The 1,143,147-nt window shown below is 41.6% G+C and overlaps 4 protein-coding genes, 1 long non-coding RNA gene, 1 other non-coding gene and 3 pseudogenes across 23 annotated transcripts; 6 read left to right on the plus strand and 3 right to left on the minus strand.

The window, feature by feature from the left end:
- The first annotated feature begins 47,778 nt into the window (after positions 1 to 47,778).
- SCHIP1 (schwannomin interacting protein 1) lies at positions 47,779 to 839,419 on the plus strand. Of its 8 annotated transcripts, XM_053599493.1 has the most exons (11): positions 47,779 to 47,970; positions 220,681 to 220,748; positions 225,728 to 225,808; positions 234,648 to 234,783; positions 712,159 to 712,851; positions 812,541 to 812,659; positions 829,251 to 829,368; positions 830,481 to 830,678; positions 831,580 to 831,703; positions 834,355 to 834,448; positions 838,789 to 839,419. In XM_053599493.1, exons 1-11 carry the CDS (start codon positions 47,809 to 47,811, stop codon positions 838,838 to 838,840), a joined length of 1,845 nt encoding a protein of 614 aa, XP_053455468.1. In that variant the 5' UTR covers positions 47,779 to 47,808; the 3' UTR covers positions 838,841 to 839,419. The 8 variants fall into 8 exon arrangements, with proteins under 8 accessions (XP_053455468.1, XP_053455469.1, XP_053455471.1 ...); XM_053599494.1 differs by lacking the exons at positions 47,779 to 47,970; positions 220,681 to 220,748; positions 225,728 to 225,808; positions 234,648 to 234,783 and adding an exon at positions 686,289 to 686,325; XM_053599496.1 differs by lacking the exons at positions 47,779 to 47,970; positions 220,681 to 220,748; positions 225,728 to 225,808; positions 234,648 to 234,783 and adding an exon at positions 711,147 to 711,166.
- LOC128592988 (small nucleolar RNA SNORD29) lies at positions 342,778 to 342,842 on the plus strand. The gene has a single exon (XR_008382181.1). It is a non-coding gene; the product is annotated as a small nucleolar RNA SNORD29 (small nucleolar RNA).
- On the plus strand, positions 579,538 to 579,874 carry LOC128592371 (60S ribosomal protein L38-like; annotated as a pseudogene).
- Positions 819,503 to 945,697, minus strand: LOC128591761 (uncharacterized). Of its 8 annotated transcripts, XM_053599506.1 has the most exons (6): positions 945,301 to 945,657; positions 885,943 to 886,024; positions 878,385 to 878,444; positions 856,930 to 857,028; positions 856,063 to 856,250; positions 819,503 to 822,246 (listed from the first exon to the last, which is right to left on the minus strand). In XM_053599506.1, the coding sequence occupies exons 1-5, from the start codon at positions 945,609 to 945,611 to the stop codon at positions 856,239 to 856,241; spliced, it is 564 nt and encodes a 187-aa protein (XP_053455481.1). In that variant the 5' UTR covers positions 945,612 to 945,657; the 3' UTR covers positions 819,503 to 822,246; positions 856,063 to 856,238. The 8 variants fall into 8 exon arrangements, with proteins under 8 accessions (XP_053455481.1, XP_053455477.1, XP_053455480.1 ...); XM_053599502.1 differs by having other exon boundaries at positions 856,063 to 857,028; XM_053599504.1 differs by lacking the exon at positions 819,503 to 822,246 and adding an exon at positions 825,159 to 826,527 and having other exon boundaries at positions 856,063 to 857,028.
- IL12A (interleukin 12A) lies at positions 935,011 to 943,729 on the plus strand. Its single transcript, XM_053599509.1, has 7 exons — positions 935,011 to 936,586; positions 937,198 to 937,337; positions 939,953 to 940,066; positions 940,648 to 940,689; positions 940,766 to 940,807; positions 941,564 to 941,707; positions 943,197 to 943,729. The coding sequence occupies exons 1-7, from the start codon at positions 936,571 to 936,573 to the stop codon at positions 943,350 to 943,352; spliced, it is 654 nt and encodes a 217-aa protein (XP_053455484.1). The 5' UTR covers positions 935,011 to 936,570; the 3' UTR covers positions 943,353 to 943,729.
- Positions 945,698 to 952,333: 6,636 nt separating the features above from the next.
- Positions 952,334 to 959,179, minus strand: LOC128592677 (uncharacterized). 4 transcript variants are annotated; one of them, XR_008381970.1, is made up of 6 exons: positions 958,731 to 959,179; positions 956,428 to 958,481; positions 956,217 to 956,301; positions 955,138 to 955,934; positions 954,842 to 954,900; positions 952,334 to 953,099 (listed from the first exon to the last, which is right to left on the minus strand). It is a non-coding gene; the product is annotated as an uncharacterized LOC128592677 (long non-coding RNA). The 4 variants fall into 4 exon arrangements; XR_008381969.1 differs by lacking the exons at positions 956,428 to 958,481; positions 958,731 to 959,179 and having other exon boundaries at positions 952,334 to 952,589; positions 952,937 to 953,099; positions 956,217 to 956,393; XR_008381968.1 differs by lacking the exons at positions 956,428 to 958,481; positions 958,731 to 959,179 and having other exon boundaries at positions 955,138 to 955,931; positions 956,217 to 956,393.
- A 64,026-nt stretch (positions 959,180 to 1,023,205) lies between these two features.
- On the minus strand, positions 1,023,206 to 1,025,404 carry LOC128591436 (40S ribosomal protein S8-like; annotated as a pseudogene).
- A 1,926-nt stretch (positions 1,025,405 to 1,027,330) lies between these two features.
- Positions 1,027,331 to 1,028,102, plus strand: LOC128591437 (transmembrane protein 126A-like; annotated as a pseudogene).
- A 102,184-nt stretch (positions 1,028,103 to 1,130,286) lies between these two features.
- On the plus strand, positions 1,130,287 to 1,131,155 carry C8H3orf80 (chromosome 8 C3orf80 homolog). The gene has a single exon (XM_053600116.1). The coding sequence runs from the start codon at positions 1,130,412 to 1,130,414 to the stop codon at positions 1,131,153 to 1,131,155; it is 744 nt and encodes a 247-aa protein (XP_053456091.1). The 5' UTR covers positions 1,130,287 to 1,130,411.
- The last annotated feature ends 11,992 nt before the right edge of the window (positions 1,131,156 to 1,143,147 follow it).

Genomic DNA, 1,143,147 nt, shown 5'->3' on the forward strand with positions numbered 1-1,143,147 from the left:
ATATGTCCTGAGGCACCACATACCTCCAATTCTTTGATTTTACAATGGCTCTGCAGGCCTGCATGAGCTTCCTATATGGGAGGCCCCTCCGCTCCATCACTGGGGCTTTTAATGGTTCACCATTCCTAACCATGACGACTGTGGCTAGTGATTTCTGACCTTTTTTATTCACAACATCTTCCAGAATCATGGGTAGGAAGATGGTTGGGATGTTTCCGCTGGTAGCATGGTGTGATTTGAGGTAACTTTCTTGCTCATCAGCTGAAGGGATCTATCCTATTTCTCGCCCAAGTCCTGCCTTTGGAGCCTGGAGAAAATATAACTCCTTTCTGGCTTGAATCACTGGCCATTTTGAGGACAGTCCATCTGTTGTTATGGCTGCCCTTGTCCAGGTGCAGCCCTCAGGAAAGTTGAGACTACATCTCTGCTTATTAATACCCTCCTTCTTATCTCCCTTCTACCCATTTGCTTTCATATTTTTATTTTGGTGAAATCTTTAAAAATTAAAACTAAAGGTAATCTGGAGGGAAAAATGAATATACCTCAAAAAGGTGTCAGGCAGCCTAGAACTCTGAATGTGTGAGGAAAGGGAAGGGGATACCTGGACACCCGGGTACCCCCTTGCCTTTGAGGAACATGAGAACCTTGTGTCTTAGTCTTTGTGGTCAAGTCCTTACAATTATTTTTGCCTTGTTCCTGGAAACTCATGACAGTTTCACAGGACAATTTGGGCAGTAGTCATAATAGTCTTATTTTAGATTGAAGTAGAATAAGAGTGGAAGCAGGGGGATCATTTAAAAGCCCACCCTGATGGTTTAAGACAAGAGAGAGAGGATGGTGTCTTGTACCAGAGTGGTTGTGTTGGGGATAGAGTTAAGATACATTTGGATATGTTTTGACTGTAAGGGTCTACAGGGTTGCTCATGGATCAAATGTAGGTGAAGACCAAAGGAGAAAAATCAGTGATAACTCCGACATTTTGGCTTGAGCAACAACTGAGTAGGTGTTAGTCATTAAGAAAGAGAAAACAGACTGTTTTGTAGTGGAGGGTTCTGTGGATATAGTGTATAGAAATTAAGAGTTCTATTTTAGCTATAGGTGTGAGATGTCTACCAGACATTAAACATCTGTGGGAAAACATCACATAGGCAGTCGGATATAGGATTTGGAGCTGAGTGAAGATATTGGGGCTGCTGGTAGACATTTGGGAGTCATTGGTAATAGACGGTATATAAAGCCTCAGGAATGGATGTTACGTAGGAAGCAGGTATAGGGAGGAGAGGGCTGATGTCTGAGCTCCAGCACTAAAAGGTTAAGCAGAAGAGTAGAAATCTAAGAGGACTCAGCCAGGAAAATAAATAAAAGATTTACCCTAGAATCTAGCGTAGATTAGGGATAGGTACTGTTAACAACCACTACTGCTGCCACTATTTTATATAACAGCTATAATATATAAAATCTCTAATTCATCACACTTTGTAGACATTATCTTTCATTATTCAGTGCCAGAATTTCATGTATGTTCTTTAGTTTTCTTATTTGCCTTCACATTCGAAGATACTGGCAAGTGGCTTTGGTCCAATGAGCTTCCCACTAAGCCAAAAATGACTGTTTCCAGCACACCTAGTTATTTCCTAGTTATATTTGTACCAATCATATTAGGGTTATAAGAATTGTGCTTCCCATCTAGTTTTACATCTAAACTACTATTTGCACTTGGTTTTTACATTTTTATACTTAACCTTATAAATCAATACGGACAAAATGTAACAAAGTATTCATGCAATTGCACAGTTGCTGTACAAAGATGGTGACTGCCAAAATGGAACTAGCAGGCAGTGCCATGATGTGATAGGTTTAAATATTTATTGCTCAAGGGAGGTATGAAATTGTGCATATGAAGGAAGTTTTGAGGGGCCCTGTGTATAACCTACAAATGGATTTTTTCCAAATGTATGAATGATAAGACCCTGTTGTATTTGTTCACCAACAGGACAACCATCTCCTCTTTGATGTACCTCTGTAGCTCCTTTCTTCACAGAAGCCAAGGATCAAGAAGTAAATTCTCCATTTGTAACACTGGTACTCGATTCAGTAATCAATACCTCGAAATATCACTTAGTTGAATAGTCATCTTTCTTAATAAGGAATTAGGGATTGACTAACAAAAGGCATCACAGATGGTAAGCAACAGACTTGAATGGAGTCATGCCAACCACTAATTACTAAGACGTATTTGGAGAGCACTGGTACTTGTCTTAACCCACAAGTGAGAACTTCCATTGCTTCAGGCTTCCTTCCATTTCTACAGTGTTTGAGGCATGGTTTAAAATCAAATGCTTTAGCAATTGGCATGGCTTTCCAAATATCAGGCCAATTTTAGTTCTAAAAAATAATCCTTCTTATTCCACAAGCAATTAAAGAATTTATTTAATTTCTCCAAGAACTCAAATCCCTCAACCTTGATTTACCAGCCAAATTCACACACACACACACACACACACACACACACACACACACACACACACACAGTATATGCACATATATTTATGTATATATGTATGGACCAAAGCAAAGGATGCTTATTGATGACTGATGTATTAGTATTATCTGTAAAAAGTGCAGACCTCCTTTCAGATTCCTTTAGTGTTTACATTGGTCAAAGAAACCCTCAAGTTTACATTTGTGACCTGTTTGTGAAGGCTTATCATTTACAAAGGTTATTCTATGTTATAAATTTTGCTCAACTTGGTAGTGTATATTTGCAGGTAGCTGGTATGGGGAGATGGCGCTCTAAAAACTCTTGAAAAGGTGTTCAAATATGCACCAAAATGTACACTGTAAAGCCTAATGATAAAGTGAACATTTGTAAGTTCACTCCCTGCTTAAGATAGAGAAAAGTTTACCAATCCTACTGAGGTTTCTTATGTGCACTTTTCCACCCCATTCTCTGCCACTTTGCAGATGGTAGCCACTTCTTTGAATGTTTTATTTTTCATCTCTTTCCTTTTTCTTTTTAAATGTGAAAACCATGTATTCTTAGGCAATACGTTGCTCAGTATTGGGTAGGGTTTTTGTTTTTGTTTTTTGCACATTCTACAAAATGACATCATATTGAATGTAATCTTTACAAAGTGTTTTCTACTCAATATTATCTTTCTTTGTTTTGTTGTTCATGTTGTTGTATGGGTGTAAGAATTTTTGTGGTTCTTCTTTCTAGTAAACACGAAAGCTGCCAGAATTTTTTTGTGTTAAAAAGTATAAACTGATAACTCTGTGGTTCTCATTTTCATTCTATCATTTGCTTATATTAGGGCATGTTAAAAATCTATTTGTAGGCTATTTATGTTTACTTATAGGAATGCCTGTTTATTTCCTTTTGTAATTTAAAAAAACGATTTGAATTATAGCCTTTAATTTGCAGCTTAAAAAAATACTAGTTATTTGCCTTTATGGGTGTTGTAAATGTTTTCTCCCATTTGTGGCTTTTCTTTGAACTTACTTATGATGTCCTCTGGTGAGCAGAAATTCTTAATTTTTATATGGTTGAATTTATGTATCTTTTCTTTTATGGTGTGAGCTATTTTGTATCTTTTTATAAAGGATTTTGTAAGAAATTCTTCTGCATACTGAAATCCTAAACATATTCTATATTTATTCTAAAATGTTACTGTATTGCCTTTCACATTAAGTTCTTAAAACCTTACAGATTTGATTTTTTTCTTCTATTGTGTAAAGTATATAAAATATGGCTCAAAATGTTTTTCTTTCTGTATGGAAAAGACCTGTCACACCACCTGTCACAGATCAAAATTCTGTATATGTACATTGGGTGTTCTCTGTGGTCTCTGTTCTGTTCCATTGATTAATTTATCTAGCCCTGTGGTAGTATTCTACTGCACTTGTGTGCAGTGTTCTTTTTTTATAGTAAATTATTTTGATATCTGGTAAGACAAGTCTTCCTACCTCATAATTTTTCAGGAATGACTTTTTAAAAAATTTAAAATTCAGAATTCTTCAAGTTCCTTAAACAATCCTCTTAATGATTTTGTTAGTACCTAATTTGCACTATAGATCAATTTGTCAATAAGTTGACATCATTATGATTTTGAACCTCTCGATCCATCAGTACAGTGTATCTCAGTTTTTGGAGATCTTTCCATAAAGTTTTAAACTTTTCCCTATAAAGGTCTTGCACATCTTTAGTTAAATTTATTCTTTCATACCTTGCATTTTGGTTAATATTACATAAAATGTTTTTTTTTTCTCTATGTTGGTGCTGTGTATAAGTGCAACTTAATTTTGTATATTAATCTTGTATTCAGACTCCTTGCTAAACTCTTATTCTTATGTCCAGAGATTATTTCAGGTTTTCTATGTAGCGATTTAAGTAGCCTGCAAATAATGACAGCTTTCATCTTCCTCTACTACAGATCTTATGCCATTTCTCCTTTGCCTCACTACATTGACTAAATTGTGTGATAGGATGTTGAATAAAAGCACTGATAGTCAATATATTTATCTTGTTGCTGATCTTAATAAAAATGCTTCTAACAGTTTATTATTTTCAGAATGATGTTCACTCCTGACTTAGTGTCAAGAAAATATCTGTCATAAAATGAGTTGGAGTGTAGATCCTCTTTACCAAAGGCAAATAATAAATTAAGAGCATCCCTGAAATGTATGATCAGTTGGTTAGTATTAATCAGGGTCTAAACAAGGCCTGCGTATTTCTTACACTGGTTAAGTATCTTAAGTTTTTAAATAGAGAACAGTTTGATAGCCTTTCCCACATTTTCCACATACCATTGATTTGTTGCTGAACAACTGTACTCACATTCAGGATTCATCTGTTTATTGCTTACGTTATCATTTAACTTGTTCTTTTATTCCCCATGTTTCTTATAAGGTGGAAAGAATGTGTAGAAAGGTCTTAATAAATTCAAGCTCATTTTTTAAAATGCAAGTGTAAGTCCTAGGTGGTGTTGTATCTCTTCCCTTGCATCATATTAGGAAGCATATAACGAGCAGCTGTCTCTCTCTAAGTGATGCTGAGACTGATCTAAGATTGGTTTGTGGTTGTAGCTCACAATACCCTGATTCCTCTCCTTCCTCTTTTACTGAAAGCTTTTATCAGTGATAATTTTTGCTTGAGTTAATTATTTTATTTGGAACTTCGAAAGGGTTATTTTTCTAGTTCCATTAATTTTTCTTCCTCCCTCCCTCCCTTCCTTCCTTTCTTTCTTAACAGAGTCTCACTCTGTTGCCCCAAGCTAGAGTGCCATTGCATCAGCCCAGCTCACAGCAACCTCAAATTCCTGGGCTCAAATGATCTTCCTGCCTTAGTTTCCCAAGTAGCTGGGACTACAGGTGTGAACTATAATGCCCAGCTATTAATTTTATAGTAGATTATAATTAATTTTTAGTAGAAACAGTGTCTCATGCTTGTTCAGGCTGGTCTTGAACTCCTGAGGTCAAGCAATCCTCCTGCCTCAGCCTCCCAAGAGTACTGCAATTATAGGCATGAGCCATGCTGCCCAGCTGATTTTCTGTATTTACTAGCTGGAATACCTCTGTGGAGCTAAAATACAGTCTGTGTATGAAATGGATAATAAATCTTGGTTGTTTCTCTTTAATAATTTTTTGAGTAAAGATTTGGTGCCCTAGATCTCTCCCCAAAATGACCAATATGTTTCTGTTTTCTTTTTTAACTTTCTTTTAAATGAACTCATGAATTTTGATATTTAATACCTTTTAGTGAATTGCAATCATGAAAATTTCTAATGCTTAAATTGTCTGGACTATCTTCAGCCAATGGGGTCTTCTCAAACTGACTGCTGTGTCTTTTGGACAGGACGTTATTAGACTTGGGTATCTTGTGCAGTTTCTACCCCAGACCTTTAAGTCATTCCTCTAAAAAGTTCTTATTCCTATTAGTGGGCATAACATTTAAGTGATGATAATCTGGACATTGGGAGTTATCATTGCTTCTAGTTCATTCTGGGGACAGAGTAGAAACAGGGATTTTTTTTTTTTTTTTTTTGAGACAGAGTGTCACTCCATTGCCCAGCTTAGAGTGTATTGCATCAGCCTAGCTCACAGCTACCTCTAACACCTGGGTTCAAGCAATTCTCCTGCCTTAGCTTCCTGACTATCTGGACTACAGGCACCTACCATGAGATGCCTGGCTAGTTTTTCTATTTTTAGTAGAGACAGGGTTTCCCTCTTGCTCAGTCTGGTTTCAAACTCCTGAGTTCTTGTGATCCTCCTGTTTTAGCCTCCCTGAGTGCCTAGGATTATAGGCTGGAGCAACTGTATCTAGCCAGAAAAGGTATTTTTAAAAAGAAAAAAAAATATGAATTTATAAAGCTGCTTTTGATTCAATTTTAACTTTATAATGTTTTATTTATTTCATTGACTATTTGTACTCTTCTCCTGGACATTAAGTCTTAGTTCCTAAAACCGTAACAAAATTTATTTATTTTATTCTACAACATAGATAAAATTATTCCTAAATATTAATGTCAATATTACCACTAACAAGATGCCTACTGAACAAAGTTTAATACATATTTCACTATGGAGGTTCCTTTGAATGACTATGTATTAAAATCGCTAGAAGGAATTGTGTTTGCACTTGAATTATGTCACCATTTTCATATATAGCTAGATTAGTTTATTTCATTGTACTTTCAATTTGGGAAGACATTAAAATTTTTATTTTCCTTTTATATATAATTTATATTATTCTAAAGTTGTAACTGTGTATTCAAGTATTCACACGTATACCAGTTTTGCTTCCCTCTCTGTTCCCTCAACTGTGTTTTTTCTCTATTTTTGTAAGAAACCATCAAAAAATTGATGTATTCTTTTAATATTTTAGAAAAGTACAGGCTTGGTGCCCATAGCTCAGTGGTTAGGGCGTGGGCTACATTCACTGGGGCTGGTGGGTTCGAACCTGGCCTGGGCCTGCTAAACAATAACAACAACAACAACAACAAAATAGCCGGGCGTTGTGGTGGGCGCCTGTAGTCCCAGCTACTTGGAGGCGGAGGCAAGAGAATCGCATAAGCCAAAGAGTTTGAGGTTGTTGTGAGCTGTGAGGCTACAGCACCCTACTGAGGATGACATAGTGAGACTCTGTCCCCCCCCAAAAAAAAATAAAAATAAAATAAAGTACAAACGTGTGAAGAGATTCATATTTATATGCCTAAAAACCCCAAATTACTCACAAATCTTTTGTTATGTAGCATTTTTTTTGCATGGTTTCTCTCCCTTCCCCTTCCCTTGTCCTCCTCCCTGTATCTCCTCTCTCCTCCCATCTTCTTTGTTTGGGTATTTGGTTGGGAAGGTTTGTATTTCTGTGATAGTGGTTACTTTTATACAAACATGTTTATATAATACCTTAGTACCATCTTCTTTTGCATATTAAGTATTGTTACCATATTAAGTATTGTCATTAGCAATAATACTGAATTTATCTGCTTACAGCTTCTTCTCCCCCCACCCTTTCCCCACTACTAAGTTTACTCACTAGTGAATTGTCTTGGTGTTAATATTTGTACTCTTAATAATGCATACATTTTTACTATATTTTGCTAGCTGCAGTACTTATGAAGTGATTAGCAACATTATTCTACTTTCTGTTTACTCTTTCTCTGGCTAGCAGAATCATTTTTACATTGTTGGAGCATCTAACATTTTCATACTAATTGTTTGCCCTGTCCTTATCTTTGATTTCAGTTCCATAGTCTCTTTATGCCAAAGCTTTTCTACTAATTTCATATTGGTCTGAAGCCCATTTTCTACTGGAATACTCTGGAAGAGTTCATGTATCAATAGCCTTGAATTTGTGCACACTCATAATTATTTGGTTGAGGCATTTATCATGGAAAGGCAGATATAAAATTCTTGCCTTATGTATTCTTCATAGAATATCTTTTGAAATACTCCATTGTTTCCCAACATTAAATGTTGCTGTTGAGAAGTCTGATTTCAATTTGATTTTATGCCCCTCAGGTGTAATCTGGTCTTTTTGTTTCACGCCCAAATAACATTTTTCATTTTTTAGAAAGTTTAGGAAGTTTTACTTGGGTAAATTTTGGTGTTAATTATTGTGGGATAAATTTTCTATGTATACTGTATGACTTTTTATATGAAGATTTAGGTCTTCTTTTATTTCAGACATGTTTTCTTGAATTATTATTTGAATAATTTTTTTTTCTGTTTCTTTTTCTTTCAGTTTTATTTTAGTTCTGTTTCGTTTTCTTTTGGTACTCAAAAAATGCCTTTTGGAATTTGGGGCATATATTTTCTTTCTCTAATGTTCCTTTTTGTTGCATTCTATGTTTCTGCTTGTTTCCCTTATATTTTCCTTTTTATTGTATATTTTACTCCGTGTTTCTGTGGCATCTATGTCTCCTTCTGTTCCACTTATTATTTTGTATCCTTCTGAGTTCTGACATATTTTCCTTCTTATTTTCCTCTTGTTTTGACACTAGTTTTATAAGCTCATACATTTTTTTTTACTTCTGCCATTTTCCCCAAAACTATGGTTTTTTTTTTAATTTCTTTTACCTCACTTTGAAATATAGCTTTGATATATTTTGAATCTGCATTTTTATGGTTTGTTCCCATTGTCTGTTGCATATTTTGCAATTCATTTTTTTCATCTGTTTTTCTGGCAATAATTTTGTATGAAATTAGAGAGTGTATATACATTCCCCTTGTGTTTAAGTGAGACAAGTTTTCCAGGGCCATGAGGAGAAGGTTTCTGAGGAGGGGGCTGAAAATTGTCGGAAGAAACTTTCACCCCTTTACAACTTAAAAGCTCCCACTTCTGTTATCACCTGAGGTACTTAACATACGGCTTTTTTGTGTAGCTATTTCGCTCTAACAGAGAAAAACCCAAGCCAGTAAGTTTTCTGCCTCCAGCTCTGTTTTTCCTAGAGCTTTAGAGACCTTGTTTTCAAAAGAAGTGCTCTTACCTGTAGGTGCATTATTTTTGCAGTTGCAATACTTCTTGGGTTCTGCTTCCTCTGGACCCTCCAGCCCTGTAGTGTTTGAAACTTCTCTCTGCGTTATTACCCCGTGTCCCACCTATGGGGTTCGTTTCACCTTTAACTGTCAGCAGTTAGTCCTTGGGTGAGGCTCTCTCTTTCTAAAAGAGAATTTGCTGCAAATACTTTGTCTTAAAGTCTCCCTCTTTTCTTTATTTCTCTTTCTCTCTCTATCTCTGATTAATGGAGCTACCTCAGCTTTCTCTCGGTTAGTACTTGCATGACACATCTTATTTCACTCTTCTATTTCAGTAGACTCCTCTTTTAGGTATATGTTGGGTGACCCGAGACACCAACAAACAGCAGCTTTGCTGTGGGTGTAAACTCGCTCCTGTAATTATTAAGTCAAGAAACAGACTACATGGGATGGGATGGCGTCTAGCGAAATTCTTTATTCAGGGTTTTTATTTTATACCTTTCTAGTCACGTACACACTGAATCTATTATCTGTTAGTTTCACCATTACCTCATTTTACCTATCTGAAATCAACTTGAAAGGAAATATCCTGTTACCATATCAACACAATCACTTTTGTAGTAAACCTCTTCTTCTAGACACTGACTAATCTCTGGGCAGGTATCTAAATAGAGATCACAAAGAAGAAAGTAGCCACAGGGGAACAGAGTTAATGGAAGAGTACCTTCAAGCGTTCACTCACTTTACTCAGTATGAAGTAACGACTGTGTCTTTTCCTCAGGGCAGAGCACCTATAGACCTCTGACAGTATGTTGTTGACATACGTCAACCCTCTGGCCCGTATCTCTGAGGAAGGGCGGCATGCCCTTTGATCTCAGGCTTCATGGGTGCACAGCTTCAGAGAATGGGCTTGTGGAATTTTTAACTCCAGGCAAGCTAACTCTGCGTGTGTCCCAGGGTGGCCCAGGTCCCTTAAGTCTCTGGAAAAATACCAAGCCATTTTAAACTCACACTGAGTTCACTTTGTGTGCTTGATGTAGGATATGTTTATTTCTAAATATTATCCTACAGGTATATATCTTTGAAACAGGATATGGTTTAGTTTTTCTTTTGCAATTAGACAACTTCTGTTTTGTAACTGCTAAGTTAATTTTATTTACATTATTTTATTGATAATATCTGGAACCATTTCAACCATATTAGTCAGCATTTATAGGTGAATAGCTTCCACTTTGTCTATGCTGTTTTCCCCTCTTACCTCTTTTAAAATGTTTAGTTTGTTACCCTTTTATATTGTTTCTACCTACATGGATTTGAGCTTATTTACTATATTTTACACTTTCAGTGTTTTTCTTTTGATATCTTATCATGCATCTTTAACAATATTATTAATTATTTAATAATAATGTCTAAGGTTCATTAGCATGTCAGCCCCAAACAAAAATCAAACCTCCCCCCCCCCACACATGCATGCATGGAAGCACCTGAGAACACTCACGATCTGGTTACTTTCCTTCTGACTCAAGTATTAACATTCTCTATTGTATCATTCTTTTATTCTTGCTGTTAAAACTGGACTTTATCATCGTATGTTTTTGTTACTACCATAGAGGTTTCGATTTACATTTCTGTTCCCACTTTCTTTGCTCTCTGTTCCTTCCTGCATCTTAGACCTTCCTCCTCAGGACATCTTAGTTATACAATAATGTCCAGTTACAGAAAACTCTTGACCATTATTTCATTTAAAATTGCTTCTATATTCTCTCTATTCTCTTTCTTAGGGGCTCCAACTAAAGATATTTTGTGTCATTTTAAACTGTCCATTATGTCCATTTTATATTTATGATCATTGTATCTCCCAGCTGTATTCTGTAATATCTACTGATCATTTATAAACCATGCCTTCAGCTGTATCTAATCTAATCTATAGTTCACTCATTGAGTTTTTAATTTCAAAGTATATTATTTATTACTTAAGGTTCTAGTTTTTAAAAAGTTTTTCTTGATCATTTTTGATAGTCTCTTATTCCTTGCTTATTTTAATATTAATTTTAAAGCATTTTACATTTAACTATTTTATATTTGGTATCTGATATTTTCAACATTGAAATTTCTTGGCTTTTTTTTTTTATCTGTTGATTCTTATGCATGAAGGCCTATTTCCTTGTGTGTTTGGCAGGTTTTGATTGTGAAGTCATATACGACTGTACTTATTCTGTGGAAAATCTGAGGACCTAAAGTTTGTTATTTTTCTTCAGAGATTTGAAAACCAGTAAGTATTGCCAAACTTGGAATGGTTTAGCCCCTTTTTAAGGGTCCTTGCTTAACACAGGAATATCAGATTCAGCTCCTTCACCTTGTAGTGGGCAAAATTCCAGATATCTCTGAGCATTTGTTCCAGGACACTCCTCTGACTTCACTTCTCCATCTGTGTTTGCTTACTGGTACCACGCAAAAGTCAATTCATCATTTTTTCTCTCTCTTGATTCTTGCAGCTATTTTCTAAGCTCTAAAATGCTTTATAAAATGTTTATCTACGATTTAGTTATATATATTTTTTATTAACTCATATACATACACATAGATCATGAATATATTTATGCATATGTGGGGTACAATGTGTTGTTTTTTTATACAATTTGACATGCTTACATCAAACTAATATCCTTTGGAATATCTTATAGGCCATTATACTGTTGGAGGGGGATGTCACCATTATTCACTTTTCACTGAAGAAATTCATTCCTACTGTGTGGTGTTCTTGAAATATGTTTAACTCTGATGGCAAATACTTAATCTTTTCCATTAATAAACAAAGACTTAATATTACATCTTCATGGAAAAAAAGGAAAACTCATAGTATACTTTTATTTGTTCCTCTAGCATTCCTCTAGGGAGTTGAAATGATAGTGTCAGTACAATTTATTTATTATGTAAACTTTTTTCCCAATTTGACCTAGGTGTGGTTCTAGAAAAGTATCTGTTTCCAAAATTAGGTGCTTATTTATTTAATTTATTTTTAAATTTCAGGTTATTGTGAGTATGCAAACAGCCAGATCACAAGTTTTGAGTTCTTCTTGTAGTTCTTTCCCACACCCCACAGTTGTGCCATACACTCCCACCGTGTACCCATCAGGTAGGAGGACACCAACTCCCCTCCCTCATTCACCTCCCCCAACTTGAATAGAATTAAGTTTTTCTCCCATGTGAGTATGTGTTGGATTGTCTACTGGCTTCCTTATGAAATGGAGTACATTGGATACTTGCTTTTCCATTCCTGTGATATTTTACTAAAAAGAATGTGCTTCAACTCCATCTGGGTTAATACAAAAGATGTAAAGTCACCATCTTTTCTTGTGCCTGCATAAGTTCTCCATGCTATACATATACCACAGCTTGTTAATCCATTCCTGAGTTGAAGGTCATTTAGGTTGTTTCCACATCTTGGCAATTATAAATTGAGCTGCCATAAAGATTCTAGTGCATATGTCTTAATAATATAATGATTTTTTTCCTTCTGAATAGGTGCCTAGTAGTGGGATTGCAGGGTCAAATGGGAGGTCTAATTTGGGTTTTTGAGGATTTTCCATACTTCTTTCCAAAGAGGCTATGTTAGTTTGCAGTCCCACCAACAGTGTAAAAGTACTCCCCTCTCTCCACAACCACACCAGCATCTGTGACTCTGGGATTTTGTGTTGTGGTCTATTTTTACTGATATCTCAGGATCATTTGATTTGCATTTCTCTGATGATTAGGGATGATGAGCAGTTTTTCATAATTTTGTTAGCCATTTGTCTGTCTTCTTCAGAGAAGGTTCTTCTGTTCCTGTCTCTTGCCCTATGACAGGTGGGATTGTTTGCTCTTTTTTGTTGAGTTATTTGATTCTCTATAGATCCTAGGTATCAAGCCTTTGTCAGATTCGTAACATGCAAATATCTTTTGCCATTCCAAAGGTTCTATATTTGCTTTAATTGTTGTGTTCTTAACTGTGCAAAAGCTTTTTAGTTTGCTTAAGTTCCATTTGTTTATTTTTGTTGTTGTGATTGCCACTGAAGTCTTCTTCCTAAAATCTATCCCCAGGCTGACATTCTCAAGAGTTTTTGCTATACTTTCTTTTAGAATTTTTATAGTATCATGTCTTAGATTTAAATCTTTTATCCATCTTGAGTCAATTTTTGTAAATGGTGAAAAGTGATGGTCCAATTTCAATCTTTTACATGTGGTTATCCAGTTCTCCCAGCACCATTTATTGCATAGGCATTATTTTACCCAGTGTATGCTTTTTTTTCTTTTGGTTTCTCAAAGATTAGATGGCAATAAGACACTGGTTTTATCTTTTGGTTTTCTATTTAGTTCTGTATGTCTATGTCTCTATTTTTGTGCCAATACCATGCTGTTTTGATCAGTGTGGACTTGTACTATAACCTAAAGTATGGTAGACTGATGCCTCTTCTGTTGTTTTTATTACTAAAAATTTCCTTGGCTATCCATATTTTTTTCTGGTTCCATACAAAATGAAGAATTATTTCTTCCACTTCTTCAAAGTATAATGTTAGTATTTTAATGGAGATTGCATTGAATTTGTAGATTGCTTTGGGAAGTATAGACATTTTAACAATGTTGATTATTCCCAGCCAAGAGCATGGTATGTTCTTCTATTTGTTGATGTATTCTGCAATTTCTTTTCTTAATATTTCATAATTCTCTTTGTAGAGGTCCTTCACCTCTTTAAATACCTAGGTCTTTTCCTCCTCTGCCCCCATTTGGATGCCCTTTATCTCCTTCTCTTGCCTGATGCATTAGCTAGAAATTTCAGCACTATGTTGAATAGTATTGACAAGTAGGACATCCTTGTCTGATTCCAGCTCTGAGTGAAAAAGCTTTCAGTTTTACTCCATTCCATATAATATTAGGTGTGGATGGCGTCAATCATCTTAAGAAATGTGCAACCTATGCTTATTTTCTTAAGTGTTCTTGTTAGAAAAGGATGCTGAATTTTATCCGAAAAATCTTTTTTGCATCTATTGAGAGGATCGTATGGTCTTTGTTTTTGCTTCTATTGATATGGTGAATTACATTTATGGATTTGCTTGTGTTATATGAGCTTTGCATGCTTGGGATGAAGCCAACTTGATCGTGATGTGTAATGTTTTTAATGTGTAGCTGTAGTCTATTGGCTAAGATTTTATTTCATTTTTGCATCAATATTCATTAGTGAAACTGATCTGTAGTTCTCTCTTTCTCTTTATTATTATTATTATTTTCTTTTGAGACAGAATCTCATTATGTTGCCCTTGGTAGAGTGCCATGGTGTCAAAGTTCACAGCAACCTCAAACTCTTGGGCTTAAGCAATTCTCTTGCCTCCCAAGTAACTGGGACTACAGGCACCTGCCACAATGCCCAGCTATTTTTTGGTTGTAGTTGTCATTGTTGTTTGGCAGGCCCAGGCTGGGTTTGAACCTGCCAGCTCCAGTGCATGTGGCTGGCACTCTAGCTGCTGAGCTATAGACACCAAGCTGGTAGTTCTCCTTTTTAGTTGGGTCTTTTCCTTTCCTTTTTAAATTTATTTTATTTTATTTTTTATTAGGGTGATGTTTGCTTCATGGAATGTGTTAGAGATGGTTCCTTTCTTCTTAATATTTTGGAATAGGTTCTGCAGCATAGGTATAAATTCATCTTTGAAGGTTTGATAGAATTCTGGTGTGAAGGCATTTGGGCCAGGGCTTTTTTGTGTTGGAAGATATTTTATTGTTTCTTCAATTTTAGTGCTTGTTATTGGCCTGTTCTTTCTTTCTGGTTAAGTCCAGGGAGATGGTATGATTCCAGTTATTGGTCCATTTCCTCTACATTGTCAAATTTCTGGGTGTAGAGTTTCTTGTAGTAGTCAGACGTAATCTCTTGTATCTCTATAAAATCTGTTGTTATGTCTCTTTTTTTATTTCTGATTGAGGTTATTAGAGATCGTGCTTTTCTGTTTCTAGTTAATTTGGTCAAATGTTTATCAATTTTATTTACCTTTTTGAAGAACCAACTTTTTGTTTTATTCATTTTCTAAATGATTCTTTTGTTTTCAATTACTTTTATTTCTGATTAAATTTTGGTTATTTCTTTTCTTCTTATGAGTTTAGGATTGGATTGCTCTTCCTTTTCAATTTTTAAAGATGATTCATTAGGTTGTTGATATGCTCTCTTTCTGTTTTTCAGATGTAGGCATCTAATACAAAAAATTTCCTTTTTACTACTGTTTTTGGAGTATCCCATAGGTTTTCATAACTTGTAGCTTCATTGTTGCTATGTTTGAGGAATTTAATACTTTCATCTTTTATCACTTCCTTAACCCAGCTGTCATTCAGCATAAGCTTGTTTAATTTCCATGCCTTTGTGTGGGAATGAAAATTTTTGTTGGAGTTGTGTTCTGCCTTTATTGTCTTGGTCTGAGAAGATACAAGATATAATTTCAATTCTTTTAATTCTGTAGATTTATGACCTAGGATATGATCTATTTTAGAGTATGCTTCATGGGCTGATGAGAAGAATGTATATTCATTAGTTTGGGGATGGTGTGTGCTGTATGTGTCTATTAAGCCCATTTATTCTAGGGTTGCATTTAAATCTCTTGTATCTTTGTTTAGTTTCTGGTTAGATGATCTGTCCAGCTTTGCCAGAGGGGTGTTAAAATTCCCAGCTATTATGGTGTTATAGGATATCATATTGCTCAGGCCAATCTATGTCTGTTTCATAAATCTGGGAGCATTTAAGTTGAGGGAATAAACATTTAGAATTGAAATTTCCTCTTTTTTTATATTAAATCATAGCTGTGTACATTAATGCAATCATGGGGTACAATGTGTGGTTTTATATACAATTTGAAATATTTTCATCAAACTAGTTAACATTGCCTTCACAGCATTTTCTTAGTTATTGTGTTAAGATATTTATATTCTACATTTAGTAAATTGATGTTTTGTTCCCCTAACCATTTTGAAGTAACCATCTTTGTCTTTCTTTAGTTGCTTTAATCTGCTTGCATCTGAGAATAAGACTGCAACCCCTCCTTTCTTCTAATTTCTATCTGCTTTAAATATTGTTTTTCAACCCTGTACCCTGGTCTTCTTTTGTCCTTCAAGGTTAGTTGTGTTTCCTGGAGACAGAATGTGGAGGCTTTTACTTTTTTCTCCAATTGGCCAGCCTGTGCTTCTTCAGTGGGGAATTCAAGCCATTAACATTCATTGAGAGAACTTATACCTATGGTGGAGTTCTATTCATCTTATTCTGTGAAAGTCCATTGCTTAGTTTTATCTTTTGCTAAAGGATATCTTAGCTGGTATATGAGAATTTTGTGGAAGCTAGGTATTGTTCTTTAGTTTCTGGCAGCCCATTGTGATGTTCAGTTTGGAGAACAGGACTAAGTATTTCCTGTGGAGCTGGTCTTGTTATGGTGTATTTCTTCAATGTTTGCTTATCAATAAAAGGTGTGATTTCTCCATTGATTTTGAAACTTAGTTTGGCAGGATATAGAATTCTGGGCTGAACATTGTTTTATTTAAGAAGGTTAAAGGTAGCTGACCTTTCTTTTCTGGCTCGGAAAGTTTCAGCTGAGAAGTCCACTGTCAACCTAATGGATCTGCCTCTGTAGGCCCATTGGTGCTTAATCCCAGTTGCTTGTAGAATTTTCTCTTTTGTCTCGACTTTGAACATGTTCATTAAAATGTGTCTTGGAGATACTCTATTTGTGTTGAGATGAGGCAGAGTTTGATATCCCTCTACAAGAAATGTTTCAGAATCTTCAGTGATACTTGGGAAGTTTCCATTTATGATATCCTCCATTTTGGATTCCATTTCTTTGGGACATTCTTTGTCCCTTTCAGGAATACCTATAATTCATATGTTTGAATCCTTCATGAAGTCCCATAATTTTCTGAGCAAATATTCTGCTTTCTGTCTCTTCTTTTCTGCCTCTTTAACTACCTGGGTTAGCTCAAGAGCTTTACTTATTTTCCAGCTCTGAGATTCTTTCTTCTGCCTGGTCTAATCTGTTATTGAAATGTTATACTGCATTTTTAAGTTCCTGGTTTGACTTCTTTAAGTCCTTAAGCTCCGCCCTATCCTTTTTATAGTCTTAATACTTTTGTCCATTTTTGGTTCTGTTTTTCTACTTTCCCATCAATTCCCTTTATTGTTTTTGCCATTCATATTTTATATTCAATTTTGACATTTCCATTAATTCTTTATAGGTGGAATCTTCTGCAGCACCTACCTAATGGTCTCTGGGGGTTGCTCTGTTGTCATTTTTCATGTTGCCAGAATTTTTCTGTTGATACCTCCTCATGTGTTTTCTTCTTGTTCATTTCCTTCTCCTGTGTTTTCCTTCTCACTACTTCCTTTACTTTAAATTACCTGGTTTTAGATCTTAGGTGTTAGATTGGCCTTTGGGTAAAAGGACAGAAGGAAGATAAGGATAAAGAGTAAACAGGAATAATGAAAAGATAAAGAGGAAAAGAAAAAAAGAAAGAAAGGGGAATGTACAAATTGAAGAAAAGTAAAAAGGACAGAAAAGAGAGAAAGAGAGTTACAGGAAAAATGGTGGTTTTCAGCAGAGTTCTTTAACCACACCCACAGCTCTCAGACTTTGGGAGGCCAGGCTGAGCAGGTCCCTCAAAGTCAGAAACTCCTCACCAGCCTGGGCAAAGGCAAGACCCCATGTCTTCAAATATAAAAAGAAATAAGCAGTATGTTGCAGTGGGTACCTACCAAACCTTCTTTCTAAAGCCCAAAGCTGGAAGGACACACCAGTTCATAAGCATATGGCTCCTCGAGCCAGACTGAAGCTGTGACCGCTCTACTTAAACCAATGCCATAACTCCCTAGCCCTCAGAGAAGAGAAAAAAAAAAAAACTAACATAGATTTAAAATATTAAAAATATAATTGTATAAGATAAAGAAGAAAATAAAGGATATCTTAGCTGGTATATGAGAATTTTATGTGGGAAAGATGTGAAAAGTACAAAAATCTCTACCAAAGAGAGAAAAAGAAATAAATAATAAAAGGGGCTGAAAAACTATAACCAAAAATGGAGGAATTCTTAGTATTGAAAAAAACAAAAGTGAAAAAATAAAATACAACACCCCCCCAAAAAAAAACTAAACAAAAACAAGAACCAAAGAGAGAGAGAGAGAGAGAGAGAGAGAGAGAAATTACTAAGGAAAGAAATTGAAAAAAGAAGCAAAAAGTGTAAAACTGTGTGTGTGTGTATTACAATATATTACCTGGACTCCAGGTGGTGCTGTGGTGTTAGATGGAGTGCACACACTGGATTTACTGTATATGATGGCAGTTGGAAGCTACTCTCTAGTTGCAAAGGAGACAGGATCTTGTCTTCCTGACTTCTTTTCCCTCAACCTGGGCCTGTTTGCTTATTCAGCATTCTGTCTCCACGAAACTTAGGTCCCAAAGCTCTCACTAGACTTCCCAGAAAGCTCATGTGACAGTGTTTCCTGTAAACAAAGTGACTCTCCCTGAGGGTACAGGAACCACTTAGCTCACCCCAAGAATGTCTAGTTGAGTTCAGCAGGTGCACCAGAGTCAGCTGTGCACTAGGACCCCATGGACTGTTACTCCTGTACACATGGATTTCCCACAATGATGACAGTCCATCAGCATCAAAGCTAATAGGAGATTCACCCACCTGGTGTTAAATCCTGGCTGCTGAACACTGTTTGAGTCTACTTGCTGCTCTAGAGAGCAGCCTAGTCCAAAATCAAAATACTGCAGGACAGCCTTTTTCCATCCCCAGACCTCCATGGGAGAGCCATCCAACCAGCTGGCCTCTGCCTGTACCAAGCACCTGCTTCTATGCTGGTTTACCTCAGCTCCAGACCTCCTTCATGGCTCCTGATGGCTCCTGCTATTTCACTGTGCCCCTGGAATGATGTTTCTGTTAAGATTTGGTGGCTGAAGTACTTTCCCCTGTCTCACCATGAGTAGCTGGCGCAGAGAGTCTCTAGTCTGCCATCTTGCTCCACCCTCTTCAAAATTATTTTTAAAAATGTATTTTAAAATTCATTAAAACTTTGAAACTAGAGGAAAACTACCTGTAACTCTGCCTCTTTAATTGAGCTGAGACATTCATGAAGCAAAGGTGCAGAGGAGCTTCAAGTCCTAATGCCAGGGTTTTCTCACCACATCAGTGTTATGGGGCAAGAACATGAGAGAACCACGAAGCTGGACAAAGAAAAATCTAAAAGAAAGAAGAAAATGAACTAACTTTTTCTTTGACTCTTAGGGTCCAGGAATGTCTGTTTAAGGAAAACGACACCTGTACTTGAATGTTTTTATCACCACAATTCACAATTTCAAGGAAATGGAAACAACCCATTGCCCACCAATATCTGAATGGATTATAAAATGTGGTATATGTATACTATAGACTGCTAATCAGCCATTAAAAATGGCAATCTAGCATTTTTTGTGACAGCCTGGTAGAACTGGAAACCATTCTTCTAAGTGAAACACCATAATAATAGAAGAAAAAAACACATATAGCCAATTCCAAGTTGGAACTAATCAATCAACACTTAAGTGCACATATGGAAGTAAATCTCAATGATGATCAAGCTGGGGGAAAGAGACGAAAGGGAGGGGTAAATTCATACCTATTATGTACAGTGTACACTATCTGGGTGAAGGGCACACTTATAATTTTGACTCAATTTGGACAAAAAACAAAGTATGTAAACAGAACATGCGTATCCCCTAAAATGTATTCTGAAATTAAAAAAAAAATTCATTTCCAAACCCTGTCCCACACTTACCAATCAAGATCTGAAGTTTTCACAAACTCTCTGAGTGATGAATTTCTCATAGTGAAGTTTTACAACTTATAGATTCCCACCAATTTCTCAGTGAGGAGAAACTCAATGTTAACATCAGATTCCCATGAGATGTATTTTTGGTTGTTCTAATCATTTATGCTAAAGTTAATATGGGGGTAGATTTTGTGCAATTCTCATTCTATGTTGTGAGTTCAGTCATTTGTAAAAATATTGATGCAGTAGTAAGTTTTGTAAGTTCAACAGAATCTTCAAATACATTTTTTAAATTACAAGAAGATGTTCTATAAGGGAAATGAATTATTCTTTAGCCATTTCTTCATTGTTGTAGCCATTTCCAACTTTTGGCTATAATATACATATAATACGTCTAATACAAGCAATAAACTTCTATGTGCATAGAGGCTTTTTTTCAGTTTGGGTATTATTTCTCTGCACTTAGGTTTGGAATTACTGGAAAGAAAGACACGAATACACTTGCCTTGATAAGAATTGCTAAATTGCTTTCCAAAAAGTTATATCAATTCAAATTGCTCTTAGCAATGTAAGAATGTATTTCAGCGTGCACCAGCCAGCACTGAACATTATCATTCATCTATTCAATTAATGTTTTTATCGATTTTTAATTTTCTGTTATTGGATTCCATGAGTCTCATTAACTAGTCATCACATCCATGAGGAGTGAAGAGAGATAGGGCTGAGGGCATCTCAATTGTTCAGGCATCCCTCATCTAACCTAAATGCATCTGTTGCCTCTTAGTCTTCCAAAGTGCAGGCAGGCATTTAGCTGCTTTCAACCTTTATTTTCTCATTTATAAAATGAAGGGGAAAGTCCAGCTTCCCCAAAAGGTCCTATTGGCTTCAAGCTTATAACACATCCTTTAGTGTGAACCTCACCTTTGAAATCTTTACAAATTTCTCTGACTGTCTTGTCAAGAGCTGCTGAAATTTGCTTATCATGCATATTGCTTTCCTTTATTTAGTATTCTCAGTAGAATATATTTTAGATCTTGTTCCTCTTATGCTCTCCCTTTCCCTTTTGAAAATTCTGATTTAAAAAATGCAAATATGGTATATGAATATTTAAAATAGGATTTCCATTTAACAAATTACACATGATCACATAATTCCCAGTGTAACGATGCATCAGGGAAGAAGTGAGAATTTGTATTTTATATTAAATGCATGACACTTAAATGCTTCAATACAAACAAACCACATTTGAATAATAATTTCCCCTAAAAGGACCTTGGAAGGCACATTAAATATTTAAAACTTTTCTTCACTACAACATTCTTGAACATTTCCACTTTTCTCTGTTCTTTGTAAGTTTGGAGAATCTTGATATTTTTCCATGCATCATTGTTAACTTTGAATCTCTACTCGTGAAGTTTTTCCTTCACAAGGATCACATGAATTGACAGGCCAAGAATCCCTCAGGGTAGAGAGTGTTAAATCTATGGTTCTAAATGCAGCAGGGAAGAGAGCTGAGTATATGGTAACTAGAAGGAAATTATCCAATATATGATGTCCTAAGAATGATGGAAACACAGATTCTGTGTGCTGGGCAAGACCTTAAAAGTCATTAATTTGACTGTAGTGTAATGCAGAATCCAGGTACCACCTCTCCAGGTGTTTGGTTAGTGCTATGGTTTGAATATGGTTTGCTTGGCACTGACAAATCTCATGTTGAAGTTTGATTTCTCAGTATTGGAGGTTGGGCCTTGTATAAGGTGTTTGGGTTATGTGGACGTGTCCCTCGTGAATTGCTTGATGCCATTCTTGTAGGAGTGAGTTCTCCCTCTCTTCATTCCTGAGAGAACTCCTTGTTAAAAAGGCCTGGCATCTCTGGCACCCTTTCTCGTTTCCTTCCACTTGCCATGTGATGCTTGCCCCACTTTGCCCTCCTTCATGAGTGAAAGCTACATGAGACCCCTCACCAGAAGCAGATGCAGGCACCACACCTGCAGCCTGCAGAACCATGAGCCACATAAACCTCTTTTTTCTATAAATCACCCAGTCTCTGGTAGTCCTTTATGGTAACGCAAATAGACTAAGGTAGTCATCCAGTCACTTTGTGAATACTATCAAGGTTTGAGAGTTTAGCACCATACAATCCACCCCTACTTGGACTATAGTTGGAGAGTATTCATTTGGGGAAAGTTCTTTTTTTTTTGTTTGTTTGTTTGTTTTTCTAGAAGCTTATTTAATTTATTTTTTTATTAAATCATAGCTGTGTACATTAATGCAGTCATGGACTATAATGTGCTGGTTTTATATAGAATTTGAAATATTTTCATCAAACTGGTTAACATAGCCTTCATGGCATTTTCTTAGTAGAAGCTTATTTTAGTTTGGGGACAAGATGATTATATAGGAAATAGGTTGAGGACACTATAAAAGCACCATATAATAAGATGCTAATTTGTCTGATAAGACTATAAGGGTTTTTAATTTTAGAGAAGGCAAAATTAGTGAAGCTGTGGCTTTTTTTTTTTTTTGAGAAACAGTCTATCTCGCCCTTGGTAAAGTGCTGTGGCATCATAGCTCACAGCAACCTCAGACTCTTGGGTTTAAGCGATTTTCTTGCCTCAGCCTCCCAAGTAGCTGGAACTACAGGTGCCCGCCACAACACCCAGCTATTTTTTTTTTTAAAGAATCATAACTGTATACATTGATATGATCATGGGGCATCATACACTCGCTTCATAGACCATTTGACACATTTTTATCACAATGGTTAACATAGCCTTTCCGGCGTTATCTCAGTTACTGTGCCAAAACATTTACATTCTACATTTACCAAGTTTCGCAAATACCCCTGTAAGATACACCACAGGTGTGATCCCACTGATCCCCCTCCCTCTACCTACCCCCCTCCCTTGATAATGTTGATTCTTCCCAGCCATGAGCATGGTATGTTTTTCCATTTGTTAACATTTTCAGCTATTTCTTTTCTTAGAGTTTCATAGTTCTCTTTATAGAGATCTTTCACGTCTTTTTTTAGGTAAATTCCCAAATCTTTCATCTTCTTTGGCACTACTGTGAATGGGATAGAGTCCTTAACTGCTTTTTCAACTTGACTGTTGTTGGTGTATATAAAGGCTACCGATTTATGGATGTTGATTTTGTAACCTGAGACGCTGCTGTATTCCTTGATCACTTCTAGGAGTTTTGTAGTAGAGTCCCTAGTGTTTTCCAGATACACAATCATATCATCTGCGAAGAGCGAAAGTTTGATCTCTTCTGACCCTATATGGATACCCTTGATTGCCTTTTCTTCCCTAATTGCAGTGGCTAAAACTTCCATTACAATGTTGAAAAGCATTGGGGAAAGTTCTTATTTATCGCTAGTTCAATTCTATCTCTTTCTAAGCCACCACACTCAGTTTATTCTCTTGAGGCAATTACGTGAGATTAGGTAATTCCCAAAGTGATTTTGTATAACACAATCTTTTATAGATATGTTTGCAGTTCTTAATAATTAAAAATAAGTTTCACAAAAAGGAATGATTTTCCAAGTATACACGGAGGGAATTGAATTTGAAAACAAGTTAGGAATTATCAATACTAGCGAGGATAAGAACTACAAAATATCTAACATATAGTATTTCTTCTGTTGCAGCCACTTCTATAAGTGTTTTGCCTATTAATCTTCTTTTAATCCTGTCATTATGTATGGGGTATGTATAATTAGCTCCATTCTACAGTTGAGAAGACTGACACACAAAGAAGTTTTAGTCATGGTTTTTCAGAGAAACAGAGCCAATAGCATACACACACATACACACACACACATCTATATAACATATTATATATTGTGATTTGAAGGCCTAAGAGCCTGAGAGCCAATGGTGTAGGTTCTAGTCTGGGTATGAAGCCCTGAGAATCAGGAATGCTGAGGGCAGAAGATTGATGTCCTAGTTCAAGTGGTCAGACAGAGCTAACTCAATATTCCTCTACTTTTTTGTTCTATTCAAAGGATTGAATGATGCCCATTCACCTTCATTTGCTTTATGTGGGCTACTAATTCCAATGCTAATTAATCTCTGGTATAAATGTCCTTCCAGAAACCCCCAGAAATCATGTTAGTATCTGGACATCCAGTGGCTAACCAAGCAGACACATAAAATTAACCATCATAGAAATTAAATAACTTTCCCAGTTATTCCCACATAGCTAGTGAATGACAGTGATAGGTTTTAAACATTGCTTCAGAGTTTGTGCTGTTATATATTATGCTATACATAGGTTGATCACGTAATTTATCATTCAAACCAACACTTTATACTTGTAGGTGTGTCCAAAACTTTTTTCTTCTCTGCCACAAATTGGATGAATAAGAGTTGCCTTGGGCTACACATTAAATACACAAACACTAATGAAAGCTGATGAATAACAAGAACAAAAACGTCCAGGGATACTTTTTATAATAGCTGACACAACAGATAAGCACTAATCAGTATGTGGCCCATGGGTCACGGGTTGGACACCCCTGCTTTTAGCATATGAAGCAGAACATTTTAGCTACATATTCTTCTCAAATGACAGGCTGATAAGAACATATTGCATGGGTTCAATATCACTCTGAGAGGCAGCTCCAAATTTTCTGGGAATATTATGTAATTTTGTAGATTCCCTTTCAGAATAAAAACATGAAGTTATGAATATGTTAAATATCAAGGTAATTTTTTTAATGAGAAAGAAATCATGAAAAATAAGTAGAAACTTCAAGTCTCCTTTTAAAAGATCTATTAGGGAAATTTACTAGAAACCCCTAGATGCAGCTTGACTTTCCTCTTCACATGGATAACTCCCAGATTTCACAGGGGTGGTACAAATCAGGAGCCTTGTAGCTTAAGCTTTATTAGCTTCATGATACATCTACTTCTGCTCTCCGTATCTGGGTCACTTAGACATTAAATTGAGCACATGGAGTGTTTGTGGTTTTTGATAAATTAAAATAGTTATTTTAAAATAACAAAGGATCATCACAAATGTGTCAAAATGGCACTTTAATGGTTCCCTGATTCAAATAAGGCACTGTTTAGATCCTTGGGCCCCTACACAAACAATTCGTGTCTAGGCAGGTGGTCTGGTGACTTGCTGTGAGTGGGCCGAGTACCAGCTGTAAGTTTCTGTTATGAAGTCAGTACACGTGTGATGTTTTGATACAGCTTCCCGCTCTGCCCTATTGATCTATGACTCTCTCTTCCAGGTCAGGTATGACTTCCTAATTTTGGAGTCCTAGGCTTAGAATATCTGTAAAGAAAACATTTGTGGGCTATGTGTGATGGCTCATATCTGTAATCCTAGCACTCTGGGAGACCAAGGTGGGAGGATCCCTTGAGCTCAGGAATTTGAGACCAGACTGAACAAGAGTAAGACCTTGTCTCTATTAAAAATAAAAAAACTGGCTTGGTGCCCATAGCTTATTGGTTAGGGTGCCAGCCACATACACTGGGGCTGGCGGGTTCGAACCTGGCCCAGCCCTGCCAAACAATGACAACTACAACAAAAAAATAACTGGGCATTGTGGCAGGTGCCTATAGTCCCAGTTACTTGGGAAGCTGAGGCAAGAGAATCTCTTAAGCCCAAGACTTTGAGGTTGCTATGATCTGTGACACCACAGCACTCTACTGAGGGCAATGTAGTGAGACTCTGCCTAAATAAATAAATAAATAAATAAATAAATAAAATAGAAAAACTAGCCGGTTGTGATGGGTGGGTGCCTGTAGTCCTAGCTACTTGGGAGGCTGAGGGAAGAAGATCATTTGAGCCCAGGAGTTTGAGGTTGCTGTGAGCTATGATGACGCCACAACACTCTATCTACCGAGAGTGACAAAGGAAGACTTTGTCTCAAAAAAAAAAAAAAAAAAAATCTGACTCTATTTTGCAAGGCCTGGCACCCCTCATATCTAGGAATTGCATGGTGCCATGTGCCTTGGCAATGCTAGGTCATCTCTAATAAAGAGAAGAAAGGCAAGTGCTTCTTGCACAATGGTCACTTATATGTGATTATATAAGCGTTTACATGCTCTCAGAGATATAAGTTAAATTCTTGTTACTGACCGTGCAATGCTGGCTCCATGCTCCTTTTTCTCTCCTCTGGGCTGTCCTCCTTTACCTGCCTTCCCCGCTGCCTCTCCCCACCCCATCTTCTAAGGCAGAAAATACGGGAGTTTGGGTTAAGAGAGGATTAAAATGCACTTCAGGATTTTGGGGGGGTTGTTTGTTTATTTTTATTTTTGTATTTTGGTGGTGAAGGGAGGGATAAGGGCACTAAAGTCCTTGCAAAAAAGAGTATTAGAAATAGGAAAAGAAGTCCTTCCTTACTGTCCTAATAAAAATTTCCCAGGGAGCCTGAAATCTGAAGCTAGACTACTGCCCGTCAGCCCACGTTGTTCATTATATTCTTGTTTGTCTTGTTTAGATTATACATTCCCTGGGCAAGAGGCTGGGTGGTTTTATTACAGTACCCATGGGTCTGTCATCACCATCTAAATTAAAGCAAACACTCTTCTTAAATGACATCTTTTGATCATGTCTCCCTGTGCCCAGCCTGCTCAGGACTGAGAGGCTTGTGTTAGCTCTGACACCATTAAAATGGAGTGAACCCAAAATGACTGGGATGTTCTTGAGAAAATTCATTTTCTCATCCTGATGCGACTGCAAGAAGACACATTGAAGCTGTAAAACACAGCTTGGAAATGACTGGACTAATTTTAGAATCCGTTTACACAGCTGCTCCACTGAGAAGCCGACTTTCATTGTGATTCTTGCTCTGGGAGGGCTTGCCTTTTATTTAATTAAAAATGATGGGCAAGGCGGGTTTTTGATACAGCAATGTCTGCAGCAAAACTACAAGGCGAGTGTAGATGCAGTAGCTCGCTGACATTCTGCTTTATTAGATGTCAGTTTATAATTAAAAGTTTGAGTGGCAGAAATATGAGTACCCAGAAAAATGGTTTTGAGGATCTTATTTTCAGCCATCTTCCCAGCAAATATGTGAGGCTGTGAGATCCAACATGGGGGAGACATTTGGTGTTGCCCAAACATTTCCTTTGAAGAATGCAGAAATAGGAAATGCTCTAGGGATTAAAGCCTGAGAGAGGGAAATTCATATTTTGAAATGCCATTGAAATCATCCTCTGCTAGGTGAAGGCGTTGCACGTTTGAAGCAATAGATACAGAAACCAAACAAGGGGAGTCAAACATTCAAGGGAAAGACTTCAGTCTTGTTTATGAAGTTAATTAGAAAAATAAAAGTACTTTCCCCTTCTGGTTGTATTTATTAATACACCATGATATTCATTTTATGGGATTACTTTTAGAAATACCTAGAATTTACTGAAAAACGTTTTGAGATGATTTTCCATTTGCACAGACTAGTACACCAATTCATTAAACTTTGGGGGATCATCAAATGCTCTTTAATTTTTTGACACTGGGTGCCCAGAATTGAATTAATCACAGTCATCAAGTGTTTTTCTCATAAAGGCTATTTATATGTCTGAAACTCACACCTTGAAAATGAGCCTTTTAGGAATTTCTGAGGAGCCAGTCAAATGAATTCTTAATCTTATTAGCAAGTTACATGAACTTTATATTAATAAACTCAAGTCTACTTGCAATTTACTTGGAGATTGTTACCTTTGGTACCACTAAATTTTAAAGAGCAAGCCATCATTTATAGGAGTATGAACAAAGTACCCTTGAAGTTTTGTAGAGGCTATTTTAATGGACCAAAGTTGAGGTTGAGGGACTCCATCACTTCTTTGTTATTTAGTACAATCTGGTATTGTTTCACACAGAGACTGATTGATCCACAAAACAGAAGCAATGTAAAGAGAGATTGCATGTTCTAAATGACAGTAGAATGGTTCCATGGTCTAGTATTTTGCATCTTGTTTTCTAGAAGGAAATAGAAATAAGCAAAGAGAAAGCAGCTATTTTCTATCACCATCACACTAATAAATGGCTGAAATATTTGCAAATGAATTTGAAAACAAACCAGAAAATATTAAACCATACTAATTTCCAACAACCACAAATTGGCACATTTTTAGAACTGCCTGGTAAATTCAAACACAAGAAGCAAATTATGGTTTTAAATGAAGTACAAGTGGTGCTTGGAGATGACTCTTTCAGCATGCAAGTTCTCCTCTCCTCTAATTAGCTCCCAGGAGGTAAATGGAGTTGTTGTTCTTCTAGGTTCAGTTTAAACAAAAGGAACCAGCAAAGTTAGCTACCCATTGGCATTCAGATAAAGTATTCTTTAAAATTATCCCTCCTATCCCCACCATACATACACATGCACACACGCACACGCACACACACGCATGCACACATATACACAAGGAGACCATGTGACACGAGAGAAAAATGGGAGCTTTGGCTTATAAAATATACTTTATTTTACATATTTTTTTTTTATTGTTGGGAATTCATTGATGGTACCAAGAACCAGGTTACATTGATAGCATTTATTAGGTAAAGTCCCTCTTATAATTGTGTCCCATCCCCCAAAGTAAAATATACTTTAAAATACCACGTTTATTAGGCTGTCTCTTAAGTTTTTTAGAATAATAAAGTTAAATAATGTATTTTCTTTAAAAGTTCTGGTGCAAACGTTTAAAATTCTTTAAATTGAGAGTAAGTCCAAGTGGTGCTGTAAGTAGGAGGAGGTGACATTATAAAGGCTGTACAGACGGTTTAATACACAGAGAAACTCTGAGGGACTGCTCAAGAACAATGTCCTTCATCATGTTCTTACCTAAATTCTGTATAATTCTAGCTAGTTCGGCCAACTTTCCCTCATTGCGTTAATCAGTAACGCTGGGAAATATAGAGAGCATTGAAGAAATTATCTGCCTTCTACAACATGTATATGTAAGTCCAGATTTGCCTTTAAAATTCTTGGCACAAAGTGATAATGCTCTGTGCATTTCCTCACGCTTTCTTCTCTGTCATTTTTTTTTCTTGGTGCACAGTATGTGTTTTTAATTTACGTTTTCTACATTCTATAGAAGTAACTCTCAAGCTCTGTTTTGATGAATAAAGCCTGTTTTGATTCTTCTTATTTTAATGAATATGTGCTTTAGTGCACCCACTGAAAGGAGTGGGGTGTGTATTGGTAAGAATCATTGTAGTAGCCTTAGTTTCTTTATTCATTCGGTACAGATTTATTAAACTCTTATTACGTGCTGTGGGATCGCTCAAGGCTCTGGAAGTGAGAATGCATAAAGTCTAGATGCTGCCTGTTAAGGGTACCATGAGGCAGAGTGACACTTGCAAATAAAGACCAATGCAGTAGGGATGTGATGATGGACAATATAAGACACTGTCCTGAAGGAACGACCATGGGCACTTACATGGACTGATGTCAATATCGTCTTCAGAGAAGCCCAGTTAGGTGGCTACTATTATTAACCCCATTGTACAGCTGAAGAAACACAAACTTGATTAGGCAACTTGTCCAATGTCACACAAAGAGCAGGTAGTTGACCTAGACAGTCTGGCTCATAAATTACCTACTTTCTGCTCAGAAGGATAAGGCTTCCACTTTGAACCCCATGATTTGCTGGGCCTCAGATCTTTCCCTATTCCTCACACCTACAAGTCATTGTTCTAGCAAGGCTGATAGACTTGTAGCTTTTTCTTTTCTTACTGAGCTTGGCTTTTGGCCAGCTCCAAGCCTTTTTTCTTTCTCCTGCTATTTTACTACAAGAACTAATCTGATAGATTACAATCTTACTAAAAACAGTAAGCAAAATAAGTATGAGAAATCCGTTTTATTCTTACACCTTCCCTATTGGGGAAAGAAAGAAAATTTATACCAGTAATAAAATATCACTCGGAGTTTGAGCTTTCAGATTGTTTTGAAGTGTATACTTTTGGAGAAACTTGACATCTGAGACAATGACTGAAGAAATTTATCTTTCAAGGGTATTCAAGGGTATTTTTCATGTAAATTAGGAAATATCTAGGCCTGAACAGTGTGCTAGACTTGACATTATCCTTCATTATGGAAAAAGTATTTCCCATTGTTTATGTTTTTTTCTATTGACTACTGCTGCATATTTTCTGAGACCAATATCTGTATCTTACATCTATACTTGTAGCTATATTTTTTGAGGATTGATCAACTTTCCTACACATACGATTCATACCAGATTTTGGTGCTTCAGAGAAATGGATTTTAAAAAGGAATCTTAGTTTATAAAAACAACTTAGCATCATAGATTTTGGGTGATACTGGGGAAATTTCTTGTCATACTTTGTAGAAGTAATCGAAGATACCACTAGAAAAATATGCTAATCTCCAGGACAAGTACCGAGGGTTAGATTTTAATCCTTTCGCTTTAACCCTTTCAAACAGTGGTTCAATAGAAAAATTATGCATATACATCAGATTCTAAAACACATATGGTCTGATTTTAACGGTGCATTGAGAAATAATGAAATTATTCACCTAACTATTCTCAGATGGTTTCATAAAACAAAACACTGTATACATTGACAAACCTCTCACTGTATCCCCACCCTACCCATCCACATTTTTGTTTCCTTTATTTTTCAGGGATGTATGGCTAAGTATTTGATCATTATTTCCTCCTTTACTACTAGACCTTAACTTTTATCATATTTTAATATTAATGATATAAATCAAAATAATATTCTAATTTTAGAATATTACATGATTAAAATGAAAATATTGAGTTCAAATGACTTACAGCAACTGCACTGTGTATGGGTCTGAGGTATAAGAAATTATCATGATACATATAAAGATTAATTATAATGATATTATTATTTGAGACCATCTTGAATGTACTATTATTATCATTATCACTGTAAGGCACAGTGAGATAATGGAAAAAGCATGGTCTTTTGCATCAAGAAAACTAAAATTCAAGTCTTAAATCTACTATGCTCTACCTGCATGTGCTTAGGCAATTTATTAACTTTTCTGAGCTTCATTTCATCATTCTTACAATAAGGATGACATCTACCTACCTTGGGAAACTTTATTTATTGAGACTTGCATATATGTAAAATTCCCAACCAAGATCTAGGATGCAGTAAACAATTGCTATTATTGTTCTTTGAATCTGATTTAAATTTTTCAAAAATCCCAATTTGCAATCTTGTGATTTGTGTGCTACCTACATGTATTTATACTATTTTTGAATGGTGTTTAAAATCTACTTTGATTATTGAACATATATACCTCCTTATAGACAGAATCTTGGGAAGATAGAAATCATGTTCCCAACCAATCCCTTTCGGAATTGCTTCTTCAAAAACACAAATATGGTTGGCCTGGGACTCACCCTCTCCAAGTCCCTGCTTATCAGATGTATTTTTTGTTCCCTTTCTTATGTTTGTGGTCTAAAAAATAGAACAGGAGATTCAGGTGTTTTCCACGAACATAAACAAATCTCAGTCGTTGACTCTAGGTAGGCTGTTTGGGGTGAGCTAACCTTATCATTTAATTGAAACTGTAGGTGCCTAGATGAAGCACAGACAAGTTGGGCACAGTGGTGCACACCTGTAGTTCCAGCTGCTGGAGAGGCTGAGGTGGGAGGATCACTTGAGCACACGCGTTCCAGGCTGTAGTGCACTCTTATTGCACCTGTGACCCCCCACTGACTCCAGCCTAGGCAACATAGCAACGGCAACAGCAACAACAAAAAATAAAAAAATAAAAAAAAAACCAAGAACAGGAGACAATGTGGTTGTTCTGACTTAGCTTTGGCTTTAAATTCAGGATTAGTTTCAGAAACATCCATATATAAGAGAAGCAAGGATCCATTTATTCATTCAATATACATTGATGAGACATGCATGTTGCTTTTCCTGTCTTTGGGCAATTCACTATTTATCTTGGAAAAATAAGACACATATACATTAATTCAATAACAGAACAAATTCCAGGAGTTACCTTAGCAACTAAATGGAACAGACTGTCAAAAAATTGCCTTGATAATGGAGAAAATGGTAATATGCCTTAGACCCCCTCTCTCTAGTGTATTGCTAGAAATTGTCCCAAATTTCTGGTCATTGGTTTATAGAATGTTAGAAAAGAAATGGACCCTAGAAATAACTTAATTTCACTGTTTCTCATCCTTGAAGTCAGTTGGATATTGCCTTTTCAAGGTGTTCCTTATATTTGTGTAATTAACATCCTACATATTATTTCATTAATATTTTTATTTAAATCAAACTTACTCTTTTTATTGAAATAAGCCACATTATACCATAAATGAAAAATAAAACAGTCTTGTATGCTGTAAATATAAAATCAAATACAACGAAGATAAAATAATATTTAAAGTCTAGCTGGAGACTTTGCCTTTGAAAGACCTGAGCTTGGAGCTTTCCCTCTCTTTGTTAAAAAAAGGAGATTTGGTGATATAAGGGAGGTGCCAAAGCTGTACTAGCACCAAAGGGAGACTGTCTCCTTGACCTTCACAGAAAAAAAGAACATGGAAAAGGAAATACTTTGGGATTCAACGTATTTAATACTTTTTTCCAACTTATCCACCGCTTCTGCTAATGTAGATCTCAAACTTTGGGACACTTTAACTTAGTTTAATTGCCTTAGTCTTCAAGCTAGGAAACCTAGATTCACCAATATCAATTACTGGGCCTGCCAACACTGGAACCTGTCTCTTGAACTCCTCCTCCCAACCTCGCCCTGTAACTAAAAACACACGGACATGGGAAGCTTTTCAGAGGTAGCCTGTCAGTTTAGGACTTGGCTTATCTGAACTCTTTTGCGGCCATTTATGGGTGATGCCCTTGGTAATGGAGTGATCACTGCCTTCCTACATTTTGGTAGTGGATTTGTAATTTCCTTTACATATCTTCCTGCTTGTTTGTGTGTTTTATTTGTAGTTAACCATAATATATGTGGAATTTGAATTTTGGGGGTTCTTCAAATTAAGAGAGTGAATTAAACTCAACTTCAGCAAATCAATGATAACGATAAGTGCCATCCCCTCCTCCCTCTGGGCTGCATGTGATGAAGTGATGAACAGCTGGAGTTTTGCTATTACCCTGGGAACAGTTCATTTCGACCTTGTCACAGTCTACCTGCTTGCTATTCCTAGTACACAGTACCTCTTCTCATCAGAGAACTTGAAGCAAATATTATATTATGCTCTTTAAAATTAAAGCTGCTGTAGGGCCTGGGACTGCACTAAAGCAATACACCAGAGAGGAGGGGCTAAGGCATATTCCCATTTCCTCTGAGACAATTTTTCATCACATTTTTTAGAGGTGTTTTACAATTTACTTCACTGTGAAAGAAAAAGAGCCCCACAGCAGCCCAAAGAGGGCAGATTTTAAATCCCATAACTGTTTTTGAATTTTAGGTCTTTTAGTTTTTCCTGGAAATAAATGCAGTATTATTCTCTTAGAGTCTTCTTGCTACTGTTGCTTTTATTATTCTTATATTCAGCTCACTTGTTTTATTGATGCTGCAAACTCATTTTTTTAATTGTGCTGTTTTATTACCTTCTTTTGTAAGTGAATTTCTGATTAATGTCAAATGAATAGTGGTCTGAAGGCTTTAAAATGTTTGGCCTTTGCGTGAGTTTTCTACTGCTCCTAAGTCACCACAGACTTAATAGTACAAATTCATTATCTTATATATCTGGAGGTCACAGGTCTCCCTGGCTAAAATCAAAGCGTGGGCAGCGGTACGTTCCTTTGTAGAGCTGGAGGGGGCAATGTGTTTCCAGCTTCTAGGGGCCACCCACATTCCTTAGCTCAGGGCCCTGCACTCTTAGATTGCATCACTCTGACACTAACCCTTCTTCCTCCCTCTTCCACTGTTAAGAACCCTATTTTAAAGTCAGTTGATCAGCAAACTGAAATCCATCTGCAACCTTGACTCTCTACTGCTGTTTAAGGTGACATATTCACAGTTTTGGAGAGTAGGATGTGGACAACTTTGGGGACTCTTTATCCTGCAACTCCTGTCTTTTTTAAAAAATCCTGCTCTTCATTAGGTGGAGTTTATGAAGTTTGGTTGTGATGTGCTTTTTAATCCACTGGCCTTTCCTTCTCTTCTCCAGTCCATTCTCTTGATGCCATCCCTGCACTTCTTTTACTCAAAGCTTTTGGCATGTAATTCCCGACATAAATCTTCCTCTACACTTCCAGCCAAGGCCTCAGGTCCCTAGTCGCACAGATAAGACTGTATTCTACCTTGGTCTGAGCTAATCTTACTTGGGTCTGGACTCTTCTAAAAAGATTCACAGATTCTGAATTCATTCATTTCACCAACAGACATATTACAATTTGTCATCTAGTGTGTGCAAAAGTGCTTTTGGAAGAGTTAAAACACGTGACGTATGGTTTCTGTTCCCAGCGTTGGGGGTAGGATGAAAAAATTAAGGCAGCAGAAGACTGATGTGTTAATACAGATTGATAAGACAGGAAATGTCACAGGCAGCGCACGATCAATGATTAATTTGACAAATATGTGGAACAGGAAGTACACATAATGAGTTTTGAGAAAGAATTCTCTTTGTATTGTGGGTACCCCATGGCCATATATTCCCATTACCGCTTAACTAACTCCATCAGGCGTGCCCTCAAAGCCATGGCCATTCTCCGCATCATCATTAACCTGACCTTGTAAAAGGAAAAATCTGACGTCCCAGATGTAAATAAGGTTATAAAGCTCATGCCTAGGTTTGGAGGAATTATGACTATTTTCAGATGTCAGGCTTAACAGGGTCATTTGCAGGAGGTGGTCTGCAAAAAGCACTCACAGGGAGTGCTCAGCAAATATTTATTGAAATGAAATGTTACTGACTCAGTTTGTATTGTTTTTTTCTTCTGAATTAGTAGACAGTTGTGTAGAGGAATGGACACCATGCTTACAAGAACAGTTACTGATTCTTGTCACATTAAAAGGAAACACTGAGAACAGGACAGTCTCCTGACAAGCCTAGAGACGTTTTGTGACTTAGGGGCAATCCCCCAAGTAACGCGGTGTTCTGGAATGAAATAAGATCGGTCACACACCAGTAAGCATGTGTTAAACATTGATGCCTGGTACTTCTTCATGGGTGTTGTGGGGAAAGAACACCTGAGGAAAGAGCAGGTGGCAATCCTTAACACATGCAGCCCTCATATGTCATTACCTTAGCTCTCCACACCTGTTGTGTATGTCAGTTACCCTGACTCCCCACACCTGTCAGTTACCCTGACTCCCCACACCTGTTGTATAACCTTAATAAATAGCCGCTATGGAGGGGGCTCTGGCCTACCCTGCACTTAAGGTTAGCCCGCCTCCTGCAAGCTTGTACTTCTAATCCGTGTCACGCCTGGTTCCTTCGTGCAGTGACCCAGACCAGGGCCATAGGGGTCGTGACACAGTTGTCTAGTATTTTACTGTAGATTATTAAAATATTTTCATGACTTCTTTATTTATTTAAATAAATTTAAAATTATTGAGTTATCTGTATTACTCAATTTAGAATCACTGGTCAGTAAATTTATAGCATGTTTTCTGAATACTAACGAATATCAAATAAAACAGTCTGTTAGCATTTTAAGTAATATTTTCTCTCTCTCTCTTTTCTTTTTGAGACAGAGTCTCACTATGCTGCCCTCAGTAGAGTGCTATGGCATCACAGCTCACAGCAAACTCCACCTCTTGGGCTTAAGTGATTCTCTTGCCTCAGCCTCCCAAGTAGCTGGGACTACAGGCGCCTGCCACAACACCAGGCTACTTTTTTGTTGTGGTTGCAATTGTTGTTTAGCAGGCCCAGGCGGGGTTCGAACATGCCAGCCCCAGTGTATGTGGCTGGCGCTTTAGCGGCTGAGCTATAGGTGCCGAGCCTTACTAGTATTTTCTATCAAAGAAGTACTTGAATCACTTTCATTCATCCCCATGTTTGATTTATATTTATCTAATGTAGGAAGCACCTGTGAGAAGTACCTTGGCGATAAGGGATTGGGGAAGGGATTTAACATCATTGGTCTGTCGTTAAAGAGCACGTGAGCACCTGGGAGGACGAGAGGAGAACAGGTACACTATTGTTTAGATTGCATAGCAGTCTCCACACCTGTGGCATCTCACATGTGTAAATAGCCACGGGAGAAGCTAGTACAGCCCCTTGCAGGGCTCCGCCTTTGGCTGCGCTTCTTCCCCAGAGGACGCCTGATCAGCGCTCCCCTACCAAGACTCCTGCTGGGACTGCTGCTCCTGCTAATATTGACTGTGACCTCTGAGGTGCTTCGGCACCCGAGACCTGAATGAGGCCTACCTGAGTAAGCTCACGCTGCGGCTGCATCCAGACAGTTGAGTGGGCCGGCCGGAGACCTAGCATCCTGGCTCCCACGAGGCCCTGGGTCGGGGCCAGAGACATGGCTTCATGGCCCCCACAGTCTAATATTGATATTATGGTAGATGTCTATATGGGATGGGTTTATTTGACTTTAATTTTATAATTTAGCCACATCCTAAGAAATTTAAAATTATGGAACACCGTTTTTCAAAAAGGTTTTTTTATCTTGTTCAAGATGAAAGGGTAGAAATTTCAAACAGTACACTTTCTGTTTTGGAGACAGAGTCTTCCTCTGTTGTTAGAGTGTAGCGTCATCAGTCTGGCTCACAGCAACCTCAAACTCCTGGACTCGGGCCATCCTCCTGTCCCAGCCTCCCAAGTAGCTGGGACTATAGGCACCTGCCACCGCGCCTGGCTATTGTTTTTATTTTTAGTAGAGATGAGGTCTCGCTCTTCCTCGAGCTGGTCTCAAGCTCCTCTGAACTCAAGTGATTCTCCTGCCTCAGTTCCCTACAAGAGCTAGGATTGCATTTGTAAGCCACTGCGCCCAGCCAAACCACTTTGTTCATTAGTGATTATTTGATTATTAACATCCTGACCTGTTCTCTGGTAATCATATTTTTCTTAGATGTATATTGTTTTTGCAAGTCTTAGTATATTTTCACTATCTAGAAAGACTTTCTATTGAGTTATCAAATTCCATTATCTGCCTCTCATTTCTTGCCTCCCTAACATTGCTATTTTCTTTCCATTATTTATAATTGAATTTTATAAGAACGATGATACCTCAATGTTGTATATGTAATCTCCATACAATCCTCACAACAATCTTGCTAATTATTTCACATCAGCATAATTCAGAGAGTAACTGTTTATCAACATACAGCTAGATCTTGTGAACCAGTGGAGATGGGTGAAGTAGGGGTTATGATATGGTTTTCTGTCTATGTGCTCTTCCCTTCCCATCACACCCTCTCCCTGTTTGAGTCTGCAGAAATACCTTCACTCCATCTCTCTCCTTCACTGTCTTCCATTCAACTACTTGGCCAATAGAATGCGCTTTGGCTTAGAGCAAATAACTTGGAATTCTTCCATGTTCAGACTCATTTTATCCCTGCCATTAGTGCCAGATATCATTAAGGAAGAGATCACCGTTTAGAGATCATTATTTTGATGTGGATGTGTATTGCAAAGGAAGAAAGCACAGTTAGGATAATGACTTGGGCTGGTATAGACCAGCTTGTTGTGCATCAAATCCCTTGTCCTCATCTTTCTGCCAGACTACATTCCCCAGTCTCCTCTGTCCTAGGTAGGGGCCAAGTGACTAAACTATAGCCAATGAGTGTGAGCAGAAGTGATGTGGTTCCAGGCTTTGCCAACTATAAATCTCCTATACATGATCTTCCACAATTTTTCCCTGTCAGACACAGGCAATTGACACCCAAAGTGAGCCTGGGAGATGGTAAACACAATACAAAAGGAGCCTGGATCCCTGACTCACTGCTTGGAGGAGAGTCCCCTGGGACACTGGTATTGTAATTGGTCTAAACAAGACATATTCTTATAAGTTTGAGTCATTGTTAATTTTGTTACAACAGCTAAAATTAGTTGATATACTTGGGTCTGCAAAGATTTGTGCAGGCCTCACTTTCTTCTTTATAAAGTGAACGAATGTGCCACATTGGCCTTGTTGGCTGTTCCCAAACACAATGAACACATTCAGGACTCAGGACTTGTTCACTTGCTGTTTCCTCTGCTTGAAAACCTGTTCCTCAGAAATTCACATAGCTTGCCTCCCCTGTCCTTAGTCCTCAGCCAAAACTCCCTCTGGTTACCCCAAGGATAATAACATTTGCCCCTTCCTCATTACTCTTTTTCCCCTCTTACTTGCTCTAGTTTTCTTTCTTTTTCTTTTCTTTCTTTCTTTTTTTTTGAGCCAGAGTCTCACTTCGTCACCCTTGGTAGAGTGATATGGCATCATAGCTCATAGCAACGTCCAACTCTGGGGCTCAAATGATTCTCTGGCCTCAGCCTCCCAAGTAGCTGGGACTACAGGTGCCCACCACAGTGCCTGGTTATTTTTAGAGATGGGCTCTCGCTCTTGCTCAGGCTGATTGTGAACTCGTGAGTTCAGGCAATCCACTTGTCTTGGCCTCCCAGAGTGCTAGGATTACAGGTGTGAGCCTCTGGGCCTGGCCTAGATTTTTTTTTTTTTTGGATAACATAGTCACTAAACAATTGGTCTACCTATTCATTTATTTGGCACTCAGTAAAATATTTGTTAAAGAATTGTATGAATCAAGTACTCTCTGAGGTGATAAATTGCTATAAAAGATTATGTTCCCTAAATTCAGGAAGTTATAAACTAAGGGGGGGAAATAGAGTATCAAAAAATCAATGTTAAGTGTACAAAATGCATATCAATTTTGTCAATATTACATTGCCAAATACGTAAGAAGAAGGAGGATTCTAATAATTCCTAGGTGTTGTACACTAAAATTTTCTAGATGTTATTTCATTTGATGACTCTGCAGAGTCAGCATTATTTTACTCACTTTATAGATGAGGAAATGGTGTACAAGACTGGAAGGGAAACTTCATGAGAGCAGAACCACATCTAACTTATTTATTATCGTATCTCTGTCATCAAGCAAAGCTTCTGAGAGAGTATCAAGGAATAAATTAGAAAAAAATAAAGAATGGGTTAAATGACGTTGTGCATGGTGGGAAAGTTCGGATTAGAACACACATTTGCCTAAGGTCTGTGCTTTTTTTCACTGTCTGAGAATGCCAAATACGTGGCGCTACACCCCCCTTCCTGTAGGCTGCGGCATTTTCCACTTTCTCTGGTGAAAGGCCTGAGTAGTCACATGCCTGGGATGTTTCCACTTGTCAGACCTCAGTGGAGAGCCTTCCTCTGACCTTTGGTTGGAAGATGGGGGTAGCCCTTTTGAGAGACTGTGCATCACCTGCTTTTGGCCATCACCTATTGCTATATAAAATTATCTTGTTTATTTGTACTTTATGTCTCTCTCTTGGCCTACTAGAATGTAAGCTCCCTGAGGGTAGCAACTTCCTCTACTTTTACTCTGTTCATAGTACCTGACACATTGTAGATGTTAAGTAAATATTTGTTGCCTAAATCAATGCATTGTTGAATAATTTGATCAATATTGCATTCCCGCTTCCTGTGTTCATGACAGACATCACTAATCAGTTGTGTCTCTCTCTCTCCTGCTACATCCAAACTCATAAGAAGATTTGCAATACAGCCCTCTAGGCACTTGGTCCTCCAAGTGTGACCCACTGATCGCTAATATCAGCATCACCTAAAAGCTTATTAGAAATGCACATTTTCAGGGCCACCCAGCCCTTCCGTATCAGAATATGCATTTTAACGTGGCCCCAGATGATTCCTGTGCACGTGAGAACTCTATGCTCTATTTAGAACTCTGTTATGACTCTTGCAAGTCATGTACCAGGTAGTTGGGCGTGGCAACTACCATGTTCTCCATTTCACTCACACCTAGATAGAGCTCCAGCTTTGACATTATTGTATTATGTATCATCTAGAATGATTAGGACTTGGTGGAGTCAATGTGGAACTACTTCATAGAGAAGATTAACATCAAACATGTAAAAAAAATTCTTTTTAATTTTTGTTTGTTAAAAGGTGGAGAGAAACATTCCGGATCCAAGAAAATTGAACAAATCTATTTGAGAGCTGGTGACTTTGGAAATAGAAGAACATTTATGTGCAAAGTTGGAAGGATACCTGGTCCAGCCAGGACTCACTTCCAAAGAATGGAGGTAGGAGGAAGGGGGTGGGGAGTACTGGTAGAAGATACGGGGTTAGGATTAAAGGCTCATATGGGCCTACGTAGAGAATGATAATAGCAATTAAAAGCAAAAAACAAAATAAAATAAAACTTGCTTCCAAAATTGAACAGGGGCAATTGAATAAAAAGAAAGTTAGAAATGCTATTAATGAAAATAATTTTGCTAGGTGGTAAGAGCATAGATTATTAATGCAAGAAATCACAAAGAAATAAAGGCTTTAAAAGAGAAGTTGATGGATAAATGAAACCATGGATATAGATAATTTGTTCAAAAGGTTTACCATTAAGAGAATAATCAGGGGAAGAGAGTTTAACTGGAAGGTGGATAGGTTCAAGAAGTTCCTCATTAGACCCATGTAACTAGAGTCCTTGCCCTGGCCTGACCCTGTGCCTTAGAAGACCTGGTCTTGCTTATGGGATGAAGGTCCGAGGAGCCAAATCTTTTTTAGAGTATGTTCCCATAACCCAGTCTCCAAAAGTCTCTGGGTATTCACAATGACCCCAAGATTGTTTCCAAGGCTTATGAAGACCTTTCCCCCAGTCCCAAATCTTGAGGGCAGGACCACATAACTAGTGTGCGCATAGGTGGCCTGCGTGGGCATCGGGTGGTGGTCTGAACAGAGCTGGGGATTGCCTTCTAGATTATCCATACATGTGCGGTGAGGCTCCAGAGCTTGCCGGATGGAGGTGGGGAAGAGCAAGAGGGGGCAAGGCAAAGGTGCGGGAGCAGGAGGCTCCACTTGTGCGACTGCCCCAGGGCTGGTACTGGGCTCAGTGATGCTGTTCTCTTTCAGTTCTCTTCTTTGAGTCTTTTTCTTTCCGTAGGGGAAGAGATGTCTTCAAAACTTATGAATTTAATTAATTTTGCTTGAATCTTCAATTAAGGAAGTTGAATGATATGCAGCTGAATGCAATATATTTACTGATTTTTCACACTGATTCAGAAGGCACCAGTATGATATCTTCAATAAATATTTGCACTCCCACTGCAGGTCGGGGACAAATCAGAGTGCTATAGGGAAAAATATAGATTAGACTCTCTCCCTCTTTTTAGTGCACTTCCATTTTTAGTAAAGTCCTTTTATCATGAGAGCCATTCCTGGTGTACTAAAATTTACCGCCATGTGACTGTGGCACTTACAGGAACATTATGTTTGTGTCTAGCATCTGTGTTTGTCTCCTTGTTAATTCCTCAACCTTTCCATTTATTTTTCATGTTCACAAAGGTTAATTGACACCAACTACTGTTTATGTGAGGAATTCCTTGGTGAGTCTTCATGGTGGCCACTTTGCAAGGTTGCAGTTCAGTTGAGCATGAACTTTGATAGTCCATCTACAAGGCTCTCCGCAAGCTTAGCACTTAATTGAAGTACGCTACCTCCGACTGGGATGCGTTGTCAGGCATGGGGAGAAGTTTGATTTTTTTGCCTTTGTTTTTCATATGGCTTAATCCTCCATGTACTGCTCTCTCTTAGGGTTTTTACAGGCACATTCTCCTTTTGCTAAGATATGCTGATAAAGTAGTGATTTATTAGTGAAACCCTGATGCCTTGGGATAAGATTGGTCATAGGGCTACAACACATTTGTATACTGTTTTTCATTTGGTGTGCAAATTGGCGTACACAGTGTGGTTTTTAACACAGCAACACTCTGAAGTAGGCAGAGCACTACTTCTCCCTACCTTGGTCCCCTCAGCATTGATGGAAGTGATGGAGCAGTGACCAAGACTTTTCTGCTGGGGTTTGTCTGCTACAGCAAATGGCACCGGGACCCCTTTCCTTTGGTGTGAGGATCAATTGTGTCTTCTGTGGAAGTCCCTCCCCTTCCCCACCTGCTCTGTAGAATTTAGGAATCAGTGACCCTCACAGATGTCACTTTTTGCTTCTGAGTTGGCAACCGACTCCTAGTCACTCACTCTCCATGTCTTAGACTTCTGTGGGTGGTGCTTGCATAGAGTTCTGAGTTATTTCCATTGCTGGCTTTGAACTCAGAGCTTGAAAGTATTGTCATCTGAAGTTGTGACTTAAAGACAAAAGTACGTTTGTCATATAGCAAAATATATAGAAACATATGTATATATATACTTACATATATATGTGTATACATGTTTTATATTATCTCATGATTTTATATTATCACCAGCTGGAATTGATGTAAAAAGCTGGGCTAGGAATAACTCAGCCTGACTGTTGATTATTTGGCATGGAAGTGGAATCAGATCAAGTTTCCCTTCAGGGGTCCTCAAACTATGGCCCGCGGGCCACATGCGGCGGTGTGATTGTATTTGTTCCTGTTTTGTTTTTTTACTTCAAAATAAGATACGCGCAGTGTGCATAGGAATTTGTTCATAGTGTTTTTTTTTTTTAAACTATAGTCCGGCCCTCCCACCGTCTGAGGGACAGTGAACTGGCCCACTGTGTAAAAAGTTTGAGGACCTCTGCCTTAGATGAATAAATGTTTAGGGTTGAGATGTCTGTGTAGCATGGCACTATCACCCTCTCATAAAATCAACTCCTTACCTTTTGCTGTTTGGATCCAAAGAAATGGCGTCCATAATATAAGGGCAATGGGATTTAATACCATCACCCCAGCTTCCTGTTTCAAGTCCACAGACCCAGTAATGGCGCCCAGCCAGCAGCTTGGCTGAGGATTCTCAGCAGATCCGTGGTGCTCTTCCCCTCTGTTGTCTGTGCCTGGGAAACATCTGTGAGTGCTAGCCCCACAGCAGTGCCATGGCCTCTGGGGATGGGAAAACAGCAGAAGCCTCCAAGCCTCAATCCCTTCTGCCTGAGGTGGTCTGCCAGCTTATAAATGGTTTTCCATCAATGCCTCCACTTATAGGATCAAGGGGTTCCCAGAGGATCCTGCAATGGGCACGTGTGTACCTCTGCCCACACTGACACAGGGGTAGGCTTTTCTGGTGTATGAAATAAACTGAGTGACTTTGGAGCTCACTTTCCATAGTCCCTGACTGGCTTAATGAGTGGAAATTGTCAGGGATTTTTCAAGGAGCATGTGTGAATTTACAAAATCAAAATTCACAGGTTGAATAATCTTGCCAAACTGCCAGCTATAATATCAAAGTTTTGTTTGATTTTAATTCCACTTAGCACTGTGTGTGAGTGGCATGGAATTTCATTGTGTTACCTAGTCCCTCCCTGGATTTAGGTATTTCATAGACATCTGCTGACCAGCATTTGCAGAAGTTGAATTCTTACCTTATGCTGTTTGCTGGAAGACTTGTAGCCAAAGCCTTTTAAATCAAGTGGAATCATCAGAAAGAACAAAAGGTAATCTCCTATCCTTAAGAGAAAGGCCCTCATGTTGCTCCATTAGCTGTCTGCCTTAAATATCTGAATGGTTTAAGTAACTGGAGTGCATTCGTCTCCTTGTTTCTGTCCTCACCAGGCAGGATGAACATTAGCCACACACACAACTGTGCGTACACACACACACACACACACACACACACACACTCTCTCACACTCACAGTCCATTCACTATTTGTCATTCATTGCAATAGATGAGGTCTTTGTTATGAAATGTTCTGTTTCCAAAAACAGATACTGCTTCTCTTTTAGAAAAATATCCTTGGCTGGATCCCTGGAACTTTAATTAAAATCCTGGTTGCTCTTTAAAAAAAACGTTATTGCATTTCAGACAGCTTGGATGTAAAACAGTGAGGCTGGGAACCAGAATGTTTTGCCGGTGGGATGGAAGGGACTGTGAGGACAGATCAAAGGGCTGTCTGGGCTAGCCTGACAGGTCTCAGGGGACAGCGCATAGGGAGAGACCTGCCATTTAATGAGGACAGACCATCAGCCTCAGGTTTGAAGGTAATTATCTGAAGCAGTCACACATTTTCTTTCGTGTTTGTGCTCTTGATGTTGTCTGGATTGTTATGGGAAAAAACCTAAGAAGATCATTATTAATGAATCGATTCATTTATTTATGTTTGTTGTTGCTGTTGTTATTTATAGCACTAGTTAACTTTCATCTCCCCATTGGACGGTGAAGCATGTGAGGGGAGGAGCTACACCTGTCTTGCTCATTACTGTTTTCTCTGGCACCTAACTCAGCATGTAGCCACAGTCATAGGTATGCACTAGGAATTTGTGGAATGGATGGGGAGCCCTGTGACATACCGGAACTTTTGATTGATTATTATGAGTTCCTATTTCTTGAGTGACTTATGATGTGCCAAGCACTTTTCAGATCTTAACTCTCAAAGTAACTTGATAATATAAGCATTTTTTCTTTTTCCAGAGGAGGAAATAGCATGAGGGAATTTAAATGGTTTATGCAAAGACACCACATGGCTACTAAGCTCAGAATCTTGACTTTCAACTCAGCTCTGTCCCTCATATCTCTGTGGTGCTACCACCTTTGAAAACATCTGCTCTTCCTCATTTCTTTGTGCTTCAAGGTCATAATTTTTTTATTGTTCTTAACAGAACCAGAGGCAGTGAAAAACGTTTTTTAGTAGAGTTATTACAGGAGTAGTTTATATTTGGTGGGTTACATAAGCTTTGTCTTCAAGGAATGGGAATGCGAGTGTCTACCCTATCCCTGTCCAGCCATTGTACTCCCAAAGCAGATGGCTGTCCCTTCACAGGCTCATGGCTGGAGATAACTTGGCTCAGGATGTCTTGTGCCTTGAGTCTCACCCATATCTGATTTAGATGAGACTCTGGACTTTAGGCTTTTAAGTTGGTAGTGAATTTAAGAATTTGGGGCTTTGGGGATGGAATAAATGCATCTGACATAGAGAGAACAACATGAATTTGGGGAGGTACAGGCTGAATCTTTGAATATATCCCCCTAAGATCATGTGTTCGAAACTTAATCCCAATGCAGCAGTGTTGGGAGCTGAGGCCTACTGAGAAGTGGCTAGATGGTGATGGTGAGGGCTCTGCCCTTATGAATGTTTTAATGTTGTGATCACCAGAGCGGGTTCATTATGAAAGAGTGAGTTCTATTTTCTCTCTGTCTCTCTCTCTTTCTCACTCTCATCCTCCCTTGCTCTTTATCCTTCCACCATGTTATTGACTCAGCAAGAAGGCCCTCCCTTGACCTTGGACTTCCCAGGCTCAGACCACGAGCTAATGAACTTCTCTTCATTGTAAATTACCCAGTCTCAGGGACTTTGTTAGAGCAGCATGAAGCAGTCTATGATGATGCCTGTGAAAGTTGGGTTCTTTCTGAGGGAATGAAGGTGGTGTTGGTGCAGAGCTGGTAGGCGGAGCTGAAGGGAGGCTGAGCCAGCCCTCTGCTCTGTGCTCTCCAGAGCTCTTCTGGGTTTGCAAGTGCCTGTCTTGATAGCTGGGTGGAGAGGAGGAAGACTGGCCTCCTGAGGGTGGTGTGGCCCACAGTCTCCTCATATCTCTGAGGAGAAACATGGCAAGTCCCTCCAACCCCTGAGATTGAGAAGTAGAACCTGGAGGAGCTGGCCTTGGGGGCTCTGACCCTCAGCTCCTCAGCAAGTCCAGGGGGTCCTCTTGCTGGAAGGTTCTAGGATGCATCTCTCACTAGGAGGCCTTCTGTGTCTGGAGCTGGGCAGTTGCTGAAGCAAAGGATGAAGGGAATTGGGAGATAATGAGCTTTCTTTCCTGCTATGCTTCTTCAGTGGGCCTCCCATGGAGAAGTGTAGAAGAAAGCTGGAACCCTTGTTCCTCAGGCTGAAGGATCCTCCTGCCAGATTTGATTTGCTAACTGGGTGTCTTTAAGCTGTAAAATAATAGAAGTCAGGAATTCTGAGTTTGTTGCAGGTTTGCCCTTGTACAGCTGCCAACGTGGCATAGAACTGGCTTCCTCAGAGAGGATGTTCTCATATGTTTTGGCAGAGGACCCATAGACTCAAAGCCTGCCCTGCCCTGCCCTTCATTCTACAGATTAAAAAAACAAAACAAAACAAAAAACCCTCAGAGGTCCAGAGAGGTTGTAGTAATTAACCAAAGATTCAAGCTTTCTTTTGGAAACTGTCTCCCAAATCCACTTAGAACTTTGTAGACTCAGGCTCTGGGTCAAACTGATGAAGCTCACTTCCCCGTGCTGGAGTGACCCACAGGCGCCCAGAGTGTGGGTCAGCCGGAGTGGCTGTGTTGCTTCCTCCTCTTTCATCAACTCCGGGGCTTTGTAACAATGGGCTTGAGTTGCTCCTATGGGGTTTGGGAGGGGGCTTAATCAGAATCACCTGGCGAGGAGATTTGTAGAAACACACATGCAAAGTCCACTTGCTTTCTACCACCAAGAATAAATCCCAGATGGAAGAGACAGCAGTGAGCATGGGTATTTGTAAGTAATTCCAAGGCACCCACCCTCCACTGAGTCCCTTGCGGTACTGTTTGGCAATGCTAAGCCCCTTAAGGGTCTTAAGGTCCTTGTGTTCTTCACAGCACGTGGTGTCTGATTCAGTAGATATACAGTAAGTACTTGTTCAAAGAGCAAATGAAGCAGTGGAGAGATGACGAAAAAAATCTAGACAAAAAGGACTGAGCCCCAGAGTCTGAGAAGGAGCGGCAGTTCCTCGGACAATACTTGTTAGCCGAGCATGCTTAAAGGTGAGCCCGGCCTTCTTTAGCAGTCTGACCGTGGACTATCTATCAATAAACATAAACACTGCTCTGCCCTTGACCTCAAGAGTTAAAATAATAAATAGCTTAGTTGGCCATCATTAATTCCACTTCAGATTTATTATGTATAATTGTGGCCTTGAAAAGAATGACTCCCACACTCAGCTCGGGCATTTTATCCTCAAGCCTCCCAAAGGTGCGTCTGTTGTAAAACAAATAAAATCAGCTTCCCACCTCCTCCCTCCCATCAATAGCACATTTGCTATTGAATCCAGGCAAATGGCCATTTGCAAGGGTGGATGAGCAGTTAAGCCACACAGGACAATGTGACACAGCGACATCCCTCATGGTAATATCGTCCCTCTCCTCATTACATTTGAATATAGATTGCCAGTGTGCAATGCCTTCCCCCTCGCTATTTCTAAGGTTTAAGAGTTCTTCAGACAAGGTGATGTCTACATGTGCTGCCTGGAAATTATTAGCCTATTTGTAAGCCTAAATGGAATCACAGCTATTGTCTCTAAGAACTTAATTTGCCAAAGCTCTTTTCTTCCTATCCTTAATTATGTATATATTTATAGTCTTGAGCCACCTGCCTGCGCAGTGCTTGTATATAATCATATTTTAGTTGCCACTTAATGGCTCAGGGCTCTTCCTTTATACTCTTGCTTCAAACTGTACATTTGAATATCAGTACTCAGCTCAGCTTCTGACTATTAAATATGCCCCCCCCCACTTCTTGAAAAGCTGTGAACAAGCCTTTTAGCTTTTTATCTGGACCAAACAGTAGTGGTTTTACACGAGAAACGAGAATTCTGTAAGTAAATCTATGTATTTATATGTCTAAAGTGCATTATAAAAAGAGGCAATAAATCCAGTTTTCTACATAAAAGGAATTAGATTTTCCAGTTTACCTCTGCGCTGGGATTAATAAAATGTGCAAGAAACAGCTGATGGAATGATCCATTTGAAGTTTGTAAAGGGATCTAGGGAAGCTGGCTGGAGTAGCCTTTTTATTTTTTCAAGAAAGGATGCCTGTTAATTTTTTGATTCAGTCTCGTTCCTGAATGACTGTTTTAAAACGAGCTGAGAGACTGTTACCTGGCCATTTCTGTTGGCTGAGCAAATTCACCCGTAAATCCAAGTTTCTCTTCATTTCCATCTCGACACGTCTCCAAATTACAGAGAATTCATTCCTGCGCTGGAGAGGTGCCAGAAGTTTCCCATCTAGCTGTCTGTGGGCTGCCTTTTTCTTTCCCCTCTTTGAGGCTTTCTGATGCCTGGAGTGAGCTCAACTCAAAGGTTTGCAGCCTCACACTCGCCTCTCATTGCCCACAGCTCCACCGAGCTCTGCGATTCTGAGGAATACTGGGTGCCAGCATCCAATTCACAGCCGCCTTTCCCCTGCAGGTGTTGCAGAAACTTCAAAATGCGTCTGGTAATGTATTTGCTCCTCTAAACATGCCACTTTGATGTGCATTAGATAGAGCTGCTTATTATTTCACAACAATCTCTTTTCTGAATAGCATTGCATACAAAAAGAATCTGTCCAAGGGGGCTAAGGGAACAGGGTGGGCTTAATTATTGATCCAGGTATGTGTGTGTGTGTGCCCTTGTTAATGTAGACATGTGTGTGTAAATATGTATTATTCACGCCCACATATGTCTGTACAGGCAGATTTCACTAAAGGAAGCTCATTGAAAACAATACTTTTTATGTACGTCTAGATTGTCTGATCTATAAACATTTTATACAGCAGCAGCAAGTAGAGGAAAAATACATTTTTCAAACCCATGCAAACAGCATGTCTTGGATATGTATTTATAAAGCTCTTTTCTTGTGTGTGTTTGTGTGTCTATGTGTGTGTGTGCATGGGGGGGATGATGGTTTTTGTAAATTTGGAGAGAAGAGTTACCTTGCTGCTGCCCGAGAATTTCTACCCCATGTTACCTGCTCTCTTAAAACTCAGTAAGCGCTGAGAAAAAGAGCTGTGGTTCTGCTCTGGAGTAACCCCAGGGGGACGTTGAACTGCAGCGTTCTGCAGGCATTTTAGGTATTTTAAATACTAGTACTTGAATAATCAGTAGATGGGGCAGATTTGCTACAGCCAGATTCTGCTGCGTTTTCGGGCTGGCAGGAATCCCGTTGTTACTGTATGGTCAGGATGTGCGTGTGTTCATTGAACTCTGGTAAAGCTGCATGGGAGGGTAGGCTCATAAATCACACTGTTTGCCCACATTGGATGCTAGAGTCTCAAATTAGGAAATGACTTAGTAATTAATAATATAGTCAGCATCCCTTGTCGCGTTGGGTTAAGAGTTACATCCTCAGAACCTGCTTTTCTAGTTACAGAGATGGGTGATTCGTGGTTCAGACTTAATTGCTAGTTTGAATCCTGAAGCTGGAAAGATGCATCCAGTACTTCATTTAAAAGACTTATTGAGAAAAGTGTCTATTTATGACAGTGGCGGTGATCTCATTATGGCTATCCTGGGCTATAGGCTTCAGAAAGATCACTTGTCTGGAGTACCGCTCACTTGTGTAACAGAAACTTCCTTTCTTGTCTTCGTATTATCATCTTTTCACTCTGTGTTATGCTCTGGCTTTTTGAAATCAATAATTACTGATCATGATAAAGATGAGAGTACAAGGTAGCAAGCCAGGCAGAATTTATAAAGAAAAGTAACTTGAACGAGTACTTTTCTAAGAATTTAAATAGATTTTCACAAGTGTTTTTTTCTACATGTACAGTGGGTATTGATATTTGAAAAGGGAAGCATCTTAAATATCAACTTGTTAAGTAGAACAGATTAGGATAGTATTAATGCCATCTTATATTTGCTATATTTGAAATGAGATAGTAAATAGTTGTTTTATACTACCTATTTTGCTTCACTACATGGATTATAAAACCAACAATTTCGATTTACTTGGTGAGATAGTTTACCTAGTTGTAATAATAAAAATGAAAATTTTAAAAGTCTGTACTGCTTTCACTACTTAGTAAAATATCTTCTTAGCATTCAAGATTTAATATTTTATCTCCTAGAGCTGTGTACTTACAGAGGTTTGTATGTATTTCAAAAAAATTACATAACTTTTAATGCTGATTTTATCAACCATGTTCAATTTATAATTACTCAAAGTAGTGCAATAAACATGCATTTCAATACGGAGGGGTGGCTCCTTGAAAGGGTATGTTATATTAGGAGCCATTAGAAACCGGTGTCGCCTATAAATGTTATATCCATATATTGCTGATATAGCTGATTTCTGTTATACTCATATATTGCTGTGTATAGCTGATTTCTATTTTAGATACTATTCATTTCCAATATTATAAATGAGCCTAAGATTGTATTGTATTCATTGTAGGAATCTTGCCTTTGAATGTAAATATAACATCTTGATGAAGGTTTCAAATCGAATGTATAGGGGGCTTGAAAATTTAGCAACAGTTTTTCGGGTATGTATTGCAATATGCATTAATGCATATATAAAGATGAAACTATGCAGAAACATTCTTTGCATTCAACCATGTCACAAAACACTTTCAGCTTACTTTTGGTTATTTTGTTTGAAGTTTCATAGGCATAAAAGGAGGTTTTATTTTTCAGAGCTTTTGTAACACTGCGTGGTAACGGAAAGCATTCAGGGCCATTTTGTAGGGAATATCATATGTACTAAATAGTGGGAGGGAAGAATCCTGCATTTACCATCTGTCTCCAATTCTGATTTCCTACTGGCTTGTAGCTGTGTTATAGACCAGGCTTTGTTTTATAAAACAAATTTACATTACCCCAGGAACCTAAAATAGCTATAAAATTCTTCTCCACTGCAATAGTTTCCCTGCTATATGATTGAGATTTTCTTACCACATATTTTATTCTTAAGGTTCACATGTGGAAAGAGAATGCACAGAAAAAACACTTTATAGACTGTGCACGGATGGCTGAAAACATTCATCCTTTAAGTGAGCACTTATTAAGCGTCACATTGCCAAGCCATCTAGCTTTGGGACAAAAGATTGAGTGGAGTAGGGAAGTCCTATCTAAGGAAATAGGAGATGCTATTCCTGCTATTTGATCATTAAAATTGTTTATGGAGCTATAGACACCTTCAGTATGGTGTGAGAATTACATTTTGTTGTTGTACTTAGCTTCAAAATTATGCAGTCCGGAGGGAGGATTTGCCAACAGGGAGGAGTGATCACTGTTGGGGTGGGAGGGCGAGGTGACCAAGAAAGACTCTCTGCAGAAGGTAAGTTCTCAACCTGGTTGTGGAGGAGATTATTAGCAAGACTGATGGAAAGGAAAGGAACAGGCTAGGGGGCCGATGGAAAAGAGAGATGGGAAGAAGCATAAATGGCAGAGACAAAGAAGGTGATGACATTGTGGAGAGAAGAGGAAGTGACAGCAGGTGAAATCCACACGAATAATGACAGCGATGGGGGTTAAATGTTTCTAATTAACCTTCGTTAGCCTTATAGACCCTGTGGAAAATTCCTTCATAAAACGAACATTTCTTCTATTTTATTATGTTGAACAACCCCTGTAAACAGCACTTGAAAGTCTATATAATGATTTTCATTCATATTCTTGAGTATTTACTATGGACCAGCTATGGACTGCACTAAATAAATACTGTAAATGTGTGTGCATTCTCTCATATAGTCCTCATTTCATATTAACGTCCCCATTCTACAGATGAAGAAATTGAGAAGGTTGTGTAATGTATCTGAGATTGTACAAGGTCAGAAGTGGAGGAGCTGGGGTTTAAACCAAGAGTCTGAGCTCAGCCTTCTAACCCCTCACCCCCACCCCCCCAACAAGTCACTCCAGCTTATCAGTTCATGTCTAGCTTCAGGTCCAGACTGATATGGCTTGTCATTTGCTGGTGTGTTGTGTTGTTTCTCTAGGAACAGGTATTGAGACGGAATTAGTAGAGTAAGTACTCTGAGGATAAATGGAGAGGAAGCAAAATAGGGCAAGGAAAGCCGTCAGCCCACGTATCACAGGTCTGACAAAGTCTCATCCAACCCAGTGGCCACCTCCGATGGAAGGTCATTTGCCCGTTAAATAAGTCCCACTTTGGGTAGAAATGACCAGGCCTAGTACCCCTACCATGCTTAGCCACTGGCTGGGAGTCCCTAGGAAGAACATTGTGGCTCAAAAGTTGAGGCAAATCTTGAAGATTCTATGGCTAGAGGTTGTCAGCTAACTGCACTTCTTGCAGCTGAATAGCAAGCTCTTTCCTGGGGGTGGGTGGGGGGGAGATCTGAATAGTGAACCTCCTTGGCTGTCAAGGTGATCTCTCTCCAAAATGTCCCATAAAAATGTAAGGAACGGCAAGCTAGGTGCCGAGGGTAAAGGATGTAAGGAAGTACTTATTCTGTGGGTCATTCAGTGCCAAGTTGGGCGCCTGAAAGCGAGCGTTTCCTTAAGTTTTGCTCTGTAAGTACCTTCCCCATCTCCCGTCCTAGACCTCAGAACCTCAGGGTCAACATACTTAGAATTTATCTCATCATCTTCCCTCCAAATGGACTGTTTTTTCAGTCTTCTCTCTCAGGCTCATCTCTTTCTCTCTGCTCCCATCGAAGTCAGTCTCCACTGGCACAGCATCCTCTGTGCTAAATGCAAGTCTGGTGTGTAATCCACTGTGTAATACTCCTCAAGTTCCTAGCATCCCAGAATTCCAATATTCTTTCCATGGCATATAAAAAGACCACATATGATCATATTGTGTTGGTTGTCCGTGTCCAGGGATGGGGCAATTTCAATGCCATGGCTAAGGAATACCAGAAGTGTTAATTTTTTATACATATAATAGGTAACATTTAATTCTGGGGTTGAAAGATGGGTGGGAATTTGCAAAGTTAAGAAGCTGTTCCACGTGGAGGAAGTGGAACCAAGTGATTTGGGTGTGATTAGAAGGAATGGGTAAGTGGACTGGAATTTGGAGAATACATAGGGGATTAATGGCATATATGCTCAGAAAAGCAAATTGGAACTGGTCAAAGAATGATAGCCATGGAGGTTTACTTTTCCTTGGAAGGATTTTTTTTTCTTTTATAGACTAACAAATTCTTCTTTATCACCATTACCAAATGGAATGCATAGTAGTATAGCCATTTCTGAAACAGCTTGGCCTGTTGTTATAAAGCCAAACATAGTATCACAACATGATGCTGAAAACATGCCCAAGGTGTCTATTAGAGACCTGGTATGATCAAAACAGGCTCATGTGAAGGCAAGCGGGGCTGTGGTGTGCAGACGGCCCTGAATGTAGAGCGCCAGGAGCCACAGAGACTAGTCAGAAGGCTGTTTTGCTTACAGGTGGAAGGAAAGGAGTTCTTGCATTAGGAATGTAAAGAACGGAAAAGACATTAAAAATATGAAATAAGGATGAATAGGATTTTAAGAACAGTTAGGAGAGGGCATGAGAGCAAGATGGTACCCAAAGAGGACTCACAAGTTTGAATTGTTTGATGGGAGGCTGGTGTATGGGAATCAGAAATGGATGGGAGGAGGCTTTGTCGAAGGAAGATGACAAAAGTCTAAGAGGTGTCCACAGGTGAACCATTGCATTTGTTTCCCCAAATGAATGTCATACACATCTTTCATCTCAGGCACTGCTTGTTCGACTCCTCAAATTTTGCCTGATTTTTAATTTTCTGTCACTTAGAGATTTAACTATAATCCTTTAAACAAAAAGATTAAGGCATGGAAACAAAAATTGTTTACAGACATAATCATTCTGACAAAATTCAGGTTCCTTTTTCTAAAGTGAAGTGTAAAAAATGCCATTTTGGGTTCCACACAATTTCTAACAGCCATTTTGAATAAATTATTATACTTTCTTTTTAAATTTTCTTGGCTTCGTATAGACCCGATCCTGGCTAGCAGAGGCTGGTGAGACCGGGCCATCTAATTGAAGGCCTTTGTTCATGCGGTAGATGGAATAGCCAAAACTGTTATCATGAACAGCAGACAACCTCTCATGGAGGAAATCTGAAACCGCTGCCTCCCACTACCCAACGAACAAAGGGACAAACTAACAACATGAACAGAAAAAAGACTTTGCAAAGAAAGATTCAAATAAAGTATGATTTTGACATATAATTAAAAGCTCAGTTTTCAATAAGAAGGAAATAGCGACAAAGACTTGAGCTAAATAAGCTTTAGGTACAAAAAATGAATGGTAAGTTTTATAGGAATTTGCAATGCAATGTGAGGAGCTCAAAGCAAATATTTAATTGCCCTGAAAACTGAACAACATAATGGTCAAATTTACATATTCTTCCAGGCTGACTTGTTTTACTATAGAGTGCAGGAAAACACTTGCAGTAATATTGCATTAGCATCCATGTACAAAAAAAGAGGCTTTTAAAAGATAATCAAACTAACCTCTAAAGCCTACTACTAAATAGCTGCATATACTAACTGGTGTCTGACAAGCTGTGATGATCAAAAGATGTGCTGGTGACATGTTGCTGTCTGTTTTGTGACAGTGATAACCTAGATCTGATGCCTCATTCCTGACTGAGACTGCCAGACACAGAAATACAGGATTTGTACATTCTGACCTCTAGAGTATGGAGATCTTAAGTTAATGAGTATATAAAGTTTATTTTTAGTTTCAGACTTAAATATAGGACAATATGTTTTCCTGGTTGTATCAAAGCAAAAAAAGAATAAGACACTGAATCATAAAAGGGAGGGCATCTGTCTGTGTGAGGTTTTGTGAGTCTGTGCTTTCCCTCCCCCACCCCCGTGGGGCAGCTGTCTATAGTAGACAATGTTTGATATTTAAGATAAACTGATGAGATAGGGGCCATTGTTATTGCCCATTAGACAGACGAAGAAACTGTGGGTAGAGAGGTTTAGTAATTTGTCCCAGGTCAGGCAGGGAATAAGTAGCAGAGTAGACTTGAACCCTGGCCTGAGCTCCCAGACCCTGAGCCAGGCACGGTGGGAATGAGCAGAAGCAGGGATTGGATTGGGGCTCGTCTACCACAAGGCTCTTCTCGGAAGCTCTCCTTTTTCATGCTGCTCTTCTGATCTCCCCTGGGTCCTTGACATTCTCCATATACTGTAAGAAATACGATTGTTAACTCAGGAACCAGCACTAAACGTGTTTTGATGGACTGATAATGAGTTGCACACTGAGACTATAAATATGTTGCTACTCTAGGGATGGATGTCTCTGAAGTGCAGGTGTCCACCTGCGCATCCTCACCTCACTATATCATTCTTTTAAAATAGGGAATTTGAATTCTGCCTTCAATTTTGCTCTCTATCGGGCAGTTTGAGGTCATCATTCTTTATAGAAGACAGTAAATTACTGCTATTTGTTATTATATGACAACACGTGTGTGATGTACATGGACATTCTAACCGTATAGAAGCTTGCAGAATTATATTTGATGCAAGCCCCTGGCGAGTTCTCCCTGACAGAGATAACACCCATTTAGCCTCCTTTCATTCTGAAATCTAGATTTCCTTGTCTGTAAAATGGGTATCATGACTACTACCAGTTCCTATGAGAAAGCATGGTGTAGCAGAATAATTATAAGCTTGGGGATCAGAATGTCTGGGTACATGTCTCTCTGCCACTTTGGAAAACCACTTTCGTATCTCTGTGGAATGGGAATAATACTTCTTTGTATTGCTGTGAAGATGGCGCATGTTATCATTCCTGGCATTATAGTAGGTGTTTAATAAATGTGTTTTTCCCATCATTAGGAACACAGAAGCAGAATATGTAAGTGGTTAAAAGCCCCTGACTGTGTACCCAAATTTCTAGCTTCCAATCTGAGCTCTATTACTCATCAGCTAAGAGACATTAGGAAATTTTTTGTGACTTAGTTTTCCCATCTGTAAAATGGAAATGATAAAAACACATTCTTTGGTTCAGCACCTGTAGCATAGCGGTTAAGGGGCCAGCCACGTACCCCAAGTCTGGCAGGTTTGAACCCGACCCAAGTCAGCTAAACAACAATGACAACTGCAACAACAACAACAAAAATAGCCAGGCATTGTGGCAGGCACCTGTAGTCCCAGCTACTTGGGAGGCTGAAGCAAGAGAATGGCTTAAGCCCAAGAGTTTGAGGTTGCTGTGAGCTGTGATGCCATAGCACTCTACTGAGGGTGACACAGTGAGACTCTGTCTCAAAAAAAAAAAAAAAAACAAACAAAAAAAACACCCAAAGAAACACATTCCTTGTTGGGCTTTTGGGAAGTGTAGTTGACTTAATATACATAAAGTACTTAGAACAGTGCCTGGTACACAGTAAATACACCGTGAGTGGTAAGCCCCTCTTTCTGAGATAGAGGTCCCTTCGATGTGATTTTTGTCTCAGAGTGAGGGGCCTGGCGATTCACAGTGCACCTAAGGGCAGGATTTCCAGTTTCTTTTTATCTAAGCCCTACATATATTTATTTAATATAGTGTCCACTGAGTCACCATATTATGTATCTCAGCTTAACAAGTTCATGTATGATCTATACAGATTGTTTGCGAAGACAGGGCTCTCACGTAGCAAGGGTGGGGTGGGGGCAAATCAGTCCAACCATGTCTAGGTGGCAGTTTGCAACACCCATCAACATTGTAAACGCACATCTTTTTTGACCCATCAGTTTTACTTTAAATATCCCATCAGAAATACTCACATAACTGAGCAGATGTGTGGTGAAGTTGGCTGCAGCATTATTTGTGAGACTGAAGATCTGTAAACAACTAAATATACATCCAGAGAAAAATACTTAAAAAAAATATGGCATATCTAGGCAATGGAATACTGCAGAGAAGAGTTTAAAACTGGTAGAGCCATATGTGTGGGTAGGAAAAAATTGTGCACACATACTTTTAGGAAAAAAGAAGCATTTTTCAGAGCAACTTGCAGTAGAAATGATACTGAATATATTAAATACATATATTTATATCCATTTGTATAATAGAAAAATTCTCAAAATATATATGAGAATTTGTTAGTAATGTTTAGCAATGGGAAGGGTAAATGTATGTAAAGTTCACATTATGTGTACTTTCTGAATTTTAAAACATGGGCATGTGTTGCGTTTACAATTTAAAAGAGAAAATTAAAAAAAATGGTTAAGAACAATCCTTTTATTCTCTCTATCCCACTACATTAGTTTTATAAAAAATTAAACCAAACAAGAATGTACACTGGGGGAAAGACTCCCTATTCAATAAGTGGTGCTGGGAGAACTGGATGTCCACATGTAAAAGACTGAAACTGGACCCACACCTTTCTCCACTCACAAAAATTGATTTAAGATGGATAAAGGACTTAAATTGAAGGCATGAAACAATAAAAATCATCAAAGAAAGCACAGGAAAAACACTGGAAGATATTGGCCTGGGAAAGACTTCATGAAGAAGACTGCCATGGCAATTGCAGTAACAACAAAAATAAACAAATGGAATTTAATTAAACTGAAAAGCTTCTGTACAGCTAAGGAGACAACGACTAAAGCAAATAGACAACCTACCCAATGTGAAAGGATATTTGCATATTTTGAATCAGGCAAAAGCTTAATAACTAGGATCTATAGAGAACCTAATTTAATCCATATGAAAAAAGCCAACAATCCCATATATCAATGGAGAAGATAGATGAACAGAACCTTCTCTAAAGAAGACAGACGGATGGCTAGCAAACATATGAAAAAATGCTCATTATCCCTAATTATTAGAGAAATGCAAATTAAAACCACCCTGAGATACCATCTAACCCCAGCGAAAATGGCCCACATCGCAAAATTTCAAAACTGCAGATGCTGGTGCAGATGTGGAGAGAAAGGAACACTTTTACACTGCTGGTGGGTACAAACTAATACAACCTTTTTGGAAGGAAGTATGGAGAACCCTCAAAGAACTCAAACTAGACCTCCTGTTTGATCCTGCAATCCCATTACTGGGCATCTATCCAGAAGGAAAAAAAACCCTTTTATTATAAAGACATTTGTACTTGAAGCATCACAGGAATGGAGAAGCATGAATCCTATGTATTCAACTTTCATATGAGGACAATTAATGACAATTAATGATGTGATGGGAGGTGGGGGAAGGGAAGAGCAGGTAGAGAAGGAAGGAGGGGGTGGGAGAAAGGAAAAGAAAAAAAAAGAAAATAATGACTAATTCTCACATAAGTTGGATTTAATTTTGACCAAAGTACATTATTTGAACAATAATTTTTAATTCAACTTGTTACTATGTTATTTAGGGTATTGCACCCTCATTTATAAATGAAATATGTTTGTAATTTCCCTTTATAATAACATATTTTTTCCTATTTAAAAAAAATCAGTCTTTTTTGGTACCTATAATACTAAACCTTGGAACGATATTTTTGAATAATTGAGCCAACTATCATCTTAAGTTAAAACAGACCGTGTATCAACTCACTGCCAAAGCTCCAATTTGCTCCCGAGGAGCAGAGACCAAAATGACTAAGGAGATTTCCTAACATGAAGTCACAGGAGAGTCTTAAGTCCTGTGTCAAAAACTCCTGTTCAAAAATTCATACACTTAGAGAGGGAACATTAAATCAAAAGCATTATGTGGGAATGGGGAGCATTGAGTCTCTGGCTTTTCCTTAGGTCTTATTAACTCTAAACATGGGAAACATTACACAGGGGAGTTTTTTACATTAAAGTTTCTCTGTATTTCTAAATCCCTTCACTCTGTCTTTTGCAAAATGCTATATGAAAGTTACATTGCTTTTGGGTTTTGAGGGCAGAAAGAATTTGCATGCAAGAGTAATCAAGATTCCTTGCCCTTTGTACTTTTAAAAGTGCTTACACACACATTGTCTCATTTGATACTCACAAACGAGGTATTCAGGACAAGTATTATAAAGCTCATGTTCTGCATATGGATTTGAGGTTTGGAAAGGTTAAGTGACACGCAGGTCAGTGTGGGGCTGAACACACAGGGACCCTTGGTTATGTATTGGCCTTCTTTGCAAGGGCAGGGTGTGTGGTAGAATTGCCTCTATGGTTTACGAGGTGGTTTAGTATTTTCTGGGATCACTTTTACTCTGGTCTAGGAAGACCCAGGAATTGAAAATTGACCTTTCTTCCCCAAGTAAACGATAAATGTCCTCATTTAAATGGTTAAACAATCTAACAAAATCCAGGTAGGTACAGGTTTCCATGTTGACTCCAGCCCTTACTAGCTATATAATCTTGGGCAAATTGTTCCCTTATCTATAAAATGGTGATTTTGATGTCTTTAGTATTCTGTGGTTGCTGTTAAGAGTTGAATAAAAGATAACTCTTGAATATAATACAACTCTGAATATAATACAACTCTGTTAAGAGTTGTATATAAAAATCTTTATATACAAAGTGCTTGATGGAGTGCATGGTTCATGGCGGACAGTCAATAAATGCCAGCGACAATAGTAATTATTAACAGTGTTATGAATAAGTCGGAGGATGGCAGGCAGGATTCATGTAGGGGTCAGAATTTTTTTTTTTTATTTCAGATTAGCATGAGGATACAAATGATTAGGTTACAATGTTTGCATTTGTTAGGTAAGGTCCCTGTTGTAGTTGTGTCCCCCACCCAGGAGGTGTGCCATGTACCCTTACCTTATACCTATTCAGTGGGAGCATGCTGATCCCCCTCCCTCTTTTTCTCCACTCCCTTCCTCTTCTCCCCTCCCCCAAACTGGAATTGAGTTTTTCTACTGGCTTCAATTTAGTATTAAGTACATTGGATACTTGCTTCTAGTGATACTTTACTAAGAAGAATGTGTTTCAACTCAATCCAGTTAATACAAATGATGTGAAGTCTCCATCTTTTTATGGCTGAACAGTATTTCATGGTATACATATTCCACAGCTTGTTAATCCATTCCTGGGTTGATGGGCACTTGGGTTGTTTCCATATCTTAGCAATTGTAAATTGATCTGCGATAAACAATCTAGTGCAAATGTCCTCATGATAAAATGATTTTTTTTCGTCTGTGTAGATGCCTAGTAATGGAATTTCAAGATCAAATGAAAGTTCTATTTTGAATTCTTTGAGGATTCTCCATACTTCTTTCTAAAGAGGCTGTATTAGTTTGCAATCCAGGGGGTCAGAACTTGTATTTGCTTAGAGATGACAACTCCGGGCTGCATCCTGGAACAGAAACCAACGAGTTCTTTCCTTCTGAAAGAAATGCCACTGGAAACACAAAGAACCAACTAAACATAGTCAGAAAGGCTCCATGAAGCTTCTCTGAGCCTCCATGCAAGGGCTGGGGCATCCCTGAATAAAGAGGCCACTCTCAGCTTGACACAGAGTTCACCAGTTTTCCAGTTTATGCTTCGGAGTAAGATGAACTGAGTAGGAAGGGACAAGTCACCCTGGACTTTTAATCAGGGAGCAGTCATTTGTCCTAAAAGAGCTAGAGTTGGTCTCTAGTCTCCTCAATTTCAAATTATTAAATTAGATATTTTCAGAAATCTGAGAAGCCAGAGCTCAGAACCCACATAATGAATAATAAAAAGGTATATTTGCCATTAAGCTTAAACTTAACTTTACTATGACTTCTGTGAAGTTTTTAAAAATGATTTTCCTTTATCCTATAACTCTTACTGCAGAAAACACAGAGCATCAAAATGAAAGGAAATAAAAATCCTTAGAATGCTGTTCATATTCCTTTTGGTATAAAGTTATTGAAATGTTAATAAATACATGTATTTTCATGAAAACTGTAAAGCGCTGTGCATATATTTTATGACCTAGGTTCTAACAATATGTCATGTACGTATTTCCACATCAGTGACTGTAGGTGGATGCTGCATAATTTAACTAACTTTCTAATCTTGAATGCTTAGACTGTTTTCTTCCTGCAAGAAAATTTCTTGAAAAGTCACTTTGCAAACTCTTAACTCTTTTCTTAAAATAAGTTTCTAGAAGTGAAAATTTTAGGGCCAAGTATAAATGCATTTTTCAGGCTTTTGACATTAAATTCTCTTCCAGTTAAATTTTTACCAACTTTATCCTTATTATTAGTGCAAGCATGCAATTAGATTAATGACTAAGTAAACCCGACCTCTATTTATTTATTGTAGAAATTTACGGTGTCCTGTGTGCTGTGCCAAGAATAAAGAATGCTTCTTTTTAATGCCAACTCCTATTTTTGTTTTTATTCACTGAACACAATATATCCTTAGGACAGTGTGTTAGTGAATTGCATTTGGGAGGTTGGTTAGTGATTATCGGTAGACTATGATTAGCTTTTTGTGGAACGCAACAGAAAATGTGAAAATAATTTGGAGAAAAATACTATAAGCACACTTCCCTGGAGCCCATTAATTCCACCCACATGCGCCTTTTAAGGTGTGAGAATAAAACAATCAAAGGCACATAAACCCTTCCAGTGTGGTTATCGTCACATCAATTTTCTCAGGGTTGGAAGTATCCCTGCCTGATCCCTACTGCACCATGGTAGGCTTCACAAGAGAAACGTTAAGATTGGAACTTTTCAGCAGAAATTACTCTTGATGACACCAGCCCTGCTGTCAGAGTAATTCCTGCTGGAAAGAAAATGTCTGAATTAATGGTCTAATAAACCAAGTTAGTGTTTCATCTTGGTAAAGGATTAATTAGGGGAAGAGAAACTAACATTTATTTGGGTTCCAATTTGACAGGTCTTTTATTATTACATTACAGCATTTAATACTCCCTATCAACCTGTGAGGTCGGTATTACCACAGTCATTTTATAAGGAAGGAACTGAAATTTATTCAAAAAAAGTCTTGCCTAAGGCTACATAGCTGGTGAGGTGCAAAGGTGGGATTTGAACCTGGGTTTTCTTTTTTTTTTAATTATTTTTTTAATTAAGTCTTTTGTACATAGATCATAAATACATTTATGCCCATTTCAGTGTGTTGATTATTTGTACAAATTGGAGTGCTTACATCATACTAATCAGCATAGCTTTCATTTCATTTACCCAATTATAGCATTAGGACATTTGTGTTCTACACATGATAGAACCAACTTGTACTTGTAATGTGCTCCACAGTTGTGGTCCCCCTACTATCCCTCCCACCCCCTCCTTATTCCTCACCCTCCCCTTCCCTCCATCATACCCTAAAGTTATGTTTCATTTTTCATATGCAAGTGTGAGTTATTATAAATTGGTTTCACAGTAGTACTGAGTACATTGGATACTTTTTTTTCCATTCCTGAGATACTTTACTAAGAAGAATATTTTCCAGCTCCATCCACGTAAACATAAAGGAGGTAAAGTCTCCATTTTTTTTTACTGCTGCATAGTATTCCATGGTGTACATATACCACAATTTATTAATCCATTCATGGGTAGATGGGCACTTGGGCTTCTTCCATGACTTGGCAATTATGAATTGAGCTGCAATGAACAATATGGTGCAAACATCTTTATAGCCAAATGATTTTTGGTCCTTTGGATATACACCTAGAAGAGGAATTGCAGGATCAAATGGCAGGTCTACATTTAGATCTCTGAGTGTTCTCCAAACTTCCTTCCAAAAGGAACGTACTAGCTTACATTCCCACCAGCAGTGCAGAACTGTTCCCTTTTCTCCACATCCATGCCAGCATCTGTTGTTTTGGGATTTTGTGATGTGGGCTACTCTTACTGGAGTTAGATGGTATCTCAGAGTAGTTTTGGTTTGCATTTCTCTGATGATTAAAAATGATGAGCATTTTTTCATGTGTTTGTAGGCCATGCACCTGTCTTCTTCAGAGAAGCTTCTGTTCATGTCTCTTGCCCACAATGAAATGGGATCACTTGTTTTTTGCTTAGTAATAAGTTTGAGTTCTCTGTGGATTCTGGTTATTAGACCTTTGTTGGTAGTATCTTGCAAAAATCCTCTCCCATTCTGAGGGCTATTTGCTTTACTTAGTGCGTTCTTGGCAGTGCAGAAGCTTTTTAATTTGATCAGACCCCAGTAATGTATTTTCGATGTTGCTTCAATTACCCCAGGTGTCTTCCTCATGAAGTATTCTCCCAGGCCAATTGTCTCAAATGTTTCCCCTGCACTCTCTCTAAGAATATTTATAGTTTCATGTCTTAAGTTTAAGTCCTTTAACCAGTGAGAGTCAATTTTTGTTAGAGGGGAAAGGTGTGGGTCCAGTTTCAGTCTTCTACAAGTTACCAGCCAATTCACCCAGCATCATTTATTGAACAGGGACTCTTTCTCCCAATTTATATTTTTAATAGGCTTATTAAAAATCAAATAACGATAAGTGTCTGGGTTCACCTCTTGGTCTTCAATTCTGTTCCATACATCTACCTCTCTATTTTTGTGCCAGTACCATGCTGTTTTGATCACTATCGATTTATAATATATTCTGAAGTTTGGAAGTGTGATTCCTCCTGATTTGTTTTTATTTGAACCTGGGTTTTCTACTTCTGTAGTCTCCTTTTTCTCACTGGTTAGACAGCAAGCCTGAGGGTTTGTCTTCCATAATATTCACTGTAAATGTGATTACACTTTCAGTCAACCAGACTGCAGGTTTCCTCTTAAAAATCAGTATGTCAGGCATAGTTGGAGACTCTATCCAAATGCTCTGTCAGTTAAGATACATTTGTAGGCCAGAAACAGAAACTCCACTAAACTAACCAGGCAATAAGGGGGTTATTTTCTTATAGAAAGAGATATCTGGAGACAGATAAAGATTCCGAGCTTTATTCAGAGACTTGGTGACACCAGTAGGGATGCGAGCACCTCCTTGCTCTACTGTTCTTAGCTCTAAGCACATCTTAATAAAATGACATCCCCAAATAGGAAAATGCAACAGGTCTTTCTCCCTCATCTTTTCTAAGAGCAAAAGAAACTCTCTTAAGCCTTATTGCCCAGATCTGTGCCATTAGACCTCACCCTAAAACAAATGGTGACATTGGAGGTGGCTGAGCTCACCAAGCTTCATTCCCTGGGGCTGAAGAGGGTGAAATTTTGACATCGGAGCCAGGCTTAGTGGAAGAAATCAGCCACCAAAAATACTCCCGACACAGTTTTTTAGAGATTCTGAGATTTATTTTTGTAGTTAATTGTGTATACACTCTGAGATTCTTCAATGATACTTTTTTTTTCTTTTTGGTGTGTTCCACCAACTTCTCATTTTCATCACCCTTCCTGACAGAATTCTATATCTTTAGTCTTTATGTAAATATGTAACTGTTCTAACTCACCTTTACAAGTCCTTCTTGATACAGCGTCTTCCAAGCATGTGGGGGAAAGTAAGATTTCAATGGAAGGTGAAGATAGACCCAATATTACTAATTAGAGTTGATACAATTTATTGCCCTTAAAAAAAAGGGCAGATAAAGCACAATCTAGACTACCATCAGGAGATATTAAGTAGAAGAAATTTACCTTTTATCATGAATAAACAATCCTATTGTCATTTATTTCAGCAAGCTGCTTTACTGTCCTGCTTATATTAATACAATTAAAGTAAATATTGTAGTGGAGGGATATCCATCAATTGCCAAAATAATTATTTCAATAAAACAATTTGGTTATTCAAGAGTAAAAAATTAGTTAATTTTTTCACTAAATTGGCTTATCAATTCAATTCAATTAATCAATTCAGTTCAATAAATGTTTATCATAACCCATGATAGTAGGATAGGAAAGGTGTGTAACAACAATGACAAGTACATTAGGCTCTATGGCGGTATAGATTATGCTTTTATTTTACTTTACATGTATTAACTCATTTAGTTTTCAAACAACCCTATGAGATACTTCATCATTAATTTTTCTTTTTTTTTTTTTTTTTTTTTTTTGAGGCAAAGTCTCACTCTGTTGCCTTGGCTAGTGTCAGTGGCATTATCATAGCTCACTGCAACCTCAAGCTCCTGGGCCCAAGCAATCTTCCTGCCTTAGCCTCCTTGAGTACTAGGATTATTACAGGTGTGTGACACTATGCCTGGCTAATTTTTCCATTTTTAGCAGACATGGGGTCTCCCTTTCACTCAGTCTGGTCTCGAACTAACGTCTGGCCTGAAGCAATCTGCTCACCTGGACCTCCCAGGGTGCTAAGATTTTAGGCCTGAGCCACCACACCCAGCTGTGACAAATTTTTTATTAGCCCCATCTTACAGATGAAAAAATAGATGCAAGAGAGAAGTATGAAGAGAGGTCCATGGATATGAGATGACGATGTAATTAAGTATGCTTAGGAAGGTAGGGAGCAAGTGTTTAGGGGAAAGATATGGAGAAATGTTCACCTTCCAGCTGGGGTTGAGGGGAGAGGCCCAGGGGGAAAATGGCTTTGTGATGAGAAAAAATGGTGTCTGCAAAGCATTTCTGAAGGACCTTTGCATGTCTTGTGTGGCTGAAGCATTCCGAGTGGAGAATACATGGGGGTGAAGAAGAGGGAAGCTGCAGCAGGGTTGTGTGGGCTGTATGTACCCAGCTAAGAAGCCAGGGTCTGCCTGTCACCAGCTGGCATCCATCAAAGGTGTTTAGGCAAGAGAGTAACATGATGAAATGTGGCTTTGAGAAAATGATTCTGGGACAGAATAGAGAAAAATAGATGGGGTGGAGGAGGAGATGAAAAGAAAGAGGGAGACACGGGGGTCTTGGTAACCGCCCTGGGAATAAGAATACTATCATTCAAAATGCGAGAGAGATTGTACAGCTAAAGCATGAACCAGGACCTAAATCACATGCCTTCCCTGAAAGTTCCTTCATGATGGATCAGAGACCTGAATGTAAAATTTAGAACTGTAAAACTTTTAAGAAAAAACACAGGAGACCATCTTAGAGATCTAAGGCCAGGTGAAGAGTTTTTAGCCTGGACGTTAAAAGCATAATCCATGAAAGAAGAATTCATGAAATTGAGCTTCACCAGCATTTAAAACCTTTGCTCTGAGAAAAATCTTGCCAAGAGAAAGAAAAGCCAAGATAGGGTAGAATATTTGCAAAACACAGATCTAACAAAGAATTTGTATCTAGAAATTGTGTAGTACGTGTAAAGAGCTCTTAAAATTCAACAATAAATAACCCAAACAAGCCAACTGGAAAATAGACAAAATATACAGACATTTCACTATAGAGGGTGTATACAGATGGCGAATAAACACATTGAAAGATGCTCAACATCATTATCCATTGGTAAAAATAGGTTAAAATGACGATGTAATATCACTGTCTATCGATCAGAATAGCTACAATAAAAAGTAATAGCACCAAATGCTGGTGATGATGCAGAGAAACTGTGTCACTCAGATATTTCCGGTGAGAATGTAACGCAGTAAAATATGGCAACTTCTCACAAAACTAAACATGTGCTCACTGAATAACTCAGTCATTGCCCTGTTGGACATTTTCCCCATAAACATGAAAACTACTTGCACGAACTGTACACAAATGTCTATAACTGGTTTGTTCATAATAGCCCCAAACTGGAAACAACCCAGGCATACGTCAAGGGGTGACTGGTTAGCCGAGCTGTGGTACATTACAGCCTGGTATCATATGGCAGTAAAAAGAAAGGAACACACACTGTGGTCATCACTAGGGAATTATGCCCCGTGAAGAACAAAGCCAATATCAAAAGACTACATACTGAATAATTCCATTCAGATAACATTCTTGGAATGACAAAATTATAGAGAACAGGTGAGTGATTACCAGGAGTTAGGGATGGGAGAGGGGGAGAGTGGGCCTGGCTGTAAAGGGTAGAGTGAAACATCCTTGTGGTGCACCTGTACTGGGCTTTCACTGTGGTAATGATTATGGGAACCTAAGCACGTGAGAAAATCACAAAAGACTAAATATACATCCACAGCACATGTGAACTTGGTGAGTCTGATTAAGGTCAGTGGATTGTATCAATGTCAGTGTCCCGTCTTATTAGGGAACTGTAGTTATGTAAGATGTCTTCATTGGGGGAGGCTAGGTAAAGAGTATTCAAGGTATTTCTGTATTATTTCTTACAATAACACATGAATCGACACTTTTTCTAAAAATAAAAAGTGAAAGGAAAATTGTGAGGGAAAAAAACAGGGTTATTAAAGAAGATAAATTCAGTTTGGAAATATTGAGCTTCAGAAACTGCAGAGATCTAGTAGAATATTCATAGGAGAATTTTGGAGTGTAAGAAGAAGCATCAGGAGGAGGGGTATTGGTAAATGTGAGTTGATAGAGAAGGCTTTGGTGAGATTTCCCAGGAAGGGAGAATAAAGCTGTAATGATGGGAGTTCTTAAAATTGACCTATCACTGAGTGTCAGACATTGTGTGATCACTTTAGAGACCCTTCACAGTGACCCTATGATGTAACTACTGTTATTATATCCACTTTACAGATGAGGAAACCAAAGCCTGGAAGAGTTAGATAACTTTACCCGGATCACACAGCTGGTAATCAGAGGAGCGATTACCTGTGTGACTCCAGAGATTGCCTTACTTCTAGTATGAAAGAAAATCAGAGGAATGCGATCATTTCAAGTTTTGGCAGAAAGAGAGGAGCTCATGAAAGTGAAGAGGAGGTAACCCCATTTTGACCAAGATTCTATATCCTGAACTTAATGGGGTTTTCTTCCAGTTATTTGGTTTCCAGGTGCCTTCTGGTAACTGGCTTTGGAAGGGATGCACAGATTCTGTGTGCGCCAGGTCATTGGACCATGGGTTGGTTCGTACAGGCATGTGGTCCCTGGAGTTGGTAGGTAGGGCAGGCCTGGGTCCGTTCATGGAGTCAGTGGACCATGAGAGGGAAATCAGACTTATCTAGAGCTAAAAATGGGAAGCACGTAATGGGGTGTTATATTAGAGGAACCGGAAGAAGAGGGTGGAATGAAGTAGCCAAGGTGCAAGCAGGTGAAATGAGAAGGTTCTGGAGCTGAGCCCAGTGCTGTACAGACAGAGCCTGCAGCCACCTCCGTTTCCACGAGACCTGGGACAGCCAGATCCCTCCCTCAAATGGCAAAGCTGGCGCTGGCAGAAACCATTTGTCTGACTTCTCACCTTTTCTTTTCACTAAATTAGTCAGTTGGAAGGAATGGACAATTGATCCGTTGTCTGGGTGCACATGGACACAACATAAAAGCCCCACCAGCTTTCAGGAACAAGGAGTAAAATGTGCTTTTTTATTTCTTAAGTGCTCTGATTTCCCCAGTTGATTCGTATCATGGTTCTTGCAGATATAGCTAAAAACTAAATTCCTGAAGTATAGTGGAAAGCATCAATTGAGGAACTTTCAAAATTACATTAATAATTGATGTTGACATACAGAAACCCTAATTTGAATTTTTCTTAGTGCCTTTTTGAGTACCTCAGCATTGTTATCTTTACGATTCATCAAGTCATCAGTTTTTGCTATGATGACATTGACTGGAAAGAATACTCCTGGGACAAATGGGTGATTACAGGAAGAGAAAATACAAGGGGGTGTCTTAGCTCATTTAGGCTGCTACAGCAAAATACCACAGACTGGGTAGCTTCTAAACATGCAAAAATTATTTGGCATGGTTCTGGAGGCTGGAAGTCCAAGTTCAGGAGCCAGCATGGTCAGACTCTGGCAAGGACCATCTTGGGAGTGGCAGATTGGGACTGCTCACTGTGTCCTTACGTGGCAGAAGCTATGAGCTAGCTCTCTGGGGTCTTTTATGAAAGGCCACTAATTCCATTCGTGAAGGCTCCACCCTCATGACCTGGTCACCCTTCGCCCCACCCCCCCACCCCAGAGGCTCTACCCACTAATACCATTACTTTGAGAAATTAGAACATCAACATATAAATTTTGGGTAAGGAGGAGATACAAACATTTAGATCATAGCAGTGAGTCTGTAGCGCCAGTAATAAAGGCAATTCACACACATAACACAGCTCGAAAGGACTCTCATTGGCTAAAATTTGGGACAATTTGGACACACACATACATACACACCTACACACACGCAAAAGATTATAACTCATCAAATAAGGTTTTGTAAACTCACCGTGGGTTCATAGTGATACTAAAAGGAGAGAAAAAGGAAGAAAGAGGGGTGCAGAAAGCTATTTTTTGTAGAATGTCAGCTAATAAACACAGATGGAATGGTAGAATTAGATAATAACTCTTTTGGAATTTCTAATAAACTGGGCAGAGATTCTCACTTTGGTGATTCAGAACATTCTCATACTCTTAAAGCATCACCCTTCAGGTGACTTAAGTTATGCAAAAAGTGAAAATGCATGTCCAAAGTAGAAAGATCTGGAGGACATTACCTTACCCAAACGAGCTTCTCCAAGAGAGGGACCACCTGGCGTTATTGGCTTCCTGATGTGTTGCGGTGAGAAGGAAACAATGTCGCTTTCACAGTGCTCTTGATAAAAATGTGAAATCAGAACACAATTGTAAGGAAACCATCAGACATATCCAGAATGGGGGACATTTTATAAGACAAGGGGCTGGTAGCTTTATAAAATCAATTTCATAAAAATCAAATAGGCAAACAAAAGGCAGTTCGACAGAAAGAGCCATGAAAACAGCATGGAAATGTGCCATGTGGACCTTGGTTGGGTACTGGGTTCTTCCCCTCACAACCACTGTGTGCAAAGACCACGAACGATGTTAGCGACAAGCAGAATTAAATTTAGACTGTGTGTGTGTGTATAATAATATTACTGAATTAACTGATTTTTGTTAGCTGGGATATTGTAGTTATGCAAGAGAACAACCTTGTCCATATGAGATCTATGCTAAAATATTTGGGGGTAAAATGCAATGACTGTCCAATGCATTTTCAAGGTAAATTTTCAATGGACTGTGATCAGGTACAACTGGTTGAGATCTTTAATTTACTGGTTATGTATTTAGGCTTTTCTTTTCTTTTTGAGACAGAGTCTCGCTATGTCACCCTTGGTAGAGTGCTGTGGCGTCACAGCTCACAGCAACCTCCAACTCTTGGGCTTAAGTGATTCTCTTGCCTCAGCCTCCCAAGTAGCTGGGGCTACAGGCGCCCACCACAATGCCAGGCCATTTTGTTTTGGTAGTTGTCATTGTTGTTTAGCTGGCCCAGGCTGGGTTTGAACCCACCAGCCCTGATGTATGTGGCCAGTGCCCTAGCCACTGAGCTACAGGCACCGAGCCTAGGCTTTTCTTTTTTCTCAAAGTTATGATAGTTTAAAATCCCTCTGTGGTAGTTTAGACCTTGTCTTCCATTCTTAATCTGCTTTTGGCTCCTTTTCACCTTGATCCTTCTCTACAGTGATGAGGCAAATGCCTGGGTTCGTGTGAATCTTCTGTGCCATGCAGAATCTTCGGCTTACATCCCAGCCAGAGGTAGGTGTAGGTTAGCATGTACACCTGTGTGATTCTTAGTTTTATTAGCCCCTCGTGACAATTTGCCAAAAGGCATTTCGTTTTTTCCTTGTTTCCAGCTAGCCTTTGTGTGAAAATGAATCTAGCCAAGTTTCCTGGAGATTCATCATTTAGAAAAGAGAAAAGGAAGAGGATTTCATGTCACAACTTCCAACCCCTTTTGCTAACGAATTCTTTGATCATAACAGATATTCTGTGTATGAAGATTTTACATTTTTTAATGGAGATTCGGCTCCCCCATTTCCCATGAAATGCCTCACCTTTGGGTGGTAGCCAGTCACCTGGGTTGTGTCCAGTCTCCAAACTGCCCTTCACCATAACCTGGGAAGGCTGGCAGGACAGAGGCCAGCTACCTTCTCATGAAGGGGAGCTGAGGGGGAGGCTTTGGACGCTGGGGCAGAGGGAGCCTGTTCCAGCCACACAGGCAGTTGTTGGGTTAGTGATAGGATCAGGGTCTCTGCCTCCTGGTTCTTTGATTTGAGCTCTTTTCCTATACATGTTTTTCCTTGGCAATGGCCAAAACCTATGCCCCCCAGCGTTTTCTTCGTTTGCAGTCATTGATTGAGAAACTGCTGTGTGTCAAGCCCAGGGCAGACACGGGGGACAGACATGCATATTGGCCTCAGTGCTTACTGTATGGTACAAGCTCGACATTAGATGTCACAGATACTATAGAAATTACATGCTACATTAGATATCAGAGATTAGATAGTGTAGAAAAGCAGGGTTGAGAAGTTGCTCTGAGATACCTCTGTGATCTTCAGGATCTTATTGTTTTTATATTCTTTGGGGTTTTCTAGACAGACTCCATTGTATTTTTGGTTAAGCATGTGTTCCTGTTTACTATTGGGAATTTTAGGCAAACACACCTCCCTGATGGTTCCTTTGGTCTAGACCTAGAGAAGTGTGAGAAGTCATCAGACCACACCTTACACAGCTTCCTCCTTCACTGTTTATTTGTACATCTACAAAATGGAGAAAGAGCCCATGTGTCACCCCGGGTGGGCTCGCTGAAGAGCAGAGAGTACAGGGAATCTTTGTGAATCTCTTAGTCTTAGACTCCTTGAACAAAGAGGTTAAAGCTGCTAAAAGACTGAACTCTGTCAGCTCTTGACGCCATTGGGTTATATTTTGGAAAATAGGATTTGACCTTGCACGGGTCAAATAATGAAGGGTACTTTAAAGGCATCTTCTTTATTATCCACTGTTGGTGGTTGTAAACCCATTTTCATCATGACTGAATTGACATTTGTCTACTATGTACCTGTATCAGTAGTTACAATATTGAAGTCACCCCCCTATCGTGGGTATTAACCACTGCCCCATGAGAACTCTTATCTCCCCATCCCAGCTTCTCCTTCCCTGGGACTGGCTCCCCCGTACCCACTCCCCAAATTCAGCAACCAAAGAATTAATGCTCAGCACAGCAAGGGTACTGGTTATCACATATTTTGAAAATCTCCCTTCCCCTAGTTATTGTACTATAGTCCCTGATTTCTTGCTAGTCAATAGCACAATTAGTTCTCTAAAATACCCTCTTACTTTAGCAACTGGAAAAGCAACTATTAAGGCCACATTCCAAAACTATGACATCAAATGAAAACTCACAATTTGAATGCTTTTCTGTTAGAAATAGTAAAAGTAAGTGTGTATAGATAGTGCAGTTATTCCTGAATCCTTGAAGGAGAAGCTACTTCTTTCTGGAGTAAGGAGACTATCCGTCAAGAGGAAAGTTTAAATGGGTTCAGGTGCAGTGAGGCCAGGTGTACTGGAAGTGTTGTGTGCATTTGCTAGCAGGTCACTTCGCGGGAGGAGACAGCTGCTCAGTGGGCATCATTGCATTTTAATGGCAGCCTTCCCTGGTCACTGACTTCTCTTCAATCCCTCTTTGCCAACAGAGCTCCAGTAGGGACTTCCTGGGAGCTGGCCTTAGCTATTCCCATGATGTTCCCTCTTGGATCACCAGCTCAAGCCCATTTACTGTCTTCTAGACTTTGACCTCATGTTTCAGCAAATGCAGCCTCAAGACTTTCTGGGATCAACATTTTCTTAGTGCCCAGACCCCTTGTCCTTCATTCATGCTCAGTTCAACGTGGTTTTTCTTAAATGTTAGAAAGGCTCAAGGCATTACATTGTTTTACAGTTGATGTGAAAATATTTCTATCCAATCTGCATGAGAGTAAGCCTCTGTATAGAATTTCATTTACCTATTACTTACAAATAGAAGCTGTGCATTTCTTTATCAGCAGAGGTATTTGACTGCCTTTCAGATTCACAGAAAAGTAATCACATCTGGTGTGAGAGGTGAAGAATGAAAGTCAGTCTATTTTCTCTTGCTCTTTTGCTGTAATGAACATCAAACTAGTAGCCAGCCAAAAGCATGTTCACCTGAAATGATTCCTTTTTACAAACAAGAAACATGACTTTGAGTGCTGTACATCAGTTGCCAAGCTAATAAGATAATCCGCTTTTCATTTCAAAGTATACACTAATCTTAAAACAGAAATCTCCTCTCTTCTCTTTGCCACAGTCACTGGAAAAAGATTCCGTTATCATAATCCTATTAAAATGTATTCACGTTGGTGGTTCACCTTGATAATAGTATTTATCCTTCTAAGCACCTAGGGAGAAGAGTGATAAAAGACAAATCTATTCAAAATTTAAGGGAAAAAAATAGTTGCAGAGATTGAGCAGGTATGGTAAAAGCTTAGAAATGAATAGCAGCTGATATGCATAGCAGGGAAGAATGACAGTTAATTCATGACTTAGGCTTCCATTCAGGCTCTGAGGGGGGAAAATACTCATTTTCTTAGTGAAATGTTTTGTACTGATCACAGGTGTCTGCCTGGGCAAATGTTGGCTAGATTAAATTTCCTGAGCACTGAAATAGCGACTCATAGTCACCGGGGGCATTTCTAATACTCCACCTTTTTTTATTATTATTATTTTTGGGGATTCATGGAGGGTACACAGAACCGGGTTACACTGATTGCTTTTGTTAGATAAGGACTCTTTTATATTTGCCTCCTGCCCCCAAAAGGTGTTGGCACGAATAGCTTCACTTGCAACACCATTTAAAAAATTAATAATTAATTTTGCCAGGAGATGTGCAAACAGAGCCGTAATTAATGAATTGATTCTGCTAAGGATGTGAGCTGGTAGTCAGACTTATAATTTGAATAGATATTGTTCTTTCTTCTCTTCATTTTTATATACGGATAATTAAAATTTCTGGAGACTTAAGACATTTTTTCATTGAATGAGGCCTGAGTTGGTGTCTCTCTCTCTCTCAAAAACCAGTAGTAGTAAAGTCTAGTTCTGTATTATTGATATAATAATCCTGTAGAGATCATACATAATGTAAAACCTGCATAAAATATTTTGCCATTTCCATAGCCTTTCCTCTACTTTTTTTAAACTTCAAATAAAAGTGCATTCTCGAGCATCTCTGCATCTTACACTAGCCTCTGGTACAGGCTTTTCATTTAGTTTTATACCAGAGGTTACGGTATTTTGAATGAATGGTACATTTCAGTGTGTCTGTTTATATCATTGAGAAAAGATCCAATTTTTTCGCAAAGACTCCACCTGAAATTTATCTACAATTTAGTACCAATAATGTTTAATATTATTAAATGTCTTCACAGTTGCAAAATGTGTACACAACAATCGCATATTTAAGGTAATCTAGACACTGTCCATTTTACATTTTGAAAACCTGGAGAATTACTTTTATGGTAGGTAAATTGACTTATCCATTCCCCCTTTAGGCGCTGTCATATGATTTGATAGACGTTGAGAAAGCTCCCTGCAATGTGTCATATCCCACTCCTAAGGAGCTCAGTGACCAAATTAAACACAAAATGGGGTTGTAATAGCTTATAGCCTGCTTTAAGTGTGTTTTAGGATCTGGATTCTCCTTAACTGAAGAGCAACCATGTTTTTACAGGAAAATTTAGGACAAAAAGTCCAAACTAAACGCTCACCATTTTGAAACAAAAGAATTATGACACAAATTTTGTATTTTCCTTTTCTGGGTGAAGTCTGAAATTCCCACAAGGCAAGTGTTTCTCATAGAAACTTGCCAGGTGCTTTCCCAGGGCTGGCGTTTAAGCCCCCACGGTCTGGGCGTTGCACGTCTGAGCTGCTGGTTTGCTGAGACAGAGCAGCACTGACTTCTCCCTACATCACAAAGGGCGCTTGAAATTCTTGGTAGCTGCTGAGGCTTACAGCTGGAGTAGATACGTGTTCTGTTCTCCTCCTTTCTTACCTTTTCCCCTCTGTGCATTTAAATATACATCTGTGTGTGGCTCATTGCTCGGCTGCTACACTCTGGCATCAGTGCATCACCCATGATTTACCTATCCTCCTGGAGCTCCTCCCTGCCTCGGGGCCTTCTTGCCCACTGTTTCTCTGTACCCTGCAGTCTGGCCATGTCTTCTTCATATTCCTATAAAGTGGCAGGAGATCTTTGCATCTCCTGTTTGGCCCCCATGACCACCACTTAAGTAACAACTGTTATTATACTTCCTTTAAATTTCTCCTGAAATGTAATTTAATTCAGGAACCCTTTTCTGATTTCCTCTCTATGACATGTTTCACCCCCTGTCCTGTGCTCATTGTGCCCTGGACTTCCCTTGTTGAAACCAACGTCATGCATTATTATAATGTTCTACCACCCAAGCTCCCAGGGGCCTGCGGGGCCTGGGTAGTGTCTGCTTTGCACTATGGAATAGTTGGTTGAATTCCTACCAGTAATTAGCTCAATGTTTTTCAACCTTTTTTATTTTTTATTTTATTTATTTTTATTAAACCATAGCTGTGTACATTAGTATGATCGTGGGGCACCATACACTTGGTTCATAGATCGTTTGACACATTTTCATCACATTAGTGAACATAGCTTTTGTAGCATTTTCTTAGTTATTTTGCTAAGACCTTTACATTCCACATTTACTAGGATTCACATATACCCTTGTAAGATGCACTGCAGGTGTAATCCCATTAATCCCCCTCTTTCTCCCTCCCTCCCCCCTCCCTCCCCTCCCTTTCCCCTTTTTTAATCTCATGGCATACTTGAACCTATAGTTAAACTTCCGTGGCATACTTAAATTATGCTGATCAAAAAAGGACTAAGAAAAAGAATATATTTACTGTGCTTTGTCGCTCAAAAATAATTAATGATCTTTAATAAAAATCTTTGAAGCATACCTAAGATCCTCTTGTGGCACACAAGGGTTCTGCAGTACACCGGTTGTAATCACTGGTCTAGAACATAGTAGACACTCAAGAAAAATGTGTCTTTAATTGATTACAAAATGTGTGAATGAGATCAAAACCTGATCACTGAGTCCAAGGAGATATTCATGTTCCCAATGACATAACCACTACCCAAGAGCATCTGCATCTTGTTGAGGTGGAAACTGAAATGAAGACAGATGTAATAAATTGTTAAAGCTACACATAGCTCAGTTATGGAGATGGGATTTAAACTCATGTTCATCTGACTCTGTGTGGGGGTATTTTAGACTCAGAAGCCTTTCCTCATCCTAACATATGACTTCTTCTCATAGATTATTTATTACAGTTGCCACTTCTGCCAGCTCCTGACACCTACTGTGGCTGAGCTGCCTCTCCTGGAACCGTAGGCTGAAGGGGAGGGGAGCTGATTAATTCATCAAGACATCTCTGTTGAATGCCTGCCACATTCTGGGTTCTGTCATTGGTGTTGAGAATGCAGCGGTAGAGGTGACAATGGAGCTCCCATTCTCATGGGAACACAGTGAACAGTGTATGTAGTTAGCTATGGGTGGCATGAGGGGCTCGAGAGTGATCCTGTGATGGTGGTGGATGATTTAGATGGATTAGTCGGGACATTTAAATAAAGATGTGAATGAGGAGGAGCCAGTCATGGAAAAATTCAAGGCAACAATGATCCAGGCGACAGGCTGGGGGTGGAGTGGGGGTGAGATCACAAGTTTGGTGGCTTGAGGAAAATCCAAGAGGCTGTAGCTTGGTGAACAAGCTGGGGAGTGGTGGGTGTGAGGTGACAGTCACATAGGGCCTTCTTGGACACGATGATGACTTTAGATACCATTGTAAGCATGACAGAATGCAGCAGGAGGTTTGGAGCCAAGGATTTATGTAACCTGATTTGTGTTTTAAAAAGAACAGTTTGGATGATTACAGGGGCAAATGAGTAGAGGAGGAGTCACCAGTTAGGGGACTATTGTGATAGCCCAGGGTTGTTGCCATGGGAATGGTCAGATATAGACATATTTCAAAAGTAGAGAAAACGTAATTTGCTAATTCCACTAAATGTGGGTATGGAGAACGAGGGGAGAAGGAGGTGTGGGAATTAAGAGGAAGGAGCTAAGACAGACTGATTTTGGAAGAAAGATAGAGCCATTTACTGAGGTGGGGAAGACTGAGGATGGAGCAGGTTTCAGGTGGAAAGCTGGGAGCTTTGCTGTGGCCATGGCTGCCTTGAGATGTCTGCCAGAGGGGTGGGGAATCTGTGGCCTCAGGCCACATGTGGCCCTCCAGGTTCCCAAGTGCAGCCCCTTAACTGAATCTGAACTTCAAAAAACAAATCCCTTTGTTAAAAGGATTTGTTCTATAAAGACTGGATTCAGTCAAAAGGCTGCACTCAAGGATCCAGAAGGCTACATGTGGCCTCATGGTGTAAAGCCAGGCCCCTGGGAACCATCCAAGGAGTGAGGGCCACTGGAGAAGGGAGGAAGGCAGCAAAGGGCTTAGCCTCAGAGCCCTATTGCACTTATTAGTCAAGGGCACAAGCACAACCAGAAAAAGAGACAGAAGGAGGAGTGTACAAACACACACATACACACACACACACACACACACACACACGAGTGAGAGAGACAGATGTTCTTTCTTTCTCAAGTAAAACTCTAATTCCTCTATCTAAGCTATCTATTATGGCCTGAATGTTTGTGTCCCCCAAAATTCATCTGTTGAAATTCTACCTCTAAGGTATTAAGGGGTAGGGCCTTTTGGGAGGTGATGAAGTCCTGACGCCCAAGTGAATGGGACCCCGAGAGCTGCCAGCCCTTTCTGCCATCTGTGGACACAGCTGCAGCTTGTCAGCCAGTGGGGAGCAGAACAGGTGAGGCAACACATCTATGAGCCACGAAGTTGACTTTACCAGACACCGAGTATGCTAGAACCCTGATTTCGGACTTCCCAGCCTCCAGAATTGTAAGAAATAAATTTGTTACTTGTAAGCTACCCAGCTCCCAGTATTTTTTTAATGAAGCCCAAGCAGACTAAGGCACTATCTGGTGGCTTAATGTGCTTAAAGCTTTTACATTTATTTTTTGGCCATGTACTAGCTGGAGAAACTTCGGTCCGACTTGTTGAAGCGTGCTGTGACTGGTCTGATAGTGATTTAATGATAACTTATCCAGCTTTTTCCATGTGCCAAACACTGTTCTCAGTGCTTTCCATTTATTAACTCACTTAATCCTCATAACAACCCATGAGCTAAGTACTATCATTATTCCATTTTATGGATGAGGAGAGGGAGGTTCAGGGAGGGTAAGCAAATTACCAAAGCTCAGGGGAGGGCCCGGGCACCCAGAGCCTGAGCTTTCTAACCACCAAGATTACCTTCATTCGTTCACTTCTTCGCTGGATGCTCTGGAATTCTTGAGTATTGGTGGCAGACAGACAGGTGTAGCAATCAGCTCGTCACCCTAAGGACACATCACCATACCCGGCTTCTATTTATGGGGCTTCCCCAGCATAGTCATGTGAATTTAGACTGTGCATGTTACATCTGTGGTTTTCCAAAAAAAAAAAAAAAATATTCTAGAAAACAAACAATGGGCATGAAAAGAACTTTAATATCTGGTTGGCAGAGAAGACATTACTCTCTAGTTTGAGTTGGTGAAAAAAGAATTTGCATAATGTAAGTGGCCTGCCAGGAGCCCTGAGAAGCTGCCCTTGTGATTGCTGTTTTATTTAGAGATTATAAATATTTACAAATTGAGATGAAATTTCCCAGCTCCCTTTTTCTGTCAGCAGTAAGGACACCGAAGATCTGGTTAAAATTAATTACTTGATTTGCATGTATCCTTTTAATCACACATTCCATATAAACCTGAATATTTTCTCATCATAGAATAAATAAGATATTTGAAAAATGACATCAACACCAGAGGAGATACAAGCTTAAATCAATGATGATTTCTTCTTATTCAAAAGTAAAGGCAACGTTTTGGCCTCTAAGTTGTTTAACTCCTTGGATCCTCTTCCCTACGATAAATAGGTAATGAAGAAAAAAAAAGGAAAATAAGTATCTTTTGGTTTGTTTGTAAAAGTACCTTATACCCTTGGTTATTTATGTTGTCTTTCTTAAAAAAAGATGCTCAATGGTTTGCATAGCTGTATTAGCTATGGAATTCTGCGGCAGTAATTTATTGGTGAATTTTGTTCTCCAAGACGGCTCTGTAGTAAATCCCATCACCTGGGTAGTTTTACGCGACTATCATTTGGTCACCAAGCAACTGTTTGAAGTCACCAAACATCAAAAGATTGTGCTATAAACTCCTTGTGCTTTATTATTTGATTTTTTGTTTCAGATGTCTAAGAAACTATCATCATGGAGAATGGCCCCCCTTGTACCAATGGCAGAAGAGTAGGGTTGGTGTGGAAAAGTGGGTGGGTACAACCCATATCGAATGCTTCCTGGGTCCTAGGACTGTGCTAGACACTTTAAGCAAATCATATAATTATAATTTTATCCTCCCAACAACCCTTCGAGGAAGGTATAGTTTATCTTCATTTACCAATAACAAACACTAATCTCAAACCAGTTAAGTAATTTTCTCCACCAGAAAGCTTTAGACCTGAGATCTCCAGGCTGACGACAGTCTCGAGCTGAGTGGAACCCAGGTGGAATGAATCTTTCACCAGCACTTACTGAGTTGGTTGTGGAAAGTAGTTTTCCATGCCTGCTGTTTTCGTTACCATCTTTCCCTTTTGTTGGGGTGAAGAGATTAGCACCCCTACAAGGCCTTTCTCCAACCGTAGTAATTTGAATAGATAAACCTGCCCTTGTGGTCAGGTTCATTAGAGGAGTGCAGGGAATTTATAAGGAAATGATCCCAGAGTCCACGAGAGTTACTCTTTGCTTACTAAGGTGGCTTAACTTAATAATATTGAGATTCTCTCAACTTGGAAGACAACTGTACCTTAACTTTCAAATAGTCACGTTAAAAAAAATCAAACAAAATTTCTCAAAAGCTAAGAAAACACTATTTTTTAATTGTATGCATCAAAAAGCATGCCAGTTGTCATCGTTGTGTTTTGCTTTGCCAATTAAATGCTTCACTCGCCCAGTAAGAAATAATCACATTCTCTGTTATTGTACTGGTTTCTAGAGACAGTCTGGGGAATCTGTTTGGTGCAGCAGGTGTGTGGGGGGTGTGTGTGGTGTGTGTGGAATGTCTGAGTGGCTAAGTGAGTGTCACGATTTCTAAATGTGGGATTGGGACAGACGGAATGCAAAGGAATTTTGTCCGATTTGTGAATATATTTACAAATGAGCATCGAACAAAGATCACTATATTCACTTTAGTATCTAAAACAGTAACAAACAACTCACCTTCTCTGACAAGAATGAAATCAGGGCCTGGTCCACCCGGGGTCTCTAACACGTGGAAACATCAAGACACGGTTTGTGCAGGAGCACCTCTCCTGACCCTTTGAAAGGGTTTCATTAACACTGTGTAATAGTCACACATCCAGGTGCTGATGGAAAGGTGGTGTTCTAGCAACCAGACCTGTTTCTTCTTTCTGCCTTTGACTTTGTGCCGTAACAGTATCAGACTATTTATAGCTTTCTGAACAGTAGAGTGGAGAAGTGGAAAATGTTGTTCCTGATTTGACTTGAACTCTACTGCTTTTTGGCTATGGGATCTTAGACAGATTAATTTCTCTGAAGTTCACATTTCTCATTAGTGAAATAGGAATAAGTCTGTTGTAAAAGTTAAATGAAGCAGCATACCCAAAGGACTGAGCACAGGCCCTGGCACACAGAATCACTAGTGAAGGTTGGCTATTCTGCTCATTTATGTTCTATACGTATGCAACTTTGTATCTGTTTTCTCTGCATCTATTCCCACTTGACCATCTTCTTCTTCTTCTCCTTCTTCTTTTTTGAGACAGGTTCCTGCTCTTCACCCAGGCTGGAGCACAGTAATTCACTTCAACCTCAAACTCCTGGGTTCAGGCAATCCTCCTGCCTCAGCCTCCTGAGTAGCTGGGACTATAGGCTCACACTGTACACTTGGCTAATTTTTTAAAAGTTATTTTTTGTAGAAATGAGGATCTCACTATGTTACCCAGGCTGGTCTCAAGGGATCCTCCTGCCTGGGCCTCCTAAAGTGCTGGGATTACTGGGCCTGGCCTCTACTTGTTCTTCTTTCTAGCAAACGCTTTTTCTTTTTTTCTTTTTTTTATTTTATTTTTATTTTTATTTATTTATTTTTTTTTTGTAGAGACAGAGTCTCACTTTATAGCCCTCGGTAGAGTGCCGTGGCATCACATAGCTCACAGCAACCTCCAACTCCTGGGCTTCAGCAATTCTCTTGCCTCAGCCTCCCGAGTAGCTGGGACCACAGGCGCCCGCCACAACGCCCGGCTATTTTTTGGTTGCAGTTCAGCCAGGGCCGGGTTTGAACCCGCCACCCTCGGTATATGGGGTCGGCGCCTTACCGACTGAGCCACAGGCGCCGCCCACTAGCAAACTCTTTTTCATTGAAAGAATGTTACTTCCTCCAGGAAGCCTTTCCTCCTGTCCAATCCAAACACAGTTAGCTGTGCTCCTCTCTCACCTTTTCTTTCTTCTGTGGCTTACATGCCCTGACATGGTGGCCGTTCAGTCCAGTCTCCTCACGCCGACGGTAACTGTTACGGGGAGTTGTCCTTTCTCATTCCTCCCATATGCCCAGCATCTAGGTCAGTACCTGGCAGACATGGATAATGCCTCAGTTGAATCCTAAGAGACAAAGGCTGTGCTGCACCTGCCGTAACAGGGCCCAAGGATTGTGAATCTGAAAACTGAGGATATTTACCAAGAAACATGTTCTTCTCTCCACCTGCTATATTAAGTTGAAACCTGTTGTGTTGTTCTATTTAAAAACAAAACAAAATGCAATCTGAAATTGTAGTTAAGGGAATTTTAGTGTGCCCTTATAGACAAGAGAGCTTAGAAGGAAATTACCTGAATAAGAAAAATGACTAGGTCCTTTATGATAACAGAAAAGCTTTACAGCAAACTATTGATGTGGGTTTGCAAGCCATAGTTTCAAATGTTTTCCCTGGGCCTCACTGCTCTGGTTGCTGGCCTCCCTCCTGCTGATAGTCCCACTTTTTAAGTTAACTGTCACACAGTTTTGATTTATATTTATGATATTAATATTCCCAGAAAGCTCAGAACAAAGCCTTTCTGAATACAGAGGAGGTCCTGTAATCTCTGACTGGCAAATAGATGGAATACATTTCTGACAGGGATGGAGTTCAAGGATTAAAATGATGCTTTTAATTTGAAATTACAGAACACTGTCTAAAAAAATCTCTCTCACCTCAGTCATAATGTATTGAACATACTGATATTTGAGCTAAATTTCTGCTCTTTGATTATATGATCTTTAATGGAAAACAATGAAAAAAAGAACTTTATGTACTAAATTGACCACTGTGTCTCAAACTGCTCTGGAGCTATATTCTTAGGACTACACATGTTTTCTATGAGATTCTTAAAAGTTAGGGCTTTGGTTTTGATGATCATATGCAAATTCATCTAAGCATCTTCTGGACCTTCCTGTATCCAAACATGGAGCTTACATTGGTGTGGAGTGATCCCAACTTCCCAGTCTGCAGAGGAAGACCAATAGCTGGGCCAGTGGCATCACCTTCGCCCAGGGGAAAGAGGCTTGCTTAGCCCCAGGAACCCACTCCTTAACAGTCAGCACCACACGACCATTCCCAGAGGTGGTTCCATTTCAGCAAAAGCACACAGATTTGTCACAATAAAGTAATGCTATTAATTGGATTTTATTGGTTTTGTAGTTTTATTTGCATTTAACTTGAAAATTTGTTTTAGTTTGATAGTTGCTTAAAAGAACAATAAGCATAAGGGATTTCGTTTTATGTTTATACATATTTTAATAACATTATAATTCTTGAATGTAATGCAACATCGTGTGTTGGTTTTTTCCCCCTCCTCTAATTCTTTGAAAGCAAACCAGACAATCAGTTCATGTTGAGAAAGGCTGTAATGAGTGCCACATAGGATGCTGGATTTGGGGAAGAGTTTCTCAGTGACCTAAGAGCCTCTTATATGACACATTGCATGCCGTAGGCACTCAATGAATGCTTGAGGATCTGAGCAGAGCCCATTCTGCCATGAGTTTGCAGTGAGCTTTTTACTAGCTTATCTGACCAAGGTGGTGTTTGGTTTTAAGGATCTCTTTCTCTCTTTCCATCTCTAAAATTTGAGTCTACAAAACCCCCTCACCCACAGCTTTCTGGCATTTGTTTACTTTTCTGCCTCACTGTGTCACCTAGCTTGACCCATAAAATTGGATTTTTTCAACTTCTTAGACGTCAGCAACAACAATACCGTGTTCTAGTTCATTCAGTCAATCAGTTTTCTTGAAACATGAACTCACCTTTCTTGTTGGATGTTGTGAAAGTCTTTTTTTTTTCCTTGAAAGAAAAGAAATAAAAGGAAAGCACTTAACCCAGACCTTTGGACATATAGAGCTAATATATCCCTGTGGAAAGGGCTTTAATATCTTTGACAAAGGCTGCTGGGTAGAAGGCTGGAGAATGGAAGCTGATGTTCCCCTCCCTGTCTCTGCTTCACATCTCTGATCCTGAGGCCTTTAGTCTTTTTAATTGGCATGAAATCTCCCCCTACTGTGACAGAGCTGGGGGCTGACCTGCAGCCTTGCTGCCCTCCCACTGTAGCTCTGGGAGTGGCAGCCACACACTAAGCAACCCAAGCTGTAGGACCCCAGGATGGCCCTTGTGCTTAATGAATGGCTGAACTCATTTGAGCAACCTTAATGTAGTCCCGATGATTAGCTTCCTTAGTTTCTCTGGGTGGGACGTGCATACCTGGAGAAAAAGCAAATTCAAGGGGAAGCATTTTTCAATGGAGTAGAGATTGCCAGACTCTGAAACAGTCAACTAGCCCCAGCTTGAGGCCTAAATCAGCCTCAGACATTCCCAAAGAAATGGCCCATTTAAGAAAATTCTTCTCTAATGTGTGATTAATTCAGGCTACTGTGTGCCTGGTGGCAGATTGGAAAGGGGGGAATGTAATCCTATAACAACTTCTTGGTTGATGGGCTGTAGGTGAACTCAGGTTTGATTTGAAGTGAAAAAAAAATGCCATAAAGAAAAATCTTTATTGTTGTCATTTCGCTTAAAGAGCCCTGGGGCTCCCATCCGTATTATAAAATATAGTCTTAGAACAAAATATTAAGCTGTGCTTCTGTAAATTAAAATCTGGTTTCTCCTTAGGCTTATGATTTGAAGTCAAGTTTTTGACTGAAGTGAGATAATTAAAAGGAAAACAGGAGCAGGAGGATGACAGATGTGACCTGCAGCCTTGGCATACAGAAAAGCTCTGGCCATTTTTCTTCTGTTGGCATTGACTGTAGATTTATCATCAGGACAGCAAATGTATTCAAGGGGAGGGGAAGAAAGAGAGGTTACCTATAAGCCTGTGACATCGTCTGTCACAGAGAAGCAAATGAATATTCTTACAGGGACATTCCATTTAAAGAATTGCTTTTTATTGTCCTTGAGTTGCTTATGTTCATTTAATAAGCAACACTGAGTTCAAAGATAGCTCTGCTCTTATGGCAGTGCCAATGGGAAGTGATATTCTTGGCGCCTTGGGCACCAGGGGCTGAGATAGTAATTACATCATGGGCTCCTGTGAGAAGGGGGGCGGCTGAGCAGGGTGGGATGGGTGGGGAAGGCCCTTAGTGATGGAAGACTCACAACTCTAATTAACTACTGCTTACTCAATGATCTCTAAGGATATAAAGTGTACTGATGCTACGGAGCCTGAAGTCGTGAAGAAGAGGAATGATACCCTAATAAGGGGAAAGACTCCAAAACGTTTCTTTTTATACATTGAAAAAATGAAGAGGCAGTGATAGTTTAAGAACAGATGCAAATATTTGACAGCATTAGCTTGCAGGAAACCATGGGAAGTGAAACAGCAGTTCTCCTTGATTCTTCCTTTCAGCTCTCTACTTGCCTACCATGGATTAATTTTGTTACATTTTTTTCTCTTCCCCACCCTGAAGAAAAAGAAAAAATTAGCCAGAGGCTTGTGTAAAATTGACACTTGCTAATTTGCTAACCTTGTTCTTCTGACCTGAGGCATGATGGAAGGAGGGCCCCTTGTCTGTCCGTGGTGGGTGTCTGGACCGTCTTCCAACAGCAGAAGTGCACGGCATTTTCTGGGGTCTTCGGTGTGTGAATCAATCTTTTGTATTTCACATTTATCAGTAACACAGGTTTAATTTCATGCAAGACTTCATGTTTCTAAATGGGTTTAAATAGTTTCTTTGGGCTAAATTCTGAGCTCCTTTGCACCCTCAACCCAACGAAAGCGAAACTGATGTGGGGGAGCCTCTGCTCTGGAGCTCTGGAGCTCTCTGTGTAAGTGAGAGCAGAGGCCTGAGTCTTCAATACTGTTCCTGGTTTCCGAACTGCCAGACACAATATCTGCTTTCTGCACCCTTGACCTTTCCCCTCTCCTTCCTCCTCCTCCTGATGTGCTCCTGGGTCAGATAAAACTAAACTCAGATAAAAATCAAGCAAAACTTTCAGCCCCCTGCACCCTGGAGGAAGGACTGGTGTATAATTCATCCTTTAAAAGTGGCAAACCCAATCTGGAATAGTCAGCTCCATACAATGCGTCAAGATTTTCCCGGAGCCTAGCTCTTCACTAGGAAGCGCACTGCAGGGCTTGCCTCTGGCTGCAAAGTGCTTTCCACCCTCCTTCCCTGGTAGTCAGAGCAAGAAAGTGGCTTGTTGATGAGCAACCCTCGGATCCCGGTGGTTTCACACAATAATAGTTTACTTCTTGCCCACTCTTCATTTAGGGTTTGTGAAAGGCAGGTCTCTGCGCCCCGTGTTCAGGGCTGCAGGTTTCCTCTCTTGTGTGGCTGTGACTCTGTCATTTCCCTAGGTCTCATCTTCCCCAGTGAGCACATGGCTGGTGAAAAAAATGAGAGCAAAGAGGGTTGCATGGGCAAGTTGACAGGCACGTCTTGGAAGTAGTGTATACAATTTCGGCCAAATTTCCATGGGTTGGACTTGGTTTGGGGAACTCAACTAACTTCAGGGGAGACTGGCAGCCCAGCTGTGCACCCAGGAGGGACACAAGTTACAGTAAACACATAACATTCTTTCTGCCATAGATAATAAAGGTTGGCGTCTGTTTTATTCATCCTAATAAGGTGGATTAGCAGCAACTAGAAGCCATAGTGAGAACATTCCCATTGCTGCTGCTGCTGCTTTTTTTTTTCCTGAGACTGTCTTACTACATCACCCTGGTAGAGTGCTGTGGCGTCACAGCTCACAGCAACCTCAAACTCTCGGGCTAAAGTGATTCTCTTGCCTCAGCCTTCCACCACAATGCCCAGCTATTTTTGTTGTTGTTGTTGTTGTTGTTGTAGTTTTCATTGTTGTTTGGCAGGTCTGGGCTGGGTTCGAACCTGCCAGCTCCAGTGTGTGTGGCTGGTGCCCCAGCTGCTGAGCTACAGGCACTGAGACCCCATTACCTCCTGTCTGATCAACATAGCAAAGGTTTTGTCCTGTGATTTTGTTCTTCCAGAATCAGTTTTTTTGTAGTTCACATTTGTCTCGTATAATCATCTTGAATTTAGGGGCTTTACAAGAAATAATCTTTCAAAATTCACGTAGGTACCTGGTATAGAGAAATACAGAAGGCTTTGTTCACTTTCTCCAAATCCATCTCCTCTTTAAAGATTTGTGAGAGAAATGGAAGGAACGTAAGCTTCTCAGGAGAGGCTGTATTTTCAGCTCATGGTGATGACGGATCTCACCAGTCAGTTTCCCCCCCCTCTGCGCTGCTGCCATTTTGATGTTCAGACTCAACATTCCACCTCAGCCCACCTGTGGCATCTGTGAATGTGCTTTTCTATGAAAGGGCTACCCTTCTTGCTCTATCTTAGCACCCTGCTCTTATACATACCCTTCACCCGGGGTTTCTCATCTGTTCATTTTTATCTTGAACATCTTGAACATTTTGAATGTACAAACACTTCTGCAAACCTTCACAGATCTTTTATGGGATTGCAAGTGGATAAAAATACATAAAACCAAAGCACAAAAACTTGCCATTTGGAAATAATCTGAGACTTAAAAGTCTCTTCTTGACCTCTCTGTTTAAGCTGAGATATCCCTGGAGAGGATCACAGTTTGCAACCAGCCGCTGAGAAGAATAAGCAGAAACAGAAATCCCAGGTTGACTCGAGGTATGGTGGAAAAAAGAGTCGAAATTAGAGTGCCTCCCAAACACTTTTGTTAACATTAAATCAATTCATTAAAGTTTTGTTCTGTTTCTCAGCTGTAAAACATTTTGAAATAGTAGCATCTATATGCTGACTTGGCAACTTTGCCTTCAGCTAATTCCTTAATCCTCAACACTATTCCCCAATTAAAGTTCTTGTGAGTGTCACTAAGGCCCCCTTAGTCCCTGCAGTCATGATATTTTCCCTCTAAATGCACAGAGTTTTGAAGGTCTCTTCTTCTTTGTTCTACTCATGTTTTCCTCCACTATCTTTGTTGTTAAATGCATTTTAAGAGGAAGCTGCCTGTGATCAGATGGAGAGATTTCATGTGTCGAGGCAGAGTTGTGCTTACCTGACCCACACCCTCTCAGCTCCCTTCCAATTTCAGGCTCTGGATTCTGGGATTCTCTGCTTAATCCATTTTGGTCTTACTTTCTGTATAGCCCACTCACTCATTTATTCATCTAGTAAACAAAATTCTGTGTCCTTTTTGGAAAGTATATACTAGAAACTCTGGGGCATTGCAGAGTGTTTAAAACCTTGTAAAATCTGAATTAGTGAAGTGTCATTGGAGCATGGCGATGGCATGAAAAAGGGCTCTGGACTTGGATTCTGGTCCTGTATCCTCCAGTAATGGGTTCGTGTGATGTAGGGAAATCATGTAGTTTATTCACTCAACAAATAGTTATTAAATGTCTGCTATGTGACAGGTATTCTGCTAGGCCTAGAAGGAAAGAGACACAGTTCTTGCCATCAAAGGACTAACATTCTATCAGAGAAGACATTGAACATGAACAGAAATGGCAGCTAACTGAAAAAAAAAAAACAAAAAAGAGTTTTTACAGTGTCCATAGATTGCCCTGCAACAGATTTAGAAGCCATTGTTTCAGGAACTTCCATGTATGTTATTTTACTTAATTTTCACTATTACTCCATAATGCACCATTATGCCCCAGCTCTGCCTTGAGATGACCCCAATTTAGGTACAGAGCAGTTTAAAATAATATTAATAATTTTAATTAAAAAGGTAAACAGTGATTTTATTCATTTACTCAAAATGTATTGAAAAGCATGAATAACACTTTCATTTTTGAAGCAAAATATCAAACTTTACATGTTCTTTAATTATTTTATTAGTTTTATAATAGCAACAATCATGAAATGGAATTCTAAGTTACCAATATCAAATGACATAAGTGCTGGGCTTGAAAGAAGACAACAGGGAAGTAATAAAGCTTGTTAGAGAGGAGATGCTTTCAAAGTTTTCTGCAGAAGAGTAGGAGGTATCCTGGGTGCAAAGGAGAGAAGAGTCAGCCGGTAGAGGCCTCTAAAGATCTTTCCCTTGGTTCAGAAGAAGCCAGGAATCTAGTGAAGGCATTCTAACCTCTTCCCTAGTACAACCACTCAAATAAAGTCTGCAGTGACAATGACCTCAAACAACACTTATGAATGCTTGCTACTTTGCAGATATTGTTCTAAACATCTTACACATTTTAACTCATATAATGTCCCCAAACCAAAGAGGTCAAAGTTATTATCATCTCTCCTATTTCATAGTTGGGAAACAAGTGTCAGAGATGTGAAGTGTGAAGTGACTTGCTCAAGATAGCTAGTGCATGGGCAGATCCAGGATTTAAATCCATCCAGTTGCTTCCCAAGCTTGGATTTTCAATAACTAACTATAACGCTTTTGCTCCAACACTGGCCTCTGTGTTGGTCTATGATTACAAACCATACACACACTGATTACCATCTCGACTGTCCTGAACGTAGGTAATCCCGGCATCTTTGTGGCAGTAACGTCTCTGGCATCTTTTCCTTCTATTGTAGGCTTCTTGAAAACAGAATCTGTGCCTTAATCTATAGCACCGGCGGAGTATTTGTAACTCTTGATAATTATCACAATCAGGAAAAAGTGCCACTAACCACTCTTGCACATGTTCTTAGAACAGAATTTAAACTTTTTTTTTTTTTTTTTTGAGACAGAGTCTCAGTCACCCTCAGTAGAGTGCTAAGGCATCTTAGATCACCACAACCTCAAACTCTTGGGTTCAAGCGATGTTCTTGCCTCAGCCTCTCTAGTAGCTGGGACTACAGGTGCCCACCACAAAGCCTGGCTATTTTTTAGAGACAGGGTCTCACTCTGGCTCAGGCTGGTCTTGAACTGGTGAGCTCAGGCAATCCTCCTGCCTTGGCCTCCAAGTGCTGGGATAACAGGTGTGAGCCACTGAGCCCAGCCCCAGAATTTAAACTTGAGGAAGAGAGATGATTTGCAGAAAGTTCCCAGGATATCAGAGACTAGGTGACTGCATTTATTTATACCTTCCATAAAATCCGATCACAACTCCAAAAACTGAGCCTGGAGTTCTCAGTTTCGGATATATACAAGGACTTTACATGGGAGCCCAATCCTGTTTAGACCTGGGTATGCTCTTGCTGACTGCTGTGGCAGAAGATGGGCCATCCTACTAGAATGTTCTCTGGTTCCAAAAGTCTGACATTTCAAAACCAAGGACTTAGAATAATCAATGGAATAGGAGGCTTCTCAAAGTGGACATGATTCCTTGTAGATGGTAGAGGCTATTTTATCTAGGTGCTGGGGATCCTTTCTGTGGTGTATATATTGCCCTCTCTAGTCCTCTGAAACCAATCCTAGTCCTTGAACATTGTGTAAACTGCCAAAGCTTAAAACCAGAGATACAGAGTAGGTCTTGTTTTAAATAGTCCACAGCTCATGAATGCTATATCATGTCTATGTTTTTTCTACACAAAATTTGAAGGAATTCACTACTGAAGGTACATCTCATTATTAGAGGGATAGGGTGGCTGAAGGTAGTCACTGAAATAAACAAGTAGAGTGTTAGTTAGAAAAAGAAAATATTTATTAACAACCTGTACAGCAAGCTGGGCCTTTTCCTAGTGACTGTAGGCACAGTGGAAAGTGCAGCCTCTTGGTTTTAAACACAACTTTGAGGAGTATTGGCTGTTTTTTGGAAGTCTCCTAGGATCTTAATGAACTCTGTTCTCAAAACAGCCCACCTGCAAGATTTTGAAAACAACCCCTTGCAGGGTTTTAATAACAACCTATCTGTAGGGTCTTAATTACTCATTCCTATAATAGCCCAGGACAGCCTGACCCAGAACAGTCTAACATAGCCTAACTGCATCTGTCATCTTCCCTTCTCATAGCTAGCTATCTACCTAACACCATGAAATGGTAAAATTTTAGGTAGAGAGAGATTTGGAAAACTAAAACTAACAGAAAAGAGACTAGAGATATGTCAAAAGTAAGGGTCTTTAGAATGTCATCAACATTGCTTTGCTCCACAGATTCTATAGAGCATGATTTTAAGAAATAAGTAATATGATCCCCTTAAAAATCAAAATTGTATGCAAGACCTCAATATTGAGACTCCTTTTCTTTCCCCATGTAGCTCCAGTCTTTCCAGCAGTGTTTTTCAACCTTTTTCTTTTTTCCTTTTTTTTAAATTGTTTGAGATTCATTGAGGGTACAAAGAATTAGGTTACACTGATTGCATTTGTTAGGTAAAGTCCTTATAATTGTGTCCCACCCCCAAGACCTTTTTTATCTCACGGCACACTTGAACCTATACTTAAACTTCTGTGGCATATTTAAATTATGTTGATCAAAGAAAAAAGTAAAAAAGAATATACTTACTGTGCTTTGCATGTCTTTCAAAAATAATTTAATGATATTTAAAAATTCTAAGACCCTCTCATGCCACACCAATGTGCTACAGAACACTAGTGGAAAATCATTGATTTAGAGGGTGGGAAAGAGAGGAATGGGATTCTGGGATTCCCCACCCCCATTAGCCAGAAAAGCATTGCCATCACCTGGTTTCTGTATGGAAGTTCTTACATGAAGAATGAGTTCTGTGGCTGAAAAATGTTTAAAAACCACTGCTGCCATATACTGGCATCCATCACTTTTTACAAGTGTGCATACCGTTAGTACAAAAATGTTTCTCTGCATATCTTTACATAGTATATTTACTTGATATATACATGTATAACTTCATTAATATATGCATTATTACATGATCAAAATATTTAAATTAAATAAATAATTAAAATCACCCAGACCCAGTGGATCATCCTGCATACCCCCCAACAGTGCTTGCCCTGCCATTTGGAGGCCATTCCTAGGGTTATATTTATAGTAGGCTGTCTACTATAATAGGAAACTCAAAAATGTTGGTCTTTTAACCTGCGTGTGTTCCTATACAGTTCCACCTGGTGCAGGGATCTGCTTCACGGTTCAGGGACTTAGCGTTCTTCTTTGGTATGGTGCCATTGTTTTCCACAAGCTTATCCTCCTCCACATTCACCCGGAGGATGGGGAAAAAACTGGTATGGTGAATCTGGGGATAGAATTTTATGAACCAGACCTGGAAATAGCATATATCACTTTCTTCTCTCTTTCATTAGCTAGAACTCAGCCACATGGCCATATCTGGGAAAAGCTGAAAGCCCAGAAGTTGAGAAAAATAGGGCTTGGTGAATATATAGCATTGTTTCTGCCACGGGAAGGAAAGCTATGTTGAGGGAGTGATTCTCTTCCACCCCGTATCCCTGGACCTGAAGTTTCACCTTTAGGTTGTTAAACGAGGCATTTAAAGAGGCAAATATGTGAGCATTTTCAGTTAGGGGTCATGTATGCAGGTAGAATGACTGACTACATGGTTCCATTTTTCTCGTGTCATAAGGAGGTGGGAGGTGGGCAGTCTGGAGCTGTCAGCGCTGCTCCAGGCATCAAGCACTCAAGCTCCTGGTAGCTCCCTTTTCATTGTTATTATCTCTAGCTTTTACCTTCATTGTCCTCAATAGCTGTTCTTTGCCCAGATTATCTTCTTTTCTTTCAAACAAGAGGAAGCATGAAGAGGAAAAGCCTAAATGCAAATGTCAGTTGAATCCCTCCAGCATAACAAGTGGCTCTTAAGCTCCTTCTGGTAGACCTTCAATCTTCTCAGCCATAGCTGTGTCCCAAGACTAATATCGCAAGCAATTACTGCAAGGGAGTCTGATTGTTTTAAGCTGAGCATATTGCCAGTCTGGCAAAAATTAGGGGTTCTATTACTTAGAACAAAGGGGAAAATGACTCTCTGCAGCCATTTGATAATTCAAAAATCTCAGCCTCTGCATAATTCCAGCCTGACGAAAGGAGGTTGGAATGCATGCTTTTAAAGTTTTTTTGTCTGGCACAAGTTGATTGTTGGGATCTCTTATAACTGGTATGATAAATTCTTTTTTTCTTTTTTGAGGTTGACATTCTTTAAATGTGTGTTTCCTCTTAGTTAACTATTGTAGAAGCTTTTTGAAACACATTTTCTCAGTAAACATTGGTGCTAGCATTTAAAGCTGAGTCTTGTATTGGTTACCAAATGCTCCTAGAGCAACTGATGTTTGATAGAGAGCAGAAGGGACACACTGGCTCTCCATAGGCTAGATTCTCTAATATTAAACCTGGCAATGATCTGGTTTTTCAGGAAGAATGTACTTGGCATGAGCTTATTCTCCACAAATATGTAGTCTTGTTATGCATTTAGATTATATCTCACTTCAGGCTGCTATGACTAAGTACCACAGAGTGGGAGGCTTACAAACAACTGAAATTTATGTCTCCCAGATTTGGAGGCTGGAAGTCTGAGATCATGGTGTCAACATGGTTAGGTTCTGGTGAGGGCTCTTTTCTGGGTGGCAGATTGCTGACATTTTGACTTCTTCTTGTGTTCTTGTGTTGTGGATGGAGGGATTGAGAATGCTTCGGATTCCATTTAAAAGGGCACTAATCCCTTTCATGGGGGCTCAACCCTTATGACCTAATTACCTTCCAAAATCCCCACCTCATACTACCATCACATTGGAGGCTAGTCTGACAGCATATGAATTTGAGGGGAATAGACACAAATATTAAGTTTATAGCAAAATACATGCAGGGCTAATAATAAAATGAAGAAATTTCTATAACCCTCAACATTGCTACTTGGAGGCACTATTTGATATATGACTGTGATGACAAATGAGTCTCTGTCCAAGAACTGGGAGTATGATTTGTACATATCTATAAGAGATATATGAACCTTCTTCCATTTTTTTCCTTTGCCTTGGATGCTAGGAAACTCAGAGTCAATTTATTGCTCATGTGTTTAAAATTTCATTTCAGAATCCTGATATAATTATTTCCTTCTTTTCTCTAAAAAGTTTTTTTCTTTACTTTTAACTGTCTTCTGTTGTACATGATTTTCATCATAAGCTGCCTTTTGAAATATAGATGGAGCAGAAATGGTAAGTGAATCAAGTAAAAATAAAGGAGAAAATCCAGATTGTTTATTAATGTCTTATTCTACCAAAGCCATTTCCTTTGGGAGGGAGTAATTTAGGCTGTCAGATTTGTCTTAAAGACTTTGGGTGGCAGGATGGCACTTCCACTTTGGAAGCAAATAAATAAGCTACATTCTTCAATCAGTTCATCTTTCTGCATTTCAACTAGAGTTTAAATCTTTACAGGGGTTGGCATGAATGGGTAATTACTACCAAGACGAATGGTGATGATGTTTATTATGATGATGTTTTTTCTTTTATTTGAACATTCAGAGGGAAGCAGCAGTTTTTTATTTTTTTCATTGAATTTGAAAAGGTAGGGGCACTAGATTCCCCCTTCTTTCAAAATAGCATATTTTAAATGTGACAGGCAGTACATAAGTTATGCTCAAAGTAACACAATGATGGTGTTAATGGGGAATGTAATTGAAATAAAATAAGCACCAGGTTGAATAGCTTTGTATTTCTGTAAAAGTTTTCCTCTGCTCAATGGGTGCACATTTCACTTGATATCCAAAATATCAATGACCCACATCTCTGTTCAAAAGGGCCACCTAACATCAGTCCTGCCCTTAGCCCTGGATGGTGGGGTCTATTCTCCATCCCTTGTTCTAGTGACCCCTGCTGTAGTTATGCCCCCCACCCCCTTAAGAGAAGAGCTCACACTGCCCACATGACTATCTTATAGACAACACTATAGATGTTCAGGCCCTGGACACACCCTGCCCAGCTGGCTTCTAGGATCTGTGTAGGGTAACCAAGGCATAGTTGCTTTTTCTAAGGGTGGTGATGGTGGATGGTTTGCAACTTGATTGGATGGCCTGAGGTGTCCATAGTCTTGCAGCTGAGGTCCATTGTGGCAGAAGATGGGTCTGGAGTGGGAGTGGAAGGGACAGAAAAACCAAGGACAGAGACCAGGAGCTAGAAGCAGGCTCATTCTTCCCCTTAACTCCACATTCAAGCACCAAGCTCCAGTGAATCTTAGAATTCTACAACTCAACCTTCTAGCCTCGAGTTCTTGTAGGACCTACAAGAACAACCTGACAGAAGTGAGAAGCTGGGGCCTCCCTGAAGATAGGGGTTGCCTGTTTTTGACTTGATTGGGTAAGGAAAAGCTTCAAAACAAACAGATTTAGGAACTACCCCTAGGTTCTTGCCCTGGGCCTTAGAAATGTTAGGGACAGGCCTGCTTAGATGTTTTTCTTCCTAGATTCTACAATATAAAGTCCAGACTCCCTCACCAACTCTCAGGATTCTTCACCACCCAACCCCAAACCTCTTCTTACACTCTCACACCATCCTTTCATGTATCCTGTGCCTCATACCAGTCTTATTTCAGTGTCCCACTTTCCCTAAATATCACCCCCTGCTATCTAATTCCCCAAGAGAGAAAAGCACCATCGTTGATAGCTCCAGCTCCCTCTCTCCTTGGTTCCACTCTGCTGCTGGGAGCCGTGCAGTCCCTCCATTTCTCATGCCTACCCACCACCTGTCTGGCATGGGTTACCAGCATCTTCACATGGGTTGCTGTAGTGGCTTCTGATCTTCCACATCTACTCTGACCTCATGCAGGGCCCATTCACTTGGTGGCCAGAGTAATCTCTTTTAAATTGACATTTAATCAGGCCCCTCCTGGTTTGGCTGTAATGGCTACTTTGATATAAATATGAAACCTGCGGCCTACAGGCTCCCCATGGTCTAGTCTTTTCCCCCTCTGTAGCCTCCCCCACAGCACTCTCCTCCCTCCTCTGCGCCCTGTCACACTGCCAGTCTCAAAGTTGTCTCCATGGTCATGTGTCCCTCAGGGCTGCATCCTTCTGCCATCAGCCTGACTGTCACGTCTTCAGAGAAGAAATCAGCAGGTTTCCCTGAAACATGTCCCTATAGCACCCTGTGACATTGCTGAATTCTCACTGTTTGGATGAATATGCTCATTTCTGTGATTACTCTTAACCATTTCTCTACTGTTAGACTGGACTATGCTCTACAAGGTCAGGGCTGTGTTTATTTTTGCTCACCATTGCAACATCATTTAGCTCTGTGCCTGGCACAGGGCAGGTGCTCGAAATATATTTGTGGAAGGGATGAGTTGATAAATGTACAAATGTCTATCTCCATGTGCTTTTCCACAAAGAAGATAGTATAAAAGGAACATAGCAGTGAGCTGTTAATACTCACTTTATATTCTGTGCCAGGCACCATGCTAAGTGCTTAACCCTGATTAACTGAGTAAGCCTAACACACCTGTGAATTCATCCTCATCATCCTCAACTTTACAAATGAGGAAACAAAGACACAAAAGGCAAGGCCCCCCCTCCTTTAGTGTAGGCTGCACTGTGACGTCTTTCCAAATATTACAGTCTGGAAAGAGGGGGAAAGAGAAACTGTATGGTGGAGGAGGCTGTCAAGCACTGCCTTAGCCAGGTGATCCAAGTCCACATCGGCAGCCATCAGGCAGACTGACGGCGGGTACCCTGGATCTGATGTGATGAAAACGGTGTTTTACACCTCTGTGGTCTTCCTCCCCAAACCTCTACTCTAATCATGAGAAAAGCATCAGGAAATCCCACCCAAGAGACATTTGACAAATACCTGCCCCACACTCCTCAAAGCTGTAAAGGTCATCCGAAAAAAACAGAGAAAATCTGAGGAATTATCATAAACAGGAGGAGCCTGAGCAGAAACAAGGACACACTACCATGTGGTGTGCCAGACAGGACCCCAGAGCAGCAAAGAGGCAGAGGTAAAAACTAAGGCAATCTGAAGAAAGTATGGACTTTGGTTAATAATAACATATTAATATTAGTTTATTAATTGCACGTGAACTGACTAATGTAGGTTGTTATTAAGAGGGGAAGCTGGATGTGGGGTGCACTATCTTTGCATTTTTTCTGTAGCACTAAAATAGTTTTAAAAACTAAAGTTTATTTTTTTTTTTAAAGAAGGCAAGGTCACAGACCTGGATAATGGATATAACCAAGATTCATTACCCTGTTATCTGACCACCTTTCTTGCTATTAACCTCTGAGGTTTTCCTTATGGCTGTTCTTAGGGGATATAACCTTCCAAATTCCAAGATTCAAATTTGGCCCAGTCAATCCACATCTGGACCCCATTCATAGAAGTCTTGACCTCTGCAGGGGACAGACCTGGGGGTGCCTCCAGTAGGTGCAAAGCCACAGGTAGGGGCAGTCTTCTAACTAGGCTGGAGCCGGCTGTCAGCAGTGACTAGTGGGGTGTGAGACTTTCTACACTCAGACCTGGGCTTCTCTGAGGCTACAAATAGGCAACTTCCCATATAACTTGTGCTGAGAACAGGGATGGGCTCATTGCTGACATCTGTATGGATGACATTTTTCTTAAACTTTTTCTGTGGAAACCCCACGTATGAGTTCTGATACCCCTATTATACATGAAGCTTTCTCAGATCCTCCCAGGGTACAGCCAGCAGTGGGGGAGCCTGGGCTTTAGATTGGATGGTGGTCTTCCTGCCTCTGCCACTCTGTGGTCAGTTTCTTAGAGCCTCAGTGCACTCACTACCTCTTAGGATTGTTCTGAGGAATGATGGGAAAAGGAAAATATTCAAGCACCTGGGACAGAATACAATAGATGCTAAGTGAGAGTGAGTTCTGCTTGTCTCCTTCCCAGTTTCCTGTCTACGGAGTCAGCACATTTCTCATGCCACAGTGAACACCAGCTTCAGTGTCTCCTTTGAGTTATAAACATGACTGTATCCCCACAAGACCACCAACCTCTTGAAGGAACAAACCATGTTTAATTCATCTTTGTATTTCCAGGGCCTGAAATAGAGCAGGATAGGTTCTGAATAAATCATCAATTTAACTGAACCGAATTAAACTGAATTGAAAAAGCTGGGTGTTTTTCAAATGAGTCTTCTTCCTAGGGAATTTGACAGAAGTGGATAAGAGCACACCCGATGATTTCTGAGAGCACTCCAGGGTTTTTGTCAACCTAGGAATAGGTGATCATGCTAGAAACACACTGACATTTGTTTTCATTTGTTGATAAAGGACTTTGATCATCATCTCTTGATAATGATTCCATATTAACTGAAGTCAGCTCACCACTACTGCAATGCACCTGTCTTCAGCCTGGGCTGGTTCTACTTGAAGGGCAGAAAACTAAGCCAAGTCAAACACTGCTGATTAACACAAGTGGGTCAGCCAGTGGTTGTCCCCTAGCTGGACTCCTTGGGCAGATTTGCTTGCCACTAGCCACACTGGACATGAGTGCTATCTTTGGCTTTGGTATGGTGCAGATTGAAGGCACAGAGGTGAGCCACATGGACTCGTGTGATACTGACATGCTTCTATTAATTTAGTAACAGGGGATTCTGTGCAGCTAACAGGCATATGCTGAATGTCTGTTGTTGGCAGAGCATCATCATAGCCAAGTAGATCTGATATTATCCCAGCCAGGGTTCATCTTGAGCCCATTATTTCCTTTATCCAGTGAGCAGACAAAATTTCCACGAGGCAGAAAGAGCTGGAGGGTTATAGCAAGAGCACAGGCTTTGGAATTCTAGTTTCACTGACAAGCTGTGGGATTTTGGGCCAGGTGCCTAATTTCTCTGCCTCCCAATTTATGCCTCTGTATATTGTCCTGCTTCTTACTTGCAGTGGGTGTTCATGAAATGCTTTCAAAGGCTCCGAATCCAGTGCTTGGTACAAAACAAGAGCTCAGGAAACTGTAGTTTGTTTTGATCTTGATAGTAATTCTTTTTCTTTTTCTTTTTATTGGTATAAAGCAATCGGTTTGTGTTTCAAGACTGAACATCCTAGTTGTATGTGAAGGTGAAGATCAATTTCACACGACTTATGTTTTTATTAAAGCCCCAGAAACGGAAAGACTGATTGTTCTTGGGCACAGAAGGCGCACATAGTACATTTAGTCTTTAGTCCTGTTAGAAGGGAAGAGGGTGGCAATTAGGGAATTTTATCAAATCTAGTATCAGTAATTACAAAATATGGCTTGAACTATTATTATCAAAACTTTAAAGGAAAGTCATGTTACTGATAGTGTGCTTATTAACGCAGTGGGAAAGACACTTAATTAAAACCAGTGGGGGGCTGCCTTTGGGTGTTTTGTACCCTGTATAACAAAGATTTGGCTGCAATGCAGAAGTGTAATAAATGCTTCTCATTTAATCTAGGAATTCTATAACTCCACAGTGCTTATTTATGTGATAAATGATTATCATTGATCTCTCCTATGTTATTACTGCTGTCTATTTAAAAAGAGGCCTTGGTCACTTTTATTATGGTGTGTTTCAAAGGCTATAGAGACAAACATCTGAAATCATCCCTTCCCCTGGTTACACTGTCTTCATAAAATTGTAAAGCAACTCAGAATTTTTTTTCATCTTAGGCTAAATAAACCACAGTCTAGTGAAATGGTTTTGTTTTATTATCAGGCAAAGTTAATGTTAAAATTCATGGATGATGAGCTGGGGTTACCGGAGAGTACGTTCGTAAGAGAAATTTGAGAGGCTGTGAATTTGAAGTAACTTCTAGGACTAAAAATTAGTAATAACTAAGGTTAGACTTGGATGTGTATTAGCCAGTGGAATGTATAAAAATCCAGACATTAAGAATTAATTTCAGACTGGCTATGTCAGTTCACCTAGTGTGGGAAAGAATATTCTCCATCTGATAATGGAATAGAAGTGAGAAGTACATTTTTTTCCTCTCATTATCTGAGAACATACAAGCAAAGTTCGCAAATATTTTTCCAGTAATGTCTGTTGGAATTTCTTCTCAAGTCTCCTAGGCTCCGCTGTGAGTCCCACACTTTTGTGGTGTTGTCAGCCATGTCCTGTTTCCAGACTGAACTTGCCTCCACGTCCTGATTTCCTGGACTTCAGCAGGCGTGGCCTGCCGCTGCAGCCCTCTCTGTCCTCCCATTCACAAATGTTCCAGTCCGTATTGCTAGTGTGGCTCGATTGGTCTCCCCAAAGGTCTGCTCTGAACACATCACTCCCCTTCTCTCACCTAAACCATAAATCACCTTTTATTGGCAGTTCGTAGTCACAAACCAATGGGGGAGAGGGCTCAGGTACATGTGAGAACAGAGGGTCCCTGGCCCACCCCTCCATTGTTAAGAGCAAACTTCTTCCCCTACATGATGCAGCGGGACTCAGCCTTTCCTCTCTCTCCACCATTTTTACATACTCCCCCATGCTCTATCCAAACAGGTGGTTCCTTGTTTTCTGAACACACATGCCCTCTGCTTTCCTGCCTCCGGGCCATTACTCGTCCTGTTTCTTCAGCCTAGAACACCATCTCTTTCTTCTCCCCGTCTCTATCTGCTAACATCCTATGATCACTAACAACCACACCAACTCATCACACGGTCAATCATAACAACACATTTTTTAACTTGAATGAAAAAGTATTACAACATTACCAATGATTTGCAAAATAGAGGAGAAAAAATCACAACAAATCTCTATTTTACAAATGAGGAAACAGAGGCCTTTAGAGATCAAGTAACTTCCCTGGGGTCACATATTTTATAACTAGTAGAAAGTTGAGATTATAACCAGTCTACGCCAAAACTGCTGTTTCTGAGATAAGACACAGTGCCTGATTCTGTGTAAAAGTTTGAGAAGCCCAGGGGTAGTCCTGTAGAGCCAACCATTTCCCCATGATTATTGTCCACAAATCCACTTGCACCTAAAAAGATATTTTGTTATTTGTAATCCACTATCTTGTGGGTAGTTGACTGGAGGGAGGGTTCTTTTTCTGCTCAGCACTATAATAGGCTGAGGGAGCATCTTTGGTGGCAGGAGCCCAAAGGCCCAGTTTCTCTGAACAATAGCAGGAAAATCTCAGGGGAGGAGAGAAAGAGCTGAAACATGACGCAGTGTATGGAGTGGTGGAGTCTAAAAGAAAAGCCTCTTAACAGACAGCAATGTTAGTATATCAATTTTTTAATTGTTTCATTTTGAGATAATTATAGATCATATCCAGTTGTGAGAAATTACACAGGGAGGTCCCATATACACTTCACCCAGTTCCCCCAGTGGTTATGTCTTCGGTAACTTTAGTTCAATAGGACAGCCAGGAAATTGACATCAATACCATCCATTGACTCACGTGTGGCCCGTTTTACATGTACCCATGTGTGTGCAGGTGTGTGCTCATACCCGTGTGTTTTTAGCTATATGCAATTTTGTCACCAGTGTAAATTGACGTGACCACCGCAGTGTTGCACTTCTATAGCCAACCCCCCTTCTCACCCCTTCCTGACCTCTGGGAATCTCTAATCGGTTCTCCTGCTCTGTAATTTTATCATTTCAAGAGTGTTCTATACATGAAATCATACAATAAACAGAAGCTTTTTATAGGACTTTTTCCATTATTTGCTGGCACGTTTTGTGATGTAAGCACCCCATCTGTTTTCCTAATGTCATCATCAAGATACTATCTGCTGCTCGCTGTTGCTTTTACAACTACAGTATGTGATGGAGTGTAAGTTCCTGGGAATTGACAGAAGTTTTAGGAACAGCTTTAACTTTCAAAGACCACAGATTTGATGAAACTGTGAACGTATAATACTTAGATCTCCAAGAGTCGAAAGAGGCGCAGGTGACATTGCATTAGACCACATTTGACCCAGAGAGACTGGAGATGCCAGTGCCTCCTGGCCACACCACTTGCTGTGTGAGCTCAGCTTCCTCATCTGCAAAGTGGGGATAACGTTGTCAACCCCATGGGTCGAAGATGAAATAATACACAGTGCGCCTCATCTGGCATGTAGATTAGGAAACATTGTAGCTTCTTGGGTATGGATTTATTTCACTCTTAGTTATAGAACATCCATTATACGCCAGAAAGTGCCAGAGTCAGATAAAAAGGTGAGCAAGGGTGGATCAATCTATAAGAAATGTCTTTCATGGGTGGCGCCTGTGGCTCAGTGAGTAGGGCTCTGGCCCCATATGCCGAGGGTGGCGGGTTCAAACCCGGCCCCGGCCAAACTGCAACAAAAAAAAATAGCCGAGCGTTGTGGCGGGCGCCTGTAGTCCCAGCTGCTCGGGAGGCTGAGGCAAGAGAATTGTGTGAGCCCAAGAGTTAGAGGTTGCTGTGAGCCATGTGACGCCATGGCACTCTACCCAAGGGCGGTACGGTGAGACTCTGTCTCTACAAAAAAAAAAAAAAAAAAAAGAAATGTCTTTCACTTATGTGAGATATGTTTGAAGATAACAGCAGGAATAGAGCATAATCTAATCGGATTTACTTTTCTGCAGAAATGGAGGTTTTCCATTAGAATCATGCTCCTGGTTAAGTTCCTTTTTGTAAGTTAAAATTATTTTCTACCAGCTAGCAATCCCTTCCATTTTGTTAAATAATAAACATTGTAAGCTCACGCCCTTACGGAGCTAGAAAAAGGAAATGGTTTTGCACCCTACCTTTAAGATCAAGTCAATAGCTTTACCAGGTGGATCTTTTTTTAGATGGCACCATTCAAACAGCAACGTTTAATTAGCTAGTTAATCCTTGCTTTTGTTTATAAATTCTTAGGGAAAAAGAAAATGTAGTCTAATGATGAAAGACATATGCTAACTTAATACAGATTATCATAATAAATACCTGTGAGTGCCTTTCTCGTTTTTAAATTTTGAATATCATCAAATCATGCCTGTGCTTAATCTTTTCTATCTCACTAACTTATATGCCAGCAGGTTCTACCCTATGTTCCCTGTTTCCTTCTGCTATTTAATCAAGGCCATTAATTATCACCTGCCTTTTAGAAGAAAAGTGTTCTCTGTTTCTTTGATCTGTAGCTCCCTCATCTATAAAATAGAAGTAAAATCAAACTTTCTTACCATCAGGGTTCTTCTAGGGAGAAGATAAGGTAGAATTTGCAGAAAAATTGGGAAACAGGCGAGGGCTTGTGAATGTGAAGTGTCATGACAGCAGGATGGAGGAATGAGCACCACGTACGTGGAGGTAGAGGTTCTGGGTTCAAATCCCAGCTCAGCCACCTTGTGCTGGCTGTGTGATCTGGAACAAGTGGTTTCGCTAGTGGGAGACTCGGCTTCCTGACGTGTCCAACAGGAATGACATCACACATAACTACTCCTCGCTCCTGAGGTGTGCTCTGGTTTCTCTCCATCTCCCCTCTCCCTCACCAATCCCTTGTCTGTGTCCTCTAGGCTCTGAGTGCCTGGTCCCTGCAATGCACAATGCCTCGTGCATGTCCCCTGGCCAGGTGGCTCTCCGTGAGGTTGGCAGGTGGGAGGCACTGGCAGATCAGGTGACAGGAAAGGGAAGTCGGGGACTTATTTGCTCTCTTCCCACTTCAGGGCCTACCCTTGAACTCAGCTTCCAGGACGGCTTCTCCTCAGCCACTGCAATTCTCACTGGGCTCCGGGGCCACTGTACTTCTCTGGGGGCTGGTAACAGCTATGCACGGTTGCTCACCTTTGGGTACCTCGCCATCCCTTACTATTTCCCTTAACCCTCTCTGCGCTTCTGCACTCCTTCATTAAGAGCGGCTTCATAGAACCAGCTGTACTAATTATATTTCCCCGTTGAGTTCCCAACTGTATGGTGTGAGGGGATTGAATTTAAATATAAATGAACATTATTTAGCCTTGGATCTGGTGCACAGCAATGAACAGGGATTCTCAGGCTCTCATTTGTCGACACGATTTTACTTAATTTTTTTGCAAAGCGTAACTTCTTTCTGTTTCTTAAGGTTTACATGAAATCCATGTGTTTACACTAAGCACAAAAAATAGAGTGCAGTTGATCCCCCACGCTGAGGGGGCTCCCCCACAGAGATTACTCTGCTGTGGATTCCCTTCTGCTAGCCCCTCCAGTTCAGCCAAGGACCTTTACCCGTTTGTAAACTACATATATAACGAAACACCAAAGTTCATGTGCTAGTTAGCAGAGCTTCTTCCAGAAGTTTTGCAGCCTGTTTTTCATTTCAGATAGTCTTGTCTGCTTTTAAAATTTAGGCCTAGAATTGGAAGTTACCTTGGGGCCACCTCCTTCAGCTTCTCTTCTATATGTAATTCAGCCCTTTCAAGCTGTAGGTTAACAAAGAAATGTGATTGGGAGAAACATTTTTTCAAAACTCTCACCTTTCTCCCATGATATTGAAGCATGGATTAAGATGTTGCCCTTTGAAGAGCTTTTCTAGTTGGATTTTCCTTCTTCCCCTAGATGACTGAGGAAGCACAATTAACTTTACAGCATCTCCTTTGGTAATCACAAATGATTATTTTTATTGCATCATATCCAGGAGGAGAAGGATTGGAGAATAATGAAGTTGTGTGACTAGAGACAGATAAAGTGATTGCCGATGTTCAGGGTCTAATTCAGATCCATTGCCTGTTTGTGGACACTTAGACTCCAGGGATTTTAGAGACGAAGGAAACCTTACTGATCACCAGTCAATTCATCCTGCTTACAGACAAGGCAACTGAGTGAGACTCAAAGTTAGGAAGTGACTTGGAAAGATGGCCCATCTAATTTTTAGAGATTACGAATTCCAAAGCATAATCTAAGTGTTGCTCCTGACCTCTGGACCTTGAGTGGGGTAGCTCACCACTTTCACAGACTCTTTAGAAAAGAAAAGAACTGAAGAACACTGATCCACACAATCCTAAGTGTAAAACCAAAAATAAAACCCGTATGTATGTGTGCACCTGTGTATTTGTGTGTATGTGTTTGCTTTCTTTGTGTTTGTTTTAAACTAACAAGCTCCGAGAACTATCTTGGTTTCGATTTTCCCTACATTAATATGTATTCATTTTTTCTTTTTTCTCTCTAATAGCACTACCTTTGACCTATGTGTGACATTTGCTTATGTGAAAAATTATAAATTTAATCAGCAAAGAGAGGAAGCATATGAAAAACCAGGGCCCTTTTATTCATCGGGTGTTGCTGGCATGGAGCCCAGGGCACATGGGGTTCTCACGGGAAAACAGAACAGACTGAGACCTGAATAGGAAATCATTGGCTTTCAAATTCTTAGAAAATCCTTCAAAAATGGAATTAATAAATATTCAATTGAATGAACATCTCCTAAGATAACACCCTGTCAGCTTCATTAATTGTTGAATTTAGTATTTATGAAGATTTTATTGTCTTAGAAAACATTTGGAGGTGAGATGTTCTTTCACCAATTCCCAAGTATGCGTGATAATTGTCAAGAAATCATTGACATTCTAAATTAAATGAGCTTTTGAGTCAACTGATTTTCAAGGCAAAATTGTAAATAAAAAAATTTCATTTTAATTTCCCGGCAGAGAAAAATTATATTTAATGCGTGATGTGGGTACATATGATATTTATGTGATGTGGTCTGAGGTCTCCAAGAGAAGAACACCTAGGGCCCTTTAGGGGCTTAAACCTATCTGGTGGATGACAGGAGAATAGGGAAACCTTTTGTAGCTTGCTAGAATAAGGTGCTATATCAGTGCCCCACTAATGTTACATGAGTGGCATTGCAAGAGTGACATTAGTAGAGTGGGAGGCACAGGTGGTCACCATTTGTGTTAATAGAGTGTATTAGTTATCTATTGCTGTGTAACAAATTACCACACACTTAACAGCTTAAAACAACACATTTATTATCTCACAATTTTTATGAGTCAATAGTTAAGACACTGCTTAAATGGATGCTCTGCTTAGGGTATCCTTGGCTACAATCCAGGTGTCTACCAGTCCACCAGTCTGTGTTCTCTTCTAAAAGCTGGACTGGAGAAAAATGTGTTTCTGATCTTAATAGAGTTGTGGGCAAAGTTATTTTTTCTTATGGAGAGGACTGAGGACCTTGCCTCTGCTAGCTCACAGCTAGAAGCTGTTCTTGGTTCTCAGAAGCTGCTTTCTGTTACTGGAGGCTGCCTGGAGCTCCAAGTGGCTGCCTGTGGTTTCCAGAGTGTGCCTTCCCATTTCCAAAGGCTGCTATTCAGCCATTAAAAAAGATGGAGACTTTACATCTTTTACATTTACCTGGATTGTGTTGAAATACATTCTTGGTAAAGTATTCACAAGAATGGAAAAAATAATCCAATGTACTCCCTACTTACATGAAACCCATATTAGACAATTACATGATAATATGAACAAAATAGAAATATAGTCTAGTACAGGGGTGGAGAGATCTAGGACGGGAGGGGGAGGACGATTGGCATAAGGAGGGAAGGCATGAGGCAGGATCTCACCTAATGTGCACATTGTGAGGATGTATAATACACACCCTCTGGGTGAGAGGCTCTTTTACAACTAGAGCCTTACCCTGGAAGTGAGAATAATGTAACCTAAAAATTTGTACCCTCATATTAATTTGAAATAAAACAAACAAACAAACAAACAAAAATCTGCCCTTGGTTCCTAGGGGCTGTGTGTGGTTTCTTGATGCCAGCTGCCACCCTTGGTTTTCAGAGCTTGCCCTTGGTTCCTGGAGGTTGCCTGTAGCTGCATGTAAGGCCAGCTTTCCCCACATGGTTGCTTACTTCATCAAGTAAGAAACAAGAGTCTCTAGAGTAAGTCCAAGAGTGAGTTCAAGTCTTATATCCCAAAACATAATTAGAGGGATGAGATCCCATCACCTTCATGTACTCTGTAAGTTAGAAGCAAGTCATAAGTTTCTTCTATCCTCTAGGAGAGATGATTACACAAAGTTATGAATACCAGGAGGTGGGGATCACAAGAGTTCTCCCAAAGTCTGTGCAACATTCGGAGAACCTAAAGGTCTATTCATTTGCCCTAATTGATTTAACTTTTTTGATTAAGCATTTAGAACAGTTATGCCTATGGAAAGAGTCATGGAACAAACAAACCCAAGAGTGGTCAGAACCACATCTGCCTTTCAGAGGCTGTCTCTGTCCTTCTGAGACTCTCAGCAGATGGCTTGCTAGCACCCAGATGACTAGCACTCTCCAAAAAGTGATGTACCCAAGCTTGCCTTTCCATACAGAAGACCAGCCTCCCTTCCACAAGCAAAAATCACCCATACTGTGATATATTCCTTTGGATCCCTGTAAGCAATACAAGCTAGCATTGATAATGACTTTATTTGTTATCCAACATGAATTGCATTCCCATGTTAATAGGGTACAATACTGTATACTGTGTCAGCTGAGAGTTGAAAGAATTACAAGGATTGTAGTCACTGAGGCAAGTCCACTTGGGAAGATGTTTGGGCACATTATACTAAAAATAGTATAAAAATAGTATAATGTGCCCAAACAGACCTAGGCCTGGTGCAGTGCCTCAGGCCTGTAATCCTAACTCTCTGGGAGGCCAAGTTGGGAGAATTGCCTGAGCTCAGGAGTTCAGGACCAGCCTAATAAAAAGCAAGATCTTGTCTCTACTAAAAATATAGAAAAAATTAGCCAGGCATGGTGGTAGGCACCTGTAGTCCCAGCTACTTGAGAGGCTGAGGCAGGAGGATCACTTGAGCCCAAGAGTTTGAGATTACTGTGAGCTATGAGGCCATTACACTCTACCCAGCATGACAGAGAGTAAGACTCTGTCTCACAAACAGAAATGCCAGACCTATGAAATTACATATAGGATAGTTTGTGCTGATGGAACAGGAACTCATACTTTCTACCAGATTTTTGTGCTCACCCTTTGGATTTGATGTTTCTTGCAAGGCTTACTGAGTATCGACCTCTGCCTATGCTATAACTCTGCTTTTCATTCTGGATTAGGCTTTTCTGTGTCTTTCATGCTTCTGGAATCTAACCTCAGTCTAATCCAAATTTTGACCCAGCCAGCCCCTCTAGGCATTGAATGTTACAGTAACTCCATCTCAGACCAAGTGTGAAACCCATGTGAGAAATACTGGAGTATGTGGTTCAAACAGTATTGCTGGCTGCTATAACAAAAATCTCAGGAGCTTAATGTTTATTTCTTTTTTTTTTATTAAATCATAACTGTATACATTGATATGATCATGGGGCATCATACACTCGCTTCATAGACCATTTGACACATTTTTATCACAGTGGTTAACATAGCCTTTCCGGTTTATTTCTTACTGACATGACAAGATAATGCAGATGTCCTCAGGAAGCTCTCCCATGGGTGCCCTGGTGCTGGGACTCTGGCCCCTTCCTTCCATCATGAGGCTCTTCCATCTTTGATACGTGGGTTCTTCCAGCCTTGTGTTTATCTGGATTAAGCCAGGGAGAATGAAAGAGTCTGTATATTGTGCATCAAAAGTTTTATGGGTTAAGGTTGGAGTAATACCATCACTTCTCACTTTCACTGGTCATACCAAATGTCAGGGAGTCTTGTAAATATAGTCTGGCCATGTGGTTAGGAGGAAGGGGAACTTTAGCTAGCAGTATCTGCCATGTGGAACCCTTTGGCAGCCACAAAGCTATACTCATATGCATGTTGGGCAAACACAGTGGGCAGCAGTTTTGAGGAAGAAGACAATTATTTATTGACTAAACATTGATGCCAAACTTAGTATGTTCCACATCCTACTCTAAGTGCTTTGTAAATAACTCACTTAATCCTTTAATAAATAGGATTTATTTATTAAATAAACCTAATAAAGTAGGTACTGTCATAATCCTCCTTACAGATTGAAGACCTGAGCACAGAGGGGTTAAGTAGATTGCTTAAGACAGCAGCTCCAGGAAGTGGCAGGGTGAGGATTTGAGCACAGGCATCCTGACTTTGGAGTCTGTATGTTTGTCACTGTGCTGCAGTGACTCTTTATTAGTGCTATGAGTCATTTATCAGGATAAAATCTTTTTATTGTTGAAAAACTTGGGTATCTTACTACAGCCCCTTGAGGAAAGACAATATTATTTCCATTTAAGAGATTATGCAGTGCAGTCTACAGAAGCCGATGGACATCACACACCGAAGTCACACACCCAGAAGCAGTAATCACCGTGCTCCCACAGGGGGGTACCACTTGGAATCAAATTCAACAATCCTTGGGCCATGTCTGGTTTTTGCTGATGGAGCTTTGACTGTGCTCTTGTCAGAGACTACTTTGCCACCACTTTTATAAGTATAAATGTAAATATTTTACCTGAGGCAAAAGACTCAATTCTTAGTGTGATTGGACCAGTAGCTTACAAATAGCAGAAATTTGTTTCTCAGTGGACTAGAGCCTGGGAAGTCTAAGATCAAGGCCCTTGCAGATTGTCTGATGAGCTTCCAAGACAGCTGCCTCCTTCCTGGGCCCTTACTTGGTAGAAGGGGCAAGAGATCTCCTTGGGGCTTTGTTCCTCATATTATAATCAAATACCAAAGGTTCGACCTTCTAATACCATCACCTTGGAAGTTAGAATTTCATACTGGCACAAACTTTCAAACTATAGCAACTCATTTAATCCAAGAAAGATAGGGGAGGACTACGAATTAATTTCAGATATTACCGTAGCTTCAAGCTGTCAAAAGATCTTAAACATGGTATAAATTGACAGCACAAATACAAAGAATGTTTCAGCGTCAGGTGATGCCAGCAACCGTGGGTATTAAGAAATATAGTAAGCTTTAGAAAATTCTTCACCTGATTCAACTTTACTTATTGTTGAAAAATAATACATCGAGCTATTGTTGTGACCTTCCTACTGCTTTAGGAGTGAAGGTTGCAAACAGTATTACAAAATATTTCACAGCCAGTGATTTGACCTTTGTACTTCATGTATCAACCTATGAAAAATACCTCGAGATCTGTCTTCTAAACTTTTCCTTGAATTTTCAAATTTTTATCAGGTTCATCAGATAAAAATGATGATTTTGAAAACAGAAAACAAACAAAAAAAATGGAATGGCATCTCTGTTTTAGCATTTTAATTACATTTGTCAAATAATTCTATAATTTTAGCTGGTCCTTATTTTTGATTTATTGGCTTTCTTATTTAAGTCTCATGACCTTATCTCTTTAGATTAAGTCACAAGCTTATTAGTGCCTGTTTCATGAAAGGGATGATTCTAGCATCAATAACAATGACTGCTTCAAGTAATCTATTTTTCATCTATAATGGTCTCAATGTAAAAAAGTATAATGAATCTCTTAAAAAAAAACCCAAAGTTTTTGTTAAAGACTCTTTTTAAAATTTAAAAGCAAAACAAATTGGCAAAGGATTTTTATCATCCCAACTTAACCCTTTACATTTCTATATCTCTCCCTTTCGTCTTTATATATAATAAAATTATGCTTACAGAGTTCTTTGCAATTTAGAGATTAATTTCATAAACATCTTTTCATTTAATAGTTCTATCACAGTCCTAAGAAGTAAATGTAATTATCATCCTCAATTTACCAGTAAAGGGGACAGATGCCGGAGGACTTGCCTGGGTCTCACATCCCATACAGGGCAGCTGGAAGCCCTGTCTTTTACAGAGACTCAGGTCTTGAATTTCTTCTGCTGACCAAAAGCTAATGTGAATATTTCCACTGCGACACCGTCCAAGTCAGCAAATGAGGGAAAGCTTCATGCAGGTTTCCAGAAATCTGTAGGACACTTGACCTTCTACACAAAAAGGTCACCCCCCTTAAGAAACTTTTGTTATTCATGTTACTATTCTTCTTTTGATAGGTGAAAAAATACAAAATTTTGAAAGAACATAGGACTTAATCAGAAAAACCTCTATTCCTTTGAATCCATATTGTGTGCTTTTTCTATATTTCTTTCAAGATAAGACTTTTTTTTCCTAAATATTCTGTATGTGCTTAGGTATACCAATATTAAGTTGAACTGGGAATATTAGATAAGTAGACACTGGTGCTGGCTTGATGGTACTTGAGCGAGGAGAACTGGCCATCACCCTGGGCTGGTGCTGTGACACATGTGTGTTCTTGGTTCTGTGCACATGTTACGTTCATGTCATTGCCCTTCACTCCTGGTACCTGGGAGGTATGTGCCTTCCAATGAGACTCTTCTCTTTTGTGTTTAGAATTGTTATTCTTTATCTGGTATTTCATACTTAATTTTGTATACATATTTATTTGTGGTGCTCTTTGATGAGAGGCAATTGGAGGATTTTGTCAGAAGGTTGTGATTGATTTTTATGTGAAAAACATTTATTTGCCTCCAAAAATGAGATCCTAAATATCTATTTCTTTAGTATCTAGGATCTATTTTCATTTGATCTGAAATGGAACGATTATCTTTGCTCTGATGCTTTACAACAAACGCTTTTCTTTCCTTAAGAAGCCATGCTAACATTTAAGTAAATATATACATTATTCATATTCATATTCATATCTTTATAAAATGGATTTTCCTGAGTGTAAAAGGGATATTAAATCAAAGAACACTTTTCTTTTTTAGTTTCTGCATAGTAAGGATGCTACATTGTTATTTACATTTGTTCATCAATATCTTGATGTAAAAATGAATCCAAAGTTAGTTCTGTCCGTGCTTTGGTTGTGAAGTAACAAATAGAAGAAATGACTTAGTTGTTTTTGTGTTTATTTCCTTTTTAATAGAATTATATTTGAAAATAGCTTTACTTGCAGAAATATATTCTATGTGATGGCCCATATTATTGTAAGACTGTCTAACTTGGATGCATCCCAGCTTCCTGTGCCTGGTCACAGACAGTTTCTTTTTCCCTGGCAACATTAATACATGTCATTACTGTCAAGTTACCAAATGTCCTTTTCAGGAGGCCTGGCTCACTGCACTTTCCGCTAGGCTGCAGTCTGCCAGATTCCTGCATAGCTGGGTTTCCCCTGCTAAGCAGCCAGGGATGGTTACAGGTGTCCAACTGTTGGGCTATTGCTGTGAAGGACACCAGGAGAAATGCCCCCATGGGCTTGCCAGAAAGCCTGGGAACCAACCCAGGAGCAATGGGCTGGGACACCTGCCAGGGGTGCTGCTAAACAGAATGATTCTCCTCTCCTACTTGTCCCCAGTTGAAGCAGCCAGCAAGGAGGTGGGCCTTGGACACACATTTTATGAGAACTTAAAGTCACTAACAGCCTCTGCACTCAGTGATCTCCTGTATCTTTGTCACAGGTAGAGTGAGGATTAGCTGTAACAGACAGTATTCTGCCCGATTCACTAATGAAGACATGTGGCCTAAAGTTCTATATCCAACATCCAAACCCAGGTTCTCTGATGTAGACCTCTAAAGTCCTTTTTCAAAATGATAGAATATAAATTGAAAAAACGAATGCATTATTTTTAAGAGCAGCTTCAGGTTCACAGCAAAACTAAGCAGGGAGTGTGGAGTTTCCATATACCCCTATCCACCCTCAATTTGTCTCAGTATCAACATCCTCCATCAGAGTGGTATGTTTGCTGCAGCCAGTGAACCTACACTGGCAGGTCAAGAGTCCATCAAGTCCACAGTTTACATTAGGGCTCACATTTCATATCATAAAGTCTATGACATGTACCCACCATGGTAATATCACACAGAATAGTTACCCTAAGTTCTTAAGATTGCATTGAAAAATGTCTTCTCAGTCCAGGTCTGGTGACTTTTAATGCCACTCCAGCATCCCTAGGATAAGGAACAGGAAGCCCACAAACAACCAGAAGTGGACAGCATGCAACAGAGAAGCCACATGCAGAGGTCTGGGGATCATACCACACTTGTGTCAAGCTCTAGAATCTCCTAATTTTTGAAAAGTAAGATATGTAAGATATCACACTTTAAAAATTGTATGCTAGTTCGTAGTACTAATAGGTGGTTTTCACAGGGACACTGAAGAGCAAACAAGGAATACAAATAAAGAAAGTGTCTGACACAGGGGTAGCATTATACGGGGTTCTGAGTGCAGCCTATGGAATGAAGTACTTCTGTTTGTCTCCTGATTCCTCTGCACACTCATGTGAATCTTTAGGCATGTTGTTCTCCTGCCCTTTCCCTCATTTTCATCTATAAATGACAGTCATGTTCCCTACTGATGTCAGTTTGTTAGGGCTGCTGTGACAAATAACCATGAGCAAAGCTGCTTAAAACTACAGAAATGTGTTGTCTCAGGGCTGGAGGCTGCAAGTCTGAAACCAAACTATCATCAGGCTGTGCTCTGTCTAAAATCTGGAGGGTAGAATCTCTCCTTGCCACTTCCTAACTTCTGCAGTTTGCTGGTAATCCTTGGCAGGCATTGGCTTGCCACTGTAGAACTTCAATCTTTGTCTATTAACTCCCAACATTCTAGTTTCTGTGTCTAAGCAGAATGCTGGAGAGAAGATCATATGCACAGGTAACAGCATGTCTCTCTTCCTCTCCTCATTAAAAAAAAAAAAATTGTACTGGATTAGAGCCTGTCATGATTCAGTATGACTTCATCTTAACTTGATTCATCTGCAAGGACTCTATTTCCAAATAATCTTGGGGGGACACAATTCACCCCATAACACTATCAAATACATTTGAAGAGACAAAATAGTATATGTGAAACTCATGCCCATAGTAAGCACTCAATAAGTTTTTCCATTACCATCTTCAAATCCATTAATTCAATCAATCAAACAAATACTATATTGAATGCCCACAGATGCTGAAACAGTGGTTAAAGATAAAATCATGAAATAGAGTCTCTGACCTCATGTCAGATTCTACTTAAGACTGTATATATCAATCAAATAACCATCAACTACATGTGAAGATGTGAGCCTGGTGCCACAGAAAGAATAATGGGAGACTGCCAAGGAATAACTACAACCTCACAGAGGACAGCAAGGACTAAATCTGCTATTACCTCATGGGTGCCAAAGGTAGACCAGAAGACTTGGTGGATCAGAGCAAGATAGGTTATTACTCATGACGCTTTATATTTAATTATTTTTTTTTGTTTTTATTTATTTATTTATTTATTTTTTCATTAAATCATAGCTGTGTACATTGATATGATCATGGGGCAACATTCACTAGCTTTACAGACCATTTACCAAGTTTCACATATACCCTTGTAAGATGCACCCCTGGTGTAATCCCACCAATCCCCTTCCCTCTACCCACCTCCCCTCTTCCTCCCCTCCCTTTCCCCCTTCCCCCTATTCTTAGGTTGTAACTGGGTTATAGCTTTCATGTGAAAACCCTAAATTAGTTTCATAGTAGGTCTGAGTACATTGGGTACTTTTTCTTCCATTCTTGAGATACTTTACTAAGAAGAATATGTTCCAGCTCCATCCATGTAAACATGAAAGAGGTAAAGTCTCTATATTTCTTTAAGGCTGCATAATATTCCATGGTGTACATATACCACAGTTTATTGATCCATTCGTGAATTGAAGGGCACTTGGGCTTCTTCCATGACTTAGCAATTATGAATTGAGCTGCAATAAACATTCTGGTACAAATATCTTTGTTATGATCCACAGAGAACTCAAACGCATTAGCAAGAATAGAACAAGGGATCCCATCGCAGGCTGGGCAAGGGATTTGAAGAGAAACTTCTCTGAAGAAGACAGGCGCACGGCCTTCAGACATATGAAAAAATGCTCATCATCTTTAATCATCAGAGAAATGCAAATCAAAACTACTTTGAGATACCATCTAACTCCAGTGAGACTAGCCTATATCACAAAATCCCAAGACCAGAGATGTTGGCACGGATGTGGAGAAAAGGGAACACTTTTGCACTGCTGGTGGGAATGCAAATTAATACATTCCTTTTGGAAAGAGATATGGAGAACACTTAGAGATCTAAAAATAGATCTGCCATTCAATCCTGTAATCCCTCTACTGGGCATATACCCGGAAGACCAAAAAGCACATCATGACACTTTAAACAACATGAGTTTCTGTGGAGTTGTGCTGTCCTCAAATCCCAGAGAGATAGGTGGTATGCCCACCCAGATGGATGCTGTGCACCCAGTGAGTTTGTGCCACAGCTGAGAAATTCAAGGGAAAGAATCCAGAACAGTGAGCAAGCTTGATTTCTCTTTTTTCCTTCCCTTCGCTTCCCTTCCTTCCCTTCCCTTTCCTTTCCTGATAGACTCTCACTCTGTTGCCCTAGATAGAGTGGTTACCATCATCCCAGCTCATTGCAACCTCAAACTCCTGGGCTCAAGTGATCCTCCTGCCTCAGCCTCCCAAAATACTAAGATTACAGAGATTAATACTAATATTAATTAACTACGATGCCTGATTAATTTTTCTATTTTAGTAGAGATGGGATCTCACACTTATGCAGGCTGGTCTCAAATTCCTAGGCTCAAGCAATCCTCCCTCCTGGACATCCCAGAGAGCCAAGATTATGGGCATGAGACACCATGGCTGTCACCAAGCTTGTTTTGTTGTCCAGAAGGAAAGATGACCTCACCTTTTAAGATGAATAGCTGTATAAATAATCCCAAGAACTGCCCTAAGTGAAAGAGGGAAAAGGTGGCCAGGACTCTACTTTCTTGACCCAGTTAGAAGGACAAACAGGAGAAAAAGACTCCTGGGAAACAAACTCATCTGGAGGTTCTAAGAAGCCTTCCTTGAGGAAATTATATTAAAGACTGAATAGAAAAAATGATCAACCATTACTGGGCATCTACCCAGAAGGAAAAAAATCCTTTTGTCATAAGGACACTTGTACTGGACTGTTTATTGCAGCTCAATTTACAATCGCCAAAATGTGGTAACAGCCTAAATGCCCACCAACCCAGGAATGGATTAACAAGCTGTGGTATATGTATACCATGGAATACTATTCAGCTATTAAAAAAAATGGAGACTTTACATCCTTTGTATTAACCTGGATGGAAGTGGAAGACATTATTCTTAGTAAAGCATCACAAGAATGGAGCAGCATGAATCCTATGTACTCAATTTTGATATGAGGACAATTAATGACAATTAAGGTTATGGAGAGGGGAGGAAAAGCAGAAAGAGGGACGGAGGGAGGGGGGGTGGGGCCTTGGTGTGTGTCACACTTTATGGGGGCAAGACATGATTGCAAGAGGAACTTTGCCTAACAATTGCAATCAATGTAACCTGGCTTACTGTACCCTCAATGAATCCTCAACAATAAAAATAATTATAATAATAAAAAAAAGAAAAAAATGATCAGATGTTCATCAGGCAAAGGGGGATACAGGAATGTAGAACATGTGCAGAGGTAAGAGCATGACTAATGTCAACCTGGAATACCTGGATGTCCAGGGAGGCTTGGGTATTGAGTAAGGATCTAGAGGTAGATGATGATATTAGAGAGGTGAACAGGACTCAGTAAGCCATATTAAGGTTTTGATATTTATACTAAGACTAGTTGGAAGCCCCTGGAGAGCTTTAAGCAGTAAAGCAGAGACTGTTTATTCAAATAATAAAAATTTTCTTTAGAATTTTGACAATCAGGAAAATTTTTCAGCTGAAATTGTGACTACAAATAAGATAATAAAATGGCCTATATCATTGGCAAGAGATCCTGTGCTTGTATCTCATTAGCCAAGAGAGTAGTAGAAATTCTCTTTGAATATTGTTAAAACAATAAAAATCATTTGTCAATTAAAATTGAAGGAGAGGGAAGGAAGATGGCTGACTAGAGGCAGCTTTCACCTGTCCAGAAGGAAAGAAACTGGACAGAACTGGACTCAGTGAAGCCGAAGATGTGGAGCTGAGCTTAGAAAGAAGATAGACAAGTGCACATCATCTCTGCTGAGGCAAGCTGCAACTCCAAGAAAGAGGATCCAAAAAAACAAATTCCAGGTACAAAGCCTATCCCTAAGAGGGCAAAAGACCACTCCCCAAAGTGAGAGGCTCTCTGTGGGCTGTCTGCAAGTGAGCAAAGAAAAAAAGACTTATCATTTTACCCCATGGGACAGAGCCAATAAACACCAGGCCTCCTTCTCCAGGGTGGTCCCACTTGTGACCTGGGCATCATCCTGCCCAGCATAAAATTGAACAAATATTTTCCCTGCAATTCTGAACACCCAGCCCACCATTTCCCCCTTGCCTGGCTGTCTGAAGGTCTGCCCCTTGCAGAGCCCAGAGTTTTTGGCAATTCTGGGAGAGGCCCAGGCATTGTGTGGGCCACTGGACAGCAGCACAGAAACAGTGACTTGTGTAGAAGTGGGGCATAGGGGAGAGAAGGACATGTGGGAGAGAAGGATGTGCAGTGATGGTGCTCAGCAGGTGGAGGCACTGCTGCCCCTGTTCTGACTTTGGTGTGCAAACTTTCCTGACTACCTTACTTACTGGAGGGGACCAGACTTCAGCTCCTCAGGCTTGCCAATGATGGTGCGGGCTGGGAGAGGAGGAACTAATGCCCCTGTTCTGACTTTGTCAGGAGCATTTTCCTGACTCCATTACTCTATGGAGGTAACAAGGCTCCAGCACCTTGGGTTTGTGGGAGGGAACTGTCTGTGAAGTCCTACTGTGGGGCCTCTGGAGAACCTTTGAACTGTCCCTCATTCTGGGAGTGATTATACTACCCAGGACAATCTGATTAGAACTCTTCACCTGGGCTGTCAACCAGGGGACTATCTGAGGTTAAGCAGTGGTTGTTTTGTATTAAGGAAGGATAGATTCACCTCCTCCAGCTGTTGCTGGTGGGGATTAGGGCACCACGGTTGCTTATATCTCTTCCCAGCTGAGATTAAAGCCTAATACTGTGAGTTATTGGGATTGGATAGAGCATGGCTGACTTCAAGACAGTGTCACCTTGCGTTATCTCACCAAGCAAGTCCTCAGAGTCAATGGCTATAGCTCTGAAAGGAACATTTGTCAGGCTGTAGAGGAAAAACCACAATCACAAGCTCCAGCTTATTGGTAAAGGGATGGTTAACTCTACATCCTGGGGCCCCTAATCCAGTCTCACCCTACCAGTTTTAATTGCCAAATTGCAAAAAATACCCATGGGGTGAAACCAATGGAAGAACTCTGGCAACATGAATAATCAGAGTAGATTGATTCCCCCAAGGAATGACAAAGAGATACAATAGGGAGAGGCCATTTGTAGACAAATGGCTGAATTTTCAGGAATACAATTTAGAATATGGATGACAAATAAGATGAATAGAATGGAGAAAAAGATGGAAATAGAAATCCAAAGAGTAGTTCAAAAGTTTTCTCAAGAAATCAATGAATTCAAAGACAAAGTTACCAAGGATATAGACATAATGAGAAAAGATATAGCAGAGCTCAGAGAAGTGAAAAAGTTGTTCAAGGATCTTTGAAATACAGTAGAGTCCCTTAGTAATAGAGTTGAGCAGGTAGAAGAAAGGATCCCAGAAATTGAAGACAAGGCTTTTTAAAGATCCCAAGCATTCAAAGGGGCACAGAAATGGAAAATAAGAACAGAACATTCCCTGAGAGTGTTGTGGGATCTTTCCAAAAGATCAAATATCTGAATTATAGGGATTCCTTAAGAAGAGGATGGTCCTAAAGGCATAGATGCTCTACTCCAAGATGTTATGGAGGAGAATTTCCCAAGCATTGCAAGAGATACAGAAATTGAGATAGTAAATAGTTTCAGAACCCCAGCATGACTCAATCCAAATAAAGCATCTCCTAGACATATTATAATTAATGTTGCCAAAGTTAATATGAAAGAAAATCCTGCAATCAGTCAAACCTCAGAAAATCACTGCTTACAAAGGGAGAAATATTAGGATGCCAATAGAAATATTTGGCAGATTTTTTAGCTGAAACTTTTTAAGCCATAAGAGGATGGTCATCAACCTTCAACCTTCTAAAACAAAACAACTGTCAGCCCAGGATCCTGTATCAAGCTAAACTGTGTTTCATTTTTGATGGAGAAATCAAATACTTTACCAACATCCACATGTTGAGGAAATTTGCCACAACTAACCCAGCTCTCCAGGAAATATTCAGACCCATTTCCATAATGACCAGCACAATGGTCTACCACAAAATTATAGGGATTTATTGAAAAAAAAAAAAAAAAAACCTACCTTCCACAGTGGAGAAAGGTATAAAAATATGCACTAGAGCTTTGAAAAACGAGATGGCAAAAACACTAATTTTCTGAATTAATGTGCATGGTTTAAATTCTCCTCTAAAGAGGCACAGGTTGGCTGACTGGATACAAAAACTCAGGCCAGGTATCTGTTGCCTACAAGAGACTCATCTTACCTCAAAGGACAAAAAAAGACTCAGAGTGAAGGGATGGACATCTATAATACAGGCAAAAGGAAATCAGAAAAAAAGCAGGGGTTGCAATCTTATTTGATACAATAGGACTTAAACCAACAAAGATAAGGAAATATAAGGATGGACACTACATAGTTGTCAAGGGAAACACTCAACATGAAAAGATTTCAATAATTAACATTTATGTGCCCTACCTGAATGCTTCTTAATTTATAAAACAAACACTAATGGACATGATCAATTTGATATCTTCCTGCACTATAGTAGTTGGAGATTTTAACACCTCTTTGGCAGCTCTGGATAGATCCTCCAGGAAGAAACTAAACAAAGAAATAATGGACTTAAATTTGACCCTAGAACAAATGTACTTAAGAGACATTTATAGAACATTTCATTCTAATAAAACTGAATACACATTCTTCTCCTCAGCCCACAGATCATCCTCCAAAATTGATCATGTCTCAGGACACAAGTCTAACCTCAACAAATTTAAAAGAGTAGAAATTATTCCTTGTATCTTCTCTTACCACCATGGAATAAAAATAACTGAACAGCAACAGAAATCTTCATACTCAGATAAAGTCATGGAAACTAAATAACCTTAGGCTGAATGATAGCTGGGTCAAAGATGAGATTATGAAGGAAATCTTCAGGTTTTTGGATCAAAATTATAGTGAAGACACAAACTATCAAAAACTGTGGAATATTGTGAAAGCAGTCCTAAGAGGGAAATTTATAGCTATAGAAGCCTTCATCAAGAAAACAGAAAGTGAACAAGTCAACAACCTAATGGACCATCTCAGCAACTGGAAATGGAAGAACAATCCAACCCCAAACCCAGCAGAAGAAAATAAATAGCTAAAATTAGAGCAGAATTAAATGAAATTGAAAACAAACAAATAAACAACAAAATTATTCAGATCAACAAAATGAAAACTTTGTTCTTTGAAAAGATTAATAAAATTGATAAACCTTTGGCTAGCCTAACCAGAAACAGAAAAATAAATTCTCTAATAACATCAGTCAGAAACAATAAAGGGGAAATAATAACAGATATCACAGAAATTAAAAAAAATCCTTAATGATTACTATAAATAACTCTATTCTCAGAAATATGGAAATCTGGAGGAAATGGACCAATACCTGGTAGCACATCACTTTTCTAGGCTCAGTCAGAAAGAATTAGAAATTTTGAATAGACCTATATAGAGAACTTAAATAGCATTAACAATACAGATCTCATTGAAAAGAAAGTCTCAGACCAGATGGTTTCACATCAGAATTCTACCAAACCTTCAAAGAGGCAAAGAGGAACTAGTACGTATATTACACATCCTTTTCCAAAACATAGAAAAGAAAGGGATCCCCCTAACACATTCTATGAAGCAAATATCACCTTGATCCCCAAACCAGGAAAGGATCCAACAAAGAAATTAAATTATAGACCAATATCATTGATGAATATCAATGCAAAAATATGCAATAAGATCCTAGCAAACAGAATTCACTAACACATCAAAAAAATTATACACCACGATCAAGTTGCTTTTATCCCAGCATTAAAAGGTTAGTTCAACATATATAAATCTATAAATATCACATAAAATAAAAAACAAAGACCATATGATTCTATCAATTGATGCAGAAAGGGCTTTTGATAATATCCAGTATCCTTTCATGATTAGAACAATAAAGAAAATAGGCTTAGAGGGGACAGTTCCTAAACTGATAGAGGCCATCTATAGCAAACACATAGCCAACATCGTATTGAATGGAATAAAATTTAAAACATTTCCATTCAGATCTGAAACTAGAAAAAGATGTCCATTGTCACCACTGGTATTCAAAATAGTATTGGAAGCCTTAGCCATCACAATCAGGCATGAGAAGGGAAGGGGGGTATTCAAATGGAGTCAGAGGAGGTAAAATTCTTATTCTTTGCAGATCATATAATCTTATACCTGGAAACCCCAGGGACTCAACTACAAAGCTATTAGAAATGATCAGGGAATATAGCTTTTATATATACAACAATAGTCAAGCCAAAAATATAGTCAAGGACTCTATTCCGTTTACAGTAGTGCCAAAGAGGATGAAATACCTGGGAATTTATCTAATTAAGTACGTGAAAGATTCTTTAAAGAGAATTGTGAAACCCCAAGAAAAGCAAAAGCAAAAGATGTTAACAAATGGAAAAACATACTCCATGCTCATGGCTGAGAAGAATCAACATTGTTAAAATGTCCATACTATCCAAGCAATCTGCAGATTTAATGCAATACCTATTAAAGCACCAATATCATTATTCAAAGAACTTGAAAAAATAGTACTTCATTTTATATGGAATCAGAAAAACCTTGAATAGCCAAAGCATTCCTTAGAAATAAAAAAAAATATGGAGGCATCATGTTACCAGACTTTGGGTTATAGTACAAATCTATAATGATCAAAACAGCATGGTACTGGCACAAAAATAGAGATGTAGATATACAGAATAGAATAGAGAATCTAGAGATGAACCCAACCACATATTGTCATCTGATCTTATATAAACCTAAAAAAACATGCATTGGGAAAAAGATTCTCTATTTAATAAATGGTGTTGGGAGAACTGGTTAGCAACCTGTAGAAGACTGAAACTGGACCCATACCTTTTACCACTAACAAAAATTGATCTCACTGGATAAAATATTTGAGTTTAAGACATGAAACTATAAGAGAGTACAGGGAAAATTACTAGAAGAGAGTACAGGGAAAATGATTGAAGATATTTGCCTGGGAAAATATTTTATGAGGAGGACCCTCCTGGCAATTGGGACAACACCAAAAATATATTTCTGGGATTTGATCAAGCTAAAAAGCTTCTGCACAGCTAAGGGCATTACAAGTAAAACAAACAGACAGCCTTCAGGATGGGAGAAGATTTTTGCAGGTTATGGTTCCAATACTAGAATCTACAGAGAACTCAAATTAATAAGAAAAGAACAGCCCCGTTTCTTTGTGGACAAGAGACTTGAACAGAAACATCTCTGAAGATCACAGGCAAATGGCCAAAAAAAAAAAAACATGAAAAAATACTCATCATCTTTAATCATCAGAGAAACGCAAATCAAAACCACTTTGAGATATCACCTAACTTCAGTAAGATTAGCCCACATTACAAAAATCCCCAAACTGCAGATGGTGGTGTGGATGTGGAGAGAAGGAAACACTTCTACACTGTTGGTGGGATTGCAAACTAACAAATCCTTTCTGGAAAGAAGTATGGAGAATTCTCAAGGAACTAAAAGTTGACCTACCATTTGATCCCCAAATTCCATTACTGAGTTACCAGTTACCCAGATTAAAAAAAAATCATTTTACAACAAAGACATTTGCACCAGAATGTTTATTGTAGCCCAGTTTGTAATTGCTAAGTCATGGAAGCAGCCCAAATGCCCATCAACCCATGAATGGATTAACAAATTGCAGTATATGTATACCATGGAATACTATTCAGCCATGAAAAGATAGAGACTTTACATCTTTTATGTTTACTTGGACTGAGTTGGAAAATATTCTTCTTAGTAAAGTACCTCAAGAATGGGGAAAAAAGTATCCAATGTACTCAATACTATTATGAAAACAATATATAATCACTTACACATTCATATGAATGATAAAACACAAATATAGTCCAGCAAGAAGGAAGGGAGAGGAGGGAGAGGAGAGGGAAGAAGGGAGGCTGTGTGAATGGAGGAGGGAGGGCATTTGGTGGGACCTCGCTGAATGTGCACAAAGCAAGGGTACATTTCAAAACAACTGAGAGTAAATTATAAATGTCTTGCCACAAAAAATAAGTAAGTGAAGTGATGGTTATGTTAATTAGTTTGATTTAGGCATTCCACATTGTATATCAAATCATCACATTGTACCTCATAAATGTATAGTTATGATTTAATACAAAATTAAATAAAAAAGAAATATTTATGTAAACATTTCATAATTTTCAAGTTTTTTTCATAAAATGAACTCTATTACACACTTTCATATGAGCTATGTGTTTTTTTTTTTTTTTTGTAGAGACAGAGTCTCACTTTTATGGCCCTCGATAGAGTGCCGTGGCCTCACACAGCTCACAGCAACCTCCAACTCCTGGGCTTAAGCGATTCTCTTACCTCAGCCTCCCGAGTAGCTGGGACTACAGGCGCCCGCCACAACGCCCAGCTATTTTTTGGTTGCAGTTTGGCCAGGGCTGGGTTTGAACCCACCACCCTCGGTATATGGGGCCGGCGCCTTACCGTCTGAGCCACAGGCGCCACCCAAGAGCTATGTGTTTTTCATTTCCATATGAAAGGATACCTCTTCAAGTAAATATTGTTTAAATGTAACTCATTATTAATAGAAAATTAGCCATATAAGTCTTTAAAAAAATAAAATTGCAAATCTAATTCTTCTTACAAGTTAGATACATTGTCTTGATAAATAAATTATTAACCAAAGACATATTTTTCTTCCAAATCAGCTGAGCACCTAATACATGCACTTGGGAAGAACATGTAGAATTATTTCAAGACATCCCATGCACTTGGACACTAATTACATTCAGTTATGAATTTATCTGCTTTTATGGAACAATTGTTTTTTAATTGTTGGGAATTGATTGAGGGTACAGAGAACTAGGTTACACTGACTGCATTTGTTAGGTAAAGTCCCTCTCATAATTGTGTCCCGTCCCCAAGAGGTATGTCACACCCCATAACCCCCCATCTTCCTCTACCCTTCCTTCTTCCTATACCCCTTTTCCCCCATCCTCCACCATGTACTGTGTCATCAATTGTTCTTATATCAGAATTGAGAACATAGGATTCTTGCTTCTCCATTCTTGTGATGCTTTACTTAGAATAATGTGTTCCATTTCCATCCAGTTTAAAACAAAAGATGTAAAATCTCCATCTTTTTTAATTGCTGAATAGTATTCCATGGTACATATATACCACAGGTTGTTAATCCATTCTTGGGTTGGTGGGCATTTAGGCTATTTCCACATTTTGGCGATTGTAAATTGAACTGCAATAAACAGTCTGGTGCAAATGTCTTTATGATAAAAGGATTTCTTTTTCTTCTAAGTAGATGCCCCATAATGGGATTGCAGGATCAAATGGGAGGTCTAATTTGAGTTCTTTGAGGATTCTCCATACTTCCTTCCAAAAAGGTTGTATTAGTTTGCAGCATGGAACAAATTTTTTATAACATATTAGAATATGCTCCCCTGCTCTTCAATTACTATGCATGCCATGTAATCAGGTCTAGTTCACCCTTTCTGCTGTTGCTAAAGGAAGTAAACATAAAAGATTAGTGTTCGCCTTTAGTCAACTGTTCTTTAGTTGGTATGAATACCTTGAGGCATGGAGGAATCACTTACCTTGCATTTTGCAGAGTTCTTACCAGTCCCACCTCTACAGACTGATTCTGTTATCTGTTTACTCCTTTAAACAGTTGGTTGAACAGCTTGTGTTCTTCATAGGTGGTGTCCAAGGCCCCACAGGCTGTCAGTTGGAAGCTGTAGTATTTAGATATTGATGGTGGTAAGTGCCAGGGTATCAGGCCATGCACTGAGGGGTAAGCTTTGTTTTGTTTTGTTTTGTTTTATTTTATTTTATTTTACTTTTGGAATGTATTATGAAATCATAACCCTAAATTATGTAATCTTGGCTTTCTCAATCACATTTAGGCAAACTACTTCAGCCATGTTATATTTATTTATTATTTATTTTTTTATTAAATCATAACTGTATACATTGATATGATCATGGGGCATCATACACTCGCTTCATAGACCATTTGACACATTTTCATCACAATGGTTAACATAGCCTTCCTGGCATTATCTCAGTTACTGTGCCAAAACATTTACATTCTACATTTACCAAGTTTCGCAAATACCCCTGTAAGATGCACCACAGGTAATTTTAATTTTTACATATACATGTGTTAATTAGGTTGCCATTTTTTTGCCTTCACAAAATTAAAAAGACTTAAAATTTAATAATAATAACAATGTTTAACGTAAGAATTAGAAACAAAAACCTCGTAAAGAAAGAACGAACATAAATACATTCAGAAAAGGAATCAGACAATTGCTACATTGAAATATTAAGCAATAATGATAATAATAATGATAATGCAAAGAAAGTAACATGGGGGAAGGGGAGACCAGACACAGAAGGAGGGAAGGGCTGAGGGAAAGGAAAAGAAAGAAAAAAAAACCAAAAAAACAAGAAAATAAAATAAAATGGTGATTAATTTGCACATAAATTAGTTTTAATTTTGGCCAAAGTATATTACTTAAACATTAATTTTTAACTCAACATGTTAATATGTTGTTTAGGATATTGTATCCTCATTTATAAGTGGCATATGTTTGTAATTTCTCCTTTATCGTAATATATTTTCTCCAACTTTAATATCAGGTGTACCCAGATCAAGTAGAATGATTTTGATGTATTTCTTCTTTTTCTACTGTCTATAAGATTTAGCATGATCTGTTTTTTGAAATTATCTTTTATATTTATTTATAAATATTAGTTGTCTATTTTTTGATACTTAAAAAAAAAGTTAACTGATGACTCCACACTGAATCTCAGAGTCAAACCATTCTATAATAGACATACTCTTATTTGACAATGTGAATGTTGTTATATTTATTAACAATCTGACTTATAAAGTCATATCCACACTGCAGCTTGTAAGAAAGAAAACTTATGTTTTTGGAACAAAATCCTGAAGTCGTTTTCTCAGCGTCACATGGCCGGTGGGAGACATGCAGAGGTTGCTCACAGCAGCCTTGTGTGCGGAGCCTGTAATGCTGCGACTCACGTGGTCCAGAGAAGGGCCACTTTTACAGATTCAGGGCTAAACAATATCTTCATTTGTATATCTCTCATCTAAGGAGTCCAACAACTGGTCCATACAAATTGTTGCCGTTCTTCCTATTTTTGAACAGAATGAATCTCTCTAGAGCTTCTTACCCTACTGTCATAGAAAAATCTTCAGTTTTCATCGTTGCTGACCTTTGTCTTCATCAGTCAGTTCCCCTTCTCTTCATCCCCTTTTCTGCATGACACCACGTATCATGTGGTGTTCTCTCTTCACCACTACTGTTCCATGGCTGCTTTAAACCTAGAGCATTTGTCCTTGTTTGTCTCAGAGAAGCAGAGAAAGATTGGGGACAGGAAGCTAAACAATAGTTCCTTGAGTGGTCTGTAGAGGTGACAGGAAGAGAGAAGGCTGTGAAACTCCATGTGCAAGTAACATCTCCAAAATAAGTAGAGAAATGTGTTTACTTCAAAATTCTAACCCATCAATTCTTGCTGCACCCAACAGGAACACTGGAGCCAGGAAGTACGACTTAGTTTATTTGTGCTGCTATAACAAACACCTGAGGCTGGGTAAACTATAAAGAACATAAATTTCTTTCTCCAAGTCCAAGGTGAAGGTGCTGCTAGCTTTGGTGTCTGGGGAGGGCTTCCAAGATGGTGCTCTGAATGCTGCATTCTTCAGAGGGGACCAGCACTGTGTCCTCACATGGCAGAAGGGACAGAAAGGCCAAAGGTACACACTGTTTGTCTTGAAGCTCTTTCAGAATGTACTGATCCATTAATCAGGGCAGAGCGCTCAGGACTTAATCAGTTTCCAAAAGTCCCCACTTGTGAATCCTGTTGCATTGGGGATTGAGTTTCAACATAAATTTTAAGGAGGACACAAACATTCAAACCACACAGCTCAGGATAATAGAAATCAGGGAGGAAATGGATGGTCTGATAAGTAAAGTGATGTGTGTAAGCTTGCACATTTGCTCACTTGCAGATTCAGGACTGAATCCAAGCCTCATGATCATTTGCCCTAACCTTATGTAATATATTTGTCTAAGGAATCTTCAGTTATGTGCAAGCACACAAGGCTTGAAGGTCTGCATGTGCAGGATAGCTAGCAAACCTTTAGCATGATTTAGGAATCATCAAGATCTCTGAGACTGACTGTAGATACAACAAAAATATAATTGACAAATCCTTTCTCATGAGTCTTCATAACAAGCCTGTAAGGTAAACAGATATGTTTAGCTTATTTTACTGATGAAAAAATTGAGGATCACAGCTATTAAGCGACCTGTTTCTGGTCACATTGCAGGATTAAAAATTAAGCTACAAGTAATTTTAAGATCTCCTGATTTCTGGTCTGTTTTTAAACTTATCTCCATATTCTATCTAGACACACACACACGCACAATTCCTGTTGCATTTAAAATCATCGTGTACAATGGGTAGGAAGTTGGTACCTTTGGGGGGTAGAAAAGATAACCTTAGTCTCTACAGGAGAAGATAAATCAATAATTCATCATTAAAAGAAATTTCTTTATCCTTAAAGAATCAGATATGAAGAAATGGCCTAAAATATCAAATACAGAAAATAGTCATCCTCTTTAATTTTGATTAAATTATTTCCACATTTTCATTATTTTTGCCTTTTCTTCCAGTACTGCTCACAGAAGGTTAAAAATCTTCTCACTCAGAAGGAAAGCATCTGAGTGATCATGTTCTTCTTTCTTTTTTTTTTTTTGCCGCTGTCTCACTGAGCTGGAAGTGATGAGATCACCTTCTGCTTCCTTTCATTGGTGTTATTCAGGTTGGCAGAAAATTCTGCCCCCTTCATCTGTCAGGAGCTTCAGTGTTTTACTTTCTTTGAAATCTGACCCCTGAACAAGGCTGTAACATCCAGAAAATAGTAGCTGAATTGATTTATTTCAGATCGTTGCTATGGTGATTCCCTACCAATATAGACAAAATGGAGAAGAGAAGGGAGTGTGTTGAAGAGAATGGTGGAGAATAGGTCAGGCCAGGAAAAAGGCATGGGCTGTGGGAAGCATTTATGGCCCATTTGTCTATGGATAGAGTCAAATGTCTTCTTTGCAGCCTACTGTTATTAATCCACTCATGGTGATCACAAACAATCAATTCACATTTTCAGAAGAAGTGAAATTTTTTATCACATAGGTATTAAAAGATGTCATAAGCTGCCTCAAATCCGAAGATTTTTTTCCCACTAGGAATAATGAATGTGAATTGTCAAAGACATTTTTGTGACCTGGACATTTGATTCTTGAAATAGTTTCTCTTGTGTGTACTTTCTTTACTAATTTTTTTTTTTACATATCATAGGAGGCAGACTTACCTGAAGAAAAAGTAAAAGGAGCCATCAAGTTTTACCCAATTTAATTATTTATTCATTCATTTCTCCAACTTTCTATCCATTCTTCTATTCAAAAAATATTTATTAATATTTCATACCAGGTTTCAGATACATATTGATAAATTCAATAACGATTAATAAATTTAACAAATATTTATTGGGCATTAGCTATGTGAAAGACAATACATAGGGCAATGTGGGATGCAGAGCTGGGTAGATGGAGTCTCTGTTCTCAAAGTGATAATCTGGACTAGAACAGGGGGTTTAGACCCTTGTCCACCACAATGGGGAGTCGTTACCATTGTGCCATAATCTGCAGAGTCGTTGAGTATTATTTCTGCTACTTGAAGGAAATTTGGGGGCAAAACTGAAGGACAAATAGGATTTTGATCGGTATGTTGAGGTAGGGAGGAGAAGGAAAGGGCCTGTGAGAAATGTATACAGTTGTGATGGGAATGGGACAATTACACTGGCCTCCTTTTCACCTTGACATTCGTAGAAACCTCATCTCTGTTCACTCACAGCTTTGGGCTTTGGGAGGCTGGAGCTCAACTTGGGACACAGCATTAGCTCCAGCTAGAAGGTGTGGCCAACTGATGCCACTGATTTAGGTGGAGATGAGGTTGAGAAAGCTGTGTAAATAAACATTTGAAGTTGTTTTAATTCAAAGTGTGGAAAAAAGGAGGAGGCGGTATGAATGCCACAGAATAGATGACCAAGTAGGATGTAGTCACGGATACCATGCTCTGGGCCATCCTCATCACCTGCGGCCATGGAAGATTACTTTAGATTTCAGCCACGTGAAGAATCAAGAGAAGAGAATCATTGAAGAATCACTTGATAATTTAGTCTTTCCCTAAACCTGCTCTGGCACAGGACTGGTACCTCACAGGACAGTGAAGGGCGAAAATCATGGTGTGCTCATGGATCAAGCCTGCCCTTGACACTCATTCTGTGTTCAACTTTACCCAAGTCATGTAACTCCTGGGGCCTTAGATTTCTCATCTATCAGGACAAAACCACCTCTAAGCCAAAAACTTCCACAAGAGAATGCTATTAGAATTGAAAATCACTATGGTGTTCTAACATATATCATCAAGTATATAAATAAAATCCTCAGACATAAAGGAAATATGCTAATTCTCACTTTATTATTAATAATTTATTAGCTATATCATCTCACTGATGAGAACTTCGAGATTCCATCACATTTTTCAGCCAAGATTAAATAGTCCAAGACTGTCAGGTGGGCTCAGCTTCCTAAGACTTCATTACTATTAAAACTACACTTTGAAGAATTATCATAAATAATTAAAATCAATGTTAGCTATTAATATAAATGAACAAAGGCTGTGTTTCTGTCTTTCACACAGTTTTTAAGCATCTATAAATTAAGTCACATTCATTCTATACCAGGATTTAGCCTTGAGAACATCCTATTCATTTTTCACATTTGTGTAATTTCCCTTTAATATGGCAATGTAGAATTTATGCTAATTTTACTAGAGTCAAACATTTATATCAAAATGAGGTTCCATTTGAGCTCCTTTAATTTATGGATGGGAGAATTGACAGAAGAACTTGTTTAGTGCAAAGGGAAATGATTTATTTATTTGCTCCTGGAATACTGACTAAGTTTAAAATATTCATTCAAGCATAAAAGACTACCATTTTCAGCAGATTGTAGGGAATGTGACCAGTTGACACTGAGCCCTTTACTTTTCTTTTTTTTTTTTTGTAGAGACAGAGTTTCACTTTATTGCCCTCGGTAGAGTGCCGCTTTACTTTTCAATCACAGCCTTTGCTTCTCTTCCTCATGATATCTATCTTGAGACAGAATAATAGGTTATGCTTTTACATTAAGGTAGAAATAGAAGACCTCTGAAGAACAAGTACCAATTTCTCTAAGGGTATCTGTTCTCTTTCTCAGAACTCATACTCCTAATAGGGAACTGAGTTTAACCTAAATCCTGAAACACCCTGAAAAACGAGCGTGACCTTTGACACATCTCGGTAAACCTGACTTTTCTTTCTTTTTAGTGAAGGTTAGGTTGGGGGAAGGTAATTAAGGAGAAGAAAGTATCAAAGTAATTACTGTTACTAAACATTTCATCAGTTGTTTTGGTTTATTTCAAGACAACCAGTGTATGGATTCTGCATAAATAATTTTTGCATCTAAATCTTTTTCTGAAACTTACCAATACTTAAAAAAAGCGTATCATAACTTTTTCAGGATGTTACCTATAGTGAGAAGACTGTACAATTGTGAATTTGTTTACAAGTTTTTATGCTAAGAATCCATTTATACTAGTAGTTTTCAAAAGTGCAGTCTTTGAACCAGCGATATCAGTATCAACTGGGAAATGGGGCAAAATGGAAATTCTTGTAACCCGCTCCTGCCCAGAATCTCGGGAGTGGATCCCAATATGCTATACTTCTCTAAATAGTCAGTAGATTCAGATAAAAGAAATGCAAGTCACAGCTTGAGAATCAGTAAATTATAGTGTTGAATACATTCTAGTCTGTTTATTTATTGCATTAAAATTGTATAGCATGTGACTTTAGCAAGGTAGATTACCGGCTATATCGTAATATTTACATTACCTTCACTTACTGTTTCTGTTTCCTACAGATTCTGTGAATCTTCTAACTAATCATGTTTTCCTCTTTATTTTTGACTGTTAGGAATCTCATAGCCAAATTTGAAACCTTGTTCAAGATCTTATGACGTCTTTCTCACGTCCCCTTTTTATTTTCTGCCCTTATTTTCCCTTTGCCCCAATTTCCTCGCACAATTATCTGTGTGTAATATTTTGAGGGATGATGTATCAAGCAAGCAAACTTGTTCATTGGCATGAGTAATAAATGGAGATCCCTGATACTATTTCCTGGTGTCAGTTCTTAATTTGTTTATTTCATACACAAAGTGAAAGCTTCATTTGGTATACTCTCGATAGAATCTGTAAGACATATGCTCAACTATCCAGACTCATTTTATCTGATAGCCCCCATACTGACATCTTACTAGTTCAAAGTGATCCATTAACTTAAATTCTCTGAAACAGAGAAGTCCTATCTACCTCTTATAGGTACCATCTTTTGCTAATGGCAGTGACATTTTTCATCAAGGATTCCCTTGACATCAAAGTCATCCTTTTGACATTGCAAAAATCACCTCTACCTAATGGTTTTATTAACACATTGAGAGCCAAATGGGATTTTAAAAGAGGGATTTTTCTTACAAGTGCTTTCATATAAGATGCATAATGTCGAAGGTTATATAAAATTTCAGCTTTCAGAGAAATTCAAACACCCAGCCTTCTCTTCCGCAGCCTTCTCTTTGACACATTCCGGCCACAGTGCCATAATTAGCAAGGTCAGGATGGAGCACGATGTCACCCACATGATCTGGGCCACCAAAGTGCTGTTTTACTGATGGATGACACCTCTAGCATTTCCTAATTTGTGTCAGATCTGTGCTGTAAGCAGAAATATTTAGGGGAAGAGTCATCTTCTTGTATGTTTTGTAATGAAGCTGGGGGAGCCTACTAAATAATTCAATTAAACAAATGAAGGCTAATTTGCTTACTTTTAATTTTTATCCAATCCACATTAGTTAATAATTTACAAGGTAAAAATGAATAGAAGATAAAAGTGACTTTTCTCCCAGCTCTCACATGGGCGCTATCTTGGGCAGATTCTGCCTTATCGACTGCTCATTGTGGTAGAAATAACCCCAGAGAAAACAGCGTTCAATGTGAACCAGCCTTTAATAAAAGAAGCGGCAGCTTCTGGAGGTTTTTTCTATTTCCATATAATCCCAGGATCATTTGTCTGGAGCTGTTTTTGAATTATTCATACCAACAGTAACTCTTTCAGATATTGGATGTGAACAGCTTCTATCATACAGTTTCACAGGCAGCTTTATTTATTTATTTATTTTGGCCAGCGCTTTAAAAATAGAAGTTTGTTTTTTTTTCTGTTTCAGATTACTCTTGGGTAGTTTGGGGTGGGGTTGTATTAACAAAATAGTAAACACTAAGAGTGTTTGCAGGCTAATGCTAAGAATTTCCACATAAAAGGGAAGAGAATGGAATATAATTTTCCTGGGAAAGCGTTCATTTTGACTCAGTTTTTGAAAATCGCAGCACAATCCCGTGGTAAACATTGTTTAGGAGACCAGAGTTAACATTTATTCTCATTCATTGCAGTCTTTCACGAGAAAATGGGATTTAGAGGATTTACCCTGCCCATCCTTTGTTCTCATGCTGCATTTGACATCAAACATTGAGGTTGTTTCAGCCTCCAGGAGAAAAGCAAGGCTCTTTGGGGAGGCCTCCAAGGGCAGGGAGCCGTGGCCTGTGTCCCTCCCCGACTCACTTCTCCCATCCCCTTCACTCACTTTACACCCAGTACCCTGGAGTCCTCTAAGTTCTCCATCCACCACGAAGATTCTTTGTTTTTTGTGTACTGTCCCATTTATGTAAAATGCCCAGCATGTGCCACCTGCCAATACCCGATGTCCCTGCAGTTACCCACTTTATTCTTTAACTTATATTAGTCTCCTCTCCCCCTGCCCCCCAAAAGGTTGTTGATTGCCTAGGTTGGAGGCTGTCCCCAGAGATCAACCCCGAGCAGGGATTTGAACACAAAAAGATTTTTGGGAAGGGATTCCAGGAAGTGCTGGTAGGGTAGCAGGTGAGAGGGGGAGGGAAGGGAAGGAAACCTGTGGAAGGTGTATCATATTATAAACAGTTTACCATGGTAGGCAACTGAGGCTAAACCTGCTGGGGAGCTCTGGGAGGCAGCGTAGAGGTAGTTCATCTAGGAGAACAAGCTGAGCATGAATACACCCTCCCGCTCCCTCTGTCACTGGGGCTGACAGCTGCTCCGGGAGGCCCCGAATGAGTCGCTGCCAGTATGGCCTGTGTGGTGCTGTGAGGAGTCTGGTGGAGAATTGCAGGAGGGTCCCTAGGAGTATGTGGGCTGTGAGTGCCACAGGGGTGTGTATCGGCACCCTCAGCATCTGTTGCAGTGTCCTGACTACACCCGCACACCTCCCCCCGTGCACACACACCAGGTGCTGTGCTTCTGTGGGCTGAGGGTCCATCTCTGTGCCTTCTGTTTCCTAAGGTCCAGCTGGCACACAGTAGCCCCTCGGGGCACACTGGCTGCGGTGGTGAGTGCAGGACGATGGAGTGCCTCCCTTGCAGACCCACCTGAGCTTTGACTTCCTGCCTCCTTGCCACCCTCCCCCTCTCCTGATGGTTAAGGCACCTCCCTTCTTCCTCCTTTCCATCAACTGGCTCAGAGGGAGTCACATCCGTGTTTCCAAACAACCACCCTGGTAGAGGATTATTGCTGCCTGTGCACGCCCTGCCCCTGAGTCTCAGGCCTTTACATGTTGAGGCAGTCAACAGTGAGAGCTGTGTGGGACTGCAGGTTGGGGTGGGGAGGTGAAATCAGAGTCAGGGTTTTAGCCCTGTGTCATCTTTCACCTCCCCCCTTCCTCCTCTCACACTCTGGCATTGGCTGGCAGGTGCCCAGAGTCCTTCTCTTTGGAAGGAACAGGGCAGCTCTTCCACCAGGAAGTCTGCTCAAGCCCAAGGCAACAGGCAGAGGGCCTTTTCCTGGAAACAATAATCTTAGGCTGGTGGTGTGTGGAGCCACTGTGCTCACTCAGCCCACACTCCATGCTCTGTGTGTGCTGCCTGAATTCCAGCCAGCCCTGTGCTGTGGGGCCAGGGCCTCCTGGACTTGCCCACTGGGCCTGTGGCTTCCAGTTTGGCCTGACTGGCTTTTCTCTGTCCTTAGAAGTGTGTTCTCTCCCACTGAGTCCTCTGACCACAGCGACCAACCCATTCTTGGCACTGGCCTTCCACCTGCTGCCCTGGCCCCGCACCCAGGACCCCTTCTCTCCTCAGGCGGCTCCCCGGAGCTATGGGGACTCCCTGTGGCCACTCCCTGTGGCTATGGGCACTTACCTGCTCTCAGTTCCTTACCAAGACAAATCAAACAAAAATCTAGGGAGATGATTTTCAAAACTCTTTCCAAATCTCAGTTTCAGATTCTGTGACATGACGTTGTCCCTACAATGCCTCCCTGCCACAGATACCTAGGTGTGTGGTGCAAGCTCAGTGTGGTGAACCCTGAATCCATCCTCTGGGTAGAGAGGTGGGCCAGGTGGGCAGAGCAATAATGCCTGCCTTCAGGATCCTCCATCTAGTTGGTGTCAAGCTGGTCTGATGCTAGACTTGGGTGAACAGCTATCCCTGAAGGCTGTTTGGTAATATTGTCTGTGAAATCAAGTCACTGTAGCCTTGGTGCAGTTTCTTTATGCTCGGAGTAAATGCTGAGCTGGAAAAGGCTGTTACCTTTGGCTGTTTGATGCTGGCCATTCTTTGAGATCCCAGCCCCCAGGACCACGTTTTCTGTGGATCCTGCTATGACAGAGGGAGGTTGTATGTGGCTCCTCAGGACCCTCTGATATAAGATATCAAGTGTTTGACTGGGAGACCCCAGGAGTTGTTAACGTCAGAGTTGTTAAAGATGTTAGGGTAAATATTATCTCCGCCATCCACTATCTGTGTGATTTTCACCTTTGCAGCATTGTTTAAGAATTAACCCTACAAACAGTTACTGGGTTCTTGCTGTGTTCCTGATTAATGGGCTCTACCAGGCTCTACCTGGGAGGCAGAGGCACAAACTTAGATATCATCTTTTTTTCTTTTTTGAGACAGTCTTATTTCGTCACCCTCAGTAGAGTGCCATGGGGTCATAGCTCACAACAACCTCAAATTCTTATGCTCAAGTGACCCTGTCTTCGCCTCCCAAGTAGCTGAGACTATAGGTGCCCGCCACAATGCTGGGCTATTTTCTAGAGACAAGGTGTTGCTATTGCTCAGGATGATCTTGAACTCCTGAGCTCAAGCAATCCACCCATTTCAGAGTGCTGGGATTACAGGTATAATCTTTGCTCTTATCCCAACTCACATTCCAACAAGGGACATAGGAACAAATTATTGCAATTTAGTCTAATCAATGTAACAATAGATTGAGTGATTTAATAATTTTCTTGGAAACAGCATATGCAAGTTTCAAAATTTATTTTTCTCCTATCTAGTTAGAAAGAATCTGCAAACACATGTAGCACATGTATGAGGTAAGGTGGTGCGTGACACAGGATGACGAGACCTTGTCGGTGGGCCCACACACCAGGGAGGCATTGACGCGTCACCAGGAGATGAGGGCATGAGGGCACATCTGTGTGTTTTTATTTAGAATACAATATTTAAATTGTTAATGAATCACTTTGTTATGATTCTCAACTTTAATCACTTTGATTGACCAGTCTCGTATGAGCCTTGCCTTTTGTTGGGCGAAGGGACTTCTCCTCTGGTCTTTGAGGCATCTGAGCCTGGCAGGCACCTCTGGGCACCGCCTCCTTTTCTCGCCCTCCCCTGGCTTCTCTGAGCCTCTACCCTCAGACAGTTGCAGAGGTTTGCCCACCCATTTCTTCAAGCAAGGCCTTTAAAACTTAAGATGCCCTTTCAGGTCTGCTATCTCTGGAAGCTCTAAGCAAAGCCTCTTTGGATAAAAGTCTCTTTCTGAAGTCCCTGTGATTGGGGTCAATCTCTAGTTAGTCATTTAGCATCCTGGTCCCAGGGTCTGGTGTCATGCCTGTAGCCCACGGCTGTTTGCAGGGCTTCCTGACTTCTGGTAGGGGCATCGGCCTCTTTTCCCATTTCCTTACAGTTCTTCCTTCTGTAGTTCTCCCTCTTCTCCCCTCCCCCTTCCTTCTCCTTTGTGCCCTCCCATCCCTTTCACTCTTCCTTTCCCCTGTTCATATTTCCCACCCACCTTTCAGCCTCTCCCTCCTTCCACCTCCCTATTTCCATCCTTTTGGCTTCTAGGCCTAGCAGCCTGCCCTTGGAAAGGAATGAAAGAGGAATTGCCCACCCTGGGCACAAGGGTCCCGTGTCTTCAGCAATCTTTGCTAACTGATGTTTCTGGCTGATCTTCAATGAAGGGCAGCAATCTGTCATTGGTTCTTGCCAAAGAATTAATATGGTTCCTACTTGTACAACCTCAAGGCCTTTACAGAAGACAGTATGTACTGATTCTAGCATGTTAATAGCATCATCGTCTAATCTTTTATGGTATAAGACAAGAAGAGATTTGGTTACAGGAAAATTTTAAATGAGGTGATTTTGCCCCAACTTTTGACTGATGGCGAACTTCCAGTCACTCAGAATAATTTCAATATACCAATTTAAATTTGTTTTCTTTGGGGATTATCATAGAAATGGAATGTCATAAGGCTTTAAAAAATGCACAAATCACTTGAAATTCTAGAAAAGCACTACTATTTTAGGTAAATTAAAACAATCCTGAACTTATCAGATTTTTAAAATAATGTTCATTGTGCACTCATGTAACTAAAGGCAGCACAGACACTAGGTGGGCACGCAGTGAGCACTTAGTGATTATAGATCATTTCTATGGTAGTAAAATTTAGCTTTTCTGGCTGGTGTTAAAATTAACCAACCAATTTGAAATTGGAGTTGTAGTTATAACACACATACCTGAAAAGAAAGTTGGAGACACTACATGCATGCCATCTCATTTCTAAATATATACAGAGCTTCCTGATTTTATCTAATTCCCTGCATGTTTGCATCAAATATTTCTTAAGCTCTGCTATGTGCTAGATCTTAGAGATGAGAAAAATGTAAGATAAAACTGGATTTTGTTCTGAAGGAGTTCCTAGTTTTATTGGGAAGATTGAATGCATTATAAGGAGATGAAAAAACTTCAGTGTGAAGAAGCTGGAGACGATTAGGAAGATTTTCTGGAAGGATGAAGCTTGGTCGGTGCCCTGGATTTTAGAAAGACATGTGGGACTCAGGCACGGAAGGTTGGCATGTGGGCCTCCAGGCAGGGAACGAGCGGAACACACAGATGAGTCTCCATGGTATGTTTTGGAAATAATGATGGGCCAGTTTTGGAGGGTTGATGTAAAAGAGAACAGGGGTCAAAAGATTGCTGAAATGAACGGACAAAGCCTGATTCTGTAATGCCAGACTAAGATTGAACCTGATCTGCTTTTTTTTTTTTTTCCAAAAAGCTGCTTACAAACCTAGGGCTTTTCTGGAGGTGACTTTGGTCACTTGGTGGGGAGGAGGCGCAGGTGGAGGGGTGAAGGTCTCGGTGTTCCACTGTTGCTTCACATACCCTTAAGTTCCTGCATAACATGTCCTGGAGAAGAAAGGGTCTAGTGCCCAAATAAGAGCACCAGAGTCAGTCAAATGACATTTAAGATTGTCTAGCCCATCTAGGGATTAGTAGCATATCAAGATTGGCCTCTCAACTTGAATACCAGGAGGTCAGCCAGGGGACTTACTGACTAGACAGTTTTCCATTTTCTTAAGTCTTTACAACCTACAGCTGGGTTTTTGCCAGTAGGCTCCAAGTTTGAAACAGCAAATAATCCAAAAGTCAGTTACATTTGGCTCTGTGCTTCTTTCTACCGGTAGATTTACCTTCCTAATGGTGTTTTGCTTAGTCTAATGTTGACATTAATTTGCATTCCCTGAGCATACAATGCTTGGAAAGAGGGGGGAGGAGGTTGAGGAAAAGAAATGAAGGGAGAAGAATTGTTGTCCAGGGAAGCCAGCTCAGGCTGTGGAATTTATCACACGTAATTGGCTCTGTGGACAATGCTCTCACAGGTAATTACAACCAACTGTGGTGTGGTCAACTGACTGGAGTCGTTTTCCAAGGTGTGGAAACTCTGCTCAAAATGAATGTATTTGTGAGTGGCTCTCTTTCCTATTCCTGGGTGTAAGGTTTGTATTTCTTGCCTCTGTCCTTCAGATACCTGATTTTGATAATTGTCTTTATCTTGTTGCTGAAAACAAACATTTAACAATGTTTCTGGTCACTGGAAGCCTTAGTCAATATTGTTGGGTAAGCCAACATTTATACAACATGAGTAATGAACTCATTTTAGCCTGTTGGTAGATCTGAGGTAAAACCGCTCAAATGGCCTCAGTTTAAATATGTCTGCAGAAAGGTATGAGTGAACAAATTCGCCTCTACCCTTTTCTAAAATCTATGTGACTCCCATATCCCACATACAAATAACCAGTTATTAATTTCTTGTCTGCATGTCCTCTCTCTATGTACATATGAACATATTAATATATTTTCATTTCCTGTTGTTCGCACATGAGGAAGCATGCTATACCTACATTATTGTGTGTGTTGTTTCTCCACATAACATATCTTAATATGCATAGGGAGCCTCCTTTTTCTTTAAAATCTGAATAATCTTCCTATATCAGTAGACCACAGTCTATTTAACCCATCTCCTACTCATGGACATTTGAGCTGTTTTCGATCTTTTTCTATCACAAACAATGTAACAATGGATTTTTGTGTGTGTGACTGTTCAAGTAGGCATGCCTATGTATTTCCAGAAGTAAAATTGCTGAGTCAGTGTATTTAATATACTCTGTATATAAATATTATATATTTACCTCACCTTATGTTTGCACACACAATTTTCTTTTTTGTTGTTGTTGTTGAGCTATGATGATTTTCTTTGTTTTTCAAATTTAATTTTTATTTTTTTATTGTTAAATCATAGCTGTGTACATTTGTGCAATCAACGGGTACAACATGCTGGTTTCATATACAATCTGAAATATTCTTGTCAAACTGTTCAACGTAGCCTTCATGGCATTTTCTTAGTTATTGTATATAGACATTTGTATTCTGCAATTAGTAGGTTTCACTTGTACCCATTCTAAAATGCACCGTAGGTGTGGCCCCACCCATTACCTTCCCTCCACCCTGATTTCCCTCCTCCCTTCCCCTCCCTTGGCCCTTTCCCCATATTCTTGTGCTATAGTTGTGTTATAGCCTTCATATGAAAGCTATAAATTAGCTTCATAGTATGGCTGAGTACTTTGGATACTTTTTCTTCCATTCTTGAGATACTTTGCTAAGAAGAATATGTTCCAGCTCCATCCATGTAAGCATTAAAGAGGTAAAGTCTCCATCTTTCTTTAAGGCTACATAATATTCCGTGGTATACATGTACCACAATTTGCTAGTCCATTCATGGGTCGATGGGCACTTGGGCTTCTTCCATGACTTAGCAATTATGAACTGGGCTACAATAAACATTCTGGTACAGATGTCTTTGTTATATTGTGATTTTTGGTCTTCTGGGTATATACCTGTAAAGGAATTATAGGATCGAATGGCAGGTCTATTTCTAGATCTCTAAGTATTCTCCAAACATCCTTCCAAAAGGAACGTGTTAGTGTGCATTCCCACCAGCAATATAGAAGTGTGCCCTTTTCTCCACATCCACGCCAACATCTCTGGTTTTGGGATTTTGTTATGTGGTCTACTCTTGCTGGGGTTAGGTGATATCTCAAAGTAGTTTTGATTTGCATTTCTGTGATGATTAAGGATGATGAGCTTTTATCATGTGTTTGTATATCATGCATCTGTCTTCTTTAGAGAAGTTTCTCTTCAAGTCCTTTGCTCACCCTGAGATGGGATCACTTGTTCTTTCGTTTGAGTTCTCTGTAGATTCTGGTTATTAAACCTTTATCAGAAGTATAACCTGCAAATATTTTCTCCCATTCTGAGGGCTGTCTGCTTGCTTTACTTATATGTTCTTGGCTGTGCAGAAGCTTTTTAGTTTGATCAGGTCCCAGTAGTGTATTTTTGATACTGCTTCAATTGCCTGGGGGAGTCCTCCTCATAAAATATTCACCCAGGCTGATTCCTTCAAGAGTTTTCCCTGCATTTTCTTCAAGTATTTTTATAGTTTCATGTCTTAAGTTTAAATCTTTTATCCAGTGAGAGTCTATCTTAGTTAATGGTGAAAGGTGTGGGTCCAGTTTCAGTCTTTTACAGATCACCAGCCAGTTCACCCAGGACCATTTGTTAAATAGGGAATCTTTTCCCCACTGAATGTTTTTAATTGGCTTGTCAAAGATCAAATAACGGTAAGTACCTGGATTCATCTCTTGGTTCTCTATTCTGTTCCAGACATCTACCTCTCTGTTTTTGTGTCAGTACCATGCTGTTTTGATCACTATCGATTTATAGTACAGTCTCAGGTCTGGTAGAGTGATTCCTCCTGCTTTGTTTTTATTTCTGAGTAATGTCTTGGCTATTCGAGGTTTTTTCTGATTCCCTATAAAATGAAGTATTATTTTTTCAACATCTTTAAAATATGACAATGGAGCTTTTATAGGAATTGCATTAAAATTATAGATTTCTTTGGGTAGTATAGACATTTCAATGATGTTGATTCTTCCCAGCCATGAGCATGGTATGTTTTTCCATTTGTTAACATCTTCAGCTATTTCTTTTCCTAAAGTTTCATAGTTCTCTTTATAGAGATCTTTCACATCCTTTGTTAGATAAACTCCCAAATATTTCATCTTCTTTGGCACTACTGTGAAAGGAATAGAGTCCTTGACTGTTTTTTTGGCTTGGCTATTTTTGGTATATATAAAGGCTACAGATTTATGGGTATTGATTTTGTAGCCTGAGACATTGCTGTATTCCTTGATCACTTCTAAAAGTTTTGTAGTAGAATCCCTAGTGTTTTCCAGATATATGATCATGTCATCTGTGAAGAGTGAAAGTTTGATCTCTTCTGACCCTATGTGGATACCCTTTTCGTGGGGATCCCCAGTGTGTGGGGTAGCGGTCCGGGCGCAGCTCTTACGGAGGGGAGGGTGCTGATCATGGGTCCTGGCACAACTCTTCTGGAGGTGGGAGGGTGCCAAACATGGGTCCCGGAGCAGCTCTTCCGGAGGTGGGAGGGATGCAATTTTCTTTTTAATCAGTTTTCTGTTACAAAATGTTTAAAAGGTACTGTTTTGAGATTAACTTTGAGATCCTCACTTGCAAGCGGCAGTTCTAGAAGCCACAGGCTGACTCACGGGGGGCACAGAGCCAGTGAACTAGATACAGAGACAGCTGTAGTGTTAAGCCTGGAAGCCCCGTAGGAGGTGGAACAATGCTTTCTTTAAGAAAGTGTGAGGTGTCTCTCTTCTGATTTGGAACAATTACTCAGAAGTTGTCTGGGTGTCCCAGTGGTGAAGCTGCTTAGGCTCCCTTCCTGTGATTGACTAGAAGGAAGTTTTAGGAATTCTCAGAACCCAAATCTGACCTGAGACTCAGAGAGCTACCAGCTTCGTGATTAGCACAAAGTCAGTTTACATCTGTTTACAAGAGCTCTCCACCCAAGACTCACAGACTACTGAATTCAGGGATCAGTGAAACTGGATAGGCAAAAATACAGTTTTATTTTTGCTAACCTTTGTCTGAAACAGAAAATTTCCTTCCATAATGAATTTACATAAAACCATAGTGGGATTGGCAGCACCTATAACTTTAGCACTAACAGAAAGGAAGGCTATAGCCTCCACATTGCCGCCATTGCAGACACTCCAAAACATCATTTACACTTGTCATTTTGTCAAAATGATAGTGTCAAAATGATTTTGTTCCAAAATTTGTACTGAGGATTTGTTTTAATTGGGTGTGGTAAGACAGGCAGACACAGAAATGACCGTACTGAAGAAAAAGGTTTTACACTCACAGGTCTCTAAAACCCAAAAGCATAACAGGCCATGTGGGGCCACATGTTAGGAGAGTCATTTGCTCTCTGGGAATTAGCCAGCTCAGGGAGGTGTAGTTTCTCCATGATCAAGACCCCAAATCCAAGAGCTTCAGTAACTGAGAAAATAAAAAAATAGACATAATCAATATGGTTAGGTATTTGTCATTTAATGTGTTGATAAGTAAGTATGGGCACATGTACTACATAATCACAGTTGTACTTCTAAAAATATTTTAATAACTGGGGTGCCCATAGCTCAGTGGTTATGGTGCTGGCCACATGCTCTGGGGCTGATGGGTTTGAACCTGGCCCAGGCCTGCTAAACAAACAAACAACAACAACAAAAAAAACTAGCCACATGTTGTGGTGTGTGCCTATAGTCCCAGCTAGTAGGGAGGCTGAGGCAAGAGAATCACTTGCACCCAAGAGTTGGAGGTTGCCATGAGCTATGATGCCAGGGCACTCTACCAAGGATGACAAAGTGAGACTGTCTCAATAAAAACAAAAAAAATAATAACTGTATTTCAATCTAATCTAACCATATTTCAGTCTACAAAGCTTCCTTTGTAACCCCATGAAATTTGTTTTCTGTATTTAAAATTGTTGTCCTGAAAAAGATACCATGGTATTCACCAAATGGTCCGTCAAGCTCAGATGATGTTAAGCTATGAACAGTGACTCAGTTTCTTGTTTGACTAACTCTTCTGTATTTTGTACTTCTCTTTCTTGTGGATTGAAGTTCAGCAAAATTTAGGGCAGAAATAAGACACTGCAAGCAATCCTGCCTTTGTCCCGTAATCAGTGCTCAGATAGTCACCTGCTCTCCACACTTTGCACCTGAGCTGTGCTGGGTGGGGGAGAAACTCATTACGACTGAGATTCATTGAGCACTTACCACTTGCTTGACACAATTCTACACATTTTCACTTACAATCTCAGTTGATCCTTGAGTAATCCCAGGAAGTGATGTGATTATCACCTCCATTTTACATATGAAGAAACTGAGGCACAGAATGTTTATCATCTATCCAAGGTTGTACACTGGTGGCAGAGCCATATTGGAGTTTAGGCCTTTTGCATCAGCCACCTGGGCATGGCATACACTCCACTTGCGATTTAGGCTGATCAGGCCCCATTCTCTACATACATCAACCAGACAAAGGGCATTTTCTTTACCCATGATTACAAACAATTAAGCTTAGAAGCCAATATGGGTGCAAATCTCAGAATCTTCAATCCTTACATCCAGGAGGTTGCAGATTAAATATTTAACATGATGTAGGGGGAAAAAGCCTGGAAATTAATTGAAGATGTAATTAAGTTATGTTTGTTAATAAATTGTTTGGCAAGTTAAATCTATCCCACAGGGAAACCTCTTCAAACTTACTTTATGTAACTTTGAAGGGATCATAAAATCCAAAAGCAGCTGATTCATGTCAAAAGTTTGTCTCGGGGTGTTCTACCAGGACTATGAGCACTACTGTTTTGTTTTTTTGTTTTCTACAATGAGAAGTTCTCAGGTTATATGTCAAACTTCCCCCTGGCCTTTTACAGTATTGTGTATAAATCAGAATTAATAAAGTAGGGAGTGGCCATATCGTCTCTGCTACTGAGTTTTAGGTATATTGCTTTATAATATTGCTTTTAAAAGTATAAGGAAGAATATACTTACTAACTTTCAGTCAAGCTTTGTCTTACTGCATTAGCCTACTATAATTAGAATTAGGTTTGCTGGGTATGACAAAAAAACTCAAAACATTGCCTTAAATACCATAGAGGATTACTGTTCTCTAGAGCTGTGTTAGAAGGTACACCATGACTAATCACTTGCCAGATTTTAGTTCTACTAGCTTCACATTTGGCCCTGACCTTACAGTCTCATGTAGCTGCTAGAGCTCCAGCAATCACAACTTCATTTCAGGTAGCTGGATGGAGAAAGATCAAGAAGAGAACCAGTATATAGGAGAACAGTGTTTTTAAAAATGTCTTATTGCTACACAACATTTATACTTAAATTTTATTAGCCAAGCACATGGCTACATCTAGGGAAGGCAGACTGAGGAATCTAAAAATTCAAGGGTTTATTGCTTCGCAAGAAGGATAGAATGGATGTCGGCATGCAGTTAGCAGCCTTTGCCACACAAACTAGTTGGACACCTTAATTATGACTGAAGCATCACTAGGGCAGCATGCCCTAAGCTCATTTGCCTTGTGAAGCAAATAATGTCATGAACGTTCTACGCATATCTGCAATCCCCAACATACAGTGTGATGATAGCACATCCCACAAGTGTTAAGGTGTTAGCCCTCCCAGATGACGTATCCTGTTAACAGGGTCTTCTGAATACAAATGCTGATCTTAAGAGACTGCCTCTAAGGGTGCTGACTTCCGGGTGCCAGTGAGCAGTCTGGGGAAGGCAGAACTCTGATTCACTCCCTGGATTATATGACACATTGTGAACAGGCTGTGTCTGTATTTTCAGTTACAACAGAAACTATTGAAATAAACCTCACTTTGTGAAGCCTAGGCTATTGTTAAATTTGTTAAAGTACATTTTGTAAATTATTAACCTCTCTTTTTGGTTTGTTTTAAAGTAAATGCGTATGTGTCGTGGAAATCTTACAAGTTGCGTTCTTACACATTCATTTGAGTCACTGGCTCACTTTCTTACTTTTGTGATCAGCAAAGAGATAATTTTATTGATGTTTTTCTCCAGCAGGTGGAAATCATACCAGAATCATGCAATGCGGGAAGGCGTTGCTAAGCAACAATTATCACTGTGAAAAAAATCCAAACAAAACTTCCTTTTAAATATATGAAAAATTAGACAACTCTCCACCCAACTTTACATGAATTTATACAATTTACAGAAATTAATCATCCTTTTCTGTTTCCTGCTTTTTGGTACCTTTCGTCAATAAATGGCACAATCTTCAAAGATGCAGTTTTAGACTTGGGTCAAGCTCACTGTGGAATGTGGTGAATCCAGTTAGAATTTCAGCTCTTCTCTTAATTACAGCTTTGCCAGTCTGACATCCAGTGACTTAGAATTCCTGTCATTTGTTTTTGATGTACCTAGAGTTAAAATTATGTGGGCACAAGTCTTGACTACTTCAAAAAGTACATTCTTTGTGACCCCTGGATTGTAATGAAACTTTATCACTACCTGCCTCACTCCTTAAAACAAGTCAAGTGATTTCATATTAGAATCACTAATACGGAATTCGGAAATACTGCCCTTCCCAACATCAAATGCAACAATGTGTAATTGGGAGCATTTAATTATCTTTATCAGGTCTGCTGCTGTGTGAAGGCTGGAGAATGGTTTCCTAGGGTTATGAGGGTATTTTATGCAAAGGAAAAGTTGAATGATTCTCTTTAATTAGCATATAGCGTATTTTGAGATCCACAGAGGATCAGAACTTTCCCTAGAGGAAAGATGGAAAAACATTTTTGCATACAAGGAATGCTCCCTGGGCCAGGCTCTCCAGAGGTCACTGGTAGTGACCCCGGGCAAGCTGGGGCAGATCCTGTTCCTATGAGGCTTGTGTCTAATGCATCTGCAGGTACTAACAATGCTGGGAATTTAACTGTGCCTACACCATAAGACTCAAGTCTATAGGTAGCAACTCTGGTATTTCTTAGTCCGACTAGGGAGGCCATGGGCATACAAGGCTACCTTTGATCAAACTGCGAATTGGCAGAGCTTGCCTTTGATCCCAATTTATTTCTTCTTCTGAGTCTTCTTCTCAGATGGCCTCAAAGGACATTCTGGTTGTCCATAAATCCAAACACAGATATCGTTTGCCGTCTGAACACATAAATCTACTGAATTCAGTTAGTGTGAAAGCTCTTTAAAACATGAGTTTCCACATTCCTTATCTCATTTACTTCTCACAGCAACCCTATCAGCAAGATGAAGAGGACTCATTTGTTTACATTTTTGGGTGATGAAAACAGGTCATCTATTTGGTGGAACTGAACGTAGAACCCAGGATTTCCTACTTTTAGTCTGGGGCTTTTGTCAAAAGTTGCAATTCAGGCTTGGCGCCTGTAGCGCAAGCGGCTAAGGCACCAGCCATATACGCCAGACCTGGCGGGTTCGAATCTAGCCCGGGCCTGCCAAACAACAATGACAACTTAGGTTGTAACTGGGTTATAGCTTTCATATAAATGTACACAGCCATGATTTAATAAAAATAAAAAAAAGGGAAAAAAATGACAACTGCAACCAAAAAATAGCTGGGGGGTTGTGGTGGGTGCCTGTAGTCCCAGCAACTTGGGAGGCTGAGGCAAGAGAATTGCTTAAACCCAGGAGTTGGAGGTTGCTGTGAGTAGAGCCATGATACTCTACCAAGGATGACAGCTTGAGACTGTCTCAAAAAAAAAAAAAGTTGCAATTCGTAATTTCTCTGGTTTATTTATCTTTTTCAGTGGATCTGGTGAAGTGATTACTTAATTAATAAACTAAAATAAAGCGAGTTACATTCCCATTGGGCCATCTTAGCTTAAAGTGTTGTACTTTATAATAACATTTGAATCTCCATCCTGGAATATAATGCCATACTTAAAAGAAACCAGCAGGTAGGAATTCCAGGCATCATGAATTGTTTTATAGATGGAGGAAGGTATTTTAGAGAAATAATTCTTGAATTAATTAATAACTCAATTTAGCTGTTTCTGTCATTTGACCAACCCTGGTTTTATAGTAGGAAACAAAACAGACACGATCCCTAACTTCCTTGGTCTTAACACCCCAGGCAGCTCATTTGTATCCACAAAATAGATTTTATCTATATCTAAGGCTACCTCTACTGTGAAGAAAAGATTACAGAATCTTGGCCAAAATAGAGGAAGAAGAGAAGACAAGACAAGAAATAAAACTAAATTCCATAGGATTCTGAACTATTCTTGAGTTACTGGGAAGTTTTGCATCACCTGGATGGGCGGGTGGAGGCAGGAAAACTAAGGAAGACCAGCAGGTGCCAGCAGTAGAATTGCTGAGCAGGAGAGAACTGGCCTTTCCATGACCTCAGAAAGGAGGTGGCAGTGTATAGCTAGAGGGCATTGATAACATTGAGGGACTGGCTGTAATACCAACCAGTCCTGCGTTGAGGTCCATCTGTAGAAGTGGCCTACTATTTAAGGTCTTACTTTTACCAGTCTCCTTTCACTGAAACTTGTGAGCTTGAAGGCGAAATGGGGAGACCCCAGAGACAGGGACTAGCTGTGGATGACCTTGAGACTCTTAGTGACCAAAGAAGCTTCTTGAAAAAATTCTTTAAAACAAGAATCCTTGAAGAGCAGAGGCTATCCTCCTATAGCCTAAATGTTATGTAAGTCTTGTGACTTGCAAAATTACTAGTAATTCAATGTTTTTTAAAACCCTTTGTTAGTTATATTCATGATGTAAATTTTTTAGATTGAAAATTTAGTGAGGCCACTCTGGCAGTGGAGGTTCATTTCCTGTTTATGGCAAATGTATCCTGCTTTGAAAGCTTTCTTACTCTGTAAGCCTACCTTCCTCTTCCTCAAACTTTCCTACTTTCCTTTAAAAAATGCAGTGAAGTGTAATTGTGGTTACTCCTCTGCCACAACCATCACAACAAAATGATCTCAGAAATGGTATCACCATTCAAAGCTGGTAAGACACTGGTTTTATAAAATCATCTACTGTATTTGAGCTTGCATGTAAGTGAATGACTTTTTCACTGACTTCAAAGTATATTTGTTATTTCATCTATGAGATTAGAAGTAGAAGACTCTGCATGTCCTCCAGTATGACATGAAACAGTTTATTTCTAACATGCAGATGAGTACTTGTGTACCTAATTGCTTGATTTGTTTTTATGGAATAGTCCATAACATTTATTCCCATTGGTTACTACTCTTTAAACAAAATATTTCCATATGTTGCTATTTAAAAAAAAAACAAAACACCAAAAACTTAGTTTAACATAGAGTCAACAGAACAAATAGCTGAAGTTACTCTTCCAAGGTAGTTATTCTCTCTGACAGGCCAGCGAAGTTCTCATTGTGATTATGATGGTGATAGTAGTGATGATGGTGGTAATGATGGTGGTGATGGTGGTGATAGTGGTGATGATGGTAGTGGTGATGGTGGTGATGATGGTGGTGATGGTGGTGATGGTGGTGATAGTGGTGATGATGGTGGTAATGATGGTGGTGATGGTGGTGATAGTGGTGGTGATGGTGGTGATGGTGGTGGTGATGGTGGTGGTGATGGTGGTGATGATGGTGGTGATGGTGGTGATAGTGGTGATGATGGTGGTGGTGGTGATGGTGGTGATGATGGTGGTGATGGTGGTAATAGTGGTGATGATGGTGGTAATGATGGTGGTGATGGTGGTGATAGTGGTGATGATGGTAGTGGTGATGGTGATGATGGTGGTGATGGTGGTGATAGTGGTGATGATGGTGGTAATAGTGGTGATGATGGTGGTGATGGTGATGATGTTAGTAATGATGGTAGTAATGGTGGTGGTGATGATGGCGGTGAAGGTGATGGTGGAGGTAATGATGATGGTCACGGTGGTGGTAATGGTGGTAATGGTGGTGGTGGTGGTGGTCATGATGGTGATGATTTTTATCTGCCACTTATTCCAGCACATGCATATCTGAAGATACTATAGCACTGTACTGATGTTCTTTCATACATTATATCATTTAATCCTCATTTTGACTCTATAAGGAAGATACTGTTGGCATTTCTTTCTTATAGTTGAGGAAACTCTAAGAAACTCTAAGGCTAACTTGGTTAAATAACTTTCCAAAACTTCCCAAGGAACACATAATTTGGAAATAAATATTGAATATGAGCCTAAATGACCCCAAAGCCCATGTTCTTAATCACACCCTAGCAAGTTTCCAGAAGAAAAATGAAGAACAAAGAGAGACATTTCAGAGTTTGGGGCTTGTCACCCCAATTGCCTTCAAGATTCCTGACTCCAACTTATATCAGCTGGACCCACCTGTACTACTTGAACTCGAGGATTATTTGGGGGCCAGATTCGGGGGGCATGTGGAGGCAGCACTTTCAGAGGGAGGGAAGAGCCCTGAGGAGTCTAACCATCTTTGAATGTACTTCCTGGGTGGTCTAGGATGGGGGAAGTTTCAAAACCAGATCTGGTTTGTGCTCGTCCAACCTCAGACATCCATGCCTCAGCATCTCATCACCACAGTTTAGGACTTGCAAGCAGATTGTCCTCTGCCCATTTCTAGAACTGATCTGTGTGTACTCTGGCAACTTGGCCCTAGAAAGAAGGTTACTTTCCCCAGAATGTGTACTGGAAAAGAGAGAGAGAGAGAGAGAGAGAGAGAGAGAGAGAGCGAGAGCACATACAGTTGCTCAAAACTGTAATCGTAGCACTTTAAGAGGATTAAGTAGGAGGATTGCTTGAGGCCAGGAGTTTCAGACCAGCCTGGGCAAAATAGAGAAGATCCATCTTTATGAAAAAAAAAAAAAATAATAATAATGATACTAAGCCAGGCATGGTGGTACATGGCTTTAGTCCTAGCTGCTCCAAAGGCTGAGCCTGGGAGTTCAAGGCTGAGGATTGCAACCAGCCAGTGATCTATGAATGTTATGATTATGCCACTGCGCACTAGCCCTAGGTAACAGATAAGACCCTGGCTCTAAAGAAAAAAAAAAAAGAGAGAGAGAGAAAGAAGCAGGAGAAGACATGAGGAATGACATATGAGCTTTTCCCTTCTTCCCAGTGAAAATGGTCACTTACTGGGCAGCACCTGTGGCTCAAAGGGGTGGGGCGCCAGTCCCATATGCTGGAGGTGGCAGGTTCAAACCCAGCCCAGGCCAGAAACTGCAAAAAAAAAAAAAAAAGAAAAAGAAAATGGTCACTTACATAAATAATTTTGAGGATTTGTCTATCTGGGGCAGTTCTAAAACTAGGAAGGACCCTAACATTCAATTCTGGCCAGTTTGCTGTTTTGGATTGGGACTGCAGCCAGTAAGCCCTTAGTGAGCATTTCTTTTATGCATTTTAAAGGAGTAAACTAAAACTTAAGTAACAAGATCTTCAGAAGATGAAAAGCCACACATCCCTCTTGACTATCAACCTAATGTTCTCTCCACCATCCCACATCCTCATGTTTGCTTGGCTTTGTGACAGAGTCACAGATCACCTTAGCTGGGGTAATGGGCTGTGGCCAGTGCTCACAACTGTGGGTAAGGGAGTGGGAGGCTCAGCTCTTCAGACACCCTGTGCGTGGTGGCAGCTGGCCCTACAGCCTCAGCTGTGGATTTCTTTCTCATAGCCCTCATTAAAGAAAAAGAAAAAAATAACGATGAAGTCATCTCCCATTTCAGTTTCAGCTAATATTAGCTCTCCATTCCCAACTAATTAAGGTGCAATGTTTTCTTTAGCCATTCTCCTAGCCCTGGTTGTCTTTAAATAACTTTTCCGGTCTCTTCATATGCTTGTGGAAAGTTCTGTCTTTTTCCCCCCCTTTATAAGCTAGTTATCCAGTGATTAACCAATTCCTTAAAAATAATGCTGTAGACCAAAGCATTCGAACTTTAACATCATTATTCTTAGAAACCAGCAAGTGAACAGTATGGACAATATTTAGATGTACTAGTTATTTAAGAAATATTATAAAACCAAGTTGGATGTGGTAGTGCACACCTGTAATCCTAGCTACTCAGGAAGCTCAGGTGGGAGGATCGCATGAGGCCAAGAGATTGAGGCTATCCCAGGCAACATAGCTAAAAGCTCTTCTCTTAAAAAAAAGAAGAAGAAGAAATAAAATAAAACCTGTAATTGAGGGACCATTAAATACCACTCCCTATGAAATTATCCAACATCTCTCCCTCTATCTAGATCTGTATTTATCTGTCTGTCTCAGTGTCTCGATGTACTTTTCATCTGTTTACATGAATGTATTCATTTATCAGAGTAACTGTCATTATACTAACCACTCACTGGAAGTGTGTTTCTCAAATTTAGGATCTACTAGGTTGTTAAACACAGATTCCTGGATCCCACCCCAGAGGTCCTCTGCAGGGCCTGAGGGCTGGTACTTCTCACAAGCTTGCTGATGCTGCAGCTTCAAGATTCACATGTCAGCCTGCCCTCCTTGAGACTAATGGTTCTCAGCTCTGCTGCCCATTACAGCCACCTGAGGAGAACTTGGTAGGAAATACTGCTGCTTTTGTCCCACTGTGGACAGTGAAGTCAGGCCTTCTGGGACTGTGTCTCAGGCCTCAGTAGGTTTCAGAAGCTCCACAGGGGATTCTTATGCCCTGCTAAAGAGGAAAGCCCTTCCTGTTAGACCTGTGGTTCTCAGACTCCAGTGTGTGTGCATCAGAGTCCCCTGCAGGGCTTGCTCAACACGGATTTCTGAGCCCCAACTGCATAGGACCTGATGCAGGAGAGCTGGGGCAGACCAGAGCCCTGACACTTCAAACCAGTTCCCTGGTGATGCTGATGCTGTAGCCCATGGATGACACTTTGAGAGATGCTTCTTTAAAGTTTAGACTCTCACGATGTATGATGGCAGACTGACTCATAACACTTCCATAATGTTACTGCAAATTGTCACATTTTGGCAAAATATTGTAGCAATATATATTAAGAATCATAAACACCTTCATGCCTGTTGATTTAGTAATTCTACCTTGGGGAATCTATCTGAAGAAAATGAACTAGATATGGAGAACAGCTATAAGCTTGATGTTCATGGAACTGATTTTTATAATGGCCACAATATTACATAGCTGAGAATGTCCATGAATAGATGATTGGTTTAATAAATCAAGGCACACCCTCCTAATGGAATAATCATTAAAAATGATAGCTGTGAAAGTTAGCAACATGGAAAACTGTTTGTGATTTAAATCAAATAAAATATGTATAAATGCTATGTACTTACAACCAGAAAAAAACACGCGTAGAAAAGAAATACCAGAAGCAAATAAGCCCAAACAATAAATGTCACATTAAGATGATAAGATGACGTTTTTTTTTCCTTTCCAAATTTTCTATAACTATGTTTATCAGTTTGGTAACTATAATTATATATGCCTACATCATATTTAAAACATACGATGTATATTTGGCATCAATTTATTCATTACTATTTCTCTTCATGATAATGTGTCTTTGTCTTGGTGTGAAGTAAAATTTCTAAGAATTCTGCATTTGCCTACAAATCTACAAATTCTATAAATCCTAACTGCAACTTTTCCTGAGTGAGCGTGTACGCCATTCCTGCTACTACTTTTGCTCAGGTATTTTCTGAGTGATGCTAATTACCCCAGACATGACACAAAAAGAGCTCAAAGATTCCTATTAGGCAGGGAGCAGCCAAAGGAAGCGTGGAGCATGCTGATATTTCCTTTTTATGCTGAATGATAGGGCACACAAATGAAACTCATCTTTATTTGCTATGCCTGGGATATCTAAAGGATTTATAAGAAACTCCAATTATACTCTGATTCTGTGCTGGTTCACCAGAGGTGTTGAGAGTTATTTTTCTAAGTCACTGCATAAGACAATATATAAGAGATGAACTCCCTTGACTGAAAATATGATTTCAGGAGATTTCTCTCTTTAATTAAAGTAGATCTAAATCTTTGATGGCCTGCAGCAATCTTGCTGTGGAGACCTTGTTAAAACTGGGTTACCTGCCATGAACACTCTCCCCAGCTTTGACTGTGCCGTCCTTAGGAGCAGACTGTGGGAAGAGCCTGAGTGTCACAGAGAGCTTAAATTGGCAAAAATCTGTAGATTGCCACATTTAATCTTTAAGCATTCCTTAAAGCTAGCTTCTTTTTAAAACATTGCACCAGTCATTTTTATAGTTTGTTTTTTAAGCTAGTGAAAATGCAATGTTCACAAATGAGTTGTCCTTCAAACACAGAAACGTTTTACATCTTTAGCCAAAGTGTTATGTTTTTAGAGGGTATATTTTCTATTGTTATTTATAACAGAAATGTATTTATATTGACAAGCAAGTTTTACCAATTTCCCTGCTGATTATTGCTTCTTTTATTCTATTCTCACCATCCTGAATAATTTCTTGCTGAAATCCCTTCATGGTAGTTCTTCAGAAATCTGTGGGTAATAATTCACACTTACGCGCACGTAAATGTTACTATTTCCACCATTCTCATCATTAAGGTTGAGAATTCTAGATGTTTCCTTTATACTTTGGAGATATCTCCCACTGTCTTTTGTATCTGTTATTGATAATGAGAATTTTGCTGCAAACTGATTGTCATTTCTTACCAGTAATCTTTCTTTCCCTTTTGCACCTCTTTTCCTTGATAATCTGTAATTTTACAATAATATGTATGGAACATATTAAGTTTTATCTATTCTGCTTGTATCATGTGTTTCTTTTTTCCATCTGGAGACCTAGGTTTTCCTCCAATTCTGAAAAATCCGTAACCATTATTCCTTTTTAAGATCCTGTTAGATAAATCTTGAAACTTCTCAATAAATTCTAAGTATATCTTAATTCTTTCATAATTTTACCCCTCTATATTTCTCTCCTGCAATATCTGAGATTTCCTCAATTCTAGCTTTTAATCATTAGTTCCTTCACTACATTTTTTTCAATCAACTCACCTCAGAATTTTTTTCAAAAACTTCAATAACCATGTTTTTCATTTTTAAAACTTATAATTATTTTTACATTTGCCAGCTCTAGTTTTATATTATTTTATTTTTTGTGTGATAAGATCCTATTCTTGTTTTATGGGTGCTATCTTCTTGAATGTTATAAATATTTTAAACAATAAAACAATAAAATATTTTCTCTGAATGTAAAGTCTCCCTTTGGTTATAGTTTTTACCTATATTTTGTGTCTAAAAATAGCTTTAAAATTACTCTTTAGTTAAAAAATATATATAATGTACACACAAGCCCAGAGATAAATACAAACACTCTTCTTTCTTCTTCTTCTTCTTTTTTTTTTTTTTCTTGAAACAGAGTCTCACTATGTTGCCCTGGGTAGAGTATGGTGGCGTCACGGCTCACAGTAACCTCACACTCTTTGGTTTAAGAGATTCTCTTGCATCAGCCTTCCACATAGCTGAGACTATAGGCGCCTGCTACAAAACCTGGCTTTTGTTGTTGTGGTGGTTGTCCTTGTTGTTCAGCAGGCCTGGACCGGGTTCAAACTCACCAGCCCCAGTGCATGTGGCCAGCACCCTAACCACTTAGCTACGGGTGTCGAGCCCAAGCACTTGTCTTTCTATCACTAAAAATAACACATGTTAAAATTATGTCAGAAATATTCAAATCATTTTAGAATAATAAATCATTGTAGATATGCTTAAAGTGTGTTTTTATTTATCCGCCACTTCATTCTCTTTCCTCATAAGTTCTGACCTCTATCATGAAGTTGTAAGTTATATTCCTTATCTATACTTAACCATATTTGTGCACATATATTATACAAGAATGCATCCATTATCATATTTAATATTGTTTAATATTTATCAATATTTGCAAAATGGTATGTAGTATGAACTGTTTTGTAACATCCCTTTTTTACCCTCAGCTATGGCATTGGGATCTATTTTCATGCACAGAGGTCATATATTCTTGTACATATCTCACCCTTCACATGTCTGAGGTGTTCTCAAGACAAATTCAAAGGAGAATTGCTGGGTCAAAAGCTGTGAACATTGTCAGTTTTACTAGATATTACCAAATTGGTACCCAAGCAATTGTTCCACTTTATACCCACCTCCACCAGCAAGGTAGAATTTCAATTATTTATTAGTACTTACATTGCTCATTTTCATTTTTAAAAATTAGCTTTATTGAGGAATAATTTACATGCAATAAAAATTCACCACTTTTAATGTGTGGTGCTCTGAGTTTTTTTTTTTTTTTTGTAGAGACAGAGTCTCACTTTATGGCCCTCGGTAGAGTGCCGTGGCCTCACCCAGCTCACAGCAACCTCCAACTCCTGGGCCCAAGCAATTCTCTTGCCTCAGCCTCCGGAGCAGCTGGGACTACAGGCGCCTGCCACAACGCCCAGCTATTTTTTGGTTGCAGTTTGGCCGGGGCCGGGTTTGAACCCGCCACCCTCGGTATATGGGGCCGGCGCCCTACCAACTGAGCCACAGGCGCCACCGGTGCTCTGAGTTTTAACAAATGTCCACCCTCACATAACTACAATTACAATTAAGACAGAGAACATTTCCATCACTCCCAAACATTCTCTTCTCCCCTTTTTTTGTCAATCCTCTTTCTTATTCTTGGGCCCTGGCAATAACTGGTCTGCTCAGTCATTAAAAAAGTTTTCCCTTTTCTAGAATTTTGCTTAACACAGTGCCTTTGAGATCCATTCAGGTTGTTACACATACTAGTAGTTGGTTCTTTTTATTGGTAAGCAGTGTTTCATATAGGTATTTACAATATGCTTATACATCAGTATGCTTGGCAATTTAGTTTCATTCTAGTTTTGATCTATTATGAGTAGAGGTTCTTGCACAGACTAAATACCTGGAATTAGAATTGCTGAGGTACATGGTAAATGTTTGTTTCATGTACAAGAAACTGCCAAGCTGTTTTCTAAAGCAGCTCTACCATTTGACATTCCAGCGTGTGAGAATTCCAGATGTTCCACGCTCTTTGTCAGGACTTGAAATTGTCGGTCGTCTTAATTTTAGCCATTGCATTTGGTGTGTGCATTTCCCTGATGACTAATGATGCTTAACATCTTTTCATGTGCTTATTTGCCGTTCATATAAGTTCTTTGATGACTTTTCTGTTCAGCTCTTTTGCCCATTTTTAACCAAATTACTTCTTAATATTCAGTTACATAAATTCTTCATGTATTCTGAATAAAAATCTTTAATAAGACACATATTTTGCAAATATTTTCTCCCAGTCTCTGTTGCCTTTTCATTTCTTCATAGTACCTTTTTTTTTTTTTTATTAAATCATACCTGTATACATTAATGCAATCATGGTGTACAATGTGCTGGTTTTATATACAATTTGAAATATTTTTATCATACTGGTTAACACAGCCTTCACAGCATTTTCTTAGTTATTATGTTAAGACATTTATATTCTACCCCTAGTAAATTTCACATGTACCCTTGTAAGATGCACTGTAGGTGTGGTCCCACCAATCACCCTCCCTCCACCCATCCTCTACCCTTCCTTACCCTCCCTCTCCTCTTTCCTCTTCTTCTTGAGCTGTAATTGTATAGCTTTCTTATGAAAGCTATAAATAGATTTCATAGTAGGCCTGAGTATATTGGATACTTTTTCTTCTATTCTTGAGATACTTTGCTAAGAAGAATATGTTCCAGCTCCATCCATGTAAATATGTAAGAGATAAAGTCTCCATCTTTCTATAAGCCTGCATAATATTCCATGGTGTACATACAGCACAATTTATTAATCCATTTGTGGGTCAATGGGCACTTCGGCTTCTTCCATGACTTTGCAATTATGTATTGGGCTGCAATAAACATTCTGGTACAAATATCTTTGTTATAATGTGATTTTTGGTCTTCTGGGTATATACCTAGTAGAAGAATTATAGGATCGAATGGCAGGTCTATTTGCAGATCTCTAAGTGTTCTTCCAAACAGCTTTCCAAAAGGAAAGTATTAGTTTGCATTCCTGGCAGTGTAGAAGTGTTCCCTTCTCCTTACATCCATGCCAACATCTCTGGTTTGGACATTTTGTGATGTGGGCTAATCTTACCTGATTTAGGTGATATCTCAAAGTAGTTTTGATTTGCATTTCTCTGATGATTAAGGATGATGAGCATTTTTTCTTATGTCTGTAGGCCATGAGCCTGTCTTATTCAGAGAAGTTTCTCTTCAAGTCCCTTGCCCACCCTGAGATGGGATCACTTGTTCTTTCTTCACAGTACCTCTTAAAGAACTAAAGTTGTTTTAATTTTTTAATTTTCCTAGTTTTAATTTATTATTTGTTTATTTAAAAAATATCTTTTCCGGGCGGCGCCTGTGGCTCAGTCGGTAAGGCGCCGGCCCCATATACCGAGGGTGGTGGGTTCAAACCTGGCCCCGGCCAAACTGCAACCAAAAAATAGCCAGGCGTTGTGGTAGGCGCCTGTAGTCCCAGCTACTCGGGAGGCTGAGGCAAGAGAATCGCTTAAGCCCAGGAGTTGGAGGTTGCTGTGAGCCGTGTGACGCCACGGCACTCTACCCGAGGGCCATAAAGTGAGACTCTGTCTCTACAAAAAAATAAAAATTAAAAAATATCTTTTCCTTTAAAAATTGATACATCCATTTTAGGATACTTATATAGAATGAATAGGTTTTTACACTGAATATTTAATTATTAAATACCTAACTTACTCTACTTAACAATGGTACATATTTATTTTAAAGCAATGCTAGGGCGATGCCTGTGGCTCAAAGCAGTAGGGTGCTGGCCCCATATACTGGAGGTGGCAGTTTCAAACCCAGCCCTGGCCAAAAAAAATTGCAAAAAAAATGCAATGCTAAATTTTGAAATGCCCCTTGTATCTAAAACTTAACTCTTCCGTACAAGTCTTATTTTCCAGGGCAGTGTTTTCTAATACAGATATAATGTAAACCACATATCTAATTCCATATGGAATTTGAAATGTCCTAGTAGTAGCTATATTACAAAAGCAAAAGGAACAGGTAAAACTGACTTAGTAATATATTTTATTTACCCCAACATTGCAAAATGGTATCATTTCAACATGTACTCAATGTAAAAATTAATGAGATATTTTACATTCTCTCTTCTATACACACTTCAGTTTAAAAATTTTTAAATGTGGCACTAGCCACATTTAAAGTGCCCAATAGCAATGTGTAGCTAGGGGAGGGGGTAGCACCATGTTGACCAGGACAGTTCTAGCGGAAAGGCAAGCTTCATTTCAATTGAATAACCTCCTAAATATCCAGAATGCTGTACAGAGTGGTAATAAAATATGAGAGTCGGCTGGGTGTGGCTCAGGCCTGTAAGGCTAGCACTTTCGGAGGCTGAGGCAGGTGGACTGCCTGAGCTGAGGAGTTCAAGACCAGCCTGAGCAAGAGTGAGACCTTGTCTCTACAGCCAGACACTGTAGTGGGCACCTGTAGTTCCAGCTACTTGGGAGGCTGAGGCAAGAGGATCACTTGAGCCCAGGATTTTGAGGGTGCCGTGAGCTCTGATGCCACAGCACTCTGCCCAGGGGAACAAAGTGAGACTGTCTCAAAAAACAAAACAAACAAACAAAAAAACGAGATTCAACTGTACAGCTCGGGGAATATCAAAGACCAATTTCAGCTTTGAAGGTTTCCTAGAAACCCTCCTGCAGAGTTCATTAAAGCTCTGTTTGTTACTTGCTGGAAAGTGGATGATGGCCCTAAAAGATGCCGCTAGTGACAGTAAAACCTTTACTATTAATAGAAAGTATCCAGGAAGCTTTGGGTTAGAAACTCCACACCCAACTTTCTTCCTCCCGTATCCGTGGGATTCATTCTGAATTGTCTTCATCAGCCTGATTATGACAAAATTCTCACACAATGTAAGAAACTGGGTGTGTCTACTCCCCTCCCCAAGGCTGCATGACTATTAGAATGGCTGATAAAAAGCAACTGATAATGCTATGTGCTGACAAGATGGGGAAGGAGCTGGAACTCTTTGCTGGTAGAAATAGAAAATGGTACAGCCACTCTGGAAAACCAGTAGTTCCTTATTTAAAAAAACAAAATCTAAAATAGTTAATAAAGTTGGCAAGTTAAACATATATTTTCCACCTGGCCCAGCAATCCCACTCCTAGGTGTTTACTGTGGGGAAATGAAAACTTCAATTCACACTGATCAGGTATTGTCAGACTTTGAAAAATTGCAAGGGAATGTTTTATGGTGAGAGGACTTTTCTTCACCTTGCAGGATTGTAGGCATTTGCCAAAAACAATTTTAAGAAGATTAAAAAATGTATTGAGGAACTATTAAATCTTAAGACCAGAAGAGGGAGAGGAAGGTAAGAGTATAAAATGAACACAATACCCACTTATACCCAAGTAATGGGATTTGACCTGAAAATCAGCGTTGCCTCAATTTTAGCTCAGCTCAATAAAAGCATATTGGATGCCCATCTTCAGTCAGGGATAAATATTGAGTGAGATGCAGCTATTGACTTCAAGAAACGATGTTCTTCTTTGTGAGACATGTACAGGCATATGATGACTATTTTTATGACTTTCTCTTCTCCAAAGTGAAGCAAATACAGCCCTAAGCAGGCTTTGGAGCTTTAAAGCAAACTCGAGAAAGTGGTTCAGAAGGTATTCCATGTAATGACAGCTTTTGAAAATTTCCTTATTTCTATTCTCTCTTATCTCTGGGATATCAATATCCAGTGAATTCATGGAAAGGTGGGTGATATGAAGTAAAGAAGTGGCTTGCTATTAGCAGCAATAGCCAGGGACTTACATAGAACAGGAGTGCAGTAAGGTCCCTTACACATCTCTGGTGCTGAGGGTTCTGTGCAAGCTTTGACTTGACTGGCAGCCACTTAATCGTGGGTGAATGACTTGTTACCTAGTAATGAAACCACTCCCTTTGACAGCTGAAGCCATTGCAGTCCTGCAATCAACCTAGAAAAGTTATTCCTGGTGGGAGGCGAATATTTGAATATTCTGGATGAATATTCAAAACTGCAAAAGGGCCTTATTTTCTCAGATGGCCACATCCTCCGTGGAGCTTGAAGGGCACCTGTACGAGCTTTGTACCAGTGACCCTTATGTTACATCCCCATGTGGGATGTTGTCTCAGCTCTCTCTGATGAAAGAAGGGGGCTTGTTAGACGCCCAGGTAGACAATAACAGATGTGTTTGCATCACATTTAAAAGCTCTTGAGCACTTGAATCCTCAAGCAGCTCTGTACAGTCAACAGGAGAAGTTTACCATCTCCATTGTAGGAGGGAAGCGGAGGTCCAGAGGGGTTGTAAGCTGCCCAAATTGCTCAACAAGCAAAAGATGAGATGAGTTCTTGCATTTGAGCTTTCCGATCCCTAGCTCAGGAACTTACTCCTCTACCATGAGAGCCTGTCATTGATTTTGGTTTAAAAGACTGTGGGTGGGGACATACTTTGGTTGTGTTTTTTTTTAGTACTACTCTGGTGGACAGAGAAAAGACCGACAGTCTTGCTGGCATTTACCAGGAGGCCCCAGTTCCTCAGCATTGGTCTTGAATGTCCTCACAACACAGTACTGGCCTCTTCCTGAGGAAGAGTTCTGAGAGAACCAGGAGGAGGGCGCCGGCATTATAAAGTGTGCTCGCCTTCTCAGCTCAGCAAATTCAGAAGAGAGGAGAGGTAACTGTTAACTGTTCCATCTTACTTTCTTTTTTCAATATCCTGAAATGCTTGCTATTTTTGAAAAGTTGCTTCCTGTCTAGCAAGATGCAGTTAATGACAGAGCAGCACATTTCTCAGAACTCATCCATCTGAACTAGCAGGGCTAACCAAACACAGCACTTTTGAATGTGCTACTGGTGAGAGAAAACAGACTGTCAGACTGGTCAGCTTTGAAAAGCTTTCTTGAATCACATGGCTAGTGTCCTGAAGAGTGGAAGCTTTGGAGTGAGAGCAGTCTACTGTTCAGGTGGGGTCCTGAGAATCCATGGAGCTCCCAGTTAAAACACTGGTATTGAGCAACCAGTCTTGTGATTTGCCTCAAATTCTTTGTTTTGAGGACAGTGGGTCAGAGGTGCTGTTACAACAGAATTTTCAAAAATCTAGACTAGATAATTTATTTTGCAGTTAAAGGCATTTTGCAGCATTTCTTTTGTTTAGCACGTATTTATTGAGCTCTGATTAGACACGTGCTGGTGAGCTAAATCTCGGTGAAACAGGGAGAAATGGTTCTTGCTTCCAAGTCCCTTAAAGGCCAGCTTTCTATCCATGACTGAAAACTCAATGTGGAACCCAAATGAGGCCTTAAATTTTTGATCTCTACTTGGTCTGGCTCAGAACTGGAAGATAACTTGCTTTTGGTGAGGACTCTTTGGAATGAAAGCAGAGGGGTCTATTGCCTGACACTGCCTTGTTCTGCTTGCTGCTCTGTTTTCAAATTCATAATCTAGCACAGTGAAAACTGACTCTGCTGCAGGACCCTGGGACTTCGGCACGGCAGGGCTTTGCTCTTGCGTGCCCTGCTGTGCTCAGTCAGGTGGCCACAAGCCACACAGTGAACTGTGCAGTCCATATGGTTGATTAGAATTGTTTATGCAGACAGAGGTCCCGCGGTTCTCAGGAGCAGTCATTGTCAGGGAAGCTCAACCAAGAGCATCAGGATCTGTTTCTTGGCTTTGCCCTTTGGATGTGAGCTCTGTCTCAGTGTTCCTGAGTCACATTCTCTTCCTGGTATGGTAACCAGATAGCTGCAGCATCTGAAGCCTCATGTTCTCCCATTCTTGTCCAGCACTAGAGTCAAGCGTTTCTTCCCCAAGGCAGCACCTGGAATTCCACTGTTCTGATTGGTTATATTCCCACCAATCACTGTGGCCAAGATAGGATATGTTGTTAGACTTAAACCAATGAGAGTTCCTCCCTGGTGCTAAGGGAGGGATCAATCTCACCCAAGCTGCTATAGGAAAGCCAATGGAGGGGTGATTTCTTATAAAGTATTCAGGCACTATTAGGAAAGGAGTAGGATGCCTCTGCTACCATCTTTGTTGTTTTTAGCCTTCTTTTCTTTAAAAAATAGACTTTATTTTGTAGAACAGTTTTAGATTTACAAAAAATTGGTAAGATTGTACAGAAAGTTCTCATATTTCCCCCATTCCCAGTCCTAATTTTCCCTATTATTAACATTAGACAATATATGGTACTTTAGCTACAGTCAATGAATCAATAGTGAGAGATTATCATTAAGTAAGGTCTATACTTAATGCTGTTTTCTTATTTTTACCTATTGTCCTTTTTCTCCTCCCGGATCCCTGTCAGGATGCTACATTAAGGTTGGTCGTCAGGCCTTCTTAGCCACTCTGCCTTAATACCCGCCTTCATCTCCCTGTGACTTAAAATCAAGGGTTACCTATACAGTAGTGTGCCCAGTGCTTAGTAGGAATTGAGAGAATTGTTTGTTGGATAGTTGAATTAATATAATCTGGCTTTTATATTCTCAGTTCATTTAATAGTTTTAAGGATTTTTCCCTCCAGGAGGATTTACATCTTACCCTAGAGTCTGATTGAAGCCAAAGAGGATGATGCTCTGAGCATGAAATTACAGTTTATTCAGGGAAGGTGGTAATAATAGGGTTGAGAAGAAGAAATGTTTTAGTTAGCTCTTGGGGACTTCATGGCACATCTGAATTCATAGTATAGAGGCAGGCCTATGTAAGTTCCCATGTCAGGGTAGCAGCCTCTCTGTCTTATCCAGAGCCTAGTAGAACTTCGGCATAGTAGAGAATACATTTCGAAGGTAGCAAGTGTGGTAGTATATTTTGGAGGGAAAATGTAGCTAAAGAAATAACTCATTCAGGTAACTCACTTCATCCTGTCAAAGAACATTTGGAAAGGAGAGTCTGGGGATCAAATACATAAGAAAAAGTTATGGGCGGCACCCGTGGCTCAAGGAGTAGGGCGCTGGTCCCATATGCCAGAGGTGGCGGGTTCAAACCCAGCCCCGGCCAAAAAAAGAAAAAGAAAAAGTTATACACACACATACATATATGCAGTAGAACCTCTGTAAGTTGACCAGCCAAGGAACTGTAACAAACTGGTCAACATACGGAGGTGGTCACCATAAGGAACTCGGCCTGCTGTACTGATACATACATGTGGTGCATGTCCAGTCTATGAAAATTAGGTCAACCTAAGGAGGTGGTCAATGTAGTGAGGTGGTCACTTATGGAGGTTCTAATGTTTATTATACAGGGTGTCCATAAAGTTCATATGCCATTTAAATTTGTTGTCTATTTTAGGTTGTCTATTTTTCCCTCCAGGAGGATTTACATCTTACCTAGAGTCTGACTGAAGCCAAAGAGGATGATGCTCTGAGCATGAAATTACAGTTTATTAGTTGTCTATTTTAAATTCCACATGAACTTTATGGACACCCAGTATTTATGATATATAAGTGATACACACACACTCTACACAGCCGCTAATGCTGGGGATAATAATTGATAACATTTTTTAGTTCTATTTAGTTATCTATAATTCACAAATGTTTAGTCATCCTTCACAGTTTGCTAACAGCCAGCTATCACAGGCTGTAGTCCTGGAACATTCAAGATCAGTGTGGATCTAGCAAATTCTGGCTTTCTTTTTCTCATTTTAGTCTGCACAAACTTTATCCTTCAGCACAAAAGGAAGATAGTGACAGGCAATTCCTGAAATTGATTGAAGTAGTAAGTGAGTTCTAGAAACAAACTGTGTGGATTTTGCTGGCCCAGGGCAGCTTTACTGACTGATATATTCCTGCCTACCACAGCATCTCTGCCAAAGTCAAGTGTAGAATTTTTTGAATCTTCCTTCAAGAAAATTCTGGTTTGGATAAGACAGAGAGGCTTCCACTGGCTGTTTCCCTTCCATAAATAGGCATCTAAACCTCTGGGGATCCAATCGCAGGCTCACACCTCCCCTGAGCACATCTGCAAAGCAGGTAAACTTGGTGTTTTCAATTGTTCTTTTCCCTCAATGCTAAACTCTGACCCCTACGTCCTCAAGCACAGGTCCCTTATGTGAGGGTTCAATAGTCCCTTGTCTGCCTTTCAAAACTCACTCTTAGGAAAGGGCCTAGCAAATCTATTTGTATCAGGATACCTGAGACTCTCAACCTTTGTCTGGGAGTGAAGCCTTAATTGTAAAATTCCAGGCATCAGAGAATGGTGTCTGGAGCATGGAGGGTAGACGCAGTTTTAGGTGGGGTTCTGAAATGCGGCCAGCCCTGAGTATCCAGTTCTCACCCTGTATATGACTACAGATAGCAGCTGGAGGCAGGACTGACACCTTGCTCAGTGGCAGTGAATGAAGAAACCTGTCCTTTTTCAGATAAGACTCTTCTGGGTTTAATTTTGTTCTGGGGTTTGATGTCGTCAGCATATTATTAAGGAAAACAGTCCCTTGTCTCACAGCTCTGTGTTTCATATGCAAGTATTTAATTCAATAAACATTTCCTGAGTACCTCCTTCTGCTAGGGGGCGGATGTTGGGAGCTCTGGGTAGCACTGACTCCCCAGGCTTTCAGTCTCAGCTGGGAAGCCTGCATGGACAAGTCATTCTGCCCAGAGGCCACCAGGAGTGCTTTATTCTCAGGTCATGGGAGAAAAGTGAGAGACAGAATGAGACTGGGAAGAGGAGGGTGCCTCCCGACTGGGAAGGACTGCTTCAACAGTGCCCTGTTGGATTTGACAGGAAATGATGGAGGAAAGGAAATTCACTCCCAACAGGAAGACAGGCCCTGGGGTGCACGCTCTGGTGAGGCTGGAGTTCGAGGAGCAGAGTGGAACAAGAGGAAGGGAAGGGACTGGAGGCAGTGATGTCCAGCACTGCACTCAGAAAGACCTGGGTCCTGGTTCTAGCTTCCCTGCTTACCAGCACTGTGACCTTGGGTGTTTTACTGAACTTCTCTGTGCCTCATGAGGAAATGAGGGTAGTAATAGCAGCTGCCTTGTCGGGTTGATGTCAAGATTAAAGGAGATATCTAGGATAAATGTTGGAAAAGTTCCTGGTACATAGCAGTGTCTCAAAAAGCGTTTTTGTGTAATTAGGGTAACACTAGACATTGTATTAAATAAACCTCCAGATTTCAGTAATTCTCACAATGTTCTGTTTTTCATTCATAAGCATAATTCTTCAAGTTGATGACTTTGCCAGCCTCACTAATCCCAGAGCCACAGGCATTTAGCCAGCAAATCTGCTAGGAAAAATTGAGCTCCTCTTGACCTTTACCCAGGCCAGAAAGCAACACATACTTGGCGAGAACAGGTTCCACAGCCCTGCCCGGATGCTGTGCAGAGTGAGGAGCTCAGTTCCTGGCTGCACAGCTGCTTCCCTACTAGTCCAGGCTGAGAAAGAAGGAGTGTGGGTTTTGGTGCAAAATTAGCCGTTCCTGCCTCTGTCAGTCAAGAAGACGATGAAGGGGAGGAGGAGGACACTGCGGTTGGATCACGGAGCATCATGGAGCATCGTGGTTTACAGGTGAAGATCTAAGATGCTTTTCCCAAAGATGTCAGGGCTTGGAAGGATGCATCTCATCAGGCACCATCTGAAATCCATTGCTCAGTTTCTCTTTTTCCCCAGGGTGGGGGTATCGTTCTTCCAGAGGCCCACAGAGCGAGTAGTCATCTTGTTTTCCCTGTCATTGCTGAAATGAAGCAGGCGATGGGATTTATAGGCTGTATAAGGCTTTATTAGAGTGAGTTCATGCAGAAGGTTAGCCAAATGGCCCTCCAAGTTGAGAAATAATAAGACTGCAAGCTCTATCTCTGCTTTTATCTGAGGGGCTACAAAGTACTTTACAAAGCCTGACAGCATCCCCTTGAGGTGACTAATATTATAGCTATTTTAACAGGGAGATTTTATCTGTTACAAGTTGCTATAAAGCCATTCTGAAAACACCCTGGCCAAGGTTAAAAATGCTGCTCAGGAAAAGAGGCAGCTGGACACAGGCTCTGCTTCCCATTCTCCCCATTCAGGGCTATGTAGAGTGGACACACTTTATCGTTAGAATTTTCTTTTTATTATTATTATTATTATTATTATTATTTTTATTGTTGGGGATTCATTGAGGGTACAATAAGCCAGGTTACACTGATTGCAATTGTTAGGTAAAGTCCCTCTTGCAATAATGTCTTGCCCCCATAAAGTGTGACACACACTATGGCCCCACCCCCCCTCCCTCCATCCCTCGTTAGGATTTTCTTACTGGTATCTCTGGTACATTTCTTCAAAGAAGACCATTGAGTCCACTGAAACATTTTCATTCATTACTGCAGAAAGTTATTTCCCTTATGAAGCTGATCCCTCTTCCCACAGGAATGAAACTTTGTTGTGTGAGTCTAGAGAGGTAAAAAATCTTGCTCCAAAGTTCACACCTGAATTTATGTGGGAAGCTTTAGTGGGAGTTTGCTGTCCAAAAGATCTGTAGATGATCTTCCTTGGGAAAATCATAATTTGGACTTCTTTAGCCACACTTTCCCTGGCATCTCTCCCTTTTTAAATTTTTACTGATAATAATTATATATTTTGGAGACAGACAAACATCCATAAAAATCTAGGCATTTCTAGTCTCATCAAGGGCAAAGTTGGTGGCAGGGGGCAGTTTCTCTTTCATTCATTAAGTACAAAACTTCTGTCCTGGAGCTGTCGGTCCACTTCTTGAGACCCTGAGATGGACGTTTGCATGCAGGGAATTCATGTGGGAGTGGTTTCATGAACCACATACACAAAGAGGTGAAGGAAGCAGGGTTAAGCAGAGATACAAGTGGACCCGGGAAACAGTTATTTCTCTGGATTATGCAATATCCCAGTTGACTGTTCATCTATCTTCCCTTGGAGATGTTGCATTTTATTTATTTATTTATTTTTCAGATTAATATGAGGGTACAAATGATTAGGTCACAATGTTTGCATTTTTTAAGTAAAATCTCTGTTATAGTCGTGTCCCACACCTATTAGGTGTGCCATATACCCTTACATTGTGCCCACTAATCCTCCTCCCTACTCCATTTTCCCTCCTTATCTCCCCTCCAACTTGAATTGAAGTTAGTTTTTGTCTTGTGTGGGTGTGTATTAGTTCATCTACTAGTTTCATATTAGTATTTAGTACATTGGATACTTGCTTTTCTGTTCATGTGATACTTTACTGAGAAGAATGTGTCTCAACTCCATTATTCATGTGTTGATGGGCACGTAGGTTATTTCCACATCTTGGTGATGGTAAATTGAATTGTGATTAACAATCTAGTGCAAATGTCCTTATGATAAGATGATTTGATATGTTGCATTTTATTAACCATGTCTATAGTTCTCTGTATGTTAATGCTCATGGTAACCACTCAGATTTTGCCATTTACTATAATAATTGTGATGATTAAGTGCCATCACTTGGTTTCTGATACATTGGCATCCCATCAGATGCATTGCCACAAGGGAGCACAGTTCTGTAACAACATCACCTACCAGCCCTAGACTAGACAGGATGGTTACTGTTGAGCTTGTACCTATGTCATCAGCACATTCCTTATCATTTTGGACACTCAGAGCATCCCCTGGGCCCTCTGAGTTCACTGAACATAGTTGGCTGATGGATTTCTATCCCTGCCTACCACACCCATTTAGCATCCTACTTCTCTCAGCCCTTTGATCTTCTTTTCCATCTTCTGCTACTGCAATTATGGCATGATTTCATCTGAACCGTGCAAGCTTCCAACAGCTGTACTACCAGCATGTTAGTACTGTCTCCTATTGTGTTTGCTAGGGTTTCAAATCCTGTATTACTGGAGCATATTTCTATGTCTATAAACTCTTCCTGATTCAGCTTTACTGTCTGTTCCTTGATCCATACTCTCCTGACTGCTGGTACATACAGGATGTACATGAAGTTCACGTGCGATTTAAAATAGTTTACTGCAGTAAATTGCCTATGAACTTTATGTCCAACCTGTATTGCTGGATTCTAGCAATACTTAGGGGCATAGTTAGTACTTTTTTTTCCCCTTGGGAGGTCAGGCACTTCCTCTGCTGATTATGGTATGACCTGGCCTTGGTCTTCAGTCTGGTGGCCAAGAGGAGAGATGGGGCTAGACTCTGAGAAAGGAAGCACATGTTGTTGGGTTTTTTTAAAAGTCAATCTTCTCTGTAGTTGTTATCATAAAGTGAAGGGGCAGTGGGCCTCTTCTGTAAGCTCAAATGGTTCTGTGGGTTAACTTTCAAGGAAGTTAACCTTCATGTCTTTATCCCAAGTCTTGGGATCCCATTTCTTTATAAACAGAGCCTTAATCCTTCACATGGACCTGCGAGGGGAGGGAATCCAGCCTTCTCTGAACACCACTGTCCTCATGATTAATTCTCCAGCATCACAGGACCCTGAATAATCTGCTTCATCCTGTATAGACCATCTTGATCTTCCTAGTTGAGCTCAAAACACAAAAGCTGTCAACTGCAGTGCAGATGAGCGCAAGACTCATACCCCCAAGGTCTGTACAATCATTTCTCTTGAGAGAAAAAAGGAGAATTATTCTTTATTTTTGCTGGTGAGTCCTCAGCAGCTCAAAGATGAAACATCAATTAATATCTCACTAATTCACCCTATTGTTTCATAAGTACACAGTATAGTGCCTGGCAGAGGATAGATACACCATAATGACAAGAAGGGTAATAGTACAATTTTTCTACTAAGTGTCTACTTTTTGTCAAGCACCAATCTAAGTTCCTTTCACTTTCATGTACCTGACAAATAGCCACATGTGATAGGTAGTGATATTTCCCACTTTATAGAAGAGGAAAGTGTAACAGAAACTAAACTTCTCAATTCACACAGCTAAGTAAGTGGTGAAGCTGTGATATGAGCCTATGCCTAATTTTATAGCCCATGCTCATAATCAATGTAGTATTTCACTTTAATTGCTAGTAAATGGTAGCTATTACTTTCATTGTATCTTCTAACAAGTCTTTGATGTGTGATAATGTTATATGAAAGGACTTTGTTGGAATTTTCATTTGAATTTACCCTTGAATGAATGAGAAAATGAGAAATTCTAGGTCTTTTCTTTCTTCCTTTAGGAATGTGGTTCTCAGTTGCTGTATAAATTAAAATCTCCTGGGTACCTTTTTAAAACTCCCAACACTCAGGCCACATGCCAGAACTTAGAATCTCTAGGGGTGATACCCAAACAGCAGTATTTTTTGGAAGCTCTCCAGGTGATTACGATGTGCAGCCACAGTTGAGAAGTGCTGTTCTGGCCACTGCCTCACAGCAGGGCTCTGCAGTTGGCTTTCTTCCCTCTCCACAGGGTCTTCCTAGGAGATCACAATCATTTTCTAAAACTGAGATGGCTCCTGTCTCTTTCTCAGGTCCCAGTTCCATTCCTGCACTATTCTTATGAAGTTGACATAATTACTAATCCCCATTTTCCAGAGGAAATCAAGGCACTGGGACATTAAGTAATTTACCCAATGTTGCAGCTAGAAAGCAGTAGAACTAAGGTGCAAATTGAGGCATTCTGACTCTAGAGCCCATGACCCTGATAATTAAACTATAGCACTATTTACTACGCATCACCATCCACTGTGTAAACCTTATGTGCCAAACTAAACTGATTTCCCCCACCTCCAGCCTTTTCTGATGTTCCACAGCTCCCCCCCCCAAAGAAAACAAATGTTCCCCATTCTCTAGCACTCTTTGTCTTCATTAATGGCTTCTGGTTGGTTTTCCCACCTAAAATTTAAGATTCATGCTTGATTCCTCTACTTTTGCCACTTGTATATAAGCAAATGATTAGAATATTAGGCAGAGGGAAAAATATGAGCAGTAGAGTCTGACTGTAGAGGGAATATGAGTTAGAAAGTCTAGGAAGACCTTCATGGGAGGAGAGACAGTGAGTAAATACTAAATCTAATCAATTGGTACCTCTTACTAATTCTGCCTCCTCGAAATCTTCTACGTCTGTTATATCTCCATGATTCCTAACATTTCCCTAGATCCAACCACCATTCCCTCTGTTCTCAACTATTTCCCTTGTCTTTCAAATATTCTCTCTCTACCGCAGCCTATCTTTGATCCAGGTAAGCAGGCTGAAGCACAGTTCTGGTCATGGTATCTAAGCTTACCCTGGATCAGCTGGTGAGAGGTACCAAATGTGAGTATGATTGGCATAGAATATTAGAAAATGTGAAAAACAATGTAAATTAATCCAGTGGATTTTCTCCTGAAGGAATAGAAACTATGCAAATAAAACCTGGTTATACCTTGTAGGAGCCAGAGCAAGAGTCACAAACTCCTACAAAAGCCAGGTAGATCTAATAATTTAAGTTAAGTAAGGGGCCAGAGGGAGGTGGGGAAGCAGAGACCAACGGGGAGTATTTGCCCTGAGCAAAAGGAATAGCTACCCCCATGTGAACAAACTGTTGCCTTGTGATACTGTGGACCCGATGTGGCCAGCTTATCCCATTTTTTACCAAAAGCCAGAAATTTAAATTTAATGTGACATCTGTTGGTTTTTAAATATTGAAAGCCAAATCAAACTTTTTACAGTTATAGCACAGACAAACAATCCATGATTGCCTGTTGGCTGGTGTGTTCTGTGCCCTCTGGTTTGTAGCCAGTGGTCTAGGAAAGGTTGCTTTCTAGTTCTGGTTCTCTGGTTGAATTGTAAATCCCCTAAGGCCATGAATTGTCAAAGTAAGTCCTAATGAAAAGTGCTCTCCAGCAATTTCTGAAATGAGCTTTATCCTACTAAACAAAGAATATGGGCCAGAAATGGAGACATTTCCTCAGTGGTTATAGGGTCACTGGACGGACTGTGAAATTTTAATCATGTAGGAAAGCACATATACCATGCTTTTCTCAGCAGTAGCACGTCCTCACCATGGCAAGTTTCTCTGATTTGAAACAACTGGAAAAGGAAAAGAAAATAATGAGGTCTAATAATGCTTAGCCCCTAGTATACGCAAAACATGTTTCTAGGTAGAGTTGATAGGGTTTTTAATTCTCTCAGGGCCATTTCTTCCTCTGAGTGTATTTTCCATGTAAGTAATAGGTTGACATGATGGTGTAAAGACCGTGATGTAAAACCATTAGCTTTGCCATTGAGAAGGCAGTGACTAGAATGTTAGATTCATGGAGAAGATAATCATTTTCTTCTTTTAAAAATGGGAATTCAAAGAAATAAAGTAATTCACTAGAGGGTGTATAGCTAGTAATGGGCTGAGTCAGAGCGTGAACCTGTTACGACTGTCATTTTAAAGTTTGCGGCTAGAAAGAGCCTATTAGTGTGTCTTAGCTTTTCCTTGCTGCTTTAAATAAGATATATTCAAGAAAAAATGGGCTGCTGTGGGATTTCAAATGAAAGGGAACACAGAAATTTAGAATCCAGAAATCTGAGGTTTCAGTGGGCTTGTCTGGATTTAAATAATAAAGAAGAGACAGACGAACAGACTGAACAATAAAGGCCCCTAAAATCTTTGCAGTTTGATCACACTAACTTCCAGCTTGTGATTTTTCCTTCTTCTGAGTGTCTGCCTCATTCATCTGGCACAGTTAGAAGAAAGATTAGACCCTTTAAAAATATTCACTTAGAATATTACAAGAAATATGAATTCCTCTCATTATTTCTGGTCTTAGATGTCTAAGGTATCTCTACTGTTATAGCAGGTTTACCAGCTGTGTATTCAGATAGCTGGTAGATAGATTAATGACACCTCCAAAGGTTTCCACATCTTCATCTCTGGAACTGGTGAATATGTTTGTTACCTTACATGGCAGAGCAGACTTTGCAACTATGATTAACTTAAGGACCTGGAGGTAGGGAGATTACTATAGATTGTCCAGGTCAGCCCTAAACATAATTAAAAGGTTCCTTGAAAGAGTCAGAGATGTAATGACTAAAGCCAAGTGTCAGAATCAGAGAAGGATTTGATGCTGAACTGTTGATTTTGAAGCTGGAGGAAGAAGCCACAAGCCAAGGAATGCAGGCAGCCTCCAGAAACAGGAAAAGGCAGGAGACAGATCTTCCCTGAGAGCCTCCAGAGGAAACACAGACCTCCAACACCTTGATTTTAGCCCATTGAGGCCCATTTCAGAATTCTAAGCTCTCAAACTATGAAAGAATAAACATGGGTTGTTTTTAAGCCACTAAGTTTGTGGCAACTTAGTACAGCAGGAAGGTAGATTGACAGTTAAGGTGAAAATCCCTGAAGAAGCACAAAGGAAGCTTTGGTCTATCTTGATTAGATGGGCTCTGAGGGCATTTCTCAGAAGAAACAGTCAGCTGGAGCTGACAGGAGGGAGCAACGACTTTAGGAAAGTGCTAAATCTTCAACTATTGTGTGTAGAGCAGCCCTGGACCAGTGATACTGGGTCACGGTGGTGCTATGCTAGAGGATAAATCTCTTCTAGGCAAAGACTTAGCATCCCTAAAGTAGTCCAATTACAACTTAGAGAGAAGGATACCAAGACCCAGAGGAGCGCCACAGCCTACTGGCCGAGAGCACGAATCCTTGAGCCAGGGTTTCCATGTTCAAACGACTTCCTACTTATGTAAGTTGGAGCAAGATACTCAGTTTTCCTTCTGAGAAAGGGGGATAATGATAGTTTCTTCAGAAGACTGTTGTAGGCAGTAAGTGACTATGTAAAGCACTTCTGACAATTCCTGGCACAGACATGCCCAGTAAGTGTGAGTTGGCACTGTTATGTGCTACATAGTGAGTGAGCAGCATTGAGACTTAGAGCTGGTGATTGGCACAGTCAGAGCCAGAATCCAGACATCTTATGTCCTGGTTTAGAGACATTTTCCCTGTCGACAGAGGGACTCCTGAAATAAATAGTAGAGGAAAAGGAGTTATCCACTTCTGTGGCATGATCAGGGCTGTGGCATAAGAGAGGAAGTGGAATGGCTTGCTATAGCCTGCTCCCTGGATTTCTTCATGAATCAGTCAGGATTTTTTGGTTGCAACCTCAGAAACTTATTGAGCTGACTTAAGTCAAAGAGAACTTATTGATAGGGTTGGTAGCAGGAAGACTGAGGGTGGGCATCTCAGGATTAATGGGAAGGCTGGAGACCCAGGAATCAGGAGCCCCACCCAATCATTGCCCTTCAGCGGGAAGGGTCAGGTCAGGATGCAATCACTAAATGAATATGATTCCTTAGTCCTTGTGACCCGTATTCAAGATTCAAACTAATTCACAGACCTCCAGCCATGCACCCTTCCCCTGGCTATACTGGGGCAGAGAGGAAAAAGATCTACACGTGATGTCCCCATCACAGAAAGACGACACTCAAGACTATATCACAGCTTTACTGATTTCTACAAAGCCTTATGCACAGATGTGGGGAGGAAGCTAGAGATGAGGGGTCCTGCCTATGGCTGAGCTGAGGGAGATAGAAGCGTCTTCTTGGGAGAGGTGGTCAAAGGAAGTCTAGAGAGTTCTATGGTCTGATTAGAAGCTGTCATGTTTAATCACATTTGTAGAATCTAAGAGTGAAAAGAGACAAATGTAAGAACAAGGAGAAGGAAATTAAGTAAAGACTAAAAGAAATTAATCAATAATCACAGGAAGGCTTGAAACTGACCTGGCTGGAGTGTGAAGTGAGAGAGGTAGAGAGCATATGTTTCTACAAGAAGAGAAAGGAATTAATATAGAAACTGAGGAGTAATAGGCTGATTACATTTAATAATTGCATGAAAACCTGTACTTATTCTATAAATGTACACGCACAAGTTAAAATTAATTGTAATCTGACTTAGTAATTCTACATATGAAGAATTCTGAAATTCTTGTGAAAAAATGAAGATTTGAATTTTATATAGTAGTGTGATTTAGAAAACACTTAATATATATATTTTATAAACAAGCAAGCATTTTAGTGGGAAAAAAGTGGTATTTAGAGAAAAAAATAACATTATCGTTAAAATATTATCTTTTTATGAATTTTTAAAGTCAATGCATCTATACAGGCATCTCTGAATGATTCTTTGTAGATTTGTATGTGTGTGTGTGTGTCTGTAAAAATCATTTGGGTTGGAACAAATTAAGTAGAAGTTCAACTTTGCCAAGAGTTGAAAATATAAAATGCCATTGACTAAAACTTTGAGAATAATTCTTAATCTGTCTTTTGTTATTTAGTTTTTCTTTTTACTCTTTTCCATCAGTAAGTGAATGAGTTGCTTATGGGCACTTAGGTGCTAGGTTGATGGACAGGACTTGCTCTAATGAACTTATAGTTAGAAAGTCTGTTTTTCCAATCCATAGAATGTGGGAGTGTGAAATAGACTACATTAGAGGAAAGAAGATGTGGGTGGGTTCTAGTCTGGTTCCCTCTAACTGGGGTATGACCTCCAGTAAGTTATTTTATTTCCTGTTGGTCAAGATCTTATTAACTCAGGTTGTCTGAATCGTATGCAAATTCGCGTGTCTATTATGTAGCTTCATCAGCCTCTCAAAGATCCGTTTGTAAGCTTAAAAAGTCGCTTTCAGATTCTAGTGGCTAAAACTTACCTTAAACTCTAGTCTTCACTTTGTAATGTTCCAAAACAAGAGTAGTTGCCAGCCTGAGAGCTGGAAGGAAGGTGGAAATCATTTGCTGGATAGCATCAGTTTCTAAACATGAAACAAAGGGCCAGATGGTTTATCAAAACAGAAGCAAATAAAAACATAAAGATGCGATTTAACAGCAGGTTCCCCAGTGTCTGTTCTCTGATGGCACTTCCTTCCACTTATCTTGGTTTCCCAGATACTTCTCCGTGGTCCCTTTGCATTCTGTCAGGGGGCCAGGTCAGTTCTCCCTTGAGACAGATGAGGATCCAATGCAGCCACTTTTTCACAGTTTCTCTTGGTCCTGTTGACTTTCCTCCGTCTACACCTCAACTGCAGAGCCCAGGGATCTCCGGGGTGGCAAGCTAAGCAAATTTTAAATGCCAATCACTGCACTTGTTTGGAGCCATCTAAGTCTAAGTGGCAGTAGAGCATAATTGTGCAGATTGCTGGGTGTGCCTGTTGAGGAAAGGAGGCAGCCACCCCCGTCAGCTTTCTTTTCAGCCGGATGATCACAGCTGAGCCCGCAGACAAGTAACACAGATTGTTTTTGATAAGGTACAAAAGGTTTTTAATTGAGTCACGTTCCTAACTGCTTTTTGACCTGTACCTGACACTATTAATGGAGCTAACATTCTCACAAATGTGTCACTAACCACGTCCCCTTCTGCTGGCTATTTATTCTTACCCAGGAGTTAAATAAGTTCTGATAGCCCGCAAGAACTTTCCCCTGCTTTATTCAAGATATAAACTGTCCGCAGCACTGGCTGAGTGGAAGAGGGAGTTGTGCTCCCTTTCCTCGGGTGGCACAGGATGGAGTATTTACTGAAGGGGCTTAGGGTATGGGTTTGAACATGTCAACAACAGTTATTGGGGGGGGGGTGCTCTGCGAGGCGATAGTGCCACATGGTAAGATGAGGAACTTGCAGCTCAGTAAGTAGAATAGTGATGAAAAGTTGTGTTCACAGTGATGATGAGGGTTAAATATTCTGCATCTTAGGTTTCTTTCTGTTACAACATGGTCCCAGGCGTCATGCTCAACTCCACTTCTTTGTCCAGAGGTCCACCCTTTCTCCACCTTCCCCTCCTAAGGGGCCAGAAATGTCTGTCATTAGAATTCACTCATGCATCAGATTCTAAAGGGAGCCTGTGTGCTCTCTACAAAACCACTGTTAAGTATAGGTTGTAGCTGAGAGGAGAAAGATCGTGTGTGGTGAGAGAGAGAGGGAGACTGAGCCCCTGTTTGTGTGAGAGACATGTGTCTCTGAGGGCAGGTCATATAAACAAGCACCACTCTCGGAGGGGGTGCAATAGGGTGTTCCAAGTGTGTGAGAAGTCTGAATACTCAGATGGGAAAAGATTCTACCCCTGTGTGTATGTCAAGGGTAGTTTTCTGTGAGTGTAAGAAGGTTGTGTTCCTGTGGGGGGTGGGGTCCCCACGTGAGAGGACTGAATTCTTGTGTGTGTAACAGGGTCAGTCCTCTGTGGCTGTCAGAGGTCAGAGAGCTTTGACCCTGCATGTGAGAGAGAACCAGACCCCAAGAGGTATAGAGAGGAGAGACCCGTGGGTGTCAGAGAGTTGGGCCTCATTTATGAAACCACATTACAGTTATTATGCTGCCATATAACAAGGTTCCTAAAACCCAGTGGCATAAAACGATGCACATTTTATTCTATCTTGCAATTTGGTAGGTTAGAAATCTGGATCAGGCACAGTGGAGATGATTCGTCTCTGCTCCCCCTTGTATGTGGCCTCAGCTGGAAAGGCTCAAATAATGGTAGTGGAAATGGCTCAGCTGGGGCCACACGTCTGCTGCCTTGTCAGTTCTGGCTGCTTGTTCCTTGGTTCTTCTCTAGATTGCATTGGATGAGGCTGGAATGTCTAGAGAGCCCCTTTCTCTCATGTCTGTCACTGGGGCTCAGATGGCTGCAGCAGCTGAGATTGGCCAGTCACTTTTCTTCAGGTAGCTCCCTTGAGTTTCTTACATGTTGGGTGGTTTCCCCAAAGCTGTGCTTCAACAGACAAGACGTGCAACTGTTAGTTTTTCAGGCCTGAGCCCAGAGAATGACTGGGCATGGCTTCGCCTATATTTTATTGGTTACAGCTGTCACAGAATATGCTCAGGTCAAGTGGGAGGGAAGGTAAATCCCATCTTTCAACGGGAGGAGTTTGAAAGAATTTGTGGCCATCTTCGATCTGCCATAACGATAGGTGAGTCTTTTGTAAACGCCAGGGCTGGGTCTCAAGTATGTAAGAGGGCAGGACCTGTGAGTGGGAGAGAAATCCCCTCCTGCTCCTACAGCTCTTGTTGGAGAGTGGAGCTCAGACATAGTGACCTGTGTGGGCCTGTGACTGGAGGTGGGGGAATGGGCAGAGCGGGGCCGTTTCTGACTGGAGCTGAATGAGAGCTGCGGCTCTGCATGCTGCACTTTGCTCTCTGCACCTGTCGTCTCCTGTGTCCTGGAGTGGCCACTGATGCTCTGAATGGGTGGCAGGCCAGAGATTTCCTTCTGTGGATCTCAGATGGAGCATCTTTGGTGGCAGGTCTTCCTTACCTTCTACTGGGGCCACTCCTCCTGGTCTCACACATTTGTTTCCAGGTTGACAAGCAGCAAACAGTTCCACGCCAATTTCCTCGCAAGAAGTTGGGCCAACTGTAAAGACAGAAGGAACAGACTCCATTCCTGCCTCAATCCTGACACCAACAACAAGTTTGGGGGTTTCCCAAAACTACCATCACATTTGATAATTTTCTAGAAGGATTCATAGAACCAACTGAAAATGATTATACTCATGGTTATTATTTATTATAAGAAAAGAATACAGATTAAAAGGGTGGAGTCAGGTAAGCATCAAATATGGAGCTTCTGTGTCCTCTCACTGTAAAGTCAAAACTGTTACTTCCCAGTATTGGTGCATGAAGCACACACAGCGTCTTCCACCCAGGACAGCTCATTAATTGTTCATGTGATTGATCTCAGTCTAGGTCAACTACTACCATGGGAACCAAAGCCCTAACCGTAAACTACACTGATGATCTTTCTGGCATGACCATCCCATACCCTTAGTAATCTTGTTACTAATTTAACTAGTCCAAGGACCCTAGTCAAACACAGATTACCTCCCAGCAGCTTAAATAAGATTAAATTCTTTACTCACAATCTTTTAAAGAGGAGGCAGGCAGCTGGGTGGATGGGTTTCCCTCATGTGAATACTCCTTGTGACACCTGAGAATAAGGAGGGCATGTTTGCTCTGCAAACTCTGGCAGAGAAATTGACTGTTTCTGCTTCCAAATTCTAAAACGTTGCAGATTTTCTTCTTGTCTTCGTTTTGCTTCTGCATCTTGGGTTTCTTCTCTGCCTTTCTGTGTTCTCGATAGCCCCTTCCCCAAACCTGGGCACCACCTTTCATTTGCTAAAACACTAAAAGAATAGACTGTGTAGGGATGCCTTGACTTCTCTCTGCTACAAGATTTTTCCTTTCCTACTTATTTTCTCTATTCTCTGCTTCCTACTCAGAGAAGGGAATGTTGACTGGTCCTCCACCCTTGAAATTCCTTCCTCTACACTCTCTGGGTCCCTCATCTTCAGTTATTCCATATTTAGACTTTCCGTTTCTCCTTATTCATAGGTATGTGCTGAAACCCACCAACTCTCCTAACCACAATTTTCTGTAGTCTACTACTTTCAATTTTTGAACTAAGCCATTTTCTTTTTCTATTTTTCAAACTCTGGCCACCCACAGAGTGATCATGATCACAACTGGTATTTCCATGGCACTATGTAGTTTGCCAAACACTGCTGCATACCATGGCAAGATCACTTGTTTCTGTACACCTAGTATCTGTTTCTGTTTCTCTTTCTCTTGTAACAACATCCCAATTTAGTAAAACAATTCCTTCCCATTTGGGGCTGGCAATCTTGCTGGGATTGCCAATCAAGGTGCCAGCCCTGCTCATGCCATGGGGTTCTCATGTGACCCTGCCCAGTCATGCAGGTGTCATCTCCCCAGAACAGGAGTCATGGCTGAGGAACACAGATTGAGAGTGACTAACTTATGTCCATCCTTTGTTATATTCTACTACCACATCTAACCTCACCTTGGTTCACATCCTTTCCCAAGAACGAGTTCTTGAACTTTTCTTTTAATTCTGTGAGCTAGCTCAGGTCCATTTGATAGAGTCTTCTATTTTCTCTCTAAGCTTTCCTGTCATCTTCTGTTGCTAGCCACCAAAAAAATCCTGCTTGCATAATTCTTCACTAATGTTATAAAACATGGGGGAAGAGACAGACTGATATTTACCTAACAAATTTCTAGTTTGGCAAGTTTAAGTAAACTTAAATTCTGAAAGTTTACCTTTCCTAAAGTTCTATATGGTTTTATCACTTCCAAATTTCTTGAGACATCTATAGTTGCTTATCCCATTAATCTACTCCCCTCTCAATTCTTGAACCTTAGTAATTTTGTTTATGTATCTTGTTCTCCTTTAAGATTACAGGACATTATTATTCAATAATGGATACCACAATAGACTTACACTAAGATCTAGAATTACTGTGGAAAACCTCTGATATCAGCAGTCTGTGTTTCACATGCACTCCTAAAAGAAGGCCTGTTTACACACAGAATGTCTGTTTATAGTTCCTATTTTGTAACTCCTTTTTGCTTTGATGCTATAGACATAAATGGTTAATTTCATAGTTAACAGTCAGTGAATTTCTTCTTGTTTCAAAACCTTGCTTCAAAAGCTTATTTTAAAACCCTAGTGGTTATAGCATTCAACTGTAGGCATGAAAAATGTAGACAAAGGGTTTATTGTTTTATTTTCCATCAATTTTTTTCTTATTAATAATATATGAAAGTTAAAAGCTATGGCACTTCAAAATGAAGAGCTATAGGGAAATTCAAGATACCATAAAATGATCAAAGAGAAAACAAATGCCCAATATACTATTTTGGGAAACGAAATAAAGACATGACTTTGAAAATCACTTCACTGTTGACTTGATGGGTTTCAAACTATTGCTTCTCTGGTATCATGGGGGTAAACAGACTGGAGGAGTCGTATTCACACTCACAGAACTTGTAAATAAGATTTCTGATCATACCTCAAAAGCTGATAAGGGAAGTTGAGTGTCTGGGGAATGTAGCAAAACAAGTTTAGAAAAGTTATTTTTGAAAAGATCTATCTTTTTCAGAAAATTTGTGGTAGTTATTAGAAATGTAACTCCTTCTGGTTGGTGTTAGGAGGGATTATAACTAACTTTGTCCTGAACCTTAGAGGCACTTGGAAATTGCCAGGGATTTTTTCCGGTATGTATTCCTGACCAAACCCACTGAAAAACAAATGCAACCAGATCTTCTGACTTCATTCATATACAGGCTAAGAAAGCAAATATACAATAGTTTGGAGGCAATTAGGGCTGTGGTGCAGAGCACCATTATTTTAAAATTTATCCTTTAGCACAGTTGTGACAAGATAATGAATGTGTATTTGCTAGTGTGGGAGTGGAACAACTTAGAAGGGAGAGAAAATGAACTCATTGAGTCTTCATGGGCCATTGAGTCCAGAGACCTTTCAGTGTGATAGAGCCCTTTGTTTGTGCTTCTGGGGAACTCCTAATAGATGATAGAAAAGGGCCCAGAGGATTCCTCAAGGAAAAGCCATCCCAGAATGACTGTGCTATGCTCAGCCTTTGCTCCTAAGCTCTGTCAAGCCCAGCTGTCCTACTGAATACCTATGGTTTCCGTCCTGCTGCCCATCGTCCCTCTCTCGTGAAAGGGACCAGGTCAGCAGTTACCTGCCCCATCTTATGTGCCTGCAGGGTCTAAGGATTGTTGGAGCCACACTCCACCTGTTGGCAGTATTTTTGTTTGTAGTACCCTTGGCTCCCATTGCTTGCCTCTGAGGAAACTTCTTTGTGAGAGGGAATCAGCTCAACACTACGACCGCTGGTAGTGGGTTGAATAATGGCTACTGAAGGATATGCCTTTGTCCTAACCCCAAGAGCCTGTGAATGTGATCATATTTGGAAAAGGAATCTCTGCATATGCAGTTCAGAATCTCAAGATCTCTAGCAATGAGGCCATCCCGGATAGGGGAATATCCTAAATCCAATGGCAGAGATCCTTATCAGAAAAGAGACAGGCACGAGGAACAGAAGCACGGAGAAGGCCGTGTGAGACAGAGGAAGGGCGTGGAAGGGGTTATTCAGAGGAACATCTGGCAGCAGCAGAGGAGGCAGGGAAGGTTCTCCTGCGCGTTCAGGGGGATGTGAACGTTCTGCTGACGCCACTTTGAGCTTGAGTGGGATGAATCTGCCTCCACCTTGAGGAGTTTATACCATATTCTAGTGGACAGCACAAGGCCTAAATACCTTTCTTAAATGTCAGGCAATTACATAATTTAACTGTAGGGACAGACACAAGGCACAGTTAAATAAACTGACAGAGTTAAGAAGAAGTAAGGCTGTGAACCCAGACAGGGCCAGTTGCGTACCCTGGAGGGGCTGCTACGGCCTGAAGCAGACGGAGCCAGACCAAGAGTGGGCCAGTGGGAGCGATCTGCCCAGTGCAGACAATGAGGGGTCAACATCTGTAGGAACTGTAAGAAAATGATAAACCCCCCAACTGAAAGTCAGTCTGCTTTTTACTTTTTATCGCCAAGGATCAAGAATGCAAAACAATATCAGTGATAAAATGACCCTCCCTACACATCCTCCATCTGTGTAAGTATTAAACCATTGCTCCAGTACTGATGAGTTTTAACACTCCCATCTATGTAAACCTCAAATTACCAAATTTTTATCACTCTACTCTTCATAAACATTATATTCTACACAGAAGTTAATTTGAGCTATACAGATGGCTCTGACCTGTACAGAATCAACCACATGTCCTTATCTAGGGTGTAAGTATCTAATGCAGGGATGGGAATCTGTGGCCAATGGGAAACATTGGCCCTCTAGATCCTTGACTGCGAGCTTTGTCTGAATCCAAATTTTATTTTATTTTTTATTTATTTATTTTTGGAGACAGAGTCTCAGTCACCCTGGCTGGAGTGCCGTGACATTATAGCTCCCAGCAACCTTAAACTCTTGGGCTCGAGAGATCCCCTTGCCTCAGCCTCCCAGGTAGGGGGTACTACAGGCACTGCCACAACGCCTGGCTAGTGTTTTTAGAGATAGGGTCTTGCTCTTGCTCAGGCTGGTCTTGAACTCCTGAGCTCAAGCAGTTCACCCACTTTGGCCTCCCAGAGTGCTAGGAGTATAGGTGTGAACCACTGCACCCTGCCTGCAACCAAATTTGAATAAAGGGATTTGTTCTGTGAAGTTTTCATTAGGTCAAGGGGCTTCACTTAGAGATCTGGTTCAGAATTAGGAGGGGTGGGAAGCAGAGTGTAAGGGTCCATTCATTCCTCCATATTTAAATCTGCTGCTTAAAATTATCCTTGTGAAGGTGGCAAATATTTTCACAGCAAACAAGCAAGTTAGGCAGACACTTATACCCCAAGCGTCCTGTCTTGTCTGGGAGAGCTCCAGTTTATGTAGTGGTCCAGCATCACGCTTAGTAAAACTTCTTTCCATTCTCAAAAGTTGTCCCCTTCTTGTTGACTCCTTTAGATAAGGGATAAGTGGTGTCCATATAGAGCAACGTTTTGAACCTGAATCTGAAACAGATCCTCAGCTGGTTATCTGTACCTCAGTCTCGTCATCTGTGAAATCTGAAACACTGTTTTTTAGTTCTGAATAAATGAAAATTAAGTATCCTTCTTAGCAAAAATGGCAGTTGTGAGTTGTAAATATTGAATAAGTAGTTAGTAGAGAAAGGAGATTATGAGTCTTCTCAAATGACAATAAGTTGCAAGTCTTTGAGGGGGGGTGGATTTGCAGATGAGTAGTTTAGAAGGCAAGTTCTGGGATAGATCAAGTTTCTAATCCTCTGCCTGACAGTTTTGAAAGGAACGCCATGGAGATGATACACCATCTAGACAGAGGAAAGGTTTGAAAATTATCAGAGCTGGAGTCAAATCACGGGGAGAGGAAGAGGAGACTGTTCTGAAGTATGGAAAGAGGCAAAGACGTTTGTGTGGTGGGCAGAGCAGGTGCGAGCTGCTGGAGTGCAGTGGAGTAACGTGTGTGATGTTAAAAGAATAAAGTCTTCACCTGATGCAAAATGAAAGCATGACTCCCTCGCACTGCATTTCCCAATTTGTACCCATGTTACTGTTTCAGCGCAGGTTTTTAGTGGCCCAGACCTCGCGAGGAATTGCCATCATAGGGATGATAAAGCATAACTACAGTCCAGAAAGAAGGGGGGAAGAGGAGGGAGAGGGGAGGGGAGGGGCGAGGCCAGGGAGAGGGAGGGTATTTGTGCATAATGCAGTGATACATTTCAAAAGTATTAAGAATAGAGTATAAATGTCTTGCCACAAGAAATAAGTGAGGAGACAGTTATGTTAATCAGTTTGATGTCAGCTTTCCACATTGTACATCAAATTAGCACATTGTACCCCATAAATGCACTAAGGTATACAGTCATGATTTAATAAAGAATAAAAAACAAATTTCATTGCTTAAACAAAAAAAGTAAAAATAAATCAAATGAAAGCTTAATGTGAGTTAGTGAGTAGGTGAGGCTGGAGTGATGTAAGGCACGGAGGTGCCTTTCCCCTGGGGAAGCTGTGAATAAAACCCTCCCAAGCCACATTCCTCCGCGTCTCTTCGCCTTAGTGGGTGCACAGTTCTGGGTTAGGAACACCCAGCCCTCCTCGTTCACTGAATGAGTTCTGAGCTGCCTTTGGAGGGACAGTGTGGTATGACAGTTTTAAGTATGACTTTTGAAAGCAAGGTCCTCGTGCAAAAATCCCAGCACTGTCACTTTCTTTTTTTTTTTTTTTTGGCCAGGGCTGGGTTTGAACCCACCACCTCCGGCATATGGGACCGGCGCCCTACTCACTGAGCCACAGGTGCCGCCCACCAGCACTGTCACTTTCTAGCTGTGGGATCCTCAGCCGGTCATCTGTACCTCAGTCTTGTCGTCTGTGAAATGTGAATCATGCCACTACTTACCCTGTGAGGTGGTTGTGACAATGAGACAAATTAAATCATTAGTCCTTAGGATGAAACCTGCCTCCTGATATGTTAGCAGTTACGTAAGACAAGGCCCAGAAATCGCTTCCTCTTGGGAGCTCTGCCTGACTCCTGTCACGGGGCACAAGGCCCCGTGCACAGCATGGCTGTGCTGTAATTATTTATTTTACTCTGTTTTCCCCACTCAGCTTAAGCTCCTTCCACCGCAGATTGGGTCTCATGGGTTCCTACATGTCACTATCTAGCTGAGTTCTTTATAATAGGAGGTGCTCAATAAATATTTATTAAATGGGGGAGTGGACGTAGGCTGGAGATTCATCTCTGCATATCTCTGTCTTTGAAAAAGATAACGCTCTTAGAGAAAATATTAAGCTGGCTTTTGTGGTAGAGGGCTCTGAAAAGAAGAATTGACCACTAACATCTGGCTTTTGCCCCAGACCAGATGCATGAAGCCTGCTGTCAACCACAGACACCTCCTACTTGTAAAGGCCGGTACACAGTTTTCAATTCTTCTTATCACTGTGGTCTATCATTGGAAATTCTGAAATTGGCTTCCATGATCCCGTTTTCTCCTCCTACTTAACTGGCTACTGATCTTTGATCTACTTTGTGGGTTTTCCTTCTTGAAACCATCCCTCAAATGTTCATGTTCCTTGAAATTCTGTCTTTGTTCGTTTTTAATTCTTACTTGGCACACTTCCCCTGGAAATGCCATCCCTTGCTGTTGCTACCTGCTGATCCCCAAATTTCTGTCCCAACCTGGATCATCCTCACAGTTGTGGACCTACTTTCTTGGAGATTTTTGATGGAAGGTTCGGTTCTAGTAGACAGAATAATGGCCCCAAAGATCTACCCAGAACTGTAAATGTGTCACCTTACATGGCAAAAAGATGTTTGTGGATGTGAATAAATCAAGGGTCTTGAGATGGAGAGATTATTTTGGAGAATCCAGATGGGCCTTATGTAATCACACAGGTCTTTGTTAGAGAGCAGCAAAACAGTCAGAATAAGAGAGAAATTCAAAGACCCTACCCTACTGCTTTCAAGATGGAAGAAGGGGTCACGAACCAAGAAATTCTGGGAGAAGAAAGGAAACAGATTCTTTCCTAGAGCCTCCAAAGGAACGCAGCCCTGCAGATACCTTGATATTAGTCGTGCAAAACCCAGGTCAGACTTCTGACTTTCAGAACTGTGAGATGAGGTTGTGCTGGTTTAAGCCACTGTGTTTGTGGTAATTTCTTACAGAAGTACCAGGACTAATCCTAAGGTTCTTTCCATACAGCTGCCAAATAGTATTTGAGATAGAAAATCCCTTCTGCTTTATATTTACCCTACTAACAACGTAAAGAACTCTGAGATGTAATAACTCTCAAATCTTCCTCCTGGGCGGGTCACCTAGAGAGTTGCAAATGGTTCGAGTACACCAGAGGTAGATTTGATATTACTTCTTATCCTCTGTTCTTACATAGAAGACAAACTGGTTCAAAAAGTTATGACAGAGTATTAAAGTTTTACCCTTCTGATATGACCTCTTAGCTCATTATTCCAAACATGTCCTTGACTGACTTGTCAGGATTTGTGTCTATCTGTGTGTTTTATGGTGACAATCTCTCTCTCTTTCTTTCTCTCTCTCTCTCTCTCTATTTCAGCATAATCCCTGGGCACTCCTAAGTGGGACACCATACCCCATACCCACAGGGCCCTAGGACTCTGTACTTCCTCACATATGTTGTTTATTCAACCATATTCACTAAGAACTAGTGGACCCCAGAGATAGTCTGCCTAGGTTCAAATCCCACCAACTGCTCTTGCTGTGTGACCTTGAATATTCAATTTATGAACCTTTGCTTCATCTTACTTTATCACACTCAAAATGGGAATAAATAGCAATAACTACCACATAGTATAGTTTAAGAGACTTGCATTAATAGATAACATAAAACACTGAGAAAAGTGGTGCTAGTAAGCACTACAGCAGGGTTAGCTATTATTATTTTGAAATTTTTATTATCATTTATTATGACTATGTGCAGGCTACCAGAGCTGCTATCCTGAGAAGAACACAGCCCCTGTCCTGGAGAGGCTTTCCTAGTGCAAGATGCAGGCCAGGAAAGAGGCTAGCACGACTCTGGGTAAATGTCCCCATGTATGGACAGGGTCTGGGGCACAAGGAGGATGCAGAGCCCACTGGGGTGGAGAGGAGAACAGTCAGGCAAGGCTTCTCAAGACGTTAACCTCACAGAGAAGACCAAGAGATGGAAGGAGCTGCCGGGCTGGGGGTAGAGGAGGAGGTGTCATGATGTGGACTAGGCATCAGGAGGAAAGGATGAGCATGTCGTGGCAGTGGGAGGAGCCACATTCCCTGAAGGAGGAGCGGGATATGTACAGGAACCCTCTGGATTTATTTACTGGAACCTGCCAATAGAATCTGTTTTCAGTACAATATGCAAATTTAAGATCATTATTCCTAAATAATGTAGATTGAGTGGAAATCAATGTTCCTGATTCTTACAGGACAGAAATTGCACATTTCGCAAACTTCCAGGTCATCGTGATTAAGTCCGGCCAATAATGTGATAATGTCCAACAAACACAGAAGATATAATTTTTTTTAAAAGAAAAATGTATTAAAGGACCTTGAATGACAACTCAGTTCTACAATAATTAGAAAATAATAGTTTGATGCTATCTATAGGCACAACAGAGAAAATTTTCTACAGAGGTTTTCAACACTGGTTGGACATTAGAATTACCTAAGGAGCTTTTAAAAATCATCTGTTCCCAGGACTCACCCCAAACTGATTAAATAAGAATAGTTACAGGTAGGACCAATGCTAAAGTGGTGAAAATTTACTGACTTAGCATTATCTGTAAGATTTCAAGAGTTTTGAAGTATTCACACCTATTTCAATTCAGACTACTATTTCAACACAAATTTGGGGGCAAAAAGGCAGATAACTCAATTATTAAACTGGTAAAATGAGAGCCACTATTTTGACAATGAAGTTGATTTTGCTTTGCAATTTGGACTGTTTTTACACATGTACCCTTTCACGTATACTCTAAAGTCAAGTTGTTGACATCGATTTTTTAAGTCACTTTATTTTGTTTTTAAAGATAACTTTAAGATCTTGAAAATATCCCTCTGAATTCTGGTTGTATCGCCAACTGAATACACTACTAACAGGGAATGGACTGAGCTCATCTTCATTCTCATTTATTTTGAGAAAAGTCATGTATGTCAGTCAGTCAAGAAACAAGTCACAGGCTACAAAAAAATGTCACACTGAAGGGAAAAGTAGACAATGGACAGAAACAAAGGGCACCATAATGGAAATCGTCCAAGCTTGAATTAAGTTGCCGGCTAATGGGGATCCTGCCGGGAACAGTGATAAGGGGGCTGGGTGTTTATTAAAGAACTATTCATGCAAATTACCTGATGATGATGTTGTTGGCAGCGCCCCTGGGGTCCCTCTCATGAGGCAGGATCTACGGGGTGGCAGCCATTAAACAATTTAGACGCAGAAGCATCTGAGAGGAAAGTCATTAAGGATTTTCCAGGAGGAGAAATCATGTTATTTATCAAAAAAGAAAAGATGCTTCAGCAAATATGCCTTAACAAATTAGGCCTAGTTGACAGACAATTTATAAAGAAGGCTCTTATACTGCTATGCACTGCTATTCACCCAAGCAGAGTGACATGTGGGTGACACAGTGATGCTGGGTAGAGTAGCAACCCATCCATGCCTGGAGTTGGGCAGGGGGAAGGTACTTCTCAGTTCTTTTTCGGAGTCACACACTCAGTTATTTTTCTGAGTCACACACACAAACATCCTTTTTTTTTTTTTGCTCAAAAAAAGAGGGGAGGGGGAAGAGGAGAGTGGAGAGAGGGAAGGGGGTGGGGTGGGGGTCACTGTGTGTGACGCAGCTTTTGGGGGCAAGACACAATTATAAGAGAAACTTTACCTAACAAATGCAATGAATGCAGTCTGGTTCTTTGTACCCTCAATGAATCCCCAATAATAAAAAAAATACATTTGAACAGTATAGGGCCCACTCTGACCCAGGGGGACAGCCTCTGACACCAGGAAACGCAAGACCATTTGATGATTTGAGCAGGAGGAGAAGATCAATTTTGTGGTCATAAATTAGCAAGCTTCAAGAAGTTTACTTGAAAAGAGAGCCCATTCCAGGTCTTCAAAGGGATCACAATGTTTTTATAGAGATCCCTCATTGTAGCCCTGTCTCAGCAACAATATCGGGGGGCTGGTCTCAGGAGAAGATGCACAGTGGGCTCGTATTTCTACAGGTGAGAAATGATTTCTGGTCCAGGCTGAAAAGACCCTTCGTACCTTTCACTTCACATGCAAGCCTGCAGTATTCTTTCCATGTCAGTCCCCCCTGGGGAGTGAGGCAGAAAGCCCACGCAGATGGGCTGCTTTCCCCTGCACTCAGTGGTGCCTCAGATAAGGTTGGCAGGTTTCCCTTTGTATTTTTGAAATTTTTCTGTGTTGAGGCATGAAAAAACATAATGCACAAAGGGTGAATCTATAAGCAGTGTGTTTCCATTCTTCCTATAGCTCAGATTTCTGAGCTCTCTTGAGTCTTTGATAATCCTTTTTTACTCTTACTTTTTCTGGTTTTAAAAGGCAGCTTCTGATGCAGGTTAAGAATGGGAGGAGCGTTATGGGAATTGTGGGAATAGAGCTGATCACATGTTCTTTGTCAGGGACTGAATCAGGGGACTGAATCGGGCCCCTTCTCTTCATACGTTGAAGCTCTAACCTCCATGACCTTAAAATGTGACTGTATTTGGAGACAGGGACTTTAAAAAGGTAATTAAGGTAAATGAAGTCATACAGATGGGGCCTTTGTCCTCTAAGAGTTGGGTCCTGATAAGGAGAGGAGAAGACGTGGGGATGTGAGGGCACAGAAGAAGGGCCATGTGAAAACACAGCTAAGGGCAGTCCCTTGTAAGTCAGCAAGAAAAAAAACCAAAGCTGGCTTGCACCTTGAACTTGGAATTCCAGCCTCCAAGTGCATGAAGATACTTTTCTGTTGTTTAATCCCCGCAAGCATTTTGTTATGGTAGTCCAGAAAACCAATAGGACCTTTTCTTTCTTCTATGGGGGGGCTGGAGACACTCCAGATGGTGGCTGCTCCATTGGCCCGGGCCCCAGAATTAGCACAACAAAGACACAGCACCCCAGTGGAGGATCCCTGATGAACAGAGGTTTTAGAACATGAGGTTCTGCATAGCCTTGCTGCTGTGGTCTTAATTTTATCTTACAAATGAGAAAACAAAGTTGCAATTCAAGGGACTTGCTCGAATTCCTCTTTGGACTTTGGACTAAATCTTCCATGACAAACCCACACTGCTTCCAGACCAGGTGCCATTTACACGCTTGTTATTTCAGAATTTGAGCTCAGAGAAGAAACCTAATGATACTTTCCTTAATACATTGCTGACCAGTCACAAGTTGCTGGGTAAGAGGGATAGTTTCTGTGTACATGATGGTTAACAATGTGTTAACAATAGCAGCTGTTCCTGATTCTCTTCTCCCAGTCTCAACTCCCACTTGTCCCAAATTCAGCCTATTTTATTCTTTCCCCTGGCCTCATCTCTCAGCTGCTTATAATGTATAATAATCACTTAGTGCCTCTAACACACCGTTGATCACCAATTTCATGCAGAAACTACCCGTGTTACGGGGAAACTCACAATGTATTATGAGAGACCTTTAAGGGTTAAGCAAGGCTTCTCTGAAAACTTATTCTTAAATAGGTCTCAGCTGCAGTCCTAGCATTCTGAAGGGAAGGGTCTGAAGGTGATTGCCCCTGAGTGCTTTCCTACAGAGAATAAAGTCATTATAAATTACAACAATTTTCTTTAAGTAGAGGCAAACACTAGTGATTTAAAAAGCACATAATGTTCTGCCCAACATCTCAAAGATATAGTGGAGGTTTGAATGTGGATCACCTGTCAGCCTTGTGCTTCTTTCCCCCTTAGTCCACATTCTTCAGTCAAAAGACAAGCTGTTATTGTCTCAATCCTGTAAACTAGACCAATGGAGTTTTTAAAAGCAGTTTCAATGCATCCATTCTCTTCCCACCTGGGGGGCTTACCCCAGAGTTAGCCTCTGAGCCAGGGAAGTGGCAGAACGGAGAAAATGAAAAATGAACAAAAGAAATCATGTAAAAATTTAACACACTAAGCTAGAAGATAACACAAGAGCAAATAAGCACACAAATAGTGCCTTAAGAGAAATAAAAGATAGAAAAGGGGGAAAATGCTCAAAATAAAAAAGAAATGAAAAAATAGATTGAGAGACTATGACCGATATTGAAAATGTGCAAGGGAGATCTAACATAGTCAAAGCCTAAAGAAGGAAATCAGGGAAAGGGAATCAAGTACTAAAAGTATAATTCCAAAAAAACTCTCCCAAAATAAAAAATGATTTAAATAGAATTACTGTATGATCCAGCAATCCCTGTCTGGGTTGTATACCAAAGGAAATGAAATCAGTGCCTGACAGACATATCACCACACCCACATCCATTCCAGTATTCTCCATAATAGGCAAGGCACAGAAAAAGCCTACGTGTCCTTTGTCAGATGAATGGATAAAAAAAGGTGGGTCTTACACACACACACACACACACACAGAGAAATATTACTCACCATCTAAAAGAAGGACATATTCCCATTTGTGACAGCCTGGCTAAGCCTGGAGGACGTTATGCCAAGTGAAATAATCTAGTCACTTACTTGGATTTTTCTTTAATATTGGGCTTAGCAATCTTGTTCTTGGTTCTTGGTGTACTCCTGGCGGAAGAATGACCAGATACACCAAAGCGAGGCAAGAAAGAGGTGTGATTTGTTAAGGTGAGAGGAAGGCAGCGTTATAGAGCAAGAGCGTGATCCAGGTACACACAAGAGCAAGATACAGACGTGACAGATGAGGCTGGCAAAGGAAAAACCAGGACTTGGCTGTGCTCTGGGCCTTGTTTGATAGACTCTGGAATGGTTCTCCTCTTGTTCAGACATCACAGTCCACAAGCAACCATTTGGATGTATAGTTAAAGCCATGATAATGAGTCCTGGGTTACTGGAAGTCACTTTCCAATCCTGTTGTGCCCAGGCTGCCTGGCCCACTCGCAGGCTTTCCTGCCCCATGTGTGGCCATGAGTTGCTGGGGAAGGATTAAGGTGGGGCACCCCCAAGACAGCCCCACCCTTGTCCTTCTTCCCAGGTAGGGCACTAACTCCTGACAGCACCGGGGCAGGGGACTCCCTGTGTCCCTTAGGAGAGGCCCCTTGCTATCTACCTGACATTTCATACATGATCTCACTGTGCATGGCGTCCCACTTCAGAAAAAAGTCAAATTCACAGAAACAGAGAGTAGAATGGTGGTCACCAAGAGCGGGGAAGGGAAGGAACAGGGAGATGTGGATCAAAGGGTGCACACTTGCAGTTATGTCGGATAAGACCAGAGATCTATTGAACAGCAGAAGAACTGTGGTTAATAATACTGTATTGCGTGTTGAAAATTTACTAAGAGAGTAAGTTTTAGGGGCTCTTACCATAAAAAGGAAACAAAGCCCAGTAACTATGGAAGGTGATGGATATGTTAAATTGTTTACCTGTAGTAATCATTTCACTATGTATACATATATCAAAAGATCACGCTGTATACCTTCAATGTATACAGTCAAAACTGATTTGAAATTACATATTGCAAGAGGCCCCTGTGTGCCTGAGAGTATCAGCCCAGAATAACAAATGCCAAGACATATTCTAGTAAAATTATTCAACTGTAAGGAAAAAGAAAAATAGCCATGGATATGCCAAAAGAGCAGGTGACTTCAAGGGAAAGGTTAGATTATCATCAAATTTTTGTTAGGCCAGAAGAAAATGGAGTAATATATTTATAATCCTCAAGTACAAAAGTACAATGTATTTTGTAAGGAATTTTGTTCCTAAGAGTCCTTGAGGAATTGTCTAGAGACTAAACTTCAGACACCACAATGACTAGAGATATATCAGTCTCAGAATAATGGCAGACATTGAATATATACTCACTGAAAAATTAAGACTCAATAAGCAATACTGTAGAGGTAATAAACATTTTAAAGACATGTGAATAAAAAAGAATATAGGCTCGGTGCCTGTGGCTCAAGTGGCTAAGGTGCCAGCCACATACACCTGAGCTGGCGGGTTTGAATCCAGCCTGGGCCCACCAAACAACAATGATGGCTGCAACCAAAAAATAGTCGGGCATTATGGCAGGTACCTGTAGTCTCAGCTACTTGGGAGGCCAAAGCAGGAGAATCGCTTGAGCCCAGGAGTTGGATGGAGGTTGCTGTGAGCTGTAATGCCATGGCACTCTACCCAGGGCGACCGCTTGAGGCTCTGTCTCAAAAAAAAAAAAAAAGAAAAGAATATAACTTATATTAAAAATGTAACTGTTATTAGTAGCCACCGTCAGTGGTAGTAATGTTTGTAATGGTGCTCATGTAAGTTTGAATGTGTATAATAAAATACGGAATGAGTATGCAATAGTCTATCACTTAGCGATGAATTAAAATTCCACTTGAGAACTGGGATTTGGATTTGGAACATGGAGATAAAGCCATACTATAAAAAAATAGTTTAGTTAAAACTCTGTAGTTCTGAAATTGAATTGGAAATATCAGAATAAGCCCACAAGATATTTTATTATATATTCTAGCCCTGTTTACTGAAAAGTTCTAGACATAATGACCAATGGAATAATATGGATAGAGCATCCCTAATCTTAAATCTGAAATTTTATTTTATTTTATCATAAAACTAACTGTATTATATTTTTTCCCCTTAAATTTCCTGGCTAAATATCTTCACTGTCCTGATGACTTCTGGCTTCTGGTTCTTATTTTCTTGATGGACATTTTAAATGCTCCGAAGTTTGAAATACTTTCAATGCTGACATAACACCACAAGTGGAAAATTCCTCTTGACCTCTTGTGATGACTGTACAAAGTTATTTAAAATATTGTACAAAGGGCGGCGCCTGTGGTTCAAGGAGTAGGGCGCCGGTCCCATATGCCGGAGGTGGTGGGTTCAAACCCAGCCTCGGCCAAAAAAAAAATAAAAATAAAAATAAAAAAAATATTGTACAAAACCACCTCAAGCTGTATGTATACTTTATACATGAAACATAAATAAATATTGTGTTTAGAACTTGGGTCCCATTCCCATGATACCTCATTATATATATGCAAATATTCCAAAATAAAAAAAAATTAAAATCCAAAACACTTCTGGTCTCAAGGATTTCAGATAAAAGATACTCAACCTATAATGAGTACCCAAATGATGATATTAAAATCTAATTTCTCACTAAAAGAAACCAGGGCTTCTTGAAGAAATGGCTGATTCTCAGATTGCAGCAGGAAGTTTGTTAGCCTGGACTATTTTGTCTGAGCAAATAGCCAGAAAGTTATCAGAGACAACAGGGGTCTGTCGAAAGGACTCAGAACCCAACTCGAAGAGGCTCCTACTATGCTCAAATGGAATAATTTGAGTTATAATAATAGGAAAAAATAATGATAATTAGACACACACACTATTTAATAATAAGGAGTAACTCATCACTTTTATTTATATTCATTAATTCTTAGTGATGTTAAAAAAATTTTGCCTACGTTTGCAAGTTGACAAAGAACCAATTTATCTTATTAAAATTGATAAAGGAAAATAATCAGGATTTATCCTGCTTTTATGCAGATACACTACTGGGAGTGCAAATATAAAGGAAGATAAGGAAAGGTTCTTTATAAAATTATTTTATATGATAGTTACAATAAAATTGTGTAATTAGCATAAAACCAGTATGTCAACTATAAATTAGTGGATTTCGATACTGTGCTTCAAAGGCTGTTATGAGCACAGGCATACAGACTACCAGACCACTGTGAGCCTCCTGACAGAGCACATGACCAACATTAAAGCCTTGAAAAAAAGACCAGCTAAAATCCAACCAAGCCTTTGGACTCAGCTTCCTATTGAACTTCATCATCAGCACATACTCAGTGAAATCCAGAGTGGAAAACTTTGCAGCTCAACATGCGTGAGATCTTCAATGAACAAATTATAAGGAAAAGATATGAATGGGGAATCTGTAAACTAAAAACAATTTAAATACATGTTTTACAAAACAGAAACGCAAAATCCTGGCAGGTGTACAGAATAATAAGATCATGTATGTACATATTGCTGGTGGGAATTAATATAAAATGGAACAGTCACTAGGGAAAATCATTTAACAATTTCTTTTAAAATGAAAAATACACTAACTATACAACCATACATTTTGGCATTTACCTCAGAGATATAAAAAGTTACGTTCATTAAAAAATAAGTACCTGAATGTTCACAGCAGCTTTATTATAATACCCGAAGATCGGAAACAACCTAAATGTTCATCAGTGGATAAATTGCTAAACTGTGACACAGCCCTAATGTGGAATTCTACACAACAATGAACAGGAATAATACCATTGACACACACAGTGAATAAACCTCTGGGAAATCATGTTATGTGAAAAAAAGATGTACTTGAAAGATTGCATGACATATAGATTCACTCTGGAGTATGGTTGAAATCATGAAATCGTAGAGATGGACAAAAGACCAACAGTTGGCAGCAGTTAGGATTTGGGAGTGGAGAGGAGATTGTGGCTATAACGGGGCAGCAGCTCGGGGGAGTTTGTGCAAATGGGACAGTTGTGTGTCTTGATCATAGTAGAAGTTACCAAAGCTACATAACGTGATGAGAATCACATAGGACTATAAACATGCATACACACACACGAGTGACACTATATATATATAATTGGTAAAATCTGAGCATTATGAAGAATATCAATGTCAATGTCATGGTTTCCATAGTGTGCCTTGAAGGACAGACCAAACCTGTTTCTCCATAGTCGTGATATTTTTGACATCAAATGTGTGTGATTTTTCACATCAAGCAATTATCCAATTCTCTGCTGATACCAGCTGAGTGAACACCCTGTGATTCAGTTCAATTCTGTTACTATCTACCTGGAGTTAGTATCAGATTCCACAAGTTGAAGAGCTCAGTCCCCCAACACTGCCCCTACTTTCCGTGCCATTTGTAAAATCCTGGTTGTCACATGCACTTCTGACTGGCTACAAACAGAGAATTCCTGTGACCCCCTTTCATGTTTGATATTTGCTCACAGAACTTAGAGAAATGCTTTACCTACTATTGCTGGTTTTGTCAACTGACGAATCATGAAATTCCCACTTTTTTTTTTTTTTTGGTAGAGACAGAGTCTCACTGTACGGCCCTCGGGTAGAGTGCCGTGGCATCACACGGCTCACAGCAACCTCTAACTCTTGGGCTTCCGTGATTCTCTTGCCTCAGCTTCCTGAGCAGCTGGGACTACAGGCGCCCGCCACAACGCCCGGCTATTTTTTCGTTGCAGTTTGGCTGGGGCTGGGTTTGAACCCGCCACCCTCGGCATATGGGGCCGGCGCCCTACTCACTGAGCCACAGGCGCTGCCTGAAATTCCCACATTTGAAAGGAGAGCATTACTATGATTTCTTATAATGAACTGCAGCCTGCAGGTGGCCATTCTGACAGGCTAGGAAGTGTAGCCTCCTGCCAGAAGCCAGAGACAGGCATTCAGAGAAGGGGTAAAGGGAGCAGATATTTATGCTGAGTGGGTTAGCCAAATGTGCATATTTAACAAGCTATAGGAGGAGTCATGAATATTTATGAAAGGAGAAATGTGCAGAGGAACAGTTGAGTTTCATGCCTCTTTATGGTTCCATGTTCAAAAGTGGTGGCATTAGCATAATCCCAGGGGACCGCTGTGGCCCTCTGACATCAAAAGTGAAGTAGGGAACATGAAAGCCCCTGTGTGCAGCCTCCGTGGACTGGCCCAAACCACTCTGTGACCAGTGGTCTCTCATTAGGATGGAGCGCTGGTTGGTTGCTGTGTTGAAAACACAAATGGATGGGGCAGTCATGAGGTCAGTGGAAATTAGCAGCAGAGCCAGCCTTTCCAAAGGCTGGTTTGTTTCTTTCCCTTAGGAAAGTCTAACAGTGGCTAACAAGGGCAGGGGCAGGCAGCAGAGGCATGTCCAACCTCCCATCCTGTCATGGCCAGGAATCAGTTTCTAAGGTTTCTTGGGGGTTTCTTGGCCAAGAGGGGTCTGTTCGGTTGGTGAGGGGCTTACAATTTTATTTTTATTTCTCGGTTTGTTATAAAGGCTGCAACTCAGGAACAACCGAATAGAAGAGATGCCTAGGAGGAGGTACATGGGAAAGAGGATGGCCGATCCATGCCCTCTCCAGGCGTGCCGCCCTCCAAACACCTCCACATGTCACCAGCTCTTCAAACCCCATTTTCTAGGGGTTTAATGGAGGTTCCATTACATAGGCATAATGTATTAGATCATTGTCATTGGTTGATTGAACGTAACCTCCGATCCCCGTCCATTCTCCAGGGTAAGGGGGCAGGGCTGAAAATTTTAACCCTCTGATCACATGGTTGTTCCTCAGGCAGCCAGCCCTCATGGTGAAGCTGTGGAGGGGCCCATGGGCCAGTCATCTTTCAGCCTGCAGAAAGACTGTCTTGTCACTTGGGAGCTCCCAAGGATCTTAGAAGCTCTTATTTAAGAAGCCAGGGTCTAAGACCAAGTACTATAACAAAAGATGTTCCTATCACCCCTCGCATTCAGGAAGCTGTGAGGGTTTTAGGAGCTCTACGTCAGGAATCAGGACCAGAGACCAAATATGCATTTTTAATTATGTCGTAACTCTAGTTATGTTACACAAGACGCTAATATTCGGGGAAGAGGAGTGATGCATGTGTGCAGTCATCCTGTACATTTTTTGAAACTTACTCTGTAATTATTTCAAAATAAAACAATTTAGACATGGGCAAGGCTAAACAAGAGTATTTCAGGATTCACAACTGGGTAAGAAAAGTCTGCAGCAGTTCTCAACCTGTGGGTCGCGACCCCTTTGGGGGTCGAACGACCCTTTCACAGGGGTCGCTTAAGACCATCCTGCATATCAGATATTTACATTACGATTCATAACAATAGCAAAATGACAGTTATGAAGTAGCAACGAAAATGATTTTATGATTGGGGGTCACCACAACATGAGGAACTGTATTAAAGGGTCGTGGCATTAGGAAGGTTGAGAACCACGGTCTAGAGAAATGTAAGGGAGTGGCTGCTATGTAAGCTGTGATAGTGACTAGTTCTGGAGGGAGGGAGGGAGTTGTGACCAGCGCAGGGCATGCGAAGGGGCTTGGGGCATACTTGGTGAAGGTTTAGTTTTAGACTTGGGTGGTGTTTACAGGAGTGAGTGATTACATTCTCTGAATTGGCTTTTGTTTGTGAGCAGAGGTGAGCAGGGTGCCCTGTAAGCGCACACAGTAGATTGCTTTCAGCTAATACCAGACAGCTGCCGAAAGCGGCAGGCTTAATAAGATGGTGCAGTGCTCTTAGGGTTATGTCTTTGCATTAACAGAGAAAACCTCAAAATGATCCAGGTTTAAGTAATAGGATTCATTCTGGATTGCTAAAATCAGACAATTTGGGTAATAATGAACATAGAAAATGCTGTGCTGCATCTTGAGAAAGCAAGTTTTTAAAGATATCAGGAATCCACAGGTTTGGTTGTGGCAAATTGTAATCTAATGAATTTACAATTAACATAAATAATTTAGCCCCCACGAAATTGTAGCTAATTGGATTCCAAGGTCTATGAAAGCTTGTAATGACTTCCATTGATATTTTTTGTGACCTGCTCACCTAGAGTTAAGCATCTTGAATATCTCTTGTGTGTGGAATGATGAGGGGAAATTTCAGGATTCTTTCGTTAAGGGGATATCCCAGAATGCTTTTGGCTTTACTCAATTTGCATCTGGGTAAATGCTGGACATTATTATAAAGGCCGCTGAATGTGGCATTATGGATTTGATGGTGTCTCCCCACTCGGCATGTCTGAGTTCCTGATGGCAGAAAGTGACCGAGTCTGGAATGGACTCTCAGCAAACACTAGCGGGACGGAGCCTATTGTGTGTATCGGGTTTCTCTTGCTGATTCTGCCTGGAACATCCCTTAGAGAGGGCACTAGATTTCCACCAGACACAGAAGCAACCTTTACCCAAAGACTATGGTGTAAATGTTTTGTTAAAGAAGCAATGTGTTGCAGGAGAGCTTTTCCACCATAGGTGAGAGCATTCGTGTAAGAAGTCTGGGAACAGAGTCATCAGAGAACACAGGACACAAGCCTCAATTTGAAGACTTCGGACATTAAGTCTGAATATCTGAGAATTTCATGTTGAACAGAAATGGGTAAGGGATAGTCAGTGAGGCAATTTGATGTCAATAGAGAGAAGAGAAAATAGTCACAGCCTGGGAACGGGAGCTTCAGTGAGTCACACACTCAAGAGTTAGTATCATTCATGGATTTACAATGCTGAATAGGATAGAAGCCATTCCAAGTTTTATTTCAATAATTTTTAAAATTCCATATCCTCTCTCCTTGCTCAGCCTCCACCTGTATAAAACCATGCATTTTCCCCCTATGTATTTCCAGTTGGCTTATCCATAACATTTTTGTCAACATCTTGGCAGCACTTGAGTTGGAATGGATGAATCTAGAGGAGAAAGGCTTAATCTTCTGCATAATCTCCCTTTGGTGTTATCAGACATGATACTGTACTCAATTGTTACCAGTAGAATGCAGTGGCAAATGGATAAGCCAGTTTGTGATGACGTTATCACACATTACATGACAAGGATTTGCACACATTGTCTTTTTTGGGGGAGGGGGTGATTTTGCTATTTCATTTTTTAATTTAATTTTTATTAAATCATAATTATATACATTTATGGGGTACAATGTGATGATTTGATATACAATGTGGAGTGATTAAATCAAACTGATTAACATAACTGTGACCTCACTTATTTTTTTGTGGTAAGACATTTATAATTTACTCTTAGTTATTTTGAAGTATATCCTTGCATTGTGTACATTAGGTGAGAGTCCACCAAATGCCCTTTCTCCTCCACCAATCACCCTCAGCCCCCTCCCTCCCTCCCCTCCCTCTCGCTAGACTATATTTGTGTTTTATCATTCATATGAATGTGTAAGCATTTATATATTGGTTTAATAATAGTATTGAGTACATTGGATACTTTTTTCCATTCTTTTTTTTTATTAAATGTACTAAGCCCTACTATGAAACATTCTTATAGCCCATTCTTGAGATAATTTACTAAGAAGGATATGTTCCAACTCCATCCATGTAAACATAAAAGATGTAAAGTCTCCATCTTTTTTTTTTTTTTTTTTTGCAGTTTTTGGCCGGGGCTGGGTTTGAACCCACCACCTCTGGTATATGGGGCTGGCACCTACTCCTTTGAGTCACAGGCACTGCCCTAAAGTCTCCATCTTTTTAATGACTGAATAATATTCCATGGTGTACATATACCACAATATGTTAATCCATTCATAAATTGACGGGCATTTGGGCTGCTTCCACGACTTGGCAATTATGAATTGGGCTGCAATAAACATTCTGGTGCAAATGTCTTTGTGGTAAAATGATTTTTCTTCTTCTGGGTAAATACCTAATAATGGAATTCAGGGATCAAATGAAAGTTCAACTTTTTATGGACTAGAATAGAGAATCTAGAGATGAATCCAGCCACATACCATCATTTGATCTTTGATAAGTCTAACAAAACAAAAACATTCTTTGGGGAAAAGAATCACCATTTAACAAATGGTGCTGGGAGAACTGGCTAGCCACCTGTAGAGACTGAAACTGGACCCACACCTCTCACCCCACATTGGCTTTTGTTCTCGTCTCTTTCTGCCTATCTCTGTCAAAAATGTTATTCTTATGACTGAGCCCCTGCTCCACACTTTGGAATTTTACATTTCAACTTTCGTGGTGTTTCCATCCCCCTTTCCACATTCTGCAGGCAGACACACCATTGTGGTTGCCCAGAGCAGTAGCCGCCCCTCCAGGAGCCAGTGGGCCACTTATACCCTTTGTTGCCCCCCACCCCATATCCTCTTTCAAGCTCTGTTGTAATGCACAGGACAATCAGGCTCTGACCTGCACTGTCTTCTGACTGTCAAAATGTTCAAACCAGTTTTGAATAGAAATGATCTTCAATGGCTCCTTCCTTCTTCTGGTTATACTGGACCTTTCAAGCAGCAGGAGACAGGAGCTGTGCCCTGTGTCCCCTTGTCAGCTCCCCCTGCCCCCACTGTGTCCTCATGCCTAGCCTGGTGCCTACCACTTGGTCAAATTTTGTTCAGTAATGAATGGAATGATGATTGCATGGCTGGCGTTTGCTTGCTAGTGGCTCCCTTGTTCATGTTCTTTCTCAGATTTTGTTCTTAATTTCATACTTTCTGTGTTGTGGCCTCCATTCAACCCTGGAGAGACTCTTTCTTCTGCTAATGAATTTTTCCTGAATATCCTTTTTACACCCAAGTTATTGCTGTGTGCCCAGGATTATGCTGAATGTTAAAATTTATGATACTTGATGTACACATGAGATCGTAATCCAAGTTCAGAAAGCCCAACATCTACTGAGTCTGGTGAGCGATCAGGTGCAGAGGTGAGATTTTCCCTTCCTTGAGCACAGCGATGCCTGCTTCACACACGCCATGAGGGAAGAAGGACGTGCATGGATTCCACCTTCCTCCCTCCCAAACAATGAGTGCCTTAGAGAAGGATAAAAAAGGCCTATGGCATTTAAAACTAGAATATTGTCTTTATAAGTAAATTTTGTATTTTACTTTATCCATTGCTGATAGAAATCATATGTACACGTGTTCCACTCATCTTAGATATAAAATACATGATACTCACTCTTTATCTTAACTAGGGTAGTGCTTGCCAAATTCTCCAGGCAGAAAATAGTACACGTGTTTATTGTTGAGGGGTGCAGGAAAAAAAACAGCCATATACAGACTATTGAGGGCTCCTATTTTAGCTCTAAAACTAATAATAATAATAATAATCATAATGATAATAAAAACTTTGCATACCATTTTAAAGTCATGCTTGTACTGTCCATGAGTTAACTTGACATGCTGGGGAAGAGGTATCCTGGCTCAGGGTCCATGTACACTTGGCCTGTTGCTGGCACATCCCAGTGGGTCAAAATAAGGTTTGTAAGTTTAGGAGACACTTAGGATTCATGTCGGGAGGAGGAGACCTGCTCTTAAAGCTTAGGCTATAGGAAAGGGGATCAGATACAACCTGTAAAGGCAATGTGAGGGCTATAGCCACCATAGACATATCTAACTGTAGGATTCAGGGATAGAAATCTTACATCAAAGGGGAAAGCTTCAAGGAGGGTTTCAAGAGGAGGCAAATTCCAGGCAGTAGATACCTTTCTTTAAGCATTTGGTGAAAATATAGTTTATTTTCTGCTTTTTAATTTTTCTATTTCTTCCTCCCATATATAGCCTGTGATCACCTCATGTCTTTTGATAACCTCATTCTCATAGATTTGTTTATTTGCTGAAAGCTAGGGAACAATAAAATTAAGGTTGTTTAAGAACTGTTTTCTAAAGAAGGTCCTAAATGAAGACTTTAAAGCAAAATGGGAGGGTGAGGCTCAGCACCGTGCCATGGGTCTTTAGGGACACAGAGGACGTTCCCATGCGTGATGCTGTCCCAGAGACTGCTCTCCAGGTTACTGAGGGATGCTGGCTATTTGATGATGACATGCACACTGCAATGTGTTACTATTCCCTTATTTCTTCTTTAAAAATTACCTTTATCGTAAACTCATGCCTGGACGGACTTATTCCAAGTTTTTGAGTTCATGACATGTTTATGTTCTGGGAAGACTAAGTGGATGAGAGGGGAACAGCCAAAGGGAGGGGCTGGGGGGCCAGATGGAGCAGGTCATGGTCAAACCTCCTACGAGGTCCTGCGTGGCCTTGGGGCGGAGTGTTGACCTGCTCGGTAACGGGGATTGAGAAGGGCTCCAGATAGTCAACTGTGGTAATGAGGGAGGTGTTTTAGGATGCTCATTCCGGCAGGCAATAAATCCTCAACTAAGGACAGTAGAAATATAGGTGTCCCAAAAGTCACCCTATATACAGGAAAGGGGAAAATGTAGCTAAATGTACCTTTATGTACAAAATATCCATTACAAAATGTTACAAAATATTTACTAAATGTTCTCTATATGCTGGCTACCTCTTTGTCCATACACACGAAGTCTTCTCTCCCACTCACGACAAACATATTCCAAGATATCTGTCATTATAATTTTATTATGTATCATGATTTTTGGGACACCCTACACAGAGAGAAGGTTCCAGAGACAAATAGGGAATGGAATTGACAGAACTGAGTGACTAATGGGAAATAGTTTTGGAGTGAGACAGGAGGAGGTTTCTAGGTACACCCACATGTTTTAAAAGGGTTGGAAATAATGTATAATACAAGTAAATAAGGAGGTAAATCACATTGTCCACCCCCTGCTACATGCCTGGAGCAAGACTGGATGACTTAATGGGGATTTTTAATGATCAGGTCTCATAGCAACTCTTGAAATTTGGTACAACTAGTTTCTCCATTTTACAGAAGATGAAACTGATACTCAAAGGGTTCACACTGCCCAAAATCATACAGCAGGATGGAGCAGAGCTGGGCACGGCAGGGATGCAGCGCTAATGAAATAGAACTGCTGTCCTCAGGGCGACACCTAAGGAGTCTCTACATGGACAGCCAGCACTCTACAGTCCACAAAGCACTTTTAAGTGTGTTACTTTAGTTAATCCTCACATGGAAGGCACCGTGCGGGGTGGGCGTCACCATCACACGGCAGGCACCGTGCGGGGTGGGCGTCACCATCACACGGCAGGCACCGGGTGGTGGGCGTCACCGTCACACGGCAGGCACCAGGTGGTGGGCGTCACCGTCACACGGCAGGCACCAGGCGGGGTGGGCATCACCGTCACACGGCAGGCACGGGGTGGTGGGCGTCACGGTCACACGGCAGACACCGGGTGGTGGGCGTCACCGTCACACCGCAGGCACCAGGCGGGGTGGGCATCACCGTCACACGGCAGGCACCGGGTGGTGGGCGTCACCGTCACACGGCAGACACCGGGTGGTGGGCGTCACTGTCACACGACAGGCACCGGGTGGTGGGTGTCACTGTCACACGGCAGGCACCAGGCGGGGTGGGCATCACCGTCACACGGCAGGCACCAGGCGGGGTGGGCATCACAGTCACACGGCAGGCACCAGGCGGGGTGGGCATCACAGTCACACGGCAGGCACCGTGCGGGGTGGGCGTCACCATCACACGGCAGGCACCGGGTGTGGGCGTCACCGTCACACGGCAGGCACGGGGTGGTGGGCGTCACGGTCACACGGCGGGCACCAGGCGGGGTGGGCGTCACCCTCACACGGCGGGCACCGGGCGGTGGGCGTCACCGTCACACGGCAGTCACCGGGTTGTGGGCATCACTGTCACACGCAGGCACCGGGCGGGGTGGGCATCACAGTCACACGGCAGGCACCAGGCGGGGTGGGCACCACCGTCACACGGCGGGCACCAGGCGGGGTGGGCACCACCGTCACACAGCGGGCACCAGGCGGGGTGGGCATCACAGTCACACGGCAGGCACCAGGCGGGGTGGGCACCACCGTCACACGGCAGGCACCAGGCGGGGTGGGCGTCACTGTCACACGGCAGGCACCGGGCGGTGGGTATTACCGTCACATGGCAGGCACCAGGCGGGGTGGGCGTCACCGTCACACGGCAGGCACCGGGCGGTGGGTGTCATCATCACACGGCAGGCACCAGCGGTGAACTTTGCCACTATCTTACAGGTGATGTGGCCAAGACCTACACAGGTGAGTCAGCTCTCCAAAATCAGACAACAGGCAAGTGACATACCTTGTTCAAACAATAAATCTGAGTACTTTGCAGAACATTATAACTTCTCCTTAGTGATCACTGTGGGAGTTCTACTGCTGCGCCCAAGTCAGCCCCGGGGACAGAGCGGAGATGGTGAATTTTAGAACCTGGAGTCAGACTGCTCACGCGGCCTTCCTATTTCAGCTGTCAGACCTCGGCCAACTTCCTTAATCTCTCTGTCTGTTTTCTTATCCAAGAAATGAAAATAATAACAGCATCTTTTGCCATTTTTATGGGGCTACAGTCATAATTTTTAAGAGATAATTCATGCAATATGCCGGGAGCCTAGTAAAATTCAATAAATGTTAGTAGTAATAAAAGCAGTTCAAAGAAATGACATGCAATTCTCTGCAGAAGCAAATAGTAAAATATATAAAATCCTACTTCAGATGAATTTTAAAAGAGTTTGGAAGGAGTCAGAGGAACAATCCTGTGGGGTAGGGAGTTAGGAGTACGTTTAACCTTGAAGATTATTTTGTTTAGGCTAGAAAAAGGGCTTATGAGTAGGAAAGTTAAAGTACTGGGAATGAATTTAAAGGAAAGCAATTGGACAGCATAATGTAATGGTGCTGGTGAGAGCTAACGAGGTGGGTGAGGGTAGTAGTGGAGGGCAATGAAAGAAGACAGCCAGGTCCCAGGCGCTGGGGGGCACGTGAGCAGAGCTCTTTCCCGCATGCATTCAGATTGCTCCTCCCAATACCACTTGATGAATGCATAAGAAATGCCAACTCATTTTCCAAAAAAAATTAATCTGGATAGCGTTTGCTGTATTACAAAGACATGCATTACAGAATCAGGTGTAAACAATTTGGGAGTTACATGCTGTTCTGATCGTCTGTACTTGGTCTTCCGTCCTTTGGCACAGGGAGCCTAGAGCTGGTGTGTAGTTTCACTTATCCTCATTTGCTATTCTGTCTGTATTCTGAAAAAGTATCTGTATTCTGAATTCTGTATCTGTAGGCTTTGTGCTTATTTGTTTTTTGAGTTCCCAGTATGAAGCATGGTCTCTAGGATTTTCTTTGCCTCAGAATAAAAAAATACATAAGATGCAAAAACATCTATACACTATCTATAGTGCCCCTCATATTTCAATATTGGTTGAATTTTCATGGCTGTCTTGCTGAATTGACTTTAAATGACCACTTTAAAAAATTACTAACAGTGTTTCAATTTCTTATTTCCTAGATTTAGTGGAAGTGATTGGACTTTTGTAATGAGTTGTGTCGTCCTGTATGATGATAGCTTTAGAATGTGACTTAAACTAGCAAAAGTTTGGGGACCCTGCACTCTCTCAGGGAAAGGAGTGAGGGATGTTTAAGCCTGAGGTATATTTTTCAAGATAGCACTGGGCTGGCTTATCCTGTCCCACAATCCTGGGTCTGTTGCATCTGGATCATAGTTTGCAAGACGCTTATTCAGATGAGGGAGCAGGGCTGTCCCATGTAATCTGGTTCTAGCTGTTTCTTTCCAGAGTACCTGTTTGCTCTAGGAGATTCTCAGGGACTGAAATAATCCAAAATTCAAGGTGACCAATGACGGTGGCATAAACAGATATAATTGGGTTTTTACTTAGTCTATTTCCACTGGACACTTACTCAGATGAGTTGAAAGTGCTTGGCACTCTCACCCAGGCTGTGAGAGGCTTTGATGTCCTGATGCCTGTGAACACAGCCTGGCTGATCAAACAAGAATAAAGAATGAGCTATGACAACACTTCTCATAGCCATGTCTTGTATTTGTAAGTTTCCAAGTTTGCTCTGTAGGAGGCAGCCTGTAATAATGATGCGTGAGTGAGCACGGTGAGACCCAGGACTGGCTGCTCAGCGAGGACTGCTACAAAAATCACAGTCCCTCTGCATCTCAATGGATATGGAAAATGTCTGTAAAATTGCAGAAATAGGCAAATCTCTTTTTGCCTCACATATGCCTCATGTGCCCATAACTTACCTGAATGAATCCTTTACATGAGCTGTTGATGTCCTATTAGCCATTTTTTTTTCCCCAAAGAAATTCATGTTCAGCTGCAAGGTAACTTCCCTATGTGAAATTTATAGGTCTGCCAGCCATAAAAAACATTAATGCATAATACATAAACAAAACGCATGCTCTTTTTTGCAAAAACTGACAAAAGAAAAAAAAGGGAATTTAGTTTTTGCTTTTGGAAGGGAGAAAATATGAACCTTGAGTTTTTGTTTTTGATGCCTTTTTGCCTTTAAATATATGAGATGACTATTAATGCCCATATTCACAACAGGGATGGAAGGGAAATGGCAGTAAATTGTAAAGCACATTTACATTACAACAGGGCCTGTGGAAGCATTGTAATTCACACGGTTATTTCAACAGAGGTTTGGACTCCCTCCAATTTAATTTTCTGAAGTTGGGCTGTGCAGCTGGGTCATTCCTGGCCTAATCTGGGAAATGTATCTCTTAAGGCTGTGGATCAGAATGCCAGCCTCCCAGCTGTCACCAAGGAGCATCATTTATAGCCACTGAGGTCTGAGGGCAAAACATCAGAATCACTTTACGTGAACACAGCAGCCCAGCCAGCTTCATAAATTCCATCACAAAGAACAATAATCAATATTTCATGTTTAATGACTCAGAGCTAAAATTAGTATAGATTTTATGTCTTCTACTTCTCCAAATTATGGAAACATTAGTAACCTATTTTTAACTACCCGTATTACATTTCCATCAAAAAAAAAAAAAAAAAAAGGAAAAGAAGGTGTGAAGGATGTGAGGAAACCTGGTAATATTTAATTGAATGGTTGAACAGTCAAAAACATCAAAAGTCATTTTGGTTTCACATTTTTGCTAAATAGTTACCCTTAGGTTAACATGAAATGATTCCCAGCACAAAAGAACGATTTATGTAAGAGGCACAGGTGAAGCAAATTGTAGGTTGTTTTCAAGTTGTAAGTTACCTTAAATCCTCTAGGAAATCTGGGAATTAAATGATGAGGGTGGGAGTCAGAAATGTTAAAAGGGTGGCATTAAACACATGTGTAATTCAGAGAAAAAGCAATTGTAAGTGGATTTCTGATTTTTAGCCTGTCCAAACAGCATACCTGTTTGTCTGGACAATAAGCATGATTGGGAAAGAAAGAAAGAAAGAAAGAAAGAGGGAGGGAGGGAGGGAGAGAGAGAGAGAAAGGAAGGAAGGAAGGAAAGGAAGGAAAAGAGCTTTATTATTATTGGGCAAGTCAAAGGGCTATGTAGCCCGAGAATGGTTTTGCCAAATCTCTTTGCTGTGTCCACTGTGATAGGAGAAAAACCTCAGGATTAAAGGGGGTTCACGAAAGAAGGAAATCCAGTGCCTCCCCATTTATTTTAATAGTTCACATCCATGTTATTTCGAAGCAACTCTTAGGAACAACTCTTAGCAATGTTAGCCTGGCAACTAGTCAATTTATCATTCGCCATAACAGTATAGCCACATCAATACAGATTTCATTTGGAGAAATGGGATTAATGAATCTCGAATGCTGTATGTCTGGGTTATATTTGAAAAACTATCTTTGTACCTAGCAGAGGGGTTTAGCCTAACTAAATGTTAGTAAAGAAAGAAGCTAAATAGAGCACAGTAGAAATGGTCCCATTATTCGTTGAGTCAAATTGAGCCAGAAAGTTGGGTTTAGGCCCTTGACTTGGGACATCTTTTTTCATAGGAATCAGTCATCAAACACACGTGTTTTTCTGTTAATGAACATGTTTAATACAATTAGCTGAATTTGTTGTAATATCGAACAGAAAAGAACAGGAGGCAACAAAAAAGTAATTTAGGATTCTTGGACCACATCAGCTAGGATCAGGAAGAAGGTAGATGACTTATTTGAAAGGGCAATTGAAAATATTTAATGAAGTGATTACTGTGATCATGGTGTAAGGAAAAACACAAAAAGGGGGCCAAGAAAGCAGAGGGAGTAAGGGAAAGGAAGGGAAGAGAGGAGGGCAGGGAAAGGTCTCTGGGGGGCGAGAAAAGGGAGCAGTTGTAGGAATATGGTCCCATCACGTGGGAGAGGCCACGCTGTGGTCGCCGTGGCTGTTAGTTATTGCCAAGCGCACATCTCCAGCAAGAGAGAGGAGAGCAAAGGAAGTAAATACTCCAGCTTCTCTGTTCTGCCCTTCTCCGATCTCCTGCCAGGGCCTCCCTGCGCTGAGATGCACCCCAAGGCCACATCATAAAGGGGCCTGCATGATAAAGTCCAAAATTATGAGCCTCCTGGGGCACAGAGGAAAGTGGAGAAGAATAGACTATCTCTGGAGGGGCAGCAAATAAGCAGCAGAGGACATAAAACTTCTGGGCCATTAAGCTGCTAACGTTTCTTTTCATCTGAGTCAGAGCTGTGTTCAATTCATTTACACGTAAATATCAGCAGATAATTTATTAAGCACCCCTTAAATGCCCCATTTGGGGAATGGGCACATCCTGGTGGGTAAGTCATCATCCCTGACCTCAAGGGACTGAGTAGGGGAGGCAGGTAAAAAGAAGATGCTGAAGTAGGGTCATTGCAGGTTTCTGAGGAAGCTGGGCAGCATGCCCACCCCTCCTGTCAGGGTGGGAAAACCTATGTGGATGAGAGGAAAGTCGATATCTTGTTGAGAGAAGCCTGGAGTGAGCCAGTGGAAGAGTTAGGGACAAACTTGTCATTGACTATCCAAGAAGAGAGCTGTGATGTTCTGGGGTTTTGTGAGTTTTGTTTGACCAGCCTCAGAGAAGTGTGTGCAGGGGCAGAGGAGGGGGAGTGGGAGCACACTGGGGGACCCTGTGTGGAATCCATCTGGGTGGCAACGGGGGGCCACTGATGATTTCTAGGAGAAAAATGGCATTGCCAGATGTGAAATCAGAGACAAATAGAACCAGCAGGAGAAAGCAGTGATGGGAGAGGCCAATTTGTGTGTGTTTCTAATGGTAAATTGCAACAAAACTGTCTCAGAGTGAAGACACGTGAGGATGCAAATCGACTTGCTTATCCATCTTTCAGAAAATGAGGACGTAGTTCGGAACTTCCAGGCCAATTGAATTGAAGTGTTTCTGTGTACTTAGCTTAAATAACCAGATGATGGAATCAATCCTCCAAATTGTCAGCGGAGCAGCTGTTCAGAAAGCTCTTGTTAGCCATTGACCTTATGTTTAATATGATTTTCTAGAATGTAGATAGTCAGATATTGAATAAAGTACTACATCACAGCCCTCCCCACATGGCACACTCCCTGCAGCGAGAGAACCAAGGAAAAGGAGATGCTGGCACAGAGTGCACACCTCTTTTCTGCCAGTCCCCCAAGTCCCCAAAGAAAATGAATAAAGAAAGCACGCCACCGGCTCATCTTACGGGAGCCCACAGCTCAATCTCTTTTCTAATCATAATGCAAGTGGTAAGAAAGAGAAAGTTTATAACCTAAAAATTCATGCCCACTTTTCAAGAATAATTAAGATTTCTCATTCAAACTACTTCTATTCTGTATAAAAGCCACTTCAAGCCTGAGCCTTTCCAGGCATGTGCTGTAAAATGATGTTTCCATCAACAATGGACCAAATGGTCAACCCAGGACGACCATAACATCACAACCCCCAAGATTTCAATGGCGTATTTGTGCTGCACTTCGTGTTTGTGCAAACGTGTTTAGATTCGCAAACACCATCCAGTTATAACTGCCTCCGGTAGTCAGTACAGTACTGTGCTGTACCAGGGACAGTGGGCCGAGCCGCAGTGTGTAGCCGGCTGTACACCCAGCTGTGTGTAAGTACAGCTGCAATGCTCCCAATGATGAGGTCACCTAATGACGTGTTTCTCAGAGTGATCCTTGCTGTTGAGGGATGCATGCCTATAAATATGTACAACTTGTATTTGTGGCTTAAGTCATTGGAGGTGGGGCAGGAAGCGACAGAGAATTAGATGGGAAGGATAGGAGAAAATAGAGGATAAATGTGATGACGTATTTTAAGAATAAGGAACCAGGGTGACAAGTAAGTTTTATTCTGAAAATAAAGTGCATGTAAATAATTAAAAAGAATAATTTATCTGTCACCTCTAGCTTTCTGCTTATTGATTATCTGCACTCTGCCTGTATGGCATTAGCTTACAGTGAAAAGCATTCATGTGATAAGGTATTTTAAATAAAAATGAAGATGCTCACACATCATGTAGTAAAGAGGGGGAAAGTAACTACACTAAGAAGCTGGAAAGAACACTTATGGAAAGTAAATATTTAATTTAGCTTAAGCTTCTAGCAACCAAGGCAAAAACAAATGACTTCTGTAAGACTTATGAGTTACTATTGTTGATCTGTACTATTATATCAAATGGGAGCAAATACACCCTACCATTAAATTCTAAGATTTACTTCTCTTACATTCTGTTATTCCATTGTAAGAGTGATTAAGTAGCAAAATGGACAATGTCTTCTGTGCACACTGTATAATGAATCTCAATCCCTATGGCACAACACATACAAACCTTAATTCAAGACTGGTCATAGACCTCAATGCAAATAAATTTTAAAGCTTCTAGAAAAAATACAGGAGACTATCTTTGCAGCATTGGAGCAGGTGAATATTTCTTGGGACACAAAAAATACTAAATAACAAAATAAAACAATAAATTGCATTGCGTTAAAATAAAAAACTTCTTTATGTAAATATTCAAAACAAGATTTTGCAGAAGATACAGAAATGTTCTTCATGTGAGATTGGTTATACCAATATTTTATGTAAAAGCTTCAGCCTTTAGGCAGCACCTGTAGCTCAGTGGGTAGGGCACGGCCACATACACCAAGGCTGGTGGGTTCGAACCCAGCCCGGGTTAGCTAAAACAACAATGACAACCACCACCACCACCACAACAAAAATAGCCGGGCGTTGTGGTGGGCACCTGTAGTCCCAGCTACTTGGAAGGCTGAGGCTAGAGAATCACTTAACCCCAAAAGTCTGAGGTTACTGGGATCTGTGATGCCACAGTACTCTACCCAGGTGACAGCTTGAGACTCTGTCTCAGAAAAAAATAAATAAATAAATAAAAAGCATCAGCCTTTAATAAAAAGGCACTGGAGACCATGACTCATTAGGCTTCTGAATAAGACTTTTTAAAAAATTGTTTGGGATTCATTGAGGGTACAAAGAATTAGGTTACACTGATTGCATTTGGTAGGTAAAGTCCCTCTTACAACTGTGTCCCGCCCCCAAGAAGTGTGTCCTACATCATGAACCCCCATCCCCTCCCTCCTGTTCCCCCCTCACTCATTCCCCTGCTCTCCACCTTGTATTAGGTCATCTACTGCCTTCATATTGAGTACATTTGATTCTTGATTCTCCATTCTTGTAATACTATACTAAGAAGAATGTGTTTCACCTCCATCCAGGTTGATATGAAAGATGTAAAGTCTCCATCTTTTTAATGGCTGGATAGTATTCTATGGTATATATATACATCACAGTTGTTAATTCATTCCTGAGTTGGTGGGCATTTAGGTTGTTTACACAATTTGGTGGTTGTAAATTTAGCTGTGACAAATAGTCTAGTGCAAATATCCATTTGATAAAATGACTTTTTTTCTTCTGGGTAGGTGACTAGTAATGGGATTGCAGGATCAAACGGGAGGTCTAGTTTGAGTTCTTTGAGGATTCTCAATACTTCCTTCCAAACAGGTTGTACTAGTTTGCAGTCCTACCAGCAGTGTAAAAGTGTTCCCTTCTCTCCACATCCCTGCCAGCATCTGCAGCTTTGAGACTTTGTGATTTGAGGTTGTCCTCCATCGCCGCTACTACTCAACATAGTGCTGGAAGTTCTAATCAATATAATCAGGCAAGAGAAGGAAATAAAGGGCATCCAAATGGAGCCAGAGGAGGTCAAACTCTCACTCTTTACCAATGATATAATCTTATACTTAGAGAACCCCAAAGATTCAGCCACAAGACTCCTAGAAGTGATTAAAAAATACAGTAATTTCTCTGAATAAGACATTTTAAAAAGACATTGCTAAAATAAAACAAGCAAACAACAAGTATCCAGCACTTTTATAATTCTGTGACTCATCTTAGAATTCTGCATTCAGCAGCCCTAAGTTATAGCTCCTACTGTCACTTCTCAGTTAGGGTTCTTTCAATTGTGAAAAAAAGAAAGAGGGAAAAGAAGAAAGAAAGAGAGAGAGGGAGGGAGGGAGGGAAGGGAGGAAGAAAGAAGGAAGGAAAGAAGTAAAGTAGGCAGGAGGGAAGGGAGGGTAGGGAAGGAAAGACAGGAGGGAAGAAGGAAGGAGGAAGGAAGGGAGGGAGGAAGGAAGGAAGAGAGGAAGGAAGGGAGGAAGGAAGGAAGGGAGGAAGGAAGGGAGGAAGGGAGGAAGGAAGGGAGGAAGGAAGGGAGGGAGGGAGGAGGAAGGAAGGAAGAAAGGAAGGGAGGGAGGGAGGAGGAAGGAAGGGAGGAAGGAAGGAGGAAGGAAGGGAGGAAGGAAGGAAGGGAGGAAGGAAGGAAGGAAGGGAGGAAGGAAGGGAGGAAGGAAGGGAGGGAGGGAGGAGGAAGGAAGGGAGGAAGGAAGGGAGGAAGGGAGGAAGGAAGGAAGGGAGGAAGGAAGGAGGAAGGAAGGAAGAAAGGAAGGGAGGGAGTGAGGAGGAAGGAAGGAAGAAAGGAAGGGAGGGAGGGAGGAGGAAGGAAGAAAGGAAGGGAGGGAGGGAGGAGGAAGGAAGGAAGAAAGGAAGGGAGGGAGGGAAGAGGAAGGAAGGGAGGAAGGAAGGGAGGAAGGAAGGAAGGGAGGAAGGAAGGGAGGAAGGAAGGAAGGAAGGGAGGAAGGAAGGAAGGGAGGAAGGAAGGGAGGAAGGAAGGAAGGGAGGAAGGAAGGGAGGAAGGAAGGGAGGAAGGGAGGAAGGAAGGGAGGAAGGAAGGGAGGAAGGAAGGGAGGGAGGGAGGAGGAAGGAAGGAAGAAAGGAAGGGAGGGAGGGAGGAGGAAGGAAGGGAGGAAGGAAGGGAGGAAGGAAGGGAGGAAGGAAGGGAGGAAGGAAGGAAGGGAGGAAGGAAGGGAGGAAGGAAGGGAGGGAGGAAGGGAGGGAGGAAGGAAGGGAGGAAGGAAGGAGGAAGGAAGGGAGGAAGGAAGAGAGGAAGGAAGGGAGGAAGGAAGGAAGGGAGGAAGGGAGGAAGGAAGGAAGGGAGGAAGGAAGGGAGGAAGGAAGGGAGGAAGGAAGGAAGAGAGGAAGGAAGGGAGGAAGGAAGGAGGAAGGAAGGAGGAAGGAAGGAAACTTCAACTGAAAAAAAAAATTTTTTTTTTTTTTTTGGATACAGTCTCACTGTGTTGCCCTCAGTAGAGTGCTGTTGCGTCACAGCTCACAGCAACCTCAAACTCTTGGGCTTAAGTGATTCTCTCACCTCAGTCTCCTGAGTAGCTAGGACTACAGGCGCCTGCCACAACGCCCCGCTATTTTTTGGTTGTAGTTGTCATTATTGTTTGGCAGGCCCAGGCTGGATTTGAACCTGCCAGCTCCAATGTATGTGGCTGGTGCCCTAGCCGCTGAGCTACGGGTGCCAAGCCCAGCTGAAAGTTTTTAAAGCAAATGAGAGAGTCTCCTGGCTTACAAAACTGAAACGTCCATCAACATACTGGTTTCAAGTTCCAGTGTGATTCAGAAATTCACAGCATCTCCTGGGCTCTGGCCCCTTTGCTCTTTCTTTGCTCTGTTCTATCTTCTTTGTTGTGTTACCTTTTCCTTCATTTAGTACCTGTCACAGCAGCAAATACTTTCATAACCGTGCCAGGGTTCCTCACACTTCCAAAGCCAGAGAAATAAATCAAAGTTGTTCTCTAAATTCTGAAATAAAGTTTAAATAATTAGCATTGGTCGAACAACTACAATGTGCTGGGCACGGAAAGTGCAGTGGTGGATGGGACAAAAACCTGCTTCTGTGGACCTTACCATCTAGCGGAGGGAGACAAGCAATAACCCAACACAGATATTCTCTATTAGGGAGTGCTAAGGACCTGAGAGAAGTGAATGAAAACACAAAGCATGGTGATACATAACAAGTGACCAGCGGCATTTTAGAGAGTTCATTCAGGAATGCCGCCTCTGAGAAGGCAGTGTTTGAGCAGACCCCTGGATGAGGTGAGATGAGCCATGTGAGGTTATGGGCATGAGTGTTCTATGCAGAGGGAACAGCAAAGATAAACGATGAGAAGAGGAAACAATGAACACTGTGGTTTTGAACTTGCGATGCTTGTCAGACATGCATACGGAACTGTCAGATGGCAGGTGGATGCAAATGAGTGGAGTTTTGAGAAGAGCACATACAAATTCAAAGTTGTGAGATTCCCCTGAGAAGTGAGGATAGGCAAAGAGGGCAGAGGCTTGGGACGGCCGCAGGCGTGTTTCAGAGACACTGAGGTTTCGTAGGAGTGGGGAAGATCTGGAAGCAGCAATGAGGAACAAGGAAGGCCCTGTCTTTTCTCCGTGCTGTGTGGTGTACAGCGTGTGGGGAAGAAACGGCCACCTCTTCCGAGGACTGCCTGGGAGAACGTGTGCTTAGGGACTTGGCCAAGATGGTCATCAGCAAAATCTTCTAGATACTTTTCTGAGCAGCTCTTGGATCCTCTTGCTCTAAGAAAAACAACTGTCCCAGAACACTGAGGCCTGGTTCAGTTAGAGCAAGATAATTAACGGCGTGTTCAAAGAAGTTGAGGGATACAGGATTCTGCTGATGACAGGCTATAAGTTGCAAGGGGTCCAGTAAAAATGCTGGAGGGATGGGGGAGAGGGTGCTTGAGTCAAGTTCTGGAATGTACAATATAGAATGAGGTTAAAAAGATTGTGTAATGGGGATGATCTAGGAGACTTGGGTGTCGGATGGGCTCTAAGTATGTTGAGGTTAGTTCTATAGTCTTTTAGCAGCAAATGAGGAATTCGATCTAAATGTTGCTTCCCACTGGGGCTAGTCACTTCTTCAGCAGTTTCTGGAGGTGGGCAAGGGGTGTGGCCTCAGAGATGGTGGTTTTCCGAGGAACATAGTTCTGTGAGCCTTCCTTAAATCCTGCTGTGATTACTAAGACAGAACCAGCAGTCTCACCAGGACCCTGGGCCAACTTCTATCACATCCCTGTGGCCAGAGACATGAGATTAAAGAGATTTAGGGATACTGTAAATTCAGGGAGGGTTATAGGTGTGGGCAGGTGTGTGTGTGTGTGTGTCTGAGCACTTGGGCTACGGAGTGGAAGTTACCTAGAGACAAGACAGGATGGTTGGTGAATGGCTAAACCCAGCCCACATTCATTAAAGTCTCTCTCTCTCTTTTAAATTTGTATTAATATAAGAGTAGCCCTCAGCAACCAGCAAAGATCATACTGTTGGCAGAGTAAATCTGGAAACAGTGCAGGTACATCTATATAAACATATGTTGGCTCTGGAAAAATAACAGAAGACACTATCTTTACTAATAAAAAAAATCACACAATTTGAGTCAAAGTATTGTCTTCTAATTGATCCACAATTAAATTGTTTTGTTGTATGTTTAATAATTTAACCATCATAAAGTCTAGAACTCTTTTTTTTTAATTATTAAATCATAGCTGTGTACATTAATGCGATCATGGGGCACCACACACTGTTTTTGTAGACCGTTTGACACATTTTCATCACACTGGTTAACATAGCCTTCCTGACATTTTCTTAGTTATTGTGTTAAAACATTTACATTCTACATTTACTAAGTTTCACATGTACCCTTGTAAGATGCACCGCAGGTGTAATCCCACCAATCATTCTCCTCCGCCCACCTCCCTCCTCCCTCCCCTCCCTTTCCACCTTCCCCCTATTCTTAGGTTATAACTGGGTTATAGCTTTCATGTGAAAGCCATAAATTACTTTCATAGTAGGGCTGAGTACATTGGATACTTTCCAGCTCCATCCATGTAAACATGAAAGAGGCAAAGTCTCCATCTTTTTTTAAGGCTGCATAATATTCCATGGTGTACATATACCACAATTTAATAATCCATTCATGGACTGATGGGCACTTGGACTTTTTCCATGACTTAGCAATTATGAATTGGGCTGCAATAAACATTCTGGTACAAATGTCTTTGTAATGATGTGATTTTTGGTCTTCTGGGTATATGCCAACTAGAAGAATTATAGGATTGAATCGCAGATCTATTTTTAGATCTCTAAGTGTTCTCCAAACATCTTTCCAAAAGGAATGTATTAATTTGCATTCCCACCAGCAGTGTAGAAGTGTTCCCTTTTCTCCACATCCACGCCAACATCTCTGGTCTTGGGATTTTGTGATATGGGTAAATCTTCCTGGACTTAGATGATTTCTCAAAGTAGTTTTGATTTGCATTTCTCTGATGATTAAAGATGATGAGCATTTTTTCATATGTCTATAGGCCGTGCGCCTGTCTTCTTCAGAGAAGTTTTTCTTCAAATCCCTTGTGCAGCCTGCGATGGGATCACTTATTCTTTTCTTGCTTATACATTTGAGGTCTCTATGGATTCTGGTTATTAAATAAAATATTCTGGTATGTCTCTTTGTCGGAGACATACCCTGCAAGTATCTTCTCCCATTCTGATGGCTATCTGCTTGCTTTACTTACTGTGTTCTAGGCTGTGCAGAAGCTTTTTAGTTTGATCAGGTCCCAGTAGTGTATTTTTGAAGCTTCATCAATTACCCGTGGGGTCCTCCTTATAAAATACTCACCCAGACCGATTTCTTCAAGGGTTTTCCTTGCACTCTCTTATAGTATTTTTATAGTTTTATGTCTTAAGTTTCAATCTTTAATCCAGTGAGAGTCTATCTTAGTTAATGGTGAAAGGTGTGGGTCCAGTTTCAGTCTTCTAAGGGTTGCCAGCCAGTTCACCCAGCACCATTTGTTAAATAGGGAATCTTTTCCCCACTGAATGTTTTTAATTGGCTTCTCAAAGATCAAATAATGGTAAGTAGCTGGATTCATCTCTTGGTTCTCTATTCTGTTCCACACATCTACTTCTCTGTTTTTGTGCCAGTACCATGCTGCTTTGATCACTATCGATTTGTATTATAGTCTGAGGTCTGGTAGCGTGATTCCTCCTGCTTTGTTTTTATTTCTGAATAATGTCTTGGTTATTCGAGTTTTTTTCTGATTCCATGTAAAACAAAGTATTATTTTTTCAAGATCTTTAAAGTATGACAGTGGAGCTTTAATAGGGATTGCATTAAAATTGTGTATTGCTTTGGGTAGTATGGACATTTTAACAATGTTGATTCTTCCCAGCCCTGAGCATGGTATGTTTTTCCACTTGCTAAAATTTTCAGCTATTTCTTTTCTTAGAGTTTCATAGTTCTCTTTGTAGAGATCTTTCACGTCCTTTGTTAGATAAACTCCCAAATATTTCATCTTCTTTGGCACTACTGTGAATGGAATAGAGTCCTTAACTGTTTTTTCAGCTTGACTATTGGTATATATAAAGGCTACCGATTTATGAATGTTGATTTTGTAACCTGAGATGCTGCTGTATTCCTTGATCACTTCTAAGAGTTTTGTAGTAGAGTCCCTAGTGTTTTCCAGATATACAATCATATCATCTGTGAAGAGCGAAAGTTTGATCTCTTCTGACCCTATATGGATACCCTTGATCACCTTTTCTTCCCTAATTTCGGTGGCTAAAACTTCCATTACAATGTTAAAGAGTAGTGGAGACAATGGGCAGCCTTGTCTATTTCCTGATCTGAGTGGAAATGATTTCAATTTAACTCCATTCAATACGATATTGGCTGTGGGTTTGCTCTACATGGCCTCTATCAGTTTAAGAAATGTCCCTTCTATACCAATTTTCTTAAGTGTTCTGATCATGAAGCGTTGCTGGATATTATCAAAAGCTTTTTCTGCATCAATTGAGAGAATCATATGGTCTTTGTTTTTTAATTTGTTTATGTGCTGAATTATACTTATAGATTTATGGATATTGAACCAGCCTTGAGACCCTGGGATAAAAACGACTTGGTCATAATGTATAATTTGTTTGATGTGTTGCTGGATTCTGTTTGTTAGGATCTTGTTGAATATTTTTGCATCTATATTCATTAGTGATATCGGTCTATAATTTTCTTTTCTTGTTGGGTCTTTTCCTGGTTTGGGGATCAGGGTGATGTTTGCTTCACAGAACGTGTTGGGTAGTCTTCCTTCTTTTTCTACATTTTGGAACAGGTTGAGTAATATAGGTACTAATTCCTCGTTAAAGGTTTGGTAGAATTCTCACATGAAGCCATCTGGTCCTGGGCTTTTCTTTTTAGGGAGGTTTTTTATGATTGATGGTATTCCAGAACTTGATATGGGTCTGTTCAACATTTCCACTTGATTCTGGCTAAGTCTTGGAAGGTGACGTGCTTCCAAGTATTGATCAATTTCCTTCAGATTTTTATATTTCTAAGAATAAATTTTCTTGTAATATTTATTAAGGATTTTTTGAATTTCTGAGGAGTCTGTTGTTATTTCATCTTTGTCGTTTCTGAATGATAAGATTACAGATTTTACTCTTTTTTTCCTGATTAGGTTAGCCAAAGGTTTATCTATTTTATTGACTGTCTCAAAAAATCAACTTTTTGATTTGTTGATATGTTGTATAATTCTTTTGTTTTCAATTTCATTTAATTCTGCTCTAATTTTGGTTATTTCTTTTCTTCTACTGGGTTTGGGGTTGCAATGTTCTTCATTTTCCAGTTGCTTGAGATGTCCCATTAAGTTGTTAACTTCCTCTCTTTCCGTTCTCTTGAGGAAGGCTTGCAGTGCTATAAATTTCCCTCTTAGGACCGCCTTTGCAGTATTCCAGAGGTTCTGATAATTCATGTCTTCATTGTCATTTTGTTCCAAAACTTTGGCAATTTCCTTCTTAATCTCATCTCTGACCCAGCTATCATTCAGCATAAGGTTATTTAACTTCCGTTTTTGTATGAGTATGCAGATTCCTGTTGTTACTGAGTTCAACTTTTATTCTATGGTGGTCCAAGAAGATGCAAGGAATAATTTCTATTCCTTTAAATTTACTGAGTTTAGACTTGTGACCTAAGATGTGATCGATTTTGGAGTAAGTTCCATGGGCTGCTGAGAAGTATGTGTATTCAGTTTTGTTGGGATGAAATGTTCTGTAGATCTCTGCTAAATCCAAATGTTGGATGGTTAAGTTTAAATCTAAAATTTCTTTGCTCACCTTCTTACTGGAGGATCGATCCAACACTGCCAAAGGAGTGTTGAACTCTCCAACTATTATGGAGCTGGAAGAAATCAAGTTGCTGATGTCCGTTAGAGTTTCTCTTATAAATTGAGGTGCCTTCTGGTTGGGTGCATAGATATTAATAATTGAGATCTCATCATATTGAGTATTACCCTTAGAAATATGAAGTGACCATTTTTATCTTTCCTTACTTTTGTTGGTTTAAAGCATATTGTATCTGCAAATAGAATTGCAACACCTGCTTTTTTCTGATTACCATTTGCCTGAAACATGGATGACCAAGTCTTTCACCCCGAGTCTATATTTGTCTTTTAAGGTAAGATGTGACTCTTGTATGCAGCAAATATCTGGCCTGAGTTTTTGTATCCAGTCAGCTAACCTGTGCCTCTTTTGAGGACAGTTTAAGCCGTTCACATTAATGGAGAATATTGATAAGTCTGGTAAAATTTTGGATATCTAGTTTTTTGAAAGTCCAGTGGACATTTTTAATCCTTTCGCCACTGTGGAAGTTAGAGTTTGATCTAAAGTTTCTGAGTGAGTTTACTTTTGTGGTAGAGGATTGGGCTGGTCATTGTGGAGGACAAGCCTGAGAATATCCTGAAGAGCTGGTTTGGTTATGGCAAATTTCTTCAACATATGAATGTCATTAAAGTATTTAATTTCTCCATCATAAATGAAACTCAGTTTAGCTGGATACAGGATCTGGGGTTGAAAGTTATTTTGTTTTAGGAGATTAAAAGTTGATGACAACCCTCTTCTGGCTTGAAAAGTTTCAGCAGAGAGATCTGCAATCATTCTAATGTTCTTCCTTTTGTAGGTAATAAATTTCTTACGTGTGGCTGCTTTCAGAATTTTCTCCTTCATATTAACTTTAGTGAAGTCAATTATGATATGCCTGGGGGATGTCTTATTTGAATTGTGTTGTACTGGGGTTCTGAAACTGTCTGCTATCTGAATTTCAGAATCTCTTGGCATGTCTGGACAATTCTCTTTCATAATTTCATGGAAAAGGGCCTCTGTGCCTTGCCAGGCCACTTCATCACTTTCAGGGATTCCAATGAGACAGATATTAGCCTTCTTTGAATTATCCCAGAGCTCTCTGAGAGAATCATCCATTTTTGCTCTCCATTTCTCTTCCACTTTGCGAGTTTGGGAGTGTTCAAAGGCTTTGTCTTCAGTGTCAGAAATCCTTTCTTCTGCTTGCTCCACTCTATTACTGAGGGATTCTATTGTATTTTTCAGATCTTTGAGGCCTGCAAATTCTTTCTTCAGTGCGTCAAATCTTTGGTGGTTTTGTCTTTAAATTCGTTAAATTCTTGAGACAACTTTTGAATTTCTCCTCGAATTTCTAATTCTGACTTTTGAATTGCTGCTCGAATTTCTAATCCCAAATTTTCCTCCATTTTATTAATCTTGTTTGTGATCCAAATTCTTAATTCAATTTCTGACACCTGGGCCAGCTGTTTATGAATGGGATCTTCAGTTACATCTGCCATATCTTTCCTTGAGGGGATTAATCTATTCTGGTTATTCGTGTTACCAAAGTTTTTCCTCTGATTCCGTCCCTTGATTGTTTTATACCCTTTGATTTTTCTCCTGGAGCTTTGTTGAGGACCCTTATAGTGCTATGGCCTGAGAACCTGGGGATGTGTTTGGTGTGGTGGAGCTAAGTGGTTCTGTCTTATTTTCAGCTAGTCTCTGTTCAACCGTAGTGAAACAGTTACTCTGGGTTGAAGTATCAGCTGTGAGAATAACAGTAATTTAGTCACCCCGCCCCCCACAGGCAACTATTGGAAAAGGAAAATCAAACCTTCCTACAACCACACACCCAAGGCACCACCTGAATAGTCCTCAGATGATTGGCTCAGTTCAAAAGGTCCAAATCAATTGTCTCAGTCAGCACCTGTCTCAGGTGGGAGAGTTTAAGAGGTCTCTGGGAACTGGATCACAGGGGTCTGGTGACTACTCTGATATGGCTTGCTCCAGTGCTCCGTGGAGTCAGGAGGACCCACCCAGCAAATAGATCAGTCTGGGAAGGTTGATGCCTCCTTCCCCTCCTTGCACCTCTGTCACACCTAGTCACTGATTGTCCCACAGGGCTTTGACCCAGTTGTCTGTAGTGAACAGATACTTTAGGGGTTTGCACCTGCCTGGAATCACAAGGAGATCTATTTCTGCTCAGCCAGGCTGCTGCACTCTGCCTCTATCTAGCAGGGGGAGGTGAGGCCTGACAACCTTGGGCATTTGATGGAGGCTGAGGGGTGTTCACTCAGTTCCAGCCCTGCCCCTGATTGATGTTACTGACAGAACAGAACAGAACAACTTTGTGGGAATTTTTTCTGTCCCTGCTAAGTTCCCCTGCAGAAGAGAAGCTGTTTTGAGTTCCCAGAGCCTGCTCCTCAGGCCCTGTCTTTGCTCCTGCAGGTTTGTATTTGGTTAGCTGTCAGTTCTAGCCTCCTGTTTTCCTTTGTCTATAGGCTAATGATCCCCTGAGGGCCAGGTGTGTCTTAGGCTCAGTAAAGCAGTCCTCTGGGTCAGCCCCACCCTGGGAACTTCCTGTCTCTGCGCCTGCTTTTCTAGTCCCCGCGGTCCACCCAGGCCGGTACCGCCTCAGGCAAACCCTTTACTCATGGAACCTGCATTTCTGTCCCAGATCTGTTCTGTGGTGGTTGCTACCTGAGTAGATGCCCAGCCTCCTCTGGTTGCCCAGGGAGATAGGGGGTGTGGCTTCAGAATATCCGGGAGTGAGCCCTAGTGTTGCTAAAAGACAGCTGCTGCTCTGCACCTGGGGGCACCGCCACTCCGGTGTGGTTCCCTCTCAGCCAACCATCCTCTCTTCACTCCCATGCCCCAGAGTCAGCACTGACCAGCTTCAGTCCAGGCCCTGTCCACACCCCTTGAGAAATCACCCAAGAATCTGGACTCCTGGGGTATAGGTCTCCTGACCTCAGAGTAAGAGTGGAGGGGCATGCTGGGAGCTCAGAGTTGCAGGTAGAGAATATATAGTTTTATACAGTTTTATGCCTGGCAGCAGAATGCCGTGGCACCCTAGTAGGGGAGGTAGGTCCAGTTTTTAGAGGGTCTGTCCTGTGGAGTGAAGTGGAAGGACCTTTGAACTCTGCTCGTTTGTTTGTGGGGCACTCCGAGCCACTCTCATGGGGGAGGGGACTCCTGTCTGCTTGGTGATGGATTTTGTACCTTTTGTTTGTATCCTTGGGGTCACAGCTCACCTCAGCGGGGTTGATGTGCGTTCTTCAACCTTCTCTCTTGGTGCAGCTCTAATCCACCAGGTTACTAGCTAAATTTCTGTCCTTTAACTCTCCTTCTGGACAGGAGCCTCTCATCCTCCTGCTCACTCCGGAAGCACAGGCATCCTGCCCCTAGAACTCTTAATGGGGTGTTATTTCAATTGACCTCTAATAATATTTCTGAGAAATATCTTGCGTCAATGTTTAAGATACATCTTTCCTTTTTCACAGGAAGAACTGAAAAGATTGAAGAATCCTTTAGAACAAGTTAATGATGATGGAAAATATTTATTTGAAAAGTAAGTAAAAATTAAGTGAGTTAAAATAAGTTAATTAAATCATCTGTGAATTTGAAAAGCTTACATGAAAAAGAATGTCAAAAATGAATAAATAAATTTGACAGTTTCTTAGGATATTTTTGTGGGCAGAGCCTAGATATGTGGCTTAAGATACAAATAGATAAATTTATGGCTAGTAGAGTGATAATTCACAAGCTCTATTGTGTAAGATGATGCCTAGAAGATGTTTCTGCTGGTGTGTCTGGGGGCTTGAAACTTGACCCTGACTGTCTTAGACTTTTAATGAAGGATGTTTATAGAAGGCAGGCATAAAAACTCCCAGAAAAGGCTACCACTAAGACTAAGAGAATGAACAGTCAAAATAACACTGCAGAATGGAATCAAACAGATCTTAAAAAGAAAAGCATAAAAGAAGAGATGGAATTGACCAGAGATGAAAGTAAAATCTCTCACTTAGATTTAAAAAAAAATTATAGAATTAGAGCATGTGAGAGACATATTCTTATTTCAATTTGTGGGTAAATGCTTAGAAGTTTTATTTGACATTAATATAGCCCACTATTTTAAAATATTGCTTCTAAAGTATTAGCATAATATTAAACTGATTAAGAGGCATTCATTGCCAAGTTAAGGAAATAAAAAATAACAATCATTCATTGAACATTTACTATGGATCTTGTACGATTGATGGGTCTCCCCTAAAATGAGGGTCTTAGGACCTGCCATCAGACAAGGTAGGTCAGAAAATTTCTGATGGTCAGCACTTACAAAAAAAAAAAACAAAAAAAAAACACAGGAGAGAATTAGAATAATATTTCCAGATTTATGGCTGCTTTGGGGAAGAAGAATTCTAGTTCCTATAACCCACCTTATTGAAGAAGAATTGTGGTTTTTATGACTCACTTCAGCCAAAAATGAGGGGCACGGAAAGAAGAGTAGGAGGTCAGAGAGGACTCTGCTTCTGAGGCTGCTTCTATCTCCTCTAGTGCAAAGCACTCAGCAAGCCAAGGTACCACCTTTTGGGATACCATGTTCTGAGCTCCAACAGCTGACAGATACTAGAAGTACCCAAGAAGGGTAAAAGTGACCATCTATGTGAGATGTTGTTTAAAAAAATCTTGATACTGGAAATTTTTGGGTTTTATTCCTTTTTCTGATTTTTCTTAGCTTTGTTAGTCTAGACAGATCATTTACCCTAAACCCGGTTTGCTCATCTCTAAAAATAAAGATGTTAGTATTGAGCCCTGAGAGTCTTAAATAAGATAGCCCACTCAGGCAACGCCAGCTTCCTTCCCTCCCATATGGGCAGGGGTTTAGACTGATAATCTCAAATGTTCATTCTATCTCCACAACCCTGAGACTCTACCATGTCACCACACTGAAAGGAAGGTCCAGCTTTTTGGTCAAATAAAGTTTCTGCATGCATGACCTATGGACTTCATTTATCCTTGCTATGCCTGTTCTCGTTAATAGAAATACATAAGAATAAAATAGTTCATTTACCCTCCATCCATCACCACCATCACCACTAGCTGTATATAAACAGTAACAAAAAGTTTCTAGCGGACCTGAGAAAGATTTTTCTGCTATGGAGATTAGTATTGTGATGCTATTTGGTCCGGATCAGTGGTTCTTCACCCTGGCTGCACTTAGAATCACCCAGGGAGCTTAATAAAAATGTCCTGACATAAGTCCTACTCCAGACAAATTGAATATGACTCTTGGCAGACGAGGCCCTGGAATCAGTATTTCTTAACAGTGTCCTTCATGCAGTTCTAATGAGAAGCTGGGGTTGAACACCAGCGTAGATACATTTTAGATTATTTTTGGTTAACTAATAATCTCCACGTGCAGCTTAATTCTCTGAGGACACACTTTCTCTGTGAAGTGCAGCCCATTGGGTATTAAACCTGGCTATACTGGCTTTTTGTCATTGATTTTAACATAGGAAATAAACTCCAAAAGGCTTTTTTTTTCCTGTTAATTGACTACAACTCTATATTAAACCTTTCGCTAACAGCAGTGTGCATCTTTCTCAGCTCTGCTCTCAGGAGGGTATGTGAAAATTAATGGGACACACATGGGTTTACATCGACTTCACCCTACTCTTTCCCCTCCATTACCCAGAGGCCTGAGGAAGCTAAAAGCTTCTGTAAATGACCAGTCTGTTTTGCATGCTTGGTTTTTTCCAGAGCAAGAAATTCCAGGGATGGGAATTAAAATCTCTCCACAAAGCATGTGGGTCCATGGGGGTAAACTTCCCCTTAATGCTCTGTCCAGGACAGAAAAACACAAGCAGTGGCTACCCACCTAACAGCTATACCTATTTGCCTGGAATTCTGGAGGTTTTCCTGGAGATCTTTCTATTGTGCTTCGTGTCAGGGCTATGTCCCTGAAAGCTGTCAAATTTGATTGAAAAAATGGTGTACTGTGAACAGATTAGGCATTTCATTATAGCTGTAGATGACTTAGGTGCTGATATAAATCATCTCAGCTACTCGAAGTGACCGTAAGTTAAGTGATAGTGGTGTCAGAGCTGTTGATCAGTTATTCCCTCTTGGAACATTACATTTATTCTGAATGCTCAACAGCGTTTTGTGGTAGTCAGTCAGTGTGAAGGGAGGAGAGGGGACAATTCCATACTCTCTGAGACCACACACAGGGCTGGTTGAAGACATTTGTGTACACACACCCAAACAAACCTTGTAAAGCTTTCCATGTGTACATAAACAAAGAAGGGCAATTGGTAAGGCCATTCGTAAGGAGGCTACTTATGACTCTGTTGTTTATGATAATGATTTATTTATTTAAGTAAAACCTTTGGCTAACTAATTTTTTGGTAAATATTAAATCAAGCTGAGTCTCTGGGAGAAGATGTGAGAGTGCAAGTCACTGATATATGATCATTTCATTACTCACAGACAATTATTGACAGAATGACCTAAAGATAGCAAATTTAGATGAGCTGCTATTTGTAGTTTCTGGTTTGATGAGGATTATACGCTCAAATGACCGAATTTGTTAACATTATAATAGTTTTATTCTCTTTGTGAAAACATTAGCTTTGTCTTTGCTTGTTGCATATCTACCGGCCTCACAGCACACTGATATATATCTCTATTGCTTACTTTGCTAATTTGCAATTAATAAGTTAATTAACAGAATCTTAAAATATCCTTATTATAAGGCTGCTGTCTCTACATGCCTCCCTACCTGGGTTAGGTCCCTCTGTGTTTCCTCTTTAATAGCATCCATTTTATTTGTAATTAGTTTTTTAATGTTCATATTCTTTTAGATTATAAGACTAAAATAACAGGAACCGTGTCTACTATTTTCCACCATTTTATCTTCCATGCTTTGCATCATTCCTGGCACACAGAAAGCATTAAATATCTTTGTGGTATCATAGAATAACAATTAGTGATGGGTCCTGAGTAAATTAGAGTGTTTCCTTGCCCTCCAGCAACCAGGCCGAGCAACCACAAAATTATCTTGGGCTAATGACACCACCTAGTGGCCATGTAGGAACTTATCTCATCTGCTATGTTTTTTTCCTATCACCTGTTATCCATTCCTTTCTAAAGAAAAGGAGAAAATACACTTGTAATCCTCAGGGATTACACCATTTCCCCCCTATCTTTTTCTTTTCCTTACCATCACCACAATCCTGGTCCTTCCTCCAGGCCTTCTTTGAATCACTTTCTCTAACTAGTTCCCTTCACTCTCTTGCTTACTCCCACCACAAACCATCCTCAAACATACCATTTGTCATAGTTCCCTGCTGCATGTGTATTGTTTCCCTGTAGTAATGTTTTTCACACTATAGATCATAATTCATTGTTTTTAATCACATTGGTAATAAAAAACCAAAGTATATTGCATGAAGTTGGGGAAATAGTGTTTCTTGAAAATTGCTTAAAATAGTCATACAAAAACATTGTGCCACATACTGTACCTATGAAAACTCTAATCAGCAGGGTTAAGTCTAATAATCCTGATGTTAAAATCCTACAACCAGTAGCTTGTGGTGAAGAGAACAGTAAGACATAAGCTCCATTGTGGTTCCTTCTGCTCATAAACTTGAACATAATCTTGCTTAGCCTCATATTTTTCAACTATACAATGGAGAAAATCATAATTAATACAAGTTACTGTGAAAATTAAATAATATAGTAATGCAAAATGTCTGTTACAGCATTTCAAATACATTATGTGACTAATAAGTATCAGTTTTCTGTTTGTCCATACTCATTTCCCTTTATCCTCCTAATTTTTTCATCTACTTCCACCAGATTGTTAGATTGTTCTCTTTATTCTCTGAAAATAGCTCCTGGGTTTTTTCACCTTTACTCCTTTGCTTTACTGTCCTTCTCACATATATTACCCTTCACTCTCAATTTACCTATTTTTTCTCCTTTCTTTCAAAACCCAGTGCAAGTGCCACCTTTTCTATGAAGCCCTCCTTGACTATGTAGCACTGGGTAAGAGTCCCGTAAGCTCATTGGAAGAAGTGCCTATATGTTTATAGTCCCCTGCCTTTCTTCAGATAGTGAGAGCTCCAAAACAGCTTACTGAATGAAAGCAGAAAAATTTCAACAGCAGTAGCATCACTAGGGATAAATGAAGTCTGTTCTGCAACTTACCAGTTGACCAGTATCATGGGCTTTATAATCATCTCTTTATTCCCAGTATTCTGCTTTCTTTTTCTCTTAGAGGAAATGATTTTCATGCCTCAGCTGTGAAAGCTGAGGACAGCAAAAGGACAGTGAAGAAAAATGGATAAAGAATTTTTCTCTTTCTATGGTACAGTTATTTATCCATCATCCATCAATAGCCATTTTAAGGAATCTATTAATAAATTAAAATGAACATAATTGAATGTATAATGTCTTTTCAGATGAAAATAAATTAGAAGTCTTATTGTTATGAATGTTAACTTTTTAGATTAATTTATATTGAAACATTATTTCTGTTTCTAGTCATCAACTGGCCATGGATGTGGAGAATAATATTGAAAAATACTCCTTCAATCTACAGCCCTTGGAATCAAAGGTGAAAATGTAAGTTATTTCAAAGTTCAAATTAAGCAATTGGTTTTATGGTTCTCATTTTATGGACTTCTGGATAAATCTAGAATGGAGGGAACAAGGGTTTTATATTTTAATTTATCTTCCGCACCTTATTTAATCCCTTTTGTAAGAAGCAACAAAGCTGCTTTGGACACTCAGCACCATCTACTGGACAATGCAGGGAATTATTTGCCTTCCATTCTTTCACCACTTAGTTTTATCTCTTACAGGTTGAACATAATTCTTGCATTTTCACTAGCATTTCCACCATCTTTCATCTCAGTAACTTTGTTAATTCTACCTAAGAAACACTTCAGTGTCAGACTGTCTCTTTATTAAACACGTGAATGTATCTATTTTTCCAACTTCTTTCTTCTTATTTCTGTTCAAACTTATGTTCAGTTATTTTGTAAGACGTGTTTCCTCTCTTTTTTCTTTCTCGCTTTCTATCATTATTTTTCTTATGCTCTCTTTATAAAGCCAAATGTGAGTCCTTTCCCCCACTATAAATGACTATTACATTAAAGTAGTGTGAACAGCTTAATAAAAAATGTAACTAACAAGATCCAAAGTGAAAAAGGCTCTCTTATAGAACAAAATATCAAACTTTTAAAATCACTTCAGTAGAGAAGGAGTGTATTAGAATCACTTTGGAAGCAATTCAAAAACTTTCAAGACTATTTTCTGTAACCCTTCCACATTCTGATGTTTCTTCAGGGATGTATACAAGAAATGCAAGATGTATATAAAACATCTCTCACACACACACACACACACACACACTCACACTCAGCTTAACATTTGGAGAAGAATGAACTTGAGGATTGAAGTATATCTGAGCTTGGCCAGAATCACTGATCATTTGCAAAAAAAAAAAAAAAAGCATAAGGAAGTTCCTTTTAGAAAACATATTACCCTTAAGAAGAATCCCTGGAAGCATACAACTTTGAAGAATAATGATTTACCACTAGATTTAGGGATTGAAACAGAAATTATACAGATATATAAAATCTTGGTGAATAAAAACAAATATTAATACATATCCCCACAAATCTATATTAACCTTAGTCATTAAAAAGCTTGCTTCTACAGGAACACATAAGGCTACTTCTCAAGATACAGTCCAAATAAGGCTTCTGAACAAGTGGAGTCCCCTGCTAGGAAGCTCTGTGTCACACTTACTAAATGAATAATAAATCAAGCAATCAAATAATTGTAAGTAGTGTGTCAGCCTTACTACACAAGTCATTAGTTTGCAAACATAGGTTGCTTAATCATTAGGAATTTTCTCATTAAGATAAGGTCCTATTAAATAAAAAAAGTGCTGTAAAGGAAAGCTTGTGTATGAAAAATAAGAGTGTTTAATTTGGCTGTGGAAATTAGAAAACCTCTTTGGTCTTTTTTAGTTTCTATCATCTCCATTATGCAGAAGCAGAGGGGCAAATCCTAGGAGGAGGAGAGGCAAAGAAAAAATCTCTGTGCCTGGGATTCCAGCCAGCTCAGAGAGCCTGAGTTTTAAATTTTATGTTTGCTGATCTGACAGAGGAGTATCAGGTCAATGCGGTACAAACAGAATGGTTTTTATCTCCTTTAATAATGTTGAACCCTATTTCCATCCCCTGGAGAGGGATGAGACAGAGAAATATTAATCTTGCCTAATAATAGAATTTGAGTCCCATCGGAGAATTTAGTCTAGTTCGGTGACTTGTGTCTAATCTGGTTATTAAATTCTTAACTCTCCTGGCAAGTTGTACATCCCTCCCCCACCTCCACCCCCGACCATGTGACCTTTCCTGCAGCTTTCTCCTGTATTTTGTCATATTCACTATTGTGTTTACTTTCCCTAAATTTTTGGACTTGAAATACCTTTGTTTAATCCTCTAAAGAGAGTTGAGTGCTCCCTTCTTTCCTCTCTCCTCTTTCTGCCCTTCTCTCCTTCTTTTTTCCCTCTGTTGGTGTCACTTCTCCTGCCCCTCAGGTGCTGAACCTCAGAGCTGCCTCAAGTTTCCCAACAGTGGCAAATGGTTTTACTTTCAGGCAGTTGTTTCCTTTCAAATACTTTCAGGCAGTTGTTTCCTTTCAAATAGCTCTAAGTCTTGGGACCATGAAGGAAAGATCATTGACCCTCTTCTAGGCTCCCTCCCGGTGGTGTAGGCTGTACCCCACATTGGGGTCTGCCCCTGGTTTCCCTGAGCTGTGTCCCCAGACCAGCCCAGCAGTGCCCCCCCATAGTCAGCCTTGTCATCTTCAACAGGGGGAATCAGGGATTCTCCTTCCTGCTGCCCAAGGCAGCTTCCTTAGCCCTACAGTATGAAAGATGGGCCTTCATCCCAGGTTCCAGGGGAATCCTCCACCATCACAAGCTTTCTCTTAGGGCCTTTTGACTTATTTTAGTGGGGCCAAGTAAATATCTACCTCCTCCCAGAGATAGAATGAAGATATACCTATACCATAAAACCTGCCCTTCTGAAGACTCTACTCACTGCTGAGAAGAGAGCTTCGGCTACACAAGGTGTGGGTGGAGGAATACAGGGAGGAGCACAGGGAAGAGCTCAGCGAGGGGCAGAGGGAGGGACAGAGGGAGGAGGGCAGGGACAAGGTCAGGGAGGGGCACAGGGGTGAAGGGAGGGCCTCAGGGAGGGGCTTGTAGAGGAGGTCAGGGAGGAGCACAGGGAGGAGAGGAGGGAGGAAAAGAGGGAGGACAGCAGGAAGGAGCTCAGGGAGGAGCTCAGGGAGGAGCTCAAGGAAGGGCATAGGGAGGAAAAGAGAGAGGGGCAGAGGGAAGAGCACAGGGAGGGGTACAGGGAGGAATGCAGGTTTGTCCGGAAGGCCTCGCTGCAAAGGAAGGAGCTGAGCCCGGGTCCCAGCAAGCCACGGCCCTCCATGTTGCCTTTGCACTTTGCATGTTGTAGAAAGTTCTAATACGGAACTGCACAGGACAAATCCTCATTTAACAGTTGTTCATTAATTGTGTACACTCCTTTTCCTTATATTTTAACAATGTATTATCTGGGGATGGAACAATGTAGATATGTATTGAATACAAGTCATCTTTTACAAGTTTGCTCATTAAATTTGCTCCTTTCCTAGTTTTTTTATTGATGTATTTGATTTTGGATGAAATAACATCTAGACACTATGAAAGGGGGAGAGAGGGAGAAAGAAGAATTGTTAAGATATTTCTCAATAAATTTTCATTAAATTGAATTTATTTGAGAGTAATGTTTTAGTCAAAAGTTAAATAGAAAAAGAAATGAGAGGAGAGTGGTTGAGATCACAGACAGGAATTTGAGCAACCTGGGTTTGAATCTAGCAAATCTCAGCTCTGCTTGCCACCAACTGTATGACCTTGGGAATGCTGAGGAGCTCTCTGGGCCTCTGCATGTCTCTGTAAAATGAAAACACTAACATCACTTGTAGGATTGTAGTGAGTTTTCAATGAGAAAATCCAAGAAAGTCATTTCTCCTTGTGTATATTTACCAAATGTATTTTTAACATTACTTGGGCTAATAAAATATTGACACCAAGGATCCATAGGGATACAGTCTATCATATCAGTGTATATAACATGCACATTAGTTTAAAATATATGAAAGTGTTTGCTATGTCCTTTTCTTAGGTAATTATAATAATTTATCTAGGACCTCTGTTTGTCAAGTTTGGGGCTGGGTGAATTGCACACTTTATCCCTGACTTCTTGCAAGAGTTACAAAGAAGTTCTTGCCATTCCCATTTTGTGGATAAGCAAAGGTAAGCCAACAGCTAAGGAGATGTAAACCAAGCAAAGTCCTCTATTACTCTCAATGCACGTTCTCATGATGTAAAGCTCTCCTTTCTTTGAGCTATTTTTTGGGATACAATGTTAGAAGAATGAATTTTTTTTTTGGTTTTTGGCCGGGGCTGGGTTTGAACCCACCACCTCTGGGACCAGCGCCCTACTCCTTGAGCAACAGGCGCCGCCCAAGAATGAATTTTTTAATCACCTGCTTACGATATTCCCAAAGCTGTGGAGAGCTCACTGCCACCACAGAAGAGCACTTGTTGAAAAAGAGATTTTGATGAGCCTAATCTGATATGCTTCTTTTTGAGAGTTTAATGTTAACGATCTCAGAGCTATTGTCTTTCACAGATGTAATAACCCCTCTTGTGCATTATTTCTGAGGCACCTTCTCAGTCCTCAGAAAGAAAAGGGTGTTATGGATCCAGAACTCAAGTTGCTCACATTCTCACCCATGAGGGAGGTGGGGGTCCTTCATGGTTGAGGTGGTCATAGGTGTGGGAAGAGATCTGCAGGGGGATCTTGGAGAACTCAAGTTCAGGATGCATAGGGTATCATCAATCAAAGCAGGGCGTGAAGTCAAGTGGAAGGGAAACAGTTGGAGAACTGTGGCAGTTCCTGGGAAAACTTGCTTTACCACGTTTAGTCAAATTTATGTCAGGATACAGGGTTGGGATAGACACCAAATAATGAAAACACGACATAATCTGTTAGGCTGATTCTTAGCTGCACATAGAAAACTCAATAATGACTGAAACTAATAGGAGTTCTACCTAACCCATCCAAGCCCATATCTGATACCTTGCTTGTCTGTTTTTGTCTTTTGATGAACCATGAGGGGAGGGGGGGCATATAATGGGCAGACAGGGATCTGGTCCAAGGTTGAGGATGATGATTAGTTTCCATCTCATTCCCTGAGACTTGGTCAGGACTCTTGCTTATAAGTAACAGAAACTCGCCTCAAACTAATTAGTATATTTAAAAATATTCCATTGTATCGTGTGACAGAAACACCCTTGGAGTAACGTGCTTGGGCACAAGAAGACCTGGTGGTTGAGTGAGATCACCAGGCATCTGGCCTTCCTTCTGTGAGAAGTTCTGCTGTCCACAATCTCTTCATTTTCACATGTGCTCTCCCAACATCTCGACAAAGAGGCCCCTGCCAGGTCTGGGTACATCGCACCCATTGAAATACTCCAGATGGAAGAGGGGGGTTTTACTCAGTAGCTTCAAGGGTAGTCTTTTTTTTTTTTTTTTGTAGAGACAGAGTCTCACTTTATGGCCCTTGATAGAGTGCCATGGCCTCACACAGCTCACAGCAACCTCCAACTCCTGGGCTTAAGCGATTCTCTTGCCTTAGCCTCCCAAGTAGCTGGGACTACAGGCGCCCACCACAACGCCCGGCTAACAAGGGTAGTCTTGAGCTCCTCCATGGTCAGTCCAGATACAAAGCTCATGTATTGAGAGTTGGCGAGTCCCCAAAGGAAAGTGGGTTTTGGAATAAACCAAAATAGAAATTAATATTGGGCAGTCAAAATCTACCTTCCCCACAGCCCACTTGAGGTAAGGATTGAGTGGGAAAACAAACACAAAAAGGCTGGGTTGGATGTATATTAGCTATTGTTTCTAAAATTCTCTTGGTGCCCTCTTTTGGCCATCCCCCAATTCAGCCTACTTAGAGTATAATGCATTTTGAAAATCTTAAAATTATTTAGTAAACATAAGAAATAGTGACCTTACTGTGAAAATCTGGATTTCTGACTATTCTTGAAAAGTTGGAGCATATGACAACATGCACCAGTGCTGGGACGGGGTTCCTCCTCATGGCCCAGCCTGGCCCCCAGCCTGGCTCTTGGCAGCTTTTGAGATCTTCTGCCCTTCTCTGGGACACGCCCACCCACCTCCTTCCTGACGCCCTCACCTCCATGTCTTTGCCCGAAGACTTTTATTCTTCTTCCCTATTAATCTAAACACGATGCATCTTTTTTAATCTCTGAGAACTCTCTGTTCTATTCTTCCATGTAAGGACACCCAATAGCAGTCAGGACTACACAGGCTGTGGGTCCTAAAGTGGCTGTGAATGTACACGGGAACCCCCTGCACGGTCAAGCACAAGGGACACAGAAGGGCAGGAGCAGACAGACCGTGCCAGCCCTGACGTGAGAGAAGACAGAGAGGAATGGGCCTCGGCGAAAAACTACTGAAAAATGTATTCATTACCTGCTTAGAGTAAACTCCTACACTTTATTTATAATTCAAAACATAGGAACACACAAAATGTGCTTTCTTACTCCAACAAACCTTTAAAGAATTATATTGGTAGGATTGTTTAGTTTCAGAAATAAAACTGTCAAGGCAGTCTGTGATTTACTGTGCAGCCACCAAGGAGACTTGGGGGTAGGAATTACTCTAAAGATTGGAGGAGGCAGCTGAAAAGTGATTCCTTGTAAACTGAGAGCCGAGGTGCTTCTATATTTTAATTTCCTCTTGCTGTAAAATAGCATTTGGAGATGGTAGTAAGAGAGCTTAATATTAGAAGAATTTAATCTTTGAAGGTTATGTTGTAGTTACGGCCAAAGGCAGTAAATAGTGGGTCATGTAAATACTTTTCTATGATACACAGAGTAAAACAGCATGACCCACTCAAAAAAAAGTAGCACTTAGGATGGTGCTTGTGGCTCAAAGGAGTAGGGCGCCAGCCCCATATGCTGGAGGTGGTGGGTCCAAATCCGGCCCCGGCCAAAACCTGCAAAAAAAAAGTAGTGTTTAGAACAATAGCTTACTATCACATGACCAGCCTGTCCTTTCTAACCACTGATGCTATTTTAAAGACATGTCCAGCCTGCCAGCCCCAGTCGCAAAAGGGTTATTATAAAGTACAAGTAGTCCCTAGGGAATATCATCTTAAGTTTTAAAAAGACTAGTGTATTATGCTTTCAATTAAGTAAAATTGTCTTCAGAGATGTGCACGGTGACTATAAAGTAAATATTCAAAAACAAAACACCTCTTATATTAAGAAAATCAGTGGTTGTAGAGGTGTTTTAATATAAATTTTAAGACATTTAATATGGTCATCTATTATCAATTAAAAGAAAGAATAGCTATCTACTAGGTAGAAGAAATACCGTCTTCTTGATATGGGTCATAAGGAAAAATGATATACCGCTTTTCATAGTCCAGGAAACCAGCCAGGGGAAGGGGATGCTTCCAGTCCAGTGTGCACACCCTCTCACCTCAGTTTTGCCAACGTTGCTTGATTCTGTAAAGTATCACACTGCCCCCTGGTCTTTGGCAAGCTAAATTCTAATACTTCAAATGGCCAATACATTTTCCAATTTCTAAATAATCAAGATTAACAGAGGGTGGGTGGGATGGTGCAGTCTTATAAACTTGCTGATGTTCTATGGGTTGTCAATATTTTCTCATTTGGTAACTGCCTTTAAAATGTCATGCATTCGAGCTGTTGGGCAGGTGTATAGACTTTGGGGTCCTTCAGGTGTCAGAACTTGTCAGCTGGGCTCTGGAAATCTGCCTCAGGCGATGTGGAAATCACTCACAGCTTTTAAACGTTTACTGCTCCTAAAGAAATGGTTTCTGAAGTAGCAACCAGACTACTGAGCTCGGGCAGGTAATCTTATAAAATTTTCAGATTCTGCTTAAAATATTTAAATCAAAGAAAAACAGATAAATAAGAATACATTTTGAGTGAGCAAATCTGGCTAAAGGGAGGTAGTAACCTGCTTTAGTGGAACTTGAATATATGGTTTATGTAATTTGGAAGGCTCTTTAAGGAAATACCTTGGAAGAGGCTCCCGGCCTTCACATCCCTTAAAGCTCACATTTCTTAGCTTCAGGGAACTGACCTCTGAAGGCACATTTTTCACTGTAGCTTCTGGAATTTTCCTTAGCCATTATAATTCACAGGGCCTTAGTAAATTAGGGAAAATATACCAATTCACTAATGTAGTAGCATTTTGTATTCTTTATATCCTGTGACTACTGAGAATTGATGGTCTTTAAATCAGGCCAGCCAGATGAAGAACTTTAACAACTTAGGTTGTGTGTGGAAGTGTTACAGAAGATCAGATGCTTCCAAGAGTCTAGAGCAGTGGTTCTCAACCTTCCTAAAAATGCTGTGGCCCTTCAATACAGTCAAACTGTTGGTCTAGAAGATACAGTGATGGAACTAATGAAACTATTTGAAACTATTTTAAAAGGCTGAATCCTGACAGTTGGTGTGTACGTCCAGCTGGGGTTAGGTGTGTTCACTGACCACTGGTGAAAACCTAGATGTTAATCTCAAAGACTGGAACCCAGTCTGAGGGAGGAAATGACTTAGCTTCTGCTAATTAAGAGGGTTCTGTTATCCAAAGTATAAGATGATTTTTTTTCTGATACTAATCACAGGAAATAAAGAACTTCCTTGGGTGAAATCTAAAGTAGCCACATAATAATTATCTGTCCATTTATTTATTTATTGCATATTCCCTGTTTCCTTCCATGCTACATAAAACCCATGACCACAGTCTGTTTCCAGAGCAGGGACACTGCACTGGACATGCAGACAGCTCTGCACAGTGTCACTGACACCCTTCACCTTGAGGTCTGGGCCACTGGCACCCCTGGAGCTCTGCACAAATGACCGAGTCCCTATCCGGGGCCTAGGGTTGATGCTGGCACAGAGTGGCCCCTCATCAATGATGTGCTCAGGGGATGAGTAAGTCAGTCAGGCCGTTTAGTATTCTCATTAGAAATATGTGTATACGGTGAAAAATTGAAAGATATGTATGTTTCGTAAATCAAACATTTACATGTGCAAACTAGTTTGACTTTGATGACTTTTTCTGACTGAGTTGACTTTTTTAGGCCGATGTGGTCCAGTCGTGTCTGTGAAAGTCAAACTACAATAGTCTTCGTTTTTCTGATTTCCTGCATCACCTTCTATGTGTTACGTGTCCGCTGCAGGCTCCCTGTGCTTTTCTGAGTCTGTGGGCTGTGACCCCAGAGTGACAGCGTGTGTGCTGGGTTTTGTTTGTCTTTTTGTCTCTAGCATTCAGAGAGCATGGCGCAAATACCTGCAGCAGCAGGACCCTCTGGAGAAAAGAAGCCCGTCCCCGCCGTCCGTCTCCTCAGACAAGCTGAGCAGCTCCGTGAGCATGAACACGTTCTCTGACAGCAGCACACCCGTGAGTGTCACATTTCCGTTTTCATGGCCCGACTTGCGTCTCCTGCTGATGACCTGGGTTTGGGTTCTGAGAGGGAAATCCTGGGATGTGGGCAGACGGTTTGTGGCAGTGAGAATCTACTTTGCTTAGTTGCTACATGGGAACCCCTGGTGAGAGTTTTGTCACCTCTAAACAGACACAATGCATAAACTCAAAGTGAGTTTTATTAAGTCTGGAGAAAATGGATTGCGTTTCAAGTCAACCCAAACTCATTTGTGTATTCTTTCCTCTAGTAAAGGAGGAAATTATTTTTTCTTTTAGCAGGATGGGTTTTTGTTGTTGTTGTTGTTGTTGTTTGCATGCTTGCTTGCTTTGTTTTGTTTTTAGTTTGTAACCTCTGGATGATAGAAGAAAGATTGGCTTGGTTGTAAGAACTAGAAAGACAACTTTTACAGTCAGAATTGAAAGCAGTCCAAACTCGGGGTTTGTTTGCCTACAGGGCTGGTCTGGGTAGGAAACCCTCATGACAGATGTGCTGAGTTATACCTGTGGGGTACATGAGCCTCACCTGGAGGGCAGCACGCTGGGCTCCTGGAAGCATGTCACTATGTGGGGTACAGGGAGTTCATTGCAAAATATGCAATATTTTTCTTCTGGAAAGACCAGAAATCCATATTCTTAAGGAAACAATAAGAAAATGTAAAAGGTAAGCAGACCATGCCTATGGCCCACAGTTGACCCATTGAATTAAGAGCTCTGGGGTATGTAGTTCAGGAATAAAGAAAATCTGCTGAAAGTCTTTATTAAAAAAAAAAAAAAAAACCTGAGTGGGAAGAAATCAAAGATCAGGAATTTATAAGCCAGAGTTTTACGGATTTAACCATTGCAATCATTTATAACCAGTCACTGAAATTCTGAAGTTTGGGAAGAGAAATGAAATTCATTTCTAAGCATATTATTTTCAAAATACCTTCCTTTACCACTTGGTTATCATGTTTGTTCAGTTGTAACAATGTTTCCCAACACTCAAAACAATGTATTCACATGGGGATGGAGCAGAAGTCACTTTGAAATGTTTTCAGAGGATTGCATTGCATATTGTTTAATGAATGATTGTATCTAAATATTGGATTGTAAAGAGAGGGAATAAGTTAACAGTGGTGCAAATAAAAGCAGTAGAAGATCTATTTTTAACTGACAGCAGATGTGACTCTAGATGGGGGAAAATGTCTTGTCCTAACTGACGTCACTGTCACTAGAGGGCGCTCGTGAACCACACTGGAAAATGCCAGGGCTCTGAGTTTGCGCACATACCATGAATGGTGAGTAAAAAGTAAAGCGAAAATTGAGTGTTTAGGAAGCCTTTGCTGCAAATGCCAATAGAAAGCGAAAATTAAATGACTGAAGATTTGATTTCGGTGCTGGAAGCTCAATGTTAGACATCCCTTTGTGAGCTTACGGTTTGGATTTCCTGCCTTTGTACTTTTCTCACAGCCCCAATTTACAATAACTGTCAACCACTATTGAGGCCAGTGATGTCTAATGATTTTAACATTGTTTGAGGTGCTTAAATTTTGCTTTGATTTAAACATAGAAGGACATATGTTTGCTTTACATTTATGCTGCTCCACCTTCATCCTGGCACCTCAAGCGTTTTGCACGAGAGTGAGAGTGCTTCCCAGCTCCTGGGTCATCAGGGTCATTTAAATCTTTGCCCAGCTTCACTAACAGTTCTGCCTTATTTGATGTAGCCTAGCCTCCAGTCCCCTGATGTTTTTTAGTCAGGATTTCCTTTCTTAATGTCCCTAGCAATTTAACCAAACCCCACAGGGTTTGTCAGACTGAGCTGGGAATGGCATCCTGCAGCACCACCCTTCAGCCCTGTTCAGGGTGTGGCCGTCGGCCTCACCCCTGCTTGCCCACAAAAAGTGAGATCAAAGCAGATTTTCAAAAGCATTATTGGAATTTACTGTCAGAAAGCAAGCAACCCCTGCCCAGAATTCTAATAGATGTTATTGATTACGATAATGATTGAAATATTGATGATGATAAGGATGTGGTGCTAAATGTACAAAATAAAATGTGAAAATGAGATACTGGGATAGTCTCAAGTCTCCAGTGTATCAGGTAGGTAAAATATGCAAGTCATAATTTTAAAAAATGATGCTTGTTGTTTGGAGTTGGCATAGATGGCAGGCTAGGCTTGTTTTGTCACCCAGGATCATCAGTTTGCTAGGGCTCCTTTGGAGAAGATTCATTCTTGTTTCTCTCAGGAGTTGCAGCAACGTGGAGGTAAGCTGCCCAGGGAAAGGGAGGTGATTCTGCTCCACCTTGGCCAGCCTTCCAGACCCACCGGACTCATCATACTGTCAGAGAGCTCTGCATAGAAAGACTTGGTTTTCTCACTCTCCAATGAGAGGACCTCAAGTTTATGGAGGGAATAACATGACCTCCGGCCCACTTTGACTAACCCTGTCTTAAAGAAATGTGCTTTCTCTAATAAGCAGTGGGGCTATTTGGAAGTTCAGTATTAAATGCCTTCAGTGCAAGTCAAATTCTCTCAGTAAGATGAATCTGGGGAGTTTTCTAGGCCTTGATTCCTGCTTGATCTTTCTAGGTTGTTGAACCTCAGCCCTCTTTCTCTAGGTTTGATCTAGCTGTTGCTGCCTAGACCGTTTTCTACCTTCTCATATCTGATCAACTGCCTGTCTTATCCCAAGTCTCTGCCTTCCTTCTACAACCCAAATACAGCCTTGACTGGAGACTAACAAGCCCTTCCTTAGCTTACTCCTGAGCCCAGCCAGCTTCTCCCCATCCCTCATGCCTGTGATAACTGCAGTTAATACCTATCTTAGCTGTCTGCCCCAGGCATACAGCACGCAGAAAATCAGCTACCTGATCTGGTTGAGTCTCTGTGCTAAGCTGAGAATGATGCTTCATTAGGCTTCTGTTCTGATTGTTTTAGCTAAGCATAATGGTTAATAGAGTTCTTAGAATATTTCTGCCTTACAGTATGTAACAACAGTAATGTTTAAATATGAAGTCTCAAATGTATCACTTTAATAAGAGCTAAATGTGCCAGGTACTTTGCTAATACTTTCTATGGCTTATCTTGTTTAATCTTCTCTCTGACCACATGAGGGAGACACTATTATCTCTATTTTTTGGATGACAAAAATGAGACTTAAAGAGATAACTAATTTGCCTTAGGCTACACATTGGGCTGAAGCTGTTGCTTCATCCTTCCACAATACTGTACCACTTGAAAATAAGTCGTCATTTAGACATGGTCAAGCAATCAGTTCTGTATGTCTAAGACTATTTTGTGATTTGATAGCTATAAATAGTGAATGAAGCACTCATCTGATTTTTACAAATGGTTCATTCAATTCTCTTTGATTAAAATCTCCAACCTCAGCTGTTCAATGCCAAATTGAAGAGCTATAGGAGGGAAGATAATATTAAGTTATGTTAACAATTTGCATATTAAGTGCCCTTGTACCACAGTGTACCATGTGGTAATAGAAAATTTGTCTTAAGAATAGGAATTTTGAATTGCAACTATTATGGGAAAATGGCACTTGTGGGTAGCAAAGTGAGAAAGAAAGAGTATCGTTTTTACCTTAAAAATACTAATTATTGCACAGAAGATGGTGGAAAATGCTTTGTATGTTTTTATTAATCAATTTCATATGATAAAATAGTTAATGCTTTTAGTTTCTCTGAGAGCTCTGTTACACTGTCTAATAGGATATTGTAGAAAGGAACTGTACCAGGGTATATTCTAAACTCTGAGACTGAAAATCTTCTCAGAAATCATTAGCATACCTTTATAGATCTTTGGGATTGTTCGGAGACCATCTCAGTCATTTGGCTTGAATTGGTTCTGTCTACCTGGTAATTCCTTCCACAGTCACATCCAGTTTCTCTTGTTGGTTCCTGTATTATCATGATGTGACCTGTAGGGGTCAGTCTGGCTCACGGAATGAGACTGTGGCTTGGTAAAAAGTCAGGTTTTAAAATAGCTCCTCTGGCCTGGACCTGGTGGTTCATGCTTATAACTGTAGTATTTTGGGAGGTGGAGGCAGGAGGATTGCTTAAAGCCAAGAATTCAAGACCAGACCAGAGACAAGACCAACTCTGTCCCTAAAAATAAATAAAGGAACGAATGAATGAAAAATAAATAAACAAGAGTAGCTCTGTCACTATTTCTATGAGTCTGAGACATATGGCTCGAGAGGTCGTTTTTCATCTGAAACCAGAAATAACACACAACAGAGATGGACTGTGCAGATTAAATGGCACTACATATGTAAAACGAAAGCTCTCAATAGCTGTTAGTTGATTTTTGAATCTGTTCTTGAAAACTCTTAATGAGCTTTATTCAAAATGCTGTGGAGAGCAGAGATGGGCTTTTTAACTTGATGCTGATTGAAGGGCCACAGTGCCTGTTTGTGCTTATGAGGATCAACGTGTATCCCAGAAAAAATATAAAAAATATATATAAATGTAAATGGTCCTGAGATTGGAGATTTGCACTGCAAAAATAATAAGTTAAGCATTTATTTTAACAATGCTCTTTTTAAAGACTAATTTTCAAGTTCCAGAGATGAAACCAGATGTAATTTCTTTTGCCTCTAAATGAGGAGGCCTTTTGTGAGAGAACAGACCCACACGCATAGTAAAAGCAAGCCTAGATCATTTCTCCCTTCCAGCCCTGGGGAAGAGGCGATGGGAGGACTCCAGCACACCAGGGCAAGCCAGGGGTAGGTGGCATTGGGCAGCTGCATGGCCCCAGCAACCAGGCCTTGCTTCACTCTTGGTCAGGAGGAATTATAGTTCTGAGCAGGCCAAGGGTAATGGTCTTGGCCGGTGAAAAGACCCAATTATCTAAACTGTCCTGGAGGAAAGCCTGTGAACTCCTTAAATTAATGACACTGCTTGAGTGTCCTGGCTTTTAGCGAAAGTAGCTGGATATTCAGTGATGGTTGACAAGGTGACCCTCTAGACCAACAGTTCTTAACCTGTGGGTAGCAACCCCTTTGGGGGTTAAATGACCCTTTCACAGGGGTTGCCTAAGACCATCCTGCATATCAGATATTTATATTACGATTCATAACAGTAGCAAAATTACAGTTATGAAGTAGCAATGAAAATAATTTTATGGTTGGGGGTCACCACAACATGAAGAACTGTATTGAAGTGTTGCGGCATTAGGAAGGTTGAGAACCACTGCTCTAGACCCTTCCCATAATTCTTACAAAATTCAGTACTGCCCATGCTATTGAACATGGCATATGTAACCATATCAAGTGGCTTCATTATCTTCCAGCCTTATTGCTCTTTTTAGATTTATAACCTCCATGCTTTAAATGCATTAGCCAAAATCTGGGGACTGAAGGAAAAAAGTCTTATTTAAAAGTCATACTTGTTTTGTGGGGGAACTCAACTCTAAAAGAGGATTTCCTGGGACTACTTCTAAGAAGTCCTGAGAGATGTAGAACAACAGAGGATGTAAGCTTTGTGCTACTCAATAATTTAATAACCTAGGTTTTCTAGGTCAGAAAAAAGTTACAGTAGTATGCACAGCTCTAATAAATTTAAGTCATGAGTTCTAATGTTTCAGCACCCAAACTCTATCTTCCATCCTGCCCTGTGGACCCCCAAATAGTATAAATTATTTGCCCTACTATTTGTCCCAAATTTTGGTTCACAGAACGTAGTGACCATATATATGAGGAGAAATCTTTTTGATATTTACTTAGAAGCAGATTTCTCTTTTCTTCAACCTGGAGTCATAGAGAAAACAATGTTTTGTTTTTCAAAGTTTTAGAAATGTTAGATGATGCACAATGACCTATCACATAAATAGGTAAATATGCATAAATATATTTTTGCATAAAAAGTAGTATCTGTGTACCATAAATACTCTCTCCTGTTCACGTCTTTGTATATTGGCTGAAGGTTCTTTTCCCCAAATTATCCTTCTAACTTCATGGTTTGAGGACATTTTATCTGGATAGATGTAAAACTTGATATGTTTTGTTTTGGTTTGGTTTGATTTAAAAAACTTTTTAAAGAACATCTAACATTAAACATTGCCTGGGTTCAGAAGGGTATGCGAAATCAACACCTCCTTGATCAGTGATTCATTCATCCATAGTAATATAATAAATCTTCCCTAGGCATCTCCAAGTTTAGACCTGAGAGTATAGATGCAAAAAATCTAGGCATCAAGTGCCTCACCTTTGATAAAAGTAGTTCAGAAAGAGTGTGGGGTTTTTTGCAGGCTACCTCAAGTTCAGTCTCGGCCTCTGTCCTTGGAAAGATTCTGTCCTTATTTTACAGCTTAGGTGAGATACAATGTTGAATCTTTAATCTGGACCCACAGGGTCACAAAGTCCACTTTAATTATTGCATACTTAGCATCCACATTTGGCTCATTGGTAGGAGGATGCTTTAAGATCTGAAGAGAAACTGGATATGGTGACATTGGAGTGTGATCTACTGTTATCTCTCTCTCTCTCCTCGCTCTTTTTTCTTTCTGGAAAGCCCATCAGCTTAAGGCTGTCTTGGACTTTACTTTTGTAAATAAGATCTCTGGGGGTTGGGGGGATGGAAATTATTCACATCCTTGGATTTGGTCTATATCATTCACTCATTCAGTAAATAACTGAGTGCCTACTATGTGCCTTTAGCCAAACCCTGGGGATACGATGATCACCCAAATAAACACAACCTCTGCCCTTGTAGAATGTACGTAATTCCTCAGTCATAGTTGGCAATGCTTGTTAACGTAGGCACTGATAACTTACAGAAGATACTCGACAACTTTTAACTGATTGTGTGGAAGGTTTGGGTACTATTGTTAACAAAAACTCAGTAGCTACAATATCTCCTAAAGCAGAGTTTCCCAGAGTTAGTTTTGTAGGATATTGGTAGAAATGGAAGAGAGATGAAGTAAATTAATTTCTTTACCCTGGGACTTCTCAGAGCCTTATTAACTTAATACTCATTTTGAATCTGCAGGAAAAGGGTGCTGTTTTCACTTTTTAAAAACTTCTTTGACCAGGAAATCCAATATGAATCATATCTTCATGGACTATTGATCCATGGAACACACTTTGGGAAACACTGTTCTAGAGTTACTGGTCGTTAAAGAAAAGTTCGAAGAACTAGAATCTCAAGCACAATAAAATTAATATGATTTGAACAATGCATTTTGTAAAAGTTCCAATTAAAGATTTACACATGACATCTCCTTTTTAAAACCCTTTCTTGGAGAGCTGTGTTATGCGAATGAAAATTTTATTAAGTTAGTTCACATACAAACTTGTTACACTCACTAGTTAAGGTTTATGTCAAAAAAACAAATCTAGGGCGGTGCCTGTGGCTCAGTTGGTAAGGCGCCGGCCCCATATACTGAGGGTGGCGGATTCAAACCTGGCCCCGGCCAAACTGCAACCAAAAAATAGCCGGGTGTTGTGGCGGGCGCCTGTAGTCCCAGCTGCTCGGGAGGCTGAGGCAAGAGAATCGCTTAAGCCCAGGAGTTGGAGGTTGCTGTGAGCTGTGTGAGGCCACGGCACTCTACTGAGGGCCATAAAGTGAGACTCTGTCTCTACAAAAAAAAAAAAAACAAAACAAAAACTACTATCCTATAAAACAAACAAACAAAAAAAAACCAAATCTAATCAACAAAACAACAGTATTGAAAGATAAAATTTTAGGAAGTCAATAACTCTTTTTCTCATGTTGATTTGGGAAGTTATTTTGGGAGGCAGAGGGAGATAAAAATCTCATCTTTATTCTTTTCAAAGCTGGATTTGAAGGTGTAACTTGACTGTGGCTACATTGGACCTCCTACTACTGAACTGTGGAATCAGAGACAATCTTACCCATCACGGGAAGCACTAAGTCACCCCCAGAGCAGGATTGTGCAGGGAGGTGGATATGGCAAAGGAGGATCATGGGGGTGGGGGTGATCTTGGGTTGCAGACACCTGCCTGTTTTGCTGGTCCTCCAATGGGGTAACTCTTTCCACCTTCATAGGGAGGAACAAAGGTTAAAGGATGAAAATCTGAGCAGGAGTCCTTAGGAAAGGGCTTTCTCGTGGAAACCAGAGGAGCTGGGAAGAGGAGAACCCCCAACATTGGATACTTAACCTAGCAACAATTCGGCTTTTTATCATTTTAAATATTGTAAATATTTTTTACTTACTTTGATTTTTATATGATTTTATACATGGTAATTTATTACTGTTGTATTTTCAAGTAAGAATTACTTTGGAAATTTTTTTGAAAAATAAAGATTTCACAGCCAATCTGTTGTATCAGAATATTGGAGAAAGAGACTGAGTTTTTTTATTTAAAAATATACCTTAGCCGGGCGTTGTGGCGGGCGCCTGTAGTCCCAGCTACTCGGGAGGCTGAGGCAAGAGAATTGCTTAAGCCCAGGAGTTGGAGGTTGCTGTGAGCTGGGTGAGGCCACGGCACTCTACCGAGGGCCATAACGTGAGACTCTGTCTCTACAAAAAAAAAAAAAAAAAAAAAAAAAAAAAAAAAAAAAAAAAAAATATACCTCAAGTGGTCTTCACTATGATTGAAGTATAGTAAATACTGAGTTATAGAAATTGTAAAAATTTAGAAAATCATTTTTATTTAGGAAACTTACAAGACAAGAAGATCCAGGTGGTCAATTTTTGGTTCCCAGTTTCACTTGGATTTTTTTAGCATTGCATAGAAATGCCTTAAGGAACCACTGAAGAAAGTGTTTCCGGATCTAATGCCAAAATAGTCAGTACTGCTTTAATGGCATTTGCCCAGTAGCACCGGTGGTGTAGAAAATTCTGTTTTCTCTTCTCCAGATCTATTCTCAAAAATATGCCAGAGTCCTGTATTCTTCAGGGAAAGTTTCTGTTGTTTGGGATATTCTAGTTGTTATTAAAAGAGGGAATGCTGTCAAAAAGCACAGATTAGATTAGTTTTGTGTTATTCTTCACTTTGGCTGTGAACATTATTTAGTTAGCAGGAGAGGGAATTAGAGGATTTAACTATTAGCTAACAGGAATGTCAATTATGATTAAAAACCCTAAACTATGGCATGTGACTAAATAGAAAGAGAAAAGAAATACGTTTCACAGACTGGAAATGGGCATTGCTCATGACACATCCTTTAAAATAATGTCTGTGATTACTAGCTGTTACTATGATAGTTAGATGTACAGATTAGTCAAAATATAGCTAACATTTTAACTGTTACCTTCTCAGTGCTGACAAACATCTAAAAATAATGAGTTAAAGAATGTTTCCTACCCACAATTGAAAACTTACTCTAATCCTTTCAAAGACAGCATTAGTAAGATGGTTTCTGTTTTGGAAACATTTTTTTTTATTCTACTAAATAAACTATTGTTAGAAGTTAGAGAAAATCGTCTTAATTCTATTTTTAAGACAATTGTCTTAAAAAAAAAAAGACTTGGGTTGATTTAACAAGTAATAATTTTTTAATGTGCTAGAAATTCTGAGAGGTGTTTTAGAAGTAGATTCTATAGCTTGAGAGATCCTCTAGTCCCCACAACAGCATCCCCAGGGGAAAGCCCTTCTTCACATATTCACCCTGAGATAGTTACAAACATTCATTTCCTAAAGCAGCACCGGGAGCCTGATGCTAGCTTAAACAGAGACTCTGTTTCACATATGAGCAGCAAATGGATTTTTCTCTTCATGCCAAGGTATCACTAGGGTTAAATATATGGGTAGGAGGCCATGCTATTTAATACAAGCAAATTTTCAAGAAAATCGCGAGGCTACATACTTTACTAGAAGGACTTTATCTACTTAGAGCAGCCACTGTGACCTGCTTTAGAGATGACATCATTGGGTGTCATGTGGCTCTTCATATGTTTCAGCCTCAGAAAGAGATAATCTGTGAAAGCCTCAAGAGCCTGATTTTTGCTGTGATAATCTTCAGCAGTCAGAGGCTGGGGCTAGAATGAGGCAGATCTGTCCACATCGTGTGTGTGGTGCCTCCTGGAGTTCTCAGCTTTGTTTCATTGTATTATTTTTGATCGAAAAGTAGATACAGTGATGGGATGGCAGGGCCTGGCTGCCTTGGACTAAAGGGAGCTTGTTTCCTGCGGCAAGATAAAGAACTTTTCTGGAATCCTCTGTTCTCTGAGTAGAACAGAGTATGGTCTTCTGTGTTTTTATCAATTTGAAGAAAACTGGCAAAATCAGCAAACTTCATCTCCCAAAGAGCTCTCCCTCTTTTTTGTCAATACTTGAAGATTTCTCCTCTCAAATCTCCTTTGAGCTGCCCGAGCATGGTACTTGATAACTGAAGTACAAAGCTCTCTTTTGTATTATGTGTCCTAGAAATTCTTCAGATAACTTCACTCGCTAACACAGGCAGCCCTATATGGATTTCTTTCAAAGCCGGTTTGAATAAACAACTCTTTCCTCTCAAATGGGCAAGAGTAACTCTTCAGCACCATGGAGAGGTCTGGACAGCCTGTGACGACGTGGGACTGTGACCAGGGCAAGCAATCTGACAGTGTAAGTTTCCAAATGTCTGCGATTTATTTTCGGGGCATCATATTTTCACATATGGAGAGAGAAAGCTCTAAAATCTAACTGACTCAGGTTAGATATAAGCTATAAAAAATGATGACTTCCATTGTATTTTAAATTCAGGATTAAACATTTAAGATGCTGTATGAGAGAATGTTAACACATTAATTTGAAAAATACCTACTTTCCTGATGCATTAATTGATATGGGAATGTTTTGTGCTTTGAATTTTGAAAATCCAAGTTCTAAGTAGTTCTTTTAAAAAAAAAAAGTTCACCAAGATTAATTGCATTGCAGTGGATAAAACAACTACTTTAGAAATAGCATTTTTACATACACACATAAATGTTTCCAAACATACAGTCTGTTGCCCTTTGTAAAGGCTCTCATTAGAATGTAGTTTCTGAATTGTACTGATTTGGAAGATCAGTTTTAAACTTTCTGATAGCAGATTATACTTGTTACCAAAAGAGCTAAGATCGAGGTATTCTAATGTCAAGATACATGGGGGATATTTGCTGACTTAAAAATCAAATTTATTAGTGGCAAATATATACAGTGAGAGCCTATGGTAAATGGAAATAATAGATCCTTTTTATAAAATGATTAGACATGGGCCACTGAAGAGATACTTTTTGAATCCTTAGAAATATTTAATTAGTTTTAAAATAGTTCAATCTAAATGTTCAGCAGAAATAAAAAATATGGTTTCTTCAAAAACATCTTCTAACTCCTTCCTGCAAACCATCAAAGGTGTAATTCTGTAACATGATATCACATAGCAAATGAAGAAATAATACTTTGAATGCCTCAAGAATAAACCCAAAGGATATTTTGATTAAATATTCAAGTTTTTTTCTAAGAGAACATAGTGTCATGAAATGTAATTTAACATAATTTCTTTTCTTAGTCCAGATAAATATAGTTTGGAACATTTATTAATGCTGAACCATTTCTTTTAAAGCCTAATAAAGCTATCTTTTTTACATTGTTTTACAAAATTTATTTCCTTCTATAGTTTTCATCGTATTTAGAAACTGGTAGTAAATGAAATTTACTTAGCTAAACCTCTCATTCAAATACAACCAATTCCTTCTGTTATAATTTCCAAATGAATTACTGTTCCTTCTTAACTCTTTAGGAATTTGGCATTTGATTTGCTTGTTAAATAATACTTACATATTAATAATATATGGAGCACATAATTGTAGACAATGTGACTTAATTTTATATTAAAGAGATGCTAGCAATTTTTGTCAGCTTTGCTTATTAGATCTGCTAATGATTTCCTTAACTGATGTCAATATTTAAAAGAACTCAGTTTTTGAAAAGTGTGAAAGGTAGATTTATGATTCCAGTTCTTTTAGTTTCATTTCCTCAAATTTTATAATTCTGTTTTGTTTATAGAATAGTGTGCCTTTCATGTACTATTGAGTGCATGTCTGTGATTTTAAACTTCCATTGTCCCCTTATGATAAACTGTATCCATTTTCTGCTGCTGGTGGATTTTGGACAAATCATTCTGATTGATTAAATTCCAATCTGGAGAATTCAAGGTTCATGTCACAACTTGTGTCTGCTTTATGCTTTAAAATGAAGGTGGGGGACGTGCAACTAGTTCAGAAATGTACCCTCCATCAATCTTTGTCTCTCTCTGAAGGTGGTGATTCTTTTATGGTATTGTCAGAAATGTAACATTTTATACTTGTGACTTTTTTTGCAAACATTTTAGTGGTATATTTATAACCACAGCTATCTAGCATACACATTTTATAGTCGAGATGTAGTTGTCTATATATTTTATTTAACCGGAAATTTTTGCTATATGGTAAATCACATTGGCTTCTGTTTTGATTGTCTTTCAATCATTCTTGAAGTAGTGTTCTGAACAGTAGAGAAATGTCCAGAGTTATTTAGACTGTGAGCTATTCACACTTATTTTTCCTTCCTTCCTTCCTTCCTTTTTTTTTTTTTATAACATTCTGGTGGTAGCAGATGTGTGTGAACAATCTTAAATTCAGTTGACTGACATTTTGCTTTTCTTGCCAATGTAAAAATATGCTCACAGATCTCTCTTTTTGTGGTCCACCCTTTCTTGCAAGGGCTTTGTAACCTTTGGCTACAAAGAATGTAATGGCATATTTACTTAATGAAAACCAGCCTAGTTATTAGGCTTTGCAGGGTGGCTGACCATTGAAGAAGCTGATTGATGGGTGTGGTTCCTATTGCTGATTCTAACCCTTTTTGAAACTAAGATAAGTGGATTCTGGAAGTAGTTCTTACATACACAGCACTCCCAGACTCTGTTATATTGGGCCCCATCACAGCTTCCTCCACAAGCAGCTTCTCCAGCAGGACCAGTTCCAGTGGGGAACAGCCTGAGAGTAGAATGTGTTGCCCCGAAGTCCCAACAGGTAGCTTTTTAGAGGGACATGGGGCTCCTTGGGATTACTTCAGTGAGCAGGAGTCTGATTCCAAGTGGCTCCTAGGCTTGTTTCAGCATTTTTTCAACATTATGGGTAGGACTTAGTGGACATCAAGGGCTCAAGAGTGGTACTCTCTGCCCCGCCGGAGAATCACCATACATGGATACTTCTGAATAGAACTTTCTATCAGGTTACTTTTGTCCTAAGTCACTACATTTTACTTTTACAGTTATACTCACAAGATGCATTTCTAATCTATATTGTATGATGGGCCTAATTATGACCTGACTAATTTGAGATCTACATTAAATAGTAGTAGAAATAGTTGAGTAATCTGTTTTGGAGACCTGCAAAGAGCTTAGAGACTATCTACCAAAGATATCCACAAATCAAAGATATCCACAAAGAGTCCAGAAATATCCTCAAAATATTAGCAAGTCCAGATACCATGTTTTCTCATTTTGAATAGTCATTCAAATTCCAGTCCCTTAAATAAATCTGGCTTTCTCTTATGATGAAACTCAGCCTGGAACAAGCAAAGAACAAATACATCCCCAGGCAGCCAGTAATTCAGATGAATTCAGGACATGGCCAACTTTCCTAATTTTTCTCGTGCTGCTAACTCTCACCTTACTTGAATTTTTCACACCATTTCATCTGCACTTCTGGAGTTGACACAGTATATCACACTGTGACTGACTTCAATAAGACCCATCTTGATGCAATACCCATTTTGATTCCAACACTCTGTGGCAAATTCAATAGCATTCGTCTCCTAAATGCTGTTTTGGTTCTTGGCCTCTGACTCCTGTGTACCACAATGGCAGGAAAAGAAATGTCTCTACTTGGAGTTTAACACTGTGTGTCCTAAAACTGGTAGAAGTACACTGGACGGAACCAGACGTCATTATAGAAAGCGTGTCTATTGCCTATCCATGCTAAATACCCCTATTTTTTTAAGTTGGCAAAGACAGAACCAACCTAATGATTTGAGAGTAGACCGATAACGCACATAAGGCTTTTATGTCTTAAAGCCAGCCGTGTGAATTTCCCCATGTTTAATTTTTGTTGGAATTACTAGGAATACAAATGCAGGCATTGTGTCCAGACTTTTAACATGACTCTGAAGTTTTTCTGATGTCTTTGTGGAGAAGATAAAGACCTGTGAATGGAATAATAGTAAAAACTGATACATATTTGATAATAATACAAATAGCCTTACCAAGTCATATTAGCTAATGAATCAGAATTAGCTTGAAGTCTCCGTGGTGTAACAAGTTTTTGTTATAAACATTATTTTTATTAATTGTCTTAATTATAATCTTTTTCCTACTTCTTATTTCACAGTTGGGGAAACTTCCTTCAGGATAAAAGAAGCAAATTTCCGAAGGTTAGATAACTGGTCAGAGTTAAAGGGGGGAGAAGAAGCCAGTTCAGTGACTCCTGGGCCAGGGGATTTCTACTGGTGTGTGTGATCACTGAGAGAACCCAACACTATGTGATCTGTGGAAGTTTTATGGAGAAAATGTTAAATGAGTACAGCTTTTTAACTTTCAGAGCTACCCTTTAATGGTATAGATATGAAGCAGTGAGATTCTCATTATTATACGTAGACTGGATCGCCCACATCAGATATGGGGACTCCCTAGTGTGTGGGGAGGTGTGTGTGTGGGGTGTGTGTGTGTGTGTGTGTATGTATGTGTGTGGGGTGTGTGGTGACTGTGGGGTGTGTGTGGGGGGTGTGTGGGTGTGTGGTGTGTGTGTGGTGTCTGTGTGGTGTGTGTGGTGACTGGGGTGTGTGTGTGTGGGGTGTGTGTGGTGTGTGTGTGGTGTGTGGTGTGTGGGGTGTGTGCGTGTGATGAGTGTGTGGTGTGTGTGTGTGGTGGTATGTGTGTGGTGTGTGTGGTGACTGTGGGGTATGTCTGTGGGGTGTGTGTGGTGTGTGGGGGGTGTGTGTGGGGTGTGTGCGTGTGGTGAGTGTGTGGTGTGTGTGGGATATGTGTGGGGTGTGTGTGTGTGGTGAGTGTGTGGTGTGTGTGTGGTGTGTGTGTGGTGACCGTGGAGTGTGTGGTGGTGGTGTGTGTGTGGTGAGTGTGTGGTGTGTGTGGTGAGTGTGTGGGGTATGTGTGTGTGGTGTGTGGGGGTGTGTGTGTGTGTGGTGTGTGTGTGTGTGGTGGTGTGTGTGTGGTGAGTGTGTGGTGTGTGTGGGGTGTGTGTGTGGTGTGTGGGGTGTGTGTGTGTGGTGAGTGTGTGCTGTGTGTGGGGTATGTGTGGTGTGTGTGTGGTGGTGTGTGTGTGGTGAATGTGTGGGGTGTGTGTGGGGTGTGTGGGGTATGTGTGGGGTATGTGTGGTGTGTGTGTGTGGTGGTGAGTGTGTGGGGTGTGTGGTGAGTGTGTGGTGTGTGTGTGGGGTGTGTATTAGGCTACATGATCTCTAAGATCTCATCCAACTTGGATACAGAGAGGAGACATCAGTGCAATGTTGTCTCATTCAAAAGAGAAAACCAGAATAATTCTTTATTCTACAAATATTCATTGGGTACATATTCATGTGATTCTGAAAACTGATATGATTATGTGGGCCTCCCTGAGCCCCCTGAAATACTATCCATTTGAGGAATAAGACAGGAGGAGTTTGGGAAGTGAGACCCCAGGTGGGTTTTATTTTAAAACTTTGGAGTTGTAAAAAAAACAAAACAAACAAAAAAAAACTAGGAGTACGAATAAGATGCATCACCTGGGTCTATTGTATGTGAGAAGGGAAAACTAGGTTAAAGGAGGGAAAAGCAGAGCTAGAGTTGTAATTTACCTCTTAATTATCTCCAGCACGGAGATGCTACAATGCACAAAAAAAGAAATTAAAAATTTAGAATTTATTGATCCCTAGACTATTCTATAATTCTGTTCAGAATTCTCAAATTTCTAATGAGCTCATCTGCTCTTCAACCTGTACCCTTTCAACCTGTGTAGCTATAGCTTCATAACACCCGTGGAGAGTCTGTCCCAATTGCCAATCTGTTCTTTTTTGAATCAGGAGAAATCCTGAAACTGCAGACCATCAATTCAAGGGCTCAACTTCTGATGAGCCTTGCTGCTGGCTCTGCTCTGAATTTGAATCTTTGCTTAATGAACTGAGTTTCCATTATACATGCTGTATTTAGGGTATTCTGTAACAAATCCCCCAAAGTAAAAAAATAGCTCAAATACAACAGAAGTTTATTTCCTGAGTAGGTATCAGTCCTGGACAGGTGAGCAGTACAGCAAAATGACCCTTCTTCACGTAGTCATTCAGAGGACCCAGAGTGGTGAGGGCTCTGCTACCTTCAACACCTGGCTTTCAAGGTCATTCTAGAGTTATCTCCCTCCCAGCAGACCAGAAAGGGGGAAGGAGGGTGGAGCAGCACACGTGGAGGTTTCTAATGGGCCAATTCTCAACTCACATTCTTTTGACTGAACCAGTCCCATGCCACACCTAACTGCCAGAGGGACTGTGAAATGTCATCCTACAGGGTACATAGAAATTAGAAAATGGATTTTAGAGTACTTGGAACTTTCTGTCATAGCTGGACTTCTCTTCTACTGTGGTAGGAATCCTCCAAACCTATAGTTCCTGCTGCTACAAACCAGGCATAAGAGGTTGGATTAACTTTTCTGCAGCCTTGACCACTGCCTGTTTAAATCTTCTAGGTTGCAAAGGATAGAACCTCACCCCACTTAATTGCATTTGAAAAACAACTTAACTAGAAATATGCCAGATGCTTCACTGAATTGACAGGAAGACTAGAGAATCAAGCTCAAAAAAACAAGGAGAAACTAAGGGAAATTGGTTGTCCAGAAACACAAGCCAAGGTACACCCCAGGGGCTGCTTGCCACCCTGAAAACTGAATTCAATGGCTACATGGTTTCAAAATGCCTGTCCCTTCTTTGAGGCACCTCCTTCAGATTCAAAGCCCTGAAACTGGGCCATCTCACTGACTGATTTAGATAATGTGTTCAAGCCAGATTGCTAGAATTCAGGGAAGGGAATTGCTTCTGTAGTGGGGGATGGAGTTCTGTTCTTTGCTATAGTGTTCATAGCAAAGAATCCGTAATTATGTAAAAGCATTCAAATGCACTTAAAAAAAAAAAAAAAGACAAATCCAATGTGTCTGACGTTGTAAGATGCCCCTGATGTCACATTAGATGTCCTGATGACCCATGGTGGTTCTCCTTCATTCCAAATGGTCACGTGCCGAGCCTGTGCTTTATTACCATGCCTAGCCCATGCCTTGTTGCCTTTCCCGGAATGTGTTCTGCGCATTTTCACAAGTTCATTACCCTCGCCTGCCTAGCATCCTGTATGAGTCTTGCTCTGCCCCTTTTTGACCCTGGCTGAGCTTTTCAGGTCCTTTCCCACAACACTTGGCTTTGCAATGAGAATCTAATTCAGACCTGGGACCTAGGTGATAAGTCTGCAGGGCCATCACCCACGCATTTGACTCATCTTCTGTGAGGTTTTCTCATTTGTGAAATGAGTAAGTCAGCTCAATTCCCGTTAGTCTCAGAGGAACACCAAAGCTTAACAAGATGGTGCTTAGAGATCCTTGGAACACAGGGTGGCGTTACCACATTATAATTTCCACAAGCTGTTAACCTGAAGGGAGAAAATAAAGAGTAGAAATTTAATGCCAGAGAGATTTTTGGCACTTTGTCAATTCCACATTAGCTTTGAGGGCTTTTGGAATTTTGCCTGAAATTTTCAACACCAAGCCGCTAAAAGCTGTGTCTTTTTCTGGGCTGGTGATATTTCTGTCCCCAGGGATGGCATTAAGCATTTGTGAGGGATGAACTCTGCCAGGCCCATCTTACAGTGTCCCACCAACAGACACAAAACCCAGTGCACACTCTGTAAATCACTGCTCATATCCACATTTCACACTTGGAGCAACACCTCTGACTTATGCCAATAGAAAAGGGATGAATAGGAAAGGAATATTCCATGCATGTGCTTCCCTGTGAACCACGTGGGCCATTCATGGCTGGGAAGCTTCGGTTTGAGTGGATGGACCCACGGAAGGTCACAGGCTCTGCTTTAGACCTTTCTAAATCTCCCACATCACAATTTCCTTTGCAAGAATTAATGGTTATGCAAATGTCACCATTGCCAACTAAACCAAAGAGTGGGTAATTATAAGAGAAGGAAGGGAAGTCAATCCTTTTGGAACTTCATTTTAATGATTTTAGAAGGAAGAGAAAGGAAGGGAAACTTGTTGGAATCAAGGGACTTCTTTATTCATTCCCTTTGATTGATGTTTAAGCTACGTGATTATAATTACAAGAAAAACTTCCAAATGGTTTCCTGTATTTGGACAAGAATCATTTTCAAATACATAGGCTTCTACATATGTGCCTAAAATACATATTTACATATTTAAAATAATATGCCATTCATATGTTATGGTAAAAGATGTTAGTAAGAATTCTTTCATGTTATAAGCTAAAAGTGCAGTTTTGGTTTTTTCTTTCTAAAGACCAACAATTCTGAGCTTTTGTCACTGAAAAGTGGCAAAGTGTCGTACTTTCACCATAAAATACAGTGATCACTAATTTATCTAAAACTGGTAAGAAATGAAGCTTCTATAGAAGTGAAATCTGTACTTCTTTTCAGTAAGTACATTATGAATGACAGTATTTCTAAATTATAATCAATGTATAAAATTCTCTGCCTCACTTTGTAGCAATGCCTATTCATTTCTTTTTGTGTATTTCAGGTTAATTTGAGGGTACAAAGAAATGGGTTACAATGTTTGCATTTGTTAGAGTTGCTATTATAATTGTGTCACGCTCCCAAGATGTGTACCATCCGCCATAACATTGTGCCCATTAAGTGCGAAAACGCCCATCGCCCTCCCGCCTCTATTTTCCCCTTTTCCTAGCTCGCCTCCCCCCCCACCTGGAATTGATTTGAGTTTTTCTCTTACATGGGCATGTGTTAGATTGTCTACTGGCTTCATATTAGTATTGAGTACATTGGATAATACTTCCTTCTCATTCTTGTGACACTTTACTAAGAAGAATGTGTTTCAGCTCCATCCAAGTTAATACAAAATAAGTAAAGTCTCCACCTCTTTAATGGCTGAATAGTATTCCATGGTATACATATACCACAGCTTGTTAATTCACTCCTGGATCGGTGGGCATTTAGATTGTTTTTACATTTTGACGATTGTAAATTTAGCTGCAATAAACAGTCTAGTGCAAATATCCTTATAAACTGATTTTTCTTCTACTGGGTAGATGACTAGTAATGAGATTACAGGATCCAGTGGTAGATCTAATTTGAGTTCTTTGAGGATTCTCCATACTTTTCAAGGAGGTGGTATTAGTTTGCAGTCCCACCGACAGTGTAAAAGTGTTCCCTTCTTTCCACTTCCATGCCTGCATCAGCAGCTTTGAGACTTTGTGATGTGGGTTATTCTCACTGGGGTTAGGTAATATCTCAGGGTGATTTTAATTTGAATTTTTCTGATGATCAGGGATGATGAGAATTTTTTCAAATGTTTGTTAGCCATTTGTCTGTCTTCCTCTGAGTAGGCTCTGTGCATGTCTCTTGTCCAGTAGTAGATGGGATTGTTTGCTCCTTTTTTTGTTGATTAATTTCAGCTCTCTGTAGATTCTAGTTATCAACCCTTTGTCAGATTCATACCATGCAAATATCTTTTCCCATTCTGAAAGTTGTCTATTTGCTTTAATTGCTGTGTCTTTAGCTGTGCAGAAGTTTTTCAGCTTAAGTAAGTCCCACTCGGTTATTTTTATTGTTGCAATTGCCACAGAATTCTTCTTCATAAAATCTTTCCCCAATCTAATATCACCAAGAGTTTTCCCCACACTTTCTTCTAAGATTTTTATTGTTTCATGTCTTAGATTTATGTGTTTTATCCATCTTGAATCTATTTTTCAAGGTATGAGTCCAATCTATTTTGAAAGGTATGAGTCCAGTTTCAGTCTTTTACATGTGGTTATCCAATTCTCCCAGCACCATATGTTGAATAGGGATTTTTTTCCCCACTGTATGCTTTTGTTTGGTTTATCAAAGATCAGACAGCAATAAGAGAGTGGTTTTGTCTCTTGGTTTTTTATATTCTGTTCCACATGTCTATATCTCTATTTTTGTACCAATACCATGCTATTTTGTTCACTGTGGACTTGAATTATAACCTGAAGTCTGGTAGAGAGTAATGCCTCTGGCTTTGTTTTTATTACTAAGAATTGCCTTGGCCATGTGGGTTTTTTCTGGCTCCATACAAAAGGATTTAGTATTTTTTCCACTTGTTCAAAGTGTGTTATTGGTATTTTAATGAGAATTGCCTTGAATCTGTAGATTGCTTTGGGTAGAATAGACATTTTAATGATGTTGAGTCTTCCCAGCCAAGAATATGGTATGTGCTTCCATTGTTAGTGTTTTCTGCAATTTCTTTTAGGACTTCATAACTCTCTTTGTAGAGATCCTTTGCCTCTTTTCTTAGGTATATTACTAGGTATTTCATTTTCTTTGAAGCTACTGTGAAGGGAATTGTGTCCTTGATTTGCTTCTAAACTTGGCGGATATAAGAATTACTGATTTATGGACATTGATTTTATACCCTGCGATGTTACTGTATTTCTTGATCACTTCCAGGAGTTTCGTACTTCAGTCTCGGGGTTTTCTAAGTGTAAGATCAGATCATCAGCAAAGAGAGAGTTTGACCTACTTGCCCCCATTTGGATGCCCTTTATTTCCTTCTCTTGCCTGATGGCATTGGCTAGAACATCCAAAACTATGTTGAATAGTAGTGGTGATAGTGGGCGTCATTGTATGATTTCAGTTCTAAGTGGAAAACTTTCAGTTTTATTCCATTCAGTATGATATAGCTATGGGTTTGTCATAGATGGCTTCAGTCAGCTTAAGAAATGTGCCACCTATGCCTATTTTCTTGAGTATTCCTGTTAGAGAAAAGATGCTGAATTTTTTCAAAATTTTTGAAAAACAAATTTTGAAAAGAAAAGATGCTGAATTTTTTCAAAATTTTTTCTGCATCTATTAAGAGGATCATATAGTATTTTTTGCTTCGATTAACATGGTGATTTACATTTATGGATTTGCATATATTAAAGCAGCCTTGAATCCCTGGGATAAAGCCTACTTGATTGTGGCATATAATTTTTTTAATGTGTAGGTGCAGTTTACTAGCCATGACTTTATTGAATATTTTTGCACCAATATTCATTAGTAAAATTGGTCTGTAGATCTCCTTTTCAGTTGGGTTCTTTCCTGGTTTTAGAATCAGGATGACGTATACTTTATAGAATGTGTTGGGGGAAGGTTCCTTCCTTGTCCATGTTTTGGAATAGATTTTGCAGTGTAGGCAAGCTCACCTTTGAAGGTTTCGTAGAATTCTGGTGTGAAGCCATCTTGTCCAGGGCTTTTCTGTGTCAGAAGGTTTTCTTATTATTTCTTCAATCTCAATGCTTGATATTGGTCTGTTCAAGAGATCTATTTCTTCCTGGTTAAGTCTAGGGAGATAGTATGATTCCAGGTATTGGTTGATTTCCTCCACATTGTCAAATTTCTGGGCACAGATATTTTGGTAGCAGTCAGAAATAATCTCTTATATCTCTGTGGTATCTGTTGTTATTTCCCCATTTTTGTTTCTGACCGAGGTTAGTCGAGATCATGCTTTCTGTTTCTAGTGAATGTGGCCAAAGGTTTATTGATTTTGTCTTTTCAAAGAATCAACTTTTCATTTCATTAATTTTCTGAATGATTCTTTTGTTTTCAATTTCATTTACTTCTGATTTAATTTTGGTTATTTCTTTCCTTCTGCTAGGTTTGGGATTGGCTTGCTCTACATTTTCCATTTCTTGAAGATGATTCATTGGGTTGTTGATGTGCTTTCTATTTTTTTTGGATATAGGCATCTAGTGTGATAAATTTCCCTCATAGGAATGCTTTTGCAGTATCCACTAGTTTGGGTGGATATGTTCAAAGAAATTATGAGGTTATATTCAAAGAAGTTATTTCCTCCTCAATCTCTTCCTTGACTCAACTGTCATTCATCATAAGGTTGTTTAGTTTCCATACCTTTGTGTGGGCTGAAAATTTTTGTTGGAGTTGAGTTCTACCTTTATTGCCTTGTGGTCTGAGAATAACAAGGAGTAAGTTCAGTTCTTTTGATTTTGTTGAGGTTTTGTCTGTGTCCTAGGGTATTATCTATTTTAGAGACTGTTCTGTGGGCTGATGAGAAGAACATATATTCCTTAGTTTGGGGATGATGTGCTCTGTAGACGTTTATTAAGCCCAATTGTTCTAAGGTGGTATTTAAGTTCTTTGTATCTTTATTTAGTTTCTGTTTAGAGTATTTGTCCAACTGTGTGACAGTGGCATTGAAGTCCCTAGCTATGATGGTGGGACCAATTGAGGATCATATTGATCAGACCAATTAAGGTCTGTTTCATAGATCTTGGAGCATTTTTGTTGCGTACATAAATATTTACACTTTAAGTGCCCTCTTATTGTATTGTTCCTTTGACCAGTATGGAGTGATGTCTGTCTTTCTTGACTTTAGTTGCTTTAAATCCACTTGTATCTGAAAATAAGATTGCAACTCTTTTCTTCTGATTTCCATTTGCCTAAAATATTGTTTTCCAATCCTTCACCCTGAGTCCTGTTTTGTTTCTCAAGGCTAGGTGTGTTTCCTGGAGACAGTATATACATGAATTGTCCTTTTTCACCCAATCAGCCAGCCTATGCCTCTTCAGTGGGGAATTCAAGCCATTTACATCTATTGTTAGAATTGATAAGTGTGATGGAGTTTTATTCATCTTATTTAGTGAAAATTCATTGTTTAGTTTTGCATTTTTCATCATTGTGGAAGCTAGGTTTTGTCCTTTAGTTTCTGGGTGTTTACTTTGCTGTTGGTTCATTGTGGTGGTCAGTGTGAAGAATTGGTATATTTCTTGTAGACCTGGTCTTATTGTGGCAAATTTCCTCATTGCATATCTATAAAAGATTTGATTTCTCCATCAATTTTAGAGCTTAGCTGAGCAGGATATAGAATTCTGGGCTGAACATTATTTTTTTAAAAAATCAAGTAGGTGACCATTCTCTTCTGGCTTAGAAAGTTTCAGCAAAGAAGTCTGCAATACCCTAATGGATCTGCCCCTGTAGGTCAATTGGTGCTTATTCCTGGCTGCTTACAGAATTTTCTCTTTCATCTTGACTTTGGATGGGTTCATAACAATGTGTTTTAGAGATACTGTTGGAGATGACTTGGGGTTCGATATCCCTCTGAAAGGAGTACGCCATCATCTTTGGTCATACTTGGGATATTTTCATTTATGATATCCTATGGTAAAACTTCCATTCCTTTGGGATGATCTTCCTCCTCTTCAGGGATATCTATAATTCATATGTTTGAAAACTTTGTGAAGTCCCATAATTTTCTAAGTGAGCATTCTGCTTTTTCTCTCTCCTGCCTCTTTAACTGCCTGTGTTAGCCCAAAAGCTTTATCTTCTAACTCTAAGATTCTTTCTTCTCCACAATCTAATCTGTTTTTGATACTTTCTACTGCATCTTTAAGTTCCCTGATTGATTTCTTCAATTCCTTAAACTCTGCTATATCCTTTCTACATTCTTCATATCATTCATCTCTTACTTGGTTCTATTTTGGATTTCATTTAGGTTATTTTTCACTTTCTCAGCAATTTCCTTCATTGTTTTTACTATCCACTTTTTAAATTCCCTGTCATTCCCATCATTTCTTTATAGCTATAATTCTCTGCAGTAGCTACCTCATGATCCTTTGGCAGGGGGAGGTTGCTTTGTTCTGGTTTGTCATGTTACCAGGATAATTTCTGTTGGTTCCTCCTCATGAGAATTTTCTTCTTTTTCACTTCCTTCCCCTACCTTTGCTTTTCACTTCCTCCTTCTCTTTATATTACCTTGTCTCCATGCTTAGGTGTTGAAGTATCCTTTTAGTATAGGGCCAGAAGAAAGTGAAGAGTGAGAAAAGAGAAAAGAAAGAAGAAGAGAAAAAGAAAAAGAAAAAGGGATGGGGGTAAAAGGAAAGATTGATGAGAAGAATGTATATTCCTTAGCTTTGGGATAATGTGCTCTGTATATGTCTATTCTATGGGTCTGTGTGGATCTAAGCACCCTGCTGAGCACCACTATTCTGAAAGAAGAGAACACGACCAGAAAGAGAGAGACTGGAGTAATAGTGGTGCTCAGCAGGGTACTTTTTTTTTTAATTATTAAATCAAAGCTGTGTACATTAATGTGATCATGGGGCACCATACACTGGTTTTATAGACCATTTGACACATTTTCATCACACTGGTTAACATAGCCTTCCTGGCATTTTCTTAGTTATTGTGTTAAGACATTTATATTCTATATTTACTAAGTTTCAGGTGTACCCTTGTGAGATGCACCGTAGGTGTGATCCCACCAATCACCCTCCCTCTGCCCATCCTCCCCCCTCCCATGCCCCCCCTTCCTCCCCTTCATCTCCCCCTTCCCCATATTCTTAGGTTATAACTGGGTTATACCTTTCATATGAAAGCCATAAATTAGTTTCATAATAGGGCTGAGTACATTGGATACTTTTTCTTCCATTCCTTTTTCCCCCCAACTTTTTATTTATTTATTATTATTTTTATTTTTAAATCATAGCTGTGTACATTAATGCGATCATGGGGCACCAGACACTGGTTTTATAGACCGTTTGACACATTTTCATCACACTGGTTAACATAGCCTTTCTGGCATTTTCTTAGTTATTGTGTTAAGACATTAATATTCTACATTTACTAAGTTTCACATGTACCCTTGTAACATGTACTGCAGGTGTAATCCCACCAATCACCCTCCCTCTGCCCATCCTCTGCCCTCCCTCTCCTCCCTTTCCCCCTTCCCCCTATTCTTAGGTTATAACTGGGTTATAGCTTTCATATGAAAGCCATAAATTAGTTTCATATGGATACTTTTTCTTCCATTCTTGAGATACTTTACTAAGAAGAATATGTTCCAGCTCCATCCTTGTAAACATGAAAGAGGTAAAGTCTCCATCTTTCTTTAAGGCTGCATAATATTCCATGGTGTACATATACCACAATTTATTAATCCATTCATGGATCGATGGGCACTTGGGCTTTTTCCATGACTTAGCAATTATGAATAGGGCTGGAGTAAACATTCTGGTACAAATATCTTTGTTATAATGTGATTTTTGGTCTTCTGGGCATATACCTAGTAGAGGAATTATAGGATTGAATGGCAGATCTATTTTTAGATCTCTAAGTGTTCTCCAAACATCTTTCCAAAAGGAATGTATTAATTTGCATTCCCACCAGCAGTGTAGAAGTGTTCCCTTTTCTCCACATCCACACCAACATCTCTTGTCTTGGGATTTTGTGATATGGGCTAATCTTACTGGAGTTAGATACTATCTCAAAGTAGTTTTGATTTGCATTTCTCTGATGATTAAAGATGATGATCATTTTTTCATATGTCTGTAGGCTGTGTGCCTGTCTTCTTCAGAGAAGTTTCTCTTCAAGTCCCTTCCCCAGCCTGCAATGGGATCACTTGTTCTTTTCTTGCTTATACGTTTGAGTTCTCTGTGGATTCTGGTTATTAAACCTTTATTGGAGACATAACCTGCAACTATCTTCTCCCATTCTGAGGGCTATCTGCTTGCTTTACTTACTGTGTTCTTGGCTGTGCAGAAGCTTTTTGGTTTGATCAGGTCCCAGTAGTGTATTTTTGAAGCTGCATCAATTGCCTGGGGGGGTCCTCCTCATAAAATACTCACCCAGACCGATTTCGTCAAGGGTTTTCCCTGCACTCTCTTCTAGTATTTTTATAGTTTCATGTCTTAAGTTTAAATCTTTAATCCAGTGAGAGTCTGTCTTAGTTAATGGTGAAAGGTGTGGGTCCAGTTTCAGTCTTCTACAGGTTGCCAGCCAGTTCACCCAGCACCATTTGTTAAATAGGGAATCTTTTCCCCACTGAATGTTTTTAATTGGCTTGTCAAAGATCAAATAACGGTAAGTTGCTGAGTTAATCTCTTGGTTCTCTATTCTGTTCGATACATCTACCTCTCTGTTTTTGTGCCAGTACCATGCTGTTTTGATCACTATTGATTTGTAGTATAGTCTGAGGTCTGGTAGCGTGATTCCTCCTGCTTTGTTTTTATTTCTGAGTAATGTCTTGGCTATTCAAGCTTTTTCTGATTCCATATAAAATGAAGTATTATTTTTTTCAAGATCTTTAAAGTATGACAGTGGAGCTTTAATAGGGATTGCATTAAAATTGTGTATTCCTTTGTGTAATATGGACATTTTAACAATGTGGATTCTTCCCAGCCATGCGCATGTTATGTTTTTCCACTTGTTAATGTTTTCAGCTATTTCTTTTCTTAGAGTTTCATAGTTCTCTTTATAGAGATCTTTCACATCCTTTGTTAAATAAACTCCCAAATATTTCATCTTCTTTGGCACTACTGTGAGTGGAATAGAGTCCTTAACTGTTTTTTCAGCTTGACTATTGTTGGTATATGTAAAGCTACTGATTTATGAATGTTGATTTTGTAACCTGAGACGCTGCTGTATTCCTTGATCACTTCTAAGAGTTTTGTAGTAGAATCCCGGGTGTTTTCTAGATATACAAACGTATCATCCTGAGCAGGGTGCTTTGACCCACATGTCTTCATTCACTCCTGGAAGCTCTGCCTCCTCCCTGCTCCCCCCAAAGAATGCCTCCGGGCAGGGCACTCTAGCCAGAGGTGACTAGAGTCCTTTCTACCCAACTGCCCACTATTCGTTTGTAATTAAGTATCTATGTTCATTTTAGAAAATATGAGAAGTTTTTTTTTTTTTTGAAAATATGAGAAGTTTAGAAAAAAAAACCTATCTCCCACTAATCCAATGTACAGAGACCACCATTTTCAATATTTTAGTGATATTACTTGGAATTATATGCATATACTAGTAATGAATATGACTATATGTAAACATTTCCCTTAACACATTTTTAAGTTAAACTTCCTTTTTAAAATGCAATGTTGTAATTTCTGTGTCATTAAAATATATCTAAAGTCCTATGGTGTAATATGAATGTCTGCATGTTAAATTATATTGCTTTGTGAAATATAATTTGTTAAACTATACCACGATCATTACGAATGTCCATATTGGGCATGTTCATATAATGTCAATATTGGGCATGTTCATAAAATTTGTTTCATTTCAAGAGATTACTGTAAGTAAACATTTTTATAAAGTTTTGTAAGGATATTGATATTTACTGTTACGTTTCTAGACCTGTTCTGCCAAAACTATTTCTAGAATATCAGTCTGATAGTTGAAAAGTAGCCTGTGTCTTAAATTTGATTTTTTTTTTAATCGAGGTTTAACATTTTCACATTTTGTGGGCCATTTTGATTTATTCTGTAAATTGACCACATTTTTGTTTATTGTTTTATTGTTTTTCTCAATTGTTTGTATAAGCTCTTTAAATGTGATATATACATGATTAAGCTTTTGCCTTCATATTTGTGGGAAATATTTCCTTAGATAATGCTTATTTAGGTTTATGCTATTTCACACTATAGAATTTTAAAGAACTATTTCTATGAGATAAAATCTGTCTAATATCCTTTTTCACACTTTTCTATTTTTTAGAATTGCTTCATCTTTAATATTTTCCTTAAGTTCATTTGAAAGTTTGATATATGACATAAAGAGAAGCAATAGTATTGTTTTATTCCATGTGGTTAACCCATTACCTGAGCACCCGTTACTGACCAATCCTTCATTCTTCACTGGTTAAAAGTCTAGTTATCATATGTGAAAAATCTATTTATGAGAATGTTTTCTTGGTTTCATGTTATTTATAGCACCTGCATTTTACTATCATAAATATTACATTATTAATGATTTTAAAATCTAGAAGGAAAATTTTCCATTTCCTTTCATGTTCTTGGTTAGTCACACTCATTACAGATAAACTTTAACATTGTGTAGTTAAGTTCCAAAATAAATCACTTGCAGACTTTATTTATTTATTTATTTATTTATTTATTTATTTATTTATTTATTTTGAGACAGAGTCTCAAGCTGTCACCCTGGGTAGAGTGCCATGGCGTCCCCGCTCACAGCAACCTCAAACTATTAGGCTTCAGCCTCCCAAGTAGCTGGGACTTGCCCAGCTATTTTTTTTTGGTTGTAGTTGTCATTGTTGTTTGGCAGGCCCAGGCTTGATTCGAACTCGCCAGCTCCGGTGTATGGTGCCCTAGCCTCTGAGCTACAGGCACCGAGCCTACAGACTTTCATATTAATAGGAATTGCACTAAATGTAGATAAATGTTGATATCCTTACGATATTTGTTCTTCCTATCCAGGAACATAGATAGGTATAGACATACAATGGATATGGGATAGATAGAAAAACTTTAAAATTTCATTTTAGACATTTTTTTCTTTTCTTACAGTGATTATTCCTGCACAGTTTCCTCTGTTTATCAATTCTAACCAGTTATCACTAGAATATAAAAAGAAATGACTTCTTACGTCTATTTACATCTTTTCACCTTATTAAAATCTCTTCTTAGTACTGAAGAGTTTTCTAGTTGATTCATTTGTGGTTTGTAAACATGCAATTTTCTCACCTGCAATATAATATGCTTCTTTCTTTCTAATAGTCTTACTGTATCAACTAGAAAATTCAATCTAAACAACATAGGTTGCCCTATTATCCCTACTTGATGTGATGACTTACAGTCTAGAAACAAAATATTCTTGCATTATGGCATAATTTCTGTTGCTTTTAATGGATAGTTTCTTTATAAGTTACTTTTCATTTCTACTTTATGTTATTTAAATGTTTATATCTCTGCTTATAAAATGGAAGCCATTAGTAGTTTATGGTTCAAACTGGATTCAAAACTTTGAATCAGAACTATGCCAGCTTCATAAAATGACAAGCCTCTTGAATTTTCCTTCAGTCTCTAGTTTTATATAGCATGGTAATTACATGTTCCTTTAAAGTTTGAAAAATTTCTTAATGAAATTGTTCATCCATAAAATCTTTTCTTATATTTTTGAAATACCATTTCCACTTATTCCATGGTTATTAAATATTCAGGTTTTCTACATCATCTTAAGTTAATTCTGGTGTTTATTTTCCAGAATATATCAGCAAATACCTTCACATTAATCAGCATATTATTTTACTTAAAAATTTCTCTGCATATCTTCTATTATTACATTAAACATTTCTACTTTGGTTAATTTAATTTTTTATAACAATCAGCTACTGCCTTAATCAGTTCTGTATTTTATAATCGATACACTTTAATATTGTTATTTAGTATTTATTTTGCCTGTTAACTTTAGATGTATTTTGTTGTTCCATGTATTATTTCTTCAATTTATTTTAACAAATTAGTATTTTAAAAACAAAATTAATGTTTTGAATCTGTTTCTAATTCAGTTGTGTCTTAAATCTCTTAAATCTAATTACCAGTATCCTTACTTTCTTTATCTTGTAAAGATTTTGTAAGGTTTTTGCTGTAGGGGGAGTCAGGACAGGAGGAGTTTAAGGGATGTTTTGGAGGCTGGTTCATGGGAGATGACTGGACGTTGGGTGACTGGGGAGAAGCTTAGCTTCAGCAACATTCTTTCTGAAAGTAGTGGTCTGCCAGGGTGTCTGTGCACATTACTCGTGATGGAGGTGGCAGTGCTGTCCTTGGTGTTCCGTCTTCCCAAGGGAGCTGGCCGCTGGGCACATTCACCCACAGTGGCAGACCTGAGCTGCATTTGATGTCCATGTGTCAAGAGTGTAGGAATGGTGATCTATTATTGAGATCTGCAAGTCAAACCAAAGACAAGAATAGCACTTATGTTATTTCTGCCTGTAAAACAACAGAAGATACATCCCTTACCCTTAACCCTGTAGGTAAATTGGCATTTCAGAGAAGAACTACAAGGAACAAAGAATCATCTTTGCTTGGTAGTGGGTTGGAAGACAAAACTGAAAAACAGCAGAAAAATGTCTTACAACATCGTAGTAAAACGGACTGCAGTTATGGAACCCGCAGTAACGCATCATGGTGATCGGGTGATTTTTGGTACAGATCATAATTTTAATCATACAAGGGAAGTCTAGAAAGGGAAAAGACCATCAAGTAGAGATAATCTCATAAGTGAGGATCCAAAAGACTTTGAATTTGCAAAAAACAAGTTGCTCATGGCACAGAGATCACATCTTGAAGCAGAAATAAAAGAGGCACTGTTGAAAGCAAAGGAAGAAATGATTCGAGAAACCCAAACTGCAAAAGAAATGGCTCAGCAAGACCGTTCTTCTCAAAGAGCTGGATATGAGAGCACAGTAAAAGCGCTGGAAGCAGACCCGAAAGAAGAGTCTCAAAGGAAGAAAATGCAGGACATAAAGAACTAAAAGCCTAATCACAAAACTGACGCATTAGAAAAGGCAAAGAAGCATCTTAAACAGGAAATATCTGTCAACAAAAAGCGATGAGAGATGGAGACTTTGGCAACAAAGCAGACTCTAGAGGACCTTCACATCCACCCTGCAAGAATTCTAGAAGCTTTAGTAACTGATAAACAAAAATTGCCAAAGAAATAGAAATTCTACAACAGAACCTGATAATGGAGATAAAACTTTCAGAATTCAGACAGATTGGAGGATCATGAAACTCTCACCAATGATTCAGGAAGCCAATGCTATCAGCAGCAGATTAAAAACAGACTATGTTTTTGGCAGACATTATGTATCAGATAAAGGTAATTCTGACACTTTTATTTTGTTTCATAAAGTTTGAATCTAAACTTGCAGCAACGAAAGAACTTGACGAGATCTCAATGGCGGATCACCGTTCCTGGATTCTGACACGTCTGACTCCAGATGCAGCTTGGGTCTGCTGCTCTGGGTGGGGGCGCCCGGTGGTGAACTCATTTGGGAGGAGGGAGTTTCAGGGACATGAATGTTGCTTCTATTGGGCAGTGTGTGCTGCCATTTTGGCATTTTGCTTGGGAGTCTGGGCTCTTCTTTGGATAGTCATTTAATTTCCAGGTATTCCTCATGTGTTGATTTCTAGAAATATCCAGTTTTTAAAAAAAGAAAAGGTTTTAGGATTTAGATTGTATAGACTACAAAAAAGCTTTAATAATCAAAAAAAGTCCTGTTGTGTAATTCCAAGAGGCATACATTGGAATAAATCACAATCTCTAGCTCAGATGTTGCTTCCTAACAACTTCAGACAAATCTCTTCCCTCAAAGAGCTTACAATCATTATTGAACAAATATTTAAGTCTCTATACGTGCCAGGCCCTCTGACAGATCTTACAGGCTTGAAAGACAAAACCTCTTTTCTCATTTCCTTACTCTAGTCTACAAAAAAAATACAAGATGACCTATAAATTAGGTCAAATGTGCCAAGTGACTTAAGAGATGTGAAAAGTGCGTGTCAGCCAAGATTTTTTTTTAAGTACCCTCTGCTTGGGAAGTGGGGGGATTAAAGGAAATCTTAGTACCTAAATCAGAGTACAGAGCAAGTATTTGTATAGATTGCTCTTAAATAAATGTTGACTACAGGAATGTCTATAGAGGAGATTAAATTGGTGTCACAAGGCAGATTAAGTACCACAGAAAATAAGTATGAGAAACCTTGTGATTTAATTGCTTTTGTTGAAAAAAACTATGGAAGATTAGAGAAGCAGACAGCGTACACTTTAGCAGTTCGACAAAAAATTATACGGGGGTGCATGTAAATGTGTGTCAACAATACTTAACAGGCATTAACGTTTAAAAGAACAAGAAAGGCAGATCCAGGTAAGAGATCTGGCTTCTGGTCAAGTCTGCATGGAACTCCTCACATAGACATAAACAAGTCTTCAAAGGTGCATGATTGGTTCTGATTTGTAAAATGACACTGGCTCAAACTATTGCAGAGATTATTGCTATCAAAGAACAAATGAACAGAAGTCAATCATTAAGTGAGTCTTCTATATTTCTACATAAATAAGTCATCATTACCAAGAAAACCCCTTTCAGGTTAAGGATCTGCCGTCAACCTTTCAACTAAAAATATAGAATCTTCCTGTTATAAAATGAATGTAAAGGCAAGAAAAGATTCTGGAAATTCTACTGCAACTAAAAGCTATTTGCTAACTTACACAAAGCAATACAGGATTTGTCTGTTTGGGTAATTTTGCCATCTGATTTTAAAGAGGACCGGAGAGAATCAAGGAAAGAGAATCACAACCTACACCCTACACTTTTAGAGTTTTTCCTGCCTTACACTAATTTTTAAAAATTTAATCTGAAAAATCTTGTGAGATAAGTATTAATGAAACCGCTCTTACAAATTGAAGAAGGGGTGCAATGCATAACTAGAACAAGGGCCCTCAAAGCTCTGGGAAGGAACAGGCCTAACTAAAAGAATAATCAAAATTTTGGGAAGGAACAGGCTTAATTAAAATACTGATAATAATCAGCCATTGTCCCCTCATTGTTTGCTTGACAATAGTCACTGTCCCCTTGTTTGCTTCTGTATAATTTCTACTCTAGAGCGCACAGCTGGCAGTTATAAAGATTTTTAACTTTTCTCCTTAAATATCACCTCTTCTGAACCTAGGTGAAGTTTACTGCCCACCAACCCATCTTTAAAACCTTGTCCCCCCAAATCTCCAAGAGGCAGATTTGAGAGAATTCTCCCTGCTTCCTGCCATACATAATAAACTCTCTCTCTCTGCTGTGGAAAGAAAAAAAAAAAAAAAAAAACTTTATGATTCCATATTTTTTCTTTTGACTCAACTATTATTTAGAAAGGCATTTTAAAATCTGTATAGTGAGAATTCTATACTTGATCTTAGCTGAAAGGCCGAGAAGCAATATAGTGAGAATTCTACAAGCAATAAATACTAAAACAATAATTTTTTATGTTGTTAAATTGAGCCCATGAAGTATAGCTTTTACAGTTGTTAATTTTGGGTATTTGTTTGGGGATTACTTTTTGGTTTCATAGATGAATATAATTTATTTGTGCCAACATTCTATGGATGCTTGAAAAGATGTTGTAATCTTTTTTTGATACAAATACATTTTATATAAATCAATTGATCAAATATTCATATTCTTTGTCCTTTAGTCTTTGTTTCTCTGATAAATACCTGTCGCAAAATTTTATTTTCCACATTTCTAAGTCATTTTAAGTGATCATTTTATAAACAGTGTGTAGTTGAATTTCCTTTTAAATAGAAATACAAGTCTTTTACTTTAATCAAAGGTTCCTAATAATCATAATAACAAAGTATTATTAAGTTTGATTTTCTCTTGCTTTGTCTTTTGCCTGTGTTTCTCATACTTTCCTATTTCCTTTGCTTTCTCTCTCATTGTATAAATTGCTCTCCCTCTCATTAAACATAAGTTGTTTTATCTTCTTAAGTAAATTAAAATAAAAAATTCAATTGTTATCCTGTTGGTGGTTAAAATATATGTGTAGTTTTAAAAATAAAAACTGTAATTGCATCTTTGATTTATTCCCCTGCAATATTTTGAATAAATTTTCACTCATTCAACAAATATTTATTGAGGACCTATTCCTTACTAGATAATGGCTTCGTGTTGGGACTACAATGTGAGCTAGGGTAGATAACAGTTTTTATTCTCTTGAATTTCTCCTCTGCCTCATTCCCCACTCCTTAGTCTCTATTAATATAATCTGGGCCAAGGAACCCCGATTGCTGTTTCTATTTTTTCTTTTGCATTTTAAAACTTGTCTTTCAAGAACTAATTTTTGACATCTGCATTCAATTTTGTGAACTTTTAACAATTAATTTGATTTAATACAATTGTATTATTTTTATTTATTTTTACCACTTTTTATAATATGGTTTTCCCATTTTTATTTTTATATTTATTCTATTTCAATTTTTTTAAAACAGGCAAAAAGATTATTTACTTTAATATCTGAAAATGTACTTTTATAGCTTTTGCACATGAATTCTAGCTGGGCTGGGTATAAAATTCTGAGTCCTAATGACTTATCACAGTATTCCATGGTTGCTTCATTATCTGTGGTACTTTGTATTGTGGAGGAAAAAATTTAAGAGGAATATATATATTTTTTAATTTTTATATTATTTTTATTAGAAAGTGGATTTCATTCCATTTTAAATTACATTCTATTTCAAATTACTGTCTAGGACATAGTATTAATTATAACAGCTAAAACTTATAGTGAATTGCTATGTTCTATGTGTTCTTCTAAGCATTTTATATACATTAACTCATTGGATCATTGTAGTAATCCTACAGAGTGGGAACCGTAATTATTCTCGTTTTACAGATGAAAAATCTGACCTATGCAGAGGTTAAGTAACTTTCTCTGGTAACGTGGATAGTAGGAGATAGAGCTAAAAGGCTGTCTGGCTCAGCATTCTGGTTCTTAAGTTCAATGCTGTTATGCCTGTTCTTTTAATAAACAAATAGTCTCCAGTTTAAAATAGGAAAGAATGAAAATGTTAAATTACTTCCTATAGGGTTAAAAACAGAGCTGCATGAATGAAATCAATTTCTGAGGAGCTGCCAGAGCATCATATACTTGATAAAAGTCAAAAAAAGATGAGAAAGAGAAGAAGAAAAGTATTGATGTGCCAGATGTGATATATGGTGTCTGATTTAATCTTTTCGATACCACTTTGAGATATATTACATGAAATAAAACTTTGTAAAATCATGTCATAGAGGTTCAAGTCTATGTGTTATTCCCTCTGAGCTATGAGTCTGATATTCTCTGTGCAGGATATAAAGAAAAATATCAAAAACACAATCACACTCTCAGCTATACTCATACATGTGAACAAAATCTCCCTTAGCTATATCATTTTAAAAAACCAAATAGCAGACTTCTAGTTTAAAAGGCTGCTTAGCTAGTATTCTTACATGCAATTGCATCTAATTTTCCATTAAAATATCTATGAAGTTACAGTAAAAAATGAAAGTGCACATTAACATTGAAAATACAGACTGGTTAGTACCATTTTCCCAAGGTCTTAGAGGCGTGTGTACTAATAATAGAATCAACTAAAGTGGACATTGAGAATAAATGCTCCAGCTCATGAACAAAGCAGCCTCCAAATTCAAACTGGCAAGGCAAGAGGGAATGATCTCATCTGGTGAGTCAGATTATTGTTGCACCCTACAACGTCACACCCCACCACCTTTCTACAATTATATTGATAACCTTTCTATAATCATATTGATAACCTTCCTCCTCTCTCTCTTCTTTATGTCAGCAAGTCACCACTGAGCTCTCCAGAGAGAATCCCGGAAGTCATTCCTTCCTTTCTTCACCACCAGTCCATCCTCCTTGTCCACATATAATCTGCCACCAAATTTTATTTAGCCTGTCTTCAAGAATGTTTCTTAAATATGTAACTTTTATTCATCATCATTGCCAACACCTTACCCTAAACCACCACTATCTCTCACCAGGGTTACACCATATCCTCCTACATTGAGTTCCCTGCCTGCTCTCGTATAATCTCCACAAAGCAGCCAATGTAAACTTACTAAAGCCTAAATTTCATCACACTATTCCCTTTATTCAGTAGCATCCAATTGCACCTTAAGTAATATTACTCCTTATCACAATGTGATACTCCTTATCACATTTTTACATCTTTACTCCAAAGTCCTATGTCATTTGACCCTTGTCTCTTCACAATTGTGTCAGCCACCAACCTTCTGTCAATTCCCTGAACATACAAATCTCTTTTTTGTTTATTTTTGCCTACGGGCCTTCACATTTGCTATTTCTTATATCTAGAATGTTTTACTTTTATTTATTTATTTATTTATTTTTTATTGTTAAATCATAGCTGTGTACATTAGTGCAATCGCCTATACCCATCCTAAGATGCACCATAGATGTGGCCCCACCCATTACCCTCCCTCCACCAAAACCTCCCCCCTCCCTTCCCCTTCCTTGGCCCTTTCCCCATAGTCTTGTGCTATAGTTGGGTTATAGCCTTCATGTGAAAGCTATAATTTAGCTTCATAGTAGGGCTGAGTACATTGGATACTTTTTCTTCCATTCCTGAGATACTTTGCTAAGAAGAATATGTTCCAGCTCCATCCATGTAAACATGAAAGAGGTAAAGTCTCCATCTTTCTTTAAGGCTGCATAATATTCCATGGTATACATGTACCACAATTTGCTAGTCCATTCGTGCGTCGATGGGCACTTGGGCTTCTTCCATGACTTAGCAATTGTGAATTGGGCTGCAATAAACATTCTGGTACAGATGTCTTTGTTATATTGTGACTTTTGGTCTTTTACTATATAAACCTAGTAAAGGAATTATAGGATTGAATGGCAGGTCTATTTTTAGGTCTCTAAGTATTCTCCAAACATCCTTCCAGAAGGAACGTATTAGTGTGCATTCCCACCAGCAGTGTAGAAGTGTGCCCTTTCCTCCACATCCACACCAGCATTTCTGGTTTTGGGACATCTTCTTCTTCACCTGACAGGCTCTCTCTCATCATTTGAATATTAGCTTAATACGGCAGCACCTTACAGAAGTCCTTCCCAACTACCATTCTCTCAAACTACAGCCCATTCTTTTTCTTTCATCTGGTTTATTCCAATTTATAATATTTAATTAAACCATTGTACCAATTTATTATTTGCCTCCCCCATTAAAACCCTATGTGGATGGCCAGGCTAGGCATCCTAGAACTCTGGGTATACAGATATTATGTTTCTCCAGTATGAATTATATTTGGGGGCAACCAAATAAACCTAGCCAATGAGGGAAATTTCTTTTTTATAAGATTCCAAACAATAAATATGGAAAGAAAGGTATAACTAGAATAATCACAATTTTGCAACCCCAATGAAATTTTGCAACCCCATGCATAACCCTCATGGATAATGATCTAATCTAATTTTCAATAAATGAAACCATCAGATGAAATGTTGATGGGAAATTATACCAAGCTTTCATCACCTAGATAGATCAATCAATTGGTCAATCCTGCATCAGTAAGATTGTGTCCTCTTGATGTAATTCAGCTCAAAGCACCCAGCAACACCTATGCCACCTAGTAAAATACAAATCTAATCAACTGTTTGTACCTAACTTCCATTTACAGAAAATAGAAGAATCTAATGAAATGACCTCATAAAGAACTGAGCAGAAAAACTGTGATATTCTGTGAGACAAGTGACTCCAATTCTTCAATAAGTCATTTAAATGAAAAAATATTCTAACAGGAAAGAAGAGGAATCTGCTCTCTATTAAACAACACTTTGAGGACATAACAACCAAACATAGTGTGTGAACCTCATTTGACTCCTGACTCAAACCAACTGAGACCATGAGGAAGACTTGAGTATAGATAGGTATTGGATGATACCAAAACATTATTGTTACTTTTCTCAGTTGCAATAACGACATTATGGTTAGGCCATAATTACTAAAGAAAACTTTCGTGGTACTTTAGAGATTGATATTGAAATTCTTGGGGTGAAATGACCTGATGTCTGGGATTATTTTATAATAAATTGAGAAGAGGGGAGAAAGAGAGTCAGGAGGAAGAGAGGTAAAGGGAGGGCCGGGAGCAGGGTCTTGAAAGGGAGAGTGAGACAAAGAGAGAGACAGAAAGTATAGGAAAATTTCGAGAATATTTAAACCTGGCTAATAGATACCTGGGAGCTTATTGCAGTATTCTATTTTGTATGTTTAACATTTTTCAGGAAAATAAGATCACTGACTTTATAACTTGATGAACTAAGCAGAAGCTTGGCTTAGTTGGCTAGTCAACTGATACCAAAATTTATTCCTTATTATAAATGGTATACCTTCTTTGTGTTTACCTGTCATCTAATAAAAAGATTAGGACTATAATGCTTTAAAGGGGGATATCAAATAATTATCAAGAAAGGAAAGAAGTACACCGCTGAGATGTAGGAGTAGAGGGAAACTCAGAAAGTAGGACTCGCCGTTCGAGTACATTCTCATAGGAGTGTCACGAGGACTGACAGGTATTTGTCAAGTCCTTGCAGCAATACCTGGAACAGGTTTCTACTGGATTACATGTATTTTCAGTTTTTCTTTTTTTTAACCAATTTTCTTTTTCATTGGTAGAGTTCATTGGCATACTGTCAATGTACAGAGATTTCTGGGTATTGGTATCATATTTCAGTTTGGCTTTTTTTAGGGAATCCTGCAACGTATATGGGGTTTCCCTTCTAACAGCCTCAGTCTTCCTTGGGGTGTGCAGATTTTCTCCTCCTGTCTATCTTACCCCTTGTTTTCTTCCTACAGTCAATTATCAATAAGGGGACAATTCTCAGGAGCCCATCTTATCTGATAATCATCTCAGCACCATACAATGATGTCTCAATATTCCTTTGTATCAATTGCAAAAAATAGCTTTCACCAATATATTATTAATCCCAATAATTAAAACTATTTTTCCTATTTGGTTGTTTATATTTTATAGCTGTCACCTACATTCAATGTATGGACATTCTTGATATGCTAGAACAGATTCTAGGATCACCTTTGAAGTTTCTTGTTTGAACGTTTGCTATGTCCCCTTTCACAGAAAAAATTATCTCAGATCCACTGTCCAGCCGTGTTCCCATGTGGATATGGGTGGCAAATCAGAAGGGAAAACATCTATTCTCAAAAAGGCTGGTCAGGCCATGGAAGAGTGTCTTTGAGGCCTGTGAACAAATATGGGACACTGTATTTATTTAATCCATTCATTGTGATGAGCATCGATGTTTGTATAGAAGCAGGAAGGTGAAATATAGGTGACAAGGTGCTACGGAAGTCACAATTTTTTTTCTTGTTCTGGTCTTCACTTGCTCCAATCTGTAGTCTGAAACTATACTGCAATTCTGATAAGTCCTTGTTGATGATGCCAAGTTGCATTCTGTCGGGAAGAATTATAAATGAGGCAGAGAGTAGGCAGTTAATGGAAAAGGAATCTCAGACAAATAGGAGGCATAAGCCTCTCCTACATACTTCCTTTCCTCTGTTTGTCATCTTATCAAATTAGCTGCTGGAGCTTGAAAGCCTGTTATTCTCAGAATGTCTTTCAATTTAACTCAGTAGTTCTAGGATAAAAAATAATTCTCTCAATGAGGGAGGAAGATGGGAGGGAAGTAGAGGGTGCAACTTCTTTCAGATAATTATTTTCTTTAGAAAAAAATTAAACGGGGACTTCCAAATACCAAGGGGCCAAAAAATTAACATAGGTTTATGCATGCAAATTCATGTCAGAAACTATAGGGGAAGATGACTGAGTCCATTCTAATTCCAAAGATGGTACTTTGCAAGTGCCATGCTTAGGAGCTGTGTGACCATCCATCTTGGATGGATCCCCTGTGCTGGACTGGCAGGACAAATTATTTAAGCACTCAAGGACTCAGTTTCCATGTGTTCATGATGAACATTAGTTACTCGTTAGGATCTTTGGGAAGGGCCAGTTCTATAATTTCACTTACCAGGGCAAGTGGCATGTTTCCAAAACCCACGAATGTTTGTTTTAGCTGCATAAGAAAAAATGTGAAATTCTTTTGCCTACAAGTAGCAGAATGTCTGGGTAGCTTCATCTCTGAATCAATAGTAAATGACAAATACTAATATGATCAAGCTGATTTGGGGTTTTCAATGAGCTCTTATAGCTGGAATGCTAACAGCATGCTCTAACAAGATCCCCCTTTGTGTGGTGAAACAACTTCAGAAACTGTTAACTTGAGAATATATAGGTATTTATTTATAGCTCACCTTTGTCTGAGATTTGAGATGACATTTTTCTTTCAACAAAACTCTCAAGTGGCATGCCATGATTTATAATTTTACTTGGGTATTGTCTGCGTTTGCTGCAGAAAGTTGAAAATCATTCAAATTCTACCAAGTGTATTTATAGTTATTTTTCTGCTACTCAGATTCCCTCCTTCAAAACATTTTTAAATCTCCACATAGAATCAAGACTGAATTTTTTAGAGAAGGGAAAAGGTGGATAAGAGAGACCAAGTTTTTGTCTTTACCCAGAAAATCATGAAGTGGGCATTAAGGCCTTAAACGATATTGAAGGGCTGGGATGACAACAGATCTTTATTTCTAATTTGAACTGCCCAATCTCCATGAATATTTTATACCTGTGTCTAAATAGTCCATAAGAATGAAAAAAGCTTGATCTAAGCATCTTAGAGTAGATTAGAATAAGACCATGACCAGAGAGAAAAGTCGTTTTCTTCTGAGCCCTTACCTTATCTGAGTGTCCTTTTATCAACTGAGCCAAATTCAAGCTTTGCAGATAGAAATGGGATGAGGGTGATTGGTGGGATTAGACCTGCGGTGCATCTTAGAAGGGTACATGTGAAACTTAGTAAATGTAGAATATAAATGTCTTAACACAATAACTAAGAAAGTGCCAGGAAGGCTATGTTAACCAGTGTGATGAAAATGTGTCAAATGGTCTATAAAACCAGCGTATGGTGCCCCATAATCACATTAATATACACAGGTGTGATTTAATAAAAAAAAAAAAAAAGAAAGAAGGAAATGGGATGTGTCCCATAGCCTATTACCCTAAAGGATTCAAGGCAGAGATCAATCCCCATATAAAGAGGAATCTAATAATGAAGTTTCCGACTGTTCCTAGAATTGTTCTCCTCATTCAGTTTGGTTCCTGATATCAAAATAACTACTAAGATTTTGCCATTCTGACGTAGCGTCCTCGGCACCCTTTACCTTCCTCCCTCCCTCGCATTCTTCCTCCAGGGCCTCCTATTTTTGTTTCTCCCTCCAGCAGGATCCTCTCTCATTCCTGCTGACATGACCACCTTTTGGGTCCTCCCTCCCTTTAGGCCTGCCCCACTCCAGTCCACCTCTCAGCCTCTGCAAGGGCTCATGCCATTTGCTCGGCAGATCTCTGTTCATGTCGCTGCCGCCTGTGTTAGACTGTGGGTGCTTATATCTAGACAATAAACTTGACAGCGGATGTGGTCCCACTTACCCTTTTATTTATCTCCTGTTATTTATACATGATAGATATTACATAATTTTTGAATTGAATTCATATTTAGTCTTTCTTAATATGTGACTAATGATGTACTGTACATGTCAATTGATAGGGAAAAATAAGTAAGATAAAGGTTAAATGTGAAGAGAAACAATGAGGGAGGAAATGTCAGAGATAGCAATGCTTGTTTTTTTGCACCATGATGAACAATTCATTTCAACGCTCCAAGCCTCAATTTCCAATAATACATTTAAAATGTCTTTCCTGAGAGAGGAGAGAAGGGGCCAGCAATCCAGATGTGGGGAGACAGGAATTCTACTTTGTGCTTTTTTCAATTTTTGTAGGTAAAAAATCTTATGAAAGTATTTGAACCAACATTTTTACATCTCAATACAGAAAGAAAATAGAATTAAGAATATCCTCATTTAGCAAGATTTGCTTTGAACTAGAACCTAGTGAAAGAGTACTGTCTTTTATTTTAAAATATTTAATTGACAAATAAAAATTGCATATATTCAAGGTATAACATATGATGACTTAATATATGTATATATTGTGAACAGTTTAATTGACACATCACCATCCACCATTTGTGTGTGTGTGTGTGTACGTGTGGTGATGACACTTAACAAATTTCATGTAAACGATACATAATTATTAACTATCGTCACCATGCTATATGTTAGATCCCCAGGACTCATTCATCATTCATCTTGTAACAAAAATTTTGTCCCCTTTGCCTGACATCTTCCTATCTCCCAGTCCCTGACAACCACCATTCTACTCGCTGTTTCTGTGAGTTTAACTTTTTTAGATTTTATGTATAAAATGAAATCATGCAGTATTTATCTGTCTGTGTCTCAGCCTAATTGCCCTCTAGGCTCATCCATGTTGTTGCAAATGGTAGGACTTCCTTCTTTTGTAAGGATGAGTGATACTCCTTTGTACGCCACCTGTTTTTCCCCCGCTCACCCGCTGGGGGGCTCTGGGGTGCCTCCGTCGTGTGTGCACTGTAAATAACACTGCAGTGAGCATGTGAGAGTGCAGGCATCTCTTGGCTTTTTCATTTGCTTTGGATATAAACCCAGAAGGGAGACTGATGGATCATAGGGTAGAGCTGGTTTGAATTTTTTGAGGAATCTCTGTTTCCTACAGTGGCTGGACTGGTTTACATTCTCACCAGCAGTTGTGCTCGGTGCTTTAAGACTGACATTACCATTTTCATTTTTAAAGGAGGTTAAGTCACTTGCTCAGCCTGTCACAGTCACCAGGCTGGAACTATAATCTAGACTCCAAACTGTGAGATGCCAAAGGCTGGCTCTTCTGACATGCTGCGCTGCCTTCCTAAGAAGGGTGACTTTAAAGTGTTAGAAAATGTGCAGCCATACCATGTTAAAGAAAGCCCAGCTTTCCCTTTTCAGCTGTGCTTCCATATTCCAGAGGCCACCAATACACAGTAAATTTATAAAAGGTCCGGGCTTGTAATTCCCAATCAACTTACAGTCACCCTGAGGTGTTTTAACTTCCCTGCACCTACACTTACCCTGCCACAAGCAGGTGCACCCTCACCCTCTCAGTCCTCCCAGGGCTTTGCTCCAGGGTCAGTGACCATCCCTTGTAAATCAGCAACACCAGCCCACCCACCAAGCTTCATTGTTGGTGTATTTTTCCTTAGAGCCTTCATCTCCCTCTCTGGACTCGGGCACATCATGACACCTTTGTTTACTTGGGTGTGCTTGTCTTCTGCTCACTAGAATACGAGTAGGTTCCACAAGGACAGGGGCTTTTCCTTAGTTTGTTCACTAACTATTCTCAGCATACAGAAGACTGCCTGGCACATGGCGACTTCAAGTATAAATTTATCGAATAAATAAGCAAACACAGAAAAGACCTTTTTCTAGAACTCACTTAGCTAATTGAAAATTAGTGCTGCTCCTGACAGTTCCATAAAGACTGAAAAATATGGAGTCTTTTTCTTCTTCCAGTTTATATTCCTGCAATCCAGAAATTTCCTCCTTCTACTCACGCTGCCCTCTCCCAAACTACTTCCTACAACTCTCCTGTTTCTGCCATAGGCGATTTATATCACAAGCCACCCCCATAGACCCAGAGCTACTACTATTTGTTGCAAAATTTCTTGGAGAAAATCATACCTGTCATCCATGGGCTTCCCAGTGTCTTAAAACCACTACATACAATTTTGTATACAACTCAGTGATCTTTTTTAAAGCATTTTATTGCCAGTTCCTTCCCATTTTGTAATTTTAACTACTCTGATAGCATATACTCAGAGCATATTTTAAGGGCCTTTTAAATTAGATGGGGATAGAATAATAGAACTGGATCTCTCTCGGTGCTTGCAGAGCCTCCGTCTGGTTTTGTGGGCTACGTCTGCACCTTAAGCCATTCACGGGCTTCTCACCCCAAAGCCAAGTGCTGCGGAAGTCTCATGAGGACAACGTAACGTGTGCGTAAAGCACCAGTAACACTCAGAGGCAAGCACTGGAAATAGTGGTGGAGCCTGAAAGCAGAGAAAATAAAACCTAAAAAAGAAATGCAACTCTTTCAAAATAAAGTGGTTGACCCCTGCCACATCTTTCCTGGAATGATAAGCTAAGTGGGCATTTTGTTAAAGTTCATTTTGGAGAGTTTTTTATATTTCCTCTTGGTTCACCTACTCCAGCCCTCCTAATGTCTCAGCACGCCCCTCTCTTCTCTGCACCCCGCTCTTCACACTCCTTGTATGCGTACCTTTGAAGTTTTTGTTAAAAGTTCTAGGCTCTACCTTCACATAAAACACATTCCAGAAGATTTATAATGAGTCAGAAACTTTCCAAGCCTTTCTAACAAAGAAAGCATTGAATCTTTATTTAATTTTAAAATACATGCTTTCCCGAATTCTTTATTGATTTTACAAACAAGATTATTTGGTTGACTGTGTATATGTGTGACCCCCGTGTGCACGTGAGGGGACTTGGCCCTCTCAAAATTGTCAAATTAGTCTGCACGGGAGGGGACACACCCCCTTATGTTTCAGCAGTACAAGTGTCTTTTATCTCCAGGAGTCTGAGCTTCAGCAGAGACTGTTTCATCCTCTTGGCCACGTGAAGGTGAACAGGAAGCCAATGACAGGTGCTACTTTGAGGGATGGATTTTACAACAGGCTCAGACTCTGTTCTATCACATTAAGAAAAGTACAGATGACTCACTGAATGCAAAACACAAATTAATGCAAAGGAGTAGAATTTGAAGAGACACCCTCTAAACCACAATGAAAGCTCCATGTAGGCATCTGCTATACCAGTAAGAGAGGTTCTCTGGATTTATCATCCAGAGTTAAGAAGAAAGAAATGTAGGTTTCTCATTTCCTTAGCTCTGTAGCTTATACTCTTGACATTTTTGTTAGTTTTTGTAGGCACTGCATTATTTTTTATACCACATAGTGTGGCCAATAAAGTGGGCCCCTCGCTGACTGTCCAGATAGGTTCCCATGTGAGGCGAGGGCCCTGGCAGGGATTCCACGTTGTCTGGAGGCCCTTCCTGGTCCTCCACGAGGTGTCATGCCCACAACTGGCCGCAGCTGCTACCTTCCCTGTTGTGAGGCAGCAAGGGAAGGTTGGACTAAAAAGAAGGTTCAAATATACATTCAAGGGTTCCAGGGGTGATTGCCAACCCGTAGGGGCCGGAGGAGGGCTGTGAATTGCGCCCTCTAGCTGTGTTGCTCTTTGCAGGGAAAGATCCCAGGCAGGCAGAGGTCAGGCCGGGGGTGTTTTCTCTTCCCCTAAGGCAGCTTCCTTCGCCTCTTTTTCCTGTAGCCCTCTCCCTTTAGTCTCCATATCCTGCCTCTTTCCTAAGAAATCTGCAATTTTAACCGATGGCGTCATAGAATCTAAGGCAGAAACCCAGAGGAGACCACGCAACACCCTTGGAGAAACCCTGCCTCTGTAACGATCCCGGCTCCTTAGTGTGGTGTCTGTGACCTTCTCAGCCTTCACAGACCTCCCCTCCCGGGCGACTTTTCAGCTTCCTCCACTGCTCTTCTGCGCTCCTCTGCTCAGCCCTCAACTCCATGCAATTCTGAAACCAAATTCCGAAGCTGCGTGCTCGTGTCATAGAGCTTGTGCACGATCTGTAATGAGCTGTTCTCACCTCAGGCCTTGCAAAGGCCTACTTATTCTAACCAGCCAGGGACGAGATGACGGTGCCCCCGGTGGTGGCCCGATGCTCCCTGCTCCAGCCGCAACTCCTCCTTCCTCTCTCTCTGCTGGGCTGCCCCTGTGCTTCGCGTGCTTCCCAAAGTCCTCATCACACTCGGCAAAACGCGGCTCAGTCCCTCCTTGTTCCATTTCTGATTTTGCGAGATGTATTTTCTTCTTGTGAAATGTCCATTGCATGTTTTTTCAACCTACCTGGGTCACCTGTCGCATTCTATCTGAAAATTATTAACAGCGTATGTAATGCGCGTGTCGGGCCCCATTCTAAGCACTTATGTTACGTTAACTCTTGTTAAGCCTCACATCGCCTTTGGAAGTAGGTGTCCTCGTCATCTCCCATTTCAAAAATGAGAAAGAGAAAAATAGGAAGACCGATTGGCTCATCAAGTCAGGTCACTAGTCAGGGACTAAGCCATAGCTCAAACCTAGAGAGTCCAGCTCCAGCCCCTGTTACTGCACGTAGCTCCTCTAATCCCTTCTATGTCTGCGGTTAATTTGTACTTGTCTTATGACTTTTTTCTTCCCTCTTGTCATCCCCGTGACTCCTGACAGTCCCTTGTGGACTGACATCCTATGGGATCACCTTTTTTTAGGAGGCGATAGAATTCTAACTTTGGGGAACTCTCAGGAAAAATCTTCTAATCTGAGCAGAATTTCCAGAGGTGGTAAAGGGTGAAACATAACTCTTTTTTTTTTGGAGGTCAGTATTTTTTTCCTATTATCCTTATTCTCCTCCATACCATTTTTCTAAGATATGTTCACACTTATATTTTAAATGATGGGAAGAAAAAGATCACTTGCAAATGCCAACTGGAAAGAGTGTTTATTTTAAACAGTGCTGTTCTGGTGCACCAGCTGCTTTGCTCTGCTTGAGCACCGGGTGCTGGGGGAAGTGGGGAGAACTGAGCTTGTGATGTCATAACAAATTGCTTTAACCCCATATTCTACTGGCTGGGATTTTTCTGGGATAAGGAATCCTCAACCACAAGCAATTAGAACGGTAATGGGTTTCAATTTGCAGAAATTACACACAGTACAATTTATTATAATCTAGTAGTTGTTTTAGGATGGAAGGAAATCTGGCAGTTAATATGATATATGTGATTTTAGGATTTAAAATCTGAACAAGAGTTGTTAAAAGTTTATATTTCCCCAAAGGATGAGTAAATGATTATAGAAGATTAAAATTGGTGTTGTAAAATGAAAAAAGAAAAACCTACCTTTAATATCAGGACATGTTATCTGTCAAAAAAAGAATTTGTTTAAATACAGCAGTTGCCATATCAACACTGGAAAGGGGACTTCACTGTTTTAGAAATTATCCCACTGTGAAAGCACATATGGAGATTCACATTCATACAGAAAATATTTGTTTACACATGATTTTCCCTGTAATTTATATCTAAACTCATTCATTAATAATTCCTTAGAAACCTGCTACATGCAAAAAACATTGGCTTTGGTATGGAGGCAGAGTGACCACCACTGCCATTAGCCTGGGACTGTCCCAGTTTTAGTACAGAAAATTCCACATCCCAGAAACCTCTCTCTCCCAGGCAAACTAAGACTGCTGGTCACCACACAAAGGTAAAATGAGATAAAACTAAAATAATCTCCAAAATCTTTTATTGTAGCTGGGAAAGCAAACTGAACACCCTAATAATTAAGGAACACAAATAATAAAAGCTTACATTTATTGAGCACTTATGAGGAAAGTACTATTATTGTCCCCATTTTAAAGATGAGCAAGCTTAGACACAGCAAGGTAGATCATCTAGTTAGTTGGGGAGGGAGAATTTAAACCTGGGACTTTGGCTTTCGAGCACATCCTATTGTGAACACCAGGACCATATGGGAAAGTTCTCCAAGGGGGTGGGGGTAGGGAGAGGTGAGAGCATTGAGAAGGCGAAAGTGGCGTGGAGGAGCTGAATGACTACATTTTGTCTCTAAAAAGTAAGCAGGTTAACAGGAGGGAGATGACAGCATCATTTAAAAGGGAGGAAGTCAGGGAAACAGGGTCTGGAGAGAACACTGGACTGAGTCCCTCTCTTCAGAGACAGAGAAAGCTTTGGCCTTGGGGAAGAGGATGAAGCCTTTTTTTCTTATATTGGAGACAAAGGCAGAGAGAGAGGCCAGCAGAAAGCAAGTAGCTTTCTCTTCTTGGGAGAGATTTAGCCTCTTGGGGAAACAACCCAGATCACCTACTGAGAATGGAGCTGGGTTGGGAGCTGGAGGAAGGGCATGAAGGGGTTACAAGCTCATTTCTTGAGCTGTTTTTAAAAATTCATTGGTGTCCAGTAAAAGGATTGCTAAAAATTAGACAGGAGTTGACACTGGACAGTAACAATTTTTAATTGAAATATAACATGGCCACATTATAGGAAATTCTGGAACATAGAAGGGAGAGATCCCCATAAAATCCACCATAATTTTAGATTTTTCTATAAATGTGTTACTTACACACTTACAAACATACCGTACGCAAATATCTAAATCCTACCTTGGATTTTTTTCTTAATTTATTACCACAAGTACTTTCAATGTTACTGTGCAGCCTTTATAACCATCATTTCAGCAACCAGTTAATGTAGTATCTGTGGTTTTAGGATTTGGAATTTGGAAAATAGTTTATAAAAGTTTGTATCTCCCCAAAGGATAATTTAACCATTTCAGAAGGTGAATATCAGTGTAGGGCATCTGCTATGGGTATAGTCCATGATCTCTTCGATCATTCTACAGTATTTTTGTTGACAGTTTTGGTGTTTTCCTTCCACAAATGAAGCTGGAATGGTTGCTTATATTTCATGCTTACATTTTCCCCACATCTAAGTGGTTCTCATATGGGTTTTATATCTTGTCTTTTCTTAACTGCCATGTGGCTATGAAGCAACAGGATTCATTTTTTCACGTAAACATACGCACACTAACATATCCCAATGTGAGCAAAATGTGATTTCTTGGAGGGAATATCTGCTTATTCCACTGGCATTTTAAACTTTTGGATCTGTTTCCTTCTTTGAATTTCCTTCAGATACATCTTCAGCCTCCCAGGAAAACCAGCCTTATATCTTGTCTATATCCCCAAATCTTGTCCTTCAACCACATCGCCTCCTGCTATAGAGAACTTGGTACTGAATACCACTGGTTTGGCCCAAACCTTTGTTACCACCCAGAAAACTTTTGCCTGAGAAATTCCACCTCTGTTCCCAGCTTCTGACAACTGTCCACCCTCTCTGGCCCTCCCAAACCTTTACCCTCCTTGGCTGCTACTCTTTGAGCTCACCATGAGCTCTGGTTTCAGCACACATCCTGTTTCTTCGTGCCTCTAAACGAGCTCTTGGCTTCCAGATTTTCTCTCTCTTACCCACTGCTTCATTCCCTTTGGAACAGTCCTCTTTCCTGCCTCACCTTTCTTCTGCTCCTGTCCTACCAGTTTGATTCCTGGATCCTCCAATTGGGTGCTGTCTCCACTCCCACGCCTGGTGCAGAGACCTGCTGGGTCAAATAGCAGGGAGACTCCTTACAAATGTGCTCTCCATCCAAGCCGGGTCCTCAGGGATGCTCAGTAATACTTCCCACCCAGGAATTCTCCCCAATTTCCCATGTCCCCTGCCTAGCTGCCCCTGGACTCTTGAACAACAAACTTTTGGTCAATTCATGGAGGAGACAGAAGCTTTCAAGTGTGAACTTCTTGACCTGGCCACTCCACACCTGTAAATTTGTCTTTATTTAAATCCAGGCTTACTTCCTTCTCTTCTCCCTCAAAAATATTGCTCCTCTTTCTGTCCAAAGCTAATCCTTTCACTTTGCACTGATACCATCCCTAACGATTCTTGAAACCATGTCCCGTGATAGTAAGGTCTCTCTTTCATTTACACTGAGAGGAAGAAGAAAGGAACAGCACCGGGGACGCATGTGAGACTTTCCCATCTTAAGGGAGAAAGACAGAGTCATATTTAATACCTACTTTGTGTTGGTTACTTGAGAACACAGTATCTTATTTAATCCTCGCAACAATTTAATGAGTTAAGTGTTATTATCCCTATTTTTTTAGATAAGAAAATCAAGATTCAGAGGAGTTCAGTGGACCAAAGTGTAAGTTAGTAAGTGGCAGAGTGAGAATTGAAACCGACTTGGTCTAAAATCACGAATGCTACTTTCATAGCCTAGTCTGAATGCCCTTCTCTTTCCCTTCCATAATTATTAGCCAAGTAATAAATTACTCAAATTCTACTTCAACATGGTTTGCTAGTGAGCTGTCTACGTGGGAATGTTTAAAATGTATCTATACATTGCATCTGCAGTCAGTAGCTTCTTACCCAATCTAGAGAACACTTCACTGTCAGCAATGCAGAAAGAAGCCCTGGTGGCCAGTTTCTTTAGCTACCCATTTGACTTGTGGGTACTGACCACCATCTGTAACAGCCTTTCCCACAGGAAGGGTAATAATACATATAAGAATAGTAATTGCCAGTGGTATGCTGGTGGTGTTTAACGACTGCTCTCTGAATAAAGATCTTCTATTAGCGGTGTTTGCCAATTTCTGTAGTCAGAGTTCCCACCATGAAGAATACTTAATAATGACTCTGTTTAACAACCTTCTTGCAAAATTACTAAAAATTTAGCAATCACAAGTCTTTCTGAGCTGGCTCCAGCATAACACTCAATTAAGTAAAAGTTACTACTAACTACTAAATTAGTGGGAAGAGGTATTATTGTGCTTAATACTATAACACATTTATATCTATTTCATAGATGAAAAGACTGAGAGATTAATTGCCCAAGGACGTACTGCCAAGTTTGGGATCTGGGATTGCTCTGGGCTCCTGAAAGTGATATCTTACTTTATGAAAATACACGAATACCTCTCTACTTTAGCCTTCTTTATTGCTAATGATTTATAAAGATCTGGTTTGAATTTTTATATCAATGACCTATGATACAAATGTATATTTAAAATAAATAATTTTCTACCCTAATAGAATAGAGTGCCAGGAAGACAGGAATCTGATCTTCTAATGTTTTTATATATCTAACATGTAGCTCAGTGCCCAGCATGTAACAAAAATGCATAAGAAATGTTTGAAGAATGTAATATAATAATCCTTATGCCTTCATTAAAAGTCTTCTAAAAATTCTATAAGGTATATAAATGTTTTTAAAATAACTCAATATTTTATGTTTATATCCCTTGACAAAATAATACCAATTGTGAGAATTTATCCTTAGGAATGAATTCAATAGGAGGAATAAAATAAAATATTATGCAAAAAGTGTTTATTGCCTTGCTAGCTGCAGAAGCAGAGAGATGAAATGTACATAAATATTTAAAAACTGTAAAAAGGTCAAAGGACAATCCATTTCTTTGGGTGACTTTTTTGGGGAACAAATAGAAGAGATAAGATTGTGTAGCAGGATAAAAAAATGAAAGCAGCATAAGGAAGTCCATTCATGACTTGATCTTGTAACACACAGGGCATGCTACAGAGTGGCCAGTAGGGGCAGGTTTTGGATTTGGGACAACCAGAACTCAACTTTGTTTTTTTCATGCAACCTGAGGCAAGTTGCTTAACTTTCCTTTAAGTTACATTCTCCCCTTAAAAAGGAGGACAATACTCTCAGAGTCATTGTGGGGCTTAAATTAGCAAATGTGGACAGTGCCTAGGACATAGCTGGAATACTGATTTATGAGGTCTGACAATTCAGTTTGCAAACTTGCCATTGTGCGCTTATGCTGGCAGCACTGTACAAACAACTTAGTAAGGTTTCCCAACCTTGGCATATCAGCGTCTCACAGCTGTGTTCATGTTGACACGTGGCAGCGTCTGGCTGAGTTGGTGCTCATGGTTGTTGCCGTATGATGACAGCTCTGATGGTCATTCCAGAAAACGAGTTTCAAAATGTCTTTGAAGGGTGGACAGGGCACTGGTGTCACTGCCTAGCTTCCCAAGGGGAGCACTCTAAGGTGACAGGGGTGATATTTAGCAATGAGGTAGGTAGCACTTTTTCTAGTATGAGTTATGAACTTATTTGGTAGTCCTCATATTACATATATATAGGGGCAAGGTCTGAAGGGAATGTGGACAAGGGAAAAATAAGTTTTTGGGTGGGGGATTGTGGATTGACTTTTTTTAAAAAAGATTTTATGAATAACAAATGGGAGAAGAAAATCATATTTAAGATATTCTACAAATTAAGTTTACCTCTACTCTAGACTCCCATCAGTCCGAACAAGTGAGATAACCCAAACAGAGCATCATGATTCCTCACAGGGCTGTCTTGGACAGGACTGATGCTTCTGTGTTTCCCACTGCTCATGAACTGTGGACAGTCTGCCACCATTCACTGGTTCACCCAATTTCCACCAAACGTATGTAGAATTAGACTCACTTTTATGCTAGAAGGGTTTGCGTAGAATCATGCTCATCTGAAAATGGTGATGTTGTTGCCTGGTCCTGTGGATTCCTGCTCGTATGTGGAAGGTATCTTGTAACCTTCCAGGTTATCAGATCACACACTGCAGTTCCCTTCTTCCTCCTTGTTCATCTTCCTCTTATCAGACTAAAATTGCTCAAGATGAATTAAAGGTGCATGTATTATCATCTCTTGACCTGCAAACAACCAATAACTTCTTGCAACCTTTCAACACCTAAACTTTAGTTCTAATAAATTATTTAGCCAGACATTCTGCAGGGTTCATAGAACAATATTTGGATCACCGTTTTACTGAATGCAAAAACACTGGGTGCTTCATATAACTGAAGTCATTATGATAGAGTTCCATGTAGAAGGAATCAATAATCCTTACCTTGTTGTACATTATTTCCATCCTTTTAGGGGGAATCTCAGACTTGAAGAAATTTTTAGAGAGACCAGTTTTCTGAGTCTTCAATTTAAGCAGACATAAAATCCAGAGTTCAGTGTAAGCTCAAGGCTTGTCACCACCTGCTCACATGTGAGAACTGGCACTTTAGGCATGCCCAAGTCTGTTTAGCTTCATCTTATTAGAGGGGCCGTTTAATTAAACCAAGACAGTCTTTCTGCCTGACCAGGGCAACTACTGATGAGAATAAAATTGATGGGAGATGAACAGTTAACAGCAGGAGATACATGGGAACAAGAAATAAAAGAGCCATAGTCAAACTGCAGAATACTGCCGTCGTATATTATATCCGACATTTACTGCTGTGTCTAATAATGCATCCCTCACTCCTCTCCAGTGGCCATGGTACTTCATTATTTTAAATTTTGGAAGCTTTTGTTTTTGAAAAATGATAAAAATCTCAGTTCTCCATTCCTCATTAGGGTGCGTATTTAACTGTGTTCCCCGTTCATTATATTTGAATGTTGCCATTCAACCGAAGGGGCCCTGGCAAAAATCATGTCGATAACTATGCCTGGCTTTTCCGAGGTATTTAAAATTCTGTCGTTGTTTCCATAAGCCACAGATGGGGGGTTATTTTTCATGGACAGACAGTGCATTCTTCTCTTGGGGTTTGTATGGACAGACTGTATAAAATGATAACACAGTGAATGGGGTACCAGCTCTACTATATCAAAAGCTTAAATCAGCTACTTCAGACAGAAACTCAATGCAGTAGAGCACATTTTAAATAGGAGTTCAGGCACAGGCTATAACACAAAATTTCAGCATCTTTTGTGATTAATTCCCATGAAAGGTTAATGACATTTTTTACAATAAATTAGAGGTAAGGTAAGAGAGATTTTGGTAATATAGGTTCAGGTGGTGACCTGAATAGAATTGATAAGATTTGCATGTCAGAATTAAAATAGAGATGTAATCCATCTTTAAAATGGCAAGGGTTTGGAAGATTGTGGACAGTATAGTAAAGGTGAATCTCCTACTTACCTATTCATAGTCCTTCCCTGTCACACGATAAGTTTTTGTGATTTTATACCACCATATTCGTTAAAGCCCACTCCCCGATTTCTACTCTCTCCTTTCCTAAAGGAAAAGTTTCTTCACTGAAACTATTTGAAAACAAGTTATTTTAAAGTTAATTTCTAATTAGCCCTAACTTACAGTCATTAGAGGTTTTTTTTATTGTTGTTGTTTTTAAAAAGTTGTAGGAAAATGCTCTAAAGTGATTTCTCTTTTCTTTTCTTTGAGACAGAATCTCACTTTGTCACCCTGGGTAGAGTGCCATGGCATCATAGCTCACAACAACCTCAAATTCTTGGGCTGAAGCTATCCTCTTGCCTCAGCCTCCTGAGTAGCTGGGACTACAGGCGCCTACCATAACACATGGCTATTTTTTAGAGACGGGGTCTCGCTCTTGCTTAGGCTGCTCTCCTGAGCTCAGGTAATCTACCTGCCTCAGCCTTCCAAAGTGCTAGGCTTGTAGGCGTGAGCCATCATGCCTGGCCAATGAAGTGATTTCTTAAAACTATCTCTAAGGGGTCTAAGGAAATGTTGATGTGGAAAATGAAAAAACAGCTCCCATTTGCCAGTGAACTATGTTTCTTATCAGTTCAAAATTATTTTTAACGGAAAAAATTCACATGGAATTGATGTTTTGCATCACCTTGAATGCAAACTTAAATTCCTAGCTCCAGGTATGGTATGTGACCTAAATCTCTCTTCTGGCTATATTCACTATGAGAATCCTAAATTTGTACATAAATTTTCCTTATCCAAAATTATTATGGCCACACTTTTATAATTATTATTAGTATTTAATAAACAAATTCGTTACTCAATATGTTGTAATAATATCTCATATAATGTACATGAAAACAATTTGTTGTAAATCACTGAAAGAATTACACCAGCTTCCCATTTAATATTTTTCTATTTGTTGTGATTGATATACTTATAAATAAATGGTATTGTATATTACGCTGTACAGAAAGGACCATATTTTGAATATCTAAAAAATAATAGTGGAAACTAAGACTTCAAATACTTATAATACTTTTTATGATATGTCTATTTTATTCATTCTCTTATTTATGTCTCCTCCATTCCTAAGAGGGGAGGTAAGATGGCTTATCATTAGAGTGACCATATAATTTATCATGAAAACTTTTGAGAGTGAAAAGATTAATGATTAATATTAATCACCATACCAGGGCAAGAGACCTAAACTAGCACTGTTTCAGGAAAGCTGGAAGATTTAGTCACCCCATTTATCCTAAAGCTCAAATACAGTAAAACTCTAGCCTAGACAAAATGAAAGGGAACAGATGACATAAGACGGAAGACCCAGCAGAAAAGCAATCAAGCCTGCCTGGCTGACTTTGGTCTATCCAGACACAATGGAGAGAGGATGTCACTTAGCAGTTTGGGAGCTGGGAATCTCCTGTATTGCTGTTTCCTATACCAGAAGGTATACTGTATTAGTGGAGCATACCAGCTGCTATAACAAAGAACTCCAAACTCTGTAGCATAGACAATAAATATTTATTTCCAGCTCACGTCACACTTCGTCACAGACTGCCAAGGATGTAGTGATTGCTGGGCCATGGCTCAGAACCCTGGGCACAGCAGGGCTCCCTTTCTTAATCTTGGGATGAGCGATGTAGCCTTGGGCGTAAATAACCAGCCATGGAACAGGAGAAGAGAGAGGATGTGGAGGATCACAGAAACCTTTGTCTTGTGCCGGTTCTGTGAGTGATTTGTATCACTTCCTCCTACGTCTTATGGTCAAAGCTCAGTTTTATAAGCCCGCCGGACTGCAAGGGGGACTGGGCACTGTGTTCTAGCTGCCCACCCAGGAGGAAGCAGACACGGGGTTAGGTGAGCACGTAGCAGTCTCCATCACTCTCCACTGTTTTGCTCACCACTTACTCATTTCTTGCTTCCTTCCTGTGGGGACTCCCTGGGAGGTGCCCAGGCCTCTTTAACAGCTTCATCTGTGGCTCCATAGGACCTGCTGACCTATGAATTAGAAAGGCAAATTATCCACTTCCTGCCTTTCCTCCATACTTGTAGTAAACCAAGATAGAACAAGCAATAAACACCGTGGTCAATGTTTTCTGTAGGAAAAAACACATAATCAATAGTCAGCCACAAAGCACTTTTTTTACCTTTGCTTTGGTAGACCTTTGCATTATTCCTTAATTTCAATCACAAACGGCATCTCCTTTAGTGTTTTTTATTATTTCTCTTGAAAAAGCCCCTAAGTATTTGTGTCATATTAAGAACTTATTACATTTGTTTGATGTCTTATACCTCAGATTAGCAACTATGAAGCTACTTAGTAAAATCCTCTACAGTCTTTATTATTTAAAGCATGTAATGGAGTTAACAAAAAAAGAGCTTCTTTCTCAATGATTTATAAGGATTATAGAAGAAGATTTATGAGCTGTAGATGAGTTGAGAAAATTACTTCTGAAGCAAGATACACAGGAAAAAGGAAAATAGTATAAGAGCAAAGTTATTTGGTTTCATGACATTAAATCATTAACTGGCTGTATCTTTCTATGCCGCCCTAAACTTTCTATTTGTTTGTTTGCTGCCTAGGGACCATAATAATAGTCACTTCATTTTGTTGACAAATGCTACTGCTATAGAGAACTGGGAAAATAAGTGAAAGTTTGATAATTTTAATTGAAGATTTTTTTTTTCTTGAGACAGTTTCATTCTGTTTCCCCAGGCTAGGGTGTTATGGCATCAGCCTGGCTCACAGCAATCTCAAACTCCTAAATTCAAGGGATCCCCCTGCCTCAGCCTCCCAAGTAGCTGGGACTACAAGAGCCCACCACAATGCCTGGCTAATTTTTCTAATTTTTAGTAGAGAAGGGATCTTGCTCTTGCTGAGTCTGGTCTCAAACTAGTGAGCTCAAGTGATCCTCCAACCTTGGCCTGCCAGAGTGCTAGGATTACAGGCATGAGTCACTGCGTCCAGCCTTCATTGAAGATTTTAAGTCCTGAAATAAGAATAGAAGAATGTCAAGAAGTTGTATTTAAAAATTTTAATTTCAAAATACAGTAGAACTTCTACACTTGACTACCTCCCTATATTGATCGCCCCCTTAAGTTGACCTAATTTTCATAGAAAAGATATACACCACATGTACATATCAGTACAGAAAGCCTAATTCTTTATGTTGGCCACGTCTGTATGTTGACCGGTTCGTTACCGTCCTTTGGGTGGTCAACTTACAGAGGTTCTACTATGATTTTAGACTTACAGAAGAGTTGCAGTCACAGTACAAAGATTTCCTGTGCACCCGTCATTCACTCTCCCTCATGTTAGCATCTAACATACCCAGGATGTAGTTATCAAAGTAAGAAATTAAATTGGGATAATATTACTAACAAACCACAGATGTCATTTGCATCTCGTCATTTCCCCCACTAATGTTCTCATTCTGTTTCAGCGTCTGATCCCGGGTTGCACATTGCATGTCCCTCTCATATCTCCTTAGGTTCCTCAAGTCTGCGACTATTCCTCATTATTTCCTGGCCTTCTATCACCTTAACTCCTTTGAGTTAACACGCCAGGTGTTTTGAGAGGATGCCACAATTTTGGTGTGTCTGATGTTTTCTCAGGCTTACACCGAGGTTATAAATTTGGGGGGATGAATACCACAGAGGTAAAGGACCTGCCTGGTTGTGTCATATAAGGAGCCACACGATGTCATCCTGACTCATTACTGGTGGTGCATCTTTGGTCACTAGTGGGAAGTGGCACCTGTCACTTTTCTCCATTGTAAAGGTACTAATTTTCATTTTGTAATTAATAGATATTTTCAGGGAGGTACTTGGGGAAGTACTCGACTCTTGTCTGTCACTACAGACAACTGCTGTTTCCTAGATTCTGAATAGTTGGCTTCCTTGAAAACTCAGCATGTTAATAGGTAAGAGCAAGTTTATGAACTTAATCTTTATGTCGTAATTTTGTTGCAAGTGTGAGAATAGCACTGTTTCCATCTCTCAACAGAAACTGGAAATCTGTTATTTGAAGTTAACAATCAATGCTGTTCATATTATTATTGTTAATTGTGATGGTGATAAATGCTTAATTCCATTTCAGAAGATCAGTCTTAGTCCACTGGGTACAGTGACTCACACCTATAATCCCAGCACTTGGGGAGGCCCAGGTGGGAGGATTGCTTGAGGCTGAGCATTTGAGACTAGACTGTGCAAGACTTTGTCTCTATGATAAGTTGTAAAAAAAAAAATTGTCATCTCATTTCTCTTGCCAGTGATTTTCTTTGGAATATGTATGCAACTGCATTTTCAAACATGAGAGAAATTATGCTACTTTCTTTCTGAAGAAAAGTTGTTTTTTTCCTAATGAAAGGAAATAAGTAAAAGATAGTCCACCTTCTCCTACTTCTGGACATAGCTATGTCTGCATAGGTTGCCTGAAATTAAGGTCACTATCTTGTTTCCCATATGAAAACGAAACCAACACTGAAGACAGCAGTACAAAAACTAAAAAGCCATAGCATTCCTAAGCTGTTGTTCCAATAAATCACTGAACTGAGCCTATCTATGGGTTTCTAGTTATGTGAGGTAGTAGATTTCTTCATTGTGTAAGCCATTTTAAGACTCAGTATTTCAGTTATTTGGATCCAATGGCTTGTAGTGGATAGCACCACTTTAAGGAAAGTATGATTTTTATTGGGGGGGTGCAAATATATCACAAAGAAAAAAAGATCTGTTCTACTGTGGTGGATGTTTGAATGTTTCCAGTTTTAGCTTAGGAATAGTGCTGCTATGACTATTTGAGTATGTGTCTTTTGCTGAATATGCTCATGTTTCTTGTGTGTGCATATATATTGCAGAATGTAATTGCTCAGCTATAAACTGTGTTCATGTTTGCCTTTAAGAGATACTACTACCAAATGCTTTTCTAAAGAGTTTATATCAGTTACACTCTCACCAGGAACGTATGATGGTTACCGTTGTTCCATATCTTTGCCAACATTTGGTGTTATCCATCTTTTCATTTAGGCATTCTGATGCATGTGTCTGTGTACTAGGTCACAGTATGGTTAATGAGATTTATGTACGTATTCAGCTTTGTATTCGTATTCATTCTATATCAATTTCTATATTTTATCATTTTAGAATCATAGCCTAAGTATAAACTATTGGGAAACCATTAAGGGACGGTTAATATTCATGCCAACTGAAGTTGAAAGTAAAGTAGTCAAAAGTGAGGTATATTAAGCTTAGGGCATGTTGTTCTATAAATAAGCTCTAGCCCATTTCTGTGGGAGTTGTTTTGTAAAGTAGAAGGGCAAGATAAAACAAAAGGCAGAAACTGTTCCAACGTGTGCCGTGTAAGAAACGAAACATACTCACCTGTAGGACAGACATAAAAAGGCTCAGTGGAAAGAAGGGTCCTCAGAAAGTCACTTACTCTTTCTGAACTCATCTGTAAACGGAAGGATGGGGTTATATAATTTCCATATTTTCTATGCAGTCTTTTAATCCAAATATTGGTTGTCATGCACACCAGAGCCTGAGACTACACCTGAGGTCAGGAGGCCCCCTGATGGTGAAAGCATTGCCCACTGGAGATATGGGTGCTTCTCCTGAGAAAGTAGTTCATTTTCTCATTATGCTGAAACTCATACTCATGAGCAGTAATAAAGGTTATTGTTACAAAGGTTGGAGCATGAAAAAAGCCTTACTTGATGGTTTGAAAAGAGAGAGCTAGCCATAAGACAGGTAACTACGTGGACCTAAAAACTCCTGACAAAAACCTACCTGCAAGTAGTAACTTAAACACTTGTTATAAATATTATATCTGACAAGTTTGCATGTTTAGTGATTTTAAAATCATAGATTGTGGCTGAGAACTGGGCTAGACTATTCACCCAGTGGATATGTTAAAGTTCTATTTAAATGTCAACAGGAATAACATTTCGGGGGGGGGCAGTGACGTTAATACTTAAAGTCTAGTTGAATAAGCAGATATTTTTTTCTGACATTAAGGCTTCATTTTCTATTTGCTTTGAAATTTGTTTTGTTGCACTTTATTTTTTAAAACATTTATCCACATGTTGGCTTCCAGTTTTCAACTGTAATTAATGATAAAAGCTTTTCCTCCTCTTTTATAATCATGATTTACTCTTCACTTGAATCTGTCAAGCAGTATTTAATGCTGGCCAATTAAATGTTTTTGTGGTTCCTAGATTTTCTCTGTTGATGCTCCAATAGTATCACATTGAGGCACAGAAAGTGAGATGCCTGTTTTCTTGGTGCTGAATGTTTGTGTCCCTCCAGATTCATATGCTGAAACCTAGTCACCAATGTGATACTATTAGTAGACGGGGCCTTTGGGAGGTGATTTGGGAGGTGAAAGCTGCCTTGTCTTTTTTACTAATTGAGGGCAGAATAAGAATTCAGCAGTCTGCAGCCCTGAAGAGGGCCCTCAGTTGAGTCTGACCATGCTGCTGCCCTGATCTCAGACTTCCAACACCCAGAACTGTGAAAAATAAATTTTCATTGTTTATAAGACACTTGGGGTGTGGTATTTGGTGATGGCAAATCAAACTGAATAAGAGACACTTGGCCACCCGTTTCTGGTGGCTTGCCTCTGACATCAGTCAAATGCAGGCTCATGTACTCTTGGTGTTTTGTCCTTAAGGGACATGTCTATCTTTTTTTCTTTTCTTTCGTTTTCTTTTTTTTTTTTAATTTTCTTTCTTTTTTTTATTGTTGGGGATTCGTTAAGGGTACAAAGAACCAGATTACATTTACTGTATTTGTTAAAAAGACCCTCTTATAATTGTGTCCCACTTCCAAAAGGTGTGCCACACACCATGACCCCCCTTTCCTTCCCTCTCTCTGCTCTCGCCTTTCCCCACCCCCCCACTGTGTACTAGGTCATTAATTGTCATATCAGAATTGAGTACATAGGATTCTTGCTTCTCCATTCTTGTGATGCTTTACTAAGAAGAATGTGTTCCATTTCCATCTAGGTTAATACAAAAGATGTAACGTCTCCATCTTTTTTAATGCCTGAATAGTATTCCGTGGTGTACATATATCACAGTTTGTTAATCCATTGCTGGGTTGGTGGGCATTTAGGCTGTTTCCACATTTTGGCAATTGTAAATTGAGCTGTGATAAACACTCTAGTGCATGTGTCTGTATGGTAAAAGGATTTTTTTTTTCTTTCTGGGTAGATGCCCAGTAATGGGATTGCAGGATCAAATGGGAGGTCTAGTTTGAGTGCTTTGAAGGTTCTCCATACTTTCTCCCAAAAAGGTTGTATTAGTTTGCAGTCCCACCAGCAGTGTAAAAGTGTTCCCTTTTCTCCACATCCACATCAACATCTGCAGTTTTGAAATTTTGTGATGTGAGCTATTCTCATGGGGGTTAGATGATATCTCAGGGTGGTTTTGATTTGCATTTCTCTAATAATTAGGGATGATGAGCATTTTTTTTTTTTTTTTTTTTTTTTGCAGCTTTTGGCCGGGGCTGGGTTTGAACCTGCCACCTTCAGCATATGGGGCTGGTGCCCTACTCCTTTGTGCCACAGGCACCGGCTCAGGATGATGAGCAGTTTTTCATGTATTTGTTAGCCATTCATCTGTCTTCTCTATAGAAGTTCTATTCGTCTCTCTTGCCCAGAGATAGAAGGGATTATTGGCTCTTTTTATGTTAATTTGAGTTCTCTGTAAATCCTAGTTATCCAGCTTTTGTCTGATTTAAAATATGCAAATATCCTTTCCCATTGTGTAGGTTGTCTGTTCGCTATGTTCATCCCCACACAAAGTCTTGGAAACTAAACAACCTTATGCTGAATGATGGGGGTTCAGGAAGAGATAAAAGAGGAATTTGTTAATTTCCTCAAACTTAACAACAATGAAGACACAAGTTACCAAAAACCTCTGGGATACAGCCAGAGCAGTCCTGAGAGGAAAATTTATTGCAGTAGATGTCTACCTTCAAAAACCAGAAAGTGAGCACATCAGCACCCTCACAAACCATCACTGGAAAAGGAACAATCTAACCCCAAACCCAGCAAATGAAAAGCAATAGCCAAAATTAAATCAGGGATTAATGAAATTGAAAACAAAAAATCATTCAGAAAATTAACGAATCAGAAAGTTGGTTTTTTGAAAAAGTAGATAAAATACATAAACCTTTGGCCAGACTAACTAGAAACACAAAAGTAAAATCTCTAGTAACCTCAATCAGGAATGATAGGGGGAAAATAACAATAGATGCCACAGAGATACTAGAGACTGTCTTTTTTGTTTTTCTAATAAAGAAATCATAGCCTTTATTTTTATTTAGAAGAGTTTTAATTCATAGGAAATTGAGGAGATAGTACAACAAAAAGAATGAACCATAGTGTAAACATGGTCTCGGTTAATAATGCATCTGTACTAGTTTATCAATTATGTCTAATGTACCACAATTGTGTGTAGTGCAAGATGAAAATAATAGGAGAACTATGTGGGGAAGGGCCATTTATTTCTGACACATGGGGATGAGTTCTGGTTTCTCTGATAGGAATAATATAATCCTAGCTGGTTAAGTCATGGTCATTCCCATTTGTGAAGTGCATTTCCACAAACATGCAAAGAGCATCATGGAACAAATGTGCATGGTGGTGGATCATAGATTTGCTTCCAGTGCCAGCTCACGTACCTAACACCAGCCTGTGGCCTTTGGAAATTCCTTTAATCTCCCTCTGCTTTCTGAAAAATAAAGATGGTGGCATGAACCTGAGAGGGTTTTGCGGATTTTGATGTAGTATATCTAACGTTCCTGGCACAAAGTGAGTACTGCACACTTGGTGGGGTTTTTAATTACAAGACGCACCCTCTTTCTCATGCATACATGGTGTCTTCAGTGACAAGGTTCTCCTTCCTTTTGCAATGACATGCTGCTTTTCAACTGGATAGATCGCTGGGAATCTGAGGAATAAAGACTTCTGAAATTGCAGAGATGGCTGAACATAGATGTGTTTTGCTTCTTTTATGACACAGATTCTGTTTAAGATAAATATTAAAATGAGGAAATTATGCCAATGATTTATTCTTTCAGAGATAGTTGAAGTACAATGCAGTGGACTTTTAAAAACTCTTTTTCTGGCTTTTCATTTTCTTTCTAAGGAGATCTGTACTATTTGGAAAAGGTAAAGTCGCCATCTACTTAGGTACAATAAAGAGGAAATCTTTAAGGTTTTCTAGGCAATGACATGTATCCTATACATTATTATCAAATAAAGAGTTTGGAATTTCTTTTAATAATCATCTTGACTTACAGTGGTACAGTGGTATAATTTCAATATTACATTTAAAATATCTTTTTGTTTGCCAGATGCAGTGACTCACACCTGTAATTCTAGCACTCTGGGAGGCTGAAGTGGGAGAATCACTTGAGCTCAGGACTTTGAAACCAACCTGAGCAAGAACCCCTTGTCTCTACTAAAAGAAAAATTAGCCGCATTGTGGTGCACACCTTTAGCACCAGCTCCTGGGGAGGCTGAGGCAGGAGGATTGTTGAACCCAGGAGTTGAGGGTGCTGTGAAACTCTGTCTCAAAATAAAAACTCTTTTTGACAGCAGGAATATGCATTTCATGAGTTACTTTTTCTAAACAATATTTTAATCAGAGAATACATCAGTATCTTTTGCTTTAATTTCATTTTATCTGTACAGAAAGCATTACTCTGGACTAAATCTTCGCCAGTAGTTCATATCACTTTTCCCAGGTAGAAGCCACTTGGGGCAGAACTAGATTTGAGTGATTAGTTAATAGAACCTATCCCAGCTTCCTAACCTTAAGTATGAGACACTAGGGCTTCTGAATTGTCCAATGTGTATTGAGCACCTACTATGCGGCAGATGCTATTTAGTTGTTTCACCAATATCAGTCAATAAAACAGAACCAAATATGTCTTATAACCCAGTTCCATTGTCAGAATCCAGGGAACCAATCTTGTTCATGCTGAAGGCCACTGAGGACTACAGGGTCACCAGTCACAGGGGGGTGAGGGGGAGGTGATTGCGCTTATGTCCGAAAGAAAAACATTCAGCTTAAGGTCTGGCCAGTCCCCAGCTGAGCTCATTCCTTCATAAGGGCCCCATTGGATGAGTCAGTCTGGAGTGTGTACGTGGGTGGGGGGTGGTAGGATTGCCCTCTTCACTAGGCATGAAAACTGTTGGGAGTCCTTGTTAAACAGTCTCACCCCAGCCAGGAATCTACACTTTTACTGAATCTCTCCCCACTCCTCCCTTGCCCCAGTAATTGTGATGCAGGGTGTCTAACTGACCTTTCCTGCGGTGAACAAGGACAGGCTGGTGGAGCAACAAAGTTCTCTTGCAACAGTGAGGTGCTTGAACAGATGCGAGGCTGTGGAACTTTGTTCTGACAATAAAAATCAGGAATAGCAGGGATTTCCGTCTTTGACTCCTCAGTGATCACCAGAGTTAATCATGGGCACACGCCCTCTTCACCCACTGCTCAGCAGCTATTGCTGCTCTGTTGAAAGAGACGCTTTCCTGGCTGTGAAGACCAGGGAGTATGTGCAGCACTTGATTAGCTTTGTTTCCCCCTCAAAATATCAGCATTAAAATTATTTTTGTTAGATGTTACCATATTTTTAAGGCTAAAAAGTATATACTGATTCAAGTCTATAATGGGAAAATGGCCACTCTCTTTTTACTCCAGATGTTGCAAAAGATAGGTTTATATTTTTAATTTTTTATTTTTTGGTCTTCACTAGTATTTTCTTTTTCTTTCTTTTTTCTTTTAATTCTAAAATATTAAAGGAGTACAAATGTTTGTGTTACATAAATAGCTTTATAATGCTTGAGCCATGGCTATAAGTTTGGCCATCACCTGAATGGTGTTCCCTGTACCCATTTGGTAGGTTTTCGCACCTCCCCACCTCACCTGCTTCATTGTCAATGTCTTTTATGTCCCTCTGTGCACATGTGCGCCTCTCAGTTCCAATTTAATAGCAAGTGGACGTGGTGTTTATTTTTCCATTCTTGAGCTATTTCACTTAGAATAATGGTCTCCAGTTCCATCCAAATTGCTGCAAGTAAAGGTTGCTTTTAAATTTATTTTTAGATTTCTTTCAAATCAATTTTATTTATTTTTAAATGGATAATCATGAGGATAATATAAGATTCAAAAGAAGCAAAAGGATATAAATGCATAGTAATTTTCCATTCCATCTTTATTTCTTAGCCCTCCAATTCTTTTCCCCTAAACAACCATGCTTACCCATTCAGGAATATTTCAGCATACACAGTTGTACACTATATACACTGCTTTGCACCCTTCTTTAGAAATTGTTTTTTTAATGATGTACCCTGGTGATTGGTTTATGTACATAAGAATTTACCTACCTTTTTCTTGTTAGTAGTTGCATAGTTTTCCATCTATAGAATATATTTATTATTATGATTTAATATTATATAACACTACAGTTATTATTTAAATAAAAGTATATTTATTATTATGAATAAAATACTGTATTCATAGTATTATAAATACTATAATGTAATACTATATTTACTTTAGAAAGAAGTTCCTGAAAGTGGAATTGCTGGGTCAAAGATATATTTGATTTATATATATTTTACCAGATTACAAAGTTTGATTGATTTATAGTCCCCATATTCTTATGGAGATGTATGTAACAGGGTAGATTAAACTTTTTCATCTTTGCCCATGTGATAGGTAAAAAATAGTGTCTCAGTGTGGTTTAATTTCTACCTAAGGTTCAGTTATTTTTATTTGTTTTTTTTTTTTTTTTTTTTTTTTGAGGCAAAGTCTCACTTTGTTGCCCTCAGTAGAGTGTCATGGTGTCACAGCTCACAACAACCTCCAGCTCTTGGGCTTACGCGATTGTCTTGTCTCAGCCTCCCTAGTAGCTGAGACTACAGGTGCCTGCCACAACGCCTGGCTATTATTTTTGCTGTTATTGTTGCAGTTTGGCCTGGGGCCAGGTTTGAACCCGCCACTCTTGGTATATGGGGCCGGGCGCCCTATTCACTGAGCCCCAGGCACTGCCCAGTTTGAGTTATTTTATGTGTTAAATGTTTTCCCTTCTTTGTGAGTCATCTATTCATATCCCTGGCATTAGCATATTTTGAGTCCTCCCAGGCCATGCAAGGTTTTGATAAGACAGTGGGTCTCCAGATGTTGGAATTATTACCTTGAAAATTCAACTTGGAATTAAGACAGGGCTTATCTAAAATACCAGGAAGTTTAATAAAATATGAGGCTGAACATGGTGGCTTATTCCTCAATAAAGAATCCCAGTGCTTAGGAGAGAAATGAGATCTATACCCACCTTTCCATGTTACCTTAATTATTAGGATACACATTACCAATAGTTTTTAAATGGATTTTATACCTTATTCTCAACTCTGTTTTGATAATTTTGAAGATTTTCTTTCCAAAGAAATATTTGTTTTATTGTCCCCAGTTTGATAGTTAAAACAACATACTTATAGGCCACAAATAAATCATTCATTTGTAAATTTTTACTACTGTCTTTGATATTTGAAAAGAGGTTATACACACACACACATACACAAGCATATACAAGATGTCTTTCTCACAAAAAAATTTTTTAAATGTGTTTATCCCAGCCTGGAAAGTAGATTTACATGGGCTAATGGAAAGCTGAAATTGCTTTAATGTGGTTTTTTATTCTAATGGTCCTTTAATTTAAATCTCTGTATCATCTCCTTGTATGTTATTATCATAAATACATTAATTGACTATTTGATTTGAGAGGAACATTGATAATTGTGTAGATAGGTTTTTTTTTTTTTTTTACTCATCACTCTTCCTTTCCTCTTCGCCATTACCCCTCACAAGGGGGACCCTTTCTGTCCTTCCCATATTGTTAATTCACTCTAAAAGCATTGGGAACTGGTTATTGAAAGGTTGAATTTCTCTCCTAGTTAGAAAACAGAAAAAATAAATAAACAAACAAAAATATCTACTCTGATTCAAATGTATTTACCATTTACATTTTTTCTCTTAGTGTTTCTGGCTTTGAAAGAAAGAACCATCATCCTCCTAAAATGTTAATAATGGTAACAGGTTGATATGTTGGGAAGTTTGGATGACTATAGTAATTTTATAGATCACTATAGTATAGATTTTTTATGGATTACTTTTACGGATAAAATGCCCATATCACTCTTACAATGTATCACATATTGTTTTAATAGGTTACCCATATTAATTCATTTACTCATCACAGTAGCCCTATTTTTTAGGTAATACTGTTGTTCCCATTTTATGGATGACACTGAGACACAGGGACTCGTTAAGGCCATAAGTAAAGAGTGGAACTAGAATCAAATCCACAGACTGGTTCTTGAGTACCCCTCTGCCTTGCTTGAACTCACCATTCCTGTTGTGAAAATGTGGTTTAATTTGACAAATACATCTGATCTAGACCTCAGAGATGTAGTAAATGAAATATTCTGTATTGAACACTGACCTGGGCTCCATATTATTCTAAGTACTCTAACTTTATCCTATTGGCTGGAACAAGTATTCTAAAAACATATCAGCTAGGCAGCTGTGAAACTCATTGTTCTTTTTCATAATTAATCTCTTCACATATTTAGCCATTATAATTACGTCTGAATGTTAGATGATGTAGTAAATTCTTTCTTCCCGTATCCTTACTTCACCCTTGCCACAGGAAGCCCATTTTTTAAATCTAATTTTTTATTAATTTAATAAGAAGACATTTTAATGAGATGATTTATATCTATCAATAATAAAAATTATAAAGATGATATTAAGATTAGATTTGTCTAAAATTGTGCTAATTTCCTAGGTATAGTCTATTCCTTTGATCTTCCTACAACTCTCCCATCTAGTCCCAGCGATTATTTTGATTATTTTATAATGAGGAGCCTGAGAAACAAAGAAGAAAGGGATGTATCCCAGACTAATAGGACTAACATTTGGCTACGTCAAGGTTTGCAGCAGGTACTTTTACAGCAAGTTCTGGATCACGTCCACAAGAGCATTACTTGACTGTAGTAAAACTATAAACCCGATTATAATCAGCACCAAGCAGATCCAGGTAACATACTCCTATTCCAGAATCCCATCCTTATGATGGTTATGGAAATCTTGAGTATGCTTGCAAAATAAGAAACTTATACAAAGTGGAAGGATTAGGATCATTTAACATGAAGATGAAGAATCTAAAGGGTGGCTAAAACAAACATGATTTATGATGATGAAGGTTTTATATGGAGGAAAAAAGTGATTGCATATGAAATTTGCCTAGCAAAGAAAACTCCTTGCTCCAGAGGCAGTTAAGTGCTAGACTGTTGCCTTAAAATCGTCAAGGGACAGAGAGGTGAAGTCTGGACTTTGGAGCAGAGCAACCACGTCTGTATTACCTGCTCAGCCCCTTCAGACCACTCAGGTAACTTAATCGTCAGCTTTCTCCTCCTCCTCCTTCTCGTTAGTCGAATGGAAATATTAACACCTACTCCAAGTTCTTGGATGGTGATGGCAGTGTGGGGACCTTTAGCACTGTGCCTGGAATACCATGTATTATGAAGCAAAGAGTTCCTTTTGGATATCTTGAAGACTTTATAGCCACCAGGAATTCTAGCCAATACTTGAAATTATTAGCAAAGCTTAGCCCTTGTGAACACGCTTCAGAGACCCCAAATCTTTCTGAGTTGGCAGGATTTTTTTAATTAAAGAGTCCCAGTAATATGGTGGTTGGGGGGATGAAAGCTGCGGCAGATGTGTATGGCATAATTTTGTTGCAAATGCAAATTAGTTTTCCTGTCATTTGCTAGCAAGCCCACTGTTTATAATAACTGTTCATAATGAATCAGGCTGATATTTTGTTCATACATTTTCCCTTGAGGCTTTAATAACTCTGCTTCCATGTTTTATGGCTACATGTTGTGAAATGAGACTCTGGTGGAAATATAATCCTATTTTATAGCCTCTGAAGAAATAAGACACATGAAAAAAATAAGAGGCAAATTAGTGGTCAGAAAAGATTCCCAGAGAGGCATGCTCTTCTAGCCAGACTGCAGGCTATATGAGGGGGATGAAGGATGGTCCAGAAAGTCTCCATCACTGCAGCGATGGAGCAGAATCAACAACAGAGCAAGGACTCTGGGACCTGGTTAGGAGAAAACCTTGGGTGACCTGAACCCAATGAATTCGGTCCAGTTCAGCACAGAGTCACTGAAACATTGATGTCCCAGATTCTTTAAAAGCCTTAGAGCTGCAACCATCAAATGTGGTAGTCCTTGACCACATGTACCTATTAGAATTTGCATTACTTAAAATTAAATAAAATTAAAAATTCAATCCCTGTAGTCCTAGCTACTCAGGAGGCTGAGGCAGGAAGATCACTTGGCCCAAGAGTCTGAGGTTGCTGTGAGCTACAATGACGCTATGGCACTGTATCCAGAGCAACAGAGTGAGACTCTGTCTCAGAAAACATTCAGTTCCTCAGCTGCACTAACCACATTGAAGTTTTCTAGTTACAAAACATGTGTCTGGTGACTACTGTGTTCACCTAGAAGAACCCTTTTTTATTACAGAAAGTCTATTGGACAGTGATGCCCGAGTGGATACGTGGATAGAAAGATGTGGCCCCTGCCCAGGAGGACTTTATAGTCTTGGAAGGCAGAGGAATGTGTAAAGATAAAGGCTGGCTACTAAGCTGGGATAGAAGAATGTCACACATGTTTGTGGGGATTGGGAATAGGGTTAGGGGCCTAGAAGAGAGACAGCTTTTCAGAAGAGGCTGTATGGAGGGTAGAAACATGACTCTAGTGTTAAAAGGAAGGTAGTTTCCACCAGATGAAAAAGGATGGAGAAGGCATTGTGGGCAGAGGTGGAAAAGCGAATGAAGGAGGCAGAAGAGAGTGTGGAGAAAAATGTGTCTGTCACAGCCTGGCTGGGGAGCAGAGCCAGCCCTAAACACAGGGAGGTGAGTGGGGCAAGATCAAGAGAATTTGGGCCCCATGCCAAGGGGTCAGGGGATGGTCTTCTGGGCAGTGAGGAACCAGTTAAGGATTTTAAACAGGAGACCAAATTATATGCTCAGATTTATATAAATTGGAATGGAAAAAGCTTGGACATCTGTGTCAACGGAATGATGTTTTAAATGTTGCACATTCTTCTGTGTCTGCGGTGCACTTATTTCCCCCTCTGCACCTTGGTTTCCTCCTCGTAAAATGAGGCTTAACTCCACCTCAAAGAGAGAATACGATGGCGAAATAATGTAACATGTTCATTCAAAGCATCCAATACAGTCCCTGGCACCCAGTCGGCATTCAACAAATACTAGGCCCTCCCCTTTTGACCTTACTTTACAAGGGAGATAAAATGAATGAGGTCCATCTGTGCCCTCAGACAACTTAAAGTTGAGAATGGGCCTGTGTGGATGGGTAACTGCACGATGCACACACAGATCACACACTCAGACGTGCATGCACACACACACACACAAAGAGATGGCTCAGCCATGAGAGAGGGGCCTGGCATGAGGGAACTTTTGGGAGGGTTTGTTGAGGCTAATCTTCACTAATCTTCAGAGAGGGAATGAGTGCTTCAAAGCAGAGAATCGATGGAACTATGGGAAGGTGATGTTGCCATCGAGCGGGAAAGAAAAGGTGATTGCCAGTGTTGTCATGAGGCGACTTACAGAGCAACACCTCTCAGCTGGCTTCTTGGCTGGGAGGGAACAGTGAGGAAGGACGCATGGGTGGGGCTCTGTGCGAGGGCTAAGTCTGAGAGATATGGAGCATGGGCTGTCGAGTTAGTTGGATTTCCTGTTTATTCATATAAAAGCTCTTGTAACCAGATTTTATACCAAACTCGGCTTCTTTTCCATGGCAGGCCTCTCACTTCCGTTTTAGTTTGCATTTTCCATTTTCTCTTAACACTTGAGAATTGTACTTAGGTAGTGTATTGGAACTCCAGTTCTGGTTGTCAACCTATAACGGTGCTTCCCCGTTGAAAACTCTCAGCTTTCACATGCAGATGGGTGTAAAAGTGCGGGGTCATGGCATCTTCGGTGTTCTTTTTTTGAAAAACAATTTTGGCTAGAGTTCTATCAAGTCAGGACGATGACAAAGGTTATAGACTACTGATCTAAAGCTCCAAGAAGCATTTGTTTATCCTAATTATTAAAACATTGGAAGACTAATTGTCAAAACGTGCAGTTTGATGCATAAAATCTTTCAAAATACCTAGTCCATGGAGGATGAATTAAGAGGGATGTTAGGAGGTGGATGGAGTGGGAATCACTGGCCTGCGGCAGGATTATTGGGTTACGTAACACACGGAAGGGTAAAACCAGCCATGTCCCCCTTTCTTTAGCATTGTGAAAGACTATCACAATTATAAACATTTTCTCCAGAGTTTTAGAATAATCTGTAATCAAAATATGCATAGATTAGAGGAATTCCTTTTTTTATTTCTATGTGCTGCTTAGAAGCGTAATCGAATGTTTATGGGAACACAAGTCACAAAGTTGTAGACATAACCCAAGTGTCCTTCAACACATGCATGGATTTATAAACTCTGGTGTATGCATACCACGGAATACCATTCAGCCACAGAAAAGGTGGAGATTTTGTATCTTTTGTAACAACCTGGAGTGATTTGGAGAACACTCTCCTAAGTGAAGTATGGCAGGAATGGGAAAAAACGTTGGGAATGGGCCTGTCTGGATGGGAAATCATCACGTGTGCTCAGTACTAGACTGAAACAAGTAGATTAACAGCTACATGCTCACATGTAAGAAAAACTCAATTAAACTCTAGTTGGGGACGAGAGGAGTTGAGTAAGTTCCTACCCGACAGCACACTGCACGGGTATGTGACATACTTCCTGGGTGAAAGAACTTTAACCTTACAAAGGTAAACTATGTAACCTAATCATCTGTACCCTCCTATCAATCTGAGATAAATACAAAAGAGAAAGAAGACGTGTAATTGAAGAGATGACACCCTGTTAAAAATCGCACACTTGTCTGGAAATTATTCATCATGAGGAATGTAGTGAGACTGCAGATAACTTTAGGCCCATAAAAAATAGGAGGCCTGTTGTAGTGTTGGAATTCCAGAGCTAAATTCTCTTCAAGTCAAATTAGTATTTTGTTCCTGTTTCTTCTTTTGGTGCAGTTGAGGTATTCTAATAAATATTCAACTTGGAACATTCCACTTAAAATTTTTAATCTTTGTAGATTTATTGCATTGCAATTCCACTGTCAAAATGACAGATACTGATACGTATTTTAAGGTAATCTTATATGATTATTTTTCAGCGCACTGTATCAGTCACTGCTCTGACAGGCCATAAAATGTTACAGCTCATAAAGAACCAGTAAATACTCAATTTTCAAGGTACAGCAGAAGAACTATAAATTAAATTGATTACGTAACTATAAAATAATTAGTCCAGTATTTCTGGACAAGTTTTTCTGAGAACTTCCCTGCCACAGATGATTTAGTTTTGTTCACTATACTTGAGATTTTCTCTTTTACTTTATCTCCTGATAGCCCCTGTCTCCTTCTTTTTTCAAGGCGAATCCATTCCCCCTCTACCTTCAACTACCTCCTGTCTGTGGGAGTTTCCAAATTTATATCTGCTCCACAGAGATCTCTTCCAATATACAGATCCACATGCCTCACTGCCTGTTGGGTGTGTCTTGGGTGGGATTTCCCCATAAGTAGACCTTAAAACAAGGGTTTGAGTGCAAGTAGTTAATTTAAAAGAGTATCCCAGAAAGTTCCAGTAGGGAAGTAAGGAGATGATTCAGGAATCAAAGGCGATTTCTACTGTGGGTGACTGGGCTTCAGTCCTGATGGGACTCTGGAAGATACCCTGTTTCCCCGAAAATAAGACATCCTCCGAAAATAAGACCTACTCACAGGAAAGATAAGACGTCCCCTGAAAATGAGACCTGGCGCATCTTTGGGAGCACACCTTAATATAAGACACTGTCTTATTTTCAGGGAAACAGGGTAGTACAGAAGACGCCTTAGATTTATCCACCCCCAGACTGATCCTCTAGAGCAGCAGTTCTCAGCCTGTGGGTTGTGACCCCTTTGTAACAATGAAAATATATTCTGCATATCAGATATTTATGATTCATAGCAGTAGCAAAATTACAGTTATGAAGTAGCAATGAAAATAATTTTATGGCTGGGCGTCACAACATGAGGAACTGTTTTAAAGAGTTGCGGCATTAGGAAGCATTAGGAAGGTTGAGAACCACTGTTCTAGATGGAAGGGGGAGCTAGAATGTTTATCCTTCAACTCCACCTGTCATCACATGAAGGCTGCTTCTGAGGGGTTTAATTTGTCCTCTCTTTCCTGTGAATGTCCCTCCCACAAGAGAGGACAAAAGTCCTGGGGTGGAGGGTCACAGGTGTGCACAGTGGTAAGGAGGGATGTGGACGGTGCACCACAGTGTCTGGGACTCACATTTCTAGTTAAGTATTGCACAGGTTCATTGAGCTCTGCATAGTCAAGCCTGGCTCCCCAAACTTGTTTTTCCTCCCTGTGCTGGGGTGTACACTACAATGTACTCCTTGATCCAGGCAGGAGCCCCGCTCTACCCCATATCATCCGCTTCCTCTCAGAGACCAAATATTATCAATTTTATCTCCTCAACAGATCCTGACACTGTCCACTCTCCCTGTCACCACAGGCTCTCTCTCACTTTAGACCCTGGTTATTTTATAGACACTTTTCTATATTAGCTCCCTGACCAGTCGCTATCCCTTAGTAATGGCACCTAAATCCTCCCTTCTTCCAGAGTGAGGGCTCCAAATGCAGATCTGAGCAAGACCCTTCTCTGGTTAAAATCACCAATGACATTGCAGAGTGCTGTATTTGAGACCCTTCACGCTCTTGCTCTTCCCGTCCCATGTCACTATCCTGGCCTCATTCTACACCCCATGTTTAGTCCCAGGGTCTTTGCACAGGCTCTGTGTCATCTCCTGGCGGGAGATTATTCTAATTCTTCACCTTTCCTCTCCCAAGATGGGCAGTTGCCTGGCTGTGGCTTTGTTTACCCACATCACTTAGCACACTCTAGAGCAGTGGTTCTCAACCTTCCTAATCACTGCATTGTTACAGATGGAACAAAGGGGTCACGACCCACAGGTTGAGAACTGCTGCTCTAGTGTTACTATTTATTTGTCTACCCCCTCAACTCAGCTGCAAGTTCCCTAAAGGCAGAGACGCTGTACTAATCTAAAAATTTGTATCTCCTGGAGCAGTATCCATTCATAACAGGTGCTCAATGAATAATTGTTGAATTAATTTTTCTATGTTATTGTCTTTGATCCTTAAAGCAATCTTATAGAAGAGGTGTTGTTATCTTTACAGGCAAAAATTTTGAGGTCAGCTAGGTTCAATACCTTGCTTAAGATCTCATTAATGTATGATCAAAACAGGATTCAAACTCAAGTCTCTCTCCAGAGTTCATATTCTTTCCATTAAATCATGTTAACTTTTACATTTTAAAGCACTAAACATTTTCTCTATTTCATCCTTTATGATGCTATAAAAATAGCCTAAATCTTTTCATTTTTTTCTAGAAAGGGATGTATTCACTTCTAGAAATGAAATAAACATTCTGCCACCAAGAATAGGAGCCCTGCAAGATTCAGCGTAGAGCTTGCTAAAAGGAACCTGTGACTTTGTAGTGGAACTTTAATGCATTGGGGTTAGATCAGGGGAATGAATATCTATGGTCAGATTGCAATGCAGCTGAGCTATGGAATTTCAATAAGCACCAGTCAGTTGGACAGTCAAGAAGATGTATATGAGGGCCTTGGGGGTGGGCAGGGTGAAAAGATTTGGAAATATAAGCAGTAAATTTTCATACATCAGTTTGTGGCAGTGAAATGATTATTCATCAATTAGTGAACAGTTAAGTGGCTGTTTCTGGGTTTTTACTGCACTATTTATGTATCTAAGCCTCTTGGAGGAGCTATGCCTGTGCCACAGTCCAGTCTGAGCAGTCAGCCTCAGTTTCATTGCTTGTTATAAAGAGACACAGAATAGTCATTGGATTTATTTAATTTTTTTGGCTTCTTTTTGTAATTATTTATTTCTATTAGATCGTAACTGTGTACATTACTGCAATTATGAGGCATAATGTGCTGACTCTGTATATAATCTAGAATATTCACATCAAACTGGTAGAAATGAGTAAATCACACCCAAAGAAGGGATGGTACTGGAAGAATGTGACTTTCAGTGTGCCTTAGAAATCATAAAGGAATAATTTTCCAGGATAAAATTATGTCAGCTTAAAAGATTTTTCTGTTTTGATTTTCCTAATGTTATAGAACTTAAAAGAAAAATTCCAATTTACTTATTTAGAAAAGTTATTAAATTATCTGTAAATTCAAAGTTGCAAAGTATGTTTTCTCTACATTCATGTAAGTTTTGAATCAGTTGGACCCAACTTATGGATGTGATGGATCCAACTGGATGCAAAATATAAGACTTGGAAATTTCAAGCATTGTATAAGAATTTAGGGGAGGAATAAATGAGAAAATGAAATGTAAGACAGTCAATGTAGTATCTGGAATATTGTAAATTTTCATACGTCAGTTTGTGGCAGTGAAATGATTATTCATCAATTACTAAACAGTTAAGTGGCTGTTTCTGGATTTTTACTGCACTACCCTGTTTCCCCGAAAATAAGACATCCTTCGAAAATAAGACCTACTTACAGGAAAGATAAGACATCCCCTGAAAATAAGACCTAGCGAATCTTTGGGAGCACACCTTAAAATAAGATACTGTCTTATTTTTGGGGAAACAGGGTATTTATGTATCCAATAAATGTTTGCTATGATTATCGTTCATATTATTATAACAAAATATAATTACTGAATATGACCTTGTTCTATCACACAGATATTAATCAGTATTTAGCTATTAGCAATTTTACACACACACATATATACTCCACTGACTCTTCCCCTGGTAATGAAACTAAATTTTTGATTTCTCAGGTATTTACAATTCTATCCTCAAAGAACACAGCAGAAATAAACAACAAATAGAAGATGCAAAGACTTTCCCCCCACGTACAGGCCTTCTTACAATATCTGCTTCAAAAGTGTTTGCTTGACATTAACTTTTACCTTGAATTTTTACATTGATCTGATATCACCAAAATATAATGGAATCCTTTTCTGTCAACTATGTCTGTGAAGAAATGTTTCTTTTTAAATTGGAGACAGGAAATAATAATATTCATGCAGTTTCTCAAGTAAACACTGGGATTTGGGGGGTAATTAATTGATCTTTAGTGCTAATGAGCTGGATATAGTCCAAATACTTAATTCTGAAGACAAAATAAGTAATAACACAAACCTATCAGTTTTGAAACATGCAGCTCAATCTCTTAGTCAATTGCATTGCCAAAGATTATGTTCTATGGAGAAAAAAATAAAACAGTATTTCGTACCCCTAAACTGGTAAAGCCATAGAGAATATATATTAAAGAATCACCTTGATCATGTGAAAATATTGCTTGGTAATACCTTCTAGACAATCTCAAAGTATGTTTGAGGCTGTGGATGAGACTGTCTCGTGAGTAGATCTTACATACGACTCAGGGGAGAGGCATCTGAAAACCATCAGCAGCGATACGACTCAGGGGAGAGGCATCTGAAAATCATCAGCAGCGATCGCCCATGAGAGACACTTCCATAGTTTGTTTGATTTGCCCTCCCTAAGCTCTCAGGCACATCCCCAGACCAGTGCTGAAGAATCTTGAGCTGTATGTTTTTTAATAGCTAAGATTTTTCTTAAATTAGCCTTGTTTTCATTCTAAAAAGTGCCATGAGACTCTTGTAAACATTATAACATTATTATTGTCTCATCCTCTGACATTGGAAAGCTTCTCATTGTTAGTAATTAAACATGCCCTGATCCCGTTTCGATGAGCATTCAGTTTTGTTTATTCTGGGCCTGGCTTAAGTGCTTCAGTTAAAAAATGTCAAAGAACTCTTAATAAAACTTTACATGCCCTTTGATCTTATCTTCATTATCACTGCAATGAGGCAGAAACGTGGCTGCTTCCTCTCTAACAACCTTGCTTTCAACTAAATTTTTCTGAGTTCCCTCTTTATGCCAGGAACTCCTCTAGTGCTGGATTTACAGCAGGTAAAAAGCAGACACAAATGTTTGCCCTCATGAGGCTAAACTTTTAGGGTGGGTCAGGTAATAGAAAATAAATGATCACCATAGGCAATATTTTCAATGTAAAGTGCTATTAAAATAAGGCAGGCAAGGGGGCTGCAATCTTAAATAATGCAGCTAAGGAAAGCTTCAGAAGAAGGTAATGCTTGAGTAAAATCTTAAGTAAGGTGAGGGGGAAGCTGATGGATTCCTCCCGAGTACTGCAGAGGAAACAAGTGCCTAGGCTTTGAGGCAAGAAGATACATGTCATGAGAAAAGGCACTAAAGAGCCAGGTGGCTGGTGGAGAGTAAATTAGAGATGGTATAAGGCGAGGTCAGGAAGGTAATGGTTGACAATACTGTGTAAGCCCGCACAGGTGAGCTCACGTAAGCCTCTGTTTTGATTTTGGGAAGTGACGTGATAGGACTTACTCTGTCTTATATGCAGCATATAGACTTGGGGCCAAGAGTAAAAGCAGACAGCCCATCTTAGAAGCTATTGTAGTAATCCAGGCAAAATATAATGGTGGCCTGAATCAGATTGGTACAAAATGGAAACATGAATTCAGCCAAGCTGAAGGAATACCTAGTATCTGGACATTCTGATCATATATTGAATGCTGTGGCTGTTTTTTAAGACTCGTTTTCAACATGCTCTGATATTAGCAATATTTGGATTCCACAGCCCAAAACAAAAGGCTGTGCTTAAAGAATCTATGTCATGAATACTGTAATTCTAGGCAAAAGAAGCTACTTTCCTAAGAGAATCGTGAATCTTCATACTCTGAAAATGCTGCAGGTATAGCTTACAGCTAATAAAGAAAGTTGGAATGTGGTGCCTCAATCAGACGGCACAATCCAGGCTAATTATCTCTCCTAACATTTTGCAGTGGAAAATGTAAATAGTCACAGGTTCCGTAGCCATTCACAGGCAGACTGGAGAAACTATCAAAGCCAACTTCACGTTTTCATCTGTTCTGCGCATGCCAGTTACCCCAAAGAGTTATTATGAGTTCTTTTCAGAAACTACAAAGGTTTCTCACATGTTCAAAATGATGAAAACTGTCTTTGCCAAGCGTAACATGATTAGCAGAAAAAAATCTTGGTGTTTCTTTACTCAGAGAGCAGCCCTGTGGTGCTTCCTCACACATACAGTATGCTTTTGCTATGTTGGTAAAGAAAGAAACTCCTTGTCTTTACATCAGAAAGCACTCGTGTTAGTCTCTGCCAATGAACTTGAAAGAAATCTTGCCCAAGGTGACAGCATGACATCTTCTTCGGAGTCACTTTTATAAGAAGTTTCATCAAGAAACAGGAACAGAACGTAAAGTTTTCTTCATACACAGAAGTTTTCCGACTTCCTACCAAACATCCTGACACATGAAACTGCGTTTCACGCAGCAGTCTTGGTCTCTGAGGACTTTGGTCAGTTTGACGGAGAGGCATGCATCCGTATGCTGACTTACTTAATGCACGCTTAAAGCCCACGGTATGCAAACTGGTACTACACAAAGATTTTCCATGAGGTAGGAGGGCATGGTTGGAATTTAATACACACACATACTTGAAACTTTTTTCTAGAACTAATCTGCCTAAGAACACATTTCAGATGATGTCTCCTTTTTGTTCAGTCGTAACAGAAAACTTCAGTCATAACTGCCCTTCTACTTAAAAATAAAAGAAGGTATGTATCTTTCATCCACACAAAATTTAATACGCTGCATTTACCAAGGTGTAAACATCTCTAAGACATAAAACTTGGATGCTGACTTTGAGAAATGGACTGATTTCAAAGACTGGGCAACAAATGGTTTTTCAAGTCAGATAGTTGCCAGTTTTTCATTTCAATGAATTTTAAGAGGATCTAATCCAATTGTCAGCTGGATGAATAATGTTTGAGGGTGGACACTGATTTCTAAGACTATAACTTGGAAGCAGTTTAGAAACTTGTTAATATTACTACAACTAAATTCCTATTCATTCTCATATATGTTATATAATATATTAACAAATAAGATTTCTCAGGCTTACTAAAAATGGTAAATAGGAGTCACATTGACGGAAAACCTGCTCTCATTCTGCTAAGATGAAATTTCATTCAGAGATAGACAAATGGACAGAAAAACCACTTGATTTATCAAAAACCACTTGATTAAATGATGCAGTTCCAATAAAATACCATTAATAATTATCTATCAAAATTTATAGTATATTTCATTTGTAATCAATTATATACTACAGATAACTGTAATGATCATTACAACTAGAAGAAATTTTAAATATTGAAAACCTTATAGCCATAGTAAATAAATCCTAAAATTGCATTCATATTTTATGTAGAGAAATAAGATCGAGTAATACGACTTTCAAACAAAATTAATACTGAATTCAGGTAAAAGTAAATGCCCACCAATCCAGGAATGGATTAACAAGCTGTAGTATATGTATACCATGGAATACTATTCAGCCATTAAAAAAAATGGAGACTTTACATCCTTCGTATTCACCTGGATGGACGTGGAAGACATTATTCTTAGTAAAGCATCACAAGAATGGAGAAGCATGAATCCTATGTACTCAATTTTGATATGAGGACAATTAATGACAATTAAGGTTATGGGGGGGAGCAGAAAGAGGGACGGAGGGAGGAGGGTGGGGCCTTGGTGTGTGTCACACTTTATGGGGGCAAGACATGATTGCAAGAGGGACTTTACCTAACAATTGCAATCAGTGTAACCTGGCTTATTGTACCCTCAACGAATCCCCAACAATAAAAAAAAAAAAGTGCACAAGTGAAGTATAATGTGAGACTCCTCATCTGTTCATTCATGTGTCTGCCTTTAGTATAGATCTTTCAGCATTTTCCACAGATATTTTCACCTCTCTCTTGAAAAAAATCCAACCTCTAGGCCATCTTGAAATTAATTTCTGGGGACTGTTTCCTCTGTTGATTGTGAGTCACATTTTCTTGCTTTTTTTCCTCCAATCTTTTTTATTTCCTTTCTTCTGGTAATTTTTAACTTAGTTTGTTCTTCTGTTTCTAGTTCCTTGAGCTGTCAAGTTAGACTATGTATTACAATATTTATTTTATTTTTTTATTATTAAATCATAGTTGTGTACATTAGTGCAGTCAAGGAGTACAATGTGCTGGTTTCATATACAATCTGAAATATTTTCATCACACTGGTTAACATAGCCTTCATGGCATTTTCTTAGTTATTGTATGAAGACATTTGTATTCTGCATTTAGTAAGTTTCTTGCTTTTCTGTGTGCATTTTAATTTTTATAGGAGGAACCTTTTGTATAAGAGATTAGTAAAGACTGATGAAAGTAATGTTTACCTCCAAAGGAGAGTACCAGGCTTTTACAATGGGAACTCAGTCAATCTGAACTGTTTTATATGAACACTTGGAGCTATTTTTGCACTGGCTGTTTTCTCTGGCTCACCACTGGCTTTAAATATGTGCATTTCAAGGCCATAATCTGGACTTTCCTTTTGACTAGGCCTGGTATCAGAGCCTGGAAAAAGTTCCGGAAACCTTCCCATGCTTTAGAGGTCAGCAGCCAAATTTTGTAACTGAGGGTGATATCTGCCTGCTCACAGCCCAGCTGGTGTGATCTGAGTCACTGGGGAGTTTCCTTCCACTACCCAGCCCTGCCCCTTGCTGTCTGCACTTAAAGAGATACCTTTCCGCCTACTTGTCCCTTCCCTGGCCTTTGAAATGCTGTTGCCCTGGGCTTTGTGAAGACCTGGAATGTCCTGGAAGGATTTCTTTCAAATCTCCTGCCTGGCTATTCATAATTGGTAGTGGAAAGCTCAGAGTGCCTCTCTCAGCTCTCCTGCTGTGTCCCCCAACACTCCTTTTAAAGGGGCTTTGCCCCTGAGAGTGTGAGTCTCTATGTGCCTTAAAGGGAACTCTTTCTCAGCTTTTCTTCTCTGGTCTCCTTGCTTAGGGCAAATTACTTTCTGTACTCAGTAAAGATCTGTGAGGAAAAGTTGGTTGGTAGATGCCTGTGCACAGGGCTAATGAGATTTCTAGGGGTGTAATCCTTGATGCCAGCCCTTATTTGCTGCATGTTTGACTAGCTTCTTCCCACCCCGCCTGCTGGAGCAGCCAGGGATCTCTTTTCTTCCATGAAGAGCTTGCAACTTTCTGGAGCTTAGTTTATTTGAGCATCTTGATAAACGATCTGGGGACTTTGGTAGCTTATTTTATTTTTATTTAAAATTTTTGTTGGGGTGTGTGTGTAATCTCTTGTGACATTCTATATCCAAACCAGAAGTCCTATTCTAATGTGTATTAAAACCGATGATTGTGAATACCAAGTCATTTAGTATTTAGATTCCATTAATTTCACTTGAAATGATGTCTCCATTTGATTTTTAAGTATTAAAATATACACCACGTCTGAATAGTATTCCGTGGTATGCATACACCACAGCTTATTAATCCAGCATCACAAGAATGGAGAATCCAATGCACTCAATTCTAATATGAAGACAGTAGATGAGCTAATAGAAGGTGGGGGGTAGGGGGTTACGGTCTATGGCCCACCTCTTGGGGCGTGGGACACAATTACAAGAGGGACTTTACCTAACAAACTCAATTGGTGTAACCTAATTCTTTGTACCCTCAATGAATCTCAAAGAATAAAAAATACACACACACACACCATGTCAAGAATTATCCTGTAATTCTAGCACTTTGAGATACCAAGGCAAGAATATTACCATGAGTTCAAGATCAGCATAAGCAAGAGAGAGACCCTGTCTCTACCCACCCCACCCCACCCCCAAAAGAAGAAGGAGCTAGGTATGGTGACATCTATTCAGGATGCTGAGGCAGGAGGACCCTAGAAGTTTGAAGTTGCAGTGAATTATGATGACTCTACTGTACTGTAGCCCAGGGAAAGAGCAAGACCTTGCCACCCCCCCCCCCCAAAAAGAATTATATCCTTCAGAACTATTTAAGCTTATAATAAAAATGTTTAGATATCAACTTAAAAATATATAAAGGGCATTTGGGTTGAGCTGCCCTTTAACAAATTATGGTATATGTATATCATAGAATACTATTCAGCCATAAAATGATGCAGACTTTACATCTTTTGTGTTTACCTAGCTGGAGTTGAAACACATTCTTCTTAGTAAAGTATATCAAGAATGGAAAAATAAATATCCAATGTACTCAATACTAATATGAAACTAACATATAAACATTTGCATGCTCTTATGAACAATAAAACACAAATACAGTCTAGTATGGGAGCAAGAGGAGGAGGGAGAGGGTAGGGGAAGGATTTACCCTGGGACTCCCCAACACAGAGCTAGGAAGGGTCAAATGCTGATCTTAATGGAAAAGAAGCTCGGGTTGTTTGCCAGCGTGTGTCTCTCTCTCTCTTTTTCTCTCTCTCTCTCCTCTCTCTCTCTCTCTCCTCTTTCTCTCTCTCCCACCTCTCTACACACACACACACACACACACACACACACACACACGATTGTGTGTAAGGTACCATCCATTCTCCTTGTGGTTTCTGTTCTTTCCTGCTGCTTCTGGGTCTGCATCTCTCACCCTCCCCTGCTCTGACCACCCTGTTGGCACCTGTGGCTACACAAAAGAAATCTACTGTTATTATTTTGTGCTTCTCAGCCATGAGTGGACAGGAAAGGGCTCATAGGAGGGCATGGGCAGTGAGGACAGTTCTCTGAACATCCCAGGGTCTCTAAGAGGAGCTGGCTGACAGCACTTGAGAACTTTTTCAAAACCATTGATTGTATGGAATGAATGAAAACCTCCATTAAAGTTGCATCCAAAACAGGAGTAAACACCCTTCCTATTTTTTTTTAAAGCAATGAAACACTCAAGGAAAGATGAGTTGGATTTTGCTACAGCTGAAACAGCTCCCAGTAGCATTCCTCACTTTCTCTGTCCTATATTTTACTATTTCTCTTGAGAGAAACTATGACATCCCATTTCTGGTTCATATGTTTTAGGGAAAAAATGAAAGCATATTGTCAGTCATATAATTGATATAGTGCTTCTTGACATGTCTATTTTTAATTAAAACACATTTTAATTAAAAAAAAAAGAGAGAGAGAGAGAGGGCAATTTTAAAAAGAGACGCTCCCTGCCAGATGGCGATTCCTAATTTACCTCAAATGTGTTGAGAGCCACATGATTCATTTTGGATTAGCTGGGGCTTATGCATTGTAGAGAATAGTAATTTTGTTGTGCCAAATAGTTCTCCGAGGCACCCCTTTTAAGTGAGGTAAGTAGGTGTGTGGAGGTGGGTGGTGTGTCTCACAGGTGCTCACCGGGGAATTCTAATGGCATGAACAAGACTGGAGTGTAAATGTTTAATACATGTACTCTCAAAAAAGAAATAGACCAGTGCCTCTCCTCCTTAATAAAGAAAACCTATGGGATATCAGTTTCAGGTTTGCAAATGCAAGATGACATTTGAGTGCTCGGCCTCAGGGCCAAGAATTACAGCTGGACGGGGGTCCACTCACAGTGGTGGTCAGGGGCCCAACAAAGCAGGGTGGGAGATTCATTCTCCCTGTCTAACATTCTTCCACAGCTTCTCATTTCTCTGGCTTCGTGACTAAATCTGAATTGCTCACCAACTCCTTCCTTCACAAATACATAGGCCTCATGCTCCACATGGATAGGCTCTAGTGGGCGCGCTATAGTGCTACTCTAATACTGTATGTAGGACACAAAATACTCTAGGAAGGATAGTTCTACATCTGCAGAGCACAGGAAGAGGAAGCAAGGGGCATCGGAGGGTGGTAGTGGTTGTGAAGCAGTGGTTTTCAACTGGTGTGCCGCAGCAAACTGGGGTGCCCTGAGAGGATCTTAGACGTACCATGAAAAGTTTTAAAGACCACTAATTAAATTATTTTCAAAAGAAGTTCAAAGCCCAGTAAGTATATTCAGTTTTATACTTTTTTTTGATCAACATAATTTAAGTGTGCCGCTAAAGTTTAACTGTGAGTCCAAGTGTACCGTGAGATAAAAAAGGCTGAAAAACCCTGTTGTAAAGATTTTCTCATGCTTAGAGGGAGAAGAGAGAAACTGACACTGAAGCATTCTAGATCACAATTCCCACATATAGTTAAGCCAAATCTTAATTATCCAAGTTTCAGTTTCATAAAAGAAACAAGCACTACTAGTGCCTGATAGGTGATCTGAGTAAACTACTTTGAAATGAGCTAATTTTCCGACTGTGAAAAGAATTAATAATACCTGTCTGCTACAGCAGTTGTAAGGGATGACTAAATTAATGACTATTAATGCATTTTCAAATGGTCAAAATGTAGTATGCATTATTAATAGTGTAACATACTTTATTAATGGTGATTTCAGCAACATTGTTTTATAATTTTCCTGGATTTGAATATTCCACTATATGCGGGGGAAAAAAAACAGTGGTATTGATGTTTCTCATTTCTGTTTGTAGAAACATAATATCTTTTCTGAGACTAAGGAGGAGTGAAGTAACAGAGAAAATGCTCTGTTTTATTAATCTACTCATGAATTGATGGACGCTTGGGTTGATTCCAAATCTTTGCAATTGTGAGTTATGCTGCAACAAACATTCAAATGCACGTGTCTCTTTGATAAAAAGACTTCTTTTCCTTTGGACAGACACCCTGTGGTGGGACTGCTGGATAGAATGATAGGTGTAGTTTTAATTCCTTGAGAAATCTCCCTAACTGTTTTCCAGAGAAGTTACACTGATTTGCACATAAACATTCCATTCTCTTTACCCTTCAGAACTCCTGTTCATGTCTTTTCCCTACTTTTTAATGGGGTTGTTTTTGTTTTTTTCTTGCTGATTTGCTTGAGTTCTTTGTAAATTCTGGATATCAGCCCTTGATTGGATGTATACTCTGAATATTTTCTCCTAATGTGTATGTGTATTCTGGGGAATACTACTCAGCCATAAAACAGGATGAGTTAATGCCTTGCATAACAATTTGGATGAATTTGAAACCATTTCTAGGACGATATCATCTAGAGTTTTTCTCACACTTTCTTCTAGACCATAATTCTAAGTGAAGTATATAGAGAAGGGAGAAAAAAACACCACATGTATTGACCATGAAATTGGAACTAACTGATGAGCTCATGCACAGACGGAAGTAAAACTTGGTAGAAATAAAGCTGGTGGGGAGGGAGGTGGGAGGGAGGGGCAAACCCCTGCTTAATGGGTGCCGTGAACAGTATTTGTGTGACAGGCACACTGACAGCATGACTTAAGCATTACAAAATTATATGCTGGTTTCTCTTCAGTTCATGTACAAAACCAATCCACATTACTGAAAACATTACTAACCCCATAATATTCTGAAATTAAAAAAAAAAAAACCAGCATATTCTGGAGAGCTGGTTTAGTTATGGCAAATTTCTTCAACATGTGAATGTCATTAAAGTATGAAGGCTATAACCCAACTATAGCACAAGACTATGAGGATAGGGCGAAGGAAGGGGGGGAGGGAGGGGGGAGGTTAAGGTGGAGGGAGGGTAATGGGTGGGGCCACACCTACGGTGCATCTTAGAATGGGTACAGGCAAAACTTACTAAATGCAGAATACAAGTGTCTACATACGATAACTAAGAAAATGCCACGAAGGCTACGTTGAACAGTTTGACGAGAATATTTCAGATTGCATATGAAACCAGCACATAGTACACCTTGATTGCACTAATGTACACAGCTATGATTTAACAATAAAAAAAAAGAAAGAAAAAAAATGCTCCGGTTCTTTTAAAGGCCTTTAATGAACCAAAATAGTTATTTTAAATAAAGCATTAGGGTTTATCATTTTAATCATTCATAGGAAGCTCACAGTTTCTTTTACTTGCCCAGATTCAATACCTGAGTCATGACTGGTGTGAAAATTGTTCTAAAAAGAAGAATATAAATTGAAGGCATTGTCAAGGATAATCATACCTTTCAAAAGGATGCCATTTTAGTCAGAATCCCCGTATAAAATATATCCCAATTTGAAAAGAGAAAATTGTTCGCTGGATTCGATGAGAAGATTATTCTTTCTAGTGTCTTTTGAAGAATGTTTTGCTACTTTAATACTGAGTTTCTGACCAGAAGCTTAATAAATGACAGGGTTAGGATTTAGTATCGATTCTTACAATTTATGGTAATGTAGAGATATAAAACCGATTTGACAAATTATAAAAACTTAACCAATTTTGGTCTTGATGATCTTTAATGATGACAGAACTTTAATTCTCTCATAACTCAAACTCACTAGTGACACACACCTCAAATCTTTCATTCAGTTTTGGATGAAGCAAAGATATCACGTATCCTATATCAGAGAATTTATTAATAATAAAAATTAGGGTGGAGATACGAAGAAAGTTCAGTATCCTTAGAAGTCAGACATTTGACAGATGCCAGATAAACCTGAGGTTGCTTAATGTTAATCTTACTGAAACCCAGTGTTACTTCTGAATATTAAAGTGTATTTACACAAATATCCATAGGCATGGCTCGTCACTTTTACCAAAATGCAATTGATATGACACTGGTGTAATTTATCTACCTAACTCCTACTTTTTAGATTAGTTTACTTTGGATTGGCATGGTTTCTAAAGTGTTTAGATCTTTTAAATTTGCATTTCAAAGTAGCTGTAAAATATGTATTCCATTGCAAAACATTAGCATAAAGTGACTCGATATTATATATTCTGTCGGAAATGCCAGGAAGAATTCCACCACTATTGCATTTCCATCTAGCAGCATCTTCCTACACTGAATATTTGCATAAATATTTCAGCAATAAAGTAAAATTATGAAACATAAACTCTTTAGGTTATATTCCAAATTGATAACCTCTTCAAAATTTAATAAGCAAAGTTACTGTGCAATTGCAAGGAAATTACTATAGTGCTTTCCACCTATTTTGAACTGTCCTGGGGAAGTAGCTCCTTTTTCAATACATATTTTACTCATTTCTTACCTTTTCTGTCTATAAGGAATGAGTGTTTAGTGGTTGAAAAAATGAATTCCTACTCAATATAGGTATGAATGTTTAAGCAGTCTGGCTGCCTTTCCCAGGACATTATTCAGCCTGAATGAAAGACTTATGTGCTGAGTTAATGACAGGTGACTCTCGTGGAATTGGGATAGTACAGAGCAAGAACTCTCTATTTTATTTAAATGAATGCCATCTTTTTTTAGTGCAAAGATAACATTCATCCTCAAAGCTGCAATTTCCAAGATTGGTGATGATTGGTGTGTTAACCAAATTTCCAGAAGCTCATTGATTATTTTTTTTACCAGTGGTAAGATACAGTAGCACCTATATTTTTACTCATATCATGCAGAGGATGTTCATAGTTTCAGGTGTGTGTGAGGACAGAGAATGGTACTTACTATGCTACTTTATTTAATAATACAATGCTGGAAGTATTATTATGCATTAGGAAGTGGCTTAGAGTCACACCCTGGAGTCAGAAATGAATTCAAATTTGGCTCTGCCTCATATTAATTCTGTGACCTTGAGCAAGTTCCTTAAAACTCTCTTAATCCTTCTGTTCATCTCAAAAGAGTGGTAGCAACAATGCTGTAAGGGTGGTCTGTCTGTGAATAAAGGGAAATAATATATTTGGAGTGCTCACCCAATGCCTGGCACGTGTCTAAAAATATATAAGGTTTTACTACCAGAACCTGTTCCTATTTTTATTACTATTGTGATTACCCGTCTGCTCAAAATTTATCAAATACCTTGTTTCATATACAGCTCTTGTATGTGGTTTAGTGGGGAAAGTTACAGCCTAGATGCCAGGGCACCTAGGTTCTGTCCTGGATTTATCACCTGCTGGGGTCTTCAGGTCAGGATTTAGATCTCAGAACCTCATTTTTCTTATTTAAAATCTTGAAGATAATAGGCAAAATTCTTTCCAGTCTTGACTTTCTAGAAGGTGAATTCCTCCTCAACTAAGGAGTGGTGTTGAATATTTAAACTTTTAAGCTCTAGCAAAACAGTCAGATACTTTACCTCTTTGATTCTCTGTATGGGGGGCCAGAGCTCAGTGTGTAAATGCCCTGCAGAATAGCCCTGAGTCCACTGGGTGTAAGTGGGAATTCAGATGGTCAAAAATCTGTGGGAACACTCAGGAGGGTTGTCTCTACACACAGCACTGGTTTTTCTAAACCATTTTTTTTTTTTTTTTTTTTTTTGCAGTTTTTGGCTGGGGCTGGGTTTGAACCCACTACCTCCAGCATATGGGGCCGGCGCCCTACTCCTGAGCCACAGGTGCCGCCCCAAACTGTTTTTTTTTTTTTCTGTAGAGACAGAGTCTCACTTTACCGCCTTCAGTAGAGTGCCATGATGTCACAGGACTCACAGCAACCTCTAGCTCTTGGGCTTCAGCGATTCTCCTGCCTCAGCCTCCCGAGCAGCTGGGACTACAGGTGCCCGCCACAATGCCCGGCTATTTTTTGGTTGCAGTTCAGCCGGGGCTGGGTTTGAACCCACCACCCTTGGTATATGGGGCTGGCGCCCTACTCACTGAGCCACAGGCACCACCCAACTGTTTTTTAATGTGAAAGAAATCCGCCAAACAGATTTGGCAGATTTGTGAGTAGAGTGTTGACCAGCCAGTTTGCCTAAGTATTTTTGATTTTGTGTGTGTGGTTTTGACATCACATAGACATCAAGAGGAAACTAATTTGTGAAGGATGCTACACAGCAGTGATTTTCAACTGGTATGTTGCGACAGGATCTTAGCAGTGCAGCAAAAATTTTTAAAAGTCCTTAATTAAATTATTTTTGAAAGAAGTCCAGAGCACAGTAAATATATTCTTCCTTGTACTTTTTTTTTGATCAACATAATTTAAGTGTGCCACAGAAGTTTAGCTATAGGTTCAAGTGTGTTGTGAGATTTAAAAAAAAAAGGTTGAAAGATCCCTGCTTTAGAGATAGAAGAGTGAAAAATGTAAACATGCTTTGCCAACATTTAATTCTTCAAGATACTCACAAAGTGAACGGGTTCTAGGAGTTCCTTATCAGACTCACTTTGACATATTACTGTAAGTCACTGTTTGTGAAGGGTCCACTGTGGTCTAATACCCTCCCTCCCCCCATGTCCTTCAACATAAAGGACACTTCTGTGTGTCAGAAGGAGAAAGTTGGGTCTGGGGAACTGGGGCCCCATGATTTGTATTTATTATCATTATTATTATTTTAGATCGCCTAATGTTAGACCAAACTTTCGTATTGTCATATGCAACATAAATAAGACATTAATGCCCCCGTCCTCCACTAATTATTCACAGTTTTATTTGTCTAATATTTTCCCATTTTGTCAATAAGATTGGAACACCACTATCAAATTGTGTTACTAAGTTTCATTAAATGATCACCTATTTGTTGCTCGTGATTATGTGCAAGATTTACAGGAGATGTGCTATCCTAAGTGAATGATCTTGAAAACTCTGCAAATACCATCCTTCTGTTTTACAACAAAGCAAGCGGAAGTTTTGAAGGCTAAACTAACTTTTCTGAAAGTGGTTTCTTGGTAAATATTGCATCCAAATAAGCTTTCCCAAATTTTGAAGTCCAGACTCTTGATTATAACTCATGGCTGACATTATTACACACCTTGTGCTTGACTCCTGGGTGTTTACGTATATCATTGCATTTAACATCACTAATTTTGGTCTACAGATGGGAAATTGAAATTCAAAGAACAAGAAAGTGGGAAAGTTGAGGTTAAGGCCCAACTATTTTTGACCTCAAAACCCATGTTTATTCCATCACTCCACAATGTCTCATATTACAGAAACTTCATTCTGTGTCATTTAAGTAAATTTTCAAAGCTTTTGGTGGAAAAAAAATTTTTTTTGAAACAGAGTCTCACTTTGTTGCCCTCAATAGAATGTCATGGCATCACAGCTCAGCAGCAACCTCAAACTCTTAGGCTTAAGCGATTCTCTTGCCTCAGCCTTCTGAGTAGCTGGGACTACAGGAACTCACCACAATGCCCAGCTATCTTTTGGTTGCAGTTGTCATTGTTGTTTAGCAGACCCGGGCTGGGCTTGAACCCACCAGCCTCAGTGTATGTGGCTTGTGCCCTACCCACTGAGCTATGAGCGAAAAAAACCTGGTGGAAATTTTTTATGTGAAAAATCAGACATTGTGTAGGAAAAGAATTTGTGTTGTAAATATTTATCCTAAACTGTAAAACTGAGGCTATTAAACTTGATAGTCTGAAAACATCAGAAAATATTTTCTTCTCACTTTTAATTAGAAACATTGATAGTGAAATGGGAATTGGAGAAAATTGGTGTTTTCTTTTTTTATATATAAAGTCATATACACATAGATCATGAGTACATTTATGCATATGTGGGGTACAATTTTTTTTTTATACAATCTGACATGGTTACATCAAACCAATCCACATAGCTTTCACCTCATTCACTTGATTATCGTGTTAAGACATTTATGTTCTACACGTGACAGATTGGACTTCTACCCTTGCAATATGCTCCATAGGTGTGGTTCCGTCTTTTACCTTCCATCAAACCTCCTCTCCCTTCCCACTCCATTTCTCTCCATCCTGGGCTATAGTTGTGTTCTATGTTTCATAACAAAGTGTGAGTCAACATAATTTGGTTTCATAGAAGTACTGAGCACACTGGATACTTTTTCCTTATTTCCAACAAAGGTCTGATAACCAGAATCCACAGAGAACTTAAACTTATTAATAAGAAAAGAACAAGTGATCCCATTTCACTATGGACAAGAGACCTGAACAGAAGCTTCCCTGAAGAAGACAGGCACATGGCCTAAAGACACATGAAAAAATGCTCATCATCTTTAATCATCAGAGAAATGCAAATCAGAACCACTTTGAGATACGATCTAACTCCAGTAAGAGTAGCCCACATCACAAAATTGGTGTTTTCACATCAATGAACTTGATTTTTTAGTATTTGTTTTGGAAGAGTAAAAGTAATACTACCTGATACTTTAAAAATAAATTTTATTGAATATATTAAAGGCATGCCACAAAATAGTTCCTATGTTACCATTATAAAATAGTAACATTGTAACCATTTTACTATATAAGATAAATATATGTAGTAAAATGGCGACAATGATGAAACAGATTAACATACCCATCATCTCACTGTAGTCACCATTTGCCTATACAAGATCTGACAATGAAGTTTGTCACTCATCCTAGAAAAAATGTTACCTGGCTCATTGCTTGAACATCCCTGCGATCACCTTCCAAGTACTCGCCTTAGGAAGAAGCTCTGCACGGACACAGGTGCTCAGTCCACCCTTCAAAGCTATTCTGGAGCTTTTTTTCTGGAATGGCCATCAGAGCTGTTATTGTATTACCTTTGATGTCCTGAAGGTCTTCTTTTCAATATTTTATCTTCAAGTAAAGGAGAAAGTCATTAGGGGCCAGATGAGGTGAGCAGGGAGGGTGTTCCAAGGCAGGTATTTGTTTACTGGCTAAAAACTCCCACAGACCGTGCTCTGGGAGCTCTTTGCTTTTGCTCATTGATGTGCTTCTTCAGGACCATTTTTGCGCGCACCTTTCTCGTGCCAAGATTTTCAGTTGAGATACTCCTGTTTCTCAATAGTTTACTTACTCTGCTCTGCTTCTCACAGTCAGCCGATGATTTGACAATCTGACGGGTTTTGCAGTGCTCTGTCAGTGCTGCTGCTTACTGGCTGCCCTGACCTTTTGTTTTGTTTTGTTTTTTGCAGTTTTCAGCTGGGGCTGGGTTTGAACCCACCACCTCCAGCATACAGGGCCGGTGCCCTACTCCTTTGAGCCACAGGCGCCACCCTGCCCTGACCTCTCTTCATCAGTGACGCTTTTCCCTCCCATCAGAAGACCGTTTAATTCGCGTGTACGCTGCCACGCTCTTCATGACATTATCCCCATGAACTTGGACTAACATGCCCCCGATTTCACTTCCACTCTTGCCTTGTCAAGTTTAGGAAGAAATTTCATGTTTGTTTTTTGCTCTAATTCAAGTTCCAACATTCTCACAATGGCACAAAAACCACACAATAACACTAATGAACGCCACTCATCAAGACACTGCCACACGTTGACAGAACACGGCTGTGAGACGCTGAAATACCGAGCTTATCAAACCTTACCAAGCTATTTGTACAGTGCCGCCAAAGTAAGCACAGAGTGGCAAGTTCACACACTTAATTGTCACCCTCATATACGTGCGTCTTATAATTATGGGTTAGTTTTCACCTTGGGGCAAGAACAGCTATAATTTTCTCACTTAGCAAAAATAACACACTCTTCCTCTTCTACATAGTATACACAATAATATTAATACATTTTATTAACTATAACCCTCTTGTATGTTGGGTCTTTTGTTTATTCTGATGTTTTTCTCTGGAATTCTTTGGGGAAAATCTGCTGAATAATTTTAAGGTTCTTTTCATTTTTATAAAAACAAAATCTGTAAATTGCATTACCATTATTCTAAATAGATATCGAGAAAAATTACCTATTATAAAATTACAAATGCATAGCATATTTATATAATATCTCAAAATTAGTTGTCTATGTTATAAAAGCATTATATCATATCTTATGGGGATTCTCAGATGACTAGTGAAGGAATTGATGTATCAATTTTTTCTCTGAATGATTCCTGAGACCTTCCTGCTGTGTGGCTCTGCAGAGTGAGGGGTATGCTGAAGTCTGATGAGTATACCCGCTGCTGGTGTTTGGTTTCCCAGGCAACAATGCAGCTTCACTGCGAGTCAGCTGTACAAGTATGACTATGCCCATTTTACAGATAAGAAACTCAGTATTTGGAATATTACTAATCCCAAGTAATAAAGTGCATTATCCAGATTTATCCAGATTCTCAGGGCTAGTGACTGACAGCACCAGGAATCCGACACAGATCTCTTCAACCCAATTCTGTTTTTTTTCCTGATAATATAGTGCTTATTCTTGCAATAATCCAACATATAACTTACTTTTGTGTTTTCAAAGAGTTGAGGGAAAATGGCCTATATTCTGTGTCCTTGATGGCACAATAACCACAGAGGCATTTCAGGGCTACTTAAATTTTTGTTTTTAATTTTTTTTTTTACAAAAAAAAAAAATACTTTCAGTGCTACTGCTATAGGAATTGATGCATTCCACAGCATCCATTAGTAAGTATAAGAAAAAATTGCAAGATAATTTCTTACATCAATTATGTTCTAATACCTCCTGTTGGTTCAGCTCTAGTCTATGGTACGTTGAGTGCACAGCAAGACAGGTAGAGAAACCGCAGAGCACAGGATCTGGCAGGAAACTTAAGGTTTGTCACCCCCCTAGGTATGACAAAAGGGAGAAACTGAGACCTTAGACCCCAAGGGAGAGGCACAGGTTATACATGATGAATACTGTATACTACTGAGATGAGAACTTTTTTTTAACTACTGATTTTTTTTTTTTTTTTTTTTTTTTTTTGCAGTTTTTGGCTGGGGCTGGGTTTGAACCCACCACTTCTGGCATATGAGGCCAGCGCTCTACTCCTTTGAGCCACAGGTGCCACCCTTAACTACTGATTTTTTTGTTGTTGTTTTTCATTTTCTTTCTTCTTTTTTTAGTCTCATTGTTGGAAAGAACATGGAAGAATAAAAAGTGTTTTCTTAGCAGTGGGCTATGCCCTGTCTTAGCAAGGTCCAGGCAGCCTTCCTGCTTGTGGAGGGTGGGTGCTTTGAGGGACTCTGAGCTTCAGCACTGGGCTCCTAAGCTGCAGTGGATGTGATGAGGACACGCTTCTAACTCGTTTGGGGAGTCGTGTACACCCGAGTCTTGGATCCTTACACCCCCTCACCTGCTCTGTTAATTTCCCACTGTGCTCAAAAAGGTTCCCTTAATTCCTTAAATACGCCAACTGATCTCTTGGCCCAGTTTTTACACATGTGATTTCCTCTGTCTGTAATGTCCTTACATAGACAGATTTTTCTCTCTTCAACTTCTTATTTATGTATAATCATAGATTCACATGCAGATGAAATGAATGAATGAATGAATGAATGAATGAATAGCAGTGACATCCTGTATGCCCTTTACCCAGTTGCCCTGGTGGTAACATCTTGCACATCAATATCACAACTAGGAAACTGACGACATTGTGCTCAGATTCCGCTGTTGTTACAGACTGTGTGTGTGATTGTGTGTGTGTGCATTTAGTTGGTATATTTAGTCAGCGTATGATGTGTAGACTTAAGAACAGGTCTCCTACTACCCTTTACAGACACAGTCACCCACTCTCTTTTTTCCCTTCCAAAACCTTGGAACCACAAATCTTTCCGCCCCCTCTATAATTTTGTTAAGAGAAGAGCATATGCTGTGTTATTGCTTTCACTTGTATTAGAAAAACATAACACTCAAGAACTATGATTTCAGAGATATTGCTTGGGATAGAGTAACTTGGATACTTAAGTTTTAAAAAGAGAGTCAATTTAAAGCAGTAGTAGTTCTCAACTTGTGGGTCACGACCTCTTTGTAACAATGAAAATACCTGGTGGCATTAGGAAGGTTGAGAACCCCTGATTTAAAGGCACGTACTCAGTAATGAGCAATTCACCTGCTACAGAGCTTTGATGAAAATCGTGAAGATGGTGGATAATGTTTGGGAGATAGCCAGTGTGAGCGGGATAGAAGCAGCCGCTAAATGAAGGAAGACCATCTGTTCATCCCTTTCATTTCTAAAAGTAACCCTTGAATGTGGCTGGACATTCCAAGCCAATATTCCAGTCCAGTTTTCAGGGCACAATTATCAATTCAGTAATTTATCCCCACGTTTGAACAAGCAAAGGGGATTAAGTACAAGAGATCTTATGTTCACCCTAGCTGATGCTCGAACAGCATAAAAACTTAGCAGGTGGCAGACAGAATCTTTACTTTCAACATTTTTATTGAAAATACTTTGGTTTTCCACTTGTAATTCATACTTAGCTCTTACTGAATAAAAGGGGGGGAAATAAGGTGTAAATAGAATACCTGAGCAGATTTTCACTTATCCCATAAGGGATGAGAGGGAACAGTCTGCTTGTTCCTGAAGAATCAGCACAAGTCTACAAAGTGTATTTCTTCCTTCATATGCCATGAAAAGGAGGAAGAATCAGGCCTAAAAATTTATGACTTTTTTTGTCTAAGATATTATTGTTTGTTTCATTCTTCCTGTAAGTGTGATAATAAAGAAAATATAGTTTCTTTTCTTAATAAAAAAAAAAAAAGAGCTTCCTGGAAGTTCTAGCCAATATAATTAGACAAGAAAATAAAGGACATCCAAATGGGACCAGAGGAGGTCAAGCTCTCCCTCTTTGCTGACAACATGATCTTAGACTTAGAGAACCCTAAAGACTCAACCACAAGACTCTTGGAAGTCATCAAAAAATACAGTAATGTCTCAGGATATAAAATCAATGTCCACAAGTCAATTGCCTTTGTATATACCAACAACAGCCAAGATGAGAAGTTAATTAAGGACACAATTCCCTTCACCATAGCCCCAAAGAAAATGAAATACTTAGGAATATACCTAACAAAAGAGGTAAAGGACCTCAATAATGAAAATTATGAAAGCCTAAGAAAGGAAATAGCAGAGGACTTTAACAAATGGAAGAGCATACCATGCTCATGGCTGGGAAGAATCAACATTGTTAAAATGTCTATACTTTCCAGAGCAATTTACCAATTCAATGCCATTCCTATCAAAATACCAACATCATACTTTCAAGACTTGGAAAAAATGATTCTGCATTTTGTATGGAACCATAAAAAAAGCCTGTATAGGTAAGGCAGTTCTTAGTAATGAAAACAAAGCTGGGGCATCACCATACCAGATTTTAGGCTGTATTCCAAGGCCATTGTGGTCAAGACAGCATGGTACTGGCACAAAAATAGAGACATAGACATTTGGAATCGAATAGAAAACCAGGAAATGAAACCAACAACTTATAGCCACCTCATCTTCGATAAACCAAACAATAGCATCCACTGGGGGAAAGACTCCGTATTCAATAAATGGTGCTGGGAGAATTGGATATCCACATGTAAAAGACTGAAACTGGACCTATACCTTTCTCCACTCACAAAAATTGATTCAAGATGGATAAAGGACTTAAATTTAAGGTATGAAACAATAAAAATCCTCAAAGAAAGAATAGGAAAATTCTGGAAGATATCGGCCTGGGGAAAGACTTTATGAAGACTGTCATGGCAATAGCAATAGCAACAATAATAAACAAATGGTATTTAATTACACTGAAAAGCTTCTGTACGGCCAAGGAGACAACAACCAAAGCAAATAGACAACCTACCCAATGGGAAAGGATATTTGCATATTTTGAATCAGACAAAAGCTTAATAATCAGTATCTGTACAGAACTTTAATTAATCCACAAGAAAAAAAACAATAATCCCCTACATCAATGGGGAAGAGAGATGAATAGAATCTTCTCTAAAAATGACAGACAAATGGCTAGCAAACATATGAAAAAATGCTCATCATCCCTAATTATTTTAGAAATTCAAATTAAAACCACCCTGAGATATTACCTAACCCCAGCGATAATGGTCTATATCACGAAATCTCAAAACTGCAGATGCTGGCACGGATGTGGAGAGAAAGGAACACTTTTACACTGCTGGTGGGACTGCAAACTAATACAACCTTTTTGGAAGGAAGTATGGAGAAACCTCAAAGAACTCAACCTAGACCTGCCATTTGATCCTGCAATACCATTACTGGGCATCTATCCAGAAAGAAAAAAAACGTTTTATTATAAAGACACTTGTACTAGGCTGTTTGTTGCAGCCCAATTTACAATTGCCAAAATGTGGAAACAACCTAAATGTCCTTGAATCCAGGAATGGATTGGTAAACTGTGGTACATGTATACCATGGAATATTATTCAGCCATAAAAAATGGAGATTTTGCAGCATTTGTACTAACCTGGATGGAGGTGGAACACCTTATGCTTAGTGAAGCATCACAGGAATGGAGAAGTACGCGTCCTATGTCTTCAATTTTGATATGAAGACAATTAATGACAATTAATGACACAGTGGGGCATAGGGGTAGGGGAGACCAGACAGACAAGGAGGGTAGGGGTGAAGGAAAGGAAAAGAAGAAAAAAAAAAAAGAAAGAAAAGAAAAGAAAATAGTGACTAATTCTCACATAAATTGAATTTAATTTTGACCAAAGTACATTACTTAAACATTAATTTTTAATTCAACTTAATATGTTGTTTAGGATATTATATCCTCATTTATAAGTGACATATGTTTGTGATTTCCCTTTATAATAATATATTTTTTCCAAATTTAATATCAGGTGTACCCAGATCAAGTAGAATAATTTTGAAGTATTTCTTCTTTTTCTATTGTCTATAAGATTTGGCATGATCTGTTTTTCAAAATTATCTTTTACTTTTATTTATAAATATTGTCTATTTTTTGATACTTAAAAAAAATAAGAAGTTGACTGATGACTCCATACTGAATCTCAGAATCAAAGCATTCTATAATAGACATACTCTTATTTGACAATGTGAATGTTACTTTCTTTGCATTATTATTATTATTGCTTAATATTTCGATGTAGCAATTGTCTGATTCCTTTTCTGAATGTATTTATGTTCGTTCTTTATGAGGTTTTTGTTTCTAGTCCTTATTTTAAACATTGTTATTGTTATTAAAATTTAAGCCTTTTTAATTCTGTGAAGGCAAAAAAATGGAAACCTAATACACACATGTATACGTAAAAATTTTTAAAAAGAGCTTAAGTATAGATACTTTAAAACTTTTCTTCATCAAGGTAGCCCTTGCACTAATAAGAACAGGCTTTTTAACCCCGGTTGTATTTATTTATCTTCAGTCTGCCAAACTAGAACAAGAATGGGGAATCTGAAGTAAGTTTGGGTCCAGATGAAAAGCATATCAGTTCTGTTAACACCACCTTTTCTATCCTGTGTATACAAAGTAGGGGAAGGGGAGGGGAGGGAGGGGGGAGGGAGGTGGAGGGAGGGGGACTAATGGGATTACAGCTGCAGTGCATCTTACAAGGGTATATGTGAATCCTAGTAAATGTGGAATGTAAAGGTCTTAGCAAAATAACTAAGAAAATGCTACAAAAGCTATGTTAACTAATGTGATGAAAATGTGTCAAATGATATATGAACCAAGTGTATGGTGCCCCACGATCATACTAATGTACACAGCTATGGTTTAATAAAAAAAAAAAAAAAAAAAAAGTAGGCATTCGGTAATTCTTTGCTGGCTAGTTCATTGATTGAATTTAGGATAGCTTTTACTCATTTAACAGTGAATCTACAAGTTGCAAATTGGTTCATTTCCTAGTGGAATACAATTGCATTTCATGCAAACTGTTAACACCAGTTATTTTAAATTCTCATCTTTTCATTCCCCGTGGAGTTCTAAACAATAACAACAAAATTGAATGAAAAATTCTGTTACTCACTGACTTCTAACACTGAAAACAAATCTGTTTTTCAACTAGACTCACTCCATAATTTCATTACATTCTGAAAAATAAATTTAGTCGGCTTTTACCGAAAAGGCACAATGGAAATGGGTTGGTGCTAGACGTGGTGTAATCTTTAACACAAGTTATTCTAATTCTGGCTCTTAATATAAAAGAACAATTTTATGTTTGAGGATCTTGCTGCATCTTAATTAGAAACATCATGTTACTATATATCTAGAAGCTATGTCTGTAATATTCATCACTGCATTAATTCATAGGAATTTCCCCCTGAATATTATGAAGAGAGGCAACGCATAATCTCTTTTGGAAAAATTCATCAGGAGTTTCTCAATGGTTATTTTGGGAAAGAAGAGAGCTTCATTTCATGCTTTAAATTTTATAAACCGGACTGCTGTAACATTTTGCTTATTGGAACTTTGAAGAATGTAAGGTGATTATTCCCCTGAAGCAAAGGTGTGGGTGAAAATGGCTTAATGATATTTTAAAATTCTATCAATAAGAAATTGGCAGTGTCTGGGTAACTCTAACCTCCAAATCTGACTGGTGAGAGAAGGGGGAAAACTATACTAACAGTTAGTAGAGTTAGCATTTTTTAAAACTTATGCATGGTAAGTACAATAGTTACTTATAAAAACAACTTGTAGCCTTTATTCCACATGAGGGCTAGACCTGTGTTAGATTAAAAAAGGCAAATGAGACTCCATTTTGATTCTTTGTGGTAGTATTAATAGAATTTACCCACAGGAAGAAATGGATTCTATTGGGAGGATTTCTTGCCTTTTCTATCCTATTAAGATGCTAAATGTAAACAGATTGACAAATCTGATTCTATCACCTCCCATGGGTAGACTGAACTCTTGTCTGTGTTTATAGGCGAAGCATTTGCCAGAGTTGTTAAAAGATTTGCCACAATTGTGCCCAGCTTGTAGGTAAAGGGCAACTTTGAGTCACATCAACACCTCTCCGAAGTTGCTCCACCTTGAAGATATTATACCAGTCCAGCCCGGACAGTACGGCTACCTGCTTGTTCATGTACACAGACACATATTCACGCACGTCCACGCCTCCTCCCCTGCACACCACAAATACACTGGGCAAGAGTTTAAAGAACTGAACAAATCCTCAAAAGGCTGAAAGGGACCTAATGATTTACTGCCTGGACATCTGTCAGAGGGCATAAATCACCGACTCTCATCCCAATGCAGCGGCGCTCTCACACTGCTCTCCCCACCCCTGTGTTATAACGTGTCAGAGCAAAAGCAAGGAAATGACTCGATCCAAACAACCAGGGTTCAGGACATTTATCTTAGTCACTAGTGCACAGGAAGGTGACATTATATAAAATCAGATAGCCGTGTACTCAGAAATCTGAAAATCAATTGCCTCAGATGCATAAAATGGAAACTTGGTAAGCATCTATTGCATTTCAGATACTCAGTGTTTTCCCTAGATTCATAATTATATTCGATTTCTTGGAGAAAGAGTTTCTTCACTTAATAATCCTAATTCCCTCCTCCCTCCTTACACCCCTCCGCCCCACTCCACCACTCCCAATCCCTCACCCCAGGGTTACCAAATCTCTACCATGTTCCACCTGTGTGGGGGGTTTCGTTGTTGTTGTTCCCTTTCCTGATCAGGGTAAATTTGACCTGGACAGTTTACACTAGATTTTTCTTTAGGGGAATTACAAATTCTAGAGAGTTACGGTAAATTCTTTAATGAAGTCCTAGTCTGTTCATTTTAAGACAGTGATTCCTCCTAGGGCTGAGTTGTGTTCTGCTTGAATCCTGCGTCTTCCCTGTGTTCACTCTGCAGGCGCTGAAGGTGCTCAGCATTTCTGCTCCTGCAGGGTCCTGGCTGGCCGGGCCCGTCTGCCTCACTCCATAATGGAGCCATAGTTTATGTCACTAGAAGGGTGGGTCATGTTCAGGCTTTGGTGGGGATTTTTTGTTTTATTTCAGAGGCTGGTGATCTGCTATTTAATAAGTCCCTTTTGCTACATGTTTTTTGTCAGTATTTTTATCTTTTTGATTTGTTTTTATTTTCATAGATGTGGGGGTACAAATCTTGTTACACTGAAGGGTTGCTTAGTGGAGAAGTCTAGGCTTTTAACACACCCATCACCTGAAAAGTATATGTTGTGCCCGGTGGGTAATTTTTCATCCCACACATTCTGTCTGCCCTCCCCTTTCTGAGTCTCTAGTGTCCATTAAGTCGTTCTGTGTGACCTCTGTACCCACTGCTTAGTTCCCGCTTGTGAGTGACAACAGGTGGTCTTTGGGGGTTTGCTCCTGGGTTACTTTACTGAAGATAATGACCTTCAGTTCCATCCAAAGTGACTTCGAAAGCCATTGTTTCCTTTTTTAATTGTCTGAATAGTACTCCGTGGTGTGCGTGTGTGTCTACACAGGGATGTATACGTACACGCATATATCATATTTTCTTTATCCACTCACCTGGTAGTAGACACTCAGATGAGTTGCATATCTTTGTAATTGCGAATTTTGCTGCAATGAACATCCAAGTGCAAATGTCTTTTTAATAAATTGACTTCTCAGTAGTGGGATTACTGAGTCAAATGGTAGATCTACTTTTAGCCAACTTGAGAGTAAACCACTAAGTTTTGGGGGGAAAATTGATTTTGTTGCTAGAGCCTGAGTCTGCTAGGCATTTCAATATAGAAAAAAGTCCAAAAAGATCTTGATATTAACTACTCCCCATTAGCTAATTAGACAATTTTGACAGTGGACTTAAGTTTCTTAAGCCATTTTTGAACTTTAAAATATGTATCCCAGGGTCTGAAAGAGGTAAACATCCGTAGATGCTAATTTACTCCCTACATGTGGTTTATCCCTGAAAGTATTTTGACTCATTCTGGTTTGTAGCTTTCTGGTTGAAGAAGCAATTCACACAGAGGCAGACAGATAGAACAGAGCCTTTGTCACAGCAGAAATACGCATTGTGAGCCCCTTGGTGTCTTGCAAGAGGCCAGGCAAAAGAGAGAGTGGTTCTAAATTATGCTTCTCACAATACTTCCCAAGGAGAACACGGCAAATGAATTCAATTCTCTTAAACTAAATTGAACATCTGAAGGAAAATAAATCTGAACAAGCTACCTAGCTTTATGTGTTCCTTTTCCATGATTTCACTGTATACCATTATTTGAATTGGGTCTGATCAAATTGAAGATAAAACACCTTAGCAAAATTTTGGAGAATGAGTTTTTAAAAGACAGAGAAAGAAACCTGATTCAGGATAGAGTGATAGCTTTCCCTTAATTGAATATCACTTGTATTCACAATATTTCACTGTCTAGCAATGGCAGATTTTGTCATTAAAATAAGTCTAAGAAAACCTAAGTTCAGGAGAGAGACCCCACAGAATGCATTAGAATATTACAGGCATCCAAATGTAAACACATAGAAGAGACTAAGAGATCTGATATTCAGATCGATCTGAAAATCAAATCAGTCAATCTGATCAATCAGATCTACCTCTTTTTTAATATATCTCAAGATTGCTGATAATAATTGAAGTTCTAGGGCAACATGTAATTTTCAAGTAATGGACTTTGTACAAAATAAGCCTACATGCACACACACACACATGCACAGCACACATGCACACTCACCCACATGAGCACACATGAGCATACACACACGCACACATGTATGCACACACGTGTACACACATGCACACACACATGCACACATGCATACACGAGCACATACGCACACATGTATGCACACACGTATGCAAACATGCACACACATGCACACATGCATACGCGAGCACACACATGCACACACATGCACGCACACATGCATACGCGAGCACACACATGCACACACATGTACGCACACATGCATACGCGAGCACACACATGCACACACATGCACGCACACATGCATACGCAAGCACACACATGCACACACATGTATGCACACATGCACACATGTACGCACACATGCACACATGCATACACGAGCACACACATGCACACACATGTACACACACATGCACACATGCATACACGAGCACACACATGCACACATGTACACACACACGTACACACATGCACACACACAGGGCAACCAGTCAAGATAAACTCAGGTATGTTTTGACAATGAGAGGGCAGAAATGATCACCCTTTTGAATAGGTTGTTTTGGAGGAAGAGTACTGTGTAGACTCAGATGCCACAAATACTGAACCAGAGGTTGTGAATGAATTCTGATAGTATTTCATTCATCCTGCTTTTACAGTCAGCATATTTACTTCCTTGGAGTTTTTTTTGTTCTCCATTATATCAATGTGTATAAAATCCTCCAACGTGTATAAAAAGGAGTAAAAATAGTACTTTTTAAATTTACTGAAGCAAGAAACTAGCACCAGGTACTACTCTGATGAGAACGTGAGTAAATATAATACAGCCACTACCCTTGGAGTCTTACCATGCATCAGAGCTGTAGGATGTGACCAAATGCAGGGTGCCTGTGAGAGGTGCTGCAGGGTGGGGGTGGGGGTGATAGGCAGAAGGTCTGGGGCTCAGGTTACAGGATAATCCAGTCTGCCCTGAGGGTTAGGCAGAAGGGAAAGCTATGGAGATGAGAAGGAGGGGGTTGGCAGTATTTGCTACAAATTTGGAGAATGTGACTTGGCACCTGGGGAATGTTGGCACATGTATAGCAGCTGAAAGAGCTTGATTTAGTGCAAAACCGGAAGCCAGTTATGGAGGAAGCGAACTCCAGGCCTACGGAGAAGGATAGAGAGGAGGGGCAGTCTTGGGGTCAGATTAGAAAGCTCTGTTGGATGTGCCTGCCTGCTCCGGTATTTTCTGTTATCCCCAGCACCTAGCATGGTCATTCTCAGCCCTAGAGTCCCTCATAAAGGTCAATGGGAGTGCCTGGCAAGTCCCTAGGACCAGGACAGGGAAAGGTGATCAAGGAAGAAGGAACAGCCTCAGTAAAGGCTCACTGCGGCTTGAGTATGAAGCTGGGATTTGAAGTGCAAGTTCATGGTCGGCCCACCTGGGAGCATGCCTCTGACAGGACTGTCTTCTCTGAGCAGCAGGGGCTATAGGGGCCGGGGGAAACCCAAGGCCTTCACACAATCCCTGCAAAAAGCCATACTGTTTTTGATAAACCTGCTTCAGTGAGAACATGGTTGGCTCTTAAGCTTCTCAAGCAAAGACTTCACAGAGTGTCAAAGACATGTGCCAAAAGCAGGTGCCCCATAAATTAAACTACACTACAGTTGGTATATCACATAAGCTTAAAATTATTCAATCTATGAAAAATCCACAGGACAACTTAGAAAATAGGTGAAATATAGGTGACAAGACACGCTAAGAGACACACTTAGGAGAGAGTTCCTGAGCAGTGGAAATAAAAATGCAAGCATGATATTGTGAGCCAGAGTGCACATGGAATTTCGTATGGTATTTGAGTCAAATGTCTATAGAACTTAGTATTCATCAATTTTTAAAGGGCAAGGCAAAAAAGAACATGATTGTGTGCTGATAGGTTTCAGAGTCACATAAAATTGTATGAGAATTAATTTTTCATAAGAGAAAAGTGGGAATTACTGATTCCTTACATTTTAACTGGAATCTAGTCCTTGCCTTACTTCTTTGATGGGTTATGTGACCTTCTGAAAGTGACTTAACTACTTTGGATCTCTGAGTCTTTAGTTTTAAAATAGAAATGATACTATCTGCATGTCAACTTCATTGATTATTTGGAGAATTAAAAGATGCCCCACAGATAAAAGCAAGATGCATATTCAAGATAAGGTATCATCAAGGCAGTTAATTATAACTTTAAAATTATCAAGATCGAGTTTATTTAGAAATGAATAATACATTGTATGGACTGGGAATTAGAGTTGCGCAAAAATGTAAGATGTGGTGGGGTAGGGAGGGGAAAAACCCATCATGAAAGGACTGAACACTGCTCTAGGAAAACACCCTCCTGTCAAAGCACTAATCACATGAACAGGAGCAGGAAGTCTCGTAAAGGGAAAGCAGGTCTGGTCTCGTGCAGTTGTTGTGGACAGCAGGCCTATTGAGAAAACAAAGACCCATAGGTAGGACTTTGTGTACCTCCTGTGTTTGTTAGCTGACAGCACAAACACAGAGGTGACAAGCCAGGGTGAGATTAATAAATGACACCTAAGAGCAAACACGTACCCTGACTTTTCACTGCCAAATAGAGCATGACTGGACCAATGTAAATATCCGAACCCACAGGAGCCCCCCCCGAAGATGCTCACTGCAAACATCGGGAGCCCAGGGACCACTAAGCTTCCACTTTCTTTCAGATTTACGAATATGTGGCCTTACAGCTTGGATTTTAGCAGAGCATCAGCAGGATCTTGTAAATGGGAAATGTCATTTTACTAATTTACATACAGCACTATTTACCTTTTTGGTGAGTTTTATCTTGGGCATAGATTCTTGTAACTACCACTGCAAAGGAAACAGACCAATTCCAATACTCCAGAGAGTTCCCTTCTGGTGACTTTTTGCCCCCGTATAATCACTGGTCTGTTCTCTGTTCCTATATAGTGTTTCCTTTTCTAGAATGTCATATTAATGAAATTATTCATTCTTCAGTCAATTGCTGGGGTAGCCTTTGAGCTGCGATAAGTTATCATAAAAGTGCATCTAGACCAGGCTGTCAAAAGACAGCCAAGCTCATGTTTACTTTTTTTAGAATTTTTTTTGTTTTTGTTTTTATTAAATCATAACTGTGTGCACTGATGCATTTATGAGGTTCAGTGTACCGATTTGATATACAATGTGAAATGCTTACATTGAACTGATTAACATATCCATCAAGCTTATTTAGTTGGAGGTAGAATTATTTTGCTGATGTTCTGTTCATTGTTACATGAGGTTCACAAGATTATGTTTTCCCACCAGCTTTTTTTTATTAGGCCTTTCTTCTCCGGGATGTCAGTATCTTTCTTTCATTAGTGGGACCCAAGTTTCTTCTATAAACATTCACTGATCACTTGTCTTTAAATGAGGATGTGGTATACAATACTGGTGATTTTTTCTCTCTCTCTTTTTTTTTTTAACTAAATCATAGCTGTGTACATTAATGCAATCGTGGGGTACAATGTGCTGGTTTTATATACAATTTGAAATATTTTCATCAAACAGGTTAACATAGCCTTCACGGCAATTCCTTAGTTATTGTGTTAACACATTCGTATTCTACATTTAGTAAATTTCACAGGTACCCTTGTAAGATGCACCATAGGTGTGGTCCCTCCAATCACCTTCTGACAGCCACACGGCCTACAGACATATGAAAAAATGTTCATCATCAGAGAAATGCAAGTCAAAACTACTTTGAGATATCATCTAACTCCAATAAGATTAGTCCACATCACAAAATCCCAAAACCAGAGATGTTGGCATGGATGTGGAGAAAAGAGAACACTTCTACACTGCTGGTGGGAATGCAAACTAATACGTTCCTTTTGGAAAGATGTTTGGAGAACACTTAGGGATCTAAAAATAGACCTGCCATTCGATCCTACAATACCTCTATTAGGTATATATCCAGAAGACAAAAAATCACATTATAACAAAGATATTTGTACCAGAATGTTTATTGCAGCCCAATACATAATTGCCAAGTCGTGGAAAAAGCCCAAGTGCCCATTGACCCACAAATGGATTAATACTGGTGATTTTTAAGTAAAAGACCCTGGTCTCTGCTCCAAGAAGGCAGGAAGTTCTCTATCAGCCACTCTCTGGTACCGAGTGCCTGCTATGGAATTCTCAGTTGTAGACAACATCTGGATTGTTTTCACCCTTATATGTTCAGCATAGAGAATGTATGATGTGCTAGACACCATTCTTAATGCTTGGGGTAAAATAGTGAACAAACGAAACAGACCAAAATCTCTGTCCTCTTGGAATTTACAAACTGACTAGTGAAAACAAATAATAAAGTGTAAACATCATAAATATGTAAATTACATGGTATGTTAGAAAATGAAGAAAGATATGGAAACATGATAAAGTAGAATAAAATAAGAGAGTGCTAGAGCAGGGTAAGAGTGCTACATTAAATAATTGGCAGCCTACTTGTATAGAGAAAGTGGCCCTTTGGCAAAGATTTGATAGAAGTGAAGGGTTAGTCATGAAGTGACTTAAGGAAGAGCATTCCAGGTAGAAGACACAGTCGGTGCAAAGATCCTGAGGTGGAAGCATGCCTGCAGTGTCTAAGGAAGAGCAGTAAGGTCAGCTTGGCTGGGCAGGGAGGGTGACGGGCTCGAGATGAGTAACTAGGGATCTTATGGGGCCCCATAGCCCATTTTAATGAATCTAGATGTTACTCAGGGAGATGGGAGCCGTTGTAGGATTTTGAGAAGGAAAATTGCTCGATAGACTCACATTCTGGAAGGATCTATTTGGCAAGTGTATGGAGAATGGACTGTAGGGGACAACGGAAATGCAGAAAATCTATTGTAATAATCCAGGAGCGAGACAACCGTGGTACAGACCATGTATTAACAGTGGGGGCGAGAAAAGTTGGGTTCTGCATGTGTTTCTAAGTTAGGTTCAATGTGACTCTCTGTTTAGACGTGTATTCAAAAAAAGGCTTCATTTACTTTTGGCTCAAGGAACTGAAAGTTTGGAATTCCCATCAAAGGAGATAGAAAGGGAAGATCAGGGTGTTTTGATTGTCAGAGAGATACTGGGTACATGAAGATCTGGGTTATATCTGGAGTTTGGAATAGATGTGAGAAATGTGAAAGTTCTTGGTGTACTAATAGTATTTGGAGTCATATGACTGGGTCAGATCACCTAGGATGGGACTATAAACACAAAAAAGGAGGGGACCAAGGTTTAGCCCTTCCGCTCTCCAACATGAAGAGTACCAGCTAAAGACACCTAGAAAAATGATACTTGACTTAGGAATAAGATCCAAGAGAATGTGTTTTTCTGGAAACCAATGAAAGGTGTGTATGGCAAAAGGAGTGACCAATTCTGTCACCTGCTGAACATAAGTGAGGTGAGGGCTGAGAACAAACCAGTAGGGTTAATGATTGGAGGTCTTTACTGTCTTAGAGCAGAGTAGTTTTAGTGGAGGGGTGAAGGCAAAAGCCTGGCTGGAGTGTGTTTCAGAGAGAATGGAAGGAGAGGAATTGCAGACAGGGAGTATAGACAACTCTTTCAAGAAATGTCATTGCTAAGGGAAGTGAAGAATGGAGCAGTAGCTGGGCATTGGCCGTGCTGTGTCTGCAAGCTCACTGCAAGTATTTACAATGAATAGCCACAATAGAATGAGGCTAATTAAACAGTGGATGGAGTAAACAGATTCAAAAACCAAAATAGGCCTAATAAGTAAATAAATCACTTTAATGAACAATAGTTATTTTTATGTGGTGTGTCAGAAGATAAAAATAATCAAGGGCCATGTGTTTAGATAGTAAGCAAAATTTCCCCTTTCATAAAGAGCAGAGTGAAATATGTATAGACGGTAAATGAGCTCAGCACCTGCTACATTGGTTTGAAAGCTGGTGATGTCAGAGGAATGAACCAAAGGACGATGGGCCCTCACAGGTTGTCCAATAATAAAATATCAAATAAATTCAACAGCAGTTGCCCCTCCCCACCAGGCAGACACACATCTGTGCGGGTAGCTCTCTGGCAGGCTTTGGTAGATGAAATTGTCATGCTTTATTTTCTGGATTTCTGTGAAACCCCTAACAAAACACCCACCAGTCCATTCACCTCCCTCCGCCAAATGACAATTCCTACGTGGAAAGGGGGTGATCACCTGGCGTGTCTACTCTGTAAATGGGCAATATTAATTCATTCTAAGAATGATATTTGGGATTATAATCAGCGTTGTTTGGTCAAAGTGTTTTTTTTGTTTGTTTGTTTGTTTTTTGGTGTTATTTAGCCCTATGCTGCTGGGGAAAAAAATATATAGTTTGTGACATTGATAATGAGTTCTATTCTTATTCTTAACTAAGTGCCTGGGAAGAATAAATAGGGAAATCATTTCTGTGATGAATCAAACTAGCTCACTATGATTGGCAGTGAAAATACACGAACACCTGAGAAACTAGAACAGGAGTGAGGGGAGATGGCACATTAAAGGAACCTTTCACCCACAGCTTTGCTTTTCCCCAGGTACTGTTACCAGAAACCTGCTTGTTGGCACAAAGGTCTAGCATTTTGTCTGGAACCCAAGAATAGATCTGAGAGGGAAGCTTAGCCCTCTTCAACCCTACTCTGAAATTAGAGGTCTGAGGAAAGAACAAGGTGCATATAAATGCTAAACAAGCACTGGCTTTTGACATAAGCAGCAGTGAGACAATTGCAAGTCTCAACACCAGACTCCCTCACTACAGCTTTAACTGGGCAACAGACTGACCTAGCAATATTCCTCCTGAGAGACCAACTATGGACTGCTATGCATTTGAGTGTCTTCGTGCCCCTGATTTACCTTCTGGAACCTAGTTGTAATACATTTCAACATTCATTTCCACCCCTGAGTATGGATTACATGTGATACGCAGGAATAAAGCTCTCCATTCCTAAAAATAAATAAATAGGAAAATCAGAATATATCTAAATCTGAATAGAAAAAAAAATACATAGAAACTCCGGCATTTTTTAATGAAAATTATCAATTTATTTGGGCAATCCAATTTAAAAAATGGCCAACGTTGTCTCTTTGTTTTTCTCTCTGTGTTCCCTGCCTACTTTGCATGTTGCTGGTTAACATAGTGCAATACTAGTATAATAGGGAATTTGGGAAGAATTCCAAAGCAAGAACACTCTTTTCTGTTTTCTGTTGGTAGCAGATATTGCTGTTACCATTTTTACTACTTTCAATTGATCTCAAGATAAGAACTGCTTGTTAATGAAGCTGGGAAATTGGGACTTGGAGTTTTATGCAGTCTTTTAAACAGCTAAGTAAAACATAATATATAAGAATGTTAATTTTAGAAGTGGGCCTCTAGTAGATACTCAATAAAAGCACTTCCTGGTTTATGGGCAAGACTCTCTGAGCTTAGCTTAGGAGATATGGATTGCCTAGGACTACTAGTATAGGAGCTAAAACAGCATAGAAATGATCAATGACAGTAAAGTCAAGACTTACAGAGAAAGGAAACTTTGTTTCTGTGTCTTACACAGGAAAAGAGAAATTTGTGGTTTTAAAACTTCAGGTATCACACATAGTAGGTGTTCCATAAATACGTGTTGAATGAATCCATGGCAGGAAATGTTTATAACAGTCCCCTTGTACCTTTCACAGAGGCACTATTACCTGGACTCTCTTACCAGAGATTTAGATGTGCTTTGTGGTTTAGAATTGAAAAAAATTGTCACCTCTGTCAATTCAGGCAGCAGAAATGAGGGAGACGGCCCCCATGGCAAAAGTTGGGAAAAGTAACTGGGAAATGACTCATGGGTGCAAAGCTCACCATAGGTCAACCCTTTCCCTTCAGGGTGGAATATAATTGAGGTGGTGTTTATCCAATTTATGGTTGTCAGATAGTTTCATAGCTAACGTGTGTGTGTGTCCATTCATCCCTTGGATGTTCCTGGTATGTTGACAGTGTTTCAAAATAGCTTCAGTGCAGAACAAAACACCTAAAAGGCTTAGGGCATCTTCCACACGTTGGCTCTTAAATCTGGTATTTACTCTCCCGGCAAGAATTGAGCCTGACAGGGGTGCTGTAGAGCGATGACTGTATTGCGCTGAATTCATTATCATCTCTGTACCCTGAAAAGAGAAGGGCTGGGGTGAGTAAGAGCTGACAGTCTTGACAAAACTGTCTACTGCTGTGAAGTATAATCATATTGGCTTGTCTCTATTGATATTGCTCTGGAGACAGATATTCCACTTTTAGAACATTCTCTAATGGAAACTGTAAGTCACAGGTTGTTCCATGATATCGCTCGGTTATGGGGTTGTATTTGAGATGTGCTAAATCTCTCCTTGGAAGTGGGAGTGGAGTGTCATGGGCATAGGACGTGTCTCCCCACTAAGTGTCTGAAATAGCACCCCCTTTCTTACTCTCTTTCCCTTTTGTCTTGTTCACTTTCTCGCATTATGAAAACCTGTGTCTCCCACGTGAGAATGTGAGCACAGAGAGATTGCCAGCACGTTCACTGTCGTACCCTGGTATCTAGAAGAGTGCCTGGCATGTAATTACTTAAATATTTGTTGAATTAATAAAAATATACTCTGTGATCATCCTAAGTCTGCAACTGGGTATTCTATTTGCTTTCATTTCTTATTCTATGCACAGCCTTAAGTTGCCCAGTTGGTTGCTCTGATCTGGAGTCTTCCCCAGTGGCGTCCTTTGGTTGACACAGTAGCCCTCTACTCTTTGCAGAATGGCTTCTGGCCAATGACTTCATAAAGAGCTTATTCTCCTGGGCTCCTGGGCTCCTGGGTGACCTCAGCATGGCCAACAGCACTGGCTCCTGGGCTTCAGCTGTCCCTCACACTGAACCACGCCCTGTTATCTCTCCCAGGACTTCCTCTCTGGTTTTTAATTTATCCTTCTACACTGGTCCTCTTGGTAGGCTTTTCTGTACTCAGGGTTTTCAACAACCACTTAAACATTAATAAAAGGCTGTATTACACGGTGACTTAGAACTTGAGCACCAGATTCAAGCAAACTTGGTCTCAAATCTTTATGTCTGTCACCTTGGCAAAGTACTCAATCTCCCCACCATTCTGTAAACATGAGGTGATGGTGGTGTCCACCTCACAGAGTGCCACAGAGTCAGCCCTCAGTAAACATTGCCTGTTGGTATTTCCTCCTACCCTGAGTCTGGACACGCCTCTCCAGGCTCAGCCACTGGCGGGTAGGCCCATCTCTCACAGGCCCCACCAGATTTAAAGTTGAGTCATCTGATAAAACTGAGCCCCATCATCTCCTCACTCACATCCCCCGCCCTGTGCCTGCTAAACTAGATTGCGTGCAACTGCAACATTTCAGGAGACTTTTTGATAGGGGAAATGTTTACTTCTTAGGAATGCTTGTTTTTATTTAACAAAATAATGACATTGTAAAAAATACCAACTTCTACCTACTATCACCATCATATCAGTCAAAAATATCACAGCACCCTCCAAACCTAGAAATAATTCCTAGTTACGATACAGAACGAAAGGCCGTGTTTATAAAAGATGATCTAGCAATGTATCTGAGCTGTACCATCTATGAGTCTGTCCTAATCTCTTACACTTCCTTTATTTTTCTTACTGCACTGGAGACCTGTGAAAACTTTGTACAGACAAGCACTGGCCCACAGCTGGCGTGTGAAAACTCTTCTCTGCAGACCCTAACCTAGCTCATGCTATCTCTTATGACTAGTTTGATGAAAGTATTTCAAATTGTATATAAAACCAGCACTTTGTGCCCCATAAATGCATTAATGACACAGCTATAATTTAATAAAAAAAAAAGAAAAAGAAAATAAAATTTAAAAAAAGTCTCCAGGGAAGATTCTGTAGCCACTTTTGATCTTTCCTCCCTTCCCTCCCCCTCCCCCTCCCTCCCCCTCCCTTCCCTTTCCCTTCCCTTCCCTTCCCTTCCCTCCCTCCCTCCCTCCCTCCCTCCCTTCCTTCCTTCCTTCCTTCCTTCCTTCCTTCCTTCCTTCCTTCCTCTCTCTCTCTCTCTTTCTCCATCCTTCCTTCATTCCTAGACAAGCATGAAACCAAGTTTATTGAGGAAGAGAAAGGTAGGTTTACAGAGTAAGAGCAAGACACAGGCTTACAGAGCAAGGTCTTCGCCTTTGACAGCGAATGGGCCTCCATTGCCAGGGCAAGGAGGCCAAGAGGCCAGGGTTATGGCTGGCACTTCTCTTTTATATCACCTGGGTCAGGCCTACCTCGTGGTTCAGAGGTCACTTTGGAACCAGAGTCTTACTATGCCTGTGGACCTCCCATGAACATTCTTTCTAATGGCCAATCCTACACTCTGTCAGAGATTTCAATCTTATATGCCCCATTTGTTTTATTTCAGATTAATATGAAGGTACACACATTAGGTTACATTGTTTGTGTTGGTATGGTACGATGTGGTGTGGTATGATATGGTATTCATACACCATAGCTTATTAATCTATTCATGTGTAGATAGGCACTTGGGTTGATTTCATATCTTGGCAATTGTGAATTGAGCTCCAATAAATATTTGAGTGCATATGTCATTATGGTAAAATGACTTTTTTCCCTCCGAGTAGATACCCAGTAATGGGATTGTAAGATCACATGGAAGGGTGTGACCCATCTGCTGTAAATTGTGCCTTGTTTTAATTCATCTTAATATCTTCTCTGTGCTGTCACACAGTAGACACGTGCCTACGTGTCAGAGGGTTTGTCTATGGCCTGCATAGGATTGGGACACACAGGCTGTTCTGGATATTACAAATAAAATTCATCCACATATTAGCTTTCTTTCTCTCTCACACAGAATTGTGAAACTGCTCCCACAAGCCAGCTTCATCCATAATGCCCTAACCCTGAAGAGATAAACCATTGTTAGATAAAAAGTTAACCACACAAGAAGTAATAACGTTCAAACAAAAACAAAGAATGTCACAGGACAGCTTATGATTAATTTCTAAATTAATGGCATTGAAAATCTATGTAACTTAGGCGGCGCCTGTGGCTCAGTTGGTAGGGCACCGGCCCCATATGCCGAGGGTGGCGGGTTCAAACCCAGCCCCGGCCACAAACTGCAACAAAAAAAAAAAGAAAATCTATGTAACTCACAATTACTGAGTGCTCATTGGTGCTTTAATGGCTGTGGTAACTTGCTCATAACACAGTACATTATCGACTTCATTACAATTCTCAGAGCTCCCTCTTTATTTCTACTCTAATTCCTCTGTAATTCCTGATCTTAGCAAGTCTAATTACCACCTCCAGCATCTTTCTTCTTGTCTTGAGTCCTCCAACCTCTCTACTTCTTAAGTGCATCCAGTACAATGATTTACATCAAATACCACCTTACATGTGCCAGATCTTCTATGATTTTTCAGAGACCCCCAATTATTGGCTTGCCTAATGGCCCTTTAGCTGGCTCGGTGCTACTGTAAGAATGGTCCCTTTCTGTTCTTCCTTGGCTTAACCTTCTCAATCAGTCAAGCCCCCTCTCCTTGCTCCTCCCATGTTTCCCCCAAACCTCCACAACATTTATTCCCTCGGTTCACATACCTAATTGTAATAAGTTGTCTTTACTAATTTTGTAATTTTTTTTTATTTTTTAAACTAAATTGAAATTTTTGGCCTGGCTTAGGAGTCAGAAGACCCAGGCTTAAGTCCTGGAGAGTCTTATGTTCAAAGGCTAACTTTGAACAAGTCACTGAACCACTGATGACCACAGAGTAAAATGGTATTGTCAGAAGTTGGTACTTAAAAAAATTACTGAATCTTTTGATTTTTCTTGAGGGTAAAAAACTGGCAACCCTATAAAGTAGACATTGACCTTAATGACAACAACAAAAACTGTCTTTTGAAGTGTTGCTAGGCTGTTAAAACTATTGGCAAGCCCTAAGAGGGTGGGTATGGGGGACATGTGAGCCCAAGTCTTAGCTTGTATCAGATGATTCTTGATTTTAAATCCCACGTGGCTTGTGAGAGATGGGTCTGGAGAGTCAGTGAGGGGGTAAGACTGGAGATGCATGTCTGGACGCAGACTAGTAACTAAAATAACAGGTAAGTTATTGAGTGAAAGCAAATCAATAAATCAACAAATGAGATAATGTATGTGACTTCACTTTGTAAATAGTTCAGTACAGCTGTTATTCTACAGCTACTGAAATTCTGCTGATGTGACACTCTGGTACCTGGGGCCTTTAGACAGCGATGGAAGAGGAGTCATCCCTGACCCTCGGGATGGCTCCTCCTCACTGGAATTTTGCTTCCCTACCTGAAAAAATAGGAGCCCTTTTTTCTGGTTTCAAAAATTGCATTATATAGATGATGACCTTCAGTTTTTTTAGTTTATTGTCTTCAATGACAACCTATTAAATATTCACATCTCTTCCTTGTCTCAAATTCCTACTCTGGAATCACTTTTATTTCATTTAATAATAAATTTAATTATCATCCATAATATACGTTTCCAATGAAAATAGAAATAATATAAATGTGCTGTTCAGGAATTTTATGTCAATAATGACAATTTAGCAATATTGTAATACTGGTAATAAGTCAGCTATACAGGTGGGCAGTTTTCCCACTAGAAGAGAGAGTTTTTTAGAGAGAGAGGTGATCCACAGTATGCCAATAAAACGTCAGGTTAATCTTCTGTGGCTAAGGATCCCAATTGGGATGGAGTGGGAAATGAAACAAATTTGTTTGCTATTACTTACATGCAAAGATGTTGGTTATTTTTTCTGAAAGAAAGAAATGCCATATAGCTTTCAAATGCATAGATACTTGCCCCTAAGGGATACTTGTCTTGAATATAAATAAAATTGAAGAGGCCAATTTGGTACATAAATAACCCAAAGGCAGCCAAATGGAAAAGGAACAATTCAGCCTCACTTTTCAAATGTTTGTCTGAACAATGGCAAACATGTAGACATATTAAATATTCAACATATGTAGAATATTGAGGTCATCCAGTTAAAATATCAGGATTGATTGAATTTCTTTTGATTTTTCTTGAGGGTAATCAACTGGCCCTAAACATAATCGATGAACAGTTTGCAAGGAAATTAAATCATTATCCTCAACCATATTCAAATTTCTGCAAACTATTTCTGGGTAAGCAATGTTAGAAAAAGAATTCAACTTAGTCCAGGAAGCATGAATTCTAGTCCCAGATTTTTTCAGTACCACCTATGTCACACGAGGCATTATTTTGGTATGTTCCTGCTTCCTACATCCTTCTAATGATTGTAATCTTGCTAAAACCTAAATTGAATATGCAACTACCTTGCTGGAAACCCTCCTATGACTTCCAACTGGAGACAAAACCCATCTTTGCAATAGCCTTTGAGGATGTGGATCTGGTTCCCAATTTCTCTCCCCACCCCCATTACTGGCTCTCCCGCCTGCTCACTCTACCCAGGCCCTGCTGGCCTCCAACAGACCATGCAAATTCCCCCCCTCTTAATTATTTACTTAAATGTCACATTGTCAATGAGCCAATTGATCTCAGCACTGCCACTTCCTACTCAATTTTTTCTCCATTGCACATATAATCACCAAACATACTATACACTTTACTGGCTGTGATAGTTAATTTTATGAGTCAGCTTGACTGGGTTAAGGAGTATTCAGCTGGTTAAATATTATTTCTGGGTGTATCTGTGAGTGTTTCCAGAAGAAAGAATTTCAATCAGTGGATTGAGTAATAAAAGATCTGATCCCACCAATGTGGGTGTGCCTATCCAGTGCATCAAGGGCACAGATAGAACAAAAAGATGGGGGAGTGATGAATTCTCTCTTGCTTCTTGAGCTGAGGCATCCATCTCCTTCTTTCTGGCACCAGAGCTCTTGGTTTTTGGTCCTTTGGAGTCCAGAACTTATGCTGGTACCCCTCCTCCTCCTCACACCTCCCCAGAACTCAGACTTTCAGTGTCAGACTGCGAGTTACACCATTGGCTCCCTTAGTTCTCAGGGTTCAGAACTGAATCACACAGTCAGTTTTCTTGGTTCCCCAGCTTGCTGATGGAATATGGTGAAGCATTTGGACCTCCGTAATCATATGAGCCAATGAACATAGTAAATCTTTTCTTACACATCTATGTATCTCACAGGTTCTCTTTCTGTGGCTAACCCTGACTTGTTTAGTGTTTGTCTTCCTTCCCTAGAATGACAGTTCCACCAGGGCGGGGATTTTTATCTTATTTTTTCACTATTGTATCCCCAGCCTCAGAACCAAAATTGAAACATATTCGTCCTCAACGAATATTTATCAAATAAATAAATGAATTGATTATATATTTCCTGAGCACATGTAGCTTTGCAGACATCATGATGGCTGCTAAGGATCCAGAGTGAATAAAATTGTAGTCCTAACCCTTGAGGAGGTCACAGTTTGCAGGTATCAGCCAACCATTACCTAATCAGCTAGGTAAGTTTAATAAGACAGGCAATTACAGATGTATTAATCACATAGAGGTTGGAACAATTAACTCTTCTACAGAAGAGACTGGGGCAAGTTTCATGGTTAAAGGAACATGCAAGCTGAGTTATGTAGTATCTTCTTATATCAATTGGAGAGGCTAGAGGTACCAAAGACATAAAGAGTTCTTATATAAGGGCATTCCCTACATCACAGAGTGGTAAAAGTTAAAAGAAATTGTGTATATGGAATTGCTTTGCAAAATAATGCCATAATATATATAGTACAGTAATTGTCCCTAACTATCCATGGGGAATTTATTCCAAAACCTTTCCTAGGAATAAGGGCTGCTCAAGTCCTGATATGCACATATTATAAAAAGGCATAGTATTTGCCAATGTGTGTCCTCCTCCCGGACTTCAAACCATCCCTGGATTACTTATAATTCCTAGCACAAGGTAAATGCTATGTACATAGTTGTTTAATATGTTGTTTAGGAAATGGCAAGAAAACAGTCTGTACATTTTCAGTAGGATGAAATTATTTTTAAAAATATTTTTGATCCACTGTTTCTTGAATCCACAGATGTGGAAGCCATGGATATGATGGGTCCAACTGTCTATGTATTATCCTTATTTACCTACATTAATGTTTTTCCTGTTGACATCATCTCACAAGGTATTCTCTGATACAATTTTATGGTAACCGACAATCATATGCTTTTGAATTTTTTTGAAAGATGATTAAACTGAGATATTTATGTTGGTCAAAGAATGTATGATGTAGTTGGCATGACTCAGCATTTTTAAAACCTTTTTTTTTTTAGTAATTAAAGGCTGTTGTCTGTAATTTCTCAGCCTGAGTCCAAATTAAGTAGGCCACACTGAAAAAAATTAGTCTTAAAATAAACCGTACTATATTTCTCAAGTGTACAAATTGTTAATTAGAATTGGGAAGTGAACAGAAGGGGCTTAAAATAAAGACCTTCGATTTTAAATTAAAACTGAAAGTGGAACGTGTTTGGCGCTGGTATGAGTAAAGGGCTAGGAATTATGGGGGCTGAAATGGAAGCTGAGAATTTATAAAAATTTAAATAGTTTTGGTTTGACTTTTTAATATTTATTGATTGACATGTATATTGGATATTGGCTTATTCATAGAAAATATGAAATCACAGATGTACAAGTTTTTTAAAAAGCTTTATATTTTCAGTGCATGTTCGTCCACGGGAGGGGAATGAACATGTTTTGTTCAATGGTTTGTAGACTTGATTTACAGTGTTAAGTATTGAGATATAGGGTAGATGGGGCTCCGCTTGTCCTTGGGTCCCAGGCTCTGCATTCTAGGAAGAGAATACAGCGTGTGCAACAGCACAGTTGTTTGAAGTAGTTTGTCATGAGAAAAAGAGAAGAGAGAAACAGGAAGGTGGAGGAGATGACCAGAGTGACAAGAAAGCAGCTGAATTGACAGAAGACATTTTTAAAAAGGAAGAAATTTAGCAAAATTAAGGTAAAAGAAGCATGCAGATCTCTTGTGCCCCACAGGTATCTGTGGGCCCGAAAAAGTAGATTCATTATAGGAACAACTTTTTCTTCCTAAGTACCCACATACACAAAGAAGCAGGCCGAAGCACAGTAAGATTATTAAAGATACTGTTACTTAATGACAAAAGGTGACTGAATCAATTTATGCATCAAAAAATTAGCAAGAATTCAGAGGTTACAGAAAGATTTTAATTTTAGTCTACAGTGATGACCTTACGTGAAAATTTTGACCTTTAGCACTAAAGATACTCAGTATTCCTTGTGCCTGAAACTCTTCTGTACAATGACTTGAGTACCTGTTTGTTTCCAGGCACTGGACTAGAAATGTGCACTAATGGAATGGTCTTCACGGTCCAGTCCAGCAGCCACTCGCCTCACGAAGCTACTGGGCACTGGGCATTTCACATGTGGCTGGTAAAACTGATGTGTATTCTAAGTACAAAATTCACACTGGATTTGAAGGCTTACAAAGAATAGAAAGAATGGAGAATTTTTGTTATAAGTTCTTTATACCGGTTAATATTGAAAAAAGTAATATTTTTGATGTATTGGGTTGTACAGAATGTTATTAAAATTATGTTTGCCTTTTTTTCTTACCTTTTATAATGAGGCTAGTAAGAAACTTTAAATCACACCTGTGACGACTACTACATTTCCACTCAATCGCAGCTGGAATAGAAGGAAGTGAGCATGAGTATTCTCAAGGAGGTCACATTTCAGGCAGACCAGTAAGTGAACAAACCATGGCAGCTGAACAGTCAGGCAATGCTGGGCTACTGTGACAGTGTCCAGGCAAAATGTCCAGATAAACCCAGAGAATCGGGGGAGCCTGGAGTGGGAGGTAACATCTGGACAGAACCTTGGAGGAGGAAACAACCATCGGTCCAGTGAAGAAGCTTCTAGTAGAAAGACAGCGTGTGCCATAGCGCAGCAGTTTGAAATACTTTATTAAGTTTGGAAAACTATTAATAGTTTAAGGTATTAATCCTAGAGGGGGTCTGTGGTAATGGAGACATAAAGCTAGAACAGTTGGGCAGTAACATCGCTGAAGGATTTTACGTCAGCCATTCAAGAAAGCATTGAAGAAATTTAGACCTGTTAACATGTCTAAAAAAATGTGCCACCTTCCAATAACGTGAAAGAAGTCGTTGAGTAAACCTTCTCCCAAGCAGCCTAATGTGAATCCCAGGAGCAATATCGGCTGCTCTTTTGCCTTTGTTTTATGAATCAACTAACTTATGGCTAGTCAACCAGAGGAGGAGTGCCCAACTGTGCTATTGTGTCATGTGTAAACATGAATAATGCTCAGAAAGGAGCCCCAAAGCCAAAAAGCCCTGTTAGGTAACAGAAAAAAATAATAAAAATGTTTTCTGGAGCAGTGAGCCAATTAGTTAGACAAAGCCTATTTCTTTTGGCTTCTAGCTCAATAATTATGCAAACAGGAAGTAATATTCCACCATCCAGCATACAGTTTTCATTCTTTACACAATCCTCCAAAGAGACAAATGACCATAACATCAAAGTCTTTGTTAAAAATTCATGTTTCCAAGCCATTTCTGAACTGGAGACCCGCAAACCCGTGTGCCTCCTGGCGGCAGAGTTCTCTTCTGCAGCAGCTGTGGGCACCTGCCTCCCCAGCAACACTTTCAACTTTACCCCTCACCCTGGAGTCAGTTGATTCCTAAGTAAGGAACATTTTAAGGACGCCAATTTAGTACACTACTTGACTCAGTATCACTTCATATTTGTTCTTGCCTCAACTCCCAGGACTGGCAACTCAGTGTTGGAAAGCACGTACTCTGGACCTCAGTATCTGCTGATTGGTCACCTGCCGTTCCCTCGCATCTCACCCGTGTGGTGTGCTTCTTATTCTTGGCTGGATCTTCTCCCATTCTATGCCTCTCCATGCCTGTCCTCCTCCAGGGGGCCTGTCACGGAGCAGCCACACATGCTGGGAGTCACCAGGACCATCTGGACCATCTCTTGGCCAGTACACCACAGTTTACAGACCCGGATACCCACTACTTCTGAATCAATAGCCTCAATCTTTAACTTCAAGTTGAATATTCTCACTGAGTGAAGAAGCACACATTTTAAGAGGTCAGGAAAGTACACAGTTTTCATTGAAAAGGCTCTTTTTGACTCTCAGTGTTACCATTCATTTTTAGATCTGATACGTCATTAGGCTCTAATTTTATGAGCTTGGGCTTTACTATTCCATGTAACCACCAAAGTTAAACCTTCTGAGGTTGTTGACTCTTCGATTTTCACTTTATTCTTTTTCAATTCTTTTTTTTTTTTTTTTTTTTTTAGACAGAGTCTCACTATGTTCCCCTTGTTAGAGTGCCATGGCATTACAGCTCACAGCAACCTCTAACTCCTGGGCTTAAGCAATTCTCTTTTCTCAGCCTCCCAAGTAGCTGGCACTACAGGCACCCGCCACAACTCCTGGCTATTTTTTTTGTTGCAGTTGTCATTGTTTCAGCAGGCCCGGGCTGGGTTTTCTGTGTATGTGGCCAGTGCCCTAACCACTGAGATACAGGTGCCCAAGCCTCTTTAATTCTTTTGAACCAAAAAGTGGTCTTGATTGATGGGTATTGGAGGTAAATTAACTAATTATTTTGCTATATTATGGAAAGTGGAATGAATAGTTCTAAAAGCCAAGCATTCCTGCTCACACAAATGGCCCAAGTTAACTTGCCTGGTTTCTGACCAGTACCAGCTAGACAACTTTAGCCCCAAAGAGCCGGGTGTCTGCTCTTTCACCAAAGACACCAGAGAGAAACGTGGCTGAATCACTTTCTTCCAAGTGTTTTCCTCAGGGACACATTCCACATTTCAGAGGTCTATCCCAGTCAGGGACTAGATCTGTTTCCCTTTTTCTTTTCGAATGATTTGGTGTAGCTCATAGACCTGTATGTCCAGAGCCCAGGGAGGGGGAATGGGAGGGCAAAAACTAGAGGAAGAATTAACAAACAATCTATTGCATTGTTCAGACTGGGGCTGTGGGCTACAGTTTCTGTCATCTACCTTTTGGGGTAATGAGCATTTGAGATAGTGAGCAACTCCAAAAAGTGACTGGTTTTTCTATAAAAAAAAGATACTTCTCCCAGGGACGATGAGTCATACATTGGAGTGATTTTAATTTTTCATCTGGAAGTAAATAATGCAAAATTAATTTTGTAATTTTAGCCTTTTGCCATCCTGTGGTATTTAAACACTTTTTAAAAAGTATACAATAGTGCTGCCCCCTAGGAGAAAGCTTACTAATTTAGAATGGATGAATCAAAGAAAGGGCTGCATGAACCCCAGGAAGAGTATTAAGAGAGGAACGCGAGGAGTAACCCGGACCGTCCAGACTCAGGGAGAGGACAGGCCTGCACCTGCTGCTCCTCTCACTGGGCACGGCCTTGGGGAGCCTGCTGCAAGGGCCTGTCCAGCTGCTGTGGAGTCAGAAAAGAGGATCGGCTTTAGGAATGATAGAAAGCATGTGAAGGCAGAATCTATGACCTGCTTTTGGAAGCAGGATCCATTTCTAACAATGTAAAGTCTTCAAATGCAAAAGCATTTTCTTAGGTGACTGCAGGCTGAACAAAACTGTCTTCAGCAGGCCCACAGGTCTCATTCTTGCTACCTGATTTGTAATACTGAAGGGAGCAGCCAGGGCAGTACCGAAGGTTAATCTCAGTACTTGCGTGGCATCGGTCATTCGCTCCACGGAACTGGGCCTTTGCTCAGGTTAACTGCATCAGACAATCAGTTCCAGCCCCGATAAGGTGGCACGTAGAGCTGTCTGTACAGAAAATGAGTAATTTCTTCGTGAGGCTGTATTGTCAATGGTCAAGGATCTTTCCCTGGAGGTCTGATATTGGACTGATCATAGATCATGGGGTGTCTGTTTTTGTTGCTTGCTTGTTTTAAATTTTCAGAATATTTGGGAGCTGTTACATCCAGTCTCTGACCAATGGCATAGATGCAGCTTCTCCTAGGAGGAAGAAGTAATAAATGTGCATCATTCCGTGGTGCGACTGTCGTCACTGGTGTCAGGCCACTGGCCCCAGCTTCCTTGTTTTCCTGCATAGGCTATGCTCTTTGCGCTCCTGGCACTGCACTCCCAGGACACCTCTGAGCTCTCTCAGGCAGGAAAGCAAGTAATTGAAAACAAGTGCGGAAGCTGGATCTGTTTGCCATCATCTGTTATTATCACCTAGACGCAGCCTCTTATAAAGGCTTTGTGTCTGAAAAGTCTGCCTCTGATGTCGCGGCGGCAATTAATAACGTCCACACCTAAATCAGAATTCCTACCGCTGCTCTTGCTGGTAATATGAGATTCTTCCTGTTTCTTTCATAAATTAGTTGATAACTGTTTCGGCTTCTCTTTTGAGTGAAAGGATTTTAATTACACAATGCGCGGGGGAGCACAAAGCTTCATCTCCTGGCCAGCAGACAATGGAGGCTCGTGATAAAAGCACATTAAACCTTCATTGAGGTTGTTTACACATTTGTAACGGTGGCTGTGGTCGTCTCTGATAGCAGCGACAATAAATCAAAACCTTAAGATGTTCTTTTCATTAGCCAATGATTTTATAGCCTGTGGTGGCTTTCTAACCATCCATGCGTAAAATGGAGTGATATGATTTGTAATTACTGGAAATAACTAGTTTTAATTCTCCCAACAGATACTTAGGACTTTCATATGATTCCACAGATTCAAGGAGTGCGTTGGTAGTCCCCTGTTAGTGAGAACCACCCACTGTGCGCACAGGGAGCTCCTGTGGCCTTTTTTCTCCTGAGACTTTTAGTGTGGGCTCATATTCTTCTTATAACTCAGAGCTATGGCCACCATCAAGTTTTGATCCCAACCAGATGACAAAAAGGAAAGCTACCTGGTTTGGGGAAATGGAGTGGGAAGAAGGGACAGGTCAGTCCCTTTGTCTCTGAGAAGAATGTTAAGAGAGAACACTCTGGGAAAGGGAGAGACGTCTTGCATTCTCCTCCTAGCTCTACTGTGAACTGAGTGTGCGGGCTCAGGCTGTTCCCTAAAATCACCCAGCCTTGGCTTCCTCCTCTGTAAAATGGGAGTTGTGACAACTGCCTTGTGGAGAGGACCAAATGAGATGATGTCTAGGAAGTGCTGTGCACAGTTCCTCATCCAGGAACAGGTGCTCCGTGAGTCTAAGCTCCATCTGTTACTCACCTGCAGTCTGTGCCAGGCAGTGGTCTGACTTTTCCTTATCTCTTCTACAAGAACTGCATAAAATCAAGAATGCCGTAGCCCATTTGAAGTCATCAAATATAGTTTCTTTTTATTTCCTAGCAGAGAGTCACAAATAACATTTTTCCATTTCCGAGACCTAGTTTGAAGCCTAGGAGGTGGATTTAATTTGAACACAGATTCCAATCTAATAGTCACTGTGAGGGAAAACATGGCAGCAAGAAGGAAATTAAAAATCACACTAGTTTGTAATGCTGAGTCAAGTTTCCTTGAGTGCTGGAGGTTTCTGGAAATATTTGTAAACTTCTTTCATTGAAAAAAACCCTGATGTGGCTAGACATGTTGGCTCCTGTGATCCCAGTGCTTTGGAAGAGCAAGGTGGGAGAATCACTTAAGGTCAGGAGTTGGAGACAAGTCTGGGTAACAGTGAGATTCTATCTCTACAAAACATTTAAAAATTCACCAAGCATAATGGCACATGCCTCTGGTCCCACATACTTGGGAACCTGAGGCGGGAGGATGGCCTAAGCCCAGGAGTTCAAGGATGCAGTGACCTATATGGTGCCATTGCACTCTCAGTCTGGGAGACAAAGCAAGAACCTGTCTCAATATGAAACAAAAGAAAACACCGTGACTTGTAAAGATCATAGGCAGTCCTAGAAATCCTGAGGGGGTGTTTGACAGCACAAATCCCATTTGGAGGTGACCTTGGGCAGTACGATCTTTCTCCCTCTCCCAGCTCTGGCAGTATCACACCACATCGGGAAACAACTGTCAGTTTCCTTGTCTGTCATCAACTGGGTTTTATTAACTATATATTTTTTAATTTCAAGATAGTAAGAGGGTAAAAAAGGTTTTGTTTTCTGAATCCCTTGTATAATGCTCAGGTCCAGCTTTGAGTATGCCCATCAGAACAGAGCTCGTTGTACCCAATGTGAAGTTTTTATCCCTCACTCCCTTTCCACCCTTCCCTTCTTGGTTTCAAATGTCCCCCATATCTCTTTGCGGCAGTGTGTACCCATCATTTAATGAGAATATGTGTTTGGTTTTCCTTTCCTAAGAAACTTCATGTAGGATAATAGTCTCCAGTTACATAAAAGTTGCTCCAAATTCCATCAATTGTTGAGATGTTTAAGGCTGACATATTTTCAATTTATGTGTTTCCATCACAGCCACTAGTGATTACAGGACACCCAAAGTCAAGACATGACATGGTCAAATAGAACTTTCTTATTCCATCTGATAGGAGAAGTAAGTTTAATTTTGCTTTGAATCTGCCTCCCACCATTGTTATATTGTTACATTTATACCTAGAACTTACTATTATATTAATATTATTAGAGATATTAAAATGTAACTAATGATCTGTAATGATTATTATTACTATTTTATTATGTTATAATAATATCTCTATTTGTTTAGTACCTACCAAGTGCCATACTTTATATACATCATTTAAAATCTTCGTAACATCCAAGCAAGATGGAAATTGAAGTCTCAATGTTACAGATGAAGAAAGCGAGTGAGGCCCAGAGAGGCTTAGGAACTTTTTTAGTTACATAGCTGGTAACTACCAAAGCTAAAATTTAAATACAGTGTTGTCTGACTGTAAAACTCAAGTAGTTCCCACCAACTCTTACAGCATCTCTTTCCCCAGCAGTGGACCGTGCTCTGGTAAAGGATGTGCTGGAGACAGCGTGGCAGTCTGCAGTGGTTCATAAAAGAGCTTAAGCAGTGCTTGCTATTTTTGTCTCTGCTAATGTTGTAAATGTGCCAAATAAGTGTCACCTTCATGCGAAAACATTTTAACTACTTCATGAGCTACATTTACAAGGAGATGCTTAATTTATTACAGTTTGTTTATGAGTGCTCTTGTGAGGTGAATCATTTAGGGCAGTTTATTTTTAGAGTTACACAGGAGTGGATTAATAAAACACCTGTACAAACAAGAATGTCAAGTAAGCTCAGATTGAGACATCAGGTGTACACAGCCTGTCCTGAGTACTATGATGGCAGATTTTAGGCTTAAAGAACCCTGATTTCTGTCTGTTACAAGGCTGAACAGATCACTGGCTTGCATTTCACAAGACTGACATTTTTTATGAATGTGAAACTTTCTCTTTTAGAAAGTTGTTATTAAACTTTATTTACTATAGATTTATTTTTTTCCATTTTTTTCTTGCTATATTTAAGTTTGGGCCAAAAAACTTCGAGTCACGTTGACACCTTTGTCTTACAGCCCATATCTAATCCAACCCCAAACCTCATGGTGCCCTCTGAAGACTTATCAAAAATGTGAACATATTTTCCCACCTGCTCAGTTGTACCATGGTTTCGGCTGTTGTCATTTCTTGCCTTGCCTGGATTTCTGTAATAGACTCCAAAGTGGTCTCCTTGCTTCACCCCGTCCTCCTGGTCTGTTCTCAGCACTACAACCAGAACAATGCTCCAGCCTTAGAGCAAGTCACTGCTCTACTTAGCACCTGCCATCGGATCCCCGTCTCACTCAGGGCAAAACCCCACACTTCCTGCAGGATATGCCTCCTCTCCACTACTTCCCTGGCCTCTTTTCCTCCTATACTTTTTCCTCCCCAGTTCAGCCACCCAGCACCCTTGCTGTTCTTGGAGTACCCCAGGTGCACTCCACCTGGGGGCCTTTGCATTGGTTGCTCCATCTGCCTGGAAGACTCTTCCCTAAATATCTGCTCACCAATTACCTCACCCTTTACACGTTGTGGCTCAGATATCACCTCAACTCCCATCTTATTTAATATTGCAACCCACTCCCTCACCCTGTTTTAATATTTCTACTTTGCATAGCATTTATCAATGTACTTAGTATGCTCATTATCTCACTTGCTCTGCTGGAATGTAGGCTACCTGAGCACATTCATGGATCTATCTTACAGGCCTACAGGGGTGAAATGTAGTAGGTGATTAATACATGTTTCTGGAGTATTGAATAAATAAGGTGGAGTGCTAGCATAGGGAAAGGGAAAATAATGGTTCCACCTTATGTTTCAACATTTGGCAGGTATTGTATAAATATAGCGTGTAAACACGCAAGTAGATAATTTTGTATTAGACAAAGGTGGCATTTGACTGACATTTTGAACTAAAGGAACACTAGAATCATTGTCTGATTTCTGACAAGGTTTATAATAGAATTCAGCTCTGCCTATGTTGTAGAGGACGGGTATTTTTTTCTGGCCACGTACTTGGAGGGCTACTACCCCCTGAAAGTTAATTGATGCTCAAGATAAACCATGGTTTTTCTGTTTTTCCCAGTTCTGCTCTTCTCTATGCTAACAGTAGCTCTTTAAAGCAGCAGTAGTGTGAAACGGCCACAACAATATTTTACAGAATTCTTAACAAGAAATAGGAAGCCATATAAAAGAGGCTAAGAAGTATCAACAAGGTCTGCTGAACCAAGCACCCCCCCAGCAAGAGACTCCCGGGGCCACACCAACCTCCTGGGATCTCCACCGGCAGCCACGCTTCACACCCTGTGCCTGACCGGACTTCCAAATGAGCGGCACCACGACCCGCGACCTGCTGGGCCTCCACAAGCCCTGACCAGGAACTCCGGGAGCCGTGCAACCCTACATCCTCCCTCCTGAACTTTCCCTGCCTCCTCACAGGCCTGCTCGTCTGGCCAGGGACTCTGGTAGCCGCACCCTCTGGAGCCCTCCCGGCCTCTACATGGAGCCCTTCTTCTGGACAGAGACTGCTGGAGCCTTGGTCTCTCTCTGCGCCAAAGTCACCGGGCACCAGGCACTCCCAGAACTGTGTGCACCACCCCCTGCCCTGTTGCTCCCGGTGTATCACACTATGGAGCTGCTCGCACAACCAGAACTCCCTGGCTGGGGCAGCCCCAGAGGAGCTACACAGGGTCACTTCCTACAAAGATCCAGCAACAATAGAGTGATCCTGCTGGGGTCTAATCTTGGAGAGACACCTCCCCAACTCTGAGGATGGCCAGGGCAACAGTGAAAAACAGTCATGAGGTAAAATCAATGGAAAAACTCTGGCAATATGGATAATCAGAGAAGATCAACTCCCCCAAGGAACAATGGGGCAGACACAGCACAAGATTCCATGCATGAACAAATAACTGAGTTGTCAGAAATCGAATTCAGAATCTGGATCACAAATAAGATCGAATTAGAATTTCAAGCATAACCCAAAAGATGTGTCAAGAATTCAGCGAATTCAAAGACCAAATGACCAAAGATTTAGACACATTGAGACAAGAAGTTGCAGCCCTAAAAGATCTGAGAAACACAGTAGAATCTCTTAGTAACAGAATGGAGAAAGCAGAAGAAAGGATTTCTGACATTGAAGACAAAGCTTTCAAACATCCCAAACTCTCAAAGAGGAAGAAAAATGGAGGGCAAAAACAGATAACTCTCCCAGAGAGCTCTGGGATAATTTGAATAAAACTAATATATGTCTTAGAGGGATCCCCAAAAGCGACAAAGTGGCTTCACAAGGCAGAGAGTCTCTTCTCCATGAGATTATGAAAGAGAATTTTCCAAACATGCCAAGAGATTCTGAAATTCAGATAGCAGACAGTTTCAGAACTCCAGCACGACTCAACCTAATAAGACATCCCTAAAGTTAATATGAAGGAGAAAATTCTGAAAGCAGCCAAATGAAAGAAAACCATAACCTACAAGGGGAAGAATATTAGAATAACTGTAGATCTCTCTGCTGAAACCATTCACACTAGAAGAGGATGGTCATCGACTTTTAATCTCCTAAAACAAAATAATTTTCAACCCCGGATCCTGTATTCAGCTAAACTTAGTTTCACTTACAATGGAGAATTTAACTACTTTAATGACATTCACATGTTGAAGAAATTTGCCATAATTAAACCAGATCTCAAGGATATTCTCAAACCTATCCTCCATAAAGACTAGTGTAATCCTCCACCATGAAAATAAACCCAACTAGAAACTTTTGATCAAATGCCAACTTCCACACTCACAAAAGGATTAAAAATGTCCACTGGACTCTCAAAAGGCTTATCAATATTCTCAATTAATATGAATGGTTTAAATTGTCCTCTAAAGAGGCACAGGTTGGCTGACTGGATACAAAAACTCAAGCCAGATATTTGCTGCATACAAGAATCTCATCTTACATTAAAAGACAAATATAAACTCAAGGTGAAGGGATGGTTATCTATATTCCAGGCAAATGAAAAGCAGAAAAAAGCAGGCGTTGCCTATTTGCAGATACAATAGGCTTCAAACCAACCAAAATAAGGAAGGATAAGGATGGACACTTCATATTTGTTACAGGTAATACTCAATATTATGAATTTCAATTCTTAATATTTATGCATCCAACCACAACACACCTCAATTTATAAAAGAAACTCGAACAGACATGAGCAACTTGATTTCCTCCAGTTCCATAGTAGATGGAGATTTTAATACCACTTTAGCAGTGCTGGATGGATCCTCAAAAAGAAGCTAAGCAAAGAAATTTTAAATTTAAACTTAACTATTCAACATCTGGATTTAACAGACATCTACAGAACATTTTATCCCAACAAAACTGAATACACATTCTTCTCATCAGCCCACAGAACATACTACAAACTTGACCGCATCCTAGGCCACAAATCTAACCTCAGCAAATTTTTTAAAAATAGAAATTATTCCTTACATCTTCTCAGACCATCATGGAATAAAAGTTGAACTCAATAACAACAGGAATCTGCATACCCATACAAAAACATGGAAGCTAAACAACCTTATGCTGAAGGATAGATGGGTTATAGATGAGATTAAGAAGGAAATAACCATATTTATGGAACAAAACAACAATGAACACACAAATTATCAGAACCTCTGGGATACTGCAAAGGCAGTCCTAAGAGGGAAATTTATAGCACTGCAAGCCTTCCACAAGAAAACAGAAAGAGAGGAAGTTAATAACTTATTGGGACATCTCAAGCAACTGGAGAAGGAAGAGCATTCCAACTCCAAACACAGCAGAAGAAAAGAAATAACCAAAATCAGAGCAGAATTAAATGAAATTGAAAACAAAAGAATTATACAACAGATCAATAAATCCAAAAGTTGGTTTTTTGAAAAGATCAATAAAATAGATAAACCTTTGGCCAACCTAACCAGGAAAAAAAGAGTAAAATCTCTAATTTCATCAATCAGAAATAGTAAAGATGAAATAACAACAGAACCCTCAGAAATTCAAAAATTCCTTAACGAATATTTCAAGAAACTCTAAGAAATATGAAAATCTGAAAGAAATCGACCAATACTTGGAAGTACGCCACCTACCAAGACTTAGCCAGAACGAAGTGGAAATGTTGAACAGGCCTATATCAAGTTCTGAAATAGTATCAACTATACAAAATCTCCCTAAAAAAAAAAAAGCACAGGACTAGATGGCTTTACGTCAGAATTCTACCAAACCGTTAAAGAACTAGTACCTATATTACTAAACCTCTTCCAAAATATAGAAAAAGAAGGAATACCACCCAACACATTCTATGAAGCAAACATCACTTTGATCCCTAAACCAAGGAAAGACCCAACAAGAAAAGAAAATTATAGACCAATATCACTAATGAATATTCATGCAAAAATATTCAATAAGATCCTAATAAACAGAATCCAACAACACATCAAAAAAAGTATACACCATGACCCAGTGGGATTTATCCCAGGGTCTCAAGGCTGGTTCAATATACGTAAATCTATAAATGTAATTGAGCACATAAACTAAAAAATAAAGACCATATGATTCTCTCAATTGATGCAGAAAAAGTTTTTCATAATATCCAGTATCCCTTCATGATCAGAACACTTAAGAAAATTGGTATAGAAGGGACATTTCTTAAACTAATAGAGGCCATCTACAGCAAACCCATAGCCAATATTGTATTAAATGGAGTTAAATTGAAATCATTTCCACTTAGATCAGGAACCAGGCAAGGTTGCCCAATGTCTCCATTGCTCTTTAACATTGTAATGGAAGTTTTAGCCATTGCAATTAGGGAAGAAAAGGCGATCAAGGGTATCCACGTACGGTCAGAAGAGATCAAACTTTCACTCTTAGCAGATGATATGATCATATATCTGGAAAACACCAGGGATTCTACTAAAAAATGTTTAGAAGTGATCAAGGAATATAGCAATGTCTCAGTCTACAAAATCAACACCCATAAATCTGTAGCCTTTATATATACCAACAGTAGCCAAGCTGAAAAAACAGTCAAGGACTCTATTCCTTTCACAGTAGTGCCAAAGAAGATGAAATATTTGGGAGTATACCTAACAAAGGATGTGAAAGATCTCTATAAAGAGCACTATGAAACTTTAAGATAAGAAATAGCTGAAGATGTTAACAAATGGAAAAACATACCATGCTCATGGATGGGAAGAATTAACATTGTTAAAATGTCTGTACTACCCAAAGCAATATATAATTTTAATGCAATTCCTATTAAAGCTCCATTGTCATATTTTAAAGATCTTGAAAAAATAATACTTCATTTTATATGGAATCAGAAAAAACCTCGAGTAGCCAAAACATTACTCAGAAATAAAAACGAAGCAGGAGGAATCATGCTACCAGACCTGAGACTGTACTATAAATCGATAGTGATCAAAACAACATGGTACTGGCACAAAAACAGAGAAGTTGATGTCTGGAACAGAATAGAGAACCATAGATGAATCCAGCTACTTACCATTATTTGATCCTTGACAAGCCAATTAAAAGCATTCAGTGGGGAAAAGATTCCCTATTTAACAAATGGTGCTGGGTGAACTGGCTGGGGACCTGTAAAAGACTGAAACTGGACCCACACCTTTCACCATTAACTAAGATAGACTCTCACTGGATAAAATATTTAAACTTAAGACATGAAACTATAAAAATACTTGAAGAAAGTGCAGGGAAAACTCTTGAAGGAATCGGCCTGGGTGAATATTTTATAAGGACTCCCCAGGCAATTGAAGCAGTATCAAAAATACATTACTGGGACCTAATCAAATGTAAAAGCTTATGCATAGCCAAGAACATAGTAAGTAAAGCAAGCAGACAGCCCTCAGAATGGGAGAAAATATTTGCAGGTTATACCTCTGATAAATGTTTAATAACCAGAATCCACAGAGAACTCAAATGTGTAAGCAAGAAAAGAACAAGTGATCCCATCTCAGGGTGGGCAAAGGACTTGAAGAGAAACTTCTCTAAAGAAGACAGACACACGATGTACAAACACATGAAAAAAAGTTCATCATCCTAGTCATCAGAGAAATGCAAATCAAAACTACTTTGAGATATCACCTAACCCCAGTAAGAGTAGCACACATAACAAAATCCTAAAACCAGAGATGTTGGCGTGGATGCAGAGAAAAGGGCACACTTCTACACTGCTGGTGGGAATGCACACTAATACGTTCCTTTTGGAAGGATGTTTGGAGAATACTTAGAGATCTAAAAATAGACCTGCCATTTGATCCTAGAATTCCTTTCCTAGGTATATACCCAGAAGACCCAAAATCACAATATAACAAAGACATGTGTACCAGAATGTTTATTGCAGCCCAATTCATAATTGCTAAGTCATAGAAGAAGCCCAAGTGCTCATTGACCCACGAATAGACTATCAAATTGTGGTACATATATACCATGGAATATTATGCAGCCTTAACGATGAAGACTTGACTTCTTTCATGTTTACATGGATGGAGCTGGAACATATTCTTCTTAGCAAAGTATCTCAAGAATAGAAGAAAAAGTATCCAATGTACTCAGCCCTACTATGAAGCTAATTTATAGCTTTCATATGAAGGCTATAACCCAACTATAGCACAAGAATATGTGGAAAGGGCCAAGGGAGGGGAAGGGAGGGGGGAGGTGGGAGTGGCGGGAGGGTAATGGGTGGGCCACATCTATGGTACATCTTAGAATGGGTATGGGTGAACTTACTAAATGCAGAATACAAATGTCTACATACGATAACTAAGAAAATGCCATGAAAGCTACGTTGAACAGTTTGATGAGAATATTTCAGATTGTATATGAAACCAGCACATTGTACACTTTGATTGCACTAATGTACACAGCTATGATTTAACAATAATTAAAAAAATTATTGTTAAAATAATAAAATTAACAAAGGCAATAAACAATTATAACTATGATGCATATGTTCAGAGAGTTATAGATGTGGCAGATTTTTTTTTTTAAAGAACTACACTGAACTGCTAGAGAAGAAAACTATGATGTATGAGATGAACAATACATTGGATGGGACTAATGGCAGAGTAGATATCACAGAAGAAAAGAATAGTGAATTTGAAAGCATAGCAATAAAAATTATCCAAAATGAAATATACAAAGAGAAAGAGAAAAGAGAATTTTAAAAAATGAACAAAGCATCAATAAACTATGAGAACTTCAAAAAAAAAAGTATCAACAAAAAATTTAGTCGCAGATCTAAGAAGTCACAGTCACTAGAAGGCCTTTGGTAAAAATAATGATAGCAGGGTCACCATCTGTATCTGTCACCATCTAATCAGTTCTGTAGACAAAAACAAATAACAAAAACAACAAAGCCTGGTATGAACTTCTTATATAATGCCTATAGTCAGTTTGGGTTTTTCTTTTTTTTTTTTTTTTTTCATTTGGTCAAATTGAGCCAATCAGTTCAACCAAATTGACTCAATAATTCATAATTTTGTGGCCATATTGTTTATACTCCACCAGCTTCCACATAGATTAAAAACAAGCAAAAAGAAAAGAAACAGATTACTGTCAAAGGTCCCCATTCAGTAAATCAAAGCATAATAAAAACCAAATGAAAAAGGTAAAAAACAAATAATAAAGGCTTGAGAACTGTAATATTTTTTTATATTAAGGCAAGTATAAGTAATTAAACTTTTAGAAAATAATGGGAGAGATGTAGTAATATACTTTTTAAAATGTATTTTAGACAATTTGGTATTACAAAAAGAATCAATTAGAATATATCATACTGCAGTAAGAAATACTTTCAAAATCTCAATGGCATCATATAAAGTAATTATTTCATCATATAAAGTAAGTAAGTAAGTATGGCTTGTCTGTGAGCTGCTTCAGACTCTAACTGATCAGGTTCAAGAACAGGGTAATTTCCACCATCTCTCAAACATTACCTACAGCTTTCTTGGTCAACACAGCACAGGAATACAAGACCTGTAGCAATTAAAAGTGGCTCATATTCCTTCTACTCCTTTTTTCCTTTGGCCAGAATAAGCCACACCTACCTTCCAAGGAACATGGAACTATAACCTGTGTATCACAAATAGAGAACTGGATAAGCCTGAACATAAGTAATGACATCACAACTCTAAGCTACTTGGCAATGAAAGCAAAAAACATATGAAAGTCTAAACAGCTCTCTCTGTCCAAGGAAAGATCACTACAGCTCATGAGACAGAAATCTTTCACTCACATCACTCCATACTGTATAATACAACGGACAGTGCTGGAATTTGGGTTTTTACAAAAAAATACGCTCTAGGCCCAAAGGGATGGCTGACACCTATAATCCTAGCATTCTGGGAGGCTGAGGCAGGTGGATTGCCTGAGCTCACAAACTGAAGACCAGCCTGAGCCAAGGGAGACCTCATATCTAAAAATAGCTGGGCATTGTGGTGGGTGCCTGTAGTCCTAGCTACTTGGGAGGCTGAGGCAAGAGAATCGCTTAAGCCCAAGAGTTAGAGATTGCTGTGAGCTGTGACATCATGGCACTATACCAGGGCTACAAAATGAGACTCTGTCCAAAAAAAGAAAAAAAATACCAAAAAAATATTCTCTATATTTTATTCACGGGCATCTCTTATAACAGTTTTTCACAACAGTGCCAAAGGAACATGTTTATTTACAGTGTTATAAAGTCCATTTTATTGAGGAGACAGATAATCCCACACACAAAGATTTCTCATAATTTTCTCCAAATAGAAATAAAATAGACCAAGAATAATTAATCTTTGGCATTACTTTGAGACTCTCTCTAGAATGTTAACTGTTTACGAGGGGATTTTAATATGAAATTATTTCAGACCATTCAAATTAAAGTGTCTAAGGAGTATTGAATGATGAAGAAGGAATCATCTGGAGTGGTACAAATTCTCTGTAATTCCAGATTTACATAGCTTTGTTTTTTTGTTTTTTGGTTGTTTTTTTTTTATTGTTGGGGATTCATTGAGGGTACAATAGCCAGGTTACACTGATTGCAATTGTTAGGTAAAGTCCCTCTTGCAATCATGTCTTGCCCCCATAAAATGTGGCACACACCAAGGCCTCACCCCCCTCCCGCCATCCCTCTTTCTGCTTTTCCTCCCACCCCATAACCTTAATTGTCATTAATTGTCCTCATATCAAAATTGAGTACATAGGATTCATGCTTCTCTATTCCTGTGATGCTTTACTAAGAATAATGTCTTCCACTTCTATCCAGGTTAATACGAAGGATGTGAAGTCTCCATTTTTTTAATGGCTGTATACTATTCCATGGTATACATATACCACAGCTTGTTAATCCATTCTTGGGTTGGTGGGCATTTAGGCTGTTTCCACATTTTGGCGATTGTAAATGGAGCTGCAATAAACAGTCTAGTACAAGTGTCCTTATGATAAAAGGATTTTTTTCCTTCTGGGTAGATGCCCAGTAATGGGATTGCAGGATCAAATGGGAGGTCTAGCTTGAGTGCTTTGAGGTTTCTCCATACTTCCTTCCAGAAAGGTTGTACTAGTTTGCAGTCCCACCAGCAGTGTAAAAGTGTTCCCTTCTCTCCACATCCACGCCAGCATCTGCAGTTTTGAGATTTTGTGATGTGGGCCATTCTCACTGGGGTTAGATGGTATCTCAGGGTGGTTTTGATTTGCATTTCTCTAATATATAGGGATGATGAGCATTTTTTCATATGTTTGTTAGCCATTCGTGTGTCTTCTTTAGAAAAGGTTCTATTCGTGTCTCTTGCCCATTGATATATGGGATTGTTGGCTTTTTTCATGTGGATTAATTTGAGTTCTCTATAGATCCTAGTTATCAAGCTTTTGTCTGATTGAAAATATGCAAATATCCTTTCCCATTGAGTAGGTTGTCTCTTTGCTTTGGTTATTGTCTCCTTAGCTGTACAGAAGCTTTTCAGTTTAATGAAGTCCCATTTGTTTATTTTTGTTGTTGTTGCAATTGCCATGGCAGTCTTCTTCATGAAGTCTTTCCCCAGGCCAATATCTTCCAGTGTTTTTCCTATGCTTTCTTGGAGGATTTTTATTGTTTCATGCCTTAAATTTAAGTCCTTTATCCATCTTGAATCAATTTTTGTGAGTGGGGAAAGGTGTGGGTCCAGTTTCAGTCTTTTACATGTAGACATCCAGTTCTCCCAACACCATTTATTGAATAGGGAGTCTTCCCCCAAGGTATGTTCTTGTTTGGTTTATCGAAGATTAGGTGGTTGTAAGATGTTAGTTTCATTTCTTGGTTTTCAATTTGATTCCAAGTATTTATGTCTCTATTTTTGTGCCAGTACCATGCTGTCTTGACCACTATGGCTTTGTAGTACAGACTAAAGGCTGGTATGCTGATGCCCCTAGCTTTATTTTTATTACTAAGAACTACCTTAGCTATACGGGTTTTTTTCTGGTTCCATACAAAACGCAGAATCATTTTTCCCAAATCTTGAATGTACGATGTTGGTATTTTGATAGGAATGGCATTGAATAGGTAGATGGCTTTGGGAAGTATAGACATTCTAACAATGTTGATTCTTCCCATCCATGAGCATGGTGTGTTCTTCCATTTCTTAAAATCCTCTGCTATTTTCTTTCTGAGGATTTCATAATTTTCTTTATAGAGGTCCTTTACCTCCTTTGTTAATAATATTCCTAGGTATTTCATTTTCTTTGAAACTATGGTGAAGGGAGTTGTGTCCTTAATTAGCTTCTCATCTTCACTGTTATTGGCGTATACAAAGGCTACTGACTTGTGGACATTGATTTTATATCCTGAAACATTACTGTATTTTTGATGACTTCTAGGAGTCTTGTGGTTGAGTCTTTGGGATTCTCTAAGTATAAGATCATGTCGTCAGCAAAGAGGGACAGTTTGACCTCCTCTGCTCCCATTTGTATTTCCTTTATTTCCTTGTCTTGCCTAATTGTATTGGCTAGAACTTCCAGCACTATGTTGAATAGTAAAGGTGACAGAGGACCACCTTGTATGGTTCCAGTTCTAAGAGGAAAAGCTTTCAGTTTTACTCCATCCAGTAAAATATTAGCTGTGGGTTTGTCATAGATAGCTTCAATCAGTTTTAGAAATGTGCCACCTATGCCTATACTCTTCAGTATTCTAATTAGAAAAGGATGCTGGATTTTATCAAATGCTTTTTCTGCATCTATTGAGAGGATCACATGATCTTTATTTTTGCCTCTGTTAATATAGTGAATAACGTTTACGGACTTGCATATGTTAAACCAGCCTTGCATCCCTGGGATGAAACCTACTTGATCATGATCAATGACTTTTTTGATGATAAGCTGTAATCTATTGGCTAGGATTTTGTTGAGAATTTTTGCATGTATATTCATGAGTGAGATTGGTCTGAAATTCTCCTTTTTGTTTGGGTCTTTTCCTGGTTTTAGTATCAGGGTGATGTTTGCTTCTTAGAATGTGTGGGGGAAGATTCCTTCTTCCTCAATTTTTTGGAATAATTTCTGCAGTACAGGAATAAGCTCTTCCTTGAAGGTTTGATAGAATTCTGGTGTGAAGCCATCTGGACCAGAGCATTTTTTGGTTGGAAGATTTTTTATTGCTTCTTTGATCTCAGTGCTTGAAATTGGTCTGTTCAGGAGCTCTATTTCTTCCTGGCTAAGTCTAGGGAGAGGGTGTGATTCCAAATATTGATCCATTTCCTTCACATTGTCAAATTTCTGGGCATAGAGTTTCTGGTAGTATTCAGAGATGATCTCTTGTATCTCTGTGGGATCAGTTGTTATTTCCCCTTTATCATTTCTGATTGAGGTTACTAGAGATTTTACTTTTCTATTCCTTGTTAGTCTGGCCAATGGTTTATCTATTTTATTTATTTTTTCAAAAAACCAACTCCTTGTTTCATTAATTTTCTGAATGATTCTTTTGTTTTCAATTTCATTGATCTCTGATTTGATTTTGGATATTTCTTTTCTTCTACTGAGTTTAGGCTTAGATTGTTCTTCTTTTTCCAATTGCATAAGATGGCTTGTGAGTTTGTTGATGCGCTCTCTTTCTGTTTTTCGAATGTAGGCATAAAGTGATGAATTTTCCTCTCAAAACTGCTTTTGCAGTATCCCACACGTTTTGGTAGCTTGTGTCTTCATTGTTGTTATGCTCAAGGAAGTTAATGATTTCCTGTTTTATTTCTTCCTGCACCCATCTGTTATTCTACAGAAGATTGTTTAATTTCCATGCCTTTGGGTGGGGTCGAGCGTTTTTGTTAGAGTTGAGTTCCACCTTTAGTGCCTTATGGTCTGAGAAGATACAAGGTAAAATTTCAATTCTTTTGATTGTGTTGATATTTGTTTTGTGTCCGAGGATATGATCAATTTTTGAGAATGTTCCATGGGGTGATGAGAAGAATGTATATTATTTATCTTTGGGGTGGAGTGTTCTATATCTATCAAGCACAGTCGTTCTAGGGTCTCATTTAAATCTCTTATATCTTTGTTTAATTTCTGTTTAGAGGATCTGTCCAGCTCTGTAAGAGGAGTGTTAAAGTCCCCTGTTATGATGGTATTATCAGATATCATATTGCTCAGGCTGAGTAGGTCTGTTCCAAGAATCTGGGAGCATTTAAATTGGGTGCATAAATATTTAGAATTGAAATGTCTTCTTGTTGTATTTTTCCCTTGACCAATATAAAGTGACCATTTTTGTCTTTTTTTACTTTAGTTTCTTTAAATCCACATGAATCTGAAAATAAGATTGCAACTCCTCTTTTCTTCTGAATTCCATTTGCCTGAAAAATTGTCTTCCAACCCTTGACTTGGAGCTTTAATTTGTCTTTTGAGGCCAGGTGTGTTTCTTGCAGACAGCAAATGGATGGCTTGTGTTTTTTAATCCAGTCAGCCAATCTATGTCTCTTTAGTGGGGATTTCAAGCCATTCACATTTATTGAGATAATTGATAAGTGTGGTAGTATTCTATTCATCTTATTTTATGAGAGTCCATTGCTTAGTTTTATCTTTCGCTTCAGTGTGGAGGTTAGGTTCTGTCCTTTAATTTCTGAGTTCTTACCTTGCTGCTGATCCATTGTGGTGGTCAGTGTGCAAAACAGGCTGAAGTATTTCCTGTAGAGCTGGTCTTGTTGTGGCGAATTTCCTCAATGTTTATATATCCGTAAATGATTTGATTTCTCCATCAATTTTGAAGCTTAGCTTAGCAGGGTACAGAATTCTGGGCTAGAAATTGTTCTGTTTAAGTAGATTAAAGGTAGATGACCATTGTCTTCTTGCTTGGAAAGTTTCATTAGAGAAGTCTGCGGTCACTCTGATGGATTTGCCCCTGTAGGTCAACTGGCGCTTACTCCTGGCAGCTTGCAGAATCTTTTCTTTTGTCTTGACTTTGGACAGGTTCATCACAATGTGTCTTGGAGAAGCTCGGTTAGAGTTGAGGCGACCTGGGGTCCGATATCCCTCTGAAAGCAGTGTATCAGAATCTTTGGTGATATTTGGGAAATTTTCTTTTAAATATTCTCTAGTATGGCTTCCATTCCTCTGGCTCTTTCTTCTTCCCCTTCTGGAATTCCTATAACTCATATGTTGGAACTCTTCATAAAGTCCCATAATTCTGCCAGTGAACATTCTGCTTTCTGTGTCTTCTTTTCTGCCTCTTTTCCTATCTGAGTTATCTCAAGAACTTTGTCATCTACCTCTGAAATTCTTTCTTCTGCATGGTCTAACCTGTTGCTGATACTTTACATTGCATCTTTAAGTACCTTAATTGACTGTTTCAGTTCCTTCAGCTCTGCTATATCCTTTTTATATTCTTCATATCGTTCATCTCTTATTTGATTCTGTTTTTGGATTTCCCTTTGGTTATTTTCCACTTTATTAGCAGTTTCCTTCATTGTTTCCATCATTTCTTTCATTGTTTTCATCATGTGTATTCTAAATTCCCTTTCTGTCATTCATAACATTTCTTTATAGGTGAAATCCTCTACAGTAGCTACCTCGTGGTCCCTTGGCGGGTTTGTTCTGGACTGGTTCTTCATGTTGCCTGGAGTTTTCTGCTGATTCTTCCTCATGAGTGATTTCTTTTATCTGTTTTCTTGCCCTAATTTTCCTTTCACTTCCTCTTGCTCTTTAAGTTCCCATGCAGTTGCCGACGGGTTTAGATCAATTGAACACATGTGACCACTTGCCGGTTTTCCACTGTTTTTGTCCTCCTCTTGGGGTCCAGAAGTCTCTTGCTGACTCCCTGTATTGTCACAGGGATGATTATATGCAGATCTCACCAGCCAGAGATGCCTGGAGTCCTATCTCCCCAGACTCACGTGCCCAGATGCAAAGAAACTGTTACTCGGCCGCCATCTTGCTCCACATAGCTTTGTTTTAAAAGGTTAAGAATCTGTTTTATTTATTTGTGCCCATGTATATTCATTCCCTGAGCAGAAAAGGACTAGAAGCAAAGTATCAAAATAGAAAAGTAGTTTGAATATGCCAGGTTCCCACAGAATCACTCTATGATTCCAGAGTCCAGCATTATGGAACATGATCTAAATGAACCTGTCCAAAGTGAAGACAAAAGAGAAAATTCTGCAAGTACCAATTGACCTACAGGGGTGAATCCATCAGGGTGACATGAGACTTCTCAAATGAAACTTCTCAAGCCAGAAGGGATGCTCATCTGCCTTTAATTTAGACAAAAGATTTTTGAGAGTAAGAGTCAGTTATCATCTACCCTACCATAAAAATACCTAAAAGGATTATCTTTGAGCAAGACTGATTCTATCAGGATAAATTAGCTGAAAAATGCAATCCTGAATAATAATGATAGAAATAAAGTTGAATAGAAAGGATCAGTATTATCCATCATGCTAATATTATAAGTAGTTGCCCCCAAATGAAAAGGATGATTTAGCTTTCTTAGCATAGGGTATTTTTAGAATATTTTTTTTAATGAATAGGCTTAATTAATTAAATGTTTATTTGTATTAAATACTGTTGTGCCCACAGGCAGAGCCCGGGTCCTCTGCATGGAGACTCTGGTGTGAGTCTTCACATGAATCAGTGAATCCTGATAAGGAGACTTGGTGAATGACACATTATCTTTCTATAAGTCAAGGGTTAGATGGCTGAATGTCTTAGAAATGGCATCAAAAATGGTCTTGGAGAAATTTCTAGCATGGTAGTGCAGCCAGCCCATGGTTGAGGTGTGGCAATCACCCTTACCAAACAGACATCAGCAGCAGCAAATTCGTGGGTACAGATGATACTAGCAACTCTGGGGCCAGGAATTAGGCACACTAACCCTGAGCTGGAGTGGCCAGTCACCCTGCAAGGGGCCAGTAGCCTCTCCACGTGGGAATGATAATATTTGCTCCTTTTTTCTTAGTCTGTTTTAAATTTGTCAATTTTGTTTATCTTTGCCAAAGACTAGCTTTTCTTTTCATTGCTCTTTGTTTTTTTTTTTTATTTCAATTTTATTTATGTGCTGATTTTTATTATTTTTCTACTAATTTAGGGTTTGTCTTGCTTCTGTTTTTCTAGTTCTTTGAGATGCATCATTAAGTTGTTTATTTGAAGAGTTTCAACTTCTTTTATGTAGGCACTTATTGCTACAAATTTTCCTCTCATTACAGATTGTTCTGTATCTCATAGGTTTTGATATTTGTGTTTTCATTTTCATTTGTTTCAAGAAATTTTTAAATTTTCTTTTTAATCTCTTAATTGGCCTACTGGACATTTAGAAGCATTTTTTTTTTTATTTTTCTGTTTTTGTATATAGTAGAACCTCTGTATACAAAACAAAGCTCTGGAATGAACTGGTCAACATAAGGAACTAGATCTACTGTATTGATATGTACATGTAGTTCATGTTCAGTTGATGAAAATCAGGTCTACTGAAGGTGGGGGTCAGTGTCAGGAGATGCTCACCTGTGATGGCTCTACTTTATTTTCCAATGTTCTTGTGATTGACCTCCAGTTTTATTCCATGTGGTCAGAGAAAAGACTTAGTATGATTTCAAATTTTTTGAACTTTTTAAGACTTGTTTTTTGGAAGGAAGTATGGAGAACCCTCAAAGAATTCAAAGTAGACCTCCCATTTGATCCTGCAATCCCATTACTGGGCATCTACCTAGAAGAAAAAAAATCCGTTTTCCATAAGGGCACTTGCAGTAGACTGTTTATAGCAGCTCAATTTACAATTGCCAAAATTTGGAAACAGACTAAATGCCCACCAACCCAGAAATGGATTAACAAGCTGTGCTATTTGTACACCATGGAATACTATTCAGCCATTAAAAAATATGGAGACTTTACAGCCTTTGTATTAACCTGGGTGGAAGTGGAGCACATTCTTCTTAGTACAGCATCACAAGAATGGAGAAGCAAGTACTGAATTCTTATATGAGGACAATTAATGACCTAGTACATGGTGGGGGGGTGGAGGAAGGCCAATTAATTTTTTCAGCTCTGCTTTTTTTTTTTCTCTATTTCAGTCTGTTTATCAAATTTCTCTGACAGGCATCTGAAATCCTTCTCTGTATTGTCTTCAAGTTCACTGAGCTTCTTCAGGACAGCTATTTTGAATTCTTTGTCTGAAAGCTCACTTATCTCCATCACTCTGGGATTGGTCACAGGTACCACATTTAGTTAGTAAAGTCATGTTTTCCTGGATGTTCTTTATGCTTATTGATGTTTGTCAATGTCTGGACATTGAAAAATTGGGTATTCATTTTAATATTTGAAGTCAGGGCTTATCTGAACCATCCTTCTTGAGAAAGCTTTCCAGATATTGAGTGTTCTGATCTAAGTCTTTGGTAACTGCAGCTATATCGGCACTGGTGGTACCTCAAGCTCAGTAATGCTGTGACTCTTACAGATTTCTGGTGGTACCACTTTGGTGGAATTGAGTAAGATAAGGGAAAGTTCCTTGTATTACTAGGCAAAGTCTCTCACTCTCTTCCCTTACTCTCTGTGCTGGGCTACTAGACTTGGGGGAAGACTGATATGGCCACTCCCTGTGGCCACCCCAACTTGGACTGGGCCAGGTCACATCTGAAGCCAGAAGCCAGCCCAGTTTCACTGAAAGTCAGTGTTGACTATTTCCTGGCTACCTCCAATGTTTATTTAATTCCAAGGACTCTTTAGTTAGCAAATGGTGAACCCTACCAGAATTAAGTCCTCCCCTTTATGGCAGTATGTTTCCCCTTCTGACACAGGGTGAGTCTAGAAATGCCACCCAGAAAATAAGGTGGGTTCTGAGTCCTCAGGAGTCTGGTGCTCTATTTAAAATTTAGTGTGGCTGAGCTGGTGCCAACATACAAAACAAATTTCTCTGAAAAGTATCCAATGTACTCAGCCCTACTATGAAACTGATTTATGGCTTTAACTAATATATGGCTATAACAGTTCCTTTTTCTTGTCCCAAATGGAATAAGACCTTCCTTGAGCTGCACTGACTGTGGTTGGGGAAGGCTTGACATAGGAGCTAGCTTGGTCACTTTCACTGGCATCTCACTGGGTCAGGTGTACCCCAGGTCCACTGGCTCTGAGCCAGCACAGCCATGGGTATTGCCAAGGACTGTAGCATTTATGGCCCAACTGCCTCATGAATTTATTCCAGGTCCCAGAATGCTTTTTATCAACTGGTGGTGTGACTAGCCAGAGTAATAGTCTGAGGACAGAGGATTCCCTCTGGTAGCACTAGTTAAAATGCTCCGTCTGTGAGCCCTGGTTGTATTCTACCCTGTGCTAAGTTCCCCAGTAAAAGGACAGCCCTGAGTTCCAATGCAAGTTCCCATAATCACTTCAATCTCCCTCTCCCAGGCACACAGATTTTCTCTTCTGCTTAGGCACAGGAGTGGCACTGCTATGAGGGTGTGAGAGGGTGGCATAGACAAGGCCAGCCTGTATTTTCTGTCCTCTTCAGTGCCTCTACATTTGATAGGAAAGAATCACTTACCTGATTTTTGGTTCTTGTGAAGGGGCTCCCTAGTGTGTATAGGTGTTGAATTTGGTGTTCAAGTGGTGAGTTGATCTCTGGAGTTTTCTGCTTGGCCATCTTGTTCTGCCCTTCTTCTCAAATACTACATTTAATTGCCCTGTGGACTATTAATCAGTTTTGTATCTGTTGACAAATTATATGTCACATTCTTGATTGCTTGCATATGTAATGTTTGTTCTTCAAATTCTCCTTTGAACTGCTCTTATTATGTTACTGATTGATTCCCTTATTAATTTATGAATTGAAAAATAATCTTTGGTATGGTCATTTTATATTTCCATGAGAATCAGAATTATACTTCTTGACCTCCATACATAAACATGTGAAAGCATCTTCTTTGCTCTGGCTTTAACCATCTGTTCTTATTCAAAATCAAAATAAATTCAACTAATCCCTGGACAAGAGTAAGAGTATTTAGTGATATTATTAAACTCTCTGTTGGAACAATGATGAGGCTTATCTGTTGTACACAAAAACAAAGTAAGCCAGAAAACATTTTCTGGATGTTCTATGTTGTCCTATTCCAAGGTTCTTCAATATAGAGTTAAGATAAAATTCATGCTAAAATATTATGAACATCAAAAAATTGAAGCACTGGAGTGAACTCATTTAAATAACAGAGTAAAACAAATCTTTAGTTCCCATGAAAATCAACATAGTAGTTATGACCTTTAAAGAATTTCTTAAAAATATTTTTATCCTTACCCTTTACTCTTTGCTGAGGTAAAATGCATTATGGGTATTAAATTTCAACAAAATAGAGTTGTGCCCTGTTCTGGTTTATTTTGCTACAAGTGGGCTGCCAACACTGGTATTCACAGAGGCAGAAGTGAAGGGACGATAGAATAGACTTTGTCATGCAGCCAACTCATTCTTCTTGTCACCAGTAAGCAATGCCTCAGGCAGGGGGAAAAATCAAGATGCTTAAGGAAATGGGGGAAAAAAACAGAAGAAGAAACTCAGTCTGTACAGCTTGGTGAAGTACCACTTGCTTTTTCCTTTCCTACAATCAGTTAATCACCCCCATAAAATGCTGAAATCATCAGAGCCTGAGCTGAAACAGTGAATTCAATTTTTTCCCTCTCCTTTAAATGTCTCCTTTTCAGTTATACAGTATTTTATGAAAAATTGATGTCTTGGTCGTCAACATGATGAATGTTGGAACATGCAGGGAATAGTTTAAAGAGTTTGTTTTAACAGTTATGCATTTAAATTGTCCCATTATAGTGGACATGTTTCCACTGCCAACAAAAAATCAGTTCTTAAAGGTCCAGTTCTCCTAGAATATTTTTTTACTGCTTTCAATCATTTTGATAGCAATACTGATGAATTCATGAATTAAAATTATTTCATCCAAATGTTAGATTTCGAGGTGGCAGTTCAGGATCCCTTTTTTTCTTTTATTGCAGGGATTTCATACATAATGCTGAAGACATTTACAGTTTTAAAATATGATACATTCTCTAAGGAAAACCTTTAGCTATCTAGGTTTAGTGGGGCATTTACCTGAAAGCAATCAAATTCTGCAATGTACATCTGTATAAAAACTATTTCTGTACCTAAGTGTAGTTTCATTTAAAGCCCAGTTCTTAAGGTCAATGTCCTGGCCTCAGATCTTACTCGTAATAGACACATTGTAAATATTTATGGAATAAATGGGCACCTAGAAAACATAATCCATTACTTTATTCCATTACAGGGAAGATAAAGTAAAATTATCTTCTTTCCCTTTGCCCATCTTTTTCCTACTTACTCCCATATCTTGGATTTGTACAATAATATAGCTGGACCTTAACAGCTATTAAAGCCAGTGTCTACACTTTACAGATGGAGCAGCTGAGGCCTAGAATTTTGAAGGAGCTTGCCTGGGGCCACACAGCAAGTTAATGGCATAACAGCCTGGTGTAAATCCGAGCCTTCCAGCTGTAAGTTCAAGATTGTCTTTGGGTGTGTTCCCATAGTATCAGTAAAGGGTAGAGTGAGACTCTACCACCTGGCCAGGTTGGGTTTTTTTTTTTGGCTTTTTTTGCTTCTGGAGGAAGAAGAGAAAGGTTTCAAACACTTTGGCTTTTTTGCTTTTTTTCTTTAAGTACCCAGGCCTTTGGAAGCACCTCAGAGCTAGCAAACCTCCCCTTAGCTAGCTATCATGAGCTTCTACCTATTTTATTTCCTACAAGCTGAGTCATATCTGAGCACTCAAAAAGCAGTATTAGTGTCAACCTGTCAGGCCAGAGCCCAAGGTCCTGTTCTAATGAAGACGTACAAACCTGACTGAGATTTAAGAAAAACATCCTTGCAATGCTCTTCTAACTTTCTCAATTTGAGCCAGTCAATGAAGACCTTGAAAGCCTTGCTGAAGTCTCTGGTGGGTCAGGGGTAGCCATGGAGGAGTGTCAATTTAGGAAATGAATTGGCTCTTTTGAAAAAGTGACTTTGGAAAAGTAACTAGGACCTCAGCCACACCCTAAGCAAGGAGAATACTAGGAGGTATCCATGGTTCTGGGGGTCTCTACAGGAGTCTGCACTTACAGGTAGTGGAAGTGCAGAAAAATGAAAGGATTGAATGGTATTAATATTTGGGGAGAATAGTCAGGACTTGATAACTGATTGAATCTGGTGGAAGGAGGAGTGAGTGACTAGGAGATTCAAAGATGATTCTGGGCTTCTGGCTTGGTTAACTAGAGGTTCCATTCATAGCAATGAGGAAGTGTAGAGAAGGGAAAGGTTTGGAGGGGAGTGTGTTGAGATTTCATTCATGCTGAGTTTGAGTACCTTAGGGCACCCAAGTAGAAACGTCCTATAGATGCAGTTCAGATATATAGCTGTAACTTAGGTTTGTAGAGGATTATTCAAACACGTGTGGGCAATACAGCACAGCCCAGAGCTCAGGCCACGTGGACCCTCATGGCCTGCCACTGAGCCTCGGATCAGACACTGAAGAATATTCTCATGTAATTTCATAACACCAATTAGAATTGAGGTTTGTATTTATCCAACCCAAAAGTCACTTTGTAAAGCCTAAGTTCTTGATCCAGATACCATTCAGGAGGCATGAAGACCAAGACTATGATATGTGTTATCATAGGGAAAGGGGAGAGCAGTCATGAGAAAGTCCTAGAGTGGAAATGAAAGGGAAGAACAGAATCAGTGCAAGAAGTGAGGCCACTCATCACCTAATACAGACTATCCCCACATTGTCACTGTTTAGGGTAATAATTATCAAGTGCTTATTATGTACTAGGTATCATGCTAACTGCTTTGCATATATTACCTTGTTTAAACCTCAAAACAAACCAATAGGTAGTTATTGTTTTCTATCCCAGGTATGCTGGCTGAGGAGCTAAGGCTTAGAAAGTATAAGCAACTTCATTTAATATCACTTAGCTAGTAAATGGTAAAACTGGAATTTGAACCCAAAGCCCATATTCATCCCTACTAATCAATGCCATCACTATATTTCAAGTTCGATGTGCTATATCAACTAAGTCCTAGTAGAGAATAGACTGTATCTCTTAATATAAGGATTATTAACCAAACTGAGATCCCTTGTACAATAAAAGGGGACATTACTAATAATTTTGGTAGGCATTCACCAAGAACATTCCAGGCAAACAGGAATAGTAAGCCTGTTGAAGATCTTTCTAATCTACATCCTGATGTGATATATATGTAGCTACTATTCCAACACCAGTTTGTAATTGCAGTTGGATTGAGCACGTTAGATGGTATTCCACAAACACTGGCAGGGCAACCATTGTGATATATAGCAGTGTATTAACAGACCTCTAGTGCACTGGAAGAAATCTATTTTCCTGGCTTGAAAGGGACCAATCAATCGTATAGGTCCAAAGTGGTGCTTTGGGGCTATGTGGACCAAGATTGCACTATGAAATTCACACAGGCAAGAAAGTTTATTTCAATGAAAGGCTGGTACCTCCTTAAAAGCCAGTTCCCACTGGCCCCAGCCCAGGAAAGCAGCTACTAAACAGGTGCCAGGCACAGCTTCAGCACTAGCTCTATAGGCTGGTCCAGGCCAGACTGAGACAATGGAGCCATAGATGAGTGGCATGGAGGTCAGGTTGTGAAGGACAGAGTCAAATCAGGCTGCAGAGCTGCAGAGACACCCTCAATGGTAGTTATGTTAGGGTAGATTGTGTTCAGATATTGATCTTTTTATGGGATTTCATTACTTTCATAGGCTAAGAAAAGAACTTTTCAAATCTTTGTACTTGGATATTATTTTAAGCCTTCATAAGGCATGCAGCATTTAATCTCTGAGAATTGAGAATGCTTAGATTCACGTAAGAAACATTTCTTGAGAATCCATTAAGTTTTCCAGGAAGTCTTCTAGGAGCTGGGGCTGGAGCAGTGAACATTAAAAACTCTCTGACCTCCTGTCTCAATGTTTTTATGGAAAATGGTACTTTATATAAACAAACATGTTCAAAGTCATGAAACTTAAATCCTCTCTCTAGCCCATAGTTCTCTCAAATTCACAATGAGAGCACTGACATGGATCCCGCCCAGGTCTCTTCTAATTCTAAAATCCTGTGACCCCATTGGCACTTTCATCAATCAGGTTGGTGTGAAGAACAATGCCTTCTTCATTCACCTTTCCCATTTTTTTTTATTAGATTATGCTGTGTACATTAATGCAATTATGGAGTACAATGTGCTGGTATACAGTTTGAAATAGTTTCATGAAACTGGTTAACATAGACATTACAGCATTTTCTTAGTTATTATGTTAAGACATTTATATTCTACACTTAGTACCGTTTCCCCAACAGGACATCCTCCGAACATAAGACCTACTTACAGGAAAGATAAGACATCCCCTGAAAATAAGACCTAGCGCATCTTTGGGAGCACACCTTAAAATAAGACACTGTCTTATTTTCGGGGAAATAGGGTAGATTTAACATGTACCTTTATAAAATGCACCACAGGTATGGTCCCAGCAATTACCCTCCCTCCACCCATACTTCCCCTCCCCTCACCTACCCCTCCTCTTCCCATTCATCTTGGGCTGTAGTTGGGTTATAGCATCCATATGGAAGTGCGAGTGTTTATAAATTGGTTTCATAGTAGGGCTGTGTACATTGGATAATTTTTCTTTCATTTTTTTTAGTAAATCATAACTGTGTACATTAATGCAAACATGGGGCACCATGCACTGCTTTTATATACAATTTGAAATATTTTCATCAAACTGGTTAACATAGCCTTCCTGGAATTTTCTTAGTTATTGTGTTCAGACATTTATATTCTGCATTTAGTAAGTTTCACCTGTACCCTTCTAAGATGCAATGTAGGTATGGTCCCACCAATTACCCTCCCTCCAACCATCCTCCCCCCCCTTTCTCCGTTCCCCATATTCTTAGGTTATAATTGGATTGTAGCTTTCAAATGAAAGCTATAAATTAGTTTCATAGTAGGGCTGAGTACATTGGATACTTTTTCTTCCATTCTTGAGATACTTCACTAAGAAGAATATGTTCCAGCTCTATCCATGTAAACATGAAAGAGGTAAAGTCTCCATCTTTCTTTAAGGCTGCATAATATTCCATGGTGTACATATACTACAATTTATTAATCCATTCGTGGATCCATGGGCACTTGGGCTTCTTCCATGACTTAGCAATTATGAATTGGACTGCAATAAACATTCTGGTACAAATATCTTTGTTATAAAGTGATTTTTGGTCTTCTGGATATATACCTAGTAGAGGAATTGAAGGATTGAATGGCAGGTCTATTTTTAGATCCCTAAGTGATCTCAAATATCTTTTCAAAAGGACCGTATTAGTTTGCATTCCCACCAGCAGTGCAGGAGTGTTCCCTTTTCTCCACATCCACGCCAACATCTATGGTTTGGGGATTTTGTGATGTGAGCTAATCTTACTGGAGTTAGATGATATATTAAAGTGGTTTTGATTTGCATTTCTGTCATGATTAAGGATAATGAGCATTTTTTCATGTGTCTGTAGGCCATGTGCCTGTCTTCTTCAGAGAAGTTTCTCTTAAAGTCCCTTGCCCACACTGAGATGGGATGACTTGTTCTTTTCTTGCTAATAGGTTTGAGTTCTCTGTGGATTCTGGTTATTAAACCTTTGTCAGAGACATAACCTGAAAATATCTTCTCCCATTTTGAGGGCTGTCTACTTGCTTTACTTACTGTGTTCTTGGCTGTGCAGAAGATTTTTAGTTTCATCAGGTCCCAGCAATTTATTTTTGGTGTTGCTTCAATTGCCCAGGGCGTCCTCCTCATAAAATATTCTCCCAGGCTGATTCCTTCACGTGTTTTCCTGTATATTTTTCTAGTATTTTTATAGTTTCATGTCTTAAGTTTAAATCTTTAATCCAGTGAGAGTCTATCTTAATTAATGGTGAAAAGTGGGGGTCCAGTTTCAGTCTTGTACAGGTCACCAGCCAGTTCACCCAGCACCATTTGCAAAATAGAAAATCTTTTCCCCACGGAATGTGTTTAATGGGCTTGTGAAAGATCAAATAATGGTAAGTAGCTGGGTTCATCTCTTGGTTCTCTATTATGTTCCATACATCTACCTCTCTGTTTTTGTGCCAGCACCATGCTGTTTTGATCACTATCGATTTATAGTATAGTCTCAGGTCTGGTTGCATGGTTCCTCCTGCTTTGTTTTTATTTCTGAGTAATGTCTTAGCTATTCGAGGTTTTTTCTGATTCCATATACAACAAAGTATTATTTTTTTAAGGTCTTTAAAGTATGATAGTGGAGCTTTAATAGGGATCACATTAAAATTGTATGTTGCTTTGGGTAGTATGGACATTTTAACAATGTTGATTCTTCCCAGCCATGAGAATGGTATGTTTTTCCATTTGTTAACATCTTCAGTTATTTCCTTTCTTATTTCATAGTTCTCTTTATAGAGATCTTTCATGTATTTTGTTAGGTAAACTCCCAAATACTTCATCTTCCTTGGCACTAATGTGAACAGAATAGAGTCCTTGACTGTTTTTTCAGCTTGAATTTGTTGGTATATATAAGGGCTACAGATTTAGGAGTATTGATTTTGTAACCTGAGATGCTGCTGTATTCCTTGATCACTTCTAAGAGTTTTGTGGTGGAATCCCTGGTGTTTTCCAGATATACAATCATATCATCTGCAAAGAGTGAAAGTTTGACCTCTTCTGACTCCATATGGATACCCTTGATTGCCTTTTCTTCTCTAATTGCAATGGCTAAGACTTCCATCACAATGTTAAAAAGCAGTGGAGACAATGGGCACCCTTGCCTGGCTCCTGGTCTGAGTGGAAATGATTTCAATTTAATTCCATTCAATACGATATTGGTGTGGGTTTGCAGTAGATGGCCTCTATCAGTTTAAGAAATGTCCCTTCTATACCAATTTTCTTAAGTGTTCTGATCATGAAAGGATGCTGAATATTATCAAAAGCTTTTTCTGCATCAATTGAGAGAATCTTATGGTCTTTGTTTTTTATTTTATTTATGTGCTGAATTATATTTATAGATTTATGTATATTGAACCAGCCTTGAGACCCTGGAATAAATCCCACTTGGTCATGGTGTATAATTTGTTTGATGTGTTGCTGGATTCTGTTTGCTAAGATCTCGTTGAATATTTTTGCATCAGTATTCGTTAGTGATATTGGTCTATAATTTTCTTTTCTTGTTGGGTCTTTTCCTGGTTTAGGGATCAAGGTGATGTTTGCTCCATAGAATGTGTTGGATAGTCTTCCTTCTTTTTCTATATTTTGGAAAAGGTTGAGTAATATAGGTACTAGTTCCTCTTTAATGGTTTGTTAGAATTCTGGTGTGAAGCCATCGCCCAGACTGTTCTTTTTGAGGAGATTCTGTATAGTTGATGCTATTTCAGAACTTCATATAGGCTTGTTCAACATTTTCACTTCATACTGGCTAAGTCTAGAAAGGTGACATGCTTCCAAGTATTTGTCTGTTTCTTCCAGATTTTCATATTTCTGAGAATAGAGTTCCTTGTAATATTCATTAAGGATTTTTTGAATGTCTGGGGAGTCTGTTGTTATTTCACCTCTGTCATTTCTGATTGATGAAATTAGAGATTTTACTCTTTTATTCCTGGTTAGGTTACCTAAAGGTTTATCTATTTTGGTGACCTTTTCAAAAAACAACTTTTTGATTTATTGATCTGTTGTAAAAATCCTTTTGTTTTCAATTTCATTTAATTCTGCTCTAATTTTGGTTATTTCTTTTCTTCTGCTAGGTTTGGGATTGGAATGTTCTTCCTTTTACAGTTGGTTGAGATGTCCCATTAAGATGTCCCTTCTTTTTCCATTCTCTTGAGGAAGGTTTTCAGGGCTATAAACTTCCCTTTTAGGACTGCCAGAGGTTATGGTAATTCATGTCTTCATTATCATTTTATTCCAAAAATTTTGTAATTTCCTACTTAATCTCATCTATGACCCAGGTATCATTCAGCATAAGGTTATTTAGGTTCCATGTTTTTCTATGAGTATGCAGATTCCTATTATTACTGAGTTCAACTTTAATTCCATGATGGTCCAAGAAGATGCAAGGAATAATTTCTATTCTTTACATTTACTGAGGTTAAACTTGTGACCTAAGATATGATCAATTTTGGAGTATGTTCCATGGGCTGATGAGAAGAATGTGTATTCAGTTTTGTTAGGATAAAATGTTCTGTAGATGTCTGTTAAATCCAATTGTTGAATGGGTAAGTTTAAATCTGAAATTTCTTTGCTTTGTTTTTTATTGGAGGATCTATCCAACATTGTCAAAGGAGTGTTAAAAACTCCAACTATTATGGTAGTGGAGAAAAACATGTTGCTCATGTCTGTTAGAGTCTCTCTTATAAATTGAGGTGCATTCTGGTTGTGTGCATAAATGTTAATAATTGAAATCTCATTATGTTGAGTGTTAACCCTTAACAAATATGAAGTGATCATTCTTACCTGTCCTTACTTTTGTTGGTTTAAAGCCTATTGTAACTGTGAATAAAATTGCAACACCTGCTTTTTTCTGATTTCCACTTACCTGAAATATAGATGACCATCCCATCACCCTAAGTCTATATTTCTCTTCTAAGGTAAGGTGAGATTTTAGGATGCAGCAGATATCTGGCCTGAGTTTTTGTATCAGTCAGCCAACCTATGCCTCTTTAGAGGACAAGTTAAGCCATTCACATTAATTGAGAGTATTGATAAGCCTGGTAGTATTTTGGGTATTGACTTTTTCAAAAGTCCAGTGGACATTTTTAATCCTTTTGCCACTGTGGAAGTTGGAATTTGATCAAAAATTTCTCAGCAAGTTTACTTTGGTGTTGGAGCATTATGCTTATCAATGTGGAGGATGGGTCTAAGAATATCCTGGAGAGCTGGTTTAGTTATAGCAAATTTCTTGAACATGTGAATGTCATTAAAGTATTTAATTTCTCCATCATAAATTAAACTCAGTTTCACTGGATATAGGATCCTGGGTTGAAAGTTATTTTGTTTTAGGAAGTTAAAGTTCGATGACCATCCTCTTCTAACTTGAACATTTTCACTAGAGAAATCTGAAGTCATTCTAATATTCTTCCCCTTTTATGTTATGCTTTTCTTACATCTGGCTGCTTTCAGAATTTTCTCCTTCATATTAATTTTGGTGAAGTTAATTATAATGTGTCTGGGAGATGCTTTATTTGGATTGAGTTGTGCTGGGGTTCTGAAACTGTCTGCCATCTCCTTGATTATCTCTTGGACTAGAGCATCTGAGCCTTTCAAAGCAATCTTGTCACCTTCAGTAATTCCTATAAGGCAAATATTAGGTTTTTTGGAATTATCCCATAGCTCTCTGAGAGAATGATCCATTTTTGCTCTTCGCTTCTCTTCCTCTTTGAGCATTTGGGAGTGTTCAAAAGCTTTGTCTTCAATGTCAGAAATCCTTTCTTCTGCCTCCTCCATTCTGTTACTGAGGGATTCTACTGCATTTCTCATATCTTGGAGGACTGAAAATTCTTTGCTCAATGTGTCAAAATCTTTGGTGATTGTGTCTTTGGATTGATTGAATTCTTGAACAACTTTTGAATTATTCCTAGAATTTCTAATTCCAACTTTACTTCCATTCTGTTAATTTCATTTGCCATCCAAATTCTAAACTTAATTTCTGACATCTCAGCCATTTGTTTATGAATGAGATCTTCTGGTGTGTTGGCCTTGTCATTCCTTGAGAGAGTTGATATACTCTGATTATTCATGTTGCCAGAGTATTTTCACTGATTCCACCCCATGATTATTTTTCACCATTTGGCTAGATGAGCAAGTAAGGTGAAATTGGATTGGGGGCTCCTGGAGTATGATTAACCAGCCCTTTGCCCAAGAGCTGGGACTGGTGATAGCAGCTCTTCCCCTACAACTTTGCAAAGGATCTATACAGTACTACAGCCTGAGATACTGGAGACCTGCTTGGTGTGGTGGGGTTCCATGGCTCTGTCTTATATTCAGCTGGTCTCTGTCCAGTCCTAGTGAATCAGTAACTCTGGACTAAGTCTCAGCTGTGGAGAAATAGCAGCATCTAAGACACCCCACTCCCCACGGCAACAACTGGAAAAGGGAAATCAAACCTTCCCACAATAACACAACCAGGGTACCACCTTGGATGGTCCTTGGGTGATTGGCCCAGGTCAAGAGTTCCAAATCAGTTGTCACAGTCAGCACCAAGTCTCAAGTGGGACAGTTCAAAAGGTCTCTAGCAACTAGACAGCAGGGGTCTGTTGGTAGCTCGAGTGTGGCTTGCTCTGGTGCTCCGTGGAGTCAGAAGGGCCCACCCAGCAAATGAGTTAGTACAGGGAGATCGATGCCTCCTTCTCCACCTTGAACCTCTGTCATACCCAGTCACTGGTAACCCCGCAGGGCTGTGGCCCAGTTCCCCCCAATGAACAGATGTGCCAGGGGTTTGCACTTGCCTGAGTCACAGGGAGATCTATGTCTCCTCAGCCAGGCTGCCACACTCTGCCACCAGCCGGCAGGGGGAGCTGAAGCCTGACTACCTCAGGTGTTTAATGGAAGCTGGGGAGTGTCACTCAGTTCCAGCCCCAGATTGATGTTGCTGCTAATTATATTCTTGTAGAATGTGTTTCTATCCCAGCTGTATTCCACTGTGGGCCAGGTGCTGTTTGAGTTCACAGAAACTGTGACTCAGCCCTGCCCTGTGCTGCTGCCACTGTGCCAATTCTCACAGAGCTGGTGTCTCTGACTCTGCTGCACTCTGTGTTGGGCCAGGCATGGTTAGAGTTCACGAAGCTGCCCATCCCTGAGCTGATGCTGCTGCCATGCCTTATTTTGTCCCTGCTATGCTTCACTAGGGTCTGGGTGCATCTTAGGCTCACAAAAGCAGCAATTCTGACTCAGCCCTGCCCTGGGAGTATGCCACCTCTGCACACACATATTCTAGTTTCTGTCCCCATGGCACCCTGCCCAGGCAGGTACTGCCTCAGGCATACCCTTTGCTCACAGGGCCTGCATTTCCGTGGCTGCCACCAGTGTAGAGGTCAGGGTCCCTCTGTTTGCTAAGAAAGACAGGAAGTGTCTCTCCAAAATATCCCCAGGGATGTGAGCCCTATTGTTCCTACCATTGCAGCTGCTGCTGCTGTGCTATGCTGCCAGGCACCATTTCTCCCTCTCCCACTTGGCTATCTCACTCCACTGTCTCCGCTTTACACCCGTGCCACTGATTCAGCACAGACTTGTCCATACTTCTTGAGAAAATGGCCAAGAGTCTGGACTCTGCCGGGGACAGGCTTTCAGACCTTGGTGTGGGAATTGAGGGGAGTGCCGGGAGTTCAGAATTGTGGGTAGAGTATATGTGCAGTTTTATGCCTGGTGGGCACATGGCACACTAGTGGGTCCTCTCTGGGGAAGGAGATCCAGTTTTTAGTGGCTCTCTCCCATAGAATAGAAAAAGAAGAGATCTGAACTCTACTTGCTTGTTTGTAGAAAGTACACTGCAAGCTTTCTCATGGGGGAAGGGACCCTATTGTTTGTACCTATTGTTTGTTTCCTTGGGGTCACAGCTCGCCTCAGCAGGGGTGATGTGTGCTCGTCAATCTTCTCTCTTGGCTCAGCTCCAAACCATCAGCTTACTTGATAAACTTCTGTCCTTTAACTCTCCTTCTGGATGGGAGCCTCTATGGAAAGCTGGCTCCAGTTGGCCATCTCGCCTCCTCTCTTTTCCTGTTGTTAATATTTAAAATCTATACCCAAAACAGCACATTCAACATCATTCCTCACACAGAATACAAATCAAAAGTTAAACACTTGAGTCAAATAAGGAGCCAGTCAAGAACTGTGGTTGTGCAACCAATATGGAGTAAAACCCTTCAGTATTCTCCTCTGGAAGCTCCCGGGAAAGACATGCTCTGCTCACTATGGGCCCCACATGAATGAACACTTCAGAGAAACCATGCTTTGGAAGAAGAAAGAAGAAATCTTATTTTTCTTATTATTGTTCTTGGTTCAGAAATAAAGAAATATTCTCTAAAGATAACTGCCTCTTTTCAGAATAACAAAAAAGTTTCACCATTTCAAAGTCAGGACGGGAGCACTTGACAAGCTAATGTAGGGAAGAAAGGGTGCAAATGAACAGTGGAGTTCTCACCCTACGTGTCATTACAGTGGTCGCTTACACATATAACCTCTGCACCTCACAAGAAAGTCTGCCTGTTGAGTATTACTACTTCTGTTTTAAGATGAGAAAAAGTAAGGATGAGAAAGATGAAGTAAATTGTATGTAATTAAGTAGCTAGGAAGTGGAGGAGTCCAGAGCCATGTTCTTTCAAGATGTTCCCCCTTTGGGGGATACTCCAAATGTTTAATCCAGGTTAAACTCTAATTTTAATTATATATTCAGAATTTTAACTGTTTACTCTTCACATGTAGCTTCTTATGTTGTTGTAGTAAAAATGACATGTAGAAGTCTTCCTGATTAAAGAGAATTTCTTCAAAGCCTTGGTCAGATAATTCTAACCCCTGTGTTATACTGTCATTGACATGTATTTGTTGTTTATTTCCATGTGAATTATGATGTTTTTCTGATTTTTTTGAGTACTTATGGATTATGTCCTAGATATTTTGAGCATCATGTTCAGAGGCTCTGGGACTCGATGAAATCCTATGGAGAATGTTGATATTTTTGCTTTAGTAGATAACTGACACAGTTGAGTTCAGGCCACCAGTTCCCACCAGCCACCTGTGGGTTATGGTTTCAATGCCAGTTCTGTTTTCCATGGTGCTCCTGCATGTGTCCCACCCAGATGTGAATACATGTAAACACAGCACAGTGCCTAGCACACATCAGTCCTCAAAGACACTGGCAGTTCTCCTTAAATGGCCATAGCCTGTGTCTACCTACCTTGGCTAAATCATATGATTGAACATTGACTTCAGTTCAGACCAGCAGCTGGGCCAAATGAATGAGGAAACAATTGATCTGGCACCAGCATGTCCAGGAACAATGGACAATCTGTGGATTCAGAGACTAAATTATGTATGTGCTGAATACCAGTTTGGGCACTCAATACCAACATGGTGAATTACTCCAATGGAGTTTCTGTTTCATCCACTATAGACCAAGGTAATTAATACGTTGCTGAATATTTTGAGGATTAAATGAAAATATACAAAGTAAATATTAAATGAAAATATACCAAACCCCTACAATAGTGCCTGGCATGCACTAAGTACTCAATAAATATTTTTATTATTAATTCGAGAGAACATATACTTCAGTCATAAAAATGCTGTTAAAAAGAAAGAATGGTAGTATTTTTAGTACACATACAAAAATTCTACTTCTGTTCTGCTTTTCTCTACAGCTATATTCTCATTAGTGAAAGGTGCTGATGGGCTTATAATGGGCTGGAAGCCGTTCATTGGCAAACACAGTCACACTATTGACTTGCAGGACTCCACGAAATCCAGCCTTCTGATCTTTTTTTCTCACACTGCTCCTCCATTTACTATTCGTAATAACTCCTGCCTTTTTTTTTTTTTTGCAGTTTTTAGCCAGGACTGGGTTTGAACCCACCACCTCCGGCATATGGGGCCAGCACCCTACTCCTTTGAGCCACAGGCACCGCCCAACTCCTGTCTTTTTTTACATTTTTTTTCCCTTAAGAGGTGTGCCATATATCCTTACCTTATGGCCATTAGGTGGATATCTCCCTTATTTTTCAATATCTCAGCTGTATTCTTTTCCCCCACAATCTTCATGTGGCTGGTTATTTCTTATTATCTGGGTCTCATAGCAAATGGAATCACTTTGGAGAGGCCTCCCTGACCACCCATCTCGGGTTGTAGCCCCACCTCTACCCATGACCATCGACCCAATTTCCCTAACTGATTTTATTCACAGTATTTATCACCATCTGAAATTATTTGTCTTATTATTTGATTTCTTGTTTATTATTTATTTTCACCCAGTAAAATGTTAGGTTCGTGTGGCAGACATCTTTTTATTTCTAGTATAATCTCCCAGTGCCTAGAACAGTCTCTGGCACATAACAGGCTTTTAACTATTTGTTGAATGAATGAATGAATAAGCCAATTTTCATTTTGTTGCCTATACTTTCTTGAATTGCTTTATCCTGCTAGAAGGAAATCCATAAATATTCTTCGTTCATGCAATTGGATTTTTTTCACTTTCTAGTCCCCCCTAAACATTCAATAATTCATCAACATACCTAAATAAATTTTAAATTTGGATTGATTTCCACATTTAAGAGCTTGATTTAGTATTTTTAGTGCAGAAGAATCCAGTGAAAATGGGCAGCTATTAATTGTGCAGCTCCTCACCATCTGACACGTGCATATGGTATGGCTATGTGGTGCTCCTAGACAGGGCACTAATTTATGGAACAATAACAGAATACCAATAACACACCTGATCTCCCTCAGACAGGGTGGTCTGTTTGCGTGTGGTTAGTGCTGTTGCTCCCTCAAAGGAGAGCAGCCTTTAGCTTTGTGAAGGCCAACGTGGATCCCTGACAGAAAACTGTAGTCACAGTCAATCACATTTAAGAAATGTAAACTCTATGATAATTTAGGCCAACTTTAATTGGTAATGTGGCCAAAAATGAATGGAGGTTGGGTGTTCAATTTCAGGCCAAGAGAGCTTCCCCAGTTCTGCCTATTACATGTATCATATTTCAACCCCTTTGGTTCACTTCATTTGGCAGAATTTGTTCAAGACAAGTCTGGGGTGATTTATCCTGCTCACTAATGAGCTCTTTCTCCAACAGAGCAGTTCCTCCCAAGCTGGGATCTAAGCCATTAGCAGAAGGATTAGGACGACCACTCAGACCCTGAGAGACTTAATTTATGAAAGGAAATTGGGATTTTCAAGTCTCCCAGTCACACAAGATCACTCAGAATCTCATGAACTTTGATACTGCAATAAAGAAGTCTTAAAATTTTAGAATTAGTATGTGCTCATGATAATCATGCAAATTATACAGTACTGGAGATTGGAGAATAGATTAAAAATCTATCCCACTCACTTCCACAAACCCACATTCCTAAGAGATAATCACTACTGTTAGATTTCCTGGCATCCCTCTAGAAACTTTGTAGGTATATATAAACACATATCTATCTATCTATGCTTATGTATAGTTAGATAGTAATGAGATCAAAGAATATAATTCCTCAACTTACACGGCATGCAAATTGCAATTATAAACCTAATTCTTTGCTCCTTGCTGTAACTTTCCTGTGCTTTCCTGCCATGGGTAGTTGACCTCCCCCATCGCTTGATACTAGGCTCAACGATGTCACTTGCTTTGGCTGATGGAGTGTTAACACTTTTGAAAGGGCCAAAGTTTGAAATAGGGCTGTGCATTGGGACCACTCTTTTAAATCTATTCTACCATCTTAGAATTGGAGCAGGGCTGACACCTCAGCCTAGCTCAGCCTGCATTAGCTGTCAGATCCCTTCATGGTCGCCATTTGTCGGGCCTGGGACTGGCCAGGTCCCGACAGGCAGGAGAAGTGACAGAGTCAGAGTGAGGGAGTCTGTGAAAGAATGTGCGCACACTTTTGACTGTCTTCTTCTGCAGCTTCTTATAGTCGTGATCCCATGGCTTCTTGCACCACAGGTGTAGAGACTGCTAATCACTGATGCTCTCATCTTGTGAGCTCTCATGTTAAGAGAGCCGAAACCCTTCCTCACGCCCTTAATCACCAAGGTGTTATATTACCAAGATGTTACTGGTGTTTCCTGTGATTACATAGAGTTCCAAGCTTATAGCTCACTTTTCCTTTCCATGTGCTATCCATATACTGTACAGTATACTACAATCAGCCAATAGCCTGGAAACCCTCAGATATGTGAGTGGGCCCAAGCAAGATCAGCAAAGACTTCTAGCTGCTCCCCCGCCCCACATTTGACCCCAGATGTTTAGGGAATGAATCCGTTGTTGCACGGCCACTGAGGCTGATGGTTATTTATTAAACAATGTTATTGTGATAGTAGGTAACTAATACGTATATCTCGGAGATCTTTCTATATTGGCATGAAAAGACCTACCTCTTTGTTGTTAGCTAACCGTGAAATATTGCATTGTTTATAAGTACTCTGATTTATTTAATTCATCCTCTATAGACAGGCATGCAGATAGTTTCCTGGTTTTTGCCAGCCAAACAATACTGCCAAAAACCTGGATAAATATCTTTGTACACTTGGCATGCTGATCCAAAGGATAAATTCCTAGAGGTAGAATTGATAGATCAGTGGACACATACATTTCAAATTTTGCTAACTGTTGTCATAAAAACTTGCTTCTAAACTGCCTGTGCTAGGTCATGATTTTATTTTAAGAATAAGAAAGCTTTTTAGCCTCTTCCAGCATAATATATCTTTTTGAAAGAAGGATAAAGGAATGTGATGTTTATTAACTTCTGAATTTTATTAACTTTAGCTTATAATGTTTGATGCTTCAAATTATACAAAATATTGACTATTGCCATCATTATTTATGTTTTGGCAAGCAGAGGCTTTTGTTTCTTCCCTTTTTCCATTTTTGAATACAAGAAGGTGTATCCTCAAGGTCAGACTTCACTTGCTTTGAACATCTGGCCTGGGATATTCCCATAAAGGACTGGGAGCCCACAGCTTCTGTTCCAAGGCCTGGTGGTCGCTTGAAGCCTCGGGGGAGGTGTTGATGGCAGAACTAGTGGTCACCAAACTACCTCTCTCCTCCTAAGACTCTCATCTCTGTAGTGTTAGGCAATGAGGATGCCGAGGACTTTGAATCAGGGCTTGCCCTTTGCAGACTGTGTGGACTTAGGGATGCTATATAAACACACAGGCTTTTGTTTCCTCCCCCGTACAAGAGGGAGGTGATATATGTAAAATCTAGTCCACTTCTCATGTCTTTTTCTGCCTGTTAACAAACAAAAACACGAGGCAGCCACTGGGGCAGCTCACATCCCAGGGTAAAGAAGGATATTGAAATTGGAAAAGCACCACAAACCTCAATGTAAATGCTCAGGTCCTTCCTCCTGGTCTGAGTGACCTTGGGCGTGGTCAGTCTCTCTGCACTTGCTTCCTCTGTGGTGAATGGGGTTGTGAAACCCACTTTATGCACAGGTGAGGATGAGGAGCACTGCTGTGAAGTGCCTGGCCCCACGCGCGGCTCACGGCATGCCCTCAGTCATGGAACTTGGTACTTTTGTTTTTTGTTTTTTCTTTCTTTCTTTCTTTTATTTCTTTCTTTCTTTTTTTTTTTTTTTTTTTTTCAGACAGAGTCTCAAGCTGTCACCCTAGGCAGAGTGCCGTGGCCTTACAGCTCATAGCAACCTCAAACTCTTGGGTTTAAGCAATTCTCTTGCCTCAGCCTCTCAAGTAGCTGGGACTACAGGTGCCCACCACAATGCCTGGCTATTTTTTTTCTTTTCTTTTTTTTGGTTGTAGTTGTTATTGTTTGGCAGGCCTGGGCTGATCCGAACGCACCAGCTCCGGTGTACGTGGCAGGTGCTGTAAACACTGTGCTACTGGTGCTGAACCAGTACTTTTCTTTTTTTTTGAGACAGTCTCACTATGTCACCCTCAGTAGAGTGCCGAGGCGTCATAGCTCAAAGCAACCTCAAACTCTTGGGCTCAAGCGAGTCTCTTGCCTCAGCCTCCCAAGTAGCAGGGACTACAGGCAGTTGCCACAATGCCCGACTATTTTTAGAAATGGGGGTCTCACTCTTGCTCAGGCTGGTCTCAAACCCATGAGCTCAGGCAATCCGCCCTCCTCACCCTCTCAAAGGGCTGGGATTACAGGTGTGAACCACCGCACCCAGCCCTGGAACTTAGTACTTTTATTTGTGTGGCCCACATGACCACAAATGAGTGGCTATCATTTTTCCCTCACTGTTTTTGTTGACAGTATTGTGTGTAATTTAGACAGAACTTTCTTTCCTCACATTTTCACATCTCTGAAAATGGTTCGGTGGCTTAAAATTGATAATATCTTATTGTTGCTGACGGCTGAGCCAGTCAGCCTGCCTGCCCTTGCTTGTGTACGGGGCGACTTGATGGCATGACTGGACAGCTGGAACCTCTTGGTGTCTCAGTTCACAGACCATTTAAGAAACATTTAAAGAAGGACTATAGTTTCCTCTTAATCCACAAACTAGTTAGTTCTTACTAGTTTCTTACTAGTAAGTAAGAAAAAAGTGAAGGAATCGGAGTAAGACCCAGAAATTCAAAGCCCTTGAGGGTCTTACAATATCACCAGGGAAATGGGGCATAGACATAAAACACAATTAACTGTATGAGGTAGTCTGTGGCTGGTGCCAACAAATGGTGCTGACACTGTATAAATGCTTCAGGAGGCAAAGAAAAGAGAAAAGGCTGGGAGGGTGAGGGTTCAGGTAGGTTCTCGTTTGTGAAGGAGGAAAACATAACGATGGTTTAAAATGAGAATAGGAATGAGAGATGGGGGCTGGTTGGATCATAGGAGCAGTGGAAAAAATACTCAAAGCATTCTGAAAATATACAGGTAACCTCCTTAGACTGATGCACAGATTTACCAAGTGAAGGGGATTGGGTGGTAAATAAGATGAGAGAGGCAGGCACCTCTCTAGATTGTGACCTTAAAGTTGCACTGGGCAGTTGCAACTCTACTGAAAATTGCAACCTGCCTTCCTAAAGTTGCATTCATAAGTTACTGACATGAATGCTTGTGGATGATTGCCATTTAGGCCCTCGAGAATAGGAGGGAAATGTCTTCTTCATGGGTGATTTGATCTGATTGTTCAGAACTAGCAGAGGTCTCAAAAGACAATCTGTCCTGCTATCTGACTATTACTGGAAACAGTGGCATAATTATCAACCACTCAGAAATGGAGAGCATTATTTTTGGCAGATGTCCTTTAAATGTAATTGGCTCAATTTGATAACCCCCAGAAACAAGTTGATTCATTTTGTTTCCAAGAAACTTTATTGAGACATTTGTATGGCCTTGGTGGGCAATTGTTAACACCTGCTTTAAAGATCCCACAAGCCAGTATTATCCTGGCCATATGGCATATGACTTTTAAGATGTAAGTGATTATTTTCTATGTAGTAAATTCAGGCCCTTTCTTTTTTTCACTCTCAAACTGGATTTTGTTTTTTTCAATGGCAGTAACAATTTGATGGCACGTTTTAAATTTTGAGTTAATATGAGGGTACATAAGATTCATTAGGTTACATTGTTTGTGTTCATAAGGTAAATTCCAAGTTGTAGTTGACTCCTTCACCCAGGAAGTGTGTCAGATACCCCTACATTGTTCCTGTTAGGTGGGAACTTACCAACCTTCCCCTTCTTGAATTTAATTGTGTTTTTCTGTCATGTGGGCCCATAGTTGTTGATCTACTAATTTCAGCTTAATACTGAGTATATGGGGTGCTTGATTTTCCATTCTTGAGATTATTTACTAAGGAGAATGTTCTCCAAATCCACCCAAGTAAATACAAAAAACGTAAGGTCTTCTTCTTTTCATGGCTGAATATTATTCCGTCATATGTATATACCACCATTTATTAATCCTTTCATGGGTTAATGGGTACTTGCATGGTTTCCACATCTTTGCAACTATAAATTAAGCTGCTATAAACATTTGAATGCAAATGTCCTTATAATAAAAAGATTTTTTTCCTTCTGAGTAGATGCCTACTAATGAGATTGCAGGATCAAATGGGAGATCTACTTTTAGTTCTTTGAGGATTCTCCATACTTCTTACCATAAAGGCTGTATTAGTTTGCAGTCCCACCAATAGTGCATAAGGGTACCTCTCTCTCTCTGCACCCATTCCAGCAACTGCAGCTTTGGGGCCATGTGATACAGGCTACTCTCCCTGGGGTTAGGTGATCTTAATCACTGGGCAAGAGACATGAACAAAACCTTTTCACAAGAAGACAGAGGAATGGCCAAGAGACACATGAAAAATTGCTCATCATCCCTTTCCTATCATCAGAGACAGGCCATTTCCTAGGACAAGACTGCCTGATGCTGAGGCAGAGAGCCCATGACCTAAGTGAGAGTTTCACCTCACTGAGATCTTCCAGGGTCCAGCAAGAATTAGATTGATCTTTTCAGTGAGACCCCAGACTCCAACCAACTCTACTGAAAATTGCAACCTGCCTTCCTTCCCACCATGACACTGTACTCTCTAAACCCTTTTACCTTCTGTATTTTTGTTTTGTTGCATAGAATCTGTTACCTTCTAACATACTACATAATGTGCTTATTTATTAGGTTTATGGTTTATTTTATGCCTTTTTTTAAGGCAAGCATGAAACAGAGCTTATCAAGGAAGAGAAAGATAACCTTCCAGAGTAAGCAAGCTTGCAAAGCAAGATACATTGGCCAGAGACAATGAATAGGCCTTCATTGCCAGGCAAGTAGGCAAAGACCATTTTATGTCTTGCCTGGCTGAAATAGATTCTTCATAGGAGCAAGAATTTTAGTCTTCTCTGTTTACTACTGTAATGTGGGAGTCCAAAACAGTGCCTGAAGGCTATAAACTTCAAGTATCTGAAGAACGTTACTTGAATGAGTGATTTCAAGAACAAGAAAGCCTGAGATGTTGCGAAGGTGGTTATCACATAATCCTGGGATCAGTTTCATATCTGATTCTGTATCTTCATTTTTTTCATTTATTCTAGAAATCCATGACTTTACACTACAAAATAAGGGAACAAATAACATTAACTGAAAAATACATACTGGCTGAGATGTTGCAACATGTGCATAGAGTATGTCACAGATAAATCTTTGCCAGGGCTGGTCTTTTTGCTTAAAAAATAGTCTTAAAAGGCTTATCAATATTCTCAATTAATGTGAATGGTTTAAATTGTCCTCTAAAGAGGCACAGGTTGGCTGACTGGATACAAAAACTCAAGCCAGATATCTGCTGCATACAAGAATCTCATCTTATATTAAAAGATGAATATAGACTCAAGGTGAAGGGATGGTCATCTATACTCCAGGCAAATGGAAAGCAGAAAAAAGCAGGTGTTGCAAACCTATTTCCAGATGCTATAGGCTTTAACCCAACCAAAATAAGGAAGGATAAGAATGGACACTTCATATTTGTTAAAGCTAATACTCAATATGATGAGATTTAGATTATTAATATGTATGCACCCAACCAGAATGCACTTCAATTTATAAGAGAAACTCTAACATGATTTCCTCCAGTTCCATAGTTGGAGATTTTAACACCCATTTAGTAGTGCTGGATAGATCCTCCAAAAAGAAGCTAAGCAAAGAAATCTTAGATTTAAACTTAACCTTCAACATCTGGATGTAACAGACATCTACAGAACATTTCATTCCAACATAACTGAATACACATTCTTCTCATCAGCCCACAAAACATACTGCAAAATCGACCACATCCTAGGCCACAAATCTAACCTCAGCAAATTTTAAAAAATAGAAATTATTCCTTGCATCTTCTCAGACCATCTTGGAATAAAAGTTGAACTCAATAACAACAGGAATCTGCATAACCACACAAAAACATGGAAGCTAAACAACCTTATGCTGAAGGACAGATGGGTTATAGATGAGATTAAGAAGGAAATCACCAAATTTTTGGAACAAAACAATGACGACACGAACTATCTGAACCTCTGGGATACTGCAAAGACAGTCCTAAGAGGGAAATTTATAGCACTGCAAGCCTTCCTCAAGAAAATGGAAAGAGAGGAAGTTAATAACTTAATGGGACATCTCAAGCAACTGGAGAGGGAAGAACATTCCAACTCCAAACCCAGAAGAAGAAAAGAAATAACCAAAATCAGAGCAGAATTAAATGAAATTGAAAACAAAAGAATTATACAACAGAGCAATAAATCCAAAAGTTTGTTTTATGAAAAGACCAATAAAATAGGTAAACCTTTGGCTAACCTAACCAGGAAAAAAAGAGTAAAATCTCTAATTTCATCAATCAGAAATGGTAAAGATGAAGTAACAACAGAACCCTCAGAAATTCAAAAATTCCTTAACGAATATTTCAAGAAACTCTACTCTAAGAAATATGAAAATCTGAAAGAAATCGACCAATACTTGGAAGTATGCCACATACCAAGACTTAGCCAGAACAAAGTGGAAATGTTGAACAGGCCTATATCGAGTTCTGAAATAGCATCAACTATACAAAATCTCCCTAAAAAGAAAAGCTCAGGACTAAATGGCTTTACGTCAGAATTCTACCAAACCGTTAAAGAAGAACTAGTATCTATATCACTAAACCTCTTCCAAAATATAGAAAAAGAAGGAATACTACCCAACACATTCTACGAAGCAAACATCACTTTGATCCCTAAACCAAGGAAAGACACAACAAGAAAAGAAAATTATAGAACAATATCACTAATGAATATTGATGCAAAAATACTCAGTAAGATCCTTACAAACAGAATCCAACAACACATTAAAAAAATTATACACCATGACCAAGTGGGATTTATCCCAGGGTCTCAAGGCTGGTTCAATATACATAAACCTATAAATGTAATTCAGCACATAAACAAACTAAAAAATAAAGACCATATGATTCTCTCAATTGATGCCGAAAAAGCTTTTGATAATATCCAGCATCCCTTCATGATCAGAACACTTAAGAAAATTGGTATGGAAGAGACATTTCTTAAAGTAATAGAGCCCATCCACAGCAAACCCACAGCCCATATCGTAGTGAATGGAGTTAAATTGAAATCATTTCCACTTAGATGAGGAACCAGGCAAGGTTGCCCATTGTCTCCATTGCTCTTTAACATTGTAATGGAAGTTTTAGCCATTGCACTTAGGGAAGAAAAGGTAATCAAGGGTATCCACATAGGGTCAGAAGAGATCAAACTTTCACTCTTTGCAGATGACATGATCGTGTATCTGGAAAACACCAGGGATTCTACTAAAAAACGTTTAGAAGTGATCAAGGAATACAGCAATGTCTCAGGCTACAAAATCAACACCCATATATCTGTAGCCTTTATATATGCCAACAATAGCCAAGCCGAAAAAGCAGTCAAGGACTCTATTCCTTTCACAGTAGTGCCAAAGAAGATGAATTATCTGGGAGTATACCTAACAAAGACGTGAAAGATCTCTATCAAGAGAACTATGAAACTTTAAGATAAGAAATAGCTGAAGATGTTAACAAATGGAAAAACATACCATGCTCATGGATGGGAAGAATCAACATTATTAAAGTGTCTATACTATCCAAAGCAATATATAATTTTAATGCAATTCCTATTAAAGCTCCATTGTCATATTTTAATAATTTTGAAAAAATAATACTTCATTTTATATGGAATCAGAAAAAACCTCAAATAGCCAAAACATTACTCAGAAACAAAAACAAAGCAGGAGGAATCACGCTACCAGACCTGAGACTGTGCTATAAATCGATAGTGATCAAAACAGCATGGTACTGGCACAAAAACAGAGAAGTTGATGTCTGGGACAGAATAGAGAACTATAGATGAATCCAGCTACTTACCATTATGTGATCTTTGACAAGCCAATTAAAAACATTCACTGGGGAAAGATTCCCTATTTAACAAATGGTGCTGGGTGAACTGGCTGGCGATCTGTAAAAGACTGAAACTGGACCCACACCTTTCACCATTAACTAAGATAGATTCTCACTGGATAAAAGATTTAAACTTAAGACATGAAACTATAAAAATACTTGAAGAAAGTACAGGGAAAACTCTTGAAGGAATCAGCCTGGGTGAATATTTTATGAGGAGGACTCCCCAGGGAATTGAAGCAGTATCAAAAATACATTACTGGGACCTGATCAAACTAAAAAGCTTCTGCACAGCCAAAAACATAGTAAGTAAAGCAAGCAGACAGCCCTCAGAATGGGAGAAAACATTTGCAGGTTATACCTCCGATAAAGGTCTAATAACCAGAATCCACAGAGAACTCAAACGTATTAGCAAGAAAAGAACAAGTGATCCCATCTCAGGGTGGGCAAAGGACTTGAAGAGAAACTTCTCCAAAGAAGACAGATGCACGATCTACAGACACATGAAAAAAAGCTCATCATCCTTAATCATCACAGAAATGCAAATTAAAACTACTTTGAGATATCACCTAACCCCAGTAAGAGTAGCCCACATAACAAAATCCCAAAACCAGAGATGTTGGCATGGATGCGGAGAAAAGGGCACACTTCTACACTGTTGGTGGGAATGCACACTAATAACTTTCCTTTTGGAAGGATGTTTGGAGAATACTTAGAGATCTGAAAATAGACCTGCCATTCAATCCTATAATTCCTTTACTAGGTATATACCCAGATGAACCAAAAATCACAATATAACAAAGACATCTGTACCAGAATGTTTATTGCAGCCCAATTCATAATTGCTAAGTCATGGAAGAAGCCCAAGTGCCCATCAACCCACAAATGGACTAGCAAATTGTGGTACATGTATACCATGGAATATTATGCAGCCTTAAAGAAAGATGGAGACTTTACCTCTTTCATGTTTACATGGATGGAGCTGGAACATATTCTTCTTAGTAAAGTATCTCAAGAATGGAAGAAAAAGTATCCAATGTACTCAGCCCTACTGTGAAGCTAATTTATAGCTTTCATATGAAGGCTATAACTCAACTACAACACAAGAATATGGGGAAAGGGCCAAGGGAGGGGAAGGGAGGGGGGAGGTCGGGGTGGAGGGAGGGTAATGGGTGGGGCCACACCTACGGTGAATGGGTACAGGCAAACTTACTAAATGCAGAATACAGATGTCTACATACAACAACTAAGAAAATGCCCTGAAGGCTATGTTGAACAGTTTGATGAGAATATTTCAGATTGTATATGAAACCAGCACATTGTACACCTTGATTGCACAAATGTACACAGGTATGATTTGACAATTAAAAAAAAATAGCCAGAATGGAATTTGGTTTAGAAAAGCTGAGAGGACAGGACAGGACATAGGCATAGTAGCATAGTCTTATGTCTTGAGTCATGAAACATGACCCTGCCTATTGTCCTTAACTACTGGAGTTTGGGATTGGGATTATATATTCTGGCAAAATAAACAAATTAGATGTATCAGTTCATTTACTGGATTTAGTTTTTGCAAGGAACTCCTAATCCCCCAGTACCCAACCTCATTAATTAAATTCATATTGAGCCCACTATATATTTCTCTCAAGCCCTTCACTGCTAAATCTTGTTACAATATCTAAACATCATGACGCTTCAAAGAGAGGTCTGGAAAAGCTAGTGAGTTAAATGGGGATGAGATTTTCCGAAGGTATTTTCTGAGAGTGAATGCTATAGATTTGGGTGAGAGGTTGCTGGATTTAAACTCTAAAAATCATTTTCAGTATTTTCCCTATAAGAGAACTCTGTTGACTGTCTAGGGTGGCTCTTAATCTAACATACGTGGGTAACAATATGCCAAGCAAAAATCCGAGGGCGCCTTCCTTTATTTCATCAGCAGATTGCCAGCTAGGGAATGGTAAGAACGGAAGCAGGTTACCTACTTATCCTGTGACCTAGGTTTTTGGAAAACTTGCGTTTCACAAAAATCTTCTAGTTTATATGCTTTTTTTCCAGATACATCTAGCAAATGCTTTGCTATGCTAAGCAAGTTATAAACCAGAAATAAGGGGCACCTGGCACCTTGAAATCCAGCTAAGCTAATACTAGTGAGTGAATTAAAACTATTCTTTTTTATTGAATCTTTTGTTGATATTTGTTGCTTAAAAAGAGCACAGGACATAAACATGTGCTAAATGAGTTTCCACAACTTGAACACACCTGTGTGACAACACTCAGACCAAGCAACAGGACGGTGCCAGCAGTGGGTAAGGCCCCTGGGGATCTCTTCCCATCCCTGCCCTCCCCTTCCACAGGGAACGGCCACCCTCTCCAGTAACAGTAAGGGTTAGTTCTCCCTCCTTTTTTGTTCTTTACATAAACGGAATCATACTCTACATACTCTCGTCCTTAGATTCTTTCCATTTTGACTGCATTTATGAAATATATTTTTATGGGATTTACTTATCCATCACTCACTCTCATTGAAGTACAATATTCTATTGTCATTGACGTACAATATTCTATTGTGTGCATATACTAAAAATTTTATTTATCATTTCACACCTCATGGGCATGTGGACAGTTTCCAGTGCGAGGCTATTGTGCGTGATGCTGACATGAGCATTCTAGTGCATGGAATCACAGTGCAAACCGCAAACCCTTCTGTTACTTATATACTAGGAGTAGCATTTTGGGTTCTAACATCCTTCTATAAGTGAACTGATTATTATCTCAAGAAAAAAACATACATGTGCACAAAACGGGGAAGGATACATCATGGTTGTAGAATCCAGTGATAGCCATAAATTCTTGATGATTGAAGACGAGAACTACAAAGTTTTCATAAGGTCCCCTACTCCTAGTGCCTCGAAAAATGACAGAGTGAGAATCTGTCTCAAAAAAAAAAAAAAAAAAAGAATGCAAATTCCTTCTCTCTCCCACAGAAATATGGGGTGGAAGTCATTATTCCTATCACCATGGAGAACCATAGAGAGCTATACTTTCCAAAATCAAAGCCTTTAAGTGGTAAGTTAGACCACTGGTTCTCTTTTCAATGAATCCTAGTTGTATCTGCCACTCTAGCAAGCACCAAGGAGAGCAGGAAACCAGAATGAAAATTCACACTTGCATATCACTCTCCATCTGCAAAGTACTTCATAGATATTAACTAATTAATCCTTCACTTACCTCCTCCTGCTCTGCCACCCCTCCTTCCCACCAGGAATCAGGTGGCATCCCCATATTATGCCGCTCATGTGCAAAAAGATAAACACCAGAGCAGGTTGTGCCATATTGCTGATGAGGTCCAGGAGTGTAAAATAAATACTTTGCTGCCTGGGGCCTTTGTGAAAAAAAATTACCACTTACTTCAAGCCTGGAGGTCTAAATTGCATAAATAAAGCCTCTGAAGGATTTTTGTCACATATGACAGGAGAGACGGATGCATTGTTGGATTTGTTTGCTAAACTGTCACGGTGGTTGCTCATGAATATCAATGATGCGATAGCTCCTTGGGAAGCTGTGGAAGAACCAGAATAGGGAAGCGGTTTCAACCATGGGACTGAGCAGCTAGTAAGTTGGTGACTCTGAGTTCCCCTTGTCATGATCTAAAGAAAAAAAAATAGAAAAATTGCTTAGAAAAGAGAGCATGGAGGGGAGAGAGGGGAGAGGATGGGGGGGGAGGGGGATTGGTGGGGTTACACCTGTGGTGCATCTTACAAGGGTACATGTGGAGCTTACTAAATGTAGAATATAAATGTCTTAACACAATAACTAAGAAAATGCCAGGAAGGCTATGTTAACCAGCGTGATGAAAATGTTTCAAATTTTACATAAAACCAGCACATGGTACCCCGTGATTGCGTTAATGGACACAGCTATGATTTAATAAAAAAAATTTAAAAAAAGAAAAGAGCATGAATGGGATGACAGGTAAATTTACAAACACAGAATAGAGAAAACAAAGAGATGACTGTTCCTTCATGTGTTTGTGACTAGAAATGTGTGGATTTCCACTGAATTTTTAGATAAAACATTTCATGTAAGTTCTAATTGTCTATATGCAGCTATCAACCATTAATTGAGTTTGGGTTATAATTTTCTAATGGAGAAAAAAGCCTAGGCCTGTGGAAACTTTCTATCATTTTCTATTTATAATTTATGAAAACAGAGTAATCTACTTTAATTTTAGATACAGCCTACATTAATGAAATCAGGAACCAGAAAAGTAATCTGAACTAATGATTATACCTAACGAAAAAGAATCCTTCCCCAGGCTATGTTCTGCTCTGGTTCTGTGCCTGCTCTGGTTTCCCAGGACTGTGTGTGTGTGAATATTGAGGGCACTGGGGGGTCCTTAGGGCATGAACAGAAAAAAGAAAAGGAAAGAGGAAATAAGTGGCTATTAAGATTGATAATTTTATTCAAAGAAAAATCAAGGTGCTGGGCGGCGCCTGTCAATCAAGGAGTAGGGCGCCGGTCCCATATGCCAGAGGTGGCGGGTTCAAACCTAGTCCCCGTCAAAAACCAAAAAAAAAAAAAAAAAAAATCAAGGTGCTTAGTATTTGATTTTGATCTGTGTAGGTACTGCTGGGGTGAAAGCCCATTTGAGAAATTACTAAAGAATAACCAAGTAAATCCACTGCCCTCAGGGACTTTCTTAGTGACAAAGATAAATCAAGTAATCCTATGTTTAAAGGATGAGGCAGACCAAGTGAACAGCCCTCTCAATAGAGCGGGCTGAGCCGCTCCGGAGGGCCACACCTGTCCCCCAGGGCATATAGAAATGCCCCCCAAGAGTAACATATTTGTCAAAATACAAAGCAGCTCTCTAAGCAAGCGAGGGATAGCTTGAGACCCCAGAAATGAAGAGGGAACTCAACGCAGGAAGAGTGAGCTGGTGTTGAAGTCAAAAGATCCAAGGAGAGAAATCGACCTTAGAATCAGGACAGTCAACACCAACTTAAGGTACACAATGAGCCTCTCCTATGGAAAAGGGATGTCATGCCTTTAAAGAGAATTTGAGGTGTAGAGCAATTAATTCAGGGAGGAAAACAAGGATAACACAAAACAGCACAAGGAGGAAGAACCACTGGGGAGGAAACGAGAGGACCAGTGGTGAAGTGGGCCCAGCACGGCAGGGGAGAGCGGGCTCCTGGGTGATGTGTGGGGAGAGACTGCGGTTTCACTCTGTGTGCCCGTGTGTGCGTGTGTGTGTGTGCACGGCAGGGTAGGACGGCTCAAAAGTGAGTACTGGTGAGGGGGCAGGTGCAGCTGTGTGGAGGGGAAACAGAAGCCAAGGGGGGAAAGGCAGAAGAATGAAGGAGACGCCCACGTGAGTGGGTGATTCGCTGTTGGTTGTTTTAGCTGTCTGAGGATAAAAGAGACTTTGTATGTTGTAAGCAAGAATTTAGGGGGAGGGGAGGGAAGGGGGAAGGAGTTGAAATATAAGTGACAGTAGCAGATGGAGCAGAGCCCAGGAGGGGGCGGAAAGGATCCGACTTGAAAGCAGGTAGAGGGGTTGGTACTGGAAAGCGGCAGGTAAAAGCAACGGCTTTTCCTTATCATTTCGTAATATTTCATGACGTTTGGGCGTTAGGATTGCTGATAGGAGGTCTGCAGCATGAGAACTCTGATGTCATTTCTCTGAAGGTCACCTAGCTTTTTCTCCTGGCAGAATGTTAATTGTGTATTTTTGCTTAGTAAATGAGTCTAAGATGGAATAGCCTAAAACAAAAAGACATGCATTATCTCAGAGAGTTACTATGCATTAACTTTATGTGGACCGGGAGGCTGGGAGTAGCTTAGCCGGGTGGTTCTGCCTCAGGGTCTCACATGATATTACATTTGAGATGTTGGCTGAGGCCAGGGGGCTCAACTGGGCTGAAGGATTCACCTCCATCCAAGATGGATGTCTGACGGCAAGAGTGCTGCTTGTCCAAAGGAGGCCATATGAGCTCTGAGTGGACCTCTCCACAAGGCTGCTTGACTCTCCTCGCAACGTGGTAGCTGGTTTCCTCAGGGGGGAGAGAGAGAGAGAGGAGAGAGATCCTTTAATGACCTAGGCATCTTCACACTGTCACATTTTATCATTTGCAAGAGCATCCCTACACAGAGCCCGCACACAAGGGGAAAAGCACTAGGTTCTATCTTTTGAAGTGAAGAAGATCAAAGAATTTGTAGACATGTCTTGAAACTACCATTGGTGGATACAAGGAAGAAATTTGAGGAGTCTCAAACTTTTGTTTGACATCCTTAGATGATCTGCGGTTCACTGGCATGAAACAATGAAGTGTGTACATACCATGCCATGCTTTTCTGCACATGCATGCCTTGGAAGGTTCTTAATTCTGAGCACATCGCCCCTCAGTCGCACCTGCTGTGGACTAAGATGGTGCAGGAGAGTGCTTGCCCTGACGATGGCGTGGGGGAGGGAGGGATGGCTATGTCCGTGGCTCTAGGCGTAAGCCATTTCTTTGCAGATTCCTCAGTGAGTGCTCTTTCATTTAGTGTTTCACAGGAGAAACAAGGATATTAGTCCCAGAGTTTCTGTAATTTCTTACCTCCCTTGTCTTCCTTGTCAGAACAGGGCAGCCATGGCAAGAGTAGAAAGAACAGATTTGAGGTGAAGCTTCCAACACAGACACACCACAAAGAGAAGAATTTGTCCCCAGTTCTGTTACCACTTCCCCTCAGTGCACTGGGAAGGAAGAAGGAATTAATGAGGCTCATTGTGCATGCCGGGGTAAGCCCAGTTTGTGTTGAGCTAAGTCTAGCAGAAGCTGAAAAAGCATATATGCCATGGCTCTGGAATTAGGCTTCACATTTCTTGCATTTTATAAGAATAAAATGTCTTTAGTGGAAAGTGTCTTTAAACTCATTTACCACTGACCGAAAGGACTTTCTCAGGCCAGCCCTAATCACATGTGAAGTGAAGGTGGAGATCCGTGCAGTCATATTGTAGGTTGTCTGCACGCTCTGCAGAAAGAGGTGACTGCCTGAAGAGCAGTGCCGGTGTCAGGGTTTTCACTAGAATTAAAATCCAGCAAAATACGTGCCCAGGTCAAATGCAGGAACCAGGGCCATCAATGATGACAACATCTATTTCCATTCTTCTCAAATGACACAAAATACCAAGAGAACAGTGAGCTTACCTTCCATATACTGATTGAAATATGGCCTTTGAAACCGGAGTTTCTGCCACTTACCAGCTTCGTGATTTGGAGAAATTAATTTTATCTTCTCTGTCTCAGTTTCCCCATCCATAAAGTCAGGAAAATAACAGTAGGTACCTCGTAGGGCTGTTATAAAGAAGAAGTAAATAAATCTATGTCAGTGACAAAAACAGCGATTAGTACATTATAAGCACTGTAAAGGTTACCTGTTTTTATGATGACTCTTAATTGTTATTACCAAGAATAGTGCTGTGCTCAGAGCAGGTGTGAATAAACGTTTGCTATTTGAAATGAACACCGAGATAGATAAATATAGCAGAAGTCTCTAGGAGAGGTTACTCTTTCATCTTCACCTCCTCCAGGCCCAAATCACACTTTGTTAAACTACTTCTTTTGGTTACCATAATTCTTACACCTGTAACCCAATGGTGTGTCCGTATCTGCTCTTCTCCTTTGAGAAAGAGGAGCTCCTATGAGCTTTGAGCATATTAAGAGCAAAGCGTATATCTTCTCATCTCTATCACCAGCACCTGTGATAAAGGCGCCTCACATATGAGTCAGGGCCTCGCATATGACTGGGGTTCACAGTGAATGTTTGTAGGTAGAACGATTCACTCATTGATTAAAATTAATCAGTAAATATTTATTAACACCTGCTTTGCACCAGGCATTTTACTAGGTACAAGAAAGCAGCGAAGACCTTGACAGACACCATCCTTGCTCTAACGGAGTTCACAATGTCATGGAACTGTTTCCAGAAACTTGGATTCCCTTCCAGACACTGAAAGAGCAGGAATCAAGTTTGCTGGTCCTTACGCCACATCAGTTGGGAAATATGAGACAATCGGTGGTTGAAAACCCAACTGACCCTAAGCCTAAGTCAGATCTTAAGGATACATATTGTTCAGGTAAAGTCTGGTGTTAGATTGTTCTGAAGATGGTTCATTAGTTCTCTAACATCAGGGTGATAGGTTAGCACAAGAGCAATTCCCTTCGGTTTCCCCATGAGCTTCCAAGATGACTAAGGAAACTCCACACACCGTCATTTCCAAAGGCAGGAAGCGCAAGGGGTTTCCATGCACCTGTCTTCTTTTAACTAAGAGGGAATATTTTTTCCAAATCTATCCAGTAGACCTTATCCAACATAGCATTGTCCGAGATGGGGTCCCACATCATCCTCCCTTCATGGGAGGCTGGAAAATTGAGTGTCTGGTTTGTTCAGCCAGTAATAAGAAGACAGCAGATGAGGAGGAGACTGGAAATGGCTTTGGGGTAGTCAAATAGCAGTGTGTGCTGCTCTCTGGCTCCGCCTGCTTTCAAGTTTCTTGTGATATTAAACTGAAAGTCAAAACACTCTGTCCCCAGCCTCACCCTGCCCTGGCCTGTACAGTGAGGGGATGGTCCACAAGGGTTCATTCCACTTTTCTGGAATCTGTTAATCTGTCACTGAGGAACATGAACAGCCAGTCCTGATTGATCACACCAGCCTGCACTTGTGTGTGTAATGACCATTCCAGGAACTGTGGTTCCGGGAACTGTGCACATTTTACATTCATGTGAACAGAATGTTTGGACTCTATGTTTGTGTTCTAGTCAGTGTCTTGGATTTTGGCAAATCACATCCCCTCCAAGCCTCAGAGAGAGCTTAAATGAAGATAATTGTGCCCAACAGCAAGGTTGCTATGTGGATTAAATGAGATATTCAAGGCAATTTGCATTTGTTTATAGCCTGCTCAGTTTTGCAGAGGACTTGAGGTGAATGTTCTTTGTAAGCAGTTGCTATTATTACCTCTTTACACAACTCTGCTATCAAAACAGCTATATCAAAGCAGCAGAACACTCAAAACAAGCCCCAAATAGTTGTCCCTCCCCCATAAAGGGACAAAGGCTAGCCCTCGTGTGGGATTTGGGGATCGGGCCATGGGAGTTGCCAGTTTCCTGACGAGGTGCTAGCATGGAGCTCTTGCTCTGTCATGTTCCCTTGGATTTCTTGGACCTTCAAAATGACTACATGTGAACTGGGGAAGGCAGGTGAAGAACTTTGCCTTTGGCGCCTCACAATTTCAAGGTTCATTCATGAGAGAAAGTACATTCTTTCAGACATAATGCATGCAAATGTAGTCTTAATCTTACTAAATATTTAAAACGTGCTAATAAGAAGACCATGTTTGTGTTCAATTATGCTCATGTTTATGCCACATCCTGCATGATGTCATCTGCCCCCGACCAACTGTGCGCCTCTGCTCCTCACACTAAGCAGGTGAGAATTGTTCTCCTACCAGGCTCAAATGCTTGGAGACATGTGAGGGGAGGTGTAATATTTTTTTTTTTAATCTAACTCAATTTCTTTAAGAGCCAAGCTTATTGAATCTTATCACCCAGCAGGAGATACAGACAGCCAGGCCAAAGGCAAAAAGAGGGATTAGTCCTGTTTGCATGATAAGAACCTTCTAAGCATGCGTCTTAACTGATGGGATTTGACAGCTCAGCCTGAGAGCTTCAGCTGGAAAATGACAGCAAACGGAAAGCTGCTAAAAACTCTCTACAGGTGGGGTCACCCAAAGAACTCTCACAATAATATGAAGGATTGAATCAGCGCTGGTGTCCGTGCTGGAATTTTCCACATGTCCATGCACATTCTCACACTGGATGTCTTTAACCTTTTCCGATCTTTTAAGACAAGCTGTTCTTGAATAGTAGTAGGACAGGCTTTGCTCTTAAGCAGAGCTGGGCTTGGATATTTTCAGCACCTGTTCATTGACTGATATTTACATCTTTGTACCTCAGTTTTTTATCTGTACAGTGAGAAGAATACAAGCCTCATTGGGTTTACATGGATGGAGCTGGAAAATATTCTTCTTAGCAAAGTATCTCAAGAATGGAAGAAAAAGTATCCAATGTACTCAACCCTACTATGAAACTAATTTATAGCTTCCATATGAAAGCTATAACCCTATTACAGCACAAGAATATGGGGAAAGGGGCAAGGGGGAGGAGGATGCGTGGAGGGAGGGTAATTAGTGGGACCACACTTATGGTGCATCTTAGAAGGGTACAGGTGAAACTTACTAAATACAGAGTATAAAAGTCTGAACACAATAACTAAGAAAATGCCATGAAGGCTATGTTAACTAATGTGATGAAAATATTTCAAATTGCATATAAAACCAGCACATTGTACCCCGTGATTGCATTAATGTATACAACTATGATTTAATTTTTAAAAAAGTGGGGGAAAAAATCCCCTACTCCATGAAGATGAAAGGAAATTAACTCCTACAGAGAATTTGGTAGGGAATCTGTCCCCTCAGCAAGTGATCAACAATAGTCCCCTCCTCTTCCTTCTCACCAACCCTAGAGGAGCTTTGTACCTTTTCTTGCCTGTGCTACCTGCGTTTTGCGAACACTGCTACGTAATGGCTAAAATAATTTTTGGCAGAGCTAATGAATGCTTTAACCCTGGAGGTGGAGTCTATTTCTATGGAAGATAAGGAAAGGTTGGGACCCAAGGGTACCTGAAAGTATCTGCAAAGGAAATTTAGCCCTGAAAGGCCAAGTGGCACATTCATGATGTGAGCAGTATGGCCAGGTGCCTGGTACAAGTGAGCTTTAGTGAGAGTGAGATTTTTTTGGCCTGGATGTCAGTTTGTCTCCTGGTCTACATGTATGGTGCATGCTAGGAGTCTATTCCTCCCCTTCCTGGAGCCATCCACCTCTAGGGTCCTTTATTTGTCCCTTAGGCTGTTCTAAGGGGTCATTGTGTAAAATGAGCCATGACGAATGTGACCAACTCCTTCCAGTTCTGAATCTTGAGTTATAGATGCCCAATCTCTGTTAATTGATTGGTAATAGAAATTTTGTTCATCCCTTCCACTCCTAACTCCTGTGACATTTTGCCAAGTCCACAATGTAATTCATAAGACTCCCCATTGTCTTAAAGACAAAATCCAAGCACCTTAGTATCTGATGTCTTTTTCCTTTACCAACTCATTCCTCTTGAGCCATCTTCCCTGATGCCCTTATACCCACTAGCTTCCAGGCATGCCAACTATTTGAAAGGCTGCAAGAATGCTGTGTTATTATTGCTCATGTGCACACCTTTAAATATTCTCTAATATCTCAATATTAGCCAAAGTTAGCTTCACCTACTTGTATATCTCACCAAACCTCCCTGCACTCATCCTGCCTTATCTATCTAGCTGAATCCTTCCACAACCATCTTCTAGTATGTAAAGGTTCCTCCTCTGGGATTTTTTTCTTGACTCCCAGCCCCCAAAATCTTTGAGATCTTTTTCTTTATCGACATGCCATTCTGACCCATGGCTGCCTCAGAACATATCCTATGAATTACAAATATTCGTTTCATTCTCAACTCTAAGGTCTTTAGGGTCTGAAATCATGGCTTCAGTTTTCTTATCACCAAGTTCCTGGCCTGTGACAGATAGCCAGTAAATGTGAAAGGACGGAGGGAGATGATAAAGAAGGAAAATTAATTCTCTTTGTCTTTTAAAAGTCTATGTGTTGCCCAAGGGAATCCAAAGACGTTCTCTTGCCCACCTTTAGCTAACAGACAATAAGCCTGAATTCTTGCTCAAAGGAATCCTTGCAATGAAGAATCTTTTGGCTATACCAAGATTAGTTTTATGAGATAAAATTTATGTTTAAAAATGAGACCAAGTTTCTGATATTGAAATCATGGCATAGTCTTTGAGAAAGAAAGATACTAGCAAGAAGTCATATAGCATAGGCATTGAGAATATCAGTCGCGGAGTCAGATTGCCTTGGTTGACATCCTAGCTCTGCCACTCACAAGCTTTATTAATGTGGGCAAGCTGCTGAATAACTCAGTTTCACAGCTGTAACATAGGGATAATAATAATACTTCCTAATAGACCCTGAGGATGAAATGATTTGACAGATATAAAGTGCTTATAGAAGAATCTGGCTTATAGTGTAAGTATTCCAAGTGTTCATTCTCATTCAGGATTGTCTAGAACAGGATTTTCCTACAGATACTGTTTCAGAGTCTTTCCTTTTTTTTTTTTTTTTTTGACACAACTTTACATAGAAGTTCTAAACAAAACATATAAATGTAGAGCTCTCTGGTTCAGAGACCTGATGAAGCCCAGAGCTCCTCCATGCCCACTCCTATGGGGTTCTTTGGAGCTGTTAGGCTATGTAGGAGTCCAGCTGAGAATCACTGATTATGAAGCCCCTCATGTTTTAGAAGCAGGACTGAGACTGAGTCTTCATCTGAATTGTCCAAGGCCTGACAAGAGGGCCTCGCTAAGCGGGACCAGGGACCATCCTGGGACCCAGCTCACCTGCTCCTCGATCCAGGGCAATATCCTTCAAATACTCTCCCTTTAACTGCTGCCCCACAGAGGACTCAGAATTTGGGTGGCTGGACAGAAGCAGCTGAGGTCGGCCCCCTCTGCAGTCTTTTCTGAGTGGCCTTTTGCTCAGTGATGTGGCTACGTCTCATTGTCTTCTGCCCAGAGAACTCTGTGCTTCTACAAACTCTGACATCTATTTCTAAGTAGTCTGAAGATGGAGGACAATGCATGAAGATGATTTCTTTTTTTACTGTGTAATTTTCCTTGTATTTTTTTGATTGTTTCTTTGTGGGGTTTTTTTATTTTGTTTTGTTTTGTTGGTAAAATCAGAACTGGAATTCTCTTTTGCCCAATATCTTAAGAATTTTTCTATCTTTAATTCATTATCCGCCATTTTTTTTACTCCTAATTTGCTATCTTTTGAGCACCCTCACTGTCCCCAAACAGACAGATTATGTACTGTCTTCATCTACTCTGTAATTAAATCAGAAATTCTGTTTTCTGTAGACACACTCATACACCAGCCTGGCCGTTGCTCATTCCTCTTGCTTGCTGTGTTGACTCAGCACAGGTATTCAGAGCAGGTTACATCCCCACTCAACTCAGCATCTCCTTCATGAGTGACTAAAGCTCACTTTGATGGAGAACTTATTATTGTGTCTCTGTTACCTAGAGCACAGCCTTTCTGACCAGCTACACACTATAGAGCTGTAGAGACCATTTCTTAAGAGATGAGACTTGTTGTCCTTGTATGGTTGAGTCCAGGAGAATCATCACCATGGTTATGGCCAAGGCACTTCCAGTTCCTCATTACATGAGAGGTCATGTGACTTGGACCCAGAAAACTGGTCTTTCTCATTAGTTTGCTCTTCTAGACTCTAACCAAGAGAAGCACACACACGTGCGTATTTATATTTGTTGGAATAGATGCTTCTTGTTGCACTTAAATAACTCTACATGTTTCATTTCTCAATTATTTGCTTTTATCAAGATGCCAAAGGGAAAATGCATTTGTTAAGTTATTCTTTAAACAAACATTTATTGAGTATTTAGTGGTGATGAATATTGTCCCCAGATTATTTTACCTTATTAACCATCTTATAAAGCAGTCATCGTTACCCATTTCATAAGTGGGAGAACTTGGAAAACTAAAGTAATACACACAAAGCCATGCAGCTAGTCAACAGGAGATGAGGGGAGAGAGGAACTGGGATTTGAAACCAGGGATGTGTATCTCCAAACCAGCACTCTTGACTACCACGTGAAGCTTCTCCATCTGACAGGATTTGTGTGGATGATGGGGAATAAAAATACTAAGTCACAGACCCCGTCTTTGGGATCTTCAAACACACCCATACAGAAGTCTGAGGAAGAGTAATAGAGTGCTACACAGAGAAATAAAGTGCAGGGCTCTGGGCTAGGGGAAAATCAAGTCCAACTGCAGGGAATGAAGCATAGGCAGAGATCAGGGAGAGCTTCAGAGAGCAAGACCTTTGACCTTAGCCTTGAATGGTAGGCAAGGATTCTCAAAAAGGAGAAGAATTGTCTATGTAAAAAAAAAAAAAAAGAAAGAAAAGAAAAGGAAGAAAGGAAGGAAGGAAAAAAGAAGCAAAAAAAATAGAATGAACAATTATATAGCCATCTGCTATGCTCAGGGAGTGCTGAGTTGTCTGATGTGGCTAGGATGTTGTATGAAAATGGGAGAACTGGCAAGACTCATACTGTACGTGAGTTTATTATTTGTTGTTGTTTTTAAACAGAGTCTCACTTTGTCACCCTCCATAGAGTGCCATGGTGTCATAGTTCACAGCAACCTCCAACTCTTGGGTTCAAGAGATTCTCTTGCCTCAGCCTCCCAAGTATCTGGGATTACAGGCATACACCTCAATGCCCAGCTATTTTTAGAGATGGGGTCTCTCTCTTGCTCAGGCTGATTTCAAACCTGTGAGGTCAGGGAATCCACCCGCCTCGGCCTCCCAGAGGGCTAGGGTTACAGCCATGAGCCACCGCACCCAGCCTTGTACAAGAGTCTTTATCCTGAAAGCAGCAGAGAGTGTCAGCAAGGAATGTAAGCAACAGAAACAGACTTTATGTTAAGCTGAAGCGAACTCATGGGAAGTGCACTGAGAGCTTACTAAGTCCACGTAAAGTCCATATGGAGGCTGCAGAACTTTCCTGGATGACTGGCAGGAAATGCTTGATAACAGGCTCTCCGGAGGGCCAGGAAGGAGCAATGTCAGAAATGGTCCCTAGCAGAGGAGTCTGGTCAGCATACAAGACCTCCATCCCTCATCTCTAAAGATCCAGCGTCCAGAAGAATAACACCCACTGGCTGAGCTCAAGTCCCCACAATCCCTATGCCAGAGGGGATGGCATTGTGAGAAGAGCAACCAGAGGCCCTTTCAGCTTTTCACACAAATTTGTACAAAAAGAAAGAAGAAGGGCTCTGCCAGGAGGGGAAAATGGATACACGGTGGTTTAAACATTTTTCTCTATAAAGGTTTCAAAGCAGGGTGATTACACAGTCACATCCACAAGCTGGGTGCCCATGATGGCATACAGGGTGGTTTGGAGAAATTAGGGGTGGAGCAGTGGTCTTGTTAAGAGATGTCTCCTGTGGTCCACGTGAGAACCACAGAGTCTTCAGGAGTGCAGGGGAGGAGATGAGACTCACAGGGTAATAGAGCAGCACTCCATTGCCACAGTTAATGTCAATATCCCTCTCTCGGACAGCATTACATCCATTTGATGAGAATATTATTGATCTAATGAAGGATTATCGCAAGGCTTATGATTTTATAAATGAGAAAATAACACACACTCCAGGGACAGTTAGCTGTTACATTAACAATTAATAGGCAAATCTTACAAAGCCAAGGCTTGGAAGTCATGCTTATCATGAATAATATAGAGCCAGGAGAGTTGGTTGGAACCCAAATACGTTCACAGTAATTTTCCATAAACCTGCCACCTCTAGTTTGAAAATATTTCATGTTTGAGACTGTGATTTTCTCTGACAGGCTGAGATCGGAAGAAGAGGAAGTTTGAAAAGTGAATTGCTCTCTTTGTAATGGTAAAAATGTCATTATGGTGAAGAACATTAATCTTTTTGATCAGGTAGTATATCTTTGGCTGAGATTCTGGTTCTGCACTCCTCAGCATTATAAGCAAGCATGTTTGAGAACTCCTAGATGTATGATAACTGGTTTTATTTTATTGTCCAAACAGTAAAAAGAGTATCTTTTCAAGTCATTCAGTATAGCCAACCTCTTTTCTCAGTATTAAAAACGGCTGTAATTTCACAGGGAAGTCGCTGTGGTGAAGCTCTGGCCTTCGTAGCTGACTCTGATGGTTCCACTGGATTTATTCTACTAGTATTGCACGTTCCTTGTATCTTCTGGAAAAATCCTACCTTGTAGGATCTGCTTGAGAGAATGAGACCCGTTTTTGTCTCTGCCAGTCAGTGTCACTGGGCTCTGTGGTCTAACCCTAGACACCAGTTGGGAAAGGTTTGCTTCTGATGAACAGAAGATTGTAGGGAATGGGAAGAATTTATCTTATTGGGTCCCCTACTTGTAGACTCTGAGATGAGAATTTGGGAGCAGCTGGTTTATTCAGGGAGCTCTGAGAAAGGGTGGTAAGTGAGCAGAGGAAGGGAAGAAAGATGGTGGAGGGTGTGTTAGTGGGCAGCCCAGCCCCCCGCAAGGGGAACCAGACAGATCCCATCAAGGACACTCAGGGAGGCTGTGTGGGACAGACTTCACAACTGCCCCACTGGGAGAGCAAAGAAAGCTGGAGCATATACCCACAAAGTCCGCATTTATTGAAGGTTACTCCTCGGGGGCTGACTGCTCCCCAAGCGAGCACAGGTCAGGCACACACCTGCAGTCAGAGAATGCCCTCACAACGCCATTTATGTCCACAACAGCCATGTGCAAGCAACCTCCTGGACAGACCCAGGCCATAATCAGCAGCTGAGACAGAATGAACTGGGGAAAATCAACTGCTGGACATTAGAAAAAAGTAGTCAATGAGTGTCCTTAAAAATCTTTCCATTATGTTAAATGAGGTAGACTGAGTTTCTCAGAGGGAAGCACTCAGAATGGAAATTCAGCCAGGGATCATACTTTGAAAGCACTTACAGTCTAATAAAGGAGTTAAGATGCATTTACAAACAAGTGTAATATAAGAGACGAAGTGATGACAGATATAACAAATCACATCAGAGTGAGAGGTGGCAGGGATGACCTCTAGATAGGAGGGAGGAGGGGAGAAATTCATGAAGGACTTCTTGGAGAAGGCAGCACGTGGCTTTCACACTCAGAGGTGAGGAGGGTGGACCTTCCACCCAGAGGAAACAGAATCATCACAGACACAGAGTATGGAAAGCAAAGGAAAAGGTTTGACTCAATATAACCTGTCCCTGAGGGAGTGAAGGTAAATTAGAGGAAGATTATAGCATTCTATTGAATGCAAACTGTGGACAGTCCCAAATACCAGGCTGAAGATGTTGACCGCTGCCCTTTAGGCCAGTGGTTTGCAGCTGGCATACTAGAAACATGAGGGTGCCCCAATCCTTCAGGCATGCTTTCACCTTTTTATTTAAATGAAAAATTTGTTTTTTGCTGCAGCACACACACACACATACACACACACACACACACACATACACGCTACGCTATGGCGGTATCTCTCAGAGAAGCCTCTTGAGCCATGTGTCAGGATACAACTTGCGAGGAACAAGTAGAAAGAGGTAGAACAGAATGAGAAGATGATGTTTGCCACAACATGGAGAATGGTGCCTCGTGTGTGTGTCAACAAGCACAGGTCTGGCAGTGGGGCCCCCCAGCACACCTCACACGCAGAAGGAAACCATGTCAATAGTTCAGTGACCTGAAGATCTAATGGATCTCATCCATTCAATACTTTCAATGGGAACACGCCCCCTTTCAATTTTAATATTTAGAAGTATGCCACGAAATAAAATATTGTGTTAGTTATCTTAAGGCAATGAAGAGACATCTCCAGGTTTTCCTGATTAGAGAATCATGGACTGACAATGGCTCTGCTGTTAGGAGCATGAGCAGAGACATGAGTTCCCTATGGACGAAGGGTGTTCTGTTATACAAACCTGTGTTCAGGCCACTCTCCATATGGTTCATTCATGTGGCCAAAAGGGAAACTGGACAGGACACCTAGGACTAGAGATTAAACTCTTTAATAGAGGGGTAGGAGAAAGAACGTACACACACACACACACACACACACAGCAACATTCATCAGTATGTATCTGACATTGATGTACTAGACTCTCGGGGTACACAGGGGCCCTTTGTGGGCTGGGTCAGAAAGTCACTTAATGCTGGTGACCTTGGAAAGTTACTCATCCTGGTCTCAAGATGATCATTGGTAACATAGGGTCAACCAGAGGTACCCTCCAAATAATGGTGAGGAGTGAATGATAGAATTTATTAAAACTCTTAGCCCTCGATGGCAGAATTCAGGCTACAAAAGGAGTCTGACCAAATTTCAATCCCAGACCACATAATCTGCCCTGTAGATCAGCATCATGAACTAAATATGTTCAGGAACTAATAAAAGTTTGAGGTGGCGAACAGTAAGAGAGTGATGGAGACTCTGGGCCCTGGAGGGTATAAAGGTCTTCAAATTCAAAAACATATGAAACACCAGGCTCTCCACACAAATCATGTCTCCAGGCCAAATTCTGTCAGCCAGATGCAGGATTTTAGCCACCATTCTAGTTCATTATCTGGGTGTCACTGCCATGTCATGTGATTGACAGACAGGCATTACCAGAGAACAAATCACTATTTCTTACTGAGCCTAGGTGAGCCTCAGAATCTTTTTCAACATGATAAGTCGTGAGATTGTTGATTCTCTTCCCACATTGCTCCCCAGGCTCAATATGACAATTAATACAAGTTTGCTTTGAACATATTTGCAAAATTACAGTAACATATGAGTGAGGAGGATGGCATTTATCATATAAACATGTGGGTTCTTGGTACCACCTTCCTCGAGCCCCCAACTTACCTCATTCAAACTATTTTATTTTGCATTTATTTTAAAATATGTGTAAAGTTTGTACTCCTTGGCCTTGGGGATATAATGTCACCCTTCCCTTAAGGGAATCAAGGTTTCACAGAGTCCTGTGGAACAAGGAGCATAGGGATTCTGGCAAAGGCAGTCCAGGAAGTAGACAGGTTTATTTAGGAAGTTGGAAAACCATTTCCTGGCTTTATTGTTGGCCATGTGAGTAACTGAACCCCTCTAACTCTCAGCTTCCTCAGCTCCCAGTTAGGTCATAAGCCCCTCCTTGACCATCTGATGACATCATTTTGAGGGTAAAATGGTCGGGCAGAATAAAAGCCTTTTACTGTGTTGCACCTTTATCTGATAAGACTGGTATGTACTGATCAGGTTACATAAATTTAAGATTTGTCATATAATACATTTTTAAAGGTGCCCAAGAAACTGTGAGGGGTGTGTGTGTGTGCATCCTCACAAAGAACCATATTTGGCAATGATAAGCACAAAGAACAGAAGTAAAACAACGAAACAAAACCATCATTTTGCAGACTGAGCCTGCCGTCCTGTGTGTGCAGCAATGAAACTTTCTCCTCCCAGCCTCCGCCATCTTAACACACAAGTGCACACGTGTAAACTCATGTGGTCCCTGACTGGCACCATGAGGTGGCCCAGGAGGAGATGACCACCCTTGGGAAATTACTCATGGCCTGGTCAGCAATTCAGCCAGCAGTTGAATATGGATTTTCCAACTTCCTATATAACCCTGTCAATTTCCTTGTCTACCCCTATCTAAAGATATTGTTCAATTCAGATTCTTAAAGGATGATGGGAATGAGAAAGAAACAAGAAATCGAAGCATTGTTTTTCCTCCCCATGTCCTCAGCTGGATGCCAGAGATGGCCCTCCCAGGCTTACACTGCCCTTGGGTGGCATCATCAGGTTCTGCTTTAATCGTTGTGCAGGTGTGACCTTACCTGCAGCTCGCCTGATGTCTTCTGCTTTGCTCAAATGCTAAGAGGGATGAATTTATACTTATAATATTTAATATTATGGACCTTTCTTGACTCCATTTGTAAAACTGTGTGTAAACCTTGGATAAAAACATAGTCTGCAAGCTGAATCGAAACCCTTTGCAAGGCAGCAAACCCAAGAAGGAGAAAGACATGCAGAAGAGGTTTCCTAGGCAAAGATCAATGTACTTCGTACCTTCCTCCCTTTTATTAGAGTTATGGGATAGGGAGTCAATAGTGATTTAATTGTGACCCATTGTAAACGCATCTCGGGAATCCAATAGGCCCCCCAGAATTAACAATAATGAACAAATGTACCCTCACAACATGAAGAGAAATTCTTTTCCTTCATATATCATAATATCTCACAGGATACTTTCATTATTTGGAGGGAAAAAGATCTCTCTCTCTATGCCAAAAAAAAAAAAATGTATGCACATTTTAAGAAAGGAAAAATCTGCGTTAAAATTGTAATACTCAAAAAACATTTGACTTCTGGGGTGGCACCTGTGGCTCAGTCGGTAGGGTGCCGGCCCCATATACCAAGGGTGGCAGGTTCAAACCTGGCCCTGGCCAAACTGCAACCAAAAAATAGCTGGGCGTTGTGGCGGGCGCCTATAGTCCCAGCTACTCGGGAGGCTGAGACAGGAGAATTGTGTTAGCCCAGGAGTTGGAGGTTGCTGTGAGCTGCGTGAGGCCACAGCACTCTACTGAGGGCCATAAAGTGAGACTCTGTCTCTACAAAAAAAAAAAAATTTGACTTCTACAATTACAATAGTTACAATATGCAAGATAACAATTGTTATCACGTACTATTACAATTTTGATCCCGTTTTTTCCTTTCTTGAACCATGTCTGTGCTTTTTTGGTGCCCTCTCCGTGTGTATGTGTATGTGTCACTTCCCCATATCACAAAATAAGAAATAAACACACAGATGCTGAACCTTAAGTTAAAGCCAAATAGTTCACTAGTTGTATACAAAGCGAAATCTGTATAGAACCTTTCAAAGTGACCCTGATTCAAAGTGATTTGTCCAATGCTGTTTACATTGTTAACTTCAAACTAGAAATATAATTCTTAAACGGATCTTTCAGAAACAGGTTGAAGTTTAATTTCCCACTCTGGGAAGTAAATTGTCTGTGAGATTAAGATGATGAATTAAGTGAGTTTGAAGTATAAAAGAAGAAAAAAAGGAAAACAATGAAGAAAAGGGAAGAGAAAAGAAAGAAAATGAAGAGAAGGAAAGAGGAAGGAAAAAGAGGGGAAGAGAGGCAGGGGAGACTAAACCTCCCGTGACCTGAAAGAGTCACAGTCTCCCAGCACTAAGCTTCCACACGCCTCTTATTGGCAAAATCAGACTTGTTTTCAGTGAGCAGAGTTCCAGGCTTACAGTTCAGTGAATTGGTCTACATGACTTAGAAGTGTTTTCACCCTCCCATTGCTGAAACATTGTCTCAGATTCAATAATATTCTCTGTGGCCATATTTTTGATGGACAGTAAAATCACAGCATGGGATTCATACCATAAATTCACAATTAAATGACTCTATGAGGCACAAAAAATGAGCTGTAATGCATCAGTAAATTCTATTGCCTGCTTCCAAGCATCAGCAAAGTGCCCCTAGCTCCAGGATGCCTTTGGAATCACTTGTTATGTTGATAGAAGACTTTTTAACTACATGCTTCTAAATGCACAATTTCAGCAAGCAATGGCCTTATCCATAACTAGCACTTCTAATGTCACTCATGGTAACTAGACATTTTGGAAGTCAAATCAGATTCAGGATAAGGAGCACATTTTGATAACACATCTGTTATAAAATATGAACTTTGGATCTCCATGCTGGTGAAACAGGCTCTCATGATGTCCTTCAGTCCCTGCCCCTGGTGTCTGCTAGGCAAATGCAGCTTTGAGTCAAGTGGCTCTCTCCTTCTCAATCCTATGGCCTCCATTTATATCAAAATTTTGAGACCTTTATTGAAACTAAATCACTACATTTGCAAATGTACAAAATACCTAACTTTATACAATTAATACTCTTATAATGGCTATGATATTTTAAACTACTTCTACTAATTAATGGTAATAAGCTAAGATTTTTGTCAAAAGCATGCAGTTGGGAACACTATTCTCTATCTAGAGAGCCCATGTGATGATTTATTTTTTAAGATAGTGTTTATATTCCTCTCTTTATCCCAATGGCACTTTTTAAATTACACCAATGGTCAAGTCAGGAGAGTATTAGACAAAGACATCACAGGCAAATAAAAAGGGGGACATATGGGCAAACCATATGAAAATCACAACCATTTCATATGGGCAAACCATACGAAAATCACAACCATTGATCTCTTTCCTCTTTAAGAGCCTATGTTCTCCCTGAGAATGACTGATAATTTACTTGGCCATTTTAGGTTTAACTAAAATAGTCAATTAGAAAAACATGAACTATGCTTTCACTGACCTTCAGAGTAAATTAGATTATATCATTTCTGTTGTATTTATCTGAAAAGATTAATCTGAAAAGATTAAATCAATGCTGTCTTTAAAATTCATATTCATGAATTTTTGGTTGGTATCTGAATTTATTCATAATTGTCCAATCCCTTAGTCAACACGCTTATTGTCTGAATACTCTGCTTGGTGCTAAGAGGATGTAAAGATAAATAAGACAGTCTTTGCCCTTAAGAAGGTTTTAAACTAGGAGAATAATGCACATAGAGACCCAGGGTATAAAACAGAATGTTCTAAGAAGAAGGAAGACGTAAGCAAACTGCCGTGAGCTGAGGAGGAAGGTTTCACAGGAGCCTGTGGCAAGGTGGAAATCAGAGAAGTCTGGAGGAGCAGGTGGAATTAGAGTCAATATTGAAAAGAGGGGTAGATTATGACCCCCCAAATAAATTTACTCTTTCTCCTTTCAGGCAAGCAAGCCCAGATTTTTTAATCTTCCTTGGTGATGATTACACAAGGTCATGTTCAAAAAAGTCAATCACATGGGCCATGCCTTTTGTATATTTCACCTAAATGCCTAAATGTATATTTCACCTTAACTTCCTTTAACAGGACATTAAAGCCAAATATATCCCCAAACATTTCTTATATTTTGATAGCAGATTTTTCCATTGCCAATGCATTTTTTAAAAGGCAAGAAGAAAGTTAATAAAATACCATATGGCAATGGCTACATTGTTATGATTTGGCTCAGCTTAGAAAACTTAACTTTTTCCTATGACTTTGTAAACCATACCACATGGAGCTGGCTTCTCATCATATTGGGGACAAAAATTTTAACTGACGTATCCCATCAGTGTCAGGATCTACCAGTCCATAGCTGTTCTTCAGTTTTAGTTGTTTACTCCAGTTTGGGGTTTCCAATCAATTCTACCTGCAGACCCAAAGGCGGCCACATGTGGAGATTTCATGCTACCAGGAAGGCGTACCCACCTGCACCCACAGTCTTGGTTCCACTTTTCAACTGGCTGTATCACCCTGGACGAGGCATATCTCATCTTAGTTTTCTCATCTGCAAAATGCTGTGCCTACATCATAGGATTTTTGTGCTTTCCCAGCGAGGAAAGCTGTGTGCGAATGCCCTGTACCCCATAAAGTGGTATGTTAATACCATCGTCCTGCTAGCCGCTGCCCTCAGCCCTAAACTAGAAACCTTCCTCACTGAGGCAGAGGGCCTTTAGTTTGTCTTTTCTTACTGCTGTTTTTACTTAGCTGTGAGACTTCAGACAAGCCATTGAAAATGCTTTAATTTTATTTATTTTTATTGAGGCAAAATGCACGTATATAATTTAGCATCTTTATCATTTTTGAATGTATGATTCAGTGGATAAAAACACATTTGTTTTCCCCCCCCACACACTGAAGCTGTTTGGCTTCATTTTGCTCACATACACAGTGGGTGTCGTAATCATGCCACACTTCCTATCCTGGGTGTCCGCTAGGATAACCAGAGAAGACCAAGGGCTATAACAGCCAATTTCAGACTTAAAGCACCGTCTACAAATTAGGTGTATGCTGAGATGGAGGCTCCACCTGAGTTTCCAGCCCAGACTTCTCAATTGAGTGCCTGATCTGTGCTTTCCAGACCACATCCCTGAATGTAGCTGGTCACCTGCTCTGACCTTTAATTATTCAGTTTATCTTCCTGGGCTTACTGCCCATCTCTGGTTCTAGCCCACGGAGCACTAGCACAGGACAGGCTTCCACTTGACAGTGCCCTCTGTGCCCTGACCCTCATCTCAGAAATCATATTCAGAACAATATTCCTTTTATTCTGTGGCCCAGCCAGGGCATGCTATTTCCCAAACTTGCCAATTCCAGGTCTCTGGGCCTTGGGCCTGTAACTCTTTTGCTTAGATTCTCAAAATTCCCAGCTGATTTTGGTTCATTTCATGCTTGGAATGTTCACGTAGGGCAGTGAGTCTCACTATTGGCCCTACACTGGAATCCCAAGGGCAACTTGAAAAAAATAGCAATGCCTGGACACCAGCTCCCAAAGATTCTGATGTAATGGGTCTGGAGAGTAGCCTGAGCATTAGGATTTTTCACAGCTAGTCACATCATTTCAATAGGTAGTCAAGGTGGAGAACCACTGAGTTTGGGGACTGTTCTTAGGCAAATTGTAGCATGAGATGGGGAGGGGGCTCGTGGCAGTCCACCCCTGGCCTGCAAGGGGTGCGGTAGCCAGGATCAACAACAAATGTGAGTCCCCAGAAGCAGCATGTTACCACACTTAAAGCCAGAGCCTAAGGAGATTGATTACAAATGGCAGCCTCGTGCAATCGGACCACCACGTCTCAGGGAGCAGAATTCAGCAGATAGGGGAGTAGGCAGGCAGGACCAGACCTGCGTGTGCCCAGGCCTGTATCATTAGGGTTGCACCCTGGGTCTGAGAAAGGGCCTCCATGGTTGAAAATAATGAACATGGTTCTCCCTAGGGCAAATAGTAGAATTTTCATGGTCTTAAAAGTCAGTTTTTAGTTTATTCTCATTTGTTCACATCCACACATTTTGGGTCTAAGAACTCTTGGTCTTCTCCAGGTATAAAGTCTTTAATAAAGAGAGGCAGGAATGGAAAGAGCCACAAAACTGAACTTTTCATTATACACGTGAAAAATCTGAGGCCCAGAGAGGACCATGGCTTGTCCAAGGTCACAAGTAATTTGAAGGCAGAGTTAAGAGCAGAATGCAGGTCTTCTGTCACCATCCAACAATGGTCACATATGAAGTTGAGCTTAGTGTCATGTATTTAAGCTGTGGAGTCAAGAAATATGTAGAAAATCTCCTCAAATAGGTTGTTATTCAAAAAAATTCTGACTGATATAGATTTTTTAAAAACTCGTCCTTTTGGGGGAGACTGTGGAAAAATCCTTTGTTAAAGGTGGGATCCCAGCAAGTGAGGGCCAAGGACTCGCCACTAATTTTAAAGGGGCAAAAAGAAGAAAAGGAATCTGAGTGCTTCCTTGGATTTTTTTTTGTTTTTTCAGATAACAAGAGAAAAATTAGTGAGACTTTCAAACATATTTGCTCTGTAATTTCTGGGAGAGGGCAATTACCTGGCTGGGGTACATTTTCTATATAGAATGACAGTATTGGTTCCAGTCAGGACTCACAATGTGGCCCGATGCCAACTACAACATATGGATAAAAGTTCCTGTAGGTGAATGTCTGGCCAGGAGTGAGCCCCTGCAGGCCCCATAGCCCAGCAGGGCTTTGAATAAGCAGGGCTGAGTCGGAGAGACTCTACCTTCCTGACTTGGATGGCTGAAGAAGATAAAAAGACAAGAAAATAGCACGTGCCGTTTCCCTTTGTGGTTTACAAAGTCCTTTAAGGCAGTGTTGTAGCCATGTGAATGAACAAGTCAAGCAAGTGGCACCAAGTGAGTAAAAACAACTTAAGCTGTATTAAGAGATGGGGAAGAAACGCTGTAGGAATGCCCTACGATGTGTACAAACCATTTCATAGGTGTCCAGATGAGTTCAGCAAGATTACGTGACTTGTCCAGGTGACACAAGAGTAATGATAGGCTCCACCCTAATGACCAAGGTTCTTACCGACATCCAGAGTCTATTTTACTACCACACTACAAGTCCCTCATGGTAGAGAAATGTAGGCAAGATTGAGAAGCCAGGAATCCAGGGTCAGTAAGAACAGCACCAGGAAGCAGGTTTGGACAGCCTGGTTCTAGGACTGGGTGTGAGGCATTGTGGGCTGCTAGATGGTAGGTGGTTGGAGGCAGGACAGAATCGGGGACTGTGGTTGGCCTTCAGGGACGCAGGAATGGTGTCATCAAAGAGTGTTTCTGGACTGTCTGTGCGCCCAGCCTGCACCTGCGATAACGGCTGTCTGAACCAGCTAAGCATTGCTAAGTTTTCCTCTGCAAGAACCACTCAGGTATAACCTCAACCTCATAAGAACTTTGTGGGATTTTCCACTCTGATCAGATGGTTTCAGGCCCAGTTCAGGATGAGCGGTCACGTTTCCTTCACCACTTCCTCATCCTCCCTCCGCTGGAGCGTGCAGGACTGGCCAGTAACGGGACACGAGTGATGTTGCCGTACGGTTTATGTCTCCGTTTAACTCAAATGAATATTGTGGTACTTACCTAAATTGTTCAAAATGAAGAATAAAAGTCTTTGAGTCTTTTCTCCATGTTGAAAGAGTAGTAAAATAGAATAATGAACTCCATTGTAGAGAAAGTCAGATAAATTGATCTTTTCTTTTCTATGGATACTGAGAGCTTTCATACTTTGCTTTGGAAAGATGAATAAAATTCACAGGCAACTAAATGTTTTACTTATGCCCCAGAGAATGTTCCTTTATGAAATAGAGAAGAAATCTAAACCCCACTTTTGCTGTCCTGTGAAGATTACCACTACTCATGTTTTACATGATAGGTAGATAGATAGATAGACCTGTGTATATTTAAATGTTCCTGAAGATCCTTTGTAGAATGGAAAGAGAGGGCATAAGAGCACATAAAAGTGTGGGGAAATTATTAATAGGTACTCAGAATGCAGAGACTAGCGCTTAACAGGGTAGCAGACCCCCACTTCATAAAATAATTCATTAACATTTTGATGGGCATTTTTTATCCCGAACTTTTTGGTCACCCTGACTTGACCTTGGAAATATCAAAGACTAATAAAACCACATGTAGCAATCTCGAATAAGTGTGTATACTAAGAAAAGAAAAAGAAAACTTTAAGAATCATGACTTTTATTCTTTTTTTTTTTTAAGAATCATGACTTTTAATAAAATAATTTTATAGACCCTTACAACAATATGAGAAAGTATTGTTAAAAACAAAATAATATTGCCTTCACATAGTCTGTATTTATCAACCTGATTACATGCTTAAAGTGGAAAATAAAACCCTCAATATAATTATTGTTTGAATTTTTTTTTTTTTGAGGCAGTTTTACTCAGTTGCCTGGGCTGGAAGCACCATGGCCTCAGCCTAGCTCACAACAACCTTAAATTTCTGGGCTCAAGCAATCCTCCTGACTTAACCTCTAGAATAGCTGGAACTACTGGTATATGCCACCACACCCAGCTAATTTTTCCTATTTTTAGTAGAGATAGGGGTCTCACTTTGCTAAGGCTGGCCTAAAACTCCTCACAGAGTGCTAGGATTATAGGCGTCAGCCACTGCACTCAGGCTGAAATTTTTTTAATTAAAAATTTTTCCTCAAATTAAGTAAGTTTACAGATATCATTACTCCACTGTTTTATCTCTATAAAAATATTAAATATAATTATTTATACATGATTTTTTTAAATAAGAGATGATAAAAATTATGGTTATGGTTACTGATAACCATGCCTATAATTAGCCCAGCTTCTCATTAGGGGATGCTGCTTTAAAAAAGTAAGAGAATTTCAAGAATAGCAGTTCATCTAATTGAATATCATTATAAACAAATTAGAATGAATTTGTGAGCTATGCTAATGATGCGTGTTAAATGTACGAAGTGATATGCCCATGTAGAAGAATGGTAAATACCCTTGTCTTTCCCGTATTCAGTAATCATTGTTTGCTATTATGTTTGTATTGTTTCTAACTTCTGTATAGAACATGTCATTTGGGGGGTACAGAAGTTACAAAACTGATGCTTTGTTTTGGGTCAGCTCATTCAGTGAGCAGGTGAGAGTTGGATTGGATGAACGAGAGAAGGCCTTGATAAAGAGAAGGGAGGAGGTTGGAAAGAGAATGTTTAGTTTTATTAATATCTGATTGAAAAGAGTGTGTAGTAGATGTTGATACAGCAAAATTACATCATTAATAGGGATAAGACATGTCAAAGAGAAACATGTGCAGTAGTCTGCCCTTATCCTCAGGGGATATGTTCTCAGACCCACAGTGGAGCTCTGATAGCACTAAACCCTATCTATACTATGTTTTTTACTATACATACATATCTATGATAAAGTTTAATTTACAAATTAGGCACAGCAGGAGATTAACAATAATACTAATAATAAAATAGAAAAATTATTACAACATATTGTAATAAAAACCACATGATCCCCCCCTTAAAACATCTTATTGTACGGTACTCACCTACAGTGAGTTGGGGAGTGCCATTAACTCGGGGGCAACTAAAGCCACGGAAGTGACGTTTTGGATAAGGAATTACTGCTGTATTTTTAAAGAAGCTGGCAAAAATACAGGTGGCCATAAAGTTCATGCGCAATTTAAAATAGTGTGCCATTTAAAATTGCACACGAATTTTATGACCACCTTGTATATTAAACCTCAGAATCAGTTTAGCAATTCATAAATGCTTTGAGAGCATCTTACTTGTGGGGAATTCAAAGCACTTTATCATGCATGTACCTGCAAAGTGCTGCAGATCTCTAAAGAAATAGTCCCCGAAAAATGTGAAAGAAAAAAATAATATGAATAATAAGAATTCATTGTGAGTTATTTTTATGTGAATGTGTCTGCCTCTGTCTGTCTAATTCCGTGTTGCCCCTCCTGTCCTCCCTAACTGCCATCCTTTCTCAGGACCAGGTGGCCAAGCCTGCCCCACTACATATGTCCCTGTCCTGAACAAGGTCACTTGCTCCCAGGACCTCTCTTTACATCCTGAACACACTCCTAGGAGGACGTGTTTACTTACACCCTTCTCAAGCCCAGCTACAAGCCTGCAGGGCATGCTAGGGGTCAGGAAGTATTCTGGGAGCAAGGGTGGCATCTGGGCCTCTTTGGCTCCTAGAAATAAGAAATAGAAGAACTGGACTGAGCATGGGTGATTGTCAAAAGTTATACATTTAGTTCAGCTTCATAACAGAAAAACAGACTTTAAAAAAGAAAAAAAGTTAATGGTTTGGGTGGAAATGATTTCAATTTAACTCCATTCAGTATGATATTGGCTGCGGGTTTGCTGTAGATGGCCTCTATCAGTTTAAGAAATGTCCCTTCTATACCAGTTTTCTTAAGTGTTCTGATAATGACAAGGCTGCCCATTGTCTCCACTGCTCTTTAACATTGTAATGGAAGTTTTAGCTATCACAATTAGGGAAGAAAAGGCGATCAAGGGTATCCATATAGGGTCAGAAGGGATCAAACTTTCGCTCTTCGCAGATAATATGATTGTATATCTGGAAAACACCAGGGATTCTATTACAAAACTCTTAGAAACGATCAAGGAATACAGCAGCATCTCAGGTTACAAAATCAACATTCATAAATGGGTAGCCTTTATATATACCAACAATAGTCAAGCTGAAAAAACAGTTAAGGACTCTATTCCATTCACAGTAGTGCCAAAGAAGATGAAATATTTGGGAGTTTATCTAACAAAGGATGTGAAAGATCTCTACAAAGAGAACTATGAAACTCTAAGAAAAGAAATAGCCGAAGATGTTAACAGATGGAAAAACATACCATGCTCATGGCTGGGAAGAATCAATATTGTTAAAATGTCCATACTACCCAAAGCAATATACAATTTTAATGCAATCCCTATTAAAGCTCCTTACTTTAAAGATCTTGAAAAAATAATACTTCGTTTTATATGGAATCAGAAAAAAACCTCTAATAGCCAAGACATTACTCAGAAATAAAAACAAAGCAGGAGGAATCACGCTACCAGACCTCAGACTATACTACAAATCAATAGTGATCAAAACAGCATGGTACTGGCACAAAAACAGAGAAGTAGATGTCTGGAACAGAATAGAGAACCAAGAGATGAATCCAGCTACTTACCATTATTTGATCTTTGACAAGCCAATTAAAAACATTCAGTGGGGAAAAGAGTCCCTATTTAACAAATGGTGCTGGATGAACTGGCTGGCAACCTGTAGAAGACTGAAACTGGACCCACACCTTTCACCATTAACTAAGATAGACTCTCACTGGATTAAAGATTTAAACTTAAGACATGAAACTATAAAAATACTAGAAGAGAGTGCAGGGAAAACCCTTGAAGAAATCGGTCTGGGGGAATATTTTATGAGGAGGACCCCCTCCCCCCCAGGTAATTGAAGCAGCTTCAAAAATATACTACTGGGACCTGAACAAACTAAAAAGCTTCTGCACAGCCAAGAACACAGTAAGTAAAGCAAGCAGACAGCCTTCGGAATGGGAGAAGATATTTGCAGGTTATATCTCTGACAAAGGTTAATAACCAGAATCCACAGAGAACTCAAATGTATAAGCAAGAAAAGAGCAAGTGATCACATCGCAGGCTGGGGAAGGGACTTGAAGAGAAATTTCTCTGAAGAAGACAGGCGCATGGCCTAAAGACATATGAAAAATGATCATCATCTTTAATCATCAGAGAAATGCAAATCAAAACTACTTTGAGATATCATCTAACTCCAGTAAGATTAGCCCATATCACAAAATCCCCAGACCAGAGATGTTGGCGTGGATGTGGAGAAAAGGGAATACTTCTACACTGCTGGTGGGAATGCAAATTAATACATTCCTTTTGGAAAGATGTTTGGAGAACACTTAGAGATCTAAAAATAGATCTGCCATTCAATCCTATAATTCCTCTACTAGGTATATATCCAGAAGACCAAAAATCACATTATAACAAAGATATTTGTACCAGAATGTTTATCGCAGCCCAATTCATAATTGCTAAGTCATGGAAAAAGCCCAAGTGCCCATCGATCCACGAATGGGTTAATAAATTGTGGTATATGTACACCATGGAATATTACGCAGCCTTAAAGAAAGATGGAGACTTTACCTCTTTCATGTTTACATGGATGGAGCTGGAACATATTCTTCTTAGTAAAGTATCTCAAGAATGGAAGAAAAAGTATCCAATGTACTCAGCCCTACTATGAAACTAATTTGTGGCTTTCATATGAAAGGTATAACCCAGTTATAACCTAAGAATATGGGGAAGGGGGAGAGGGAGGGGAGGGAGCGGGGAGGTTGGGCAGAGGGAGGGTGATTGGTGGGATTACACCTGCGGTACATCTTACAAGGGTACATGTGAAACTTGGTAAATGTAGAATATAAATGTCTTAACACAATAACTAAGAAAATGCCAGGAAGGCTATGTTAACCAGTGTGATGAAAATGTGTCAAACAGTCTATAAAACCAGTGTCTGGTGCCCCATGATCACATTAATGTACACAGCTATGATTTAATAATAAATAAATAAATAAATGAAGTTAATGGTTTGGGTCGGTTGTAATAGCTGCTTATAACAGGTAGGAAAAGAGTTTTCTGGCTGGAAGGGTAGAAAAACACATGAAGCTAATTGCCTGGAGAACTTGCACACTGAAAATGAAGAACAGTTCCTGATATTTTAATACAATAGATGGTGGTGAAATGCCATTAGGGAATTAATCTTTAATCCGTGTGAATGGAAAGTTAAGGGAAGAAAATGAAAGCTATTCTTATATTTGCTTTGGAATGAGAGACCACAGCCCTCTGTACATTCTCCCTGAAGGTACAGAGGCTTTCCTAAGATTGTGCCCTGATGAGGCAAGAGCTTTTATAAAAATGCACTGGAACATACCTTTTCATGGGCACTTGTTTTTACTGAATACCTTTATGCTGTTCCTGTAAGTGTATTATTTGTCATTGATCCAAGCGTTGGCATCTATAATTACACAATTATTTGAAAATTCAAAGAAGATAATTATCAGTTTCTCTTCTCCTTACAATTACTATGCGAAATGTAATGAAGGCACGTTTACTCTGTGCAGACACGGTCCTTGGCCTCACAATCTCCACCATCTCAGAGTTCCTGGGCTTCTGACAGCTACCATCCCAGGTTCTTTGTCTCGTGGGCCCTGTGGTGGTTTTATAATGCTGTGGTCAAAGCTCAGTGATTTAATTGCAGCCATCTTAAGGTGATAGCCCAGAAAATACTAATCAAAAAAAGTTAATAAAATAAAGATGGAGCAAAACCTTGCTATCCAGGTCTTTGGCTTATAAAGCTAATCAGTCTTTCTCATTTGATAAGTATCAGCAATGCTTCTCAGCCTTTTGGCTGAGATCGAGTGTGTGATAAGTACCACCAAGGCCGACTAACTGCCAGGGTCTGACTAGAGATACAGCAGTGTCAGTGATAGTCCTTCCCTGGAAAAGTCTACACACAGCCATCAGCATCTGAACAAGTTGTTATAGCTCTATTTGAAAAAAATGGCATATGACAAAAAATATGATGAGTTTGTACCAGAAAGGAATGTTATTTCAATGCGAATGACACAAAGAACAATCTAGACAAAGAAAATAACACACCTGAAGACACATAAGGGCCTGTATTTGGTCGGGTGATCAATATGCCCCAATTTGTCCAGGAATTTCCAGTTTTATCACAGGAAGCCCTACATCCTGAGAACCCCGTTAGTCCCAGGCAAACAGGTATAGTTTTCCCAGGATTGTATCTATTTTAAAATGGAAGTCTTGCATCTTAGGACCCCCTCAGTCCTAGACAACCTGGGATGGTTGGTCACCCTCCACATGGGGAGTCATGAGCAAGGAGAGAAGTGACTAGAGATATGATTGGAAAGGTTGGTTGAGACTCATTGCAAAGGACCCTCCATGCACCTGCTTTGGACTAGAGCAAAGTCTGTACTGCTCCTCTGCCATGTTGCAAAAGAAGGTTGGTAGGTTGTTACTCTGTGGAGGGCAGAGAAACGCTGTGCTAATCATTTGAACCCCATGGACATTTTGCATCTTGACCTGTGTCAAGAACGTCCTTGAACTTGAGGGCTACACAGCATTTGGAAGCAGCAGCAAGTTTAAGGTCAACCCTTCTGATTCAGAGGTGCTGATACTTGGGGTCAGAGATCAGTGCTCTGCTGGGCATTCCTGGGGGCTCCACAAATAGTAGTTGATTCTTGGGTAACAGGCTTCCTTCAGTAAGTGGAATTTCCTCTTCACCTTCACTACCTCTCTATGCCACTGTCTCTTAAAAACTGCATCTCTTTTTCTTCTTTTTACCTTTTCTTGTCTTTTCCATTGCCCACCTGAGGTTCAGACCCATGGAACCTACTTTAATTGCTCACCTTCCCTCCCGTGTCACCTCCTCCGCCCACGGCCTCCCATCTTCTGAGAATGCTTCCACTCTCCCGCCCACTTGGGCTCATGCTATGGAATAAATTGTAGCCATCAAGAAGAAGCAAGTGATAGTTGTCAACAGTAGACATGGAGAACGATGCCGTATGCCGTGGCTCAGCGAGTAGGGCGCCGGCCCCATATGCCGAGGGTGGCGGGTTCAAACCCAGCCCCGGTCAAACTGCAACAACAAAAAAAAATAGCCGGGCGTTGTGGCAGGCGCCTGTAGTCCCAGCTACTCGGGAGGCTGAGGCAAGAGAATCGCGTAAGCCCAGGAGTTAGAGGTTGCTGTGAGCCGTGTGACGCCACGGCACTCTACTGAGGGCGGTACAGTGAGACTCTGTCTCTACAAAAAAAAAAAAAAAAAATCTGAAAATGCATAGAAAAAACATCTGGATTATATATACCAGTTATTATCTTGAGGGTATCTGATGGGGAGTGAGGGGGGATCCTTTGACTTTTACTGTATGTACAATCCTATTGCTTAAATTTTTGAAGACTAAGAATATATAACTATTTTCCCAGCAAGGATAGTACATGACCATCCTGGAAAATTAAATCTACTTAAATTAAATGGATAATACATGTTCATCATAGAAAATTTAAATCACAGATGAACATAAAGAGCAAGACAAAGCCATCTGAAATGTCACACTGGAGGTGCCACTGTTAGCAGTCTGGGGAAGGAATAGCTTAGCAGGCCCCCATCTGGGCCCTAGGACTACGTAGATGCAGAGACTGTACCAAAAGACTGGGCACTGCCCACCTGCCCATCCTCCCCAATGACCGTGAATGCAGTTCAGCTGTTACAAACAACGTAGTGCTATGCTACCTGTGTTATACAGACATGGGGAAAAGTCTGCGGACAAATGGTAGGTCACGTGCGTATCACTGTTTGTAAATGCATTGTAAAAGCACACATATTTTTAAAGCGTTCTGGAAAGACATCTTCAAAGAATAACAGAGGTGCACTTTCAGTGGTTAAACTTCATTGGTATCTACTTTCTTCCTGGCACTTTTCTGTTTAATTTGAATTTTTGTAAACACAACTACCAGTATAGAAATGATGGTTTATGGAAGACTATTTGCCAAATACTGTGCTTGATGTTTTACATGTGGTAACGTAGTTCTGAGGGTCAGGGGAGTGAAGAAGTGTCCCCTGGATCACAGCACTATTTAGAGGTAAGGATGGGATTCAAACGTCTGTCTTTCTGACTCGAAAGCCCATACTCACGGGTGTTATGTTACATAATAATGAAGTATCATTTTTGCAAAAAGAATAAATCTAATAAAATGTGTTCTCAAGTCTTACAAGGCCGTACTCAATTGCTCTGTGCTTTAAAACCTTCCTTACTTCCATACCCTGAAGTACAAGGAAGTGTGGTGGTTAGATGAGAACAAAGAGAGATGTGAGGCAGACACAGACTTTTTAAATATAAATTGCATTATTTTACATTTTATATTATTTTATGAATTGGTTATTTCTTTTTTAAAAAATACATTGTGGGTATCTTTCCATGTCTACACGTATCAACCATTCTCAATTTATTTGTCAAAGTTCCCCAGTCATCTATTGCATGGGTGTGTTATAATCATATAACTGGTTCACCAGGCATGCCCATTCATGTTGTTGGTAAATTTTGCTATTGTAAGCCACACCAGAATTAACATTTTTCTCTAATTCCTTTGTACGCACATGAGACTGTTTTATTGCAAGATAGACTCCCAGAAATGGAATTGCTGGATCCAAAAAATATGGGCCTTTTCTTGTATCAGAGTTTCAGAAAGTCTCAGCAGCAGAGAGAGGATGATTCAGGAACCAGCTGGTTGTAGCCTTTCACGGCCTCGTTTCCCACCCACGGCCTCACCAGCACTGGCAACTGTCTGCGCATTTGTCATTGCAACGTCTCCCAATTGATTTATAGAAAAAAAAAATAACTCTACGATGGGAACTGCTGAATTCTGGTGAATTCTTGGCCACCAAGTTGCTGTGCAACCTTGAGCAGTAACTGATGCCTCTGGTGACTTCCATTTCTTTTTCTGTAAAACAAGACCTTTCCAGCTCTAATGCACAATGTTTCATAAATCTAGAAGATAGGAATTACATTTCGCTATGCTGACTTCTTAGAATTTGAAAAATAATATTCCTTCCATAAAGGGTTATCTTGCCTCATTGAAGGTTCAAATGGTATGGTGATAAGACCATATTAAAAACATTTATTAAAAAGTCCATGGTTCATTAAATCCCCCTCATGCTTTTATCCACTTTAGTTACTGTATTTCCTGTAAATGGGATTTGCGCCAGGGCCATGTTAACACCATTTCACATTCTGCTGTGCTATTACCCTCCGAGCCAGAATCAATTGAATGAAAGAGGCCTTTTCAAGTGTATTGATTTTCATTTATCCAAACCCATCTGTTTGCCTTGCTACCTGCTCAAACATGAGAACAGGGCACAGCTAAACTTCTTCACAGTGTAAGCATTTAATACCAGAATAGGCAGATGGAAGACACTGTTATAAAAATTGTACAATATTCACTAGAAATACAGTTTTCATGGGTAGCATAAGGCTGGAATCTCTCGTATGAGAGAGAATGCAGGCTAAAGTGGGGCACTGCAGCCTCTCTTCCTACATGAGGCAGCCGTCTCCCACCTTTTCAGCCTCTAGGGACCTCAGTCCACCCATCATGTCCTCCTTCCTTGCAAAACAAGCAGAGTAGTGTCATCTGGACAACGATCCCTCTAAATGGAAATTTTTGCTTACTGTCAAAAAGCTAAGTCTTCTATGACTACTTTCCACAGAAACACTCCTTATGTCTTTGGCCAGGGATCAAACTGCAAATTTGAACAGAAGGAAGTGTGTGATAGAGAAAAAAGTGCTTTATATGTAGACTTTAATGTTCTTATTCTACATCCCTAGCTTGAAGTGTATGATTTTGTGTGTGTAGGGTGTGGGGGGGCGGGGAGGGAGAAAATGAGAGAGAAAGAGAGAGACTAAATGTACTTTGCCCCATTGTTAGGATTTTGAAGATTCATTTCAAGAATTTTGATCCAATTGCTATGTTATTCACTAGATAATCTGTGACTATATAGTGTAGGATTAACTAAGATGTTTTAGGCTTCCGATAAATATATCTTGACTTCCACTCATGTAAATTTTAAAATTTATTTATCTGGAGGATAAATATTGGCTAAGGCAAAGCCAAGGTCAATATTTCCTTTGAGTTGCAATAAATATTTATATAAAATGAGATAATATTTATGTTATAGCTAGTGACTAAACACTATCCAAAGCTAAGCGGAAAATAACATTATTAGGCTAATTCTAAGGTGTCTTTCTTTTATGCTTAATGCTGTCAAAGATAATCACTACTGGTTTCATTCAGATCTGGTAGGAGGTGTTGGCATAAAGGTTGGCTAAGCCTGAGTCCTTACTGTAAAATAGAAGATGAATTCATTTGTGAAAAGCTCGATGTACATAAATACACCAAAGAGTGGGCATTATTAAGCTAAATAAAATGTACAATTGACTTTTAAAAACTTTGATTATTACACTGATTCGTGAGCTGTTTTTATTTCATGCACTTCTCTGTCATGTGCAGTGTTACACCATTTTTGAGAGATGATTTATAGGAGGATTTTTTTGGAGAAAAAGAAAATATTTACTTTCAAAAATAACTATGTCACAGTAAGTCAAAATAAATAGACATCGTTTAGTTAGGGCGTAGATACAACATAGAAATGCATCTTCAGGAAGATGACAGGCTCCCTGGGGAGAATAGCAGATTCATGCAAATACAGTATTGCACCATTGTTAGAAATGTGTGATTTGAAATTTTAATGAGCTTGAGTTCTAGCTCTGGCACTGTGACTTCTGAAAAGATCTTCTGAGCCTTAGCTTCCTACTCTGTATAAAAGGGATAATAAAATTGATCACATAGGGTAATTACAGGTCTAGAAACTCTGAAAAGGTGACTGTCCAAAAGGAGAGCCCTTTATATGTGGTAGCTATTTTAATGATGTATTGCTTAAGTGACAGGTGAAAACATTTGGATGGAGACAATTCAAGGAGGTACACAATTACTTCATTTGGAATAGAACAGATTATTTTTGCCTTAATTTCGGAGAAACATGCTCATACAACTATACTTCATGGATTAGTAACACTTCAACAAAGAGGTAAGATTTGAACTAGAGGTTGGCAGAGGAATAGGGTTTTATTAGTTGTAAAAGAGGGACAATCAGCATTGCAACTGCCAATAAAATAGCAGCCATAGCCCTGAGTACATCCTCCCTCTTAATTTTCTCTTCTCGATTAACTACCCAGCTAAGATTTGTTCCAGATCTTTAAAATATGTTTTCCAGCCATTTCTTCTGAGTCTCTTCTGTTTGTACTTTTGTCTGTTTTCTTTTAGATAATGTAAGTGAAATATCATGTTCAATAATAAATAACATTTAGAAAAGAAAAGCAAAAGTAACTAAAATACCACCTTTCAGTGAATAGGGAACCATCTATTTATATTTTACAGGAGGTCCCTCCAAATCTTTCTGAATCTCTCTGACCCTCCCCTCTCTCTCTGTCACTCTCTACACACACACAACTTATCAACTCTCATTTCTTCACTCAAAAATATATAATATGCCATAAATATCTTTCCATGCCAAAAGACAATTTATTACATTCAAGTGAGTGCCTCATATTTGATTATATAAACACTAACACAATTTAATAAAACGTTGAATAGATATTTTGGTTGTTTCTAGATTTTCTCTGTTATAAAAAGTGCCACATTGCTACAGTGGCCATACTTGTACATTCATTTTGGTTCCACTTACATAATTATGATTATCCCTTTAAGAAAAATTCCTAGAAGTGGAATGGAGAGACTGAAGGTACATTTACATTCGCAACCAGAAAAGACAAGTAATTGCACCACGTGTTAATCGTGGGAGACTTTTTAAAAAACAAACTGGCTCCAGGCTTAACTTTCATGAATAAGTAAAACAGCTACCTTTCTAAAATTAAAGTTTTAAACGAAAACTTGAAAAATAAGAATACATAATTAGAAATGGTTATTCTAATCGTGTGATTCTATAAAAGCAACCTCTTAACAATAGAAAAAAATGTGGAAAGGAAAAGAATGATCAAGTTGGGGACTTTTTAAAGAAAGTCTTGCCAATTAAACTAGACAAACTTTTTCATTTAAATGTCTGACTATGCAATTAAATTAATTGGCTTTCTAGCACACAATTGTCTAACATTTCAATGAGTTATTATGGAAGAACTAAATCAGTGATGTTAAACTTCTCGTGGAAAGGACCTTTGAACTGATGCTATTTTAATCCATTCTGTTCAGCCCTTGCCCCAGCTCTCCTAGGTATGTGTTCAATAATTTGCCTTCTTTTACTTATTGACTGTCTTGTCACATTCATATATGAAGCTTTCCATCAATGTGATCTTAATTATTCCAGGTGTAGGTGCCTGATTTCTTGGCCTATTAGTATAGCTAATTTTGCTACTCTTTGTTTATTGGTCAGAATCTATATCATTTTCTTGATGTAATTCTTGACTTTATCACAGTGGACTGGTGCCCTGTGGGAATGTGTGTTCCTGTGTATGAGTCTCGCTTTTAGCCTTTGCCATTTCCTTGTGTCATTATAAAATTTTTGGAACTAGAAAAATTATTTTCAAATAATTTCCCAAAGTTTGGCCCTCCAAATACATATACCCCCAGATAATATCATATATATTAGCCAAGAAAAGAATATAAATGAAGAAATACAAATAAATCTTGGAAACCCTAGAATAAACATCAGGTCTTTTGACTGGAGGGCATTCATGGCTCATGTACTAAAGTCCTATATTACACACAACAACTGTTTGACCATGAAACCCATTTTTATAAAGTACCCTTTAAGACAGAGTTATTCGTGTGACTAAGTTAAGCAAGCACAGATTTAATCCAACCTCCTCATTTTGCATATGAGGAAAGAGATTCAGAAAGATTAAACAATAGTCTAAAGAAAAATAAAATTTTTATTTATTTAAACAGAAAGTGGTAAAATGAAATTATTTTAAGTTGGCTGCATTTATTGAGTACTGACTATGAACTGCCAATCAATAGAGAAATCTTGAGCACTTTTATTAAGAAAACACAGAATTATTAATAATTCTGGTTTTTTATTCACAAATAAGGTCTGTATTAAGAATTTGCAACCCTCAAGAGCCAATATTACGGAAATAACATTTAGTAATAAACCAAAATGAGAAAATATAAAGTGTTACATAAAATACAAACAGGAAAGTGAAAGAGGGGAATTTTAAATTGCACCTGTTCTCGTGGTATAATGAAGTGTGGAGTGATGGAAAAAGCAACTGGATGGGAATTCCAGGGCTGACGTTGCCGAGCTACAACTAGATCTGTATCCTAGGTTAAACTTCATTACTGGTTGAATTCAAAGCAACACTGGGGAATTTCTTAACCTCTCTGGGTTTCCCACTTTATGGGAATACCAGCCATGCTCTCCTGACAATATAGCTATGAGAATGTAATGAGATGAGTTTGTTTCAAAGTTGGTAGTGCTCATTCAGCTAGTACTTTGCATGTTTCCTTTCTTGGGAAGGCCATGGAAAGCCACCACGAGCAGAGGGGAACAGGTATATTGGGGAAAACAGCATCTTGAAAAATCCAGGAGTTAGGCTTAGTGCCCCTAGCACAATGTTTAAGGCACCAGCCACATACGCCAAGGGTTGCGGATTCAAACCCGGCCTAGGCCAGCTAAACAACAATGACAACTGCTACAATAAATAAATAAATAAATAAATAAAGCACTAATAAACATGAGGGTGCAGAGAAAAGAAAGAGAGAGAGGGAATGAGAGGAAGGAAGGAAGGGAGGAAGGGAGGAAGGAAGGAGTTTAATCTAGCAAATATTTCTCCCTCAAATAAAAAATTTCCTGAACGAGTCCCTGATGAATTTGATTATGTGTTCAAAGAAGAAGCGACTGCTACATTATCACAAACTGTTCCAGGACAAATTATATGAAAAAGCTACCCCGTTCAATTCCTAAAGCAAATGTAACTGGATAACCCAATGACATATCACAAAACATCAATTCCTTTTATTAATACAAATGTTAAAATGTTAAATAAATGCTAGCCAGAAGAATTCAACATATGGTTAAATAATAATTCAGCACCAGAAAGTAGGTTTTATTCTAGTAACGCAGGATAATTAAATATAGTGAAATACTTATATATAATACATCACCAACTTATTAAATCTATAACCTAAATGATCATCAATAGATGACAACAAATGATTTTGATAAAATTTAACACCATTCTCCCTAAAAACATTTAAAACGTAATAGAAAGATATGTAATGTTAATGGTGTTATTACAAACTACCAGTCAATATTATATTTAATCATGGGCTAACAGCACTATTTTTAGGAAAATCAGAACAAAATAAAATGATTATGGTCACTATTATTGCATTGAACAGGATTTCCAAAGTAATATTAAACCAAAGACATGAAACAGAGGTAGTAGTTTTATACAACAGGGAAGAAGAGAAAGATGGCATGGCTGTATTTATTGACAACTCAAAGATGTAAGCAAACAATATTTGCATGGTAAATTATTCAGACAAGAAGCTGAATGTGAGATGGATATATAAAAGTCAATGATTTTTCTGGAAATAATTATTTTAAAGTAGCATTAAAAGTATTTTGTTCACATTAACAGCAGAACTGTAATGTACCCTATCATGACCTTAGGTTAAAAAATGTACATCCTATTTGAAGAAAACTGTGCAGACATACACATGTACACATGTGATAAAATAAGAGTTTGAAAAGTAAAAGAACCACAAATTATTTGTTGTCCTCATTGAGAAGACTAAGTATCAAAAGATGTTATATTCTTGCCCTCAAATCCTCAGATTATAAAGTGTGTGTGTGTGTGTGTGTGTGTGTGTGTGTGTACAGTGTGAATGTATACTGCGTGTGTTCATATATAGGCCTAGTTTAATTCCTAATAGGATTCTTCTTAGAACTGGACAACTATTTTTGAAATCTTATGTGGATTGTTTATATAAAACTCAGGGTACAAATGTTAACCGCAACATTATTCTTACTTGCCAAAAGGCATAAACAATCTAAATGCTCATCAACTGATAAAATTGATAAACAAACTGTGCTATACCCATAAAGTATAGATAATACTCATCAATAAAAAGGAATAAAGTACTGATATATGTGTGTATGAACATATATATGTATGTATATGTGTGCGTGTGTAATGTATGTATACATGTTGTGTGTATATATACATACACACATAACATGAATGAATTTCCAAAGCATTACCTTTAGGCAAAGAAGCCAGACTCAAAAAACCACCTAATGTATAATTCCATTTATATGACATCCTGGAAAAGGCAAAACTATACGGGGGGAGGGGGGGGATCAAACCAGTGATGATTACCTGGGGTCAAGGAGAGGGAAAGAATTTGGCTACAAAAGGACGTAGGAGAATTGTTTTGGATAATGGTAGTTATATGATTCTGTGAGTTCATCCTAATTTGTAGAAGGGTGAATCTTATTGTATGTGAATTACAACTCAATAAACAACAAACAAAGACACACACATCCCTAAAAAGAAAAAAATGAACTATTGACAGTCCTTCATGGAAAAGAGCTGTTTGCCTATAGTCCTATGAGATATTAAAATGTATTTCAAAGCAAAAGAATAAAAGCAATAGTTCATTTACAGAAGAATAAACACACACAAGTACAGAAGATGTGGGCCTCTGTACCCAAATCAACCTCATTCTAGATGATAATCAAATAATGCGGGAAAAAGTCTCATCCAAATGATGGAGAAGAGAAAGATTTTTCAGCAAATTATGGTAGAATAGTCATTAGTGAACAGTTTTTACATTTATATTTATAGTTTGCATTGTACAATAAGATAAATTTCATCTGTATGTTAAACAATCAATATTAAATCTTAAAAATTATTTGCCAGGATGCTAAAGGCTTAAAAATATTATAAATAAATGACAAAAACAGGTTCAACTGTCTAAAATATGAATTACCATATCAGTAAAATTAAAAAAGAAGGCAATGTTCTGAGCAAATACTGTCAAGAAAAACACTGTATATTTAGTATTTACAATACAATGTAGTTAATAAGAAAATATTAAAACTCTGCAATAGATAATTAGGCAAAATGTTTAATTACATCAGCCACAAAGAAAGTAAATATGATTAGTAAACCAAACTTACTGTAGTATTTTAAGATGGTAAATATAAAAGTGCCCATGATTTTGATCATGACACGCTATCTGCTATGTGGACAGTGACATTGATGAACTCTTACTGCTGATGGTAAAAATGTGTGTATCCTATTCAGAAAGACCCATCTGAAGTATGAAAGCGGGAAAACAATATTTACGTAAAAGTATTCACTGTAGCATTATTTATTTATTTTTTTTTTTTTTGTAGAGACAGAGTCTCACTTTATGGCCCTAGGTAGAGTACCGTGGCATCACACAGCTCACAGCAACCTCCAACTCATGTGCTTAAGCAATTCTCTTGCCTCAGCCTCCCGAGTAGCTGGGACTACAGGCGCCCGCCACAACGCCCGGCTATTGTAGCATTATTTATAACAGTAGAAAAAGTAAAGTCAACTTGAATGTCAGCTCCTCTACTAGATAGAATTACTAGTCATTATAATTTTGATTACGCAAACTACAAAACACCATGGGAAAAAATTGTTATAATCTTAAGAGTCAAGTGCAGAGAAAAAAGACAGAAAATACTACTTAAGAATAACACCGAAAGCTTACGCAGTTCATCCTCTAACATACTCCTCCAAGACTCATAGCTCATTGACTCCTCACAACATCTTGATTTCTTGATTTCCTTTTTATGAATTAAAAATGTAAGCTACAGGGAGGTTAGGTAACTTGCCCAAGGTCACACTGAAATTGCTGGTGTCTTAGAGGTCATGCTTTATTGCCTCTGGATGCTGTACTCCCGGAAGCAGAGACGTGGATGCCATTGTGTTAGGCTGCATTTGTGTTAATACTACCTGTGACTTTGGGTTTCCGATCTTTTTGCAGTACTCTTAATTAAATATTCACTTTAAAGATGTTTATAAAGGCCTCCAAGGAAGGGATGGAAAGTATAATGGAGAACAAAGGAATCACAACCACCACTCTACGCCAAAAGACACTGCCTCCTGAGTTGCCCACAGGCTACAAAACGGAAGGAGCCACCAGTGCAGACCTGACTAGCTGGGAGCTGGTGTCCTCTCTATGTATGCATGTGTGGGGGGAAAACCAGAGGCTACTCTGCCTTGCGCTTGGGTCCCCCTGTAGAAGAATCAAATGCACCTCGTGGAATCACACAGAGGGTTGTGGGCAGCTGAGCCAAAGGCTTGCTCCTTCCTGATTTGCCTGGGCTTATCCTTATCAACACAATCGGTAGCAAAAATTCCTAGGTTACTAGCCCCCGTGTGTGCTCATTATTTTGCATCATCTAGAAAAGTAGAAAGAATACTGGATGTGGTTCTATTTTCTCAATGAACTCAGTAAAATAAAATATTGCCCCAGGTGCATATGAAACAGTTATACCAGTTGTACACATAGCTGTATAAACTCTACACTGAATTTTGTAAAGTCCATTGGAAAAGTGTCGACTGAGGTTGGGTAATTTATCTGCAGTGATTGAGAAAGAGGAGATGATTGGCTGTCAATGCTTTAGGGTGCAATTGGGGAAAAATAAGAATTATAAAAATAGCACATTTTTTAAAAAATATCACTGCAGGGAGAAAAGCCTTGACTCTGTTACTTTGTCATCTAAATATAAAGCATGTTTCTTTTTTGGAAGAAAATCCAGCAATTCCTGTAATAAAAGTTACCCTAGAGGATATGTAAGAATAAGCTTAGAAAAATGTAAATAAAAGAAATCATAAAGAATTACTTGGAGCTATAGTTGTTGATCATGAGGATTAGGTTTGACAGGAAAATATTTCCTTTGGGAAATCCAATTAATTCTTAAAAGCAAAGTTTACTACACTGTGTACAGTGGTTGCAGTGCGTCTTATCCTGAAACCTGTTTTTATTGAATTTGGGAAACAGGGCTCTCTAATGCCCTGAAATCTACCCTACAGGAAATGCAACTATAGAATTCCAAACTTACAGACAAAAGCAAGCAAAACATAAGCAAAAAAGAAAAACCTGAAACCTGACCAAAACTTCAAATGTCTAGAAGTTTATAAACATGAGATGAATAAAGCATTCGGGTTTGCAGATATTTTCTAATACTTTTAGTTTATTATTTATCCACATACCAAATTTCAAGAATGAATTCTTTAAATCAAGAAGAGACAGCTAAGGCTAATATTTCAAATGCTAAGCAGTTTTATAACATATTTTGAAAATATTAATTTATTGTAGGTAATTTTATTCCCTTTTTCTCTCCCACCCCGGTTGTCTTTCAAGCTTTAATACAAATAGCTTTTTATTCTCAAAATGCAGGTTAAAATTGTCTCTAAATAAAAAGCGTCTGGTTTCTGGTGGTGCTGATTCACCCTGAAAACGGGTTCTTTCTTATCTCTTTATTAATGTGTATTGATCTCCTTGAAGCATTTTTCAGTCATCATTATCCTTCACGGCCTGCTTGATGTCCGAGAGTCCTGTTGTTACAGATATGCAACCCAAACATTTCAGTTTATAAAGGATCTCTAATTCAGTTTATAAAGGATCAGTGATTTGATTTTGAAAATGTGATTTCGACATCGCCTTATTTTTGACCATCACAATCTGTCAAACTGTGGTCATTTTATGCAAACTTCAAGATTTCTGAAAGCAACACAGTTAGGGATGTTGGACTGTGTCTGAAAGGTGTGTTCATATTGGTCTTTTGTCCGTGAACTTTGACAATCCCCAAAATGTACCAAAGCTTGCTACATTGAAGAAGCAATTTTAAGGTCCTGATTAAATACAGTGCCATCTGCATTAAGTATATTGATAAATTTAAATTTTGCCTTTTAGAAAGCTTAATCCCTAGAACTTACTATTTCAAAACCTTTCTAAATGTGTCACCATATTCATTGTTCTTAGAAATAACAGAATAAAGATATCCAGGTACAGAAACAAAAAGTATAGATAGTGGCCCCAAACTCATGCTCACAGGAGCCAGACAGGTAACATGAAGGGGTGAGTCCAGTCAGATGTCAGATGAGTCTCACAAAGGACTTAAAAGTTTATAGCTCACCAAATAGATAAACAAAATGAATCCACTGGTCAAGTCTGGCTCCGGAAGGATACCCCAGCCAGAGACCTCCAGTAAATAAAAATTGAATTTGTCCTAGAAGTACTGATTCTGGGATGTCTTTCACCATTATGTTAAAAATTTAACTTTCAACACAATGAGATACCACTTCACATGAAATAGGATGGCTTTAGTTTTAAAAGATGGGCAATTTTAAAAGTTGGCACAGAGCAATTACAACCCTCATACATTACAGGTGGGAACGTAAAATGATGCAGTTGATTTGGAAAAACGGTTTCACCATTCTTCAAAAAGTAAAATGTAGATTCATCATACCACTCAGAAACTCCACTCCTAAGAATATACCCAAGAGAATTAAAATCTGCTATTCATACATAAATTTGTACGTGAATTTCCTAACAACATTCTTCATGGACCAAGAGGTAAAATGCATCCACTGATGGATGGAAAAATAAAAGGTGGTCTGTACATAACGAAATGTTATTCGGGCATAAAGCAAAAAGGATGTCCTGGTGCATGATCTGACATTGATGAACCTTGAAATCATTGTGCTCAGTCAAACAAGCTGGACACAGAAGACCACGTATTGTGTGATTCCATTTCTATGAAATGACCAAAATAGGCAAATCCATAGAGACAGAACGTAGATCAGCGGCGTCAGGGGTCAGGGAAACGATTGCTAATGCGTCCAGGGTGTTTGAGAGGGAGGGAAAGTGTTCTGGAATTAGTGGTGGTGGTTGCACAACTCTGTGACTATACTAAACACTACTGAATTGTACATTTTAAAGGAATAAATTCTATAATATGTAAATTATGTCTCAGCAAAAATAATTAAGCCTTGGTACAAGTTTGTTTATGTACTGATTTTACTTTCAGCTTCATGCTGAAAGCACAGCACACTCCCAACCCCAAACCCATTACCCATCTTCGAGCTTCTTGTTCTTAAATTTTTCTCATAACTGGTCTCAATTCTGTATCTCTTTGTGGCAACTACAAAAAATGCTGTTCCATTATCTGAGAGTCACCTCATTTGGAGGTGATTAAGAAGAGAAGAATCAGAGAGTTAGGAGTAGAAATAGGTAGTAAGGTGAAAGTCGTGTGGGAGTTGAAGCTTCTATGGTGAGGTTGCAAAAAAAAAAAGAAAAGGAGAAGGCTGAGGGGGACTGAGCCAGAGGCCAGGGGGCTGGGACTTGGAGCTACTGAGGCCTGGAGAGGTCAGGGAGCCTCTGAAAGAAAGTGAGAGATGGGAACCCGCAGGTCACCTGGGGTTGACGTGCCCCTCACAGAAGAACAAGTGCGTCTCAGCAGACAGCTCCTCCACGGCCACTCAGAATGGCTTCACAGACCTCCTAATGAGACTGCAGGGAAGAATCCAAGATGCGTCAGGGTGTCATCATCAAAGGCTGGTCAGTCAGGACTGGTGGAATTGCACTCCCTGGCCGTAATTCAGGATATATGGCATGCCACTGAGTGGTTTCGAGGTTAGAGTGGGGGAGTCCATGGTCCTCAGTATTCATAATGCCTGTAATCTGTATCCCTAGACTTATTTTTTTCTGTAATTTCTTAAATTCCTCAACTGAAGATTCTTCCCTGTGTTACAAGGATTTTCGTTTATACGTGCATAGAGTACAATGTTGTTGGGAACTTTTGTTTTTTTCTTTCCTTTTCCTTAGTGCTTCCTGTCCCAGTATTTATTGTTCTAAATCTCTTCTCTCAGAAAAAAAAACAAAACACTACTATCTCTCTCATTTAGCAGAGCTGCTTTAAACATTTCCTGGTACACTCCCATCCTCCTGTTTGATGAAACCAGCGGTTCTCAACCTGTGGGTCGTGACCCATAGGAACTGTATTAAAGGTTCGCAGCATTAGGAAGGTTGAGAACCGCTGGACTAAACCAACCTGTTTCATTGTGAAAGACTGACTCACGATGACCAGGGTAAGGTTCACTTGGATGTCTGTTAGGACAACTGGGCTCAGCATCAACACCAGGGATCTTGTTAAAAATGCAAGGTCTCAGGCCCCACCCCAGAGCTGCTGAATTAGAAACTCTGGAAAAGTGGACCCAGCCAACTCTGTTTTTATTTATTTATTTATTTATTTATTTATTTATTTATTTAAACAGGGATTAGTTTACTAGATTGTCTAGAAAAGCTGTAAAGGGATGAACCAGGGACACATATGTTTTATGGGGGAGACGGAAAGGACAAATCACCAGCATGGTGCATTGCATTATCCAAATGAATGACAGAAAACAGCAAGGAACTATTTGTTGGATGGAGTCTTTTTTTATTTTTATTTTTTATTGTTTGGGATTCACTGAGGCTACACGGAATTCAGTTACACTGATTGCATTTGTTAAAGTCCCTCTTTTAATTGTATCCCACCCACAGGAGGTGTGCCATACACCGTGATCTCCATCCTCCTCCTCCTCTCCCACAACTATGTTTTTAAAAGTTTTACAAAGTTCAATCAGAATACTTTTAATAATATTATTCTGCATGCATTTAACAAATCTGACAAAAGGACAAGTATCCAATTTACTTGCATTATGACTATGACATTTTAACTGAACAATTAACATATTTAAAATCATTAGATACAGGTAATAATGAAAAAACTTTAACGCATTGATCTGATGGGATCCTATCACTATGCACATGTTCAAAGAAACTGAAAATTGGACTTGAGTTAAATTGCATTTTAAATTCATGCAGTTGCTTTATGCATACTAAAGATTGGTTTTTCTAAGCACTTGTAGAATCCCTGGGAGTCTCTCCTTCCAGCTCACTGAGCCTTTAACCCCTTTGAAAGAGTTTTTATCTTGCCTTGCAAGTTAACTTCTGTTTGTTTTATACCTGCTTTACATTAAAATTGACTCTTAGATGTGCAAAAGTGAACTTCCTATGGTCCACAGCTTCCATTATTATTGAAAATACAGAGAGAGAGATTAGAATTTTACCTTGTACTGACTGTTGCTTAGCCTCTTTGGGCCCCTTTGGAAGTTAATTAAAGGTAAAAGACCTCTTTCCAGTAAAAGGTACACACGCACTACACAATTTCTTGTGTACAGTGGGGGAGGTTCATGGATCACATGAAGTTTATGAACTTTTGTCATGCGTAACTCAGTTGTTTGTTTTTTAAATTCATGATGCCTGGTATTGTGAGAAGCTGTGTAGTCCCAATTGTGGAATTTGATTGTGCTTTCCAAATTCAGCATTGGTGAATTTACTTCTGATGTAGCATTAAGAAATTATTCTCATAAGTTAGCATTGAAATAAAGGGCATTGATGCTCTTTAAAAAAAAAAAAAAGTTTTACAGATGAGCCTGATGTACCTTAAGTGTAAGAGTCATGTCCATATAATTTCCTTTTTTTACAAAAAGTAGGTAATATAGAGCAGAGCTCTGAAAAGATCAGTGAGCCAGGCAGTCTATTTCTTTTGCCTTCACTTACTGGGGTGGCAGACAAAAATACAAGATGCCCAGTTAAGTTGGAATTCAGATAAATTACAGGGTTTTTTGGTATAACCCAGGTAATGTTTGATACTAAAAAAAAAAAAAAAAATTATCGTTTATGTGAAATTCCCACTTTACTGTGTGTCCTGTATTCTTGTTAAATCTGGCAACACACTACCACCAGCCCATCCCACTACGACTGGGTTCTGGGAGGGAGGAGTAGCTGCCAGTGTGGCGGGACCAGGTGGCTCTTTTTGATTCTGCAGCAGGGAATACTGGGGAAAAAACACCATGTAATTCACGCCTGGGCCTTTTATAAGCACTGTACTGCATGCTGTGATTTGGGAAAATGGTAATTACTATACTTAACATTGCTTCTTTTATTTTGTATCACGAAAAAATGAAATGTCCTTTCCCCCTTTTCACCTTAATAGGAAAGCACAAAGTATATTCCTCATTAGGCCCGCCTGAGAATTTCAGAAACGTAGGTAGAATGAGCCAAAATGAGATGGGGGCTGTGGATGGCGAATCGCAGTCAGCAAGCTGGGCTAAGATTCTGGTCAGGTTGCGGGTTTCGGCGGGGTGGGACGTGCATGTGTGTGGACATGCATAGACCATGCTCTGACAGGGAGACCCACGAAGGTTAGGGCACTAGTATGGTGCTCCCACTGCTGTTGGGCATTGTGGGTGGGGCATGAGCAATATTCCATCTTGACATCACTACGGAAACAGTCTTTGAGTGAACAATGCCAGAGACGAGGGAGTTCAGAGTGTTGTCAATATTGGCCCCCAAGTCACCTGTGCTTCTTCATGAACCACAGCTCAGTCTTGCCGGTTGAGGTCAAAGAATGCACTTTCCCCTATTGACCGCCCACACCTTCCCTTCAAGAAGGGATGCAGGAACGCTTTTGAAAGAAAAGTGAAAATCTGTCCTGAACCTAAAGAGTTAAATTGAGAGGGTGCCCTGAGGAGGAAGCTACTGAATCCTTGAATGATTTCATGAGATGTAACAGGAGTCAACAGAGACTCAGCTGAATATGACTCACAAATTTAATTGATCCACTGAGTACCCTGACCTACAGGTACTAATTATGAGGACCTGTGAAAATTGCAACTAATGTATTTATTAGCTAGTGTATTTCTTAATAGATAATAGAAATAATTTACACTGAATTTACTTTTCAAGCATACGTACTATTTAGCTATCAAGTAATAAGAAGAGAAAAATAAACAGCCAAATGCCTGCCATGTTCCCTACTTCTGAAAAGCAAGAGGATTTCAGATGGGAGGGTGATTTGTGGGTCAAGTGACCTTTTGTACCTTCCAAGCACCACCTCGGGGAGGTGTGAAAAAGCGCCTGTGGTCATGTTTGAGCAGTGCCCATCAGTGAACAGTACATTTTTGTTGAGTGACAAATGAACAAATGACCAGGCAGTGGGATCAGCCAGTGGCAGAGCAGAAAGGATGAAAGAAGGAAGAGGTGGGTCTCTGGCCTTGGGGGTGTGAAATGCCTCATTCTGATTTGAGAAGGGCCATTCAAGATTCCTAAGACCATTTGCAAATTTTCACAAAATTTAGCCAATATATTTTATGTCTTTAAATCAGCCTCCTGAGCCATCAGATCAGCTGCAATGTGGGGACGTTGCTGACATAGCTCCCACAGTTTTTCACTAGCCATTAACCAAGCAGCAGCCATTAACCAATTCCTTAACTAATTTAAGAATTACTTTCATAGGCACTCAAATTGCTCTAGTTATTGCTCCTTCCAATCAAAGATGCTGGTTTTGTGATTTCTAACTGAAAGGCAGAGGATTGCTTGACAGAATGACTACATTTGCTGTAGTGGACCTGCATATAATTCCATGTAACCTGCAGAGAGCAGTGGGGGAAGGGGCCCGTGATCCCTAGGGCAGGAAGTGTATCTACCCAGCAGTATGGACGCCACACACTCACAGGTCATATCCTAACTGGGCAGGCCTCTGCGGTCACTTGCTTAACAGCCACTTGCCACCTGCTTTAGTAACTCAGGTACTGAGACACAGTGATATTGGTAAGATACAAAGGATGTGTACGTCAACCTCAGTGACCTCAGTGATATAAAAGGACTTTTGATTGGGGATGTCCCATCCATGCAAAGTTTCCAGAAAGCTTATGAAAAATAACTTATTTTTAACTTCTTATAGTTGCCTAAATCAAGATGCATTGTTATTCAGAATTAATTGGAAATGAAATTTGTGAAATTGATAGTTTTTGATACCTATATGTTTATCTTAGATATGGATGACAGCCATGAACTACTAGATAGGCCTGGGTTTATGTGCATGTACGTGAAAGTGTGTATGTGTGTATGCTTGTGATGTACAGGGACATTGTAGCTGCTCAATAAATACCATTACAATCACTAAACACAGCAACACCCCATTATGATGTGGTGAGTGGGTGTCCAGAAATTCAAATGCAAGGTCATTTGGTTGCACAGCATGTTAAAAAAAAAACAATATTTTTATCATTTTGTAATGTTCTCAAAATCCCACAAAATAAAATGAAAAGTGAAACTTGTATTTACAGACCACAGTAGAAACTAAGGCAGTGTTCCCGCTTCCAAAGAGGCATTGTTTTCTCTTGCATTTGAAAATGTGGGTGAGCAGCACACCAGAGCCAGACACAATCGCAGAAAGTTTGTCTGGTACTAGGATTTGTTGAATTAATACATGTTACGTGTTTGCTGGCAAGCCAGATCATACAATGAGTCATTTACCTCATTTTTTAAACATGTAATACAAATAGAAAATTGATTACGATGTTATTAGAAGTATATTCTAATTTGTGTCCCTTAGGCTTTATCAATATGACGTCATAAAACTGGCTGAAAAGTGAAAAAAAATCAGTTAAAGAAAAAAAACAATATTTCGAGTCAGCGTAGTTAGAGCTACCCTTGCATAGATAACTGGCCAAAGCTGGATTTTTCATAGCCCTTGGTGTCCTCCAAATGCAGATGAAAATCTCCGTGGTATAAACAGCAATGATCAGTTGACACCAAAAAGTTTATTTAACCCAGAATTAGAATCAAGTAGATATATCATTGTGTGGCACCAGAGGACTTCCTCTCTATTTTGTTGTTATCCAAAGAAACATTTCTGTTTTCTTACATACATCCTCTTTTTAAAAATCAGTTGAGAGGCTCTACTTAAATATCATTCACGTTGCAGCTTCTGTTAGGGAAAAAAAAAAAAAGGATGCATAAACATTTGCCCAGACTGATTAAAATCACGTATTACATACAAATTAAAAGTATCGACCATTTAGGGGAACAATTACAAAGCTCCACACCGCGTTAGCACAGGATGCCAGCAGAGTTTTCTGCCCGCACCAAAGCAAAATGAGTCTTTGGATTCCTACAGCTCATTAACTTCCAAGCTGGGTTATTAAGAATGATAACAGCCTTTCAGTGTGCTGGGTTCTCATCTCCTTTTTGGTTTTTGAAGAGTAAGTGGACATTTTACATACACAACACACATTGTAATTCACAGCTCTGTGTTTAATCCCTTATATAGTTGACCTTGAAGAACAAACCCCAGCCTTCTCTCTCAGAAGGAGTGTTCTCAGAACAACCCTTGCTTGGTTCCAAGGAAATGTCAGGAAATGCTTTTTCCTCCTCTCTCAGACTTCCTGGGTAGCCACACTTTCTCTGTACCACGTGGTATACATGGCTTTAGAGTGTCCAAGAGGCCAGGCTGGGAGGAGGCAGGGCTGAGCGGAGACAGGCCCAGCAGGTAGCCTGCCTGGGGCTAAATCACCAGTCATCACTTTTCTGAGTAACTGCAAATAAGCCTCATGTCTGAGGTTCTATTCTCTCATATATAAAATAAGAATAATACACCTCGGTACCAGGCATCCAGTAAGTACTTAATAAATAGAAGTGGGGAAAAACATTCTGAAAATCTTGGGAAGGCTACATTTTATCAAAGTAGAAAGAACTGTGCCTTTGGAACCTAAAATGACTAGCTATGAGATATTAGACCATTAGCTAAACATCTCTGAGCACTTATTTTTCTCCTAGGTAAAATGGGTATGATAATTACCTTGTGGGCTTTTTAGGAAAAGAAATAAAGTCTTATTATTTTTTGAGACAGAGTCTCACTGTGTTGCCCTGGGTAGAGTGCCATGGTGTCACAGCTCACAGCAACCTCCAACTCTTGGGCTTAAGCAATTCTCTTGCCTCAGCCTCCCGAGTAGCTGGGACTCCAGGCGCCCACCATAATGCCTGGCTAATTTTGTTGTAGTTGTCATTGTCATTTTAGCAGGCCTGGGCCAGGTTCGAACCTCCCAGCTCCAGAGTATGTGGCACCCTACCCACTGAGCTACAGGCACCGAGCCATATAGGAACTGTTATTGAAAGAGCACGGACCTTGCCATCTGATGGAGGATTGAGTCCAGCCCTTTTTCACTTACCAGCTCTGTAATCTTCAGCAAGTCACTCATTTGCCATCTCCTTGTTTGCGCAGGGTAACCATGAGAATTTAGAGTTATTTTCTATAAGTTTCTAAAACAGAGTAGGGACTTGATAAATGACAGCTGCATTGTTTTCTGAAATATTTTGCGGTCTATGTAACACTATGGGGATATTAGCTGCCAACCTCACAGCACTATTTTTGCTTTGCGGACGATGGCCCAGCAAGGTCTTTCTTCGAACCCATATTTGCAATCTGCAGAAATCTCCATCACCTTCACTCCCCAGAATGCCAGGTGTATGTACCAAGAACTTTGGAAATTAAAGACTCATGACCTTTGGGGGGGGGTTGTTTGTTTTTGAAATTTTTTATTGAAAGTATATATATGTAAAGAGTGCAGTGTGATACTTTAATATTCACACACATATACATAAGAAACTTATTACAGTTAAGCTAATTAACACATCCATCTCTTCACATAGTCACCTGTGTGTATGTGAGCGGTAAGAATATTTAAGATCTGCCCTCAGCAAATTTAAAGTATACAGTACAGCATTGCTAACAAAAGACCCCCAGCTGTGTATTAGATCTCCGGAACTTAATCATTCCACATAACTGAAACAGCACTCTTCAACCAACATCTCTCCATTTCCCCCAATCACCTACTCCTACCCCTGGTAACCAGCATTTTATTCTTCACTTCTAGGAAGTCAAACTTTCTAGATTCCACTAATAAGTGAGCTCATGTAGTATTTTGTTTTCTGTGACTGGCTTATTTCACTTAGTATAACGTCCTCTGGGTTACAAAAGTCAAGATTTCCTTCTTTTCAAGTACTGAATAGTAGTCCATTGTACATATCATGTATATGTACCACAATTTCTTTATTCATTTGTTGAAACATGTACATTGTTTCAATATCTTGGCTATTGTGAATATACCGCAATGGGTGTAAGAGGTGCAGACATTACTTCAAGGTACTCAGAAGAGGGATTGCTGGGTCATGTGGTTGTTCTATTTTTAATTTTTGGAAGAAGCTCCAAACTGTTCCCCACAATGGTTATACTAATTTGTATTTCCATTAACAGAGTATAAGGATACCCTTTGCTCTCCATCCTTGCCAATACTTGTTATTTTTTGACTTTTTGCTAATAGACATCCTAGCAGGTGTGAGATGATAAGTCAGTACAGCTTTGAGTTGTATTTCCCTAATGATTGATCAGTGATTGGGTCCCTTCCTATACCTAGTAGATATTTGTATGTCTTCTCTGAAAAAAATGTCTATTCAAATTTTTTGCCCATTTATTAATCAGGTTATTTGGTTTTTACTATTGAGTTGTTGGTGGTCCTTATATATTTTGGACATTAACTTCTTATAATTTGTACAGTTTGCAAATGTTTTTTCCCATTCTGTTGGTTATCTTTTCATTTTATCAACTGTTTCTTTTGCTGTATGGAAGGCCCTAGTTTGATGTAGTCCTACTATTTATTTTGGCTTTTGTTGCCTGTACTTTTGGTGTCATATCCAAAAAATCTTTGCCAAGATCAACGTTAAGGAGCTTGTTCCCTGTGGTTTCTTCTAGGAGTTTTTTGATTTGAGATTTCATGACTTTGGAAGTCTCAGAAAGACAAAGTTTTCAAGGTGCTGAAAGAAAGGATTGACTCAGGAAAGTGACTCTGTCCATGGTCTACTTTATGCAAGTGTCATAAATCCAGACTAAACATGTGGGGATTTACTAATGTCATGGGGAAGACAATTTGGAGCTGGTGCAGTGGCTCTGCAGGATGCGAGGGGCACAGGCTCCTCCCGTTTACCTGCTATTTCTTCCTCTTTTGTCTTCAAGGCTACTGTGGAAACACATCCCAGGAGAAGGCAGGTGAAGCAGCAACTTCTACCTGAATTCTCACAGGCCTGATCTAGGTGATTGAGTCACCCATAGCTGCAAGGGAATCTGGGGGAAATGTTTCACTTGATATTTCATTGCTCAAAATTAAACTAGGATTCTAGCAGCAAGGCAAAAGAGGATAATAGTTCTCTTTTAGAAGTCAGCAATGCTTGCCACAGTGATCTGGACTCCTGGAGGGTAGGCCAGGGACAGGGAGTTGGTGGCACCTTCAGAAGTACAGACGTATGCTCAGATTGCTTCAGAAGATGGCTTTGCACTGAGAATTCTAGTAATTCTAAAATTTAAACTGTATTCTATTTTCTGAGGTGAGGTACTGTTTATTTGTCATGCTTTACTCACAGGGATTGTAGGGTGCAAGCCGTTCACATCTATGGTGGGTGTTTTCTTTGTGTTGATTTTGGTGTGCTTGGTTTTAATTGCCTTTGTTTTTCTGTGACTTGCAACTGCTACAGGTATCTGGGTGGACACATTTCTCTTTCTCATGGTCCATGCTTAGAGATCCATTTCCCAAAGGTAATGTATGGGCATTCCCCACCTCTTTGGGCCCCCTCAGAAGTTTGTGGAAATTCTTCCAGGTACAGGTAGTACATCAAACAGCAGCCCCCCTTTCACAGTTGAAGCTGCTTTCTTCAACACAAGGAGGGGAGCATGAGACTGAAATATAAATCCTATTCAAATAAGCTTGCCCTAACTCCACACAGGCCCTAGATGCTGCTGCTATGAATTCTCTGTCTGAAAAGAGAAGATAAATCAAATACATAAGGCCAAGATTAGAGCTGTAAATCCAAAAATCTAAATGTTAATATCCATAGCAGGCCCGTGTGATATAAGAAAAGTGTCTATTCTTGTTTGCTAGAGGGATCTTAAAGGAAGGTGGAGTCCTTCCTTTAGGGTGTGCCTCTCATCACAAGGGAAAATAAAAATTTTCCATGTTCACCCCATGGCTGAAATTTTTATGTGACTTAGTCCTTTAAGATTCCTGTGAAATTTCAGATACTATTGTGACACATCAATTAGACTCTGTCTCCTATAACTCTTGGCTCTGAAATAAGTTTATCAAATTAACTCTAGAAAATCCCACTACATTGAAATTTTCCTGGGAGCAGAATTGCGCTTTCTTCCTTTATCCAGGGACCTACTGTTGCTCTGGTGGTGGCTGAAGTTAATAGAGGGAACAGGACATGAGGATGGTGGGGGAGAGAGGGGCAGTGTTGAGTGGCAGATGGCTCTCTCAGGGCTCATGGGGACAAGCACTGGCAGCCCAGAGGAAACTGGACATCTGGGGAGAAGGACACGGACAGACGGCCAGAGCAGCCCTTAGAAAACAGGCATCTGTGTTGTGCATTTGGCAGGACTTGTGCTGCCCTGCAGCACCATCAAAGTGCAGACCAGAAACCAACTGTGCAAAGCCACAGGGAGAGAAAACACTGGGGAGAGGATAAATATTTGTCACCAGGTCCAGCTCTGGCATCTGCTTTGGATTTATTTTTAAATAAAGCAGGTCTTATTGAAGTAATTAGCCTAGCTATGAGAATTTTGCTTCTGATTCTGTAGTTCCCAGGATAATGGAGCACGTGTTGAATAAAAAGATAATTCTAAGCTCCATGTTTCTCTAGGGTCCTTTTTCAGAACAAGTTATTGCCAAAATTCATAAGTGTTGAGCTAATATAATGTTTTAATTGCACTTGCTCTTCTGTATGCAGTGATAGGATGCAAACCATAACACTGATTAATTTCAAATTTTGATTAAATTTTATGAGTCCTCTCCGTCTTTTATTTTAATCATTTAATACTTCTGGACTATGTTTCTTTAAAATTTTGTTTTAATGATGAGGTGCTGATACTCTATGAGTATCATAGAGTCTCACTCTCTGCCCAGGCTAGAGTGCCATGGCATCCTAGCTCACAGCAACCTCAAACTTCTGTGTTCAAGTGATCCTCCCCCCCTCAGCCTTCGCAGTGGCAGAGACTATGGAAACAACTGGATGCCCAGCTAATCTTTCTATTTGTAGAGACAGGGTGTTGCTCTTGCTCAGCCCAGCCTCGAACTCCTCAGCTCAAGCGATTCCCCCACCTCAGCCTCCCAGAGTGCTAGGATTAGAGATACAAGCCACCGTGTCTGGCCATTTATATCTTGATTAATAGTAAAATGTTTGCTCTACCCTTTCCTTCTGCTCATGTTGATTCCTTCTGTCTCTGTGAATTTGTGTTCTACTAAATGAGACCAATAAGTCAGAAACATTTATTTCTTTAAGGAGTTTTTTTTTTTTGGTTAGGGATTCATTGAGGGTATAAGGAACCAGGTTACACTGATTGCATTTGTTAGGCATAGTCCCTCTTACAATTGTGCCTTGCCCCCAAGAGGTGTATCACACAACGTGACCCCACCCCAACCTCCTTCTCTCTCTCTCTCTCTGCTCTCCCCTTCCCCCACCCCCACCATGCCATTAATTGTCATTAATTGTTGTCATATCAAAATTGAGTACGTAGGATTCATGCTTCTCCATTCTTGTGATGCTTTACTAAGAATAATGTCTTCCACTTCCATCCAGGTTAATACAAAGGCTATAAAGTCTCCATTTTTTTTTAATGGCTGAGTAGTATTCCATGGTACACATGTACCACAGCTTGTTAATTTCTTCCTGGGTTGGGGGGGCATTTAGGCCATTTCTACATTTTGGCGATTGTAAATGGAGCTGCAATAAACAGTCTAGTGCAAGTGTCCTTATGAAAGGATTTTTTTTCCTTCTGGGTAGATGCCCAGTAATGGGATTGCAGGATCAAATGGGAGGTCTAGCTTGAGTGCTCTGAGGTTTCTCCATACTTTCTCCCAAAAAGGTTACATTAGTAATATTAGTCTGATAGAAAGAAGTGAATGTCTTGTGGTAATTCATTTCATTACACACACACACACACTGAATCACTGAATTTGTCCAGTCAGACTTGTGATGAGAATAAAAAACATCATTTGAGTATAAATGCCTTACTTACCTATCAACATTTTAATTATAAAGGCTCTTTGACAAGCTTCCACATTTAGAAATCTGTCCTACTGAAATACTTCCTCCTGTGAATGTTCAATACTGCAGGGTGGCTTAAAACAGTCAAAAATTAGAGGAAAAAAATAAGTCCTTAGCATGAGTAAAGTGATCAAATGAGCTATAAGACAGCCACAATTTGGATTACTCATACTCTTAAAAGCATGATTAATGTATGCAGAGATGTTCTAAGACATGTTGGTAAACAATGCAGTGGTGGAACAATGCATGTGCTATAATGTCTTTTATATAAAAACCTATGTATTTGTGTATGTTTTATGTCCTACATTATTTTGTAGGACAAAATATTCGAAGGAAAAACACCCAATTGACGACTCTAGTTACTTCTAGAAAACAGGGGGGTTAAATATGAAGAAAATCATCAGCATTTTACTCAAATAATTTCATATAGTTTGAATCTCATATAATGAAAGTGTGTTCATGTATTCGTTGGGTGATTTCTAAAAACTTCTTGGATCTTACCTTCTTCAGGTTAAAAATATAACAGTGTGCACCATTTTTACTTGCAAATAACCAGTTTCTGTGAGTACCAGGAAATGATGTACAAGGAAGAAACAATACCAGAAAGAGAAATAAGAACAATTAAATAAATGTTTATAGCTAGATGTGGTGTTACCAAACACAAACACACACGCGCCCTTGAATTTTAATCAAGTATCTGAACACTATTTACTGTATGCTTGCAACTTGTCAGGTGCTAAGACAAATGTACAGGTGCACACACATGAACATAAAAACAGAGGTAAAATGATGAATCTAAGAAGGAATTGTTGTGCTAGTAAAGTCTACCAAAGTTGTGGATATGGAATGGAGTCCTCATGCGTGGGGAGGAGATAAACTCTAAGATTTATACTGCAAACTCTGCAGGAGGAAGGACTGATTTGCCCTTGGTGGAGTAAGAGGAATTAATCTCTAGATTTTCACCTGTACCTGGCAAAATTACTAGCTATGCAGAGTGAGGCCAAAAAGGGAAGGAGGATTGATTCAGTGAGTATGGCTCGAAGTCAAGAAGAAGTTTATAATTTCATTTTTAAGATACTACTCAACATTACCAAGATTCCAACTTGAGTGTCAATTTTTAAGGAGTCACTCAATAATAATTAGCCCCATTTGATTTACAAGCTTATGAACTTGTTAAATTATTAGCAGTTTGGAAGTAGACGTTTTGCAAGCTACGGGCAGCAGGAAGAGACCAGAGCCGGCCTCAGCCACCAGACGTTCAAGATTGAGTCAGACGGGCCAGGATGAAGGGGAGCTAGCTCCCAGACGTTCAAGTTGATGCTACTCTTTATATTGACAGAGGACCTTTATCAATGTTCTATCACATATTCTTCACACCCACAATGTGCAATAACAACACACCTTCTGGGGGCAAGACATGATTGCAAGAGGGACTTTACCTAACAAATGCAATCAGTGTAACCTGGCTTATTGTACCCTCAATGAATCCCCAACAATAAAAAAAAAATAAAATAAAGTAACCAATTATTTGTTGTCTGCCTAAAATGTGTCTGTGCCAGATCTGCTGCTTTATATAGATGCTCTCAATCTTCAAAATCCTCCTACAAATGAGTATTATTACCATGTTATAGCAGAGGAAAACAGGGCTCTGAAGGCTAGGCAAATGGCTAGCGTTGCCAGACAACAGAGAGAAAGAAGGAAGGAAGGGAGGGATGGAGAGATAAAAAGAAAGAGAAAAAGGTAGAGAAAGAAATAAAAGAGACAAAGAAAGAAAGAAAATGCTATCATCTATTATCTTGTTTTACATGTATAAAATTGAGAACTGGGGAGGTTGGCTGAGTTTGCCAAGGTCACAGCTCATAAGTATAAAAACCCAGAACAAAGCTCACATCCCCTAAGTACCCTCCCATGCTGGGTCTCCAATGTCAGGAGATAATTAAACCATGATAAATCTAACAATTCATTATGTGCTCATTTTACATCTGTACATTTTCTCTAAACCAATACTAAAATGATAGAAAACTGATTCAAAAATATTTTTATCTCTCCCTGATAGAAATAGTTTTTCTCAAGCAAGCTATAATACAAAAGTGAACAAACTATGTGTTACACATTCAAATTATATAGAGCAATAAATAATTCTCAAAGGAAATAAGCAATGATTTCCAAAAATTCAATTGACGTCCCCAATTAGATCTACATAAAAAGATCAGCCAATTAACTCTGCCAACGGCTCTTACTTGTTATTCTCACTTGCATTCTAAAATTTTGTTTATATAATTACTTCGGAACCATAGGGGAAGTAAACTCATTTCTGTCTTTTAGGGAATAATTGTCTTGTTCAAAGGGCACCAATTCTATCTGTGAATATGAAAAAGATGCAAAAGAATAACCAATAATTCCTTTTACTGTGAAAGAAAATTGCTTCAGGTTACAAGAGAAAGAAAAGGTTAGGAAGATTAAAAGTAATCTAATCATTTTACTTGGATAAATGTCAAAGGGAAAGGAATGAAATTGGTCTCTATTTTCTCCTTCTTAAAGCAATCACTGACAGAGAGCTGAGTAGAGAAAAAAATCTGCCTTGAGATGGATTCTTTATGTGGAAATTCAGAAATGGCCATCCTTCAACAAGAGGGCCAAGGGGCAACTACAGTGCTCCCACTTACAGATCTTCAAAATTCTTGTCCCTCAAGACTAAGTCACACTTTGAGTAAAGAAATCATTCGTTATAGAAAAATACATACATACCAATATGCTTATAGAAGTCCTATTTATAATAGCAGACATTAGAAATTACTAACAACAAGGAATTAACTAAAATTACATGCAAATTTACACAATAGTTCTTTGATCCATAGATGCCATCTAAGGCAAGGTGCAACCTTATTTTATAGGCATCTTTGGAGAATAAGACATAGTATATTAAATATTTACCATATATCTTCACTTATCCAACTTTTAACTGTACAATTAATTATACATTCCCACGGTCAAGGTTGGAATCTTCATTTGCTCTTCCAGGAGAAAGTCTCATCTGAGTACTCAGACTCTTGCTTTCTAACCCAACCTTGATTTTAACTCTAATCCATAAACATTTTGGGGTTTAACCACTGAATTTCCAGGCATATGAAAGAGTTTTGCCTGCATTTCCTCTTGGATTAAATTTTCAGTTCTTTCTGTCTACTGAATTACACCAGATATTAAGTCTCTTCAAAGCAGTCCGGAAGTCCTTGACAGAGAAGCTGAGTGCCTGAGGGATGGACCATCACCATTTATAATCAGTCACATCTATTGACCTAGCTTTGAAAATAGTATGATCTACTATAAAGAAATTGGCAATTTCCACTGCCTTTAATTCCTTAATTCCATTGGCGAGACGGGCGTGTACAACCTGCGGCCTGTGGGCCCCATGCGGATTATGTGAGGACTTTTTTGCTTATCTATGGTGACGGATATCACAAAAATTATGCACAGACCTTTTAATTAATTAGTTTATCTATTTCATTTGTTTATCTACTTATTCACTTATTCATTTACTCATCAGCTTTCTTTAGTGTCTGTGTATTTAATGTGTGGCCCAAGACAACTTTTCTTTTTTCAATGCGGCACAGAGAAGCCATAAGGTTGGACACCCCTGGCAGGCTTTCTTCTACATGCATGTAACTTGTCCTTTCAAAGTCCTATCACACTGGGATTCTTTCAGAGACATGAAAAAATGATTAGCAATTTAAGTTAAAATTCAAATATTAGTCAATGGAGATGATAATCAAATGGATCACATACTCTTAAGTAGGACCACATAGTCTCTGGTATGGACAACTATTTTGCTGTCAGCATTGCCTGGGAATTTGTTAGACATACTTCTCTAGCCCCACCCCCAGGTGACTTTGACATATGCTAAGTTTGTAAGCCTCTGAGATAAAATTTCAAAACACGTAGCACACAGTTAGAATCATTAGAATCATTGGATTTCTAGATATGCAGTGTGTGAAAGGCACTTGCTGGTTGTTTGACAGGGGTAGAATTACCTAACCATCTCAATAACACAGGCGTCCTCAAACTTTTTAAACAGGGGGCCAATTCACTGTCCCTCAGACCATTGGAGGGCCAGACTATAGTTTAAAAAAAAAACTACAAACAAATTCCTATGCACACTGCACATATCTTATTGTGAAGTAAAAAACGAAATGGGAACAAATACAATTCACACCACTTCTTGTGGCCCATGGGCCACAGTTTGAGGACACCTGCAATAACCCAATCACATGTCCCCACAGTGATTTTATAAGTGAGGAAACTGAGGCTTAGGTTTGCTTTGTAGCCTGGTGTCTCAGTGGGTTTTTTTTTTTTTTTTGAGACAGAGTCTCGGTATGTCATCCTCAGTAGAGGGTCATGGCGTCACAGCTCCCATCAACCTCAAACTCTTGGGCTTAAGCGATTCTCTTGCCTCAGCCTCCCAAGTAGCTGGGACTACAGGTGCCCACCACAACACCCGGATATTTTTTTGTTGTGGTTGTCGTTGTTCAGCAGGCTCGGGCCTGGTTTAAACACACTAGCCCCGATGTATGTGGCCGGCGCCAAGCCCTCGTGTCTCATTTTGAAAAATTAGTGTAATAAGCCACAGATTCAATCACTTGCTCACTTACATGCTTCTTAGACTCATTTAGTTTATCCCCTCATTTATAGACTAAAAAAAGTGATTCCCAGAGAAGAAAAATGACTTGCCAAGATTCAGACCATTACGGCTGTGCCTGACGTGTAACTGACATCCTGAAGCTCCCAGTTTGGGCCTATTTCCATCACGCCACATGGCCCTTAAGGCCAGTTTGTAGACTCTGATTTTAAAGAAACAATGGATATATATGAAATGTCACTCCCAGGAGATATATTTTATTCCTGGGAAATTATTTTTTTTGCCTCTGAATACTCGGGGACCTTAGGTATGTTTCACTGCATTTCAAATTGTTCTTACCAGTGCCCACTTGTTTTAAGATTTATATCGTTGACAATCTTTAAATAGTAGCTTAGTTATTATATCAGAACTCTGTTTCCTCGAAATAAGTATTATGACTTTGTGTCCTTTAAAAAAAGACAAGAAGTGTTATTGACCCTATATCTAATAGTAAGTTACAAGTTCCTGTTAATCTTTTAGTAGTAGAATATCTACTAAAGAACCAAAATGTTATATTGAGATTTCCTGTAACTCTATTTCTTAATAATTTGAACATATTGTACTCATATATTGTTCACCAATTAAAATCTGGGCTATTAGGTAGGCTATTTCAGTTAACAATCACAAATTAGGCCTTTAACATATATATATCATAATTTTCTTCAATCAATAAATTGTTAGCAATGTTACACTTTACACTTAGACATATACACAGTAGTTATCTGATTATAATAAAAATTTTTGCATTTTACAGAAATATATTACTCCTAACCAAAGTTTTTCAGAAAAATTTCAGCAAACTGGGGCCAGGGAAAAGTGATATTCTGCATTTGAACTTGGAAGGAAGCTGAGTTATTTATTTGGTTTTCAAACCAGAAACTCGTGGACTATGACATCTAATTCTGGCTGTGTTCTTGTCTACTGCTGTGACTGCTCACAGCTTACTGGCCCCCAGCTGGGGACATTTATTTCCTTCTTTATTTTCTCATTAAAAAGGATGGTAAACAGTTGCCTAATTCTAAACTTTGGAAACAGAAGGTATTCTGTGGCTTTGTTAATTTGGGACAGATTTACTTCCTTGCCAGCACCTGCCATCCCCAAACCTTTTAATTGTCCCTAAAAGGGCATTGGCTGTTATTGCTGGTGAAGAACCCAGTGGAGACTTGTCTAATTACCACTTGACCAGGATAACCAGATAGTGTCAGTGTTAGAAATACAGCACAAAACTATGGACTTCCGTTTATGTGTTACTTACTTATGCAGTTTTCTCCTGGTGCATATAAATTTCATATACCACTGACCAGATCTTAAACGTTTCTACTAGTAAATCACCTGTTACAGCAGAGTAATCATGTTGTATTTTCAAGTCATGATATTTACTTGATTTCATATATAGCATTTCTAAAATGTAATTATCTTCTCTGACAAAAGTAGTACAGTACCTAATCTCTGTTTTTCTCTAGTAGATAATTAATTTATTTGAAAAAATGATGATTTCACCAGTCACTAGAACTTTATGTTTTTAAGACGTTTTCATATACACGATTATTTAGCTCTCCCACAAACCCTACAAGCTATTGTGATACAGGCATCCCATTTAGCAGGTGAGGAAACCGAACCTGAGTCTCAGCCGTTCATGGTCTCATGGCATGTTTTGACTCAGATCACCTGTAAACTAATCCTGTGATTTTTTTTCAAACTCCAGCAGTCATCATCACTCATAAGTTAAGGCACTGTCCCTTCTAATAATTAGATCCACCAACAAACTTGAGGAAAAGAAATTTCAGTTTGTAGAAAGCCAATGAGTGTGAATTTTAAAAAACAAATTTAACAGTAGTATTAACATGTAATTATAACAGGGAAAAATAAATCTTCTCACCAATCATAAAGCTGGTCTCAAATTTGCTTGGGAGAAAAACAATACCATAGTGATTACTCAAGGGAGGGAAAACAAGTAAGGTACAGATTTAGATGGGTGTGTAATGTTGTACCTCTGTGTGCATGTGTGGGGCAAGGGGCATGGGAGACAAGGAGGGGTGATGAATGGGTGTCTGTCCCACACTTACGCAGGGGGCCTAATGGGTGGTTATAGTGCTGGAGAGTGGGGAGAAGGATCATTGAGGACATTCCTTCATTCCTCTCTCTGGTTTAATAAATTAAGGCATAGGGGCAGAACTACATATGATCAAAATTAACTTTATGGCTAACCAGGTTTGAGTAGGTATTTGAACCTAAAATGTGTGGTCACAGAGCCTTTCTAGAATTGACCTCTTAATTAGATTTCCTTGCTCCAGTGCAGGCATATTGAACAACTATGGGCTAGAAGGGGCTGACTGTGAGTCTGGAGAAGAAAAAGACCATGCTCAACCTAGTACCTTCTACCCGTGTGTGTGTGTGTGTGTGTGTGTGTGTGTGTGTGTGTGTGTGTGTGTGACATTTATTTGAATTGAAAAGTGAAGCCTGTCTTTCAGCGAAGGAAGTGAATCTGATTTGGCTGATTGAGGACTGACTTTGGCAATTAGTTAAATCTGTGGCATTAAGATTGCTTTTTATTTGGGGTTAATATGAGGATACATGCTATTAGGTTACATTTTTCACATTTGTAAGGTAAAGTCCCAGTAGTAGTTGAGTCCTCCTCCCAGGACGTATGTCATATACCCTCTACCTTGTACCTTTTAGGTTAGGTGGGAACTTACCAAAGCACCTTACAAAAATTAACTCATGCTACCTATAAAATTTAAGTTTAAGACAGGAAACAATAAAAACCCGGGCATGCTTCTCTTACCATTAGCCCATGTGCTGTGTTTCTCGTCTTTCCACGCGTAATCCCGCAGGTGCCAGTCCACCCCTGGGCTAGAGCCTGTGGTTATTCAAATATACCTGCGTCTGAACATATAAATCGAATTAAGAGGTAAATGCTAGGAAGGTCTTCTTCCCTGGAAAGACATGGAAATGCCCTCCCATACTTTTCCTTCCTGAGTGACCTATTCTGCTCCCAGGAAACAGGGAGGAATTGGTGGAGGAAAGAATTCCCCTCTGACAGTAATCAAAGCTCAGAGACAGGTAAGTATCATCCCTTTCAGACGCTGGCTTCTCCAGGCCTGTTTATGTGGAGATGCCCCCTTCATATAGGAAGTGTGATAACATGCCTTTTATGACAGTTCATAGACCTATTATAGGCTCTTTTCCTTCTTCCTGGCCAACTCCCACATAAATGAGACAACATCGACCCATGGCCTCCCCTCAGTTTCCACAAATGGAATAGTCATTGTTTTCCTTTCATCAGTCATACTGAACAATGGTAAAGACTTAGTGACGTAATTGCATAGATCCATATAGGTATCCAGACAGCGAAGAACATTTTCTTTGACATCTATGCATACTGTTTTTCCAATGCATGTCTGGCAACATCACAAAATTTCAGAGGATCCATCCTTACACTAGAAGCCTGACCATGGGTCTCCTGGATTTGGTCATTCTGGCTCAGCCATAGCCCAGTTCTTTCATATGCTGTTCAGAATATTTAGCCCCATGAGTGGCTGTTAATGGCATGGCTCTCAAAATAAAAAGGATAATTGAGAATTTTACTCAATGAACTTTTCTTTCTTTTTTTTTTTTTTAATTGCTGGGGATTCATTGAAGGTACAATAAGCCAGGTTACACTGATTGCATTTGTTAGGTAAAGTCCTCTTGCAATCATGTCTTGCCCCCTGAAGTTGTGGCACACACCAAAGCCCCACCCCTCTTTTCTTTTGACCAAATGACACCAATTATACCTTTTGAACGTTCAATTAAGAAGTTTGACCTTCTCAATTTAATGTGACTAACAATCATTTCAGAATTGAGAGAAGTCTCCTGAGTCAAATAAAAGTAATACACCTAATACTTACTGAGTAACCTCTAGGAGCTGGGCATTATCAATAAAAGGGGGATAACTCAGGAGGGTTCCTGCCTTTGAGGAACTCACGATCCAGATAGGGAGAGAATTGTCAAAGTATTAAACAAAGTGAGAGATGGGGAAGGGAAGAAAAGTTGGTGCAAAAAGTGAAGGAACTTGTAGCTAGGGCGTCGGCCACGTACATTGGGGCTGGAGGGCTTGAACCTGGCCCAGGCCTGCCACACAACAATGACAACGACAACAACAACTAAATAAATAAATAAAACTGGACACATGGCGACACCCATAGTTCAGTGGGTACAGTGTCGGCCACAAACACCAAGGCTGGCAGGTTGGAACACAGCCAGGACCAGCTAAAATCAACAATGACAACTGTAACAAAAAAATAGCTGGATGTTGTGGCAGGTGCCTGCAGTCCCAGCTACTTGGGATGCTGATGCAAGAGAATTGCTTAAGCCCAAGAGTTTGAGGTTGCTGTGAGCTGTGACGCCACAGCACTCTACCAAGGGTGACATTAGTGAGACTCTGCCTCCAAAAAAAAAAAAGAAGAAGAACTGAAGGAACTTCCATGCTGAACTAAAAGTCTGGGGCTGGATCCTCTAGCCACTAGCTGCTCATCAGAACTTCTACGGAAGGGGTGACTGTTCAGATCTGTATTTTGGAACCCCAACTCTGGGGTCATGGTGGAAAAATTGACAAGGGAGAGAGGAAGAAGCAGCAAAGAAACCATTGGGAGGAAAGATGATAGGGGCCCAAATTGAACAATTCCATTGCTTTAACATCCTGTTGTAGAAAACATTAATGTTCTATAATAGAGATGAAAAGTGTCGTGGGGAAATGATGGGAGGAGCAAACCAGAAATTATTTTATCAAATTCTTCTCCCAGCATAGTTCACATATGAAATCAGAGCTAATTTCCACCTGCCATGGAATTAGAGGTGTTTATAATTTTAACAGATCACTGCAGTCACTGAAAATATTGGTGGAATTTTAAAGTATATTTATATTTTAAATGACTTAAAACACTAGAAATCATAGTAAAACTGCATTCAATAGAATACTGATTCTAATAAGTTTGAAAAGTCAGCTTAATACACTAGCACCATATTTGCTTATCTTTAAGCCAATAATTTTTACATGTTCCTTATATATATAATATAAATCTGATTAGCCCATTAAACTCTAAGCTCCCTACCTGAAGGCTTGTTCAAATTCCACCCACCCCCCAAGCTGCTGTCACAGGCACTTGCTTTTAGTAAAGAATCAATATCATATACTCAATAATATTTGGTATTGGGTACCAGCCAGATGTCAGACAGCAGAAATCCATCAATGTGACCTCCATGACCAACATACGATAATTGCGTCCATATGGGACTGGGGAATTTCCATGCCATGTGAGGAAGCTTGTGACAGGGGAGGAAGGGAGGATGTTAAAGATGCACAGAGCTTGACACCTAACTTAAACAAAGAAGGATTCCCAAGGGAATAAGATATAAAAGCAGGCAGGAGTTAGTGAGGTGAAGAGGAAGCAAAAAATGCTCCTGGCCTCAAGGCAGAGGGAGAACCACGGGCAATGACTAGAAGGACCACAGAGCTTGTGCACATTTGCTCATAGGAAAGAGGTTCTGTGGGGTGGAGAGGGTGGGGGAAGCTCCCGGTGTGAGGTCAGCACAGAGTCTGACAGATGTAAGTGCACCGAACTATGGAATAAAAGAATGTGCATCAGCTCGCTTCAACATTCTTCTTATCTACCCCTATTAATATGAATTCAGTACAACCCAATGGAAATGTCAACATGATTTCCCAAATAATTTGGCAAAATATTTTAAAATTTATCCAGAAAAGGAACGGAAGCACACTAGCCAAGACAATTACAAAGAAGAACAAGATTAAGGGACATGTGATAATTGAAATCAAAAACCTGTTATTAAGACATAATTTTAACAGTGTGGTTTCAGTATAAGGATTGATAAATAGATCAAGGGGACAAAAAAGAAAAGTCCTAAATTAGATCTATTCTTGAATGTGGGACATGACATTTGACAAAGCCTGAATTACAGATCAGAAGGAAGGAAGGACATTTTAATAGATGGTGTTGAGACTATTGGTTTTCCAGAAAGAAAATAAAATGGAATGCCAGCTGTTATCATACATACAAAACCAATTATAGGTGAATTAAAAACTGAAACATGGAAACCAGAAAACTTTGAACCTTTTATTAAGAAAGTGCAGTTGAATATATTTATTCTCTAGGGCTAGAGAAGAATTTCTTAACATGACACACAAAAAAAGCACAAACTACAAAGGAAAACATTGGTATATTTGACTATGTTAAATTTTTAATTCTATGCATCAAAGGGTACCATTAGAAAAGTGTAAACAGAAGCAATAGATATAACTGACAAAGAATCAGTATCCAGAATATAGAAAGAACATCTTCAAATCAACAACAAAATATATAGAAAAATGAAGGGAGACAGAGAGAAGGAAAGAGAAAAAGGAGGGAGTGTGGAAGGGAAGAAAATAGAGGAAATGACCAGAAGAGAATATCTGAATGGCCAATAACTATTTAAAAATTCTAACTTCACTAATTAGAGAAATGCAAATGAAAACCACAGTGAGATAGCACTTTATACCATTGGACTGGCAACAATTTAATATTCTGACTATATCAAGTGTTGACGAAAATGTAAATTGCTACAACCACTTTATAGAACAATTTGACAACTAAAAAGCAAACCTCTAAACATAGCTACAGGTGGTATAAATGGTTGCAACCACTTTGTAGAACAATTTGAAAAATTGAAAAGCAAACTCCTTAATGCAAATATCCCAAAGCCCAGCAATTCAGCCACTACCTCAGTGCCCTAAGAGAATTTCTCCCACTTTTCCACAGGGAGCCATAAACAAGCTTGTTATTGAGGTATTGTTTATCATACAAAGAAATAGTGCATATAATTTGCAGCTTAGCCAGGCAGTGCAACACAGCAGTTTAATGGACATAATACTTGCATGTGTCAAATTGGGTAACTCTCAAAAAATATATTATTGAACAAAAAATTAAGTTTCAGAATCACACAGTAAGGTAGGATTTGTTTAAATGTATGTATACAAAATTATACATTACTTATGCTATTTAGAGCTTCTTATATTTGTAACCAAATTTTTTTAAATAGGTGTTGAGCGGGTAAAGTCTAAATTCACAATTATGCTTTCTCATATGAAAGAGGGGCAGAGGAGATTTGATGGAAGGGGGTACACACTTTCCACTGTGTGTTATTGTTTTGCTGTCAAGCTGTGGTACACAAATGTTTGGTATATTATTCCTGATACCTTTTTATATACCTCAAATATTTCATTTTTTAAAAAGTAACCCAATAAGCTTGAGTCAGGTAGTCCTCTATCAAATCATAGCTGTAATTATTCATATTTTACATGAGAAGGATTTTCACATTTCTTCTTTCCTTTTAATTATCCTTTCTTCTTTCCTAGTAATACTACTTCTTAGTAGTATTATTCTAGATAGAGGACAAAGCTGAGACTTAGATTAAGTGTCTTTCCTGAGCCAACTAATTGAATGACAGAACCAGGACTGGAACCAGCTGCTTGGCCTTCCCCAGGCCTTCCTCCAGCCTGGCTGCCACTCATGTCAGGGAAGGAGCTGGTGCCATGGAGACAGTCTGAAATGGCTTGATTGAAAAGAGAAAGGGGCTCCAAATTGCTCCAAATAGCATTCTCCAGACACAGCAGAGCAGACAGCCTGTTTCCATAGCAGATGCTGATGGTCAGAGGGATGAAACTGTGTGCTGCCCACTCCACAACTGCAGAAATGCATAGGCAAGTTGGGGTGGGGGTTGCTGATCAGCCTCCCTCTTTTCACATTTCAATGCACTAATTGTAACAGTCTTTGCCACCAGCATCCCATTGCTCCCAATCTCCACTCAAAGCATGATTAAAAGATTGGTCTCTTTAGGTGTAAAATATTGTGTCTGCTGGACAACAACATACCATTAAAACAAATTAGGTGATCTCAATAGTAATTCAGGTGCAAGATGTGAAATGAACCAGCATTAGGCAGAAAGACATAATAATTGTTTCAATGTGGAATTAACTTGTGGGCATCTGGAAATTAGCCCTATTTCCAGCCCTACCACCTTCCACAGGCAAACCAGCTTCCCACACAGGCAGGCCCAGAATACAAGGGATCAGAAAACCACCACTATCATGGAAAACTGCAAATATATATCACAGAGGCTTTTCTGTTTTTGTTCTGTAAAGACAGATGTAAAAAAAAAAAATCAATTAATGACACACTGAAATTCTTGTTTGCTGATGCATTTTCATAGCTATTAGGCTGTGGAATTAGTCACCGTAATACAGCCGGCTAGTTCAAATAAATTCCTGAAACTACTTATTTGCTTATAAAGTAATTTATAATGAATTATTAACAAGTGCCAGTTCCATGCATACACAGTTTATTAGCAAATAGAGATATCCTTCACTGAACAGAGTCAGTGTGGCTATACTTAATAGTTCTACCATTTTGAATGAACTGGTAATTCCACATCATAGCCAACAAAGAAGCAGAGTGAAGCTGTGGCTAACTTTCTCATTTGATTTCTGTGAGTTTCTGTAATTGCTGACCTATGTGAATGATGGTGATGGCAGCCAGAATCTTTTGCATTAAATACTATTTTTATTAAAGACTATTTGTTCATTGTTTCTTTTTAAAAATTTTCAGATTAATATGAGGGTACAAACAATCAGGTTACAATGGTTGCATTTGTTAGGTAGAGTCCCTCTTGTAGTTGTGTCAGCACCCAGTAGGTGTGCCATTGCACTCATTAGATGGGAGCACACCCACCATCCCCCTCCTCCTCCTTCCCTTTCCCTTCTTTCTCCTCCCCTCCCCACCTTGAATTGAGTTTTTCTCTTGTGTGGGCACGTATTTGTTTGTCTACTGGCTTCATATTAGTATCAAGTACATTGGATACCTGCTTCTCCACTCTTGTGATACTTTACCCAGAAGAATGTGTTTCAGCTCCATCCAGGTTAATATAAAAGTTGTAAAGTCTCCATCTTTTTTATGGCTGAATAGTATTACATGATATACTATACTACAGTTTGTTAATCCATTCCTGAGTTGGTGGGCACTTAGGTTGTTTCCACATCTTGGAGATTGTAAATTGAGCTATGGTAAACAATTTAGTGAAAATGCCCTATGATAAAATGATTTTTTTTTTCCTTCTGGATAGATGCCTAATAATGGGATTGCAAGATTTTGAGTTCTTTGAGGGTTCTTCATCCTTCTTTCCAAAAAGGCTATATTAGTTTGCAGTCACACAAACAGTGTAAAAGTGTTCCCCTCTCTCTACATCCACACCAACATCTTCAGCTTTAGGACTTTGTGATATGAGCTATTCTCACTGGTGTTAAGTGATATCTCAGGGTGGTTTTGATTTGCATTTACTGATGATTAGGGACAAGCAGCATTTTTTTTTCATATGTTTGTTAGCTGTTCATCTGGTTTCCTCAGAGAAGGTTCTGTTCATGTCTCTTGCCCAATGATAGATGGGATTGTTTGCTCTTTTTTGTTGTTGATTAATTTGAGTTCTCTATAGATTCTAGTTCTCAACTCTTTGTCACATTCATACCATGTAAATATCTTTTCCCTTTCTGAAGGTTGCCTATTTGCTTTAATTGTTGTGTCCTTAGCTGTGCAGAAACTTTTCAGCTTAACTAAGTCCACTTGTTTATTTTTGTTACTGTGATTGCCACTGAAATCTTCATAAAATCTTTCCCCAGGCTGACATCAATAAGAGTTTTTTCCATGCTTTCTGCTAGGATTATTATCATTTCATGTCTGAAATTTAAATTTTTTATGCATCTTGAGTCAATTTTTATAAGTTGCAATCTTTTGCATGTGGTTATCCAGTTCTCTGAACACCATTTATTGAATAGGGATTCCTTTTGCCAGTGTATGCTTTTTTTTGGTTTATCGAAGATCAGATGGTGATAAGAGACTGATTTTATCTCTTGGTTTTCTATTCTGTTTCATATGTCCATATCTCTATTTTTGTGCCAGTCCCACACTGTTTTGATCACTATGGACTTGTGATATAGTCTAAAGTCTGGTGGAGTGATGCCTCTGGCTTTATTTTTATTCTAAGAATTGACTGACTATATGTGTTTTTTTCTTGTTCCATACAAAACAAATAATTATTTTTTCCAGTTCTTCAAAGTATAATGCTGGTGTTTTAATGGGGATTTCATTGAATCTGCAGATTGCTTTGGGTAGAATAGACATTTTAACAATGTCAATTCTTCCCAGCCAAGACCATGATATGTTCTTCCATGTTCATTATTTCTCTTTTTTTATTTATTAATATACACATAGATCATGTATATATATTATATATAACATACATATACATAGATCATGAATACATTTATGCTTTTGTGGGATTTATATGATTGGAATCCCCACCTACACTATGTCTTCAAATATAAGATTTTGTATTTCTCCCATGTACTCTAGGCTTGGGTATCTAACTGCCTCCTCAGCACCTTTATAACTGACATCTTAGGCTTACAATGTCCAAAAAAGATCTTCCCACCCCCACCCAAAAGCTGCCTCTTTGGAGGTCTTCCCCATAGCAGCTCTAGCCTTCTCACTGCTTAGGCCATAACCCTTGGATCTGTCCTGCATTCCTTTCTTTCCCTACTATTACAGGCATATATCCCTACATCCACTCTTTCAGGAAATCTCCTTATATCCACCTCCAAAGCATATCAAGAATTTACTACATCTCAGCACCACCAACACTATCACCCTTTTTAAATCCACCATCATTTCTTACCTGGATCATTTTAGTCTCAAAACTTCTGTCCCTCCTCCTGCCCACTGGTCCCTTGAGTTTTTTCTCAACATAGCAAAGTGCTTCTTTAAAACTTGCGACAGATTGTGAAATTCCTCTGCTCAAAACTTTATCTAGTTCCATTTTAGCCCTTGGCAGCTTCCTTGAATAAATCCACGAATGACTGGATCATGGGCTCTGTCTTTGGCTCTCAAGGTCAGCATGATTCTGTGGGAAGAGACAGGTCCTGTTATAAAGACGAGGTGAGCCACCTAACAGTTTATTCAGCCAAAATACTTAATCTCTTGATCCTCTCATTTGTACAATGGAAATAAAGCCTACAGCGATTATGAAATAAACTTTATGCACGGCCTGCCATATATTTTGTGATCAACCCAAGGGAGCTGCTATTATTGTCTTAATCTCTATTAAAGACAAATAGCAATGTTTTTATTATAGCACTATTCTGAGGCATATGTAGAGCAAAAACTGCTTGAAAATCTTTAAATAGTAGCAGTGAACCTGAGGAACATTTCACTCCTCGTAACGCCTCTTGGCATCTGTGATACAGTACACTTTGCTGGTTCACTGATTCATTTATTTGGCAAACATTTATTGAACACTTACTGTGTGCCAGGCACCGGCGATATGGTAGTGAACAAAACAGACAAAAATTGCTACTCTTGCAAAGCTTAAATGTTAGTTCAGAGTAAGAAAACATAAATAAGGTACATGAGAAAAATATGTAGTATTTATAGGTAAGTATCAAGTGAAAAATAAAAGGAGTCAAGGGGGATATAAAATGCTGGGGCAAAATCTAGGCTCGGATGGCTGGGAATGACCTCAGCTTTGACCTCTCAGGCAGTTTATGAAATAAACTTTATGCACTGCCTGCCGTCTATTTTGTGATCAACTCAAGGGAGCTGCTATTATTGTCTTAATCTCTATTAAAGACAGATAGCTATGTTTTTATTATAGCACTATTCTGAGGCATATGTAGAGCAAAACCTGCTTGAAAATCTTTAAATAGTAGCAGTGAACCTGCGGAACAGGTTCCGCAGCTGCTCTGCCTCTTCCAGAATCTTAAACATCAGCCTCCCTCTTCTTCAGTTTGCTGAAAACCGTGGGTGATTTAGGCCACATTCTGACAGCTCCATTTATTTCCTCCTAGCGATATGCTTCTGAATCTTCTCCTTGGCAGGGCAGCTGTCACTCTCTTTGCTCCTGAACAACTGTATATGACACCAGAAGATCGCATGAACTCTTTCCCCCATTTCCTTAGGCCAAGTCTCCTCCTGACACTGCTCAATTAGACACCATTAGCCACTGGCTGAGGCCACAGTGGGCTCCTCCCTCTTCCTCCCCCAGCCTTGGAGACTCAGACATGCAGCCTTCCAGAAAAATCCCTCACGTCACTCTCCTTCTCATCATCCTCATGTCCACTAACTCAACGTAACCTCTCACATAAACTTTCAAAACCCTTTCCTTGTCTTCACCCCTTCCTGGCCCTCTTCAGTCTCCAGCCTGATGCGTTTCTCAGAAGCGCAGTTTTAACCGTGTCCCTCATGTACCCTGGAAGAATCTCCTCTGGTGCTGGCAGTAGGTACCCTCCGCAATCTGACACTCACCTCCCTTTCCGTCCTCATCTCTCCCGTCTACACTCCTCCCCTAGATTCCTCTCTTTGCTGTCTGCAATGCACCCCTCATCCCAGCCCGCGCACCTGCTCACAACTGGCACCACCAGGAAAGCCCACGCCCTGGCCCACGGTCCATTCAAACACCCATCGTTTTAACCACCTACCCTCAGAGTTATAGGTAGGCACTAACAGGCGTTGCGCGGGACAATCCATTTTGTGGCAGAAGTAGAATGAAAACTCCATTTCTGTTGGTTCTCTATACGAATCTTTACTGCTCTGTAACATGCAAACTGATGCCAACTGCCCCAGCCCGGTGGCACATCAGACAGGAGGTGCTCTGAAGGACGGAAGACATTTCCCCAAACAATGAGTGTTGGGCTACTACTCTCCCTCCCTGGTGGTTCCAGCTCTGGGGACAAATTTTACTCTAAAGTGCTGGTTAAGTAGTTTTATGGTTTATAGCATCAGGAGGGGAAAAAAAGATTTTTATTATAGTGATATAAGCAATTACAAAGTCTTTTTATCACATAAAGTTCAGTAAGAAGACTTGGCAAATTTAAAGCTAAATGAGCATTTTTTTCCCCTTCAAAAAAGATACGTGTTCTGAAATCTCTGGCCTTTTCTGTGAGGAAAAATGACTGTCAGGACCCTGTTACCCAGAACATTTTTTAAGATACAGGGATAAATACAGGCCTTCAAAACAAGGTGATATTTGGATCAAGGATGAAATATTAACTATGGCTAAATAAATTTTGCAGTGGAAAGAGCATTCTAAAAATATAACTGTAGAAATATTTTCCTTGTTACAAGATGTTAATATTGAAATGATGTATCACCTATAAAATGCCCAATCTGTATACATAAAAAATTTGGAGTTAAATTTTCTAACTCCCTTAAAAATTTTCTGGAAAGTGGTTTCAATTCATTTGTATGTATATGTGCATACATGTAAATATTATACACACACATATACACATACCTATTTCTCATATATTTATACGTAGTATTCATAGGACGCTGCTAAATTATCTTAATGGTTTCTAAATACAACTGATTGGCATTCAGTGAACCTACACGTTCAGGAAAGGTAGCCAACATTTTTAAAAAACAAAACAAACTCCTTTAGTTCAGTTATCAATGCACTTTTCCATTTGGAACTGCACATCTTTGAGCAAATATTCCATGGGGGTCTCACTGATGGTAACAAAAAGGGAAAATGAACCTAAATAGCCACCACTAGGAGAATGTATCAATCCATTTAGGTCTATTCATACAATGTAAGTCTGTATAACTGCAAACACGAGGAACTACAGCTGCGTGCAATAATATTAATTATTTTCAAAAATATTTTTTAAGCAAAAAAGAGAAGTTGCAGACATACACACATGTGGAAACTATTTATATGTCTTTTAAGAACATACGAAACAATACCAAATTTTGAGTTGTTTTAGATACAACCATATGTAAAAAATGTAAAAACACACCCATGAAGAGAGACACACTTTTTACTTCATTATCTGAAGTGAATTCAGACAATGGCTGCTCCAGAAGGGAGGAGGAAAAATGGGAGCTGCGGAGGGCATTGAAAGGATTTCAGTGGTTATTTTCACATTTGATTACTCATACTGGTGTTGGATGCTTGGGGTTTTCCTTTTATCATTCTCTGCGCTTTTATATACACCTGAAATATTTCATAATAAAAAACATTTGCCACAATTGAAGATGGTTTCTTTTAAAATCCCTTTGAGGAAGTTACACCAATGGCAAATTTGTAGACTTACATCCATGGCGAAAACATTTTGAGATGCTCTATTAATTTTAGAAAGCTGGGCTGGAACGGCTGTGGATGTCTGAAATTGGGAACCGTGTTCTCCTACTCACTGAGGAGACTCCCTCGGGGCGTTTTCCTACTCACTGAGGAGACTCCCTCGGGGCGTTTTCCTACTCACTGAGGAGACTCCCTCGGGGCGCTGGATATAAACAGCGGAATAGCTGGACAGGCTAGAGAGATATAACCACTAGAATCTAAAGGCGGGTAGAAATGTGGGGACGGGGTGGGAGGATTCTCATCTTTGGACTTTAAGCATCTTTCTGTAGGCCTCCAACAATTGCAGTACCACACACAATATCTTCAATATGCATAAGAAAATCAAACAAGATGCATTAGTAAAGATAAAACAATCCATTCTCATTAAATCATGTCAAGGCTGATTTCAGATTAGATTTTTCCTAGAGAACCAAATAAAAATTGGGTAAAAAATCTACATGTCTAAGCCAAGATAATAAAGTATATCTATGTTCAACGTGGGAAAATATTTCTTTTTAATTTTTTTAATAGATCACTTCCATTTAAGAAACCAAACTATGATACTAATAACGTGTGTCTCAGAATTCAAGACAGCAATATTTAATGAAACAAAACACTACCAGCTTACTAGAAATAGTCCAAGTTTAGAGGCCTATAACCAAATTCTCCCTCTAATCATGAGGTAAAAAAAAAAAGAAAGAAAATGTGGATTTAAATTGAAGGAGCTAAGTTAGTCCCTTACAAATAAAAGTTGAGAAGCAACTAAAAACAGCTATAGTGTGTGTGGTAGAGAAGTATCTACTTGTGGTGACAAGTATCTAACGATATTCTCGATTTCCCCAATTCATTATAACTTTGCATAGCTTCACTTTCCTCCCTTCCTCACTTGTAAAATGACAGCAAGATTATTTTGAGGATCTATTTAAAAAATATGCCAGTACTTAATTTTTTAATACCAGTTTCCCCTAAATATCTAAAAGATCCCAAAATAAGAAATTCCCAAGATCCCAATAAGAACTCATCAACATTCTCCAAGTTGCTGACCCCATCTCCAAATAGAATAAAAATCACAGAAGACTTAGTTTGTTTTTCTTTTTTCTAATTTTTTCATTAAAAAAAAACTTTGGAACATTACAGTTTGAGTCGCATTTACAAGCGTGCCCCTCACCTGGATAGTGTGCACTGTAGCTGTTTGGAGTGAATTTGGCTCTCCCCTTCCACCCTCCCACCTGCTTGCTTTCTGTTGAGTTTTGTGACCAAATGTGCACGTGGGTGTTGATCTATTAGTTTAACAGTGAGGACCTGTGGTGTTTCTTTTTCTATTCAAACTTAGAAGACTCACTTTGGGTAGATAAAATATGGAAAAGAAATTTCTTTTTAGAAAAAAATGTTTTTATGGAAAACAATAGCACATTAACATCTTTCTTTACCTAAGAATATGGTGAAGGGGGAGAGGGAGGGGAGGGAGGGGGGAGGATGGGCGGAGGGAGGGTGATTGATGGGATTACACCTGCAGTGCATCTTACAAGGGTACATGTGAAACTTAGTAAAAGTAGAATATAAATGTCTTAACACAATAACTAAGAAAATGCCAGGAAGGCCATGTCAACCAGTGTGATAAAAATGTGTCAAACGGTCTATAAAACCAGTGTGTGGTGCCCCATGATCACATTAATGTACACAGCTATGATTTAATAATAAAAAAATTTAAAAAATTAAAAGATAAAAAAAATTATGAAGGCATTTGGTGCCCCAGGGTTAATGAAATTCGAGCTTCTATAATAAAATATGTGATCATTTTTTGAAAGGACTACAAGTCTCAAGTTTGTACAAAACAGCATCTCGAGCATTAGATGTCAGGGGTTAGGAAGAGGTTAATGGGTATTTAGTCTCTACACAGACAGAGAACAGGCCCTTAGGCATCTCCACCATATAAAGAAGATATATATAAGAAAGGGAAAACACCATTTTCAATTTCATATGTGACCAGGACCACCACATACAGTTGTACAATGGGGGCACAGCACAACTCCAGGTGGCACACTTCACCAGGAGCATTATGGGAAGGACAGAGGATAGAGCTAGTCACTTACATTGGGTTCCAGACACTGGGCTATCAGAGGGATACGAACAGGAGAACACAGTCTCCCTCTGATAAAAGCACCCTGCTCCGTGGAGAAGACAGGCACTTAGGCAGATACTTACAGAAGAAGGTGAGCGTGCAGATGGGGTAGGCACAGCAGAGAACCTGACACGGCTTAGCAGAGGGGACCCAGCTAAGATTTACGGAGAGTCAGAGCTCAGCTGTGAGCGTGAGCAGCAGGGAACAGAGAAAAGGTAAGACAGGAGCTCTCCATGCAGGTGAGCCATGACAACTAGGTTCAGAGGCAAGAAATAGCCTATTATCCACGGAGCTGCTAGCAGTTTAGGGGCCCGGAACCCCACAGAGTCCTGGGCAATAATTACCTGACTGATGGAAAAGCCAAATCTGATTCATGTCATGTGACCTGGCATGCAGCCACAGCTTTGGAACAGCCCAAATCAATAAAGTTTTATTGTCCACAGGCTCCCTCTCCAGCCCTTAGTTTAACCCAGAACTGGATATTCTGCTTGGGACCATCTTTGTCTTCTGGTATGCATTCTAAGAGACATATCTCTCAAGCTGAGTACTTTCAGTTTATTGAAAGTAAGCTGTCAGCCAATTCTCTATCCCAATGAATTAGACCTAGGTCTTCCTTATGATTTTCTAAAACATGCTATCAGCCTGTAACTTATTTTCTTTTATCTAAAATAATGTTGTATTCCTCTAACTGTAGAAATTATGACATCATACAGAAGTCATTACATAATAATTTATTTAACCAGTTTGCTATTGCTAGACATTTTGGTTACTTTAATATTTACTACCATGAACCCTTATATGAATCTGTGCGATTTTAAACCTATGTGATTTAACATCTGTAATTTTTCTTCTAAGAAAAAAATATTGAGATGTATAATGGTTGGGTTAGAGAGATCCTATTAAAATAAAATCTCTTGAACATACTGCCACATTGCTGTCTATAAAGTTACAATTCCCTCTCACCATCCTGGGAAGAAAGTGACTGTTCTCCTGCTCTCCTAGTTACTTTCAAACCACAGTGCTGAGCTGAATCTCCACAGTGGCTTCATGCCTGCCTCAGGCAGCTACAGTCAGCGTTCAGGGATCCTGTGGGATGGTCAGTGGATAGACATTCTTACCTTTGTTAGAAGAAATAACATTGAACAGTTAAGCAACTTGTAGAAATTCTAAAGATTAGAAATCCTAGATTAGTGTGCACTGCATGAAAATAGCAGGCGTGAATTATTTGGCCCACATTTTTTAATCAGGAGATTAAAATCTGCATTTATGGCATCTCTAGAAATATTGGAACATCTGGAAATGCTACGCATGCAAGATGTCACCAACTGAATCTCGTAGGCACTGTCCCTTTAGACAGGGCAGGAACCTGCAGGTGGTGACAGATTCCACCCAGGTGTCTCGTTTCTGTTACCTGACTCTCCACTGTCGCATTTGAGTTTAAAAGCTTGACTAGCCTAAGTAGGGCTTCTTCATTGGAATAATAGTAAAATTCTAATGGAACAAAATTATAACACAAATTTAGATATACAAGAGATCAGACCATGACCTCTGAAATACAGCAACAGTAGGCTTGGCTTCTAAGACGGTGGGATATTTTACCATACTCTGTTTACATAAATCTGTACGTAATTCATGTGTGAAACATGCTTAGATACAAATAATATAATTGCTAATCAGAAATATGTACAACATAGACTTCAAACATGGAATACAAGAATTTCGTTCACACATAGTCTCCAATTTAATTCAACCTCAAACTGCAGTAGGCTGACTTGGAAAAATAATAGCCAATTAAAAATTTTAAATATCTGGCCTGTGATCAGAGGACAGCATTATACTCATTTCATTAAGTTCAAAAGTGTAACGAGACATTTATCTGTGCATGGTGTCAGGATTCTGCGGGCAGTTAGTTATGCAAGACCACGGAGGGATTAGACACGTGAAATAGGTGTTCTGAAGTCTTTCCAATTGCAACATAAATATAGTCATGCAGAATAAAGCAGTCAAGGCCCTCAGGAGGAAATAGAACAAATGATACGGGTACACAGCACATACCTCTGTCACAGAAAACGGGCCTAAGGCTGGCTTTAGTTTAATAAATCTTCGTTAAATACAACAAGAGTATTTATGCTAAGGTTTGAGAGTAATATCGAATTCTTTTAAAGCATAGAGCATGGGACTGAAGATGTCCAATATAATGTGATTTACGTGACACTTTAAGTCATGTAAGAACGAGAATGTTTTCAAGGTTTGTTTTATTTCAATGACTTTGTAGGTAAAAATAAATCCTTTCTTCACTAAAGTATCTTGCCTTATGAATATGCAAGAATAGTCGCATTAGATTACATGAATAAAGCATTTAGAAGTGTGCCTATTGTGGTTAAAACACCGCTGTCTGCCGTATCTGCTTTTTAGATCTTGAAATTTATTTTAGTTGTTTTTTTTTTTTTACTTTTGAGTGGTTTATCAACGGGAATTTTAAACTATGGTAAAATAGGCAGGGCAGCATAGAAGCCTCCATCTTCGTCTGACCTCAGTGATCATCCAGCTTTGGTCAGCACGACTGAGTCCACACTCCCACTCTCCTTCTCCCCTCTGGTGGCATTGGCAGCAAATCCCAGATATCATAACATCTCACCCACAAATGCTATCGTATCTCTAAAACAGAAGGATTATTTTTTTCTTAAACATAACCACACTCCCATTATCTCATGTAGAAAGAAAACAATTCCTCAGTATGGCCAAATATCCCATTATTGTTCAAAATTCCAATCGTCTCATCAGTGGTATGGTTTGTCTAGATTATTTTTTTACCTTACGTTTCAAGTAAAGTCCTTACATTGAAATTGTTACTTTTTCTTTTATGTTGCATCATTTGATAGATTCCTCCTCATTCGTTCTATTTTTTTGCTTGGAATATGTTTCTTAAAGCGAATTGTTTTAATTTTTTAAAACTGTAGGAAATAAAATTCAAAGTTGTTTTTGTCTTTCAAAAAGTTAGTGTCTGATTAAAATGGGGAGAAAGGAATCAATGTATGATAGTGTATGTGTGTGAATGTGCATGCGTGTGTGTGTGTGTGTGTGTGAGATCGGGCATCCTTTTCAGGAACATTTAACAGCAATGTAGTCACTCATTTATTCACGTGTACGTTCATTTATTTACCCATCCATCCCTTCATCCACCCATATACCCAACTGCCAATGCGCTGTCCATGCTACACACCAGCTTTCCTTAAACCAGCAGGGCCTACTGTATAAAATAAGACACGGTTCCTGCCCTCCAGTTTCTTGCTCACTTAGAACTAGAAACAAATACAGTGTGACCAATATTGCAATTATTCCTGCAGCCTAGTCCCACAAGAAAGAACAATTACCTCATCATGTTCCATTTCTGAATCTATGCTTAACTGAACCCAAATAATCTGGTGGACACGGGCGCTCTATGGCTTGGGGATTATTTCCAGCCCCTACCCAGCATTTCCTGACGCAGGAACATCAGCATGCTCTTATTACAGCCTTTGCCCCCCGCCCCCCCAGGCCGTTATCCCATGTCAGCGAGCACCTGAGTACCTCGTCACCTTCCTCAGCTCGCTCGCACATTCATCAGGCATCCACTGAAATCCAGGTTCGTATGTGCCCTGCAGAGACATCCAGCTGCCTCACAAGGCGGGCAAGGGCCAGCGTGTACCTGGACGGTGCACTTGTGACCTGTCCATGCTCTTGGCAGATATTCTGCCACTCCCTTGGAACAAAAGATTGGTTTCATAGTGTTGATTTCTTCATTAAAAAATGAAAGGCCTCCTCCGCCTCCCTGGTCTACCTTAGAGCTGTGTGCATCCCTTTCCACCGCCTACTTCTGATGTATCCTTGTCAAGTCAAAATAGCCTTGCAATGGTCCCTCCTCATACTCGCTCACATTTCATCTTGCCCAGGTTTCTTTATCACTCCAGTGAAGGGAAGATGCAGTCAGCTACAATTCTCTCTGCAGCCTCTGCTTGAACATTCAAACCTATCTCAGTAGATGGCGAGACCCATGCCTTGCTCCTCTGGGAGCCCCACGGCATTGCTGCCTTCCTAAGCATCCTACCCCATAAGTAACCAAGCTTTCCTTTGGAGAAGACAGCAGGGGCCTACAATAAGCCTCTGAAACATGTGATGTTAAATAAGAGATTGCCATGCCCATGAGAAGGACTAGGTCTTGGTGAAGACCTAGTGAAGAAGCAGATGTGAGCAAAGGTGGGCAGCACAGAGGCCAGAAAATCTCAATGGGTTAGAAAATGAGCCACCCTGCACAGAGCTGTTCTTCTGATCACACTCCACGTCCAATTAATTACAAATCCTGTGGGCTCTTCCATCAGAGTATTCCCAAAATCTGACCACTGCTTTTCACCAGCACTGTACACCCACCCCAGCTGCCGCATCTCACATCTAGATTAATGCCATGGCCCCACTGGCCTCCTGCCACCACAGCAGGCACCGCCCAGCACCAGGCATTTGCATTTGTAGCCCCTCTTAGGTGTCCTTGGGGTTCGCCCCGCCCCACCTCTTTCTTTCAGGTGTTTGATCTAATGTCACTTTATTAGCAGAACTTTCCCCATCTCCTCCACTTAAAATTATAACACACATACACAAATACCAGATGTTCTAATGTAATTTCCTTAGCTTATTTTTCTGCACTTTATAATATACTATATTCCTCCTTGTTTGTTCATTGTCCGATACCCATCCCCCCACTAGAGTGTAAGTTCTACAAATATAAGGATTTTGCCCATTTTGTTCACTGCTGTGCCCTGCTGTCTAAAATAATACCCAGCACACAGTAGGTGCTTGATAAATGTTTGCTGAATAAATGAGTGGATAAATGAGCAAGTGACTCCCTCTCCCAAGGAATCAGGGTGCCTTTCGTGTGACACCATAAATAGTTAGACATGACTATTGCCCTTGAGGGGCTGAAACACACATTGATACTTCAACAGTGAGAGTAGAAATAGTTAAGGAACTGAATTAGGAATGCGGGTGAAGGGGAGATGTTTGGTGCATTGAGAGAGTAATCAGCTAAAATTCTTAATGTGCTAAGGATGTTCAGACACAGGATAATAAGAAGAAGCTGGAGAGGAGGGGGTATGGTTACATACCATCAAATACACATGAACTGATGGAGTTCTGGGACCTCAGGACAGCACCATTTGCAGGACAGTCTAGATTTCCTAATGGGCCAGCCCAGGGTGAACCGGAACGTGTGGGCAGCCTACATGGATTAGTAAGTTGATGCCCCTTAAATGCCGATTTTTCACATTATTTGATCAACATTCCATTAATGAGCATGTGGAAAAAATATTTTCTATTAATAAAACCTGCAAACTTCTTAAATTCAATGTGAGGTATTTATTTCATTCCTTATAATAATACCATATTTTAGCATCTTTGGAATTGCTCTATTTCACAGATTTTCTGCCACTCACAACTAGAGTTAGTCATCAAAGCCAGTGAAAATAAACTTCACTTACATGCGTATGCCCAAAATACATTTAAATTGTTTGTCTTCCATCCTTCATGTTGGCAAAACATTTCCCACTTTTCTCTCTTTGACTTTTATGTATTCTTTTGTCAAATAAGACAGCATCTTAAGAGATGTATTAAAGGGTTTAAAGTCGAATGAATAACATAAATTATTTGTTCTTAGGGCTTCATTTGGTTTGTTTCAGCTGACTGCAGTTACTGACATGGGCCCAGCAACTGGGAGGTTATGGGATTGTAGATGCCGGTCTGTGTGTCCACACAGCCGACACGGACAGCCATGGAGGGGAAGAGTGAGGAAACAAGGCCTGTGTCAGGCCAACAAATGTCTCGTTATAGCCTTCCCCAGAAAAGCATTGCTTGGCTTACACGTGTAAGCCCAGAACTAAGAGGGACCACTAAGGGATTCCTCCAACAGACAAGATCTCTGCCTCACCGTGGCATTAATAAACAAACGCAGAATAACTAAGCAAACTGTCTTAGTTGTGAGAACTCAGTATTGGGAATTCCCACCGGATTAAACTGCTCATTGCTCCATACTCCTTGGTATACCTATTTTATAAAACTATTAGAAGCTTTATTTTTTACTTAAAGCTGACTCCTCAGCCATCCATTAATAAAGAAATTTTGACAAGGTAAGAAGAGCTTACATTTGGGGATGGCCAGTTGTTACCCATCTTACATGGGTTCAGAACATCTGTTATGCCCATACTAATTTGTATTTAGAGTAGGGAGTTTTTTAAATAAATGTTTTCATATGAAGTGGGCTTTAATTAGGGAGGGTGATGATGTCCAGTATGATTGATCTTATTAAAAGGATAAATCTTTCATGTGTGAAGTTTTAATATTTCAACAGTGAGATTTGCCCTGTTATGTTGCAAATCTCATTTAAATTGTTTGCCAAAGGCTTGAATTAAAAACAATCTCCAAAAACATAAAGTCACCATGGCCAAAAAGTGATGACAGATAACTTTTAGTGAGTTTCAGACTAATTGTTCATCCCACAAAATGGTTTCTAATTCAAATGTGGTACATCTATTTAAAAAAGGGCATAAGGATGTGCTAATTACCTTTAGTAGTTATTTCTCTACAAAAGTGTGAAAACTACTTACATTTAGGGGAGGATCTCCAGTTCCTCTGTTGCAATGAATAATGCAAAGTTTGTTTAAATTCATGCAGTCCTATTTATAAGAAACACACATACACACCTGGGTGGCTTTATTTTGAGCTTAGAACAAAACACAAAATTGTTGAGAACAGGATATTTAAATGTACTTATTTACATTCTTTGGCAGCTCAGTGGTGGTAAAATAGCCTTGCTGAGGATGTGTAAATCTAGATCAGTGACGCTCTAACCACTGGTTAAAAAATGATGCCATCATCAAGATGCCAGCACTGATCCCTTTCCTCCCTCCAAGGAAAAAAAGCCAGGTGCTGACTCCCTGTTAGAGAGAGACCTGCTGGCAGCAGAGACCACTGGGCTTTGTTCTTTTCTCTGCCTCTCTCATTTCACTCACTCTTGGCTCCTCTACAAACACACACACACACACACGCACACAACATGCACTCACACACTCCTAACCTTTCATTCTTGAAATCTCCTCCCCAAGTTCTCTTCGGATGTTTTGGGAAACAGTTATTTCCACAGAGCACACCAGCCTCAGAATGCCCCACACCCTGAGCTGAATCATGGGCTGGACGGGTTCCTGGGGCCCACCTATAGTGAGAAAGGAATGACACATTTCCACACACAACTCTTTAACTGCAAAGTCTAATTTGGCCCTATTCCTAGAGAAGAAGAGAGAATTCCCAAATAAAAAGTAGAACCTAAAATAAAAATGCTTACCAGAGCACTCCAACTTCTGTTCAATAATGTTTCTGTGTGCACAGGTGGCAGTGTCTACAGTCAGGGTAGATCACCAGCGTGAAGCTAGTGTCCCAACAGCCACTGATGTTAGCCATCAGAGTCGATTAAAATGCAGATACTGGGCAGCACCTGTGGCTCAGTGAGTAGGGTGCCAGCCCCATATACTGAGGGTGGCGGGTTCAAATCCAGCCCCAGCCAAACTGCAACAAAAAAAAAAATCGCTGGGCATTGTGGCGGGCGCCTGTAGTTCCAGCTACTCGGGACACTGGGGCAAGAGAATCGCCTAAGCCCAAGAACTGGAGGTTGCTGTGAGCTGTGTTGCCATGGCACTCTACCGAGGGTGACAAAGTGATACTCTGTCTCTAATAAATAAAGAAATAAAATTCAGATACTGAATATTGCTGTTTTCCACTAATAAGTTTTAGTAATCACGTGTTTATATGTTTCTGCCATTGTCTTAGAGTACCTGCCAAACACTATCAAAATACATACGATGGAAACACCACAGAAGTAAAGAGAAAATCCAAATGAGTAAAAATGGTGGTAATTTCAAGGCATCTAATGAATCCTTCCTCACATACATACATTTTTAATAATAGAAAATGACTTCTCTCCTTAACTAAATAAATTTAGGGTATATATTGAATAAACATTAGGTTGAAGAAAAACCAAATTACTAGCCAGGGTGGAGGCCCAAGGAACAAATTAGAAACTAGATTAGAAGTAAGAATGTGATATGTGAGCTAGTTTTAAAAATGCTTATTTTGCTAGCTCCCATGTGCTACCCTCTTTTTTTTTTTTTTAATTAAATCATAGCTGTGTACATTAATGAGATCATGGGGCACCATACACTGGTTTTATAGACTGTTTGACACATTTTCATCACACTGGTTAACATAGCCTTCCTGGCATTTTCTTAGTTATTGTGTTAAGACATTTACATTCTACATTTACTAAGTTTCACATGTACCCTTGTAAGATGCACTGCAGGATTACTACCCTCTTTAAAAAAAATTTTTTTTTAAATAATTGCACATATGTATGGGGTACAGGTAATATTTTATGTAAGCATACAATGTTTATATTTGGGTAATACCCAAAAATATTGTTTGGGTAATACCCAACAAATTTGGGTAATTGGGATACTCATCACCTCAAATATTTATCATTTCTTTGTGTTGGGAACATTCCAGATCTTCTCTTCTAGCTATTTTGAGACATACAATAAATTTTTGTTGACTATAGTCACCCCATTGTGCTTTCGAACTTGTTCCTTCGATCGACCTGTGTTTTGGCACCCGCTAACCAACCCCTTTTCATCGCCCCACATGGCCTGTTACCCTTCCCAGCCTCTGCAATGTTATTCCATCCACGGCCACCATGAGATCCGTGTTTCAGGCCCCAGGTATGGGTGAGGACATGCCACATCTGCCTTTCTCTGGCCTGACCTATTTTACTTAACACAATGTCCTCCGGTTCTACCCATGATGCTGCAAACAACAGGATTTCATATTTTTGTGTCTGAAAATATTCTGTTGTGCATGTAAACCACATTTCTATCAACTCAGCCACTGACGGACTCTGAGGTTGATTCCTTATCTTGGCTGTTGTGAACAGTGCTGCAGTCGACGTGGGAGTGCTACTCTCACTCTGATAAACTGATTTCCTTTCTTTGGATAAACACCCTCCAGTGGGTTACCAGATCACGTATATGATAGGTCTATTTTCAGCTTTTTGAGAACTCTCCATGCTGTTTCCCATAGTGGCGGCTACTTCACATCTCCACTTGTCACCTTCTCCCTGTCTCCCAAGTTAGCTGAGAACCTCAAGCTCAGGCCTGGGAGGGAGCTGTGGAAAGAGCTCCTGCTTGCTTGAGCCCCATCCTAGCCCTTCCCCCTCCGACATCCTTCTCCCTACCACGCCCTCTCTCCTGTTCCCCACACTCCAGCAGATGACTAGCCTTTTCCTGACTTTCACCGTCTCTTCTGTCAGCAGCCCTCCTGAATCCTGGGACTACCTGTCTCCTCTGCCCATTCAGGCTCCCCCTTCCCCATTGGTATGTATTGAGCAAATTCACCTTTGGGGTTCACTTTGAACTTGTCTCCACTCTGTGCCCTTGGAGTACTCCCCAGAAATAAGAGTAATGAATTGGCCGGAGATTTTAACAGAAATCCATCTTCTGCTTTCTCAAACACATCTACCCTGCAGATAGACCTGTGCACCCTGACCATGGGACCCTTATTGCCCCTGTCTCTGTGCACCGGGGCCACTGTCCTGCTCAGAATACTAACCGGGTCTACTTACAATAGTGACCAACAGGTTGAGATCCAAATGGACAGTGTCATGAATACCTTTCTGTGTTACCCAGGGAGTGATGATTTTTAATAGGATAACAACAACCATATTTAATAACTACAATTTAAAATTTTCAGCAGTAAAACCCTCTTCTAACCATTCACTGCTGTCATGCAGAGAGCCTCATCAAAATTAAACTTATATATTGGTTTGCAGTGCATGGCACTTGCTTTACCCCGAGAGATCCAGAAAGATTTCAAAATTATATTATAATGGAGGTTGGCTATTGTTAATTAATAAACCCTTTATGGAATAATTTTTAACTAACGCTCAGGAGAATCAGACACTACTTATAATGATAAATTATCATTTGAATGCAAAGTGTGCAGACATACTAGGGAATAACTACATTAATTACTCACTGCAGCCATTAAAATGGTTCCTGGAGACGTTTCATGCAGTCTTCACCACCTGGGATGCCCGTCTGCTTTCTTCCTAATAATGTAAGTTCATCATTCCCTGCAAGACCCAACTTAAGTCTCACCTTTTACAAGAAGTCTTCTCTTTCCAGCCCCACTATCACATACCTGCACAGAAGTTGCTTCGTAACAGTTTACGTTCTTTCTAACATTCTCTCTTCTTTTCTTTGTTTTCTTCTTGGAGCCTAGTAAACTAGCATACGTACAAAAGGCCACACACCCCACAGAAAAGCATAATTATATTCAAGTGAGGGGGGAAAGGAGAAGGGACGTAGGAGGGGGACCTGCAAGTTCTGACCTAATGTGCACAGTGTATATAGCACACACCCTGGGTGAAGGGCTCAACGACAACTTGAACTTTACCTTAGAAATGAAAACAAAGTAACCTAACCATTTTTACCCTCATATTAATGTGAAATTAAAAAAAAAAAAAGATAACCATACCTACAAAAGTGGATGGGCCAATGTGTACATGATCAAGAAAATTGATCTATTGGTTAATCAATCAGTGCAAAAATATATAAATCTGGAAACCTGATCCAGAAAGTTATGCCCTGAAGCTCAAGTTTTACCAGTTTTATCTTTTTCTAAAGTAACAATTCAGATTTAGAGTAATGACCTGTGAGTTCAAGCTCTATTTGGCTAATTAGTTAGACATTAGACAAGTATTTTATGCATCTTACACACTTCAGAGAATTTTTTTCTCTGATTTTTTTAAGCTCATACCAAATCAAATCAGAGAATGAGTGAGCAAAAGCCAGTAAATGATGTGAATGTTCCTAATCTCCAGTGTTATTTCAATGAAGAGAGGGAAATTAGGTACAGGAGAGTTCTGCAGTGAGCTGGGTTCATCTGGAGATTCTGAAATCAGCAGTAGAAAAAAGTATTTCAGCCAAACAAAAGCATTGTTTTTCCTTAATATTCAGAGAGTTTGCACTCTCTAGCTTATTATTTTATAATTGATAGCAAAGCTATAAATGGCTTTGGAGAGCGTTGCGCATCTCCCATTATTGCCATGCTGTGGAATAGTATAATCAAGTAGAAATGGAGAAAATTGGTTGTCAATGATTTCTTTCTGTAGATGAAGATGCTGCTTTTTTTTCTAAGTGTCTTTTAGCTGTTGACTATTTTATAATCATTGGCATAAATATAAAAATGGTAAACAATGTTTACTATTTGCACACAAGTGAGTCTGAATTGGGGCCTTTTACTGCCAGTCATTCCCAGGGCAATCTCAAGAACGTAACAGGCAATCAGACGGTGATTTATCTGACCCATTACTGGGAAGCAACAAAGAAAAATCTAGACATCATTTGGTTCACTCATGTGCGCACTACAAATGCAAAGCAGTGAATTATCTGAGCTTTGTCATGATTTTCTATGCTGTAAACATACTTAGTATTCAAAAATTTGTTTTTATTGCTTCCTTGAACTTTTTGGTTCAATCATAGGAAGAAATACAGAAGAAAAGTAAATGTAATAGAGTGTGATAAAGGGAAAATATCCAAAAGTCAAGGAAAGCCATGAATACATGAGAAATATAATTCTCCAGGTTGTCTTGGGATGAGGTAGGTTTTTCCAATGTCATGACCAAATTCCAGCCAGGGTAATGGCTTCAGTCTACACTACCTCCAGGAAATGCCTCCTGTGGTCTGAGCTGGCTCTCCGACTTCCTCACAGCACCACCGCTCATGTGTGCCACGCAGCTGGCGTGTGGCTGCATTTCGAGTGAAGCCGAATCAGGGCTGTATTTTGAGCAAGTTCTAAGTCCCCAAACAAACTCCAAGTCATAAAATGTACTTTTAATTGTTTATGAGTATGACCAACAATTAGACACCATGAAATGTTGTACCATGTAAAAATAAGCCGCACATTAATTACCTTGCTTGTTATTTTAGTAGTTAATTAGTAATTATTTTCATGCCTGTCTCATGGAATCATAATCCAATGAATTAAAGGAATATTTTCCCAGTAATAGCAAGATGGAGGCACAAATGGCACACTGAGCAAAGTGACATGCAGGAAAGGACACGAGGCAAAGGGAGGTGACTGAGGCTGGTGGGTCAGAGGAGGGCAGGGTCAAGACTGCAGGATGAGAGCAAGCGGTGCCAAGGCAAGGACTGAGGAAGGGGACGGGGCGCGGCAGGTGTACTATCTCCATGTGAGCGAGAACATGCGGCCAGAGGAAGCAAGGGCGGGGCAGTGGTCCCAGAGGGCAGAGGAGGGGGAGCAGCACCCAGGGGAGGCGAGCAGCAGGCAGGAGCAGAGCCTCCCCAAACCAGGAGGGTTGACGGTGTCCTAGAAGGTTTTGCCAAAGGCAAAAAATATTTTAACACATTATTTTGTCTTCTTCTCACAGCAACCAATGAGGCAGATGTTTCTTCCACTCAGGGTGCTAAGGGGACAGACTAGTAAGCTGCCCAAGTTCGTATCTTCTATGTGGCAGAGGTACAACTTGCACGTTCGCTGCCTGCCCCCCGCCCCAGCCATGTCATCGCTCTGTCTGAGGAGCATCTCTGTTCTCTGACCTTGAATCCTCAGGCCATGGGTGGAACTAATTGGTCTAGTTCCAAGGAAAGATTAAAGACAGTCCCTTCAGATCAGTGATGGGTTCTTCACCCTCAAGTTTTAATCTCATGGTTTTCAGCGGGCACAATTGAGGCCAATTAAATTGGAGTTTTCTAACTACACAGAGAAGAAAGCAGACAACCTTTAGATCTTAGGATCTAAGTCAACAACTGACCAGAGAAGATACCTCGGAACATCTTTTAAATAAAACCTTGCAATTAGCAATAGTGCTAACCTAGATTTGGAAAATCCAACCCTGGCTTCACACACAGAAGCCAACCCTTTCCTTCCCATGACTGCAAATGCTTTGGTCATCTTCATTCTTGGCTGGTCACCATCACCTTCACTGCCAATGTGGGCAAGGACAACTAGATACCAATCTGAAAGACTTTTTTTTTCTTTTTTTTGCAGTTTTTGACGGGGGCCAGGTTATATACCTCCAGTATATGGGGCCGGTGCCCTACTCCTTTGAACCACGGGTGCCACCCAGAAAGATTTTTTTTTTTTAGAATAGTGTACATTCTATTTATTTCATTTAAAGGCACTATCCTTTTAACCCTTCCCCTTTTCTTGAAGCCTTTCAAGAAAAGCTTCAAAGATTCACCAAGGGTCAGTTTCTTTCCAGGGAAAAATGCTCTTCTCCTACTTCTGAACTTGCTCAACAATTAAAGAACCATATGATTTCATGCCAGTAGTTGGACTGAGCATTTTGGTGTTGATGTGAAAGTGAAATGTTTGGATTTATTAAGGTAATATTGGCTGTTGTTACAGATAAAACCTGAAATCTCAGTGTTTTGACTCAATGGAAATTAACTTCTTATTCTCAAAATCCCAAGAGTGGCGGAAGCAGAGCTGTTTCCCAGGCATCACTCAGGTGCGGTGGACGATGGAGCCTCAGTGTGTGCACACCGTCAGTGTGTGCTTCCCAAGGCTGCCCCGCATGTCAACACCCAACCAGCACATGGGGAAAGAGAAAAACTGGAGGGCTGTACGGGGAATTCTGTGAACCGTGCCTGGGAGTGGTATCCATGAATTTCTGCCACATTCATTGCCAGAATTCAGTCACACAGCCATACCTAGCCTTGAGGGAGCTCTGCAGGAAACAGACGGAGGACAAAGTTGTCAGTCTCTGCCAAGAAGGAGCTGGAAGAATTCTGCTTTCTCTAAAACTTGTCCTCAGTCTGACAGTGTGGGATGTGAAGAAAACATAACCTACCTTGACAACAGAGCCACTTTTATGTATCTATGGATTTATGTATCTATCAGCTCTATTCATCCACCCCTCAAAAAACATAACACACATTCTACAATTCTCCCTATTCCCCCTTTTGCAAGAACCTTATTAACAATATAATTCTTTACACATGAGCAGAAGTAAACACAACTGCTCTCCCCTGGTCTGAGTCCCACTTTCCTCAACCTTCAAATGAGAATCCTATTTGTTCAATCCTTACTGAGCACCTTTTACGTACCAGGATTCCGGACTAAGACAGGTGCAGAGAGATGGTAACAACACAGCATTAGGATTGGGGGAAACAATTGCATACAAGTTTTGCAAACACCCACCTCGGTGTTAGCACATCCAATAACCCTTAGTTAGTTCCTTTCTTTTACCTCTCAGATTCTCTACTCGTTCACAGCCCATCATTCTTCTGCAGGCCTGCACCACACAGAGCTATGGAGGAAGGTTCTGCAACTTTCTTAATGATGGTTCAGGCCACTATTCTAACCCTGGAAGCTGGGTCAGCTCGACTCCTGCCTGTGAGCTCAGTCTTGCTGCACTTCAGGCCCACAGCAGCCGTGAGAGCTCATCCTCAAGCCCCTCCCCTCCTGGTTCTGCTCTGACTTGTCTCTCTGGTCCCTGCAGTCGGCTGCTGTCTTATTTCTGGCTTCCCCATGCTCAGTCCCTGTCTTGTGTTACCAGCATCAGGATGTCCTGAAGTTAGCCTCAGCCACCTTGGGGGCCTTAGGGTAACAGAGGAAAGAGACAAACTAGTCTGGATTGCTAAATCCTAGGTAAATTTGCTGAATTCATCATCACTGTCATTAAGTATTAGTTAATTGCAATGTCAAGAAGGGTCTGTAAACATTGTCCATAAAGGGTCATGAAGTAAATACTTCAGGCTTTGCAGTCCACATACAGTCTCTGTCTCTCTCTGTGTGTGTGTGTGTGTGTGTGTGTCTTCAATCATTTAAAAATGTAATAACCATTCTTGGCTCATCGGCCATTCACACAAAAACAGGTGACAGGCTGGATGTGGCCTGTGGGCATAGTTTGCGGATTCCTGGTCCACCGCTGTGCTATCCAACAGGGTAGCCACTGCCCACATGTGACTATTTTAACTTAAAATGAAATTAACTCAAATAACGTGAAATTCTGTTTTTCAGTTGTGCCAGCTCAAAAGCCATGCTTTAAGTACTCAATAGCCACAGGTAGCTGTGGGCTACCATGAGAGCAGAAAAGATATAGAACAGAAAATCCAACCAGACGGCACAGGTCTGGAGCCTGGTTAACATCAGTAAGCCTTTTATGGCCTTTTATTTAGATTGGATTCCCTGTCCACATTGCAATCGCCTCTGCACACCTATTCCATTTTCCTTCCCACTATAGAACTACATAACCCCCCATCATCGTAACAGTCCACAACGTGCCATGAGTAGTGGGGCACGATCAGGAACAATGAGGTAGTGAGCTTACAAACTTGACTTTCACCTCAAGTTACTTACTTCCTAATGATCTGGTGTCTTGACAGAAAATAGCCAATCAGACTTTGAAACCCCCCTCCTAGGTGAGAGCCTTAAACTTCTCGGTTCTATCCATGCTCTTCCCAACTTCTAGCATTGATCCTAATACAAACACCAAGGTGCCCTCAATCCCCCCAGCAAATAGAGCAAAAGTGGGGATTCCAGCTGACTATCCACAAACATCCCAATCACAAGAGACTGCGCCAGCTGTAAGAAGAGAAGCAGGGTGTTGGAAAAGGCGCTGTCCCTCCAGGGGGCCAGCTACAGGCAGAGGGAGCCAGAAAAGCAGAAAGCAGTGGGGGCCATTCCGGAGAGCTGGAGCCAGCTCCTCCCAGCTTGTGAGAGCCAACTGTTACGTGTTCAGGAATTCTGTGAGCCTATTGTTAAACAGCCATTATTTAAAATATATTATAGAAATTTGCAATTAAGTAAATTATATTTTAAAATATACAAAACTCATCTCTTCCTAATTATTTGGCTGTCACCTCACTCCGGAGGTTCTTGGTGACTACTGCACATAAATGATAAAATACTATGTGATAATCTCTTGCTATGCTTTTTTCCCAACTCTGTGTTCAATAATGTCATTTTGGTAATTTAAAATGAACTATGGTGGGGTGTTTGATTTTGTTTTTACACAGACAGCCAGTTGTTAAACATTTACCAGAATACTGTGCAAGCCAGAACAAAATAAAATGCAGAGTCTTAGAGACCTGTAAAATATTATCAGGAAAGAGCAGAGGAAAGAAATTTAGGCCAAAGACGGAGGGAATTTCTCTGACGGTGGACCTCTGCTTTTGAAGCTGAGTGCAGATTATAATTGCTCCCCATTCTGAGGAGCATCCCCCAATTAACATTGCCCACACCTTGGCCACCCTGCCTCTGCTGGCCACTTGCCATCCTTTGATTCCTTATCCCATCGTCGGTGAGATATGACAGATGACGGGTCCTGTTTCCATCACAGAAAAACTGTTTGTTGCCCTCTAGTCTTTTCTCTTCTGGATTAATCCTCTTTCAAATTTTCTTCCTGATCATAAATTCTAACTGTTCCTAGACTCGCAGGCACTTTGTCATGCTGCACCCCATGTGGCCAGCTGCTCCTGCCCTATCTGGCCTGGACAAGCCTGCTGATTCCCTTTCCAAATCCTTTCCATTGCGTGGGTACAGCTACCAAACCACAGACATGACTTTGTGGAAGGGAGGAGCAAGCTGGCCTTCAAATGAAAAATCTGAACAGTGGCTTAACACAAACTTCTATGCCTATGTTTACATTTGGGAAAATATTTTTTTTTAACGAAATCCAATTTTTTTTTAATTAAATCATAGCTGTGTACATTAATGCGATCATGGGACACCAATTGACACATTTTTATCACACTGGTTAACATAGCCTTCCTGGCATTTTCTTAGTTATTGTGTTAAGACATTTACATTCTACATTTACTAAGTTTCACATGTACCCTTGTAAGATGCACGGCAGGTGTAATCCCACCAATCACCCTCCCTCTGCCCAACCTCCCCGCTCCCTCCCCTCCCTCTCCCCCTTCCCCATATTCTTAGGTTATAACTGGGTTATACCCTTCCACCCACCTCCCCCTCCCTCCCCTCCCTTTCCCCCTTCCCCCTACTCTTAGGTTATAACTGGGTTATAGCTTTCATGTGAAAGCCATAAATTAGTTTCATAGTAGGGATGAGTACATTGGATACTTTTTCTTCCATTCTTGAGATACTTTACAAGAAGAATGGAAAAGTATTTTTATAAAAATAGAGTAGTATTTTCAAGGGAATTAGAAGAAATTAACTGTTAGAAGTTTCAAACAACATAGTCTAGGTATAGTTATGAAATGAATATATGTATTGCAGTCAAGGTAATTCACAGAAGATTAAAGTGATACGTGATGGCACAGAAGCCAACAGACACAGAATCATTTACCTCTAGACACAAATTTTTAAACGTCATCCTTTTCTGTGTGACCTGATCTGTACGCTGGCATGGATTAAGGGAATTAGCCGTGTTGCCAGAGTGAGGAATCAGATGTTCTCGTTCTGAAGGAAACAGCACATATCACTTAGGTGTAATTCTAATGATTACAATAAGAGCTCTTGGACCTAGGAAGAAATACCATGTAGCACAAGAAGTTAGTATTTTTGTCAAGAATTGAGAAAAGGGAGAGGAATTTTAGGATGCAGCCATAAAAAAACTCAAGTAGTAAAAAGCAACTGCAATAACAATCTGATAATGAAAAGGTAATATTTGATTAAAAGTTTTACTATTTGTGATTTGAGGAATTGATTTTTATTTCCCTTGTTATTTTCCTTTCTTACAAAATGTTTTTGAAGGATTAATGAGCTAACTAAGAAGATATTTTACGCTCCCTTTCTAATAATCATTTCTGTAGAACTGGGACCTGGGAGCTCTTTAAGGGCTAGCTTTGATTCTGAACCACCTCCTCTTGGGTGACAGTAGCCATAATTTACTGTACATGATACCTGGCATTAGCCAAGAAGCTAAAGAAATATTTCACAGCTTCAACCTTGACATAGTTAAAGCACAGCCATAAAAAGATAAAAGGAGCCTCACAGTGGCCTTAGATATTTAAGTTTTAGGAACTGTTGGGTTCGTATGTCAGCCCCGAGCAAGCAAAGCAGCTGTCTTTAAATACTATTTTTGGCCATAATTCACAGAGTAACCATTTGTATAACTGCATACAATCTTATTCATTGACCAGATTATTAAGTGAAAAGTCAACATTATTTTTGTTCTTGTTGGATACTTTGTATCTAACTTGGCAGTTATTTGATGCTTCATGTCAATTTGTCCTCCTTTTAAAATAATTCCTCGAACATATTCTCTCAAGGCTCCTATGAGACTGTGCCATATCCAAACAGCGTGATCTTACAGGTGAGAGCCCCAGTCTGGGATATCCAGGAGCCCCCTCCCGCCTCGCTCCCAGGTGTCTGTGCAGATGGATGTGTTTTCTCCAAATAGTTGCTGTTCCTACAAATCTCAGATACTAAGAATAGCCTTGTATTTGGGCTTTAGGATAAAAATCACTACCCTTTAATGCAATATTGACCTACAAAGATGGCATATATTAGAAAATGCAATGCCCACTAAGAATTCACATTTTGGTGAGTCTGTCTACACTTTAGCGGGAACATTTCTTCTAACTTTTGGGGGGCAGTCAGAGACATGGATCCACTTTGAAAGATCAGCAATGATCTTAGTGCTGTCCCTTTGTGTTTATGCCAATCTTTGATCCAAATGGAATTTAGAATCATGTAAAGGTGCAAAAAGGCATTTTAAAAATGATAAAAAGGGAAAGTAAAGAAGAGAAAATACACATATGTCGTAATTAATTGAGCATATCAGAGTTAAATAACCTCGAATGAACGCTTGAACCGGAGATGGAGTCGGACGGAGTGGGAGTGAGGAGAAAGCTGGATAGCGGGCCAGTGAACTGCGCACAAAGCGCTCTGGGGTGCTTTCCAGTCCCTCCCTGTGCATGCACCTTCCTGCAAGGGCAGCTCCTTGAGGCCAGAGGCACAGATCTCGCGGATCCGTGGAACGTCCTGGCCACGTCCCGGGGCCGTGTGGAAGGACGTCACGACAGCAGGGTGCAGCTGTCCATGCTGGGGTCTCTGTTTGCTTTTGCACATTCTTCTCCCCTCTGAGAGTTTCCCCCCAGTCTTACTTTATCATTGCTCTGTGTGCTGCATACTAAAAGCAGAAAACCAAGCACCGTGACCACAGCGCACGCACCATGCGACACAGAGACCGGGCTTACTCCAACTCTCACAGGGAGACCGCCGGCCCTCCAGAGATGCTGCCTCTTCAGGAAACGTGATTGTTTCATGTTATTCTAAGTAGATGAGAGCTTTAAAGGTGGGAAAGACATAGGTCTCCAGTTTCCCTTCAATAAGTTCAAAGCCTCATTAACACATATACATAAATATGCATATGTCCTGAGAGAGAGAGATTATGGACACAGGCTCTTCCTTTCACTTCTCCCGTCAGGAGTTCTGCAGAATAGGAATGAAGTGCTTTTCCAAAGACGGGACTCTTATAGTAGCCCATGTTTCCCTAATGTCACCTCTGACTGTTCCATTGCTTGAATTTTAATGGTGCCTGCATTAAAAAATAAGGTGTTTTCCCCTTCTTTTCATTTTAGGAATTCATGACTCTTACCCACAGGAATTTCTCTTCCTGTTACCTGAAATAAGGTAATTAAGGGTTGGGTTCTCCTAGGAGCGAGTGAGTCGAGGGATCTTTAAACTCTGAAAATTGGTTTCATACTCAGAAGTTTAGCTCGTCTTCTGCGTTGCCCCCTCTAGGCAGCTGTCTTAAGCTCATGTCAGTGAAGTCCCTGAAATAGTAGGCCCCTCTTAGAACTGCATCCAGGAGAAGGAAGTGCTCAGCAATCCCATTTTCAAAAACATCAGGAGGAGAAAATCTGTATTATTTTTACCAAAGAGAATTTTGAATGCAAATGAAAGGGAAGTGTTACTTTTTCAATTAAATAATGGGAGAGGAACGTCAGGAGCTTACGATGGTCTTTGCCCAGGTGTAAATGGCTTGAACATCCAGTTTTTGCTTTTTGTAGAGTGAGTGGCCACAGATGTGTGGATGTCTCAGGACTGATAGCAGCAGAATGAAGAAACTCGTTAAGCTATCTTAGCCACTCCCAGACGTCACATGAATCGATTCCCTACGCTCAGACTAAGAAAGACATTTATTTGCTTTATCTCTCTCCTTGAGAAAACCTTTTCATAATTCTGTAAGTGACTCCAGCCACATTTATATCTGTGAGCTGGTTTCATTGTTTTACTGCAATCTATTTTTTAAAAATGTTGGAATCTGTTCAAAGACTTCCTATGTGCTGTTCATGGCATGACATAGCTTGGTACATAGATAGCCACTCACCTCTGGCGACTAAGCTTCTTTAAAACAGTATTCTTAGATTTAAAAAAGTAACTTGAAGCTGGGAATTGAAAAGTGAAAAAAAAGCCCTACCCTGACGAGGTAGACAAAACCTGAATTTTTAAAAATATGTATCCCCCCACCCCCCCCAAAAAACCTGGAAATACACAAAGATCCATATAAGGCAGTTTTTATCAAATTAAATAGTTGAGTACAAGGTCAGTCCATATGTCAAATTATAATCATTTCAGGGGGATGTAGTTTCATTTAAAAACTGCTCAGATCTTGTTATGGGTTTTAAGATAGCTATAACAATGTTTTATTTTATAAAACCTGCTATAAACTGATTTTTTCTTTTTGAGACAGAGTCTCACTTACATTGCCCTCAGTAGAGTGCTATGGAGTCACAGCTCACAGCAACCTCAAACTCTTGGGCTTAAGCGATTCTCTTGCCTCAGTTTCCCAAGTAGCTGGGACTACAGGAGCCCACCACAACACCTGGCTCTTTTTTGTTGTTGTTGTTGAAGTTGTCATTGTCGTGTGTGTGTTTTTTCAGAAGGCCCAGGGTGGGTTTGAACCCGCCAGCCCTGGTGCATGTGGTCAGTGCCCTAACCACTGAGCTACAGTGCTGAGCCTATGAACTGAAGTTTAAGAAAAACTTTTTTTGAGCTTGATTTCCTTGCCTGTCTTTTCTTCTTTGCATTCCCCTTTCTCCTCCTCTCTCCTACAGGCCTTCTGCCCCCCTTCTCTCTGCTCCTCCTCCCTTCTGCATCTCTTTGACCATTCCATTGCATTGATATCCCATCTTCAGACAGCGAAAGCTATCTACCTTTTGTAGAATGTCTAGGCCTGATTTTTTTTAAATAAAAATAGTAATTTACCTCAAACAACCCCAATCATTGGTAAGAGCCTAGAAAGGTATTTTCCCATCGTGGATCTGTGAATTTTCACTGCAGGAAGGGCTATTTAAGTGTACTTTTCCAGCAATCTAGCTAAAAGGAAGCCAAAGCATTTTAACCATTTAACCATGAGCAACATTTGGAATTCAGACGTGATATGATAAAAAGTTTTCAACATATTTACAGTATTCTTAACCCCAGAGGATCCTTTATCCCAAGGGGAGGCAGATTTTCTAGCTGGTCTAGCTTATTTTTAGAAAACAGAGATAGCACTTAAGTAATTTAGCAAGACCACCATGGTGCCATTTGTCCTTAGCAATGTTTCCTATTCAGGAGAAGAGAAGAAAGGTTTTTCTAGTTCCTGGCAACATGATCCGTAGAGTTAGAAAATAATTTTTGCATTAACTTTTTTTTTTTTACTTACATATAAGGTGCAGGTGTAGATGACTGAATGAAAAAAAGAAAGGGAACTATAGTTGGGTAAACATTTACATTTTAATTTTCTCTTAATTTCTTGAGCCCCATTATGTGTTTATCAAGGCGTGTAACAGCTTTAAGTTAACAACGCAACAATGTATCATTAAATGTACGCCAGATGTTCCTGTTCTGGCACCTATTACTGAGAGCCCTCCACTTGCCTGTCAAGGGAAGGGGAAAAAAAAATGTGTTCTCTTCTTTAATAACTAACACTAACCCATCAAAACAAGAAGCAATAACAGAAAGACTCTGACACATTGCTTTGATAAAATACTGCCTGGAAACTCATTAGTGTAACAGGCTGCAGATGAACCGTCATACCCACTCTCAGCCATATTCTTGAGGAGCTGAGTAATAAAGACCCTCAACAGAAGGTTAAGCCTAGGGATTGAACTGCTGATGCAGTTAGAAATGATGGGCACATTGGTTGCCCTTGTGAATCCCAAATACAGCGGTAGGGAGTTAGATGAAACTGACAGCAAAGAGCATCAGCAAGCCCATTCAGAAAACGGGCAATATGTGAGTTGGAGGATCATAAACCAAAACGGTACCAAGAAAGTTGGAGCAGATGGCTACAGGGGCATAAACATTCTAAAATGGTTTCTTAAAAAAAGGAGACTTTTATGGAAGATGTGCGGTTGGATCTTGGAAAGGATTAAAAGTGGGGGAGTTACAACGAGTTCTTTGCTTTTTCTTCTCTCTGATTAATTTACCTCCTGGAGAGCAGTTACTTAAATGGGCTTTGGTAGATCCACTGTAGCAAAGCCTGTGAAAAGATAACACATTTCCCTGTGTCTGATAGATTTATGGACATCTCTCCAGATCAAATCTCAGCCTGAAGAAGTTGGTGGGGGTGGGAGGAGAGACAGTGAGCGGGAATAAATGAACACAGGAAGTGAATGTCATTCCTTAATTGAGGCAGATTAATTGAGACAAGACTGTGTTCCTGTTTTGCAGGCTATTTTAATGAATTTTGGATCAAAAATGTATTAGGAGTAAAATAGAGTGAAAACCTCTTCAAATGTTAAAATGTTCCATGCAGCTTGCCCTGTGTGAGGGGAAAATGTTCTGTTTTACCTCCACTGGTAAACTCAAGGTTTACTCAGGGAGAAAAATCAGAAATAATAAAGTTTAAAGGAGCTGTAAAATTGCTTTGAAATATGTAGAGCACACATTTTCAAGGCTGAAGCTTTGCCCAGCTACAATTTATGGGTGAAGTTCGGATCTCTGTGAAGCTGTGAAAATGCATGAAAATGAAATGTCTCCCGGAAACCTTTGAAGGTGAGGGACTTGAGATTTCATGTCTCTTCTTTAATTGTCGTTCTTCCTATTTTCCCTTATAAATGAAAACAAAGAGCATCAAAGTTCTGTTAGTATCGTGTTAGCAAACTGGAGCTCTCTGCTTCCCAGGGCTGGGCCTCTGTATTGGGTCATTCACACAGCCTTTCAAAATGTTAGATGGTGCTGGGCCCTTCCTTGAAAGGCGTCTAGGAACCGAGGTGGTGACAACAGGAATCCCGCCACCTCCACATCTATTCAGCATAAGGCAGGATGGGACACTGCGTGGTAAACTATACAGTCCCGCAAAGGAATTTCTGAACCTGCCAGGTGAGGGTTTTGTCACTGAGCTATGGATCCCTGTAATTGAGAGAAAGGAGTTCTCTGCCTCCCACAGAGTGACCTCCAGGGCCTTTCCCTACTGAGAGCAAACAAAGAAATTAACATAAATGGTGCAGATTACAAGTGTAGTTGTTTGTAAAACAAAATTAATAGAAGAAACCAACTGAGGTGTATTGAGGACCTTCCCAAATTCTGTTGGTTTGAATGCATTTAACGGATTATTACTCTGAGCACTGGAAACTAGGATACTAAAAGAATGGCTTTGAATAAAATGAGTTCAGAGCATGTATCTATATATACACACATACATATAGACACTTTTAAAATATCATACATACAGAAAAATCATAAATTACAAGTGAACATCTTGATGAGTAAAATGAACAGAACCACACGAGCAGCAATGAGATGGAGAACTAGAGTGTTGCTAGCAACAAGAAGCCCTTCTGGGTCACCCCCAGTCATCTTCACCCTCATCCACATTAACCGCAGTCTGACTCTGGCCTAACTTTGAGCTATCTTGACTTTGAGCTTGATGTAAATGCTACCATACATAACACTGCGTGTGTACGTGTGCATGAACTCTGTCCAGTCCACATTATAGTCATGAGATTACTCCAAGCGATCGTTTTATAAAAAATTTTCATTGTTATATAAGTTTCATTGAGTGACTATTCCATAATTTATGTATCCATTCTAATATTTAAGAATATTTGGGGCATTTCCAGTATTGTGAATGCTGCTGCAGTAACATTCTTATGCATACTGGACATCAACCTAGGAGCGGAGTTGCTAAGTGATGGGTTGTGCATCTGCTCAGCTTTATTTTTTTTATTTTTTTTGACATTTTATTTTATTATTAAATCATAGCTGTGTACATTAATGCAATCATGGGGCACCATACGCTGGTTTTATAGACCGTTTGACACATTTTCATCACACTGGTTAACATAGCCTTCCTGGCATTTTCTTTTTCTTTTTTTTTTTTTTTTTTTGTAGAGACAGAGTCTCACTTTATGGCCCTCGGTAGAGTGCCATGGCCTCACACAGCTCACAGCAACCTCCAACTCCTGGGCTTAAGCGATTCTCTCGCCTCAGCTTCCCGAGTAGCTGGGACTACAGGCGCCTGCCACAACGCCCAGCTATTTTTTTTTTGGTTGCAGTTCAGCCGGGGCCAGGTTTGAATCCGCCACCCTCGGTATATGGGGCCGGCGCCTTACCGACTAAGCCACAGGCGCCGCCCCTTCCTGGCATTTTCTTAGTTATTGTGTTAAGACATTTATATTCTACATTTACTAAGTTTCACATGTATCTTTGTAAGATGCACTGCGGGTGTAATCCCACCAATCACCCTCTCTCCACCCCCCTCCCCCCTCCTTCCCTTCCCTCTCCCCCTTCCCCCTATTCTTAGGTTATAACTGGGTTATAGCTTTCATGTGAAAGCCATAAATTAGTTTCATAGTAGGGCTGAGTACATTGGATACTTTTTCTTCCATTCTTGAGATACTTTAAGAAGAATATGTTCCAGCTCCATCCATGTAAACATGAAAGAGGTAAAGTCTCCATCTTTCTTTAAGGCTGGATAATATTCCATGGTGTACATATACCACAATTTATTAATCCATTTGTGGATCGATGGGCACTTGGTGCTCAGCTTTAGAAGATAAAGCCAAACGGTTTTCCAGCATGGGTCATACCAACGTCAAGTCCCACCATCAGCATACACAGGTATTCTAATTGCTCAACATCATTGTGTGGCCAGGTTGCTCAAGTCTTAACCATTCTGGTAGACGTGTAATAATAGCTCATTTATTTATTTTCTCTGATGACTAAAGTTGAGCATCATTTCATTTTTACTTAAAATTTGAATATTCTTTTTTATGTAATTGCTGCTTACATTTCTTGCCAATATTTTAAAATTGCATTTTCTTTTTCTTTCTGATGTGTAGGAATTCATTATATAGTCCGTATAATGTGTGTCCTCTCCTTAGTGATATGCATTGCAGATCTTTCTCCCATAAGGAGGAATGCCTTTAGCGATATGCATTGCAGATCCTTCTCCGTAATGTGGATTGCCTTTTTTTACTCCTTACGTGTGTCTTTAATGAAGAGACGTTTTTAATTTTAATGTAGTCAATGCTTCTATCTTTTCATACATAATCTTTTTGTCTGCTTTTTAAGAAATTGTTTTTATTTCAAGATCATAAAGGTATTCTTTTATGTTGTGTTCCAGAAGATTTGACATTTCACTTTCACATTCAAACACATAATCCAGCTGGAATTGGTGTTTGTGGATAATCACGAGGCGTGTTTTCCCATATGGATACCCAGTTGGCCAACATGTGGATTAAAAAGATTGTCTTTCCTGTAGGGCAAGGCAGTGCCCCTTTGACCATAAATGTCCGTAACTTCATGGTCCTGTTGGGCTGCTGGGATTGCTGTAAGTCTATATATCGGTTTTAAAACAATTAACATCATCACAATATTGACACTTTCAATGCATGGACTGAGCATGTCCCTCCATTTCTTTAAGTCTTTTAAAACTTTTTCTATAAAATGCTTTGAAGTTCTTTCTAGTTCTTTCTTTCCACATTTCATAAGATTTGTTTATAGGTATTTGATGTTTATTGTAAACCTGTTTGTTTCATCTTATGTTTGTTACATATATATAGACAGATGGCAACCTTGATAAAATTGTTCTTTAATTTTATCTGCAAATAGTCATCATTTTTTAAAATTTCTTTCTCTTCAAACCTTATTTTTATTGCTTCATTCTACCTCCAGGAAAATATTCAATACAAGTGGCAATGGTGGGCATACTTGTCATGATCCAATCCCTGGGGAAGACAGAGTAAAGGGAGGAGGCGTAATATTTTACTATTAAATGTCAGGTTTTCTATATGGTTTTGTAGAGACATTTATTATATTAAGAAAGTACCTTTTATTTTTAGTTAGATAAGTTTTTATCATACAGGGATATAAAATTTAACAAATGCCTTTTTGTCTGTTACAATAATTATATGATTTCCTTGATTCTGTTAAAATGATGAAATAATTGCATGATTCATTTTTAAATTTTAAGCCAATCTTGTGTTCCTCGAATAAATGATCTTTGCCATGATGTATCATTATTCCTTTATAAATTATTCCTTTTATAAATCACCCTATTTAATTTATAAAATTTTGCTTGGAATTTTTCACATTTATATCCATGGAGGAGGTTGGCCAGGAATTGCCTGTTCATGTTATTGCTGTAATATTCCTATAAAGTGTTAATATTAAGGTGAAGCTGGCCTCAAAACTAAACAAAAACAAACCAAATGGGAAAACATTGCCTCTTCTGTGCTCTAAAAGAGTTTGAGAAAAAAATAGGTTTTGTCTCTCCCTGGAATGTTTGGGAAAATGTTAGAGAAGCCTGAATTTTCTATAAATTTCTATTTACATATCTCATACATTTAACTTCTTTAGTAGTTAGAATTTTACATCATATTATATGTATTTTTTATTTCTTCTTGGTTAGTTTTGGCAAGTTATTTTTATAAATTTGTCTTTTCCATTGAAATTTTTAAAAATTATTGTTATGCAATCTGCTCATCCCATTTTAAGAGCCATAGGATTTATATTCATAACCCATTTTCATCCTTTTATTTATTTATATTTTTGCAGTTTCTTTTTTTAGCCGGGGCCAGGTTTGAACCCACCACCTCCAGATATGGGGACAGCACCCTATTCCTTTGAGCCACAGGCACCGCCCCATTTTCATCCTTTTATTAGCTCTCCCTTTCTCTCTCCCTCTCTCATTCTCCCCTACCAAAGAAAAAAAATTTTTTTACTCCATTCTTTATCTCCTTTTGTAACTCCAATATCTTAAGGCTTTTTGATACTGTCTCATGATCTTGAAACCCTGTTTACGTTTATTCAATTTTTTCTCATCTTTGTATTAAATTATTTCTACTGTTCCTTCTTTAAATTAATTTACACTTTTTGTTTGTTTGTTTGTTTGTTTGTTTAGCAGGCCCAGGCTGCATTTGAACCCAACTCCGGTGCACGGGGTCAGTGCTGTAACCATTGAGCTACAGGGGCCCAGCCTAATTTCCACTTTCATCTGTCATTTTCCTTCTGCTACTCAGTGCACCCATTTTTTAAGTTTTAGGGTGTTTTTGCTTTTTGTTTTAGAATTCCATTTCATTCTCCACTAAGATTTCTTATCTTCTCATTCATTGTGAGTGTAGTTCCTTTACATCCTTGAGCATACATATATTAATAATAGCTGCTTTTAAATTAGATGTGGCTCGCTTCATTGTCTGAGGCATCTCAGGTTTAATCTCCATTGATTTTCTCTTCTCTCTAGCGTGAGTCATGTGCTCTTCAGATGTTGAAGAAATTTGAATTACATTCTGGATATTGTGATTCCTTTATAGAATATGAAGGTATAAGTTTATTTTATCTTAGAAACAGAGGGTAAGAGAGGGAGTGAGGGAGGAAAAGAGAAAGAGCAGAGCACGGGGAGATGGCACAGCTTCCCAAAGAAAGGAAAGGAAGAACGCCCAACATCGTCATTTTATGCTTTGAGACCCTGGATCCTGTTATGGTCCTGAGAAACGTTTTTGTTTTGTTTTGTTTCGTTTTTGAGATTAAGTCTCACTATGTCACCCTCGGTAGAATGCCATGGTGTTACAGCTCACAGCAACCTCCAATTCTTGGGCTCAAGCAGTTTTCCTGCCTCAGCCCTCAAGTAGCTGGGACTATAGGCACCCTCCACAACACCTGGCTATTTTTATTTATTTTTTTATTGAGCAATAATAATAATAATGCAAAAAAAGTAACATTCACATTGTCAAACAAGAATATGTCTATTATAGAATGCTTTGACACTGAGGATCAGTACGGAGTCATCAGTTAACTTCCTCTGGCTATTTTTAGAGATGGGGTTTCGCTGGGGCTCAGACTGGTTTTGAAACTGAGCTCAGGCAATCCACCCACCTCAGCCTCCCTGAGTGCTAAGATTATAAGTGTAAGTACTGTGCCTCGCCGCAAGAGTACTGATGTTTTCATTTTAGCAGGCATTTAGCTTTGGTTGAACCGAAATTGCAAACCCCCTTTCTTGAGTGGCACCTCAAAGCTTAGTTCAACTCTTTTATCCTTGGCCAGAGCACACATGACCTAGTAGTCAGCAAGAAATGTGGGTAAAACTTATATGTAGAATTTAAGGCTTTCCCATCAGACATTCTCCCGAGATTCCCCACTCAATCTCTAATAAAGATGGTTGAATTTTTTCTTTGATTATACAAGTAAAAATATCTGTGAGTTCTCTATGAGAAGTATAGCTCCCCCATGGAATGTTTATGTCCTCCAAAAATTCATACGTGGATTTGGAGAAGGGACCTCTAAGGAAGTATTTAAGGTTAAATGAGATATTGAGGGTGGTGTCTTTATTTCATGGGACTAGTCTCCTTACAAGAAGAGACATCAGAGAAGTTGTTTGTCCTTTCTCCACACATGCACAGAGAGAGAACGTGAAAGTACAGGGGTAAGGAAACCATCTGCTATTTAAGAGGAAAGTTGTCACCAGTTCCAACCTGCTGGAAGCTTCATTTTAGACTTCCGGCCTCCAGAACTCTGGGAAAACTAATTTCTTTCGTTTAAGCCGCCCATTCTGTGGTACAGGCAGTCCCCAGGTTGTGGACGAGAGACAGTCCTGAGAACTTCTTTAAGTTGCATTTGTATAGCCCTGACAGCACGTTGTGGTAGTAAAAATAACCCTATAATGGATCATGTGTGGTAATGACGGTAGAGTGTAATACTGCAATAATACTGATAACAATAATACCCCTATACTGTAATAGTAAGTTATAGCCACTATTGCACTCTTTCCTTTAACCCAAACAAATATAAAATCAAACTCATACAAAAAGTTGAGATAGGAGAAATTTCAAAAGAGAGTATTAAAGGGTAACACTCACCTAATGTTGCGTCACTGCCCTGCTTACTGGAGGGGACATTTTCGAGGGAAGGTGGAGGCTGATACTAAGCAGAAGATTATTAGCTGTGGGGCTGCAGAGGATGGAGTGGGTGCTGGGGGATCAGCATTTGATTCTGTTGCTGGGGGAGGGGAGCTTACCCCTAAAGTCGGTTTCCTGAGAAAGGTATCTGGACTTGTTTGCTCAGGCGTTTCTTGTTTTCATCACACTTGGCCTTGTAGCAGCTAAGGCACTCCCTAACTGCACTGCACATCTTGATAAACTGCTCCATGATAGGATCTTGCCCCTCAAGCTTAGCAAATCCTGATTCAATGAGATGAAAGCCTTCAGCAAATTCTTTATTTTATTTTTGAGATAGAACCTCCCTCTGTTACCCCAGACTAGAGAGCCAGAGTGCTGTGACATAAGCCCAGCTCTCAGCAACCTCAGACTCCTGGGTTCAGGTGACCATCCTGCTTCAGCCTCCCAAATAGCTGAGACTACAGGCACCTGCCACCACACCCAAAGTTTTCTATTTTTTTTTTTTCATTTTCATCAGAGGGATTAGAAATGCCATCTTTTCCCAGATTAATATAAAAGTACAAAAAGAGGAGGGGAAAGGTACATACAATTAGGTTACATTGTCTGCATTTGTTAGGTAAAGCCTAAGATGTGTTGGGCCCTTCACCCAGGAGGTGTGCCATATACCCTTACATTGTGTCCACTAGGTGAGAACTTACCAAACTCCCTCCTTCCTCCCTCCTTCCCCTTCTTGAACATACCCACATGAGAGAAAAACATAATTTTTCTATTTCTACTAAAGTTAGGATATTGCTCAGGCTGGTCTCCAACTCCTGACCTGAAGTGATCCTCCCCCCTCAGCCTCCTGGAGTGCTGGGATTATAGATATGAACCACTGTATCTGGCCTCTGGTTAATTCTTTTGTTGTAAACTTTCTTGGCTCTGAATCTTCCCACATCCTTGGGTTTCTATTGGCTGCTTCTCTATAAATCTATGAGACCAGCCATTAGAGTAAAGATGCTATACCAAAGAACGGCTTACCACCACACAAGTGCATTTACAGGAAAGGAAGAATCCAGTTCCCGAATTATTAATTATTTAACTATACAATATCCTCAGGGGAAGACTGGGGAACCCATTCATAAGTAGTGAAGCGAGATCATCTGTAACCTGGGTACAGCCTGCATTTTGTTCTGGCAGCCTGTGCAAACTTACCCACAGACAGACCCCTGATTTGGCCTATTCTCAGGCTAAAAACCATACAAACAGGCAAGTCACCCTGCATCATTCCCTTTTTTCAAATATCATCTGCCCTCCAGAATCTGCCTGCTTTTGTTTTCTCTCCAAAGACATCATGTTTTTTGCTTTATGTATTTTGTCCAAGTTTATACTTGTTATCTGCAGAAAAGTCAGGTTTGATTGGCACTTCCTTAGTTATAGGAGAAGTAGAACCCAGGTTTAGCAATTCTATTTCTACATTTTAAAAAAACATCTCTTTGTTGATTCCCTCCACTGTATTCTTTTCTGTTTCGTTAATGTCTGTTTTTTTCCTTAATTATTCTAAGATATCTTCAGAAAATCATCTTAATTATCTTCTTTTTATGTGTGCGTGGGAGTCATCATTTACTAAGTATTTTTTTCCCAACCTGCTCAAATGGACTCAGATCCTTGATTTTTCTTACCCTCATTTTTCACACATAAATAATGTTTTAGTCATCCTTTTCTAATCCTTTTTATTGTTTATTAAACTTTAGCTGGTTTTTCTATTATTTACTGAAAGAAGCTATTAAAATCTCACACTACGCTTAATGAAATGCCTATTTCTTTCTTTTCTTTTTTTTTTTTTTTTTTTTTAGATAGAGTCTCATTATGTCACCCTCAGTAGAGTGTTGTGGCATCACAGCTCACAGCAACCTCAGACTCTTTGGCTTAAACAATTATCTCGCCTCAGCCTCCCAAGAAGCTGGGACTACAGGCACCCACCACAATGCCCCGCTATTTTTTTGTTGCAGTTGTCATTGTTGTTTTTTTTCTTAGCAGGCTCCAGCCGGGTTCGAGCCCACCAGCTCCAGTGTATGTGGCCGGTGCCCAAACCACTGACCTATGGGCACCAAGCCATCCCATTTCTTCTCTTAGTTTTTCTTCATCCATTTTAGTTGTAGTTACTATATTTAATTATTCTAGATTTTAATGATTCTATGTTCTGGAGACTCATCCTACTGATAGTGTGAGGTAGACCTCTGTATCTCTACTAATACTATGTGCTTTAAAGGCCACACTAACATTCTTATATAGATGAAACAGCTTCCTTTTACTTAGTGTCTGTCTGACATTTTTTCCATTCTGTTTCCATAAATAAACCAAGAACTTCCTGTTTCCTTATACTTAGGTCTCATTAAAATAAGCAGGATAAAGTTACGTTTTGTATTTGTGTCCAAATTGGTATCAACCTGACTGTCTGCATCTCATAATTGGAATACTAAGGCACAATCATAGCAAAGTCAGTGGAACCCAATTCTATACTCAGAGTGAAGTGTAAATAATCACAGTTGTAAAGGCAGGTGTAGCTCCTGTGGCTCAGTGAGTAGGGCGCCAGCCCCATATGCCGAGGGTGGCGGGTTCGGACCCAGCCCCGGCCAAACTGCAACAAAAAAATAGCCGGGCGTTGTGGCGGGCGCCTGTAGTCCCAGCTGCCCGGGAGGCTGAGGCAGGAGAATCGCGTAAGCCCAGGAGCTGGAGGTTGCTGTGAGCCGTGTGACGCCACGGCACTCTACCCGAGGGCGGTACAGTGAGACTCTGTCTCTACAAAAAAAAAAAAAAGAAAGAAAGACTTCCACCAGGAAATAGTACTCTGACAGACACCGCCATGCAGGAAAACCGTCACAAGCCATACCTCAGAAGCGATAACAAGCCTTAGTGATAAAAGAAGAGACGTCTGGGCCAGGCTAGTACATCCTTAGAAATTAATATTACTCTACCGCATAATATTTCTATGTCTTATAAATAATTATTAAGTGTTGGGAGTTAACTTTATATTATTTTAGCCATAAATTATTTATTTATTGTCAATAAATTCCTTTTATTATGCTCACAAAATCCTAAGTTAAAGAGCCATCAGGTGGAGGTGGTGGCTCACGCTGCTGACCCTAGTACTCTGGGAGGCGGAGGCAGGAGGATTGCTTGAGTTCAGGAGAGACCCCATCTCTACTAAAAATAGAAAAACTAGCCGGCAGTCACAGCAGGTGTGCTTGTCCCAGCTACCGGGGAGGTTGAGGAATAAGGATCACTTGAGCCCAGGGGTTTGAGGTTGCTGTCAGCTATGATGAGGCCTCTGCGTTCTACCCAGGGTGACAGAGTGAGACTCTTTCCTTAAAATAAAGAGAGAATCATGCCAAGTTATCTAATACATCAGGGGGTGTTAACACAAAGTCTCTGGCTCCCCTGTAGTAGCTATGGGTGAGCACTAAACTTTGTGTAGATAGATAGCTGATCAGTTCTCGGGGGACAGGACACAAAGCTTTTAGCAGGTAACTGAAAAAGTCCATGACTCCCAACAATTTAAGGACCACTGCTATCCTGTCAGTGTCTAAATTCACGTGCCCAGCGTGAATAAAATAGAGAAAATGATTCCCTCCAAGAATCCCATCTTGACAAGGTTTGCTTTTAAAAGAGCTTCCAACTATACAATGGAATATGATAATAAGCACCACACTATAACCCATCTGAACTCTTATTTCAATCAAACCATTGAAAGTGACCTACTGTGTAGCAGTTTTTTATAAACATGGTTTTTCTTCCTACCTTTTATCTCCAGCGTTAGTGTACTGGGGGGAATATTAAGATTGGGAGACTGATCATGAAGGAAAACAAATTTCTTGCAGTAGAATCAATATCTACAAAAAGTGTTCTTTTGCTGCTAATTTTTAAAATAATAATGAACTGTAGAATACATATTTTCATTTAAAGCCTGTAGGTGGCTCAATAGAAATGTTTAAAGCATATTTTTCACATATGGAATTTATTCAATTTTACTACCATGGAGATTTAATCCTTATACCACTATTAAAATGTTGCTCATGAGTTTCTAATTCTTTTCCATTAGAAAAAAAAAGTAACAAATTCGAATACAGTTGGCTAAAAAGTAACCATGAGGTCAAATTGATTCACATTATGGTGGTACATGAAACCACATAAAGGGTCCTTGAATTCAGATTGGCAGCAAGTTATCCCCAGTTGATGTTACTGTAATATGACATTAAAATTATTTACGTTGGCTAGACATTTGAGGTTACTTTCAAAAGGACAAATGTGAAGTTGCACTTGTGTTGCATGTAGTCTTTCCCTGTAAACAGATATTCCTTTAGGATGCCGCATTGCCTAATGGCTGCAGAATGACTCAGCTGACCTGGAGCTTCTTAATCATCTCTCTCTCATAAATCAATAAAAGGGAGGAGTTGGCATTTCCATGCCTTAATCTAAATGTGACGTTACTTCTATGTTTAATTGCAGCCCATTCCATTTTAAAAGACTATTCTGCAGAACAGCAAGAGGTTTAAAGAGAGGCAATTGCTAGAATATTCTTTACATATAGTCAAGCACTTCTGAAAAGAAATGCCGGGGCACAGGACTCTGTGATAAGTGTGTGGTTTTTCTAAAAACACTTAGTTCATCCTTCGTAATGTTCAGTTATTTTTTTCATAGAAAATTACTTTCTTAAATATAAGCAAACATATATCTAGGAACATTTGTGATAAAATTATAAAATAGTATTAAAATTAAACCTGTAATCAAACCCCAGCTCCTTATGTAACCTTACCATTGATTTGAAGAACTTCCTTTATGACCTGACAAGCTTGCTCATTCTGAACATTTATTTCGATTTTGTTGGGCTTTCAGCCGTGCCTATAATGTTGCTGAGGAGTAAAATATCTTTTATAACCAGAATCATAAATCTTTCTTATAACCAAGAGACTATATCTTTATGGCCACAGATCATATTAGTTACTGTCAAAAAGTGCCATCATATCACATTACAAATTAGAAAACTGAAAAGTGCCATCATATCACATTACAAATTAGAAAACTAAAACTTTCTTTGCCTGCACTTCACAGGTATTGCATGGCTGACAAAGGAGGTGCGGACAAAGAAAGTAATTTTCCTTTCTGGTAAACCAATATTGCCAATTACAAATATTTTTCAAACAAATAAAAACTTTTTTTAGATATGCACTTTGGTCAAATTTTGAAAGCACAAATAGGTTCATGTGAACAAAACACAGATACGTTTAAGAAAAAATACTCATTCAAATGCAAAAGGTGAGGAAAACCAGAAAATAAGAATATTGACTTTTTTTTTGTCTTATGAGGATGAAAGAAAAGAATTACCTTTTTTTATTTCAATCTCCCACAGAAAGATTTTGCACAGATTTAGTGATGAGATAACTGTTGAGTTTTTCCTTGGCAAGAACTGATCTTTGGCTAAATGTTTGATGTAGGGCAGTGGTTCTCAACCTTCCTAATGCTTCCTGATGCCGTGACCCTTTAATACAGCTCCTCATGTTGCGCTGGCCCCCAACCGTAAAATTATTTTCATTGCTACTCCACAACTGTAATTTTGCTACTGTTATGAATCGTAATGTAAATATCTGATATGCAGGATGCATTTTCATTGTTACAAAGGGGTCGTGACCCACAGGTTGAGGACCGCTGTTGAAGGGCCTTTATTGATACCCTGACTGTATTACCATTATTAAGTCCCCTTGGAAGAAAAGAAGATAGCAATTTTGAAAAATGAAAGTATGTTGTATTTGGATTCATGCGATGTTTAACCACAGACGCACACATGCGTGTGTGTGTCATTTAAACTTTCCTCTCGCTCTCAACCTTACCCAAAAGGAATTAATTATGTATTTCAAGCAACATGCCTCCTTAGAATTCATCACATCTGATGTATCCTGATTCTGCTGCTCACGGTGAGAACTGCATATACCCTAAAACCACGGAAGAAAGTTAGCCATGGCATTTTTTATACAGTGCCTGTCTCCCCTAATATATCTACCCATGGAAGAGTTTAATAAAGTGCAAAGCGACAAGGGACTTACCAGCCTTCTTTGTCTTTTTCTCCTCAGATACATTTCTGCCTTCTTCTGCTTGGCCCTATACCACCAGGGCATCAACCCTGGAAAATTATACACATGTGTTAACAAGGCTCCTTTATCAACTAGCTTCTAGCTAGGTTTAACCAAGGGGAGATCCTGGAAAGAGACAGAAAGGATGCAAAGGAAAGAAAGAGGTCCTGGCATTTCCCCTCCTCTCCCCAGCCTTGGTGCTTGCCCGACCAACAGCCGTTCCCCTCTGTGGTTCCAGCTTCCCCTCTGCAGACCCACGATGTTTCTGGCTTTTCCTGCGTAGCCCCTGCTCCACACTTTGAGATGTCACCTCTTTCCTCCATCTCTCGAGCCCTGACAGTGGTTGTGGCTTTCTGAAGCTGCTTGTCCCTGGGCTGCCTCCCTTTCCCTGTTAGCCCTTGCAGCTCCTCTAACATTTTGCAGAGAGGGCATCTTTAGTTATTTCCCAAACTGCTGGAACAGATACTAGAACCACTTCCCTCTCTCTGTCCCCACCTCTAGTTTCCGTATTGAATGAAAAGGAATTTGCAATCCCAGGGGTCAGAGAGGCAGGTATCAAAATTGATGTGGATACATAAAAGTTTTCAGAAAAAGGAAAATGAAAGCCAAACTGACATTTACCAGCTCAACACACAACTGGCCCTTCCTGACTGCATATACCATATTTGAAGTTAAAAGCGCAAATGGATGGATTCAGAATAGTACTGTATCACCAGGTTAGAGCCAGGGGTAGAACTCATTCTCCTTTCTGGCTACTAAAAGATACAAGGGGAATTCAGTGTTGACAGTGACTATAGACCTAGCTATAGTAGGAGGTAAATGAAATCAAGGATATGCTTGGAGAGCCTGAAACTCCCACCGAGAATTCATTTTGTTTGCTCATTCCCTAATGGTCTTGGTGGTCATTAGACTTATTGCTGTTTGCCACTTGATACATTTTATTTTTACTTTTGTTTTTTTAATACAGGGTTCAGAGATGAAAGCATCTACTTCTTATAACTACTGAGTGGTTTTCTAATGGTCACAGCAAGGCTCAATGTCCCTGGGTACATATCACCCTGGGTAATTTATAAACGAACTGTGCTTTCTTGATGAGCAAATTCTGTGTGCGTGTACACATGCGTGTGTGTGTGTGTGTGCGCATGTACATACTGGGAGTGGGGTTCAGGTCCAATTTCTGAAATTTGACTTCATTCTCGACTGAAGGGTTGGATTGACCTTCAATTCATAACCATCCTTACATTGAGAAATTAGTGTACTAAGTTTTTGTTGTAATTCAAGTTAGAAACCCAAGAAAACGTTGCTGAATTCAGGGCCACAAGTTTCTCTCTATATGATGACTGTTTTCCAAACCAAGACCTAGGACAAAGAACTTCCATGTTATGGCAAAGAACTTCCTTTAAAAACATTCTTAAATCATACATATACAATCATTCTTATAACATTATAAAAAATTGACTATGTTTTATATACATTTCATGTGTATATAAAAGAGACTAGCATTTTCATAAGAATTAGTCTTAAAAATCCATGGGATTAGTTCTCGCTATGCCTTCTCCTTCCAGGGAATGATTCTATTGGTTGCCCTGTTAAATAATCTACAGGAGGGTGAAGTCAGAATGGCATGATCACTGGCTCACTGGGAAAACAATTGAGTTCCTTAGTTAAAACACTAGAATGGTGGAATCACACTAGAATCAAAATCCACATGTAGATTAAGCTGGAAGCTGAGGATTTAATCCCTTCGTTCTAAACTGCAGTTACATGCTTAAGAGGGGAGAAGAAAAAGAAATCCCAGCAGGTAGTCTTTCCTGTAGGAAACAAATATCAACTAGACTTTCCACAGCACATGATTAAAATTAGCATAGAAAAACAAGGCAAAGCCAAGCCAGGTCTTTGTGCAAAGAAATTTTGCAAGTGAAAAAGTTCAAAGAGGCAGGCAGTGCCTGTGGCTCAACCGAGTAGGGCGCCAGCCCCATATGCTGGCAGTGCTGTGTTCAAACCCAGCCCCAGCCAAAAAATTAAAAATTTGGGCAGCGCCTGTGGCTCAAAGGGGTAGGGCGCCAAAAAAAAAAAAAAAAGTTCACTAGTTAGAGTATGAAAGGCCGGCCAGAGGACCTTCAAGTTGTAACCACCCGTGTGAGACCATCGTGAACCTGCAGGGGGCGTGTTTGTGGCTCTCCCTGCACCTTTGACTGCGATGGCCATGTAGCAAGGTGCTTGCAGAACCAGGTATGGCACGTCAGGAGAAGACAAGCTTCAAAAGCCATAAAGAGGCTTGAGGGACTCTTTTGTATATTTAACTTTTATTTCAAAATAGTAAGGGATGCAAGCGTTCTTGTTACACGGATGAATTGTACAATGCTGAAGACAAGGCCTTACTGTGCCCATCACCAGAATAGTGCACACTATACCCCGTAGGTAAGTTTCTGTCCCTCACCCTTCTTAATGTCTTGTGTCCTTTTCAAGCCACTTTAGGGCCATGTGCACCCACCATTTAGCTCCCACTTGCTAGTGAGAACACCCGGTGTTTGGTTTCCCACTCCTGAGATAGTTCACTTAGGATAATGGCCTCATTTCCAACCGCATTGCTGCAAAGTGCAAATACAATCCTGCCCAATTATTTCATTCCTTTTTATGGCTGAGTAGCACCCCAAGGTGTGTGTGTGTGCCACATTTTCTATAGTACTTATCTATTGGAGGCCACTTAGGTTGATTCCCTATCTTTGCAATTTTTGCAGTTGTGAATTATGCTGTGATAATGATATAATGATCTGATACAATGATTTATTTTTCTTTGGGTAAATACTCGGTAGTGTAATTGCTGGATCAATGCTAGGTCTGCTTTTAGCTCTGTGAGGAATCTCTGTAGCTCTTCACAGAGGCTGCACTAATTTACGGTCCCACTCACAGTGTGCAAGCACTCTTTTTTCACCACATCTATACCAACATCTATTCTTTTTTTTATTTTTTAATGATGACCGTAGGTGGTGTATCGTTAACATTATCATCATCCGGGGACTTCCCTCTTGCCTCGCCAGTCAATCCCCACCCTCCAATCTCCACCAAAGTCACCAACTCTTCTGACTTTTTTGAGAGTATTTTCACGCTTTCCAGAGTGATGCAAATAATGCTTTTAGTAAAGAACCTTTGTGGCCAGTCAGACTTTAGGGAAATTTGGCTTCAAACCAAGAAAAATTTAACATTTCTAAATGACTGATGATTGCAGATAAATGGATAAAAGGAGAATCATTCTACTGCGTAAGTCCATTCATATCTAATAGCCTGAATAAGAAATAAAATACACATTGTCCCTGCTTGATAAATCAGCAGCTTCCTTCACCTCATAATGAAGGGTCATGGATGTTCTTCAGGTTCTGAATATAGTCCCCCTGTGATTACCAGTCTCAAAAATGCAGTACCAAAGAGAACAGATTTTAATACTACTTCGAAGTTCTTTTTGGCCCAGTCATACTCTCTTACCAATAATATTATTGTGTCCTAGAGAGAAAATATAAATACAATCTTGCCAAATTACTACACCACCCCTGGGTGCAAATTAATAACCACAAAATGTACATTTCTTCTTCTAAGCCAATGGGCGCCAGAGCCGGTGGGGCAGGAGCTACTATCGCTGTGCTTGGGAATGAGACACAGTGGCTTAGGAGAGTGAACTGGGCCTAAGATGACAACTACCTGTAGGAAACGGCTTTCTGGCCCGTTCTTTGGCAAATTTAATGGAATGTGTCTGACCCCTACAGCATCTTTACCTCCAACACAGGGTCTTTGCTCTGGTTCTGTTTGCATTTGTTTCTGGATGGCTAATATTCTTCGTCCTCTGTATCCTGTTTAGTCACCTGCCTGCCTTGTGAGTCCTGCACTCCCTCCCCACGCCACCTCATTTCATGTTCTGTTCCGATCATTGAATTTACTGCTGCTTCAAGCACATTCCCGTCCTCCCTTCTCCCTCCCAGGTCTCCAGTTGAACCCTACACATCCATTCCGTTCCTTTTTCCTGCTGCTGAATGATTTTTCCTGCTGATAAGCTGTGCTCAAAACACTGAGAGGCTTGCAGCACCACTCACGGTGTGAGTGCCCCTCTGCGGATGGACTCCGGGCTCTCAGGGCCGCTCTGCTGTGATGTGCAAATCTTACAATATTCCTCCAGCATTTTGGTTCATGAACCTACATGCCTCTCATCTTTCTTTTCCTTTTTAAATTGGAGTTTGATACTTTGGAAAGCATTACTATTTTTCTGTTGGCAACATTTTTGGTACCATATTTTGGAAGCAGACGCAAAGCTAATGTTTATATATTTTACACCAGAATCAACAATGGTCTTGTTATGATTAATAGTGGGAGACAGAACAATAATAATTTCTGATATTAGCACAGCAATATCCTTTGTTTAGAGCATTCTTCTACATTGTCCCATGAGTCTCAGTTTTAAGTTAAAAATGTCCACAAGCATTTCAGAGAGGGAGTGTCTCACAACAACCATACTTGGTACCGAAGCTAGTCAAGGAGTATGTCTTCTTACTAGGCTAATGAAATAGGTGCTCGCTCTTTCCCCACCGGCTTTTCCTCCACTCCACTTGGCATACAAAGCTTCAGTGAGTCTGATATTTTTCTCAAAAATCCCATCGGGATCAGGAAATTGATACTCCAGTAATTCCTCAGGCAGCAATATAGTACATGCTTGGACATTTAGCCACATCAACAACCCATCAGGGATATGTACACATTCCACTCCCAACCTTAAAGATATGCATCTAGAAAAATCGTAGGTCGATCAAATTATTGTGCATGAAACTGTACTATAAAACACACCAGGGTAATTTACTGTTTAAAGAAATCCTGTAGTTTTTCCATGGGTAAGAATTCTTTCATGATGCAAATAATGCATATTTTATTTGTAAATTTGGGGCTCTAGGCATAAGTTAGTGTGAAATGAAGGACACATCAATTTTAATGGACTTAAGGTAGTTTGAGATGCCCAGGGATCTCAGCAACTGTTCCATGAAACAAAGGGACAAATTAGTCCCTCTGGAGCAACAGAACTCTGTCATTATCCTTAATGCGGGTTGATATGAGAAGAGGAGGTCCCTTCCCTTCTCCCTCAGAGATTTTACCTTTCCCGCTTATTGTTTCCTTAGAGTAAACTTGAGCTTGATATTTGTGAAAAGTTCTTTTTTAATAAACCACCTGTGCCTCAAACACCCTTGAACTAAGCAAACAAGGGTACACAAATGCTCTCCTTGCATTCTCTGAGATGGAGTTCGAAATGTTACCTCTAAGTCTCTGAATGCTCCTTAAGCAGGCTTTGCAATTCCTAATTTATGTCCTTGGAATCAATTCTAAATTCCCGTGATCTTTTGCTCCCATTTTCAGTTCATGCACAAATAACCACCATGCCCTTGGATTATTTACTTCCTTTCTATTTTCATCAGTGAAGGTAAAATTCCCCTATTATTAATGAATTGTATACGTAAATACTAAAATATCACCATCCGTGTTGAGAAAGGTATTTCTAAAATGTTCATTACAGAGGAAAGTACAGGGTATAGCCAAATTGCATCCCAGAGGGTTGGACCATCTCCACTGTAGGTTAATTTCCTTCCCAAAGAGCCAACTTCAAGAAATTTCGAGCTACTGTTCTTGAGAAAGAGAGGTCCCCACTGATCACCCATCAGCTGTGTACAGACATAACAGAGGATGGAGTAAATATGTCTCACCTACCGGAATCCTTTGTAATTAGGCTCTCTGGTTTCTGCAGCAAAATAGATCACAAAAAATACCTTTGAGTATTCAGCTAACGAGAGATTTTGTTGGCTTCATTGAGTTTTATCCCAAGCCATAAGAGTTAAGTAGTGCCCTAGTCCATGCCCAGAGGGGACTTTCATAAAGGTTTTCTAAGTTCCCAAATTTCAGTGATTTCACAAGTCTGTTCCCAATTTCCTCCCCTACTACATGGGAGAAGATACGAAAATTATCCTAGGAGAGACAAAATTAATGACCTGGGTGCTACAGTCGGTGCCATTTTTACCCTTTTTACCTAGGAGGTCTCTCATTGTATCTTGTTCTGTAACTTCAACTCATTCTTTGACATTTCAACTAGATTGTGACCAAACCCCTTTGCTCCCCATACATTGTAAAATCCTAAATTCTAGATTTGACAGAATATATAGGAAAAGATAAACATTTTTTACTTTCCCGTGAATACTTGGGCGGGGGGGATTAACTGGGTTAGACATCTTTAGACATGTTTGTTTTAACAGAGAGATTATAACTCATTTAGTTGAGAGGGCAAAGAAAGAAAGGATAAGAAGTGGGTGGCTACCTAACTAAAAACTGAGCATAAGAGTCACATGTGAGTGTAGCTGCCCACCAGCTTTGGTGTCAAGATCAACTTCACAATCATGATTGACCAGCTGGGAATTCCAGCTTGAGATAATTTTAAAAAGCAATATGGCATGTTTGTAAAATGCTTTGAAATTAACTATTAAAGTTGACTACATGATCCAGCAATTCCACTCCTTGATATATACATACTTAAGATAAAAGTGTTTTTAAGTTCTCCAAACTTATCATGCAGATGTCTTTTCTTTTTTTTTTTTGAGACAGAGTCTCACTTTGTCACCCTCCATAGAGTACCGTGGCATCATAGCTCACAGAAACCTCAAACTCAAATTCTTGGGCTCAAGTGATTCTCATGACTCAGCCTCCCAAGTAGCTGGGACTACAGGCACCCACAACGCCCGGCTATTTTTAAAGATGAGGTCTTACTCTGTCTTACTGATAACATCAGCTCCCTGGCAGCAAGGTGGTATTGGGAAGGGTACAAAGATTGAAGATCTTCTGATCTCTCTAAATTTACTGCTTAAATTCCTTTAATATTTAACCTTGACACGATTAATGTTAATCCTCAAATTTTGTCTCCACAATTGCCAATATATGTAGAAACTTAGAAGTGCCCAAAATGTTATATCTGGGAAATGGAATTATAAGCCTCTTCCTTTCTCTATATTTTACTATTTTTGGTTATTGAAATCATTTTATTTGAAAATTGATTTTTTTTAAGTATTTCGAAATGTTACAGGGGTACAGATGCTTTTGATCACATGCGTCACTTTGCTATGCTTGAGTCAAGGTTATGGGTGAAGCGTGCCCATCACCTAGACAGGGTTCATTATACCCGTTGGGTAGGTTTTTGCCCTTTCCCTCTTCTTCTTGCTTGGTTTTCTACTTTACTATTTTTTTAATTTCCATAAATAGATAGCATATGCTATCTATATAATTATACATATACTATATTTATATAAAAATATGATGCATATGTATCAATATTTACCTAAATGTATATATGGATACTTATATTATCATACTTGAATTTATATATAAATACTGGTAACATATGCTACTTATATAATTTGCAATATAACTAAAAATTGCGAAAAGAAAGAGCAGTAGCTCCTACTATAGATCCAGATCTAAATTTCCTCTGCCTCTATCTCCTCGTGTGCCTGTATCTGCATTCTAAGGAAGGCCAGTGCTTTCTGCCTTCTGCCTGCCCCACCTGCCCTCACCCCTAACATAAAGCATGCTTTTCCTTTCTCCTTTAAGCCACTCACATTTCCCAGGCAAATCACGTACTTTCCTAATCTTGATACTGAATTAAAAATTTGTGTGTTCAATAGGTATTTATTTATCAGCCCTATCCCCAAACTCACTTTGTCACCTTTCTGTACCCTATGTACTTATACGTTGCTTTTTGAATATAAACATTTTATTGAAGTATAGCATGCACGCAGACAAGTGCATAAATCCTAAGCATAGAGCTAGATGGATTTTCTCAAAGCAAAATCAAGATCAAGAGCACCACCCGTGACCCGGCAGCTCCCACTGTGCTCCATTCCAAGCATCTCCTCCCACCTCCACCAAGAAGAATTCCTGCCTTGAATGTTAACGCTGTAGATCATTTTTGTCTATACAGTGTATACTTTTTAATATCTGACTTCTTTCACTCAACAATATGATTTTAAGATTCATCCAAGCTGTTCCATATGGAAATACACTGTTCCTTTTATTACTATGTAATATTCCATTGAACAATTATTTCTGTCCATTTGAATTTTAAGGGACATATGGTTTATTTCCAGTTTGAGGCTATTACGAATAGTGCTGACAAGCAGGGTTATACATGTTGTCTTTTGGAGAACTTAAAAGCACTTTTCTATTAAGTATGTATATATCAAGGAGTGGAATTGCTAGATCATGTACTCAACTTTAATAGTTAATTTCAAAGTGTTTTACAAACATGCCATATTTCTCTTTAAAATTATCTCAAGCTGGAATTCCCAGCTGGTCAATCATGATTATAAAGTTGATCCTGACACCAAAGCTGGTGGGCAGCTACACTCACATGTGACTCTTATGCTCGGTTTATAGTTAGGTAGCCACCCACTTCTTATCCTCAAAGCTGATCAGACAGTTTACTTCATCTCAGTAACCTGAGCTGGTGAACAGGCAAGTTGTGTGGTTTACTCATACCAGCCCTAATCCCTTTGAGTGAAAGAACGTTATACTATGTAAGTCTTCATAATTTCTCATCAACTTGTCTATGCCACTTTCCACCTGCCTTGTAGAAAACACCTTTAGACATTTGTAATGATGTTAACATCTGACCCTGGACTTCTGCCTGGAGCATTAGTACATCTGCCTTTCTAGGAGTCCAGATTCCTATTTCCTGCGGTGGTAGCAGAATATTGATTCTGTTTTTTTTCTCCTCCCTCTCTCCTTCTTCATAAGAGAATATAGGTGTGGATACAGATAAGCTGCACTGAAATGTCTTTACACTAAGGGGACTTTATCTGTATGTGGGTTCATAAGTTCCATTGACACTAATAGTCATGAGATGTTTTGTGGAATATTCAGGCTTCTACATTTTGTAAGGTAAAGCTGAATTTTATCTTCTTTAAATGGATTTTTTTCTTTCCTTCATTTTAGGCTTTAAACAAAGTGGGATAGAAAGACCCGCTTAATGAAATGATACCATATTACATGATTACAGTAAATGCATGTAATGGAAAACATTTATATTCCCAGCATTCTTCACATGCCTCATATCATGAACATCTTACTGTCAAAATCATCACTAGTAAATTCACAGTAGGGCAATCACTTCCCTATATACCTCAAGGCAAACATGACTGAGAGGCCTTTGCATTCAGTTTTGCTTGAAGTAGTACTTACTTACGAAATAGAACAATTCTCTCCAAAGTAGCACATTTGCTACTAATATTTAAGGGAATAAACCAATTTGCCATTCTAACATTCCTCTTACATGTTGGAATATAGAGTTTATTGAGGTCAAGGGTAAGCCAGCTTTGTATCCTTGATGTTCTGCTAGACCAGCGGTTCTCAACCTGTGGGTCGCGACCCACAAGAACTGTATTAAAGGGCTACGGCATTAGGAAGGTTGAGAACCACTGTGCTAGACACTTGTCCCGTGACAAGCTGGCTTCAGACAGACTCCTTATCTCTCTGTATCTTAGTTTCTTCTCAGTGGCACAAATGGAGATGTTCATGTCCTCCTTTATTTCACAAAGTATAGAAGGATTACAAACAATACTGAAATAAGTATGTGTATTTTTGTGCACATTTACTCATATCACAAATATTTAATGAGCACCTTCTATAGACCAGGTATTGTTCTAGGTACTAGGGACACTGTCGTGAACTAAAGTAAAATGAACCCTGCCTTTATGAACTCAACATTCCATAAATAAATAAGTAAAATGTATGCAATGGTAATGGTAAAGGCTAATGCAAAATAAAGAAATAAATAAATTGAAAGGGGATACAGAATTGAAGAGCCAGGAAGACCTTAATTACAAGATGACATTCATCAATCCCTGGAAGGAAATAAGACAATCCCAGGGAGATATTTTGAGGAAGAGCAGTCCACACAGCAGAAATAGCAAGTTCAAAGGTCTGGGGGTAGAAATGTGCCTGGTAAGTTCTAGAAACAAGGAGGCCAGGATGGCTGAAGCAGAATGAAAGGAGGAATCCGAGAAATAACCAGGAGTATCGGACAGTGAGCCTCGCCTCCACGGGCACCTGTGTTCGCTCCTCCAGAGTGTGCGCCCAGGAGCGGAATTGCTGGGTTCGAGCAACATGCTGGGACATGAGCATCTGCAGGTTTTCTAGATATTGCCAAGTTGTTCTCAAGTGTACATTTTTACATTTTCATGAGCTTTTATTTTAGTTCCTTTTGTTTCACACCTTTTCCAGTTCTTGCTATTTTCAGGCTTAAATTGTTGGTCATGTGGTCGTGTGACAGATATGAAATACTGCAGCTTTGGGATATTTCTCAAACTCTATTGCAGTGTTTGGCATATTTCCTCAAATACTAGTGCGTTTAAATATTTTCATCTGCTTATTGGCCGTTCCAAATTTCTCCCTTTGTAAATTTTGTTGCATTCTAATTTTCTATGACATTGTTTCTTTTTCTTTTCCTATTGACATGAGTTCTTTATATGTCCTGAATATTACATTTTTGTCATTTGAATATACTATCACTATACTCTCCAAGCTTGTGGATTATCTGTTTTGTTCTTACAGTGTTTATTAATGATAAAAGTTTTAAATTGTAAGGTATCAGATTTGTCAATCTTTTCCTTTATGGTTTATGGGTTTTGTCTTTCTTCCTTATATACAAAGTATTCACTGTCCTTATTGTTTCTCTTGATGATCTAAAGTTTTTACTTTTGTGTTTAGGAATTGTGTCTCCCTGGAATGACGTGAGGTAGGGATTTCTTTTTCTACGTGGCTAAGCAACTATCTCAGTACCACTTTTCTCTTTAGAGAAATAGCAGCTCTGTAATGTATTAAGTTTCCTTTCTAGAAGGAAAAAGGGTGCCTTTCTGGAACTTTTAACCTCTCCTGTTGGTCATATTTTCCTTCTGTAGAATACTACTACTTTATCTTAATTGTTATGGTTTTTAAAATAAAACTTGAGATACGTTGGGTGGGGACACAACTACAAGAAGAACTCTACTTAACAAATGCAAACGTTGTAACCTAGTTGTTTTTACCCTTAATTAACTCGAAATAAGAAATAAAACTTGAGTTACATGTTTTTTATATATTCTAAATTTTGACAATTTGGACAGATGACAATTTTCCCTACCTTGTTCTTCTTCAAATTGTCTTGACTATTCTTGATCCTTTACTGTGCCATATAAATTTTATAATTATTTCTTTAAGCTCCATAGGAAAATCTTTTAGGATTTTTACTTGAGTTGCATTGAATTTAGGGATATTAATGTCTTTATGATACTGAATCTACTTATTTACAAACATAGCATATCTTTTCCTTTGTTTAGTTTTTTAATGTCATTCATTGAAGTTTTATAATTTTCACTTCTGTTTTATATTTTATATATTGTCACTGTTTAGTGAATAAGAATTGTAATTCTTATGTTGATCTAATGTGCAGTAAGCTTACTGAACTCTCTTATTAGTTCTAATAGTTTTACTACAGATAATCCTGGGTTTTCTATGTAGAAAATCATATCATCTGGGAATAATAACAATTTTATTTCTTTGCAATTGATAAACATTCTATTTATTTATCTCATTTTAATCCATTGACTAGACCCTGAATACAATCTTAAAGCAGAGATGGGGGCATTTTTGTCTCATTTCTAATTTTTAAAGTAATGCATCTAACATTTTACCATACTTACTACTAAGGCTTTTTATTAATATCTTTCATGAAATTAACAAAAATCTTTTCTACTCATTTTACTGAGGATTTTATCATGAATGAGAACTAAATTTTATCAAATGCCTCTCTGTTTTTATTGAGATAATCATATGGTTTTAATTCCTAATTTTGTTAAGATAAATGTTATTGATGACTTTGTTATTAAGAATTGTCATAGTGCATTTTCTAATGGATTGCTGGAATTAATTTGTTAATACTTTGGGTCAATTTTCTTCTTAATATTCCACGTTGTTTAAAGAAAAAATTGCCTTTTCTAATTGGTGGGTGCAAGCCTGTGTGTGTGTGTCCATAATCTCAAGGCTGTTAATTATGTCGTTGAAATCTTCTATATTTTAAACAAATTCTGTCTCCATCTATCAATTACTGAGAGTATTGCATGTAGATCTCCTTAGCAACTATGGATTTGTCCATTTTTCATTGCTATGTAAATTGTATCTCTGAATGTTTTATTATCAGGCCTACACAAGTTAGAAATGTCCTATCTTTCAGTGAAGTGAGCCTTGTATCATTATGTTGTGATTCTTTCGAGCTTTGATAATACTTTCTGCCCTACAACTAATTTGCCTGGTATTAATCTAGCAACAAAACCTCCCTTTCAGTTTTGATTACCCAATTTATTGTTTTGCGTCTTTTTTCCTTTCAACCTTCCTGAGTCTCCGAGTTTTAAATGTCCCTCATAAGCACATCAGAGGTGAAATCCTAGTAATCCAAAGACAGCCTGTCTTATTAACCAGCAAGTTCAGACCATGTAGATTCATTGTAATTTTCATTAAATTTGAGTTCTCCTATATTGTTTTGTGTGACTTTCCCTGAAATTTCCTGTGCTTTTCCTACTTTTTTCTCATTATTTAGATTGAGTTATTTTATTCTGTTTTTCTTCCTTTTGTCCTTAAAGAAATTATACACTTTAAGTATAACATTTAAAATGTTCCCTTTAATGTATACGTTTTCAATAATTCTGTGCTCTTCCTCGCCATTCTGTTCACCCTTCTTCCTTTTCGTATGATATGGATTTTCAGTATCGTTCCATTATTTTTCTAACCACAAATGGGTCATTAATATCATTTTGTGATTGATTGATGCAATCATTATTTGCTTACATTTAACCTCATGTTTTCTAATAACTCTCTCATCAGTCTCTCCCACTATGTTCTTCTAGGTTCAATCTAACTTTTCAGAGAGTATATCCTCTGGGAGTTCATTTAGTGATTGCCTATGGGTGGTAAATGCACTGATTTTGTTTTTGTTTGCAATAAAATGTATTATATATTTTCAAAGACCTGGAAGAGAGGATTGTGAATGTTTACAAGACAGAAAAATGATTACTGTTTGAGGTGGATGATATACTAATCCTGCTTTGATCATTACACATCATATGCATAGATCAAAATATGAATCTTTCCCATAAATATGTATAATTATTATGTGTCAACTAAACATAAAAAAACTATTATACCATTTTTCTTGAGTGGTAAGTTGATTGATATTTTCTCTTAGCACTTTTCATATCTCTCTCTGTCTCTCTCTCTCTCTATATATATATATATATATTTTTTTTTTTTTTGCAGTTTCTGGCTGGGGCTGGGTTTGAACCTGCACCCTCCAGCATACAGGGCCAGCGCCCTACTCCTTTGAGCCACAGGTGCTGCCCAGCACTTTTCCTATTTCTCTGAGCACAGTGTTATAGCTCCCATGTTTACTGTAGAGAATTCTTTTGTCAGTCTAATTGTTACTCCTTTGAAATAATCCATCTTTTCTCTCTGGCTCTTTTTCTGATCTTTTCTCTTGTCTTTCATATTATGCAATTACACCTTTGTGTGTCTACATGTTGATTCATTATTATTTATCTCCTTCCAAATTCTGGAGGGTCCAATTATGTATCAATTCTGCAACATGCTTAGTCCATATCATTTTGACAACTAATTCTCTCCTATTATCTTTATCTTTCCATCTAGTATTCCAATAAATGATTTTATTACCTCCTTTTGACTGTAGACAGAATTTTTAGTCTACCCTTTCACTGAAGCATGATCCTCCTGTGATACTGGCTTATTGAAGAGGTTTCAGTTTCAACTCCTCAGGTAGCCATTCGAGGAGACATTGCTTACATTTTATCAGCATGTCTGAGTTCTTTGTGTTTGAAAGATACACATATAAAATTTAGACTACATTTTACATATTACAGAAGTATAGTTCATTTAATTATAATTTTAAATGCCTCAGGCTTTTCCATTGTCCTGATCACAACATAAAAGAACATAATTTTCTGTAATCCCAGCATTCTTGGAAGCCAAGGCGGGTGGATTACCTGAGCTCACAAGTTCAAGACCAGCCTGAGCAAGAGCAAGACTCCATCTCTAAAAAATAGCCAGGCATCGTGGCAGGCACCTGTAGTCCCAGCTACTTGGTAGGCTAAGGCAAGAGAATCACTTGAGACCAAGAGTTTGAGGTTGCTATGAGTGATAATTCAACAGCACTATACCCAGGGCAACGGAGTGAGACTCTGTCTCAAAAAAAAAAAAAAAACATAATTTTCATTATTTCACTGTACTTTTCAGGAATTAAGGAAACTTGCTCTTCCCTAGTTTCAGCTAAGGATTCATTTCCCAACTCCTTCTGTGAACCAAAGGAGAAAAAAATCCAAAACAAAATAAAATGCAAAAATCCAAATCAAATTACCAGACAAAGGATGAGGTGTGAGCCTTGTGGGAATGACACTCTGCTCTTTATCATACGCAGTAGCTGAAGTTCTTCAAAGGTTTTTAATGGCATTAATTGTGTCAAGTAATTTCACTAACACTTTCTGAGCATACAAATTTATTGTGTGACATTTGCTGATGAGTCGCCCATCTCAAAGTGTGAATATCAAAAAACTGTACAGAAAAGATGCCGGTTGGACCAAGGAAATATATACTTCACATCATAGACAGTTCCTTGTTATGTGTCTGAATGAGCAGGAGGGTTGGAATGATACAACTGTGACACAGATCCCTGAAGGACGACCCACCCACACTGTTCTGAAAAACGAGTGCTTTGTTCTCATAGGACTCATGCATTGGCTGCAGGTCTGTTCAGTAAGTGGTCACATCTCTGATCAGATTCATCACCATTGTACCCAGAAGGCAACTACAAAGGAGACCAAATTTCATCTTTTTGCAAGTGATTCCAGCATTAACAGTCCTTCCCTTTGAAGCAGAATTCTCCACAGAAAATCCTAGATTTTCCCAGCAATGGTTAAAATTTTGCAAAGTGATCACCAGAAAGTACTGATCATTTGAGAAAGAAGTGGTTGAAACAAAATATTTAAGCAACTTTACACGTGAATAATGCAAGCAAAAAAAAAAAAAGAAAAGAAAAACTTCATCCAATATCTAGTGCACTGCTTCCCAAAATTTAATAAGCATATGAATCACCCAGCATTCTTGTTAATATAAAAATTCTTCTCTCATAGATTTAGGGACCAGGGGAAAGTTCTGGGATTTTAACCTTAAGGAAACTCACAGGTGTTACTGAAGCTGTTGATGAACCCCACTTTGAGGGGCAGAACTGTGGAGACTGAGGCAGAATGGGTTAGGCTTTAATAATCTACACCCACGCTACCCAGTACAGCAGCCACCAGCCACATATGGCTATTAAACATTTGAAATGTGGCTAGTCCAGACTGAGGCCTACTGCAACTAAAAAGTAGACATTGAATTTTGAAGATTTACTAAGAAAAAATTATATATAAAGTAAGCCATTATTTCTAAAATTTTGATTACATTTTGCAATGCTAATATGGGCATATTGTGTTAAATAAAATCTATTATGAAAATTGTTAACACTTCATTTTGATTACTATGACACTAGAGAACGTAATATTCTATCCGTGGCTCATATTTGTGGCTCACATTATGTTTCTGCATTACTTTTCTACTGCTGCTGGAACAAATTTCTACAAAATGAGCAGCTCAAAGTAACACAAATTACCATCTTAAAGTTAGCTACGGAGATCAGAAGATCATGAATCCTAACACCTAAAAGTTCAACAGGAATCTGGAGGATATTTGGTTTCCTTGCCTTTTCTAGCTTTTAGAGGCGTTGTTAGGCTTGTGACTAGCACCTCCACCTTCAAAGACAAAGCCAGCAGCATAACGTCTTCAAATCTCTCTCTCTTTCTCTCTCCTTCTGTCCTAACATCTCCTTTCACTCTGATTTCTCTCCCTCCTTCTTGTAAGGATGGCCCTTGTGATTACCTTATATCTACCCAAATGATTGAGGATAATCTCCCCATCTTAAGATCCTTAACTAGTCACATCTACAGAGTTCCTTTGCTATATAAAATAGCATAGTCACAGATTCAGGGATTGGGACATGGACATCTACGCACGATTTTTTTTCCCCGTCGTTTTCCACTGGACAGCACTGATCTACATAATTCATCCATTTCACATGACACCATAGCCAGCTGTGCATTTTAACCATTATATAGATTGATTCAGGAATATGAAATGAGGTATTCTATTATTTTAGTATCATAGTACCAAACATTATGTTAAAAAATTAAATTTATTTTTAAGTCTGACTTCTGCATAGATTCAGTGTAATACAGACAGGTTTTGTGGTTGTAAATATCAAAAAAAAAACCCTGAATCCTGGACTCTCTTTCTTATTCAGGGACATTTACGGCTCTCAGTTAATTCCTTCTATTAATTGGCAGATGAAGGATAGTGCATTTAAAGGACTAAAGAATATAAAAGATAAAATCTGAGCAGATAAGTCAAAATCCACTTATAGCACAACATATCTTAAAGACTTAGGGTAATTTTTGGTGCTGATTTACCTTGTAAATTATTCATAAAGTATTAAACGAATATTTGGGGGCCTACAGGAAGGCATTGTGGGAGGCCTGGAACGTGTCTGAGCTGTAGTTGCTCACAACCTGGCGAGGAATTAAGGCATGAACACCAACCATGGACACCTCAGATAGGAAATTTAAAAATATCATCTGTGGGGTGGTGATATAATAGAGCTGAAAGCAAGAAAAAACTACATGTTGGTAAGGTCTTTACCCAAAATGATCAAGGAAGATTCCTTGGAAGAAGTAGACTATTGTGAGCTGGGTTTTCAAGAATGGAAATAATTCTGGATACCTTAAGAATTGATTTCTATTTTGTTTTAGTGGCACATTTTTTAAATCTATTTATTCTCTAATTACCTGAGATTTTATTTTTTATTACAAATTAATATGAGGGCATAATACGACGTTGAAGGCATTAAGTTTTTTTCTTTTTCTTTTTCACTTCTTAAACGTTAACCTTGTAGTTTTGATCAGTGGAGGAAGTGAAAGGTCTCAGAAAATAAGAAGAAGGGGAAAAAAGGCAAATGGACCTCACTGAAGTTCCCCCCACTCTCTTCCTAGGTACAATACCAAATACCTTAGATTTCAGAAATACAGCCATAAACCAGCTTGTCAAAATAACAGAAACTGGCTGATTTTCGGGATATTGAAGACACGTGGTCTAACTTACTATACATTTCAAAACATTTAAAATGCTATCATGGTCTAAATATACCACCCTTGCAGCAAATTTCCATAGTCATAAATTATACACAGACTCACAAGACCCTCCTGTCTGGGTGTTCATCTAGCCTTCCAGTAAACAGCAACTTTATCCTGAGGGCTCTACCAGGATTCCAATTTGAGCAGTCTGTGGGGAGCAGCCTGAAAATCCAAGGCCCTATTTTTTCATGGTTATTCATTAAACATCTCTAAGTGTCAGGCATTTCTGGAGCCTGGACATAGAGCAGACCTCACACTTGGGCTTGTACTGAGCTCACAGGTGTCTGGACAGCACTGTGTTTCAACTGGAGGACGGAGAGGCGAGGACAGTGTGCGTGCTAAGCCCTGACGGTGAAGGCTGCTCAGACAGGTGGAACTGCTTCAGACAATCCAAAATGCAATAACTACTATCTCTTTACAAGGCTATGGAAATGTCTCATAAAATAGTTATTGGATGAAATATAGGACGTCCCATAAATGGTTTCAAATATTTCACGACAAAAATAAAAGAACTCTAGACAATAAGATGCTTGCTTCCTTGGTCAAGACACAGCCTTGGCAAACAGTACTCTCTTTCCTTTTTCTGAGGGCAGCAGAATTTGGCCACTGTTTCAAGGAACTAAGACAGAAGGTGCAGGTGCCCAGTGATGTCTGCAGGGGCTTAGTGTCAGTGAGATCTCCATAAGAGATGGTTTTCTCTAGATTCAAAATTAGTGGCAGAGAGTGACAGCCAGCCCTTCTTCCTCACACTTCCCATGCCTCGTGATACCTCTCTGAAATGCGGAGCAGTCTAGCACTCACGCCACGTCCTGTGGATAAGATGGCAGGGCCTTCTGAAAACCTGTGTTTCCTGTTAGAACTTCAGCCTAATGCCCTGAAAAACCTGCCTTGGTGTACGCCCCCCTCCCTTTTCATTACCTCCCTTGTACAGGTCATCCTGAAAAATAAGCAATGTCGGTAACATTTTCTTACAGATAAATATGAAAATTCATGGTGAGGACTTCTGTGCTGAAAGCGTGGAATAGAAGTGTTACCCTTATTCTTCTCTATGTGCAACTAAAAATTCTGGACATTACGTGTAAACCCAAATGACTAGGGGCCCAAGGACCCGCAGAATGATGCCATGTTGAGTTTCCTGGGTTTTCCTTTTGTCTCTTATGTCCTAGACTCGGAGTTGAAGAAGCTAGCAACCAAGAAAAGACTCAGCAAAGCCTGCCCTCTCAGGCCAAAAGAATGGCAAAGGGCTACCTATAAAACAGGAAACTTTTAGAAATAACCACTGTAGTCCATCCGGATACATTGACAAAACTGTGGCTCCCCATGCCCACCCATGCCAGCAAAGGCCAACTGGGGAGCCCAGACTGCCCTCAGCCCCAATGCCAGGGTGGTATTAGAGGAAACCAAGTAAGGTGCAAGAGCTTTTGTCCTTGCCAAGTGGGAACCAGCATCTCCAGGCCCCAGGATATCAGAGGACACCCTGTGAGAAGCTGAAACTTCCACTCCCACCTGGGGCATAAGTCTAAACTTCATGTGGAAAGGGAAACGAACTCAAATATCTAAGACAATCTTTAAAAAAAAAAGTCAAGTCTACCTGATTTCCAGACTTACTATATAGCTAGAATTATCAGAATATTGTGATATTGTGGCTCGGTGCCCATAGCATAGTGGTTACAGCGCCAGCCACATACACCAAGGGTGGCGAGTTCGAACCCAGCCCAGGCCAGGTAAACAACAATGACAACTGCAGCAAAAAATAGCCAGGCACTGTGGCAGGTGCCTGTAGTCCCAGCTACTTGGAAGGCTGAGGCAAGAGAATCACTTAAGCTCAAGAGTTTGAGGTTGCTGTGAGCTGTGACACCACTGTACTCTACCCAGGGCGACATAGTGAGACTCTGTCACAACAACAACAACAAAAGAATATTGTAATATTGGCAGAAGGGTAGACATGTAGATTAATCAATGTGAATCTATAATTATCTCAAAATACAAGGTTTAATTATTTTAAAATTATTTAATCTACAACTTATTTATGTCGGGCTTATTTACTTTTTTCTTTTTATGAAACTGTGTCTATATATGACATATTACTGAAGAGTTGAGCAATCTTTCTCCCTACATAAAATCTTCACAATTGAAGAAATCATTAGTATATAATTAAAAACTGAATCTTGGGTCATATTACATAATACTTAGCCTTATATTTTAAAATATTTTGAATATGATTTTGAAGTCAAAGTCCAGTTGTGAAGCAAAACTGCAGTCTATGGTCTAAAATAGTTTTAACTAGACTAAATAATCTAAATAATTTTGCGGCATGACCAAATTTAAAAAAAATTATAAATTCAGAAATAAGGGTTTGATGAACAGATGTACTCTGAAACTTTAATCATGTATTAGCTTAAGTAAGACCCTGAACTTGAATTACTCAAATAAGATTGAGATTGCCTGGCTATGCTGTAAAACACACACAGATACACAGGCATGCCTCATTTTACCACTTTTCATCTTATTGCCCTTTATAGATAATTTCCATAGGTATCATTTTTATAACAGCAAGTGCTCACGTCATGTCTCTGTGCCATATCCATTTTGTTGGCTATTCTCACAATATTTCAAACTTGATTTACAAGAGAGGGGATTTTGCTCTATCGCCCTGGCTAGGCAGAGAACAGTGGCATGACCACAGCTCAGTACAGCATCAAATTCCTGGGCTCAGGTGATCTTCCCACTTCAATCTCTAGAACTACAGGTACACCCCACTATGCCCAGCTAGGTTTCTAACTTCTTGTAGAGACAGGGTCTCATTATGTTGCCTAGGCTGTTCTCAACTCCTCAAGCACTCCTCCCTCCTCAGCTTTCCAAAGTGCTGGGATTACAGACATGAGCCACCATTCCCTGCCCAAATGTTTTATTGTTATTATAACTGCTATGATTATTTGTGATCTGTGATGTTACCATCCTCATTGTTGGAGCTACCACAACCCACACCCACGTAAGATAGCAAACTTTTTTTTCTTTTCTTTTTTTTTTATTACATCATAGCTGTGTACATTGATATGATCATGGGGCATCATTCACTAGCTTCACAGACCGTTTGACACACTTTCATCACACTGGTTAATATAGCCTTCCTGGCATTCTCTCAGTTACTGTGCCAAGACACTTACATTCCACATTTACCAAGTTTCACATATACCCTTGTAAGATACACCGCTGGTGTAATCCCACCAATTCCCTGCCCTCTACCCACCTCCCCCCTCCCTCCCCTCCCTTTCCCCCTTCCCCCTATTCTTAGGTTGTAACTGGATTATAGCTTTCATGTGAAAACCCTAAATTAGTTTCATAGTAGGGCTGAGTACATTAACTTAATGGATACAGGTTGAATGTGTTTTGACTGCTCCACTGATCAGCAGTTCCCCTGTCTCTCTCCCTCTGCTTGGGCCACTCTGTTCTCCAAGGCATAACAATATTGAAATTAGGCCAGTTAATTACCTTGCAATGGCCCTGAAGTTTTCAAGTGAAAGAAGAGTCACATGTTTCTCACTGTAAATCAAAAGCTAGAAATATTAAAACTTAGTGAGGAAGTCATGACAAAAACTGAGATTGGCCAAAAGATAGGTCTCTAGTACCACAGTTCAACAAGCTGTGAAAGCAAACGAAAGGTTCTTGACAGAAATTAAATATGCTATTCCATTTAGCATTAGTGAAGACACGAATAAGAACTTGAAGTAGCTCTACTGCTGATATGGAGGAAGCTTTACTGGTCTGGATAGAAGATCAAACCATAACATTCTCAAGGCAAAGCCTCATCCAGAGCAAGGTCCTAATTCTCTTCGATAGTGTGAAGACAGAGTGGTGAGGACGCTGCAGAAACCTCCAAAGCTCGCAGAGGCTGATTGAGGAGGTTTAAGGAAAGCAGACATCTCCAGAACATACAAGTGCTGACAGAGAAGCTGCAGCAAGGCACACCAAAAATCTAGCTAAGATCATTCATGAAGGTGGTTACACTAAACAGCAGATTTTCAAAGCGATGAAATAGCCTTATTATGGAAGAAAATGCCATCCAGAACTTTCATAGTTAGAGAGAAGTCCACTCCAGATTCTACTTCAAAGGACAGCAAAAATGCTCAGATGATCGTTAGCAATTTTTAGCAATAATATCTATTTAAATAAAGTTTTCATAGACACAAGGCTACTTATACTTAATAGACTGCGGTACAGTGTGAACATAATTTTTACACACACTAAAAAACCAAAAAAAACTTTCATGACTTTCTTTATTGTGGTATTTGCTTTATTATTGTGATCCAGAGCCAAGTTCGCAATATCTCCAGGGTAAGCCCACATATATAATGCACAGGATGCCCCATCCCTAAAGTCACCTTACATAAGACAAATGGGAAATTATAGCTGAAGGTGCCTGTATTTACAAAACAGTCATTACAAAACTTTATACAATATTACAAAATATTCTCTATGTATTGACCACTTCTTTGTAAAATTTTGTAATGACTATTTTGCAAATAAAGGTACATTTAGTTACAAGTTCCCATTTCCTCTATGTATGGTGACTTTAGGGGTGACTTTTGGGACACCTTGTATAGGGTATACCCTTTTTTAAAAAAATGACATGCACTCAAAATTCACAGCCGTTTATTCTTAACTCATGGGAACTAATTTTAATTCAGGACAGCTCACTAAGTACAAATTAGTGTTAATAATATAGTTGGTAATTGCTCTTTTCTGATACAGAGGCCTATATTCAATTTTAATCAGTGAATACATCATCCAACTAGTAAACTCAATTTCTCCTCTTAATAAAAAGTTTTGTTGATATGTAAACAGTCCATTTATTTAAAATTTTGCATTCCCCAGCAATGTTTCTAAAAAATGATATAAATTTTGATCCTTAAATATAGGCAATACCAATATCAAACATTCGTATAGCCCTTTAGGACTTGAAATCTCATCAGAATCATTAGCTGGAATCATTGTATTGATTTTCCAGAGTATGTAAGTGACTTTCTTAAAGCTTCAGATTTATGAAACCCAGCAAAGACTCCAACCCCTGTGTCATAACCCCAAATCTAACAACTTTTCCCAACTTTAGCCTATTCGTGTAGGTGAATATTTCAGACCAACAAAGTAGTTTAATTTATTGAGTATTTTTTTAATTCGAAATTCATGATCCTATGGTAATACCTTTACAGAGACAAATAATTATATTATAAAAGTGGCATTCCACTACTTTGGATAAGCTTCGGTATCGGCAACATGCTGCAAACCTTTCTTTGAGATGTGAGTTTAACTGAAGTGGATAGTTAAGTGTACAGTCACCTTGACTTCAACTGGAAAAGGGGAACTCAGAGCCTAAGAAAGCAAAGGGAAAATGCATATCTCAAAAATGACGTGGCAATTGCTTGAAAATATGAGCCACTGCTTTACAATTTAGATCAGATGTTCCGTCATCAGTCCTGCTCAGAATCAGTGTCTCTGAGCTGCCTGATGCTCTTGGTGACTTGGGCTTTTCCATGGCAGTAGCAGTGTCATGAGGCATCTCACATTCGTTCTGTGCACGTCGTTGGTCATTGCCCAGTTGTCGTCCCTCTTCTTGCCCATTGGAGCATTTCTGTGTCTTCATTATTTGCGTTCTTAACACACCAATTGCCTCTTCTTTTTCTTGCTGAGCACGGGCCCAGCCCAGCCTACAGATCAAACTCCAGCCTAATTTGCAAAACCAAGTAAATACAAAGTAGATGGCACAAAATTCAGACCTCATCTTGCAACGGTTAAGTTCCCCAATTCTAGCCTTCACATCACTGTGTTCACCACTTATCATTCTCCCTACTGTCCCCTCACCACAAATACTTGCCAGGTCATTTTGGTTTTTGGAAAGCTGCTCCAGCTTCTCTTTAGAAACAGTCACAAAAATCTTTTGTTATTTAGGAGTCTAGGAGATGTGTTGCCTCCTTTACCTGAGCACCACCCCAATGAGGGTGTGCGATGGCACTCCGGGTCCTCAACCATCTTCCCATCTTGAGGCCCGGACAGAGTCACCTGCTATTTTACGTCAAGCCAATTATGGACCCTGTGGATTAGTGGTTCTTTAACATTATCTTTCAAGAGGCCCAAATTTGTGTTTGTGACAAAGTACTCCACAAATTCCTATTTGGTGAGTAGAATGCAATGTATTTATAGCAGGGGTATAGAGCACCATTGCGGTTAAGATGTTAAATCAACAATGCTATCAGGAGTTTCCCTAGACTGAACTGACTTGGGGGTCATGCTCTCTGCTTGGTTGGAAAGATGGAGCAGATGCGGGGTCTTGGGGGTGGTCTGTGAATGAGTGAGCCAGTCTAATGTGCCCTAGAACATACAGGATTCCTAAATTATGGTCCAGGATGGACCTTAGGGTCCCAGGAACACCATCAAAGTGTGTATAAAACAGTGAAACCATGTATGAAATAAGAAGTTCTCAAAGTGTGGCCTCAAAACTAGCATAATCAACATCACCTAGGAATTTTTTAGAAATGTTAGAAACATTGAGGTATCTTAATAAGCCCTGATGTGTGCTAAACTTTAGGAATCACTGCCCAGAGAAAGGCTAAATAGCCTTCCTTGGGTCGTCTACTCTCATCTCTTACCACCCCCTGCCTCTCTCCTCTGCTGCAGCCACACTCATCTCCTTGAGACACCTGGGCATGTTCTGCCTCAGGACCTTTGCACTAGCTGTTCCCTTCTTCAAGCCCTCAGATAAGTGTGCAGCCCAGTCCCTTCCCTTCTTCACATCCCTGCTCAGATGTTGCCACCTCAATGACTCCCACCCCAGCCACCTTATTTTAAATTATACCCTGCTCCACCATCAGTACTCCAGACCTCCTTTCTCCTGCTCTATTTTGCTAAAACATATATCATTCTCACATAATTTACATATGTATTTACACGTATATTAAGCTTTTGGCTTTTTGTCTATTTCCCTTGCTTTGGTCCTTGAGTGCCCAAAAGAATGTTTAACGCAGAGTAGGCACTCACTAAGTGATTGTTAAGTCAATGAATGAATGCTTACCCTGTAAGGGAAAAAACACGGGTCCAGGGGCGACTTGGTCATCTGCTTTCCCAGGGGAACCCTTTCTTACAACCAATTTACTCACCATCATTTTCATGCTGTCACTAATCTTACGTGTGTGTTACCGGGGAAGGAGGGAGGTAAAAACTGGAGATGTTCAAAAATAATGTTGGGCAGAAGTTAGAAATATCTGTGTACACTCTGTTTGATTATATTTTTGACTTTTAGGTTGTGCTTGCTGAGTTTGTGAAAAAAAATACACATTAACTCATTTCATTCTCCTAAGAAGCTTATGAGGGAGCTATCACACTTCATCCTCCTTTCATGAATAAGAAACTGGGGCACATTGGGATGAATGTTTTCCAAGTTTACCCAGAAGGCATATGAAAGAGATAAGATTTAAACCTATCAGCCTGACCCTAGAGTATAATTCTTAACAGCTGTGCAAGGTCAAATTAGCCCTTCAAAAATTAATGAATTTCATCTATGTGTTAGCATTTAGAATGTCTTATTATAATTTTATAGTTATATCTTCCTTGCAAGGCTGAAAAAAGTCATAAAAGGGCATCATTTCTTGTCTGTCATCCCTATCTCCCTAGCCCAGCATAATGTTATAGGAGAGGTGGGTGGGTGAATGGGTGGACAGATATAAGTTTCAGGTTGGCTATTTCATTCATCTCTAAGATAACTAAGTAGTCCCTTGAAACTCTGGAAGTGAATTAGCTTTGGTTTTTTCTCAACTTAAATCTGTCAAATAAACCTGCAGTTTTGTAATTGAAAAAATGTGTAGGGATCAGATAAGGGAAACTGAACCATGAGGACATTTGTCTCCAGCTGTCCTTGGCCACGTGAATGTCTGTTCCTCTCTCCCCTACCTTCCTGCCTCCCTCCAAAGAATAGAAGTAGCAGCAGCGCAGAGGAAGGGAAGGCTATGGGACCCCCTGCCTTCTTCCACTGCGGGCAAGCTTGGATGAAGGGACAGACCAGCTTAGTCCCAATGCCCGGACTGTCATTTGCATATATAATCATGACCCAATCACAAAAGTGATTTTTTTTAATATTATTCTTGGAAATGAATAGAGAGAATGTCTGGTGGCTGCCTGGCCACCCTGACGAGCCCCTTAACTCTATTCTCCCCTCCTGCTTCTGTCTTGGTTTTTTGAATACTGGATTCAGAAAATTTGGATCATGTTTAAATGTAAGTGCTTACAAATGGGTGGCGTCTCAGCAGATCTCTTGAAAATGCAACAAGGCTCAGCCTTCTCACTCTAGATGGTGCTAATTTGCTCATCTTGTCTTCTGCCTCTGCTCCTGGGTTGGCTGGGGGAAGGAATGATCCTATTTCACAGGGGCCTTTCTCTCCCTGCCGCCCCCACGTTACAAATATCCCTTCTAAAACACTTCAGTAACTCTTGTCAAAATAAGCAGAGCAGTCTGACTAAAGGTTCGGTGTGGCACTTGGGAAATTTACTTGGCAGGAGATAACGTTAGAAAGGTGGTTATTTGTCCTCATTAGGGCTTTCACCCACGTCAGCGGAGAGGGAGCATCTGTCTCTCTACACCTGGGACCTCCACCGGCACACGCTGTCTGTTCCCGAGTCTTGGGCTCTTGAATGACAATCTAAGGGCAGAGCCACCTGGAAAGCTTTCCAAAAATGTACATTCCTGGGCCCAGTAATAGAGATTTGGATTTATTAGGCCCGAGGTGAAGCCTGTGAGCTCATCAGGTGCTTCTGACGGACAGTCAAGTTCAGGAACTACCAGGAAGAACTTTGAATCATGTGTCATTTCTTAAAATGTAATCGACATTTTAAAATGAAAGTATATTTGTTGTTTGTTATAAAACATTACATTCTCAGGTTAACACTTCAAAAATCTGGAAAAACATTTAAAAAAACTAAATATTACCCAAGAATGTATTACCCAGAGGTAACCACTGTTAACATTCTGGAGAACATTTTTCCAAACAACTAGACATTTAAATATATATAATTTTCTTTCTTTTTTTATTATTTTTTATTTTTTCATTAAATCATAGATGTGTACATTAATGCAATTATGGGGTACAATGTGCTGGTTTTATATATAATTTGAAATACTTTCATCAAACTGGTTAACATAGCCTTGACCGCATTTTTTTAGTTATTGTGTTAAGGTATTTATATTCTACCCTTAGTAGATTTAACTTGTATCCTTATAAAATGCATTTTACCACCAATTACCCTCCCTCCACCCATCCTCCTCCTTCCCCTCCCCTACTTCTCCTCTTTCCCCTTCATCTTGGGCTGTAGTTGGGTTATAACTTTCATTTAAAAGTGGGGGTGCTTATAAATTAGTTTCATAGTAGGGCTGAGTACATTGGATACTTTTCTTCCTAAATGTATATAATTTTAAATAGCTCTCAGTTCCCTTAGATAAACATTAAATATTAACCAAGAATATATATGATAATGACAGGCTTGGGCAAAATAATTATAGCAAAATTAGAAATCACACAGGACCTCGGAGAAAAGGGATTGTACTGTAAATAAGTGTTGATGTTTACTGAGTGATATTCTATGTCATTCCATTAGAATTTTTCAAGTAGAGATATTCAAAATATCAGCAAGTGAACGCGAACCTCCCAACATGTACACAGGAGTCCTGGGGCAGAAGGGAAGTGAGGAATGTTGGGGAAAGTTAGGACAGGAAAAAGAACAGGGTTTCCAGGCAAAATATAGGATGTCAAATTTGAATTTCAGATAAACAAGTATTTTTTTAGTGTAGTTATGTCCCAATTTGTGTACCTGAAACTCAGAGTTAAGTAGGAACCCTGTATTTTTCTGTACTAAATCTGGCGACTCTAGAAGCAAGGGCCCCAGCAGAGCTGGCCCAGCTAGAAGCAGCAGGTGTCCAGAGACACGAACAGATTCCAGGTCCAAGAAAAAGGCCAAGGCAAAGATGCACCAGCTCTGATAATATGTCTCAGAAGCTGGCCTAGCTCTGCCACGTGGAGAAGTCAAACCCTAACCCACCCCACACATCCATGTCCCCCAGCTCAGAGCCTGAAGTATACAAACCCGTAGAACCTGCCATTATCCAAAGTAGGCCTGGTCCTCACCTGTGCTCGCGCCCACCCTTTTCATGATTTGTTTTATTTCCCGCTCCCACAACACCCTTTTTAGCTACACACTTTTATTGCAGTTTAGCTCAGGAGTTTCCTTTAGTGCTGACTGTGATCACTCCTTTATTTCTCTTGCAGTTTCTTTCTGAAGAAAACTTACCAATTTTAGGCAGAAGCTTCATTTACTGTCCTCTACATTGATCATTTTCTTTCTCGTCATCTTTATGTCTTTTTTTCCTTTCCTCTGCATCCTGGAGAGCTTCCCAAGTTTGTGCAGGACTTGATTTATCATTTCAGTTCTGATGTCACTGTCCCCAGTAAGGATGCGTGTTCTGCCGTCGCATCCTGCGCTCCTTGCAATCTTGGCTTGTCTTCCCCACACCCCCTTTCTCTTCATCCTGTTTTCATCTTCACCCAGCCGTTCCTGATGGTTTCTGCTCCGTCAAAAACTCCAAATGGTATTCTCAAACTTTCTTCTCGTTCCTAAAGCCTGACCTACCATTTGCCCTGGGCCCAGCTTTCTGTCAGCTTAAGGGCTGGCCAAATCCCTCTTCCCCTCTGCAGCAAACACAGCAGGTGTACCTAGCTATTGTCCCCATGGCCTCCACAGCAGAGCTTTCAGCTAATAAAGTGATTTAGGCTCCACTTCACACAGGGCTACTGCTCCAACCCAGAATATCCCAGACCCTGAGCAAGAGGGGCGATTCTGGGGGAAACTTCTCCATCACCAAACAGCACTGTGATCCTAGGAAGGCAGACCCAGCTCTCTGGAAATCTCCTTCTGGTGAGAAATGATAGAGCAATGAGATGGAGCAATGAGATGTTTTTAGTGGTCAGGTGAGCCGAAGCAAAGATAAATGGCGGGGGGTGCTTTCCTGGACAGAGGAACCCTGACTCCCTCCTTCCCTATCTGGATGGAGAGATCGGAAGAAGGAAACTTCATGTGGAACCGTTGTGCCCTTCTCAACAACAGTCATAATGGAATAATGGATTGTACCTTGTAAGGTTTGCATAGATGGGGTTTCTAGGCACTTGGTTATTTCTTCCCAGGGTTTTTCTCTCGAAGCAGTGCAGGGCTGAGGGCTACTCCAAGCCCCTGGCTTGTCTACGCAGGTAGGACTCCCACCAATTGCTCCTGTGGCCATCCCTACCCCGCCCCCAAGCTGTGCAGAGAAGAGAACTTCAAGATTGGTACAAATTCACTCTGGACCTGCTCACAGCCTTGCCCCCTGCTGACCCCTGGCTGCTCCTGGGTAGGGAAAGAAACGCTGGCACATTTCCAGAAGGCAGGAGACGCCCAGGATGCAGCTGCCTTCAACTCTTTGTCAAAGTACGGGTTAGATCAATTCACCAGCTTCTGTGTTTCCAAAGCGAAAGAAATGGCAACTTGGTAAAAAAAGGAAAAATTATCAAACAAGAGCTGGCTGCAGATATTAATGGCTGGGAAAATAATTAAGAAGAGAAAATCACCAAGTAATTTTTCCTGAGTGAGTTTGCTTTGTCTTTGAACATTTTTTCCTCGTGTTAAGTCAGTGGGTTAATTGCTTTCTGACACTGAGTGACCGTAAGACATGTCTCCTGCTAAGATAAAGCAAAATTAACCGAAGGAAGTTATGAAAATACTGGACTCAGTCCATTCCAGGTAGCACAGGACACTTGAAATTACAGCCAAAGTGACTCCTACACTTGCACATAATGTTTCTAAGAGTTCGGCTCCCAGTAAGCCAGCCGGACTCTGTCATCCGTGGCTCTGTGGCCATCACAAATGGTGCAAGAATCTATAAACCATGAATCTTGAACATCGCCGGAGTATGGAAAGTGATGGGACTCCTTTCTTTCATTGAAAGAGAAGGAAATTCATTGCCAACATCTTCTTCACAGGGGGAAGGCAATTGTTTTTCTATTTATAATTTTATTTCTGAATATAAACTCACATGGCTGAATACATTAGTTTTTGAAATATATTTACCCCCAATACACAAATTGTTCAGTCCACTAAGTCCTTCAGTGATGGAGACGGCATCTGATATAACACGAAGCCTGCTTGTTTGCTTAATTGGCCATTGTGTTGTTGGATCTACAGAAATGAAAAATGCGGAGGATGTCAACCCTGTGTAGACCCAGAGCCTAATTCTCTTAAAATGCCCAAATCCCCCAATTTCAGAAGGGCTTTTTGGCTAGCATCTGTCATAAATTCAAGGGAAAGTGGTACAATCACCCAGCAAGCAACAAAGCAAATGAGATTCAATTAGTCACTGACTAGGGCACCTTCTGCTAGTGGTGAGAACTGCATGCGTGCAAGAGCATCTATAAACTCTGGTCCAGGGAGAGCAGTCCCAGCACTGCTGACCAAGTGTGCTTCTGTTGGCAGACACAGAGCATTCTCATGCCTTCTGAGAGCCTCCCCTTCCAGCTGTTCTCAAAACAGAGGGACAGATGTCCATAGCTCTCAAATTAAGGAATTTTCCAGGCTTTTCTCAGGGAGGGTTATTCCTGCATTGATGTTAAAGCCCTCCATAGACTTAGCAGACATCATCCCACATAAACTCCACATAAGTGATCTCAGGGCATTGTTTAAGCTTCTTTGACTTCAAAAGTATCCACCAACTTGTTCCAATAATAGTTGAGATTTAGATGAGACTAAAAAGCCTTTAGTTCTGCAATCAAAGACACAATTTAAATGGGCAAAAGTTCAAAGGAAAGTAGGGTGGGAAAGGAAATGACATGTACAGAATACACACCAGGCATTCTGTGATGTATCTTACAAAGATATTTTCACGTAATGCTCACAATTGCACTTCCTGGTAGGAAAGATATGATACAAATAATGAGGGAGAGATTTGAATAAAGACATTATTTAGAGCAGGGGTTAGGAAACAAAAAGTGCAATATTCTAGAGCTATCAAAGTGAAGAGTGTACTCAGTTCTAAGCCTGCAGGGGCAAGAGTTCAGAGAGGTGCAGAGCCCAAAGAGAGTAGACCCACAGACAGGGCTGCCTGACATGGAATGTGGCTTACGTAGAAGCCTATGGCCAACTGAAAGTGGCCTGCAATGAAAAAAATACCCCACCTCTTTGTTCTTTCCTGCAGTCTGATGCTCTCCACTGGCCAACCCCAACCAGAGGCCGGGGGCAGGGAAGCCTCTGGAGGCACCTACCACAAATGGTGTGGAGAGGAGTGAGAAGCAGGTCTGGAGGGGCACAGGCATGGCCCTCTGCACCAGAGGAGAAGCATCATCCCATCCCACAGGACAAATCTGAAACTCAGGAAAAGGTCCATAGTCAAACAGCCAGAATCCAAACTACTCATAGCTGCAGGAATCTAGACTTCTCTGGTCCACTGAGTAAAATGGGCAAGTTCTGGATGAGAAAAACAGGCAAAAATTTACTCTAAAATTCTAAATGCCTATGGGTAAAAAGAAAGGGAAAGATCAGAAGGTCGTGAGCAATAAAGGGACTGGAAGCCATGGTGGCTGCAAAAGGCTATAAACAGGGAGGTGAGGGACTTGGGAAGGTAAAAGACCAAGGCCTGGCCTGGAGAGGACCCGTCCCCACCACAGGAGCCTTGCAGACCTGAGGCCCAAGCCACAGGCAGTGGTGAGAGTTCCCCGATCAGACACATGCTCAACATTTTGGTATCCTAGAAATGAAAACCTTAGATTTTTCTTTTCTATTTCGGATTAATATGAGCATACAAACAATTAAGTTACCATGTTTGCATTTGTTAGGTAAATTCCCTGTTGTAGTTGCATCCCACCCCCAGGAGGTGTGCTGGATACCCTTACATTGTGCTCATTAGGTGGGGGCACACCAATACCCCCTCTCATCCTCCTGGGCTGAATTAAGTTTTTCTCTTATGTGGGCAGGTATTAGTTCATTTACTGGCTTCATATTAGTATTGAATGCATTGGATACTTGCTTTTCCATTGTTGTGATATTTTACTAAGAAGAATGTGTTCCAAACCTATCCAGGCTAATACAAAAGATGTAAAGTCTCCATCTTTTTATGGCTGAGTAGTATTCCATGGAATACATATAACAGAGTTTATTAATTCATTCATGTGTTGATGGGTACTTGGGTTGTTTTCACATCTTGGCAATTATAAATTGAGCTACAATAAACATTCTAGTTCCAATGTCCTTATGATAAAATGATTTTTTTTCTTCTGGACAGATGCCCCAGTAATGGGATTTGGGGATCAAATGGAAAGTCTAATTTGAGTTCTTTGAGGATTCTCCATACTTCCTTCCAAAGAGGTTGTATTAGTTTGCAATCCCACTAACACTGTAGAAGTGTTCCCTTCTTCCCACATCCACATCAGTGTCTAGAGCTTTGGGACTTTGTGATGTGGGCTATTCTCACTGCTGTTAGTTAATATCTCAAGTTAATTTTGATTTGTATTTCTCTGAAGATTAGGGACAGTGAGCATTTTATATGTTTGCTAGCCATTCATCTGTCTTCTTCAGAAAAGGTTCTGTTCATGTCTCTTGCCCAGTGATAGATGGGATTCTTTGCTCTTTTTTATTTTCTTTAATTAATTTGAATTCTCTGTAAATTCTAGTTATTAACCCTTTGTCAGATTCATAACATGCAAATCTTGTCCCATTCCTAAGGTTGTCTATTTGCTTTAATTGTTGTGTCCTTAGCTGTGCAGAAGCTTTTCAGCTTAATTAAGTCCTGAGATGAAAACCTTAGATTTTTAAGCCAAAATCGCTGCTATTTGAAGAAAGAATACCAGAAGTCAGATGTAAAAAGGTAAACTGCCTTGGTCTTAGCCTAAAAAAGGCACATTAATAAGTATTTTTGTAGGGAAGTCTGCCATGAAAATGCCCAGCTCTGAGTTGTCCCCTGAATTGAACTGATCCATCCTTGTGATAAATGAAAACTGGCACAACTCTGAATCCAGGAACCCAGGTAGGCTTCGTAGCAGAGTGGAAATGAGCCCTCAGCTGGAATTGAATCGAGGTTATGTTAAGTCATTTCCTAACCCACCTTGATTTTCTCTTACCAACATCAATTCAGTTTCCTACTCTACAAACTAAGGGAAACATTACCAGCCTGCGACATTCTATATAAGATTATTATATAAATCAAATGGCATAAAGTATAATTGTAAACTATAAAATATAGAAAATAAGAACTATCTTTCTTTATGTTATACAAACCTTCTTTAATGTTTTAAAAAATTCAGCCCAGACAGAAAAATCAAGAGTTTGGATTCTCTGAGAATATAGGAACAAGTAAACCAAAGTGTTTGTATTCTTACCCAACAATTAACAAAGAAGATTTCTGATTTCTTTTCTTCACACACCAAGCAAGCAGCTCTGCAGTGTCCTCCAGTTCAACTCTACACCATATGCCTGGAGACAGCATCAGATCCCACAGGCTGAGGACTCAGTCCCATAAGACTACCTCACATCCAATGCGAGTCATAAGCCGCAGGTTGTTTTATCTGTGCTTTGGGCTGATTGGCTATAAATGGGGATTCCCACAACCCCCTTGGTGGGTTCTCACTCACAGAACTCAAGGAAATGCTTATGTTTACCAACTTATTATAAAGTATATGACAAAGGATATAGATGGGTCTACCATCTTCCAGAAACTTTTTACATATTCAGTTATCCAGAAGATTCCATACTCTGTCCTTTTTTGAGTTTTGATGGAATCTTCATTATGTAGTCATGATTAATTAAATCACTGGCCACTGGTGATCTAATTAACCCCCAACCCCTCTCTTGGCCCTGGAGGTTGGGATGATGCTGAAAATCACCACCCTCTTCCCCTGCCCTATTTTTTCTCCCGGCTGTCCTTCATGCTAAAACTACCTGGGGGCTGCCAGCCAGCAGTTAGGTCTTTAGCATATGGAAAGACACATAACTTTACAGAGTCCTAGGATTTTAGGACTTGTATGCCAAGAGATGGGGATGAAAACCAAAGCATAGTTCACAATATCACAGATTGGGTAAAGTCTCTATTCTGTTTTAAGGAATTTCCTGGCTACTAAATCATTTTCAGCCCTATTCAATACCTATAGGCTCATGTCTTAATCCATTTTCTGTTGCTATACCTGAATATATGGGACTTGGTAATTTATACAGAAAGGAAATGTATTTGTTATAGTTCTAAAGGCTGAGAAGCCCAGAGTCCAGGAGCTATATCTGCTGAGGGCCTTCTTGACAGTAGGGACACTCTACAGAGTCCTACGGTGGTGCAGGGCATCCCATGACCCACTTTTGTGGTAACTAATTCACTCCCTTGGTAACCCATTAACCCATCAACCCATTAATCAATGAATGGATTAAGCATCAGATCCCTCATGACCCAGTCACCTCCCAAAGGTCTCACCTCTCAATGCTGCTGCATTGGGGCCCAAGTTTCCAACATATGAATTTTGGGGGGACACATTCAAACCATAGCAACCCATGACCCAGTACAAGGATGAAAAAGAAAAATTCACCTAAAATGTAAATGTAACTGTTGCTCCTTTCTTGGCAATTTTGCAGGTGCATCTGAGTTAATGTAATAACAAGGTAACATCGTCTTTTTATTCTTCCGCATGTGATTTTTTTATTCCTGTGTACTAATGAAGTACAAGCATTTTCTTTGGTGGCTGCCACAATATCTTCTTTTGAGCAGATATGGTCTGGGGACCAAAAAAGTCATCTGGGCTCTGATCTCCTTCTTCCTGCTGTCCCCTCATGCCAGGAACTTGGTTACTAGTGGTGACAGCAGAATGCAGGCTCCACCCGTGAGACTGCTCATCTAACCCACATCACTGAATAGCCCCTCCATGCCAGGGTCTGGGAAGCGGGAGGTAAGTGAGGGCAGTGACAAGGCTCTCTCCAAGCTCATTCACTGCTTAGTGGGGAAATTTTTCAAACAAACCAGCAATGAGGTTTGCTGTAATCTTTTCATGATGCATTAAAAACAGACAAATAAATTAATTCTACAAAGTTGTTTCAAAACCTAAACGCAATTTAAAGGTAAAAACTTCAGACTTCTGTCAGCACCTTCTGCCTACATCACTGACAATCCATATTTTTCAGCCTAAGAATATTTGGCATGACATCAATCCAGATCCAGGTAATCAGAGATTTTACATTGAAATTCCTCGTGTGTTTACTTGAACGTGGTATAACACAACCCAAGAAAGTTAGTTTCCCTTGTGTGATTAACAATAACCTCAAACCATTTAAATGATCAAATTATGAAACAAGAATAAGCTATAACTTAAAATAACCAGGAAATTTTAGGCAACATTTTGTGACAGAGCTGCTGATTTAATTAAAAACACTGTTTTTCATTTACCAGAGAAAAACAATCAAGGGACAAGATAGGAGCAAAACGTGTGCCCAGAATGACAAGCAGGGAAGCCCAGGCTAAGAGAGTCAAAATTCAGATGGGCTGACACCTTTCGTTCCATAGTCGGAGACAAGATTTAAAAGAGTGAAGCATTAGAAGGCGGTTGGGCAAGGAGGCAATGAATGGAGGGCTTTGGGGAGCACATCTTTTGACAGGAATTTTAATCAGATATGTTACTAATCTGCCTAATCAAATTGCACAGTGACACACACACAGGCCTTATAATACTGGCAAAAATGAGTTGAAATCCCAGTGACTAATTCATGGGCTTGAGCTAGTTTGGACTCCTGAAGGAACTGAGAATTACTTCCCAAATCCTGGAAGTAATTTAGGCTTAGATCACAAACTTTTGGAATTGAAGGAAATGTAGAAAATGTAGAGATCTTTCTGATCAACCCTATCAATCACTAAGACAAGGAAATGGAGTATCTGAGAGACTTAGACAAGGTGGGCTAGAGAATTAATAGAAGTGGCAGATCTAGAAAACAGAGGCCACACTTGAGGATAAGCACAAAATTTTGACAAGGAGGACCTTAGATATTATAACAGCCATCCCCAAAATGCAAACAAATGGATGGAAGAAAACAGCTCTGTCAAAGTTTAAGAAAGCATAGTTAATAAAACTGATGAATTAAAGATAAGGTTTATGTTAATAGTTAATTAGAATCTTTGAGGACAATGATTCTTGTTAATTCTGATTATATAAAGCAATTACCTTCGGTTGAGTGTGTAGCTACAGGGTCCCAGGGAGAACAAACTAGAGCGGCCTACTTCCTAAGGCACTGGAGACTTGCTCTCCTGGAAAAATAACCAGATTAATTCCACCCATGTCTGTGCTTCGGGTTTGTGGGAAACTCAGATGCAAACACTACTGTTACAGGGGACTCTTCTTTGGAAATCTTACATCTCAGTCCCGGTTTCCATGAGAAAAACTCTAACCTACGATGTAGCTGCCTCACGTACCAGGAAAGCAGCAGCACTGTGCCATCTGGGCAGAGCGATCGTACGTGAATCTCCCCAGGTAATGCTGTTCATGAAACACTGCAGGATTGGCAGTCTCTGCAAATGTCTTTCTGGGGAGATTGATTCATAAACATAGAGCCTAGTCCCTTGACTTTTGGACTTTACGAACTAGTACATTTTCAAATAAATTTAGGGTACTCGCTGATAACTTCCGACTTTGCCAAGTATGAACATTTTTGTAAGCATACATTCACATCATAAAAGAAGAATCATTTTAAATCCCCAAAGTGGGAAGGAGATATATAATGGAAAAAAAAATACAGTACAAGTTCAACTTTATGAAAATCTATGCTGCCCTTCTTTTAAAAATTTCATTTCACTTTGAACGAGTGAAAACTTTGTCATGGTTACCTCCAGTCAGTCCACAGACAGCGTTTGGAAACCATGATCTTACTCCCTGAAAAAATACCTTTACCATCACAGACACATATTCAGAATATTTACCAACTGCTGTAACAAGAAGTAGATTCCAAATAAAATAGTTTGGGAGATTTTAATGAATGGCCTACATAAAAAGTGTGGGCAGAGTTAAAGGAACAACAGGATAGTGAGACCCCCAGACAACACCGTCAGGAGGTTAGGGGGCCATGAGGAGGAAGGAGGGTCACCAGACCCAGGAGAGCTGGAGCTGGAGGTGGAGTCAGGGAACCTCCAGGCAGACACCGCAGTCAAACACAACACAGTTACTTCCAGAAAACACTACCCAGGTGGAGAAGAGCTGGAAAAGTGTATCTTGACTTGTCCCTCCTCCTGCCCTCCAGTTTGATGCTGGGCCCTTCACTGGCTGAACCCGACTGAGAGCCCAGGGGCTATGACCCACAGTGTTCAGCAAAGCAAAGCAGAGAGGGGAATGGACCCAGGAAGGGGAGGAATAAAGAACAGCCAACACGAAACAAGAAATTTCAGAATTATGATAGGTGCTTATCCTTTTTATGATCACTTCGGTACTTAGACACTTAAAACCCATTTTGTGGGCTAACCAGAGAAAGACCAGGCTTGAGAACGTCCTCGTGGGCTCACCTTTCTTCCCATTGTGTCTTTCTAGTGCCCTTTTCCTGTTGCAGATTTCAGTGCCGATGTATGAATTAAATTCTGTACCGCATACACTTTGTTCTTTAAGCTTGTATTGTTCTGAATGAGTTTGGGATTTATAACCATGATTCATTCCGTTCCAATAATTGTTTACACACTTTGTCTTCTCGATTCTGTTCTTAAATCCTACCAGTGACCCGAGTTGGGGGGTGGGGGAGTTTGTATTTAAAGCTGAACCTGATGTTAGCTACTTCTAAAGAGAAAAGAGGTAGGTCACCTGTTCACATGAACAGAAGAGCAAACCGCAGAACCGTCACAGGAGCTGACGAGGGAGGGATGAAGCAGACACTTGGCTGTCAAGTCCACTATCAGCTGGTCTTGCTGATAAAACAGCTGAGGCTCTTTCTTTCTTTGAGCACATTCATGAGGCTCTGGGTATCCAGGGGAAGAGCCAGGGCCACAGAGAATGGGTGCACGATTGCTTAGCATATGAACATAAAAAAAAAACTGAATTTCCAGAGGTTGCCAAGAATCGGAAAAACAGGAGGAAAGAGAGGTAGGAACCCTGAGTGAAGGGTGGGGGTGGGGGTAATGGTCCGCCAGAGCCCAAGCAGAGTAGTAGCTGCCTGTGGGGGAGGGACAGAGGCTCGGAAGAGTGTGGGAGTGACATCTGATGTCAGGTGGGGTAGTATTCCGTAATGTGATGGTCCCTCCACAGCCTCCAACTCCAGTTAAAGTCTGATATACATATAAATGTCTTATATGGATAGAGGGAAAAGCCAGCACACAAAGCTGAGTGCCTCTGTGGCTTAGTGTGGAGAAGGGAGGACAGCAGTGTGGCAGGAGAAACCGGAGCACGATTGATGATCCAGAGACAGCAGACACAAGGGCTGAGGGACCATCAGAATATGAGTCCTCAGGGATTCCCAGGATTCTTAAGGAACCCATGGGGGCTGCCCTCAGACAGGCAGATGGGGGGGTCATGCCAATGTTATGGAAATCTCAGCAAGGCAGAGTGATCATACCATACGTCTGAGTCAAGCACCAAATTCCAGGAAGCCATGACGCTATTGTCAGTGGGACCCCAGGGCTCCACCTTGCTGCCTTTATGGAATGGAAGTTACATCTAAATTCATGCATTGAGTTTTATGCAGCCTCCAGTGTTGACAGCCTACATTTTATAAGCACATCACTTAAAATTTATATTTGCCAGAAATTATTCTCAAAATAGATAAATGAAAGTAGTTGTGAGGAAAGAAGAAAAACTGACAGGTATTTCACTTTTTACTAGGCCATAAACTGCAACAGTATTTGGCCTAAGACAGCTACTGTTTTGCTGTACGCAGCACACTGTTCCCTTACTCTGCCTTTCAAGCAATCCTGTGTCAGACTATGGTTTCAATTTAAAGTTTTAATAACTTGGGATTTGCAAAAATGCTGTAAAAACAAAAACCATCCAGCCTCAGTCTAAGCCTGCTAAGTGTTTTGGCATTTGCAATCACATATAAAATGTTTTTAGAGCAATAAGATGTAACAGAAGTAGTTCTACAGAGGAAGTTTGGACACCTTAGCAAAGGTCTAGGTCTGTCTTTAAGACCTGGATGACCACGGATAGGTTTCTTGCCTTTGTGGATCTCAACTTCCCCACCTTAAAATGAATAGGGTAAGCATTTTGCTGAAGCTATCTTAAGCCAGAGATAGCTGGTGTTCTGAATTAATCCATGAACCACTCCAGCTGTGTCTCCCAAGCACTTGGCTATCAATTTCTCCCAAGCTCTGGTGGGAGATCCCCATGGGGGGTTCATCCAATTTTGCTTGTGTAGATATTAGTGTGGAATCACTGGCCTAATTTTTCTACTTTCATTTAAACTTTGTCCATTCATCATTTCTAGACTAAATACAAACCAGAAAAAGAGTAGATTCTAGTCTGTAAGAATAAAATTTAATCCTCATTCTTGAGAAGCTTCCAACCTAGTGAGAAGATGGACCCATAAACAATAAGTTTTATTTATAATCAAGTTGTATATAAGGCCCAATGGAAGATAAGTATAGTGATTAAATTTTTCAGTGGATTAACAGTATCAAAAAGGCTCCACAAAAGAAGGACTATTTAAGCGGGTCTAATAAGTGGACAGAGGGGACCTCACATGTGCGAAAGTCCTGGGGTGAGCAGAGAGGCTGTGTGTTCACAGAATAGTAAATAGTCCTGTGTTAATAGGCCATGAAACATGTAGAAGGGAAGAAAAGTGAAGTGAAGTTGCACTGGTAGATAGGAGACTCGTCCTTCACGTCACTGTGGCAGAAGCTATTAGGTTTGTAAATATCAGTGATCTGTTCCTCTAATAAAAGAACTCCTGTGTTTTAGCTGAGCAGGTGGCTGAAGATTATATTTTGCATTGGTTTTTCTGGCAAATTGATGTGACCTTGTGACTAAAGTCTAGCCAATAAGACTATACTCAGTATGTTCCATTTTCAGAACTAAAAAGCCTGGTTTGAGTTCCTCTGGCACCTCCCCCTTCCCACAGGCTAGAAGGTGGAAATGAGGCAGCAGCCACGTAAAACCTAGAGCTGGTAGAGTCGCCTGTGAGCCCTAGACCCCTCCTCCGAATGTGACATGAGAGATAAAACATCTGTCCTATTTAAGCCGTTGTATTTGAAGCCTCTTTGATACAGCACTGATAAATAATATAACTACATGCTGAAATTTAGAATTTAGCCAATCAGTGATGGAAACACCAGAGCACACAGGGAAGGAGTGGACCTGATCAGGCGTGTGTTACCCACAGGAAGAATTACAGGGAAGAGACCAGAAGCAGAGAGACAGGGACGAAAAGATGTACACTGGGGAGGCTGCCCAGGGACACGTACTGTACCGGACATTTTCCTAAGTGTTGTCTCTTTTAGCCCTCACAATATCTTGTAGAGATGATACTATTATTTCCATTTTGTATAAGAAATCCCAGACTTGGGCGGCGCCTGTGGCTCAGTCGGTAAGGCGCCGGCCCATATACCGAGGGTGGGGGTTCAAACCCGGCCCCGGCCAAACTGCAACAACAACAAAAAAAATAGCCGGCATTGTGGCAGGTGCCTGTAGTCCCAGCTGCTCGGGAGGCTGAGGCAAGAGAATCCCCTAAGTCCAGGAGTTGGAGGTTGCTGTGAGCTGTGTGAGGCCACGGCACTCTACCGAGGGCCATAAAGTGAGACTCTGTCTCTACAAAAAAAAAAAAAGAAATCCCAGACTCAGACAGGTATGCGTGCTCGGGATCCCATAGCTGGTAAGCAGCAAAGTTGGAATTCAAATCTAGGTTCTCTGTCTCCCAAGCTCGTGCCCTCCCCTCTGGGCCGGCCTCCCCTGGATGAGAGATGACAGGGGACTGAGCGAAGTGGTCCCGGCTGTGAGACGGAGTGCTGTGGTAAACAAAAGCAGCACGGATGGGAAATACCCCTGAGTGGTGGACCTGATAGGAACTGGTGAGGACGCTGAACCTCAAAAAACAAGACGAATGACCTATTTTCTTGTTTGTTATCCAGGCATGAATCCAGGACTTTGTGGGGCTGATGTGCTGTCATTGACCTGTTGGGGTTTGTTTTGGTTTCTAAGTTGGATACAGGATTTTTTTTCTTTATCTTTTCAAAGCTCACACTGTTTGTTTTGACACTTTGAGTGCCAAGTGTGTTTCAAAGACCCATGCGGTGTGCAGTAGACGTCTGGAAAGGTTTCTCCCTTCCCTCCGCTTTCATTTCATTAGGGTGTTCTTGTTTGCTTTTCCACGTGAGGCTTGAAACCAAATCTATCGACAACCTGTTTGGTCTGCTGAAGGACAGTCGTATCACTCTCAGCAATCGTTAGGGTGCCATTTCATCCTCGGCTTGAACCAGAGGTCTGGTATGGGACGGCATCTCAGAGCTCTATTGCTGTTCACAGCCTTCATAGAAAATGGCTTGATTGTGCTGGAAGGTAGAGATATAAAATTCTGGTCATTGCTCAACAAAGCGCCTAAGGAAAAGTTTGGATATCAATTTAACCTTTCCTGTCAGGTGCATTTGTGTTTTGAAAGTCAACCCCCACACATAAAGACATCTTACTTTTATCTAGTACTTCAGTGGGTTCAAAAAATTCCGTATTTATTATGATACTTTACCTTCTGTTTAAATTTGTTTTTTATTTATATACATTTATGGGGTGCAAGTACAATTTTGTTGCATACATAAATTGCATAGTGGTCAAGTCAGGGTTATCCATCACCCAGGTAACAACAATTTACCTTCTTAAAAGCTCTGAGAAGTAGGCAAGGCAAAGATTACTGTCTCCATTTACAGCAGACCGAGTAGGCTGAAGTAGCTAGGTGACTTGTATGAGATCTCTTAGCGAGTGTAGTCTAAGAATCCAGAGAAGGCCACTTATGTCTTCGATGTAACCCTTCCTTCCACAACTACCTACCATAAGTATAGAATAATATGTGATAGTACCAGGAAGCAAAAACAAAAAAGAGAATTTTATATTTTGTGACGGTCTCTGCTTTCTTCCTCTTTCAAATATCCCACATTATTCTGCCAACAAATTTCATTAGTCACAAAGCAAAGAAAATGCCTGTGATATTAGAAAAACACTCTTAGAAAACGAATAGCATGTTTCAAATAATAAGAAGGTTGTAGAGTGTTTCCAGGGCTGGCATTTCTCCTCCCAGCAGCCAGTTACTGAGGAAGAAACTTTAATGGCTGGCCGTGTGCTGTGTGGCACTGAGCCTACGTAGGCTGGGCAGAAATGAAATTCAGAAGCAAAATACTTCTTCCCACTTCACCCTCTGGACAAACCATTTCATGAACTTCTGGAAAAATAACTCAACTGCTTCAGCACAGCCAAGCCCTGGGAAGCAGGCTTACAGTCCCATCCTCTGCATGCCAGAGATGAGGCAGCTGAGAAGTTACAGGACACACAGTGCACTGTTCTGACACAGCAAAGTCCCTGCGGGACCCAGAGGAGTCTCACTCATCTTTGGATTCTGATGCGTAGGACAGCAGGTGCTCACTCAATGTTTGTGGGATCATAAGTAACCCAGGTGACAAAATATGAACTCTGCCTATATTTTGCCAAAGTAGCATGGGTGAACCCACTCTAACTTTTTACATATGAATATTTTGGTCCCAATGGTGAACTAAAAAGGGTGCCTATCCCTGGCCCAGGGAGCCTCTGCTTCTGCCCCCACCAGTATCGCTGGGTCGCACTGCCACTGTCCCCAACCCTCTCTGTGCCTTTCTCTTCCATCTTTGTATATTCCTCAATCTCTCTTTCATAAAACTTTTTATAATTTTCTCATAAACAGAATTATAAATTATTTGTAAAATTCATTATGAATTATCCTGGGTAAGAATGACAAATATTACTGTTAAGATCAAAACCTTACAGGCACTAAAGCTACTAAATAAAATCTATTAGCTAGAAAATAGTGAAAATGTAAAATATTCCTGAGAAAATATAGTGAGGAAAAACTGACTCAAGAAAATTGCACTTTGTAGAAATAAAGGTTTTATAAGAGGAAAAACTCATTATAACCAAAGCTATAATCATCTTTTAAAATAACTTATCAATGACAAAAATGAATATTGACATAAAATTTAAATGAAAAGAATTGATCCTGGGAAAAATAATGTTAGTAAAATAAAAACGAGAATGAAAAATATTAAAAACCATAAATGTAATATGTAGAAAATTAAACAGGGAATTAGATTGGCCTAAAGGTTTTCACTTCGGAAAATACTTTCTTGAACCAAATGATTCAATGTTGGAACAATTATGACTGAAACGTTTATATTAAAAATGTCCTTGGAGTCAAAATATTGATGTCAAAACATTAGACACTAAAAAAATCCTCTATCAAATGACATCAGTTACCTGAAGGCCTACAGATGATTTCCTTAGCCAGGAAGATCTCTTCCCTGGGTAGGGGTTTTTAGTTGAAGACATTGAAATAGATTATTTTCTCTCTATTTAACTATATGATAACCAGATATAGTTTCCTTTGCCTCTGTAAGTATATGAAGAGGTAAAGTTAAATTCTTTGACTTTTTAACAACAAATATATCCCAGGTCAGTATAAATGGAAAGAGATTATGGAAGTAAGGCAGAAATAAACCCAGATAAAGAATCCCTTTTTGGTCATATTATTTGAAGACTTAGATAATTAATCACATAAATGACCCAGCAAAAGCAATGCAAACAACTTGAAACTTTGATAAATAACAAAAAAATTGATTTCCTTTATAAACTGAGATTAAAATCTCCATTTTTCATTTTTGAAATTCTGCCAGATAGAGTATATAAATTGGGTAGCCCAAGGTAAAGGCCTCAAAATCCAATTTTTCTATATGTCATACTGCTGGCCAGAGAAAATATTTAAATTACACTTAATATCGAACTAGACACTTCATTCAAGAAAGCATAAAAAAACAAAGCACATTAAGGCAATTTATAAATAATGACTCAACATAAGATTAGGTTAAGTAAATAATCAATAGGTTTATGAACTTATTTTGTGCCAAATTTTTGTGTCTAATTTTAGCATGTATATCTCATGTCACCTAAAACATTAAACATTGTTAAAAATATTCCTGTTTGAAAGAATTTTTATTAATTCTCATTTTCTGTCAAGGTGATTACACGACCCACAGGTGGAACTTAAGATGCTCCTGGAGGGGGCGGCCCCTGTGGCTCAAGGAGTAGGGCGCTGGCCCCATAGACTGGAGGTGATGGGTTCGAACCAGGTCCTGGCCAAAAAAAAAAGATGCTCCTGGAGGACCCTCAGCAGAGAATGTGGGGCATTCATTCAAAAGTTGCCACCCTGCACCCAAGCGTCTGGCTAGAGAAGCCAACAAGAGCTGGTACAAAAGGACTGTGATCTTGGTTCCGATAACCACTACCCAATCCTCTTGCTCCCAGACTGGAAGAATTGTAGGTCATCACAAAAAAAGTTAACAAACAAATCTGGCCACTTCCGCTCTTTTTTCCACGTGTATATTTCATTATATAAAATGAAACATTTCAACAAAAGTTTGAATTTCATGAGGAATCATTTAGGCTCAGAGACCACTGGGGCTGTTTTCCTTCACAGATTTTCATTACCATGGCCTTCAAATATGATAAAACTAGCAATAATAATGCCAGTTAACACTGAGGCACGCACCGTTTTACGCTTATATACGCATTTAATCTTTACTAAAACCCTATGAGATGGAAGCCATTATTATCTCCATTTTATAGAAAAGGAATGTGGGGCTCAGAGAGGTCCTATAACTTGCCTCAGGTCACACAGCTAAGAAATGTCAAATCCAGAATTTGAATATGAGTCGTTCAGCTTTCTCAGAATAACATGGGTTTCAGGGGAGGAGGATTGGATTTCTTTTCTATAGCAATTGATTGAGAACTCTAGGCACACATTTTCTGTTTAACGTGAAAGACTTATCTCTTGCACCCATAAAACTGAAGGCCATGATTTCTTTAGCCAAAATGCAATGTGTCCTTTCTAACTTGAAAGGTTTTGTTTTCTGATCTTAGTTTTCTGTTCCCATTTGGCTACAATATAGCTGTTGTTCAGAGTTCAGTATCCCCTAAGAATTCTAGGTTAATGACCGTTTCTTGTCGTCATCTCATTTGTGGGGCACAGCTGCCCATCTCTCTAACCCTAACCATAGTGCTGCTGTTCCCTTTGTTTGTTGGGAGGATCAGGTGTAGTGAGTGGTAAAGTAACACAGCATCTCAGCTACGTTTAGCTTCGTCCTCAATTCCTCCGGCTCAGCCCTTCCCAATGCTGACAAGTCTTTAAAAGTGAGCAAGTTCAGAAAGGCCATTATGTAGTTTAAGCTGTTGTGTTTAGATAAAAGCTTAAGAGGGAATTTTAAAATTAAAGTAAGTTTCACTGAGAAACAATGCATTTAAGCCCTACTAATAAAATGGGACATTTAGGGCGGCGCCTGTGGCTCAGTGAGTAGGGCGCCGGCCCCATATGCCGAGGGTGGCGGGTTCAAACCCAGCCCCGGCCAAACTGCAACAAAAAAATAGCTGGGTGCTCTGGCGGGCACCTGTAGTCCCAGCTACTCGGGAGGCTTAGGCAAGAGAATCGCATAAGCCCAAGAGTGGAGGTTGCTGTGAGCCATGTGACGCCACGGCACTCTACCCGAGAGTGGTACAGTGAGAATCTGTCTCTACAAAAAAAAAAAATGGGACATTTAATTCATTCTTCATTTATTTAATAAGTATTTAAGAAAAGCCTGCTACCAGGTAGGTATTATGCGAGGTGCAGGGGACACTGTGGAGGAAGGCATGGCAGACTCTGACCCCAAGGAGGTCACAGGACAGCCAGGAGATTGACACGGAAAGATGAACACAAGAATTGAAATGCACAGTTGCCAGGAGATTCAGTGACTTTCAGTGAGGATGTAAAAGAGAAGTTCCCCTTGCTGGTGGTTAGAAGAAGTTCCTTCAAAGGTGTGATGCTTTGGCTACATCTCAGAAGACAAGTTTTTTGTTTTTTTTTATTGTTGGGGATTCATTGAGGGTACAATAAGCCAGGTTACACTGATTGCAATTGTTAGGTAAAGTCCCTCTTGCAATCATGTCTTGCCCCCATAAAGTGTGACACACACCAAGGCCCCACCCCCCTCCCTCCGTCCCTCTTTCTGTTTCCCCCCCAAAACCATAATTGTCATTAATTGTCCTCATATCAAAATTGAGTACATAGAATTCATGCTTCTCCATTCTTGTGATGCTTTACTAAGAATAATGTCTTCCACGTCCATCCAGGTTAATACGAAGGATGTAAAGTCTCCATTTTTTTTTAATGGCTGAATAGTATTCCATGGTATACATATACCACAGCTTGTTAATCCATTCCTGGGTTGGTGGGCATTTAGGCTGTTTCCACATTTTGGCGATTGTAAATTGAGCTGCAATAAACAGTCTAGTACAAGTGTCCTTATGATAAAAGGATTTCTTTCCTTCTGGGTACATGCCCAGTAATGGGATTGCAGGATCAAATGGGAGGTCTAGCTTGAGTGCTTTGAGGTTTCTCCATACTTCCTTCCAGAAAGGTTGTACTAATTTGCAGTCCCACCAGCAGTGTAAAAGTGTTCCCTTCTCTCCACATCCACGCCAGCATCTGCAGTTTTCAGATTTTGTGATGTGGGCCATTCTCACTGGGGTTAGATGATATCTCAGGGTTGTTTTGATTTGCATTTCTCTAATATATAGAGATGATGAACATTTTTTCATGTGTTTGTTAGCCATTCGTCTGTCGTCTTTAGAGAAAGTTCTATTCATGTCTCTTGCCCATTGATATATGGGATTGTTGGCTTTTTTCATGTGGATTAATTTGAGTTCTCTATAGATCCTAGTTATCAAGCTTTTGTCTGATTGAAAATATGCAAATATCCTTTCCCATTGAGTAGGTTGTCTCTTTGCTTTGGTTATTGTCTCCTTAGCTGTACAGAAGCTTTTCAGGTTAATGAAGTTCCATTTGTTTATTTTTGTTGTTGTTGCAATTGCCATGGCAGTCTTCTTCATGAAGTCTTTCCCCAGGCCAATATCTTCCATTGTTTTTCCTATGCTTTCTTGGAGGATTTTTATTGTTTCATGCCTTAAATTTAAGTCCTTTATCCATCTTGAATCAATTTTTGTGAGTGGGGAAAGGTGTGGGTCCAGTTTCAGTCTTTTACATGTAGACATCCAGTTCTCCCAACACCATTTATTGAATAGAGAGTCTTTCCCCCAAGGTATGTTCTTGTTTGGTTTATCAAAGATTAGGTGATTGTAAAATATTAGTTTCATTTCTTGGTTTTCAATTCGATTCCAAGTGTCTATGTCTCTGTTTTTGTGCCAGTACCATGCTGTCTTGAGCACTATGGCTTTGTAGTACAGACTAAAATCTGGTATGCTGATGCCCCCAGCTTTATTTTTGTTACAGAGAACTGCCTTAGCTATACGGGGCTTTTTCCGGTTCCATACAAAACGCAGAATCATTTTTTCCAAATCTTGAAAATACGATGTTGGTATTTTGATAGGAATGGCATTGAATAGGTAGATGTCTTTGGGAAGTATAGACATTTTAACAATGTTGATTCTTCCCATCCATGAGCATGGTATGTTCTTCCATTTGTTAATATCCTCTGCTATTTCCTTTCTGAGGATTTCATAGTTTTCTTTATAGAGGTCCTTCACCTCCTTCGTTAGGTATACTCCTAGGTATTTCATTTTCTTTGAAACTATGGTGAAGGGAGTTGTGTCCTTAATTAGCTTCTCATCTTGACTGTTATTGGTGTATACAAAGGCTACTGACTTGTGGACATTGATTTTATATCCTGAAACATTACTGTATTTTTTGATGACTTCTAGGAGTCTTGTGGTTGAGTCTTTGGGGTTCTCTAAGTATAAGATCATGTCGTCAGCAAAGAGGGAGAGTTTGACCTCCTCTGCTCCCATTTGGATTCCCTTTATTTCCTTGTCTTGCCTAATTGTATTGGCTAGAACTTCCAGCACTACGTTGAATAGTAAAGGTGACAGAGGACAACCTTGTCTGGTTCCAGTTCTAAGAGGAAAAGCTTTGAGTTTTACTCCATTCAGTAAAATATTGGCTGTGGGTTTGTCATAGATAGCTTCAATCAGTTTTAGAAATGTGCCACCTATGCCTATACTCTTCAGTGTTCTAATTAGAAAAGGATGCTGGATTTTATCAAATGCTTTTTCTGCATCTATTGAGAGGATCATGTGATCTTTATTTTTGCCTCTGTTAATATGGTGGATAACGTTTATAGACTTGCGTATGTTAAACCAGCCTTGCATCCCTGGGATGAAGCCTACTTGATCATGATGAATGACTTTTTTGATGATAAGCTGCAATCTATTGGCTAGGATTTTGTTCAGAATTTTTGCATCTATATTCATGAGTGAGATTGGTCTGAAATTCTCCTTTTTGTTTGTGTCTTTTCCTGGTTTTGGTATCAGGGTGATGTTTGCTTCATAGAATGTGTTGGGGAATATTCCTTCTTCCTCAATTTTTTGGAATAATTTCTGCAGTACAGGAATAAGCTCTTCCTTGAAGGTTTGATAGAATTCTGGTGTGAAGCCATCTGGACCAGGGCATTTTTTGGTTGGAAGATTTTTTATTGTTTCTTTGATCTCAGTGCTTGAAACTGGTCTGTTCAGGAGCTCTATTTCTTCCTGGCTAAGTCTAGGGAGAGGGTGTGATTCCAAATATTGATTCATTTCCTTCACATTGTTAAATTTCTGGGCATAGAGTTTCTGGTAGTATTCAGAGATGATCTCTTGTATCTCTGTGGGATCAGTTGTTATTTCCCCTTTATCATTTCTGATTGAGGTTACTAGAGATTTTACTTTTCTATTCCTCGTTAGTCTGGCCAATGGTTTATCTATGTTATTTATTTTTTCAAAAAACCAACTCCTTGTTTCATTAATTTTCTGAATGATTCTTTTGTTTTCAATTTCATTGATCTCTGATTTCATTTTGGATATTTCTTTTCTTCTACTGAGTTTAGACTTAGATTGTTCTTCTTTTTCCAATTCCATAAGATCTCTTGTGAGATTGTCGATGTGCTCTCTTTCTTGTTTTTCGAATGTAGGCATCTAAAGCGATGAATTTTCCTCTGAAAACTGCTTTTGCAGTATCCCACAGGTTTTGGTAGCTTGTGTCTTCATTGTTGTTATGCTCAAGGAAGTTAATGATTTCCTGTTTTATTTCTTCCTGCACCCATCTGTTATTCAACAGAAGATTGTTTAATTTCCATGCCTTTGGGTTGGGTCCAGCATTTTTGTTAGAGTTGAGTTCCACCTTTAGTGCCTTATGGTCTGATAAGATACAAGGTAAAATTTCAATTCTTTTGATTGTGTTGATATTTGTTTTGTGTCCCAGGATATGATCAATTTTGGAGAATGTTCCATGGGGTGATGAAAGAATGTATATTCTTTATCTTTGGGATGGAGTGTTCTATATGCGTCTATCAAGCACAGTTGTTCTAGGGTCTCATTTAAATCTCTTATATCCTTGTTTAATTTCTGTTTAGAGGATCTGTCCAGCTCTGTAAGAGGAGTGTTAAGGTCCCCTGTTATTATGGTATTATCAGATATCATATTGCTCAGACTGAGTAAGGTCTGTTTCAAGAATCTGGGAGCACTTAAATTGGGTGCATATATATTTAGAATTGAAATGTCTTCTTGTTGTAGTTTTCCCTTGACCAATATAAAGTGACCATCTTTGTCTTTTTTGAGTTTAGTTGCTTTAAATCCACATGTATCTGAAAATAAGATTGTAACTCCTCTTTTCTTCTGAGTTCCATTTGCCTGAAAAATTGTCTTCCAACCCTTGACTCGGAGCTTGAATTTGTCTTTTGAAGCCAGGTGTGTTTCTTGCAGACAGCAAATGGATGGCTTGTGTTTTTTAATCCAGTCAACCAATCTATGTCTCTTCAGTGGGGAATTCAAGCCATTAACATTTATTGAGATAATTGATAAGTGTGGTAGTATTCTATTCGTCTTATTTTGTGAGAGTCCATTGCTTAGTTTTATCTTTTGCAACAGTGTGGAGGTTAGGTTCTGTTCTTTAATTTCTGAGTTCTTACTTTGCTGCTGATCCATTGTGGTGGTTAGTGTGCAGAACAGGTTGAAGTATTTCCTGTAGAGCTGGTCTTGTTGTGGCGAATTTCCTCAATGTTTGTATATCCGTAAATGATTTGATTTCTCCATCAATTTTGAAGCTTAGCTTATCAGGGTACAGAATTCTGGGCTAGAAATTGTTCTGTTTAAGTAGATTAAAGGTAGATGACCATTGTCTTCTTGCTTGGAAAGTTTCATTAGAGAAGTCTGCGGTCACTCTGATGGATTTGCCCCTGTAGGTCAACTGGCGCTTACTCCTGGCAGCTTGCAGAATCTTTTCTTTTGTCTTGACTTTGGACAGGTTCATCACAATGTGTCTTGGAGAAGCTCGGTTAGAGTCGAGGAGACCTGGGGTCTGATATCCCTCTGAAAGCAGAGTGTCAGAATCTTTGGTGATATTTGGGAAATTTTCTTTTATAATATTCTCTAGTCTGGCTTCCATTCCTCTGGGGCATTCTTCTTCCCGTTCTGGAATTCCTGTAACTCGTATGTTGGAATGCTTCATAAAGTCCCATATTTCTGACAGTGAACGTTCTGCTTTCTCTCTCTTCTTTTCTGCCTCTTTTACTATCTGAGTTATCTCAAAAACTTTGTCTTCTACCTCTGAAATTCTTTCTTCTGCATGGTCTAACCTGTTGCTGATACTTTCCATTGTGTCTTTAAGTTCCCTGATTGACTGTGTCATTTCCTTCAGCTCTGCTATATCCTTTTTATATTCTTCATATCGTTCATCTCTTATTCGATTCTGTTTTTGAATTTCCTTTTGGTTGATTTCCACTTTATTAGCAGTTTCCTTCATTGTTTCCATCATTTCTTTCATTGTTTTCAACATGTGTATTCTAAATTCCCTTTCTGTCATTCCTAACATTTCTGTATAGGTGGAATCCTCTGCAGTAGCTACCTCATGGTCCCTTGGCGGGGTTGTTCTGGACTGGTTTTTCATGTTGCCTGGAGTTTTCTGCTGATTCTTCCTCATGAGTGATTTCTTTTATCTGTTTCCTTGGCCTAATTTTCCTTTCACTTCCTCTTGCTCTTTAAGTTCTCATGCCTGTGGACTAAGGGTTACAGGACCAGAAGGGTGAGAAGGTTGAAGAGCAAAAAAGGGATGAAAGAAAGGAGGACTGAGTGATAAGAAAAAAAAAAAGAAAAATAGAGAAAGGAGAGGGGGTGGGTAAAAGTAATATTGACAAAAAGAAGAGAGGCACAGAAAGAGGGAGACAGAGCAATATAGGTGTACAGTAGGGTACTTTGATACAACCTTAAAAAAAAAAAGACCACCTTCTGGGGGTGCCCAGTTGGGTGGTTCCCTTCAGGTCAGCAGCTCTTTGCTAACCTGATCAGACACAGTACCCCACCTCCACCAAGTAGAGAGGAAAGACAAAAATGCTATAAATCAAACCAAAACAAGCAAATAGAAAACTTTACGGGATAAAATTGGCTGGAAAAACCAAATAATAGCGGTAGAAACACTAACAAAAATGAAGTTCTAATTATTGAAATAGGCAGCAATGGGAAATTATAATTAAAGTAGAAAAATTGAGAAAGAAAAAGATCTGTATGGAAAAGGTTGAACTTAAAAAACAAAACAACAATCAAGAACATCAAAATAAACAAAAGAACAACAACCAAACCAAAAAAAAAAAAAACACAACACAACCAAAAACAAAGCAGTATGTATATGTTATTGAATATTGTCTGGGCAACACGTGGTCTTCTGGGGTATGAGATGTTAATTACAGTTCTGATACGACTGGAGGCTGCTAGTTTCTCAAACCCCAGCAGGTAGACACCCTAAATCTCTCTTCAGCCCACTTAAAAGGCACTTTGAACTTGTTTACTTGCTGAGCAGAAGCTTTCCCAGGGGAAGTGCTTGTCGCTGGAATCACTGCTGAAGTGGCTATCCACTTACCCTGTGTGCCAAAACTGGTCTCCCTCTGCCCCCGAGGGTTAGGGCTGCAAGGCGGCTCAGACCCCGCCCTTAGGCTACTTGGTCGCTGGGTTACCAGCTCCCACCCAATTGTAGCTCTGCGACCCTGAGGGCGGAGCTTGCTGGGGCAGATCGCTCAGAATGGCTGCCTGTGACCCAGAGCCAAACACTATTAGCTCCGTCTGGCTCAGCAGCTCAGACTGGGGCCCTAGACAACGGCCAAAGTTCTCCGCACTCCCGCTCAGGCTCTCCCCAAGGCAGTTCAGCTGAGTGCCAAGTCCAAAGACACCAAAACAGTTCGCAAGTAAGGCCTTTCTGGTTTGCAGTCTCTCTGCTACTGAACTTACAGTTGCGGGCGGGTTTAGACGAATTGAACACACGCGACCACTTGCCAGTTTTCCACTGTTTTAGTCCTCCTCTTGGGGTCCAGAAGTCTCTCGCTGACTCCCTGTATCCTCTCAGGGGTGATGATAGGCAGATCCCACCAGCCAGAGATGCCTGGAGTCCTATCTCCCCAGACTCACGGTGCCCAGATGCAAGGAAGCTGTTACTCGGCTGCCATCTTGCTCCGCCTCAGAAGACAAGTTTTTAAGATAGCCAGGAAGAGCGAAGAGGTGGGGGAAGTCCAGGCAGACGGGACAAAGGGACAAAGATCTACTGACTTAAAACCATAGGGCCCGTTCAGGGTTCTGCAAGGCATTCAGATGGTGTCTGGTGCTGTGGGCAGCAGTGTGCAGGTGGCATGAGGTCGGAGGGGTAACAAAGCTCCCATCACAGCAGGCATTGAAGGTCATGTTAACAAATTGACATTTTCCGAGCATGGTGGAAAGCCAGTTAGGACTTTAAGCAAGAGGGTGCTAATCTCAGATTTGCACTTTGAATGATCGCTCTGGCTACAGCTTGCACAGAGAGGGGAGGGGACAGAGCAAGGAAGGAAGGGTGTTTTGTTAGCATAGAAGATGCCGAGAGAAACTAAGGCAACTGAGAGAACTACAGTTGGCCCCCATGGCAACTTTACGGGACGTGGAAAAGACACCCTTCTGCACTAGGAAGCCCATTGGCAGAAGACACTCACCCTTCTTGGCCGGGCACCTTGCACACTGCACAAACATGCCGTGGCCTTGGCAGACAGTGTGGGAGCAGGAAGGAAGGTCAACACAATAGAATTGGATGTACTACGAGAGATGAGGGAAAGCTGAGCCCAGGAGGATGCCCAGATTTCTAATTTGGGTGAGTATGTGAGTGATGGTATCATTTACAAAAAGAGGAAATTTAATAATGAAAATTCATTTGAAATAACAGGGAACCATGTAAAAACGAATATTTTAATACACCCGTGCTAGGATATCAAACATAATTGTCTATCCAGAGGGGCCTCATTTTGACCAGCTGTGCTTCATTCTGCTGGGATACAGCTTCCTCTGTGCTCCGTGCAGCTGGTCCCCAGCTCCAGAGAGTCTCCCGAGGCTTGGATCCCATCCCCTCCTCCCATCAACCCTGAGTTGCTTCTCTTTCCCAGTCTTAGCAGTGGGAATGTGTAAATGCTGAGAGCTGGCCAGGAATATCATGGGCAGAGTCTGGGCCTCCCGATCCCTAGATCCCTGGGACAAGGTGTATTCTGAGACTTTCTCTTGTGTCCACCTGAGACAGAGCTGGGGGCCTATTCATCTTCTGAGGAAGCATGATAACCACACCAGAAATTACCAAGGAAATGGTCAGCAATATGAGGGCTGGGGCTGTGGGTAATTCCTTTCAGGAGCTTCAGGACTAAGCACAGCGGCCTGTGCAGAGGGCCATTGCTCAGGAGTGGTTCCTTACTGGACCCAAGTGAAAGTAAGGGTATCTTCCTTTGGAATAGATGGTGTATCAGTCAGGAAAGGGGGCCATGACCTGGTAACAACCCCCAACCATTAATAGATTAGAGCACTGGACTTATCTCTACCTCATGCTATGTGTCCCTGGCACGCTGGGTGGGCTGTGCCCTGCATCATCATTGTCCTCACTCCTGGACTCAGGCTAATGGAGCAGCCACCATCTAGAGCTGTGCTGTCCGATGTGACGGTCCCTAGCCACATTTCAATTAAAATTAAATTGCAAGTGCTCAGTGCTACATGTGACCAGTGGCTACTCTCTCAGACAGTATGGAGAATACTTCCATTACTACAGAAAGCTCTACTGAGCAGGCTGAATTACAGTACTGGGGCTTTGGGGTTCTTGCCTTAACAATTGAATGTCCCGTCCAATCAGTAGGGGCCAGAATGTATATCGCCTAACCTTGTGCTAGAAAAAAGAGAGCCAGAAATATCTGGTGGTCAACATTAAAACCACCTACTGGTTGGTGGAACAGAGCTCAAGCCCCCAAAGTATGTGCTTTGGCACACAGAGTGTTTTGAATTAAAGGAAACTGAAGGCCTCAGTGATGACCCTCAGAGCCAAGGTCTCCCTTTGAGCTTCCCCCACCACCTGTCCATGTATTTCTGATCCCTTTTCTTTCCTGAAGCCATGTGGAGGGGCTTTTTATGAAGTTCCCTTATCTGATTAAGGAAAGTTTTTCCAGAAGAAATGCAATTGTCTTAAAACTCCCTCCCTAACAATCTCATTACATAATCAGGAAAGATAAATCATGGGAGGAAAGAATAAAAGTCTTCACTCTGCCACATAAACTTTTCATTTATTCTTTTGCGGGATGTTCCAAGAGTCTACCTGGGAGACTTTATCTGCATAACAAGACAACCTTTATTCACAGTGAAATTCCACCCTTTCCCTTCCCACCACCTTACACAGGCTCAGGGGAACTTTGTTCCAGGCTATTGGGCACATTCATTTCCCCAAAACAGAGGTCTACCTGGTGTGCTACAGGGCTCATGGCCTAAAAACAGAGCAGAAATATTTTCTGTCTCCTCAACCCTTTTTCACCAGTGGTTGGGAGGGGCAGGGGAATGTTTTTCATTTTTTGTGCCACAAAGATAGCTCAAGGGTAGGGGTGAGGAGAGATTACCTTTGCTGAAAATGGGATGAATCCAGGCATAGGGCACAAGATTTTCTCGGCCAACATGGGATTATGGGGTTAAACAACCTTTCAAAGCCCTGCGTGCATCTGATTAGGAGTAGGAATTTGGGTTTTGAGATGATAGTCTGACATTTTCCTCCTTTGCCAGCAGAGTAATAAATTTCTCTTTCCTTCTCCTTAACCATTTATCCCCATTCTTCTAATCTATCCTTGTAGACAAGCACTGAGTTTCATTAACACTCAGAATTGCTCTCATTTCCCCCATATCCCTCTCTCTATAAAGAGGCTATATAAGCTTTAATCATCTGGCCTCTACATAATTTGAAACATGGTTTAGAATTATATATTTAACTTTCAGTTCAGGTGCCACAGTCCTGTGTATTTTAGGATAGTGCTGCTAAAGCCTCAAAGCATCTTAGTTGTCTTGTTTTTTTCTTTTTTATTTCAGAATATTATGGGGGTACAAATGTTTTGGTAACACAGGATGCTTTTCTACTACTTGAGTCAAAGTTACACAGCTAAGTGTGGCCATTATCTAGATAGTGTACACTGTTCCCACTGGGTATGATCTCACCCATCACTCCCCTGCACCTGCTTGATTTCCACTTAGTTTTACTTCCATCTGTGCGCATGTGTGCTGACCAATTAGTTTCAATCTAATAGTGAGTACATGCGGAGTTTGTTTTTCCATTCTTGTGATACTTCGCTTAGAAGAGCAGTCTCTCCAGTTCCATCCAGATTGTTGCAAAACATAGTAATTCTTTTTTTAATGGCTGAGTAGTACTTGATGGTATACATATATCACATTTGATTAATCCATTCAAGTATTGATGGACACTTGGGTTGATTCCACATCTTTATGAATGTGAACTGTGCTGCAATAAACATTCTAGTGCAAGTGTCTTTTTTGATAAAATGACTTATTTTCCTTTGGGTGAATACTGGGACTGCTGGATCAAATGGTAGATCTACTTTAGTTCTTTGAGGCATCACTGGTCGACTGTCCATAGAGAGTGTACTAGTTTGCATTTCCATCAACAGTGTACAAGTGTTCCTTTCTCTTTGCATCCATATCAACATCTGTTGTTTTGATAAAAAACATTCTCACTGGGGTTAGGCGATATCTCATTGTGGTTTTGATTTGCATTTATCTGATGATTAGTGACACTGAGCATTTTTTTATATATTTTTTGGCCATTAGTCAGTCTATCTTCTTTAGAAACGCTGCTGTTTGGGCGGCGCCTGTGGCTCAGCGGGTAGGGCGCCGGCCCCACATGCCGAGGGTGGTGGGTTCAAACCCGGCCCCGGCCAAACTGCAACAAAAAAATAGCCGGGCGTTGTGGCGGGCGCCTGTAATCCCAGCTACTTGGGAGGCTGAGGCAAGAGAATCGCCTAAGCCTAGGAGTTGGAGGTTGCTGTGAGCTGTGTGACGCCACGGCACTCTACCAAGGGTGATAAAGTGAGACTCTGTCTCTACAAAAAAAAAAAAAAAAAAAAAGAAACGCTGCTGTTCATGTCTTCAGCCCGATTTTTTTCTTGCTGATTTACTTGATTTTTTTATAGATTCTGGTTTATCGGCCCTTTATCAGATACATGTATTAATATATAGCATGCAAATATTCTCTCACATTCTATAGGTTGTCTATTTCCTCTCTTGATTATTTTCTTGTCTGTACAGAAGCTTTTTAAATTACTCAAGTCCCATTTATTTATTTTTGCTGTTGCTGTAATTGCCTTTGGGATCTTCTTCACAAATTCTTTGCCTAGGCCAATATTTAGAAGAGTTTTTCCAACATTTTCTCCTAGAATTCATATGGATTCTTCTGTGCCTTTTTTCTATGCCTTTTTCTCCTATTAATCCATCTATTGTTAGCTCATTCCAATGAACCATCAGTGAATAGAAGGGAAGGTTGGCCTGACCCACATACCTATCCATGATTTCAAAAATTACCCCTTACCTTTCTTATTATGATCTAGAATATGAACAAGAAAAAATAACTCATAATTTGGACATATAAAGCACAGAACAGTAAAAAAGTAATTTATTGTTTTGCTCCAGGATGTCACAAGCAAGTTGTGAGCTCAGAATTGAAGTAAATGAATAACCATTATATCTATCTAAGCTGTTCCTCTGTATTATGTGGCTTTCCTTGTCTTCAAAATGACCCTATATAGGAATGAATATGAGGAAACTGAGACTCAAAGAGGTTAAGTAAGTTGACTAACAGAGGTCTACCTGACTCAAAGCAGTGGATATTTTCTACATGGAATGGAACACACTATTTCCCAGTTATTTTAATTTTTACCATTCAGTTCCATAACTCAAATTCTAACTTTTAATTCTACACAAGGCCTTCAAAAAGCTTGGTAGGTATTTCAGTTTCCTAGTCCATTAAAAGCATTTGTGGGCATGAACTACCGGGAATATACAGTTAAGAATTGCCAATCTTTTTCATACTTAGAACTGCTCAAAGTGCGCATGTACACATATACGTTTATGAAGTTGATCTGTGTGATTAAGTTCCTTGGAACCCTGAAAATCTAAGGAGTCAATTTGTACAAAGTGTTCAACTAACTGTGAAGAGGCGACTATTAAATACAGTGCATTCTTCCTGTTCTATTTCTGTTTTCTTAATAACACTCTCATACTGACAGTGGGGGATCAGGGACCGTTTGTTTTTGCATGTCCCTGAACAGTCCCCGTTGGCTTCTGACTGTTTTAAAGTACTCCTTGTACCAAGGTCCCATCTTCTTTGATACAGAAATGTCAGTCTACAGTTTCTGCATATTTGTTTATCACTGAAGCAGAAACTTTGTTATTCATATAGAGTTGAGGGAACTGTGATCCTGGCAGCAAGGCATCCAGGCCCCCAATAGCTGCCACAGCTTCCTGAGCCCTGCTGGAGTTAGGATCACAGGAGCTGGTGCAGCGGCCTGTTGACGGCAATGCAGAGCCTCCCGGCCCAGGGCTCCTTCTTTCTCCCTTCACAGCATTCCTTAGCAGGGCCGACAGTGCCAGTCAGCAGTTTTAAGAGTGACCTCCAATAAAATATGCATGTACATTTATTTCAAGGCTGGTAGGATAGTCTATAAATTTAGATCAACCATGGAAAGCTGTTCCATTAAAAAAAAGGGAAAAGAAAATATAGAAAGTTTCCATCAGCATGTATTTTTAGATGTAAAAAATTCTGAATATTTCTTCTCTCATCTTTTTCAATGAAAAAGAGAAACACCCATGAAGAGTGATGGCAGGAGCGTTTCAATGGGCTTGTTTATAAACCCCTTGTAACATCTGGAAAGCGAGAAGAATCCTTGGTGTTGCCAGCCATTGCTTCGCACCCACCCCCCCACCCCCGTGCTTTTGCTGCAGACGGCATGCCTGACAGACAGCCTTCACCTCTGGGGGCAGTTCTGAGCATTCCCATTGGTTCCTCCCCTTGATTATAAAAACAGAGGGATTAGCAGAGATTGAAACAGAAACCCCACTGAGCCGCCAGTATCAGTGGCCTGTGTCATTTCTCCTCCACCAACCAGGCTCCCTCCAATCTCAGTCAACACACAGCTCTTTCGAGGAAAAGTGTCTTTCATCCTGGCAAAAGGAATAACCTTTGGCCTTTGCCAAACAAAGGCTGCAGATGGTTTCATATTTTTTATTTGCCCAAATGTATTGGAGTACATAAAACAAATTTCTATAGCTGGGGACACTGTGTCCTTTTTGTTTGTTGTTGTTGTTTTTAATCTAGGCTGCAGTCCAAAAGTTTGCAGCATGACTGAACTGTTATTCTTTGCTTTCTAGTTTTATTTGGCCTGGGAAAAGCAAACAAATGGCAGTGCTTTGTGTAACGTTATATATTAGAGGTTTCTAGTGTTTGGTATTTGCTTATCATCTTCAAAATAGAATCTTAAGTGGGGGAATACTAAACCATCTATGGAGTATAAAACTGTTCTTTGCCAAGTTGTAAAAGCATTACTAACAAAATCAAATTTATCTTCACAACAACACAGTATCTAAGTAAATGGAAAATATAATTATTCCATTTTGTGGGTGAGCATACTGCCTCAGTCTAGAACCCATCTGATTGTAAGGTCGCTTGCTATGGGACCACACAATCAGCTGGAAAAGACCTGTCCCTGTCACAACCCACACCTTTTGTTCTTTGTGCCTGTTCCTGTCTTAGAGTATATTGGACATTAATTTAATTTTGAAGACTAATACTTCATGCAAGAGCCACCACAGAAAAATTTTGTGACAATGCTTTGTTCATTTCATGACATTAAAATTTATCACTGGTGCCACTGAATGTTGCACATTTATTAGAGCTTTTGTTTTAGTCCAGAATGGTAAGTGGGTAACAGAGAATGAGACAAATGACAATGACAGGCCATGCTTACTCCTGCAGACTAGCATGTCCCTTTGAAGATTAATTCATCTGGAAGCTATGACGTGCACAAAGCCCCACTTCAACTAGAGAAAGAAATAGACAACGGCCTTCATCTGAGCTTTGTGGGAGCTGGAAAGAGGTATAGTCAAAGTAACATGGCAACCGGGTCCCTTCTTTCCCTCCACACCAGCTCCTTTGAGTGAAGTGACCCTGGAATTCTTGGGAAGTCATACACTTTGCAGGGCATTGTGAGACGGGCCTATTGGAGGCCGAGCAGATGCTGTGAACTGTGTCCTGCTCAGCGCTGTCCTCACACCTGGCAGTGTGCCAGGCACCTTCTGTGTGATCAGGACTGTGTGGTGCCTATGTGTGGCTTGTTGGCTATGAAATCAGTTGGCCATGTCAGGAAAGTAAAAAAAGTAGGGAGCCACATGAGTAAAGCTGTTTCCATTCTGCGAATGTAGCTTCAGGTTCTGTCATTTTAAAAACAAACCTTTTAATTATTCTTATCCTGGCATCCCTTAAACGACCTAACCCTGGAATTAGCCTAGCAATTGGATTACAGCTCTAAGTTTATATTTTCTACTATTTGCACAAATATGTGAAGCATGTAAAATTCACTTGGGTCACATTTTAACATGCCGTTTGAAGTAAGTGAATGCTCATCCCTTTTCTGACATTCCAACTGAATCATCCTTTACTCACTATGGTAGGAAGAAAAGCTCAGGGACACTACGTGACAAGGAGCGCTAGTTACTATGGTGTCACCATGTCACTGGCAAGTGTGCCCACATCGTCACTTGGAAACCTGAAGGTTCATGGGACGAAAAAGTTGGGAAGATCGGAAAGGTGACAAGAGGACGGGAATCTGTGGATTGCACGGCTCCCGCTGGGTCCACTCCACATGCACTGTAAACACCGGGTTGTGGGGGATTCCGTAGTATCAAGCTGACATTCAAGAGTGCTGCCTTTCCTGGGTACTTAGCCAAAAGGACTCAGGGATTCTGAGAAGCAAGAAGTTATTCAGAGATGCTGAGAGTTCTTAATCTTTGCAATTCCACGTTCTGCGATAACTCAAATATCTGCAATCCTCCCTGTCATGGTACCCACTGGCATATCCAGTGCCTAGAGTAAGCCAACTTGAAATAAAACCATTGTATTTTCCAATAAGGCTGCTAATTGCTTCATTTCCTAATAAGGTAACAACTACATTTGCTCATTTTTAAAGAGGCAGCTGAAGGGAAAGGGGTGTGCGTGTGTATTTTAATAAGGACATCTGTCTCCCAGCTGCATGGCCCCCATCACAGCCTCTGGCCCTTCCCTTCCATATAGCAGCATCCCATTTTATCACGGAAATGAGAGTAAACAGTTTCAGATATTCTGAAGGCAATCCCGAACTAGCCCAGTTTGCAGTCAGCCTTCCAGACCCCCACTTTGCTTCAGACATGGGTCTGGCAAGATGATTTCTTGGTTCTGAAGCAGGACCCCACCAGAACACAGGGGCAGGAGCGCAGCAATCAGAAGCAAAGGGGTCACAAGAAGTGAGAGGCCAAGACAGGGATGTCAACACATCCGGGTGCCCCGAAAAGTCCTGCTCCAGATTCAATGCCTCTGCCAGCTTCAAACTAATACAATTACATAGTGTTTGGAGACATAGATGCATGATCTAAAAGAACATGCCGTTTGTTTCTGAAGACATTTCCTGGAAGCTGGACATAGCTTTATTTCTAGAGCAATGCGTGTATAGTATAGCTAGAGTTCTCTTTATCCCATGATCCTGAATATCTTTGCAATTTCATTCATCCTCATGAGCAAATGTACAAAAGTATTAACTTCTATAGAAATAGTCTCACACTTTGACTCCATAATTGCAATTACAAGAACTTTTTGCAAGGAAATAATTCACACAGAGGAAATAGATGTATATGCACACATGCACATGGATACAAATTTATTATTATATATACAATTACATATATTTAACAATGTTTGCTACAATCTTATCTGTACCATTGACAATAGCCTGAATACTTTCTATCAGAAAAGCATTGCTTGATATTAAATTCTCTCAATTGAATAATCGTTAGGTGTTATAAGAAATACATTGGAAGCCACAGTAGACTTGAAAAAGCCCATGACATAATAAGGTTTTTAAAAAGTAAAAAATAAAATTGTATGTATACTATGATTCGAATTGTGGAAAAATAGCACATGCACATGGATAAGACCTGAAAGGAAATTTGAAAAAAAGTGGGGAGAAAAACCTTTATAGGAACAAGAAACTTGAGAATTTTGTGCCTCTTTTATGTTTATCTAACGTGGTTATAAATGTTGTATGCATAACAAAAAAGTAAAAACGACACTCTACATAGCATCTGCTTCCTACATTATCTTTTTTTTAACTTTATTCAAATTAATATGAGGGTACAATATCTAGGTTACATTGTTCTCACTTTCAGGGCAAAGTTCCATCTGTAGAAGAGCCCCTCCCCCGGGGGCGTGTTATCCACCCTCCCAAGTGCACGTCAGGGGGCTCTGCCTCCTGCCGGCCTTCCCTCTGCCATAATCCTCCTCCCTCCCTCCCCTGCTTCCCTCTACCCCCAGACTGGACCATAATAGTGTGTTATTGTTCTTAGGGACACACAATTGTTTATATGCTGATTTCATATTAGTATGGAGTATATTGGATATTCATCTTTCCATTCTTGTGATACTTTACTAAGAAGAATGCATTTCAACTCCATCCAGGTAAATGTAAAAGATGTCAAGTGTCCATCTTTTGTAATGGCTGCATAATATTCCACGGTGTGTGTGTGTATATATATATATATATACCACAGTTTGTTGACCATTCATGGGGTGATGGGCACTTAGGTTGCTTCCATGACTTGGCAATTATAAATTGAGCCACAATAAACATTCTAATGCAAATGTCTTTATGGTAAAATGATCTATGTTCTTCTGGTTAGGTACCTAGTAATGGGATTGTAGGGTCTTCCCACATTATCTTTAGTGGGAAATATAAATGTTGAGGCACAGGGTGTAAAATTTGGGAAGGTTGTGGGTAAAATAGAGAGTATATAGTATATTTCAGAAAATCCTACTGGGGTCACGTTTAAGCTCTGCCTTGATTTAAACAGATTCCCTATTTTATGCACTTCCCCCCTCCACACACTAAAAAGGGCAACTTAGGTCCTTAATAAAAAGATGCCCTTTCTCCCACTACCTCCCTCACCTGAATCTAAACCTCTTGTTGTAGGGGCCAACATACTCCTAAGAGGTAGAAATCTCATGTTTCCAAATCAGTGAGTAATTAGACGATCAAAGCAAAATCTGTTTCTGAGTATCTCATATGTCCATGGCATCCTGTGAAATATCACGGATAGTGCTAAATCCTAAGAAGCAACTATAACAATAGTCACTATTTATTGATGCAGGCATTGTGCTAAGCCTTAGACACACCTTATCACATTTAGTGCTCACAGCAACCCTCTAAAATACATCCCTTTGATAGTTCCATTAATAGTCCCACATTATGGATCAAGAGCATAAGATTTGAAGATGAAGCCACTGTCAAATTGAACCAAAGTAAAGTAGCCTGTGACTCCAAGGCTGTTCTCCAACAGAACTACCCTCTGAGCCTTTCCAAGCACTCATCCAGGTACTTCTAAACATTTGACTGCATTAAAGCCCATAAGCCTTTCCTTAGACAATCCAGTGATTTGCTTCACCTAGCAAGGAATAGCATGAACCATAAACGGAGAGCACTACAGGACAGTGTATAGATCCTTCCAGTGTGGAAGTGAGCTATATCCAGGATGGGCCACTCCCAGGGTGGAGGAAGCAGGCTCGTTAGAGAGAAGCCATGCCGAGGATAAAGAGCAGGTAGAAGACAAAATAATAGCTTGATCTAGAGGTGTGTGTTTCACCCCAAATTCACAGATCCATCCACGTGAAAAGTGATGCCTACGCCCCTGGAGTTTGGAGGCAGAAGGCAGACATGGATCTGCTTTCTTATCCGTCAAAAGGCAGCTACAGCTTTTTTCCTTCTCTTGCTGCTTGTTGTGAAGGTCCGTGTCTTCGTTGCCACGCCTCGGAAAATTGAGGAAATCAAGGACTTTCTGCTCACAGCCAGGCGAAAAGATGCCAAGTCTATCAAGATCAAGAAAAATAAGGATAAGGTGAAGTTTAAAATTCGATGCAGCAGATACCTGTATACCTTGGTCATCACAGACAGAGAAGGCAGAGAAACTGAAGCCATCTCTGCCCCCTGGTTTGGCAGTGAAGGAGCTGAAATGAAGCAGACATGCTAATTTGAATTGTATTAAATTTTAAAAATCCTTAAAAAAAAAAAAAGGCAGCTACAAATAATGGCTCTATTTACGCCTAGGAAACCACTTTGATCTAAGCTGATAAGAAGAACCACCATGCAGAGATTTAGGGCCCAAGGAAGGGCTAAATGAGCTTTCAGATAAGGAGGTTTTGAGTCATCGCACTGAGCAACTTGTTGGGATTTTGGGTTGGCCAACTCTCAGAGTAACCTGAGCCTACACACAGAACTCAATGAGCCCCTGGATGCTGGACCTGTGCTTGGGGGTCAGTGGAACAAGGGCTTACACAGGGCAGGGTGGTGAAGAAAGCATGGGCTTTGGAGCTGGAGGGCCCACATCCTACCTACGTTCCCCACTTCCTAGCTGTACAACCTTAGAAAAGTTATCTCCAATATCCAAACCCGTATTTCCTCTTCTGTAAAACAAAATTGCTCTTATTTACCAGGAACCTCATTTGGACCAGCCAAAATAGCACTACATTTCAAACACACAGTTCAAAAGCAGGATTCTTAAATTTTCTTTCTCGAAGAACATTAAAATACAAAATCTGTTTTTCCCTCCCACCTCATGATGTGCTGAATTTTTTTAAGCCAGTTCACATTGGTGGTACCTTATAATTAACTGTAGTGGAAATATTTACACTGTGAAAATTGGCAAATGGCTACAAATTAGGACTCTTTTTTATTTATTTCCTGAGAGCTGATTTATTATCACCACATCACTGCTCCAAACCACAGCTACTCCAAAGTCTTTCTCTATAGCTCCCAATGTATCCTCACCCACCTATCCCCAGAATAAACCCACCCTTTACTCTCAGGCTTCCAGCTTCCCTCCCCTCCATACTAACCTCCTTTCTGTCTCAACAAGTTAATATACTGATCAACTGTGCTTCTTATGCAGAAGAACACAGCAGAGCCAGGCTTGTAAGGCCGGGACTGTCTGGAGAAAGATGCTGTTGAAACCACTCCCCGGTTCACAGTATAATAACTTTATTCTCTCCTCAGGAAGATTTGACATGAACAGTGACCACAGGTGCTCTATACTGTACATGTAGCACCTCCTAAAACCAGGACTGAAGGGCTCCCTAGCTTATATTTTTTACCTAAAGAAGAAACTTACTTATTTTGGAAATAAGGGCTTGTTTGGTCCATCTTTACCTTCACCTCAGAGGCCGTATCCGCTTTTGGCCACTGTCTGAGTTGGTACCTGCCGTTGGCTGTTCCCTGTTCATGTTTCTTGAAGCATCTAAGTAGACATGATTCCACCAACTCCTGTACTAGCAGCCCTGTGTCCATCAGAAGACCACCAAGACTGGCGAATGATCCGTTATGCAATGGAATAATACACTCGAGAGGTTAAATTTCTCCAACAAACGCAGCTAGCAAACAGACCAGTTCCCTAAGGGTGTAGATACCAGTTTACACTGAGGTCAAACTAATGAGAACATTCAGTTGCAAGGAGGATCTACTCTTGCTAAGCTGCTACAGGCTGCTGTGCGGGGAGTCTCCCCTGAAGTGGTCCCTGAGAAAGCTGATCTCCTGGACTGCGTTCCTGCTCTCCCATTTCTACCTGCTAGTTCCCCTGCCAGGGCAATTTTCCAGTTATTGGTAAATTGTGGACCATGAGTCTTTAAGAGCCATTGTAGGAGCAAAGAATCTTGTAAATTATTGCAAAAGATTTCTTTAAGTCTTGTCTTTTCTTTCAAATGCATGATGAGGCAAATATATTTATCCATAAGGATGGTCTTAGGCAAAGAAAGAGCAGGAAATCAGTAATTACTTGGCACTCACTGTCTGTTAGGCACTATTTTAGGCAAAGTAATTCATTTCATTCTCACCTGATTAAAAAAATACTATTATACTTCCCATTCCAATGATGAACAAATTGAGAAATTAGTGCTTATGAGCCAGTACCTGGTTAGTAGTTAAGCCAGGATTTGCACCTAGCTCCGTGTGGCACAGAAACCCACTGTATTCTTCCCACTAAGTTGTGCTATGCTGCCTACCTCAGAGTTCCGACCTGAGAGACCTACCCAGGTAAACCCTGTGATGCAGAAATATTCTCATCTGGAAAACAACTTGATAAGCTGAATGAAATTCTAATGGAGGGCTTCTGAAGTTGCCAGGACTTAGAGATCAAGATCTGGAAGAGAAGAGAAATCCACTGATAATTGCAATATTGTATTCTCTGCTATACTCCTTGGAGTATTATTGACTGATTCTTAATTGGTTCTGGGCAGAAGGCAGATGCTAAAAGGAAAAAAAAAACAAAACTATAAAACTTTCCATAATCTCATGTGGCTGGAGAAAGTGTTTTACGTTTACTAAGGCAGCCAGAACTTCAAGGGCCAAGATCCAAAGGAATAAGTACAATGTGAAAAAGTGAACTCATAATTCTATGCAAGTTCTCATGTCAGGATATTGGCTAATTCTTAAGCTTTGCAGAATAAGAGGGTCAGAAGCCAAACAGAACAGAACTGAGAAGTTGAGTGGAGTTTTTAGCAATCTTCTAGTGCTGAGACAACAGTTGGAGTTCAAGGCTTATCAAAAAGGAGGAGCCCTGTTAAATCCTCTAAGCCAGTGTTTTTCAACCTTTCTTAGCTCATGGCACACTTGAACCTATAGTTAAACTTCCACAACACACTTCAATTATGTTGATCAAAAAAAGAGTATAAAAAGAATATGCTTACTGTGCTTTGAATTTCTTTTGAATATAATTTAATTAGTGCTCTTTAAAACTCTTTGCAGCACACCGAAGATCCTCTCACAGCACACCAATGTGCTGTGGCACAAGAGTTGAAAATCGCTGCTCTGTGCACACAGGGAGCTACAGTAGAGAACCACATTCACCAAGTGTTCATGACCAGAAGGAAAACTGAAAAGTTTGGAGCAGCTTCCGGTGATTGGATTGTGGAGATTTGCTCCTGTCTGCCAGAATATACAAAGAACTTTTTTTTAAAAAGATAAGATCATGCAGAGCTTCTCTAGTACTTCATATACAATGCCTAACATTCAAACAAAATCTCCATGCATGTCAACAACTAGCAGCAAAAGAAGAAAAACAGACAATGGCAGCTGATTCACGGTGATGCAAACACTGAAATTTCCAAATACATACTCTAAAATAACCAGGACTATTAGGTTAAAAAATATACATAACAAGATGTAGAATCCGATCAGAGAGCTGGAATTAATAAAAAAAAAAAAAAAGGAAGAAAAGAATTATGTGAAAATTCTATAAATGGAAAAATACAAGACTGGGAAGTAAAAGATGTGTGAACTCAAAGCTATGCCTATTTATTTAAAGACCGCAATTCATATGAACACATAGCTATTAACAGGTATATTATATGTATAAAACAAGGTCAGTGTCAAAATTAACTAATCACAAAGTGCTTATAGTTGCAAAATCTGAAATGTTAAAGTTATCAAAGCAACACCTGTTGCTGTGTTTTATAGATATTTTCGTCTTTAAGAAGACATTGAATTTTCCTGGCTAAATCTTCTCTATTTGCTGGGCGGCGCCTGTGGCTCAGTGAGTAGGGCGCTGGCCCCATATACTGAGGGTGGCGGGTTCAAACCCAGCCCCGCCCAAATTGCAACAAAAAAATAGCCGGGCGTTGTGGCGGGCGCCTGTAGTCCCAGCTGCTCGGGAGGCTGAGGCAAGAGAATCGCGTAAGCCCAAGAGTTAGAGGTTGCTGTGAGCTGTGTGATGCCACGGCACTCTACCTGAGGGCGGTATGTGAGACTGTCTCTACAAAAAAAAAAATCTTCTCTATTTGCTTTATTCAGGGATTTTCTTTCCCAAATTTTGGTTCATTTTATCCCACTTAGGTATAAAATCTTTCATTGTATGTCTGAGCTTCTAAATTAACACTCGGTTCCAACCAAGTCTTATTGTTCAGGGTCCAGGCAGTTAGCTTAAAGAACCAGTGGTGCCCATCAGCAGGCTTGAAGCTCACCATCTGCAGCAAAGTGTGATTTTCAGAATGAAAGTGCCTCGCTGCCAGGCACCTACCAGTATGTGACCTTGGGCAAGTGACAACCTCCCTGCACCTTTGCATCTGTAGAATGGGGGCAATTCCATTTCCTTGATAAGGCTGTGGCAGATGTTAATCAAGCTGGAGAATGTGCAAGCCCTTTGTAAACCAGAAACCTTTTTCAATGGTTAGTGATTTGTTGATACTTTTGCTCTCTAACTCCAGTAGGCAAGAGAGTAATTGGGCCGCATTTAAGTTTACATAGAAATCCCGTATTGTTTTAACAAATTTCTACATTTTTTTCACTTAACCCTCCACACATATTAACCAAACATGTGCGAAGTCCCAGGACTCCTGTCAGGCATGAAGACCAGGAAGGAAGGCAAACAAGTAAATAAAGTACCACAGTGTGATAGGTGGATAAACAGCAAGGGAAGTCGGGGAAAGTGGGGTTTGAAGGATACCCAGGCAATTAGGCAGAGGAAGGCAATGAGAAAGTGGCAGACAGAGGAAATACGCAAAGACAGACATGAAAGAGCATCATACATTTATGAAATTGTAGAGTTCTAATTTTTCTTTTACTGTTAATAAAAGAGAAATTATGAATAAAATAGAACAATGAAATAGGAAGTCCACATTGGGAATATCAAAAATCTTAGTGTTTTTCAAGGCTCCATCTGATCGAAGAGAAAAAGATAAATACAAGTAATCTCTTTGGTTATGTGAAAAATGAAGAGATAAAATTATATACTACATGAAAGTGACTAGAAAGAAACATAAAGGAAAGGAACCCAGTTTAAAAATGAGCAAAGAACTTGGATAGCTGTTTCTCCAGAGAATGTATACGCATGGGTTATAAGCACATAAAAAGTTACTCAACATCATTAGTAATTAGGGAAAGGCAGATAACTACGGTGAGATACCTCTTCACACCCACCAGTATGGTTATTATTTGAAATCTTTTTAAACCCCAGAAAATAGCAAGTATTGGCAAAGATGAAGAAATTGGAGCCCTCACGCATTTCTAGTGGGAATGCAAAATGGTGCCATTGCTGTGGTAAACAGGTGATTTCTCAAAACGTTGAACACAGAATTACCGTCTGGCCCAATAATTCTGTCACTAAGTATATATTCAAAAGAAATTAAAACAGTAACTCAAATAGATACTTGAAGACCAATGTTCATCTTGGCATGATTCACAAAGAGCCAAAAGGTAGAGACAGTCAAGTGTCCATCAGCAGATGAATGGAAGCAGTGTGGTCCATTTCATTTCAATACAATGGAATATTACTTGACTATAAAAAAGGAATTAAGTTCTGTTACGTGGTACATTATGGACAAAGGTTGAAAATAATGTGCTAAGTGAGATAAACCAGACACAAAAAGGACACATTTTGTATGATTCTACTTATGTGAGCTGTTTAGAATAGGCAAATTTACAGAGACCGAAGGCAGAATTCAAGTGAGCAGGGGCTGATGAGAGTGAGGGTTAGGGAGTTATTGTTTAATGGTTATAAAATTTCTGTTTGAGCTCATGAAAAACTCGGGAAATAAAGGTGATGATGATGTAACACTGTAAATGTCTTAACATCACTGGATTATACGCTGAAATATGGTTAAAATGATACATCTTCTTATGTATGCTTTAACATGATGACACCTTTTTAAAAAAGAATAAGCTGTAGAAAAGAAGTGATTAGAAAAATATCTCTGCATGTTAAGAATAGTTTTATCTGCATGGTATGCTTCTTGTTTCTCTCTCTTTCTCACTCTCCACTTACTCGTATTCTCTTTTATTCTCTTTTTTCCTTAATGCATATGTATATTATAATATTTTTAGAAACTAAATTTTTGGCTCAGTGCCCATAGCTCAGTGGTTAGGGCACAGATCACATGTACCAAGGCTGGTGGGTTCCAACCTAGTCAGGGCCTGCTAAACAACAAAGACAACTGCAACAAAAAAAAAAAAAATGAATGTTGTAGCAGGGACCTGTAGTCCCAGCTACTTGGGAGGCTGAGGCAAGAGAATCTCTTGAACCCAAGAGTTTGCGGTTGCTATGAGCTGTGATGCTACAGCACTCTACTGAGGGTGACATAGTAAGACTCTGTCTCAAAATAAATAAATACTCTAAATTTTACTTTTCAAAAAAGTAAGGGAGAAAAACAAATGCGGTAAGATAAAATATAATGGCTTTCAAGAAAAATCTATGTACAAATTGCCTTGGGAGTGCAGTTGGCATCATCTAGATTTTGCTAGGTCTGGCTACAACCTTGCAACTGGCTTGATGGCTGGCAAAATGTGGCTGTGTGTCATCTTGGCCAACCTCTTTTGGAAGAGCAGCCTGGACCCTGAATATTCTGATCCTTCTGCAGACAGAGCTAGTGCTCTGTGCTGCAGCCCCCATGCAGGGCAAGCATTCCCCAGCCTTCAACTTCAAAGAGATACTTCTCAGCTTGGCACCTGTAGCTCAAGCGGCTAAGGCACCAGCCACATACACCAGAGCTGGCGGGTTCGAATCCAGCCTGGGCCTGCCAAACAACAATGACAACTACAACCAAAAAATAGTTGGGCATTGTGGTAGGCACCTATAGTCCCAGCTACCTGGGAGACTGAGGCAAGAGAATTGCTTAAGCCCAGAAGCCCTGGAGTTGGAGGTTGCTGTGAGCTGTGACGCCATGGCACTCTATCCAGGGTGACAGCTTGAGACTCTGTCTCAAAAAAAAAAAGAGAGAGAGAGAGAAAGACACTTCTCCCTTGGAATGCAGCTGCCTGGCTGGCCTGAAGTACTCTGCAGAGATGAGAAGAGTCAGCAGCCTCCTGCTGGAGAGAAGGTGGGGTGCAAACACCCACCAATTTCTTCCTGGGACTCCCTCTCCCAGCGTGCAGAGGGGCCTTCATCTATGTAGGACCAAATACCTAGCACCAAAGCTTTTCCCCTTTTACTTTAGGGAAAGAAAAGAACCCAGTTTTGTTGTCTTAGTAACAGGTTTCTGGACCCTGCTTCCCTTCCCTTTGTCAGAGAGAAAGCCCAAATGAATGGTGGATCGTAGTGCAAGGATCTGGGGCCCCGCTGGTATTCTCAGGGCTTTTCCTCAAGCTGGTTGGACTAAGGGGCCAATTGAAATGCTGTGGAAAAAATAAGCGTGATGAGCTCCCAGGAAATCTCTTACTTGTACTGATGGAGCTCAGGATACTTCAAAGAAAGAGGGCTTAAAGGAGAATTCGGGGAGACGTGGACTTTTAACTTGGAAGTCCTTTAACTGTAACACACACACATGTGAGACTAAATATGGTTCAGAGGACAAAGGCTATTATTCTTGTGGGATTTTACCAGAAGGTTGACTCCAGTATGGCCCCATGGAAAAAGCATCAGTAGTGAAAACTTTCTCCTATGTCTAAGAAAACTCACATCTATACCCTAGAATTTAATTTATTTGCTTTTAAATTCTGAGATCTTACAATTTCAGAATTGAACTAAGGGTTGGGACATCAGAGATTTTAACACTAAATTCTAATTTCCCATATGTTGTCTCCCTTGAAGTATCTGTCTATTGCAGCTACACACACACACACACACACACACACACACACACACACACACACAATGTATTTAGGAATTTATTCTCTAGGGAAACTCATGTGGGTACACTTCGGACTCTGGTACCTGGTGACAGCCAGTTCTGTATATCTCCCCAACTTTGTGTTCACATGTTCATGTCACATAGATGGCTTGAAATCAGCTGTCAGAGAGTATTTACACCACAGAAATCTGCAGACACTACAAGTCAGTTTTTTATTTGTTTGTTTTCAGGAGTTCAAGTGGAAAGCTCAAAACTAAAGATAGAGTAAATGACGGTAGGGCCTTAAATCCAATCTCTTCTCTTTTCTCCACTTCCAGAAGCAGCAGCCAGGCTTTCACCACCAGACAGGAATAAGATGCATATTTCTGGAAAACTAACTGGCCCCCCACATCAAGACCTCTTACTATAATTTTGGGGTCCCCCAACTAACAAAAGCTGATGACTCATGATCACTAAGTCCCATAAATCTTTCAAATAGATTTTTAGCATTGGAAATTACCTAATTACAAACTTTCATATATATTCTATTGTCTAGAAGCAAGTCACAAGATCTGCTGGAACTCAAGGGCAGGAGATTATAGCTGAGCATAACTCATCAGGGTTACCTTAGAGTATGTCTGCCAAACTTGGTATGGACAAGGATCAATCAGAAAACAAGAAAGAGCCTAAAAACTTAAACCCCAAAATAAGATTAAATGGATACATAGCTGGAAGGTAAAGTTGAAAAAAATTCTCAGAAAACACAACAACAACAAAAAGAAATGTAAAATAGGAGGCAAAATGACAAGGATGCCCACTGTTATCAACTCTATTTAACATAGTGCTGGAAGTCCTAGCCAGAGCAGTAAAGCAAGAAGACAAAATTAAGGGTGTCCATGTTGGGAAAGAGGAGGTAAAACTCTTGGTTTTTGCAGATGATATGACCTTAAACCTTAAAAACTTCAAAAATTCCACCAAGATACTCCTGAATCAATAAATAAATTCAGCAAAGTCTCAGGGTACAAAATCAATACACACAAGTCAGTATCATTACTGTACACCCATAACAGTCAAGCTAGGGTCAAATCGAAGACTCAACATCATTCACAATTGCTGAAAAAAGAATAAAATACTTATGAATATACTTAACCAAGGAGGTCAAAGAGCTCTACAAAGAGGACTACGAAACTCAGAAGACACAAGTGGGTGGAAAAACACGTCACGCTCGTGGATCAGTAGAATCAACATTGTTAAAATGTCCACACTATCCAAAGTGATTTACAGATCCAATGCAATCCCCATCAAAATACCAATATCACTATTTTACAGATGTAGAAAAACTATTCTATGCTTTGCGTGCAACAGAAAGACCCCAAAGAGCCAAAGCAACCTTAAGCAAAAGGAGCAAATCAGGAGGAAATCATGTTACCAGATTTCAAACTATACTACAAGGCCATACACGTAATAACTAAATCAGCATGGTATTGGCACAAAAATGGAAACATAGACCAAAAGGAACAGAAAAGAAAACCCAGATATAAGACTGTCTCTTATACCCAACTGATCTTTGACAAAGAAGACAGTTAATATGCACTGGGGAAAAGAATTCTTATTCAATACATGGTGCTGGGGAAATTGGATAGCCATATGCAGAAAGATAAAACAGGATCCATATCTCTTACTACTTATAAAAATTAATTCATGGTGCATAAAGGACTTAAATGTAAGGCATGAAATTGTAAGAACTCTAGAAGAAAATGTTGGGAAAACTCTCGCAGGTATTAGCCTAGGCAAAGAATTTGTAAAGACGACCCCAATGGCAATCACAGTAAAAATTAATGAATGGGACTTAAAAACTTCAACAAAGCCACAAAAATAACAGAACAAATAGATAACCTCCAAATGGGAGAAAATATTCACAAGCTATATATCCAAGAAAGGACTAGTAACCAGAATCTTCAAAGAAGTCAAGAAAATAAGCAAGAAAAAAAATCAAACAACCCCATTAAAAAGGGGCAAAATATATGAACACAAGCTTTTCAAAAGAAAATAGACAAATGGCCAATAAACATATGATAAAAGGCCCCAAATCACAAATCATTAGGGACATTCAAGTTAAAACCACAGTGAGATATCGCATTACCCCAGTCAGAATGGTGTCTATTGAAAAGTCCCAAAAGAGGGGATTTGTGGGATTACACCAGCGGTGCATCTTACAAGGGTATATGTGAAACTTGGTGAACGGTCTGTGAAGCTAGTGAGTGATGCCCCATGATCATATCAATGTACACAGCTATGATTTAAGAAAAAAGAAAAAAAGAAAAGTCCCAAAAGAATAGATACTGGCATGGATTCAGAGAAAAAGAAACATGTCCATACTGTTGGTTGGACTGCAAATTAGTGCAATCTCTATGGAATATATGATAGCATGGAGATTCTTCAGAGATTTAAAACTTCACCTACCATTTGATCCAGCAATCCCAATACTAGGTATTTACCCAAAGGAAAAGAAGTCATTTTATCAAAATGTCACTATACTCTAGTGTCTATAGCAGCACAATTCACAATTACAAAGATGTGGCATCAACCTAAATTCCCTTCAATTCATGAGCAGATTAACCAAATGTGGTACATGTATGCTATGGAATACTATGCAGCCATGAAGAAGGATGGGTTAAGGCCTTTTGCAACAATTTGGATGGAACTGGAGACCATTATCCTAAGTGAACTATCGAAATAATGGAAGAGCAAACACCCACATACTCACTATTAAACTGGAACTAAATGATGAGCACATGTGTGCATAAAACATGAAACTCAGTGGAAATTAATCGGTGGGGGGTGGAGGGGATGGGCACAAACATTTCTGATGGGTACGATGAACAGTGGCTGGGTGACGGGAATACTTATAACCATTATAAAAGTGATCCGTGTAACCAAAAATACTTGTACCCCATAATACTTTGAAATAAATAAATCTTTTAAAGGAGGCAAAGTGGGGCAAAAAAGTTGGAAGACCAAAGCAGAAGGCCCAATATGTGTCTGATAGAAGCTCCCACCATAGAAAACAAAAAACTAAAGGGAGAAAATGTACCAAGGATGTAATACAGGCAAATGTGGTGGACCTGGACGGGATAGGCCCCCAGAGTGAATGGTGCTACTGACGCCCAGGACAAGAAATGGCAGGGAGAGAGGAGAAAAGAGCCCATAATAAGGCATGCCATCCCAAAGACACCTCAGAACACTCGAAGTAAAGAGAAAGTCTTAACAGTTCCAGAGAGGAAAAATAGCTCAGATCCAGAGTATCCAAAGTTAAAATGGCATCACACTTCTCAGTAGCAATGCCGGAAGCTGGAAGATAATGCAGCAACCCAACACCTTCAGAATCTGGAGGGAAATAATTTTGCCATGAAACGTAATAATGTTGGACCTACCAAAACTCAAGTGTGAGAGCAAGAAAAAGATATTTTTCCATATACATGGGTCAGAAACCTTACTTCCACTCTTATTAGAAAGTACATTGAGAATTCAGTTTTGGCAAAATAAGAGGATAAACCAAAAAAGGGGGGGGGGTGGGATACAAGAAACAGGAGAGATGATGACGTCCCAGACACTGGTCTGCAAGAAGATGTCTCCGCGGTTGCTAAGTAGCAACGGAAATAATTTTATGATTGGGGGGGTCACCACAACATGAGGGACTATAAAAGGTCGCGGCATTATGAAGGTCGAGAACCACTGCTCCAGAGAAACAGCTGAGTTAGAAACAGCAAAGGAGAGGGCTACGAGAGAACTCCAAAATAGAGTGATGGGAATTTTCATTAAAGAAGAATTAGAACAACAAGATTATCTGGCATGACTAATATTTGAACAACATCAGTGATCGGCATTGGAAGGATTTTTTGAAACCTGCCGAGTTGGGAGAGTCACTATGCATACGTGCACCTAAGCATGAAGAGGAAGAGATAATTATTAGCTCCTGGGGACCGGGGGGTCTGTCATCTTAGAACACTATTTAACTCAGTACTGAGTAATATTTAGGGACAAAAATATAAAGACTGACTATTGATTTAACCAGATACTGGGACATAAGAGGAGAGGATATGGGGACGTTTGGGAGATTTGTTTTTCAAACAGTTGGGGGAATAAGGTAGAGAATTTTGTGATAAGAAGTAAGGAGACCATGTTTACAATTGGTCAAGCATGCTAGTTAGAATTGTAGAGAGTGTGGATATTCCAAAGGAACAAGTCAGTGAAAAGAGTTGGAATGTGGTGTTGCCTCTGGGAGATAGAAAAGAAAAATGGAAAGAGGATTGGTTTACTTTTTCTAATATCTGGCACAGTAAAAGCAAGAGAAAAACAGATAATAATTATGCAAATGTATTACTTTGGTTTAAAAATATTTATTTTTTTATACTAGTATATCAGATTCCATCAAAATCTGTTAAAAATCAAAGTTTTTCCGGCTAGAAGAAGCAAACAGGAAGTGGTGAACAGTTAGAGACCCACCTCTCCCTGTTCAGTTGTTGGTTTAACAAAAGCAGTGAAACCAAATTCATCTTCCTTTTGTTATGACTTCCACACTGATTCTGACAGATTTCCCTGAGTGCCTGTGCTCCACTACAAATTACTTATTTTTTCTGAGTCACTCTTGTCTAGACCGCAAAGCAGCCCCACACACAGGCTGGCTGGTGGGGACGGCAGCTCTGCTCAGATCTGTTTGCACAGCACTTCCCCCGCGCCCAAAGTGTACATTATATGTGAATGAGGCTCGTCACAGCTCTGCGTAATTACCACATTTGCAGCCATTCTTCTCTTCAAAGGTTGTTTTTCCCCCTTTTCTTTTGATTTCTTATGTTTTGCAGTGACTGTGATCATTATTTTGAAGCCATAGTTTAATAGCACCTTCAAATGCAAATTTGACAACTGCGAGCTGAAAATCATGGGTAGCAACAAAGCACCAAACTTCCTTGTTTGTGTTTTTTTGAGAGTTCCACCTAATCTCTAAACGCACCCTTTCTTGTATCAAGCCTTGCATACAGCCTGGGCTTTTGTATTTTAAGAAGAGCCAGAGTTTTCTGGACATTCTGCAAACCTGGGCTTCAACGTGGAGTCTGCTCTTACTCTGCATTTTACAATTCTGACTTCACAGGCCTCGAGATCAGATCCGGTTGGAGACCTTGTGTCTCCCCATGAATCTGTTCTCCTCCTTGGATCATTTACCCTTGAACAATAAGCCAAATATTTCACAAGCAGAACTGCTCGGGCATCCGCCAAAGTGAGCAGCAGTCAGGCGCCCCCACCCAGCACAAGCTTTCCAATGAACAATGGGCACTGACAGAGGCAGGGCGGGAGGCAGGGTCCCGGGAATATGAAAGGTGCTTATGAGACCTGGACAGCAGCTGTAACTAATGAATCTGGAAGTATTTAAACGTCTGAACAATTGATAGGGCTGTATGGACGTCTACTGACCTACCATCCCTCCATGATTCCCAACGTGCCCATAACACTGAGTATAACCCGATATAGTCTCTCTTCTTCCCTTCTGTTTTGTAAGTTCCTCAAGGCGATATTGAGCCTCAGATCCTTCTCTGTCTGCAAGGGGCACAGTGCTTCCCCTGGATGAGTGGATGATTAAATAAATGCATGACATAAATTATTTCTTCTCTCACGTCTGACTTTCTCACTCTCATTGGAAAACGTTTTAGTGTTTCACCTAATTCTCATTTCAACATTTTGACTTACTCCCATTTGAAAACCTCATTTGAAAGTACGCCCAAACTTAGGTAAGGAAGGACTTTTCATAATCACTGACACACACGCATAGTCCTTAGTGAGGACCAAGGGGCTTAGAAAAAAACGTACAGGAATCACACTATCTTCTTTTCTTGAAAAAAGTTCTTATTGGCATGATGGATGTTCAGGAGGAAGATGAGAGTATATTCCTTATAGTTCATTAGTTGTGTAGCACAATGAGAAAGATTGAAGGCCAAAAACTTTATTTAAAAAATAAAAAGGAAGATTTCTCTAGCGATGTTTTAATTTTGCAATATTTTAAATTGAAATTATTACAGAAGAATCAAATCATAAGTACCACACTGGCAACTCTTTATTTTCCCAGCTGAAGCTAAATGAAAAACAGAAAGGGAGAAAAATCCATAAATAGTAAAGAGGAAATTAGATTTTGCATGTGTGTGTGTGTTTAAAATCGATTCTCAGGACCTAAGAAGTTATCAAGCTATAAGAATAAGGGATTTAAAGGAATATGATTTTTATCTAGGTCATAAAATTGATGGCTGTTTTCTTCTCTTAATTTAAATGTAGAAGTGAGAGGCATTTATAATGTGCCAACCCAGCAGGATCTGAACATGGATTCATAGGTTGAAACATTTTTCATCCAGAGAAAAATTGGCATAAAATAAATTTATCAAGGGACTACGCTTTTAAAGTATGCATTGCATGGCTGCCTAGGACAAAAAGAGAATCCTAGTATATTAAAGTAATAATTCCTTTTGAACTATAGCCATTAATGTAAGATGATAGAAACAGATCAAAATAAACAATTTTCAAAGAAGAGACTGAGGCCAAAGTATCATCCTGCCTCTCCAATAATTTATTAGCTGTAATTTCAGCTACTCATGGTCTCAAAAGATAATTACCTAGAATTCTCTCAGCTCATCAGAAGTCGGGGCAGAGTTAACTTGTTGATAGTATGGGACTTATAGGAATAAAGTGCAGGGCGATTCTTTCTAAGCAACTGAATGGTTTCTTTAGTGCAAAAGTGGTTGATCATTTGAAGTAAATAGCAAATTATTATGACTGGTCTACATTAGATTTCAGGGAATTTTTAGTTATTCTTCAATAAGATGCTGAACATAATTTTTTGTTTTGTTTTGTTTTGAGACAGAGCCTCACTGTGTCACCGTGGGTAGAGTGCTGCGGTGTCACAGCTCACAGCAACGTCAAGCTCGTGGGCTTAAGTGATTCTCTTGCCTCAGCCTCCCAAGTAGCTGGGACTACAGGCACCCACCACAATGCCCGGCTATTTTTGGTTGCAGTTGTTATTGTTTGGCAGGCCCGGGCTGGATGCAAACCCGCCAGCTCTGGTGTATGTTGCTGGGGCCCTATCGCTGAGCTACAGGCGCTGAGCCCTGAACATGATTTGTATTTCTCTACTAACATGTTCCAGGAGATACCATTTGCTAGACTATTGCGAGGCACTGAAACTGTGAAAACAAAGAACAATCTCTGTCATCCTGGAAGTCAAGACTTGGTGTAGGGAATAGAGAATTCCACAGAGAATTTCAGCAAAGCCCCAAAGGTTTCTTTCTTTGCTCCCTGCTAAGAGTGGGAGACCGGAGTAACCAAGGGAAAGTCTCTAAGCAACCTCTGAGCTTGTAAATAAGTTGGTGAGAGAATAGAGACAGATATTAGTCAGGCAGGGAGGACACTCCAGACAGGCGAAATGAAAACTCTGGAAATGTATCAGAAGTATAAATTCAGATTGGAAATCTTCAAATAAAATCCAGTGTTTAGATTAAGGGGACACACAGAGGCTAAAAAACTCCTTCTAGGAAAGTCATACAGAGTAAAATAATGAACATTTTCCTTTGGAGAGTTATCATTGCACTATGTTTTCAGTTACTTTCAATAAAAAATTTATGAAAAACTTCTCAAGGATTATCTGTAAAACTGCTTGGGAACATGCCAGCATTGGCCATTACAGCATATTTCCATAATAATTAAAATTTCCGTCCCTGGGAGGGTAAATAAAATACTAAATGGCTTATGCCCGTAGAATTAATGCCAAGGTTTGCTGTTTGAATATTTTTAGAAGAGTTACATGCAGTCCACCCATGTATCAAACAAAATGTGTACTCTTCAAAATCGCCACCCCTTAACGTAGTTTTCCTATTCAAAGGGAGAAGAGAAAAGCTAACGTGAATCACGTGGAATTTGCACTCCTCATAAAGCGAAACGTTTGCATGTTCTCAAGCACTAAGTATTCCCACCTGAATGAGACATACTTACCCCATAGACTTCAGTTTCCTGGCTGTAAAATGATTGGCTGGAGCAGATAATCGCTAGGTCTCTCAGCTCTAACACTCAGTTATACTACAAGTCTTTTATTCTGCGCTTAGCCTCCCAGTGACTTCCCCAGCACTAGTCAATGAAAGCAGGACTCTCAGTCATGGGGATCAAGGGTACTATCAATGGTAGCCTGCCTTGTCTCACCTGAGTCACACTGGTATTCTGCCCCCACCGGGAGAAGCATATTAGTGTCTGGTTTCAGGCTTTCCCCCGTCAAGGACCGCTCATCCAGCTCCATCACCCTGAGTCCACATCACAAGTCATAGCGCACAAAGAATACAAAAGACTCCAGGGTAGTTGACACCCAAAGCATTAAAAAACATTTTCCCAACAACCTCCTGTGGCTCTATGAAGGGAAAAAATACTACCTAGAAAAAATACTACCTAGGTAGTGCCTCTCCCATCAGATAGCACGATATTGTGTATTTTGAGCCTGTCCCGTTCAATCCCTGATTGGGTTGAAAGCAGGTGTCCCAAAGTTTTTGATCCCATACCACCTCATCAGTTATTATAGATAAAAATACCTATATTCTTATGTTTATGTACTATGAATGCATACTTATTTATGAATAATATTCATGTAATATTGGATCATTCAGATTACAAAATGTAAAAAAAAAAGAAGCTTTGAAAGCACGTGATTTTTAAAAATTAATGGAAGTAGTAGCTACAGTATTCTTTCTGAATTTTTGTGGTATATCTTGAGCGCCCACCTGTGAGACCATTGATCGGAATTAGCGTTGACTCTACAGAATGCCCTGGACATTTATATCATTGATCTGTCCCTTTCCATTCTTTTCTAATTCTTAATAACTTCTTATTTTTAAATTTTAAAATATTTACTTTCTTAAAAGACCTAAATTTTAATATTTTTGTGAGAGGCTAAAACAGGTAACTGCAGATAAAGTTTGTCAGGTATGTGACAGCAGATCCAATCATTACCAGTAAGATCTCGGATTCTTCCAAGGCCCCAAACCTGACTCCTAGTGCTCATTTTGTACAATTTATTGGATCTTGAATGTGGCTTCCATCTTAGTGGAAAACCCTCCTTTTACATGCATATGACATATGACATGAGGTATGACAATAAGGCAGTCACACTGGTTCAGTAACAGGCACTCTGGGAAATACATGATTGAATTCCTATTATTTTATAATCACACTTTATTTTTCCCCTTTTTTATTTTCAATTCTATTACTCATCTTAATCACTCAACTCATTCCCTGAATTGAACCATAAAGCATTTTTGACTGCTCCCAGAAATCAGACCCATACAAAATTTGTGTTTTATAGATAAAGGACAAATATTTATTATCCCTGAGGTAATTTGCAACAATGTGCCCTAGAGTTCCAGCAATTCTAAGAGAATTGACAGCATCTTTTTAATCAGTGTATAAATAATTTATACCTTTAAAACAAGGAGTCTGTGGTTTTTAAAGATCTATTTCATTTTATCATAGACCCTCCTCACAGGTTCCAATCTCTCTCCCCTATGTTGGGGGCAGTGCAGTATGCTGGACAGAACCTTCAGAGGACTTTAAACCAAAGTTCATTATTACCAACTATGTGACCTTGAACAATTGCATTGCTTAAACTCCAAGTCTCAGTTTCTTATTCTACAAAATAGGATACTATCTACCTCTTTGTTGTAAAGACAGAGTGTTCATAAAGCTCTTCTGGGCCCACATCATAGCAGACAACCATTAAATGGCAAATATACAGCTATGATTTAATAAAAAATAAAATAAAATAAAATTGTGAATATTTTTGCTATTTTTTTGAGTTCTTAAATATCTCTTTTTTCCCATCTAGTGCCTATTTTTTATTGACTCACTCTGATAATCTCTTACATTTTGATAACTTTATTTAACTTCATGGAAGCAGGTAATGCTCTTGTATTTTAGAGATTAAGGATAAAAAAGTTTGGCAAAAATATGACAATAATAATGAAAAGTCTGTTCAGTCCTATCTCCTCTCTCAGCATATGGAACATTGATTCCCAGGGTATGAAGTTATCTGAGCTCTGAGAAATTGAGGTTCTCTAATCCTGATTCTACCAGTGACTGTATAGGATAGACCTGTAAATCCTTTCTCAAGGTCAATTCCACAATGCAGGTTGCTGAGAGTGAGGAGTCCAATCTAATCCTCTGTTTTATGATTTGAGTAATCCTCTGACCTCCGTCTTTGGGGATAAACTCTTATTCCTTGGAGGGAAGCAGTGAATGTTGGTTTTTCTGTCCATATGTGGCCAGCTTATATTCTGTATGAGAGCATGTAGGTGTACATAAAAGAAGGGCAGAGACAGTCAACGGATCATCTGCAACTCTCTATCCTGCTCTGTAAGAACCCCAGGCATGAATTTTAATCGTTAACCTCAAAATTAGGAAGCAGGTTACTCAAAAATGTCAGCCCGTAAGAAGGTACAACCTCACAATCAGAAATGCAAAAAGGCTGCCCCCCTGAGACATAGGCCTTGCTTCTCTGTTGGTTTCTTCACCATCAAATGGCCAGGAAAACCCACATTCCATGCCCCTGTGGGGGTTGATAAAAGCTATGAAAAGATCGCGGTCTCCAGAGGATAGTTCCCTCTGAACTGCATGCACTTAAGGTAAATCAGCTCAGAAGCAGCTCTGCCAAAGCTAGAAAGACAATGGTTCAATTTGCATAATCTGTCTGGAAAGTAGCATGTCACAATGGACAGACATTTTTCACTTAGAATCAGATAACTTGAATGAGAATTTGGGTGTTTATCACTTTTATTTGTGTAAGCTTAAAAAAGATGCCTAAAATAGGAGCTCCAACTTTCTCACATGTAAAATGGGGGAAACATTATCTGCTTCACAGATAATGTGAAGAGTTTGGGGGGAAACGGATTGAAAGAACCAATATCAAAAAATGCCTAGACTATACCTGGCACACAGTAGCCATTCAATAGTCGTTGAATTAAATAAATGTATTAAATAACGAAGTGTCACAGCCCACCGCTGCCACTGCTTGTCAGGGCCCAGAACTGGCCAGGTCTCAGGCGGGCTTAACTAGGTTCTAGACGCCGACCACTAAGCTACCAATTGCTCTTAGGTGCCTGAGGGCTATCTACTTTAGCAGGAGAGAGAGTCTTAGAGAGAGTAAAGCAGTGTTCTTAGAAAGACAGATCTTAGTCTTTAGCAGAGCTTGGTGATCTTCAGCAGAGAGACGCCGTGCTGGTGTTCTGCAGGCAGGAGAGGAGACAGTCAGAGTAAGCGGGTCCGTGATAGAACGCGCATGCTCCCGACTGCCTGCTCCTCCAGCCTCATATAAGGCTGATCTCGATCCGCTCAACCCCACAGGTGTAGAGCCTGCCAATTCACCACTGCTCTCATCTCGCAAGCTCTCATGCTTGTTAGGAGCGCTAAATCCCTCTCCATGCCCTTTTCACCAAGTGTTCCATTATTGAGCTATACAGGTATTTCTTATAACTCTCACTCCTCCTAGCCATAGGCTGTACAGGCTGCTACAATGAAGTTTCTGGGTTTTGGTTTCTATTCCTATGTTTCTCTCATCCTTCTGACCTGGAAATTTGACAAAAATTCTAGATTCTGCTTTTAGAACTCTTTATCATTGATTTGACTTTGAGTTTTTTAATGATTAATTATTCAGCATTAATTGTTTTTATTGCATCAAAGATAGGTTTAAAGATTTACTTCTGTACGAATTTTAATAATTTTAGCATTTACCCATATTTGCATAGAACTATGCTCGGCAGTGTGTTTTCTCATTTGTTGAAGAGTTAATACAGTATGTCCTTAAATTTTAACATCAATTTTGTGGAGATGAGTTTAAACGGTTTTCTGTGGCTGGATACATATAGTGCTTTTTATTTTCAAATCTCCATTTGAAAATGGCAACTATATCTCATAACCTACTGAGAAATAACACTCAAATAGGGCAGTATTTCAGAGGAAATTCCAAAATATTGCAAGGGTAGATTACAGAACGAGTGTCTGACATTTGCCTTGGCTCCTAAGTGAGTGTAATTCACCTGAATGGGTGGCAGGTGCACAGCTCACTGCACACTGGGAAATACTCGGATGCCAACTCTCCAGAGTGAGCCACCTACCCGGGAAGAAAAACAAATGGCAATCTCTACAATAATAAAATATCGGTGCTAAATTCTTTATGGACATTTTATTGTAGCACAAAGGAAGTCCAAATTAAAGCAGAAGAAGGAAATGACTTCGTTGCCTTTCCATTAAATGATTTTTATCACGTATGATCTCAACTCCAGCCGGGTCTTCAAACAGAGTTCATTTTTGCTTATTGTATGAGCAGGCAGCTGAGAGGAAATGGGGAGGGGGCGACTTAGAGCCAGAGGACCAGGTTTTGAATCCCGGCATTGCCATTGATTGATGTTGTGATCAATGATTTTTAACTTTTTGGAGCCTCTGTTTCCCCATATGTAAATGGCCAAGCACAATAAAAATTATGTCAATGTCTATTAGGAGGATTAAATGAGATAATAGATAGAAGCAATTCTTAATACATTGCAAAGTGCTAAACAAACTTTAATATCAGCATGGTAACATCAGTGTGAATGGTGATAATAGTAACACTGAGGCCCAGGCCTTCGTATTGCCTTGGCCTAAGGAAGCATGACTGTATCCAGTTTTACCACACACCCCAGGCCTCTCCGTGTATACCCACCTCTGCCTCCAGGAAACTTCCATCCATACCTCCTTCAGGTTCAGGGCATAACAAATGCAATTCCTTATTCACATGGCACAACACCCAGTGTTTGAAGATTTTAACAACATCTTCCATTGGCTTCTTGTCTCTGCTTAACTTTTTCCAGAATGTTTCTAGGTTACTCAAAGGATATGGTTAATTTTTTCATTGAATAAATAATGATTGGACTAAGATTATTGGGTGCAAGTTTCTGTGGAGGGCAGTGCTCAGTCACTTCTCTCAAACAGAAGTTCAAACGCTTTAAAGTACAGGCCAGAAATAAAATCAAATCCAATAGCTGAGGATAAAAACTACTGGGTTGGACACAGGGACAAAGCACTAATTGCTCCTGGGCTGTAGACTGGAGAACCAATGGAAAAGATGGTATTCTGGAGCATGTTACGGTCAGTCACCAAGCCAGAGGTACCTGGCAGATGGGCAGACCGTGAGTACAAGGGCTCAGGCAGAAATGGGAGAGTGTGAGGTCTGTAGTGTGTGGGAGAAGAGAGTAAAGAGATGGCTGCAACTCTGTAGAATGAGTGCCCTTGTGTGAGAGGGAGACAATTGCTGAGGACATGGCTAGTTACACCTATTTTACTGGGGTGAAGGAAGGTAAAGGTGAGTATGCCCCAAACATGAACAGCAGTGGTCAGCACGCATAGCGACTCCCACTTTTAATCCCAGCACTTTGGAAGACTAAGACAGGAGGATTGTTTGAGCCTGGGTGTTAAAGACCAGCCTGGACAACATAGCAAGACCCTGTCTTCAGGGGGAAAAAACCCTGTATATAAAAAAAAGGGTAACGGTCATATCTAGATGGTCAAGAACGGGCCACTGGTTGGTTAGTAAAATTTCTATGTCCTAAGTATTGTACATGAAACAAAAGTAAGTCAAATTCAGCCCCTTCAAGAAATCAAGATTTGATGAAGCAAATGACCCACCTGCTACAGGTGTTCACAGGAAGGTGATTATTCTAATTTCCAGAAGATAGAGTGAGGTTGTCCAAGTAGAATGCTGGCTGTTTCCCAAGAATTCTCAATGAGGTAGAATTTGTTACTTTGGTGAATTTATCATGATCCAGAGTCTGTGGCCCAGCTTTGCAATTTCTAAAACAGTATTCTGTAAGCACATCAAGAGTAGCTTTGACCCTCCAGGGCATATTTGCACTAGCCAAGCCCATGAGAGACAGGGTGCCAACAGACTCATTTATAACAGGAGCCATTGCTGTCATGCGTCCCAGAACACTCAGATGGCACCCTGAGTACATCCTCTGTCTGGAGACAGGCCTGTGTGAGAAGTCAATTTGTAATCAGATAGCTTAGTGAGCACAGAATCATGGCAGGAGGAAAAGAGCTGATTTGAATGTTTAATGGCATCAGGCTACAACAGCTGGTTGTATGCTCTAATCAAGCTAGAAATGTCCTTGGCTGTCAGAAGATCTCCCTATCTGCAGACCCTTTCTGTCCTGGACTGGGCTGGATGCATGACTGATCGTTTCCTCCATGACTCATGTTTCCCATGCTCCACCTCTGTAAGTGGTGTTTTCTCCCTTAGATTGGTTTAATGAATATTTAATTTAGAATCTTTTTCTTTTCATTCAACATGTGTTGAACTTTCTGATGACAGTTATGGTGAATTTGAATGCCCTCTTTGTTCGGCCCCACTCAACACAGAAACATTTCTAGGTTGTCAATGTCCATTTAAAAAACCCACACCTGGGTGGGGCCTTGGTGTGTGTCACACTTTATGGGGGCAAGACATGATTGCAAGAGGGACTTTACCTAATAATTGCAATCAGTGTAACCTGCTTATTGTACCCTCAATGAATCCCCAACAATAAAAAAAAAAAAAAGCCCACACCTGGAATTAAACATAATATTCCAGGGATGGGTGAAGGGCCCATTGGAACTCCAACTCATCTCTGTTTCCTCCCGGCGCTGCACTTGTAGTATTGCATCCTAGGATAGAATTTTTTTTCTCAGCAGCATTTCTTAGTGTGTGGTTGATTTATCTTGAACTTTAAATAAACTAAACCTTTTTAATTATCTTTTCGAATTAAACTACTTCTCCCTGGCTTTCGAGTAGTATTTTTCATGTGTTCATACTTAGTTTTGCATTGCATGCTCTGGCCCATCATAACAGCCTAACAAACAGCCTTGAAACTGGTGTGTGACTAAAACTATGTAAATGCCTCGGTCCATATTATAGACAGAATTTCACAAGCAATTCTATACTTTATCTAGGCTATCTATAATTCTACTGTGATATAAATACATCCACCACATTTCTTCTTTATCTTTTTCTCTTTAGCTGTTTGGAGCTTTGTATGGGCCATTTTCTTCTGCAGTGGTGACCACAGAAGAATTGAAATAGGATTAGCTAAAATGCTCATCTTATACTGATCAATAAAAAAGGGCCAGAAAGGTACTTATTGCTCCCAAAGTAAACAAGGTAGAACACAGTTCTGCGGAGTGAATAATGACCACTAAGTGCAAATTAAATGATAACTTCATTATTTTACAAAATCACAAGATTATCAGTTTTTGTTACTTTTCAAGTGCAGTGCTTATCTTGTAGTGCTTGAAATGTAAGCCTTCTGCAGCATGGAGAAATAAGAGTCAGACTGTCAATCAGACAAAAGTCTGAAGCACCTGCCATATGCAGGAACTTTGGGGAATAAAAACTAAAGTAGGCAAGATCCCATCCCAAAGGAACTAACACTATAGTTTTGGTGAGGGGAACTAAAAAAAAAAAAAAAAAAAAAAACTGTAAAGAGACTATTTAACTAAATCTTCATCCCCCTCTGACCCACTGGTCCCAGAAGCATAATTAGTCCTGCAGGCCTCAAAAGTCTGAGATAGGGAATGTCTGCTTTAACCAAACACAGGCAAAAGAAACGCCTTGATTTTTGTGAAACTTACTAAATGTAGAATGTAAATGTCTCAACATAATAACTAAGAAACTGCCAGGAAGGCTATGTTAACCAGTGTAATGAAAATATGTCAAATGGTCTATAAAACCAGTGTACGGTGCCCCATGATTGCATTAATGTACACAGCTATGGTTTAATAATAAATAAATAAATAAAAAGAAATGCCTTGATTTTGTTTCCTGTTTTATCTAATAAATTACTACTCTAGTAAGAAGAAATGGGCAAGGTCGTTGATTCCATTTTTAGAAATTCTAAAGAGGGTAAGACAGTCCATATAAACCAGAGTTGGAGAAGCTATGACTAAGGTATGAACTTGAGGAAAACTCCTTGTTCATCTAACATCCCCTCTCCCCCCACCACCCAGCTTGATTCTCTGATCAGATCTGTGTAAAAGAAGAAGTCCTATGTATCATACTCACCAGCATATCCAAGCCCTAGGACCTTGGTGAGCCAAAGAGTGTCATTGCATCCACTTCTGCACAGTGAGTGGATTCTTGCCTTGTATTCCACAGTCAAAGAGACAACTTAGAAGGCTCTTCTCTAAATGAAGGCACACATTATTCTCAAAGTATGGTCTGCTTCACACTCTGGAATGCCTAGACTGCTTGCAACCCTCAGAGTGACTGTGTGGTCTCTCCACAGTTTACAGCATCTGCCCGCACCAGGCACCCGCTGCGTGTTAGTTAGCTCCCCTATGTGAAGACCGGATTGGGGCAGGGAAAGGTCCTGAAGGCCAAGACCAGTGAGGAAGCCAAGGCAAAAGGAGGGTGATGTGGTATCCATGTCAGTAGGACTGTCTAGCCGAGCGATGTGGGAAATGCTGATAGTACCAGGTACTCAGGTACTCAGGGAGGCTGAGACAAGAGGATCACTTAAGCCCAAGAGTCTGAGATTGTCATGGCACTTGAGTGAGACTCTGTTTCCAAAAAAAAAAAAAATCAGTAGGACTGATGAGGGGAAATGGGCCTAAGAAATACAAATAAGTAAAAAGGAATAGAGTGTGGGTATGGATTGGATGTGATGAGGAAAGTTTAAAAGAATTGAAGGGTCTGTCTGTATTTCAGGCTCAGGTGGCTGATGAGTGAAGGTGCCATTTCCATTGGAGAAGGAAAAGTCTAAATTAAAAAACAATCTATTTGGTTTGATACCATTGTGTTTAAAGATACTGTAGGACAGCAGTTTTGGCATCTGGAACTGGTTGCGTGAAAGACAACCTTCCACGGACAGGGCAGTGAGGGCAGGGCGGAAAGCTGACAAGAGGTGGAGCTCAGGCAGTGATGCGAGGGGTGGGGGGGCTGTAAACAGGGAGGAAGCTTCCCTCTCTCTTGCCACTCACCCCTGCTGTGTGGCTTGGTCCCTAACAGGCCATACACTGATAGTGGCCCACAGCCCAGGGATCGGGGACCTGGCTGAGGGATATCAGAATAGATTGTCCCTGTCTTGGATTAGATCCTCCAAAGGATATTGTGAGTCAAGATCTGTGTGCAAGAGATTCACAAAGATCTGTTCCCAGGGAAGATTAGTAAAGGAATCGACAAAGCAGGACAGAGAAGAGGAAGGGGCCAAACACGGCTGTGATCTCAGGCCCCTCAGAAGTGCCACAGAGCATAGGCCTTAGCCTGATGCATGGGGCTCTGTAGGTGAGACACTCCTCACAGCTGCCCCCTGCAGAGCCATGAAGTGCACAGCTCAGATCACCCTTCAAGGGAGAACTTGCCACAAAATGCAGTTAGCGATAAGCGGTTGGTGCTTTCAGCCTCAGCTTCTGGCTGAGACCATATGCCTCCCAGACAGCCCCCAGCCAACAGCTGAGCACAGAGGGGTGCGCTGACTTGGCGACTCTGGTCTCCCTACAACCAGTCTTTTCCCTGGAGCCCCCAGAGCTGCCCTGCAATCTGAGGCTGACCTATCCAGCTCTCCTTCCTTCTCTCTGTCCTTCGCAGGAGTCATTCCTGTGTCATGGTCCAGAGGGTTTCTCTGCCTCCTCTCTCCTTCATCTTGCCTTTACCTTTCAAAGCTTTGTCCCCAGTGAGATGGTAATAAGGTAGCTTCTAACTCCATCGTGGCATCTGCTTCTTGGCAGACCCAACACACTGCTCAATACAAGGGACCCTGCACCCAGTAGTCACCAGTTAGGAATTGCTGATGGGGAAAATGGGGACAGGAGGGCATATAAACAGCCAGAGAGTTACAGCTTTTCATGCACATAGGCAAAGCGGCTCCAGTCATTCAAGGCCAGGCCTCTTAGAAAGTGAAACAGGCAGGCCTGAGGAGGGGGGCGGGGGGCTCTGGCAGCACACCAGCGTGGTCTGCCACCCTCTACTAAGGAAGAGGGGTGTCTACACAGGTCTGGGACACAGAGGAGAGAGCAGGGCTAGGGATGGGAAGCAACAGGTGTGCCATTGTCGGGTAGAGGCTGGGAGAAAAGCTGATGGAAGCCGACACTGACTATACAGTGTGAAGGGGGAAGGAAGACTGAACGGCCAAGGGAGAAGGCCAGGAAGTAAATCAGCCTTTAAGGGGCAGAGACAGAGAGCAGAAGGTAGAGAAGGCAAAAAGGTAAAAAGATAAAAGAAAATCAGAGGAGGGTGTTGTCAGAAAAAGCCAAGAGGAAAGAGAAATACAAAATCAAGGCAGTGGTGGATGACAACAAACACGTTTGAGGATGAGAGGCCGTGAGTGAATGAGCGGGATGGAGAGCATGGGGCTGGCGGAGGAGAGGGTCAGCCTGCCGGAGACGTGGTGTGACGTGATGGGGACCCGATGTCTCCAGTGCTCTCTTGGGGACCTTGTCACTATGTTGAAGGAGAGAGGTCAGACCCAGCTCAGGTTCTTTGGAGTTGGCGTGCTTTTGAGAATTTCCAAACATAACCATAAATGTCACGTGGACAGCTCTGTTCCTGTCCCGGCAGCGTCTATCAGGACAAATGACTCTGCTAATTGTGTGCCTTCATCGGCATTGCACTTTGCCCTGAAAAGCCATTACAGCTAATGTTCTGATGCTTTTTACTACTATTACCCACTGGACTGGTCCGAGATAATACAATTGTTCAGCACTGCTCCTTTTCCTTCGTTCTATCTAGAAGCTTAATTGCGTGTAGTTGCTGACAGGGAGAAAACTGGAAAGCCACCACGACAACTACTAAATCAGTGTTCCTTCTCATTTGCTTACTTTGGAAAGAATGAAAGATGTTAAAATTTTAGAAACATTATCTTTCTAGAAGTCACACACACATGCACACACACACACACAATGTAGGCTTTTCTTTCTTAAAAGGTCATGGAGAGAAGGATTTATCCAGAGATCATGGGCCAGAAGTCAGCTCATGAGGCAGAGAAGAGGCAAACCATTTCTTCCCCTAAATCTTACTAGAGCCTTGCCCGTGGCCCGGGTTTTTCAAAAAGTGGGTCCCGGAGGCTGCAGGAGCTTCCGTATCTTGCAACTTTAGTGTGTGTCCTGACGAAGCAGGCACTGCAAGAGCTTCCTGAAAGGAACAGAAAGGGAAAGTGGAAAACTAGGATTGTCACATGATCATGGAAACAGTTTTCTCCACTCCCAGCTTGACTGAGAGAGGAGAAAGTGGTGGCCTTGCCCTTGATAGAAAGTTGGTGTGAGGCAGCTTCACATGTCTGCCCTGAAGTCCTGTCCCCCTGCCCTGAAGTCCTGTTCCCCTGCCTGTCCTTAAGACAGAAAACAGCATCAGGAAAGGTCGTGTGACTCTGGGGTAGAGCTGACTCTGGGGTAGAGCTGTCTCTACCGCCTGCCACATACACTTGAGTGAGTTACTTTGTGTCTCTCAGCCTTAGTTGTCTTTATTCTGTAAGCAAGGACGATATTACCTACCTTAACAAATAGTCACACGGACTACATGACATACTGCCTGGATTATGTTTAGCACAGTGCTAGACATGATAACTAATACGTGGATGACGATGAAAGTTTGGAGACAGACTGTGTGATGACCCATTATTTCCCTTCCAAGAAACAGTTGACAGTCCCCTTTCTGATTCTCCCCTGCAAGTTTCAACTTGCTTGGCTTGGGCTTGTTGGTTTTGCTGGGAGGGCTTCTTTTATCTCCATCCACATGGGTTTTGCATTTCTTGTTTTCTATGTCTCTCAAAACTTTTGTAATGATTCACAAAACAGCTGCTTTGTTCTTGAAGGGGTTTGTTGAGCTTTGTCTTCTTGCTAAGGCTGTGTCTTCTTTCCTTTTTACACTGATAATCTCCGTTTGGACACACACCCTTCCATCCACTTCCTACCGTTGTCTAGGCCTCGGAGCTGGCTGCAATAGACAGCTTTAGCCAGGTTTCCTTGCTCTCTGTCGTGGTTATGCCAGAACATGACAGCAGATCAGACAGCAGAAGAGAGAAAGGAAGAGCAGCTCTTCCCCGACTCCCTCTTGTCTTGGCAGCCTGGTCCTGCTTTAGGCAGCATCTTCCGCAGCTCCGGCTCCCAAGGGTCTAGTATCATCACTTACTGCATCCTTTGCAGGGGTGGGGGGTGTTTCTTATTTAAGTTAGTTACTTTGGATTTTTTGTCACTTGCGCCAAAAACCGATCCTACTTAACACAGCCCATCTCCATCTTCGTGACTTCTTGGAGATGTAAGATAGCATGGGACTTACATATCCTGATAAAGAACTAACAGGAAGATGCCAAGGAAATAAGCTAGACATTTGGCTATGCGCGTCTGCGTCAGCAACAATGAAACAGGAGTTTTGGGTTCTGCCATTTTCACCCCCAGGTCACTTGTCTCCACTGCTCTCCACCTACCTACAGGTGTTTGGACTCCAATGTGCATTTAAGAACTCAACAAGGATGCCTCAGGACGGCAGGAGTCTCCCCTTGCGTCCGTCTCTCTCAATCTCCATTTGCTATTGCTTTCTTTCTATAACAAAAACGGCCCCAACAGGTTAGCTAAGAGAGAAATGCAGGTTAGCTAAAAGATAAACGCAAACCACCAGCCTTTTACTCAAATTTATAATAAACAATGAACGTCGATGGTTGAAAAATCAACACAAAACTGACAATGGCTAAAAATGTAGTTATGAAATTAACATTGAATTAAAATGGCCAAAGAATCAAATCATTACAAAACTTAGACCATAAATGTAGAGGAAAAAAAATGAACTGAAAAATAATGGCCTTCAAGAAAATATCAAAAAATAGACTCAGCACAATTTTATGTAGATAGAAAACTGACAAATCAACTCTATAAAATATAAATAAAGAATAATTTAACCCAGGGAATATAATTTCAACAAAATGAAAATTTTAATTGAACAACATAGGTCTTATGTAACTACGTCACATGGGAAATTGAACAAGGGATTTACGTAGGCTTATGAAGTCCATTTCAGTAATTTTTTTCCTCAGTGAACCTTAATCACTGTTATTATGATTCTGATTTAAATATGTATATTTAAAATATAATTTAAATAAAAAAGTAGGACCTAAATAAATGGGGGTACAAAGCTTCTGTAACCTCTAAAATAGCAATTCTCAATCTGTGGGTTGCGACCCCTTTTTAACAATGAAAATACGTTGCAGCATTAGGAAGGTTGAGAACCACTGCTCTAAAACAGTGCTGAATATACCATCTTCATATGGTTCTAGTTGCTGCCAGAGGTTCTGTTTTTCTGAGTCATTGGTATATTCTGTTTGTTTTAAGAGCCTGGCTACAATTTTTTAATAGAAGCTCACACAAGCCCTATAAATTCACAAGCCAGCATCCTGTATTTTGAAGCTTGATTTTTATTTTTTCAATTCATATTCTCAAAGAATCATTGAGCTGAAAGGGACTTTGAGAGATCATCTGGTATAGATTGTCCAGGACAGATGGTGCTGTGTCCCCTCCTGGTCCTCCCTGGAGCACAAGGAGATGGAAGAGAATGAATAAGAAGAAATGCACATTATTGTCAGGGAAAAACACTCTGTATCTGAAATCACAAAAAGGGGGGAAAGTCCAAACTGTCATTCATAATTCCACCATTGAATTATTTTACTGGTGTTTATTTAATCATTTGATGATGAGCCACATGTGTTTTCTCAGCAAAAGCACAAAATACCCAAAAAATTACAAAAGAAAGAATGGTTATAAAAGTTACATATTCACAAAATTACTTTTATTCTGAAGTGCTGTAGCAAATGGAAGCTCGGATTCACTCTTGATGCCACTCGAGATTTCCACATCTCAGAAAGACAAACTGGCAGCATTTACTAGGAATTAAAAGGCACACTCATACTATTTGACACACACACACCCCAGAAAAGCCAATTCTGGGAAATATAAAAGTGCCAGTATATGAGAATTTGTATACAAGGCCGTGATAATTGCATCTTTGCTTGTAATAGCAAGAAAAGTGGCAACAGTCTGCATAGTAATCACAGGAGCGTCGTGGAAAAAATAGGACACATTCTTGTGACTGAAAGCCGTACAGTCATTCACAAGAATATCTTCTATCTATATTTATTGCACTGGGAAAGATCAATGATAATTTGTTAAGGATGTGAAAAAGTTATAGGAAACACAAGGTACAATCTGCTTTACATAAGCCAACCAGAAAAGTTGACTGTGAAAGTATAGTTTAGTACCAAGACTACCTATGTTTGGATGTGTCCACTACACACTAGCTGTGTGACCTTTAGCAAATTACTTGATTTCCCTCTGTACCTCATCTTTCTCATCTATAAAATGGGATGAACATATATACTCATCTCATAGGTTCGGATGAATGGCAGCGTATAAAAGATCCTAAGCACTGCAAAAGTGTTATCTGCTGTTACAGTATTATCATATATTATATCATGTTTATGTTTGCGTAAGCAGAGGAGAAAACACAGAATTCAAAACATAAATATTTCACATTTATTACACAAAATGAATGAAATTAGAGGAGAAGCAAAGATAACAAATTGGATATAGATATTTTTCTCTTGCTTGAACTGTTGCAATAAATAAACGTGTGTTACTTTTGCAAGTCGGATGGCTGAAATGTATAAAAGAACCAATAGGGAGCATTGTTTAGTGAAATGTACCAGGTACATTTAGAAATATCAGTAAAGGCAAGGTGCAATGGCCCAGGCCTGTAATGCTAGCATTCTGGGAGGATGAGGCAGGGGGAATCACTGGAGGCCAGGAGTTTGAGACCAGCCAGAGCAGCATAATGAGACCCCATCTCTACCAAAAAAATAGAAAAATGAGCTAGGCACAGTGGCATGTGTCTGGGAGGCTGAGCCAGAAAGATCTCCAGAGCCCAGTTTGAGGCTACAGTGACCTATAATCATGCCACTGCATTCTAGCCTAGGCAACAGAGCAAAACCCTATCTTAAGGGGAAAAAAGAAAGAAAAGAAAGGAAAAGAAATTTCAGCCTGTTTGCAGTGCAGATAGCCAAACTCCTGGGAGCCTTTTATAACACAGATTATGGCCATCCTTCTCCTGTTTTTAAGAGCACAATATCTTGAGCAGTCTCGCTACCATTACCATGAACAATATAGTCATTTGGTTATTGCCTCAATCACATTAAAATGCATTTTTGTTTCTATAAGTGCACAAAAGGTTTGACCATTTCCATTAGCGCCTAAGCAGAAAGTTATAAGATAAAAGGCAAATTGTATATTTGCAAAAGCATTGGACTCAACTTTTCTTATCAATTTCTATTACTTTATAGTAAGCAAACTTTTATTTCATTTAAAACTCTAGCATGAAGTTTGAAAGCCTAAAGTATTTTATTGTTAAAGTACTTAAAATATTACATGAGCATAGCAAAAGTATACATGTTATGATTTAACTTTAAGAGACTAGGTAAAATGTGTTTTTGCTGTTTATTTGTGTATTTGGCCCACATTTTCTGTCTATAAGCAGTTTATTCATTATTCAGCTACCATCTTCATTAGGATTTGTTAGAACATCTTTAGGATATTCACAGAACATTACTAGGGGAAAATTATATTTATTATTTTTAATAAGGTTGTCTTTTGCTACATTTATTTACTCCTTATTTCTTAGGTAGTTGTTAATGGACTGTAATACATTTCATGTAGTGGTATCTCCTGTTAAGAAGCACCTAAACTTAAAAGGGAAAATGACCAACAAAGTCACTACTAATTTTCGGGTTTTGAAAAGTTAACCTTATCTAACCAATGGGAGAACCCAGGCCTGCCCCGTGTTTTCTTTTTTTTATTTATTTCAAGGGTACAAGTTTATCAACAAACAAAGGGTACAAGTTTATCAACAAACAAAGTTACATTGTTTTAGTTTCTAAGGTAAAGTTCAAGTTGTAGTTGAGCCCTTCACCCAGGGACTGTGCTGAACACCCTCACATTGTGCATATTAGGTGAGAACTTGCCAAACACCTTCCCTCCTCCCCTTCTCCCTCACTAGAACATACTTGTGTTTTTCTTTGGTGTGGGCATGCAGTTGTTTATATATTGGTTTCATATTAGTATTGAATACATTGGATATTTGTTTTTCCATTCTTGCAATACTTTACTAAGAAAACAATGTGTTTCACCTCCATCCAGGTAAATGCAAAAGATGCAAAGTCTTCATCTTTTTATGACTGCCTAATACTTCATAGTATACATATGATAGTTTGTTAATCCATTTATGGGTTTATGGGCACCTGGATTGCTTCCGCACCTTGGCAATTGTGAATTGAGCCACAATAAAAATTCTAGTTCAAATGTCCTTGTGGTAAAATTATTTTTTTCCTCTGGGTAGATAAATGGGATTGCAGGATCAAATGGAAAGTCAACTCTTAATTCTTTGAGGATTTTCCATACTTCTTTCCACAAAGGTGTATCAGTTTACAATCCCACCAGCGGTGCAGAAGTGCTCCTTTCTCTCCACATCCTTGCCAGCATCTGCAGTTTTGAAATTTTGTGATGTGGACTAGGTATGTTTTCACCAGGGCTTACTCTGCCAGGTTGTAACCCAGGGACGCCCCCAGCCCACTGGAGCTCACATCCTAATAAGGGAGAAACAAGGAAGCAAACAGTAAACAAGACAAATGCAGCCAATGCTAAGGGTCATGAAGAACGTATTAATGGTGATTATGAAGGAAAGTGACTGTAATGACATGTCTGGGAGGCTGTTCGGAGGAAATGACATCTGAACTAAAACCTGAAGGGCAAGAATGAAGTAGCCACGTAAAAGGAAGTGACACTGGAGGAGTAATGATGAAAACAATGGTGAAACTATCTTTATTATTTTTAATCTCAGACTAATGTGAAGGTACAAACGATTAGGTTAGCCTGTTTGTGTTTATTAGGAAGAGTTCCTGTTGTGATGTCAGGCAGCCGGAAGGTGTGCCTTATACCTGTACACTGTGCCGATTAAGTGGGAGCACCCCCACGCCTCTCCCTCCTCCCTCCACTCTTTCTTCCCTCCCCCCATCTTGAAATGAATGAAGTTTTTCTCTTATGTGGACATGTATTAGATCATCTACTGGCTTCACATTGAGTACATTGGATCCTTGCTTCTCCATTCTTGTGATACTATACTAGGAAGAATGTGTTTCAACTCTATCCAGGTTAATACGAAAATTGTGAAGTGTCCATCTTTTTAATGGCTGAATAGTATGACATGTGAATAGTATTACACAGTTTATTAATCCATTCCTGGGTTGGTGGGCATTTAGGCTGTTTCTGCATCTTGGCAATTATAAATTGAGCTGTAATACTGTATAATCTAATGTAAATGTCCTTATGATAAAATGATGCTTTTTCTTCTGGGTGGGGATGCCTAGTAATGGGATTAGGTGATCAGATGGAAGGTCTATTTTGAGTTCTTTGAGGATTCTCCATACTTCTTTCCAAAACAGCTGTATTAGTTTGCAATCCCACCAACCATGTAAAAGTATTCCCTTCTCTCCACTCCTGTGCCAGCATCTGCAGCTTTGGGACTTTGTGGTGTGGGCTGATCTTACTGAGGTTAGGTGGTATCTCAGGGTGGTTTTGATTTGCATTTCTCTGATGATTAGGGACAATGAGCATTTCCTCATATGTTTTTAGCTATTGATCTGTCTTCCTCAGAGGTTCTGTTCATGTCTCTTACCCAGTGACACATTTGCTCCTTTTTTGTTGATTAATTTGAGTTCTCTGTAGATTGTAGTTGTCAATGCTTTGTTAGAGTCACACCCCACACATATCTTTTCCCATTCTGAAGGTTGTCTGTTTGCTTTAATTATTGTGTCCTTAGCTGTATAGAAGCTTTTTAGCTTAACTAAGTCCCACTTGTTTATTTTTGTTGTTGTTGTGATTGCCAATGAAGTCTTCTTCATACAATCTTTCCCCAGGCTGACATCATTAAGAGTTTTTCCCATGTTTTCTTCTGGGATTTTTATCATTTCATGTCTTAGATTTAAATCTTTTGTCCATCTTGAGTCAATTTTTGTAAGTGGTGAAAGGTATGGGACGAGTTTCAGTCTTTTACAGGTGATTATCCAGTTCTCGCAGCACCATTTGTTGAACAGGGATTCTTTTACCCACTGTATGCTTTTGTTTGGTTTATCAAAGAGTAGATGGTGATAGAGACTGGTTTTATCTCTTGGTTTTCAATTCTGTTCCATATGTCTTTGTCTCATTTTTGTGCCAATACCATGCAGTTTTGATCACTGTGGACTTATAATATAACCTGAAGTCTGGTAGAGTGATGCCTCCAGCTTTGTTTTTTTTTTTTTTTTTTTTTACAGAGGATTACTTTGGCTATATGGAGTTTTTTCTGCTTCCATACAAAAAGGAGAATTAATTTTTCCAGTTCTTCAAAGTATGCTTTTGGTATTTTAATGGGAATTGCATTCAAAATGTAAATTGCTTTGGGTAGTTACAATAATTAACGATGTTGATTCTTCCCAACCAAAAGCATGGTACGTTCTTCCATTTGTTAATGTCTTCTACTATTTCTTTTCTTAGGGTTTCATAATTCTCTTTGTAAATATCCTTCTCTTCTTTTGTTAGACATATGCCTAGGTATTTCCTTTTTTTGAAGCTACTGTGAAGGGAATTGTGTCCTTAATCTGTTTCTCAACTTGGCTGTTATTGGCATGTACAAAGGCTACTTTGTGGACATTGATTTTATACCCTGAAATGTTAACTGTTTTTCTTAATCACTTCCAGGAGTCTTATGGATGAGTCTCTGGGGTTTTCTAAGTATAGATCATATCATTGGCAAAGAGCAAGAATTTGACCTCCACTGCTCTATTGGGATGTCCTTGTTATCTTTCTCTTGCATGATTACGTTGGCTAGAAATTCCAGCACTACATTGAATAGTAGTGGCAATAGTGGACACCCTTGTCTGGTTCCAGTTCTAAGTGGAAAAGCATTCAGGTTTATTCCATTCAGTATGATATTGGCTGTGGATTTATCATAGATGGCATCAATCATTTTAAGAAATACTCCAGCTGTGCCTATTGTCTTAAGTGTTCTTGTTAGGAAAGGATCCTGGATTTTGTCAAATGCTTTTTCTGCATCTACTGAGAGGATCATATGGTCTTTGTTTTTGCTTCTGTTGAGATGGTGAATTACATTTATAGATTTGCATATGTTAAACCAGCCTGCATCCCTGGGATAAAGACTACTTGATCGTGATGTATAATTTTTGTTAATGTGGAGCTGCAATCTATAAGATTTTAATGAGTATTTTTGCATTGATATTCATCAGTGAAATTGATCTGTAGTTCTTCTTTTTAGTTGGATCTTTTCCTGGTTTTGGTATCAAGGTGATGTTTGCTTCATAGAATGTGTTGGTGAAGGTTCCTTCCTTCTCGATGTTTTAGAATAGGTTCTGCAGTATAGGAACAAGCTCATCTTTGAAGGTTTGATAGAATTCTGCTGTGAAGACATCTGGTCCTGGGCATTTATTTTTTCTGGAAACTTTTTTATTGTTTCTTCAATTTCAGTGATTGATATTGGTCTGTTCAAGAGGTCTATTTCTCCCTGGTTAAGTCCAGGGAGATGATATGATTCTAGGTATTTGTCCATTTCCTCCATATTGTCAAATTTCTGGGCACAGAGTTTTTTGGAGTAGTCAGAGATAATCTGTTGTATCTCTGTGGCATTAGTTGTTATTTCCCCCTTTTTGTGTCTGATTGAAGTTATTAAAGATTTCACTTTTCTGTTTCTAGGTAATCTGGCTAATGATTTATCAATTTTGTTTATCTTTTCAAAGAACTTTTTGTTTCATTAATTTTCTGAATGACTTTTGTTTTCAATTTCATTTCTTTCTTTTTTTTTATTAAATCATAGTTGTGTACAATAATGCAATCATGAGGTACAATGTGCTGGTTCCATATATTTTCACTGAACTAGTTAACATAGCCTTCATGGCATTTTCTTAATTATTGTGTTCAAACCTTTATACTCTACACTTAGTAAACTTTACCTGCACCCTTCCAAGATGCACCCTAGGTGTGGACCCACCAATCACCCTCCTTCCACTGTTTCTCCCCCTCCTTTCCCCTCCCTTGCCCCCTTCCTCATATTCTTGTACTGAGATTGGGTTATAGCCTTTGTATGAAAGCTATAAATTAGTTTCATGTTAGGGCTGAGTACATTGGGTACTTTTTCTTCCATTCTTGGGATACCTTGCTAAGAAGCATATTTTCCAGCTCCATCCATGTAAACATGAAAGAGGTATAGTCTTCATCTTTCTTTACAGCCACATAGTATTCCATGGTGTACAAATACCACAATTTATTAATCCATTCATGAGTCTATTGGCACTTGGGTTTTTTCCATGACTTAGCAAGAGAGGTAGATGTATGGAACAGAATAGAAAACCAAGAAATGAACCCAGCTACTTACCATTATTTGATATTTGACAAGCCAATTATAAACATCCATTTATTTCCTATTTAAGTTTGGTTAGTTCTTTTCTTCTGCTACGTTTGGGATTGGATTGCTCTTCCTTTTCCATTTCTTTAAGATGATTCATTAGATGGTTGATGTGCTGTCTTTCTGTTTTCTGGATGTAGGAGTCTAATGAGATAAATTTCCCTCTTACAATTGCTTTTTCAGTGTCCCATAGGTTTTGGTATCTTGTAGCTTCATATCAGTTATGTTTGAGGATTTTAATAATTTCCTCCTTTATCTCTTCTTTGACCCAACTATCATTCAGCATAAGGTTGTTTAGTTTCCATGCCTTTGTGTAGGGATGAAAATTTTTGTTGGAGTTGAGTTCCTCCTTTATTGCCTTGTGGTCTGAAAAGATACAAGGAATGATTTAAATTCTTTTAATTTTGTTGAGATTTGATTTGAGTCCTAGTATATGATCTATTTTGGAGTATGATCTATGGACTAATGAGAAGAATGTATATTCATTAGCTCTGGAAGGGTATGTTCTGCATATGTCTATTAAGCCCAGTTGTTCTAGGGTCTCATTTAAGTCCCTTGCTTCTTTGTTTAGTTTCTATTTAGAGGACCTGTCCAGGTCTGACAGAGGAGTGTTAAAGTCCCCAGCTATTATGGTGTTTTAGGATATCATATTGTTCAGACCAATTAAGGTCTGTTTTATAAATCTGGAAACATTTAAGTTGGGTGCATAAATATTTAGAATTGAAATGTCCTCTTGTTGTATTTTTCCCTTGACCAGTATGAAGTAACCATGAAATAATCTTTAAAATTCACTATCTAGGATTACTTTCTGATGAAAAATTATTCTTGCCTCTTTTAAGTGATCAATTTCTGTAGCAACCTGGATGGACCTGGAGATCATTATATTAAGTAAAATAAGCCAAGCACAGCAAACAAATAAATATAACATGTTCTTACTCATATGTGAGAGGTAAAAAAGTGGATATCATGAAAATAGGGGTAGATTGGTGGTCACCAGAGGCTGGGAAGAGTTGGGGGGATGAAGTGAAGTTGATTATAATATACAGTCTGATAGGAGAAATAATACTTAGTATTTGATAGATCAGTAGGGTGGCTATAGTTACAATATTTCAAACTAGCCAGAATAGAATAATTCAAATATTTATAGCATCCAGAAAAGATAAATAGTTAAGCTGATAATCAGTTATACTGATTTGATCTTTACAAATTATATGAATGTATTACATTTTCTCATGTAACCTCCCCTGTCCAATGTTCAACTTAAGAGTCTAATTTCAGATTTTATTACAGAAGTCTGCAATATACTATCATACATTCTGAGGAAATTGCCTTTAGTCTTGGGTGCAGTTGTCATATTCTGCTTTTTTCTCTTTTCAATTATAGAATTTTTAATTGTTAACTTATGAGTAATTAGAAATTACTTATAAGGAATTAGAGTAATTATAATTACTTATTAGTATTTCACATGAAAATCACATGAAGGTGTCAGAGAAACTCCTCAGTCCAGCTCTAAGATGCCCTTTTAATCTAGCACCATGATCTTACACCATTTCAGCTTCACTCATGTTCTTTTGAAATCACTGTCCATGTCTCCTGCATCCCTCAGATTTGACACTCACTTTTCATTTGCCATTTGATACTGAAGACCCATTTAACTAACTGAGTCATCTTGGACCTTAGATTCCTAATCTATAAAATTACGTGGCTGGCCTATGTTATGTCTAAATTCTCCATTACATCTAGCATTTTATGGTCTACAATTCACCCTCTACAAACTCCTCACATATTAGCAGACACCTCTCCACCTCTTTACTCTCTGAGCAAATAGGCTGGTGCATGTCTGTGCATCTGTGAGCTGAGGGGGTGGTCTGCATGAAAGAAGATGCCAAGTGTCTGTGAACTTCATGAAAGCTTGGGGAGAGTAAAGATCCATGTGGAGTTGGGATGTTGGCAGGGATACAGCTACGTGACACTTCAGTGTCAGGTCATGTTCCATGACTTTATTTTAAGTAACAAAATTCCTCATAAATCATGCACCAACAATCTGTACAGATGACACCATGAGTTGACAGTGAGCAGCACTAACCTGATGTGGACATCCCAAGGCCTTTCATGTCACATCAGTGCTTCCTGCCCACAAACTGTCTCCTTTCACAAAACAAGAAGGCTGCACTGCTAGCAACTTATAGTCCCTGTGTAGGGCAGTGTTGTATTGTAATTAAGAGGATGAATTTTGGGTTCAAATCCTAACACTACAAGTTATTTGCCATAAAACCTTGAGTAAGTCACTTGAACTCGCTGAACTTATTTCATATATTTTATGAAAATTGGATATAAAGCATCCACCATATAGTAAATGTTTAATAAATGCTATACTATAATTCATAACTGCAAAGATGTGAAATCAAACGTAAGTAGTCCTGGGGGCAGTTGGTGATAAAATGTGATGTATGTATACCATGGAGTATTATTCAGCCATAACAAAGAATGCATTAATGCCTTTTGCACCAATTAGGATGGAACTGGTAACCATTGCCCTAAGTGAAGTATGTCAAGAATGGAAAAGCCACATGTACCCACTATTAAATTAGAACTAGCTGATGAGCACACATTACACAGAGGGAAGTAAAACTCAGTGGAAATCAAGGAGGGGGTGGAGGGGACAAAAACCTACCTAACAGGTATAATGAACACTATTTGAGTTACGGGCACACTTGTAGCCAGGACTCAGCATTGCAAAAGTGATCCAAGAAACCAAAAACATTTGTACTCCCTTAATATTTTGAAATTTAAAAAAAAAACTAAATGCGGGCGGCGCCTGTGGCTCAGTCGGTAAGGCGCCGGCCCCATATACCGAGGGTGGCGGGTTCAAACCCGGCCCCGGCCAAACTGCAACCAAAAAATAGCCGGGCGTTGTGGCGAGCGCCTGTAGTCCCAGCTACTCGGGAGGCTGAGGCAAGAGAATCGCTTAAGCCCAGGAGTTGGAGGTTGCTGTGAGCTGTGTGAGGCCACGGCACTCTACCGAGGGCCATAAAGTGGGACTCTGTCTCTACAAAAAAAAAAAAAAAAAAAAAACTAAATGCTATGCTATTGTTATTGTGTAGATGATTAGACTGTGGTGTGAATTAACTTGCATTTGTACCTCTAAGTGTGGAATGAAAGTCTGTGAACAATTTTCAGATGTCACCAAGTGGGCAGCAGATTCAGAAGCTGTGACAATGATGGCAGTAGTAGTAATAATAATAATAATAATAATAATAGCTGCCTGCCACTTACTAAGAGCTGACTAGAAGCCAGGCAACTGTGTGGCTTGAGTGTCAGCTGTCCTGCCAGGTAGAACAACAAGTAAGTCCCTTTTTCTCACTGTCATGTGACCTGTCAGAAGCTGGAGGTAGGAACATCACTCAGAGAAACAGAAGCACACACCCACTGAGACAGAAACTGCAAAGCATTTGAATGCAACAGATGGTTAATGGACTGGGTCTGGAAGAATGAATAAGAATGTTTCAGAAGGGAAGATGGAGGAAAACAGAGCACAGGAGTCTTAAGGCCCAAGACTTGGATGGCCTGGCTGTTCAGAGAAAGGCCAGGTGTTTTACTGTGTGGCAAAGGCACTGGAGGCAGGAGATCTGGTGTGATGCATCCTCTATATTAAGCAAAGGAGAAGAGTATAGAATTTATGTTAAAGGGCACCCACTATCTATTGGGGGCTCCGGGTACTTATATGATCTCATTTAATTCTCAAACGTCAAGATGAGGTAGGACTCATTATCTCTCTTTTCTAGATGGGTAAACTGAGTTTAATAAAGACCACCATCTCCAGGATCTCACAGCTTACTTATAGGACTCACATTAGAGTTTTAATATTTCCATCTCTTAAGCCCATGTTCTTCCTGCTTCCCCCACAGCCTCCTCCTATGCCCTAGAAGGCTCCTGAAGGAGGGTGGGCCCACCTGGCTCCCCGTCCCCCTCCCCAGGCTCCTGCACTTCCAAGGTGGCAGTTGACTTCCGTGCATGCCAGCATGCATGCTATTATAAGCCTACACATATTAAAAGAGCCAGAAAGATTGCATTAACTATTTTGGCTAAAATAAGCCTTGAGGAAAGGTGAAAGCATCCAGAAAGAGATGCAAGTGACCATCTTCAGAGACAGTGCTAATGAACGGTGTGAGACACAAGTCGGTGACCCCTCAGTTACCCCAGCTTCACCTGAGAGCTCTGGTCAGCTGTCAACATGCATTTATGGCTCTCTGGGTCTGTGCACGGCAGTCGCTGTTGTATTCATTTACTTCACCCTTGATATAATTAGCCTGCAGAAATTACTAGATGGTGATAACACACACGTACATCACATCCCCTTTACAGGCTTGTAGTTAAGGCTGTTGGTCACGCTCCATGTGACTACAACCAAATCTGCCACAGAGTCTAAACTGACCAATAAATCCATGTCAAGTGGAGAGAATAATCTGAGCGATAATAAAAGGCAACCCGTCTAAATTTTGATCTTATTGGCAGAAGTTTCCTCTGCATGAATGTCATTTAACTCTTCAGGAAACAGGGACAAGTGCAGCAGTAGGGATTAAAAGAGATGTTGGCCTCCTGAAGACAAGCTAATTGTTAGACCTGATTTAAAATTAATAAGTGCCATCAATGAGGGAGCAGCAGCCTGAAGGATTCGAGGGGCCCTTGGAGATGCTTTATGTGGGTGCAGTTGCTATGGTGATGGGTTTGTTCTCTAGGAGAAAGAAGCTGGAACACAGGACACTTGGAACCAGGATGTCATTGTCCACATGAAGACGCCCCGACTTACAGCTAGGGAGCTTCCAGAGTCCACAAAAGGCTGCTTTGCTTCTAGCTTTGTCCTGGCAGAAGCAGAGGCCTGTGGCCTTATATCATTGAAGTCTGGAAAATGTTCCAGGAGTGGTGGGTTTTGGACCAGTTCCTCCTATAGTTAGTTGCTAGAAAAAGCAGCAATGTGAATGTGGTGAGGAAGGGGAAGTGAATAGGAGCCCTCACATCATGATGGGAGGTACATGAATTCATTTCATAAATTCTGCAGTTCCCAACACTGATGTTCTTTACATTCAAAGACAAAACATGATATCTGATTTTTTTTTCACCAGTTCCCATTCTAAAACTATGATGTCCAGATGACACTACCACAGAGTCACCTCAAAATCTGAGCATGGGTGAGTGCAGTGGCTGACGCCTGTTATCCTAGCACTCTGGGAGGCCAAGGCAGATGGATTACTTGAGCTCAGGAGTTCCAGACCAGCCTGAGCAAGAGCAAGATCCCGTCTCTACTAAAAACAGAAAAACTAGCCAAATATAGTAGTGCCTACCTATAGACCCAGCTACAGGTAGGCTAAGGCAAAAGGATTGCTCAAGACCAACAGTTTGAGGTTGCTGTGAGCTATGATGCCACAGAACTCTACAAAGGGTGACAGAGAGAGGCTCTGTCTCAAAACAAAAAAATTCTGAGGCTGGAAAACAGAAGTTAGATTCTCAAGTCATCAAGAATGATGAACAATGACAGATACTGAAACAATGGGTGAAAACCCCTTCATTTGCAAGTGAAGTACAATGTACCCAGTTTGACATGCTGCTCAGGAATTCTTAAGAGAAATCTGAGGTAGATCACAGGATAGGTGGTGTCCGGCCTTCATTGGCTTCCAGGACACCTCAACTCCCAGTGGTCCTGTTGACTCCTTCTTATACCTCTACTGTTTTAAGTGGGACTGTCTGTCTTCAGCTCAGCTGTCAATATTCACTCCCTTGGAGGATCTAGTTCAGTCTCGTAGTTTACATCCGTCCACATGCTCACTACTGTTAAGTTGGCATTTTTAGCCCGGCCACACAACGCATACCGCAGACGGGTACATCCAACTGCCTGCTTCACAATTCCACTTGGGCATCTACCTGGCATATCAAATAGGCCCAAAACTGAATTTCTAATCTTTCCCCTACAAACTTGTTGCTCTTACAGTCTTCTCCGTCTCGTTAAATAATTTCATCTTAGTTGCAGGAGCCAAAAACGCTGGAGTCATTCTTGACACTCTCGCATCCCTCATCTAATCCATTAATAAATGCAGTTGACCCTTTTTGTTTTCCCAACATATACCCTACAACTCATGCCCATAGATATCTGCCTGCTAACTTCATGGATATTAGTAGATGCATTTGTTGTGTAGGCCTAACTGGGTTTATATTTGTAGAAGCTGTTCAGGATCCAGCACATAGCATATACTTAATAAATACTGGCTGGATTTGAATCTGAACTTTAGCTTCATCAGATTCATATCCATCCATCCATGGTATGTTTGAAAAACTACAGAGGAGCCCTGGGCCTCCACTGTCCTGCACAAGGCCTGGCCCAGCGTGAGCCTGCACGGGGCATATCAGAGAAAGAAGCAAGATCATGTGAGTGAAAGTGTCATCAGGGCGAGACTGGGCCCTCAGCATATCTAAACAGCGTGGGTATTTTTATGTTCATGAGAATGTAATGAATGGGTGAGCTATTTGCTTGCATGGTACTGCTACAAGCACTGTCAAACGATGCGGCTTCATTGCCCAGCGCTACCCGAGTCTGGCAGGATTGCTCTCAATAGCCCTGAAGGTGCAGCCTCCAGTGCCACCTCATCCAGCATTCAGCCTTCTAAAATTGTGCAAAGAGGACGGAGAATAGTGAACTAAAAATATAAAAATGATATTCTTGTTAATGAATCATGATGCCTTTTCACGGTGCTTCACAATTTTTTAAAAATCTGAGTGTGCCAGATGAAGTCAAGTCATGACATATTAATGATTTCAAATGTGTCCTGGACTTGGCAGAAAAGAAAGTAGCATGAATAATTCAAATAAGACACCAATTTTTTTTTCCTTCTTGTAAAAGGCTAAAGTAAAAAAAATGGGAGGTGAAGGTTCCAGGAAAAACGAGCACAGACTGTATAGTAGGTAATCCAGAGATTTACTTGCATTTGGAGGGTTAACACAAGTTCAAACAACGTAGGACACCATCTAGTCATTTTCAGGGGATTATATTGAAATCTTTTGACACCACATTTAGTTCCTTCTGACTCTGGCATCTGCTGGAGAGAGTTAAGACTGAACGTTTGATGCCCAGTGAATTAGTCTATTTTTGAACTCAAACTGCCAAATCCTGAAGGAATGGTCACCACGACAAAAGGGAAGCAGAAAACAGCACAGGGAGGGCATTGATTTAGCGCATTCCCCTTATCTCCACCTTGCAAATGAGATGGGAGTTGGATACGAAATGTCCTGCAAGGCAGCTTCAAGTAGGCCAGGAATAAAAGACAACAGAGCTACCTTTTTTGCTTTAATATCCTTTCATCATTGTCCTTTTTCCTTAAATCTCTTCTGAAAGCATAGCTATAGTGTGCCAAAGAAAAGCAGAGTCTATTTTCCCAGTGCATAGATTGTCATGGGTTAACATGTATGAGAAAAATTGAATTACTATCAGATCTATGTAATGTAGACTCCTATAATGATCTATTGTGAGTATGCATATACACACATAATGTGTATATATGTATCATACACATACAAACAATAAATATATTTTAATGCAGAAAAAATTTTAAATGAGAGAAAAGTGAGTGTGCTTAAGGCAAAAAATAATAAAGAAAGGATGTAAGTAATTAGGGCAAAACTGAACCTTGGGAAGATCATGGATTTAAAGCTCTCTTTCAGAGATTCAGTGGAGAAGATAGATCAATGTGTACTTGAGTCAATCCATAAATTATCTGTTGCAGATTGTCTTTCAAAAGTTGCCCCAAAGGGACTAGATCAAAGGGGAGAAAAGTATTCAGCCTTCACAATCAGGCAGCAGTCTGCAGCAGAGGAAAGGGTAATTCATCCACCCATCCATCCATCCACCCACCTGCCCATCTACTGAATGTACACCAGTCTCAGGCACTGTGTAAGGTGCTGTGGATATGAAATAACAATCAGAACCCATCACTCCACTGAGCTCTCATCCCAGTGGGTGAGAGAAACAAGGAAAGTCAGAATCTCATTATCCTATGCTGAGCTATGATGAGGAAGGAACGGGGGCCTCCTGGTATACAGACAGGGGACAATTATTCATCAAAAAGCTATCTGAGATTTCAGACTGCCAAGAATCAGAATGCAACTCCTGTCTGTAAATATTAAGCTATATAACAGATGCATTTCCTGTTTTATTCTCTTTTTTATACCATATAACTTAACTCATCATTTCTGATTTTTAGAGGCACTTTCAATATATCCCCCTACATACTAAAAACTGGTGTGAATGACTATTTTCCAGCTCAATCATAGCTATGTATAAAGTATAGGAATACATTTTTCTAAACATCTTATTTTAAAATAGACCATGCTCATAGTCCAATAATATTTTTGCATTTTTTATTTGAGCACCTACCACAAACCAAGCCTTGTGCTAGTAAGTTATGATCTTACCTCTATAGTGCATATCACATTGTATACTATAGATATGGATATTTTAGTCACTAATAGCTTGCAACATAATATACATGATAAATAGTGTAAGCCTAAAAAGAAATTAAAGATTATCTTATGCAGAGAGGCCTACTCATATACTATAAGTGAAATGTGCCCATTTTTGGCCAACATAGTGTTTTCTGTACTTTAACTTAATTGTCTCTCTTAGGCATGTGTGGGGAGGGTAGGAGTGGGCTCCACACTGCTGTTTTCCAGGGGACCCACCCTCTCACAGCCCGCACCAAAGGCTTTGAGTTAATAATCCCCGAGTCCTGGGACAATCCCTTCCTTTTACAAGTGAAGAAAATGATGCTCAGAGACGTTAATTCATTTCCTAAGGTCAAAACTCAATGGTCTCTGCCCTTGAGGACTTCGGCATCTAGATCTGCAGACACTCTAACTCATGTGAGCTGCACCAGATACCACGTGGGGCAGCCCTGTTGGGTTCTGAACACAGGCACGCATCAGAGTCAGCTCAGCTGCTTTCATTTATTCGGTGGTTTTCTGCGTGTTTTTTAAAATAAGACACTGTACTTTTTTATAGAAAAAAAAGTTATGCATGCACTATTTTAAAAGAAGTAAACCACTCAAAGGGGTATATAATCAAAATTCCTAATACTCTACCATGTGCACCAAATCCATTAATAATTGCTGTGTATCACTGTGCAAATTTTTCATACATAAAGAAGTAAATATATGCATATGGGTTCCTTCCTTCTTTAAATACAAAAAAATACAGGGTATTTTTATTTTAATTGTAATTTGGTAGATAATAACAATAGTAGTAAGGTTCCATGGCTGTACACAGGGCTCTACTCTTTCAATGACTACATAGTATTTCACTGGTTGGAATTTTCATAAAATATTTAACCAAATCTCTATTGATGAACATTGAGGTTACTTCCCGTCTCTCATTATTGCAAGTACATTTTTAATACATATTTCCCTATATATATAAATTTATCAGTACAAAAAGCTTAGAATTTCTAGATCTAAGGAAATAAGATTTTTAAAGAATTTTTTAAAATCTTTAAAACACTGTTTTTATTTTTAATTATGAAGGGCACATAATTCCTACATACAGTTACAGTGTACATGTGCTGTTTGGGTCGAGGCATGAAATGTGTAACAATCAAAACAAGGTAATTAGAGTGTCCATCACCTCATGCATTTCTTTTTGTTAGGGACATTCTAATTCTGCTCTTTATTTTAACGTACACCTTCACTTATTATTGACCACAATCACTTTGTTGTACTATCAAATATTGTTCATTCTATTTGTCTAACTATATTTTTGTACCCCCAAACCATTCCCAATTTATCCCCATCCCACTCCACACTATTCTTGTGGAGTAACCATCATTCTACTGGTAACCATCATTCTACTCTCTGTCTCCAGGAGATCAACTGTTTCCATGTTTAGCTCCCACAGAAAGATATGTGACATTTGTCTTTCTGTTCACGGCTTATTTCACTCAAGGTAATGTTCTCCAGTTCCCTCCATGTTGCTGCAAAGGGCAGGATTCCATTATGCTTTTGGCTGGATAATATTCCATTGTGTGTATGTACTACATTTTCTTTATCCATTCATCCGTTCACACTTTGGGCTGATTCCAAATTTTGACTACTGTGAATAGTGCTGCAGTAAATGTGGGAATGCAGATGTATTTTTGATAGACTGAGTTCCTTTCCTTTGGATATATACCTACAAGTGGAATTGCTGGGTCATATTGTAGTTCTATTTTCAGGTTTTTGAGGAACCTCCATAATTCCTAGAGCTTGCACTAATTTACATTTCCACCAACAGAGTACAAGGGGGCCTCTTTTCCATATCCTCAGCATTCATTATTGCCTGTCTTTTTGATAATAGTCATTCTAACTGGGGTGAGATGATATCTCATATTTTTATTTTTCTGATGATTAATGAGGTTGAGCAATTTTTCATACACGTGTTGGCCATTTGCATATCTTCTTTTGGGAAATGTTGGTTCAGATCTTTTGCCCATTTTTTAAATCAAGTTATTTGATTTTTTTCCTATTGAGTCCTTGGAGTACCTTATATAATCTAGTTATCAATCCCTTGTCCTAAGGGCAGTTTGCAAACATTTTCTTCTGTTCTGTGGGTTGTTTCTTAACTTTGTTGATTGTTCACTTTGCTGTGCAGAATCTCTTTAGCTTGATGTGACCCTGTTTTTCCAGTTTTTCTTTGGTTGTATTATGCTTTGAGGGTATTACTCAAGAAATCATTAACCAGACCAAACTCCTAGGACTATTTTCCAAAAGTTTTCTCTTAATAGTTTCATACTTACATTTAAGTCTTTAATCTACTTTGATTTGATTTTTGTATGTGGAGAGAGATAATTCATTCTTCTGTGTATAGATGTCCAGTTTTCCGAGTACCATTTATTGAAGAGACTGTCTTTTCCCCAATATATTCTTGGCAACTTTGTCAAAATGAGTTAACTATAAATGTATGGATTTATTTCTGGGTTCTCTATTCTGTTCCATTGGTTTATGCCTCTGTCTTTATGCCAGTATCATGCTGTTTTGTTTACTGGAGCTCTGTAGTATAATTTGAAATCAGGTAATGTGATTCCTTCAGTTTTATACATTTTGTTCAGAATGGCTTTGGCTATTCTGGGTATTTAGGTTTTTTTTTTTTTTTTTTCAATTTCTGTGAAGAATGTCATTGGTATTTTAATGAAGATTACAATGAACCTGTAGATTTCTTTGGATAATATGGACATTTTGACAATATTGATTCTTGCAATCCATGAGCATGGAATACCTTTCCATATTTTGTGTCTATAAAGTTTTGCTTGGGTCTTGGGTTTTTGTTTGTTTTTGACAAATCAGTTTACCATCACACCATTGCCTATAAAGATAATTAACACTCATTTGAGGATGTTTTTAAAAATTCAAAGTGTAGCCCCCTCCCCCAACCAATAGAATCAGGAACAGAGAACCTGGCTTTATAGAGACTCTCTTGTGTGTGTTCAGTTTAGCCCAGCTGGAATCAAGGAAAAAGAATCTCAGTGGTATTCAAAGGAGGAGATAGGTAGCCAGGGTGTGCTTTCTGGAGCAGACACTAAATTGGAACTTGAGGGCTGCTAAGGAGTTAGAGACGTGGTGGATTCTGGAGACCCATCCAGGTGCAGGAGATGTTTCCTCACCTAGGTGAAAAGACTCCTGGGAAGCGGAGGTTGCACATTTAGACAAAGATTCCTCTCCCTGAGCTGCCTTCATGGCCATCTGTCTTCTGCCTTCTGTGGGAGCTCCCTCAGAACTTCATTCTGAACTCCCCCCACCTGTCCTAGCAGCAGGTGCACACACATACACACTCACCCCAAAGATGTCTCAAGCTTCTCCCTCTCTCCCTACCTTCAAAATCCCACCTCAGATCTGACTGAGTTAAATTTAAGTGAATGACCTTCAGGGCATTATTTTATACTCACACCAGAAAGGCCATCTCTGTGAATTAGATCCTGAACTACACATCTCCCTGGAAACCTAAAATTCTTGGATTTCAAATAAGGTCCTTCTGACCAAGAACATCAATATAAGAAAACCCACTCTCCATCCCTGCCTTCCAAGAGATCCAAGGGAAGTCTCACTTGAGAGGTTATTTTCACCCTTCTCCCAGGACTCACATCCTGCAGAATACAGCTCCCATATTATTTAACCATAATGGAAAGGATACCCGCTGATGCTAGGTATTCCAAAAAGCAACACAATTTAATGAAAAATAAAAATTACATTGTCTAGGTTATTCTACTCTTTGTTTTTCTGTTAAATCATTTGAGTAAACAGACTGAGATAAACCAACAAGGCGATGCAGAATGGTGACTCAGCACACGGACTCTAAAGATGGGCTGAGTTCATGTCTCCACTCTGCCATGTACTCCCTGCTGGGTCTGGGTGTTTCGCTTAGCCTCTGTGTGCTTCCGTTTCCTCATGTGTAAAATGAGGATAATAATAGTATCTAGCTCATGGTATTTGGTGAAGCTTAAATCACGGAGTACATATCCCTGATACACACACACCCCCGGGTCACTTAGAACAACGCTGGCATATTAATAACTGTTATTTGCAGCAGCTACATTCACTGTTTAGGAAGAGTCTGTCAAATATTAATTCTCTACTTCAAATTGTTTTTCCTAGATGGACAAACCCAGGACAGGAAACTAAAAGCCAGTTTTATTGTGACAGGAGGGATATATATGATTAATAGACAAATAAAATGCTTTAATCACATTTTTTCCAGCAGTTCCTTGCTCACAAATAGCACCTCAGAATTATTTATTTCAACAAACTGTACTGGAATATTAGGTACAAAAATAATTGCTTTAGACCTCAATTTTTACAGACCTTATAAGAGTATTCTTTACTCTTAAAACCACTAACTCAGTGTGGGGGAAAAGGCAAAGTTTAAATTGGACAGGGTCTTCTATTCCATCACTGTGGGTTTATTTCTCTCTTTCTACTTGGTCCTTCTGACAGGATTTAATAGAAGCCACGGGAGCCAGGCAGGGTCATAAGGTGCTAACTGACCAGGAAAATGTGCCCAGGAACTGCTGGAGAAAAAGGCGTTTCATCCATCTCTTCCCCACTCAGCACAGTGCCTTTCCCTGGAGGCAACGTCACGGCAAGAGAAATGAGTCCTGGGCCAGTGAGGGCTGAGGGTGGAGAGACCAGAATCTACTTTATATTTATTAATACTGGTGGACGCTCACTCCATGTCACATCTGTAATTCTAGTATTAATAATATAGCTGTTCCATTTCCATGTTTATGCCTTACAAATTATGCATTTTTTTAAAAATGCTTATAGTAACATATTGCAAAATGTATTAAAATATTGCAAGTGTTTTTTTAAAAGGACAACCAGCATTTATTTTTGTATTTGATTCAATTTAAGAAACAAAACCCTATTTAATGAAAAACTGTATGTTGTGAAAGTACACATATGAACATTAAAAAATGCAATAGAATTTTCCTAATTTGTGTTTACTGGAGGAAACCTAATGCTAATTAGTAAGAATTGAATTATGGAGTCTTCTCAACAAAATGGGTTTTGTCACATGGGAAGGTGTTGTGGGCAAGAGGCATGTTCATATGCCGATAGGGTAGAGAGAGCACATGTGCTTACTTGCTAGAGGAACACAAGTTCTGGGTGGGCTGCCCAGACTGTAAAAAAGGCAAGAGGCAAAAGTGAGGCTTGATGGTCAGTGACTTTGTGTGGAAGTGACCTCAAAGTGTGGCCCAAGACCAGCAGCTGCAGCACCTGAGAACTTGTGAGAAACACAGACTCTCTGCCTGTCTCAGACCTACTGAATCAAAAACTCTGGGCATGGGGCCTAGCAATCTGTGTTTTAACAAGTTATCCAGGTGATTCTAAAGCTTTAATTCTAATGGTCTGAGAACCAGGAGTGTAGATTAAGCTAAAAAGTTTGAATACAGACATATGAGCCCCACCCAAGCCAATTAAACCTAGGAGTCCGGCTCTAGCATTGGTATTTGCTGAAAGCTCACCAGGTGATTTTGATGTGGGACCAGGTTTGAAAATCACTGGTTTAGACTAAAGTTTCAAAATTTGTAACATACTGGTGATAGGGAAGGTTTTACTCTCAGGAGAAACTCTTTGATAATGAACTCTCTTCTAGTTTAAGTCTGGTCACATCAATCTGCAGTTAGCATCATCCATTGTCTGGTGACCAATACCTGTTGTCTATGCTGTTGGCAACCAGGTTCCAGGACTATTGATATCAGAAAGTTTATTTTGGATACAGAGGTTGAGGAAAACGTCTGCTTAGTGCATATTGAACCATCAACTAAACAGGCAGAGAAGAGGGGCCTCGTGTGACAAGATTGTAAAAATCGAAGCAAATTTTTGGGAGTGGGAGGCAGGAGTGGGAACAGAGAAATAAGCTTCTCTGAAGCCAATAAAATGTTTATACTTTGCCTTAAGAATTAAAGAAATAAAGTAGCCACACTCCCTTTGGCTTAAGATGCAGCTACTTCCTAAAGTTTAAATATTTTTACTTGCCACAAACTCTTGGACACTCGTTAATTGGGGAATCTCTAATAAAGCTATAAACATTCATTCACAAAAGTGCCGTTTATTGACACTTAGGTGAGGAAAGTTAGGTTCAGAAACAGTGTATAATTAAGCTGGAAATCAAACATAGTCAAAATTACCCTTGAGACATCTTATCACAAAAACACTTGCATTTGAATGTTTATAGCAGTGCAAGTCACAATTGCAAGGATATGAAAATAATTCACTACTGGAGTGGATTAATAAAATATTGCATTTGTATAACAAGGAGTACTACTCAGCCATAGAAAAAATGGTGATCTAGTATCTTTTTTAACAAGCTGAATAGACCCGGAGTATCACAAGAATGAAAAAACAAACACCACACATCAAGTAGGCAGGAGAGAGCCGGGGATGGGATTGAGCTAATTCACACATAAGGGGTATAATATACACATTCTGGGTGAAGGGCACACTGGGATAACTTTGACCTACAATGTACAAAACCAACTATGTAACCAAAAAGTGTATACCCCTGTAATATTCTGAAATAAAAATAGATAGGTTTCTACTGAAAAAAATTATTACCCTTGAATATTCCTTAATGGCTGAGAGGTAAGAGGCACATGAAAACCAAGACCACTGGGATCACTTGACCACATCTGCGATCTCGATTAGCTCAGCAAGTGGGACGGCTCCCCCTTCCCCCGAAGTGGACAACTGCTTCGAGTCACCCCTGCACTGTGTCCGCGTGTCATGCACATTGTAACTCCAAATCTCCATCACAATCCTGTGATGTAAATATTATGATTATTATCCCTATTTTCCTCTTTCACAGATGAAGATGTTGAGGAAACATGTCTTACAGGTCATGGATTAGAACCCACATTGGAACACAGTCTCTGCAACAGCTGATTCACTGCTTCCTCCATACAAACCAAGTTCAAAATCATTTTTCTTTATACAGGGTCTTTTTACCTTCACATCATTTCCAGGGACAGAAAGCCTTTTCCCAGCCATTATTTATGATCCCGGCATGACTGCCAAGGCCAGTGCTATCACATCAAGTCCAAAGTTGGTACCTTCACTCCCAGAGCATTCCCCCCCATTTCCCCATAGCAGCTGTCATGAAGAGCCTGCTTTCTTATTTCACATTGGCCAAATCTATTTTCTACAGAAGGCGAGGTGCATGTGTGTTTTAAAAGGCATATATTCAACACACTTTATGAAATCCCTTCCACACCCTGCCTGGTGGTCTCTGGACGTGGAGCTCAGTATGCTCAGGGCTGTCCTTGCCACCAACAGCCCACACATAGCAGAGCCCCACAGTGGGGCTCCAGAATAAGCACTGGAGAATTCCAATAGTTTGAAAAGTTACCATTCCTTCTCAGCATCCCATGCTCAGCTGGAACCTCCTTTCCTTTCAAGCAAAAAAACAGACTCTATAAAGGGGCTGTAAAGGGGCAGATGTTTCCAGTTAGTGCCCAAAGAAAGCCAGAAGGGAGTCGGGAGAGGCTCTGGGATGGCTGATTACCAGCTCAGTTCGGCATCTCCCCGGGCTTCTCCCCTCCTCATCTTGCCTCCCAGCCTCTGTGCTACTGAGCAGAGAGAAATGGGGAGAGCTCCCCTCATCAACCGTATGTTCTGGGAAATTAATCCAGAGCAGAGAGACTTGCCTAAGAGAAAAAGGAGCAATGGAATTCCTTTCTGCTCCACCATGTTCCCTTCACACAACTCCAATCACAGTTAGTCATTAGTTAATGAAAGGCAGAGAGTGGTATGAGCCCAAGTAAACCCTTTGAGTTGCTCAGGTTGCACACTGAGCAACTCCATAGGTTATAAAAGTTTTGCATCACGTAATCTGCACAGCTGTATGGGGTAGCCCTGCCGAGGAATCCCGAGACTTTGCCCAGGCATATGGGAAAGCATGATATTGTACATTCCCTTTTTCCAAGGCAAAATAGGAGTAGAAAATCCTGCTGTGCATAATTTTCTATAATCATGTTATCAAGTCTTTTTTTAAGTAATTCCAATTCTCATCTGCTCAAGAAAATTAGATATCTTTCTGAATAAATAGAATATGTATTTGTTTTTTCTTCTGTCTTATAAATTTGAAGTGGTTTAGAGTTGTACTTATATATGGACTATTCTATGCATGTGGACACATGTTCCTATAAATAGAATTGAAAGATCGAAGCAGTGAAAAGGAAAAAAACATTATACTGACACTATAGCACTCTATAAACAGTACATTTAAATTTAATTATGACCATCCTGGAAACCAAAGAAAATGGGGAAATAGAATAATTATATTATTCATAGCCAATAGGTGAAAGCATACCAAAACTTTAAGAGCAAAGTCTCTTTCCTGCCTCTCAGTCCTTAAAGTGTACTACCACAAAGCTGGCATCCCATCCCAGACAGGCAGTCATGGTGAGGCTGGGTGGGAGGGCAGAACTTTGTTCCTACATATGAACAAATTTACCTGGTGTAGTGGTCAAGGCTGCGGGCATTAAAGCCAGCAGGCCAGATTCAAATCCCGGATGACCTTGGGCCAGCTACTTTGTGTGGGTCCACTTTCCTTGTCTGTGAAATGGAGGTAAAACATCACTCGCCTCATGGTCTGGCTGAGGGAGCGTGTGAAGTAATGGCAAAGGCTACGTGTTAACACAGCCACTGGCTCCCAGGAAGCCCTCAATAAATGTCTGTTCTCCCGGTGGTGAAGGCTGGGATGGTAGAAAAGGAGTTGGAGCTCCTGGCTGTGCCCCTGTGCCAGAGTTATACACTGAGAGGCCCAGAGCAGATGGGAATAGAGTAAAATCAAAGGATGAATGGTGAGAAAGCCAGGGTGAGGAGCCTTACGGAGAGACCCTGAGAGTCAGCCTGAGCACCCACGACCTTCACAGGCCCAGGGTCTAGCCCTCAGGCAAGACTTTGCTTTTTCTTAAAGCATCACTTTCTGCAACCAGTGAGTGACAGTGAAAAGCAGTAACAGTTGGGTTAGCAATAGGTTCACTGCAAATGCAAACAGAGCCTGCATATGTGGTGGCTTCTTGAGTCGCCCTTTGTGATGATCAAGTCACCTAGTGATCTGATGAGGCTGGACCTTGAGCCACCAGCCTGAGTGTGGAGTATGTGGCAGGGTGATGGAGGGGCTGGCACAGGCTGTGGGCACGGGGTACACGGCAGCCAAAGTCCCAGTCCTAAGTCAGTTGGCCTCTGGCGAGAAGGAGAAATTGAAGTGTTGAGTCTGTGAACCAGGCACAGATCCAGAACAACCCCCAAGGGAAGCGTCTGGGGTGGGGCTCAACTGCGAAAAGAGGAGAGTTGGGAGGTAGATACTGGAGGCCCTAAATGCTGTCCAGTTCCTCAGACCACGATCCATTGTAAGAAACATATTTCACACCACAGCCAGGACACACATACCCACATACTCAACAAAAGTTTCACAAAACCGCTCTTAGTGGAAGGTGCACTCAATATTATCATTTCCATTCTATTTCTTATTTTGCCATTTTATTTCAAAGTTTGGAAAATATTGCTTTAAAGAAAAAGTTGGAGAAAGGCCCCAACTCTGGGGACCCTGGGTCTAAGCCAGTGAGAGAGAAGTTCCACTAGAACAGATACTGAGTGATGGCCAAGGGCCTCAACCTGGGGAGAGACTGCAAATGCTGGGCTGTGGGCAGGTGGGTGATAAGCAAGTTCCCACTAGGCTGAGTCTTCTTTCAATCCCACATGCCTGTATACAGTAGGCATTCAAGAAACCTGGAGGGGTGGAAGGACATCTTGTGCCATCATCCTCACCTGAGCTTGCACAAGGCCTTGATAACGGAGTGTCAAAGTCACACACTCTGGAGGGGCCTGGAGCACTGGCCTTCTCTGAGGATGCTCTCCTAAGGGCAGGCAGAGCTGAGCAACTATTTAAAATAGTTCTGGCTATTACATGCATTTTCTAGAAATGCTTTCCTTTCAACTCCCCCTCTCTTCCCTCTTTCAGCAGTATAGAACTTCTTTGTGCCATTAGACTTTTCAAATAAAAATGCTACAGTGTTTTTTGGGGGTGGGCGGGGGGTGGAAAATAGCCAAACAGCTCTGGCTATTCCAGAATTCTAATGCTTACCTAAGGAAAACAAACAAACAAAACATGTGTAGAGACTGTAGGTTCTCCCCCACATTTGCAATAACCAGTCCAAGCCAAGTCATCTCTGTTCCTCCCTCAAGCCCTTTTCCTCCACTCCCAGGGGACCTGAGCTTTAATCCTGATGCTCTGGAATTAGGAGAAGCTGCCAAAGACAGGAGCCCTCACTTACAGCAGGGCTGCCCTGCCTGACCTCCAGCTCCACTTCTGGGGAAAACTGTTTAACTTTCCAACATCCCATTTCCCCTTCTGGGAAGCTAGGATAATAATGACTATATGGCAGTGTTGTTGTAAAGGTAAGAAAATGTACGTAAACCAAAGGAAAGCGGGAGGCACATGGAAGTGCTGGAAATTGGTGTTGGAAGAAGAGAAAGAGGAGTTGTCATGGTCATGGTCGTGGTCATGGTCATGGTCGTGGCCATGCTCAGAGTCATAATAACTTTCTTTCTAGGTAGACCCAAAGAAAGCCAGGCTCATTCTAACAGCAACTACACAGGGAATCACATACTTACAAGGCAGCCTTCTGGCCACATCACTCTATAAACAGTGTCAGACCCAGTGCCCTACCAGCAGGAAGCTCGTCAGGGTGGTAACATGGATGTGAAGTGCTGGCGTTTATGTAATGACATGAAATGGACAGCATGCAGAAAGCAGGCCCTGGACAACTGGCTTCATCAGTATAAATGTTACACACAACCTTTTCTGTTCTACTAGACTGAGTCCTCCCCCGACCACCACTCAGATCACAGACTTTTCATTTGTCTTAAATTCTTCCCCTGCCACCCCTCATCTCCCTCCACTCCATGTACTGAGGAACTATTTAGTAAAGCCTTCTTAGGTGGGTGTGTGCAAGTATTAGACAATTCTGTGGCACTGAATTAGATACCCAGGTTATGTTAAGGGCATTCCTGGTGATTGGGAGTAAAAAGCACATACTGAGGCCTTTTCTAGAGGCCTGTGGAGGCCTGTGACTCTGACTCTGTGACTCTTTGTGGTCTGTATGTGAGCCCTAAGAGGAAGCCGTGTGGTTACCTTTTTAAGTAGGGGTTGGTAAGAGGCCTTATGTGAGGAAGGTGGGGGCCGACGCTGCCATAATGAAAGCCTTGTGAGTCAGTGCCTGTTATGGGCGCTGAGCTCCCTCGTAAGAGTTTTTCTAAGGAAGAGAAATTTGCCAGGCCACAAATTCTGGTCAGCTAAGGAAAACATTCCCTTGAGGGATGATGTTGACCAAAACTGTAAGAAAATGATCTGATGTGTGTTGGGAACGTCTGTATCTGGAGAAGGGACTTCATGTTCTGCTTGCAGGCAAAATCTCAGTTATAAAAATGCATTTGTCAGCTTAGCACCCATAGTGCAGTGAGTAGGGCACTGGCCACATACACCAAGGCTGGCAGGTTCGAGGCTGACCTGGGCCTGCTAAACAACAATGACAACTACAACCAAAAAATAGCCGAGTGTTGTGGCAGGTGCCTGTATTCCCAGCTACTTGGGAGGCTGAGGCAAGAGAATCGCTTAAGCCCAGGAGTTTGAGGTTGCTGTGAGTTGTGAAGCCATAGCACTCTACCAAGGGTGACATAGTGAGACTCTGTCTCAAAAAAAAAAAAAAATGTATTTGTCTGTTTTTCACTGGATTAGGTTACTCAAGTTATTGAGAGCCTTAATTGTGACTTAAGACAAGCAGAAAAAACAAACTTGTCCCGAGGACAACTTTTCCTCTTGCTGATTTGCAAATTTTGATCTTGGAGCCTGAGCATCTAGTCGTCTTAAATTTGTTAGTTGTCTTTCAACTAATCACAAGTAAAAAAGCACCTTCACTGCTCCCTTTATAAAGGATATTGCAATGTTTAGTGATTTAAACAGCCTAGAAAATTCTCTGAATTGAAGAGACACCAATTAGAGGGTTGATGAAGACTCATCATGAACTCCGTTGCTGCCATTCTATCATAGACTTTTTTTCATTTCACAATTTAATGTTTCTTAAATGAGTATAGGTCCGATATTCTCTGTGAACAGCTGATAATGTTTATTTTTTCTGTGAAAAAAAAAAAAGGCTGCCACTAAGCCAGTGCGTATCATTTTGATGGTATCTTAGATTTTTAAAAAAGAGACTAGACTTCATTCCTCTAAGAACTCCCACTACAATATCTTGTGCACAACACTGGATTGACCACCAAGCTTCCTCCCTGGGGTCCTGCAATAATGCAGATGAGACACGGTAGAAAGGTCCACTGGGTCAGTTCTGTGTATGTAGTCTGCACCAGCTATGCAAAATGAAAATTCAGAGCCCTGTGTTTAAAAATTATTAAGAATTTCAAGATAGCAACAGTAGAGCAATTCAACTAAGCATGGGGCTTTTCTGAGCACAGGGTCCTGGACAGCTGCACAGCTCACACGCCCCTGGACCTGGCCCTGCTGCTGACCAAAGGAGCAGGTTGTGCTGAGTACAAGTCCTCGTGCTACCCAGAAGCCCTCCCCAAACCCATTCCCCAGCTGAAGCCCACCACATATTTTTGCACAATCTATTGATTCTACATGTGCTCAATTAACATATTCTGTCTGTGGAAGGATGGGTGAGTGCCTTGCAAGCGCAGTAAAGCCTCAGATCTTCTGATGAGGATCGTGGTAACACAGCCCCACACTGAACCCTGCCCAGTGTTAGCTGCTTCCCCTCATTGATTCTTTTTGTTTTATTTTATTTTTTGGTGACTTTCATCCTTCTTCTCATCAGTCCAGATGTCTCCCGCTTAGAATTAGCATCCCTGCCCCACTGTCCCAGGCTGTCCTTTCTGTCTTGTTCCAATTATCGTATCTCAGAAACCTATCTTAAGTACACTCGAGAAAGATGTTTAATGTGATTCATCTTTAAGTCGGAATTCTTCTCCATATGCACCATGATATGGTTCAGTTTATTGTCAAGCTATTCGATCAACTTCTGGGCCAGGCTGTCATTCACTGGGAGCCTGCTATGAACGGCTGAGCTGACATCTGCTGGCACTGGGCTTTAATTTCTCCTCCTGAAATGATCACTGCCAAACTATTGGCTTAGCTCAAACTAATGAGTTCACGGTCACATTTTTTTTTCCCTGAGACTATGTCTTTGATTTAGAGAACACTTTCAAAACCTGTGACTTTTTAGGAGAGACAGTTTTAAGGAACCAAGAGTCAGAAATCCAAGAAGCTAGTTGTGAACAGCTCTCACTTGCCTAGCAGGATCCACACACTCCTCCCACCCCAGGGAGGGGTGACAAGCAGTTCCACACCAGGAGAGTGCTGGGTACCAAAAAGCTTGCGTGACCATATCAACCATGTGCTTGACTCTGAAAATTGTTCAAAACATTCCTTATTTGACAGTGAAGCTTGACCAGGTTTATCCCATCACTGGGGGATAATTGAAAGCTCAAATGTCACTAAAATCTGCTATCTTGCAGGACTCCAGAATTGAACTTGGAAAAATTATTATCCATTACAGAATGCTCTCCTGCTGCTGCAGTGGCAACATTTCCTTTTTTTTTTTTCCTTTTCTGAATATATTTTATTGTGTGCTGAGGCTGCCTGCATATCATTACTCACAGGTTGTGTAGATGGTGAGAGGAGCAAACATGTATACAGAGCTTGGCACAGTTCTTGGAACATAGTAAGAACTCAATAAATGCTAGCTGTTATCATTACGTCCACCCTTATCTCGAAATGACATTAATTGCTGTGACTACTTGAGTATCCCGAATCCTTCTGCTGTCACGCCTGGCAGTCTCTTCACACGAGTGCAGCTGTTCACGTGTTACTTTACTTTCTGGCTAAGGAAAGAGTTGACTTTGAAGACAGATTTGGGTGCTGATCCCAGGTCAGCCACAAGTGCTCTATAAGCGTGGTTGGTTCTTAATTGGGAGTAATTTACCTCCTCCAGCCCTATTCGGCAATGCCTAGAGATATTTTTGATTGTCACACTCAGAGGTGTTCTACTGGCATTTAGAAACAGAGGCTAGGGATGCTGCTCAAATCCTAAAATGCAACAGTGCACAAGGCAGCCCTCAGCTCACAGCAAAAATTCTCCAGTGCTGTGTGGCCTTAGTATTAAGGCCGAGAAATTCCACTGCATGAGAGACCCGGCTGGGATATTGAACTTCACTAAGCCTAAGTTTCCCCATCTCTAGAAAAGAGAAGAAATAGCATCCTACTTGCCAGGCTGATAAATAAGAGAAGTAAATAAATACAAATGAAAGGTGTGCGGTGGACTCTCCGGCCGTCATCCACTCCGCCATTCACACCAGCAACACCAGAGAGCTGGGGCCGAGCTTGGTAATTTCTTAGGTAACGTGCCTCCACTTAAGGAGAGAATGTCTTTGAAACCAGCAGACTATTTTGTTATCCAGTAAGAAAAATCTGTTTTTCTCCTTTTCGGTCTTATCTGGGCTGTTTCGAGGCATCTAGAATAGCTGTCCACTTCTCATTGTGTCCACCGTCCTTGGATACAGGAAAGTCCAAATTGACTGCTTAACATGGACTTGAAATAATTTTTCTGTTCTGTTGGTGACTTGATTATTGTTAACACTCCATCTCTCTGCCTGAATTAAGGCAGTACCTTCACAGAAAAAAAGAGGATCCATGCAAGAGTATGGGTGTGGACACAAATAGGGTACGACATCCTGGCGGCTGAGGACAGCTGGGCAGCGAGTCAGCTCTCTCTCTGCACGGTCCTGCCCGGGGTTACTGCTCCAGCAAGTCAACGTTAGTGCACGATCTTCCTCCATCCCACCCAGCTAGTAGCCGTATCGTGACTTCTTCATGCTGCTGTATGTTATTTCTTTAATATGCAGATATCATAACTGTTTTGGAATGTGTTAATTCCATTTCTCCTAACGGCACAGCTAGGGGTGATCAGGTAATCTCCCCCCGCCCTGCTTCCCTGTCTTTTGTTAGTGATGCGCACAAAAGAGGTGGAACCCAGGCAACTAGTGGTTTCCTACAGGAAAGAATTTCAGGAAGTCCTCATGGGGGCAACTACACAGGCCCAGGGGATGGTGGTCTCCTCTGGGAGGCAAATGAGCCTCCCTGAAAATCCTTCGAGATCCCCTAAAGAAAATGAGGCACACTCTCAGAAAGGCATGAGCCACTTACCCTTTATCAGAGAGGAGGAAGTTGCTTACTATCCAACAGGCTGTTTCCCACCAGGAAATGGCTTAATATAAAAGACATCGTGTGCCGTCTCATTACACCTCAATGAAGAAATAGTTACCCAGTGCTGGCCACACTCAGAGCACTGGGCTGAGCCCACGGTACAATGAATGAGCCACAATCCCTGCCATCAGGATGTTCACAGAATAGTGGTCTCTCCTCCTGAAATTCCTTCTACCCCAGGGCCTAGGACTGCGAAATTATAATATTTGCCCAGTCCTTTCTCAGGAGCTGATACAAACTACCTGAAACAGCCTTCTTATACAACCTTATCAAAATACTTCCTTTGTCCGTCAAAGCCAGTTCCAAATGTAAGTCATCTGCAAAACCAGGCCCAGGTGTGCTCTATTCATCCCACAAACTCTCATGATCTTTATCAGCCCCTTGCCATCTCCTTCATATATTTAGAAAATATAACTTATAACTTTGTGTAAAATTGGGCTGATTTATGTCATGAGTTAGGCACCAGGCATAATCATTGATCTCTAATAAACTGAAGCAGAAGGATCTGGCAGGGTGGGGTACACTGAGCTAAGTGCCAAGAAGTGGTGAAAAGGGCCTGGGGCAGATTAGCCCGGTTATGAAAAGTATCCCAGGAAGACATCTCGGCATCCCATGTAGATGCCCTATGGCTTAATTCCCAGTGTCTATGGCTAGCTAATCTAGCAGGTGAATTAGACACAAACTGGGAGCCTAGAAAGTCTTTGAAAGTTCAAGGCCAGACACATAGCAGTTGTCTTTGGAGGAAACCTGTGTATACATAGCAGGACTTTGATCCACTGCTCCTATGCATGGAGTCAGTATTCAACCCCCCAGCAAAGGCCGGGGAGAGCTAACCCTAGAAAAACAGATTTGAACTGAGAGCAGGATAAAATGCAATTGCAAAGGCTGGACCAGTTCCAGTTAGGGGGTAACTCAGTTGCGCCTGGACCCATTGGAGCTCACCTCTTGGATACAGGGGCCCAGGTCTCACTGACAGTCCTAACTCCTCAAGGAGAGATTGTGAAAGCCCCAGTGGTAGCAGGTGTGCATGTGCAGAGCTCAAGCTTGGGGGGACTTTGGGACCCCGCCAGCAGGAGGGAAGAGTAGGACACTGGTGTGCACACCTGCCTCAGACCAGACTGGCCCAGAACAGAGCCCGGGCCACGGATGTGGGTCTCTGCTATAGGGCACCTGTGCTGCCGAGGGCCTGGCTGCAGGGCTTGCCAAAGGCAGAAGCAAAAGTGGAGAAAACAGTAGACAGGATGCTGATTGATACCCTTTTAGGTAGCGGAGGCAGAAGTGCTGAACTTGGTTCAACATGCTAGAGTATAGCTCCCGCCTAAGACCTAAGGACCATTAAGATGAAACACTCCTCTCCACTCTTTGCAAAATCCCACGTTTGCTATGGCTGATAATGCTGGTGAGGAGAAAAATGGCATATAATAAATTACATGGTCCTGAAAAATTAAGAAAAGATACAGCTACAGACATCTCTCAGGGCTTCTCTGAAACACACCCCCAGTTACACACAAGGAGTAAATTAGCAAAAGTGAATGTCTAATCATGGTCTTCATTTTTCATGCTCTGAAAATAGTAACCGTACGTAGAAAGGACATAAAGTGCATCACTGTGAAATCTTTGGGGACTGCTCCACCAGACATGGCACCTGCCGTCTGGGCCAGCATGGACTTGGTCTGCTCCATGGGTTTGTACAGGACTGAGTGTGGAGAACCTCAGGTAAGGTCATTCAGGAACACCAACAGCCCTAGCCCTAAACAATTCCACTCATTAGTCGGTGCCAGTTTTACTGTCACAGAAACCCTCCCCCACGTACCTAAGAGAAACCAAAAATCCCTCTGCTTAGAAATTAAAGCCTATGCAAAGAGAAGTGATGTTGTCCATGGTGGAAAACTTGGTGTCAAGTCTGGGCTCAGAAGTATCCCTTAATATTTACATATGGAATCCATGGGCTTTTTTGGACACCAAAGGGCTTTAGAAGGGCTCACGGTTTGCAGTTCTCGCTCTCAAAAATATTCTTCCTAAAGAAACAGATGGCAGGTAACTTTCTCTATCGACATCAAAGTTCAAAAGTAATCAATTACCTAGACTATGCTGAAGATAAACAGTATTATTCTGTTCAGTCTTGAAATAATCTTCTATTTAAATCATAGCTAATTACTATTTAGCAAATTAAATTCACTGAGTACTTTAAAAATGTCTATTTCACTGTCAGAATGAATGCTTTAGGGATCCCCCGTCGTGAGGAGCTTTCTTTTTTCATTACATAGAATATTGAGTTGGCCTGAATCTGTGATGAAACTTTTTTTTCATATCTCTTAAAGCAAACAAATAATACAAAGTTATCTCTAAAAATAGTATGTGGTACAAGGAGACATTCTTATAATGTGTGGAGTTACCTGGGTAGACAGAAAGACCTAGGCAGTCCAGTAGTTGGGGACTAACCCTCGAACACCACATGTCCAGAGGTGAGGAGAGAAGTGGTATGCCTTCGGAAAGGCGCCCCACCAGTGGGCATTGACTGGGACCAGGCTGCACTACCCAACAGGCCTGCCACCTGGGCTGTGGGTGCCAAGCGTCATGATCCTCCAGCCCCCAACTTCCCCACAGACCAAAGAAAGTTGTTCAACTCAAGATCTCATAGAGATAGTAATGATTCCTTGAGAAGAAGTAAATCCATAATATAGAAGTAAATCTACTTAGTAAATAACTATTACACATAAAGCAAACATGCTGTACACCCGGCACAGGCAGGAGAGCCGTAGGGTTGTTCTCACCAACAGCACTGCCCTTAGGCCCTAACAAGAAAGCCTACGTGCTTTATTTAGAGACCCCTCTTTAGCTTTCCTATAGCCACATCTCCCACTCCCACAGTGAGGAGTTCAAGGAGACGAGGGGTATTGCCCATCTGGAACCCAGGCCTTCCCTCTAGGTGATGAGCCAGGTACCAAGACCTTTGAATTCCCTGCTCACGTGATTCCAAGCCTACAGCCCTGAACTACACAAGCCTCCAACTCACGCCCTTTCTTCATAAGGCAAAGGTGCCAGCACCATGCATATTTAGAGGCCCCAAACATGGCCAGTGGAGGGGGCTGTCCACATGGATGTGAAGGGACTGGAACATGTAGTAAAGGTTTGGAGACATCCATACACGTGCACACCAGGCCCCGGGGTGCAGGGTGAGGAGAGACAGGAGCCGGCCTGGACTGCAATCTATGCTGCAGTGATCCAGCTCTTCCTGCACTGCCAGGTCTGGTGTGGAACCCCAAGTGTCTAAGCATCCTAAATTTGAACCCAATCACCCAGGTAGTTCTGAAGGTGGATTTGTTAAGATAGGAGGACAGACCTTACATATTCAACAATTTATCAGGTTGCCCACTTGAAATATTCAGACGTAAGGCATGGGGGCCTCCACCGTTAGGTGCTCTAGTCCTGGGGCGCGCTATGTCAGAGAGATCGGAGTGGCAGGGAAGCCCTTTCTACAGCAGCCCCTGAGTCCACACAGCCTGCTGGGATGCCTCCCGATCACTCCTCCGCCCCTCAGTGTCCTGAACTTTTACTCCTCACATCTATAGTTACTCAAGTCCTCTCTTTGAAAGAACCTTCATCAGATGTCTTTCTAGTACTCTAGTTATTTCACAAACTAGTGAAAGCTCTAGGAACTGGGGCAGGACTATTTCCAAATAACTTTTATCTGTCTTTTGTATCCATCTCATCTCCACTTTTGAATTTGGAGCTATTGTGCTGCTCTCACGCTACCCAACATGTCCACTCACCCAAGACGGAACCCCGTAATTTGTCCTCTTGTCCCCATTACCTACACCTCTATTATAAAATCCCATTTCCTCACTGAAGAAGATTTCACCCAAGTGAAAGAAAGGCAGAGATTGTCCACAATAAGGAACGAAGAGCTGATAGTTCCCTTATTACCATTTCAAGTACAATTGACTATTTCAAAAAGCTCTGGTTAAACAATCTGTAATTTAAGGTGCCAGAAACCACAGACATAGCTTGGAGAAATATTAGCTAAAAAACTTTGCTTTTTTATGGGCAAAAAATTGTATAGCAAACATTCCTTGACATTGGTAAAATATACTTCTAATTATATTGTTTATCTGTTAATAACCAAGATAAAATAGTAAAATACCCCATGTTATAAGTTTCCCAATAAAATAAGATAAACCAATTAAACTTAATTGGTTATTTATTGGATCAATGGTACTGGCTGGCAAAGCAGAAGGGAAACTGACTTTCTCAATAATGAACAATGCCCAGAGGATTCCACTGATGAACTATTTCCTCTAACTCCCAATTTAATTCTCACAGAGTATGACTTCAGAATTTAGTAATTAAATTTGAATCGTGACTGTCTCTGTTCTTTAAGCTTACATGAAGGTGATTTCAACCCAAGAGAGTTCCTTTAAAGTTTAGAGAGGGCATTATTAATACCTCTCACACCTTGTCAAAGATGCATGCGGAACAAGGAAGGAAATTGATTTTATCCTTCCAGTTGCAATCAGGAGGTCATGCTGATTAGAGCATCTCAGCAGGTGGTTTCACCTTAGCCTTTTCAGTTAGAAATGTTTTTATTATGAGGGAGAATCTTGATCAGTCCAAACAGGGCATGTTCACCTCTGCGTCCAGCTAGTTTCAAAAAGTTTCACTCATCGCTTTTGAGACAAAGAAGAGGAATTAGGAAGATCTCTGCCTGGCCTTGTCATAGGTAAACAAGGGGGGTCATCCTTCAGTATTCCCAAACTACGCATCCAACAAAAGATAATACCCAGAATCTACAAGGAACTCAAATCAGCAAGAAAAAAACAAGTAAGCTCATTAAAAATGGGCAGACAACAGAAACATTTTTCAAAAGAAAATACCCAATTGGCCAATCAACATATGAAAAAATGCTCAATATCACTAATCATCAGAGAAATGTAAATTAAAATGAGATACCACCTCACTCCAGTCAGAAAGTCCATTATTAGAAAGTCAAAAACCAATAGATGTTGGCATGGATGCAATGAAAAGGGAATGCTTATCCACTGTTGGTAGGACAGCAAACAGTGTGGAGATTCCTCAAAGAAATCAAAGCAGATCTACCATTCAATCCAGAAGCCCACTACTGGGTATCTACCCAAAGGAAAAGAAGTCACTATGTCAAAGAGACACCTGCACCGACAGGTTTGATGCAGCACAATTTATAAGGTCAAAGATAGAAAATCAACCTAACTCTCCATCAACCAATGAGTGGATAAAGAAAATAGGACAGATGGATATAAGCAGTGTATACACACACTCACACACCACGGGATATTACTCAGCCATAAAATAGAGTTAACTATTACTCAGCCATAGAAAAGAATTAAAGTCTTTTGCAGCAACTTAGATGGAATTTAAGGCCATTACTATAAGTGAAGTAACTAAAAAATGGAAAGCCAAATACCACATATTCTCACTTACAAATGAGAGCTAAGTTATGGACATGCACAGTTATAAAGAGCAACCAATAGACAGGAGACTCAGAGGGGTAGACTGGGAGGGGGTGAGGGATAAAAAGATCATGGGTACGCAGAAAAGCCCGGATCTCACAGCTATATGATATATTCATGTAAAAACGCACATTTGTACACCTTAAATAGATTGGAAGAAAAAACAGTTTGAAGTGAGTTAGGAGACCTTAAAGATATGTTTTCCTCCTAACTCTGAACTTCTAATTAGTAATAGAGGGGCAGCAATGAAGAACAATGATCCTACGTATTTGTATACTGTAAACAAAAATGGGATGACGACCTCTACAGAAAATGGCAGACCAACAAGGTCTAACTATTTTGTAAAGGGAGAATAAAATCATTACTAGTTGTAAAATGCATATAGACATACAGACAATGGGGAAGGGTGGTTCTTTGCAGTCATCTCTATCTGAAATGCAAAAGGGAGGGAGATTTCTTCAAGGAGCCTGCGGCTCAAGAGAAGCTGGAGGTGGCAGCCAGGTGCAGGAAGCCGTGTACAGGGAGCCGTGTGCAGGGAGCCGTGTGCAGGGAGCTGTGTGCAGGGAGCGTGCCCTGCTGGTGTATCTCCTGCCGCGCCTCCCACCTCTGAGCACAATGCTGTGCTCGCCCATCAGTGGCCTCCATGCTCTTCCTCCGTCACGCAGGGCACACTCTCCCGGGGCCTTTGTACTTGCTGGTCTCTCTGCTTGGACTGCTCCCCCCCCAGACACCCACGAGCCATCTCCTTCCTAAATTTTACCCAAATGCCCTCTTTTCTGTGAGATCCTTTCTGTTGCATTGCCACTCTCCCTCCCCTGCTCTGTTTATCCTTAGGACTCCCCACCATGGAGCACACTGTATACGTTACTTTTTATCCAGTTCATTGTATGTCTTCCCATTAGAATATAAACTCCATGAGGACAGGAATTTTTCACCACCACATCCCCACCGTTGGGCACATGGTAGGAATGCAATAAATGTGTTTGAATAAATGTTAGAGCGTTACCTCCCAGAGTGCTGGGACTGCAGGCGTGAGCCACCACGCCCAGCCTGCAGGTGCCAGGTTTTCATCAGGTGCCATCCAGGGTCCTGGCACATGGCCATTAATTGCTGTGCTGCAAGCGAAGGATGCACACGTATTCTGGAGCTCTTCTTTTGGGGAGGGGAAAGACTAAGATGGTGAAAGAAGTGAGTACAGTAACTTTTCCTGGACTTATTTTTATCCTGCAAAAGGTTGGGGTTACCAGAAAAGGAGGAATGAAAAAAAATAATGAAGAAAAGGGGAATTAAATTCTCAGGCAATATTCCTTTATTTTTGCTTTTTATTGCAAAACTAACATCATCAAAAGTAATAAAATGTTTTAAGTGCTTTGGGGAGCCTATGACCTCAATGAACACGTGTTTTCATTATTACGTCCTTTCCTCCAGTCCCCGCTCACATGCACTCATAACTTCTCATATCGTTGCGGTCATGGCATGGTTAGAAGTTTTGCATTCTTAAGGGGTTTTCCCTGCTTAATGATATTCTATAAACATTACCCACATTATCCTAGCATTTTTGAAATTATCATATTTTTGTGCCTGAACAATATCCCATTGAGTCGCTGATGGACAGCACAGTTCACTTGCGCAGAGGAGTTCCCTTCTTACTGGGCTTTCCATCGTCTTTTCTTTTCCTTGGACCTCTCATCAGTTGGACTTTACCAATATCTTCCAACTTAGTTGCTTAATTTGAGAGAACTCAGTGATATCCAAACCACATTGTACAGACCCTCCCGCCCCAGGAGATACTAACAAGTGTTACATCTTAGGAGCAAGAGGGGTTATCTAGGGAAGCCCTGTCCTCAAATACATCTGGGAGCTCTATATTTAGTATACACATTTTACCATCCTTTATTCTGAGGCTCAGAATACTCATCTTTTCTCCAAATGAGATAATGTATTTGAAAGGCGCAGCACACAGTGAGCACTTAATGAATAGTAGTTTTCCCTTCCCTTTTCCTATCCTATGCTTAGTAAGTAGCAGGTGTCTAAGGAAATCAGCTTCTAAGGGTCAATAATTGCTATCAGAAAAGCCAACTGAACATGAAATGACTCTGCCTAAGTAACACAAGCAAGTGGCTGGAACACCTCAAAATTTGGCTGCTTAATTACATCATGCCTACTAACACGTGAGTTGCAGTGATGTCAAGGAACTATAAATTTCAAGAAGAGTTTAAATGAGTGGATGATAAGTTCAAAGTCAGGATGATTAGGGTCCATGCCAATCTTTGGAAAAATCTGAATCTTAGAGGGAAAATATGTACTGCTTCTAGAAATCCCCTGAAGACATTATCAAAGAAAACTTACTGGAATTGACAAGCCATCTGATGACTTAAGCACACCAAGTATGGCATCTCAGCATGGCCTTACTGGATCCAGTTCTCTTGGCAACCAGGATTGTTTCTATCAACATGTTCCCCATAAAATTTCATTTGGGCTCAAACTTGATGACTGGGATCTAAACCATTGCCTCATTTGCATATCCTACTGATGCTTTAGAATTAATGCCGCGTTGAATGAAGTAGTTCATTATTCCTGATTGACGTTTAACTATAAAATTGATAAGATGAAAATAAAAGTGAGAGGGTGGCACCTGTGGCTCAGTGGGTAGAGCGCCGGCCCCATATACTGAGAGTGGCGGGTTTAAACCAGGCCCCGGCCAAACTGCAACAAAAAATAGCTGGGTGTTGTGGCGGGCACCTGTAGTCTCAGCTACTAGGGAGGCTGAGGCAAGAGAATCACCTAAGCCCAGGAGTTGGAGGTTGCTGTGAGCTGTGATACTACATCCCTCTACTGAGGGCAATAAAGTGAGACTCTGTCTCTTAAAAAAAAAAAAAAAAAAAAGAAGAAAGAAAGAAAATAGAAGTGAAAAATAGATAGAGTATTTAAGTTTTCCCTTCAGATTACTTGCATCAGAATTACCTGAATTTAAAATTCAGATTCCTGAGCCCCATCTCAAACCTATTGTGTTATGTCACAAATTTTGTGTTGTTTTCCATAATGAATTTATTCTTAAATTATTTTTTCTTTTTTTTTGTTATTATTATTAAATCATAGCTGTGTACATTAGTGCAGTCAAGAGGTACAATGTGCTGGTTTCATATACAATCTAAAATATTCTCATCAACTGTTCAACATAGCCTTCATGGCATTTTCTTAGTTATTGTATACAGACATTTGTATTCTGCATTTAGTAAGTTTCACCTGTACCCATTCCAAGATGCACCGTAGATGTGGAGAATACTTAGAGATCTAAAAATAAAACTGCCATTCGATCCTATAATTCCTTTACTAGGTATATACTCAGAAGACCGAAAATCACAATATAACAAAGACATCTGTACCAGAATGTTTATTGCAGCCCATTTCATAATTGCTAAGTCATGGAAGAAACCCAAGAGCCCATCAACCCACGAATGGATTAACAAATTGTGGTACATGTACACCATGGAATATTATGCAGCCTTAATGAAAGATGGAGACTTTACCTCTTTCATGCTTAAATTATTTATTTTTTGAGACAGAGTCTTACACTGTTAACCTGGCTAGAGTGCAACGGCATCGGCCTAGCTCACAGCAACCTCAAACTCTGGGGCTCAAGCACTCCTCCTGCCTCAGCCTCTTAAGTAGCTGGGACTATTGGCATGTGCCCCATACCTAGCTAATTTTTCTATTTTGGTAGAGATAGTTTCTCATTTGTACTCATGTTGGTCTCTAACTCCTGACCTCAAGTGACCCTCCTGCCTTGGCCTCCCAGAGTGCTAGGATTATAAACATGAGCTACCATGCTTAGTAAATAAATTATATTTACTAAGTCCTGTGGAAGCATGCAGGGCAGGAGAATAGCTTGCTAGTGTGTAACTTACAACCTGTTTGGGGAAGTCACACACACAGAAATCTAAGTTCTTCTAGGGGTAGGGAATTGTGTCTAATTTGTTTAAAATACTGTGTTTCCGGGGCTTCACGCAGATCCTGGTACACAGTGGTGGCTCAATTATATTTGCTGAATAATGAACAAATGGAACGACAGAGAGAAGAACAATTTAAGACATTGGGAATGAAACAGACTCCAGAAGCAGTGAGTTCACTTGAGCTTAGGTTGTCAAAAACATCCTAAAAAATCCTGAGATTTGCATGTTACATAGGACTCAGCGACATCTTAAGAAAGGTTTGAAGTTTGGTGGGTGATCATGATTTGTTGACAAGGAAGCCATGAAGTGAAAGAGAGGATATTTTTATTTATTTATTTCTTATTGTCAATTCTTTTTATTCTAGTGATTCTTTTTTTTATTATTGTTGGGATTCATTGAAGGTGCAAAGAATTAGGTTACACTGATTGCATTTGCTGGGAAAAGTCCCTCATATAAGTGTGTCCTGCCCCCAAGAAGTGTACCATGCACCATAATTTCCCATCCCCTTTCCTCCTTCCCTTTACCCACTCCCTCCTTCCCCTACCCCCCATTTTGTATTAGATCATCTACTGCCTTTATATTAGAATCAAGTACATTGGATTCTTGCTTCTCCATTCTTGTGATACTTTACTAAGAAGAATGTGTTCCACCTCAACCCAGGTTAATATAAAAGACGCAAAGTCTCCATCTTTTTTAGTGGCTGAATAGTGTTCCATGGTATACATATACCATGCTTGTTAATCCATTCCTGGGTTGGTGGACATTTCGGTTGTTTCCATGCTTTGGTTATTGTAAATTGAGCTGTGATAAACAGTCCCACGCAAATATCCTTACGATAAAAGGATTATTTTTTCTTCCGGGTTGATGCCTACTAATGGGATTGCAGGATCAAATTGGAGGTCTAATTTGAGTTCTTTGAGGAGTCTCCATACTTCTTTCCAAAAAAAGTTGTATTAGTTTGCAGTCCCACCAGCACTGTAAAAGTGTTCCCTTCAAGAGGGTATTTTTAAATGTACCTAAGAATTTACAGAGACATGACTGAGCACAACATGAAGAGGTTAATGCCATTGAAAGAATAACACATTTCTCGAGAGAAGAGTACATGCCATGTCACACTTGGCCGCAGGGGGATATCCACTGTTGTCAGGATGCAGGAAGGAGCAAACAGAGCCCTTATTGAGGTTTCGTGGGAAGCCAAGTCATGGCAGGGCAAATAATTCAGGACTGGCTTGTCGGAATACTATTGTTGGGTTCTGGGATATAGGGGTGGTCTCTAGTTTGCTACCTGGCTGCTAGGAAGATTTAAAATAGCGGTAATATTGGCTTGATGAGTGAGAGCTAAATTAGGGTTTGGAGGTTTGGAGGTGTAGACTCAAACTGGTTGGTTTGCATATGAAAGTTGTGCTCATAGCCCACCTGGGTCCCTGTCATCTCTAAGAATTTCACAGACCCAGAAGAGGCCATCTTTCCTTGTCCAGCAAGATTTTTAAGATGTCAAAACATCGTAAAATGTAGAAAATAAAACCCATGACTAATACAGAGCAGGAGAAGTTTTACAAAAAGGAAATTAAGTCTTTGCATACAGGAAAGGTACACCATAAATTTAATTTAGGAGAGTGTGTTTTAAAGAATTGTTCTATTCATCAGAGTCTTACCTTCCAATGAACTTTATGTATACCCACAGTGGAGTGCTGGTTAGAATGGAAATAAAGGGCTCTAGACCCCATCTACCTTGCAGCCTCCCACAATGGCAGCCCTGATGGTCCTCTATGGAAACCTCACAGCTCTGTGAGGTTTGAGGGGGAACACTTTGGAGGGAATCTTATGCTGGCCCAGGTGGGTAACTCAGTGCTAGATGAGTTGGAAACTCGCTGGGGTTTCTTTATCTGCTTGCTGCTCATGTTTCAGATTCTGTTTAGAATCAAAGATCCAAAATTTATGGAGAAAAAAATAAAGAACACTTACTTAGAACTCTTTAATTCTGTACTCAACCTGATGCCATAAAATTTTGCTCATAATTTCTTTTTAAATAACTCTACTGTCCTCCCTTCCCCAATTTACCCAACAATTCATTTCACTTGCAAAAACTACAAAGAGTTTTAAAAGGGGTAACTATTACTCTACCAGTTCTTTTTTCCCTTCCTAAGTTCAGAACACTTTTTTCTTTTTCTCACTATAGGTAAGGTGAATATCAATTTTATCCACACATAATTCAGGTATGACTTCTGATGTCCAACAATGATGGGCTAGCAAAAGTTATTCAGACCAATCGTCCCACTGATAATTACTAAAAATACCAAGTAAAATATGTTTTAACCTTTCTTTAAAGCATCAATAAGCCAAACATACTAAGGCATTATCAAGCCAAAACCGAGAATAAATGAGCACACAGAAAAGTAGGCCAAGCACTAGAAGCTACTTTTGTTCCAAGGGCATTTGACTATTTGGACTGTGAAACTGAGCTATGACCTCAATGGATTCCTGGGGTAAAGTGGATAGAAATCAGATTTGCCCACCAAATGCGAAAAATATAAGGGGAGAACCCCACATTAATCTGGAGCACAAAGGGATAAACCAGAGGTAAGCCTATTCCTCCTATCACCCTCAGAGAACCACAGAAAGACTTTGTGTAGTTCAGTACAAAGCAAGGCAAGAAGAAAAGAAAAACAAATACCTAGCCTTGCAAGGCTGCAACCATAGGAGTATTTGAAGTCCAAACGTGCAGGCCCAAATTTGTATCACTGCCAAAAACCTAGTTTAGGGTGGTACTTACTGGTATTGTTTCTGAGCCCCAAAAGAAGAATACACAAAGCTTCTCCAGAGAAAGATACTTTCATCTTATTGCTTTGAGCACCATTGAACAAAAAATAACCAAGCACACAAAGAAACAAGGCACCATGAGCAAGAAACAGCAGGAAGAACAGACAATGGAATTAGATACGTATAAATTTAATCAGAAAGGAGCAAGGATCCATAAACTTTCTTAAAGCCATACTTTAAAAGAGGCAAATAACATCTCTAGAAATTAAAAATGTAATCATCAATATGAAAATATCCATGACTTTATTTCTATAATTGAATTTATCTCCTGAGTCCTTCTTCCTGCTTATGGTGGAAATTACAAATGTATTCATAATTAAAGGTAACTCAGTCGCATCCATATTAAACTCACTCTCTTTTGGGTAAATTATAACTCAGTACTCAGTAACTCAGAACCAATCTAAGTTCTAGGGCCTGGCAAAGCCTTGGAGGGTTATTTGGTCTCCAAGGTCTTCTGTCATCTCCTGGGTACTAACCCTCCTCTCCTTTAATTTGAGATATTCACTGGCCTCTTTCCCTACTGCATCCACTATAGAAGACTCTGGTCACTCAGGTAACTCCTGTTCATCTTGACCATAAGACTTCAGGTATACTAATCTGCACCTGGTTGTAGTCTGTTCCTCTAGAAAACAGGAAAAATTTGCAGCTCCTGGAGCCACGTGATCTTTATGGGACTGTCTCAGGTCCTCTTTGCCTAAAACCTCACACGGGAGCTGTATTTCCTCAAACAGGAAGTAGGAGAGAATAAAACCCTCTGCAATCAGATCTGTAAACTTACCTGGGTGCTTTGTCTTTCACAATCCCTCTTCCTTCCCTACTCTGACCCAACTAAAATGGAAAAGGGACCTCTCCTTTTTTCCTCTCTCTCTGTCAAGCATCTCACCTATCTCAGAAAATGTTCTGTTTCCTCTCTACATTGCAAAAAAAATCCTATATTTACTAAGAATTCTTCTTCTTAGATGTTTGTTGTATAAACTCTATCCTCTGAGACTTTGTATTGGGAATTAAAAAAAAAAAATAACAGGACAAGCACAGTGGCTTCTGGGAGGATGTCAGGAGGATCGTTGAGTTTAGGAGTTTAGTTCTAGACCAGCCTGTCTCTACTGAAAATAAAAACATTAGCCAACCATTGTGTCAGGTACTTGTAGTCCCAACTACTCAGGAGGCTGAAGCAGGAAGATCACTTGAACCCAGGAGCTTGAGGTTACTGTGAGCTAGGCTGACACCACTGTATTCTAATCTGGGCAGCAGAGTGAGACTCTGCCTCAAAAATAAATAAATAAATAAATAAATAAAATCTCTTACAAGGAACCTTACTCTCAGAGTTGAAAGCTCTCACTTTGAAGACCCTCTTTTAAAGGTCAGAGTTAAGAGTTCTCATCCCTGTTCTCACCAGCTTCTTTGGGTTCTCCCTTCTCTTAAAGTGTCTTTCAGGCTGAGAGTAAAGGGAAATTACTAAGAAGGAAAAATATTAAATATCATTTGTTGCATCAACAACCCTTCTTATCCAGGCACTACAGAAAGAAAACATGAACTAGGTATAACAAAATTATTCTGTGATCAAAATAAGTGGGAGCCAAAGAATTTTGTTTTATAAGGATTCGATCAGTTTATAAGTTTCAAGAGCAGGCTACTGGCAAATTACATTAATTTAGCAGGTACTTCTCACGACTTGGTCCAAAATTGTGTTACTGAGATAATTGAAGATTTGAAACAAAGATTTATGTTGTTTTTACTTTGTGTTCCACTTTGGTTGGTGGCTATAAAGATAGAATGAAACTTTTTTAAATCTCAAAATTCAAAGTGCTGTCCTGATACCAGCAGGGGTGCTATGTCATCCCTAAATATCAATAGAGAGGCATTGTTTTTAATAAGAATTGATGTCACAAATTAACAATTCAAAATGACTCTACAGTTTACTCATTGCCTAAAAATATTATAATATCTAACATTATGAAAAGTAATTTAATTTTCACTGAAGTAGAAACCGTTTTCACACAAAAGAGTGCAAATTCTCAGATCTTTCTTTAAGGATGAAAAATATACATACATATATATATAGAGAGAGAGAGAGAAAATAAAATCTGCCAACATTATATTTGGAAAGAAATTCAGAGATGATTTTCCTGCCAACAATCTTGGGTGTAAACCAAGTAGATAAAGTTATCAGAAAGGATTAATTGGATTCCAATCCATATGTAATTGAGCTGCCACTTTTGGTATATTGGCTGTGAATGTTTTCGATAAAAGAGTTCAGCTGGAATTGAAATGTCTACAAAGACAAACCAGAAAAATCAGTAAGAATACAAGGAGATGCCCATGGTTTTGTTTGCATATTCCTGATTGTGAGTATAGCTACAGCACACATTAGTCCTATAGAATCAGCATTTATTTTGTATATCTGTGTGGGATGCATGTAACAATGAAAATCTTCCAATTTCCAAGCTTTTTAGTATGTGAAAAAAATTGTCTCGAGCTGAAATTTACAAAGACAAAACTAAAGAGCCTCCCTACTTATTTAGGACTTCAGTTAAGTTTTAGAAATTGTTTCAAAAAGTTGACTCCCTCCATTATTAAGTCATTTTATTTATAGGATGTTAGAGCGGAGGATCTGTGTGTCCTAAAGATCAGCACTAAGGTTTCCAGAGCAGCTATGGCTCTGTCTGCTTGTTCCTCACTCTGAGTTCAGGTAGGTGAGCACAGACACACACCCCCAACCGTGAATAGGGCATTTGTTGTAAGAACCCTGTCATGGAACCTCATAATCTACTTAACATTTAAGCCTGAATCAACAAAGCCTTTTCCCTGGCTTTCAAATTCTATGCAGTGTACTAAAATATTTTTGTAATGAAAATTATGACCAACTCCATCAGTCATAAAAAAAGATGGAGACTAGGCGGTGCCTGTGACTCAACGGAGTAGGGTGCCAGCCCCATATGCTGGAGGTGGCGGGTTCAAACCCAGCCCTGGCCAAAAAGTGCAAAAAAAAAAAAGATGGAGATTTTTTATCTTTTGTATTAATCTGGATGGAGTGGAAGCACATTCGTCTTAGTGAAGCATCACAAGAATGGAAAAGCAAGTATCTAATGTACTTAATACCAGTATGAAGCCAGTAGAAGATCTAAAATGCTTGCAATCAGTGTAACTGGCTTATTGTACCCTCAATGAATCCCCAACAATAAAAAAAAAAACACTCAGGGGAGCTGACAACATCCATCCACGCAGAAGCTCACACACCAATATTTGTAGCAGCACTTTTCCTAATAGCCAAAAAGTAGCAACAACTAGATGTCCATTAGCTGGTAAATGAATAAAAAATATTTGCATAAAAAAAAACAGAATTAGATGCACAACATTGTGAGTCTATTTTCTGCCACTGAATTGTACACTTTGTTATGTGTATTACCACAATAAAAAAATGTGTTTTTAAAAAGAAAAAAATAAAATAAAATAAAATGCCCACATAAGAGAAAAACTCAATTCAATTCAAGTTGGGGGGAGGGGAAACAAGAAAGGGGGAGAGGGAGGAGGAAGGGAGACTGGTGTGGCCCCACTTAAGGGGCACAGTGTAGGGGTATATGGCATACCTCTTGGGTGCCAGTCACAAGTACAAGAGGGGCTTTACTTAACAAATGCCGACACTGTAACCTAGTTTGTATCTTTACTTTAACCTGAAATTAAAAAATGAAAATGAAACAATCATACGTTGGAATAACTCAAATCCCCTGGGTTTACAACTGAGCCACAGCCCTGTCTCAGATTCAAGGAGAGAAGCCTTTTCTTGGATCTCCTGCTAATTCCAGAAATCGGGCTGATGAAATAAGGGGATATTTCAGCTCAATTTTCCTTGAAACTAGGTATCTGGGTTTAGGAAACAGCACTTCAGTTTCTTCCAACTGAGCTGCTCAATTACTTTGTAATTCTTGATAAATTGGTTGATTGGGCTCAATGCGTCTATCACCCCAGGTCTCTACATGCGGCTGATTGCTGTGGAGTGCAATTAGCAGGCCACATTATTTTGAAGACTTGTGCCTACCATGAAAGAGAAACTGCAAGTCAAATACTCCAGAGCTTCTCGCTCCACTGTTTCCTATGGCAAGGTTTTCTCCTAAATGAAATCATTGTTTGTGTGTTTGGTGGTCATTTATTAACACAGCCCACAAATATTTAGAGAGTGGCTGCCATGAGCAGGGGCTGTGCTGGGCACTGGAGGTCTGTGCTGACCGCCTAATGACCTTGATGGGGTCTAATAAGCATCTTGGCACAGTGAAGGTGTTCAGGCCATTCTCAGTGACCAGACCCTACAGCTGCTGTAAAATGGCCACGGACATGTTCCCTCTTCTATTACAAACTTTGCTTTTGCAGTCCCAGGTCCTCCCTTACCACTGACCCTCCTGCAGAGACTTCCCTGTTCTCCCATGTGCTCCTGTTACCAAATACACTGCCGCTTAAGCCTCACACTCAATCCTCTGGATCCTAAAACGGCCCAGCTGCTCTATCCATGCCTGGTTTATTTTTCTTGACATTCAAGTTTGGGGAGTTCTTTCTTCTCACCAGGAATTGTGAAGCATTCAAGACACAGGAAAGTCAAGACCCCACGTGGCTTTTGTCTTCTAACAATTCAGGGTTTGGTGTGCTGCAGGGAATCAGACTGGAACTGGGGGTTGAGCCTCTGAGGCCGCGCAGAGGTACCACCGTGGTGCTTCACGTTCACATGTCACTTCGCGTTCTGAACCCCCATAGCTTCCAGAATAATGTTCTGAAACTCCTCAGTTTGTGACGTGCGGTTCGTGACCAACTCCCACCACGTTTGCAGCTTCCTTTTCCACCGACCTGCCACCCACCTGTGCACCTTTATTGCGCTCTCGTGGAACCATGTGAGCTCCTGGAACCCCGCTGCGCGCGCACTTCCTCCACCTGACACACCTCCTTCCCATCAGCAGTGAACTGAACTTATCCCTTCATGCTCAGTTTATCACGCGTCACGCACTATGCTAAGAGCAGCCCTCGTATTCCTGGAATGAACCCCAGTTCTGGTTTAGACGCTCTTCGTTTGGGCCCCATACTGCTCTGCAGATACCTCTGCTAGAATGTCTCATCCAGGCTCAGCCTCATTCATCTACTCCACGAATATTTACCTCCATGTGACAAACAAGAGGGGTCAACTCAGACAACTTTTTGTTTTCTTTTCTTTCTTTTTTCTTTTTTTGAAACAGAGTCTTGCTCTATCACTCCAGGGAGAGTGCAGTGGCATCATCATAGCTCACAGCAACCTCAAACTCTTGGGCTCAAGTGATGATCCTGGCTCAACCTTTCTAGTAGCTGGGACTACAGGCAGGTACCACAATGTGCGGCCAATTTTTCTGTTTACAGTAGACATGGGGTTCTCACTCTTGCTTTGGCTAGTCTTGAACTAATGAGTTCCAACAATCCCCCCTCCTCAGCCTCCCAGAGTGCTGGGATTACAGGCATGAGTCACCGTGCCTGGCCCCTTACCCCAGTTTTCTACTCTCTAGTTGGTGTAAGGCACTGGAGCAATAGCAATTACAGAGGTGCGAGAGGAGGGGAAGAAGATGATTCTGCAGGTGTCAGGGTTCTTAACACAACCCAGGAGGTCAGGAAAGGATCCCTCAGGTGAGGCTAAGACATCTTCCAGGAATGGAGACAGCCCTTAAGGGCCTAGAAATGAGAGGGCACTTGTGTGTGGCCTCTCCTCAGGAACTGAGATATAAGTTCATTACTAACAGATTCAGGCAGGGTGCTGGGAAGACTCCAAGCTGGAAGGATCTTGGCAGCATTGGCTAGAGAGGGCTATAAAAGCCTTGTTTAAGAAAATTAGATGTTTATCACCCAAACAATGGGAGGCCATTGAACGGGTTTAAGAAACATAATGACATGATCAGATGCCTTTTAAATTGGTCACTGTAGCTGCCCCTTAGAGACTTCAGCAGTGAACTGGGGAAACTAGGCCACCCTTAACAATCCAAGTGAGAGATGCTAGTGGACCAGATGAGATGATACCAACAGGAATGAAAAACTGTGGACAGATTTCAGAGCTGCTGGCGAGGCAGTATTATTGACAACATTTATTGACTTCATAGGAAAAAAATGAGGGAGAAGAAAGAGTCAAGGAAAATCCCATATTTGGGAGTTTAGGTCTTGTGGGTAACATTCTTATAACTGAGAATTTGGGGATGGAGAGAGAAGTGGCTTTGAGGGAGAGATGACAAGCTCAGTGTAGGACAGGTTTCTTCTGAAGTACCTTTTAAAACAAGCGATTAATCCACTCATGACTTGATGGGCACATGGATTGTTTACATATGTTTGCAATTGTGAATTGTGCTGCTATAAACATTCGAATGTAAGCATCCTTTTTCTAAAATGTCTTTTTTTCCTTTGGGTAAATACCTAGTACTGGGATTGCAGGATCAAATGGTAGGCCCACTTTTACATTCTTTGAGGAATGTCCATACTACTAAAATGTAGTATATGTATACCACAGAATATTATTCATCCAGGAAAAAGGTGGTGATTTAATATTTTTCATAACAACCTGCGTAGAATTAAAGACCATTCTCTCAAGTGAGATATCACAAGAATGGAAAAACAAATACCACATGTACTCATTACTAAATTGGAACTAGCCGATCAGCACTTTTGTGCTCGTATGGAAGCAAAACTTGGTGAAATTCAAGTGGGGAGTAGGAGAAGGGGATGGGTAAATTCCCAACCAACAGTACTTTGCATGAGTATATTGCCCTTTCTGGTTGAGGAGCATAATAACTTTGACTTAAAATAAACAAAAGCAAACTATGTAACCAAAATGTATGTACCCCCATAGTACATGTTCTGAAATAAAAGTAAATAAATAAAAACTATTAGAGCTGTCCACTAGGTATTTGAATATGCATGGATCTAGAGTTCAAAGAAGAAGAAGACAGGTCTGGAAATTTGAAAGTCATTATCACATAGGTTGTAATTCAAGCCAAGGAGATGGATATAATCCCATTAGATGTAGGTGTAATGAAACGAGGAGCACACTTTATTTACTCTGTACTTCCAGGGTCTCAGACTGTGCCTGAAGCATAGGTGCTTTGATAATCTAACTGAATGAATGAATGTTAATTAATTAATTAGCAAGGTGAAATACAATAAAGTTTATTTTGAAAAATTTCCTTTACATAAAATATTGAAACATAAACATGTTTGTGGTATTGATATGCATCAACCATGTTTTTTGAAAAGCAGAACTGGAATGGGTAATCTAAAACAAAAAGGCAGAATCATAACTACTTTGAAGACAAATGAAATGCACTTCACTTGTGTGAATTAAGGCACAGTTACAGTCCAAAAATTACCAAAGCAGATTGCAAATGCTATTTCATCATCATTTGTACAGTGTCTGTGACGGTGCAATTAAATTTGATATGATACATGTATTTGTCTATGCATAATAATTAGAAAGAGACAAAGACATTAAAAGAATAAAGAAAAACCAAAAATGAGCAGCCTTAAAGCCACACAGTTGGAACCACATAAACCTGCTTTTAGCAATAGCCTGTCATGGTGGCTTGTGTTCCATTTTCCATTCGTTCCCCTCACAGAGCTTATATGTGGTGATACAACAAAACTCTTCTTGTGTATTATCATGGAAATTCTGTAATTACATTCAAAGGGAACTCTTTGAATCTCTTTGTTCTTTTTTGGACATAACATTTAAATGTAGGAATACATTTCCTGAGACCAAACAATGTCTGCCAGCCATGGTAATAAATATCAGTTCCGCTGCTCAAAGAAAGACAAAATCCCCAATAGTTTTAAAGCATGTGTTCCCCCCTCTTGATTAAGTTATTCTTGATTATTTTCATTCCATCAGAATATCTAGAAAGTACAACTCAGAGATTTTTTTTTTTCAATTTTTGCTTATAATCCAAGTAATTTGTACAAAGCCAAAAGGTTGATCTCAAGTGAGCCATTATCTCCAGGGCACTGGGGAGGAAAATGTTCTGGAGAAAGTCAGGTATGGCTGACATTGCAATGCACCTGCTTGATTGGGGGAGGATCTTAAAGCAAATCCTTCAACCTATCTAGGACTCTCTTTTCTCATCTATAAAACAAGAGATTGAAATTGGCTAATTCTAAGACTCCTTCAGGGTCTATAATTTTTTTATTCTGTCCTCAGAAACATTTTATTGCTTTGAACTATACAGACTTTACTAAATTTGACTTTGCTTCATTATTTCATCTGTTCTCTATTAAATACCAAACTTTGTATATACTATGTCTCTGGTCCCAGTGAAAACTAAAAGGCTGGGGACACGGCATGAGTTTGGGAATATGGTAACACTAATAATAATGTTTCTATTCTCTGGGCATTTCCTATGTGTCAATCATTGGCCTAGGCATTTGCTCTATCTCATTTAATCTTTACAATACCCCTATATAATAAACACTAATTGATAAAAAAAAATCTCAATTTTATAAAAGATGAAAGTAACTTATAAGCTAGAAAGTTCTACTTCTGGATTTCAATGCTTCAACCCAGGTCTGCTCTTAGCCACTAAGTTATATCTGGATTTCTGGCTGGGTCCCACTCTGAGGGTTGAAGGAAACCCAGTAAGAGCAGGAAACACCTGAGGAGTGTTGAGTGAAGATCTCAGGGATGTTTATTCACAAAATGCAAGGTGAGAAAGCAATGGGGAACCAAAATTATGCTGGAGGGCTACCCAAACTGTGGTTGCAAGGCTGCAGGAAGTATAACGCCCAAAAGGAGAGGCCAGGATGCATGTGGGAACATTGGTAACTTAGGAATTCTTAACAGACTTGCCACCAAGTCTTCATCACTAAGTCTAGGTACAATGGGATTCTGTGGAAAGTCTCCTTCAAACAGTACCTAGTGATGGCATAAGAAAAGAGAGAGTATCTTTTAAGACAAAGGAAACAGACCTTGGGAAACGGGTGGCAAGTCATTTGTGCTGGAGCTTCTCCCAGCGGCTCACAAAAGGCACAAAAGAGAGATTCTCTGAATTGGACAAAGAAGCAAAGGAGAAATGGAGAAAGTACACAGGAGGGGATCTAATGTTCCTGGAAGCTGTAGCAAGGAAGATACAAGGTGTGAAGTTGGTGCAGGTGTTCTATTATGCCAGGCCATCTCACTTCACATTGTGTAGCCCTCACCCTGTTTAGAAAGTTTGTTGTCTTAATGAAAGGTGATGACATTGAAACATCAAAAGTACATAAAAGGCTTTCAGCAGGCACAAGCAGCTCTCATAAAGTATTCTTGCTCAAAAAGTTAAATCTGAATCTAAGCAAAGTTCTACATTAACTACTTGTTTACAGTCTATGCAGGGGATAGAGAAACATGTCAAGTAACACCAACAGGAAGTAATCATCCAAATCCTATATTCTATAGGACAAGCGAAACAGTTTCTCCAACAAGGTATTGAAATAAAGAGGGCTGGATTGCTTAATAGATATTAATTTCAAAATAAGCAGTTGGTTTAATAATGCAACTTCTAGTAATTTCTCCTAAGTAAACAATGAGACAAGAGAGGGTAGGTGTGAGTATATGAATGTTTATTGCTATGTTGTTTGTAATGGCAGAAATATGGAAAATAATGCACTATTAGGACAGAAAAATAAATTGGGGGGAGAGCAAGTTACAAGCAGTAGGTATCAAAAAACCTAGATTACAATGTAAAAGACTCTTTCTACTATTGGATCTTAGATGATTAAAGCCTCTATTTCATAGAGATGCTCTAACAATAATGCAATAATGTTAAGTACAGGCCTGACAGAGTGAACCCTTCATATGTACCATGTTTACACCAGACTTCCTAGAGTGGGCACCTCTATCTACAAAGGAAATTATAGAGAGATTTTTTTCCCACTTTCTATTTTAAATAGAATTTCATTAACTCTAAAATTTTTGTCATTCTCATTGTAAGAGAATGTGTTTGCATCCATTTTTTATAAATTAATAAGCTTAATTTTAGAGTAGTTTCCTGTTCATAGGAAAATGGAACAGAAAGTACAAAGTTTTCATATACCCCTTTTTCCCATACATGCACCCTCATCCTTCCTATCAACAGTGTATCCTTTTTAAACCATGAGTTTTTAGAAACAGTTTTAAATGTTCAAATAAGAGAATACTTTTAGTGGCTAATTTGATGTTTAATTTTGTGTATTAGGAAACCTAATACACAATACACATTCAAAAAGAAGGCCAATTTCTGTATGTGGCATTCTATGTTTTCTCTGTCATCTACCATTTTTAACATATATTTATATTAAAATATGATTACAATTGTGGATTTGTCCATTTTTCCTTATAATTTTTCTTACAATGTTCTTGTATTTTCACGGTCATGTAGTGACTCTTAATCCTCAGTGATCTTTTTTTTCCCTTATCTTCCATTTTCTTATGCAAATGGTTTACATAAGGTAGCACAGAGAAGAAGGAATGGGGGACACTGGGAAGACTTTGAGCAATACAGAAGAGAACAGTGTCATGGTTACTAATTTATTCTCTGAATGAACACTGATTTAGACTGAAGTCCAAGCTCTGAGGCTTGTCACCTCTAAACCTCAATTTATTTATTCTTCTGCAAAATAGGATAATAATAGTAGTACCTGTAGTACCCACCTCAATCCAAATCTGTACCTTTGAGATGCTTGGAGTAAAGATTGGGACATTGCAGAATCCTGGAAAATTTTTTTCCAAGTCCTAATTTGTAAATAAATCAATGTCGTCTTTGACTAATATACAAGCTTGACAGAGTTCACTATTATAGTAATGAAAAGGGAATTATAAAAAAACAAACAAAACAAAAAAAAACGCTTTTTTTTTCCTAGCTAAACTAAAACCCCCAGGTTGTAATTACAGTGTTAAATGGTCAGGGCTTCTGAATTGCTAATTCATCATCCCAGTTTTCACAGGCATTGGGGGAGCTGAGGGAGAAGGAGAAAGTCCCTGAATTCTTCATTTCATTCATGACATGTTCCAAAGACAAAAGGAAAACTTTCCTCGATTATCATTTTGTGAGTAAATTCTAACTAAACCAAAGTAATTTATTAATTTAGTCCTAATACCTCTAATATTTAAAAATTCTTACAATCGTCAAAGTAATAATGGAACTTTATTTAATGCCTTTTCCTTTCACTGTCCTGTAAGACCCTCTTGCTATCTTTTTTTCATGAAAGTTCATAAAGTCAAATTAATCTTCTCACAAAATACATTCAAAGAAGTGAGCTTCAAAGTCCTGTAGCAAATAACCACAAACAAGATGGTTTTCTGAATAACCAAGTTCACCTTCACAGCTCTTACAGGCTGGGTCTTGATCTGTCCTTGTATCTAAAAGCAAATTCTAAGCAAAATTATTTTAATAAATACAAAACCTCATGCAGTATCATCAATAAGACTGCAAGAGATCCCAGGGCCGCAGGGAATTGTCTTGAGTTAAAAAAAGAAAGCACTAAATATATGAAACTGTACAGCAAATTGGATCAGATTAGTCTATAAAAGCAGCTCCTGAACTGAGGTTTGTTCATAATAGCAAACCTACCTGTTTATGGCTTAGAAATCCTTTCAGCAAATAACCTCTAAGTGTTGAACATGGGAAGGAAAAAAGATTTGCTGTTAACCAGAGAACATCTGTAAGTAATTGCCCGTACACTCATATCCCAACTTCAGAGGTGTGATACAGAGCTGTCTATATCTGAAAATATCAGCTACTTAAAGCAACAAGCTAAGCTGGATACTGAAAAGAAAAAATACACCCTGAAAATAAATTGTCCAGATTCCTCCTAGCTGGTAAACCTAATGTTAGTTTCTGATTGAGATTTTTAGAAAACAAGTAAAGCATTTGAAATCTAAGTGCAATTGTATCCAGCACTTGATTTTCCAAGGTTCAACCACACCAGCTTTATTATACACAGTTTGTGCATTTCGAAACTCTAAAAATATTTTTCCCAGTTCAATGAAAATGTTACTTGCAAAACCAAGATCTATCAAGAGTTTGTGGTGACCTTTTGAAATAAGTAGACTAATCAGATAAAAACAGTCAGTAATATGTTTTTATTTGCATTTCCATTTATAAAAATGACAATTCTTCTTAAACAACTGTCACTATAATTGACAGAGTATATCTATTTATTCTTTAGCTGTTTGTGATCCCCTGAGTACTGAGGTGTAAAGAAGGAGGCTATTGTTTGGGACATTGAGGTAAATTCATGGCTTTAATCAGTCCCATTGTTAGAATCCAGTGTGGTGCCTACAGGGACTGAAACAGGGATCCTCCAGTACCAGGGAGGGTCCAGACCGAATGAACAAAACCCTTATTCCACCAACCATTCACGTCGAAGGAAATTGCTTTTCCAACCTGTCTTCCATAAGTGTTCATTTTTCAAAATCTTTTCCCTCGTGTTGACCTAAGAACACATGGCAGAGAAAAAGTTGAAAGTTTGATGATAAGTGGTATTTACCAACAGCTTGGGATGGATTTTACCTAAGATTTGTGGCTGACCTACCATAGAAGTTTGGGTAAACTGTGTCACATAAAAACTGCGCAAACTCGAGGTCCCACAGCAGGACATGACACCATATTTTAGAAAAAATTCGCTTCCTGAGCAATCTTGCTACTGGAGCCAACCCTTGACACTTTCTCTGCTTTCAGAGCCCTGGAGGCACTAGTGTCTTAGCATATACACAGCAGCAATCGTTTGGCTCACTTTCATTTACACAGTCAAGCTTTTATTCTTGTAAGAACGAAGGAACAATGGGATTCAGAGAACTTGAGTTATTTCTTAAGTGTTGAGCTGCACTTGGCCAAAAGTCATTCTACTTGGCCTACATTCGTGCAGTTTGTCTTTCTCCGAACATAGTCTTCATTCTCTCACCTGTGTGTTTTGCAAATTCTGGAGCCTCCACCACATATTTCCTCACTTAGTAAACTCCCATTCATCCTCACAATGAAAGCCCACGCCTTACATCCCCTGAAGAGTCCTCCCTGACTCTGCCTCTCAAGGCTTTCTTCATCTTCACAAAATAACCTAAATATACTGTAAAGTAATTACTGTCTAAGGTGTCTGTCCACTACTAGTGTGTGCAGATGCCACATCTTTCCTGTGTTGAGTGCCAAAGTCTGAGCTAGGGCTCAGAAAACATGTTGAATGAATGAATATATCCACACTTACATGTTAACACTAGAAAGCCCATTGGAACAGAGACTGTGCTTGTTTGTTACCAAAGAATATACTGATTTCAATGATTCTCAGGCATATCTGGCAGCAACTTAGTAAATATCTCTTGAATGAATTAACATTTTTTAATGAAAAGCTATATCTTCTACTAGGCAATTCTATCAAAAATTAAAATGGGAGTTTCCTTAAAAGAAAATCATCTCTTCAACACCAAAGAGCACTCTTTTTTTGGGGGGAGGGGAACAAACCCTCAAGCTATCGCCCTGGGTAGAGCACTGTGGCATCACAGCTCACAGCAACCTCCAACTCCTGGGCTCAAGCGATTCTCCTGCCTCCACCTCCCAAGTAACTGGGACTACAGGTGCCCGCCACAATGTTGGCCCAGCTATTTTTGGGTTGCAGCCATCATTGTTTGGCAGGCCTGGGCTGGATTAAACCAACTAGCTCGGGTGTATGTGGCTGGTGTCTTAGCCACTTGAGCTATAGGTGCTGAGCCAAAAGTGTTTGTATCCTGTTCTTGAGGCCAAATGAATCAATAGCACAAGTAGAGATATGGCTAGTAGCAATATAGTTATAACAAGATAATATCTTTTAAAATTCATTTTGTGCTTTTCTCTTTCAAATTATTTTTATGTAACCACATTGTCTCAAGGGAAGTGTGCTTTTTCAGATTGAGAACAAGGGAATAAATGGTACACATTCAGCTTTGTGATTCTGAAGCAGGCTTTTGGAGAATCAAAGAGACTTCTGAGGGAAGCCAACAACTATGTGGATAGACATAGAAAGAGATTAGATGAAGGGCAAGACTACAGCCCCACTGCTCCCAAGGAGGACCAGCAGATGCTGAAACAGCACCTACAGTCAGGGGTTGAAGGTAAAGAGCACCTGACCTGCGGTGCCACAGGGAAAGGTTTGGTGGACATGAAGATGGTCGACATCGTTAGACTTCCCAAAACTGTAGGAACTCAGTGCCCAGGGAAGCTGAGCTCACGGATCATAATGTAAGGAGCACTTCACACAGCATGGGTCAGGAGCTACTTTGCTATTCCTTTGATCAACAGGTGTTCTTATGGCATCTGTTGTTTTTCTAGCCCAAGAACATTCACCTGTATCCTAAGACTTTTCTGAACTCCATCGCATGTGAATAATCCCCATTTTTTTAGTTATTCGGGGTATTCATACCCTTAAATAGGGCAAATGAGAATCCTTGGCTTCTAGTGTGGCAAGGGATCCAGAGTGGTGTGAGAGAGAGCAGCACAGCCCTGGTCCTTGGGAAACACCAGACAGTGATCAAACTACCCTCAATATACAGATTTTAAGTGAGAAATTAAGTTGTCTGCAAACTATGTGAATCAGGAGTGAGATTAAACTAGCATAATCTCAGTTCAGAATGTAATAAATCTGGTGAGATCGTATCAGTGTTCAGATGTTTTCCTGAATAACAAGCATGAGAAGCACAGATTGAGAAGAATATGGACAGGACGGTCATATGAGGGTGGCCCAAGGCACTGGGCACACACAGCCTGGGAAAGACTTAGGTGAAGATTTTCGTGAGGGGCAGGAAAGGCAGGAGCTGTGGAGCTCATTAGCACACTCCCCTGAGCTGATACTAGCAGAGTGGTTCAAAGACCAAGTGTCCAAAATCAGGTGGTTGACAGGTTGGTTAAAATGGTGCCAAAAGACTTCTGACAAGTGAGTGTGATAGTTAGCCGCTATGGTAGTCAGACTTCTGACTCTGAGAATCTTTACTTCTGTGAGAAAAAGATAAACCATTCATCTAATTATTCAACAAACATTTATCGAGCACTTCTGTGCCAGGCACTATGTTTAGTTCTGGAGGTATAATAGAGCAAAACCAGACATGGCCTGTTATGTAGCTTACAGTCTAGACCAGTGGTTCTCAACCTGCCTAATGCCACAACCCTTTCATACAGTCCCTCATGTTGTGGTGACCTCCAACCATAAAATTATTTTCGTTGCAGCAAAGCGTATTAAAAGGTCACAGCATTAGGAAGGTTGAGAACCACTGGTCTAGAGGAGATAGGATAAACTTCAATAAAATAATTACACAAGCAAATACAAATTTCAAGGGTGACAAGTATCACAAAGGAGGAATCCACAGTGCTATAAGAGCTTTATGAGGGGTATCCCTGGGCAGGGCTATGAGGATGGCTCTCTAAGGTCATGCTGATAAATTCATTGTCCGAGATAGCTGCGCCCCTTGACAGCAGCAACTCACCTGACCCAGGTGTGCGCCCCTTTCCCCACCCGAGGCACTCTCCAAACTCCCTGATCACCATTGCTGTCGCCCTCCTCCTCTGCCTTGTACTTCTTCTCCTCCGCTTTCTCCTCCTCCGTCTCCTTCTTCTCCTTCTCCTCTCTCTTTCTTTCCATTCATCTTTCTTCTCTTCAAAGCATCCCTCCCTGTCTCTCCCCACCTTCCAGAATACAAAGCCTGTGTTCTCGACAGCATAGGCTGGAACACTGTCTGACACAAAGTGGGCCTGGAGCCTGCCAAAGTCCTTGAGTCAGAAGACACGAAAGGCCCAGGTCCACTCTGGGAAAGGGGAGAGGGAAAAGCACAGTGAAGGAAGCACGAAACAAATAACCTGTGCACTCATCCCCTAGGTAAGCAATTGTAGTGGGACATACAAACAAGTCCTACTTTCAAGGTAAGTCTCCAGAGACGACTTTAGACCCTTTCCTCCAGGGCCAAGGAAGGAAGGTAGTTAAATAAAAGGCTCAGCTGGAAGTCCCCCAGAAATAAGCCTAAAATTGCTCAGATTTAACATTTGGAATTGAGTCAGTGGCCAAGAAAACAATAAGATGAAGAGAAACAGGCAGAGAAAAAGACATAGAATGAATACAAAGAATGGTTGGATGGATGGACTAAAATAGGCATGCATGAAACACAGAATGTTTTAAACCGGAAACACAGAATGTTTTAAAATCAATCCTTAGAATCACTCCATTAGTGAGATATTGGCAAGCAAAAATGACCCACTCAAAGACTTTGGTAGAGAAGGGTTTTAAGAAACAGAAGAGCGGGCAGGATCAATAAAACTAATATGAGATGGTGAGGTACCCAGGGACTAGCAAGAGTGAGTAGCTGTTGTCATCCTTAGGCCTGGAAAGAAATGAACCAAGTGAGAGAAGGACCACCCAACTGGAAGGGCAACTTCTGAACACAACTAATGGAGCCAGTGCCAGAACTGTGGCATTGGAAAGGAGGTACACAGAACTCTCCCATTTTCTGCCTTTTTCTCCAATGGCTGAACCCAGCTGGAAGCCAGAGAAAAGGGAGCCTGGGTGATGTGACCTCGAAGGCCAGAATCCTCAGGCACAGGGTCTGTGAGAGAAGAGCAGATACTGGATCACAGCAGGGAGGCTGGTGCCAAGGGCAGTGCAGTTCCCTGTGATGAGTGCTCACACCCCCAAAGAAGATTAGCCCATTCCCAAAATGAAACAAGTGAAGAAAAGATTAGTGATTGTCAAGAGTTTAAAAGCAGGGTGGGTTGGCAGAGAGGAGGATGTGGCTTTGAAAAGACAACATCGGTGATCCTTGTGAGGATGAAAATGCTCTGTATCTTAACTATATGTCCATAGCCTACCTGTGCCATTGTTCTATAGTTTTGCAAGATAAGACCTTTGGAGGAAACTAGGTAAAATGGACACAAGATTTCTAGTACTATTTTTACAACAGAAAGTGAATTATAATTATCTCAAAATTAAATGTTTAATTGAAAAAGAAAAAAGGAACAAGTTAACTTAAGATCATTTCCCGATCTTATTTTATTATGAAAAAAGTATAATTATTTGCTAACCAAAAAGACTGAGTCTTCATTTGATGTACAAAGAAATTTGTAACTTCTAGGATTCTTAGTTATGATCACTAAAAAAATAAAGGTCACTAAAAATTCCTCCCTCTTCAACATGACAACATCCCTTGAATATTTGGGATTTGAAAAATCCCAAATACATCCACAAATAGCCTTGGTCAGTTAAGACATTGAAGAAAATGCATGCTTGAGCTTGTGGAGGCAGAGAGAACTGAGAACGATTTCTTTTAGAAATAATAAAAGGAACAGAGCAGGGGGAGTGAAGACAGTTCTTCAAATATTTGTTCATTCTCTACCTTGTTTAATGGCAGTATTCAACGCAGTGCGATAAAAATTGCACACTTGCTGTGGAAAACGGGAACTACTCTATTATTAAAAAAGATGAATGATAACAAGTATTGGCAAAGATGTGAAAGAAAAAGGAACACTTGTGCACTATTGGTAGGCATGTGAATTAGTATAGCCGCTGTGGAGAACAGCATGGAGTTTCCAAAAAAGTCTACAAGTAGAACGACCCTGTGACCCAGCAATACAACTTCTGGACATGGGTATGTTGAAGAAATGTCTGTGGTCCATATTCCTTGCACATTACCCAAGATATGGAATCAACCTAAGGGTCCATCAACAGATGAAGGGATTTTTTTTAAATGTACACAATGGAATACCATCCACTCTTAAAAAAAGAATGAAATTCTATCATTTGTGACAACCTGGGCAAATGTAGAGCATGTTATGCTAGATGAAATAAGCCAGGCACAGAAAAAGTATAGACTGCATGATCTCTCTTACACGTGGAATCTAAAAATCTGAATTCACAGAAGGAATGGAAGGGGCTGTGGGGTGGAGAAAAAGGGGATGTTGGTCAAAGGGTACAAAGTTTCACTTAGAAAACTGAACATGTTTTGGTGATCTATTACACGTGAAAGTGACTACAGTTAAAATTATATATTATATATTTCAAAGTTGATAATAACATAGATTTTAAATGTTCTTACCACTAAGAAATGATAAGTATGTGAGGTAGGAGATTTGTTAATTAGCCTGATTTGCTCATTCCACAATGTACACATATATCAAGACTTTATACCATACTCATAAATATATAGTTATTTGTCAATTAAAAATAAAAATTAAATTGAAAAAAGAAAAAAAATCAACTCAAAACCAATGAAAGATTTGCATATAAGACTTGAAACTGTAAAACTAAAAAAAAATTAAAGGTACACTAGAATTATTTGTAATGTGTGAATAAATCCAAATGAAGAGAAAACCAGAGTTCTAACCACAAGACACAGTCAGGAGTAGGGTTAGTACACGGTGTACAAGCATGAAGTTGTGTATACACTGAGATGAAGACTCACCTTTATTTATTTATTTATTTTTAGTTGTTTGTGTGAGACAGACTCTTACTCTGTTGCCCAGGCTAAGAGTGCTGTGGTGTCATAGTTCACAGCAACCGACTCTTGGGCTCAGGTGATCCTCTTGCCTCAGCATTCCAAGTAGCTGGGACTACAGGCACCTGTCACAACACCCGGCCTAAGTTTTTCTATTTTTAATAGAGATGGGCCTCACTCTTGTTCAGGCTGGTCTTGAACTCCTGAGCTCAAGCAATCTACTTGCCTCAGTCTCCCAGAGTGCTAGGATTACAGGTGTGAGCTAACAGCCAGTGCAAAAAGCTAGCATGACCTATTATATGATTATAAGATAAAACTTGACTTGAAAGACAGCTCTTTGTTATGTACTCCTACAGGTGACATTACAGTTTATTCAACATCTTTACGATTAATAAAATTTATTTTAGAGTTCAGTAAAATAAATTCCAACAGGAGCCTAAGTTTTCCACCTTTGATTTGGGGACATATTGGAATATGTTCAAGAAGAAAGAATTACATTCTTTATAAAATCAAATAATTTTTTCAACCAAGTTTTGAATAAGTATTAGTGGGATGGCAAACTCTAATCTCTATAGCAGTGTTTTTCAACATTTTTAATCTTACGGTACACTTGGACCTATAGTTAAACTTCTGTGGCACACTTAAATTACGTTGATCAAAAAGAAAACAAAAGAGTGAAAAAAAAACAATATATTTTCTGTGCTTTGAGCTTCTTTCAAAAATAATTTAATTAATAATCTTCTAAAATTTTTGTGGCACACCTAAGATCCTCTCATGGCGCACTGGTTGAAAATCACTGCTCTGTAGGGTCCAAGGTCAGATAAGGAAGAGACATAGATATTTGTCAAATACAAAGAAACACTGAAAATAAAATAAGAAAAGGTCCTTTGACAGATGGCCTCCATTTAGGGTAGACGATCGGGTCTGGTAGAGACCATGGGACCTGGGGTTTACTGTTCATCCCCAGCCTATTGTTATCATAACCAAAACAGGAGCCACATGTCGCCAGAGTTCTTATCCTCCTGTCAAGAGTTCTGTTATAGAAAACAGACGCTGCTCTAGCTATTTTAAGCCTTGAGGGCAAAGGGGTTCAACACAGGGAATTAGGTGCATCCAATGCGTCCGGGCTGGGCCTCCAGGAATGACAGCCAGAGAAAAATGAAGATCTAATGGGAAGGAGCCCGCCAACTGTGCCTCAGCCAGGAGGATGGGGAATCAGGTGGCTTCCCTAAACTGCTAGCTCTAAGAACCAGCCAGGGATTAGGAAGCCATGGCTGCTGTTACTGTTGGCCAAAGCAATATGACCCACCCGTTAGGTCCACACCAGCAACAAAAATAGCAACAGCAACAATATCTTAAAGATGCTGCTGACCCCACCTCTTGATCCTTAGAAAGCTGGTGGCAGAAACACTGCTATAAAAAACCCTGAAGCGTCCATGATGAGATCGTGCCTGCCACCAGATGCAGCTGGAACTGCTGCCTTTTAAATCTCACTTGAATGTGTCAAAGCTCAAGCCGAGTCACGTCCAGAGGCCCAGTTTAAAAAGATCACTTTCAGCTGCCCAAACTCTAGGTGCATGGTGGGAAAAGGGGCGAGTGGGGGAGCGGGCATGTATGTATGGAATGTGTGTAAGTAATAATGCATTTTATCTGCTATATTGTATTTTTATGCAAAAATCACTGGAGCTTTTTAATGCTTGCAATTAATTCAATTTAATTGATGGACATGCCATCACAGAAAATACATCTGTGAACAGATTCAGCTTCTTGACAAGTAACTGAGGGGTAGTTTTGGTCCACTTCAGTGCATGGGGGAAGAAAAGGTCAAGTTCTCTTCCCCTCCCTGCAATGCCCTCCCAACACCCCCCAAAAGATGAATAACAAGGTGTATAGTGCACTTAAATTGCGTTCGTTATTACAAAGGTAGTAAATGCTTGGTGAGATTATGTTTCAGTCTCCGCTCTCACCACCCCCTGCCACTCTCCAGATATAACCTAGAACAGCAGCATGAAATCAATCAGACTTGGGTTGGTGCCCATAGCTCAGGGGTTAGGACACGGGCCATGGGCCAGCTAAACAACAATGACAACTGCAAAAAAACAAACAAAAAAATAGCCAGGCATTGTGGTGGGTGCCTGAGTTCCAGCTACTTGGGAGGCTGAGGCAAGAGAATCACTTAAGTCCAAGAGTTTGAGGTTGCTGTGAGCTGTGACGCCATAGCACTCAACCAAGGGCGACATAGTGAGACTCTGTCTCAAAAATAAATAAATAAATAAAATAAAAAGAAATCAGTCAGACTTTACTGTGTTGGAGGTTGAACATGCTAGAATCATTCTTCATTTCAGGTCTTCTGCTAAGAGAAAGTTGTAGGCAAGGTGTTGGACTAATGAGAGATCCTTTCCATTGAAAGTCTGTGTGGCGGGTTCCTTTTGGTTGGTGAGTGCAGTGACTGAGAAGTGAGTGATCTCTCCAAAGTGGAGAGTTCACATCAGCGTGGCAACAAAGGTAATTTCTTATATTTCATTCCTGAGCAAACAAACACAATTTTCGGTATTAGACATGTTTTATAAGCTCTGTGGTCATCTCAGAAAGGTCATACTTATTGTTAATATTTGAATATCTTAGAGAATGTCTTCCTCTTTTAGTAAACCTTAAAAAAGAAACTATAATTTATTATATTTTAATACTCCGTAGGCAAATATTTAAAGTTCAGTAAGACCTTTTCCCCCCAGCTTATGTTTCAATAATTTTCCCTGTTTATTGTGCTCCTGTTTTCACTAGAAAGTGAATGTCCTCTAGTCTTCTGTTTCTTATTGTATGAGGAAGAGTAGCAATCAGCACTTCTCAAAGTGCTTGAGTCAACAAGACACTTCCTTTTCAGGGCATCTCATCAAATCCACAGTGATCTATATAATTTCACTTACATTTAGCCAAAGTCAAATCAAAGGTTTGGGCTTCTGGTTTTTATGTTCCCTACTATCTGACATAAATTTGAGACATTTGTAATGTGCATATTTTGCCTGTGCGTGTGTGTGTGTGTGGAGACAGAGAGAGCACACCTCACGTGTGTTTGGGTGGTTATCATTCTTTTTTTTTTGTTTTTGGCAGCGGCTAGGTTTGAACCTGCCACCTCCGGCATGTGGGACTGACGCCCTACTCCTTGAGCCACAGGCGCCACCCGGGTGGTTATCATTCTTTTGCATATTATCTTACTCACTCAGTTGTTAAAACCATGTGAGAAACAGGTCATCTGTTATCTCTGTTTTACTGAGGCTCAAAGAGGTTTAGTGACTTCATCAAGATAACCAACTAGTGAAGCATCAGGACCAAATCAGGATCCTTTATTTCTGAGATGGATCCTCTAGTCCTGCTCTCTTTTTCCTAAACTACATGTCATCACACAGAAATCAGAACTATAACGAAAGGGCTTTGGCATTCCCAGAGGTAGGTCGGGAGCAGAAAGGGCATCTCTTCCTCTTCAGGGAAGAGCTGCTCTTGCCTAGGACCAGAGCCCTGTGTATTCAGCACTCCAGGAATGGGATAAGGGTCCCGCAGCCTCTTGAGTCCCTGAGTCCTTAGTTCATCCAGAATTGGGGTTCTATGTTGTTTTTCCAGTCCTCTTACAGATTGGAGAACTACTGCTGAATCTTAATGTTGTTTTTCTCATCAAAATACTTACAAATATTAATTGTAATTAATTTAGAAAAATGGAGTTTCATAAAGATAAGAAATTATTCATTGCCATTGACCCACCATGTGAATATTTCTATCACTAAAGGTTTGCTGTATATTTTTTTCTTTATAAATGTAAACATTTAGGCCAGACGCAGTGGCTCATGCCTGTTATCCTAGCACTCTGGGAGGCTAAGGCAGGAAAATCACTTGAGCTCAGGAGTTCAAGACCAGCCTGAGCAAGAGCAAGACCCTGTCTGTACCAAAAATGGAAAAATAAGCCAGATGTCTTGGTAGGCACCTGTAGTCGCAGCTACTAGGGAGACTGAGGCAGGAGACTTGTTTAAAACTAGGAGTTTGACATTACTTTGAGCTAGGCTGATGTCACGGCACTCTGGCACTCTAACCTGGACACAAGAGTGAAGCTCTGTTCCAAAAAAAATAAAGAAGAAGAAGTAAACATTTAAAAATGAGATTATGCTGTCTATTATTTTTTGCAATGTGTTTTTTTTCTCTAGAAAATAGAAAGGTTTCACAAGTATATTAACGTATTATTAACTGATCTTCTATAAGAACCTTTTTAATGACTATCTCATTATATGGTGTCAGAGTTTACTTTAAATCCCAGGCTGGAATTTTTTTTAATTTTATTTTAATAGATTTAAGATATTCAAATGGTATTTTTTAATGGATGAATTACGTAGTGGAGAATTCTAGATTTCTAGTACACCTGTCATCTGAATAGTATACGTTTTCCCCAATATGTAAGTTTTTATTCCACGCCCTCAACTCATCCTCCCTTTTCCAAGTCTCCAGTGTCCACTTTGTTGCCCCGTATGACTGGGCATTCTCTTCCTCACCACTGTCTGTGTATGTATGCTGTGCGTGTTTTGTTTCTTATTTCCGATGAAGAACGCAATCCAGCCCCACACGTGTTCATGTGTTCTCCATGCATCATCTCACCCTCTGCCTCCCAGACAAAGCTGATTGGATGAGGCCAATCTACTGGCATTCAGTAGGTAATCTAAATTACTCAAGTATTTTAACTAAGACACCCAGAAAAGGGAGTAGAAATGGGGCATTTCAAAACAAAAATGCCTAATACTTGCAACCAAAAGAACCTTGACTAAAACGCAGCAATAAAGCTTGAGACTGAATCTTCTTTCTACCTATTTATGATCATTTCTTTAGAATAATTCTTAGAATTTGGGTTACTAGATCAATGTGTAACAGTTTTAAGGCTTTTGATGCATATTGCCAAATTACTCTCTAGAAATATTGAATGAGGTTATTTCCCTCCCAGTCACCACTAAAAGTTAATTTGTTTTCCTATTTGATTTTGAAAATGGTGTCTTAAGTTAAATCTCTATGCTTTCTGAATGTATTTTAACATTTTCTATGGAGATTGACCATTTGTATTTCTGCTTTGGTTAATTTCCTGTCCATAGCCATTTGCCTATCTTTTTCTGTTGGAGTAATTATAATTTTCACATTGATTTAAAGTAACTCCTTAGAAGTTACAGATTTTAATCTTAATCAGGACCTTTTTTCACTGTGAGGTAGAGGGAGTTAAGTAAAAGGGCAGGAAATGATGGGCCGAGGGTTTGGGTGAAGGTCTGCAAGCCAGAACAAGGCTGGGCCCTGGGACTCCTCCCCTCACCCCTGGACCAGGGCCTTTTCTTCTTGGCCACTCACAGAGATTTTTCAAAGAGCATATAAACACAGATATAGTTAAGGTAATTTCTAGATTTTCAAATTTTGTATAACTCATTCATAAAATTGAGGTCTGAGAAATCCTATCCTCCCTCCCTTTTTCAGTAACTCTCTCATTTTATAAAAGCTTATTGATGTGATTTGTACTGGCGTATAAAATATTCCAGAGCTCACACAAAAGGATAATTTAAAATATTGGTAAGGATGTTGAGAAAAAGGAGTGGCTCTAATGCCTAACAAATTTCTTTGCAAGTCAAAAGGTTGCTAAATCTTTGCCTTCAATAAAATTCAAAGAGGGCACAATTCAGTTGTCAGTCGATAGATTATTAAATTTTTTATTATAGAGCACTACATGCGTATAACTCAAAGGGAATTGAGTGACATTGTTATAACCACCTTCATTCCCATCTACAGGAAAAAGAGTTCTCAATGTTTTCATTAACGGATACATTCTCGAGAACTTAAAATTCTTAATATTAATAATTAACTTAAAATTCTTATTAATAATTATCTACTATGAAAGTTGCAATATATTCAGGTTATCTTTCATGTCCTCTACGCATCAGGATAGTGTAAGCTACCTTAAGGTAATAAATAAACCTAAACCCTCAGGGACCTAACACAACGAAGTTTCTTGCTCACTCACACCAATTTGATGCAGATAAGGAACCCTCCTTGGGGATGATCTTCCAAAGGGGTTTCTAGACAGCTCTGTATCCATGTTGTCTCTCTCTGCCATGAGAGAGGGAGGGAGAGAGGGAGAGAAAGAGAAATTCAATCCCCTCTTGTCTGCCTGGGACAGGAAATAATACATCCTTTCTGCTCACATTCCCAAGGGAAAAACTAAGAAATACAAACTTATTGGATCTCTAGGAAAAGAATAGGGTATGGTGAGCCCAGAGCATTATCTCCATCACAGGTTCTACTGATAATAATTGCCATGATCCTGCATGATGCCTGTGGTCAAAGGGGTAGGTTGCTGGCCACATATGCTGGAGGTGGTGGGTTCAAACCCAGCCCTGGCCAAAAACCGCAAAAAATAATAATAATAATAATTGCAATGATCCTTAATCCAAATGAATTGTCTTTTATAGCACTTTATGGCCTTAGAAAAGAAAAAAATTAATTTCATTTTATTTTTATTATAGAAAGCTATATTAAGGTAAATAATTAAATATTCTTAGGCACAAAAGTACATTTTATTTGTATAAATTCTATAAAGAAATACAAATAACACCTCGAAGGAAAAAAGAAATTGTGTAAGATGTCCATCTCTTACCTAGTGGATGGCAGTAGGCACCAAGTCACTTACTACTTACAGTCCATCGGATATGTTACAAGTTGAGTAAAAGAGCTACTTTAAAAAGCCAATATTTACAAAAGACCATAAATTACATCCTTTGCAACCATTTGTTTTACTGAAATTCTAGACTACAACTTAAAACTGGAAGAAGGTACACTTTTTCAAAATTCCTTTAGGAGATAATTGAACAAAAATGTCAAAGCCCAGTGTCTTCCAAGAACTGCCCACCCAGTTTGATTTTATTATTAAACCTCTGACAAGAAAAAATAATCAGCTGTTGGTGGGCTGGCTTCAGCTCTGCTTGGTTTGCAGCTCCATGAACTGCAAAGTCCCTTAGGACGCCATCTTGCCAGCAAGTGTAAGGACGGAGAGTCCCAGACATGGAAATGTTACATTTCTTGGCCGAGTTCACACTTGAAGGTAACAAGCAGAGCCACATCTGCCAAACTCCACTTAGTTTTGCAGTCAAGCTACCTTGCTGTCTACGTCTTCCACCCTGAAGGCCGTGGTTTTTACTGCCTTGCTCAGTAGCTGGTCATACTGAACCACTCTCCCAACTGAACAAACATCGTACCACTTCCAGAAGAATCTAAAGCAGCCTGTCTTTGCGACTGCTGAAGATAGCAGTTTTAGACAGAGGTCTACTCCTCCTCCCTAAAAAGGCCCATTGACCTTTACTGCAAGTGAAATAGCTTATGGGAACAGTAAATGGCTAACCTTACCATACTATAAAATAGAGCTCCCTCCACCTCTCCCCTCTCTCAGTGCTGCTGTGAGGCCTGTAATAGCATTTCTCATAAAAGCCTCTGTGCCATTTCCCAGGTGCAAGCCTTCGTGGAAGAACAGTGAGGGAGCTTCCAAAATTGCTTGAACAGAAGACAGTCTAAGGATAATGCCACCTCTTTAGCAGGTGTTTCTTGACCAGAATTTGAAATCACTTTATTTTTGCATTTGCTCTTTTGTAAGCAGTGTTAAGTGGCAACTACCAATATGCTGGGAACGTAGGAGAGGAAGCTTACATTAAGAGCCCCTTGAGAGCACCAGCTGATTTAGAGATCAAAAAACAAATCCTACTCTACGAACCAATGAGGTTAAAGCCATGAAAAAGAATTTTTTTTTTTTTTTAGAGACAGAGTTTCACTCCATTACCCTCCGTAGAGTGTGGCGTCGCAGCTCACAGCAACCTCCAGCTCTTGGGCTTAGGCAATTCTCTTACCTCAGCCTCCCAGTAACTAGGACTACAGGCACCTGCCACAATGCCCAGTTATTTTTTGTTGCAGTTTGGCCCAGGCCAGGTTTGAACCCGCCACCCTTGGTACATGGGGCCGGCGCCCTATTCACTGAGCCACAGGGCACCGCCCAAAAAAGAAACTTTTGTCAGGTTTCAGGAAAAAAAAAATTGTGTGAACAATCCTATTTGCCAGGTGAACTGGTTGGTAGGTGCTATGGGAACTTAAAAGAAGGATGCGATCAGCTTAACAAGCAAGAATTTGGAGATTTCTTTCCTAACCAACACCCAATCGCCCCCTTCACGTGTCTTATTTTCTCTGTATCATGAAATTTTTTACTTGACATTTTCTTCTTTCTTTCTTTATTGGTCTGTCTCCCCACATAAGTTGGGATTTTTGCCTATTTTGTCTACCACTGTATCTCCAGGATTCGGAACTGAACCCAACATCTTGTAGACTTTGAACAAATCTTTCCAAATTGATGAATAAATTCCTACCCTAAGATAGTGCATAAACTCACAGAGGGCAGAAAAAAAACCCAGATAGTGATAATATTTATTAATGTATTTATTCAGTAAAAAACAAACAAACAAAAAAAAACTCAAGCAAAGCAACAAGAAGCTCGGAGGATTGAAGGATCTCATGGAATGAATCAGGCTTCCAAGAGGAAGTAGTTAGGTTGGTCTTCCATTTCCTAGACTAGTGTGGAGCTAGGGGACAAGGTGTAGTCTGATCATCACACAGGGACTATAGGTTTGATGTCATTCCTTTAACTTAATATGAAATAAAGGGTTGCTAGCGAAGCCTTCATGATAGCCAACAAAACTATAAGTCTCTGTTCACATCTCGCCTGCATCACGCACTGGTCAGTCTTTCCCCCAGTTGGGTGTCCAGATGATTCCTGATTCTGTCTTCTCAGTACAGGTCATAGTCATAGCATCATTATATTTAAAAAAAAAAAAATCCTGTGTCTAAAAGGACTGCAGTGTGTAATCCACTGTCTGGACCCAATGTTGGCTCCCAAGGGCACATTTAAAATACATAAATGTGTGATGTCGGGTCATGCTCTGACTGTCCTGCTGGTGCCCTGGGGACAGACCGTGTGCCTGTGGGTGATAAATGAGTGCTTCCCTGGAGCAGCTGGATCTTTCCACTGTACTTCTGGGAGTTCATCAATCCTGGGCTGGCAAAAAAGTTGAAGGAAGTGAGCCCTGCCCTTATGTTAGAGGGTATCTTTCTCCTCTCTCTGGGTGGGTGGGTGGTATTGTCCAAGCTCCAAGAAGCAGAAATTCTCTTGACATCTGAAGGCAGAGAAGGAGGTGGGTATCCAGCCCCATGGTGGGCCCTAAGGCTGCTCGGGGGTAGGGGGATGCTGTACCAATTCTCTCCCATTCACTCCCAACTTTCAGTAACCTCACGTTAAATTTCATCCTGGTATTAGGTGTCTCATGGGTTAAATGGAAGAATCTGCATCACATTCCTTGAAGTAACAAAAGGAAGGAGAGCTCCCCTTTTCTTATTCTGGGGGAGGCTGAGATGAGTGGGCGAGCTGCAGTGGTCACCAGCAGAGGATCACTGGGCTCAGAAACATCTCAAGAGAGTCACTGACAGTAGTACCTGCAGGATAGACAGAACAAGCCCGTGTTGGTAAAGCTTAGATGACCTCTGTGAGCCCCTGGAGCCCTGGAGAAACAGTGAGATACAGTTAGAGACTTATTCCTGGCAGCCAGGGCAGGGGGTGTGGGAGCTATCAAGTTTAGTCACTTAGCCACTAAAAATAGACGTGTTCCAGATAAACTCTCTTCATAATGCTTAAATTTTTATATAAGGTATTTTTATTGTGGTAGTTATAAGAAATTATCCATTTATTCTCATTTTTCCAAGGCAGAATCTTGATCACTGGTGAAATAAAATAGCCTTCCTTATTAAAGCAAGGAAAAGACAACATTGTTTAACAGATTTAACTAACACTGTTTAAGTATCACCCAATTTGATAAGAGTGAAACCTATAAAATATTGAAAAGGATGAACAAAAATGGTAATTATTTATAGATGATATCCTCACGTGGCTGAAAAAGAGTTCCATGGAAAACTGTTGGAAATGATAAGATAGAACAGCAAGAAAGCTGGTTATAAAATGCAATAACCAAATAACCTTTATATATAGAATAAGTTAGAAAACATAAGGAAAAAATTCCTATTTAAAATAGCTTCTATCATAATAAAATACTTTAGAATAAAAATAACAATAAACATACAGATTATGTTAGACTGAATCTGGAAACAATGAAACGGCATTCTCTATGTTTAGATTCAAAGATGGAATATTATAATGATATCAGCTTTCTCTAAATTAAATTAATTTAATATAATGCCAGTAAGTGTTTTTAGTTATTGTTGAAATCACATTTAATGGGTAAAGATACTTATGATACAATCATTTTAGTTGCAATAGCCTAGACACGATCTGAATGTACAGCAATAGGAGACTGGTTAAATTTTGGCATATTTGCAGAAGATGGCATTATAATATCCTGCTATTTAAAAAAACAAGGGAGAAGGGAACACTTCTGCGCTGCTATGGGAATGCAAGCTAATACGTTCCTTTTGGAAAGAAGTTTGGAGAACACAGAGAACTTAAAGTAGACCTGCCGTTCAATCCTGCAATTCCTCTACTAGGTATATACCCAGATGACAGAAAATCATTTTACAACAAAGACATTTGCACCAGAATGTTTATTGCAGCCCAATTCATAATTGCCAAGTCATGGAAGCAGCCCAAGTGCCCATAGACCCATGAATGGATTAACAAATTGTGGTATATGTACACCATGGAATATTATGCAGCCATAAAAAAGATGGAGACTTCACCTCTTTTGTGTTTATAGATGGAGCTAGAACATATTCTTCTTAGTAAAGTATCACAAGAATAGAAGAAAAAGTATCCAATGTATTCAGTACTATTATGAAACCAATATATAATCACCCACACTTTCATACAAATGATAAAACACAAGTATAGCCCAGAATGAAGGAGGGAAGAAGAAGGGGGAGGGAGAGAAGGGGGAAGGCCAGGTGGAGGAGGATCATTGGTGTGACCTCACCCATTGTGAATAATGCAAGGGTACATGTCAAATTTATTAAGAGTAGAGTATAAATGTCCTAACACAACAATTAAGTGAGGTGAAGGCTATGTTGACCAGTTTGATGTCAGCATACCAAATTGTATATACAATCAGCACATTGTACCCCATAAATGCATTAATGTACACAGTTATGATTTAATAAAAAAATAAAAATAAGGGAGATCTGCAGTTCTGGATATGTAATAATCTCTGCCATATGTTGTTAAATAAAAAGACCGAGATGCAGACAGACATGTATAATATACAAACCTATAGACATCATGGCTATGTATATGCATGTGCTTATATAGATATATTATGACATCATTTGTGTAAGAATATATGTGTATAAACACACATACACAAGCATATCCTTTGAAGGGCACTCAAGAAACTGCCACTGGGGATGAGAAATGGAGGGTGAAGTAAAAAAGACGTACAGTTTACCATCTATTCTTTTTATGACCCTTGGTGTTTTTATCATACGTATGTCTTAGCTGTTCAAGAGAAAAAATAGTGGGTTTTAAGCAATAAAATGATGAAAATCATCTTTAAAAGAGTATTTGTTCATTTTAACACAGCTATTAAAATATAAATGGGAATTATCATACACTTATTGTCAACTTGTAGTCCCATTCTAGAGAAATTCTTGCCCATGTGCACAGCCAGGCGTGTATAAGAGAGAGTCACGGTATGGAGGGGCTCAACTAAAACATTATCTTCCTCTAGGAAGGGGTCAATATTTATAATGACAAAAAGTTGGAAGCAAATATTTACCAGCACGGGGATGTTTAATAAATTTTAATATAGGCGAAAACTAGGTAGATATTGAAAGAAATATAATAATCCAGATATAATGTGAAAAAATGGCTATCTTATACTATCATTGAGTGAAAGGGCATATCGCAGAACAATGATTGTAGTGTTACTGTTTTTCGTATAACATAGAAAATATATAGAAGGAAACACGGCAAGTTCCAGCACAAGGCGCTGTTCCATTCACTGCCGCGGAGCCAAGCCTGCGTCCTCTCTTCCTTCCCAGCTTCCTCCTGAGAGTTCTCAGCTGGGCCATGATGCCGGGGAGTCGGTCACTGATGTAACCCTGGCTCTCACCTGACCTTGAGCAACTCTGCATCCAGGGCACAGAGCTCTCTTAACAGCCACTAGGAACATTAGTCTCTGGTTCCTGTTCTGCAGCTCCTGGTGTGTGAGAATTTCACATGAGGGAGAAATAATGAGATTTATGTGTTCCTGGAAACTGAACCTAATACCATCAAAATGCCCCTGAAGTTACCTCCAGGTCCTTCAAGGAGGAACTCTCCCTTTCCATTTTGTATACTTTAACGAGTACTTATATGTTTAGGGTTTTTTTCTTTCTTTTCTTTTTTTTTGAAAACAATTTCTAAAACCATAAATGTAAATGTGCAAAACCCAAAAGAGTTGTGATGTATTTGAGGATAAATTTAACATATTCCAAATGAAAGGTACCCTTATAACTTGATTTAAAATGTACAAAAGCAAATTATGTAACCCCAACGCGTGCACTATTCTGAAATTTTCAAAAGAGCAAATATAACCTTAAGTTATAAAAATAACACATATGAAATGATTCATCTTTACTAACGCCCCTTGTAATACTTAAAGGTCCTGCGTTTAAGGCAGTGAGATGATTAATAACCACTCCACTCCGTCTGAAGCTCGGTTTAAACTGTGCTGTGTTTTCTAAAATGGAGACATGTACTGTTGCATGATATGTATTCAGTTAGAAAAATAGTAAATAAATGAGACCAACCTGCAACTTTACTATGTAAATTATATAATTTATACTGTTAACATTTTATCAGGAAAAACTCCTACTTTCCTGTAAATGCTTTATTACATTTTTTAAAACATCATTATATCCTCATTCCTCTAGAATACATGGTCTCTTACTCCCTTTCTTCTCCCTTCTTCCAGGAGAGGAAAATCTCCGAAATAATTTTAGAAAAGAAAATATGGTTTTGGTGCCAAAGGCCATGACTATGTTCATGCCCCCAACACAGGTTTTCAGTTTGCTTTTAGAGCTTACCTTCTTTGATTTTTTAATACCTCACAAGATGTAAATGCATTAATTTAATGCAGCCCTCAATTGCTTTAAGCATTACACACAACTTTTTAATTGCTAGTTGATTTACACAAAAGTCTTCCCTTTCATTCATGGAATAAGCTCATCTTCTGAGATGTATCTGTTGCTAACTAACAAACATTTTTAGGTTTAGAAAACTTGCTGGAAACCACATAAAGAAAAATTTAAGCGAAAGGATTTCCCTGATTATCCATCACTGTCAGATTATTCTTTATCCTTGCCAGGCCCGCACAATCATAAGATGTCAGGTGAAAACGGACATTGTGAGAAGACCCTATGGTATGCAGTTTAGGTGAAAATGAACGGCAGTCTGGGTGTGCCCTGTGTGAAGCACAAGGAATCCCTCAGCTGGCAGAAAGTGCCCCCACACCCCCATGATGACATCATCAAGCTCTCATCACCCACTAATCGCTAATCAACTCCCAGAGCATCGCGTATGGAGCGGGAGCAAGACAGGCTACAAACGAGAAGAATGCCAAGGTCAAAGTTCTGTGGCAAATGTTAAATGAAAATAGTAACACTTTTGAATGAAAATAGTAAAAAAAACTTTTAAATGAAAATAGTAAAAAAAAAAAAATGCCCACTCGAGATAATTTTACAGAAAATCATGTTGCACGACACCGTCACGTAACCATCTTCAGTTTTATATTACATTTCATTTCTTACAGACATATAGATGTAGATATGTAGCTCCTCCCAATCATAGATATTTTATATTCTGCTTCTTATGGTTAACTTTGTATCGTGAGCATGTTTCCATATCTGCACATAGTTTTCACAACTGTTGCTTTTAATGGCTGCATCAAGGCACAGCCCTTTCTGTCTTTATAAATCTGTGTGTCCTCAGTGCCTGGGACAATGTTCAGTAAGTTCTGATGAAAGCTAAGACTTCAAGTGTGGATGCCCAAATACCCCCATTCCAAAGCCAGTTTCTTAATCTTCATGCCTTAGTTTTCTGGCCTATAAAATGATCATGATGACAATTTCTACCCCATAGGTTTGTCATGAGAATTAAAACAGATTAAGAGATTCCTGATTGAGTTAATCTGTATGAAGTTTTTAGAACAGTGTCTGATACATCATGAGCAATCAAGTAAGCATGAACTATTATTCCTGATGCATAAAATGACCTCAAGGCCACTAAGTTATCTCTTGTTTTTGCCATGACAGATACCAATGCAAAGAACATCTGTATTTATATAATGTTTTGCTTCTGTTTAATTATTTCCTTAGATTAAATCCTAGAAAGGAGATTGTTGGGTCAAAGAGTTATCACCATGATTACTTTTTAAAAAATTCCTCTGACCTCTCTGCCCTTGAAGAAAATTTGGTAGTACTGAAAAACGAATACTAATTGATACGAAAGAGAAAGTGAAGCAAAGAAATCATGTATTTATTTGACAACTGCAACAATAATTTAGTAAACACTCACTTTATTCCTAAAACTATGCAGACATCATACCAAAACCCTGGGTTCCATTTGATTGATTTCCTCAGTAAGTGTTTTCCAGTCTCCTACATGCTTGGTCCATTAGAGGATTAGTCAGAATATGAAAAAATATGAACTGGTCTTTGTCCTTGAAGAATCAAAATCTATGCAAGAAGGTGAGATGTGAAAGTAAGTGCTACGAGATTGTATAACCAGGTGCCAAGTGACGTTTTTATAAGATCCCAAATCTATGGCACAGCCACTAAATATTAGGCATAGTTAGCTAAGAAATAAAGAATAAGTGCTGCCTAGAGCCACCTGCACACTTCAAAGCATTTTCAAAGACAACATCCAATTGGCAGCAAAGAGAGATGTATGTATGTTACCACCCAAGTGGTGACTAAATTAAGCTTCTACGTTCTTCTTAGAACCTAACATTTTATAATTACTTTTAATCCACCCCAAACCAACAGGATGGCTTTGCATTTGAATATCATCAGCAGAAAAGCCCTCAAACTTCAGTTGTGAGCTTTAGCCAAGGGAGCCCACGAGTGGTACTCAGGAGTGGAAATGGCTGGTGCACAGCCTCCATCAAGGACTGCGAGTTTTATCTGTTCAGCAAGGGTTCTCTGCCAGCTAAAATAGCAAAACTATCTCCACAGTTTTCAGGGTGCAGTGCTAATGTCCACGATCCAAGCCTCACACCACAAGCTCCAATGCCCTTCCATCCTCTCTCTTTGAGGTTGAACAAAATCATCCTGGAAGCCAAATCCCCATGGAAGAAGCCCTTCAGCCTTTCCAACTGAGGAAGACTTCCCAGTTGCCCTAAAGCCTTTTTGTAAGGGAACCACCCCCAAATGAAGAGTTCTCTGGCCTTTAAAAACGGCCTTCCAAGCCTTGCTCTTGAGTCTTATACAAGAGCTATTAAGCTGCCTATTATGCTCAGGTCCTCTTGAAGTGACAGGCTCCAGATTTCTCCACAAGGTTTGAGCCTCTCAGGCGATGTCTAGAAAAGGAGCTGCTTTGCCTAAACAGGTCCCAAAGCAGACAAAGTGAAACTGTCTTCCTTTTATGGTGAAAAACACCCTGTCCCTTTAAGGGCAAGAGACTTGGCTGCAGACAGTCCCTGGGAAGTTTGCAGACAGCCCCATCCTGTGTCTGATCCTTGCTGCTGTGCAGGTGAGTTCCCAAACCTTTTCTCCCCAATTTGCCCTCTATAATTGCTCTCACGGTGAGCTGGAAATGCTGTTATGAAAGGACTAGAGAAATTCAGGGTCAGCAGAGATGATGTTGTTGGGAGAAGTTTGAGCTGAAGGAAAAAACAAGGTTACTGGGGAAATGTGCCGTAATGCACGCTGAGGATGTATCTCCCAGGGAGGAGGAGGCAGCAAGGTTACAGAAGGCCCTGAGGCCTTCCAGGACAGAGCAGGGGAAACAAACTCGGCAGAGGAAGAGGGACAAAGCCTACCTAAGATCCTGCTGGGCTAAGTTTAGACTCTGAAGCTGTGTAACCTGGTGAACTGCAAGCTTAAACCAAACGGAGCCAGGAGGAGACACTGCTTCTGCCAGTGCTGTAAAGCTTTGCAAGGGGCTGGAGCTCCAGGGCTGACTGCAGAGGAGAAAGTCTGGCAGAAGGTTTGAATGTCCATGGGCAGCGAAGGCTGCAGCCTTAACCCTTTGTGCATCCCAGCTTGTTAGCAGGTAGGGTTTGGCGGCCAAGAGCATGAGGTGAGGACTGGGGGTGATTGTGTGCAACGCTGCAGTAGAAGACTAAATAAATAAACAAGACTATGACGGTGGAAACACGCCTCTGGTACCCACAGTACCACGTGCAGAGAAGAAAAAAATGTCTTAAGCTCAGAATTTCTGTGTCACCCACAGCAGAGGGCTAGAAGTCATCTCACTGAAGCTGATATCTCTCTGTTATTTCAAATTCAGCTTCCTGATTTGTTTTCTCCAATGGTCTGGGGCTTCCTAGATATTAATTTGAAATTAACTAATAAAACTTTTTAGCAGTGGGGTAGCGCCTGTGGCTGAAAGGAGTAGGGCGCCAGCCCCATATGCCGGAGGTGGCGGGTTCAAACCCAGCCCTGGCCAAAAACTCCAAAAAAAACAAAAACTTTTTATCAGTGAAAGATTTGCTAGCAGAAGTGTGTCTATGAAAGGTGGAAATGTATACATACAGTTGGGTTTGGGGTTTTATGGATAGCATACAAAGAAATGGGCGTGGAATCGGAGGAGAAACCCTTGATGGTCATTTTGCAATGTATACGAAGTCTTTTATCCAAGCCCAATCAACAGCTACAGCCAAGAAGAAAGTCCACACAGAAATCAAAAAGGAGAAATCCTACGTAACAGAGCTGGCAGTCTCTCTGCTCCTAGATGAATCTGGGGCCATTCACCACTCAGAGGCCAGTGGTTTCTCTCCAGTTGTTACGCGGGGGTGTGAACACAGAGGCTGGATTAAAATTCCTTACATACTTCATGCCTTTTAAACATACTCATACATCTGAGTAGTCACTGAAGAATTCTTTTTATTATTAACTGACAAGTGCTCTGTCCACTTGTCAGTGCTTTCTGAAGACAGAATGTTTGTGGGAAAAGATTTTGTTTTATCAACAAGGATTTGTTCGTGTGTGGGTTCTCTTGTCCTCCTGACTTCTGATTGGCAAAGTGGCCATTATTCCTCGCTGAATAGAAAGATCTGTTCCTCACTCTAAAATCACACAGGACTCCACGGGGGTCTTTCCTGTTGAGAGAGGCTGGTATCCCAAGCAAAACATTAACTTGTGTGTTCACAGAGTGGAAGGGGGCAGGGTGCACGTGGACAACTTTTGCTTCATTTTGTATCAGGCTAAATCCAGAAAGCAGTGTTAAATATTCTGCTTTTAAAAATGGATGCCGCCAAGAAAAATTCCACCCCCAAAGCTGGAAAATCTCGAAAAGTAACATACTGTGATCTTTTATCATCTAAATCAAGGCATTTAAGAGAGGGAAAAAAAAGTGCCTTCTTGAATATTTCATGCAGGGAACTACCCATCACATATTGAGTCTATAACCTCACACGGACCATTGATTTTATCAGAGCCTCAGTTTCCTTACCATTAAAACTGTGGGTAGTAGGGAGAGACTTTCTGATGAAATGGAAAGAACAACTGGGCCTAGAATTGAGCAGATAGATCTGGGTAAATTTCCAGTCCCTTCATTTATACCAGCGGTTCTCAACCTGTGGGTCGTGACCCCTTTTAACAATGAAAATAAATACATTGTGGCTTTAGGAAGGTTGAGAACCACTGATTTATACCATAATATGCAAATTACTGGGCCATCTGAATCTCATTTGCCTTGTTTGTGAAGAGAGTAAATAATTAACATGACTGTTAGCATTGGAAGAGCCCAGAACCCAGCCTAGTCTCCATAAATGTTTCTTACTTCTTTGTTTTTCTAGTAGTTGGGAAACTCCGTTGTTCCTTGGAAGAGGAAATAAGTTTTGAAAATGAAAACCAGCTCTGTCCCACAGCTTTTACCACAGTTAGGTCAACCCTCTCTTCCCATCCCCCCTCCAAGAAGAATCCCCAACTCCCTAGTGACCCCATTCCTAATTACTAACCAGGCTCATTATTTGGAAGTTCCTCTTAAAGCAAACCCATTTCCTCTTATTTTGTGTTCAGAGAATTAAAGAATAGTTGATTGTTTTACATTTTGGCTTAAATTTATTTTATATGCTTGAAGAACATTGGTAAGACATCTTAGAATCTCCATGAAGACGGTATATGTCAAAAGTGAGCCTCAAAACATTTTAAAGGAACTATTTTTCTTTGTTTTCATAAGGCACCTCTTCAGGTGTTTCAATAAGAACCAATTGCCACTTTTCCTTCGTTCATATCATACTTAAGAAACATGATTATTGTTACTTTTAGCATTTTCTTTGTTTGGCTTTACAAGTAGGTTTGTTCAAGTAGGTTTATCTGACCTGTGCATGATGATTCACTTTTAAACTGAAAATATTGTCCTCACCAGTTCAGAAAGGTGGTGATAAGTTTCAGCAGCAGAAACTTTCTATTGGAAGTATATATCACCACATATGCATATACGTCGACTAGGAATCGAGAGTGTCATTTTTAACGAAAGTAAGGGCAGGTGCCTGCCATAGCTGATGGTCTAGTTGGGGATTAATATCACCTTCTTTAGGAGATTGGCATCTAGCGCCCTCTTGGCCACGTAAAGTAGCTGGTTCTTCTATGCTCCTGAGCCTAGTTCTCTGGTCTGCGTAATGGGAATGATAATAATACCTATGTACATGTTTGGGGCAGAGTGAGTGCTCAATAACTATGTTGGATCTGAATGCCCAATAGTCTCCAGCAAAATGCTTGCACCTTCATAATATGATACTAGCCCCATATCCTATCTATACACTTTAGAATAATCTGCAAGTATTGGTATATGTCTAAGGATATATAAATTCAATTTCTAATAAAAATGTAAGTTTCTAATTAGGTGGAACCAAAGGGAAGTAGGTGCCGAGGCGATCACAGGTCCATTGCTGGGGTTAACTTTGGAAACGGCCTACAATGCAGATGTGGTTAAAAAGCTGCTGGGTCTCACAGGGCCTGCAATTGGTTGTATTCTTTAAAGACAGTTTTCAGCTTTTGACCCCACGAGAAGTACTTCTATGTCCGGTGTCCTGGAAGGAGTTGGGATGGGGGGAAGCAGGTGGTCTCTGTTGAACAGGTGAAGTAGGAGACTGTTGTGCTGGTGAGTCTCCTGACACACTCTTGGCTCCGTCCTTTCCCCAACTGTTCACCTTGTGCTTGGCCAGCGCAATGCAGTCAAGAAACCACCAAGCTGGGGGAGCTTGAGGAGTGCCTAGCCCAGCTTCAGCCAAAGCTGCACGTGAAAGATTCAGAGGGGAAGAGACTGAAGTTCGGTCAGCTGTCTGCCTGAGCTGAGGCTTCCGCTTGGATATTCTCCCCAAACTTCACCTTGTAACACAACCCACGGTGTTGTAGTGTGCCCTGGGTCTGTCCTTTGTGTTTATGGCACATTGATGTCCTGCCAGTGGGAAATCAGTCACCTCCAGGGTGGGTAGTGCTGACATGACTGTGGCCTCTGTGAGGGGCATCGCTTCCTTGTTCCCTCCCTGATTAATCATCAAGTGAGTAGTCTTCTCCCCAACTTAATCACTTCTATGTCCTGTTCCTGCTTTCTCCTCACACATTGTAGTGGTTCCCAAACTAGAGAGAGTAGGTGTGAAAATTACCCAGAAAGTTAGTTAACTCACAATTGAGTAGGTCCCATCCTCAGGTCTCTGATCTGTAGGTCTGAATGGAGGCCTGAATATTTGCTACTTCAAACAAGTTCACAGGTGGCCTGGGAGTCACACCTTGGGAACCACTCCTCGGGTCCAACACAACATGTCCCTCCAGTGTTCTAAGTAATCTGCCCCTCCTCCCACCATCCCACATCCAAGTAATTCCTCCTTCATTGTGGGGGTGAAGTCCACTCTTCTCCTCACCACAGTTACATGCTACTGTTTATTGAGTTCTAATCACCACAAACACCAGGGTAAACACACACGTTATTTGGAATTCTCCCAACTACCCCACAAATTGGATATGATTAAACAAACAGAAGAAGATGACCTAGGGGATGAAAAGCAGATAGAATATTCAAATTCAGATTTATCTGAAAAGTTTTGCTCTGTCTACAGTTCCAGGCAGAGCTGGCAAATAGAATTTAACCTCTCAGTCAAGTCCACCTCATTGGTAGCAGCTGCCTGGTACAGTGGGTGGAGGACCCTAGGAGGAAGGGAGGCTCCTCCAAATGGAATTCTAGAACCACTGAGGGGACAGTGGCGACTGTGAGCACCTGTTTTGTGCCATCCCCACGGGAAGGTCTCACCTTGTCTGTAAGGAGTCAATTTCGTTAGGACCTAGGATCAGATGAGAGAGGCATATTCACCTTTGTTCCACAGGGAACAATAAAACTCACTTCCTTGTCTCTCCCTTTCTCTGAAGGGTGAATCTGAGCTTTTGAACCTAAATTTGAGAAGATATGGTCAACTGTGATATAACGTGAAATGCAACTGGTCCGTAGATAGTAGCGACCATCGTGGGCATTTTGCTGTAAAGACGTGGGGACAGGGGAATTATGTTCATTACAGTCCGTGTGTGTTGTTCAGTGTGACCTCTCAATGGATTGCCTTATACCAAAACAATCCGCTGTGATTTAATAAGGAGGCAAAGACATTTCTAGTTTAGTTCTTCCCTCCATTGTTCATAATCATTCCGTGTGGAACCTGTTATTTTTAGTGTCTTGGCCCTTTATATGAAAAACGAATTTGCTAATGCCTTTCTCCGGCATCCTAGCAGTTATTATGAATGGGATTAAATGACATACAACTTAATGGCATCTATTTTATTTGATCAACAAATGTTTATAAAAATGTGTATCCCCAGGCACTGAGGAGATAGCAGCAAACAAAACAGATTGCTCGCATGGAACTTGCATTCTACAGAGAGGAGACAGACAATAAACAAGGGGGCAAATGAAGAGGAAATCTGTGGATAGTGACCCAGGGTCACTCCGTGTTTGTGTTCACGGGTGCATTTTAGATGGAGTGGTCACAGAAGGGCTCTTGGAGGACGTAACATTAAATGTGGAAAAGACGCTCCAGACACGACAAACAGCCACTGCAAAGATCCAGAAGTTGACCACAGGCAAGACCAAGTTTCTGTAGGCTAATAGGAGATCTCCCCTGGGGGTCACAGCCCCAGACCTTTGCCCAGAGCGGTGTTTTTCAACCGTTTTGATCTCACAGCATGCTCAAACCTATAGATAAACTTGCATGGCATATTTAAATTATGTTGTTTAAAAAAAGATTTAAAAAAAAGAATATACTGGGAGCGGCGCCTGTGGCTCAAACTCATAGGGTGCTGGTCCCATATGCCAGAGGTGGTAGGTTCAAACCCAGCCCTGGCCAAAAACTGCAAAAAAACATAATAATAATATACTTACTGTGCTTTGAACTTCTTTTAAAAATAATTTAATTAGTGATCCTTAAAAATTTTTCATGGTGCACCTGCTGAAAATCATTGGTATGCACAGGCTGGTTTGCACATAAAATGCTGGAGTCCAGGACAGAGCACAGCTGGCCTCTAGGGAGCAGGGAGGAAGGATGCTAACTTCCTCGCATAGCTTTTGACAGACTCATTGGAGGTTTGCCTTGCTCATATTGTCCTGCAAATATTGTCTCTATTGAGAAATCCTGAAATACCTCTAAGGCCAAGGTAAGAAGTTTGAATTTTATCCCAAGGACAGAGGGAAGCTACTGGAGAGTTGTAAGCTTTAAAAGACAAACTTGAAAAGATCGCTTTGGCTACAGAGTGGAGAGCAAATTGCAAGGGGGCAAAGGTGAAAGCTGGGAAATTCAATAGGGAGCTCTCTGAGTAGTCTAGAATGGAGATGAAGGGGCCCAGACAAAAGCAGGGAGGAGAAAGGTTTCAAAGTATTTTTACCTTCAAGAAGAAGGCTACTAAATAAATACAAAACACTGCTTCCCATGACACCCCTATCTTATCCATTTTTTCCCCTTGAGAGATTCTTCAGTTTCCCAATCAGCTGGTTTCCTCTATATTATTTAAGAAAACTTTGTGGCAGCAAATTATAGACCACCTTGGTCATTCAAATGCAAGGCCTTATCCTCTTGCTCTTTAACCTGGCATAGCCATCTGCATTTCAAGTCGTTCATTGCTCAGGAAGGTAATCTATTTGATTTGGGCTTGTAAAAAGAGATAAAATTACTTGTGCTTCTTGAATAACAATATGCGATTTCTTTCTCTGAAGGGTCAATAGGAATTAGCCTACATATATCATTTTACTAAACTGGTGTCTAATCCCATGAATAGCTGGGACCAAGTCTACATTGAATTTGCTGAAAGAGTAACATTAAGTGAACACCAAAATCTCGTGAAGAGACTGCAGGCATTTCAGCAAGAATTTTACTTAGGAGTTAAAGCCTTACAGATAGTTTCCAGGTCCATCAGCCCCTCCCCCACGAAGACAATTCAGCTTTAGAAAACCCCCTCTTGTCTCTCTGCACAACCATCTCTTCTTTCTGTACTCCCCACTTCAAGCGGCCTCCCGTCTGCCCTTGGATGTCTCTGCAAATGCAGAGAGCTGCAAAGCACCATGGGAGACCCCGTTAGTTCACCTGTAAAACAACCCAATTCCCATGGAGTTGGAGGAGCAGCCTGTCCACCTGGCTGAGATGAAGGGGTGAAAGGAGAGGAAGGAGGAAGAGCTGGCTGCATGCCACCCTGATGAGTGAATGGTGCCACTGCGTGGCAGGTGCCTCTGCCAGGATGAGGGTTTTCCCCCAAAGAATCTTCTGTCCTGAGAGCAGAGGGGGAGTAGCCACCACAAGACCTGGGGAATGGATGCAGGGCAGGCAGAACAACACACCACAGCCTCCAACTAAGATGACGAAAACAGGTGCTCACCAAACTACATCCTGCTTTGCAATTCTGGATGAAACCGAAGAGAAACGGAAAAGAGATGGGGTCACCCTCCCCAAACAGATCAAATCTGCTTTAATTTAAACCTATCTCCCAGTCTACATAAGATCCTAGGAATTAAAAAAGCAAGTGGTCTTTCCCGTTACTATAAAAACCAAGGGGAAAGAAGCTCTGCCTTTATCTCTGGGCCACATCTGCAAGAGACAGGTCACTTGGTTGCTTAGGCATAAAAGGGGGAGCCAGAATTGTATATTAGAATGGAAAGAACAAGTGCTTTACATTAAGATATCCTGTCTTAGCTATCGAATGTCCATGTAAATTTGGACACAGTCACTTTCTTGGGCTTTAGCAATAAGGAATTGATCAGAAGTTTTTGTAGACCCTGTTTTTCTGATACTGACTTCACGCCTCTTTAAGCTCTTCTCCCAAAAAGAAGACCCAAATCAGAAAGTTTAAAGCTGTCTGCATCTCTTCTTCATAAGCTTTGATCTTTTCATTTATTTAAAATATGTAACCACTGAGGCTTCCTTCGAATTGCTAAAGAATGTAAGAAAGGCCATATGGGATCAAACCACAGGCCTGCCCAGCCACAAAAATGGTAAAGCCTCGTGGTGTGGTGCTGGGGAGAAGGGGGGAAGGGCAAGGCAGCAGAGGGGCACACCTGAACCTGGGCCAGGGGCAGGAGTTTGGATGTGAGGGACTGAGCAGGGTACAGTGTTGGAACTTGTGGGTAGCAGCCATGTGTTTGATGAGTCTTAAGATGAATCAGGGAGGGCCATGCAGGAGTGACTCCCACCTCAAGGAAAGGGTCAAAAGGAAAAGGAACCCAGTAGATCGTGCCTCTTCCTCAAGCCAGGCCCTCTGCTGAGCAGATGCTACCCCTGGGATTTACAGCAAGACTGGGACAGGAGGACTGACCCCCAAAGCGAGGGACCTACGATGGTGTCCCCAAGGGGTACTGAGTGGGCATTCCTTCCAAAATACTATCCACAAAGCAAACGTAATGAACATTTCCAACTTTGTCATTGTGATGTGCTGTGTATGACTCACTCATCCATTTCTCTAAGCCCTGTTTGCAACTTGAATAGTGTTATCAATGCAATTATTTTTATTTTTCCTTTCCAACATATGAAGAAGCATGTCTGTTGGACTCATTATTCCTCCTCCTCCTCCTCCTTCATCTTCATCTTCCTCTTCTTCCTTCTTTCTTCTTCTTCTTCTCAGAGTCTCACTTTGTCGCCCTGGGTAGAGTGTCATGGCATCATGGCTCACAGCAACCTCAAACTCTTGAGCTCAAGCAGCCCTCTTGCTTCAGCCTCTCAAGTAGCTGGGACTGCAGGCGCCAGCCACAATGGCTGGCTATTTGTTTTAGAGATGGGGTCTCGCTATTGCTCAGGCAATCCACCCTCCTCAGCCTCCCAGAGTGCTAGGATTATAGGCGTGAGCCACCATGTCCGGCCCCCTCACAGGGAATGCTGGAAGGGACCACCATGAGACCATGATGCAATCTAGGTTTAATGACAATAATAAGCCTTATTCTAGGCTTATTATTCTGGACACATTCTGACACATAATGACAATAATAAGCCTTATTATTCTGGACACATTCTGACACATAATGACAATAATAAGCCTTATTCTGGACACATTCTTTTTTTTGGGGGGGGCAGTTTTTGGCCGGGGCTGGGTTTGAACCCACCACCTCCGGTATATGGGGCCAGCACCCTACTCCTTGAGCCATAGGCGCCGCCCTCTGGACACTTTCTTTAGAGGACTAGTAAAGTAGAATGTATTTCCCTAAAACTGACTCTGCTCTTCCTAGCTGCTGTCACTGTGAGGGATGGAAGAACAAGCAAATCTTCTCCTGCTTTTGTGTTTCATCAATCCCTTCTCAGCCTTCAACTCTTCTAGGCCAAATGGATTCTCAGTCTCTTCCTAAGGGGCAGTTGCTCTAGTCTTGATCATTTAGTTGGCTTTTCTAAATCTGAGTTAGAAATAGAACATTAAGAACACCTCCACATTTCAAAATTAGAAAACCTGGAAACAACCCAGATGTCCTTGAGCGGTCCTTGACTGACCGTGGTAGGCCCACATCGTGGAGCCCTGCTCGACAGTAAGGAGGACGGAGGCACCCACGTGCACAGTAGCCCAGTGAATTTCCAGAGAGTGACTCTGAGTAAACAAACAAACCCCCAGTAATGTCTGATGTCATTATATCATTCTCAAAACGAAAGATTACAGAGCTGGAGAACAGAAGAGCGATTGCCAAGGGCTAAGGAGAGAGCAGGAATGGAGAGCTGCACTGTGGCCATGAGAGGTGACCTGAGGGGGCTGGCTGTGCAGGGAATGTCCTGTATCCCAACTGCCTCAGTGTCCCCACCCTGGCCTCCTATCCTGCTCTGGTTTTGCAAGACATTACCTTTGGTAGGAAACTGGGTAAAAGGCACAAGGGCTCTCTCTCTGTATTATTTCTTAAAACTGCATCTGAATGTACAATAATCTCAAAATAAAAGGTTTAATTAAAAAAAAAATTAGTTAAATACACAATCTCAGGCTGGGTGCGATGGCTCATGCTTGTAATCCTAACACTCTGGGAGGCCAAGAGGGGTGAATTGCCTGAGCACAGGAATTCAAGACCAGCCTGAGCAAGAGTGAGACCCTGTCTCTACTAAAAACAGAAAAACTAGCCGGGCATTGTGGTAGTTGCCTGTAGTTCCAGCTACTCAGGAGGCTGAGGTAGGAAGATCACTTGAGCCCAAAAGTTTGATGTTGCTATGAGCTACAATGATGCTATGGCACTCTACCTGGGCAAAAAAAGAGTAAGACTCTGTCTCAAAGAATGAATGAATAAATAAAGTCTCAAAAAAGAAAAAAAAAGAAAAAGAAATCCACCCCCAATTTTAAAAGGTGAAAGATTCATACGATCTGAAGAGAAACTAGAGTATGCCATCCCCAATATTAAACAGTACATACACTATGCCTTATATACATAGCAAATCTATACCGAAGGCCACAGATTGAGCATAATTTTAGGATAGTGGTGAGAGGGAAGAGGCAGAGAGAGAAACCTCTTCATGGTAAGACACTCAAAGGGCCTCAAAGGCCCCCAAACACTGACTCAACGTGGAGAGGTGAGGAATGCTGGCACTCATTTAATAGCTATTCGTTAATTGACTTTGTATGGGTGATATTTTTTAAGCTAAAAAAGATACATTTTGAACTCTATCCAAAAGATAGACCCAGGCTCTGAAAGAAACCAATTAAGAATTTTTAAAAGTTGTCACAATAAAGCCAATAAGACCTTAAGAAAATAATGTATACTGTCCTCCAGGGCAGAGCACAGCCGTCCATCCCTCGCTGGCTGCCTCACTCTTGCCTCCATCCTGCTGTCCCTCTCTCTGCCTTCACTGGTAAACATTTTGATGACAAGGAAAACTCTGTGGAAGCAAGGAGCACTAGAACATCGAGAGAAAATACTTGCTGCTCCTGCCCATCCTACTTGCCAGAGCAGAACTGATTTAACACACTTTCTTGACTTACGTTGAAAGGCTAAAAATGGTGCCTGCCTCTCTGGAAGTGGGTGCTCTCAGACAAGGAAGCCGTCCAACAGAAGCAGGGTGAACATCAGAACGTGTCCAGCAGGCTCGCTGCACGCACCTGGCCAGGTGAGCAGCTGGTCCTGCCCTTGCCCGCCTGCCCTGTGTATGTCAGCGTCGCAGGACTGTCCACTCTGCTCTGTGCCCCGCTCAATCATTGTTACATTGCTTTCCTCTTTATATGCCTCAAATAGCTCATGTTTCCTGAGCCCTTGCTTAGCCACGTCCCTGCATTTGATTCCTTTGATCTTTCTGCTAAAATCAATCTCTTCCTCTAATTATTTTCTGTTCCACTTCTTTGAGCCCCTTCCAATTGCCTCCATTTCTCAAGGAGCCAGATATTTAATAAAGAATCTGGATGGGGTTCAGGCAGGTAAAGGCGGCTTCTCTCATCAAGTGCTCCCTCTGCTTTAAGCAGAGAAGATGGTTTTCTAAAGGCAGGTGACATTCCAGAGCCCAGAACGGCGCTGGGACCTGGAAGATGCACAGTGAGTAATTACCCAATGGAGGAGTTAATTGGGGTCTCTTTCATGTGGGCCAGCCCACATTCCAACTTGCTCTTCATTCCCTTCCCCATGCCACACTCAGCCCTGCTGTCTCTCTGCATCAGGTTTTTCTTTGCAGTCTAATAATTATTTCATTGCTTATTTCTTTGCTACTTTAGTTTACACTTTTAAAAATTAAATTTCCTTTTATTTCCTGCTCATATATTTAACTCCATTAGTTTAATTCATGTCATAGGATTTGTCTGGTAATGTTGTTCACCAGATTAGCCTTATTTACAGTTATTCTATTTTATCTTCTGCAAATGACTCGTAATCTAGTTAATATTGTCTTATTTTTTCTTTCTCTTTATGAGAGAGACGTTACCTCTATATTTGTTCATTTTCAGCGTTTTTTTAATTAGCCACAGTTCAAGGTTCATCATATCCTTTGATTGTGACACAGGATTGGGCTGAAAAAAATAAAGACCATTCTCTTAAAGTGATACGTGACTTGCATCAAAATAATGCAGTGGGATGGAAGGGGTGGGAGGGTTATAGGTGAAATAAGGTTGTCACAGGTGGACAGTCCCTAGAGTCGGGTGATGGGTGCCTGTACGATTCAATTATGCAAATGCTTGGAATGTTTCCATAGCAAAAGGCCATCTTTTAAAAAAAAAAAAACAAAAAAGTAGATATAGAAATATAAAATTGGTCCCTGTGTATTCTCTTAGGATTTACAGAAAGGGACTTCCTCCATCATCCCCGCCTGGCCTTGCCACTGTATTGCTGGTCCAGCCTTCCTCTGCATTCATGAGGAAGTTAGCACTAGCTCCTCTCCTCTCTCCTTTCTTTCCAAACTCCAGTTCTCATGTTGGGGATGACAGTGTCCTGGTACGTGGCTTACCCAATGCCACACATCCCCAATGCTAATCTGCATTTTCACTCCCTTCCAGCAACCCACTACCCCTTGATCAGATCCTAAACCATTTTTTAAATGATGCAGATCTCCACATCCTGACTGTATAACACTCTGGCTAAAGCCTTCATTCAGGTCTGGTATAAAAGTTACTTTTTCTTAACATCAGTCAACATGTAAATCATGTATAATCCATCTATTCCTGATGTAAAATCCCTCAAGTCTCTTTATCAACTTCAAGTTCAAATTCAAGTCTCATATCCTTTACTTCTAACTCACTTTCCTACCATTTCCCATCTCTTTCCCCACATCTATTTCTTCTACTTGTGGCAACAGGCCACATTTGCTTACATCTCCAAGCTTTTGACCATACTGTTACCCCACATTGGAATGTCCTTCCATCTTCCAGCCTTTGGGAAATCTCACCAACTCTCAATTATTATACTTTGAGACTCCATCCAAGCATCACTCCTTTTGGAAGGCTTCCCTGAGCAGTCCACTTTGAGTGAAACGCCTCTCCAACGCCTTTTCCATGGCACTCTTTGGCTCTGCCAACCCACCATAATACTCAGAAGCCCACTCTCACCATAGCTATCTTTGTTTCCTTTCTAAGCCATGAGCAATTTGGTCTCTTTCAACTCTCTCTCCCCAGAGCCCAACAACACCGTAGGTTTTTGGGTGAAAGAATAGCTGAATGAACCAAAGAATGGACAAGTGACACTTAAGGAAGCATCTCCCAACAAGGGCTGTCTCTAGAGGTCTGAGCCAAGACTCCCAGTTCTGGGAAGCCCCTCCAGTCTTTGCCCCTTATCTTACCTCCTTAACCTACCCGAAGTGTCTTGCTCCAGCTAGAACCCAATTGCCCCTGTGTGCGAGTCCTCCCTATTTGGAACTTTGTCCAGAGAAAAATTTCCCAGAGCAGGGTTCATGGTAATTATTAACAGATACTCAGAGAAATGTCTTTTGACAGTTTTGTATTTATATTCATATATATACATAGGAAGGGATGATGAGCTTAGTATGCAGAACCTGTGATTTCATAGAGAACGTTGTTTAGGATCAGACTAATCAGACTTACCTGGATGGCACAAATCAGGAGTCAAGGGCTCAAGTTATCATAGATTCTTCCAACCCTCAATAACCGAATCCTCAGCCATGATCTTCATGAGCACAGACGGCCAGGCCCATGGAGGGGAGGAACTCCCACACACTGAATTCCTCAGGCCTCTCTGTGTTTTAGTCAGTGATATATTAAAATGTTACTTCCTGAAGTTGCAGAGAATATACATGTACCCTTAATTATAACAGATAAAACTGTCAATATCTTTTGAGTGGTTCCACCACATCCTCAAGTGAGTACAGATTTTTAACGTGGATTAATATAAAAATGGACAGATTCGTCTCACTGATCCTTTCTTTGTCTGAAACTCTAAAGTAGTTTACCCAGATATTTCAATCCAATAGCCCCATCCTTCCAATAAGAAACTTAATCTTTAACCCTACATTTTATGTCAATTTGATTTTTGCCATTTTTGTTTGCCATTTTTAATTTTTATGTGTAAAGATTTAATGGCATTGTTTTTGTAGAATTTACTACTATATTTCCTCAAATCTAATATACCACTGATGTGTTAAACACATGATTATTTTTTGTGCCACTAAGAACAACAGAAATGTTGTCAATTATAATTGTGAGATGCCATCGATTGTAAGACATATCCCAATTGCAGAGATATCAAAATGATTTTTAAATATGTGGCTTAAAATTGTTGAAATACAGTATAGGTACCTCCACTCTACTTTAGTAGGTAATACCTGTATTCCATTGATGGTAGTAATATAAAGTTTCCCTTCTGAATGAATTTAATTTAAACATGAGTGATTTAAAGAAAAATCTTATGTAAGTAGGAACACAGGTGGAATATAATATGGCAAAATCCTGGAAGTGGTACCCAAGAGATTGTGACTTGGCCTGACTGCCTGGGCCTAGGTACTATCCCTTGGCCCCTGGGCCAGCTCAGGCCAACCCTCACCACCCACCAGCACTGGGCCCAGCTCCTAGCAGGGCCACTGAGCATGGGAGAGGGGTGTGGGCAAGTATGCTAATTATCAGGTTAAGAAATGCGGCTATAATGAAAGTGAAAAGAAATTCCTAGGAAATAGACTTGTTATTAAGTATCAGAATAATCTGGACTTGCCTCTATTTTGGAGTTTTTGTTTTATTTTTTTCTGAACCCAATCTCTAAGAAGTAAAGAGGAGAAAAAAAGAGCATTTCAGTCTCTGTTGCTGGGTAATCTGTATACTAAGGATGGCTAACCAAACACTAAATAGTTCAGTGATTATCAAACCCAAGGAATAGTCTACTTTATTTTTCATATGTCTCATAATAGACATATGAGTTAAAAAGATGATTATGAGTAACTTGAAGGCAAATGTATTTGGGAAAGTATAAGAAGTAGCTAGCTTTCTACTTTAAGAATAAGAAAACCAAACAGAGAATGGTTTTAGATGCAGCTGGGAAAAACTGGTTAAGTATCCATTGGGGAAATGCTGTGCTTTTCAACCTTGTCTTCTGGGCCATTGAAGTGAATTTGTGTTCCTCTTGCTGCCAGCTCCCACCCTGCACCAGCTCATGCCTTAGGCTGCTGGGTACTGGATCCAGCATTTCCCAGAGAGCCATGCAGAACCCGTTGATTTAATTGGGCTTATTCTTGAAGGTTATTGTGAATCATTAACCAGAATGCAATAGAGCAGGAGGTCACGAGTCATATGGGCTCCACTGCGTGCACACAGCCTGTTTTTGCAAACTTAATTTTGAAGGTTTTAATGTAGGTGAAATTGAAAAGATAAATTGAACACATATGCATATCCTAATAAAGGTATTCTTCGGAGTCAGCAAATATTCACATCATCTTCAGCATCAATGAACCTATTACAGTATAATAAAATGGAAAGGTCTTATAACAGAAGATTATTTATAGGCTATTAGTTATTAGTGTAATTTTAAAAACATAATCAGTAACAATTAGCAAAATTGATAATATTGTATACGCAGCTGTTTCCACTCACTAGTACTAATAATACTGGCAGTAATTCTATGTAGTAATGTAAGCTGAATGCTAAACCTCTTTTCTTTGTTTATTCTAAGGGTGCTCCTGTTTACCAGATCATTGTGCATAGCTTGTCCGTGCTATTTCTCTATTTTCTGTTATCTATAAAATTATTGATATCATACACTAAATTTTAAAGTGTATTCATTACTTGTTGATAAATTTGTATAGTCTCAATTTTTCATTAAAAACATAACTTTAGCACAATGTGAGGGTAGACAGCACACCCCCTGGGTAAAGGGCTCAACTACAACTTGAACTTTACCTTAGACATGAAAACATTTGTACCCTCACATGAAAACATTTGCACCCTCACAACAATAGGAAATTTAATAAAAATATAACTTTAAAAGAAACAAACATTTTTAGGAAGTATTGTTCATTTAGACCTGTCTCATGTAGTCTGCTTCCTGTTGAAAATAAATACCATCATCTAGTGCTCTAATAATTGAAGATTCACCTACAATACCAGTGTTATGTCAAGTTTTTATGAAAAAGTAGCTATGCATTGTTCCTACACATTCATCCATTAGTCAAGGGGTCAGCAAACTATGGCTAGTGAGGCAAATCTTGACTATAGCCTATTTCTACGTGGCCTAGGAGCTGAGTTTTTACATTCTTAAACAGTTGGTTTAGGGCTGGAGCAGTGGCTCATGCCTGTAATCCTAGCACTCTGGGAGGTTGAGGCAGGTGGATTGCCTGAGCTCACAGGTTGCAGACCAGCCTGAGCCAGCATGAGACCTTGTTTCTAAAAATAGCTGGGCGTTCTAGTCCCAGCTACTCAAAGGCTGAGGCAAGAGACTTGATCACTTGAACCCAAGAGTTTGAGGTTGCTGTGAGCTATGACTTCACAGCACTCTACTGAGGGCGACAAAGTGAGACTCTGTCTCAAAAGAATAAAAAAAGATTGGTTTAAAAATAAAAAGAATATGCAACAGAGAACATATGATCCTCAAAGCCAAAAACACTTACTATTTAACCCTCCACAGAAAGTATTTTGCCAACTTCTTCTTCAATCCGTTATGATCCCAAACATTCTTCCATAAGGGGGCTGACTCAGTCTGTATTTCAAAAGAAAATCTGATATTCAAAAACTTCAAATTAGCCAGTGATTTATGGAACCATAAAGTTGTTTGTTTTATCACAGTTTATATTAATTAAGTCTAGCTCTTCTGAACAATTATTGTTAATGGAATTCCTTAATAAATTTCAGAATGATTAATTTTAAGTAAAGCACATGTACATCATTTATCCTATAGTTTGAAAATATGTTACCACCTATTTTGTGATTATTGTAAAGAAATGGAAAAATATAAATAGATACAAAGGTAAAAAAAAAAATAAGTCACCTGCAATCTGAGTCAATGATAGTCAATCACTACTAACATTCAGCTACGTTTTCTTTTTCTGGCCACATAACTATTTAATTTTTTAAATGTAGATCACATTGTATGTGTAATATACTTATGTAATGTCATAGTTTTTTAAAGCATCTTATTTGATTATATTTATGACATAGAATAAACATGTCACAATTTATGTAAACCGTTTCCTATTTTTTGACACTTTAGGGTATAGCTATTTTTTTACTATTGGAAATGCCACAATGAGCACCTTTATGCCTAAATCTAGATCCCTGTTTCTGGGTTCTTAGGTGGGCTTATTAGAAGAGTAACTATTGTTCGTTCCCTCCTCTGCCCCCATCTGCCCTACAAATTCACACTCCAACCCTTAGTTTTCTAAGTTCCTCAGGGCTTGAAACCTGACCTTCTCTTCTCACTACACATTTGTCTTCCGACCAGGTCACCCCTACCCAGGCTTTCAACTACCAGCCATATGCAGTGACTCCCATATTCACATCTCCAACCTCAGATCTCTTTTCTAACCCCCAAATTTATAGAGCCAAATGTCTACTATCATCTTCATTTGTGTGTCATGCACCATCCGAAAGAGAAAATGTCCAAAAAGAATTCACTATCTTTCCCTTTTTTCATCCTCTATCAAAATCTCCTTCTATTGCTCATTTCAGGAAAGTTATACCTCCTTTCCACCAAGTGGCTTGTAATTATACCTTCTCCCTCAACACCCCGCCCCACAAACACACACATCTTTTTAGTCACCAGGCCCTGTGGATTCTACTTCCTAAATATCCTCAACATTTCTGTTTCCTTCTGTCCCCCTTCCTAAGCCACCATGGCCTCTTTCCTGGACTGTTGTACGTGCTTCCTAATTGCTCTTCCCTCACTCACTCTTGCAGAATTTCTAAAAATGCCAATTTGCTTTCACAACCACTGAATGGCTGTCAAGATAAAGATCTTAATGGGAAGCCTTCCTTACTTTCCACTTTTCATCTTGTTACTTTTCCCCTAACTCTTTTATCCTCCAGTGGTTTCCTTCTAGTTGCTCCAATGTGCTAAGCTTCTTCCAGCCTCAAATCCTTTCTTTATTCGAGCTGTTCCCTTGGCCTGTAATACCCTTCCCTCTGTCTTTATCTGGTCAACCCATTATCTGATTCTTCCCCCAACACCAACCACTAGCTACCTGCTCTCTCAGTATCATATTTGTCTGCTTTTGGGGTACTCTTACAACTTGCAATTTAAATTGTCTATTTGTTCCCTGCAATGTCTGTTTCTCCACTAAACTAAAGTTCCATTCGGGGGCAAATATCACTTGTTTCTTCAGCTACTTTACTCCTGGCCAGTCATATATGATCAATAAATATTAGCTGATTTGATAAAGAGATTATGGGGTGTAAACTTCACAAAGGCTTTTAAAATGTGTTATTAAAGAGCATTCTAGGAAATTTGTATCAATCAATTTACAAACCTACCAGCAGTATATGAGAGTGCTCCTTTAATCACATCTATCCTGACACTGAGTATTATAGTTTTAAATAATTTTTAAAACTTTGGCAGGTTTTAAATAACCTCATTGTTATTGAAGTTGCAATTCTTTGATTACTGGTGAAGCTGAACATTTTTCACATATTGACAGCCTCTCAGGTATTTTCTGTGATTTTAAAATTCATGATGTGCTTGTATTGAACCATTTTATTGGTATATTTTGGAAGTTTACTTAGATTAATTATCTTTCTACTTACAAAACAGTGTCACTAAATCTACTTCATCTAAAGATCTGGGCAGATTTGAATAAATGAACCTGCTCCCTAAGGTTTATGTTTACTCACTGACTATTCTCCCTGACCTCAGATGACCACGTAACTTATGTAAACTGGGACACTTCTGAGAGTGAACGAGGGCACCATTAATAACTTTGCCAGGACAGGTATAGAGCAAGACCACCCTGCACAAGCCAAAATGTACCGTCTCCCTAACTCTCATTTTTATGCAGACTTAGAACTCTGGGGTTCTAGGGCTAACAGCAGAAGTCCAAGTGGTGACTTAGGGATGAACTGAAGATGAAACCTGCTTTTTGTTTTGAATTTTAATTCAGATGCCTTCTTGCTTGTTGTGTTGTTCAGTAACTCAATGACTCAGGCCCTGTTACTCCCTGTCACCCGTTGTGCCCACTTAACTCAGCTACCTCACCTACCTGGCTTTTGGAGGCATCTGAGTCATAGTCCACAGAATTTCAGCACTTTCTAAGGCTCAGACAATTTCATACAACCCTCATGTTAGGAGGCTCAGAAAGATGCAACCTTGCCCATAGACATAGAGCCAGTCAGAGGCAGAGCCATGTCTCTTGGGAGAGTTTTCTTCAGTTCCATCAAGTTGCCTCTGTTCCTCCTGCTTACACTGTACTGACAATGCCTGCAGCTATTTTCTGATGTTGTAATGCTTCCAAAGTTATGCCAAGGAGGGATCACAACAGTTTCTACTTTCTAGAGCCTCTTGTGAGATGTTCCTCTTCATTGAGTAACATCATTGATGCTAGCTTTTTCAGTGCTATTTTACCTATATAGTGCCATATGTCACAAGCATAATACATCAAAGTACAAGAAATGCAATTTCTGGGGATGTTCATCTTACCTTGAAGTCCACATGTACATGGACTTCATGTAATTTATACCTTTCGAAGGAGCTCAAAAGATAAATCCAGGTTGTTTATAGACTTGCATTTTTAAGAGTTGCTAGGAACTTAAGGGAAATAGGATATAATGGCAAAATCTTCAAAGAAAAAGACCACAAGAGTTTAGACTGTTGAATTCTTGTCATTGCCATCCAATCTGAGGTATGACTTCATTAGGAAATGAACAGCAGGCTCCCTCTTCCAATCTTGTCAAGAGAGCAAATTTCCTACCAATGGAATTCCCATGGAGACACTGTATAGGGGTCCTCAACCTCCACATGAGGCAGTGTGATTGTATTTGTTCCCGTTTTGTTTTTTTACTTCAAAATAAGATATGTTCAGTGTGCATAGGAATTTGTTCATTTTTTTTTTTTAAACTATAGTCTGGCCCTCCAACAGTCTGAGGGACAGTGAACTGGCCCCCTGTTTAAAAAGTTTGAGGACCTCCACACTGTTGCATAGATTGTGCACTGCACAACTCCAGAGGGCGCCATTCACATTGCCATCTACAGGAATGGCACCAAATGACTGCCCCTGGCAGGGACCTGTTCGCAGTTCACCATCCTGGCAATGTACAGGATACAATCTGTGTAGCCGTATGCAGAAGGCCTGACTGACACCCTCTCTGTGGCTTTTCTCGGATGAAGACATTATTCCCCTGCTGCAGTCAGGGCTGCTTCATTTGCTAACACCCACGTGTTGTTTAGGATAATCTTCATTTCAAACACACGTTCACCTAGTTTCTGTGAGCTCTATAGAGTTTGTCAAGCTGGGTGTCCTGGTTTCAAGTTTGGAAAATAGGTCATTGATGCTATTGTTTTAAGTAATATTTTGCCTGTATAGTACCGTTTCATTTTTTTATGGAGGAAAGTGTAGAAAATAAATAGGATCTAATGGTTTGCTATAGAAAAACAAATTTAAAATATTAATACTTTTAAAGGGAATTTTTTTTTATTAGAGCATTGCCCTGAAGTGAAAGAGAAAAGAGAATCATTTTAGGCGTACATAGGAACCATCTCCAAAATACATACGCATACAGACTAATAAATTAAGATTAGCCCATCAGCTGTATAGAAATAATGGAGAAATATCACGCACCCCAGAGGGCCGACTTGCCTCATGGAGACAGAACTTGGTTTTTAATTAGTGAAGGAACCAACGTTATTTCTCCCAACAAGGTAGGTGATGAAAAGATTCAGAGACAGTTTTATACTATATATTCCATAGTTTCTAAGACAAAATCTATAGGTTGTTCAGGCAGGCTAGAAGAAGGCTATCAGTATTCACTTATTCAATTAATTCTTAATATTTGGCACAAACTGTGATCATGTTGTCCAGCCCTCTTCATGAGGAAACTGTGGCCATAGAGTCAGTTAGAGACATGGACAGATGTTCTGTATCCAGGACACCTCACCCCACAGTGCTGGTAAGGACTTCCATGTAGTTACATTCAGGTGATGAAACAGAAAAACATCTGTGGACTACATGTGACTTGCATGTAATTCACATAACAAAGCTGAAATACAAACCTTTTGCCAGTCATTTTTTTATTACCCTAAATGTCACAACTTTTAAGTTCGGTGTTAACACCAATAATTTCAGAATTAGGATGGGAATTGTGCAAATAAATCTTTTCCTCCTTATTTATACGCTTAGCAACTCAAGTATTTCAATCATGTCCTTTCTCAAATGTCGTCTTTATAGATTAAAATAGCACTGGCCCCTGAGGACGGTAATCTTCTTACTTCTACCTTTGAGTACTATTGACCAAGGCAGCTTCCCATTGATGACAAAACGAATACCCCAATCTCATGGTGGCTTCTTTCTTAAAGAATTTGCTGGGGGTGGGTGGGCTTAAAGCATGTAGTTCATAACAACATGAAATTTCATTTTTCTGATGTGTCTGTAGACTTCCTTTACACAATAAAATCTCTCAACTTGCTGAATATTGCTGAACTTACTGGTGGTTGAGGAGGTTGAGCACATGTGAGTAAAACAGAACAGCTGCTGTTGTCAGCTGCCTTTTTCACTGCATAGACACTGTCCAGTAGCCATCCAGGCCAGGAGACTAAGATCTAGTTTGAAGTTTCTGCAAGGAGACCCTTTCTGACATTTTCGCTTGGTAAATTCATCCATATACAGCTGGACCAAGGAATATTGAACTCTCAGCTGAATGACTAGGAGTGAGGATTCTGCATCCCAGCTATCCTGGTTCAAATCCTGGCTCTGCCACCTACCTTACCAACCTTGTGATATTGGGCAAGTTATTTAACCTCACTGTCCTCAGCCTCCTCACCTGCAAAAGGTGATCATAATGGTTTCGTCATAGTGTTTGGGGGGTATAATATGAATTCCAGCAATAAATATCCATGAAATTCCTATTCAGCTGCCATGAGTGAAATTCCTCCCTTCATGGAATTTAGAGTATTTTTGCATAGTAGGAGCCCCGACTCACTTAAGGGTTGTGAAGTCAATATGGTAAATTATGACCAGATTTTGTTTTAACTGAGTTAGAACAGGATTTTACAAAATAAGACTTTTATGGAACTTTCTTTCAGTTACATATATTTTTATATGATGTGTGCCCAGGGTCTTGTTATAAGATGTATTTCTTATTCTGAATCTAGAAGGGAAAGTAAGCAACTACACAGCAGCTTTAGTAAATACAGTGTGTGACATGGCACATGGGAAGGCCACCTGAATCCAGTGGGCCAGGTACAGAGAATCAAGCAAGCCTTCCAGGAGGAGGTAACATTTAAGCTGAGTCTTAAATGATGAGTAAAAATTTACCAAAAGAAGTTGGGGTTGTGGGTCAGAAGTAGTTTCTTTAAGAGCAATTAGGGCTGGCATACTTGAGCATGCCTATAATCCCAGCACTTTGGGAGACTGAGGCCAGGAGTTCAAGACCTGCCAGGGCAACGTAGCAAGACCCCATCTCTACAAAAAAAAAAAAAATTAACTGGGCATAGTAGTGCATGTCTCTAGTCCTAGAAACTCCTGGAGGCTAAAGCAGGAGGATCACTTGAGGCCAGGAGTTCAAGCCCTCAGTGAACTATGATTATGCCACTGCACTCCAGCTTGGGTGATAGAGGGAGACCCTGTCTATATTGGGGGTGGGAGGAGCAGTGAGGATCCCAGGAGCGGGTGAGTAATGAAGCGAGGGAAAGACTTGTTCTGATCTGCATTTTGGTAAGGCCACTCTGGCTGCATGAGAAGAACGGACAAGGATCAGTTGAGAAACTATTTAGTAATTTCAGAACACAGTGGCCTGGACTGGGGGTAGGGGTACTGGGCATTCAAGAGAGACTCTGTACTTAGGTAGAATTGACAGGACTTGGTGATTGATGGAGGAAGGCAGTGGAGCCCAAGGGATCTGGGACGACTACCACTTGTCCCATATCTCTGATGTCTAATTTACAAAGGTTTCAGGGGACAAATTTAAGTTTGGAGGGAACATTTCTGTAAACAGGAAGACAGGACTTTTCAATCACTTTGCAAATCATCTCTTCATCCTGCTGGACATATCTCCAGACTGTTGTCGGGCCTAGCAGTTGGCAGAGCTTCCTGTTCCAAAGTGGGAGGATTCTTGGCAGGAGACCGAAAGCTGGAACCTGGGCTAGCCAGGCACCTTGCGTGAAGAGAAAAGAAGGGAAACCTGGTACTTTCCTATCTGATCCAGACTATCTGGTCAGGAAATAATTTAAAAGTGCAGATAATTCAAAGATGTTCATATTTGGCTTTGAAATGCCATGCATTTTTGGCAATGGATTTACCTTGCCAAATGTTTTTCTTAGGCCTTTATTTTGCATTCCCTGAACATGGACCATCTGGGCAGAAGGGGGATGAGCCCAGAGCCCAGGAGGGAGTCTGGGTGGGCTGCTGATGAGCCTCTAATGTTCAAAAATGGGACTGAGACTACAGCTCTATCACCCCAGTTGATCAATACTTATCTGTCTACCTGTGTCCTGCTATAGAGAAGATACCTTTCTGTGACCTAAGCCTTGCCCATCACATGGTGATCTGAAAAACAGGCATCTAGTTCCCAGCACACCAATAATTCCTATTCTCATTTTGAACATTCCACAGGACCACCTCCTCTCAGAAGAGTGGTAGCCAGGACTCCAAAACAATATCAGAATCAAACCATATTTGGAGCATGGGGCAGGCTGTTTACAGACGTTACTGTAAAAGACATTTTAAGTCACAATCAGTCCCGTTTTACAGAAGAGAGCTGGCCAAACCAGAAGGCCCCTTTTCCTGTTATTCATAAGATTGCTGCTTCCAGACAAGTTAAAAAGTTATCTTCTCTTCCCTGTCTCAGGCCTACCTAAGAGAGGAGTCGCCTTCACAGAAATCACTTACAGGGTCTCTGCACCCAGCCCTCACTAGGGCCCAGAGTAATTGTCAGGGTGGCAGCCACTCCCTACCTAGGAATCCCAAGTATTTCTCCTTCCTCCATCTGGACCGGCCATGCCAGGGAAGTCACTTGGCCCAGGCTAGAATTCACTGGGAGTAACTAGCAACAGGCTTAAACCTGGAAGTTCAGGGAAACGGTTTTTCCCCAATTTGTTGTAAAATTGCTATTTTTCATGATCAGCACCAAGAGGAGGGCATTTCCTAGTTCTTACAGGTCAGAACGGTTGGTTCATGGGAAATCTGTGATAGGTGCTGTGCGACGCATCTACCATTTCCCAAGTGTTTGTATTTTTCATTTCATAGAACCTTCTTCCTAAGAACGTGAACTGGCCAGACTGAGGAGCCCTTGTGTGTTTTTAAAAAACCCAGCATGTTTCTTTGACTCAGTTTCCTTAATTTTAAGGAAGCAAAACCGGTGAATGTGTCAAGGGCACCCTCACCGGATACCTGTCCCTTTACCTCCTTTAATGTTGCCCTGACTGGAGGTGGCGGGAAGGGTCTTCGGGTGTCGCCCCCACCCCGTTTCCCCATCTCAGACCCTTCTCACGCTTACCTCCGGTCCCCAAACATACACCTCGCTGAGGTCATCCTCAGCGTGTAGCCCGCAGGGGAAGGAGACGTGAGCTAAAGCAACAGGTTCCACCCACAGCCTGAACTTGGAATGCGACGCCGCGCCGGCGGCGAAGCTACCGGAGTTGGGCGGTGGAGGGAGAGGAAGCGGCGAGGAGGAAGGTGGAAGGGAAATGATGCCGCATGACCACCGAGCGCGCGTCACTTGGGCTCCCACAGGGGCTGTGTACCGGGTTTGCGAGGGGAGGCAGGTCCTTTACGGGTTCACTCGGGAACTTCCGCGTGGATTACGAGGGCAGGCCTGGGTTTGGGGGTGCCAGGAGGCTTCGGCGGGGTAATGAGTCAAGCAAAGAGGGCCTGAGGCGTACCCAGGAAATACAAGTATGTGTGTGTGTGGGTGTGTGTGTGTGAAAGCACACCACTCTCCCCACGGCAGCGCCTTCTCCAATTCGCTGGTCTGCACCCCTAACGCCCGGTGCCCCCTTCTTTCCGGTCTTTCCGCGGTCTCTTCAACCCCATCCCAGCCCGGCCTCGGTCTCCAGCCTGCTGCCGCGAAAACCGGGACTGCGGAGGGTGCCGCGCCCGGCAGCCTCTGGGCATGCTCGGTGGCGGGACCGGCTGCGCCGCCAGGAGGGCGCGTCCTCCCGCCCGCTGGGAGGCGGCGGCGGCTGCACCCGCAGCCTCTGCCCGCGCCCCCGCCGGGCTCACCTTTGCGGGAGGCGGGTCCACCCCGCCCGGCGGAGGCCGAGCGCGCCCCCACGCTGCGCCTTCCCGAGGAGGGGCCGGCCCGGAAGGCAAGGCGCGGAGGCAGGAGCGAGACCTCCGGTGCCGGCGATTCCTTAGAAAGTAAAGCGCCGCGCGCCGGGTGACCCCACTCCCCGCCGGCGGCGAGTGGGCGGGGCGGAGCGCTGGGGGGTGGTCTCCGCCCCCGAGAGGTGCGAAATTAGTAGCCGCCCACCCTCTTCCCAGTTCCCGCCCCCAAGGAATTGGAATTCTCTGTGAAAGTGTCTGGTTCTCCGAGAATCCTTGGGGCGGGGTAAAGGGGCGCGCCTGGTGCAAAATGGTTAAAACAAAGTCTGCGCGCGACCCGGCGTCCCTCGTATGAAAAGTGTGCGCGCTGGTGGCCGGGCACCCCTTTGCTAATTTGAGGGTTAGTTACCGGGAGGAAGTCGGATTGTGGGAGAGGAATGGGGGGCAGAAGGGAAGCTTCGGGCTGGTGTTGGCTCTCTCCCTCGGGCCTCCTTCGGGGGCGCACCTGGGACCCGGCGGGCGCGGGGCGCGGGGCTCTGGGCGCTCGGCTGGGGCGTTCGCGGCGAGCGGCTGGCGGCCGGAGCAGGCTCGGCCCGGCGGCTCACTCTCTCTCCTCCCCCCAGGATTACCGAGAGGATGGGATGGATCTAGGCAGTGACGCCGGCAGCAGCAGCAGCAGCCGCGCCAGTTCGCAGTCCAACTCCACCAAAGTGACCCCTTGCTCCGAGTGCAAATCCTCGTCGTCACCGGGGGGCAGCCTGGACTTGGTGTCTGCCCTGGAAGACTATGAGGAGCCCTTCCCGATCTACCAGAAAAAGGTGATTGATGGGTGGGCGCCGGAGGAGGATGGGGAGGAGGAGGAAGAGGAGGACGAGCGCTACGAGCGAGGATACCGGGATGACCGCTGTCCGGCCCGGGGGCCGGGGGACGTAATCGCCAGGACTGGCAGTGGCGGCGGCGGGGGCAGGAGCGCCACCACCGCCATGCCACCCCCGGTGCCCAATGGCAACCTCCACTCGCACGATCCCCAGGACCTCAGGCACAATGGCAACGTCGTGGTGGCTGGCCGGCCGAACAGTTCCCGGGGTCCCCGCCGGGCGATCCAGAAGCCCCAGCCGGCTGGGGGCCGGCGCGGTGGCCGGTGCCCGGCAGCCGGGGGCCTCTGCCTTCAGCCCCCAGACAGCAGGACGTGCGTCCCCGAAGAGCCCCCGGTTCCCCCTATGGACTGGGAGGCACTGGAGAAGCATCTGGCCGGGCTGCAGTTTCGGGAGCAGGAGGTGCGGAACCAGGGCCAGGCGAGGACCAACTCCACCTCCGTAAGTTGACTGGGGTGCGTGCCCTGGCGCGCACACACGCGTACACACCCCGCGCACACACCCCGCACACCCTCCCCGCGCTCCCGCCAGTCTGAGGCCCCATTCATCCTTCCTCGAGGGTGGGCCGGGCCGGAGAGCCTGCCTTCTGCTCCCCTGGGGTACGGTTGCTCAGTCTGGGAGCTCTCTTGCTCTGCGGGATGGGCGGAGAGGAGGGAGGAGCAGCCACAGGGCAGCGGAAAGTCGGGTTAGTGGAACCGGCGACTCATTTTGATGGAATTAGTTATGGAGACGAGGTTGTGAGTCACTTGCCTGAAAATAAAGCTAGGGAGGCTTTGGCACCGGAGCCAGCGCCTGCGGGGGCTGTTTTAAATCGTAATAGTTGTGGCTTTGTGAGTCTTCGGTCGCTGCCACTAATGTCTCACCCATATATAGGCTGTCCCTGTCACAGGCACGCATTCGCCTGCCCACATCTCCGGTCTGGCAGGGGGGTCTGTTCCATCTTGCCTTAAGCGGATGCTCCTGTATTTAAAGGGGTTGAGCTCCCTCCAAGACTTTTCTTCCTTTTTGAAACCCTTGCTATTGTTGAGCTAGGGCAGTCAGGTGAATGGACCTGCCTGGATGAGGGAGGCGTTCTTGCCTCCCTCGCCCAACTCACTCTCTCTCCGGTGAATCCTTTCTTGTTTTGATAACCGGCCACTTACATTCCTTTCCCGGGGCGACTGTCTCTGTTCAGGAAAGCCGACTGGGAGGAGTGCTGGAGTGGAAAGGAGGAAGGGTGGGGAGGAGGGAGGGCCGTATCTGCAATAAGAAGCTCTGGCAGGTTCACACTTGTCTCAACATCTTTTTTGCCCCTGAGAGGAAAGCAGATAAATGGCTTAAAAGAAAAGCATCGTGAGTGTGCTCCCCTGTTTGTCACTGTTTTGAGATAAAGCAACAGTCATAATTGGAAATCATTAATGATATCCCTAAATAGGGCTGAAGGGCACAGTTTAAATGAGCTGCTTTCTCTGTGTGGCAGCTGTGTGGCAGGTGGGAAAACACTTGCCTTGCAGGTGTAATTTTTTAGATTTCAAGGCCTGGGGGCTACTGGAAATTGGGTGCATGCACTTCTGACTTCCAGGGTGAGGATGGTAACTGTGTTTCACTAGGAAATTGGCGTGGTTTCTATCACAGAGAGCCTTTGGCTGACAGAGCCCACTGGGTAGTATCCTTTGGGAAGCTACCTGTGAAATTAACACAACTGCTTTAATGCCAGCTGTTCAGAAGTTTACCATAGCTGATAACAGACATGGGATCCTTCTGTTACAGCCAAGGATAGGTATCCTGGTACTTTGCAATAGAAAACATCCGCTTCCCACTTAGGCCTTGAGAATAATTCCTCATTAAGTTCCCTAGGCTTGAATAATGACTTGAAAATAAGTAAGAGGTTCATTTACTACTACATGACATTTATACATTCCAGGAAAATATACTACTTGGGTATATATGGCAAAGTTCAGGTTTGATGGTTGACAATGAGCTCCATTATTCACAAGTCATGAAACAAAATTGTATTGAGTGCCCATGAACTGTTCTGTGCTACATGACAGGTATAGTTCTCAAGGCTGTAGTTACACATCTGTCCACATGGGGCTGGAGTTCTGGTGGAGGAGGCATGCCTTCCCAGCTGGAACTTAAAATTTAATGGCTTATCTAACACCCCACTTGCCACCCCCAACACTTACAGGCTCCTTCTCTTCTGGTTATTATGAAGACTTTGGGAATCTTTTTTTTTTGTAGAGACAGAGTCTCACTTTATGGCCCTCGGTAGAGTGCCGTGGCATCACACAGCTCACAGCAACCTCCAACTCCTGGGCTTAGGCGATTCTCCTGCCTCAGCCTCCCTAGTAGCTGGGACTACAGGAGCCCGCCACAGTACCTGGCTATTTTTTTGTTGCAGTTTGGCCGGGGCTGGGTTTGAACCCACCACCCTCGGTATATGGGGCCGGCGCCCTGCTCACTGAGCCACAGGCGCCGCCCAAGACTTTGGGAATCTCACCTCTTACAGCAGTCTTTGAAACCAAAGACTCCTCACGCAGTGAACAGCTTGCGTATTTGTATTTCTTTCCTTCACGCCTCTACCCCAGCTCTCCTGAAAATATCCTGTCTGGTTATTTCCTCTGTAGGTCACATAGACAAATTTAGATTCCATTGTTTTAAAGCACATATATGTACAGAAAAAGGGGAGGGGGAGGTGGCCTTTGAGGTTAATATTGAAATTTTCTGTATTTTGATTTGTGTTTGAACAAAATTACTGGTCAATATTGGCTGAGAATAGAGTTTTTGAAACTGTGCTACTGATGAAATCACCTTGTCATTTAAAAAAGTGAAAGAAGGTGCAATACGCTAACCTCTACTGCACATAGTCGTAGCAAGGTTGGTGCTTTTTAGAACTTTTGTTTCGTTTTTGGATATCCACTGGATCACACTGTAAACTTTGTTTCTCACTATGCGTTGCTTTTATAAAAGATTGAAAAACACTCATGTAGATCCTGTTTAGTATCGCCAGGAATAAATGAGAGAATTTATGACCACGAGGACAGAAGCCTGAAAAGAACGAAGGAGTTGTGCAGAAGAGAAGACCTGTCTTGGGGCTTGCTCAAATCAATTGCTTTTTTCACTACTCTTTAAAATGTTGTGTATAAATACAGTTAAGTGGCATTAATACACACCAGCCCTTTAGGAGAAGGGGTATAAAATTAAAAAGAGAGGCGGGTTCTCTTCACCAAGTAAGCTTACTCTCACCTCAGGGCTGTTGCCCTTGCTCTTTCCTCTGTTTGCAAACAGTACCTGGTTCCCCCACTCATCATTCCCAACTCAGCCCATCTCTCGCCAACTCAGAGAGCCTGTCCGGACCACCCTTGCTGAAATAGAGTAATTGCACCCCCCCCCCTACCCAGCACTCCTAGGGTGGTGTTTGCGTAGTGTTGGTCGCCATCTGACATGCCCTTATTTAGTTCTGTTTATTTTTGGTGTCTCTGAAATCCAGGTAGGAGTGCAAGGCTCTTGCCTGTCTTTCATGTGCTATAACCTAGTGCCTGGGATGTAGTAGGTTCTCATGTACTGAATGAAGGAAGTGTTCATAAGCTCCACATTCTGTAAGTTGGCATAATCCAACTCCCTCAACTTACAGTTGAGAAAACGAGGCCCAGAGAAGTTAAATGATTTGCATAAGATCCCAGTTAAAAAGCTGTGAGAGTGATTTTGTCCTTTCTCCTGACATCAGACTAGGGTTTTTCTCCTTTTAATGCTCAAAATAATTTGAAATAAGAGGAAACGAGGAGCGTCCGTCTCCCTGAAATGTACATGTTCCTTGTTGTACTTCTGTATCATTACTAGAAATAAACCAAGAGATAATCAAAGTCCATTGCTCATGAGTCTCTTCTCACAGCCAGGAGTTTGTTTTGTTTTGTTTTGATAGAATTTCGCTGGGTTCTGCAGAGCAGAGTAGTTACAGACTCCCTGTCTCTTCACTCGCGTCCAGAGCTCCTGACTTCCTCTCAGCTACAGTGAAACAAGGAGACTTAGGGCTCAAGAGTGTGTTGACAACCAGATGCTCCTAACCCAGGGGAAGTTGGGGGGCAAGTTTAAAAGCAGGAAGTCTTTAGGTGGGATTTCAAAGCTAGCACTGACCTTTACTTTGCGATGGATTTAAACAGCTAATCTCCCTGCTAGTGGCTTCGAGGGGTTGCCCTTGGATGCCACCAGGAGCCACATGTTGGCACATGCAGGGGCCTGAGGAGTCCTGGAGACGCTCTGGAGACTGGACTCTCTGTTCCGTCTCAGGGACTCGTAACAGATCTGCTTTGTCCAGACCTGTGCCTTGATGTCAGCGCCAGGTCGGGGGAGGCAACAAGCTTGCCTCATCCCATGGCCTCTCCGCAGTAGCTCCATTGTGCCTGGTACAAATAGACGCTTGGTGTATGTGGGGAGGGCTAGGGATTCTACCCGGCGATCAGAACTCCTCCCGGCAGCATCCCTGCCAGCTGGACAGCTCCTGCTCATCTGGTCTCAGTGTGTCTCTCACGGTCCCGCCTGGGCCTGGGCCCCCTCCTGGGTGTGAACACTCTTGGCAAACTCAAGGGCCATCGTTGGAGCTTTTGATGTCACAAGAGGAGTTCCCCTCATAAAAGTTTGTGTTCATCCTAAATCCTTATTTCCTTGCCTACTCTGACTCTGGTGTACTGGCCGGGACCAGCCTGAGGGAAACCAGGAGCTTTTCGGCAGTTTTCGCTCTTGTGAAGTGAGGGACCCGGAAATTGGCTTTCCTGAGTTTCCTGCCTAGGACTTCCGTGCGTCATTGTAGCACTCTTCCTTCTAAGCCGGGCACCCCCTGGACCCATCACTGTGTGGATGGCACACCCCTGCTGCCTCCTCCTAAATGAAATCGGATTTCACCTGATTTTCACCTGAGCATTCCTTTTTTTCATGGAACGCTCAGGACAACACATGGAGAAAAACAGGTGAGGCCTTTATACCTAACTGTTCTGTCTCTGGCAACTCGGCTCCTTTTTCCTCCTCTCAACTCTTTTCTTTAAAAAAAAGCTTTATTATGGTATTATTGCCATAAAATGAATGGCACATATTTAAAATGTAAATTTGATGAACTTTGACGTATATGACTCATGTGTCAGGCATCTGTGTGGGTTTTGACATACGTGTGCAGCCATTCCCGAAATCAAGACAGTGAATATGTCCATCACCCCCAGAGTGTCCCTTTGTGATAACCTAGATCTTGTCCCTAGGCCACCACTGATCTGGTCTCTGTATTATAAATTAGCTTTCATCTTCTAAACCAGTGGTTCTCAACCTTCCTAATGCTGCGGCCCTTTCATACAGTTCTGGTGAGTTGTGACCCACAGGTTGAGAACCACTGTTCTAAACGAACATAAGTGAAATCACACTGTGTGGACTCACTTTTGTCCGGCTTCTTTCCCTCAGTATGTGATCATTTTGAGATTCACCCATGTGTATCAAGAACTTGGTCCTTCCCGTGGCTGAGTAGTGTTGCATTTTATGGGTATACTGTATTCACTTGTTGATGGACACTTGGGTTTTCCTAACTTTGAGCTATTACAAATAGACGTTCTATAAGCATTCATGTACAAATCTCCATGTGGACGGGCAGTTTCATTTCTCATAGACACAGACCTAGAAGTGGAAGGGCTGGATCACATGGTGGGCATGTGTTTAACTGGATTAGAAGTTGCCTAATTCTCTTCCAAAGACCATTTGACCTGTCATCCCTCTTAAAGCACCTCCTGGCATGTGTCTTTTGACTAAATCCAAATTTTACCAAGCAAGTTTTACACAACAAAGCCTTTTAATTCATTCAGTGAAGTTTGCATTTAGCCAGGAGCCCACACTTGGGGATTAAGAGAGCCACATATGCCTTGAGGCCACGGGTTCCCACCCCTGGCGAGACCCTGGGCTTCCTCTCCTTCTGGTTGTTCTGTTCCATCTGAATCCTGCTGTCCAGGACATGGCTGTTCTGGTGACTGGGGTGGCTGCTCCTCTCTCTATTAAGCCAAAACAATAGGAAAGCAGCAGGATCACATGTTACCAGCCGTTCATTACACCCATTGTTTAAAAAAGGAAAGGGAGTTATTTTTAAATTGCAGAAGAGTTCTAGTTGTAGATCTGACACATTTTTAAACCCACTATTTTTTAGTGCCCATGACAGGTGCACTTTCCTCATTTAATGAGAAGATAAGAATAATTTTAATTGACACCTTAATTGAAAGCAAATTCTCCTGATGAAGTTACTTGCAAAGTACTTGAAAATAATTTGTCTTTTTATTTGTTTATACTATTAGCTAGTAGCAAACTTCAAATTACCTACATTTCTTCCTAGGATGGTACTAATTACAGGTTATTTTCTCTGTATTATTCTGTAAGAATGACAGCTCAGTTACTCCTTCCTCGTCAATGATACTACTAAAGTATCTTGAATGGCTGAACAGTGCTTCCTTAGCTACGTGGGATCTGCTTAAATTACATGAACTCCTGTTTTTATAGACTGAATTAAGATATCTTTAGTATTCCAATAAAATATAGTAAGGTTTATAAGTTAATAAGTTATGTGGTTCTGCAGCTTGGGGCACAGTACTGCAAATGTTCTGTATGGCATACAGCTATCACTGCATGACAGTATTAAAATAATTTTTTTTACTATAACCAAAATTACCAGGGCTAAATGTATAATTCTGTGTTTCATCCTTTTACCATGAAATGTGTAGTACTATAATAAAAGGTTCTTTGCCAACTTTTCTTTTTCTATTTTATTTTTATTTTTTTGAGACAGAGCCTCAAGCCGTCACCCTGGGTAGAGTGCTGTGGCATCACAGCTCACAGCAACCTCCAACTCCTGGGTTTAAGCAATTCTCCTGCCTCAGCTTCCCAAGTAGCTGGGATTACAGATGCTCGCCGCAACACCCGGCCATTTTTTGGTTGTAGTTGTCATTGTTATTTGGCAGGCCTGGATTCAAACCCGCCAGCTCTGGTGTATGTGGCTGGCACCATAGCAGCTTGAGCTATAGGCCAAGCCTTTCTATTTTTTATAATTTTTTTTTTTTTTTTTTACTAGCAGTGGATTCTTACCCTTGCTCAGGATGGTAACTCAGCCTATGTTTTTAATTTATGTTGACTTTTGTTCAAGAGCTACAAAGGCTGGTCTGTCCATTAGCACATACTCAAGAATTCAGGTATCGTCTGTTTTTTGAAAAAATCAGGTTGCAGGGAAAGCACACATGAACAATTCTTAAAATATTGGAAACATACCATTAGTTCTGGAGCCAAATATGTGTATACATTTAAGCTGCCAGTGGATGGTTCACAATACCGTAGAATAGCCTTTTAAAATGTTATAGCTGAGTTAAAGAAATCTTTGCCTACCAATTAGTTTGCATATGGTGCACCTTTAAGAAGTCCCCAGGAAATTTTTCAGGGCACACATCTGAAAATCAGATGTGCACACTCTCTTTGCACGCTCACAGAGCTCACTGAATGTCTCACCACTGGTACCTGGTCACCTTCCTCCATCTCTTTCTGGCTCTGCCTGTCCTTCCAATTCCAGATCCTTTGCCTGGTGCTCCTCAGTGCTCCACACTCCTTCCGCATGAGCCTCAGGGGCAGGTACACAGCTCCTGTCCACCAGACCATTCAGCACTTCCTCCAGGCCTCTCTCACTCAGGACCCTCCCTCTCTGGGAAGTTATTCTGAGCTCTCAGCAGCCTCTCTTCCTTCTGAACTTCTCTTCCACTTGGATGCCACTTATTGGCACTTAGAATTTCAAAGGCTTCACCTACAGTGCATCTTTCAAGGTACATGTGAAACTTGGTGAATGTAGAATATAAATGTCTTAACACAATAACTAAAAAAATGCCAGAAAGGCTATGCTAACCAGTGTGATGAAAATATGTCAAATGGTGTATAAAACCAGTGTATGGTGCCCCATGATTGCATTAATGTACATAGCTATGATTTAATAATAATAATTAAAAAAAGAATTTCAAAGGCTTTCTAGTTTTGAGCGTGTTTATGTTTGTTATCATATTTCACCCTCATGACAAGCCTGAAAATTGAACAAGGCAGTTATTATTTCCATTTTAGAGATGAGAAAACTGAGACCCAGCAAGGTTCAGGGACTTGCCTGAAGTTCTGCATGTCTGACAAAAATCAGGCCAGACTTGTCATAGCTGCCTCTGGTCCCCTGCTCTTGCCATGATGATAAGGACTCATTGTCTTGCATTCCTTGGTATCTTCTTGAGGGGACGTCTCTTAACTACCCAACTATTTTAAATCCTTTCTCCCCTTCAAACACAGACATACCACCCATTCCCTGAACAGCAGGCATTTTATATGCTTGTTACCTGGTTGGTTAATATATTTTGTACCAACCTTTCTGTTTAGGTGTTTAATTTACTCAGCATTGCTAACTATGAACTTTCTTTTTAGCACTAAAATAGTCATTCCAGGTCCTTCCTTAAAAGTTTATCCAAACGGTGACATTACATTTGCATTTTTAAATAGAAATCTGTTTTTACTCCTGGACCTTTACCCCTGAAGACATGAATGGTTTTGTTTTCTTACTTTTGATGAAAAGGGTGTTTGCAAATGCTTTTCTTCAGCTGTGTTGTGCTCTCCAAGCTATTAGGACAAATGAGGCTTTCTTACTGGGAGTCTATTTTCCATTAAACTTCTGCAGAAATTTAAGTGTCCATTGTGAAATTGAGCATTTTTAATAGAAAGGAAATAGGATTTTAGAGAGAGGAAGATTCTGGGAGGTCACCTCCTCAGACTTGCATCATCTTCAGAAGAGGAAACTGAAGTGTTGGAGATCTTGACCCGCCTTCCACGGCCCAAACCTGACGTGGCGTCAAGTCTCTCTGCTCCTAGTTCCTACTTTTTCAGTGAACTCTGCCCACTTCAGCCAATGCTGCCTTCTGTTTTGTCTAAAAGGAAGGATATTTTCAAAGTGTAGTTTGGAGCATATATCTAGTCTCATCATTCAAAAGTTTCCAAAAATTGGAAGCAGATTCTAATTTTCATCATTTGACAGGAAAATTTTTACTTTGTTATTTTCTTTCTTAAAACCCATGTGGTCAGAGCAACTGTAAAATCGCTCTCTTCCATTCATACTCTTGCTGGTCACTGTGTATTTCCACCCACGGCGCCGTGCTCTCCCTGAATGCCATGTCCTTCACTGCTCCTTTTTCAGCCCTGAACATCTTTGCCTGGCTGTCCCTTTCATGGGAGCCAGGGGATAATCAGGACTTGGACTTTACAAGGAGCTCCCTGAGTTCTCGGAGGCAGAGAAGCAGCAGCTAGGGTTCAGGTTGCCTTTCTGCATGTCACTTCCATTTACGAAGCCCATCTTGGAACCGTCAGGAGGCTGAGGAAGAGTACGTCTCTGTGAGACTCACTCTGCAAGCAGAGACACCTCGTGTTCTGTCTTAACAGGGTTTTACCTCCCAAAAGGAGACAAAAACAAAAGCAGGAAAGGACTGGTAAGAAAGGTATTTGTGGAACCAGAAAAAACCTCAAATAGCCAAGACGTTACTCAGAGATAAAAATAAATCAGAAGGAATCATGCTACCAGACTTCAAACTATATTATAAATCTATAGTGATCAAAATAGCATGGTACTGGCAAAAAAATAGAGACATAGATGGTATGGAACAGAATTGAGAACCAAGAGATGAACTCAGACACTTATCGCCATTTGATCTTTGATAAGCCCATCAAAAATATAAATTGGGGGAAAGATTCCCTGTCTAACAAATGGTGCTGGGAGAACTGGCTGGTGACTTGTAGAAGACTGAAACTGGACCCACACCTTTCACCATTAACAAAAATTGACTCTCACTGGATAAAAGATTTAAACTTAAGACATGAAACTATAAAGATTCTTGGGGAGAGTGCAGGAGAAACACTTGAAGAAATTGGCCTGGGAGAATACTTTATGAGGAGGACTCCCCGGGCAATTGAAGCAACACCAAAAAATACATTACTGGGATCTGATCAAACTAAAAAGCTTCTGCACAGCCAAGAACACAGTAAGTAAAGCAAACAGACGGCTCTTAGAAAAGGAGAGCATATTTGTAGGTTATGCTTCTGACAAAGGTTTGATAACCAGAATCCACAGAGAACTCAAACTTATTAATAAGAAAAGAACAAGTAATCCCATTTCATTGTGGGCAAAGGACTTGAAGAGAAACCTCTCTGAAGAAGACAGGCGCACGGCCTACAGACACATGAAAAAATGCTCATCATCTTTAATCATCAGAGAAATGCAAATCAGAACCACTTTGAGATATCATTTAACTCCAGTAAGAGTGGCTCACATAACAAAATCCCAAAACTACAGATGTTGGTGTGGATGTGGAGAAAAGGGAACACTTCTGCACTGCTGGTGGGAGTGCAAGCTAATACGTCCCTTTTGGAAAGAAGTATGGAGAATACTCAAGGATCTAAAAGTAGACCTGCCGTTTGATCCTGCAATTCCTCTACTAGGTGTATATCCAAAAGACCACAAATCACTTTATAACAAAGATATTTGCACCAGATTATTCATTGCAGTTCAATTCATAATAGCCAAGTCATGGAAGCAGCCCAAGTGCCCATCGCCCCATGAATGGATTAATAAATTATGGTATATGTATACCATGGAATACTATGCAGCCTTAAAAAAGATGGCGCCTGTGGCTCAAAGGGGTAGGGCGCTGGCCCCATATGCCGGAGGTGGCAGGTTCAAACCCAGCCCCAGCCAAAAAAAATGCAGAAAAAAAAAGATGGAGACTTTACCTCTTCTACATTTACATGGATGGAGCTGGAACATATCCTACTTAGTAATCTTAGAATCTGTGGATTCTGGTTATCAAAAAAATATCCGATATACTCAGTACTATTATGAAACCAATTTATAATCACTCACACTTTCATATGAAGAATAGATCACAACTATGGCCCAGGATGAAGGAGGGGGAGGACGGATGGGAGGGGAGGGGGGAGGTCAGATCGAGGGAGGGTGAATGGTGGGATCACACCTGTCCTGCATAAGCAAGGGTACGTGTCGGATCTATTAAGTATAGAGTATAACAGTCTCCCATCTGTGGTATGGGGATAATGGCAATATCTACTTTGTAGGTTGCACTTGAACTCAGGGTTTGGCCCACAGGAAGCATCCAGCAGGTGTCCACTTGTTATGTGCCAGCCCCTAAGTAACGCTGACATGGTCCTTGCCCTAAAGAAGCTTCTAATGAGGTGATAATAATAATGAAAATACCACAGTTTGTTAATGGCTCACCACATCCCCCAAATTACTAAAGGCTTCATACATATCACATTAATCTCTATAACACTTCTGTAGGAAGGTTCAGAGATATCCCCATTTTTCAGATGAGGAAACTGAGGCTTAAAGGATAAGTGCTCAAAATTGTAAGTACAAAGGAGTTGTACTTTTGACCTTTTGGTGTCATCTATAAGGTGTTAGTCTTGGGAACTAGCCTAAACATCTGTCCAAAGGCAGCTTTATAAATATCTGTACAACAAAAAATTATGCAACTATTTAAAAATATGCCTCTGCATTGATTGACACAGATACATGTATGTCTTTAATGTTAGATGAAAGAAGTGATTCAGGAAAGACTATTTATAATATGGTTTTAATTTTTGTAAAAACAAACACTTATACCAAGAAAAAAAAAGTATAAAGTATAAATATCTTAACACAATAATTAAGTAAACGAGATGAGGTACATATTAACCAGTGCCATGTAAGCATTCCTAATTCTATATGAAATCAGCACATTGTACCCCACAAATGCATTAATGTATACATGATCTATGTGTTTATGATTTAATAAAAAAAAAAAGAAGGGTATTTGTGGGGTTCAGGAATAGCCCATAAAATAGTCTAGGTTAGGATACCTGGCTTAGTTAGAATATGGGTAAGAGCAGGCTAGGAAAACGGCGTAAGGGAAGGGGACATGTGTTTGAGTTTTTGTCACATGGATGATGTTTCTGAGTTCCCTAGTTAAATTTGTGGTTCTTCCTGTCATGTCCAGGACAGGGTAATTGTCACCCTCCCTCACTGTCCTTGAATCAGGAAGAGCCCGTGACATCTCAGATGCTCTTGGTTTGTTCCTTAGTCCTGTTTCCGTTTGGTTTTGGCTACTCCTTTCCTTTCGTGAGTATTTTCATTATGTATTATGTATTTATTACATCTACCCAGAAGGAAAAAAATCCTTTTATCATAAGGACACTTGTACTAGACCGTTTATTGCAGCTCAATTTACAATCGCCAAAATGTGGAAACAGCCTAAATGCCCACCAACCCAGGAATGGATTAACAAGCTGTGGTATATGTATACCATGGAATACTATTCAGCCATTAAAAAAAATGGAGACTTTACATCCTTCGTATTAACCTGGATGGACGTGGAAGACATTATTCTTAGTAAAGCATCACAAGAATGGAGAAGCATGAATCCTATGTACTCAATCTTGATATGAGGACAATTAATGACAATTATGGTTATGGGGGGGGGAAGCAGAAAGAGGGATGGAGGGAGGGAGGTGGGGCCTTGGTGTGTGTCACACTTTATGGGGGCAAGACATGATTGCAAGAGGGACTTTACCTAACAATTGCAATCAGTGTAACTGGCTTATTGTACCCTCAATGAATCCCCAACAATAAAAAAAAAAAAGAAAAAAGAAAAGAAAAAAAAATTATGTCACGGATGTCCTGTCACCAATCTCTATCACTTGTTTGTGTCTGTTCTCATTCATGAACATATTTAACCTAATCTTATTTGCTCCACTTGACCTGTTTTTCAATATTTGCATCACTTTAGGTGATTCCCACGTTTTCCTACTTTTGTGGTTTGTTCTTCACACAGTATAAGTCATTCAAAAGATGACAGTTTAGGCCAGGAAATGCTCACGTGATAGGAATGAACCCAACCAGCGTTTGTTCAGTCTCAGGTCGATAGTTTTTCAAAAGCACTCGTAAGCCTACTTTTTAGCTACCTCTAACTGACAGGAGTTTGTATTAAATCAAAACTTAATGGAAACTAAAGAATTACGGATTGTCTTGCATCTGGTTCTGTATATCACATTCTCTAATAATTTCCACTTGTATCTGTATACTTTACTGATATGCCCGCATCTTTTCCCAAATATTTTATATTTATTAGCACTTGAATAAGCTCGCCGGCATACCCGTCATCAATAACATCATGTTCACCGTCTCTTTTTTCTTTTCCTTCCATTTCTCAAAGTCTCTTCTTAGTATTTATGGTTTGTGAAAGTGACTGTGGATCTTTCCTCCTTATAGCGTATCAAAAAAAGAAAACCCTTCGATTTTTATGGATTGCAAGAAGCAGCACATTAGTCAGCAGCTGATTTCTGCAAATTCATCACTTTAAAAGGGGTTTATTGCCCATGTCTTAAGAGAGATTATGGATCCCTTCAGAACTCTTTCCTATAGAAATAAATATCTTAGTTATTCACAGAGTTGTTTTTTTACAAAATATTACCCAAAGCTTCTCCCAGGAAAGTGTGTGGGTTGGGCTTTCCCATGTGCAGGGACAGGTGATGCTCCACTGACCCCAGGTGGACGGGGCTAGTTTTCAGGAGGCTTGGGAGGCGCAGGGACCACCTCTTCTGCCTCCATCGGCACATGCCAGCCCACCAGGCCTGCTATTGCCCCTGACAATCCTACAGGATAAAGTACATACCCATTGCTTTGGGCTTTTTCTCTTTAATTAAAATTATTTCTATGATAAATGATAAAGTCATTTCTTTCTCTTCTTTGTTATCCTTTGTCTTTTAAACTTCAGATTAATATGAGGGTACAAATGGTTAGGTTACATTGTCTGTGTTTCTAAGGTAAAGTTCAATAGCCCATATCACAAAATCCCGAAGCTGCAGATACTGGCATAGATGTGGAGAGAAGGGAACACTTTTGCACTGCTGGTGAGGCAAACTAATACAGCCTCTATGGAAAGAAGTGCAGAAAAATCCTCAAATAGCTAACAGTTGACCTTCCATTTGATCCTGCAACCCCATCACTAGGTATCTAATCAAAGGAACAAAAATCATTTTACCATAAGGACATTTGCACTAGAACGTTTATTGTAGCTCAGTTCACAATGGCCAAGATGTGAAGTCAACCCAAGTGCCCATCAACCCATGAAGAGGTTAATAAAGCCTGGTATATGTATACCATGAAGTACTATTCAGTACATCCCATAAAAGGATGTAAACTTTACATCTTTTGTATTTACTTGGATGGAGTTGGAGAACATTCTCCTTAGTAAAGTATCACAAGAATGGAAAAGCAAGTATCTCATGTACTCAATACTGATAAGAAACCAGTAGAAAATACAATTATATTCAAGTGAGGGGGCAGGGGGAGGAGGATTGGTAAACTCTCACCTAATGGGCACAGGACGGGGTATATACAGCAAGACCCCTGGGTGAAGGGCTCAACTACAAGTTAACTTTACTTCTGGCAGGATCTTCCCACCGTGGTCCCCAGCCTGCCTGCTTCTCCTTCCACTCCTGAGCAGGTTCCTATCCGTGGAGAGAACCAATTCAAAGTCCCTGAGGAAGTGGCTCATCTAGTACAGGACACCGTGGTGACCAGGACCCTCATGCACCACTTGAAGTGGGAAAGACAAGGACAGGCACTCACCAGGGCCAGCCAGCTGTGCCAGGGTCTGCTTGCTCACAGGCGTGCTGTGGGTGTGCTCAGAACAAAACAATAGTAAGTTGTGGCCACTAGGAAACTAATCTAGCTTGATTCTGCTTCCTTCTTCATTTGCCAAATATGGAGAGAACTTTGCCTTCTGAAAAAGTTTAAAGGGAATGAGGTAATTTCCTCATAATTCCTGAGCTCTCCAGCAGTGTTACAAATTTAGAATCGAGGCTAGAGTATGAAAAAACAAAAACAAAAACGGAAAAGCTGCTGTGTTATGAATTCTGGGGCATTTTTAATGTCAAATCCAGCAGAACAGTTTTTACCCCTTTTTCCTATCCAAAGGGAAAGCAGTGTTAAACTTATTTCCAAAAAAAAAGGGTCTGAACCTCTGGGAACCTGGTACAGTGTCTTCTTAGGAAAAATCCTAAGGGCTAATCTATGCTCATAAAAATAACATGTTTTCACATAGTTTCAAAACCAATTTAGTCTCCTGTTTTTTCTCCTCGTGGCTCTCGTAGCTAAAAATTATTCTTCAGAAGATTCCAGACAGTTTTTTTCCTTGGTGCAATCTTACATAATTTTTGGTCCACTTTGACCTGGTCTGACATTGTGTTATGAGCAACTACATGCTAAGTGCTCTTTCCTTTCTGTTTCTACTCTAAAATTGGTTCTGTAAGGAGTAAGAGAGTAGCCCACTGGGATTTTATTTTTGAACGCTTCAATTATATAACCAGTGATCTGTTAGAGTGGTTATCCTACAGTGGCCCCATCGTCTGACCCAAAAAGCCCTAAAATAAGAGCTCCGTTCCAGAAGAGTAACCTTAGGCAGTAGTAACATACCCGATATACCAGTGTTTTTCAACCTTTTTAATCTCCCAGCACACTTAAATGATGCTGATCCAAAAATAAAGAGAGAAAAAAAAAAAGACCCCACCTAATCCAACCTCCTCACTTTACATCGGAGAAAACTCAGACCTAAACAAGTTCACTGACTGACCTGAAGCCAGATGAGGTGGGGCCAGGCTGGGATGCTTTGCTGAAATGTCTGGAGACTTTGCTGAGAGGTCAGGGGAGATCCTTAACTGTGCTTTGAACATCTTTCAAAAACAATCTAATTAATGGCCTTTAAAATTTTTCATGGCACACCTAAGATCCTCTCAGGGCATATCAGCATGCAGTGGCACAGTGATTGAAACATCAGTGGGCTATGCTATGGTCTAGTGATTTAAATGTTAATTTATTTTTCTTGCATCTCACCTAGAAACTGTCAACAAAGCAGATATACAGGGTGGCCATACAGTTCATGTGCAATTTTAAATTGTATAATATTTTAAGTTGCGTATGAACTTTATGACCACCCAGTACAATTTTGTTTGAACTAACACGTGAGTAAAACGCCTACAGAAACTCCAGGGTACACTTTTTATTAGTAAACAATCACACCAAGAATCGGAATATTCGTGCTGAAAAGGACTCCAGAGCAAGGATAGCAGGTTCAGATGTCCCCAGAGTCTAGCAGGTAGCTGGTGGGAACAGGGGTGGGCTGGGAAAGGGCCTTGGCAGCCTGGAGAGTGTGTTGCAGGGCAGCTGCTGTTACTGGTTGGCTGATATATTACCATGTCAGAAAGTGGCCTTACCCTTCTGATATTTCAGGAGAGGCCCAAGGCCTAGGTCTTTATGAGAAATATCTTGGTGCATCTTAGAATAGGTACAGGGGAAACTGACTAAAGGCAGAATACAAATGTCTACATACAATAACTAAGAGAATGCCATGAAGGCTACGTTGAACAGTTCGATGAGAATATTTCAGATTGTATATGAAACCAGCCCATTGGACCCCTTGATTGCGCTAACGTACACAGCTATGATTTAACGATAAAAAAAATTTATGTAAAAAAATAAATAAATATTGACAAATAACTTTAAATACGAGCGTATGTTTATGGGATTAGCACACAGATCTTCAACTGCCGTAGGTTGCCAGTTTCCCATCCCACACCTAATCCAACCTCCTCACTTTGCATCTGAGAAAACTCAGACCCAAACAAGTCACTGCCTGACCTGGAGCCAGATGAGGTGGGGCCAGGGAGGGATGCTTTGCTGAAATGTCTGGAGACTTTGCTGAGAGGTCAGGGGAGATTTTAGATGTGAGAGGTCATAGAACGGAACACCCGTGAAGGATTGTTGTTTTTATTTATTGACATGAGAGTTGCTCTGTCTTTGTCTCTGTTCAGTGCTTAAAATAATTAGAAATCACATCCAGAGGAGACAGTGAGACACTACGCACCTTCCTCTGTTTCACTTCATTTTTATATACGTCCGTTGCTTAGCATTTGCTTTTCTCTTTCTTCCTTGAAGCATTTCAAAAATTGATTTGTTACTTGGGTTCAGAAAAATGTACTGTGATTTATTTTTTTCTTATTTATGAATATTGAAAAGGGAAGCACTCTTTAAGAGCAGATTACCCTAAACGTAAACACACAGGCGTGTTTATTAGCGTCTGTGTGCGGCCTCAGTTCTTTCATCTGCCGGGAGATCATCGGAGCCCATGGTGGTGAGCTTTGATAACATTTCTTGTTGTACAGAATCTAATGAAACTTCAATATTGCTGAATCATATGGAGATTTTATTTAATTGCAGCTATTACCACATAATGTAGATGAGCTCCTGTTGAAAAAAAGTCAATATAACCCAGCTACAACTTAACAATAGGGGGAAGTGGGAAAGGGGGGGGTGGGTAGAGGGAGGGGAATCGGTGGGATCACACCTGTGGTGCATATTACAGGGGTATTTGCGAAACTTGGTAAATGTAGAATGTAAATGTTTTGGCACAGTAACTGAGATAACGCCGGAAAGGCTATGTTAACCACTGTGATAAAAATGTGTCAAATGGTTTATGAAGTGAGTGTATGATGCCCCATGATCATATCATTGTATACAGTTATGATTTAATAAAAAAAAAAAAAAGAAAAAAGAAAAAATGTCAAGACTTTTTTTTCTTTTTTAGTACTACTGGCTCTAAGTACAAAGTTAACATAGATTTCAAACGGACAAACTAAACAGTTTCGGGGTATTTATTCACTTTGTTTTAGAAAAGTGGAAAGCGTCCTCATGTTAGATTTTTTTTACAAAACTTATTTTCGAATTATTTTATTTTATTTTGTTTTATTTTATTTTATTTTATTTATTTTACAGTTTTTGGCCAGGGCTGGGTTTAAGCCCGCCACCTCCAGCATGTGGCGATGGCGCCCTACCCCTATGAGCCACAGGCGCCGCCCTATTTTATTTTATTTTTTGAGGCAGTGTCTCACTCTGTTGCCCCAGGCTAAAGTGCCGTGGTATCAGTCTAGCTCTAGCAACTCAAACTCCTGGGCTCAAGTGATCCTCTTGCCTCAGACTCCCAAGTAGCTGGGACTATAGGCACCCACCACGATACCTGGCTAGTTTTTCTATTTTTAGTAGAGACAGGGTCTTGCTCAGGCTGGCCTCATACTCCTGAACTCATGTGATTCTCCCCCCTTGGCCTCCCAGAATGTCAGGATTACAAATGTGAGCCTCTGCACCAGCTTTATTTTGGAATAATTTTAGATCGACAAAAAAGTTACGATGACAGGGCAGAAAGTTCCTGAATATCCTTCACCAGTTATCCCTAATGTGAACATCTTACCTAGTACTTTGTCAAAACTAACAAATGAACATTGGCACATGACTAGTGCTTAAACTACAGACTTTATTCCAATTTGTATTAGCTTTTGAAATGAAGAAGTTGCATTAAAATGATCTGACCATAGTAATAAATAATATATCTCACAGGCTGTAGCCTGAGGAGGGTGGGGGCAGTTTGATTTCCTGTGTTCTACACTCCCTCCCACACGGTTACCCCAAGTGGGTGCGGGCGCTATGTCAATGCTGGGCTAGTGCGCTGGCTTCGTCTGCACACTTGAGGACGCATCTGCAGCCCCCTCTGCCCAGCAGGTTGTTTTGCCTCTGCCCCTCCTCTGTGAACTCAAGGCAGAGCAGTGAGGGGCAGATACAGGCGAAGCACATGTGGCCCGTGGAGGCTGAAACTCTGCTGATCTAGGAGGCGGGTGCAAGGGGGCTGTGCGAGTTCCCAAATGTAGAAATAAACCACATCCTTGCCCACAGCCTGCTTTCCACGTGGGCTTTGGGCAGCCACAAGTTCTCACTCTTTGGGGGATGTATGTGGCTTCCCACCATCCAAGTCTTTGGTTGTGTAAGTGGAGAACAGCTCTTCAGCTAGGGAATTTGGTTCTTTGGAGTTGAGTTTCTGGTGGGATTGTGGAGGCACTGTGAGTGTGTGGGCAGAGGTCCCACAGGAGGGTGACAGCGGATGACAGAGAGGTGGGAGCCACCTGCGGAACAGATGCCACTCAGGATGTGAAAGAACTAGGCTGAATCAGGAGGGGCCGCGCAGTGAGTAGAAAGAGCTTTGAGAGACTCTCGCAGGAGTGGAAAATGGGTGGGAGACTGGCACATCAGGAGGCTCAGTATTTGCTGATGGATTAAATGAACAGAGTTCTGAAGCTAAACTAATGGTCACTGGGCATAGTTTTGTCACCCAATAGAAGGCTGTCCCCATGGCTTGGTGGGTTCCACCAAAGGGGGCTTTCTGTTTATTCATTCTCTACCTTTGCGTGGCCTGGTTTTGCCAACAGGATCAATGACTTCCTCTTAAGGCTTGTTCAAATTTGTTTGCTAATTACAGTTTCAGTATGTTGTGGATTAGGGCAGTATTAACTAAGCGTTTCATTCAGCAAAATGGCCTTTTCTAGACCACCATGTTTTGAAGAGCTGCCTCTGTGTGTATTTTCCCTTGACGTTAGGTGGACCCTGTGCTGGAAGACGGGACACACAGGCATTGCCGACTCAGTTGGCCTGGGTTCTTCCTCCTAAAGTGGATATTCGTAGGTTCTACGTGAGTTGCCCTTCCTAATAGCTCCTCTTTCCTGTTTCCATTTTCTTCCAGGAAAGAGAACTACCTCTTTCCTGTCATGTGTGATATTGGTGGGAGGTGAGTACAAGTGGCTGACGCATGTTCTAGGAACCACAGCCCCAGCTCCTCCTCCCCAGCTCTGTGGCAGGTGGCGCAGCTCCCGGGACTTTAAGTTTAGAGCACTGGCCATGGGAGCTCAGGGGCAGCTGGAGGCCCGTCCTCACTATCGTGACCACTGCTGAACCCGCACCGTGAAGCAACTGTGACTGTGGCCTCCGCTTCCCAACCTCTCCCCACACTGGCTTCTCCACATGTCTGAAGTGCTGCTGCAGCGCCCCTCCTGGGGATTCTCCAGGTTTCAGTCAGCCAGCCAGTGCTGGTTTTATCACTTGCAGTCAGGAATACTGATGACAGAGGATAGCCTTTAGACTTTGGACCCAAGTTCAGACCATGACAGTTGTAGTTTCACCATCACTAAATAGAAGTCTTCCAACGAATCATTGAACAGGAAAGATGTGATGGACCTTAGTGCTCACGCGGCCCACTCTCCTTCATTTTACAGGTGAGGAAATAACCACACAAAGTTAAAGAGATGGCCACGTTGTCATAAATGGAGCATGCCATGTCAGTATCCTGCACAGAGGCCTCAGTGCTCATGTGCCCGGGGCATCTGGTCTGCACACCCTCACTCCACTTCTCTGCCTCTGTGACTCACACTGTCTACTTCTAGAGTAACTGGGAGAACTAAAGGTGGGCAGCAGTGGCCTTGGAAGGGATCAAAGCTAACCAGCCCACATAGGGACTCCACCTGTGGTTGTAACACTGTTTATGCCGATTCAACCCAGAGCCCCCAGGCCCGGGGCAGGTGCACTTGCAGGCGGGGCCATTCTCTCTGGCCGGTCCAGAGTGTCTTCTAGGCTGCAGGCCCTGCAGTCAGACAGTAGTCTTCTTACAATGATTGAGATTTAAAACAATTAGTCTTATGATGTGAATCTCATATTGTTGATGTTTTGTAGAAACTTTTTTGTGCATTGTAAGTGTATTGAGTCTCTTGAGTTCTGAAGGGGCCAACATTCCAAATCTATTTTAGAGCAAGGATTTTGTTTTAAAATTTCTTATGTGAAGCTTTTTTGCATACTTTCTTTATATGTGCCATTTATTTTTCATGACCTTATTCAGTGAATAAATATGTGTGGGCGCCCACTGTGTGGTGGATGTGAAGGACGAGGAGGCCGGAGCTGGCGGGGAGTTGCCGTATCATGACCTTGCCTGTGTGGAGCTTCCCACCTCGCAGGGAGACCAACATGAATCACATAACCCAGGAATGTGGTGGGCACTGCCCTAGGAGGGCAGTGAGTGATGCTGAGAGAAGTGGATAGACACACTCTAAACTCGACTTGAGTCACTTGTCATCTCGTCCTGGGACACGGTTTCTTGAAGACAACCCTTCACCACACTTCCCACTAAAAATCTAGAAAATGGCCAGAAATTATTTTAAAAAAAGCAAGCATGCTCACATTTTTGTGGTATTTAGTAATAATAACGATACCTATTACTTATTGAGTGCCAGGCACTGAGCCAGCTACTTTTCACTTACTGTGATCACATTGGAGCAGGTGGATACTAACCCATCTTACAGATGAGGAGACTGAGGTTTCTGGTGGAACCACAGATAGTGCTGGTCTCCAAGGACCATGTGCTTTTCACTCTCAGTTATAAACTACTGCACCAAGGACTTGGAAGCCAGACTCTCTGACCTCATCAGGCAGTAACTGATTATCTTTACTAATAGTTATGACCACATCTGAATAGCTATCATCTGTTGGTATATAATACCCGCTGGTGTCTATGTGCTTCTGTGTGAGAATTTTTTTTGTAAATGGAAACTTTAATGATTCTTAAAAGAATCATTTGAACATCGTTGTTCTGCTTTGAAAGTCTGCTTATTTCTAATCATCAAACTGTACATTCCTTAAAGCTTGGTCAGACACTCTCTCTCGCTTGAATTGTATTGTAGGGGCCCTCAGGTTTAGCCCGGGTTCTGAGAGGTTAAGGGCACTCGGGGTCCATCCGAAATCCTGCTCTCTTGATACCAGTCCTGAGCTAGCTGCTCTTTAAAAATTGATCTGTATGTAGAATAGGACTGTGGGTCCCCGAGGTTACAGATAGCCTTGAAGGGATAGCTTGAGAGCTCTTGCCACCTGGGGGCAGCCTGCCTGGAGACCTCTACTCCCAGAAATCCCAAAATCACATTCAGCAACAGCTTCATCTTTGGCTGTGTCGAGCAGAGAGAGTCTTATCCCCCAGGGGCAGGAAGGGAGGCAGGTTGGGTAGCATGAAGCTGAACCCCCTTCGTGTGACTTTTTTTTGGCCCAGTCATTTGCTTATTCACTTAGTGATATATTTACTCAGGAGCTGCTCTGAGACACCAGGGAGGCAAACTAGCCAGGATGCCTCAATCCAGCCTATTTATTTTGGTGAGTGAGGGAGAAGGACATTAGAAAGCTCCTCAGTTGCTCACTCAACATGCGAAGTAAGTGGCCCTCTGGAGAGGCTGAGACTTTGGAGGCTGAGTTTGCCACGTACAGAGGTGGCCCTGAGCAGCTGACTGCTGAATGGAGACCCGGAGAGCTTCTGGAAGCCAAGAGAAAGGTGGAATGGCAGGAGCAAGTTTGGAAAGGTTTGCGGAAACTGAGCCAGAAGGATCCTGACCAAAGTCACTCTCTTTCCTCGCACACACATCCCAGGCATCTGAGTCTGTACCTCATTTATGGAACTTTCCACCACCCCTAAATGCCCTGTACACAATAATCTAACCTTGTAATTTTCCTATAGTTGATTTGAAATATAATTTATGCTATCAGCAGTTTAATAGTAGATACCATGCTTAGAATACCATTTCCTTGCACCTAGAGAATTGGGGTAGAGTGGAGAATGGAGCCATTTAGGGCATAAATGGCATTAAGGTTAAATTCAGTAGTGAATTAGTATTAAACTTCTCAGGCTCCAGGAACTTCTTGAGTATCTTGATTTCGAGGAGTTAGTGAGTTTTCCTGTGAGGTGTACTGGATACTGTGAGCTCAGAATATGTTAAAACAGAGGTCCCAGCCCCTTTCCTAATGAGTTATGGGTGATTTACCTGAAGCTTTAGGCACAGGAATCTAGGTTGGAGTGGAGGTGGGGAAATACCCGGTGGTGACAGGATTGAAATGCCAGCTCCGGGAACACTCCATTTGGGGGCTTCTTTCTGGAACCCCTCAGTGCTTTGCAGTCAGGTCCCACATCCACCTCATCTGTGGCAATGGGACTGGGGCGTCTTGGTTAGGAGCGAAGGGTAATTACTTTGTCAGCACAGGATCAACAAGTTGTAAAACTAGCTGAAATAAAGCTTAATTCTCCCTCTACCCACCTGGAATGCAAAGGTGCCGAATGTCAAAGACGGTTTGCAACTCTGAAGTGAAAATGTTTCTTATCACATGTCATCCACGGAGCAAGTCCTCACCTGCTCATCTGGTTGTGGGCTGGGAGAAGGGATGAAAGAGAGGGACTGTATGCCCTTGAGCGTTTTTGTTATTTATTCCTCTGATTCACTTTCCAGCCTTCACCTTCCCAGCAGTTTTTCTTTCATCTTGACATAGTAAGGAATGCGTGAGCCTTCCCCATGGAACACTGCAGGTCTTATTTAAATGGTGGAAATGTCTACAGCTCGGCTGACCAGCTCATTGGAAGAGCTGTTTGCTACGCAAGAAACATGAAATGTTTTGTCAGATCCGAATCCAAGGATTCCCTGTGATGTGGGCTTTCCCACCGGTTTCCTGTGCTATTTTCCTTTAAACGATGGCTTCTGTTGTTTTAGTTAGACTGTAGAATAGATGGAAAAGTAAATGATTTCATAGCATTGTGCTGGGTTTGAGAAAATTATTTATAGCACCCTATCAAAAAACAAAACTGTGAAGGCTTTAAAATTAAAAGTCAAAAGACAAATCTGAATTTTCTCCTTAGCGTGGCTGCTTTGCTTTGTAACCTAGAGACTGAACCAAAGTGAGAGGAACTAGACAAGGATTTCATTTTTTTTCTCCAACCATCTTTCTCTGTAAATAAATAAAGAAAACAGGAAGATTGTAGAATAAACCCACAGTCTTGTTCATACTTAAAAAAACCCTGCCATTTAAGTATTATCCGCTTATACGCCTACCAATAACAATGCATTTAAAATGCCATCGCATAACCCTTGTGCAACTTCTCAGTTTGATGGCTTTCCTAAAAAGTATAACCAAGCTTCCATAAATGTAATGAAAGCCTTTCTCATATTAAAGGCATGTTATTGGGAGATGGAATGTTTTCTTCTTCCTACATAACTGCACAGTGATTAAATATTGACTAAGAGCCAAGAGCTGACAGCCAGCCACCTCACCCTGGTAAATGCCGATGTGTGAGGCTGAATGTAAACACAGGACCATCCCCTTGGACCCTGGGTTTTTTTCTTTGGGGAGCAGGGGAGTTTGAGTTATACATCAGGTGCTAGATTAAAGTATTGTAATAGAAGGGCATAATTTGAAACAAACTATTCTTTAATCAACCCAGCTGTCAAAAGAAAAGCATTATTTTTCTAATCAGTCTGAATATTAAAGAAGATGTGAGTCAGAAGTTGTAGCAAACCTTCCAGGCTACCCATGAAATACTGCAGCTTGTAGAAACAGAAGAGCTGTTACTGGGACAATTACACTTTTGTGGGCAATGGTGTCTAAGTAACAAACTGGTTGAAATCATCCAATTTAATTCTAGGACATGAATATTTGTTTGAGGAATTTTAACACATTTTATTTGTTTTATGTCTATTTTTATTTTATCATTTATGTATATTTTCTTTTCTATTCCTGTTTTACAGAGTCAGACCACTTGAAATTTTTGACTGGTTGTTTCTCTCCCTCTACAGGGGAAAGTTAAGATGTTTTGCTCAGTTTCTGAAAGAAAATAATTTTCATTCCATTTTTTTCTATTAGTAAAGTTCATTATAAGACCTAATTATTTTTATTCCAAGACTTTTAAACCCTGTAAGAAACCCGGAAGACTCAGGCAATCACTGTTCCTGTATATTTATATTTACAGTGAAGTAAAATCTGTTTATTCCTCATTGGTTGGAATGATTTAAACACTGGTCTCATTTTCAGCAAATATAGTAATCTTAAAAGTCTACTTTTCATTCCAGAGCATTTTTATAGACATTACCTAACCTCTAAGTTGTCTGAGATTCCCTTAGCATGATAGTCATCTCAGCATCAACATCAAGGTATAATCAAGTTCAGAGCTACTTTTTAAGATTATTGTATTTCTCAAATCATTCAAATTTGGCCAAAATGGACTCACATGGAGCTGAGTTGTTACTAATCCCTATTAGAGGTATTAGTGTATGCCTATTCAAAAAATTTAATTTTTCTTAAATCAGTGATTCTGTTCTTCCTTGAAATGTGCCAAAACATGGATTTGCTAGTGCTGAAACTTGAATGAGAAGGAATGTTCATAAGTCAGGGTGTAGTTCCTCACCTACAGTCAGAGTCACAGAAGTGACTCAGAGACATCAGTGAGTCAAAGTGTGTGTGTGTACATGTGAATGTGTGCAGGTGGGTGCTGTGCTAGGTGCTGTACTGGGTGCTATGCCGAGTGCTGTGCTGGTGGATGCCGTGCTGGGTGCCGCACTGGGTACTATGCTGGGTACTGAGCTGGCTGCTGCACTGGGTACTGTGCTGGGTGTTGTGCTGGATGCTATGCTGGTGGGTGCTGTATTGGGTGACGTGCTATGTGCCATGCTGGGTACTGTGTTGCTGGGTGCTGCACTGGGTGCTGTGGTGAGTGCTGTGTTGCTGAGTGTTGTGCTGGTGGGTGCTGTGTTGGGTGCTGCACTGGGTGTTATTTTGGATGGTTGCTGGTGGGTGCTGTGCTGGCAGGTGGTTAAGAGAAATGAAGCCTCACAGTTGGACCAGCCACAGCCTGCAGACCCTTCTCACGGGGCCTTAGTACACAAAACAAATAATTTAAAATAACCCATTTTTTTTAAAAAGTCCAATATTTGTGTAAAAAATTAAAGTAACATTGAAGACAGTGTTGAAGACGGAAAGGGACTCCCAGGAAGGCACGGTCCTGATGGGTGCACAGCTGGTCAGCTTTAGTAGCAACTGGCAAAGGGACAGCTGGCTGAGGGCTGACTCTGGGTCTGATGCTGGACCCAGGCCATCTCATTTTAGTCCTCTCAACAAACTAGGTACCCATTTTTGGTAAAAAGATGAGAACAATAAGAATTTGCTCATGGATGGAGCTGGAACATATTCTTCTTAGTAAAGTATCTCAAGAATGGAAGAGAAAGTACCCAATGTACTCAGCCCTACTATGAGACTAACTTAGGGTTTTCACATGAAAGCTATAACCCAGTTACAACCTAAGAATAGGGGGAAGGGGGAAAGGGAGGGGAGGCAGAGGGGAGGTGGGTAGAGGGAAGGGGATTGGTGGGATTACACCAGCGGTGGATCTTACAAGGGTATATGTGAAACTTGGTAAACGGTCTGTGAAGCTAGTGAATGATGCCCCATGATCATATCAATGTACACAGCTATGATTTAATAAAAAAAAAAAAAGAATTTGCTATAAATACATAAACCCAGAAAAATTTAATAAGTTCTACATTGCTAGTGAGTGGTTGAGTTAGAGTTCTAACTCCAAAGTGACTTAATTTAAAGTTTACTTCAAAGTAGCTCCCGTATGGATTGAGTATAGAATTTGAGCCTCTGCCTGACTTCCAGCCCTCCCTGTCTGGTTTAGGTGTTGGTTGTCTTTATAACACCAAGTGCTGCTGAGCCACCATCCTCTCCTTTCCAGTCTCTGTGCACCCCCCACGCACTCACGCACGCAGACGCAGGCCTTCTTGGTCCTCCTCTGCTCACTAAATGACTGTCAGCACAGGGACTGCCCCAAGGCTGGGAGGTGCTTAGTGAGTGGAGTGGATTCATAGTGAAATAAGGAATGCTTCTCCTAATGTTCTATGGTTGTTGTTGTTGTTTTAGGTAAATGGAAAGCAAATTCACCAGACTAATTCTTAGTGTTTTCCTTCTCCAAATAACCTCTCTGCAGTTTAATGGAGCCCTCAAAGAGTCAGCCTAGTGACTGAACATGGTGATGAAGAGGCCTTAGGGCTGCCTCTCTGGCCGCCTTTGTCCCCTGAACGCATTTTGGCCAGCTCCCCTCAGCTGAGCCTGAATCCCATCAGCTAGCCCTGAAAATCTGGCCTGGTTTCAAAGAAATGTAATTTAAGCTTCTGTAGGGGAATGAAGAAGGTTAAGCAAGGAATGTTTGCTTTTTTTTGATTTCATATCACAGATGAATTACTATCCTGGAGGTTTCAAAATAATCTTATTGAGATGCCTTTTGACCCATTTTCCATAGCGTTAGGAAAATCCCCTCACCCCCCTGGAGTGTAAGCCATGCTGTTATTCTCAGCAGCCACCCTGCAGGGGTATGTGTGGGGTGGGGACGCATGTCAGCCGTGAAGTCTGGGCCCATTGCTCAGCAATGCACCTTCTATAGATTTATGTGTTGGTGAAGACAATAAAATAGGCAATATTTGAGGCTGAATTTTCAATTTCATTCTTTCCAGAAAAACAAAATACTGATAAGAATCTACTTTAAAAGCTGGTTCTAAATACAAGGCACCACAGAAATGACAAACGTGCTCCCTACATGCCTGGCTGTGAAAGCAACGGGTGCTGTGGCTCGGAACAGAGCTTGGGAACTGCCTGCTGAGTGCCAAGCCTTCCTCCACTGGCCAGAGATTAAACACAGAGACCCTAAAACAATTCCTGGATGTGATTTCCTGTGGTTCATCTACATACTCCAGAGGATTCCCAAGGAGAGGTTTATTCCCCACAGGACTTTAGTGGAGGTGTTTTCAGGGTTGGCTATTGTCCAAGAGCCCCTTTTTGGGGCCAAATTATCCCCTTCCCCTTCTCAGTGAGCTGACCACAGTTTATTCATTCAGCAAAAATGTAGGGAGAGCTTACTTGCTACATCCTAGGCACCAAGCAGACAGTGCTGGAAAAAAAGCAGGTGAAACCCTAATCATGGGTCCTAATCCTGATGTAGGACATATACATTAAGCCTATGAATCCCCTTTTTTAGCAGGGTCTCCAGAAAAACAACCAATAGGATGTATATGTCTGTATACAGACAGCTTGAGCACCCCTCATCTGAAAATCTGAAAATTTGAAATCTTAAATGTGAAACTTTCTGAGCACAGACGTGATGCTGAAAGGAAATACTCATTGAAGCATCTTAGACTCTCAGATGAGGGATGTTGAACCAGTAAGTATAATGGGAATATTCCAAAGTCTAAGAAAAATGCAAAATTAAAAGCACTTTAGGTCCCAAGCGTTTCAGATAAGGGAGAAAAGGGGAAAGAGATTGATCGCTTTTAAGGAATTGGCTCCTGCATCGTGGGGATTGGCAAATCCAGCCCCGCAGGCTGGAAATTATAACAAAAGTTGATGTGGCAGTCTTGACTCCAACAATGTGTGGAGGCGGAATTTCTTCCTTTATAGGGGACCTCAGTCTTTTCTCTTTAGGTCTTCAACTGATCAGACGAGACTGACTCACTTTATGAAGATCTGCTTCAGTCAAAGTCAGCTAATTTAAATGTTAATCATATATAAAAAATACCCTCACAGCAACATCTAGCCTGGCATTTGACCAAACATCTGGGAACCAAGGCCTGGCCGAGTTGACACATAAAATTGGCCTTTATCCCCCACTCCCCACCCCTATCTCCAAATGACTATGTTATTTCAATTTAGTGGCTCTCAAACTTTGAGCAGACATCAGAATTCCCCAGAACACTTGTTAAAACACTCTTTGCTAAGCTCCACACAACCCCTCCCATTCAAGAGTTCAGAGATTAGGCCCTCAAATTTGCACTTTTAGCAAGTCCCAGGTAATGCTGAGTCTGCTGGTGCAGGCACCATACTTTGAGAAAGACAGATCTGTGTAATCTAGATCTGATCCTTCGCCTCATGGCTCAGAAACTGATTTTGTAATTATAAGAAAGATAGTTTTACTTATCAGGGATGTACCCAAAGAAACAAAGATTCCAAACCTGATGTGTAAAATAACAATGCCAATTTTCAATAAGAACTGAAGCCACCATGTTGAGCAGAATAATCACATCAGCCTGAGAGGGACAGTCCACCCTATGGGCAGCTTGAGCACTATGCAGGGAGCTGGGACATTCATGCCAATCACCCAAAACAGAGCTGACTGGACTCCTTGATGCAAACCCCCCCCCCCACACACACACACACAGGGATGGTCATATTCTCAGAGTTCACTGGCCGAGGCCCCTTCTCTCGGGCTTTGTACTTAGATTAAGACAAGGGCATTGTCTGGGGGAATAAAGGCTTTAAGTAGAAAGCTTCAGTTTTTACTGGTTGGAAAGAATGCTTCTCTCTGCTCTGCAAAAATACCCAGCAGTGAGGCTCAAAGTCCACAGAATTTGGAAATGCTTTTAGTGAATCATTAAAATTTTAGTTTTTATAGCTGCTTTTTATCGGAGGTAACGTGTGCTGTTTTTACAAAATAGGAACTTGGGCAGCGTTAGAATTTGCTAATGTGTGTACTTCATATGTGGGTTGTTTTTTTCTTGTTACTATTTGAGGGAAGTTACAATCTTCTCTTAAAAGACTGTTTCCATCTTTCTTTGCACATTGAGGAGACTTGACGTTGGAAAAACATTTATCAATTTCTTATTTTCAAATTTTTCCTTTTTTTTCCCTACATGTTGGCTTTCTGCCTCTATCGTGCTATTTTAAGATTTTATATTAAAATGGGGCTGCTTTCTTAATAAAGACCTTTGAACTAAATTGTGTTGCAAAAAAGTTGTGTTTATATTTTTTAATATTTTTTTTTAGAACCCTGCAATTATCTTCCTTAGAATGGAAAGTTTGGCCTTTTTAATAAAGATAGACCCTGAAAGCTCCCTTTGAGGAGTCAGTGTTGGCTGCTCTGAGCCGACTCACCTTGCTTGCCTGGAACTTCCCAAAGACAACTGAGTATGCAGCCCTAGGACACGGGGATGAGGTGGTGTTGGAACCGCCACCGCCGGGTTCTTGTCCTCTGGAGGCAGGAAAGGAATAGGGACCTCAGTGCTGATAAGAATTAGCTTCACCAGCAGTGCTGTAGTGAGGGAGGTGCATTCCCATGGTTAACCTGGCAGTTTCCTGGTCCTAGTAGCCCAGGAACCAGTCAGCAAGCAGAGGCCAGTCTAAGAATTTTAGGAAGCAGCTTTAACACAAAGAGTTGGCTAAACAAGTAAAGGAAGATAACCCAGAGGCTAGTGATGGCAGGAGCAGCCACCATCCCTAGGACAGAGGCAACAAAAGGGAAGAGGTGGTGTCCCCAGAGTCCTCCTGGAAGGTGGCTCCTGTGACTAGCCCAAGCTAGCCCTCTGGGATGGGGGTGCAGAACTGTGCTTGGCTTCCAGCAGCCATGGTCAGTGACTGCTGGGTTTCCTCAGGTACAGTGCTCTCTGTAGCTGCTGGACCTCAGGAGGCACACCAGTGTCCTCCTACTCCCTCCCTTGGCAGGATCTAGCAGGGAGCCAGGTGACCAAGGAGCAGGAGGAAGGTCCTTGGCAGAGTCTCTGCATCCCAGGGCAGATCCCTGGGGTTTCTTCTGTGTTGGTCCTTGTTATCAGTCTCCACACAAAGCTCAGTATCCCAAGTGAAGATAGGGCTAATGACAGCGGCATCTCATTATTTCTTAAGAACAAGGGAGGGAATCTATCCATCTATTTCAATTATTTGTTACACAATTGTTCCTCATTCATTAATAAATACTTCTCTACTAATGAGGAAAACAAACTATCTCAAATTTTTTTAAATCTCAGACAATAGAATGCTGTACAATATTCTCGTGTCACTTTTGAGTTTTTTTTTTTTTTTGAGTAATGTTCATTATGAACATGTGTCCTCATAAGAAATGTTCTTATCTGTGTGTGTCTATCATGGGTCTGGGGAGAAAATGACTCATTTTCTTCTAAAGATTACAATTCTGTGGGCCTCTCTTTCTTGTCGCAATTCCTTTGTTCATTTATGAAGACGGTGGAGTTGGTGGTGATAGGGCCTCCTTGTATGGAGCTCAGCTCAGTTCAATAAGCCTTTATGAGGGGCCCATTCAGTGCCAGGCTGTGCCCTAAGACACAGGCAGAGGGGACTCAGCGGGAGGGGCCCGGATGGTTTTGGGCACTGTGCAGACTTGGCCTTGAGTCCCACCTCCACCACTAAGTTTCTCACCCTGTTGAGCTCAGTTTCTTCACCCGGGATGTGAGGATGAATGCTAATATTGCATAAAGTCCTTAAAGGATTGTATGTGGTCAAGACCAACCACACAGGGCCCTCACCTCACAAACGCAAACGTTGTAACCTAATCGTTTGAACCCTCATATTAATCTGAACTTTAAAAAAAGAATTATATGTGGTAAAGCATTTAATATCAGTCTGGAGCACACTAAATGCTCCATATGTGACATGTTGTTGTTATTAGTATTATTATTATTTGATAATCATTCATGGTTTTGGTATAGACCTTCTAGACACGATTAAATTTAATAGGAGAGTTTTCATTTGAATTGGTATTTGTGTTTCATTCATGCAAGTAGCTGGCATTTTCGTTGTTTATTAGTTTTTAGTCAGGGGCCTAGAAGAGAATTGTCTATTTTTAAAAATGAGTTTAGGATCTATACAATTCTCTTGCCCACCTCTAGAGAAGATCTGACGTGACTAGCTTGTCATTTATAAGGTTTTAATAAGAACATTTTTAAAAATTCAAGTGCTTTAACCATTTTTCAGGCCTTTGCTTTTCATACTTTCTTACAAGTTGCCTGTTGACCAGAATGGAGATTCAATGTGGGGTAAGTGGGGAGACGTGTTCTGTTCCCGTGACTAGACTACTGAATTGAAGTTTTAGGAAGAATTTGGATTCTATTTTTAACTGAGTCAGAAATTTGATTTAGGCAAACTGTTATAGTCCCTCTGCTGTTTTCACTGTGTGTTTTCTATCTTGGTGATTCGCAAGAGTCTTGCAAGAATTAATGAAAATGTTTACAACCAGTATATCTTCACCTTGGATGAAAAGAGCTGTGTGTTCGTTAATGTGGTGTATCCTAATCCTTGAGAGCCTTTGATATTCAGATCTGAAATGTCATACCTCATACTATCATTCTAATTCATTCAGGACCCTAGGATAAGTGTGTGCGCTGAGTAATGCATCTGTCCATATCTGTCTCTGTCATCTATCCATCCATCTATCCATCCATCCATCCATCTATCTATCCATCCATCCATCTATCCATCCATCCATCCATCCATCCATCCATCCATCCATCCATCCCATCCATCCATCCATCTATCCTATCCTATCCATCCATCCATCCATCCATCTATCCTATCCATGCATCCATCCATCCATCTATCCCATCCACCCACCCATCCATCTATCCTATCCATCCATCCATCCATCTATCCTATCCATGCATCCATCCATCCATCTATCCCATCCACCCATCCATCCATCTATCCTATCCATCCATCCATCCATCTATCCCATCCACCCACCCATCCATCTATCCTATCCTATCCATCCATCCATCTATCCATCCATCCATTCATCCTTCCATCCATCTATCCATCCAACTCTCAATTTCTCTCAAGCTTCCCAAGTGGTTGTAACATGCAATCAGGCTTGAAAACCACTGGCATGAAGGATAAAACCAAACTTTTTGCTTGATTCTTTCTCTTATGTTACACCTGTTGACCATTATTTTGTCTGTTGGATGTATTCATCTTCCATTTCTGCTATAACAAATTACTGCCAACACCAACTTGGTGGGCTTAAAACAATGCATATTTATTGTCTTATAGTTATGGAGGCTAGAAGTCTGAAAAGGTCTTCCAAGGTGAACAGCAAGTGGTTGGCTGGGCTGATACCTTTTGGAGGTAGGCATCGGGGCTTTAGAGGAGGCTCTGTCTGCTGGCCTTTTCCAGCTTCTTGAGGCTGCCCCATGCCTTGGGTCGTGTTTCTACATCATCCGACCTTTGCGTCTGTCCTTCCATCTGACTCTCCTGCTTCTCTCCTATCGGGACCCAGGTGATTACATGGGACCCGTCTAGATAATTCAGGATAATCTGTCCATGTCAAGATCTTTCACTTAATCCCATCTGCAGAGACCTTTTTTGTAAGGTGGTATATTCACAAGTTCTGGGGGTTAGGGCTTAGCCATATGGGGGCATTATTCTGCTGGCCACAGCAAGAATAAAATCCAAATCCCCTACTTTCCTCATCTGAGTACAGAAGCCTCTGAGTCAACCAGCTTTCTTCCTCTGCGATTTCTCATAGGCAAGAGAGGAAGATTTTGCAAAGGTTTGAAGTGATAATACCGTGTTCAGAATTTTAATTTATTGACTGTTTTAAAAGGCGGCCAATTTTTTAATTTTTAGGTGCTTTAAGAACTTATTTCAGAAGTAGTTTGAGTAATATTTGAATCTCAGGAGCTCTTAAATAGTGCATCCTTGCTAACGTTGCCCTCAGGTAGGGAATTTTCCAGCAACTAAAACACTGATGCTCAACAGGAAGTAGGTGTGGCTTATTCTAGAATTCGTTCTTCCAACTGACATTTATTGCCCATCAAGTATGTGTTAGGCCCCTAGATACACACAGACTGGATTCCTAAACTTAAGGTCACAGTCAAAGGACTGACCCCTAGGGGCCAATCCCTCTGTATTTTGATATAATCAGTTGTCACTGTAATCCTATGTTGTTACTATATGCCTGTAAGAACATCATTCTGAGAAGGGTGCCCCAGGCTTCCCCAAAGTAACAAAGGTGCCCTCTGGGGCACAGCAGTGATTAAGAACTCCCCAGAAAGGCCAAAAAGTAGTATGATAATAAAGTGGCAGGCCCCCCACAAAGGTAATGTCAAGATGCGGAAGCTGTTCAAGGGAGGGAAAGGCTCCAACTCTGCTTTCTTACTGGGACGTGGGCACTTGGGGACTGCTGCTTTTTTAAAAAATACCAGTGCCTGAGACCAACCTGTAGAGAGGATAATTTTGTTGGTCAGGGGAGGGCTATGATCCTCTGTCACAGAAGTGATGTGAGCTCAGTCTTGTAGAAGTGAGCTAGAAGGAGACCTGGGAAGGCAGGCAGAGATCCAGGCAGGACTCCGTGCAGGAGCCGTGCCCGGCTCTGCAGGGTGAGGACACAGACTTGGTCAGTAAGTCCCTCAGGCTGCCCTGTCCCTGCCCCGGTGCTTCTGCCAAAACGCTGTCAGCTGAAGACTATCTGTGACCTTTGAGCAGGATAGAAACAAACTTAGACACGTGGCTGCTCGGTTGACTTCCGGACCTTCCTCAGTCAGAGTATTTCCCAGTAAGGAAGACAGTTGTCCACTGGTTGAGAATGTGGGCACAGACCAGGCTGCCTCGGGGCTAACCCCAGCTCTTCCACTCACTAGCTATGTGCTCTTTGGAAATTTACCCAATCTGACTGCCTCGGTTTCCTCACTAATAATACTTCCCAAGATAGTGTCAGCAGAGAATGGGGTAGGTGCTTTTGTTGGCGCTATTTACAGATGAAGCTTCCAGGTGAAAGTAACTTGCCCAAGGATGTCACAGCTGGTAAGGAGGCAGAGCTGGGCTTGGAGACTGCGTCTCGGACACCCAGATGGAGGAGCCTAACATACAGTCTCTGAACTAGGTAAAAACGCCCTTGGCACAGTGACAGCCCAAAGGAAGGAATCGCTTCATTTGAGTAGGTTAGGGGAGAAGACTCCTGAGCTGGGTCTTGAAAAATAAAAAGATTTGCCAGGAGGATGTAGAAGAAGGCATGTCAGGTATGTAATCCTGGAGGCATGGAAGGGCAGGACGCGCTGGGGACCATGTGGCCCTGGAGTGGGACAACTAGAGGGAAGCCTGCAGGAGCAGGGAGGCTGTGGAGCCGTGTTGCTCCCAGGTTTTGCTGCATCAGATATTTACTGGAAGCTTTTCATGTGCAGATTCTGGGCCTGTCCTGGGCAGAGTAGATCTGAATCATGGAGGTTAGACCCTGGCAATCTGCATTTTAAATGAAGCAAACCTTCATGAATATATAGAGACTAAGGTTTGGTGAACCACGGACAAGGATGGAGATGAACTGTAGATCATAGCGGGCCTTGTGTGTCGTGATCAGCAGTTTAGGCTCAGGCAGATCTGGGTTTTCAGAAGGATCACTCTGGACATAGTGGAAGATGGAATGAAGGCGGTGTGCGTGCATGGGAGTGGTGAGAGCGCATTCCAGCAGGGAGACCATAGTCCTAAAAGTAAATACTCCCCAGCTAAGACGTGGGTGGGGCAGTGCAAGAGAAAAGAGCAGAACACAAGTCATACAAAATGTTGAATCTTCAGATCCTGGGGAGTGAGGGTGTGTGTGGGGGAAACCCGGAGGAGTCAGCGAGACGTCTTGGTTATCGGGTTGGCACAAAGGGACTGGTTGGAGCTCAACAAGTCCTGCCGGGAGGGGGTCACGCACCCAGCCTTCTCAGATTCCCCAGAGGAAAGCGGAGACGTAAAACGTAAACACAGCACAAGTGGGGCAATGACATCTGCAAGTAACAGGGCAAAGCCACCTGCATGGCTCCAGCCCCCTCTTCTGTGACATTTATTATGTAACGGTAATAACTGTAAGAAAATTTTGAAGTTTTGATTCAGGACATAAGTTGCCATGTAGAGAGTTGAGAACCATTACCCTAAAGCAAAGTCCTGATCTATTAAATACTTTGGTGACAAAGAAGCCTTACACTCACCGTGGGGAAATAAAGTAATAACTGTCCTTTGAGAGTATCAAGGCAGCAATTATGAAAGGGAGATAAAACTAAAACTACAGGCTCTGCGTGTCGGGAAGGGAAATGACTGAACCTTCTGGACAAGCCCCTAGTGTCTCTCTTCCAGATGACATCATGTAGTTAGAACAAGGGCTTAACGCCCGGCCACTGAATTATTCCACTTTTCCATGACTGACTTTCCCTGTTGTTTGTTGCACTTGGGCATCCTGTTACCCAGGAGACCCACAGCTCCATGTTCAACCTCGGACCTTTGAAAGTTCTTCTTTATGTGATGGGGTTGTTTTTTAACCCAACGGCACCACTCATTCCTGCAGTAAGATACACATGTGTGTAAGTGGCAAGGTCACTGCATGCTTTTGAACTTGAATATTTATTTTGTCCTTTTTGGTAATAGATTCCAGCAGGCCATTGTAAAACTTGATTTTATAGATGTCCTTCAGTTTCCCTTGGGTTAGGATGTAGAACTTCTGTAGTCACTTGTAATCGTCCTCTAAGAATCTTCAGATTCTTCCTCCAAGGAGATTTCCTCTTCTTTTCTGTGGTTACATTAAAGGGAATTAACTTTGTGAAGTTTCTTATTGAGAACAACACACTTGTGTGATGTATTGAAACATTATTAGAATAATTCTGTGCTACATTTTGAAAACAATTTTTCTGGGAAAAATGTAACTAATTAGAAAGTGTCATTTACTGTTGTCAAAAGACAAAATCACAAATAAATTTAGTTTAAAAATTTTAATTGGCGTTTGTCTGCCATTCTAGAACTGAGCAACACCTCATCCTGAACAGAATGAGTGTTCAGATGAGCAACAACGAGGAAGTTGACTTTACAGACAGAAAACGGCTGAGGAAGCAGGAACAGAGAACAAAGCCAGAGTGGCTGTTTCAGATCTACCTTTCTTGGAGAGTTTAAAGCAGAGAAAACTTCTTTATTATGCAGGATAAAACTGGCCTGTTTGGCTGTTACCTCTTTCTCTCCTGATTTCTTGGAAGGTCAGATGAACACCTTAGTTTCACCATGGTGTCTTAGAAATTCAGCTTGAATATCTCCATTTTGGTTTGGTCTGTTGCGTCTAATGCAGGAGCTTAGTCCAAACCAATGGCCTCCTGTAAATTTTATTTAGCAATTAGTATTGTACAAACAAGAATTTGGCATTGCACAATGAACATGGGTTTGGGAACCAGCTGAGCTGAGTTCTAATCTTTACTGTTCCTTTTAGCTGTGTGACCTTGTGAAAATTACTTGACCTCCCTGTGCCTTGATTGCAACATCTGTAAAATAGGAATATTAATAATACCAGCCTTCCCAGGCGTGTCATGATGATTACATGATGCCGTGTGTACCTGCCTCATATTTAGCACTGGCTGTTTTTCGTCATCTTTCCTCCTCCTCATCATCATTCGTTACTCTATTTTCATAACATCCAAACAAGACTTATTTCCCCAGAGGCCTACCATAGTTTTCTATACCTAATAGTCTCTCAACAAATTAGCGAATCTGCGCTTTTGAATTAGGATGATATGTAAAACAGAAAGTGATTTTAAAATCCTTATTTCTCGAGCCTTTGCTTTGATGATAGTTGCAAAAGCCCTGAACTTTTCCAGGTAGTTATCTTCCATCTGTGGCCTTGAATACACAAACGAGAAAAGGAGAGGGCGACACTGGGCAGGGCAATTATGTGACCTACATTCCTGTACTGTGGTGTTCAAGAGGCTTTATTCGTATTTCTGAGTGCAGTCCTGAGTGACGTGAGCCAGCTCCACCCCCTGTGGCGTGCCTTCTCCCTGAGATAACAGGCCTGAGAGCTGCTGGGCAGGGGACACAGGCACGCTGCCTTCTCCTCTCACAGAAAAAGAAAAGAAAGTGCCAGCAAGAGGCAGGCTGGGGAGGAAGCAGGCTCTAGAGTCTGTGGATTTGGATTTGAATCCCAGCCCTAGGGGAATTACTTCACTCCTCTGAGTTTCGGTGTCTCTCTCATCCCTTATATCAGGCAGTGGAGGATTACAAAGCATAACACTAAACATGAACATAATAAAGTTCATCTCCTTGCTGCCTCAGCACAGGTAGCCAAGGTCATAAGACAGACAAACCTGACAGTTAGCTGGCTGGTTGACAGACAACCCAACAGGTGCAAGCACCAAAGCGAGGAATTAAGGGGTGGGGGTGAGAACATAGAGAAAACTTAGGCTGAGACCTGACAGATGAGTTAGGAGTTTGCCACACAGCCCGGTGGGAGCGCAGGAGACAGCCAGGCACACACAGGAGGCCAAGAGGGATGGTTGGGACCGGATCAAAGGGCCTTCTCAGCCTCATTTAGAAATTTGGACTTTATCCTAAGACTAATGAGAGACTGATTGCAGCATTCTAAGTGGAGAGTGGTGTAACAGATTTGGATTTTAGAACTGCAACTCAAGGTAGAGGTTGAATTTGAGGGGAGCTACACCAAGGCCTGGGGTGTAGCTCCAGGCAAGAATCCTTCTGGTCTGGGAAAGAGGAGGCTTTCAGAAAGAAGAAAGTAATGATTTCATTCGTTCACTTATACTCTACACATATTCCGTGAGCATCTATTACGTGCCTGGCACTAGCTGCCAAGGGTGTGGTAGTGAACAAAACAAAGTCCCTACCTCAGTGGAGCTACATCCAACATGCAAATAACTTAAGAATAAATGTACATGAAACACATATAACAGTCTAGTTTTATGACCAAGTTGGTACCTACCTGCCCTGACCCCACATTTGGAAGGAGAGGTCAAATGTAATCGGTCGAGTGTTTCTTCTACCAACCTCCTAACACGCAAGGGACTCGGGCCTATCTCTAACCCTGACCCATCACGCCTAAGTCCCAGGAGCCAGAGTCTTTGCATCTGTTCAGATGCCTCTCGTGGGGCTGCTCCTTCCCCACCAACAGCTACAGGACAGGGCCTGATTCATAGCTGCTCAATACCAGCAGGGGCTAAATATCATTATCAGCTTTGTGTTACACAGATGGTTTCTGATGCAAGAAGGTGAACTTTGCAACAAGACGGTTACAAGACCGTTGAGTCTGAGGAGTACAGACGTCTGTGGTCATTGCTATCTGCAGCTCTGTGACAGTGACTCCCCACGTGTCATCATGGCCAACTGGTGGGCTGTAAGGGTCCCAGTGACAGAAGTGGACCTGAACCATGCCCGATCTTTCTTTTGTTGCTCTGGGCCCATAACCTGTAGTTGCCCTGATTTTCATTTTTACACAGGGCAGAGGTGTGTGTGCAAGCTTAGACACCTTCTATTCACACATGAAAATGCATATGCCTTAAATACAGTCCAGGCAGATTTCTAAATAAGTATACCCCTCACAAATGGAGAGTGAGCGTGGGCGTATTCTGAGGGGACCTGGATAGCCCTGTGCAGGGACAGCCAGCTATTTGTGGCTGTGCTGAAAATGATTTTTTTTGTAAAAATCCTATATTTATATGTTGGCAACTAAGTCTGTTTTTTTTTCAAACATGTAGTTTTTAATCATCTGTGGGCTGGATTCTTCCTTTATCGTTTCCAGGGCTGCTCTGCATAAACCTCTATTTCTGGCACCTTTTCTTTACTTTTCACCCCAATCTCGGGCACTTTAGTCCCTCCTTACATCCAGCAGAAGTAGCTCAAAAATCAGCCAAACTCTTTGCATTTACAAAAAGTTATATACAAAAGAAAGCTTCTATATACAAGGAGATTATCTCAGGAAGAATTTTCAGTTGGGAATGATATCAGTTCTAAGTAAGATACTGTTATAAATATTGTTTCTCTAAGGGGAGAAATTTCTGATTTCCAGTCAACTTATAAACCTGAAACATAAACACTTATCTAGAAGTAAAAGAGAGAAAGTACTCACAGGTGTATGAAATATGTATTTATACGCAGTTCATAAGAGTACATAATATATTTTTCTAGGGAATTGCCAGCCACTTATTTTTTTCTGCAGCATATGATGAAGATGTTTTAAAACAAAAGAGACAGAAAATCCATAGATTTTTTTTCTTCTGCGTGACATTTTGTCGTCACTTTCATGGTAAACAGTTACGTATGTGCCTGTATTTGGCATTATATAGTTTTACGTTACTTTTTGAACATATTTTTTAACATTGTAATGAGTCTCTTTCTTTCTAAAATTCAGGTATTTTCTTTTAAAAGAAGTTACTTTTCCAGTCAATAATATTAAAGATTCTACAATTCTATGTACCTTACAATTTTGTAAATTTTTTTACTTGCAGTATTCTTACCATAAATGAGAAAGTCACTTTTTTATTTAAATCCTTCAAGTATCTCTAAGAGGCGAAAAAAACATGTTTTAATGAAATGATGACAATAAAGGACTTGATGCAGTGCCTGACACCTTTTTACACCTTTAAAACGTAACATGTTTACGATTATCATAAAACACGTCAGCGACTGTTACTGCCACAATCAATAATATCACTACTGTTGTTATAAGCTGATTAATACTTAAAGAAACTGATCTTTAGGAAATTAAGTCCGCTATGACTATAAAACTAGTTCATTTCAGAGACTAAATTTGTAAAATCACAGTTAATCCATAGCCTTTCATTGACACCAAGTAAAAATATGGAAGAACATGGTATAATCCCAATTACCTATTTTTCTGTTGGTTACCTGTGCTTTTGAAGTCTTACCCCCTCCTCCAAATATACACCCATACTAACATCCTAGAATGTTTCCCCAGTGTTTTCTTCTAATAGTTTCAAAGTTTCAGGTCTTTTTAAGTTTTTAATCCATTTTGATTTGATTTTTGTGTATAGCAGGAGATGGGGGACTGGTTCTTCCCAGCAAAGACAATTAACAGAGCAAAAGGACAACCCACAGAATAGGAGAAAATTGTTTGCAAACTATCCATTGGAAAGGGGATTAATAGCCAGGATATAGAAGGAGCTCAAACAACTTAGTAACAAAAAACACAAATTATTCCATTAAAAACGGGCAAAAAAGATCTGAACATAGAAGTAGCCAACCAGCATATGAAAAAATGGTCAACATTATTAAATCCTCAGAGAAATGGAAAACAAAAACACAATGCAGTATCATCTCACCCCAGCTAAAATAGCTGATATCAAAAAGACAGGCAGTAGCAGATGTTGGCACGGATGTGGAGAAAGGGGAATCCTTGCACACTGTTGGCGGGAACGTAAATTAGTACAGCCACTGTGGAGAACAGCATGGAGGCTTCCCAAACCTAAAATAGAACTACCATCTGAGCCAGCAATTCCACTACTGAGTATATATCCAAAAGAAAGGAAATCAATATATCAAAAAGATACCTACACCCCCAAGTTCATGACAGCACAATTCCCAGTAGCCAAAATATGGAACAATACTGAGTGCCCACCAATGGCTGAATGGATAAAGAAAATGTGAATACGCAATGGAATATTATTCAGCCTTAAAAATGAATGAAATCCTCTCCTTTGTAGCAACGGGGATGAGCCTGGAGGCCATTATGTTAAGTGATATAATCAGGCACAGAGAGCTGCGTCTCACAAGTGCTCATGTTCTCGCTCGTACGTGGGAGCTAAGACGCGGATCTTGGGGAAGATAGACAGACTAGTGGCTACTAGAGGCCGGGAAGGGAATGGGAAGAAGTGGATGGAAGAGGAAAAAAATAATATACATGTATTTACTACCACTACCCTGTACACTTAAAAATGGTAAAGATGGTAGATTATGTTTGTATATTTTGCCTCAATAAACAATACATAAAAAACAAAAAGGATCTTTTATTATTAGAGCACTTTTAATGTGCTGGGTGTATGGCATATATTAATTCGTGTAATTTTTTTTTGCAAGTACTATATGAGGTTTTATTTTATAGGGAAACTGAATACAAGATTACTTGCCAAGGTCACATTGCAAGGGGCAAAGTCAAATAAATACTCCTAGTTACGACTGCCAAGGCCTCCGTCTTTCCCCTAGAAAACATTGTATCTAAATCATGCTTGCAAGTAACAAGTATTTTGTGTTTAATTGACAGTAGGCATCGGAGAGGTTTGTGTCACTTAAAACTGGAGAAAATTTTCTTATTTTATCCAATTGCCAGCTAACTAGGAGCAAGCAGAAATCTTGAATAGATAGGGTTTTCTGTAAAATAAATAAAAGCGTTTCATGCCTGGTTAAAAAAAAAAATCTCTATTTCTTTCCATGTGTAAGAGGTGACCTTTCTGATGTTCTAGTGTGAGTAGAATTCATTCTGGAGGATGTGAGTGGGGTTTGGGGAGTGTGACAGGAATGACTGATGAGTCTACGCCCACTTGTAAGTGGCCTGCCATGTTAGGAGCAGTGCCGCTCTGATATCACAGAGGAGCTGGGAAATATAAAGAAAACTCAGTGCCGACTGAGTGTAGCTGGGAGTGACAGAAAACCCAAAATGCTAGTGCTTCAGACAGGGTAGGATTTTATTTCTCACCCAAGTGAGAGAAGCATGGAGCTCGGGAGTCTACAGTGGTTTCAAGAAGACTGAAGGGTTTTTGTCTAGCTACTTGTCTTCAGTATGTGGCTTTCTGCCTCATTGGTCCAAGCCGGCTGCTAAATACCTGCTGTTGTGTTATAATCCAGCCTGCAGGAAGGAGAAAGGGAAGAGGAGGGGCTCATCTCCCTTCCCTTATGGGCAGTTCCCGGAGTCACAGTGTGACTCCTCTGTGTACAGGAGTTAGCCAGAATTTAGTCACCTGGTGGTGACCCCACATACCTGGATACAAGAGAAGCTGGAAAACGTATTTATATCCTAGACATCCAGACGCCCAGCTAGAAACAGAAAAGGAAGAGGGCCGGGCGCAGTGGCTCATGCCTGTAATCCCAGCACTTGGGAGACCGAGGTGGGTGGATTGCCTGAGCTCACAAGTTCGAGACCAGTCTGAGCCAGAGCGAGACCTCATCTCTAAAAATAGCCAGATGTTGTGGCTGGCACCTGTAGTCCCAGCTACTTGGGAGGCTGAGGCAAGACAATCACTTGAGCCCAGAGTTTGAGGTTGCTGTGAGCTGTGATGCCACAGCACTCTACTGAGGGTGACAAAATGAGACTTGGTCTCAAAACAAAACAAAACAAAAAAGAAACAGAAGAAGAAGAAAACAGATATTGGGGAAAACTACTAAAGTCTGCCATAGAAAAAGTGGAAAGGTGCAAACCGTGCAGCAGAGAAAGATTGCCTTCCTTCCGGCCTCTGTTCCAGGACACCCTGTGAGTCCTTTGCCTGGGGCAGGAATCCTAGAACAGATGTGTAGATGTGGGCCTCAAACTTTTCCTCTGAGCACCCGATTTCAATAGAATGATCAAAAATCTTAGGAGCCCATGTCTCTAAAAAGAAAAGCAAAAAAATAACCACAACTTTTATTTAGGTATTTTATTTTGGTAGCTTCTCCGTACCTTGTTTCTCTCTAAACACCACCTGCCTAAGGAAGTGGCTAAGTAATGGCTCACTAGCCCCAAACCTGCAGTTACCTTGCCGACTTGCGCCTTCCCTTTGAAAGTCTGAGCTCCCTAACATAGATACAGACCCTGCACCAGGGGCATGAATTTGGAAGTTCATGGGCCCTGCTTTCATCAGCGTACACTCAGGGAATCTGGCCGTGGGTGGGAGGTAAATTTAAGCAGTGGGACTGTTTAGGAAGCTAGGTGCATGTCTATTTTCTTCTGGCAGCGCTCCTTCCTGGCAAAGAATATTGAACTATTAATCCTATCAACATTTTTTGAATGCCAAACCCATTTCATGTGTTATTGCACTTGAACTTCAGAGCAACCGCAAGGTGTGGTAAGTCTCATCAGTCTTTATTTTACAAATGGAGACGTTCAGAGACAAAGTCACACATCCAGTAAGGGGAGCTGCCAGGATTTGAACTTAGGTTGGATAGACACCAAAACCCATGCCTTTTATCAGTATAGCTTCATGCCTTTAAAAAATAGTACAATGTAAAAAATAGTATCATAAGCTGAGGAAAGTAACTGGGCAGAGTCAACTTTTTTCTGCTGCTGTATTAGGGCTTCCTGAACCTTTTGTGGTTTCTTTACTGAGCTGCAGGTTAAACGCCGTTAACAGTGAACTATAGGAAATCCTACCGTCTCAGAGCCATGAGGATTTAGAAACTGCTGCAGGTGAGCTGGTGAGGGAGGTAGCAGAGAGCGGGAGCTGGAGGCCTGTTTCCTCCCAGCTTATTGCTTTTCAAAGGTCTGTGGCAGAGAGCCCACTGTTCCTCCCAGTGTAGGAGAATATAAGTGTCATCAATACATTTCCAAAAAATAATATCTCCCCTACTAAGGACATGGCAAGGAAATGGAACCAATTATCAGAAAGGGCTTCACAGCTAACTGGCTAGGAGGCAGGCCTTGAGGATACAGCATCTTCCTCTGCCAGACATTCTTCCTCCATCAAGTGTCCTGGGTCCCTGAACCTCTCGTTTATTTGCTGAGCAGCTTTGGTGAGTGACCGCAGGGTGGGGTGAGCTGGCGTAAAGCTGAAAAAGTAGTAATTGGTAGGTCACTTGCCGCCACCTTACCCAAAGCCTGCCTGTGAGGCTGCCTTTGCGTCCTTGGTGTATCACTCGGGATGAGGGGAGCACACTCAGCCTGGCTTCACGGCTGGAAGGTTGGCTTCTGCCCCTGGACAATCTGCTTAGGAAGCCTTCAAACTCTTTGCCTCATTGACCCAGCAGGACATTACTAGGAACTCAATTACTTTTTTTTTTTTTCCTCTGAATCTCTCTGCAGTGTTTTTTCTGGTCAGCTTCCCTTCATAGTTGCCCCTTCACACCTGTTGGTTTCCAGATGACTGTCTGCATCTCCAGGGCTTTGAGTTTCTTTCCCCATCTCGGGAGAGTAAAAGAGACATGGTTTCTTCCAGGACCTCTCTCAAGAGAGCCAAGAACCGATCTTCCCAATCCTCCTCAGCAAATTTCCCCTTGATCTCATTAGCCCAAATAGGGTCAGGCGTTTATCCTTGAACATGCAGCACCAGGGGCCGGGATAATGCAAATCAACATAGGCTAAGCCACAAGCCTCACTACCAGATCAGCTTCCCCCAAGCACCTGGGCTGTGCAGGAGGTATTGAGGTACCCAAATGAAAGTAAAAGTTGTCACCAAAAGAACGGGAGTGGGTTTGGGACCCTAGCCTCCCTGTGTGAGGATCAGCCCCCACCCCTCCTAGCAGCACCCCAAGGCTCTCAGCTTGACTCAGCTTTTGGAAGGCTGCTGCCCCCTAGCGTCGTGAGTAAAGCGTTGGCTGTAGAAGCCAGACACTTGGGTTCGCCTCTTACAGGAGAATCCTGGGAGCGGGTCACTCTCTCATACACAAGAAAATCATAAGGAAAGAAAAAAAACTTCCAGAAATGTTTTAATGAATATGTGAGCTTAATTGGAGGTTATGCACAGACCCCAGTATGCCAGTATGCAGGCCTCCCCTGAGTTTGCAAACCTGCCTCCTCAGCAGTCTGTATAGCTCTTTTCACACCTGTCACTTATCACCCCAAGTGTGTCTTCCTCACACACTTCCTTCAGAAGAAGGGTGTGCTCTCTGAGGATGAGGCATAGTGCAAATACCCAGCTGCTTGCACGGCCCTGCATGCTTAGTGAATACTCCTCTAAGTAGGAGCCTCCTGCATTGCTTGTAAATACCAGATATATGAGCCTAATTATACTCGTAATAAGAAAACTAAGCAATCAGTTGTGTTTTGAAATCACAGGTTACACAAATATGAAAATATTCCCGAAAATACACATGTAAGCACCTGTTTTGTGCTGTGGAGCAGTCATTGTGTGGTCATAGTAGAGAAGGCACTTACTCTGCAGGGCTTTTTATTCTAACCACATCAATGTGGCTACTGCGAGTTCTACTTTCAGGGGTGGGCAAAGCTATGTCAGAGGGGACCTATCTTTGGCCTATGTGGGGTGACAGGACTTTTCCCATGTTCCATAATTTGGGTTAAGTTTAGAGGGGAAGAGCAGGAACATAATAAATAAGGTAGAAGACTGTCAAGAAAGAAAGGGTTTGGTTTGGTTTTGCTTTTAATTGGCTTGTAATTCGCATGTGCGATAGGATAGGAGAAATTTTGCACAAACCCAAGAGTAGAAATTAATTGCCATTCGCTGCGGAGGGCACTGGAGGACAGATAGGATTTCTCAATCTGGGAACTGAGGGGGAGTTCTGGGAAGCAGCGGCAGCCGCAGCTGCAGAAATCCCAACAGCTGTTTGCGTTTGGCAGGCGGAGCTGCGCTGCTTCCTGCGCTGTTCCTCTGGGACAGCGGCACGGTCTATCCTTCCCTTCCCTTTTGCACAGAGGAGGAGAGGAACAGGCAGGTACGTCTCATACCAGTGAGAGGACGCATAGGATGGGAAAAAATGAAATTGTTGATGATGAGTGACCGGAAAAACCAAACTGGAAGCGTCTAAAATTATTGTATCGGTTTTGCCCGCCTGCCCCTGTCTCTTTTTTTTTTTTTTTTTGTGGTTTTTGACCGGGGCTGGGTTTGAACCCGCCACCTCCGGCATATGGGACTGGCGCCCTACTCCTTGAGCCACAGGCGCCACCCCTGCCCCTGTCTCTTACTTAGGTAAACAGAATGCTGTCTGTTGTCAAGATTAGTATCGTTACAATTTTGATATTTTGTGGAGAATAAAGAAAGACACTAAATATTGCTGACAGATAGCACACTTTGGGTATGGAGTCCTCCGTAGAGATACATAGCATTCTTACCGAAATAGAGATTTCATTCTGTCAGTGTTTAATTGAGACTATTACAAAGCGATTCAAGTTGCAAACCACTTAAAAGTCATAAACCTGTCACAGTCAGCCAGTTTGAACAGTCTTCCGATTTCAAGCTGTGTTTGGGCTTCAGGGAGAAGGTGATGGAGGAGGCTCCATGTCGGCTGCGTTGAACCCATGTATGAATAAATGGGCATGGGGTTTGTGCCAGCTGACCCACCTGCACACCCGCTTTCGCAAGCACTCGGCACAGCACCCACCTTTTTTTAAAGTGCCAAGAACATAAACTGGGTTGGCGTGTTATTCTAAATGCTGTCTCTGATTCTGTAAAAGAATTGACTATTAGGAAGAGTACAGTGTTTCGGATACAAAAATAAAAGAGTATTTGTAGAATTTTGTTCTCCACATGTTAATTTTATCTTCTGTGGGTTTTTTTTTTTTCCTTGTTTCGTTTGCAGCCCCCTCCCTGATGTTATGATTTGTATGTACATGTATATGTGTGTGTCTCTGAGTGTTTTTAATAGATGATCTCTAAGTAGAAATCCTCTTGAGAAAAATTCTCAGCCTGGGTAATGTGGGGGAAACCATAATTGGGCAGCTATTTAATTTGGGCAAGAAAAATTGAAGACTCCATCCTCATTGCTGGTACAGGAGGGAGGGCTGTGCCACTCTGCAGTGTGAGTTGGAAGGAGGAACAGCAGGGACAGGCGCTTTACACCTGCCGTCTGGGTAAGTCCTCCCAGCAGCCCCGGGACATAGGTGTTATTATTCCTCCTGTACAGAGGAGGAAATTGGGTATTAGCTAAGTTATGGAATTCGCCCAGAGCATACTTACTAAAGAGTGTGGTCAATCTTTGAATCCAGACATTTCCAACTCAAGACCCCTGTTCTTTCTAATATATCAAATGGCTCAGTCCTTAAGTTTTTGTCATAGAAATAAAATTAAGAACAACAATGAATGTTTGTTCTGCTTCCTGTTTCTCAACAGAGGAACAGATCTCTGGAGTCCTAATGCATTCATTAAAAATTTAATTGTTTTGTTTTCATTTTGTTAAGGAACCATTAATAATAAGCACATTCTTTAGCCAGGTGTTGTGTTGGGTGCCTGTCGTCCCAGCTCCTTGGGAGGCTAAGGCAAGAGGTTCGCTTGAGCCCAAAAGTTTGAGGTTGCTGTGAGCTATGACCTCATAGCACTCTACCCTGGAGCAATGGAGTAAGACTTTGTCTCAAAATAATAATAAAAAGAAGAAGAAGTACATTCTGGCTCACAACCTTATAGCTAAGTACCATTCCATGATGTAAGCAATGCTGGCTCAGCCTGTATTACATTGGCACTGAGATGTATTTCTCAACCTCAGAGATTCTGAGCTCTTTTACCCAATACCCAGTCATCCCTCCTCCCTTACTAGCAGAATCCTGATTGGACTGGAAGACGCAATAGTCCTTCATTTCCCAGACTCCTTTGCAGTTAAAAATGGTCCTGAGATGCTCTTTGAGCCAGTGACGATTAAGAGGTATGGGGGAGGGAGATATCCTTAAGTGTCTGACTTTTTAGATAGATGGAAGATATATCAAATAGTGAACTGATAAGAACTAATACTATGTCAAAGGCCAAGAAACAATGGTTAGTATCTTTTTCTCTGCTCCTTTAGCCAGGAAGGAGGTCCAGATGTGACCATGAGAGCAAAAATATATGCTAGTGGTGGCTGAGGGGAAAGGAGAAAGAGTCTAGGTCTCTAATGACTACAAAGCGAAACAGCAGCTAGTGTACCAGACCTGGACTTGGCTGCCTGCAGGTACCTCATTATGCGGGAAAAGTTTGTTCTTTACTTTTTACAGGTTCATTGGGATATAATTTACACGCCATGAAATTCACTTGTTTTACGTGTACAACTCAATAACTTTTAAATTTACAGGTTTGTGTAAACATTGCCACAATCTAAATGTAGAACATTTCCCTCACCCCAAAATATCTCTCCTACTGATTGGCAATCACTCCTCCTTGCTACTCTCAGCCCCAGACAGCCACTGGGCTTCTTTCTGTCTTTATAGATTTGCTGTTTTTGGACATTTCATATAAACGAGATTGTACAATGCATAATCATTTGCATCTGGCTTCTTTCATGATGTAGAATTTATCAGCAGTCTGTTCCTTCTTGCTCTGAGTGATAGTCCATTTTATGACTATACCACATTTCGTTTGTCCATTTTCCAGCTGATACCTGCGGGTGAGTCTCACCTTTTAGACATTATAATGACATTGCTATGAACACATGTGCAGCCTTGTAGAGACATATGTTTTCATTTCTCTTGGGTAGAGTCTTAGAAGAGGAATTGCAGGATCATATGGTAAATTTATATTTAATTTTTTAAGAAACTGTCAAACTATTTTCAGAAAGGCTATACCAGCAATATATGAGGATTATAGTTTTTCCATCTCTTCACTAATAATTATTTTCTCTTTTGAATTATACCCATTCTAGCGGGCATGCAATAGTATCTCATTTTAGTTTTAATTTTCATTTCTCTCCTGAATGATGATGTTGAGCATCTTTTCATATGCTTATTGGCCATTCAGGCCATTCGTATCTCCTTGGTGAAATATCTATTCAACTGTTGCTCATTACTAATTAGGTTGGTTGTCTCAATACTGACTTATAAAAGACCTTTATACCCTATAAGTCCTACATATAAATCCTTTACCAGAAATAATATTTGCATCTATTTTCTCTCAGACTGTGGCTAACTTTTAATTTTCTTTTCTTTTCTTTTCTTTTTGAGAGACAGAGTCTCACTCGGTTGCCTCGGCTAGAGTGCTGTGGCATCAGCCTCACCCACAGCAACCTCAAACTCAGCTCAAACAACCTTCTTCCTCAGCCTTCTGACTAGCAGATACAATGGGTGCCTGCCACCACACCTGGCTAATTTTTCTATTTTTAGTAGAGATGGGGTTTTGCTCAGGCTGGTCTTGAACTCCTGAGCTCAAGTGTTCTTCCCACCTCAGCTCCTGAGAATACGAGGCTTGCAGGTACGAGCCACTGTGGCTAGCCACTTTTAATTTTCTTCTTGATATTTTTGGCAACACACAAATTTTTAATTTTGGTGAAGTCCGTTTTTTCAATCTTTCTTTTCATTGGTGATGCTTTTGGTGTTGTGTTTCTCCTACAACTATGAGTTTTAGCTTTTACTCTAGAGGTATGATGCGTTTTGAGTTCATTTTTGTGTCCAGTGTGCAGTACCTAAATTCATCCTTCAACATGCAGATATCCAGTTGTCTCAGCACCATCTGTTGAAGAGACTATCCTTTCCCCTTTGGATTACCTTGGTACCTTTGTCAGAAATCAATGTTTACTTATAAATGTAAATGTTTACTTATAGACTCTCAATCTGTTCATTGATCTGTATGTCTACCCATATACCAATACTGCAGTCTTAATTAATATAGTTTTACAGTAAATTTTAAAATTAGGAAGTATAAGTTTTCCAACGTAGTTCTTTTTTAAGATCATTTTAGCTTTTCTGGGTCCTTTGCATTTCCATATCCATTTTAGGATCAGCTTGTCAATTCCTGCCCCCAAGCTGGCTGGAATTATTACAGGGGCTGCGCATTGAATCTAGAGATCAATTTGAAGACGGTTGCCATTTTAATAATATTGAGTGTTGTAATCCCTTTATTTATACCTTCTTTAATTTCTCTGAGCTGTGTTTTATAGCTTCCAGTGTGTAAGTCTTGTACTCTTTTGTTCCCTAATTTTTAAAGTCATTGTTAGATGGACTTTTTGACACTGCCAAATTGAAATTCTGATACATATTCTCATTGGCAAATAAAATGGAAAGTGTAAAGAAATGGAAGTAGATTTATTACACATAAATGATACTTTTCTGTGAAGGCCAAGTGGTACATTGTATAAATGAATAGTTTCACAGTGGAGAATGTGGAGAAAACTGAATTACCACTCCCCACACAGAAGGTAGATGTATTCAACCCAAATGAACCTTGTCCTTATAGTTAGTTTATATATAAGCCAACAAAACATCATCATCTAGCATGAGAATCAGTATTAGATTAATTAACTACAGTAGAACCTCCATAGCTGACCATCTCCCTCCACTGACCACTTCTATAAGGTGGCCTAATTTTCATAGACCGGGCACATACCACATGTCCATAGTAGTACAGCAGGCCTAGTTCCTAGCTGACCACCTATGTATGTTGACCAGTTTGTAACGTCTATCATTTTATAGACGTTATACTGTAATTGTATATCATTTTTGCTTATGTTTATTTTATAAATTTGTCTGGATTTTATGTGTATTTGCATAAGGAATTTATTCCTAGTTTTACACGTATTGGCCCAACTTTTTTTCTTTTTAAGGGACATGTGAAAACAAACCACCCCTGACAGTCCCCACCCCCATTGATATGTGACTGTTTAATGGATATCTTCTTAGTCCATTTTCTGTTGCTATAACAGAATACCTGAGACCAGGTCATTTATTAAGAAAAGAAGTTTATTTGGTTCACAATTCTGGAGGCTACGAAGTCCAAAAGCGTGGCACAGGCATCTTCTGAGCCTCTGGGGAGGCCTGGAGCTGTGTTATTACACCGTGGCAGAGAAGCAGAAGGAAAGTGGGCATGTGCTAAAATGATGGGACATGACAGGCCGCCTGCTTTATCACAACCCACTCTCTTGGTAAATAAGAGATGGCATTACTCCCTTGACCCAAACGCCTCTTGAAGATTCCACCACCTGTCAACACTGTTACACTGAGAACCAAGCCTCAGCATGCGTTTTGGTGGGAACAAACTGTATTCAAAGCTGAGTGGATGTCTATTTAGTACTCAACATTGTGAAATGCTGGCTTTAGTTTTCACTTTACAAAGCGTTTTCTATTCACAATCTTATTATTCTCATAGCAACACCAGAGCTTGGGTAAAATAGAGGTCTTCTTAATTCCTGTAGTATAAAGGATGAAACTAAGAATCACAGACATTAACGGATGTGTGTGATTCTGTGCATCCATAAGTGACCGTTCTGAGATTTCAAATTAGAGTTCAGGTTCCAAGGCCCTTACTCTTTCCTCTACATACATTGTGGTTATTGATAACTTTCTTAAACCTTGCTGGGATATAAGAGAAATGTAAAACTTGGGGGGCACTTTGCAACCTAGGTAGGGAGATAAAACTCACTTAACAGCCAGGAAGCTTACTAGAGCTGGAGTTGACATAGTAGAGCCCACAGCCCAGACTCTAAGTCCTATTGGCATCTGTAGAAGGCAGACACCTGTACAGGTATACAGCTATGTAGAAGATGCTGCTGGCCAGCCTGGTTCCATGACACCCCCACTATGCCCTTTCAGGAAGGAAGGACCCATCCTTCAGCTGCCAGCAAAGTTGGCAGCTGACAGTTCTCAGCTGAGACCCTCTTCAGGTTTGCCCTGGGTAAGGAGCCAAGTCAGTGCCTCCTTCTCCGGAGTAGCAGATGGATGCTAGGACTTAAAGCCCCAGCTCCTTTCTCCCAGGTTGGGTTGGGTCAGCTCTGAAAGGCGAGCCCAGCTCCAGAGCATCCTGATGGATCTGCAGCCTTTGTCTGTAGCTGCCTCAGAATTCAGGCTCTTTCTTTGCCCTGTCTCCCTGCCTTCCTCCCCACAGGTGTGGATCCCCAGGGTGCTCCCTAAACTGCTCAGCGAACCTTTATCTGAGAGCTGGCTTCCTGCACCCAATGATTTACAAGGTTTCTGGCAGCAAAAATAGCATGAACAAATGCCTAGAGGCCCGAATTCCTCCCATGGGTGTAGCAAGGAGTAAAGGAGTCTTGTTTGATAGAGGCTAGAGAAAAAGGGCAGAGGGGGAGGATGAGCTGTCGGGGCTGGTGGGGAAAGCCTTATCTGCTGTGGCCGGGTAAGAACGTTAGCAGTGACCCTGATGTTCCCTTTGTGAAGCGAACGTGTAGCCCAGATATCAGTCCTGACCTTTAATACTCACTGCTCCCTTCATCTGGGATCCTATGATTCGGGCCCTGAAGCTGGAAAGAGAAGATCTGATTTTAGATCTTCTTGGACAACTTAGTGGCTCTGTGATTTTAGAGCTTCTATTTCTCATTTTAAAAATGCATATATTTTGACGATTAAAACAATCCTAGTTTTAGGGGCTGTTCACTTGTGTCATGTGACAATAACTCTGGGGGACACTGGGCTACACTTACTTAAATGCAGTTCTTCACAGTGAGACTTTTTAGACTTTGGTAAGCTGCTGCTCCTTGTGAGTCTCAAGGAGGGAGGTGTAATCTAACCCATCAGGAAGATTTCCTCCACTCCCAGTGCTCTCCCAGGAGCATTGATAGGCTGGGGCCCTGATGGGGTCTATTGAGAAAGCTTAGCCTGTCACACATCATTAAGAAATGTCAAATTAGGGCGGCGCCTGTGGCTCAGTCGGTAGGGCGCCGGCCCCATATACCGAGGGTGGCAGGTTCAAACCTGGCCCCGGCTGAACTGCAACCAAAAAATAGCTGGGCGTTGTGGCGGGCGCCTGTAGTCCCAGCTACTCGGGAGGCTGAGGCAGGAGAATCGCTTAAGCCCAGGAGTTGGAGGTTGCTGTGAGCTGTGTGAGGCCACGGCACTCTACAGAGGGCCATAAAGTGAGACTCTGTCTCTACAAAAAAAAAAGAAATGTCAAATTGTAGCCGGGCATTGTGGCTGGTGCCTGTGGTCCCAGCTGAGGCACAGGCTGAGGCAAGAGAATCACTTAAGCCCAAGAATTTGACGTTGCTGTGAGCTGTGACGCTACAGCACCCTACCGAAGGCAAGATAGTGAGACTCTGTCTCAAAAAAAAAAAAAAAGAAAAGAAATGTCATATTGGAGTCCATGGACCACCGTGGTCTGCACTGCCTTAATCTTAAACTAAGTTAAGAATCTTTCAGAAATATGTTAAGACTTCCCAGTGACTCTGGTACTGGTAATCAGTGTGGTTTTGGTTATTTAAATTTGCCAAGTATAGTCACTTCAAGGATTCCCTGAAATCAGGTATCCAAGGCATGTCTCTTAAAGAATGATACTCTCCCACACTTTTAAATTAGGGATAAACGGGGGTGTCCAGTGCACGCTCCTTAGTGGCTGTCCTGTGTTGAAACCTTGCTTAGTTTCAGTGCTGAAACCTGAATAGTTGCTGCCTTGTGGGGATGGAGCAATGGATTGAAAAGGACGTGGCAGGTGCATCTGGGGGGTGTGAGCAGGGACACTGTGAGGGGTTAGCAGCATCGTCCATTCACAGCAGCACTACCCACCTTTGGTTTAGACCATGGTTACATTGAATTTTACCCTTTGAAGTCTGGGGGAGAATAACTAAATTTCTTAAACTGTCCAAGTGCAGCATATTCAGAACCCACTCACCATCGTCTTCCCTCTAACTCACCTTCCATGCAGGTACCCTCTGTCTCAGGTGATGGAGTGGCCTCTGGGGACATGCCCATGACTCCTCCCTGGTCTTGATTTCCACAACTAGTCAGTCACTGAGCCTTGCCAATTTGACCTCCTAGATATTTCCTATCATTCCCTCCTACCACAGGAACCAGCCCAGTTCTACCAATGTCATTGTCACATCTCACCTCAATGGACCTCTGCAGCTTCTCCTACCGTCTCTGACCCTGCACCCTCTAAATCCCTCCCCCCATCCGTGTGCCTCTCAACCCCCTCGTGCCTTCTCTGGGGTAAAGCCCAAACTAAATTTAGCATCAGAGGCCTCCCCTGTCTGGGCCCTTCTTAGCCCTGGTCTCATTTCTTGCCACTCTCTCGTGCTCTAACGAAGCCAATCTGCTAAGCTGTTGGACCAGTGCCACCCAAGCTTCCATGCCTTTTGGTTATTTAAATTTGCCAAGTATAGTCACTTCAAGGATTCCCTGAAATCAGGTATCCAAGGCATGTCTCTTCTTCACTCCTCCCTTCCACCTGCTCAGTTAAATCCCGCCTGTCTCTGAAACGCGGCTTGGCCATTTCCTACTCCAAAATTCTTCCCTCTTTCCTTCCCCAGGCTTCATGAGAGCCCTAACTGATCAGGGCTCTATGTATTATGTTATAAATAATATAAATACATGACATGTAGTACAGTTGTTCATGTGTCTGTGTACCTTAAGGGTAGGGACGCATTTTACTTCATCTCTGTATTCCTTGCACCTGAAATATGCCTGCATTATCTTAAGTACTCAAATAAATATGTGTGGATGAAATGAAGGAATTAAGTATCTATGACAAATAAAACTGAGCTAACAGCAGCCCCTCGACATCAGAAATATGTTCACACTCAAGTAAAGCACTGTCTTTATGGATTAAAAGCGTTTGCCCTGCGTGGCTGGTGCACTCTGTGTGAAGACATTTGGACGCTAATTGTATCTGGTGTCCAGGGGAAGAAAAACCTCTGATAAGGGCCTAGCCAAGTTTGAAGTCGTTTTATCACTTTTTGTGCGGCCATTCTGGGGGTTTGACTATATCTGTACCTCTATGGCTGACTTTTAAGAATAAGCCTACAGTTTGGTTTGGTTTTTCTCAAGGATTGCTTTAAAAAAAACAAACAAACAAAAAAAAAAAAAACCCTTCTTACAACTGATTAGATCAGCTTTAAGTTAACCATGTGACCCTATAGTGAATTACTAACTGGATTAATACTTCTTTTGACAACAGAGGAGGAATTGGGTGCAACTTGTCACCTGTCAGCTAACTTCTGCATTTTTACCGTGGACAGGGTGTCTGCCAGTCTCAAGCTCTAAGCCTTGGTTTTGAATAGCCTCAGGAATACGGTTTCCCCAGACTCTCCTTCGTGCCCTCATTGTTTTGATTTTTTCTTTTTACATGGATCTACCTACAACGTACTACAGTCCAAGAGGCCAGCAGGGCCTTTGTGTGGCTGTAGAACAGGCCAGGGCAGGGAGCCAGCCCTGCCATGCGGCATCAGTGCCCACAGCGGTGCTCAGGGCTTAGCCCTCTCACGCAGCCCTCATGCCCGCACTGTGAGCCGGCACTGTGGCCTGGAGAAGCCAAGGAACCTGCCCAAGTTTCCAGAACAAGAGGCTGCTGTGGCCAGCACAGATGGCCATGGCCACACCAAAGTTCCTTTTCCTCCCTGAAAACTTATGACTTCATTTTCTACATTAACAAAATCGCACCTTCCAAGTTCTTAATTTTAAAATAAACAGAATCTAACTGTGCAGTCTTTGCCCTCTGTCTTATTTATCTGTTGATGTATAACAGTTTATGGCTAAACCCAACAAATGTTTACAGTCTCACAGTTTCTGATGGCCAGGAATCCCAGAGCTGTTTGGCTGATGGATATGGGTCGGGCTTCCCATGAGGCTGTGGGCAGAATGTCCACCGGGGCTGCAGTCATCTGACGGCTGGACTGGGGCTGGAGGGTCCTCCTGCAATAGGCACTCACATGGCTGGAGCCTCAGCTCCTCACCACGTGGCCCTCTCCTTGGTGTGGGTGTGTTCCAATGACGTGGCAGCCGACATACTGAGCACTGGGACTGGAGAGAGGGAAAAAAAGATGAGGACAGAGTGCCTCATTTCACTTCATTTTCAAAGTCATTGGTATACCACTTCCACTTTTTATTTCTATAGAAAAAAAGCACTGACTCCAGCCCACATTCAAGGAACTGGGAATTAGCCTCCCCCTCTTCAAGAGAAGAGTAGGAAAGAATTTGTGGACATTGAAAAGCCACCTCACCCTCCCTAACCCATATATATGCATCTTCTGAGGTAAACAAAACAAAACAAAAACAGAGGGAAAAAGCCAGCATCACCACGGGGAAGTGAATGGCCTGCCTCTCCCCTGTTTGATGTTTACTAAATGTTCTGTTAGCTAAGAAAGCATTTCCCCAGCCTTGAACCATTACGGAATGGTTGTTTGCATGGCAGAGAAATCTCTACTTTCAAAGGAGTGTATGGGGACGGGACAGTGTAGAGCTAATGGTAGTTTGTCCGTGATTAAGCCCTGACTCTGGGCCAGGCAAGACACCCAGAATCTGACTTCTGCTCTTCGTACTGCAGGCTGGTGGCGTAAGGCAGCCGCCAGGGGTCTGAGCTGGTGCCAGGCCCTCCACAGTTCTTCCCAAGTGCTTTTCTCTTCTCTGTCTCCCTTAGGTGAGGCCTGGGCCCCAGAGGATGGGGGCTAGCCCCCCACCCCCGCCTGGCACTCCCAACCTCAGGACCTTGGAGTCTTCTCTCCCTGAGCCAGTTGTCCTAGTTGGGATTTGGCAGATATTTGGGGGGGTGGAGTGGGGGCCATCACACAGGGTTGAGCAAAGGCTGCGCTGGTTTGCAGCGTCCCATTCCTGGCAACCTACAGAACTCTGCTGGCATGTGGTAGATGCTTAGTAGAACTGAATTCCTCCTCCTCACTCAGCTCCCTCTTGAATTTAATATCCTCCAATACTAAGGGAAGTTATATCTTCCTGTTGGTATTTGCATAAAAGTCTAAGATACTTTTTCCTTTCAAAGCTGAGAACCTATGTAATTCTCAAAGTAAACAACTGTATGTCTGCTCCCCTTCACCAACCCTACGTGCCCACCCAGGACAGGTTCACAGGCGTGTGACTCTGCAGGTGTCGAAAGGCCCTGCTCTAGGTTTAGGGCTCTGCTTTTGGCATCTTGAAATTCTTAATTTTGAATAAGTGGTCCCCATTTTCACTTTGCACGGGGCCCTGCAAAGCACCCATTCCAACCCCTAAAAAACAAACAACCGGGCAGTCAGATAATTAAATTTATTGTCCCATCCATGAGTCGACGTTTCAGGGGAAAGGATGTTTTGAAAATAACAGAAAACTGTCTGTCACACTTTATGGGGGCAAGACATGATTGCAAGAGGGACTTTACCTAACAATTGCAATCAGTGTAACCTGGCTTATTGTACCATCAATGAATCCCCAACAATAAAAAAAAAAAAAAGAAAATAACAGAAAACACCTTCAGCATGTCATTTGTAAATAAGAAAATAACTGAGCATATCTAGAGCCTTACAATGCCCCAATTTTTAATCATATTTTTTCAGCATAAAGAACTAGGGTCTCTTTCAGAAGGATTCTTCATTTATTGTCGGTGCCCCCATGTGTTAAGCTGAATATCTGAAAGTCTTTTTTAACTTCGAGTGAAACAACTGGATTATTATCATTCATGCCAACAGAGCATGGAACCTCTCGTGTTGTTACTGGAGATACCCATTTCCTGTAGTGTGTAGGTCCAAGAGCTGTAACCTTGGGGCAGGGAAAAAGAACGAGGGCAGGACAGGTGTGCACCGCAGACTTCCTCAGCCTGGGCCATTCATCTGGACAGAGGCGCACTGGCCTCAGATCACTCGCCATCTGGGAAAAACAAAGCCCCGACACAGACAGAGCCATCAGACCTGGATTGTGGTGACTAAATGGGAGTCCACATGGGTTTTCTGGGTTCAGCAGAGCTGGACCTGCCCTCCATGGGCTCCTGACCCAGATTTGGGATTAATTTATCACCAAGACTGCGAGGCACGTGCTTGGAGAACTGAAACTTCAGCAGTTCTTTAGAGTGGAAATCACAGCTGGGATGACCCTGTAGTAAGGAACGCGGCGTTTACCACGATGTGCTTCCTGGAGCGAGCGCTGGATCAGACACTCAAGCTACCACAACATGTTTCCTGGGGAGAGCGCTGGAGCAGACCCTCAAGCTGCATCCACCATTTCTTCTTCAAACATTACAATACTTTGTGGAAAGTCACGGCCTCAGTTGTAGGTTACATCTTGTTCTTAGCTGTTGTTTTTATTTGGTTGTTTTCCTCTGTCAAAAAAGGCAAATGAGCTTTTTCATCTCTTTTCTTTTTTCTTTACGTTTGTCTTCACCCTCTGGGGTGAGCAGGCAAAGTTAAAGGATCCATCTTTCACAAACCCAGCTTAATTTCCTACTGGCCATTTTTCCATCCTATTCTTTTGGTTGGAAAACTACTTGGGACACTTTATTGTTCCTCAAATATAAGAATTCTGACTTTTTACTTTGGTTTATCCAGGGTCTTCTGGGGGGTATGTAATTTGGCAGCGTCAGATTATTTTCTTATTTTGCCAAGTTATCTCTAAAACTAAAAATTTATCACATAAAGTGGCAAATTGAGAAGGAAATAAAAACTCACCAGGCTGGTTTTTTTTTCTTCTTGTTAATTTTAGATTAAATTGAGGAAGGTCCTCCAGTAACTGCAGTTTAGTCTGTGTCAACCTCCCCTGGGGAGCTGTGAATGACAATCTTGCCCTCAGGTCCAGCTGGCACAGCCGGTCCTAACCTTGAGGCAAATCTGTAAAGTGCTATCCCCTTGGAGGCTGCCAGATCCACAGCCCACAATGAGGATCCTCACCAGGCTTTGCTCACAAACTGGCGCTCAGCCCCTCAGCATCCAGGGAAGCGTCACCCCCCATCTTCAGAGGAGCAAGTGGTCACATGACCAGCGTTGCCAGGGTAGACTATCAAATTAATGACAGGTGGTCACAGGCCCACTCCTGCCCTGGATCCCCAAAGCCCAAACTGAGAAAACTTCTTGGCAATTGTATTAACTCATTCATTCAGCTATTTGTGGGACACCCGTCTCCCTGGAACTGTGCTAGATGCAAGGTGTCCGACGGCAGACATTACAGACGTGTCCCTGGCTTTCTCACGGAGCCTACAATCCAATGCAACAAGGCATCATCACAAATCCCACGATTCAGTTAATACTATAATCACTAATTGTGGTCAGTGCCAAGAAAGAAAAGACTGTGCTAAGTGAATTTAAAGCAGTACCTTATTTAGACTGGGGGCTAAGGAAAGACCTTGCTTTAAATAAGAGAAGTGACTCAGGTGAAGGGGGACATGGGTGTCCAGGATGAGAAACAGCTTGTGTGAAAGACCCTGGGATCTGAGGGAGGCAGGCACCAGCTTGGCTTTTCCAGAAAACTCAAAGCCTGCCCAACATACCTAGAGATTAGTGAGCAACATTTTGAGAGGGGTGAAGGAAGGTAGACCAGGCCCATAGCAGCATTAGAGATTTAGACTTCATCCCAAGTATTGTAGAAAACTGAGGAATTTTAATCCAAGATGTGTCATCCTCTGATTGTGGTTTTAGAAGTATTTTTAATTCACAAAGGTTAAGGCTTAATTGAGGCAAGCCCTTCATTTTTTATAACACTTTGAGAACTAAATAAGGAGCATGAAACCAATAAAAAGATCAAATCAGAGTCAGCTGGGTGAGTGAGTAGGGCCAAATTTCTTTCAGAATGACATTTTATAAATTCGTGCCAACTAAAATTAGGGTCAAAGATCTGATCACTTCAGTTATAGTGACAGCTCTGCTGAAGAAATCACTTCTGTCCTTTGGAAAATGGATTTGATTTTAGAAACCTCTAAACAAAGCACATGTAGCTTAAACCATCAGTACAAGTTGCCACTGAGGTCTGTAAGCAGACGTGTGCCTTGTCAGCTGGGCACTCTTTCTCCCAGTTACGACAGATAGCAGAGGCAATGATGGGAAGAGGGGAGGCAAAGGTGTTTGACATAAAATGTTCATTTTCTTTGAATTAAATGTCAAGAGTGAAAACAAACCAGCTGCAAAGTCCCTTACCGTCCTCTCAGATGAGGGGAGAGCAGAGATACCAGAGTAAGGTAGATAGGTTTATCTATAAGGGACAGGACTTCAAAAGGACTGCTAGTTTCTATCTCAGCATTCTTAGCAAATAATGAAAAAGCTCAAGCACTTTCAATAAGTGAGCATTTTGTGGGCCCAGCCTATGCATCTGAACAAGGCTCTCTTTAATATTCACAAAGGAAAACTGATTTAAGTTAGAGGGTTTTAGAAGAATCGGGATTAATGCGCAGATTAACTTTACTGCTTATGAATAACCCATGACTGATTTTTAACCCTCCTCTTTGAAAATATGTTTACCCATTCTCTGGTGTTTGGAGTAGCATAATTTCAGTACCTTTGTATTCTGAAAGAATATGCTTCTGAAAGATGAGTACCTTTCTTAATTCAAAGCTTTAAGACATAATAAGTTAATGAGATCATTAAATGTTACACTGACATTTTAATTTAGCTCCAGAAAAAAAAGGTGTTTTTTATTTTTTTATTTTTTTTGAGACAGAGTCTTACTTTGTTGCCTTGGGTGGAGTGCTATGGTGTCATAGCTCAGAGCAACCTCAAACTCTTGGACTCAAGTGATTCTCTTGCTTCAGCTTCCTGAGTAGGTGGGACCTACAGGTGCCTGCCACAACACCTGCCACAACATCTCTATATATTAGAGATGAAGTCTCACTCTTGCTCAGGCTGGTCTCAAACTCATGAGCTAAAGCAATCCACCCTCCCTGGCCTCCCAGAGTGTTAAGATTATAGGCGTGAGCCATAGTGCCCAGCCCCAGAAGAATTTTAGAATGCTTTCCATTTTCCTGCTTTCAACCAATAAAATCATTTGAATATAATCTTCCAAGGGGATGAGAATGAGAAAGATTGTAAAAATAGTCCATGTCACTACTTAACTGACGCTGGAAAAACTGGTCATAGAACAGACCTAGGGAGACTCAAAATCCCATTATAGCTAATAGCATTTCAATACTATTCCTGTATTTTTTTTTTTAAAAAGAAGATTTAAGGACCCTTGACAAATTTTAATAGCTCCTTAGAGGTTATGTTAACAGGTTAATCATAAATTACTACATGTTCAGTGATTCACTAGGAAAATATATCATTAGTTGGTAAGTAGTTTTCAGAAAAGATGTGCTGGCTAAATTGTTTCCCTTCTTTTCGACATTATTTTGCTTTAGCCTATAAAATAAATCTTTTAAAAACAGTCACTCTGATTTTCATATTAAACTAAATTTTCATAATAAGCTAATGATCTAGCAAGTTTAGTTTCTGAAATGTTGTCCATAATCAGTATAAAAAGAAAAAAAAAACTACCTTTGTTAAATTTCTGTAAGGGAGATCTTCAGCTGAAATCCAGTGTGCTTTTCACTGATTCACCTAGTGCTATATTTAATATATACTGTGATGTTATTTTGTGATTTACTGATTTGGAAAAATTGTGATATAACATGAACTTGGTTTAAAAAGGACAGCCATCTGACAGCCTGAAAGTGGAGGACAAGGGCAGTTTATAATTCAACCCACATTATAGATTAGAAAATTAAGGCTGATAGATATGAAACAGTACCCCAAAGGAATATCTAGTATGAGATATAGTTAAGCCCAGAACCAGGTCTTTGATTGTAGGTCCAAGGTTCTGTCAACTCCAGAACCATCAAAATGGTCTAGCTTATTAACTTTGGATGTATCAGCATTAGCGTAACCTTTATATCTCTTTACTAATGTAAGTGAAGACTTACATATGTATATTCCATTTGTTATTAAAAATACCATTGGAATGTTAATAAAACAATGGATCCTGCGATTAACATTATTATTGTCTTGGAATCCTATTCTGAACTAGTTAAAGAACACAGTTGTCCACTAGAGGGCACCTTTCTTCAACATGACGGTCAGTCCCTTTCCCTAACACTCTGTTAACCCTGCTTTAATCAACCACCACCACTTCAGAGAAGTGAACAACCTTTTTTATTGTCAGAGATTTCATGTATTGCTTTAGCGAAATGAACTTACTTATATTGCTAGACTAGGCTGTCTGGGTTACTAAAAGATCTGAAGAGAGGAAAGGGAGGTAGGCCTCTTCCTCACCTCTCTCTCTCTTTGTGCTATTTTGGGCTTGGGCCTTCTTGACAATTCAGCTTGTTTTTATTTAGAAAGTCTTGCATTAGCCCCGGCAGATTTATCCTCCTTTTCACTTTTTCTGCCACTGCTTTCTCTGACGCTAAAGGCCAGAAAATGGAGACTAAAAGACATGGTCCTTGAATGTTGACATAAATTTGAAACCATGTAGACTTCACCCAGACTTACCTGCGCATCAGCCGCTATTTTTCTACTGCATGAAAATTTCAGTCAGTATTGGGCAGAAAATACTGTGGTGGGAAGAAAAACAAAATGTGCCCAATAAACGCATCCTCTGGCGAGTTCTCTTTATTCTAGAGGGAGAGAGAGGCTGGCACTATAGCACTGCCTAATGCATTAGGTTTCAAACTGTGTCTATAGAAACCCAGAGTTGCAGGAGGTATTTTTAGAGACTAATTTGCACCTATTATGTGAGTGGCTGAACACCTCATCCTCAACGCCTTACAAAAATTCAAATTGGAAATTAGAGAGTCCAAAATGTGAAAATAATTCAGAATACATCTATACGTCTTTGTATGAGATGGTCTGTGGCGCTGAGAGAAGAATCCTGTAAAGCTGTAGTTAAGACGAGTCAAACATTTCAGCCCAGACTCTGCTGACTTCCTTCCCTCATTATCTACACAAAGTGTTTCTCGTCCCCTCCTTTTCTGACATCAGTATATTTAATTTATCCTGCAAGGTGAAGTAGTCTCTCACAGTCCTCAAAATAGTTGAAATTATAAATGTGTCATGGACTCTAGAGGTGGTAGCTTTGTATTGGCCTTTCTAAAAAATTCATGCCCTGCGCAGGCCCAGGCAGGAGAAATTATGTGAGTTGCAGAGGCCCAGCTGGGCTCAGCGCCAGGTTAGGGTCGGGCACATCTTCTTGGCACAGTCTCTCGTCAAGCCTAATAGTGGGTCGTACAATGACAAGTGAGTGCTCAGTATATCAAGTGAGAAGGTCTTGTGTTGCAGACTAATGACCGATCGTAAGTTTGGGTACTCTGTCTTATCTTGTTTATGATAAGACACTTAAGCAATTGCTATATATTGTTAGGAAATAAATTTTGAATAGATTTCCTACTACTTTGCTTTCAAGCTCCTGGATATGTTTAATGAAGACTATCTGGACATGACAACACAAGCTATTAAAAAGAACTGTTACCATTCACAACTACTTATCTCTGCAAAACAGGATTCTTTTGATGTGGTCCAACCAAGCAAACTCCAGCAATAAATGTGAAACTATAGTGGAATAAGATTGTAACTGACATCTGTGAAGTCTATTTTCAAAATTTTTATATACAAAAGAGCCTCGTGTTCTCATTGAAATATAGAATAGGCAAATATAGATTTGAACTCAGAAAAATTTTATCCTGATAAAAATATTTTTGGTTCTTTTGCACATTGGTTTTCATTTTAAAAGCGGATTCTGGTACTTAAAAGAAGAAAAAGCAGCAACCGTTGATTCACACTAATGATTTGCTCAAGAAACAATTTTTTACTATAATGTGAAATAATAAACTTGAGTGTAATGGGGGTCAAATTGCTGACCAAATTAGTTTACATAGTTCATAAGACTCTCAGGTAAGCTTTTTGTTTGTAAGTATAAGGATAAAAATTATGATATATCTCATCACTCCCTATTTCTGGGCCTCAGTATTGTTGGAAGAAGTGGAGAAACATCCTGACCCCTAATGACCTCTTCTGGGGCCTCTGTTCCATGCTCCTGGAAATGACCTTGATGCAATCGTAGCCTGCAAGTACGCTACCAGGCACTCTACTCCAGAAGTCACAGGCCAGAATGAGCTACATCACACAGTTCATTACATCTATTTAAAATGTAAACCAAGAAGCAAGGGAAAGAAATGGAATGAGCTGACAGGCTTAGGGTCTGGTACAGGACTCTGGTGGGGCTTCCCAACCCACACTTGGGGTCCTGCAGTATTTGTGTGTCCAGCCTCTGCCACAGCAGCCTGGCCTTTTGATGGTGTGGTTATGAGCCAAAGCTGAAGTTTGAGAAAGGATTCCCCATTAGACAGGTAGGTCACACACAAGGGCAAGCCCCTCTGGCTTCCTCTGAGAAGCTGAAGATCATATTTGCATTTCTTGGACAAGGGACATCTAGGGCCAGAATGGGCATCGCCAGGGGGCAGCCAGTGTCCGATCTAAAGAATATTGAGTGCCTTTTTGTTTAGTGTGTCATAATATTAGGTGCCTTCTTTAGTCTTTCCATCCTTTCTTTGCTTGTCACACTTGATCTATGCCTAACACACCAGGTTACTAACTTACCAGTTTTTAACACATCTCATGAATTCGGACTATAATAGTTTCCCCTAGTCTTTGTGGATGCCTGAAACTATAGATGGTACTGAACCTGGTACAGACTGTGTTTTTTCCTGGGCTTACATACCGATCATAAAGTTTAATTTATAAGTTAGGCATGATAAGAGCTGAACAATGACAACTAATAATAAAATAGAACAATTATAAAATACACCAGCATCACTACTCCTGGTGCTTTGGGGCCATCATTCAGTAAACTAAGGGTTACTTGAACACGAGCACTGTGGTACCTCGACAGGCAATCTGATAACCGAGCTGGCTACTTGGTATCTCACGGGAGGGAGCTTATGCAGTGTGGATGTGCTGGACAAAGGGATGATTCACTTCCCGTGTGGGATGGTGTGCGATTTCAGCACACTACACAACAGCGCACAGTTTAAAACTTATGAATTGTTCATTTCTGGAATTTTCCATTTAATTATTTCAGACCCTGGCTGACTACAGGTAACTGGAACCTCAGAAAGCAAAACCATGGGTGGGGGGCTCTGTGTGTCCACTTGCTTACTTGCTATCTGCTCTGACACGCCGGCTGCACCTCGCCTGTGCCTTGCACAGTCATTACCTGTACTTAACACTTCTTAGGAGTCTCACGCATCCTATTTGTTTTTCTGGTTCTTTAGCAGAATCGAATGTTCTCCAATAATGCGGCAAAGCCCCTACACGATCTCTTGGGAAAGCATCCCCCCACTGGTCCAGCCTCCCTGCCTGGGAGTTTTGACCTCCACCTGCTCCAGCCAGGCAGCGTGAGGAGGGACCAGGGCAAGGCTGCTCCACCATCCGTGCACCCAAGTCTCCCCCACACCAGCCCAGCTTCGTTCTTACTCCAGGTTACTTTATAATTTACTCACCAGTTTCTAAATGTTCAGTTCCATGACGGATTGAAGGCCTGCAGGAGGCTCCTGACCCAACCCTTCCAGCACCTGGTCCCGTAGTTATTTCTTACTCACCACCATCAGTTTCTCCCCTCTGGCTGGCCCCCTTCCTGCTGCCGCCCTGGATGTGTGGGTCTCCTCCATCGTAAACAACAGCTGAACCAACAGCCCCTCTGATTCCACAACACACTCAAGCTACCACCCTAACGCTCTGGTTCATTGACAAACTTCCTTACCGATTACTCTCTGCTCAGTCCCTGAACGTCTTAGCCACACCCACCCGGCTCCCATCCCAACACACGACTACTGAAGTTGTCCCCAAGTGTGACTCACAGCGCCTGGTGCCAGTCGTTTTCCTCCTCCTCTCCCTGTGGTGTCTGCAGCAGTGGTGCTCGGTCAGCCTCCCCCGCTTCCCCCATTTCACCTTCCTCTCACCTGCTGGCCCCGTCTCCTTTGCACCCTCTTGCCCTCTGAGTGTGGCTCCCCCCCTGGCCACAGCCCCACATGCACCGTTTCACTGTCCTTGGTTTCAGTTACAGTCAACTACAGTCCAAAAATACTCAGCCTTTTTGAGAGAGAAAAAGGTCCCATTCACACAGCTGTTATTACAGTCACTGCTATGATTATTCTATTTTATTATTGTCATTGCTATTGACCTAATTTATAAATTAAACTTTATCATGGGTATGTATATATAGGAGAAAACAGATCTGCAGCTCAGGCTTCCACTGGGGGTCTTGGCACATGTCCCCCATGGGTGAGGAGGGATTACTTTATTCATTTTCTATTTCTCCTATAACAAAGTACCCCAAATTTAGTGGCTTAACTCAATGCAAATTTATTGGTATTATAATACCAAAAGTCAGAGTGTCCTCTGTTCCTTCCAGAGGGCTGGAGAAAATCCATTTCCTTGCCTTTTCCATGTTCTAGAGGCAGCCACCTTCCCCGGCTTGTGGCCTCTTCTTTCATCTTCAAGGCCAAGAGCATTGGACCCAATATTTCTCAGCTGCCATCTCTCTTGTTCTCCCTCTCTTGCGTCTGTCTCTTACCTGCTAAAGACCCTGGTGATTATTGCTTTGGGCCCAGGGGATCACCCCAGCTCTTCTCCCCATCTCCAGGTTAGTCGGGGAGCAGCCTGAATTCCCCTCGGCCCCTCGGGGGTTGGGCTGCAACTATTTGCCCCGTGAGGCAGGAACATTATTGTCCCTTCCACAGTGACACTTCTGTTTCTCTTTAGTATTTTCTCTACACTCCCTCCTCTTAATCTAATCTGTTTCTCCAGCTTCAACCATCCTCTCTGGGCAAAAAACTCCCAAATTCTCCCTCTCAGCCTGACTTCTCTTAAGTCCCAATTGCCTCTTGCACCATCAACTGAAAATTTCATGGTGAAAAATACAAACTTCCTTACCATACCCCAGGCCCCAGAATCAGTTTCTCCTCCTACCTTCCCTGTGTCTTTTCACAGCACCAATTTTGTTCCAGTGATGGTCTCAAAACTTCGTTATTACTGGACTTGTTCACTCCTCCCTGTAGGACCACAGCCTAAGGGCCCCTGGTTTCTTTTTCGCCGTGTCTTGGAATACATCCCTCTTTCTCTTCCCATTCCTGTGAGCACCTGTTTCTCACAGCCCTCTCTTTATTCCTTACAACAGTTGTTGCCTTTGATTAGGGGAGGAAAAACATTCACTTATGTTCCTTTCTTGAGAATCCAAGAGCTATTTTACATGTTACTGTCATTTATTTTATCATGTTATCAACCCAATAGGCAAGGAGTATCCATCCTTAGTTTATAGAGGAAACCAAGGCAAAGAGAAATAAGGAAACTCTCTGAAGGTCCTATTTACTTATTCATTCATTTAAAAATATTTACTGAGATAGAATAACTGAGGCAAGAGGATCTCTTGAGCCCAAGAGTTTGAAGTTGCTGTGAGCGATGATGCCATGACACTCTACCCTGGGTGACAGAGTGAAACTCTTTCTCATTAAAAAGAAAAAAATGTACAGAGAGCATGTTTTATGTGCATTCACTTAAAAATGTATTTCTTAAGAGCCTATTATATGCCAGGTACTACTTTAGATGCTGGTGATGAAGCACAGAGTAGGCCGGCCAAGATTCAAGTTCTAAGGAAACTTACATTAATCTAGATCAAAAGCCAGGCAATAAAAGAAGTGAACAACCAAATGAGAAGATTATTGCTGTCTCCTGGTTCACCTTAGCTAAGCATTCTCTTCTCCTGAATTTCTAGTGAGCAACCCAAGTCTCTTGGGAAGCACTTAACCCCTTCTTCCCCATCTACCACGTCTGTCCTGCCTCATTTCTCTTGCTGAGCTCGTGAGGGCAGAAACATAGTAGGAGTTTATTTCAACTACAAGATTTAAGAATCAAGGGAGAGTTGGAGGAAGAACTTTGTAAACTATGGAACATTTTCAAAGGTCCGTCGTCACAGATGATACTGTTTATATTGGTGACAATAATAAAGGTTGAGAATCCCCAAGTGGAAAATCTGAAATCCAAAATGCTCCAAAACGGTGAAACTTTTTGAGTGCTAATATGATAAGTGGAAAATTCCACATCTGATTTCATGTGAGAAGTCGCAGTCAAAATGAAGTAAAAATGTTATTTCATGCACAAAAGTATTTAAAATAATGTATAACCATTACACTATGTGTGTACAAGCTGTGTATGAAATAAATGGATCTCATGTTTAGATGTGGGTCCCATCCCCAAGATATTTCTTTATGTATATGGAGAGATTTCAGAATCCAGAAATGTCCAAAATCCAAAACACTTGTGGTCCCAAGCATTTTGGATAAGGGATCCTCAACCTATAGGGATAATTAATTCTTACTTGTGTGAGGCATTCAAGGACCTAGTCTTCCCTCATGTCCACAGGATGAATTTTTCTCACAACTCCCTTTCTTTCATTGCCCTGTAAAGAAGCACTTAAAGTTCATGACGGGTCCATCTGCCTTTCCCAGCATCCTGAGAAAAAGCTTAAAAAGCTTAAAAACGACAGTGACTTCCAGCTTTTTGCCCCCATCCCCAGTACTTCACTTTTTCTAACATTTTACTGGGGACATTTTCAAATGGAATTTTTTTTTTACAAATGCCCATTTGTGAAAAAAAAATGTATGTGCTACCTCAGTCCTACAGTGAATGTTTCCTAAGAATGCTTTGTCTCACTCTCCCTCTGCTCAGCCATCAGTTCACCCCTTTTATCTGATACATTTCAGAGTAAGTTGCAGACATCATTAAGGGTCCCCCTAAATACTGCAGTCTGCATATCATTAGCTAGAGTTCAGAATTTAACTCTTATTTATTCTTTTATGGTAAATTTTATATACAACAAAACGTACACATCTTAAATGTTATATTCAATGTGTCTTGACAAATGCATACAGCTATGTGTTCAACCAAACACTTGATCAACTCATGTAGCATAAGCCAGAAAGTTCCCTATGCCCCATCCAGGTCAGTTCTTGACCCTAATTCTTCACTTCGGAAACTGGGTGCTCAGATAACATGTGGATGTGACTTTTTACCACTATGTTTATTGCCCAAAGAAACCCTTCATTCTGTTGCTACTAATTGTAGCAACTGGAAAAAATTCTTTTCTAGATTTAAAGACATGGTAGTTTGTATGGTGGCAGACACAGGAACAATTTCTTAATCAGAAAATAGTCTTAATTTTTATTCCTTTAAAACATACTTTGGATTCAGATTTAGGTAGAACTACACAGCAACCTCACTTTTCCTTACTGAGAGATTTTGATGTGAAGGCCAGGCTACTTTCACTCAAAGGGAGTTTATTTTTCCAAATCTAGTGGGCCTTCACCTAATATTTCTCTGAATACACTAGGGTACTGATATAAAATACCATAGGCTGGGTAGCTTAGAAACAACTAGAATCTACTTCTCATAGTTCTGGGAACTGGGAAGTTCAAGATCAGGGCATTGGCAGGTTCAGTGCTGGCTGAGGTCTTGTTCTGTGGTTCATTAATAACATCTTCTCACTGTGTCCTCACTTGGTTTAAGGGGCAAAGCAGCTCCCTGGACCCTTGAAAGGTACTAATGGCTCTAACTCTTAATACCATCACAGTGGTGATTCAGTCTCAACGTTTGAATTTTGAGAGGACACGAACATTCAGCCTGTAATAGCATTGTTTTATATGGAACATACTTATTTGGCATAGACCCAGAAAATTATGTTTATTTCTTTATTTTCCTTCCTCCGATGCCCTTTTTGTTGTTGATGGGCATATTACAACTTTCCCTGGCCTTAGTTTTCTTAACTGGAAAATAATAGTGTTAGATTAAATGACCTAAATAATCTCTTGAGGTCCCATTTAATTGAAACTCAGTACTTATCATGGGAAGAGAAGCTATGAAACCCCAAAAAGAAATAAAGAATCTCTATGTTACAATGACTGTGCTTAAAATAAAAAAGTTCGTCTTATGATTTAATAAAAAAAAAAAAAAAGTTCGTCAATTTTCTTTTTCTTTTTTTTTTCTTTTGTCAAAAACAACAAATGTTACTGTAGTTTGGTAAATTATTCTAGCTTCAGTGTTCTTGGAACAGCTGGTTTCTGTTTAAAGTTTTTCTGCACTAGCAAATCATAATTTAAATTATAACACCAAGTCCCTTCCAGTGAATGACTATCAAGAGAAGCCTGCTTGATACACTCCTTTTTTCATCTTGTTTATACCTCTTGGGAGGGTTTTTGACAAGGCTTGGGATACAATTGTCAGAAATCTGTTCTCCCCAGAGCCACCTCTGAGTCACTCCCTCTATTTATGGCGCAGCAACTGTGAAGAGGGGGATCGTGTTTAGACTTTTTTTTTTTAACAACACATGATAAAAAGTCTTTAGGAGCTTATGTAATGTATCCCCAAGTCTTCAGTGTTCAGAAAAGAACAGAGACTAGGAAGCGGCTTTTTAAGCTTTGTACAGCTTGGAAGCACGTTCCCGAGTCATAGGTCAGAGATTGTCAAGGTGGTAACTTGAGGAAAGATCTAACCACCTTTGTCTTGGAAAGTTGGGATCGTGCCTCCTATATTAAACATAAGACTTCCACTTCATCTTACCTGCTACCTTGCAAAGGAACTTTTCCTGTGGCCTGCCTTTCCTCGCTCATACTTAGAATTCCAGAGCCTTCATTGCGGTGGCTGTATAACAAGGCACTCCACACAGAAGTCTCTGTGGCCATATTGTGTGGAAAACCCATAGGGAAGAGAAGGGAGAAGTTTGGGAAGGATTAATTGCTTATTATTTCCTTTCCCTGAAAAGTTTCATCCTCTTTTCTTCATCTTCTATTTAAGATGTGTTATCTACTCCAGGCTCCTGCTTTTTTCATCAAGTTTTCATTGTGCCCCTGGCCAATGAGCAGTCCTAGAAGTCCTGCACAGGTGTCCGCCCCACCTCTCCACTGGAGGGCAAAGGGCTGCGACCTCCTACAGGGCACATGTCCAGAGTGCTCGCCCTTAGAACCTAGTGCTGAAGTTGGAGCCTGGAGTTGAGTTTTCCCTGCCTGCCATCTGAAGTGAGCGTATATGTGAGGGCATCAGTGGAGTTGAATTAAGGTAGCAGAGCTTTCTCCCCTTGAATCTCAAATAGTCAAAACGAAGAATACCGGCTATCTGGGGAGGCCAAGACCAAGGATCTCCTGAGGTCAGAAGTTCAAGACCAGCCTGAGCAAAAGAGAGACTCATCCTCTACTAAAAATAGAAAAATTATCTGGGTCTGGTGCCCACACCTGTAGCCCCAGCTACTCCAGAGACTAAAGCAAGAGAATGACTTGAGCCCAGGAGTTTGAGTTTGCATGAGCAATGATGACAGCATGCATTCCAGCTTGGGCGACAGAGGAAAAAATAAGAATATTTATAAAAATAGGTTTTTCTCTTTCCAAGAAATAGGCAAGTTAATACAAAATTAAAAATTCAAATGGTATATAAAACCAGCACATTGTACCCCATGATTGCATTAATGTACACAGCTATGATTTAATAAAAAAAAATCCATTTCCAAATATTCCTAACACAAACTCTCACCATTCCCTAAGAGAGTGTTTGACATGAAACTTTATTAAACATGCTGATTTCATTCCTCAGGCGAAAAATACTTGCTTTTCTCCATGAGGAGTCCAGTGAAGATTATAATTACCATAGTTATTGGTAAGAAGAAGAGTTTTTGAGAAGATAGATAGATAGGTACTAAACTAGCTTAAAAATAATGTCTCTACTGATTTTTTTTTTTTTTTGGTGATTTAAAGTCAGTCACATTTTTGTTAAGTATCATTTATATACACAGCATTGCAAGAAACAACAAAACATTTGCCTGTAGCAACTGAGGAATATAGGTAAGGAAATTTTATTTATTTCCCTTAATTTTCTCATGAATTTAGCTTGAAGAATTGATGGGCCCAGTTTTATTTTTCTTTTTATACAAAGTATGTCTTCAAATCCTGGAGTTGCCACTCAGAGATTGGCCCCAGTTTTTTTCCAGAAACATGTATCATCCAATTTTCTCACAGCATGAGTTATATAGATACACAAAGACTTACTTTCAAAATAACTTGCAATTAAGGGTTTAGTTTTCATAAAATACGTTTATATTGACTTTAATAAGCCTTCTCCCTAAATAACTTACAGGAGCGATTATTCCATCTTAACTTCTGTTTGACTTAAAAAGCTCCCAAGAGCCAAAAATAAGTGGGGCATTTAAAGAATAACAAAATAATATTTTTTAAAGCGTGAAACCCATCCACTTAGCTATAAAGTTGACACACACTCCAGGAACTCAGCACAGGAAACATCCCTTCGATGTCAATATTCAGAGTGGATTGTTTTCCCTCCAGCGCGTTAAAAGTTCTAAAATTATCTTTTAAGGCCTCTTTTTTCATAAGCACCCACCGAGCAGCTCTAGTGGGCAGGAAGGACAGTGCCAGAGGTTAGAAATTTGCAGCTTCAACCCTGATCGCCCCCCACCCCCTTCGCTGGCCTTTTTCTCGTTAATGAGGACTAGAATGTTTCCACATCAGTGAACTGCCTTCACAGAGCACCAGAAGGTCACACCAGCTCCAGACTGATCCTTTTCTTTGTGCCTATAATATAATTGGCTGATTGTGCCCGCGCCGGGCGCCCCCTCCCCCGCGCGGTCCGCGCTGCGTTCCGGGCCTGCCGCGCCGGCCTGCGGGACCGCGGGCAGCTCTGCGGCCGCGCGCCGCGGGCCCAGGCGGCGCCAGTGCGCAGGTTGCTCCGCGGAGCAGCATCCATCTTAACGGCGGAGCCGCTGCGGCCGGGCGCTCCCGCTCCGCAGCCTCGCCCAGCAGTCCTGCTTTGGGGTCTGCGCCCTAGGATGCACTGAGATGGTACATCAGGAGAACTGCTCGTATCAGGTAGGATTTCAAAGCCCGGCTTTGAGGCCGGCATCCCTCGGGAGTGGAGGCCTTCCTCTCCCAAAGCAGCAGGTTGCCTCTTTCCGGATGGCCAAGGGATTTTGCCATCCTCGGCGCCTGGCCTGCATCGCACACAGAATCCGAATGGCAAGTAGGTTTTCTGGGGAGGAATGGGGGCAGAAATCGCTGCCGCCTTTGCTTCCGTGGCCTTTAATGCGTTGGTGAAATTCACGGAGATGATCAGGCTTTGCACATTCTGTGTGTGTGCAAATAAGAGGAATTGCTTTGAGCTGTAATTTGAATTTAAGAGGATTCAGAGGAAAATCTGGCCAGAATGTCACATCGAGAAACATCAAAAAATGTGATTTTTTGCTCGTTGTATAGGATGCAGGTTGCTTTTTAGGAGTGTCTTTAAGAAATGATGTAAATAGGGAGTCATGATTGATGATCTTAGAAATTTTCAAATATCAGCCAGTGTACACTTGCAGTTTAAAGTTGCACTTGTATGTCTCTATGAACCTACTTTTACTAGTATGTTTTAAATGGTTAGTAAATAAGAAACAAGCCTCCAAAACTCCAAATGGAAAAATGTTAGCAATACATATTCATCCGTGTGCTCATTTGCTATCCCGAGTTATGAATCAAACACTCAGGCAATTTCAAAAGATCAGCTATGGAGTGTTTAATGGATGCTTCCCAGGACTCGGACTGCCTGGGCAAGGTGGAAACTATCCTGGAAACAGTAAGGATGGTCTCAGAAAAATTGCTGTTTGCAGGAGCAGGCGTGGCTGGGTCAAGGGCTGGAATAGTTAGTATGGGCTCATACTCAACTGATGGAGTTTAGAAGCTCTGGGAGACCGATTCTCTCACTGTCAATGCCTCTCCGTGTGAGGGAGGTCACCTGAGACAGGCAGGTGTTTCTCAGGAGGTCAAATTTCACAGCGGCAGGTAGGCGAAGCAGGCAGCACGTTTCACGAGACTCAAGGCAGTGGTGTCTCCGCTAAGTGTACTTACTCTGCTTCTCTGCTTAATAACTAGACTTTTGTCATGGTAGTCTCATTTTATAGTATTTTCACTTTATAGTATGTTTGGGGCCATAGATCTAAATAGCAAGATTGATGCTTCACAGGAGTTCTTTCCGTGAGAAAGGGGTTGGAGATGCTGAGAAAACAACCCTTCCCTTGCACAATCTGCGTATGGCAAGATGATTGAATTGGGTGATTGAATTACTATAATGATTAACATAATTTTTCTTCTCTTTCCTCAGATAAGCTATTTATTGTTTGAAAGGCAAGGTACTATAGGATTATTCCCTATATCTTTTCATTTGGTTGAACATTAGTAGGTCAAAAAATTAGTCAAATATCAGCAATTTCAGCTGGAGAGGAGCTGTTGGGTAGTCGCTCCTTCTTCCAAATGGAGATAGATTGATTTTATTTTATATGAACAGCACTATATAACAGTGTCATTGTGTATTTAATAGTTTTGAAGTATTTATTGCTTATTTCCACAATAAAATTAAGTGTACTAGACAGATAACAATGGTCTAGAACCACCTTCATGTGTATGTTCTTTTGAAGCATTCTCTCTTTATCCGTAGCTCAGCAAAAACAGAAATATTAACCTTGAAGCCAAATCTGAATCCCACTTGGAAACCTTAGCTTTAGAATCCAGCTGGCACCATGTGCAGTTGGATTAGAAAAGGTGGTTGGTTTCTTTAAATCAACTTGATGTTTTCGTAGTCACTGGTGACTGATATGTACAGTTTGATGTTTTTAAGAAACTTCCCCCTCCCTTTTTGACAAAGGCTTATCTATTTTATTAAGGATGATAGTGCAGTGGTTAAAGCTAATTCTTTAGGTCAGCATTTTTAACGCATCAATAGAATTTATCTGAAGGACTGATTGCTTTCCTCCCATAAATGATATTTACTAAGATTTCTTAATGGAGAGTTTATGAATGGGGCTTCAGGGGCCTTTTCCCCCAAAATATATGCACATGTAGATACATATTACTGCGATTGTTACTGCTGTCACCATCATCACAGCAATCAAGGCCTTCTAACTGGTTGATCTGCTCCACACTTGTCCCCAGAGCTCCCAGCTTGTCTGGACAAGAGTCCAGAATGAGCATTTAAAACTGAAGTCCGATCGCGTCCCCTACCTCAAAATGTTTTGAGAGCTCATCATCAGACTCTTAAGTAAAAGTCCCCCACAAGTCATCACAGGGCCCAGGAGGCCTTCCATCATCCGGTCCCCGTGTCCTCTTGGACGAGTCACCTACATTCCTACTCCCTTCGCTCCCCCACCATGCCGGGCCACCGTCACTGCTGTTCCTGAGCCTAACATGCAGCCCTCACCCCTGTGTATTTGCCAGACTTAGTGAATAACCCACAATGTTCAAGACGTACATATACTAAAAATTGTCCACTGTTTATCTGAAGTTCCCATTCAACCAAGCACCCTGTCTTTCCCTGGCAACCCCACCCCCATGGTGCACTCTCTCACTTTCTTCAAGTCTTTGCACAAATTGTACTTCTTAGGAAGGCCTTCTCTGGACTCACTGTGGACTTCCAGCTCACCAGTTCTATCCTAGTTATACTTCCCTGATTTATTTTTGTACTTAGCATTTATCACCTTCTATCATGGCCCATATTTTACTTAATTACTTCTGTCTTCCTCCCTCCAGGTGAGCTCTGTGAGGGCAGGGATTTTCATCTTTGTTCTATCTGCTTTCCTGGTGCTTAGAATAAATCTGCTAGTAACATGGGTGGATGTGCCTGCTAAGTATAAAATTGACCAGAGAAAGGTATTGTAAATATGCTGTGCATGGGGGTTTCTTGTACTGTGACCTTCAGTCCTAGTCCTTCCCCTCCCCCCACCATTAACCTTCACTGTTCTCACTGACCGTGGGTCAAGTCATCCCCTTGTTTCTCCTTAGTTTTCTTATCTGTGGAATGGGTATTTTCGGAGTTAGCATCCTGGCATGTGAGATGACAGGTCCCCTGCCAGAGGCCATTCTTCTGCATAAATTAGTCTGCTGTTAATTAAGCCCACCTTTCTCTTGCTACCATACCTTTTGAGTATATCATGTGTGCAGTGAGGACTGTTAAGGGGCTCTGGAAAACCAGGTATCACCTCATTTCCCAGTTGCTAATATATAAATGTGGGGGTGAGGCTGGGAGGGTGCTAATGTATAGAAATGCAATTGATTCTCGTAGATTGCTTTCTCAAATCAGTGATTGTTTTGGAAAGGCGGGTTTTGCTGCTACCAAGAGCTTGAACGCCCCTGTTTGAGCAAGCATTCGGATGCACTGTGCTCTGAACAACTTAAGCCAAGGAGGAGTGAGCAGAGAGAATTCTTCATGGTTGTTTGTTCCGTTTTGTTTTTAAAGGTTCTCAGGTTGTCATCACGTGGTGTACTTTCCCTCCCTCACAGGACTTCCATTAGCCGAGAGGTTACTGAGGCATGTGTTGGCATTGGCGTTTCAGCCCTGTGAAGAGACGGAGCTAGCGACCTCCATTTTCCAGCCTTGGGAGGAAGCCAATCTCTCCAGCAAAGAGCCCAGCCTGCAGCTTCAGGCCTGGCAGCCTTCAGGAGGCCAAATTCTTCTAAATGGCTTCTGATAGACAGCTGGGAAATACTGTTAACTTGAAAGCACAAGTTCTGGGTCAAAGGGTCTGTTTTGCTTAGAATCTTCTTAATGCTTTTTCCCTTTTCCTACAGTCAGGTTTGGGATGAGTGTGCCTATGGAAACAATGGTGTGCTTTCATCCCCTTCTTGCTGTCCCTTAAAGGCCCTTCTGATGCCCCAGGTACAGATCACACCCCCACGTTCCTAGCTACTGTGGGAACAGAGACTTGAAAGAGAGAAAGTAAAATCTTACATGAATGACTCTCAACATTTTCCTCCCTCCGAAGCATAAAGACTCTTTTCTTCGAACACACACCTGATCATGAGAAGCATGGTCAGACATCTCTAATGCTTCCGCGTTCCTTAGGATAAATTCCAGACCCCTTTATAGGGCACTCAAGGCCTACTCAAGATCTGACCTCTGGACAGAAAAGCTTCCCCCTGCAGACACCCCATGCCTGCCTCCACATGTCATCACTGCTTCCTCTCTGCTGTGACGCCTCAGGCTGAGATGTCTCCAACCCACACACCACCTGTTTCCACCTACTGTGGACTGCTGCAGCTTCCGCAGTTCAAATGCCACCTCCTTTGGGAAACTTCCCCTCTCATCCCCTAGTCCAAATTTCTCCTTCTCAGTACACTTTGTTTTTACTTCTGTTAACACATTGTTGGCAGGTTGCGAGTTAGAATTAACCTGTGTTTTCATGCCCAAACGCTGTTGACTGCGAGTTAACTGGTGTTTGCACTTACATTAGCTATTGTCATTTTTAAAACACAGGGCAATGTAGGATATTGTAAAAAGCTTTCTTGATATGTCACTGGAATAATAGCCGGTGAATGGGATAGCTTCTGCATGAAATTGCTGGCCAACAATGTTTTAAAACCCATTTGTAGCTGTTAATTATACAGACCTATATGGTCTATCTCCCCATTGAACAACAGGCTTCTTGAAGACAAGGGCCTTTTTCTGATTTCCAGAAGCCCCTGCCTTGCACACAGAGGAGGTGTTCCATAAACGTTTGTTGGATTGAATTGCATTTTCTGCTCTCAGTGTTGTTCTGAGCCGCTAGGATCAGGGTGTCCGTCATAACCCTGGAGAGAAACAGATCTCTGCTGCATGTCACAGGGAGTTGCTGAAGCTGATCCCAGCAGTCTGTGCTCCTGTTCTGAGTCTCTTGGCCAGTGGCCAGCATTTCCAACATCCCATGTGCCAGAACGGGAGATGCAGTGCAAGGAGCAAAACAAATGAGTGAGTGGGAGGCATAGCCATCTCACCCTTCCCGAAGACGGTGCATTCAGAAAATACCTACGTGCCCACTGCTTCATCAAGAGACGTTTCCCAAGCTGAGCCTCATGGTCTATCTCCAAGTGCTTTGCAAGTACTATTCCCAAACTGCCTTTCTTAGTATATTAAATTTTGCCAAGTTTTAAGATATCCTTTTGCCATATAGAGGGATAATTGTATTACCTTGTAGGACACCAGATTTTTCTGGGGCAAAATGTTACAGCCCAATTGAAGTGTCATACCCAGCACACAAAATAAAAGGCACCCTGTTTGGGTTTCAAATGATAAAACTAGGGACAGTATCAGTTTAAGTAGTACATCAAGATATTCTTAAAATTCTTGCTGGAGAAGGTAGTAAACAGCTCTTCATGCCGAGATTCTGGTGAGTTATTCAATGGTTAACAAAGGACAGGAAATATATTCTATCCCTGTTGACATCAGGCCAAGTGAGGGCTCATTTCCCAATCCTTTCTTCTTGTGAATGAGAAAACAAGGTATCAAATTTGAGTTCATTGAAGATACCACCCAATTTTAGCCTGACTTCATCTGCATCGGGGAAAAGTATATTGGAATGGAAAGGGGAATTTCAGAGCATTTTAGTGGACTATTTGATACAGTCGTTTAAGTGTAAGTTCCATGAAGTAATTTTCCGTCTTATTCCAGGGATTTATATTTTTTATTGGGGAAATTTTATCCCCATAGTTAATAGTACTTTGTTCTGTTTTGCCTCTTTAAAATATAGTTGTGTTCTGCCTTGTCAAGATACAGTTACGGTTTTCTGAGGAGATGGTAACCTTAAAAATTAAGAGAATCATTTTGGGTGTCAATTCATCTCCATTTGCTTTAGCCAAGACATCTCAAGATATGACTTACGTGCTTTACCACAACAGGAGCGCAGTGATAAGTGCCCAAATGGAAAAATAAAAACTATTAGGGCTTCCTTATGGGCCTGATCTGAAGTAGAAATTTAGCACAAGCCTATCACTCCCATTTAAAGCAGCACTTGAGGCCTCACTGTTTGTGATTTAAATGTAAGAGATTTTAAGAAGTAAATATGGAAGATACATTTAAAACAAAGGTCTAGTATTTTCTTTTGTAAGGGATGGTGAGAAGGGATGGGAAGGGGTGGGGCTCTGTGAGACATATCACTTCCTCAATGCTTGTTTGAAAGACCCCATTCATGTGTGTGTATGCTACATATATAAAATCTTGGGGTCACATACAGGAGTTTCAAAATTAATAGAGCCATCTCCCATTGTTTATTTGTATTCTCTAGACCAAGGAAAAATTTAAAATCTTGATGTACTTAGTATTCCCCTGTGCAATATATAGAAGCTTCCCTGAAATAGAAAGTAATTTGACAAAACTACTTGAATTCAAAAGAAAATAACCACGAGAGAGGCCGAGTGACAATCAGTGTAGGAGAGTCATTAACGGGAAAACAACACACAGGGAAACGTAAGGAGGGCATTAAAATCAGTCCCCCTTGGAAGCATCCGAGTGACCACAGCTGAGTTTCTTAACTCGATGTTTAGTTAATTACTCGATGTTTAGTTGGGCAGAAAGGTTTACAACTCTATCCCTCAGTCTTTCTGATGTGGGAAAACGTCTGACACTCTTATGCCCCCAACACTGCCACTTACCCTGGCCTAGACTCCTAAATTCATTATTTTAATGTTTTAAATCTATACTGAAAAGTCCATTTGAAAGTCCATGCAAATCAATAAATAAACAAACAAATAAATAAAATCGCTGGCATATTTTTATAACTTTTCTAGGGATCAGAATACCTTGATCAAAAAGCAAACCAAATTTAGATGAATTTTGCACAGAAGAAAAAAATGCACATGAAAGGCAATTATCAATCTGGCACATGGAACACGGATGTTAAGGCTGGGGAAAAGTGGCAGGAGACTGAAGGGTTAATCGGGATGAAATCGAGCTTCTGTCTATGAAAAGAGCAATCTTTTGATAATGCATACGTGATTTCTCAATAATGTGGTCAGTGTTCTCAGAGTCAATAATTTCCACCAGGGGCCGATAATGATCATTTAAAAGCCCCAACTCATGAGTGCAGTGTACCTCGTGGTACACATCACGGCTGCACAGGACTGGAGCTGTCATTCCAGCCCTTGAAATTCAGGGCAGTAGGGCAGGAAGAGGCCCTTCCAACCTCCAGGCCTCCCTGAGAGAGAGCATTAGTATCTGGGCCCATCTATGCCTGGACAGGTCATTTTAGAGAGGGCAGCAGCAGAGGGGAACCAGAAATAATCCCTGCAGGAAAGACAGGAGTGGCTATCCCCCCTGTTTGCATAGCCAGCACCAAACCCCCAGGGATAACATTCAAGCCAAATCCCTGCTGAGATAGTGTTTGAGTCTGTTTTTTTCTTTCCTGTATTCATTTGGAACTCTTGGAAATGAAATTAATTACACTATTGATCCCAAGTAGCATCTGAAGTCAGACTCTTGCAACCCTGCCTGGAAACAGGGTCTGAAATAGAAAGCTAATGGCTCATAAAGAATGATTTTGTTTGTTTGGGTTTTAGACCAGGGCTTCTAAAATTTAAGATGCACCCTAAAATCTTAGAGATCTCTTTTTTTCAATGAAGTTTCTGATTCAGTAGGGCTTGCATGGGGCCTGAGAATTTGCCTTTAAATGAGTGAGCCCCCAAGTCAGGGAACACACTGTGAGTAGAAAAGCTCCAAAGAGCATCAAGGATGGACTGAGGGGACACAGATACTGTAAGCTGTAAGCCGCGCAAGCCATCCTGACCACAGCGGGCAGCTCTGTCTGGAAAGTGTTGGGTTAGGAGTTTGTCTCTGCGCTGAGCTGCATTAGGGAGGGAGCAAAGTCATTTCACCACTCTGGGGACTGCCTTGCAAGCTCGTCCATCCGCATTTCAGGATTTTATTCCTATCACTTGTCTCTGTCCCCGTTACTATAGATACATAAGTGATAGAGAATCACTTTTTTACAAGAAGGGCGGTGGGGGCAGAGCATAGTGGGGGCTGTCACTACTCATCCTTGAAGCTGCTGTGTAGTTGGGAACCTTCCATCTTAGATTTTGAGGTGCCTTTTTCCAAATGATAATATTTTATCAGTGGGTGTCTGTGTGCATGTATACGTATATAGTTAATATATTAATATCACTAGTACATAAATACTAATTTGTGTGTGTATATATATATATATGCACATAATCAGGAGTGTTTGGTTTTCTTCATTTTCTCTGAATATTTAAGCCCACCCAGTTTAAAGTAAAAAGTTGTTAATAATGAGTCCTATTTTTTTTGTATCTCAATGAGTCTTGTAATCTCTACATTTTTATAATTTCATCCATGTTAGCTGTTGATTATAGCTGCTAATTGGACTGAGAGGGTAACCCAGGGAAGAGACTGAAATTCAGGTAGCCACTGAACCCCACGTAGAGTGAACTGAGATCAGGAATCAGTATGGCCCAGAGCCAGGAGCAGAATGCGTCTTTGCTGATGGTGTGAAAGAGCCATTTTTCAGGCCTCTGGTCTGCAGAGTGTACAGGATCTGGGGGTCCCAGGCTCTGTCCACAGAGCACTCCTGATAGGCTATGTTGGAAACTGGGATAACAGGATAATGGGGTATCCACATGGGTAGGGCAGCCCCTCCTTCAACAAAAGCGGACCCATTTTTACCTTTTGAACATTCCTAGGTCGCACAGATTTCAGGTGAAAGGCGCTAATGTAAACCGTGAACGTCTCCTGCTGTGGGCAGCATGTAGAGGGAACGTATTAAGCAACTCGCTGCTCCCCTGTTCACGTTTTTGTAGGCAACAGCCTTCACGGTCCACTGACTATGTGCAAGATGTGGAGTAAACACGACAAATAAACACAAACCCCCATCCCCTTAGAAAAAAGCTTCAGACTGTAATGGCTGTTGGAAAGAAGCCACAACCATGCCAAAAGCACCCTGGTAAACTGGAAAGGAAGAGTCACCATCCAGCGTGCTTGGTCAGGACCATCCGGGAAGCAGCTTTCGTTTCATGTCTTGAAGCTTCATCAGCAGGTGGATATGTGTTGACAGGACGTGCTGGGTGGTCCAGATTTGTGACTGATAAAATGTGGAGTCAGTGTGTGATGGTGTTATAGGAGGAGCACTGCTGGGTTTCTCTGTATTGAACTCTACTTTTTAAAAGCTATGCTTGATTATTTTACCTTGTGTAATTGTTTTTTTTTTAGTGGAGGCAACAGGCGGGCAGTGGGGGGGAGGCAGCCCAGCATACCCAGTTAGCATGTGGGCCACAGAAATAGAGAGCCCAGACTTACTTTCCAGCCTGACCATTGACTGACTAGCTGCCACGCCTTGGGCGAGTTACTTAACCCACACCACGCTCTTGCTTAGCTATAAAATGCAGCTGATATTGTCTCTGCAAAGCATTGTGGAGAGCATTGACAGCATACGTGAGAGGCACGTGTAAGGTGCCTGGCACAAGGAGGCCCTGGTAGCTATGTTAGTAGACGTCATAAGAAGGTGCATAACTCCTTCATTCTAACCAGCCTCCTTTGGCAGGCTTATACACAGAGCCCTTCAGAGCAGAGTATTCTGTAACCCGAAGGACTTCGCTTTGATGAATTCTCCTGCATTGCGAACCCCTGCTCTGGGGACAGTGCTCAGTGGCCAGCGTTGTCATGGCCCTACAAAGCGTTCTGGAGTGAGGGTCCTGGGATCTGGAGGAGAGCAGGACAAGGGAGGTCCCTGCCCAAATGCAAGTGCACCCCAGGAGACAGGACTCACCATTGTAATGTTTAAAGAATTCATTCTCTTGAGTACTGAGGTGGGGGCATAAGAATGGAGTGAACAAGTGATCCCATCTCATTGTGAGCAAGAGATTTGAATAGAAGCATCTCTGAAGAAGACAGGTGCACGGCCTACAGACACATGAAAAAATGCTCATCATCTTTAATCATCAGCGAAATGCAAATCAAAACCACTTTGAGATATCATCTAACTCCAGTAAGAGAAGCCAACATCACAAAAATCCCAAAACTACAGATGTTGGTGTGGATGTGGAGAAAAGGGAACACTTCTGAACTGCTGGTGGGAATGCAAAGCTAATACATACCTTTTGGAAAGAAGTTGGAGAACACTTTAGGGATCTAAAAGTAGATCTGCTGTTCGATCCCACAATTCCTCTACTAGGTATATATCTAGAAGACTAAAAATCACTTTTCAACAAAGATTTTTGCACCAGAATGTTTATTGCAGCCCAATTCATAATGGCCACGTCACGGAAGAAGCCCAAGTGCCCATCGACCCATGAGTGGATTAATAAATTGTGGTATATGTACACCATGGAATTTTATGCAGCCTTAAAAGAAGATGGAGACTTTGCCTCTTTTATGTTTACATGGCTGGAGCTGAACACATTCTTCTTAGTATCTCAAGAATGGAAGAAAAAGTATCCAGTGTACTCAGTACTATTATGAAACCAATGTATAATCACCCACACTTCCATATGAAAGATAAAACACAACTATAGCCCAGGATGAAGGGGAGAAGAAGAGAGGGAGAGCATGGGGGAGATTGGATGGAGGGAGGGTAATCGGACCACACCTATGGTGCATTTTGCAAGGGTACATGCCAAATCTATTAAGTGTAGAGTATAAATGTCTTAACACAATAAGTAAGTGAGTGAGATGAAGGCTGCGTTAACCAGTTTAATGTAAGCATTCCAAATTGTATATAAAATTAGCACATTGTACCCCATAAATGATATATACAGCTATAGATTCAATTAAAAAAAAGTTACAACTATTAAAAAAAATGAATGGAGTGAAGGGAGAATTTGGATGGGACATGTGGAGGCAAGTGTTTACTTTATAGAAGTAGAGCTGTCACAAACTACCTTGGGACACATTTATGCCACAAATCTTTCCACAAATTGAATTAAAATAAGAAAAGATGGAAACATTACTTTTGTGTTTATCTGGATGCAGTTGAATCACATTCTTCTTAGTAAAGTATCATAAGAATGGAAAAACAAGTATCCAATGAACTCAGTACTAATATGAAACCAACATATAAACAACTACATGCCCACACAAAAGAAAAACACAAGTGTAGTCTAGCAAGGGAGCTGGGAGAAGGGGCCGTGATGGGCGGGATCTCACCTAACATGCACAAGGTGGCGGTGTTCAGCACCCCGCTTGAACTTTACCTTAGAATTGAGAACAATGTATCCTAAACATTTATACCCTCATATTTTGAAATTTAAAAAAATAGAGAAATAAGTGGACAACTGAGGGTCAGCATGTCAGCAGACGTTACTTGAGTGGCATTTTTGCTCTTAGAATTCTGCTCTTGACAGTGTCGTAGCTGCTGAAGAATCTATACTGGAGAGTTAGTGAGCAGCACACTTGGCTGCTTTTGATCTAAGCATGTCAATGGAGGCTTGGCTTTTAAATTCTTCTCCAGCCCATTTCTCCTGGAAATAGGAACTTTTTTTCTTAAATAAACAGTGGGTATATTTTTTGGTATGTAGCAGAAATAATTGGACAGTGACGAGCTGTGCTTTTCTGTTCATCCACTTCTTGCACCAGGACATCGTCCAGCTGTGGGTATGGGCCTTTCCCTCTCTGTATGGAAAGCTTGTAAACAAAACCAGAAGCCATGGGAAAAGGGGAAAGAGAGCCACAGAAAAGAACGTTTGCTTTTGTGAGAAAGCCCGCCACTGGGTGAAGTTAAAGAAAAGTTGATGGATCTTTTTCTCTTGCCTGTATTACTAGAACAAAGCACTGCGCATAGGGCAGAGGGTCCGGCTCTGTGCTGGAAGTTAATTTCAGCCTGTGCTGGGACAACTAACAGAAGATGAAACTTTTATATACGTATGATTTTAAGAAATGATTGGTGTTAGGAAAAAGAAAAAAAAAGCAAACATCTTTCTTACAGGTCAGCCTTTAAATTAGACTGTTTTTGTTTGTCATGGGATACCCTGCTTCTAACTCACTGGTGAGGTCTGCAAGGCTGGAAGTTTTAGCTTCTATTTTTATCCCACACAGTCTAGGCCTGGCTCTGAATAAGATTGCTACTTTTCCTCACAGAGCTCTGATCTACACTTGGCCTGAACTGGGGAGTTGAGGCAGCTGGCTGAAGCTTGGAACCTCTCTTTTCTTTTACTAGGAACAGCAGAGGTGCTGTGGAAAGGAATCCAGATCAGATCATGCAGAGGAAGGTGACAGCAGATGGGGGCAAGGCTGAACTCTCAACCAGCCGGGTGTCAGGGGCACAGTGAGCCTCAGAGAACAGCAGCTGCCCAGCGCCAGAGCAGGGACAGACTGGGGAGGCTGGGCGGGGCCATGTCTCTGAGAGAGCAGGGCTAGCACACACACGCTGGGCACAGACTCTTAGCTGGCTGTCCATGTACCCAGGGTGCTGGGCAGTCGGCACCTCAGCCTATCAGAATTCATGGGAAGTTATTTCTTAAGTGAAATTCTAAAGAGTTAAAGGATGAATTTGGACAGTGATGGAATGGATGACATCATCAGCCAAGAATCCTTATTGGATATGGAGGGGAATTATAAAAAGGTAAGGGGGGAGAGCTCTTTTGTTTATAAACAATTGGACCATTTTTCTGACTGGGAGAAAGATCGCTCTTGAGGAGTGGCCAAATTCCACACTGAGTGGCCATTGCCATGAGACAGTCAAGAAAACTAAATGCACAGAATCGAATGCATTAAGCTATGAAAGTTCTTTCTGCTTTCCTCAGCTTACATTAATTAATATATTATAGCATTAACTAAAATACACACGTTGTGTGATTATGGACTTGAAAATTTATTTTATGCCAATTGACCTGCTAGGCAGGCTTTTAATGTAAAGGAACATTTAAAAACACAATTGACATACAAGGGTTGTCCAGAAAGCATCCAGCCATGTGTGTCTCTGTTTTTCCTATTATGTGGCTGGATACTTTGTGGACAGCCCTTGTATACTGATGGTTCACCTGCTGTAGCTATTGGAATATTCAACCTGTTTTTCTAAGTTTGATTTTTAAGCAATGAAAAGTTTGGGGTTTTTAAAGATTGTTACAGTATCTGTTAATTTCTTTATTTGCCTTTTCTTTCGAAAGTGAGTAAATGTATTTTGACAGTGTTTTGTATGTTAATTCTCTGGTAATAACAGTCCCGAGTAAAAATAGCTTTAGTTATATGGGTGAGGTCATGAAATTAAACTCCAAGTATATACTTGTCTGTCCACAGAAGGCCAAACCCACTGTGTCCTTTCAGCCCTTATTGTTTGTGGTAAGTCAAATGTGGTTCGCAATACAACATAATTGAAGAATAAGGGCCCTTCCATCTCACCCCTGGAAATGACCACCTCTTTTCCCTCAGAGGCAAATATCAGTTAATATAGACTAATAGAACAGTAAAACGTGCTGCTAAGTTTGTAGTTTGAGCAAATACATCTTTAACTTCTCCCCGCCCCAGAGTGAGATATAGGGAGAAGCTTCTCTTCTGATAAATCTTTGAGCATAGTAATATAAAATATGGCAGTTTATATCATGCGTATAATTGTGTACAGGTGGAGCTGTTTTAAGTATATACTCTGTTTCTTAGAGCGGTTAAACTTACGCTGTTTGTGCAGAAGTTGAAACTTAAATATGTTTTAAAAAGGTCTCAATGACCTGCCACGTTGCCCTGTGATCCCAAGGTGAAAAGTTCACCACATCCTGAAACCGTAACACCTCTCAGCTGTTGGCTTCTCCTGGAAGCAGTGTGCAGAAGACACGTGGGCCCCTGTGCCGTAAGAGTGGGATCATTTACCCAACCCCGTGGAGCGACTGTGCCTGTCTCATACTTCCTGTTTTCAGTGCCAAAGAACTGGCCCTCATTGCCTCTGTTGAACCATCTCTCAGACAAAAAAGCATAGGTCACTTTGCACTTAGAAAAAAAATGAAAGATATAGTGTTGTGAATGCGTTAACAATAAAGTCATGACCGCTGTAGTTTTATCCCAGTGAGAAATGGAGAGAGGGAACCCAGCTGCCTGGAATAAGCCAGTGGTGATATACCGGCAACCTGAGACAGGGCTGACCACAGCTACCACATTGGGTCTTCACAGAGCTTTAAGTCGTCAACAAGAACAAAACAGAGTCGCATTGTGTGATGACCCATTATCTAAGTAAGGCAGCAGAATGCTACAGGAGGAATAATACCCAGTAGCTTAGTACCCAAACACAGTAGATGAAACGTACAGATGTGTGGAATGCTTAGAGATCGGTATATCATGTTCTTGACCCTAAATGTCAAAGACTTGTTCTCTTGTCATTTTGCCTTTTTAAATACCTTTCTCGGGCAAAATGCTTTCACATTTATGTACTTCATGACTACTATCAAGTCTCCATTATGCTTGAAAAAACCACTATCTGTAATCTCACAAAAAGCTTCTAGTGAAACAGGACAACATATCCTTTTTTTAAAATATGAGGAATAAGAAAACAGTTGCTACGCATAAAAATCTCTTTCACCAGTTAGAATCTTCCTTTTCTAATTTTTTTTCTCTGAGGTTTTCACTGTTTGGTTGGCTAAGTAGAAAATTAAATTGGCTGCCATAAAGCAGTGGGGCTCTCAAGGCCTTTTTGACCTTACAGCCATCAGGAAAATGCATCTGAGTCCGTGCTCCTAATAGGTACATATGCATATATTTTATTCAGAAATCACACTCATTTACCGCCGTAAAAATACATTATGTACATAAAGCATATACACAAACATATGTTAATGAATAAAATGTTTAAAATATAAATGTAAAAGTTCTAACATTTCTTTTTTCATCTCCTATGGTACTTTTACCTCACTTTGAGGTCATTTGTCAAAATGGTTGAAAAATCTGTGTACTCCTGCCCAGGTATCATAGAATTCCCTGAACCAGTGACACTAATAAATACCACATGTGTACAGGGATGATTTTACGGGGTTGTTTTAAAGTCAGACAAACAGCCTTCAGGGGGAAAGGTCACTTTCTGATGACTAAAATTAGATTCCACAGAGGCAGAGGAAGGAAAAGATTATGCATCTGTTCTTTTTCCTTAGGGAAAGTCCTGATTGTAAGCAAGATGTTTCATTAAAGACCCCTGGTGTACTCAGTAATCGTGGTATATCTGTACTGAACAGAAAACTGAGCTTAGTGTTGGGAAGAAAAGTGCAGACTTCAGCCAAAGCTGAGGTGTGTGTTTCCACCCACGACGTCCCGCCCTGCTGTGAGCAGCTTCTGATCCTCTGGTACAGAAACACACAGTGGGCTGTCTTCAGGGCCAGGTGGCCTGAAGGACAGGAGTCCCTGCCCTGATTCATTCTACCCCCGCCCTCCAGAAGCCGTCCCGTGTCCAGCCACCGTGCATGGCACCAGGATCACAGGGAGACTGAGCTTTTGTTCACATGGGGAGGCACTTAAACAAGTGAGCTACTCGGAATTCCTGCCGCCTGCAAGAATGTTCAGGCAGCCAGCATGGACTTCTAAAATTTCCAGCCCGTGCTACCTCAGGTGGGGCAAGGTCCAAATTACACTAATGGAGAGAAGGAAAATGAGATTTTAAAAATTTCATATACAATATGGCTGAAGACTGTCTCCAACTTTGTCCCAGAGCAGAGCAAACACAGGGAAGCTGGCTGTGCCAAGGACAGGGCGCAGTGGATGTGTGGCCCAGCACTCGCCAGCTTTGTCCCCCAGGGGTGCTGTCGCCAGCGCTGTGCATCCAATTATGGTGAAAGATTAGGGAGGCCCCCGTGAAAAAAATTAAAAGGCTGGAAGGAACAATATTTAAAGTGAAGCCACAGCTGCGCCTCATGTTTTTTTAAAAGGTGAATGGAAATGACTGCTTGAGAAAAACTGCAATAAACAGGAACACAGGATGCCAGCTGCCATTCCAGACAAGCGCTGTGCCCTCCCCACACAATTACCAAGGAAAGCAGCCGTCGACCTCCATTAACCCCCACATCCTCCTGCCTGTGCAGGCTGAGCATGCTTGAGGAACCACGGCAATTCTCCGAAGCCCGGGGCCAGGGCCCCCTCGGCCACCTGGGGAAGACCTCCTGCTCTTTCTAGGCTGGGGTCTCCTTTCTTTCCAGGGTGGAGGTGGCCCGGTTGGTCTGAGATGTCATTAACATGAAGTCCCCGGGCTCCTGGCTCAGGGCCTTCCCGTCACAAGCGCTCAGGTATGGTCAGGGAGGGGGCTGTTTCAGGTAATTCCAGTTAAATACCAGGCATGTGAAATGTAGCCTCGTTCATCTCACATGCGTCACGCACAGGGGCACACATACGTGCGTGTACTCGTGTGGGTGCACACACAGGGGCACACGTACATGCGTGTACTCATGTACTCAGTTTCTCTGTTCCTCTTTCTTCCCCTCTTCTCACCAGCCTCAGACCTCTTCCTCTCTTCTTCTTGTGTGTGTGTGTGGCTTTTTGAAAATGAGATCTACCTCACACATACAAAATTCACCATTTTAATGTTTTAAACTTTGATGTTTAGTATAGTCATACAGTTGTGCAAGCCGTCATGTAATTCCCTAACATTTTCATCACCCAAAAAAGAAGCCCCGTACCCATTGGCAGTTGCTCTCAAGTCCCTCTTTCTCTGACAGCCACTAATTTACTTTCTGTCTTTATAGATTGGCCTTGTTCCAGAAACGTCAGACTCCTTTTTTTTTTTTTCTTGTTCTTCCTTTCTCCACTCTTCTCACTACCTTACCCACCTTTTTCTTTTAATATCAACAACAGCTGCCATTTAATGAAGTGTTCTTACTGTGTTAGGCACTGTGTCAAGCACTTTCCATGTGGTATTTCATGTAAGCATTAGAACAACATAAAAAGATGTATTAATCTCTTTTTTCAAAAGAAGAAACTGGAACTCAAAACATTTCAGGCACTTGCATCTGTGTCAGAATCAGTGCTTTGACCTGGGTCTTCCCCACCTCTAATGCCCTGACCTTGCCTCCTTTCTGCCGGCACATCTGTCCCCCCCCCTCTGAAATCCTAAGGCCATCCTGCCTCGGGGGGTTGAGGACACCATCTTCCTGGCCTTTGGTTAAGGTTTGGCCATTTCACAACCATGCGGTAGGTTGTTTGGGACTGTTGTGTCCTGACAGTGAATGTGATAGATTTACAGGCTCCCAAAATGGCACCTGTTAAAAATAGAGTTGTCAGATATCACAGGACAGCCTGTGTTCAGAAGTAGTTTCTGTAGGCAGTGAGCTCAGGCTCCTTCCCAGCAGTTCGTGTTTGGGACATGCTGCTCACGGGAGAGAAAAATCATTTTGTTTTCAACTGTATCCCTCCAGGACAGGGGTGGGGAAACTTTCCGTGTTACAAGGCCTCATTAATTTAATAATCCAATAAAAGCACATTCAAGAAACTTGAGTTAGACATACTTTAAAATGTACATTATTTTATAAAAATGTAAGATGTACTTAATAATTTTAACAAATGAAAAACTACTTGTTAATTTTAAAGCTACCTGATCTTTTAGTGACTTAGCATGTCTGCTTTTTGTCAGAAAGCACTAGGATTTGGTTGTAGCGTGGAGGGCTGCAGTTCCAGGTGCCCCTCTCTCTAGATGGGCACCAGTCATTTGTGACTTTAAAGGCGTCTCCATTTGGGTTAGGCAGCAGGAGAATGTAGCTTCCCAGCAATGAGGGATTGGAAAGCAAGAAAGCGTTTGGGGGCCCTGTTGCTGAAGGCATGAGTATTCCTCTGTATTTTTCCATATTTCAGTTGGAGCTTTCTTAGCATCAAACAATGACTTTATAAACATCATCTACTGAGAGCTCAGTCAATTCCATTGGTAGTCCTGGAGGGGCCTTGGTGATATCAACGAGGTGAGGCTGGAAAGCTAACTTGAGTGTGATGTCACGATTCCCAAAGTCCATGAACCTTTCATTGTATTCTCCAATTAATGGGTCTATAACAACTGCATATTCTTCAAGTGATTTGCATATATCATCTTGCTCATCAGTGACCTTTGCTAACTGGGGAAGACACTGATCTGAAATTTCCTTTTGAAGAAGAAGTGTTTTGAAAAGAAGATTGCTTTTTTCAAAATGCTTGGACTTTTTTGGCCACTTAGCCTGTATAGACTTAATTCATTTTGATTTGACATGATACCCAACAAAAATGCTGCATTGAGAAGTCTTCTCTCAGTAGTTCTCATTGTTGGTTCTGTTCTTCATGGAAATTTTGGCTAACACCTATCCCTGGTATAGCCAATGCACTTGAGAAGGTTGGCCAAATCCATCAACTGTATCAGTTAGGAAACTACAGTAGCATGTGCAACTTTAGCACGTTACAAGGTACTAAACTGGGGATGCCCAATATTACACAAATATAGTCAACACTTATAACTTGTTGCAAAGTGTCACTTAAAATAGAAAATAGCACAGAGATTTTGCAGAATGCGAGATACAATGAACAGAAGTGAAAGCATCTGGAACTGTTAATGTTTTTTCTATCTGTGCAATACACCCTTCATGTTTTCCTGTCATGGAAGGTGCACTATGGTACATTCAAAATATATTCACTCAATTTACCAAATCCAGTCCAACTTCATGACACCTATCTTGGAAGCAGCTGAAGATAGCTATTCCCCATGTTGTTTTCTGTTTGCAAGGCTAACCAGAGTGAGAGACTCTTCATAGCACAGAAAATCTGTCGTGACCCCCCCCAATGAAGTAGAAAACCTGTGTGGAGTCAGTGATATCAGTTGATTCATCCAAAACAAATGAATAGTATATGTTTTCCTTCTGAAGTATTGCATGAAGTTGTTATGTTAAGTTGAAGGATAATTTATGCTGCCAATCAGTTATGGTTCTCCTTGAAACACATGGTTGTTTGTAGTTTGAAACGTTATCAGAGTTTAAGCATCTCACAATCTAGTAATGCATTCTTTCACAATTTTTACATCACTGAATGGCTTCTCTTTTTTCCCCCTGAGTATATAAGTTACTTTATAAGTTGCTATGGCGGCATTATTTCCAGATCTTATTATTGCTTGACCTTTGCTTTTGCTTTTCTTTTCCTTTTTTTTTTTTTTAAACAGAGTCCTACTGTTTTGCTTTGGTTAGAGTGCAGTAAACTCCTAGGTTTAAACAATCTCCCTGCCTGTCTTCTGAGTAGCTGGGACTACAGGTACTTACCACTGTGCCCAGCTAATTTTTCTGTTTTTAGTAAAGATGAGATTTTGCTCAGGCTGGTCTCAAACTCCTGAGCTCAACCTATCCTCTGGCCTTGGCCTCCCAGACTGCTAGGATTACAGGCATGAGCTACCATGCTCAGCTTGTTTTTTGTCTTTTAATTTCTGCAATACAACCTTTTACAACTCTCCCTCTGCTTTAAAATATTTGTGGTCCTTATGAGTGTTATGATGCTGATGAGTATTAAATTTCTTTAATGTTGATAAACGCAGTATCACAAAGCAAGAAAATCATCTTACCATTAGCAGAAACAAGGTAATATTGCAATTCTCAATCCTCATTTAAAAATCTGTTTTCTTCTTTCAATAGTCTCTTGGGTCTTCTTTGACATGGGGGGCTGTTAAGTAGACAGAATTTAAAAATGCTGCTGAGCTGTGCAACTAGTCACAAATTCCATTTCAAACAGAAATACAGTGCCCCGTTGTCAAAAGTCACCAACTGGTGTACTCAACCCCGTAAACTCTCACCACCAGCCTTGTGCAGTAGTGGCGCCATCAGGTGGGGAAGTTAGAACTAAATCATGAGCATAGCAGCTGTCAGTTTAGCCCTTGTGGCTGACTGATGTTCTGATGGTGCTGGTCAATAAAATAAAATCTTATTTTATTCTTCCATATTTTAAATAGGTTCATTTTAAAAACAAAATAAAAATATAAGAGATGAACAAATGTGTATTAATAAAAGGATTTGTTTCATAAAGTAGCGATTCAGTCAAAAGTCCACACGTACCGGCCTAGGAGGCACACGTGGCCATCAAGCCGTAGGTTCCCCACCCCTGCCCTGTTGACACACTTACAGAACAGTAGCCATCCTCATGGGTTGCTTCTTTTACCCTTTTACCTTTACCAAAGTTCCTATTCTAAGTAGATGCTGAACTTTATCTCTTGGTGCTTGTTAAACTTTGCCCTGACCCCTAACAAGTAGAATACTCAAGTAGAACAATACTTCACAGACTCACTGTAAACAATCATCTTCTTTCTCTGCACTGGCATCTCAGCCCTTTGCGTGTCAGCTTTTTCTCGAGTAAGACAAGTGTCAGAAGGCTCTAAGCCCCAGGGTCCTTCCCCTCGGGTGCCCATCCTGGACTTTGGACGTCCAAGGCCAGCTCTCTGGTGAGTATCAGTCATGAGCAACTTGTGCCCTATGGTCCCAGCATTGCCCCACAGTCGGGTTGACACCTATCCCAAGAAACTTATTTAGACATATTGGCACAAGGATGCAAAGATAAGAAATTTCAACAGCATTTCAGGAAACCTGATTGGGTGGCTCATCCTGACCTTTCTGGGATGAAATGGAAAATGTCAGAAATGCAAAATAAAAAGGAAGTATCCGGACTTTAATGTTCATCCAGTGATAACAATGGAAAGACACTCTGTTATTTAACTTCTATTTCCGCTGATCATTAAAAAGCACTTCCCAAGGGATAAATTAAGACACAAGAACTTGAAATACCCTGTAGAGTGCAAATAGTTAAGCACGTGACATTCAAAAGCATGCAGTTTATTTTCTTATGGAATATCGTTTTTTATGCAGGATGTTCATAAACTTCATGTACAATTTAAAATTGAATTGCACACAAACTTTACGGACACCCTGTATTTTGATCTTGTGACAGACCCACGTTTTGTCTCGGTGAGAAGATAATTAGAAAGTACTGTCAGTATATTTGTGGTTTCTTTTTGCTTTTGTGTTAGAATGAAAATTATTAAGAAAGTGTAACTAAATTCTATACTTCTGGTTCATAATTTTAAGAGCCTCAGACTCCCCACACTCTAATGCTGCCTATACACGTTAGAACAAAACGGCCTTACAAGCTGAGGAAAGAAACTAGAGTGACTACCATTTTCCTAAAGGAAGAGTATTTTTCCACAGGGAGCTCCAGAATCCCACTTGCATTCCCTGGTGGATGCTGCTAATGGCAGTGATGCCGGATATCACTAGGCAATAGATTGCACTGAGCGAAAGGATCATTAATTGCTTCAAAACAGGCATCCCAGCAAGGCCTTGGCAGAGGCCACCCTGCTGCCAGTGAACCCCCACCTGGCTGCAGAGTCTGGCGCGCCGCACGGAACAGATGCGTGCTCAGCTGAAGAAGAAACAAGTCTGTATTTTATCAGCTACTTGGTCGGTTCCATTGGTTAGAGCCGTGGTTCTCCAACACCGGAGCCAGCAGCGTCAGCAGCATCCGGGAGCTTGTGGGAAATCCACATTGTCAGCTGTCTCCAGACCTTCGGAAACAGAAAAATAGTCCGTGTTTTCACAAACCTTCTAGACAGTTCTCGTGCACAAACAAGTTTGAGGGTTTCTGTGTGTGTGTGCACGTGTGTGCATGCCCACCCTTGTTACCCTCTGCTTGGCAGACCGGATGTCAGTCCCTGTGCCCCCAGCCCCTGAGTTCCTTCTGGGGATCATCAGCTCCTGGGATGCTGCTGCTCACAGTTCTTAGCAAGTGTCTCCTCGATGGCTCATTTCTTTCCTTCTCACCACTGGTAGAAAGAGGTTCTTTTGTTGGTTTAATAAGCATTTCCCGAGGTCTGCGTGTGACACCAGTGTAGACAATGGGGAAAGAGAAGCCGAGGCCTGTGAGGCTTCTCGGCCTTAGAGAGGATCTCCTGTGAAGCCTCTAGCTGGTAACTCCTAGAGCTGATTAGGAGTGCAGAGCCCCAGGGCCTGCCCCTGTGTCAGAGTCTGGGTCTGAACAGGCCCTCGGGGGAAGCCCTCAACTCAGTAACAGCGTATCCGTGCAGAAAAGAAGGGGCCAGGGTGGGCTCTACGAGGGGCCGGGGGAACGGAGCCCTGAGCAGGAGCACTGTGAGACCAGCACCTGTCCTAATAAGGAAGCCATTTCAGTTGCCCTGATGAACAGGTGCCAGGAAGAAACCCATGACGCTGGGAAGGAGAGGAAGCTCGATCCAGGGAGGAGACGGAAGACGGGAAATTGGGGGGAACATCTTCCTTCCTCCCACAACCGAATCCTGCCCAGGCCTGGACTGTCCCTGCTCCAACTCTTACCCCTGATTTTACTCCCACGGCACCTCTGTGCCGTTCTCAGCTGGGTCTTCCCCAAGTCTCCAGGCCAAGCTTCTTTAAATTTATCTGTTCTCAGGGGAGTTTAAGGAGCCCCCTTCCTCCTAGTTTGACGGGCCCTTTCCGGCTGTGTGGGCTTTGTCATCTGCGCAGGAGTGGAGAGGAAGCAGCTGTTCATGGTGTCCTGAGTGCCAGATGGCTTCAAGTCTGGGCTTAGGACGTTTTCCCTGAAGTGTGCTCCTGAGAACCAGACCGACCTCACAGATGCCCCCACAAAAATACAGTTTGTCAATTAAATAAATTTTGGAAGTGCAGAAAATATTCTATCCTCCTCTTAATAAATGTATGTGCACATTAGCCCATTAAAGGCTAATGTGATGTTGCTAGGAAGGTGGGCTGGTCAGGGCATAGAGGCAGAACCTTGGCAGGGGTGCAGGGCTGTGTTGGTGTGCAAGGGGTGGGTATTTGCTGTATCCTGAGGAAAGTATGGAAAAGACTTGGGGACATATTGGATTAGGAGATAGACACAAAAAACATTTTGCTTTTGACTTCTGTACCAAATACTGTGCTTGTCAAGTGTGGGGAATTGCAGTGGAGAGGTGGCACACTGGGGAAGGCTGGGCATTGGCGTTTAGAGTCTGAAAGTGCCAGGCGTGTGTGTTTTAAGATCGAGGCACACAGGGTACCTTGGAAAGTCACTGCGGGCCTCATCTGCCCAGGCTCAGACAGTGGCAGTGGGGGATTGAGCAGCAGATGAAAACTTTCTTGGGCTAAGCTTCTAAGCACAGTTTCACTTCATCCTGGTCTTGAATAGGTTTTTCTGTCTCGAAGGGATAAGCCACTATTCCTAAGTTGCCCTTTCACTTTCTGCTAGCAGTTATCAATTTTAGACGTTTTACTTTTGTTTTATGAGGGAATTTCTCAAGACTACTTTAAGAGTGGACGTGGCTCTGCTTGCTGTAAAGGCAGACATAGTGTCCTGTTGAGTCCACCTCTCCCTTTTCCTGTATGTCCAGCTGTTTCTCACCGTGGAGCATCCCTGGCCTTGGGGAGGGGGTGGGAAGATGTAACTGCCCTGCAGTTGTAATTCCTTAGAGAACAAAAGGCCTTAGAAATTATACACACATGTTTTACACATGTAGGCAGCTAAAAGGGTATTAGGCTGCAATTGCTAGATTTTAAGACTGATTAGTGGTGATAAGGAGAGCAGCTCTGATAAGAGGATATTTAGACTGTAAATATTTGAGACTGTGATTTGTCCATGGTGTGTATGTGCTGCAATGACCTGTTCCCTCTTCATCTGAGAACACAGCACGTCCATCTCACGGAAGAAGTCGATCTGTAAGTTGCACATTTTATCCCCCACATGGTGTCAGAACATCTTACTCTTCCATGTGGAGGCGGGATGTGAAGGAGCAGAAACACCTGCACACAGAAAGGAGCTGTGCCCTCCGTTTCTTTATCTTCAAAGCAGAAATTGTTGGGGGATCAACTGCAGGGCCACCGTTGATCACAGACTTACTGTACCATGAGTCAGGGATAGCTGCTAAGTGACTTACCCAAACTCTCTCGTTGAATCTTCCAACATCAAGTGAGAACAGCTTTCTGGCCACAAAGCCATCAGCAGTGAGTCAGGGGGAGCAAACTATTGACTCACGTACAGAACACCGTTAAAACAGAAAAGGACAAATCCCTTAATATAAATGTGTTTAAATGCTCAGACCTTCGTAGAAAAAGAAGCAAAACTAGAAATAAGTAATAAATAGAAAAGAAAGTACAGGAACTAAAAATACTTAAATACCTACTCTCACTTGTAATCAAAGACGTCAAAATAAATCCAAGACCAGTCTGAGCAAGAGCAATACCCTGTCTCTACTGAAAATAGAAAAATGAGCCGGGCCTTGTGGCTGGTGCCTGTAGTCCCAGCTGCTCAGGAGGCTGAGACAACAGGGTTGCTCAAGCTCAAGAGATTGGAGTCGCTGTGAGCTGTGATGACACCACAGCACTCTACTCAGGGCAACAGAGTGAGACTCCGTCTCAAAAATAAATGAATAACTACTGATTTTTGCTTATGAAATTAAAAGCCACTTTTTTTTAAGTAAGTTTGCTCCGTGTGAGGCAGGATGCAGTAAAAGCTGGGCCCTTTCACATTGCTGGTGGGCATGTGAATCGGAACAGCTTTTCTCTAGGGCGACATGACAGAATGTGTCAAGAGCCTCCGCACTTGTTCACACTGAGCTGATCTGGTAACTCCACTCCCAGGAACTTATCCTGAGGACATAGTCAGACGTGTGGGCAGGGATTGATGTAAAGATGCTGACTTCTGTGTGATTTTTAGTTTGACACATCCCAAATGGCTAAAAATAGATGGTAACTCCAGAGGATGGAATGATATGCAACCATTAAACACTGTGTCTTTAAAGAATATGAGGTACTGTGAGGGAAATGCTCAAAATGTAATCAACAATGTGCTCTCAATTTTATAAAGAGGAGGAAAATGCACACATCTGAGGTCTTAAAATTAAGTTCTCATACCCATCCTAGAGAAAGTGCTACCTACCTCATCCCTGAATATCACTATACACTACTCAGCAAGACACCCTCCATGTCGACATGAACACAGCTGTGAGACACCGATGTACCAAGGTTTATGACACCTTGCTGAGTGGTCTGCTGTGCTGCCAGCATTAAGGATATGGTGACAAGTTTGTGAGCTTAATTGTCAGACCTTTGTACAAGAACAGCTCTGATGATCATTTTCATTGTAAGATTTAAAAAGCTAGGAGGAAAAACACCAAAACCTTAGCAGTTATGTCTAGGTCATGGGATTATGAGTAGCATCTATATTCTTTTTTCTTTTGTTTCATGGTGGGGGGGGGAGTTGGCAAGTTTGTAGATACTTTTCATGATGTACTTTTCAGTGATATCCAGAGAAAGAAAAGGGGAAGAGCACATATTATAAAGCAGTCCTCTTGAAACTGTTGGAGGTGTTCCAGTGTAAAGAACTGTAGTGAATATAAATAGAAATATTTAAAGGGCCTGCCCCAGTAACTGTAGCCCTAGTGTACAAGTACGTCAGGAAAGGTAGATGAGGAACCAAGGGTGTATTCACACATTCACACATGGGACGGGTCTTTTCTTTAAATAAAGCCTCCTTCGGCCCCCAAGCTAGTAGTGGGCGAGCACATTGAACATGAATCATTAACAGTCATGTAGTCTACTGATTTTATATTTAGATGTTCAGCTCCACTCAACAGTTTTCTGACTGTTGAAGACATTGAGTGAGACTCCCCTTTGCCAGTTATGTGGATTGAGATGTGGTTTCACTCACTGCCTGGCAGATACTGGGATTTTGAAATGAATGGATGTTAAAGCAATGTGGTTCTGTTTTGGCTGGACCCGCACAAGTACCAGCCTTGCACATTTGGAAGGATGGTTTGCTTTAATTACCATTCCCCAGCAGTCCAGTGACGAGTGGTTAGTGAAGTGAAAGGCATTCTTGCTTCCCTTCACAACCTTACGTTCTTTCTCAGGGCTCAGGGCTGTGCCAGCCAAGTACACAGGATGAAATCAGCAGCACATCTGTAAAATAATCTGTGCCAAAGCTGTCTTTCACTGTGTGGCTGCATCACGCACGCCTGCGCACACGCCATCTCCTGGTATGACATAGCTGGGTCGGTACATCCCAAAACAGAGGCGCAGTCTGTAGAGAAGAGAGACCCAGTCCTCCCTCGGTGGAAAGTTGAAAGAAAGCTTATGGTGTCCGAGGATTAAAAAAATGTGGGAGCAGAAAAGAGTAGAGCTGAGCGTTGTTCGAACTAGATGTTCTCAGTTTCTATTGAAACTGAAGTTCAGGGCTACAGTCTGGGGTGCACAGTCTGGAAACCCTAAGATGTTCGAACGCTGCCTGCTGGAACTCGGGAGCCACAGCTGTCTCAGTTGTCCCATACGGTTTTGTGTTTTACTCTGTGCTGCCCAACAGGGTATCTGCTGGCCACCTGTGGCTATTGAGCTCTTCAAATGAAGCTAGTGTGACTGAGGAACTGAAATTTTAACATGGACTCATTAATTATTAATTGAACTGTGAATAGCCACATGTGACTGGTGACTCCCATATTAGACAGAGCAGCTTCTCTTACTCTCTGCTGCTCTTCGCTTTGGGATGAAACTAAGTCATTTCTAGCTCGCCCATCCAAAAGGCCGTGCATTTCGTCTTCCTGGCGAGGTGATGCTCAGATGCAGCTCCAGAGCCACCTCTTGGGAGAATCAAGGCACCACCAGCCCTCAGAGCCACGCCCAGCCGTGTGACCCACGTTTGTAATATGATTTGCTGAGTGAGTCTTTAACCCCCAGCTCAGAAAATAAAATAGTCCTTCTCACAGCCCTCATCATCACAGGAAGCACAAAGCAACTTCTGGCCCCCCAGCCCAGGGTTTCTAACTCATGTTTGTATTTGTAGTGGTTTCATTTTTTAACCAAGGAAATGATTTCTAATCTTCTCCCCTGTTATTTAAAGGGTTTTAAAGTTCAGCATGGTGAGTTTTTATGGGGCTTTTTATGGGAAGCTAAGTGTTGTAAACATACCAAATGATCACAGTAGTCTAGTTAACCAAATCCTCTTCCTCTGCACATGGACCCCCACATCCCTTCCCAATGTGGAACAGCTGGGCCCAGTCAGAATCCTCACGCTCTTCCAGGAGTTGGGTTCAGGGCTTCCCACATCCTCAGCCTGGTGAGGTAAGACGAACGCAACAGCAACAGCAATTCCCAGGAAGACACAAGGAGCCTGTGGGGGCAGGCACTGTGTCTGTCCTGTCCTGGGCTCTGTTCTGGGGTCATCATGTGGCACCTGCCAGCTCCTGGAGACCCAGCACATGTCAGTCAAATGAGTTCATGTTCTTGCCATAGAGAAAGTGGGCCGGCTGCAGGGACACGTTAGGGAGAGAGGGGCCAGGGACAGGAAAAGGCCACATTTGGGATCACAGCAATCTGATTGGGGAGAAAGTGCTTGCCCTCCACAGCTTACTCTGCTGTAGCTAACAGGCAAGAGGAAGAAAGATTACAGAACCAGCCGCCTCATTCCCTCCTAGCAGGGATCAGGTAGCACCACGCCCGTGATTACCTGGGTGGAGATCAGAAAGGCTCTGAGGCATTCAGGAAACCAGAAGGGACTGGTTTCATTTCAGCTTTTAATAACTCAAATACTCTTGTGCTGCAGCCTATTTATTTATTTTTCATCTAATATTACAGTTCTAAGAAACAAAGCAAGTTAGGCTGCCTGTGGTTGTGACATATCTGCCCGCTTATCGGCCTTTTTTATTTTCTTGAAATTTTAGGCACAGAAAAATGAGAGAGAGTCTATCAGACAGAAGTTGGCGCTTGGAAGCTTCTTTGATGATGGCCCAGGAATTTATACCAGCTGTAGCAAAAGCGGGAAGCCGAGCCTTTCCTCCCGGTGAGTGCTCTTTTGAGTTGATTTTTCTGATATGTGCCTAATGGATTTTACATCTAATGTCTCATAAAAGATGCCCTTTAAATCCTCAATAATTCGTAATACTGCCGTCTTTATTGGGATGTTAGATAGACTCTTCCCCCCCATTTCTTGGTTTATTTGTTGCCATCACTGTTGTTGTTTTAGGCCTATTGCCCAGCGACTCAAGGTCAGACTTTTATATTTCATTTTTTTTCCACACTCAATATAGTCCGGCCCTTTTAAACTATAGTCCAGCCCTTTTAAACTATAGTCCAGCCCTCCAATGGTCTGAGGAACAGTGAATTGGCCCCCTGTTTAAAAAGTTTGAGGACGCCTGGGTTAGAGGCATGTGGCAAATGACCAGATGTCCCATTAAGCCGTCCCAAAGCACCCAGAATCACCCCCTTGACACGTGGGATTGCAGTAAGTACTGGTAACTAAGAAACAACTCTCGCTTTGATCCTTCATGTTTATTACAGCTGCTAACCTGTCCTCCAGGTGGTTTTTCTCTGTCTTATTTCAGGATATCATTACTCTTTATCCTGATGTATTTCAGGATGCTTTGGTCATTTGCATGGCTTCTAATTCCAAATAAAATATATTTAAATTAAAGTTTTACTTAGCAGGATTGTGGACTAAAGCTTCTCAGACTTTAACGTGCTTATGAATCATCTGTGAATGAATCATCTTCATTGCAAAAATGAAGATTCTGATTCAGTAGATCTCAATGGGACTCCAGACTCTACTTTCCCAAGAAGCTCCCAGCCCGGTGGCTGAGCTGCCATTCCATAGACGGCTTTGATTCGTGAAGGTTCAGACAATCTGCAGAGTTTTAGGTCTCACAAATATGGGTATTCTGAGTGACGAAAAGATATAGAACATCTCTTTAGTGAAGATGGTAGTCACGGAAGACCAATCAGAGTTCTCTTGACAGCCCCCGCCCCCATGTCTGTTTCTCTCAGTCTTCTGGGCCAAAAGCAAATATACTCTGTTACAATACAAGGAATGTGTACCATGTTAAGCCAGGAGGTGCAGACAAATGAGAGTGTGCACACCGCTATCCAACCTACAGATTTCTACCATGTCTCTGCCTCAGGTGAGGCCTAGAATGAGACATTTTAATGAGAGTCTATTCTGCGTGGGTTTCAGTAAGCCTTTTGCTTCAGTCTGATCCTGAGAGATTCATCTCAACCAGCAAGAATCAAGGCAGGCGGGCAGGCTCACCGCACACCTGTCTGTGGGCTCTGCAGGCAGGTCGGTACATCAGCACCAGAGCTCCGCTCTGGCCCTGCAGTGTGACAGCATCTCCTCCTCAGGTGGGACCAGCCTGTCCCATTCTACTCTCCTATTCCTCCACCTTCGTCCTGGAGCTGTAAGGTCAGCCTTCCCTTTGCCTGGGGAGCATCTCTCTTCCTCCCCAGAAAGAGCCTACAAACCTGGAGACCTGAGCATTAGTCCTAGTTCACTTCTAATTTGGGGACTTTTTAACAATTTACTTAGTTTTTTTTTCTTCCCGATTTACTTAGTTTTACCACGCCTTATTTTTTTTCATTTTTGTGAAGTGAGGGGATTGTACCATAGAGTCTTTTAGATTTCTGCAACTGTTCTCTAATATTCCCCAGAGTACTAAGTTGTTCTAACAGCCCAGTCTGCTCAGCAATGTCATGTCTATCTGGTGCAAATGGGAGGGTTTTATTTTTTAAATAAAGTATATATATGTAGGCTTGTTTCATCTTTCAGAAGCAATGACTTTTAACTCCTTGACTATTTTTTTCTGATATTTACCCACATATCTCTAAATAAAGTATTCATCTTCTTAGTTTTTATTTTAAATATCCATCAGACTACCTACTCTAGAAAATTGGGATTTAGCTTTTCTTCACAGATCTCCCACAGACACACATATATCCCCCCATTCATCCTTTATAATTATTTCACAGCTTAACGTCCAATAACTATCCAATATTTATATTACTAAGATCATGTATTATTCTCACTGAACCATATAGTAAACTGTGATTACTTGAGAAATTATATACTTTGTCCTGAAATTAGAGTGGCTTCTTTATTCCCTTCCCCAGCCCACGTGTTGACTGCCACTTTGTATTGTACGGTATCAATACACCACAGGTTGTTCAGTCACCCTTCTTCTGATGGGGGTTGAGTTGTTCTAAAGATTGTGCTCTTAAAGACAATGCCATTTGCTCTGCCAGCATTTCTCTTCAGCAATAGCAATGAGTGGAATGATTAGGAAAATACCTGAATGTTCACACTGAGAAGATAACGTCAAACTGTTCTCCATCGTGGTTGCAAGCTCCTCTCTCCTACTGCAATGCTTCAGAGACCCTTTGGACCACAACCTTCATAATACTAGAAAGCATCAATTTCTTTTAAATTTTTGTTAACTGACTAGGACAGCATGGTATTTCATTGTGTTTATTCCCTATATTTTGTTTTGTCTTCCCTGAAATGTCTGGTTGGACCTTACATCTAAATTTCTCTTGGACTTAGACTTTGTGCTTTTCTTGTTGACTGGTCAAAACTGAGTCTTGGTACTGATGCTAAACACATCGCATGTACCACGTGGATGTTTGTACCACTTAGGTTGCTGCTTGTTTTCACTTCCTTAGTGTGTGTTTTAAGACCCTAAGTTCTTAATCTTACAAGTTTATATAATTAATTCCATCCAACGTTCCTTTCCTGGTCAATGCTTCCTGTAACTATAATCTTCTACCCCAAAGTTCAATAGACCTTGCCTAGATTTCCTACCAAGAGTTGAAAGTGTTAAGTTTTCTTAAATCTGCAATCAGTCAGGAGTTGATAATCTGCGTTCAGTATGGCACAGTTAACTGAAGTCACATGAAGGTTTTTGATACTTTAATGGCAGAAATATTTCACATCGAATCCTGAGCAGAAGCCTCATATGTGAAACAAAGCAATCCTCCTCGGATTCAGGAGACTGAAGGGGAAGGGCCGGGCCACCCCTGCCCAGCGAACATTTGCCCCTCCCACTTGCCCTGTCCATGTCTCTCCCTTTGGTGCCTCCCTCCACCCCTGCCCTACACGCCCCAGAAACCTACCTGAAACTCTTGTGACACAGCAAACTTTGAAAATCACTGAGTCATCTACCCCCTTTGGATACGCAGAGATCTAAACACACATGTATTTCACAGTAGCTCATGACAGGCTCCACTTGTTGACTCACCATAAGGACGATTATTTATATCCTGTTCTTCCAGAGGCTTCATCCCCACGTTCTGGGATGAGATCATCCCACCAACAGGCTGACTTTTTTTTGGATCCCCCTCAGGATGATGTTCAGTAATGAGACTGAATGTTTCTAAGCACTATCACTCGACCGCTGTAAATTCAAAGTTGCAAAGACTGTCATCTCCCTCAGCAGTAATGATGTAGGAGAAAAGCCTTTAGGAATGTTCGGTTGCATTTGTATAACCCATATTCCTTATCTCTGCTGGAATTGACTTAGTTTTTCTAATGCATTATAACCCCTGAAATTCTTTGTTGAGCTAGAAATGCCTCACTTTGGATTTACAAATGTGCTTGAAGGATGTTACCACTTTGAGTTTACCAATATGATACTCGAAAATGTATCAGGGGACATGTGTCGAATCAGTTAAATAATCAGAACCAGGTAAACTGTGTATGAATTTACTACCCAATTTTAATTGAGGCTGAGGACTTAAAATTATTTGGCCAAATAATGGGTTCTAAAGTGATGATCTTACTTGTTAAGGTGAATGGGATCTTTGGCAAACTAGTACTGGTTATCTTTTTAAAGAATGTGCATTTCCCTGCAAAAAGTAATTTTATGACACAGTACGTGAAAAGCTATGAAATAGCATGAGGGTCTCGGAAGACCGCAGTTGAACCCTTTCTAGTGAGTGGAAGTTCTCAGTTGTTCACTGAGTTTCAGCTCCCTTGGGTTTTTCTAGATGGTGCTATCTCCTAAAGCATTTTTTAAAAGAATGACAAGCTGTTAAATGTAAGCTAGGCTTACAGTAATCCCATAAAGACATGTCATGCTTAACTCTGCAGCAAAAGAATGTTCTATGTTGGTTCATAACTCAATTAATTAAATTTGACTTATACTGAAATGTGGCAAATTTAGGGAGTGTCATTTTCTTCTTATTTGCTAATCCACATATCCACCTTCTCAAACTAAGACTGTATGACCTTTTTTTAACTTAAAAAATGTTTCAGTGAAAAGTTTTTAAAAGCTCACAAGGAAATGAGAAAAAATGAATCACCTACTTTTGAAATAAGGTTTTTAAAAATACTACATTTAGTCACTTTCTTTAAAAAAATATTCTTTTTTATGACTAGTGTAATATGTTTCTGCAAAATATTTTTTCACTAGTCAAACTAATCTTCAGTTAGCATTATATATTCATTTCACAGTAGGAGCTCAGATATAGATTAGTGTTATTAAAAGAATAGAAACTGGCTTAGCTGCCATGGAGGCACAAGATCGAATGATCGTTAATGATGGACGTGCAGAAAAATCTTTCCTTTTTCAAACATTGCAACCTGATCTGACACTGGAGAGTAAGTGCAAAATCTGATCTTCACCTCTCCTCTTACCTAACCCCAAGATGTGTTTTATTTACATATATAAAAATATGGATACAGTCTAGTATGGTCTTTTTTATAAAGTATACAGTGAGATGGTGTAGCCTAAGATGGGCCATACCCTTCTCTCCAAACCCTGGTTACTATGAAAAGCAGAAATTCCCCAGAGAACTTTTGAGAAGCTGCTTTGAATAATGATTACTGTGTGCTTTTATCTCAGCCAGTCCACCATCTCAAATCAAAACTCCTTTCTTGGCCTTATAGGTTTATTGTCAAGTGGCTGAGACAAGACCAATGATAGGCAGCTGCCACCTCCTTTTGTGTTTAGACTGGAAGGTGGGAGGGGAGATGTGGACACCCCAGGGAGCTTTTATCAACTGGATCTAGAGAAACGTTAAAGAGGTAGGATCCACAGAGCCTTTGCATGTGAGGAGCTGGATCTGTATCCGTAACCTGCCACAGAATCATGGGTTGAACTAGCATCATTTTGCCAGGAAAGTGAATCATCGTCTTATCTACCGCAGTAATAACATTTGTATGATTTGCTGGAAGAAGTTAAGCAGAATGGTCATATCTGCCCAGCATTGGTCAGGAAAGAGTGTGTCCTATTCCCACTCAGCGAAAGTCACCCTGTAGCATCCTTGCAATAATAGGCTCATACTATAGCAACCTATTTAGAACATGCAACATATCTTTAAATTTCTGTATTTATCTCTACATCTGTACTAATAGTTCATTTAGAAAATCCTTCACATAGCCGTGTCATTGCAAGTGTAGCTGACTTCTTCTTTGATTGTATTATTTGAAAAATCATTGGGAAATCTACAGAAAACCCATCATTTTTTCACACCCTCCTCCACGCATTAATTCGAGAGTACCCTAAAATATTACACAGTTTCAAAAGTGAAGCAAGATTTGAAGTGGATCTTTTGAGGAGTAATAAGATTAAAATGGCAAAACAAATGTAATTATGTAAGCAATCCTTCTCCTTCACAAACTTGAAAGAAAAGCAAATTGGTATTTGTGAAATTTTCTTTGTCTAATAAATAGCCTCACTTTACAATAATGCCAGTGACCCCAGTTTAATTAGGTGCAATTATTTTTGTGCAAGCTGAATTTGACATCTTGCTAGAGGGATAACTAGCTGTATCCTGTCTTATGAATTTTTTTTTTTTAATCACCAATGAGAATTCAATTGCCTGAGCTATGGCAAAAGGGTGCGAGGTAGGGAGAAAAAGACCACAGGGCTGCGTTTGTATTTAAAAATGGCTGTGGCGGACAGTTGAATGTTTAATTAAAGGAGCTTCTAGGAAATCTTTTTCACTGGCGCACTGTCTTTGCCAAGTTACGATGGCTTTATTACTGCAGTTTGCACTGCCTTTGGACGGTGGTTGCACACGTGCATCTGGACACACACAGCTCATGTGACTGGGCTCCTTTGTGGGTGCACAAAAGCCTTCACTGCTGCTAGATAACACCCTCCCCGCCCACAGGGAGGCCAGGGCCTCTGGAGGCTCAGACCCCTTCCTTCACTCAGTCTTTCATAGCAGTTTCTGCACCCTCCGACTGTTCTCATTCAGATTATCATGTGTATTAAAAATTTACTAAGTGTGGAGTATAAAGGTCTGAACACAATAATTAAAAAAATGCAATAAAGGCTATGTTAACCAGTTCAGTGAAAATATTTCAAACTGTATATAAAGCCAGCACATTGTACCTCATGATTGCATTATTGTACACAGCTATGATTTCAAAAAAGCCTATGGAAGAAATTTCCATAGGACAGAAACCCTGATCTATTGCAATTTTCAACAGATTACTAAGAGGGGAAAAAAATCCACTGACCATACTATGTGAAGTGGTGTTTTTTAAAAAATTTCTGTGTAGTTTTAGGAAATCAAACCGTGTCATTGAAAATACCATAAAAAAAGCTCAGGTCCTCCCATCTCTGTCCTCCATTCTTCCAGTCTCTCTGTTTCTTCAGCAGAGGCAGTCGCTGTTCCCAGGCTGGTCCGAGGTTTGTCCTTCCACTGTCTGTCGTGAGACGGTGTGTCCCCACACTCTGTTCATCATCCTGCAGCACAGGCCAGAGCTGGGTGCAGGGTGGGTGGGATCAGGGTCTCGGGAGCCAGAGGGCTCCGCTGCTTGCATACACTGATGCCTTCACCTGTTGCTCAGTGTCCTCACCTGTCAGATGGAGCAATAACAGTGCCTCCTTCCTGGGGTTACCGTGAATAAGACAAGCAAGGCACTCGGAAGTGAGCGCGAGGACCAGAGTCAGTGCTGCGTTAGGGTTTGCTATTACAGTATTTTTTTAAATCATTTTTATTCATTCTCAGACACCATCGATTAGAAACAAACAGATATTTTACGTACCACTAAAAATGTAAACTGCCCATTGGTAACACACGACTCCTTAACACTTGGGATTTCTGTTTTGATTACTGAAAGAGTCCTTTCAGGCTTGTTTGGACATTTGCTTTCATCATAGGTGCCTCTACTGCGTGCAAAAAAAATGAGGTATGTTGAGTTAAAGTAGTCCGGAAAGTTTTTCACTTTCACAGTCTAACTTTCCACTGAACTACTTTCCCTGAGAGTTGTCAGTGGCTCAGCTTTCACACTGTCAGATGTGAGTCTCCTAAGCCACTGCCCCCCACGCAGCAAGGTTCTACACTTGAGCTTTTTGTCAGAAGGTATGAGCAGCCAGCAGAGCCCACCCTTCCTCAGAGCCCTTACGTGGTTTGTTGGCTGCAGAGTTGCAGTTGAGACTGTGGTCATGTCACCAGCTGCCGGGGACGGGGTGACTGTGAAATGCATCTCGATTTTAAAGATGGCAAATGGGCTGGGCATGGTGGCTCATGCCTGTAATCCCAGCACTCTGAGAGTCTGAGGTGGATGGATTGCTTGAGCTCAGGAGTTCAAGACCAGCCTGAGCAAGAGGGAGACCCCATCTCTAAAACTAGCCAGGCATTGTGGCAGGCCCCTGTAGTCCCAGCTACTTGGGAGGCTGAGGCAAGAGAATTCCTTGAGTCAGGAGTTTGAGATTGCTGTGAGCTCTGATGTCACAGCACTCTACTGAGGGCAACGAAGTAAAACTCTGTGTCAAATAAATAAATATAAAGATGGCAAAATGTGAAGAACCACACTTCGTAGAATCAGTGCAATTCAGTAGATCCACTGCTTTCTCTTTAATCACTGCTTAAAATTCAAATTGTCACAAATTAAATCATAAAAGAGATTGTTTAAACTTTTAAGATGAAGCTTGCCACAAAATTAGGTCTAACCAGTGGCTCCAAAATATTTTAAAACATGAACATAAAAAGTCATAAAAGCACTGCTTCAGTGTTCAAAAGACTGAAAGAATTTGCGGTTAAGATTTGTATCTAATTCAGTCGTATAACTCACTCACTCTCCACCGCTGCTGGAAGTTATCAAAGGTCTGACAGGGGACAGGCATCTCGTCTGTCCTTATAACTTATAACCTGCATGTAAGTTAAACTCCATCTGAGCTGAACATTAGGATAGGATACAGGGGCTGATGTTTCTCTAAATGAGTAGGCTGGCTTTGAAAATACAGTTACATTTCTATCAGTTACATTAGAGACTAATTTACTGCAGCTCCAAGGATGAGAATGGGATCCGGATAGGATTTAGAAGGGAAGTCAACAGCTGAATCAAAGAGTCCACCATCCGCAGAACTGTTCAATTCTGAGAAAATATGTTTCTTGCTACCCATGGATCTCCACCCACTCACAACACCCGGGCCCAAACCAAAAGCCCCGCCTGACTCACACATGAGTCACAGCCCCTCGTGGACATGGTCTGAGTCACAGCCAGCCATCCTTCCCAGCTGTCAAACATTGATCCTCCTCACCGTTCCTCCAACACACAAATGCTAATCATCAGCTCTCTGATGTTCTTTTATTTTTCTTTTTTAATTCCTGCTAGATGCTCACATGTGGGCACTCAAATAAAAGAAAAATCCAAAGTCGACTGAATCTTTTCTAACAAAAACATCTTAGGTGTATTTTCTGCCATTTATTCTGTGCATAGTCTCCATGTTTTTGTTTATAAAATGGAAATCATACAGCCTGTTTTCTTCCACTTAACAACACATCGGGAATGTGTGTTGCTATCCACACACCTGTTCTTCCATGGTGTGCATTTTTGCTGACTGCGTAATAGCTCAGCAGACGTTCCACTGTAATAAACTTCATCAACCTCTTACCGTTAGGCACTGAATTCTTGCTAGTTTTTGATTTGGCTTTTGTTTTGCTTTCTTTTTTCATCCTTCTCTTTTTCTGAATGTATGCTATCCTTCTTAAAGTGCCCTGACCTTTCAAGATGGACTCTCCTAGGCATCAGCCTTGTTACCTGTAATTTAACCTCTCTCCACATTTGTTTTCTTATATGAAAAACAAAGTTCACAATACTTGCTTTATGTGTATCTGAGGGTTAGAGTTATGATATGTAAAATGCCTGGCACGTAGTAGATGCTTAAAAGTTTTTATTTCAGAGTATACATTGCTTGAGGATTATTTGGCCTTAATTAAAATGAAAGTAGACCACATTTAGGTCCTGTGAGAGATGGCTGTTTTATGCCTATTATCAGAAGAGGTCTCATTCTGCTTGTCCGTTCATGCTAGAGAACATTTCTGTTGAAAATGCATTTTCCCAACGTTAAGACCCTGTAATTATAAGTTTAATGATATAAAAGTGGTCATTGGTGAAGGAAATGGACACTACTGTAGACACAGAACCAGCAGCTGTCCAGAGAATGCAGGGATTGATTTGAAGCTCTCCAGAGACTCCCTTTAGGATACAGGGGCTGATGTTTCTGCAAAAAAAAAAAAAGCTGGTGAGGGGTAGGATCCCTTTTCAGTTAGATGCTTAAGCCAGGGGGAAGAGTCTGTGGCCGTGTGGTGCGGGGTGCCAACGGGCATCTTGTGCAACATACAGGTGGAAGGTTCAGAAGTGGCCTTAGAAGAAGAAACAGAAAAAGCATCAAATGTAGGATTAGAAGAAGGAAACCCAGACAGGGCCAGTCACACTCCAGCCACCTTTTCTGTTTTTGTTTTTTTTTTTAATTTCAGGTTACTGTGAGGGTACAAACCACTAGATTACAACATTTGCATTCGGTAGGTCGTCCCAGTTGTAGTTGTGTCCGGCCCCCAGGAGGTGCGCCATGTACCCTGACATTGTGCCTATTAAGTGGGAGCACACCAACACCAATCCCCTCCCCCTCCCTCCTCCCCTTCCCCCCTTCCTCCTCCCCCAAACTTGAATCGAATTGAGTTTTTCTCCTATGTGAACGTGTATTACACCATCTACTGGCTTCATGTTAGTATTGAGTACATTGGATACTTGCTTTATCACAAGAATGGACAAGCAAGCCCCTGGCTGCCTTTGGAGCTACTGTCCTTGGCTTCTGAGTCCTACAAGTGTAGCATCAGGACAGGATGTAACAGATACAATGTCCCGTCCCCCATCCTCTCCTTGGCATTGGAGACCACCCTTAACCTTGTGGGTTCTGCTTTCTTATCTCTCCCCTGCATTTATTCCCCCAAGCCCCGGTTCACTAAAGACCTTTCTTGTACAATTCCTGCCCTTTCACTCCTCTCGTGTCCAGGCAGCAGAAGCGCGTGTTTTCTCAGCTCTAAGACAGGGAGTGACTGCCGGTGTTCCGCGAGCTTCCCTCCAAGGCTCTGTACGTTCCACATTTCTATTTATACCTTGTCATTTCCCGATCCAAGCACTTAGAACCTGTCAGAAAACCTGTTTTTTACCCCCGGTTCTACTTCTCTGCATCCGCTTAATAAAGATCATGAACTATGAAATGCCTTCAGGGGCCCAGAAGAAACATAAGTGGGTTGAGTAGCCCAGACGGAAAGGAGCCGTAGGGAGAGTGGAGACTGCAGCCAACTAGAAAGTGTGTCCCCAGGCTGAAGGGGACCACGGCTATCACACCAGCCTGTTGGTGCGGTGGAGTGGACAGGGCTGTTACTGCCTGACCACCAAGTGACTGGGTGAGTGAATACACTGTTGGACAAGCTTATCACTATCTTATCTAGTCATAAAAATCATTTATACTCCTTTAGTGAGTGTGATCATAAATGTTGAACCATCAATATTTGCAGCTGTCTTGTAAGTAAAATTCTTTTTAAAAAGTCCAATAAATTCTGGGCCGCGCCTGTGGCTCAAAGGAAGAAGGCACCAGCCCCATATGCCGGAGGTGGTGGGTTCAAACCCAGCCCTGGCCAAAAACTGCAAAAAAAGTCCAATAAATTCTCATCCTGTGCATTGCCTACCCCTCAGTGAAAGAAGGTTGACACCATCCCACTAAAATAAAATAAGTTGTAACGTTGTATTTTTACAAAGGAAAGCAGAATTTTGTTTTCTGGGGGTTTTTGTAAATAATTAAAGGCATTTCTGTGATTCTCTCGGCAAACGCCAATATGGAATCAAAAGAGAAAAGAAGATGAGGCAGGGTTTGCAAAATGGGAAAAGGATTTTACAATTTACAAAGAAGTCACAGTACCTCATTTTAGCCCACCTCGACACATTCCACTGAGACGGCATCACACGTAAAGTACATCTCACGCTTACTCAAACCCCAATCATCCCCACACTGTTTCTTCATGACAGATTCTCAGGAAAATGAAATGTGTTTATAGCTACCCTTGGGTAGTTACAATCCATATTTTATGTTCCATCACCTTTGAAATTCTTATGAAACAAAAAGATATGGTATAAAAATATGGGTAATTATTCATTATGTATAAAACCTTTGAATAATGCATCAAAGATCCATTAAAATAAATGGAAGTAATATATTTTAACGGCCCGGCCACAAACTAGTTGGGGAGATTGAGTGACAAATGGCACAGCAGCGCCAGTGGCTCTCAGCCATGCTGGCTGTAGACAGATAGTGCATAATTGGAATTCCTGGCACATGGGAAGGTCCCCCTTGCTCTGTTTCCTAAGGAAAGCTGTACAATTGCCGTGAAATTATAAGCAAGGACGGGAGGTATATGCCCTTCAACATCAGATTGCTGGACCTAGACAGGATCTAATAAATCCAAAGCCGAGGTTAAATGAATTATGAGGGAAAGCCTGCTGGATTCCCAAATCAGAAGTCCATGGCGTCTCTTGCTTTGTGACTTTGTACCCGTCACTTACTGCCACAATGATGATGCATAACTTAAAAAAACAACCACCCACCTCAGTAGCATATAACAATAAACCTGTATTTCTGCACAGGACCCCATCAGTCAGCAGGAAGTTCTGCTGCACTGAGCTGGGCTCAGACAGGCTTGCCTGCGTGTCTGCGCTCAGCTGTCATGGCGAGGTGGCCCTCCTGTTGTCAGCTGGCCTTTCACACATGTCTTGAGACAGCCGGCCCTGGAGCTCTGTGCTGTGAAGTCATGGCCAGCGGGCTAGTGAGGACTTGTTCTGAGGGCGGTGGCAGGGTTCCCTGAGGACAAGCTCAGAGCCAGAACAGCATCACTTCCTCTGCCTTCTGTTGGCTGAGATGAGTAACAAGGCTAACCCAAGGGTAAGAACATAGCCTCTGTTTCTTGATGGCAGAAGCTGCATCACATTACAGAGAGGCCAGGTACGAGGGGAAGAATTGGAGGCATTTTTATACTGAGGCTGTCACGTGTCTGGGGCAAGTCATTTGACTCCTCTGAGTAATGATTATCTTGCCTGTAACCCATAGGTAACAGATTTTACAGTCCAGGGAGAGAGTGTGAGTGAACATACTTCAGAACTAAAATTCAGTGCGGTAGTTCAAGTGAAGTGTGGTGGGTGGGGGATAAGACCTTACCCAAGAATCTTAAACATTTACGCGCAGATGCTGATGTTGGGAGACTCCCATTTCTAAGATCAGAGAACTGTAAATAGTTCCAGGCATCAGAACCAGCCTCAGACCAGCCCTACTCCAACGCCAAGGACAAAGGCCTGATTCACAAAGGCTACTGCCTTTTTAGAAGTTACCAGCAAATTTTAGGACTATGGTATTATTTTTCTCAGGGAATAAACGGGTCTGGTCTCTGTATTTTGAAAAAAATGTTATCTTTTCTCCAAATCATATTACCACTTGGGTGGGCTTTTGAGATACCCTCTTAGTAGTTAGAAACTTTTCTTCTCTGCCAGCCTCTCAGTTCTGTGCATCTTTTAATGTTATCACTGGTAACAGCAGCTGGAAGTCAGCACATGCATTTTTTGTTTTTTTTATTGAGACAAAGTCTCACTTTGTCACCCTCCGTAGAGTGCTGTGACATCACAGCTTACAGCAACCTCTAACTCTTGGGCTTAAGCAGTTCTCTTATCTCAGGCTCCCAAGTAGCTGGGACTACAGCGCCCGCCACATTGCCCAGCTATTTTTTTGTTGTTGTTGTTGCAGTTGTCATTGCTGTTTAGCAGGCCCTGGCCGGGCTCAAAGCCGCCAGCCTCGGTGTATGTGGCTGGTGCCCTACTCACTGAGCTATGGGCTTCAAGGCAACACAAGTGTTTCTTAAATAACAGCCTTCCTTACTGTAAATGCGGAGCAGACGTGGTTACTGAGCAGCCTCTGGACTAAACGCCCTCTCACTCCTGGCCGGTATGCACGGTCACACAGAGGCCGCGTGTGCTCAGAGAGGTCCTGAAGACATACTTAGTCTTCATCGCATTCTCAGAGCATTCTTCCTGTCCTTCCAGACCTCTGGTGCTCCCTGTAGGTAGTTCTGGGCGGCAGTATTGTTTTTCATTGCCATGGCATGTGTAAGGGAAGAGAGTTTTCTGGGACGACCAGGACAGACCTTTTAGAAGTGAAATCCACAGCAAGGCAGACTTCCAGCAGCCTTTGCAGCCAGTGCTCTGCTAAACGCCACTCAGAGCATCCCAGAACCTCGAATCAGATACTTTGAAATTATGTCTCTAATTGGTAGGGTGAAGATGGTGTTTTGTTCTCACCTCAGACTGTGCTTAAGAGATCCGGGCAAATGAGGCCCTCTGCAGCCTGGATCGTATAAGAGGGGCCAGATACTCTGCAGTGGGAGGTGCAGAAAGCGAGGAACTCCAGTGTCCAGAAGTGAGCCTCCGGAGCAGCCGTGCTTCCCAGGACAGGAAGGGCTGGGAACAGGGGGCTGACTGTCCTTCAGCCTTGCAGCGGAGAGGCCTTCAGCAGCTGGTGGTCCCATCCACCCAGCCAGTCTGCTTGGGAGCTGTGGTTGAATTTCACCCAAAGCCGGCTTCATCTTAAAACCGCTTAAAGGCTAAAGACAAACAAATCCTTCTTGAAACCTGAGCCCATTTTAAGATGTCTTTACTAAAATCCCCTCTGAACCATTAGCTGTTATGTCATATAATTTCCTTTTCCTGAGAGTAACGTTCTTGGTGATTACTGCTGTAAGGAATTGTAAGTCTCACCCCCTAAGACGCTCTCATCAGTTTCCCATGGCGATAATGTGGTACTAAGGCGATTTTCCCAATTTCTACAGGAGGTGGTTTTTTTTTTCATTCCACCCATACTACTAATTCCCTCCCCCCGCCCACCTCTCCTATACTTTTACTGAGTTGGAAATGTAGTATGGCAGGTTGACCTAGGTCTGAGTTAATCCCTGAAAGAAAGGTTAGTTTGAGGGCAGAACAAAAGAACGTATGATCAAATTTATTTCTGTATGAAAACATATATCTTTGGACATTTTAAACTTTATTTTGGTTTGGTTTTGTGTTTTATATCACAGGTTACTTTATGTGTTTATAATCTATGCATCCAGTAGCTAGACACGTCTTCTCAAAACTTTATTCAGCAAAAAGAAAATGCTACATAATGTTAGATTTATTTTAGGTAGGCTTTAAAATGTGCATGTTCTTAATTTGCAAACAGCTTTTTTCCCTCTCTCTGTAGAGCTTATCTGTAGAGCTTACGTTTTATTGTTAAAAATGGGTTGATTTTAATTTTTAGACCAACTACAGACATTATAATTTTAAAACTTATACTGGATCAAAGAGTAACTGAACATATTGGATTTCTCCAGAAAAACCAAAATCCAATGGAAGGAAGTTAAAAGGAGGTAGATCCCAGCTCCACAGAAGGCCATGGTGCCTGGCAGGTATCGACAACTCCAGCGCACCCTGTCGGAAGCTGATTCTCCTTCAGGCTTGACTGTGATTGGGCCAGTGGTATTAGAGTTAGTGGTTCAGAGGTCCCCTCACAAAGTTACATCACCTCTAAAATTCTGTGTTCCTTTGTCCTGAGTTTTCAGTAAGTAAAGGAAAAGGAGGACAATTAACTTGGATAGAGCACCTGCCATGTATCAAGCTCTGAACAGACTCCTCCCTGTAATATTCCGTTGGACTATTTTATAGTATCTCATTTTATGGATGAGGAAAATGAGGTTCACGGAGCTTATGTAATGTCCCTGGAGAAAGAAGTGAGGATTCAGAACCTGAGTCCACCTGACTCTCGGCACCTTGAGCTGATCACAGTGGAACCTCCCCCAGCTCTGGGCCTGGCTCTCCTCACCTGTGCCATGAGGGCAGGGAGGGAAGGGAGCTAGCCGTGTGGAGAGAAAGGCTACATTTCTTGGCCCTGTACGGTGGCTCACACCTATATTCCTAGCACTTTAGGAGGCCAAGACGGGAGAATCACTTGAAGTTTGAGACCAGCCTACCCAAGCGTGAGACCCCATCTCTACTAAAAGTAGAAAACTAGCCAGGCACTGTGGCAGGCACATGTAGTCCCAGCTACTGGGGTGACTGAGGCTGGAGGATTTCTTGAACTGAGGTGTTTGAGGTTTCTTTATTTCTATAATACAGATACATACACTTTTGTTAAAGTTAGCAGCTGCTCTCATATTAAACTCTAAAGTCAGATATGTATGATCTTAAAAATTACAAAGGGAAAATGTGCTAAATACTAGTTATTCCTCACTGGGCTTAGAAATAGGAGCTCATTTCTTTCCTACATATTATAGAAGTTGGCTGAGTAATCCTGCATGCCTGCTGCTGGAATTCTTTCCTCTCTTGGCTAGATGCCAAGGCACTCTACCCTGGGTGACCAAGTGAGACTATCTCCAAAAAAAACAAACAAAAACAAAACAAGAAAGGCTGCATTTCTTACAGTAGACACTGGCTGGGACTTTCAGCAATTACAGAACATACCAGTAGGTGGCGGTGCATACCCATAACAATAGCAGTGGTGGTGTTAGATTTTCTTTTTTGGGTTCTGTGTTGTTTTCTTAAATGAGTCATCTGAGCGATTTCTAGAAAGCATCTCTACCATTGGAATTTTTAAAAATCAATCATAAATGCCAAACATCAGGTGCATTGCCCTTTGCCTTTCTCTTGAAATTCAGTGTCCTCTGCCCCAAACCTGGCTCAGATGAGCTGCCTGAGACCTCTTCCTGCTCAGGGAGCTGCCTTTTGCCTTTTTTTTCTCTAATCTTACACGGAGACTAGGCCTACCAGAGATGCGACTAAAATTATGTCTTTGGGGTGTTGGGGGTGGAGATTAAATAGCAGTATTCATTTCTCATGGTTGCAGAGGCTGGGGAGGCCAAGATCAGGTGCTGGGGGTCACATCTTGGAGGGGGCCTGCTCCCCGGTTCACAGACAGCTGTCTTGCGCTGCACGTGGTGGAAGGAGCGCTGGCTAGCTCTCTGCTGTCTGGTAAAGTCCCTCTTCCGGTGTCCACCCTCATGACAGTTACTTCCTAAAGGCCCCCGTTCATCTTGATCAGCAGGACTGTAAACTCAGTTGCCCAGCCCATCTTTATCTGGTATTGTGCTGAGTGACCAGGACAGTGGTGTGGAAAGAAACAAATAGAATATTGGAAACTCCTCTAGCAAAAGTTGTCATTTCTAAGTGGAGAGTAATTTTGGTTACTCACTTCTCCGCATGAAGAACATAAAAAGCCACTTTCAGATAGTCCTAATGGCTGCAGCCAAATAACAAATCGCAAAGCAGACTTAGTGTCCTATTTGTTCCTGCCCAGACTACAGAGTGGGATGAACCTGCAGATATGCTTTGTCAACGACAGTGGCAGTGATAAGGACAGTGACGCTGATGACAGTAAGACGGAAACCAGCTTGGACACCCCCTTGTCTCCCATGGTGAGTCCAAAGACCTGAAGCTTGGCATGGTACTTCCCTGGTCATTTAGCTTCTGTTACGCTGTGAATTGGGAACAAACATTCAGAGATTAAAACCACAAAAGTCTCTCAGAATTACGTGCTCCTAAAATTTGATAATGATTGAAAAGTTACAGTCATGATGTAATAGAGATATGTACGCTTTGTTAAAGTTAGTAACTGCCCTCATATTAAACCATAAAATTATGTATGTATGATCTTAAAAATTATAGAGGGAAAATGTCCTAACTACTAGTTCTTCCTCATTGGGCTTAGAAAGAAGAGCTCATTTCTTTCTGCATGTTACAAAGTTGGCTGAGTAATCCTGCATGCCTGCTGCTGGAATTCTTTCCTCTCTGGGTGGGCTTCACCTGTCTAACCAAAGACAAACAGGAAAGTGTGGTGGTGGTGGAGTGCAGTGCAATGTCAGAACATCATTGGACAGCTGAAATTCTGTCTACTCTGGGGGCCAATATATACAATGCCTTGCTCTGAGTCTGGTCACTTCAGGAAAATTCTGAGACCAATAATCAAGAAATATCTTGAGTTCGTCATAAATATATTTTCTGTTATTAATGATACTAGTCTTTCTATATGTGCTAAAATCAGAACCTGTTATAAAGTAGACCTTTTGTGAGCCAGGTGCATTAGCTCACACTTGTAATCCCAGGGATTCATGGGGCTGAGGCAGAAGGATTGCTTGAAGCCAGGAGTTTAAGACCAGTTTAGGCAACTTAAGGAGACCTCATCTCTGAAAAAGTTTTTGAAATTAGCTGAGCATGCTGGCATACACCTGTAGTCCCAGCTACTTGGGAAGCTGAAACAGGAGAATCTCTTGAGCCCAAGAGTTGGAGGTTGCTGTGAGTTGTGATCACTCTACTGCGCTCCAACCTGGGCAACAGAGCAAGATCCTGTCTCACAAAAAAAAAGACCTTTTTTATGTTACTTGAGCTTGGATAGGTCAAATCAAGCAGTGAGTCACAAGGGTAAAGGGAGCTCCCAGGTGCTCTGAGAGGGTGAAGGGAGTGCTGTGGTCTTCTCTAAGTGGGTGGTGACTGGCAGGGAAGGCTCAAGCTGCTCTTTTTCCCTTCGCAGAGCAAGCAGAGTTCTTCCTATTCCGATAGAGACACTACTGAAGAGGAGTCCGAGTCCCTGGATGACATGGACTTCCTCACACGGCAAAAGAAACTGCAAGCTGAAGCCAAGATGGCCCTCGCCATGGCCAAACCAATGGCCAAAATGCAAGTGGAAGTGGAGAAACAGAACAGGAAAAAGTCTCCCGTCGCTGACCTTGTAAGCAGCAAAGGCTGAGATGCAGCGCGTGTGTAGGGACGCAAATGGTTCATGCTGTCGCAGAACCTTCCCAGAATTATGCAAACTTGGGTTTCTCCAAGGCAGTTTGTAAAAAGTCCTGTCATTGAGAAATAAGTTTGTTTCTTTTTCCTTCCCACCGTAGCACTGAAAATACATAAGCAACAGATTCCACAAACTCAAAGTCTGCTCTTAGTTCACATCTACTGGGTTTCTGAGGGGCAGTATTAGCTGTCAGGGGAGTCTTTACGTTCCTAGAAAGCGGTGTGGGTTTAACAGTCTGCTGACTTCGATCGTGGCCGTCTTACTGTTGCTGCAATTCTCATTGCCACGTTTCAGTAAAGACATGACAGCATGTGAGTAAGAGCCTTGGAGGTCAGAGTTTCAGTCCAGCTCTGCTGTTGCCCTGCTGTGCGCTTCTGGGCAAGTTGCTTAAGTCACAGCTTTCTCATCTATAAAATGGGAATGATAATGCCTGCGTGGAGCACAATTATGAGGACTGGACAAGATAAAATACTCAAAGCACACCATATTAAATAGTAGTTCATATTAATGTTTTCCATGACATTGATAATATTAATACTTATGCTCCCTGGTTATTTGTTTGTAGCTATAATAATTGACCCACAGTTGTCACAGCCTTCGACCAATCAGAAAACCTTGGATGGTGGTAGTGTGGCATTTTGACACCAATAGTGTGTTAGGTCATGTGTGTATACGGGGCCCCACACTGGGAAAGTCACAGACTGGGAAAGCTTCCAAGCTCAGAACCGGAATTGAGCGGGGGGATTAGGGGGTGGCTTTTTAAGGAAAAAAACTATCTTATGCTCAGTATATGTGCAGCTCTCGTCACGCCTCTGTCTCTCCCCCTTTGTCCTTTTAGCTGCCGCACATGCCTCATATAAGTGAATGCCTGATGAAAAGAAGCTTGAAGCCCACTGACCTGAGAGACATGACCATCGGGCAGCTGCAGGTGATCGTCAACGACCTCCACTCTCAGATAGAAAGTAAGTGTTACCTATGCCTGAAAACAGGGGGGTCAGGGCGAAACGCTGTGGGATCATGCGACTCACTTGACCCGACTCTTTTGTGCGTTCCAGTCCTCCTGTGTGAGTGCAAGGAAAGGAAGAACAAGGCTCTTTTTTTTTATTGTTTGTTCTGGGTTTTTTAAATGTTCAAAAGCTTTAAGAATGTTTCAAGAGACACAAGAATTCCAGGTCCTTTTCATTTATCTTCAATCCCCAGCTCCCAGCACAGAGCATGTATTTGACTCAACAACGTCTGTTTCTAGAATACAATGCAGAAGTTACGTGTTATTTATTACACAGTTATACCTCTGCTTGGCTTTTGTGTGTACACTCATTTCAGATAGGGTCATCATCAATCAAATCAGACTTATTTTGTGGGACTCCAGGTGGCAGAAGTGTGTGGCTAATATGTGAAAATTACATGGTGACAAAGTTGTGGCTTTTTTTCCCCACAGAATAAAGAAGAACCTTACAGCAGTGACCAGAGGGAGTAGTGAATAACGCTCCAGGTCATAGGTCACGCACAGATGAGGCAGTTGTCCGGCCCAATGAAAGAGAAAAACTTCTCCCTTGGGCAGAGTGGTTAGGGCAGATGAGGTTATCACCCCTCCACCTGCTGGAAGGCGTGATTCCATATAATCTGTGGATGTACAGATTAAAACAAATCCAACCAAATGCATTCAGACAAACCGACTATTTAAAAAGCTTTATGAGCAAAACTGGAAAATTGGAACGCCAACTTAATGTTTGAGTAAAAAATTACTTACTTGACAAGGGTATTGTGGTTATATGAATTTAGGGAGGAAAAGAGGCCCCTTTTAGAGACACATTCGGAAGCATTTACAGGTGAAATCACATGATGTCTGGGACTTCAGCAAGATCAGAGAGAGATTATTCAAGCTTGGCCATGAGCTGGTAATTGCTGAAGCTGGTTACATACATGGGGGTTCAAATATAAACTGTTTGTTTTTGTATCAGTTTCTAAATTTCTATAATAAAAAGTTTAAAACTGGGCGGCGCCTGTGGCTCAGTTGGTAAGGCGCCAGCTCCATATACCGAGGGTGGCGGGTTCAAACCTGGCCCTGGCTAAACTGCAACCAAAAAAAAAAAAAAAAAAATAGCTGGGCATTGTGGCAGGGGCCTGTAGTCCCAGCTACTTGGGAGGCTGAGGCAAGAGAATTGCTTAAGCCCAGGAGTTAGAGGTTGCTGTGAGCTGTGTGATGCCACGGCCCTCTACCGAGGGCCATAAAGTGAGACTCTGTCTCTACAAAAAAAAAAAAAAAAAGTTTAAAACTTTGAATAGGAGGGAAAAGGTCTCTGCGCTAAGGGTTGAGAGACGCAAACACTCTTCTGAGTGATGGTGTAAAAGGCTAACGCCACAGCATGCTGGAGAAAAACAAAAGTTTTCCACTACATCCAAGTTTTAAACATTGTATTCAGGGCCAAGTTAATACCTTCAGTATTGTTTTAAAACCAAGAGAAAGAGTTGAACAGTTTAATTAAGAAACCACAGATTTCACAGGATTTTTTAAAAGAAATTCTACAACTGCATTTTAATTATGCTTGAGGATTAATTGGTAAGATTGTAATTCTTTCAAAAACGGCAAAACATCTTCCTTAGACTTTTTAAATGATAAAATTGCCATCTAGTCCTTTTGAGGAGTAGGTACAATTTTAGACCTCCTCTATGATTTTTTGCTCTTTTTAAAATTGGAAACTAGTCTGGCTCAAAGACAGGTAAATGCGTCATCTGAAGTCAGGGTCTCTAAAAGCATTTATGCAGGGGACCTGTCCAATCATCCCCTTCTGCCCTTTTGTCTCTGGGCCCAGGGTTCCTGCCCCATAAGCACTCTCCCCACCTGTCTGCACCTTGCAGCCGTAATCCTCAGCGTCTCTAAGGGGAATGAGCAAGACAGAGACCTTTGCTTACGCGTACTTTTCAGAGGCAAGAGCCAGATTAACCCAGATTTAAAATATTTGTCTCTCTATATATTTTATTCCTGGCATAAGTCTTCAGGAATATTTTTCTTTGGTTCTCTGTTATCCTAAGATCTCAGGGGTCATTACTTTAGGTATTGCACAAATCTAACTCTACCCCAAATCTGACATTCCAGTAACCTCAGATAATAGATTTTCATAAAACAAGCTACACGTGGAGTATTGCCCTATGGGGAGGCATCCTGCCTTCCCTTCCTCTCTACGGGGCATCTGGCAGGCCCGGAGAGGCCCCTTCAATTTTTAGTGTGTTAAGGGCCCTGTGAAGCTGAAAGGTGGAAAACGTAATGTACTCCAGACTTTTTTGTTCTCGTTTCTTAAAAACAAAATTCTGCTCTAACAAGCTATTTGCCAAGGTTCCCAGCAGCTGGCATTTTTCCCCCACTTTAATGTGAATTTAATTGGAAATACTTCTCACTTCTTTTCTTCCAGCACCTCCATAATTACGCACACTAGTCATGTTTCTGCAATATAAGTCTAAATTTTTACAAAAGTGCCTTTCCTATGATGTTCAGCTGTTCACATGTTATATGTCTATGATACACGGATACATAGACAATAGACAACTGCAATTTGCGAACCGTCACGCGTTCCGACTGGGATGCAGTTTTGAAGCGCCCCTTTCTTTGCCACAGGTCTGAATGAAGAGCTGGTCCAGCTGCTCCTCATCCGGGATGAGCTGCACACGGAGCAGGACGCCATGCTGGTGGACATTGAGGACTTGACCAGGTCAGTGCAGCTTCCCTCACCCCGAGAACAGAAGAAGCCTGAGGTGTCTGAAATTGAGAGTTTAGGGCAAGAGCTTCTTCCTTTAAGTTCCATAAGAAGCTGACCTGCCCTTCTCTGGTGTCAGCTGCTTAGATGGAGGAGAAACAGCCAAACGCCCCCTTGCAGTGGAAGGTCAGCACATTAGAACTTCTCATGCCTCCACCCAAGTTAGGTCAATAGCCCTGGTCTAAGACTCTACCCGGAAGGACTGTCCCTTGGGAAGCTGGCCTTGGCCGTTCCACCCTGGTGTGTTTGCAGCAGGAGCAGCCACACGGTAGGTGCCACAGAGTGGTGCTAGCTCTTATGTGACCTGGCATCTTTCCACAGCCCTGGTGCCACCAGATTGTTCTCCCCATGGGGAACTCCAGGGATTGAGTTTTAGCTGGGCTCAGCTCCTCTCTGTAAAGAGGAAAAGAATGCTTCTCTCCCTGGGCATAAGGAAACTATCCTTATCGCCATCCTGCATTTCTTCATAGTTTTATGTGTAGAAACGCCTGTCAGTATATAAACGCCAGGTAAGTGTATAAAACACATGTGATACCAACGTTCCTGTGATCACATGTGTATGATGGTGCCTTCATATGCTGCATATGAAGTCTTTAAACTGTGAGGCCACAGTTTAATCCCAGGATGGGTATTCAGAGAGTAGGAGGCTCCCCGAGGAAAGAAAGACCGCTGCTGCCCATCTAGGTAACACAAGGAGCTGACTGTATTATGATCTTCAACCCTCCCAGGGAAGCTGGAAACACAGGCAGGGATAACACACTGAACCTGCCATAAGGGCGTCTTCTCAGTGTGCAGTGGGTAAAATCATTGTCTGATGATGTGATTATTTATGAAAAGTTTTGGTCACAAAATAAATGCTGCAAAACTAAGTTTTTTTAAAAAAGACCGACAGGCAGCACTCCAGTTTATGTGTAATAAATATTATATTGCCTTATCTTTAACCCAAACAAAACAAATGAGTATGCCCTTTCATACTCTGAATGCACCTGCCCACATCTGAAATATCACAGTAACACTGGAGTAATGTGATTGCCATCTGCAGGTGTACTCAGGCACAGCACCAACAGGGACCCGCAGCGGATTCCTGTTCCCTTTTGTTAGTCTAAGAAATTTTCCTACAGGCATTAACATTATGGCTAAGTAATAATAGTAGCTAAATATACTACCAGGACTTACATCTAAAAAAATGCAATGAATGAATACAAAATACAAAATACAAAAAAATGAATTCTTCTGTAAACTCTGCAATTCCACCTCTGCCCCTGGAAGCAGAGTTGGCACTCTGTGCTGGCAGGGAGGACATTGAGGGTCACCTCCCCATCGCTGCAAGTGTTAGGCTGATACTTAGGTTTGCAGCCCTGTTTTTGTGCCTTTCAGATGATGTGACCAGAGGAAACAGTGCATGGTTAGAAGGAGAGGAGTCAGTTCTAAAGGAGTTGGCAGCCTTTAAACTGGAGCAGTCCTACGTAGGCAGAGATGTGAGCTCCCCGAACAGCCTTCCTCTTGGTAGAGAGAAGCCTCTTCATGTGTTTCTGGCACAGAATAGTTAACTTTTTTCACTGCACGGACCGGAGGATACTTAGCACTCTCTAGAGGTAGCAGTTACAGGGTCCTGCAGCCAGATCTCAGAAGGCTGAGAGCAGCAGTGGGCACAGCTGGGATTTTGTTCTCCTCTTCCTCCGCCTGTCCAGTTCTTGCTAGGTGTCCAGGCAGGCGTCCATTCAAATTGGCAGTTCTCAATTTGAGTTGCACGTTGGAACCACCTGGGGGGTTTTATAAACTAGCGATACCTGGGTCTCATTCCCCAGGGTTTCCTAGGCATCAGGATTTTCCCAAGTTCATGCTTGATTCCAATGCACAGCCAAATTTGAGAACCAGAGGTTTAGACGATGCTTCTTCAGAGAAGCACTCCCTGACCCTCCAGAGATTTGGCTTTTGAACTCTCATCCTCCACTTGTGATAGATGATTAGTGCATTAAACTTCTTACACCTTCATCTAAATGTGGACTGTTCTGAGGAGCTGACCCTAAACTACTCAGTGCTGGGGTGTTTCCAGCACATGAACTAGCTGTGACCTGGCTCTTGATCCAGGACTACATGAGGACCCTCTTGGTCCCTGGCCACATCCCATCTCTAATCACAGTCTCTCCCCCGCCTGACTGTAAACTCCCTGGGAGCAGAGATGATGCCATTTCATTCACTGCTGTGCCCTCAGAGTCTAATCCAAGACCTTCACAGCACACAGTAGATCCTCAATAATGATTACTGATGAACAGAAGTGCTAGTGGGGCTCTAGTGAAACAAGTCCTAATAAGGACTTTCATATAAATTGTAGGGGAAAGCCTTTTAGTTCTATAGACTGAAACCTTTTCGCTCCTTTGGTTTAAAATTTTAATGAAATTCATCTTTGTATAAATAATAACACCCAACTTTCAATAGTTCTGAAGCTGTTTGCCATCTGCTCTTAACTTCTCAGAAATTCTCCCACATACCTGTGTGCGTGAGTACACCGCACACACATGCACGTAGATACATATTTTAAAACTCTGGTTAGGGCTGTAATTTAATTAGCTACAGTGGAATCGTAGCTCACTGGACATCATAATGTCTTGAGCTGTATTTGCTTAAGTGAGGCACCCAAGCTACTTTACGAAAATGTGAAGGTTCTTGGGGGTTCTGTGTGCGGCTGAACAGGACCGCGGGATGGCCTGCTTGAGTGGTTTTTAAGGAATGGAGCGCTGCCGACGCCTTGCTCCTGAGTTCCTTTAGTGAAATGAACACTGCCATTTAGTTGTGGGCTGCCCAGTGTGGCAAGGATGCCGTTGTCACTTCCCCATTTCAAACCACTTGTGGTTTGCCTTCCCTGTACCAGAGATGTGACACATTGTGCACAAAACCAGGGAGTTAAACCTGACGTCACTGACTCCTGAGCCCAGGCAGTGCACACACATTGTCCCTAAGCCTTTCATCACCTCCGGAAACCACAGCTTTGGATGTTTTTCTCATGAGAAATGTGTTGTTTCCTAAGTTGTGTTTCAAACCCATTGTCCTCTGTAGCCTTCCAATCCCCGCGTTCCCTGGGAAGTGATGCAGCTTGGCCAGGCCTCCTGCCTCTGCCTCCACCGTCCAGCAGCTGGGTGGGGTGAACTTGGGCTCACGGTCATAATAAAGCCTAATGAATAAGAAGCCCTGCCTCACCCTGTCCTGCCCCCCTCCCATGATCATGCCCATAGGACTAACGGGGGAACAATCATGTAAACATGGAAAACGTTTTCATCCACAAAGGCCCACCACTTGTTAGACGCCAGCTTTGTAAGAGCGAACTGGATTCCTGACTCCGGGTTTCTCCTGGGAGGCTTGGTTAGCACCTCAGTCTGTGTCTGCGAGCGCGTGTTCACCTGCAGCAGTCCCGCAGTTGCTCCCCACCACAGGGCCTTGTTTTGACTTGTGCTTGGGTACTTGTTTCTGTTGGCTATGCTTGCTCTTTGCTGCTTGTTCTGTTCTTGTCGCCTCCATTGGAACATCCGCTCCATAAAAACAGAACATACTCTTCTTAGTAAAGTATCTCAAGACTGGAAGAAAAAGTATCCAATGTACTCAGCCCTACTATGAAGCTAATTTATGGCTTTCACATGAAAGCTATAACCCAGTTATAACCTAAGAATAGGGGGAAGGGGGAGAGGGAGGGGAGGGAGGAGGGAGGTGGGCGGAGAGAGGAGGATTGGTGGGATTACACCTGCGGTGCATCTTACAAGGGTACATGTGAAACTTAGTAAATGTGGAATGTAAATGTCTTAGCACAATAACTAAGAAAATGCCAGGAAGGCTATGTTAACCAGAGTGATGAAAATGTGTCAAACGGTCTATGAAACTAGTGTATGGTGCCCCACGATCGCATTAATGTGCACAGCTATGATTTAATTAAAAAAAAAAAAAAACAGAGCCTCATAGGGGGTCTTGCTACTGGGACAAAAAGAAGGCACATTTTAAATATTTGGGGGTAAAAGCATCCCAGATATTGATTTCTGTTCAAACACACAACTTCCTCTCAAAACCAGTAATATCTGTACACTTCTGGTCCATCTCAGTTTACTAAATATTAGTGCAAGAAATCATACTGAGGATCTGAATGTTAAAGAGGTCAACTCAGTGTGAATAAAGTACTTTTTCTTGATATCAGGTATTTTCCCTATGAGTAACTCTGAACTTGGTTTGAAGAATGTCATAGCCCTCGATTGAAAAGCAGTTTGGATCTTTCTTCCCAGCGCTAAGTGACTGTTTTAATTATCTTACAGACATGCTGAAAGTCAGCAGAAGCACATGGCGGAGAAAATGCCTGCGAAGTGAAAAGAAGCCATTGAACCCGAGAACAAGCTAGAATTTATTTTGCTTCTGTGGTTGTGAAAATGCTGTTGCTAACAGTGGCACAGAAACATACATCAGTGTTAGTCATTGATAATGTCCGAAGCTTAACGTCCAGTGATTGGCCTTTGCTTCTTAATTTATTTTAATTTTTTACTTGTGCCACTTACTGTCAGGCATTTTAATAAAATCTTGTTACAAAAATGTACAGTACCTACACCATCACAGATCATGGTTAATCAAAGAGAGTAGTAAAACTTTATTTTTATTTGTTTAGAGATTTTAAGTTGGAGCAGTATTTTCCCATTGACTACTTTCATTCTTTGCTGTAGTTTTAAAGAACTGTAAATGACGGTGCTATTCAAGTCAAAAAATACATGCCTGCCTCGTAGTGACGTTCTAGTTCTCCGTAATATGTACATTTTAATCAGTTTTCAACATTTTGTGAATGTTGACTACCTGAAGTTCCTTTTTAGATGTGCTATTAACATTCTTTTGGATTCAGAGGGTTCCTTGAAAGTTTTATGTATAAATATGTAAAATAAAAATTAAAATTTTGTTTCATATGATATGTCTTTTTGCTCACTAGCAAGCCCCATACTGACTGTTCATTCTTCACCGTTGCTGTCTACTTCTCCACCACTAAATTCCCCACCAGCAAGTTTTTTATCAGTGGGGAAAAAAAATCATTGTAGAGATCAGGCAAGGCAAGGAATTGCCAGGAAGATTGTGAGAGTGTGTGTGTGTGTGTGTGTGTGTGTGTGTGTGTGTGTGTGTGTGTGTGTGTGTGTGTGTGAGAGAGAGAGAGAGAGAGAGAGAGAGTAGTTCAAAGAAGGCCGAAGGTGAGCACCATCATAGCTGGGACTTCCATCAAAGCTTAAAGTGAACAGGGGAATTTCTCACTGGACTATTTAATAGCCGCTGCTCTTGTCAGAGACTATTACTGCGTCAAACTCCATTTACCAAATTCAACGCCTGGACAAGGGCTGCTGGTGTTTCCCCTTTCCCCAAAGCCAATTGTTGCTATTTTAAAAATTGTAATCACTTGTTGGCCTCATGAATAAAAAATTTCTAAGTCTAAGGCAGATTACAGATTGTTTCCCAGTAAAGAGAGAATTTCAGAAAATAGATTTAATTAGCCAGTGTCCATGAAGGGATTAGAGGAATATAAACTAAAGCAAAGATGAGCAACGCAGCATTCCAGAACCACCCACAGACCAGCTGGTTTCACTGCAAGGGCCTGGTGTAATCTGAAGATAGAACTTGACAAGCATCTCCATTTTCCTTTTTCAAAAACGCTTATGTAAGTATTGTAAGTCATTGCAAGAATTGATGGTTTTTGTAGATCATATTTCATTTAGCTTAGCAAAATAGTCTTAAGTTGTAACACCAGTCGCTTTTTACGGGCTTTAAACACATTACTTCCATTCAGAATTAGAAAAGGAATCAGGCCCATAAATGCTTTTTGGGTTTTGTGAGCTGGCTGCTGAGAAGGGCAAGTTACTGCTCTCCACTGAGCTAACAGGTGGGGGGGCCCTCTGTCCTCGCTGCCCCAAGATCTGTGACTGAGCCACATCCCACACCAGCTGTCAGGAATCCCAGCCCTGCAAGTCCAGACACAGAGGCTAGACTTTTGCCACTTCTACCCTGTTTCCCTGAAAATAAGACAGTGTCTTATTTTAAGGTGTGCTCCCAAAGATGCGCTAGGTCTTATTTTCAGGGGATGTCTTATCTTTCCTGTAAGTCTTATTTTTGGAGGGTGTCTTATTTTCAGGGAAACAGGGTAGCAGGGAAGAATGTCGATCCCCAAGCCAGCGTTTCTCCCTCTAGCTGCACAGTGGAATCACCTAGGGAACTTTATTCACCATGAATGCCTTACCACCCCAGATGAGTTAATAGGTCTGTGTTGTGGGCATCAACACTTCTTAAAGTTTCCAAAGTGATATTACTGTTAAGAACCATTGCCTTAGACTTTCTTCCCCCACCCCCATTTTTAGCTTTTCTTAACCATGTTTTTCAGTAGATGTTGTCTAATTAAAAAAATTATGTATATTCTTGTTAAATTGAAACTTTTGAGCAGATCCAGGACTGGTGCTACAAAAAGATGCCTGCGCCCACGTAAGAGAAGACGGTGTGGCCTTTTAAACCTCCTGGGGTAGCACTCACACCCTGGAGGCCTGACACTAAATCTCAGCTCACGCCAAAACACTTTCTTAATTTTTAAAATCCTTGCCAGAATTGCCAGTTTCAATAAACAATTAGAAATGAGGTTTCCCTGAGTCTTGAGTAACGCAATCTCTCTGGCTAGAAACAGTGGTTGTGAAGAAATCCCAGGCCTCTAAACTCTTCAGATTTTCTGAAGCTTATAATCAACAGCTAAAGAGCCCCTGCTGAAGAAGAGGAAAGAAAATGAGACCAGACCCACAAAGGGCCTCTCAAAATACCTCCTGGGCCACAGCCTGGCTACTGAGTGAGCAGCTCTTCCCAGCACTCCCTGCTACCCAGAAGACTGTTACATTCAGGGCACTGGTGTCTATTTATAGCACTTCTCTGCAGCTAGTAGAAACGTTGCCAAGTAACTCACTTCCAAGGGGACTCTTTTGAGATTGGGTCTGTCCAGTCTTTGCTTAGGTTTTTCAGCAAGTGCTATAATTATTCCCAGCAGGATTCTTACCTACATGAGGTCAACCTTCCACACGTAGACTCAGACCCTTACTGTCTAACCAGGCTTAGAATTCTAGACTAACTGAACTCCAAAATAGGGCACCACCTCTCTTCCCCATTTTAAAAGAGTAAAGTGTAGGTGACAATGCTGAGACGCTGGGGCTAGAAGGGACGAGCTCCAGGTGTGGCCTCCACCATCTTACCAGGGACGGGACTTGAGCATGCTACTAATGCTCTCTCCATTTTATTTTACCGCCTGTAAGTACCATCTCCTGGAATTATTGTAAAGGTTGAATAAAATAACATCTATGAAAGCACCTGATATCCAAGTTATCAATTATTATTGACAGTAAGTAATTATTATATGAAAAGTAAAATCAGAGCTTAGGCAAGGTGGGACATTCTATCTTATGCCAGTTTCTGAGATACAACTTATACTTGTGGGTTTGTTTCTTGCTTATTAATTATTAATTGAAAAATCAGAGATGCTTAAGGAAAAAGTAATTTCCAGCTGCCCTCCATCCTAGAAATACTAGTGTTAAAACTTGGAATAGGCTCTTATACACCTTTCTCTATGCTTACACAAACAAATACACATGCATAGGTTTTGTATTGCAACTTATCTATCCACAGTTGGGATTCATAGAAGTGCCTTGCAACTTGCTTTATCCACAGACTCACTTCCAGGTCAGGACCTACAGAGGTAAGGCACTTTTTAACAACTGTAGAGTAATCCCCAGCGTTGATGGAATATACTTCATTCAGTCATTCCTTTTAATTATGTACATTATCTATCTTTTCAGATTTCTGCCACCAAGTACAATAATGCATATAATATAATATTGCAGTAATGTAACAATCATGCTTATACTTAATATCTACTTCTGCCTTTTATTCTGCCATGTTTGTCTCATTTTTTTCTTTAACTATTGTTGGTATTATGTTTAGATACCCCACAGTACCAAGAGCTAATTAAGGTTGGGAAGACCGGGGAGGCCATTTGCAGAGAAGCTCAATTTCTTGCAAAGAAATTAGACAAAACTCCCATGTCAGGTCTAATTTCTAATTTCATTTTCATCTTTAAATCATCTGTCATCTATCTATCTATCATTTCTTCTCTCTCTCACACACACACACCCTTAGCCTTCAAGAACTCTTCTCCACCTCATGAGTACAGATTTTTCTCTACTTCCTCTTTGAGAGGAGAGACAACCCTCAGCCACCTTTGTGCTGTAGCTCCCAGCACAGAACCAGGCAGAGCCCTCATTTGAAGTCTGGCCCAAATGAGAAACTCTTATGAGAGCCTGCCCTTCTGACACTTCTGTTAGCAGGGCTGCTGTCTTTGTCCTTCCTGATGTATCAGCCTTTCCTCTTGCCCAAGGAGCGAGCCCTTCAGACTGATTTTCACTCAGGTTTAATCTCACTGTTCACAAGTTAAGCCCTCCCTGCCCACCCCTGATGACTAGTTGATTTTCCCCTCAAATCCCTCACCTTCCCAGATATCTAGTCTAAGTCCCAGAAATTTCCTTCCACAGAATATGTCATCGCTGATAACAGCCCTGTCACAGATATGGCTGGCCATCTGCTGAAAAGCCATGCCTCTCCACTATGTCTGTAGTTATAGGATTGTCTGGGGAGTAGTTAAACAGACAGGGACATTACAAAGCCACCCCTTGCATCTACATAGGGTACCAAAAAATATATATACACATTTTAAGAAAGAAGAAAAACTGCATTAAAGTTGTAATAATATATACTGATTTATTAATATATCATATAAATGAATGCAAGGCATATTGAGCACCGCTTGTAATTGCAGAAGTCAAACCTGGCTTAAATACTGCAAATTTAATACAGTTTTTTCTTCTCTGAAAATGTCACTCATTTTTTTTGGCACCCTGTGTAGATGTGAGCCCATGACTAATTTTCCCCAACTGAATGTCAGTGGATCTGATATATTCCAGCTGATGCTTTAGAAAAGAGATTTACTACCACCACCCCCATGTTCTCTTTCTCCTTGTACCAGCTGCAATCACAGGACTGGAATCACAGGATGGCAGAGCCACAAGATGGAAGGAGTCTGGGTCCCCGGAGTCACTGCATGGGAAGAATTGTCTGCCATCCAGTAGGATCCCGCTCAGACTGTCACAAGAGTGACAAGTGTTGCATTTGAACCATTACACTGTGTTGAGTGTGTCACAGGTACCATCACATTAACTAATGAAGGCTCTTAACAAGGACAGCCCTAGTCCTTTATGAGCACAGACCAGTTGTCTGTCGACAACCCCTGTGTTCTTCACCACCATGCCCCATGGCATCTTTCCTTTTGAAAATCTTGTCTGGGTCAGTGACTTACCCTTTGTCAGTTCACAGAATTTTTCAGCTTAGTTTATATCTTGTTCTTCATTTTAGTTTCTACGTTAGCCATTGGGACAAAAAAGTCAAAGTGGCTCAAGATGAAATTTGTCATAAACAAAACAATTCATGCCAGAAACAAGAATACAGATTTTATGATGATGCCAGAAACACAATTATTTGTCTAGGGACAAGATGCCTGATACCTCTTTGGTGTCTATCAGGAAAGGCCTTAGGTCCCTAAGAGTACCACAAACAAAGCAAACAGCCCTCAGAATGGGAGAAGATTTTTGTATGTTATGAATCTGACACAGGCCCAATAACTAGAATCTACAGAGAACTCAAACTAAACAATAAGAAAAGTGCAAACCACCCTCTTTCTAAGTGGGCAAGTAATATGAACAGAAACTTCCCTGAGGATGACAGACAAATGGCCAAAAAACACATGAAAAAATGCTCATCGTCCTTAATCATCAGAAAAAGGCAAATCAAAACCACTCTAAGATACCACCTAACCCCAGCAAGACTAGCCCACATCACAAAGTCACAAAACACCAGATGCTGGTGTGGATGTGGAGAGAAGAGAACACTTCTACACTGCTGGTGGGATTGCAAACTAATATAGCCCTTTTGGAGAGAAGTATGGAGAATCCTCAAAGATCTAAACATAGACCTTCCATTTGACCCTGCAATCCCATTACTAGGTATCTACCCAGAAAAACAAAAATCATTTTACCACAAAGACAAAGACATTTGCACTAGAATGTTTATTGCAGTTTGATTCATAATTGCCTAGTTATGGAAGCAACCTAAGTGCCCATCAACCCATGAATGGATCTACAAACTTTGGTATATGTATATCATGGAATATTATGCAGCCATTAAAAAAGATGGAGACTTTACATCTTTTACATTTACCTGGATGGAGTTGAAATACATTCTTCTCAGTAAAGTATCACAAGAATGAAAAGATAAATATCCAGTGTACTCCATATTTATATGAAATAAATATATAAACAATTACATGTGCCTAAGAATAATAAAACACTATTATAGGTGTTGCCCATAGCTCAGTGGGTAGGGCACTGGCCACATACACCTGAGGCTGGCAGTTTGAACCCGGCCTGGGCCAGCTAAAACAACAATGACAACTGCAACAACAATAACAACAACAACAACAACAACAACAAATAGCCAGGCATTGTGGCAGGCACCTGTAGTCCCAGCTACTTGGGAATATGAGACAAGAGAATCACTTAAGCCCAAGAGTTTGAGGTTGCTGTGAGCTGTGACACCACGGCACTCTACCCAGGGCAACAGCTTGAGACTCTGTCTCAAAAAAACAATCAAACAAACAAAAACACAATTATAGTCCAGTTTAGGGGTAGAGGGAAGGGGGAGGAGGCAGGGAGAGGATGTTTGGCAGAAGGATGGAAGGCAGGAGGTGGGATCCCCCCTGATGTGCACAGCGAGGGTATATAACACGCCCCCTGGGTGAGGGCTCTTCTACAAATGGAACTTTACCCTGGAAGTGACAACAATGTAATCTGAATATTGCCCCCTCATATTAATTTGAATAAAGTTAAAAAAAAAAAAAAGAAAAGCCTTGGATTATCATGATCCTCAAGACCACACCTCAGCTGAATTCTGATGCTTAAAAAATGCAATTACCTTTGATGCTGGTGTTCACTTATTTTTTCTAAATAAAATATGACACATTCATTATGAGATAGGTTGATAGATAATGAGTTTTTCAGGATATTTTAATTGAAGCTTATAGTCAGTTATCAGTATAAATTATTACTATACTAAATAATTTATGAATTAATGGTCTGGATATTCGAAGTGAAAATATCCTTCATTTCTGAGTATCTGAAAAGCCTTTCCTGTAGTAGCTTTGGTAAGAAGTGATTCACCAAGACTGACTGGTCGTGAGGTGTTTTTTCCTGGAGTCCATACTTTTCTTCATTCATTTCTCTATTCTAGAACAATGCTCTGCCTCTGCGGTAACAAAACCCTGGCACCTGTGGCTCAGTGAGTAGGGCACCGGCCCCATGTACCAAGGGTGGCGTGTTCAAACCCGGCCCCGGCTGAACTGCAGCCAAAAAATAGCCAGGCGTTGTGGCGGGCGCCTGTAGTCCCAGCTACTCAGGAGGCTGAGGCAGGAGAATCGCTGAAGCCCAAGAGCTAGAGGTTGCTGTGAGTCCTGTGACATCATGGCACTCTACCGAAGGTGGTAGAGTGAGACTCTGTCTCTACAAAAAGAAATTTAAAAAAACTGTTGAATCTGTTTCCCAAAACCGCAGCACAAGAGCACAAAGCAGAGAAGTGAGATGTGGGGTAAAAGTGATTTTATTTTCATCCTCCAAACGCAGCATCCAAACTTATTATTTACTACCAGATTCTCTTGTCTTTTATAGTCAATCAATACCTTATTTGCTTTTTCGCTTTTGAGAAAATAGTGTATCCAGACTCCGGCAACGTATAAACAAGGCTGGACGTGAGTTCTTTAATTTTCTGCCTCATAAAGTCACTTCCTTCCAGATGTCTTTTAGTTCTCAGTAGAAATTATAGTCTGCAATGACGTGTCATGTCACCTTGAGGAAGGGGATTTTAGATCACAGAGTATCCCCACATATAGGAAATCTCACTGGAGCCAGGAGCCCATACTTCACCTTGAGAGCAATTTAGACATGAGAGTTCAAGGTGAAACTAATGTTGACTTTTATAGGCGATAAAAAGAAAGGGCTTTACTAGTTATCACAAAGCATCCATTTCCTCTTTCCAGTGGGGTGAAGGACTCCTGTCCCTGCTGCTCAAGGAGGCTGCTTTTGGAATATGTCATTGCTTCACATGCAAATCAGACTGGGGATAGTGCACCAGCAACACTGTCAGGCTATGTAATTTTTTAAGGGAAGTCATGAATGCCTCAGGAAGAAAAACTAGGTGTGGGGATGTTTGCATGGGAGTAATGAATCCATCTCCCTGCAGTTCTGGCTAAACTGAGCGTGGGAGTGAAACAGAACCTGGGGCTTTCTGGAGTTCCTGGGCCAGTCTCTCCACGCTGCAAGTGAGAGTGCTGGGGCACAGGCACACTGCAGCTTTAGCTGCCAGGGCTCCAGGCCAAACCCAGCAGAGGAAACTGGCTGAATGCAGGAGCTGAGAGAATGAAAGAGCTGCCCAGTGAGAGGACTCTGGACCCAGGCTCTCAGCAGACCATGGTAGCTACCCTGCAGGCCTTGCAAAGGCCACTGGCCACTGCCTCCAAATGCATTTGATGCCTTGAATCCATCAGCCAAACCATGGAGAGTTACACGGTCACCCAACCGCTGTCTGCAGTTTCCTGTGAGGACCTTCCTCAGTCACTACAGTGGGACCCAATGAAGCTCAGAGCCTGGCCCACCCCAGGAGTGCTGAGGCCTCGAGGGGATTTGTCAAAATCCCCTTGAACATACTAAATAGTTGAGGTTTTATGATTTGGGAGGCAGTACTTAAATAATCAAAAACCTCTTTGATTTTTGAGTTTCCCCCACTTTCTAACCTGATCCTGAGAGCTACCTTCTTGCAAACACTTAGGCTAGAATCACTCAGGAAATATAAATGGGGCGGTGCCTATGGCTCAAGGAGTAGGGCATCAGCCCTATGTACCAGAGGTCGTGGGTTTGAACCTGGCCCCAGCCAAAAACTGCAAAAAAAAAAAAAAAAAAAAAGGAAATATAAATGAATGCAGTTTGGAGGGGAGGGGCATGGCCAAAAAGAAAAAAGAAAAAAAAAGTTATGCATTTTACTTTTTTTGACCATACTTGAAATGTGTTGTTCATTTGTCCCCTATAAGAAAGAGTCGTAAATCATCTTGGTTTTGAATCTGAACTGTTTTTTGAGTTTTAACTTTTTTTCTCTCTCTTTCTGTCTCTGTCTTATTTCTTTTATAATCAGCTCAATCCCCTAATTTACATAGCTGATGTGCCAATATTGTACTAATAATGCCCTCCCCAATCCACTAAAATAAAAAGTCAAAATGCACACTTCCTTTTCTTTAAAAGTACACACATGCGTATCACTTCCTAAATTATACTCATTGTCAGGAATTCTGGGCTAAAGCACAAACAGACAAATCCTGCATGTTCTCTCTGGTATGTGGGAGCTCAATATAAAAGCAATTGATCTGCTAGAGACAGAGAGCAGAATGATAGTTACCAGGGGCTGGGAAGGGGCAGGGGTAGCAGGGAACACGGAGGCGATGGTTAACAGGGCCAAAAACACAGTTACATAAAGTGAACAATATTTGCCAGCTCAACCAAGTGACTATAATCAATAAGCTAGGGGGACTTTGAAATAACTAAAAGAGTGGAATTGCGATGTTCCTAACACAAAGAAATGTTAAATGCCTAAGGTAATAAATACTCTCAATTAGTCTGATTTAATTAACTCACATTGTATGCCCGTATCAAAACATCACAGTTACTTTATATATAACATATAACCATATGTACCCAGGATAATAATTAAAAAAAATTCTGGGCCATAAAATCATCTAAGAGTTAATGTCCATGGCAGTAACTGCCCCTCACATCACATGTTCAGACCTTCCCTGCCAAATGGTCTCTCACATTCATCTTTCTCAGAATTCTGAATTTTAAAGAAAGCAGGAAATTCACATACAAATCACCCTCATTTTAGGTACTTGCATGGATTTTCCTCTACTACTAATTAATCGGACAAGAAGCACTGCTCTTACATCACACCAGAAAATGAAAGTTAAATCTTAGGGCTACTTCAGATTTTTGAGACAAGTATTCAGAGTCATTCTCAACTCAAAGTTACCCCAGGTTCCTTGGTTCGAGATGAAAACATCTTTACTGGGAATTCCTTTGACTTCAGTCTCCAGGCCAGTCATGCAAACCATCCATAAACACGGACCAGTCTCACCCCACTGCAAATGGGACTGCCACCACATGGTGGCCTTACCTTCCAGGTCCTGAAGTCAAGGGCAAGAGAGGAGTGAGTGTGAGAGCTTCCTCAAAGAAGAATGGAAGAGTACTAAATAAAACTGTTTAACTTCTAAACAGCTGGGAAGAACAAAAGAAGACATCAAAGTCTACTAATCCACAGGCTGAAAAGTGCAGAGGAGGAAGGGGTGAGACCACTGGTTTTGCACCTCTCCCACTGGTTATGATCCAGGGGTCACAAATGCAAAGGCATTTAGGGGGTAGGCTGGAACAAATAAAGAATGGAATCAAGTTGGGTGTAAGACTATAAGAAATGACAGGGCGCACACATCCTGACTAAAGAGATTCACTTTTAAGTAAACTAACTACTTATCTGGGCTGGGCTGATCTGGCTTCCACACCACTTTCCTAATATTCAAAATATCTGGATTTATTATACAAAGTAAATTACCTCTATTACCTGATGTTTTAGCTGTATGACATTGGCCACCACGGAAAGTTCTTTTAAGAAAGGGCCCCATAAAACTTAATGTGTTTATTGAAAGGATATTTACTATATAACACAATGGCCACTGTCACCCTACCCCCTCTGTGAGTGCCCAGGGAGACCTTCCTTTCAGGTGTCAGCACCAGTAAGAGTCAAGTTTCTCTGATGATCAGTGTAAGTTCTTTGATAACATCACCCTCTTTGTCTTGGCCTCCAGAAAGCATGGAAGTAAATTTGTAGCCCACTTATAACTGGGTGAGAGTTTTTGGTAAGCTCTGACTTAGAGATTCATTCCTGCGTGGTTCCATTGGACTGTCACACTGGCACCCTACCCCGTCTGTCACACGAGTGACCGAGGCAGTTAATCAGAATACCCATTGGTTTAATAACCAATGTGCATGTGACCCCAGGAAGACCAATCAGAAGCTTCTCTGGAATCACTATACGGATACTGGGAATATAAGAGCCTGGCAGCCATCTCGTCCACTATGTGAAGAGAGAGTTTGCATCGGAAGCCAAGGGGAGCAACAGAGCTGAGGGGCAATGCGTAAGGAGGAGAGAGATCCCTGATGTTATATCCTATGAATTCTGTGATTTCATCTGAAGCCGGTCCTCCCTGGACATTTTTGTTACAATTGTTATTATACCCCACTTTGCTTATACTAGTTTAAGTAGAGTTTCTGCTAAGACTGAATGTGTCCTGACTGTGATCTTAACTCTAAACTCATGGCCCTGTCCCATCACCTCAGTTCATCCTCTGCATGCCTGCCAATGTGACCTTGTAGTGTTTGTAACATCTGATTGAAATGGCTCTGCTCAATTTCTTAAAAGCTTGTCACCCACAGGATAAAATATAAACTCCTTGTGTGATATTTAAGGCTTGGTATGATGTCTCCTACTTTCCTGTCCAGACTACCCCTAGCACTCTGCATTTCAGACTTTAAACAGGTGAAATTTGAGCTCCTTACTGATCTCAAGTTCTCCCTGGCCTCCAGGACTTCATACATGACATGATTTCTGAAACACTCTTGCCTGTTTGAGCTCAAATGCCATCTCCCGTGAAGAGTCTTCTTTTGCTTCCTTAAACAGACTTTACCATTTATTCCTTTCTGCTTCTACTGTATCCTCCTTTCAGTAATGGTGTAATGTTGTCATGGTTTTTGCCTTTCAGCAACCGGCATATAAGCTCCCTGAAAATATCTGTATTTCTTCATACCCAGCCCAGCAAATAATACTAATTGGAACTAAATATATGTTCCGGGGTGAATGAATGAAATATTCAATGTCATCTCTCCTAGCTTATCTCCATCCACCCAGTTCCCCACCACCCTGTTTCTTTAGGAGTCCTTAGACTTAGGCAACAACTTAAAACTCAATGTCTTTTTAAGAAAGCATGTGTCTTTAAAGTCCTGATTTGAGAGTCATTGTTCTCCTATGTTCTCTGACCTCAAAGCCAGTTCTAAAGCACATAAAACCTACTAGACAGCAGAACCTGGTGTTCTTTATAAACTGGGGTGAGGGGCTCAAGGTCTAGCTTTGCATTCATTGTTTACAAAATTGTAAGTATGTTTATAAGGAAAGGAATTGAGTTCGAGACAGATGAAAAATGGCCTACCAAGCTAAAAGGAGTCTTGTGATCTGGGTCACCATTCCCTTAGTGGGTGTAACAGTGACGATACTGGGAACCTCGGTTAGTATCATCTGGACTAAGACACATGTGCTCCTGCAGCCATTTGGGAAGGGAGTTTAAGCTTGTTTCCTGTTGTGCATGTCTGCGGTTTCACTTACTGAACATAAGGGTAGAAGCTTGGATTTAGCCCTGAAGTAGAGTGAGATCCCCTCTTATTGACCCTATGGTGCACAGATGCAGAGAATACCCTATGACGTTGCATTACTAATAGCTGAATCAAAGCCGGGGGAAATGGGAAGCCATTGAAAGCAGAGGTAATAATAAGAATACCTTTCATTTGTACATTTTGAGGAATTAACCAGTATCTTATTAGCCTGAAAATGTCAACTGAAACTTCCCAGAGGTGTTCAGCTTATCCCCAGGAAATAATTTAGACTTTTTCACATTATTTCATTATCTCATATGATCTCACAATTTTCTTAAGAATAAGGAAAAACAATCAGATGTAGTGTGACTTTCACTTTGTAGAAAGATAAGTAGAAACCAGGGGGTTCAGAAGGGCATTTCCCAGACTGGGCTTAGTAACTCATGCCTATAATCCTAATACTCTGGAGGCTGAGGCAACAGTGAAACCCCATTTCTATTACAAATTAAAAAAATTAGCTAAGTGTCATGGTGCACACTTGTAGTCCCAGCTGCTTGGGAAGCTGAGGCAGGAGGACCACTTGAGCCCAGGAGTTTGAGGTTGCAGTGAGCTGTGGTGATGCCATGGCACTCTACCCAGGGCAACAGAGTGAGTCTCTGTCTCAAGAAAAAAAAAGAGGAAAAGAAAAGGAAGGGCATTTCCCCAGGCTCGATAGTGCAGTGAGTATTACAACTCCACACTTGTACTGTCAGCCCAGTGGTCTTCAAACTATGCTACTTGCAAAGCCCCCAGAAGAGGTGTTTAAAACTATATACTACAAACACATTTCTAAGTTGACCTCAAAATTTTTTTATCATGTTTAAATAACTATAAATAATATCATTTCCAGAACTTTTTAAATATGAAAAATTTTATACATATCTGATACATTCTATGGAATATAACTTTTAAGGGTAGCCAATGGAATGTAAATACCACAGCGATTTGACTATTGCAGCCTTTGTTTGTTTGTTTGTTTGTTTTGTAGAGACAGAGTCTCACGGTACCGCCCTCGGTAGAGTGCCGTGGCGTCACACGGCTCACAGCAACCTCTAACTCTTGGGCTTACACGATTCTCTTGCCTCAGCCTCCCGAGCAGCTGGGACTACAGGCGCCCGCCACAACGCCCGGCTATTTTTTTGTTGCAGTTTGGCCGGGGCTGGGTTTGAACCCGCCACCCTCGGCATATGGGGCCGGTGCCCTACTCACTAAGCCACAGGCGCCGCCCCCTTTTTTGTTTGTTTTAAAGAGATAAAGAGTCTTACTATGTTGGCTAGGCTGGCCTCAAACTCCTGGTGCATGTAAGCCTCCCATGTCAGTCTCCTAAGTAACTGGACGATAGGCAGGATGCCACCACGCCTAGCTGCTCCATTTAAAAAAATAAAAAAAAGCTCTAAGACATGAAATGATAAAAACTCTAGAAGAAAGTGTGGGACAAACTCTTGATGATGTTGGTCTAGGGAAAGGTTTCATGAAGACCCCATTGCCAATTGCAGTGATGACAAAATAAATGGCACGTGGGCTTGGTAATTCATGCCTATAATACTCTTGGAGGAAACTTCTCAAGATAAAAAGTTTCTGCACAATTAAGACATAACAATTAAAGCAACCTTCAGGATGGGAGAAGATATCCACATGTTATAAATCTGACAAAGGGGTAATAATCGGAATCTACTGAGAACTCAAACCAATGAAGAAGAAGAGCAGATAATCCCATTTATCACTGGGCAAAAGACATGAATAGAACATTTTCCCAAGAAGACAGATGAATGACTAAAAATGCTCATCGTCCCTAATCATCAGAGAAATGCAAATCAAAACCACCTTGAGATATCACCTAACCCCACTAAGAATAGGCCACATCACAAAGTCCCAAAGCTGCAGATGCTGGTGTGGGTACAGAGAGAAGGGAACTTATACACTGCTGGTGGGATTGCAAACTTATACAGCCTTTTTAGAAAGAAGTATGGAAAATCCTCAAAGAGCTAAAAGTAGACCTTTCATGTGATTCTGCAATCCCATTGCTAGGTATCTATCGAGAAGAAAAAAAAATCATTTTACCATAAGAACATTTGCACTAGAATGTTTATCGCAGCTCAATTCACAATCACCAAGATATGGAAATAACCCAAGTACCCATCAATTCATAAATGGATAATAATACATATATATTATATATACTATATATTACATTATTATTATTTATGTATTATTCATCCATTTGTGAGTTGATAGGCACTTGGTTGTTTCCATATCTTGTTGACTGTGAATTGGATAAATAATACATAAATAATAATAATATAATATATATGTATTATTATCCATTTATGGGTTGATGGGTACTTGGGTTATTTCCGTATCTTGGTGATTGTGAATTGAGCTGTGATACACACACACATATATCACGGAATACTATTCAGCCATAAAGAAAGATTAAGAGTTTATAACTTTTTTACTTAGCCAGGCATTTTGTGGCTAAAAATGTACTCAATACTGATATGAAATTAGTAGATTAACAACTACACGCCCACATGAAAGAAGAACACAATTAAATTCAAGAACTGGGGAAGGAGAAGGAAGGAGGAGGTTTTTTTTCTTTTTTTTTTTTTTGAGACAGAGTCTCACTATGTCACCCTCGATACAGTGCTATGATGTCACAGCTCACAGCAACCTCAAACGTCTGGGCTCAAGCTATTCTCTTGCCTCAGCCTCCAAGTAGCTGGGACTACAGGTACCCACCACAACGCCTGGCTATTTTTGTTGTTGTTGTAGTTGTCATTGCTGTTTGGCAGGTGGGGCTGGGTTCGAACCTGCCAGCTCTGTGTATGTGGCCGGAGCCCTAGCCGCTGAGCACAGGCACTAAGCCAAGGGAGGAGCTTTTATAAGCCCTCCTCTAACAGGCACAATATAGGTGTATGTGGCACACCTCCTGAGTGAAGGGCTCAGCTACAACTCTGACTTCACCTAACAAATACAATGAACCTAATCATATGAACCCTTATATTAATCTGAAATGTAAAAAGAAAGCTTTTATTTAAATGTTGGAAATTTTATACCATTTATTTATTCTTGAACTTACATTTATTTCCATTCTACTTCCCCTTTAAAACAATGCTTTATTGATAATCCTATCAAAAATATGTATATAAATGTCAAATTCTTTAAAGTTTTCTGTGGCCATAAGGCTCCAAGTAATAAAATTCTTCTATATTGATTGATCAATATAATTACCATTGTTAAAGACTTGATTAAAATAACATAAATATGTTATAAATTTTGATGAACAATTGTATAATAAAAAGAAAAACTCTACTGAAAATGTGCCTTTTATTGAGAGAGGAGGCTGTTTTCTTTTCCAATTTACTCATGTGTCTATCAATAAATATTATGTATTAAAAGAACAGGACAGAGTTCTCCCTCAGTTCTATTCCTATCATTTGTTTTTATAGGCATAAACCTTGAGAAAACTTGTTTATAAATAAGTAGATTGACATTGTTACAGCGATGTCAATCAATTCTTTAAATTCCCAAAAATCACACTGTGATCTATCATCAAAAATTACTTTTAAGGATCAGCTGAAAATTTCATTAGGTTCTTGAATTTTATTGGCAACAAAGAAGTGGAGACCATGTGACCTGCAAAAATGTATTAGCCTCTCATTAGAGCCATTTCCTGACTCAGAATTGGGCAAATACCTCCACGGGTTCTTTTTACCACTTGGGAGGACGCAGCTCAGCAAGACTGGAGAGAAAAGCCAGCAGTTTGTCATGGGAGAGGAGAACAATGGTGAAAGGGAAGATGGGGAAGACGCCAGGGGACAGCTCTCTCAGTGCCCCCAGGGAGATCAACTTTGGGAAATAGTTGCTATGGAATTGAGGATGTGGAAATGATTCCTCTAAAGCTGTCGAGGCCCACACATCCTTCGGAACAACTTTGTAAATTCTTTTGGGATAAGCACACCACAGTTTAAAGGCCACTGCTTTAGCACATTCTTCCACCACCTTCAAATGTGTCCTTCAAACTCACACCCGTTATTGCACAATGAGCACCAATCACCAAAAACAAGTATTAGAGATACGGCCATGAAAAAAAGAGGGAAAATCACTGTCCTCCACACTAGAGAAGAAGGACAAGGAAGAGGTGGAATTTGACTCCATGTTACATGGCGCAAACTAAGAACTTGGCAGAGTCAGAATTCAGAAGCTCAGTCCCCTGTTGTTCCTGGGACACATCCGTTTGTCTCCACTGTAGCCCCAAGTGGAAGGCAATGTGGCCTTGTCCTAAGTTTCCCCAGCACCAAGCAAAGTGCCAGGCACACAACAGGCTCTCAACACCTATTAGGCAAGTGAAGTTGTAAGTCATAGAAATTGTATTCATCTTTCTAAAGTGTCTGATGTCATTTTTTTTTTTTTAAGGAGGACTACTTTAGTCATTTATAAAACCAGAGCATCTTTAGACCCAGAAGGGAACTTAGTGATCACCAGATCCCATTTCTTCTTTTTTGGAGAAGAAATATGAAGCCTGGAAAGCTGAAGTGACTTTCCAAAATCTCGAATCTAGTCAGCAACAGTTCCTGCATGTGTGGCAAGTGGACTATCTCTAGAAGGTCCACCTTCAATCTCAGAAAATGCTGCATCCAGTGTTCCTTAATGTAGCCCAGTTTGATAGTTGCCACTGAGAATTTATCCCTGCCCCCGACCAGAAACTTTCCAACAAAGCCGTAGTGTCTGTATGAAAAGTGAAATAAGAAAATGTTTCTCCTGCTATTTCGTAAATTCTTTGGAATTCACACATCAGAGCAGAAAGAATTGCTCAGCTGGGTCATTTGGAGTGGCTGCCTCTACACCCTAACTGTGATTTCTCTTTTTCAGCTTGAACAGTACAAGTGGGATTTTTAATTAATGGGAGTCTTCACAGTTTCACTGTGAATTTACTACCTGCTATGGAGCCCAGCGGCCAAATTTCCCACGAGAGGTTAGTGGGATGATTGTCAAGAAGATTCCAGGGGCTGAGAAATAACAGTTCAAGAGGAAATGCAGTTGCTTCTGTTCTGAGATCTCTGGGGCAAGTCCTTGGAATGGCTGTTGCCGCCACCAGAGGGAAGTCCCAGTGGTCAGATGAAGAGCTTCCAAGTAAAAGAAAGGAAGAGTAGTTTAATTACATTGGCACAAATGGAAACTAAGTCAATACCCAAATAGCCTTGTCGAGGAGATTTGTTTTGGTTTCTGAATCTGTCCCCAGTGGTTTCACTTTCCATTTCTGTGACATTTAGACGAGGTGACATGCCATGAGAAGTTTCTGCTCACAGCCTTCGAATAAGAACTCCTGGGAACCACACTCAGGAGCAGTCCCCAAAGACACCTCCAAGAAGAGATCACTTCCCAGAGCTCCTCAGCCCCCCTGATGACGCCCAGGCGTGTAGCTCCATGCCCAGCCTGCCTGCACTCTGAGCCTGCATTCCCACCTCATTAGGAATTCCAGACTCCACTTCGGTTCCCATCGTCTCTGCCCCTGAAACGACTCCTCCTGTTTCCTCTTGTTCAGCAAACAGCCCTACCATTTATCCAGATATCCAAGCCTGGAGACCTGGGACTTGTTCCTGGTAGCTTTTGTCATCCACTTCCTATTCCATTGTCACCAGGCCCTGTCACCTTTCTCCCCTTCAGCCGGCCTAGGGCCGATGCCTCAGTGGACTCCTCAGTTCTCACCTGCTACTCACAGTCCCATCCTCCTCTTAGGTGACACCAATTCATCCCCCACATTGTTCCTCAAGGTCTCTCAGAAAGGAAAACCTGATTACCTACCTTTTCACTCCTGAAAGCCCTTCTGTAAAACAAGGAAGAAGGCTCTGAGTGTGGATCTCTTAGTGGGAATTCCAGCCTGCTACTCATTCTGGGCATTCGCTTTTTAACAATTAAAAAAAAAAAAACACTTAATAATGCATTGTACAAATCAGCCTATATTAACATATGCAGATATATCTCCTTTTTCATGGCTGAATTAAATTCCATTTTACAGATAGAACTTCATTTAACTAACATTTTAAGGATGGCCATTTCTGCTGCATTATAAACATCTTAAAAGTGAAATTTCTGAGACGAAGAATGCATGTGTTTTCACTGATAGATATTGCCAAATTACCAACCTACAGAAGTTTTAACAATTTACATCCCTACCAGTCATGTATGAGTACCCATCACCCAGGACCCTCAGCAACATTTGCTTGAGAATCAGCCACTCATATTCAAAGCTCCCCTTTCCCAAGAGGTTTATGACCTTGGACAAGTTGCTGAACCACTCTGAGTCTCAATTTCACTGTCTTTTGACAATACCCACAAGATTTTTTGTAAGGGTTGTATGCAACAGTAATTAATCAATTATAAGGGGAGGCAGCAAGTCATTTTTTTACCAGCCTCACTCCAGTAGTAAAATTATATATGTATTTCTTTTCTTCTATCCCTTTAACTTACTGTTGTAATCATGTCAGCCCTTTGGGGCAGTCAGATTTTAAAAAGTACACCTCCTGGCCTCTGCAGCATACTCTATACCCAATGAATGTTGGCTTGTGGTGTCCTAGAGCATATGTGCTTTTCTTTAAAAATGGTTTTCAGGGTAGCGCCCATAGCTCAGTGGGTAGGGCACTGGCCACATACACCAAGGCTGGCAGGTTCGATTCAAATCTTGCTAAAAAAATAACAATGACAACTGCAACAAAAAAGATAGCTGGGCCTTGTGGTGGGCACCTGTAGTCCCAACTACTTGGTAGGTTGAGACAAGAGAATCACTTAAGGCCAGGAGTTGGAGGTTGCTGTGAGCTGTGATACCAAGGCACACTACCCAGGGTGACAGCTTGAGACTCTGTCTTAAAAAAAAAAATCATTTTCAGGTAATAATTTCTTAGTTATTGATGATCATAGATATTTAAAGCCTACTAAACTCTTACACAGGACACAAAGAACTGAAAAAATAACTGTAGATAACCAGAACCTTTGACTAGAAATAGTTGACTATTTTTCTGACAGAAGTTGGTTTTGGAGTGCCATAATATACCAAAGGAATTTTTCAAAACATTTCTCAGAGTAATGTATTAGAACTTAAATGTTGTATAGCAGCTTTATTGGTATGTAAGTTACACACAAAAAAATCCACCATTTTTGAGTGTACAATTTAACAATCCTACAATTCAATTTGAGAAGATTTTCATCAACCTAGTAAGATCCCCACAAGCCTATTGGGAGTCTAGCTCTCTCTTACATCTGCTCCGCAAGTTCACAGCCAGGTTGGCCAGGTGTGTATTTAGCGCAGGCCCTATCCGGTCTCTCTCTGCACATACTCAGAAGGCAGCCAGCGGTGTGTGGAGAACTTTCCAAGAAAACCCCTCTGTGGTTGTCTCATTTCCAGCATCTCCCCATTCAATTTCTGGCTTGTCTGCCATCCGTTGCGTGCCCTGAGCAGGTTGGTAAAGCACTGTCCTTCCTTTATTCACCTTCACTGAGATCATTCCTTCACCTGGCAATACAGCCAGGAGTGAGTTTTTCACCTTCTGCTAAAACTAAAGTGAATTTCCTCCGGTGGTAAAACCGCGACTGTCTTCAGCCTGCCTCGCCCTGCTAGAATCTTTGCACAGACTCAGCTGGGATGGAGATGGAAGCAGCCGTGCAAGAGAAGGCCGCAGATGTCCACTCTTCCGACTGAAATACAGCGAGTTTTCTTTAAAAAATGCTTCTCAGGGACTTTATGAAGCGTTCCAACATACGAGTTATAGGAATCCCAGAAGGGGAAGAAGAATGCTCCAGAGGAATGGAAGCCATACTAGAGAATATTATAAAAGAAAATTTCCCAAATATCACCAAAGATTCTGACACACTGCTTTCAGAGGGATATCAGATGCCAGGTCACCTCAACTCTAACCAAGCTTCTCCAAGACACATTGTAATGAACCTGTCCAAAGTGAAGACAAAAGAAAAGATTCTGCAAGTGGCCGGGAGTAAGCGCCAGTTGACCTACAGGGGCAAATCCACCACAGTGACCACAGACTTCTCTAATGAAACTTTCCAAGCAAGAAGACAATGGTCACCTACCTTCAATCTACTTAGAACAATTTCCAGCCCAGAATTCTGTACCCTGCTAAGCTAAGCTTCAAAATTGACGGAGAAATCAAATCATTTATGGATATACAAACATTGAGGAAATTCACCACAACAAGACCAGCGCTACAGGAAATACTTCAACCTGTTCTGCACACTGACCACCACAATGGATCAGCAGCAAAGTAAGAACTCAGAAATTAAAGGACAGAACCTAACCTCCACACTAATGCAAAAGATAAAACTAAGCAGGGAGGCAGAGCAAAATGGCAGCCGAGTAACAGCTTCCTTGCATCTGGGCACCGTGAGTCTGGGGAGATAGGACTCCAGGCATCTCTGGTTGGTGGGAACTGCCTATCATCACTCCTATGAGGATACAGGGAGTCAGCGAGAGACTTCTGGACCCCAAGAGGAGGACTAAAACAGTGGAAAACCAGCAAGTGGTCGCGTGTGTTCAATCCGTCTAAACCCGCCCACAATAGTAAGTTCAGTAGCAGCGAGACTGCAAACCAGAAAGGCCTTACCTGTGAACTGTTTTGATGTCCTTGGACTTGGCACTGAGTTGAACTGCCTTGGAGAGGGCCTGAGCGGGAGTGCGGAGAACTTTGGCCATTGTCTAGGGCCCCAGTCTGAGCCGCTGAGCCAGACGGAGCTAATAGTGTTTGGCGGTGGGTCACACGGAACCATTGTCAGTGATCTGCCTCGGCAAGCTCCGCCCTCAGGGTGGCAGAGCTAGAAACGGGTGGGAGCTGGTAACCCAGCAACCAAGCAGCCTAAGGGTGGGGTCTGAGCCGCCTTGCAGCCCTAACCCTCAGGGGCAGAGTGAGACCGGTTTTGGCACACTGGGTAAGTGGATAGCCACTTCAGCAGTGATTCCAGCGAGAAAGCTGGGAAAGCTTCTGCTCAGCAAGTTTACAAGTTCAAAGTGCCTTTTAAGTGGGCTGAAGAGAGATTTAGGGTGTCTATCTGCTGGGGTTTGAGAAATCAGCAGCCTCCAGTCGTATCAGAACTGTGACTAACATCTCATACCCCAGAAGACCACGTGTTGCCCAGACAATATTCAATAACATATACAAACTGCTTTGTTTTTGGTTGTGTATTTTTTTCTTTTTTTTTTTTTGTTTGTTTGGTTGTTTTTTTCTGTTTGTTTATTTTGACGTTGTTGATGTTCTTTTGTTTTTTAATTTCAATCTTTTCCATACAGATCCCTTTTTTTTCTCAATTTTTCTAGTTTAATTATAATTTCCCATTGCTGCCTTTTTTAATAACTACAACTTCATTTTTGCTAGTGTTTCTACCGCTATCATTTGGTTTTTCACCCAATTTTATCCCCGTAAAGTTTTCTGTTTGCTTGTTTTGGTTTGATTTATAGCATTTTTGTCTTTCCTCTCTACTTGGTGGAGGTGGGGTACTGTGTCTGATCAGGTTAGCAAACAGCTGCTGACCTCAAGGGAACCACCCAACTGGGCACCCCCAGAAGGTGGTTTTTTTTTTTTAAGGTTGTATCAAAGTACCCTACTGTACACATATATTGCCCTGTCTCCCTCTTTCTGTGCCTCTCTTCTTTTTGTCAATATTCCTTATCCCCACCCCCTCTCCTTTCTCTATCTTTCTTTTTTTTCTTATCACTCGGTCCTCCTTTCTTTCATCCCTTTTTTGCTCCTCAACCTTCTCACCCTTCTGGTCCTGTAACCCTTAGTCCGCAGGCACAAGAACTTAAAGAGCAAGAGGAAGTGAAAGGAAAATTAGGGCAAGGAAACAGATAAAAGAAATCACTCATGAGGAAGAATCAGCAGAAAACTCCAGGCAACATGAAGAACCAGTCCAGAACAACCCCGCCAAGGGACCATGAGGTAGCTACTGCAGAGGATTCCACCTATACAGAAATGTTAGGAATGACAGAAAGGGAATTTAGAATACACATGTTGAAAACAATGAAAGAAATGATGGAAACAATGAAGGAAACTGCTAATAAAGTGGAAAATAACCAAAAGGAAATCCAAAAACAGAATCAAATCAGAGATGAACGATATGAAGAATATAAAAAGGATATAGCAGAGCTTAAGGAAATGAAACAGTCAATCAGGGAACTTAAAGATGCAATGGAAAGTATCAGCAAGAGGTTAGACCATGCAGAAGAAAGAATTTCAGAGGTAGAAGACAAAGTTTTTGAGATAACTCAGATAGTAAAAGAGGCAGAAAAGAAGAGAGAGAAAGCAGAACGTTCACTGTCAGAATTATGGGACTTTATGAAGCGTTCCAACATACGAGTTATAGGAATTCCAGAAGGGGAAGAAGAATGCCCCAGAGGAATGGAAGCCATACTAGAGAATATTATAAAAGAAAATTTCCCAAACATCACCAAAGATTCTGACACACTGCTTTCAGAGGGCTATTGGACCCCAGGTCGCCTCAACTCTAACCGAGCTTCTCCCAGACACATTGTGATGAACCTGTCCAAAGTCAAGACAAAAGAAAAGATTCTGCAAGCTGCCAGGAGTAAGCGCCAGTTGACCTACAGGGGCAAATCCATCAGAGTGACCCCAGACTTCTCTAATGAAACTTTCCAAGCAAGAAGACAATGGTCATCTACCTTTAATCTACTTAAACAGAACAATTTTCAGCCCAGAATTCTGTACCCTGCTAAGCTAAGCTTCAAAATTGACGGAGAAATCAAATCATTTACGGATATACAAACATTGAGGAAATTCGCCACAACAAGACCAGCTCTACAGGAAATACTTCAACCTGTTCTGCACACTGACCACCACAATGGATCAGCAGCAGAGTAAGAACTCAGAGATCAAAGGACAGAACCTAACCTCCACACTGATGCAAAAGATAAAACTAAGCAATGGACTCTCACCAAATAAGACGAATAGAATACTACCACACTTATCAATTATCTCAATAAATGTTAATGGCTTGAATTCCCCACTGAAGAGACATAGATTGGCTGACTGGATTAAAAAACACAAGCCATCCATTTGCTGTCTGCAAGAAACACACCTGGCTTCAAAAGATAAATTAAAGCTCCGAGTCAAGGGTTGGAAGACAATTTTTCAGGTAAATGGAACTCAGAAGAAAAGAGGAGTTACAATCTTATTTTCAGATACATGTGGATTTAAAGCAACTAAACTCAAAAAAGACAAAGATGGTCACTTTATATTGGTCAAGGGAAAACTACAACAAGAAGACATTTCAATTCTAAATATTTATGCACCCAATTTAAATGCTCCCAGATTATTGAAGCAGACCTTACTCAGTCTGAGCAATATGATATCTGATAATACCATAATAACAGGGGACTTTAACACTCCTCTTACAGAGCTGGACAGATCCACTAAACAGAAATTAAACAAAGATATAAGAGATTTAAATGAGACCCTAGAACAACTATGCTTGATAGACGCATATAGAACACTCCACCCCAAAGATAAAGAATATACATTCTTCTCAACACCCCATGGAACATTCTCCAAAATTGATCATATCCTGGGACACAAAACAAATATAAACAGAATCAAAAGAATTGAAATTTTACCTTGTATCTTTTCAGACCATAAGGCACTAAAGGTGGAACTCAACTCTAACGAAAATGCTCACCCCACCCAAAGGCATGGAAATTAAACAATCTTCTGTCGAATAACAGATGGGTGCAGGAAGAAATAAAACAGGAAATCATTAACTTCCTTGAGCATAACAACAATGAAGACACAAGCTACCAAAACCTGTGGGATACTGCAAAAGCAGTTTTGAGAGGAAACTTCATCGCTTTAGATGCCTACATTCGAAAAACAGAAAGAGAGCACATCAACAATCTCACAAGAGATCTTATGGAATTGGAAAAAGAAGAACAATCTAAGCCTAAACTCAGTAGAAGAAAAGAAATATCCAAAATCAAATCAGAGATCAATGAAATTGAAAACAAAAGAATCATTCAGAAAATTAATGAAACAAGGAGTTGGTTTTTTGAAAAAAATAAATAAAATAGATAAACCATTGGCCAGACTAACTAGAAATAGAAAAGTAAAATCTCTAGTAACCTCAATCAGAAAGGATAAAGGGGAAATAACAACTGATCCCACAGAGATACAAGAGATCATCTCTGAATACTACCAGAAACTCTATGCCTAGAAATTTGACAATGTGAAGGAAATGGATCAATATTTGGAATCACACCCTCTCCCTAGACTTAGCCAGGAAGAAATAGAGCTCCTGAACAGACCAATTTCAAGCACTGAGATCAAAGAAACAATAAAAAAGCTTCCAACTAAAAAATGCCCTGGTCCAGATGGCTTCACTCCAGAATTCTATCAAACCTTCAAGGAAGAGCTTATTCCTGTATTGCAGAAATTATTCCAAAAAACTGAGGAAGAAGGAATCTTCCCCAACACATTCTATGAAGCAAACATCACCCTGATCCCAAAACAGGAAAAGACCCAAACAAAAAGGAGAATTTCAGACCAATCTCACTCATGAATATAGATGCAAAAATTCTCAACAAAATCCTAGCCAATAGATTACAGCTTATCATCAAAAAAGTCATTCATCATGATCAAGTAGGCTTCATCCCAGGGATGAAAGGCTGGTTTAACATACGCAAGTCCATAAACGTTATCCACCATATTAACAGAGGCAAAAATAAAGATCACATGATCCTTTCAATAGATGCAGAAAAAGCATTTGATAAAATCCAGCATCCTTTTCTAATTAGAACTCTGAAGAGTATAGGCATAGGTGGCACATTTCTAAAACTGATTGAAGCTATCTATGACAAACCCATAGCCAATATTTTACTGATTGGAATAAAACTGAAAGGTTTTCCTCTTAGAACTGGAACCAGACAAGGTTGTCCTCTGTCACCTTTACTATTCAACATAATGCTGGAAGTTCTAGCCAATACAATTAGGCAAGACAAGGAAATAAAGGGAATCCAAATGGGAGCAGAGGAGGTCAAACTCTCCCTCTTTGCTGACGGCATGATCTTATACTTAGACAACCCCAAAGACTCAACCACAAGACTCCTAGAAGTCATCAAAAAATACAGTAATGTTTCAGGATATAAAATAAATGTCCACAAGTCAGTAGCCTTTGTATACACCAATAACAGTCAAGATGAGAAGGTAATTAAGGACACAACTCCCTTCACCATAGTTTCAAAGAAAATGAAATGCCTAGGAATATACCTAACGAAGGAGGTGAAGGACCTCTATAAAGAAAACTATGAACTCCTCAGAAAGGAAATAGCAGAGGATATTAACAAATGGAAGAACATACCATGCTCATGGATGGGAAGAATCAACATTGTTAAAATGTCTATACTTCCCAAAGCAATCCACCTATTCAATGCCATTCCTATCAAAGTACCTACATCGTACTTTCAAGATTTGGAAAAAATGATTCTGCGTTTTGTATGGAACCGGAAAAAAACCCATATAGCTAAGGCAGTTCTTAGTAACAAAAATAAAGCTGGGGGCATCAGCATACCAGATTTTAGTCTGTACTACAAAGCCATAGTGCTCAAGACAGCATAGTACTGGCACAAAAACAGAGACATAGACACTTGGAATCGAATTGAACACCAAGAAATGAAACTAACATCTTACAACCACCTAATCTTTGATAAACCAAACAAGAACTTACCTTGGGGGAAAGACTCCCTATTCAATAAATGGTGTTGGGAGAACTGGATGTCTACATGTAAAAGACTGAAACTGGACCCACACCTTTCCCCACTCACAAAAATTGATTCAAGATGGATAAAGGACTTAAATTTAAGGCATGAAACAATAAAAATCCTCCAAGAAAGCATAGGAAAAATACTGGAAGATATTGGCCTGGGGGAAGACTTCATGAAGAAGACTGCCATGGCAATTGCAACAACAACAAAAATAAACAAATGGGACTTCATTAAACTGAAAAGCTTCTGTCCAGCTAAGGAGACAATAACCAAAGCAAAGAGACAACCCACACAATGGGAAAGGATATTTGCATATTTTCAATCAGACAAAAGCTTGATAACCAGGATCTATAGAGAACTCAAATTAATCCACATGAAAAAAGCCAACACTCCCTTATATCAATGGGCAAGAGACATGAATAGAACTTTCTCTAAAGACGACAGACGAATGGCTAACAAACACATGAAAAAATGTTCATCATCTCTATATATTAGAGAAATGCAAATCAAAACATCCCTGAGATATCATCTAACCCCAGTGAGAATGGCCCACATCACAAACTCTCAAAACTGCAGATGCAGGCGTGGATGTGGAGAGAAGGGAACACTTTTACACTGCTGGTGGGACTGCAAACCTTTCTGGAAGGAAGTATGGAGAAACCTCAAAGCACTCAACCTAGACCTCCCATTCGATCCTGCAATCCCATTACTGGGCATCTACCCAGAAGGAAAAAAATCCTTTTATCATAAGGACACTTGTACTAGACTGTTTATTGCAGCTCAATTTACAATCGCCAAAATGTGGAAACAGCCTAAATGCTCACCAACCCAGGAATGGATTAACAAGCTGTGGTATATGTATACCATGGAATACTATTCAGCCATTAAAAAAAAATGGAGACTTTACATCCTTCGTATTAACCTGGATGGAAGTGGAAGACATTATTCTTAGTAAAGGATCTCAAGAATGGAGAAGCATGAATCCTATGTACTCAATCTTGATATGAGGACAATTAATGACAATTAAGGTTATGGGGGGGGAGAAGAAAGAGGGATGGAGGGACGGGGGTGGGGCCTTAGTGTGTGTTACACTTTATGGGGGCAAGATATGATTGCAAGAGGGACTTTACCTAACAATTGCAATCAGTGTAACTGGCTTATTGTACCCTCAATGAATCCCCAACAATAAAAAAAAAGATAAAACTAAGCAATGGACTCACACAAAATAAGACAAATAGAATACTACCACACTTATCAATTATCTCAATAAATGTTAATGGCTTGAATTCCACACTGAAAAGACATAGATTGGTTGACTGGATTAAAAAACACAAGCCATCCATTTGCTGTCTGCAAGAAACACACCTGGCTTCAAAAGACAAATTAAAGCTCCGAGTCAAGGGTTGGAAGACAATTTTTCAGGCAAATGCAATTCAGAAGAAAAGAAGAGTTGCAATCTACTTTTCAGATACATGTTGATTTAAAGCAACTAAAGTCAAAAAAGACAAAGATGGTCACTTTATATTGGTCAAGGGAAAAATACAACAAGAAGATGTTTCAATTCTAAATATTTATGCACTCAATTTAAATGCTCCCAGATTCTTGAAACAGACCTTACTCAGTCTGAGCAATATGATATCTGATAATACCATAATAACAGGGGACTTTAACACTCCTCTTACAGAGCTGGACAGATCCTCTAAACAGAAATTAAACAAAGATATAAGAGATTTAAATGAGACCCTAGAACAACTGTGCTTGATAGACGCATATAGAACACTCCATCCCAAAGATAAAGAATATACCCCATGGAACATTCTCCAAAATTGATCATATCCTGGGACACAAAACAAATATCAACAGAATCAAAAGAATTGAAATTTTACCTTGTATCTTTTCAGACCATAGGGCACTAAAGATGGAACTCAACTCTAACAAAAACTCTCAACCCCACACAAAGACATGGAAATTAAACAATCTTCTGTTGAATAACAGATGGGTGCAGGAAGAAATAAAACAGGAAATCATTAACTTCCTTGACCATAACAACAATGAAGACACAAGCTACCAAAACCTGTGGGATACTGCAAAAGCAGTTTTGAGAGGAAAAGTCATCGCTTTAGATGCCTACATTCGAAAAACAGAGAGAGAGCGCATCAACAATCTCACAAGAGATCTTATGGAATTGGAAAAAGAAGGACAATCTAAGCCTAAACTCAGTAGAAGAAAAGAAATATCCAAAATCAAATCAGAGATCAATGAAATTGAAAACAAAAGAATCATTCAGAAAATTAATGAAACAAGGAGTTGGTTTTTTGAAAAAAATAAATAAAATAGATAAACCATTGGCCAGACTAACTAGAAATAGAAAAGTAAAATCTCTAGTAACCTCAATCAGAAAGGATAAAGGGGAAATAACAACTGATCCCACAGAGATACAAGAGATCATCTCTGAATACTACCAGAAACTCTATGCCTAGAAATTTGACAATGTGAAGGAAATGGATCAATATTTGCAATAACATCCTCTCCCTAGACTTAGCCAGGAAGAAATAGACCTCCTGAACAGACCAATTTCAAGCACTGAGATCAAAGAAACAATAAAAAAGCTTCCAACCAAAAAATGCCCTGGTCCAGATGGCTTCACACCAGAATTCTATCAAACCTTCAAGGAAGAGCTTATTCCTGTATTGCAGAAATTATTCCAAAAAACTGAGGAAGAAGGAATCTTCCCCAACACATTCTATGAAGCAAACATCACCCTGATCCCAAAACAGGAAAAGACCCAAACAAAAAGGAGAATTTCAGACCAATCTCACTCATGAATATAGATGCAAAAATTCTCAACAAAATCTATCCTAGCCAATAGATTACAGCTTATCATCAAAAAAGTCATTCATCATGATCAAGTGGGCTTCATCCCAGGGAAGGTTTAACATATGCAAGTCCATAAATGTTATCCACCATATTAATAGAGGCAAAAATAAAGATCACATGATCCACTCAATAGATGCAGAAAAAACATTTGATAAAATCCAGCATCCTTTTCTAATTAGAACACTGAAGAGTATAGGCATAGGTGGCACATTTCTAAAACTGATTGAAGCTATCTATGACAGACCCACAGCCAATATTTTACTGAATGCAGTAAAACTGAAAGCTTTTCCTCTTAGAACTGGAACCAGACAAGGTTGTCCTCTGTCACCTTTACTATTCAACATAGCGCTGGAAGTTCTAGCCAATAGAACTTAGGCAAGACAAGGAAATAAAGGGAATCCAAATGGGAGCAGAGGAGGTCAAACACTCCCTCTTTGCTGACGACACGATCTTATACTTAGAGAACCCCAAAGACTCAACCACAAGACTCCTAGAAGTCATCAAAAAATACAGTAATGTTTCAGGAGTAAAATCAATGTCCACAAGTCGTAGCCTTTGTATACACCAATAACAGTCAAGATGAGAAGCTAATTAAGGACACAACTCCCTTCACCATAGTTTCAAAGAAAATGAAATACCTAGGAATATACCTAACGAAGGAGGTGAAGGACCTCTATAAAGGTCCTTTCTTTCTATAAAGAAAACTATGAACTCCTCAGAAAGGAAATAGCAGAGGATATTAACAAATGGAAGAACATACCATGCTCATGGATGGGAAGAATCAACATTGTTAAAATGTCTATACTTCCCAAAGCAATCTACCTATTCAATGCCATTCCTATCAAAATACCAACATTGTACTTTCAAGATTTGGAGAAAATGATTCTGTGTTTTGTATGGAACCGGATAAAAACCCATATAGCTAAGGCAGTTCTTAGTAATAAAAATAAAGCTGGGGGCATCAGCATACCAGATTTTAGTCTGTACTATAAAGCCATAGTGGTCAAGACAGCATGGTACTGGCACAAAAACAGAGACATAGACACTTGGAATCGAATTGAAAACCAAGAAATGAAACTAACATCTTACAACCAACTAATCTTCGATAAACCAAACAAGAACATACCTTGGGGGAAAGACTCCCTATTCAATAAATGGTGTTGGGAGAACTGGATGTCTACATGTAAAAGACTGAAACTGGACCCACACCTTTCCCCACTCACAAAAATTGATTCAAGATGGATAAAGGACTTAAATTTAAGGCATGAAACAACAAAAATCCTCAAAGAAAGCATAGGAAAAACACTGGAAGATACTGACCTGGGGAAAGACTTCATGAAGAAGACTGCCATGGCAATTGCAACAACAACAAAAATAAACAAATGGGACTTCATTAAACTGAAAAGCTTCTGTCCAGCTAAGGAGACAATAACCAAAGCAAAGAGACAACCTACACAATGGGAAAGGATATTTGCATATTTTCAATCGGACAACAGCTGGATAACTAGGATCTATAGAGAACTCAAATTAATCCACATGAAAAAAGCCAACAATACCATATATCAATGGGCAAGAGACATGAATAGAACCTTCTCTAAAGATGATAGATGAATGGCTAACAAACACATGAAAAAATGTTCATCATCTCTATATATTAAAGAAATGCAAATCAAAACAACCCTGAGATATCATCTAACCCCAGTGAGAATGGCCCACATCACAAACTCTCAAAACTGCAGATGCTGGCGTGGATGTGGAGAGAGGGGAACACTTTTACACTGCTGGTGGGACTGCAAACTAGTACAACCTTTCTGGAAGGAAGTATGGAGAAACCTCAAAGCACTCAACCTAGACCTCCTATTTGATCCTACAATCCCATTACTGGGCATCTACCCAGAAGGAGAAAAATCCTTTTATCATAAGGACACTTGTACTAGACTGTTTATTGCAGCTCAATTTACAATCACCAAAATGCGGAAACAGCCTAAATGCCCACCAACCCAGGAGTGGATTAACAAGCTGTGGTATATGTATACCATGGAATACTATTCAGCTATAAAAAAAAATGGAAACTTTACATCCTTCGTATTAACCTGGATGGAAGTGGAAGACATTATTCTTAGTAAAGTATCACAAGAATGGAGAAGCATGAATCCTATGTACTCAATTTTGATATGAGGACAATTAATGACAATTAAGGTTATTGGGGGGGGAAGCAGAAAGAGGGACGGAGGGAGGGGGTGGGGCCTTGGTGTGTGTCACACTTTATGGGGGCAAGACATGATTGCAAGAGGGACTTTACCTAACAATTGCAATCAGTGTAACCTGGCTTATTGTACCCTCAATGAATCCCCAACAATAAAAAAAAAAAAAAAGGAAAAAAAAAAACTTGCTGAGAGATTATGTCCATTTATGATGGATTTCGTGGGGAAAGAACACATACTAGTTCAACGAATTGGGGAAGCTGGAATGGGATAAAGAATTTAGAGGAAGAAAGAGTTAGGGCTGGAATAAAAAGTCACTTGATTTTAGGCACCAAAGGGAAAAACGCAGATCATTAAAGTAATAAATATTGCTTATGTATATCTTACTACAAAAAAATAAATAAAATACTCATACATACAACATGGATGAACCTTGAAAGTATACCAAGTGAAGGAAGCTGGATACAAACGATCACATATTATATGATTCCACGTATATGAAATTCTAGAATAAGCAAATCTGTAGAGACAAGAAACAGATTAGTGGTTGCTTAGGGTTCAGGGAAGGGGGAATGAGGGTTGACAGCTAAGGGGTATGTAGTTTCTTTATGGGGTGATGAAAATACTCTAAAATTGATTGTGGTGATAGTTGTTTAACTTTGTAAATATACCAAAGGCCATTGAATTCTACAATTAAAACAAACAAATGGTACAGTATGTGATTTGTGTCTCAACAAAGCTATAATAAATAAGGATTATTCAAGAATTATTCAAGTTATTTAAAAATAAGACCACTAGACCAAAAAGAGGAGAAGGAGAATGCAAAGAAGGCGAACGGGGAGAGAGGGAAGGAAAAGGAGGAAGAACAGAGAACGTTGTCATCAGTGGCTAAACACAACGCTTTTATTTGCTTATGATATAATTATCCATGTAGAAAAGTTGACTCTTCAAACTCTTAGAATGTAGCCGAATTTAAGGTTAACACACTAAAATCCATAGCTGAATAATGTCTCCCAAAGATACCAAGTCCTCCCAATCCTTAGGACCTAATAAATGTCATTTCATTTGGAGAAAGAGTCTTTGCAGATGAGGAGATTCAGAGGCAGCTCGAGATGTAGAGGAGAATGTTGATCCCAAGGAATGGGATTGAGTAGTAGGGGGTATAGACAATCTATGGTAGATGGGGCTACAGGATTTGTCAACTAAGAGATTGTATTAGTTTTCTTGGGCTTCCATAACAAAATGCCATAGACTGGGTGGCTTAAACAACAGCACGCCTTTTGGCTGTGTCCTCCCATGGAGGAACGAGTAAGCTCTCCAGTGTCCCTTCCACAGGGCATGACCCTCATTACCCCACCTAATCTAATTGTCTCCTAGGCCCTATCTTCAAATGCCATCACATTGGAAGTTAGGGCTTCAGCATGTGAATTGGGGGGGAATACAATTCAGTCCACAGCAGAAATTGTTAATGATCTTGGGGAGCAGGAGGAGCAGAAACTGATGATAATAGGAGGGAGTAGGGGGAGTAACCTTCTATATTTTCAGCCTTTGTGCCCAGAATAGAGTAAAAGCTGATATTTGTTAAGTAAATGTTTGGGAGGATTCTCTGAACTTTCACCTGCCCACACCCTAACTTCACAGTTTCACCCTGCCTTGAGTCTCTCCTGCATCCTGCCTCCAACTCTTGGACTAACGCTTTAAATTTCACAGTCATTCTTGTGTCCCCCAGGGGAGCATTGTCAGCCCTGCTCCCTGAAACTGTGTTTCACGCTGGAAGACAGAGTCTGAAAAACACTATACTCAAAATCCGCAAGATAACGAATGAGATCACAGATCATATAGGTCTCAAATTCCTGAAAGCTTTGGGAAGAATATTTCAGGGACTACAAACAAAACAAGTCCAGGAACTAGCAGGGAACATAAATGGGAAGTCAGCTACATTGAAGGCACCCTCGAGTGGTGGGGGCTGTGTCATGCTGGCGAGCGTCCCCCAGGTCTGAATGGGCCTCTACTCAGTTCCAGCTGACTGTCCCCGTGAAAGATCATGGCCCAGAATTGCCAGGTCTTCCTGTTTTCCAAGGGAAGCCACACTCTCAGATTATTATGTAAAACTGTCCGGTTCTTAATGTTAGGAATTAATTGAAATTAATTGTGGGGGTTCAACAAAGCACAGCTCCCCTGAGACACTTGGACAACCTTAGAACTCACAGGAAGTCAAGGAAGGTAAGTGAAAAGCTCTACTTGTACATAAGCAGTGGTAAAGATAGGAACCTCATTAATACCTGGGCACAGTGAAGTGTGAGAATAAAAATAAGCTTCCCCTAAAGGCTCACTAAATTCCTGGAAAACATAACCAAAGTCAGAGTTGTAGCGGGCACTCAGAGACCTCAGGCACATCCCTGCAGCCTCCATGTCCCCATCAGAACAGACCTTGCTGGGGTGAAGGCATCACCGGGCCATCCAGACCCAGGCTTTCACTGGGAGCAGAAGGTGAGGGGTGGGGTGCAGTGGGTAGGGGGGAGCTAAGAAAAACAGAACAGGTTCTCTTTTCTTGACATCCCAAGGCTTCAGTTTCCTCTTATACAACAAGGGAGTTGAGCCAGAGACCCTCTCTCAAGTCCCTTCCGCTCTGCTCCTCTCCTGGGACAAGGGTCATTTTCTGAAGGGCAGAAGTGAGCAACACCTCCTGAACTTGACCAGTCAGCCTCTGAATGAGCATCTTGGGAGGGAGGGAAGCAGCGTCCAAAATTTATCTTCATGACCAGTAACTGAAGCCCAGCAAAGAAGAACGACAAACAAATGAACTGTCGTGGTGGGGTTTTCTCACCCATCCTCTCTTCCCTTATTAAAATGAGAGGGACAACAACATGTGGGAAAATTCTTGCTCTGGAGGGTTAAATTGCACTCATTTATTCATTCATTCAACAAATATTTCTTGAACGCCCACATGGCCCAGCCCTGTGCTTGGCTTGCCACACCACCACATGTGAGAAAGGCAGGCGTGCTCACATCCTCCCAGGACAGGTCAGGCGCCAAGTAAACAAGCAAAATACACCAAATTAAGATTGTAAAGATCTTTTAAAATAAACCATGGAGGAAAGTTGCAGGTGCTGTGATAACTTGAGGACATGTGCAGACAGCCCCCTATAAAGTTGGGAAATAGAGAAGGAGCGAGTGGTAGAAACTGCTCAGAGAAGGGTGCCCTAGGCATAGGAAATAGCAAGTCCAAATTATCAGGTCAGAAGAGCATGAGTGTGACCAAGGGCCAAATGGCCAGAACCTGCTGACAAGGGTGACAGACTGAGCCTGAGATGATGGGGGAGGTAGCCAGGGCGCTGATGGAGTTTGGATTTTACTCCATGGGCAGTGGAATTCAAGAGTTGTTGAAGGGGGTTGAAGTAGGAGACGTATATTGGGGTTTTTTCCAAGATCACTCTGTTTTCTTTGTGTAGATCAGATTAAAGGAGGCAGAAGAAATCTGAGCAGGAGGCAGACAGGATTGTCCAGGCCAGAGATGATGGACGTGGAGAGTATTAAAGGGACTCACGGGAGATCTTAGACAGCAAGCACACAGATTAGACGTGGGTGGTGCAGAGGGGGAGCGATCAAGGATGACCACTAGATTTACATATATGGGCACCAGTTACTCAAACAGGGAAGGCTGAACCCCCTAAATATAATAGAATGTTCCACGTCACCACTCTGCCTAAAACACATCCATAGCTTCTTAATGCTATTGAGACCAGAATACATATTACTTAGCTTGGGGTTTAAAGAGTGTTAGAGTTCGGGCCCACGTGATTCTCCAGACATGTCTCCTTCCACTTCCTCCGCCCATTCGACCCTCCTTCCATCACCGTCATCCTTGTTACTGTATTTATGTCCCTCCACACAATTGGCAGGTCCACAGACACGCCCTTCTCTCTTTACACCTTTGAGGCTTCAGCGTATGGTTTTCTTTCCATAGAAAATCCTTCCTTCTTTGTCCACTTGCTGAACTCAATTTGACTTCACTCCAAAGTGATGCCTATTCTCCGGAGCCTTCCTTGTTTACTCCAGGCTCAGCTGGGTATGTTTTCTAACTGAGAGAGTATAGTATTAATTTGGAACTCAGAGTCAGATTGCCTGGGTTCGGATCCTGACTGTACAGCTAACCAGGAGTTCCTCAAGGTCAGGGACGATACCTGGGTCAACTCTGTGTCACCCCAAAGTGCTCGGGACAGTGCTCGGCACATAGCAGGTACTGAAGGAGCTTAGAATGAATGGATACACACATAAATGTTGCTTGGCAAAGATTCTGTGAAGAGGCATAAAAGATTTCCTTTGTAGTTCATGCCAGGCTTGGAATTCTCGAACTAAGTTCTCAAATCTTCCTGTACACTGAGAATGTATTCTCCAGAAATATACAGCAGATGTTGCTGAACGCCCCAAGTGAGAAGTCGTTACACATTTCTCTCTAGCGTTTTCCCCCTTTAGCAGAATTTCCCTGCTGTGAGCCGGCATCTCCCTTGTCTCAGTAGGCAGCTTCTCCACCTGCTGCCTTCCTGGAGTCTCACCCGGGCACAAACGGAGCTCCTCGAGGTGTTCACAGAGGGGTCAGCTCTTCTCTGGGGCCCTTGAGTCTGTCTCCAGTTCTCAGTTATGACAGTACCACCCTGAGTTGCTGAGCCACGATCACCCCCACCCCACACACATGTTCTCCATTTCTCCCTTATTCAGCCATCCCCCAAATCCCACATTCATCTGGGGACTGCTGCCACATAGGGAGCCAGCAGGGAAAGAAAGGTGTCAGGAGACCTTGGGTAACAGCTCTGAATCAGACCTCTAAAAGGGGCACAAGGAAGGCTCCTTCCCTGCGGGAAGGTATGTTACAAGCACTTTGAAAACTTTCATGTAAAAAACTTTCCATGTGAAAATCATATAACTTGGCAGGATCCTCACCTGCTCAAACTTTTCCTGCATTCCCACAATGTGGCGGGCACTGTCCTAGGCAGTGGGAGTGCCAGAGTCTAGTCCCCGACCTAGAGAATCCCCAGAGGGTCAGGATTTGAACCCAGGTAGGTTGTGATTTTACACTAAAAAGTTTTTTGGAGTTCACTGAGTCTAATCCTCTCATTTTACAGATGAAAACATTGCTCCATGATTCTAAGTATTTACAGGATCTAAGGACTTTACAAATACAAGATAGACACAAAGGAAAAAACACAGGCAAAGAACTTTCAAGTAACCTGCCTGAGCTCACACAGCCTAGGGCAATGGCAGCGCTGAGACTCGGTCACACCCAGGCAGTCTGGCCCCCGGTCCGCACTGTGACTACCCTGCCTGTCCCACTGGGGGAGGGGTGGTACGTAGGCACTAGGCCCACTGCAGGCTGCCAGCCCTTCGGGATGCCTACTGCCACCACCCACAGGCCAGACAGGCCCCTTCCAGAGAGCAGAGGCCATGCCATGGAAGCCCAGGCAATGTACAAGAGGAATTGTCCTCTGCTATTTTCTGTGGCCCTCAGTCGGCCTGAGAGAGCATCTCCCAAGTCACAGAGAAAAGCCCCTGGAGCCATCCTAGGGACCAAGCACATGGCCCCCCATCCTCCAGCTGAGCCCTCCCCGCTCTTCTGTCTCATCAAGCCCTACAGCCTCTTCTGCCCTGTACTTGACTTTGAAGGAACAAATCATCAGTCTCCAATTAGGGCTGAAATTTGAGTGAGAAACTTCAGCAGATGGGTTGAGACAGATTGATGATTGGATCCGGAGGCCTTATAAATTGTGGTGTCAAAAGTGCACACTGGGGGGTCCCAGGCAATGTGCTCCAGCTTGGACGAGCAGGGAAGGCCTACAGAATCTGGACAGTGGCCTAATGCCTGCCAGCCCTGCGTCTGTGCTGAGCAGACACTGCCCATCAGCACGCGTTGGCAGCTCCTTCCCACGGGTGGAGACCAGGCTGCCTCCAGTCTCCTCGGTGCTGGTGTTCCCAGGTCCCAGCTATGTCAGCATCAGCGCCTTCCATACCACTGCAATACGAGGAGCCGGTGTGAAAAGCCCTGAATTCTACTCTGCTTTCAAGGACTCGCAGCTGCTTTTCCACCATCCTTCATCCCATGTTCGTTGAGCACAGATGCACTGAGCATGGTGCTCAGCGCCAGAGGTCAAGTGCTGAATAAGGCACAATTGTCCCTGGCCTTAAGAAACCTATGGTGCAGTGGGGACACAGGCGATCTCAACGAGGACCAGCAAGCCAGGGCTGGGGAGCTGAGCTTAATCTGGGTGGTCAAGGCAGGTTCCCCAGGGGAGCTATGTCTAATCTGAGATTTGAAAGATGAATGCAGTCCAACCCAGCAAAAGACGGAAGGAGAACCGGGTGGAAGAATGTTTGAGGTTGAGAGCAGGGAGCACAAGCAGAGGTCGTAGTCTGGGAGGAAGGCCCTGGCTGCCGAGGGATGGATGCTGGGAAGACCGTGAGGAGGACGGCATTGCATTGCATTGCAGAGAGACGGCTGACGAGGCGAGGACGGCCTGATCGCAAAGGGCTTGCCAAGCAAGTAGAGTCCGCACTTAGGAAGACAGTAGAAGCCATTGCTGGGTTTTACGTAGCCAGCGTGTGTCTGACTGACCCTCCCCTTCCCATGGCCATGATTCTAGCAGGCAGTGAGCTGGCCCTTCTGCTTCCATCCCGTCCCCTTAGGAAGACCCTCCTGAGAACTTTATCCTACACAGGGAGGAAGGATGAAGCTTTGATTTGAATGCAAGTTTAGAAATTTTGATTGACCTGAGCTGTGACTGCTTGGTTATGGGGTCCAACTAGGTGATGTGACAGGGGACTCCACAGGGCCCAGTCAGTCACAGCTCTTGGAAATATTAGTCTTCTGACTTCCATGGGTGGAAGCTCCACTCAAACCAGGTCGGCAAGATCAGGGACCATTGGCTCACTTGCTATAGTGAACACCAGAGGGAACCAGAGCCAGGTCTTGGAGGCTGGAGGACAGAGGCGGGTGTTTCCACGTAACTTTCACTTTCTCCTGGCCTCCCGGCAGAGACACCCAAACATGTAGGCTTTTTACCAGAAACAGCACTACATTCACAAACAAATCACCCTGACAGAATCTAATTCCTCAAAGCTAATGGTTTGAAACCCCATGAGGCTCAGATTAGTGATGAGACAAGCAGAACAGGGAAGGCCCATGAGCTCATCAGAGGGGGATGGTGCTGCAGGCAGCCCATCCCGGGCGCTGCCCTCGGCAGGAGTGGGACCCCACTCATGTGGGAGCCAGAATGGAAAAGAGCTGTCCACATGGGGTGACCGGAAGAAACCTGGTTACCTCACAAAGAGGGAAACTAAGAATCCCACAAATGTGAATTGTGGCTCAGTCCGTGGAGATGTGGGAGTGCAATTTCCCCTTCCTGTTTAGGAAGGTAGAATTCACCACGCAGGTCTCTGTCTCCGCCTGTGTGCAGTGCTGTCCTCAGAGGCCTTCAGGAAAAGGTTCCATTAGTCCTTTATCCTTTAAAGTCCATTTTGAAAAGAAAACTGAAAACTTCACAAACAAACATAAATATTAACCGTGTCTGGAATTGTACAAAGAATTCTTTCAAGCAAGAAACAAGCAGTTATCTCATAGACATATAAACAATGAAAATCATTCATGGAGTTCATCTTCCCATCTCAGAACACCACAACCCAAGTGCCCAGACTTGAGGTTTACTCAGGCACTGGGCTCTGAGAGGAGAGAACTTATTGATGCTGGTGATACTGACAAGGACCAGCACGGGCCGGCCTTGACTAAGGCTGGCTTCTGAAAGTAACCCCATAAATCAAGGGACTCTTGGTAATCAATGCAAATAATAGGTGTGCTGGGAAATGGCCCTTATGTGGGAAGGCTGTAGCAACTGAGTCCGTTTTTCCATCTGGAGAAACAGATTGAAGAAGAAAAGCCTGTGGAAGTTGGTGGGAGTTGAGGGAGGAGAACACTTGATAAGAATCATCAAATATATAAAAAGTGACATGGAAGGGCAGCGCCTGTGGCTCAAAGGAGTAGGGTGCCGGCCCCATATGCCAGAGGTGCTGGGTTCAAACCCAGTCCCAGCCAAAAACTGCAAAAAAAAAAAAGTTACATGGAAGATGCTTGTGCAAGTTCTTTATAAACCCACAGGGGAAAGTTAAGAAAATGCAGTGAACTGAACATTCAGTCCTCTAATCCATCTTGGACACTCCCCCTCTTCCAACTACTAACCTCTGCTGCAAAAGAAACTTCGAGAATCTTGAAGTTTGTGCTTCCAGACCTCATGCAACTCATCCTGCGCCGTTATCTCTGTAGCTATCATTTTTCAAAACGGCTGCCGTAGGGCCATCGACCAATGTATGACAGACATCAGCTCATTAGTAAAACCCGGGATTTCGTGTGAGTAGACACGTACCTTAGCTGTCACTTCTGCCCCGAAAGTCCCCTTGCCATCATGACCCAGGTCACCAGCACCCTTTAAAATATGGATAAGCAGGCGTTGAAGGTTTAGAGAAACTTCTAGGCTTCCCTCACATCACACTTAGATTCCCTCACTCTAGTCTGGTTTCCTAAAATGCCGTCTTGTGCCCCTGAACCTAGACTCTCCACTCTGCTTCTAGGTAGCTGTCCTGAGATGCTGGCATTGTTTTTCGATCTGGCCTTAGTTCATGTGCTGCCTCATCATTGGTTTCCTTTACAGCCTATGGGCAAAGCCTACCCGACATTACTGTTCAGCTCACACACCACAGCTCAGCACCTTAGAGATGGCTCCGCTTCTCTGGGCCACCCACAAGTACGGCCAGCCAAAGTGCTAAAGTCAGATCAGGAAAACCTAGCCAACATCTCCCAAATGGCACTCTCGGTAACAAATCATGTTGGCACATCACAAAAATCAGGATTCCATGAACAGATAAGAGGCAAAAATGCTGGTTTACATTCATCATTCCATCCCAGTGCCCAGAGCAGTGCCTGACACATAATAAGTAGACAGTAAGAACTGCTGATTAAGTGAGTGAAACAAATACAAACCTACAGGACTTCTCGGAATGAGGTATGCATGATGAATCAGGAAAGATTTATAATCTCTAAGAGGGTGATCATTTGCTCAAAACCTGCCAGGAGATCTCACTTTTATTTTCACTGAACAATTAACACCTCCTTGGACGCTGTTACACTAAGGAGCATGGCCTGGGGAAAGCTGACCTAATTCCTTCCTCTTCCCCCCATTTCGAGTTATTTGCTGTGCTGTAGCCAGTTGCCCATGTATCTTTTGAGCCATAGCTATTTAACATTTAAACCTTTTTTTTAATAACATGTTATGTTTTTCTCCAAATCATGAAAAAGAAGTTTCCATCTATACACTCAGCAGCTTCTCACCGAATTTCCCAAAAGAACCCAACATAAGAGAGAATTTTTGGCCCTTTACCAGAGTCACATGCACTAAAGATCCCAACTGTTAGTTGAATCCCAAACAACACAGTCTTTTGGGTAATTTGTTGTATTGTTTGCTGGCCGAAAATCCCTGAATCAAATAAAATTAGGTACCTATGGGTTTTTATTTCAGTGTGGTTTTCATGCAGAAGCTTTCCTTTCAGGGGCATCTATCCTAGAAGATTAAGTACCAGATATTGTTGAACAGAGCTGCGCCTCGGTTGCCTTGGCTTCTATGGAAGCCAAGAAAAGAGCCTAAAGCTTTTCATAATGTCACATCTACTCAGAAATCTCTCACAAGAAAGAGAAAAGAATTGCTAAGTTGAAATGGCCTCAGCATGACCAGAAGAGACAGTCCAATGTTTGCATATAGAAATGTACATACCTTCCTCCTCCTTATAATAATGCTCATATTCTCATTCAGAGTCAATTTATTTTTATATCACACACGATTCTAACAAGTTTATAAGAACTTGTATAAAAGTTTAGAAATCGGTATAAAATTCTAAGTGTTAAGCAGCCTAGAGCTCTCCTGCTGGGTGGGCAAGTGTCCATACTATTATGGTCTGCATAACCCCTTACCTTGGCACCCTTTTGGTTTTTATAGCTGTGGTCAATCTCACTTCAGACCTCTCAGCTCTGAGAGCATCTTGGGAAGAACATGCAGGAAAAGGAGGTCAGCACCTGCAGGGTTACAGTCCTGCTGGGACAGCAGCACTCAGGTTGCCTGTCATCTGAGTTCTACTATAATTCTGCTGATATGGCCCTGCCTTAAACCAATCTGGTCCTCTATGAATGCCTTAGACCAATCTGGTCCTCTGTGAAGTCCATTTTGGGCCACCCTTATGTCACTCTAATTTAAAAGCTGATATATATTTTTTCTTTTACATGTGATGACTCTATTTTTTAAAACTAAAAATTGGGATACAAAGTCTAATGACAAATCATTTTCTGACTTATAAGTCTCTTTCAGTGGCATACTTAACAAATTATTTTATTGAAGAAAAATCTATGTAAAGAAATAGATTTAGCTATACACTTATATATAGTTAGCTATGAAATTTTTAAGCATTATTAGGTGGAATTATCCTTAAAATCTGGGTTATACAACCACTTTTATTTCATATACCCATATATTTATGTGGATATAAAATAATTATAATTATAGATATAAAATATACTCTGTGGTGTAAATTTCCTTGTTGAATTGACTATATTTCTCTCTGCTTTGAGGATATTTTTGTATATAAAATACCAAGAGTTTGGTGAAACTCTTGGTAAACTTTAGAGAGGTTTAAGAGCTAATACAATTGAAAAAATTATCACTGCAGTAAGTAGCCCGAATTAGGACCAAATTATTATAATGCACATTTTATATCTTTTTGTATTATTTCTCATATTAATAACCAAAGGTGTATGAACAGCTGACTAGCACAACACTGGACTGATTTCCAATTTTCTTCTGAGCAATGATTTTGCAAAGGCTAAATCATAGATTAGGGAAATATGAAGTTTTCATCATTGTTTTTTCTTATTATTACAATTTTAGTTATTTACTTTGTGGGCCAAAAGATAATGTTTTTAAATTCCTATTTGATAGGGCTTTCCCCCCTTTCATTATTGTTAACGTCTGATATTATTGCCTTTTGCTAGAGAAAAATGGTCTTTAATATTTCTGCTCTTAAAATTCATTGAGGGGTTTTGAGGCCTAATAAACAGATTTTAGGACACACACACATACACACATACAGACAAACTTATTCAAGTGTTTTGGTTTTTATGGCAATAAGGAAAAATGAGTCCTGTTTTCTTTGTGAAGAAACAAAAGTAGCCCATTTCTACGCTTATAGCCATAAGCATCTCCCTCTGGGAGAGGGGTACTGGGGCTTCTTGACTAAGTCAAACAGGCCGATTCTGCTCAGAGGCCTTGAATACTCTGCAGATCTGGGCTACATTCATCTAATCTATAAACATAAAGCAAAGAACAAGGGCTACTGGCAGTTTCAAATGAAACAGTGTGCATGTGAGTGCTCTAAGCAGGCTATAAAAATGAAAGCGCATTATTACTAATGGTGGGGATTCCAGCTAAGCACCATGGTGTGGATGTGGTCAGGAGATGGGGAGTAAAAACTCCTAGGAACCCCCTAGAGCCCAGACCTGCCAGAGTATACAGCCCAGAACTGCGGAGTAACAAGGCCTCTGAGCAGAATCGGCCTATTTGACTTAGACAAGAAGCCCCGGGCTGCGTTAATACTGGTCTCTTCCTGGGACGATAGCTTTACCTGCAAGTCTCACTGATCTCCCATCTCTAGAAACAATCCACCCTGAGAAGGATACGGAGCTCCTATATTGGTCCTACAAATAGATACATATATTCATATATAAGATATATATTCAGGCTTGGCGCCCATAGCACAGTGGTTACCGTGCCGGCCACATGCACCAAGGCTGGCAGGTTTGAACCCCGCCCGGGGCCAACTAAACAACAATAAGTGCAACAAAGAAATAGCTGGGCATTGTGGTAGGTGCCTGTAGTCCCAGCTACTTGGGAGGCTGAGATAAGAGAATCACTTAAGCCCAAGAGTCTGAGGTTGCTGTGAGCTGTGACGCCACAGCACTCTACCGAGGGTGACATAGTAAGACTCATTCCTCAAAAAAAAAAAGATATATATTCAACTTACAGCATCATTCAGTATCTATTTATGTGTTATACTATTTGTATATACATTTGTTACCTATGACATATTATTTATATAAATAATAAAATTCATAATTATAGACATAATATGTAATATATGATATGCAACAGTTATATATAATTCTATATTTATGTGGATATAAAATCATTATAATTATAGATATAAAATATGCTATGTAATTTAAATACAAATAAATAAATATAGACACAGATACATCAGGAGCTTTGGACTGGTGTTAGGATAGTCTTTCCACTGGGATCATGAACACCTCGTACTTCTACGGTGCCTTTGCTGTCTCTCTGCTGTTGGGCCAACTGAAGAATCTAACTACTTTTCTACCAGAATGCTGCACGCAGAGAGGAAAGAGTCTACTTGCAGCAGTAAGACATTGTATGCCAAGACCAGCCTCATCAGCACCCCCTATGTACCCAGCAGGCGAACTGCCTGTCTCCATGTGGGAGAGGTTGGATGACAGATAGTGGTCAGTACTATCACAGTATATCACAGTAGCATGACTCACTTACTCGGTGTGCACTGTCTGTTCCCCTTAAGCTCATAACTCTTCCACATTCAAGTTCTTTAATCGCTCCATTTTTTTATTCAACTAAACAGAGGTGTCCAGCCTGTTCTTTCCTCTGCCACATATTGGAAGAATAAGAGTTGTCTTCGACCACACACTAAACACATAAAAACTATCAAAAGCTGATTAGCAAAATAGAGGCCTGTGCACGCTTTTCACAATAAGCGTGATAAGCAAAGAGAGTCCTCACCAAGCACAGCGTGCAGCTCCTTGGGCCACAGGTTGGACATCCTGAACTAATATGTACTGAACTCCTTCAATGAGTCAGATTTGCCTAAAATGCTTTTCTTCAAAAATAAAAAAAAAAAACACCTCTGCATTTCTTCTTCAGAGGCAATCCACGTTACCCCCTCAGATGGTATTCTTCGTGAAACACTGCTAACCGCATTGATCACACCACAGTTTTTCCTTCTCACACACCCAACCCTTTCCAGATCATAGCAACTTAAAGACAGGGCCCAGGTTTTATTTATATTTTAATTCCTAGCTCTGACTGCTGACACGTAGTAGGTGTTCAACACATGTTTATGAATTTGAATTCTACGTGTCAGATCCCAGTTCAGACACTGAGGCTAAAAGGTGAGTGAGATAATAACTTTGCCTTGAAGGAGTTTCCAGTCAAGCCTGGGAAGTATTCATGCCCTTTCTACACTGAGCAAAATCACACACGGTTAGGGCACAAGGGCAAAGGCCACCACGAGGTTTTTTCTTTGGCTCTCATGCCCTTCACTCTTTCACTGCCACTCTCAACTTCACTAGAATGTTTGCACAATTGTCTTTGTAAGTTGTGTTCAAATTTAATCTGCATTGTTACAGAAAAACATTTTCTTTGGTGTGGTGAGTGATTAAAGAATAAAATGTTGGTGTGACGTTGTCATCAGGTATCACTTGTTTCCATCTGTTGGTGGGAGAGTTTCACTTTCATCCAATATAAACACAGGGGAGGGCGTACCTAGCGTTTCACTCACGGGCTGAGTCATGTAACAGACCCTTTATTTTATGCAATGGAAGGGCCAAGAGGCACCACTGTTGTGCTGTGCTTGTGGCATCAGTCGCCTTTGATCCAGCCTTGGTGCCTTGGTTACTTGTTAGTTAACTCTGGGAGAAAGGCCTGTTGCAGAGAAACATGAAATGTGTGGATTTAAAAAGCCATCTTGGTTCTCTTGTGTGGTCTGACTCTGGTCTAGCTGCTCCGTCTTTTCTTACGCGTACCCACCCCACACTCTGCTCTAGTCGACACTTTCTCCGAAGATCAGGTCTCTGCCCAGGCTGGTGTGTACGCTTTCCTCCTCACTCACCCGGAGTCTACTCCCTACAAGCCTCTGTTTCAGTTCCTCCTTCTCCCCAAGGCCTGTTTGGAAAATGTCACAACACATTACATCAAATATGAGATAGAGTCTCACTATGTTGCTCTGGGTAGAGTGTCGTGGCGCCATAGCTCACAACCACCTCAGACTCTTGGGCTTAAGTGATTCTCTTGTCTCAGCCTCCCAAGTAGCTGGGACTACAGGTGCCTGCCACAATGCCCAGCTATTTTTTGGTTGCATTTATCATTGTTGTTTAGCAGGCCCGGGCCAGGCTTGAACCCGCCAGCCTCAGTGTATGTGGCCAGCGCCCTACTCACTGAACTATGGGGGGCGAGGCTGGGATGACTCTTAAATGTTAACGCACATTTTTTTTTTTTTTTTTTTTGTTGAGACAGGGTCCCACCCTATGCCCCTGAGCAGAGTGCAGTGGGCGTGGTAGCTCACTGCAACCTCAGACTCGGGCTGCGGGCACCCCGCTGCCTCAGCCTCCGGAAGCCCCTGGGATTACAGGCGCTTGCCGCGGCGCCCGACTGGGTTTTTCCATTTTTCACATAATTATATATATATATTTTTTATTATTATTTTTTTTTTATTGTTGGGGATTCATTGAGGGTACAATAAGCCAGGTTACACTGATTGCAATTGTTAGGTAAAGTCCCTCTTGCAATCATGTCTTGCCCCCATAAAGTGTGACACACACCAAATAAACATAATTATATTTTAACCCCCAATTAGCCAGTTCCTGAAGGTCTGGGCCTATGTTTTATAGTACAGGGCAATACGAACAGCAGGCACACAGTAAATGTCTGTAAAAGATCCTCTCCAGATTTTAGTTATTCATCTCTCCTCATTATCCCTCCCCTAAATCATAGATCACCTTTTAACCCAAATTTTGGCAGATTCAAGAGTCTTCCCTCAGAACCTCTCAATTAGGGGCAAGGCAGTCGTAGCCTGGGGGAAGGGTATCCCCAAGATTCAAATAAAGATATTTATGGGAAGTTTAAGCCTGGCACCTTCCCGTAGGTGCCTTCCTGAAGAGCATGGAGATTTTCTCTTCCTTGCTCATGTAAAATTCTCTCCTGTCATTCAACAAATGCAGGATGGTAGCCTGAAGGAGGAACCGAGAAGAATCTAAACAAGGAAGTATCAGCATCCCAAGTATCTACGGACAGCAGAACTGAGTCTCCGGAGCCACGAGCAGGGACTGCTGAGGTGAGCAAGGCCGGCAAGAGACAGAATTTAGAGCAGCCTGGAATCACAACAGTAATGAACCTCAGCTGCCACTGCATGCCACCATGAGCTGCCAGCATGTTACAGTCAGGCCACCATCTAATCCAGGCGTCCTCAAACTGCAGCCCATGGGCCACATGAAGCGGTGTGAATTGTATTTGTTCCCATTTTGTTCTTTACTTCAAAATAAGATATGTGCAGTGTGCACAGGAATTTGTTCATAGTTGTTTTTTTTAAGCTATAGTCCGGCCCTCCAACAGTCTGAGGGACAGTGAATTGGCCCCCTGTTTAAAAAGTTTGAGGACGCCTGGTCTAATCCTTGCAACACTCCCACACAAGCAGGACTATTATTATCATTTAGCAGATGGGCAAACTGAGGTTCAGATGGCTTAATAGCATCACAGACTAATTTAAAGCTTGTTAATCCCACCACTATACTACACTACAGTAGGATTTTCCCAACAACTGCTGAAGCTCAATCCAAGAGAAGAAAATGTATTAACCATAACCTGAATATTCTTCACAATCATGAATTACTTCTGGAGCTTACTTTCCTAAAATGGCTCCAAATACATTTTAAAGTAATTCCCAAGTGTTAGGGCCCATTGTGGTTAAGAAAGCTCAGAGGATTATAGAATGAAATTATTATATGACCCAGACAAACTACCTGCTGTGGGCAATCCTGCAACCCTCATCAACTGCAGGTTGAGAAGTTAAGGTACCCACTGGGCAGGGAAGAGCAGAACTCCAGGTGGACAGCCTTGACTTCTGCCTCTGATCACTTCTGCTGTAGACGTGGTGGACAGGACTGAAGAAAGAAAGACAGCATTTAGTCATGAGTCAGTCAGCTGCTGGAAGGGGGTGACTGGCAATTCAAGATTTTTGGCTCAGTGTTCTACAGCTGTGGTTTTTGTTGTTGTTTTTTGTTTTTTTTGCAGTTTTGGCCTGGGCTGGGTTTGAACCCGCCACCTCCGACATATGGGGCCGGGCGCCCTACTCCTTTGAGCCACAGGTGCCGCCCACTACAGCTGTGTTTTTAAAAACATCATTGGTTATCTGTTGGATCAATTTAGGGAATCTAAATCACAGATAGGGAGGGAGGAAGGGAAGGAAGGTAGAAAGGAAGGAAGGAAGGGAGGGAGGGAAGGGAGAGGGAGAAGGTAAGTTTCATAAAACAATTTCCAGTTGAGATAAGTTTTTAATATACACATTTAGTGAAATACGATACAGAAATATTTTTTCCCTTTGGTCACAGTCTAACAACACTTGAGAAACATGCTCTTGATCTTTGAAGTAAGTGGTTGCTTTAAACCACAGACTAGTGGATTTCCACAACTGTTGGGCTGAGTGGGCTTCCAATGTTTTTCTTTCCACTCACCTTACAGCTCACTGTAGAAGTCTGACAACAGCCTTCAGGTTTGCTTAGTGTGTCTTCAAAGTTCTGTCCCACTCCTCGATTCTCAGGAATAGGAGGAGACAGAGAAAACCTGAGTAATCATTTTGTGACCTCTTTTTTTCAACCACCTAAGAAATCTTCAGACCTTAAGGTTCTGATCATTCTGAGGTTGTGTGCTGAGTTTTGGAAGCAGAGCCTTGGCAAGCCCAGGCTGAATGAGTGATCCACCTCTGAGCGCGACCACGATGGGTCATCATGATCTCACCATTTGCCTCTCACCGGATCGTGAGTCCCTGTGTCTGCCACTGCGCTTCTATCCCTCCATTCCCGCAGCTCAGTGCCTTGGACAAAAGCACTTCCCAAATGTTCAGTAAATAAAAGATGAGTGCACGCATCACATATGCTATCCTTCAATTTAATGTGATACTTCATCTAGCTGAAGATGAAGTATCACATTAAATTGAGGCCGTTGACAGTAAAGAAGCCATATTCCATAAAATAATTTACTGAGGTTTTAGTCTGAGCCAAATTTGAGGACCAAGACCTCGAGCCACACCCAAGAAACCTTGAGCAAGTGGACTCGCTGTGGTGGGGTGACAGTTTGCTTTCATACGTTTCAGGGAGAGAGGAATTACAGTAAACTCATAAATCAATACGTGGATGTACACGTTGGTTTGGCCAGAAAAGGTGGGACATCTCAAGTGGGGGACTTAGAGGTTATAGGTGGGTTTAAAGACTTTAGCTGACAATTGGCTAAAGGCGTTAGGCTTTGTCTAATAGACTGAGAGTCCGCGAAAAGGATGCTTAAGATAAAGGTTCTGTTAATCAGAAACAGGACACATGCCCAGACCCAAGTCATTGTTGTGTATACTGAGGACCTGCAAGCAGGTCTTGCATGGCTTCAGGCCTGTTCTTGAGTCACAAAGGACATCTCTAAGGAGGGAGGAGACATGATGAGGCCTGTCTGATCTCCTTTCTCATGGCCAGCAACTCAATTTGAAGGGATCTCCTTGGCCAAGAAGGGGTTGAGTCAGTCAACTGCTGGGGTGGGGAGACTTAAGATTTTATTTTATCAGTTCACAAGGCTTAAATGCTCTCTTTATAGGCAAGAGAAAAATGGTAGAATAGCCCCAATGCTCAGACAATGATCAGTAAATTATTCTCCTTGTGAAGGTGAGGGGCAGAGCCGCACAGGAACCGAGGCTGTCTTGTGCAGATAAACCCCCCAGGTCGTCATTCAGAGCTGCCCTTAGAAGACTAGCAGAAAAGTCAGGCAGGACATGAAGACAACTCCCAGCCTCTTCTCTGGTGGTTAGTCTTGCCTCCTTGTTTGACGAGATTCCTAGGGAGGAGCTCTAAGGCAATTACAATTCTTTGAGAGAAGTTTTTCTCAGTCAGGTAAGGGAATTCCAAACAGAGCCTGTCCCTGCACTCGGAGTGGGAGAACCAGGTGAGGCTGGAGGGACCATGAGCCTGAGGCTGCTCCTAAGGCCACTCAGAAGTCCAGCACCAGGCACTGAGGTGTCACTTTCCGAGCTCCCCCACTGGGGAGCAGCTCCAAGCTAAAGGTAGCTTTCGTTTCTGTCACCGTTATTAGCTAACACATTGCTCGACCTTTGTCAGCTGATGTGGCTTGGCAAAAACAGGGCTGTCTAGCACTGTGGAAAATCCTTCAGCATAAATCAGCCTTTTTCCAGAGAATTCAGATATCTGCCCGCCCAACCCCGGGAGGTAGGGGGGGCTCATTCATGTCCAGGAAATGTGTTAATGACTCAGGCCTGTGAGCACAATTTCATTATTAAAGCATGTTCCTGGCCTATGAGGAACTACAGCGCCGGCCTCAGCCTATTCTAATTTTAGGATGTGGGGTTCCTTGGTACAGCACACTTCTCGATGAAGCCACAGAAATCCCTTCTGAAATTTCAGCTGGGTAATACTCTTTTGTTTCTATTCTGTTATCACTCTAATTGACAACTTGTAGCAAAACATCTAGGAAATTTTCAAGTTTTGAATAACTACCAAAAGAGACTTACACGGTGGTGCTGCCACTGAGTCATGGTTACCACCAAGTGAGACGAAAACAAGACTCCTTATTTCTTAAGAATAATCTACCCATTGAAATGTCATATGCTTGTGTTAAAGACCTTGGATGGTCCATGTCCTCATCATAAAAGACATACAATATTAGGGACTCCTGTTTTTAATGTTTTAATTTCTATACTGAATGATAGGATGAAAATGACCAAAAAGAGCAATAACTACCCTTTATTTTGCATCTACCGTGTGACAAATGCTTTATACCTTGTTTAATCCTCAATGTGATCCTATGAGCAAAGGCGAAATTTAGCCAATATGCAACAGTGGGTTGTTAAACTACAGAAATATTTCTCTACTTGTTGGTATATGCTCACTGACCTGACACTGAGTCATAACCTCCCGACCCCTAACCATGCAGACACCACCCGACCCTTTCCTTTCCCTTTTCAGGACCATTCCCTGATCCAGAACTAAAGTGTTAATGCCAGTGTCTGTTGTGATTGGCCAGCAGCCATGTTGTACCGTGTTTAAATATCTCTAATGTCAGCCCTGCCTGTGAGGGAGATAAGCTCATCCTCATTTGAAGATGATGAGCGAGAAGCTTTAAAGAGTATGACTGACTTTATTTCCCAAAGTGGCTACAACAATATTTCCAACTATATATGATCTTCAAGAACCTTGTCACTTGCCATAAAGAGTTGGAGTCTCTCTCCCCTCCCCCAGGACATGGAGTTGGCCTATGTGGTCATCTCAATGAATAGAATGTGGTGGAAGCAATATTGTGTGGCCATCTATCAGTTGGAAGTCTGGGGCTGATGGATGGGCCAGGGCTGGCATCATTCCCTAGGGTGTAACTTGGCTCCTTTGATCCTGTCTCTCTGTGGTTTCCATTCTCAACGTAATTTCTCTGTCCAAGGTGACGGCTCCAATTCCAGCCATCATGTCTGTATTCCAGTCATTTGGAAGATAGAAAGAAGAGAAATGCAGGTACTCTGGCTTTCCAGAAAACTTCCCAAAAGATACCAGCATTATTTCTCCTTACATCCCACTGTCCAGAACTTGGTCACATGGTACATCTAGCTGTAAAAGGCATTGGGTGACTGTGTATCCAGCTAAAAGCTAACACCATGTTTCTCTAGATTCTACCAAAGAAATCTGATATTGGGACAACTGCCCAATCTCTGCCATGGAAAAGAAAGGAGATTGGGTAGGAAATAAGTGATTTCCAATTCGAAGCCATATGAATCCCTTTTCTCTATTTTCCCCAACACTATTAAAAAATTATTATTTATCACCTATCACTAAATACCTTCTAGTGGATTTAAATTGATTTTACCATAAGAGTTTTGGGTGCTGCGAAACAACAGAAATCCCCTGTCTACGTTGCAAGGGTATTATTTGCCCCCAAAATAATCTACTATGGTGCACCACATTCCAGAAGAATGGAAGTGCTGGGCAGACCAAGAATGTAAAAACTAATGGCATGACAATTAGGTATCATAAGACGGAAAACCACTCAGAAAATCTACTTGATTAATAAAAGTTATTATGAATTTTGTAGGAATCTATTTCCAGTGAGATGTATTTTGTACCCTCTTAAGTGGGTATCTAAAGATTCTTTCAGATGTTGCCTGCTAAGATGGCTACAATAATGAACTGATTTCACCCATGACTCCCTGAAATTTGAATGTTCAAGGACTTCCCAACATGGAAAATATTTAATGGGTAGTCAGTGGAAATCACAGAGTTCTGGAACAGACACATCATTCGAATGTATCACAAGCTCTAAGTTGGCAATCAATGGCTCAGTCACAAAGAATTCTTTAAAGAAAGGACCTGAAATGCAATAACCAAAGGAAATGAGTTGAAATCAATGAAAATTATAGCATCCTCAATACAACAGTCTGGCTTTATATCATTCTGATGTTTGAGTTGAAAATGAATAAAACATAAGTGAATGAGACAGAAAGTCAAGTCCGACTTAACAGTAAGGACATAGGTCTGCACAGGTAAAGGTCTTTCGGCACAGAAAATGTAGACTCTCCTCTGCACTGGAGTCTATTTGGCCTTACTTAGAGATGTCTTCAACTTGTTTCTACAAGAGAAGGAACCACAGCCTGTATAGAATGTTCCACCCAGGCCTTCCAGAGAAGCTCAGGAAAGGGTATGCAACAAGAAGCTCTGACCCTATCTGATCCTGAAATACATGTGGGTGGGAGCTCTAAGACCCACACTCCGTGATGAGAAAGGGCTGGGGGCTTGGGTTCCGCCCAGTGGAGAAAACATTTTGTATTAAGAATTGTTACTATGGATGTTGCCCTCAACCACACATGTAGCCTGCTCAAGTAAAATAAAACTAACTTGAGTCTGCATAGCATTTTGTGATATGCAAATAGGTTTTCACAAATATAATCTGTAGCCCTCAGTAAGGTTCTTTGCAGCTTGTTGAGAAATTGTCTATATAACTCTGATTAAATGCCAAGGTTCAGAGCAGTTGAGATTTGCTAGGAGACACCTAGCTAGTGCGTGCTGACCAAGGCCTTGATGCTCCGTAGTTCTTCTTTCTACTACACCACATGTTCGTTTTCCCTCTCCCGTGCACTCACGCTCTCTCTCCCTCCACCCCAGCTTTCCCAGGAGCCTGCGTTACATAAGTACATACAACATACAAATTGTGGTTTTTTAATATGTCCACAAATTCTTCAGTATACCTCTCTTCAAAATGTAGAACCTAATTCCTCTTTCTGTCAGCATGGACTGAACTTAGTGACTCACTTTTAGCAAATAGAATATAGTGCAAATGATTACATCATAAAAGGCACTGCGACCTCCCCTCTGAGTTGAATCTCAGATGACTCACTCTTGAAGAAGTCAGCAGCCATGTTGTAAGAACACTCAAACAGCCCTACAGTAAGAATCGCGGCCCCCTTCCAACAGCCAGCAAGGAGCCGAGGGCTCCTGCCAATACCCTTGTAAGGAAGCCATCTCAAAGGGGGATAATCTAAACCGACTTAAGTCTTCCGATCACTTCAGCCTTGGCTAACATCTGGACTGAAACCTCCTGAGAGACTCTGAGCCAGAACCACCTGGCCAAGCTATTCCCAAACTTCTGACACATGGAAACTGTGAGATAATAAGAATGTATTGCTTTAAATCCACTAGTGCTGGGGTTAATTTGCTGCATGACGATAGGTGAGTAACATACTGACCACAGGTAACCAACACACCTCATTCTGTCCCCGACCTCCCACAAGTGTATTCTTTCCACTAAATCATTCTGTTCGTCTAATTCGATCCAGCAAGTATATGTTTAATGATGTATATTATCCCTCCGGATACTATGTTTTAATTATAACAGAAAACTTCAGCCTCTTAACCTGAAAGGCAGTCTTGATATAAGGCAGAGTGGGAGGGCATTTTTGTTCCTTGGAGATCCATAGACCTTCACTCATCATGTTCCTCTAAGTGGACACCATCTAGGCTGTGCTCACCCTGCAATTACCCAAGATATCCACGTACCTAAAGCTTGGGTTTGAAAAGAGTTCTCTATGCCAGAAGCAGAGAGATCCTCTGAGACAGGAAACCCAAGAGCTGAGGCCTTTTTATAACATTTCACTCTCAAACAGGAAGATGACTGCTCAGGTGCAGCTCTTCAACTCACCGCCCTTTCTCACAGGGCTGCTGTAAGGACTGGGTGAATTCACACACATATAAGTGCCTGCACCCTGCTTAGCACACAGCAAATGCTTAATAAGGGTTAATTGTGCTGTTGCTGCTGCTGCTGTTTCTAAATCTGAACAGACGCAGCAACAACTCTAAGAAAGGAAGTTGCCAGAGGAACCTGCACACCCCTTGATGACGAATACACAACCTGACAGCATGCTAGAAACTCTCAGGAAGCCTTCCGCTGAGCTGACTGCCTGCTGCTTCAGGAGAAGGTACATTCTCCGTAACCACCCCCACCCCCAGCTACAGTCCTGGGTTTAAGAAGCCAGTGGGGGCCATAGTGGCTCACCCCTGTAATCCTAGCACTCTGGGAGGCTGAGCTCAGGGGTACCAGACCAGTCTAAAAAATAGCTGGACATTGTGGCAGGTACCTGTGGTCCCAGAGACTTGGGAGGGGGAGGCAAGAGGATCACTTGAGCCCAAAAGTTTGAGGTTGCTGTGAGCTGTGATACCACGGCACTCTACCAAAGGTGACAGAATGAGACTCTGTCTCAAAAAGAAAGAAGAAAGAAAGAAAGAAAGAAAGAAAGAAAGAAAGAAAGAAAGAAAGAAAGAAAGAAAGAAAGAAAGAAAGAAAAGAAAAGAAAAGAAAAGAAAAGAAAAGAAAAGAAAAGAAAAGAAAAGAAAAGAAAAGAAAAGAAAAGAAAAGAAAAGAAAAGAAAAGAAAAGAAAAGAAAGCGGCACCTGTGGCTCACAGGAGTAGGGCGCCAGCCCCATATACCGAGGGTGGTGAGTTCAAACCCGGCCCCGGCCAAAAACTGCAAAAAAAAAAAAAAAAAAGAAGAAACAAAAGAAAAGAAAAGCAGCCGCTCTGGGGCTGCCCTGGATTGTCACAGCACATGCTGTAGGAGCCACTCCGCAGCCATGCACCACCCCAGCCCTGCATGTGGTCAGCAGAAAAATGAGGTTTTCTTTTGACAAGAGATGGGACCTGAGAAAATCAAGGTCATAGGCAACCTGAAGCCCTCATCTGCTGCCTCCATTCATTGAAGGAGCAGTTCTGAGGGTCACCTTCAGAATTCACACTGCAAACGCTTTAGAAACGAGAACATTTCACTGCTTAGCAGTGAGATGAAACCACTTCTCTCACTCGTCACAGTCACAGAAAGGGGAGTCCTAGCTTGTCAGTAAGACAGAAAAAGTATTTAAAAAACAAAAGCAGATAGCGCCCCCGAGAACTCTCACTTCCTCCCACAGGAGCAGCTCTCCTTGTCTCCAGCTGTGGTACGTGGCCAAGGCTGAAGGACTCAGAAGTCTGGGGCTCCTTTTACCTTCCATTATAGACCCTTTCTCCACAAACGTTCTTGTACCAGCATCTGAGTTCTATCCTGCTGCTCAGATGAGTTGGAGACTTGGGAGGGTCCAGCAATGTCGGTCATTCATCAGATGTAGTTCTTGAGGAACTATCATGCTCTAGGGTACTTCTTGAGGGTACTTCTCTGCCTGGTGGGGTCAGTGACTTGAGAAAAAGCAACGTAGTGAGTTCTGCTAATCTTGTACAGTTACATTATCCTAGGACTCTGTGGAGGGCGCCTGAGGGTCTCAACCCACAGCCCGTCACCTGATGATGAATGTCTTAGCATTTACCCCCACCTGGAGAGTTGTGTCTTAACAAAAGTACTAGATGCCAGAAAGGCTTTTCAGATGAAAAGACTTAATTAGTAGGGGCAGAAACCCCTTACTGGTGAGAGCGATTTGGGGGCAGGGATTTGCCCTACAGTTTTCAGTTGCCTGAATGCCCATACCCCAAAGACAGTCCTGGGACCCACGATGGTAACTCAAAAGCCCTCACCCTCACACTAAGTATCTTATCAAAATAATGACCAAATGGTAACCACTTTCTCCACGGGAAGTCTGCAGTTGAGAACAGTAAGCTTTTTACCATATCCTTACACGGAGGACATGGCTTCTCCCAAGATTCAAACCAGTTTTCCGGGCAGGAAGATATCAGGACCCTGTTGCTGATGCACCACCGTGTATCTGGCAGGGACGCTAAGCTGGGTTCTGGCCATGGATGGACTCATCATGAGTCTGCCCAGTAGCATCAGCTAAAGGCATTATCTCAATGGGCAGGATAGCCCTCTTTTGTGAAAAGCTATTATGAGATGTAAAGGGATGTAGTTCTTGTCTTTTTAGAACCAATTTCTGGCTAAGAATGACTTCACTGGATGACTTCAACCACAAAGAAAAGGGGAAGTACCCTACACATTTTGGGCATCCTGGAAAGAGCCCCAGCTTTGAATTCTTCCCTGCCCCATCCCTGTCCATGGCCAAAGCTAGGGCCAGTCCATCCTGGGCCCCACCCCTGCTAGCAGCAGACATTCATTTACAACAAACACAACTAGAGAAAAAAACCCAGTGAAGTTGGATCTATCAGTCAACAAAATATCCGAAGGACAAACATATGTGAAGGACTCCAACTCAGAAGCCCAGGAGAATTAAGGACACAGGTCCTCATCCTCCCCTGGAAGAGTTCCTGCAAACGCCACCCCACAGAGCAGAGACCAGCCTCTGTCCAAGGCCCATTGAATGGCTGGTATACTCAGTGCTGGGAAAGGGAAGAAGGGGTGAAGGAGGAGAGAGTTGGGGTTGGGGTGGTCAAACAAAGCTGCACAGAGAACATGGGACTTGTGCAGGGTCCTCGGAGCCCAGAAAAAAGGTAAGGCAGTCCCAGGGTCAACAACTGTCATTCGAGTGACGTTGTCAGGTATCTGAGTCAGGAACTTGAATTGTACATGTCAGAGTCATAGCTTACTAACACCTGAAGACTGAGCTGATTCACTTACTAATTTTTATTTAACTACGAATTGACCTTAACTGGGAAATAGTTGTTCTTCGTGAAATGACTATATCCATTCAGGTGGAAGTAAACTGACCTGTGTTTCTAATACGACCTTTGTTTATTCAGCAAATGCTTAGGGTCTGCGAGTTCCAATGTCTTAGACCCTCAAGACACAACGGAGAAGACGTATGAGGTTCCTACCTCCGGAATTTACAGTCTGATAGTGAAAGACAGACAATAAAACATATTAAACAAACATGGAAATATCAGAAAATGATCAGAGGAAAAAAAAACAAGTTATGTGTTAGAACGAATAATGCAGATTGGGTGGGCAGGGAAGGATTCTCTGGCGGGAGGGACATTTAACAAGAATGAAAAATCAAAAAGGAGGTGGAAAGGCAAAGACAGCACAATGGGATCATTCCAGGCAAAATGAGTAAATGTGAGGGGCCTAAAGGACATACACGCTTAACCCATTCGGGAAACAGAGTGAATGTAAGGGCCGGAAGTGACGTGCACAGGGAGGGTGGGACAAAATTTATTAGACAAGCCCCACAGGGCCATGTCACGAGGGCCTTGGAGATATGAAGTAATCCTAGAAAGTAGGAGTGGATGGGCGGCACCTGTAGCTCAAAGGAGTAGGGTGCCGGCCCTATATACTGGAGGTGGTGGGTTCAAACCTGGCCCTGGCCAAAAACTGTGGGGAAAAAGAAAAGAAAGAAAGTAGGGGTGAGGGGTGGAGAACAGAAGACAGGGACAGGACTTAAGTATTGTGACAGCTAATTTTTATGCATCAACTAGACGAGGCTAAGCGGTACCCAGATGGTGCTGAAATATTATTTCTGGGTGTCTCTGTGACGGTGTTTCTGGAGGAGATAAGCATCTGAATCAGTAGACAGAGTAAAGAAGATCCATCCTTAACAACCTAGACAGGCCCCTCCAGTCCCCTGAGTACCTGAATAGAACAAAGACAGGGGAAGGGTGATTTGCTTCTGCTCGAGCTGGTGCATTCTGATTCCCCTGCCCTCGGAGATCGGTGCTCCTGCTTTTTGAGCCAGGACTTCCACCCCATCACCTATTGGTCCTACTTGTCTGGATTCCCCTGATTAATACAAGTATGGATGTCTTCTGGTTCCCTCTGAGCTTCTCCGCAAGTCACTTGCCAGTCTAAAATGGTTCTTCTTGGAAGGTTGAGGGAAAAAAAGTTTAGCTTGCATATGCACAGAGTATTATAAAATGTTCTGCAAGGTACACAGAAGTTTTTGTTGTTGCTGTTGTTTTTGAGATAGTCTTACTCTGTCACCCAGGGTGGAGTGCTGTGGCATCATAGCTCACAGCAACCTCAAACTCTTGGGCTTAAGCAATCTTCTTGCCTCAGTCTCTGAGGTAGCTGGACCTATAGGCACCGTCCATGATGCCTGGCTAGTTTTTCTATTTTTTAGTACAGGTGGAATCTTGCTCTTGCTCAGGCTGGTCTCACACTCCTGAGAGCAAGCAATCCACCTGACTGGGCCTCCCAAAGGGCTAGGATTATAGGCGTGAGCCCCCAGGTCTGGCCAATATAAGAAGTTTTTAAAAAGCATTTTAGTATGACTAGCCGGATGCCAACAGCATTTATCAAATTTTATTTTCTTAATTAATGGTCTCCATTCTGTATTAATAAATTAGTTCAAATTGCACGGGTACACTGCACACTTTCTGAGCAAGAGGAACAGTTATAAGTTTGACTTAAAATTTACTAAAGCAAACTATGCAACCAAAACATATGCACTCCAATAATACACAGAAATAAACTTTAAAACAATTAGTTCAAACCAATAAATGGAACTCCATTTGTGCTACCAGAGGAGTAGGACTGGGCTAGCATGCCCTGGGGTAGGGATGGGGGCTATTTTATAAAAGAATAGAAGACTTTTAGAGGTTGTGTTCTTAATGCCCATTTTATATGCATGGCTTGAGTTGAGTCTTTCATGCATAATTCATATGGTCATTTACAGGCTTTTACATGACTCCTCCTTTAAGAGTTAACTAACAAAGAGGACGTTATCAGCCATGCAACCAGGATATTAGGCAAATCTTTTTATCTCTGAGCCAACAGAAAAGAAGGTGGGTGGATTAATTAAAAAGACAGAGGAGGAAAGAGGGTGCACATGCCCCTTGATGTTACTAGTTATTTATTAATGCATTTAATGGAAAAGAATTTTGAAGAGTAAATGCGTCTGTGTATTATCTCTGAGGATGAGGGCACTGCTTAACCCTGTGAGCAACCATTGGATGAATGGAAAATCGTTTGATTTCTCTCATTTCATGAAAAAGCCCCACAATATGCCCTCTGCAGCCTGGAGAGACAGGGATGCTGCTGGTGTAATTCTGTCTGATTCCAAAGGCCAGGGATTTGGAGAGGGAAGGTGCTGGTGCAAGTCCTTGAGTCTGAATACTTGAAAACCAGGAGCTGCTCCGGTGTCCAAGGGCAGGAAAAGATGGATAAACCATCTCAAGAAATGAGAGAGAACTCACATTTCCTCCTCCTTTTTCTACCCCAGTGGGCCCTCAATGGGTGGGAGGACGCCTGCCCACACTGGTAAGAACAGACTCAGTTCACTGATTCAAATGCTGATCTCTCCTAGAAACACCCTGGCAGACACACTCAGAAATAATGATTCACCAGCTACCTGGGTATCCCTTAGCCCAGTCAAGTTGACACATAAAACTGATCACTATACAATATAAATAAAAATATTTATCCTTATTTACCTTTGAACAGTGTGAGAGGGGACTACACAGGGATATGAATAGGGGAAGTGGGAATTTGGGGAGCCATCTTGAAGGCAGGTTGCCAGGTCACTGCAGTTCCCATCACTACTAAATCCCCATATCAGCCCTGGACCATGTATTCAGATTTTTTGCAAGAGAGAGAAATAAGTATCTATCTCGTTTGGCTACCATATCTGGGTTTTTTGTTTTTTGTTTTTTTCTTTCTTACAGGTGCCCGACCTACCTCTAACTAAATCATTGCCCCACAAAAAATCGGAAAAGCCAGCTACAATCATGTCACAAATGGCCCTGGATGCTAAATTAAGAGGTTTTAGAAGTTTGAGCAAATGACTAAAGATGTTTGAATAGGGAAATAGCCGTTTTTAGTACCAATTGGGCAGGACGATGGATCACAGTAAGAAGGGACCAGAGTCAGGAAGGTAATTTCAGGGGCTCTTGACTGGAATAGTATAGTGACTATGAGCATTAGAAGAAGGGGCAGGTGTGGAGACACTGAGAAAAACATTCTCAGGACTTTGAGAGTGACCAGAGGTGCGGAGTAAGGGAGCTGGAGTGGCCAGGATGACCTTTATGATTCTGGGGTCCCTGGGATATTGAGTATCTGTTAGCTCACGTCAGTAACACACAGCATATTTTCATAAGCCTCTGGAGCAGAGAATGCTGTTCTCTGAAGGGCTGTCCTGTCCTGGGAACGTCAGACTGTGGAGGAGGGACAGTGAGGGAGCTTCACCTGTGTCTCAGTATTTTATACTTTGGAAAGTCCACAGAGGATTTGCCATAAGATGATGCTACAACTGCAAACTTCTATAATCATTAAAAATGATGACGTAAATACTTAGTCTTTTAAAGTGAGCAATGATCATAATTCCTACAGCAAACAGTATCCAAAATTATCGTGAGAACATGGAGACTTCCAAGCTATAAGTGTCACTGCTAATATTTTCAACAGGTGGGTATTCTTGAAACTAAAGAGTTTCCTTCCCATCTACCAGGGAGAGGCTTCTCCAGGATCACCAGAACACACCTTTCCAGTGCTTTCTTGAATTCTCAGCAAATTCGGTGCCTATAGCCCCAGTCTCCAAGTCTGACCTGCTAACAGACTGATGTCCTGGGGGTTCGTACCTTTACTTTCTGGAGACAGAGGCCAGTTAATCCCATAATTCCTTGTATTCTTAAACCCCAGTTCAAACGGCAAGCACTCTGGGTTTCTAGAGTCTCACACAATCCTTCTATTAATGCCCTTCTGGATAATTTCTGATCACATTCCTAATCCTGTATTTCTTAAACGCTCTTATTCTACCTCATTCCACTATGCTCTTTTTTCTACGGAAGCTTCATACCATTCCCTCTGGAGTCATTACTTTACTCCAATAAGAAAACTTCCTGGGTGGCGTCTGTGGCTCAAGGAGTAGGGCACCGATCCCATATGCCGGAGGTGGCGGGTTCAAACCCAGCCCCGGCCAAAAAAAAAAAAAAAAAAAAGAAAATTTCCAAACCCCTTACTTCTGTTAATATTAGAGGTAATTTAAAACAACTTCTGCTAGAAAGAACTTTTTGTAAAAACCTGAAATCTTTAAGTCTTCTTTAAAGCATCCAAAACCTGATAAGATAGAAAAAAATCCCAAAACTGAATAGAAAATAAAAACCCAATGAGTAATGAATAAATAAGCAGAAAAGCTACTGAGGGCATTGCATTTGCCCATTCTGAGAAGTTTAAACTTTGGTGTTGATGTGCTTGAGGGGTGAAGGGAACATTTACCAGGCCTAAGGGCTGCCAAGGTGGAGGGTCCAACAGGATACAGGAAAACATGCCCCATCATTTAAGACCCCAAAGGACCACTGCCTCAGAATGAGGTAGAACTGGTTCATCCCATGAGCCATAATCCTTAAATTTGATACACTGTGATCCTAGACTATTAGTGGCTGGAGATCACAAGCTAAAGCAGAGAATATTCTCTCTAGAAATTCATTCTAGGCCTTGAATTTTTATCACAATTTACACAATGACAAGCAGATCATCATAGCTAAGAAAGAGCAATAATCATCAGAACAAACAAAAAAATCACACGCAAGACTTCAGAGCTTTAATTTGTCAGATTAAATTATAAAACGATTATGTTTATGATGTTTAAAGTTATAAAAGACAAGTGTGACTATATCTTCAGAGAACAAAAACCATAGGAAGCAAAATAACATCTTCAAAAAAGAATCAAATAGAGCTTCTGTGAAAGAAAAATGCAACGACAATGAAAAATTTTGTGGATGAGCATAGATTCATGCAGCTTCCAGATGGCGTCCAGCTTTCTCTTCAGCTGTCCAGACATAGCCAAAGAGAAAATTGGTGAACTGAAATACAGGTCAGAAAAGGCATTCCCAGTGCATCAGAGAAGCATAAAAATGGAAATCGGAGGAAAAGAAACAAAGAAGATAGTCTCAGAAGGTCTAGCGTACATTTAATTGGTGTCAGAAGAAGCTAGATATAAGGAGGCAGAGATAATATTTGAAGAGATAACGCTGAGAATGTTCTAGAACTGGTGAAAGAGACTAATCCATAGATTCAACAATCACTACAACCCCTAAACAATGTTGCTAAAAATGTTAGACACAATAGAGAACTCAAATTAATCCACATGAAAAAAGCCAACAATCCCATATATCAGTGGGCAAGAGACATGAATAGAACTTTCTCTAAAGATGACAGACGAATGGCTAACAAACACATGAAAAAATGTTCATCATCCCTATATATTAGAGAACTGCAAATCAAAACAACCCTGAGATACCATCTAACCCCAGTGAGAATGGCCCACATCACAAAATCTCAAAACTGCAGATGCTGGCGTGGATGTGGAGAGAAGGGAACACTTTTACACTGCTGGTGGGACTGCAAACTAGTACAACCTTTCTGGAAGGAAGTATGGAGAAACCTCAAAGCACTCAAGCTAGACCTCCCACTTGATCCTGCAATCCCATTACTGGGCATCTACCCAGAAGGAAAAAAATCCTTTTATCATAAGGACACTTGTACTAGACTGTTTATTGCAGCTCAATTTACAATTGCCAAAATGTGGAAACAGCCTAAATGCCCACCAACCTGGGAATGGATTAACAAGCTGTGGTATATGTATACCATGGAATACTATTCAGCCATTAAAAAAAATGGAGACTTTACATCCTTCGTATTCACCTGGATGGACGTGGAAGACATTATTCTTAGTAAAGCATCACAAGAATGGAGAAGCATGAATCCTATGTACTCAATTTTGATATGAGGACAATTAATGACAATTAAGGTCATGGGGGTGAAGGAAAAGCAGAGAGAGGGAAGGAGGGAGAGGGGTGGGGCCTTGGTGTGTGCCACACCTTCTGGGGGCAAGACATGATTGCAAGAGGGACTTTACCTAACAAATGCAATCAGGTAACCTGGCTTATTATACCCTCAATGAATCCCCAACAATTGGGAAAAAAAGTTATATACCAATGTAGTAACTGAAATCTGTCATTAAATGCGATTAAATGTGTACAGAAAAATTAAAAAAAAATGTTAGACACATCACAGTGAGCATACAGAAAACTAGAGAGAAAGATAATGCTTTTTTTATTTTTATTTTTTTTTTGTAGAGACAGAGTGTTACTTTATCACCCTCGGAAGTTGTGCAACCTCCAACTCCTAGGCTCAGGCAATTCTCTTGCTTCAGCCTCCTGAGTAGCTGGGACTACAGGCACCCGCCACAATGCCCGGCTATTTTTTTGTGGCAGTTTGCCGGGGCCGAGTTTGAACCTGCCACCCTCAGTATATGGGGCCAGCCCCCTACCCACTGAGCCACAGGCACTGCCTGAAAAATTTAATGCTTCATAAAGCATCCAGAGGGAGAAAAAAAGACAGACTAACTTCAAAGATGCATCCGTTAAACTGATAGATAATTTCTCAGTAGCATAATGGAAACCAGAAGACAATGGAATGTTCTCTCTCCAGTGTGCTAAAAGCAGATCACTGCCACCTAGAATTTTATGTCCAACAAATATATCCAAAGAAAGATAAATAAAGACATTTCAAACTAACCAAGCACATTTGCTACCATCGCACCAATATGAAAGGAAATTCTAAAGAATACACCTTTCACAGTAGGAGAATGATTGCAAATAAGCAGAGGTATAAAAAGGAAAAAAGAACAAATAAAGTGGGATGCATGTGTGTAAAACTAAATAAACACTGATAATATAAAACAATAATGACAAAATGTCATAGTGTTTTTAAAATATATAGAAATAAAATGCATGGTAACAATAGCATACAGGCCAGGAAAATAGTAAATGCAATTAAAGTAATTTAAAATTTTTTATTGCCCTTGAAGGTAACAGTAGACTTTGTTTTTTGTTTTGTTTTCATTTGGTTTGGTTTTTTAGAGATGGGATCTTGCTATGTTGCCCAGTCTGTATTCAAACTCCTGGACTCAAGTGATCCTCCCACCTCCGCCTTCTGGGTGGCTGGGATTACAGGCATGCACCACCATGCCCAGCTTCTTACTATATTAATGATTCAGGTTGTCGTATCTAAAGTAATGTATAACTTCTAAACAAGTAGAGGAGAAAATAGAATTTTAAAAAATCCAGTAACCAAGGGCAGCATCTGTTGCTCAGTGAGTAGGGCACTGGCCCAATATACCGAAGGTGGGGGGTTCAAACCCAGCCCTGGCCAAACTGCAACAAAAAAATAGCCGGGGTTTGTGGTGGGCGCCTGTAGTCCCAGCTACGCAGGAGGCTGAGGCAAGAGAATCGTCTAAGCCCCGGAGTTGGAGGTTGCTGTGAGCTGTGTATCTCCACAGCCCTCTACCGAGGGCAATAAAGTGAGACTCAGTCCCTAAAAAAAAAAAGAAAAAAAAATTCAGTAACTATGAAGAAAAGGATGTAATTACACCAAAAGTCCGAATAGTGGTTAATTCCAGAGACGAGGGAAAAGGATGTGATAAGGAAAGGACCCACACAGAAAACTCTATTTTTTTCAATAGGGTGGCAGTTACATGTACATTTTTCTCTGTGTGTCATATTTCATAATTTTAAAAAGGACAAAAAGAAAAGAAAAAGTGATTCTTCCATATGCCTTAAACCTAAAAACAAAATATTCACTCCAGGTCAAGCATAGTGGCTCGTACCTATAAACCTAGCACTTTGGGAGGCTGAGGCAGGAGGACTGCTTAAGGCCATGAGTTTGAGTTCACAGTGAGCTATGAGGATGCCCCTGCAATCTAGCCTGGGAGACCGAACAAGACCTTTTCTAAAAACAAGCAAACAAAACCCAGTTCTCTCCATCTCCTTGTCCTGGTGGAGCTCTGGCTCTCACCCACCACCCCCTCCACCCCTCACTGCCATCTCAAGAGCCTAACTCTCCTATTCTCCACTGCAGAACATGCTGTCCAGCCACCCCTCTGACTTCTAACACCCTGCCCATTTATTGAAGACAGTGGCACCTGTCTCTCAGCTTTCTCTTTGACTCTGACCCACCTCACACCATCCTCACTTCAGCCCCTACAAGGCCAAATCAGCTGACGATCTGGGCTTTCACTGCCATTGTCGCCCTCCCTCCTTCCCCCCACTTTGACAATCTTTGCCCTGATCCAACAACCCCACAAATTCTTTTTAAAGTATCTTATGTTATTTTAAAGCACAAAAGCTATACAGACTCATTATGGGAGATATAATGTAAATACTAAAAACTTTTAAAAAAAGAAAAAGAAAATTAAAATCACCCATGATCCCACTGTACAGAAATGACAAAACTTGGCTGTGCACGTCTGACCTCAGGAATGTGAGGGAAAGAAAGTCCCTCAGGATGGGGTGTTCTCTCAACTGAGCCATGTGCTTGCTGACACCCTGCAACTTGTAGATAGAGAAATAGACCCCAGGGTGTTTCATTAGGGAAGGGCTTGCAGAGCAGGGCACAGAACCCTGCTGGGCCCTCAGAAGGCCTGACTTGTTCTTCCCCTGACATAAATCATAACTTTGGTCTTAAGGAGCAAGTTGTCTCCTCTCTCTGGGTTATATTCCCTCCTCTGCTCAGCAGCAGGGTTGGCCTGGCATTTTTATCATCCAGAAGACCCACTGCCTAAGTTCATGGCCCTGGTGGTATTGTGCATTTTTAATTAGTGCTATGATGATGAGCAGCATTTCACCATTTCTATTTTTTATGCTCCCTTGACACCTCCCTTTCCATTGCCAAAGGGGGTGGAAGCAGCTCGCTTCACTTCAGATGTCAGTGCTGATTAACACCAGGGCAGGGGGACGCGCATCTGAACTAGCAGAGATTAAATAATTGAGGCAGATAGAAAAGCTTTTTATGTCAGTGTTCTTACATATTTATTGACAACCCAACCGTGTTCGATGCTTTCCAATCCCATTTTCGGGTTCATCGGGAACATGCTGGGACATTGTCCACAAGCCATTTTTGTATGGATTCCTTGGCAAGAAAATGAAGTATCTTTGGAGGGTGGCAGGTCAGCAGTGGTCCTACCAGGAGAGGTCAGACTCTGTGACACTCTGCCTTTGGTGGGGGAGTAGGGCCTTAGCTTCTCTGGGTACTTGGTCAGACAGCTTCCAGGCTCCACACCCGAGTGGGGTGTGGTCATCATCACCCACACTAACACACCGAGGCTGAAATACTTAACACAGAAATCTACTTGAAAATGGTCATCATTCCTGTATTTGATATCAGATTTCTTCACATTTCATAAAAGAGCATAAAGCACCGTGGCTAGGGACCCAGGCTCTGGAAGCAAGCGTATCTGGGTTCAAATCCTACCTCCATGAACTACGCTTTTCTCAGGCCAAATGGCCCACCCTTCTTAAAATAAATGTGAGAATTAAATGATAAAATGCATGTATAATACTGAATATAGTGTCTAGTACACCAGGGAACTTAGTAATTGTAAGCTATTGTCAGTCACTATTATATATTAGGTTACAGGTAAGTTCATTTTCAGTTAGGGATAAATAGAGATTAGTCAACTTCCCTGAATTTCCACCAATACTAGCAAACATGTATAAGATTAGTTCCAACTCTTGTGATCATAATATGTTTATTTTAAAGGTGAGTTTCATAATTTTTTTAAGTTTCTTCTTTCTTTGTTTATTTTCATTTTTGTCCTGTGAGGTTAAAGGCAAAATTTTTTATTTGTAATTTTCTGCATAGTACAGTTGACCCTTGAACAACACAGAAGTTAGGGGCACCAACCTCCCTTGCAGCCAAAAACCCACACATGTGACTTTGGCTCCCCCAAAACTTAACTACCAACAACGGACTGTTGACTACAATCCTTACTAATAAGTTAACACATTATTTGGTATGCTATGTGTATTTTATGCTATATTCTTACAATAAAGTAAGCTAAAGAAAAGAAAATGAGCTGGGCAAGGTGACTCATGCATGAATCCTACCAGTCTGGGGGGCCAAGGCAGGTGGATTGCTTGAGCTCACAAGTTCGAGACCAGCCTGAGCAATAGCAAGACCCCATCTCTATTGAAAATAGAAAAACCGAGGCAAGAGGATTGCTTGAGCCCAAGAGTTGAAAGTTGCTATAAGCTATGATGCTACAGCATTCTACCCAGGGCAACAGCTTGAGACTCTGTCTCAAAAAAATAAAGTAAAGAAAATCATAAGGAAGATAAAATACACTTATAGTACTAGCCTATTTTTATCTATTTATTTATTTTTTTGTTGAGACAGAGTCTCACTTTGTGGCCATCTTAGCTGACAGAAACTTTCAACTCTTGGGCTTAAGCAATTGTCTTGCCTCTGCCTCCCAAGCACCTGGGACTACAGGCGCCCGCCACAATGCCCGGCTTTTTTTTTTTTTTTTTTTGGTAGAGATGGGATTTCACTCTGGCTCTGGCTCTGGCTCAGGCTCAGGCTAGTCTCGAACCAGAGCTCAGGGCAATCCACCCACCTCGGCCTCCCAGAGTGCCAGGATTATAGGGTGAGCCACCATGCCCAGCCTATCAATACCATAAGTTTACATCATCTGTTTACAAGGTGAATCATCTGTCTGAAATGATGGGCACCCACAGCAGCAGACTTTAATCTACAGACCCCAGCAAACAATTCAGCTTTCTCGTGTAATGTCGTGACTTTTCTCTGCTTCTTGGGAGCATTTCCAGCATCACTAGTGGCAATTCATATGGGTCCCATGGTGTATTAAAGGTTCACAGTATTGCACTAAACATGATAACAAATACATGCAAACCACAGGAGATGGCTTTCTACTGAGATGCACAATTTACTGCAGAGGCAGCTGCTCACGGCAGATGACCAGCGCCACACAGCACTGTAAGTGGACACAAACCACAGGAGATGGCTTTCTATGGAGATGCACGATTTACTGCAGAGGCAGCTGCTCACGGCAGATGACCAGTACCCCAGCACTGTAAGTGGACACTTCCAGTGCTTGAGAACGGGACTATAGCACAGGAGGTGGCTACAGAATTATTACAGCAGTCCTGGACGTGAGCTCTATAGTTAATTTTATGCAGTTACAATCAAATACTGAACATTTATGTTTATGTACATTTTTCTCAACTGTGAAATGACGCCATGTATGACTTGTGTTTATATGCTTGTGTTTTGACACATTTTCACTTTTTATAATAAATTTATGTATTTTACAATAGTAAATGATGAAATAGACTGGTATCTACAAATATTTTATGCATACAATGCATATCTAACTTTCTCTTAATTCTTACAGTTGTTCTGGTCTATGTAGTTTGAGTTTTTTCAAATTGTCACAAATCTCAAAAAACTTTTCAAATATAGTATCTATTGAAAAAAATCTTATGACTAGAGGGACTTGACCCAGCAAATGCAAGCAGTATAACCTGGCTCATTGTACCCTCAATGATTCCTAAACAACGAAAAAAAAAAAAAGAAAAGAAAAGAAATCTTCACGTGAGTGAACCCACGAAGCTCAAAATTGTGTTGTTCCCTGGGGCCAATTGCACTTGAAAGTCCTTGTAGAAATTCATGTGGTCTCACTCATTTCTTTGTCATTTTTGAAGTAGCTACTATATAATATAGTATTTCTTTTTTTCTCCATAATCCCTGGCTTAGGATAATAATGTATTTCTTTAGAATATTAACTTGTCATGTGTAAGAATTATATTTTAAATGTATAAACTTCTATACAAATATTAGTGGCTATTTTCAGTAAAGTCATTTTCTTCTTTCAAACATTATACGGACACAAAGGTTTAAGACCATAGGCAATAAAATTTATATAGGCTATCCATCTTCAGGTAGCCTGAAGGACTTGGTATATTTTCAGTGCTCAATAATAATGTATCCTCTCATTAACATTGACTTTTCCTTTGCTCTTCATTTTGTATGCTTGGTATCAGGGATGCGCCAACTTTCAGGGACATAGGTGCTCACTGGGTTGTCTCTGAGGTCCTTGCACAAGTAAGTTGGAGGTAGCCCAACTCCAGGATTGGTTCGTCCAGTGACAAACCAGCAAGGACTCATCTTCTCTCCCTTCTGCTGTCTATGGCTGATCACCTTTCTGATAACTCCCCATCCAAACACAAGAATGCCCAAAGAGAGAAGACGTGAATGGCTTAGGTTTTACTTTTAAATTTCTGTCCATGAAAGAAGGAGAGAATTTTCTCTCCACCATACACAAGGCCCTTCACAGTACCCTGATTGTCCCAATAGAATCAGATCACACTTCTGGTTAAGGAGATACTCGATGTTTACCTTCTGATGGCAATTTAGATGTCATTCAGAACAGAGTCAGAAGTTAAACTATGGTTTATGTTTCCTTTCCTGTACACCTTTGTGTTTTCCCTGGAGTTAACAATTCCTTATTTTATCTATTTATTTTTCAACACACTACTGATTCAATTGCAACGTTTCGGTGAATCATCTACATTCCTGTCAAGATATTTGGAAGCATCAGGCATTATTAGATCATAGTCCTAAAGAATTTTCTCTTGGAGATTTCTGAACGGGTCCTGATCTGAGATGGCTGCTATCTGGGAATCATTCTCTAACATGGCCCTAGAGGTTCTCTTTTCCTTCCTTTTCTGTTAGCCCTTCTCTTTCTTGGTTGACGCCTAGTTTTTGTGACACACACCTCCTAAGAAAGAATGAATCAGAGGAAACTTGAGGAGATGTTAAAAGTAGTACTTCACCCTCATTTGCTTGATAATGTGGTGACTATATAATTAAAGGTTGAAAAGCATTTTGTTTCTGATATCTTTAAGATGTTTCTCCATTTTCTTTTAGTTTACAGTTATGCTGTGGAACAATCCAGAACTGTTGATTCATGATTCTTTTTTTTTTTTTGTAGAGACCGAGTTTCACTTTATGGCCCTCGGTAGAGTGCCGTGGTGTCACACGGCTCACAGCAACCTCCAACTCCTGGGCTTAGGCGATTCTCCTGCCTCAGCCTCCCGAGTAGCTGGGACTACAGGTGGGAGCCAGCATGCCTGCCACAACAGCTGACTATTTTTTTGTTGTAGTTGTCATCGTTGTTTGGCAGGCTGGGGCTGGGTTCAAACCCACCAGTCCTGGTGTCTATGGCAGGTGCCCTAGCCTCTGAGCTACAGGTGCTGAGCCATGAGAATATGCCTTTGACATGAGGCTATTTTTATCTATTTTTATGGCCACTAAGTGGACTCTTTCAATTTATTTTAGTTCTGGGAAATTTTTTTTTTTTTTTTGAGACAGAGTCTCACTATGTTGCCCTCAGTAGAGTGCTGTGGCATCACAGCTCACAGCAACCTCAAACTCTTGGGCTTAAGCGATTCTCTTGCCTCAGCCTCCCAAGTAGCTGGGACTACAGGCGCCCACCACAATGCCCGGCTATTTTTTTGTTGCAGTTGTCATTGTTGTTTAGCTGGCCCAGGCTGCATTCAAACCCACCACCTTCGTTGTATGTGGCTGGCGCTGTCACCACTGTGCTACGGGCGCTGAACCAGTTCTGGGAAATTTTATCAAACAATTTCACTGATGATTTCTTTGCTGCTGCTGCTTCTTCTTCTTTTTTTTTTTTTGTTTAGTTTTACATTTTCAATGTTTTTAAATTGCCAATAGAATGAGCATAAAAGATAAATTTTACAAGTTTCAAGTTTCAGTTCTTCGGTTATTAGTAATGTTGAGCGTATTTCCGTGTCTTTACTATTCTTATTCCCCATGCCAGTTCTCCATACCCTTTGTCCACTGCCTTTCCTTTCCATCAGGACTATACTTAAACCAATATTCATGCATAAAAAAACGTTCTTCGGCCATTGTAAAAATAAAATAAGGAGAAACAAAGATATAAAAGAGCTAGTGTAGGGCGGTGCCTGTCGCTCAAAGGGGTGAAGCGCTGGCCCCATATGCCAGAGGTGGCGGGTTCAAACCCAGCCCTGGCTAAAAAAAAAGAGCTAGTGTAGTCCCACTGTCTAAAGGTGGCCAGCCACAGTAGATGTTTTGGTGTTTTCTTCCATCTTCTTCTCTTTCTCTGCGCTCATGATTTTAGAAGGTGATCTGACAAAGTTGTAATCGTCCTATTGGTACAATTATGTGCCTCACAATTCTATCTTTGTTTTTAAACTTCTAAAGAAGGCACCTTTGAATGTGTGAGTCACTCACACAATTCTTTTTATAAATTTTTTACATCCTCTGGATGAAAGACTCAACTACAACTTGAAGTTTACCTTAGCAACCCAAATGACATAACCTGATCATTTGTGCCCTCATATTAATATGAAATAAAAAAATTTTTATAGAAGAATTCTCTCTTATGACATGCTAATTTTCACTGTGCCCACTAGCTAGCACTTGTTCTGAAATCAAAGCAGGGTAGGAGTACAGTGCTGCCAACATGTGTCACTGGAGCTTTTAACAATAGTTGTGTTAAGGACTTGTGTAAGGAAAGGGAATTGGTTTACGGTAAGAGCCCTGTGACTCTGAGCTCAGGACTTCCTGACTTCTGATGAACTATACCTACACCCTCTCCAGTTTCTCCATCTAAGACTCAGATCCTTGACTAACCTTTCTTTCCTCACTCCCCATCCTCGACCCTGGTGGTCCAGGTGCTCTCCCCCTGGACCTTCTCCCCCAAGATGCTGCACGTCTCCCTCCCCCACCTCCGTTAAGTCTATAGAGCCCAGTGTTCTCTCAATTCCCTAGACCCCGCTCCACACTTGCCTTTGTTTTCCAGCATGAAAATTGTGCTTATTATATATTCTGTGCATTATATGTTCCCCGACCTCACCCCATGTTTAGAGATCTTTCATACGTTCATTCACGTAACCCCAGAATGACTGGGACAGTGGTTGGCACACAGTATGTTTCATCAACTTTTTTTTGAATGAATAAATGATTGCACAAGCCAGCACCCCAGACATCTCCACCACTCCGGCTTTCTCTCATTTCCTTGTGTCAATTTCCAAACTTAAATTCACCCAAGTGAATGAGTGAAGTTTTCTCAGCCTCTGATGCCGTAGTTTCTGCAATTTTCAGGCTGCTGATAGTCGCTGGAGAAAATCACAGACGTCTGCTGAATGGATCCACCCAGAATCATATTGCCAAACCTCACACCACCTTGGCCTGTCTGCCAATCCTTTTATTTATCTCATGTTGTCTCTGCAGTAAACTCCACACTTTGAGGTCCTAAAGCACCTTCCTATTTGCATTCACATGGACTTAGAATTTTTGCACCAATGTTCTGATCCCACCAATTGTTTTAATTTTTTTCTTTTTTTGTTGGGGATTCATTGAGGGTACAAGAAACCAGGTTACACTGATTGCATGTGTTAGGTAAAGTCCCTCTTACAACTGTGTCTTGCCCCCCAAAACTGTGTCACACATTGAGACCCCACCCCCTCCCTCATTCCCTCTCTCCGCTCTCCCATCCCTCACTCCCCATCATGTACTAGGTCATTAATTGTCCTATCATTCAATTTTGTCCATATCAAAATTAAATACATAGGATTCATGCTTCTCCATTCTTGTGATGCTTTACTAAGAATAATGTCTTCCACGTCCATCCAGGTTAATACGAAGGATGTAAAGTCTCCATCTTTTTTAATGGCTGAATAGTATTCCATGGTTACATATACCACAGCTTGTTACTTCATTCCTGGGTTGGGGGGCATTTAGGCTGTTTCCACATTTTGACAATTGTAAATTGAGCTGCGATGAACAGTCTAGTGCAAATGTCCTTATGATAAAAGAATTTTTTTCCCTTGGGGTAGATGCCCAGTAATGGGATTACAGTATCAAATGGTAGGTCTCGCTTGAGTTCTTAGAGTGTTCTCCATACTTCCTTCCAAAAAGGCTATCACTGTTTTGATTTTTGCAATAGGTTCTTTTCGGCTATTTTTGTCCCTGTTCTCGTCCTCTCGCTTTCTCACCTACTTCTAATTTAGGCAATGTTGCTGAATTTTAATTCTACTCACAAGCTACCTGAAATATTTCTTAAATAGAAGCATTGTGAGTTTAAGTTTTTAATATCCTTAACTAATTTTTAAAAACTGCATAGTATTCTGTTATATGCTTAATGTACTTAGCATTAATAAATGTACTTAGCATTTATTGATTTTGGACATATGTATATCTTTCTATTTATTTTGTAATTACAAAAACCTTAGGACACTTCCCTTGCATTTGTGCAAAATCCTTAGGGTAGATTACTAGACTTACCGGGCCAAAAAGTATAAGCATTTTAAGACTTACTAAGGGAAAATGACCCAAAATCTATAAAATAATCTTAAAAGGTTTATTCTGAGCCAAATGTGTGTGACTAGCCAGAAGCACATGGCCTCACAAGGTCCTAAGAGAATGTGCCCACGGCAGCTGGGTTACCGTCTGGTGTTCCACATTCACGGGGACAGGAATTACATAAGACCCTAAGTGAATACACGGAAGCATAGACAGGTGTGGCCTCAAAAGACGGGACATCTCAAGAGTGAGGGCACTTACAGGTTATAGGTGAGGGTAAAGATTCTTTGATTTACAATTGATTAAAAAATGAAGCTTTGTCTAAAGGTTTGGCAAGTTTTAACTTAAGTATGTTGGTTTTCAATACTCCAATTATATGTATTTTTAAAGTACATTGGTTAAACAGAGACGAACCATTGGATATTTACTGAAATTCAAATGATCTGCTATATAAATTGGAGGCCTTTGGGTATGGTTTAAGCTTTGCCTATTAATGAGTTAGAATCTTATTTTTACAAAGAATGTCCCCCAAAAGGGAGGGACCATGATGAAGCCAGTCTGGGTTCCCTTCTCATGGCCAGAAACTCAGCTTTAGTGACTTTTTAGGGTCTTCTTGGCCTAGAGGGGTCCATTCAGTCAGCTGGGGGAGAGGGACTTATGATTTTATGTTAGTTCACAGACTCATGATAAATGTTACCAAATTTCTTTCAGAAAAGTTGCACTGATTTATGTTCCTACTACTCATAGTGACCGTTTCATTATGCCTTCACCAAGACGAGGTATATTCACTTTATAATTATTTTCCAACTGGACAAAACAGTACATTTCATTTTAACTCTATCTCTTTAATCATTCGTATATATGACATCTTTCATATATTCACTAGCTAGTTTTGTGAATTGCTTATTAACTTTTCCATCATCTACTGAAATATTCATTTCTTTTTTTTTATTATTCTTTTTTTTTGAGACAGAGTCTATGTCACCCTCGGTAGAGTGCTGTGGCATCACAGCTCACAGCAACATCAAACTCGTGGGCTTAAGCGATTCTCTTGCCTCAGCCTCCCAAGTAGCTGGGACTACAGGTGCCTGCCACAACGTCCGGCTATTTTTTTGTTGCAGTTGTCATTGTAGTTTAGACAGCCCAGGCCGGATTCAAACCCTCCAGCCTCAGTGCATGTGGCTGGTGCCATAACCACTGGGCTGTGGCTGCCAAGCCGATATATTCATTTCTTTAATCATTGTGCCTGTGTTCTTGATAAATTTCATGCAGTAATTATGTATAACATTTACTGGAAATAAGTTTCCAGTTTGATATTTGCCTTTGCATTCCATTTTTGCTTTTTTTTACGTACTACTATTTTAAAATCTTATCAAAGCTACATATCTTTGCCTTTGGGAAATTTGTCTTTTCCAAGATACAGAAAATCTTAGAGTCTTTTCTGATACAGAAAAAAATAGTTTTATTTTTTCCTCGAAATGTATTAGTTAATATGGCCTGTTTGTCCTTCAGATATATTTTGGAATGATTTTGTTATATTCCAAAATAACTCCATTAGTATTTTGATTGGAGTTATGTTATAACCACAAATTAATTTGATAAGAATTGACACCTTTGTAAGATCCAGCTCTCTCTAAGAACACGGTATGGGTCTATTTATTGACATCTTCTTTAATATCTTATAGTAAAACATTTTCATGTATTCACATAAATACTTCAGATTTCTTGCTAAGTTATTCCTGGGTATTCCATCTCTGTTGTTGCTACTGGGAATGCAATTGTTTTTTTCCATTAGGCTGCCTCTCTAGTTGGTATCTAGAAAACCCAGCGGTTTTTACATCTTTATCTTTATATGTGTTTATCTTTCATATATTAAGTCACTTTCTTAGTCTGTCATTTCTCCTATAATCCCCTTGGGCTTTTCTAGCCTGGAGCTTTCCAACTGGTGTGCTATGTGTGGTCTGCCGGTGTGGTGAGAATGGATTCCTGGTGCCCCAGCAATCAGGAAGGTCTAGGGCAGCCACCTGTAGCCAGTTTCCTGCAATCATGAAGCTCCTGGGAGGCCCTCGAGAGAATATTTCTTACTGTGTTCAGTCACCAGTAGCAAGGAGCACAAATTCACCACGCAGCAGCCCTGCTTGGCGGCCCTCAGTAAACGTGGCCAAAGTGCTCTACAGCCGGGACAGCTCCTCAGGCCTGCAGCAGGGCACCTCTCTGTGCCGTGTGGTCACAGTCCTGCAGGGCTGCTGGAAGATCTAGGGTTCCAGGTGCCCACCACACCTGGATCACAGCCCACGGTGAAGTTGGTTAGGGGCTCAGGGCAGACACTTCGCAGGCTGGCAGCTTGGAATCCTTGTCCTGACGCTAAGCAGATGCTGCCACTTATTCTGGAACTGGTGGATTTTTTGTGACATCCAAGCTACTTGCAAGGGGCACTTCACCACTACTTTGAAGTACATATGTGACATGATTCTGGTTTTGAAAACCTGTGTGCATTATCACAATAAATTTCAACATGTTTATCTAGAAAAGAATAAGAGATGTTCAGTTCTCTTGGCAACTACTGTAAATTTTAAAAATTAAAAACTTTTAAATCAGCAACTAATATAAAGTTTCTCATTTATGTTGACTAGCAAGAGATGATCTTTAAAAAGTCAACATTGAGAAATATTTATACCCTTTCAAACATAATAATCTTATATTAAAGTTATGTCTAAACTAGAAGTAAGGCTAAACTTCTAGGTAACCAATTTCAGAACATTTTACTTAGAGGTTTTATGTAAATACAATGTTTAATTTCTTCCCTCTTATTTTACATTTTATTTTTATTATCAGAATTATATAATATAAAAACATAAAGTACTATTCCAACAGGCCACAGAAAATCGTCTCCAAATTCCCTATGGCTTATTCTAATATATCTTACAGCTACCATTATTTTCTTCATGTATCACAACTTAGAAAAGGTTGGGAATCACTGCTGAAGAACAGCAATCATGTCACCTGCAAATTATGATGATCTTAAATACCTTTGATAATAATTAGACTTTTAATTTCCGCCTTCAGGTACTGCATCAGCAAGAATTTCTACCAAAAAATTTTTTTAAAAAGCAAAATACACTACCACAACAAAAAACACCTGTGGGTTTGGGCCAATCACTTCCTGGCTTCTGCAAAGCCATGTGCCAGCAGCCATCCTATTTCTCTGCTGAATCATTAACTTCTTCCTCTCTAGTCTTGACCCCTGCCTCTGTTCAGCTTAAGAAGCAGAATCAATACTAATTATCCATTGTATGCATGTATCAAAATACCACATGTACTCTAAAAATATACATAGTTATAATATGCCAATAAAAATAAACAGAACCTCCATCTTATAAAAAGGAATCATTCCATCAGCTATGCATTCTCAAGAAAGTGTTACCACCCAACTTTGTCAAAAAATGTTTGTACTGACTTTCTCCCTCTCCACTGCTCTTAATTACTCCTCAATTCAAGTTTCCTGCTCTGGCCATGCTACCGAAATGACCTCAGATGATCATCTCTACCTTGCAAAACCCTGTGGTCTCCTTAGAAACTTCACCATCCTCCACACCTAGGCTGACCACCCTCCTTCCCCCTTTTAAAAGACCAGGGGCATGGTGACTCACACCTGTAATCCCAGTACTCTGGGAGTACAGAGTGGGTGGATTGCCTGAGCTCAGGAGCTTGAGACCAGCCTGAGCAAGAGCAAGATCCTGTCTCTAAAAACATCTGGGCATTGTGGCAGGCACCTATATTCCCAGCTATCCAGGAGGCTGAGGCAAGAAGATCGTTGAGCCCAAAAGTTTGAGGTTGCTGTGAGATAGGACACCATGGCACCCTAGCTAGGATGACAGAGTGAGACTTTGTCTCAAAAAAAAAAAATGTTTTTTTATTTATTTATTTGAGACAGAGGCTCACTTTGTCACCCTCGGTAGAGTGCCATGATGTCATAGCTCACAGTAACCTCAAACTCCTGGACCCAAGCTATCCTCTTGCCTCTGCCTCCTGAGTAGCTGGAACTATAGATGCCCACAACAACACCCAGTTATTTTTAGAGACAGGATCTTGCTGAAGCTCAGGCTGGTCTTGAACCCATGAGCTTAGGCAATCCGCCCACCTCAGCCTCCCAAGTGCTAGGATTACAGGTGTGAGCCACCGTACCCAGCCAGCTGAGCAATTTTGGATTGTATTTTTGACATTCTGAATGTTATGAGACTCGGAGTCTTGTTTAAACTCTGAGAAGTGTTGATGTTTTTGTTTAAGCAAGCGATCGATCTGGTTGAGTTTAGACAAAATGTTCCCACCAGCTTGTGCGGGTTATGGTTCCAATGCCAGGTCAGTTTTCAGAGGCTTTACAGGGTTGTTCAGATCTTTCCCCTGTGTGCCACCCCATCTCCTAATTCAGTCCTCCTAGCCTCTGATGCTCTGTTCCGGGCCAGAGCAACACATGCCCCAGTCACAGGGGATCCCAAGGGCTCACACAGAACTCCTAAGGGGGATTCCTGGGCTCTTCTCTCTCCACGACCTCCCTGATTCTTTCCAGTCCCCTAAGGCTTCCTTTTCCAGATCTTCTGTGCTCCTCCTACGAAGTAGATGACACAATCACAGCCATGATATATGCACTCAAGAGGATGGGGCCATGTCCTCCCCTGGAACCATAACAGGCTCCTTGAGTTGATTGGCTTACACCATTTGACAAAATCAGGGCCCTAGAAAGAGGAGGAACAGGACTGATGTGTTAACAACCAGTAGTGTCTATACATTACTTTCCCAACCTTTCTTTCCTAAACCCCTAAATGGCATCGTCACTGTCCCAACCACTCAGGCTTAATGCCTTAGTGCAGGGGTGTCCCCCTTTTTTTCTTTTCTGCTGCACTTTGGAAGAATAAGCGTTGTCTTGGGCCACACGATATATAAACACTAAGGACAGCTGATTGAAAGAAAAATAAAAAAGGTCTGTATAAACCTTTTGTGATATCCAACATCATAAACCAGCAAAAAATGTCCTCACAAAACCAGCATGTAGCCTGCCAGCTCCAGGGTCACCCCGACCCTGCCTCAGAATTCCTTCATCCCTGTGCTTTCCCTCCCCACTGACACACACGTGGACGTCCAGCCCCATGCTGAGCCTACAGACACCTGCTCATCACGGCTTCTCTCTTTGATCCTCTCTATCCATTTTCCTTTGAAAAAAAATTAATCCCATGAAAGATGAAGATTTGATCTATTTTTTTTTCTTAGAGAAAGGGGCTCCCTCTACCACTTGGGCTGGATGCGGGGCTGTTATCATTGCCCACTGTACCCTTCAACTGCAGGCCTCAGCAACCTTTCCACCTTCACCTCCTGAAGGAGCTAGGATTGCAGGCATGCGACATCCTCTGTTTAACCAGTTTTTAAAGCCTGCTCTCTAGTCCTTGCCCCTAGACTCTCCCCCCTCCACAGTTAGCTCCCAAAAACACAGAGCAACTGATGGTAAAACACAAGTTCTCAGTGTTATAATTAAGGCCTCCCAGTATCTGCTCTCTGCCTTTCCCCAAAGGTGGAATTTTCAATCCTACCCACCAATCACCAATCTCTAGGGAAAGAGGAGTGCTGAAGATCAAGTTCTCCGAAAACTCTAGGGCAACAAGATGTGATGAGCTGTACAGGTGGCGGTGCCGGGAGGTGCACCCCTGAGAGCAGGAAGGTCCACGTCCCCCATTGCGCCTGATTATTCCTTCATCTGACGGTTCATTTGTGTCCTTTGTAACATCCTTTATGATAAACTAGCAAGTGAAAGTGAAGTGTTCTGCTTGCAGAACAATGAGTTCTGTTAGCTATCCCAGCAAATTATTGAGCCCAAAGGCAGGGTAGTGGCCTTGGGTAGTGGGAACCCCAGTTTGTAGCCAGATGTTCAGAAGTACAGGTGGCCTAGATCTAAAATTGGCATTTGCAGTGGGGGCCGACATGTGAGACTGAGTCCTCAACCAGTAGGATCTGGCACTATCTCCAGGCAGATGGTAGATCCTCCACAGTTGACCAACTCCCTACACAGACCACCTCCTTAAGGCGACCTAATTTTCACAGACCACACAGGCACCACGTGTACGTCTATGTACAGCAGGCCTAGTTCCTTATGTTGACCACCTCCATATGTTGACCTGTTACTGTCCCTTGGATCAACTTTCAGAGGTTCTAGTGCATTATAGGATAACCCAAGTGATGTCTGCTGGAAAAATGCTTCATACACTGGAGAAACAAAACCACACATTTGATCCCAGCCATGTTCTGCATCGAGTGTGAGAGGAGAACAGAAAAAGTCTGTTTTCTTCCTCTTACGCAATCTATATTATAAAATCTTATAAATAATGTTGTAGTAAACATTCTTGTACATAATCATTGTCCAAATGTCCGATTAATGCCTAGAAGTAGGATTATTTGACAAAAATATATGCTGTGTTTAAAATATTTTGATAAGGACTTCAAAACTGCTTTCTAAAAGGATCGTCTTAATTTATACTCTCCTAGCCCCAAATAGCCCTCCCAGCCCCTAGATCTTAAGACGGTAGCATAAATACGCTGAGTTCCTACCCTAGCTCCGCCCTCTCAGGAAAGTGATTTACCTTCACTAGAGCTTGGTTTCCTTGCCTTTAAAATGGGGATAGTAATGATCCTTGCTCTTAGGGTTACCATGAGGATTAAATGAAAGGAGAATATAAAACCATCTAGCATAGTCCCTGGCACATAACATTTGGTTAATAATGTTAGCTACTATTACCAATAGCCGGTAATAGCACTCTTCTTGAAATCATTTCTAGCCAGAGCAATATTTGAGTGCAAAATCCCCAAACACAGTTGGAAAAAGTACCAAGCTTCCCAGTTTAATGAAACTCTAATAGCTAAAGTCACTCAGCCGTTGTATCTATAGACAAGGTCCCAGTAGTCTTAAAATAGTAGCCTAATTGGTTACCACTACAAGTAAAAAGGATCTTTTGAAAGGCATTTTCTGTCCTCTATACATTATTTTAACAATAGCATATTTTTCTCTGCTATTAAAATAGAAACAGGTTTATTTAAGGAGATATGGCTTCAATTTGGAAAATATGTTTTTCCAGAAAAAGATGAAATCAGTATACACAGCTTCATAATTCACATCATAAACAGGCTTCACTGATATCAATCAGCTATGTTTTGGTCCTCAGCTTTCAAAAAGAGATCTACATTATGAGCCTTTCTTTAAAAAGTCCCTGGGCAATTTAACTAAGAAAAGCCATTTCAATTAATTAGAAAATCTTTCCGTAGCCAGGCATTGTGGCAGGCGCCTATAGTCCCAGCTACTCAGGAGGCTGAGGCAAGAGAATCGCTTAAGCCCAGGAGTTGGAGGTTGCTGTGAGCTGTGTGATGCCATGGCACTCTACCGAGGGCCAAAAAGTGAGACTCTGTCTCTACAAAAAAAAAAAGAAAATCTTTCCGGTACTTATGTAGAATTCAGTGTATTTTTTGTTTGGATGCCCCCAGAATTTGTGATTGAGATGATCCCAAGATAAACAAAAATCACACGTAGAAGGCTGTTTGTCAGATGGTTGCTCTGAAACAATTGCATGAAATTGTTTTAGCTCTATTTAAATACAAAATAGATCATTTTCTATTGCTTCATGAGAATACATTCGCTTAATCTTTTCATAGAGCTACATATTTATTGGGTATGGGAACATTAGTATTCAGCTTCTAGACAGAAACCACTCAAAACTGTTCTGGTCCATTGTCTAAAAGAGTATGACACCAGGAAGATAAATGTACAGAATTTCTTCTTCTAAACTCTTCAGAGGTCTTTGACATTGGTCAACTTGTGTCAGTATTTAGAAGGGAAACACTGGGGTATTTCATGCTGTAAGATCAACAGAGGAAATGAAATTGTAGATCAGAATAGGTGCATACTGCTGTTTTCACCTGGAGTTTCTTCTCTAGGAATCTACTAAATAAAAAGCTTCAGTATGACACTAAAGGAAGCAATTTGGGAACAGAAAATTGATTCAACTTTTCCCTTTCTGAAGCAAAATATGTCCATGTTTTCCTGTTGTCCCTTCCTTTTCCTTACTCTGAGATCGATGTCCTCAGAAACTATAAATTTCCCATCAGTGGGTCACCAAATTAACAGAAGTATGCGATAATAAACAGTGTGGTTTAGACTGTCTTACTGGGAATTTTTGTTGTTTTTTTTTTTTTTTTTTTTTTTTGAGACTGAGTCTTGCTCTGTCACCCAGGCTGGGACTACATGCTCATGCCATGCCACTATACACAGATAATTCTTCTATTTTCTGTAGAGATAGTGTTTCACTCTTGCTCAGGCTGGTCTCCAACTGCTGACCTCAAGCAATCTTCTCACCTCAGCCTCCCAGAGTGCTAGGATTATAGGCATGAGACAAGCTTCTGGCCAACTCTCTTTGGCCAAATAAGATGGGTAATTACTCCAGTGAGATGGATTAGGAAAAAATTCTATCTTAGTTGCACAGAACCTGAATTTTAAAAAGGCGCCCCTTCCTCCCAAACTACGTAAGACTCACAGCGTTCAGGCCTGGGGAACCTGTGGCCTCAAGGCCACATGTTGACCCCAGATTCTCAAGTAGGTGCCTCCCCCGAATCCAAACTTCACACAACAAATCCCTTTATTAAAAGGATTTGTTGTGTGAAGTTTGGATTCAGCAGCTGGGCATTGTGGCAGGTGCCTGTAGTCCCAGCTTCTTGGGAGGCTGAGGCAAGAGGATCGCCTGAGCCCAGTAGTTTGAGGTTACTGTGAGCTATCATGCGATAGCACCATAGCCCAGGGCAATGGAGTGAGACTCTGTTTCAAAATTTAAAAAATAAATAAATAAACAAATAAAAAGGAAAAAAATGTAAGTAAATTTAGATTCAGTCAAAAGGCCACTCTCAAGGATCCAGAAGGTTCTGAGGCCACAGGTTCCCCACCCCTGGTTGGCCTGTTCTACGGAATTCTAAATTTTATTTTCACATATGTGCTGTTTAATTCCTGCCCCAAGAAACCAGCAGGGACAATTAGCAAAACATTATACAACTTCAGACCTCAGCACTAACCTGGAAATCAAAATATTTCCATTCTTCATGCATCCAGCTCCATGCAACAGCTGCAGTTCATACAAATGAGAAGAATTCTGTGAGTTCCTGAAGGATGCTATGGTAGGAACATTATTTGGCTTTTTTCCTTTTTTTGCATATTTTATCATTGTTTGTTACAGATTTGGAACAGAAGGGATAGAAACATGGCCGCATTGCCTTCTCAACAATAAAGATTTGTTTAGAGGTCTACCTCTGGACAACACTTAGAGATCTAAAAATAGATCTGCCATTCAATCCTGTAATCCCCCTACTGGGCATATACCCAGAAGACCAAAAATCACACCATAACAAAGATATTTGTATCAGAATATTTATTGCAGCCCTATTCATAATTGCTAAGTCATGGAAAAAGCCCAAGTGCCCATCGATCCACGAATGGATCAATAAATTGTGGTATATGTACACCATGGAATATTATGCAGCCTTAAAGAAAGATGGAGACTTTACCTCTTTCATGTTTACATGGATGGAGCTGGAACATATTCTTCTTAGTAAAGTGTCTCAAGAATGGAAGAAAAAGTACCCAATATACTCACCCTTATTATGAAACTAATGTAGGACCTTCACATGAAAGCTATAACCCAGTTACAACCTAAGAATAGGGAGAAAGGGGAAAGGGAGGGGACGGAGGGGGGAGGGAGGAGGAGGGAGGGGGATTAATGGGATTACACCCGTGGTGCATCTTACAAGGGTATATGTGAATCCTAGTAAATGTGGAATGTAAAGGTCTTAGCAAAATAACTAAGAAAATGCTACAAAAGCTATGTTAACTAGTGTGATGAAAATGTGTCAAACGATCTATGAACCAAGTGTATGGTGCCGCACGATCATACTAATGTACACAGCTATGGTTTAATAAAAATAAATAAATAAATAAAAAATAAAAAAAAAAAAGAGAGTGACCACAAGGATTCAAATCCCAGCATTGCCACTTACTAACGACCTTCAGTGACTGACTTAGACTCCGTGTTTATAGTTTCGTCATCTGTAAAAATGGGGATTAGCAGTGCCTACCCCATAGGTTACTGTTCTCACTTTATGTCCATCACTGTCCTAGTGCCAAGGACAGTGTCTTATTATAGAAAAAAGGACACCATCTGTTGTCATAATAACTCTGAAGTTAAAGCCTTAACTTTGGAATTATGTGTTTAAAATGGCTGTTTAATTTCTATTTCTAGCCACGAGAGGCTAGCTTGTAGCAGGAAAATTCTCCTATGAACCCAACTAGAAGATGACCCTTTTTTAAATTAAAACAATTGTTTCCAATTGTTCTTAATTCTGAAGGCAATGAGGGTCTATCAAGGCAGCCTGAAGGGTCAGAATCCACAGGGGAAGGAAAGGTCGCTGGTGCGAGCCTGACATGCCGCACTCGGTGTCGATCGCCTGCTGACTCCCAAAGCAGAACAGATGTAGGTGGAAGGGCTGAGAAGCTGAGCAGAACGTGGCTGCTAAGAAGCAGAGACGGTAAACAGAGGTTTTGAGAGACTCACTGGAGAGAAAAAAATTAGCGTTCAGAGCCTCTAAGGCGATCAGAACTTCAAATGCCAAAATCTTGGGGAAAGAACGTAAAGAGAAGTGATTCAAATAGAATGAGCTGCTTTTTGCCTCGAAATATTTGCTAATTGATAAGCAGAACAGGCCAAAAGTTAGAGAGGCAAAGCAAAAGGTGGCTGCTAAACGAGAAATTAAACAGTGCTAGGGCAGACCCACAGCGCCGGGTAAATAAACATGGAAATTCAGAGCCTACCGACTCGGTAAGCACCTCCTGCTTCGTAGGAGCTCATAGAGCTCCCCCTACAAATAAAACTAAACAGATATGATATAACAGTCTTTGTAAGTATTGAAATTCAGTCTCAAGTCAGCTTATTCCCTGATCACTTTAAGGTACTCATGCCACTTTTATTAACTGAGTGCTAACATAGAGAGCCTCTACAGAACTTTTCATGTGGAAATGTCAGACGTTTGGTCAAAAATTACCAGGCATAAAGAGACAGAAACAAAAGAAAAAATATACAATATAAACAGAAAATAACATGATTAAGATGATGAAGATAATAGATAATAAGATGAAGAATTTAACCAAAGAAGTAAAATCTATGTATTGAAAAGAAAGCCAAGAGAAAATACTAAAATTATAAAATACAATAACTGAAATTATTTCAATAATTGAAATTAAAAATTCAATAAATGAATTTGACATTAACCTAGTCACAGGGGAAGAAAGTATTAGAAGATGGGTTGGTAGAAAACATCCAGATGGAAGCATCCAGCTGGCTGCCATGGCCCAGTGATGAGCACATTGGCCCTGCACACCAGAGGCAGCAAATTCAAGCCTCGATGAGCTTCATAAACAAATAAACAAAAACTAGATGGAAGCACCTACACCAGAAAAAAAGAGAAGAAGAAGAATATAAAAATACCCAAAAGAAGCACATAGAACAGTTTGAAGAAATTTAATGTATGTAATTAGAACTCTGGAAGGAGAAAAGAATGAAATTGAGCTGTGAGTAATAGTTGCAATATTTGAAGAGGTAATCACTGAGAATTTTCCAAAGCTGGTTGAAAAGTACCAAGATATATATTCAAGAAATGCTATGAACCTCAAGCAGGACAAATACAAGGAAAAATACACCTAGAAGTGTAATAACTAAATTACTAGGAGATAAATAGATGGAAAAAAAATTCTAAAAGCAATCAGATGATCCTTCAAAATAAACGTATAAACCTTTAAAGAAGCAGTAAGACGGAAAGCTCATCTCATTAAAAACAGTAGAAGCCAGAAGACATGGTAACGACATCTTCAAAGGGGTACAACAAAACAACTGCCAAGCATAAATATATTTCAGCAGTTAAGGCAAAAAATATGTTGTAATATTTTGTACATATTGAAAAAATAAACAAAAAGAAAAATATCAAACCTTAAAGCTGATGTTATAAAATATTAAAAAGTAAGTAAAGTTAAGACTAAAGATAAAATAGTTTCAGACAAACAAAAGGTAAGGGAATTTATTGCCAGCAGACCTGTGCTTTAATTAAAAAGTCTAAAAAGGTGCTTATTCTTCAGACAGAAGGAACATTATCCCTCATGGAAGAGCATATAAATGTGGAATAAATGAAAAACACAGAAATTAAATGTTAATAATGACTGTATTAAACAATAAAAAGACCTGTCTGAGCATGTTAAAAAGCTAGAGCTTAGTAATTCTTCATCCACAAGCCAAAGTGATTTTTTGATTTCTTTGTTCTAGTTTTCAAATTTCTCTTCCATCTCACTGAGCTTCTTTAAAATCCATATTTGGAATTCTCTCTCTGGCTCTATAAGAAATTCTTTTTGATTGAGATCTGTTGCTGGACAATTGTTATCATCCTTTTCTGGTGTCATGGTTTCTTGTTTTTTCATGTTTCCTATGTCCTTCCATTGATACCTATGCATCTGATGTAGCAGTCACTTGTTTCAATTTTTTTGAACTTGCTTTCAAAGGGGAGAGCTTTTTCCTGAAGGAGTATATATTTTTGGTGAAGTAGAATACTTTGGCTTTGATTTTAGGTGCCTGGAGCAGTGCAATCTTTCTCTAATTTCTTAGGTACTACACAGAATCAGAGGTATCTGTGATTTCCTGGTGGTTGAGTGAGCAGGTATTAATTGAAGATGTAGTGAAGTTATGCTGGGGTTTTGAACAGCAGCCACACCAGTCTTTGGGCCCCAGTGGTGGCAGCAGTGGACTGAATGTGCATGATGCAAAGACCAGAGCAGCTTATGCTGATGGCATTGTTAGTATGTCCATAGGGGACAATTCTTGGGCTCAGGTGGGCTTGCTCAGAAGCTGGTTGAGAAGAGAACCAAGTGTGGGGACAAGTTTTCAGTTTTCAAGCAGCTAGCGTGATGTGGGAGGTGGCAGTAGCAGTGGTGGCATCATCCACCAGGACCCAAGTGCTAGGTCTGTGTTGGTCTTATTAGTAGCTGCAATGGATTGGGCAGGCCAGTTCTTGGCCCCACAGCTGCCTGTAACAGCTGGTAGGTATTGTCCTAAGTGTTCTTAGGAGAGATTAGCTTCCCCTGTCTCTTACCAGCCAGGTGGTGGCTGCAGTCATGTCGCCTGGAACTCAGCCCAAGTGTGAGGCACAGCCCACTGTTAAACTCTCAATATAGTACCAGGTGTGGGCCTGCAATCAAAGAGGACAGGGCCCCATTCAGGCAAGTGGCATGGGCAAGAGACTGCAGGGAGTTCTGTATCCCATGTTCATGGATCAGAAGAATCAATGTTGACCAAAGAAATCTACAAATTCAATGCAGTTCCTATCAAGATACCATTTTTCATAGATTTAGGAAAATAATTCTAAAATTAAGATGGAATAAAAAAGGAAAGAAACAAACCCAAAACGTCAAAGTAACCTTAAGCAAAAAAGAAGAACATATCTGCAGGCATCATACTGCCTGATTATAAGGCTATAGTACCATGATACTGGTATAAATATAGACACATAGATCAATGAAACAGAAGAGAGAACCCAAAAATAAAGCCACATACTTGCAGCCAACTGAGTTTTTACAAAGTCAACAATAACATACAATAGAGAAAGGACATCTCTTTCAGGAAATGGTGCCAGGAAAATTGAGTTAGCCACGTACAGAAGAATAAAACTGTATTCCTGTCTCTCACCATAAACAAAAATTAACTCAAGATGGATTAAAGACTTAAATATAAATATAATACCCAAAACAGTAAAAATCCTGGAAGAAACCCTAGGAAAAACTCTTCTGAACATTAGTCTAGGTCAGCGCTTCTCAACCTTCCTAATGCCATGATGTATTTTCATTGTTACAAAGGGGTCATGACCCACAGGTTGAGAACTGCTAGGTAAAGAATGTATGACTAAGGCCCTAAAAGCAAATGCAATAAAAACAAAAATAGACAAATGGGGCTTACTTAACTGAAAAACTTTTCTTTTCTTTTTATTGCACCTTGCAGATACTCTTTTTTTAATATAAATTGAAGATGTGGGCAACCCTATGTCACCTAAGTCTATGGGTGCCATTTTTCCCATAGCACATGCTCAGGTCATGTCTCTGCATCAACACTTTGGGAATAAAGTATTTCTAACTAAGATATTTACATATTTTATTATTTCACATTAATATGAGGGTACAAACTATTATGTTAAACTGAAAAATCTTCTTCATAGCAAAAGAAATAATCAAAAGAGTAAATAAACAACCTACAGAATAAGAGAATATATTCACAAATTACATTTTCCAACAAAGGACTAACATCTAGAATCTTCGAGGAACTCAAACAACTCAGCAAGAAAAAAACAAGCAACCCCCTTAAAAAATGGGCAAATGAGATGAACAGGCATTTTTCAAACAAAGATATACAAATGGCCAAGAAACATGAAAAATTCTCAACATCACTAATCATCAGGGAAATGCAAATTAAAACCACTATCACTCCACTTACAATGCCACTTATTAAAAAGTCAAAAAAGGTGCATCTTATAAGGGTATATGTGAAACTTGGTAAATGTGGAATGTAAATGTCTTAGCACAATAACTAAGAAAATGCCAGGAAGGCCATGTTAAAGTGTGATGAAAATGTGTCAAACAGTCTATGAAACCAGGGTATGGTGCCCCATGATCACATTAATGTATACAGCTATGATTTAATAAAAATTTTTAAAAAGTCAAAAAAAAAATGTTGGCACAGGTGCGGTAAAAAGTGAATATTTACACACTGTTGGTGGGAATAAAATTAGTACAATTTCTAGAGAGATCATCATGGAGATTTCTCAAAAAACTAGAAGTATAATATATCTACCATTCAATTCTTCAATCCCATTACTGAGTATCTACCAGAGAAAGAGAAATCATCAAAAAGACTCTTGAAGTCATATGTTTATTGCAGCACAATTCACAGTCACAAAGATATAGAATCACCCTAAGATCCCATGAACTGCTGAGTGGATTAAGAAAATACACACACACACGCACACCCCACTACTTAGTAATAAGAAAGAATGAAATAATGTCTCTTGCAGCAATTTGAATGGAACTGGAGGCCATTATTCTCAGTGAGGCAGCCAAGGTAGGAAAAATACCTGCGAAATGTTCTCACTTAAGAGTGAGAGTTAAGTGATGGCTACACAAAGGCATGCAGAGGGGTATAATGGATAGCAGAGATTCAAAAGAGGGACAGCTGGAGGGAGTGAGGAATGAAAATTTACCTGTGGGGTACAATGGACACTTGGGTGGACCAAAAGGCTGGACTCCACCACTCTATAATATGTACATGTAAAAGAATTTAACTTGGGTGGCACCTGTGGCTCAAAGGAGTTGGGCACCGGCCCCATATACTGGAGATGGTGGGTTCAAACCCAGCCCTGGGCAAAAACTGCAAGAAAAAAAAAAAAGAATTTAACTTGTACTCCCTAAAACTAATACAATAATTTTTTAAAGGAAAAGAAAGAAACCAATCCAAAACAAAACTATTGAATTTAACAGTGGGTAGATTTTATGATATTATCAGTAAATTATTATACAGGCTGGGCATAAAGTTCATGTGCCGTTTAAAATAGTGTGAAATCAATAAAAGCTTTAAAAAAAAAAATAGCTAATGCCAGCAGCCTGCCTTTCAAGTCTCATGTTGAGAAATTTTCAATTTTTAAAAGGAAAAGAAAAAAGATGACATTAACTAGGAATATTCTCTTTCCTTCTGCATTAGGAGCCCAAGAAGCATTGTAGTTTACTAATACTGAATAGGAGATGTGAGAGGCTCTTGAGGGGCTCCACACATTCATTCATTTAGAGCCCCATCAGTCACTGCTTGGAAAATCAATGCTAACAAAGGAAACCAGATGCCTGCTAAAGGCAATGATGCTTCTGCTACAGGGCTCTACCCTGCCTCTCGTGGTGTATGTAATATTCCAGTAACTCCTCCAACAGCCCCGACAGGTAGGTAAATTTCTCCCAATTTTAGAGAAATTCAGAAAGGTTAAATAAATGCCCAAGATAACATAGTTAGAAAGTGATGGGTGTTGAATTTTAACCCACAACTGCAAAGCCCATAGTCTTTCCACTCTACAATGCCACAGGCCAGCAAAGTTCTAGCCAGTGAAATTATGTAAATACATTTAACAGAGTTAAGACAGTATACCCAAGTTTAAGTGTGGATAGCACACATGCAGAATATTTACAAAACAGAGTGTGAAGATGGATGGATGGATAGATTTATTCAGACACAAAAGCCACTGACCTGGGGGTAGAAGATGAATCCACTTACAGATCTAAAGTTTATGTGGTTAAATCTGGCAAGAATGTGGCAAGCTATAGGAAATTCTCTGTTCAAAAGCTGTCAGAATGGTCCCAGCCACTGTCTTAGCAGTTCACAGTTCATATCACCTGCCATTAAGTGATCTCTCTCTCTCTTTTTGTAATGTTTCGTGTTTTTCTGATTTTTTTTTTTTTTAAGAGACAAGTCCTCTCTACGTCATCCCAGTGAATGAACTCCTGGGCTCCAGCAGTGCACCTGCCTAAGCCCTATCCTCCTGCCTCTGCCTCCCAAATAACTGAGACTACAGACATGTGCCACCCAGCCCAGCTTGGTGATCTTTTAAATGCAAATAAAAACACAGCAAAATAAAGATAAAAGAAGCTGTGATATATTTGCATGTTAAATAATTCCAATAGTACAGAGTGTGTTCAATAAAAGGCAGGGTTCCCTCCTACTTCAAACATCCAATCTCCTTTTTTAGAGGCAATTTTCACAGATTTTCTGTGCTACCAAAAGCATAGATCTGTATCTATACTACGTTACTACATCTGCACTTGTGTGTGTACATATATGTGTATTTATGTACATATAAGGTGTCCACAAAGTTTGTGTGCAATTTAAACCACTTGTATATTTTCCCTGCAGAAGTGAAAGTATAATGTACATTGGTCTGAACCCTTGATTTCTCACATAATTTTTCACACAATGAAGATTTTTTTCCTATCACACATATGAATATAACTCAATCTTTTTCCTAGCTGCATAGTACTCCCTTGAAAAGACGAGTCATGTTTTATGTAAACAGGTCCCTACTAACGAACAGTTAAAGTGTTTCAAATCTCTTGATACTAAAATGATAATTTTCATGGAAATCAGTCTTTCTTCATATGTGTAAATAGTTTTATAGGGTAAATTCCTAGAAGTGGAATTCCTGAGCAAAAGTGTATGTGCATTTTTATTTTGATAGCGATTGACAGCTAAACCTCTTGCAGATCACAGTAGATTACACTCCTTCCAACAGAATGTGGCCTCCTGTTCACACATGTCCTCACACATTCTATAAACCACCAAACTTTATAGTTTTGCAGATTTTAGGTTAAGAATTGTATCTATTAATACAATTTTTATTGAAATCCTCTTAATTATGAGGATTTTATAGCCAAGTATGTTTCATGTATTTATAAGTAGTTTGTATTTCTCTTTCTTTGAACTATCAGTCCGTGTACTTTGCCCATTTTTGCAGGAAATTATTGGCCTTTCTTATTGACATTTGTACTTATACACTAAGGACATTAGCCCTTGGTCTGTCATATGTTGTTGTGAATGTTTTTTTCTAGGTTATCATTTGCCTTTAAATAATGTCTATGATATTTTTTCCTAGCAGAAATATTTGATTTTTATATAGCCAAATTTATCCGTTGTTTAGAATATGTGAGCATCAGATAATCTTAATCATTCATGAGACTACAATGTCTAGAAGCCACGTCATGTTCAAAGAATTTGTTAAACTGTCTCAAGATGCAGAAAAGTTTGCAAAAATACTCATAAGATCTTTATTCTGGAGCACCAAGAAGCAATAAATGATACCTTTCCTGGACTTTTTATTTGAAGCCCATTGTTACTATTTTTAAAGTTCTTCAAGACAACATGGAAGTAGCCTATAAAAACTGTGTGGAAAATATGTACAACTCCCAATATCCCTATTGGGAATTGGCCAGTTAACATTTAAAGAATGCAGAGAAGTTGTGTGGCATGTGTACCTTAATCCAAAAAATAACAACTATTCCTTGCTCTCACTCAGAGTAGAATGATATCTCATAGTGATGATACTCTTCCATGTTATAAAATTCTTACCTATTTATTACACAATCTAATCTGCATGACAAGCTGGGACCAACAAGCATTGGTTTCAGATTATTTACAGTCTCATCTGATCACAAGCCTCTTTGAGATCACTCTGTCCAAAGATGAGCTGCTACCCTAAATTTTGGCACAAAAAAATATAGTCCAAGATCTCTTGTTCAGGACCTATAACTATGAACTTATCTACTTATCCAAAAGAATAATGATGAAAGCAGGTATAGTGAGCCATCTACACAAGTCAGTCACTGATTCTCTTCCAGCACATTGGTATTTTGGATCAGATCATTCTTTATTGTGGGTAAAAGGGAGAATCCTGTGACCCTAGAATATTTAGCAGCATTCTTCTACCTACTAGATGTCAGTAGCAACCCTCTTTCTCTAGTGATGACAACCAAAATTGTCTTCCTACATAGCTCTCCTGGGGAGCAAGGTCATCTTCAGCTAAGAATGAGTGATAACAGACCCGTAATGTTTTCTGCCAAACTCTTGAAAAAACCTCTTGACTTGCAGTGATGCCAGATCCCTGATTGGCCCCTTGCTCAAACTCAATGGGAAAGGAATACCCCACAGAGAAACTACCTGAGTGCACTAAGAAACGAAGTTCTCCAAGACAGTATGCACTCCTGAGAGGCGGAGGTGGGTAGATTGCTTGAGCTCAGGAGTTTGAGACTACCCTGAGCAAGAGCGAGACCCCATCTCAAAAAACAAACAAAGATATGATTTTTAAAATAAATAAGTAAAAGACAATATGGATGTTGCCTATAAAAACTGCATGTCTCCAAGACAGCATGGTCCTGAGAGGCTGAGGTGGGTGGATGGCTTGAGCTCAAGAGTTTGAGACCACCCTGAGCAAGAGCGAGACCCCATCTCAAAAAACAAACAAAAATATGATTTTTAAAATAAATAAATAAAAGACAATATGGATGTTGCCTATAAAAACTGTTTTGTAAATACTTAGAACTGCCCTCCATCCCTCCTAGGAAGTGGCCACTTAACGTTTCAAAGAATCCAAAGAGGCAGTTGTGCAAGAAACAAGAACGTGTGTGTGCCTTTATCCAAAAATAATAACTGGACCTCACTACCACTCACTATGTCTCATAATGAGGACATTCTACCACCATTATAAAATTCTTCCTAGTTATTACATAATCCAGTCTGCATGACAAAGCTAGGACAGCTTAGCAAGGGGGTCTGATTATCTATCTGTGGGGAAGACGAAAGACTTCAGATGAAGAGGTTGAGTTAATCGTATCCTTCAACCCATGACATCATTAGCCCTTTCTCTTACATATGTCTATAAAGTATTTATATATATGTTTTATATATATATTACATACATACATTTTTCCTGACTCGTCATCCTCACGCTCCTCATTCCCCAGTAGACTCTATCCTAGACTCTATAATATGTACTATTTTGAATATATTCTTCTCATTTAAGTAAATAGAGTCCCCTAATCATTCATCTACAACTCTTAAACTGACACAGCTCTGGATAGCGAAATTTTTTTTTTTCTCAAACTCACTTAGCAGCAATATCTGACTGGAGCAATATGAGGTTATTTGTCATCGTTTATCACTTGATGTCATTATACCTACAATTTGCTGAAGAAGTATTGTGTTTGATCATGAGATACGGACTCTTTCCTTTCTTTTTTTTTTTTTTTTTGTAGAGACAGAGTCTCACTGTACCGCCCTCGGGTAGAGTGCCGTGGCGTCACACGGCTCACAGCAACCTCCAACTCTTGGGCTTACGTGATTCTCTTGCCTCAGCCTCCCGAGCAGCTGGGACTACAGGCGCCCGCCACAACGCCCGGCTATTTTTTGGTTGCAGTTTGGCCGGGGCTGGGTTTGAACCCACCACCCTCGGCATATGGGGCCGGCGCCCTACTCACTGAGCCACATTTCCTTTCTAAACTTCAAATTTTTTTAATTGCAACGCAAATCCGACCTAATTGGTTTCTGTTTTTACTTTTGAGTTTTATCTGAGTGTGACATTTTTATGACATATCCATGTTACTCTACGTACACCTAGTCCGTTACTTCTAACTGCTGCAGAATCCACCATGAAGTGGATCCTTCACAATTCGCCTACTCACTCCCCCAGTGGGGGGAGACCAGGCTGCTTCCAGCTTCCCATCCCTGCAAACGATGACTTAACGAACATCCTAAGACATGCTCTTTTGTGGACTTGTCTGACAACCTTCTTGGCGTATAAATCCAAGGTATGTAGTAGAATGGCTGGGCCTTGGGTGTGAGTATATTTAATCAGACCAAGTAATACAAGAATGCCCTCCAAAATAGCTACTTCTGTCCCCTTCCACTGTTTGATAGGCCTTGGAATCCCACATTTCCCATTACCCAATGTTCAAATTCTGCCAATCTAATAAGTATAAAGTCTTATCTCATTCTTGTTTTTGTGTGCATTTTCCAATATATCTAATTATCTCAGTGTGCTCATTAATCTTTGGGGTTTCCTCTTTGTAAATTGCCTGTTTATGAACTTTGCCCATCTTCATTAGGATTTCTGTATTTTTCTTGCTAATTTGTAGGAGGCTCTTGAATATTCCTTTATTGGGTTTTGAGACTGAAAAATAGCTTCCACCAATCTGCCAGCTGTCGGGTGTTAACTTGGTCCATGAATAACAGAAACTTGTACAGAAATTCTTAATTTTTATGTCATCTAATTCATCAGTATTTTACTTCTGAGTGACAAAGGCAGTCCTCTATATTTTCTTCTACTGTAATAGTTTTTTGTTGTTTTTTTTTGAGACAAGAGTCTCAAGCTGTTGCCCTGGGTAGAGTGCTGTGCTGTCACAGCTCACAGCAACCTCAAACTCTTGGGCTTCAGCAATTCTCTTGCCTCAGCCCCCCAAGAAGCTGGGACAACAGGTGCCCATCACAATGCCCAACTATTTTTTTGTTGCAGTTGTAATTGTCGTTTTAGCAGGCCCGGGCCAGTTTGAACCCACCACCCTCAGTGTATATGGCCAGCTCCCTACCCACCGAGCTACGGACACTGCCTGTAACAGTTTTATTTTAAACATTTAATATTTAATCTACTTCCAAATGGATTCATTTATATATGTTGTTTTAGGTGGAAGTCCAGTTTCATTTTTCATGTTACAATGAGCATTTTCTATTAAACATTCCATGCTTTCCTAATTATTCTAGGTGTCATCTGTATTTTATACTAAATACTCAAATATATGAGTCTGTGTCTATTTCTCTATTTTGTTTCAATGATCTATATGTCTATTCTTTTACCACTACTTTTTTTATTGCTTTGAAGTATGTCTTTTGTTTTTCTTTTTTCTTTTTCTTTTTTTTTTTTTTGCAGTTTTTTGGCCGGGGCCAGGTTTGAACCCACCACCTCCCGTATATGGGGCCGGCACCTACTCCTTGAGCCACAGGTGCCGCCCTGAAGTATGTCTTTTGGAGCTATGACTATACATATGTGGTAGGGCTCGTTCCCCTCCGCATTATTCATTGAACAGCTTAACTTAGATATTCATGGACTTTTATTCCTACAGATGTATTTTATAGTAGGTTTGTTATTAAGTTTATCGGGAAATGTATTCATAGTTTCTACTGGAATTGAATGGAATATGTTAATGAATTAGAAGAGACTTAAGCTTTTTATAGATTGAAATCTTCTCCCTACAGGTATAGAATTGTTAATTAAATCACCCTAGGTCTGTGATCAGACTTTTACTTTTTCTCTGAAGTCTATCCTATAGTTGCCCTAAATTATGTGATAATGATGACAGCCTTATATCTTAGGCAATTTTTATTATCATTAGTTTCCAAATGAGGAAACTGAGCTCAGAGAAATAACTTGCCCAAGAACAAATGGCAAGTAAATAGCAAAAGGTAGATTCAAATAGTTTATATCCATTCTCTTAACCACCATACTGCCTTTCACGCTATAGGCAGGGAAATTAGTTTGACTGCTTCTGTGAATGGTCTTCTTTTTTATTATGTTTTCTGATAGGCTGTTTCAGGTATAGAGAAATTTGGTTGGCTCTTTAAAGCTGATGGGTATATATAATGAAGTTGCAGAATTCTCTTTCGTCTAATGGGCTATTCTTTCTGTGGGTTTTTTTGTATACTAACCTTAAATAATGAGAGTTTTACCTTTTGCTTTCCAATGTGTAAATATCTCATTTCTTTTTCTTTCTTTGCATCATTGACGGAGACTCTAGTACAAAGTTATACATTATGTAGTAGTGGCTATGGACAAAAAATGTCTCTTGAAAAAAAATAATGTTATTCTAAAAGAAGATTTTTATTTCATCTTGACCCCCCATCAGGAAACAGTTCCACAGCACTAAATTTTACTGTGTCTGGTGGCCAAGAATCTACTCTAAATAAGGTGCTGTGTTCATCTAAGTAGCAGAAGCTACTTTTCCATCAGGGAGGTCCCTTCCAAGGGAGAAATAGCTCCATTGTGATGAATTTGATTTCATTCTGACTTCAAGTACATTTAACTCCTTCCTAAATCCCTATGGTCAAGGCCAGGAGCAGTGGCTCATGCCTATAATCCTAGCACTCTGGGAGGCTGAGGCAGGTGGATTGCCTGAGCTCACGAGTTCAAGACCAGCCTGAGCCAGAGCGAGACCTCATCTCTAAAAAATAGCCAAGCGTTGTGGTGGGCACCTGTAGTCCCAGCTACTTGGGAGGCTGAGGCAAGAGAATCACTTAAGCCCAAGCGTGTGAGGTTACTGTGAGCTGTGATGCTGTGGCACTCTACCCAGGGCGACAAAGTGAGACTCTGTCTCAATAAAAAAAAAAACAAAAACTCTATCGCCATAATATAGCTCTGCACCTGTCATTTGTGTCACACAAACTTGATTGTTTCTGACAATGGGCTTCTCCGTTTCCCCCGTGGGGGAATTCACAGACACCAGCACAGGACAGGACTTGGAAATCAGCCACCTCTCTCAGTCCACACACCCCTAAAATTCCCTGTGGTTGCACCTCACCACTTCCCAGCACCTGTCTGGCCAGGGAGGGCCTGAGTTAGAGCAGCTTCTCCTCACTGGCCTGGTCCCCATCTTCAGCAGGAGTCAGCCCTGCTGGGCGCTCATGGTACCACCCGAGGCTACAGAGCTATCTCTCTGACTTCCTGAGTCCCGGAGGACAGCAGGAGGAAGCCTCGCTCCTCTCTCTGGGGTCCCAGAGGCTTCTCCCCTCCGAGACGGTGCATCTGCGCCAGATGAGCCCTGGCAGCTCCTGCTGTTAGGGCCTGGGGCCTGGGTACAGTCACACCCCACACACCCCAGGGTAAGGCCTGTGGGAGTTAACTGAGAGGTCCCACAAGAACCTCAAACCCCACATGGGACTGCTCACCATCCTCTCACACCCACAGCCTCTTGCTGTGACCCTGCTGCGGGAAGTGGAGCAATCTCCATTCTGCCCTCCCACCTGAGGTCTTACCAGCCATGGCCCATCGCCCCTGAGAATCCCTGGTGCCACCCTCCACTCTCCCTGAGTAGAGACTTGGCCACGCCCTGCCCACTGCCCCCTCTGCTCCGCCCCAACCCTGCAGTTCATCCTCCACACCCGCTGAGGGGATCTGCCCATCATGGAAACCCTACTGGACCTCACTGCCTGAGTCCCTAGAAGACGCCCCCGCTCTCAGACACCCTTACTCTCTCCTCCTGACCCGGCCCACCCAGCTCTCCCACCACACCTGCCCGGTCCCCTCCGGCCTCTCTGACTGTGTCCCTCCCCTGGCTCCCCTGGCAGGACCCTACATGCCATCCCACTGAGCGTCCACAGCTGGCTTGTCCTTGAACACTCTTGGCTGGGGGCCTCCTGCCCCTGGGAGCCTTTGCTGCCTCCTGGGTCCCAGGGTTCCCAACGAGCACGTGCTGTTCCCCTGGCCTTTCCTCCCAGACTCTGTCTCCCAGCCTACTGCTGTCCCGGAGGCAGCCAGGAACTGGGTTCTCTAAGAGAGTAAGAACGACGTGGCCAGGCAGCTTCCATCCTTCGCGTTTCAGACAAGACACGCCAACAAAACACAGGGAGTCAGATTTGGGGTGGGGTGCCCCAAAAGGCCCTTGTTCCCGGGGTGTCCTGCACATGGTGCAACGTCTGCCTGGCACACAGGGACCCATCTGAAGGAATGAATGATGAATAAATCGCCCATGCCGGTCTAGAAATAGAGGTCAAGTTCAAGGCACATTCCAGATACAGGAAATAAGGGACAGCACTCCTGCAATCTGCCGGTAGGCGGCGCAGCACCGCGGCGGGGGTTGGGACTGGGGGTGCCCGGAGGAGACCTGGGGCTGACGGTGGTGGGCGGGGGTCGACTCTGCCTTAAGACCCCACACTGCAACTCTGCGAGAATTTCGCTTTCACTTTGGGCCCAGCTGGAGGCGGTGGGGCCGTCCCGGAGCGACTGCGGCCGGGCACCCCGGCAGCCATCCGAAAGTGTCACAAGTCCCACGGGCCTGCCGCGCTCCATGTGTCACCGAGAAGCTGATGTAGAGAGAGACACCGAGAGAGAGAGAAAGCAGAGACCAGAGTCCTGGGAAAGTCCTGCCGCGCCTTGGGCAATTATAAAAATGTGGCTCGGAGAGCCGGTCTCCCATCCACCGCCATCACCTGCTGTGGTCAGCGGTCCGCAGCAGCTGCTCGCCCCCCTCCAGCACAGAGCCACCTCAGCATGAGTCCCCAGCACAGTGAGTACACGGCGGCTGCGGAGGGGAGGACGGCTGCGGGGCCAGGGCCAGCAACTTGGGAACTGGGGACAGCCAGCTCCCTCCTGCAAAGGGGATGGGAGGGGAATGGGGACTGGGGACTGGGGGCCTACGGCGCACTACAAAAGGGACTCTTTTCCCCTTGAAACAACCTGGTGAACTGTCTTCATGCCCACCTCCCCAGGACAAACTGGGGCCCTGCCTGCCTAGGGTCCCTCAGCAACAGCTGTGCGGATAAGAAGAGAGATCCCAGACAGCCATAAGTCAGGCTTTGTCACCTCACCTGTTCCAAAACACCAGGTCCTGAGGCTGGGCCAGTCCCTTCATCACATGGTCACAGTTCCCCTGTTGGACAAGCCTGTGGCTTCCTCAGGGTGGGTGCTGAGGGCAGCATCCTGTCCAAGCTCACACAGGTGCCCACAGCAGGGGGCCACCAGCCCTGGAGTGGAGCCCTGTCCCATTGTGACTCAGCTGTCAGGTGCTTAAGCAGGTCCTGTGGGAACTGGGTGGAGGCTGGCGAAGATGGCCAGAGGGATGGAGGGCACAGGCAGCCAAGCCAGGCCACAGCTCAGCCTGCCCACGCCTCCCTCCAGGCCTGCTCCTGGTGGCCATCCTACTCCTCTTGGACAGCCTCAGCGTGGCCAGGAACCTCCCCGGGCCCACACCAGACCCAGGAACGTGCCATCAGCATTCCCAAGAGCTGCTGGAGGCCATCAGCACCACCCTTCAGAAGGTGAGCTTCTCACTTCCTCCTCCCTCTGCTGGTCTCCCTGCAGAAGGGGCCCCTGAACCCATCCTCTGCCGCCTGAGGGGACTGCAGGGAAATTGTGGAATTTCATCATAGCTGTCAGGAGTGGGAGAGGGAACTTTGCAAATGGCCCAGCTATTAGCTGAAGAGTCCCAGTGAAATTGTGTCTCCAGGGAATGCAGGACTGGTGATAAATCACAAGAGCGTTTGTTTGGCTGTGTGTATGTGGAGTACGGTGGGCATTTACAGTGTCCTGAGGACTGCCGACAGAGAGGGGATGGTGTCAGGTCCACACTGTCCCTCTGACACCACTTATGAATCCAGGAAGCAGGTACCAGGGACACACTCGGTGCTGGGACTGCAAAGGTGAGGTAGACGTGTCCCTGCGTCTGCTCGCCAGCTTCCAGTCCCAGACACACATCTCAGGGAGGATTTGACAGTGCCCGTCCAGCCTTCATTGTCTAGGGAAGAGGTATCTATTATTGTTTACAGCTTCATTTGTATTAGTAGGTTTCACACTTTAATGCATATATGTGTGAGTGTGTAAATATATATGTGTGTGTGTCTTGCCTTTTAAAACCTTCTGCAATAGTTATGGCTGCAAAGACTTCAGACTGATGCCCCCACGCTCTCTAGGAAATCTTACTTGAGTGTTTTCTTGGTTGTTGCATTATGAATATCTTAAAATAAGCTCAGTGGCAAGCCCTACCTAAAGAATTCTTTTTACTTTGTTGCCTTTCATAATGTGCTGTCAATTACTCCTCGCATTCACTGGATCTTAATTAGACAGGAGCCTCACCAAGTGAAAACTGCACAGTAAGGGTTTCATTTCCTGAAGAAAAGTTCTATGTGGATAAAAGTAGGAGCTCCAATTTGCATAAATCATTTGTGTGGAAAAAAAAAACTGACTCTTCTATTCCCAGATGCAGTCTTAAGGCCAAAAGATTACAAAGTACAATTTGGTATTTTTTACATCATTCCTTGGTTAGATTTGCAGAGTAAGCCTATAGGCTACTGAAGAACAAAGAGGTGACAAATGCAGGTGATTCAGGCCAACTTTGCAGACTGGTGGAGTTCAGCCCATATTTTTATTTTTGTTTTGAGTGTGACACCATTGAAAAATTGGGCTTTTCATTTAAGGTTCTAAATTTCCAGCTTCTCTCGAAAAGATCTGAAGAACTCCCTACTCGGCCTAGACCTCCAAATCTAACTCTTTAAAGCTGTTCAGATAGTGGCCCTGGTCTGCCTCAGCACCGCCCAGAACAGCATATTAATTTCCTATGGGTGCCATCACAAATTAGCACAAATTCAGTGAGTTTCAGAACCACAAATTTAACATGTTACAACTCTGGCCATAGAAGTTCAAAGTGGGCTGAAATCGATGTGTCTGCAGAGCTGTATCCCCTTCTGGAGGTTCTTGGGAGAAGCTGTTGCCTTGTCTTTTCAAGGTTGAAGCTGTCCATGTTCCTTGGCTCGTAGCCCCTCAACTCTTCTGCCTCCCTCTTCTGCTTATGAGGACTCTGTGATTGTATTGAGCCCACCCAGATAATCCAGGATCATCTGTCTACTTTAAGGCATTTCCTCATCAAGCTGAATGTCACCTGCCTCTTAATTCCTCTTGGCTATGTCAAATGCCACATAACCAGCTTCCAGATATTGAGAGGGGAATATCTTTGGCACCAGGGCAGTAGTCTACCCACCGCGGATAAGGATTTTACTGCTTATGCCCCAATGTGCTCAGCATTGTCAGGCCTTAATTCATGACTTATGCAGTTACTCCTGCCTGAAGTTCCTTCACTATCCCTCAACATTCTGGAGATGTCCAATCTCCCAGGAAAGTTTTGCCTCCCTTCCTGCCCCTCCTCAGAGCCCCCAAACCCTTCTCAGCACTTCTTACTTACATAGTCATCCCCTAGTCATCTGGGCCTTTGCCTGGGTTGGCAGCTGAACTTGGACCCCACGAGGGATCACACAGTCCTCTCTTTGGTCAAGTTCCTCAGTCCCTATGGGAGTGCCCAGCATACATCAGGCTGTTCAATGGAAATAGTCCATGAGAAGTCCTTGACTTCTTAAGATACATGTCAGAATGTTCTCCAGCAGTGCTTTCCAACACACTGGTAGGATGACATCTGTGTGCTGGGTGTGTGTGTGTGTGGCAAATTAGAACTCAACTTGTCTTTAGGGTCAGCACGTTTGTTATATCCATCAAACAGTGCCCTTAACAGTCCCCCCTGTAGAAATTATACTTGAAACTGGTATTCATAAACCATAGGCACTTTGGCGAAAGAAGAAATTGTTTTCACCAGAAGCAAGTGTGGTGGGTGACAGAGACTTATTATCACAGCCTTTTGCAATGATTTATTGTGTTTACATAATAGAAAAAGATGTCATCCAGAAAAACATGTCCTAAGCAAAGGGAGAGGAGGGAGGAAGGAGGAGAAGGGGGAAAGAATGTAAACGACCTGTTTCCTTTTATCCTAGGAAGAACCAGAATTTCCCATAGGTCACCCAGTTGAGGTCATGGTGACACCCTGGTCCCGCCTCATAGGAAGCCAACTGCATTATTCATGTTATAAAGAGGTTTCTCCTCTTTTTTACAGGCCAGAGAAACCCTAAATTCTTCCACCCACACTACTGAAGAGATTGATCATGAAGACATCACAAAAGATAAAACCAGTACAGTGGAGGCCTGTATACCGCTAGAATTAACCAAGGTATAGAGAATTTTCCCCACAAGGCATATAATACAATTAAGAACTCAGCTACATCAAACCTCAACTGCTTCTAGAAATTTGCATATTTCAGGTGTCCGTGATTATGGGACTTTAACAAGTCCTTCTTTGGAAATTAGATTTGGGGGAAAACTTACTAAGACAGATATTTTTTCTCACAACAATGTGTTAACACTCCTGAACTATACTTAAAAATAATTAAGATGGGGCCAGGTGTGGTGGCTCACACCTATAATCCCAGTACTTTGGGAGGCTGAGAGAGGTGGATTGCTTGAGCTCACAAGTTTGAAACCAATCTGAGCAAAAGCGAGACCCCATCTCTACTAAAATAGAAAAACCGAGGCCAGACTATCACTTGAGCCCGAGAGTTGGAGGTTGCTGAGAGCTATGATGCCATGGCACTCTACACAGGGTGACAGCTTGAGACTCTGTCTCAAAAAAAAAATAAATTAAGGTGGTAAATTGTATGTTATATGTTTTTAGCATAATAATAAAATCTGAGATGGAAAGTCAGAAAGATTTATATTAAATTTAATCTTTGATGTGCAATTTTTTCCCTCTAGAATGAGAGTTGCCTGGCTTCCAGAGAGACCTCTTTCATGCTTGTAAGTGAGAAAAATGAAAGCTTTCAGCCCATATGATGAATTCATCTCATTCATATGTGATTATTTTTTCTTCTAGAATGGGAAATGTCTGACCTCTAGGAAGACCTCTTCTATGATGGTAAGAAGCACAATTTTTTTTTTCGTTTGAGACAGTCTCACTCTGTTGCCCCAGGCTAGAGAGCCAAGGCACCAGCCTTGCTCTCAGCAACCTCAAACTCCTGGGATCAAGCTATCTTCCTGTCTCAGCCTCCCGGGTAGCTGGGACTTTAGGCGCCCACCACAAGGCCCTACTAATTTTATCTATATTTAATAGCGATGGGGTCTTGCTTTGGTTCAGGCTGGTCTCAAACTCCCGAGCTTGAGTAATCCTCCACCTTAGCCTCCCCCAGTGCTAGGATTACAGGGGAGAGCCACTGTGCCCCACCAGAAACCCAGTTCTTTTTTTTATTTCAAGTTAATGTGAGGGTACAAACAACTAGGTTACAATATTTGCATTTGTCAAGTAGAGTCCCTCTTGTAGTTGTCCCACACCCTAGAGGTGTGCTATGTATCCTTACATCGTGCCCATTAAGTGGGAGCACACCAACCCCCTCCCCCCTTCTCCTCCCTCATTCCCCCTCCCCCCATCTTGAATTGAATTGAGTTTTTCTCTTATGTGGGTATTAGATCACCTACTGGCTTCATATTGGTATTGAGTACATTGGATACTTGCTTTTCCATTCTTGTGACACTTTACTAAGAAGAATGTGCTTCGATTTAACATCTTTTGTATTAACCAGGAGGAAACAGAAACACAATTCTTAAATGCAATTGGGGTGGGGATCAGTTTTAGCCCATCTCAACGGTTCCATTCCTGCTGTCTCCTGTTGCCCAGACTCTGTGCCTCAGTAGTATCTATGAGGACTTGAAGATGTACCAAGTGGAGTTCAAAGCCATGAGTGAAATGCTTTCCATGTATCCTATCAACCAGGCCATTCTAGATCAAAACTTGCTGACTGTTATGGAGAAGCTGATGCAGGTAAGGCCCTTCCTGGGAGTGAGAGAGCATCTTTTCCATGCTGGAGATATCCAGGCAGGCTATCTAGATGAAGGAGTAGAGAACCAACCCTTCCTGGATCGGGAGAAGCCTTGAAAAGAGGTCCCACCTGGGAGGGCAGCCTCCTGGTTTTTGCCCCTGTGGTGCGCTCTCGGCTCTGTACATACAGGTGTTTTCATGCGTCTTCTTGTACAGTCCCCACAACGACCATGTGGGTCTGTTCAAAGAAGGAAACCTAGCCTTAAGAGAATTAAACCACTTGTCTGAGGTCACACCTCTTAGAAAAGGCAGCCTTGGGATTTCAACTCCCTTCAAGAGAGTTCCCCTGGAGAGTTCTAATCTCTACAGGCTCCCAGACGTGTGTGAGAGGGGCCAGCATGCATTTCCATAGATACGTTTAGAGAAAACAAGCAGGTTAGGTGAGCCACTGTGAATGGAAATGTGAACCAAATAGGAGAAGCGCTTATTCTCTGGGGACACCCACAGTGTTATTCCTAGGGAGGAACTTGCTTTGTAATGTTCTGAATCAGCAGAGCACACATTGCTAATACAGAACAGAGAAATATTTACAAAAGAGAAGGTGACTAGGGGATGGGGTGAAAATGTGCTAACAGGGATCATTTCCTGGAAAGCAATTGAATTGCTTTTATTTTATTTTTTTTTCTTGTGGGAGAGTGTGTGCACGTGTACACCTCAAATTACTTGTTTGAAAGGCAGTGAACTTCAGGAAAATATCAAAGAATGTTCCCATCAGAGAACTGTAGTGGCTAGTCCACTTTCAGGTGCCTGACATGAGGGCTGCCATCAATTCTACCAGTAACCGATGACGCCCAGGTCACCTAATCCCTCTGTACCTCAGTTTCCTCCTCTGTAAAATGAGATGTCTGTACCTTCCCTACTTTTATTTTAGGCTTTTTGTGAGGAACATGTAGAAGTTTATTGATTATTGTGCAACTATAAACACTTGTACTGAGTTATCAAATCAATGGGCTAAACTTGGGAAATCCATCACCAGGTGGGACTGAGCTGACACCTACGGCCTGTCTTTAGTAAACAGGCCTGTGACTGACGGAGTTCTAAAGCATGGCAACCTGTCACATCCCTGTTCTAAATAGAACTTGGCTTTGTAATGTAACATATATAAAAATTAATTGGATATCGCAGCAAATGTCATCTTAAAGGAACTGTATCTTTCTAAAACAATTCCCAATGATGTTCTGAATAGCTTTAAGAACTTTAAAGCTCTTTAACTTTTCAGAGTTCCTTGAAAAAGCGTATGTTTGGATAATGAGGATTGCTCCTCGCAGGCTCTCCCGGCCATCTGGCCATGACGGTGTTTAGATTGAATTTAAGAGTATAACGAGGGACTGAGTTGCAGGCTTTCAGACATCTATGGTTTCATCCATCTTTACAGATGAATGTTTTCATTTTGGAGTGCCGTTTATGACATGCTCCCTATTCACTATCCTAGGACCTGAATTCCACCAGTGAGACTGTCATGTACACATCTGCCCATGAAGAATCAGATTTTTACAAAACCAAAGTCAAGCTCTTTGTACTTCTTCACGCTTTCAGAATTCGTGCAGTGACTATTGATAGAGTGATGAGCTATCTGAATTCTTCCTAAAAGGCTGAGGTTCCTCTCAATCTTAAAGCCAGTTTGATAAACATTTGAAATGTAGAAATTCTAATAGAATGTAAGTTAAGAACTGGGGAAGGGGAGGCTTGACCTGGTCCTCATGCTTTGTTTATATTAGTTATGTACCCAAAACTTGAAGAATGGAACTAGTCCATCTGTATCATCCCTTTGATCAGGTGTCTTTGATATTTACTATGGATAAGTCTTTAAGTTTTTAGGAACAAATTTCTGAGGGGGGAAAATATCCTCTCTGAATAGGTTTTTCTTTCCCTTTATGAGAAGAGCAAGAATTTATAAGCTATTTCTGTACCAAAGTGTTTGTAGAAACAAATATGCAAGGATAATTTATTTTAAAATATTTATTTATGTAATTTTATAGTCATGAAACAATGTGAACTAACTTATATTTATTTATGTTATACTATTTATTAAATTATTTCCTATTGTGGATTTGAAAAACGCTTTTTAAATGTTCTAAAAATAAAATGATTGAATTAAAGCGTGACTAGTATTTCCCTGGAGTTGGAGTACTTTAACTGTTAAAATACACATTATGGAAAACTGAAACAGTGTGATAAAAGTTCAACAGCATCACCCTGGAAAGAATGCCGTGGTATTCTTATCCATTTCCAACTTCCCTTAACCTCAATTTGAAGGCAGCCTAGTAAAACTAGATTTGCTTTAGTACTCGGGGATTGAGTGAGTTATGTTTTTTGAGAGTTTGCTATTATTTTTGTTCAACATCTGAGTCTAAAAGAAACTGCGCATTGGACAAATATGTCATAATATTCTTCAACTTGGGGGATGCGATTAAGATATCTTCTAGTCAAGTTATTCTAATTTTTGTGACCTTTTGGGCTCTGACGGGGAAGTTGTTTCTAAATTAAAGCCAGAAAAGCTCTCCATTTGCCTAAAACCTTATAGTACTTTTGCCTGAACTGTGCAGATAACTGCCTTGCCCTGGCTAATGAGCTAAATGTTAAATTCCATCTTTTTAATCCTCTAAATCGTGTGAATTTTAAAAGATATATGGCTTAGTCTATTTTGTGCTATTGCAGAACACCAGAGACTGGATAATTTATAAAGGATAGGGATGTATTTCTTACTGCTAGTGAGGCTACAAAACCCAAGATGGAGGGGCCAGCATCTGCCGAGGGCCAGGGTCATCCCATGGCAGAAGGCCCAGACAGAGCAAGACAGGGCTGAGCTGGCTGAGCTGCTTTTATAAGAAACCCACTCCCACCATTAGGGCCTTGACCCATTCATGAGGCCAGAGTCTGCTTGGCCTAATCACTTCATAAAGACCTTGATACTGTTACAATGACAAATAAGTTTCAATCTGAATTTGGAAAATGACGAACCACATTCAAGCCATAGCAATTCATCTGACAGAATACAATTCAATTTTAGTGCTTTGTTTTGTTTTGTTATTGAGACAGAGTCTCACTCTGTCACCCTGAACAGAATGCCCTGACATCAAACCTCAAATTCTTGGACTCAAGTCGTCCTCCTACCTCAGCCTCCCAAGTTGCTGGGACTACAGGCACCTGCCACAATGATAAGCTAGTTTTTTCTATTTTTAGTAGAGACAAGGCCTTGCACTTGCTCAGACAGGTCTCAAACTCCTGAGCTCAGGCAATCCACCTGTCTCGGTCTTACAGAGTGCTAGGATTAAATACGTGAGTTCTGCACCTGACCCTAATTTTACTGTTTTGATAATCCTATTCCTCCTTAATGAGGACATAAAAATGGAATATTCAGAGTGACCACCTCTCCTCAGATACTCCACCGAACCCTTATCCCTGAGAACTGAGAGAGGAACACGTGGGCCTTCCCAGGCCGCCCTCTGCGTGGCAACCCTCCTCCCTTTTCAAATTCTCACCCACTGTATATTCAAATAGATACGAACCATCAGGATCCATACCCCATCACTTACCTCCTTTTCTTGAGTGATTTTCTCCAGAAAGTTGAATGATCTGCAATTGCTTTACAGACAGGGGTTTCCTTCCTTTCAAACATCAATCTGGGGTTCCACCAACTCTGTGAAGAGCATCTAATGGGCTTGTAGAGTTGCTGCCCCTCCTCACTTGGAACAGTGATGGCTGGTTGTCTGGGCCCAGAATCAGGGAGGGGCCAGTAAGCAGGTGCTCTTTTCGATGGCCAGGTCCCTAAAGGGGAACACAGGAACACAGTTTCACAGAACTCTCTCAAGATATACTTCAAAAACATGACTGGTTCAGAAATCATCTTCACAACTTACATTCTTTATTACATGACCAGTTCTCTACTCTTTCTTTTTGGCCTAGCTCTATAACTTAAAAGCAGCAGACCAAATTGTTTCACCACTCCCTGTTTGTGCCAGGCACTTAGCAAGTGCATATTAAACGTTGCCACATTGTGAAAGTTGTTGTTAGCCTTTGTGATTGGCAAGCAACTGAGACAAAACAAGAAACTAAGGCAAAAGGCAGGGTCCCTGCCTGCCAAGAACAAACGGGGAGCAAAGTAACTTAACAAGTTCTCCCTAAAACTACTCCCAGTAACAGCCAATTGGAAATTCATTTGATTAACAAACAATTTTATTAAGAAGAAATTAAGCCTTAAAAGTGTTTCTTACTCTGAGCATGATTAAGTTAAAGAATTAAAACATTTAGCTGTCAGCTGCCCCAGGGAGGGTCCATAGCTTTGGGGAAAGAAAACACGGATGGGAAGTGGTGGGACAGACATCCAAAGGTGAGCACTGGAAAACCCAAAGGAGATGTAAAAGGCAAAGAAGGAAATAAAACACAGGAATGAAAGGGAAGAACAGCAGTTCTGCCAGGATCCAGCGCTGACAGGCATTGGGAGTCCTCTCCCAGGTCACCTGGGCCATTCCAGCGTTCTCCTTGTTTGAGGACTAAGCATTTGTTTCCACCTACCATAAATATTTCTGCCTAGTTTTATGCAAACTGCATTACACTACATATAATAAGAGAAAAAAATTCGCTCTCATTTTCCCAAAATTGACTTGGGTACTTGGAACGGCTTATAATAAAAAATATGAAATTAGATGTGTATCTGCTTTGTCATTGAAATGTGTTTGGTGAGAACAAGCATAAAAATTTGAGTTACATTTGTTTGTCTTTATACTGGATAGTAAAAAGAGTATGAATTACGACATCAATGTAACATCAAATATATCCACGGAACCAATTTTAGAAGAAATATTACATGCTTACTGTGCGCTCACTAAATTCCAGGCACGTTTCTAAGTGTTTACCACGAACACATATAATCCTCCTAATGTCTTTTTTTATAGACAAGTAATCTAAAGCAGAAGATCATGTTAGCTTGCGTGAGACAGATGCTGAGATTTGAACGTGTGGCCGCCCGTGGCCTGATCCCAGCCTGTACAGGCAAACACTGCACTCTTTTGACGTTTATATTGGAGTCACAGCAAGTAAAGAGCACACTTTCACCGTCACCGTACACCATCGTCCCAGTTATTTATTTATCTCCCCTCTCCCTCTCTACACTGTGAAAGCCTCAATATAGGAAGAGTCGTGTTATGTATTCATCTGTGTTCCCAGCCCTTGGGACTCAAAATGATAGAGAAACGAAATCTTCAGGGGCTTCAATAGACTTCTCATTTCTTATTGTAATCTGGAACTGAATTAAAAAGTCTTCAGTCTTTGAAAAGAAATGTATCCCAATTATAAAAAAAAAAGTTTAAAAATGAAAAACACACATACTTAGTTCAAAATGATGATATAGTTCATTATGAGGGAAAATTCAAAATTCACAAGCATTTTTATTCCGTTAAAATAAGTATCTATGGTTTAGAACTATGTGGTTACTATCCTTCAAAAACAGCATGCCAACAAATCACACCACACCAGTGACTAGGAAAGTCCTTTACTTCTTACTATGTTGGAGATGTCTTAGAAACACACTCCTGACCGCAGCTGCAAGAGGCCCCAGCAATTATCTCATCTGCGGGTTTGCAAGTGGCCTTGCCAGGAGCAGGCCAGGGCCAGGCAAGCTCTTCAGCAACCCCGTAAGCACCCTCGCCCCTCAGTGAGGCTCCACTGCTGATTGCAGGTAAGATTTCCCTCCAGGGCTAAGGAAAAATTAAAAACTCACTAAACTATTCCAAGTACTTTTCTATAATTGTTTTTGATAAGTAATAGAACCATCTTTTATTTTCTAAAGTTGATTGAAAACACTGCTACAAATGCTTAGAATTTGCACACTTCCCTTCTGAAAGTAAGTTAGGCCAGAAGTCACAACAAACAATGGACTTTTGTAGAATAAAAGTGGCAGACTAACCTGAGGATTCCTAACTAGAGAGTTACATCATCATTGGAAGGAGTTCACTCTAAATCCACAGTGGTCTCCAGGGTGGAGCAAGAGCTCCCAGCTGAGGAACAGAAGGCACCCAACCCAAGGGCTGTATGTAGCACCAGCAGCTGCCGAGCCATCATGAGGACTCCTCAAACCAAGGCAGCTGGGAAGAGACACCTAGAACACCTGTCACCTGGACAAACCCTTTACTTATGAGCAATAAATCCTGCTCATCCAGCTGGGATCAAGCCCTTTAACAGGCATAGGGCAGCTTCATTCCAAGGAGAACTTCCATAAAATGGGAAATGGGGTAGGCAGACTGCTGGAAGTCACCATTCTCATGGGAACACCTTTGAAACTGTGATGGGCTTTTTGGAGAATGGAGTAAAATGTGCTTCCACATCGAGGGAGAGACTTTTCCCAAAACAACTCAACAGGCCCCATGATGTGTAGAAAAGTCTCAAAAAAAAGAGGTGCAGGACACGTGAGGGATTCATGAGAATCTGCCTGGTTTTAATAAAAACACACCTTGTCACACCTGCAGGACAGAAAAGTGTAGTCCTTCCTCTGACAAGCTAGGAGGACACACAGGACCCTCCATCTGTGCAGACCAGTGATGAACAAATTACCTTGGTCTATGGTCACAAGCCTCAATCCAAGAACCAGACAGCTATTACCCAAAGACCCGAGGGAATGACAAGTGACAGGATGCTTTAAAAAATACCTTGTAAGTAAATAGCTGATGACAAAGACACATGAGCCTCAAAAAACAGGTTTATTTCTCTTCCTTTCGTCCATGATCGAAGGTTTCTTCACATAAATTAAGCAAAACATATCCAAATTCTTGACCACCATCGGCACGATGCTGGGATGGTGACAATATTTTCAGACCAGTTAAGAAGAGCCAGTGTGGCCGTTATTCCTGTGGCAAGTCTTAGGGAAGAGAAGGAAGTTTTCCTTGGTTCTGCTAAGCTAGTTGTGAGTTGGGTAGCATCCCACCCACGCCCTCCAGAAAAGCAAATGATGGCAGGGTGAACGTGAAGAGGGGTGTTTGAACTTCTGCAGTGGCTGAGATGGCCTTGGAGCCTGAATGCACTCCCCAAGGGTGGGAGGGAATTGTAATCTTCATCTCTTGAGACTCTGCGTCCAAAAACCAGAGGCTGGGAAACATCAGTAGCCTCCTGGCAGGACAGACCCGGGAGTTCAAGCCCCACCACCACGCCCAGGAGCGATCAGAACCCTTCGGCTTTGGATATAACCTTTTGGGGCGTTTATGTACTTTTATGTTGCTAACATTTTAAATTAAAATCTCTCAGTGAATTACTAAGGATTCGGGGAAGGAACACTACATTTGCTAACAGTGATGACAATATAGAAAGTTTTGAATGGGTTTGAGCCGGGTTGTAACAATTTACTAAGGAGAGCCCCACACACAGAGCGCTTGAAAACAAAGGAAGGAACCCTGTGGTTTTCTGGGTGGGGACCAGACAGGCTCCTTCCCTTCGCCCCGGGCTCCGCTTTCTCCCGACCGGTCTGCGCCGCTTTGGCTGCGCTGGCGCCACCCAGTGGCCTCCAGGAGCACAGCGCCAGCGCGGGGAGGGCCCAGGTGGCGCGTGCAGCCGGGGCTGCAGGGGACCAGGATGACGTCATCTGCAGCCACTGAGCGCCCCTGGACGCCCGCTCCCCACCTGCGCGGCGGACTCCTTCCCTCCTCTCCACAGCCCACGGCGGACTCCTTCCCTCCTCTCCACAGCCCATTTGCATCCTTTTGGCCAAAGGGAACAGTTAGGTTAAGAATTTCCTTAGGGCCATCACCGCTGCGCAGCACTTCAGCTGGGATTTCATCACTGCCTCCAATGCCCCTTACTGCTAAATTTAAATAATTCTGTGAACTCAAGGTTATAAAGAACCAAACAACACCTTTTTTTTTTTTTTTTTGAGACAGAGTCTCACTAGTTGGTAGAGTGCTCTAGCATCACAGCTCACAGCAACCTCAAACTCTTGGGCGTAAACGCCTCGGCCTCCAAGGAGCTGGAACTACAGGCACCCGCGGCTACGCCAGGCTAATTTTTTTGTTGTTTGTAGATGTCATTGTTATTTGGCAGGCCCGGGCCGGGTTCGAACCCCCTGTGCATGTGGCCGGCACCCTAACCACTGGGCTACAGACGCTGAGCCCCAAACAACACTTTCTATGGTAGAAAGTTGGTATTCCCAAACACAGCTGGAGCCCAAATAAACCACTAATTAAAATTCTCAGTATGACTCTTTCCATGACTTTTTCCTGGGTGTATAAACACCAGGCTGTGATGTGGCTCTGATGCTTTTATTGCCACTTTAGCCATTCTGAACTTCTGTCCTCTCCAGATACCATCAAGATCACTAATCTACAATGCCAGGTTGGCAATGGCCATTTTTACCCGCTTTTCCCCAGCATCTCTGCAAAGGTAGTCAACTGTGTACATTAAGAGCATTTTAGTTTTTGAAGAAATTCAGTAGTTTCTCTTAACACATAGTCAGCTATAGCCATTTGCACTGAAAATACGCTGTACTTCCTAAGAAAAAAAACTATACAATGATGTTGCACTTAAAATCACTGATTTACAAATTACTTTAAGTACCGAAGTATTCTATTTCACATAATAAACTATTAGAGAAAAAGTTCCCAGTGATAATGCAGGTGACCATTTTAAAGGCCACACAAATTAGACTAATAAAAAATTAGAAATCAAGGGGCGGCGCCTATGGCTCAAGGAGTAGGGTGCCGGTCCCATATGCCGGAGGTGGCAGGTTCAAACCCAGCCCCGGCCAAAAACCACAAAAAAAAAAAAAATTGGAAATCAGGTGGAACATGTGGCTAAATGAAGGGCGCTGGCCCCATATGCCTGAGGTGGCAGGTTCAAACTCAGCCCTGGCCAAAAACTGCAAAAAAAAAAAAAAAATTAGAAATCAAAAATAATTCATGTGTGGGCGGCACCTATGGCTCAAAGGAGTAAGGTGCTGGCCCCATATACTGGACCCAGCCCCGGCCAAAAACTGAAAAATAATAGTTCATGTGGCGCAAGCATAGGCAACTTTCCTCTTGCTGTTCTTACTTCTAAACAGCACCCCCAAACTACCTACCTCAGCGGGCATTATAGAGAACAAGACATCTGAATTCTAATGTCCATTATGCCATTTCCTAGCATTTGGGGAAAAGACTATTCCACAGAAAAATCACAGGATGGTATTTTCCCCTTCTGGATCTGATTGGCACTATCTTTTGAACTCAGAAAATGTCATACACTTGGCAAGTGTGATATTGTGGGCAAATGCATTTTATCTTCCTCATCTTTACCCAGCATACATACAAACTAAGGAGGTAATTGGTGGCTGGCGGCACAAAAGATAACTTGGGGAAGGAAGTAGGCCAGGGGAAGAACCAAACCAGGAGGAGGGAGTCAAAACTTTCAGCACGTTGAAGAGGGAGGGGCTGAAAATTAAGTTGTTAACTTTGGCATTTATGCAATTAACCACACCTTAAAAATGAAGTTTACTTGAAAGCTCCAAAGTAACATGTGTGGAAAAGTTTGCAGGTTGCCACAAAAGGCTGGTCCACCCAACACGAGGAGACCAGAGGCTCCTGTGTTCAGAGCGCTTACAACTTGCCCGGGTGTCCCTTCATCTTCATTCTTCACTGTACCTTAACAGACCAGTAAATGTAAGTATCTCCTAGAGTACTCCAAATTAATTGAACCCCCAAATGGAGGTTTAGGAAACCCTATTTTATAGCCTGCGGGTCAAACATCCAGGAGGTTTGGACCTTCAACTGAGATCTGCAGTGCAGGGCAGCCTTGTGAGCCTGAGGCCTCATCCAGCAGGCCATGACCCAGTCATCAGGTAGACAGCGGCAAAACCCAATTAAGGACACCCAACTACTATCCACTGAAAAATTTATCATTTTGGCATGAAGGAAAACTGTGCCCTCAACCACATTTGATCACAAAAGTAGTCTTATTGATTGCTGAGAATGGTGAAGAATGCTGCGGTTGATTTTTCCTCTTTCTACTATATTGTCTGAAGGGGCATATATGTCTGGTAAAGCAAACCACTGACTCAACAAATACTAGCTCAGTAATTGATCTAGTTTTTTTTAGCTGCTATACCATGAATCAGCAAAGCTCACTGGTTGCTGAGTGTTAAGTAAAGGATCCTACAGGCATTGCAAATACTAGAGGTGATATTAGAAAACAACGAGAGGCGAGGACTATTTCCCACCCTTACCCCAGTCATCTATAGCCATTTGAAAATTGAAAATTGCAACACTTACGTTCATGTGTACCAACAATTTATTAATATGCATCTAACCTGTTTACTTGGAAACTTCCCCACTTGACAGGTTCCCTCTGACAACTTTCTAGATTGTAGAATGGGCATCAAAGGATGGCCTTCGCCATCTAGTGGTGTTCTGGTGTGTGGCAGTGTGCTCCCCTAATCCTCAAATCACCTCAAGAGCATTCCAACATTTATAAAGATAAGCAGTTATCTTCAAGTGATTCTTCGAGTTGAGTACCGTCCATTTTTTTTAAAAGCACCATAGTGAAATACTGAATCTAAAACTACCAGGAGAGTCACTTAAAACGTATCACAAAGAACATTGAAAAATACTCAGATAAAAGTAAATTTTTTATTTGTTGATTAATATAACTGCGTTGTCATTCAACACATAAAGCTTGGAAATTCTTAATCTTTCTGAGCTGGGGGTGTCCTCAGAAGATGTAGCCAGCAGGGTGGGTGTGGAGTGGACAGGCCGACCAAGGGAAGGAAGGACCCCAGCAGATGGAAGGACGGAACCGTGGGCTCAAGGCTCCTTCAGGTAACCACTTCTGCGGCTTGATGAAATGGATGGACTCTGGGCATCCTGAATGTCTGTCAGAGCACAAGAAGGATCAATTAGAAAAAGTAGTACAAATTTTGAATTAAATCAATTCTCAGAGAGAACACGCAAAGTTCTAGGGTCTTGGCAAGAGTTTAGGGTTTGAACTTGCCCTGTAACCTCTGTTCTAGGTTAAATGTTTCCCAGACTTACTCGCCTATCGCTGTCAGGATTTTTCCAACATGCTTATGTTAGGTGCAACATGACTTCCTGGCTACTTTCTCCACTGATAACTACTAGACATGAAATTCTGGTATGACTGGTGATATGGAGAAGGAAGTCATCAAAACAAACACTTCCTTTTGAATATTCATAGGAATTCCACCTAAAATAATCTCACTATAGTGTTCTTCTGTATATTGGAAAACATGGCGGGGGGGGGGGGACGGCGCGCAAGATCTGTCTGAAATTTAGCCTCCGGCACATGTCTTCATCTCCCGCCAGGCTCTCAAAGCTCCCCGTAGTGAAGATGGCTTAATAGTGACACAGGAGCCCAGGTAGGCCTGAAAAAAGAGTGGAAACCAGAAACATCTTACAATGCAAAAGTTAAATCAGAAGCCTAATAATGTGATTTTTAAAACAATCTAGAAGAACACTTATTCTGGTTGGTATATAGGCTATCTCTGATCACTGCAGCATTTCAGGTGATGAAACTGTAATTATCTTTTAGGTTCATTTATTTAACAAACCTGAGGAGAATACCTATAAAAACAACACAAACCCCCAACATATAGATGTCAAACATAGACTCTTCACAGATCATTTTAACATGGATAAATAAGGCCTGTTTCAAACTGGCTAATTGAATGGTATGTTGAGAGTAGAACCAATTGCATTTAGGCTTATGCTAAAACTGGGGCTGAAAATATAAAAAGTGACTAAGATTCCAAAACAGTTCTTTTTTTCTTTTCTTTTTTTTATTAAATCATAGCTGTGTACATTGATATGATCATGGGGCATCATTCACTAGCTTCACAGACCGTTTACCAAGTTTCACATATACCCTTGTAAGATGCACAGTTGGTGTAATCCCACCAATCCCCTTATTTCAAGAGATAAAGACATGAGACTCTGCAAAGACAGGCATTGCCGTGTGACTGGCACGCCCTACTTCTTTACTGTGTCCTCACTAGTGGTTATCAGAGTCTTTTCTCCACATAAACCCTGCTGACTACCATAAACACAACTGAAAAGAGTCAAAAGTTCATTGATAAACAAATGCCCAGAGTACTTAGCAGTCCCTGACATCATTACATTTAAGCAACAAAATAAATATACTAAAGGATAAAAGAATCAGAATTTTTTGTAGACAACATGTAGTAAAGGAAACAAAAAAAAAAGTAAGTAGAAAGAAGAAATCAGAGTGGGTTGTAACTTCTGTAAGGCCCACCTACTTGACCATTTCAGTTGCTTTGTAGTGATATTTTAATTCAACAATGGATTCTATCTCCACCGCTACATGCCACACCCCAAACCACAACCAGAGTTTTTAGTCCCAAATAAGAAATACGGACATTCATTCAGTTTGGATGTCCATACTGTTTCCTTAGAATCCTTTTCAGCCAAAAGGAATTAGAACTCAGCGAATTGCTCCAGTCACACACTGTAATTTAACTTTTCAATTTTAAAAGTGACCATCAACAAATTCAATTTGCTTCTTCAAAAAATGAAAAATGCCATTGACAGATATGAAATACTGACGTTTACAAGAATTACTGAGTGTTTAAATGATTAACATACAACTTTGATCATGATCATTCCATTGTAGAATCAAGTGTCACTTTTTCGTTGGCTCCCGATCTCTTCTGATTCTGCCCTCATTTTGTATGCCACTGAGATTTCCAGCCCTTTCCCCCGAAGGCTGACTTTGCGTTTCTTTCCCTGTTTCAGTGTTTCACGCAGCGCACGCCCTTGAGAACCCCTTTCTAAGTGACTTTCAACTGTCTCGCCATCCTTGTTTAGAGCATTCTCCAATCTCAGATTGGTCTCAAATTTACGGAACTATGTTAGTAGTTCAGTGACCTTCCCTCATTGAATACACCACCTTCTCCCAGATACTCTTTTATCACTGAGTTATGTAGAAAATATTTCAGAGAAACTCCTCACTTGCCTGTCTAGGAAGGGGTAGGACCGAGATGGCAGCTGACACTTTTCGAAGCCACGCTCTACAGACTTCCCCTGGCCCCCCCACCTCCTCCACCCCTCTCCAGGGTAGCTAGCAAGTCAGAGGAAACAAATCACTCACCTGCCCTGGGCAGCCTTCACATGCCCCCTTCTCCCTTTCCACGCCAAGTCCCTGGGAACCTGTGAAGGATGCCCAGAATATTGAAATATCAGCAGGGGCCACAGAGTTCAAACAATGTCTTCCTGGGTCTCCACTCTCCCAAAACCCTCCAAAGCGTCTTTAGAGTAAACTCCAAGTTTATCAAAGCTATTTTTTTGTTAGAACTATGGATATAAAATTAGATCAAAATGCATTAGTTTAAAAACATTCCAAATACATCGCTTGTTTTACTGCATGTAAGTTTATAAAATGTATACCTCTGGGGTGTCTTCAGCTTTTGGCTCACTCCTTGGTTTCTACTACTTCCCATTCAGGAGCGCTTTCCACCGTTCGGAATGGAGCCAACAGGTGGGAACAGGCTTTACTTATGAAGTTCAGCAGCTACAATGGCCACAGCAGTTGAGATTATAGGTGGAATTTTATCTTCATTTCCTTCTACAAATAGAAAAACTTCCCACTGTGCTCTAAAGAACCACAGGCCCAGAGGTGCCTTTCACCCGAGTTCAGGCTTCTGGATCTCCAGTATATTCCTGAAAAACATTACAGCCAGAAGCAACAGATTCACCCCATGTGGCACTAATAACTTTCTTACAAAGGATTTTAGAAACTTAAATGGGCACTAGCGCGATACATTTGGACTAATTACATGCCCTTTATGTAAATAGAATAAAACTATTTCGGTGAATGTTGTTCTGTTCTATTCAGATCATCAGTATCCATAGGCATTTATATGCTCATTTTCATAACTATCCCTTTGACATTTTAGTGGGCTGCTTGAATGGCACAAACAGATTAATGACGATGTTGGCTCAGATTTCCTTGCGAAAGCAGCTAAATGGGAAATTTAGGTTTCCAGAAGGCAACAGTCAAGGAAATTTTTTCCTACACAGCAAATTAAAATACCCACCAAAGAACAATAATAAATAAGCCGAAAACTTCATCCAGGAAGGACATGCAGCTTCACCGTGCTCGTTCCCTGGCGGGGTCTTCCTCTACATCAGCTGAGAAAAGCAGTTCTTAGGCCGGCTTCCCAGGCAGCAAAGATAAACCCCTGCTAGTTAATTTAATGTACTTGTTAAAAAACAGGATTTTGAATTTGTGCTGATTATTCAAACAATAAGTCATTATTTAAGACAAAGTATTATACTTCTGATCCTTTTTTTTCTTCTTTTTTAACTGTTTACCACACCCTGGTGTCAAATACAAAACTACGCTTACCCCCCACACACACACTTTTAGGCCAGGGCCAGGTTTGAATCCACCTCTGGTATATGGGGCTGGTACCCAACTCCTTTGAGCCACAGGCACCACCCACAAAATTATGCTTTTTGCTCACCTTTCATCAGTCTCCTTTGCTGATCTCAAGTCCCATCCACCATGGAAGGAACTCCAATGACCACTATGTTGATTTATGGAGATGACTAGAAAATAAAAATCCGTTTTGTTCTATATTCTACAAAGATTTTTTTTCCTTTATGAATGCCCACAAACTTCCACCCCTGAGGCCACACTCCCTGGCACATGGCAGGTTCTTCATAAATACACACCTCAAGTAGTCCTTCACGCAGCACACTCCAGAATGCTGAATCAACCAATGCTCTGCAGCGAGTTAACCTGGGAGGCGCATCCTCCTTGAGGGGCTGTGGGCCGGGGAGAAGCTGGAAGTCACTGCACACTTGGTCCAAAGACCTCACACGGCCCCCCAGTGTGACCTTGAGCAGTTGCTTCCCAGATGCTCACGAGCAGAGGAACTCTGCCCAGTGCTGTCAGACTTTAGTGGGTGTGCGGGGGCTGAGATTTTGCAAGTCAACAAGCTCCCAGCTGGTAGCAATGCTCAGGGTTCCCTGTTTGTCAGAGCCCATTGGGAAGAGCAAGGCTGAGGAAAAGCTGCGTATGAGCAAGGCTGCAAGGCTGCGTATGCTGTTTCTGGGCTGCCCTCCCCAAGGCCAGGCCTGCAGGCACGGGCCTCCAGCTCTTACCTGTCCATCTCTTACCTTCTTGAGATGATGTTCACAAGTAGAAAAACCTTACTGCATGGATCTGAGGACTTACCAAGCAGGAGCCTGTGTAGTAAGCTCCAAGCTGGACCCTCAGTGGGGGAGTTAAATCCATAGAGAGAGGACCAGCATGAAAGTGCACTCATATATAATAAGCACAAAGCCTTCAGCATTTACTATTCATCCTCACTGGATTTACCTTGACGGAGGACTGCACACGGTGGTACACTGTTTCCTCACTTAACTCCTGGGTCCCTCAGGAGAAAGAGAGCTCATGTGCTCATTCACAGGGGCTATGGAGGGATCCAGGATATAACAGTGAGGCCACAGAACTCGGAACATGTGAGACTTTGAACATTCTGTTGGCATCATGGTCTATTAAAATATGAAGATAGACCATCGCTCTACCCTTTCTATGGTTTGAACAGATTCACACACACAGTACTCAACTTTTAGCAAATGAGTGATTTCAATCCAATGAGAGGGAATGTGGAAAGGGAAGGGAGGTAAAACAGTGGGTCTCTGTTAACATCAGTCCAGCTTGCAGTGAGAATCCAGGGCTTGCCACAAGGTCTGCTCACCTGCTCAAGGACAACCAAAGTACTTGACCTCAAATTCTTGTAAATATCAGTTCAACTTCACACACCCTGGAAACCTCACTGCAAGTCCACCTACAGTCTGCCCAGGACAGAGGAGAACACCTGTTTAGTCCTAATGTTTACATAGAGATTTCTTCAAATGATTACGAATTTCTCAGTTCATTCAAAAGTACTAAGGGAACTCTAGAGCAGTGGGACAGGTACTATTATACATAATAATAATAATAATAATAATAATTCCACTGACTACATAAAGTGTGTGAGTGAGTTGGGCTATTCTGTGTTTCTCCAGCCTGCAGTTATATTTACGTCTTCTGCATTCACAGTTGGAACAAAAGATGTGCCTGGGAATGTCCCTAAGTCTCTGGGGGTCACAGAGATGACACACATATAGGATAAATAAGTGCTGTACATATAAATGATTTCTAAAAGCAATTTACAAAAAACTATTTCATAATAAAAAAAAATCACAGTCACTGATGCTCGAACACCCACCTACCTCGGGATTCACAATAAAGAGAAACTTTAAACAGACATTTCAAGATCTTCAGGAGACAATTCTGTGACCTGTTACCAAGGCTGCAGATCCCAAGAGACTCTTCCATTTCCAGCAGGCTGATGAGCCACTGCAACTGTTCTCCCTCTCTCATCCTCCAGCCTATTCCTCACAAACGAACAAGCTCAGGACGGTAGCGGGGTCACAGAACACAGCAGGGAAAGCGCCCCGCCTCGCTCCTCCCAGTAGCAGCTTCCTGGGCAGAAGACCCCCAGTTTGCAGGCCATGAGGGTTTGAGGACACAAGTCTGAGGACACGGAGTCGTCAGCAAAATCCTCATCACCGTCTCTCAGCACAGGGGCCAGGGTCTCATCTACAGTGCAGCAGCTCCCACTGCAGAGTCTTTCTGGGGGACAGTACCCCAGAAAGGCCCTGCAGTCTCATGCTACCTGAGATGACACTTGGCCAACACCAGTCAGCCCCACACTCCTTATCCAGTTAAAGAGATGCTGTTGGAGGAAAAGAAGGAATTGGCTCTGGCTACAGGTGAATTGAAATTGGCACTGTTTTGAGAGTCTTCAGCTGGCACCAGACTCTGCGGATGGGGCTGAGGCCCTCCAGGCCCCACTGGACAGCCCTGCCCACCTCCTCCGGCTGCCCTCTGGCCACTCCAGGCCATTTGTACCTGGGGGGAGGCAGGCTCCTGCTGCCGGCCTTTACCCCTGAACTCCCCTCCCACAAACATCCCTGCTCCTTACCTTCCCATTCAGCATTTCACAGCTGCAGGCACAGCACTCTTCCCCTTCATTCTCTCCTTCAAGGCATGGACCCTCCTGCCATCCTCCACCCTGCAGTGTTTCTGCTGCTCCTCTGCCCACGCTGCAAACAGCTGGGACTGGATCGCCAGCACCAGGAGACTGCTCAGTGACTTTCCTTTCTTGAGCACTAGATTTCCATAATATTCAGAAAGGGTTATTATCTACTCTGGCTATGGTGGTAGGAGTATGGGCCCTCGACTAGTGAAACGTGTACACTGTTCCTCAACTGATACACCTGGCCCCTCGAAGTTCCCCAAATTCAATCACACATGGAGATTATGCCTGGCACCCAGCAAGCACTCAGAGAGTGTTCCCTGACTGCCAGAACTATTGCACTGCTAGGGAAGCAGGCGGGAACCATGTAAAATGTATGGCTTCTCCGAAGGAGACAACAGTCCCTCTCTTCAGGGCAGGCCTGGCAGGCTTCCAGCTCTACCTCTGGAGGGGCACCTGAGGGTGAGCTGGGAACTCCTGCTGGTCATACTGTGTGTGGTCCCCATGCTGGGGACAAGGCCCAGAGATGCAGACAGTCCCACACAACTGAGCTGCAGCCCTTAGGCCAGGAGGATAGATCAAGAGTTACAAGAGATACAAGTGGAAAAACCACACTCAAGACAAAATGGCAGATAAAGACAAAAAGTCGACTCTCGGTCAGAAGGTTTTGAAATTCAGGGATGACAAGTTCCAGTGCGAACTTGTCCTTGCCATGTAGAAATTATCAATATTTCCCATGTCAGTACACTTCAGAGCTGTCTAAAACCCTGCTTCCCCTTGCTGACCTGAATGATTAACAAGTTACATGTGCTGCTGATACCTTCCTCCATTATTTCTGTGATTAAGGAAACTCATGAACTTACTCACCGCATTCCCTTCCAGAGCCGCTGAGGCCTGCCGTCTGATCCTAACCCAGAACATACAGCCGGACACAAGAAATCAAATAGGTACCGCTTCTTAGAAAGACGTAACATTATAAAATGGATGTAAACTTACCTAATTGTGTCCCATAATCAATTCTTACTGACTCCAAAACCAGTCACTTTCACATCAACAGGGACTTGATCCCCTTTAGAGATGGATAAAACAGAATTTAATTGTTTGGACATGAGGTCAAATCACAATTTGGGGTGTGTGAGCAAGTTCATGTGGGTTTCACCCAAGTTGAACCAGCCTTGAATTGGTGCTGCTCCTCCTCTCACCCCTGCAGGTGCACATGGAGAGGGTTCACTGGCACAAGTTCAATTACACAGCAGTGCAGAGAGAAGCATAGGACGCCCAGTCCACACTATTCCACTTCTTCCTGTCACAGAAGGCACTCTGCTTCCCTGTGGAGCTCAGCCCTCAGCCACTGCAACAGGCCTTCTGTTTCCATACTCCTTCTAAAATCTCCCTCACCCTGAGGCTCCCTGCTGCCTTCAGGTCCCTCTCCGGAGTCTGGCTGCCCCTCTGATATGACATCCCTCACCACTCTCCACCCAGCCCCATCTGTACTGCCCAGGCCCCCACTTCGCACTGGGAGCCAGATGTCCACAGGTTCCTACTCTGGAATTTGTGTATCCCAAAATCTGCCCCCTAGACCTAATCTAGTCATCATCCCAGATTCACCCCTTGCCCAGCCTTAGCTCCTGCCCTCCACACTGAGGACTTCCACTTTCTGTGACTCCCTGTTTCTCTCCAAAGACTGAAGATTCGCTGAAAAGCAGAGAGGTCACTCCAAGAAGAACCAGGTGAACAATGAAGCCCTGGAGGACAACACCAATTATCTACAGCCGATGACCTGGGGGTCACGGTGCTAAATCCAGGGAGACGTGGCCAGGTAGAAAGGCCACAAAAATATGGCCATGAGGAAACCGGGATGAGATCAGAGAAATGCCACTGCCAAGAGGATCAAGCCAGGGTCAGAGGTCAAAAAGGAGGAGCAGAAGATATGTAGGGGGAACAAATGACAATCGCCAGGGCCCAAAGGCCAGAGTGAGCAGCCACCCCATAAGGCCAAGGTCACATGATCAGGAACATAGGGCCACGGTGATGAGATAAAGAGATACAACCAAAGGCAAAGGCGGGGGGATGATACAGCCAGTGGCATATGCTCAGGGGGATGAGGCCACAGGACAAAGTTACAGAGAGAAGGCCAGGGAGATGAGGCCAATGGGGTAAATCCGATGTAATGTTACATGTTCAACATTAAGTCAGGGAGTTAAGTCCACCAGCATAAGGCCAGGGGTATGTGACCACTGAGATAGGGGTCAGTTGAGAAAGGCCACAGGTATAAACTTGGTTGATGAGACCAAGCACTCAAGGCCAAGAAAATTACACCCAGTAGAGAAAGCCCAGGGGACAAGGCCTTGGGGACATGATTAAACTCTAAGCACAAGGAGGGGATAGGCTTAGTGGGTTCAATCCAGGGGCATCACACCAGGGATCAAAACCCAGGGGATATGACCAATGGCATATGTTAGGAGGGGTACACAGCCACATTTTAAGGCCAGGACCAACGACCAAGGCTTAGTGGATGAGAACAGTAGAAATATGAGGCCTCAGGATTGAGGACAGGCAATAGAGCCAGGGAAATAAGACCAAAGGCATTTAAGGCTCTGGGGATATGGCCAAAAGCTTAAATCCAGGATATATGGTTAGGCCATGGGAATAAGGTTTTCGAGGTGGGGCTTGATGGGGGGAGAGGGAAGGCACTGGTGAAAACAAGTGGTGAGAGGCTTAAGGCCAGGAACATGAAGCCTAAGGCAAAATTTCCCAGGAAATAAGACCAATAGACTCCGCCCATGACCTAAGGTCAAAGGATTCAATCCAGGGCAATATGGCCAAGGGGCAAAGGCCAGGGAAATGGGGTCTGTGTCTATGACCAGTACCTTAAGGGAAGTATGGCCACAGGAACAAGGACACTTAGATATGGTCAGTCCAATGAAGCCATAGCTATCTGTCCAGGAGGGTAAGGCCAGTGGGATATGGTCAGTGGTAAGGGCAGGGGTACATTGTCCTGGTAATAAGGCCAGGGGTATGGCCGATGGGGTCACAGCCAGGTCCATGGATTATGGGCATGATCCTGGCAGGACAAAGCGTACATGTAAAGCCAAAGGCGTATGGGAGGAAAGACACAGCCAGGGTACATGGTCAGGGCTTAGAGCCAGGGGAACGAGTCCAAAATCATAGACCAAGAAGGCATGGACCAGGCCTTTGGATTTCAGGCCAGGAAACAGGGCCAGGGTCAGAAGGCCAAGGGGACAATGACAGGCAATGAGGCCACAAGGCCATGGTCACAAGATAAGGTCCAAGGGATTTGTTAATGGGCTTGAGCCAAGTAGGTAAGACTGGGCGGCCAGGGGGACACCACCAATATCCACCTTTGGTCAAGGGGATATATCCAGGAGGACATGGCCAGGGATATAAGGACAGGGTATGTGGCCACTGAAATAATGGGGATGAAGCCAGGGATGAGGGCAGAGAATTATGGTTTGGGTGGTGGGGCAAGGGCTGGGCAGAGGGCAGGATGTTGAACAGGACATGTCATCAGGGGCATAAGGCCAAGGACAGGAAGTCAAGGGCACAATTTGCCAAAATACAACCAATAGACACCGCCCATGACCTATGGTCAAAGGATTGAATTCAAGGCAATATAGCCAGGGGCAAGGCCAGGGTATGGGGCCATTGGGATAAGGGAGATAAGGCTGGGGGATGAGGGCAGGGGCAAGTTCAATACAATATGGTGAGGTCAATGAGGCTGAGGCTGTCTAAGGTCAGTGACCTACATTCAGAGTTAACAGGTGAGGGTCACATGGTCCTAGAGACAGGCCCAGGGAATCAGGTCTTGGAATAAGGCCATGGAGGGAGAAAAGGTCAAAAGACAGGAACAAAGGCTAGGGGGAGAGGCCCAGGGAATAAGGCCAGGGGAGAGGCAGAGTGCGGGGCAGGGGCTGGCAGGGGGCAAGGTGGAAGAGGGAACATGTGGTCAGAGCCATAAGGCCAGGGACATAAGGTCAAGGACACAATTTCTGGGAAAACAACACCAATAGAAGTCGCCCATGACCTAAGGTCAAAGGATTCAATCCAGAGCAATATGGCCAGAGGGCAAAGGCAGGGGAAATAGGGTCTGTGTGTATGTCCAGCACATTAAAGGAAGTAAGGCCATGAAACAAGGACACTTAGATATGGTCAGGCCAATGAAGTCACAGCTATATGTCCAGGAGGGTAAGGCCAGTGGGATACGGTCTGTAGTAATGGCAGGGGTACATTGTCCTGGGGATAAGGGCAGGGGCATCACTGATTGGAGACACAGCCAGGGACATGGGGTCATGGGCATGATCCTGGTGGGACAAAGCCAAAAGTTAAGGCCAAGGGTATATGGGAAGGAAGATACAGTCAGGATATATGGCCAGGGCTTAAAAGCCAGGCGAACTGGTCCAAAATCCCAGGTCAAGGGGGCATGGTCTGGGCCTTCCAGTTTTAAACCTGGAAAAAGGGCCAGGGTGAGAGGCCCAAGGCCCTTGGACCAAGAGGACAACAGCAGGGCAAAGAGGCCAGGGGAACACGGTCACATGATAAGCCAAAAGGATGTGCTCGCGGGCTTAAAAGCATGGAGATAAGGCCAAGGGCATAAAGGCCAGGGGGACAACACAGCCAGTGACCAATGGACAAGGGGATATACCCGTAGGACATAGCCAGGGATATAAAGCCAGGCTATGTGGCCACTGAAATAATGGGGACAAAGCCGGGATGAGGACAGGGGATTATGGTTTGCATAGAGGGGTAGGGGCTGGGGCAGGGGGCAGGATGTTGGACAGAAAATGTCATCAAGGGCGTAAGTTCAGGGACAGGGGAGGTCAAGGGCACAATTTGCCAAAATATAAGCAATATACACCGCCAATGACCTATGGTCCAATGACTGAATTCAGGGCAATATGGCCAGGGGCAAAGGCCAGGGAAATGAAGACTATGTATATGGCCAGTACCTTAAGGGAAGTAAGGACATGGGAGCAAGGACACTTAGACATGAACAGGCCAGTGAAGCCACGGCTATATGTCCAGGAGGGTAAGCCCAGGGAGATATGGTCAGTGGAAGGGCAAGGGCACATGGTCCTGGAAACAGGGCCAGGCAGATCAGGCCCAGGGAATAAGGCCATGGAGGGAGAAAAGGCCAAAAGCCAGGAACAAAAGCCAGGGGGAGAGATCAACGGGATTAGGCCAGGGGAAATAGGTTTTCGGGGTGGGGTGGGGCAGGACAGGGTGGGGAGCATGGACTGGGCAGGAGGCAGGCTGGTACACAGAACATGTGGTCTGGGGCATAAGGCCAGGGACATGAGGTCAAGGGCACAATTTCCAGGGAAACAACAATAATAGACATGGCCCATGACCCATAGTGAAAGGACTGAATCCAGGGCGATAAGGCCATGGGGCAAAGGCCAGGGTGTGTGGCCACTGGGATAAGGGGGATAAGGCTGGGAGATGAGGGCAGGGGCAAACTCAATATGATATGGTGAAGCCAATGAGGCCGAGACTGTGAGTCCAGGTATCTAAGGTCAGTGACCTATGTTCAGGGCTAACAGGTGACAGGCACATGGTCCTGGAGACAGGACCAAGGAGATTAGGCCCAGGAGCAAAGGTCAAAAGGCAGGAAGATACAGTCAGGATATATGGCCAGGGCTTAAAACCAGGCGAACTGGTCCAAAATCCCAGGTCGAGGGCACATGATCTGGGGTTTCCAGTTTTAAAGCTGGAAAAAGGGCCAGGGTGAGAGGCCCAAGGCCCTTGGACCAAGAGGACAACAGCAGGGCAATGAGGCCAGGGGAACACGGTCACAGGATAAGGCCAAAAGGATGTGGTCAAGGGCTTAAAGGCATGGAGATAAGGCCAAGGGCATAAAGGCCAGGGAGACAACACCAATAGCTACAGCCAGAGACCAATGGTCAAGGGGATATACCCAGTAGGACATGGCCAGGGATGTAAGGCCAGCGTATGTGGCCACTGAAATAATGGGGATGAAGCCAGGGATGAGGACAGGGGATTATGGTTTGCGTAGAGGGGCAGGTGCTGGGCAGGGGCCAGGACGTTGGACAGAAAATGTCATCAGGGGCGTAAGTTCAGGGACAAGAGGTCAAGGGCACAATTTGCCAAAACACAAGCATTAGACATGGCCCATGACCCATAGTGAAAGGATTGAATCCAGGGCAATAAGGCCATGGGGCAAAGGCCAGGGTGTGTGGCCATTGGGATAAGGGGGATGAGGCTGGGAGATGAGGGCAGGGGAAGTTCAATATGATATAATGAGGTCAATGAGGCCCAGGCTATGAGTCCAGGGGTCTAAGGTCAGGTAAGGGGCACATGGTCCTACAGACAAGACCAAGGAGATCAGGCCCAGGGAATAAGGCCATGTAGTGAGAGAAAGTCAAAAGCCAGGAGCAGGCCTAGGGGGAAAGGCCAAGGGGATTAGTCCTGGGGAATAAGGTTTTTCAGGGCAGTGCGAAACAGGGTGGGGGCAGGGGCTGGGCAGGGGTAGGGTAGTGGACAGAACGTATGATATGGTCCAGAGTGAAAGGCCAGGGACATGAGGTTAAGGGCACAATGTTCAAGGAAATAACACCAATAGACTGCACATGACCCATGGTCAAAGGATTGAATCCAGGGCAATAAGGCCAGGGGCTAATGCCAGGGAAATGGGATCAGTGTATAAGGCCACAGGAACAAGGACACTTAGATATGGTCAGGCCAATGAAGCCACAGCTATATGTCCAAGAGGGTAAGGCCAGTGGGATATGGTCAGTGGTAAAGGCAAGGGCACATGGTCCTGGGGATAAGGCCAGGGGCATCGCTGACAAGGTCATAGCCAGGGACATAGGGTCATGGACATGATCCAGGCAGGGCAAAGCCAAAAGGTAAACACAAGGGCATATGGTCAGGGTTAACAGGATAGGGGCACATGGTCCTGGAGACAGGCCCAGGGAGATCAGGCCCTGGGAATAAGGCCATGGAGGGAGAGATGGCCAAAAGCCAGGAACAACGGCCAGGGGGAGAGGCCAAGGGGATTAGGCCAAAGGAGGAAGGTTTTGGGGGTAGGGCGGGGTAGGACTGGGTGCGGAGCATGGACTGGGCAAGGGGCAGGGTGGTGGACAGAACATACAGTCTGGGGCATAAGGCCAGGGAAATTAGGTCAAGGGTACAATTTCTGGGGAAACAACACCAATAGACACCGCCTAAAACCCATCGTCAAAGGATTGAATACAGGGCAATAAGGCCATGGGGCAAAGGCCAGGGTATGTGGCCACTGGGATAAGGGGGATGGGGATAGGGCAGGGGCAAATTCAATACAATATGGTGAGGTCATTGAGGCCGAGGTTGTGGATCCAGGGGTCTAAGTTAGGTGACCTATTTTCAGGAAGTAACAGGTGAGGGTCATATGGTCCTGGAGACAAGACCAGAGAGATCAGGCCCAGGGAATAAGGCCATGTTGTCAGTGAAGGGCAGAAGCCAGGAATGGAGGCCTAGGGGGAGAGGCCAAAGGGATTAGTCCTAGGAAATAAGCTTTTTCGGGGTGGTGCAGGACAGGGCGGGGGCAGGGGCTGGGCAGGGGTAGGGTGGTAGACAGAACATATGGTCCGGGGCATAAGGCCGGGGACATAAGGTCAATTTCCACAGAACACCACGAATACACACAGCCCATGACCTAGGTAAGCAGATTGAATTTGGGGGCTAAGGCCTGGGAAATGGGACCAGTGTATATGGCCAGTACCTTAAGGGAAATAAGGCCATGGGAACAAGGACACTTACATATGGTAAAGCCAATGAAGCCACAGCTATATGTCCGGGAGGGTATGGCAATTGGGATACAGTCAGGTGTAAGAGCTGGGGCACTTGGTCTTGGAGACATAGCCAGAGTTCAGGCCCAAGGAATAAGTCCATGGAGGGAGAGAAGGTCAAATGCCAGGACCAAAGGCCAGGGATCAGAGGCCAAGGGCATTAGACCAAGAATAAGGTTTACATGGTGGGGTGGGGCAGGGCCAGGGGCTGGGGCAGGGCCAGGGGCAGGGGCAGGGGCAGGGGCTGGGGCAGGGGCTGGAGCTAGGGCTAGGGCTGGGGCAGGGCCAGGGGCTGGGGCAGGGCCAGGGGCAGGGATAGGGGCTGGGGCAGGGCCAGGGGCTGGGGCTAGGGCTGGGGCTGGGGCAGGGCCAGGGGCTGGGGCAGGGCCAGGGGCAGGGGCTGGGGCAGGGGCAGGGGCTGGGGCTGGGGCTGGGGCTGGGGCAGGGCCAGGGGCTGGGGCAGGGCCAGGGGCTGGGGCAGGGGCTGGGGCTGGGGCAGGGCCAGGGGCTGGGGCAGGGCCAGGGCCAGGGGCTGGGGCAGGGCCAGGGCCAGGGGCTGGGGCTGGGGCAGGGGCTGGGGCAGGGGCTGGGGCAGGGGCTGGGGCAGGGTCTTAGACAGAACATGTGATTAGGAGCATAAGTGACATGAGGACAAGGGCACAATTTCTAGGGAAACAACACCAATAGACTCTGCCCATGACCCATACTCAAAAGATTGAATCCAGGGTGATAAGGCCAGGGGACAAGGCCAAGGAACTGGGGTCTGTGTATATGGCCAGTACCTTTAGGGAAATAAGGCCACGGGAACAAGGACACTTGGATATGGTCAGGCCAATAAGGGCACGGTTATATGTCCAGGAGGGTAAGGCCAGTGGGATATGGTCAGGACTAATGGCAGGGGACATGGTCCTGTGGATAAGGCCAAGGGAATCACTGACAGGGAACATGGCCAGGGACATGGGGTTATGGGCATGATCCTGGTGGGACAAAGCCAAAAGTTAAGGCCAAGGGCACATGGTAGGAAACATGCGGCCAGGGTACAGGGCCAGAGTTTAATGCCAGGGGAACCAGTCTAAAATCCTAGGGCGAGGGGGCTTGGTCCAGCGTTTTGGGTTTCAAGCCACGAAATAAGGCCAGGGTAAGAGGGCCAAGGCCCTTGGACTAAGAGGACAAGGGCAGGGCACTGAGGCCAGGGGAACATGTTCACAAGAGAAGGCCAAAGGGATGTGCTCATGGGCTTAAAGGCATGGAGATAAGGCCATGACACTATCTATAGCCAGTGACCTATGGTCAAGGGGATATATCCAGTAGGACATGGCCAGGCATAGAAGGCCAGTATATTGGCCCTGTGATAATGGGGACGAGGCTGGGGGATGAGGGCAGGGGCAAGTCCAATATGGTATGGTCAGGTTTATGAGGCTGTGGTTGTGGCTCCAGGGGTCAAAGGCTACTGACTTGTGGTCAGGTGTAACAGGTCAGAGGCACATCATCCTAGAGATAAGACCAGGGAGATCAGGCCCAAGGGAATAGTCAAAGAGGGGGAGAAGGTCCAAAGCCACGACCAAATCCCAAGGGGATAGGCCAAAGGGATTAGTCCTGGGGAGTAAGGTAGTCAGGGTGGGGAATGGTGGACCAGGGAGGGCGACAGAGGCTGGGCAGTGGACAGAACCTGTGCTCAGGGGTGTAAGGCCAGGGACATGAGGTCAAGGGCATAATATCCTGGGAAACAACACTAACAGACACAGCCCATGACCTATGATCAAGTATTCACTCCAAGGTGATATGGCCAGGGGGCAAAGGCAGGGGAAATGGGGTCTGTATATATGGCTAGTACCTTAAGGGAAGTAAGGCCATAGGAACAAGGACACTTAGATATGGACAGGCCATGAAGCCACGGCTGTATGTTCAAGAGGGTAAGACCAGTGGGATACAGTCAGGACTAAGGGAAGGGGCACAGGGTCCTGGGGATAAGGCCAGGCAATTGCTGATGGGGGACGCAGCCAGGGGCCTGAGGTTATGGGCATGAGGACAATGCCAAAAGGCAAGGCCAAGGGCATATGGGAGGGAAGATACAGCCAGGGTAAATGGGTGGGGATTAATGCCAGGAGAACCAATCCAAAATCATAGCCCCAGGGAGCATATTCAGGGCTTTGGGTTTCAAGCCAGCAAATAGGGCCAGGGTCAGAGGGCCAAGGCATTGGGCCAAGAGGACAATGATAGGGCAATGAGGCCAAGGGGACATGGTCACAAGATAAGGCCAAAGGGATGTGCTCGGGAGCCTAAAGCCAAGGAGAAGAGGCCAGGGGCATAAAGCCCAGGGGAACAAAACCAATGTCTACGGCCAAAGAGGCGACATCCAGGAGGACATGGCCAGGGATAAAAAGCCAGGGTATGTGGCCACCAGGATAAGGAGGACGAGGCTGGGGATTAAGGCAGGGGACAAAGGCCAATAAGATATAGTAAGGTCAGTGAGGCCGTGATAAAGCTCCAGGGCTCTAAGGCCAGTGACATATGGTCAGAGGTAACAAACCAGGGGCATATAGTCCTGGAGCCAGGGCATGATATCAGGCCCAGGGAGTAAGGCCATGTAGAGAGAGGTCAAAAGCTAGAACCTAAGGCCAGGGGCAAGAGGCCAAGGGGGTTACAATAGAGGACTAAAATGTTCAGGGCAAGGCGGGGCAGTGCAGGGCAGGCCAAGGGGCTAGTGCTAGCAGGTGGTAGGGCTGTGGAGAGAACATGTGGTCAGGGGCATAAGTTCAGGAACATGAGATCAAGGGCACAATTTCCAGGGAAACAACACCAATAGACACCGCTCATGACCTATGGTCAAAGGATTGAATCCAGGGCGATATGGCCAGGGGGCAAAGGCCAGGAAATGAAATCAGTGTATATGGCCAGTACCTTAAGGGAAGTAAGGTCATAGAAGAAGGACACTTAGATATGGACAAGCCAATGAAGCCACTGCTATTTGTACAGGAGGATAAGGCCAGTAGGATATGGTCAGTGATAAGGGCAAAGGCACATGGTCCTAGGGATAAGGCCAAGGGCATTGCTGATGGGGACACTACCAGAGACATGGGGTCCTGGGCTTGATATTGGCAGGACAACGCCAAATTGTAAGGCCAAGGGCATATGGAAGGGAAGATACAGCCAGGATACAGGGCCAGGGCTTAAAGCTGGGGGAACTGTTCTAAATCCTAGGCCGAGAGGGCATGGTCAGGATCTTTGGGTTTCAGGCCAGGAAATAGGGTCAGGGTGAGAGGGCCAAGGGGATTCAGCCAAGAGGACAATAGCAGAGCAATGAAGCCAGGGGTACATGGTCACAGGATAAGGCCAAAGGGATGTGCTCACGGCCTTAAAGGCATGGAGATAAGGCCAGGGGCATAATCAGTGGGACAACACCAATATCTACGTCCAGTGACCAATGGGCAAGGGATATATCCAGTATGACATGACCAGGGATATAAGAAATAATGCGGTCACTGAAATAATGAGGACGAAGCCAGGGATGAGGACAGGGGATTATGGTTTGCGTAGAGGGACAGGGGCTGGGCTGTGGATGGCATGTTGGACAGAACATGTCGTCAGAGGCATAAGTTCAGGGACAGGAGGTCAAGGGCACAATTTGCCAAAATACAATCAATACACCACCCATGACCTATGATCAATGACTAAATTCAGGGTAATAATGGCCAGGGGCAAAGGCCAGGGAAACCGACTCTGTGAATACGGCCAATACCTTAAGGGAACTAAGGACACGGGAGCAAGGACACTTAGATATATGAACAGGCCAGTGAAGCCATGGCTATATGTCCAGGAGGGTAAGACCAGTGGGATATGGTCAGTGGAAGGGCAGGGGCACATGGTCCTAGATCAGGCCCAAGGAATAAGACCATGGAGGGAGAGAAGGCCAAAAGCCAGGAACAGAGGCCTAGTAGGAGAGGCCAAAGGGATTAGGCCGGGGAGGAAGGTTTTCAGGGAGAGGCAGAGTGTGGGGCTGGGACTGGCAGGGGGCAACATACTGGGCGGAACATGTGATCAGAGCCATAAGGCCAGGGACATGAGTCAAGGACACAATTCCTGGGGAAACAACACCAATAGACTCCGCCCACGACCTAAGGTCAAAGGATTCAATCCAGAGCAATATGGCCAGGCGGCAAAGGCCAGGGAAATGCGGTCTGTGTGTGTGGCCAGTACCTTAGGGGATGTAAGGCCACGTAAACAAGGATACTTAGATATGGTCAGGCCACTGAAACCACAGCTATATGTCCAGGAGGGGAAGGCCAGTGGGATACGGTCTATGGTAGAGGCAGGGGTACATTGTCCTGGGGATAAGGCCAGGGGCATCACTGATGGGGGACATGGCCAGGGGCTTGGGGTCATGGACATGATCCTGGCAGGACAAAGCCAAAAGGTAAAGCCAAGGGCATATGGTCAGGGGTAACAGGACAGGGGCACAAGGTCCTGGAGAAAGGCCCAGGGAATAAGGCCATGGAGGGAGAGACAGCCAAAAGCCAGGAACAAAGGCCAAGGGTCAGAGGCCAAGGGCATTAGGCCAAGGAATAAGATTTACATGGTCGGGTGGGGTAGGGCGGGGTGGGGGCAGGGGCTGAGCACAGTCGTAGATAGGACATGTGGTCAGGAGCATAAGGGACATGAGGACAAGGGCACAATTTCTGAGGAAACAACACCAATAGACTCCGCCCATGATCTATTCAAAAGATTGAATCCAGGGAGATATGGCCAGGGGAAAAAGGCCAAGGAACTGGGGTCTGTGTATATGGCCAGTACCTTTAGGGAAATACGACCACAGGGACAAGGACACTTGAATATGCTCAGGCCAATAAAGGCACCGTTATATGTCCAGCAGGGTAAGGCCAGTGGGATACGGTCAGGACTAATGGCAGGGGTACATGATCCTGGAGATAAGGCCAAGGGAATCACTGACAGGGGACATGGCCAGGGATATGGGGTCCTGGGCATGATCCTGGTAGGACAAAGCCAAAAGTTAAGGCCAAGGGCATATGGGGGTAAACATGCAGCCAGGGTACAGGGCCAGGGTTTAATGCCAGGGGAACCAGTCCAAAATCCTAGGCTGAGGGGGCATGGTCCAGCACTTTGGGTTTCAAGCCACGAAATAAGGCCAGGGTAAGAAGGCCAAGGCCCTTGGACCAAGAGGACTAGGGCAGGGCACTGAGGCCAGGGGCACACGGTCACAAGAGAAGGCCAAAGAGATGTGCTCATGGGCTTAAAAGGCCTGGAGATAAGGCCATGACACCAACATCTATAGCCAGTGACCTATGGTCAAGGGGATATATCCAGTAGGACATGGCCAGGGAATAAAGCGAGTATATGGGGCCCCTGTGATAATGGGGACGAGACTGAGGGATGAGGGCAGGGCCAAGTCCAATAGGATATAGTCTGGTTGATAAGGCTGTGGTTGTGGCTCCAGGGGTCTAAGGCTACTGACTTGTGGTCAAGGGTAACAAGTCAGAGGCACATTGTCCTGAAGACAGGGACAGGGACATCAGGCAAGAAGGTCCAAAGCCACGAACAAAGCCCAAGGGGATAGGACAAAGGGATTAGTCATGGGGACTGAGGTAGTCGGGGTGGGATGTGATGGACCAGGGCAGGGGACAGGGGCTGGGCAGTGGACAGTACCTGTGGTCAGGGGCGTATGGCCAGTGACATGAGGTCAAGGGCATAATATCCTGGGAAACACCAACAGACAGAGGCCATGACCTATGATCAAAATATTCACTCCAAGGCGATATGGCCAGGGGGCAAAGGCCGGGGAAATGGGGTCTGTATATATGGCTAGTACCTTAAGGGAAGTAAGGCCATAGGAACAAGGACACTTAGATATGGACAGGCCATGAAGCCATGGCTGTATGTTCAAGAGGGTAAGCCCAGTGGGATATGGTCAGGACTAAGGGAAGGGGCACAGGGTCCTGGGGATAAGGCCAGGCAATTGCTGATAGGGGACACGGCCAGGGTCCTGAGGTTATGGGCATGAGGAAAAAGCCAAAAGGCAAGGCCAAGGGCATATGGGAGGGAAGATACAGCCAGGGTAAATGGGTGGGGATTAATGCCAGGGAAACCTATCCAAAATCATAGGCCCAGGGAGCATATTCAGGGCTTTGGGTTTCAAACCAGCAAATAGGGCTAGGGTCAGAGGGCCAAGGCATTGGGCCAAGAGGACAATGGTAGGGCAATGAGGCCAAGGGGACATGGTCACAAGATAAGGCCAAAGGGATGTGCTCAGGGGCCTAAAGCTAAGGAGAAGAGGCCAGGGGCATAAAGCCCAGGGGAACAAAACCAATGTCTACGGCCAAAGAGGAGAGATGCAGGAGGACATGGCCAGGGATAAAAAGCCAGGGTATGTGGCCACCGGGATAAGGAGGACGAGGCTGGGGATTAAGGCAGGGGACAAGGCCAATAAGATACAGTGAGGTCAGTGAGGCCGTGATGTGGCTCCAGAGCTCTAAGGCCAGTGACATATGGTCAGAGGTAATAAACCAGGGGCACATGGTCCTGGAGACAGGGCGGGAGAAAAGGCCCAGGGAATAAGGTCATGTAGAGAGAGGTCAAAAGCCAGGACCTAAGGCCAGGGGCAAGAGGTCAAGAGGATTAGGACAGAGGACTGAAATTTTCAGGGCAAAATAGGGCAGTGCAGGGCAGGGCAGGGCAGGGGTCTAGTGCTGGCAGGTGGCAGAGTCCTGGACAGAACATGTGGTCAGGGACATAAGGTCAAGGGCACGATTTCCAGGGAAATAACACCAATAGACACCGCTCATGACCTATGGTCAAAGGATTGAATCCAGGGCAATATGGCCAGGAGGCAAAGGCCAGGAAATGGAATCCGTGTATATGGCCAGTACCTTAAGGGAAGTAAGGTCATAGGAGGAAGGACACTTAGATATGGACAAGCCAATGAAGCCACCACTATCTGTCCAGGAGGATAAGGCCAGTAGGATATGGTCAGTGATAAGGGCAAAGACACATGGTCCTGGGGATAAGGCCAGGGACATCGCTGATGGGGGACACAGCCAGGGGCATGGGGTCATGGGCTTGATACTGGCAGGACAACGCCAAACTGTAAGGCCAAGGGCATATGGGAGGTAAGATACAGCTAGGGTACATGGCCAGGGCTTAAAGCCAGGGGAACTGGTCCAAATCCTAGGCCGAGGGGGCATGGTCCAGGGCTTTGGGTTTCAGGCCAGGAAATAGGGCCAGGGTGAGAAGGCCAAGGGGATTAAGCCAAGAGGACAACAGCAAGGCAATGAAGCCAGGAGGACATGGTCACAGGATAAGGCCAAAGGGATATGCTCATGGCCTTAAAGGCATGGAGATACGGCCAGGGGCATGAAAGCCAGTGGGACAGCACCAATATCTACATCCAGTGACCAATGGCCAAGGGGCTATATCCAGTAGGGCATGGCTAGGGATATAAAGGCCAGGGTATGTGGTCACTGAAATAATGAGGACGAAGCCAGGGATGAGGACAGGGGATTATGGTTTGCATAGAGGGGCAGGGGCGGGGCAGGGGCTGGGCAGTGGGTACAATGTTGGATAGAACATGTCATCAGGGGCATAAGTTCAGGGACAGGAGGTCAAGGGCACAATTTGCCAAAATACAACCAATAGACACCACCCATGACCTATGATACAATGACTGAATTCAGAGCCATATGGCTGGGGGCAAAGGCCAGAAAAATGGAGTCTGTGAATATGGCCAGTTCTTTAAGGGAACTAAGGACACAGGAGCAAGGACACTTAGACATGAACAGGCCAGTGAAGCCACGTCTATATGTCCAGGAGGGTAAGGCCAGGAGGATATGGTCAGTGATAAGGGCAGAGGCACATGGTCCTAGGGATAAAGGCCAGGGCCATCCCTGATGGGGGACACAGCCAGGGGCATGGGGTCATGGGCTTGATACTGGCAGGACAATGCCAAAGGATAAGGCCAACGGCACATGGGAGGGAAAATACAGCCAGGGTACATGGCCAGGGCTTAAGCCAGGGGAATTGGTCCAAATCTGAAAGGGCATGGTCTGGGGCTTTGGGTTTTAGGCCAGGAAATAGGGCCAGGGTGAGAGGACCAAGGGGATTCAGCCAAGAGGACAACAGCAGGGCAACAAGGCCAGGGGGACAAGGTCACAGGGTAAGGCCAAAGGGATGTGCTCTCGGGCTTAAAGTTCTGGAGATAAGGTCAAGGGCATAAAGGCCAGTGGGACAACACTAATATCTACATCCAGTGACCAATGGCCAAGGGGATATATCCAGTAGGACATGGCCAGGGATATAAGGCCAGGGTATGTGGTCACTGAAACAATGGGGACATAGCCGGGGATGAGGACAGGGGATTATGGTTTGCGTAGAGGGGCTGGGGCTGGGCTGGGCACAGGATGTTGGACAGAACATGTCACCAGGGGCATAAGTTCAGAGACAGGAGGTCAAGGGCACAATTTGCCAAAATACAACCAATAGACACCACCCATGACCTATGGTCCAATGACTGAATTCAGGGCAATATGGCCAGGGGCAAAGGCCAGAGAAATGGAGTCTGTGAATATGGCCAGTTCTTTAAGGGAACTAAGGTCACAGGAGCAAGAACACTTAGACATGAACAGGCCAATGAAGCCTCCTATAATGTCCAGGGGGGTGAGGCCAGTGGGATATGGTCAGTGGCAGGGCAGGGGCACATGGTCCTGGAAACAGGGCCAGGCAGACCAGGCCCAGGGAATAAAGCCATAAAGGGACAGAAGGCCAAAAGCCAGGAACAAAGGCCTAGGGGGAGAGGCCAAGGGGATTAGGCCAGGGGAGGAAGGTTTTCAGGCAAAGGCAGGGTGTGGGGCAGGGGCTGGCAGGGAGCAATGTGGTGGGCGGAACACGTGGTTAGAGCCATAAAGGCCAGGGACATGAGGTCAAGGACACAATTTCTGGGAAAACAACCAATTGAGTCTGCTCAAGACCTAAGGTCAAAGGATTCGATCCAGAGCAATATGGCCAGGGAGCAATGGCTGGGGAAATGGGGTCTGTGTGTGTGGCCAATACCTTAAGGGAAGCAAGGCCATGGGAACAAGGACACTTACATATGGTCAGGTCGCTGAAGCCACGGCTATTTGTCCAGGAGGGTAAGGCCAGTGGCATATGGTTAGCACTAAGGGCAGGAGCACGTGGTCCTGGGGATAAGGCCAGGGTCATGGCTGACAGGGGACACAGCCAGGGGCTTGGGATCATGGGCATGATCCTGGTGGGAGAAAGCCAAAATGTAAGGCCAAGGGCATATGGGAGGGAAGATATAGCCACAGTACATGGCCAGGGCTTAAAGCTGGGGGAACAGGTCCAAAATCCTAGTCTGAGGGGGCATGGTCCAGGGCTTGAGGTTTCAAGCTAGGAAATAGGTCTAGGGTCAGAGGGCCAAGGTTGTTGGGCCAAGAAGACATCAGCAGGGCAACAAGGATGGGGGACATAGTCACAAGCTAAGGCCAAAAGGATGTGTTCACGGGCTTAAAGCTAAGGATATAAGGCCAGAGGCATAAAGTCCCAGGAGACAACACCATTATGTACAGCCGATCACTCCTGGTTAAGGAGATATATCCAGGGGAACATGGCCAGAGACATAAGGTCAGGGTATGCGGCCACTGTGATAAGGGGAATGAAGCTGGGGGGGTGAGGGCAGGGGACAAAGCCTATAAGGTATGGTCAGGTTGATGAGGCCGAGGCTCTGGGTCCAGGGGTCTAAGGCCACTAATATATGGTCAGAGGTAACAGACCAGGACCATGATCCTGGCAGGACAAAGCCAAACAGTAAAGCCAAGGGCAGATGGGAGGGAAGATAGAGCCAGGGTACATGGCCAGGGTTTGAGGCCAGGAAAACCAGTCCAAGCTCATAGGCTGAGGGGCATGGTCAGGGGCTCTGGTTTCAAGCCAGGAAATAGAGCCAGGGTCAGAGGGCCAAGACCGTTGTACCAAGAGGACAATGGCAGGGCAATGAGGCCAGGGGGACATGGTCACAAGATAAAGCTAAAGGGATGTGCACATGGGCTTAAAGCTCAGGAGATAAGGCTGGGGCATTAAACCCAGGGGTATAACATCAATATCTATAGTCAGTGACCTTTAGTCAAGGGGGTATATCCAGGGGTACATGGCCAGGGATACAAGGCCAGGTATGTATGTGGCCACTAGGATTAATGGGACGAGGCCAGGGGATGAGGGCCGGAGACAAGGCCAATAAGATATGGTGAGGTCCATGGCTATGGCTCCAGGGGTCTCAGGCCAGTGACATATGGTCAGAGGTAACAGGCCAGGGGCACATGGTCCTACAGACATGACCAGGGAGATCAAGCCCAAGGAATAAGTCCATGGAAGGAGAGAAGGTCAAATGCCAGGACCAAAGGCCAGGGGCCAGAGGCCAAGGGGATTAGGACAGGGAGTAAGGTTTACAGGGTGGGGTGTGGCAGGGCGGGGCAGGGGCTCAGCAGGGTCATGGACAGAACATGTGGTCAGGGGCATAAGGCCAGGGACATGAGGTTAAGGGCCAATTTCCAGGGAAACAACACCAATAGCCACAGCCCATGACCTATGGTCAAAAGATTAAATCCAGGCCGATATGGTCAGGGGGGAAATGGGGTCTGTGTATATGGCCAGTACCTTAAGGGAAGTAAGGCCATAGGAACAAGGACACTTAGCTACGGTCAGGCCATGAAGCCACGGCTATATGTCCAGGAGGGTAAGGCTAGTGGGATATGGTCAGTGATAAGGGCAGAGGCACACGGTTATGGGGATAAGGCCAGGGGCATGGCTAATGGGGGGCACAGGCAGGGGCACGGGTCATGGGCATGATCCTGGCAGGTCAAAGCTAAAAAGTAAGGCCAAGGGCATACTGGAGGGAAGATATAGCCAGGATACATGGCCAGGGCTTAAAGCCAGGGGAACCGGTCCAAAATTATAGGCCAGGGAGGCATGGTCCAGGGCTTTGGGTTTCAAGCCAGGAAACAGGGCCAGGGTCAGAGGGCCTAGACACTTGGGCCAAGAGGAGAACAGCAGGGCAATGAGGCTAGGGGGACGTGGTCATAATATAAGGCCAAAGGGAGGTGCTCTCGGGCCTAAAGGCATGGAGGTAAGGCCAGGGGGATAAAGCCTGGTGGGTAACACCAACATCTACAGCCACTGGACTTTTGGTCAAGGGGATATATCCAGGAAGACATGGCCAGGGATATAAGTCCAGAGTATGTGACCACTGGGAGAAGGGGCAGGAGGCCAGGGGCTAGGGCACGAGACAACACCAATAAGAGATGGTCAGGTCGATGAGGCCGTGGCTGTGGATCCCGGTGTTTAAGGCCTGTGACATATGGTCATGGGGTGAACTGGCCAGAGACACATCATCATGGTGACAAGGCCAGGGAGATCAGGCCCAAGAAATAAGGCCAGGGAAAGAGACAAAGTCAAAATGTAAGACCAATGGCAAATGGTCGGGGATACAGGAGGGCTGTTTATCCAGGGGCATAAGGCCCAGGGCATCACCTAATGGGGTAGGGCCAGGACATTGGCCATGGGGATGATACTGGCAGGGCCAAACTCAAAGGTAGTGAATGCCAAGGGCCTAGGGGAGGGACGATATAGCCTGGTTACCTGGCCTTTGTGCATCTTTTTCTCCACTGACACATTAGACATTCAGACAGTCCAAATTCAGGCAACAACATGCAGAGGAAAATATACTCAAATACATCCACAGTTCCCCCTTCTTTGTCATGTTATAATGATGATGTCCTTCTTACAAGTTTATGTTTATTCTTCACATAAGCACGTTTAGGCACTTGAAAAATTCTTAGTTGCACCCCCTGGAACCCACCACTCACAGAAGTTTTTCTTTCTTTCATTTCACTTAGAAGTTAATATTGACAAAGGACCAAAATGAAAATTTCTGTATTTGTTAATCTTCCTACTGAAATGGGTATTAATTTGAAAAAGAGTATGATGGACATTTATTTTCCTATGAAGAATTTATGCTCGAGATAGAAAACTACCTTCCCATAAGAGGTCAAGGTGCTAAACCAAATGTATTCCCTGGTTACCAGTGATCTTAATCTTTCTTAAAAGATATAAATGATATTGTGTTTGTAGTTACTAGAAACTAAAGTTAATTATTACAATCTACCTAACATTAGATAAATGGTGCCATTAGCAGCATCAATAACACTTAAAGAGATGTACCCCAAAAACATCGTGCTCTGTAAAAAAGCCAAACCAACTCAAAATGAGAACTGTAAACTGACGTCAATTATTCTGCTTTGTTTAGCAAACTTTCCAGAAACACCCCAGTACCAGACTTTACAAACGATACAAATGAGACTGGTTTATGTTCTGTGACAGCCCAGGAGGGATCCTATGACCGGCATCATTTTTGAAAATGCACTAGTGACCAGAATTCTCATAACCCTGCAGTTGTCCTCACTGCGACACACACGTGTACAACCATGTACAAACATGAAACACCCATACTGAAAGGTGCAAACCGGTAACCAGGATGGAGACCGAGGGACAGAGGCACTACCCAGCCCAGCCCCGGCATTCTCAGTCTTTTCCATCTCTTCAGAGCGCAGGATTCAGTGCATGGCCACTTCCCCTGGGGACCCAGAGTCAGGGCAAGAAAGAAGGGTACCCAGGAAGAAGTCCAGTAACACTCAGGGTCCCAGGAGCGAGGAATGTGATGTCAGCCCAGTGAAAGAAGAGAGCCTGGCTGGGCACAGACCCAACAGGACCTTACTGGGGACTGTGCACCCCTCTCCCTTCTACTCACCCCTCCTTGATTGGCCCTCCGCGTGGCACTTTCTGACTGACAAGATGATGTCTTCATTTTCTGTTTCCTGTTGCTCCCCACTGGAGCAGTAATCCTGGAAGACAGAACACTTTCTGCTACGCAAAGGGCCGAAGCAGGTGCCCCCCAAGTCTAAAGGAATAGTTTTCCAAGCCAGGCCCAGGGGGTTGGTCAGGGAGGGAAAAGCTTGTCTTAGAAACTTCTTAAATAGCCGACCTCTTTAAGAAGACCCTCAGGGACCCTCCCACCTGTTCTACCATGCCCCAGGGCCTCCCTGCTTAAATACTCAACAGAAAAACACACGGGCACCAGGAAAGACTTGTCCAAGATGTTCAAACTCATTAGTCGGAACTGCCCCAAACAGGAAACAAACACATGACCATCAAGAGTAAAACAAAGGATCAAAATGGATTATGATTGAGGAACAAAATATTGCTCTTACCTGCATGGTTGACTTCTCACAGCTTTCACCCTGAGCCAGAGGTGCAAATACCCCTCAGAAAGGAGCAGGGAAGGAACCTGTCGCGTAGCTTATCACAGGGGTATCAACATAGGCACACAGTGCAATTAAAATGTCATCCTTGCATTTTATAGATTGCCATCGTACTCTAAAAGTTTCACATAACTCATACCAATCCTAGAAAAAATAAATCCCTGTGTGCAATAATAGCCAGTTAGAAAAGACCTGGAAATAGAAACTCATTCGCTACACCAATTTTTTAAATTATATAATAAACCAGGATGAAACTTATATGCAAGCTGTTTTTACAAAACATTAAAATGGTTTTAGTAGCGCAGAGTTTTCAAAGTTTTTTTAAAAAACTTACCCAAATAGAGTCACACCTTCTTCTTGGAAAGAAGCCTTAAGTTGATTAAAAGACAAAACAAACACCTGATAGAAAATACACCAGACTGTCCCCGTCCCACCAGTGTTCAGTGTTAACACAAATGCAGAGAAAAACCTTCACTGGCCGTCTGGTGGGGATGTGGCCCTGGCCCCAGCTCCTGTCTTCTCCTCCCCATCCTTCACCTGACCGCATAACCACATGTCCAAGATCCCAATGAAAGCTGTGGGTCCCTCCTGTCCCAACCAAGAATTGCTCTGTAACTCAACCCAGGCAGCTGTCCCTTTCCTCTCTGAGGCTTGAACCTATGCTTGGGCTTGAACCTTCCCAGCCACTAAAAACCCTGCCGTTTTACCCTACCTCTGCAAGGAAACTGGCCATAGCCCTGGCCACGTTCCTTACATTTTCATACAAACTCCAACCTCCCTGACCCAGGAGCATCCCTTTCTCCCAAGGACTCTGCAAGGATAGGCATTGATACTCTGTAATGAGGTTACCACATATATCCTTCCAACTCAGTGAACTCAATGGTTGCTTCTTCTGTCTTTCAAGTCCCATCTGGCCCCATTTTAGGAAGAATTGGGACGCTCCAGGGTGGGAATTTCTCCGCTGCTAATTCGGGGCAACTCCAGACTCGGGTGCAATCTGAGGAAACAGGAGACTCCCCAATTCCCCAAGTATATTAACCACTTTTGGAATTAAAGCAAATTACCCCCAAACAATGTAAACAACTAAAAAAAAAACACCAAAAACAAGATTGAGACTTTTCTCACAGTTCTGGAGGATAGAAGCAGCCATCTGGGGGGTGGCAAAGGGGAAGGCTTCCAGGTGGCAGAGCTGCCTTCCTGCTGGTCCTCACGGGACAGAGGGAAGGGAGCTCACTCAGGGGCCTCTCTTTGAAGGACTTCAGCACCAACTTGGAGGCTCCAACCCCAAGACCACCTCCAACCTCCATCTGCAAACAAAGTAACAACTTCCCTTTAGGGGGTGAGCCAATGACCAAGTTCAGCCCACAGTTCACCAATAGCATGAAACACAAGAGGCCCAACACCAGACAGGCACTACAGGACATGTAGGCCCTGATGCCAACAATCTTTCCAAATGTTCAGACAACTGTGGAAAACTGAGCTCTGCTTATGTGCCAATAGTTGGTTAAGTCCACAGTTGCTTCTCCCAAAAAAGCCATAGAAAGGACTGAAAAGTTCTCTTGAATACAATTTCTGATAGCTTTGAAGATTTTTTTTTTTTTTTGAGACAGAATCTTGCTTTGTTGCCCTCAGTAGAGTGCCGTATAGTCATAGCTGACAACAACCTCAAACTTTTGGGCTCAAGCCATCCTCTTGCCTCAGCTTCCCAAGTAGCTGGGAATACAGGCACCCACCACAACACCCAGCCATTTCTTAGAGATGGGGGTCTGGCTCTGGCTCAGTCTGGTCTCAAACTCATGAACTCAAGCTATCTACCCTCCCTAGCCTCCCAGGGTGCTGGGATTACAGGCGTGAGCCTGGCCCAGCTTTGGAGATTTTATATGATTGGATTAAAACAAAGTAAACTTCCAAGACTTTAATTAAAAGGCTAATATGTCTGTGAATATTGCTAACTCAACCTAAAACAGAACAGAAACTGTTAGGTGCCAATAATAATGAATTACAGTCTCTAAACAGTTGTTTTTTTTTTTTTTTTTTGTAGAGACAGAGTCTCACTTTATGGCCCTCGGTAGAGTGCCATGGCATCACACGGCTCACAGCAACCTCCAACTCCTGGACTTAAGCAATTCTCTTGCCTCAGCCTCCCGAGTAGCTGGGACTACAAGCGCCCGCCACAACACCCGGCTATTTTTTGGTTGCAGTTCAGCTGGGGTCGGGTTTGAACCCGCCACCCTCGGTATATGGGGCTGGCACCTTACCGACTGAGCCACAGGCGCCGCCTCTAAACAGTTTTGTTTGAGAGATGGAAACTAGAATATGGAATGGCCATTCAATGAAATGACTGCCTTGGCCAAGCACTCATCGTTCTCCAAGATGGTGGCAGAAGCGAGGACACCAGCACACTCTCCCTCTGTACAGTGCCTTTGACATGGTTTTAAATCGCCTATGTTTATATTTCTTGACATAAAAAGCCTACTAATTCTTGAGTGAAATAGGAAGAAAACACAACGTGGATCTTTTACACTTGTATAGAAAAACTATAGCATCTGTGAACACCCTGAAACACACACACACTAGGATTTTATCCACCAAACCAATCACCGGAACATTAATGGTAGAGCCACCTCCCCTACGATCTCAGAGATGGGCTTACTTTCTATGTGATACCTTCCTGTACCAAATGAATTTTCAAATACATCCTCGCTTTTCATAATTGGGAAAAGCAACCAGCCATTGTCATTTTCTAAATTTAGATAGCACCAAGCATAACAAGGTGAACGGTGCTGAGGGCGCCTGACCACCTGGTGTAAGGACCCAACAGCCATCCACAGAAGAGACACCAAGGCGGTGGGAAAAGTCACAGCCAGCAGATGCTGTGTCCACAGGAGGGTGCAGGGCAGGACAGAGCAGAGAACCGAGGGGGAGGGAGACCAAGAGATCAGAGGCAGAGACAGAAGGAAGAAAGACCAAGCTCCACCCTTGTTCCCAGGAAGAATACCATGTTGCGGGGGGTGGGGGCGTCTACAGCCCAGTAACCCAAGGAAAATTGACCGGGTAGGAGATACATTTCCAAACAAGCAAACTTGTCTTCAAAAGGGGAGAAACAGTGTGGCAGATTAGAGAATGGGGGAGGGGATGTGCATTTAATGTTGCTAGCACTGGAGGAGGGGAACTAGCTTGGGTTTCTGCATGGAATTCAAGTGAAGTCCAGCTACCTGGACCCCCAGCCTCCAGGCCTGAACAGGGATCCGTGGGCAAGGACCAGGTGAAACCTCCAGGAAAGGGAATGCACTTCAGGAGTGCAATTCCAGCTGTCCTTCCTTTGTTTTACAAAATACACTTTGTTAGGATTCAACCTGACAGCCTAGATTAGCTTCTTCAGCTTGTTTCCCTTTAAATGGATTTGACAATCTCAGCCTCTAGCAGCTCTGGAAGGTGAGATTGTAATGTGGGTACCTCCCAGCTCCCTGGGCCCCATAGCTGGGGTCAGCGGGGCCCACCTCCTCCCCAGACTCAGCTCTAGGGCAGCATTTCCACCCAAGGCCTCCAGCCACACTGCCCCAGGGGCAACCAAATATCTCAACATTTTCTCTGTGACCTTCCAAACCCACTCTAGAAGGGCACCCAGAGGCCCCCCTCTCTCCTGGAGTTCCTGCTCTTCCTGGACAGCCCCTGGCGGAGCCCACAGCCTCCGCTCTAACCCGGTGCCTCAGTGGTTTTTCTGCCACACCAACACCAGTGATGATTTATTGCACAACATACATAAACACAAAAGGCCTGGGAAAAGCCATGAAAAGGTTCCAAAATAATTTTCAAATATTTGCTTATGCCCCATGTTCTGGAGTTCTGGGGCTGGGTCAGTGTTGATCCTGTGCACTTGGTCCCCACACTACTGAGAGGTGGTACAACAGGAAGGGACGGCCAGGCAGTGACCACAGGAAACATGAGGACAGGGAGGATTGGGGGTATCACTAAGCCACACCCCAAAGGGACAGGATTGTGTGACCATTACGAGGAAGCCAGGATAACCCAGACCAGGATAGGCTGCCCTGTACAGCTTCTGTACCTTTCTTAACCAAATTCACTACACAATTAACTACTACCTTTAACACTGCCTGTCTACCCACTGCCCCTCCAAAGGTAGCCCATTGTGTCAGGGACTGTGCATCCCAGGGGCTTATTACCCCAAGCCACAAGACACTCGCTATGTCCACTGGGGCCTGAGAAAGCAGGGAGGGCCCTGTCCAGGCAGGGCCTGCTGTCCACACCCTCTTGCTGTCCTGCACTACACCCAGGCAGGGCGCGCTGCACTGGGAGAGGGGACCTCAGGTGCAGAAACAAGGACAGAAGCATCCACGGGTCCTCCCTCCCTCCCTGTCTGACAGCCTGATCCCCGATCCCTCACACCAGGCATCCCTGGGCCAAGCTCTCTCAGGGAAATGTCCCCTGGAGCTCACATCAGAACAGCCGAGAAACTGGTCTCACAGAGTCTCAGACCTGGATGTGGAAAGTTTAATGGCCTCATCTGAGGTAGAATAGCTCAAATCAACAGGAAATGCACAAAAACTTTAACAGAAAAGTGAAAACAGGATATAGTCATCAACTCACAAAGAAATACAATGTTTCAAAAGGAAAATATTATCAAATAAAATAAAACAAGATGCATTTTAAAATTTCCACTATCAAACTGAACAAGTTTTGTGGGTTTTGAAATTCTCCTTGAAGTTTCTGTTGAAATGGGAACATTGAAATGGGCGCTCTGCACTCTTCTGATGGATTAAGTAAAAACTGGCATAAATCTTTTTGAAACAAATGTGAGTTTCTTCCTCAAACATAAAGTGTGTGTATGCACCTACAGAACCTGGAGAAAGCTCTGGAAGGTCAGGCTTTGGGTTCATTCCGTTGGCTTTCCTGACTCCCTGCTTATCTGTTCTCACCTGCTTACACCTGTCTCCTTAACCTCTGGGTGAAGTGATGCTAGTTACTAGGAGGTCAGGTACACAGAGCCAGCTACTGCGGAAAGGCATTATAACCTAGAACAAGGGACACACAGTCGTTTCATTCCATCCAATTACAATTCCCTTTGAAACTATATGGTGTAAAAACAGGAGGTCAAATAATAGACTTTGGGAGTGGCGCAGTGGCTCACATCTACCATCCTAGCACTTCAGGGAGCTGAGGCAAGAGGATCGCTTGAATCCAGGAGTTCAAGACCAGCCTGAGGAACACAGAAAGACCCCAATCTGTACCAAAAAAAAAAAAAAAATGTAAAAATTAGCCAAGTGTTACAGCATATGTCTGTAGTACCATCATATGAATACGGTGTTCAAGGTTGCAGTAAGCTTAGATTATGCTGAGTACTCTCTATCCTGAGGGACAGAGGGAGAGACTGTCCCTTTATTGAAAAACAAGAAAAGGCCGGTGGTTCATGCTTATCATCCTAGCAATTTGGGAAGCTGAGGAGGGTGGCTCACTTGTGCTCAGTAGTTGGGGACTAGCCTGACCTAGAAAAGACCCATCTCTACTGAAAGACAAAAAAAATAGGCAGACATTGTGGTGGGAAACTGTAGTCCCAGCTACTTGGGAGGCTGAAGCAGGAAGATCACCTGAGCCCAGGAGTTTGAGGTTATTGTAAACTATGATGAGGCCATGGCACTCTAGCCTGGATGATGGAGTTTCTAGAAATAAAAGTTAATCATTTCTTTTGTCTTATCAGATAAACTGTACTTTTAGTACCAGTAATAACAGTTAAACATATGGCCCCACAAAACATCCTGCTCAAAAAAGAAGCCAAACCAGTTAAAACAACTGTAAAATTAAAGTCAATTAGTTTACCTCATTTAGCAAAACTTCCCAGTTCTCAACAAACGCCAAGCTTTACAAAGTTGACTGATTTACCTTGTGTTGACAGCCAAGGAGGGGTCCTACGTCTATCATCATTGTTAAAAATGCAGGAGAGACCAGAACTCTCTTACCCCTGCAGTTGGGCTCAACACACACACACACACAGACCAGGGGACAAGGAGGCGCCAGGCAGCCCTGAACCCCTCCAGCTGTACCCCAGCACTCAGTCAAGAGCCAGTTCCCAGGAAATGCAGAGGTCAGAAAGAGGAGGAAGGGCACCAAAGTAAGGAGTGTGAGGACAGTCCCGTGACACCCGGGGTCCCTGGGAACAGGAATGTGGAGTCGGTGGCACACAGAGAAGAGAGCCCAGCTGGGCACAAACCCAGATGGACCTCACTGGGGACGGGGGCCCCTCTCCCTCCCACCACCCCTCCTTGATAGACCCTTCTCTCTGCACTCTGCTTTACTGCACAATGCACTGGACTCTGCTGCCACCACTCCCCACTAGAGCACAAACCCTGCACAGCAGATTCAGCTGCCAGAAACTCTACGGAAGCGTCTGCTCCCTGCCCCAGTCCAGACAGAACATCTTCGCAGGCCAGGCCCAGAAGGTGGGGGGAATGCCTGCCTCTGAAACTTCTCAAAGGGCCGCTCTTCTTCTAGAAGATCCCAGGGGACCCCACCTGCTCTATCACCCAGCAGAGCCACCCTGTTTACACAAATAATCAATAAGTCATGCATGTAACCCAAAGAAGACTTGTACCAAATGTTCAAAGCTCCTTAGTCATATGCACCCAAGAGCAAACAAATGGCCATCGGTAGAAAAGAAGGATCAACGCTGGTACGTTCAGGGAGCAAAATATTGCTCAGCACTTAAGCCAGAGAAGCAAACGACCCTCAGAGAGAGGGGAACTGCCCAGGAGGGAGGGACGTTCCCGTGTGGCTTCCATGCTCACCTGGCTGGTACCACACAGGTGTGCAGGCACTGCAAATTCACTGAGCTACGTACTGTACTTGTTACCTGTGCGTGTTTACACTTTGTCATCAAACTCTAAACTTTTTTACTAAGTTGTAATAATTCCAGAAAACCCCATAAATCCCTACAAACAATAACAACCAGTTAGAAAATACATGGGAACAAAAAATAACCCCTTGTATGCAAGGTCTATTTTACAAAGCCTTGAACTCTCTTGATTATCATATTTTTTTTTATTATTTTTTTTTTGTTCTGTTTTGTTTTTGTTTGTTTGTTTTTGGCCAGGGCTAGGTTTGAACCTGCCACCTCTGGCATATGGGACCGGTGCCCTACTCCTTGAGCCACAGGTGCCGCCCGATTATCATATTTTTTAAAAGCAAAAAAATATTACCCAAATGGGGAATCAGACCTTGTTCTTGGAAAAGACCCCAAGTTTAAAAACAAACACCTCATAGGAAAACACAGCAGACACAATACCGAGAAAGAGAAAATGTTAATAAAAACTTTAAGCCAGACCGTCCCTGCCCCAAGAGTGCTGACATCAATGCAGAGAAAAACCTCCACTGCCAGCATGGTGGGGACATGACCCTGGCCCCAGCTCTGTCCAACACTCCCCCCATCCTCCACTCCTGACTGAGTAGAGTAACTAGTAGCTGTGGGGCCCCTCAGTTCTCCTACAATCTATTTCTTTCCCCGCAGGGCAGCTGGCTCATCTCTCCCTATAGGCTTAAAAAAACACCTGGGGTGGGCGGCGCCTGTGGCTCAGTGAGCAGGGCGCCAGCCCCATATACCAACGGTGGCGGGTTCAAACCCAGCCCCGGCCAAACTGCAACAACAGCAAAAAAAAAAATAGCCGGGCGTCGTGGCGGGCGCCTGTAGTCCCAGCTACTAGGGAGGCTGAGGCAGGAGAATCGCCTAAGCCCAGGAGTTGAAGGTTGCTGTGAGCTGTGTGACGCCATGGCACTCTACCGAGGGCAATAAAGTGAAACTCTGTTTCTACGAAAAAAAAAATACACCTGGGGCTTGAACCTTCCCAGGCACTAAAAAAACCTGTTGCTGGGGCAGTGCCTGCGGCTCAGTCGGTAGGGCGCTGGCCCTATATACCAAGGGTGACGGGTTCAAACCGGGCCCCGGCCAAACTGCAACCAAAAAATGGCCGGGCGTTGTGGCGGGCGCCTGTAGTCCCAGCTACTCGGGAGGCTGAGGCAAGAGAATCGCTTAAGCCCAGGAGTTGGAGGTTGCTGTGAGCTGTGTGAGGCCACGGCACTCTACCGAGGGCCATAAAGTGAGACTCTGTCTCTACAAAAAAAAAAAAAAGTCTGTTACTTTACCCTACACCTCTGGAGGAAAATTGGCCTTGTCCTGGGCCACATGTCTTAACCTTCCATAGAAACTCAAACATATCCCCTGACCCAGCAGCAGGGACCCACTCGGGTGGAACACCCCTTTGTCTCAAGGTCTGTACAAGGACAGGCAATGACCCTCTAATGATGTCACTGAATACATCCTTTGAACTTAGTGACCCTGTCAGTCACTGCTTCTTTCTTTGGAGTCCCAAGTGGCTCCATTTTAGGAAGGACTGGGACACTCCAAGGGTAGGAATTTCTCTGCCACTAATTTGGGGGAGCCACCTCAACTCCCCAAGTGTATTTATCACAAAGCTAACTATCCCAAACAACCTAAACATCCCTTTCGGCTGCGCTAGCAAACACCATAAGCAAGAAGACTTAAGAGAGAACAGATCCTTTCTCACCATCCGGCAGGACAGAAGCTGCCTGAGGAGAGCAGATACCAGGGGAGGCTTCCAGGTTGCAGAGCTGCCTCCTGCAGGTTCTCACAGGGGAGAAGAGGAACAGCTGGCTCTGGAGCCTCTTTTATGGGGACAGTAGCAAGTCTTGGAGGCTCCACCCTCAAGACCTCCTCCCACCTTCATCTGCAGACAAAGTAACAACTTCCCTGTAGAGATGGGGGTTGAAACAAGTGAATGACCAAATTCTGCCCCCAGTTCAACAATAGAATGAACACTGTTCCCGTGTAGGTAGATTGCCTGAGCTCACGTGTTCAAGACCAACCAGAGTCAGAGAGAGACTCCCCTCCCCTCAAAAAAAAAAAAAAAATAGCTGGGCAAGTGGCAGGCCCCTGTAGCCCCAGCTACTCGGGAAGCTGAGGCAAGTGGATGGCTTCAGCCCAAGAGTGTGAGGTTGCTGTGAGCTATGATGCCACAGCACTCCACTGAAGGTGACAAAGTGAGACTATGTCTCAAAAAAAGAAAAAGGAAGCACGTGAGGATTGTCCAAGCTCAACGCCTCATAGCCATGCAAGCAGACCTAGGCCCTGATTGCAAATAATCTTTCCAAATTTTAAGGCGGGGGGAAAAGTGAACCTTTTAGATGCAAATAATAATGAATTACTGGGGTATCTCTAAAAAGTTGTCCTTGATATATAGAAACTAGAATATGTAATGGTCATTAATGAAATGACCACCCTGGCTAACCAGGGACAGTTCTCCAAGATGGTGACAGAAACGAGGGTACAAGCACCATCTCTCCACTGTGCAGTGCCTCTGACATGTTCCATAGAAGTTTTTAAAATTATCTATGTTTCTATTTATTGACATAAAACCTATGACTTATTCTTGTGTCATCTAACAAGAAACAGAATGCAAGTCTCTTTATATGTGACATTGTGTAACGTAGGAACACGTTAAAAACACACACCTAGAACTTTATCTGCATAAACAGTCACCAAAATGGTAATGATAGAGCCGCCTTGACTAGGATTTCAGAAGAGGGTTTGCTTTCTTTGAGAAATAAAATTCATGTGTGTGCCAAATGAATTTTCAAACACATCTTCTGTTTTCATAATCGGGAAAAGCAACAAGCCATTTTCATTTGCTCAAAAAGATGGCACCAAGCGTAACCAGGCCTAGGGTGCTGAGGGCTAACGCCGTCCTCCTGAGGTCAGGACCCAACAGCCATCCACAGGGAAGAAGCCAAGGTGGTGGGAAAAGTCAAGGGGATGACCACTGGACAGTGCAGAGAGGGACACAGGATCAGAGAACCAAGGGCGAGTCTAGACAAAGAAAAGGAAGAAAGACCAGGCTCCGCCCTCGTACCCAAGGAGAATGTCAAGTCCCCAGGGGAAAAGTCTACAGCCCAGTAGGTGAAGGGAAGTTGAAGGGGTAGGAGACACATTTACAAACAATGCAAATTTGTTTCTAGAAGCAAATGGGGAAACAGTGTGGTGGATTAGGGATGGGAGTGGAGGGGTGTGCATATGATGTTGCTAGAATTCCAAGTGAAGACCCAGCATACCCATGTTCAAACTTCACTCATCTAGAATTTGAGTGAATCCCAGCTGCTCAGATGCCCAGCCTCTAGGACAGAACAGGGGTCCAAGGGCAAGAACAGGTGAAACATCCAGGAACTTACATCACACATGCAAAGATACACCTTGCTAGGATTCAAGCTGACAACCTAGATTAGCTTCTTCAGCTTGTTTCCCTTTAGCTGGATTTGACAAAAATCTCAGCATCTTCCAAGTTTAGAAGTTGAGATTGTAATGTGGGTACCTCCCGGCTCCCTGGGCCCCCTAGCTGGGGTCAGCAGGGGCCCACCTCCTCCCCAGACTCAGCCCTAGGGCAGCATTTCCACCCAAGGCCTCCTGCCACGCTGCCCCAGGGGCAAGGGAAGGCCTCAACATTTTCTCTGTGACCTTCCAGCCCACTCCAGAAGGGCACCCAGAAACCCCCCTCTCTCCTGGAGTTCCTGCTCTTCCTGGACAGCCCCTGGCCAAGCCCATGTCCTCTGCTCTAATCCTGTGCCTCAGTGGCTTTTCTGCCACACAAACACCAGTGATGATTTGTTGCACCACACACCTAAATGCAAAAGACCTGGGAAAAGCCATGAAATGGTTCCAAAATAATTTTCAAATATTTGCTTATCCCCTCTCCTGCCATTCTGGGGAAGATGGGGCTGAGTCAGTACTGATCCTATGCACTTGGTCCCCACACTACTGAGACATGGTACAACAGTAAGGGACAGCCAGGCAGTGACCACAGGAAACAGGAGGACAGGGAGGATTGGGGGTATCACCAAGCCACACCCCAAAGGAACAGAAGTGTGACCTTTTTGAGAAAGCCAGGATAACCCAGACCAGGATGGGCTGCCCTGTACAGCTTCTGTACCTTTCTTAACGAAATTCACTACACAATTAACTACCGCCTTTAACACTGCCTGTCTGCCCACTGCCCCTCCAAAGGTAGCCCCTCGTGTCAGGGACTGTGTGTCCCAGGGGCTTACCCCAAGCCACAAGACACTCGCTATGTCCACTGGGGCCTGAGAAAGCAGGGAGAGCCCTGTCCAGGCAGGGCCTGCTGTCCACACCCTCTTGCTGTCCTGCACTACACCCAGGAAGGGCGCCCTGCGCCAGGAGAGGGGACCTGAGGTGCAGCAACATGGACAGAAGTGTCCACGGGTCCTCCCTCCCTCCCTGTCTGGCAGCCTGATCTCTGATCTCTCATACTAGGCCCCTGACTCCCTGGGCAGAGGTCCCTCATGGGGTGTCCCCTGGAGTTCAGGGGTCAGAGGTCAGGCCTGGGTTCAGAAAGTTTAATGGCCTCCTTTGACATACAATGGATCAAATCAATAGGAAATACACAAAAATTTGGACAGAAAAGAGAACACAGGATATATTCATCACTCACAAAGAAATACAATGTTTCAAAAGGAATACATTCTCTCTTTTTTGAGACAGAGTCTCGCTATGTCACCCTTGGTGGAGTGCTGTGGTATCACAGCTCACAGCTCACAGCAACCTTGGACTGCTGGGATCAAGCGATTCTCTTGCCTCAGCCTCCCAAGTAGCTGGGGCAAGAGGCACCCGCCACAACGCCCAGCTATTTTTTTGTTGCAGTTGTTTATCTGGCCTGGGCTGGGTTCAAACCCACCACCCTCGATGTATGTGGCAGGCACTGAGCCGGAATACATTCATTCTTAAATAAAGCAACTAACTAAAAAGAGATGCATTCTATAATTTTGCCTGTCAACCCCAACTAGTTTGGAGGATTTTATAATTCTTACTGAAGTTGGTGTTGAAACATAAACATTGAAGTGTGTACTTCGCATAATTCTGAAGGATTAAACAGAAATTGGCACAATCTCTTTGGAGCGAATCTGACTTTCTGCCTTAAACATAAAGTGTGTGTATGTACCTGGTGGAACTTGGAGAAAGCTCTGGAAGGTCAGGCTTTGGGAGCACACTGTTGGCTTTTCTGACTCCCTGCTCATCCTCTCTTAGAGCTGCTTACACCCATCTCTTTTCCTTTTTGTTTGTTTGTTTATTTATTTATTTATTTATTTTTTGAGATATCTGTTTCCTGGGTAAAATGCCAAGAGTGGAGACCAAGTGCAAAGTGGCATCATAGCTCACAGCAACCTCAATCTCTTAGGCTCAAGAGATCCTTCCTGCCTCAGCCTCCCCAGCAGCTGGGACTACAGGCACCCTCCACAACACCCAGCTAGTTTTTCTATTTTTAATAGAGATGGGGGTCTCAACTTTTTGCTCAGGCTGGTCTCGAACTCCTGAGCTCAAGCCCATTCACCTGCCTCAGCCTCTCAGAGAGCTAGGATTACAGGTGTGAGCCACCACACCCAGCCACCTGTCTCCTTTTCTTAAACTGTTGTGATGTGATGCTGTTTATTGGGAGGCAGAGGTACAGGACAGACAGCTCTGTGGAAAGGTGCTGTATCTCAGAACCACAAGAGACACACAGTGGTTTCATTCCATCGAGCTACAATTTCCTTTAAAACTGGGTAGTGTAAAAACAGGATTGTCGTGAACAGAATTGTAAGGTCAAGTAATAGACTTTGGGGTAAGCACAGTGGCCTCCATCTACCATCCTAGATTTTTAAGGGGCTGAGGCAGGAACATTGCTTGAATCCAGGAGTTTAAGACCAGCCCGGGCAATAGTGAGACCCAGCCTGTACAAAAAATAGAAAAATTAGCTGGCATAGCTATCACTGGCCCATAGTCCCTACTACGTCAGGCTGAGGCAGGAGGATTGCATGAGTTTGTGTTTACGCCAAGCTATGATGATGCTATTGCACTGCAGCCTGGATGACAAAGAGAGACCCTGTCTCAAAAAAATAAAATAAAAATGAAATGAATATAGATAGACTTTGGTAACGAAAGATAGATACAAACCTTCATTCTGGAGTCTTAAAATTCTCTGTAGCACTTCAGAATGGAGTCTGTGAACTATGCAACAACTTAAAAGCCATAGTAACATCCACAGACATACCCTTGAGCGCACTCGGGATTCAGTGGGAATCTCTGCCTGGCAGTAAATTTTTACTAAACCCTGACTCTTCCAGGTCCTATTCCTGTTTGCCAACACACAGAATTTGTCTGGGCATGGTTGTTCACGCCTATATTCAGCACTTTGTGAGGCAGAAGCAAAAGGAAAACTTTAGCCCAGTAGTTCAAGACCAGCCTTGGCAACTTAGTAAGACCTCATCTCTACAAAAAAATTTCACAAACTTAGCTGAGTGTTATAGCAGGTACCTGTAGTCTCAGCAACTCAGGTGGCTGAGGTAAGAGCATTGAGCTTGCAGTGAGCTAAGATTGTGCTGAGCACTCTATCCTGGGTGAGAGAGGGAGAGCCTGTCCCTTTACTAAAAAAAAAAAAAAAGAAGAAGAAGAGGAAGCCTGCCATGCGGGCTCAAGCGTGTAATCCCAACACTCTAGGAGGCTGAGGAGGATGGACTGCTTGAGCTCAGGACTTGAAGACCAACCTGAGCAAGAGCAAGACCCAGTCTCTACTGAAAATAAAAAAAAATTAGCTATTCGGCAGCTGAGGTAGGAAGATCACTTGAGCCCAGGAATTTGAGTTTGCTATGAGCTCTGATGAGGCTATGGCACTGTAGCCTGAGTGACAAAGTAAGATTCTGCGTCAAAGACTAAAAAAAAATACAAAAATCAATGATTAGGTTGTTGCCAATCCCCCACTAAGTATAATTGCTTGACTAGAAGTGGCCTGGGGTGAGGAGTCACCTAAATCTGACATCTGGTTCAGACAATGGCCCACTGCCCAGCCCGTCCATCTGGCGCCTCCCTGGCGACCACTCCTCTCTGAGCAACCTGAGAAATCTATTTCCTTAGAACTAACAGCAGAAAAATACACTTTAAATCAAACAAAGTATCAACTACCTTGTGAACTTTCGCATTATTCTAAAATGGAGAAAAAAAAAAAACACGATTTTTTAAATACCAGGAATGAAGAACTCTAAAAAACAGGTACAGATTTGAGGAAAGACATCTAACGATATCTAACAACAGAATCAATACAAGTCAAGCTGAGCCTCAGTATCAAAGGGGAAGTTTCTGATTGTTTTTCCATGAACTGCAGAGATCAGTTTTTTCCATGCCAAAATTAAACAGCTAGAAGAACAGCTGAGGACATGAGAAAAAAGATGCCCCAATGTCATTTGAATTTTTTACCAGCTGCCCACATACCACCTAATTGAAAACAAGATCTTTTAGGGACAATTCTTTTCATTAAGCTGTAATTTTCTATTTTTCTCTCTGATTTAGTCCCATGTAGAAAAACATGAATTTGAAACATGACAAGGCTGTTCTGAAGATCTCGTCAATATGTAAACCTGAGTGTGCTAGATTTGCCACCCTCTAGAGCAGGGGTCCTCAAACTGCGGCCCGTGGGCCACATGAGGCGGTGTGATTGTATTTGTTCCCGTTTTGTTTTTTTACTTCAAAATAAGATATGTGCCATGTGCATAGGAATTTGTTCATTGTTTTTTCTTTTAAACTATAGTCCGGCCCTCCAACAGTCTCAGGGACAGTGAATTGGTCCTCTGTATAAAGTTTGAGGACGCCTGCTCTAGAGCAAAGGTAAAGTCCTGTACAAGACAGATAGCACTGAGTCTCTGCCTCAGTTTCTTCCCAGAACTCATTTCTCCAAAGCCTGAAGAAACCCAGTCCTGCAGGTTTGGTAAATGATACTTGGTGCACAGAGTTTTAGCCAAGCATATTTGTCTCCTGTTGTCATCAAAGGAGGCCTCGGTATATCATTCAAGAACGTCTTTGATCTGGGAGGCCAAGGCAGGAGGATCACTTGAGCTCATGAGTTCAAGACCAGCCTGAGCAAGTTTGAGACCCTGTCTCTAAAAAGAAAAAAAAAAATGGCTGGGCATTGTGCCAGGCACCTGTAGTCCCAGTTACTTGGGAGGCTGAGACAAGGGGATCGGTTGAGCCCAAGCATTTGAGGTTTCCGTGAACTATGACACCAGATCAGTCCACTGGGGGCAAGTGAGACTCTGTCTCAAAAAAAACTCAAACAAATAAAAAGTTTTTGATGGATGCACTTCCCTTTGTTCCCACTCTGGATAACTAGTTAGAAATTTTTCCAAGACCTTGGGACAAAAACCGGCATCTCAACCAAGGGACATGAACACTGAGCACTTAGTGGTCCATGTTCTCTGTTGGGGCAGCTGACTTGAAGCACCTGTGCCCAAGAGCAAATCGCCTTCCCTGTGTTTCTCAGGACAGAAGGACCTGCAGTGGCCTGTACCCCACATCTCTGGGCAAAGGCATCCCCGTAACTTTATGAATTAACAATCTGCCTCTCTTTCCATTTATAAAGCTTCATGATTTGGACATGTTTAACAACAGGATTTTCCTGGCTGGAGGAGAAGATTTGGAAGATAAGATGCCACCTTACTTGGCCACGACAAGGGGTTGTTTCCTCCTGGGCAGCAAGAAAACTCCTACTGGAAGCTGGACACCTGGGTGCTAGGCCACACTCCAGTACCCGAGGCCCCTGCAGCCCCAGCCCTAGAAGAACTTGGCCCCCTGCTTGACCCCATGCCTGTGACTGCTGAGATGGGCTCTACAGCACTTGCTGAGAAACATTCCAAGATGTGCCTCTAAGGATAGTCTCTGAGAACCAGCCAAGCAGAGTGTACGGGTCACAGCCAACCTGTCCATGAACACACTCACAGGATGTCCTGAGGGCATTTCCAGAAGCCCCTCCAAGGTTTCCATGACCATCTGAGAATTCAGCCAAAAGGTGTGCACCTCCCACCACAGTGTGTAACTTTAGGAGGGGCTGCATCCCAGGGTGTCACACACAGGCTGTCATATACAGGGGAGGGGCTGCACACTAGGATGTCACAGAGATAGGTAGGAGCTGCATCCCAGGCTGTCACACCTACAGGACCACATCCCAGACCATCCCACTGGGGCACCACTGTCCCTGTGAAGGGTGGCTTGGGCACCAAGAACAGCTCCACACCCTGGAAAGGAAATTTGTACCTAAGATGCCAATAGCAGTGGGTAATTCTCCTATATTTCACTTCTGGAAAAAAATAAAAAACTTGTGCTGGGAGGCCCTCTGGTGTGGGCTGAGGCATGTGGTCTTTGTAACTGTGTCTGGTTGGTCTTCTGCACAGGTTGGCTCACTCAGTAATGCCAAATGGTTAACACCAAATATTTAAGGCTTTATCTGGGGTCAAGCCCAGAAAATTAACAGGTATATGGTCACATTGGCAAGACCAGGTGGTCAAACCCAGGTGAATAAGGCCTGGTTAGATGAGGCCAGAAGGAGAAGGCCAGGGGTATAAGTCCAGAGAAATAAGGCCAGGTGAACAAGGCCAAGAGAAAAGGCCAATAAGCTTGCTCAGGGGGGTGAATCCAGGAAGAGAAGGTCAGGGGATAAAGCCAGAGGGACAGCTTCAAAGGATTTAGTAAAGGGGACACAGGCAGGGTAAGAAGGCCGGGTAAGTGGGGCCAGGGCACTAGAGCAATCGGATATGGTCATCGGCATAAAGCCAGGGGTTTAAGGCCTGGGGGATGAGAGCAGGGAAATAAGTCCAGGTTGGTAAGATGAAGAGGATAATGCCACAGGGATACGGTCAAAATTTAAGGCCAATGGGATGTGGTCAGGGCGATACGGCCAAGGGGACAGGGCAAGCAGGGTAAGGGTTGGAGGATATGGCCGCAGGGATAAAGCAAAGAGAAGACCAACTGGATGTGGTCAGGAGGGTAAATAAAGCCAGGAACATAAGGCCAGGGGCATGGGCAAAAGATGAAGCCAGTGGCATGGTGGGCGGGGGAGGTTGGTACAGCCAGGGTACAAGGCAGGAGGAATGAGGCCAAAGATAAAGCCACGGGGGTGTGGTCAGGGGAAGAAATACAGGGCCGTAAGACCAGGGGACAATCGATAAGGTCAGTGGGGAAAGGTCAGGTCAGGAGATAAAGCGGGGACAACACAAAACTGTAACGCCAGTAAGATATGGAAAGGGGGAATAAGCCCATGACATAAGGTCAGGGGAATCAGTCGGGCAGGTGAGACCTGTGGGATAAGGCCTGTGGGACGAGGTCTTGGGACTGAGCCAGGGTATTAAGGTGAGGGGTATGATGCCATGGGAACAAGGTCAGAAGTGAAGGGCAATGGGACATAGTCAGGAAGATATGGCCAGTGGAGTAGGGTAGGGGCTAAAGCCAGTGGGATAAGCCAAAAACTAAGGCCAGAGGATAAGGCCAGGGCATAAGGCTGAAGGGCGAGGCAGGGAGATGCAGGTGGGGGATACGGTACGATGAGGCAAAGGCCGTGTGGGCAGAGAGGAGGCAGCGGGGCTGACCATCTGGTGCTGGGAGCAACAAGAAGGGTGTTGAAGAATGAAACATGAATCAAACAACAAGGCCGACTGCCCAGAGGGGATGTGAACAGAGGAAAGATGAACCAGAACCTGGGGGTTGGGGAAAACAGCAAGGTGGGGCGGCGCCTGTGGCTCAGTGAGCAGGGCGCTGGCCCCATATGCCGAGGGTGGTGGGTTCAAACCCAGCCCTGGCCAAACTGCAACAAAAAAATAGCCGGGCATTGTGGCGGGCACCTGTAGTCCCAGCTACTCGGGAGGCTGAGGCAGGAGAATTGCCTAAGCCCAGGAGTCGTAGGTTGCTGTGAGCTGTGTGATGCCACGGCACTCTACGGGAGGGCCATAAAGTGAGACTCTGTCTCTACAAAAAAAAAAAAAACAGCAAGGTGGGGGCAGGTAGAGTGGGGAGGCAGACACGCCCACCTTGGGTGGTGGCTGCAGGGAATCTGAGCCTCTCCTGAAAAAGAAGTGACTGCACCTTGGGGAATGGGGCTGAGGTCCAGCAGGCTGGTTCCTCACCAATCCCCAGGACAAATACACTGCAGTGGAGTGAGGAGGGACCCCAAACTGACCAGGAAGAGTTGTAGGCGCCTTATCCCCGTTTTGTGGGGAGGGGTAGCCATTTTTTGTTCCAGCCTGAGGCTGGTTCCTCTGGTTTTCTATTTGCAGTTATTTAAATTAAAAAAAAAAAAAATCGGGCAGTGCCTATGGCTCAGTGGGTCAGGGGCTGGCCCCATCTACCAAGACTGGCAGGTTCGAACCTAGCCCCAGTCAGCTAAAACAGCAATGAAAATTGCAACAAAAAATAGCCGGGTGGTGGGCAGCTGTAGTCCCAGCTACTCGGGAGGCTGAGGCAAGAGAATCGCTTAAGCCCAAGAGTTGGAGGTTGCTGTGAGCTGTGACACCAAAGCAATCTACCGAGGGCGACAAAATGAGACTCTGTCTCCAAAAAAAAAAAAAAAATTCCTTTTCTGGAAATGTATATGGCAAATGGATATAGTCAAAGGGATAAATCCAGGGGGGAAAGGGAGGGGAATTAGGCCAAGGAAGTAAGACTCAGGGAACAGGGCCAGGTTATGTGACCAATGGGAAAATGAAACCAGGGAGCTGAGGCCCAGGAAACAAGGCCTAAAGATTATGCCACTGGAGTATGGTCAGCACCCTAAGCCAGGGAGAGAAGACCACGGGGGAAAAAGTGAAGGATAGACACTGGGATGTGGTGGGGGGATAAGGCCACGATTTTAACCCCCAGACTATATCCCATTGACTATCTTTTCAAAGTTTCCCCAGCCTTATACTTCTGGTCTTACACCTCTGGCCTAATCCTCTTGGCCTTTTGAGCCAGGCCTTATCCCCTGGTTTTAAGCCCTAGTCATTTCCATTGCCCTAAATCCTGTGGCCTTGTCCTGCTGGCTTCATCCCATTGGGATTATTCTACTGTCCCCCTACACCACTGGCATTTTCCCCATGACCATATCCCATTGGCCTAAACTCTTGGACGTTTCCCTGAGTCTTTCCCCTGGCCTTGCGCTGGCCTTATCCTCCTGAGCTTGTACCAGTGGCCTTATCCCCTTTGCCCTCACCCTACTGTCTTTGTTCCCCCATATACACCATTGCCCTTAACTTTTGGCCTTACATGTTCAATCCTATAAACATAGATATTCATTTGAAAAAATTTTTAGTTGCACCGCCTGAAATCCACCGTTAATAGGAATCTTTCTTCCTTCCCTTTCATATCACCTACACTGTGACCTACAGGAACTTGATGACAAGGATCAGAAGAAAAATGCTTTATATTTCAAACATTCCACTGAAACTGCTATTTGCTCAAACATAGTACCCTGGCCTTATTTTCCTAGGAAGAATTTATACTCAAAGACACAAAACTACCTCCCAGTAAAGAGGTCAAGCAGCTAAACTGATTAACAAGTAAAAACCCAAGGACAGGGCCTGGGGCAGTGGCTTACACCAGCTGGAGCAAGAGGGAGACCCCATCTCTACTAAAAATAGAAAAACTAGCTGGGCATTGTGGTGGGTGCCTGGAGTCAATCCCAGCTACTCAGGTGCCTATAGTGGCTCCCAGCTACTCGGGAGGCTGAGACAGGGAGATTCCCTAAAGTCAAGAATTTGAGTTTGCTATACGCTGTAACACCATGGTACTGAGGATGGCGGAGAAACCCTGTCTCAAAAAAAAAGAAAACAAGGGTGGCGCCTGTGGCTCAGTCAGTAGGGCGCCAGCCCCATATACCGAGGGTGGCGGGTTCAAACCCAGCCCTGGCCAAACTGCAACCAAAAAATAGCTGGGCGTTGTGGCGGGCGCCTGTAGTCCCAGCTGCTCGGGAGGCTGAGGCAAGAGAATCGCTTAAGCCCAGGAGTTGGAGGTTGCTGTGAGCTATGTGAGGCCACGGCACTCTACCGAGGGCCATAAAGTGAGACTCTGTCTCTACAAAAAAAAAAAAAAAAGAAAACAAAACAAAACTATGCAATGACAAATATACTGCTTGACTACAAGTAATCTTAATCTTTCTTAAGGTATATTTAACCATTCGCTTTTCTAGTTTCTAGAAATAAAAGTTAATTATCTTTTTTATCTTATTAGATAAACTATACCATTAGTAGCAGTAATAACAGTTAAACATATGTTCCCCCAAAACATGCTGCTCAAAAAAAAAGCCAAACCAGTTAAAAATGAGAACTGTAAAATTAAATTCAATTAGTTTACCTCATTTAGCAAAACTTCCCAGTCCTCACAAGTGCCAGGCTTTACAAAGGTGACTGATTTACATTGTGTGGCAGCCAAGGAGGGGTCCTAAGTTACCATCACGGTTAAAAATGCAGGAGACCAGAACTCTCTGCAGTTGGGCTCACCATACCTGCGCAATTTATATTCTGTCATGAAGCCCTAACCTTTTTTAGTTAGTTGTAATAATCCTAGAAAAATACATAAATCCCTACATACAAGAACAACCAGTTAGAAAATACAAGGGAACAAAAATTCACTGACATCAGCAATTTTATAAATTATGTGTTAACAACCTAGAACTAAACTTACATGCAAGTCTATTTTTACAAAACATGGAACTGTCTTGAATATCACAATTTTTAAAAGCAAAAAAAAAAAAATTACCCAAATGGACAATCAGACAAACTTGGGAAAGACCCCAAGTTTAAAAACAAACACCTCATAGGAAAATACAGCAAAGACATAAAGTGGAGAAAACGTTAAGCCGGACCGTCCCTGCCCCACCGGGTGCCAATGCAGAGGAAAACCTCCACTGCCAGCCTGGTGGGGACATGGCCCTGACCCCAGCTCCTGTCCAATACTCCCTGACCTCCACCCCTGACTGAGCAGGTAACTGCAAAACTAAGATCCCAGCAGGAGCTGTGGGGCCTCTCATCCCAAAATTTATCTCTTGCCCCAACTGAGAATTATTCTGTGACCCTACCTAAAAAATGCAGAGTTGTGTTTTTGTTTGTTTGTTTGTTTTGAGATAGTCTCACTTGGTCACCCTGGGTAAAGTGCTGGGCCATGGCATCAGAGCATACAACCACCTCAAACTCTGGGGCTCAAGCGATCCTCTTGCCTCAGCCTCCTAAGTAGCTGGGACTACAGGTGCCTGCCAGAATGCCCAGCTATTTTTTTAGAGATGGGGTCTTGCTCTGGCTGAGACTGGCCTCAAACTCCTAAGCTCAAGGCAATCCACCTGCGTCGGCCTCCCAGAATTCTGCACTGCAGGCTTAAAACTACACCTGGGACCTGAACTTTACCAGGCACAAAAAAGACTTTTGTTTTATGCAACAAGTGTTAGGAAACTGGCCAGCTTCAGCCACATTCCTTCATTTTTCATAGAAACTCAAACCTGTCCCCTGACCCAGAAACAGGGACCCACTCAGGTGGAACTTCCCTTTCTCTCAAGGTCTGTACAAGGACAGGCAATGACCCTCTAATAATGTCACTGAATACATCCTTTGGACTTAGTGACCCTGGCAGTCACTGCTTCTTTCTTTGGAGTCCCAACTGGCCCCATTTTAGGAAGGATTGGGACACTCCAGGGTAGGAATTTCTCTGCCACTAATTTTGCCACCCCAACTCCCCAAGTGTATTTATCACAAAGCAAACTATCCCAAACAACCTAAACGTCCCTTTCAGCTGCTCTAGCAAACACCATAAGCAAGAAGACTTAGAGGGCGGCACCTGTGGCTTAAGGAGTAGGGCGCCAGTCCCATATACCAGAGGTGGCGGGTTCAAACCTAGCCCCGGCCAAAAACCACACACACACACACACACACAAAAAAAAAAAAACAACGAAGAAGACTTAGAGAGAACAGATCCTTTCTCACCAATCCTCAGTGGCCTTCAGGAGAGCAGCTACCAGGGGAGGATTCCAGGTTGCAGAGGTGCCTCCCGCTGGTCCTCAGGGGAGAAGAGGAACAGCCAGCTCTGGAGCCTCTTTTATGGGGACATTAGCACATCTTGGAGGCTCCACCCTCAAGACCTCTTCCCATCTTTATCTGCACCTTCATCTGCAGACAAAGTAATAACTTCCCTTTAGGGGTCAAGTTGCAGCTAGAAAATGACCAAGTTCAGTCCACAGTTCACCAATAGAATGAAACACAGGAGGGTAAGTCCAAGCTCAACACCAAGCAGAAATTTTGAGACAACTGGGGAAAATGGAACTCTGTTTAGGTGACAATAATAGTGAATTACTGGGGTATCTTTAAACAGTTGTCTTTGAGAGATAGAAACTAGAATATGCAATGGCCATTTAATGAAAGGACTTCCCTGATCAAATAGAGATAGTTCTTCAAGATGGTTCTTCAAGACAGAAACAAGGACACCAGCAAGATCTCTCCACTGGGCAGTGCCTTAGATGTGTTCCACGGCAATTTTTTTTTTTTTTGGCCAGGGCTGGATTTGAACCCGCCACCTCTGGCATATGGGACCGGCGCCCTACTCCTCGAGCCACAGGCGCCACCCCCACGGCAATTTTTAAAACTATGTTTACTTTTGTCAACATAAAAGCCTACAACTAATTCTTGACTAATATAGCAAGGAGCAAGAGAGTGAATCTTTCATACGTAAAACTGTGTAATGTATGAACATGTTAAAAACACATCTACAATTTTATCCACCCAAACAATCACCAAAATGCTAATGATAGAGGCACCTTGACTAGGATTTTAGATGAGGGTTTGCTTTCTTATTGATGCCTGTCTGTGCTGCGTAAGTTTTCAAATAAATCCTCTATTTTCATGATTAGAAAAAGCAAAGAGGCCATTTTCATTTTTGAAACAAAGACAGCACAAAGCATAACCAGGCCTAGGGTGCTGAGGGCTAAAGCCGTCCTCCTAAGGTCAGGACCAACAGCCATCCACAGGGAGGAAGCCAAAGCAGTGGCAAGAGAAGAGGTAAGGATGCCCGTGGGCGCAGGGAGGGGGACAGGAATCAGAGAACCACACTCCCAGCCCAGCAGGCTGGGAAGTCCTGACCAGGCAGAGAGACAATGGTGACCCCCCACCCCCAACCCCAAGAAAAATATGGCCTGGGTTAGAAAGAAAGACCAGGCTCCACCCTGGTGCCCAAGGAGAATACTATGTCCTCAGGGGGGAAATCTACCGCCCAGTAAGTGAAGGGAAATTGAAGGGGTAGGAGACACATTTACAAACAATGCAAACTTGTTTCTAAAAGCAAATGGGGAAACAGTGAGGCAGATTAAGGATGGGGGTGGATGGGGGTGGGAGGGATGTGCATATGATGTTGCTAGAATTCCAAGTGAAGACCCAGCATGGGTTTCTAGAATTTGAGTGAAGCCCAGCTGCCCAGACCCCCAGCCTCTAGGACAGAACAGGGGTCCAAGGGCAAGAACAAGTGAAACATCCGGGAACACATATCACAAGTACAAAGATACACATTGCTAAGATTCAAGCTGACAGCCTAGATTAGCTCCTTCAGCTTGTTTCCCCTTAGCTGGATTTGACAAAAATCTCAGCATCTTCCAAGTCTAGAAGGTGAGATTGTAAGATGGGTGCCTCCTGGTTCCCTGGGACCCCTAACTGGGGTCAGCAGGGCCCACCTCCTCCCCAGACTCAGCTCTAGGGCAGCATTTCCACCCAAAGCCTCCTGCCACACTGCCCCAGGAGCAGCCGGATGCCTCAGCATCTGCTCTGTGACCTTCCAGCCCACTCCAGAAGGGCACCCAGAGGCCCCCCTCTCTCCTGGAGTTCTTGCTCTTTCTGGACATCCCCTGGCAGAGCCCACGGCCTCTGCTCTAACCCTGTGCCTCAGTGGCTTTTCTGCCACACAAACATCAGTGACAATTTGTTGCACAACACGCATAAAAGCAAAAGGCCTGGGAAAAGCCATGAAATGGTTCCAAAATAATTTTCAAATATTTGCTTGTCCCTGCCATTCTGGGGAAGATACGGGCTGGAAGATACGGGCTGGATCCTGCATACTGGGTCCCACACTACTGAGAGGTGGTACAACAGTAAGGGACGGCCAGGCAGTGACCACAGGAAACATGAGGACAGGGAGGATTGTAGGTATCACCAAGCCACACCCCAACCTTTATGAGGAAGCCAGGATAACCCAGACCGTGACCAGCTGCCTTGCAGAGCTTCTGTACCTTAATCACATTTTTTTTTTTTACATTTTTTTTTTTTGCAGTTTTTAACTGGGGCTGGGATTGAACCTACCACCTTTGGTATATGGGACTGATGCCCTACTCCTTGAGCCACAGGCACCACCCACCTTAATCAAATTAACCACACAATTAACCACTGACCTCCTCTGCCAAGTTAGCTGCCCCCCTCCCCTCTCCTATAAAACACTAGTGGCTGACAAGACTCTCTCGGATGATCTGCACATGTGGGCTTGGAAAATTTCAACTTCATGCTTCTCAAGACTCCGCCACTGTCATTGTAACCATCTATTTTTATTTGTTATTAAAATCCTGGGAAAATGTGAAAACAATCGAGTTCGCATTCACTGTCTTTCAATGTCTTCTACCTTCTGAATCTATTCCACAGAAATCAAAACTGGATACTACACTATAGTAATGGTTGACACAAGAACCTCCTGTAATAAGTGAATGCTCTCAACAGAACAGGCTTCCAGTCTGTACCCAAAAGATGGCAGAATATTGATTTGTTTGAATGTGAAACGTGGTGTTACTCCTTTTTATTATTTCCCTCGTTGTTTCTTCAATAACTGGCTGTCCACATGTGTAACAGCTGAAACATGCTTTGAAAAGTTGGCTGACATGCTGAACTGTAGGACTAGGTGTTTTCCTGTTTTTGCAATTTTTTTTTTGCCGTTTTTGGCTGGGGCTGGGTTTGAACCCGCCACCTCTGGCATATGGGGCTGGCACCCCACTCCTTTGAGCCACAGGCACTACCCCCTGTTTTTGCAATTTTTGCAAGACCACCCCATTCAAGAACTGTAGTCTGAGAATACTAGAGTCAGCTTTGGTTTATTTGTTTGATTGTTTATTTGTTTGAGACATTCTCACTCTGGTGCCCCACATTGGAGTGCCCTAGCATCATCACAGCTCACAGCAACCTCAAACTCTTGGGCTTGAGATCCTCCTTCCTCACCCTCCCCAGAAGCTGAACTTCAGGTTCCTACCACAACACCCAGCTAGTTTTTCTATTTTTAGTAGAGACAGGGTCTCTCTCTTGCTAAGGCTATTCTTGAACTCCTGAGCTCAAGCAATCTGCCCACCTCAGTCTCCCAGAGTTCTAGGATTATAGGCATTAGCCACTAGGCCTGGCTTAGTTTCTCTGTTTTTAGTAGAGACAGGATCTTGTTCTTGCTCAGGCTGGTCTTGAACTCCTGAGTTCAGGTGATCCACCCACCTCAGCCTTGCAAAGTACTAGGATTACATATGCGAGCCACCAGCCCTGGCCCAAGAGTCAGCTTTTGCACCTAAAGAATCTATGTCAATCAAATTTTTTACATTTCTGAGCCATTCTTCAGGAAACAAAGCAGGTATCATTTGGGGAGCCCTCTATGTAATTAAGATGGAGCCCATGTGCAAAGCAAGTGGCAGGATGGTATGACAAATTAGATGGAAATAGAAGACTTCTTTAGGAAGTGTTTGTGCTATTGAGCTTATTTTAAAATATTCATAGTGCAACAAGTTAGAAACCCCTCCAGAAGATTACCTGGAGAGCAGGAAGGTGAGCAGACATCTTCCAACCATCAGCCTTTACTCTTTATAGCAATAGCTATTGGGGTAGTTTTTGAGCAGTAAGGACAATTATTTCCATTAAAATATGAAATCTAGAAGAATGAACGGAACTGTAAACAACATTAGACAATGCTTCTCCAGACAATGAAGGCTGGACGGGCACTGTCAAATCCTCCCTGAGGTGTGTGTCTGGGACTGGAAGCTGGCGAGCAGACGCAGGGACACGTCTACCTCACCTCTGCAGTCCCAGCACCGAGTGTGTCCCTGGTACCTGCTTCCTGGATTCATAAGTGGTGTCAGAGGGACAGTGTGGACCTGACACCATCCCCTCTCTGTCGGCAGTCCTCAGGACACTGTAAATGCCCACCGTACTCCACATACACACAGCCAAACAAACGCCCTTGTGATTTATCACCAGTCCTGCATTCCCTGGAGACACAATTTCACTGGGACTCTTCAGCTAATAGCTGGGCCATTTGCAAAGTTCCCTCTCCCACTCCTGACAGCTATGATGAAATTCCACAATTTCCCTGCAGTCCCCTCAGGTGGCAGAGGATGGGTTCAGGGGCCCCTTCTGCAGGGAGACCAGAAGAGGGAGGAGGAAGTGAGAAGCTCACCTTCTGAAGGGTGGTGCTGATGGCCTCCAGCAGCTCTTGGGAATGCTGATGGCACGTTCCTGGGTCTGGTGTGGGCCCGGGGAGGTTCCTGGCCACGCTGAGGCTGTCCAAGAGGAGTAGGATGGCCACCAGGAGCAGGCCTGGAGGGAGGCGGGGGCAGGCTAAACTGTGGCCTGACTTGGCTGCCTGTGCCCTCCATCCCTCTGGCCATCTTCACCAGCCTCCACCCAGTTCCCACAGGACCTGCTTAAGCACCTGACAGCTGAGTCACAATGGGACAGAGCTCTGCTCCAGGGCTGGTGGCCCCCTGCTGTGGGCACCTGTGTGAGCTTGGACAGGATGCTGCCCTCAGCGCCCACCCTGAGGAAGCCACAGGCTTGTCCAACAGGGTAACTGGGACCATGTGATGAAGGGACTGGCCCAGCCTCAGGACCTGGTGTTTTGGGAAATTTTGGGTGACAAAGCCTGACTTAAATCTTGACTGGGATCTGCCCTCTTATAGTCGTGCTCAGGGACCCTAGGTAGGAAGATTCCTGCCTGTGAGGTGGGTATCAGGTAGCTCAAGGGGCTGCATGAGGGTGAAAAAGGACTGGGCCCTATTTGGCACATGGTAGCCCCATTCTCCCAGCTCCCCATCTTTGCTCTCTGCAGGTCATTGCTAATTTCTTTCCTGTCTCCCCTTAGGCAGTCCCCAGTTTCTGCTTCCTCTTCCTCTGCTCCCCACCTTCACCACTGGAATGAACATCAAGGCTCAGACACCTGCTGACTGATCTCTGCTGGGTGCACATGTGACCACTCAGCAATGCCCAGACCCGGATCAGGCACGTGGACACTGACCAGCGGGCACAGCACAGGAGAACAGTGGCTGAGAAGCTGACCCAAAAGGCCATAATTTTTATAACTTCCCCAAGTTGGCCACAATTTTTGTTGGTGTAAGGGTGAGTAGGAACTTCCCCCGGGCTCTGGAAGATTCCCCGAAAGATAAACACACAATAAGGGAGTTTAATAAGATAAAGAGATTGATTTCCCACATGCAAGGGGAGAATCACACCGTAATTACCCCACATCCCAGTGTGGCCCACATGGACATACCCTCAATTTCGAAGGGAAGGCGAGGTTAGAATCCAGGTAATTCTGCAGCAGAGCAATAATACTTGGTTACTGGGGAGGATGAAGGAACTGGTCAGACAGATTGATTTGTAAATGATGCTCTTTGCAAATTAACTTTACCTGAGAAACAAGTATTACATGTAAAATAGTTTGGGTCAGGTCTGGTTGCATTTTTTGTTTGTTTTTGAGACAGTCTCACTCTGTCCCCCTGGGCAGAGACCCTGCATCATCATAGCTCACAGCAACCTCAAATTCTTAGGCATCCTTTTGCCTCAGCCTCCCCAGTAGCTGGGACTACAGGCACCCACCAAGACATCCAGCTGATTTTCCTAATTTTTAATGAGACATAGTCTCGCTCTTGGTCACGCTGGTCTCAAACTCCTGAGCCCAAGAGATCCTCCAGCCTTGGATTTCCAGAGTGCCAGGATTACTGGCGTGAGCCACTGTGCCTGCCCAGCCTCTCTGGGTACATTCTTTATCTTCTGTAGGGCCTGTCTGAGAGCGGGGGCATCTTCTAGGGACTTAGGCTGTGAGATCTGGTAAGGTTTCCATGATGGGCAGATCTCCTCAGCAGGTGTGGAGGATGGATCCCAGGGTCCGGGTGGAGCAGAGTGGGCAGTGGGCAGGGCATGGCCAAGTCCGCACTCAGGGAGAACGGAGGGTGGCACCAGGGATTCTTGGGGCGAAGGGCCATGGCTGGTAAGACCTCAAGTGGGAGGGAGATGGAGGCCCCTAGGTTGGCAGAATGGAGATTGCTCCACTTCCCGTAGCAGGGTCACAGCAAGAGGCTGTGGGTGTGAGAGGACGGTGAGCAGTCCCATGTGGGGTTTGAGGTTCTTGTGGGACCTCTCAGTGAACTCCCACAGGCCTTACCCTGGGGTGTGTGGGGTGTGACTGTACCCAGGCCCCAGGCCCTAACAGCAGGAGCTGCCAGGGCTCATCTGGCACAGATGCACCATCTCAGAGGGGAGAAGCCTCTGGGACCCCAGAGAGAGGAGCGAGGCTTCCTCCTGCTGTCCTCCGGGACTCAGAGAGACGGCTCTGTAGCCTCGGGTGGTACCATGAGCTCCCAGCAGGGCTGACCCCTGCTGAAGATGGGGACCAGGCCAGTGAGGAGAAGCTGCTCTGACTCAGGCCCTCCCTGGCCGGACAGGTGCTGGGAGGTGATGAGGTGCAACCACAGGGAATTTTAGGGGTGTGTGGAGTGAGAGAGGTGGCTGATCTCCAAGTCCTGTCCTGTGCTGGTATCCGTGAATTCCCCCACTGGGGAAACGGAGCAGCCCATTGTCAGAAACAATCTAGTTTAGCAGTTTATGTGAAGTCTTGGAACTCAAGAGACTTTACCCCAAAATATGACTCAAGTATCAAGAGTATTTTGAATTAAGAGCCCTTAGAGTTCCACAGGTCTTTGGAAGGAGCTTTCTCTGCATAACCAGTTGCAGCCATCAAGGTATAATGGGCTTCCCTCCCTTCCCTGTTGTATCACTACATTGCTGGAAAGAGAATCAAGAATGAAGCCTGACCTGCCCCCAAATCATTTTAAGCAATAACATCTGTCTCTCAGGTTAATTTAATTTGCAAAGAGAGTCATTTACAACTCAATCTGTCTCCCCATCTAGTCTTCCTCCCCAGTAACCACTCATTTGCTCCTCAGCTTTATTATCTATATTCCTCATCTCCCTCTCCTCTCTAAAAAAAGTGCATAAAAAATCCAGATCCTGTTAGGATAATGGGTAATCACTTCCCACACGAATGGTAAATAAACCTCTTCCTCTCCCCAATCTCCCTTAGTTCCGAGTTGATCTTTCAGAGAACTGAAAGGTAGAAGGTTCCCATCACCCCCACAGAAATAAATGACAGGTATAGAGCTGTGCTGTGGTCAGTGAGTTAGGGTGGCGTTAAATGCAATGTCAGAAGAAAATGAAGTTCATCACAATGTAGCTGCTTCTCCCCTGGAAAGGCCATTTCTTTTTTTTTTTTTTAGAACAACTCAACAAAATAAAATTCTGGTTTATTGTCCTAACCACTGAGCATGGGTGGTGAGCCTGGAGAGGTCATTTCTTATGTAAATACTGCAGCTTAGCAGAGCAAGATCTCTGTTTAGAATAGAATCTTGGCCACCAGACCCAGTTTTTAACCTTTGTGCAAAATAGTGCCTATACTGTGACCAAGCTGAAATGAAAACCTTTTCTGTTAGAGACAGTCTTGGCCCACAATCACTGCTATGTAAGTGTACAGTACAGTGTACTGGAGCTTCTTACAAATAGTATAAGGAAAGAAAAATAAATTAGCAATTTAAACATTAGCATGAAAAGGTGAAACTGTCATTCATTATTTACAGTTGACATACAATTTTTAAAAACACAGATAAAATAGTTAGATCAACTACTCTGACTAATCAGGGCAGTCAACAACCTCCCTGGGCACACTCATAGACTTTAAAATATAAACCCAATTTTTCTACACCAACTAATTAGGTAAACAGTAAAAGGGAGCTCTGACTCACAGAAGCAGCCACACTCTGCGACTGTAGGACCTGCTGGTCTGTGGACAGACAGCGCAGTGCCTAAGAGGACGGACCCTGAATGGTTTCCACCCAGGCCACGCTACTGCGCCGGTGGGTTCTCAGCAAGTTACTTATCTCTCTGGGCATAGTTTTCTCATCTCAATGTCATCAGGATGAGGGGAAACTTCCCCTTCACCCCACACAGATTATTGAAAGATAAACTCACAATAAGGCAAATACCAGAAAAATATTTATTAACATTTACCATACGCATGAGAAGAATCACAGAGTGATGATTCCCCAATATCCCAATGGGATCCAAAAGTTTCTAAACTCTCCTTTTAGAGGACAGGGGAGATGAGAACACGTTCAGGTAGCTGGCTCTGCTGAGGGCAATAAATGGTCCCAAGGGAGGACAAATAGGAGCCTGGAAGAATGAGTGGACTTGATTCTCTCTGCAAACTAAATTAACCTGAAACACAGGTATAATATTTATTATAGTAAAATGATTAGACCAGTTCTGGCTACATCCTTGATCTTCTTTCCTATAATACATTGAGGTAATAGGGAAGGGAAGTGGATGTACTTTTTGATGTGTCTGGAATCTTACCAAGAAGCAGGGAAAGCTCCTTCCAGCTCTGCTGATCTCTAAGGGCCTTTAATTCAAAATACTCTTTATACTAAGGAGTTATATTTTGGGATGAAATTTCCTGAGCTCCTTCAATAGGATGATAATAAAAGTGCCCACACTATAGGATTGCTGCGATGATTCCATGAATTAGCATAGAAATATCTTCGGAAAAAGATTTAAAACTAATTAAGAATAGAGAATTGGCTACATAAAATGGAGATTCATTCTAAACCCTTGAGGGAAGGACTTAATATACACAATGACAGAAAGCAGGACTAGCCCTTCCAGATATAGATAAAGTTCATAAAACACAGTTCAAAACAGTAGAAATAAAAATAGTGGTGTTGGGGAAACAATACACATGTAGACCATTAAAATAGAGAAATTGGAGGCAGGATCATGTTTACGGACATCTAATAGAAAATACAAGTGACACACCCAAGTGGATGAGAAAAGCATGAAATGTTTAGCAAAAAAAGCTCAGAGAATGACAGAAAATAAAATGACTCCAACATACAGCAGGCAGAGGTGATGCCCCCTGGCTGTGGATTGCAGAGACCATGAGAGACTATTCTGGTCACTCCCATTGTCACTCCTGAGCGGAAGGACTTCTTATAAACAGGGAGGGCCTTGGGCATCAGACAAAATACTCAGCAATTGGAATACATAAAACTTGAGGATTTCTGTTGTAGGAATTCCCGTTACCCAGGCCAAGTTAAGGGACAGCTGACAGATTGAGAGAAGATACTTTTCAATGTCTAAAACCAATAAGGGAAGATTAGGAACTCCTGCAACTCATCAAGGAAAAGACAGAAACCCCAATGAAATGTTCATTTATGAACATGCAGTTCACAGAAAGGAAACCCCAATGGCAAATGAGCATAATACAAGCTACAGACTCATCCTAATTAGGAAATGTGAGTGAAAAGAAGAAGGAGATATTCTTTACGTTTACTAGATGGGACGACATTAGGAACTGACAGTTATGGGAGAGACCTGGGACTCCAGGGTCTGTCACACAGTACAGGTGGACTGTAGCAGTGACAATACATCATGATCAGATTAAGTATATGCGCTCCAAGGACCCAGCCGTCCTTCAGGTAATGGAAGTTTGTCCCCAAGGCTGTAACAAGAATAGGGACAAATGGTTGAGAACAAGAAAAATAAATTTATTACTTTGCTGGCAAATAAGGAAAAACCTTAGATCATTCACCTCAAAATACCAAATTTCCTGAACCTAAGCAAAAACACCAAGTTCTTAAAAGGCAGGGCCTATTGTTCAACTATAGTTAATGATTCTAACCTTCCATCTCTGCCAAAGACAAAGCCAGGACCTCTGCCCCCCTGGGAGCGCCCACTGGGCTCTGAGCCTCCATCTCCACCTGGACAGTCCCGCGGAACCATTTCCTCTAGGACAAAGAACAGAAGATAGTCTCTTTCCCTCTCCCAGGCAGGGATTCATGTCTCAGTTTCCAGAAAGAATGGGACTTGTTTTAAAGAGACAAAACATTTTTGCCTATTTTTTCAAGGTCATTCTCTGTGTTACACTCCCTTTGGTACAGATCCTAAAGAGAAGCTCATGTCTGTCCATAAAGGCACAGAGATTCCTTAAGTGTCCCAAGGCACCAATGTAATATTGGATTTCCATTTTGGCATTCTTTTACGCTTAGCTTTTTCTCCTTCTCTTTATCTTGATTTTACCCAGACTTATCCACTCGTGGAAAAGCTATTAGGTTTACCCACTGCGCTGGTTGGGACTGCAGACAAGCACCACTCCCCCCTCCAGTCCCCTCCTGTTCACATCCTGTAGGGTCACCAGGCACAGATCAAGGGGCTCAGGGCAGTGGTCAACACTGCTGTGCTGTCAGTCCCGATTTGCCACATGGGAGGAAGGCAGCATCTATCACACGGGGGCTTCGGAAACTGGCATAAAAATCGAAAGTTGTTGTAACTGCTTCTTGGTCAGGGATCATCCCTCCAGTATCCGTTTCTGCAACCCAGAGTTACAGCCCGGGTGCCAAGAACATCACCTAGCAGAGGAGAAAGTTGAGATGTGTGAGTGCACAGTCATACCGGTACCTTCCCCATCCCCTCTCTCCCAAATCCCCCAGAAAAGCAGAGAAATCTACCCAGAGGGAACCCTCCCCTGGCTTCAGAAGAAACTCTGAAAATTTTGCCCCCAAATAAAGAACATTTTAAATGAAAGGCCCTTTGAGATTAACAGACCCTCGGAGCAATCTTTCTTCCAGCTGCATAAATTAGAGGGACCCCTCAAAAAGAACAACTCCCTTCCTTTCTTTTTCTTGTTATCTCACTATATTATAGGAAGGAAAATCCAGAATGCAACTAGAACTGGCCCAAATCCTTTTACATATAATACCTGTCTCTCAAATTCATTTACAAGTCAATCTGCTTCCCCCCCATCCTTTGAGGCTCCCACTTATCTATTCATCCTCCTAGTAACCATTTATTGCCTCTAAACAGAAGCACCTATATTCCCATCTCCCAGTCTCCTCTCCAAATAGAAGGTACAAAATTTACTGTCCCTCCCTCCCCCCTCCACTTAGCATTTGAAGGAGAGAAATGGCCATTTACCTTCTCAGGGTAAACAAACTTCACAGTGGGTTTCTGCATCCCAGCTGGCTAGCTGTCCCGTCAGGACCCAGTGCAGCCACTCTGCATTGTCCCCAGTGAGCTGTAGGCTCACATCAGCCTGGACATCATCTGCTGTTCCACAGCATTCCAAGTCTAGAAGGCTGCTTCAAGCTCCACCTCTCTCACAATCTACTAGTGTAAAGCTGTCAGGGGAGCCTCTTAGGAAGCTGATGGTATCGCTGTATAGTATGAGAGGGGTCCTTCATACTCTATCCCCTTGTCACAGCAGTTTCTTCATGTCACGTGCCCTCGCCACCTCCGCCCCTTTACCTGGACTTGAGTTCCTGGCTATGTTCTCTGCTGTCCATCTTAATTTATTGTGAGCTGGTGGCCCTAAAGTGACAACCACAGGTCTGACCAGCTGAAGTCCAAGCAGGGCACAGCCCCTGGGTGTGACCCCCCAATTCTCCTTCACGTTCTTATTACCTTAATAATAGTCGCTGGGTTTTTTTTTTTCATTGTTTTCAATTTATTTACATTTATTTGTGTATCTGATGAGCCTCTGTTTAGGAGTGTGGAGCATCATTTCTAAATCTCATTGGTAACCTCACCTCCAGGGACAGAGAGTAGGGCAGCAGCTCGCACAAGGCCACACAGCAAGAAAATGACAGAGCCAGGGTCAAATTAGTTCTGTCCTATTTTAAGGCTGTTCCTTAACCTTTAGCAAAACTACTCCCTATGAACAGACAACCTTGAAATCTAGAAGCTTCTAGAATATATTTCTTACATTATACTATGAGGATTGTAGGGGTGAGGAGAAACATGCCATTTCCCTCAAAATTGCACTGAAATATTAACTGACAATTAAGGCAGATTAACCAGAGGAAGAGGTTTATTTACCGTGCACAGGGGGAGAATTGCAGAGTGATCCCCATATCCTAGTGGGATCCAGGTCATTTCTATATGCTGTTTAGAAGGGAGGGAGAGATGAGCAGTATAGAGAATTCTGTTTAGGGGCAGTAAATGGTTGGTAGTGAGGATGATGGGATGGGGGGAAAAGATTGACTTGTAAATGATTCTCCTAGCAAATCAAGTTAAATTGAGAGACAGATATGGTATGCTAAAGATTTGGGCCAGGTCTCCATGCTGAGTTGGTCTTTTTTCTTGAAAAAGATAATAGGGAGGGAGGAAGGGGAGTTAGTTCCTCCTTTAATTTTTTTTTTTTTGGTGAGACTGAGTCTTAATGTGTGGCCCCAGGTTAGAGTGCCCTGGCTTCATCTTAGCTTAAGGCAACCTCAATCTTTAGGGAGATCCTATCGCCTCAGCCTCCTGAGTAGCTGGTACTACAGGCACCTGCCACAATGCCCTGCTAATTTTTCTATTTGTGGTAGAAACAGGGGTCTGGCTCTTGCTCGGGCTTATTTGGAACTTCCGAGCTTAAGCAATCTACCTGCCTGGGCCTCCCAGAGTGCTGGGATTACAGCCTTGAGCCACAGCAATGCCCCCCCACCTTTGATGTTTTGACTGATCACTCCAGTTTATGTAAACAGAGGGGAAAATACCTCCAGTGTTTTTTTATTTTGAATTGCATTTGATTCAAATTATTCTTTATACCAAGGGTCATATTTTGGGGTGAAGTTTCCTGAGCTTCTTCAGTAATCCTACTTTCCAATCATAGCACTTTTCTCCCACTGGGTTTGGAGAGTTCCCTTGATCTTGTGCAGCTTCAGATGTGATATGGGGGCCAAAGACATCCTCTGGTCTCTGTGCTTCCTGTCTGCAGGAGATGGCAGTTGAGGCTGATCAGCGATGCGCAACACTGCTGCAAGTGGGAATCTCCCAGGCACCTATCACAAACATGAATGCCGAAGTTCCACTCTAGAGAATCTGATTTTTCATTTTAGAGGTGAAGTCTCATTGTGTTGCCTAGCCACTCTTGGACTCTAGTGATTCTCCTGCCTCAGCCTCCTGAGCAGCTGGGACTGCAGGCATTTGCCACCATGCCTGGCTAGGAGTCTGTCCTAACTGGTAGCTGTAGCAGGTTGAATGGTTGCCACTGAACAGTAAGTTCACATCCCAAAAGCTGTGAATGCCACTTTGTTCACTGAGGATGAAATTAAGCGAAGGGTCTCAGATGAGATCATCCTGAATTATCCCAGCGGACGCTGAATCCAAGGACGAGAGGAAACTCCATGGGGAGAAACACAGGGAAAACATGGGACGGAGATTGCGTCTTTGCAGCCACCAGAAGCTGGAAGTGAACAGGCAGGATTCTCCCCAGAGCCTCGGGAGAAAACTCACCCTGCCAATACCCTGATTTTAGTCTCCAGGCTCCAGAGTTGTGAGACACGATATTTCTGTGGTTTCACGCCAACAAATTTTATGGTAATTTTGTCATTTGTTGTGGCAGCCATAGGAAGCTAAGGCAGTTGGGGTGTGTCCTGGGCATCTATACACTTTTAAGCTCCCCAGGTGATTCTAAGGTTTTCACAGTTACTTCCTGAAGAAGACTGTACCTAAGCAAGGAAACCATACTGATCAATTCCTCCCACCTGGGAATCTGGAGCATCCCTGTTTTGCTCATTAATATGCAACTCAGCCCTGACATGAGTTGTTAACTTTTTCTCGTAATAGTTTTGATATGACAAGGGAGGAAAGGAGGGGTTTTTTTGTTGTTGTTTGTTTTTTTAAGAAACAGAGTCTTACTTTGTCACCCTCGGTAGAGTGCCATGGCGTTACAACTCACAGCAACCTCCAACTCTTGGGCTGAGGTGATTCTCTTGCCTCAGCTTCCCGAGCAGCTGGGACTACAGGTGCCCGCCACAACGCCCGGCTATTTTTTTGTTGCAATTTGGCCGGTGCCGGGTTTGAACCCGCCACCCTCGACATATGGAGCCGGCACCCTACCCACTAAGCTACAGGAGTCATTCAGGAGGTTGTTGATTCTGGCTTCAACATCTTGGCGAGGGATTTAACTCAGTTGGAGGGGCATTTGTGAAGCATCATGAGGGTTATAAGCAATGCTTCTTTGGGAATAACACGTGACACTTTTCCAGTACCTTCCACACACATGAAGCACTTGACTGTGGTGTCAGGGTTTACTAAGAGCAGCCCGGAGACTTGGAATCGCAGCACTCTCAGGCTGCTCACTCTCCACTTCTCTGTGCCCATCTGTGAGATGGAGATCACACTACCTTCTACTTCATCTACCACACACAGCTCTCCTGTGGCTCCAGTCAAAGTGCAGGCGGGGGATGCTCTGCAAACTGTAAATTCATAGAGGGCCTCATGTCAAAGCACAGCACTACTAAAGACGAGCAAATAGACTGAAAGATGTTCCTGCCCTTGGTAAAGGGGGCTGGACAGGTAGGGGCAGAGCTGGGCTCCAACATTCCCCCCAAAAAGCCATGTGAAGAGTGGGTGTCTGTCATTACGGGCACACAGCAGCTGAACCCCCTTTGCTGGGTTTTGAAGACTCCCTGCCCTTCGAGCAGAGCACCCCCTCCTCTCACTGCCCGAATCCTCACCTCTTTTTTTTTTTTTTTTTTTTGTAGAGACAGAGTCTCACTTTATGGCCCTTGGTAGAGTGCAATGGCATCACACAGCTCACAGCAACCTCCAACTCCTGGGCTTAAGCGATTCTCCTGCCTCAGCCTCCCGAGTAGCTGGGACTACAGGCGCCCGCCACAACGCCCGGCTATTTTTTGGTTGCAGTTCAGCCGGGGTCGGGTTTCAACCCGTCACCCTCGGTATATGGGGCCGGCTGATGATGGCACCGCCCCGAATCCTCACCTCTTTAATTAGAAGAGCTGATCCCTCTTCTGGTCTCCCGTAATCTGAAAGACAGACTGGGGCCTTGGCCCAGCAACCTGCCACACCAGCTCAGGTGGGACACTACAGGAATGGGGAGCTGTGAGGAAGCCCTGCCCATAGACAGCAGGACCAGGTGTGGGACACTGGAGGAATGGGGGAATGTGATGAAGCCCTGCCCACGGCTAGCAGGGCCAAGTGTGGGATGCTGGAGGAATGGGGGGCTGTGAGGAAGCCCTGCCCATGGCCAGTGGGGCCAGGTGTGGGATGCTGGAAGAAGAATGGGAGGCTGTGAGGAAGCTTGCCCACGGCCAGCGGGGCCAGGTGTGGTACACAGGAGGAGTGGGGGGCTGTGAGGAAGCCCTGCCCACGGCCAGCGGGGCCAGGTGCTGTCCTCGCCTGGTGCCTGGTGACCTGGGCTCTTCATCTCTGTGGGGTCATTGAGTGTTGTACCTGAGGGCAGCATCCCCACAGCTTCCTCTGTGGTCCTCCTGGAGAGTCTGTGAACTGCACAGTAGCTATTAAATTAGTGCTTCTCTAATAATAATCAAAGGAGCCACTGGGGTTGTGTTGAAATGCAGACTCAAGGCTGGGGTGGTAGCCCACACCTGTGAGCCTAACACTCTGAGAGGCTGGGCTAGGTGGATTACTTCGGGGGTCCTCAAACTTTTTAAACAGGGGGCCAGTTCACTGTCCCTCAGACCATTGGAGGGCCGGACTATAGTTTAAAAAAAAAACTATAAACAAATTCCTATGCACACTGCACATATTTTGAAGTAAAAAAACAAAACAGGAACAAATACAATCACACCATCTCATGTGGCCCGCGGGCATCAGTTTCAGGACCCCTGAGCTCAGGAGTTCCTGATAAGCTTGAGCGTGAATGAGATCCCTGTCGCTATTAAAAATAGAAAAACTATCCCAGCACTGTGGCAGGCGCCTGTAGTCCCAGCTACTATGGACGCTAAGACAAGAGGATCACTTGAGTCCAAGAGTTTGAGGTTGCTGTGAGCTGTGACACCACGGCACTCTCCCCAGAGTGACAGAGTGAGACTCTATTTCAAAAAATAAAAAATAGCTTCCGTCTTCTAAAAACCACAACATACAGGAGGCAGCACTTACCCATAAAACATCACCAAAATACCCCTAAGGAACTTGTCCATTTTTCTGGAATTACAATATCCTTTTGTCTTCTGGGGCAAAAAAACAGGCAATATTTAATTTTTAAAATCAAAACGAGTTAAAATAGTGCTGAGGGGAGGGGTATCTTACCGTCACGGTAGGGCCCTAGAGCTGACTGGAGCGGCAGGGATACATCACAGAAGCCCTGCAGTGGCTGTCTGAGGTGGTTTCCTGCGCAGGTGCGTGATTCCCTGGGGGGTCTGGTGCAGGCGGAGGAACTGGGACTCTATAGCTAAATTGACTTTCCCGGAATATCTTCTTCACACACCCCTCACCCCCCCAAGGACCTGAGGCAGGGAGATAAAGTCCAGCTGGAAGGAAGGCAGGAGATGAGCCATCCTCCCCCTACAATTTGGCAACATTTGTCACCAGTAGAAGTCTGAAGTCTAATGTCTTTCTTTTTTCCTGAGCTCAAGCAGTCCCCTACCCATCCCCGGGCCTCCCAGAGTGCTAGGATTACAGGCGTGAGCCAGATGGACCATTAGAAGTCTAGAGTCTAGCGTTAGTACGGGTCGCCCTAACAAACCTGACTGATCGGGGCTTAAACGAAGGTGAAGGTGCGGTGGAAGCTGGGCTTGCAGGCGGGCTCCTGTGTGCTTGCTGGTGTGCAGGCTTCCCGGGAGTTTCTGTCCCGAGCTCTCTGCCCATGCCAATTGCTACAAAAGTGCCCTGGGGCCCCCTCTGGCTCCAGTCCTGTCTAGGATGGTCAGTACCCTCTTGCTGAGCGAGGGGGATCCCAAGCCTGGTTCCCTAGCCCTCCGCATAGCGGCAGAGCTGGAAGAGCAGCCCTGCCAGCCTGTGGGTCTCAGAGAGCAGGTGAGCACATCCCTGGGAGACACAGGGTGAGGCAGGACCAAGCGGCTGGACCTAATGTCCCCATGGACAGGCAAGCTGTGCCCCTTGGCTACCTTCCACCCCGGGCTCTGCTCTTGCGCTCACCCAGGGTGGGCCGGGGTCTCCCTGCTGCCGCCTCCCCCCCATCCTTCCTCCTCCCCTAGTCTCCCTGCTGCCGCCTCCCCCCCCATCCTTCCTCCTCCCCTATTCTTCTGGAGAATGGCTCTTAGGCCACGGTTCATGGTTAACCTGTGTCATGGCTGCAAAGTGGCTTAGAAGACCGTTAGCTCTCGGTGGCTTATTCCTCAGGAAAAAATAATTACAATGATGGTAGCATGCTAAACAAAAGTGTCACAATTAAAATCTAATAAAGGTCCTGTAGCGTTTCTCTGGGAGGGGTAGTGTGTGGGGATATAGGTGACCAGTTAGGAAATGTGGCCATGTGGGTCCTGTGATCCCGGCTCCTTAGGAGGCTGATGCTAAGGAAATCACTTAAGGCCAGGGCTTCCAAGTTACAGTGAGCTATTGTCTGTCTTTAATGATGATATGGGCGGTGCCTGTGGCTCAGCGAGTAGGGCGTTGGCCCCATATACGGAAAGTGGCAGGTTCGAACCCGGCCCCTGGCCAAACTGCAACAACAAAAAGAAATAGCCGGGCGTTGTGGCAGACACCTATAGTCCCGGCTACTCGGGAGGCTGAGGCAAGAGAATTGGCTAAGCCCAAGAGCTGAAGGTTGCTGTGAGCTGTGATGCCACAGCACTCTACTGAGGGCAACAAAGTGAGACTGTCTTAAAAAAAGAAAAGAAAGAAAGGGAAAAAATGATGATAGGCTGGGCACAATGGCTTATGCCTATAATCACAGCACTCTGGGAGGCCAAGGAGGGAGGAAGGGAGGATCACCTGAGCTCAGGAGTTGGAGACCAGACTGAGCAAGAGGGAGACCCCTATCTCTACTAAAAACAGAAAAACTAGCAGAGCCTTGTGGGGGCGGGGGGGGGGGCATCTGTGGTCCCAGCTACTGGAGAAGCTGAGGCAAGATCACTTGAGCCCAGAGTCTGAGGTTACTGTGAGCTGTGATGCCGGGGCACTCTACCCAGGGCGACGGAGTGAGACATAAAATGATGGTGGTGACGACGATGATGCTGATGGCTTTTCTACTTCCCAGTGCTGACAGGAACCTTTTGGCTGCAGTAAATATGGCTCTTCCATTTGCCGTTGCCTATTTTTGTCTTCCCGAGACGCCTATCCCCACACCCACTTTTAATGTCTAGGACTTGTTTCGACTTGAGAAATTCATAAACTCGTGCTGAGTCCCTCACTTTCAGGGTCTCGGTTTCTCTCTTGGGTCTCTCTGGCCTCAGTCTGTCTCGCGCTGTTGTGGCTTCTCGTTTGCCTAAAGCACAGCAACTCCCTGCCCTCACATGTGCAGTCACCCATCAGCTGCTCCCGGCGGCATGGATCTCCTGCCTCTTCAGAGAACCTACCACGCCGTGGACGCTCCGTCAGTGTGATGCAATCACAGGGACAGTAGCCTCTTCCCAAGCACAGGGGACGTAGCTAGTAATGCAGCTCCTGTTTTCAGCAGTCCTGTGTAGGTAGATGTTTTAGGCACAAGTCGAATGGAACAGTCCTAGGTCCTGTGCTCTGGGCCAGTCTCGTTGAGGTGGCGTACACACAGAGCGAGATGACAAAACAAGGAACAGTACTTCCCTAGACGGAAATGCTTTTGTTTGACTAATCATTATCGGTAACTTCTGCAAGCCCCTTTCTTCTCCTTTATTTATAAGATCCAAATGTCCAGTCTTTTTCTGAGCCTGCCTCCTATTTTGCAACCCACCCTGGCTTCCAATCTCACCACTTCGTGTCTGGACCTCTGCAGTAGCCTCTTAGAGTAAGTCTGATCCATCCCGAACACCAGTGCTCTCCAGGTGTGCCAACATTGGGGAGCTTCCAGTTTGAAGCTCTCCTGTAATTTTGCAACTTGCCTTCCTCCCTTAGGAGAGTCCCTGCCTGATGCCTGTCCTTCCTGGTTGAATGCAAGGCCTTCTTGCTTGGGCCCCACTTTTTCTGGCCAACTTCAGATCTCCTGGCACAGGAGCACCACTGTCTGACCTTTGGTTACAAAATGAACCTAAAACCAGGTGCTCTCTTTCTTTCTAGTGTCAAGTTACTTAAATGCCATGAAGTTTTCAGGGTGCTGCCGAGCTGATGCAGCTAAGAACCCATATAGCTCCCCTGCCACAAAATGAAGGGATTACCAGGGAACCAAACCAAATGTCATTGCAAAGTTTGTTGGCTTTCCATTCTCCTTCTGGTGGGAAAGCTTAAGTTTTCTTGTCTATAAATCTTTTCCCCTGAAAATATGTTGTTGTTTGCCTTTGGAGGCTGGTAGAAGGCTGCTTTACCTTCTAGAGAGGTGATTCTATTTCCAACAGGTGGTGCCTCTGTTATTACCTGGTTAGTGGCTTTTAAAGAATGAAACATAATATTTTATTTTGTATTAAAACTTATAAAATGTATTTCTTTTTCCAAGTTTGGATTGCCCTAGCCCCAACGTGGGGACTTCAAAGAACTCTCGCTCAGATAAGGGTTTAATTCATATTGAAAAATGACCAAATACAATTTTAGAAAATAACCAATTAATAGCAAGATCAATTATAGTCATTTTCCTATTGTATTTCAGCAAATGAATGAAAGGGAAGGACATTCATCTTTCAACTTGAAAGACGATTCAATTCTGAAGTTTTACAATTACCTAGCAAAGTCAGTGACTTTAAAGTTTGGTAATAAAACTGTACTTTATGAAACTGAGGATGTATCTGGGTTGGTGATTAGGCCATTTTTTAGACTAATCCCATAACCTAATACAGCATTCCCTGTGAGCCTAGGAGCTGGAGGTACAGGGAGCTATGATCACACCACTGCTCTCCAGCCTAGAATGAGACTCTGTCTCAAAGGAAAAAAAAAAAAATCAAGGAAATTGCATTTTAGCTGGCATATGGGTGTGGCAAAATTTTGACAGTGGTAGGCAAATAATTTAAGTTTGAGAATTACTTGGCTCAGAAGACACGTTGAAATGCAAGCTAAAACCTCAAACTCCTATTTGAACTTTTATTTATTTATTTATTTTGAGATAGTCTCACTCTTTCGCCCTGGGCAGAGCGCTGAGACATCATCACTGCTCACAGCAATCTCAAATTCTTGGGCTCAAGCTATCCTCCTGCCTCAGCCTCCCAAATAGCTGGGACTACTAGCTAGGCACCTACCTACCAGGATGACCAACTAATTTTTCTATTTTTAGTAGAGACCGGGGTCTTGATCTTGCTCAGGCTGGTCTCAAACACCTGAGCTCAAATAATCTACCCCCCTTGATCTCCTAGAGTGCTAAGATTACAGGTATGAACCACTGCACTCTGCCCTATTTGAACTTTAGAGAGATTGCCAAGACCCTAGAGAAGTAATTTTCAACCAGTATGCCTTAAGAGGATCTTAGGTGTGCCACAAAAATGTTTAAAGATCGTTAATTATTTTCGGAAGTTCAAAACAGTAAGTATATTCTTTCTTTTAAGGTTTTATTGATCAAATTTAATTTAATTATGTGACACATAATTTAAATGTGTAACAGAAGCTTAACTATAGGTTCAGGTCTGCCATGAGATAAAAATGGTTGAAAAACACTGGCCTAGACCCTTGCATGTTCCCACAAATTGATTTCTTTAATTCAAATTTCATGCCACTCTTTCTAATTGATCCATCTTGCACTTTGACAGGTATCTGGGCGCAAGATGACTGGATTTGATCCCTTTCAACAATCAGCAGTAGTGGTTACTGTCAGCAGCAAAACCTGAAGGAGTCTGAGCGCATGTTTCCTTCTTTCCATCTGCTGGGATACTGACTTCCCCTGGTCGCCCCCACCGATGTCCATCCCATATCCACACAGCTAGCTCGATTTTCCTGGGGACACACCCAACTCAGAAAGATTAAGGATTTCCAAGATTTATGGGTTAAATGACAATGTGGTATCTAAATCAAGATTTACTTTTGCCTGAGTATTTTTATAAAGTTCATTGAGATACCAAGTCACACTCCTTCAGTATTTCACTGTGGTGCTTTTTAAAAAATGGCCAGGACTCACCCTTAACAGTCGCTTGAAGATATTCTTTAAAAGTTAATTCACAATCCAAGACAGAAATTTTGAGATGGCCCTGAGAACTTGAGTTTCTCCCTGTGCAACTTTCATTGGGACAGAAGTTTTCAGAGCAGGGAGCACGCTGCCATGCACCAGGACACCACTAGATGGCGCAAGCCATCCCTTGAAGCCCATTCTTCAATCCAGAAAGTTGTCAGAGGGAACCTGTGAAATGGGAAAGGGTTCAAGTACCCGTTAGATGCACATTAATAAATTACTGACTGCAGATGAGCTCAAGTGTTGGGGTCTTAGGGGAAAGGTGAGAATTACTCCTATAACTTCTCTTCCCCGTCTAGTGTCACCTTTAGTATTTGCAACGCCTGGAGGATCCTTAACTGAAACAGTAAGCAGTGAGCATTGCTACCCCAATTGTGAAAGTAGCACTTAAGCCCAGTAGTTTCAGGCCAATTTGGGCAGCATAGTAAGGCTCCCATCTCTAAAATGAAATTTGCTGTTTGAGACCGAGTCTCCCATGTTGCCCAGGCTATAGTACTGTGGTGTCATAGCTCACAGCAACCTCAGACTCTTGGGCTCAAGTGATCCTCTTGCCTCAGCCTCCCAATTAGCTAGGACTGCAGGCATCCACAATAAAGTCTGGATGATTTTTCTTTTTCTTTCTTCTCTCTCTCTTTCTTTCACTCTTTTTAGTAGACACAGGGCCTCACTCTTGCTCAGGCTGGTCTTGAACTCCTGAGCTCAAGCAATCCACTCACTTTGACCTCCCAGAGTGCTAGCATTATAGGCGTGAGCCACTACACCTGGCTCCTAAAATAAATTTTTTTTTTAAAGGAAAGTAGGAAACTAGCTGGATGATGGGGTCAATGTTTTGCACTGACAGGCATGTGCCTTTCTGTGTGATACAGGAGGTAGGAAAAACCAAATCAAAGCAATTCTCCCTGCTCTCAGTTGCTATGTGCCATTCCATTTCCCACACTCAACACAATACTTCATTGACTAAATGTAGGGGTTGGTTTTCCCCACACACCAAGCAAGCAAGCAATTTCCTAGCGGATTCCAATTGTATGTTCTCTAATTCAATCATTTTGACACTGTCTACATGGAGATCCCACAAGACTGTCTCTCACTTCTATGCCAATTGCAAATTCGAGCCTCTAGAACTTTTGACCTATTGGCTATATACCAGGGTTCCCATAACCTCTCTCTGGGTTCCATTAATTTGCTAGAGCAGCTCACAGAACTCAAATACATATACCATTCACTATTAAAGAATATGAAGATGTGGCATTATATAAGGCTTAGTCTGCAAGGGTCCCAGACACAGGAGCTTCTGTCCTGATGGAGTTGGGGTGCACCATCCCTTTGGGGCCTGTTTTTATGTTCACCAGCTAGAACCTCTGGGAATCCAGTCCTTTGGAGTTTTGTAAGAGAGTCTCATTTTGTTGCTCTCGGTAGAGTGTCCTGGCGTCATAGTTCACAGCAACCTCCAACTCTTGAGCTCAAGCGACTCTCTTGCCTCGGCCTCCCAAGTAACTGGGACTACAGGTGCCTGCCACGATACCAGCTTTTTTTTTTTTTTTTTTGGAATAATGAACGTTTATTACATGAACTAAGACAGGAAAGAGGGAGGCTTCTGGCCTGTAGCAGTCGGTATGGTGCCAGCCATGTGCATGAAGGCTGGTGGGTTCAAACCCAGGGCCAGCTAAAAAAATGACAACGGCAACCAAAAAAATAAAATAAAATAGATAGGAGAGAGGAAGAATTATTTGCCTTCCGGGCCTTGATTTTCCTCAGATAGAACTCCAGCTCTTTGCCTTCTAGCACATAGCCATCTGCTCGGCCACACTGGCCTGGTCCTGATGCAAGGCACACAAGAAGCTTGCATGGAACTGCTCCTGCAGAAGACTGCTTATTTTGGCGTTTTTTTTCCTTTCACCATATTTCTTCTGATTTTTTTTGAACTTTTTTTGTTTAAAATCTCTTCTTCTGGAGTCAGGTTGGCTCCTTCCTTGCGTTCCAGGGGCAGTGCATAGTGGGCCTCATACCACTGTCAGTGTGGTGTGCTGTCAGTAAGCACGATGCAGTTCTTCACCAAGGGCTTGGTAGGAACCAGCTCATTATTGGATGCATTGTAGGCAACATCAATGATCCTTGTTTTCCTAGTACAACACTCTGAGCCCCAAGAGAAGTTCCCCACGTCCAGCCTCAGGGCACAGTATTTCTTATTACCTCCCTGAACACGGACTGTATGTATTTGGCGGGGGCCAATCTTAGTGTTAGCTGCGGGCATCCCAACTCACACTTCTGCTTCTCGTGGCAGGGCTTTCTCTTGCCCCCGGGCTTGCGGCGCTTGTGCCAGTTGTCCGGAGAGATGCCCATCGCTCGGCGCTGGCTAGAAAGAGCAACACCCAGCTATTTATTAGAGATGGGGTCTTGCTCTTGCTGAGGCTGGTCTTGAACTCCCAAGCTCAAGCAATCCACCTGCTTTGGTCTCCCAGAGTGCTGGGATTACAGGCGTGAGCCACTGCTCAGAATTTTTATGGCAGCTTCAATTTGTAGGGATGACTGATTATATCATCAGCCATTGGTGATCAACTCAATTTTCAACCCCTCTGCCTTCCCTGGAGGTTCAGACTGAGGCTATAAACCCTAACCCTCTAATCTGACTTTGATTTTTCCTGTAACCAGCTCCCATTCTTAAACTATCAAAGCCCTCCCATGCCCTCACTCCGCCCCATCCTCACTCATCTCCTTAGTATGTAGAATCCTGTTATTACTCCGAGATCCCAGGGACTTTAGAAGCTGCATGGCAGCAAAAGATGATGAAATCCAAATATACTAGTCTCCCAGTTACTGGCACCCATAGGGATTGGTAGAGTCCAGAAAAATGTAGTTTCTGGCTGCTTGAGAGTTACTATTAAAAACAGGCTTAACTGCTTCCATGCTTCATAGAGCACCACGCCATACCACAAACTCTGTCTTGACTGGATATTGAGATACATTAATTAAAAGAAAATTAAGACAAACTTCACTTACTGTAACACAGTTTTACTGTATTATAAAACAGCTTTGTAAATGCAGTGTACAATTTTAGTTAAATGGTAGTGGATACACTTTTCAACTTCACTACCATAATTTTTTAACTTCAGGTAACACACCAACATGTAAAACTGGTACAGAAACCCTGAGGGAGTGGCAGAATTGAGGCATGACGCCTGGGCTCACAAATGGCTCAGGACACCAAGTTTTTTATTTATTTTTATTTTTTCGGAGACAGAGTCTCACTCTTTGGGCTTGGGCAGGGTCCTCTGGCTCATCACAGCTCACAGGAACCTCAAACTTGTGGGCTCAGGAGCTGCTCCTCCTACCTCAGCCTCCTGAGCAGCTGGCACATTGACACCTGCCACAATGCCCAGCTGGTTTTTCTATTTTTAGTAGAGACAGGGTTTCACTCTTGCTCAGACTGGTCTCAAACCCCTGAGCTCTCGTGTTCCTCCTGCCTCGGCCTCCCAGGGTGTTAGGATTATAGGCGTGAATGACCACGCCCCACCAGTGCACTAATTTTAAACTCTGATTTTTTTTTTTTTCTGCCAGGTGCATGCTGGTCACTTGAGTGCTGGGTGCAGGAGAGTTTACTGCATATATTTCACAATATCACATCTTCCCTGTGTAGGACACTTGCTAGGAGATCAACAGATATCACCAATCCATGACTTTCTGTGGATATGGCTTTTCCCCCAAATGCAAGGGAACATCATGATAAAGACAAGACTTGGGACTTCTCTCCCTTCTCTTCAGTGACCACCGAGATGGTGTCTGCGTGGCACTAACACTTGATATACAGGTGGGCAAAGGCAAAGCTATGTATTTTTCTGTTTGAGCCACCTGAATTATTTTTGTTCTGATTTTATTGCAAACTAATTTGTACTGTCTTGTAAAGACTCTCATCACTTGAATTATCACTGTGAACATTATACGCTAACAGTTGTTCCTTATACAAAAAAGTATCCTTCAGTTCAACATTGTTTGGAAAGCAGTGATTTGGAGGGGCACTTAAACATGTTTTAACAGTGGTTAAAATAACTCACGGTGCACTTTTTTAACTAAGGAGAATATATTTTCATTGTAAATGGCTGTGAGTAATTGAAGTCCTCAGGGAGCAACTGAATTCCTCACCTGCGTTTAGATGGAGCGAAGACTACAATCCCCTTTTAGATACTCAGTTGACTCCTCCGGCTGGGAAGCGGAAGAAAGCATGGACCAAAATCGCTGTTGCCAACTTGGAGTTGGGAAGCAGAGATACCGATGACGGCTAGGAGAAGACAGAGGAGGCTGTCAACCAAAGATGGCTGCGCCCAGGAGAGTTGGACAAAGATTGCAGTGAACCCCGGGCGTAGCTGAGGAAAATCGGAGGTGGCCGTGGCTCCTGAGAGGAGACCATAAAGCTCAAGATAGAAAATCATAAAACAGATGATACTAAGGAAAACGAAACACATTTCATTACCATAATGGGAAAAATTAACCAGCTTCCAGAAACAGAAAGGAATTTACTTGAACATGGATCAGTATATATTGGACTTAATGCTGCTCTTTGTGGCCTAATATCAAACAGTCTTTTTCGACGCATGTTGAATGTGACAAAAGCTCGTATTGCCGCTGGCTTACCCATGGCAGTGCTTCCGTTTCTGACAACAGATATAGCTTACAGAAGTTTGTAACTTTACCTTTGACGACAGGTGAACTAAACTGTGAAACCTGTACCGTAACCCGGAGTGGACTGACTCATCTTGTTTTTGGTGGTCTGTATCCTATTTTTTTGGCTATACCAGTGAATGCTGGACTTGTAGCCAGGTATCAGTCAGCTGTGCTACCAGAAAAAGGAAACATCTTAACATACTGGATTAGAATTTTTAAGCCTATCTTTAAAAAGATGTTATTTCCCATTTTGCTCCAGACTCTGTTTACAGCATACCTTGGATCTAGACAATATAAACTACTTATAAAGTCCCTTCAATTACCTGAACCTGGCCTAGAAATTCACTAAGTTTAAGCAAATGTGTACACATACAAAAATAAAATGGCAAAGAAAAAAAAAGACAGAGGAGGTTACCATGTGCAAGTTTAAGACACTTAAGAAGTGGTGGCAAGAGGATGACAGCCCTGCCTCGGCCCAGAATTAAGTACATGAAAGGTTATCCCTGCTGAAGTCCTGGAACACAGACAGAGGTCTGAAAGGGGGCAAAAGGTTTTACCAGTTGTTTCTTTTAAAATTCCCATGCTTTAGGGGAATTAAAACCTGCATTCCTGCCTCGGGCCAATAATCAAAGCGGTAGGAAAATGTTCTTTGGTGTTTGTTTCCTAGATCTTAAACCACAGGAGATGGCTCAACAGAACTGTCTGGACAAAGATCATGAGACAGACACCACAAACTATAGTTGAATAGCCCAAAGCCAAGACACGAGAACTGGTCACACAGACCTGAGCCTGACCACCGAAAATGCCCCCTTTTCAAAACCCTGTATTTCTGCTGAAGGGCAGGGTGGCAGTCCTTTGGGACATCAGTCTGCTGACTTCTCCTCATTTGCCAGCAAATTAATAAACTTCTCTTTCCTTTTCCTGAAACCATTTACCCTCATTCTTCATTCTCACTCATTCGACCTCAGGGATCAGTATTCCAACTTTCTGTGATACTCCAGGATGTCCTGGAAGGTGAGTGGGAAATTATCCTTAATTCCTTATTTGCTTGGAATCAAACAGTGTTGTCGGGGCCTGGGACTGGCCAAGTCTCCGGCCCGGGGCCGAACTCATTGTCCGGTCACAGACCACTGTGCTACCTTGCTCAGGCAATTCACCTTAGTGGAAGAGAGAGAGAGAGAGAGAGAGAAACAGTCTTAGTAGGAGAGCAAATCTTAGCCGTCTTCGTAAAAGGGTGCCAAGCAAGCGCCCTCCGAGCAGGAGGAACAAAAGAGTTAGAGTGAGCGGGTCCATGAGAGAATGAGAATTCGGACTAACAGCTCCTGCAGCTATTTATAGAGGTGATCCGAGGCTATTTGCACCCCAGGTGGAGACTGCCAAGCACTGACCCTCCTGCTCTCGGGTTAAGGAGAGCCGAATCCCTTCCCCATGCCCTTATCACCAAGGTGTTACCAAGCTGTCCTATCACAGGTGTTTCTTATAGAGTGTTCAAAGCTTAACTGTCGCTTCTTCCCTTGAATCATCTAGTCTCCTACGCAGTGTAAATGTACAATACAGAATGTGTTTCTTGGGGTTTTTTTATTTTTAATGATTCAAGGAGTTATTACAAAGCATATCACTAATTGCATTAGCAAAAGATAAATGTAAAAGTACTCCACAATTCTGCAACCATCAATTTCTTTTCTTTTCCTTCTTTCTTTTTTTTTTTTTTTTTTTGAGACAGTCTAATTCTATGCCCTGGGTAGAATGCTGTGGTCATTATAACTCACAGCAACCTCAAACTCCTGGACTCGAGGGATCCTCTTACCTCAGCGTCCTGAGAGGCTGAGACTATAGGCACCCACCACACCACCTGGATATTTTTAGAGATGTCTTGCTCTTGCTTAGGCTGAATCTCCTGAGCTCAAGTGATCCTCCTGCCTCAGCTTTCCAGAGTGCTAGGATTACAGGTGTGAGCCACCGCGCCTGGCCTGCTACTGTCAATTTTAAAAATGTTTGTTCTAATAGTTGAAAGGTCCAACATTGTATTTATTCTATTTTGTGGGAAGGGGGACATGGCTACACATTTTATTTTATTTAATTATTTTAATTTTATATTGTTATAAGTATATGTGTATAATTATTGTATATCTTTCTATGGTATATGTGATGTTTGGATAGTCTTGCCAGTGAGTGAAGTTGTACAGAACATCATTTGTATTACCACAGTTTACAGAGTATCACACACCCAAAGGAACATTGGTAGACAAAGCCATAACCAGAAACATACAAGGTCTGACAATTTCAGAAACTCACCCTAGAAAAAGTGCTACATACACCTACAAAGCAATTTTAGAACTCTTTTTCTGGACTGGCCATCAAAGTTGTCATCATAATACCTTTGATGTTCTGAGTGTCATTAAAATGTTTTCTTTTCAATATCTCCTTTATCTTCAGGTAAAGAAAAACGTCAATGGAGGTTAGATCAGGTGAGTAGGGAGAGTATTCTAAAATAGTTATTTATTTACTGGCTAACAAGTCTTTTATAGACAGTGCTGTGTGAGTTGGTGCATTGTTGTGATGCAAGAGCCATGAGTGGTTAGCCAAGATTTTCAGTTAAGATTTTCCTGTTTCTCTGTCAATGTTTACTTGGTCTGATATGCTTCTTACAGTCAGATGATGATTTAGACGCACAATTTAATGAATTTTCGCAATGTTTTCCTCAGTTCTGCTTGTAACTGGACACCGTGACCTCTCCATCAGTGATGCTTTCTCTCCCCTCAGAAAAACTTTTATTCCATTTGTACACTGACATTTTCTTCATGGCATTATCTCCATAAACTTGGACCAACATGTCCCCGATGTCAGTTCCAATCTTACCAAGTTTCATAAGAAATTTAATGTCTGTTGCTCTAATTCAAGCTCTGACTTTCTCACAGTAACACACAAAAAACGCACAACTCTAATGAATGCCACTCAGCAAGACACTGCCACACATTGGCAGGAACACAGCTATGGGACACTGATATACCAAGGTTGTGAAACCTCACCAAGCTGTTTGTACAGTGCTGCAATGAAAACTTGACATAGCCAATTCACAAACTTAATTGTCTGACTTCATATGTCCATGTGGGTTAGGTAAAGAGGGTCAGTATTAGCCAAGTGTAGTAAAGTACCACAAGAATGGAAAAGCAAGTATCCAATATGTTCAATACTAGTATGAAGCCAGTAGATGATACACACCCACACAAGAGAAAAACTCAGTTTCATTCAAGTTGGTGGGAGCTGGAGGAGGGAGGAGCCTTGCTGTGCTCTCTCCTAAGAGGGCACAGGTAAGGGTATATGGCACGCCTCCTGGGTGACAGCACAGCTAGAACAGGAACCTTTCCTAACAAACACAAACATTATAACCTAATTGTATCCTCATTTTTTTTTTTTTTTTTGAGAAAGAATCTCACTCTGTCACCCTGGGTAGAGTGCTGTGACATCGTAGCTCACAGCAACCTAAAACCCTTGGGCTCAAGTGATCCTCTTGCTTCAGCCTCCCCAGTATCAGGGACTATAGGTACCCACCACAACATCTGGCTAATTTTTCTACTTTTAGTAGAGACGAGGTCTTGCACTTGCTCAGGCTGGTCTCAAATTCCTGAGCTCAGGTAATCCGTCCACCTTGGCCTCCCAGAATGCTAGGATTATAGGCATGAGCTACTGTGCCCAACCTCAACTAATTTTTGAACACAGAACCATGAATCAAAAAAATTGATCCAAAGAACTTACTTGTTGCACTTGCTGCATTATGACACACAGTGTGATGTTATGTAATGAACATGGTGGGTAAAATACTGATGCATTATAAAGAGCAATGCTTCATCTAGAAGGCAGTTCTGTCTTACACATCTGAAAACTTATTAATAGAAAGTGTCTGCATCTTCTAACTTCAAAAGCTATAGTCTTCTCCTTTTATTTTTTTTCCACAACCCACAGTCTTCTTAAAGGCAAACATTAAACAGTTTAGTGTTTAGTGTGACATAGCTGCATTATCATGACAATGCAACTTAGTTCATAAAGTATTGTGACAACTTTAGACTATGTAAGAAGAGGGGCTTTTGAAAAATATGTCTTTGAAAAGGCTTGTCATGTTAGGGTCAAATTTTAACAGAGTGTGATTCTGAACTCTTACATTTAGAACAGGCAAAATCTTAAAATTACTAATCGGGTCAAAATGATTTTACAGAAAAATTAACCTGTAACAAAATCTTGGCATTGATTGAAAAGGCTCCACCATTTTTTAAAGCAAAATGGCAAAGGTTCCAAGGGACAGGTCCAAGAACAGGAGACTTGGACATTTACAACAGCAGGCATTTTCTCTTCCTCTTCTTCAGGAGAGGTGGGCAGAGATCTGCTGAGATAGTTCCTCAAACACTGTCTGAAAGCCTTGCTGTGTGTAAGATGAGTGCCATCTCCTTAGCCATGGCTAAACACTTCTGATAAGTGACAGTAGTCAGCTTCTGTTGTTTTCATGGTGTCTTTTTTTGCTTGCTTTTAGAGAGAGGGTTTCCTTCTGTGCCCTAGGCTGGAGTACAGTGACCTGATCATAGTACCCTGCAGCCTCCAACTGCTGTGCTCAAGTGATCCTCCCCTCTCAGCCTCCCAAAGTGCTGAGATTACATGCATGAGCCACCATTGTGTCTTTACCATCCCCGATAGAAAATTTAGTTCCCACAAGGAGGATGGAGGTGTCATTGGGACAATGACGTCACACTTCAGGACACCTTTTTCCACTGACATTTTCACATGATGCAGTACTCAAAGGAAAAGCAAATGAAGACTGCATTGGCTTGTAGGTAGGGGTGGGGGTGCAATCTGTCATAATCTTCCTGTCCAGCTATATTCCATAAACCCAGATTCAGCACTTTTTCATCTTGCCATAACATTGGCAAAATCATTGTCACAGGCAGTCGGGATTTATTTTCCAGAAAATGCACTGGTTGTATAACCAGCCGACTGGCAGTAAGTCATCTACAGCTCCTTCTGTGACTTCCACACCCCTGACGGACAGCATCTGGGCAGCCATCTGGGTCTTGGCCATGGTGACTGCTGAGCTCAGAGCCAGGAAGCACCCAGCAGTTGCCACCATCCAGAGCTGAAGAGAACAACTTGGTAAACTCGGGTGCAAAGAATTGTGCAAATGCAGCTGTAAGTAAGGGGCTGCCATCATCTTAGTAAAAGTGATTTGTGCAGGAGAGGAAGGGTTGGAATCACAGTTCAAGTTCTAACTAGTGTTGTTTTATTTGCGTCTTGCTTTTAATTACGATTAGTTTGAGTCAGAGTCTGTTTTGCCCAGGCTGGTCTGAACTTCTGGGCTCAAGCAAACGGTCCTCCTGCTTCAGTCTCCTGAGTAGGTGGGGACAGTGTCACCACATCGTGGTTTAAATCTTGCTGTTGTATGCAAATTCTTAACCTAATTTTAAGCCTGTTTCCATCTACCAAAACGATGCAAACCTCCTACAACCTGGGCTGTGGTGAGAACGAAAGCCGAAAGCAGACGGTGCAGGTCAGCGTGCAGGCGACAGGGAGGCTCAGTAGCTGCAAATGACGTCACTCTGGTACCAACCAGCCCCGGCTGCACGCGCCACCTGGGCCCTCCCCGCGCTGGCGCTGTGCTCCTGGAGGCCACTGGGTGGCGCCAGCGCAGCCAAAGCGGCGCAGACCGGTCGGGAGAAAGCGGAGCCCGGGGCGAAGGGAAGGAGCCTGTATGGTCCCCACCCAGAAAACCACAGGGTTCCTTCCTTTGTTTTCAAGCACTTCTTTTTTTGTGGCTGGATTTAGCTCATTATTACATGTGAGCTCAGACTAATTGAAAGCTTGCATTGTTCTAGATTGTTACTGTGGTTAACAAATGTAGTGTTCCTTCTCACAATCGGGTAATTCAAAGAGGTTTTTGTTTAAAATTCTATTTAGACCTTTTATTCCTCAAAGAATGTAAACATACATAAGCACCCGAAAGGTTACATCAAAAGTATAAATGTTATTTAATATAGATATTAGAAAAGAACATGATTCTCTCCGCCCCACCCCGCCTCGCCCCACAAGGATGGCACGCCCCCTCACGGTGACCTCATCTCACCTGGCCACGCCTCCTCCCCTTAGCTCCGCCCAGGCTCATTTACTTTTCCGGATGGCACGCCCCCTCCCGGTTATCTTGTCTCACCTGGCCACGCCCTCCTCCCCTTGGCTCCGCCCTGGCTCATTTACTTTTCTAATGGCAGAGGGCAGGGGATGCTATTCAGATGCCCTGAAGGATATGTTAACCAGTTTCATGAAAGTATTTCAAATTGTATATAAAACCAGCACATTGTACCCCATAATTGCATTAATGTACACAGCTATGATTTAATAAAAACAAAAATAAATAAAATAAAAATGTTATAGGTTCTTTAAAAAAAAAAAGAAAGAAAGAAAGAAAGAAATAGCTTTAGCAAAACCAGGGAAAATTGTCCTTCTCTTCATAAGGAAGACTTGCCATAGGAAGTAATGGGCCACATTGGCTCTCATTAGTTGCTGAAATGTTTTCAGATAAATTGTCACCATCCTGGCATCATCCATGCACGTGGTGATTGACAATTTGGATATATTTTGTTTAAGTTATTTGAAGGCAGCCTTAAATTATGGATGAAGGGAAGAAAAATAAATCTACCTTTTGACAGTGCCCATGCGTCTCACTTACAAGTCGTATATGTACTCAATTATCCATCCATCCTACCTTTGATTGCTATTCCCTTGGTTCTTTGGGTAATGTTGGTTTTAATACCAGCTCACTGATGCTTAGACAGTGGCTGTGTTACCATAAACCAGGGTAAATTAGTTCAGCAGCTGTTTGCATGTCCCCAGGCCATTTCACTACAGGAGTCAAAAGGGCAGGAAAGTGTGTTTTTATTTTAAACCAGGCAGATTCATGTGAGTCTCTAGTCTGTGCACCTCTCTTGATGGGATTTTTCTGCACATCACGGGGCTTATTTGGTTATTTTGCTATATTGCTTTAAAAGAAAAATTTCCTTCCTTGATATTTTATGTGGACACATGCTTTACTCCATTCCCTAAGAGGCTACTGTGTTCACTGCTTTTTATTTTATTTTTTAAAATGGTTTTTGAGGGGAGGGGGGCCTCACTATGTTGCCTAGACTAGAATGCAGTGGCTATTCCCAGGTGTGTCCATAGTGCATGAGGGCCTCAAACTCCTGGCCTCAAGCTCTCCTCCTCCTCAGCCTCCCCTGAAGCAGCTGAGAGTACAGCTGTGCACCACTGCTCCAGACTCCACTAATTTTAAATGTGTTCCCATGAGAACTGTGGTTTCCAGCAGACAGCCAACTCCATTTCCTGTGTCCTGGAGTCCTTCTCAGGATGAAGCTGCCCACTGCTGTTGAAGGGTGTGATCCAAGCTGAATAAACACAATTTACTGCTGGGATCCTGGGTTTCCAGGTGACAGGAGTTCTGGGCCTCTCTTCCCACATGCCACTGTCTGAGAAGTGCTGATAACAGCTCTGCAGCTGCTGACGCTGATAATTCTGGGCTCCAAGTTCTGAGGTTCTTTCTGCTTCTTAGGTGGGACCTCCAGTACCACCCTGGAGTCCACACGTGGATTTAGATCTAATTTGTTCCAGTGCTGGTGTAAGTCTCCAGTTGAGATGAGAAGCTTGGAGACAGTCAGTCATCTTTATTCTGCAGAAGGCCGTTTTTGTTATTTGGGGGCTCACTATGTTGCACAGGTGTGACCCCACTACTGAGCAGAAGGAGAGTTTTGACCTGTTCTGTTTCCCACCTGGGCTGTTTCACCCCTCCTCGGGCAACCTAATGGCCCCCCACTCATTGGAGGTTACCATATTGATGCCCAACTTAGTGCAGACACTTGATCAGCATAGTGTCCGACAGACCAGGACTCCTGGACTAAGTGATCCACCTGCTGCAGCCTCCCAAACAGCTGGGACTACAGGTGCCCGCCACCACGCTGAGCAAGTCCACTTTCAGACAGGAGGACTCTCCGCACATTTTAAGCAGTGTTTTCTTTTCAAGCAACCTTGGAAATCTAACAAATGGCTCTGTTGCTTATAAAAAACAACTGCAAATTGAGCTGCAATAATTTAGTGCCAATGTCCTTATGATAAAGTGATTTTTTTTTTCTTCCAGGTAGATGCCTAGTAATGGGATTTCAGGATCAAATGGAAGGTCTATTTTGAGTTCTTTTGAGGATTCTCCATGGGAATGGATTAATAAACTGTGGTGTATGTATACCATGGAATAATATTCAGCCATAAAAAAGGTGGAGACTTTACATCTTTTGTATTAACCTGGATGGAGTTGAAACAACACTCTTCTTAGTAAAGTGTCACAAGAATGGAAAAGCAAGTATCCAATGCACTCAATACTAAAATGAAACCAGTAGATGAACTAATACAAGCTGATAAAACAGAAAAATCCAATTCGATTCAAGTTGGGGGTGGGGGAGGAAGGAGGCAGAGAGGAGGAGGTAGGTGGATTGGTGTGCTCCCCCATAAGGGGCACAATGTAAGGGCAGGTGCACATCTCAATAGGGACTCTACCTAACATATGCAAACATCGTACCCTAATTGTACTCTCACATTAATCCAAAATTAAAAAAAAAAAGAACTGCAGAGAGGAGTATGGGCTGGTTTAGTGAGTGTTTAAGATTTCCTTAAACATGGAGACCATTTCTGAAAGGAAATCTTACCTGGAACCTGCATCAGTGAAACATTCCCAAGTAGAGCTGCTCTGATAGGGGAATGGGGGTCAATGAAGGGAGAGGGCTTTGGAGGGGTTCCTGAGGAGCCTGCTGGGTCCCTGTCTGATCTTGGCAGGGCCGCTTGCAAACCAGCAGGTGGGATTGAGAATGCCTTTCATAAAATTAATAAAAGGCCACAAGGTGAGAACTGTGGCAGGGAAAAATACACCACGTACAACCAGCCATCCTTCCCTAGCTTGCTTCCCTACAATTGCTCACTACTCAGAAGTCACATAACTGATGGGCCCAAAGATTCTTGGCTTTCTTCATTGCTCCCATGGATAGGATCACCCTTGTGGAACCTAAGGCTAGATTTTGAGATACAGTTCAGGTCCTGCATTCAGGTGGAACAGCTGACCCACCCAGACCAGCGACCCAACTGTTGACTCCTACCCAAGACCTGACTCAGCAAAGAAGACAAGTTCTACATCCCTTTGGTTCCTCCCCAAACTCAGCCAAGTAGCAGATCCAATCTCCTAGTCCGTTGCCCATCAAACTATCTTTAAAAATGCTTTCTCCCACATTCTCAGGTTCTAGAGGAAATGGATTTGAGAACGTCCTCCTGTCTCCTGGCTTGGTGCCTGCACTATGAAACCCTTTCCCGCTGCGGGCCCTGCTGACTCAGTGCGTTGGCTTCCTCTTGAGCTGGCAGCAGGGAACCCAGTGAGACCGTCACAAGGAGCTGTGGTTCCAGAGGGTGTTTCTTAGACATCTGCAGCCCACGAGGAACTAAACCACTTTCTCACCCATGGGTGTACTGTGTTTCCTTGGCACGTTGTTTCTTAAGGATAGTAACTCTGTAATTCCAAACAATAGAGATTTAAGTTAACTAAATCAAGAGGCTTGTGAATTATGAATCCCCCCACCTTGTGAGCACGTATAATTACTTTCAACTAAGCAAGTATGTAATATTTCATTTTTAAAACTTTTTTCTTTTCAAAGTCCAAAGACTTCCTTATTTATTCCTCTAGTAGAAACAGAGCCGAGGTGGGGGGTACTGAAGGGGCACAGCCTGAATCCCTGATCCACGCCACCTCCTCCAGGACCCCAGTCCAGGAGACCATGCTCCCCTGTGACAAACCACAGCCCACCTCCCCTCTTGGCTCATCTTGGGGATACAAGTCTCTGCATTGCTGAGAAAGGCAGGGGAGGTGACTGGGTCCGGAGGGGGATCAGGTGCACTTCTGCAGCCACAAATCTGGAAGATCCAGCCAGCACCCTGAACCAAACGCTGGCTTGCACACAGGCCTTGGGGGCATTTTGGCTGCTTTTTGAAGCTCTTCCTGGCAGGAACTATCTTGGTGATGCTAAAGCTGGAGTTTCTCTGAAGTCCAAGGATGCTGTTGTTTGAATGTTTCCAAAACTCAGTCCCCACAGCCGACACCACAGCACTGGAGGTGGAGCCTTCGGGAGCTGCTGGGGCTCAGGGCTCCACCCTCCAGATGGTCCTTATCAAAGAGCCTGATGGGGGGAGTTTGCTCTATCTTGTGCTTCTGCTTCCTGTCGTGTAAGGACACTTAGATTTTGCCTTGATCTTGTACTTGCCAGCCTCCAAAAGCTATGGGAAATAAAGTCTTATTTTTTGTAAATTGCCCAGTCTCAGGTATTGTGTTATCACAGCACAAACACACTGAGACAAGGGCCAGGGCCATTCTGGAAGGGACAGCGCACTCCTGTCCCTCTGGGTAGGGTTGAATGATCCTGTAGCTGGGGACCACAAGACCCACAGCGGTTCCCTCATTCTCTGCTTGGCACCCATAGCCCCCCTGAAATGCTGTGTCAGGTTTTGCATCCAAAGGCAAGTATGTGGAATGAGGGGCTGGAGCTTTCATCCTGTTCAACAGCTGAGTGACCACCCCTCCCCCAGACCCATAAGAAGGATGGGTTAAACCAATAGTTTCCAAACTTGGCTGGACATTAAATCCCCCAGGGAGTTTTTAAAATCTGGAATCCCTGAGTGGTATCCCTGAGCACTTAGCTCAGGGGAATGGGACCCCTATGTTACTATTTGAAAAGATGCACAGGTGATCCAATGCCCAGAAGTGTGGGAACCACCACCTTAGACCCACAGCCCTCACCACGCCCTGGGGACTTTCGCCTGGTTTTCAATGTGATTATTTGCTTGTCTGCCTTTCCCAGGAGGCGATGATGTCACCGTCCAGCCTGGCTCTGGCACTCACTACACGTTTGCTGCCGGAAGGAAGCAAAGGCAGAGACTGGAATGAAAAGACGCTACCTTGCAGGACCCCCCTTTCTGTGTCTAAATTCTCCCCTCACCGCTGAAACATCCCTGACCTCATGCAAATGATCTCAGCTGGTAGAGCCTGAGGCTGGGGAAGAAAATGAGTCATTGCACACTGATGGGGCGTCTGCATGTTACTGTCCCGCTCCAGAATGAATCTACTGGTCTCACAGCGGTGCTGGCATGCGGGTGAGCGCCAAAAGTTGCAGCACCCTGAGCCCAGCACTATGACGGATACTTTCTGTCCTGAGACAGCTCTGCCCCAGCACACTCCCTGGGCCTTGGTGTTCTTCTATTGAACGTGAAGATAACTAGTTTCCCAGAACATCATCAGACGAGACCCCTCTGTGGCCCGGAGGCATGTAGACAGGAGCACGGCCGCCCTGACATCATGTCTGGAAACACCCAAGGCATGAACACTGTCCAAGCCACAAAATACCAAAGACAGCAGCTGTCTTGGCTGGTAGAACTGGCTGTGGCTTCATTGCCAATTATAGTTTTAGCATCACTGTAATTGTATTCTGCCCTCCCTATGGATAAAATTTATGAAAATACACTTTCATAGGATTACTGCAGCTTCCCCACACTGTGCAAACTAGGGCAAAGCCATGCTTTCTTCAACTTCTCCCCACACAGCTAACAAAGGCCCAAATCTTGTAATAATGTTTTCTAATACTCTGTCACTGGGAGACCCCCAAGGTTTCCGAACATAGATTGCAACCCAACCTGCTTAACCATAGGTGTGTTACTAGTGGTCTTGTCTGGAGAGCAACGACAGTAAGTTTACACATTGCGGTAACCACACAAGGGAAATATTATCCCCTCTTCGCACATGAGCTAATTTGTGTTCTTTAAAATCATGTAACTTGGGGCTGCTGGGCTGTAACGTGGAGAGCTGGAACTTGTTTTCATGCAGGCTTGCTGGAAACCACAGCAACACCAGCTGCTGGGCAGGCAGCGAACAGCCCAGCTCTGCCCTTCTCTGGCTGTGAAAACTGGAGTGAGCCAATCAGCTCTGCTCAGCTCCCTTAACTGACAGAGAGAGTTAGAGCTCCACTCTCAGTAATCTCAGTGTGGAGGTGACAGAAGTCCCCGTAACGCCGCTGGATCACAGAGCTGTGCCCACACACCTCCCCCCTGTGAAATACACAGCGTGTGCTGTGGGTGGCAGTGAGGGGCAGAGCGGATGTCCCCGCCTGGCCTGCCCCATTCAGCGCGGCTTTGCTTGGCTGAGTCTTGCTGATTTGTACTTAGCTGCTGCGATGGTTCATTTTAGGTGTGTCTTGACTGGATTAAGGGACACCTGGGTGGCTGGTAGGGCACTGTTTGTGGGGTGTTTGCAGAGAGGTTAGTGAACTGCGTAGGAAAGACCCTCCCCCACCTGCTGTGGTCAGGATGTGATCTGCTGATGACTCTGATAGAACAGGAAGGCAGAGGAAAGGTGAATTTGCTCTCTCTACCGGATCTGGGACACCCAATTTCTTCGGCCTTTGGAGATCATAATTTCAGGTCCTCCGGCCTTCGGGCTCAGATTGAGCCACACTGCCAGCTTCTCTGTTCCTCTTTCGGATGGCATATGGTGGGACTTTGGGCCTCCCTAGTGGAAGGAGCACCTCCCATACCATGTCCCCCTGCACCAGATGAAGACATTCTGGTCAAAAGTAGACTGAGTATGTGACAGCACTCACACACGATTATACTGGAGCGGAAAACTGTCCACTACTGAGTGATGTCGTAGCTGTCCTAACCCCCTAGCACAGTGCACCACTCACGAGTCTGTGTGATGCTGGTGTGAGCCCCGCTGTGCTGCCCGTCCTGTGAAGGTGCAGTATATGGAATCACAGCCATAACACTTGATGGAAAGGTTTAGCTCTGCTCTGGGTTCGTGTATTCACTATACTATCCTTTTTATGGTTATTTCCTCCTTCTTCTTCTAAAAAAAAGTTGGCGTGAAGCAGCCTCAGCAGGTCCTGCGGGAGGATTCCAGAACAAGACTTTGTTATCACAGGAGATGACAGCTTATTACCGTGGGACCAGGTGTGGAGGTGGGGGATGGTGATACTGATGATCCTGACTCCCATGTAAGCCTAAGGTATGTTTGTGTCTTAGTTTTTACTTTACTTACTTAATTAATTTTTAAAACTGAATCTCACTCTGTCACCTGGATAGAGAGCCATGGCGTCACAGCTCACAGCAACCTCAAACTCTTGGGCTCAAGCAATCCTCTTGCTCAGCTTCCTGGGTAGCTGGGACTACAGGCACCTGCCACAATGCCCGGCTATTTTTACACATGAGGTCTCACTCATCCTCAGCCTGGTCTTCAACTCCTGAGCTCAGGCAATCCACCTGCCTCAGCCTCTTAGAGTGCTAAGATTGCAGGTGTGAGCCACCGTGTCCAGCCTCTGTGTCTTAGTTTAAAATTTAAAAAAAAAATTAAAAATAGAAGAAACCTTAAAGGATAAAGATATGAAAAGGGAAATATTTTTTTACAGCTGTATAATTTATTTGTGTTTTAAGCTAAATATTATTATGAAAGCCAAAAGCTAAAAAACGTTTATGGAGTTACAGTAAGGTAAAGTTAATTTGTTACTAAAGAAATACAACTCTGGGCGGCACCTGTGGCTCAGTCGGTAAGGCGCCGGCCCCATATACCGACGGTGGCGGGTTCAAACCCGGCCCCCGGCCAAACTGCAACAACAACAACAAAAAATAGCCGGGCGTTGTGGCGGGCGCCTGTAGTCCCAGCTGCTTGGGAGGCTGAGGCAAGAGAATCGCTTAAGCCCAGGAGTTGGAGGTTGCTGTGAGCTGTGTGATGCCACGGCACTCTACCCAGGGCCATAAAGTGAGACTCTGTCTCTACAAAAAAAAAAAAAAAAAAAAAAAGAAATACAACTCTTTGGGAATGCAGGGTGGCCTGAATGTGCAGCGTGTGTGCAGCCCACAGCTATGCATGGTGGTGTCCTGGGGCTCCATGTCCCCACAACACTCGGCCTCTGACTCACCCAGTGCAGCCACCAGGCTTGTAGGAGCCAGTCATGGTGAGCACTCTGCCCTAGAGCACCATTTTATTATCCTTTACACTGTTGTTTTATTTTAATTTTTATTTATTTATTTATTTTTTTTTTGAGACAGTCTCACTATGTCACCTTCAGTAGAGTGCTGTGGTGTCACAGCTCACAGCAATCTCAAACTCTTGGGCTTAAGCGATTCTCTTGCCTCAGCCTCCCAGGTAGCTGGGACTATAGGTGTCCACCACAATGCCTGGCTAAGTTACATACATTTTAAAAGAACACATTAAAATTCAACGTAAAATATCAGTACTTAGAAAATATGACACGGATCTTATACTTTTTAAAAAGGTAAAATATTTAATGTCTATATGAAACTGGGCATGAAATCTGAAGTACATAGTATTATTATACCATTGAGAAATAAAACATATAGCACTTTTTTTTTTTTTAGAGACATAGTCTCACTTTATTAAAAAAATAAAAAGCTTTTTGCCTTACAACAACAGATATTTTTTCTCTCCCACTTCTGGAGCATAGAACCTGAAATCAAGGTGTCTTCTGTTTGAGCATCCACCCAGGTCTGTAGTAAAGGACTCTGCCTTGTCTCTCCCAGCTCCCGGTGGCTGCAGATGTAACCAGCTTGTGGCTATGGAGTTGCAAACGCTTCTTCCATCCTGATGCAGCCCTCTCCTCTCCTCCTTGGGTATCTCCTTCAGTTATCTTTAATAAGGACGCTTATCATTGGATTTAAGGCAAATGGGATAATCTAGGATGATGTCATCTGAAGATTTTTTTTTTTTTCTTTTTTGTAGAGACAGAGTCTCACTGTACCGCCCTTGGGTAGAATGCTGTGGCATCACACGGCTCACAGCAACCTCTACTCTTGGGCTTACGCGATTCTCCTGCCTCAGCCTCCCGAGTAGCTGGGACTACAGGCGCCTGCCACAACGCCCAGCTATTTTTTTGTTGCAGTTTGGCCGGGGCTGGGTTTGAATTCGCCACCCTCAGCATATGGGGCCGGCGCCCTACTCACTGAGCCACAGGCGCCGCCCTCATCTCAAGATTTTTAAGTACATCTGCAAAGACCTTTTTACCATGCAGTTTACAATCACAGGTTCTGGGATGAGAACATAGCTTTTCAAGGGCAACTACTCCATTGACTAGAATCAACTCGTTAATTCAGATCTGTAAGGTAGAACCTATTTTAAAGATGCCTAGGTGGGGCGGTGCCTGTGGCTCAAGGAGTAGGGCGCCAGTCCTATATGCCGGAGGTGGCGGGTTCGAACCCAGCCCCGGCCAAAAACCACAAAAAAATAAATAAATAAAGATGCCCAGGTGATAGCCAAGGTTGGGAATTTATCTGAACTGCCACCAGCAGAGGTCCTAGGTGTAAACAAGATACTGAAAAAGAGGCCAGAGGATGTTTCTGGCCTTGATACTCCTCTGAGCTGAGCGCGATCAGTGGGACTGTCCCATCCCACAGCGACAAGACAGGCCTAGTAGGAAAGGAGGAGTAAGCTTTCAGTGATGTAGGAGAAGCCAATAGAATGGGCGAAACTTCTAGATTTCAAGGGTTAGAATCTGTTCATAGGCAGCCGTGCTGGGAAAGGATCAGTACAAGGTCTTAAAGTCAGGTAAACCTGCTTCAAATCCTGGCTCCGTTGTTTTCTTGCTGTATGACTTGGGTCCGGCTTCGTAGCCTCTCGGCATTTCAGTTGCCTCATCTCGCAAAACAGGGATGAGATAGCACCCGCCCTGCTGTTAGTACAAATGAAGCTACCAGTGGGATTAAAAATGATGGTCCTCACTCCCAAGGAGTGGCCCACAGATACAGAAATAAATGCAAAAAAAAAAAAAGAGAGAGAGAAATTATAATGTTTTCGCTTGTCTGTAATAGCTAATGGGGCTCCTGCTTGGATTGTAGCTGGTTGTTAGACTGAGGTCAGGAAACTTATGCCAAGTGTGCAGAAACACCTCTGCGGCCTCCAGGCACCAAGGAAACCGGGTGGCAGAGGGGACACACGACAAGGGCATGCAGTAACAAGAAACTGCTCTGACGAGGACACAGAGTGTGAAGGAGCCATCTCACTTTGTAGATGGGCATCATCAACTTCCCTGGGCAGCTTTGCTAAAATGATTCCTGAGGGTGACAGCCTCAGCACAGCCTTCCAGATGTGGCATGTTGCAGAGTAGCAGAGAATGTCTAGGAGCTGGAAGGCCCACTGTCACTGGGGACGGTCAGAGATGACTGGACTTGGTGCAAACACAGTGCAAGTGGTCCTGACAGGACAGCTAGCCTGCTGGGATGCAGAAAAACCACTGTGAAGTCTGCTCCCTTGAGAAGGTAAATTGACACTTCCATCATGTGCAATCCCCACTGACCGGCTTTGGGGAGATCTGGATGTTCGTGCACCTCAAATGACCCGTCCCCCGGTCGTAGTAAGTGCTGTGATTGAGTGAGCTCCTCTTGCAGGTGGCCCATGCAAAATTACTGCTGCAAAATCAAGTCAAAGTCTAGGAAACCATGTCAGAGTCATCTCAGCTTTCCTCTGTGGGTTACAGACACTAAGAAAAATCAGGCTGATTCACGAAAGAAAAGGGAAAGGCAGAGATAGCCGAGGGGCTGTCCCAGCAGGGCAAAGATCTCTAAATGTCAAGAACTGGGAAGAATAAAGTGGATACTGTTGAGTCGAGAGAAAGAGTTAAGGGGGGGTCACTGGAGACGGGGTGTGCTGTCAGGCTCCCCTGCTGGCGCCCCAACTCTGAAGGGCCCTGAAGAGATTCCACTCTGTTTAGCCTGTTTGGAGGAATATAAAAGCCAGAGGGCAAAAATAACTAACGATGGAAAAACCTGACCTCGGATGATGCGGGTGGGGTAAAATGGTGGGAAATCAGCGAGGACAGGATTGAGGGGGTACCAGAGTCCCTCGGCCTGATCCTTAGCTGGAGACGGAGGGCCGGGTGCGTGTGTGTGGGTGAAAGGGTCCCAGGGAAAAGCTTTCCTGGGACTCCTCGGCGACAGGAGCCCCTTGCACTGTGGTTTCCCTTTTATTTTGAGTAAATTATATATGTTTATTTACTTATATGAAAGCCCTTTCTTTGCTTTTAATTTTTGGGGTTAACATGAGGGTAATAATTAGCTTACATTATTTACATTTGCAAGGTAAAATCCAAAGTCTGAGATGTAGCTGAGTCCTTCACCCAAGAAGTGTGCCACACACCCTTACATTGTACCCGATGGTGGGAACTTACCAAGTTCCCTCCTCCCTTCTTGAATTTCATTGTGTTTTTCTCTCTTGTGGGTGTGTAGCTGTTCATCTACTAGTTTCAACGTAGTATTGTGTACATGAGATGCTTGCTTTTGTATTCTTTTTTTTTTTTTTTTTTTGAGACAGAGTCTCAAGCTGTCACCCTGGGTAAAGTGCCATGGCTTCATAGCTCACAGCAACCTCCATCTCTTGGGCTCAAGCAATCCTCTTGCCTCAGTTTTTCTGTTTTTCTATTTTTAGTAGCGATAGGGTCTTGATTTTTGCTCAGGCTGGTCTCAAACTCGTGAGCTCAGGCAATCCACCCACCTTGGCCTCCCAGAGTGCCAGGATTACAGACATGAGCCACCTCACCCAGCCTGCTTTTGTATTCTTGTGATCCTTTACGTAGGAGAATGTTCCCAAATCCATCCAGGTAAATACAAAAGATGCAAAGTCCCCATCTTTGTTTATATGAATAGTACTCCACAGTATACACATACCACAGCTTATTAATTCATTGATGTGTCGATGGGCCCTTGGGTTATTTCCACCTCTTTGCCATCATGAATTGAGATGCAGTAAACACTTAACATGCACTGTGATTTCAAAACCTGTCAGGGAGGCCCTAACAGGGCTACAGTTCCCCCTGGACCATGTGCCGATGTAGCTGTTGTTGGGATGCTGGAAAAAGTGCAGAAGAAAATGAGACCGTCTGAACGAACTTTGTGTAAAGTGGTCAGGTCTCCTCTACCAGAACACATCATAAAGACGGATATCACGGCTCATTTGGGAACAGTTTTCACACCTACTATCAAAAAACCAAAAGCAGATACGTTTGCCCTTCTGCCATTATTATCAGGCATTCTTAGAGGAACTTGTAGAATGGCTTGAGTCCACATGGCTTGTTAATTTGAAACAACATTGGATTTATACTTGTGGACAAAGAGAGCACACCACTTAAATTAATAACTTAGAAGCTGGAGTTCTGATACCCACAAATTCTGTCAAAATGCCCTGAATAGCTCATGAGAAAGATAGCGGCTCATGGAGCCCAGCAGGTGATTATGGAGGTTGACTGTGGAGCAGTGCTGCTCATAACATCAGCAGTCCCTGGGGTGGATTCCAGAGCACAAAAACCACCTTATACGTGCTTTCTTCTTGATTATAATGTCACAAAAGAGCCACCCACAGATTGGGAAGTATCCTATTTTATACATTGTATTGCCAAATGGTCATTCGAATTCACCAGCCTATAGCTATGACAACACACTGCATTGCTGTATGCCACGAAAACATCAGAAACTGAAGAACAAACCGGGACTGGGTTCAGCGTGTAGTGACACTCGTGACTAACATGGGCTGGTTGACAAATCCAGCAAAGATCCCCATGCCCTCCTGGGCAGGAGCCATCCTTGACCTTCGCTGGGCAACTACTAGTGGACTGCCCTTGTTACTACCCCTGGGACTAATGTGAAGCACAGTGACCAGATGGGTTGTCTGGAGCTGGAGGATACACGTCCCCCATCTGGAAGTGTTGCTCACTGCTATCCCACGACTGTCTGGAGGAAGGCTGTATTTGAATGGGAGCCTTCACAACAGAAGGCTGTGTCTGAATTGCAAGAAGCAAGAGCTCAAACAATATTGGGTCTTTATAACCAATTTTCTGACATGATTTTGGAAGTACCTGCAACTTGCACTTCCATTGTCTGGAGCTTGTGGTAAAAGCCCATGGGCTGGTGCCTGATGGTGACCACTGGGGTTTGGGACCTGAAAATTCCTGGACAGCAGCAGGACAATGGTGTGTGTCATTTGAGAGACAACTGTTGGTTTGCTATGAATCAGGCATCAATTAAAACTGGCTCTGTGACTAAAGGCCATAAAATAATTCTGAAATCTAAAATACTCTTGATGTGTTGGGTGATGTCAGAGAAAAGCTGTCAGGAGGAAGTCGCTCCCCAGGTGAGCTGCTTCTCTATAGGAACTTGCTACTACAGGACTACAAAGAGGTTCTCATCTACCTGTGAGTGAGTGGCAGCATTTCACGTAGAACCAACTTTGGAATGATCTGAAGAGCTGTCAGATGCTATTCCATGGTGGTGGTGGGGTGACTTATGAACAGCCTCCCACTAACCAACACAAAGCTCCTTGTTTAATAGTTCTAAAGTGGGTGGTCAGCGTCCATTTGGAGAGCCCTACACTGGGAGCAACATTAGAGCCCCCAGTTGTAGGTGCATTCTGCCTCCTGGGCAGGGGCTGGCCATGTGGCTTGGAAGACAGGCAGCGGGCCGCTGGATTGTTAGAGGGATGTCCATAAGAAGTATGGCCCCATAGAAATCAGTATAGCAGTTTAAGGAATGGATTGAATAGGACATGTCAATGCCTATTAGAAGAACGTCTTTCCAAGCCTGGAGGGTGATTGGATCCCCAAGTGAATATCTGGTGCACTCACTCGAGGTGGCCAGTTGGGTCTGTGAAAGCTATTCTTTCACAGACTATTGGGAAGCTGGGGAATATGGAGACAGATGATCTCAGACACACACCCCCATCCCCTCAGCGGTGCCACATGACACAGAGCTGTCCTGTCTGCCAGCAGGAAAGACAGAGACTGCAGGTGGTCATGAGGCAGATTTCCTGGGGCAGGAGGGCCTGGTGCAGAGCTGACAGATGGGCAATATGGGGCCACTCAGTGCCAGTCACCTACCCAAGCCATAAATGTGTAGTTAGAGGAACAGATACTTGCCCCACATGACTTTGTGGTCCCTGTGTAGACGCAAATGCTGAAAACATGGTAGAAGGAAGGCAGCGGAAAATACTGCAGCGTACAGGACCCCTGAGTTACATTTCTTCACACCAAGAGACACACTCTTTGGCCCATAGTTCAACAATGTTGGATAAAGAAATAACACATCAAACACTTCAGGATGATGACTCTCGGAGTAGGGGGTTGGTAGAGAATGGGAAGGAGCAGTGGAACCACTTGTTTAACAGGTGAGGAGATAAACGTGCCCTCCACGCCTTAGTGAGGCTCACACCAACATGGCCGGGCCCAGAAACGGTTGCTGCTGGTAGATTTCTCTGCTCTTCTGGGGGACTTGGGAGGGAAAGGGTAGGGAGGATATCAGTTTTCTCTACAATTATTTCTGTATCCCCTCGATTTTTTCTTTTCCTAACTGATAGAGTGTGCCTATCACCAAGGCTACAACTGTGGGTGCCAGAAGCAGGGAAAAAGTCGGAATGCAGTGGAATGTTCCTTAAGGAAAACCTGCACCAACACCTTTAAGTCTCTGTGCCCAGTTCCTGCAGGCCTGTGGGTCAGAGAGCAGCTTTAACCAGCCTGGCTTAATTGGGACTGACAGTAAATGCGGCTGGCCTGAGCCCACTGATCTGCACGTAAGTCACCCCACTGTGTAGGGACACGAGTGGACTGAGGGGTAGGCACTGGCTGGTGGGGCTGCCTACAGTCAGTGCTGGCACAGTGGCTGAACCCGGAGTTGCTCCCAGAGGTGGAATAATGTAAGTCACAGTCAATAACAAATGGAGAGAAGGAGAAATACTAGCTGAGGGTAAAAAACTTCACAAACTGGGTCATACAACAGTGGAAATACAATATTACCACTGTGCCTCTGGAGAGGCTGAGAGCAATAGAAAGATACTGTCTCTTAGAACAATTACACCAGATGCCTGAAAGAGTAGAGCCTTCTATTGCCAAGAAGGGTCTTTTGGAACTTGACAAGGTCAAGTGGAGATCTGCAAATCAGAGTGGCATTGCTCTGCCGGTAGGCAGAATGATAATATGAACCAATTTTTAAATGATGAGGGAATTCTAGTTATGTTCTAGTATTTTTTTTGACTCTTGGCTTTCATATTGATGTAGGTTACATCTCCTACAGAAGATATCTTTAAGTTAGGAGTTTCTGGGAACTACTCTCTACTGGCCTATAGGGTAGATTTTTTGTAATTGCTCAGGAGTTCAAGACCAGCCTAAGCAAGAATTAGATACTGTGGGGCAGCACCTGTGGCTCAGTGAGTAGGGCGCCAGCCCCTTATACCAAAGGTGGTGGGTTGAAACCTGGCCCCGGCCAAACTGCAACAAAAAATAGCTGGGTGTTTTAGTGGGCACCTGTAGTCCCAGCTACTCGGGAGGCTGAGGCAAGAGAATTGCCTAAGCCCAGGAGTTGGAGGTTGCTGTGAGCTGTGTGACACCACAGCACACTACCGAGGGTGACAAAGTGAGACTCTGTCTCTAAAAAAAAAAAATAAATAAATAATAAAAGAATTAGATACTGTGTCTACTAAAAAAAAAAAAAGAAAGAAAAAGTAGCTGAGTGTCCTAGTAGGCACCTGTAGTCCCAGCTATTCAGGAGGCTGAGGCAAAGGATTGCTTGAGCCCAGAAGTTTGAGGTTGTTGTAAACTACAACGCCACAGCACTCTACCAAGGGCAACAGAGTGAGACTCTGTTTCAAAAAAAAAGAAAAGAAAAAAAGAAAAAGAAATCATTGACTGTAAAGGTGGTCTTAGAACCAATCAAGACGTAAGTCACGTAAACGGAGGCATTTCTAACTTCAAGATAAACTGACCCGTGAGAAACATGGAAGGAAGACCTGTTACTTGCTCCCTGGATCCCTGGTGTCTCTGTGACCATATATGTCACTGTACAGCCGTGTCATCAGTGGTTCGATTTCCAACCATCTGCCCAAGGAACACTTTGGGCCCCTAGAAGACAAGGACTGTCTCTTTATTTTCTTTCATAATATTACAGGGGCACAAACATTTTGGTTGTGTGAATTGCTTTTGTACAGTTTGAGTCAAAGTTATACATGTGCCCTCCTCAGGATTGTGTGCATTGTACCACAGGTGTGACTTCACCCTCCCCTCCTGTCCCTTCCTGCCTGCGAGCTCTCCACTGAGTTTTACTAGGAAATGTGCACATGGGAGCTCACCGATTAGTTCTGATTGAATGAGTACACATGTGGTGTTTGTATTTCCATTCTTAAAAAACTTGGCTTAGAAAAATGGTCTCCAGTTCCATCCAGGTGGTTATAATGGACTCTTATCTCTGTCTTTACAGTGTTGGGGGGGGGAGTGCTGGGCACATGATAGGTATTCAAAATGTTTACAGTATGAGTGCTGTGGGCGTGAGGGAAACGCACCCTTTCCCCTGAAAGTTCACTGAAAGATTAATTCACAATTAAGGCAGATGAATCAGAGGAAGATGTTTATTTACTGTGCGCACAGGGAGAATCACAGACTGATGACTCCATATCCCAGTGGGATCCAGATATTTTTATTCCTGCCTTTTAGAGGGGAAAGGGGGGTTGGCAGTATAATTCTGTTTAGGGGCAATAAATGGTCACTAGGGAGGATGAATGGATGGGGAAACAGATGACTTGAAAATTAACCTGAAAGACAGGCGCTGTGTTTGAACTGATTTGGGCTGGGTCTAGCTGCACTCTTGGTCATTTTTCCTGCAAAACACTGAGATAACAGGGAGGGGAAGTGAAGTCGATTTTTCTTTTGATGAGTCAGTCCAGTTTATGCTGATGGAGGAAATACACCCTGTGAATGCATAAAACTGGTACTCGATTAAACTCGCTTATTGTTTTTAGATTCTGAGTTCACTCTTATAAGTTCTTGAACATATCTGCACACAGACTGGTTTTCTGAGGATCACAGTTTTATGTCAGAAACTTTGAAGTCCCACTTAAATCAAGATTCTTTTATAAAATGCACCATCTGTGTTTTAATTCTAACCCCCCAAATTCCCCATCATGGGCTCAGTTGTCAAAAAGGCTCACCCTAACTTAGGCTTCAGACCCCTTTCTTGCCCCTGTGTTTTAGAATAGCCCAACTAACCTCACTTCTTCTTGGTCCTTGAGCTGCTGCTTAAACTGCCGAGTTTTGCTGGATTGGGGGAGAAAGTGATGAACAGTTCCAAACATGAAGTGACCGGTAAACAGTGACACATTGATGGTACCAAAAAGAACCTGGGGACTCACAGAGGGCTGACATTACTCAAAAGCACCACGGACCCTATAAAGTTGCTTAGGCATATATCTAAGGGTAACAAAACCCGAATAAACTGCACCCACCACACAAACTTCAATTAGGAGGCATCCTAAGTCTTTCAAACAATAAAACAAAATAAAATCTGGGTTTTAAAATACTTACGGTCACATTTGTCTGTGAGTGCCTGTAGGTAGGTAAATTAAAGAAAAATTTAGATTTGGAAATAAATGCCTAAAAATCCAAATTCAGAACTTCACATTGTAAGACAGAGCCTCAAATATGTCATGATTATTCTGAGGTGTATAAGCTTCGGATAAAAGAAAAAAGATAGGTTTGTGAGAAACTTTTAGAGACCGTGATATTTTGGAAGAACTTTAAAACACCTTCTTTGGGGAATTAAAGTACCTGAAGAACACGCCGTCACATTTAGCTTCTGTTAGAGAATGTTTTGAAAAGTATTTTCTTTTCCTCTTTTTATGTTTTAGAAAGTTCAAAGCAAAATCATTTGGGGTCATCGTTTAAGCATCTGGGAACGACCAACTTTCATTCTTTGGGTCTGATCCCAGAGAGAAACACACACACATCAGCTTTCCCCTTGTTTATGTATCCGTGCTTATGTAGACGGCAGCAGCAGAAGGAAATCGCAGGCAGAAATGAAAGTAGTTTGATTTATTGGGATGAAGGCAGGTTCATGGTAATTTTTTCTTCTGATTTATGTTAACGTTGTCACTGTTACCATGATTCACAGCCACACTTCCACAACTATTTCCCACACTGCGCTGCTTCCAGGCCCTTGAAGAAGTCCTCTTAGGATCAAATAGGTCTTCCTCCTGATTTGTGCAGAATCCCCCAAAAGACCAAAATAAAAGCCCAGAATTTTGAGGAATCTTAAGGTAAAAACAAAGACTCCCAGCAAAACCCAAATACCTAATAACTTTGTAAATAAGTAAAAAATTAAAGTAGCACAGGATTCATTGGCGCTCAAATCTAGGCCACATGCCGCAATCACCCTGCCAGGTTTTAAAGCACAGCTGCTCCGGGTCCCAGGGGCTGTGATTCAGTAGCTCTGCAGGGCGGGAGGGGGCCAGACATCTGTATTCTTTCATATCTCTGTACACGGCAGTCAGGCGTGAGAACCTCTGAACGTCTCAGACAGAATAGACAAGCTTCTCACAGCCCCACTGCGGGTAGAGAAGTTCCTTTTCATTTTACGCCCATATATATGTTTTGAAGTATTTGAACGTGTTATTATTATAAAAAACAATTTAATTTATAGTCCTCATATATCTACGACTGCAAGTCATATGTATATAAATAAATTAGAGATAGCACATATTTTCCCCTTTCACAGATTTCCAACTTGTAAAATATGGCAAATTCAGTTTCCTTGCAACTGTTTTGGTCTTTGAGACTTTTTTCAAATAAATAATGCATGCAAACGCCATGACATTATAATGAGAAGCGGAGCGTACTACATTGTAAGCTCTCCAGGGCAAAGGGCAGGGTTGGGGCTCCGATTTCCCAGTTCCAGCAGTGTCTAAAGAAGGGCCCAGCTGATGCCCAATTGAGGTCAGTTGCACCTTCCAAGTCCAACGAGCCTCCTGGGCTGAATTTCTAGCTCTCTTCCTGTGCATGCTAGGACAAACTGTTCATTCACAGCCTTGGATTTCTTTCTGGTGAACAAACAAGAATTTTTTTTTGAATAACTTTGAGGATAGTCCTCCTGAATGAAAATTGCTAGAAAATGGAAAACTTCGTGAGTATAGAGAGAAGCAATTCTGGACATCATCAGGGTAGAGTAAGGTATGATGTGTCTATAATAAAAATAAAGTAGGAAAAGTTCCAGACTGCTTTTCAAAATCCCAGAGAACTTACTGATGTTAGGCATGAACAGTACTTGATCATTCAAAGAGCTAGTGAATCTGTTCACAATGGTAATACGAGAGAAACATAAGTGCTGACATTGCACCAGAGCTTAGAAGAATTTCTTCAAGCCAATATTTTCAAGGCATGTTTACTTATTGGGCACATCTAGTCCCATATTGATATATGCAAACAAGATTCACGAAATGATGTGTGAAGGTCACACTTAAATGACATTTACTTTTGCTTGTGAATGGGGAGCTCTCCCTCTTCTTTAAGCAACGTATCTTGGTTCTCAGTAACATTCTTTCTTTCAAATCCACTTGTTTGGTTTTATTTTTCTAAGTGCCTTTCTCCATCAGCTTTCAAATAAATTATTTACCCCTCTGAAAAGGTTTCAAACATGAATCCAGCCAACACTGATGTAAGCAAACCCAGAGGAATCGACAGCACACAAAATCAAAGTATTTTTCTTAAAAGGTAAAGTTGATCCAGGAATAGAGTTCACCTTATTTTCCTAGCTGCAGACTCCAGATCCCTAGTTTCAGAGTGAGAAGGAACCTTAGAATTCACAACTCATCCGCTTGGTTATTTTACCACTAGGAAAATGGAAGCCCAATAAGTTTTTTCTAAATTTCCAATCTCCCCTCCATGCCCCAGTCTAGTCACTTACTAAATACCCTTTACTGGCTATTGCTTGGACACAGGACTGGAGCCCTCTTAGTCTGGTCAGCAGGAAGATTAGACAGAAGAATTCTTCTCTCTCTCACACACACACACACACACACACACACAGAATTCTCCATGACAGCACCTACTCCCCTTTACACACATGTACACACACACACAAGACCGGCAACAAATCCCTAACCCAAAAAGCAGAATGACAAGTGCTTACTGCATGGCCCATTGACATACTTGGATGATTTAGAATTATTGTACAAGGACAAGTTCAGATTTTGCTTCTATCCAAATATGTGAAAATGCAGTAAGATTAAGAAGGAAATAGACAAATAAAATAATCTATTCATTTACAGTTAGGAAACCTGCAGACACTATCTCAGCCAGGTGGTGAAGGTCCACGTCAGCAGTGAGAACGAGGTGGTGGGACATATTCTTGATATAATGGGACAAAAGTGGTGCTTCTTCCCCAAATACACAACCCCGGTGTTATCATGAGGAAGATGTTACATGAATTCCAACGGAGGGATGACCTGACCAGCAGACCTCAAACTGTCAAGGCTGCCAAAACCAAGGGAAGTCTGAGAAACTGTCACAGCCAACAGGAGCCTGAGAAGACATGATGTGATATCCCAATTGGGATCATCAAGCAAAAAGGACCTTATCTCTAAATATGTTGGGTTCACTTGGGAATAGAACAAGGATTATAACCCAGAATGCATGGAATGGCATTCAGTGGGGGGAGGGCAAGGGGAGCTTCTAATAGCACAGAAACATTTGCATAGGCTGCTCAGAAATTGAATTCATTGCCTCCAGAGGTTCAAATCCAGAGTAGTTGTGTCTAATTCACTGGTCAAGACGCTGTTATGGGCAAGTGTTTTTCTGGATTCCTGCAATCCTAAAGGAAGTCTTGGGATAAGCTCCATCAAAGCAAGAGAAACATGAAGGATGTGAAAGGATTTTTAGAAGTTCTTGGAAACAGTTATTAGCTCAGACATGTAAACATCAACCTCCTCTCCTTTGGGCCTTCCTGGCCCTATTTTGTCTGTCTGACAAAAGTGATTTCATCCAGTATTTTTGACTTTCACATCATGATCTAACGACTGCTGAGGCAGGGACAGGTGAGATGTTCATTCTATGGAGGACTGATATGATGAACTCAAGGTACCCGGCTGGTAAATGGCAGAGCTGGGACTGTAAATGTGGCATTCTGACCCCAGGGCCGAACTACCTGTCCTCAACACAGAAGTCCCTGGAGCTGACAATTGCTCAGTTAAAACAATGCTCGCCTTTGCAATGTTGAGTTCCACTGTAACCTTGGTGTGGTGGCCTGATCTCTGGAGCACACTGGACAGCCCTGGGCACCAGTGGGCACTGCTGGGACGGGGGTCAGGGGAAGGAGGGAACATGCTCCACAAAGTCAACTTAGCCCCAGAGGCGACAGCCCAAGTCACCTGGGATAAAGCCAGACCCAGGAGGAGACTGAGGATCCTGGTGACCTCCAGCAAGAAAGCCTCTCAGATTTGAAATCTCACCCGGAGCAGAACGACTCGCTCTCACTCTGCGGAAACCAGCCCTTTTGCTGTGGGAACCTGTGTGAGAGACCTTAGATAACTCTGCAGAGTCCAGCTGCAGGCCCAGACCTTTGTGTGCCTTCCAAGTTCTGTCTCCAGGCAAGCAGAAGGCTCTGTCTGCCCACCCGGCATGGGAAGCCGCCTGGCCAGCTGGCTGTCTCTCGCCATGGCTGCTTACTGACCCTCCTGTTGGAGATCGCTATGGACACCCACAACAATCCCTCCCTCCACTCCGACCCAATACCCACCACTTCCCACTCCTGGCCCTCACAGCTCATGCCCCCTCCCACCCCACCCCTACCCTGTCCATGAAACTGCCGGAGCCTTTCTGGGGCTCCCTCAGCAGGGAGACCACCCTCCCCTCCCCTGCATCCACGCTGACCCACCGAGCCTGGAACGGAGGGGAGTTGGCCCTGTCTCTGGTTTCACAAAAAAATGATTAAAGGCTTGAGTTTCATTTATTTATTTATTTTTGAAACAGAGTCTCACTTTGTCACCCTCTGTAGAGTGCTATGGTGTCATACCTCACAGGAACTTCAAACTCTTAGGGTTAAGCAATCCTCTTGCCTCAGCCTCCCAAGTAGTTGGGACTATAGGCACCCACCACAACGCCCTGCTACTTTTAGAGATGGGGTCTCACTCTAGCTCAGGCTGGTCTCGAACTTCTGAGCTCAGGTGATCCTCTCACTTCAGCCTCCCAGAGTGCTGAGATTACAGGTGTGAGCTATTGCACCAGCCAGCTTGACTTTCACTTTCATTTTTGGCTTGTGGCTTTAGTCACTACTCTGTTACCTCACAGGTCAGCTGAGCACCTGAGAACTCGGGTCCGTACAAAGGAGCAAGTGTAGGACACGTTGGCTGGGCCGTCCCTTCTCCATCAGTCTCCCCACCCATCCTGCTGCCCTTCCCCACCTCCCTGTTCCTTTCTTACACCTGCCCCTCCCAGGACAGCAAGCACCATCCCTGAGTGTCCAGACCAGGCTACTGCTCGGCTCTCAGACCTGGAATTCTGGTGACTAACTCACTTTTCACCTGGGAGGAGTCATGTCCTCAGTGTCTACCCACTGAGAGAGTGTGATGCCTGCAAATTATGAGAACTACCTACGACATCGTAGCATTAAGAGATGACAATTAGCTGGGATGCCTGACCCCGGGGAGAAGGAGGCTCTGTGGATTTGGGAGCAGGTTGTTCAACTTGGCCTCTTGCAAAGCCCTGCTAGCACAGTTGTCAATGATTTGACCTCATTGTAGACACAATGACCCTTTTCTGATGAGACCATGAGTTCCTCAAGGACAGGGACCCTGGCTATTTCACCTCTATTCCCCCAGTGTGTATAACTCTGTAAATGTGTGCTGATGATATGATGCAAGTTGCAGTGACATGCTATCGGCATTGAAGAAGTGGGGTTCTTGGGGTGCTATCAAACAGCAGCTCACGCCAACCACTGTCCCTCCACATTTGGTTTATTGGTGCTAGCTCTCCCCATGCCCTTGTATAAAAAGTCAGATGGGTCTTGTGACTTCTCCATTCACTTCCTAAGTCACAAACCCCATCTCAAACTCAATACTGTATTTACTATGTCTAGGCCAGGATCAAATTCAGAAGCCAACCTGTGGTTTGAAGTTGAACAGTCCCTCTAGTGTACAGTTGGCAGGAAGCCTCAATTTGGGGGAAAGCCTGAGCTGGTCTTCTCTCTTGCCCCCACCTTGCTGATTGTTGCCCCCTGGCCTCTGTCTGCTGTGGTTTCTGATCTCTCCAGGGTCAAAGGGACCCAGAAAAGTTCTGAATGGACTGGTTCTGTCATCTGCTGGCTCCACACTTTCTGGATCTGGCAGGAGTTGAGTGTATGCTTCTTCTGGAGGGTATTTTGTGGATTCTTTGGAGGGCTATGCCCACCCCACCCCATGCCACAAAGCAAGTACCTGGATTGTGCAGCTTGCAACTATCTTCCTCAGGTGAACTCAGGTCTGTTCTACTGCAGCTGACCTAGGGTACCAGCCAGACCTTCACCTCTTCTCAGCTCTGTGTGCCCCAGATAGTTGTTTGTGGTAGGACCTAAGATGACTCTCTGCCCCGGCTCTCTCATGCTGTGACCTACATTTGGTGCACAAGAAAGGTGTTCTTAGCCTGACAAAGTCTGTGAGTGCCACCTTGACCCAGCCAACAGCCCCCGCCTTTGCTCACAACCAAAGCTGTTGGCCCCTCCATGTTTAGGTTAACTTCCCAGGCCAGAGTTGACCCCAGACTTCTGTGACCCAGCGGTAAAGGGTTCCTTTTGTTCTGTGTATCAATAGCTCTCTCGGGTCTTGAAGCCCTTTTCATCAGGTTTGAGATGGGAGGAGTCCTTGCCCTTTAGCTGGGATCAGACTCCCCGCTCACCAACCCACTTTCCAAAAGTCCGTTTCACTGACACTCCCTCTGTCTCTACTTTCTTCAATTTTTTTTATGTGCCCTTGATGTGGGCGAAGAGTTCAAGAGTCTGTAAACGCTTGCCTGCTAAGTCCTTTGGAAGCCTGCACGTTAGAATGCACCTCTGGTGCCTCAGCAGTTTACCGATGTCTAAAGGAACGGAAGCATGGATGCCATCAACCCGCACGTAAAACTAATTTGCCTGCTCAGCGAGGTGAGAACTGGGTGAAGGGTTGTCTTGACCTCATGCCCCCAGATGACTCACATGTGCACCCTGGTGGCCGCATGGGTGTAGGAGGGGCCTACAAACACGAAGTCAGTCTTGCTGGAGATGCAGGATCACACAGGCTTTCTTGTAGAGGAGTCTCTAATGGCCAACGCTCAGTGAGACCAGCTGGAATGAAGTGGCAGGTCCCACCACACAGCCTTTCATGGACATAGTCACGGGTACTGGGGGTCCATTCAGTAGCTCTTACCAACAGCCTTTGAGGTCTGTATTGCTCTAGTGAATGGAATGAAAAGTCCAAGATAAACTCCCCGAGGAAGTTGGGAAGGTTGAAGGAACTTGTCGAGATACACAGCTGGAGGTGGCTTTAGAAACATCACATCAGGGGACAACGTTCCCTCTGTGTATGGCAGAAGAGACAGGAATGGTTCTAGGACTTTCTCCTGGCCTTATAGCAAAGACAGCATGCAGGGATGGGTGCCCCACAGACCTGGGCAGGGCATAGGCATTTGGGTAATGACAGTGGTTTGGGGCACTGCCGGGTTTAAATGCCTGATGGAGTATTCTTGATCTATGTGTATTTGACTTAATAAAAAAAAAAATTTTTTTTAATAAATTAAATGAAAAAAAATTTTTAATTAAAAAAATACTCGATGGGAATTTCATTTGGAAGATCATCCCATTAAAAGACGTGAAAAGACAAGGGGACCTGGGGCCAGAGTTAGATCCCTCCAGACCCCTGGACACTGGGGAGCACTTTGCTGGCCCGCTTGCTTCTCAGCACCACACACACAGATCAGTATCCTAAAACACAAAACCCACAGGGAGATGGAGGGCCAAGCTCTTCCCCAAACTCCTTCCCCACTCCAGGCTCATGAAGTGAGCAGGACCATTGTGACTAGGAGGCTCTCTTTAATTCTGGAGACCAGGGCCTAAAAGGCCTGCTCTTGGCTCCTTCCCATCTGAGTCGCCAACCAGAGATACTACCCAGGGCTCCCAGGATCTTCTGACAAAGTCTTTGACTTTAAAGAGTTCATCAAAAAGCCACACTAGCTTTCACAATTTCTTCAGTTTTTTAGGTAAAAGTCCTACCCTGTCAAATCGTCTCTCCATATCTTCCAGAGAGAAAGAAGAAAAGAAGAATCCATCTGCTAGAGCTTCTGAGCCAAAGTGCTCTGCAGTGAGGAGGTCTGTGAAAACCTCTGCCCAAGGGTTGAGGAAGTTGAAAGGCTGAAGAAAGAGGCTGAAAAATGCAGGATCTCAGAAAAGAGTATTTCACAGGGACCTATGAATAGAAGCTGTGTCCCCAGCAGCCACAAGATGGTGGACCCAAGTACAGTTACCCACCCAGGCCCAGGGGAAAGGATGCTTCTGAAGGAATGTGTAGGAATTTGCTTAAGGAACGGATTTAGGGAAATCCTTTATCTACTGTGTACTAACAGTAGATAAAGGAGACATCCTAGAGGCATTCCTGGAAGTGAGGTTAATCAGAAGCCAACATGGAGGATTAGCAGCCAAGATGGAGTGGCTTTAGCCCACGCCGGTGGCCTTGCTCTTCCCATCTTCACAGGTAGTATGGCTCCTTATTTGTGAAACTGCAGGAAAGGGGAGCAAGATGGGCAAATACTTCAGAGAAACTTGAGTAAGTTTCTAGATGGAGATGAAGGTTTTGGCTGGAGAAACAACAGAGACAGTTCAAGACAGACCAGGTGTGGGAGAAATGGCCTGCACGTCAGAGGTGGCAGAGGACCACTTAGGATTCACACCAAAAGTTGCCAACCAAGGCTCAGACCAGACTGCCCCAGAGCTTACAGCTAAAACAGTGGGTGAAACAGTTCAGACAAATGCATTATCCCCCTTAAGCTCAATCCTGAGACCCTGCTAAATTGCTATATGTGATGCCCAGAGATTCTTCTCCCTGCCTGAGTACACTGTCCTACATGACTCACCTAGAAGCAAGAACAGGACTAAGGGATGACGTGAGGTCCCAGCAAGCAGTGTAGTGTAGAACTTCTTTCATCTCTTTGGTTGGGGAGAGCTGGGAGGGCTTTACACGGGAGAAAGCCTTAGATGATTGATCGTTTGTCCAACTGAGACATTTTTGTTGCAGATATTAAAATATATATATATATATACATTTAGCTGCCAGAAGGGAATAGAGGAGCCATATCTACTTTTTTCTTTTGCCATGACATAAGCCTTCCATAAAAACAGAGGATTAAATGACACGGAGTAGCAAGTGAGTGTAATTGCATGAGGGTTTGATTTCAGATTAAAATTCAAGTTTACCAATTTTTTTTTTTTTTTTTTGTAGAGACAGAGTCTCACTTTACGGCCCTCGGTAGAGTGCCGTGGCCTCACACAGCTCACAGCAACCTCCAACTCCTGGGCTTAAGCGATTCTCTTCCCTCAGCCTCCCGAGTAGCTGGGACTACAGGCGCCCGCCACAACACCCGGCTATTTTTTGGTTGCAGTTTGGCCGGGGCCGGGTTTGAACCCGCCACCCTCGGTATATGGGGCCGGCACCCTACCGACTGAGCCACAGGCACCGCCCCAAGTTTACCAATTTTTAAATTAAAATTTTACCAGTTCAAATATATTCCCAGTTAAAATTCCAAATTTTAAGCTTCTAGATTAAAATGTGTGTTTTTAAGTCTTTTCTTTCAGCCATTTGAAATCTAAAAATTGTTTATTTTCTTAATAAATTCTGTGCAAGCCTAAACCACTTGCTAAGAGGAAAAAAGAAGCTCTGAAATTAAGCTTTCCTGGTAGGGGATCTGAAATTCACAATAATCTAATCACAAGGGCCTAACAACTGATTTATTGTATAATATAAATATTCTTAGATGTATTCTTTTATTATTCTTAGATTTAACTCATCGTGTGTGTGTGTGTGTGTGTGTGTTCATCATGTGAGACTGGGCATCCCTCGGGGTTTCAGGTGCAAATTTAGTGCACTTTGAGCAGTGTGCTAGGAATTCTTAGCAGGCCAATTCTTTTAGAAAATTGAGCTCCTTTAATTCACATGAAGAATAAATCCAAAGCCCATTAATGGAATTTATATTCAATTAGTCAACAAATGGAAAAAAGAGTCTACCAGTGAACACATTGTAGGTAACAGAATTAAGCTAATTTACCTCAACCTGATACTACCTTTTTCCTCCCAGAACACAGTGTACTTTATAGAAAATTTTAAAGTTTCCTTTAACTTCACAGTCCTTTCCAATTTTATCTGTGCCTGAAAACACAGATACCCCTGAATTACTGTGTTACCAAATATGGTTCTTCTTTCTTAAATTGGAAGAGGCCTTAATGGAACAACTCATGAACCCCTTGATGCCAGAATGTACCTTTCTGCATCTGCACAGAGCTCTGTCATCAAAGCAATTTATTGGTCAAGGTGACCCAGGACAGTCTCTATGGACTAAAATAGGTATTTGCTCTTCCAATAGATGAAGTTTCATTGCTTAAATGAACTTTTGTAAAATGTACAAGGTCAAATACATAACAAAATTTAGGTAAATCACTACCACAACAACAAAACCCATTAAGAAAAAAATAACTTCATTCTTCCACTGCACAGTTGAGCCATCTGTCAAGAAACAGGACTTCTGGGGACAGTCCTTCTCTACAGACAGCCCCTCGTTAAAGTACCAAAAGTTGGAGCTTTAAAATGGATTCAGGAAGGTCAACTTTCAAAAATAACATTAAATCCTGAGTAAAGACATTGCCCTCCAAAAATGATTGTGACTAAAACTATCTGAGAATGAGTAGCTGTTCAAATGATCATTCTTCCCAGGTTTCCCTTGGCAAATGTCAAATACCTCGCTCATTTGATTTCACTGAAACAACAGCAACATCAATAACAGCTAAAATGACAGAGGTGCTTGGGTCTCTGGCAAGCAAGCCTCAGGCCTGATGTTTCTCCATGTCTCCTCTCTCTAATGCTTCAACCAACCTGCTTTTGGTGTTTTAGGGGTTAGGAGTTTAATGGGAGTGGGTATATCACCCATGAAGCCTCATTACGTGATGTTTTCCTTAGTGAGCTATGGAGGTTCAAGGTCCTGCCATCGGACTTTTGTGAGGGTCCTAGATGGTACTGAAGGCTGCTTTAGCAGAGGAATGGAGACCGGCAGCTTATAAACAAGAGAACATCAGAATGTGTTTCTCATAGTTCTAGAGCTGAGGGGCACAAGACCAAGGCGACTGCAGACCTGGTGTCTGGTGAGAACTCATCTCCCTGCTCATAGGCGGTGTCTTCTCACTGTGTCCTCCACCTGGTGGAGGGGCGAGGGAGCTTACTGTGGTTTCTTTTATAAGGGCACTAATTCCATTCAGGAGGGCAGGGCCTCCCAAAGGCCCTACTTCCGAACACCATCACCTTGGAGGTTAGGTTTCAACACATGAGTTGAGGGGGAGGGGCATAAACATCCAGTCTGCGGCACTTACGGTCACAAGAGGCAAATGTGCAAAGCTCATTTATTCCCAGTGAGCAATGGACTGTTAAGTGGGTCAGACCACACACCAGCTCAGGTGGTCACTCTCCCCCAGAGGTGGAGGAAGCCAGGGTGGCTGGTGGTTATCTGCTGGTCATGGCATCAGAGCGAGAGGTGGGGGTTATCCGAGTCGGGGGCTTGAAGTTATACAACTTCAGTAGCCACTGGGCCATCTCTATGGTGCCGTTCCTGTCCTGCACTGCATACTGTCGGGCACACCCCTGGATGGCATTTAGATGTCACCAGCAACATCTGTGTCAGGAGCTTCCTCTTCATTCATTTCTGTGGCTCACCAAGCCCCTTCCTTGACGTAGTGTCAGGCAAGACCATGGATAAGCCTCCTGATGGAGAAGCAAGAGGGGTTTCTCACCTAAGGTGGGCAGACTTGCCAGAATTAGGAGAGCAAGCAGAGCTGAAAGCATCACAGAAAGCTGAGTTCAACACAACAGAAAGGATATTTCAAATAGGGCAATGAAAGGAACGCAGGAATTGGGGAACCACAATGACTATGTCAAAAATAGTGTCCTAAATCTAAGCACGTGCCCAGAATAGAGTGACTGCCCATAGCTACTTTTTTTTAAAGAACAAGTTCCTTGAGATATGCAGTACCATTTAAAGTGTGCAATTTGATGCTTTTTATTATAGTCATAGTTATGTATCCATCACCTGCAGCCAATTTTAGAACATTTCATTATCACAAGAAGATAATCCACACTTCTTAGCCACTACTCTCCAATATCCTTAGCCCACCCTCATCCCTAGGCAACCAATAACCTCCTTTCTATCTCTACACAGTATAACCTCTATACGTTGACCACCAAAAGGACTATAACAAACTAGTCAACACACAGAGGTGATCAATATAAGGAACCAGGCCTACCATATTGACACATATATGTGGTACATGTCCGGTCTATGAAAATTAGGTTAATTTAAGGTGATGGTCAGTGTAGGGAGGTGGTCTACTATGGAGGTTCTGCTGTATGTTTGCCTACTCTGGACATTTCAGACAAATAGAACCATTTGCATGTAGCCTTTTGCATCTGGTTCTTTCACTTACCCTATTTCCAAGGTGTACCTGCTGTTGCAGTGTGTATCAGTACTTTGTTTCTTTTAACTGGTGAATAATATTCCATTTTATGGAGATACCACATGTTGTTTATTCCTATGTCAGTTGACAGACAGAATTCTATACCCAGCTGAGTTATCATTAAGAGTGAAGGCACAAGAAGTCTCTTTTGTTTGCCACATGTCAGTATTTTCAACCCAGTTAAGACATGCCTAAGGCTTATGCTGAAGAAAAGACTGAAATTGTAATTGATTTAAGCCATGTTTCATTCATTTGTTATACAAATATGAAAAAACAGTTCATGATATTCACTTTAAAATAGCAATGCCTCTGCTTCTTCAAAAGGGCGATGTATCACAGAGCAAATATTCACTTGGGAGGTACAAGGGACAACTTAATTGTGTAATACTGCTTCCACTGATAACCACGAGAAAATTAAATCTTCCACTAAGTCTGCTTAAAAGTGTGGACTACTAGGAAGTCCATGCAGTAAAGAACACTTCTTCCTACTTATACACCATCCTCAGAGCAAGTGATAAGAGCTGTTTGTCCAGTTGTGATTATTGCTATGAACCACCATCCAGTGCCCCTGACCCTGAGTGTGACCTGTTGACCGGCCACTGAAGGCAGGAGTTTCCAATGCACCAAACTCTCAGAACCAATATTTTATTCAACATCTGACCCTTTCCTCTCTAGCTACATGAGCTCACAGCCCCAGACTCCAGGCTGTGGTTATGCAGGATGGTTCCAGAATTAAACAAGGTTGAATTCTCCGGGCAGGGAGTCCCCATCAACGAGATGAGGGAGGTCATTGGTGGCCCGAGTCCAAGCCTGCTCACAGACAGTGGAACCACTTCAGCTTTCCCAGATGAGAAGGGAGCCCAGATGCAAACGAGCACAGCTGTGAAGGGGTTTCTCCTCCAGCGAACGTGCACCCTGGCTTTAAATCGCTGCCATGCTAGTTCCTTTCTGGCTGGGGTCCTTCCTTTGTTCTATAAGATTTTCTCTCTCTTTTTTCTTTTTTTTTTTTTAAGATTTTCTCTTTTAAAAGACAAATAAGAAGGGCGGCACCTGTGGCTCAAAGGGGTAGGGCACCGGCCCCATATGCCAGAGGTGGTGGGTTCAAACCCAGCCCTGGCCAAAAACTGCAAAAAAAAGACAAATAAGAAATGTTCTTGTGTCAACTGTATGCTTTTTGTAGATTGTGGTTTCTTGAGCTTTTAAGTAGCACATTCCACAGTAATCTGAAAGAAAAGAAAACAAAGCAAAAAGTATGACAAAGAAAATAACAGTGACTTCCGCTTCGATGTCATCGCAGCATCTGCTCTGCTTCTCGTTTTGGAAGTCCCTGTCTGGCATGTCTGGGCTCCTGGACTGGGGCATCACAGCTGTCCTCTTTTCTGTGTCATCCCTGTCTCTGTCCAACTCTGGGAAACGTTCCTGTGTCTTCTTGCCCTGGTTCAGCGTCGGCTGTGTCTACCTATCTCTGCTACATTTCTAGTTGCAGGCTTCGTGTCTTTCACCTGTTTCCCAAACCCATACGTGAGTTTGGGTAGCTGTAACAGGTTACCCTAGACGGGGAGGTTTGTAAGCAACAGAGAGTGATTGCTCACAGTGTGGAAGCTGTAAGCCTGAGACCAGGGTGCTGGCATGGTCAGGTTCTGGAGAAGGTCTTCTTCCCACTCTGTGTCCTCACATGGTGGAAGAAGAGGGTGACAGAACTCTCTAGGGTCTTTTTTTGTTTTTGAGACAGAGTCTCAAGCTGTCACCCTGATTAGAGTGCTGTGGCATCACAGCTCATAGCAACCTCAAATTCTCGGGCTTAAGCCATTCTCTTGCCTCAGCCTCCCAAGTAGCTGGGACTATAGGCATCTGCCACAATGCCCGGCTATTTTTGCTATTATTGTTGCAGCTGTCATTGTTGTTTAGCTAGCCTGGGCTGGTTCGAACCCACCAGCCTCAGTGTGTGTGGCCGGCGCACAACCCACTGAGCTATGAGCGCTGCCTTTTTTTTTTTGAGACAGAGTCTCACTCTGTCGCCCTGGGGAGAGTGCTATGGCGTCACAGCTCACAGCAACCTCCAACTCTTAGGCTTAAGTGATCTCCTTACCTCAGCCTCCGGAGTAGCTGGGACTGCAGATGCTCACCACAATGCCTGGCTGATTTTTTCTATTTTTAGTAGAAAAAAATACTACTTTTTGCTCAGGCTGAGCTCAGGCAATCTACCTGCTTCGGCCTCCCAGAGTTCTAGGATTATAGGTGTGAGCCACTGCATCCTGACTTCCAGGCCAGAAGTCCTTCCGGGGTCTTTTTTATCAGGACACTGATATCATTCATGAAAGCTCCAACCTTGTGGCCTAATCACCTCCCAAAGGCCCCACGCCCTACTGTCATCATTTTGGCGGTTAGGATTTCAACATATGGATTAGGGGGACACTTTGAGTCCACTGCAATGCTTGAACACTCTTCCTGCCCTGGTGGCTCCCCATTTCCACTGTTCCTTCTTCAGTGTCTTGGTTACCACATGCCCTTGACTCTCTAGAGATACAAATTAGAGATGCTTAAGACTTCCTGATAGGCTTGAAGTAATACTTCCAGAAGGGAACATTTTTGTCCTGGATTTTCTTTTGTCTTTAAAGATATCTTTTAAAAGGTCCAGTGGTTTTTCTCCACATAAAGGAGTTGTCTCTATGTGCTTAGTGTTGGACAGTGAGATCGATTTTAGCAACAGCTGTGTGTCCCTGGTCAAATCTCCCAGGTCTTCTCTTCTGGGGAAGGAAATGATTTTAGCATTTTTGCAATTCTGCTTTCCCCGGTTAGAGGTGTGGGTGCAAGTGGGAAGCAGGGTGGAGCCTGGCAGCTGGAGGCAGATTTGCAGCAGCTGTGCCTGGCACAGATGTTGCTTTTCTGAGCTTGCTGTGTGGCCTCACGTTTATGGGGGTGTCTCACTGAGGAAGGGTTCTCACTGGGAACCTGGTTCATATCTGGAGATGCCATCTGCTCCTGCAGGGACCTGGGAGCAAGTACCACTAAGGGCTTCTCCCCGTGCGGGGCTCTGGCACGGGTGGGACTGAGATCTAACCCTTGCCCTAGGTCTTCTCGTCACCCCTCTGACTCCCCACCAGACACACATCCCTCTGCCTCTCCACTCCCAGATAAGCAGTCTTAGGGAGAATCTGCTCAGGCTACTTTCCTCTCATTTCTTATTTTTATAAATTATTTGCTTTTATAAATTAGGGTGTTGTTTTGAAATTATGGCTATAAATGGGTTATATAACCTCTTCATTGCCTTTCAAGATAAAGGAGTATTACAAAATATTTGTTTTTGTTTTTAAAGAGACAATAGGCAAGCGCAGTGGCTCATGCCTGTAATCCCAGCACTCTGGGAGGCCAAGGTAGGTGGATCGCTTGAACTCAGTTCAAGACCAGCCTGAGTAAGAGTGAAACCCATCTCTACTAAAAATAGAAAAATTAGCCAGGCATAGTAGCACATATCTGTAGTCCCAGCTACTTAGGAGGCTGAGGCAAGAAGATTGCTAAAGTCTAAGAGTTTGAGGTTGCTGTGAGCTGTGATGCTGTACCCAAGATGACAGGGTAAGGCTCTGTCTCAAAAAAAAAAAAAAAAAGAAAAGAAAAGAAAAAGGAGAGAGAATAAAAGGGGGTGTTTGTCCTGAGAGGGTCGATCTACACCAAATATGAAAGTCCTGTGCCCTGGGCCTGGGTGGCCATGCAACCTAATTTTGCCCAATGACATCTAAGCAGGTGCCTGCACGGTAGGGGCCAGGAAAGACTTGTTTCCTCTTGATAAAGGGGGCTTGCCTCCTTCCCCTTTCGTCACCTGAAATGCTGGTGTCTGGCTGAATTGCAGCTTGTGACCACGGGAGAAGGAGCTTGAGGATGAGGCAACATTCCAAGAAAGCAGAGTGGACAGAGAAAGCACAGGGGCGAGAAGAAGAAAGCCCAGGTGACACGGAACCAGTGGGTCGCACGGACCCACTGCACCAATGCAAATCCCACCCACTTCCGGATATTTAATTATGAGGGCAGAACATTGCTAAAGCCAATGCGAGTTGTGTTTTTGCCTCCTACCTCCTGCTTCTGAGCACATACCTAACCGATAACTTGCTAATCCTTTGCCCACATAGAATTCTGGGCTGGCTGGTCTCATCTGCAGTGGACACCCCAATGATTCCGCAGCATCCTAAGTCAGTTGTGTCGTGAGAATCAGTACTCTAGAAAAATCTGTAAATGAGAAATCTCCCAATATGCACTACTGTGCTTGGGGAAACTGCTGTATTCTCTCTAGGACTCTCTGTTTTGAATGCTTATTGAATCTCCGCAATAAATCATGATCCAGTGATCATCGCACTTTGACACATTTTGAGGTGCCTTCTTAGGAAAATAGTTGGGCAGTACTTGGATAGCACAGAACCCTAAATTGGTAGACCCCAAGTTTTCTATAGAACACCATGTCACCCGTGCTCTGTTGCTGGGTAGCACCAGTAACAGAAAGAATAAAGCAAATCTATTACTCCATTACTATGACCACTTTAAGCTAATTATTTAAGTGAAGTGGTTTTGCCTTAATTATGGAACATTATTCAATTAAATTCCATTTGACTACCCATAACTTTTGTTCAAAGAGCACTTCATATACAGACACCTTTAATCACAGCACAAAGCACTTAGCCAATACTTGATCTGTGTAAGTGGAAGTGAAACCATTTTACACGACATCCTTCCTGCTAAGGGAAATCTCCAGCCATTACGTCTGTGCAAGACCAGGGTTTAGAAATAATGAACAGGGGTGGTGCCTGTGGCTCAGAGGAGTAGGCGCCAGTCCTTTGCCGGAGGTGGCGGGTTCAAACCCAGCCCCGGCCAAAAAAAAACTACAAACCCCCCCAAAAAAAACAAACAAAAAAAAGAAATAATGAACAACTGGCAGTACCCACTTAGAGTATTTTGAGAGGTATGAAAATGACACCCAAATTATATTTGTCCCTTAAATCCCCCCACAAAGCATCCTTGTTTCAGAATATAAAATGGTGAAAGTTATAGTATAATACAAATGATCTCATCTCTTCAAAGCCAGCAAGAAACATCATAGGGACTTTAAGAGACAATTTGCTGTGGGACATGGAAGTTATTTTATCAAAAAAATGGTCAGTGGCTACAGTTTCACGGGAAAGGATTAGCTGGAACTCAGCAACGGCTTTTCATTCAGCACCTGGTTTGCATCAGGCCACATACTGAGCACTGGGCCTCCAGCAATAGCGGGGGAGACGCTGTTGCTGCTGTCCTTGAACTGACAGTCTAGGGTGGGTTCAGGTGATCAAAAAAGAAGGTGCAAAGGTAGGCGCTGACAGATCAAGATGGGCCTGGTTGACGGACAGGTCAGGAGGTGTTACATTTGCCTAAATCAACTCCCTCTGGGTCTGAAGAGTGGGGACCAGAGAGCGAAGGAGCGGGGCTGGAAGCCAGGAACCTCGCTGACAGGGGCAGAGGGCAGAATGCAGGACTGGTGGTGACGCAGAGGCAGGGGCAGTGGGGAGGAGAAAGTGAGCTGGTGAGGAGGGAGAGTCGGGAAGTGGGCTGGAAGGTCTCGGTGAATTACTGGGCATTGTGTTAGACAAATTATGATTCACTGGTCTCAGTTGGTGCCCAGGAAGCCAACTGTCTTTAAGGAGTATGAGCCAGGAGTTTCCAGAGGGCACAGCACTTGCCCCACCTTCAGTCTGTGGCTGCGGAGCTGGAGCACCAGAGCCAGGGGACGCCTGAAACGCAGCTTCTCTCTGGGTGCTTTGTGCTGGTTCCTGTGAGGTCCTCCGGGCTTGCTTTACACCAGGGATCCTCTGGGCAAAGCACGGGTGATGGATTTGCCATACAGGGTGCTGAGCTGAAAAGCCTTTGAAGGAAACTCACAAGGCCTCTGTGCTAAGGGGAAGAAGGGCCCGCCTCCCGTTGGGTCTGGGCTAGATGCTACCTATCATCTATTTAACGCTCATACTGATGAGAAAAGCTCAGGTTCGGACGGTTAAGCAATCTGTCTAAAATCTCATGGTTAGTAGTTTACAGGTTCCAAGTTCGGATCTGTCTGGTTCTGAAGAACACGTGCAGCCCTCTGAGCAACAGTCAGCGGTGTGAACAGGGCTAGTCCATTTTTTACTGTCTTAAAACCATATGATGCCATGTGACAGCCCAGTTCAACCAAATTCCCATCTCAAGCCTATTAATCCTCAGAGAGCACTGTGGATCTGACCTTTCACCTCCTTAAAGAAAGTATGGAAGACTTTTTCCTGGTCAAATGCCAATGAAATCCAGCTGCCTGCAACTTTAACCTCAGGCCAGATGTTTTAAATATTACAGTCTCTGCCAGTGTTTCTTTTCACTAACCTATTTTGTTTGTTTTTAAACTTAAGGCTACAATCCATTAGTGATTCTAAAATCAATTTAGCGGATCCTGTTAACCTTTTAAAATATTAGACTAGAATAGAATGAAACAGAAAATACTAAAAGATATCCCATTCAGTAAAGGGTGTTGTTTTGTGGCACTTAACATTTCAGTTGTCATTATAGTACGTGATGATAAAGAACACATCTCTGAGGCTGGGTTGTGGAGACTCCTCAAAGAGCAGCTCCCCCTGCCCAGGGCAGAAACTTACAAACAGAGAAACTGAAGGGACAAGAAAGGCAAAAGGTGGAGTCTTCAGGCAGGAGAGAAACAGCTCACAATAAAGCACGATGTTCTCGCCAACATGTCCTCCAAGGCGGTGGCCTGAGAGACACTTTCCCGTACAGTAAATTACTCAGTGGTAGCAACTCTGCTGTTTTCCCGTATCTCAAGGTTGCTTTGTGGGTATCCAGCTTGCGCCTTTCTGAATTCTGCTGCATGAAGCAAAGGAGAGTGTGTCGCCCTCTGCAGCATCAGTCAGGGTAGCTCACTGTGACCCCATGTCCCCTCACCCAGTTCCAACAATGGCCAGGTCATGGCCAGTCTGGTTTCATCTGTACCCTACCCACTCCTCAGAATCAAATCGTTTTGTCTATAAATATGTCAGTGTGCATTTGCAGAGGAGAGTTTTTAACCTTCATCTCTACCGGAGTCCTCCAAATCTAAACTTCACAAGCTGTCGCTGAGAAGGGCCTACTCTGAGCTTTGGCCCATACACAAGAACAGGCATCAGGCCCCAGAAAAAGCAAGTCAGATGGCTTCTGTTCCTTCCTCACCAAAGACCCCAAAAAGGATGTTGGTCACATCTCCCAACACAGCCTCCAAGCAAAAAATAAGGGGAACAGAATGGTTTTATGAAAAGAAATAGGGTAGGCATAAATTATGAGCTGGGCGCAGGCTCCAGGGCTGAGTACCAGAGAAGGCCTGGTCTGATGCTGACACTGTCCAGCGAAGTGGCTGAGGTCAGAGAGAGAAAGCGACTTGGGATGAAGGCCCAGGGACAGCTCTGTTGATCCTCAGTCATCTCTCAGTCAATGTCAGGAGAGGGTGAGTGGTTCACAGGGTGGCCTCTAGTCAGAGTTGGGAAGGAAAGTTTCACCCCGTGCTGACTACAACCTCAGAATGTCTTCAAAATTGATGTCTGGATCTTAATTTTTCCTGAGTCAAATCCCTATACCTTTAACTTCCTGCAGATCAATCCCATTTTTAAAGGAAACTCAACATGTCCAAAATCTTCTCCAGGCTATCTCCCTCCCGAGCAACTGACTCCTTCCTTTTCACTCTTTGGCTCTGCCCTCCTCAGGGTCCCGTCTACCCTTCCCGGCCAGGTCTTCCAGGGTCTCCTACCTGGAGGTCCCCAGCCCACTACTCTCCACAGGGAGGCTTCACTTCGCCAGACTGGTTTTCTCCCTGTCACCTGATGACCCAGGCTGGGTCTGTGCGGGGCCCTGCCAGGATGCCCTTCCCATGTGGAACACCTTTCTCCCCCTACCACCCCAGAATGTCTCCGTCCTTCTGGGCCTTCCTCAGCTCTCTGGGCTTCAGGAAGCCTCATGTTCCCAGCCGCTCACACCTCTATCTCTCCAGCTATCTGGGCACATTGATACTTTTTAGTATTGCCTTTTAACTGTCTTATCTTGATTCAGGTAAGATAGTCACCTCATCTGGCCACTACTCTCCCCCAGTCTCCGAGTTCTATTTGTGGAGTAGCGCCCATGGGAATCAGGAGAGCCTGCTGCGCCATGAAGGGCACTGTGGCATGAGCTCGGGTCAGCACACCCTGGGCCACCAGCCCAGTTCCGGCTCAGTAGTCACAGCCCAAGGGTAAGTAAAATGGCCGGCCTTCCTGAGCCTCTCTCTCCTCATGTAACTCAGGGAGAATTATATCCACCTGAACGGGGCAAATGCAAAAACGTGTGCTTGCCCAGATGATGCTGAGAAGCTGCAGGTGTGCCTTAGGACACCGCCGAAGACTTGGGTCTCACGTCACTGGGGAGGCAGAAGTGCTGACTCAATTCTATCATCAGAATCTTCCCCCAAACAACTTCAGAATAAAATTGCGCCATAGGCCAAGCCTAAAAGTTTCAGGCAAACAGAGTCAGTGCTGAAGGGGTGTGGCAGGTATTCTCTTAGCTGTAATTATTACAGACTCAGCAGAAAGTGCAGAGTGCATGAGGGAGACATAGTCGTCAGAGGTAATTAAACTGATCCTGGTGGTAGAACCTAAAAAATGTCTGTTGTGGCTGCTGAAACACGTGAGGGGGCTGAGCTCCAGCCCTAACTTTGAACTCAGAAAATGTGACTCGCAGAACACAGCAATAGAAGAAAAGCATTGAGATTGGAAGTGACAGTTCTGTGCTGTCGTTCTGCAAGGGAGGTTGGGAAACAGCAGCAGGTAAACATTTGGTGACACTACCAAGGGCACCAGCTCGGCAGACAGGGAAAAGGCCAGGCCTACTTTTTCTTTGCTGGTGGTGATATTGTTTGTAACAGCTATCACCTGTGGTGAGCATTCAAGTTGTACTGCTAGGCCTGGGAAAAATCCTCTGCCAGGTAGCTCAACTTGCTGCCCCTCTTTGGGGCTGGACTTGGTCAGGCCAGAGGGCACTTAGAGGAGGCGAGAAGGGACATTGACCTGTGGGAACCACACACTGTCCAAGGATGCAGGCTCTCTCAACCTGTTCCCCTGGCTTCTGTAAACTTCCACAAAGCTCCCTATTAGCCCAGCTGTCCTGGACCCCACCTCACCCTTCTCTCCTATGCCTGTGTGTCCGGACTTTGGACTTCACCCCTGCTACAGCTAAGAGGGCTGCAGGGGAGGGGCCGCTCGCCACCCCACGTCCTGGCCGGAGTCCTCAGCTCCCCAGTGAGACTTAGAGTTCTCTGACACTGGAGATGGTCTCATTTCTGTGCACACACTCAGTGCCCCACGTGGATTCACACGCGGGGCAGCAGCTACCCCTGTAGCGGGCTGGGGAGAACCCACATTGGAGTCGGCCACACCTCCATTCGGATTGTGGCTCTGCCATGTCATGTTCTGGTTCTCAGACCCTGGCGACAGTATTTGCTATCTCTGCGTGCCATTTCATGCCACTGAGAAGTCAGTGTCTACAACTTGTCATTAAATATATTTACATCACCCCTATAAAAAAGTGCCTTAGCACATAGTAAGCCCTCTAACAAGGGTAGTGATTATTGTAATTATTACAGCATGTATGAGGGCAAAATTCTTCTTCTATTGCTTATACTTTCTCATACATCTGGAGGGCCTGCTAACGACCAGTTGGTTGAATTTATCATTTATTGGATGCCTCCTTGTGCCAGAAGAACTGGGGACACACAGTGACAGGCAAAGTTCCTGCCTTCATGGAGTTACTATCTACGGGGGAAAAAGTGACACTAACAAATTACCAAATAAAAGTCCAGGTAACGGTAAGTATGATGAAAAAACCCAGAGCAGGATCAGGGCTACAGAAAGAGGAGATTGCTCCTTCGGATGGTGTAATCCAGCAGGGCTTCAGGGAGGAGGTGGCATAAGGACAGCCCCCTGGAGAATAAAGGAGCCAGAGGAACACTGTGTCACAGGTAGAAATGCTGTAGTAATAGTCGGGGCTTGAGATCAACACTGGGATAGGTTTTGATGCTTTGATCAGAATCACATTAATGTTTTTAGGTTTTAAGCAGCCCCGTAACTGACAGGGCTTCCATCCTCGCTCTATCATTTCTCCCCTCTTAGCTTTAACTACTGAGCAACGCTGTCTCCTTTCTCCTCCTCCTTTCTTTCTAGGCTCTTCATTCAAATTTTATAGCCCCTTCTTCCCTCTTCTGTTCCAAAACCACTTTGATCTTTTTGTCCTTTTCCTAAGTGTTCTGTGACCCTTTTCTGCAGAAGATGCACATTTTCAGCAAAGCTCTCATCTCCACGCCCTTTGAGACTATCACAGAACAGCTAGAAGTGCTGAGCGCACCAGGGAAGTGAGGGCTGCCGACCAGGGGAAGGTCAAGGGAAGCTGAGCTGACAGAACCGCCCAGGCAGGAGTCCGGCTCACAGGCAAGCCTGGCCCTGGAAAGGACCAGGAAAGCAAGAGGCCCATCGGATGCCAGGAGCCAACTGAGCCGGGCCTGGGAAGGTCTTACTGCCTGCAAGTTAGAGTCTTACCTGGAAAGCTATTGTGCCCTCCGCTGCCCTCTCGTGTTACCCTGGCCAGACCCCACTGGGTTGGGGGGCCTTAGAGGAGGTGACAGGAGAGCACACATACGTGTGATGGTTTGATCAGCTTTGCTTGACCATGACAGCCCAAAGTAGGCCCCGAGACAAAGCTTGGGGATACTCCATGGGGCAGCCCTTTCATCAGTCACCTGTGTATGTCATCACAATATTTGTCACATCTTACATCGTTTATACAAATTCTTATCTTTTTAAAACTGATTCACTTTTTCCCTTTAATTTTAAGTAAATCTTTATATTGAGTTCAAAAATAGGAAACTAGTAATAGATAAAAATTTAAGTACAATGAAAACTAAATAACGATACCAACGTCAGTCTAGTAAGATACTGTTGCCTGCCAAGTATGCTAACCCTAAGATTATACTCTCTCCACTAAAATGGAAAAAAAAAGTGGAAGCAAGAGTTAGGTTAGCAAGGGCTAGGGCTATAATAACACCTTTGCTTTGCTTTTATTAGGATTGAAGAGAATTAAAAGGGGAAAACTGTTCTCAGTATTCATTCAACATTATGGAATACTGTGTTCGTGTAACACCTTAATGTGAGTGTAGCTGCCCTGCCCCGGCTGTGGCCCGTGCTTGTGGTTTCAGTGGAATCTGCCACGACAGGGCCTGGGGCCACCGCGTGGTCCTGGCTTAGGCAGCTGCCATGAGCTCCCCCTGGAGGAACGTTTATGGCCCCATGTTAGCTACGTATTGAGCTCTGGTTGTGCACCAAGCTCTGATTTTAAGCCTCACATTAACCTTCCAAGGCATATGAACTAGAAAGTGGGGACAGTGCAGGACCTTGCCCCTTCTACTGCTCCCTTGGACTTCAGATGACCCTGAAGTCTCTAGGGAAGGCAATTTTAAAGACTGACCTGGATGACCTCCTACAGCCCTTTCCAAAGCCTAAAATCCAATCTTGTTCAGATTCACTGCCCCATCCCCACCTCCCAGCACGCCCATGTTTGCCTCTGAGCTCTGCCCCACTGGCCTTCTCTCTGGTCTACAAACACAGTTCTGCCACAGTCCTACCACAGGGCCTTTGCATGTGATAATCCCACTGCCTATAATTCTCATCCCTCGGGTCTTCACATGATTGGATCCATCCTGCCATTCAAATTGGGAAGAGGAGCGTCCTAAGCTAAAGCAGCCCTCCCCAGACCCCAAACAATTTCTATTATGTTAACCTGTCTTATGTCCTTTATAACTCTTACTAGCCACGATATGTCTGATTAACTTAATGTTTCTTTTATATCTCATTTCCTGCTTTCATTCTTGGCACTCAGCAGCCAGCACCACAAGTGCTACTTACCAGGCAGTACTAGTACTGACTTGATTACTGAACAGGAATGTGGGCGACTAAATGAATGACTAACATCCAGTGAAGGGTTTTGTTCACCTATCTTCTCTTCTTGAGATGTTCCCAGGGTATTCCAGAAAATGAGGGAGTCTTCAGGATTGTGTGACTAATGGTCCCTATACAGGAAACAATATTAACACTGCTGATAAAAGTGTTTTTATAGGGCTCAGTCACTATCCCTCCCTCCAGCCCAGGTCTCTCAGACCTCTTCAAATGTCCTTCCAAATCAAGGTGTCCCAAAGTGAGGCCAGGTCCGTTGACAGATCTGACTGATTAAATTCACTCAGGTCTTGAGCAAAACATTTCCCTTCATCACTCTGAGAATCCTTGCCCATAAATGATCTGAAGTATGTCCTGTGTGTAGTACTTACACCCTAGATCTACAGTGCTCAGGATGGGCAAAGATGTGACTTGGTCCTCCTGTCCCAGGACAAGGACCCAGCCTCATGTCCCATTTGTACCATGGGGATTATTTCAAGGTCACCGGGCACTGTGGTCCTGTGAGTGCTCTCGTGTTCCCTGTGGTCATCCCTTCAGAGAACCCCGCCGGAGGAAGGCATGCCTGACAGGGGCCTGTGAGCTTGAAGTTTAGAGCTGTGAAATGAGGTCTTTGTCCCTGAGATCCTATTGAGAAACAAGAGAAAGATGTCATCCCTCGACAGTGTCACCCCTCGGCGGAACTGCCCTCCGAAAGGGCATCTTCAACTGCTGACTACAAGAATTTATGAGTCACCAAAAACTAAACTCAATCCTATGGCTCTAAAGAAGGATTCTTTGTTTAGAATATGATTCATATGACAAATGGCTTTTGTGCTGTCACAGAGTAGTTAAGCAGTTCAGTTCTTAAAATATTCTACAATTCTCTCGGGAATGCCGCTTTAACATAGAGATTTCCCTGTTCCAATACAAGGGAAGATGATTTTTTTCTTACACATTTCAGAAGATATTATGACCAGTATTAAGGAATTCAAAAAAAAAAAAAAAAGAAAAGAAGAAGAAGGAGGAGGAGGAGGAGAAGGAGTCCTTCTGCAGCTCAGGAATCCTGGTGAGCTACTATGCAGTCCCCTAAAGGAGGAGGAGGAGAAGAGGAAGAGGAAGAAATAATAATCTTTGCATCTAATGTATTCATGGAGGTAACCTTTTTGTCCTGGGCTGTACCAGCTATCCAGGGAGATCCCCAGCAGAGGCTCTGATGAGGGCAGGAGATTTCTCTATTTCAGTAACTGGCACACTGCAGCTGTCACCAGTCCCCATCACGTCCCCACAACATAAGCTGTTCTCAGATGATGCTGGCATTGCTGTCGCACAGGAGAAAACCAGGCAATGACTGGTCTCCCAAACATCACATGTTTTTTAGCCAAACTCCAGGCTTTGTGCTGTTCTCTCAGCTCTGCAATTTGCAGGTTTCCTGGAAGGGCGTGGGGAAAGGAGAGGTAGTTGAGAGACTTCTCCAGCATGAGATGGAATCTAGAGCCAGGGCCAAGTCTGTGCTTCTCTTGCTTCAGTGAAGTTCTCTGCTCCCCATAGCAGCCTGTGGCTCCAGCTCAGGGTCAGAGGCAGCCCATTTCTTTTTCTTCATCTCAGTCTGACTATAAATTCCAATGTGCACTTACTCAATTATCCCAAGGAGTCCTTCTGCAGCTCAGGAATCCTGGTGAGCTACTATGCAGTCCCCTAAAAGCATCCAGATTGGACCACCATGACCTCCCTAGCCAGAGAAGTAATGAACCCAAACTTGGTCATGCTACAAACTTGGCAAAAAAAAAGATTTTCTTTTCTCACACTATCTCTGGATTTGAAATTTTTTTCAAATAAACACTTTGTACTTCATGGACTAATGGAGTCTAATAGGCATTCTGCCCAGGACCCAGAGTTTGAGCATTTTTAAATTTCATACACCCTCCAGCTCTTCCCCTAAATTCAGGATCTCTCTGCCTGAATGTTTTAGAAAAGATCCCCAAGGTCGTCAATTTCATGGCCCAGCTCAGATGGACTGTGAAATGTCTCCCCCAAAGACATTAGGTATTGGTTTGTTACATGCTACCTTGATCTCGGCCTACGCTGCCATCCTCTAAGACAGTGTTCTAACAATGTGAGCCAAGGACCTTTCGGCTTACAGCATTAATCTCCACAGTGTGTACTTTAAGGGCATGAATTAATAATTAAGTCACGATCAATTTCCTTGTGATAGCCCTTCTTGGTGTCTCATCGGGAACACCACCATCCCATCAGGAGAGCCAGTCTGATCCACAAATAGGACATTTTGGGGGCAGGGGAAGTAAAGGGAAAGGGGGAAGTCTCGAGGCCAAAGCTGTTTGGAGAGATCTGTGGCTGAGAGTGCTGTAAGAAGTGCTCAGGTGCCATTTAGAGAATGCTTTAGAGCAGTGGTAATGCCAACCTTCCTAATGCCACGGTGTATTTTCATTGTTACAAAGGGGTCGCAACCCACAGGTTGAGAACCCCTGCTTTAGAGTCACTGCTGAGGATGAGCTCCAGCTCACCATGTGCAAATCATTTCCCCACCCCCATTTAAAATCTTAGAAATAGAAAACTATCATTTGGAAAATATCACAGTAATAATCACTGCAGTCCAGAATCATCAAAAGATACTAAAATCAGTGGTGTGATGAGAACCAGCATAGTTACATATTCCTATAAGAGACTTATTAATTATGAGGAATCAGATTTTTTTTTTTTGGTTGCAGTTCAGCCAGGGCCGGGTTTGAACCCGCCACCCTCGGTATATGGGGCCGGCGCCTTACCAACTGAGCCACAGGCGCCGCCCTAGACTTATTAATTATGAAGGAAAAATAACTTCAGATTGGAGAAAACTGTGGGAAGCACTGGAGCCGAGTGATTGGCATGAATATCATGAGCGATGAGACAAGCAGGTCTCACTCACCCTCTGCTAGGGTGTGCCGAGAGGGGTACACGGATAAATGTACCCCCTGATTATAACAAGGAGAAAATATTACACAAACCCAATTTAAGAAACATTCTATAAAATAACTGGCCAATACCCTTCAAAAACTTTCATGCTCAAGAAAGGCAAAGAAAGACAAATAATCTCAGAAGAAAAGAGGATGCAGAGCCAGGGCAACTGAGTCCAGTGTGTGACCCTGGGCTTGGAGTTTGCTTCAGAAAAAGGACACCCATGAGACAATTGAGAAAACTTGAAGATCTGTAGACTAGTTAATTGTATTGCACCAATGTTCATTTCCTGTTTTGTTTTTTTTCCTTCTTCTCTCTCTCTCTTTTGAGACAGGCTCTCACTCTATCGCCCTGGGTAGCATGCCATGGCATCATCATAGCTCAAAGCAACCTCAAACTATTGGGTGCAAGAGATTCTCCTCCCTCAGTCTCCCGAGTAGCTGGGACTACAAGTGCCTGCCACAACGCCTGGCTAATGTTTTTCTTTTCAGTAGAGACGAGGTCTTGCTCTTGCTGGGGCTGGCCTTGAACTCCTGAGCTCAAGCAATCCACCTGCCTCAGCATTTCCTGGTTTTGATCATAGTACTGTGGTGATATTAAACGTTAACGTCTGGGGAATCTGGTTGGAGAGTGTGTGGGAAATTTTTAATGATATTTTTGCAACTTTTTTGAAAGTCTGAAAGTACTTCAAAATGAAAGTTTTAAAAAACTTTGAATATCAATAAATTCGGGGGGAAATAAATATCAGAGAAAACTTGATCAACCAATGAGGATTTGGAATGGCAGAAACATCCATTTATTTAACAAAAGGGGTCTCCTATGTGCCAGGGGCTGTCCTTCAAACAGGGGGACGGTGAGGGAGAAGGCAGTCCCCGGTGTCTAGGCAGACGTGGTCTGGACTAGAAGGATCTAGGTACAGAAACAAGAGGGTGCTGCGCTGAGCTTGGCATGCGAGTTAATGCAGTGTCTTGGGAACACAGAGGGGACGTCACCAGCGGGCAAAGCACAGCCTGAGACCTTACAAAAGAGCAGAAAACGGCCCCAGGGCAGGGGGCAGAGATGTGGGGAGCTGGCCAGGGAATGCTGGCTGTAGGGACAGTGGGGAGAAGATGCCGGAGAGGGCGGAGGATGCCGAGAGTAGAGTGCTGAGTGAAGGTGAAGTGGGGCGCACTCTCCCTCAGAAGGGGGACAGGAGAGAGTCCCTTTGCTATAGGGGCAAGGAGGGCATCTTGGGAGCAAGCAGGCCTGGGCAGAACTTATCTAGAACACCATGAGGCCACAGTGAATACGAGGGTGGGAAATGATAGTTTCTTGGAAGGAAGAGGAGGGTAAACCCCCCATAGCCAGCTCAGAGTCACCTCAGTGTTGCTTTGGTAACCAGAAGGCTGGGGGGCCGACAGGCTGACCCCCTCAGGAGATGTGCCGAAGGCAGGGTCTGGGGCTTTCTCGGCATCAGCAGCTGCTGCTGGGGTTGGCTCCTCCTCTGGCCACGCTGACTTGTGTCACCACACTGAGCCGGGCCCTGCCACCCACAGCAATTCTCCAAGAGCTGGGCTTGGGTTGCCACTTTTCTGTACCCCCCAGAAAGCTCTGATGAAATGCATGGACCTCAGAAAGGCCAAAACCCAAAGGCCAAGACCTAATCTGGCCTTTACTATTCAGACTGAAATGACTTTGGTTCTTGGCAGAGCTTATCTAGCACTCTCCCCAATAGCTCACTTATCAGCTCTTCTTACAATAGCTTAAAAGAGGTAGAAGGGGGGTGTCTAAATTAAAGGGTATTTCTCTTCTGTGAAATAGTGAAGGTAGTTAGGAATACTCTGTGTGTTGGTGACATACCACACCTAATAGTCCTTGTAGGAAACTCCAGTGAGTCTTAAGAAAGAAAAAAAAACTGTTAGGGACCATCCTTTTTTTGTTTGTTTTTTTGAGACAGAGTCTCACTTGGTCACCGTCGGTAGAGTGCCGTAGCATCACAGCTCACAGCAACCTCAAACTCTTGGGCTTAAGTGATTCTCTTGCCTCAGCCTCCCAAGTAGATGGGACTACAGGCACCTGCCACAACACCCGGCTAGGGACAATCCCTTTTTGAGAACAAAGATTCAAGATTTGGAAAGCTATGCCTATGAAATGGCCAAAAGCCGAGAACAAAGGGAAACCCCAACACTCTGCATCTAAGAAACTCTAAATTCCAAAATGAAAATAAATGTTTGCCCCCAACTAAATAAACATGATAGCCAGCACTGTGTAACAAGATGCTAACTCGAGACATGCAGGTAAAAGAGAAAAACAAGGCCAGGTGCTCCAGGCTGAAAAGACCCCTACAACTCACAGTCGTTACACGACGAAGTATTTCTTAAACAATATTTGTTCATACTTTTATTTTAATTCTTGCGTGTGGCCAGCAGATGGGGATAGTTCTTTAGTGGTAGATAATAACAAATATCACAAATAACCTTCTTTGTAGCTTTTTAGCACGAACCAAAAAGACAAATCAAATTAGTATTCTTATATCTGCATGTGAATTAGATAACACTGAAATGACACAAGATAAATGTTATTGCTCCCCTACCCAAGTAATAACCAAAATTATGTTTGTCTAATATATATTGGCTACCATGTACCAGGTACTGGAGTAAACACTTTAGTCCTTACAGCAGTCCTATGAAACAGGTGATATGATAGCAATTTACTTGCCCAAGGACACGGAATGGGGAAGTGGTGGAGTTGGAATTCCACCCCTGCCTGGATGGCTCCCGAGTCTGTCCTCTCACCCACCATGTCATCACTCACTTCAGGGCAACTTGGAATTTGATGTCAAATAAATAGATGCGGTTCAAGCCTGGCAGAGGTTGGGGAAGGAATATAATAAGCAAAATACAGATTAAAGTTTCGCAACAGCAGGAGAATCACTTCAGACACAGAAGAAAGTGTCAGATAATTGCTTGTCCCTGCTCTCAAAGAAATGAGAAAATATGGACTCTGGGGAAAATAAACTTGAAGAGATCCGAGAGATCAAATAAGATCAGATAAGATGATAAAATCTAGTGGAAGAGATGGCAGAGCTTAGGACAATAAAAGGAGAATAAAGATGAAAACATTACAAAAATGAAAGCCATGTTAAAGGAGCAAAAAACAGAATAGACACTGATAAAAGACTCAGGGAAAAAATGTTAAGATGAATGATTTGCAGGATGCTGACGAATATTAACAAGAAATTAGCTGAAATTAATGATAAATAATAACTTCACAAACATCTAGGCAGACTAAGCAAGCCACCTGGTAGGGTTTTGATGCTGGCCCTACCAAGCTTCATGTTGAAATTCGAACCCCAGTGTTAGAGGTGGGGCCTGGTGGCAGCGTTTGAGTCATGGGGAGCAGATCCCTGCAGTGTGGCTGGGTGCCCTCCCCAGAGAGCTGGCTGTGTCAAGGAGCCTGGCACCTCTGCCTCTCTCTTTTTGCCCCCTCTTTTGCCATGTGGCATGTCTGCTTCCCCTTTGCCTTGAGTGGACACTCCCTGGAGCCCTCACCAGACGTAGATGCTGGCACGATGCTTCTTGTACAGTCTGCAGAACCAAGACTGCAGTTTTTCTTTATAAATTACCCAGCTGCAGGCATCCCTTTATAGCAGCACAAAACAGACTAATGCACCACCCAAAAAGGGCATATTTTAAGTTGGCCCCAGACTTCTGTATGCAGTCTGGCAATACACAATGTCGGAAGACAGGGGAGCAATGTTTACAGGACTTGCAGTGAAAATGTGCCCTGTAAGCATAAGAATCAAGAGTATGTCTTTCACATTGAAGAGGCAAAAAGACAGACATTCTCCAATAGGCAGGAACTCCATGAGAACCATGGACTCTCATAGAAAAAACTATTTGGTGATGAGATCCAGCAAATCTGAGCATGATTTAAATTATGTTTTCAGAAATGGAGAAACCATATGCAAAAAATTAACAAATCTTAGGACTCAGAGTGGTGCCTGTGGCTCAGAGGAGTAGAGTGCTGGCCCCATATGCCGGAGCTGACGGGTTCAAACCCAACCCCACCCAAAAACTGCAAAAAAAAAAAACAAACCAACAACAAATCTTAGCTCTTAGGACTCTGTGGCAATATCAAAGGTTAAAGAAACATGCTTTGGTAATTCCAGAGGGAAAGGAGATTATGAGGCAGAAAAGTATTTGAAGAGTCTGGTGTATTAAATGCATGTAAACATATTATAATGCCAAGTTCATTTTCATACTACCTCAGGAAGAGACAGAATGAAATTTATAAAAAGATAAAAAAAATTAAAATTAATAAATAGTTTGCATTAATAAATTAAATAGTTTAAAATTAATAAATTAAATAGTTTGTATTAAATAGTTTTGCATTACAAAATCAGTGAAACAAAGATTAATTATTTAAACAAACACTATTGGAACAATTAGCTACCTTTGTAAAAAACGAAGCTTAGCTCACTTCCCAAGTCCTTATTAAATTATATATGGATCAAAGGGAGGAGTTTATAAAATATTCATACACACATTTATGTACACGCATATACATATGGTAACAAGAACTCTTGTGAATCAAAAGACCAAAAAAGAAAAGCGATAAAAAGAAGTCAGAAATACTTGATTAAAGAAAGAAATACAAACACAAAACATGCTCTACTCCATTCTAATTTTTAAAAATTTAAATAAAACAAGAGTATAGCCCTCTACTTCCAGTATACTCAAGTAAGCACGTAAGCTGTTCCTGGACCCAGCCTTCCCATAGGCAACTGAAACCTCTGGAGAAATATCACACAAACACACACAATCTGAAGATACTGAACAGCAAACAAAAAAAGCTGATATAGTCTAACGGAAAGTTAAAACTTGGAAGAAGGAATCACAGAAAGTGAGTTACCTGTTGAGGATTTTAGCCTGAAGTCTGGCTTCAGTCAATGTTACGCAGAGTATTAAAACTCGGGTAGAAAAAAACCCCACAATCTTTGTGAGCTGAAGAACCAGAGGACAGAGTTTGAAGCAGCGGCATACACTGGAAAATGAGGAGAGAATCCTAGAAAGGAGACCCCAAATTCTAAGCATACATTGTATTCAACTCTGCACACAAGGGGACATACTCAGAACAGCCCAGGTAAAGACAGAGAGGGGGACCAGGATGTGAGCTGCTGGGGGAAAGACAGCTTGCAGGTTGAGTCCAGTCAAATTGATTGCCTCTAAACACAAGAGCATCAAAATCTTGGAAGAATATAGCAAATTTCAGAGTCTATATAACATATTACAATGTACAAGACATAATTCAACATTACTAGACATAAGAAGCGTGAGAAAAATTTGATCCAGTCTTAAGGAAAAAGGCAGTCAATGGAAGCCACCCACCACATTATACAAAGTTTGGAGTTACCAAAGATTTTCAAGCATCTGTGTTAATTATGCTCAACAAAATAAAGGAACACAGCTTTCCAATAACTGAAAAACTAAGAAATCCCTATAGAGTAATAGAAATTTCAGAAGAGAAGAAATGACAATTCAAAATGACAACGTTAAAATTTTAAAATCATTGACAGAAAATCGTATAATAAAATTAAAATTCCATAGAAAGATGATGACAATGAAAAGTCAATAGACTTGGATATAAGTCAACAGAAATCATTCAATCTTAAGAAGAGAAAAAATATGCAAAAATTAACAGGATCTTAGGACTCTGTAGCAATATCAAAGGTTAAAGAAACCTGCCTTGGTAATTCCAGAGGGAAAAGAGATTATGAGGCAGAGACGTATTTGAATGAAAAGTTCCTGATTTGTTGAGAAACACAAATTAACAGACTGGATCATTTCAGTGAATTTCACACAAGCTAAATATAAGAAAACTACACATGGGCACATTACAGTGAAACTGCTAGATATATTTAAAAGCAGCACATTGCAAGAGAACAATAATTCAAGTTTCTGATGATTTGAATGATAAATTGTGAGGTCCAGGAGGCAGTGGAATAATATCTCTAGACTAGTGTTGACAAATGAAACCTATCAACATAGAATTCTATATCCAAGAAAAATATCCTTTGAGAATGAAAGCAAAATACAGTTTTATGTTAAAAAACAAAACAAGAAGATAATTTGTCACAAGTAGACTTGCACTGCAAGAAATGATAAGGGAATTTCTTCTGATTAAAGAAAAATGGTACCAGAAATTATGATCTCCAGGAAAGAAAAGGGGCAATGGAATAGTAAATATGTGGGTAAATATAAATGAGATTTTCCCCCCTCTTAGTTCCTTTAAAAATACAGTAACACTTAAGGCAAAAACCATAAAGTTTATGTAATTATATGGGTTCATATGTATATATAAAATTATGGTGGAGAATAAATAGACTCACATGACTGTACATTTTTTACATTTATTTTTAACAATTTGTACATAAAAGCGATATAATATTAACTTTAAAAAGTCTGTAAAAAAATGATATAGAGCATGTAATCTCTAGAGAACAACTAAAACAAACAAATTGCAAAGAGCTACAGCGATAAGCCCAACAGCAGTTTTCAGGATAAAGAAAAAAAGAGAGAGAGAAATTGTCAAAGTAATTCTATATCATTTTGGAAGAGCATATGGCCAAGAAGAACCTGAACAAAAAGTTCAAGTTCAGAAAAACCTGGCCCATAAAGTCAACCTTAGTTGCTTAAAACTGTCAGGCGTATCTGATCCTGCACATTGCTCTCAAGTGTGACTCCAGGCCAAGACTCGGTAATGTAACCAACATTTCAAGGGCAAGTTGTTCATAAAGATGGAAATTCAAATGACCAAGAAACATTTGAAGAGTTTTTCCAACAGGAAAATTAAAATAAAGCCATGATTTCCCACCTAACAGACCAGCAAAACAGAAGTTTGACAATACCATGTTTTATCAAGGGTGTGAGAAGACAGAAGCCCATAACAACTAACTGCTGGTTGGAGTATAAATTAGTACAACTACTTTGAAGAGAGAAGTGGTCAAACCCAGCAAAGGTGAAGATTTAAAGCAATTATGGTAAAACATTAACAGGTATTCAATCCAGTAGTTACATATTACATCTGCTCTGTGCTTTCTGATTTTAGAAACGTTTCATTATTTTAACAATTGAAAAAAACTACAAATATGTTACAGTGTAACAATATATAATAGTATATACGTAAATACATGCTCACTGACAAAAGGGAAGGTAAAAGATTTATGCTCAATTCTGTTCACTGAAGCAGTGTTTAAAAGGCAAAAAACTGCAACTGTATCTTCGTGGTTGTTTATATTCTTGAATAAGCTGTACTTTAAAAAAAAAAAGGTAAAAAACTGGAAATCACCTATTTGGCCAACAATAGGAGATGGATTAAATAGATTGTGTACAAAAAATACTATGCAGCAGAATGAGAGAATTTATACATATATGGAAAAAATAAATATGTTACTGGATTAAACCAAGCTGTAAAGTAGTATTTATTTGTGCTTATTCACGTGTAGAAAATGGCTTCAGGTTTGCCCAAGAAACCATCAACAGCACTTATCACTCAGGAGTAGGACTGAAAGGGGAGGGGGTATATTTCTTTTCCAATTGATATCTCCTAAATTATTTGATTTTTTTTTTTTACCATGAGCATGTATTGCTTTTATACTTTTAAAAAGTTATTTTTGCTCAAAATAGCAGGCTATCTGTTGATTTGCTGAGTCATTCCAGCTGCAGGATATTTTTTTTTTTTTTTAATCTTTTTCTCGTGTTTCAACCAGTGGATGGAACTTGGGTTTTATGGCTGTGATTCATCTCATTATGTCTTTTATCCCGGTAGTCTGGGTCACCTCCCTTTCCCACACTCTGAATCTCAGAAGCCCATCCCTTCCTGACCATTCCCCACCATTCCCAAAACCTTCAGGGAACTCACAGTCATCAACAAAATCTCTCTCTCCAGCCTCTTCTCTGAGCAGTCCTCACCTTCCCTCTCTAACTGTCCTGAGGACACTGCTTCCCGGGGGCCCCCTCACAGGCCTCATACCACTGAACCGGGTTGGGGGGGGTCCTCTGGCCCCCACCGTTCTCACTCACTGAACCCCACAGCATCTTTGAACCTCAGGTTGTCGGATAGGCCCAGCCAGCTCTGTTACTGCAGTTGTCTACCAGCTCCTGGGACACACTCCCGGACCTTGACGATTCTAGCTACTGGCTCACAGTTACTCTCTGCACCTGCCCGCCCTAGTCCTTGGGGAGTTCCATATCCACACAGATGGTCCTCCCAAAGCCCTGGCGTCTTGGTGCCTGTCTTCCCTTCCAGCCATCCTGTCCCCACCCAACCTCACCTGCTCACGACCAGAGTCACGTCCTACTCGTGCCCTTTTCAACCACAACAAGCCTTCCCTAATTCTAATTTCAAGTGTTCTAGTCTCCAACACCACTATCTTTCCATCTCTGGAGGTGGAAAGGTCTGATCCTGTTTCTCACCCATCATGAGGGTCACAGCTGCAGCTCCTATAACAAAAGACAGGTTCTAAGAGAAGAGCATAGCATTTACTTAACTGAAGTTCTATGTGACATAGAAGAGGTCAGAAACGAGGTTCCAGAGACCCAGGGCAGCCTGTGTCTAGGCTCTGGCTGGGTGAAGAATGGACAGCGGTGTAGAAATGCCATGAGACACGGAGGTGTGATCTGTCGGCACTGACTGAGGGGCAAACCCAGCGAGGCCCGTGTGTTCAGATTCCTCTGGGCCCCTCCATGGGGCCATTCCTTCCTATTGGGGGTGGAGCAGGACCCCTCTGGAAAGAGGGTCTTCAAGAGATAAGGAACAAGAAAGAGGCAACCTTTCTTGGTTTTATGGCTTGCTGTAGGGGATAAAAGAGTTTTTTACGTGCTGCCTTGAGGAAGGAGAACTCTAGTTTCTATGACTCACCTGGGGAAGAGGGAGGGGTGAGGCATGGGAGGCAGCAGACGGTCAGAGAGACCTTGCTTCTGAACCTTCCAGTGTCCTTGAAGGTGCTCAGCATGCTGGAATGCTGCAACTCGGGGTGTCATGGTCTGAGCTCCAATACATAGCACTTTTTCCGGTACCTCAACCGAATGGATAAATCATCCATTTTACTACCTTTTAATTGTCCCTCAGCCCCTCTTCTCCTCACTTCTCTCTTTACCCATTAAATCTCAACCAATCTCAACCCTTTGCCTACTCTGCCTGGGCTCACACAGCTAAACAAGTCCAGAGAAAATGCACAACACTGCAAGGAGATGGGTGGGTAAGCCATGCAGTATCTGGAAGGAATGTTACCCAGAAACTGGGAGCAGCATATGCAAAGGCCCTGCGGCACTGGGTGCACCAAGACATTGAAAAATAAAAGGAGGCCAGGCCACTGAGCAGAGATGAGGCTGCTGAGCAGAACATGTGAACTTAAGGGGAGGTGAGGCCACTGAGCAGAGCACGTGCAGGTGAACTTAACTGGAGACAAAGTTGTGACAGTAAGTAGGCAACCAGGTCATCTAGGAGTTAGTAGGCCTGGTACAGAGTAAGGCCAGGAGCCACCAGAAGGTTTTGGAAGAAGTGACATCAACAGACTTCTGGCTGCAGAGGCTCCCCTGGCTGTGGTGTTGAGGATCGATGGCAAGACGCAAGGGCAGGGCAGGAAAACCATCTATGAGTGTGGCCTGGGTCAGACTGATGGCTGTGCAGGTGCTGAGGAGCACTCTGCTTCTGAATCTATTTCAAAGGCAAACAGGATGTGATGATTGGCCGGATGGGGGTATAAGAGAATTCCCATGTTGCTCATTTTTGTTTGTTTACTGTTTTGCTAATGCAAATGAGAGGATGAGAAAGCGTTCAACTGAGGGAGGAACACTGTGGGTGGAGCAGGATTTATTTTAGGAGACAGTGTCCAGCAGATCTTAAATCTCAGTGAGACCATTCTTGGTCACCCTATCTTTTCTTTTTTTGCAGTTTTTTTTTTTTTTTTTTGGCCGGGGCTGGGTTTGAACCCACCACCTCCAGCATATGGGGCTGGAGACCTACTCCTTTGAGGCACAGGCACTGTCCATGGTCACCCTATTTTAAATTGTGCTCCCACCACAGCGCTCCCCACCCTCACCTTTCTCTCCGCAGTTCAGATAAAGGAGATTCTGCGGACCCGCTGCCCCCTGACCCAACCCTTGGCCGGGGAGAATGGGACCCCTTTGTAACCAGTCTCTGCAAGGACATACTCAATGATGAGTGCGTGTCCCAAGAGGACATGAAGGTGCTGCTACCGGGAGAGGGGGTGGGAGCCGAGCTGGTAAACAAAAACAGACACCCACTACACAAGCTGGAAACAGAGTCAATCATTCCCTTTCCACTTGTTTCTTTTTTAAATCAGTTACAGCTGTAGGAACAACAAATATTTCTCTTCCCTATCAGGGATTTTTCCTGCTTTGCACTGAAACAGGTGACCTTAGCAAACTGACATCCTCTGGAACAGCAAGATCCCGACTGCCGAGGTGTGACTTGGCTGGGGGCCCATCACTGTGGTCTGGCCATAATTTCATTTTGACTTTAAGAATTTCAGTTGGACCAAATGAATACCTTACTCCATTAAGAATGATCTCAGGTAATGTAGCTTCTCCTTCTTCTTGACATCCATCTCTCCAGAGACTTCAGACAGTGTTTTTTTGCAATTAACATCCATATCACTACCTTCCTTCTGCACATTGAGGCAAGCCCTTTGGTCCACAGGAGGCTAAACCCCAGCCCACCAGTTTTGACTGTACCTGGCCACCCCTGAACACACATCCACACTGTAGGGGAAGGATCCAAAGGCAAATAATATCCTGGAATATTAAACTGACATACTGTCATTCTTGGTCATGTCTGCATAGTACACCTGGTTGATTCAGGGCTTGGAGATTTTCCATAGTCCCTGGCAGAGTTGGGACAAAAGCCATATTTGGGGACTTCATGGCCAGGGGCAAATGATGAGCTGGAGGTTTGGGGCATGTGCCGGCATGACGTGTGCCCCCATGATGTGCTAGAACCACGGGGCCAGTTGTTCCTCCTGTGCATCATCTTAGGGGCCACCCAGGTGCCCGCTTGGGGACCTGCCTGGAGGTCAGCAATACAGACCCCTAAGGGTGCAGAGGACACTTATGAATCTCGAATCATGACATTGCCTGATATCATCTTAAAGAAGAGTCGGGGAAGGGAAGAAGTACTGCTTTTTAACTATCAGGTCCTAGACTTGCTCAGCACGTCTCCCCCACATGTCTCCCCATGTGTCTGCAAGGCCACAGTGGACGCTGTGCCCCGCTTTTCCTCTGCCCCTCTGAGTGCTCCCCCTGCATGGTGCAGCATTCCCCTCCTTTGGGGGAGGTGTAAGTAATAAACTTATTCCTTTTTCTTTTTTTAATTTCAAAATAATTAAGAGTACAAATATTTTTGTTGCATGGATACATTGTATAATGCTTAAGATGGGGCATGACCGGACCCAGAATACTGTTCATTGTACCCGACAGATAAGTTTTTATCCCTTACCCCTCCCCCCACTTCTTGGTCTCCAATATCCTTCACATCTCTTTGTGCTCATGTGTACCCATCATTTAGTGACCATTTATTAGTGAGAACACATATCTCTATTCCTGAGATATCTCACAAAAGTCAAAAACAACAGGTGCTGGCATGGACACAGAGAAAGTCACGCTTATACCCTGTTGGTGGAGCCCCAGACCAGTAAACTCTTCTTTCAAGGCGGTTTGCCTCCGTGCCTCTCACCTTATCATTCCTGGTAATCAGAAAGACTGTGTACCTATCTAAGAAAATGCCAGGAAGGCTATGTTAACCAGTGTGATGAAAATGTGTCAAACGGTGTATGAAACCGGGGTATGGTGCCCCATGATCGCATTAATGTACACAGCTATGATTTAATAAAAAAATAAATAAGACAGTATGTTCCAAAGGAAGTGATTTTAAATGAGAGATCATGTTACCTTAATTGGCATCTTTAAGTTGGGGCTAGGAATGGTGGCTCACGCTTATAATCCCAGCACTTTGGGAGGCTGAGTCAGGAGAATCATTGATTGCTCGAGTTCAGGAGTTTGAGACCAACCTAGGCAACATAGAGTGAGACCCCATCTCTACCAAAGATACAAATAATAATAAATTAGCCTGGCATGGTCGCTCACACCTATAGTCCCAGCTACTCAGGAGGCCAGAGTGGGAAGATGCTTGAGTCCAGGAATCAGAGGCTGCAATGAGCTGTGATCATTTTAATGTACTCCAGCCTGGGCAACAGAGTGAGACCCTATTTCTGAAAAGATAAATAAATAATTTTAGTTGGGTTAAGGTGTGGGGAAAAGCAGTTTTCAGGGAGCCCATTATTGGCTATCAAGAGGCAGAAGGAAAGCTGTGAACGGAGCAACAGAAGCTCCATGTTCCCTTCCAGTCTCATTTAAGCATGATGAGTGCACCCACGTCTCTAACCTGCTCATGGACTTGCTGAGGCCTCTCACAGACCTTATCTCATCTGACCTTCCATGACTCTGTGACATACAGTGGGCATGTGTCACCATTCTCATTGTGGAGATGAGAAAACTGACATTTGGAACAGTAGTGCAACATATTGATTAAGGGCATTAACTATGGCACCGGTCTGCCTGGGTTCAAATCCCAGTTCTACCACTTACTAGCTGTGTGGCCTGGGTCACACTATTAACCTCTCTGTGCTTCAGTAGCCTCATTGGTACAGTGGGGGTAACACCAAACCGTCTCGCAAGGAGAATTTATTATTGTGTATCAGAAAGTTTCAGCTGAGATGATTTGCCTGAGGTAACAGGGACTTCAAGGCAAAGGACAAGTTTGGAGTTTCCCAGTTCCTTGCCCACATTTTCATATTCCTCAGGTTTCTATGACCAAAGGGGTGGGGGGAATGCTTATTAACAAGGGTACACTTTCTTAGGGCAGCTGGGTTCCAGGATGTTCCCACATTTATAAAGGGAAGCCACATATTTATCAAATCCTGTCACTCTTTCAAAACTAGCTCAAATCCAATCTCTGAAGCTTTTCTGGATTGTCTCCCCCCCCCCAGCACTGTTCTCTCCCATCTCCTAGGTTCTGGACCAGCCAGAGTGTGGACCCTGAAATTTAACACATAACCGTGTAATACCTGACACAAAAGCTACGTGTGCCCAGAGATAACCCCACTTGTCTTCAGCCAGCCCTACCTCCACAGGGTCATAAGCAGACCACACTTTACGGGATTTCATAGTTCAACATGACCGTCTCCTGCCTGGCCACCTATTTCCTGTTTCAAACGAGATAATTCCTTGGCTACGCCTTGGGACATGGCCCAAAATAAGCAGGATTTTAGCCACGTAGAGCCCCACTTACTTTGCATGACCCTGAAACTACTAACCGTAAATAAGTATCTGCTATCTGCTTACCAAAAATAGGATAAACCCTGTAGATCTAAACACCCCCAAGCCTCTGTTGGCCACCACAGGTCCCTGGGCCACAGGCCCTCGCCGTGCTGCTGAGGGCATCACCCAGACACATAAGTCCCCTCCAATCCTCTGTCCCCTGGGGTCCCTCCTCCTCTACCGGCCCCCACACTGTGGTCTCTTATTCCCCCACGTGGAAATCGGTCCAGTGCTCTCCAGTAAATCTTATATGTGCCGTAACCACTTTGTGACCATCAATCCCTCAAACTCACTGTACCTGTCCCTCGGTTGGGTTTGTTTAATGTTTGCCCATGTTCACACTTGGGTTATGCCTCTTTGGCAGGAATACCGCCGTGTTTTTCTCATTGCACCCATCAAGTGGAGCGTACCGGTCATGGGTCCCCTTAGCTGTGGTGTTATGTTGATCATTGGATTAAAATAGTGTCTGCAGGTTTCCCCTCCCCGTGAAAATACTTCCCCTCTTGTGTAATTAATAATTATTTGATATGGAGCTACTTTGGCATCCATTGAGGTTTCTTACCTTAATTTAGTACTTACTATGATGGTGATCATATTGGGATTTCTTTTTAACTCCAACACTTCTCTCTGTTTATTAGTCGGCATTCTACTGTGATGGAGAGCTTTCCTTTCTCTCCGTGTAGTTATTCATTTGTTTATTTAAATGCAAGAATAGGCAAATAGGACCCATAGGCAAAAATCCAGGCTGCTGCCTGTTTTTACGAATGAAGTCTCGCTGGGCCACAGCCACTCGCTGGTCAGCATGGTGTCCGTGGCTGCTGTTGGGTGAGGTGGCAACGGTGCATAATCGTAACAGAGACTAAATGGCTTGTAAAGCCTGAATTATTTATTTTCTGGCCCTTTATAGGAAAAAGACAATTCCACAATTCTTTACGCCCCGTGAACTCATTGATTCTTATTTTACCCCATTACTCTCATTATTTCTTTTGATGCTCAATTGTCCTAGTTTGGCCATTGAAAGCCCCTTGAGCTGGCTTCTGCTTTTTAACACATTTTTATCGTTCTTTGAACCCTTCCTTACTCTCTGGTACAATAAGATGTTCTAGGTTTATCTTTTACTTTTTCTGCTTCTGCTATGATATCTACCATTTCTCCAAGGATCCCTAGTTCCTTTTAATTGAGAATGATTTTTAGAAATCAGCATCTGGGTGCTAGGTGGTCATTGCCTCTGGGTTGTTGTTGGAAGATTGAGAGTGGTCCTCGTTAAATATACAACACTGGAAACATTAGCATATGAAGTTCTGGGACTAGTTAAGATCACTCAAGGAGGAGGGAAGAGAAAGGTGGTCCTGGCTCACCTCAGGCTCTCCAATATTACAGGAAAACAGTTTGAGAAAAAGATACCTGCAGTGAGATGGTTCAGGATAATATCTACACAGAGAAAGAGCTTATATAAGTAACAATTAAGACCCCACTGATGAGTAAAGGGTCCCATCAGACCAGTGACATAGTCAAAATGGGAATTAGTAAATCAACATGAAGAACAATATTCAACTTCACCCACAAAAGAAATGAAACTAAAGCAAGATATAGTAAGGTCTCAATGTCACGGACAGGTTCTTAGACACTGGGACTTTAAGAGAAACTTCACTGGATGTCGCTTCATGGTAATGATGAGGTTGTTACAGCCGGTTTGCTTAAAGTCACAGTTTCCAGGAACTCGTCAGTGATGCTAAGTCAGGACTTACTGTACAATGTTGGGTACTTTCCTTAATTTTTTTCCAGTGTTTTAGCCAGATATTTTTCACATTTATAGGAAAGGAGGCAGAAGAGAATTGCGAGTGCCTGAGGATAGTTTGTTTTGTGCTGCTACATGTAATAGAACGCCTGAGGCTGGAATGTAGAAGGAACAGAAATACATTGGCTCACAGTTCTGGAAGTTGGGGTGTCCAGTATCAAGATCCTGGTACCTGGCAAGAGCCTTCCTGTGGCACCATAATGTGGTGGAAAGTTAAGAAGAGGGTAAGAGAGATGAACGGGGGGCCGAACCTTCCTTTTATCTGGAACCCACTCCCAAGATACCCCATTCTTGCGATATGGCATTAACCCGATCATCTCTTAAAGACCTCACCTCTTTTTTTTTTTTTTTTGAGGCAGAGTCTCACTTTGCTGCCCTCGGTAAAGTGCCGTGGCATCACACAGCTCACCGCAACCTCCAACTCCTGGGCCTAGGCCATTCTCTTGTCTCAGCCTCCGAGTAGCTGCGACTCCAGGGGCCCACTACAATGCCTGGCTATTTTTTTGTTGCAGTTTGTCTGGGGCTGGGTTTGAACTTGCCACCCTCAGTAGATGGGGCCAGCACCCTACCCACTGAGCCACAGGCACCGCCCAAGACCTCACCTCTTAATACTGTTACAATGACAATGAAATGTTAACATGCTTTGATTTCACCAATTTTTTTCACTAACCAGTTATTACTCTAATAATAAAACGCAGCCTATGTTGTCTTATTTTGCAGTTAAAAATTTAACATTATTTAAGAGTAGACAGAAATGGCTAGGAACTTATCCAACCAAATCACTCACACAATAATGCAAACAAAAATATTGATTGTATTCCCTTTTATAATGTTGAAATATCGGAAAGAACACAAATAATCCTTGGGTGGGATTCTAATTAGAGTGTGATACATCCACGCGATACCGTCCAGCTTGTAACAAGAATGAGATATGTTTAAAGCTGAGGGAAAGTCTCACATGTAAGGTTAAGTGGAAAAGAAGAGACAGAACTGTGTGTCTAGCATGATTATGCTTTTGAGAACGAATGTTTGCGTTAGGATAGGCATAAAAAGAAATCTAGAGAAATAATAAACTATTAGCAGTAGTTATAGAAAGGAATAATAGATGACTTTGAATTCCTGAATTATATATTTCTGGATTGTTTGAATTATTTACAAGCACTTATTCCCTTCTGATATCAGAGGAAAACAAGATATTGTTTAAGTAGGCAGAAGGGGGCAGAGCCCATCAGAAAAGCAGTGGAGAAGGAAGCAGCCTGGAGTGGGGCTCTGTTCCCCTGTCTGGGAACTGCTGCCTCATTTCCTGGCAGCAGAGTTTTATGACTGGCTGGCTCTCCTGCATCCTCCTGCCAACAGGACATTGGCAAGCAAGGACATTAGAAATCTGCCTTCAGAGAATTCTAACAAAGCCCTAAGAGGCATTGCAACTGTGGAAATATGGCCAAAGGGAAAAATCCATACAAAACACCCATCCTCCAAGTCTCTATCCACGGGTAGGAAACGCAGCATTCAGCCAATGAAAGGAATTGGGCTCATTATGCAATCCTGCTGGTTTGGCTGCAGAGAAAATGAGAGGCGTTAAGTGCAATTCATCTTTGGAGAACTCCCTTCCCATCAGGCCTCAGGACCAAACAGAGTCTTAAAAGCAACAGAGATAAGATAAATAATCACTAGCGAGGCTGACATTTTTACAGTGATCCACAAATTTCAGAGCTGTTCACATCTATTTTATGCCACATCGCCTGTCTGGCCCTTCCAAAAACTCTAGGAGATGGGTTTTTCAGCAGAGGAGTTCGCTGGTAAGGGCCACAGCTGAGAAGAACACAGAATTCCTCATGCCCATCAGCAAAGAGGGTTAATTTTGATATCCTCCTGGAACTAACATTTTTTTTTTTTTGTAGAGACAGAGTCTCACTTTATGGCCCTTGGTAGAGTGCCGTGGCATCACACAGCTCACAGCAACCTCCAGCTCCTGGGCTTAAGCGATTCCCTTGCCTCAGCCTCCCGAGTAGCTGGGACTACAGGCGCCCACACAACGCCCAGCTATTTTTTTTTGTTGTTGTTGCAGTTTGGCCGGGGCTGGGCTTGAACCCGCCACCCTCGGCATATGGGGCCGGCGCCCTACTCACTGAGCCACAGGCGCTGCCCTGGAACTAACATTTTTAAGCAAATGTTTCTCTTGCTGAAAAGCTAGATAAACAATCATCCATTAAAGAAGAAAGGATGTTAGATGCACGGTGCAGGAAACAGAAGGGAAACTGAGGCCGCAAATGAAGCCGTGGGACTGTCTTCCCCTGGGTCTTAGACAGGGGCTCTGAGCAGGTTTGAGTGCAATGACAGTGCTCTGGAAGTTCTCCATCCTGTGGGCACCCGGTATGCTCCCTTCTGTTTCCAGACCGGCCTGTGTTCACTGAGGCACCACCAAAGGGTCCAGACAGGCGGTGTCCAGGAAAGAAACTGCCCCCTTCACTAATGACATTTGCTGGCCTGCATCCTCCTTTCCTGGAAGCCTCAGACCAAAGGATACACCTTACCCTGAGGCTTGCCACCAACAACCCCCAAAGCAAGTCCAAATAACAAAATTCCACATTTTTTTTTAACTTAGCAAAACTGTCCTCTTCTTATACACTTCCCCTCTGCCTGCTGAAGGTACTTTCAGTTTGTTTATTTCTTATGGGAAGTTTGCTTTGGTCTAAACACTCAAGTTTCAGTTGAAGTTGGCTGCAGGATAATTTACTTCTGGGTGGTCAGATCCAACATCCTATGTTCATCAGCATGGGGTCAAATTTGCTTAAACTGTGGCAATCAATTCTATTTTATTTACTTGGTTGAAAAGTAATTCAGAGGATTTTTCAGACTTAAAAAAATTACGCTTGATCCCTGTTTCCTATGTTACTTGAAGTGCATATTTATTTAAAAAAATGTGAAAGTATCAATTCATTCTTTCCTTTAAAACTATTGCACAATAACAGTTTAAAAAAAAAAAAATCAACCAGGCATGGCAGTATGTGCCTGTAGTCCTAGCTTCTTGGGAGGCTGAGGTAGAAGGATTCCTTGCGTCCAGGAGTTTGAGGTTACAGGTGAGATAAGATGATACCACTGCACACTAGCCTGGGCAACAGAGTGAGGCACTGTCTTAAAAAATAAATAAAATAAAGGCCAGCTGTGGTGGTTCATGCCTATTATTCCAGCACTCTGGGGGGCCAGGGCAGGTGGATTGCTTGAGCTCAGGAGTTCGAGACCAGCCTGAGCAAGAACAAGATCCCATCTCTAAAAATAGCTGGGTGTCATGGTGGGCACCTATAGTCCCAGGTACTTAGGAGGCTGAGGCAAGAGGATCACTTGAGCCCAAGAGTTTGAGGTTGCTGTGAGCTATGAGAGCACAGTACTCTACCCAAAGCGACACAGTAAGACTCTGTCTCAAAAACAAATTTAAAAAAGTTGTGCAGATGTATGTATAAGGATGTTATTCTTGTTACCAACAGCAAAATATCATTCATAAATAGGGAATCTGGTTAAATAAATTATTATACCTGAAAGTATGGAATAAATTACTATGCACCTATTACAAATGTGGGGCAAAATCTAGGGAAGTTGTCATGGAACACCTCCAAGATATGATGTTAAGTAAAAAAAGACATAGAATAGCAAGATACATAAATGCTTATATATGCCCAAGTATCTAAACACAAGCACTCCAGGCTGGTAAGAGTATGCTTTTAGAAATAAGGGGTAATGAGTATTTTCCCTGGTGGGGAGACTAACTTTTAATCATGTGTTTTTTAATATTGTTGGAATGTTTGACATTTACATTATCATTCATTGAAATTATTTTCACCTTTTGGTATATTTGGTAAACATAGCTCAGTTAATTTGTTTTGAAAAATGCGATTCAAATACTCTAACAGATACAATAATGATAACATGTAACAACTCTGACCAAATCTTAATACGTAGTTTACTAAGAAAGCTATTTTAAGATTTCAATTTAATCATCTCTAAAGCGGAGATACCACTATGAAGATGACATAAGACTTTGTACATGACTCGTATCCAGAATCTCCGAGATGGAGCTTCTCAGTGGCAGCTCACTCTGCGATACAAATAAACCAAGTTCAATGCAGGAAGCAAAACATCTCTCTCTGCGCTGGATGTTTGTTACTTACTCATCATTGGATCATTCAGGTTGAATTGGACTTGACTTATGGTGATCAATTATGTCTTTTTGTATTACAGGACCAAATTTATTATCAGGTCCTTGGGGACTAAGTTTGACATTGAGTATATTTGCAGCAGCAGACAAATTCATAATCTGCCTGTCAATTCATTCCATTGCCCATTCTTCTGTCTATACAATTAATTTAGCTGGAAAAAAGGTAATAAACATATCTTAAAATTATGATGGCACAGTATAGTTCGTAAAACACTTCCATATTTTGTTGCATGAAACCCTCTTAGCAACACTGGGGTGGAGGCAAGGCAGACAGTATCATGTCTGTTTTACAGATCACCTAGTCGGGAAGTGGGGAGGTGAGGCTAAAAGCTGGGTTTCCACCATCCCATTCCACTAGTTATACATAATGTACAGTATTTACGTGAGAGATCAGAAAAGGGTAGGTTTGTATATAAAATCTGTTTTGTAAATTAGAACATAAGGGCAATATACCCCCTTCATAATTTCTGTTTTTTTTTTTTTTTCTGAATAGAATTCACATAGGCATCATTTTACTTGCAGATTGTACCTACCTAGAATTTCGATAATATCTAAATTCACATGGGTAGCTAAACAGCGTTCTTGTGTGATGGGACCATTCATTTTCGTAGACTCATTTATGACTCACGGATTTATGTGGGTGTTGAAAGAAAATCCAAAGAAATAGGAACAGGAAAAGATTTCTTTCTACATTTAAATATAAATAATAGAAAGAGGCTGAGCTAAGTTATAAATAACGGTGAAGTGAAATGTTCTCTGTAAAATCCATGGTAATAGCATCACTGCTGCTGGAGAAATGTCACTACTTAAAACTTCGGTTTGAAAATCCTGTTCATTGTAAAATAAATGTGTTTTTTTTTATTATTATCATCATCCTGAATTTTTCCAGGCTTACAAATGTAATCATTGGTTGTTACACTTCCAATGTAACAACAGGATGTATGTTTTTTAATATGTGTCAACTCACGCTATCATTTGTGTGTTTCACTGGATTTTTCGCAGTAAGTGAAGACACATTTATTATTTTACACATTAACCAGTTCTTGCCATGACAAGGAAAACACGATTAGGTTCACATTATCATCATGAAAAAATCATGATTGTTCTTCCACACACACTAATGAAGACCTGAAATGGTGTACCCATGACCAGAATCTGGGAACTTTGACACTGGCCATGACTTTGATGTGATTTTGTTTTAGTACAAAATGTAATGAGGTTAAGTAATTTAGTTTGCTTCTGGACACCGTACGGTCCAACTTGTTAGCAGAAGAAATAACCTCATCTGGGAAGGAAAAGTATCACGGTATCAAAGTAGCTGCCTTTCCTCATTGCTTAAAGGGAGTCTTTGCTTACAGTAGGACAACATCTCTTTTGTTTGGTCCCAACTTGCAGAGTCATCTCGCTTCTAAACCAGTTTCAGAGCCAGAGATGGGAGGGTTTCCAAGCCAGAAAGAAACTCCCTTGGTCTTTGTGTCTTTTCAAAATGTGAACCTTCAAGAGCCAATTGTGTAACTATGATTTACATTTTTAAAAGTTTCCTTCAGATATATTTAGCAAGCCTTAAACATCCATTTGAAGACTCCACAGGAGTTATTTTAACAATCCTATAATCATGCTCGGTGTTAATAAATAACTTCGCCTTGTCATGCAGGTGCCTAAGAATGCAGCTTGCCAAGTCCATAGGGGACACTGTCGTCTGCAGGGAGGGGTGAGGAACATCTGGAAGGGACCCTTTCAAGTGTGAGTGGACTTCCAGCTTTGTTTTCTATTCTTCAAGATGGAGAAGAGTAGCTAGAAGAGTAGCCTAATCTGAGCTAAAGGAAAGCAAATTACCTTGTGTTTGAGTTAAGGGAGAGTTTACATTGTATTATGAAATGTTAAGCAACTCCTGAGATTAACATTGATCAGTCTATGAATTGAACATTTCTTCTAATATGCGTGGGTCATTGTATGTGGTAATGAGTTATAGGGTGCAGGGCTACTCCAGGAAATGTTAGCAAGAAAAAAATCAAAACAAAAACCCTGAAACGTAAATGATCTGAGTTACCGCATGCAAGGGTGCAGAGACAAGACACAGGTCTGCGAGCACAAAAGGGTGTGCAGTTGTTAAAGACCAGGTACCACAGGAGATCAGAATCCAGGGCACTGATTCACAATGGAAAGGGAAACAAGATGCGAGAAGTCAGGCACACAAAGGTCCCAACGCCAGACAAGCAAGTAAGTGTGGGCCGAGGTCCCTGGGACTGGAGCAGGAACCTCAGTCTGACGCTGCAGCATGACCCCACACCTGCTCTCCAGCACAACCCCATGCCTGCTCTCCACCAAGACGGGTGATCTCCCACTCGAAGTCCGGGGTCCTTTAACTGACTTGTGATCATCTACACTAATTTTGTTACCAGTACAATTGGAGTTGTTCCTGATGGCTGTTCCTAAGCTAAGTTCTCCTCCTTGACTAGTAACAAATGGGCAAATTTAAACAAGTATGGGGACACCTGATAGGTGTTTAAAAGTTCAGGAGATAAAACACTCCATTTATGTGGCAGAGGTGGGATCTGCCTTAACTTGCATCCCGGTGAGGAGGTTGCTATAGAATGTTACATGTTACCACACTGCAGGGGCGACTGGAGTACATGGCAGAACTTGAACTTCAAAGTCCACAGGAAGCGTGATTAGAATGGACTTTCTTTGGCTACTGCATCCATTCGAAGACTCCACAGGAGTCATTCTAACAATCATGTAATCACGAGGCAGCCACTTAATCCACGTGACTGCATGTGGCTTGCTGCCTCTGAGAGCCTGAGCAGAGAGGAAGACGATGTTGCTGACACCCCAGGACTTTCCTGGAAACAGGAGGGATCTGGAGCCCCTAAGACTGAATGTGCGGGAAGCATTGGGACAATCACAGGCACAGACTGTGGTCTCTCCATAGGGGTGATGCTGCCGTGACCATCCCTCACCATGGGCCTATGGTCAGAGGAGGGGTCACCCTGCAGATTTCAGGTTAAGAAACGTTGAGCACCAAGGCAAGGGCAGAGGTCATCAGAGATGAAAAGAAACAGAGGAGGAGTTGGAGCCAGAGGAGACAGGACAAATGCAGAAATCCAAAATCTGGCTGGCTACTCAGGACATCCACCAGAGGACTGCAGGAGGAGCTGAAGTAGAGGGCAGGTATGTCCCGCAGGTGCCATCGAAGCCGTGGATGTGCGTGCCGTGGTGTGAGGGGCTCCAGCAACCATCGGTGGTAACCACCCCCAGAAATCCCAACCTCACCCATGGAGCTGGCTTCCCTCCTCCACCGAAGCCTAGGAAGGACACGGGGATCAGCAAGGGAGCAGCCCACGTTGCCTCCCACCCGCCAGAGCCCTGGAACGACCAGACCAGCCTGCGTTAGGAAAGAGGATTTGGGCCTACTCCTGGAATGTGTATGGAAACATCCGACTATACCCCATAAATTTGTACAATCAGCGTGTATCCATCAAGAGCAAAATAAAACTGTAAAAAATATATCAACTCTAGAGGTTTAAGATGAATGGGACTGAGATTTAATAGCTGGATCACGCTGTTTTAATAACCGAAATGACACAGAGTTACAGCTGTTGACCTGAGATGATGTCAACCCAACAGCAGAGCACAGATGGGGACAGAAAAACGGTCTGTCTGTGAAAGCACGCCCCTTCCCGGGTTGAGCGACCTGCGGTCGGTCTGTAAAAGCATGCCCCGTCCTGAGGCATCACTTAGCGTCTGGGGAGAGCAGTGCCTGGGCTGCACAGGGTCCCCCAGGTTTGAACGTGGCACTGTCCGGCTGCACGTCTTTCTCCACATAGTGCGAGCTCAATTCATTCTCAGTTTCCTGTTCGTAAGGTGGGACTCACAGGCTACGTCACAGTTGTGAAATGGAAATGAAATAATGTCCACACACATTCAAAAGCAGAAAGGAGCTGCTTTTGCTGGCAGTATTTCTCTCCTTTTGAGAAAGGACACCCGAGAAGGGTGAGGTTTAGAAGAAAGGGTCTTCTCAAGGAGACCACAAGGATACACCTGCAGGGTCCTCTCCACGGTGACTCAGCTCTTGGGAATTTGTAAACGTAGCTTCCTGAAACTTGGAAATTTCCAAGTTCTGTGAAATCCTGTAGGGGCGGGAATAGCATCTCCCGCTTGATTCAAACTGGCCAATGAGAAGGGTTCCTGTGAGGTGGAACTTGTTGACTGTCAATAAAAAGGGAAAGACCAAGGCAGTCGGGAGCGCGGCCATTTGGAATTCTTCTATGCCGTAAGCTCCCGGCCGGTGACTAAAGCCCTTCCTCTTATAAACGTGGTGTTTGGGCGCTCTTCCTCTCCGCTGGGCCTTGTCTTCCTGCAACACTTTCACCTCTCCCTGCGTCCCCTTCCTGGTGAGGAGACTTTCTGCCTCACCGTTCACTGGGTCACCACCTCTCCGACTGCCCACAGCCCTGTAGTTCTTCCCACTCCAAGTCCCTGACCACTGACCAGGTGAGGTCCTTTCTGCCTGAGGGCCCACACGGAATCGGCTTTCCCGGCAGCCCTCAGCGGGGACCGCCAGACACATCTTTCTGTCCCAACATCATTTTCTCTTTCCCTTGGATCCCCCAAGCCTGAGTGAGTGCTCCTGCCCAAGGACCGTCCATGTCCCTTTGGGCCCTGGGAGAGGACTTCCCCAGACCTTCATCTGGGCCACTAACTCTTTTCAACAGTAGCAGCACAGAACAGCTGACTCAGGACAGCTGTACAGACACCTTTTAAAAAACTTACCTAGGGTAAAGTGTACGAGTCTTAATGTACAGCCTGAAGGAGTTTTACATACGGAAATACCCTTGTAAACCAATTACCCAGGTCCAGATTGAGAAGGAAGACGTCACCCACGGTCTCCTCCATGCTCAGTAACTCATCTGGCTCACGCCCCTCCTAGTCAGTCGCCCCTCGCGTGGGGTGACCAGCATTCTGGCATCTACACCACGCATTTGTTCACCTGCTTTCGACCTTCCTGTATACGGGAGCCTGCTGTGTGCAGTCTGCAGCGTCTAACTTATTGTGCAGACGTCTTTGAGATTGATCTGTGCTGACACGTTGTTTGTTCCCTTTAATTGCCGAGTGGCAGTCTATTGTATGGCTATTCCACAATCTGTGTGTCCATTCACCTTGGCGGTCTTTTTGAGTTTATTTACAATTTTTAGCAATGAGTAAGGCTGCTCTCTAGTTCCCCTGCATGTACTTGTGTAGACACGCGGACTTCGTTCTTTTGGGTAAGTAAGCACTGGGAGTGAAATCGATGGGTCGTGGGGTGGGTGCACACATAGCTTTGGCAGACACAGTGGGTATTTGATGAATATTATTTGCTAGCATAAATGAGAAAATGAATGACAGTTTAGAGCCATTACCAGCTCTTAAACACTTAACTCAGGAATGTATGAATTTGAAGGGAAAAAGAGGGGAGGTGGTTCATTGCAAATAAAGCCCTTTAGACCAATTATTAATGATTTTAGGGCAGAGCTGGGGCTTTAAGGGCCAGGCAAGAAGAAAAACTTTATCAGGAGACCCCTGGGGAGAGGCAAACTGGAGCCAGGGTAAGATGAGGGATGGCAGGGGTTTCACCAAGTGCTGGAAGCAGGGCCAGGAACAGACACGTGACCCTCACACATCTGCGCCCACGGAGAGCAGTGGTGTGTGCACCCACAGTTCTCCATCATGCTTTGTAATTGGTTGCCTTCATCTTGGGAGTCTTTAGTCATAAAACATTTAGTTGCCAAAACATTATCAATTCAGCCATATGGATGATGTATCAGCGATGTAATCTGCAATTAGCACAGCTGTCAGTCATGCACTGCCCTGGAGAACCCAGAGGACCCAGAGCCCGGCCCCTCCCTGCTGTTCCAGCTTCCCGTACGGACCCAACCCTGGCCAACCAGTGCCATCCTGCTCTCTGCGGGCACCATGGGGCCTGCTCTCCAAGCCTGTCATAGTTGTACTCTCTTCTGCATTGGCAGCCGTCCCCAGGACTGCTGGAGTATTTTCAGCCCATCAGGAAGGAGTTGTGGAAGGAATAAAGTGATTGCTCCTAGTGGTGAACTTTCAGATATCGGAGGCAGGGGAGTTGAGGAGAGGGCACTGGACACGTGCCAGTCTCCCACGATCGCCCCTGCTTTGCTTTTGAGTGTGATTGGTCCGGCAGCTAACACAGCTCTGCTCTCTAGTTTGTTCTTAGGTCCAAGTTCAAGACCCTTACCCTCCCCCTCACAGCCCTTGCTTACCTCCAGGCCCTTGCCCCTTTCTCACCTCGTTCTGGCCACACTGCCCTTCTCTCTGGGTTCCTTGTCTCAGGGCCTCCGCAAACATGAACCCAGCCTATGTGCACCCCACACCTCCTTTCTTTTATTCCTTCGTGGCAACACAATGTCATCTCCCAGCCACTATCCTATATAAGGTCCATCTCAGAGACTTACGTGTCCTTTCTAACTCTTGTGACACTTGGTTTTTAAAGCCTTTAGTTTTTTAGAGTTGCTTTAGGTGTGCAGCAATATTGAGAGGAAGATAGATTCCCCATATAGCCCCCACATTCATACACAGACAGCCTCCTTCCCTGTCAACACCTCCACCAGAGGGGTACATTTATCACAATTGATAAACCGACATTGACACATCCCGGTGGCCCAAAGTCCACAGTTGACATCATGGTTCATTTTCCATAGTGCACAATCTACGGGTTTGGACAGATATATAGAATGACATGTATTCACCATTTTAGTGTCATACAAGTATTTTCACTGTCCTAAAAATCCTCCATCCAACCCCTAACCACCACTGGTCTTTTACTATTTCCCTGGTTTCGCCCACCCCCGAATGCCGTGCAGCTGGAATCATGCAGTGTGCAGATTGGATTAGCTTCTCTCCCTTAGTGATATGCACGTGAGGTTTCTTCATGTCTTTTCATTACTGGAGAAGTTCATTTCTTTTTAGCACTAAATAAAAATTCCATTCTCTGAACGTACCACGGTTTATTTATCTATTCACCTGCTGAAGGGCATGTTGGTAAGATGCTATAAACGTACATGTATAGGTTTTGCATGGACCTAAAATTTTGGCTCCTTTGGGTGGATACCACAGAGTGCTATAGTAGAGTATGTTTAATTTTCTGAGACGCTGCCACACTATTTTTCCACAAAGTGGCTGTACAATTTTGCATTTCCACGAGCAACGGATGAGAATTCCTGTTGCTCTACGTTCTTATCAGCATTTGGAGCTATCAGCATTCCTGATTTTGGCCAGGCTGACAGGTGTGTAGTGGTATCTCATTATTTCAATTTGCATTTTCCTAATGACACACAATAGGGACCACCTCCTCTTATGCTTATTTGCCATCTGTACATCCTTTTTTGGTAAGGTGTCCGGTGAGGTCTTTGGCCCATTTTTTAATCAAATTGTTTCCTTATTGTTGAGGGGCTTTTTTGTTTGTTTGTTTTTTGACACCGAGTTTCAAGCTGCCACCCTGGGTACAGTGTCGTGGCGTCATAGCTCACAGCAACCTCCAACTCTTGGGCTCAAGAGATCCTCTTGCCTCAGTTTTTCTATTTTCAGTAGAGACGAGGTCTCACTTTTCCTCAGGCTGGTCTTGAATTCATGAGCTCAAGCAATCCACCCATCTCAGCCTCCCAGAGCATATTGTTGAGTTTTAAGAGCTCTTTCTATATTTGGGATAAAAGTCCTTCATCAGATGTGCCTTTTGCAAATGTTTTCTCCCCATCTGTGGCTTCTCACTCCCTCGACACTATCTTTTGCGGACCAGAAATTTTTAATTTTAATAAAGTCAAGCTTAACAATTCTTTCTTTCATGGATCATGCCTTTGGTATTGTATCTGACAAGTTATCACCAAGATTATCTAGGTTTTTCTCTTATCTTATAGTTTTGCATTTTACATTTAGATCTATGATCCATTTTAAGCTAATTTTTGTGAAAAATGTAAGATCTGTGTCTAGATTTTTTTTTTTTTTGCATGCAGATATCTAATTGTTCCAGATCATTGTTGAAAAGACTATCTTTGCAATCACTCAATGTTTTGAAAGTTACTTGTGTAATGTGTGGTTGCAGTCTGCATCCCCAGAATATAAATCATACATGTTTTGGGTTTTCACTGTCTAACTCTAATAAAATCTAATATAAATCTATGCCATTAAGGAAGTGACAGATGGTCTTTATTCACTCCCATACTTTTCATTATGACTGTCAATTTTAATTAAAGTAGACAATTATTATCACTGTCATTATAGTTATTATTAATGGGCCAAATTCGTCAGTTATACCATCGAAAGTATTCAAATTTGCTGGGAAAAAACGCTGTCTGTCACTTCCCTGTACTGGAACGTTTTTTTTAAGTACTGGAAGTGAGTTGAAATTAGCCTATTAACCTTTGGGTCTCACTCTGAATTCTGACGTGATAGCCAGCAAGAGGCCCTGGCCACGTAGTTCTCCAACAGAGTGGTGTGTGACTAGGTGTCCAGTTATCAGCTTGTGGGTCACTTGGCTCCTGTGCTCACCTTTCCTCTCTCAGCACCTGTCCTGCAGTGCTAAGACTTCTGCCACAGGTGGGCCTGGAGAATGACCACGGATCCTTCCATTCCCCGGGGAATGCAGCACAGCAGGCAGGGAAGAGCTCCCGAAAATAACTCTCGGCCCCCACTCCAGGTTTTCTGCTCCAGGCACTGGAATGAGGGGGGCGTCTCCTGTAGGGAGCTCAGGGCAGGTTTCTCAGAAACTCCGGTCCAGGGTCAGGCCAACTTTAGGTTGAGTCCCTGCTTTGCCATGTACTGGTTGTGTGATCTTAGCTAAGATGCTTCATCTCACCAGGCCACAGCTGACCCCTACAGGTGACAGATGTTTATTTTTAAAAACTACCTATCTATAAGCAAAGAGACTTAAGTTATTTAATATATCTGTCCCCCACTTATTGCTTTGGAAGGAAGTAGGGAGAATCCTCAAAGAACTCAAATTAGACCTCTCATTTGATCCAGCAACGCCATTACTGGGCATCTACCCAGAAGAAAAAAAATCATTTTATCATAACGACATTTGCAGTAGATTGTTTATCGCAGCTCAATTTACAATTGCCAAAATGTGGAAATAACCTAAATTCCCATCAACCTAGGAATGGATTAACAAGCTGTGGTTTATGGGTAGCATGGAATACTGTTCAGCCACTAAAAAAGATGGAGACTTTACATCTTGTGTATTAACCTGGATGAAGGTGGAACACATTCTTCTTAGAAAGCATCACAAGAATGGAGAAGCAAGAATTCAATCTACTCAATACTGATATGAAGCCAGTAGATAAACTAATACACGCCCACGTAAGAGAAAAACTCAGATCAATTCAAAGTGAGGGAAGGGGAATGAGGGAGCGGGGAGGAGGAGGAAGGAAGGGAAGGCTGTGCTCCCACTTAATGGGCACAATGTTAGGGTATACGGCTCACCTCTTGGGGTGGGACACAATTATAAGAGGGACTTGACCTAACAAATGCATACATTATAACCTAATTCTTTGTACCCTCAATTAATCTGAAACAATAAAAGAAGTCTGTCCCCCAGTTTCCTCCTCTATAAAATGGGGATGACAATAATGCCTATTTCATAGGGTTGTGAGGAATAAATGATTTAATGTGTGCATAACTCTACTAACAATGTATTAGGATGATAATACCAATGTTGACGATGTTCATTTTACAGCACTGTGATTAAGAGTGTAATTTGGGACTCAAAGATCCAAATCCCAGATGCATAACTGTGAGGAACTGACTCAATATCTTTAAGGCTTATTGTCTTCATCTGTAAAATGAAATGATACTGCCTGCCTGGTGGGATGGCCGTGAGATTACTCACTGCAGGTCCTGGAGCCAACAACTTGTAGCTGTTGTCACTTTCGGAATCATGACTATTGCACAGTAACTGAAGAGATCCTTTAACTTGGGATCTTGTAGAGATGTCAAAGGGATCTTTCGAAAACGCCTGAGTTCACATGGTGTACTGAGGACAGCAGACAGCCCACAAGGTCGAGCGTGGCCGATAACCTATAAAAGAAGTGCCGTGAGTCTAATGTGGTCTCGGCTCCTCTTCCAAGCAGTAGCTGTGACGGGCTGGTTGGGTGCAGTCTCCCTGCTGGCCAGGACAAGCTGGGCTTGACAGGCTTGCGCTGCTGCCCTTGTGCCACCTGGCTGTCAACACCTCGGTTTGGAGCCCTTGGGGCCGAGTCTTAGTCCTGGCCCAAGCTCCCAGCCAGGACCAGCCTGGGCAAGGTCAGTTCCACCTGCTGATGGGGAGGAAGGGCCGCACAGGAGCTGCTCTGTCCAGACTGTCAGCCCCATGCCCTGACAGGAGTCCTCTGCTCTCTCAAAGAGCTCTGCCCAGGACCACAGGTGGTGAGAAGGGTGTCAAAGCCCATCTGGGAGTGCGGGCGGGGCAGGGGTCAGGCTGCTAAGATAAGACACTCCCCATACCCAGTAAACTACCCCCAGAGCAGCCCCTGGAACAGCTCGGGAGCTCTTCCCCACTCCCCATTGCTTAGTTACTTTCAGTCCAGGGTCCCTAGTGGCAGCAGCCCGTCTGTCCTCAGCACCCCTGTGAGGGAGACAGGATAGTTAGGGAGTCTCTCACTTTTACAAGGAGGCATCTAAGGGCAGGGGATGCCCTTTGGAACCTGAGCCTCAAATCCAGTTTTTCCAAGCCTCAGGCCATTGCTCTTTCTCCAGGCCCCAGATCTCTGAGCTCCCACCGTGCTCCCACCAGGGACAGCCATTTCACACTGCTCCCCCTTCACTGGGGCTCCTGGCCAGCCCTTTCCTGCCTGTGGCCATACCAGCCCCCCCACCAACCTGGTGAGCCCTTGGCTTGCAAAGTGCTTCTGTATGTTTGGGTCTCAGTGTAGATGGTACCATCTCCAAGAGGTGGTCACTCTGTCCCTCCTCACCTGGACAGATGCCTCCATGCCCTTCATCCTCGTCATTCTTATTTGTTTTTTGTCTGTTTGTTTTGAGGCAGAGTCTCACACTGTTACCACAGCAAGAGTGCCATGCCATCAGCCAATCTCAAACTCCTGGGATCAAGTGACTCTCCTGCCTCAGCCTCCCAAATAGTGGGACTACAGGTGCCCTCCATAACACCCCGCTAATTTTTCTATATTTAGTAGAGACAGGGGGCTCACTCTTGCTCAGGCTGATCTCAAACTCCTGAGCTCAAGGGATCCTCTCACCTCGGCCTCCCAGAGTGCTAGGATTAGGTGTGAGTCACTGTGCCTGGCCTTTGTTTGTTCATATTTTGTCTCTCTTGTTAAGAGTCTCGGAGTCTTGCTCACTGTTGCTTTGCAGGACTTGGCACACAGCACTGTCCTCAGATGGGGCAGCTGAAGCCCTTGCTTTGGCCCTGAACTAATGCTCGGAGGACCTGCTCTGGGCCCCCGCAGCTGTGTTCTCCTCATGTTATGCGGTCCTCACAAACTGAGGGAATGTTCCCCCCCAGAGCCTACTATCTCCCCTTCTAACTGGCACTTGGGGTACCCAGAAGCCATGACTTCCCTGGTCAAAAGGCCCTAACCTACTTCCAGGGCCTGCATGGGCCTCTCATCTTCAGTACTGTGCACCCCGAGGCCTGATGAGCGGCCAAAGGGCAGTCTTTGCAGGCACAGCCCCTCAGGGTGCTGGGCAGACAGGGAGGAATTGGTGAGGAGAGGGAGGAAGGTTTCATGCAGGGGCCGGGGCAGGGAGCTCTCCACACAGCCAAGTTTTCATGCAGAACTCCAGAGAGCCCTGGAAATACACATTTGAATCTGGTTTTCCAGGTCTTGAAGACAGTACATAAGTGAAGTTAGTTTGATTTCTAACTTAAAATGCAGACATACGGTATGTGGGCCCCCAATTGTTCTCTAGCCCAGAGCCTGACAAGTGTTCAGGGCAGGCCTGCCAGCGTAGACAGCCACTACATATTGGCTAAATAAAGGCATATGTGAGTGAATAAAGTTTAAGCCCATGCAACAGAGCTTCCGGGTGGCAGCCCAGGGAAGTTTCCAGAGGGAGGGAAGGAGCCTCTCACTCCGACTGGATAGGCGCAACCCAAGTGAGCAGCTTGTGCTTGTGTGTGTGTGTGTGGGGGGGGGGGTGTCAAATCAGGGTGCCCTGGGGACCACAGCGGGCAGAGTCAGCCTCAGTAATGAGATCACAGCAGAGCTGCTGCCAGAATACCCCACCATTTTCTAAGGTGGCCCCGGAGTCGGCTCTGAGCTTCTCTGTGGCTCAATTCCCTTGCTAGGCCTTCGAGCATTGACTGCTGTCTGAAGTCCAGCATTAAGGAATGTTACCCATAATAGCAGGCTCCATCCTCTTTTTCTAGGAACTATGAAGCTTGTGGATAGGCCCCAGCAAGATAATATGACAAAGAAGAAAAAAAGAGCTAATTTCATGCAATGCAGTAACTGCTAAGTCAACTCCTTTTAAAACATTTTAGAGATTTTAAGGTCAGGAATTAATGGTCCGCTTGCTTCAAAGGAATCAATGCATTTCTTCAGCATTCCTTTTCAGAATCAATCATTTTGCGTCACCTAGAGAACTTAAGAAATTGAACTTTAAGAGCACATTACCGTAAAACAGTCATCAGTCTACATACGACTTCCAGCTACCACAAGTCTTTTTTCACATAAATCCCGGAGACGGTTGATTTCTTGTTGCTTTGCTCTAACTGCAATAACTGGTAACAACATGATCCTGCAGGCATTCCAAGTAGCAGACAGCCAAGTACAGGGCTGGCAGGGATCAGTTCAGACCAACAAGCACCTAAGGGGAGCCCCAGGGGCCAGGCACATGCTGGATGCTGCCAGGGGCTTCCAAGGTAACAGCAACACCTGCCCCCAGTTCAGGAAAAGCACAGAATTATTTGATTTTCCCTTTTCTAGCTCAGTCATTCCCATAACATGGGCTTATTTTAAGTCCTGAATTATTTAACTATTTCTGCTGAAAATTCGAGGGGCAATAATTAGGCACCATTGTATCTTCGGTCAAATTTGCTAGGTTTCTGCTTTGCTGCAACCGAAAAATAGCCAGGCATTGTGGAGGGTGCCTGTGGTCCCAGCTACTTGGGAGGTGGAGGCAGGAGAATCGCTTGAGCCCAGGTGTTGGAGGTTGCTGTGAGCTGTGATGCCACAGTACTCTACCCAGGGCGACAGCTTGAGGCTCTGTCTCAAAAAAATAAAATAAAATAAAATAAAAATCCCATCAATTTAACCTAAAGCCTGCTGCTATTGTCCCAATGTTCCAATGAACAGATGAGGTGACCTTGGGCAAGTCACTCCTACCCCCTTCCCCAGCCTCAGTTTGGACAGATAATCTATAAGGCTGACTTGAATACTAACAGTCTGGAAAGCCCCATGTAAATTGCCACCACCAAGGGACTCAGACCAGCTGCTTGGATGTAGAAGACAAAGCTCTGATGAATGAAGGCATTTAGCACTGGGCTTTCCGGCAGTCCGTGCACACAGTGGATAATGCTGGGAGCAGATTAGCAATTGAGCCTTGGGTACAGACAGCCTTAGTGATTCAAGCCTCTGAGCATGCTATTTACTGAGAAGTGGCTCTGGATTAAATAAACATTTGAATTACACACTCCTCCCAAATTGGATTTCAGGCTGAGCGTCGTTACTGGGGTGGAGGAGAGGCAGCTGCAGTCCGAGGGGAACTGCCCGCCTCCACCTTCAGAGCGGACTGGATTGCGGTTTCCTCCTCCCAAACAGCTACGCCACTCACATGGCGTTTGGCTGGCTGCAGTGGGATCCCGGAGGGGGGCTACTGCTCTCTTCAGGGGGCCGACGGGGAGGGGCGTCACTTCACTGAGATTACAGATCTGACCTTGAGCAAATCTTCTTCCAGATCACTAAGGTCTGCTCACCTCTAACATTTTATAGTTCCTGAGAACCAGGTCAAAAGGAAGGCTAAGGGCAGTCTTGAGAGTAGTGATTTCAGATCTTGGCTGCATGTTAGAATCATCTGAGGGTCTCTTTTTCTTTCTTTTTTTTTTTTTTTTGAGACAGAGCCTCAAGCTATAGCCCTCAGTAGAGTGATGTGGTGACAAAGCTCACAGCAACCTCCAACTCCTGGCTTAAGCGATTCTCTTGCCTCGGCCTCCTGAGTAGCTGGGACTAAGGGCGCCAGCCACAATGGCTGGCTTTTTTTTTTTGGTTGTAGTTGTCATTGTTGGCAGGCCTGGGCTGGATTTGAACCCACCAGCTGTGGTGTATACAGGTGCCACCCACATCTGAGGGTCTTTATTTTTTACTCTCTTAAAGTGTAATATTTTATTTATTTTTCTTTCAGATTAATATGAGGGTACAAATGATTAGGTTATGTTTGCATTTGTTAGATAAGGTCCCTGTTGTAGTGTTGTCCCTCACCCAGTAGGTGTGCTGAACACCCTTATACTGTGCCCATTAGGTGGGAGCACACCAGTCCCCTCCCTCCTCCGTCTCCCCGCCTGGTCCCCTCCCCCTGCTCCTCTTCCTCAGCTCTCCTCTCTACCTCTTTTCCCCTCTTTCATTCCCTCTTCCCCCAACTTGAATTGAATTGAGTTTTTCTCCTGTGTGGGCAATTATTAGTTCTTCTACTGGCTTCATATTAGTATTGAGTACATTGGATACTTGCTTTTCCATTCTTGTGATACTTTACTAAGAAAAATGTGTTCCAACTCCATCCAGGTTAATACAAAAGAGGCAAAGTTTCTTTTTATGGCTGAATAGTCTTCCATGGTACACATATACCACAGCTTGTTAATCCATTCCTGGGTTGGTGGGCATTTGGGTTGTTTCCACATCTTGGCAATTGTAAATTGAGCTGCGATAAACAATCTAGTGCAAATGTCCTTATGGTAAAATGATTTTTTTCCTTCTGGGTAGATGACTAGTCATGGGATTATGAGATCACATTTGAAGATTTTTAAAAATTACTGATACTGTGCTCCATCCAGAGATTCTAACTTAATTGGTCTGAGGATTCCTAGGCTTTAATTTTAAAAGCTCTGCAGAAATGCCAATGGCCATCCAGGCTGAGAACCATCCCCCACCCCACCCTCCGCTTCAGGGAGAGTGCTCCGTGAGGTGTGTGGCCGTACTGTGAGCTACCCAAAAAGCACTTACTGCCCAATATTCCCTTGTTACCGTCTCAGAAAAAGCCTAGAAAACTTAAACTTGCACCTCCTCAGACTTCCCTGTAGCTAAGAAGCTATGGGCACCCGTTCTGACCAGTGAGATAAAAGCGGGTAGCCAAGGCAGGAGTCCTGGAGGAGCCCCTTAAAGGAGGCTACCTTGCCTGCTGTGCCCTGCAGCCTCTGGTCCTCCACTTTCTGTCTCCTTCCTGCTGCACAGAGATGGCAGGAGCTGCAGCCGCTCACGGACGAGCCCCTAGCACAAATCTGAAGATGGTGGAGCAGGAGGAGACAAGGGGCCTGGGTGCTTGGGGTCATCATGACCTGCGGGTCCTGCCCTGCTGCCCACCCTGGAACTCACTGATGTGTGTGATAAATTGTCTCCTTACTTATTCTAGCCCCTACCAGTCCCATTTCTTCTTGCTGGCAGCCTGGCACCATCCTTCAAAGATACAGAACGTGAAAGGTGTTCACAAACAATGCTTCACCTCCTCAAGGTCACCCCAACCTTACAGCATAGATGCAGAGTAAGAGATAATTTCCTTAGTTTTAAAGTGGCCACTGAAACATGTAACCCAGGGGAGCCCTGTTTCTGATGGCTGCAAAAGGCTCCCCAAAGGATCAGCGTGTTGACGGAACCAGATTATGACTCTTGGAAAACTGTACTAAAACCAACCACCATCCTGACCTCAGCCATACTATCACCACCGCATTGGCTAACAGATCTAGTCTGGTCAAAGGCACAGGCTGGGCAGCTGAAAGCACAATTGTACAGAAGAAGGGCTCAGTCAATGTCAGGGGCTTTCTAAAGAAGATGTTATCCCAAAGGCTAGGATCTCAGCAGTCATTTATAACCAGCTGAGAGTCTGTACCTGGGGTGGAGGTGGGGCGGGGTGGGGGTAATTAGCCTCCCTTACTCCTGTGACTTCCTTCCCTCTCCTCTAAGTGTTTAAACGGACACTTCTGGACTCATAGGGAAGAGAAAGTATTAGCCGTCCTTACATCCCCTGCACCCCAACAGAGTATCTGGCAGCAGGCGCCACTGGTCCTCAGGATCATCCACACCTACCGACCACCACACCCTTCCTGTTCAGTGAGAAATTGAACCTCTCCTAGTTACTGAGTTATGTTCTTCTGGCTACCCCTTTGCAGGTCTGCCGACTGCCCTTCCCACACATATCCCAAGGCTGGTGGTAAAAGTGAAATGGGAAAGCAGCGGGAGAGACAGATGGGTCGAAGGGGGGATGTTTTATTTTTAAGGATATGTCTGCAGGCTAACAGCAATAATTGGGCAGAGAGAGGGAGACACTGGAAGAGTCAGAAGAGACAGGAGAGAAATAAAGGGACAAGGCCCTCGAGAAGGTGAGAGGTGATGGAGGAGAATCAAGGCACAACTAGAGTTGTGGTCTGGGCTGGGGAGGAGCACTCCCTCTAACAGCAGAGGACAGATCCTAAGCCAGTGGACTCGTATACTTCTATTTTCTCAGTAATGTAGAGAGTGAACCCCTGAGCTGAGAACAGCAGTGGAGGCGAGGGTGAGGAAGGGTGAGAAGGAAGGGCAAGTTGACCCATCCCGGCTCTTCCTCTTTCCCTTTTCTCCTCCCTGGGCCAGCCCTGACCATGGCCTACCAGCAGGCTTTCAATGAATTTTTCTCTACCAATGGGCATCTTACCTCCCATCCCTAGTAAACATTCACCTTCGTTCATCTTTGGCTATCCTGTGATTTCCAGGGGACTGTGGTTAGAGTCCTGGCAAACTTTGGTGGTCTTCAACCAGGTGCACACTGAGAACACTGCCAGGAATCCCATTTGCACCACTGACTTTAGACTTCTGAATGACAGATGCAAGAAAGAAAGTGATTTTGTTATCAAGCATCCTAAAAAGATCTGAAGCTATGTTCCGTCCCACCTGTGAGCTCATTAATCTCTGCGTTCCATGGGAGCTGTACAGAGAGCTACTTGGTGGAGACCCCTACTAGCTGCCCCACAGCAGCGCCCTGGGCCCGGGCATACTGGCCTGCGTGGGCTGGGAGTGCCCAGTAGGGGCCGGGGGTAGGCAACAGGGGCTTGAGCTAATCAAAGTACAGGCTTGTTTAAAATGTATTGATGTGTTGTTAAATGTTGCTGCTTTTCCCAGTATGATGGCTGTTTGTTTATTGATTTTTCAAAAAAGCTTTCAATGTTGTGGTTTGTTTATTATGAAGGTTTGAGTTGTTGAAAGTTGACCTCAAAATTGAAGTAATTAACTGGTTTTAGTTTGCTCTGTTTAATTGATGTTGAAGGGCAGACAAAAACGAGGGGTGTGTATGTAATACTCTAGTTAGTTGAACATTGTTTTTGGCTTTTAGAGCTTTCTGGTTAGTCAACAATAACTTTTAAAATGTTGGCTCTGCTCTGATTATTAGCTTTATGATGATTACTTTGCCATTATGCCTAATCAACAGCTGTGCAGAAACTCATTTGAATCATATTTTTCCTGCCTAGGAATTAGCAGATGAAGGATCATTGCTACCAAATAGCTCAAGTTATGATTGGCTGTTTCCTGTCTAACAGTGTCAAAAATGAAAACATAAAGAAAATGTAGAACTTGTATTTCCACTTTGTAAATAAAACCTGAATTCTTGGCCTATTTCCCTTCCTGAAGGCTGAGAATGAGTTGCCCATTTCCCTACCTCGAGATCACCCATTTATAAACCAGGGATACGTAAATAACCGCATTAATTAGATTAAGCTAGATTGATGGAGCTCTTTATAAGGGACCCATGCACTCACTGGGTTATGAAGGATGGCAACATTTATAATGTTTCATGGGAGCATCAAAACTTTGAAGGAGGACAGGGCTGCTAGTAAGGTCACAGAGAGCCCCGGCTCCAGGGCTGTAGACTGAGGGTGTATACACGATGTGCATATCCCTGGCCTCCCAAGATTCCTCAGGGGGCTGTGGCTCCAAAGACCTTAAGAACCATAGACTAAGCCCAGGTCCTTCATGTTAACAGAAATGGAAGCTGAAAGGGTCTCACAGGGTCAAGATGGTGGGAGAGCTGGATTTAGAAGCAAGGTTGTCGGTCGACTACCCAGAGCCTCCTATCTCTCAGAAACATTGGTTGCCGTTGGTTGGGTGAGGTAGCTCCCATGGTGGTTCCTAGCTCTCCGGGAGGCTGAGGAGGGTAGACTGCCTGTGCTCAGGAGTTCAAGACCAGCCTGAGCAAGAACGAGACCCCATCTCTACTAAAAATAGAAAAACTAGCTGAGTGTTGTGGTGGGTGCCTGGAGTCCCAGCGACTGGGGAGTCTGAGGCAAAAGGATCACTTGAGCCTAAGAACAGCTGCAAGCTATGATGATACCATGGCATTCCACCCAGGGCAACAGGGTAAGACCATGTCTTAAAAAACAAAAAATTACCACTTCCCCTCGTCTTACACCACTGTTAGCACCCCCTCCTAAAGCCTCGGTATTCCTCAGGTCACCACACTTTGACACCTGCTCTGAAAAGTTTGGGGGAGTGTGTGATCTGTAGTGAAACCCAAAGAGAAATGGGCCCTCTTGACGTCAAACAATGACTGAAAGGTGAAAGATGTTTGCTGGCTTCCCTGGTACCACCTGTGCTGGGCACAGTGAGGAATCTATGAGCTGTGGCTTGTAAAAACCCCAGTTCCACAACGAAACAGCAAGTGTGCACCACCACTGAGAACCAACCATGTGATGGAGCACTGTTCTTTAGATCTAAACGCTTTGATGATCCCAAAGAATATCATAATGACAACAAATCACAGTGTGAATAACTGTTGAAAATACACTCCCCACAACTTTGTGTAATTTCTTCAGGTTTCAGATATTATTGATGATGATGAAATAATCTTAGAACACTAGCATAAATGTGAGAAGAGCAGGGGAGAGCCTGCCGCTTGATGGGAACCCGAGGTTTGTGCCCCTCTATGGAACTCCCCAGCCCTCTCTCCCTCAGTGAACCCCTCTACTTCATTCACAGCACAGAGCTTACTGTGTGCACAGAAGGACACAGATGGCGCTCATACACGCACACAGACCTACACCGCCAAATCACGGCACATGCTATTCCACCTTCAGGTAATGGTCTTTCAGTGTCTCTCCAACTTATTCCAAATAACTAATCAAAATTCTCCACTACATAGGAAGTTTCCCAAACATGCCTTGCCTGGTTCTCATCACACCAGTTGCCTTGCAGACGGTACAAGGAGACCATTCATGAGACATGATCTTGATTCAGGGATTCCCAGAAATAACTTGCTCTGATACTGTGGTTGTGGAAAAAGTCACCCAAAACTTAGAGGCTGAAGATGACAATAATTATTTATTATCTCCCACAGTTCCTACAGGTCAGGGATTCAAGTGGGGCACAGCAAGGCTGACTGGGCTCTACTCAGTGTGCAGGGCCTGGGCTGGGAGACTCAAAAGCGGAAGCAGGGTCCCTCTGAAGGCTCGTCGTTCAACATGGTGATTGGTGCTGGCTCTGGGCTCGGGGCCCAGCAGAGGCTGTCAGGGGAACATCCACACGACACCTCTCCAGGTGGCCTGAGCTTCCCCACAACATGGCTCCCAGAGTACGTGTCCTGGAGAGAGCCAGCTGGAAGCCATATTGCTGTTATGACCCAGCTGTGGAGGCCACCTGGAGTCACTTCTGCTGTGTTCTTCAGCTTCAAGGGGAGGAACCATCAGCCCTAGATTTTTTTTTTCTTTAACACCTACTTTATTCCAAAGAAAACAGGACCATCATCCGCTACCCCAGTCTCTCATGTGGAACTCAGTCTCTGGAAACTAGGTCTTGTAGAAACTTCTACAAACTCAAACCAGGAGTGTTCTGCAGGCTGCACTTCAAGAACACAGAATATAACACCAGACCCATCGGGGCCCCGACCCAGGAGCCACAGCGACCATGACAGGCAGGAGGATGATGGCAGGAGCTCTCCATGGCCTAGCTCTCCATGGGGTCACATCACCTTATGTTGCAAGGGACATGTCAGGGGTGGTCCTACTTTAACCTGGCAGGGCAGGGAAGCAAGCTGCGGGGAAATAGGTTTTTTGCCATAGACTTGGGAAAATTGAGTTACCTACTCAATTTTGCATTTGTGTGTATCCTTACACCCCCGCACCTATTCTATTCTTTAACCCATAAGATCCGTTGTACACACTTATGCTACAATGATGCACAATTCTCAGCGCCTTTCCCTGTCCTGACTCCCCCCTGGAGCTTCGGCTCACATTTCCCACTCCTTACAGCCACTTTCCTCCCAAGGGCTGCTTCCTGCTCTGCTCCCCCTGGCCTCAGAGCTCCCCAGGCTCCTGGAGTTCAAGGTACCATTTTGGTAACACTTAAATGCTTAAATTCCTCCCAATCAATGATAATTAATATCAAATATCAGTGGGGCGTCATTTGAATATTCCCTTCTCTGATGTTCTTTTATATATCTCATATTTAAGTGTAAACTTCAAATTATATCTAAAAGTGCATATTGACTTACTGTAACTACACACTTAAGATGCAGTAAACACCCTCAGAAGAGCTTGCCAAAATGCTACTTCTAAGCCTATTAAGGAGCTTTAATATTTTATTTTGGATTATGCAGATAAAGTTTATAAACAAGGTTGTTAAAAAATAATGGGGATGAAAAGACTTTCTACTTTTTTCTTTATATCTGGGTAGAAGGAATAAAATGCAATGCATCTGATTTTCCACCCTGCTGGGTAAAGACTAGGCCATTCCAAACCTTTGTTCTCTCCAGACTGATACAGAGGAAATGCCTCCTAATTCCACACAGCTTCTTGACAATAACCAGAATCTACCTGGTCACTACACAAACATCATCTCATTGAATTTCACAATGATCCTGAGTCATTATCAACATCTTGAAGAACTAGCTAAAAAGTGACACCATTTAGTTTGCACTCGTATCTGCTTAATTCTAAAACTGCACTTGGGACCACTCCACACACCCTCTCTCCTGCTGCCGTGATAGGACTGGTGCAAGGGCCTGGTCAGGCGGGGTCAGCAGCACACTGACCAAGCAGGCAGCTCTCCCCTGCCATAGTACTCATATGAAATTCTTACTGGGAATAAGATCAGAGTTCAAATCCTAGCTCTTCCTGTTTCTGCAACCTTGAACAAGTCATTCTTCCCAAATCTCATTTTCTTCTAAGTTCTTTAATATAATGTAGTTACTAAGCATTGACTGTGCACCAGATATTTTGGATTATCCCATTTAATTCTACAAACACCTTATAAATTAGAATCTAGTATTCGTCCCATTTTATAAAGGAGGAAGTGAAGGCTTGGAGTGATTAGGCGACATGCCCAACATTACTGAGCTACTGATAGAACTGGATCTAAAATGATGTCTGCCTGACTCCATGGCTTCAACTCCCCGCCACCAGGCATAACTGTCCTTATTAATACTTTCCTGATCCATTTTCTTGTTCAGACAAACTAGATGAGACTTACGCAAACATTTTGCAAATGTTAAGCATGAAACAAACGTTACCTATTATGATTCTGATTATACAAAAACTATTTGAAGATGGTATTGACTTTCTGGGATAAATGTCCACATAAATAGCTGAATCTGAAGTTCTGGAGTCAGCCCCCCAGTGCTCTCTGGAACCAAGGCAGGCAGCCAGAATGCTGTATTATTAGGGGTCCCACTTAGCAATGTCCATTTTGTTACATTCAAGAAAAAGTAAATCATTGTTAAAACGTCTTTCTAGGGTAGTGCCTGTGGCTCAAAGGGGTAGGGCGCCAGCCCCATATGCTGGAGGTGGCGGGTTCAAACCCAGCCCTGGCCAAAAACCGAAAAAAAAAAAAAAAAAAAAGTCTTTCTAAACTGCTTTAATTATGGATTAGCATTGTCAATCTTAATAAAATTATGCCTTGTGTTTGAGGTTTATAGTATACAGACAGCAAAGTGCTCAAAGGTAATTACTTTTATTTCCCAAGCATGTCATTTAAAAAAAAAACCTTCTATTCACAGCTTGATTCCTTTAACTCTATTCTTAGACTCATTTCTAATCTGCTTCTGTCTAAAGCTAAATCATGGCTCCGTGATATTGGCAGCTGAAATGTGACGTGAGTGACATGGTCATTGATTTTATATTTCTAGTATACTTTAAGCAAGAACAGTGAAGGTCTAGGACTAAAAATACATGTTTACTTCCAAATAATCTGTTTTTATTATTACAGTGAGATGATTTTTTTCAAATTAAGTCATCTTCAAGGTTCCTGATCCTAAGGAATGCTCTTAATTGATAGAGAACAGCTCTTTCAGATTTTCTTGTGAACTTATATAAAAAGTAGCACTTATTTATGTAGACAAAGCCTACTCCATATAAAATTAGCCTACACTAGAGAACCCTGGTTCCTCAAAATAGTAACTGGAATTTTGGTTAAGAAGAAAATATGGCAGGGGAGGAATCTGGGGGGAGCTCCTTGACTACACATGCTGGGAAAGTGATACCTATGTCACAGTATGGTTGTCCTTTGGTATCCACAAGAGGAGTTGGTTCCAGGACCTCTGCAGACACCAGGATGCACGGGTGCTGTGCCCCTGGTATAAACAAGTGGAGCCTTTGCATACCCTGTATACTTTAAATCAACTCTGTAATATGCATGGTACCTAATATAATGTAAATTCTATGTAAACAACTGTTGCACTGTATTTTTAGATTTATATTATTTTATCATGTTGTTATTTTTTATTAGGGTTTTTTCTGATATTTTCAATCCGACTTTTGTTGAAGCAGTGGAGGCAGAACCCAAGGATATAGAGGACCAACCGCATAACTCCACAAACTAAAGGCTCCGAAAAATCCTGAAGTAATGAGGCTTCCTGCGCATTTCCCAAACTTACTTCACCACAAAACCCTTTTCCCAAATAACAATAACATCCCACAGAACTCAAGCTCTGTGAGAGTTTGGTAAAGGCTCATACAATTGGTTCTGAAATAAAATTGATGGAGGCACGTGACCAAACCACTTGGACTTCCCAAGACATGCCATGCTGAGAAAAGGACAGCTGTCTAAGAATGCTATTTTTCACATGGTGATTACAGTTGTGCGTCACTTAACAACAGGGATAAGGACTTGTCATTGCGCACTAGGCTGCTGCCTTCTGATTTCAAGACGGTTCTTTTTTAAGCACCAAAGGAGTCAAGAAGAGCTTCGTCTTTCTCTGCTGCACCCCTTTGAATGAAAGAATTTGTTCTGTAAAATTTGGATTCAGTCCAAAGGCCACACATAAGGACCTAGAAGGCTGTGTGTGGCCTTCAGGCTGCAGACCCCCCACCCCTGGTTGCTCCAGGTCTTTGAAACCTGTACAGCCCACAACTGTATGAATACTGTAGGCAACTGGAACACAACGGCAAGTATTTATATATCTGAGCATATCTAGACATAAAAAATATACAGTAAAAATAGGGCATTATAATTGCACCATCACATATGCAGTCCCTTATTGATCAAAATATTGTTATGCAGTGCACGAGTGTACTCTAAAAGGTATTTGTTAGCCAGGCGCTGTTATAAGCACCTGTAGTCCCAGCTATTTGGGAGGCTGAGGTAGGAGGATCACTTGAGCCCAGGAATTTGGGGTTGCTGTGAGCTAGGCTGATGCCACTGCACTCTAGCCTGAGCAACAAAGTGAGACTCTGTTTCAAATAAATAAATATATATAATTAATTAATAAGAAATAAAAGGTATTTGGTGACACAGAGTAGCATATTCATTTAGGAAATAAGAAAAGTAACAAAACACTCTGAAAATTGTACACATTTAGTGTTTATTTATGCCATATCCAGTTCCACAAAGAACTATACCATAACTTACACATAAGTGTAAATGTCAAAATATGAACAGGTAATCAGACAATGAATAAATTGAGTTAGAGCACCAAAGCCATATTAAAGTAGAAACTTAAATGTAAAATAAAAAGGAGGGGCAACTTAGATGTTATAATTACACTTTAAATGTAGTTCTGAGCTCCCTGGCAACCAAAGCAGAAAGGGAGACAAGAGCGTCAAGAAAGTTAGCATGATGAAAAAGAAGAAAGCTTTGACAGGTCTGTCAGAAAAACACGGCTTTTTTGGACTGAATCCTGAAAGAAATCATTTGAAAGGGAGAATTTCATAGGAGACACAATGCCTTCCACCTTTTTCCAAATGCTATAACAGTCTTCGTGTGGTTAATTCTTATAGTACTGCCAATGATAAAGCTGAGAGCCAAATAGAAAATTTTACAAAGTGAATGGATTCTATTTGTCTTTGGCTGATTCAGGAAGACAAGTTGCAAATCTGATTAGGTCATGATAACCCTAAGAAAAATTAGCTTTGTTCTTCACCATTTTTGGAATTAAACTAACAAGCAAGAAAGGATAATGCATTCCTTCTGGTTAAATATTAATGATGATGGTAGCTAATACTCACACAGAGACCACTGGGTGGCCGGCAACGTTCTAAGCACCCTATCCTATTCATTTATTTAATCTTCACACACTCTATAAGGTAGGTATTATTATTATTATTATTATTATTTTGAGACAAAGTCTTTTTTTGTTGCCCTCGGTAGAGTGCCATGTTGTCACAGCTCACAGAAACCTCAAACTCTTAGGCTCAAGCCATGCTTTTGCCTCAGCCTCCCAAGCAGCTGGGAGTACAGGCACCCGCCACAATGTCTGGCTATTTTTAGAGATGAGATCTTGCTCTGGCTCAGGCTGGTCTCAAACCTGGGAGCTCAGGCTGTCCACCCGCCTCAGCCTCCCAAGTACTGGGATTACAGGTGTGAGCCACCTCGCTTGGCAAGGGAGGTGGTGTTACTACCCTTCATTTTACAGATAAGAAAATACAGACCTAGGTAGCCAGTACTAACACTGTGTACTGTCACTGGCAGTTAAGGGCAACTTTTCATGTCAATGGGTGGGACAAATGGGACAGAAGGGGTAAACACTACTCTGTTCAATCTACTGGATCAGTGGAGTCAGGAATTTGTTATCTTTGAATCCTAGAGCTGGAGAAAGTGGTTCAGAGGCATATGTCAGTCAGGGTCTGACCAAGTAAACAAACCATTCTGAATTTTTAAAACAAGGTAAGTTTAATATTTAAAAAATGGTTACACAAGAAAAGCTAAGAACCCCCCAGGAAACGGTGAGGCACCCAAGAGATTGGTAACAGCAGGAAGGAGGGCATGGCCTGCTAGGAGTCGGGGGGTGGGTTCACCTGCAGAAGCTGGATCCACAGCGGGCCTCGGAGGGAGCTGGGAAGGGGCTGCTGTTGCCCCCAGTCTGGCTTCTCCTGTCATCCCCCTTTCCATCTCCCCCTGGCTAAGCTCTGCCAGAATTCCACCAACAGGGAAGTGCCCCCTCAGGGATCAGCCCTTCAGTGACACGGGGCAGACTGGAGCAAAGTAGCAGAAGATCTAAAAGCCAAAACACTCAGGACAGGCTCAGGTGCGAATGGCATGGAAGGGAAACTTCTGCCTTCAAGTAGCTGGAGCATGTGGGCCTCGGGAGATAAACCACAGGCTAAGGGCTCATCCTCTAAGTCCCAAGTCATCTCTTTTTACCAGCCGAGTCCCTTAAATGTAAGTGAAGTCCATCAGGCACGATGAACGTCGTGGGTCTTGAGACTTGTGTTCTGCAGAATAGATCTTGCTGCAGGAGTTAAGGAGAGTGTTCTAACAATAGTAAGTAGGGGCTAAAGAAAGACGGCAGGCTTACAGGAACATCTGAGAGCTTTGCCTCATGAATTTCTAATAGAGCACAGGCAGGCAGTGAGGAGTTGCATTCAAACAACGTAGTGATGGGTGGAAGGCAGCCTGGGTGAGTCCAGGTGCATTCTTTGTTTTGCTTGTCTGTCTGTTTTTTTTGAGACAGCGTCTCACTCTATTGCCCAGGCTAAAGTGCAGTGGTGTCATCATAGCTCACTGCAACCTCAAACTCCTGGGTTCAGGGGTTCAAGCAATCCTTCTGCCTCAGCCTCCCGAGTAGCTGGTACTACAGGCACCTGCCACCACCCTGGGCTAATTTTTGTATTTTTAATAGAGACAGGGGTCTCACTATGTTGCTCAGACTGGTATTGAACTCCTGAGCTCAAGTAATCTTCCTGCCTTAGCCCCCCCAAGTGCTAGGATTATAGGAGTGAGCCACTGCACCTGGCCCAGGTGAACTCTTCAAGTGAGCCTCCCAGAGTTAAGTACTCAGAAGGATGCCAGCACCCAGAAAACTGGAAAACTGCCATGCCACAAACGCACATGCACCATGTCTCCAGCTGTAAGCTTGCTTCAAAACGCCCTAAGGCTGAGATGTGTATGGAGGATCCCCCTGAAACAGAAGGTGAAAAACTAGAACTGCCTCAAACAGGATCTGATGTCAAGGAGTCTGAGAAGAGAAAAATGTGACTTCTTTCTGGGAAAAATGGATTTGGGGATGGATGGGTCTAAAAAATTTTGGAGAGGAAGTGTCAGTGGATCTGCATCTTGCGTGGTTTTGACCTACAAAGATGTGAAAAGGTAATTCCTGGTGGAGGGCACAGCAAAAGGGAAGGGACAGCATCCCCAAAGCAGGAGACTTAAACGGCAGTGTCAAGGAATCATTTATTGAAGCAAAGGATGCAGAAAGGCAAAGAGTGGGAAAGAAAAGCGAAAACAAAGATTAAAATTATATGTGTATCCCAAAGAGCCTTTAAATTCATGGTTGGGTAAATCTACAATGAAAATTGTTGAGAAGAATTTGGGTATTGGGGTATAGTGAAAATATTTTAAGGCATATGTTTTGGAAGACAGTTATTTCACCCCAATTGACATTAGAAGGACCTCAACCCTGCAGCCCTCCACCCAGGCGTACATAGAACATTCCAGAAAGAGGTATCGACAAGCAATTCTTCCTTATAATAAAAAGAAAGCAAAGAGCACATTGCCTATTTCAACTTAAAATAATGGAATGTAAAAAATGTTTCACCTTATGAAATTATTTCATCTTATGAAATGATTTCATGCTATATGATTTTCTGCCAATGTGAGGATTTGGCTGATACACCAGCCTACTGACAAATATATTCTAACTCCAACAATCTATTCAAGAAAAATACATGAGTTGAAAAGGAAATTCATTCAGCTGACATCACTGGATTCTAATTTCAGGTCTTCATGGCCTCACTAAATATTTCTCAGGATATTTATGGTTCAGCGATCATATCAAAGTGAAAGTTATCAATCTCTTGTACAAGCTTGCCACAAGAAATTTACTTAGAAATTGTTATAAAGTGAGAACTTAAATATGGAAGTTTAAGTCACTGACTGTCTTATTTTCCCAAGCATCTACCATTTTATATTGATGAGCTTTAGATGGCTTAGTTCATGGGTAGAGATCAAATATAATGGAAGGGGAATTTATTTTTTGTTTTCATAAATGCATACAAAATAGTTGGCTTGTCACATTATTACCTAAACCATTAGTAATGGGTTACCAAAAGTGGCTCCAAACTTAAAGTTTTACTTCCTCAGAAGAATCTCATATTCGTATCACATTCTAGATCATATTCCTGGTCCTGATTCTCCGTCATTTTCCTTGGAATTGGCCTCTGAATGCATCAGGAGTTGTCAAGGAGAAGACAAGTGCCTCCTGCCAGTCAGTGAGGGAGTGAGATGCCTGTCCGCCCCTGTTTACTAGATTTGGATTCACAAGCCTTGGGTTCCAGGTTTAGCACTGCCACTAATTTGCTCCATGATTCAGGCATCTCATCCCATCTTTATCTGTGAAAACGGATAATGATAACATAGACCCATCTCACAGAAATGTAGTTAAGGAGAAAAAAAAATGCATGTGGAAGTTCTTAGAAAAGTGGAAAGACCAAGTATAAACAGGTATTATTCTTTTCATAAGGGTCTGAAATTAATCTTTTGTTTCTAACTTCAAGCTTGGAAGAAAACTTTGCATTCCCTTTTGCTCCTAAGTTAAACAAAAGTTACAAATCATTTCACTTAGACTTTGCTCCTACTTGAAGCATTTGGCTTGTAGAAGCCTTTTGTCAGCCAGCTCCCAAGTCGCACAGCTGAGAGAAGGAATCTGAACTCCACTCCAAGTCATGGGGATGGAGATGGAAAGAGCAGGAAATGTCACTGCAACTTTCCGGGTTTCCAAGGGGGAGCTGAGCAGGACCAAATACAAAGATAACTACAATCACACAAGCTGGCGGACTCCTACGAAGAACCAGGTTCAGTTTAAAATTGGATGGCAAGGGCGGTGCCTGTGGCTCAAACGGGTAGAGCGCTGGCCCCATGTGCCGGAGGTGGTGGGTTCAAGCCCAGCCCCGGCCAAAAACTACAAAAAACAAACAAAAACAAAATTGGATGGCAAAAATAAATAAATAAAATAAAATAAAACAATAATAAAAAATAAAGTTGGATGGCAGAAATTGGATAGCAGAGTTGAAACTATTGAGGTAGAAATGACAAATTTTGCCCTAATCACAAGAGATGGCACGTGATGGCCAGTGAGGTGGCTCACACCTGTAATCCTAGCACTCTGGAAGGCTGAGGTGGGAGGATGACATGGGGCCAGGAATTTGAGATTGCAGGAAGCTATGATGACCCCACTGCACTCTAGCCCCAGTGACAGAATCTGTCTCAAAAAAAAAATGACATGTGAAAGGTCTTCCCACCTTGGGGACTTGTCTCCATGAAGTTTCCTCTGTCTAAAAGACTCCCTTCTGCTTAACCTTATTGTCTATTCTAAAAAAGGTCTTAGAAGACAGTTTCTCAGCCAAACTACCCTCCCAATCCAGATCCTGTGCAGTGTAAAAATTCACAGCATCCTGCACTTCTCCATCCTAGCATTGATCATTGGAACTATCAACTCACTATTTTAACTACTTAAATGTTGTTCTTTTTCTGTTCCCTCTAGCTTCTGTCTAAGCTACCTGAGGACAGGGAATAGTGTGATTTGGTAATATCCCCAGAATGGAGCAGAATACCCAGCTTAGAGTGAGCCTTCATGAAATATTTATTGAATGAAGGTCGATGTTAACAATGCCAAAGCAGATCATCTCCACTCAAAAATCACTTCTAGGTAGGTATATTTGTTCAAATACACATTATTTGCAATAAAACCTTTAATTTACTGTTGCTCAGAAAGGACATACTGCAAGTGGAGGGAAATCATAAAAGGAGAGGGGTTAATATATCAATTATAATAACAACTTAGTAGTAAAAGATGCTGCCCATCCTGAATAAGGGTCTTTATGGACTGGGTAATTCACAAAGTTCCAGCTGCCCATGTCTAGATGTTTTGATGAAAGGCCATAAAAAAGGCAGAGGTATCACTTCTCAAGCTTGAAAGCACCAACCGCAGTCAGCAGACATCAGGGAGAAAATTTCCAGACTGGTGTCCTGTGCTGGAACAGAAGATTGCAGGACGGAGCTGCTAACTCTTTCTGAAACCAACGGGACAGCTCCCATGGACACAGTAAAACAGCAGTCAGTTTTGTCAGGCTCTGTTTACTTTCTTCTGTTCCAGGAAGTTGAAAAGTATGGCTAATTTGGAATTCATTCATGTGAGGGTAAATAAATCAGGAAGAGAAATTTTTCAGAAAATAACATCCAAGCACTACAGCAAGATAAAGCAGTTAGAGTTCTTCATCTTTACCAAGTCCTCCTCAAAGAGACTATGCTTTTTTGGATAAAGGTTAATCCCTTCCCACCATCTGCTTTTTTGTTTTTTTGTTTTTTGCCTCTTGCACTCATTTAACACAATGTGATGCAATTTTTAAATAAATGAGGTTTCATTTTAATTTGTACACAGGGTTCATTCTATGGAACATGAAATTAAATCCCATCTTCCTCACTAAGTAGCTTGAATTTATGACCTTCTGACAGCTAAATCCACACCTTTATTTGTGTGTTGAAACTAAAGAAAAGACTCAGGGTGCCGAGTAATGACGATCACGTCTTTTATGGGGCTTTTAAAGCTATAGGGTTTCTTTTCTTTCCTTCGGAGGGTTGTACACAATAAATTACACTGCAAATAAAAATGAATTAAGTGTAACTGAGAGATCAGAGAAGAAATAAAGAGGCGCCAGTGTCTGCAGAGGGTCTTTAAGGGATGATGCGTTGGGACTATCAATTTGGAAAGAAAAAATAAATAATTAAAAATCCATTTCCTACTCATTTTGCAGACCTTAACCTTTTGTTTTCATATAAGTAACTGTGTCTGATGTTTTATTTTATATCAGATCTATGTTGTTCCTCTATCATGTCCTAATATTCAGCAAACAAATTCTAACTATTTAGCAGAAAGAAACAAAACAATTTAGATGCTGCACATTTAGTAATTTCAGAGTAACAATAAGCCGGGCATTTTCTCTTGTGGATCATCAGCCAAGCAACACCCCTTCACTTTTACCAACGGTCTTACTACTTCCGGCAGAAATCCTTAAAAAAAATCGGGTACTATAAATCCAGAGGTCTTTTTATTTTTTCAATTTCACATTCAAAGCCCATCTCAAGCTATGAACTGCCTTCATCCCCAAGAAATTGTTTGAAGTTCACTAATTTTATTTTTCCTTTGGGAAATAAGAACAAGTCATCATCAAAGAGGAAATTGCCATTTGTTTTCCCCTGTGGAATTTCTCCCTTACTCCATGTAGCTGAAGCTAGGAGTGCAGACCTGGGTGTGCTCCATGCTGGGGAGGAGTCGGGAGAGTTTTTTTTTTTCTGTTATGATGAGCATCTAACACAATTCCTTCAACATAGAAAATGCTGAAATGTAAATTTAGCAAAAGAATGGGTGAATGAAATAAAATCATACAATTTTCACAGTATTAAAATGAATCATTTTTGAATCATTGTCAAGACCATTGTCAGTCAGGCTTTGCAAAATACATTCAGGGCCTCCCTACAGAGAAAAAACCATGGCACAGAGAATGTGGCTTTAGAAAAGCTTAGGGGAAAAGGCCCTGTGCTCAAGTAAACTTCCCATAAAGCATCTTGTCTGGGCAGCACTTAGAAGCTTCTTCGTGAGGAGAAAGGATCATTTTGCAGTGTTAGGCAAGGAGGGTGTTCACAGCAACAGACATTAGAAATATTTTCATTTAGGTTGGGCCTAATGAAATGAAATTTAGGTTGTGCCTCAGTCAAATCACGGTCACCAACCTTCCTGGTCCATTACTGTGTTAAGAAGACAGTGTGGCTGACTCTGAGAGAAATCTGCTTTTATCTGACTCACTCACAGTTAAACCTTGTTATGTCTATTTTTCCTTTGCTCTTACATTTTTTTTTTTTTTACCCCTTCTCAATGACTATGGAATTTTCCCCTTGGTTACTCTTCAAGGGGTCCTAGCGTTTAAGTGGTGAGGGAATAATTTTCTATTTCAGTCTGCCTTAGTGAAAGTGGCCAGCTCCTAGACTCTCCTTGATGGGGTTCTAAGGAACTGCTTAACTCCAGCGCGGAGCAGGTGTGCGGGTCAGCGACCCGCGGCAGCCGCCGTCCCTCCGGTGTGCGCTAAAGTGCTTCCCCAAGGGATGGTGACAGCAGGCAGGTAAATTCTGCCCCCTGCGCCAAGTGAGGGCGCAGACTTCCTTTAAACTTTAAACTTTGCAAACAAGAATAACCTTAACAGGGACCCTTTAGACACAAATCATGGCTTAGGAAACCTTGCCAACCACTTAAAACTCCCCGATATTGATGCCCCGGGAGGGGCTTCCTTCCACAGTCGCAACGAGTGGGGGCTTGTCGGATGCGACCCCTTTCTTCTCTTCTTGGTCAACTCAGGTCATCTTGACAGGACTCCTCCTTCTCCCTCTGGGGCTACTTCTCTGGTGTCCCGACCAGAGCAGCTTCAAGGATTCTCTACCTGTTCTGGAGGTTTCCTGGGAATCCCGGCTTCCCAACTCCCCGCCGCCTAAACCCTGGGACGTCAGTGGGGCCGCGCTCGTCATTAGCGGCCATCATCTATTTTTACCCAGAGAGATCACCAGAGATGGCAAGCGAATCCCAGGCGCAAGTCAACTTAAACAGCATTCCCGGGGAAATCCAATCACTTAAAACCCAGACACCTACGAGAGCGGGAGCCCCGCCTGTCTCGCCGGGAAGAGCGCGAAGGCTGAATTAATCCAGACCCGGGGCCCCGAGGCTGAGCGCGGAGCACTAACCCCCCCAGGCCCGGAGAGCAACGCGGCGGGGGAGGACGAGCGCGGCGGGCCGGGCCACGATGCCCACGGCGGCCCCACGCCGGCCGCCGCCGCCACTGAGGGCGGTTCCGGACGCCTCGCGCCGGGACCGGGCGGCCGTGCGCGCGAGGTTGAGGTCAGACGCTCCGGAGGCTGCTCGGGCTGCGAGAAGCGGCCGCCTCCCGCAGCCTCGGCGCGCCTCGGGCTCCTCCTCCCGCCCCAGCGCGGCCGAGTGAGGACTGCTCCGGCCGCAGGTAGCGGAGGCGCGGGAGGCGGCGCGCTCGAGTCCGGAGCGGAGCGCCGGGGAGGGGCCGACGGATACGCGGACGGACGGACCCCCCGGCCTCGCGTCCCGGACGCGGCCAAGGGCTGCGCGGGCCATGTGGGGACCCGGGGTCGCGGCCGAGGGCCTGGCGGTGGCGCCGGCGCCGCCGCCCCTGCTGCCGCTGCTGCTGCTGCTGGCGCTGGCGCTGGTGGCGCCCTCGCGGGGCGGCGAGGGCTGCGCGGAGCTGGCGTGCGGTGAGCGGGAGCGCTGCTGCGACGCGACCAACGCCACGGCGGTGCGCTGCTGCAAGCTGCCGCTGCACGCCTTCCTGGACAACGTGGGCTGGTTCGTCCGCAAGCTCTCGGGGCTGCTCATCCTGCTGGTGCTCTTCGCCATCGGCTACTTCCTGCAGCGCATCATCTGCCCCAGCCCACGCAGGTACCCGCGCGGCCAGGCGCGCCCGGGCCAGGCGCGGCCGGGGCCTCCGGGAGGCGGCGGGCCGCTGGGGGGCGCGGGCCCGCCCGACGACGACGACGACGACTCGCCGGCGCTGCTGCGGGACGAGGCGGCGGCCGGCTCGCAGGACTCGCTGCTGGACAGTGGCGGCCGGGGCCGGGGCGGCGGGGCGCGCTCGGCCCCCTGCTGCGCCCCAGAGCAGGAGCTGCGCGTGGTCTCGCCCGTCTTCCTGCAGCTGCCCAGCTACGAAGAGGTCAAGTACCTGCCCACGTACGAGGAGTCCATGCGGCTGCAGCAGCTGGGTCCCGGGGACGTCGTGCTGCCAGTGTCGGTGCTCGGTCGCCCGAGAGGCGGCAGCGCGGGGGAGTCCGACGGCGGCGAGGGGCGCTTCCCGCTCATCTGAGCGCGCGGGGCTCCCGGGGACCGCGCAGACGGAGCAGGGCTGGGGGTGGCGCTCAGTCGCCACCAACTGCCTCGGACCCCGTGTAGCACCCCGACCTAACCGCCCGTCACCCCGCGGGTAGGATGGGGTCACCCCTCGTCCTCACGCTCCCCGGGACGCTGTGTTCCCCTGCGTTTCATTGGGTTCAAAGAAACGTTGGGCCCGCGCGGCGGGGCGGCTGCAGTGGATGAACCCAGCGCAAGTTGGAAGCACGTCCCCGCCCGCTGCCTGCCCGGGCTGTGTTCACTAGCAAGTGCCTGCGTCCCGAGTCGAGAGCACACGTGAGCCTTGGCGCGCGGGAGGAGAGGGGCAGTTTCTTCACGGCCCAGGAATAAGAAGTGCGGTTCCACTGCTTTTCTCCCGCCCGGACAGGTCTCGGCTCCTGGGTTGGGCAGAGAGAGGGGCCCTTGGGGACTGGCCGAAACCGGTGCCTGCAGCGCGTGGGTGTGGAGAGCAGTGCGGTGGACCCCAAAAACCTTTCGGTGTCTTTCTGGCCAAGCACAGTCGCAGCTCCCAGTCAGGTGGGGGGCACCGCGCGCGGCACACGGCCGGTTGCTGTATTGATTGCGGGTGCAGCGGTCTGTATCCAAGACCGTCGTTCCTAAGACAGTACGGTGGGACCTTTGATTTTTCGATGACCGAGAAGGTATTTATATTTATTTGTCTTTTATTTTTCTATGTATGGAATGCAACGGGAGGGTACTTCAGCGAATCAGTGGCCAAGTTATCGTCTTAGCATTTTTTTGGAGGCCAATACTGGTCGGGAAGATTGCCCACATTCTGTCCTTATTGTCTAAGAAAATGTTGGACATTGTTTAAAATGAAAAAAGAGGCACGGTCAAACGAGGGAACGTGACACAGAAAACTTGAAGGATATCTTATTTTCACTATTTGAAAAGAATATTTTATTTTTAGTACTGTGGCATAATATATAACTTTTTATAACTGTATACATTAGGTGGTCTAGGTCTTAATTGTATCATTCATCACATAGTTGTATGTAAAACTAATTTAGTGTATATCTGTACATGCCGTACCATGAAGCATGATGTCATGGACTTTTCATTTGGAATACTTTACACAACATGATACAAAACATAAGAACTCGTGATGTGTAACTTTGGTTTCAAGCCATAATTGTGCAGTAATGTGCTACAGAAGGATTCAATCAACTTCTTTAAAAAAAAAAAGCGTCATTGTATCAGTTCTGCCATTCTGTGAACTGTCCTTTAAGGCAAGATACAACTTTTTTTTTTTGGCCGGGGCTGGATTTGAACCCGCCGCCTCCGGCATATGGGACCAGCGCCCTACTCCTTGAGCCACAGGCGCCGCCCCTAAGATACAACCTTTTAATACATTGTATATAATGTACGTATGCACAGCTTGTACTGTGTGCACATTATATACAGGACAGTTCTGACAGTTTGTGATTATCATGAAAGGAAAGGAAGGGAAACATACAGAAGGTTTCTATGACTGGGAAAAGGTGAATGTTACTTCAAGAATTACATAGATCCCATACATGTGTCTAGAACATTATTCTTAAGAGTGCGAATCAGACAATCCTGGGATATCTTAAAAGATCTGACTTGTATTAGAAGAAAATCTAAGAAGTTGACTTTAAACTTTTAAGGGCTGAATCAGAAAGTCTGACAGTTCTGAGAAATTTTTGAATGTCTGAAATATAATAAAAGAAAATGGTTTATTTTAAGCGTCTAAAAGCTATTGACCCTGTCATTAAAGAAAAATCATTTGAACTGTATTAAAACATAGAAAACCATTAAGACTTTCTCTGTGCAAATTTTATCAGCTATGTGGCTGTGGTTATTATTTGTTTTGTTACATGTGGTTATCAGTACTACTCATGGTTCAAACAAACTAGAAGGTTGCTGGGGTTTTTTTTTTAATGATTTATTCTTTGAGGGCACACAGTTGTAGACATTTCTGAAAATTCATCCATATCTGAAACACTGACCTAAGTATTCAAGGACCTGTACAGTACATGAAGCACAGTCTAGATGTTGTTTATATAACATCGTAAAGAAATTTACAGCAAAATTCTATGTTTAAAACACACTTATATGATACGACTCAAGTATGTTTCATTTTATCAACTAGGTGACATTTTCCTCCCTAAAATCTGGAACCAACAAAATGGTAATTCCCCTTCATCCCAATCACACAATGAGGTTCTACTGAATTTTAAAATTACAAGGTTTCACTTTATTTTCCTTTTTTTTTGAGACAGATCCTCAAGCTGTCACCCTGGGTTGAGTACTATGGCATCACAGCGAGCTCAAACTCTTGGGCTTAAGCGATTCTCTTGCCTCAGCCTCCCAAGTAGCAGGGACTACAGGTGCCCACCACAACAGTTGGCTATTTTTTTTTTTTTTTTTTGCAGTTGTCGTTGTTTGGCAGGCCTGGGCTAGATTCGAACCTGCCAGCTCCGCTGTATGTGTCTGGCTACAGGCCACTGAGCTACAGGCACCAAGTCACTTCCCCCCCCCCCCTTATTGACATTCCTCAGTTCAATAGAAATGAATTCAACTCTCCTACTGTTTTTTTCCTGGTAGATCATTGATTCATCAAGCACAATTTTGTTCAGGCATAATTCAATGTGAAAAAAAACTTCTTTTTTTTTTTTTTTGAGACAGAGCCTCAAGCTGTCGTCCTGGGTAGAGTGCCATGGCATCACAGCTCACAGCAACCTCCAACTCCTGGGCTTAAACGATTCTCCTGCCTCTGCCTCCCAAGTAGCTGGGGCTACAGGCGCTCGCCACAATGCCCGTCTATTTTTTGGTTGCAGCCGTCATTGTTGTTTGCTGGGCCTGGGCTGGATTTGAACCCACCAGCTCAGAGTATGTGGCTGGCGCCTTAGCTGCTTGAGCCACAGGCACTGAGCCGGGAAAAAAATCTTTAAAACTATTTTTCTTAGTGATAAATGAGCATGTCTCATGGTAACACACACACACACACACACACAGAACTTAGGTGTTCATAACGATGGAATTCCTGGATGGAAACATGTTTAAAGCACTAAGGGCAGTTTCTGGGTGTTTTGTTTTACCTGGAAATTATTTATTACATAGAAAGAATCTATTATATGTAATTGCAAGTTGTTTGTTAATATAAAAAATAGTTATTCTATCACCTGAAAAGTAGTCATGATGAAATGCTGATTTTACTTATTTTTAATAGTCTCCTATATTAAAAGTGAACACAGAATACCATTCCTCAAATATATGTATTAATGGTATGAAATATTAATGGAATTAATACAAAACATTAATTTTATGGCCTATATACATGGTATTCACCAAACCCATCTGAAAAGTGCAGTGTTCTCCACACTAGCTGAGCTTTTGCTCCTGGTTTTCATTTATCAAAGTAATTCAAATACTAGAACATTTCAAGCACATTTAATTTTCACTGACTTCTCATGAGTAGAGAAATAATGGCCTTGCATATGGTAATCCATCTGGAATGTGAGAAAACGTGATTGATGTTCTAAATTTATGTACTAGATAGAGAAACACGTATATATGTATCTTTGTATACGTACACTTAGGCCTTCAGTATCTGCGGGTTCTGCATCTGTGAATTCAACCAACCGCAGGTCAAAAACATTTTTTAAAAAACAATAAAACATACAATACAACAGCTACTTACATAGCATTCATATTGTTTTAGGTATTAAAAGTAACCTTGAAATGGCCAAGCCCAGTGGCTCACGCTATAATCCTAACACTCTGGAAGGCAGAGGCGGGTGGATTGCCTGGCTCAGGAATTCGAGACCAGCCTGAGCAAGAGCGAGACCCTGTCTCTAAAAATAGCCGGGTGTTGTAGCAGGTGCCTGTAGTCCCAGCTACATGGGAGGTTGAGGCAAGAGAATCGCTTAAGCCCAAGAGTTTGAGGTTGTTGTGAGCTGTGACGCTACGGCACTCTACGGAGAGCGACATAGTGAGACACTGTCTCAAAAAACAAACAAACAAAAAAATAGCCTAGAAATGATTTGAAGTGTATGGAGGATGTGCATAGGTTATATGCAAATACTACATTATTTTCTGTCAGGGACTTGAGCATCTGTGGATTTTGCTATCTGCAGATTTTGCTATCTTCAGAGAGTCCTGAAATAAATCCCCCCCCCCAACACGCCTGTGTGTATGAGAGAGTGTGTGTGTGTGTTCACCAGTTGCTTAAAAGCAATTTGTTATGAGTGTTCAATATCATAACCAAGGGGAAAATGTTTTCTTGAGCTGGAATGATACTTTTAAGAGGCCATTAATTGCTACATTCTGCAAACGTTAGTGTGCTTCAACCATGGAAAATGGCTTTGGCAATGATGCCAAAGGGTGGAAGGGGTGCTGTATTAGGGAAACAACATTCAATTGTAAAGGCCAAAGGGAATATTAAGGAAATGGCCTCCTAACAGTTTAAAAGGCAATATGCTAAGTGCTTTAATGTTGTACTTTATGTATACAATTTCTCTCAAGTGGAATTAATAAAGGAAACAACTCACAGTTGAAAGGGATATGCTATAAACATGAATACGATGTTCAGATGTATATAATTTGCATTGACTTTTATAAAAATTTTACGAATTGTAATTAATTTGGATTTCCAGGTTGAGAGAAATAATGATGTACGTTGAGTTGTATTTTGAACAATGAGCATTAGACATCTCTCCAAAAGTTTTAGTTTCATATACCAATCAATAACAGATGATTTGGCAAGTTTATATCTGACTTATCTAGTTTATAATTTAATTTTTCATTCTGCTTTCATCTATTGGCGAAAAGGCTATAAAAATGGTAGACTAAGGCAAGGTATTTTATCAACCAAAGGAGGAATCAGAACCAGCTAATGGCAAAAAATTAAGCCATCTTTTCATACTAGAAAAGTTACAGTATTCTTTTTTTAATTTTGCTTATGAAAATAATCAAATACCAAGTAAAACCAATACTTTGATTATACTTAAATGCATTCAGAACCTAATTTGATTTGTGTTACTTGTTTTTATTTACACTTTTAATTTTATGGGAACAGTTATACTTTGAGGGTTACTTAAGTTTGTCACCAAACTAAACAGTATCACTTTTTTCCTCTTCAGCTTCTTAGCTAAATATCTTCTTTTTTTTTTTTTGTCTCACTCTGTTGCCCTGTGTAGAGTGCTGTGGCACCATAGCTCACAGCAACCTCAGACTCTTGGGGTCAAGCGATTCTCTCTCCTCAGCCTCCCGAGCAGCTAGGACTAGAGGTGCATGCTACAACATCTGGCCAAATTTTTCTATTTTTAGTTGAGATGGAGTCTCACTCCTGCTTAGGCTGTTCTCAAACTCCTGAGTTTAAATATCATCACTGTCTTGACGTCTCCCAGTTCTTGTTTTCTTTGTGTGTTGTTATACTGCTTTGGATTTTTGGTAAATACTTCCTCAGAAACACGTCTCTTAGAACTCCATATTACTTTATGCTATGATTTCATGTCACCCGGGTTATGACTTCAGCCTTTGCATGAAGTTTCTTCTGTTGGCGAAATAGTATTTTCCTTTCTTGTATGTTTTGCCTCTGATCTCTGCAGCTTTTCCATTTTGTGGTTTCTCCTCTTTATCCACAAAGAACTGTATACATTTTTCTACTTGTTCTTAATCTATTGAAACTTTCCTCTGTCACACCAGGCAAATGATCAAATCTTTGCATGTGTCCCGTAAGGATTTTAGTTTTGTTTGTTTTTGAGACAGAGTCTCACTTTGGCACCCTCAGCAGAGTGCGGTGGCATCACAGCTCACAGCAACCTCAAACTCTTGGGCTTAAGTGATTTTCTTGCCTCAGCCTCCCAAGTAGTTGGGACTACAGGCGCCGCCACAACACCCAGCTATTTTTAGAGACAAGTCTCGCTCTGGCTCAGGCTGGTCTCAAAAACGTCAAGTTCACTAAATCCTGATTATCTTTCTGCTTCCTAACCTGGGTTTTCCTGGAGGGATTATGCAGCATTTTTCTCCCTATCTTGCCCCCAAAATGTGTTCTCCTGTATATTAGGGCAAAGAATTTGATTCTTGCATTTTAGTAGTGACAGGGGTGTTATTTCGGCTTCTTCACGGACTGCTCTTTTGCGGGGTTTTTCCTCACAGGCATCTTTGTGGTTTCCTCCAACTGTATCATTTTATTTGAGTAATGATCAATGTTTTCTCCCCATCCTTGCTCACAGACATTCTATTTGTTGTACTAGATGAAAGATGATATCCTGTATTTTTATAGGAAAGACCTCATTTGAGCCTCTAGACTTCAAATGTAACTTGAATTCCACACCTGATTGCTCTTTTACATTCTTACGGATTTTCTGCACGGTCCCTCTTCACCTTCCTCTGTACAAGTGTGGCCTCTCTGTTTTACTGGGTAGACTAGAAGATCTAACTTTATATTTCTTTTAGACTTGCTTCCAGATGATCTTTAAGTTCTAATGCTTTGAATCCCCACTATATTAAGATTTCATCAGAAGAACTATCAATAGTTTCATCATCTGTCTCTTTGTTAGTGACATTTGTTTCATCAAACAAAGTCACGTCCCGGATTTCATTTTGGTTTGTGTGAGTTTTCTTTTCTGTGTTTTATGTTACCAGACAAAAAATTAATTTTGATTATTTTTCTAGGTGGTGAAAGTGTCTTCTCTTCATTTGTTGATTTAAGTTTTTCTTGCAAATTCTTTGCTGGTTTGTCATCCTTCTGTGCATAAAGCCTGTGGAACCAGCCAAACAGTCAGATTCTTGAAGACGTACACCTCTCCCCACCCCATATTTTACTCTCTTTTATTTCGTAGCTGCACCTTTCAAGTGTTTCTCTTGGAAGCTCTTCCCAGAGCTTTCTTTGAATTTTTCTGTTGATGTAAGCAGCTGAGACACTTGCAATTTTTATCAACTATGTATTTGTGTCTGGGACATAGGGATATTCTCTGATTCAGCTTTTTTGGAAAATTAAGCTCATATTTCTTTACATTCATTTCTGTTTCCACATTCTCTGCTTGGGCAATTCATTTTGGATTTATATACACAGGATTACCAGAGATGTCTTGACTGAGATCTCTTAATTCATTCTTATTTTTGTTTGCTGAATCAAACATTCTTCAAATCCATTACAGTCAGCTTCCAAACACTGTTTTTGTTTGGATTCTGCCATAGTGTTTGCATTCCAAGAAGACTTCTACTGCCCCCTTTTTTTTTTTTCCTTGGTGATTTCCATAAATCACTGATAACTCTTGCTTGGCTGCTTGGTGCAAGGTTTGCTTTTTTTCGTGTTTTTAAAAGTTTGGTATGATCTTCCACATTTTCTTTTAATTGTAAACTTGTACACTCAAACTTGAACTCTAAAAGAGCATGAGGACTCTGTATGTTCTAGTTTTTTCCTAGTACTTGACTTTCTTGAGTAGTATTTTTCACTTCTTTGTTGTATTACAGGGGTCTTAGGCAACGGCTCTTCCTGTTTTCTGTGACGTATCTGAATCTGTACTAAGGGTTTCCTGGGAGGAAGATTTTGGAATATGGCATTTCCATAGCATTGGAATCTCTGCCAGATCTTCCACTGGACATACCTCAGAATTTTTCCTAAGTTTTTAGGCGCCTCTCACATTTCCTCTGACTCACATCTCCAGGTTGGAGTTGTCATGGGGTTCCGACACCTGTCGAGTCTGCGCCTTGGACTTTCTTTTCTTTTCTCCAGTGGACACAGACCCCAGCTGGCCTTTATTTTATTTTTATCCTTTTACAAATATTGGTTGAGAACATACTAAGTATAAGGCACTGTTTTCTTTTTTCCTTTTTTAATTGCCACACAATAATTGTAACTATTTATGGGGGAATGCAGGGATGTTTCTTGCTCAGGCTGGTGTCAAACTCATGAGCTCAGGCAATCCACCACTTTGGCTTCCCAGAGTGCTAGGTTTACAGGTGTGAGCCAACGTGCCCAGCCTACACTTTGTCTTTTTTTTTTTCCCAAAGAATAAGATACAAGGTTTCCAGCCTGAGTAGAAACAAGACCTCATTGCTATTAAAAATTGAAAAACTAGCCAGGTGTTGTGGCAGGCACCTGTAGTCCCAACTACTTGGGAGGCTGAGGCAGGTAGAGTAATCTCACTCTACCCAGGGCAACTGAGTGAGATTGTCTCAAAAAAAAAAAAAAAAGATACAGGCCTGCATCCAACTGTAGATAGAAGCTGAGCACTTGCTACAGGGATGGCACTTTTCATCTCTATCATGACGGCAATAACAACCATGGCTCTAATTCACTGAATTCTTACATATGTAAAAGTACTGTGCCAGGCATTTTACATAGATTATTTCATTTAAAATTTATAGTAGGACAAGCTGCAGATTATTAATTCTGTTTTACAGATGAGAAAATTACAGCCCAGAGAGGGTGAGTGGTGTGCCCCAAGTCATGTGGCTAATAAGCAGAAGATCCTGGAACAGATCCAGCCTTTCTGACTCCAGAGCTGATGCTCTTAACCACTAAACCTTGCAGGATATCTTGTCATCAGAGCTGTGGCTCATGCCTGTAATCCCAGCACTCTGGGAGGCTGAGGCAGGAGGATCAATTGAGGTCAGGAGTTCGAGACCATCCCAAGCAACAGAGTGAGACCTTGTCTCTACAAAAAATAAAAAATAATAATCAGCCAGATGGGGTGGTGTATACTCCCAGCTACTGAGGAGGCTGAAGCAGGAACATTGCTTCACTTGAGCCTGGGAAATTAAGGCTACAGTGAGGTATGACTGTACCATTGCACCCTAGCCTGGGCAACAGAGTGAGACTGTCTCAAAAATAGTGAAACAGGCTTGGCACCCGTAGCTCAGTGGTTAGGGCGTCAGCCATTTGCACCGGGGCTAGTGGGTTCGAACCCAGCCAGGGCCTGCTAAACAACAATGACAACAATAACAAGAAAATAGCCAGGTGTTGTGGCGGGCACCAATAGTCCCAGCTGCTGTGAGGCTGAGGCAAGAGAATTGCTTAAACCCAAGAGTTTGAGAGTTGCTATGATGCCACAGCACTCTACTGAGAGTGACATAGTGAGACTGTCTCAAAAAAAAAAGTAAAATAATAAAATAAAAATGTTTTAAATTTCAATAGAGTGAAATCTGTGCTGGTAGCTCTAATAATAACACTCAAAATTATTTGGAGAAATGTTTAATTGATAAAATCTGAAATGTTTGACGAAATGATTTAGATATTGGTTTTTTCCATTTCATTTCATTAATTCGTTCTGTGCCAAGTGTGCCTCCTTCCTGGTCTGGCTTAGTTAACTTTAAAAATTGAAAAACATTTCTTTAAAACAGTAAATCTTGTCCAATATTTAAAAAAAGAAACAGAAGGGGTTTTGCACGCTCACATAAAAATGAGACCGTAGAGTCTAACATAACTAAATACCCAAGGCCAACGGAGACCAAAGCATGCACAAGAGTAGCACGTTCTTAACTTAGGGCCCGCTTCCATTTCATGGTAGAATCTGACTGTTCGGACCTCACGTAGAATAACACAGTGGTTTAGAGTTGGTCTGTGGGGTCTGCCTGCCTGAGTGCAACTCTGAACTCCAGATTTATAAGTTCATGTGGCCGTCAGCAAGTTAGTTATCTTCTCTAAATCTATTTTCTTATCTGTAAAGGGGGGGGAGTACCTAGGAAGATTAAAGTAACGTGTAGAAAGCACTTAACACAGTGCTGGGACGCAATGTATTTCCAGCTCCTGGGTACAGTCCATACTGGGTGAGACTGGGTTCTTGGCATGAAATTCAAATACATTTGTGGAAATTTCAAAACTTTTACACTTAGTCCTGGGCATCAATATTGTGACTTGAGAATAGAAACAGATTTGCAAAAAACAAAAAGTAATTAATTTCAGTTATTAAAATGAAAACACTCTGCCAGATGATCTTTTTTTTTTTTTGTAGAGACAGAGTCTCACTTTATGGCCCTTGGTAGAGTGCCGTGGCGTCACACGGCTCACAGCAACCTCCAACTCCTGGGCTTAGGCGATTCTCCTGCCTCAGCCTCCCGAGTAGCTGGGACTACAGGCACCCGCCACAACGCCTGGCTATTTTTTTGTTGCAGTTTGGCTGGGGCTGGGTTTGAACCCACCACCCTCGGTATATGGGGCTGGCACCCTGCTCACTGAGCCACAGGCGCCGCCCAGTGCCAGATGATCTTAATAATTGATTTTGAATAAAGTGATGCGCTGTGGGTGTAAAATGGGTAAGAAAAGAGAAATGGGGTTGGGGCAGGCAGTCCCAGACTGGAGGTGACAAACTAAATACAAAGTGTGGGTATCTGGCTGCGGGAGTGTGAGTGCAGTGGGAGAGTGAGGGACAGCAAGGCGGTTCAGCCCGGGAGTCCAGTTGGCTTCTTCCCATAAGGCGAGGCTTCGCAGATAGATGAGCTCCAATCCTGGAAGAAGGGACACCAAGGCTGTAGGATCTGAGGAGGTTACAGTTTGGAGGAGGAATAAAGGCCAGGGCAAGCTGAAAAGAGCAAGTTCAGTAGAGAGGGCAAATGAATTGGCCCAGTGGGCACTGAAGCCCAAACCCATGTCAGATAACATGGAACTGGGGTCTGACATAAAGACTTTTATACAAACATCTCTGATTTTTAGCCCAAAGCAGAGATAACTAAGGAAAAATAATTATCTTTAAATATTTAAAGGTCAAGTTCATAGAAATAGAATTAATCTTATTTTATAGGGCTCTAGAGGATAGAACTTAAAGGTTAAAAAAAAAAGTCAAACTGCAGATTCATCAATGATCTCATCTCACTATTCACACATTCATCCATCCATCCATTTATTCACCCAGCCGTTCTGTAACTTATAAACCAAGAGCCTTCAAAAGCAGATGGAAAACCAGGGCAAAGGGGAAAGCTGTTGGAAAAATAAAGCCATACCTTGGTTCTGAGCTTTATAGCAGGAAATGCAAAGACAGAAGCAGATGTTAGAGGATCCAAAATGTTTAGTAAGTAAAAACCAGACCAGCTGCTTAAGAAAAGCGTAAATCTTCCTGACTGAGATCTGGGAGAAGCTTTTCCTGCACGTTCCCAAGAAGAACTCACTATAAGGTCAAGAACCGTGGCCATCTCTGCATTAAAAATGTTCCACAGGGCTTCTAAAAACAAAACCCTCGGAAAGGCCAATGGCATATCACTGACACCCACAGCAGGGGAAGCAGTTTGTCAAGAGGTCTAAGTGATGGAGTGCAGAAACTCTAATCTACATGCTTTGGCCCAATCCCCTGACAGGTTTTATTTTAGGTATTTTATTCTAGAATTATCTATAAAGTTTATAGGTGAGTATACAATTTTCACATTACTCTCCATAAATGTTATTTGTCTCATTTAAACCTTTTAAAAGTCATTTGCATTGGTTTTTTTAAGTTATGAAAGTAATATTTAAACACACACTAGGAAAAATTCTTTTTTAAAATTCATCCTTTATGTCCCCCTGCACTGAAATATTTTGACAAATATATATAAACTTCCAGTCTTTTTTGTTTAAATTTTCGGTTGCTGGCACGGCGCCTGTAGCTCAAGCGGCTAAGGCGCCAGCCATGTACACCAGAGCTGGCAGGTTCGAGCCCAGGCCTGCCAAACAACAATGACAACTACAACCAAAATACAGCCGGGTGTTGTGGCGGGCATCTGTAGTCCCAGCTACTTCTGAGGCTAAGGCAAGAGAATCACTTAAGCCCAGGAGTTGGGGGCTGCTGTCTGTGATGCCACGGCACTGTACCCAGGGTGACAGCTTGAGGCTCTGTCTCAAAAAAAAAAAAAATTTTTTTTTCTGTTGCTGAAGTAATAACAAATACATCTTATTTATTTATTTTCCAGACAGAGCCTCAATCTGTCGCCCTGGGTAGAGTGCTGTGGCAACCTCAAACTCCTGGGCTTAAGCAATTCTCTTGCCTCAGCCTCCCAAGTAGCTGGGA

This window comes from Nycticebus coucang, chromosome 8 (genome assembly GCF_027406575.1).
Source record: "Nycticebus coucang isolate mNycCou1 chromosome 8, mNycCou1.pri, whole genome shotgun sequence".
Classification (NCBI taxonomy): domain Eukaryota; kingdom Metazoa; phylum Chordata; class Mammalia; order Primates; family Lorisidae; genus Nycticebus; species Nycticebus coucang.

What these genes read in the sequence shown, in the direction of transcription:
- IL12A (XM_053599509.1), top strand. An exon ending in TACCGCTAGAATTAACCAAG is followed by an intron (nt 940,067 to 940,647) that starts GTATAGAGAATT and finishes TTTTCCCTCTAG; the next exon opens with AATGAGAGTTGCCTGGCTTC. An exon ending in GGAAGACCTCTTCTATGATG is followed by an intron (nt 940,808 to 941,563) that starts GTAAGAAGCACA and finishes CCTGTTGCCCAG; the next exon opens with ACTCTGTGCCTCAGTAGTAT.
- LOC128591761 (XM_053599501.1), bottom strand. Translation starts at nt 945,611, where the DNA reads ATGATTTCTGAACCAGTCATGTTTTTGAAGTATATCTTGAGAGAGTTC. An exon ending in AAATCACTCAAGAAAAGGAG is followed by an intron (nt 886,025 to 945,300) that starts GTAAGTGATGGG and finishes TTCTTTCTTCAG; the next exon opens with TCCTGTCCACCACGTCTACA. An exon ending in GTTCTGCTCTTCCCTGCCCA is followed by an intron (nt 826,528 to 885,942) that starts GTGGGTACCTTA and finishes GTTTGTCTTTAG; the next exon opens with CCTTTAAGCGGTTTTAAGAT.
- C8H3orf80 (XM_053600116.1), top strand. Translation starts at nt 1,130,412, where the DNA reads ATGTGGGGACCCGGGGTCGCGGCCGAGGGCCTGGCGGTGGCGCCGGCG.
- SCHIP1 (XM_053599493.1), top strand. Translation starts at nt 47,809, where the DNA reads ATGCCTGGAGTGAGCTCAACTCAAAGGTTTGCAGCCTCACACTCGCCT. An exon ending in TTGGAATCAAAGGTGAAAAT is followed by an intron (nt 225,809 to 234,647) that starts GTAAGTTATTTC and finishes TTTTGTCTCTAG; the next exon opens with CATTCAGAGAGCATGGCGCA. An exon ending in GACATTGAGGACTTGACCAG is followed by an intron (nt 834,449 to 838,788) that starts GTCAGTGCAGCT and finishes ATTATCTTACAG; the next exon opens with ACATGCTGAAAGTCAGCAGA.